Here is a 1,050,426-nt window from a genome sequence, read left to right as displayed (position 1 = left end):
CTCACATGTTCTTCTGCCTTGGCTTAAATCCCAGCCAGCCGCCTGCCTGCTTATCTCCTTGCCTTCCCCGGCAAGGTCATTTTCCTCCGCTCCCCACCCAGTGGTGGCCAGGGCCCGGAGAGTGAGACCTGGGAGGCTGCGGGGCAGGTGGCAGAGAGGCAGCTGAGCTCAGCTGATGATGCCCAGCAGCAGAAATAGAAGGGAAGCAGATCCAATGTTACATAGCTACATAGTTGGTAAGGTTGAATAAAGACACCAGTCTAACCTGAGTGAGTGTCTACAATTGTCCCTATCCCTGTACATTGTACATTTGCATCGGTCCCTGCCCTCAAGGAACAATCCAAGGTCCCCATTCATATACTAGGGCCAATTTTGGACAGAAGCCAATTGGCCTACCCGCATGTCTTTGGTGTGTGGGGGGAGGCTGGGGTGCCCGGGGAGGCCCACTCGGGCACAGGGAGAACATGCAAACTCCAGGCAGGTAGTGTCGTGGTTGGGATTTGAAACAGTGACCCTATTTAGTGCTAGGCGAGAGTGCTAACCACTAAACCACTGTGCCGCCCCACACAGTGACACAATGTGACAGAGCCAGCTGGAAGCCATGATAGAGTGCCCCCTGCCTGTGAGTTATCATAATGCTGATGATCTTAACCAGTTTCCGATCGCCTGATAGCAGATTTACTGCTACAGGGAGGTCGCGCTGTGCAGGCTTATATACGTGATCCTGCATTTCTGGGTATCAGAGCCAATCAGCGGATCCGGCGGACTCGCCTAGTGATCTGCCTATGTAAACAAGGCAGTCCGCCATTCTGTCAGTGTGGAAGACATTGATCCTGTGTTCCTGCAAAGCAGGTACAGGGATCTATGTCTTCCCTTAGTAAAAGCACCTCCTCCACAGTGAGAAAACTTGTTAGGCACACATTTAACCCATTGATTGCCCTAGATGTTATCCCCTTCCCAGCCAGTGTCATTAGTACAGTGACAGTACATATTTTTAGCACTGATCACTGTATTAGTGTCACTGGTTCCCACAAAGTGTCAAAAGTGTCACTAATGCCACATACACACAAGCGGAATGTCAGACAGAAAAAGTCAGACAGAATCTTTTCATCAGATATTCCGATCATGTGTGTGCCTCTCCTGACTTTTTTTTTCTCAAATTCTGACGGACCTAGAAATAGAACATGTTCTAAATATTTCTGACGGAACCAATTCCTATTAGGAAAACCGCTCATCTGTATACTGTTCCAGCGGACCAAAAACAACACATGGTCCAACAACACAAAATACGAGACGGAAGCTATTGGCTACTGGCTATTGAACTTCCTTTTTCTAGTCCCGTCGTACGTCACCGCATTCTAGACGGTCGGACTTTGTGTGATCATGTATAGGCAAGACAGTTTCAGTGAAACTCTGTTGGAACTCCGTCAGAAAAACCTTTGGAGTTTATTACGATGGGAAAACCGGTGTCCGATTTGTCCACCGCAATATCGCTGATTGCTACCATTACTAGTAAAAAAAAGTATGTCCCCGGATTTCATTTAAAAAATCTGGTCACCTTAGCTTAAGAGGAAACTACAACAAGCCGCATTAATGCTCAACCCTACAATGCCTGGTGCTTCCTCTATCACTGTGATCAGTGTTGGGCAGAGAAAGTAATTTATTGTTCATTGTGATCACAAGTAACAAGCTATCACTATCATTGGGTCCAAATTGATAAGAGGTCTGGACCCATTGAGTAGGGCCCTATTTACAATGGGGCAACCTGAAACCTTTGCCTCAGGTGGCCCCACATTCAGTCATTTGGGGTTGGCAGCCAGAAACAGCAGTTATTTGTGCAGTATGCCTGACTGCTTTCCCCTACATTAATACAGATGAGCACCTCATGCTCCACTCATGTGTACTTAAACCCAGTCCGGTGCCAGTGCTGCCAATAGGCGAACCAGACAGTTGCCTACGGCGCATGGCAACCTAGAGAGCAGCCACTGGTTTACAAAAAAAAGGGGGAAAATGCCTCTAAGTGCAGACTGTATTAATATTTTATTTTTAAAATTGCAACTCACAAAACAAGGTTGATAATAGGCTCATCAGAAGGATATAAGTCTGGAATGCTGTGCAGGATTACCCGCGAAGGAGCCACCATGGCCCACTGCCATGCTGCAGAGTGTTTAGGAAAGCCATCCAGACACTTCCAATATGGCACTGGAGTGCATGTGTGGCCCATAGCATCAGCGGGAGTCAGAGTGACGTGTTTCAGAACATGCGCCATGCCAGATACAGAGATGAAGAGCCTCAATATATCTGGACCGGCACGTTGATGCTGAAATTTATAAATAGTTGGACGGCAAATCATATGCTTTTTTAATATAATGGTATCATCATGGTAATATTTTTGAAGCTTTGTATTTTTGGGGACAAGGAGAGGTGCAAGAAGCTGGTCTTGCCTAGGGTGCAAAAAAGTCTATCACCAGCCCTGAACGCAGCTGAATCACATCATGTGGTGCCTGCCTGATTTCATACAAATTGAAAGTTACATAGCTTGTCTGGTTGAAGAACGTCATTCTATTCAACCACAAAAAGTTATCATCTATAAAAAAAATCATACAATCCCATATACACAATCCTTCACCCACAGTTGATCCAGAGGAAGGCAGAAAACGAAAAACCCCAGTAAAGCATGCTCCAATTTGCTACAGCAGGGGAAATAATTCCTTCCTGATCCCCGAGAGGCAATCGGATTTTCCCCGGATCAACTTTACCTATAAATGTTAGTACCCAGTTATGTACATTTAGGAAAGAATTTTTAAAGCAATCTGAGCTTGCCAGAAGGAGGGAGTCTATGCCATATTTTCACAGCTCTTACTGTGAAGAAACCTTTCCGTATTTGGAGATTAAACCTTTTTTCTTCTAGACATGTACAACCTTGTCCTCTGTGATGACCTTAAAGTGAATAACTCAACACCAAGTTCACTATGTAGACCACTTTTGTACTTGTACATGTTGATCATTAGTGATGGACGAACTTCCGACGGGACGTTTCGCGAACGCGAAACGCGAACGGGCACAAACGTTCGCGAAAACGACCGTTCGCCGCGGGCTCCATTGACTTCAATGGGAGGCGAATTTCGCAAACCTTTAGGTCGAATTTGCGGCCACGTGGTAATTATTAGGGGGTAGCACGTAGTCCCACCACCTGGACAATAGCATAATACATGTATGAGGTGAATTTGGGATCGATAACTACAAGCATTTTTTTTTTATTTGGGAAATTGTTCTGACAATTCAGGACTATGGAGCTAATGAAGGCAATGGAGGAGAGGGAAGGTCAGGGACCAGGGTAGGCAAACAAGAGGGTGCAGGAGATACAGAGCACTGACAGCAGCACCGTAATACAGAGCACTGACATCAGCACCGTGACATACAGCGCTGACAGCAGCTCCGTGACATACAGCGCTGACAGCAGCACCGTGACATACAGCGCTGACAGCAGCTCCGTGACATACAGCGCTGACAGCAGCTCCGTGACATACAGCGCTGACAGCAGCACCGTGACATACAGCGCTGACAGCAGCTCCGTGACATACAGCGCTGACAGCAGCTCCGTGACATACAGCGCTGACAGCAGCTCCGTGACATACAGCACTGACAGCAGCTCCGTGACATACAGCGCTGACAGCAGCTCCGTGACATACAGCGCTGACAGCAGCACCGTGACATACAGCGCTGACAGCAGCTCCGTGACATACAGCGCTGACAGCAGCTCCGTGACATACAGCGCTGACAGCAGCTCCGTGACATACAGCACTGACAGCAGCTCCGTGACATACAGCGCTGACAGCAGCTCCGTGACATACAGCGCTGACAGCAGCACCGTGACATACAGCGCTGACAGCAGCTCCGTGACATACAGCGCTGACAGCAGCTCCGTGACATACAGCGCTGACAGCAGCTCCGTGACATACAGCGCTGACAGCAGCTCCGTGACATACAGCGCTGACAGCAGCTCCGTGACATACAGCGCTGACAGCAGCTCCGTGACATACAGCGCTGACAGCAGCTCCGTGACATACAGCGCTGACAGCAGCTCCGTGACATACAGCGCTGACAGCAGCTCCGTGACATACAGCGCTGACAGCAGCACCGTAAGCAGCCCCAGGAGGAAGTCAGCACAGCACAGGGATGGTGTGATCCCCTCATAATAAGAACCCCCAGGAGGAAGTCAGCACAGCACAGGGATGGTGTGATCCCCTCATAATAAGAACCCCCAGGAGGAAGTCAGCACAGCACAGGGATGGTGGGAGCCCCTCATAATAAGAACACCCAGGAGGAAGTCAGCACAGCACAGGGATGGTGGGAACCCCTCATAATAAGCAGCCCCAGTAGAAATATGACACCGCTCAACCTCTTCAAAGAGGAGGGTAGGGGCATATAGTACGGTGTGCTTTTTTGGGTCAGGGAAGTGAGCCAAATGAATTAAGAAGGTCTGTGTGCTTGATTCCAAAAATTGTTTATAGACATATACATGGTCTACTGATCACATGTGTTGAATTCCTCCGAGATCCATGCCTCATTCATTTTTAGAAATGTGAGGTAGTTAACACTGTGGTGAGCTAGGCGAGTACGCTTATCGGTCACAATCCCCCCTGCTGCGCTGAACGTCCTTTCGGACAGGACACTGGATGAGGGGCAAGCCAACAGTTCGATTGCAAATTGGGCAAGCTCTGGCCAGAGGTCAAGCCTGCCCACCCAGTAGTCTAGGGGTTCATCACTCCTCAGAGCGTCCACATCGGCCGTTAACCCAATGTAGTCGGACACCTGACGGTCTAGGCGTTCCCTGATGCTGGATCCGGATGACACCTGTCGATGGGTCGGCTGAAAGAATGACCTCATATCCGAAGTCACCAACACATCTTCAAACCGGCCTCTTCTTGCAGGCGCTGTTGGATTGGTACCCGCAAATCCTTCTCTGGGAGTGGGAATTGCTCCTCTGCCAGCGCACGCAAAAGCAGAATGCAGCATTTCTCGAAGCAAGGCCTGGAAGTGCTGCATTCTGACAGCCCTCTGCGACGGCGGTAACATTTCCGCCATTTTGTGTTTGTACCGGGGGTCTAAGTACGTTGCCACCCAGTACTGGTCCTTGACCCTCATGCTTTTTATACGGGGGTCCCTATTAAAACACTGGAGCATGAAGGCCCCCATTTGCACTAAAGTGGAAGCGGTGTGGTGGCCTGGCTCCTGCTCATCATCCAGGATAATGTCGTCCTCTTCATTCTCCTCTCCCCATCCTCGCACAACAGGGATCCCAGAAAGGTTTAAAGCATGCTCTTCTTGCTCCTGCTCATCCGCCCCGGCACCATCCTCCTCTGACTCCTCATCAGACTCCTGTTGTTGACTTGTCTCAGATAGAGTAGCCCCCCCTGGGAATTCATCCAGCATTGCGACTTCCTCATCTTCCCGCTCCTGCTCCTCCACAGCCTGATCAATGACACGACGCAATGCACGCTCCAGAAAGAAGGCATAAGGTACCATGTCACTGATGGCGCCATGGCTGCGACTGACCAGTTTGGTGATCTCCTCAAATGGCCGCAGAAGTCTGCATGTGTCGCGCATGAGCAGCCACTGGCGCGGTGAAAAAAAACCCAGCTCCCCAGAACCGTTTCTTTCGCAGAGTTCATACAGGTAGACGTTAACTGCACGTTTCTGCTGGAGCAGCCTATCAAGCATATAGAAGGTTGAGTTCCATCGCGTCGGGCAATCGCAAATAAGACGTCTGACCGGCAGATGGTGTCGCCGCTGAATGTCAGCAAGGCGAGCCATGGCCGTGTAAGATCTTCTGAAATGGGCCGAGATTTTCCTTGCCTGCCGCAAGATGTCCTGGACCCCAGGGTATTTGACAAGGAATCGCTGCACGACCAAGTTTAAGACGTGTGCCATGCACGGCACGTGCGTGATTTTGCCCTGTTTCAATGCGCTAAGCAGATTGGCACCGTTGTCACACACCACTTTACCAACTGTCAAATTGAGCGGTGTTAGCCACTCATCTGCCTGTGAACGCAAAGCTGAAAGGAGTGCCGGGCCAGTGTGGCTCTTTGCTTCCAGGCACAACAGACGCAGCACGGCATGGCAACGTCTCACCTGGCATGTGGAATAGGTTCTGGGGAGCTTGGGCGGTGCAGTGGAAGAGACGCTAGCAGCGGAAAAGGAGGAGGCAGCTGAGGAGGAGAGGGAGGAGGATGGAGTAGGAGGAGGAGAAGAAGAGTCAGGCCTGCATGCAATCCGTGGCGGTAAAACCAAATCTACACGGGTGCCACGGGTTACATGCTTGACGGCCGTCAGAAGGTTCACCCAGTGGGCAGTAAAACTGATATACCTTCCCTGCCCGTGTTTGCTAGACCACGTGTCTGTGGTCAGATGTATCTTGGCACCGACACTGTGTGCCAGAGATACATTCACTTGCCGCTGAACATGGCCATATAGCTCTGGGATGCCCTTCTCTGAGAAATACTTCCTTCCTGGGACCTTCCATTGTGGTGTTCCAATGGCCACAAATTTGCGAAAGGCCTCCGAGTCCACCAGTTTATATGGCAGTAGTTGGCGGGCTATGAGTTCTGACAAGCCAGCCGCCAACCGTTGGGCAAGAGGGTTATCCGGCGTCATCATTTTTTTACGCTCAAACATTAGGCCCACGGAAGCCTGCCTTTTTGCAGAAAAATGTGAGCTTGGCGTGATGGAAGGTGGAGTGGAGGACAATTGTGAGGAGAGAGGAGAAGGAGAAGTAGAAGACGAGGCTGGACGGTGAGAGCCTGCAGTGTGGCTTTGTGTGTTCCGTTGCTCCCACTGGGCTCGGTGATGGCTGCTCATGTGCCTTCTTAAGGCGGTCGTCCCTAGGTGAGTATTGGGCTTACCGCGACTAACGCGTTGACTGCAAAGATTGCAGATGGCAACGCTATTGTCAGCAGCGGACACGTTAAAAAAAGCCCACACTGCGGAGCCATGTGCCGGTGTCCTGGGAGCGCCAGATGTGACCGTACATGGTCGATGACTCGCTCCTGATACATTTGCAGTCTGCTTTGTCCCTGCTGTGCAATGTAAGTCATTGCTGCTTCTCCTCCCTATCTGCTGGTCCATATCTCCCTCTGAACTCCCCTCCTCTTCCTCTCTTGTGGGCACCCACGTGACATCACTAGACACGTCATCATCAACGTCACCTTCCCCACCGCTATAAGTAGAGTAGGCAGCAACACCGGGGACCAACCTCCTCCTTGGGCTGATCTGGGTACTGGCGTCAGACTGCTGAGTAGCGCTTGTTGCTGCCTCCTCTTCCTGATCCAATACCAAGAGTGGCTGCGCATCAGAAATGTCCTCTTGATATGGATCGGAAAATAATTCCAGTGACTCAAGCGGAAGGTATGTGGTGGTGGTGGTGGTGGTCGTGTTGTTGGTGGTAGTGTCTTTGGGGGTGCACATAGCAGAGAGTGAAGAAGAGGGTGCAGATCGAGAGGATGAGGAGGGTGCAGAAGAATAAGGCTGAGTGAGCCACTCAACCAAGTCTGGTGCGTCCTTTAAAGTAATTGAACGCACCTTCTGCAACTTCCCACTTTGGCTCAAGGCTGTTGCTCCTGCCCTACCCCTACCACCCCTGCGGAAGGGCCTGCCTCTTCCTCTGCCTGTCATTTTTTAAATCACCCTGTGACAAAACTCTTAGTCCCTATACCGCTGAAGGACTGCTGCAGTATAGGGCAGCGGTCAGCAGTAGTGCACGTCAACCCTATGTATTGTGGACCGATAGCGGTCCTTACAGAACAGCAGACTGTACTGCACTCAGGCCTATGTACCGTAGCACCCTATACCAAGTTACCAGTCCTTATAAAAACTTTTGTGGACCAAGCAGGTTGTGTGTTAGTGATTAGCAGACTGTACGTCAGTCCCTATACCAATGAAGGACTGCTGCAGTATAGGGCAGCGGTCAGCAGTAGTGCACGGCAACCCTATGTATTGTGGACCGATAGCGGTCCTTACAGAACAGCAGACTGTACTGCACTCAGGCCTATGTACCGTAGCACCCTATACCAAGTTACCAGTCCTTATAAGAACTTTTGTGGACCAAGCAGGTTGTGTGTTAGTGATTAGCAGACTGTACGTCAGTCCCTATACCAATGAAGGACTGCTGCAGTATAGGGCAGCGGTCAGCAGTAGTGCACGGCAACCCTATGTATTGTGGACCGATAGCGGTCCTTACAGAACAGCAGACTGTAACGCACTCAGGCCTATGTACCGTAGCACCCTATACCAAGTTACCAGTCCTTATAAGAACTTTTGTGGACCAAGCAGGTTGTGTGTTAGTGATTAGCAGACTGTACGTCAGTCCCTATACCAATGAAGGACTGCTGCAGTATAGGGCAGCGGTCAGCAGTAGTGCACGGCAACCCTATGTATTGTGGACCGATAGCGGTCCTTACAGAACAGCAGACTGTAACGCACTCAGGCCTATGTACCGTAGCACCCTATACCAAGTTACCAGTCCTTATAAGAACTTTTGTGGACCAAGCAGGTTGTGTGTTAGTGATTAGCAGACTGTACGTCAGTCCCTATACCAATGAAGGACTGCTGCAGTATAGGGCAGCGGTCAGCAGTAGTGCACGGCAACCCTATGTATTGTGGACCGATAGCGGTCCTTACAGAACAGCAGACTGTAACGCACTCAGGCCTATGTACCGTAGCACCCTATACCAAGTTACCAGTCCTTATAAGAACTTTTGTGGACCAAGCAGGTTGTGTGTTAGTGATTAGCAGACTGTACGTCAGTCCCTATACCAATGAAGGACTGCTGCAGTATAGGGCAGCGGTCAGCAGTAGTGCACGGCAACCCTATGTATTGTGGACCGATAGCGGTCCTTACAGAACAGCAGACTGTAACGCACTCAGGCCTATGTACCGTAGCACCCTATACCAAGTTACCAGTCCTTATAAGAACTTTTGTGGACCAAGCAGGTTGTGTGTTAGTGATTAGCAGACTGTACGTCAGTCCCTATACCAATGAAGGACTGCTGCAGTATAGGGCAGCGGTCAGCAGTAGTGCACGGCAACCCTATGTATTGTGGACCGATAGCGGTCCTTACAGAACAGCAGACTGTAACGCACTCAGGCCTATGTACCGTAGCACCCTATACCAAGTTACCAGTCCTTATAAGAACTTTTGTGGACCAAGCAGGTTGTGTGTTAGTGATTAGCAGACTGTACGTCAGTCCCTATACCAATGAAGGACTGCTGCAGTATAGGGCAGCGGTCAGCAGTAGTGCACGGCAACCCTATGTATTGTGGACCGATAGCGGTCCTTACAGAACAGCAGACTGTACTGCACTCAGGCCTATGTACCGTAGCACCCTATACCAAGTTACCAGTCCTTATAAGAACTTTTGTGGACCAAGCAGGTTGTGTGTTAGTGTTTAGCAGACTGTGCGTCAGTCCCTATACCGCTGAAGGACTGCTGCAGTATAGGGCAGCGGTCAGCAGTAGTGCACGGCAACCCTATGTATTGTGGACCGATAGCGGTCCTTACAGAACAGCAGACTGTAACGCACTCAGGCCTATGTACCGTAGCACCCTATACCAAGTTACCAGTCCTTATAAGAACTTTTGTGGACCAAGCAGGTTGTGTGTTAGTGATTAGCAGACTGTACGTCAGTCCCTATACCAATGAAGGACTGCTGCAGTATAGGGCAGCGGTCAGCAGTAGTGCACGGCAACCCTATGTATTGTGGACCGATAGCGGTCCTTACAGAACAGCAGACTGTAACGCACTCAGGCCTATGTACCGTAGCACCCTATACCAAGTTACCAGTCCTTATAAGAACTTTTGTGGACCAAGCAGGTTGTGTGTTAGTGATTAGCAGACTGTACGTCAGTCCCTATACCAATGAAGGACTGCTGCAGTATAGGGCAGCGGTCAGCAGTAGTGCACGGCAACCCTATGTATTGTGGACCGATAGCGGTCCTTACAGAACAGCAGACTGTACTGCACTCAGGCCTATGTACCGTAGCACCCTATACCAAGTTACCAGTCCTTATAAGAACTTTTGTGGACCAAGCAGGTTGTGTGTTAGTGTTTAGCAGACTGTGCGTCAGTCCCTATACCGCTGAAGGACTGCTGCAGTATAGGGCAGCGGTCAGCAGTAGTGCACGGCAACCCTATGTATTGTGGACCGATAGCGGTCCTTACAGAACAGCAGACTGTAACGCACTCAGGCCTATGTACCGTAGCACCCTATACCAAGTTACCAGTCCTTATAAGAACTTTTGTGGACCAAGCAGGTTGTGTGTTAGTGATTAGCAGACTGTACGTCAGTCCCTATACCAATGAAGGACTGCTGCAGTATAGGGCAGCGGTCAGCAGTAGTGCACGGCAACCCTATGTATTGTGGACCGATAGCGGTCCTTACAGAACAGCAGACTGTACTGCACTCAGGCCTATGTACCGTAGCACCCTATACCAAGTTACCAGTCCTTATAAGAACTTTTGTGGACCAAGCAGGTTGTGTGTTAGTGTTTAGCAGACTGTGCGTCAGTCCCTATACCGCTGAAGGACTGCTGCAGTATAGGGCAGCGGTCAGCAGTAGTGCACGGCAACCCTATGTATTGTGGACCGATAGCGGTCCTTACAGAACAGCAGACTGTAACGCACTCAGGCCTATGTACCGTAGCACCCTATACCAAGTTACCAGTCCTTATAAGAACTTTTGTGGACCAAGCAGGTTGTGTGTTAGTGATTAGCAGACTGTACGTCAGTCCCTATACCAATGAAGGACTGCTGCAGTATAGGGCAGCGGTCAGCAGTAGTGCACGGCAACCCTATGTATTGTGGACCGATAGCGGTCCTTACAGAACAGCAGACTGTAACGCACTCAGGCCTATGTACCGTAGCACCCTATACCAAGTTACCAGTCCTTATAAGAACTTTTGTGGACCAAGCAGGTTGTGTGTTAGTGTTTAGCAGACTGTGCGTCAGTCCCTATACCGCTGAAGGACTGCTGCAGTATAGGGCAGCGGTCAGCAGTAGTGCACGGCAACCCTATGTATTGTGGACCGATAGCGGTCCTTACAGAACAGCAGACTGTAACGCACTCAGGCCTATGTACCGTAGCACCCTATACCAAGTTACCAGTCCTTATAAGAACTTTTGTGGACCAAGCAGGTTGTGTGTTAGTGATTAGCAGACTGTACGTCAGTCCCTATACCAATGAAGGACTGCTGCAGTATAGGGCAGCGGTCAGCAGTAGTGCACGGCAACCCTATGTATTGTGGACCGATAGCGGTCCTTACAGAACAGCAGACTGTAACGCACTCAGGCCTATGTACCGTAGCACCCTATACCAAGTTACCAGTCCTTATAAGAACTTTTGTGGACCAAGCAGGTTGTGTGTTAGTGATTAGCAGACTGTACGTCAGTCCCTATACCAATGAAGGACTGCTGCAGTATAGGGCAGCGGTCAGCAGTAGTGCACGGCAACCCTATGTATTGTGGACCGATAGCGGTCCTTACAGAACAGCAGACTGTAACGCACTCAGGCCTATGTACCGTAGCACCCTATACCAAGTTACCAGTCCTTATAAGAACTTTTGTGGACCAAGCAGGTTGTGTGTTAGTGTTTAGCAGACTGTGCGTCAGTCCCTATACCGCTGAAGGACTGCTGCAGTATAGGGCAGCGGTCAGCAGTAGTGCACGGCAACCCTATGTATTGTGGACCGATAGCGGTCCTTACAGAACAGCAGACTGTAACGCACTCAGGCCTATGTACCGTAGCACCCTATACCAAGTTACCAGTCCTTATAAGAACTTTTGTGGACCAAGCAGGTTGTGTGTTAGTGATTAGCAGACTGTACGTCAGTCCCTATACCAATGAAGGACTGCTGCAGTATAGGGCAGCGGTCAGCAGTAGTGCACGGCAACCCTATGTATTGTGGACCGATAGCGGTCCTTACAGAACAGCAGACTGTAACGCACTCAGGCCTATGTACCGTAGCACCCTATACCAAGTTACCAGTCCTTATAAGAACTTTTGTGGACCAAGCAGGTTGTGTGTTAGTGATTAGCAGACTGTACGTCAGTCCCTATACCAATGAAGGACTGCTGCAGTATAGGGCAGCGGTCAGCAGTAGTGCACGGCAACCCTATGTATTGTGGACCGATAGCGGTCCTTACAGAACAGCAGACTGTAACGCACTCAGGCCTATGTACCGTAGCACCCTATACCAAGTTACCAGTCCTTATAAGAACTTTTGTGGACCAAGCAGGTTGTGTGTTAGTGTTTAGCAGACTGTGCGTCAGTCCCTATACCGCTGAAGGACTGCTGCAGTATAGGGCAGCGGTCAGCAGTAGTGCACGGCAACCCTATGTATTGTGGACCGATAGCGGTCCTTACAGAACAGCAGACTGTAACGCACTCAGGCCTATGTACCGTAGCACCCTATACCAAGTTACCAGTCCTTATAAGAACTTTTGTGGACCAAGCAGGTTGTGTGTTAGTGATTAGCAGACTGTACGTCAGTCCCTATACCAATGAAGGACTGCTGCAGTATAGGGCAGCGGTCAGCAGTAGTGCACGGCAACCCTATGTATTGTGGACCGATAGCGGTCCTTACAGAACAGCAGACTGTAACGCACTCAGGCCTATGTACCGTAGCACCCTATACCAAGTTACCAGTCCTTATAAGAACTTTTGTGGACCAAGCAGGTTGTGTGTTAGTGATTAGCAGACTGTACGTCAGTCCCTATACCAATGAAGGACTGCTGCAGTATAGGGCAGCGGTCAGCAGTAGTGCACGGCAACCCTATGTATTGTGGACCGATAGCGGTCCTTACAGAACAGCAGACTGTAACGCACTCAGGCCTATGTACCGTAGCACCCTATACCAAGTTACCAGTCCTTATAAGAACTTTTGTGGACCAAGCAGGTTGTGTGTTAGTGTTTAGCAGACTGTGCGTCAGTCCCTATACCGCTGAAGGACTGCTGCAGTATAGGGCAGCGGTCAGCAGTAGTGCACGGCAACCCTATGTATTGTGGACCGATAGCGGTCCTTACAGAACAGCAGACTGTAACGCACTCAGGCCTATGTACCGTAGCACCCTATACCAAGTTACCAGTCCTTATAAGAACTTTTGTGGACCAAGCAGGTTGTGTGTTAGTGATTAGCAGACTGTACGTCAGTCCCTATACCAATGAAGGACTGCTGCAGTATAGGGCAGCGGTCAGCAGTAGTGCACGGCAACCCTATGTATTGTGGACCGATAGCGGTCCTTACAGAACAGCAGACTGTAACGCACTCAGGCCTATGTACCGTAGCACCCTATACCAAGTTACCAGTCCTTATAAGAACTTTTGTGGACCAAGCAGGTTGTGTATTAGTGTTTAGCAGACTGTGCGTCAGTCCCTATACCGCTGAAGGACTGCTGCAGTATAGGGCAGCGGTCAGCAGTAGTGCACGGCAACCCTATCTATTGTGGACCGATAGCGGTCCTTACAGAACAGCAGACTGTACCGCACCCAAGCCTATGTACCGTAGCACCCTAGACAGACCAAGTTACCAGTCCTTATAAGAACTTTTGTGGAACAAGTGAGTTGTGAATGATTAGCAGACTGCAGCAGAAGGGCAGCAGTCAAGTATAATATTCTTTCTATATTTGGAAGAAAGAATATTATACGTGTACAAGCCTATTACCGTACCACTGATACCAGTCCTGAAAAGAACCTTTGTGGAACTAATAGTAACAGCAAGTCTTTAAAATTATCCTCACTGCCTGACAACACTGCTTCCTGCCTGTCCCTATACAAATTGGCAAAAAAGAGTAGGCTGGAACGATTAGCTGGAACAGCTCTTTTGTGGACCTGATAGTAACAGCTAATGATGATGATGATGATGATGATGAAGAAAGACTAATCTGGCTGAGCTGTCCCTAAAATAGCAGCATACAGCGCTCTGTCCCTTTATCTAAACTGACAAAAGAAACTCAGGCTGCTGACCTAACACCTATACCAGTCCTGAAAAGAACTTTTGTGTACCAAATAGCTAGCGTTTTCTCTGTCCCTACTCCACACAGGATCCTTTCCCTACAGTGACAGAAGAAAGAATGTAAAATGGCCACCGGATCGGGTGTATTTATAGGTTAGGGGGAATGTCCAAGTGTCCATGAGCTGTCATGTCTCAATTGGTTGTCCTGTAACACATGATAAACGTGTCACGAAAGGTTAAAGTTCTTGTATACATTAAACACGTAAGTCCGCCGGGGCGAACGACGGAAAAAGGCGTTCGAACCCGCGGACGGCGAAAGTCGGAAATTCGCCGCGAAACGACCGCCGGGCGAACCGTTCGGCCATCACTATTGATCATATCCCCCTCTTCAAGAGAGAAAAAAATTCAGTTACTCTAATCTTTTCTCATAGCTGAGCTCCTCCATGCCTCCTATGAGTTTGGTTGCACTTTCTCCAGTTCCCTGATATCCTTTTTGAGAACTGGTGCCCAAACTGAACTGCATGTTCCATATGAGGTCTTACTAATGGTTTTTACAGGGGCAAAATTATATCTCTGTCTCTGGAATCCATACCTTTCTTAATACAAGAAAGTTCTTTGCTCGCTTTGGGAACTGCAGCTTGGCATTGCATGCTATTATTGAGCTTATGATCTACCAAAACCCCCAGATCCTTCTCCACCATTGATTCCCCCAGTTGTAATCCCCCTAGTATGTATGATTTATGCCAGAGGCATAGCTTGAAGCTTGTGGGCCCCGATGCAAAAGTTGACCTGCCCCCCCCCCCCCCCCCCACTTACACCAACCCCTACCACCCACCACTTCCACCATGTGTGCAGATACACTCACCGCACACCATGATACTCAAAGTGGCTTAAGAGTTTAGAGTTCCCAGAGTTCCTCCTCACATTACAGGACAGGGATCACCCCTAAAGAATCAGAGGACAGGGATCACTGCTGGAGAATCAGAGGACAGGGACCCCTGGCAAGTCATTTGGCAGAGCTCCTTTCCCATTCCAACACTGTAAACAGCTCTCTCCCCCCCCCCCCCCCCCTCACAATCCACGGGGCTAAAATCACATTCCTTTACACACAGTCTATCAGCTTTCACAGGGTGTATCTGGCTTTTATGCTACAGTTCTGACCTGTGACATTGCCTAGTTGGAACAGCAGTGTAATTGCAGTAGGCAAATATACCCTATGCAGATCATGGCTGACTGGCTGTGTTGTAAAGGAATGTGATTTCAGCCCTGTGGAGGAGGAGCAGTATACAGTGCTGTACAGGTGGTCCCCTATCTACAGACATCCAACTTTCAAATGATTCGGATGTGCGTTTCCTCTCCCCAGTTGTCAGGGAAGTGAGGTAAGCAGACATGCCTGGGTGGGGGGGGGGGGGGTACAGAGAATCCCAACTAGTGACTAGAAGACACTGAGAGGTGTCTTACCTCACCAGTGACACCGGTCCCATCATGGCTACAAGATGGCAATCTCCTCCTCTTAACTCGCCGTGCTTGGTTACCATTCCATGTTGCCAGCACACAGCACAGACACTTCCCCATCCTGGGCTGTTCTCACCCCATGCTCCACTCCATTCAGGAAATGGCTCACAGCTTCTCCCCAGCCAATGAGAACAGAGGGGTGTGGACTGTGGAAGGAAAAGTGGAAGCCCAGTACTGGAGCATGGCTATGTGGCCCTAGGGCAGATCGGAGCTGGACTTTGTGGAGGATATGGTAGTATGACAGAGAGGCTGCAGGGGCCCCCTGGCGCTAGGGGCCGGGTTGCGATTTTGACCCCTGCAACCCCTTATGCTAATGCATATTCTTAGCCCTCAAGTACATAACTTTACATTTATCAATAAGCCTCATTTTCCACTTAGTTGCCCAATTAGACAGTGCATTGAGGTTGGTTTGTAAATTGTAGACATCCTGTAAGGATGTTATTCCACTGCATAGATTGGTGTAATCAGCAAAGACAGGAATGGTACTTTTAATCTCAAAATCGATATAATTTAAGAAGATATTAAAAAGTAACGGTCCCAGCACTGAGCCTTGGGGTACACCACTGATAACCTTAGACCATTCAGAGTAAGTCATTAACCACTACTCTCTGAATTCTGTCTTTTAGCCAGTTTTCTATCCATTTATAAATTGATCTTTTTGTGTCTGTAGACTTTACCTTACACATTAGTCGTGTGTGGGGAACTGTGTCAAAAGTTTTTGTAAAATTTCACTGGGGACTGTTTTATACATTTTATTAATTGTTATACGTGTATCACCTATATCTATTACCTGTATGTATTTTTTTGCATTTAGCGCAGTGTACTTTTTATTATTAATTAATTGTTCACACCACTGCAAGCTGTGGGTCGGGTCACAGGTCCCGCGGACTCGATCGCCATGAGGATACCCGCGATCATCTCATGGAGAGAAAGAACGGGGAGATGCTAATGTAAACAAGCATCTCCCCGTTCTGCTTAGGGACAGTGTGATCGGGAGCAGAAATCAGTGACATGTCACATGTAGCCACGCCCCCCGCAGTTAGAAACACTCCCCAGGACACACTTAACCCCTTAACTGCCCCCTAGTGGTTAACCGATTCACTGCCAGTGTCATTGACACAGGAATCAGTGCATTTGTATAGCACTGATTGCTGTATAAATGACAATGGTCCCAAAAATGTGTCAAAAATGTCTGATATGTCCGCCATAATGTCGCAGTCATGATAAACATCGTGATCGCTGCCATTACTAGTAAAAAAATAATTATTAATAAAAATGCCATAAAACTATCCCCTATTTTGTAAACGCTATAACTTTTGCGCAAACCAATCAATAAACGCTTATTTTTTTAAACAAAAATATGTAGAAGAATACGTAGCAGCCTAAACTGAGGAAAAAAATAGTTTTTTTTATATATTTTTGGGGGATATTTATTATAGCAGAATGTAAAAAATAATGTGTTCTTTTCAAAATTGTCGCGCTTTTTTGTTTATAGCTCAAAAAATAAAAACCACAGGGGTGATCAAATACCACTAAAAGAAAGCTCTATTTGTGGGGAAAAAAGGACGTCAATTTTGTTTGGGAGCCACACCGCATGACCACGCAATTGTCAGTTAAAGCGACGCAGTGCCGAATCGCAAAAAGTGCTCTGGTCAGGAAGGGATTGAATTCTTCCAGGACTGAAGTGGTTAACACGTACATGAGGTTTTTTCACTTACTTTCATTCTTTGGCGCTTTAATTCATTTTCATATTTTTACATAGTGATTATTGGTAGTGGCTACAGCCGCTGGTAATAATCCCATGAAAAATTAGACATATTGGTTGTACCTAAATTGATGGATTGATCAATGTTGGTACATTCAACCAGTCCTTACATTGTTCGAATTTCAGCCAGTTGCTTCTAACCCCCATGAAATTCAAACCATCTATGCCTGCCTTTGCTCCATAGGTGATTTACATAAAGGAGCTCATATTTTAATGGTTCTTACATAAACAAGACACAATTAAATTAGAAAAACTTAGGGGAATTCTGAACTCTAAAACCAACAGTAAATTTAAATGCTTTATTCGCAAATAAATTCAATAAGCTAAAACAAACAGTAAATTTATATGCGGTATTAGGGAATACATTCATTTTGTGTTTATCATAGGAATATCTTGTGGACCACCTGAAGCAATAGTAAATGCAGTATATGAAGCAGAAGACTTTTTGTTTGGCTCTGAAGCAGTCTATAAATGTGAAAAAGGGTAAGTTCAACTTTATTGGGGATTTTTCATGCTAATATAATACTTCATAGCATCATTCAAAAATTATTCTGGTTATTAGGTTTGTTATTGTGACTTATTTTTTCGTTCAAAAGTTTTTATTTTATGTTAAAATAAATTACATGTACAGAATATAAGACAAATTATTTGATACCAGAAGACATATTGAAGTACGGATGATGCAAAGCAAAGAAGAATTTCAAGATATTCTCGTGGGAATGACAATAAATAGCCTTATATATTTTAGAATTTGAAAACATTCTTATAGCTGAGTTTTAAACATTTTAATCCCAAGAAAATATAAATATGTCTAAAAGAAAATATAGGATTTTAAAGTTTTGACCATAACTTCTAAAGTATGTTTATAGTAAGTATTATATAGTAAGGGAAGAACATAAAAGGTATATAGGAGGGTAAGGGGAGGAAATAATTCTCCGGAGGAGGTTTTATATATCAGCTAATGTTGTAATGCTATAAAAAAATCTTAATCACCATAACAATAAAACTCGGTTATCAATATTATCTGACATATAATATTTAATCCAGGGTTTCCATATGATATCAAACTTTGTCATCTGGTTTTTATCTATAGCGTCCATTTTAGCATGGATGAAAGATTGATTCATTCTACATTTGGTTTATGCAATATTCACCACATCTGTTTTCCACGTATTGGCTATAGTCTGCTTTACGTAAGAACTAATTTGAATTGTTTCTGATTCAGAAAGGCTGGTTTTAAATTAAGGAGAGCTATAATTGGGTCTGGAAAAATTGGACGATCAAAAATTTTGTAATTATCAGAAAGATCTTTTTCCAAAATGATTGTACAGTTAGGCAATGCCACCAGGTATGTATATAGGTCCCTTTTTCTGGACAGCCACGAAAGCAGAGGTCAGTGTTGTCTGTTGAGAATTTGGCGATTCTCGCAGGAACCAAATACCAGCGTGTGAGAACTTTATATGATGATTCAGACTCCAATATATTTATAGAGGAAGATTTAGTGAAAGACTACACATGTGCATTCGTTTTCGTCCGAATGCATTTTCGTCCGAATTTCAGGTATTTTCGTTTTCGTTTTGACAAACGATAACGAAAGCACAGAATCCGAAAAACAAACCCGACATAAATAAATGCTTTATTTTCATTTTCGTTGTTACAACAGTTCGATATAGAATAGGAGATTCAACGTGACTCTGACAATAACAATCTATGTCTATAGAACCTGTGGTCGAATGTGCCTTAAATATTCAACAGAGAAAAAAGATTTGACAGTTACTGTCCTAAAAAGTGTTTGGGGACCCGTGTCCTGCCCCAGGGGACATGTATCAATGCAAAAAAAAGTTTTAAAAACTGCATTTTTTTCGGGAGCAGTGATTTTAATAATTGCACACTCACATTGGTCCCTACCATCAAGGAGCCCACAATCCTCATTCATATACTAGGGCCAATTTTTGGAAAGAAGCCAATTAACCTACCAGCATGTCTTTGGAGTGTGGGAGAAAACCCATGCAGGCACAGGCAGAACATGCAAACTCCAGGCAGGTAGTGCCATGGTTGGGATTTGAACCAGCGATCCTTTTTACTGCTAGGTGAGAGTGCTACCCACTACACCACTGTGCCGCCCCAAATGATAATGATTAAAGTGAAACAATAAAAGTGTAATATTCCTTTAATTCCTGTAAAGGGGCGCATGTTTCTGGTGCTTAGAACTGTCCCTGCACAAAGTGTAATTTATGCAGGAAAAAAAGTCCTTTAAAATCACTCGCAGCTATTATGAATTGTCGGCTCCGTAATACAGAGAACACTCATTGAAAGTTATTGATAAAAAAAAAAAAAAAAGCGTGGGGTTCCCCCAAATTCAATTACCAGGCCCTTCAGGTCTGGTATGGATATTAACCACTTTCAGACCGGACCATTTTGGTGGTTAAAAACCAGACCACTTTTTGCGATTCGGCACTGCGTCGCTTTAACTGACAATTGCGCAGTCGTGCGACGTGGCTCCCAAACAAAATTGACGTCCTTTTTTTCCCACAAATAGAGCTTTCTTTTGGTGGTATTTGATCACCCCTGCGGTTTTTATTTTTTGCGCTATAAACAAAAATAGAGCGACAATTTTGAAAAAAACGCATAATTTTTAACTTTTTGTTATAATAAATATCCCCCAAAAATATATAAAAAAAAAAAATTTCCCTCAGTTTAGGCCGATACGTATTCTTCTACATATTTTTGGTAAAAAAAATCGCAATAAGCGATTATTGATTGGTTTGCGCAAAAGTTATAGCGTTTACAAAATAGTGATAGTTTTATAGCATTTTTTTTTTTTTTTTTTTTTTACTAGTAATGGCGGCGATCCGCGATTTTTATTGTGACTGTGACATTGTGGGGGACCCATCGGACATTTTTGACACATTTTTGGGACCATTGTCATTTATACAGTAATCACTGCTATATAAATGCAGTGATTCCTGTGTAAATGACACTGGCAGTGAAGGGGTTAACCAGTGGGTGGCTGTGTAGGGGTTAAGTGTTCCTAGGGGTGTGTTACTAACTGTGGGGGGGTTGGGCTTTCATTTAGTGAACACTGATCTCTGCTCCAATCACATGGAGCAGAGATCAGCGTCATTAGTTGCTAGGCAGAATGGAGAAATGTTGTTTACAACGGCATTTCTTCATTCGGCCGCTCCGTGAGATGATCGCGGGGATGCCCGCGGCGATCGAGTTCTTGGGTCCCGCGACCGGACTCACGGGGGTCCCGACCAGCGCGGGAGCGCGCCGGCGGCGGCGCGCTCCCGATGGCAGGGTGGCAATTTTAAAGGGACGTACATGTAAGCCCATTTGCCTGCCCGTGCCATTCTGTCGACGTACATCGTCGTGCGCTGGTCGGCAAGTGGTTAAGGGGAACCCTGCGTCAAATTTAAAAAAAAATTGACGTGGGGGTCCCCCTAAAAATCCATACCAGACCCTTTATCCGAGCATGCAACCTGGCAGGCCGCAGGAAAAGAGGGGGGACGAGAGAGCGGCCCCCCTCCCTCCTGAACCGTACCAGGCCACATGCCCTCAACATTGGGAGGATGCTTTGGGGTCTGTGACCCCTCAAAGCACCTTGTCCCCATGTTGATGAGGACAAGGGCCTCATCCCCACAACCCTGGTCGGTGGTTGTGGGGGTCTGCGGGCAGGGGGCTTATCAGAATCTGGAAGCCCCCTTTAACAAGGGAACCCCCAGATCCTGGCCCCCCTATTTGAAATGATAAAGGGGTACAAAAGTACCCCTACCATTTCACAAAGAAAGTGTAAAAAATTATTAAATAAGACAAACACACTTTTGAAAAATTCCTTTATTAAAAAAAAAAAAAAAAAAAGATTCCAGCGGTGGTAATCCACTCTTGCTATCCAGCGACGGATGATCATCTCTCCGGGGACCAGCGATGGCTGATCTGATCCATCGCAGCGAATACATCCATCTTCTGTCTCCACGGAGGGGACACTGCGGGGATCCCGGCGGCCTGACGTTTGTTATATGCGGAGGGCAGGGCCACCCGTCACCTGACCACGCCCCCTCTGACGCAAGGGGAAACCTGGGCTTCCCCGTGATGTATGGGTGACCCTGCCCCCCCTCTGATGTAATACAGGCAGGTTTCTGTTACATCAGAGGGGGGCGGGGTCACCCATACGTCATTGGGGAAGCCCAGCTTTCCCCTTGCGTTAGAGGGGGCGGGGTCAGGTGATGGGTGGCCCGTATTAGCCTTTAAAATTAGCACTTTAGATTTTGAACGTTGGAGTCCCATAGACTTTAATAGGGTTCTAAAGTTCACACGAAGTATGCTATATACTAGCTCCATTGAATCTTCTTTATACATTCGACAGACACCATAAACCTTCAAAGACAGATTCGACCGTAATTCATGTGGATTTTCGGACGAATGCTTTTATTGAACGAAAAACAAAATAAATAAAAACGAATTTCGGGAGTAACTAAATAAAAAAAAATTTCGGACGAAAACTAAATTACGGAACAAAATATTTTACTCTGCACATATCTATGAAAGACCATATGTTGGACCAAGACCTAGAATCGATCGTACAATCCAAATCTTTTTACCACTTGGCCACATATTTAGGTATAACAGTATTAGAATTCGATATCAATTGTGTATACAGTGATGTAATACGACCTTTAGCATGTGTTACGTCAGAGGGGTGCGGGGGTCACCCATACGTCACAGGGAACCCCGGGTTTCCCCTTGCGTCAGAGGGGGGCGGGGTCAGGTGATGGGTGGCCCCGCCCTCCGTATATAAGAAACGTCAGGCCGCCGGAATCCTTGCAGTGTCTCCTCTGCGGAGACAGAAGAAGGATGTATTCGCTGCGCTGGATGAGATGAGCCATCGCTGGAGAGATGACCGTCCGTCGCTGGATAGCAAGAGTGGATTACCGCCGCTGGAATCTTTTTTTTATTTTTTTTATTTTTAATAAAGGAATTTTTCAAAAGTGTGTTTGTTTTATTTAACTATTTTTTACACTTTCTTTGTGAAATGGTAGGGGTACTTTTGTACCCCCTTACCATTTCAAACAGGGGGGGGCGGGATCTGGGGGTCCCCTTGTTAAAGGGGGCTTCCAGATTCTGATAAGCCCCCCGCCCGCAGACCTCCACAACCACCGGCCAGGGTTGTGGGGATGAGGCCCTTGTCCTCATCAACATGGGGACAAGGTGCTTTGAGGGGTCACAGACCCCCAAAGCATCCTCCCAATGTTGAGGGCATGTGTCCTGGTATGGTTCAGGAGGGGGGGGGCGCTCTCTCGTCCCCCCCTCTTTTCCTGCGGCCTGCCAGGTTGCGTGCTCGGATAAAGGGTCTGGTATGGATTTTTAGGGGGACCCCATGTCAATTTTTTTTTAAATTTGACGCGGGGTTCCCCTTAATATCCATACCAGACCTGAAGGGTCTGGTTATGGATATTTAGGGGGAACCCCACGTCAAATTTTTTCTTAAATTTGAGGCAGGGTTCCCCTTAATATCCATACCAGACCTGAAGGGCCTGGTAATTGAATTTGGGAGACCCCCACGCTTTTTTATTTATTTATTTATTTATTTTTTTATCAATGACTTTCAATGAGTGTTCTCTGTATTACGGAGCCGACAATTCATAATAGCTGCGAGTGATTTTAAAGGACTTTTTTTTCCTGCATAAATGACACTTTGTGCAGGGACAGTTCTAAGCACCAGAAACATGAGCCCCTTCACAGGCATACTATAGACACCCCCCCCCCCCCTACGAAATTTAAAGGAATATTACACTTTTATTGTTTCACTTTAATCATTATTAAAATCACTGCTCCCGAAAAAACATCAGTTTTTAAAACTTTTTTTTGCATTGATCCATGTCCCCTGGGGCAGGACCCGGGTCCCCAAACACTTTTTAGGACAGTAACTTGCAGAATCTTTTCTCTCTGTCGAATATTTTCTCTATATAATCTTGGACTAATAGAGGTAAGGATAGGAACATTCGACCACAGGTTCTATAGACAGATTGTTATTGTCAGAGTCATGTCGAATCTCCTATTCTATATCGAACTGTTGTAACAATGAAAACGAAAATAAAGCATTTATTTATGTCGGATCTTTCGTTTTTCGGATTTTGTGCTTTCGTTATCGTTTGTCAAAACGAAAACGAAAATTGCTGAAATTCGGACAAAAATGCATTTGGACGAAAACGAACGCACATGTCTAATACCTATCCCATATAGATAGAGAGTGCTTAGAAATGGGGTTATTTATAGACTTACGATCCGCAAGTTGTAACCATAATATATTGTTTATAGGAAGAGGATCACAGTCTACAGCTTCAATGAGGACCCATAAAGGAATCTCTGTAGAAGTGATATTTTGTTAATTGAGATAATTGAGCTGCCTTATAATATATGTTAAAGTCTGGAAATCCCAAATCACCCAAAGCATTGGGGAGAACAAGTGTTGTTTTTTTTGTGAAGTCTGGGTTTTATTTTCCCCCAAGTAAATTTCATTTTTGTTGAATCAGCCTAAGAAAATATGCAGGAATATGAATCGGGAGAGTTCTGAATAAATAAAAACATTCCGGAAGAACAGACATTTTTATGATATTGATTTTCCCAAACCATGATATCGGCATTGATGACCAATTAGATAACGACCTTGTGATATTTTTTAATAAAGCTGGGTAATTAGCTGCAAATAAATCGGAGGGGTTAGGAGTAAACTGCACACCCAGATATGGGAGGCTATGATTTACCCACTTAAAGGGTAGTGAATTTTGTAAAGATTGTTTATCTTTCTCGACAAGTGAAATGTTTAATGCTGAAGATTTTTGAATATTGACCTTAAAGCCCGAAATAAATGAGAATTCTTGTAGTACAACCATAAGATTTGGGGCCGAAACATGTGGAGAAGATAGAAAAAGGAGAATATTGTCTGCGAATAAACAGAGCTTATGATGAAAGCCACCCATTTCAATACCTGTTATAGTGGGTTTCATCCTAATTCTTTGTGCTAAAGGTTTTATGAGTAAAGCAAATAATAATGGCGAAAGTGGACATCCTTGACGAGTCCCCCTCAGTATATTAAACTCGTCCGATTTGTACCCTGCATATCTGATATAAGCTTTGGGATCTTGATACAAATTAGAGATCCATCGTAAAAAATTAGGGCCAAATCCCCATTTGGAAAAGGTATAGTTTATATATGACCATGATACTGTGTCAAAAGCTTTCATAATATCTAAAAGAAAACAAGTGGGAATACGTCTTTTTTTAGCGGCATGTGACAGGAGTGTTGCACGTCTAATATTATCTCCTGCTTGACGTAATGGAATGAAGCCCACTTGATCACGATGTATAAGATTGCCTATAATAGTATTTAATCTGTTAGCTAGAATTTTGGCAAAAAATTTTATGTCCAAATTTAGTAACGAAATAGGGCGATAATTAGACCATATTGAATCATCTGTATGAGGTTTAGGGAGCATACAGATAATTGCAGTTAGGGTTTCTCTTCTAAAAGAATGACCTTCCAAAAGGGAATTAAAAGTGTTTGTCAAGACTGGAGATAGGGTGTCTACAAATGTTTTGTAATACAGCACAGAGAAACCATCAGGACCTGGCCTTTTATTTAGTTTCAGATTTTTGATAACTTCAGATACCTCTATAATTGACACTGGTTCCTCCATCATTTCCATTTGCGTTTTAGATAGTGTCGGTAGAGATATATGAGAGAAAAAATCATTTGCTTTAGAAGGGTCCAACTCATTATTAGAAGAGTATAAATTTTTTAATTGTGTTTTGAATTTTTGTAATATTTTTAAAGGATTATTTGTGTATACCCACTAGAGAGTTTCAGACGTATCGGTTTCATTGGGTTCTGGCAGGATTTTAATGCCCTGGCTAATAGTGTGTGAGGTTTATTCGCAGGGATATAGAAATTGTGTTGTGATCTCTTGATGGTTTTATCCGCTGCTTCAGTAAGGAATAGATCAAATTCCAATTTAGCTTTGTCAAGATTTATTTTAGATAAAGAAGAAGGGTTATTTTGGAATGCTGTGTGACATTTATTGAAATTTGTTTCTAAAGTCTGACAAAGGATTTTCCGCTCTCTGTTCAATATGTTTGCTTGCTGTAGACATATGCCACGGAGAAAAGGTTTGTGTGCTTCCCATAATGTAGTCGGAGAGACGTCAGGTGTGGAGTTATATTTTATATAATCTTTGAGCGCAATTTCAATATTATTTTTATGAGCTGGATTTTTGAGTAGGAAATCTCTTAATATCCATGTTGGATCTTTTTTTTTTGGAATTATAGAGGCAACAGTAATGTAAAGTGCACTATGGTCAGACCATGGGATGGGAATAATTTTTGTAGATATTATTTCTGGAATTAGCCCTATGGACATAAATATATGGTCTATCCTAGAGAATGAACGATGAAGGAACGAGTAATGTGTGTATTGTCTCTTGGTTGGATTCAATTCTCTCCAAGTATCTACTAGGTTATGTTTTGTAATTAGTTTTGATAAGAGTTGTTTGTCTGCTGTATGTGACTGTGGGATTGGTGATTTATCCAAAAATGGAAATATGGTCTGATTAGAATCTCCACATAGAATTGTAGTACCTATTTTGTGGTGTTCTATAGTTTGAAATAAAGAGAAAGAAAAGAAATAGGATTTTTGTTAGGAGCATAGTATTATGTAATGGTGATAGCGGTATCAAGTAGGTGACCTTCTGGATACTTGATTTCCTTCATTAGTGAAAACTGTGTATTGCGATGAAAAGCTATAAGCACGCCTCGTTTTTTAGAGGAGGCCGAAGCTGTGTATACTTAGGGGTAGTCTTTACTGAAAAATTTGGGAGTGGATTGTGACGCAAAATTAGTCTCTTGAAGGCAAACTATATGTGCTTTTTTGGATGAAAATGTGCGGACGGCTTTAGTGCGTTTGTGTGGAATGTTTAGTCCCTGAGTATTTAATGCTATGATGTTTAATGGGGCTATGGAGTTGGGAAAAGTAAATATATGTTGGTGTTTATGTTAGAACGTGTGTCATATAAGAAATTATTTGTCTCCAGAGTATAGGGGTGGAGGGAGGGAGGGGAAAGGAGATAATGACTGAAAAAGAAAATACAATTAATATACAATATTGAAATATATCTTAACATATCTATGTTCTTAATGTGTCTGTTGGGAGGAGAAAAACTCTCCCTCCAAGGGTACATGAGCCACTGTCAACTGCCCGGTGTACACCGAGCTGCTGAGGGTAGCAAGAGAGGGTGCAAGGAACTTCCCTGCAGAACACCAAGAGCCAATCATATCATTTCATTTTTCAAGCAAAAAATAAAAATGTAAGATTAAGGCAACCTCAGAGACAAAGAAGAGAGAGAAAAAAAAACAGTTATAATAAGGTGCCTAAATTATTAGGAACATTTCTTAAATAAGATTATGATAAAAATATTGATTGGAAGTCAGAGAAAAAACTCGGCTGTAGCCATTCTGTTGAAAAGGCAAGATAGTAGCCTCAGTACAGGTGTTTATCAGTCCATAGTGTCAGCCAGATCTGGATCCGGAGGTGGAGATTGTATGCGACTTCTTTTCTGTGGATTGTAGTCTTCTCTTCTGGAAGCAGAGGAGGGATTATCAGCATATGAGGGTGATTTTTGGCAAGTGTCCGCAGCATCTCTTGATGTGTTTATCATCCCTAGTTTCTGTAAAGTAGTTTGCAGGTCCTTAGCTGTTCGGCACATATATTTGTGACTTCGGAAAGAAAAACGCACTGAGAAAGGAAAGCCCCATTGGTAGATTATGTCATTTCGCTGTAATATTTGCAGTAGTGGTTTCAGGGTTCTTCTTTTGTTGATTGTAATTTGTGAGAGGTCTGTGCATAATTGATATTTATGACCCTGGAAAATTAGGGGATCTTTATTTCTAGCTGTATTTAGCAGTAGTTCCTTAGGGCGGTAGAAATACAATTTTGCGATAATGTCACAGGGAGGACCATCTGTTTTCTTTGGTGCTAGGGCTCTATGAACCCGGTCCATTTCAAGACGCTCTAGTGGGATAGCTGGTTGTAATTCTTGAAAAAGTGCAGTAATAGCACCGTTTAAATCAGTAACAGATTTGGGTATTCCTCTAATACATATATTGGAGCGTCTTGCACGATTTTGAAATCCACAAATTTGGATTGTAATATGTCATTTTCCTCTTTAAGAAAAGCCATTTCTGAGGCAATGTTAGATGTATAATTTTCCAGATCGTCTGCTCTAATTTCCAGTGCTGATGTACGCTGACCAAGTTCTCTAATTTCTTTAGTAAGTTTTGTGGTGATGGTATCTGCAGTGGATTTTAGTGATTTTTTAAGCAGATTTTCTATTTGTTTCAGCCTTATAGGAGGGGATAAGTCTTTTTGTGTGGAAAGTTCTAAATTCTCCAGAACTGACATATTTTTCTCAGGTATTTGGTTAGAGAGACTATGTGCCTTTAATGAGAGAACATCTTTATATAAAGCAGCAGAAGGGGCTGTCTGTTTGTTCTCCTCACTGTGCCTCCCCTCAGAGGCGGTCAGAGGAGACTCATAAGGTAGAAAATTAAGAAGAAAGCTCCGCCTCACACATACAGCAGTATGGCACTGAAACCTTCACCCTCTGAGGGGAGGCACAGTGAGTTGTCATAACCTAAAATCTGATCAGAAAGAAGAAATTACTAATTGAAACGTCTGGAAATGTGGATTTAGGCCATAAAAGCTCCAAGATTGTGTTTTCTGAGCATTTTTCAAGTTACTCTCGCTATCTATTTGGGAATAAGAAGTTGGTTTGGACAGGAGAAGTGAAACATAGGAGCCAGCCCTCTTTTAGGATTTAACAATTTGTGCTGTTCACCTTACAGCTGTAAGGTGATTATCTAGTACACTCATGGGCTTAGTGGACACCTGAGAATCACTAGTGCTTTTGAACACTATTTGTCACTTATGTGTGATGTTTCACTGACTTCGTTTGGAGGATTTGTTTCACTGCATATATAGACTTTCACTTCAGTGGCACCTGATATTTCAGATCGGGCTATATGCAATATTGTGGATCATGGACTTCTTTTATATCAATGTGCCACGCTTGATTATTTTTTATTTATTTCTATTTATGCTGATATTCTCATGTTTGATTATTTGTCCTACTATTTTTTCTTTATGATCACTGTGAATATTGTAGTTATTTAATAGCACATTAGCACTTTATATGGTATTGTGGCTATTTAGTAGCACAGCAGCACTTTATATGGTAGCACTATTCACTTTACATTTGAATAGATTTTTTTTTTTTCACATTTTATATTTATTTATTGCATCACATTAGTTATTGACATTTTCACGTTAGGAGCGCAACACCACTTTAGAATATTTTTTAAAAGTCCAGTATTAATAAATAAAGTGATAATTTCTTCTGCTGACATGCGGAGATGTGAAGTGTTTCTTTGCTTCAAACTCCATATGCATAGTGTTCTTGCCACCACATGCAATGCTTGCTCACCTCCTTAAACGACCCTGCTAGGGGTCAAACACGCCTTGCTCTCTCCCTTCAGGAAATCCTCACTGGTCCTTGGTAACTTCTGTTGGACTCTCAAAAAACAAGCAATGGTCTATATCTGATAAGGGTTCCTTCCACTGTGCTACTTCAGACTTGAATCCAGTGTAACCCACATTAGCTGCCGGTAGTTTTAAAAATACATGTAAAAAACAGAAAGTGCCTCCAATAGTGCAGTTTCCAAGGATTAAAAATGAACCTCTCCACCCCAGCTATTATACAACTCTGTATTTTTATATATTTATATAAAGTTGTTTCATCACAATGTATGATTATTGATTTTGGTATAGGTTTTTTCACTTATGTGTGATTATAATATATTAGATATTAGTCTCTGTGTGCAGAGTGAGTTGTTGGTTTGCAGTACGTGATTATTTGTGTGAATTGGCATTATATTTAGCGCCACTTGTTCCACAATTTAGAAGGGAAATACTGTACACTTTCTGGATTACACTGGATTCAAGTCTGATGAAGCACAGTGTAAGGAACCCTTATCAGATATAGATCAAGCCTTTTGCCGACTCTAATGCCCCATATACACAATCAGAAATTCCGCCAGCAAAAAGCGAAGTGAGCTTTTGGTCGGAAATTCCGACCATGTGTATGCTCCATCGGACTTTTGCTGGCGGAATTCCCGCCAGCAAAATATTGAGAGCAGGTTCTCAATTTTTCGGTTGGAAAAAGTTCAGATCGGAAATGATGATCGTCTGTACCAATTCCGACATGCAAAATTTCTATGCATGCTCAGAAACAATTTGACGCATGCTCTGAAGCATTGAACTTCATTTTCTCAGCTTGTCGTAGTGTTGTACGTCACTGCGTTCTTGAGGGTCAAAAGTTCAGAGAACTTCTGTGTGATTGTGTGTATGCAAGCCAAGCTTGGACGGAATTCCGTTGGAAAAACCATCCAAGTTTTTTCCGACGGAAAATCTGCTCGTGTGTGTGTATGGGGCATTACAGGTTTTCTTCTAAGATTGCCCTGTATTTGGCTCCATCCATCTTCCCATCAATTCTGACCAGCTTTCCTGTCCCTACAGAAGAAAAGCATCCCCACGACATGATACTGCCACCACCATTTACCTTTTTGGTTGTGACATGACAAAATGTGGACAATTTTAAGGGGTTTGAATACTTTTTCAAGGCACTGCATATACCCTGTAAGCATTTAATACTGACTGCCTCATTTCTTGAGGCCCTAAAATGCCAGTGCAGTACAAATACCCCCCAAACTACCACTTTTTGGAAAGTAGACAGTCCAAGGTATTTAGTAAGGGGCACGGTGAGTGTTTTGAAGTTGTAATTTTTTTCCCACAATTCTTTGGAAAATGACAAAATTAAATAGTTAACCAATTGTTTCTCACACACAGAATAGGCATATTTGTAACTACAACCCAAAACACATTTTGCTACTCCTCCTGAGTAAGGAAATACAATCATCCAAGGAGGATCTTCAGGTGTTCTAGGGACATAAATTACCCATCCAATTTCCTCACTACCTATCACACTTTTGAAGGCCCTGGAGCACCATGACAAATGAAAACACCCACAAAAGACCACATTTTGAAAAGCAAACTCCCCAATGTATATTCTGTGAAGCACAATGAGTCTTTTGAGCATGTTATTTTTTTGGAAGTTTTTGGAAAATGTCCAAACAAAATAAAAAAACACACAGTTGCACAAAGTTGTCAATTTATAAGTTATTTGTAACACACAGCATGGACATATCCTGATTTATGCTTAAAAATGCATTCTGGTTCTCTTCCTGACTATGGTATTACCCCGGGTGACACTTTTCACAGCCTAGCTAAACAAAGAGTAAACACAAGATTACCTTTGATTTTAGTTCTCCGCAGAAGAGAGCATTGGTCCAGGAAGCAGGCCTGGATGTGGTCAGCAACAGCCAAAGGAATAATCCAGGCAGCAGGCAGGAATATGGTCCATAAACAGGCCAGGGTCAGTACAGAAAACAGGCTGATATATAGACAGCAGGCAGGAACATGGCCCATAAAAAGTCCTCGGTCAGTAAAGGCAGCAGGCAGAGTCAGCACAGCCAAAGTATTGGTCCCTGCAGCAGATAGTCTGCACTGAAGGCTGCGGTGACGGACACATTGATAGGCTGACCTGATGGCTGCAGTTACAGGTATTCTTTATTCTGGGGCAATCAGGGTAGTGATGGGTACAGTACACAAGGGGTTAAATCTGTAACTTACTGTTCCCAGATTCTTCTCCTCACACAGGATCATTTGAGGAGAAGAAGAAGCTGATAACCGTAAGTTACAGGTCTTTGTTTACAGTTGTGTTCAGCTGTGATTGGGACATGCATGAGCTGCGAGACTGGGAGTATATATCATATGATGTCCACCCAGAAGGATGAAAGGCCTGCCCAGCCATCACTCTGCTATAGGCTGGGCGGAAAGAAGTTAAGTTATAAATGAATGTGTTCTGGACAAATCCATTAGACTCCTAGAATGTGCCTAAAACAAATACACAGAAAAAAGAAGTATCCTCTCCAGGAATATTTCAGTGTACAAACCAACTTAATGTAAACCAAAATAAAGTGCTCATGCTGCATTCAATAAATAATTAAAATTGATTCAAAAGTCAATTGAAATGTGTTATAGTTTGTAATAATCTAGACTTCAACCTAAGAATGGCTCCTGCTTTTTCTAATTGTATGGTGCTCCACGTAATCCTCCTGGAATGGTCAAGTAGTTAATCTTATTCCACCTCACATTATTCTCTGGTAGTAACAGTCCTGAGGTTCACTTAAAAGGAAGCAAGAATAAATAATGTAGTGCAATACGCCTTTTCTTTAAAATCCTGCCAGAATAAATAAAATATGTTGCACTCACATATACCGGTGTCCTTGATGACTTGTCGACTAAACTGTACGGGAGCGCTGCTCAGGAGCCACCGTGAGTTCCAACTGGTGGAAGTTGGTCACAGGAATCAGGATCAGCACTTTTTTGGAGAGGGTAGTACAGCCTCTCTTATATTGAAGATCAATGCTTGCCTAAACTATCTTTTGAAAGATGGGAATTAAAGATGAAATTTAAAATCTGTCCTTGTGCTGAAACGTGACTTAATAAGTCAAAGGTCACCATGCTGTGTCCTTAAAGTGGATTTTTACCCATAATAACGTGATAAAAAATAATGTTCTTTAGCAAGGAACATGCATTCTACATTAATAATTATGCTACCAATATTAGTGTGTGCTGTAAATTGCCTCCAGCAGTGCTACCTTTTCTTCTTGCTGGAGGCTGCTATTTTTCTGAAGCCTAAAGCTCCAGCTGTAAATCATAAATTGGAACTAAACCCATCAATTTACCAGTCAGTTTCAACAAACAGTTTGATTTGATTGTGTCTTCAACCAAACTGTCAAACCATCAAATGGCAGGTGACCTAACTGACCACATGTGCAGCACCATGGCAGTTTCAGTTCAAACAGAAGCAGCTTTCTTGGCTGTAAAGGCTAGGAGGGTATAATTCCGCTTTAAGGATGTCAGCAGATTGACCTCTACAGACTTGGCAGTGCCTAAAAATGCCTAAAAATAGAGAGAAACTGAACACATGCAGAACAGTGTGTTATTGGATTTGTAAACAGTATAGGGACTTATGTTTTATATTATACATAGTTACACCTGCAAAAGGGGCCAGCTGGAAGTGATCTAGCAGGATTTAATTTTCTTCTTAAAGTTCCACTTTAAGAACCTATTCAGTTACAACTTATTATATGGTATAATCTGTTAAAAGTGCACAGATACTACACAGAGATACTACTACAGGGGTCTCAAACTGGTGGCCCTATATATATATATATATATATATATATATATATATATAGTATCTCACAAAAGTGAGTATACCCCTCACATTTTTGTAAATATATTATATCTTTTCATATGACAACACTGAAGAAATTAAACTTAGCTACAATGTAAATCAGTGAGTATACAGCTTGTATAACAGTGTAAATTTGCTATCCCCTCAAAATAACTCACACAGCCATTAAAGTCTAAACCGCTGGCAACAAAAGTAAGTACACCCCTAAGTGAAAATGTCCAAATTGGGCCCAAAGTGTCAATATTTTGTGTGGCCACAATTATTTTCCAGCACTGCCTTAAACCTCTTGCGCACTGAGTTCACCAAAGATTCACAGGTTGCCACTAGAGTTCTCTTCCACTCCTCCATGATGACATCATAGAGCTGGTGGATGTTAGAGACCTTGCACTCCTCCACCTTCGGTTTGAGGATGCCCCACAGATGTTCAATAGGTTTTAGGTCTAGAGGCATGCTTGGCCAGTCTATCAACTTTTACCCTCAGCTTCTTCAGCAAGGCAGTGGTCGTCTTGGATTTGTGTTTGGGGTCGTTATCATGTTGGAATACGAAGGGAGGGGATCATGCTCAGCTTCAGTATGTCACAGTACATGTTGGCATTCATGGTTCCCTCAATAAACTGTAGCTTCCCAGTGTCGGAAGCATTCCTGCAGCCCAGACACTGACACTTCCACCACCATATAAAGAGATGGGGTTACCACCGCTCCAGGTAGGTCTGCTAAAACAAAAAGGTTTTTTCTTCAAGAAATGAAGAGCCCCAGGTGCTGGCTAATGCATATAGCAAATGAGGGTGAGTAGAAAATTCTGGACAGCCACACTCCAAATGAAACTTCTCGTGCCTACCATAGCTATGAGTAAGCACTACGTTTAGTGTGAAACCTGTCAGTGTTTTTGGTTCTGTATTACTTTGCTGTGACATGTACAGTGTGATTCTGATGTTCTAATAAAGGCACAAGAAGTTTCATTTGGAGTGCAGCTGTCCAGAATTTTCTACTCACCTTGATTTAGTTCCACCACCATGCTTGAGGCAAGACATGCTTATCTTTGTACACCCCCCTGGTCGCCACCACACAAGCTTGACACCATCTGAACCTAATAAGTTTATATTGGTCTCATCAGACCACAGGACATGGTTTCAGTAATCCATGTCCTTAGTCTGCTTGAATTCAGCAGGCTTTCTGTGAATATTTACAATGTGCAGCGTATGGTCTGAGCACTGACAGGCTGACCCCCCACCCCTTCAACCTCTGCAGCAATGCTGATAGCACTCATACGTCTATTTCCAAAAGACAACCTCAGGATATAATGCTGAGCACATGCACTCAACTTCTTTGGTTGACCATGGTGAGGCCTCTTCTCAGTGGAACTTGTCCTGTTAAACTGCTGTAAGGTCTTGGCCACCGCGCTGAAGCTCTGTTTCAGGGTCTTGGCAATCTTCTTATAACCTAGGCCATCTTTATGTAGAGCAACAATTATTTTTTTCAGATCCTCAGAGAGTTCTTTGCCATGTTGAACTTCTAGTGACCAGTGTGAGAGAGTGAGAGCGATAACACCAAATGTAACACACCTGCTCAACATTCCACACCTTAGACCTTGTAACACTAATGAGTTACATGACACCGGGGAGGAAAAATGGTTAATTGGGCCCAATTTGTACATTTTTCATTTACTTTTGTTGCCAGCGGTTTAGACATTAATGGCTGCGTGTTGAGTTATTTTGAGGAGACAGCAAATTTACACTGTTATACTAGCTGCACACTAACTAAATTACATTGTAGCAAAGTGTCATTTCTTGAGTGTTAATAATAAAATATTTACAAAAATGTGAGGGGTGTACTCACTTCTGCGAGATAGTGTACATACACACACATACTGTACATACATACAGTATATATATATATATATATATAGCGCTACTACAGTTGGAACCGCAGTATTACTGTCCAGGTCTTCCTTACAGCCAAGCACCCAGGTGCATTTACACCTTTCTTCAATGACCAGCGTAGGGGGTCTTGTTTTTTGTTTGTTTTTTGTTTTGTTTTTTGGACAATTCAGGTTAATAAGAGGTGGTGTGATACTCCAAAATAAGAACTATGTACAACTTGAGAACTTGGTATTCTTTTCTGAGCAAGCTATAATGTCCTGGCTTGTAAAAAAAATAGACTTAAGTAGTAATTAGAACCACAAGAGCAGAGTCCCATCATGTCAGTGATTATCTAGACAAAGCTATTCAAGGCACCAGCTGGTGTTCCCTTTAACAGACCCACAGCCAACTATAAGGCACCAGAGGGATAGCTAGAGCACAAGGCCCCCTCACAAGGCCCAAGGACAGATAATGGCCTCCTTCCAATCTTTCAAGTGAAACCTTCCAGTGATACCAGACAGATCTTTGACAGACATCTCTCCTCAGTCAACTTCTCCTTAAAACCCGGGTCTCAGCATTCCTCCCCACAGGTCGCCCACCTGAGTCCTCTCCAACAGCAGCTTTTTCCTGGGAGGGCAGTATGGGCTAGCTACAGCTCAGCTTACAATTTCCTGATCAAGTCGTTGAGTTCCACACGCACGCTTACTTTATATTAATCATGATTAATCATACAATTTTATATTTAGCAAGCTTGTAATTAATATTATAATATAATATAATTCCTATTATTGTATTATGAATTTAGAATTTATCATTTCTACAAAGTCCAAGTACAATTGTTGCATTCACTGGATGGAAGGTATAGGTGTATAGGCCACCAAACAGGCATCATTTCACGTGCCAGGCAGACAAAAACCTTACAGAGGAGAGTACATTTATAAAGTCAAATTGTATTAATTTATAACAGCCAAGGCATATGTCATATATATGATAGACAGTGTTCTTGTCTTGTTCTGTCTGCACAATACATAAGACAATAATCAAGTGCTGGTCCAGAGTACGCCCTCAGACTGGGGCCATATATAAACTTCGTACCCCTCCTGCCCTTGTTTGCTATAGTGGTATCCTGTGTACCGGGGGCTCAATACCACCATAACTGCTACTATAATTTTAATGTACAATGTAGGACCTCTGAGAAAACATTTGCTTTTGGCAGGCCCTTAATCTAACACCACCAAATTCAAGTTGTCATAAGGAACATATGTCATTATATTGGCACAAATTAAGATGTTTATTGGTAACATTGAAATCCCAATTGTAACATTTTCTAGGTACAATATGGTGTCGGAAAGCAATTGCAGAAAATGCTTGGGTACCAAAAAGTGGAGTGATCCTGTCCCAAAATGTGAAGGTAAAAACTTTTATTAAGTCAACATATAATGTTTTATGTTAGTAGGAATCATTTAAACATTTACACCTTAAAAAGGATGAGAAACTACTTACATAGTTGCATAGTTGGTAAGGTTGAATAAAATCACCAGTCTATCCTGCTCATCGTTACGTGTGTGTGTGTATGCGCATTTATGTCATTAATATTTTCCATATCCCTGTACAAATGTGTTCACAAAGAAACGCGTCTAAAAGGTTTTTGAATTTGTCTACACTCCCTGCTGACACCACCAACTGCAAAAAGGGAGCTCCACATCCTTACTGCCTTAACAGTAAAGAACCCCTTACGTGGTTTAAGATTGATCCACTTCTCATTCAACTTCATTTTGTGGATACGTTTCTTTTTTAGAGACCTTCGATTAAATAGTGTTCTCCCAATGGTAGAGTCACAATTTAAAGATTTGTCATATCCCTCTTACCTGCCTCAGTTTTAACTAACCAATGCATTTAGATTTTTTTTTTAAGTGTGGAGAGCAACATGGGGCTTGTTTATAACAGTTGGTGAAATAATTGGTAAACCCTGACACCCATTATTACTGGGACAGGAAGTGAGAAACAAATCCCCTAATGTGGAATAGCAATAATAACCTGACAAAAGTTTTAACCTATCACTTTTATGAAGTTGGACATTAAAATGGAACAATGGACAAAGTAAAAGAGCACAAATATAATGCAGTCTTTACCCAGAAATAGCACAGCAGTCCCAACAACATAGCTTTGTTACCTGTTGATGCTGCCATTAGAACAGTTATTTGTCCACTTTCTATAAGTTTCTAACACTGTTCTGCAGTGAAATTGCACAGCGGAATTAACACCCTTTAGACAGTGTAGTCTTAGATGGGCATATCAATTTAAATCAACTTTAAGTAACGGAAAAATTACAGCCTAGCTCCAGCTAAATTTGAATAAAAAATGAATAAAAACCAACTATTGTAAGCCTTTCAATTTCTCTGGAATGCTTGGTATGTTAAAAGGAAGTGAAAAATAATGGCTGTACAAGCAACATATACAGGTAATAAAACAAGGGAAACTCAGAAAAACAAAAACAGCTTTGTTATTGACACATTGCACAATTTATGATTTTTTTTTTTTTGCCTATAGTTCCACTTTATTTCTTCCTTCCTTTTTTACTGCAAACAAAGGAAAACCTTTTGAATGACCTTTACAGTCCAATCATCACAGGCAATGCATGAATTAGTTTAAACTGTGCAGTATTTTGGAAAGGTAAAAAATTTATCAAATGTGAGTTTTAGCATAGAACAAGTTGAGAATAGTTTACTATATGAAAAAAAATGTGACCCAACTGAATTCTAAAACAGATGAGAGGCTGTGAATAAATCCAAAGGCTGGATTATTTTCGATTTCAATCTTTGTACATCCTGAGGGTTCTCACAGGGGTTAAGCCGCGTACACACGAGCGGACTTTTCAACGTCCAAAGTCCGACGGACTGAGTCCGTCAGACTATTCGATCGTGTGTGGGCTGCAACGGACTTTTGACTCGCCAAAGTCCGAAGGACTTTAGAATATGGAACATGCTTCAAATTTTCCCGACGGAACTCCGCCGGACCCGGGTCCCTTCGAAAACTCCGCTCGTGTGTGTGCTATTCCGACGGACTAAAACCGACGCTAGGGCAGCTATTGGCTACTGGCTATGAACTTCCGTATTCGAATCCAGTCGTACGTCATCACGTTCGAATCCGTCGGAGTTTAGTGTGATTGTGTGTGGCCAAGTCCGCTCCGCCGAAAAGTCAGTCAGAACTCCGTCGGAACTCCGGCAGAACTCCGAAGGAACTCCTTCGGAAGTCTGTCGGACATAAGTCCTCTCGTGTGTACGGGGCTTAACAGTGCTTCTCACTCCATTTCTTTAAGTTTCACAAGGTATCATTAGAGCCTACAGTTTGAAACCTAGGTTTCCTCCTTTCCCTCTTAAGGCACACTCTACCAGATCTGTTAGTACTTTATTGGCTTTTCAGCATCAGGCATCTGTTTCTCAGATTTGCAAGACTGCCACCTTGGGCCTTTGTTTACATGTTGTTAAAGCGGAGTTCCACCCTCAATTGGAACTTCCGCTTATCGGAACCCTCCCCCCCTCCGGTGCCACAACTGGAACCTTTCAGGGGGGAGGGGGGTGCAGATACCTGTATAATACAGGTATCTGCACACACAGTTCCCAGGACACAGCGTGGACCAGTCTCATTGCGCTGCTCGACTCACTCATGTGCAGTAGGGAACCGGGCAGTGAAGTCGCAGCGCTTCACTTCCCAATTCCCTGACAGAGGATGGTGGCGGGGGCAGCCGAGAGACGAGCGATTGCTTGTCATCTGCTGCCGACATCACTGGACCCTGGAACAGGTAAGTGTCCATTTATTAAAAGTCAGCAGCTGCAGTATTTGTAGCTGCTAACTTTTAATATTTTTTTTGCAGGTGGCACTTCTCTTTAAGTTTTACTAGGTGGATGATCAGTCCTCCACTGATGCTAGTTTCAGGCATAAGATGCTACAAGCTGCTCTGAGACTCTCAAGCCTTTCTTGACCCTTTTGTTATGTGGACCTGTTTGAGTTGTTTGCTGTAATACCCACCCCTCAGTTGGACTGTTTTTGGATGTCCTAATTGTAATGATTAAAAATCAAATGTTCTGCAGTGCACAATGTCAGGAAAAAACAGGAAAATTCATTACATGGAGTATAGTAGGGGACACTGCAGCCTTCTCCTCTTTTGCAAGTGTCCAATCAGTTAAAGGTAGCTTCATATAACCCAGGAATTCTGATTAAAAGCCTGCACCACTTACTGTACTCCAAGAAACAGATTTTACTGTTATTTCAAGTCTAAAAATTATGTGTACTTGAGAAACACCAAAAAACAAAGATACACAAAATTGTAAATAGACAATGACAGGCACCATGGCTGTCATTGATTGATTAAATGTCATCATTCAACCACACATCAAGTGGTTGCATGCAGATCGGGACAAATGAGCTGCCCTGGATATCTGTCCATGGGTGCTCATCTGTCCCTAACCTGCTCAATGTGCAGTTATATGCGGACAGTTTGTCATCCTGTCATTGATTTGTACATTTAGCTGCCCATGTCTGATTGGAAACTCCTGTGTTACCCAATACAATTAAGTAAATTAAGTTAGCTTTGTTTAAAAAGTCAAAACTTTCCAACAGTTAAAAAAACAAAAAACAGTCCTGACATAATAATACTGCACCACTCTACTCTTCCAGACTTCCAGATTAAAAAAAAAACATTATACCACTTTCTTAGTGGTGGTTATTCTGCATGACTGATGTTCACAACTCCCTTCAAATATAGTTGAGGTAAAACACACAATAAGCATAGGAAAGTTACTAGAAGATGACAACAGCTGGAATCAGGGCACAGTAATTAACCGCATTGTTATCCTTCAAAAATTTCTCTCAAATGTTAGAATACAGTTTAGGTTTTTGAGTCATGGTGGGGCCAGGGGTGGACTGACAACTCATGGGGCCCCCAGGCAATAGAAGATCATGGGGGCCCCTTGGTCTCCACACTCAAGCCAAACCTGCACAGGGAGACACTGGAGAGAGAACATACACACAGGGGGACACTAGAGGAAGAACGCACACACGGGAACACCAGAGGGAGAACGCACACACACACACACAGGGACACTGGAAGGAGAATGCACACACACACACAGGGGGGGACACTGGAGGGAGAACGCACACACACACAGGGGGGGACACTGGAGGGAGAACACACACACGCAGGGGGGGACACTGGAGGGAGAACGCACACACACACACGGGGGGGGGGGACACTGGAAGGAGAACGCGCACACACACACACAGGAGCGACACTGGAGGGAGAACGCGCACACACACACACAGGAGGGACACTGGAGGGAAAATGCGCGCACACACACAGGGGGGGGGGCACTGGAGGGAGAACGCGCACACACACACAGGGGGGGGCACTGGAGGGAGAACGCACACACACACATGGGGGGGCACTTGAGGGAGAACGCACACACACACATGGAGACACTGTACGGAGAACGCACACACACACACACACACATGGGGGCACTGGAGGGAGAAGGCACACACACAGGGGGACACTGGAGAAAGAAGGCACACACACAGGGGGACACTGGAGGGAGAAGGCACACACACAGGGGGACACTGCAGAGAGAAGGCACACACACAGGGTGACACTGGAGGGAGAAGGCACACACACAGGGGGACACTGGAGGGAGAATGCACACACACACGGGGACACTGGAGGGAGAATGCACACACACACACACATGGGGACACTGGAGGGAGAACGCACACACGGGGGCACTGGAGGGAGAACGCACACACAGGGGGAAACTGGAGGGAGAACGCACACACACACAGGGGGACACTGGAGGGAGAAGGCACACACACAGGGGGACACTGGAGGGAGAAGGCACACACACAGGGGGACACTGGAGGGAGAACGCACACACAGGGGGACACTAGAGGGAGAACGCACACACACAGGGGGACACTGGAGGGAGAACGCACACACACAGGGGGACACTGGAGGCACACACAGAGGGGGACACTGGAGGGAGAACGCACACACACACAGGTGGACACTGGAGGGAGAACGCACACACAAAGGGGGGCACTGGAGGGATAACGCACACACGGGGGACACTGGAGGGAGAATGCTACACACACAGGGGGACACTGGAGGGAGAAGGCACACACAGGGGGACACTGGAGAGAGAATGCGCACACAGTGGGACACGCACACAGGGGGACACATGCACACAGGGGGACACATGCAGGATGCGCATACAGGGGGACACGCACACAGCACAGGGGGACATGCACACAGGGGGAGGGAGAGCACACACAGGGGTACACTGGAGGGAGAGCACACACAGGGGTACACTGGAGGGAGAGCACACACACATGGGGACACTGAAGGGAGAGCACACACACAGGGACACTGAAGGGAGAGCACACACACACAGAGGGACACTGGAAGGAGAACGCACACATGGGGGACACTGGAGGGAGAATGCACACTCACAGTGGGACACTGGAGGGATAATGCGCACACAGGAGGACATGCACACAGGAGGACACGCACACAGAGGGACACTCGCACAGCACAGGAGGACACGCATACAGGGGGACACTCACACAGCACAGGAGGACATGCACACAGGGAGACACGCACACAGGAGGACACATGCACACAGGGGGACACGCACACAGCACAGGGGGACATTCACACCGCACAGGGGGACATGCACACAGGGGGACACACACAGCACAGGGGGACACACATATCACATAGGGACACGCACAGCACAGGGGGACACGCACAGCACAGGGGGACACGCACACAGCACAGGGGGACACACACACAGGACACTTACACAGCACAGGGGGACATGCACACAGGGGGGCATGCACACAGGACACTTACACAGCACAGGGGGACATGCACACAGGACACTTACACAGCACAGGGGGACATGCACACAGGACACTTACACAGCACAGGGGGACATGCACACAGGGGGACATGCACACAGGAGGGACATGCACACAGGAGGGACACATGCACACAGCACAGGGGGGCATGCACACAGCACAGGGGGGCATGCACACGGGGGACATGCACACAGCACACAGGGGACATGCACACGGGGGACTCACACAGCACAGGGGGACACGCACACAGGGGGACACTCACACAGCACAGGAGGACATGCACACAGGGAGACACGCACACAGGAGGACACATGCACACAGGGGGACACGCACACAGCACAGGAGGGACATGCACACAGGAGGGACACATACACACAGGAGGGACACATGCACACAGGGGGACACATGCACACAAGGGGACACATGCACACAGCACAGGGGGGCATGCACACGGGGGACATGTACACAGCACACGGAGGACATGCACACGGGGGACTCACACACAGCACAGGGGGACATGCACACAGGGGGACACTCACACAGCACAGGGGGACATGCACACAGGGGGACACACACAGCACAGGGGGACACGCACACAGGGGGACACACACGGCACAGGGGGACACGCACACAGGGGGACACGCACACAGCACAGGGGGACATGCACACAGCACAGGAGGACATGCACACAGCACAGGAGGACATGCACACAGGACACTTACACAGCACAGGGGGACATGCACACAGCCAGGAGGACACTGTGGGATGGGGGCCCATACATCTGTCTGTACCCCCCCCCCCACATCATGTGTGGCAGCCCTGGTGTCTCGGCTTCATTCACTGAGTCACTTCTAATGGTTCGCTGCTCCGCGCCGGCCCCTCCACTCTTCTCGTCCGTCCCAGGTGATGTCACGACGCATACAGTACAAGCACCTGGCCTGGGATGGACGGGGGGGGAAGGAGCGGCCGGCTGGGATCAGCGCACAGTTAGCATCTGCATCACGGCATGTAATTCAGCCGCTGCAAGTGGCCTCTCATATGCCGAGTCTGGGCCCCTAATGTCCGCGGGCCCTCGGGCGGCGTCCGAGTGACCGACTGGTCAGTCCGCCCTGAGTGGGGCACCTTGTTTTCACAAGTAGTTCTTCCCCTTATTTCTATTTCTGTTTTATTACTCCTTTTCCTCTTCATTTCCACTATTGTCTCCTATAAGCCATGGCAGGTAGAGTCTGTGGTTGCCTCAACAGGCACATCCTTACATTGAAAAAGGATCAAGGAATCCTAGTAGGTCAGAGACTCAGCATTAACATATAATGTTGAGCTGCAGCAAGCAAGACTAGTAGCATGCATTGAAAGGTAATTTACTATAGAGATAAAGCTACCACATAAAAAAACTCTGGTTCAGCCACACCTTGGGTACACAGTCCAGTTTTGGTCACCAACCTTCAGGAAAGATGTCCAGAGAAGGACAATAAAGCTAATAAGGGGACTGGAGGACCTTACTTATGAAAACAACTACAAACATTAAACTTTTTCTCCCTGGAGAAGAGGTGCTTAAGAGGGTATTTGATTGCAACATGCAACTCTTTAAATGATAACTCTAGCATTGTGAGGAAACTATTTAATCTAAGGTCTCTAAAGAAGACCCACGGCCAATGAAGTTGGATGAGAGCTGGTTCAATCTTAAACTGCGTACTGTTAGATCAGTAAGGATATGGAACTCCCTTCCATAGTTGGTGCTGTCAATAGGAAGTGTAGATAAAAAAAAAAAAAAGCTTTAGATGACTTTCTTAGAAAATAGTGGGGTTAATTTACTAAAATTGGAGGGTGCAACATCTGGTGTAGCTCTGCATGGTAACCAAGCAGGTTCTACCTTTAGCATGTTCAGTTAAGCTTTGACAAAAAAACTGGAAGCTGATTGGTTTTTATGCAGAGCTGAACTCTCCAGTTTTAGTAAATCAACCCCTGTGTTTTTATACCATTTCCCAGCTGGAGATGGAATTTTCAGAATTTGATCTGAAATCCACCCATTTCCAATAAGACAACAAAGGCTGCAGAGAAAACTAAGAACCTAATTATATTGCTGGCCTCGTAATAGTATAATAGGTATATAGTGTAATGGTATACCTCTTGATGATGAATTATAAAAGTCTTAGTCAATTTTATTGTTTGTTTTTTTTAGTTTAAAAAGTAAAGAAATCATTTTGAAAATGTTATTTTTAATCCAATAATTCCTAATATCAAAAGGAAAATGGAAAATATTGGTGAATTTTTGTGGCTGTGTTAGGTAAACTGGTTGATGAAGCAAGGTCACAGACACAGTCTGCCAAAGCTCATAAAAGGAGCTGGCAATGGGACAGGTTGGAAAACCTTGTCCAACCACTATGATGTCTGATGCCGCGTACACACGATCAAACAAGCGGGTGGAAAAGTTCGGCAAACTCAAGTCCGCCGGACAATCCCCCCGTGTGTAGCCTCCGGCATAATTTTTTGACCCGAAAGTACGGCGGACTTAGAAAGTAGTTTTACACTCCAATCTTCCCCCCGGACTCGCATTTCGGCGGACAATCCAGCCGTGTGTGTGCCAGTCCGCCGTACTTTTGAAATGAACGGACTTTTCCCGCCCGGAGAAAAGTCCGCTCATTTCGAGCGGGTCTCCAGGTAGGCGGGGCCCGCGAAGGATACGCCGCTGGCCCCGCCGCCTGGTATGGACTTAAAGGGGAACCCCAACGCCTAAAAAAATCGCCGTGGGGGTCCCCCCAGGTCCACATCAGACCCTTGTCCGAGCACGCTACCCGGCCGGACAGGAAAGGGGGGGCGAGCGAGCGCCCCTCCTCCTGAGCCGTACCAGGCCGCGTGCCCTCAACATGGGGGGTGCCTTGGGGAAGGGGGGGCCGCGCGGCCCCCCCACCCCAAAGCACCTTGTCCCCATGTTGATGAGGACAAGGGCCTCTTCCCGACAACCGTGGCCGTTGGTTGTCGGGGTCTGCGGACGGGGGGCTTATCTGAACCCGGGAGCCCCCTTTAATAAGAGGGCCCCCGGATACCGGCCCCCCACCCTATGTGAATGAGTATGGGGTACAATGTACCCCTACCCATTCACCTGTAAAATGTACAAAAAAAAACACAACACACAAGGGTTAAAATAGTTTTTTGCACAGCTCCGGGGGTCTTCAGTCTTCGGGGGTCTTCTCGCCGGACTCCTCCGCTGTCTTCTTGTAGCTCTTTTACTAGCGGAGGAGCCCGGCTTTCTTCTTCGTCGCCGTGGCCTCTTCTTCCGACTTCGGGGGTCTTGTCCCCCTCTTCGGTTCTTCTGCCGGGCCACCGCGCCTTCTTCTAGCTCTTTTACAGGCGGTGGGGGTCTTCGGGGGTCTTCTCGCCGGACTCCTCCGCTATCTTCTTGTAGCTCTTTTACTACCGGAGGAGCCCGGCTTTCTTCCTCCGACCCCTGAAGTCGGAAGAAGAGGCCGCGGCGACGAAGAAGAATGCCGGGCTCCTCCGCTAGTAAAAGAGCTACAAGAAGATAGCGGAGGAGTCTGGCGAGAAGACCCCCGAAGACGGAAGACCCCCGGAGCTGTGCAATAAACTATTTTAACCCTTGTGTGTTGTTTTTTTTGTACTTTATTTTACAGGTGAATGGGTAGGGGTACATTGTACCCCATACTCATTCACATAGGGTGGGGGGCTGGTATCCGGGGGCCCTCTTATTAAAGGGGGCTCCCGGATTCTGATAAGCCCCCCGTCCGCAGACCCCAACAACCAACGGCCAGGGTTGTCGGGAAGAGTCCCTTGTCCTCATCAACATGGGGACAAGGTGCTTTGGGGTGGGGGGGCCGCACGGCCCCCCCTTCCCCAAGGCACCCCCCATGTTGAGGGCATGTGGCCCTGTACGGCTCAGGAGGGGGGGCGCTCGCTCGCCCCCCCCTTCCTGGCCGGCCGGGTAGCGTGCTCGGACAAGGGTCTGATGTGGACCTGGGGGAACCCCCACGCCGATTTTTTTCGGCGTTGGAGTTCCCATTTAAGACCATACCAGGCGGCGGGGCCAGCGACGTATCCTTCGCGGGCCCCGCCTACCTGGAGACGCGCTCGAAATGAGCGGACTTTCCTCCGCGTGTGTGGGCGAGTCCGTTCATTTCAAAAGTAGGGCGGATAGTACGGCGGACTTAGTATGCCATTAGTAGGCTGAAAAAGTGCCGTGTGTGGGCAAGTAGCCCGTTCGGAAAGTCCGACGGACAGTCTGGCGGTAAGTCCGCCAGACTAAGTCCGTCGGACAGACGGCTACGTGTGTACGCGGCTTGAATGAAGATATTAGCAGCATACCACCTGCTTTTCCTGCTCCATAGGCTGGTTGTCGGATGCCACAATTTGACTTTAGGGTCCCAGGGTCTGGTGCAGATGACTGAAGGGTGTGCAGGCATTTAAATCAAATGTTGGTGCCACATATGCGCTATCAAATCTGGTGCACTGGGAGCACCTTCTAAAATATGAGTGTGGTATTTGGAGTGTGTTATTTAAAATAGTGTGTTTTAACCACTAGAGATGCGCGCTATAGCCGAATGACGGCTACAGCGCGGTCTGTGAGACTCGCCTGATCACAGTTCCGAGCAAGGGGTCGATTCCGACCCCTTACCACGTGATCAGCTGTCAGCCAATGACAGCTGATCATGTGACAAAAAAAAGCCGATCACCGGCGGCCGTGATCGGGACATCAGTCCCGATCATGGCCAACTTATCAGTGCCCACCTGCCCCCTGCCAGTACCAGACAGTTATTAATAAAAGTGCCACCCAGCAGTGCCACCCATCAGTGCCCATAGTGCCATACATCAGTGCCATACATCAGTGCCATACATCAGTGCCCACAGTGCCATACATCAGTGCCACCTATCAGTGCCCACAATCTGCCTCAACAACGGTGCTGCACCTCAGTGCCACATATCCGTGCCCATCAGTGTCACCTACCAGTGCCCATCAGTGCCCATCAGTGCTGCCCAGCAGTGCCACCTATCAGAGCCACCTATCAGTGCCACCTATCAGTGCCCATCAGTCCCATCTATCAGTGGTACCTATCAGTGCCACCCATCCGTGCCACCCATCCGTGCCACCTATCAGTGCCCATCTTTGCCCATCAGTGCCGCCTTATCTGTGCCCATCAGTACTGCCTTATCTGTGCCTGTCGGTGCCACCTTATCTGTACCTATTAGTGTCGCCTTAACTGTGCCTATCAGTGCCCACCAGTGCCGCCTATCAGTGCCCACCAGTCCGCCTCATCGGCGCATTTCAATGAAGGAGAAAAATGACCCGTTTGCAAAATTTTATAACAAACTATTAAACATGATTTTTTATTTATTTTTTGCATCTTTTTTTGTTTGTTTAGCAAAAAATAAAACTCCCAGCTGTAATTAAATACCACCAAAAGAAAGCTCTATTTGTGGGAAAAAAATGATAAAAATTTCATTTGGGTACAGTATTGTATGGCCGCGCAATTGTCATTCAAAGTGCGTCAGCGCTGAAAGCTGAAAATTGGTCTGGGTAGGAGGGGGTTTAAGTGCCCAGTAAGCAAGTGGTTAAAAAGATAAAGCACTATTCACATCTATGCATGTTGCTTTTGAGCTTTTTTGCAGTGCTTTTTGCGGTGCTTGTCGCGTTTTTGGACACGCGTTTTTACCTCGATTTTGCCGCGTTTTGCGTTTTTTTTTTTTATTCTTTTATTTATTTTTTCACGGTGGTTGCTTAGCAACCAGATATATACAGTGAAAAAAATGAAGAAAAAAACTCAAAACGCAGCAAAATCGCGGCTAAACCGCGGTAAAAAAAGCGGTACTTTTTGATGCAGGTCCATTGACTTCTATTACATGCAAAATGCTGCATTTTGCATGAAAAAAAGTCCCCGACCCTTTTCAAAAACGCAGAGGCACAAAAATGCACTGATGTGAACATGTTCCATAGGGACCCATGTTAAAAAATTTCCTTGCATTTCTGCAAAATGCATCAAAAAACGTGTTAGTGTAAATCAAGCCTTACTGTACATATGGCTGAGTGAAGGATCTATAAGAAGGAGGAGGAAACATTCCTGCTGTTGAGTCCCAGAAGAAGCACATCCAGTCCCCATGTGAGGGACAAAATTGATAATAGATAAAATGAGAGTATATGATCGATTCCCTCAGGTGAAAACACAACCGGTGGAGGATTGGAGAACTGCATGAAGCAGATTTAGCACAGTAATAAAGGACTATCACCTAATGTGGCACTTATGAACACCGTATTGATTTACATTTATAGTCCCAATTGGGATTTTGCATATATACAATATCTGATTTGTGTATTTCTGGTGTGGTGCATATATTAGAGGTATCTTCAGAGATTGTAACACTTTTATGATAATATTGAATTTTTGAGTATCAGCACACTGTATTGTACATTTAAAGGTGGAACCCGGCACCAAAATTTGATTTATATATGTTTATTCACATGTTGATGAGAGTGTGGTAGGTGTGAGTGATTCACTATTTATAAAAGAAATTTGATTTTAGAGGTCATATATCCCTTAAAGTACCAATACATAGCAGCGCTCAGTTTTACAGTATTTGATTTTTAAAATGATCTAATTATTGTTGCTTAAAGAAAAAAGCCAGTTGTGTTAAAATTAACACTTACTGGGGTGTTATTTTTTTCATATACATTTTTTTTAACCTTTGCCCATAAAATATAGTACAGCTATAGTAATTAATATTGGTTTTACACTGTATAACACTAATGAATGCTTTATAGCATTAGCTGAGATGATTGGTGAGATAATTTTAGTTGAGTGAAAATGATATGTAATAAAAAAAAATCACATCTAGTGAATATTAACCACTTTCAGACCGGACCATTTTGCTGGCTTAAGACCAGACCACTTTTTGCGATTCGGCACTGCGTCGCTTCAACTGACAATTGCGTGGTCGTGCGACATGGCTCCCAAACAAAATTGACGTCCTTTTTTTCCCCACAAATAGAGATTTCTTTTGGTGGTATTTGATTACCCCTGCGGTTCTATAAACAAAAAAAGAGCGACAATCTTGAAAAAAACGCATTCTTTTTTACTTTTTGCTATAATAAATATCCCCCAAAAATATATAAAACATTTTTTTCCTCAGTTTCGGCCGATACGTATTCTTCCACGTAAAAAAATCGCAATAAGCGAATGATTGGTTTGCGCAAAATTTATAGCGTTTACAAAATAGGAGATAGTTTTATGGCATTTTTATTATAATTTTTTTTACTAGTAATGGCAGCGATCAGCGATTTTTATTGCGACTGCAAAATTATAGCGGACACATCAGACATTTTTGACACATTTTTGGGACCATTGTCATTTATACAGCAATCAGTGCTATACAAATGCACTGATCCCTGTGTAAATGACATTGGCAGTGAAGGGGTTAACCAGGGGGTGGCAGTGTAGGGGTTAAGTGTGTCCTAGGGGCGTGTTACTAACTGTGGGGGGCTGGGCTTTGTGTTAGTGAACACTGATCTCTGCTCCAATCATAGGGAGTAGAGATCAGTGTCACTTATTGCTAGGCAGAACGGGGAGATGCTGTTTACATCGGCATCTCCCCATTCAGCCTCCCGTGAGACGATCATGGGTATCCCCGCGACCGGACTCACAGGGGTCCCGACCGGTGCATGCCACCAGCGGCGCGCACGCGTTGGCAGGGCGACAATTTCAACTGGACGTACCTGTATGCCAGTTTGCCTGCCCGTGCCATTCTGCCAACGTACATTGCCATGCGCCAGTCGGGAACTGGTTAAAGCAGTGTTTCGCCCCAAATTTTTGTTTTAAGATAAAAATACCCCTAGAAAAGTCATGCCTAGTGCAATGTAATAAAACAGTATGCTGTAAACTATGCCCAGTTTTGTATTCATGCAGCATCGTTTACTTACTTTGTGAAGTTCCTGCACAGTGGGGCATTCTCCGGTATGGGCACCTGAAGCACCTGAAGCAGCAGTGTCTCTCTTTCCGTGCATGCTGGCTACCCAGCATACACCTGCCGATCTTGCCCATGCCCAGTGCATTGCAAGCGAGTACAATAGTTTGTAAGTTGGGTTTCCATAGTGACAGCGGCATCAGAGGAAGTTGCCGACCCTTTGCTATGGAAACTTCTTCTCCCCCTCCAGCCGACGATGCCCATTGCTTCCTGGATTGATGACACGCATTTCCCAGGAACCAATGCAAAGCCGGAAATTACGTACATACAGTATATGCATAGATAAGGTAAACAAAAAATAAAATAAAAAATGCCAATTCATTTTAAGGATGCACATTCATGCTGCATGGTAGAAAGTAAATAATGTGGATGGAACTCCGCTTTAAGTTGGTTGTCTTGCCAGTTTTAATATGCAATTTTTATTTGCAATTTCAAGTCATTTTGTACCAAATATACAACACTCCGAATTTTCATTACAGTACAGACCTGCCCACCACCTGAGGATCTTGTAAATGGATCATACAGCATTCAAAAGAAAATATATTCTTACCTGGATTCAGTGACTTACAAGTGTGATAATTTAAAACTTGTTGGGGAAGCTGTTGTATCTTGCACAGCTGAAGGAAAATGGACATCTGGAGCACCAGAATGTAAAGGTTAGACATACTGACTTTCTTGGATATTTATATTTGTCTCTACTGAAAATAGTCACCCTTGAGTATTCATTGAGAAGTATGTTATATAGCAGATTCTTTTCTAGCCCTTAAAAATGTTGTACTATGGCCAAGGCTGAGTTTACATTTCATGAACATAAAGGCACAGAAACTTTGGTGCATTTTTTCCACCCGACACATGCCACAAACTACGCTCCTGTACATCCCTCCTGTGCTGATTAATACACAGAAACACATTCCATGTATCCCATTCTGATAGAATCACAATAAGGCTAATATACCACCATAACAACAAACCCTTCTTGTGTCACACAAGCCTACAACATGTTTATGAAACCAAATGTATCTCACTATATAAAAGAACAAAAACTACAGACCAACTTACTAAGAAAATTGGCCACCAAATATAAAACAAAATTGTATTATACCATATGACATGTACACATTAAATACAGTATACTCAATATATTTCCTTGCCCGAACTTGCTGCATTATGATATTTAAGTTGGAAATGACTATAAATCCCTCCAAATCATTGAAGCCATTTCTTTGGTAGGGATGCTTATACACACACTTGCCTTAGACTGGCTAATTGTAAATCCACCCCTGTGTATGGTTCAAAAAAATTACATGGACTTTTTTTTTATATAGTAATGAGACAACTGTAATTAGCTTGCATACACTGTAATGCTCTAAAGAAAAGTCTTTAAAAAATACAGCTGCTTTTCATGGTTAGATACCCCACTACATTTTCCTTGGCATCTTATAGATATAATGCACATGTGAACACCTCATATTCAAGTATTAGATTTGGTGGTTAGTGGTCGTAACTGGGCAAGGAGAACAATACAAAAATGTATGTCATAATGAAAATAACATGGGGTAATATTTATTTAAGTAATGCATAGCATTCCCATATCATGGGAATACTAAACTAAATTAAAACCCAACTCCAGGCTCAGACCCCCCTCTCCTTATCCCTTGGAGGGTCCCCTGCATATACAGTATGTTTTGCTCTATTTTTATAATCCCCTTTTTCAAATGTCTTTAGAACATTTACATTACACACTGGGGGGAGGGGATTTACCGAAGCTGGCGCACACAGAATCTGGTGCAGCTGTGCATAGTAACCAATCATCCTCTAAGTTTTAGGCTCCTTTCACACTAGCCGAATTCAAAGTTGCAGTTCAACTTTGGAGTCCAACTTTTAAGTGACTTTGATAAGACTTTTACACTCTCTGGCATTGAAGTTGGATCAAGGTAGTGCAGGAACCTTTTTTGGAAGTCGCAGCGACTTCAGTAGTGTCAATTGGAGCTATTCTCAAAGAGATACATGGCATTTCACATGTCCTGTGACTTTAGTTCTCACAAGTCAGATCCTAAGTTGCAGAAGTGTGAGAGGAGCCTAATTGTCAAAGCTTAACTAAACAAGCTGATTGCTTACTGTGCAAAGTTGCAACAGATTCTGTGTGCACCAGTTTTAGTTAATCTCATCACATCAGCAATGTTCTGTTTCCATACACAATGAATGGTGGGCCCCCATGATGTTCACTTATTAATGGTATTATGCATATTTATTTGTAGAATCAGAACCCTCAGTCTTGCAGGTTAAATGATCAGTATAATTCAACCTGGAAGACTTGGGTTAACTTATGGTGGAAAAACGCACTGTGGGGGACTGCCTCAAATGCAACATAATTTGTCTAAAGTAAAAAAAAAGGCACCTAGTAGTTTACTACTGCTTTAAAGTGGAGTAGCTTTGTATGATGCATTTTGTAGAGAAATGGTTGTCAGAAAAAAGGGAAGTCTGCACCAAAAGAACCACTGTTTTTTTCTAAAACTTGTCAAGAGAAAGGCACCCCTTTCTTTGGCTAAAGTTATGTTTTTGGCTGAGGGGATAGAAACCAAAAATTATTATATTTTGAACAGCCTTTGATTACATAGGACATTTAGAGAAACCTTAAGATGTTTAATGTTGTTTTAACATTGCTTTAAAGTGGTTGTAAACCCTTACAAACCACTTTGACCTACAGGTAAGCCTAGATTAAGGCTTACCTGTAGGTCCAAGCAATATCTACTAAACCTATACGGTTTAGGAGATATTTGCCTGAAGACAGGCACCGCTGTCTACGGCGCATGCGCCGTAGACAGCGGCGCACAGGCGCACTGAACGCGGCAGTTCCAAAAATGGAGCTGCCGCATTTGTCGACTCCCGTGCGCATGCGCGGGAGTGACGTCATCGCGGCTTCACCGAATGACAGCGGCGGAGCTACGAGACGCCACAAGCAAGATGGATGCGGCGGACTACAGGGGACAGCGCGACTTCGCTGGCTCCTGTGTCAGGTAAGTGACACTTAATGGGCTACTATGTGATGCATAGTAGTCCATTATGCTTTACCTTTGCAGGGAAAAAAAGAGGAAGTAAACTCATCAGGGTTTACTTCCTCTTTAAATAGTGTATTTGGCCTAGCCTAAACAAACTATTTCCATTACAGAATGATGTGGCTGCTGGGTGTGCTGTAATGGACTGTAGATGCATTTGGTGGCGTTGTGTTTCACTGTGGATTAAAAAAAAAAAAAAAAAAAAATCTTTTTCCAAGAGCTTTATTGCTCTTGGCAAAGTTTATGCTTAACCTGCATGTAAATGTATTGTATTTGCACTTTTCACATATTTGTAAAAAATATATTGAAAACCATTTATCATTTTCCTTCCACTTCACAATTATGTGCCACTTTGTGTTGGTCTATCACATAAAATCCCCCAAAAATGCATTTACCTTTTTGGTTGTAGCAAGACAAAATATAGAAAATGTCAAGGGGTATGAATACTTTTTCAAGGCACTGTACTTGGGGACATTTGTCAATGCACATGCATCTTTTTTTAAGGTTGTTGCATCTGCTATTTTGATGCACGACTGTCACAAAAACAGATCCAGATAGTGCCACTCTAATTTTCACATTGATGCAGCTTTTTCTATACTATTTGCAATTAATGTGTGAATACTGCACAGGACATGCTGCGTAGACAGTGATCAGCATAGACTGATTCCCTGCGAATAAAGTGATGTCCATTCAGTTGCAAATGCTGTAAGTTCTCTTTAACACACTTTCTAATTTAGAGCACATTCATTTAAAAGCTACAAAATGTATTTAACTTTTACATTTAATAATCAAATCAATATTACTGTTAGCTACTATTCTTTTAAATAGTAAACAGTTTTACCATTTTTTATTAATATTTTTTTATGTAGAGAAATTGTACAATTTATTAGGCATTGACTTTACCTATACTATTACCATAAGTGTTCTGGTATAATGGATAGTGTATCTGTTTAGACTACACATGGTATAGGGTTCTAGTCAATGCAATTGTCATTTTAGGAGTTATAATTTTTATTGATGTTATTTTTTTTATTTTTTTATTTTTTGCAATACGTGTTAATTTTCCCCAAATTGCTCAACAAGAATATTCTAAAAACCTAAATATTTCATGTCCAGCATGTGCTGCATAGCAAATGTAAATTTTTTTTTTTTTTTTTCCATTTTGAGAAAATAAACACATATTTCTATGAAATAACATTTTTAGAACTATGATTGCACTGAACCTCTAACCTTGTGTATTCTAGACATAACCATTACACCGTAACATGTATTCACTTCTAGTTTAATGGTTTACGAGCCCCAGTATTTGCCTCTTGCACATCTTTGAGGAGGACTTGACATGCTATTATAAAATATACACAATGCACAATGCAGTAGTAGCCTAAGAAAATCAACCCAGAAGAGTAAGCAGTTTTCCATAGATTCAGTTTTTACATTTTTACAAATACAGTACTTTGCATAAAATATTCTCCTTTTAGGATGTCTAAACAAATATTTAGTAATGTAGATTCTAATACCTAGAGTTCCTAGAGATTAAAGTAATTTTAAAAGGCATTTTAAAAGAACAAACATGTCATACTTACCTGCTCTGTGCAGTGGTTTTGCAAAGAGCAGGCCCGATCTTTCTCGGGTCCCCCGCTGAGTGCCCCCAGAGCAAGCAGCTTGCTCCCATGAGCGAGAGTCCCCTGAGAGCCAAGGCTCTTGTGTACATTGCTGGATCGCGATGGGGCTCAGGTATTGGGGGGGGGGGGGGGGGCGCTGCACAGGTTTTAGACAAAGGTTTTTAACCTTCCTGCATAGAATGCATGAGTATTTAGAACCACTTTAACAAACTGACAACTTGTGGTATTGCTTCTTCTGTAGCATTATTTCTCCCAGTTGTGTTACAATTTAAATAAGCAAAAAAGAACACAAGATAATGTTAGGGTTTATGAAGATAATGTGTTTGAGACTTTTGTATCTAATGTCCTACTTGGCTTCCATTAATGCATTTGACCACAATTTAAAATGCATTGATTTTTCCTTGCTTTCATAACACGTCTTTAGAACACGTGGGGATTGCTTAATTTGTTTCAATGCATCCTGCTGTTGCCTCTTCCATTTAATGTCCCTCTAATTAATTGCATTTATTTATTTATTTATTTATTTTAGGTACTTATATAGTGCTGTCAATTTACTCAGCACTTTACATATGCATTGAACATGCACATCAGTCCCTGCCCTGCCTTGCATTCTAAGGTCCCCAATACATGCATACATACTAGGGCCAATTTAGACAGGATCCGATTAACCTACCAGCATGTCTTTAGACATAAAAACCATTTAGACCCATAAATTCAGTTGAGCTTCTAAAAAAATGTTTTTATTGTGTTTATTTTTTTTTTGACAGCCGTCTGCAGTTCCCCCTCTGAACTTGAATATGGAGAGCTGGTAGAAACATTTCCTCAAAAGCATTATTTTAATGTTGGTACATCCTTGAAATACAAGTGCCGACCAGGCTACATCTCCACTGACAATGCAAGCAATGAAATTACTTGTGGTCCTGACCTTAAATGGTCAGAAGCTGAAGTATTTTGTGAACGTAAGTTTGTAACTCTTGGAGGCCTAAAACGCCTACAGTAAATACTAAATTTATTTTTGTGTGATCAATATCTTTTATACTAATACATGATGAATGTGTATAAATGGAACACCTGACTCCTTAGTTGATGTCAGTTGCATAAAGAAAGGAAAGATTGTGAATTTTATTGTACTTCTTACTATGTTTTGTTGGCATACATACAGGACTATGCTGTAGACTCATGTGTAAGACAGATTTATTATTTGTCTCATACACCAAGCAATTACATTCAGCAATTCCTGATGTGAAGACTCTAAGAATATGTGTAAAATAGGAAGAAATTAGCAGATTTACATCTATTTATCGTGGTAAAACACATTACATGCCTTGACGCATCACAGTGTCATTCATTTTGAATAGCACCCCAACACACTAAGGCAATGCACCATAGTGCATTGTGTCCAAAATCTGAGACCTTAGGGAAATTTTCAGTTGGCTGCCCTAGTGCAACTATCATACCTGTATTTAGTTGGCCTTTTCCAGGTACAGGGCATGCAGGGAGAAGGAACAAATAGATTTTTAGTAAAAACTACACACATTTACCCCGAGATGTTAACCCTTTTTCAGCAAGTCCCATGAAGCATAGCAAGACTCTGACAGCCACAAGCATGACACCCAGAGGGAGAGGCGATAGTGCGCCTGCGAGCCACTGTCTACGGCGCATGCGCCATAGACAGCTGTGACTGTCTTTTAGTAAATACCTCCTAAACCATGTAGGTTTAGGAGATATTTCTTGGACCTACAGGTAAGCCTTAATCTAGGCTTACCTGTAGGTCAAAGTGGTGTGTAAGGGTTTACAACCACTTTAATGTCACTGGTGATGTCCGTGTCAGGTAGTCAGTTCCCACCCAGTGTCAGATTTGCCTGCCGCACTATCACAGTCCCACTAAAAGTAGCTGATCACCTCCATTACTACTATACAAAAATAAAAGTTCCAGTGTGTGTGTATATATATATATATATATATATATCCCATAGTTTGTGGGCGCTATAACTTCCACACAAACCAATCAATATACACTTATTAAAGTTTTTTTTTTTTTTTTACCAAAGAAAATGTAGCACAATACATTTTGGCCTACATTTTGACCTAAATTTATGAAGAAATTAGATTTTTACATTTTTTTTATTTGTTATGTTTTATAGCAGAAAGTGAAAAATATAGTTTTTTTTTTTTTTTTTCAAAATTTTCTATCCTTTTTGGTTTATATTTGAAAAAATAAAAAACCACCAGAAGAAATCTCTATTTGTGTGAAAAAAAAATGACAAATTTTATTTGGGTATTTGCATGACCGCTTATTTGTCAGTTAAAGTAGCGCAGTCCTAAATAGCAAAAAATGGCCTGGTCATGAACGGGGTAAAACCTTCCAGAGCTCAAGTGGTTAATGTGTGACTTAACGCTTGGTCATTAACGCTCCAACACATTAAGTATCTATGAATTACACGTTTTTCTAGTGTACTCATCAATAGCTTATAAAAATTTTTTATAAACATTAGTGGTGTCACTGCCCCAGAATAGGTCCATTAAGTATTCAAAATAGACACAGCCAGACATGGTACATGAAAAATAAATACAATGGCTTCCTTTCACTGTTGCAGGCCTGTCATGTGACAACCCAGGAAACATTGCTCATGGACAAATGCAATTTAAAGACTTTTTGTTTGAATCAAGAGTAACTTATACATGTGAACCAGGGTAAGTAGATTATTGTGTATTTATGTATTATAGGGTAATAGGTCTAGATACATTGTCAAGTGTTTAAAAAAACACATATATAGACAGCTATGAAAACGTATTTATGAAATGCAAATGCAACCTGTTGAATGGTTCTAGTTTTAACAGAGAAAGATTAACACCACGCTACCTTGGCAAGGTAGCAGCTCACAACTCACCTCACTCAGTGTTAGATATATCTCTATGCAATGCCGGGACTAGGGATGGGGAGTAGGAAGGGCGGCTGCCCCAGGCGCAGAATTTTACTGTAGGGATGGGGGCGCCGTGGGGTGAGCTCATGAGCATTTAATGACCTCACTTAAAATGTACGGGGCTAATCTAATCACCATACACATGTAGCCAGGACTCACTGGATAAATCATATGTTGCACTCAAATGAAACAAACAAAATAACAAGTCTCTGAATTAAGCTCAATGTCCAATTACCTCTTGCTGGAAGTAGCTTTGTATCAAAATATCCATATGTATCGAATATCATTCAACAGTAATCCATAAGGGAAATACAGTACCTCTCTGGCCTGTGTATCAAACAGTCTACATACCCAGAAAATCCTAATCCTAATTAATTGTTAACTTTCCTCAATCAGAGCAGCGTCTCAGTTAGCAGAGTTCAGTATCTCTCCAATGATCACTCATCACGTCTACGTGTGTGGGCGTTTAATCAGGGGCTCCCTCTTACCTGCACCTCCCAAGTCACGGGATCACCTTACTTCTTGTAGACCTTGGAACTGTTATGCCGCATACACACGATCAGATTATCTGGCGGACTTAGTCTGGCGGGCAAACCGCCAGAAAGTCCGCCGGACTATCCGAACGAGCGGACCTGCCCACACACAACCGGATTTTTCCGACGGACTAGGTCTGCCGGACTATGGTGGGAGTCTGCTGTACTTTTGAAATGAACGGACTTGCGCACACACGGAGGAAAGTCCATTCATTTTGAACGAGGCACCAGGTAGACGGGACTAGTGAAGGAGGTCAATGTCACCGCCTCCATGGGCGAGACTGACACGTTGCTGGCCCCATCACCTGGTATGGACTTAAAGGGGAAGCCCTACGCCAAATAAACACTGCGGGGGTCCCCCCCAAGTCCATATCAGACCCTTATCCTAGCACGCAGCCCAGCCAGTCAGGAAAGGGGGTGGGGATGAGCGAGCACCCCCCCCCCTCCTGAGCCGTACCAGGCCACGTGCCCCCAAAGCACCTTGTCCCCATGTTGATGAGGACAAGGGCCTCTTCCCGACAACCCTGACCATTGGTTGTCGGAGTCTGCGGGCGATGGGCTCATCGGAATCGAGGGAGCCCCCTTTAATAAGGGGGCTCCCAGATACGAGCCCCCCACCCTATGTGAATGAGTATTGGGGTACAATGTACCCCTACCCATTCACCTGGTGTAAAAAAAATTAAATAAAACACAACACAAGGTTTCAAAATAATTTATTGCACAGCTCCGGGGGTTTTTTCCGTCTTGGGGGGTCTTCCCGCCGGACTCCTCCGCTATCTTCTGCTAGCTCTTTTACTAGCCGAGGAGCCCGGCTTTCTTCTTTGTCGCTGCCCGGGGGTCTTCTTCCGACTTCGGGGGTCTTGTCCCCCTCTTTTGTTCTTCTTGACGGGCCTCCGCTTTCTTCCTTTAGCTCGTTTACTAGCAGTGGCCCGGTCTTCTGTTGCCGCCACCTCTTCTTTCGACTTCGGGGGTCTTGTCCCCCTCTTCGGTTCTTCTTGCCGTGCCTCCGCTCCTTCTTCCAGCTCTTTTACTAGCGGTGGCCCGGTCTTCTGTCACCGCCTTCTCCTCTTCTTGTTCTTCTTCCTTGAGATGTTGACTCGACGCGCTCTTTGGCCGCAATGACAGGGATGCGGTATACAGCGACTTATATAGGGACAATGGGCGGGGTCACCTGGTGATGTCCCCACCCCTTATGATGTCACAGCCGAAGAAGAAGGAGAAGAGGGAGGAGAAGGAGGAGAAGGAGGAAAAGGAGAAGAAGGAGGAGAAGGAGGAGAAGAAGGAGAAGGAGGAGAAGGAGGAAAAGGAGAAGGAGGAGGAGGAGAAGGAGAAGGAGGAGGAGATGGGGAAGAAGAAGAAGAAGAAGAAGAAGCTCCTCGCCAGTAAAAGAGCTAGCAGAAAATAGCAGAGGAGTCTGGTGGGATGACCCCCCAAGACGGAAGAAGACCCCCGGAGCTGTGCAATAACTTATTTTGAAACCTTTTGTTTTATTTACTTTTTTTCACCGGGTGAATGGGTAGGGGTATATTGTACCCCAATACTCAATCACATAGGGTGGGGGGCTGGTATGTATATATATATATATATATATATATATATATATATATATATATATATATACAGTGGTGTGAAAAAGTGTTTGCCCCCTTCCTCATTTCCTGTTCCTTTGCATGTTTGTCACACTTAAGTGTTTCGGAACATCAAACCAATTTAAACAATAGTCAAGGACAACACAAGTAAACACAAAATGCAATTTGTAAATGAAGGTGTTTATTATTAAAGGTGAAAAAAAATCCAAACCATCATGGCCCTGTGTGAAAAAGTGATTGCCCCCCTTGTTAAAACATACTATAACTGTGGTTGTCCACACCTGAGTTCAATTTCTCGAGCCACACCCAGGCCTGATTATTGCCACACCTGTTCACAATCAAGGCATCACTTAAATAGGAGCTGCTTGACACAGTAAGGTCCACCAGAAGATCCTTAAAAGCTACACATCATGCCGAGACCCAAAGAAATTCAGGAACAATTGAGAAAGAAAGTAATTGAGATCTATCAGTCTGGAAAGGGTTATAAAGCCATTTCCAAAGCTTTGGGAATCCAGCGAACCACAGTGAGACCCATTATCCACAAATGGCGAAGACATGGAACAGTGGTGAACCTTCCCAGGAGTGGCCGGCCGCCCAAAATTACCCCAAGAGCGCAGCGACGACTCATCCAAGAGGTCACAAAAGACCCCACAACAACGTCCAAGGAACTGCAGGCCTCACTTGCCTCAGTTAAGGTCAGCGTTCATGCCTCCAGCATCAGGAAAAGACTGGGCAAAAATGGCCTGCATGGCAGAGTTCCAAGGAGAAAACCACTGCTGAGCAAAAAGAACATCAAAGCTCGTCTCAATTTCTCCACAACACATCTTGATGATCCCCAAGACTTTTGGGACAACATTCTGTGGACCGATGAGACAAAGGTGGAACTCTTTGGAAGGTGTGTGTCCAAGTATATCTGGCGTAGAAGGAACACTGCATTTCATAAAAAGAACATTATACCAACAGTAAAATATGGTGGTGGTAGTGTGATGGTCTGGGGCTGTTTTGCTGCTTCAGGACCTGGAAGACTTGCCATGATAAAAGGAACTATGAATTCTGCTGTCTACCAAGAGATCCTGAAGGAGAATGTCCGACCATCTGTTCGTGTACTCAAGCTGAAACGAACTTGGGTTCTGCAGCAGGACAATGATCCTAAACACACCAGCAAGTCCACCACCGAATGGCTGAAGAAAAACAAAATGAAGACTTTGGAGTGGCCTAGCCAAAGTCCTGACCTGAATCCTATTGAGATGTTGTGGTATGACCTTAAAAAGGCCGTTCATGCTCGAAAACCCTCTAATGTAACTGAATTAGGACAATTCTGCAAAGATGAGTGGGCCAAAATTCCTCCAGGACGCTGTAAAAGCCTCATTGCACGTTATCGCAAACGCTTGGTTGCAGTTGTTGCTGCTAAGGGTGGCCCAACCAGTTATTAGGTTTAGGGGGCAATCACTTTTTCACACAGGGCCATGATGGTTTGGATTTTTTTTCACCTTTAATAATAAACACCTTCATTTACAAATTGCATTTTGTGTTTACTTGTGTTGTCCTTGACTATTGTTTAAATTGGTTTGATGTTCCGAAACACTTAAGTGTGACAAACATGCAAAGGAACAGGAAATGAGGAAGGGGGCAAACACTTTTTCACACCACTGTATATATATATATATATATATATATATATTACTATTAATAGGTAAACTAGTCACAGAGTTATAGTGAGATTAAGGGCACTTTCACACTACTGTGTTGCAGTTTCTCCCATGGTTTTCATGCGGGTTACCCATGGTTTCTTGTCTATTATGCACCACATTTTTGGTGCATTTTCTGAAAGAGCTCCAAAAGTCGTGCATGCAGCATCTTTGGTGCGCTTATAGAAAAGAAGCCAAAATGGGGGACATAATAGAAAGTCTATGGGAAACTTGTGTGCTGCACCCGCGTGTGAAAGGGCCTTAACCACTGCATACTTACACTACTAGTTTCAATGACCCTTAATCATAGAAAGGGTTAACATACAGTATATCTACAATCAAAAAATAAAAATGTAATTTATTGCAGCCTACCAGTCCTTAGATGTGGTGGCCTTTTTTGTTTTTATTTTCATCCTGTCCATAACACATTTGTCCTAGGGTGTTAATGTTCACTCAATGAACATATGGGTGTAACTAGAAATTAGAGGGCCTCATGACAAAATCCCCAGGCAGAAAATACTCCATTGAACAACCCTAATTACTACAGTTGTGTGACACAGAGCCCGAGTTATGGCATATATTATTTTTAACCAGGAAAATAAGTATGCAGCAAATTTTATGAGCAGTGGGGAGGCAATGTTGTAGGGCCTGTTCACACCATAGCATTGCACTGACATATATACTCCCAGGACAATTGATACTTGTGTTTTAACAATGCACTTCAACACACATTAGGTTTGATGGTGCACTGCATTACCATTAAATGTCTATGGCACCCCATCACACCTGCCTAGGGATGTGAGTTTTTGTGCAGCACAAAGCATGTTAACACCATAACAAGTGCTGTACATTTCATGGGTTGCGCAAAAGCATTTGTCCCTATGCAGATGTTTTAGGGTACCATAGACTTTGAATGGTAAAACAATGCACCATTGCAACTAATGTGTGTGGCTAAAATGCATTAGGCACAACCATCCCCTGTTCCCCCACTGTCCTCAGCATAAAGTAATTAGTAGCAACTACCTGTAAGTACCTCAGAGCCAAGCTCATTCATTGGAAGGTCAAAGCACTGAGAGACTTAGATACAGGGAGGATGAAGCATCAGGAGTGAAGCATTGAAAGTCCCACCATACACAAGAGGGAGCAAACGTGAACGTTCACCCTCATTGTTCTGACCAGGCCATCCTCTGCCTCAGCTCTCATAGTGCCCATATGGCGGTGGCTCCACTACTAACTGTACAATATCTATGAAGATGCAGTATTGCCACCCATAGAGGCTCTCCTGATTTGGAATACAAATACCTCCCTCTCTCCTCTCCATGGAGGAAGAGCTATGTAGTTCACAGAAGATACTGTAGCATGGGAAGCAGATAACTTTATTTTTAATTTTAAGTTTAGTACACAGTTAAAAACAAAACAAAAACAAAAACCAAGGGCAGAGTACTTAATGTGTCCTCAGAGAGCAATGTAATAATGCCTTGCCAGAATAGATTTGTGCAAACTTGTAAGCTGTTCACAGACAGGAGGAGGACATGCACTTTATCTGGCAGCTCTAACAGTGGAGGGCATTTATAAACTGCAGCGATAAAGATAAAATAGAAAAATAGAGCTTGTGCAATAGAAAACTAACAATTATTATATAAAAACAAAGTAGCAAACTCACACGTTAGACCCTTAGGATAGTGCACATCAAGCCAGAGGTTACCAATCCAGTGGCAAGCCACACTTTGTGGTCAGTGGCATGGCTGTCACTTCTCTGAAGATGGGACCTGTTGAATAGATTTTCAAGCTAGCAGTGCTCACTCCTTTGGAGTCACCACTAAGAGGAAGGGGTGCCAAATCTGTTAAGGTGGCAGTCCAAGCAGCAGGGTGATGCATTTCAATGATTAGCCTCTTTTTCAAGCCTGAATTCTGGTGGAACACCACAGTCTATATAGTGCTAATAAAACAATGCTAAAAATTGGATTTTTAACAAAACATGAGATTTCAAATAAACTGTGGATCTTACAAAATTAGACAGCGTGGCCACTAGAGGGAGACATGCTGTTAACAATACAAGCCACAACTACAAAATAACTTTTCCAACACAAAATTATAGTATCAGATATTAGACTGAAATATGGATAAAAATAGATCCTAAGCAATTTGCAATTGGGATTCTTAGAAAAAAGAATTATAATTAGTGACACATAGTTTATGAAGAATTCATTATATGTACATTTTTTTTCTTTCAGTTTTGGTGTGCTCAAACACAGAAATAAAATAATTAGGTCCATAAAAACCTGAATATCTATCAATATTCTAAAGCCAAAAAATAATTGTGTGCTAATAAGTGAAAAAAATTACAGGAATCAAATCAATCTCTTCAAAATATATAAAATTAGGGGACTGCTGCAACTTTCTACCTGCTGTATCTGAGTATAGGATGTAATGAAACTATAAAACAGCCTCCTCCCGTGTCCCCTACAAAGAGTCCCCATAGTGTAGCGCCAGTCTTATGGGGTGGACTGTGCCGGGGGACAGGGTCCAGGAGGCAAATCAGTCTCGGCCCCCCATAAAGCGGCTGCACTGCTGCCTGCTGGTATGATAATACCGGCTGGTGAGGATGTTCGGACAAACCACCGCCGGGCGGCCGCACTTAATACAACTGCTCTGGCGGCCACCAATACTAAGTGTGGCACTACAGCCTAATGCTCCACCTACCCTCCTCCGCGGCATCATGGTGGGAGAGTTACGATCTGTAACTGCTCGCCTATATGTGCTATCACAATATGTTACTGAATTTGTAAAATTACTCCTATCTTATAAGATACAGTATTTGGACTTGTGTTTGCTGCCACTGATTATTTCACTTATAATATCTAGGGGCTTCCTAGTCATTACACAAATAAGTAAAATAATCCTATGATTACAATCAGTGGCAGCAAACACAAGTCCAAATATCTTACAAGATGAGAGTAATCTTACTAATCCAGTGACATAAGGCTGCCCTGATGTTCACTGATGAGGTGGCACTGATAAGGCAGCACTGATATGCTGCACTGATGGCCACTGATGAGGTGACACTGATGGCCACTGATGAGGCGGCACTGATGGCTACAGATGAGGTTGCACTGATGGCCACTGAGGAGGCAGCACTGATGGGTACTGATAAACTGCACTGATGGGCACTAATGAGGCTGCACTAATGAGGCTGCACTGATATGCTGCACTGATGGGCACTGATGAGGCTGCACTGATGGGCACTGATGAGGCTGCACTGATGGGCACTGGTGAGGTGGCACTGATGGCCACTGGTGAGGCAGCACTGATGGCCACTAATGAGGCGGCACTGATGGCCACTGATGAGGAGACACTGATGGCCACTGATGAGGCGACACTGATGGTCACTGATGAGGCAGCACTGATGGGTACTGATAAACTGCACTGAGGGGCACTAATGAGGCTGCACTAATGAGGCTGCACTGATATGCTGCACTGATGGGCACTGATGAGGCTGCACTGATGGGCACTGATGAGGCTGCACTGATGGGCACTGATGGGCACTGGTGAGGTGGCACTGATGGCCACTGGTGAGGCAGCACTGATGGCCACTAATGAGGCGGCACTGATGGCCACTGATGAGGCGACACTGATGGCCACTGATGAGGCGACACTGATGGTCACTGATGAGGCAGCACTGATATGCTGCACTGATGGGCACTGATACGCTGCAATGGTGGCACCGGATGATCCTGCACTGGTGGTCCTTGATGAGGCCGCACTAGTGGTCCTTGATGTTGATGAGGCCGCACTGATGGGCATTGATGAGGCTTCACTAATGGGGTGGGTCTTAAACAGGAAGAGATGTGGCCTTGGCAGGAAGGGTGAGTTATATTCCAGTTAGGGGGTGCACAAGTTTAGTCAGGCCTAGGGCAGCACAAAACCAAAATACACCACTGATGTAATAAAAGTGTAAGTAAAAAAGAAAGTTCAAATAAAATGCAAATGAAGTGCAAATTTACAATCCCCCCACACTCTTCCACTTCTGTGTGAAATTCATGAGCATATAACACCACCAAAGAAAAGATTTGGCCACCAAAGCCACTCTACCACAAAGAGTTAATGAGCTCATTAACAGACTGTTCGATCAAACACAGATCAAAGAGCACCGTGCTGCTCTGCAGCCGCATAAACCCCAGTCCGGGTCCATTCAGGTCTTTGTTCCTGAATCACCTCACTCAATAGAGGGAATTCAGTTGCAAAGGAATCCAACATAGTGTAGTATTTTAGGCAGACAGTTTATTAAAATGATAAAATTACACTTACAAAACAGCATGTAACAGTACACAGACACCTTCCAAACATCCAACTGATGTGCAGAATGATGTCACGTGTGAGGTCCCGCCCAACGTATTTCTTAACAAGTGCCAGGGGAACAGCCAACAGAATGAATAAACACCCCATTACATTATTATTAAAGTTGTTCTCCAGCCCCCCTCTAAAAAATTAAAAGTCAGCAACTACAAATAGTTTAGCTGCTGATTTTTAATATAAAGGCACTTACCTTTCCAGAGATACAGCGCTGTCCTCACCTGAGCTGATTCTTCAATCAGCTTTGGGTCCAGGAGCAGGCATCTTAACTAAGGGAATCCAGCAGCGAAACCTTGTGGCTTCACAGCCGGTTTCCCGATGCGCATGCGGGAGCCGTGCTATACTCTGTCATTGGTTCCCCAAAATAATATTAAAATATTAATCTACCTGCAGTTGACAAATATGACTGCACATTAACCTCCTTGGACATATTACTACAGCTAGCAGTGCCCCTAAGTGCTACCACAGCCCAGAACACCACTGTTTGAAAAGTCTAGGGGTAACATAAAAACATTGATTTAGATTTAGTCTTCACATGACCCCTTAAAGCAGATATTCACTGCATCTGAGCACCACAAACCAAAAACACAATATAATTCATTTTTCATTTTTAACGCAAACTCCCCCATCCACCTATGTCTCCATGCTTTATTTAGTTGAGAAATCACTTTGATAAATACCCCCTAGCATTTCTGGCCCTCCCTAGCAAGGGCAGATGATTCATGTAGCATTTACTTCCTGGAATCTATCTGCCCTTAGCTCAAGCATGCATGCAGCAGAGTGCTTAAAAGAGAAGTATCTTTTATTTAAAATTTTTTGCAGTTTCATACTTTCCTAGGCAGACGCAGCATCGGAGCTCTACTGCATCTGTCCCCCGGCTCCTCTGCACTGAGAACCGAATGATCGAACACCGCCGATGGCTCTGCTCTCTCATACCGTGTACACACGATCGGAATTTTGGCCAGCAAAAGACCGATGAGAGCTTTTCATTGGAAAATGCGACAGTGTGTATGCTCCATCGTAATTTAGCTGGCCGAATTCCCGCCAGAAAAAATTTGAGAGCATGTTCTAAATTTTCGAGATGGAAAAACTTTCTAGCGGAAATTCCGATTGTGTGTATGCAATTCCGACGCGCAAAAACTCACACATGCTCAGATTCAACTATGAGATGGAAGCTATTGGCTACTGGGTATTGAATTTCCTTTTTCTAGTCCCGTTGTACGTCACCGCGTTCTTGGCGGTCGGAATTTGGTGTGACCGTGTGTATGCAAGACAGCTTGAGCAGAATTCCATCAGGAAAACCACCAAGCCTTTTTCTGACGATAATTTCGATCGTGTGTACGCGGCATCAATTCCCTGAGCAGAGAGCTGCTGACTGTCAATCAGAAGCTCTCCGCTCTGACCCCCGCACTCACTGGAGTGCTGAGCTGTGGAGGGGCAGGGGCAGCCGGCTCAGTCTCTCAGCAGCTTGCTGAGAGACTGAGGTGGGTATCAGTCCAGGCACCTGGCAGATCCAGACTTTATTGTCAGGATGACGTGGTGCCTGGACTGATTCCAGTCAGAGAGCAGACTAAATGGGTCACAGGAGTGCAAAATGAATTGCACTCCCTTGATTTATAGGAGAAGCCCAGCCTGAAAAGCTCAGGCTGGACTTCTCCTTTAACTGAGAAAAGACTCCCGGGATGTATGACATAATTCGCCTAGGCCTGGAAACCAGTAAGTAACTGAAAAAATGTAAAAAAATAAAATAAATTTAACACAAGTAAATATGAAATACCTTCCTATCAATTTACTAATGCTAGCAGCATGAGGATTAAACAAAATCAATGTTTATTGAGAGAGTGAAGTTCCACTTTAAAGTACAACTAAAGGTTACCTGAAAACAAGATTGAATGTGTTTTTTCGTTGCTACAACTGTTCTGCTATAGTTATTTTCATTGAAATAAAGAATTTTACTGCCTCCAATATTTTTTTATGGCTGCTGTGAGTTTAGATCTATGTTGCCTCCACCCAAATCACAAGGCAATGGGGGCAGACTGGTAGAACACTCGTGAAGACATCATAAGCCTTCTGAAACTATAGCTCTTGTGATCCATTTCATTTTACTTCCTGATGGTGTGTGTAATGGAGGGGTGTGGCAGTATATGGGAAAATGGTTTTGTCCAAGGAAAGAAGCAGGTGGGGCCTAGGCATGTCCTAAATTTTTATAGGCATGCTATGTCTTGCTGGAAAAAAAACAACCATTACAGCCATGCCTTTGTGACATCACGGTACAACTCCATATGCCGATCAGGAATGGCACGCCAAAAAGCTAACAACGCAGTGAATTTAATAGAGTGAGCAAGCTGAAGGACATGTTTTAAAAATGACAAAGCTTTACTGAATAGTGGATTTTAATGCTTGCCCATTTTAATAATAATAATGGATTTATATAGCTTTACTTTATATGCTCTGTGTTAGAAAGAGCTGAAACATAATTTACATATTCTCTAACGTTTATACTCTAACAATTGTATGGTCTTCCCATGTATTAAAGCCTTTCTAAACCAAAAAACAAACATTTAATATATCACAGTTTGCCAGTTTTTAGACGTGGTAGCTACATTAGTTTTGCATGAGGGGTAATTAGTAGTTTAGAGTTCAGCTTAAAAGAAATGACAAAGAAACTTCATTATTGGCAAGATCAACAAGTATTTCCTGAAAATATTCTTAGCTTGAAAACTGAAAACTAATGCAACCACCACATCTAAGAACTGGTAAACTGCAATACACGATGCACACACCACTCATGAATTATACCAGGCCATGTGCCCTCAACATGGAGAGGGTACCTGGGGGAGCCTGGCAAAGCAACTTATTCCAATGTTAATGGAGAAATTAGCCTCTTTTCCACACATCCACCAGGCCAGGGCCAGGATTTATCAGAATCTTGAAGCTCCCTTTTAAAATAAGGGGTCCTGCAGACATCTGCTCTCCCCCCACATGAATGACTATGGGGCACATACAAAAAAAAAAAAACACAAAGCAAGTCGATACACCCACACATGTTTAACAAATACTATATTAAAAAAAAAACATTTCCCACTGTGTAAATCCATTGTCAATCATGATGAATGATGCCTGCCGACCCGGGGATGCTGCCTTATGGCCATGACCATATTTGGTCAATGATATCAGCTAGCAATCCTGCCTCTTTGTTTACATTCAGCTACTGGCCAGGAATCTCCTAGCTGGCATTTGAATGGGATCAGGGATGTATTACTTGTTACTATGAAGCCAGTGACCAGTCGCTCCCTGACAGCCAGGGCCTTGAGTGGGAAACAGTCATAAGCAGCAGTAGCAACATGGCTGCTAAATGTAGGACCTCCTGCTTCAGCTGGAGGATGGGTCCATTTAGTTCACCCATTCGACAAATTGCAAACAGCCATGATTCAGACCTAAAAATTTAAAATTTGGTCTGAGCCTTGGCTTTTTGACATCAGACGGAAGATAACATCTTTACATCTGAACCTCCTCTCTAGCAGCAATGCTAGAAATTTTAATTCTCTATTAAACAGTTGATGAAAATGCCATGCTGAGCAGCATTGCCATGCATTTTGGACAAATGTGTCCCTTTTCAGGTCATGTTTATGTTTGTTCACTCTGTATTGCAATCTGACTAAAAGTACTTGAGAAGCCCTGTTAAACAGGAGAAATCATTTCACAGAAACAAAAAAAGCTCATTACCTTCATATTTCTTACTACAAAATCTATTACCAGTCACACCAACCCAGTCTGCTGCAGTGCATTAGACACGCTCCTGACACAATGATAATTACTTAATACAGGGCATGAGTGAAGTAGTGGATTTTGCTGTATAATAACCAGAAACAGATCAATGGAGAAGATGAGATTATGGTGCTTTAGGTGGTTTTAGAAGTTTTTTAGCAAAAGGAAAAAAAATTAAAAATATCAACTTGAAAACTGTAGTACAGAATTGTTGGACCTTACAGTCTTTATTGTTGTTGTTTTTAATTTTATTTTTGCATATAACAATAGCATATATTAAAGAACAAATAGAAAAAGTGTACTGTCTCCAACATTTTATCCAGTTTTCCCAAAGGGCCTTTAACTAGTCCATACATAAAGTACAGAATTGTAATTGTCAATACGATCAACTAAAGGTTTTTGCAGTTATTTTGGGTAGAGCATTAGTTCTGATTTAGAACAGTTTGTTAAGGAACAACCAAAAAGGTCTTACAATTATGGGATCTATGGCCAAATACGTTGTAACTTCAAAGGCCAGTATCAAATTTAATATTTTGCACCTAACTTCAATGTGACATAAGTTTGCAATATATAGACTCAGAATAAAATTCAAAATTGATTATGGCAAACTAATGTATGTTTTTATTAAATGTATTTGTTACACTGTTGAATGATTAATTATAATACAAATATTCCAGATATACTATGATTTCAAGAAGAAACTACAGAAGCTGCCAAGCAGATGAAACTTGGAGTGGTACACCCCCAGTGTGTAAAGGTAAAACAACAATAAAGGTTTAAGTAATAAAAGAAAGTAAATATATTTATTTACCTAGGCCTCCTTCATACAAGTGATTACTTGCATACAGTGGTGTGAAAAAGTGTTTGCCCCCTTCCTCATTTCCTGTTCCTTTGCATGTTTGTCACACTTAAGTTTTTCGGAACATCAAACCAATTTAAACAATAGTCAAGGACAACACAAGTAAACACAAAATGAAATTTGTAAATGAAGGTGTTTATTATTAAAGGTGAAAAAAAATCCAAACCATCATGGCCCTGTGTGAAAAAGTGATTGCCCCCTAAACCTAATAACTGGTTGGGCCACCCTTAGCAGCAACAACTGCAACCAAGCGTTTGCGATAACGTGCAATGAGGCTTTTACAGCGTCCTGGAGGAATTTTGGCCCACTCATCTTTGCAGAATTGTCCTAATTCTGTTACATTAGAGGGTTTTCGAGCATGAACGGCCTTTTTAAGGTCATACCACAACATCTCAATAGGATTCAGGTCAGGACTTTGGCTAGGCCACTCCAAAGTCTTCATTTTGTTTTTCTTCAGCCATTCGGTGGTGGACTTGCTGGTGTGTTTAGGATCATTGTCCTGCTGCAGAACCCAAGTTCATTTCAGCTTGAGTACACAAACAGATGGTCGACATTCTCCTTCAGGATCTCTTGGTAGACAGCAGAATTCATAGTTCCTTTTATCACGGCAAGTCTTCCAGGTCCTGAAGCAGCAAAACAGCCCCAGACCATCACACTACCACCACCATATTTTACTGTTGGTATAATTTTCTTTTTATGAAATGCAGTGTTCCTTCTACGCCAGATATACTTGGACACACACCTTCCAAAGAGTTCCACTTTTGTCTCATCGGTCCACAGAATGTTGTCCCAAAAGTCTTGGGGATCATCAAGATGTGTTGTGGAGAAATTGAGACGAGCTTTGATGTTCTTTTTGCTCAGCAGTGGTTTTCTCCTTGGAACTCTGCCATGCAGGCCATTTTTGCCCAGTCTTTTCCTGATGGTGGAGGCATGAACGCTGACCTTAACTGAGGCAAGTGAGGCCTGCAGTTCCTTGGACGTTGTTGTGGGGTCTTTTGTGACCTCTTGGATGAGTCATCGCTGCGCGATTGGGGTAATTTTGGGCGGCCGGCCACTCCTGGGAAGGTTCACCACTGTTCCATGTCTTCGCCATTTGTGGATAATGGCTCTCACTGTGGTTCGCTGGATTCCCAAAGCTTTGGAAATGGCTTTATAACCCTTTCCAGACTGATAGATCTCAATTACTTTCTTTCTCAATTGTTCCTGAATTTCTTTGGGTCTCAGCATGATGTGTAGCTTTTAAGGATCTTCTGGTGGACCTTACTGTGTCAAGCAGCTTCTATTTAAGTGATGCCTTGATTGTGAACAGGTGTGGCAATAATCAGGCCTGGGTGTGGCTAGAGAAATTGAACTCAGGTGTGGACAACTACAGTTATAGTATGTTTTAACAAGGGGGGCAATCACTTTTTCACACAGGGCCATGATGGTTTGGATTTTTTTTCACCTTTAATAATAAACACCTTCATTTACAAATTGCATTTTGTGTTTACTTGTGTTGTCCTTGACTATTGTTTAAATTGGTTTGATGTTCCGAAACACTTAAGTGTGACAAACATGCAAAGGAACAGGAAATGAGGAAGGGGGCAAACACTTTTTCACACCACTGTACACCAGATTCCAGTGAGAAGAATCAGCAAATTCTGGGATGACAAGTGTATCACTTTATACATCCCACATTAATAATTATGCTACCAAAATTAGGGTGTGCTGTAAATTGCTTCCAGCATTGCTCCTGTTTCTTCTTACTGGGGGCTGCCATTTTGTTGAAGACCTGAGCCATTGTTACCTTATTTGAATCTTTCCTTCTCTCCTTGGTCTCAAATATTACATGTCACTTTCTTCAATTAAAATATGTACATTTCCAGTCTTGATTTAATGTCTTGGCTCAGACAAAGAGCTGAGAAAAATGTAGCTGAGACCATATAGAAAATAGTCCTATAGCCACAATCCTAGAGAAAATTCATAATATAAGTGGCAGTCCAACTGTGAAATAATGATCTCCTGATGAGACATGAATCCAAAACAGGTGAATTCTTACAGTGAGAAGAGGTTTATGCACTCTTACCGAAATGGATGGATCCGAATGTCATACGACACCGAATCTAACAAGCATGAATATCCCAATGGATGTATTCTCCCAAGTGGAACTGGGAACCAGGAATTCAGTGGTGTCTCCTCTCTGCTGGGGAGGTCTCCATGGTATCAAACGAATGTGGGGAATCTTGTTCCGTTGATGATAACACCCACTCTCATCCAAACTTTCCGGGGGTTGTGAGCATGGTTGTCCTGTTCCACGGAACCGACTGTACCAGCTGTGAGCGTTCCTGCTATTGCGCAGTGGACTCCAGGCGGGTATAGGACTATTTTCAATATAGTCTCACCCTATTCATACACTTATTTCACTTATTGGGACTATATGTTTCTACATTTTTTTATTTTAGCGCTACATTTTTCTCAACACTTTATTTGAATATTTGTCACATTCTGGTGTAGCTGCTTTTCACTGTTTTTTATCCACCTCAGATAAAGGAGGGTTGAAAAAAGCTTTACAGAAGCTTTACAGTTCTGAAGTTCATAGGCTGCAGATGAGAGAGAATATCAGAGAGATAAGATAAGACACTATCCTTGTAGTTCCTTTGTTTCTCCCAGGCAGTAGAGTTTGTCTCTGTCATCCTTGTTACTTTCTTTAGCAACAATAAACCTTAAATCTTTAAGTATGAAGTAGATGAAGTCATATGAAGTAGATGATTAAATGTGTGTAATGGCTTTTTTTCAAAAGAATTTATAAAAATAAGAAGAGAATATACAAAAAAATAAAAATAAATCTTAAAGCTAATCGGCCTTTAGTGGCTCTGATTTTAGGCACAGTGCTGAGAACAGAGAGCAATTGAGCATGTGCATAGAAGGGTAAGGCAGTGCATTACTGGATTTTAAACAGTATAGGCACTTATTTTTTAATGTTTTACATAGCTATACCTGCAAAATGGGCCAACCTAACGTGATCTATCTGGATTTAATTTTCTGACTAAAGTGCCACTTTAAATCGTAAGATTGTTTGGAAACGTTAAAGTGGTATGTCTGCGCCACACTTTTAATAACAAACCCCAGCTGCTGTATCAATAAATACCCTCTGATATCTATAATACAACATTATCTATGAGCATGTGCACTATGCCTTTATGTAAAATATTCCTTACATAAAAGTACACTTATAGCAGGTCAATGAATCTAATTAATGGAAACTCCCACACCTGCCAGTTTCCCTTTTCTGATTTAAATTAAGTTTTGCTGCTTTCAAATACCTTCATTCTGGCAAAGCTTTGCATTAAGGACTTTTGCACAAATTATATTTTGCACAGAATTGGTTGTATTTGCACATTATTACATGTAGGTATACATATAATGACACAACATTAACACAAGGTGTTCATTTTTTAGAAAGCCTTAGGAGCACAGACACTTTTAATTGCAGCAATTTAGTTTAAAGAGATAACGCACATGCTCACATATAATTAATTTACACAGTATTATTTGAAATAATTTTGTTTGGAAAGTAGATTATAAAAAAAAATGTTATCAATAAATTGATTTAAAAGCAGTAAAAAAATAAATTTAAATCATAAAAAATAAACTGTGGCAGATTTGAGTACTTCCATCAATGTTACTCTCATTGACCTGCTGTAAATGTACCTATGTAAGGAATGTGTAAGATTTTTGTAGCAAGTGTATACACTGAAAAGAAAAATGTGAGAAATGCGGTCACTGGTCTTAGCTTCCTCATATTTGCATTTTAAGGGTGTTGCAGATTCATTAAAGTTATATCAAAGATATTTTTTTTTTTTAATTCAAATAAATGAGATGTTATACTTAGCTGCTCTATGCAACAATATTAAACAGGATTGCTCCTAAACTCTTCTTTTATGGTCTCCAGCTGGCACTACTCCTGCCTGTTCTAAATGCCCCCAAGGCAAGCTGTGTGCTACAGGGAAACCTGTGCGATGGCTGCATCTATGGACACACACACAGCACAGCTCAAAAACTCCCCCCACTCCCTCCTCACAGGGTATGGCTGCCAGCAGAAGGAACCAAAGGCTCCCACTGCTCTTAGTGTTTCCTGTGATACCAGGAACAGAGAGCAGATTGCTCACTTTTCTGTTCCATCTGACAGCCATCACCTGTTTAGCAAAATAAGGAAAATCTCCCTCATGGGGACACAGACCTGAGTCTTTCTCACTAGAAAATGTTCCCTCAGGAGAATTTACCCTCAGTTCTTGTTCTCTTTGACACCTGTCAAATAGACAAAAGTAAGTAGAAATCTTCCAAATGGGAATGAAGATGGCAAGCAGAACTTGACATGAGCTCTAAACCTCCATCACTCTTTATCATTTAAAATGTTTTGGCTGGAGAAAGAAAGTATAACTAAAGGGAAAACATTTTTAGTTGTATACAGGATTATAACACCTGTCAAGTTTTTATTGCTGCCTGTGCCCCTGTTAAGGAGATTCACCTTCTCTATTTGTCGTGTTTCACTGAAAGTGAAAGAAACAGGGACAAATGTATAGCCTTCCAATGGGGACCAGTAATTCTGGTGACAACCAGGGATTCCTTCACTTTGGAAGGATTCCTGTTCACTTCCTGTTTGGTCTATGGGAATTGAATGGGAATCTCCCAAAATTGGACACTATGCACGAACTAACTATTCCCTACTCTATTTTAAACTAAATAATATGGTATCAGTTTTATATACACATTAAAGAGGAACTTTTTTTTTTTTTACAAAAGCATTAAAGAGGACCTTAATTTTCCCCATCGGCTATGTTTTTTTCCCTCTTACATTTTTTCACCAGTAGAATACAGAATTCACATACTCACCCAGACAGCGAATCCGGCATTGCCCTGCTGTAAAGCAACTGCACTGCTGTCACACACTGGGTCCCACCACGCCATCTTGGTTGCTGACATCATTGGGTGCTGGGTGCTTCTTTTTAGTTCAAGCAGCTTGGACCCCGGATGGCATGCCATTGGGTCCACCCACCTCTGGCTGCATGACTGAAGTCTGATGAATCCTGAAATATGTGACATACTGTACATATACCGGGAGGCTTCAGAGCACAGAAGACATCATTCTGACCCAGAATGCTAAAATAGAGGCTGGGAGGTGAAAGCTGCCTAAAATATTAAATAAAAAGGCTAATAAGTGTTTTTACATTGTGGGGGGGGGGGGGGGGGTGAAATGATACCTAGTGCATCAGATGAGCAAAGTTCAGCCTTAAGCTCTACCTCCTAGTACGATAAATTTCTTCACTCTTTATTTACTGTATGTTACCAGGGCAAACTGCTCAGTTTCAGAATTAAGCAAATGTAACAATTGTGTACAAGTTTAGGCTATTCTGATAAAAAAAAAAAAAAAAAAGTGCTTATTGGGGGATCAACATAGGTGCTAAATGACAGTGGATAGAAGTCCCTTCTGAAAAATGCTTTTGGACTGTTTATTAAAAGAGAAGTTTGGGATAAAAAAAGAAAAACAAACATACATATTCACCTAGATGGCTGCAGCATCGATCCGCTTGCATCTGTCCCCCGCTGCCTCTACACTGAAAACTAAGCGATCAAAGAATACTGATCGCACACTTCTTGGTCTTCAGTGCCAGCGACTGTCAGTGCTCTGCCCCTCCAACACTCACTGGAGCACCGAGCTCTGGAGGGGGCAAGTGTGGCTGCCTCAGGCTCTCAGCGGCTTACTGAGAGGCCGAGCCAGGTACCGGTCCAGGGATCTTGGTGGATCTCGACATTAAAGTTGTGATCCCTCCAAAGTCTGAACCAGCTGAGTGATGTCAGCCGACAGCAGGCTTTAGAAAATGGGGGACAACACGAACCGGTTAGTTACTTTATGCATGCGTGTGGAGAATTTATGTTTTACCTGCTGGAAAAGAATGTTGCCTCCCTTAAAATACCATTCCTTAGTAACCGAGAGATAATACAGAAAAGAAGAAAGGAATAGTTTACCTTGAAATACCTTTTATTGTTCACAGAGAATTGAACTTGGCAATGATGATTAGGGATATTTTGTTTGAATGAATGTTTTAAATAAGTTCACCTTTCTGAACATGTTGCATCTGATCTTCTCCCCCACCCCCTGGGGATCTTCTCCCCACACTCGCTGCCACTATTCAAAGAGAGTGCAGCCATGTGGATGGAACCCACAGATCGCTGTGAATCGATGAACTATGTGCACACATAAGTTGGACTTGATGGACTTTTTTCAACCTCACCTACTATGTAACAAGTACTGATAGCCTTTGTGGCAGACAGCTTCTAGTTCTCAGTGAACTACCAGGGCGCTGATGGGCGTTCTAGGTAGTTCATTGAGCTTCTTCTCATTCAGTAACTGCCTGCATCGGAGGTACGGGCAGACAGCTACACATGCAGTTTGCAGGAGCTGGCATTACGCCAAGGATATGCTGATCATAGGTGCAATGGTTTACAAGCTCCTAACAAAAATAAATATTTTTCATTTTTTTGTAAAGGTAAATGTATCCTTTAAGACACCTAGATATTTTGGAAATAAATAATAATCAGTAATAACAGAGGAGAGGAGTCATAATAATGCAACTACTGTATTATCCTTAGTTTGGTTGCATTGATAGGATTTATCCAAAGACATGCAGGTAGGTTAATTGGCTTCTGTCCAAAATTGGCCCTAGTATATGAATGGGGACCTAGGATTGTGGGCTCCTTGAGGGTAGCGACTGGTGTGAGTGTGCAGTGTGCAGTGTACAGGGATGGGGACAGTTGTAGACACTCACTCAGGTTGAACTGGATGGACTGGTGTCTATATTCAACCTGACTAACTATGAAACTATGAAACTATTATAAACTTTATAAATATACAGAAAGTAGTGATTGGAAATAGATGGTAAATTACCAGAAGTTAAAGTAGAACACCAACCAAGACTTTTGTACAGAGTGAGAAATACATTTTCCTACTGAAATCAAATTAAATACCCGTGTCAATTAACGTGAGAATGAGAGCAGCAGCTGTGAACAAACTAAACTGAAACAAAAAACAAACAGCGCTTGCAGTAATTCAAGAAAAATAGATAAGTAATATAAACATAATAATATAATAAAATAAACATAAAGTCCCAGAAAAGTGTTAAATAAATCTGTGTGAATTTATCACCAATGTGCTTCTCCAATATAAGAACACTGTGCTCCAATATGCTGTGCCAACACCAAAGAGTATTATTCCACACTCACCAGCTGTGCCAACACTAGAGTATTATTCCACACTCACCAGACCAATTTAAAGCCCTTGCTTAGATAAGAAAGTCCTAAATCGCTTATGGATAAGTCACTGGGACTGTATACAGTAAGCATTTTAGTGCAGGCAAAAATATTTATATGTGCATAGATCTAGAGCCCCGTACACACTATCAGTTTTTCTGCTGAGTTCTTTTCTTCAGATTTAGCAAAACCATATAATATGAGGTCAAACCTTAGGAGTTTAAATTTGTATGCAATCAGACAGGCCCTTGCACTATATGGTTTTGGTAAATCTGAAGGAAACAATCTGCAGAAAATCTGATAGTGTGTATGGGGCATAATACATTTATAATTGCATGAGGTTGAAAAGTATTCCTGCAGATGGACTCTTTTCTAGCCACATGAGCTACTTTGTTGCTAGTGCTACCTTCCCTGCATTTCTCCTAAACAGCAGAAATACAATTGCTCTTAAACATATTATTGATTGATTGATGATCTTGCATATTAGTTTTATAGTTCTATTTTGCATAAAAGAAAAATATCTAATTATGTGTATAGAATTATTATTATTTTTTTTAAAGTTAGGGGAGCTGAGGTTCAATTTACGGATTAAGCTAATATAATGATTATGAGGTATATCTTGTAGCATGCATTGCAGTAATCATTATCCCCTCTCACAGCATCCATATGTGATAACATTTGGGAACTGCAAGAAGAAGCTAGAAAGTGTACATCAACCCCAGATGAATGGATCAAATATCTGCAGGTGCAGTACCTCTACCTTCAGATAGAGAACATAAAGCTGGATATTGACATTAAGAAAAAGAAGAGAGCTGAGAAAAAGCAAGAAAATTGTGCAAGAAAGTGATGAAAACTAAAATACAACACATACGATTTCCCATTTATACATACTTGTGATTAACAAAGACAAAGAAAAAGGCAAATGGGTTTATCTATAAAAACCCAAATGCATAATTTTTTTTGTGGAAAACGTCAACTTTCACTGGTTTGCATACTTATACAACTGTCCTGGGCAATGTCTGCACTCACAATCATCATATTTAAACAAAAAGGGGATAAAAATAAAGCAGAATCTATTTTGTAGGCAGAGTTTGCTTTGTTTGCCCCCTAAATTCACACCACCCTAAATCTGGGGTAATCTATTCATTTTAATAGCCGCAAGATGGCTAATTAACTTCTTGCAGTTTTTTTTTTCAAGTCTGTCTTTCACAATTGTTCCATTGTAACTTCAAATTTAAAAATTTTAAGGAAATCAGGCAATATAGTAAAATAGACAAAGACTAAGTGCAGAAAGCCAAAAATATACAATTTTGAAGATTTTAGAAATAGACCATATCTGTTACATTCTGACAAAAGGTGTATTTTTTTTCTTTCAAAATATGTAACTGTGTTTTTCTATTGCATATTATATAAACTGCATTTTGATTCATGCTTTTATTTTAAGGAACTAACACATTTGCTATTTGATCACATATGCAGTTTATGGCAACTTTCTTAAATAAACGCTTTTGCTGATGCAAATAAACCTGTCATTTTTATTGTGTCATTAGAGATGCATAAATATGAAGGGAGGCGGGGGTGAGGGGGTCTAACCCCCTCAAGAGTGTCCTTGGCATGGATTCCAAAGCTTCTGTTAACTATGTTTCTCTGTTGCCTATGGCTGCCTGACATGTTGCTTTGGGACAGCCACATTTTTTTTCCTCTACATGCATGAGGAGTGAAGATTGAGGGGCTTGAAAGGAAATTTGGCCTTGTGCCCCTGGGCTCTGCTTGTGGTGCTTTCCAGGCTTTAGTGTACTGTCTTAAGTAGCCACAGAAAGCTTTTAAGGTATAGAGCCAGACTCTGAAGGTGTACTGTGTCAGCTATCTGCAGAGAGCCCTCCATTTTAAAAGCTGTGGCACAGTCTCTGGTTTAACCCAGCTTCCAATTACTCCCTTTGTTAAAAAGCCTCCGTATGTGGTGGATGACCTGGCCTGTCACTTTCAGACACTGCTCTCTGCATCATGGTGTTTTTCAGACCCTTGTGTACTGTGTCAGCTGAAAAACACTCTCCAAGACCACAGCTGTAGCACAGCTTCATTTAAGACCCAGTCTTTGCAGTCTCTCTCTCTGATAGTAGGTAACATATCCTAATATGGATACCTTTGAGTAATGCTTTATGATACTTCTGCACTGTGTTAGTAACCTTTTTAGCACCTTTCAGAGTGACTTAAAGTGGAAGTAAACTCCCCTATCGTTTTCAGCCAAGGAAGCTGCCATCTTTGCCTCTGTTTAATCTTCAACTACTATGGTGCTGCACATGTGATTCGTTATGACACCAGCCATTGGATGGTTTGATAGTTTGGCTGAGAGCACAGCCAATGTGCAGTTAGCATTTCCGGCATGCTTTTTTTTTAACTGTTTAAATCGATGGGTTTACTTCCATTTTAAGCCTCGTACACACGATCGGATTGTTGACCAACCGAGCATAAGACTTTTGTCCAAAGGGCATGTGCCAGGAACTTGTCTTGAATACTAACAGCACACAATTGTTAGCCAACAAACACGAATGTAGTGACGTACTACATGGAATTTTAGCTCCTGAGCGCCACCCTTTGGGCACCTTCTGCTAATGTTGTGTTTGGTGAGCATTGATTCCAAGCATGTGTGTTTGGACTTTGGACTTTTGTGTGATGGACTTGTGTACAGACGATACGAAAATCTGACAACAGACCGTTGTCCGCCAAAAATGTATTAGCCTGCTATCCAATTTGTTGGCTGAAAGATGGACAATTCTCTGAAGGGGCGCACTATCGGTCGGATTTTAGGCAAACAGTCTGTCATCCCACAATACCCTTACGAAAATCTGCACCAAAATAAAAAAAATGGCGTGGGGGTCCCCCTCAAAATCCATACCAGACCCTTATCTGAGCATGCAACCTGGCAGGCTGCAGGAAAAGAGGGGGGACGAGAGCGGCCTCCCCTCCTGAACCGTACCAGGCCACATGCCCTCAACATTGGGAGGGGGCTTTGAGGTAGCCCCTCAAAGGGGCACCTTGTCCCCAAGTTGATGGGGAGAAGGGCCTCATCCCCACAACCCTTGCCCGGTGGTTGTGGGGGTCTGCGGGTGGGGGGCTTATCGGAATCTGGAAGCCCCCTTTAACAAGGGGACACCCAGATCCCGCCCCCCCCCCCCCCGTTTTAATTGGTCAGGTCACCAGGACTAGTGTACCCATTGGAAGATTTCCCCTCAATTTCTGTTCTGGGGATAACCCACAAGTTGGGATTTTCTTTTGCTTTCACTTTCAATGATAATGATAAATTGGACAAATAGAGAGGGTGATTCTCCTTAATGGGGGACAGACAGCAATAAAACCTGACAGGTATTCTAATCCCTCTCCACCCTATGCAAAAATAAAAATAAAGTTTTGCCTTGAGTTATACTTTAATGCAGAGGATGCATTAAAGTGATTGTAAAGGCTTGTTTTTTTTAAAAACAAACATGTTATACTTACCTCCTCTGTGTAGTTGTTTTTGTACAGAACAGCCTGGATCATCCTCTTCTCGGGTCCCTCTTTGCTGCTCCTGTTCCCTCCCTCCTTTGAGTGCCCTTCAGCCAGCAGCTTGCTACAGGGGTCACCCAAGCCAAGTCACAGCTCTGTGTATCCATTCAGGCAAGGAGCCTGACCTGACCCCACCCTCTCTCCCCTGATTGGCTGACTGCCTTTGATTGACAGCTGTGGGAGCCAATGGCACCGCTGCTCTGTCTCAGACAATCAGGAGGAGTGTACTGGATGGCTGAAGGGATCATGAACATCGCTGGAGAGAGAAAGGCTCAGGTAGGTAATTAGGGGATGCTGGGGTGGCTGATGCACACAGAAGGTTTTTTTTTATCTTAGTGCATAGAATGCATTTCTAGATTTGATGGTACATGGCCCCATCCATCTTTCCTTTGATGCAGTGAACTTGTCCTGTTCCCTTAGCAGAAAAACAGCCCCAAAGCATAATGTTTCCATCTCCATGTTTGACAGTGGGGATGGTGTTCTTGGGGTCACAGACAACATTCCTTCTCTTCCAAACACAGCGACTTCAGTTGATGCCAAAGAGCTTGATTTTGGTTTTATCTGCCCACAATACTTTCACCTAGTTTTCCTCTGAATCATTCAGATGTTCATTAGCAAACTTCAGACAGGTCTATACATGTGCTTTCTTGAGCAGAGGAACCTTGGGGGTGCTGCAGAATTTCAATCCTTCATGGCACAGTGTGTTACCAATTGTTTTCCTGGTGACTATGGTCCTAGCTGCCTTGAGATCATTGACAACATTCTCCCATGTAGTTCTGTGCCATCGTTCTGTGCCAGCCTCATCGTTCTCATGGTCATTGAAACTCCACAAAATGAGATCCTACATGGAGCCCCAAACCAAGGGAGATTGACAGTTATTTTGTGTTTCTTCCATTTGCGAATAATCGCACCAACTGTTGTCACCCTCTCACCAAGCTTCTTGGTGATGGTCTTGTAGCCCATTCCAGCCTTGTGTAGATCTACAATCTTGTCCCTGACATCCTTGGACAGCTCTTTGGTCTTGGCCATGGTGGAGAGATTGGAATCTGATTGCTTCTGTGCATAGGTGTCTTTTATACAGGTAACAAGCTGAGATTAGGAGCACTCCCTTTAAAGTGGAAGTAAACCCATCGATTTAAACAGTTAAAAAAAAAAAAGGCATGCTGGGAATGCTAACTGCACATTAGCTGTGCTCTCAGCCAAACTATCAAACCATCCAATGGCTGGTGTCATAACGAATCACATGTGCAGCACTATAACACTTGAAGATTAAACAGAGGCAAAGATGGCAGCTTCCTTGGCTGAAAACGATAGGGGAGTTTACTTCCACTTTAAGAGAGTATAGAAGACACCTGGGAACCCAAAATCTTGAGTTTTTCTGGATATTTTTGTTGTTATTTTGTCTCTCACTGTCAAAATAAACCTACCATTAAAATTATAGACTGATCATTTCTTTGTCAGTGGACAAACATACAAAATCAGCAGGGGATCAAATACTTGTATCCCTCACTGTATCTTGTCATCTGTCAATTACTTGGCCTCCAAAAATGCAAGGAAAGCTCTCTAAATTTTGCAGAGACTCTTTTGTATGAGATTGTAGGACACACCTCCCCCAAAACCCACAACCTTAGAATACCTTAACTAAATAAAACAACCATCTTTTAATTTTGGCAAAACTTGGCCGCGGCACCTTTATTGGTTTTCAACAGTGTATTTATCATCACCATTTATTAAATCACGTAACCATAAATTCAACCAAACAGAATTCTATCTGCTCAGTTCTCAGAACCCGAGCATTAGCACAATTTTAAATATAAATAACAGTCCCCACAAGCCGACCTTGAGCAACAAGGACGGCCCACCCCAACCGCCGCAGCCACAGCCTCCTCTATACTATATTGCAGGCCTAAATTGAATATATCTAATCCCACCTCTGATAAGTGCACTCCATCAGGTCTATACAGTCCCGGATAGCCACCTTCTAATTCCACATGGCGATAAAATAATCCACTAAGCTGCGGCATGAATTTCTCCAGCTCCCTATTAACTCTTTTCCTCATCTTTACCATAACTCTCCTCTGATCAGAGGAGAGCCAGGAAAGACGAGGGACTATCTCTGAGAAAACTAAATTTGTGCCCGGAAAAATAGTACTAAAACGAAGGAGGTCCTGCTTGATCATAAAAAGCAAGTCTAAAGTTCTAAGGCTCCCCAAATCATTTCCGCCTAATTGAATTACCAATATAAAGGGGCGAGGGCATATTTGACATAACTTATTTAACTGAAAATAGAGTTGATACCACTGAAATCCTCTAATGCCCTTCCAAAGTAACTGAAAAGATTCTGGTTATAGCGACAGATTCGTTGGATAACTGCGTTGAGACGCTCTTTTTTTGCGCCCAGTATATAAACGAATGTCCCAATATCCACACCGTGTTTTGTGTACCTAGAAATTAAACAAAGAGATTAGGTCGCACATATAACCGTAAACATTGGGACTTCAACCTAGCTCATTTCCTTAATGTCTTGGAATATTGCAACCAAATGTGTACCCCAAAGCTGTCCACCACCCCCCGTTCGTTCCTAATACCTGAAACACCCAGCCTATTTGCAGGCACCAATTTGGAAATGTGGAACGCTCCGAAAAAAGCAAGTGTGAATGCTGTCTTGAACAGTAAAACCTCATAGGCCGAGAACATATGACCTCAGTCATCCTACAAAGGCCACTAAGGATGTCAAGGGAGATCGGTCTCCTGGCAACTGCCACGAAGGTTAACCTCCTGTATCCCTTTAGTACCTGTTTCAAAGAAAATTAGGAAGAACAAGGTTGCAGACCCCTCAACTTAAAGAAAAAGAAAATACCAGCCAACACTTTTGTTAGATAACTATACGAGTAGCTTTGCTGCATTAAACTGGCCAAGAAAGGCTAAAAGCCTGTCTTCGGATGGTTTGTTAAAATGAAAACCTCGCACACTGGCAAAGGACAGCCAACTTCTCCAAGCTGCTGACTATTCCGCCCACGTCTTGGGCGCTAAGTACCTTTGAATGGCTTCCGATACTTCCTTCATAACACTCCCCACAGATAGTCTGGGCATGGAATGCCATCTCTGTCTGCTTCTGGGAGCAACCTGAAAACGATCCATCTAAAAGCGAGATAGAGAATCGGCTATGTTATTCAAAATCCCCGGGGTATACTTAGCCTTCAGCCAAATATTGAATTTAAGGCACCTACAGACCACCTGCCGCAGAACTTTGATCACTAATTCCGAACTAGGTGACAACAGTTCACTGCATATAGCTAAAAAAATAAACTCAGACTGAAAGAGAGACCGGCCATTGTAACCCTCTAAGAACCTAAACCATACCAATAAATCCTCCTTAATAGGGACAGTTATGCGAATGTGAGCCATAGGGGATTTCATACCTAAAATGTCCAGGTAAAGGCGACTTGAAAAAATTTTGCCCACTGGCATAATTCTACAGGCAAAAGCCAATATACCAAGGAGCAATTGCATGTCCTTCCACCTAATTTTCTTCTTTTGCAGTACTTTTGCAATCAACCCTTCTTAATTTGCTAAGTTTCGCCTCGGGCAAACAAAACTCCATCCTGCATGTATCATTTTCAATGCCTAAAAATTCCAATACTGTACCAGGCAAGCATGTTTTTTCTTCAGCCAGTGGAACACCGAATTCCAAAGCAACGGCTTGAGATAACACCACAATTCAACGCAACGCGTAGAGTCTGATGGCCCTACAAACAAAATCATCCAAATAGTGTATCCAAATAGTGTATTACACTATCCAAACCAGATCTCACACCCAACACCCAATGAAGAAATGTGGAAAAACCTCAAAATAGGCGCATGACAGTGAACACCCCCTAGGGAGACACTTGTCAAAGAAATATTGCTTCTCAAAGAAAAACCTAGGGAATTGAAATCCTCTGGGGAAATAGGCAGGAGACGAAAAATCGATTTTTTTCAACCTTTGGCAACAAAGCCCCAGTGCCGCACTTCCTAGTTATATTGGTTGTGCCCTCAAATGTCGCATACGAAACGGAGCATAGGTGTCATGGTTATGCAGTGATCTTCCTGTGTTTGCTTACCTCCCCTCATGTCTTCAGACTAACAGGCAAGCCACTTCCACCTGGTGGTTTTTATAACCTCTCCTCTAAGCATGGCTCCACCCCAAGCCCTATCAGGGAGCCCTATATTAACCTGTGCACTGCAGGCCATCAGTGCTGATCAACCATTGTGTATTCCTTTGTGTGTTAGCTTCCTGTTTCCTGCCGTGTGCTCTGCTACTGTTTTCCGTTACAGACTTTGGCGTGTCTTGACTATCCCTGTTTGCCTGTGATCCTGACCTTTTGGCGTGTATCCGACTATTCTTGTCTGCTTGTGGCCCCGACCTTTGCTTGTCCCTCACCATCCCTATCCTCCTGTTGCCTACTGTGGGTGTGAGCTGGGGGACCCTGGGGGTCGCGACCTGGAGCCAGTTGCAGCCAAGTCCATCCTCACCACCAGAGGCGCTGGTGAACACCTGCTGGCTCTTAGACTTCGCGCCCCAGGGAATCTTACGCTCTAACCCCAGTGGGATCTGTCCCCCGTCAGCAGCAGTCAGCCGTAGGGTCCACAACCTTGTGGTGCACTCCTGATCCTACGGTGTGCACCTGTCACCTCACCTCAAGGTGACCTGACAATAAGTTTTCATCAATATCATCCTTCAATGAATCTCCTATCGGGAGCGACAAATGATGGATAATGCGGAAGGCATTAGGCTCACGCTTAGGAACTACTTCCAATTGGGAAATCCGAAAATTAGGGAATGGCGGATGCTCAAAAGGCCCTTCTATTAATCCTTACTGGGTAGCTGTCCGGCCATGGGCGCATTTTTTCCAGCCTCACTGGGGTGCAGGCTTTTTGGAAAAATATCCCTTGCGCAGGACCAAGACTGACATTCAAAAAAAATGTTTTTTTTTTAACATTTTGCTGCTGCGTGCGCACCGGCGCAAATTGAACATACATGTCTGTATTTACAAGCCAAGTTCCAACGACACTTACTCTCAGGCCGCGTACACACGGGCGGACTGTTCGCCCAACCTTGTCCGCTGAACAGTGTTTGGGCGGACAGTCCGCTCGTGTGTGGGCTTTCAGCGGACAGTTTCAGCGGACAGTTGGACGAACAAGGTTTTTCGGAAATTCTGTCCGCTGAAACCTTGTTTCAGCGGACAGTCCGCCCGTGTGTAGGCTTGTTCGACAAACTAAGTTCCGCGCATACTCAGAAAGAATTTACAGGGCGGAAGCGCTCGGTCTTGTAAAACTAGTGTTCGTATTGAAGCTAGCATATTCGTCATGCTGCTAATTTTGTGGTTTTTTTAATATAGCCCGTTCTTTTCTTCTTCGTAATGCAAGAAAAGTGAAGTAGCTTTGCTGCTTATATTCACACAGAGTTATCACAAATGTTTTTATTCATCCTATGATTAATCTTCCAATTATATCAAAAATATATTCCCAATTTATATAAAAAAAAAAAAAAAAAATTATATATATATATATATATTTATATTTATTTCAGAAAAAAAAAATCTATTACTATATATTTTTGGAACTACTATTGTTTTTTTTTTTTTGTTTTTTTTTTTGGGTGGGGGGTTTGAAACAAGATGGACTTTCATTTTTTTGGGCCAAGCAGGACTATGCAAGTAGAGATAGATAGATAGATAGATAGATAGATAGATAGATAGATAGATAGATAGATAGATAGATAGATAGATAGATAGATAGATACCCAAACCATCATTTTAGCCTACACATGATTGCATGTTCAAAATCAGCAGAGCTTCCCCTCATTTCAAATGTTAAGCCTCAAATTTACAGCGACTGCACTTCCAAGTGCACTTGCAGTGCTTTAAAAATTGCACTTGAAGTTAGCATATTTACATGAACATGTGTTTTGTAAATAACCCCCAGAGTCTTTTGACATGTATCTGCCTACTCACAAATAAACTTTGTTTTTTTTAACCCAAAATTATACAAAAATATTGATAAAAAAAATAAAAAAAAAGAAAACATACAATTTTTTTTTTTAAATCAAAATTTTTTATTTTTCCTCATAACCAAAATAAATCAAAAGGAAGGCAACACTGGAGACAATTTTGACGTTTGTGAAGCCTTTTGTCCCCCAGGCACACATCAAGTGAGTGGACACCAAAATTCCGAACCTGCGTAGCATGTACATAGGGAGCACAACCAGGTCCTAGAATCCCAAAGACCAGGAACAGCAGCAGATGAGATCTATGTCCCCAGACTGTGGTACTACAACAGCCTGCGTCTTCTTTCAGAGCAGACTGAAGCCAGGCAGTCACTGGCGACTCTTCCGTCTAGCCTTCCCTCCACGCTTCGCTGGAGGCTGTGCCTCTGGTGGTGGAGTTGTGGTAGGAGGAGGAGGAGGAGGAGGAGGAGGAGGAGGATGAGGAGCAGTAGGGTCTGTTTTGTAGAGCTTCGTGGTGGGTGTGAGCTCACCCTTCAGACCCAGTTGTATGGCATCAAAGAAGATTGCCTCACACATGTCTCTTTGGGGTTTGTCCATTTCTTGGAGCTTGCTAGCCAGATAAGTGGCATAGGCCTCCTGCGGATTGGGGGGTTTGGTCAAAATCTGGGTGGCTTGCCGTATCAGCACCAAGGACTCCTCCTCTGTACGGCACATCCTCCTGGGCCTTTTGCTGGCTAGGCGGAGGGGAGGGACCTGGCTCTCAGTCCTACTCCTGCTGGGCCCATCTAGCTCCTGCGTGTGGCTGGTCCCGGCCTCCTCCTCCATACCACTGGTCCCGGCCTCCTCCTGGGTGAGCTCATCCTGTGTAAAAAAACAAAGCAATCAATAACTAAAATATGTCTATATTTAGAAATCATCAATCACTAACAATTTTACAGTTCTCACTTGCAAATACATTTGTCTTGAAATACAAAAGGCTATCATTTTGACACCATCATTTTTCCATCAGTTCATTAAGATTTGAGCCACATTTGTGGAAACTACTGTATCCTTCTATCTAATTTAATTTGTGATGAAATCCTAGATTTGGAAGCAATTCAAACATTGAACTTGACATCATTAATATTTGAGCAATCCAAACGTTAGAAACTAAAATATACCTGGCTCCAGCTGGGCGCATCAACCTCGTCCAGCAAGGAAGGGTCTGGATCTTCCAGGGATGGCTCACCTGAGGCGGAGGGAAGGGTGGAGGGACGGGTAGACGGAAGAGTCAAAAGTGACTGCCTGGCTTCTGACGTGTCATCCAGAAAACGCAGCCTGTCATAATACCACAGCCTAGGTACATAGACCTGACCTGCTGCTGCTCCTGATGTTTGGGACTCTAGGATCTTTCTTTGCTCCCGCCTATACGCGCTACGCAGGTTCTGAATTTTGGCGTTCACAAAGGTAGTGTCTGCCTGGGGGACTCGGGTTCTCACAAACGCCAAAACTGTCTCCAGTTTCTTCTCCCGGGCAGCACGGATTGGGTATTGGGGGTGTTTTGTATCCCACAGATTGCTGTGGGACTCCACTAGATCTATAAAGGTGGAGAGGAAGGCCTCCTCTTTAAAGGGGTCTGCACTATACTTTTTCATTTTCTGAAAAGAAAAAAAAAGAAAAAAAAGAAAAAAGTCAGACCAAATGCACACTATATTGTGACAATGTAGGCGAGACACAGACTACTACACACGCTACCCCCCCCCCCCCCCACACACACACACACACACACACACACTACCCCTCCCACACACACACAAACACTCCCACACACACACACACACACACACTACTGCCCCCCCCCACACAAACACTCCCCCCCACACACACAAACACACACACACACACTACCCCTCACACACACACACACACACACACACACACACACACACACACTCTACACACACTACTGCCCCCCCCCCACACAACCACTCCCCCCCCACACACACACAAACACACACACACACACACACACACACTACCCCTCCCACACACACACAAACACTCCCACACACACACACACACACACACACACACACACTACTGCCCCCCCCCACACAAACACTCCCCCCCCCACACACACACAAACACACACACACACACACACACACACACACACACACTCTACACACACTACTGCCCCCCCCACACAAACACTCCCCCCCCACACACACACAAACACACACACACACACACACACACACACTACCCCTCCCACACACATACACACACACACACACACACACACACTACCCCTCCCACACACACACACACACACACTACCCCTCCCACACACACACACACACACACACACTCTACACACACTACTGCCCCCCCCCCCACACAACCACTCCCCCCCACACACACACACACACACACACACACACTAGCCCCACCCCCTATACACCCACCCCCACACTACCACACAAAACACCAAGCCCACTCAACCACCAACCCACATAGAAATCAATTAAACATCAATAAGAATAAAATTCAATATGGATATCCCTAACGCAGGCTTTAAATTAACCGAAAATAAAATGATAACTATCTTACCGTCGCGTGTAGCACTCGCTGCTCCCGTTCGGACAAGCGTACGGCCTCGTGGTACCGCTTTATACACGGCGCATGCGCTCAGGCTCCGCCTGCGTCGCCCGCCCCTGACGTTCCTTGCGACCGTGTTTCCCCGCCCCTTTTACCCTCCTTCCGCTGTGGGTGTATGAGAGTGGAAAATGGCGGATGCAAGCTCAATTAGCAGCGTGAGCAGCGCGGAGGAAAGCCGTGGGCCCCAAGCAAGGAGGAGATATAAGGCCACCAATATGGCGTTCGAAGAGATGGTGGAGATGGTAGCTATCCTTCAAAGGGAGGATTATGATGGGGAACATGGCCCTTACCCAAAACCAAATATAAGGAAAAGCGCCATCTTGGACGAGGTGGTCACAGCCTTGGAGTCAAAATTCGGGGTACGGAGAGGAAAGGACCAGCTGCGGAAAAGATGGTCGGACATCAAGTCCAGGGAGCCGGACCAATATGACCGCATCAAAAAGGTCCTGAAAAAAAGTGAGTAAACTCCGCGTTTCTCGTGACTGTCGGACATAATCGTTTGATTTGATCGTAATCGTTCGTGTAGATAGTGTATGTAAAACTGGCAGATTTGATCGTAATCGTTCATGTAGATAGTGACTGGAAATCTGGCGGATTTGATCGTAATCGTTCATGTAGATAGTGTAGGTAAAACTGGCGGATTTGATCGTAATCGTACGTATAGATAGTGTATGTAAAACTGGCGGATTTGATCGTAATCGTTCATGTAGATAGTGACTGGAAATCTGGCGGATTTATATTAATCGTTCGTGTAGGCGGTGTAAATCTGGCGGATTAGATCGTAATCGTTCGTGTAGGTAGTTTATGAAAATATGGCGCATATGGTTGTTCGTATATGTGGGTGTAAATAGCATGAATTTGTGTATGGTGTAAATTTATCTGGTGTTGGATTAGATTTTAATTAGTAATTTTTTTTTTTTTTTTTTCATGATAAACTGAATTGTCACGCTCAGTTTATAGGATATAAATTTTTAATAAAGTTTCATAAATTTATTCAGTGCAATGTAGACTCAATTAAAAAAATGAGATAGATAGATAGATAAAATGCTGGTTCAACATCTGGACTAGGAAACTTTTATAAGTGTAGTTTGGGCCTTCATAGAACATTTTTGACATAATCACACACAGGTACTCCAGGCGTTGATTCGAGTGTGTCCGTCTGTGAAAGTTGGACAAAAGATATAAAGTATCACAGTTTGGTTAAAGGCTAGGTTCACATTGCTGCAATGTACGAGATCAAATGTGATTTACACCGCACTGCAGTGCAAATCACATGTGATCTCTGTGTGATGCGATTTCAGCCATGCATATAGTATGGCTGAATTTACATCGCATCCGGACCAAACTTGTACATGGCCCTTTTTTTAGTCCACAGCCAAATCGGATCACATGGGTGTTCACACCATGTGGTCCGATTCCTGTCCGAGTTTAAAGATTGCACTGTGAAGTGATAACTAATTTGGAGGTGTCAATAAAACTTTACACTGATACTCCCAGCAGGTCACATAGGGCAGTGCGAACTCCACATGCGATGCGTGAAACCACAGTAGATTTGCAGCGTTCACACATCGCAGCAGTCTGAACACAGCCTAACTGAAAAAAAGTAATTTTAAGGATGTATTAAACTAGGATCTTGTAATGAGCAGCTAATAATTTTACACCACTTCAAACCAATGTTTCATATTCAAATTTCTGAACTCAAATATCACTATGCTTAAAAGTATTTTATTTTTTTTTTATATTTTTTTTTTCATTCTCATAGGGAAACAAAGACTCAGACAAGAGGCGGAGCAGCCCAGGACCCCCCGACCTCGCCAGCCTGATTGGGCAATTAGCCCCAGCCCCAGCCCCAACCCCAGCCCTGCGTCGGTATTGGAGCTGCCCAGTCCTGTGTCTGCGAGGGAGCTACGGAGCTCGGTATCCTCCGCTGGACCAAGCTCCGTAGCTCCACTGGATGAGCCGAGCCCAGGGCTAGATGTGGAGGAGAGTGAAAGTGAGTGTCTGACAACCCAGCTTAAGCTAAACAATTAATGACTGTATATGTTAACCAATTTTTTTTTCTACACATGTTTTTAGGTGATGATCTGGTTGTGGTAGCCGAGCCATTTACATCGGACAGTGCCCACAGGCTGATAGGGCAGATCATGGAGAGCAACATCCAGGCCATGCAACAAGAAATCCTGGGCATTCAACAGCAGCTGGTCCCTATGAGGCAGGAAATGAAGGACATGATCGATGTTTTAGGGAGAATATAAGCCCCTTTTCCCCTAAACCACAATCGATCATGTCCTTCATTTCCTTGCCCAAAAGTTTTTAAGGTTGTTACAAGATTTTTATAGGCCAAATTTTGAAGATGCACACGGTGTGTCAACATGTGCTATGTGCCATCAGAGGATCGCAATGGACGCATTTGGTGTTTGCAAACCCTTCCTCCTTCTAGTATGAGAGAGGAAGGGATTGCACACACCAAACACGTCCATTGATCACTCATGATGGTACATAGCACATGTTGACATTACCAATTTTTGGTGTGCATCTTCAAAATTTGGCTTTACCCCTTGTTTGATGTAAATAGTTCAAAATCTGATTTTATTATTTAAAATTTTAGTGATAATTGTATTTTTGATATATTTAAAAAAAAAAAAAAATAATAATTTTTAAAAACAAAAAAAAAAATATAAAAAAAAAATATTTTTTAAAAACCAATTTCACAAAAAAAAAAAAAAAGAATTAAAAAAAAAACACAAAAAAAAAGATCTAAATAAGAGGCACTGGTTTTAATGTGCACTATTAAAAAATCAAAAAAAAATAAAAAATGTGTGTGTCTACTTCTTTCAATACTCAATACCAGTTTGTAAAGTCATTTTGTGTTTTCTGTCACAAAGGGCCTTATTTCCTATTGTCAAAAACCACTTTGCTATACAAATGCACTAGGACAAGAATATGCAATTAGTGGAAATCCAGCTGTTGCAGAACTACAAGTCCCATGAAGCATAGCAAGACTGGCAGCCACAAGCATGAGACCCAGAGGCATGATTGACTTGTAGTTTTGCACCAGCCGGAGGTTGGCCAATTGCATATCCCTGAATTAGGACAATGTAGGATACAAGCAACGTGAAAAGCAAATAAGAACCAAACTTAAAAATTTGAACAGACAAGACATATTTCAAGAAAAAGATTTTTTTTATTGGTCAGCTGGCATTGGAATAGCCCCCCTACCATTAAAATAGCTGACATAGCGGTCACGCACCTCACGTGCTGTTTGGGGGGCTAAGCCAGGAAGGGCATGATCCAGCCCTGTCAGTTCTGGAAGCCTGAGTCCGGCCTCAGGCCCAATAGGCTGCAGGTACTGGTTACCAGAAAATTTCCTTAAAAAATTGGGCAGAATGCAGCAGCACAGAACAACATAGTTGAGTTTATATTCTGCCAGGTTGATGGCTGTCAGCAACAGACGGAACCGGCTGGCCATAATGCCAAAGGCATTCTCCACAACCCTTCTTGCTCTGGCCAGCCGGTAATTAAAAATCCTCCTCTCCGGGGTGAGGGTCCTTTGGGGGAAGGGTCTCATGAGATGTTCACTCAGACCAAACGCTTCGTCAGCCAGAAAAACAAACGGGAGCCCCTCCACATTTTCGGCATCTGGTGGCAAGTCCAGGCCACCAGTGGTAAGACGGTGGCAGAACTCGGTCTGCCTAAAGACTCCTCCGTCAGACATCCGGCCGTTCTTCCCCACATCCACATAAAGGAAGTCACATTGTGCCGACACCACCGCCATTAGCACCACACTATGGAACCCCTTATAGTTCCAATAGTAGGACCCCGAATGGGGTGGGGGCACAATCCTCACATGTTTCCCGTCGATGGCCCCTCCGCAGTTGGGGAAGTCCCAACGGGCAGCGAACTGGGAAGCCACAGTCTGCCATTCCTGTGGCGTTGAAGGAAGCTGAAAAAAAAAAAAAAAAAAAATAGTCATTAAATAAAAACAATTCATAACAAAGAAAATTCTAAAACATTTTGGAACAACAGTTAAACAGAAATCTTGCTAATTTGTTTTCTGCCAAGAAAAAAAAAAAGTAGGCGGACCAATTCACAGATTAATCAGCCCTCTGATGGACCAGGGGACATAAATTAGGTGGGTAAGTGGGGTGGGGACTAATTACTAAGTATACAACACATGAACATAATTTGAGTGGGGTGGGGACTAATTACTAAGTATACAACACATGAACATAATTTGAGTGGGGTGGGGACTAATTACTAAGTATACAACACATGAACATAATTTGAGTGGGGTGGGGACTAATTACTAAGTATACAACACATGAACATAATTTGAGTGGGGTGGGGACTAATTACTAAGTATACAACACATGAACATAATTTGAGTGGGGGGAATAATTAATGAGTTGACAATCCATATCTCTCTCTATATATCTCTCTCTATATATCTCTCTCTATATCTCTCTCTCTATATCTCTCTCTCTATATCTCTCTCTCTATATCTCTCTCTCTATATCTCTCTCTCTATATCTCTCTCTCTATCTCTCTCTCTATATCTCTCTCTCTATATCTCTCTCTCTCTCTCCACACAGGATGTATACACAAAAAAGGTAAAAAGCTAAAAAAAAAAAAAAAAAAAACATTTAAAGAAAAAAAAGTGACACAAAACAAAAAAACATTTAAAGAAAAAAATAAAGACACCAAAAAAAATATATATATATAAATAGGCGGACCAATTCACAGATTAATCAGCCCTCTGATGGACCAGGGGACATAAATTAGGTGGGTAAGTGGGGTGGGGGGGGGGGACTAATTACTAAGTATACAACACATGAAACAAATTTGAGTGGGGGGAATAATTAAATTAATGAGTTGACAATCCATATTTCTATCTCTCTATCTATATCTCTCTCTCTCTCTCTCTATATCTATCTCTCTATATCTATCTATCTATCTATCTCTCTATATCTATCTATCTATCTATCTATCTCTCTATATCTATCTATCTATCTATCTATCTCTCTATATCTATCTATCTATCTATCTCTCTATATCTATCTATCTATCTATCTCTCTATATTTATCTATCTATCTATCTATCTCTCTATCTCTATCTATCTATCTCTCTATCTCTCTATATCTATCTATCTATCTATCTCTCTATCTCTCTATATCTATCTCTCTATCTATCTCTCTATATCTATCTATCTATCTATCTATCTCTCTATATCTATCTATCTATCTATCTCTATCTATCTATCTATCTCTCTATATCTATCTATCTATCTATCTCTCTATATCTATCTATCTATCTATCTCTCTATATCTATCTCTCTATCTATATCTATCTATCTATCTCTCTATATCTATCTATCTATCTCTCTATATCTATCTATCTATCTATCTATCTATCTATCTATCTATCTATCTATCTATCTATCTATCTATCTATCTATCTCTCTATCTATCTATCTCTCTATATCTATCTATCTATCTATCTATCTCTATCTATCTATCTATCTCTCTATATCTATCTATCTATCTATCTCTCTATCTCTCTATCTCTCTATATCTATCTCTCTATATCTCTCTATATCTATCTATCTATCTATCTATCTATCTATATCTATCTATCTATATCTCTCTCTCTCTATATATCTATCTATATCTATCTATCTATATCTCTCTCTCTCTCTCTCTCTCTCTCTCTATATCTATCTATATCTATCTATATCTCTCTCTCTCTCTCTCTCTCTCTCTCTCTCTCTCCACACACAGGATGTATACACAAAAAAAAAAAAGGTAAAATGCTAAAAAAAATGACACAAAAAAGAAAAAAAAAAAAACATTTAAAGAAAAAAAAAAAAAAAAATTAAAGAAAAAAAAAATGACACCAAAAAAAAAAATATATAAAAAAAAGTGCATGCATTCATATAAAGGGGACATTCACATCATATTCCTGTCATGGATATTAAAAGTCATGATGAAATTAATACAAACATACCATGCAATATTAAAATAACAAACTTACCTTAAAGAGGAAGTAAACCCTTCCAAACAACTTGGACCTACAGGTAAGCCTAGATTAAGGCTTACCTGTAGGTCCAAGCAATATCTCCTAAACCTATATGGTTTAGGAGATATTTGCCCGAAAATGGGCACCGCTGTCTACGGCGCATGCGCCGTAGACAGCGGCGCGCAGGCGCACTAAATGCGGCAAATCCATGAATGGATTTGCCAAATTTGTCGACTCCCGTGCGCATGCGCGGGAGTGACGTCATCGCGGCTTCGCCGAGTGGCAGCGGCGGAGCTGCGAGACGCGACTCCCGTGCGCATGCGCGGGAGTGACGTCATCGCGGCTTCGCCGCTCTGATTCGTCGGAGCTGCGAGACGCCACCAGCAACATGGATGCGGCGGACTACAGGGATCAGCGGCGACTTCGCTGGCTCCTGTGTCAGGTAAGTGACACATAATGAGCTACTATGCGATGCATAGTAGTCCATTATGCTTTACCTTTGCAGGGAAAAAAAGAGAAAGTAAACCCATCAGGGTTTACTTCCTCTTTAATATAGTCCTTCTGCAGGACCCGAATAATGGCAGAACAGGTCTCTGGAATAATGATCCCCAGAGCCTGGGGGGAGATGCCTGTCGAGAACTTGAGGTCCTGAAGGCTTCTCCCTGTCGCCAAGTAGCGCAACGTGGCGACGAGCCTCTGCTCCGGAGTGATGGCTTGCCGCATGCAGGTATCCTGCCTGCTGATATAAGGGGTCAGCAAAGCCAGCAGACGGTGAAAAACGGGGTCCGTCATCCTGAGATAATTCCTGAAATCATCAGGATTATTCTCACGGATCTCACGGAGTAAAGACATATGAGAGAATTGGTCACGCTGGCGCAACCAATTCTTTGTCCATGAACTCCTCCTCACCCTGTTCACAGACTGGGCTCGGTTCAAAGTATTAACCCCAACACCAAGCCCCCATATAGCACGAACTCGTTCCCGAGTACGTCCACACTCCATGGCTTTGAAACGGTCGGCTGGACAGACAAGCTCAACTGAACGCACTGAAGAACAGCCAGACCTATGAAGAACGACCTGAAACCCAGAAACGAGCGGACCAGAAGCGCCTAATAACAGGTACAACTGATCCACGCGTACCGAAAGACAGATACAAACCTCACAGGTAGACTGCGCCGCAGTGAACGGACAAATTAAGCTGAAGTCTGAAAAGCGCGAATCGTCTCTAACCAAACTTCTACTAACGCAAAGTCAGCAGAAGGAGCCCAAAGGGTGCTTTGCTGTGTCTTGGACCTCCTATTTCTAGTCCCGTCGTACGTGACCTACGTCATCGCGCACGGTTTCAGCAAACTGTTCGTTCGTCGTGTGTGGCCATGTCCGTCCATGCTAATTTTGAGCGGACTGTTTGCCGAAACTGTTGGACGGACAAAGTTGGGCGAACAGTCCGCCCGTGTGTACGCGGCCTCATTGAAAGCAAAACAACAGCCTTTTCTAAAAGCCAGATTTGCAGCGGTAAACGTAGCTGGCCTGGGTGACACCTTCCTCTGAGGGAGTATCAAATTAAGCCACAAGCCAACATCCTTCATTCCCCATTTTAATGCTGGGTGTATGGACAGTTTCTGATGAAAAGACTCGTCTTAATAAAACCAGCCCAGGCCCCCAAAGCTCCTATCAGCCTCTAATATATGGTCTAAATGCTGAAAAAGACCCCCACACAGCTCCGGGTGCTTCTCTGCTAGTATGCCAGCATAAATACAAAAGGCCTGTAGCCAATTATTAAAGACCTGAGGGACTGGCCTACGCCTATCTTCCTCACCTTTCTCTACCCCTTTCTTGTCTGATCTAATCATAAATTCCTTGTAGGAGGGAAGGAGCAAAAGTATGCCCACATATTCCTCCTTCCATGTTCTAACTTTTACTGATACATTTAAATGACATCCTAATGATGACATCTCACCTGGCATAACCCCTTTCATGCATGTTTCAGGTACATTCAGTATATTAGCAGGTGCAGCTGTATGTAATGACTCAAGGCCTGTAATGTCATCCTGCAATCCCTTATTAACATTCCTATTGTGAATTGTTAAACTAGTAGGAGCAGAAGAGAGCACAGTAACAGAAGAGTTAACAGGCAATGATGCCACAGAAGAAGAGGGAGGTACAGACACCTGAAAAAGAGATTGAACCAGAGAAGACAAAGATCCTAAAGAATATGCAATTGGTTTAACTCACCAGCTGCTGGAGGCGGCCCCACACATTTCTGACTTTCCACCTCCAGCAGTGCTGCTGGGTCTGGGGGTTGCCAGGAATACCAAACCTGGGACTGCTGAGGCACCTCAGCTCGCCGAGTGCCTTGCTGTGTCATTTCAGCTGCAGGCTGCCTTGAGAGGTGCTGTGCTGGCTTCCTTCCCTTTGGCTCTGCTGCTGGCTGCTTTACCTGACTCCACCAACCGTTTCTGTCCGCTGGTGGCTGGGAGCATGTCCGCCGCTTCTTCGAGCCACGACGGCCCCTTGACACACCGACCGAATCTTCCAACCGTTCGCGAGGTCCGTTCTCCTCTTCGTCTGCCTCCACAGCCTGCCGCAATCGTTCAGGAGGAACACTTCTCCTTGTTCTTCTGCGAAAGGCTGGCTCTTGCTCACTCCTCCCTTCGCCATTAAGACCAGCCTGCTCGCCGCCCACTGCTGAGTCTCCACCTCCATCTTCTTCCAGCTGGTCGGCAGAGTCTAACTCTAGACAGCGGCAAAGCCATTCCTCTCCTTCTGCACCGCCCACCTTCTCCAGGAGCTGACGCAATAGGGATTCCATTATGAGGAGAGCTTCAATCTTCTTGGTGGTCCACAGGCAAAGAGGAAAACCTCTTTACCTGTTAACCTTATATAACCTCAGGAAAGCTTCCAGCAACTTCCCTTTAACCTGATTGGTTCTTCCCTAATCCCTTGCTTTCACCTTCTTAAAGGGGCCTCACCCAGATAGCCTAATCTTTGCTGTCCTGCTAGCTGCACTAATCTATAATAGCTGACGGGGGGGGAGTCCACAATCTCAAGAAAGTGGACACATAATGTGTCCCCTTTTTTCATTAATAGTTGATAGCAGAGAAGAATATTTTTCAGATAATGTTTTTAGCTTTGTAAGTGCACTATTTAGTTGTTTTGTATCATTACATGTTGCTTTAGCAGTAGTTATACATTGCATAGTCCTATTCCACAGATCAATTAGATTATCAGACATTTCTGCCCTGTTTGCTTCATAATTCTTTTTACGCTTCAAGGAAAGCTTAAAGTGTTACTAAACCCAGGGCCCTGCATTCACTATATCTGGTCTCCCAAAGCACACAGAACATGGAAATGCAATTATTTTAGTAAATATAAACTGCTAATAACCTTTTCTCATCAGCAGTATATAGCGGTCCTGTGACTTCTATCAGTGCCCAGCTGAGCACTGGTTAAAGCTTGAATCAGGAATTTTCATTCTCCTCTGGCTGTCCTATGAAGCTGCATGACTTCTGACCCTCTGTCTGGACAGTACTGATTGGCCCTTTGCTGATCACATTCACCCTCCCCCACAAAAAAAGTTGAGCATGTGCAGAATGCCTTCCAGGCTCTGTACTATCGGCAGATAGATTGGTGACAGTAAAATAAGAGGAGGATCAGAGAAGACAGGATCAAACAGCCTTTTTACACAATGAGGAGGACTGACCCCTTAGGTTCTAAAGTAAGTATAACACGCATGCTTTACTGCATGTGCAAACTGATTGTACTGTTGTGGATTTAGTATCACTTTAACTGTGCACTGGGGACTAGCAGCTATGTCTCCCTGTTGCCAGCGGCATTGCTAGGTGGGTGTGGGGGGTGCGGGCCACACCCGGGTGACACCCGCCAGAGGGGTGACACTCGTGGGTAACACCACGCCACCGCTAACAACGCCCGCTGTACTGTCCCGCGCCGCGGCTGTGTCCCTCAGCGCGAATGAAGCCGCCTCTCCCTCCTTTCTGTTTACATCTACAGAGGAGGAGGAGCTAAGCTTGAGGGACACACACCGCTGTGTGTGTGTATGATATTCTGCTGTTCTGAGGTATGTAAGGGGGGGTGTCTGTACTGCTGAGGGTGTCTGCACAGGGTTCTGCATGGAGGGGGGTCTGTATTGAGGGGGGTCTGAACTGGGGGTCTGCACAGGGGGGTTTCTGCACGGAGGGGGTTGTCTATACTGGGGGGTTTGCACTGGGGGGCCTGCACTGAGTGGGTGTTTGCACTGGGGGGTGTCTGTACTGGGGGGTCTGCACTGGGGGGGTCCACACTGGGGGGTGTTTGCACTGGGCGGGTGTCTGCACGGAGGGTGGTGTCTGCACTGGGGGGGTCTGCACGGAGGGGGGTGTCTGTAATTGGGGTGTCTGCACTGGGGGGTGTCTGTACGGAGGGTGGTGTCTGCACTGGGGGGTCTGCACGGAGGGGGATGTCTGTAATGGGGGTGTCTGCACTGGGGGGTGTCTGTACTGGGGGGGTCTGCACTGGGGGGTCTGCACTGGGGGGTCTGCACTGGGGGGGTGTCTGTACTGCTGGGGGGTCTGCACTGGGGGGTCTGCACAGAGAAGGGTGTCTGCACTGGGGAGTCTGCACGGGGGGTGTCTGCATGGAGGCGGTTTCTGTACTGAGGAGGGTCTGCACTGGGGGGTGTCTGTACTGCTGGGGGGTCTGCACTGAGGGGGTCTGCACTGAGGGGGTCTGCACTGAGGGGGTCTGCACTGAAGGGGGTGTCTGTACTGTTGGAGGGGGTCTGCACTGAGGGGAGATGTCTGTACTGTTGGGGGGGTGCACTGGGATAGTGTCTGTACTGAGGGGGGTCTGCATTGAGGGGGGGTGTCTGTACCGTTGGGGGGGTCTGCACTGGGGGGGTGTCTGTATTCAGGGGGTCTGCACTAGGGGGTCTGCTGAGGGTTGGTGTCTGTACTGTTGGGGGATCTGCACTGGGGGGTGTCTGTACTGAGGGGGTCTGCACTGGGGGGTCTGCTGAGGGGCTGTCTCTAATGCTGGGGGGGTCTGCACTGAGGTGGGGGTGTCTGTACCAATGGGGGGTCTGCACCGAGGTGGGGTTGTCTTTAATGAGGTGGGGGTGTCTGTACCGATGTGGAAGGGTCTGTACTTATGGAGGGGTGGGCACTAAAGGGGTGTCTGTACTGAGGGGGGAGGTTTATACTGAGGGAGGGGGGTCTATATTGATGGAAGGTGGTCTGTATTGAGGGAGGGGGATCTATACTGAGGGAGGAGGCTCTGTAGTTAATGGAGGGGGGTCTGTACTGAGGGGGGACTCTAGTTGGGGCGGTGACACCATTTTTTTCGCACCGAGTGACACCAACCCTAGTGACGCCACTACATGTTGCAAATAAGCTTTATCTTGGGGAAGGGAAGACTGCTCATTGTTAGACTCTAATGGGTGTACAGATTCTTGTTCAGAGAGTCAGAGATTGCTTTGTGAGCAATGCAGCTATGTATATAGTTACATAGTAGGTCAGGTTAAAAAAGACCCTAATCCATCTAGTTCAAAGCATGATCCAATGTGCTCTAGAGGGGGAAAAAATTCCTTCAAGATCCACCAGAAGGCAATGGGATATTCCCTGGATCAACTACCCCTGATGTTATAAGCTATAAATGTTAATATACACTTACAATATATTTTGTGTAGCTGGGAATGCATCCAACTCATTTAAAACAATCTACTGAGCTGGCCAAAAGTAGTTACTGTATATCTCCTTTCCTCCAGATGTAAAGAGTGCTCCTTGTCCTCTGTAATGGCCTGAAAATCCATAACTCTACACCAAGTTCACTATAAAGGACTACTTATGTGTTTATACAGTGCCTTGAAAAAGTATTTATACCCCTTGAAATTTTCCAAATTTTTTCATGTTACAAACAGAAACATAAATGTATTTTATTGGGATTTTATGTGATAGACCAGCACAAAGTGGCACATAATTGTGAAGTGGAAGGAAAATTAATAATGGTTTTAAAAATTATTTACAAATAAATATCTGAAAATTTTGGCATGCATTTGTATTCGGCCCCCTTTACTCTGATACCCCTAACTAAAATCTAGTGGAACAAAATACCTTCAGAAGTCACCAGTATAAATGCAGCGGTTCTATGAAGCCATCAGAGGTTTGTTAGAGAACCTTAGTGAGCAAACAACATCATGAAAGCCAAGGAACATACCAGACAGGTCAGGGACAAAGTTGTGGAGAAGTTTAAGGCAGGGTTAAGTGATATAAAAATATCCCAAGCTTTGAACATCTCACAGAGCACTGTTCAATCCATCATCCAAAAACTGAAAGAGTATGGCACAACTGCGCCCCTACCAAGACATGGCCGTCCACCTAAACTGACAGGCCGGGCATGGACAGCATTAATCAGAGAAGCAGCCAAGAGGTAACTCTGGAGGTGCTGCAGAGATCTACAGCTCAGGTGAGAGAATCTGTTCACAGGACAACTATTAGTCATGCACTCCATAAATCTGGCCTTTATAGAAGAGTGACAAGAAGAAAGTAATTGTTGAAAGAAAGAAAGACATAAGAATTCCTGTTTGCAGTTTGCGAGAAGTCATGTGGAGGAAACAGCAAACATGTGGAAGAACGTGCTCTGGTCAGATGAGACCAAAATGTATCAAAACGCTGTGTGTGGCAGAAAACTAACGCTGCACATCATCCTGAACAAACCATCCCCACCGTGAAATATAGTGGTGGCAGCATCATGTTGTGGGGATGCTTTTCTACAGTTAGGGCACGGGAGCTGGTCAGATTTGATAAGAAGATGGATAGAGCCAAATACAGGGAAATCTTATGCCCTGTACACACGACCGGTTTTCCAGTCGGAATAAACTTTGAAGGTTTTTCTGACGGGATTCTGCTGAAGCTGCCTTGCATACACACGATCACACCAAATTCAGACCATCAAGAACACGGTGACGTACAAAACGTATGACGGGACTAGAATAAGGAAGTTCAGTAGTCAATAGCTTCCATCTCCTATTTTCTTCAAAGGAAAAATAGCTTGAAAGTATAATGGTTGTATAGCTAGATGTGTGCACCTCATCCCGATAGTTGGAACAGAAAGGGGTATGTGGATGTCTCCTATCTCCCCATGGAGACATCAACAAGGAGAAGTGAGCATAGGGACTATTACGGGGCACATGAAATATTTATCATATAGAAGAAATATTAATACCAAGGTAATAGATCATGTTTAAAAATAGAAGATTTATTTAAAGAGAACAGAGAAATAAATACATAAAATATCACAAGCTTCCGTTGATAGAGACGAATGAGGTAATTATTCGACTAGTTTCGCTGACATAGCTTCATCAGGATATTACCTGAGTCTAAAAATATACAGTTATTGGTATAGCAATTCATTAATGTCAATAATTACAATATAAACATGACAAGTAGATACAATCATTTAGACATGGGAGACATTGTCATTACAATATATTAACATGGACGCGGAATTCCTACCTCTCTATCAGCCCCATTCCAGCTCCTAGACAGATTCAGTGGTGTGGAAAGGGAGGAAAGACTCTTTCCCGGCGACTGGGGGAGGAATGTTTCACAGCAGCGATAATGGGTCCATATATAAAGGATATTGACTAAATATATAAGAGATATATAGATAATTGATATTTGATTTATCAATATATATTGAAAAGGGTAAGGGCCACCGATAGGGAAGGAATGTGACGACAGTGGATGAAATTACATATTAGTCATCCAAGGATTGTGATAAAATTAGTGGGTCTTTAATCCCCAATCCACCAATGAAATGGGTTCCGTGATGTAGAAGTGTGTCCAGAATAACCAATTTGTAAACAAGTGAAGCATCAAGAAAGGAAAAAGAAGAGCCCAGAGCCTATGAGGTATAAGGAACAAATGGTGTAGACAGGAAAGTATATATAAATATAATATATTATAGTTACCCCTTGTTCAAAAAGGAGAACAAGGAATTTGGGGGATCCCGGGGATACCGAGGACACTGGTTTAGTCAAGGGTATCGTATATCAAAATTGTAGATGGTACAAGGTCCCAAAATAATTGGTAGAATGGTCTGCGCTAGTGAAAGAAATAAACAAATTCAGAGCCACGTCTTGAAGAGAAAGAGTTGTACGCTGAATATAATCTCCTATAGCTGGGTATTGTTACTTACCCCAGTACCGTTTGTCCTCTACTTCCACCGGGTCCCGTCGCCGCTGCGAGCTGGCGTGTATAGCGCCACTTTTAAACCCCCCAACCCCGCCGTAATCACAGCGTCGTGTCGCCGGCGCGTGACGTAGGAGGGGTCAGTGGTCCGGACATTGCGCGTATCTATGTCGTCAGCGCGCATGCGCCCGTCCCCCCCGGACTCCAAAAACATGGCCGCGCGTCTCATAGAGACGCTAGGCTCACGTGGTCCGTCCGGTCAACGGCGCATGCGCGTCAATTCGACGCAGCGCGTCAATGCACCTCGGCAAAGAAGGGGGGGAGAAAATAGAAATAGTCCCGCCCCACATTACGTCGGCAAAAGCGGGGAGAGGGATGTCAGCCCAACACCAACACTAGGTGTGGGCGGACACCCTCCTCCACTCCCGAACCACACCAGCCGCCGGGAACAGAATCTCCCCCACACACCAAAGAAAGGCCGAAGCACACAGGAACCAGGGGCTGTACTGGGGCAGATCAGAGGCCACATCCATGTCTGGACATATAACTGTATTAAATGAGAAATTTGTGTTTAGTAGCACATACCATAGATCAAATGAAATCGAGAACAGACATAATTTTTTGTAAACAGTTAATAAAGAAAGGAAATAATATAAATTTAAACAAAGCATAAAGCAATTTTACTTCAATATTAAGACACAATTAACTCATGTGTCAAAAGAGTCTGTACAGGGGTGGAGGTAGCAGATGAGGGCGGCACGTCCAGTGTCCCTCCAACAGATATTTAGAGGGGGTCATATTATAACCAATATTTTTAAAATTTTGAGATGGAAGTAGAGGTATCCCGGCCTCTGCCTCTACTTATATATTATATTATATTATATACTAATATTATTTCCTTTCTGTATTAACTGTTTACAAAAAATTATGTCTGTTCTCGATTTCATTTGATCTATGGTATGTGCTACTAAACACAAATTTCTCATTTAATACAGTTATATGTCCAGACATGGATGTGGCCTCTGATCTGCCCCAGTACAGCCCCTGGTTCCTGTGTGCTTCGGCCTTTCTTTGGTGTGTGGGGGAGATTCTGTTCCCGGCGGCTGGTGTGGTTCGGGAGTGGAGGAGGGTGTCCGCCCACACCTAGTGTTGGTGTTGGGCTGACATCCCTCTCCCCGCTTTTGCCGACGTAATGTGGGGCGGGACTATTTCTATTTTCTCCCCCCCTCTTTGCCGAGGTGCATTGATGCGCTGCGTCGAATTGACGCTCATGCGCCGTTGACCGGACGGACCACGTGAGCCTAGCGTCTCTATGAGACGCGCGGCCATGTTTTTGGAGTCCGGGGGGGGACGGGCGCATGCGCGCTGACGACATAGATACGCGCAATGTCCGGACCACTGACCCCTCCTACGTTACGCGCCGGCGACACGACGCTGTGATTACGGCGGGGTTGGGGGGTTTAAAAGTGGCGCTATACACGCGAGCTCGCAGCGGCGACGGGACCCGGTGGAAGTAGAGGACAAACGGTACTGGGGTAAGTAACAATACCCAGCTATAGGAGATTATATTCAGCGTACAACTCTTTCTCTTCAAGACGTGGCTCTGAATTTGTTTATTTCTTTCACTAGCGCAGACCATTCTACCAATTATTTTGGGACCTTGTACCATCTACAATTTTGATATACGATACCCTTGACTAAACCAGTGTCCTCAGTATCCCCGGGATCCCCCAAATCCCTTGTTCTCCTTTTTGAACAAGGGGTAACTATAATATATTATATTTATATATACTTTCCTGTCTACACCATTTGTTCCTTATACCTCATAGGCTCTGGGCTCTTCTTTTTCCGTTCTTGATGCTTCACTTGTTCACAAATTGGTTATTCTGGACACACTTCTACATCACGGAACCCATTTCATTGGTGGATTGGGGATTAAAGACCCACTAATTTTATCACAATCCTTGGATGACTAATATGTAATTTCATCCACTGTCGTCACATTCCTTCCCTATCGGTGGCCCTTACCCTTTTCAATATATATTGATAAATCAAATATCAATTATCTATATATCTCTTATATATTTAGTCAATATCCTTTATATATGGACCCATTATCGCTGCTGTGAAACATTCCTCCCCCAGTCGCCGGGAAAGAGTCTTTCCTCCCTTTCCACACCACTGAATCTGTCTAGGAGCTGGAATGGGGCTGATAGAGAAGTAGGAATTCCGCGTCCATGTTAATATATTGTAATGACAATGTCTCCCATGTCTAAATGATTGTATCTACTTGTCATGTTTATATTGTAATTATTGACATTAATGAATTGCTATACTAATAACTGTATATTTTTAGACTCAGGTAATATCCTGATGAAGCTATGTCAGCGAAACTAGTCGAATAATTAGCTCATTCGTCTCTATCAACGGAAGCTTGTGATATTTTATGTATTTATTTCTCTGTTCTCTTTAAATAAATCTTCTATTTTTAAACATGATCTATTACCTTGGTATTAATATTTCTTCTATATGATAAATATTTCATGTGCCCCGTAATAGTCCCTATGCTCACTTCTCCTTGTTGATGTCTCCATGGGGAGATAGGAGACATCCACATACCCCTTTCTGTTCCTATTTTCTTCAGAGCATGCGTAGGTTTTGGTACGTCGGAACAGCATACAGATGAGCGGTTTTCCCGATATTAATTGGTTCCGTCTGAAAAATTTAGAACATGTTCTCTTTCTAGGTCCATCAGAATTTTCAACGTAAAAAGTCAGATGGGGCATACACACAATCAGAATATACAATGAAAAGCTCCCATCGGACTTTTTCTGACAGACATTCCGCTCGTGTGTACGTGGCATTAGAGTCTGCAAAAGACTTGAGACTAGGGGCAGAGGTTCACCTTCCAGCAGGACAACGACCCTAAACATACAGCTAGAGCTACAATGGAATGGTTTAGATCAAAGCATATTCATATGTTAGAATGGCCCAGTCAAAGTCCAGACCTAAATCCAATTGAGAATCTGTGGCAAGACTTGAAAATTGCTGTTCACAGACGCTCTCCATCCAAGCTGACAGAGCTTGAGCTAATTCTTTCTCGTACATCACGGGACACAGAGACTCATTAATTACTGGTGGGTAGGGATGAGCCGAACACCCCCCGGTTCGGTTCGCACCAGAACATTCGAATGGACCCCAAATTCATACGAACGTTAGAACCCCATTGAAGTCTATGGGACTCGAACATTCAAAATTAAAAGTGCTAATTTTAACGGCTAATATGCAAGATACTGTCCTAAAAAGTGTTTGGGGACCTGGCTCCTGCCCCAGGGGACATGGGTCAATGCCTAAAATGTTTTTAAAAATGGCCGTTTTGGCGGGAGCACTGATTTTAATGACGATTAAAGTGAAAAAAAAAAAGTGAAATATTCCTTTAAATATCGTGCCTGGGGGGTGTCTATAGTATGCCTGTGAAGTGCCACGTGTTTCCCATGTTTAGAACAGTCCCTGCACAAAATGACATTTAACGGAAATAACGTCATTTAAAACTGCTTGCGGTTTTAATGTTATATCTGGTTCCTGCAATATGGTTGAAAATTATTGAGAAAAATGGCATGGGTAGCCCTCCCTGCCCATTACCAGCCCCTTTGGGTCTTGTACGGATATTAAGGGGAACCCCGTACCCATATTTAAAAAAAGAAATACGTGTGGCCCCCAGGCCCTATATACTCAGAACAGCAGTATACAGGCGGTGCAAACAAGACAGGGACTGTGTAGATTTGTTGTGTTAAGTAGAATCTGTTTGTAATTATCAACTGGTACATTTTTAAAGTGTAGCTCCAGTCAAAAAAACTATTTTTAAGCTTTTTGGAAAACATAGGGAAGGGTTATCACCCCTGTATAATTTGTTTTGCCGTCCGTCTTTTTTCATCTCACTTACTGTTGTCTCCTTCCGTTTGCAAGTAGGAGATGTTTGTAAGTTGGATGTTTGAAAGTAGGGGCCTGCCCTATATGCTCTGCAGAAATGGCGGAACAAGGTGGTGGTTTTGCCACAACATTGTAAGCCCTCAAAGTGACTCTTGGTGGGCGCTGGAGCGCCCTGCTGTGAACGATTATATCAAGAATTGTAATTACATGCCATTGTTGAACAGTGGTAGAAAAATTGACCTTTGGTGGTTGTGGTGCTGGTGCCACAACACTATAAGTCCTCACAGTTACTCTGGGTGGGCACAGGAACGGGCCCTCCTGTGAAATATTATATCAAGAATTGTAATTAAACGCCCCTGTTAAACAGGGGCAGAAAAATTGGGCCTTAAGCACTGGTGCTGGTGCCACAACACTGCAACCTCTCCCATATACTCTAGTTTTAGTGCAGGAATGAGCCCTGCTGCAAAGCATTGCATCAAAAATTGTAATTAAACGCCCCTGTTAAACAGGGGCAGAAAAATTGGGCCTTAGGCCCTGGTGCTGGTGCCACGACACTGCAACCTCTCCCATATACTCTAGTTTTAGTGCAGGAATTAGCCCTGCTGCAAAGCATTGCATCAAAAATTGTAATTGAACGCCCCTGTTAAACAGGGGCAGAAAAATTGGGCCTTAGGCACTGGTGCTGGTACCACCACACTGCAACCTCTCCCATATACTCTAGTTTTAGTGCAGGAATTAGCCCTGCTGCAAAGTATTGCATCAAAAATTGTAATTAAACGCCCCTGTAAAACAGGGGCAGAAAAATTGGGCCTTAGGCACTGGTGCTGGTGCCACCACACTGCAACCTCTCCCATATACTCTAGTTTTAGTGCAGGAATTAGCCCTGCTGCAAAGCATTGCATCAAAAATTGTAATTAAACGCCCCTGTAAAACAGGGGCTGAAAAATTGGGCCTTAGGCACTGGTGCTGGTGCCACAACACTGCAACCTCTCCCATATACTCTAGTTTTAGTGCAGGAATTAGCCCTGCTGCAAAGCATTGCATCAAAAATTGTAATTAAACGCCCCTGTTAAACAGGGGCAGAAAAATTGGGCTGATGGCATCACCCAGAACCAAAAATGTTCTTCCAACATATCAGCGGAGGAGGAAGAGGATAGACAATCAACATAACAGGACAGTCACTCAGTATCAGCATAGGCAGTCTTGAAGGGATGTGATATTTCAAAAAAAATGATTCGGTTACATCAGCTTCAGGTGCTTGGTAGCTGTGGGTGATCCAAGACTGATTCATGTTGATGAAGGTCAGTCGATCAACTGATTCGGTGGACAGGCGCACCCTGTGATCGGTAACAAAGCCACCAGCAGCACTGAAGGTGTGTTCCGAAAGAACGCTGGATGCAGGACAGGCCAGTAGCTCAATTGCATACTGTGCAAGCTCTGGCCAGTGATCCATCCTCAAGACCCAGTAAGCCAGAGGATTTTCGGTGGGAAAGGTGTCCAAGTCTGACCTTACCCCTAGGTATTCCTGCACCATGTAAATCAGATGCTGGCGATGGTTGCTGGAACCGATCATACCTTGGGGCTGCGGACTAAAAAATTGTCTGAAAGCATCTGTCAGACGGCCACCTTCTCCACCGCTCCTTCTGACCGATGCCTCAGTAACACGTTGTCCAGGACCAGGAGTTTGTAACCTCCCAGTCTCTGGGAACGCGTTGCACAGACCTTTCTGCCAGGCCTCCCGGAGATGTCTCATCCTCTGCTCCCTCTGCGACAGCAAGATAAGGTCGGCAAGCTTACCCTTGTACCGTGGATCAGGGAGAGTGGCCAGCCAGTAATGGTCCCTCTCCTTGATCCGAAGAATACGAGGATTCTTCCGCAGGCTTTGCAGGATCAGGGAGGCCATGCGGCGTAGGTTAGCTGAGGCAATCGGTCCGGAGTTCTCTGGGTCACTAAGGACAACATGATCCGCAGCTACCTCCTCCCAGCCACGTACAAGTCCACGGGTTTCTTGGGACTGTAAATCATCCCTACAAGACTGCTGCTGCTGCTGCTGATGCTGAGTGCCAGCCTCCACCTCCATGCTGACACAATCATCCCCCTCCTCCTCCTCCTGCATCCTCTTCCTGTGTGATGGGTGGCACAGCAGGAACACTGTTTGGATAAAGGGGGCCTTGAGAGGCAAGGAAGTCCTCCTCTTCCTGCTTCTGTTCGGCCTCAAGTGCCCTGTCCATTATTCCACGCAGCGTATGCTCCAAGAGGTGGACATGAGGTACAGTGTCACTGATGCATGCACTGTCACTGCTCACCATCCTTGTGGCCTCCTCAAACGGTGACAGGACAGTGCATGCATCCCTGATCATGCCCCACTGGCGTGGTGAGAAAAAACCCAGCTCCCCTGACCCTGTCCTGGTGCTGTAGTCGCACAGGTACTCATTGATGGCCCTCTGCTGCGTGTGAAGCCGCTGCAGCATGGCCAACGTTGAGTTCCACCTGGCGGGCATGTCACATATAAGGCGGTTCTTGGGCAGGTTCAACTCCTTTTGGAGCTCAGCCAGCCGAGCACAGGCATTAAATGATTGGCAGAAATGCACACAGACTTTCCTGGCTTGCTTCAGGACATCCTGTAAGCTCTGCGGTGTGATTCAGTCGGTGTGCTGCCCCTAAGCTGGCCCCCGGAGGGCATCCTGCCTCGTTGGACATGTGCCTCCTCCTCCTCCTCCTCCTCTCTCCTACCAGGCGCCCACGTGAAGTCAGTGCCTCATCATCCCCTCCCTCTTCATTGCTGGAGCAAACCTGGCAGTATGCTGCAGCTTTTGGAACATGACTGCCAGATTTCTGTCCTTCTTGAGCATCCCCTCTCTCTGCATTCACGCTACTGTCTTCCTCTAGCTGAGTATCATCATCAGAGCCTACAAAACACTGGGCATCCTCCTGGAGCATGTACCCAACACTGTGCTCAAAGAGTTCAGGAGACTCCTCAGGAGGAAGTGGTGGGTCTAGGGAAGGAGTCACTGATGATGACATTGAGAGGAGGGAAGACGATGCGTTGGCAGCTGCTTTGCTAGTACCTTGAGCCTGGGTGAGAGAGGATGAGGAGGATGAAGAGGGCTTGGTCATCCACTCTACCAAGTTGTTGGCATGTTGCGGCTCAACATGTCCAGCTGCCGAAAAGAAGGACAAGCATGTCCCATGGCCACGTGCTGATGATGACGATGCACCGCGTCCACGACCAGCACTGTTGTCTCTAGACACAGAGCCTGCTTGCCCTCTTTTATCGGCTCGCGCCTGTCTGCCTCTCCTTGCTGGCCTTCTAGACACGGTAATGGCCTGAAGGGAGTTGGGAAAACCAGCAATTGGGTAGTGTATATTGTGCTGGAGGCACACACAACATCCACTAACTCCTGCAGATGGCAGATGGCTCAATTAGAGAAGAGCTATGTAGGTGGATATAGCGGTGTATACTGGGTTCAGAGCATGCAGACAGCACGCACAATCTACTACCACTGACTGCAAGCTCTATTTAAAACAAGCAAGATAGCTAGCTATATAGATGGATATAGCGGTGTATACTGGGTTCAGAGCACGCAGACAGCACACACAATCTCCTACAACTGACTGCAAGCTCTATTTAAAACGAGCAAGATATCTAGCTATATAGATGGATATAGCGGTGTATACTGGGTTCAGAGCACACAGATAGCACGCACAATCTTGTACCACTGACTGCAAGCTCTATTTAAAACGAGCAAGATAGCTAGCTATATAGGTGAATATAGCGGTGTATACTGGGTTCAGAGCATGCAGACAGCACGCACAATCTCCTACCACTGACTGCAAGCTCTATTTAAAACGAGCAAGATAGTTAGCTATATAGGTGATATAGCGGTGTATACTGGGTTCAGAGCACGCAGACAGCACACACAATCTACTACCACTGACTGCAAGCTCTATTTAAAACGAGCAAGATAGCTAGCTATATAGATGGATATAGCGGTGTATACTGGGTTCAGAGCACGCAGACAGCACGCACAATCTCCTACCGCTGACTGCAAGCTCTATTTAAAACGAGCAAGATAGCTAGCTATATAGGTGGATATAGCGGTGTATACTGGGTTCAGAGCACGCAGACAGCACACACAATCTCCTACCACTGACTGCAAGCTCTATTTAAAACGAGCAAGATAGCTAGCTATATAGGTGGATATAGCGGTGTATACTGGGTTCAGAGCACGCAGACAGCACGCACAATCTCCTACCACTGACTGCAAGCTCTATTTAAAATGAGCAAGATAGCTAGCTATATAGGTGGATATAGCGGTATATACTGGGTTCAGAGCACGCAGACAGCATGCACAATCTCCTACCACTGACTGCAAGCTCTATTTAAAATGAGCAAGATAGCTAGCTATATAGGTGAATATAGTGGTGTATACTGTGGTCAGGGCAAGCAGACAACAACCACTAGAGAAGAGCAAGAACGAAAAAATCGGCCGATAACGATCGGTGTATACTGTGTTGAAGGTACACAGAACACCCACTAACTCCTACAGACGCCAACACACTACACAAGGCCGTCGCGCTGCATTTTTTTGTGATACCTCTACCTTTTGTTGCTTTGCACTATGGGTAGAAGAGGTACAAGTACCCCAAAGAATAGGGGCTCAAAGGGGTCCCCTTCAGGCTCTGAGGACCCCCCTCTGCAGCACCTTCCCCTCCTGCAGGACCTGGGGAGGCTGGCCAGGGAGATCCGTCGGGGTCAGCGGCTGCAGTTGCTTCTGGCACTTCAGCCCCTGTATACATTACACAGAAGGTTTTTTCCTCAACCATAAACGGTTTAGAGGAAAGATTAGTGGCCTTAATCACATCTTCACTCAGGCATCCCCCTCAGAGGATCAGAAGGCGACTGATGTTTCCACTTCTGAGGAATCTAGTGGAGAAGGGCCCTCTTCAGCTTCTTGGGATGAGAAGATGTTGGTGCAAATTCTTGCTGGATTGGTCCGTTCCACATTTAAGTTACCCGTACCTGAGTCAGTTAAAGAACCCACTTCTTCTCTGAGTTCACTGAAATCTCCTCAAACTGCACATGCCTTTCCTGTTCATGGTTTACTGAAAAAGCTTATCTATTCTGAGTGGGATCACCCAGATAAACATTTTTTTTCCTCCTAAAAAGTTTTCTACACTTTATCCTATGGAGGCAAAATTTACTAAGATGTGGGGTATACCAGCAGTTGAGGCCGCCATTTCCCCCGTAAACAAAAGCCTGACTTGTCCTGTTGACAACGCTCAGATGGTTAGGGATCCAGCTGATAAGAAAATGGAATTCCTATTAAAAAATGTTTTCTCCTTGGCAGGTTCAGTAGCTCAACCTGCAGTGGCAGCAGTTGGAGTCTGTCAATATTTGAGAGACCATGTTAAACAGGTGCTTAAAGCTTTACCTGAACAGCAAGCCGGGGGGTTAGCTAACCTACCAGCGGCTTTGTGTTTTGCTGTTGACTGTTGATGCTATCAGAGATTCTATCCTTCAGACCTCTCACCTTACGCTTGGGTTGGTACACATGCCTAGAATCTTATGGCTGAAAAATTGGTCAGCCGAATCACCATGTAAGAAACTCCTGGCGGGATTTCCCTTTTGTGGTGCAAACCTGTTTGGAGAGGATTTGGACAATTATATCCAAAGGATCTCTAGTGGGAAAATAACCCTTTTACCAGTCAAGACATGGAGTAAAGGTCCCTCCTTTAAATGAGCCCTTTCTCCAGTGCCAGGGTCATCAGCCTCCAGGCAGTCACAACGACCTCCTCCATCAGGCTCAAAGGTTAAAACTCAGAGTCAACCCCAGGGACAAAAAAAGTCCTGGGGGAAGAAGGTCTTCAAGACAAAAGATGGAAAGGGCGCCTCCGCTCACTTGAGTGGTGGAAAGACTACTAAAGTTCTCAGGGCTCTGGCAGGAGGAATTTCGGGACAAATGGGTGGTCTCCACAATAACTCTAGGTAACAAACTAGAATTCAGAGAATTCCCTTCTCGTTTTCTCAGATCAAATGTACCCAGCGACCCACAGAAAAAGAAATCTCTCCTTCTAGCGTTGGAGTGACTATTGTCGCAAAAAGTTATCATGGTAGTTCCCATGCAGGAGCAGGGAATGGGGTTTTATTCAAACCTTTTCATGGTACCAAAGCCAAATGGAGATATCAGACCCATTCTAGATCTCAAAGATCTACATCGATTTCTAAAGATATGGTCCTTTCGCATGGAATCGATCCGATCGGTTATATCCATCCTGCAAGGTGGAGAACTCCTGGCATCAATAGACATCAAGGATGCATACCTGCATGTTCCTATTTTCCCTGCTCATCAAAAATTCCTACGTTTCGAAGTAGAAAAACGCCACTTTCAGTTTGTAGCTCTGCCTTTCGGGCTAGCTACTGCACCTCGGGTGTTAACAAAGATCTTGGCCCCTCTTCTGGCCAGATTAAGGGCCCAAGGTATAACAATAATAGCATACCTAGATGACTTGCTCTTGATAGACCGGTCGGTAGCCCACCTGGGCCAAAATTTGGTCACCACAATCAACTACCTAGAATGCCTAGGTTGGGTCCTCAACTTAGAGAAGTCTTCTTTAAAACCAGTATTTGGGTCTGGTCATAGATACAGGCCAGCAGAGGGTATTCCTGTCAGGGCTGGCTTAGCCCTTCCTCCTCTGGGCTGGCCGCTCAGCTGTCGGCTAATTGCCAGCTCTCTTCTCTCTCCACAGTTACCAGCTGTTCCCGATGATGCTCGTCTGACCTGTCTATTTAAAGCCTTCCAGCTCATTTCTCCATTGCCTTCACGTTGGTCACATCACAAGGAACCATCTCCTGCTGTTTGTTTCAAGGCTGGCTTGCTGACATCCCTGCTGGCTTCTTATCCTGCTTGCAGTTGCTCTCCTTGGATCCCTGACTTCTGGACTGGCTGATTACCCGATCTGGTTTATGAACTTTGGACTGGCTGACTACCCGATCTGGCCACTGGACTCTGGCTATGCTTGACTACGCTTTTTCCTATTTACCTTTTTATTATTAATAACAAGTTGGAAGGCTGGCCGCAGGCTAGCCTGAATTTGTAGGAGGAGTCTGAGGGCTTTAAATCCCTTCTCCTCCATCAGAGCCTTCGTCGGCTCATTTCTGGGTTGATGCATGTCACTTCCGGCCGCAGCTTGGTGTCTAGTCCTCTCCCGGGCACCATCGAGAGCCCATTCGCTCGTCCCCCCTGTCAGCCCCGGGGTTCTACCGGCCTGGGGGGGAGGTCAGCTGCTTCTCCCGATATCCATGCGGGGGGGCCGTCCATCTTTTCACCTCCATGCACTTCCGTGCGGCCCGCCCGCTTCTCCCGGCGCTTGTGCCGGGGGGAGCGGGGGGCCGTCCATCATTCCTCCCTCCACCTGCTCATGACGTTCCGGGCTGCCCGCCCGCTTCTCCCGGCGCTCGTGCCGGGGGGAGAGCGGCGTCCATCACTCCTTCCTCCACGTCTCGTGCTGCCCCCCTGCTTCTCCCGGCGCTCGTGCCGTGGGGGAGCGGGGGGGCCGTCTTTCATTCCTCCCTCCACCTCCTTATGCACTGCTGTGCGGCCCACCCGCTTCTCCCGGCGCTAATGCGGGGGGGAGCGGGGGGCCATCCATCACTCCTTCCTCTACCTCCTCGTGCAGTTCCGTCTACGGACCCATACGGGCTGAGGTTTTGTTTTTAATTGATTGTCGTCCCACAATCTTCTCGCCCGTATACCATACGTCATACGTGCACGTTCACCATACCTTTACTACTACCCACCACGGTCTGTGGGTACCTCAGCCCTGAGTGTTCGTTTTTAATTACCTGTTTTGGCGCTGCAGGTTGCTCGGGCTCACTCGCTACATACACTAGGGTTGTGTCAGCATTAGGTTCACATTCACGCGCTGTTGGTCTTGTCATTTCTGCACTTACATCCTCTTACTTGTCAGGTACGTAGGGGTATTGTTTTGTGTGTTGGTTGTCTGTTCTCTTTTCGCTTGTTGTGTTTTCTTGGTTCAGGGTTTGGGGTGGGTTGCGGAGGAGGCCGGTACACATTCATCCCTCCTCTGTCGTATGGGGGGTTCAGTGCTTGGTAGCACCCCATTTTTAGGGGTGGGACCAAACTCTTAGCTTAGTTATCGCCAGGGTACCCCTTTCCCAGCCTCAGCTGGGGGGGCAGTATTCAGGGGGTTATTCCCAACTCTGTTCAACCTCTTCCATCCACCAGTGCAGCGCATGTTTCGTGCAGGATTCTTCAACCCAGTTCATGCAGTTTCTGTATGCTCTCTTATTTGTTAGTCTGGATGGTGGGGTTCATAGCACGTTAGGCTTGCACTGAGGTTTCAGCTGCGGCTCCTGTTCTTCTCAGTGCACCTTCAGGTGATGTTGGAATTTCTTTCAGTGTCTTGTAGAACTGGGGGCAGTGTCATCTTAGGTAATCAATCTGGCCAATGGTTCTTATCCAGATTTTGCAGTGGCCTTCTCACAAGGCGGGATGGTCTCATAGGTTCATGTTTATGGCTTTCGCTGGGTATTGCATCGGCAATTTGGCCTCATCTGCCAATTCCATGTAGTTTTCATCAGGGGACCAGTTTTCAGGACCTACAAACTCCTGTCAAGCTGTTCATTTTTGCGGCTCACCCTCTCTAACCGTCAAGGGAGGGGAATGGGGGATGTTTCTCTTTGGCACGCCTACCTGTCACCGGCCAGGTTTTCGTGGTGTCTCAGACTTCCTGTCTCCTTCCCTTGGCAGTTCCCAGTTAGTGCTCTAGGCACATTCTCTCTTACTACTTACAGCTTCCCCATCATTGGTATAGATGGGCAAGCTTAGGGGTTTGTGGTCATATTTCTGTACCTTAGCCTGAGTGTCGGGTAAGTAAGTGGGCCTGCTCTGCATCATTCCGTGGGTCTGCGCTTTCTCCGTCCTCTCACTACTAACAGTTGTTCTCACGTCCAGGTTACTTGCCAAACCAGGCTGGAATCCTAATTCCTCTTCTGTTATTCATCTGGTTCATGTGCAATTTTTGTAGGTCTCGCAGGGGGTCCTTTCTTTACATCAGGTTCATGGGGTGCTGGAGATCCTCCATGTTAGCAGCTACACACGTGACCCCCCTTTTTCTGTAGTCAGCTGGGCATTTGCATTTTCCGGACTAAACGATTGTTACGGGCCTTCTTTGTATCTTTCACATCACACCTACTTTGTATCTTTTTGCCCTCTTTTAGGCATACTGTCCAGCCAGGCCAAGGCACACCTCAGGCTTTGGTAGTTAGGGTCATCGTATTTCTGCATGAAGACTCTGACTACAAGTTGGAAGGCTAGCCGCAGGCTAGCCTGAATTTGTAGGAGGAGTCTGAGGGCTTTAAATCCCTCCTCCTCCATCAGAGCCTTCGTCGGCTCATTTCTGGGTTCCCACCCACCCGTTCCCCCATTGCTTTCATCATTTCATTTACATTTCATACATTCATTCAGGGTATGCCCTCTTTTAGGCATACTGTCCAGCCAGGCCAAGGCACACCTCAGGCTTTGGTAGTTAGGGTCATCGTATTTCTGCATGAAGACTCTGACTACAAGTGTGATTTGATTGTACTTCGGTCTCAGTCTGTTTCATGGTTCCTGACAATTCCTAACCCAAGCAAAGATCAGTGCTATAAGAGAACTTATTCAGGTAGTCAGGGCAAAGAAGAGTCCTTCTATTCGTCTTTGTATGAGGTTGCTGGGGAAGATGGTGGCTTCATTCAAAGCAGTTCCCTATGCTCAGTTTCATTCAAGGCTGCTGCAAAACAGTATCCTATTGGCCTGGAACAAGAAGGTTCTGGCGTTAGATTTTCCCCTGCAACGCGTCGGAGCCTCAGCTGGTGGTTGATACCCGAAAATTGGCAGAAAGGAAAATCCTTTTTTACCAGTTACCTGGACAGTGGTAACAACAGATGCCAGTCTTTCGGGTTAGGGGGCAGTCCTGGAACAGTCAACTGTCCAAGGGAGATAGTCCAAGACCGAGAGGGCCTTACCCATCAACATTCTGGAGATCCGTGCGGCGTATCTAGCCCTAAAACCCTGGACATTCAGGTTGCAGGGTTGCCCTGTCAGGATCCAGTCCGACAATGGCACAGCAGTGGCTTATATCAATCACCAAGAGTCGTGCAGCTCATAGAGAAGTAAACCAGATCTTAATCTGGGCAGAAAGACATGTGCCATGCATATCGGCAGTCTTCATTCCGGGGGTAGAGAACTGGCAGGTGGACTACTTGAGCCGCGAGCAGTTAGTTCCAGGGGAATAATCTCTTCAACCCGATGTCTTCTTGTCCATATGCCGGGGGGTTCCGGATGTAGATCTCTTTGCGTCCAGGTTCAACAACAAGGTTGACAACTTTGTGTCAAGAACGAGGGATCCTCTTGCATGTGGGACAGATGTGTTGGTAACTCCGTGGCATCAGTTCTCTCTGATATATGCATTCCCCCCTATTCTGCTACTGCCAAGACTTCTTTGCAGAATCAGGCAGGAAAAGAAGTCGGGGAGTCCGGGTGGCCCCAGCATGGCCCAGAAGAGCATGGTATGCAGAAATAGTGAAGATGGCGGTTGGCTCTCCTTGGACCCTACCGTCCCGTCCAGACCTGCTATCCCAGGGACCAGTATTCCACCCTACCTTACAAACGCTAAATTTAACAGTTTGGCTATTGAAACCCACATTCTGAAGAATCGTGGGCTTTCTGGCCCTGTGATATCTACCTTGATTAATGCAAGAAAGCCAGCTTCCAGAATGATTTATCACAGAGTCTGGAAAGCATATGTCTCCTGGTGTGAATTCAGTGGTTGGCACCCCAGAAAATATGTCATAAGCAGAATCCTCGAATTTCTGCAAAATGGGTTAGAGATGAAACTGGACTTGAGTACCATCAAGGGCCAAGTCTCGGCCTTATCGGTTCTGTTTCAGCGTCCACTTGCTTCGTATTCTTTGGTCCAAAGCTTTATACAAGGGATAAAGCACCTTAATCCTGTAGTTAGGGTGCCTCTGAACCCCTGGGATTTGAATTTGGTTTTGTCAGCTTTACAGAAGCAGCCTTTTGAACTGATACATCAAATTCCCTTAAGCCCCATACACACTATCAGATTTTCTGCTGAGTTTTTCCTTCAGATTTACCAAAACCATGCAGTAGAAGGGCCTGCCTGATTGCATACACATTGAAACTCCTAAGGTTTGACCTCATATTATATGGTTTTGGTAAATCTGAAGGAAAAACTCAGCAGACAATCTGATAGTGTGTACGGGGCTTAAGTTCTGTTGACAAGGAAATTCATTTTTCTGGTGGCCATTTCTTCTTCCAGAAGAGTATCAGAATTAGCGGCCCTCGCTTGTAAAGAACCGTATCTCATAATGCACAAGGATAGAGTGGTGTTACGCCCTCATCCTAGTTTTCTACCGAAGGTGGTCTCAGGTTTTCATCTAAACAAACATATTGTTCTGCCTTCCTTTTTTCCAAATCCCTGTTCTATGGAAGAGAAGTCACTACATTCTTTGGACGTAGTGAGAGCAGTCAAAGCCTGCAAGCGACTGCTCAGGTTTGCAAAACTGATGTTTTGTTCGTATTGCCAGAGAGGACAGGCAGCGTCGAAATCTACCATTGCTAAATGGATTCGACAAATAATTGTTCAAGCTTATGGTTTGAAGCAAAAGATTTGCCTTTTCAAATCAAGGCGCATTCCACTAGGGTTATAAGTGCTTAGTGGGCAGTGCATCACCAGGCCTCCATGGCTCAAATCTGCAAGGCCATAACCTGGTCATCAGTCCATACATTCACCAAATGTTATCAGGTGGATGTGAGAAGGCATGAGGATATCGCCTTTGGGCATAGTGTGCTGCAGGCAGCGGTACAGGGTCCTCAGGTCTGATTACACCCTATGTTGTGTGGTTCCCCTCCCCTCAGATAGCATTGCTCTGGGACATCCCATCAGTAAGGCTCGGTTCACACAGGGGCGACTCCGATCCGACTTCAGGTCGCCCCTAGTCGCCTCAGATCGGACAACATTTAAAAATCAATGTAAGTGAATGAGAGCCGTCTTAATGCACGCTACTGACAGTCGCTCCGACTTCAAAAGAAGTTCCTGTACTACTTGAATCCGACTTGTAGGCGACTTGTACCCATTGATTTCAATGGAGGTTGCCTCCAAGTCGGATCTCTGTCTATACGGAGGTGACTTTGACAGAATTATTAGCTCTGAAGGGGGAACTCCACGCCAAATTTCTGAAAAAAATTTGGCGTGGGTTCCCCCTCCGAGAGCATACCAGGCCCTTAGGTCTGGTATGGATTCCAAGGGGAACCCCCTACGCCGAAAAAAACGGCATGGGGGTCCCCCCAGATCCACACCAGACCCTTATCCGAGCACGCTACCCGGCCGGCCAGGAAAGGGGGTGGGGACGAGTGGGCGCCCCCCCTCCTGAGCCGTACCAGGCCGCGTGCCCTCAACATGGGGGGTGCCTTGGGGGAGGGGGGGCGTGCAGCCCCCCCACCCCAAAGCACCTTGTCCCCATGTTGATGAGGACAAGGGCCTCTTCCCGACAACCCTGGCCGTTGGTTGTCGGGGTCTGCGGGCGGGGGGCTTATCGGAATCCGGGAGCCCCCTTTAATAAGGGGGCCCCCGGATACCGGCCCCCCACCCTATGTCAATGAGTATGGGGTACAATGTACCCCTACCCATTCACCTGTAAAATAAAGTACAAAAAAACACAACACACAAGATAAAATAGTTTATTGCACAGCTCCGGGGGTCTTCCGTCTTCGGGGGTCTTCTCGCCGGACTCCTCCGCTATCTTCTTGTAGCTCTTTTACTAGCGGAGGAGCCCGGCTTTCTTCCTCGCTGCCGCCCTCTTCTTCCGACTTCGGGGGTCTTGTCCCCCTCTTCGGTTCTTCTGCCGGGCCACCGCGCCTTCTTATAGCTCTTTTACAGGCGGTGGCCCGGTCTTCTGTCGCTGTCGCCGCCGCCGCCTTCCGTTTTTCTTCTTCTTCTCCTGGAGATGTTGACTCAACGCTCTCTCCGGCCGCAATGCCAGGGACGCGCTGCGCGGCGACTTATATAAGGACAAGGGGCGGGGTCATCGGTTGATGTCACATGGGTTGATGTCACATGGGTTGATGTCACATGGGCTGATGTCACATGGTGACAGTCCCAGCATCCTCCGGGACTGTGACATCGTAAGGGGGCGGGGTCACCATGTGACATCAACCCATGTGACATCAACTGATGACCCCGCCCCTTGTCCCTATATAAGTCACCGCGCAGCGCGCCCCTGGCATTGCGGCCGGAGAGAGCGCCGAGTCAACATCTCCAGGAGAAGAAGAAGAAGAACGGAAGGCGGCGGCGGCGACGGCGACAGAAGACCGGGCCACCACCTGTAAAAGAGCTATAAGAAGGCGCGGTGGCCCGGCAGAAGAACTGAAGAGGGGGACAAGACCCCCGAAGTCGGAAGAAGAGGGCGGCGGCGAGGAAGAAAGCCGGACTCCTCCGCTAGTAAAACAGCTACAAGAAGATAGCGGAGGAGTTCGGCGAGAAGACCCCCGAAGACGGAAGACCCCCGGAGCTGTGCAATAAACTATTTTATCTTGTGTGTTGTGTTTTTTTTTGTACTTTATTTTACAGGTGAATGGGTAGGGGTTTATTGTACCCCATACTCATTGACATAGGGTGGGGGGCCGGTATCCGGGGGCCCCCTTATTAAAGGGGGCTCCCGGATTCCGATAAGCCCCCCGCCCACAGACCCCGACAACCAACGGCCAGGGTTGTCGGGAAGAGGCCCTTGTCCTCATCAACATGGGGACAAGGTGCTTTGGGGTGGGGAGGGGCGCACGCTCGTCCCCACCCCCTTTCCTGGCCGGCCGGGTAGCGTGCTCGGATAAGGGTCTGGTGTGGATCTGGGGGGACGTTTTTTCGGCGTAGGGGGTTCCCCTTGGAATCCATACCAGACCTAAGGGCCTGGTATGCTTTTGGAGGGGGATACAGGCTTTTCTGAAAAAAATTTGGCGTGGAGTTCCCCCTTCAGAGCTCATTGGCCACGGCAAAAGTCGCCTGGCCTGGGGCGACTTACATCGTGTCTAAAAGTCGTGTTCAAGTCGTCTCCAAGTTGCCTCACAAAGTCGTCCTGAAGTCGTGTCGCCCCTGTGTGAACCGAGCCTAATAACTGAGTCTCTGTGTCCTGTGATGTACGAGAAAGAAAATAGGATTTTTATAATAGCTTACCTGTAAAATCCTTTTCTTTTGAGGTACATCACAGGACACAAAGGTCCCTCCCCTCTTCTAATACACTTATATTGCTTTGCTACAAAACTGAGTTACCTCCAGTAGGGGGAGGGGTTATATGGGGGATTGAATTTCATGTCTAGGGTGTGCCAGTGTCCAATCACCTAGTGATACCCTATAACCCATCAGTAATTACTGACTATCTGTGTTCCGTGATGTACCTCAAAAGAAAAGGATTTTACAGGTAAACTGTTATAAAAATCCTATTTTTTCAAAGAAGAATGGGCAAAAATGTCACTCTCTAGATGTGTAACAGCTGGTAGAGACATAGCCTAAAAGACCTGCAGCTGTAATTGCAGCGAAAGGTGGTTCTACAAAGTATTGACTATTGAGTATCTGTCTATCACATAAAATCCTGAGAATATTTAATCATTTACGTTTTTGGTTGTAACGTGACAAAATTTTTTTAAGGGGTATGAATACTTTTTCAAGGCAATGAAAAGTCATCAGCTACAGTATGTGTTGCTGCCAACTTAAAATTTTTTGCTGGGGAGCTGGAACACCGCTTTAACCACTTCGGATCCGCGCTATTGCCAAATGACGGCATTAGCGCGGACCTACATTTCCGGGACTACGTCTATTGACGTCGTCCCGGTTACGAGCGGCCTGCGCGCCCCCTGAGGGGCGCGCGCGGCGCGCTCTGTGATCGGCGAGTCTATGAGACTCGCCTGATCACCGATCCGTGCAAGGGGTCGATCCCGACCCCTTATCACGTGATCAGCTGTCAGCCAATGACAGCTGATCATGTGATAGAACGGGGCCGGTAATCGGCCATCAATACAAGGGACCACCTGCCACCTGCCTGTGCCCACCTGCCTCCCGCAGTGCCATCCTGAAGTAAAATAAAAGCAAAAGTAAGTGCCCCCCGTCAGTGCCCCCCGTCATTGCCCATAGTGCCCACAGTGCCACCCACAGTGCCACCCACAGTGCCACCCCACAGTGCCACCCACAGTGCCACCCACAGTGCCACCCAATCTGCCTCAAAGGTGCTGCACCCCAGTGCCGCCCATCAGTGCCCAGCAGTGCCGCCCATCAGTGCCCAGCAGTGCCGCCCATCAGTGCCCAGCAGTGCCACCTATCAGAGCCACCTATCAATGCCACCTATCAGTGCCCATCAGTCCCATCTATCTGTGGTACCTATCAGTGCCCATCCGTGCCACCCATCCGTGCCACCCATCCGTGCCACTTATCCGTGCCACCCATCCGTGCCATCTTATCTGTGCCCATCTTTGCCCATCAGTGCCGCCTTATCTGTGCCCATCGGTGCCGCCTTATCTGTGCCTATTAGTGCCGCCTTAACTATGCCTATCAGTGCCCACCAGTGCAGCCTATCAGTGCCCACCAATGCAGCCCATCAGTGCCCACCAATGCAGCCCATCAGTGCCCACCAATGCAGCCTATCAGTGCCGCCTAATCAGCGCACTTCAATGAAGGAGAAAAATGACCCGTTTGCAAAATTTTATAACAAACTATTAAAACATGATTTTTTATTTTTTTTTTGCATCTTTTTTTGTTTGTTTAGCAAAAAATATAACTCCGAGCTGTAACTAAATACCACCAAAAGAAAGCTCTATTTGTGGGAAAAAAATGATAAAAATTTCATTTGGGTACAGTGTTGTATGACCGCGCAATTGTCATTCAAAGTGCATCAGCGCTGAAAGCTGAAAATTGGTCTGGGACTGAGGGGGGTTTAAGTGCCCAGTAAGCAAGTGGTTAACAAGACCTCAACACAAGCATGTGCCCAGTGTTAAAACTACAAAAGTTGCCTTTTTTCTTTTTTCTTTTTTAACCACTTCAGCTCTGGAGGATTTTACCTCCTTCATGACCAGGCCTTTTTTTGCATTTAACACTGCACTACTTTAACTGGTAATTGCGTGGTCATGCAACACTGTACCCAAAAGAAATTGGGGTACCCAAAAAAAAACATATTCAATAAAAAAAAATCTAATTTATTCATGAATTTAGGCAAAAACTTATTCTGCTGCATGTTTTTGTTAAATAAAATAAAAATAAATCCCAGTAAGTGCATATTAATTGGTTTGTGTGAAAGTTATAGCATCTACAAATGATAGTATGTATACTGGATTTTTTTTATTATTTATACTAGTAATGGCAGTGATCAGGGACTAGTAGTGCGGCGGTCAATCTGACACTAACTGACAGTGACATCACCAGTACAACTAATACAGTGACCAGTAGTAATAATATACACTGTCAATGTACTAATAACACTGGAAATGCAGGGGTTAACATTTAGGAGCAATCAAGGGGTTAACTGTGTGCCTAACAATGTTTACTATGTGCACTGTGTGCTCTTTTTGCTAAGCAATGTGTCAGTTTTTCCTACCTGCAAAACTATTGCTGTCCGTAGAGAATCCTCTGTTGTTTAATAACACAGGCTCTCTTCTGTCATTTGCTCAGCCGATCAGTGGGTTTCTGAAATAAATCATTGGGCAGGACTCTCTGATCAGCCTGTGCTGTAGCAAATGACAGAACAGCCAGGGCGGCAGGTGCACATGTGCGCACCTCTACCTGGAACTACAAAATCACATACATGTATGTGATCCAGCACTGCAGGACCACCCTGACACAGTATAAGTGTGGTGGGGGGATCCTGAAACGGGTAATCTGAAGTGTTAGCTACTAAATAGCTAGGTGATCAGACATAACCAACCCATTTCTTCTCCTTAAAGCCTGGTACACGCAGGTCATTTTTTTTTTCGTTCAAACCAGTGGGCCGAACAAAAAAAATTGAGGACCTTACTGTACTAACTATGTAATGTTAGTATAGCGATCTCCCTGCTGCTGATCTATTGTGTTCTGACAGGAGGACCACGGTTTTCCAGCATGCCCGTTCTTTAGAAGCCAGACAGGCTGCTGTACACAATGGGGGGTTATTTACTAAAGGAAAATCCACTTTACACTGAAAGTGCACTTGGAAGTAAAGTCACAGTAGATCCGAGGGGACATAAAAAAAATAGGTAAATAAAAAACAGCATTTTAGCTTGGACATGATTGGATGATAAAATCTGCAGAGCATCCACTCATATCAGATCTACCCATTAGATTTAGAGCGACTGCACTTTCAAGTGCACTTGCAGTGCAAAGTGGATTTGCCTTTTGTAAATAACCCCCACTGCGTCTTTGATAATGTTCTGTGGGAGGGGAGAAAGGCGTCAATGCAATTCCAGTTATCTAACCAAGTTCTGCCATCCATAGAATGCACGTTGAGTCGCAGTAAACCCGGAAGAGCCCTGTACTGTGATTAGCGATACTCTGTCAACACTGTAAGTGTCATTTTAATATTGTGTTTTAATAATGTTGTGTTTTAATAATTGTGGAAATACAAAATACTATGAAAGATCCTTCCTTTTATTGAGCCTGGTGGAGAATGGATAAAGCATAGCAGTAGAAAGTACATTCGATCATGTGCACTCGATCAGCTGGATAAAGAGAGTGGGTAATTAGAACACTCTTTCACATCGAATTCGGGTAGAGAGGTACATTTATGGCACAAGGACAGTGTTCTTAGATAAGCTGACTGTGGATGGCTGCCAGATTGTGACAGGCTAGAAGTAACTCCGTGGAAGGCAAAGACAGGAGAGCAGCGCCATCTAAGTGCAGCATTACTAAGACATTTTATTCCATAAAAGACAATTGGTAACTCACAAAATGTATGAGAGGTCAGTGCATGTGGGATTAACCAGCTGAGTACCTGCCATCCCGTCTGAGTACCTGTCATACCATCAGGAATATCTTCTGTCCCATGATCCCATCAGGAATACCTGTCCCGTGAGCCCATCAGAGTACCTATTTGTGCAGCCAGTTACTACTTAGGTGCAGCCAATTACCACCTACTTGCAGCACATTAGTCCCTGATTTGCAGCCCATTAGTCCCTGACATGCAGCCCATCTCTACCTGTTGTGCAGCCTATCAGTGTCACCTGTCATACAGCCACTATGTCCATAAAAATATACACTCCAGAAGAGTCATATCAGCTACTAACTCTGACCGATGAGAGCAGCGGGGAGCTCTCACTGCTCAGTTACAGTTCTGATTCCAATTCCGATTCTGGTTCGGAATATGAGCCCATCAAAGCCAGTACATCGGTATCCGAATCAGAGGAGGAAGTAGTCCATCCCAAAAGAAGTCGGTCTGAAGACCGGGCAGCTACCAACACCCCAATGGCCAATCGGCAAATGCCAATGCCGCTAGACCCCAGGAAGAGAGGCCCAGTGCAAGCGCTGCTAGACCCCAGGAGGAAAGGCCCAGTACAAGAATTTCACACCAAAGAATTATGGCCCAAACACAGCTTCCAGATATCTTGCCGAACCCATTGTGACTGCCTTCTAACACAGGGTCAGCCACACCCCCCCCCCCCCCTTTTTAAAGCATAGCCAGGTGTGCAGGTCAGCACCGAAGTTTTTTCTGAAATCAATTTTTAAAATGTATTTTTCCCTGATGAATTAGTTCAAGGCATCGTGGACCAAAATAATCTTTTTGCCTGTCAATTCATAGAAAACAACCCCAGCTCAAGCTATGCCTGGCCTTTTGAATGGAGGCCCCTAACAGTGGAGGAGCTTAAATTGTTTTTAGGCCTTACGCTCAACAACAAAAAAATTAAGTGCATGCATATTGCATATTTTTTCATCTGTCATCTGCCTTGCCTGAGCAATATTGTGTGTTTGGCTTCCTGTCTCCTGCTTGCTGTGTGCTCTACATCTGTTTCTGTTACTGATCTTGGCTTGTTCTTTAACAATGCCTGCCTGCTTGTTACCCTGACCTTTGGCACATTCTCTGTTTATCCTTGTCTGATAGTTGCCCTGACCTTTGGCTTATCTCCTAACTATCCCTTGCTGTCCTGGGCTGCTGCTTCCTCTCTATCCTACTGTAGCCTACCGTGAGCGTGAGCTGGGAGTCCCTAGGGGCCGCCACCTGGAGCCAGTTGCAGAGCAGTTCTTTCTCACCACTAGAGGCTCTGGTGAACACCTGCTGGCTCTTAGACTCCACGCCCCAGGGAATCTTATGCTCTAGCTCCCAGTGGGATCCGTGTTGGTGCTCCAGTGGACTTGCTTTTCTGAACAACTCAGAGTTCCATCTGAAGCAGTCAGCCATAGGGTCCACTACCTTAGCGGTGCACTCCTGACCCCAACAGCGTGCGTCTGCCACCTGGCCTCAGGTGACCTGACAGTTTGCTCAGGCCATGGACACAGCTGATGTGCCACTACCTGCCGTTGACCAGCTGCAGGGCGTAGTCCGCAGACTCGAGACACAGGAGTCTAATCAGACCCAACTGATGCAATTCCTGTAAGGTTGGCTCTCTCTGGTGGCTCTGGTTAGCAGCCACTACAACTGCTAGCTTCCTTTATGGTGTCACCTCCATAGCAATACCACTGCTACCATCCTTCCAGCCTCAACCTGTGCAGTTGCATACTCCACTGTAACTGGCATGTGCACTCTGCCTTCTGTTTTTGACTCTGGCACAAGCAGACCAGCAGGAGGCAACATCATTGCACACTTCCAGAACCATGCAAAACCTGCCTAGATCTGGAGCTGTGCAGTGATTTTGATAACTGATAATAGCAGTGTGGCTATCTCTAGTGGTGCTGGTTAGCAGTGTGGCTCTCTCTCGTTGTGCTGGTTAGCAATGTGGCTCTCTCTGGTGGCTCTGGTTTGCAGCGTGGCTCTCTCTGGTGGTGCTGGTTAGCAGTGTAGATTTCTATAGTGGTGCTGGTTAGCAGTGTGGCTATTTCTAGTGGTGCTGGTTAGCAGTGTGGCTCTCTCTGGTGGCTCTGGTTAGCAGCGTGGCTCTCTCTGGTGGCTCTGTGGACCACTCCCGGGTGACACCCACTGGAGGGGTGACACCATAAAGGAATCTGGCAGTTGTAGTGGGTGCTAACCAGAGCCACCAGAGAGATACACACTGCTCACCAGAGCCACCAGAGAGAGCCACGCTGCTAACCAGAGCTGGGTGTAGGATCCCCTAAACTCGCACATGAGTGGGCAGGAGGAGGGGTGGGACGTAGATTGGCATCTTTTCCCTGGGCACTAGATGACCTTGTCTCATCACTGCTTGGTCATCTATAATTGGTGGTCTGCAGTGACAGCTTCCTGGTATGATCTCTAAGGTGGGTTCAGATTATGTATATGCGGCCACCTTATCCCTTTAACCACTTCAGCCCCAAAAGGATTTACCCCCTTAATGACCAGGCCCTTTTTTGCGATACGGCACTGTGTTATTTTAATTGACTATATAGTGGTGCGACACTGTAGCCAAACAAAATTATTCACTTCAATACAAGGCACTTTCACCCCTTCCCGCCCAGGACAATTTTAAGCTTTCAGCTCTATTGCACTTTGAATGACAATTGCACGGTCATGCTACACTATACCCAAACAAAATTGTTATCATTTTGTTCCCACAAATAGAGCTTTATTTTGGTGATATTTGATCACCTCTGTGGTTTTTATTCAAACAAACTAAAAAAAAAAAACATTTCTGAAAAAAAAAAAAGGTTTTCTTCGTTTTGGTTATAAAATGTAGTTTTCTCCTTCACTGATGGGCACTGATGGGCACTGATGAGTTGGCACTGATAAGGTTGCACTGATGAGGAGGCATTGTGAGTGTAAAGTGTGACTGTACGGTGTCACAGTCCCAGCATCCTCCAGGACTGTGATATCATAAGGGGCGGATCACCATGTGACATCACCCAGTGACCCCGCCCCTTGTCCCTATATAAATCGCCGCACAATGCGACCCTGTCATTGCGGCCAGAGAAAGCGTTGAGTCAACATCTCAAGGAAGAAGAAGAGAAGGCAGCGACAACGAAAGAAGACCGGGCCACCGCTAGTAAAAGAGCTAGAAGAAGAAAGCAGAGGCTCAGCAAGAAGAACCGAAGAGGGGGACAAGACCCCCGAAGTCAGAAGAAGAGGAGGCGGCGACAGAAGACCGGGCTACTGCTAGTAAAAGTGCTATAAGAAGATAGCAGTGGCCCGGCAAGAAGAACCAAAGAGGGGGACAAGACCCCCGAAGAGCGGGACAAGACCCCCAAAGACAGAAGAAGACCCCCGGACAGCGGCGGCAACGAAGAAGAAAGCCGGGCTCCTCCGCTAGTAAAAGAGCTAGAAGAAGAAAGCTGAGGCCCAGCAAGAAGAACCGAAGAGGGGGACAAGACCCCCGAAGTCAGAAGAAGAGGCGGCGGCGACAGAAGACCGGGCTACTGCTAGTAAAAGTGCCATAAGAAGATAGCAGTGGCCGGCAAGAAGAACCAAAGAGGGGGACAAGACCCCCGAAGAGCGGGACAAGACCCCCGAAGACAGAAGAAGACCCCCGGACGGCGGCGGCGACGAAGAAGAAAGCCTGGCTTCTCCGCTAGTAAAAGAGCTAGCAGAAGATAGCGGAGGAGTCCGGCGAGAAGACCCCCAAGACGGAAGACCACCGGACCTGTGCAATAAATTATTTTAAAAACATGTGTTGTGCTTTTTTCTTTACACTTTTTTTCACCAGGTGAATGGGTAGGGGTACATGGTACCGCCATTACTCATTCACATAGGGTGGGGGGGCCACAGGGCCCCCTCTTCCCCAAAGCACCCCCCCATGTTGAGGGCATGCGGCCTGGTACGGCTCAGGAGGAGGGGGGCTCTCTCATCCCCACCCCCTTTCCTGACTGGCTGGGCTGTGTGCTCGAATAAGGGTCGGATATGGACTTTGGGGGGGCCCCCACGCCGTTTTTTCGGCATAGGGCTTCCCCTTTAAGTCCATACCAGGTGAAGGGGCCAGCGAGGTGTCAATCTCGCCGATGGAGGTATCAACATTGACTTCCTTCGCTAGTCCCATATACCTGGAGCAGTGTTCGAAATGAACGGACTTTCCTCCGTGTGTGGGCAAGTCCGCCGCACCTAGTCCTAGTTAGGAAAAGTCAGGTTGTGTGTGGGCAGGTCCGCTCGTTCGGAAAGTTGGACGGACTTCCGCTTCAATGTCCGGCGGTTTGTCCGCCGGACTAAGTCCGCCGGATAGTCCGATCGTGTGTACGCGGCATTACTGTGTCACCAATTGCAGTTTTCAGATTTTTCACTGATCACTGCATTGGTGTTATTTGTGACTCTAGTCAGTGTTAGGGCAGTTAGTAGTAGGCCTTGATCGCCCCCCCCCCAGTTAACCCTTTCACCCCCTGTTTCAGTGTCACTAGTAGATCTTTTTTCTGATCATCGTATTAGTGTCACGGGTGATGCTAATTAGCCATCTAGTTGATTTGTTTCACCGTCAGGTCTTTATAGCCCCCATATATTACCTAATAAAGATTTTAACCCCCTGATTGCCCCCTAGTTAACCCTTTCACCCCCTATCACCAGTGATCTCCGTATTTGTGTCACCGGTGACGCTGGTTAGTTCGTTTTTTATAGCATCAGGGTACCCGCCGTATATTACCTAATAACGGTTTAACCCCCTGATCACCCGGTTTTAGCATCAGTTAGGGTCTGTGTAGCCCCAGGCAGTGTCAGATTATTGCCAGTAGTGCTAACACCCATGCACGCACCATACGCATCCCTTAGTAGTATAGGATCTGAACAGATCAATATCTTTGATCTAATCAGATCTATACTAGCGCCCCCAGTAGTAAAGGGCTCCCAAAAATGCAGTGTTAGTGGGATCAGCCCAGATACCAGTTAGCACCTGCGTTAAGGTGACCTACAGCGGGGTAACGCTTCACCCAGGCAACAAGCAGCAGGCATCACAGGTGATAATCAGAAAAAATATTCCTGCGCCAAAATGGGAAAGGATATTATATTATTGGGCTAGGGTACTGCTGCACTCACTGAGGGGGAATGTCTGAACCCAGGAAAGAAAATGGTATAAGAATAGTGGTGCGTTATACTAAGAGATATGTAGATTCACAATAGTGGGGCACCTTAACAAAGTAAAAAAATGTAATTACAGCAAAGCCAGCAAAAGTGGCCAAGAATAATGGAGTATATAGTCAAAGTGTGTGTGAAGGTAAGTAGATATCAGCTACTAACACATCTATGTATACCAACTATATAACAAAGTAAAATGTATTGTGATAATTATCATATGGTCTCATATGTCAATAAAGTAAAAACCAATATAAACAACAAAACAGATGAATGATAAAAGTAATAGTAAAAAATTTGGTGATAAATATACGTGCAAAATGAAACAGTAGTATCGAGTGAAAGAATATGGGATTATTTAAAAAGTAGAAAAAGTGCAAAAGTGCTATGAACCGAGTCCAAGTAAATATAACAATTTCATATATTTATACAATCGTCTAAGCAGACGGATAAATAACAATTTCAAATGTCCATATAAAGGTGCAATAAGTGCAATAGGGTGGTGATTATACAAAATCGCATAAGGTGCTGAGAAACCGTGTAGCTATTATGTCTAAGAATCACATAAAATCTGAGTAGACTCTAGATGCGATTATATCTAGGAATCGCATAAAATCTGACTAAACTCTAGGTTTAAGTAAAGTGCTGGTGTCCGAACCTGGATCACCCAAATTATCACCTATTATTCTGATAACACCAGCACTTTACTTAAACCTAGAGTTTACTCAGACTTAATGCGATTCCTAGATATAATCGCATCTAGAGTCTACTCAGATTTTATGCGATATGCTTCCATGACTCATAGTCATGCCTTTGGTGTTCCCCTTTACACAGGAAAATGTCCCAGACAGCTCTTCAACCACATAAGCTTTACATAGAAAGGTACAGAACAGTTAAGTTAATCTTATATGTATCTATATAAAGATGGAGTCACTTCTGTTCAGTCATATTACTACAATCCCCTCTTTCAGCCACGAAGGTCACGAAGGTGACTGACTTATCTGCATTGTGACACACATATAACAAACTCAAAGCAGGCACACAGAAATAATGCCAGGAGCAAAGTCACTACAATACACACAGCAATATCCCTGATCCAGGAAAATACTCCTTTGAAACCAAACCATCCCATGTTACCCAGGTGGTTCCCAAGGGGAACCATGCCCAGGTCATGTCCTTTTCCAAAAACAATGACCTGGCATAATGGTGTTTGAGGGGGCTCTAGGATGAACACTAGCCTCGAGCAAGTGATGTTCCCCACTGTCCCAGAGAATTCCCATTATCGGAACCAATGAGGCCAAGTGATACCATCCCTTGGGATCGCTCAGAATCCATGGATGGCATGTTCTTCCACAACAAATGTACATGCTGTTGCCCAAGGCCAATGGCTGTCTGCTAAAAACCCATTGAGTATTTCAGAGAATACTGCAAGGGTAAGCTTTAAGAGAAGCCTAGCCATCTCGATATGGGGGTTAGAGGCATGCATGAAGGTATTTATAGTATGATGTAGGGCACAATCTAAGGTGCCAAACACTGTGGAGTTCCCTCAGACTTTGAATACACATCCCCTCTATGTCTAATGAGTGTGTTATTAGTAGTGTTGTCAGGTGGGCCACATATAAGCTTAAGGCCCCCCCAGAACACAGAGGCTGGTGGATGACATGTGAACCAATATGTATATAGTACAGTGCTCATGCCAGCATCCCTCTAAACATTATCCAACAGCTGCAGGTACTCTCAGTGTCAAAGTCCAAAAAGTTAAAGAACTTGCTTACTTTAAATGCATCCAGAGAATAGCCATTTGCAGCTGGATGAACACTCAGGTTGGACAGTCCCTCTCTCACAAGACCTAGCAGCCAACAAGGTGCTTACTCAGGAACAAAGTCTTTGTAACAGACGTTGTTGCAGAACATGTAGGGAAACTAAGCTTTAGAACACTTGTAGGATACCTGGATCTTTGGCTGCTTTGGTCTGCTTGGCTATACCCACAAGACCGGATTCTTTCGGTAACATCAGCCCTTCCAGGCTCTTGTTAAGAAAACCAACCCGTACGTGGTGTTCTAAAGAGTCCTCCCCTGGAATGCTCGAAGTACAACGGGTCTCTCCCGAACTGGAAACTGCACCCAACCACCTCAGAATCCTCCTTTAGTTTCCTTGCCCTGGGCTAGCCAGCCCCGAGGCATTACAGTCAGGTGGATCCGCACCCCAGGCCATAGCCTTCCTGGGGGCTGGTCAGGAGGACCAGGACCAAGTAGTCAGCACATCATACTGGACCGGTACCCCGAACCACGTAATGTCTGCATCTTAAATACCCTCTCCCAGAGGGCACAGCGGGAGAGCCACTCCCACTGACCTGACTCCAAGGGAGAGAGTAATTTAAACACCTGACCAGACCCTAGTTCCACGCCTGCCAGAAAAGACAGTGCCCCCTGTGGCCAGGCTGAGCATTTCACAGTCCAGTTAGACTGATACAGAAGTCAAATTTAGACAAATAAACCCGAACCTAACTGCAGTTTAGGCAAAGTTGAATTTTGAAAAACACATAACGCGTGCTCTTCAGGAGCCCGCTGCTACACACTCCCCCTGCTTATTTCGACGATGTCCCCATCATCTGGGAAAGACAGGAAAAAAGAAACCCAGAGCTAACGACTAATCCTAAAAAAAAACATTAGAGTACCTGAATGTTGGGGATGGGAAAGGGAAGAGAGGGAGGGAAAACAATAGTAAAATTTCCATATAGTATCAAACACAGACTCATCTCACATTACAGTTACCAAGAAAGCCTGTCTATCTAACCCACCCATTCTCCAGCAGTTTGATAGCTGCTCTCCGGTGAATCCTGGAAAAGAAAAAAACATATATACAGTATTTTACACCTAAACTATTAGAAGGCAGGATTCCACCTATCTCCGTGTATTCTTCTCCTCTAAATTCTAAAACTCCTAAAACCGTTTTGTTTTTTTCTAAAACAATACTAATTGTGCCGACTCATGCCACCTAGTGGTACGCGTCACTGAAGTGCAGTCTTTGACCTAAAACAGTTTAAGTATTCTTGACACGGTGGATGTTCCATTCTCTGTGTGACTGACTCTGACTAACTACCCCAAAGTTCAGTAGCCTCAAAGGAAAATGCAAAAGAGATGAAGACCCGGAGAAGCTCTCCTTGCAAATTCAAAGTCTTGACTCAGGAACAGTTCACCAGTAGAAACGGGGATCAGGCAAAGTTAAATCTTTCCCCTGTGCATCCACAGTAGTAATAAAGTACACGGCACTGTCTTTATCTGGTCTGTAGATCACAACTTTGTCCTCATAGATGTGCCGACCGTAGCTCCAATGCCGTAGGCATCTGACAAACCGTTCATAAAGCTCTGGTGAAAAAGCCTTTTTCCGGAGCGGCTTTGGTACTTTTAAATAGCTCCAAACATTGTCCTCGTACCAGGCCTCACGGTTATTTTCAATGACAGTCATAATGTGCCTTGGAACATAGGGGAATTCCAACCCCATACTCTGTTGCCACCTGCCTATTCTAACAGTCTCGGAGACCTGATTGGCCTCGTCATGATCGGGCAGTTTTTTTTTCTTTTTAAGCATGGCTTAACAACTACCAGCTTTAATGTCAATGCGAGCTCCAACCAATGATGCTGGGGACGTAGACAATTGCCTCCTCGGTTGCCACACCCTTGACCCAGTTCATGAGGTAGGCCCGAGGTAATTCAGTGAGCTGCTCGACCTTAAACGTGTACTCCCCACACTTCTTGCACCTGGGGAATGGCCGAGGGTTAGCGACCAGGCCGTCACACTTTCCGCACAGCATACCCAGGCCCTCAATGTCTCCAGTGGTATACAGTATAAACCGCCCCTGCGGCATCAGGCGAATGCCCGTGTCCGTAAGTACAATACCAACTGTATTCCTGCGGGACCCCCTCCGAGAGGCATCCTGGGTCCTGGCACAGGCTGGACACCTAGAGCGCGATACATCTTCAAGAAAACTTTTTCTCCAACACTCTGAGAAAAAATGTTAACCGCTCTTTCTTCCTTCCGCAGCACACTCTCACGTGGTGCCTTGTGCAGGAAAGAACAACTCAGACTCCTCCCACCGAGATACTTGGGTTGCACAACTTCGCAGGCTTTACGGCAAGAACTCCTCCCACGCTTACGCACCTCAGTGAAAGTCCAAGTAAAGATGGCGCCAATGGCGCAGTTACAAAACACAACCCTCTGTCCTTGCTTTACCACGTGTACAGTTCCTTTGCGAGGTAACGGTAAAATCCCAGACTACGAGCCCCCACATGTAGCACTAACCCCTGAAGGAGCTGCTGGTTATTTTGGGATTACCATTACCTTCCGTTCTCCTTGTGACACGTCTAGGGGATGTCCCGTGGTAGATGACCCAGTAACTTGAGACTGACAATAGATCCACTTGAATGGATTTTATTTGCAAAACTCAAACCATTGAACAGTCTTTCAACCTGAGATCAGAGGGTTGGAAAGGGAAGTTCAGGTACTCTCAGTGTCAAAGTCCAAAAACATTAAAGAACTTGCTTACTTTGACTGCATCCAGAGAATAGCCATTCACAGCTGGATGAACACTCAGGTTGGACAGTCCCTCTCTCACAAGGCCTAGCAGCCGACAAGGTGCTTACTCAGGAACAAAGTCTTTGTCACAGACGTTGCAGAACATGTAGGGAAACTAAGCTTTAGAACACTTGTAGGATACCTGGATCTTTCAGCCTGCTTGGCGATATCCACAAGACCGGATTCTTTCATTAACTTCAGCCTTTCCAGGCTCTTGTTAAGAAAACCAACCCTTACATCATGTTCTTCTAAACCCCTGCTTTTAACAGACGGTTAGACAGGTTAATTTGGTTGGTCAATAGACTGGTTGGTGAGTTGAGCTCCTTACTGTAAAGGCCAGTTATGGGTGTGGGCAGTGGCCAGTTTTTTGTTACTGTTCGTGTATATGGCCCGGGGACACGCTGGGCACCTTCGCTGCCATTGTGCTCTTGCTGGGTCTCCAGCATGCTCCTGTTCTTTTAAGGGGGCTTGGGCAGCCTCCAGGCTCACCTGTCCCACATCTATCCATTTCATGCATTTGCTTCCACTGTGGAGACACTTCCAATTTTGTAGTGTTAGGACTGCAAGCAACACAGGGTGCCGTGATGAGGCCTTGCAACTTTTACATGCGTTTGCAAATGTGTGCTAACCAAACCCCTGCTTTTCACGGACGGTTAGACAGGTTAATTTGGTTGGTCAGCAGACTGGTTGGTGAGTTGAGCTATGGAATTGTTTTTGTCTTACATATATATGCCCTCCATTTGCTCCTTGCTGTCAAGGCCAGTTATGGGTGTGGGCAGTGGCCAGTTTTTGTTGTTACTGTTCGTATATATGGTCTGAGGATACGATGGGCACCTTCGCTGCCATTGTGCCCTTGCTGGGTGTCCAGCATGCTCCTGTTCCTTTAAAGGGGCTTGGGCAGCCTCCAGGCTCACCTGTCCCACATCTATCCATTCCAGGCATGTGTTACCACTGTGGAGACAATTATAAATTTGTAGTGTTAGGCTGCCATGTTAGGGTGCCATGACGCGGCCTTGCAGCTTTCACATGGGTTTGCAAATATGTGCTAACTAAACCCTTGCTTTTAACAGACGGTTAGACAGGTTAATTTGGTTGGTCAGCAGTTGATGAGTTGAGCTATGGAATTGTTTTTGTCTTACAAATATCCAGAATAGTCACTCTGATTGCTTGTTTCAAACAAATCCTTCCCATCACATTTTAATACCCCATGGACACAATATATGTACAGCAACATTTTTCCCAAATTTCAACCTTCTGTTACTGGCGTAGGCCTGAACACAATATGAGACAACTTATTGTGTACATTTTAAACACACACTTAAGATAATTTACACATCAAAATGATACCCTATGCGTTCCTTAAACACAATACAACCACTTTCTCATTCCACATTCATTTGGCCAATCCATTCACCCTCCATTTTTTCATATTTTCCCTTTAAACACCTTTAAACACATTTTAAAATATTAATATTATTTCTCTATAGAATTACACAACCTTAAAGTCACTTCCTTTTTCTTTACCAACCACAATTCATCTGGCATAGTGCCTGTAATCTATAACTTCCTCATTCTAAGCATAGATATACTTCCCAATTATAATATTCTTAAACTTGTATTTGGTTAAAATCAACATTTTAAAATCCCCAATCATTGTTAATACAGCTTAAACACAATTAAAACCATTTGCACAAATATAACACATTTGCTGTTACTAGAAAAAAATACCTTTTAACTTCAATAATGTAAGGATAGGCAACAACAACTAAAACAGTCCTTAACCTCCTCGCGCCCGACCTATAGCCGAATGACGGCCGTAGAGCAGGCGCTTTCGTCCGGGTGGCCGTCCCTGGACGTCCTAATGTTTACTTCCACAATGCGCGCGGCCGCTGGCGCGCATCGGGAAGTTCTGTGTTTGCCGTGTCCCCCGGGGACAGGCAAACACAGATTGCTGTAAACGGCCAATCACAGCGGCCGTTTACAGCACGATTGGCGTGTCCAATGGGAGATGATCTCATATGTAAACATATGAGATCATCTCTCAGCGCCGCTCTCCCTCCTCATACAGACAGAGTGTGAGAGGGGAGAGATGAACGGCTGCAGCGGCCGTCAGTGTAAAAAAAAAAGCAAACAAAAGTAAAAAAAAGTGCCATCCTCCCCCAGTGCCATCCTGTCCCAGTGCTATCCTGCCCCAGTGCCATCCTGCCCCAGTGCCATCCACCCCAGTGCCATCCTGCCCCAGTGCTGTCTGCCCCAGTGCCATCCGTCCCAGTGCCATCCGCCCCAGTGCCATCCACCCCAGTGCCACCTGCCCCCAGTGCCACCTGCCCCCAGTACCACCTGTTAGTGCTATCTGTCCCCAGTGCCACCTGTTTTCAGTGCCATTTGTCCCCAGTGCCACCTGTTGTCAGTGCCATTTGTCCCCAGTGCCATCTGTCAACAGTGCCACGTATAAGTGCCATCTGTCATCAGTGCCACGTGTCATCAGTGCCACATAGTGCCATCTGTCATCAGTGCCACGTATTAGTGCCATCTGTCATCAGTGCCACGTATCAGTGCCATTTGTCATCAGTGCCACCTGTCAGTGTCACGTGCCATCTGTTGTCAGTGTCGCGTGTCATCAATGCCACTTATCAGTGCCATCTGTCATCAGTGTCACATGTCAGCGGTGCCACGTATTAGTGCCATCTGTCATCAGTTGCACGTATTGGTGCCACGTATTAGTGCCATCTGTCATCAGTGCCACGTATTAGTGCCACGTGTCTTCAGTGCCACGTATTAGTGCCATGTGTCATCAGTGCCACGTATAAGTGCCACGTGTCATCAGTGCCACATATTAGTGCCATCTGTCATCAGTGCCACATATTAGTGCCATCTGTCATCAGTGCCACGTGTTATCAGTGCCACGTATAAGTGTCATCATTGCCACGTATCAGTGCCATCTGTCATCAGTGTCACGTGTCATTGTCCTGGTGCTTCAAAAGTGTAATAAGTAGTCAACAAATTAGATGTGTAATTTATGTTCCTAGAACACATGATGGCGCTCCCTGCATGTTGGGCCTCTCTATGTGGCCAGGCTGTGGAAAAGTCCCACACATGTGGTATTGTAATACTCAGGAGGAGTAGCAGAATTTTTTTGGGGGTGTCATTTGTGGTATACACATGCCATGTGAGAGAAATAACCTATTACAATGACAATTTTGTGGAGAAAAATAAAAAAAATGAAAAATCTTAATTTTGCAAAGAATTGTGGTAAAAAAAATTACAACATCAAAAAGCTCACCATGCCTCTTACTAAATACCTTGGAATGTCTACTTTCCAAAAAGGGGTCATTTGGGGGGTATTTGTACTTTCCTGACTTGTTCGGGTCACAAGAAGCGAGATAGGCCACCAGTACATCAGATGTGATCAATTTTGTGCGATTCGCACCACAGCTTGTAGACTCTCTAACTTTCACAAAGACCAAATAATATCCACTAATTTGGGTTATTTTTACCAAAGATATATAGCAGTATAAATTGTGGCCAAAATTTATGAAGAAAAATTAATAATTTGCATAATTCTGTCACAGAAACAAAGAAATATGCGTTTTTTTTTCAAAATTTTCAGTCTTTTTTCATTTATAACGCAAAAAATAAAAACCCCAGAGGTGATCAAATACCACCAAAAGAAAGCTCTATTTGTGGGAAAAAAAGGACAAAAAATTCATTTGGGTACAGTGTTGCATGACTGAGTAATTGTCATTCAAAGTGTGAGAGCACCGAAAGCTGAAAATTGGTCTGGGCAGGAAGGGTGTTTAAGTGCCCAGTAAGCAAGTGGTTAAAGTCAGACTCTAACCAAAATAATCAAGATACCCTATACATAAATTGAATAAAATTTTGTATCTGATCAGATTCCTCGAAATAAACATTTGGTACCAGCGCATACATGTAATTTATCAGCGACATGTCACATTCCCCTTTTACTGTTCCCAATTTACTATGCAGTGGGCATGGGCCTAAAATGTGCCCAACACATTTAATGAATAGACTGACAATAGTTGCAACATTTTACAATAAACATGTACTTTTATAGATAACTTTTCCGAATCAAATCCTTCTTTACCATCCATTCTTCACCTCAGCAAGTCTCTCTGACTTACTGACTATGAAATGCAAATATAGCAGCATGCTCTCCACAAAAGTGGTAGTGAAGGCCTGGTTGGTGGTTTGATCCCCTCTTCCAACTGAAGCAAAATAGCAGATCTCTGCGAGTGGATATGTACCTCCGTGCATTGTGCTAAACAATACTTTGGACAGGAGGAATCACTCAAACTTGTCCTTGTCCAAATCCGCAATTCTATCCTCTTAAAGCACCACACACAGATGAGAGTACCCTACTCTGTTCCTTTCACCTGCCCACTTTAGCAATGCTCTCTGTCTTGGCAGGATCATAGGACATATATCAACTACCCAACAATCCATCTGCATTCAGAAGAAAAAAACAACTTATACTTTAAACTGGAATAACAAGACAAGACAAAAATGCACATACACATAAAATTAAGCATTTCTCTCTATTAACAACAACTTTCCTTTACCTAGGTGTCCGTCTTATGAAATTACGAACAGCGGTGACCCCAAGGATTGCCACTGATCACAGTCCACAAACAGTCCATAAAACAGAGACAATCGCGGGAGACGTGTTTATACATGTTCTCCCGCCATTGATCTCCGCTCACTGAGAACCCTCACTGATCGACACAGAAGCGTCAGTCCATAAAGCTGTGACCCCAGTGCTTCACTGGCGATCCATGTCACAACTAACACCCCCAGACCCATTAGCTCAGAGTTGGAGAATCAGAGAGCAAAGAGGGAATCTGGGGGGATCCAAAGAGGAAGGAGGAAGATTTTTAACTTCCCTGTACCTCATTCAGACCCCCTAAAAGTGTAACCATGTCCCCCTGTCAGAGTACTGAGCAGCGTCAATTTTATCACTGCCCAATAAACTGACATATCAGTTACATAGTTCCATAGTTAGTAAGATTGAATAAAGACACCTGTCCATCCAGTTCAACCTGAGTGAGTGTCTACAATTGTCCCTATCCCTGTACATTGCACATTCACATCGGTCCCTACCCTCAAGGAGCCCACAATCCAAGGTCTCCATTCATATACTAGGGCCAATTTTGGACAGAAGCCAATTAACCTACGTGCATGTCTTTGGAGTGTGGGAGGAAATCGGAGTACCCGGAGGAAACCCATGCAGGCACAGGGAGTGTATGCAAACTCCAGGCAGGTAGTGTCGTGGTTGGAATTTGAACCAGTGACCCTTTTTACTGCTAGGCGAGAGTGCTAACCGCTACACCACTGTGCCGCCCTATCAGTGTTTCTGTGAATCTCTGGTACCGTAATCCCGCAAAGTCTCACAAGATCCCAGCATCAGGGGCTGCTCATTGCACAAGGTGGGGTGCTTTCAACAAGGGTTCTAGCCTCCCCACCAGCTCTCTCTCTTTTTACCCTTGGTTGAACCTTTTCCTGTACAAGCAGGTGTGGGTGCCCTCCCCGAAGCCTCGGTCTCATAGTCCTCCTCCCTTACATCAGATATGTCTGGTGTAGTAGAGGCACCATGCTCCAATTCCACCTGGGAATCAGCCCTCTTCACCTTCTGTACCTGTGCCTGTTGCTGAACAGTGATCTGCACTGATCTGCACATTTCACCGACCCACCTGTACCGACTCATTATAACTTCAGCAAACAACAATAAACAAACAAATGGGTCACATTTACACAAAAATCCTTATTTTAACAAATTTTAAACCTTGGTCCTTAACACTTCGGTCTGGGACATTTTAACTTCCTTATTTTAAACAAAACTCTTTCTGTGTTAATTTACTGCTTAAAAACTCCTGTCTCGGCTATTCCTTTAAGGTTGTTTCCTCAGATATACTCCATGATCAATAAAAACATTCAACGCCCCCTTTAAATAGCTGTGCTAACTTCCCGTTTTTAAAAGCACTATTTTCCTCTTTTTTATTTCCTTTCTCTACATGTCAGTTTTTAAGACAGCTCGTGTCGGTTCCTTTTAATGCCGCGTAGACACGCCCAAACTTTCCTGCAGACTAGGTCAGATGGTTTTCCCGACAGACTTCCGGCGGAGTTCCGACAGACTTTGCTTTGTTTTGAACATGATGACGTAATACAGGACTAAAAAAGGAAGTTCAATAGCCAGTAGCCAATTGCTTCCCTTGCGTTGTATTTGGTCCATCGGACCAGCATACAGATGCATGGTTTTCCAAATAAGAATTGAGTCCATCAGATTTGAAACATGTTCTATTTCTAGATCCATCTAATTTTTTTGATGAAAAATGATAGGATTAGCCCACACATGATCGGATTGTCCGACGGACTGATTCCTATGGATCTAGTCTGCCAGAAAGTCCGGTCCTGTGTACACGGCATAAAAAGAGCAATGCACTTCTTTAATAAATAACTCAAATCTCTCTTTACCTTCTTCACTTGCTTTACCCTCTACAATGTAGGATGTTTTTATTAAAAAAACACCTTTAACTCACTTACTTATCTCATCACACTGTAGGGTGTTTTCCGAAAATTCCTTTTTCTTATACAAACAACCCCCTTCCATCTAAACACATCCCTTTTGCAAACTTCAAAATAGTATTAATTTTACCTTCAAAGAGTCATCAAACATGTACAAACAAATTACACATTCTTCAAGCAGAATCAATCACTTATAATTCTAAAGCTCTATAACCAAAATACTAGCAAAGAGAAGGGGAGAAGTCATATTATTCATATATTATACCATAGTATACATATCAAGCAAACTTATATGAACATGCATATAACAGTGCTCACCCCTTCCACGATGCCTCAATATAACAATGAAAATTTACTCCATGTAATTTAATTTGTCCCATTTGGGACATCATATAACACAGTGAAAACAGGGCTGCCTTACCCCACAAAGCCCCATATCCCACACAATAGATATATTATGTTGCAAATGCGATAGACAAGAAAAGCCAGATAGAGCAAAATTTTGTGGGTCCCGGTAGTAATTGCCTTATTAACCCTTATCTTTTTCACTTCACTTTTCTCCTAGGTATAATCACAGCAAATACCGCACTCACAAGATCCTCTCAATACTGAGGAGATACCTTCTTTGTGAACACAAGAAGAGATGAGTCAAAGTCTATGTTAAAAGCTGATCTAATTTGATTTAATTCTGGGCGGGTATACAATTTATATATGTTATTATTAGCCAATTATAATAGGGAACAAAGGGGGTGGTCAATACAGGGGTGTACATTTCATATCATTACATATTAATACTCAAATGCCCAAGCCCTTAAACATGGCTGACATAGCAACTATAGTAGCTATGCCACCTGCTTCCATGACTCATAGTCATGCCTTTGGTGTTCCCCTTTACACAGAAAAATGTCCCAGACAGCTTTTCAACCACATAAGCTTTATATAGAAAGGTACAGAACAAAGATGCTGCCGTAAGCTATATTTTCTGATAATGTGTGCTTTATGCCGTGTACACACCATCAGACTATCCGGCGGACTTAGTCCGGTGGACAATCCGCCGGACTTTGCAGCGGAGGTCCGCCAGACTTTACTAACGAGCGGACCTGCCCACACACACCCACACGCAAACTGACTTTTCGGGCTGACTAGGTACGGCGGACAATCCGCCGGACTCTTGGCGGAGGTGACTAGAGATAAAACGGGGCTAGCAAAGGAAGTCAGTCCATTGGCGAGATTGACACCTTGCTAGCCCCGGCGCCTGGTACGGATTTAAAGGGGAAGCCCCTCCTGAGCCATACCAGGCCGCGTGCCCTCAACATGGGGGGTGGGTGCTTTGGGGAAGGGGGGGCCCTACAGCTTTTTCTTCTTCTTTTCCCCTTCTTCTGATGTTGACACAACGCTCTCTCCGGCCTCAATGCCAGGGACATGTTGTGCGGCGACTTATATAGGCATAAGGGGCGGGGTCCCCGGGTGATGTCACAGTCCCGGGGGATACTGAAGGGAAGAAGAATAAGGCAGCGGCGGCAACAGCGACAGAAGCCCGGGCCAATGCTAGTAAAAGAGCTGGAAGTAGATAGCGGAGGCCCGGCAGAAGAACCGAAGAGCGGGACAAGACCTCCGAAGTCAAAAGAAGACCCCGGCGGTGACGACAAAGTAGAAAGCTGGGCTCCTCTGCTAGTAAAAGAGCGGTAAAAGAGCAGAAGATAGGGGAGGAGTCAGGCGAGAAGACCCCCGAAGTCAGAAGAAGACCCCCGGAGCTGTCTAATAAACTACTTTAAAAACCTGTGTTGTGTTTTTTATTGACATTTTCCCCCCAGGTGAATCGGTAGGGGTTCATCGTACCCATACTCATTCACATAGGGTGGGGGGCCTGCATCTGGGGCCCCCTTATTAAAGGGGGCTCCCTGATTCCGATAAGCCCCCCGCCCGCAGAGCCTGGGTTGTCGGGAAGAGGCCCTTGTCCTCATCAACATGGAAAGAAGGTGCTTTGGGGTGGGTGGGCCCCCTTCCCCAAAGCACCCAGCCCCCTATGTTGAGGGCATGCGGCCTGGACCGGCTCAGGAGGGGGGTGCTCACTCATCCCCACCCCTTTTCCTGACCGGCAGGCTGCGTGCTCGGATAAGGGTCTAGTATGGACTTTGGGGGGACCCCCACGCCATTTTTTTATATACTTATTATATTGTAACACATGTGAGTGGGCTCGTAGCGCAATGCTTTGCGCTACAAGCCCACCCTATTTTGAAGACTATTTAACCACTTGACCACTGGGCACCTAAACCCCCTTCCTAACCAGACCAATTTTCAGCTTTTGGTACTCTCACACTTTGAATGACAATTACTCAGTCATGCAATACTGTACCCATATTAAATGTTTGCCCTTTTTTCACACAAATAGAGTTTTCTTTTGGTGGTATTTAATCACTGCTGGATTTTTTATTTTTTGCGCTATAAATCAAAAAAGATAGAAAATTCAGTAAAAAAATGTAAAAAAATTCTTTGTTTCTGTTAAAATTATTACAGATTATTGGCAGAGTACTGGCGAGTATTGGCAGAGTATTGGCGAGCATTGACAAGTATTGGCGAGTATTAGAGTATTGCAGAGTATTGCAGTATTGCACAATATTGGCAGAGTATTGCACAGTTTTGCAGAGTATTGGCAGAGTATTACACAGTGTAGCAGAGTATTGGCAGAGTATTGCACAGTGTTGCAGAGTATTGCACAGTATTGCACAGTGATGCAGAGTATGGGCAGAGTACTGCAGAGTATTGTCACTGAGCAGCGCTGTAAGCACTACACATCCAGCCCACAGCACTGCTGCCATCTCTCCCCCTCTCCCCTCGCACACTGTACCGATCGGTACAGAGAGGGGTGGGAGGAACCGGCGTCATCACGTGACGCCGGTTTGTTTACATGTGATCACTCCGTCATTTTACGGAGCGATCACGTGGTAGACGGCCACTATCAGCGGCCGTTTACCATAATCTGTGATGCGCTGGGTCCTCTGGACCCGGCAGTCACTGATGTTCCCGGGTGACATGGGAGCAAGATTCCGGGAGGACGTCCCACGGACGTCCACCTAGAAAAATCCAACCGCTCTGTAGCCGTCTTTCGGCTATGGCCCAGTCGGCATGTAGTTAAGCCACTGGCTCTAATCAGGTGCTTAAAAAAAAAAACCCACTGGAATTCATGCGTTCGGCGTCCTGCATTGGGACCAGATACATGGATAGTGGAAGCGGCACCCGGGTGCCCTAATGGACAAGCCCCTCCTGCCTTCACTGTATCTATAGTTTACAGTAGTTTCTGTACTACTTTTGGCGACTTCGGGATGCGATATCAATAGACATTGCCCCCGAAGTCGGGACTGGCACGCGGGAATAAAATTATGTAAGTTCAGCTGACTCGCACAATTTCATTCCCGCTGTCAGTGTGAACCTGGGGTTATACAAATCATACTAAAACAAAAGAGAATATAGCTTTCTGGCCTGTGTCTTGAAATGCCACTGATTTAGTGTTCCAATACCACTGCAAGTATTTGACCCTTGGGTTTGTTTAATGCCTGCTACCACTGCTGCATGCTGTTTCTCCTTCTGCAGTTCATATATTCTGTAGTGACAATCTAGTAGAAGAAACAACAGTGCTTGGTGGAAGAGAAGGCTTTGGCCACTCATAGCGCCGTAGCCAAGAAACCCGGAAGAAATGCCAAGGGAACATGACAGCTTCCTTGGCATGGACCACAATCAGATGTTGAGGTCTCGTTCTAAGGTGAACATTTCAAAATGAGCTAGTATGCGCTACAAACTAGCTCATTATGCCTTTGCATTGCAGGTTTTTTGTTCCAAAAAAATAAAAAAGGTGCGGGTATACAAACACTTTAAGCTAAGTTATTTAAAGATACAGGCTGGAAGAAAGGTAAATATATATACTCTAGTACAAGTGACTAGGGTGAGCTCAGGCAAGTTCTGATCTTAGTCCAAACCCACCTGAGCTGCCAAGAAGCTGTCCCTGCAAAAAGCAAATCATAAGTGACCAAGGCATCTCTTGCCCACAGCTGCATGTATAGAAGGGAAGTGTATATGTGTGGCTGCAGGGCAAGGAATGACTTGGGTGCTTATGATGGGTTTTTGTGCAGTGATAGCTTCCTTGTGGGATAGCTCAGGTGGGTTTGGGCTAGGATCTGAACATGACTAAGCTCATTCCTACAAGTGACTTTGGGCTGATATAGTCACTTTAAACTTTAAGGAAAGAGAGCAACAGTTATTCATACAGTTACTAACCATTGTATTCCATATAGATTGTTAAAGGCTGACTTTGCAAGTAAAGCCCCGTCCACACTATCAGATTGTCTGCTGAGTTTTTCCTTCAGATTTACCAAAACCATGTAGTAGAAGGGCCTGCCTGATTGCATACACATTGAAACTCCTAAGGTTTGACCTCATATTATATGGTTTTGGTAAATCTGAAGGAAAAACTCAGCAGACAATCTGATAGTGTGTACGGGGCTTTAGTACAACTAAACCACCACTAAGGGGAAGATACAGTAAGGCCGCGTACACACGGGCGGACTGTTCGCCCAACTTTGTTCGTCAAACAATCCAACAAACAGTCCGCTCAAAATTTGCATGAACGGACTTGACCACACACGATGAACGAACAGTCCGCTGAAAGCGTGCGCGATGACGTGAACGGCACGTACGACGGGACTAGAAAAACGACGTCCTATACACTGCAATTCAACCTTCGGCCGTGTAAACCCTTTCTGAGTATGCACGATACTTAGTCCGTCCAACTTGCCTACACACGAGCGGACTGTCCGCTGAAACCAAGTTTGGACGGACAAAACCAAGTTTCAGCGGACTGTCTTACGGAAATTCCGAAAAACTTTGTCAGACTGTCCGCTGAAACTGTCCGCTGAAGCCCATACACGAGCGGACTGTCCGCTGAAACACTGTTCAGCGGACAAAGTTGGGCGAACAGTCCGCCCGTGTGTACGCGGCCTAACACCTATTAGGAACTACATCCATTGTTGGATTGCTTGCTTCTCAGGTAGAGATCACTTCAAAGTTTATTCTGAACACAAGATCAGACCAAACTTTAGCTGCTCGAGCATTAATCCAAACACCTTAATTCTAATGCCCTGTACACACGGTTGGAAATTCCGACGGAAAAGGTCCAAGCATATTATATTGTGGGAAAATCCGATCGCGTGTGGGCTCTAGCAGACTTTATCTGTCGGAAATTCCGACAGAAAAAATTTGAGAGCTGGATCTAAAATTTTCAGACAAAAAAATCCAATCAGACTTTTTCCGATCATTTGTAGACCGACAAGTTTCGGGCCAAAATCCATCGGAAAAAAATCTAACGGATTTTGTGATCGGAATATCCAACCGTGTGTACAAGGTATTACTCATTTGGTAGGAGCCAAACGTAAAGTATAGTAGCTATAGAAATACCAGTACTATACGTGACAGCTTCCTTCCTGGTCAATGGCCATATTTGGTCAATGACATCACTAGTGAGATCCCATGCCTTTATTTTTTGCACCAGGAACCAGAAGATGTCATTCAGCACCAATCAACAACATGATCAGACATGTCCATCGGTTGGAGGTTTTTTTTTTCTTTCAGCGTGCATTGTGCAACATTTATCATGATTGACATGGATCTGCATCACTGAAAAACAAGATAGTTGATAGATATACATCATGTGACATTTTTAAATAAAAGACTTTTCAAAATCTGTATGTGTGTTTATTTACTTTTCACTTTTTGGTTTAAATGTGGGTACTCATTCAATGGTGGGATGGTGTCTGGCTGTCCTCTTATTGTTAAAGGTAACTTTTAGATTACATTTAGCCCCCATCACAAAATACCCACAACCCTGGCCTTTGTCTTTATTAACCACTTTCAGACCGGACCATTTTGCTGGCTTAAGACCAGACCTCTTTTTGCGATTCGGCACTGTGTCGCTTTAACTGACAATTGCGTGGTTGTGCGACGTGGCTCCCAAACTTGACGTCCTTTTTTTCCCCACAAATAGAGCTTTCTTTTGGTGGTATTTGATCACCCCTGCGGTTTTTATTTTATAAACAAAAATAGAGCGACAATTTTGAAAAAAAATGCATTATTTTTTACTTTTTGCTATAATAAATATCCCCAAACACATATATAAAAAAAAATGTCCTCAGTTTAGGCCGATACGTAGTCTTCTACATATTTTTGTTAAAAAATCGCAATAAGCGATTATTGATTGGTTTGCGCAAAATTTATAGCGTTTACAAAATATGGGATATTTTTATGGCATTTTTATAAATCATTTTTTTTTTTACTAGTAATGGCGGCGATCAGCAATTTTTATTGTGACTGCAACATTATGGCGGACACATCGGACATTTCTGACACATTTTTGGGACCATTGTCATTTATACAGCAATCAGTGCTATACAAATGCACTGATTCCTGTGTAAATTACACTGGCAGTGAAGGGGTTAACCAGGAGGTGGCAGTGTAGGGGTTAAGTGTATCCTAGGGGCATGTTACTAACTGTGGGGGGCTGGGCTGTGTGGTAGTGAACACTGATCTCTGCTCCAATCACAGGGAGCAGAGATCAGTGTCACTAGACACGGGGAGATGCTGTTTACATTGGCATCTCCCCATTCAGCCTCCCCGTGAGACAATCGTGGGTATCCCCGCGGCGATCGAGTCCGCAGGAACCGCGACCGGACTCACAGGGGTCCCGACAGGCACGCGTGCGTGCCGGCGGCGGCGCGCATGCAATGGCAGGGCGACAATTACAAATGGACGTACCAATACGCCAGTTTGCCTGCCCATGCCATTCTGACGACGTACATCGTTGTGAGCCGGTCGGGAAGTGGTTAACATGAGGACAAGATGCTTTGCCAGGGTGGAACCCCCCCTCAAGTTGAAGGCATATGGTCTGGTATGGTTTGCATTTATGTGGGGCCTCAACACTTTTTTTTATTGTCTTTTTGCGTGGGGGTTACCCTATAACAATAATAAGATTTATACCAGGCCCCAAGAGAATATGTTGGAGTACCCCATGCTGTTCTTTTTTTCATTGGGTCCCCTTGACATACACATTGGTCCATCAAGGATAAGGGTCTGGTATGCATTCTTAAAGGGAACCCCACATTTTCCCACATTAGCATTTATATCAGACCCTCATCTAGGTTAGTGAAAAACTCTCACACTAGAAACTGTCTAGGGATGGGCCGAACACCCCCCTGGTTGGTACGCACCAGAAAATCTTGAGCAGGGAAAAAGTTCTAGAGAACATGCAAACTCCATTAAAGTGTATGGGACATTAATATGGAAAATCAAAAGTACTAATTTTAAAGGCTTATATGTAAGTTATTGTCATAAAAAGTGTTTGGGGACCTGGGTACTGCCCTGGGGGACGTGTATCATGTATCACACGAATATGGGGACAAGGTGCTTTGGGGGCAAGTTGCCTGGTAACATTTAACAAGTTATTTCTCACACACAGCATATGCATACTTCCAATTACACCCCAAAATACATTCTGCTAATCCTCCTGGGTATGGCGATACCACATGTGTGAGACTTTTTCACAGCCTAGCCACATAGAGAGGCCCAACATGCAGGGAGCGCCATCAGGCTTTCTAGGAGCATAAAAAAAAGAGGGCAAGCAGCCTCTGTATCTACAGTGAAAAGTAGTGGTCGCGTACATCATGCATTCTCTGCAGGCAGGGCATGTTTCTCCTTTTTTGGCCGTATTATTGAGCCACAACATGCAGAGGAAGCCCAATTTTTCAGCACCTGTTTGACAGGTGCATGTAGAATTTCAAATTTTTAGCAGCAGGGCCCATTCCTGCTCCCAGCAAGAGTGACTGTGAGGGTTTACAGTGTTCAGGCACCACTAGGAATGGGCGAACGGTTTGGGCCGAGCATACGTTTATTTCTAATTTCATTTAATTTTTTCTAATCTTTTTTACACATCTAATTTCATTCCTACCTATCACACTTTTGAAAGTCTTGGAGCACCAGGACAGTGGAAATACCCACAAAATTTTGGAAAATAAACACCCCAACGTATAGTCTACCAGGCATGGGTTGCAGATAGGTACTCAGGTACTCTAATGGGCTTCAGATAAGTACTTGGGTAGTCTAATGGTCTGGAAACAGGTACTCGACTACTGTGATAGGCTGCAAGTGGGAGGGAGTGTTCCTGCTGGCGTTATTTTACAATGTGCCGTTAGGGAAGTGGTTAAAATCCATACCAGACCTAAAGGGTCACCCCACGTCATTTTTTCCCCAATTTTTTTTATTTACATTTTTTTTTTTTTAACAATTATTTATTTAAATTTAGCTCTCAGTGGGGAGGCCTTAATAACCTATTGACTGTGTGCTCGGCCAGCAAACAACACACTAAGTGCCCAGAATGTTCAGGTGTTAGGCGAGTACCTGAATGGACGATGTTCAGACCAAACTTATGCTCGGCCCAAACCGTTCGCCCATTCCTAGTGGTGCCTGAACACTGTAAACCCTCACAGTCACTCTTACTGGGCGCAGTAAGTAGGCTTTTGTTTAAGTGCCAGGTATATCTGGGCCAAGAGTGTTCCCCTAAGACAGTTGATAATTGGACTGAGGCATAGTCGGATACAGCCATAGTACTTATGTCGGACTTCAGGATCAATGGTAACTGATTGATGCACTAAAAAATAATCCAGGCACAAGTATGGGTCATCTGGTGAAGGATAGAATGTATGTAATGCCTCATTATGGAAATAGTCCAGATATCCACTAGTTGTGAGGACATAAACTATTTTTTAGGTCGGTTTAGGACAAGTGGGAGGCAAGAGATATCAACCAGAGGGCCTAGGGCAACATTAATATCTCCCTCGACTATCCAGAGACCCTCAGCAAAATCTGAAAGATGCTCCAGGAAGCTGATATGACTTGTGATATCATATGTTTGCGAGAGTAAGCTAATGTCTGGAGATGCTTCCGTTGAAGAAAAGGAGTCATCACTCATCACTAATCTTTCCAACACATAGTGAACAAATGTTTGTGGGAATGTTGAATTTTATAGGAAGGGGCTGTCACATTAGAAAACCCCCACGATTGTCACTTCCATGTTCAGAGGCCAGAGAGTGCATGATTGATATGGTGGTAAACAATTTCATTAGTTTGCTGTTTTTCAAACTGCAAACAGCAAGAATTCTGGTCTGCTAGGGTATAAAATTCCAGTATGAAAACCTATCTTTTCCCAGATACGTGATGAAAATAAGTGAATTCCTTATAAAGAGGGTGTGTCTCCATCTACAAGTCCAATAGTGAGGTCACTGATTGAAAGGTGGAGGAGGGGAGTTTCTTGAAGTGTTACATTTAAGAAATACCTAGTTTAATTATTAACGTTAATAGTAAACATTAGGATTACTGTCATCAAAGTAAGGGAATCCTCTCTAAGACGTTGGTGACCAAGCTAGAAGTACAGAAAAATCACACCCTGGCATTCATATGAAAAATATATTCCTTATGAGCTTAATTCATTTTTTTAATACCTTTAGTTTAATATTTTAATGTTTTTCAATTTGTTTAATACACTTTTGTTTCACTACAGATCAGTGACAGCCGGTTCACACAGGGGCAACACGAATTCCAGTGCGATTTTTGGAGGCAACTTGGACACGACTTGAGTATGAATAACAGCGTGACTTGGAGTGACTTCAACATGACTTGGGGTGACTTACAACATGACTTTAAGTCGCCCCAGGCCAGGGCTTGGCAGTGACCAATTAGAGAATAATCAGCTCTCGAGGGGGATCTCCACGCCAAATTTTAAACAAAAAACCGGCAAAGGTTCCCCGTCCAGGTGCATACCAGGCCCTTAGGTCTGGTATGGATTTTAAGGGGAACCCCCCCTACGCCAATCAGGAAAGGGGGTGGGAATGAGCGAGTGCCCCCCCTCCTGAACCGTACCATGCCAAATGCCCTCAACATGGGGGGTAGATGCTTTGGGGAAGGAGGGCGCTCAGTAGCCCCCCCACCACAAAGCACTTTGTCCCCATGTTGATGAGGACAAGGGCCTCTTTCCGACAACCTTGGCTGTTGGTTGTTGGGGTCTGCGGGTGGGGGGCTTATTGGAATCTGGGAGCCCCTTTAATAAGGGGGCCCCCAGATCCTGGCCCCCCAGCCTATGTGAATGAGTATGGGGTACATCGTACCCCTACCCATTCACCTGGGAAAAAAAGTGTCAATAAAAAAAAAACACAACACAGGTTTTTAAAGTAATTCATTAATCAGCTCCAGGGGTCTTCTTCTGACTTGGGGGGTCTTCTTCCGACTTCTCCGCTCTGTTTGGCCTCTTCTCCCGATGTCCGGCCTCTTCTTTCGCTCTCCGGCGTCGTCTCCCGCTCTCTAGTTCTTCTGCCGGCTCCTCCTCTATCTTCTTCCAGCTCTTTTACTAGCGTAGGAGCCCGGTCCAAAAGGAGGCGGCAAAATGGCTTGAAACTATCCCTCCCTTAGGATGAAGATGTGCTGAATTGCTATGCCAGTCCTGTGTTTCTTCTCAGAGGGCTGTGATTTAAGGAGTGCATTGATCTTACTGAATTTGTCTGAACAACTGACCAGCTTTGTCCCACTTGGTGTGGGGTCGGCTGACTCCACACATGTATGGATATACCTTTAAACCAGCCACAAGCTGAAGGCAGAGGACAAGGTCATGGATTGCTGCATATCTCCATTCAACACAGTTTTTGTTTTCTGGGGGGGGGGGTTTCCCTTTTTATTTGCTATTTTTACTCCCAGTGTGGATGAGTGAACTTGTTCCTACACTGAATCACGACTGATGAGCTGCCAGGTTAGGGTTAGTTCTACCTCTATCTCTCCTAATGAAACAGGAGCTATAGATTTGAGCCCCTGCCACAGTCCAGGTGATTTCCAAGGACCGGTTAAGCTGTTATAGCAGCATCTCTCACTTCTATGATGCTCTCCTAGCACCCACAGCGTCGGGGCCCATTGTATGATATTGACCTATTGTTCACAAGTTGCTGGGGGAGCTCGGGCGGTGTAAACTGCTGACTCTTGGATATAATACATGCAGCCCGAAAGTTGGTTGCCTACGGGCAGGTTAATAGGGCATAATACAGTCTTGCTATGGGTGGGATCTGCGGGGTGGGGGAGGGGGAAATCAAGATTAAGGTTGTTCCTTTATGGCATGAATACATTCATAGCAACTTTGGTTGCAGTGTGGGGTGGCATTGGGGGAGCGGGGAGGGCTGGTTGATCCCCTGGAGAGGTGGAGTGACCACTCGCATAGCCCCCATTAAAATCCACATTAATTTGCTCACACTACAATGGCTCAGGATTCGGTGATCTCCTGGAATGTGCAGGGACCTAACTCGGCACATAAGAGGTCTCTGGTTTTCAATTATGTTAAGAAATATTTCCTGCACATATGTGTGCTGCAAGAAACTCACTTGTTGGCATCCCGAATACTGAGCTTGAAGAAGGCCTGGGTGGGGTCCCATTATCACATGACATACTCCACTTACTCCTGGGGTGTTGGCATTCTGGTACACAAACAGCTGCCTTTTCCGCTCTTGGGTGTCAGATCGGACCCCGGGGGCATATATGTTATTCTCCATGCATTGATTGCTAATAATCCCTGTGTTCTAGTGGGCCTGTACCTCCCTCCACCAGCAGATACAGCCTTACTATATAAAGTAATACAGGCTGTGATTGACTACGGAGTGGAGGACGTCCTGGTGATGGGGGATTTTAACCTGACACCCACCTCAGACATGGACAGACTCCATTTTGTTTCCAGATGGGTACCTGGCCTGGCTGACTGGGCTAGGAACTTTGCCCTGAAGGATGTCTGGTGTCACTCCCACCCCACCACTAAAAAGTTTACTTGTCATTCCGCTACATTTAAAACCCTGTCTCGCATTGATATTATGTATGCATCCCACTCCTTACTTAGGAGAATCACAGACATTGGTATCTTGCCCAGGGGGATCTCAGACCACACACCATTACTGCTCAAGTTATCCTTTGGGTCCCCTGGGGAGCGACTATGGAGGTTGTCTAGATACTGGATTGAAGATGAAGGTGTTAAGGAGGCCGTGCAGGAGGGAGTGTGCCATTACTGGTGGAGAATGCTGATAATGCTAACCCTCTGGTCGTGTGGGATGCCTTTAAGGCCTGGACAAGAGGGGAATTATTGGCATGGACATCGGCTGCCCGTAAGAAGGCCACACGCTCTCTGGAGTGGTTGGAAGAGGAGGCTAGGCAAAAAGAGGAGATATGGGACATATGGGGAATGGCAATTTGCATTAAGACAGCTATCAATATGTAGAGTGGAAGGGATGCATAAGTCACTCCTTAACACGGCTCACAAAGTTTTTGAATACGGCAATAAGAGCGGCCACCTGATGGCCTGGTTGGACAAGGGGCAGTTCGCTGTCACTCACATTGCGGGGGTCCGGGACTCAGACGGGACAATGTTGAGGAACCCGCAAGATGTAAACCAGAGGTTTGCTCAGTACTACCTGCACCTGTACTCCACCAGGGTGGAATATTCCCCCCAGGAGTTGTCCGGGTACCTGACTGGGATTCCCCTACCGACTCTTAGTGAGGAGACGCATTGCGGCCCTAGAAACCAACATCACACTGGAGGAGGTCCAGACTGTCCTCTCTCAGCTCCATCCGCTCCGGGAAAGACCCCCGGAGTGGATGGCTTGCCCAGGGAGTTCTACTCACAACACCAAGACCTGTTGGCGCCGCAGCTCGTGTCCCTGTATGCTCAGTTTTTCCAGCTTGAGGCACTCCCCGAGTCCATGTATGAGGTGGTGGTGGTGTTGATACCTAAGCCAGGGAAAGATCCAGAGGACTGCTCCACCTACCGACCGATTTCCCTCCTAAACGTGGACGCTAAGATCTTGGCAAAAATCCTGGCAAATAGGTTGTCCACGGTTCTGGGGGAGGTGATTCACCCAGATCAAACTGGGTTTATGCCCCTGAAGGGCACCGACATCAACCTGTCCTTTGTCCCCAACCCTATTCGCACTTGCACTTGAACCCCTAGCAATCCTAATTAGGAATTCGGAGAGGGTGGGGGGATTGAGGGCAGGTTCCCTAGAAGAAAAAATCTCTTTGTATGCAGACGATACCCTACTATATCTGCAGGATGCAGGAGACTCATTGACAGCAGCCCTAGAGATATTTGATACATTTGGGAAATTTTAGGGTATACGCATTAACTGGTCCAAATCAAATATCTTTCCTCTAGACCCCCAGGCCCGGGACCCTGGTTTGGACATACCTCTTCTATGGGTTGACTAATTCAAGTACTTGGGTATCCAGGTCAGGAGAGAGCTGACAAGCTTTGGGGGACTTAATCTACGCCCGGTCATGACCCAACTGCGGACCAGGTGCTCCTCGTGGGCTTCCCTGCCTCTGAACCTTATGGGACGCATAAATTTGCTGAAGATGCTGTTTCTTACGAAATTTTTGTATGTGTTTCATAACAGTCCTACCTGGATACTCAAATCCTTCTTCACGGAGGTGGATAGGTGCGTGGGCTCATTTGTCTGGGGGGGTGCTGCCCCCAGACTAGCCAGATCCACCCTAATACTTCCTGTCCGCTGTGGGGGCTTGGCGATGCCGGACTATCGAACTTACTTCTGGGTGGCTGTGCTGGTCACGGTCCGGTGGTGGTATGTCCTTTCCAAGGGTAATGCCTCAGTGTGTCTGGAAGCAGCGATTCTTGGCTCATTGCGGGAGCTGGGCAACCTGGTGTATAGAAGACACCGGCCTATGACAACCTCCCACTACCTATTAAAACAACCCTTAAGGTCTGGACGGCGGCTAGGTGAAGGCTTGTGGGACCTCAGAGTTGATCCCCCTTATGTCCCCTTTGGGGGAATTCTAACCTTTCACACATCAGGACAGTGCCGGACCCGATGATTTGGGCCAGATATGGGGTTAAGACTCTCGGTGACATTATGGCAGTGGGGGTCCTGTTACTGTTCATGACTCTCCAAACTACACATCACCTGCTGGGGTGGATGTACTTTAGGTACATTCAACTGTGCCATGCCATCAGGGCCCAGTTCCCCGTTCCAATTAAATTGGAGATGGACTCTATTGAACAGGTGCTGGCTCAAGAGAGACTAGAAAAACCCCTATCAGCCCTGTACTTGGACCTACTAAAGACTGACTCCACTAAGGTGGATAGACTTTTTGGGACCAATGGAAGGCAGACATACCTGACCTAGACAAAGAGGACTGGAGTGGCAGATAGTGCTGCCATAGTGTTATCCTCTAGAGAAAGACTGATACAAGTTAAAGTTTTACACAGGGTCTACTATACCCCCCCCCCCCAGAGACTCTACAGGGTCTTTTCACAGCGGTCACAGGACTGCCCCCGGTGTTGGAGCAGTATAGGAACATACCTCCATATGTTTTGGAGCTGTCCGAAAATAGTAAAATATTGGATGGAGGTAATGGAGTCTGTCAACAGTCACCTTCAGCTGAGCCTCCCCTTGTCCTCAGAATTGGTACTATTGGGTAGTCAGGACGATGACCAAAGGCCTTGGCACACAAAGCTACTGCTGACCTACCTCTTCTTCTACGCAAAGAGAGAGATTGTGTTGCGCTGGAATGCTCCCTCTTCCCCCACGATTGGCTCATGGAAGAAGTCAATCAATGCCATACTCCCCCTGTACAAATTAACATACCTTAATAGGAACTGTCCACAAAAATGTAACAAGGTGTGGCAACCATGAGTGGGATAGACAGGTACACCCCTGAGAGGAGTTGGGATAAGTGTGAGAATGACTCCTTAGCCAGCTTTAATGGAGGTTTATGGGTGGAAACCCTATGTCACTGATATGAAGTTCTGTAATGATGTACAGATGGTCTGACTTTTCTTTTTTTTTGGTATAAAATTCATCTTCAATGTGTGTTTGATTTGGTCCATGTTGGACACATGCTGTAACCTGTTTGATCTTCTGTTTAAATAAAGGATAATTTTTGACTCTTAAAAAAAAAGATATAATCCTGTATCTAACTGCATAAAATATTGTTAAAACGCACATAAATAATGTATTATGCAGGCATAGCTTTTGGAATACAGGAAAGTCTATTGCTAAAAATGCCTTGATTCTTGTAATCAGTGTTAGGAATATAGTCGCTGAATAAGGCTCAAGTGGTGGTCAAGAGGGATGTGTTATGAAAGAATATGGAGGCTGCCATTCTGATACTCCTCTACAGCACATATTTTCAAATCTGTAAATGAAAATGCTTTATGGACGACACAGCCCAGCAAATGGTATTTTTTTCAAAAGGCCAGCAATAGCAGCCTCCAATATTTCCTCACATAACGCTAATTCTTTTTTTATTTTATTTTTTATTATTCTTTATTGTTGCTAAAGTAACACAGGACAGCGACTTTTCAGAATACAGACAATGGGGGAGATTTACTAAAACCGGAGCAGCTGTGCATCTTAGCCAATCTGTTTCAAACTTCAGCTTGTTCAATTACGCTTTAAATAAAACCAGGAAGCTGATTTGTTTCTATGCAGAGTTTCACCAGATTGATGATGAATGGACGTCCCACCAAAACATCCCCAACATAACTTTGGGTAGATTGTTTCGAAACTGATCATTTACTTTCTTCCAAAGAGTAATTCAATATAAGAATGGAATAATACATTCCCACTATTATATATATCTAAAAATGAAGTTTTATAAGTAGGAAAAAAAGGGGTGGGATCTAAAAAGAGGTTGGAGGGAATGAGGGGTCTCCAGAGGAAAGAATGTGTGTTATCCATGGAAGCCATAGTGTTTCAAATTGAACAAGTTTATCAAGTATGATTGCCTCCAATTTGGCATGGATCATAGCTTGTGTTACACGTTGTTTTACCGACACTTCACAGAGCTTGTCTGACTTCCAGGCTTTAGCTATAGATTGTTTTGCTGCCGTTGTGACATATAGTAGGAGTTTAAATTGGCGTTGTGTTATGTTTCATGGTTTATTATTTAGGAGAGCCACTGACGGATCAAGTTGTAAAGTAGTATCAAACATTGTAGAGAGAATATTAAATATTTTTGGCCAAAAGGTCTGGGCTATGGGACAAGTCCACCAAATGTGTAGATGTGTACCTGGGTCACTACAGCCTCAAAAACATTGAGGGGGTATTGGGGAAGGAATTTTGATATTCGTGTTGGCACTAGGTACCACATGGTAAGAACTTTATCATTTGTTTTAAGGACTACTATGTTTGGTGTGACAGATTTTTTATTTTGCCAGATTTGTGCCCAATCCAATGTGTTGGAGGAAGATTTATATCAGCCTCCCATTTAGAAGTATAAGGGTTTATCAAGTATGATTGCCTCCAATTTGGCATGGATCATAGCTTGTGTTACATGGATACACAAGCTTGTTCAAAGGTAGTATAGTTTGGAGTTGTTTGGAGTTGTCAAGATTGTGGGGGGGCATTTTGGGACAAAAAGTTTTTAATTTGTAAATATCTAAATGTTTCATTATTAAGTATATTGTGGGATTTGTTTAGTGTTGGGAATGTTATGATTTTATCAGATTTGTAGAAGTGATGTATTCTTGTAAGACCCACATTTATCCAGCCCATGAAGGAGGAAGATAAAGTCTAAGCTGGGTAGAAGGAGGGATTGTGTAAAAAGGAGAGGAGTGGGTTAAGTGGGATTGGAGACGAAACCAGGATTTGAGTCTATCCCAAATGGAGAGGCTATGTTTTGTGACTGGATTTGTTATTGATCGACGTTGGGATGATGAAAGCCATAATAGATTAGATGTGGAAAGAGGATCACAGTCCACCGATTCTATTGCTACCCAAAGAGGAATATCTTTTGTGGCATGGTACGTAGCTGTTTGTGCTAATTGTGAAGCATAATAAAATTTTGAGAAGTTAGGAACACTTAGGCCTCCACGGATTCGGGGCATAAATAGGGTAGGTTGTGGTAATCGTGATTTAAGCTTACCCCAAATAAATTGGGCTGATTTGCGCTGCAGTATAAGAAAAAAAAAAGCAGGAACATGTATAGGGAGAACTCTGAACAGGTATAAAATTTTAGGTAGTATTGACTTTTTAACCACAGCGATTCTACCCATCCCTGCTAACGGTAAAGAAGACCATTCTTTCATTAAGGCAGTTAGTTGTGTTAGCATGGCTGGATAATTTGCAGCGTTTAAGTCAGCTGGATTAGCGGTTAATGAGATCCTTAAGTATGATATATGTTTTTAAATGGAAGGGAGTCTTGTAATTGTTTTTGTAATTCAGGTGATAATGAAATATTTAGGGCTTGTGATTTATGTTGGTTAATTTTGAGGCCAGATAATTTACAGAATTTAGTAAATATTTCAATTAGGTTTGGGGCTGATAGTAGGGGCGAGGTTAGAAATACTAAGACAGCATCGGCAAACATAAATAATTTGTGTTGGTGACCACCTAGTTCAAGGCCTTTTATATTTATTTTGGATCTAATGAGTTGGGCTAGGGGTTCAATTGCTAAGGAGAATAGAAGAGGGGATAATGGGCAACCCTGCCTGGTTCCTCTTTCAATGTTGCATAGTGTTGAAGGGGTCGGAGCGGTAACCCGAATAGGATACATAAGCTTTAGGATTTTGATAAAGAGAGGAAATCCATTTCAGGAACCTTTCTTCAAATCCCCATCTATGAAGAATGGCAATAAGATAAGACCATGACAAAGTGTCAAATGCCTTTTGTATGTGGATTGAGAGGAAGCAAGCAGTGATTTTGCGAGTTCTGGCTATATGGGCTAGTAGGGTAGCATGACAAATGTTATCACCTGTTTGTCTGGAGAGAATGAAACCAGTTTGAATCTTATGAATCAGTGTTCCGATAATTGGGTTAAGTTTGTTAGATAGGATCTTAGCTAATATTTTAATGTCTATGTTGAGTATTGAGATGGCCTATAGTTAGACCATGAAGTGTCATCAGTTTGTGGTTTAGGAATCATGGATATTGAAGCTAGAAAGGATTCTGTGCGAAAGAAATATCCTTCTAAGAGAGAATTAAATGCGTTTGTAATAAGTGGGGATAGAAGTGTAGTAAAGTGTTTATAAAAGGTGGCTGATAATCCATTAGGGCCTGGGCGTTTGTGTAGTTTTAAGTATTCAATTGCAGATGTGACTTCCAAATTTGTGATCTGTTTATCTAAGTTTTCTTGTTGAGTAGCAGAAAGGGAGGGGAGTTGGATAAAGGATAGTAGAGTATCTAAACTTTTTGGGTCGAATATATAGTGTATTTTGGTATAAATTGTGTGTATTTTGGTATAACTTGTGTGTATTTTGGTATAAATCTTTGAGTTTTCTGTGGTATTCATTTAGTATTTTCTGTGGATTTCTAGAATATGTGTTTTTGGTTAATTGTAGTTGAATCGATTTCAGAATGTGGTCAGCTCTGGGTAGTGTTAATGCTAAAAATGTGGTTGGTTGGTTTGTTTGCTTTCATATATAGTGTGTGTTTTGTTGAGTCTGTCAAAAAGAGGTCCAGTTCTAAGTTTGCTGTATCATAGGCGAGTTTAGTAGATTGAGAAGGCAAATTTTTGGAAATCTTCAGAGGCTTTATAAAAAGTTTCCTCTAAATTGTTGTAAATTTGCTGTTTTAATTTGCGGAGGTAAGATGCTTGGCTGATACAGACTCCTCTAATGGATAGTTTGAGAGCTTCCCATAATGTCAGTGGATTTGTATCTGTTGGTAAATTATTCGCAATATAATCTTGAATGGCTTTTTCAATTTTTAGACGATATGTTGGGTCAACTAATAAATTGTCTTTTATACTCCAGGATCAGTAATTAGGCCTTGGGATCAAGGATGAGATCAAGGATGAGAAGGTGGTCATGACCGCATTGTGGTCTGAGCAATTTGATTGCCACAAGTCTTAATAAGTTATTGTCCAATAGGGTGGTACTCTGGAGCAAAAATAAATAAATAAATAAAAAGGGGGGGGGGGGGGTAGGGAAGGATGGGAAAAAAGAGCTGAAGAGAGGTTTAAATAGAGTAAGTAGAGAAAGTAATTTTTAGAACTGAAGAAGAGAAGTTGTTATGAAATATAGAGGAATGTAGTTCCTATGTGAAGCTAGTATCTAAGGGGTAGTGAAATATCACCAGTCGGTGGGTAAAAATAGTCCAAAAAGTGTGGCCGGTCAGTAAGTCTGGCTACTCGAGGATCAAGTGAGAGGCGCAGTAGATTGTCTCCGGGACAAAGGCAGCCTCCTCAAAGGTTATACAAACAATTATAAAACAATATGAGTCACTAATAATACATTTATTATTATTAGGAACATTAATAGGAGTGTTTACCTGTAACTCTGTGTTATTTCATACACTATAAGCAAAGGCAGTATATTAAACTTAATAAACCTAAAGAATGGTGTTGGTGCATTAAAGATAGGTAATCTGTGGAATATTACAATAAACTTAATAAACTTATATATTTATGAATTTGTAAGGATAAAGCTCTCATCAGGAGAAAGATTGTTTGATCTTATCCTTTGAGATTACCTAGGAATTGTCACTATTAATTTAGTGACAATAAGTAAGAAGTTTCATAAGTTTCATATATCATCATAGAAGATTTCAGTCCAATTGTTCTTCAGGATTTGGTGGAGGTGATGCAAAACTATTCCGCTTGTTGGTACTGGAGAGGGCTTGTTGAATGGGATTTTCTTGTTGAGTATTGGGTGAGTTTGATGATGCTCGGCGTTTGGATCTTCTGTTGTGTTTTCTGGAAATGTCAATTGAAGTTCATAGATTGCAGATAGAAGGTCGTCAATTTTCTTGCAGGTGTATGTGGTACCTTTATAAATGAATCGAAGAGCAAATTAAAGACACCAACGATAGAGGATGTGGTGGTATTGGAGTATCTGTAGATGTGGTTTCATCTTGTTTCTCTTGAGGAGAGTCTGTTGTGAAAGGTCCTGGAATATTTGATGACGATGACCTTGAAAAGTCAATGTATCCTTATTACGCGCTGCTTCTATTGGTTGCTCCTTTGTTCTGAAATAATGTAATTTTGGGGCGGCACAGTGGTGTGGTCGGGGGCACTCTCACCTAGCAGTAAGAAGGGTCGCTGGTTCAAATCCCAACCACGACACTACCTGCCTGGAGTTTGCATGTTCTCCCTGTGCCTGCGTGGGTTTCCTCCGGGTACTCCGGTTTCTTCCCACAAACCAAAGACATGCAGGTAGGTTAATTGACTTCTGTCCAAAATTGGCCCTAGTATATGAATGGGGATCTTGGATTGTGGGCTCCTTGAGGGTAGGGACCAATGTGAGTGTGTAATGTACAGGGATAGGGACAATTGTAGACACTCACTCAGGTTGAACTGGATGGACCGGTGTCTTTATTCAACCTTACTAACTATGAAACTATGAAACTATTACAATATCCCTTGGGGGCCATCTTCCTTTTTGGGGGCCAGAGTTCTATGGATTCTGTCCATCTCCAAGCGTTCAATGGGAATGGATGGAGCTAACTCCTGAAAGAGTGTTGTTACTGTTGATTGTAGATCTATTATGGTTTCTGGTATACCATGGAGTCGCAAGTTAGATCTCCTGGCTCTGTTTTCAAAATCTTCTAAGCTTGTGCAAAGGGAAGAATTTTCTTCTCTAAGGGCTTCTAACTCATCAGCATGAGTATGTGCGGCGCCCTACCTCACAAATTTCCCTTGTCAGTGTCTGAGGTATTTTGGAGGGCTGTTTGTAAGACACGTTCGAACTGACTAAGAAGATCTGAGCCATTAGGGATATTCTGTAATGCTATAGGGGTCATTCGGAATTCATGGTCAGAGTCAATATATTGTAAGGGAGAAGGGTTAGAGTTCCCTTTCAATTTCTGCCTCTGAGGTAATGCAGAGCAGGAGGATTGTGCTGCCGCCATTTTAGAAGCATTTTTAATCAGGTTTTCTTTGCCTGATAGTGGTTTAAGTTTTTACCTTTTTCCCATTAAACATTATATGTGCTTGTGCCCTGCAGGCTAAATAGTAGGCAGGTTACAGTGGAGATGCAGTATTCGTCCGTGACTCGAGGAGAGAAGGCCGCTTTCGTCCCGGTGACAGCGGAGCTCTAAGCATCCATGTCTGCTCAGCAGCTTCACTTAGCCCCTCCCCCATCTTGACCACATCTCAAACAAATGTAAGGAAAGACTTGCAATGTAAGATGTGGGTGTTGTGGTGTTCTGTACCAGCAGGTTATGCAATTGAAGCCAGGCTCCTGATCAGTGGCGAAGCTAGACATTCTTTCACCTGGGGCAAAGGATCAGTTTGCCCCCCCACTGTAACAGGACAAGATTAGGCAGGAAAGTGAGAAACTCCCAGGCTATGGCTGTTGAGTCAGCTGTCTGTCACCTCCCCCATGCTACTCAGTTCCCCCTCTGCTCTTCTGGTAACCCCCATGCTCCTCTGATCCCCCCTGCTTCTCTGGTACTCCCCATGCTCCTCTGGTCCCCCTGTGCGCCACTCCTCCCCCACATGCTCCTCTGTTTTTCACTGTTCTTCTGTGGTACCCCCCTGCTCCTCTAATACCACACATGCTCCTCTGGTCCCACCATGCTCCTCTCCTCCTACACATGCTCCTCTGTTATACCCTGTATCTCATGGACTGGCATACTTTCAAATCGTTCAGTAAAATTGGCCCACAGTAAGTATTGTGATTTTTTTTATTGTCCAAATAGACAATGGGGAGTCTGTTCTACTCATATTGTCATTACTTTTTTTTTTTTTTTTTATTCCACAAAATTTTTATTAGGATAAAGTAAACATACACAAAAATACAGGCAATAGATAAGGAAACACATCCAAATGAACATATCACATTGCATCTTCAATGCTTAAATAAACAAAGAATAGTTCGGTAGCTGGTTACAGAGCTTAATAAATTTCCAAACATGGGAAAAGTCACAGCATTGTACTTATTTACTTGTACCATGTTGTCTAAAAACGGCCTGAAGGTTGTCTGAACCAGGAAGGAGGGTAATCAAAAGCATTCTGAACCATATAATGAGAAAGCAATCCGAGCATTAATGTACGTTATGGGGAGAAGGAGAGGGGGGGTAGGGGCAAAATTGGGAGAGAGGGAGGATAATGAGAAAGGAACAATCTAGTGTGTGAGAGTCATTCAGCCAAATTGTGAGGAGTACGCGTCAGTGAGTTTGAATCGACGCCAGTCCTGCCAGATTGCTGAAAATTTGGTGACTGTGTCATTGGAGATACTAATTAATTCTTCAAAGGTTTCAGTATTGTTTAATCTACGGAACCATTCCGCTACGGTTGGTACTGAAGAGGATCGCCAATGACATGGGATGCAGTGTTGAGCTGTGTTAATCATAATCATATTGAGGGATTTAAAGTATCGTGTCTTGGGAATTTTGGTATAGTGGAGTAAATAGGAAGCTGGGGAAAAATCATTGCTTTGGGATGTTACTGCAAGAATGGTGTCATGGACTGACCTCCAGAAATTCTGAAGGGCAGGACACGACCACCAAATGTGGAGCATGGTTCCTTCCGCCTTGCCACAGCGCCAACATAAGTTGGAGATTGCATCTGAGAACTTGTGAAGCATGGAGGGGGTTCTGTACCATTTGGAGAGGATTTTGTATCCTCCCTCTTGAACCGCTACATTAAGGGAACCTTTGAGAATATAAGTACATATGGTTTCCCACTCTGAGTCAGAGATTTTGATAGCTAAGTCCTGCTCCCATGAGGAATAGGGCTTGCTGGAGAACGCTGAGTTGTCCCTGAAGAGATATGTATAGAGAATGGAGATGAGATGTCTTTGTGGTTCGTGTTGTGTACATAGGCTTTCTAGGGTGTTCAGATCTCTCGTCCAATAGTCTGTATTATGTCGGTTAGTCAAAAAGTGGTGAATTTGTCTATACGTCCAGTCGGAGATGTGGGTGGGGGAAGCCATGGTATTCAGATCAGCCAGAGTTCTGAGGGTCCTTCTCCTGTTGAAAAATTGTCTAGCATTAAGTTCTGTGTGGGGCCAGGAGTTGGCCAAATAGTTGGGGCTCATGCCAGGAGAGAAATCGGGGTTATCCCTCAGTGGAGTAAGTGGGCTCAACCATGGGTGCGGATATATTGTTTTCAATGCTTTGTGGATAACGGATAGTGTGGGCCCAATCAATGGATGTTGCTTATGCTGTATCGGTATATGGCGTGGTCGTATCCAGGGTAGTAACCGAAGATACTGTGTAGAGATAGAGTGCTCAAGTGGTACCCAATCTTTAACCTTGTGATGGACATTCCAGTCCACAATCCTGGCTAAGTGTGTAGCCCAGTAGTATCGACGTAGGTCAGGAAGAGCAATTCCTCCTTTGATTTTTGGAAGGGTAAGACGTGTGAATTGTATTCTTGGCTTTTTGTTTTGCCATATGAAGGCAGAGCAGGCTCGTCGAAAAGAAAGGAAAAAGGACGATGGTATGCTAATCGGAATGGATTGCATTAAATAAAGGAATCGAGGTAAAATTGTCATTTTAAGGAGTGCGGCTCTACCAAACCAGGACACATTTAAGGATCTCCAATTTTTAAGGTCTGATTTGGTACTTTGCAATGCTGGAAGAAAGTTTTCCTTAAAAAGATTCGAAAGGGACGTCGGTATTTTAATTCCCAAGTAGGTGATTGAATGTTTGGCCCAATTGAAGGGGAAATTCGCTTGACATTGCGCTACCATCTCTGCAGGGAGAGTTACATTCAGGGCGATGGATTTGGAGTAATTTATTTTAAGGTTTGAGATAGATTGGTATAGCTCCAAGTCGGATAGAAGATTGGGGATAGAGACATGCGGGTTGGTTAAGAAGAGGAGGAGGTCATCCGCAAAAGCTGCTATTTTGTAGATGCGTGTGTTGATTGAGATGCCAGTAATATCTGGATTAAGTTTTAGTTTATTGAGAAGGGGTTCGAGAGTGAGAACAAAGAGTAGAGGTGAGAGGGGGCAACCCTGTCTGGTACCATTGTGGAGCCGGAAGGCGTTTGACAGGTGACCATTGACTCGCACTCTGGCGGTCGGTTGGGAGTACAGGGCCCGAACATATGAGAGAAACAAATCCGGTAAACCTATTGCTTTGAGAACCGAGTCCATGTAGTCCCAGGCCACCCTGTCAAACGCCTTCTCGGCATCCAGGGAAAGAAAAAATCCTTGTTTATTGGCAGAGGTTAGCCAGTGGTGGATGTTTAGGGCTTTAATAGTATTATCCCTACCTTCCCGTCCCGGGATAAAGCCCACCTGATCCAAAGAGATCAAAGACGGGAGAAGCGGCAACAAGCGGTTCGCTAAGATTTTAGCATAAATCTTGACATCCACATTAATGAGTGATATGGGGCGGTAATTCGTTACCAGTGAGGGATCTTTGTCCTCTTTCGGTATTACTGTGATGTGTGCTTCAAGCATATGAGGGGGGGTACGAGAAGTAGAAGCAAAGGATCTTTAAGCTGAGAGAAAGCGGGGTTTAAGTATGTCTGTAAACGATTTGTAATATGTCAAAGGAAGGCCGTCTGGGCCTGGTGCTTTCCCGACCTTCATCTCCTTGACTGCTCTGTCGAATTCTTCTTCCGATAGGGGAATATTTAGCTTTTGGGCATTTTCCTGGGAAATACATTTCGGGCCAAATTTGGCAAGGAATTCGTCAATAGCATGCTGCCTAGCGTCCAAACTACTGGGCTTAGTGGGTCTAGAAGGAATGTTATAGAGTGATTGGTAATATTCTTCAAATTTTTGGGCTATCGCTTCGTTTGATGTGTGAGCCTTGCCTTGATTGTCAGTAATGTGATGTACGGTCGAGTTACGTTTCTTGCTTTGCACTGCTCTAGCCAGGAGGGAGCCTACTTTATTACCCTTCTCATAAAAGAGTTTATTCCTGAGGACATATTTTCTCCTGGTGTTCAGGTTAAGTTCTTCCAATAATTGTTTCCTGGCTTGGGTCAGGGCTTGGTAGGTCTGCAGCGCAAGGGTCTGTTTGTGTGATGCTTCCAACATGCGGATTTGGGACATAAGTGTTGCTATTTTGGCCTGGCGTTCCTTTTTAAGAAGAGAGGATAATTTGATAAATTCCCCTCGAATTACAGCTTTATGGGCTTCCCATTGCATTAATGTGGGTGTGCCTGGAATGGCATTAAGTCTGAAATAATCTGTAAGACAAGTGTTTATTCTGGCTACATTGATTGGATCTTTGAGCAAAGAGGGATTAAGTCTCCACGTTTTAGACTTGGTTACGGTTTCAGGAAATTCTAGAAGGATGGTGATCGGATGGTGGTCAGAAAAAGTCATCGGTTCTATCGTGGTCTTAGTCAGAAGGGGAAGGTCAGGTTGTGAAATAAAAAAGTAGTCAATTCGGGAATATTTTTGGTGAATAGGGGAGAAGTATGTGTAATCTTTTCCCTGTGGGTTCAGCGTTCTCCAGGTATCATGCAGCAGGATGTTTTGAAGTTGCAATTTGATTTGTTTCAAGGCTTTGTATGGCAAGGCCGAGGAACCAGAGGAGGAATCTAAAATGGGGTTCAGGGGGACATTAAAGTCTCCCCCGAGAATGAGAATGCCTGATGAGAAGGAAGATAAAAGGTCACAGACAGAGCGGAAAAATGTGACTTGTTTTGTGTTAGGAGAGTATATATTGGCAATAGTTATTGGTTTGGAGTAAATGGTCCCTTTAAGAAACAAGTATCTCCCTTCAGTGTCGCTTAGTGAGTCTATTAGTTGAAAGGGTGTGTTTTTAGAGATAAGGGTCGACACACCTTTTGATTTGGAGTGGCAGTTCGTCGAATGAAAAATCGTGGGGAAGTTTTTATCGGAAAATTTAGGAGTTTTGGCTGTCAGAAAATGCGTTTCCTGTGTAAATATTATGTTCGCTTTCAATTTATGGCATTCCCGCAGGAGCTGGGATCTCTTTTCCGGTAAGTTAAGGCCTTTAGCATTAATGGAGACCAGCTTCAGCAAGAGTGCCATGGAGTGTGGCTTGCAGGAAGGGGAGTTCATTATATCTTCGGATTTGTGAGGAGTTCGATAGAATTCCCTTAATATTCCATGATTGGGGTCGACAAAAAGACTAGCGAAAAGATATTGTATTACGTTTGCGTAGAATTAACACTAGAGGAGGAAGAAGACAGAGGAGGTAGGGGAGAAATAGGGTAGGAAAAGGGGGGGGAACTAGTCTCGAAGGAACTTACACTCGTGGGTTATAGAGAAGTGCAGCCGAGACTAGCGTAATAATTGATTCTTCAAAGGTTTATAGCGAGAACCAGCTCGCTGTGCCCTGTGTCGAAAAGACTATGCACAGGGTTAAACCTTGACGGTTGTGAGATGATCCAATAACTGATGGTTAGTAAAGCGATAGGGCTGAACAGGATATCTCTGTGTGAAACGTAATCTGAGTTATTGAGGAGTCTAAATACAAAATTAAGAGATGCTAGCAGCTGAACGGAGGGAAGGATATGAATGCTAAATTCGGAGGAGAGAGAAATGTAGTCTGCATAGAGACAATCTAGATCTTTGGCAATACAAAAAAAAAAAAAAAAAAAAAGAAGGATTAAGCTATGGCATATATATCTAACCAGTGTAAAAGGCACTTCATCTGCAGGCACGCGCAAGAGCGATAAATCAGGACTGTAGACAAGGGGTGCAATCCTGGTGGCAAGTAATATTTATCTGAGTAATCTAGTTGGAACAATCATGCATAGATCATTATCAAGGATAAGGAACATTGAACGAAAGAGATACAGAACCATAAAATACAACAGGTTATGTAAAATGGGTTATACTGTATCAGAACTAGCCAAGTAATAAACTTCAAAATTCAAACTAAAGTACGGTTGTCAGGCTAAGCAGGAATCTTATGGTAGAAGAAAAAAAAATCAAACTAGCTCTTTCCTTAACTGAACTAAAGAAACCTCGGGGATGAGGCAAGGACCCAGCTCTGGATACACTTCTCCAAAGACTGTATTAGTGAAACTGTTGTGTATTAAATAATACAGGCTCATAGGCGTAACTGGCCTGTGATGGTGCTGTGAGGCAATGAGATATGGGATGGAGTCCCTCAGATTTAATTCAATACCTAGGTTGCATGTTTGCGGCTCCCTCATGAAGAGGAAGGGAAGTGCATGAGATCGGCCTCATCCTAGCGGGGAATTGAGGAAGCTAGTATAGACCCCAGATGGAGCTGGTTTTGCTCATTAAGCCTCCCCGTTGCCCGGGGGCCCAATAGATATCCGAGTGGTTATCAGAAGTGAGGTAGCCCCAAACTCACGCTGGCGTCAGGGAATCCAGTGGAGAGAGGGGTCAATGAGATCATCCCATATCTTTAACACAAAAGTCAGAATTTTCCCCAATCTTGGTAACAGGGAAAGACTGGAGAGAGGGGCAATCCACAGGGACCACATCGCATAATTGTGAAAGGAAAGGAATGTAAGCGGACGATCAACCTCCCAATTGAGTACCTCATGAAAACATAAAACAGGTCTGGGGTAACATACGATACCTGAGTGGAAAGTTATGTGCGTTCACTGGATAGGAGAGTCATCCATGGGTCAGTGCATTGGGTCCATGTGGATTACCCCTGTGGGAGGAATGGCAGATGTTAAGAATAAAAAAATTTTTACCCTAGCATCTAGGTTTGTAACATGGAACAACATAAAAGTCTTGGTCTAGGCTACAGGTAATAGTCCCTGGGCACACTGAAAATTATAGCAGGCTGAGAATAAGAAAGAAAAAAAAAAAAAAAAAAAAGGAAAAAAAACTAACAAATTTGCCAGCAATAGGTCCCCGAGGCATAATGTGGCCCTGACGAAAAAAAAAAAAAAAAATCGGGCCAAAAATACGATGGGAAAGAGGTACCAATAAACTGAGTGCAGAGTCCCGCTTAGTAGCTCTATGAGAGGATTAAGATATCTGTGTATCTGATCAACGATCTCGACGAGCCCTTCTCGTGTGCGGCGCCTTCATCGGGCTGGTGTTGTGATTAGGGTCGTTTCGGGAGCCGATATTGTCATTACTATCGAATGCCTTAAGCAGTGAAGTTCTTCTTTGCCTCAATATAGAAAAACATAGATGTATGCATGCCATACATGGTCGAAGTTCGAACAAATTTTCTTTTCAAAATCAGAAAGTTTTTTTTTTTGTGATCCGATGATGCCACCATTGATTATAGAAAATCGTTCTTTTCTCAAAAAATTTCCAGCATGTCCGATTCCTCAAATTTAATTGCCACACACAAATCGGCTGTTGCTGTAGCCCACAAATGGTGCAAAATTCATACAAAAATTCTTAGATGCGATTTTTCATTGTTGAACGGCTTGTGCTTTGTCTCTAGAGACCAATATAAACTGTAAATAAATACAGTGTTCAGTGATGTTTCTGTGCTTGGCCACTCTATTTCCTAATGCACCTGTTTGCCTTCTAAAAGTTGACTTCACGTACATTTCATATTTCTGCCATGGAAATAACTGAATGTACAGTTTTGTTAGAAAACAGTTACAGACTGGAATTGTTATTGCCCCAGACCTAAAAAAATTTACACTACCTTGAACTTGTCTTTATTACATTTGTAATGGAGTTTTTTTAGGAAGAGATGGAGACACTAGAAGCCGAAAACATGACTGCTGAAAAGCATAGGCTCATTTATGACCAACTAATAAACCAAGACCTTGCGCCCCCAAAAAGACACAGAAGCTGATTAAGTTGGGCAAGGCCACAGCTTTATTGAACTTTACAAAAGTACAACTTGCCAAATGTACCAAACAATGCCAGTCACAGTATAACATGAGCACCCATAAATATCAACTCACATAGTCTAAGCCCTTGTACACGCGGTCGGAGAATCTGTCGGAATGAGTCTTATCGGACCGTGTCGTCAGATAATCCGACTATGTGTGGGATGCATCGGACTGATTCCGTCTGAATCTCCATCCGACCCAATTTTCCAACATGTTGGAAAGATTTCCCGACCAACTGGGCCGGACGGACCTAATCCGATCATGTGTAGAGCATTTTCATCGGACCAAGTGCCACGCATGCTCAGATCAAATTCCTATATCAAAGCTATTGGCTACTAGCCTGAATGTAGTCCCATCATAACCAAATTATGTCATCACGTTCTAAAAGATCAGATTTTTCGCCAACTTGGTCCAACTGTGTGTATGCAACAGTTTCAGACACAATCCGTCGGACTAAATCCGACGGGCAAAATCCGACGGATTTGGTTGGCAAAATCTCCGACCGTGTGTACATGGGCTTAGCCCACATACACACGGTCGGAGATTTTGGCAACCAAATCCGTCGGATTTTGCCCGTCAGATTTAGTCCGACGGATTGTGTCCGAAACTGTTGCATACACACGGTCAGGCCAAGTTGTCTGATTTCGCAGGTGGCCAAGAACGCGGTGACGTAAGCCGTGTACGGCGGGACTAGAAAAAGGAAGTTCAGCTCCACATCCAGCACCCTTTGGGCTCCTTCTGCTGATCTCGTGTTTTAGTAGAAGTTTGGTGAAAGATGATTCGCGCTTTTCAGATTAGTGATTCAGATCGCTACTGCTCTTCAGTTTCTGCTTGTCTTTGCGTATCTGATAATCAGTGCGTGCAGTCATTAAGTATTTGCTTCTCATTGTGGACTCTATCTTGGTATAGTACACTTTGAAAGGCATTTTTTATTGTCTGCTTGCTTCTGCTATTCAGGTCGTCCTTTCAGGCCTTGCTGTTTAGTGTTGCTTTCTGGTGTCCGTTCTGACCAGCCGACCGTTTTCAAAACATGTTTAGTCTACGTACTCATCGTACAGTTTGTGCTGTGCAAGGGTTCTTACTTTGACTTTGACATAAGCCAAAGGGCTTGTGTCAAAGTCAAAGTAAGAACCTCTGCACAGCACAAACTGTACGATGAGTACGTAGATGAAACATGTTTGGACGACCAAGAATTGGTTGCACCAGCGTCACCAGTTTTCCCACATGCCTTTGCTCCGTGAGATCCGCGAGAATAATCCTGATCATTTCTTGATTATTCTCAGGATGACGGACCCCGTTTTTCACTGTCTGCTGGCTTTGCTGTCACCTTATATCACCAGGCAGGATACCTGCATGCGGCAAGCCATCACTCCGGAGCAGAGGCTCATCGCCACATTGCGCTACTTGGCGACAGGGATAAGACTTCAGGACCTCAAGTTCTCTACAGGCATCTCCCCCCAGGCTCTGGGGATCATTATTCCAGAGACCTGTTCTGCCATCATTCAGCTCCTGCTGAAGGACTATATTATGCTAAGTTTTAACCTTAAACATCACATTCTATGTATTTCATGATTGCTAATGTCTTGCATTTCTTTCCTCATTCCCTAATTACCATCATTGCAATATGCTCTAATTCATATGCTCTGCCCCTTTGTCCTCATGCAGATTTGCCTCACTAACTTCCCCACCATGCTCTTCTTGGCCCCTAAAACTATAGTCTAGTCACTTGACAATGTCTTTTGTCAGCTCCATAGTATTGCTTTCCCCTAAACACCCCCTAAAATCTCTACGAATGTGATGTGTGTGCTTCAATTCATGCAAAGTGACCTTTTTTGTGTTTTTTGGAGTTGCGCCAAACTCATTAGTAACCCCCCTCTCCCCATCTGTTACTTCAGCGGATAGCAATCTTCTATCTGATGACTTGCCCCATCCCAATACACACTCTAAATACCTTTTTCATGATAACATTTATGGAACAATTCACCAAAGCATGTAGTGTAAGGGCCTCAATACTTTCAAATGCTATTTTGATTTTTTTTAACACATTAATTTTCTTGCTATGTAATAGCATAATGTCAGCATGTGCTTCCATTTTGGTATTATGACACTTCTTACCTGTCCGGTGGGCTGCCAATAGTGTAACTAAGGAGGGGCTTCACAAAGTATCACACATTATTTAGGCATTCAGCTATCAATCAAGTGGAGAGGGTTACCTGTCCTAAACATCCCCCCTCATTTTTTAGCAAGGGCCAATCAGAAGGGGGGGATGGGGGGGTTAGGACTCTCATAAGGGGACCTTATACTTTAGGCTTTAAATACTCATTTAAAAAAAATGTTATACTAATTTTGGCCAAAAAGGTGGGTGTCTAATCTGCATGCAATGTTGATTTGTAAAATTACTATTTTTTTTTCTTGTGTCACTACACAGTGTCCTTCAACGCCACAGGAATGGCAGACTGTGGCCTCCCACTTTGCCAGTTTTCGTCAAGTTGTGCCTTTTTCACCAACAGTGCAAACCCAAGTTCAGAGTGAGATGAGGGGACAGTCTCTTCTTCAGATAATCTTATTATGTTGTGGGTCTGCACCTTCTTTTTGTTAACTAATGTGTAGTGCATTACTGATCAAAATCATGCTTATTTTCAGCAACATGGCAGGAAAATGGCATGATTGTCCAAATTGACACATCACTGTGGGTGCTTTTTACTAAAGGCACATCCACTATGCACTACAAGTGCACTGCAAAAGTACACCTGAAACTGCACTTGGAGTGCAAAGTGGAGTTGCCTTTAGTAAATTGCACTCCTTCTCAGCACAAACTCAAATTTCACTACAAATACATTTTAAGCCCAATGAAAAAGGAAGCCACACATTGTTGAGAATTCAACTTTTTAATACAAGCACATTCACATGTGCGTTTAGTGAAGGTTTTTACAACAAACCAAGATATTTTGGGGATCCAAAATCCAGTTTAACCACTTTCAGACCGGACCATTTTGCTGGTCAATGACCAGAGGTCTTTTTACAATTTGGCACTGCGCTGCTTTAACTGGTAATTGCGCGGTCATGCAATGTTGTACCCAAACAAAATTTGCGTCCTTTTCTTCCCACAAATAGAGCTTTCTTTTGATGGTATTTGATTGCCTCTGCGATTTTTATTTTTTGCGATATAAACGTAAAAAGACCGCAAATTTTGAAAAAAAATGATATTTTCTACTTTTTGTTATTAGAAAAATCCAATAAACTCAATTTTAGTCATACATTTAGGCCAAAATGTATTCAGCCACATGTCTTTGGTAAAAAAAAAAGTCAATAACTGTATATTTATTGGTTTGCGCAAAAGTTGTCACATCTACAAACTAAGGTACGTTTTCTGGAATTTACGCAGCTTTTAGTTTACGACTGCCTCATTTCTTGAGGTGCTAAAATGGCAGGGCAGTACAAAACCCCCCCAAATGACCCCATTTTGGAAAGTAGACCCCCTAAGGAAATTGATAAGTGGCATGTTGAGCCCATTGAATATTTTATTTTTTTGCCTCAAGCGATTGAATAATGACAAAAAAAAAAATTTTTTTTTTTTTACACAAAGTTGTCACTAAATGATATATTGCTCACACATGCTATGGGCATATGTGAAATGACACCCCAAAATAAATTCTGCTGCTTCTCCTGAGTACGGGGATACCACATATGTGGGACTTTTTGGGAGCCTAGCCGCGTACGGGGCCCCGAAAACCAAGCACCGCCTTCAGGCTTTCTAAGGGTGTAAATTTTTGATTTCACTTCTCACTACCTATTACAGTTTTGAAGGCCATAAAATGCCAAGATGGCACAAAACCCCCACAAATGACCCCATTTTAGAAAGTAGACACCCCAAGCTATTTGCTGAGAGGCATGTTGAGTCCATGGAATATTTTATATTTTGCCACAAGTTGCGGGAAAATTACAAACTTTTTTTTTTTTTACACAAAGTTGTCACTAAATGATATATTGCTCACACATGCCATGGGCATATGTGAAATGACACCCCAAAATAAATTCTGCTGCTTCTCCTGAGTACGGGGATACCACATATGTGGGACTTTTTGGGAGCCTAGCCGCGTACGGGGCCCCGAAAACCAAGCACCGCCTTCAGGCTTTCTAAGGGCGTTACAGTTTTGAAGGCCATAAAATGCCAAGATGGCACAAACCCCCCCCCCAAATGACCCCATTTTGGAAAGTAGACACCCCTAAATTTAGGGGTACACTAGTGAGACTAGGTAATAAATGGCGGGTGCCCTGAAACTATAAAAAAATAACTAACCAACCAGCGTCACCTGTAACAGTTATATGGTGATCACTGGTGAAAGGGTTAACTAGGGGGCAATCGGGGCTTTATGCGGTAGTATATGGGGGTCTCTGGCGCTATAAAAAGCTGCGGCGAACCTAAATACCTACCTGCCTAACTAGCGTCACCTGTGACACTAATACAGCGATCAGAAAAATGATCGCTTATTAGGCTGGGTTCACACTGGAGCGATGCAGGAACGCCACGAATCCGCGGCGGGTTCCCGCATCGCATGCCTCCCGGCGGCAGTTCACACTGCCCTATGCGAACTGCTGGGAGTGTCAGTGAAATGTTAATGACACCCCCAGATCAGTTCCCATATCGCAGTGCGATCTGCAAACTCGGATCGCATGGTGTGAACACCCATGCGATCCGATTCTGCTGCGGACCAAAAAAAGTGTCCCGTGCGAATTTGCGGCGGACAGAGATCGGATGTGATTTGCACTGCAGTGCGGTGCGAATCACATCCGTTCTCATAAACCGCTGCAATGTGAACCCAGCCTTAGTGACACTGGCGATGGGGGGTGATCACGGGGTTAAACCTTTATTGGGGGGGTTAGGGGGGTACCTTAGAACTAAAGGGGGCTAACCCTAACTGCCCTAACAGTTATTACAGTCACAAATGACACCAATGCAAAAAAAAAAATGACATTGGTGTCACTGTGACTGGGGGGCAGGGGTAATTGGGGGGGTGATCGGGGGGGTGTGAGTGTGCCTGGCATGTTCTACTGTGTAGTGTAGTGTTGGTGCAACTCACCGATCCTCTCTCCTCGGTGTCGGAACGAAAAATACCGACACGGAGGAGAGATTACATCACTTCCTTTCCTGTGTTTACATTACAGGAGAGGAAGTGATGTCACGGAGCATTTCCATTCGTCGGGAGCGATCGCGAGGGGGTGGCCATGAATGAATGGCCGCCCCCTCATCCCGGATCGCTCCCGAACGAATACCGACCGCCGCAGGCACCGGGGGGGGGCCCGATCGGGCCCCCCACCCGCGGGAAGGCAGGGACGTACAGGTACGCCCATATGCCTGCCCGTGCCATTCTGTCGATGTACATCGTCGTGCGGCGGTCGGCAAGTGGTTAATAATATTTATTTTTTAGTTGTTTTTTTGTGTAAACAGGCATGTATCAAAGCGTAAAATACAGAACACAGGAACTTACAAAGTTCAACTTGGAAAAGTGAAGACAATATCAGACATGAGTATGTACAAACTGGGCTGATATTGCCTTCATCACATGGGGTGTGACCCCTGAAAAATACAAATTTGGAAGATGCACACAGTGTGTCAACATGTGCTATCTCCCATCATGGGGGATCAATGTACATGCTTTGGGGCTGCAACCCCTTCATCTCAGACACTTTCCACAAAACATGTACATTGATCCCCCATGATGGGAAATAGCGCATGTTTACACACTCTGTGCATCTTCCAAATTTGGAATTATGCAAAATACAACATTTAAAAAAAAAAAAAATCCAAAATAAAACCCTATCTAGTTTTTTCGTTTTCACACTCTCCCCAAAACATGTTCTTCATTTTATTTTTAACATCATTGATGTTTTGTTGTACAATTTCCAAATCCCTATTGCACCCCATTATCTCCCCGATCAAGATCTGGGCTCTTTCACTGGTAAAATGGGAATCTTCCTCCACATCACCTAGAAAAAAAATAAAATAAACACACCATGTAATCCAAATATGGTGATATACATTGATGAGTTTACCGGAAGCTGTGTTCTCCGACACTCACTTGTTGTGGTGACAATTTGGCCAACCTCCACAATCTCTCCTTCTTCCTCCTCCTCCTGCTCCTGCTCCTCTGTTTCTTCTTTTGGAAGTTGCCCTTCTTTGGGAGGGGTGTGGTCACTGGTGTCCTCATGGTCCCTGGTGTCCTCATACTTGCCGAGTCTTCTCTCCCCTATGAGAATGTAAACAAAGATTAATTAGCACACAGAGGGCATAAATAGGAATATGAAACATTGCTTGGAAGTGTTGTACAATGTGTTTTTGGGCAGAGTTCCAAGGTGAGAACATTATTGGGGCCACTTTGTTAAGCTGGAATACTTCCCTGCAGAACGATGTTTCCTACGAACGAACAAAACCATGACCTTGAAAGTGGCCATTTTAAAATGCACAACATGAAATCAAAGCACATGGAGCATGTATGCAAGCAAGAATAATCATATGAACACACGACAACTACTTACTTTTTTTAAGAACACGCTTGATCCTTAGGTACTGCTCGTGCTCCCTCAGTTTCAGGTCTGACCAGCGTTTTCTCAGTTGATCCTTGGATCGGTGTACCCCAAAATTCTTCAGAAGACTCTTCACAACTTTATTCATGATCTTGGCCTTTCTGATATTTGGGTTTGGGTAAGGTCCATACTTCCCATCATAGTCGGTCCTGTTCAATATGTCGACCATCTCCAACATCTCTCCAAAAGACATATTTGAGGCCTTAAATCTTGTCTTCCTGGATCGGGACGTTTCAGGCTCCGGGCTTTCCTCACCCTCCTCCTCGTTAGTGGAACTATTATTGCGCACCTGTGTTCTCTCCGCCATGTGCTCTCCCCACTGTGCGGGAAGCGAAGGGGCGGGGAATAGTCTGGAAAGAACGTCAGGGGCGGGCGGAGTTTCACGCATGCGCACTGTATATAAAACGCCACACGTGTATCGTCCGTACGATCTGGGAGGAGAGTGTGAGTCACGGACGCGGCAAACGTGGAAACGAAGGTAACATTTTTAACTTTGTGCTTCACTAGACTAGACTGCTTCTATCTAGGCCGCTGTTGGGACAAGATTAGGAGGGATTTTAATTGCATTATTAGTATTTGAGGGTTTGTCTTGTGTTGTGTCTTGCAGAAAAAATTGACCCATTCAACAATGCCAACTTTATGGGGCTATTCCTCAAGCTCTACATGGAGATGCCCTGCCTGCGGCAGTTCCACAACAAATTTTATAATGACAGATCAAAGAGGAACGCAGCACTGGAGAAACTGCTTGCTTTTGGTGCAGACATGACATATCTGAATCGCAAAATTGTGACCATGAAGCTTACATATTTCAGGGAGAGGAAGAAGCACCTGGAGTCCTTGAGAGCAGGAGATCCAGATGCTGTTTATTACCCCAGGATGGTGCACTTTGACAGGCTGCATTTTCTGGTAGACCAAGGGGTACCCAGGCCACCACTCAGGCCACCACTCTCCATGCTTCCTCCAAGGCATCCTTCACCCCCAGCTGAGGCTTCTGATGACCAACCTGGGCCTTCCAGGCAGCACCATGTGGTGGGGCCAAGCTTGAGACAGGTATTGCATTGTTGAACATATTTCTTGTGTTACATTTAATGATGTTAACTAGATGTTCTTATTGATCAGTAAGTTGAGATTTTTCCAAGTGGTTTACATCTCAATAGACAGTAGTGACCAAAAATGATTGGGACGGGAAAGAAAAATGCTGGTGTCAGAATGATAGTCTGTTCTATTTGGTAACAGTCAAATAGCAAAAGCCAGGAGCACAAAATGTTGCGATTGATCAAAAAACTAAAACTATGTCCCCTTTTCATACACAGGAAGACCTCAGTCGGGGGGAGGCTGTGGCAAGTGGCAGCCAAGAGGTCCACCAACGCCCTCCTCCTCCTCCTTCCCCAGCTACAGGAGCCCAGCCACAGCCTGGAAGGATGCCTGGTGGGAAGTCCCAAAGGAAGACCAGAGAGTGATGGCCTGGGATGAGTCTGGTGTGCCAGAAGATGCAGCCTCTTCAAGATCACCATCCTGGGGACAGAAATGGCATCTGAATTTCCTGCTCTCTAGGACTTCAGGAGCAGACTTCTCTCCCTGAGATATCTACTCCTCAGGCCACCAATTTTTTTATATCTCATTTAGTCATGTCTGCCCTGGGGGCCAAAGGCTGCACCAAAGTTAAGAAGTTTCTCCAGTGCTGCGTTCCTAGTTTTATTTTGGAGCAAACTAAGTAAATTTTATTTTTGTTTGATGAAATACTTGTGTAATGTGTTTTCCTTCATAAAGTAGAGTTTATTTGTGAGCAGGCAGGTACATTTCCAAAATACAAAGTGAACTAAAGAACAAGGGGTACCAACACTAAACAACCTCCTGTAGATTAAAAAAGAAAAAGAAAATATAAAAAATACAATAATGTTGTTGTTGTAAGTTTACACCCAAAAATAAAAAGTTAAAAAAAGGATAAATGACCAGTGTCATTAAAGGAGATTTTTAGGGAATCCCCCCCAAAAAAACATCCAAAAAAAACAAACAAAAAAAAACATTGTGTAGATGTGACTTAAAATAAAATTGTATTGCTGAAATGGTTAAAAAAGAGTAATGAAATCCGTTCGGGAGAAGTGTGTGTGACTATGAGCATCAAAAGAAGTTGGTTCTTGCAGCATTGTAAAGAACAAGAAAATGCGCTTGATGACTGATTTTTTAACATTGCAGTGTGACGAATGTGCTATATCGCTTATGAGCAGTAGTTTTACCTGAACGAGCGCTTCCGTGTCGGAATTTGAATGTGAGCATGTGTGGCACTTGGTCCGATGAAAATGCTCTACACATGATCGGATTAGGTCCGTCCGGCCCAGTTGGTCGGGAAATCTTTTCAACATGTTGGAAAATTGGGTGGGACGGCGATTCGGACGGAATCAGTCCGATGCATACCACACACAGTCGGATTATCTGACGACACGGTCCGATAAGACTCATTCCGACAGATTCTCCGACCGTGTGTACGTGGCATCAGAGGCCTGTCCTTACCATCAGTGCCAGACAGGCATTAGACTGACCCCGGAATTTAACTTGCGGGCATAGCCCATAAAGCGACATCAATTGATGGCGAGGTCAAAACCGCCAATAAAGCTGTGACAAAACATCCCAACGGTTGGGAAGGTGGGCAACTCTCATGACAGCTGAATCTCCTCAGAGCAGTTGGATGTGCCTCAGCATAGCCTTTTCCTGGAGTTCAGGCTCCAACCAGAACCTTCAGGTCTTGTAGCCAATCCTAAGGGAACTACTTAGCTTGCCTTTTAGGTTCACACCCACGGTGATGTCATGCTTCCAACAGTCAAGGCTTCCTTCTTTCCCTAAAGGTGGTTCAAGGGGCCTTCATGACTGCTGAGAAGCATAGGCTCATTTATCACCAACTAATAAACCAATACCTTGCCCCCCCCCAAAAAAGAAAGATTATCTGATTAAGAAGCTGATTAAGTGTGAAATAGGGCAAGGCCACAGCTTTATTGAACTTTTCAAAAGTACAACTTTCCAAATGTACCAAACAATGCCAGTCACAATATACCATGAGCACCCATAAATATCAACTCACATAGTCTAAGAGGCCTGTCCTTACCATCAGTGCCAGACAGGCATTAGACTGACCCCATAATTTACCAAACAACATGCCAGTGATAGTATACCGTATGCACCCATAAACATAACTCACATAGTGCAAGAGGCCTGTCCGTACCATTAGTGCCAGATAGGCATTAGACTGACCCCAGAATTTAACTTGAGTGCATAGCTCATAAAGCAACATCAATTGCTGGCAAGGTCAAAACCGCCACATGCAAGTCAGTGGTACACTGACGAATGCCCCACTGCAGCCAGCACCTGCTCGACACCAAATTGTAGGCCGAGGTGAACATATTTAGGCGAATCATTTAAATTAACCCCATCAGGTCTTAATAAATACTGTTATCTCCCTCAAGACCCCTGTGGCAGACAACAATGCCACCAACCCCATGGACAAATTTGAAAACTTAGGAATTCACCTTGCGGTGAAACAGCTCCAAACAAGAACTAGAAATAAGAACAAAGTATGTGACAAGCCAAAACCAGAAAAAGGGGGAACAATGTTGGACCAAACAATAGATAGGTAAAACTGGCACAGCATGGAGCAATACCATGCCTAATAATGTAATATTATACCATACATGAACGATAGGAATGAAGGGGCCTAAAACAAATTTTCTCTGGTAATGCCAGCAGCCAGTGTAGGCCATGAAACCTGCAACAACAAATTCTGCCAACTGCTAAGGAAAATTCTCCCCACAGTATCAAAATTTGACATGGAAAGAGGCCCAATAAACAAAGCAGTAAACGATGATCCAAAGTAATTCTGGGGGGGGGGGGGGGGACATGAAATCAGAACAAAAGGTGAGGAGGAAGATATAGCAAAAATTTTAATGATTTCCATCTACCTAAAAGCCATCTCTTTTGGAGTGGATACTATGAACACATTTGTGGATTTGTTATACTGATTTATATCTGTGGATCTGATTGTCTTATTTTTTATTTACCTGTTTTTTGGTTGTTTATGAATTTTTATTCAGACAATTATGACCTTGTATTTAGTATGTATAGTATAGTGAGTGCAGCTGTGTGATATATAATGGATGATATTATCCTAAGCACCGAGCACACATTATCCACTTTGGATCTTATACTGGGACTATACTGGGACATAGAATAAGATCTGATATTCTCCATACATATTATATGTAAGAAGGCCAGTATGGTGGCCTGAATTTATGGGAGGAGCCCTGGGGGTATTTAACCAGCCCACTCGCCTGTGGTCTTTGTCGGTTTCCTGTGCGCAATACTACGTTACTAGGCCGACTGCTCGAGTTTCGTTGCCATTCGGATAACTTCTCTCTACTAGAAGTCTCGTGGTTTTCGTTCCCGTTCGTGTTTTGTACAACGTCTCTGGCTCGACTGCCGCAGGTAAGGGTCTCGATTGACCTTCCTTTACTAGAAACATTTCTATTTTTGAGTATCATTAAAACCTGAATATCTCGAGTCATTCGTTACGAAACCGGGTTGTTATCACTCAAAACGCACCATTTTCGCAGCGCCCTTCATTTCACGGGCCTCATTTCAGTAGAAATTTGCTTGAAGAAAAACTGCACTGTTTTCGTAACTTGTTATGTTGTCTGCCTCATCACCGTGTTCCACAGACAAATCGTTGCCAGTCGCATCACACGGCACAACGATTCGTACCTCTGCCACAGCTGGCTCACGTAGGTCATTTCATCATTTCACTCATTTCTGTCACTCACTGCGCTCCGATTCGAATCCAGTCGCATCCGCTAATTGCGCCGATTCGTTCCGGTGTGCCCCTAGTTGCTCGGCCTCATTTCGGTACATGCTCCAGAGCCCGCTCGTTGCTAATCGATCCGGGTCTCTGCCATGGGAATCATTTCACTGTCACCTATTACGTGCCGAATCGAAACCAGTCGCATTCTCAACGCACAGGTTCGATCGACATGTGTCCCAGTTGCGTTGGCCTCATTTCAGTTCATGCTCTAGAGCCCGCTCGTTGACGGTCGCAGGCTGCGTCCTCTCCGATTCGTAGCTCTATCATGGGAAACATTTCATTGTCACGTAGTGCGTTCAGTTCGAATCCGGTTGCATCCCTGTGCATCGATTCGTCCGGACGGCCCCAGGTATTTTTTCAGCCTCATTTCAGTGCATGCTCCAGAGACCGGTTTGGTTCCAGTCTCAGTTCGTGGCCGGCCGATCCAGGCCTCTGTCATGACAGAAGTTGTTCATTTCATTTCACTGTCACGCTCCGCGCTCCGGTTCGAATCCGCTAGGAAGGCAGAGCTTTTCAGGCTCCTCTCTACCCCGTCAGCTACAGCCGGGCCCAGTACCCCACCTCAGGCTTCTCTCCAGTCAATCTCAGCGGCTATTTCTCAACTGCACTCAATGGTGTCGTCCTTAAACAACACGGTCACAGACGTCCAGACCAGAGTGACGCTTCTAGAGGCTCACCCAGCCACAGCCGCCCCTGTTCCAGTTACAGTCCCGCTACCACTGTTGACAGGTAACGCAGGGACATGTCCTGTTGTCCACCCAGCACATCTGGTGCCGGCTGGCATAAGGAAGGACATCTTGGACGGCAAGGATATCAACCTTGCCTCCCTGCTTATCTCAGTCCACGACCTTGCTGAGAACAAGGCCTACACATGGGGAGATGTCTCCGTAGTCCTCAAAGCCAAGGATCCCAGGCTGAACCGCAAACTTTCCATCCCAGAGTTTGCCCTAGCCTTTGGGATGCTTAGAGACGTCATTTGTTCAGCATCCCCCGCCAGAAGGGAAGAGCTGGACTTGTATCTCCACATAGTGGTGGACCTAGGTTACAAATACGGAGGCTTCGCCTTCTACGATTACCATCGTTCCTTTTCCGCCAAAGTAGCCGCTAAACTGGCACAGTTCCAATCACCCACCGACTGGAGCCTGATGGACACCGAATTGTTCTGCTGGCATTTTGCCGGCCTTCGTTCACCTCTGTGTGCCATGTGCCAGTCCTCCACCCATACCGCCCCCTGGTGCGCCAACGTCACGGCTAGCCGCCCGGTAGAGTTCCCCTCCACCTCCGGCACAGGCCAAGGCCCATCAGGCCCTACACCGAAAACTCAAGTGGACAAGTTTGGGCGTTCGGTCCGAACCATGGGGGGTGCGGCCATTTTCAATAATTACAACTATGGCTCATGTAATTTTAGCCAGTGCCGCCTATTGCACGTCTGTGTCATATGTCACAGAGCGCACCCCAGAAATCTGTGTGAGGTTAAAGCTCGCAAGGGCTCATGACTGAGCCGCATAGACGTCCTATGCCTGGGCTTCTACCTCTCCATGCACCCCACTCCTTCACTAGCCACTTTCCTCATCGGTGGCTTCACTACAGGCTTCCATACCGGCCTCATCTCCCTGCCCCACACAACCTACGAGTGCGGAAACCTCCGCTCAGCAGCTTCCGACGAGCAGGCCATTGATCAGTTGCTGCAAACCGAGGTGGAACGAGGCTTCGTCATAGGCCCCTTCACACAGCCCCCCTTCAATATGTGGAGAGTTAGCCCTATTGGGCTTGTCAAGGGCAAGTTTTCAAATAAAAATCGTTTGGTGTACGACCTGTCTGCGCCTCGTTCTTCCCACATTCCCAGCCTAAATTCCCTGATTCCTTCAGAAGAATTTTCATTAAAATACGCCTCCGTGGACATGGCGATCCAGGCCATCCTTGAAGTAGGCACAGGTGCGTGGCTGTCCAAAGCCGACATATCCGATGCCTTCAAACTGTTGCCTATTCACCCATCCCTCTGGTGCTGGCACGGCATTAAATGGAGAGATCAATATTATTTCGCCACTAAATTAACATTTGGCTCCAAGAGCAGCCCCTGGCTGTTCGACATGTTCGCACAGTCTCTTGCTTGGATCCTTCGGCACAAGGCCTGTTGTCAGCAAGTTATCCATTACCTGGATGACTTTCTATTGATTGAACAGCCAGGCATACCTCCAAGGGACCTTGGTAAGTTAAGGACCGTCTTTGGGAATCTCAACGTCCCCATCGCCGAACATAAGGTTGACGGGCCCGCACAATTTATCACCTTCCTCGGAGTCAATCTCGACACCAGCGCCATGCAGGCCAGCCTGCCCTTCGACAAACTGACCCGCATCAGGGCAGTCCTCCACGAATTCACCTGCACCAGGGGATGTACAAAGAGGCAGCTACAGGCGCTACTAGGCATGCTGAACTTTGCCATGCGAATTATTACACAAGGTCGCTCCTTTATCTCGCGCCTGTTGGTCTGCCTTTCTCAGGCACAAGACCCGGATCAAGTCCTTAGCCTGGATGTCGCAGCTATAGCAGACTTATCAATGTGGGACGAGTTCCTGTCCTCCTGGAACGGTATCTCCCTGTTCATCCCGTCCATCTCACCTCTCTCACCACAGGTAGTAACAGATGCCGCAGCCTCCACAGGATTTGCGGCTATTTTTGGCCACCATTGGTTCGCCGGACCCTGGCCTTCTCAAATACTCTTGATCCCTGGGTTTAGTCAGTCTTCATCCCTTTTCGAGCTCTACCCCATTGTAGCAGCCGCCCAGCTCTGGGGTCATACCTGGACAGGACAAACCGTAGGTTTTACCACCGATAACCAGGCCACGGCCGAAATTATCAACAAAGGCAGGTCTAAGTCTCTCTCCGTGATGTCCTTCCTTCGCAGGCTGGTGCAGCTGTCTCTGCGACATCAGTTTAATGTATACTGCACGTTTATCCCTGGAAAGCACAACCTTGCCGCTGACGCACTGTCCCGTTTTCATTTCCTGTCCTTCTTCCGGCAGGTTCCCGGAGCAGATACGGTGTCAGCTCCTATCCCACACTGGTCTCAGTTGACCCTGGACTAGAGTCGCATCTACATGGAGCCACTCGGCTCATCAACCAATCACTCACAGACAACACTTTGAAAGCCTACCAGGTAGCCTGGAAAGCATTCAATACATTTCTGGTTGCCTCCTCAGTAGGCACGCCAACTGATGCCAGGCATATACTAGCCTTCACCTCGTACTGCCATAGTCAACTGGCCTTGTCCTTCAACACCATCCGGTTATACTTAGCTGGCATACAGCACTACCTCTCATTACAGGATCCTACCAAACCGTCCATCTTCTCATCTCACGCTATCCGAGCCGTCCTGCGCGGCATTCAGAAACAGCAACCACCACACAAGGTCAAGCGGCTCCCCATCACCAGTTCCATCTTCAGGGACATGTCCACCATGCTTATCAGCTACCCCTTCAGTGTTCTCCCCAGTGTGGTCATACAGGCGGCCATTTATCTAGCCTACTACGGCTTTCTACGACCCAGCGAATTCACCCATAACAACACACACAGTCCAGTCCTTCGCAGACGTCATCTGATCCGTCACCAGGACCACTTCATTCTCCACCTCTCGGTTACCAAGACTCAGCAAGCAGGCACCGGCGTAGATATCCACCTCTACAAAACCAACAACGCCTGGTGCCCGGTCTCTGTACTTTCACAGTTGCTCTCTCTTCTACCCGAGCTCCCGGACTCTTGTCCTCTGTTGCCCTTCCCGGTCAAACCACTAACGAACCACCAGATCATCAAGCATGTAAGGGTTCTTCTCCGCAATTTGCTCCTCAATCCCGGTGAGTACTCCGGTCATTCCTTCCGCATCGTAGCAGCTTCATCTGCATCCCGGCACGGGGTCCCGGACCAGGTCATCAAAAGATTGGGCAGGTGGAAATCGGCCTGCTTCGCTCGATACATCCCTAACCCACAGGTAGAAATGTCTCAGGCATTCACCCAAATGGCTCAGTAAAGATAAAGCTGAAAACAATAAAAATCTCTTACCCCTACCTAAGTGTTTTTGCCCCCTTATTTTGGTATACCGTCCATTAGACCAGGGCACACTTTCAGGTCCATTTCATATAGGGTATCTTATGATAGACTTGTATTGCTCAGATACGTATCGGACATAGGGCTTCAGGCCATAAGTAAGAAGGCCAGTATGGTGGCCTGAATTTATGGGAGGAGCCCGGGGGGTATTTAACCAGCCCACTCGCCTGTGGTCTTTGTCGGTTTCCTGTGCACAATACCCACCCTCCCATCCCCTTTTTTAGGGCATTTCTCAAAACATTTCTCTTCAAACTCATTTATTTCTAATCACTGGGTATGCCCCCTTGTTTTGGTATACCGTCCATTAGACCAGGGCACACTTTCAGGTCCATTTCATATAGGGTATCTTATGATAGACTTGTATTGCTCAGATACGTATCGGACATAGGGCTTCGGCCATAAATATATATATATATATATATATATATATATATATATATATATATATACACAGTGGGGATCGAAAGTTTGAGCACCCCAGGTAAAAATGTGTATTAATGTGCATAACGAAGCCAAGAAAAGATGGAAAAATCTCCAAATGGCATCAAATTACAGATTAGACATTCTTATAATATGTCAAAAAAGTTAGATTTTATTTCCATCATTTACACTTTCAAAATTACAGAAAACAAAAAAATGGTGTCTGCAAAAGTTTGGGCACCCTGCAGAATTTATAGCCTGCACTGCCCCCTTTGCAAAGCTGAGACCTGCCAGTGTCATAGATTGTTCTCAATCATCATCTGCGAAGACCAGGTGATGTCAATCTCAAAGGTTTTAAATGGCCAGACTCATCTGACCTTGCCCCAACAATCAGCACCATGCGTTCTTCTAAGCAGTTGTCTAGAAAACTGAAACTGAAAATAGTTGACGCTCACAAAGCTGGAGAAAGCTATAAGAAGATAGCAAAGCATTTTCAGATGTCAATATCCTCTGTTTGGAATGTAATTAAGAAATGGCAGCCATCAGGAACAGTGGAAGTTAAAGCAAAATCTGGAAGACCAAGAAAAATATCAGACAGAACAGCTTGCAGGATTGTGAGAAAAGCAATTCAAAACCCACGTTTGACTGCACGATCCCTCCAGAAAGATCTGGCAGACACTGGAGTTGTGGTACACTATTCCACTATAAAGAGATACTTGTACAAATATGGTCTTCATGGAAGAGTCATCAGAAGAAAACCTCTTCTACATCCTCACCACAAAAATCAGCGTTTGAACTTTGCAAATGAACATATAGACAAGCCTGAGGCATTTTGGAAACAAGTTCTGTGGACCGATGAGGTTAAAATATAACTTTTTGGCCGGAATGAGCAAAGGTACGTTTGGAGAAGAAAGGGCACAGAATTTAATGAAAAGAACCTCTGTCCAACTGTTAAGCATGGGAGTAGATCAATCATGCTTTGGGGTTGTATTGCAGCCAGTGGCAGAAGGAACATTTCACGAGTAGAAGGAAAAATGGATTCAATAAAATTTCAGCAAATTTTGGATGGTAACTTGATGCCATCTGTGAAAAAGCTGAAGTTAAAGAGAGGATGGCTTCTACAAATGGATAATGATCCTAAACACGCCTCAAAATCCACAGGGGATTACATCAAGAGGTGTAAACTGAAGGTTTTGCCATGGCCTTCACAATCTCCTGACCACAACATTATTGAAAATCTATGGATAGACCTTAAAAGAGCAGTGCGTGACAGACAGCCCAGAAATCTCAAAGAACTGGAACACTTTTGTAAGAAAGAATGGGCAAAGATACCTCAAACAAGAATTGAAAGACTCTTGGCTGGCTACAAAAAGGGTTTACAAGCTTTGATACTTGCCAAAGGGGGCAGTACAAGATATTAACTCTGCAGGGTGCCCAAACTTTTGCAGACAACATTTTTATGTTTTCTGCAATTTTGAAAGTGTAAATGATGGAAATAAAATCTAACTTTTTTTTACATATTATAAGAATGTCTAATCTGTAATTTGATGCCATTTGGAGATTTTTCCATCTTTCCTTGGCTTCGTTGTGCACATTAATACACATTTTTACCTGGGGTGCCCAAACTTTCGATCCCCACTGTATATATATATATATATATATATATATATACAGTGGTGTGAAAAGGTGTTTGCCCCTTCCTCATTTCCTGTTCCTTTGCATGTTTGTCACACTTAAGTGTTTCGGAACATCAAACCAATTTAAACAATAGTCAAGGACAACACAAGTAAACACAAAATGCAATTTGTAAATGAAGGTGTTTAATATTAAAGGTGAAAAAAAATCCAAACCATCATGGCCCTGTGTGAAAAAGTGATTGCCCCCCTTGTTAAAACATACTATAACTGTGGTTGTCCACACCTGAGTTCAATTTCTCTAGCCACACCCAGGCCTGATTATTGCCACACCTGTTCACAATCAAGGCATCACTTAAATAGGAGCTGCTTGACACAGTAAGGTCCACCAGAAGATCCTTAAAAGCTACACATCATGCCGAGACCCAAATAAATTCAGGAACAATTGAGAAAGAAAGTAATTGAGATCTATCAGTCTGGAAAGGGTTATAAAGCCATTTCCAAAGCTTTGGGAATCCAGCGAACCACAGTGAGAGCCATTATCCACAAATGGCGAAGACATGGAACAGTGGTGAACCTTCCCAGGAGTGGCCGGCCGCCCAAAATTACCCCAAGAGCGCAGCGACGACTCATCCAAGAGGTCACAAAAGACCCCACAACAATGTCCAAGGAACTGCAGGCCTCACTTGCCTCAGTTAAGGTCAGCGTTCATGCCTCCACCATCAGGAAAAGACTGGGCAAAAATGGCCTGCATGGCAGAGTTCCAAGGAGAAAACCACTGCTGAGCAAAAAGAACATCAAAGCTCGTCTCAATTTCTCCACAACACATCTTGATGATCCCCAAGACTTTTGGGACAACATTCTGTGGACCGATGAGACAAAAGTGGAACTCTTTGGAAGATGTGTGTCCAAGTATATCTGGCGTAGAAGGAACACTGCATTTCATAAAAAGAACATTATACCAACAGTAAAATATGGTGGTGGTAGTGTGATGGTCTGGGGCTGTTTTGCTGCTTCAGGACCTGGAAGACTTGCCGTGATAAAAGGAACTATGAATTCTGCTGTCTACCAAGGGATCCTGAAGGAGAATGTCCGACCATCTGTTCGTGTACTCAAGCTGAAACGAACTTGGGTTCTGCAGCAGGACAATGATCCTAAACACACCAGCAAGTCCACCACCGAATGGCTGAAGAAAAACAAAATGAAGACTTTGGAGTGGCCTAGCCAAAGTCCTGACCTGAATCCTATTGAGATGTTGTGGTATGACCTTAAAAAGGCCGTAAATGCTCGAAAACCCTCTAATGTAACTGAATTAGGACAATTCTGCAAAGATGAGTGGGCCAAAATTCCTCCAGGACGCTGTAAAAGCCTCATTGCACGTTATCGCAAACGCTTGGTTGCAGTTGTTGCTGCTAAGGGTGGCCCAACCAGTTATTAGGTTTAGGGGGCAATCACTTTTTCACACAGGGCAATGATGGTTTGGATTTTTTTTCACCTTTAATAATAAACACCTTCATTTACAAATTGCATTTTGTGTTTGCTTGTGTTGTCCTTGACTATTGTTTAAATTGGTTTCATGTTCCGAAACACTTAAGTGTGACAAACATGCAAAGGAACAGGAAATGAGGAAGGGGGCAAACACTTTTTCACACCACTGTATATATATATATATATACACTGACTCTGATGTAAGCCATGCAGAAAGAAATATGTCGTTAGGGTTGCCACCTGTTCAGGATTCACCCAGACAGTTCGGGTTTTGAATCATGTGTCCAGGTTTCAGTCCACTTGAAACCTGCACACAATATTCAGGCAGTAATGTAGCTCAGAACAGTGCCTGATAGAAGGGTGAGGGGGCACTATGCATGCCACATTACTATTCTCCATGGAGCGCCGAAAGGTGTCCTAGGTCTTTTACAATTCTTTACAGAATGCTAAAAAAATAATTTTTTGCTGGACGCCACTAAAGTGTTCGGGTTTGGCTTGAAGAAAAAGTGGCAACCCTATGTGTTGCATATAGGGGGGAATAGATGGTATATAGGTGGGAAGAGGTTAGTACACAGATAGTATGCGGGAGGGGAGTGTTCAGATAGTATATAGGTGGGGAGGGGAGTATACAGATAGAATATAGGTGGGGGCATGCCGACTGGGACAAATAATAGGCCTGGCATTTTAGGTTGAGCAGCTCATACCAGGCACCGACTGACAACTCATGGGGCCTCAGGGCAATAGGAGATCCCAGGGCCCCCTGTGTCCCCACCCACACTAAAGCCGCAGTTACACAAAAAAAAAAATCTTTTTTACTTTCTGCTATAAAACATATGGAAGAAAATCAAAACGATGTATTCTGTGTTTGGTTTGCGTAAAAGTTATAGTGTGTTATATATGGGACATATACTGGAATTTTTACTAGTAATGATGGTGATCAGCAACTGTGATATTGCGGCAGACATTTGGACACTTGCTGACACTTTGTGGGAACCAGTGACACTAATACAGTCATCAGTGCTAAAAATATGTACACTGTCCCTGTACTAATGACACTGGCTGGGAAGAGGTTAAACATCAGAGGCATTCATAGGGTTAAATGTGTGCCTAGCGTGTGTTTGTGTGTACTGTGATTGGTGCTTTTACTAAAGGAAGTCATGGATTTTATTCCCTGCTTTACAGGTAAAGAAAATATACTACTTCTCTTCTGACAGGAAAGAGCTCTGCCTTGTTTACACAGGCAGGGCTCTTTCCTGTGTAAATTCATTATGATCGGCTGCTACACCTGCACCCGGTTATCAATATCTGCTGTGTTTATTCATAGAACGTTGGCAGTGTGCACTCCCTACCCAGAAGTGTCAGATCATGTACTAGGTGCGTGATCTGGAGCAGCGGAGCTGCCTTGCTGCCGTATATCTATGTCTAAAAGGGAGCAAGAGATGGGGAGATGGGAAAGTAGGAAAGAGACGGAAGAAGGGGAGAGAGGGAGGGGGAAATAGGGGGGTAAGAGAGAGGGGGCAGGAGAAGGAAAGGGAGGAGGGGGTGTAGGAAGAGGGAATAGTAAAACAGTGGGGAGAGGGGCAGGGAGAAGGAGAGAGGTGTAGGAAGAGAGGGTGTAGTGAGAGGGGGAGGGAGAAGGTGAGTGGGGGAGAGGGGTGTAGGAAGGGGGGTAGTGAGATAACACCAGGTTCAGATCCCACAGGGGTAACGGTGGATGCACCGGAGGAACTACATGTCGCACCCCTTGAACAAAGGTGCTCACTAGAGAGTGAGATGCCAGGGGTCGCTGAAAAAAGACAGCCAAAGCTGATATTTGTCCTTTAATGGTGCTTAACGCCAAATTATGGTCCACTCCTTGCTGAAGAAACAGGAAAGGAGCAAGATACCATCCTTTCTCCTCACACATGGAGATGTACGAGGTACGATGATATATCTTCCGAGAAGAAGATTTCCGTGCTCTCAACATAGTTGGGATCAAAGACTGATTCATTTTTATGAAGGTCAGTCGATCAACCGAGTCCGTGGACTGGCGCACCCTGTGATCGGTTACAAAGCCTACAGCAGCACTGAAGGTGTGTTCCGAAAGAACACTGGATGCAGGACAGGCCAGTAGCTCAATTGCATACTGTGCAAGCTCTGGCCAGTGATCCATCCTCAAGACCCAGTAAGCCAGAGGATTTTCGGTGGGAAAGGTGTCCAAGTCTGACCTTGCCCCTAGGTATTCCTGCATCATGTAAATTAGACGCTGGCGATGGTTGATGGAACCGATCATACCTTGGGGCTGCGGACTAAAAAATTGTCTGAACACATCGGTCAGATGGCCACCTTCTCCACTGCTCCTTCTGTGACTGACCGAAGCTTCAGCACCACGTTGTCCAGGACCAGGAGTTTGTAACCTCCCAGTCTCTGGAAACGCATTGCACAGACCTTTCTGCAAGGCTTCCGGAGATGTCTCACAATTGTATCGTGGATCAAGGAGCATGGCCAGCCAGTAATGGTCCCACTCCTTGATCTGAAGATACGAGGATCCTTCTGCAGGATTTGCAGGATCAGGGAGGCCATGCACCATTGGGTCCAGAGTCCTCTGGATCACTAAGGACAACATGATCCACAACCACCTCCTCCCAGCCATGTACAAGTCCACGGGTTTCTTGAGACTGTAAATCATCCCTAAAAGACTGCTGCTGCTTATGCTGAGTGCCAGGCTCCACCTCCATGCTGACACAAGCCTCCTCCTCCCCCTCCTCCTCCTCCTTCTCTTCCTGTGTGATGGGTGGGACAGCAGGAACACTGTCTGGATAAAGGAGGCCTTGAGAGACAAGGAAGTCCTCCTCTTCCTGCCTCTGTTCTGCCTTAAGTACCCTGTGCATTATTACACACAGTATATGCTCCAACAGGTGGACAAGAGGTACAGTGTCACTGATGCATGCACTGTCACTGGTCACCATCCTTGTGGCCTCCTCAAATGGTGACAGGACAGTGCATGCATCCCTGATCATGCCCCACTGGTGTGGTGAAAAAAAAAACAAGCTCCCCTGACCCTGTCCTGGTGCTATAGTCACACATGTACTCATTGATGACCCTCTGCTGCTTGTGCAGCTGCTGCATCATGGCCAATGTTGAGTTCCACCTAGTGGGCATGTCACATATAAGGCGGTTCTTGGGCAGGTTCAACTCCTTTTGGCGCCCAGCCAGCTGTGCACTGGCATTAAATGATCGGCGGAAATGCACACAGACTTTCCTGGCCTGCCTCAGGACATCCTGTAAGCCCAAGAACCACTACACCACCAGGTTAAGAATGTGAGCCACACAGGGCACATGGGTCAGTTGTCCTTGTCGGAGGGTGGAGAGGAGGTTGGTGCCATTGTCGCAAACCACCATTGCTGGTTTAAGCTGGCGTGGCGTCAACCACCTCTCGGCCTGCACCTGCAGAGCTGCCAAAATATGTGGCCCAGTGTGGCTCCTGTCCCCCAAACAAACCAGCGCAAGCACCGCATGGCATCTTTTTCCCTGTGTACTTGTGTAGCCTCTTGAACGCCTACGGAGCACATTTTGGAGGCGTGGTGGCGGAACAACATCCAGCACTACTGCACCTTGTCCTTCATCCTTCCCAGCTGCCAGAAGAGTGACCCAATGGGCCGTTAAAGATAGGTAACGTCCCTGTCCATGCCTGCTGGACCATGTGTCAGTGGTAATATGCACCATACTGCTGACTGCCCTGTCCAGCGAGGCATGGACATTGCCTTCCACAAGCCGGTAGAGATCCGGAATTGCCTTCCGTGAGAAAAAGTGTCATTTGGGGACCTGCCACTGAGGAACCGCACATTGCACAAACTCACGGAAGGGGGCAGATTCTACCAACTGAAAAGGCAGCAGCTGAAGTGCTAGCAATTTATCCAAGCTAGCATTCAACTGATGGGCATGTGGATGGCTGGGAGTGAACTTCTTTCGACGGTCCAGCAGCTGGGGCAGGGAAATTTGCCTGGTACAATCGGACGTTGGTGTACTGCTAGCAGAGTGCCCACAAGTACTTGGCTGTGACACACCTAATTCTACACCTTCATTCCTCTCAGTGCAGGTTTCAGAGAGGACTGAAGGTCTAGTGGGGTTGGAGATGATGAGGAGTAAGGAGAGGTCCGCTTTGTTCTTTGGTGTGGGTCTTTAAGGTACGCTTGCCAAAGAGCAGCATGGCGGCAGATCAACATATGTCTGGTCAAGCATGTGGTGCCCAAACAGCTGATGTTTTGGCCACGCAAGATACGCTTGAGACATATGTTGCAGACAGCAGCGGTGCGATCTGATGCACTCGTCTCAAAAAATGCCCACACCAAAGAACTTTTGGAATAACACGCAGAGGCAGCGTCCTCCACAGGCGGAGCTCTGCAGTGTGATTCAGTCGGTGTGCTGGCTTGGGATGGCCGAACTGTTCGCCCGGCGGTCGGTTCGCGGCGAATTTTGCGTGTTCACGATTCGCCCGTTCGGTGGACTATTGCCGATGTTCGCCCGGTGGACTTATGTGTTTACAGTGTGAAAGAACTTTTACCCATGATGACACATCCATCATGGGGTACAGGACAGCCAATGGAGACATTTCAGCACATGGACAATTGCACATTCCCCCTAAGTTATAAATAGACCTGATCTGGCGGCCATTTTACATTCTTTCTTGTGTCATTATAGGGAGAAGTTGCTGTGTGGAGCAGGGAGAGACTGCAGTGACACAAATCGCTAGCTATTAGGTCCACAAAAGCCCTTTTAAGGACTGGTATGGTATAGGTGTAGTACAGGATATAGGGTTGAGTGCACTGCTGTGCTAGTGATTGTTGCAGCAGCCTGTCTTTTGTCAGTGCAGAGAGGGACAGGACGCTGTGTGCAGCAGGGACAGTCAGTTTAATCACTAGCTGTTACTATTAGGTCCACAAAGGTCCTTTTAAGGACTGGTATTGGTGTACAGTATATAGGGTTCAGTGCACTGCTGTGCTTGTGATTGGAGCAGCCTGTCTTTTGTCAGTGCAGCAAGGACAGTCAGCTTAATCACTAGCTGTTACTATTAGGTCCACAAAGGTCCTTTTAAGGACTGGTATGATATAGGTGTAGTACAGTATATAGGGTTGTACACGTATAATATACTTTCTTCCAAATATAGAAAGAATATTATACTTGACTGCTGCCCTATTCTGCAGCAGTCCTTTATCAGTGTAGGACCTGAGGTACAGTCTGCACATCACTAGCTACTTGGTTCAAAAAGGTCCTTGTAAGGACTGGTATAGGTGTACTATTTGGTGTGCAGTATATAGGTGTGTAATACATGTTTAAAATACTTGCACATATAGAAAGCATAGTATAGTGCGTTTCCACTGTGCAGCATTGTGACTGCTGAGCTTTTCTGCAGCGATACTACAAAGACTACAAACGCAATCCAAAAAAAGTATTATAACTGGTGTGATAGACCAGTGGCCCCCAAAACGACATATTGAAGCGGGGTGTTATATACCTTCTTCCACATACATACTGCACTTCTCTAGAGACTTTTGTCACAGGGTCATTTAAAAAATGACAGGCAGAGGAAGAGGCAGGCCCTTCTGCAGGGGTGGTAGGGGTAGGGCAGGAGCAACAGACTTGAGCCAAAGTGGCAAATTGCAGAAGGTGCGTGCGATTACATCAAAGGATGCACCAGACTTGGTTGAGTGGCTCACTCAGCCTTATGCCGCGTACACACGAGCGGACTGTATGGCGTACTTAGTCCGTCATACAATCCGACGGACAGTCCGTCATACTTTCGACTGAACGGACTTGACCACACACGGATGCACAAACAGTCCGTCGAAAGCTTGCGCGATGACGTGTACAGCACGTACGACGGGACTAGAAATAGGAAGTCCAATACACAGCAAAGCACCCTTCCGCCGTGTAAATCCTTTCTGAGCATGCGCCATTCTTAGTCCGTCGAACTAGCCTACTGACGAGCGGATTGTCCGCTGGAACCAAAGTACGACGGACAGAATTTCGAAAAATCCGAAATACTTAGTACGCCAGACTGCACGCTGAAAAAGTCTGCTGAAGCCCACACACGAGCGGACTGTCCGCTGAAATGTGTTTCGACTGACTAAGTACGCCATACAGTCCGCCTGTGTGTACGCGGCATTACTCTTCTGCACCCTCCTCATCCTCTCGATCTGCACCCTCTTCTGCAGCGAGTTGCTGGTATCAGTGCTGCTGTCAGTGTCCTATATCACAGTGCTGGTGTCAGTGCTCTATATCACTGTGCTGGTGTCAGTGCAGACTATCACGGTGCTGGTGTCAGTGCACTCTATCACGGTGCTGGTGTCAGTGTTCTATATCACTGTGCTGGTGACAGTGCACTCTATCACGGTGCTGGTGTCAGTGCTCTATATCACATATCACGGTGTTGGTGTCAGTGCACTCTATCACGGTGCTGGTGTCAGTGCTCTATATCATGGTGTTGGTGTCAGTGCACTCTATCACGGTGCTGGTATCAGTGCACTCTATCACGGTGCTGGTATCAGTGCACTCTATCACAGTGCTGGTGTCAGTGCTCTATATCACGGTGCTGGTGTCAGTGCACTCTATTACATGCTAGTGTCAGTGCACTCTATCACAGTGCTGGTGTCAGTGCACTCTATCACGGTGCTGGTGTCAGTGTTTTATATCACAGTGCTGGTGATCATCTTCTGCGCCCTCTTCATAGCCTACCCTGACCTTTCCTCTCCTCCATTGCCTTCATGCGCTCCTGAGTCCTAAATTGTCAAAATTTCACATATAAAAAAAGAATGCTTGTAGTTGTTGATCCCAGACTTCATACATGTGTTATGTCAGTGGCCATGTGGTGGGACTATGTGTGCGCAGCTAGTAATTATTTTGTGGCTGGAAATATGACCTGTAGGTTTTCAAAGTTCGCCTGCCATTGAAGTAAATGGGGCCCGCCGCAAACTTTGCGGTTCGCAAATTTCCGGCCGCGTTCGGAAGTTCGTCCATCTCTAGTGCTGGCCCTAAGCTGGCCCCGGAGGGCATCCTGCCTTGTTGGAGATGTGCCACCTCCTCCTCCTCTCTCCTATCAGGCACCCACGTGGAGTAGGTGACCTCATCATCCCCTCCCTCTTCATCACAGGAGCAAACCTGGCAGTATGCTGCAGCTAATGGAAAATGATTGCCAGATTGCTGTCCTTCTTGAGCATCCCCTCTCTCTGCGCTCACGCTACTGCCTTCCTCTAGCTGAGTATCATCATCAGAGCATTCAAAATGCTGGGCATCCTCCTGGAGCATGTACCCAACACTGTGGTCAAACAGTTCGGGGGACTCCTCAGGAGGACATGGTGGGTCTAGGGAAGGAGTGACTGATGACATTGAAACAAGGGAAGAGGATGCATTTGCAGCTGCTTTGCTAGTACCCTGAGCTTCGGTGAGAGAGGATGGGGAGGATGATGAGGGCTTGGTCATCCGCTCTACCAAGTCTTCGGCATGATGCGGCTCAACTAGATGCAAAGCCTGCTTGCCCTCTTATTGGCTCGTGACTGTCTGCTTCTCCTTGTTGGCCTTCCAGACATCGTAATGGCCTGCAGGGGGATGGGAAAACCAGCAATTGGGTAGCTTTAGGTGCACACTGAGCAGATGACACAGTACACCAACTGTAATTACTGCAGCTGCCTGCCTGTGTTACAGAAACAGAACAACACCATCAATAAGGGGTAGCTTCAGTTGTATACTGTGCAGGAGGCACACAGCACCCACTATAAATGCTGCAGATGCCTGTATTACAGAACACCAGTAATAAAGGGTAGCTTCAGGTGTATACTGTGCTGGAGGCACATAACACCCACTTTAACTGCTGCAGATGCCTGTATTACAGAACACCAGCAATAAAGGGTATCTTCAGGTGTGTACTTAACCCCCCTGAGCTATAATTGGCCAAAGGCATCCTGCCTGTGGCCAATTATGGCTCTCCTCGCTGCCGGCGCTGTGATTGGCCAAGCATGCGGGGGTCACAGTGCATGCTTGGCCAATCATGAGCCAGCAATGCATTGTGGGCCGTGAGCGCCACACGAATATGACGCGAACAGCTGTTGTTCGAGTCGAACATGCGTTCGACTCGAACACCGAGCTCATCCCTAATGGTGACTCTCAGGGCTCTGTCACTCAGACACACTTGGGGAGATTTACTAACACATGTGCACCCAAAATCTGGTGTAGCTGTGTACCAGATTTTTCACTCTCCCATTTTAGTAAATAAAGCTCACTGTTTTAGGGGTGGACAAACGTCAGTTTTTTCACAGTGCACTTTGTGATGGGGTGATGGGAGGCCCGTTTCAGCAGTCAGCATTAAAATTATGGTTGGCTATGAACGCAGTTCACACCAGTGCATTGCATTTGCCCAGCACTGCAAAAAGTACAACATGCTCTACTTTTTTTTCAGCAAAGTGCAACCCAATGCTTTCAAATCCACGCAATGTGCATGAAAGCAATGCACAGCAAGACAAATCAAGTAAAAAAAACCTAAACACAAACGCAACACTTGTAAAATGCACACCAACGCATTACAAAAAAACACAACGTGCGTGTGTTAGGCTGGTCATAGACTGTGCACATGTCGTTCCTGCAACCACAGGATGCAAGAAAGAAATTTGCACGATTCCTCCATAAACATAGACCATGTTGACAGGGGAATCCCTCCTGCTGGACCCCTGTCTGCTCCCAGTGGGGACGCAGGAGAAGCCCTGCCGGAAAAAAGACAGTGGTTATCACTAGCGGCTATAGCAGATACTTGTGATAATCAGAAGCAAATCCGACAGGCTGGTTTACCCAAAGTTGATCGATCGGTCAGCTTGGTACATTTAGCCTGCCCATTAATGGGAACCGGCCAAGATTTAAACCATGTATGTCTAGCCCTAATGGGTGCATTGTGGTGTGAATGGGTCCTAAGGCTGCATTCATATGGGCGATTAGCGCACCCAACGATACAAATCATCAGGGGTGAGCCTGTACAATGCAATGACAGGCTGACAGTGGCTGCAGCTATTTGTGACTATTCACGCTACCAGCGAACAACCATCAACCATCACTACAAGCGATCGGCAGCTGTGCAATTAGTCATGAATAGCTGCGGATGCTCAGCCCATACAAATTAATGACAGGCTGACAGCGGACACAGCTATTGGTGATTGTTCACACAGAGAATAGCTGCAGCCACTGTCAATCTGTCATTGTTTTGTATGGACTGAGCAGCTGCAGCTATTCACATATACCTATCATTCCTGCCACAGGAATCTGCATATTGTTGTTGATAGAAATCACAGGGCATGCTCATCTCCATCTGAAAGATGCCTCCAGTCCTTGTTTTCACTTTTACCTCATCTTTTGTCATATCTCATAACTGCTGATTAGGGATGAGCCGAACACCCCCCGGTTCGGTTCGCACCAGAACTTTCGAACAGACCTCAAATTCGTACAAACTTTAGAACCCCATTGAAGTCTATGGAACGTTCAAAATAAAAAGTGCTAATTGTAATGGCTAATATGCAAGATACTGTCCTAAAAAGGGTTTGGGGACCTGGCTCCTGCCCCAGGGGACATGGGTCAATGCCTAAAATGTTTTTAAAAATGGCCATTTTGGTGGTGATTGACTGATTTTAATGACGATTAAAGTGAAAAAAAAAGTGAAATATTCCTTTAAATATTGTGCCTGGGGGGTGTCTATAGTATGCATGTGAAGTGCCACGTGTTTCCCGTGTTTAGAACAGTCCCTGCACAAAATTACATTTAACGGAAAAAAAGTAATTTAAAACTGCTTGCGTTTTTAATGTAATATCTGGTTCCGGCAACATGGATGAAAATCATTGAAAAAAATGGCATGGGTAGCCCCCCCCCCCTGCCCATTACCAGCCCCTTTGGGTCTTGTACAGATATTAAGTAGAACCCCATACCCATATTACAAAAAGGAAAGACGTGGGGCCCCCAGGCCCTATATACTCAGAACAGCAGTATACAGGCGGTTCAAACAAGACAGGGACTGTGTAGATTTGTTGTGTTACAGTAAGTAGAATCTGTTTGTAATTTTGAACTGGTACATTTTTAAAGTGTAGCTCCAGGCAAAAAATCTATTTTTAAGCTTTTTGGAAAACATAGGGAAGGGTTATCACCCCTGTATAATTTGTTTTGCCGCCCGTCTTTTTTCATCTAACTTCCTGTTGTCTCCTTCCGTTTGCAAGTAGGAGACGTTTGTAAGTTGGATGTTTGAAAGTAGGGGCCTGCCCTATATGCTCCGCAGAAATGGCGGAACAAGGTGTTGGTGTTGCCACAACATTGTAAGCCCTCAAAGTGACTCGTGGTGGGTGCTGGAGCGCCTGGCTGTGAAAGATTATATCAAGAATTGTAATTACAAGCCATTGTTGAACAGTGGTAGAAAAATTGACCTTTGGTGGTTGTGGTGCTGGTGCCACAACACTATAAGTCCTCACAGTTACTCTGGGTGGGCACAGGAACGGGCCCTGCTGTGAAATATTATATCTAGAATTGTAATTACATGCCCCTGTTAAACAGGGGCTGAAAAATTGGGCTGCTGGCACTGGTGCTGGTGCCACCACACTGCAACCTCTCCCATATACTCTAGTTGTAGTGCAGGAATGAGCCCTGCTGTAAAGCATTGCATCAAAAATTGTAATTAAATGCCCCTGTTAAACAGGGGCTGAAAAATTGGGCCTTAGGCACTGGTGCCACGACACTGCAACCTCTCCCATATACTCTAGTTGTGGTGCAAGAATGAGCCCTGCTGCAAAGCATTGCCTCAAAAATTGTAATTAAACGCCCCTGTTAAACATTGGCAGAAAAATTGGGCTGGTGGCATCACCCAGAACCAAAAATGTTCTTCCAACATATCAGCGGAGGAGGAAGAGGACAGACAATCAACATAACAGGACAGTCACTCAGCATCAGCATAGGCAGTCTTGAAGGGATATGATATTTAAAAAAAAAAAATATTCGGTTACATCAGCTTCAGGTGCTTGGTAGCTGTGGGTGATCCAAGACTGATTCATCTTGATGAAGGTCAGTCGATCAACTGAGTCGGTGGACTGTGTGATCGGTAACAAAGCCACCAGCAGCACTGAAGGTGCGTTCCGAAAGAACACTGGATGCAGGACAGGCCAGTAGCTCAATTGCATACTGTGCAAGCTCTGTCCAGTGATCCATCCTCAAGACCCAGTAAGCCAGAGGATTTTCGGTGGGAAAGGTGTCCAAGTCTGACCTTGCCCCTAGGTATTCCTGCACCATGTAAATCAGACGCTGGTTGCTGGAACCGATTATACCTTGGGACTGCGGACTAAAAAATTGTCTGAACGCATCGGTCAGACGGCCACCTTCTCCACCGCTCCTTCTGACCGATGCCTCAGCAACACGTTGTCCAGGACCAGGAGTTTGTAATCTCCCAGTCTTTGGGAACGCGTTGCACAGGCCTTTCTGCAAGGCCTCCCGGAGATGTCTCATCCTCTGCTCCCTCTGCGATGGCAAGATAAGGTCGGCAACCTTACCCTTGTACCGTGGATCAAGGAGAGTGGCCAGCCAGTAATGGTCCCTCTCCTTGATCCGAAGAATACGAGGATCCTTCCGCAGGCTTTGCAGGATCAGGGAGGCCATGCAGCATAGGTTAGCTGAGGCATTCGGTCTGGAATTCTCTGGGTCACTAAGGACAACATGATCCGCAGCTACCCCCTCCCAGCCATGCACAAGTCCACGTGTTTCTTGGGACTGTAAATCATCCCTAAAAGACTGCTGCTGCTGCTGCTGCTGCTGCTGCTGCTGCTGCTGCTGCTGATGCTGAGTGCCAGCCTCCACCTCCATGCTGACACAATCATCCTCCTCCTCCTCTTCCTGTGTGATGGGTGGGACAGCAGGAATACTGTCTGGATAAAGGGGGCCTTGAGAGGCAAGGAAGTCCTCCTCTTTCTGCCTCTGTTCTGCCTCAAGTGCCCTGTCCATTATTCCACGCAGCGTATGCTCCAACAGGTGGACAAGAGGTACAGTGTCACTGATGCATGCACTGTCACTGCTCACCTTCCTTGTGGCCTCCTCAAATGGTTGGTGCCATTGTCGCAAACCCCCATTCCTGGCTTAAGCTGGCGTGGCGTCAACCTCGGCCTGCCCCTGCAGAGCTGACAAAATATCTGCCCCAGTGTGGCTCCTGTCCCCCAAACAAACCAGTGCAAGCATGGCATGGCATCGTTTTGCCTGCGTACTTGCGTAGCCCCTGGAACGCCTACAGAGCACCGCTGGTTCTGAGGACAGAGCACTGAAAGAGGCCATGGAGGAAGAAGAAGAGGAGGGGTGGAGGAGAGAGGTGTGTCACAACCAATAATAGCATTTTGGAGGAGTGGTGGCGGAACAACCTCCAACACTACTGCACTTTTTCCTGCATCCTTCCCAGCTGCCAGAAGAGTGACCCAATGGGCCGTGAAAGACAGGTAACGTCCCTGTCCATGCCTGCTGGACCATGAGTCAGCGGTAATATGCACCTTACCGCTGACCGCCCTGTCCAGCAAAGCAAGGACATTGCCTTCCACATGCCGGTAGAGGGCCAGAATCGCCTTCCGTGAGAAAAAGTGGCGTTTGGGGACCTGACACTGAGGAACCGCACATTGTACAAACTCACGGAAGGGGGCTGAGTCTACCAACTGAAAAAGCAGCAGTTGAAGTGCTAGCAATTTAGCCAAGCTAGCATTCAACCACTGGGCATGTGGATGGCTGGGAGTGAACTTCTTTCGACGGTCCAGCAGCTGGGGCAGGGAAATCTGCCTGCTATAATCGGACGTGGGTGTACTGCTAGCAGAGTGCCCAGAAGCACTTGGCTGTGACACACCTAATTCTACACCTTCATTCCTCTCAGTGCAGGTTTCAGAGAGGACTGAAGGTCTAGTGGGGTTGGAGATCCCAGCTGATGAGGAGCAAGGAGAGGTCCACTTTGTTCTTTGGTGTGGGTCTTTGAGGTACGCTTGCCAACGAGCTGTATGGCAGGTCAACATATGTCTGGTCAAGCATGTGGTGCTCAAGCGGCTGATGTTTTGGCCACGTGAGATACGCTTGAGACATATGTTGCAAATAGCAGCGGTGCGATCTGATGCACTCGTCTCAAAAAAGGCCCACACCAAAGAACTTTTAGAATAACGTGCAGAGGCAGCTCCCTGCACAGGAGGAGCTCTGCGGTGTGATTCAGTCGGTGTGCTGCCCCTAAGCTGGCCCCCGGAGGGCATCCTGCCTCGTTGGACATGTGCCTCCTCCTCCTCCTCCTCTCTCCTACCAGGCACCCACGTGGAGTCAGTGCCCTCATCATCCCCTCCCTCTTCATCACTGGAGCAAACCTGACAGTATGCTGCAGCTTGTGGAACATGACTGCCAGATTGCTGTCCTTCTTGAGCATCCCCTCTCTCTGCGCTCACACTACTGCCTTCCTCTAGCTGAGTATCATCATCAGAGCCTACAAAACACTGGGAATCCTCCTGGAGCATGTACCCAACACTGTGCTCAAAGAGTTCAGGTGACTCCTCAGGAGGATGTGGTGGGTCTAGGGAAGGAGTCACTGATGATGACATTGAGAGGAGGGAAGACGATGCGTTGGCACCTGCTTTGCTATTACCCTGAGCCTGGGTGAGAGAGGATGAGGAGGATGAAGAGGGCTTGGTCATCCACTCTACCAAGTCTTCGGCATGATGCAGCTTAACATGTCCAGCTGCCGAAAAGAAGGACAAGCGTGTCCCATGGCCACGTGCTAATGATGACGATGCACCGCGTCCACGACCAGCACTGTTGTCTCTAGACACAGAGCCTGCTTGCTCTTTTTTATCGGCTCTCCTTGTTGGCCTTCCAGACAGGGTAATGGCCTGAAGGGAGATGGGAAAACCAGCAATTGGGTAGTGTATATTGTGCTGGAGGCACACAACACCCACTAACTCCTGCAGATGGCAGATGGCTCAATTAGAGAAGAGCTGTATAGGTGGATATAACGGTGTATACTGCGGTCAGGGCACGCAGACAGCACGCACAATCTCCAACAAATGACTGCAAGCTCTATTACAAAAGAGCAATATAGCTAGCTATATAGGTGGATATAACGGTGTATACTGCGATCAGGGCACGCAGACAACAGGCACAATCTCCTAAAACTGACTTCAAGCTCTATTGCAAAAGAGCAATATAGCTAGCTATCTAGGTGGATATAATGGTGTATACTGCGGTCAGGGCATGCAGACAGCATGCACAATCTCCTACAACTGACTGCAAGCTCTATTACAAAATAGCAATATAGCTAGCTATGTAGGTGGATATAACGGTGTATACTGCGGTCAGGGCACGCAGACAGCACGCATAATATCCTACAACTGACTGCAAGCTCTATTACAAAAGAGCAATATAGCTAGCTATATAGGTGGATATAATGGTGTATACTGCGGTCAGGGCATGCAGACAACAGGCACAGACTCCTGCAGATTGCTAACAGCTCAATTACAGAAGAGCAAGAACGCAAAATCGGCCTATAATGAACGGTGTATACTGTGTTGAAGGTACACAGGGAACACTCTCTAACTCCTACAGACACCAACACACTACACAAGGCCGCCGCGCTGGCGGCCTTATATAGTGTGGGGCGTGTACTACACAGCCTGAGCTATGATTGGCCACAGGCATCCTGCCTTTGGCCAATCATGGCTCTCCTCGCTGCCAGCGCTGTGATTGGCCATGCATGCGGGGTCACAGTGCATGCTTGGCCAATCATGAGCCAGCAATGCACTGCGATGGCGCAGTGCACTGTGGGCCGTGAGCGCCACACGAATTTGGCGTGAATGGCCCATAACGTTCGGTATTCGCCGAACGGGCGAACAGCCGATGTTTTTAAGACATTACCTTTTCACAGACACATGTCTTATACAGTGGCGGCTAGTGCTCAAAATTTTTGGGGGTCGCAAACTAAAAATTTAACTTTTAGTAATGCAGGGCTGTAAATAGCCATTTATCAGGTGATATTCCTGTATTGTGTTCCCGGGATTGTACACCTGCTGTGCCCATTATGAGGGGTTCCCATCATCCCTGTGCTGAGTTCCCAGGTCTGTACACCTGCTGTGCCCATTATGAGGGGTTCCCACCATCCCTGTGCAGAGTTTCTGGGTCTGTACACCCGCTGTGCCCATTATGAGGAGTTCCCATCATCCCTGTGCTGAGTTCTTCTTTACCAGTGTGGTCTCAGATCTAGGTATTCCTCTCTAGTGGTCCAATCACTGATTGACACCCTCTCCACCCAACATTACTTTTTATCTCTTCCAAACTGTTCAGTAGCTCAGTACATTCTTTGCACTCATTTAAGGTGGCTGTAGTAGAAATGAAATGAAAAAGGAATCATCTAGTCACTAGATGATTCCTTTTTCATTTCATTCCTACTACGGCCACCTTAAATGAGTGCAAAGAATGTAATCTGGGAAGGAAAGGGTGGCAGTCAGTGATTGGAGTCAGATCTGAGACCAGGCTGCAGGATAAGAACAATGAAGATCTATGCAAACAGGAGATAGTGAAGGGGGGAGGGAGATTGGTGTGATAGGGAAGAGAGAGGGAAAGTGAGCCCGGAGCAGAAGAGGCAGCATAGGCGCAGGGCGGCATGACAGGGTTAACATGGGATGTTTTCACAAGTTAGAGTGGGCGGTACAGTCATGGGCTTAAGGCGGAATCAGCGTCCAGGGGCCCTGGATGGCTTGAGGCTCGTTTGGCAGCGGCGCTGGGTGAGTCTACCCCCCTCTCTCCCCCCTCCCTGGGACTAGCAGCACTCATGGCCGGGCTCACGGACCCCCCTTCAGGCCCGAGCGGTGGGGCATTCGGCGGGGGGGGGGCTCCATCAAGCGGTGGGGGGGCTTGCAAGGCCAGGACTGGTGCTGTAAAGGGCTGGGAGGCCACAGACTGTATGGGAGGCCCCAGCCCCAGGCATGGCGTCGGCGGGGGCGGGGCTTACAAGTGGGGCACCCAGGGGGATGGCTGCTGGGCTCCAGGGATGTACGGCAGGTGGCCCCTCTGGGATGGATGGACAGCAGGGGCCCCCTTCAGGGGGTCGCCGGGCTGCGGCTGATGGGGGGAAGTGATGGCGTTGGGCAGTGACCTGGAGCGGCATTGAGACAGGGGGCATGCGGGTCCCGGCAAGTCGTTATGGAAGTCATCGAGCGGATCTGGTCCGCGAATCCCCGGTATCCAGTGACGCATCTGCTGGAGGGCAGTCGGCGAGTGAGGCTGAGCTGGTGGAAGATCGCTTAGAGGGGGAGCTGTCGCAATCGGAGGACGATGGGCAGCAGGAGCTGCCTGCGGTGGTGGACTCGGGACCTTCGGCTGGTGGGACTCCTCCACAATTACTTTGTCTGCTTTACATGGTGATGTTGGGGGAGGTGGGGGGTGGGGAGGGCACGCAAGGGGCGGCCAAGTGGGGCCGCTCCAGGCGTGCCGGCCGCGTTGGTGTCAGATTGCGCGGTGCCGGATGCGGGTTTGCGGGGATTTTTGGCGGGCCTGAAGGAGCTGGTTCAACAGTTTGAGCCGGGTGTGGGGGAGGGACCACCCCCTGCTGCGGCTTGGGAGGGATGGGGGAGGGGGGGTCGGTGGGCCAGGTGATCGGGGCCGCGTAACCAGCGGCACCTGCCGCTTTGGTGGTGGGGGTGGCTGTACAGGGAGTGGATAAGCCGCCCACGGGGGGGACCATTGTGCCTGCAAAGCAACAGGATTTGGTTCGCTTAGCGGATGCGGCAAAGTGCGAAGTTTATGTCTGCTTTGAGGGGCCCCTAGGGGCCCATCTGAAGCCGGAAGTTAGGGAGAAGATATGGAAAGGTGAATACGTGGAGATTTTCGCCCTCCTACTGTTGGAGAAGTTTAATCTCGATAGGGTGAGGCTAGAGGATCACAAGAAGGAGGACGAGGAGAAAAGGAGATACAGGCTCATTCCTCGGACATTTACGAATTGGTTACAGGTGTTCGCCATTTTGGCTAGCGTGATAGGGGAGCGGAACCCGGAACACACCTCGGCGCTGTTTTGCTACCTTGACGCCATGGGAGAGGCCTACAGAGTCTACGGGGGAACGTCTTGGTTGCGTTATGACGAGCAATATGGGATCATAAGGACATCAGCTTGTGGATGCGCCTTATGACCTCGACAAGGTCACCTAGCTAGCCAGTTTTTTCACGGGGGGGCCGGTGGGTCCACTAACCCCGGACAATTGGCCACAAGGAAAAAAGGGGTGTGCTGGCAGTTTAATGAGGGCTCCTGCAAGTTCGGAGGGTCATGCAAGTACAAGCATGAGTGCTCTGGATGTGGTGGGGGGCACCCTTTGTCCCACTGCTTTAAGCAGGGAAAGGGCAAGCCCGGCGATGCTGTTGGAAAGGGGGAATATGTCGGTGAGAGTGGCAAGGATGCTGCCTTTCCTCGATAGGTACCCGGATCGGGAAGCCGCACAGTTGCTGGCCCGGGGTTTTGAAGAGGGTTTTCGGATTCCGGCGCAGCTGGGTGTAGCACCCCCATTGGCACACAATCTGCGGTCAGCGTTACAACACGCCGGGGTGGTATCGGACAAGTTGAAAAAAGAGGTGTCTTTGGGGTGCATGGGGGGCCCCTTTTCTGTTGCTCCCATTCCGGATTTGGTGGTGTCGCCTTTGGGTGTGGTGCCCAAAAAGGAACCCAACAAATTCAGGCTCATTCATCACTTGTCGTATCCAAAAGGGGATCGGTGAACGACGCCATTGATCCAGCAATTTGCGCAGTGTCATATACGTCGTTCGATGCTGCGGTTTTCTGGGTTAGGAAGTATGGAAAAGGGGCTCTGATGGCGAAGACTGATATTGAATCAGCTTTTCGCCTGCTTCCCGTGCATCCTGAAAGCTTCCGGCTGTTGGGCTGTCGGTGGCAGGATGAATTCTATGTCGATCGCTGTTTGCCTATGGGCTGTTCCATCTCTTGCGCTGTTCGAACAATTTAGTTCTTTCCTGGAGTGGGTTGTGCGGGACGTTGCGGGACTGAATTCGGTAATACATTACCTGGACGACTTCCTCTGCGTGGGCCCGCCTGCTTCGGAGGTTTGCGCGGTACTGCTGGCTACGTTGGAACATGTTGCCGAGAAGTTCGGAGTTCCCCTGGCGCTGGACAAGACGGAAAGGTCCGTGTACGGTGTTGAGTTTCTTGGGCATTATTTTTGATTTGGAGAAGATGGAATGTAGGCTGCCGGAGGACAAGTTGAGGGCGCTTCAGTTGGGGCTGTGCAAAGTTCAGCTTCGAACCATTGCAATCGCTGTTGGGTAAGTTGAATTTTGCGTGTCGCATCCTGCCGATGAGGAGGGTGTTTTGCCGACGGCTGTCGGCCAGCACCGCGGGGGCCACCTCGCCCAAGCACTATGTGCGTCTGGTGAAGGCACATAGGGAGGATTTGGCGACATGGCACACGTTCCTGGCTATCTTCAACGGCAGGGCGCTGTGGATGTCGGGCCCAGTTAGTAATTTTGACCTGGAGTTGTACACGGATGCAGTGGGGGCGGCTGGCTTTGGTGCTTTTTTCAGGGGGCGCTGGAGTGCGGGGCCATGGCCTGAGTCGTGGAAGGAGGCAGGCCTGATTAAAAACATGTGACTACTGGAGCTGTTTCCAGTGGTTCTGGCGGTGGAACTGTGGGGCGAAGCGTTCCGGAATCTAAAAGTTCGCTTTCATGGGGATAACTTGGGGGTGGTGCAGGTGATCAACAAGGTATCGGCGGCGTCTCCGCCGGTGGTCAAGTTGCTCAGGCACCTCGTGTTGCGCTGTTTACAGTTAAACGTGTTTATTTATGCTGTACATCTTCCGGGGGTGGAGAACGTTATCGCTGATGCTTTGTCTCGCTTCCAGTGGGGTTCCTTGTCCGAAATGGCTGTGGAGGATTGTTTTGGAAGAGTAGCCAGCTGGATCAGACAGTCGGTGAGCGAGGCTACGTGGCCGGCATATAGCAAAGTGTGGGCAGAGTGGGCCGACCTCGTACAGCAGGTTACAGCGGGGCAGGAGGATCAGGACTTACGTTTGCTGGTGGTTTATTTTGTTTCCAGGAATTTTGAGTTAGGAGTGTCTGTGTCAGGGCTTAATAGAAAGTTGGCTTGGCTGGCGTTTTGGTTCAAGTTGAGGGGTTTACCTGATGGGACAAAGGATTTTTGGGTCAGACAGGCCATGAGGGGTTATAGGCGCTCTCATGCCAGTAGGGATACCAGGCGCCCGGTTTCGTTTGAACTTTTGGGGGAGTTGTTGGTGCAGTTATCTGGGATTTGTTCTTCACCTTACGAGGTGGCCTTGTTCAGGGCAGCATTTGCGTTGGGCATTTTTCGGGGCGTTGAGGGTTAGCGAATTGGTGAGTCCGTCACGGGCGCAACAGGGGGGTCTGGGGATGGCCGAAGTGGTATGTGAGGGGGAACGGCTATCCATTGTGGTGAGCCGGTCAAAAACTGATCAGCGGGGCAGGGGACAATCGGTGCAGGTGTTCGTGCTGCCGGGATCTCCCTTGTGCCCTATTGCGTTAGTGCGCAGCTTCCTAAGCATGCGCCCAACAGTGGATGGCTCTTTTTTGGTGCATCAGGATGGACAGTCCCTCTTGAAATTTCAATTTGCGGCTGTTTTTAAGCGGTGCTTAGTAGCGTTGGGTTTGGGGATCAAAGATTTTCCTCACATTCCTTCCGCATAGGGGCGGCGACGGAAGCAGTCAGGTGGGGATTGGACGAGGCGGCGGTTAAGCAGATCGGGAGATGGAAATCCAAGCGTTTTCTGTCGTACGTCCGCCCGCATTTATTGTTTGTGTAACTTCGGCAGGGTATGTACAGGTACTTCTGCTGTACTGTTTATGTATTGACGTTTGGGTTGTGTTTTTCTTCTCTTCCTTTCTCGCAGGCGGGTGACAGGGATTGGTGTGGATAGTTGGCCACTCGTTTGTTTGTTGGGGGGCCAGAAGGGGTGATGCTCGCCTGGACGGCCGACAACTCGGTTTTTCCCACCAGGATGCAGTTATCCGGTGGTTAGGTGTACCGGGCATGCTGTGGGGTCGGGCGGTGGCCGATGTACATAGGTTTGCATGCTTGGACGGGCCCCCGGATGTGCTGATTCTGCACGTGGGAGGCAACGACTTGGGTGTGAAGACTATGCTGGATTTGGTAAAGGAAATAAAACTTGATTTTTGGCATCTCCGCTTTGTTTTTCCACACATGATCATTGTGTGGTCAGACATGGTGGGTAGGACATCCTGGAGGTTTGCGAGGTCGGTGGACAAAATTAACAGGGCCAGGAAGAAAGTTAATAAGGAGGTCAGTGGTTTTGTGGTCAGGAATGGGGGGTTGGCGGTAAGGCACTTAGAATTAGACTTGGATACGTGGCGCTATCTCAAAAGGGATGGGGTGCACCTTAATGACGTGGGGATGGATTTATGGTCCCTGGGTATTCAGGATGGGATCCAGAGAGCGTTGAGGGTGTGGCAGGGCGCGCAAGGGTAAGGCTTTGCCCTTGCGTGCTGTGGCATGGTGTTGGTCTGCGGATGGAAGATTTACCCCAGTGATGGAAGAGTGCGGGACCTATTGGTGGTATAGTACCCGTCGGTGGTGATACAGCTAACAGTGGTTTTAGCTGAAGTTGGTATCAGGTGCACTGCGGTCAGGGTTTGACCTCTGAGCTAGTTTGTCAGCTGGAGGTCTATTAGAGTTGAGTACCGCAGTGCGGATGGTTTTATGATGGTGGTTGGTGGTTTTATCTTAGCACAGACCAATGGGAGGAGTTCAATGGAGGAAGTGCCTTAATACCTGAGTTTAGATTTGTTAATTTATGTTATTTATGTTATTTATGCTAATTATTTTGAATAATTTTATAATAAAGATAATTGGCTGCTACGGCCATGTTTTACTCCAGATTGGTGTGGTCTCAGTTTCTGGGGTATATAAGCATAAGGGGGCGTAGCAGTGGTAAAAAAGGCTAAAATGGAAGTAAGTCACAGTATGTTGTACCCTAGTCAAGTAAAGTTGAAGATTAAAATTGCTGCTGTAGAGTCACTCAGGACACAATGATAATAGCCCCTTCTGCCCCTTCACTCCTGGCATGTACTTGACTGTTGTATAACAGATATGAATCCTTCCAATCCCCAAATGACCCTTTTTCCCCCACAGTGGTGTAGTGGGGCAGCACAGTGGTGTAGTGGGGCAGCACAGTGGTGTAGTGGGGCAGCACAGTGGTGTAGTGGTTAGCACTCTCACCTAGCAGTAAGAAGGGTTGCTGGTTCAAATCCCAACCATGACACTACCTGCCTGGAGTTTGCATGTTCTCCCTGTGCCTGCATGGGTTTCCTCCGGGTACTCCGGTTTCCTCCCACACTCCAAAGACATGCAGGTAGGTTAATTGGCTTCTGTCCAAAATTGACCCTAGTATAAGAATGGGGACCTTGGATTGTGGGCTTCTTGAGGGTAGGGGCCGATGTGAGTGTGCAATGTAGAGGGATAGGGACAATTGTAGACACTCACTCAGGTTGAACTGGATGGACTGGTGTCTTTATTCAACCTTGCTAACTATGAAACTATGAAACTATGAAACCTGAGACAACAGCAGGTTGGAGTAACAAAGGCCGTAGCGGCCTACTTTATTTAAATAACCAATAAACAAATAAATCCAATAAAAATCTGCATGAGATATAAAACTTCTGTTATAAACAACTATCTGGCATTGGTCTGTGCAGGCACTTTTGTAAACCTCTGAAACAAATAACCAACTGGCACTGCGGTCCCTCTCCAAGTGTAATATTAGGCCTCAAGCCGACAAGCAGGCTCAGAGACAAACACTGTCCGCAGTGCCTCATAACACTTTCCGTCTAACCTTAGTTGTCCGGAAACCACCATCAGGACCCATCCAGCTATAGTTCCTGAACTTTTCTTCTGCATATCTCCTTCCCCTGCACAGACCAACACCCGCCACAGCATGAGGGAGTAACCTACTTATTCCCGAATGCCCCGCCACACCCAAAGCGCTCTTTCAATGCCATCCTGCAGGCCCAGAGTCCATACGTCAATGCCCACATCATTCAGGTGCACTCCATCCTCTCGCAGGTACCTCCAAGTCTCAAACTCGAGCTCCAAATGCCGGATGGCCAAACCTCTGTTCCTAACCATAAAGTTGCTCACCTTCTTTCTTGCCCTATTAACCCCATCCACAGACCTGGCCATCCCCCACGTGGTGCGGGCCACCATGTCCAACCAGACAATAACCGTTTTCAGAAAATCGGTCATCAACCGCCACACATCAAACTTTATGTCTCTGGTAAGGTCAATCGTGGATCGCGACCCCAGATCGTTACCTCCAGCACAAATGATTAAAACATCCGGGGGCCTGTCTCTCAACGCAAAACGGTGCACTTCCGAAACGAATCTCCCTCATAACATACCGGGTAAGCCAAACCATTTAATGCATACCCCCCGCCTAGCAAAACCTAGCTGCCTGCCCGCCCTCGTAGCATCACCCCTCCGTGTGCCCCAGCACACATAGGAATGGCCCATTATCCAGACCAATCTCTTTGCGGAATCTGAAAATAGAAGAAAACATAGAACCATCCATGATCATCGAAATCCTGTATTCCCGAAACCAATTAAACTACCCACAAATTATCAACCAAACCCTGATACCAGTGTGGACATATATTAACATCTTGTTTGTATGTATATACTGTGTACAGTGGTGTGAAAAAGTGTTTGCCCCCTTCCTCATTTCCTGTTCCTTTGCATGTTTGTCACACTTAAGTGTTTCGGAACATGAAACCAATTTAAACAATAGTCAAGGGCAACACAAGTAAACACAAAATGCAATTTGTAAATGAAGGTGTTTATTATTAAAGGTGAAAAAAAATCCAAACCATCATTGCCCTGTGTGAAAAAGTGATTGCCCCCTAAACCTAATAACTGGTTGGGCCACCCTTAGCAGCAACAACTGCAACCAAGCGTTTGCGATAACGTGCAATGAGGCTTTTACAGCGTCCTGGAGGAATTTTGGCCCACTCATCTTTGCAGAATTGTCCTAATTCAGTTACATTAGAGGGTTTTCGAGCATTTACGGCCTTTTTAAGGTCATACCACAACATCTCAATAGGATTCAGGTCAGGACTTTGGCTAGGCCACTCCAAAGTTTTCATTTTGTTTTTCTTCAGCCATTCGGTGGTGGACTTGCTGGTGTGTTTAGGATCATTGTCCTGCTGCAGAACCCAAGTTCGTTTCAGCTTGAGTACACGAACAGATGGTCGGACATTCTCCTTCAGGATCCCTTGGTAGACAGCAGAATTCATAGTTCCTTTTATCACGGCAAGTCTTCCAGGTCCTGAAGCAGCAAAACAGCCCCAGACCATCACACTACCACCACCATATTTTACTGTTGGTATAATGTTCTTTTTATGAAATGCAGTGTTCCTTCTACGCCAGATATACTTGGACACACATCTTCCAAAGAGTTCCACTTTTGTCTCATCGGTCCACAGAATGTTGTCCCAAAAGTCTTGGGGATCATCAAGATGTGTTGTGGAGAAATTGAGACGAGCTTTGATGTTCTTTTTGCTCAGCAGTGGTTTTCTCCTTGGAACTCTGCCATGCAGGCCATTTTTGCCCAGTCTTTTCCTGATGGTGGAGGCATGAACGCTGACCCTAACTGAGGCAAGTGAGGCCTGCAGTTCCTTGGACATTGTTGTGGGGTCTTTTGTGACCTCTTGGATGAGTCGTCGCTGCGCTCTTGGGGTAATTTTGGGCGGCCGGCCACTCCTGGGAAGGTTCACCACTGTTCCATGTCTTCGCCATTTGTGGATAATGGCTCTCACTGTGGTTCGCTGGATTCCCAAAGCTTTGGAAATGGCTTTATAACCCTTTCCAGACTGATAGATCTCAATTACTTTCTTTCTCAATTGTTCCTGAATTTATTTGGGTCTCGGCATGATGTGTAGCTTTTAAGGATCTTCTGGTGGACCTTACTGTGTCAAGCAGCTCCTATTTAAGTGATGCCTTGATTGTGAACAGGTGTGGCAATAATCAGGCCTGGGTGTGGCTAGAGAAATTGAACTCAGGTGTGGACAACCACAGTTATAGTATGTTTTAACAAGGGGGGCAATCACTTTTTCACACAGGGCCATGATGGTTTGGATTTTTTTTCACCTTTAATAATAAACACCTTCATTTACAAATTGCATTTTGTGTTTACTTGTGTTGTCCTTGACTATTGTTTAACCACTTAACAACCGCCCATTGCCGATTAACGGCATCAGGGCGGTTGTTTAACTCTAAGAGGCCGTTAATTAACGGCCTCCTAGAATTCTGCTCTCGCGCGCCCCCTGGGGCGCGCACACGAGAGCATCCGTGACCGCTGGGTCCAGTGGACCCGGCGCATCACGAATCACGGTAAACGGCCGCTCATCGCGGCCGTTTACCACGTGATCGCTCCGTCAAATGACGGAGTGATCACTTGTAAACAAGCCGGCGTCATGTTATGACGCCGGTTCCTCCCTCCCCTCTCTGTACCGATCGGTACAGCGGAGGGGGAAGAGATCGGTGTCAGCAGCGATGTGGGCTGCATCTGCAGTGCCCACATCGCTGCTCACCGAAAATTAACCCCTCAAATCCCTGCAAATACTCTGCATTACTCTGCAATTCCCTGCAAATACTCTGCATTACTCTGCAATTCCCTGCAAATACTCTGCATTACTCTGCAATTCCCTGCAAATACTCTGCATTACTCTGCAATTCCCTGCAAATACTCTGCATTACTCTGCAATTCCCTGCAAATACTCTGCATTACTCTGCAATTCCCTGCAAATACTCTGCAATTCCCTGCAAATACTCTGCAATGCCCTGCAACACTCCGCAATGCCCTGCAACACTCCGCAATGCCCTGCAACACTCCGCAATGCCCTGCAACACTCCGCAATGCCCTGCAACACTCCGCAATGCCCTGCAACACTCCGCAACGCTCTGCAATACCCTGCAACACTCTGCAACACCCGCCAATACCCTGCAACACTCTGCAATGCTCTGCAACCCCCGCCGATACCCTGCAACACTCTGCAATGCTCTGCAACCCCCGCCGATACCCTGCAACACTCTGCAATGCTCTGCAACCCCCGCCGATACCCTGCAACACTCTGCAATGCTCTGCAACACCCGCCAATACCCTGCAACACTCTGCAATGCTCTGCAACACCCGCCAATACCCTGCAATGCTCTGCAACGCAGTACTCTGCAACACCATGCTCTGAGATACCCAGCCATAGTCGGTGATACCCTGCAATACCCAGCCATAGACATCTCCCGCCGCCCTCCGCCCTCCGGTGCTTCTACCGAATCGCTAATACGATCAAAGCCAGAATCTTTTTTTTTTTCAGGCTTCCCAGCTTAGAGGTGAGATGTGGGTCTTATTGACCCCACATCTCACTGTAAAGAGGACCTGTCATGCCATATTCCTATTACAAGGGATGTTTACATTCCTTGTAATAGGAATAAAAGTGATCAAAAAAATTATTTTTGGGGAAAAAAATGTCAAACTAAAATAAATAAAGTAAAATGAACAATAAAAAAAAATGTTTTTTTTAAAGCGCCCCTGTCCCCATGTGCTCGCATGCAGAAGCGAACGCATGCGTAAGTCCCGCCCACATATGAAAACGGTGTTCAAACCACACATGTGAGGTATCGCTGCGAACGTTAGAGCGAGAGAAATAATTCTAGCCCTAGACCTCCTCTGTAACTCAAAACATATAACCAGTAAAAAAAATGTAAATCGTCGCCTATGGGGATTTTTAAGTAGCGACGTTTGCCGCCATTCCACGAGCGTGTGCAATTTTGAAGAGTGACATGTTAGGTATCTATTTACTCAGCGTAACTTCATCTTTCACATTATGCAAGAATTGGGCTAACTTTACTGTGTTTTTTTTTTTTTTTTTAAGCACAAAACAGTTTTTTTTCCAAAAAAACGCATTCGAAAAATTACTGCGCAAATACCGTGCGAGATAAAAAGTTGCAAAGACCACCATTGTATTCTCCAGGGTGTTTGCTAAAAAAACATATATAATGTTTTGGAGTTCTATGTAATTTTCTAGCAAATAAATGATGATTTTTACATGTAGGAGAGAAATGTCAGAATTGTCCTGGGTGCTCCAGAACGCCTGATGGCGCTCCCTGCATGTTGGGCCTCTGTATGTGGCCACGCTGTGTAAAAGTCTCACACATGTGGTATCACCATACTCGGGAGTAATAGCAGAATGTGTTTTGGGGTGTAATTTGTGGTATGCATATGCTGTGTGTGAGAAATAACCTGATAATATGACAATTTTGTGAAAAAAAAAAAAAAGTAAAAAGAATCTTGATTTTGCAAAGAATTGTGGGAAAAAATGACAACTTCAAAAAACTCATCATGCCTCTTACTAAATACCTTGGAATGTCTTCTTTCCAAAAAGGGGTCATTTGGGGGGTATTTGTACTTTTCTGGCATGTTAGGGTCTCAAGAATTAAAATAGGCCGTCCGTCCTTCAGGTGTGATCAATTTTCAGATATTGGCACCATAGCTTGTGGACTCTATAACTTTCACAAAGACCAAATAATATCCACCAATTTGTACTTATTTTTACCAAAGATATGTAGTAGTATAAATTTTGGCCAAAATTTATGAAGAAAAAATTTCTAATCTGCTAAATTTTCTAACAGAAACAAAGAAAAATTCGTTTTTTTACAGAATTTTCGGTATTTTTTCTTTTATAGCACAAAAAAAAAAAAACCCAGCGGTGATTAAATACCACCAAAAGAAAGCTCTATTTGTGTGAAAAAAAGGACAAAAATTTCATATAGGTCCAGTGTTGCATGACTGAGTAATTGTCATTCAAAATGCGAGAGCACCGAAAGCTGAAAATTGGTCTGGTTATTAAGGGTGTTTAAGTGCCCAGTGGTCAAGTGGTTAAATTGGTTTGATGTTCCGAAACACTTAAGTGTAACAAACATGCAAAGGAACAGTAAATGAGGAAGGGGCAAACACTTTTTCACACCACTGTATATATATATATATATATATATATATATATATATATATATATATATATTGTGGCAGCACGCAGGTAAAGTCACCTGGTTGTATCCAGGATGGGAAATATGTGTGCCCTAGATTCAGGCTTTATGCAGACTTGTACAACTAGAGGGGAAGAGTTAATGAGCCCAGCTGAAGTAAGTGGGCTCATTAAGACCTCTACAAAAAACCCCAGCATGCTTAGGGAGATGCTCCATCCTGGAACCAGTTTTGTGTTGTATAGACTGGGGAGTGTGACACCTGTTCTGTGCGGTGAGTTAACGCCTGTGTGGCAAACCTCTACAACAGAGACAGGGACTGGTGCAGCACAAGCTGCACTCAGTTGTTAGACAGGGAAATTAAGTGTGTAATTAGAGGTCAAGCTGACCAGGATTTATTTTCATGTTTTTCTTTTGTTTTGGCTGTTAGATTTTTTACTGCATGCAGCATGAATAAACCGCACCTTTTGTTTTTGCCACTTACAACGCTGTCTGCTGTGCCTGATTTTGTGTTGTGAACCCATCCAGGGGGTCACACACACCCGCTGCCGAGCTAACCCCTCACAGTTGGTGGAGAATTTTGGCAGTTTTTTTTCTATTTTTTTTTTAAGGCCAGCATGGAGGAGATACTGAGACAGCTGGCTCTAGCAAATGCAAATCAGCAGCAAACAAATGCGGGTTTACAAAGGAGCCTTGCAGCCCAGCAGCAGACAAATGCAACTTTTCAGCAGAGTCTGGAAGCTCATCAACAAGCCCAGCAGCAATCTGAAGCCCGCTTCATAGACCTGTTGCAGAAGCAAGAGCAGAGTTTTCAACAGCAAATAGAGACATTGATACAGCAACGTCCGCAGACCAATGAAGCAAGTGGTTACAATAATACTGCATCCTTTGGTGTGAGCCGTTTACTGACAAAAATGACTGGAGAGGATGATCCGGAGGTGTTTTTGACCACATTTGAAAGGACTGCTGAAAGGGAAAAGTGGCCTAAGGAGCAATGGGCTGGACTGGTGGCCCCTCTGTTAACTGGGGAATCGCAGAAAGCTTATTATGACCTAGAGCCTGACCAAGCAAAAGACTATGTGGTACTAAAAACAGAAATATTGGCACGGCTGGGTGTTACCCTGGCCGTCCGGGCTCAGCGTGTGCATAATTGGACTTTTCAGGTTGGAAAACCTCCCAGGTCTCAAATGTATGATCTCATTCACCTGAGCAGGAAGTGGCTGCAGCCAGAGACTTTGACTGCACCAAACATTGTGGAACGTGTTGTCATGGATCGTTTCCTGAGAGCTCTTCCTACTGCCATCCAAAAATGGGTAAGCCATGGATACCCAGAAAATGCAGATAAACTTGTGGATCTGGTTGAGAGGTACTTGGCTACAGAGAACCTGACCACCTCTTCCAGGGACTCACGGACTTTCTACCCTAAGACCAGATCATCCCCAGTGGCGGGTAAGATGACTCCAAAGGGTGAGGGTGGAGAGAGTGAGAGGGTGGGAGTTCTACCTAAGGTCTGGCGGGAGCAGCCCAGGAAGCCCATGCTGCAAGAGGCAGCGAAAAAGATTATTTGCTACCGCTGCCGGCAAGAGGGACATATTGCAGCCAATTGCCCAGTTGTGGATGAGCCTATGCAATGTGACTTTATAAGGGAGGGACGTCAGTCGCTGTTTGCGACAGTTGCATGCACTGCAATTCGGGGACCTGAGAAACATTTATGTAAAATGTGTATTAATGGTAGAAATGTTGATGTGTTGCTGGATTCAGGTAGCCTGGTAACGTTGATAAAAGCTGAATTAGTTACTACAAAGGTCTCTGGGAAGAACAAGGTGGCTGTTATTTGTGTGCATGGGGACACCCGAGAGTATCCTGTAACTTCAGTGTTTTTTGAGACCCCCAAAGGTAACCTCTCTCATCAGGTGGGGTTAGTGTCTCACTTACCACATGATGCTATTGTGGGAAGGGATTTTCCAAAATTCTGGGAACTCTGGGATTGTCCTGAGCCCCCCACTGGTGCCCCTATAAACCAGGAAGATGACCAGAATTCCTCTGGGAGTGGTGAGGACTCTCCTGAATTTCCCTTGTCGGTATTGGCGGGGGAAACTCGAGAAACTGGGGAGGAGCCGACATCCTCAGATGAAAACATGCCGTCTGTGGAGTTTTCAGATCTTGAGGTTCACAGGGAAAATTTTGCCACAGAACAGTTAAAAGATCCCACCCTAATAAAGGCACGGGAAAATGTGGTGAAAATAGATGGCGAGTTAGTAAACCCAGATAAGACTTGCACTTATCCGTACTTCACTATGGAAAGGGACCTGCTGTATCGAGTGGCTCAAAGGGCAGAAGAAACCATTGAGCAACTTGTGGTGCCCAAACCTTACAGAAAGTTGGTGTTAGAATTGGCCCATGGGCACATTCTGGGAGGTCATCTGGGGACCGAGAAAACCAGAGAGAGGGTACTGCAGAGATTCTATTGGCCTGGGGTCATGAAGGAAACAGAAAGTTATTGTTCCTCCTGCCCTGTGTGTCAGAAGTCGGCACCTATGCCACATTTCCGAAACCCGCTGGTACCTCTTCCTATCATTGAGGTCCCCTTTGAGAGGATCGCAATGGATTTGGTAGGTCCGATAATGAAGTCTGCTAGGGGGCATCAGTACATTTTGGTTATATTGGACTATGCTACCCGTTATCCGGAAGCAATTCCTCTTCGAAATACCTCGGCCAAAACCATAGCCAAAGAGCTATCTCTTGTTTTTAGCCGCGTGGGTATTTGTAAGGAACTGCTCACGGACCAAGGTACACCCTTTATGTCCAGGGTTATGAAAGAACTATGCAAGTTGTACAAAGTGACACAATTGCGTACATCTGTGTATCACCCCCAAACAGATGGGTTGGTTGAAAGATTCAACAAAACCCTAAAACAAATGTTAAAGAAGGTGGTGGATAGAGATGGAAAGAATTGGGACTGTCTAATACCCTATCTGATGTTTGCCATTAGGGAGGTACCCCAATCCTCTACGGGTTTCTCACCCTTCGAGTTGCTCTATGGGAGACACCCAAGAGGGCTGCTGGATATCGCCAAGGAAACTCGGGAAAATGAGAGTTCTCCTCACAGGAGCGTGATTGAGCATGTCGCCCTGATGCAAGATAGAATTGCACAGGTAATGCCAATCGTAAAGGAACATTTGACCCAAGCGCAGTTAGCACAGCAGAGAGTGTACAACCGTGGGGCCAAGACCCGTACTTTTTCCCCGGGGGATAGGGTCTTGGTGCTAGTCCCTACGGTTGAAAGCAAATTTCTGGCCAAATGGCAAGGTCCATACGAAGTAATTGAAAAAATTAGTGAGGTGAACTACAGGGTTAGACAGCCAGGAAGGCGAAAGCCGGAGCAGATCTATCACGTCAATCTGCTGTAAGCCTGGAGGGATAGGGAATCCTTAGTCGCAGAGACTTTGTCACAAGCACAGCCTGATTGCTTAGTTCCTGAGGTTGGAATAGCAGACACCTTATCGAAAGCCCAACAACAGGAGGTTAAAGAGTTTGTACTTCGTAACAAAGAGATTTTCTCTGAGCTGCCGGGACAAACATCTGGCGTAGAGCATGACATTATCACCCCGCCAGGAGAAAGGGTAAAACTAAAACCTTATAGAATACCAGAGGCCCGACGGGAGGCAATACGTGGGGAGGTTCAAAGGATGTTGGAATTGGGTGTGATAGAGGAGTCCCAGAGTGACTGGTCCAGTCCTATCGTACTAGTGCCCAAACCTGATGGGAGCTGGCGGTTTTGTAACGATTTTCGACAATTGAATAAAGTTACAAAATTTGACACCTACCCCAAGTCGGCCAAGGAGAAAACTGTGTTTGTAACCCCAGATGGGGCATTCCAATATAAGAGAATGCCGTTTGGGTTACAGAATGCACCGGCAACATTCCAGCGGAAAATGGATAAGATTCTGAGGCCCCATCAGAAATATGCTGCAGCTTACCTGGATGATGTGATTATCCATAGCCCAGACTGGGTCTCACATTTGCCAAAAGTACAAGCAGTCCTAGACTCTATCCGGGAAGCTGGGTTTACGGCCAATCCAAAGAAGTGTACCATTGTACAGGAGGAGGCCAAATATCTTGGGTACACTATTGGGAGGGGGGTGATAAAACCCCAAAACAATAAAGTCGAGGCCATACAGAGTTGGCCACGTCCCAACAGCAAGAAACAGGTACGAGCCTTTCTGGGAATCGCTGGCTATTATCGATGATTCATTCCCCATTTTGCTTCTCAGGCTGTGCCCCTCACCAACCTGACAAAAGGGAAAGAGTCGGTCATGGTTAAATGGTCCCCAGAGGCTGAAGAAGCATTTCAGTCCTTAAAAACAGCCTTATGTAGCCAGCCAGCGTTGTACTCACCAGACTTCTCTAAGGACTTTGTGGTACAAACTGATGCATCAGACGTTGGGTTAGGAGCAGTGTTATCCCAGGTCTGGAACGGGGAAGAGCACCCAGTCATTTACCTCAGCAGGAAGTTGAAGTCCCATGAGGTAAATTACTCCACGATTGAGAAGGAATGTTTAGCAGTGAAGTGGGCTCTAGATTCCCTTCGGTACTATCTGCTAGGTAGGCACTTTGACCTAGTGACTGATCACGCTCCTTTAAAGTGGATGGCTCAGAACAAGGAGACCAATAGAAGGGTAAATAGGTGGTTCCTGGCCCTACAGGAATTTAACTTTACAGTTAAGCATCACCCTGGTGTTAAAATGGGGAATGTGGATGCTTTGTCTCGGATACATGCGTGTCTGACTGCTTGTGTTACAACCCCAAGGTTGAAACAAGAGGGGGGGGTATGTGGCAGCACGCAGGTAAAGTCACCTAGTTGTATCCAGGATGGGAAATATGTGTGCCCTAGATTCAGGCTTTATGCAGACTTGTACAACTAGAGGGGAAGAGTTAATGAGCCCAGCTGAAGTAAGTGGGCTCATTAAGACCTCTACAAAAAACCCCAGCATGCTTAGGGAGATGCTCCATCCTGGAACCAGTTTTGTGTTGTATAGACTGGGGAGTGTGACACCTGTTCTGTGCGGTGAGTAAAGCCTGTGTGGCAAACCTCTACAACAGAGACAGGGACTGGTGCAGCACAAGCTGCACTCAGTTGTTAGACAGGGAAATTAAGTGTGTAATTAGAGGTCAAGCTGACCAGGATTTATTTTCATGTTTTTCTTTTGTTTTGGCTGTTATATTTTTTACTGCATGTAGCATGAATAAACCGCACCTTTTGTTTTTACCACTTACAATGCTGTCTGCTGTGCCTGATTTTGTGTTGTGAACCCATCCAGGGGGTCACACACACCCGCTGCCGAGCTAACCCCTCACAATATATATATATATATATATATATATATATATATATATATATATATATATATATATATATATATATATATATATATATATATATATATATATTTATTTATTTATTTTTTATTACCCCTCTGTAATTACCACCACCTAAAATAATGAACAAAAAACCCACATAAATTACCTTGCACACAGCAAAAAACACAAACACCCCTCCCCCCAACTTATACCAAGGAAACAAAAACTTATACCCAACTCCATCTGCTGCCCATCCCATCTGTAAAGTACCCGACACACCCCTAAGCTATGCTTTCAACTACAGTCCTTGGTAACGCGGGACAAACTCCCCATTTTGGATCCAACTCAGGAAACACTAACCTCATCCAACTATCCGGGAGAACCACCAGCTCCCCATTACCCTGTGTTTTTTTAATTTTTTTTATTTTATCATACCACAATTACTGGATTAGTTCACCCCCAGGAAGGGGCAAGCCCCCTGCTCACCATACCCTCAAACTACCATCCTCAAACAATGCTCAACTCTGTCCTCCCTCCAGCAACATGTCCAACGCTATCTCCCAACTCCCAACTCGCCAACTCCCTAAACCTCTCCCACTGGAACTGTGAAAGCGCATCCGCCACCACGTTCTCCACGCCCGGGAGGTGCACTGCATGAATGAATACATTCATTTGTAGACATCGCAACACCAAATGGTGCAACAACCTCACAACCGGCGGCGATGATGCCGTATTCCTGTTGATAACCTGAACCACCCCATGTTGTCCACGTGAAAACGAACATTCAGGTCCCTGAACTGGTAATTGTTGGTTATCCTCGCGCTACAATGGTTAAACAAAAGAGCTAATATGGTTGCAGCAAAACACCGACAGAGGTGCAAACCCTCCCCTCAGATTATGATAGTGATAAAAAAATGGTGTTGCGCTCCACACAGAAACTAAATTCAATTCAATAGTGGTGAATAAATAATCGCATACAAAATCTAAAACACACCTATGCGATTATTACAGATCAATTGAATTAAACTATATCAATACCCTATATACATAAAATCATTATAAAGTGACCAGTATAAATATTCAAGTAGTACACATATTCCTAGTAAAGTGCAAGTGAAACAATAGGTAGCAAAGTCACAAATAGTAATGATAACAATACAGAAAGTGTACGATCCAAAATGTGTCTCAATCCATAAAGTGCATCCAAGTGAAACAAATATTAAAAATATATACGAAAAAAATTTATATAAAAGTAAAATTCAATAAATAAATAGACAAAAAAAGTAAAAATAGATATAAAAACACAATCCAAAAAAATTCTTAAAGTATCTTGCCCCCAGGCAATCCCCTCTAGGTACTCAGCCATGGACCATAGATCACACCTTAGACAAATGGGCAGCACATTTGGAACGTATTGCTGTTTAACTGACAGCAGTGAGGTAAGGTACCCACTGCACTCAGTGTGCGAGCACCTGTCTTGAGGATTTGGGAGATCACCGGTGGAATTATCCCGTGTTTGTTCACAGAACTAGTCTATTACACAGCACAGTGTGGACTCACTTATTTGCATGACCTGATATGGATTGCTATTTTTTCTATAAATAGAGATACTTTAAGAATTTTTTTGGATTGTGTTTTTATATCTATTTTTACTTTTTTTGTCAATTTATTTATTGAATTTTACTTTTATATAAATTTTATTCAGGTCCCTGAACGTTGCACCCCACAGTTCCACCGCCACCACCGGAAATAGCTCCAACGATCCAAGTTTTTGGTGTATCCAGCTGTCACCCAAGAAGAAGGCCACAGGCCCGCACACCATCGCCCCTGAAAAAAGGCTCCAAAACCTGAAGCACCTGCCGCATCTATGAAAAGCTCCAGGTCAAAGTTACTGACCAGACCCGACATCCAAATCGCCCTACCATTGAAAGACTCCAGGAAGGTAATCCTCTCTATGTGATTTCACCATATGTACAAAATGCGTAGAAGATCTAATACCTGCCGTACTAGCCGGCAACCGGCCCCATCGGCAGAATGAGGCAAGTAAAATTGAGCTTGCCCAGTACCGATTGCAAAACTCGCAACTGAACTTTCTTTGCACCCAACAACCCGGCTATCTTCTTTCTCAGGTCCACCAGCTTACCTTCCGGCAGCCAGCATTCCATGGCCTCAAAATCCAGGACAATGCCCAAGAATGTGATGACCGTGCGAGGTCCCTCCGTCTTTTCCGGAGCCAACGGAATGCCAAACCTGCCCACGATATGTTGCAGCGTTGCCAATACAATTGCACAGATCTTAGAACCCGCCGGCCCTATACACAAAAAATCGTCCAGGTAGTGAATTGTTGAATTCATCCCGGACACATCCCGAACCACCCATTCCACAAAGGAACTGAATTGCTCAAACAATGCACACGAAATTGAACAACCCATTGGCAAGCATTGGTCAACGTAGAAACTGTGAGCCCAATGGCATCTCAACAAGCGGAAACTCTCTGGATGAACTGGTAATAACCGGAAGGCCAATTCCACATCTGCCTTGGCCAATAGTGCCCCTTTCCCATATTTTCATACCCATCGCACTGCCGCATCAAAGGACGTATAGGACACTGAGCACGCTTCCTGGTCAATTGCATCATTAACTGACCCGCCCTTTGCAAAGGATAGGTGGTGAATGAGCCTAAACTTGTTAGGCTCCTTCTTCGGCACCACACCCAGTGGAGACACCAAGTTAAACCAAGGAGGGCCGGAAAAGGGCCGCTCATCCTTCCCAATGCAATCTCCTTCCGCAGCTTCTCTGAAACCACCTCCGGATGTTGCATAGCTGACTTTAGGTTGGGTGACAATGGGGGAACGACTGCAAGTGAAAACGGAATCCGAAAACCCTGAGTGAACCCTGATTCCAACAACCGGGCTGCTTCCCTATCGGGATAATTACCGAGAAACGGCAGCATCCTTCCCACCATCACCAGGGTCCTCCCTCTTGTTGTTAGTGTCTGCAGGGCGGCCTTTTCCTTGCTTAAAGCATCTTAACGCCAGGTACAATCCGCCGCATCCGGAACACTCATGCTTGAACCTGCAGCCGCTTCCAAACTTACACAGCCCCGAATTGTATTGCCAACACACCCCTTTCTTGTTTCCGGCCGACTGCCTGGGGGACGAAGGTCTGCCGCCCACCCCCCCTGAAAAAACTTCCCGGGGCCCTCGCCGATGTCATTAATCGCATCCACAAGCTGATGTCCTTGTGGTCCCATAGTAGCGCCGGTCTCACCACTTTCTGCTGCCTGAACTGTTCATCATACCGGAGCCACGCCGTTCCTCCATATACCCGGTAGGCCTGCCCTATCGCATCCTGATAGCAGGAGAGCGCCAAACAATGTTTGGGGTTCTTTTCCCCTATGACGCTTGTGTTACCGGCCTCAAAATGTGAATTAAGAGAGCCGATGATTATAGACGTGATGATATAAGGTGATCAGCTTGGCGTGGACTGCAAAGAATCACACAAACAGCATGAGATATGATCACTGACTTTATGGCTGGAAGTAGTTTCATTTTTACATAACAATACATCTTTTACATTTTTATAGTCACATGTTTATAACCATTAACCATATATAATACAGATTTTAACTACAGTATTTTAAAACGTAGTTACAACAATGAACATTACTATATTTTAATAACATATATATCCCTGTTATTCAGTGTTATAGATAATTATCTTTATCTCTCTGGTACACTTTAAGTGTGCAATAATCATACTGGCAATGTATTGCTTTAATACAGATATTATCTCAGTAGTACTCTTTTTTAACCATTAGATGGTGCACATTGCATGTCTGTATGACGCAATGCATAAGCTTTACATACAATAGGTTTTTTCTCCATTTTCATAGCAGAAACCATGTGCTTTATAATCTATGCAATTTTCCATAAATCAGGTTTAAATATACGTATTTCAAACGGTTTAGTGTTTATAATAGAAATTTGTTCTGACTAATGCAGTATTTTCATGTTTTTATGCCCTTTTCACTTGTTTCTCACACATGCTGTTATAAACTTCTAATTACAGCAAAACTATAGCATAAAATCTGCTGAGACTTTTTCTGCATCTGCTCAAGATGTTTAGGAATCTTTCTATCACAGGTTAATGCAGATTAGGAACAATTTAGAGTACATACCTGCAAAGAATCACACAAACAGCATGAGATATGACCACTAACTTTATGGCTGGAAGTAGTTTAATTTCCAGTCACATGGTGTGTGGCCTTATATAGACTGTTTGTGTACCTTCTCTGACATCTACTGGTAATTAATAGAATAGAAGGGAGATATTTAGAAATGAAAAAAAAAAAAAAATGAATATGTACTTTGCTTTGGGGTGTCTGTTTTGTGACCATATAAACCCCAGTCCATCACACTCTCCCCTCCTTCAGTTAATGGCTCCCGACATTAAACTCAATTGGTATCTGAACACTATTTAGTGATTTAAGTAACCCAATTAGGTACTTGTTGCCACCAAGGAGCTACGTTAACTACCTGGCATGTCATGGGAGTAGTGATGGATGAACTTCCGACAGGATGTTTCGCGAACACGGACCGTGAACGCGGCCAATAGTTCGCGAACCGTAACGTTCGCGGCGGGCCCCATTGACTTCAATGGGAGGCGAACTTCGCAAACCTACAGGTCAAATTTGCAGCCACAAAATAATTAATAGCTGTGCAAACATAGTCCCACCATATGGCCAATGACATAAAACATGTATGAGGCTAATCTGGGATCGACAACTACAAGCATTCTTTTTTTATATGGGAAATTGTTGTGACAATTCAGGACTGTGGAGCGCATGAAGGCAATGGAGGAGAGGGAAGGTCTGGGACTAGGGTAGGCAAAGAAGAGGGTGCAGGAGATGATCACTAGCAGCGTGACATACAGCAATGACATCTGCACCATGATAGAGTCATCTGACAACAGCACCGTGATAGAGAGCACTGACATCAGCAGCGTGACATACAGCAATGACACCTGCACCGTGATAGAGTCATCTGACAACAGCATCGTGATAGAGAGCACTGACATCAGCAGCGTGACATACAGCAATGACACCTGCACCGTGATAGAGTCATCTGACAACAGCACCGTGATAGAGAGCACTGACATCAGCAGCGTGACATAAAGCACTCACACCAGCACCGTGATATACAGCACTGACAGCAGCACCGTGATAGAGAGCACTGACATCAGCAGCGTGACATAAAGCACTCACACCAGCACCGTGATATACAGCACTGACAGCAGCACCGTGATAGAGAGCACTGACATCAGCAGCGTGACATAAAGCACTCACACCAGCACCGTGATATACAGCACTGACAGCAGCACTGTGACAGAGAGCACTGACATCAGCACCGTGATATACAGCACTGACACCTGCACCGTAAGCAGCCCCAGGAGGATGTCAGCATAGCACAGGGATGGTGGGAGACCCTCATAATAAGCAGCCCCCGGAGGAAGTCAGCACAGCACAGGGATGGTGGGAGACCCTCATAATGAGCATAGCACAGGGATGGTGGGAGCACCTCAAAATATGCACAGCAGAGGTACAGCCCCAGGAGGAAGTCAGCACAGCACATGGATGGTGGGAGACCCTCATAATAAGCAGCCCCAGGAGGATGTCAGCATAGCACAGGGGTGGTGGGAGCCCCTCATAATAAGCAGCCCCAGGAGGAAGTCAGCACAGGGATGGTGGGAGCCCCTCATAATGAGCATAGCACAGGGATGGTGGGAGCACCTCAAAATATGCACAGCAGAGGTACAGCCCCAGGAGGAAGTCAGCACAGCACAGGGATGGTGGGAGCCCCTCATAATAAGTAGCCCTAGGAGGATGTCAGCATAGCACAGGGATGGTGGGAGCCCCTCATAATAAGCAGCCCCAGGAGGATGTCAGCATAGCACAGGGATGGTGGGAGACCCTCATAATAAGTTGCCCCAGGAGGATGTCAGCATAGCACAGGGATTGGATGAGCCCCTCATAATAAGCATAGCACAGGGATGGTGGGAGCACCTCAAAATATGCACAGCAGAGGTACAGCCCCAGGAGCAAGTCAGCACAGAACAGGGATGCTCGTTTAAAAAAATTGTTTATAGACATACACATGGTCTACTGGTCACATGTGTTGAATTCCTCCGAGATCCATGCCTCATTCATTTTTAGAAATATGAGGTAGTTAACACTGTCGTGAGCTAGGCGAGTACGCTTATCGGTCACAATCCCCCTTGCTGTGCTGAACGTCCTTTCGGACAGGACACTGGATGAGGGGCAAGTCAACAGTTTGATTGCAAATTGGGCAAGCTCTGGCCAGAGGTCAAGCCTGCCCACCATGTAGTCCAGGGGTTCATCACTCCTCAGAGCGTCCACATCAGCCGTTAACCCGATGTAGTCGGACACCTGACGGTCTAGGCGTTCCCTGATGCTGGATCCGGATGACACCTGTCGATGGGTCGGCTGAAAAAATGACCTCATATCCGAAGTCACTAACACATCTTCAAACCGGCCTCTTCTTGCAGGCGCTGTTGGATTGGTACCCGCAACTCCTTCTCTGGGAGTGGGAATTGCTCCTCTGCCAGCGCACGCAAAGGCAGAATGCAGCATTTCTCGAAGAAAGGCCTGGAAGTGTTCCTTTCTGCCAGCCCTCTGTGACGGCGGTAACATTTTTGCCATTTTGTGTTTGTACCGGGGGTCTAAGTACGTTGCCACCCAGTACTGGTCCTTGACCCTTATGCTTTTTATACGGGGGTCCCTATTAAAACACTGGAGCATGAAGGCCCCCATTTGCACTAAAGTGGAAGCGGTGTGGTAGCCTGGCTCCTGCTCATCATCCAGGATAATATCGTCCTGTTCATTCTCCTCTCCCCATCCACGCACAACAGGGATCCCAGAAAGGTTTAAAGCATGCTCTTCTTGCTCCTCCTCATCCGCCCCGGCACCATCCTCCTCTGACTCCTCTTCAGACTCCTGTTGTTGACTTGTCTCAGATAGAGTAGCCCCCCCCTGGGAATTCATCCAGCATTGCGACTTCCTCATCTTCCCGCTCCTGCTCCTCCACAGCTTGATCAATGACATGACGCAATGCACGCTCCATAAAGAAGGCATAAGGTACCATGTCACTGATGGTGCCATGGCTGCGACTGACCAGTTTGGTGATCTCCTCAAATGGCCGCAGAAGTCTGCATGCGTCGCGCATGAGCAGCCACTGGCGCGGTGAAAAAAAACCCAGCTCCCCAGAACTGGTTCTGCCGCAGAGTTCATACAGGTAGACGTTAACTGCACGTTTCTGCTGGAGCAGCCTATCAAGCATATAGAAGGTTGAGTTCCATCGCGTCGGGCAATCGCAAATAAGATATCTGACCGGCAGATTGTGTCGCCGCTGAATGTCAGCAAGGCGAGCCATGGCCGTGTAAGATCTTCTGAAATGGGCCAAGATTTTCCTTGCCTGCCGCAAGATGTCCTGGACCCCAGGGTATTTGACAACGAATCGCTGCACGACCAAGTTTAAGACATGTGCCATGCATGGCACGTGCGTGATTTTGCCCTGTTTCAATGCGCTAAGCAGATTGGCACCATTGTCACACACCACTTTACCAACTGTCAAATTGAGCGGTGTTAGCCACTGATCTGCCTGTGAACGCAACGCTGAAAGGAGTGCCGGGCCAGTGTGGCTCTTGGCTTCCAGGCACAACAGACACAGCACGGCATGGCAACGTCTCACCTGGCATGTCGAATAGGTTCTGGGGAGCTTGGGCGGCACATCAGAAGAGACGCTAGCAGCGGAAAAGGAGGAGTCAGCTGAGGAGGAGAGGGAGGAGGATGGAGCAGGAGGAGGAGGAGGAGAAGAAGAGTCAGCCCTGCATGCAATCCGTGGTGGTAAAACCAAATCTACACGGGTGCCCCGGGTTACATGCTTGACAGCCGTCAGAAGGTTCACCCAGTGGGCAGTAAAAGTGATATACCTTCCCTGCCCGTGTTTGCTAGACCACGTGCCCGTGTGTGCTAGACCACGTGTCTGTGGTCAGATGTGCACCAACACTGTGTGCCAGAGATACATTCACTTGCCGCTGAACATGGCCATATAGCTCTGGGATGCCCTTCTCTGAGAAATACTTCCTTCCTGGGACCTTCCATTGTGGTGTTCCAATGGCCACAAATTTGCGAAAGGCCTCGGAGTCCACCAGTTTATATGGCAGTAATTGGCGGGCTATGAGTTCTGACAAGCCAGCCATCAACCGTTGGGCAAGAGGGTTATCCGGCGTCATCATTTTTTTTACGCTCAAACATTAGGCCCACGGAAGCCTGCCTTTTTGCAGAAAAACCTGAGCTTGGCGTGATGGAAGGTGGAGTGGAGGAAAATTGTGAGGAGAGAGGAGAAGGAGAAGTAGAAGACGAGGCTGGACGGTGAGAGCCTGCAGTGTGGCTTTGTGTGTTCCGTTGCTCCCACTCGGCTCGGTGATGGCTGCTCATGTGCCTTCTTAAGGCGGTCGTCCCTAGGTGAGTGTTGGGCTTACCGCGACTAATGTGTTGACTGCAAAGATTACAGATGGCAACGCTATTGTCAGCAGCGGACACGTTAAAAAAAGCCCACACTGCGGAGCCATGTGCCGGTGTCTTGGGGGCACCAGATGTGACCGTACATGGTCGATGACTCGCTCCTGATACATTTGCAGTCTGCTTTGTCCCTCCTGTGCAATGTAAGTTATTCCTGCTTCTCCTCCCTATCTGCTGGTCCATATCTCCCTCTGAACTCCCCTCCTCTTCCTCTCTTGTGGGCACCCACGTGACATCACTAGACATGTCATCATCAACGTCACTTTCCCCACCGCTATAAGTAGAGATCTCGGAGTAGGCAGCAACACCGGGGACCAATCTCCTCCTTGGGCTGATCTGGGTACTGTCGTCAGACTGCTGAGTAGCGGTTGTTGCTACCTCCTCTTCCTGATGCAATACCAAGAGTGGCTGTGCATCAGAAATGTCCTCTTGATATGGATCGGAAAATAATTCCTGTGACTCAAGCGGAAGGTATGTGGTGGTGGTGGTGGTGTTGTTGGTGGTAGTGTCTTTGGGGGTGCACATAGCAGAGAGTGAAGAAGAGGGTGCAGATCGAGAGGATGAGGAGGGTGCAGAAGAGTAAGGCTGAGCGAGATACTCAACCAAGTCTGGTGCGTCCTTTAAAGTAATTGAACGCACCTTCTGCAACTTCCCACTTTAGCTCAAGCCTGTTTCTTCTGCCCTACCCCTACCACCCCTGCGGAAGGGCCTGCCTCTTCCTCTGCCTGTCATTTTTTAAATGACCCTGAAGGACTGCTGCAGTATAGGGCAGCGGTCAGCAGTAGTGCACCTCAACCCTATGTATTGTGGACCGATACCAGTCCTTATAGAATGGCAGACTGTATCTCACTCAACCCTATGTACTGTAGTACCCTATACCTTACCAGTCCTTATAAGGACTTTTGTGGACCAAGTAGGTTGTGTGTGAGTGATTAGCAGACTGTACGTCAGTCCCTATACCAATGAAGGACTGCTGCAGTATAGGGCAGCGGTCAGCAGTAGTGCACCTCAACCCTGTGTATTGTGGACCGATACCAGTCCTTATAGAATGGCATAAAAAGGGAAAACACTGCGCTATAATTTGTGAAAAAATGGCCACAACGGCCACAACAGCAGCCAACACCAAAAACAAACAAAGTTCAACAGGTAAAATAAAAAATATAGTGTAGCGCTTCAATAATAAGTGTAATCAACACAAATTCTATAAAGATAATAGTAGCAAAACAGAGATCACACAGAACCAAATGCCTAGAAATCAAAGTCCAACATAAAACAGTCATTCAACTGTGTTGATGGCGTAGAAGTGACCAAACCGTCACCTAGAAGGACAATGATGTACTGGACGAATGAGTTCATGCGGGTAAACTTGATTGTAAGCATCAAACTGAAAAGTGAATAAATACTTCTTACCGGAACGGTTGGACTCACACAGTCATATGACGGTTGAGTCTAGAAGGCTTGGGGTCACACTCTGGGACCAAAGACTGTAAGGAGAGAGGTCAGTTGGGCTGGTGCAGAAACTCCTGACGGTTGTAGGCTCGAAGGTGGATCCTTTCAGATGAAACCTCAAAGGTCAAGCCCAGACGCAGCTCACTGTACCAACAATCCTGCCACCCCCGAATGGAGAGGGAGGTACTCGTAAAATTTTACACCAAAGCAACGGAGAGGGGAAAAAAGAAAAAAAGGCTCCACATGGTGCGGGTCAAACAATATAAAAAAGTTGATTTATTAAAGTCAAAAAGATAATAAATTGACTTAGTGATCACATAAAAAGCAAAATGAACTAAAAGCAATGTGGGGTACCAACAGCTCGCCCGACGCGTTTCGACATATGTGTCTTCAACTGGGGCATGTTGGAACCCACCACATTGCTAACAAATATATAGAGAATGAGGAAGAGGTCACGCCTAACAAGAGGCGGGGCATCCAATCTCAAACAGTCTCTTAAAGCTACAGTGTACAATTTGATCAAACCAAAGTCTACCAACTTAAACACTATAAACAGATACAAATAACATCCAAAAATGTCATTCATGCAGACTATTAGATAAGTATTAATGGCAATAAAATCTAAAATAAAAATTGCATAAAAAGTAAGTCACCATACTCACTCGTGAGTAGCACTAAATAAACTGCATTGTTCACAGCCTAATCATATATATGAATACAGCATGATTCAATTCAATTGTAAAACATATGCAGAGAACACATCAAGTACCAATACATAAAAATCAGACCTGCGTTGTTAGTTATACATTAAATATATTAAACCTTTGCAAAAAGCTGCCAGTTTGCATTTAGATTGTTCACAGCCTAATCAGATTTGTGAATTACAATCCCAATGTACACACAAAGCACCTATAGAAAAAACATCCAATTCTAACACATACTGTCAGACCTGCACTATCGATTGTACAGCGACTACACTATACTGTCCCAAGGGCGGACTGGTTTGTCTATATTAAAACAAAAATAGAGCTGTAACGTTCTCAGTGATAGTGTCTAATAAGGATCTATCATAATGTGATTTGGATGTCTCTTACTTGTTGTGCCAACAATTCATAACCTGGAAATGTGCATGAGTGCTCATGATGTTACTGCATACATGATGATCAGTTTCATACAGTTCAGATCGAGTGAACTGAAGTGTCATGACATGCAGTGACACAGAGATGGCTAAACCAGTCACTCAATGTGTGTGTCATGTGACTGAATATGGGAGTGGTTAGAAAAGACTCAAGTCTAAGAGTAAAGCCGTATATATCCAAATGTCATCAGGCAAAACCATAAGGAGGAGGTGTCCTACAAAACATAGCGCCAGCCCACTCATCGTTATGCGTTCCACTCTGCGGGCCACAACGAACATCGTAAGCGCTCATAGGTACACAGGGACGAGACAGGGCGTGCATACAAGAGCATCAACGACTGGATGCTCATGTGAAAAAACAAAAAACAGGAAGGGGGCGTGTAAGCGTCACGCTGTGTATGTGTTCACAGCAGTGTAAGAAAGGGGGAGGCATTTAGATCTGGCGCCAATTTTGCACATGGTAAACGTCACACGCCGATGGGCGTGGACGATAGCAAAAGGGCCAATCCAAAAGTCTATCGTTCTGCGCATGCACAGTGACTAATGACGTAATTACGTCATGTCATGCGCAGTGATAAACCGAAGGTGGATATCACAAGGCAATTGCGGGGAATATAAAAGACGTGTCAATGTCACGTCACGTCCAATATTAGAACCCGGCGTAACCATGGCAACCACAGACGCGTCATCGCATCTGAGGATGCCACAAGTACAAAAAATGCAAATAAAGAAACAAAAGGAAAAAACGGAATGTCGCTACATCATCTGAATGTGCATCTTACCCTGGACATTTTTACCAAAACTAGCCAAAGGTTGTGTGAAATGAAAGAGATATGGAGTAATCATGTGGGTCAGATGTAATGCTTGCAAATTGCACACATATTAACCTAAAAAATATATATATATTCTGAGGTATCTGAGACTAAAAAAGGCAATGAGATATGATAGATAAGACATATTTTCAACTCATGCCCGAAGTGAGGCTAAACTTAAAAATGAGAATGTAAGGGGCAATCCGTCCCAGAATCCCCATGATCTAAAGAAGTGCATAATAAATGCACATATCCGGAATGTGAAAGGGATGTGAAAGGAAACCCGTCGCACCTAATCTGGAAAAAACATAATAAATGTATATATCCAGAATGTGAGAGGAAATCTGTCCCAGACTACGCATCATCTGGAAAAATGCATAATAGATGCATGTATCCAGATTCTAATGGTAATCTGGGAGAGGAATATGTGAAGGAAAAAATATGAGGAGAACGCATGATCCATGCGGTGCATAGGGCGATGTGTCACAAAGAACACAAATTAAGTGATGAAATGAAAAGTGAAAAGTGAAGTGTCCGGTAGATGGACAGTATGTACGTTGGTGTGTAAAACCAAGAAAGAAAGGTGAACAGAATAGATAAAAATAAAATACTAGTGATCCGTAATGAGATAAATTAGGCCTGATTAATAAAGCTATTAATGTCCCAATCTGTGTTCATGCCAAAAGGGGTGTAGCACCTCAACTCATAAATCCAAAATGTCTCGAGGCGCGAGACCCCCCTCAAGCATGAATCTCCTCTCCAGTTTGGGACGAATTTATCAATAATTTGAAAACAAGTGCCCGTAGGGTCTCTATTATGTTTTTCAAGGTAGTGTCTCGGAACGGGGTGTTTATCACACCCTTTTTTGATTTTACTAAGATGTTCGTTGACTCGAATGGAGAAGTTACGAATAGTACGGCCAACATATTGTTGGTTGCAAGGACAGGTAATCAAGTAAACAATATACCTCGTGACACAAGTGGTAAAGTGTTTCATAGGGTATCTGCGTGCAGTAGATGAAGAAGTAAAGGAGTCACTTTTCCCCTTACCCAACTTATTATGTAGACAAACGTTGCATTTTCTGCAGGGAAAATAACCCTTACTCTGGGGGAAGAATTGTATCGATTTAGGGATGTCTATTACATTAGGAGCGATATCATTTTGTATGGATCGAGCTCCTCTGTAAATAGTTCCAGCTTTATCTGGAATCGTCCCGCCCAAAACTTTGTCGCTTTGTAGTACCTTCCAATGCCTATTAATAATTCTCTTTATGTCATTGTGTTGGGTGGAGAAAGTTGTAAAGAACGACCATTTATATTTGTCACTGGTTACTGTTTTAACTTTTTTTTGTATAAGAGAGGCCCTGTCGATATGCAAAGCTGCTTGGATCTCAACATCAAGAGTATGTGGGTCATATCCTTTGTCCTGAAACCTCCTACGTATGGTGTAAGATTGAGAAATGTAGTCACTAACATTCGTGCAGTTACGCCTGAGCCTGAGAAACTGACTGCGTGGGATGGAATTAAGCCATTGGCGATGATGGCAGCTGTCAACGGGAATGTACCCATTCCGATCCGTTGGTTTGAAGAAAGTCTTCAGGACCAGGCGTCTCTGCACTACTGTAACCTCCAAATCAAGAAAATGAATGTTAGTTGCACTAGCCTCAAAAGTCAGCTGAATGCCGCGGTCATTGGCATTAAGGGTTGCCATGAAGGAGTCAAGAGAGGGCCGACTGCCCCTCCATAGGAGGAGGATGTCGTCTATATACCTGGCCCATAGCACCAATTCTGGCCTGTTAAGGGCATAGACGACATCCTCCTCCCATTGGGCCATAAACAAGTTGGCCAAGCTGGGTGCATATTTGGCCCCCATGGCAACCCCTCTATTTTGGGTGTAAAAAGTGCCCTGAAACCAGAAATAATTATGGGACATAGCGAACTCTAATAGCTGCATAAGAAAATTCCTGTGTATCACCGGAAGTGTAGAGTCCCTAGAAAGAAATAGTTCAGCAGCTCTCAGGCCTAAATCCTGTGGGATACAAGTGTATAATGCAGAAACGTCTGCTGTAACAAGGATAAGATCATCGTGGTACTCAATATTCTCAAGTAATCGAATTGTATCCCCTGTGTCCTGTAAGTAGGAAGGTATATTCCTTACTAAGGGCTGCAAATAGGAATCTATATATTTCCCTATTCGGGAAGTGATAGAATTTATACCACTCACAATAGGGCGACCCGGTGGGTTTACAGAATCCTTATGTATCTTGGGGAGTTGGTATATTGTCGGAATGCGTGGAGCCAATGGGATCATGAATTCTCTTTCTTTCTTATTTAGAATATTCAGAGAAAAACCTTCGTCTACGATCTGTATGAGGGTTTTTTTGTATTTGAGTGTGGGGTCCCCTGGTAGGGGGCTATAAGTGGTAACATCACTCAATAATCTATTCATTTCCCCTATGTATTGAGATTTGTCTAGAACCACTATACCCCCCCCTTTGTCTGCAGGGCGAATGATAAGATTTTTCCTTTCACATAGAGATTTGAGACCCTGTGCTATAGATGGGTCTTGATGTGTCCTTTTTATGGGTAACTTATCTAAATCGTTTAAAACGAGATTTTTAAAAACATTAATGGATGGAGGTAAGATGCCTGGATTGAACAAAGATGGATTGCTCAAACCGGAATGTCTAACTGATGTAGAGTGAGAAACTGTATTGGTTACACTAGGAAGTGACAAAAAATGTCTCTGAATATGTAACTTACGGATAAACTTATGCACATCAATGAATGTGTTAAATTTATTAAGTTTTCTAGGTGGGACAAATTTGAGACCCTTATCTAGAATAGATTTTTCACTTGCTGATAATGTTGCTGTGCTTAAATTAAAAATGCCCGCACCTACTGTGTCCTTTTTCTTTTTGTGCTGGATGCGCCTCCCCCCTCTGGTGCCTCGTTTGGTTTTTGGATTCCTCCACGTATGGGGGTATCCCTGTGAAAATCCTGATGATAAGGGGGCCCTGATGAATGGTTACGGTTATATGGGGGTCTAAACGGAGGTTCATCATTATAAGTCATATACGGGGGAGGGTCGCGTTGAGAAAAATGGTCATCATCCCTGAGGGGTAGATACCGATTATAAGTACGAATTGGAGTACTGTGGGGATAATCCTCCCTACTGTGATTATAATTGTCGTCCCTCCGAGTTCTACTATGTTCACGGGGAGTATGTTGATAGCCACCATTGTTATTTCCATGGTGTCTATCTATACCGTAACCCGGATTATTTCTCCCTTTGCCCTTATGCCGAGGTTTGGAGCCTTTCCCTTGGGGGTTAGGGTATTGGACTTGGGCAGGAGATCTATATACATGGTTATTTGTTCTAGGCGGTCCACTAGGCCTAGGGGGAGGCGGAAGAGGTTCATATATTAACCTTCTTTCCGTCTCCATGGCTTCAGATTGTATAATGTCAGATGGTGGATCGTTGTCTGGTTCTGAACCAATTTTTTTCTGCCAATTAAAGACAGCATTGGATTTATAATCATTAACATCACGATTATATTTTTTTTGTTTTTTAACACGTTGATCTTTTTCCTCTTTCTCCAGATGATTTCTTAGATTGGAGGATAACGTGTTATACTCTGGTGTACCCAATGCTGGTGTGAGTTTTTCTTTGATGTCTTTAATTTCTTTGTCAATGAGAGGTAATCTGGCCTGCTTCTTGTCTATCAAGAAGTTTAATAGTTTAATACCCATCTCATTGAAAAAGATGAACCAAGCATCAAACTCCACCTCTCCTTGTTGGGGATGTATGTCCCAACGTAAGCCCCGAGGGACCATTTTCTCTTTAATATATTGTCTCAAGAAGGCAATGTCCCATTGAAGGTGGACTTCAGAGACCATTACGTTCTTGAGTCTGATAAAGAGACCACTAACTTCAGTGTTAGTGGAATTAGGTGTAAACACACCATCGGTATTGAAGGATCTAGAGGTCCTATATTCAAAGATATCCATTTGTGAAAGAAAAACAATATAACTCAGAGCTTGTATAAAAAACAAAAAATGGATAAACCAAAAGAAAGCTGCAGTGGATAATGAGTCACAAAGAAAAATATAAAAAGGGAAAACACTGCGCTATAATTTGTGAAAAAATGGCCACAACGGCCACAACAGCAGCCAACACCAAAAACAAACAAAGTTCAACAGGTAAAATAAAAAATATAGTGTAGCGCTTCAATAATAAGTGTAATCAACACAAATTCTATAAAGATAATAGTAGCAAAACAGAGATCACACAGAACCAAATGCCTAGAAATCAAAGTCCAACATAAAACAGTCATTCAACTGTGTTGATGGCGTAGAAGTGACCAAACCGTCACCTAGAAGGACAATGATGTACTGGACGAATGAGTTCATGCGGGTAAACTTGATTGTAAGCATCAAACTGAAAAGTGAATAAATACTTCTTACCGGAACGGTTGGACTCACACAGTCATATGACGGTTGAGTCTAGAAGGCTTGGGGTCACACTCTGGGACCAAAGACTGTAAGGAGAGAGGTCAGTTGGGCTGGTGCAGAAACTCCTGACGGTTGTAGGCTCGAAGGTGGATCCTTTCAGATGAAACCTCAAAGGTCAAGCCCAGACGCAGCTCACTGTACCAACAATCCTGCCACCCCCGAATGGAGAGGGAGGTACTCGTAAAATTTTACACCAAAGCAACGGAGAGGGGAAAAAAGAAAAAAAGGCTCCACATGGTGCGGGTCAAACAATATAAAAAAGTTGATTTATTAAAGTCAAAAAGATAATAAATTGACTTAGTGATCACATAAAAAGCAAAATGAACTAAAAGCAATGTGGGGTACCAACAGCTCGCCCGACGCGTTTCGACATATGTGTCTTCAACTGGGGCATGTTGGAACCCACCACATTGCTAACAAATATATAGAGAATGAGGAAGAGGTCACGCCTAACAAGAGGCGGGGCATCCAATCTCAAACAGTCTCTTAAAGCTACAGTGTACAATTTGATCAAACCAAAGTCTACCAACTTAAACACTATAAACAGATACAAATAACATCCAAAAATGTCATTCATGCAGACTATTAGATAAGTATTAATGGCAATAAAATCTAAAATAAAAATTGCATAAAAAGTAAGTCACCATACTCACTCGTGAGTAGCACTAAATAAACTGCATTGTTCACAGCCTAATCATATATATGAATACAGCATGATTCAATTCAATTGTAAAACATATGCAGAGAACACATCAAGTACCAATACATAAAAATCAGACCTGCGTTGTTAGTTATACATTAAATATATTAAACCTTTGCAAAAAGCTGCCAGTTTGCATTTAGATTGTTCACAGCCTAATCAGATTTGTGAATTACAATCCCAATGTACACACAAAGCACCTATAGAAAAAACATCCAATTCTAACACATACTGTCAGACCTGCACTATCGATTGTACAGCGACTACACTATACTGTCCCAAGGGCGGACTGGTTTGTCTATATTAAAACAAAAATAGAGCTGTAACGTTCTCAGTGATAGTGTCTAATAAGGATCTATCATAATGTGATTTGGATGTCTCTTACTTGTTGTGCCAACAATTCATAACCTGGAAATGTGCATGAGTGCTCATGATGTTACTGCATACATGATGATCAGTTTCATACAGTTCAGATCGAGTGAACTGAAGTGTCATGACATGCAGTGACACAGAGATGGCTAAACCAGTCACTCAATGTGTGTGTCATGTGACTGAATATGGGAGTGGTTAGAAAAGACTCAAGTCTAAGAGTAAAGCCGTATATATCCAAATGTCATCAGGCAAAACCATAAGGAGGAGGTGTCCTACAAAACATAGCGCCAGCCCACTCATCGTTATGCGTTCCACTCTGCGGGCCACAACGAACATCGTAAGCGCTCATAGGTACACAGGGACGAGACAGGGCGTGCATACAAGAGCATCAACGACTGGATGCTCATGTGAAAAAACAAAAAACAGGAAGGGGGCGTGTAAGCGTCACGCTGTGTATGTGTTCACAGCAGTGTAAGAAAGGGGGAGGCATTTAGATCTGGCGCCAATTTTGCACATGGTAAACGTCACACGCCGATGGGCGTGGACGATAGCAAAAGGGCCAATCCAAAAGTCTATCGTTCTGCGCATGCACAGTGACTAATGACGTAATTACGTCATGTCATGCGCAGTGATAAACCGAAGGTGGATATCACAAGGCAATTGCGGGGAATATAAAAGACGTGTCAATGTCACGTCACGTCCAATATTAGAACCCGGCGTAACCATGGCAACCACAGACGCGTCATCGCATCTGAGGATGCCACAAGTACAAAAAATGCAAATAAAGAAACAAAAGGAAAAAACGGAATGTCGCTACATCATCTGAATGTGCATCTTACCCTGGACATTTTTACCAAAACTAGCCAAAGGTTGTGTGAAATGAAAGAGATATGGAGTAATCATGTGGGTCAGATGTAATGCTTGCAAATTGCACACATATTAACCTAAAAAATATATATATATTCTGAGGTATCTGAGACTAAAAAAGGCAATGAGATATGATAGATAAGACATATTTTCAACTCATGCCCGAAGTGAGGCTAAACTTAAAAATGAGAATGTAAGGGGCAATCCGTCCCAGAATCCCCATGATCTAAAGAAGTGCATAATAAATGCACATATCCGGAATGTGAAAGGGATGTGAAAGGAAACCCGTCGCACCTAATCTGGAAAAAACATAATAAATGTATATATCCAGAATGTGAGAGGAAATCTGTCCCAGACTACGCATCATCTGGAAAAATGCATAATAGATGCATGTATCCAGATTCTAATGGTAATCTGGGAGAGGAATATGTGAAGGAAAAAATATGAGGAGAACGCATGATCCATGCGGTGCATAGGGCGATGTGTCACAAAGAACACAAATTAAGTGATGAAATGAAAAGTGAAAAGTGAAGTGTCCGGTAGATGGACAGTATGTACGTTGGTGTGTAAAACCAAGAAAGAAAGGTGAACAGAATAGATAAAAATAAAATACTAGTGATCCGTAATGAGATAAATTAGGCCTGATTAATAAAGCTATTAATGTCCCAATCTGTGTTCATGCCAAAAGGGGTGTAGCACCTCAACTCATAAATCCAAAATGTCTCGAGGCGCGAGACCCCCCTCAAGCATGAATCTCCTCTCCAGTTTGGGACGAATTTATCAATAATTTGAAAACAAGTGCCCGTAGGGTCTCTATTATGTTTTTCAAGGTAGTGTCTCGGAACGGGGTGTTTATCACACCCTTTTTTGATTTTACTAAGATGTTCGTTGACTCGAATGGAGAAGTTACGAATAGTACGGCCAACATATTGTTGGTTGCAAGGACAGGTAATCAAGTAAACAATATACCTCGTGACACAAGTGGTAAAGTGTTTCATAGGGTATCTGCGTGCAGTAGATGAAGAAGTAAAGGAGTCACTTTTCCCCTTACCCAACTTGTGGCCCGTTTCCCCTTACCCCGTTGTGGCCATTTTTTCACAAATTATAGCGCAGTGTTTTCCCTTTTTATATTTTTCTTTGTGACTCATTATCCACTGCAGCTTTCTTTTGGTTTATCCATTTTTTGTTTTTTATACAAGCTCTGAGTTATATTGTTTTTCTTTCACAAATGGATATCTTTGAATATAGGACCTCTAGATCCTTCAATACCGATGGTGTGTTTACACCTAATTCCACTAACACTGAAGTTAGTGGTCTCTTTATCAGACTCAAGAACGTAATGGTCTCTGAAGTCCACCTTCAATGGGACATTGCCTTCTTGAGACAATATATTAAAGAGAAAATGGTCCCTCGGGGCTTACGTTGGGACATACATCCCCAACAAGGAGAGGTGGAGTTTGATGCTTGGTTCATCTTTTTCAATGAGATGGGTATTAAACTATTAAACTTCTTGATAGACAAGAAGCAGGCCAGATTACCTCTCATTGACAAAGAAATTAAAGACATCAAAGAAAAACTCACACCAGCATTGGGTACACCAGAGTATAACACGTTATCCTCCAATCTAAGAAATCATCTGGAGAAAGAGGAAAAAGATCAACGTGTTAAAAAACAAAAAAAATATAATCGTGATGTTAATGATTATAAATCCAATGCTGTCTTTAATTGGCAGAAAAAAATTGGTTCAGAACCAGACAACGATCCACCATCTGACATTATACAATCTGAAGCCATGGAGACGGAAAGAAGGTTAATATATGAACCTCTTCCACCTCCCCCTAGGCCTAGTGGACCGCCTAGAACAAATAACCATGTATATAGATCTCCTGCCCAAGTCCAATACCCTAACCCCCAAGGGAAAGGCTCCAAACCTCGGCATAAGGGCAAAGGGAGAAATAATCCGGGTTACGGTATAGATAGACACCATGGAAATAACAATGGTGGCTATCAACATACTCCCCGTGAACATAGTAGAACTCGGAGGGACGACAATTATAATCACAGTAGGGAGGATTATCCCCACAGTACTCCAATTCGTACTTATAATCGGTATCTACCCCTCAGGGATGATGACCATTTTTCTCAACGCGACCCTCCCCCGTATATGACTTATAATGATGAACCTCCGTTTAGACCCCCATATAACCGTAACCATTCATCAGGGCCCCCTTATCATCAGGATTTTCACAGGGATACCCCCATACGTGGAGGAATCCAAAAACCAAACGAGGCACCAGAGGGGGGAGGCGCATCCAGCACAAAAAGAAAAAGGACACAGTAGGTGCGGGCATTTTTAATTTAAGCACAGCAACATTATCAGCAAGTGAAAAATCTATTCTAGATAAGGGTCTCAAATTTGTCCCACCTAGAAAACTTAATAAATTTAACACATTCATTGATGTGCATAAGTTTATCCGTAAGTTACATATTCAGAGACATTTTTTGTCACTTCCTAGTGTAACCAATACAGTTTCTCACTCTACATCAGTTAGACATTCCGGTTTGAGCAATCCATCTTTGTTCAATCCAGGCATCTTACCTCCATCCATTAATGTTTTTAAAAATCTCGTTTTAAACGATTTAGATAAGTTACCCATAAAAAGGACACATCAAGACCCATCTATAGCACAGGGTCTCAAATCTCTATGTGAAAGGAAAAATCTTATCATTCGCCCTGCAGACAAAGGGGGGGGTATAGTGGTTCTAGACAAATCTCAATACATAGGGGAAATGAATAGATTATTGAGTGATGTTACCACTTATAGCCCCCTACCAGGGGACCCCACACTCAAATACAAAAAAACCCTCATACAGATCGTAGACGAAGGTTTTTCTCTGAATATTCTAAATAAGAAAGAAAGAGAATTCATGATCCCATTGGCTCCACGCATTCCGACAATATACCAACTCCCCAAGATACATAAGGATTCTGTAAACCCACCGGGTCGCCCTATTGTGAGTGGTATAAATTCTATCACTTCCCGAATAGGGAAATATATAGATTCCTATTTGCAGCCCTTAGTAAGGAATATACCTTCCTACTTACAGGACACAGGGGATACAATTCGATTACTTGAGAATATTGAGTACCACGATGATCTTATCCTTGTTACAGCAGACGTTTCTGCATTATACACTTGTATCCCACAGGATTTAGGCCTGAGAGCTGCTGAACTATTTCTTTCTAGGGACTCTACACTTCCGGTGATACACAGGAATTTTCTTATGCAGCTATTAGAGTTCGCTATGTCCCATAATTATTTCTGGTTTCAGGGCACTTTTTACACCCAAAATAGAGGGGTTGCCATGGGGGCCAAATATGCACCCAGCTTGGCCAACTTGTTTATGGCCCAATGGGAGGAGGATGTCGTCTATGCCCTTAACAGGCCAGAATTGGTGCTATGGGCCAGGTATATAGACGACATCCTCCTCCTATGGAGGGGCAGTCGGCCCTCTCTTGACTCCTTCATGGCAACCCTTAATGCCAATGACCGCGGCATTCAGCTGACTTTTGAGGCTAGTGCAACTAACATTCATTTTCTTGATTTGGAGGTTACAGTAGTGCAGAGACGCCTGGTCCTGAAGACTTTCTTCAAACCAACGGATCGGAATGGGTACATTCCCGTTGACAGCTGCCATCATCGCCAATGGCTTAATTCCATCCCACGCAGTCAGTTTCTCAGGCTCAGGCGTAACTGCACGAATGTTAGTGACTACATTTCTCAATCTTACACCATACGTAGGAGGTTTCAGGACAAAGGATATGACCCACATACTCTTGATGTTGAGATCCAAGCAGCTTTGCATATCGACAGGGCCTCTCTTATACAAAAAAAAGTTAAAACAGTAACCAGTGACAAATATAAATGGTCGTTCTTTACAACTTTCTCCACCCAACACAATGACATAAAGAGAATTATTAATAGGCATTGGAAGGTACTACAAAGCGACAAAGTTTTGGGCGGGACGATTCCAGATAAAGCTGGAACTATTTACAGAGGAGCTCGATCCATACAAAATGATATCGCTCCTAATGTAATAGACATCCCTAAATCGATACAATTCTTCCCCCAGAGTAAGGGTTATTTTCCCTGCAGAAAATGCAACGTTTGTCTACATAATAAGTTGGGTAAGGGGAAAAGTGACTCCTTTACTTCTTCATCTACTGCACGCAGATACCCTATGAAACACTTTACCACTTGTGTCACGAGGTATATTGTTTACTTGATTACCTGTCCTTGCAACCAACAATATGTTGGCCGTACTATTCGTAACTTCTCCATTCGAGTCAACGAACATCTTAGTAAAATCAAAAAAGGGTGTGATAAACACCCCGTTCCGAGACACTACCTTGAAAAACATAATAGAGACCCTACGGGCACTTGTTTTCAAATTATTGATAAATTCGTCCCAAACTGGAGAGGAGATTCATGCTTGAGGGGGGTCTCGCGCCTCGAGACATTTTGGATTTATGAGTTGAGGTGCTACACCCCTTTTGGCATGAACACAGATTGGGACATTAATAGCTTTATTAATCAGGCCTAATTTATCTCATTACGGATCACTAGTATTTTATTTTTATCTATTCTGTTCACCTTTCTTTCTTGGTTTTACACACCAACGTACATACTGTCCATCTACCGGACACTTCACTTTTCACTTTTCATTTCATCACTTAATTTGTGTTCTTTGTGACACATCGCCCTATGCACCGCATGGATCATGCGTTCTCCTCATATTTTTTCCTTCACATATTCCTCTCCCAGATTACCATTAGAATCTGGATACATGCATCTATTATGCATTTTTCCAGATGATGCGTAGTCTGGGACAGATTTCCTCTCACATTCTGGATATATACATTTATTATGTTTTTTCCAGATTAGGTGCGACGGGTTTCCTTTCACATCCCTTTCACATTCCGGATATGTGCATTTATTATGCACTTCTTTAGATCATGGGGATTCTGGGACGGATTGCCCCTTACATTCTCATTTTTAAGTTTAGCCTCACTTCGGGCATGAGTTGAAAATATGTCTTATCTATCATATCTCATTGCCTTTTTTAGTCTCAGATACCTCAGAATATATATATATTTTTTAGGTTAATATGTGTGCAATTTGCAAGCATTACATCTGACCCACATGATTACTCCATATCTCTTTCATTTCACACAACCTTTGGCTAGTTTTGGTAAAAATGTCCAGGGTAAGATGCACATTCAGATGATGTAGCGACATTCCGTTTTTTCCTTTTGTTTCTTTATTTGCATTTTTTGTACTTGTGGCATCCTCAGATGCGATGACGCGTCTGTGGTTGCCATGGTTACGCCGGGTTCTAATATTGGACGTGACGTGACATTGACACGTCTTTTATATTCCCCGCAATTGCCTTGTGATATCCACCTTCGGTTTATCACTGCGCATGACATGACGTAATTACGTCATTAGTCACTGTGCATGCGCAGAACGATAGACTTTTGGATTGGCCCTTTTGCTATCGTCCACGCCCATCGGCGTGTGACGTTTACCATGTGCAAAATTGGCGCCAGATCTAAATGCCTCCCCCTTTCTTACACTGCTGTGAACACATACACAGCGTGACGCTTACACGCCCCCTTCCTGTTTTTTGTTTTTTCACATGAGCATCCAGTCGTTGATGCTCTTGTATGCACGCCCTGTCTCGTCCCTGTGTACCTATGAGCGCTTACGATGTTCGTTGTGGCCCGCAGAGTGGAACGCATAACGATGAGTGGGCTGGCGCTATGTTTTGTAGGACACCTCCTCCTTATGGTTTTGCCTGATGACATTTGGATATATACGGCTTTACTCTTAGACTTGAGTCTTTTCTAACCACTCCCATATTCAGTCACATGACACACACATTGAGTGACTGGTTTAGCCATCTCTGTGTCACTGCATGTCATGACACTTCAGTTCACTCGATCTGAACTGTATGAAACTGATCATCATGTATGCAGTAACATCATGAGCACTCATGCACATTTCCAGGTTATGAATTGTTGGCACAACAAGTAAGAGACATCCAAATCACATTATGATAGATCCTTATTAGACACTATCACTGAGAACGTTACAGCTCTATTTTTGTTTTAATATAGACAAACCAGTCCGCCCTTGGGACAGTATAGTGTAGTCGCTGTACAATCGATAGTGCAGGTCTGACAGTATGTGTTAGAATTGGATGTTTTTTCTATAGGTGCTTTGTGTGTACATTGGGATTGTAATTCACAAATCTGATTAGGCTGTGAACAATCTAAATGCAAACTGGCAGCTTTTTGCAAAGGTTTAATATATTTAATGTATAACTAACAACGCAGGTCTGATTTTTATGTATTGGTACTTGATGTGTTCTCTGCATATGTTTTACAATTGAATTGAATCATGCTGTATTCATATATATGATTAGGCTGTGAACAATGCAGTTTATTTAGTGCTACTCACGAGTGAGTATGGTGACTTACTTTTTATGCAATTTTTATTTTAGATTTTATTGCCATTAATACTTATCTAATAGTCTGCATGAATGACATTTTTGGATGTTATTTGTATCTGTTTATAGTGTTTAAGTTGGTAGACTTTGGTTTGATCAAATTGTACACTGTAGCTTTAAGAGACTGTTTGAGATTGGATGCCCCGCCTCTTGTTAGGCGTGACCTCTTCCTCATTCTCTATATATTTGTTAGCAATGTGGTGGGTTCCAACATGCCCCAGTTGAAGACACATATGTCGAAACGCGTCGGGCGAGCTGTTGGTACCCCACATTGCTTTTAGTTCATTTTGCTTTTTATGTGATCACTAAGTCAATTTATTATCTTTTTGACTTTAATAAATCAACTTTTTTATATTGTTTGACCCGCACCATGTGGAGCCTTTTTTTCTTTTTTCCCCTCTCCGTTGCTTTGGTGTAAAATTTTACGAGTACCTCCCTCTCCATTCGGGGGTGGCAGGATTGTTGGTACAGTGAGCTGCGTCTGGGCTTGACCTTTGAGGTTTCATCTGAAAGGATCCACCTTCGAGCCTACAACCGTCAGGAGTTTCTGCACCAGCCCAACTGACCTCTCTCCTTACAGTCTTTGGTCCCAGAGTGTGACCCCAAGCCTTCTAGACTCAACCGTCATATGACTGTGTGAGTCCAACCGTTCCGGTAAGAAGTATTTATTCACTTTTCAGTTTGATGCTTACAATCAAGTTTACCCGCATGAACTCATTCGTCCAGTACATCATTGTCCTTCTAGGTGACGGTTTGGTCACTTCTACGCCATCAACACAGTTGAATGACTGTTTTATGTTGGACTTTGATTTCTAGGCATTTGGTTCTGTGTGATCTCTGTTTTGCTACTATTATCTTTATAGAATTTGTGTTGATTACACTTATTATTGAAGCGCTACACTATATTTTTTATTTTACTTATAGAATGGCAGACTGTACCTCACTCAACCCTATGTACTGTAGCACCCTAGACAGACCAAGTTAACAGTCCTTATAAGGAGGTTTGTGGAACAAGTGGGTTGTGAATGATTAGCAGACTGCAGCAGAAGGGCAGCAGTCAAATATAATATTCTTTCTATATTTGGAAGAAAGAATATTATACGTGTACAAGCCTATTACCATACCAGTCCTGAAAAGAACCTTTGTGGAACTAATAGTAACAGCTACTGATTAACCACTTGCAGACCGGACCAATTTGCTGGTCAAAGACCAGACCCCTTTTTGCGATTCGGCACTGTGTCGCTTTAACTGACAATTGCGCGGTCGTGCGACGTGGCTCCCAAACAAAATTGACGTCCTTTTTTTCCCACAAATAGAGCTTTCTTTTGGTGGTAATTGATCACCCCTGCGGTTTTTATTTTTTGCGCTATAACCAAAAATAGAGCGACAATTTTGAAAAAAACGCATTATTTTTTACTTTTTGTTTATAATAAATATCCCCCAAAAATATATAAAAAAACATTTTTTTCCCTCAGTTTAGGCCGATACGTATTCTTCTACATATTTTTGGTTAAAAAAATCGCAATAAGCGATTATTGATTGGTTTGCGCAAAAGTTATAGCGTTTACAAAATAGGGATAGTTTTATAGCATTTTTATTAATAATTTTTTATTATTTTTTTTTTTACTAGTAATGGCGGCGATCAGCGATTTTTATTGTGACTGCAACATTGTGGGGGACCCATCGGACATTTTTGACACATTTTTGGGACCATTGTCATTTATACAGTAATCACTACTATATAAATGCAGTGATTCCTGTGTAAATGACACTGGCAGTGAAAGGGTTAACCAGTGGGTGGCAGTGTAGGGGTTAAGTGTTCCTAGGGGTGTGTTACTAACTGTGGGGGGGTTGGGCTTTCATTTAGTGAACACTGATCTCTGCTCCAATCACATGGAGCAGAGATCAGCGTCACTAGTTGCTAGGCAGAATGGAGAAATGTTGTTTACACAGCATTTCCTCCATTCGGCCGCTCCGTGAGACGATCGCGGGGATGCCCGCGGCGATTGAGTCCGCAGGTCCCGTGACCGGACTCACGGGGGTCCCGACCAGCGCGGGAGCGCGCCGCCGCCGGCGCGCTCCCGATGGCAGGGCGGAATTGAAAATTGGACGTACCTGTACGCCAATATGCCTGCCCGTGCCATTCTGTCGACGTACATTGTCGTGCGCTGGTCGGTAAGTGGTTAAACTGACCCTCACTGCCTGACACACTGCTTCCTGCCTGTCCCTATATAAACTGACAAAACAGAGGCTACTGGAACAATAACTGGAATAGCACTTTTGTGGACCTGATAGTAACAGCTAATGATGATGACTAAACTGACTCTCCCTGCAGCACACACCGTCCTGTCCCTTTCTCTAAACTGACAAAAGACACTCAGGCTGCTGCAACAATCAGTAGCACAGCAAACCTATATACACCTAACACCTATACCAGTCCTGAAAAGAACTTTTGTGTACCAAATAGCTAGCGATTTGGGTCACTGGAATCTCTCCCTGCTCCACACAGCAACCTCTCCCTATAGTGACAGAAGAAAGAATGTAAAATGGCTGCCAGATCGGGTGTATTTATAGGTTAGGGGGAATGTCCAAGTGTCCATGTGCTGTAATGTCTCAATTGGCTGTCCTGTACCCCATGATGGATGTGTCATCATAGGTCAAAGTTATTTTACACAGAAAACATGGAAGTCCGCCGGGCGAACGGCGGCAATAGTCCGCCGATCGGGCGAATCGCGAACAGCCGAAATTCGCCGCGGAATGACTGCCGGGCGAACTGTTCGGCCATCACTACATGGGAGTAGCTAGCATTGTAGGAGTTTGTATGGTGTGAATCTGACTTGGTATGTATCTTGGCTGACCTAGTGTGTCATATGTAAAGATCTCTTTAGGCTTAGCTTGTCTGGTAGATCTTCTGACAGGAGTTGGGTCTTCTCCATCAACATCATTCTCCATTTGCATATCTTGGTTCACAGGTAAGTCTTGACTTAATTAGGGTAATTCTGCAGTGTCTAGTCCCACCATGTCTGTAGCCCAGATTTGGTCACCAACTACTGTTCCATCGTTTTGTTCTTGTTCAAGATTGGGTGTGGTAGTTGTAGGATAGAACTCTTCAGCAGAAACTCTTAATGGGATTTTCTGTACGTTTTGAGAGTTTGGTTGAGACACAACACGATCATGACTTTCTGTAGTCTCTGGTATATAAGGATAATACCACCTTTCTTCATCTGAACATTCCTCCTCCTGGTCCAGATCCATTCTGGTATCCTTTCTGTTACTTGATTGTCTTTGATTCATCTGTACTCTTGGAATGTGTCCTTCAATTGGTAGGTCATTTACTGGTAGTAAAAGATTTCTGTGCAGTACTCGAATAGTCTTTTTACCACTTTCAGGCTGAATTTTGTACAGAGGCCCATCTTTGATTCTTTCTACCCCTTTGTGTACTGATTCTTCCCAATATGAATGAAGTTTACCAGGTCCTCCTCTTTCAGAGAGATTTCGTACTAAGACCCGATCACCCGGTTGAAGAGGTGCTCCTTTTATCTTTTTGTCATAGTATTTCTTCCCTTTAGCAGATGATTTTTTGTTCGGATGCGATTTTGTAAGCTTCTTGCAATCTAGATGCCCATTTCTGAGTAAATGTTGGTTGACTTTCTGATTCCTTTTCCAAATTTAGGTTGAGCATTAGGTCAATTGGCAAACTAGGAGATCTTCCATACAATAGAAAGAATGGCGAGTATCCTGTGGCTTCATGCCTGGTGCAATTGTATGCATGAACCATATGTGGAAGATATTCTTTCCAATCTGACTTTTTCTCTTCCTCTAAGGTGCGAAGCATCTGTAACAAAGTACGGTTCAGTCTCTCCACTGGGTTACCCTGTGGATGGTATGGAGTAGTTCTTGAATGAGAAATCCCTGCCAATCGTTGTAATGTCTAAAATAAGTTGTTTTCAAATTCTCTTCCTTGGTCATGGTGGAGTTTCTTTGGATAGCCAAAACGTGGTATGAAATCTTGAAAGATCTTTTCTGCCGCCGTTTTTCCAGATTTGTTCTTAGTTGGATACGATTGTGCAAAGCGTGTGAAATGGTCAACGATTACAAGTGTATACTCATATCCTCCTTTGCTTTTCTCCAAGTGAAGATAATCAATGGATACTAACTCCAAAGGTGAACTGGTAGTAATCAAACCCATAGGTGCTCTTTCGGTGATATTTGGACGCTTTTGTTTGATGCAGCTGCATTTCTTCAGCACATATTCATCAATGTCTCTTTGCATAAATGGCCAGTAAAATCGTTCACGTGCTAGGTGGGTTACCTTGTCAGTACCATGTCATCATGAAGATTTCTTAAGACCAATGGTTTTAACTTTTCTGGTAGAACTAGCTGTTATCGGGTTCCAGAGTGTTGGTAGAGGATTCCTTCATCGACTCTGAGTTTATTCAATTCATGTATAAAACATCTTGTTTTGCTGGTTATACTCTCCTTTTCTTTGTGGTTTGGAATCCAGTTGTTCTCCTTAAGCCAGACCACTTCTCTAATGTTGGTATCGTCTTGTTGTAATGCTCTAATATTCTCCTGAGTCATTGGGCAGATTGTCTGTCCTTTCAGCAATTCTTTGGCCACATCACTTTCTGAGTGTGGAGTCAGGGAAGCCACCCATAGTGCCTCTTCTTCAACAGCTTTGCTCCCTTGCCACATAGCTGACACAACCTCAGATGGTACAAGCTCTGTGTACTCACTCAGATTCTTCATGAGTTCCACCGGAAATCGTGACAGTGTATCTGCATCTGCATTCTGTTTACCTGGCCTGTACTTGATATCGAAGTGGAAATCGGCCAACTCGCCAACCCAGCGATGACCCACAGCATTCAGTCTGGCAGTACTCAATACATATGTCAATGAGTTGTTGTCTGTGTAAACGGTGAATGTTGGAGCGTAGTACAAGTAATCTCTGAATTTGTCACAGACTGCCCACTTGAGAGCTAAAAACTCAAGTTTACCAGAGTGAAGATGGTAATTGCGCTCTGCTGGAGTCAATGTTCTGGAGCCAAACCCAATTACACAACGTTTTTCTCCTTGTCGTTGGTACAGTTCAGTACCTAGGCCGTCATTGGAAGCATCAGTGTGTAAGAGGAAAGGTAAGTCAAAATCAGGGTATGCTAGTATTGGTGGATCGGTTAGCATGTCAACCAGTGTGGATACTACAGCTTGATGTTTGGGTGTCCATTGACTCTGTGTTTTAGATGGCACTTGTGCCTTGTTCCCGTTTTTCTTCATAGATTCCCTCCAATTGTTTTTGGGGATGGATGTAGCAGATTCTTTCTTAGTGTTCTGCAAAAGTTCATACAGTGGTTTAGCAAGTCGAGAGAAATCTTGAATGAAGGACCTGTAGTAGCTCAGGAATCCTAACAAAGATCTGACTCCTCCCACGGTTTTTGGTTCTTTCCTTTTCAAATGTAATACCGCTTCAAGATCTTTTGGGTCAATTTTTATGCCTTCGTCTGACACCATATGTCCAAGGTATCGAATCTGTCGTTTAAAGAGTTCACACTTCTTCAGTTTAAGTTTGATACCATGCTCACGCATTCGACTAAGCACTTGCCTAATATCATTGACATGCTCCTGAAAAGTTTTGGAGTAGCAAAGTACGTCATCCAAGTATGGAGAACAACATTTGTCTCTGATGCCCTCTAATACATTCTCCATGCATCTCTGAAAAGCTGCTGGGGCAGTCGTTAATCCAAATGGAATACGGTTCCACTCCAGGAGTCCCCAGGGGGTGCTGAAAGCCGTCAGATGTCTGGAGTCTTCATGCACAAAGCCTTGATGATACGCACTACCCTGGTCCAGGATTGAGAACCACGTAAATCCTCCTAAGCTATCCAGCAGATCTTGTATTCTGGGTAGTGGATGTCTATCTGGGATAGTCTTTCGGTTTAACTCCCTAAAGTCAACACATAGTCGTTGGCTACCGTCCTTCTTTCGAACACAAACAACTGGTGATGAGTATGCGGAAGATTATTTTGTTACCCAACCTCGGTCAAGAAGGTTTTGGATATATTCTTTCACTTCTTTGTATAGGGGTTTCAGTATCGAATTGTAGCGTTTCCGGACAGGAGTTTCATCTTTCAGATTTATCCTCAGTTTCAGGATAGGGATGCATCCTATGTCTCCCTCATCTCGAGCAAAGACATCTGATTCATCATATAACATTTGTCTCGCTATCTCCTGTTCTTCTTCTGAGAGATCTCCCAAATTGACAGGTGGGTGCCACTTAACAGATTTGTTAGTGGGTAGCTGATTTCCAGTGTCCACTTGATTCAACGGCTTTACATGAAACACCCTTTTCTTCTGGTAAATTCCCTTTCCAACGTCTGTTTGGAGACAATGGTAGAATCTCAGCTGCTGGAGAAATGGTACCCAATACTGTTCTGGGTGGAAGGTAGATGTCATGTTGAGCACGTTTCAATATAGGTATCTTCACCAGTTTAGAGAACCCATTTGGCACATCTACCACTGAAGGAAATAGTTCAAGTCCTTCCTCAACTGGATATTCGGGAAGTGGTTCAAATGGCATGATTCCTCCTTTCGGCCACGCTCTAATTCTGCATTTGACTTCACAGAGCTCGCCTCCTTTAATCTGGAGTCCCTTCTTCCCCACTTTGACCATACGACTATCGAATATTTCTCCTGGGCCAGTTGCTTGACTGACAGCATTGACAATGTTATTCGCTACACTCTGTCTTACTTTCATAGCTTCACTCAGCAAGATAGTCAGGTTTTGGGTGCTGTTTGGTCGGTCACGGTTTTCTCTGATCAATTCTTTGATAACATTAAACCCAAGATTTGGATTGTCATTACAGCAGTCACTCACCAGCATTGGCACATAAATGGCTGAGTTTCCATGTCCACTACTTTCGAATTCCAGGCAGACTTCAATCCATCCGATGAATGGAATGATAGAACCATTTGCAGCTGTAATGGATAAGTTGTCATCACAAAGTAAATCTTATATATGCCTAATGGAGACGCTGGGTAGAAACTTTTCTAACCATGCCTTCCCGACAATGCTGACCTGAGCTCCTGTGTCCATCAACATGTCAACCGGAACACCATTCATCCGACATGACAGTGGGCATTTTCCTCCAATTAATTGTGCTACGTGTTGTTTGGAGAATCCATTCTCTTTTGGGAGTGCTCTAGTTGACCGGTGGGTGAATACCCTGTTTACCTTAGCATGGGACAGATCATTTGAGGTGGTCACTGGTTATCCCTTTCCCAGTGACCGTCTGTCGTTTCCCGACTGCCTTCTTTTCTTCAAGCAATCAACCGCTCTGTGTCCTGTCCAACCATAGTAGAAACAATGGTAGCAGTTCTGACTCTCTCGTTTAATGCAATCATCACACCTGGGCTTGCAGTGAGTTGTATCTGGAACTTGAACATTGGTTAGTGGCTTAGTCATTTGATTTCCAACAATAGGAGTTTGCTTCATCATCTTTTCCAGGTTCTTTGTGAGAGCAGAGACCTGTGTTGTTAGTTCCATTAATGCAGTGTGATTTGCTCTAGCATCTCCCTCAGCTCTCTTTTGCAAGGTGTCTTTTTCACTATTCCCTGGTGTCTGTGATGAATGAACAGTAAGAGATTTATGTTTAGGTGCACTGTTTAAGCGTCTCTGCCTTTCTATTTCCTCATCAACTGATCTGGTGACCTGCTCTATGATAAAGTCATCCGTTACTGTCAAATCAGACACGCAAGGCTTGATATCTCATCTAACATTAGAATTTCTCTCATTTAGTCCCTGATACAGTGTATGAAGGAATATGCCTTGCACCAGTTTTTTGTCATAGTTAAGCTCTCGCCTATCATGTTGTAATGTAGACAGAACTTTTTGTTTTAACCCCACTAGCCTGTAAACAAATTATTGTGCTGTTTCTCTTTCTTGCTGGGTAGCATTGCTAAGGTCCTGAAATAACTCCTTACCACTTTGTTCTCTCATATGTGACTTCAAAAACCTTTTCAATTCAGCAACAGTAAGACCATCTTTGTCAGTCAACATATCTTTAAAATTACCAGGTTTGATTATTCTCAACACTGCGTATAATTTCAGATTCAGGGAATTTTTCTGTTAGACCCTGGTCAATTTGTCTGCACACGCTACTGTAGCTCATGTCCGAACCATGATCTGAAATTACACCACCATGCATTTTGAATTCTCTATGTGGCAATAAAGCAACAACATCAGTTAATCTCACCACCTCCGATACCTGTTCAGTCCTTGCAGTTCCACTACTTATTTTTTTTGCAGCGTTTGCAATGTTCACAGTTGGTGTACTTTCCTTGTTAAGTTTTAATTCATTGATCTTGTCTTGGATGATGAGTAGGTAAAACATGCCTTGATCTTCCAACTTTTCCAGCTGATCACTTCTCAAGTAGTCTACAATAAATTCAACAAGTTCCATTTGGTTGGTACCAGTCACTGATGGAACGTCCACGTCTCTTTCATCTTCCAGCGTAATAGCGAGGCTATGCAGCTGTTCTTCATTAAGCAGATGAATTTGTTTCCGGATATCCCACATCAGCGCACAACGAGGAGACGCCATCTCTGTTGCAATCTGAAGACTTGCATTTACGAGGCAAACAACACTCACGACTCTCCTTGTAGCTCTGTAGCAGGCTCACGCTTGTCTTGTGCTTCCCTCTCACTGGTAACACAACGAATCCCGGCACACGAGCCCCCAAAATGTTACCGGCCTCAAAATGTGAATTAAGAGAGCCGATGATTGTAGACGCGATGATATAAGGTGATCAGCTTGGCGTGGACTGCAAAGAATCAACAGCATGAGATATGACCACTGACTTTATGGCTGGAAGTAGTTTAATTTTTACATAACAATACATCTTTTACATTTTTATAGTCACATGTTTATAACCATTAACCATATATAATACAGATTTTAACTACAGTATTTTAAAACGTAGTTACAACAATGCACATTACTATATTTTAATAACATATATCCCTGTTATTCAGTGTTATAGATAATTATCTTTTTCTCTCTGGTACACTTTAAGTGTGCAATAATCATACTGGCAATGTATTGCTTTAATACAGATATTATCTCGGTAGTACTCTTTTTTAACCACTAGATGGTGCACATTGAATGTCTGTATGACGCAATGCATAAGCTTTACATACAATAGTTTTTTTTTCTCCATTTTCATAGCAGAAACCATGTGCTTTATAATCTATGCAATTTTCCATAAATCAGGTTTAAATATACCTATTTCAAACGGTTTAGTGTTTATAATAGACATTTGTTCTGACTAATGCAGTATTTTCATGTTTTTATGCCCTTTTCACTTGTTTCTCACACATGCTGTTCTAAACTTCTAATTACAGCAAAACTATAGCATAAAATCTGCTGAGACTTTTTCTGCATCTGCTGCATGTTTAGGAATCTTTCTATCACAGGTTAATACAGATTAGGAACAGTGAAAAAAGAATGGTGTTGCGCTCCACACAAAATTAATTAAATCAAATAACAGTAAATAAATAATCGCATACAAAATCTAAAAGACGCACCTATGCGATTAAAATTAATTTAAATTATATCTATATCCTATATGCATAAAATCATTCAAAGTGACTAATGGGGTATTCAGAATATACACATATTCCTAGTGTCATTCATACTACAAATAAAGAAATTCAAATAGTTTATGTAATCGTAATAAAGTGCAAGTGAAGCAATAAAAAGCAAAAACGCAGGTACTAATAATACCAATGTGAAATCCAAAATGTGTCTTAATCCATAAAAGTGCATCCAAGTGCAGACGTATGTAAAAAATTGGTGTAAAAGTAAAATCCAGCAAATAAATAAACAGACAAGTGTATATATAAAAATATACCAAAAAGTTATAAATATGGAACTAGATATAGGCCACAGTCTAAAGGAATTTCTTAAAGTGTCTCTAATTGTCAAAAGACTAGCAATCCATATCAGATCATGCAAAATAAGTGAATCCACACTGTGCTGTGTAAAGGGTTGATTCTGTGAACAAACACGGGGTAGTTCCACCGGTGATCTTACAATTCCTCAAAGTGGGTGCTCACACACTGAGTGCAGTGGGTACCTTACCTCACTGCTGTCAGTTAGACAGCAATATGCTCCAATAATTAGGGTGTATATCCTCAGTTGATATAGGTTTAAGGTGTATATCCTCAGTTGATACAGGCACCCCAGATGGTTCCCTCCAGGTACTCAGCCATGGATCACAGATCAAACCCGGAAAAAAGAAGAAGAGGGGCTCCGATAGTGAAGTAATGTCACACAAATTCTTTATTATAAAAAGGACAAAGTCCTGGGTACTCACATTTAAGTAGCACAATTAAAACGTTACAGCTAAAGCAACGAACGGCCTCCTCGTTCGTACCCCGGACGTCGCTTCCGTTATCCTCCTAGGCAAATCCTACGCGTATCGTCATTGATCACGTGACTTCATCAGGGACTAAAGCATAGGAGGTGAATGAACGTTTAAATAGTATCTCTAATTCGCGGCCATTTTCCTGTAGCCCGTAGTATCTATTCCTATCAGTGATCGAAAATCTTGCTACGCGGCCATTTTCTAATAGTCTCTAATAGCGATCGCTTCACAGCCATTTTCTTATAGGCTCTTAGGGAGTAATAGCAACTATTCGATTAACGGCGGCCATTTTATGGTAGTTTCCTCATCTACACTCATCTAGTGAGTGGGTGCTATGCTCGCCGCCATTGTCTCATCGTTTTAGATGGAGGAAACGAAGATACACCCATGTCCACTTTTGTGGACTGGGTTTATTTCAATTAGGACACCCTGTGGTTAAGCCTATTCAGGGACATAGCAACAGGGGATCCTTTACTCCGGCCATATGGCTCTAAGTAGCGCTAGTAGTATTAATAAAAGATTAAGAAATAATGTTTTTGATTAGGAAATTAAAACGAAGGGATCATAAAATTTTCATAAAATAATGGCTTAAGACAAGAGGTATTATTAAAATATTAGTAGATTCTTTAATTTATGGATAAAAGCAAGTTGTATCTAAAACAAAGTAGAGCTGTACCTAAAGCCCTACATCCGACTAAAGATTAGGTGATTCCTCCAAACTCATAACAAATTCTAGTGTAAGGATAGGGTGACCCAAACGGTTTATTTAGCGATATTCAAGGTATCAGATACGGCACATATGCATGCGATTTAGGGGGTGGATACCGGAAAGGAAGTCCAGAGTTCCCATATCTCCCTTCCAGTATATCATCCTAAGCATAATAAATCAAAGATATAAATAGTAGCACTTCAAGTATATAAAATTACAGTACATAATTAAAACTATCTAAAAGTCGCTGATAAAACAGTTAAGATCAAACTCTATATTGAGCCCTTGAGGTGTAAAAGTATCTAACGTAAAGATCCACTTTGATTCGAGTTGACTAAGTGTTCTCACTTTGTGACCTCCTCTCCAATGCTTCCTGTAGGGCTCAATACCCCAAAATGTGAGGTGAGTGGGATCTTTATTATGGTGTGTTAGGAAATGCCTTGACACACTATGTTTGTCAAATCCATTGATTATGTTTTTGACATGTTCCTTTATACGTACTCTCAGGGGTCTTTTGGTGCGGCCTACATATTGTAGGCCACAGCTGCATTGTAGAACATACACAGCTCCTTCCGTGTTACAGCATATAAATTCTTTGATGTCATAGGAGTTCCCAGTACTTGTAGAACTGAATTTGAATCTTTTCTCAGGTGGGCGTTTTGTTTTTGTGCACGCAAAACACCGTTTGCACGGAAAGAAGCCTTTTCCCGTAAAGAAAGTCACACCATTGTATGGTGGATCAGGGACATTCCTAACAATCTTATCCCTCAATGTAGGTGCCCTCTTATACACACATTTTGGGCATTGGGGTAAGATGTCCTTCAAATGTACGTCTGAGCGTAGGATATACCAGTGTTTTTTAATAATTGTATTGGTTTATATGGTCACAAAACAGACACCCCAAAGCAAAGTACATATTCATTTTTTTTTTTTTTTCTAAATATCTCCCTTCTATTCCATTAATAACCAGTAGATGGCAGAGAAGGTACACAAACAGAGTCTATATAAGGCCACACACCATGTGACTGGAAATTAAACTACTTCCAGCCATAAAGTTAGTGGTCATATCTCATGCTGTTTGTGTGATTCTTTGCAGGTATGTACTCTAAATTGTTCCTAATCTGTAATTGTTGGTTATCCTCGCGCTACAATGGTAAAGCAAAAAGAAAGCTAATATGGTTGCAGCAAACCACCGACAGAGGTGCAGACCCTCCCCTCAAGTGATACTAGTGAAAAAAGAATGGTGTTGCGCTCCACACAAAATTAATTAAATCAAATAACAGTAAATAAATAATCGCATACAAAATCTAAAAGACGCACCTATGCGATTAAAATTAATTTAAATTATATCTATATCCTATATGCATAAAATCATTCAAAGTGACTAATGGGGTATTCAGAATATACACATATTCCTAGTGTCATTCATACTACAAATAAAGAAATTCAAATAGTTTATGTAATCGTAATAAAGTGCAAGTGAAGCAATAAAAAGCAAAAACGCAGGTACTAATAATACCAATGTGAAATCCAAAATGTGTCTTAATCCATAAAAGTGCATCCAAGTGCAGACGTATGTAAAAAATTGGTGTAAAAGTAAAATCCAGCAAATAAATAAACAGACAAGTGTATATATAAAAATATACCAAAAAGTTATAAATATGGAACTAGATATAGGCCACAGTCTAAAGGAATTTCTTAAAGTGTCTCTAATTGTCAAAAGACTAGCAATCCATATCAGATCATGCAAAATAAGTGAATCCACACTGTGCTGTGTAAAGGGTTGATTCTGTGAACAAACACGGGGTAGTTCCACCGGTGATCTTACAATTCCTCAAAGTGGGTGCTCACACACTGAGTGCAGTGGGTACCTTACCTCACTGCTGTCAGTTAGACAGCAATATGCTCCAATAATTAAGGTGTATATCCCCAGTTGATATAGGTTTAAGGTGTATATCCTCAGTTGATACAGGCACTTCAGATGGTTCCCTCCAGGTACTCAGCCATGGATCACAGTTGAAACCCGGAAAAAAGAAGAAGAGGGGCTCCGATAGTGAAGTAATGTCACACAAATTCTTTATTATAAAAAGGACAAAGTCCTGGGTACTCACATTTAAGTAGCACAATTAAAACGTTACAGCTAAAGCAACGAACGGCCTCCTCGTTCGTACCCCGGACGTCGCTTCCGGTATCCTCCTAGGCAAATCCTACGCGTATCGTCATTGATCACGTGACTTCATCAGGGACTAAAGCATAGGAGGTGAACGAACGTTTAAATAGTATCTCTAATTCGCGGCCATTTTCCTGTAGCCCGTAGTATCTATTCCTATTAGTGATCGAAAATCTTGCTACGCGGCCATTTTCTAATAGTCTCTAATAGCGATCGCTTCACAGCCATTTTCTTATAGGCTCTTAGGGAGTAATAGCAACTATTCGATTAACGGCGGCCATTTTATGGTAGTTTCCTCATCTACACTCATCTAGTGAGTGGGTGCTATGCTCGCCGCCATTGTCTCATCGTTTTAGATGGAGGAAACGAAGATACACCCATGTCCACTTTTGTGGACTGGGTTTATTTCAATTAGGACACCCTGTGGTTAAGCCTATTCAGGGACATAGCAACAGGGGATCCTTTACTCCGGCCATATGGCTCTAAGTAGCGCTAGTGGTATTAATAAAAGATTAAGAAATAATGTTTTTGATTAGGAAATTAAAACGAAGGGATCATAAAATATTCATAAAATAATGGCTTAAGACAAGAGGTATTATTAAAATATTAGTAGATTCTTTAATTTATGGATAAAAGCAAGTTGTATCTAAAACAAAGTAGAGCTGTACCTAAAGCCCTACATCCGACTAAAGATTAGGTGATTCCTCCAAACTCATAACAAATTCTAGTGTAAGGATAGGGTGACCCAAACGGTTTATTTAGCGATATTCAAGGTATCAGATACGGCACATATGCATGCGATTTAGGGGGTGGATACCGGAAAGGAAGTCCAGAGTTCCCATATCTCCCTTCCAGTATATCATCCTAAGCATAATAAATCAAAGATATAAATAGTAGCACTTCAAGTATATAAAATTACAGTACATAATTAAAACTATCTAAAAGTCGCTGATAAAACAGTTAAGATCAAACTCTATATTGAGCCCTTGAGGTGTAAAAGTATCTAACGTAAAGATCCACTTTGATTCGAGTTGACTAAGTGTTCTCACTTTGTGACCTCCTCTCCAATGCTTCCTGTAGGGCTCAATACCCCAAAATGTGAGGTGAGTGGGATCTTTATTATGGTGTGTTAGGAAATGCCTTGACACACTATGTTTGTCAAATCCATTGATTATGTTTTTGACATGTTCCTTTATACGTACTCTCAGGGGTCTTTTGGTGCGGCCTACATATTGTAGGCCACAGCTGCATTGTAGAACATACACAGCTCCTTCCGTGTTACAGCATATAAACTCTTTGATGTCATAGGAGTTCCCAGTACTTGTAGAACTGAATTTGAATCTTTTCTCAGGTGGGCGTTTTGTTTTTGTGCACGCAAAACACCGTTTGCACGGAAAGAAGCCTTTTCCCGTAAAGAAAGTCACACCATTGTATGGTGGATCAGGGACATTCCTAACAATCTTATTCCTTTAATGTAGGTGCCCTCTTATACACACATTTTGGGCATTGGGGTAAGATGTCCTTCAAATGTACGTCTGAGCGTAGGATATACCAGTGTTTTTTAATAATCGTCTCAATTTTTCTATATTGGGCATTGTAATTCAGTATAATCGGTACTTTGCCAGCTTCCAGCTTAGGAGTTTGTTTATCTTTAATCATCTCCATTCCATGCACCCAGCGTGGCTGCTTGTTTATGTCTCAATGGGAAGAGGACGTGGTATTCCCTGGTAAACCTGAAGAGCTAATGTTGTATAAGAGGTACATAGACGACATCCTCATATTCTGGAAAGGAGATATTGATAGCCTAATTACATTCCTGGAAACACTGAATCACAACAACAGGAATATTAAACTGTCGTGGGTAGTCAATAGTGAATCTATATCTTTTCTTGATTTAGAAATCTTACAAGAGAACAAAACTTTACGCACAAGAACGCACTTTAACCACTTCCCACCCGGCCAATGTATATATACGGCCGGGTGGGAGCCGCCTGCTCCTGATAGGACGTTCAGGAACGTCATTCAGGAGCAGCGGGATCGCGCGCGCGCGCGCGCGCCCGCGCAGCGGCGCGATCCCGATGTGCTCGTGTCACCCGGACACGGCACATCTCAGATCGGCAGGAGGGCTCTGTGATTGGCCCTCCTGATCACATGACGGCCGTGTCCAATCACGGCCGTCATGTGATGTAAACAAACAGCCGGTTGCTAGGCAATCGGCTCTCCTCTCCTCACACGGAAGTCACCGCTGAGAAGAGGAGAGCAGAACGCTGCAGCCGGCTGATGATCAGTGAGTATGGGCTGCTTTTCACAGCTTTTTACTCACTGATCATCAGTGTAGTGTAAACACACAACACACCACACAGTGAAAACACAGTCCCCACATATGTCCTCAAAACACACATGTCCCCAAAACATACATGTCCCCAAATAATAAAAACACATGTCCCTAATAATAAAAACATGTCCCCCACATATGTCCCACTAAAATCACATGTCCCAATGATTATCTGCACACATATGTACGTGATCACCTGCACACATATGTACATGATCATTTGCGTACATATGTCCGTGATCACACAAACCAATTATTATACACTTAACGGAATTTTTTTTACCAAAAACATGTAGCAGAATACATTTTGGCTTAAATTTATGACAAAATTTGATTTTATTGGATTTCTTTTCAAATAGAAAAAAGAAAATATTGTTTTTTTCCCAAATTTCCGCTTTTTTTGCGCTTATATCGCAAAAAAAAAAAAACGGAGTCGTGAATAAATAACACCAAAATAAAGCTCTATTTGTGCGAACAAAATGATAACAATTTCATTTGGGTACAGTGTAGCATGACCGCGCAATTGTCACTGAAAGCGCTAGAGCGCTGAAAGCTGAAAATTGGGCTGGGAAGGAAGGGGGTGAAAGTGCCCTGTATTGAAGTGGTTAAAAATGTTGACAAGAACAGCTACCTGCCAGTCATGAGTTGCCATCACAGAAACTGGCTGTGCAACATTCCAAAAGGACAGCTGATGCGATTACGTAGAAATTGCACAAAAGTTGAAGAATATCTCACACAAGCAGAGAAAATTGGCCAAAAGTTTACAAACAAAGGGCATAAGGATGAAGAAATCAGGAGGAAGATTATGGAAGTCAAAAACATGGATCGAATGGAGATGATTAAAGATAAACAAACTCCTAAGCTGGAAGCTGGCAAAGTACCGATTATACTGAATTACAATGCCCAATATAGAAAAATTGAGACGATTATTAAAAAACACTGGTATATCCTACGCTCAGACGTACATTTGAAGGACATCTTACCCCAATGCCCAAAATGTGTGTATAAGAGGGCACCTACATTGAGGGATAAGATTGTTAGGAATGTCCCTGATCCACCATACAATGGTGTGACTTTCTTTACGGGAAAAGGCTTCTTTCCGTGCAAACGGTGTTTTGCGTGCACAAAAACAAAACGCCCACCTGAGAAAAGATTCAAATTCAGTTCTACAAGTACTGGGAACTCCTATGACATCAAAGAATTTATATGCTGTAACACGGAAGGAGCTGTGTATGTTCTACAATGCAGCTGTGGCCTACAATATGTAGGCCGCACCAAAAGACCCCTGAGAGTACGTATAAAGGAACATGTCAAAAACATAATCAATGGATTTGACAAACATAGTGTGTCAAGGCATTTCCTAACACACCATAATAAAGATCCCACTCACCTCACATTTTGGGGTATTGAGCCCTACAGGAAGCATTGGAGAGGAGGTCACAAAGTGAGAACACTTAGTCAACTCGAATCAAAGTGGATCTTTACGTTAGATACTTTTACACCTCAAGGGCTCAATATAGAGTTTGATCTTAACTGTTTTATCAGCGACTTTTAGATAGTTTTAATTATGTACTGTAATTTTATATACTTGAAGTGCTACTATTTATATCTTTGATTTATTATGCTTAGGATGATATACTGGAAGGGAGATATGGGAACTCTGGACTTCCTTTCCGGTATCCACCCCCTAAATCGCATGCATATGTGCCGTATCTGATACCTTGAATATCGCTAAATAAACCGTTTGGGTCACCCTATCCTTACACTAGAATTTGTTATGAGTTTGGAGGAATCACCTAATCTTTAGTCGGATGTAGGGCTTTAGGTACAGCTCTACTTTGTTTTAGATACAACTTGCTTTTATCCATAAATTAAAGAATCTACTAATATTTTAATAATACCTCTTGTCTTAAGCCATTATTTTATGAAAATTTTATGATCCCTTCGTTTTAATTTCCTAATCAAAAACATTATTTCTTAATCTTTTATTAATACTACTAGCGCTACTTAGAGCCATATGGCCGGAGTAAAGGATCCCCTGTTGCTATGTCCCTGAATAGGCTTAACCACAGGGTGTCCTAATTGAAATAAACCCAGTCCACAAAAGTGGACATGGGTGTATCTTCGTTTCCTCCATCTAAAACGATGAGACAATGGCGGCGAGCATAGCACCCACTCACTAGATGAGTGTAGATGAGGAAACTACCATAAAATGGCCGCCGTTAATCGAATAGTTGCTATTACTCCCTAAGAGCCTATAAGAAAATGGCTGTGAAGCGATCGCTATTAGAGACTATTAGAAAATGGCCGCGTAGCAAGATTTTCGATCACTGATAGGAATAGATACTACGGGCTACAGGAAAATGGCCGCGAATTAGAGATACTATTTAAACGTTCATTCACCTCCTATGCTTTAGTCCCTGATGAAGTCACGTGATCAATGACGATACGCGTAGGATTTGCCTAGGAGGATAACGGAAGCGACGTCCGGGGTACGAACGAGGAGGCCGTTCGTTGCTTTAGCTGTAACGTTTTAATTGTGCTACTTAAATGTGAGTACCCAGGACTTTGTCCTTTTTATAATAAAGAATTTGTGTGACATTACTTCACTATCGGAGCCCCTCTTCTTCTTTTTTCCGGGTTTGATCTGTGATCCATGGCTGAGTACCTGGAGGGAACCATCTGGGGTGCCTGTATCAACTGAGGATATACACCTTAAACCTATATCAACTGAGGATATACACCCTAATTATTGGAGCATATTGCTGTCTAACTGACAGCAGTGAGGTAAGGTACCCACTGCACTCAGTGTGTGAGCACCCACTTTGAGGAATTGTAAGATCACCGGTGGAACTACCCCGTGTTTGTTCACAGAATCAACCCTTTACACAGCACAGTGTGGATTCACTTATTTTGCATGATCTGATATGGATTGCTAGTCTTTTGACAATTAGAGACACTTTAAGAAATTCCTTTAGACTGTGGCCTATATCTAGTTCCATATTTATAACTTTTTGGTATATTTTTATATATACACTTGTCTGTTTATTTATTTGCTGGATTTTACTTTTACACCAATTTTTTACATACGTCTGCACTTGGATGCACTTTTATGGATTAAGACACATTTTGGATTTCACATTGGTATTATTAGTACCTGCGTTTTTGCTTTTTATTGCTTCACTTGCACTTTATTACGATTACATAAACTATTTGAATTTCTTTATTTGTAGTATGAATGACACTAGGAATATGTGTATATTCTGAATACCCCATTAGTCACTTTGAATGATTTTATGCATATAGGATATAGATATAATTTAAATTAATTTTAATCGCATAGGTGCGTCTTTTAGATTTTGTATGCGATTATTTATTTACTGTTATTTGATTTAATTAATTTTGTGTGGAGCGCAACACCATTCTTTTTTCACTAGTATCACTTGAGGGGAGGGTCTGCACCTCTGTCGGTGGTTTGCTGCAACCATATTAGCTTTCTTTTTGCTTTACCATTGTAGCGCGAGGATAACCAACAATTACAGATTAGGAACAATTTAGAGTACATACCTGCAAAGAATCACACAAACAGCATGAGATATGACCACTAACTTTATGGCTGGAAGTAGTTTAATTTCCAGTCACATGGTGTGTGGCCTTATATAGACTCTGTTTGTGTACCTTCTCTGCCATCTACTGGTTATTAATGGAATAGAAGGGAGATATTTAGAAAAAAAAAAAAAAATGAATATGTACTTTGCTTTGGGGTGTCTGTTTTGTGACCATATAAACCCCAGTCTGTCGCACTCGCCATGATGGCAAACGCTTGCAGCCAGTTTGCAAACGTTCGTGGTATCAACCTATACCTCCTTTTTTCTTCGTCCTCCTTCTTTGAGTCTTCCGGCTTCACCCTATCCAGGTTAAACTTCTCCAGTGACAGCAGGGAGAATATCTCCACATACTCACCTTTCCACAATTTCTCCCGCACTTCCTGTTTCAGATGAGCCCCCAATGGTCCCTTGTAACACAGGTAGACCTCGCAACTTGCTGCGTCCGCCAACCTCATGATGTCCTGCTGACTGGCCTTGTCAGCCGTGACCGTAACCTTCTCACCAGCCTGAGGCGTACATACCGCCCCAACTGCCGTGCCCACTGTGTTACCACCTGACGGAGGTTCTACCACCGGCTGAGTCTCTTTAGTGCCTGCCAGCCTCCTGATCCAGCCCAACTACATGGCCCCCACCTCCCTTAGTACCCGATTCACACATCACAGATACATGCACAGGGGACTTACCAGGCTGCACAGGTGACACTCCATCAGCCAAGTGCCTGTTCTCCACCACGGATCTCCACCCCCTCCGATTCTTCCATGTCCCCCTGCTCCAGATCCGCTACCTCGGATAAAGATGGCCCACCAGACAGGTCCGCCCTGGTTGCCGTTGTAGCCGCGGACACGTGGCTCCTCCTGCGTGCTAAGTGCCTGCCCGACGACTTTTGGACGGCTTAGCAGGTCTGGTGCCCGGTACCGCAGACCTGGAAGCCTCTGCTCTGTGAGCTGTTGTGCCCACCCGCCCACTTGCTGTCTTCAGAGCATCCTCTGCCGCAGCTGCAGCAAGCCCAGGGCCCCATGCTCTCTCCCTGCTGTCGTCCTCCATCACAGCTCTCATCATCGATCTAGGGGCGGGGCATGCGCTCCGTGCCTCCCCGTGTGGCCGACCCTGCACCTCTGGAAGCACTGCCCGGGCTGTCCCCACTGTCCTCCACCTGTCTCTTTGCCGGGGGTGCCACCACACTTGTCACTATGGTGCCGCCTGCTGCCTGCTGTGACCCCCCTGTCTGGCCAGAGAAAAATGCTTCGGCGGCTGCGAGCGGCGTGTCCTACTGCCACTTCTGACCCCCCCCCCCCGCTGGGCTCCAAGTCAGGCTGTGCCAGTGAACCCACCAGTGTGTCTTGCAGCCAGTCCTCCCCTTGTACCACCGCCTGCTCCCACAGATGAGCTAAGAGGAGCTCCACCGACGCCATGCTGCACAAACTTTTCCCCAGGCCATCTGTAACTCCCATAATGCACCGGGAGCATATAATAACTCTGCTCAGCCCTTCCCCCTCTGCACCCTAGCCCCTCCTCCTGAACGTCCACTCTTCTCCTGTTAACCCAATCTTGCCCGCCCTCTGCCTATTTCTTCTGGCATTGCTGCGGGATCACTGTACCTGGAGATTTCTGTGTGCACTGCTAGATGCTGAGTCCGTGTCACAGGGAGATGAATGGACAGCTGCCTCTGCATGGACCTATCGCTCCCTGTCTGCCCTGAGCCCACCACCGTTCTTCTACTGGTGATTCCCCTCATTTACTGAAGGAGACAGGCAGCATGTGAGCCAATGACACCGCAGGTCCAATAAAAGCCCCACCCTATGGACCCGCCAATCAATTACAATAGCAAACCTAATGCTAGAGTTGGAGTTTTCGAGGCGCAGAGCTTATAGCCCCAAGCACACTCTAAACTACGTCAATAGAGCTTCTTAGCCCCAATCACATGTTTACACATGAGTCATGCCTCCAATAGCACTCCTGTGTCCAGCTCCCTTTACTTTTGTACCCCCTTACCATTTCAAACAGGGGGTGGGCCCGGATCTGGGGGTCCCCTTGTTAAAAGGGGCTTCCAGATTCTGATAAGCCCCCCGCCCGCAGACCCCCAGAACCACCAGACAGGGTTGTGAGGATGAGGCCCTTGTCCCCATCAACATGGGGACATGGTGCTTTGAGAGGTCACAGACCCCCAAAGCATCCTCCCAATGTTGAGGGCATGTGGCCTGGTACGGTTCAGGAGCCTGCCAGGTTGCGTGGTCGGATAAAGGGTCTGGTATGGATATTAAGGGTGACCCCACGTCAATTTTTTTTTAATTTGACGCGGGGTTCCCCTTAATATCCATACCAGACCTGAAAGGCCTGGTAATTGAATTTAGGGGAACACGCTTTTTTTTCTATCAATGAATGAATTGTCGGCCCCCGTAATACAGAGAACACTCATTGAGTGTTCTCTGTATTACGGGAGCCGACAATTCATTATAGCCGCAAGTGATTTTAAAAGACTTTTTTTCCTGCAGAAATGACACTTTGTGCAGGGACAGTTCTAAGCACGGGAAATATGCGCCCCTTCACAGGCATACACCCCCCAGGTCCGAAAAGGACAGTAACTTGCATATTAGCCTTTCAAATTAGCACTTTAGATTTTGAACTTTTGAGTCCCATAGACTTTAATAGGGTTCTAAAGTTCACACAAAGTTTAGGTCTGTCCGCAGGTTCTGGTGCGAACCGAACAGGGGGGTGTTCGGCTCATCCTTACTGATGACTATTTCCTTAATGGTGATGAAGAAACAGCACTCCTGTAACTCATCCTCCTTAACTGTAAGGATAATGCACTAATAACTTAATGGAACTACAAGCCCCACCAGCAATCTGCAACCAGCTCCCCCAGAAAACAGTACACTCTATTGATCTGGGCAAATGCCCGCTCACCACAATGGGTCCAGGTACAGTAAAACTCCCTCCAAACTCTTTTCCTGATATCTCAGTCGGATCCAAAGCTGGCATCGTCACGCTGCACCGCTCCTTCAGATGGCTGATGGCTGAAATGCAGGAAACTTCCAGGAATCTTGAGTTCTCCGGTCCATCTGCACGCTGACCCAGCTGGCTGAGCTCTGAAACACCTCAGAGGCCGACCGATTCCGCTTTGCGCTGACAGACCACAGTCTCCCAGTCACACACACAGACCTTACTGCGGGTAGGTATTGAATGGAGTGCCAAGAGGCTGGAAAAATGGCCACGCTCTTCCTTTTATTCCTGCTCCCAGCATGCTGTATAGTAACTTGGCCTTGTGGGTCTGTGACTGGTCATTGTGGGATTAGTAGTTTTGAACAAAGTTAACACATGAGTCATCTCCTCACCAAACCACATCTCCCACAATGCTTTGTAACGCTGCTTTACAGAAACTGAACAAAAGTCTTAATAACATTAAACGAACACTAGAGGGAGCCAAACTCATTTATAACCATCACAACTGTAATATTTATATTAGCAAAGCATGGCTGCACAAATGATGGACTTAAAGAGGAAGTAAACCCTGATGGCTTTTACTTCCTCTGTTGTACCCTGCAAAGTAAACGCACAGTGGGCTAGTATGCATTGCATACTAGCCCATTATGTGGCACATAACTGCAAACGAAGCCTGCGTTGTCCCCGCTGGAGGCCACATCCATCTTCGCCTCTCTTCCTTCCGGGGCTGCGGACTCCAGCTCTGTGACTGGTCAAAGCCACATGGTGTCACTCCCGTGGGAGCTGCTGGTCATGGCACTCGCTCGGGAAGAAACGGCAGGAGGGCCGTTTCTTCACAGAGCATGGCGCATAACACAGTAAATAGCTCCTAAACAGCGTACATTTAAGAGATATTTATAGTACCTATAGGTAAGACTTATTCTTGGCTTACTTATAGGTACAACTGTCACAAAGAGGTTTACAACCACTTTAACCCATAAAGCCAAAGCAATGGTCTGGTCGGGAATGGGGGTAAAACCTTCTGGGGCTGAAGTGGTTAAATGAATCTATATGGGTGCATTTACTTTACTTATTTTCACACTAAATAATGGACCTCGCACCTAAAGTCTAAGCAGCCAGCATTCCTCTGCTGCTGTAATAATAGGTTCATTTCAAGCGATAAGAATTCTACTTGCACAATGTTACCAAGGAAATGGTCTTGAATCATCCACGGAAGCGTCTCCGCCCAGCTAGGAGAAGGAAACAGCGAGCCCAGCTGAAGGATACCAGGGATTAGTGATGGGAAGTCCAGATCTTTAAAGTGAATCATGTCATACTGCTCACTGAAATGAACCGATTCAATGAATAGATTCTTCGGTTCTTCGGTTCACTTGCTGAGTCTACTGACAAGCAAGTGAACCGAAGCTCTGATTCAACCATATTAAATGATTAGAATCAGAAGACTGATTCACACAGAAGGTTGGCAGGTCCTGGGGACGTTTACTTTGATTTAGTTCATTGGCGCAGAGCACAAGCCTATTGTTGTCAGATTAGCCATGAATTTTGGTGATACACAAACAGCTGTGTTAGGCTGGGTTCACACTTGTGCAATGCGGGAACCCTGAGATTCCACTACGGGTTCCTGCATTGCACCAGAATCGGACAATTCTGCTGCAATCTTGATGTGACTTTAAAGCAATGCCTGTGTATTCCGGAGGTCTATGGATCACCAAATTGCTTCAAAGTGGGACCAAAGTAGTGCAGGGACTACTTTGAAGTCGCACAAATATGAATAATACTCATTGGAAATCATAGAGTACGACTTGTCATGCAACTTTGCAGTCCAAAGTCGCAGGACAAGTTGCACAAGTGGAAACGGAGCCTAAATGAAAAGTGGGTTTTTGTGCATGTGAACTGCATTCTGATGGGCCAACTTCACAGTTAACATTGCTAGACATCAGATTTGCCTGTAGTCTTTATAGCACATGCGCAGGAATGATGATCAGATTTGACTACCATGGGCAAAGTACCCCTGGTAGTAAAATCCAATCATTAAGGCTATTTTGACACTTGTGCGACTTGAAAGTCAAGTGCTTTTGCCATGATTTTTGCCACGACTTGAAGCAATGTCTATGTAATCTTGAGGTCTCTGTCACAAGTCGCATCAAAGTCGGACAAAAGTAGTACAAAAGCTACTTTGAAGTCGCACAGATATGAACTGAACTCGTTGGAAATCATGGGGCATGACTTGTCATGCAACTTTGCAGTCTCAAGTCGCACGAGTGTGAAAGGGCCTTAGGCTGTCCGTACCACGTTATCACTGCTGCTACCTGATCATTGGATTAGTGTATTGTTTTACTGGTGGTGACTCGTGATTGTTTCAGTGTGCTGTGTTCTAACAACTCAAATGATTCTTTAACTCGGTCTACTGTGTACTCCTGACTCAAGAACTGGATACAAAACTTAAAACCGTTCTGAGTGTCAGTGTGCTGTGATTGGGCTGATTGGTTGCCAGGCCTGCTCTGCTATTCTATTGAGTGCATAGTGAACTGTTTTAAACGGATCAGTTCAGTCAGATGAATCGATTCATCCAGTTCACTGAAAAGAATTGAATCAAAAGAACGATTCGTTCATGAACTGGACATCAATAGCTGACTGACAACCAGCGTCTGAAAGGTAAGTTAGTTGGTGTGAGGCAAGGAGCTGTGTGAGCGATGTACGTGCGGTGACTCCGTAGAACCGTAGAAGACGTTACCCATTTCCTAGAACAGCCACACCTTCAAGGCACACCCAGTGTGTTATACAGCAAAGTACAGGCCTATGCTGGCGTTGTCACCTTCACACATTAAAGATGACTTTCACCCTAAGGGGAACGTTATGCTGCCCTGCCAACTTCCACAGACGGATTTTTTTATTTTTAAGTACTTTTGTGTTGCTAAGCTGCATTTCTGCAACTTCCACCTGCTCCATACAAGTTTTCCTGAAACCTTCGCAATCTTTGTACATGCGCGGAAAAATCAGAGTGTGCCCACAGGCTGTGCCAGGAGCTGAAATAATGGTGGTGCGTGAGCCTCGGTTTATAATAAAATGCCGTATACTGCAGGGGGTGTTGATGTTAATCAATTCAGCTCTGGGAAGATTTTACCCCCTTCATGACTGGCCTGGAGCTGAATTATTTTTGCTATACCTCACTGCGCTACTTTAACTGATAATTGCACGGTCATGCAACGGTTTACCAAAACAACATTTTTATATAATTTTATTTTCATATAAATAGAGCTTTCTTTAGGCTTGCTTCGATGTGAATCGAGCCTAAAGAAAGCTCTATTTGTGTAAAAATAAAATTCTATAATGTTACGCATTTTGCTTTTGAGCATTTCAGCAATGCTTTTTGCTATGCTTTCTACCAAGATTTGTTTTTATGTATTTATTTTTTTTTTGTTGGGCAGATTTAACCACTTCCCGCTCACCATATAGCAGAATGAGGGCCAGAAAGTGGTTGTGTTAACCTGACTGGGTGTCATATGACATCTGTCAAGCTTTAGGAGCCTATTTCCTGGGCTGGTCAAGGAGAGTAATTCTTCAAGCATGAGTGCAAGTGTTCTTATTATGATCTATTGGATTAAATGCCTGAATACGCCCCCAAAAAATTAAAATACAATTGTACTATTTTGAGCACACAGAGGTGAACAGTCACAGTTGGAAAGAATGGGATTCTGCGTAGTCAGGCATAGGGAAAGGAACAGAAAAACATGCTAGTGTGAATAGGGGCTAACATACATGTGCAGTGTGTTTAAAGAGCTCCAGTCTCTTCTGTAGAAAAAAAAAAAACTGTACAATGAGGGAAAAGGGTGTTTGATCCCCTGCTGATTTTGTACGTTTGCCCACTGACAAATGATCAGTCTATAATTTTAATGGTAGGTTTATTTCAACAGTGAGACAGAATAACAAAAATATCAAGAAAAACGCATTTCAAAAAAGTTATAAATTGATTTGCATTTTAATGAGTGAAATAAGTATTTGACCCCCCAATCGACAAGATGTGTATTCTATACAGGTAACTGTTACCCGTATAAAAGACACCTGTCCACAAAAGCAGTCGATCAGATTCCAATTGTCAGGAACCATGAAACAGACAGAGACAGAAGTACAATCTAATCACACTTGTTTATTAATAAAAATAAAAAGATAAATAGGAAAAAGCTTAGTCAAGCAAGCCAGAGTCCAGTAGCCAGCCAGTCCAAAGTTCATAAGCCAGATCAGGTAGTCAGCCAGTCCAAAGTTCATAAGCCAGATCTGGTAATCAGCCAGTCCAGAGTTCAGGGATCCACGGAGAGCAAGTGCAAGCAGGATGAAAGCCCGGAGGGATGTTAGCAAGCCAGTCTTGAAACAACAGCAGGAGATGATTCCTAGTGATGTGACCAAACGTGAAGGCAAAGGAGAAATGAGCTGGAGACTTGTATATAGGCAGGCCAGGCGAGCATCATCGGGAACAGCTGGTAACTAAAGAGAGAGAAGAGAGCTGGCAATTTTGCAGACAGCTGAGCGGCCAGCCCAGAGGAGGAAGGGCTAAGCCAGCCCTGACAGTACCCTCCCCTCAATGACCCCTCTCCCTCGGAGGGCCACCGGGCTTGAGGGGAAACCGTTTATGGAACTCGCGGAGGAGGACAGGGGCATGTACGTCAGAGGAAGAAACCCAGGAGTGTTCCTCCGGACCGTACCCCTTTCAATGCACCAGGTACTGTATGCGCCCACAGAACCTACGGGAGTCAACAATGGATTGTACCTCATACTCCTCATGGTTCTCAACCTGAATAGGGTGAGGACTGGGCACCGAGGTGGTAAATCGGCTACAGACCAACGGTTTCAATAAGGAGACATGAAACACATTAGAGATGCGCATACTAGGAGGAAGTTCCAACGCGTAAGCTACTGGGTTAATCCTGCGAAGGATACGGAAAGGCCCAATAAACCGAGGTGCAAACTTCAGTGAGGGAACACGAAGCCGGAGGTTGCGAGATGACAGCCAGACCCTATCCCCAACCTGGTAGGAAGGCGCTGGCAGGCATCTGCGGTCAGCATGGAGTCTGTACCTATCACTAGCATGACGCAAAGCCTCCTGAACTTGTACCCAAGTGGAACAAAGACCACAGAGATGCTCTTCTAATGCAGGAATACTCTGTGGAACAAACGAGTCAGGCAACATGGAAGGCTGGAAACCATAATTCGCCATAAATGGCGACAATCGGGAGGCAAAATTCAAGCCACTGTTGTGAGCAAACTTTGCCCAAGGTAATAGGTCAGACCAGGTGTTATGATGGTCAGAAATATAGCAACGTAGGAATTTCTCAAAGGACTGATTGGCTCGTTCTGCAGCCCCATTAGACTGCGGGTGATATGCAGAAGAGAACGCAAGCTGGATTCCCAATTGTGCACAAAAGGCTCGCCAGAACCGGGAGACAAACTGACTGCCCCTATCCGAGACAATCACCTTGGGTAGTCCATGTAAGCGAAAGATCTCCCGAGCAAAAATGGAAGCCAGTTCCTTAGAGGTGGGCAACTTCTTAAGTGGAATACAGTGACACATCTTTGAGAACCGGTCCACCACCATAAGGATAACAGTGTTGCCTTGGGAGTTGGGCAATTTCACAATGAAATCCATAGACAGGTGAGTCCAGGGCCTCTCTCCATTGGGTATGGGTTTTAGGAGGCCCACTGGAAGGTGTCGTGGAGTCTTACTCTGAGCACACACGGGACAGGCAGCTACGAAAGCAGTAACATCAGCCCGTAGACTAGGCCACCAGAATTGTTGGGAGATGGCCAAATGAGTTGATTCTTCCCAGGATGGCCAGCTGCCTTGGGAGAATGATAAGTCTGGAGTACTGCAGTACGGAGACTCTCTGGGTCAAAGCAGCGGTCACAAGGTTTATCAGGAGGAGCATGGACCTGAGCAGCAAGAATCTTGTCACCCAAAGGAGAAGTAAGACTGGTGCGAACCATAGCTAAGATACGATCAGGAGGAATCATAGGAACCGGAACCGACTCCGACTTGGAAGTGGAGGAAAATTGCCGTGAGAAGGCATCCACCCTTACATTGTTAGTACGGGGTAAGAATGAGACAATGTAATTAAAGCTCGACAAGAAAAGAGCCCATCGTGCCATTCTGGGAGAGAGTCGCTTAGCCTCAGACAAGAATGTAAGATTCTTATGGTCAGTAAGAATAAGAACAGGCACAGTGGTACCTTCAAGGAGATGTCTCCATTCTTTCAGGGCCAAAATGATCGCAACAGCTCTCTGTCACCAATCTCATAATTGCACTCAACGGGTGACAATTTCTTGGAAAAGTAGCCACACGGATGCATAGCGCTCTCAGAGTTAGGACGTTGAGACAGAAGGGCGTCAACTCCAGTCTCAGAAGCATCAACTTCTAGGATAAAAGGCAACGTAGGATCAGGATGTGCCAACACAGGAGCAGGAACAAAGGCAGCCTTGAGAGTCTCAAAGGCCTTAATGGACTCCGGAGGCCAACTCTGTGGGTTACCGTTCTTTCTGGTCATATCAGTCAGAGGCTTGACCAGAGACGAGAAGTTGCGAATAAACTTCCGATAGTAATTGGCAAAGCCCAGGAAGCGCTGCAGAGGACGTAAACCCGCGGGTCGAGGCCACTGTAGGACTGCCGAAAGTTTTTCTGGGTCCATTGAAAAACCAGCAGTGGAAATGACATAGCCCAGGAATGTAACCTATTCACGATGGAACTCGCACTTCTTCAGTTTACAATAGAGATTGTTCTCTCTTAGTTTCTGAAGTACACGACAGACATCTGTGTGGTGGCTCTCCAGGGACTTGGAAAAAATGAGTATATCATCGAGATAGACCACCACACACAACTGCAACAAATCTCAGAGGACATTGTTAATAAATTCCTGGAAAACTGCCGGGGCGTTACAAAGGCCAAAAGGCATTACCAGGTACTCATAATGGCCTGTTCTGGTATTAAACGCAGTTTTCCATTCGTCGCCCTCTTTAATGCACATGAGATTGTATGCCCCTCTCAGGTCAAGCTTTGTGAAAACTGTTGCTCCCTTGAGGCGGTCAAATAACTCAGTAATCAAAGGAATCGGGTAGGCATTCTTAATCGTGACACGATTGAGACCCCTATAATCTAAACAAGGTCTGAGTTCACCGCTCTTCTTTTTCACAAAGAAGAAACCAGCACCAGCAGGAGACGAGGATTTGCGGATGAAACCTCGAAAGTGCGTCAGCAACATACTCCTCCATGGCCTTATCCTCCAAGACCAACAAAGGGTAAACCCGGCCACGAGGAGGTATGGCACCTGGTTGAAGGTTAATTGCGCAATCATAAGGGCGGTGTGGAGGCAAACCACCGGCTTGACCTTTATCAAAGACATTGCCAAAATCGCGGTACTCCTCCGGCAGGGAGGGGAGTGAAGTGGTGCACAGAACCTTGGATACCTTCAGGAAGCATGTCTCACTGCATTGTGGTGACCAGGGGGGAACCTAAGCACAGAGCCAATCAAAGGAGGGGTTGTGCCTCTGCAACCAAGGATAACCAATAACCAGCGGAAATCTGGGTGAGGAAATAACTTGGAATTGGATTATCTCATGGTGAAGAGCCCCTATGGCCATGGAAAATGGAACCGTCTCATGAGTCACATGGGCAGGCTGTAAAGGTCTCCCATCAAGAGCCTCAATGGCAAGTGGAGTGTCACGCAGCTGCAGCGGAATCGAGTGCTGCAAAACAAATGCAGCATCAATGAACAGGCCTGCAGCCCCAGAGTCGATTAGAGAATGTATCTCGATGGACGACTCAGCCCAAGAAAGAGTGACCAAAAACCAGGGGCTTATCCTTCTGGATAACTGGGGAGGAAACAACGCCACCTAAGGTCTGTCCATGACAGGACCCCAAGGTTCGGGCGTTCCCTGGACGGGTAGGACAAGACTTCAAAAAGTGACCTGCCTGGCCACAATAAAGGCACAATCTCTCTCTCCTCCTAAAGGCTCTCTCATCCGCAGAGAGACGCATGAAGCCCAGGTGCATGGGTTCATCTTCACTGACAAACTCGGTACCAGGAGGCATAGGAGGTGAGGGAGGCATGGGTGGGACTACAAAGCTCGGAGGCAAAAGTACAGGCGGATTCTGCAAGCGCTCCTTAAGAGAAAGCATTTCTCTGAGTCTGGAGTCAATGAGGATGGCAAACGAGATCAAGCTCTCCAGCTCAGTGGGTATATCTCGGGCTGCTATCTCATCCTTGATGGAATCCAAGAGACCATGAGAAAAATCAGCCACAAGGGCCTCATTGTTCCAAGCAACCTCTGCTCCAGAGTACGGAATTCAATGGTGCAGTCGGCAACAGTTCTCGTACTCTGTTTGATGGACATGAGGCACTTGGCAGCAGAAGCGGAGCGTGCGGGAACGTCAAAAACCCTTTTAAAGGAGGCCACAAACTGAGGGTAACTCAAGACAACAGGTTTAGAGGGTTAGCCCAGGCCAAGGCTCTCTCAGAAAGCAAAGATATCACAAAACCTACTTTGCTTCTGTCTGTGGGAAACGCCTGGGGCAGCATTTCGAAGTATATCTCAACCTGATTGAGAAAACCTCTGCATTGAACTGGATTGCCCCCAAATCGCTGGGGAAGGGGAGCAGAAACAGACATACCTCTTATAGCTCTGAAGTTTGCTAATGAACATCTGAATAATTCAGAGGAGAACTGGGTGAAAGTGTTGTGGTCAGATGAGACCAAAATCAAGCTCTTTGGAATCAACTCAACTCTCAACATGTTTGGAGGATGAGGAATGCTGCCTATGACCCAAAGGACACTATCCCCACCATCAGACATGGAGGTAGAAACATTATCCTTTTGGGACCGTTTTTCTGCTAAGGGGACAAAGACCACTTCACCACATCAAAGGGAAGATGGACGGGGCAAATTATAGTAAAATTTTGGATGAGACCCTCCTTCTCTCAGCCAGGGCATTGGAAATGGGTCGTGGATGGGTATTCCAGCATGACAATGACCCAAAAGCCAAGGCAATAAAAGATGTGGCTCAAGACAAAGCACGTTAAGGTCCTGGAGTGGCCTAGCCAGTCTCCAGATCTTAATCCCATAGAAAATATGTGAAGGGAGCTGAAGGTTTGAGTTACCAAACGTCGGCCTCAAAACCTTAATAATTTGGAGAGGAGTGGGACAAAATCCCTCCTGCGATGTGTGCAAACCTGGTGGCCAGCTACAAGAAACGTCTGACCTCTGTGATTGCCAACAAGTGTTCTACCACCAAGTTCTAAGTCATGTTTTGCTAAGGGATCCGATAACTATTTCATTCGTTAAAATGGAAATAAATTTATAACTTTTTTGTAATGCGTTTTTCTGGATATTTTTGTTCTGTCTCTCACTGTTAAAATGTACCATTAAAATTATTGACTGATCATTTTCTTTGTCAGTGGACAAATGTACAAAATCAGCAGGGGGTCAAATACTCCCCCACACCCCCCCCCCCAACTGTAAATAAAAGCACTGCAATGGTGTATACCGTCATTTTATTTATTTTTTTATGTACAGTGGGGATATAAAGTTTGGGCACCCCATGTAAAAATGTGTATTAATGTGCCTAATGAAGCCAAGGAAAGATGGAAAAATCTCCAAATGGCATCAAATTACAGATTAGACATTCTTATAATATGTCAAAAAAAGTTAGATTTTATTTCCATCATTTACACTTTCAAAGTTGCAGAAAACAAAAAAATGTTGTCTGCAAAAGTTTGGGCACCCTGCAGAGTTAATATCTTGTACTGCCCCCTTTGGCAAGTATCACAGCTTGTAAACACTTTTTGTAGCCAGCCAAGAGTCTTTCAATTCTTGTTTGAGGTATCTTTGCCTATTCTTCCTTACAAAAGTGTTCCAATTCTTTGAGATTTCTGGGCTGTCTGTCATGCACTGCTAATTTAAGGTCTATCCATAGATTTTCAATAATGTTGAAGCAAGGAGATTGTGAAGGCTATGGCAAAACCTTCAGCTTACGCCTCTTGATGTAATCCCCCATGGATTTTGAGGTGTGTTTAGGATCATTATCCATTTGTAGAAGCCATCTTCTCTTTAACTTCAGCTTTTTCACAGATGGCATCAAGTTACCATCCAAAATTTGCTGAAATGTTATTGAATCCATTTTTCCTTCTACTCGTGAAATGTTCCCTCTGCCACTGGCTGCAATACAACTCTAAAGCATGATTGATCCACCCCATGCTTAACAGTTGGACAGAGGTTCTTTTCATTAAATTCTGTGCCCTTTCTTCTCCAAACGTACCTTTGCTCATTCCAGCCAAAAAGTTCTATTTTAACCTCATGGGTCCACAGAACTTGTTTCCAAAATGCCTCAGGCTTGTCTATCTGTTCATTTGCAAAGTTTAAACGCTGATTTTTGTGGTGAGGACGTAGAAGAGGTTTTGTTCTGATGACTCTTCCATGAAGACCATATTTGTACAAGTATCTCTTTATAGTGGAATAGTGTACCACAACTCCAGTGTCTGCCAGATCTTTCTGGAGGGATCGTGCAGTCAAACGTGGGTTTTGAATTGCTTTTCTCACAATCCTGCGAGCTGTTCTGTCTGATATTTTTCTTGGTCTTCCAGATCTTGCTTTAATTTCCACTGTTCCTGATGACTGCCATTTCTTAATTACATTCCGAACAGAGGATATTGACATCTGAAAACGCTTTGCTAACTTCTTATAGCCTTCTCCAGCTTTGTGAGCGTCAACTATTTTCAGTTTCAGTTTTCTAGACAACTGCTTAGAAGAACCCATGGTGCTGATTGTTGGGGCAAGGTCAGATGAGTCTGGCCATTTAAAACCTTTGAGATTGATATCACCTTTTATTCCCAGACAATGATTGAGAACAATCCATGACACTGGAGGGTCTCAGCTTTGCAAAGGGGGCAGTGCATGCTATAAACTCTGCAGGGTGCCCAAACTTTTGCAGATGCAATTTTTTTGTTTTCTGTCATTTTGAAAGTGTAAATGATGGAAATAAAATCTAACTTTTTTTGACATACCGTATTTGCCGGCGTATAAGACGACCCGGCATATAAGACGACCCCCTAAAAACCTGCACAGTTAAAATGTTTTGCCCGTACTCACCGTTTAAGACGACCCCCGATTCCGAGGCTTCCGACGCTTCATATCCCTCTTCTTCTTCGTTCTTGCTGGAGCCATTTCCTTCTTCCTTCTGGTGCTGGAGCCAATCACGGCGAGCAATGTATTCTATTAATGAATACAAAGCCTGCTGGGATTGGCGGAGGCTGTTACATCATCAGCCCGCGCCTCACTCTCAAAGCCAATCGGAGCAGGCTACTGTGTGTAGCCTGCTCGGATTGGCAGAGATTGCTGCTCCAATCCGAGCAGGCTCTGTATTCATTTGAATACATCACTCACTGGGATTGGTTCAGTGGTATATACTGTATGTAGCCGAAGCTACATACAGTATTACCGGACAGCCAGAAGGCATCCCAGCAGCGGACCCGGCGTATAAGACGACCCCTCCTTTTTGCTCAGTTTTTTTAAGTGTAAAAGGTCGTCTTATACGCCGGCAAATACGGTATTATAAGAATGTCTAATCTGTAATTTGATGCCATTTGGAGATTTTTCCATCTTTCCTTGGCTTCGTTATGCACATTAATACACATTTTTACCTGGGGTGCCCAAACTTTCGATCCCCACTGTATATGTGTTCGTACTGCATTTAACTACTTCAATACTGGGCACTTTCACCCCCTTCCCGCCTGGGCTATTTTTCAGCTTTCAGCGCTGTCACACTTTGACAATCTTCACACAAATAGAGCATTCTCTTGGTGCTAGTTAATCACTGCTGGGTTTTTTTACAAAAAAAAATGTTCTTAGTTTCTGTGAGTAAATTTTATAAATAAGTACGTTTTTCTCCACTGATGTGCGCTGATGAGGCTGCACTGATGGACACGAAGGCTGGGTTCACACCCATACGAAATGGATTCATTAAAGTAATTTTTTCCCAAAAAATTGCATTTGAGAGACCGCTGCGCAAATACAGAGTGACATAAAATATTGCAACAACCACCATTTTATTCTCTAGGGTGTCTACAAAAAAAATATATATAATGTTTGTGGGTTCCAAGTAATTTTCTAGCTAAAAAATAAAAATTTTAAAGTGGCGTTCCAGGCTTTTAATGTTTATTTAAAGTCAGCAGCTACAAAAAGTGTAGTTGCTGACTTTTTTTTAAAAACTTAAAATTTTTTATTGGTTCAGGAAGAAAAGGTGGTTTCACAAAACACCAATTGGGCATACCCTGGCACAATGTACATAAAAAGTAAAGAGTACAGATAAACAATTTTGCATAAGCTTGACCACTTAGGCCGCGTACACACGCGCGGACTGTTTGCCCAACCTTGTTCGTCAAACAGTTTCGGCAAACAGTCCGCTCAAAATTTGCATGAGCGGACTTGCCCACACACGAGCGGACTGTTTGACGAACAAGGTTGGGCAAACAGTTCGCTCAACTTTTGAAATGAACGGACTCGCCCACGTAAGGAGGAGGCAAATCCGCCCATTTCGAGCGCGTGTACAGGTAGGCGGGGCCCGCGAAGGAGACTTCGCATGCTCCGCCGCCTGGAATGGGCTTAAAGGGGAACCCCAACGCCGAAAAAAATCGGCGTGGGGGTTCCCCCAAAGTCCACACCAGACCCTTGCCCGAGCACGCTACCCGGCCGGCCAGGAAAGGGGGGCGAGCGAGCGCGCCCCCCCTCCTGAGCCGTACCAGGCCGCGTGCCCTCAACATGGGGGGTGCCTTGGGGAAGGGGGGGCCGCGCGGCCCCCCCACCCCAAAGCACCTTGTCCCCATGTTGATGAGGGCAAGGGCCTCTTCCCGACAACCCTGGCCGTTGGTTGTCGGGGTCTGCGGGCGGGGGGCTTATCGGAATCCGGGAGCCCCCTTTAAGAAGGGGGCCCCCGGATACCGGCCCCCCACCCTATGTGAATGAGTATGGGGTACAATGTACCCCTACCCATTCACCTGTGAAATAAAGTACAAAAAAAAACACAACACAGGGAAAAAATATTTTATTGCACAGCTCCGGGGGTCTTCCGTCTTCGGGGGTCTTCTCGCCGGACTCCTCCGCTATCTGTGTGTAGCTCTTTTACTAGCGGAGGAGTCCGGCTTTCTTCCTCCCCGCCGCCGGCCTCTTCTCCCGACTTCGGGGGTCTTGTCCCCCTCTTCGGTTCTTCTGCCGGGCCACCGCGCCTTCTTGTAGCTCTTTTACAGGCGGTGGCCCGGTCTTCTGTCGCCGCTGTCGTCGCCGCTGTCGTCGCCGCCGCCTTCCGTTCTTGTTCTTCTTCTTGTTCTTCTTCTTCTTCTCCTGGAGATGTTGACTCGACGAGCTCTCCGGCCGGAATGCCAGGGACACGCTCCGCTGCCACTTATAGTGACAATGGGGCGGTGTCACATGGTATATGTCACATGGGTTGGTCACATGTCATAGTCCCCATGTGACATCAACCCATGTGACCAACCCATGTGACATATACCATGTGACACCGCCCCATTGTCACTATATAAGTGACCGCACAGCGCGGCTCTGGCATTCCGGCCGGAGAGAGCGACGTGTCAACATCTCCTGGGGAAGAAGAAGAACAAGAACGGAAGGCGGCGGCGACGACAGCGGCGACAGAAGACCGGGCCACCGCCTGTAAAAGAGCTACAAGAAGGCGCGGTGGCCCGGCAGAAGAACCGAAGGCGGCGACAGAAGAACGGAAGGCAGCGGCGACAGAAGACCGGGCCACCGCCTGTAAAAGAGCTACAAGAAGGCGCGGTGGCCCGGCAGAAGAACCGAAGGCGGCGACAGAAGAACGGAAGGCAGCGGCGACAGAAGACCGGGCCACCGCCTGTAAAAGAGCTACAAGAAGGCGCGGTGGCCCGGCAGAAGAACCGAAGAGGGGGACAAGACCCCCGAAGTCGGGAGAAGAGGCCGGCGGCGGGGAGGAAGAAAGCCGGACTCCTCCGCTAGTAAAAGAGCTACACACAGATAGCGGAGGAGTCCGGCGAGAAGACCCCCGAAGACGGAAGACCCCCGGAGCTGTGCAATAAAATATTTTTTCCCTGTGTTGTGTTTTTTTTTGTACTTTATTTCACAGGTGAATGGGTAGGGGTACATTGTACCCCATACTCATTCACATAGGGTGGGGGGCCGGTATCCGGGGGCCCCCTTCTTAAAGGGGGCTCCCGGATTCCGATAAGCCCCCCGCCCGCAGACCCCGACAACCAACGGCCAGGGTTGTCGGGAAGAGGCCCTTGTCCTCATCAACATGGGGACAAGGTGCTTTGGGGTGGGGGGGCCGCGCGGCCCCCCCTTCCCCAAGGCACCCCCCATGTTGAGGGCACGCGGCCTGGTACGGCTCAGGAGGGGGGGGCGCGCTCGCTCGCCCCCCTTTCCTGGCCGGCCGGGTAGCGTGCTCGGGCAAGGGTCTGGTGTGGACTTTGGGGGAACCCCCACGCCGATTTTTTTCGGCGTTGGGGTTCCCCTTTAAGCCCATTCCAGGCGGCGGAGCCCGCGACGTCTCCTTCGCGGGCCCCGCCTACCTGTACACGCGCTCGAAATGGGCGGACTTTCCGAGCGGGAAGAGTCCGCTCATTTCGAAAGTACAGCGGACAGGCCCACACACGGGCGGACTGTTCGCTCAAACACAGTTTCAGCGGACAGTTTTTCGGAATTTCCGAAAGACTTTGTCCGTCCAACTGTCCGCTGAAACTGTCCGCTGAAAGCCCACACACGAGCGGACTGTCCGCCCAAACACTGTTCAGCGGACAAGGTTGGGCGAACAGTCCGCCCGTGTGTACGCGGCCTTACTACTAAAAGAGAACAGTCAGCAGTCAACAGAGTCTGTGTCCTAGTAAAGGAGGTGGCTTTTCTTTTCTTTTTTTCCCCCCTTTTTTCTTCGTAAGGGTTTGTTCCCAGAGTAGGTAAATGTGCTAGTGATAAACCAGAGCAAAGACAAAGAGATTATGCTTGATTTAGGGTCAAGGGGTTTGTTTGTTGCCCAAAATAGCCGGGAATTTCAGGGGTAGTCCAACTTTATGGGAATGGTTGGGTGAAAGAGGTGCCTACCCCATAGGCGTGCTTCTTGGGCGAGCAATCCACTGCTTCCACAGCTTGATGAAGGAGGTTGTGGAATGGTTAGCTCTTGCAAACGAGTATTCCATTTGGAAGTGTTGGTTGAGTAGCTGGATTGCTTTTTTTAAGAGAGGGGCCTGAGTTGACTTCAAGTTTCTTGCAATTGCCAGGCGGGCAGCAATTAAGATGCGAGTCACCAGTGTTTGCTCCTGTTTGGGCCAGGAGGGAATGGACAGGCCTAGGAGTAGGTCTAAGGGAGACAATGGGAAAGTCACTGCGCATAAAGATTAAATTAGTTGTTCGACTTTCCCCCCAAAATTTTTGATGGCAGGGCAATCCCACCAGATATGGACTAGAGATCCAGTGTCATCGCATCCCCTCCAACATTTGGGGGAGGAGGACAGGTAAATCCTTGCAAGCCTTTCTGGGGTGAGGTACCACCTATGAAACAGTTTCAGGAGCGATTCCCAATGTGTGATACAATGAGATAGTCATAGGGGAAGAGAGAGAGCTTTCAGCCATAGGGATTCTGGGGATGGTTGATCCTCGTATGGTGACCAATAATGAATGGCCGAGGTTAGGAGATCTGGAGCTGGTATAGTAATCAATTTGTAGACAAGGGAAATTCCTTTTACTTTACTTTAAAGTCCTCGTTGTTGTAAAACTTTAGTAGAGCTTTAGAGAGGGAGCTTATTGTCGACTGTAGTTTGGAAAGGAGGGACCTTATCCGAAGATAGAGAAAAAAGGTTTTAGGGGATATACCGAACTTTTGTTGAAGATGGGAGAAGGGGTACAGGCTGGATGGGGAGACAAGCTTTGCCAAGTTAGAGATCCCTGCCCCTGACCACTGCTGAAGGGGTAGGTCAGGTACTAGGAGGGCTAGCGATTCAATTGGAAGTGCAGGTAAGATGTCAGCTGAGATGCATGCCTCCGTTTGTGAAAGTGCAGACCATACCCTGAGTGAACAGGTGATAGTGTCTAGAAAATTATGCTTGGGTTTCGGGCTAAGCCATGTTGCAGCGTGAACTAATTTTAAGGTCTGCCTTGAGTGCTATTGTTTCTATTTGTTTCCACGTTGTTTGTGGCTGGTCCGACCACCATGTTTTAAGCTGATCTAGGATTGTTGCGGAACAGTATGCTTGAGTGTCTGGGGCACCCAGTCCTCCTTGTTGGACAGGGGTGATGAGCATGGCCTTTTTAATCCTAGGACGTTGCTGTTGCCATATAAAGTTATTGATAATTCCTTGAAGTTTCTTTATTTGGTTTTGTAGCAATGGGAGGGGAATTGTATGAAACAGGTATAAAATATGTAATAGCAAATACATTTTGGACTGGGCGATCCTTCTGGCCCAAGAGGCAGGAACATGGCCCAGTTCTCTGGTTAATCGTGCCAGTCTGCCCACAAGGTCTTCCAAAGTGGTTCTTAGCAAAATTTTGCTGGGGGACGTTAACTGGATTCCCAGATAAGGTAAGAAGGCATTTGGGGCCCAAGCAAAGGGAAAATTGGTGGAGATAAATTGTTTGGTTGGTTGATCCAAACCTAAGTTGAGCATGAGCGATTTACTATGATTTATTTTGTACAGGGATATCTTGCTGAATGAGTCTAAAATTACTTGGACTGTGGGGAGGGAGACCTTAGGGTTTGATATGGCAACAATAACATCGTTGGCATAGAGACCGATTTTGTGGTTGGTTTTTCCAATTGTTCCTTTTTTCTTTTTTTGATGGTTTTTTATATATTCTTTATTTTTCATTTTCATCTTTATACATATCAAATTTATGAAAGCATTGATACAATTTATTAAGAGGTCTTCTTTCGCTGCCTCTTCCTACACATTACGATCCAATTCAATAACCCTCTCCTTCCCCTCTTACCCCCCTCCCTCAACCCAGGGGCAAACCAAAACACAGGAGAAAAAAAAAAGGAAGGGGGTGGTATGCCCCTCTATCTCCCCCTTCTCATTCGCCTCCCTCTCTGTCCCCTTATCCCTCAAGTGTTGCACGACAATCCCCCCTCTCCAAGAATGTCAGCCATTGCTGCCATGTCCCATGATATTTCCCTTCTGTATCTTGTAGTTTATGTATCGACTCTTCCATTAACCTAATTTGCTCCACCTTCTTCACCCACCTGTGAAGTTTTCCAATAGCATGGGATCAGCGCTTTGGCTGCATTCAACAAGTGCGGGACTATCGTGCCTTTATATTGCATTACTCCTTTCTCTGTATCATGAAATAGACACACCCATGGGCATTTTCTAATCCTCTTTCCTGTCACCAAAAATATCATTTCTATTATTTTGTCCCAAAACTGGGTTATTTTAGAGCAGTCCCACCATAGATGTTTTAGGGAACCCTGTTCTGTACATTCCCTCCAACAAGTTGCTTGCTCTTCCCCTCTGAACCTCTGCTTTCTTTGGGGCGTCATATACCACCTTGATATTAGTTTGTAAGACATTTCAATCGTTCGAGAATCCCTTGGGATTGAATGCATCATTTTAAGTATTTTCATCCTGTGCTCTTCATTCCTTAGTGGTCCTAATTCCCCTTCCCATTTCCCCAAATATGCCGGTAGCTCTAAATCAGCCTCCCATCTTAATATTTTGTACATTTTCGATACCCTTTTCACTAGACATTGTTCGTCCTTAAGCAATTTCTCTAATGGTCTTAGCCGTGAAGGCTGTGGCAGCCCTTGTGTAAAGTGTGATAGTTGAACGTGTCTCCATCTGTCTAACGGTTTGTGCCCCCACTCTTGTGTAATTTCCCTATATGTGTATAACCTATTCCCTTTAATCACCTCCCCTAATGTTATTTCCTCTCTCTTTGCCCATCTACTAAAATATAGCCGCTCCTCCTTCCCTGGCACAAAATAATTTGTGTCCAACAGTGACATTAATGGTAAATTGTGAGTCCAATTATGTGCCTTGTTAATTTTATCCCATATTTTTAATGTATGTCTTGTTAAAGTGCTCGTGCCTACTCCTAAATTCCGCCAGTGAGGTGGTATCCATATCATTTTTGTTAATTTCGTCCCACTCAATCTAATTTCTAACTCCACCCAACTCTTCTCTTTCTGATTATGTGACCAGTCCGCTACTCTAGATATTACTATTGCCTCATAATATTTTTTAAAATCTGGTAATGCCACTCCTCCCCTTTCTTTTTCCTTCACTAGGACATTGTATGCAATGCGCGGCCTTTTCAGGGGCCCATATAAATGCCACAATCAGGGATTTTAATTTCCTAAAAAAAACTCGCTGGTACCGGATCAGGTATCATTTGAAATGTGTAAATTACGATTGGCAGTATGAACATTTTTATTACATTTATTTTTCCCATCCATGATAATGCTTTGTACCTCATACTTTTAATTTGCCCTTTAATTTTATTTAAGAGGGGTATATAATTTGCTTCATACAGATTAGACCTTTGTACCGTTAATTTTATCCCCAGGTAACTCAACTCTCCTCTACACCACTTAAAGGGCAGGCTTGCGGAGAGAGCTCTCTGATCTTTATCTGATAAATTCAAGTTTAAAATTTCTATCTTCGTCAGATTTATTTTGAAATTTGATAATCTTCCATATTGTTCTAATTCTTCAAGGACCGACGGGATTGATGTTCTGGGGTTTGCTATATATAGCAGTACATCATCTGCAAATGCAGATACCTTATATTCTGTCCCTCCCACCCTGATTCCCTGAAGATCTCGGTTCCTTCGGATTGCTACTAAGAGGGGTTCCAGGATCACCACAAACAGAATCGGTGATAGAGGGCATCCCTGTCTCATCCCGTTGAACAAGTCAAGGGGACGAGACAGGTACCCATTCACTCTAATACTGGCGGTCGGCTTAGTATATAACACTTTGATCCATCTCATCATTTTCTCACACAGCGCCATATATTTTAGGGTCTCATTTATAAACTCCCAGTCTACTCTATCAAAGGCCTTCTCGGCGTCTACTGATAAAAGGACTGTGGGAGTCTTCCTTCTAATTGCCTCCTGGATCAGAATGATAGACTTCAAAGAGTTGTCCCTCCCCTCCCGTCCCTGCACAAATCCCACCTGATCGGTGTGAACCCATCCCGGGAGGAGTGTTTTCAATCTGTCGGCTATTATTTTTGCGTAGATTTTTACGTCCGTATTTAATAGTGATATCGGGCGGTAACTCTCTAGGGCTGCAGGGTCTTTACCCTCCTTCAAGATCAAAGCAATGTGGGCAAGAAGCGCCTCTTCACAGAAGCCCTGCCCCTCTCCAACTGCATTGAAATATTCACAGAGTTTTGGTGCTAAAAAACTCTGGAATCTCTTATAATATAGGATGGAATATCCGTCCGGACCAGGACTTCCACCCAGGGCTATGTCCTTAATTGCTCTCTCAACTTCCCTTACTGAGATAGGGGTCTCTAAAGCCTCCATCTCCTCACTCGCACCTTTTGGGAAGTCCAGGTTCATAAGATACTCCCGTGTAGCTACCTTCCTTTTCCCCTCTTCACCCCATCTTACTCCTATATTATACAGAGCACTATAATAAGTATGGAAGTTCTCTGCAATATCGGGAGTGGCGAACTTCATCTCGCCTCTTTTATCACTAATTTTGGGTATAAAAGTCCTATTTTTCTGTTCCTTTACTCTTCTTGCCAGCCACTTCCCTGACCTATTCCCCCACTGGTATCTCTCCTTATTTATTCTATGGAAAGCTGTTCTCCTTTCTTGCTCCAGGAACTCTTCCAAATCCCTTTTTTTTTGTTGTAATTCCTGGCTCTCCTGGAGCCCCCTAGGTCTAGTTTTTTGCTCTAACTCCTCAATCTCACTATATAATTGAACTTTCCTTTTCTCCCTTTCCTTCTTTTTCCCTGCTCCAATCCCAATCAAACTCCCTCTAATGACTGCTTTGTGTGTCTCCCATATAGTAGCCCTAGAGATTTCCTCCGAATCATTAAGCTCAAAGAAGTCCCTCAATTCCTGTTCAATTTTACTACTTACATCCTGTTCTTGAATAAGTTGCAATTGAATTATTATAGGGGCATGATCTGACAGAGTGATAGGTTTAATTTCCGCTTTTTTCAAGTTAGCCACTAATTGATGTTCTATCAAAATATAGTCGAGTCTTGCAAAGGTTTTATGGACTGCCGAAAAGTGAGTATAGTCCCGTTCTTTTTGATGACTAATCCTCCATGAGTCTTGTAACTGAGCGCTGGTCAATGCTTTATTTACCAACCTATATCTCTGTTCTGACACTCGTGCGCCTCCCCCCCGTGGTATCCATCTTAGGGTCAAGGCACCAATTCAGGTCTCCTGCTATAACCACTTTACCTGCTCTAAACTCCTCCATTTTTTTTAGAACTTTTCTTAAGAATTTATCTGGATTTCTATTTGGTGCATACACGTTTACTATAGTACATTGCATCTCCCCCAATTTCCCTTTTATAAATAAATATCTACCCTCTGGGTCAGCCAGACGTTCCCTTAATTTCAAACCTTGATAGTCTGTCGAAACCAATGGCTACTCCTTTTGAGTGAGCAGATGGTGTGTCCCCATAGAACCAAAGTGGAAATTGAGATGATGTCAATTTTATCCCTGAATTGTTGGTTATATATGTCTCTTGCAAGCAAATTACATTCCCCCCCATAAATTGCAGTTCTTTATTAATTTTGTATCTTTTTTCCCTTGTATTTAATCCCCTCACATTATATGTTATCACATTAATGACTTCCATTTACTGATTATTTCATTGGGTCGTCTATCCACGTGCGCTGACCCAGAGGGCATTTTGCTGGGGGACAGAGAGGGCTTGAAAAAAAAAAACACCACAAAGATCCCCTCTCCCTTTCCCTCCCCCCCAAAAGGACCCCAAAACTCCCACCCACTCCTCCCCCTTCCCTCCCCCTCTCCGCAACGCTGCACCTAAAAAAGTTATTCAGAGACCCCCCCTTACTTCATTGTTCATATGGGCTGGACACTTATCCCATTGGTGTCTTATCATCCCCATATATTACCCCAGGGGTTCACACCGGTAAACCTCTAAGGACCCCCTCCCGCTCACCTCCCCCGCCCCTCCCCCACACGCCCCTTTACATCCTCGGCTCCCTCCACTCTCCTCTCACTTTCTAATACTATCTTTTAACTGCCACCCCATCGTCAATCTCCACTCCTCTCCCCCTCGTCCATCTTAACTTCCTTTGCATAGGCCTTACTTCCTTTACTTCTTCTTCCCACCCTGGTAATTGGGGGGGGGGGGGGGGGGGAGATATGTCTAGCCTTTCACAAAACCCTCTCAAATCCTCAGGAAATCGCAGGACTGCAGAGCGTACATCTTTTTTTCCTTTCAGGCAGGCTGGGAAGCCCCATTGATAGGATATTCCTGATGCAGCCATCCGTTGAGTTAGGGGTTTTAATAATCTCCTTCTCCTTAACGTTTCTGATGTTAGGTCAGAGAATACCTGCAGCTCTGCACCCTCAAAGGACAGACCTGGTAGTGTCCTCAACTTCCCCATTATTTGCCCTTTGTCTCTGCGTAATGGAACCTTGCTATTACGTCTCTTGGAGACTCCTCCCCTGCTGTCATCCGCCTTATAATCCTGTGTACTCTGTCTACCTTTAGGATTTCGGTGGGGTCTCTTTCTAGCAACGGGTTAAAGAGCTGCTGCACTATGCTACCTAGCTCCCCACTACTATATTTCTCTTGGAGCCCTTTGATTCGGACCTTCTTCCTCCTGCCCCGGTTCTCTTGGTCCTCTAATCTATACTGGAGATTCCTATTCGTTCTCTGCAGGGTTAAAACTTGTTATGTTATCTCATCCAACCTTGAATCCTGTTTGTCTAATCTATCCTCTATCTCCTCTACCCTCTATAGGGACCAAACCTATATCTGCCCTTACTCCTGCTATCTCAGTTTTTAGGGACTCCTCCATTTTGGCGAACATCTCCGCCAACATCTCCTTTATTGTAGGGGCTTCTACTTCCTGGGTTATAGATTGCACATTTCCTTCACTTCTAATATCCTCTTCTACGTCTCTTTCCTCTTCCCTTTCCTGGTGAGCTCTAGTACAAATCTGCGGGGGGTTGCCGCCATCTTTCAGACCCCCCACTTTTACCCCATTTACTTTCCCACCTTTACTTTTTTCTGATGTCCTCTGCTTATTTGCCCCTGATCTTCGTACAGTCCCCAACTTAGGGCTACCTTGTCCCTCTTCTATTGTGCTGGTATTACTTGCCATATACCGCTGGATACCTCCTGGGCTGGGCACCAGCGGTATATTTTTACCGGTTTTTGCTTTCCCTCTCATTTTTCCTAATTAGTTCCTCCCAAATCTATTCACTCTTATCTACTCCCCTCCCTCTCGTCTCACCCCCCCAGTCCCCCTTCTCCCCACTTAGGGAAAGTGGACGCAATGCCGGGAGATAGAAGGTGAGTGACAAGTAGAACAGACACCGTTATACCTAAATTATATATACACAGGGCTAAAATACTCTTCACACCATAAATTGTTAAGATTGTCCTGATGTGTCTTTATCTATAACAGATTTTTCAAGTATTTATCCTTTCTCTTCCTTCTGTGGCTTAAATTCCGCGGTTATCTATATAGTGCCCCTTTCTCTTCTGTAAGCCCTTTAATTCAGACTTACATCCTTCCCTCGGGACTCACTCCAAATACTCACGAACTGTCTTCTGATTTGCAGAGCGGTGCTGAGAACCATATTAATGATGTAATTTACTATTATCAAATCCCCTCCCTATTCCTTCTATGGCTTCTCAGTGCATTACCCCTCCGTCATTGCCACCCTTGGCGATATTATAGTTGGCCCTTCTAAACTAAGATGGTCCTTGGTAGGGTAGCAACCCCCCACCCCAGTCATGAAATTACTTCTGTGACTCCCTGGCACCTCCAAGGAAAAAGAAAGCAGAGAAAGCAGGGAAAGACTCCTCTGCTACATATTACCCAGTCAATAGAGCAATTTCAATTTTGAGTCTTTATGCTGAGGTCCCCCTTTAAAGCACCGTGGGTGTAAGGCCTTTCAAGAAAAAACTACTTCTCCAGGGTATAGTCTATTACTCTTGCTGGCCAGCAAAGAGAGGAGAGAAAAAAAAAAAGATTTTTAATAGGGTAAACCAGTGAAGTTTAACGAAAGTCTATTGGTAAAGAGTGTATGGGGTATGGGGTACGAGGTGTAGCCAAATCTTAACACCACCTCTCCTTTACTATTGGGAGTTTCTCCACTTTTTTTATAGCTTGCATGAGAAGTCTTTGGGAGTGCTTTAAGATTGGGTCTGACATGCAGCAGGTAAAGTAACCTCACACATTATTGCGTGGCAAACATTTCTACTCCAACCTTCCGTTCACCGCTCCAATCCCTCTCTTATACCTCTTCTCCCCCATCCACACATTAACTCACATTTGTTGCTTGGGGGTTGTAGTCTGTCCGATCATCTGCCTCCCACTTGATGCGGCCCCTACCTTCTCACTCTCACTGAGGGTAGATGCCTCTCTCTTGGCAGTACGTGGGTCACCAATGCACTGACCTGTACAGCCAGCACACTGTGTGCTGAGTGGACCCCTTCTCCTCCACTTCTCTGTCCTGGCGGGGGAGGCCTCCTAGTCCCTCTGGCTGGATCCTACCCCCCTGCTTCAGAGGGGGATCCGTGAAGCGCCGTTCATGTCCACCAAGCGGGACGCTCTGCGACAGGAACGGTGGACACACCGGGAGTAATCACCTGGTCCCTTAGTGCGGATCTTTAGTCCTCCTGTCCGGGAGCATCACCCTGCTTATCCGGTACCGATCGCATCTGTTTCGCTGTTTAGCTGAGCGGCCTCCGGTTCGGCAGTGGAGTTAATCGAGCGGAGGAGATGCCGAGCTCTCACCGCAAATCCTTCCGGGTGGCGTGACTGTCAGTTTCGCCCACCGCTCGTCAGTTTTGCGGCGGCGGCGGATCTGTCTCGCGGAAGCTCCAGACAGCCAGGGCAGCGTGAGGTGAGTTGGCACGAGGTCGAGCTGGGCGGAGGATGCCCCGAGCGTGTCTACCTCATGGTGCTCCGCCCCCTTCCCTCCCCACTTGTGGTTTTTCCAATAGTTATGCCTGAAATTGATGGTTCAGCTCTGATGGCTTGTGCTAGTTGTTCCATCACCATGGCAAATATAAGGGGCGATAGGGGACAGCCTTGTCTGGTGCCATTGGTGATTTTAAATGCCTGGATACAACCCCGAAGGTCCATACTCGTGTGGTTGGTTGAGCATATAGACCAAATATGGCCGATAGGAAAGTACCTGATATTCGGAATTTACGAAGAACTGCCTCCATATAGGGCCAATAGACTCTATTGAACGCCTTCTCTGCATCCAAGGAGAGGAAGAGAGATGGCGTTCGACTGTGCTCCACCCATTGAATTAAGTCAATAAATCGCCTAGTGCCATCCACGGCTTGTCTGCCTGGCACGAAGCCACAAACTTGGTCTTGGTGTATAATTAGTGGAATAATCGTGGCGAGGCGTTGTGCAAGGAGTTTAGCATAAAGCTTAGTATCTGTGTTGAGGAGCAAAATTGGTCTGTAGTTGGTGGGGATGTCAGTGGGTTTTCCAGGTTTAGGGATGGTGACTACTAATGCATCAAGGGACTCTTTAGGGATATTACCGGTACTCGCGAATTGGTTATATGTATTGCAGAGGTGAGGTACTAGGAGGTCGGGGAATCGTTTATAATATTCGTTGGGAAGTCCATCCGGGCCTGGGGCTTTGTGAAGGGGGAGCTCAACCTCCGTGGTTGAGAACGGTTCCGCAAGAAGGGTGAGTTGTTCTTGAGAAATAGAGGGCAAAGATATGGAAGGTAAAAACTGCTCAACATCTATTTGGTTGGGGGGAGGGGCAGGTCCTGTCTCGGTGAGGTTATAAAGTTTGGCATAAAAACTACTAAATTCATTAGCTATATCTAGCAGGTTGGTTATATGTTTGCCCTGGGAGTTGGTAAGAAAGAAGATTTTTTTTTGTTGGAGAGCTGTCTCCTAAATTGTTTAGCCATGAAGGCACCAGGTTTGTTGGCGGAAGTATAGGTTTGAAGTTTAAGCCGTTTAATGTAATAGTCAAAATTCTTTCTAAGATGGTCGCTAAGTTAGAGTCTACGCGATTTTAATTCTGAATATCGGGCTTTAGATCGAAATGCTTTGTTGCTTGTTTCTAGAGTTCGTATTTGATTTAGGAGGGGCTCTGTGGTGAGGGATTGAGTCTTTTTGGCTTGAGCACCCAATTTAATGAATAGACCTCGTAGGCAGGCTTTGTAGGGCGTTTCAGGTGGTAGCATAGTCAGTCACAGAACCTACATTATATCGAAAATATTCTCAATCTCTGATTTTATTTGGGTTTCAAATTTGGGATTATTGAGAAGGGAGGTGTTCAGTCTCCAAATCGTGTGTCTGGGAGTCTGGGAGAGAGGGGCCAGTTTGATCGTGACCGGTGCATGGTCAGACCAGGAAATCGTTCCAATCTTGGCATCGGTAATGGATTGTAGAAGGTATTTATCTGTGACAAAAAGATCTATCCTAGAATAAGAAAGGTGAGGGGTGAGAAGAAGGTGTAGTCTCTTTCCATATCATGAATCATATAGATCTTCTCTTTTGAGTAGGGCAGATAGTGCAGAGGTCCTACGATGTGTCATGTTTGAGGTGTCTAGGTCTGGGTCAACAACTTCATTAAAGTATCCACAGATTATCAAGGGCGAGGATCTGTAAGGTTCTAATTTGGCAAAAAGGGCTGTGTAAAATTTCTTATGGGCTGTATTGGGGGCATAGATATTGACTATAGTAAGAGGGCAGTTATCAATTGTGGTGGAAAGGATTAAGTATCTGCCGTCTTGATCAGTTTGAGTGTGATGTAATAAAAAATTTACTCTGTGGCTTATGGCAATCATCACTCCTCTTTTCTTGAGGGGGGCACTGGCAAAGAAAGTATAAGGATAAATTCTGTGACTACATAAGGGCTGTTTGAGACTCGAGAAGTGGGTCTTTTGTACGCAGAGAACATCTGCCTGTTGGGCTAGGGCCTCCTTCCAAAGCAAATTTCACTTGAAATGTGAGTTTAGTCCTTTTACATTTATGGAGGTTAGAATAAGGGCCATCTTGGGAAAAGAGGGCCAGGTAAGGTACAGAGATGGAAAGAGACTACTGTCTTTGTCTGAGAGCAACAGGTGTCAAAAAATGTAGTGGTTGCACAGGCTAACAAATAGTGGTACAAGGCAAGCTATTCAAAATAAACAGGTATAACAGAAAACAACACAACTATGCAGATACAACAAGTGATGATTAATGCTTAAATAAGCTGTAGTAACAGCAACAGTAATACAAAACCAGTGTACTTAGCACACTTTAACCTGGGGGTAATAAAGGGTGGTAAATATAGACCTTATCCAGGCTAGATTCAGGTAGCTGAAGGGACTGAGGTGGGCATTGATCAACGCTTTCCAGGAGTATTGGAGGGCGGCTTTGCCGAGCTAGGAGGAGCGTGGGGGGAGTTATTGTGTCCTGCATCGCCAGGAGGTATAGGGAGAAGACCCCAGTTTCTCAGTTTTTTGTATCCGTCTTTTGGTGTAAGGATTGGCACCATTTGTTGCTGGTGCGAAACCAGCAGCTTAGTAAGGAAGCCCCACTTGTAGATAATCCTCTTCTGTTGGAGGATAGAGGTGATGGGACTAAAAGCTCTGTGCATTTCCATTGTTGCTGGAGATAAATCAGTGAAGAGCTTTAAGTTGGTATATGGAGCTGTGAGAGGTTTGATTGTTCTGGCGGTGGTAAGGATTTGTTCCTTAACATGGAAGAAATTAATCCGGGCCAGAACATCCCTAGGGACGTCGTCTGGGACATGTGACGGTTTTGCAATTCTATGAGCTCTGTCTATGAGCACTTTGCGGACCTCAATACGGGGGGAGCAAAGAGGTGATAAATCGTTGCAGGTAGGGGGTTAATTCATTTGGCTTAATCGACTTTGGAATACCCCCAAATTTGATGTTGTTTCGCCTGGAGCGATCTTCTAAATCCGCAAGCTTAATTTTGATGCTGTCGATTTCTGCTGAGTGCTGATCATGAGCGTCTAGGAGCTCATTGTGTGCCTTAGAATAGTCCTGCAAATTTTCCTCTAGCACGTCTGTTCTTTCCTCCAGACAATAAATCCTGTCATGAATATGGGACATGGAATGCTGCAGCTCTCTCTGCAAGTCTTGTTGCAGTGTAAGAAGCATTCACTTTAACATTGCTTCAGTGACTGTATTGTCAGTGGCAGGGATAGCTGCTAGAGAGGGGCCCTGCTGAGTGTTCTGTTACCTGCCACTACTGAAGACCAGAGCTGCTTTTTAGCTTGGGGCTCCTTGTTAGGGGAATTAACAAGGGAGGTAGCCAACCTCTTACCTCTGTCTGATTGCTGTCCTGTGATGGCATCTTCTGGGGGAGGAAGAGTATCCATGCTGTTTCTCCTGTTCATCACTGGCGCATCAGCGGTGTGCTGTGGCGGCAGAGAAGAGGCTTCCGAAGTGGAGGCTGGGCCAGAATGCCTCGTGCTGCCAAGGGCAGCGCCATCTTGAAGATAAAAGTCAGTCAGACGGCACAGGGCTGGCGGGTTGTATCGCTGCCTCGTCATGCCCTGAAGTGTCCCTGAGTCTTCCCTTCTCTGTGGAGGCAAAGAGCAGGGAGGAGAGTTGCTGCAGGTTGCTTGAATCCGGCCGTGGATCGGGAGCGCGGGCTTCAGGCTTCCATCCCCGGTCCGCTGCAGGACGCGCCCCTGTAGTTGCTGAATTTTAATAAACAGACACTTACCTGTTCCATGGTCCAGCGCTTCGGCCAAACGGAGCGTCTCTCCTCTCTCCCTCCTCTCCGCCGGCGCCTCCATTGATACTCTGGGCACCTGGCTGTAACAGCTTTCGGCTTCACGGCCGGGCACGCACGGAGCATGCGTGAGTCGTACTGCTCTCCCAGAGTGGACAGGCGATCTCCTGGGACCTCTTGTATCCCAGGAGATCGCCTAGAGGGAGGGGCCGCCTTGGTGGTCCCTGGGAGAAAGTGGGACAGGAAGTCCCCCCCCAAAAAAAATTACGTAAGGGGGTGAGGAGTGCTTAAAGCATTTTTGGATGGAACTCCGCTTTAACTTGAAACCAACAAATGTCAGAAAAAAGTTTAGTGGTTAAACTTTTTTTTTTTTCATTTACACAGGAAGTCTAGTCCATTGACAAATTGTTACAATGTTTATACTTAAGTTCATCTGATAAAGAATGTTTTGATTGTCGGCAGACTGCCCAGTTTTTTTTTTTTTCCTTTCTTTTGACAACTGTGGCTTCAGAAGAGCAGAGAGAATTCTTTGCATAGAAAGAATCGGGAAACACTTTAGTCAAGTTCGTGATAACGATTCTTAAACGGTTAATCGTGCAGCTCTAATAGGAGATTGTGACCGGCTCCCTAATCTCCACAGCAGCTCCAATGCGAATTGCACAGGAATCCTGTGCGTCTTTTGGTGCGTTTTGAGGTCCAAATTCAGCAAAAAGATCTGGGCTGAAATGGGACCCGAAACTGTGAATGGAGATGCAATAGCTATAAATTATCCTCGCGCCACAATGTTTAAACAAGTAAAGAAAAAAGTTTATGGTTGCAGCAAAGCACCGACAGGGGCTCAAACCCACCCCTAGATAGATATGCTGTATGTATGTTAAATGGTGTTGCGCTCCACAAAAAAATAAATTTATAAATAAAGATGTATATCTTAATATATAATACACCAATTATTGTGAAATAGCTACATGTGACTAATTAAACTAGCAATTCCAAAAAGTGAATAAGTGCCACCTAAGCAGTATCCAATCGTATACAATATGGCGGTTGGATCCTTTTTAAACTAAAGTGCATCCAGTGACAATAAACAGTAAAGTGCATCTAGTGCCTATAAAGATGACAAAGCTAAAATGCTTGCAACAAAGTCCAAGATTCAATCCATAAAGTGCATCAAGTGAAAAATAAAATAAAAAATATATATAAAAAATTTAAATAAAAACAAAAAATTATATATAAACAGATATTAGCAGGGCAATAAATAATCAATATCAGGTAGAGTGCAATAAAATAAATAGTATCTAGTAGCGGTAGCAATGTCTCTTTCTATACCAGAAACATTAGTCCATATTTAAACGTGCATTATCCACTTCAGCCCCGGACCAGTTTTCAGCCTAAGGACCAGAGGTCTTTTTATAATTTCGCACTGCACTGCTTTAACTGGTAATTGCGCGGTCATGCAATGTTGTACCCAAACGAAATTTGCCTCCTTTTCTCCCACAAATAGAGCTTTCATTTGATGGTATTTGATTGTCTCTGCGATTTTTATTTTTTGCGATATAAATGGAAAAAGACCGAAAATTTTGAGAAAAAAACGGAAAATTCCTATCAAAATACTTACCGTAATTTTCCTTTCCTGATGGACTCCATGGCAGCAACGTGTGGGTTAAGTCCCGCCTCCACTACCCTATAGGACACCACTCCCATAAATCTTTGCTCCCTGCCCATGGCCGTGTTCGGTAACTAGCCTACTCCAGCCATTTTGGGAGGGAACTCCTGCTGCCATGGAGTCCATCAGGAAAGGAAAATTACGGTAAGTATTTTGATAGGAATTTTCCGTTTTCCTGACAGACTCCATGGCAGCAACGTGTGGGAAATAACTCGCCAAACACACTCGGGTGGGCAAAAATGCTGAACAAAAATGTATGTAACACTGTCAACCGACAGCACCTTTAAACCAAAATCAATGGAAGATAAACTGGTAGGTTCGACACAATAGTGAGCCATAAATGTATGAATGGATGACCAAGAGGCAGCCTTGCAGATAAACTCAGGAGCCACATGACGTGAAGCTGCCCAAGAAGTAGAGAGACTTCTCGTGGAATGTGCCGTAACCGCCTCAGGAGGAGCCAAGCCCTTCTCTTTAAAAGCCCACTGGATCGCCTGAACCACCCACGTGGCGATGGATCTGACCAAAGCCCAAAGGCCTTTGTTTTTACAGTGAAAAAGAACAAAAAGATAATCCGATTGCCGGAAAGAAGCTGTTGCCTCCAAGTATCGTTTCAGAATAATTCCCATGTCGAGAGGATGAAGATCCTGACTCCCAGCCGAATTAAAGGTAGGAAGAGTAATATCCTGAATTTCGTGGAAGACTGAGGTAACCTTTGGATTCGACCCCAGTATTGGCACTAGGACCACTCTGTCAGGAAAAAATGTGAGGAAAGGATCCTTTGATCCTAAAGACTGAAACTCAGAGACTCTCTTTGCTGAAGATATGGCTACCAAAAAAGATGTCATTAGGGACAATTCTTTGATTGAAAGTGTTCTGTCCAGTTGTGACAAGAAGACGAGAACCAGCGGTAAATCCACTTGGGGAATCTAGGTTTCCTCTGTGGTCTAAGTCTAATTGCTCCTTTAAAGAATTGCTGAACCAAGGGATGTTTAGCCCAGGATACTCCAGAGACTTGTACACGAAGAGCGCTGACAGATAGGGGAATGTCTAGTCTGGACTGTAAGAGACCCAAAACATCCTGAACCGTCAGATTACCATTAGCGCAAGACTTGGAAGACAAGTGACTTGTGAATCTAGACCAAATCCTCTCATACACCTGGTTGGTACTTTTCCTCCTTGCACTCATGAGAGTAGGAAAGGCCTCCTTGGGACAACCCAGAGCCTCTAATCTTCCCCTCTCAAAAACCAGACCCTCAGACATAGATGGGCCGGACAGGGATGGAGCTTCGAGCCCTGGGATAGAAGATCGGGTCTGAGAGGTAAGGGAATCGGATCTCTGACGCTGAGGAGCATTAGAAGCGGAAACCATGGCCTGTTGGGCCAAAAAGGTATTACAGCTATCACCTCTACTGCTTCTGATTTGAGTCTCCGCAGGAACTGTAGAATAATAGGAATCGGAGGAAAGGCGTAAGCTTTGTTGAAACGCCATCGATCCGTCAGTGCATCCACTCCGTAAGCCTGAGGATCCCGAAACCTGGAATAATACCTTGCCAGTTTCTTGTTGCAAGGAGTGGCAAATAGGTCAACCTCTGGGGAGAAACACAACGTTAGAATCCGCCTGAAAACTTCCTCGTGAAGAGACCATTCGTTGTTGTCCAGATTGACTCAAGACAGGAAGTCCGCTTGGACGTTCTGCGTTCCTGGAACATAAGTTGCTGTAATGCTGACCAGGTTCTTCTGAGCCCAAGACATGATTGGCTCTACCCCCTGAAGAAGGGACAGACTCCGAGTACCTCCTTGTCACCTTATATATGCCACTGCTGTTGTGTTGTCTAGTCTGAGAAGAACCGAAGTTCCTGAGATCAGATGACGAAAGGCTAGGAGCGCCCGGAAGGCTGTCTTTAATTCTAGAATATTCGACACCATCCCCCTGGAAGGGAAGTCCCAGGTGCCTTGTGCTACTTCCGTCAAACAGTGGGCGCCCCAGCCCCTGTTGCTGGCATTCCAAAGTTATTGATATCCATGAGATGGGGAGAATGGAATGACAACTGAATAGATTCTCCTTCTGAAGCCACCAGGGCAGAGAGATTCTCATTGAAGATGTGATCCGGATAAGTTGAGTCTTGTCGCCTAACCATTGGTGAAGAAACCCTTTTTGGAATGGTCTCATCTTCCATTGGGCCCACTTCACCATTGGAATGGTGGCCACCATAGTGCCAATAATTCTCAGGCACTGAAGAGCCGGGAGATGGGAGGCTGAGAGGGCCGGACGAATTCTGTCCCGAATTACCGATACTTTCTCTTCGGGTAATGAGATGGTGCCCTTCACTGTGTTGAAGAGTGCGCCTAGGAATACAAGAGACTGAGAAGGAATTAACTGACTCTTTTCTAGATTCAGGATCCAACCGAATTCTTGAAGAGTGGAAATAACCTGATCCTTGTGCAATAACAGACGGTCTCTGTCCTGGACTAGCAGCAGAAGATCGTCCAAATAGTGGTGAAGACGAATCCCCTTGGATCTCAATAGAGCCACTACGGCCAACAACACCTTTGAAAGACTCGGGGGGATGTTGAAAGCCCGAACGGAAGACATACGAACTGAAGATGTGGTTTTCCTACTGAAAATCGCAGAAACTGCTGAAAATCTTCTGCCACAGGGACATGAAAGTAAGCGTCCTTTAGGTTTATTGAAAACATCCAGACGCCTGACTGTTGTATTGTTGACAAGGTTTCCATCTTGAACCTTTTCCTTTTTGATAAAATGATTCAGATGTGTAAGGTCTATGACTGGCCTCCAAGAACCGTTTTTCTTTTGGACCATAAAAAGAGGAGAATAAATTCCTCTCCCTCGTTGATCATCTGGCACGGGAACGGCAGCGCCTTGAGCCACACTAAGCGGATGATGTCAATCGAAGCCTCCCCCAGAAAAGCCGATACAAGCCGTAACTCCTGGATAGGAGAGTTTTTGCGACTTCATCCGAAATGTTTCTGAGGGTATCATCCACCCTGTCCGTCCAGACTTCCATGGCCTTGGACATTGCCGCTAAAGCCAATGCTGGCTTGCATGCCAAACCAGCAGTGAGGTAGACTCTCTTTAAATCGGAATCAATCCGCCTATCTAAGGCATCCTTAAATGAAACTGTATCTTCCAATGGAAGGGTTACATGTTTTACTAGTCTCATCACCGCTGCATCCACGAGAGGAGCTGAAACCAGATACTTGACCTCATCCTCCTTAAAGGGATATAACCTTAGGACTTTTGAGAGCATACTATTCTTTTTCTCAACTTTTAGTCCATTCATCCGTGATGACCTCACCAAGTTCAGACAGGAATGGAAAGTTAAGACGCTCCCTTTTAAGTTGCTTAAAATACTTCCTTTGTTTGGAAGGATTAACCAAGTTCACAGCCTCTCTGATAGCCTCTCTGATAGCCTTCACCAAGGGGGAGAGTAAGGCAAAGTCAAACCCCACACAGGTACTATCTTCCTCAGAAGCTCTTGAGCATGCGACTCCCTGACTGGAGACTGAGGTGACTCTGACTGAGGCACAGGAGCCTGACTGGCACCGATCCCCTTGAGGGATTCTTCACCACATTTTCCACAAGGGACCTTAGATGCTGGTCCGTACCCCCTCTCTCACTAGAGGCTTTGGAAAAGCAGAGGTCACACAGGGATTTCCCAGTAGGAACTTGCGATCTGCATCCCCAGCAAGTATTAATAACTGAACGGCTGGATGAGCCTTGGAGGAGCGAGAACGATCCTCGCTACGGCGCCCGGATCTTGAGGGTGAGCCGTGATGTTTAGACTTAGAATATGAATGCCGGTGGTAAGACTTAGAAGAATCGCTTCCTCTATGCGTTGAGCTGCGTTGCTGTTCTGAACTAGATGGGCTAAGACAGAGATAGAAGAGACACACAGATAAGGAAAGATAACAGACTGACTAATACCGGACCCCCCCCTACTCCCCCCCCCAGACAGTACCTATTATGAGAGGGCTGGCCAAATACAGGCGGAGGTGAGTCCATATCTCTAGGGGTTTCCATAAATGCTGCAAAGACATATAAGTAAGGCTGAGAGCACCATACACACACACGCCCACCCCCTTCTTCCCAGAAGGCCACCTACCTCCACAGAAGAAATCCTGGACAAGGGGAAGTCATATAATAGCCTACAAGCAATCCCAAAGCTTGCAGGCTATTTCCTATATTTGAATAGGGCGCCTTAGTGACACCATCATCGTATCCTGTGCGCCGCTACTGCGCATGCGCGAATAGCGTCATTTTGCCACTATCGCGCATGCGCGAACCAAGCCTCGTTCCTGTGCCGCGCATGCGCAGAACGAACGTATCTAACGAAAAACCAGGAAGTGAGCGGCGGCTGGAACGCAGGCTAATCCAGCCGCCATGCCTATACCCTTATACATGAAAACACAAAAAACGAACGGAAATGAAGGAAAAGCAAGGAACAAACACAAACTGCTGCCATGAAAAAGAGGAACAATCTTACCGCTCCCACACGATCGTCTCCAGGCCGAAGGTAAGAACAAAACATACCGGACTTCTCAGGGCAAAATAGGTCACCTGCTATTTAGCTGGGCTATCCGACCAAATGCGCAGCCTGCCTGCCAGTGGCTAGGTTCCTGGCTTCCTCCAGCGCTTATATCCAATGCCCACTCCATACCCCGCTAGTAGCTAGGGCTTAACGGAGTCATGCGACAATTCCATCCAGTCGCAATTCGGCCAAACCAACAATGGAACCGTGTGGGAGCAATCTTCAGGTAGAAAGACCATAAAGAACATGGCCATGGGCAGGGAGCAAAGATTTATGGGAGTGGTGTCCTATAGGGTAGTGGAGGCGGGACTTAACACACACGTTGCTGCCATGGAGTCTGTCAGGAAAATATATTTTCTATTTTTTGTTATAAGAAAAATCGAATAAACTCAATTTTAGTCATACATTTAGGGCAAAATTTATTCAGCCACATGTCTTTAGTAAAAAAAATGTCAATAAGCATACATTTATTGGTTTGCGCAAAAGTTATAGCGTCTACAAACTAGAGTACATTTTCTCATTTCTTGAGGTGCTAAAATGGCAGGGCAGTACAACCCCCCCCCCCCAAATGACCCCATTTTGGAAAGTAGACACCCCAAGGAAATTGCTGAGGGTCATGCTGAGCCCATTGAATATATTTTTTTTTTTGTCCCAAGTGATTGAATAATGACACAAAAAAAAAAGTTTACAAAAAGTTGTCACTAAATGATATATTGCTCACACATGCCATAGTTATATGTGGAATTGCACCCCAAAATATATTCTGCTGCTTCTCCTGAGTACGGGGATACCACATATGTGGGACTTTTTGGGAGTCTAGCCGCGTACGGGACCCCGAAATCCAATCACTGCCTTCAGGATTTCTAAAGCCGCGTACACACGTAGCCGTCTGTCCGACGTACTTAGTCGGACTTTCCGAACGCCCACACACGGCACTTTTTCAGCAGACTAATACGGCGTAATAAGTCCGCCGTACTATCCGCCCTACTTTTGAAATGAACGGACTCGCCCACACACGCGGAGGAAAGTCCGCTCATTTCGAGCGCGTCTCCAGGTAGGCGGGGCCCGCGAAGGATACGTCGCTGGCCCCGCCGCCTGGTATGGACTTAAAGGGGAACCCCAACGCCGAAAAAAAACGGCGTGGGGGTTCCCCCAGGTCCACATCAGACCCTTGTCCGAGCACGCTACCCGGCCGGCCAGGAAAGGGGGGGCAAGCGAGCGCCCCCCCCCCCCCCCCTCCTGAGCCGTACCAGGCGGCGCGGCCCCCCCACCCCAAAGCACCTTGTCCCCATGTTGATGAGGACAAGGGCCTCTTCCCAACAACCCTGGCCGTTGGTTGTCGGGTTCTTATCGGAATCCGGGAGCCCCCCACCCTATGTGAATGAGTATGGGGTACAATGTACCCCTACCCATTCACCTGTAAAATAAAGTACAAAAAAAACACAACACACAAGGGTTAAAATAGTTTATTGCACAGCTCCGGGGGTCTACCATCTTCGGGGGTCTTCTCGCCGGACTCCTCCTCTATCTTCTTGTAGCTCTTTTACTAGCGGAGGAGCCCGGCTTTCTTCCTCGCCGCCGCCCTTCTTCCGACATCGGGGGTCTTGTCCCCCTCTTCGGTTCTTCTGCCGGGCCACCGCGCCTTCTTCTAGCTCTTTTACAGGCGGTGGCCCGGTCTTCTTCTTCCGCCGCTGCCGCCGCCGCCTTCCGCTCTTCTGTCCTTCTCTTCTTCTTCTTCTTCTTCTTTTTCTTCTTCAGATGCTGCTTCGCCGAGTCCTCCGCTCACAATGACGGGGAACGGGCACGCGGCGACTTATATAGAGACAAGGGGCGGGGTCTTTGGTTGATGTCACACGGGTTGATGTCACATGGTGACCCCGCCCCTTACGATGTCACTGTCCCGGAGGATGCTGGGACTGTCGCCATGTGACATCAACCCATGTGACATCAACCCATGTGACATCAACCGAAGACCCCGCCCCTTGTCCCTATATAAGTTGCCGCGTGCCCGGTCCCCGTCATTGTGAGCGGATGACTCGGCGAAGCAACATCTTAAGAAGAAGAAGAAGAAGAAGAGAAGGACAGAAGAACGGAAGGCGGCGGCGGCAGAAGAAGACCGGGCCACCGCCTGTAAAAGAGCTAGAAGAAGGCACGGTGGCCCGGCAGAAGAACCGAAGAGGGGGACAAGACCCCCCAAGTCGGAAGAAGGGCGGCGGTGAGGAAGAAAGCCGGGCTCCTCCGCTAGTAAAAGAGCTACAAGAAGATAGCGGAGGAGTCCGGCGAGAGGACCCCCGAAGACAGAAGACCCCCGGAGCTGTGCAATAAACTATTTTAACCCTTGTGTGTTGTGTTTTTTTTGTACTTTATTTTACAGGTGAATGGGTAGGGGTACATTGTACCCCATACTCATTCATATAGGGTGGGGGGCCGGTATCCGGGGGCCCTCTTATTAAAGGGGGCTCCCGGATTCAGATAAGCCCCCCGTCCTCAGACCCCGACAACCAACGGCCAGGGTTGTCGGGAAGAGGCCCTTGTCCTCGTCAACATGGGGACAAGGTGCTTTGGGTTGGGGGGGCCACGCGGCCCCCCTTCCCCAAGGCACCCCCCATGTTGAGGGCACGCGACCTGGTACGGCTCAGGAGGGGGGCGCTCGCTCGCCCCCCCTTTCCTGGCCGGCCGGGTAGCGTGCTCGGACAAGGGTCTGATGTGGACCTGGGGGGAACCCCACGCCGATTTTTTTTCGGCGTTGGGGTTCCCCTTTAAGTCCGAACCAGGCAGCGGGGCCAGCGACGTATCCTTCGCGGGCCCCGCCTACCTGGAGACCCGCTCGAAATGAGCGGACTTTTCTCCGGGCGGGAAAAGTCCGCTCATTTCAAAAGTACGGCGGACTGGCATACACACGGCCGGACTGTCCGCCGAAATGCGAGTCCGGCGGTAAGATTGGAGTGTAAAACTACTTTCTAAGTCCGCCGTACTTTCGGGTCAAAAAAGTATGCCGGAGGCTACACACGGGGGGATTGTCCGGCGGACTTGAGTTTGCCGGACTTTTCCACCCGCTTGTTTGATCGTGTGTACGCGGCATAAGGATGCAAATTTTTAATTTCACTCCTCACTACCTATCACAGTTTCGAAGGCCATAAAATGCCAAAATAACACAACCCCCCCCCCCCCCCCCCAAATGACCCCATTTTGGAAAGTAGACACCCCAAGGAAATTGGATGTTGAGCCCATTGAATATTTTTTTGTCCCAAGTGATTGAATAATGACACAAATTTTTTTTTTACAAAAAGTTGTCACTAAATTATATATTGCTCACACATGCCATAGTTATATGTGGAATTGCACCCCAAAATATATTCTGCTGCTTCTTCTGAGTACGAGGATACCACATATGTGGGACTTTTTGGGAGTCTAGCCGCGTACGGCACCCCGAAAACCAATCCCTGCCTTCAGGGTTTCTAATGCCCCGTACACACGAGAGGACTTAAATCCGAAGGAGTTTCCGCCGGAGTTCTGCCGGAGTTCCGCCGGAGTTCCGACAGAGTTCCGACGCAACGGACTTGCCTACACACGATCCCACTAAAGTCCGCCCGTCTGGTCCGCGGTGACGTACACCAGGTCCGACGAGACTATAAAACGGAAGTTCAATACCAAGTGCGCCACCCTTTGGGCTCCTTCTGCTAATTTCGTGTTTATCTTGTGTTAGTAGAAGTTTGGTGAGAGACGATTCGCGGTTTTCAGACTCGTATTTTTCAGAACGTTTTTCACTGCTTTTCAGTTTGTGCTTGTGAGGTTTGTATCTGTTTTTTAGTGCGTGTAGTCAGTTCGTCTCTGTATTTTGCAGTGCGATCTAACTGCGCTCGCTGACTTTCAGCTCGCTCTTCACAGGCCTTGCTGTTCTTCAGTGACGTCTGTTAAGTTCGCTCTGACAATCCGACCGTTTTGAAGCCATGTTGCGTGTACGTACTCGTCGTCGAGTTCGTGCTTTGCTTGCGCTTGGTGTTGTAGTTCATTCTGCAACCCAAGAACAGTCCGTGGACGGGGTGTTGAGGAGTTCATGGACGAAGAATTGGTTGCTCCAGCGTGACCAGTTCTCGCACATGCCTTTGCTTCGTGAGATCCGGGAGAATAATCCTGATGATTTCAGGAATTATCTCCGGATGACGGACCCCGTTTTTCACCGTCTGCTGGCTTTGCTGACCCCTTATATCAGCAGGCAGGATACCTGCATGCGGCAAGCCATCACTCCGGAGCAGAGGCTCGTCGCCACGTTGCGCTACTTGGCGACAGGGAGAAGCCTTCAGGACCTGAAGTTCTCGACAGGCATCTCCCCCCAGGCTCTGGGGATCATTATCCCAGAGACCTGTTCTGCCATTATACAGGTCCTGCAGGAGGACTATATTAAGGTAAGATTTAGCATTTAACATCACATTTTATTGTCTTTAATGTTTGCTAATGCCTTGTATTTCTTTCCTCAATCTCTAATTACCATGATTGCAATATGCTGTGAATGTCCCCTTTGTCCTCATGCATGCTGCAATCTTTTAATGCTCCTTTTTTGTTTTTCATGCATATTTGCCTTCATTAAACCTCACCAACATGCTATGGTAGGCCCATATCCACCTAGTCTAGTCACTTAAAATGTCTTTTGTCAGCTCCATTCTATTGCTTTATCCTAAAACCAAACATTTTAAAGATTATTCCAAATGGTCTGTGTCCCCTTAACTGAATCCCCCCCCCCCACACTTAATATAATTCCAACGAGTTTGTGTGTCCTTAAATTAATGTTGAATTATATATTATATTTTTAACACACTTCAACCCTGGAATGATTTCCCCCCCTTCCTGACCTTCATCACTTTTTTGGGTGATTTGGCAGTGCGTTGTTTGAATTGACAATTGTGCGTCCTTGTAACATGGCTCCTCCTAGTAAATTATCTTCATTTTATTAGCACAAAGAGATTTTGTATTTGGTTGTCTTTGATCACCTCTGCTTTTTTATTTTTGGTGATTAACCACCAACAAACCCAAAATGCATTTTTCAAAATATGCATTTTTTTCTCACTTTTCGCTCTAAAGAAAGATAGGCACAAAAATATATCACCATGATTTTTTTGGACATCATTTGATGCTGATACGTATTCTTTTAGTAAACAAAAATGTGTTAAAATGAATCACAATTTAAGCGTTTCTTGATTGTTTTGGGCAAAAGTTCTCTCGTTTCGTAAATATGGTCTATTTTGCTGGCATTTGTAAAATCTTGCCATTTTTGAAAATAGTAATGGCGTTGCTAACCGTTTTTTTTTTTTTTTTTTTTTTCTGGTGACTGCTACATTATGGCGGACACATTGGCCAATTTCCATACATTTTTGTGACCATTGTCATTAATACAGTGATCAATGCTGTAAAAAATTGTCTTGATTACTGTAAAAATGTCACATGCAGTGAAGGTGTTTTATTAAGCACAAGGGGGCCAAGGAATGGTTTAAAGTGTGTTCTGGGTGAGTGTTTTTCTTAACTGTCTGGGGGATGGGCTAGCAGTGACATGACCCTGATCACTGCTCCCAATGACAGGGAGCAGACGATCGGTGTCATGTGACTAGGCAGAAGCGTGAAATAAAGTTTGTGTTGTAATGTACAATGTTTAATGTGCAAAAGTACTTATTTTGTTTTTTTCTGCTTTGCCTCCCCAGTTTCCTTCATCGCCACAGGAATGGCAGACTGTGGCATCCCATTTTGCCACCCGTTGGGATTTTCCGAACTGCGGTGGTGCGATAGATGGGAAGCACGTCCACATTGTGCCACCACCCCATTCGGGGTCATACTTTTATAATTACAAGGGGTTTCACAGTATTGTGTTAATGGCGGTGGTGTCGGCACAGTATGAATTTCTGTATGTGGACGTGGGGAAGAATGGCCGGATGTCGGATGGAGGAGTCTTCGCTCAGACGGAGTTCTACCGCCGTCTACAGACAGGTGGCCTGGGATTGCCACCTGATTCGGAGAATGTGGAGGAACTACCCTTCGTGTTCATCGCTGATGAGGCTTTTGCTCTGGACGACCACATCATGAGGCCATTCCCCCAAAGAGCCCTCACCCCGGAGAGGAGGGTTTTCAACTACCGGCTGGCCAGAGCGAGAAGAGTTGTTGAAAATGCATTTGGAATAATGGCCAGCCGGTTCCGTGTTTTTCTGACTGCTATAAACCTAGCGGAATACAAACTGAACGATGTCGTACTTACGTGCTGCATTTTGCACAATTTTTTACATAAATACTCAACTACTTATTTATCCACAATAATGCCGGAGGCTGGAGTTGGTCCAGAATCACTGACAGGTCTGGATACTGGCCGTACTGGCTTGGCCCCCCAAAGTGCCCGTGAAGTTCGCCAAAGATATGTGACTTATTTTAACGGTAGGGGGGCCATTGCAATGCCACACAATATTTAATTTTTAAAAAGAGGAAAATAATAAAAGAACCTCAAATCTGAAATGTGTTTTCTTGCTTGCTTTTGGTTTGTGCTGTCTCCTATGTTATCCTAGTGCACTTGTAGTGCCAAGTGTATTTTCATTAAATTCAATAAGGCCCATTGTCACTGGATACACAAAATCCCTTTTCCCAAACTGGTATTAAGCATTGAAAGAATACGCCACACATTCTTGATTATTCAAAATTTTAATTTGGCCACATTCACATGTGCCATTGAATATTTAGTGATGTAATTTTTTTTTTGGGGTTTATTTAACTTTCTTTGCCAAACATTTTTTCGTTTCCTTTTTTTTCCCATTTTTAAAAACATTTTTTTTTTTTTTTGTGGTTTTTATTTTTCTAGAAAAAATATGAAAAATGTATAACAACAATCAGCCACAATCGTAAAAATTTGGGAAGTAACAATCTTTGAACTAAAACAAGGGAAATGAAGAACATGATCGATATTATGGAGAAACGGATTATATTCTCCCCAAAATATCGATCATGTTCTTCATTTCCAGCTGCATATTGTCAATCTGAGTCTTCATGAGATCCAGGCTAGTTCGCATGTCATCTAGTTCCCCATTCCAGCCCATTATCTGGCCAATCAGCCTTTGTGCGCTGTCACTGGAAAATGGGGCCCTTTCCACAACAAGAACATCACCTACAATAGATGGGAAAAATTGGGTCAAAAATTATGCAGTCATACATGGATTTCAACAAGCTGGGGTGTCAGACACTCACCTGGTGGGGTGCCCATCTCCCCTACTTCCTCCACCTCTCCTTCCTCAACCTCTCCTTCCTCGACATCCTCGGGGGGGGCACTGGTGCTTGGAAATGTGTCGCTTTCCACAAACAGAACATCACCTAAAATAGATGTAAAAACATGTGTTTGGAAATATGCAGGTATACATCGATTACCTGAAGCTGTGGTGTCAGACACTCACCTGGTGGGGTGCCCATCTCCTCTCCTTCTTCCACCTCTCCTTCCTCCACATGCACATCCACGGGGGGGATGGGGCTAACCTCACATTCCTGCTGGCAAGGGTGGCGGTCCCTGGGATCCTGCTTTGTGAGGCTTTTCTCCCCTATGAGAAATTAACAAACAAAAAGGTATACTTTAGCACACAGATATTTAAGGCCAGAACTAGGAAGATGAAACCTTGATTAGAAGTGTTGTACAATTGTCGGTTTATGAAGAGATGCAAAATGTGAAGACATGATAAATCAATTCACTTTGCCAAAAAATCAAATAATTTGCTTTTTGTGCCAAGGTTCACACATGCCCAACCCCCCCCCCCCCCCCAAAGTATACCAGGGAACCCCGTGTGGCGTGTGGTTTACCCTAATAAATGTTCTCTGGTGTCCCACACCTTTGCTCATGAGTGCAGATGTGTTTTTACCCAGCTGCCAAGTGTCCTCTCCTTCAATTACACTGAATGTTCTTTTCTAGTCATTGTATTTTGAAACACATCTAAACCACAATGTCCTAATCATTTGTTGTGTCCTAAAAATTACACAGCCAAAAAATGCTGTTTAAACCCTGTATCATAAACGAGGTTTGCCACGAACAATTTACGAGGGTTTGAAAAAACGATACGATTCTTTTACTGTATACAACATGAAAGCAGCAATTTTTTACATTGTACAAAGGTAAAGCATATGGATCTGTATGCAATAATCATAAAATAGGAACACACGACAAGTACTTACTTTTTTTCAGAACTTTCTTGATCCTTCTGTATTGATCCGGCTCCCTCAATTTAAGGTCGGACCACCGTTTCCTCAATTGGTCTTTTGACCGTCGTACCCCAAAACGATTATGCAGGGTCTTAACTACTTTGGCCATGATTCTGGCCTTGCGCAAGTTCGGATGGGTGTATGGTCCATGCTTGCCATCATAATCCTTACTTCGCAAGATTGCCACCATCTCCACCATCTCTTGAAATGCCATATTTGAGGCCTTAAATCTCCTCTTTCCAGATCGGGACGTTTGTGGCTCCGGGGATTCGTGACTACTGGAGTCGTTAAGATCAAGCACCTGTTGTGTTTCCGCCATGTTTCTCCTACTGCGCACCGTAGAGAAAAGGGGGCGGGAAATATTCTTGTAAAAGAACGTCAGGGGCGGGCAACGCAGGCGTAGTTCTACGCGTACGCACTGGATCTTACGCCAAAATGCACATGTCGTACGTACGTTGAGTGCGCAGAAAGGGGCGGGAAAACAAGAACTTGACTAAAAGAACGTCAGGGGTGGGCAACGCAAGGGGGAATCCTACGCGTACGCACTGGATCTTACGCCAAAATGCACATGTCGTACGTACGTTGAGTGCGCAGAAAGGGCGGGAAAACAAGAACTCGACTAAAAGAACGTCAGGGGCGGGCAACGCAGGCGTAGTTCTACGCGTACGCACTGGATCTTACGCCAAAATGCACATGTCGTACGTACGTTAAGTGCGCAGAAAGGGGCGGGAAAACAAGAACTTGACTAAAAGAACGTCAGGGGCGGGCAACGCAGGCGTAGTTCTACGCGTACGCACTGGATCTTACGCCAAAATGCACATGTCGTACGTACGTTAAGTGCGCAGAAAGGGGCGGGAAAACAAGAACTTGACTAAAAGAACGTCAGGGGCGGGCAACGCAGGCGTAGTTCTACGCGTACGCACTGTATATAACGACAAAAATCACATGTCGTATGTTCGTTTGCGAAAATAGGAACGGAAGTTGGGAGCAAGCAAAACGAAGGTAAGTTTAAACCATTTCCCCAAATAAGTGGCAGATCCTGGAGTCTATATTGGGCTAAGTTTAGGAGAGTCTGAGCTAACATTATGGTTTTTGGCTTGTGTATTGTCTTTCAGAAAAATGAATCAAAAATTCAAGGATCCGGAATTTTTAAGTCTGTTTATAGACAAATATAAAGAGATGTCAAATCTGTGGCATGCCAAGCACAAGGATTATTTTAATAAACCAGTAAGGAGGGCAACACTGGAGAGATTTTTGACATTTGTGCAGACTTGGATCCCAGAGGCAGACGTGGACTTTGTGGAGAAGAAAATTCAAATATTGCAAAATATGTACCGAAAGGAAAAGAGGAAAATCGAAAAATCCAAAACATCAGGAGCAGCACCAGGTGATGTGTATGTACCCAGGCTGTGGTACTTTGAAAAGCTACGGTTCCTGGACGACCGGTGTAAACCCAGGGAGTCGCTTTCAACTCTTCCCTCCACCCTTCCCTCCACCCTTCCCTGCAGCATTCCCTCCACCTCAGCAGAGGCTGATGAGCCTTCCATCCTGGAAGAAGCGGATGCACCCAGCTGGAGCCAGGTATTTTTTTAGCAAAAATAGTGATATTCATAATATTAATGATGTTAACTAGATGTTATTAGAATTTGTACGCTATTATTGATGTTAAAAAATAGTTAAAATTTGGACATATCAATTTACAGTAGTGGCCACAAATGTTTGTCACCAGCAGAAACAAGAAATAGTGGTGTCATAATGATACTCTTTTATATGTATTAACAGAATTTTGAAGTCAGGAGCTGAAAAATGTTTAGGATTGATGAACAAAAAACTAAAACAATGTCCCTTTTTTATACACAGGATGAGCTCAGCCAGGAGGAAAGTGGGGAAAGTGGCAGGCAGGAGGAGGCTATGCCCACTCTCAGCCAGGAGGAGTCCATGCCCTCTGTCAGCCAGGAGGTGGCCGGGCCTAGTAGAAGCCTGACAACATCACAAGTGCCTCCCCTCCGTCTTCCATCAAAAAGGGCAAAAAAAAATACGCTAGCACAGGAGGAATCCCTGCGCCTAATTAGAGAGGCTACTAATGTCTTAAACAGCCCCCCTGACGCAGAAGAGGCCTATGGCTGCTACATCGCCAGCCGTCTCCTGCAATTAGAGATGGCCCAACGTCTGCAGTGTGAAAGGCTAATTTTCTTAGCGTTACAGAAGGGGCTGAGTGGAGAATTATCTGCCAACAGCAATATTGTGGAGCAAGTTCCTCCTGTTCCTCCTCCTCCTCCTCCTCCTCCTCCTGCCACGAGTACACCACCGGAGACACAGCCTCCCAGGAAGGCTACAGGGAAGTCTGCAGGGAAGGGTGCAGTGAAGGGTGGAGCGAAGAGAAGAAGGTGATGACCTGGCTTCACTCTGGTCCGACCAAAAAGACGCAGCCTGTTGTACCACAGCCTGGGGACATATATACCATCTGATGCTGCTCTTGATGTCTGGGATTCTGGGACCATATTGGATTTCGTAATATTTGAATTTTCTTTTCCACAGAGTTTCACGTTTGCCCTGGGGCCAAAAGGCTACACAAATGTCACAAGTTTCTCCAGTGTTGCCTTCATTTTTTTGTTTGTTGAACCAGAATAAATGGATATTTTTGTTTGAAAATATAATTGCCTATGTGTTTTTTGGTCAAATACCTTTCTATAAAAGACAATGTGAAATTAACAAGGGACACTAACCTCCTTGAGGTTATAAACAAAATAAAAATGTTATTGTGGTAACTTGTCACCAGAATAAAAATAAAAAGGTTATTGTGGTAATGAAAAAAAAAAAAAAAAAAAAAAAGTTTTTGGTGTTAACTTGACGGAACAATTAAATATGGAGATCACAATAAAAAAAATGGTAAAGAATTCTACCAAAAATATGTAGGCAAAAAATTAGTCAACAACATTTTTTATTTATTTTTTTAATTTTTTTGGAGTAATTTTTTCATCAATATTTTTTTTTGAATTCTTGAACATTTTTTTTCTTGTGATCTCCATATTTAATTATTCGGTCAAGTTAACAACTTTTTTTTTTTTTTTTTTTTTTAATTGACAGAATAATTAAATATGGAGATCACAAGAAAAACATGGTAAAGAATTCTACCAAAAATATGGAGGAAAAAAATTACTCAAAAAAAAAAAAAATATATTGAGATGGGGCTTTAAAATAAAAACAAGATCATTCATGAGATGAGGAGAAATAAAACAGAAATGTGTTTGGTGAGAACTCTGTGAGTGAAAATGAGCAGCAAAGCAACTTCGTTCTTCTAGCATTATAAATAAAGACTTAGTTCTTCTAGCATTATAAAGAAGATGCGCTATACATTTAAACGAGCACAGAATTTGCAGCATGACGAATGTGCTACTTCCAATACGAACTGGAGTTTTACAAGACCGAGCACTTCCGTCTCGTACTTGCTTCAGAGCATGCGTCGTTTTAGGACTGTCGGAACAGCATACAGACGAGCAGACTTCTACATCAGAACTGGGTCCGGCGGAGTTCCGTCGGGAAAATTTGAAGCATGCTTCATTTCTAAAGTCCGTCAGACTTTTGCGAAGCTAAAGTCCGTTGCAGCCCACACACGATCGGATAGTCTGACGGACTCGGTCCTTCGGACTTTGGATGTTGAAAAGTCCGCTCGTGTGTACGGGGCATTAGGGTGCAAATTTTTGATTTCACTCCTCACTACCTATCACAGTTTCGAAGGCCATAAAATGCCAAAATAGCATAAACCCCCCCCCCCCCCAATTGACCCCATTTTGGAAAGTAGGCACCCCAAGCTATTTACTGAGAGGCATGTTGAGTCCATGAAATATTTTATATTTTGCCATAAGTTGCAGGAATATAAAAAAAAATTTTTTTGCACAAACTTGTCACTAAATGATATATTGCTCACACATGCTATGGGCATAGGTCAAATTACACCCCAAAATAAATTCTACTGCTTCTCCCGAGTACGGGGATACCACATATGGGGGACTTTTTGGGAGCCTAGCCGCGTACGGGACCCCGAAAACCAAGCACTGCCTTCCGGATTTAAATATAAAACGCTACCAAAAAAACTGTTAGCAATCGCAGGGATCAGGCCTGACTCTGCGATCGCTGCAGTTATGTGTTTAGTGTTTTGTAAGTGACAGTGATCGATCCATACTGCACTTGGGTGGGCTGGGCGGAGGGGCAAAACGCAGGTGCTAGCAGGTATCTGGGCGGATCCTTCTAACAATGCGTTTTTTTGAAACCCTAAACTGCTGGGGACGCTAGTATACATCTGATCAGATCAGATATTGATCTGTTCAGATTCTATACCACTACGGGAGGTGTATGCTTTACGCGTGGGTGTTAGCGGTACTGGCACTAACCTAGCGCTGCCTGGGGAGACGCAGATCCTGACCCTAAAACCTAATTGATATCACCCGCCGGGTGATCAGGGGGTTAAACCTTTATTGGGTAATAAATGGTGGGTGCCCTGATGCTATAAAAAGCAAACTAACCAGAGTCACCCGTAACACTTATACGGTGATCACTGGTGAAAGGGTTAACTAGGGGAAATCAGGGGGTTCAAATTTTTATTAGGTAGTATATGGGGGTCCCTGGCGCTATATAAAAACCTGACGGGGAACCTAAATAACTAACTGGCTAACCAGCGTCACCAGTGACACTTATACTGTGATCGCTGGTGAAAGGGTTAACTAGGGGAAATCAGGGGGTAAAACCATTATTGGGTAGTATATGGGGGTACCTAGCGCTATAAAAACCTGGCAGTGAACCTAAAAAAATAACTAGCTACCTAGCGACACTAGTAACACTAATGCAGCGATCAGAAAAATGATCGCTTAGTGACACTGGCAAAAAGGGGTGAAAGGGTTAACTAGGGGCAATCAGGGGGCTAAAATCATTATTGGGTAGTATATCGGGGTACCTAGCGCTAAAAAACCTGGCGGTGAACCTAAAAAAATAACTAGCTACCTAGCGACACTAATGCAGCGATCAGAAAAATTATCGGTTAGTGACACTGGCTAAGGGGGGTGAAAGGGTTAACTAGGGGCAATCAGGGGGTTAAAACCATTATTGGGTAGTATATTGGGGTACCTAGCGCTAAAAAACCTGGCGGTGAACCTAAAAAAATAACTAGCTACCTAGCGACACTAGCGACACTAATGCAGCGATCAGAAAAATGATCGCTTAGTGACACTGGCAAAAGGGGGTGAAAGGGTTAACTCTAGGGGCAATCAGGGGGTTAAACCTTTATGGCGGGGTGGTAGGGGGCTACCCTGGACCTAACACTAACTGCCCTAACAGTTTTTACTGTCACAACTGACACTGAATGCAGTGATCAGTAAATAAATGATCACTGCAATCAGTGACACTGTGACAGGGGGGCCGGGTTGTGTGCCTGTGTGTGCTTATGTGTTAGTGTAGTGTAGTGTAGTGTTTGGTGCAGACTTACTGTGTCCTCTCCTCGTAGTCCGGTCAATAAGACCGCCCAGAGGAGAATGACATCACTTCCTCCCTGCCTGTGTTTACTATACACAGTGGGAGGAAGCTTCTCATTCGCCAGGAGCGATCGAGAGGGGATGGCCAGAAACCAACGGCCATCCCCTCATCCCGGATCGCTCCTGCAGCGAAACGGACCACCGCATCCAGCGGGAGGGGGTCCGATCGGACCCCCCACCCGCTGGAAGGCGAGCACGTACATGTACGTGCTTGTGCCTGTCGGTGCCATTGCACCGACGTACATTGCCATGCGGCGGTCCTTAAGTGGTTATGTGAATCCACTTTGTGTCATAAACATATAATAACTCTGTGACCACAAAGCAAAACTCCACCGGTGATCTTGTGAATCTTCAAATAATCGGTGTCCACACACTAGGTTAAATTACTACCTTACCTCACTGCTGTAAGGTAGACAGCAGATATTACTTCCAGCAATCAGGTGGTATAGGTAATATAGGTGGTCCCTTCTAGAAGCTTAGTCATAAGCCATAACTCATATCCATAGGAGAAAAGAAGGAGCTCCAATGGTGAAGTATGTAATTAAAATTAAACTTTATTCTAAAAGGACATAGTCCTGGGTACTCACATTTAGGCATACAATAAACAGGCAAAACAAAAGCAAAACGGCAGCATCAAACGAACGGACTCCACGTTCGTACTCCAATCCATTGGACTAGGAGGATACCGGAAGTGACGTCCGGAATACGAACGTGGAGTTATAACGCTGCATGTTAAAGTGTGAACCCAGCCTAATATGCCTCACTGATGGGCACAGACTGGGGTCACTGATGGGCCCTGCTGGGGCTGTAATCAGAGAACTGATGATCAGTGTCCTGATTACCTGCCCTGGTCTGCCCTGCGAGGAGATACCGCTGATCGGCACTCACATTGACAGAGTGTGTGGCAAGGGGAGCCGATTACCGGCACTTCCGCTGTCATATGACATCCTCCCAGAATGAGCGCCGCATCGCTCCTGTCATTTGGCAGTGGCTGGGTGGCAAGTGGTTTAAACATGCATTTGATATGAGGCCTTTTTTTTACATTGCATTCCTCCGTGTTCAATGCACACTTCCACAAGCATATTTACTTGCATTTGTAATGAATATGTGATGCATTTTTAAGGCTTTTTTACTTTTTTTAAAAAAAATTCTATTATATTCACCGACCGACACAGCTCCTCCCTGTAACTAAATGGGTTGTATAGCCTGCCATTAGGAGAAACTAGGCAAAATTGTTACACAATACACAGAACTTTGGCGGGCCCCATGCTATCAACCCTTCCCACTGCTCCTAGCAGCTTCAGCTTCAGTTTTTATTTTGCCTAGCAAGGAGCATGACCTAGGAAACCCTGCGGGCCTCTCGGTCCATGTTTTTGCTGCAGGTTTGCGCAAGATGAGAGATCCTGAGACCTTCTATCAACTGCCGGCTGGGTGACAGGCTGGTTAATGAAATGCTTGTAGTCTCCACAGTCCGGCCATCGAGCGTGAGCAGGCCGCAGCTACGGCTCGGCACGCCACGACATGCCTCATGCTCCAGAGGTGGTCGGTGAGCTTCAATGCTCCGGGGTATACATATGACCGGGCTACTGATGTCTGGATCACAGTATACCAGGTCAGTAACCTTCCCTGTACTAGGGATGAGCCGAACACCCCCCCGGTTCGGTTCGCACCAGAACTTTCAAACGGACCTAAAATTCGTACGAACTTTAGAACCCCATTAAAGTCTACGGGACTCAAACGTTCGAAATAGAAAAGTGCTAATTTTAATGACTAATATGCAAGATATTGTCCTAAAAAAGGGTTTGGGGACCTGGCTCCTGCCCCAGGGGACATGGGTCAATTCCTAAAATGTTTTTAAAAATGGCAGTTTTTTCGGGAGCACTGATTTGAATGACGATTAAGTGAAAAAAAAAGTGAAATATTCCTTTAACTATCGTGCCTGGAGGGTGTCTATAGTATGCCTACAAAGTGGCACGTGTTTCCCGTGTTTAGAACAGTCTCTGCACAAAATGACATTTAGCAGAAAAAAAGTCATTTAAAACTGCTTGCGGTTTTAATGTAATATCTGGTTCCGGCAATATGGATGAAAATCATTGAGAAAAATGGCATAGGTAGCCCCCCATGCTCATTACCAGCCCCTTTGGGTCTTGTACGGATATTAAGGGGAACCCCGTACCAATATTAAAAAAAGGAAAGGCGTGGGGCCCCCAGGCCCTATATACTCAGAACAGGAGTATACAGGCGGTGCAAACAAGACAGGGACTGTGTAGGTTTGTTGTGTTAAGTAGAATCTGTTTGTAATTTTGAACTGGTACATTTTTAAAGTGTAGCTCCAGTCAAAAAATCTATTTTTAAGCTTTTTGGAAAACTTAGGGAAGGGTTATCACCCTTGTATAATTTTTTTGTCTGTCCGTCTTTTTTCATTTCACTTCCTGTTGTTTCCTTCCGTTTGCAAGTAGGAGACGTTTGTAAGTTGGATGTTTGATGTTGAAAGGCCTAAGGTGCCACAACACTGTAAGCCCTCAAAGTAACTCTTGGTAGGCGCTGGAGAGCCCTGCTGTGAACAATTATATCAAGAATTGTAATTACATGCCATTGTTGAACAGTGGTAGAAAAATAGGGCCTTTGGTGGTTGTGGTGGTGGTAGTGGTGCTGGTACCACAACACTGTAAGTCCTCAGAGTTACTCTTGGTGGACGCAGGAACGGGCCCTGCTGTGAAATATTATATCAAGAATTGGAATTACATGCCCCTGTTGAACAGGGGCTGAAAAATTGGGCCTTAGGCACTGCTTGTTGGTGCCACAACACTGCAACCTCTCCCAGATACTCTAGTTGGAGTGCAGGAATGAGCCCTGCTGCAAAGCATTGCATCAAAAATTGTGTTACATGTCCCTGTTAAACAGGGGCTGAAAAATTGGGCCTATACACTGCAACCTCTCCCATATACTCTAGTTGGAGTGCAGGAATTAGCCCTGCTGTAAAGCATTGCATCAAAAATTGTAATTACACGCCCCTGTTAAACAGGGACTGAAAAATTGGGCCTTAGGCACTGGTGCTGGTGCCACGACACTGCAACCTCTCCCATATACTCTAGTTGTAGTGTAGGAATGAGCCCTGCTGCAAAGCATTGCATCAAAAATTTTTAATTACACGCCCCTGTTAAACAGGGGCTGAAAAATTGGGCTGGTGGCATCACCCAGAACCAAAAATGTTCTTCCAAGATATCAGCGGAGGAGGAAGAGGATAGACAGTCAACATAACAGGATAGGCAGTCTTTAAGGGATGTGATATTTCAAAAAAAATGATTCGGTTACATCAGCTTCAGGTGCTTGGTAGCTGGTGGTGATCCAAGACTGATTCATCTTTATGAAGGTCAGTAGATCAACAGAGTCGGAACGCTGGATGCAGGACAGGCCAGTAGCTCAATTGTATACTGTGCAAGCTCTGGCCAGTGATCCATCCTCAAGACCCAGTAAGCCAGAGGATTTTTGGTGGGAAAGATGTCCAAGTCTGACCTTGCCCCTAGGTATTCCTTCAGCATGTAAATCAGACGTTGGCGATGGTTGCTGGAACCGATCATACTTAGTTCCCAGAAGGGTAAACATGCGAACACCCATGTGATGATACCGCCACCTCAACAGATGTAGGCTTACCGGAAAAATATGACCCAAAAGAACATATATTCTGAGGGTCTTGCAAGCTTTGAATTGATTGTGGACACTCAAATTGGCTGGTATCGAAATGCCCAATGACGTGGATTTAGCCAAGATTGGACTGGCAAATAATCATCTAAAAATTCTTCCCGCCAACAATAGATTCTCTCCCTGTTCTGCTGCCTGCCGTTGCTTGTATTTCCACTCTTCAATTTCCTCTATTGGTAACGGTCATTCCGGGCCCTCGTCCCAGCACATGAGTCCAATCCAGACCTACAATAGCAATGCGATGAGGGTCCTTCAATGAGGCTTTACCTTGCTGATAAAATGAATATACGTGGGAAGACATTGCAGGCTTGTAAAAACTATCCTTCAGTGTTCTTGTATCTAGATGGGGTGCAGCACAGCCTCATGTATTAAGCCAGATGTTCAACTGATCTCTAAAGCCTCATACACACGATAGGACGTTGTACAAACTTTCCCTTGGATTTTTGTACAAAGGGCGTCGGCCCTGAACTTGTATTGCATACACACGGCAGGACTTTTTCAGCCAACTTTCACCAAATCATGTGGTTTTTCTGCTCTTTACCGCCACCTTTGGTCAACTTCTGTATTGTTGTCTGATCTTTTGCATTGATTCTGAGCATGCGTGTTTGTACTTTGTACAAATGTCCTATGGTTTTCTGTACACACGATCAGACTTTGCTCCATCGGACTTTTGTTGCCAGAAAGTTTGTCCGTTCGCACAGCCAACAAAAGTCCGATGAAAACCAAAAAAGTTTGTCCGATGGAGAGTACACACGGTCGGATGTTGCTCCAAAACAGCTAATTTGCATGTTTGTTGTCAAAAAGTCTGATCGTGTGTATGGGCCTTAAGTTTATTCTGCCATAAAGGATTTTTTGATTCTTCAAAGATAACTTTCACGGAGAGTGTGCGCTTGTAGCAGATATGCTGCTAAAGGCCCATTTAACTTTCTTCGCAAAATGTGCTGACAGCGGCCTGTGTTCTATACTGTACGATTAAGATAAGAGGGATTTTGACTTGCCTGTAAATTCTAGATCTTAGCGTGCAGTACTGGTCACAGACCACCCTATCTTCCATTCTTTGGTTAAGGCCCATACACACGATCAGACTTTTTGACAACAAACATGCAAATTAGCTGTTTTGGAGCAACATCCGACCGTGTGTACGCTCCATCGGACAAACTTTTTTGGTTTTCATCTGACTTTTGTTGGCTGTGCGAACGGACAAACTTTCTGGCAACAAAAGTCCAATGGAGCAAAGTCTGATTGTGTGTACAGAAAACCATAGGACTTTTGTACAAAGTACAAACGGGCATGCTCAGAACCAATGCAAAAGATCAGACAACAATACAGAAGTTGACCAAAGGTGGCGGTAAAGAGCCGAAAAACCACGTGATTTGGTGAAAGTTGGCTGAAAAAGTCCTGCTGTGTGTATGCAATACAAGTTCAGGGCCGACGCCCTTTGTACAAAAATCCAAGGGAAAGTTTGTACAAAGTCCTATCGTGTGTATGAGGCTTTACTCTACATTGCTTGCTACAAAACTGAGGACTCACAAAGTGGGGTTGGGGTATAGGGGAGGAGCTCAGGGGGGGGGGGGGGTATGTCCTAGAAAGCTTTGCCAGTGTCTAATCATCTGAAGGTATGAGCCTATAACCAAGGGTCTATGAATACTTAGCTTGTTTCCTATACTATACTCCATGATATGGAATTTAGAGGTAAGTCCAAATTCTTTTTACCACCACTAGGAATACTTGTAGTAAATTGTAATTCCACCACATTTAGTAAATACACACACTTTTTTGTTAGATGATTTTGGTGGTACATTTTATTTTTGTTAAGCTGCTTACGTATGCATTTTATTATATGAGTAGATGAATAGACAGCATCATAGATTGCAAAGGGGTGTAATCTTGGACAGGTTTTACATCATGTTGGGAATCTGGTATTCTTGAGGTAAAATACTCCACTTTATGCTTTTGGGCACCTGACTGAAAGGCCACAGGTGTCTATTTAGCCTTTAAAAGGCTGCTGGAACCAGCCAAGTGGAGACTTTTAGCTCTTGTTAGTCAAAAGGCTAATCCTGTTTTGTGTTTTCTCCAAAATGGGAAGATTTTGAGGAAAATGTATGCGTAAAGAAAAAACACAGAAAACTAAGCTTGTTTCACAGCTCCCTTTCATTTACAGTATACTTATTTTGAACTGTCGGATAAGGAATAAACCACTGCTGTGATGATCTGAAACCATTATATGGCCACTCCCACATCTTATAGGCTAGGTGTAAACGGCAGTGCTTGCCACTCCTTTAAAAAGTGATCTGCGGTGGATAGCTTTTCAGAGGTGTTTGACAAGCAGTGATGAGTCGAAATGTCGCCTCCTCAGTACCTGTTTTAACTTTGCAAATGCTGCACCACCGCATTTGCATTTCATACAGTTACAAGATGGTTTTGGAACAGCCCTATTCGCATGGGTTGCTTTCGGCTACAGTGCTGCGTGCCAAATGGAACAGATGGGATCATTTTTGCCGTGGCATGTGTGCACCTCTATCCGGCTGCCTTTGCATGTTTAGAGAGGTGGTTGGGGAAACTGTGAAAATGTCTCAATTGCGTGATTTTACCACCCCCCAACCACAAGTGTAAAGCAGCCCTCTTTACAAATTATGTAAAGATCATGAACTACAAAATGTGAGTCAAAGGGGTATTTGTGCTTCAGTACAACTTTTAAATAAGATCCCTTTTGTACAAATTTCTATCTTCCATGCTTTTTGAATAGTTTTTCCACTATACTTCATGACAGCAAAGCTGAGAGACATGGCCTATTTTGTGTGATAGGTAATAGTGAGTGAATACATTAATAGCCAGGTCACCAGCCCAATCTGTGTTTTCCTGTCCCTCACTATGGCAAAAGCAGAGAAAAAGCTGCTATAACCTCAGTTGGGGGTCCTTGGTTCCCTGTGCATTCCTTTACTTAAACTTTTCCTTCCTCTCTCAGGTTAACCAGTCTGGGGATTTGGGGAATGAGTGACTTTGAAAGGAAAAAAAGAACAGTGTGCAACTAAGGCCGCGTACACACGGGCGGACTGTCTGACGGACTTGGTCCGCTGAAACGTGTTTCAGCGGACAGTCCGCTCGTGTGTGGGCTTCAGCTGACTTTTTCAGCGGACAGTCTGGCGGACTAAGTCTTTCAGAATTTCCGTAATATTGTCCGTCCAACTTTGGTTTCAGCGGACAGTCCGCTCGTGAGTAGGTTAGTTGGACGGACTAAGTATGGCGCATGCTCAGAAAGGATTTACACGGCCGAAGGTTGCATTGCAGTGTATTGGACGTCGTATTTCTAGTCCCGTCGTACGTGCTGTACACGTCATCGCGCAAGCTTTCAGCGGACTGTCTGTTCATCGTGTGTGGTCAAGTCCGTTCATTCAAAAGTAGGACGGACTGTCTGTCGGATTGTCTGACGGACTTAGTTGGACAGACAATCCTCTCGTGTGTACGCGGCCTTAGTCCCTTCAAATTATCACTCAAACTCACTGCACCCCCTATCCCAATAGTAATAATAAAAATTTGGTCTACATATGTTAGGTCTATTATTGGTGATTAAAACCGACTTGCTGCTGGACAGTATGACATTGTTTTATCATCTACAGTGGGGGTCAGCAATTCGCCAATCACGGGCAGATAACAGGTAGATCATGTTCATGTTCCTGCCTTGCCCACCCTCAAGAGCACCTCCCTTACTTCTAGAGCAGTTTAGGGAAGCAATGAGCTCAGTCTTGTTTGGACACAAGCCCGAAGTTGCTTAAAGTGGTAGTAAAGCCACTTGTAAAGTCTCTCCAATCCCCTCTGTTAAATAGTGCTATGTTCCCCAGTGTGCGAAAATGCCACTGTGTACCGAATTCCAGAGCACCGATCTGCGCTCATGTAACCCCTTTGCTCTCTCCTCTCTCAGGAAGTGGGAGGGGCCGAGAACTCCCTCTGATGTCGGTCAGGAGCAGGAGAGGAGGGAGCTGGGTGGTTTTGTGAGCGCCAATCAGCGCTATGGAATAAAGTACACAGCTGCTCTTTTTTTATTTTTTATCTCACACAATGGTGGACATAGCATTATCTAACAGAGGGGATTGGAGAGATTTTACACTGTTATTCTATTATCAGCAGGGGAAAATCAGGGAGCTGACAGGCAGGGAGTGGGGGGAGAGGACAGAGGAGAGCTGCAGATGATGGAGGTACATAAGCTAACCACGGTGTCAGGGCTCGGCAGCCATGGTAAACAGTGGTCAGTTTACAGGGGTGAGGGCAGAACCAGGCAGGGTCAGCCAGGTGATGAGACCATGGTCTCTGTGTTGGGAGCACACCGTACAGTGCGCTCCCAGCACAAAGGGAGTTACGCAAATATGCACCCCCGCGGCAAAAAGCCTAGTGCAATGGCGCCGCATATTTGTATGACGTCGGTGTAAAGGCTTTAAAGGAACAGGATCTATTTTTTTTTTTTTTGTGTTACAAACACTTTAACCACTTGCCGACCGCCCGCCATCAAACGGCTCCTGTGTGCAAATCACCATAGCTGTATGGTGGGGGCTTTTTACGGGGAATGGGGGGGGGGGGCGCACATCTGCCACCTCACTTAGGAGCTGATGCTGTCCGCCAGGCACTCGTGATCGCTCCTGACAGAGCCAGAATGGGTGCGTGTGTGTGTGTGAACACACACACATCCCCGTTCTGTCAGGGGTGAGGAGATAGATCTGTTGTTCCTAATGCTTAGGAACGACAATTGGTCTCCTCCCCCAGTAAGTCCCATCCCCCACAGTTAGAACACACAGTGAGGGAACGCATTTAATCCCCTTGATCACCCCCTAATGTTAACCTCTTTCCTGCCAGTGACAATTATACAGTAATCAGTGGCTATTTTTAGCTCTGATCACTGTGTAAATGCCAGTGGTCCCAAAAAAGTGTCAAAAGTGTCCGATCTGTCCACTGCAATGTCGCAGTCCCAATAAAAATCCCAAGCTCGTCACCATTACTAGAAAAAAAAATGCCATAAATCTATTCCCTATTTTGTAGATGCTATAACTTTTGCGCAAACCAATCAATATTGAACTGGTGTAAGAATGGACTCTGCTGGGGGCACCTGGTAGGGCTGCTGATAAGCCAGTACAATTGGCCCTGCTGTACCGGGCCCAGCCAGCAGGGGGGTCCTGGCAATCTGAGCAGAGAATGAAAGAAAAAATATATATATATTTCTCCAGCCAGCACAAGATGGGTGTTAGGAATCTTCTCGTGTGATCAGTCAAAACTCCAGATGTATTGAGAAGCAGACAATTTATTTCTGATGTGGCCCACAAAAGGGAGACATGCTTACAGGACAAAAGCTGCAGTAAAGGTCTCACAAAAGAATGTGTCTCCCCCCTCCTTATTCCCTACAAGAATACCACCTCTATGCTTCTATTGGCTGAGGAAACATAGATAGCGTGTCATGGTACCCGACGGTACTTTATTTTGGCTACCAGCATTTCCTGTACAATCTTATGCTACCATATATAGTAAAGCATAATCATCCTACAACTTACAGTAGCGTGTCATGCAGTGGCGGAATTATAGGGATCGCCAAGATCGCCATGGCGACCGGGCCCCTTGCTGCAGGGGGCCCGAGGGCCCCCTGTACTCTTCGATAGGAGGGAAGGCTGAGAGGAGCTCACGATCATCAGCCGAACTGAAATCGGCACTGTGCAGGGAGCTCCTGACATTAGGCTTAGTGAAAGCAGTGTGTGCTCTTTGTCTCCCCCTAGAGTGCAGTACCCGGAAGGAAGAGCCAAGGTAAATGTCTGCCGTTCTTTTAAATAAGACTATCTACTGTATTTGTGTTTGTATGTGTGTGTGTGTGAGCATGCTTGTATGAGTGAACATGCTTGTATGTGTGTGTGTGTGTGTGTGTGAACATGCTTGTATGTGTGTGAGCATGCTTGTATGTGCATGTGTGTGAGCATGCTTGTATGTGTGTGTGAGCATGCTTGTATGTGTGTGTGAGCATGCTTGTATGTGCATGTGTGTGAGCATGCTTGTGTGTGCGTGTGTGTGTGTGAGCATGCTTGTGTGTGTGAGCATGCTTCTATGTGCGTGTGTGTGAGCATGCTTGTGTGTGCGTGTGAGCATGCTTGTATGTGCGTGTATGTGTGTGAGCATGCTTGTGTGTGCATGTGTGTGTGTGAGCATGCTTGTGTGTGCGTGAGCATGCTTGTATGTGCGTGTGTGTGTGAGCATGCTTGCATGTGTGTGTGAGCATGCTTGTATGTGCGTGTGTGTGTGAGCATGTGTGTGTGTGTGTGTGTGTGTGTGTGTGTGTGTGAGCATGCATGTATGTGTGTGCGTGTGTGTGAGCATGCATGTGTGTGTGTGTGTGTGTGAGCATGCATGTATGTGTGTGAGCATGCATGTATGTGTGTGTGTGAGCATGCATGTATGTGTGTGTGTGAGCAAGCGTGTATGTGCGTGAGCATGCTTGTATGTGTGTGAGCATGCTTGCATGTGCGTGTTTGTGTGTGTGAGCATGCTTGTATGTGCGTGTGTGTGTGTGTGAGCATGCTTGTGTGTGCGTGAGCATGCTTGTATGTGCGTGTGTGTGTGAGCATGCTTGCATGTGTGTGTGTGTGAGCATGTATGTGTGTGTGTGTGTGTGAGCATGCATGTGTGTGTGAGCATGCATGTGTGTGTGTGAGCATGCATGTATGTGTGTGGGCATGCATGTATGTGTGTGTGTGAGCATGCATGTATGTGTGTGTGAGCATGCTTGTATGTGCGTGAGCATGCTTGTGTGTGTGTGAGCATGCATGTATGTGCTTGTATGTGTGTGAGCATGCTTGTGTGTGTGTGAGCATTAATGTATGTGTGTGTGTGTGTGAGCATTAATGTATGTGTGTGTGTGTGTGAGCATGCTTGTATGTGTGTGTGTGTGAGCATGCTTGTATGTGTGCGCGTGAGCATGCTTGTATGTGTGTGAGTGTGTGTGAGCATGCTTGTATGTGCGTGTGTGAGCATGCTTGTATGTGTGTGTGAGCATGCTTGTATGTGTGTGTGTGTGTGTGAGAGCATGCATGTATGTGTGTGTGTGTGTGTGTGTGTTCATATATGTATGTGTATGTATGCATGTGTGTGTGCATGTGTTTATCAGTGGCGGTGCATCCAAAAGGGTGCACAGGTTCCACCCCCTCTATGACCAATGGATAGATTCATGCATAGCATAGCATGAATGTATCCATGGCCACCGCTGCCACCCCCATATTTAGGTGTCTGGTCCCTTTTGGGGTGCCGGGTGCCTGAATTACAGCGGGGGGGGGGGTGTTTTTGCAGCACCTGATTAGAGCCATGGGCTCTAATAGGCTTCAAAATAGGTGAACTGCGAGCGCCATGCTTGACGCTCACAGTCTACCCAGGTGTGTTAGAAAAGTGAATTAATATTCACTTTCCTAACACTGAACCGCCTCTCCACCAATCAGGTATGCGGGTCTTTTACCCATCACCCGATTGGCTGAAACGATAGACACAGCTATTGGATGCCCATCAGGAGGAGAGGATGGGAGATGAGGATGGCAGTAGCTGCATGGAGGACCCCGCTCATGGCCGTTACCCGCTGCCCCACCAAGACAGGGTAAGTGGCAGGCAGACAGTGAGCGGGCGGTGGGGATTCACAGTAGCAGCATTTGATGGGCACACCAACAGCATTTGATGTGCACAGTAGCAGCATTTGATTGGCACAGTGGCGGCATTTGATGGGCACAGCGGTGGCATTTGATGGGCACAGCAGCAGAGCTTGATGGGCACAGCGGCAGAGCTTGATGGGCACAGTAGTGACATTTGATGGTACAGTGGTGGCATTAGATGGTACAGTGGTGGCGTTTGATGGGCACAGTGGCTGTAATTGATGTTTTTTAAATTGGTTCCTTTATATGCAGCCACCCACTTGGGACTGGGCCCTGGTGTTCCACCATCGGGCTCGGAGAAAAGAGCCCTGTCCGGAGGTCGGGGGGTGGGGGGCCCGCCATGGTTTCCTGCATCGGGGCCCTGAAGGTTCTAGTTACGCCACTGGTGTCAAGGTACCTGACGGTACTTTATTTTGGCTACCAACGTTTCCTGTACAATCTTATGCTACCATATATAGTAAAGCATAATCATCCTACAACTTACTATGGAGTTAGTTAAGACAAAACAATACAGCAAGTTAATACAACAATGTGCTCAGTAGTCATTTTAAACATCAGTCTCAGGAATATTGTTTTTCTAATAGTCACACAATAAACATTTAAAACTTTTCTAACATTCCCTCCTCTTTGTGTGACTATTTTATCTCAACACACTTCGATGATAGTCCCTGTGTTATACACTTTCGGACTGTATGTCATTAAGTTGAGCTTCAATGTCCACATAGGTCTCCTCAGAGGTAGAGAGGGTTTGATACATTGTTCTTGAGACTGCAGTTTCAATGAGTTTTTGTGAAAGTCCTCAAATACAGGGAATGCAGCAGCATCCGCAAGTGACCAAAACAGCCAAAGCCACAGCGATTGAGATCAAACATGATGTGATAAATCCAGTCCATTTACCGAACCATCCTTCAAGCCAGGTTGTGAATGGATTATCAATACCTGAGTTTTCCGCAATTCATTCGATAGCGCAGTCAGTCCTTCCAAGGCTCTGGTCACTGTCCCTCCAGGAGCTGTATTGTTAGGGACAACGGTACAACACATGCTACCAAACATTTTGCATACCCCTCCTCTTTCAGCTAGGACCATATCTAAAGCCATTCGGTTCTGCCAGGCCATTAGAGATGGGGCAAACTATTCTGCTACGCCCTTCACAGCATCCCTAGTATAGTTTACAAATCGTTGTTGGTTATAATATATATATAATTAATCCAGTCAACATTTTTATTTATAGTCACCCACCAGAGAAGAGACTCAAACTTAGCTGTCACCTGATTCCTGGCTTTAAACTCATCCGGCGCCCCGCAAAGAACCCCAATCTCATCTATGTAGATCTGAGAGTCAAATGACCCCATGGGAGAGGTGTCCCTCCGATACTATTGGCGACTCTTAGTCCACGGGTATTCTGACAGGATTCTTAGGGGCATAGCCAGCTGGACCATAGCGCAATCCCCTCGGGCATTGGCCGGTAGTCCAGCTCGCAGTTTCTTATCCCCACACATCCACCAGACATCAGCTCTCTGAATGTCATGTTCAACCCAGTCACTGTTGTCCGTGTTAATCCTCTCCACACAGTAGTCATCAGGTAGTGACCCAAGATCCACCGCGCTGCGGTTCCCTGGGAGTGCAAAACAAGTAAAGTTGCCCGGATAAGCGGTAACCTCTGGAGGTATCTGAGGTCTCTATACTGGAGTAAACAACAAACTCCATGTGTGACAAGTAGAATTTGTTTCATTTTTATAGCTCTTATTATACAATTGCAACATACATTTTAAACCTTCTGGATCTGTATTGTGATCTAGAGGAAAAGGAACTGTTGCTAAATGTGGTCTGGTTCCGGCACAAACTAAACAGTTTTCCTTTTTTTTTTTTTTTGTTTCAACCATTCTAACTACTCATTTTTTTTTTTCTTGGTAGCCCGTCTCCAAAGCTATGGCATCTTCTATTGTTAGGTTAGTAAATCTTACAGTTTTACTCAGAACTTCTATTTTAGTTTGGCCTTCTTCTTTCCCTTCTGAGTCTACATTTTCCTGTTGTCTAGTTTTATTAGGTGGTAATACCTCAAGGAAAAATGTTCCTTAGGGGTCAGTTCCTGACACACATACTCCCATGGAATACAACCGCTGATCTTCCTTCCTTGGCTACTTTAATGTTATTAATAGTTGGTTACAGTTCTTACTATTTTTGCAGGGGGAGTTGGCCGCTTTTGTGATTAGGAGTCTCTCCTTTATTCCACTCTTTTTAGCCCCTGGTTGATTATACCCCCAATCTTGATGCGCTGTGGTACACAGGGCCTGATCCCATGCTTGACATCCCGCCCTATTCCAGAGCCAGCAGATATATTTATCTGCCCATAGAAGTCCTCTAGCCCCAGTTGTATCCCCACAATCTGCAATTTGACAGAAGTCTACCAGTATAGTGCTAGTTATTCCCTCTATAAAGTTTTAGATGTAATGCTTTTCCTGTTCTTTCCTAATCCAAAGGTTCCTCTACTCTTCCATAACGTATAACCCCTCTTATGGATGCCTCTCCTAGAGTCACCAGTAACCCAAGCATAATTACTGTCCCTTTCATCCTAACCAGCTACAGAGTTCCAGCGGATAGGATAGGGGAGTTGGAAGGGGAGGGAGACTTCACCGGTTTGAGACAAGTCCCACCTTGTGTGAGACCTCCCTTTGTAGCCGGATTTTCTGAACCTCTTGTAGCCATCTGGCCCTATTCTGCCTGTAAAACCTTTTTGTAATGGGACTGGGGAAACCAGGTAGACCTCTCTGCAGTAGGGGTAGTTAAGAGGACTTTGAAAGGACCATCCCACCTTGGGGAGTACCACTACTTTTTTCTTATTACTTTCTATTGAGACCCAATCTCCCACATGCACCTTTTCATCTTCTTAAATTGGACCTTCTAGGACAGAACCAAAATCATTAGTACGTCTTTGTATTAATAACCTAAACCTATGTATTCTGCTGGTGTGTGCTCAGACTGCTCAGTAGGTGTTTCATTTGATTGTAAGGGTATCTTATATAGCCTTATCATTTCAAATGGGCTTAAAGCTTCTTTTGTGGGTGTGATGTACATACTGGTCACAGCTGCTAGTAGGCAGTGCATCCAATTATTTTTACCTGTTTCTTCCATAGCTTTTCTCAGTTTGCTTTTTAAAATGCCATTATGTCCTTCTACCAATCCAGCTGATTTGGGGATGATAGGCACAATGGTATTTCACTTTAATTCTCATCACTTCTGTCAAATGTTGTATATTTTTAATTACAAAATTAGGTCCATTATAATTGTCTGTGCATCTGCACTTCCTGTCGGGAATATCTCCACCCATTTGGTCAGGGTGCCTGGTTACCAAACAATATTTCTTCGTTTCACATTTGTCTAATTCAATAAAATCCATGCAAATGTGTTGGAATGGATATTGCTGTATGGGGAACTTCCCTTTCTGTGGTCTTATGCCTCCCTGAGCATTGTATCTTGAACATATAATGCATTGACAGCAAAAAGTTTTTTTTAGTAGTTAGTGAAGCCATAGACTGTACATACCTTAAATAAACATCTCAGTCACCCCCCTGTTTGACACATGAGTTACTCCATGTGTCAATACTGCGGCATATCAGTAAGGACTGTATGATCTATCTCTATGGATTTCTTGTTCTGTCATTATTTGCGTTTCTTGTACCGCTATTTTGGCTGCCTCATCTGTCCTTTTATTTCCCTTTATGATGGGGTCTGTATATTTTGTGTGTGCTTGACATTTGCAGATTATAAACTCTTTTGGTAACTGTATTGCATCTAGGAACTCTAGAATGAAGGCCGCGTGTGAAATTGGTTTACCACTGGAGGTGACCATCCCCCTGTTTTTCCATTGTTGTGCAAAAACATGTACTGTTGAAAAGGCATATTGACTGTCAGTGTATATGGTTACGAATTTTCCTTCTGACAGTATGCATGCTCTTGTCAGTGCTACAAGTTCTGCAACTTGTGCTAAATAATGTTTTGGTAGTGGCCCCGCTTTCCAAAATCTCATCCTGTGTCACTACTACATTTGTGCCATCTGGATTTTTCTTACTAGAACCATCAACAAAAAGTGTCATGTCAGGGTTAGATAACGGTATATCTTTCAGATCACTTTGTGGCAGTACCATTTCAGTGATGGCAGCAGTGCAGTCATGTTTTATGATCATCAGTAGGAAGTGGTATTAGTGTGGATGGGTTTAATGTAGTACACCTCTGTATTGTTAAGTGAGGTTGTGTCAAGAGTATTGTCATACAGGAAAGGTGTTGTGCTGGGCTCAAATGTGATATCTTTTGTTGTAACAGGATAACAGACACTGCATGTGGTACCTTTCATAGTTAGTGTTATGGATTGTTTAATACTTTGATTAAATGACTATTTTCTATTATGTCAAGATATATGCTGAATCTCCTTACTCAAAATGCTTCACCTAGAGACCCCCCTCCCATCGGAGAGAGTCCAGGAGTCCACAAGCCATCAGCAGAAAACCTGGATGAAACTGGCCAGACGACCCCTTAGATAAGGGTCCTCCAATCTCTGCTTGACAGCACAGAATACACCTGAGATGATGCTTTGCAAACAATGAGTCATCTCTTACTAGAAAGGGGGCTATATGCCCAGAGCAATAAAGGAAGCTTTTCACTGAACAGTGTGTGTCAGCGTACTTCTTCTAAACATGCATGCATGGACATTTGAATTAGACCAGGTGCAGATAACTCAGCCAGACATTTATCTGGGATCCAAAACAGTTAGTAAGGTTGAATAAAGACACCAGTACATGCAGTTCAGCCTGAGTGAGTGTCCACCCCCTACCCCTGCACATTGCACACCCACACCGGCCCCCACACCCAAGGATCCAACAATCCAAGGTCCCCATTCATACACCAGGGCCAACCCGGGACAGAAACCAATCAACCCACCCGCACGTCCCCGGAGCGTGGGAGGAAACCAGAGCACCTGGAAAAAACCCACGCAGGCACAGGGAGTACATGCAAACTCCAGGCAGGCAGTGTCACGGTTGGGATTCGAACCAGCGACCCTTTTTACTGCTAGGTGAGAGTGCTAACCACTACACCGCTGCAGCTACCAGTGCTTGTACACAGGGTGGAAGTGCTCTAGTTGCACTGTCTAATTTTGTAGAGTAGTAAGCAATCGCCCTCTGGTGCCCGCCATGTGACTGTGTAAGTACTAATGTCATGTGACCTTCCCTTGAGTCTACTGTTTGTTGGAAAGGTTTGTCATTGGTTGGTAAGGCTAGCACTGATGAACTAGAAAGGACTTGTTTTATGTCAGTAAAAGCCGTCTGTTTCCTCACTCCATTTTATGGCATCCTGGGGGGCCATTGGGCTCCCACGTATTGCCTGTACCAATGGGGCAGTCAGCATGGGATGCCCAGGAATCCAGGCTCTACAAATATTTGTCATACCCAGGAAGGACATCATTTGTCTTTGTTTCTAAGGACTGTGTAGTCTACATTATTTCATACCTTCATTTAATGCTCTAAACTCTAAAATACCTCTAAAGGTTAAATTTTGTACTCATTCATGTAATCAGTAGACACCCACCCCATAGAAAGGAACTCTCCTCATTCTTCAGTTGTGTAGAAGGAGGGGGGTGGGGGGTGTCATAGCTGCACTCAAATTGGGGCTGGGAAAAAATGGATACTTTTTATCTAACATGAATGAGCACAGGATCACAGATCAAACTACTAAACGCCTTCCTTACCTTGGAGTTGTTAAAAACAATATTCTTTCATTTATTCAAATACAAATATTACACACACACACACACCTCTGAATATATTTCCTCAGACCCCAATATTTTAGCAACATTTAAGAAAACTTGAACCCCCCTTTGTATTGTTCCAGTTATTCTCTTGTCCTAAGTGAAATCCACAGGGTCCCAAAATAGAACTTTCTTTCTTTTTAATTAATATTTAGTATTCTGATTCAGAACTTAGCCTTTTGACTTTATAAATGTACCCGAATATAAACAGCATTGCATCATTAACACTTCACAGTTGAAAGTCTGTGAATTCTAAAAATAACTCATCCAATATAAATATTTACTTTAAAACTATTATTCAGACTTTCTTTCCCACCAAAAGTCCTAATATTTTCACAGATGCACAAATTAACCTCTGTGTGCTCAAAGGGTTAATGCTGCCCTACTAGTCACCCATCATCATCATCTCCCTCTCTTCTGCTACCTCTGTCAGGCAATCTGCATTTTCTTGTTTCTGAGAAACAGCTTATTGACCATCATAGTAATGAAAACATCCTCAGCCTTTTCTTTTCTCACATTCATCAAGCCACCTGATAATAATTCTACAACATTCTATTCACTCCACAGTGCAATTCATCTTCATGTTTCCCATCTACCCCCAAACCATCAACAATTTCTGCCACTTGCTTCCTGTAACAACATGGCATGCTAAAATAATAAGCAACCTGGTGTTATCAGTGTACCTTTTTTCTTTTATGCTAAGTTTCAATATTTACAATATAACCCTTCTGTATTGTCATAGCTGGTCAAGGGTTAACTTTTACAGATACATTCGGACAGGAATTTGCACTGATTACATGAGGGAAGGGGGAGGGGGAGAGTGAGTTCAGTCCGTTCCTTTTTTTTCAGACACACAGATCATGAGAACGTGAAGAATGATTTCTTATCTCCTTCTAAAGGCACATTAGGAATCCGCAGCACAAAACATGTAAACGAACAAAGACTGTTGTACCCGATCCACGGTAACAATAGGAATACAAGAGTAAAAATATCAGTACTCCCCACACTATAGAGAGAATCAAAAAAGGTTAAACATGAGCAAAGATAAAGTAAACACACACAGAAGAAAGTTAGCCTTGCGATCTTTTTAGATCACTTAACTAAACAGCGCTTAAATAATCGGGCAATCAACCTCTGACGTTCGGTATACCTCAAATCTTTTTGTTATCTGTCCGGACAGCGGGCGACGTAATTTTTTACCTTAGACAACGTCCCCAAGTGTCTCTGTCTACGAGCACTGGATCATCTAGATATTATACGATCAATACCAATGTCTGCAATTACAACACATTAAACCAGAATCAAAGAGAAAGAGAAGAAAAGACTCTTAGAAAGAATTAAGAATAATTAAAATTATCTTACCTCTCAAACACCTGGACTGGATCACACTAAGTTTGGAAACAGACAGTGGAATTCAGATCTTAGGCCTCCGCCCCTGTTTCACCAATAACATTGAATGGGGGGGCTTTAATCGTTCAGTGAGCTCCAAAGTCCAATACTCACTGAAGTTTTGTCTGGGCCGTCTGATCTGAAAACCAACATGTCGTTTACGGCTGCGAAGGACCAAAAATGTTAGGAATCTTCTCGTGTGATCAGTCAAAACTCCAGATGTATTGAGAAGCAGACAATTTATTTCTGATGTGGCCCACAAAAGGGAGACATGCTTACAGGACAAAAGCTGCAGTAAAAGTCTCACAAAAGAATGTGTCTCCCCCCTCCTTATTCCCTACAAGAATACCACCTCTATGCTTCTATTGGCTGAGGAAACATAGATAGCGTGTCATGGTACCCGACGGTACTTTATTTTGGCTACCAGCATTTCCTGTACAATCTTATGCTACCATATATAGTAAAGCATAATCATCCTACAACTTACTATGGAGTTAGTTAAGACAAAACAATACAGCAAGTTAATACAACAACGTGCTCAGTAGTCATTTTAAACATCAGTCTCAGGAATATTGTTTTTCTAATAGCCACACAATAAACATTTAAAACTTTTCTAACAATGGGTCTGACCACCAGAGAGGTGAGGAGCGGCAGACGTCACTCAGAGGCTGGAAAGGAGGAAGAGAACACTTTCCGAACAGTAAGTAAACTCAAGGCAGGGGTTGGCTTCAGTTTAACAGCATCAACGGCAAGTAGCCTGCATGTGTGACTTGCTCACATTACACTCACATCTCTACTCATGTCCCTTATGTCAGTGAGGAGAACAGCACCATGGAAGCCTCTCCTACACTGCTATCTACATATTTTTTGCCTCTCAGCAGGATGCCAAACCAATTGGTCTGCTGCTCTGTCACTCAGAGCTGCACCTGCCTCCTCCTGACGTCCAGTCTGTGCAGGAAATACAATGTGCAGCCTAGAGATTGCTGGAGCAAGAGTGGTAAGAGCCAGTGGCCTCTCTTGTTATAGTTGTACACTAAACCCTGTTTACCATCAATGTTGTACTGTGATGGAACATGTGGGCAGAGGGGGGCACTGAGGGAACATGTGTGCAGCGATGACACATATGTACATAAGGGTAAAGCAATGGAACACGTGTAAAGTGACAGAGCATGTGTGCAGAGGTGTACAGTCACAGAACAGGTGTGAAGAGGTGTACAGTGACAGAACATGTGTGCAGAGGTGTACAGTGACAGAACATGTGTGCAGAGGTGTACAGTGACAGAACATGTGTGCAGAAGTGTACTGTACTTCGTATAATGGGGGCCCCAAGTGTGTCCTGAGAACAGTGTACTCATAATTGGCGACCCCCTGTCATGTCATGAGAATGGGGGAGATTTAACTCCTTATATTGAGAGACCCCTGTGTGTTCTGACTCACTGGGGAGAAGCTAGGGGTGGGGCTGAAGGAGGGACCAGGGTGGGGCTGAAGGAGAGACCAGTGATGGGGCTGAAGGGGGCCCGTCAAGTGGGCTGTAGGGGGCCCTATCAGCGGCCCTGGCACCTGGTGTAAGGAGGGACTCTGCTGGGGGCACCTGATGTTATCAGCGACTCTGCTTGGGGCACCTGATGTAAGGAGGGACTCTGATGGGGAAACCTGATAGGATCTGGTGGCAGGCAATGTGGCAAGTGTAATCATAGAAATGTCAGGGCTGGCTTAGCCCTTCCTCCTCTGGGCTGGCTGCTCAGCTGTCGGCTAATTGCCAGCTCTCTTCTCTCTCTTCAGTTACCAGCTGTTCCCGATGATGCTCGCCTGGTCTGCCTATATAAAGTCTTCCAGCTCATTTCTCCTTTGCCTTCACGTTTGGTCACATCACTAGGAACCATTTCCTGCTGTTATTTCAAGACTGGCTTTCTAACATCCCTCCTGGCTTCCATCCTGCTTGCAGTTGCTCTCCGTGGATCCCTGACGTCTGGACTGGCTGATTACCCGATCTGGCTTATGAACTTTGAACTGGCTGACTACCCGATCTGACTACTGGACTCTGGCTTGCTTGACTACGCTTTTTCCTATTTATCTTTTTATTTTTATTAATAAACAAGTGTGATTAGATTGTACTTCTGTCTCTGTCTGTTTCATGGTTCCTGACAAGAAATCAGTGTCGGCCTGTCCATTAGGGATGCTCGGGCGCCACCCCCTCTCTCCAGCCACCCCCTATATGACTAATGGATAGATTCATGCGGGCCGCCGCTAGCACCCCGTATTCAGGTGTCCGGCCCCTTTCCGTTACTGTTTCTGCCCCCCCCAAAGAAAATAAGCACCGGCTGCCGCTAATCGAAATAATGCGCTTCAATCATCCTGACAATTACCAACCATGTTGCCGTGACGATTGAAGCTCTAACACCAGGTGTTTGGAGTATCTTTATCTGCTGATTGTTAACATTTCTGGAATACACATATTGCTATTGTGGTGTAGGATCTGGGCCTGCTGTCCCTCCAGCCCTCTTTTTCTTTTCTACTCTTTTCTTCCCACCCTATCTCTTTCTTTCTTTCTACCTCCATCCCTCGTTCATCTCAGACTCGAACCACACCCCATTTTGAGCCATGCCCCTTTAAGCCACACTCAGTATTTACTTTACTTTAAGCCACGCCAGTTTTTCTTCCTCCTGCAAGTCACACCTACAAACAAATCCCCGCCCCCTAATTATAATAAGATTTTGCCTACAGACAAAAAAGTGTCCCTATAAATGATTTCACAATGTTGGCAACTATGTATTCAGCTTACCAGAACCTGTTCTTCATAGATAGAGGTAGGCACCATGGGTGTAACAAGCCCAGGATAAGTGGATCTCTCCCTCTATTTTGCGAACACACTACAGCTTGGATCACAACAGCTCTTGTCCAGTGGTCCTTCACTAGAGTCCTTGTCTTGCTGGTTATGGGCCACTGAGTAACATGATAACTAAACAGGATAAAACGAGGGCTCTTATAGTGTACTAAAATGCTTTATTTAAAAGGTATGAACATACAGCACTAAATAAACTGACTAGACAGCAGCATGTCTTGTCAGTAAGCTCAAAATTCCACCCCAGAAGGCCAAAGGTTGCCTACCCCTGCTCTATAGTATCTTACTTGTAGTAAAACACCTGCTTGTGTTCTTTGTCCCTCTTGTGCTCTTCATGAAAACATATACATTGCACTCACATGTAATAATGATGTGAAAACCGCATTAATCAAAGAGGTGGCAGCCTACTCTTCCAGATGGACAGCACCCCACAGGTTGGATTTATCTTCAAACCTGGTGGACTATAGCCAATGGGTAATAAGCGAGGAAGTATCACACCACAAAGAGCTGTGCTCTGGTCTCAAGTAAGGCATGAGCTTGGGAGCTGTGGTGGACCGCACAGAAAGGAACGGAGTGGGTGGACTATTACCTTGAATAAGTTACTTCTCTGCATATCTGCTCTTCTGCAGTGCTTGCAACAAAAGTGAGTACACTCCTAAGTGAAAATGTCCAAATTGGGCCCAAAGTCTCAATATTTTGTGTGGCCACTATTATTTTCCAGTACTGCCTTAACCCTCTTGGGTATGAAGTTCACCAGAGCTTCACAGGTTGCCACTGGAGTCCTCTTCCACTCCTCCATGCCAACATCACGAAGCTGGTGGATGTTGGATACCTTGTGCTCCCCCTCCCTCCGTTTGAGGATGCCCCACAGATGCTCAATAGGGTTTACGTCTGGAGACTTGCTTGGCCAGTCCATCATCTTTACCCTCAGCTTCTTTAGCAAGGCAGCGGTGATCTTGTAGGTGTGTTTGGGGTTGTTATCATGTTGGAATACTGCCCTGTGGCACGGTCTCTGTAGGGAGGGGATCATGATCCCCTCTGAAGGGTGGGGATCATGCTCTGCTTCAGTATGTCACAGTACATGTTGGCTTTCATGATTCCCTCAATGAACTGTAGCTCCCCAGTGCTGGCAGCACTCATTCAGCCCCAGACCATGACACTCCCACCACCATGCTTGACTGTAGGCAAGGCACACTTATCTTTGTGCTCCTCACCTGGTTGCCCCCACACACGCTTGATACCATCTGAACCAAATAAGTTTATCTTTGTCTTTGCAGGCTTTCTTGTGCATCATCTTTAGAAGAGGCTTCCTTCTGGGACAACAGCCATGCAGACCAATTTGATGCAGTGTGCAGCGTATGGTCTGATCACTGACAGGCTGACCCCGCCCACCCATTCAACCTTTGCAGCATTGCTGGCAGCACTCATACATTTATTTCCCAAAGACAACCTCTGGATATGACACTGAGCACGTGCAATCAACTTCATTGGTCGACCCATGGTGAGGATTGTTCTGATTGGAACCTGTCCTGTTAAACTGCTGTGGGGTCTTGGCCACAGTGCTGCAGCTCAATTTCAGAGTCTTGGCAATCTTCTTATATCCTAGGCCATATTTATGTAGAGCAACAATTCTTTTTTCAGATCCTCAGAGAGTTCTTTGCCACGAGATTCCATGTTGAACTTCCAGTGACCAGTATTAGAGAGTGAGAGTGATGACACCAAATTTAACACACCTGCTCCCCATTCACACCTTACACTAATGATTCACATGACACCGAGGAGGGAAAATGGCTAATTGGGCCCAATTTGGACATTTTCACTTAGGGGTGTACTCACTTTTGTTGCCAGCGGTCTAGACATTAATGGCTGTGGGTTGAGTTATTTTGAGGGGACAGCAAATTTACACTATTATACAAGCTGTACACTCACTACCTTACATTGTAGCAAAGTGTAATTTGTTCAGTGCTGTCACATGAAAGGATAAAATATTTACAAAATTGTGTGGGGTGTACTCACTTTTATGAGATACTGCATGTAATATATGTATATAACTGGGGGTTCTAGCAATTTTCTAGCAAAAAATACTGATTTTAATTAGTAAGCAACAAGCGTCAGAAATAGGCTTGGTCCTTAAAGTGGATGTAAACCCTCACATATACCCAGTGAAGTGAGCAGCCTCAGATGATACACAGAAATGAAACAAATCTACCTATATAACTTTAACATGTATATCTGCTGTCTTCATCTTTATATATTGTTTAGAAAGTGCACATGGTGTTAGATTTTCTCTTCCTGTCCCACACTGCAGTGAAGCCTAGACATACAGCCAAGACAGCTGATTGGAGGAAAGGCAACCACCCCACTCCTCATAGGTAGAGACTGTTGGCTCTGTCTCTTGAATCCTTCAGCTATGTGCTAATCTATTTATAGCATCCTCCCCAACACAAAACTCTGCCTGCTTTTATATTATTTCATTTTTTAAACCTTTTTTTATTTTATTTTTTAACCTTTATTTTGTTCCACATTTTTTAATACATCATCGGAGTAGTTCAGTGACACTGTATTTAAACTGATACAGATTTTTTTTTTACACTTTGGTTGCTGTTACAGTAATGATCAATGCAACAGCAATGTTTTGAACTGTCATGAATGGGACAATTCATAACAGCTGCGATTTAATAGTGGTCTGTGATTAGCTACAGCTAATCACATGGTACAGGGTGCTTTGATTGGCCCAGGTACCATGTGATAGCCGTGGGCCAATCACAGCATCACTGTATAAGCTGGGCAGCACAGTGGTGTAGTGGTTAGCACTCTCATCTAGCAGTAAGAAGGTCACTGGTTCAAATCCCAACCATGACACTACCTGCTTGGAGTTTGCATGTTCTCCCTGTGCCTGCATGGGTTTCCTCCCACAATCCAAAGACATGCAGGTTAACTGGCTTCTGTCCAAAATTGGCCCTAGTATATGAAAGGGGACCTTGGATTGTGGGCTCCTTGAGTGTAGGGACCGATGAGAGTGTGCAATGTACAGGGATAGGGACAATTGTAGACACTCACTCAGGTTTAACTGGATGGACTGGTGTCTTTATTCAACTTATGAAACTATGAAGACCCTTTTTTGGTCTGCACCAGAATCTGATCACACAGGTGTTCACACAAACAATGTGATCTGATTCATGTCTGAACTGTCAGTTTTCAGTGCGATATGCGAACTGAAATGGGGGTGTGATTAACAATGTAGTGTCATTAACATATGCAGTTAGCATATGGCAGTGTGAACTTCTGTGCGAGTCGGGTGCAATGCGGGGACCCAGTGGATTGCATCACACAAGTGTGAACCAATGCTCGCTGTGTTTTCAGTAAGGTACAAAGGAATAATTGCCTGAGGCATTGTAAACAAGTAAAACAATACTATACAGTCATAAAATTCTCACTATGATTGCAGTACATTAAAACAGTAGAGTAAACATTACAGTAATGCATTGTGAGCAATCATCTTAAATCAGAGGTTTTGTTGTGTAGCAAGGTCCCGGGCCTCCTTTGGTCTTATGAGAACTTCCAGGGCCAGAGATAGCTGACATCCATCTGTATGTGGTGGGTTGTGAGGCATAGTGGTTGAAAAGATGGTGAAAGTCATTGGGTGCCAGACACTTCTTGGATGTAAAAGAGGTTTTATTTCTCTTAACAGCCCTTTTTGTATTTTTGGGGGGGAGATAGGGTTAGGGCCAGGACACCCTTAGATATTTGCAAATTCAATTAGCAGACTCCAAGACTTCAATAGGAGGACAGCCGTGCAGGGAAAGGCCTCCAGCAAGAAGCCACATCTGCATGTGCAGGAATTCTGTCTCCTATGGCAACAGTGTTTAACAGTTCCTAACACAAAGCGTAACAGTTTTTTCAGCTTCACTACAACATCTCCTTGTAGTTCTTCCATACACTGAGCTCCCGGTCTCTCACTAGATCCTCTGATTCAATGTCACTGAATCCCTTGAGCTCCTTCAATCTTCACGGTGGTATCTTCCTCAAGCGTCACCCCCACTTCTCTACTGAGTCCCTAGCTTAACACTCTAGATACCTCTCAAGCTTCACCCACGCTGGCCCGCGCGGTCCCTGGCTCGACACACAAGGCTGCTCTGCAAGCGTCACCCCCTCTGGTTGGGTCCCTAGCTTGATTCACACTGAAGTTTCCCAATTCCTCACCCCCAGTTGGTGAGAATGCGGCTTCCGGTACTTTTTTCAGCTACTCACTGTGGTCCCTGGTAATAAGGAGGATGGTCCCTGACTGGAGACAGCTTCCCCTCTACCTCCTACCACGTCAGGTTCTCCAGCTGGCAGAACCATCACTTTTGGTTAGACTGCAAGCCGTAATCCCATTCCTCCGCTGCTCTCTTGCTTCTGGATAGGCCCTCAGACAGCCTAACAGCCAGATGTGCATGGTATAGGCCCAATCTCTGGCATAGCAGCCTGGGCAGGACACACATGCACACAGACTGCCATCCAGGTGGCACAGAACATAGATCACCTGACTCCACCCAAATATATAGGTTCTCCCAGCAGGCCAAGGGATCCAAGAAAACCCCTGCCCATTGGTTGAGATACCCCATATACCCATAACCTGACCTTGGGTTGCCCTTCTAATATCTAGTGGTAGAAGAGAAAAGTGCAACAAGGCCAAACTTAGGGAGAAATCAATAGATCTCTATCAATCAACCAACATAACTAGTCCTGGCAAATAAATTTGTGAGGAACTCCCTGCCTAAACTACAGGGTGTTACAGCTGTAACACCAGTCAACTAAGGTAGGCCATACACAGTGCGATTCTCTTTCTCAACCATGGTTTGCAGGAAAGAAATTCACAAGTTTCCCTCAACAACACAGACAGTGGTGACAGGGGAATCCCTTCTGCTGAGCAATTGTCTGCTCCTGGCGGGTGGCGTGGGGGGAGGGGGGAGAGCCATTCCCACTAGGAAAAGACAGTGATTATTGATAGCGACTATAGCAGTCGATAGCGATAATTGCAAGTGAATTTCGTCAGGCTGGGTTCACCCAAGTTGATCAATCGATTTGGTACATCCAGTCTGCCCACACACTATTCAATTCTCTTGGGGTTCAGCAGGAGATTTGAATCGTGTATGGCCAGCCTAAGGCTCGGTTCACACAGGGGCGACTTGTCCAGGCCACTTCGCCGCCTGACAAGTAGCGCCCCGTTCTGTACTACGGAACCGTTCTAATAGGAGCGACTCGAGACGCTCCGACTTAGAAAAAAGGTTCCTGTACTACTTTTGCGGCGACTTCGGGCGACTTGCATTGACTTCTATACAGAAGTCGTTTTGCAAGTTGCCGCTGAGGTCGCGGCAGGTCGCGGCGCTGCAAGTCGTGCCGCGTACTGTGTGAACCGAGCCTTAGGTTTGCCAGAATTTCACATAGGTGGCATGTGAGTTAGAGTTCAGAGACAAAGATTTCTTATTTTTTTTATGTTAAAGCAATGGCTTCAGATGGATTAGGCACAATCTGCATTTTTCTTTTTTTTTTCAAATAACATATTTATTTATTTTTTTCAAAGAGTGCATTACACGTCATGCATTACTACGTCATAGTAAAACAGCAAGAAAAGCAATGAGTAGGCTGCAGGGACCATCCACCCATTGGCCCGTCCCAGTGGGCCCCCCGGGGCCGGCAAATACCAGCCTGGGGGGGGCCCCCCGCGAACAACCGGGACGACGCTGAGGATTAAAGAATGGCGTTACCCACCATAGGGTCCAATGGGGTAGCCCCGCACTCAGTCATGAACATCTACAAGCAGTATCAACCTCCCATGACAAGCTTCACCCACTAAGTAGTGTACTAAAGGAGCAACAAGGCACGTCTAGAAACGAGAGCAGAGGTGAGAAGGATAGTAGACAAGAGGGATAAGGAGAAAGAGAGAGAGTATAGCAAAGGGGGAAAAGAAAAGAGAAGAGAGAGAGGGGGGGAGGCGGATGTGGGGAAGAAGGGGTAGGGAAAGGAAGGGGGTATCTTCACCGTGTGTGGTCCATGCGGCTTTTTCACATCTGGTTCTCCCGGGAGTTCCATGGACTCCAGACCAAATCATGGGCCTTGAGCCGGTCCTGTATCATGGCGGTCATCCTCTCCATCAACTCCACGTCCTGAATTCTGGCATGGAGTGCTCCGAGAGCGGGGGGCAGCACCTTTTTCCAATGTAGGGCTATTAGGCATCTCGCCGCTGTCAGGATATGGCGTGACAATTTCTTGCGGGACTTCATCAGTTTAGGGAAAGGGATGCCCAACAAGAAGGTTTTAGGGTCCAGGACCACTCGCTGATCCAAGAGATCAGACAAGAGGCGCCGGACCCCCTCCCAGAAGGGAACCACAAGGGGACATTGCCAGAAGATGTGGAACAGCGTGCCTTTGTGGGTCAAGCACCGCCAGCATCTGTCAGAGGTGGTGGGGTAAATGGCGTGAAGAACGTCCGGAGTCATGTACCAGAAAAATAGAATTTTGTACGCGTTCTCCCTATAGAGCGTGCATAGAGAGCTTTTCGAGGCCTGGGACCATATCGTCTGCCATTGCTCGTCCGTAATCTCCTCACCCAGCTGTTCCTCCCACTTGAGCATATAAGCATGTTTGCCCACCGGAGCCAGCGGGGGGGCATTAAGGATTTTATATATAGCTGAGATCAATCCCCTTTGGGCCGTGCCCTCTAGGATTATGGTCTCAAAAGCGGAGGGAGGGGAGAAGCGCAAGTCAGAGGATATGGTCTGGGCGAAATGTCTTATCTGCAGATAGCTGTAAAAGCTCTGTCTCGGGAGGTCGAATTTGGACTGAAGATCAGCATAGGACAACATTCTCCACGATCTGGGGTCCACTAAGGTCCCCAGATAAAAGAGATTCCGGGATGACCATGGGTGGGACATCGCATACGTCAAGCTATCTGGCATCTTAGGATGGAACAGAAAGGACGTCAGGAGCGATTTGTCCGAGGACAGGACATATGTCTTAGAAAGCTTGCACCATAGGCCCTGTAGATGAGACATAGATCCAAGCAGTTGGGACCGGGGGGTCAGTACTGGGGCACTCCATAGCATACTATTAGGGTGCACTGGAGCCAACCAAAGCTTCTCGATTTCCGTCCATCTGTTGTACGACCTCTGGGTAAACCAGGAGGTCACTGCACGGAGCTGGGCCGCTTGAAGATACTTTACAAGGTCCGGAAATGCCAGTCCCCCGGCTGAGCGAGAGGCTGTCATTACCGAGCGGGGAATTCTATGATGTTTGTAGTTCCATGCGAAATCCAGCAGGTCCGCCTGTAATCTTTGCAGGTGGTGATAGGGTACCGGGATAGGAAGGGTCTGGAAAAGGTAGAGGAGTTTCGGGAGAACCGTAATTTTCACCGAAGCTATCCTGCCAAAGAGGGAGATCTGGTGCCTCCGCCAGTGGGAAAGTAATTGCCTAATAGCGCCATACAGGGGCGGGAAGTTTGCCTGATACAGAGAATCGAAGGTCGGGGTGATATGAATCCCCAAGTATTTCAGGGAAGCGGTTTTCCAGTGGTACGGAAAAGTGGCTTGGAGATGTTCGACCTCCAGGGGCGGCATATTTACCGGGAGGGCTTCCGATTTGGAAGCATTAATTTTATAACCCGATAGGGCGCTGTAGCGGTCCAACTCCCTATGTAAGTTAGGCAGGGATATCCTGGGCTGGGTCAGGGTGAGGATGACGTCGTCCGCGAACAACGACACCTTAAATTCCCTGTCCCGAACCGGGATGCCCCTGATATCCAGATTCCGCCGCATGGATGCCGCCAGGGGTTCCACACAAATAGCAAATAATAAGGGCGATAGGGGGCAGCCCTGGCGCGTGCCATTGGAGACCGAGAATGCCGAGGAGGTAGCAAAGGGGGTCTTAACCTGGGAGGACGGGTTGGAATAAAGGTGTCGTATAGCCTGCAGGAACGGTCCCCTCATCCCCATGTGCTGCAACGTGGCGAACAGGAAGGGCCACCCCAGTCTATCAAATGCCTTTTCCGCATCCAAACTCAGAAGCAAAGACGGGATGCCCCCCCTATTCGCCACGTCGACTAAGTCTATGACCCTCCTGGTGTTGTCGCCGGCTTGGCGACAAGGGACAAATCCCACCTGGTCTTTATGAATGAGGGAGGGGAGGACCCTATTGAGCCGGAGGGAAAGGAGTTTCGTAAATCTTCAGATCTGCGTTCAGGAGTGCAATGGGCCTATAATTGGCACAGAGGATGGGATCCTTATCGGGCTTGGGTATCAGAGTGAGGAAGGAGCGTTGCATGTTGGGAGGGACCGGGGTATTTAACAGAAAAGCATTGAACAATCTGCCCAAGTAAGGGAGCAGAAGGGGCAGAAACGTTTTATAGTATTCGTAGGGTAAACCGTCCGGACCCGGGGATTTATGAGCTGGTAGCGACTTGACGGTCAGTTCTATTTCCTCCTCCGTGATGGGCATATTCAGGGAGGCTAGATCCTGGTCTTGGATGCGGGGATTCCCGCTGTCTGTCAGGTATTGGTGCATGCGTTGGGAGAGCTCCGCCGACAGGAGAGCACTGGGTATGTTGTCGCTGTTGTACAGCTCCCCATAGAATTTCGCAAACGTGTCTGCTATCTCCTTAGGGTGAGAAACTACGGTGTTGTTTTTAGTTTTAATCTGATGTGGGGTGGACAGGAGGGTTTTATCTTTAAGTTTCCTTGCCAAGAGTGAGTGCGCCTTGTTGCCCCTGTCGTAATACGTCTGCCTAATCCGCAATATGGTCTTTTCCACCCGGCGAAGCGCCAGGTCCTTAAGCACCATGCGAAGCCTAGTGATCTTCCGGAGGAGTCGCAGCGACGGAGAGGCCTGCATAGCCCTTTCCAATTGCCCAAGTTCCCTTTCCGTTCGCAATTTAGCGGCTTCCGCGTCCTTCTTCAAAGCGGAAGAAAGAGCCATGCACTTTCCACGGATGACCGCCTTGTGGGCCTCCCACAAAGTGGGGAGAGCAATGTCCGGGGGTTGCATTTTCAGCGAAGTAAAGTTTCAAGGTTGAAACCAGTTCCGCCTGTGATGGGAAATGTTGCAGGAGAAAGGTGTTGAGTTTCCAATTGTAGGGTCTAGTTACAGGGGCTGCTAGATCCAGTGTCAGTAGGATCAGCGCATGGTCCGACCATGAGATTGGCAAGATATGGGCCCGTCGGGCCACTCTCAGCGTGGAATTGTTGGTAAAAAAGTAGTCTATGCGGGAGTGCAGCTGGTGCGGGGCCGAGTAGAACGTGTACTGTCGGCCCGTCGGGTGAAGGGCCCTCCAGACATCAAATAGAGCGTGTCTGCGGGTCAACTGGCGAAACAGTTTCGAGTCCCTAAGTGCTTTAGCGGAGGGAGGCCGGGTCGACGTCGCCAACCGGTCCGCAGTAGCGGAGTGAGCCAGGTTAAAATCACCCCCCACTACTAAGTAACCATGGTCCGTCTTCAACAAGCGGGACAGGAGTTTGGAGAGAAAGCTATGCTGGCGGACATTCGGGGCGTACAGGGTACACAGGGTAATCGGCTGGGATCCCCACTTGCCCTTAAGAATCAAGAAGCCTCCTCCGGGATCGCCATAGTGATCGAGGTATGTAAAAGGGGCTCCATGACGTATCAGGATGGCCACTCCGGCCTTCCTGTGAGGAACCGAGGATAGGTAAGCTAAGGGAAAATATCTAGAGGCGAAGGCGAATGACCCCCCCTTATCAAAATGTGTCTCCTGGACAAGGACTATATCTGCTCCTGACTGCCTGAATTCCCTCAGTGCCAGATGCCGTTTCCCGTTAGAATTCAGTCCATGGACATTTAGGGATAAAATCTTAGCCATCCGTCATGTCAGGGGGGTGAGAGCGTAAGCGGGGTCCCACCCATAATCCACCATGCAGGACGACCGCCAGGAGCCAGGGGTTTGCTTGTTCCGGAGAAAGGGCTCTAAAGGGAGTTCCACGATGCCCACCAACCACGACACGGTGGGATAACAGGGAGGGGAGAGGGAAAGAAGAAAGCAGAGAAAAAGAGAGAAAGAAGAGGTTAGTATCGCAAACATAGTTGCACACATCAAGTAAACAACTGTTGTACATTACAAAATTAAAACATAGGAGACCATGAACAGGCAGATCGCTCAGGTCTGATCGGATTCCCAGGGGGCAACCAGAACCCGAACCCGTGGGCCGGGCCCGGCGGCCGCATGGGAGTCCAGCTCCCCCCGTCAAGAGGCGTAGATAAAGCAGGTGGTGGGAGGTGGGGGGGAGCTGAGGAAACGCCTCTGCGACGGCAGTCGCCAGACAGTTCCCAAAACCCCGGATGCAACACCAATGCATCCGGGTAGAAGGGGGGTGACACAGAGACAGAGAAAAACCCATGGTCTCAGTCTCACAGTTACATCAGCCTTAGGAAAAACAAAACTCAACGTCAGCACGAAGGCACTAGGTAGGGGGAAAAAAAAACAGAAACTCTTGGGGCAGAAATAGAGGGAAAGTTCGGAGCGTCCGGACATCAGTCCACCGGCCAACCAACAAACAAAACGGGCCGTGATCCCTGGTGCCCCACGGGCCTATGGGATCAAAAGAGGAAAAAAAGGTATACAAAAATTGCCGCCATGCAGAACTTCAGCCCTTTCCTTGGCGGGCCGTTTTCTTGGGTGCCTCCCAGTTGCGAGGGCGTTGACGGGAGGGGACCTTCTGCCACAGGGTTGGAGCGGGTGGCTGTGCAGCCACAAGATCCCAGTCCGGCAGCTGGGGAGGTTGGAGTCCCAGGTCCTCACAAAAGGTACGTAGATCTTCCGAATACCGCAAGGTTGCCGTCTTGCCTTGATGTTTAGCTGTAAGAGCGAACGGATATCCCCAACGGTATGGAATATGAGCGTCCTGCAATGTGCGGAGCAGCGGTTGAAGGAGTCTACGCTTCTGCAGTGTGAGCCAGGATAGGTCTGGGAAGAGCTGCACTTGGGCGTTACGAAAGGTCACCACCCGGGCCAGGCAGGCCTGTCTCATTATGTCCTCCTTAATGTGAAACAAAGTAATTCTACAAATGACATCCCTGGGGGTAGAAGTCGCGCTTTTGGAGTGCAAGGCCCTGTGAGCTCTGTCCATTTCGATAAACTTGGAGGGGGGTTCCCCAAGAAGGTCATTAAATATTTCTTGCAGGATAATTTGGAGATCTTCCGGCCCGTCCGCCTCTGGAATCCCCCTCACTCTTATGTTATGCCGACGCCCCCTGTTATCCAGGTCCTCCACATGACGCTGCATGTCCCTCAGGAGCATTCGATGGTCGGCACCTTGAGCTTGGGTCCTGTGGATCGCTATTTTAGTCTCCTGTATCTCCTCTTCGGCCATCTCCACCCGATCCGCTAAGTGCTTGAGACCGGAGTGCAACATTTGTATTTCAGAACGACAGGTTGATTTAACGCTATTTTAGTCTCCTGTATCTCCTCTTCGGCCATCTCCACCCGATCCGCTAAGTGCTTGAGACCGGAGTGCAACATTTGTATTTCAGAACGACAGGTTGATTTAACGTCCTCTATCAATTGCTTAAAGTCCTCCTTAGTGGGGAATGCTTGTAGGTATTGCTGCCACTGCGGGTGCAGGGGCGCGGGGGGTCCTCCAGGGTCACCCCCAGTCGGATGCAGAAGGGGCGGTAGTGGAGGTCCGTGGGTTCCGTAGTCTGTCTCCCGTGAAATTGGGGGGGACCCGGTAAGGGAGTCCCACACCCCGAGACGAGGAGGCGGTGGATCCAGGGGAGCCGGGTGGTTTATTCGCACTTCCCGATACGGGTCTAAGCCCGATCTATGCACAACGGGGGCCGGGGAGCCACTCGGGGGCCGGGGAGCCACTCCGGTGCCGCTGTGGGCTAGGGGCCCAGGAGGAGGACAGTCTCTGGGACTTGGGTGGTGGGGATCGGGTTCCTGGGTCCATTCGGGGGTCCGCTACTCCTCCATGTCCCCGCTGAGGCCAAGGTAGCGGGTTTCCCGGGGGGGGGCTGGAAAGTCAGTGTCCTCTATGGAAGGAGGGGACCCCAGGGAACTAGTGGGGAGGAGGGGGGTCCGACGTCGCCCGCAGCAACCTAGGAAGGGCCCCCGTGCATTGTGTGTCCGTTGGGGGGGGAGGGGATCCGTGTCCCAAGTACCCCGGGTACTGACCCGGCTTGATGCGGCCACTTGCCACCCCCCAGGCCTCCCCACTGTCCATCTCCCAGTCAGGCGCCTTGCGCGGAGGGGACCTCTGGCCCCACTGTGGCGGGCTCAGGTCCCTCATGGCCGTGTACTGCTCCAAGTGCCGTGGGGGGTTGGGTGCACTGGCGTCCGGAGCGGGGGGCCCCGTAGTAGGCCTCGGGCCTAATCTGGCGGCCTGGTGCGTGGGCGGGATCGGCGTTTCACTCACCGCAGCGGGGGTCCGGTCGGCTGCCCTGGATGGCGGAGGCATCCCGTCCTCCTCGGTGCCCGCGCGGCGGCCGCTCCTTTCACTCGAGGCCGGGGATGAGGCCTGTAGTGTCTCTTCCAGCGCGGCCGGCGCCATCTTGGGAGGCCCGCCAGCCGGAGTATCTGGCGGCAAAAAATATGTCCGGAGGTCGGCTGCGGGCCCCGGAGGGACAGCGGAGGGTCCCCTGGTAGCCGTGGAGCGGGTGGCCCTCGATCTCCCCATCGGATGGGTGCGGATTGTCCCCCTATGTGCTGCTGTAGCTAGGCTGATGAGAGAGCCTCCTCAATAAGCGTCCATGCAGGTCCGCTTCCGGTCACGCCCCCCAATCTGCATTTTTCAGTGCCTAACTATGATAGTTCTGGCAGCAAGTAGTATATATCAGTAATTATACTGTGGTATATTTCGGTAACTTTCGATCTCTAGGTTTAGAATTGGCAGAGCTGGATTATCTGTACTGTAAGATTCCTGCGATTTCTGAGTTTAGTTGAATCTTGTTTCCCCCACAAACTTGTTAAGCTTTTACATGACCAAAAAAATATGAAGCAGATTTCCTACCTGACAACATTCATGCCAGCAGTGGAGAATTAGTGGAGGCAAACCAAGATAATCATCACAGGGTGTAATACCAACAGGAAGTTATTTTCTGCATCAGGCTTGTGCAGTGTGTTGCATTATAAACGGAGTTAAAGGCTTTCAACCATTGTGAGGAGGTATAGTGACATTACGAAAGGTGATTTTTAGTAGCATTAAATTATAACATGGGTTGTATAGTTTAAATAGTTTAATATATGGTGTAGAAACGAATCACTCTGCTTTTAAAATAATCACATTTTGTTACTTTGCAGCCTGAAATGAAGACAGACACAGTTCTTGTTTTATCCAGCTGTATTTACTAGTGCAACTTATAACATCCAAGTGAAGGATATAACCCTAATATGTCAGAAAAAAATAAAAAAATAAATAAAAAACAGAATCACTGAGTTGAAAAATGGAACACTTCCTTTATTTTCAGTATTCTGTTGAACCAGCTTTTGCTTTAAATATAGCCTTTAATCTGGGATATGTCTCTATTAACTTTGCAATATTTGCCCACTCTTCTTTGCAGTGTGCAATTCTTTTTGGTCCGAATACAAATTCTAACTCATTTTTGGTCATTTGGAGATTCAGATGTATCCGAATCTCCAAATGATGAATAGTAACGAATTTCCTGGAAATCTGTTAAAATGCGTTTTGTTTATTGGTTTTCTAACGAATTCCAACTTTTCAGAAAAACAATCGACCGATTCATATTCTGTGGGGAAAAATAGCTTTGGGTCTGGTATGGCATGGGCCCCCCCCCCCCCCCGAAATCCATACCAGACCCTTATCTGAGCATGCAGCCTGGCTGGTCAGGAAAAGGGGGGACGAGCAAGCACCCCTCTTCTCCTGAACCATACCAGGCCACATGCCCTCACATATGATGTCAGAAGGGGGCGGTGCCACGAGTGACATACTCTGGTGGCCCCGCGCTTGCCTATAAAAGAGCTGTCAAAAGGAAATAAAGGTGAAAAATGGAGATAATATGTGAAAATGCTAGGATTAAGTAAAAATTATGATAATATGTCTATGTTAATAAGAATAAGATGAATGTGGTAAAAAAGTAATTACGGTTTGTGTAGAGTGCGCGGATGGTGGGCACGGTTCACTCCTTTTTTGCTCACTAACACCCCCATATTAAACGCTTCTCCTCTAGGTAGAGGAAAAGTCGGAGGCGTTGTTTTTTTGTTTTTGTTTTTTGAGGATAGCTCTGGATTTAGTATTTGTCTCTCATTTATTTAAAAGAAGGGGTTGTTTTGGGGGGCGGGTTTTTTTTTTCCCCCTCTCCCCCCCCCCTCTTATTTTTTTTTGGATCTGACCGGCAACAAAAATGACAAAAATAAATTTTACATCATACAATGTTAAGGGACTAAATACCCCAGAGAAACGTACACGATTAACAATGGAGTTAAAGAGACTTAAATCTCAAATAGTTTTTTTGCAGGAAACTTATTTTAAAAAGGATATGATCCCATGGAGTAAAAATCACTATTTCCCTTTGGTATATCATAGCACCTCACAGAATTTGAAATCCTGTGGGGTGTCTATCTTAATAACAAGACAGATACCATGGAAGGAACAAGGGGTATATACCGATGAGGAAGGCCGCCTCCTGATAGTAAAGGGTACCTTGGGCTGTCAAAAAGTGACATTGGTAAATCTATATTTGCCAAATGAAGATTAAGTCACCTCTCTAGAAATTTATTTACAGATTGTACAACAACATAAAGAGGGAATATTGGTGTTAGGAGGCGACCTAAATATGGCTCTGGATCCAATAAAAAATACATCAAAAGGCTTGTCTCATTTATCATATGTCAAATTAAGGAAAGTAAAGAGAATGATGCAAGAATTGCAGCTGATTGGTAGCTGGAGGGCTGTCCATACACATAGACTATACATTTTTCTCGGCAAAATATAAATCCTACTCAAGAATTGATTACATTCTAATCTCCCAGAATGTGATTACATCCCTAGTGGAAGCCTCAATTGGCCTATTTACATTATCAGATCACGCCCCGACGAGCTGTGTGATAGAGTTAGGGGAGGCGGAATCAAGGGAATGGCAATGGAAGTTAAATGAAACATTACTGAAGGACAATGAATATAAGGAAAAATTAGAACAAGAACTGGATGTTTTTTTTGCAACAAATAAAATAGGAGAAATGTGTCATGAGAGGCATATTTATTTCGTGCCAATGTGAATATCAAGGGGGTAAAAATAAAAAATGAAGATCAGAAGTGGCCAGCTTATGCAGATGATTTGATCTTTTTTGTAACTGCCCCAATTACATCTCTCCCGTTTTTATTAATGGAGCTACGAGAATATGGGAAAATATCTAACTTCAGAATAAATTATGGAAAATCAGAAGCAATGGGGATAGAAATAGTTTTGTCTCATCTACAAGCGATATCCACACAATTTGATTTTAGATGGATGAATTCATATATACCGTATATACTCGAGTATAGGCCGACCCGAGTATAAGCCGAGGCCCCCAATTTACCCCCAAAAAACTGGGAAACCTATTGACTCGTGTATAAGCCGAGGGTGAGATATGCCTGTCCATCCCTGTGTGTGTGTCCATCCATCCATCCATCCCTGTGTGTGTGTGTGTCCATCCATCCCTGTGTGTGTGTGTGTCCATCCATCCATCCATCCCTGTGTGTGTGTCCATCCATCCATCCATCCCTGTGTGTGTGTGTGTCCATCCATCCATCCATCCATCCCTGTGTGTGTGTCCATCCATCCATCCATCCCTGTGTGTGTGTCCATCCATCCGTGTGTGTGTGTGTGTGTGTGTGTGTGTGTGTGTGTGTGTGTGTGTGTGTGTGTGTGTGGCCTTGTGTGTCCAGCCTACCTGTGTCCCGAGCCTCCGTCCGGTCCCGAGCCTCCGTCCGGTCCCGTCCCGTCCCGAGCCGAGCCTCCGTCCGGTCCCGTCCCGTCCCGAGCCTCCGTCCGGTCCCGTCCCGTCCCGAGACTCCGTCCGGTCCCGTCCCGTCCCGAGCCGAGCCTCCGTCCGGTCCCGTCCCAGGATCACCGCTCTTCGTCGGCGCCCATTCCCCTGTTCAAATGCCGCGCCTCCCTGTCTGTGATAGGCGGAACACAATTTCCCAGCAGTCTGTGTTCCGCCTATCACGGACATCCTTTCATCCTCGTCCGTAGTACGAGGATGAGACGATGTCCGTGATAGGCGGAACACAGGCTGCTGGGAAATTCAGTGTTCCGCCTATCACAGGCGAAGGCGGAGCCGGAGGCGCGGCTTTTGAATTATAGAATGGCCGCTGTCTGTCTGCTCGACACGCTGATTGAGCAGGCAGACAGCGATGACTCGAGTATAAGCCGAGGGGGGCACTTTCAGCCTCAAAAAAGAGGTTGAAAATCTCGGCTTATACTCGAGTATATACGGTAAGTTATTTAGAAACAAAAATGTCAAAAAATCTAAATGAGCTGTTTGAACTTAACTATATCCCATTGGTAAGACCGATCAAAAGTGATCTTCAAAAATGGAGCAAAGAGATTTTTACGTGGTTTGGGAGAACCAATATTATTAAGATAAATGTGATGCCAAGACTTCTATATTTTTTTTGTAAAATCTTTTTTTATTGAGTTTTTCAATAGCATAGAAAATTGCCCACACATGGGCCAACAGTACCCACGCAGGGGCAAAATCTCTGCTGTGGCTACAGACCGCAGCAGGGCATATCAGGTAACACAACATGATCGGTCTGCCTCTGAAGCAACAACAGGCCACAACCAGGCAGACCGATACAAACAAAACTAAACGTATCTAAACCCCCATGTGGGGAGAGGTTAACAGCAGGAGAATCCGTGCTCAAAAGACAAGATGTCATAGCATAGAAATGCATGTAGTACCTGGGTCAGTCTATTACCATATTATGACCTTAATGTTGGTCTAAGGGTTAGTTACTGCATCAGTCGCCGTAGTGCTATCAGCTAACCAACAAGTCCACACCTTCTCAAATTTTTTTGGGCATCCCCTGCCCTCGTAGGTGGCTCTATAAAGGGGCAAACTGGCATTCACTAAACCCTTCCAGAACTTGACAGAGGGGGGAGATGATTGCATCCAATTCATTGTGATGGCCTTACGTGCATAGTATAGTAATAAGGATATGAGTATTTTCCTAACTTTGTGGATTATCAGCTGCTCCACCAGCCCCAGCAGACAACATTTAGGATCATAAGGATTACTAGTCTTAGTAATGTTAACTATCACCTGGAGAACTTCCTTCCAGTAATGCCCAATTGCTGGACAAGCCCAGAAAATGTGAAAAAAATCCCCTGGCTGATACGAGCATCTCCAGCACGCCGGGGAATGTGTCGGCGACATCTGGTGCAGTCTATGGGGTGTGTAGTGAGCTCTGTGTATAATTTTATACTGAACAAGTTTGTCCCTGGCCGAGACCAGAGGAGAGAACGGGAATACCCAAATCCCCCTCCAATCATCGTCATCTAGCTCCGGTATGTCCCCCACCCACTTCCTGCGTAGGGAGGACAGTGTGGGGATGGCAGAAACCAACAGGGACCCATAAATCTGAGAAGTGGGTTTCTCCAAAACCTTCACCCGAAGGGTGGACTCGAGCTCCGAGTATTCCATTATGACTGGTTGACCTAAGAACTGACATCTATGAGCATGGGCAATCTGGAGATACCTGAAATGAGCCTCTGCAGGCACGTTAAACTTTGTACACAATACATGAAAGGGAGCAAGTTCCCCATTGGTGATAACATGCTCCAGAGTCAGTATTTTGTATCTGGCCCAGGCCTGAGGATCCGGGATAGTGGTGAACTGTGGTAGGTTAGGATTCAGCCACAGGGGGGTGTGAGGAGACCAGGTGTTCGGCGGAGAAGCTCTTAGCGCCTCTCCCACCCTCCATGCCCTCATAGTGGTGCACATGGAAGGGGTGAGGCAATGAGGTGTTTTTGGCCCCCTGAATATCAACCCTTTCAAGGCTTCCAGAGACCCCACTATAGCTGCCTCCAACACCGTAGCAGAATTGGTCAGATCTGGCTGCAACCACCAGTGGACAGTTACAAGCTGAGTAGCCAAGAAGTATTTGTGGCAGTCCGGGAGAGCCAAGCCCCCACTGTCCACAGGCCTGGTCAGAGTGGTATACTTGAATCTAGGCATTCCAGATCCCCAAATAAATGAAAGGAAGAGTTGTTTAAGAGAATTAAAGAAAGTTTTATTTAGCCATTGTGAGGAATTCCTAAATATGTACATTAGTTTGGGGAGGACTTTCATTTTTAGAAGGTCAATGCGCCCCATGAGGGAGAGGGGAAGATTGCCCCATGCCCTTAGTTTGGATTTAATCCCTATCAGAACAGGTTCAAGATTAAGCCAGGCAAAATCCCCGCTCTCCCTTGAAATAATGATACCTAAATAGGTGAACCTATCCACCCATTGAAGCGGGGTAGAGGGGGATGAAGAGGACCTGGCCCCCTCATCCACTGGGAAAAGCTGAGACTTATGCCAGTTCACCCTTAACCCAGTGAAGGCGGAAAAATCGTTCATAATTTCCGAGTGCTCCCCGCAAAGAGTCACCAGCATCATTTAAAAAAAGCAGTAAATCATCCGCATAGAGAGCCACTCTCTCCTCCAGCCGGCCCATCCTAAGTCCACGGATCTCAGCCGAGCATCTGAGGGCCTCCGCAATAGGTTCCATTGCCAGGGCGAATAAGAATGGGGAGAGAGGGCATCCCTGACTGGTGCCCCTCCGCAGGGGGAACTGAGGAGACAAGGAGCCATTCAGTTTAATGCATGCTAGGGGACCGGTGTACAATGTGCGCAACCAGGCAATAAACTTCAGTGGAAAATCCATTCTTCTGAGCACCTCCCACAGATACACCCACTCTACTGTGTCAAATGCCTTCTCCATATCAAGGGTGGCAATAGTCCTAGTGCCTTGATTAGTAAGGGGGGCATGAATATTAGAAAACAGTCTACGGATGTTGATGTCTGTGGATCTACCCGGCATAAAGCCCGTTTGGTCCGGGTCAATCAGAGATTTAATCACTTTATTGAGTCTAGTGACCAATATTATGGTTAGTATTTTTAAGTCACAATTTAGGAGTGCTATTGGCCTGTAGGAGGCGCACAACCTGGGATCCTTATTAGGCTTTGGGATGAGGACAATATGGGCCTCCCTCAAAGAAGATGGCAGGGAGCCCTGTTGAAGACACTCACGATACAGCTGAGCCAACCTGGGGGCCAGTAGTTCTACATGGGCTCTATAATATTCTATGGGTAGTCCATCTGGCCCCGGGGTCCTCCCAGCCGGGAAAGACCCGATGGCCATCGCCACCTTCTCCGGTGTGATCTCTGAGACAAGGAGTAGTCTCTCTGCATCAGAGAGCCACCCCAATGCTAACGTGTCCAACATGGCGGTCATAGGAGTGGGATTAAAATCATCGGGGAGCGAGGAAACATATAGGGAGGTGTAAAACCTGGTGAAGGCAAGTAGAATGTCCTCTGCAGAGGTAACAAATGCCCCATCTGCCGTGAGTATTTCTGAAATAACCGCTAAGGGCCTGTCCTGCCGTGCTAACATCGCTAGTAGCTTACTGTTCTTGTCCCCATGTTCAAAGTACTTCTGTCTACTATGCTGTATACCAAGCCTGGTAGTGTCCGAGACATGGAGATGTAATTCTCGCCGAAGCGATGAAAGGTGTTCAAAGTTAGACACCGTAGTCGAGGCTGAGTATTGCCTGAGAGCCTCTTCCACCTTGTGCTGAAGGTCAGATACCTTATCCCCGAGTTCCGCCCTAACCGCCGCCACGGCCGAGATGTACTGACCCCTGCCGTGGGCTTTGGAAGCATCCCATGTTGTCTCCAGGGAGGCTGACCCCGCACTATGCATCCAGTAGTCCCGCAAGGAGGGAGAAACCCTATCATGTACTGTCTCATTGTTGATCCAGTAGGGTTGTAACCTCCAGAGGGCTTTGCTCCTTGTCCTGGAGGTCCCAATGGTAAGCTTAAGAGGGTGATGGTCAGATAGGCCAGAGGGAAGATAACTAGCCTCCCGGATACTAGCCAGGAGGGTATCATTGGCAAAAGCCAAATCAATGCGGGAGGACGTTTTAATTGTAGATGAGAAGCAGGAGTACATTCTTTCTTGGGGATGTAACCACCTCCATACCTCGTGGAATTCTGTTGCCTGGGCCCACACACCAAGATCAGGATTGAAAGCAGATTCTGGGGAGGGTCTATCAAGATCACGTGACAGTGTGGCATTAAAATCTCCCATAAACAGGACACTCGCCGGACAATGCGGAGCCAGCCTCTCATACAGGCTCGGAGGAGGCAGATAGATGTTCACAATGACATATTTCTTATCAAAAATACTTAACACCACCATAGCAAATTTCCCCTGGGAGTCCAAATGGACCTCATGGATTGTACACTGGACTCGTTTACTAATCAATATAGAAACCCCCCGAGAGTACGAGGAGTAGGTCGCATGAAGCGCCCTTTGCACCCAGGGTTTTTTCAAAGCCAGAACCTTACTGCCAGTCAAGTGCGTTTCCTGTAGCAGTACTATGTGGGGGTTATGTAGCTTTAAATATTGGAATAACAGCGACCGTTTATATTTAGAATTAAGCCCCCTGACGTTCCACGATATAACGGTCAGCAACTCAGCATCTGAGGGGGCCATCATGGAACACCAGGGGGAAACCGAAACAGGATGATCCTAACCAACCAAGAAATATAGACTGACCCAAATTGAGCACATACAATCAGCGGCCTATGAGCAGCACAGTACTTATTGATTACTTTAAGGCAGAAAAACCCCTCCCCCCAAAACATAAAACACCCTACCCAAACATCATGAGAACCAAGCTCAGTGGCCCAAAAGGTAGGCCAGAGAGTCATAAAAAACCGATGCAGGGTTTTGTCCCTTAACTAGAAAAAACATAGAGTCTTTAGGTCACTTGGACCCCTGGACGTTGGGCCACTGGGCCGAAGGTGTATACAGACCTTCCAGAGAGAGTCCTTCTCTAGTGCGGGAGGGGAATCCAAGTGTGGAGGTGAGAACAGAGGGGTAAACAGGGGGCGCTTCTGAACAAAGGTGAGGTAATTCAGTGGTAGTCATTGGAGCTCCTTAGGCAGGAGTAAACGGTATTTCAGCCAGCAACAGAAGATTAAAAAAAAAAATGTGTTACTTTTTATACTCCGTATGGGTACAAGTGGGATGCAATAGGGAGGAGAGGACTGGGGGCAGAGAGCAGTCAATGCAGGGAAGCAGCAAAAGACAGTCCTGTTGAAAAGAAGAGGGATACTTAGCAACTGATTGTGGTCGGTCATTCTTCCTCGTGATTGCTTATGTTTAGCGGGCATCCAGCCAAGCCGCCTCAGCCTCTGGAGTATCGAAGAAGCGAGTGCTGTCACCATCAGTAATCCGTAATCTGCTGGGATACAAAAGACCAAAACAAATTCCTCGTTCTCGAAGCCGGCGTCTCACATCAGTAAAGGATTTGTGTCTTTGCTGTACCTCCTGAGAGAAGTCTGGGAAAAAGAGCAGTCTGGTGTTCTCATACTTGATTTCAGGAGATGTACTGAGACATTTATTTGATGTCTTATTTTTATAGTATGTTAATAGAACAGGAGACTCCACAAGAACTTCCTTTTCTTCAGGCCTGGGAAAGAGATTTAGGGACTACGTTTTCCCCAGAACAGAAGGATAAGATGTTGCTGGTTAATCAAAAGGCCTCGATGGCAAGCAGATATCAAGGAGGATATAAGATCCTTACTAGGTGGTATAGAACACCAAAAGTACTACATCAAATTTACCCCCAGATATCGGAGACATGCTGGAGATGTCATGGGGCGGAGGGAACATTATTACATATTTTTTGGGAATGTCCAAAAATTTGAGTGTTTTGGGAGATGGTAGCTGATACTATTGTAATGATAACAGGAATCGATCTTGGAGATAAACCAGCAACTTTTTTGCTGTTCGATATTCCAATGGTAATAGAAAGATTCAAAAATTCTTTGCTGAGGCACTTATTGATAGCAGCAAGGGCATGTAGCCCTCCAGCTAGAGCACAGTGGTTTTTGAGAATTGCAGAAATTCAACAAATGGAAAATTTGACAATGAAAGATCAAGATGAGAAATATCAGAAGATTTGGGCTCCATATCTAAATTATAGAGAAAGTATGATGTAAAACATTTGAAATATGGTAGAGCTGGCAGATCGTGGGGGGGGGGGGGGGGGGGATTATTATGAAAATTCCCTTTTTTCTTCTTTTCTTTTTTTTTTGGGAGGGAAGGATAAGGGATAAAGGAAAATGATATGGAATTAAAGTATAAATTGGAAATATTGTAAGATATAGATGTGAAAGAAGTTGTAGGTATATAATTAACTGTAATATGAAATTTATGGAAAGAAAAGATGGAAAAATAAAGAATTTATAAAAAAAAAAAAAAGAGAGCTCATACATTGGGAGACCTCTTATGCCGCGTACACACGAGCGGACTGTATGGCGTACTTAGTTCGTCATACAATCCGACGGACAGTCCGTCGTACTTTCCACTGAACGGACTTGACCACACACGGATACCCAAACAGTCCGTCGAAAGCTTGCGCGATGACGTGTACAGCACGTACGACGGGACTAGAAATAGGAAGTCCAATACACAGCAAAGCACCCTTCCGCCATGTAAATCCTTTCTGGGCATGCGCCATTCTTAGTCCGTCGAACTAGCATACTGACGAGCGGATTGTCCGCTGAAACCAAAGTACGACGGACAGAATTTCGAAAAATCCGAAATTCTTAGTACGCCGGACTGCACGCTGAAAAAGTTCGCTGAAGCCCACACACGAGCGGACTGTCCGCTGAAATGTGTTTCGACGGACTAAGTACGCCATACAGTCCGCCCGTGTGTACGCGGCATTAGGAGATGAAGTGTCTTTTCCATTTTTTTTTCTATTTTTAAGTTTGGCGGGGGCGGCGTGATTGACGGTGGATTACATCGCGGGTAACTAATTTTTTTTCTTTTAATAAAGGATTTGTCAAAAACTGTCTCCTGTTCTTCTTACTTTTTGACACTTTTTTTGGTGAATGGGTACGGGTACGATGTACCCAATACCCATTCACATTAGAGGGGCCCTTGTCTTCATCAACATGGGGACAAGGTGCTTTGGGGCAGGGGGGCTCTGTGCCCTCCCTGCCCCAAAGCACCTTGTCCCCATGTTGATGGCATGTGGCCTGGTATGGTTCAAGTGGGGAGGCATGTTCACTCGCTCCCCCCCCCTCCCATTTTCCTGACCAGCCAGGCTGCATGCTCGGATAGGGGTCTGGTATGGATTTTGGTGGGGACCCCACATCGTTTTGTTTTTTTCTTAATTTTGGTGTGGGGTTCCCCTTAAAATCCATACCAGGCTCAAAGGGCCTGGTATAGACTGGGGGGTGGGCCTATGCTGTTTTTTTTTTTTCTATTGCCGGGTAATTGCCAGCATTCTTTTCTTTAACATTCATCTGTTAGTGGGGAAGCCAGCTAATAGATGATGACTCATGGTTGTTAAGTACTTGGGCAGCCGGATTCCCAACACGCTGCTTAACAACCAGCTATTTCTTCACACAGAATTTGAATCGGTCGATAGTTTTTCGACCGATCCGAATTCTCATTGTTCTGAAAAAGATGTAATTTGTTAGTAAATTTATAAATTAAACAAATCTTAACTAAAATGAAACAAAATTTTACGAAAACTAAACTAATTCAGAAGTAAAACTAAATAAATTTCATAACGAAAGGAAATTAGTAACATAATGAATCTATCCAAAGCGGAACAAATTTTCCCCTTCTGCACATGTACACTTTGCAGAACTACTGTCTGGGCTCTGACTAGGCCATGCAAGGGCATCCACCCTTTTCTCCTTCAACCACTGTGTGGTAATTTTTGCTGTGTGCTTTGGGTTGTCATTTGGGTTGTCATGTTGGAAGGTAAACCCTCTTCCCATTGGCAACTTTCTGGCAGAGGGCAGCAGGTTTTCCTCAAGAATGTGATGGTATTTTGCCCCATCCCTTTTTCTTTTATCCTGACAAATGCTCCAGCCAAATAATTATATTTATTGCCAACTCAGTGATTCTGTTTTTTTTTTTCTGACATGTTGGTGTTATATCTCTCACTTAAATGTTATAAGTTGCACTCAAAAATACAGTTGGATAACAACAAAAACTGTGTCTGTCTTCATTTCAGGCTGCAAACCAACAAAATGTGATTATGTCAAAGGAGGTTGATTCTTTTCTGTAATCACTGTCTCTGTGTGTGTGTGTGTGTGTGTGTGTGTGTGTGTGTATGAATGTATGTAATGACAAAGATTGATAAGGATTTCTATTTTTGCTCACTGCATGGGGATCTATTTTACCGTCTTTCTACCATCTTGTATTTTTATTTGATTTTTTTTTCCAGGAAATTGGAGCTACCTCCAAACTGCTCCCTTACCTTCGTGTCTGCAAGGGTCTCCTTTGCCATACATGTGTGCAGGACCGTCTTTAACGTGGGGCAAAAGGGACAGGCAGATGGGCCCCCCAGGATGGACGGGAGGCGCAGGCAGCGATAAACTGCTATCCGCCTTCCTCTTCACTTTCAACTCTGATAGCGGTCCAGAGAACAGGCGGGACCCATGGGAGGCGCTGGCAGCCAGGGACTGCTATCTGCCCGAGACAGTCCGCGGTCTATGAATCCATTGGAAGGAGCAAAGCACCTCACCCAGAAGGAGAACGGCCCTGCCCACTGCTGGTCAGCATGAATGTCCTATGAAAGGTGCTGGGCATCTCTCTCGCCTCCCTCTCTGACCCCTCTCTCTCTCTCCCCCATCTCTGACCCCTCTCTCTCTCACCCCCTCTCTCACACCCCCCTCTCTCTTTATCTCTCTCTCACCCCATCTCTCTGACCCCTCTCTCTCACTCACCTATCTGACCCCTCTTCCCCCCCCCCCCTTTGTCTCTCTCTCATCCTTCCTCTGACCCCTCTTTCTCTCCCCCATCTCTGACCCCTCTCTCTTTCCTCCATCTCTGACCCCTCTCTCTCTCACCCCCTCTCTGGCCTCTCTCTCACCCACTCTCTCTCTTTCTCTCTCATCCACCTCTCTGACCTCTCTCTCACCCCCTTGCTCTCGCTCTCTCTCTCTCTCTCTCTCTCTCCCCCTCCCTCCCTCCCTCTGATCCCTCTCTCTCAATCACCCATCTCTGATCCCTCTATCTCTTTCTCTCTCTCTCACCCCCTCTCACCCATTTGTCTCTCTCTCTCCCTCCCTCTGACCCCCTCTCTCACCCCCCTCGCTCTCTCTCTCTCTCACCCCTTCTCTCTGATCCCTCTCTTTTCTCTCTCTCACCCCCCTCTCTCTGATCCCTCTCTCTCTCTCAGCCCCTCCCTGACCCCTCTGTCTCTCTCTCACCCCCTCTCTCACCCATCTCTCACCCCCCTCTCTTTCTCTCTCTCTCACCCCCTCTCTCTGACCCCCTCTCTCTCTCACCTCTCTGACCCCTCTCTCACCCACCTCTCTGACCCCTCTCTCACCCCCTGTCTCTCTCTCACCCCCTCTCTCTCAACTTCTCTCTGACCCCTCTCTCTTTCTCTCTCACCCCCTCTCTCTGATCCTTCTCTCTCTCACTCCCTCTCTGACCCCTCTCTCTCTCGCCCCCTCTCTTTCACCCCCCCAACCCCCTCTCTCTGATCCCTCTTTCTCACCTCTCTGACCCCCCACTCGCTCTCCCCCTCTCTGTGACCCCTCTGTCTCTCTGGCTCTTCTCTCTCACCCCCTCTCTCTCACATGCAGGCAGGTGGATCTGAGTGGGAAAGTGAGTGTCACTGATCACATCTGCACCCAGCACTGCCACTGATCACATCCACTCCAAGCACTATCACTGATCCAATTCCCCCCTCCCAAGAATTGTTACTGATCCCATCCCCCTCAAGCACTGCCACTCATTCCATCCCCACCAGCACTGCCTTCACTCATTCCATCTCATTCCCCTAGCACTGCCACTGATCCCATCACCCCAGCAATGCCACTGAATCCATCAACCTCACAGCATTGCCATTAATACCATTCCACGTACCTCCCCCCCCCACCACTGCCACCACCGCGACGGATCACACTGCCCCTAGCCCAGTAGCCAATGGGTGAGCGGTGATGATGTGCAGTAACCTCTAGCAACCAATCAGCAAGCAGAAATGATGTGATGTAACCTCTAGCAACTAATCAGTGATTGGTAGTGTTTTGCTGTAACCTTTAGCAATCCAAATTTCTGCCTTATCTTCTTCACTAAACTGAGTTTAGCTGCTATTTATTTAAGTTTCAAAGCAGGTGTGAAATGAAATTGCATGCGGGGGGCCAAAGAAAATTGTCACCCAGGGTCCAATCAATATTAAAGATGGCCCTGCATGTGTACTCCCAGAAAGGGCTGTGTGCTTTTATTGGAACACACAGTGCCCAGCAAGCCATACCCCAGCAGTGACAAAGACCACAGGTAAGGGATCGAGGGAGGGGGTAGCACAAGTGCTGGGGCATCTTTTATCTTAATACTGGGAATGCATTCGGGTAACAATTGCTGAGCGTTTAGTATTTTTTTTAACCTAAGCTTTTGTGCAATGTCTTTCTGACCCTTACTTCCAGTATCTTATTGAGCAAGCCAGTATTACACAAGAACTTTGAAGGAAGTAGTATGGTGCTGCATGTTTAAATAAGGCTTATAAATATGTAAATTTCACCATCAATTTGTTTACAAAGAATTACCATAGAAAATCCCTCTTTACATTGCTTGGTCAAACTGTATAAATACAGATTCCCTTTGTCCTCACCCGAAATTGTTAACTGGTCATACCAGCACTCAGCTTCTCAAACACATTTGTGCTAAACTTTCTATTTTGTAGATTTTTTGTTTTTGTTTTTACTCCTACATATCATGTAACAAATGAGCCATATAATCCCCTCTTTGCAGAAGTTAACATTGTAAAGAAGAGAAGAAACATTTTAAAGAGGGTTTTGAAACTTATGACCACAAAGTGAGTATTTTTTTTTATTTTTTTTTTTTTTTTTTTTACAATATGAAATGTACAGATTGTAAAATGCACTCTGCCATAAGGTGACTGTAAATTATGTTTTCTGATACAAAATTATAGAACAAAACTGAAGGTAAGTGTTTTCTAGAGAAACAAATGTAATTAATTACTTTAAATTCAAAACTAATTGTTGATCAAATGTAAGTTGCAGCTGTTAATTTTTAATTAATTAAGAACGTGGTTAGACATCTAAATGTTTGCTGTCATGAACCATTGTAAAGACAGGGATAAGGTCATATGGTATGGAACGTAGTATTGAAATTTATGCACATACGGTATACAGATGGACATAACTTGTGGAGTGGTGCAAGGCTGAGGCCAGCTTATACATGTTAACCACATAGACTGGATAGGGCTGAGTAGCAATGTTTTTCAAGTGTGCAATACACTTTTATTTTATTTTTCACCAGCACCCCATTCCTGAGTACCAGCGGGGACTTTCTTTCTTTATCGTACATCATAGGACACAGAGTCTCAAGTAATTACTTGGTGGGTTATAGGCCTACCTTCAGGTGTTGACACTGGTATAACCAGTACAGAAAGTTGACTCCCCTATATAACCCCTCCTCCGTCCAGGAGCACTCGGTTTTTTCACCAGTGTCTAAAGGTGTTGGTCACGAGTGAAGATGTGCTCTAAGGAGCTCCAGGAGGGATCCATGCTGGATTTAACCACTTCAATACCAGGCACTTAAACACCTTCCTGCCCAGACCAATTTTGAGCTTTCAGCGCTGTCGCACTTTGAATGACAATTGCGCGGTCATGCTACAATGTACCCAAATGAAATTTTTATCATTTTTTCCCCACAAATAGAGCTTTCTTTTGGTGGTATTTGATCACCTCTGCGGTTTTTATTTTTTCCTAAACAAATAAAAAAATACAGAAAATTTTGAAAAAATAAATGTTTTTTTTGTTTCAGTTTCAAAACTTTGCAAATAAGTACGTTTTCTCCTTCACTGATGGGCACTGATGGGGTTACACTGATGGGCAATGATAAGACGGCACTGATGGGCACCGATGAGGTGGCACCAATGAAGTGGCACTGATGAGGTGGCATTGATGGACACCGATATGTGGCACTGATAGGCGGCACTGATGGGTGGCACTGATGGGTGGCACTGATGGGCGACACGGATGGGCACTGATAGGTGGCACAAATTGGCACTGATAGCTAGCACGGATTGGCATGGATGGGCATGGATAGGTGGCACATGTGGGCATGGGTTAGTCGGCACAGGTAGGCATGGGTAGGCGGCACAGGTGGGCATGGGTAGGTGGCACAGGTGGGCATGGATGGGCACTGATAGGTGGCATGGATGGGCACTGATAGGCGGCACAGATGGGAACTGATAGGCGGCATTGTATTCTAATATATTGTACTAATGGATGCCAATCAGTGCCAATCAATAATGCATGCCAATCAGTGATGCCCATTGTGGGCACTGATTGGAATCCATTATGGGCACTGATTGGCATCCATTGTGGCACTGACTGGAATCCCTGGTGGTCTAGGGTGGCATACCTTGTCCTGGGCATCCCTGGTGGTCTGGTGGCGTCCCTGGTGGTCCAGTGTGGGCATCCTCGGAGGGGCTGTGCTGATAATCGATCAGCACAGACCCCCCTGTCAGAGGAGCAGCCGATCGGCTCTCCTCTACTCGCGTCTGACAGACGCGAGTGAGGAAAAGCCGATCACCGGTTTTTCCTATTTACACTGTGATCAGCCGTGATTGGACACGGCTGATCACGTGGTAAAGAGTCTCTGTCGGAGACTCTTTACTGAGATCGTAGTTTCCGGGTGTCAGACTGACACCCCGCAACAACAATAGCCGCGATGCGCGCCCCCGGGGGCGCGCAGCGGCTCATAATCCTGATCACGTCATATAACGTCCGGTCAGGATTATGCAACCACTTTGCCACCGTCTATTTGTTATAGGGCGGGCGGCAAGTGGTTAAAGAAAACTCCACAATCAGATCCATTCTCGCCACTGAGGCCATAGGATGGTACCTGGACCTCGATGCAAGAACGAGGTGTTGCCTGTAATGCTTCTCTTTGAGAGCTGGACCCTAGGAACCAGGACGCTTTTTAGTCTTGCTACATTTCTTTTGTTTTTTTTTTTATAAGCCCCCCCCCCCCCCCCTAAAGTGGAAATTTGTAGTTTTTTTGTTTGGTGAACTGTCGGTGGTTACGCAGCCCGCCGTGATGGGTGAAGTTTGGATCTGCTGTTCCAGCAGTATCCTGCAGCGAGGATAAGGTTAAAAAAAAAAAAGTTTATGTGATTTTTTTTTTTTCTTTAACCACTTCAGCCCCGGACCAATTGTCAGCCTAAGGACCAGAGGTCTTTTTACAATTTCGCACTGCACTGCTTTAACTGGTAATTGCGCGGTCATGCAATGCTGTACCCAAACAAAATTTGCGTCCTTTTCTTCCCACAAATAGAGCTTTCTTTTGATGGTATTTGATTGCCTCTGCGATTTTTTTTTTTTTGCGATATAAATGGAAAAAGGCCGAAAATTTCGAGAAAAAAAGATATTTTCTACTTTTTGTTATAAGAAAAATCGAATAAACTCAATTTTAGTCATACATTTAGGGCAAAATTTATTCAGCCACATGTCTTTTTAAAAAAATGTCAATATGCGTATATTTATTGGTTTGCGCAAAAGTTATAGCGTCTACAAACTAGAGTACATTTTCTGGAATTTACACAGCTTTTAATTTATGACTGCCTATCTCATTTCTTGAGGTGCTAAAATGGCAGGGCAGTACAAACCCTCCCCCCAAATGACCCCATTTAGGAAAGTAGACACCCCAAGGAAATTGCTGAGGGGCATGTTGAGCCAATTGAATCTTTTTTTTTGTCCCAAGTGATTGAATAATGACACAAAAAAAATAAGTTTACAAAAAGTTGTCACTAAATGATATATTGCTCACACATGCCATAGTTATATGTGGAATTGCACCCCAAAATATATTCTGCTGCTTCTCCTGAGTACGGGATTACCACATATGTGGGACTTTTTGGGAGTCTAGCAGCGTACGGCACCCCGAAAACCAATCACTGCCTTCAGGATTTCTAATGCCGCGTACACACGATCAAACAATCGGGTGGAAAAGTCCAGCAAACTCAAGTCCGCCGGACAATCCCCCCGTGTGTAGCCTCCGGCGTACTTTTTTGACCCGAAAGTACGGCGGACTTAGAAAGTAGTTTTGCACTCCAATCTTCCCGCCGGACTTGCATTTTGGCGGACAATCCGGCCGTGCGCATGCAAGTCCGCCGTACTTTCGAAATTAACAGACTTTTCCCGCCCGGAGAAAAGTCCGCTCATTTTGAGCACGTCTCCAGGTAGGCGGGGCCCACGAAGGATGCGTCGCTGGCCCAGCCATCTGGTATGGACTTAAAGGGAAACGCCAACGCCGAGAAAATCGGCGTGGGGGTCCCCCCCAGGTCCACATCAGACCCTTGTCCGAGCACGCTACACGGCCGGCCAGGAAAGGGGGTGCGGACGAGCGAGTGCCCCCCTCCTGAGCCCTCAACATGGGGGTGCCTTGGGGAAGGGGGGGCCGCGCGTTGATGAGGACAAGGGCCTCTTTCCGACAACCCTGGCCGTTGGTTGTCGGGGTCTGCGGGCAGGGGGCTTATCAGAATCCGGGAGCCCCCTTTAATAAGGCGGCCCCCGGATACCGGCCCCCCACCCTATGTGAATGAGTATGGGGTACAATGTACCCCTACCCATTCACCTGTAAAATAAAGAAAAAAAAACACAACACACAAGATAAAATAGTTTATTGCACAGCTCCGGGGATCTTCCGTCTTCGGGGGTCTTCTCACTGGACTCCTCCGCTATCTTCTGCTAGCTCTTTTGCTAGCGGAGGAGCCCGGCTTTCTTCCTCGCTGCCGGCCTCTTCTTCTGACTTCGGGGGTCTTGTCCCCCACTTCAGTTCTTCTGCAGGGCCACTGCGCCTTCTTCTAGCTCTTTTACAGCCGGTGGCCCGGTCTTCTGTCGCCGCTGTCGTCGTCGCCGCCTTCTGTTCTTCTCTTATTCTCTTCAGATGTTGCCTCATTGCTCGCTCCGCTAACAATGACGGGGACCGGGCGTGCGGCGACTTATATAGGGACATCACCGGATGATGTCCCCGCCCAGTATGATGTCACAGTCCCAGCATCCTCTGGGACTGTGACATCATACTGGGCGGGGACATCATCCGGTGATGTCCCTATATAAGTCGCCGCACGCCCGGTCCCCATCATTGTGAGCGGAGCGAGCGACGAGGCAACATCTGAAGAGAAGAAGAGAAGAACAGAAGGCGGCGACGACGACAGCGGCGACAGAAGACCGGGCCACCGCCTGTAAAAGAGCTACAAGAAGGCGCGGTGGCCCGGCAGAAGAACCGAAGTGGGGCGGCGCGGCCCCCCCTTCCCCAAGGCACCCCCCATGTTGAGGGCACGCAGCCTGGTATGGCTCAGAAGGGGGGGCACTCACTCGTCCCCACCCCCTTTCTTGGCCGGCTGGGTAGCGTGCTCGGAAAAAGGGTCTGATGTGGACCTGGGGGCGATTTGATTTTTTCAGCGTTGGGGTTCCCCTTTAAGTCCATACCAGATTAGCGGGACCAGCGACGTCTCCTTCGCGGGCCCCGCCTACCTGGAGACGCGCTCAAAATGAGCGGACTTTCCTCCGTGTGTGTGGGCGAGTCCGTTCATTTAAAAAGTACGGCGGATAGTACGGCGGACTTAGTGCGCCGTATTAGTCTGCTGAAAAAGTGCCGTGTGTGGGCAAGTAGCCCGTTCGGAAAGTCTGACGGACAGCCCGGCGGGAAGTCCGCCGGATAGTCGGCTACGTGTGTACGTGGCATAAGGGTGCAAATTTTTGATTTCACTCCTCACTACCTATCACAGTTTCGAAGGCCATAAAATGCCAAAATAGCACAAACCCACCCCCCCCAAATGACCCCATTTTGGAAAGTAGACACCCCAAGCTATTTACTGAGAGGCATGTTGAGTCCATGAAATATTTTATATTTTGCCACAAGTTGCAGGAATATTACAATTTTTTTTTTTTTTTTGCACAAAGTTGTCACTAAATGATATATTGCTCACACATGCTATGGGCATAAGTGAAATTACACCCCAAAATAAATTCTGCTGCTTCTCCCGAGTATGGGGATACCACATGTGAGGGACTTTTTGAGAGCCTAACCATGTACAGGACCCCGAAAACCAAGCACTGCCTTCAGGATTTAAATATATATATATAAAACGCTACTAAAAAAACTGTTAGCGATCGCAGGGATCAGGCCTGACTCTGCGAATGCTGCAGTTATGTGTTTAGTGTTTTGTAAGTGACAGTGATCGATCGATACTGCACTTGGGTGGGCTGGGCGGAGGGGCAAAACGCAGGTGCTAGCAGGTATCTGGGCTGATCCCGCTAACAATGTGTTTTTTTGGAACCCTAAACTGCTGAGGACGCTAGTATAGATCTGATCAGATCAGATATTGATCTGTTCAGATTCTATACCACTACGGGATGTGAACTTTGCGCATGGGTGTTAGCGGTACTGGCACTAACCTAGCGCTGCCTGGGGCGACGCAGACCCTGACCCTAAAACCTAATTGATATCACCCGCCGGGTGATCAGGGGGTTAAACCTTTATTGGGTAATAAATGGTGGGTGCCCCGATGCTATAAAAAGCAAACTAACCAGAGTCACCCGTAACACTTATGCGGTGATCACTGGTGAAAGGGTTAACTAGGGGCAATCAGGGGGTTAAAATCTTCATTAGGTAGTATATGGGGGTCCCTGGTGCTATATAAAAACCTGACGGGGAACCTAAATAACTAACTGGCTAACCAGCGTCACCAGTGGCACTTATACGGTGATCTCTGGTGAAAGGGTTAACTAGGGGCAATCAGGGGGTTAAAACCATTATTGGGTAGTATATGGGGGTACCTAGCGCTATAAAAACCCGGCGGTGAACCTAAAAAAATAACTAGCTGCCTAGCGGCACCAGTGACACTAATGCAGCGATCATAAAAACGATTGCTTAGTGATACTGGCAAAAGGGGGTGAAAGGGTTAACTACGGGCAATCAGGGGGTTAAACTTTTATTGGGGGGGTAGGGGGCTACCCTGGACGTAACACTAACTGCCCTGACAGTTTTTACTGTCACAACTGACACTAAATGCAGTGATCAGTAAATAAATGATCACTGCAATCAGTGACACTGTGACTGGGAGGGGGGGCGGGGGGCGATCGTGGGGGGTGATTGAGGGGGGGGATTTGTGTGCCTATGTGTACCTACATATCAGTGTAGTGTTGGAGCACACTTACTTTCTCTGTTCTCCTCGCAGTCCGATCAAAAAGACCGCCCCGAGGAGAATGACATCACTTCCTCCCTGCCTGTGTTTACTATACACAGCGGGGGAAGCTTCACATGCTTGTGCCTGTCGGTGCCATTGCGCCAACGTACATTGCCATGCGGCAGTCCTTAAGTAGTTAAAAAAAAAAGAGAGAGAAAACCTTTATATGCCTTAAATACCATAGAACAGCGCTGTCTCACTAAAAGTGTTGTCCAGCAGAGGGGGTTCTTACTTTCCTAAGGGAATTAGCAGGCTGAATGGTTATCAGCTGCTTAGCAGCTAAGGGGAAAAGTTCCCATAATCATTAAAACTCTGCAGAGTTTAGCAGCATGCTGGCAGAACCCCCCTTTCCCTCCCCCTCTCCTCCTTTAAGAGTTGTTTGGCGTCTTTTTTTATATATATTACTCAGTTATGGTAGGTATCCTAGCCTGCTGTGGAGCGGCATAAACTGGCAGTATAATACAGACGAGCTAAGCATATTCAAACTGAATGGGGGGTTGCCGGAGGACGCAGAGGGGCATGGCCGTAGGTCACATGACGCTAGGTATGAGACACAGTGTCTATCCATACAGCGTTGATTACTGAGGGGGAAGTGCTGTGGATGCCAATCAGGTCCACCTGAGGCTCACACATTAAAGCACTCTCTGCTACAAGAGAACTCAGCCTTTGTAGCCAGAGTTCACTAAGGAGAGGAGTCTGTTATACTAAGAGACATTTAGTGCGGGGCACGTAAGGGTGTAAAGCAGGTATTTCCAGTACAGGAAAAGAACTGTTAGCATGCATTGTTTGGCTAGAATTATTTAGCAGATAATATTGTGTGAGCCTCTGCTTTTGTACTTAGCATTATGTCTTCCAGACCTACTGTAAAGGTACCTAAGGTGTCACCCTCAGGCGCTGGGAACCCCAGTCATGCCTCCATACTGTCTTCCTCTTCAGAGAGATCAGACACGACAAGCCAGGGTGAGTCATTGGAAGCTAGTGGTGGTGCAACTGCTTCACACACTTCAGCCCCTGTTTATGTGACTGAAGAAGCACTTTCCTCTGCCCTGCAGGGCTTAGAAGGAAGATTAGCGACTTTAATCGCATCATCCATCCAGGTGGATAGGAAACGTCCTAGATCCCCCTCCCCCACCTTAGACTGTTTACAGTCAGTGGGGGGTCCTAAAGAACTATGGGGATATGACAAGGTCTTTCCCGCAGATGATCGGGAAGAAAAACAACCCGGTTATTCCTCTGCAGAGGAAACAGTACTTGGAAATTCACCTTCACAAACTGAAGTACAGAGCCTTACAGAGATGGTTCGCTCTACTTTCATGTTAACCCTAACGGAGGCAGCTGAAGGTCCGGTATCCTCTTTAGGATCCTTAAAACCTTTTCAGCCTTTACATGCGTTTCCAGTACACGCATTACTTGAAAAGCTTATTTATTCCAAATGGAATCATCCGGATAAGCATTTCTCCCCTCCTAAAAGATTCTCTAATCTCTATCCTATGGAGGAAAAATTCACTAAAAGGTGGAAGATTCCAGCAGTTCCAATGTGAATAAAAATTTAACTTGTCCAGTGGACAATGCACATATGCTTAAGGATCCAACAAATAAAAAGTTGGAAGGTCTGTTAAAAACCTCTTTTTCCTTAGCAGGGACTGTAACTCGAACCTGTGATAGCAGCCATAGGCATCTGTCAGTCCTTAAAGGACCAATTTACAGATGCCATCAAAGAGCTCCCTGCACAACAAGCTCAGGAGTTGGCCGAGCTACCTAAAGCATTATGCTTTGCCATAGATGCTATAAAGGACTCTATTCACCAGGCATCAAGTCTGGCGCTTGTACTTGTACACATGCAAAGGACCCTTTGGTTAAAGGGTTGGTCAGCTGAAACACCTTGTAAAAATCTACTAACTGGGTTCCCCTTTAAGGGAGAACGCCTTTTTGGAGATAGCTTGGATAAATACATTCAGACTATTTCCAGCGGAAAGAGTACTCTTTTACCAGTCAAAAGAAAATATAAACATCCTTCGTTTAAACAGACTTTTTCCTCAGCGCCAAGGGCATCCTCCTCTAGGCAGGGGCGACGGCCTTTGCTGTCGGACCCCAAGGGAAGATCTCAGGGTCAGACCCAGGCACAGAGGAGGACCTGGGGCCGCAAGTCTGCAAAGCGGAATACCAAGGCCTCATCATGAAGAGGCATCCCCCCTCACCAAGATGGTTTGGGTTTTTACTCAAACCTATTTACGGTGCCAAAGCCGAATGGAATTATCAGACCAATTCTAGATCTATGGAATCTAAATCAGTTCCTGAGGATCTGCTCCTTTCGCATGGAGTCAATCAAGTCAGTCGTATCTATCCTACAAGGAGGGGAACTTCTGGCATCCATCGACATCAGAGATGCATATCTGCATGTCCCTATATTCCCTCCTCACCAGAGGTTTCTGCATTTCGAGGTAGAAAAGAAGCATTTTCAGTTTGTAGCCCTGCCCTTCGGCCCTGCTACAGCACCTCGGGTATTCACAAAAGTACTTGCCCCACCTCTAGCCAGGTTAAGGGCACAGGGCATAACTGTCCTGGCTTACTTAGACGATCTATTGTTAATAGACTGGTCTGTGGCTTACTTAAGACGGGGTGTAGCCATTTCAAGCAGCTACCTGGAAAGTTTGGGTTGGATTCTCAACCTAAAAAAGTCCTCCTTGAAGCCACTAAAGAGGCTGGAGTATCTAGGCATGATCATAGATACAGCCCAGAAGAGGGTGTTCTTGCCTCCAGCAAAGATCAGCTCCATACAGGAGCTAGTGAGGATGATCAGGTCAAGAAAAAATCCTTCAATTCGCCTTTGTATGAGATTGTTAGGGAAGATGGTAGCTTAATTCGAAGCAGTTCCCTATGGCCAATTCCATTTGCGACTGTTTCAAAGCAGTATCCTGTCTGCTTGGAACAAGACTAATCAAACTTTGGATTTGCCAATGCGGCTGTCCCCAAGAGTGTCCCAGAGCCTCAGTTGGTGGTTACTATCCCGGAACTTGCTGAAGGGAAAAAACTTCAGACCAATTATCTGGAAGGTAGTGACAACGGATGCCAGCCTTTCAGGCTGGGGAGCAGTACTAGAGAAAACTGCTGTCCAGGGACGATGGTCAGTAACCGAGCGTACCTTACCCATCAACATCCTAGAGATTCGGGCAGTATATCTGGCCCTAAAGACCTGAACCTCCAGGTTAAAGGATTTTCCTGTCAGGATTCAATCCGACAATGCCACAGCCGTGGCATATATCAATCACCAAGGGGAACCAGAAGTCTCCCAGCTCAGAGAGAGGTGAACCAGATTCTAACTTGGGCGGAAGAGAATGTCCCCTGCCTACCGGCAGTTTTCATTCCAGGGGTAGAAAATTGGCAGACGGACTATCTAAGTCGCCAGCAGCTATTCCCAGGGAATGGTCTCTTCATCCCGAAGTATTTCGAGCTGTTTGCCAAAAATGGGGGCCTCCAGACGTAGACCTTCTAGCGTCCAGATTCAACACAAAGCTAGTCAACTTTGTGTCCAGGACAAGGGACCCACTCGCGTACGGAACAAATGCGTTGGTGACCCCCTGGGATCAGTTCTCACTGATCTATGCTTTTCCCCTGGTTGCTGCCTCGGCTTCTTTCCAGGATCAAGCTGGAAAGAAATTCGGTAATTCTGATAGCACCAGCATGGCCCAGAAGGTCATGGTTCGCGGAGATCGCAAAGATGACAATGGAGGGTCCTTGGCCCCTTCCACTAAGGCCAGACCTGCTATCGCAGGGGCCTATATTCCATCCTACTTTACAAACACTATATTTAAAGGCTTGGCTATTGAGACCCACATTCTGAAGAAACGTGTGCTTTCCAGGTCAGTTATCTCTACTTTGATTAATGCTAGGAAGCCAGCTTCTAGAGCTATATATTATAGAGTCTGGAAAGCTTATGTTTCCTGGTGTGAATCCAAGGGTTTGCACCCTAGGAGATATATTATAGGCAGAATTCTTGCCTTTCTACAGTTAAGCGTAGAGATGAAGCTGGCCCTGAATACTATTAAGGGTCAAGTCTCAGCCTTATCAATTTTGTTTCAAAGACCGCTTGCTACGCATTCTTTAGTCTGGGGTTTCATGCAAGGAGTGCTGCAGATAAATCCACCAGTTAGATCTCCTTTAAGCCCTTGGGATTTGAATCTAGTTTTGTCGGTGATACAAAAACAGTCATTTGAACCATTACAGCATATTCCTTTAGTCCTTTTGACAAGGAAGCTGGTATTTTTAGTTGCTATATCGTCAGCAAGGAGGGTGTCAGAATTTGCTGCTCTTTCTTGTAAAGAGCCATATTTGGTTATTCATGAGGACAGAGTGGTGTTACGCCCTCATCCAGGCTTTTTGCCAAAGCTAGTTTCAGGCTTTCATCTGAATGAAGATATTATCCTGCCTTCGTTTTTTTCCCAGACCAGGTTCCAGGGAAGAAAAATATCTACATTGTCTTGATGTAGTGAGAGCAGTGAACATCTATTTGAAGAAAACTGCTCAGATTCGGAAGACTAATGTCTTATTCATTCTGCCAGAGGGTCCTAAGAAGGGACAGGCAGCGTCGAAATCCACTATCTCCAAGTGGATTCGGCAAGTTATAATTCAAACTTATGGTTTAAAGGGAAAGATTCCCCCTTTTCAAGTTAAGGCGCACTCTACTAGAGCGGTTCGTGCTTCTTGGGCAGTGGGTCACCAGGCCTCCATGTCTCAGATCTGCAAGGCCGCAACTTGGTCTTCAGTACATACATTTGCAAAATTTTATCAAGTAGATGTAAGATGGAATGAGGATATCGCCTTCGGGCGCAGTGTGCTGCAGGCAGCAGTATAAGTCCTCAGGTCTGGGGGTTGGGACATCCAAACCCCCAGACCCAGGTATGGGACATCCCACCAAGTAATTACTTGAGACTCTGTGTCCTATGATGTACGATAAAGAAAATCGGATTTTTAAAACAGCTTACCTGTAAAATCCTTTTCTTGGAGTACATCATAGGACACAGGGCTCCCGCCCCTCTGTTTTATGCTTATATTGCTTGGCTACAAAAACTGAGGTACTCCTGGCAGGAGGAGGGGTTATATAGGGGAGTCAACTTCCTGTATTGGTTATACCAGTGTCAACACCTGAAGGTAGGCCTATAACCCACCAAGTAATTACTTGAGAGCTTGTGTCCTATGATGTACTCCAAGAAAAGGATTTTACAGGTAAGCTGTTTTAAAAAACCTATTTTTTTGCTTAGAGTGGCACTACAAGTATTAGCACGTCATTACAGTATACAGATGCATATATGCAATAATGTCTACCTGCTAATTAAGAGAAAACTAAAGAGAGATGCCAGTCTTTAAGGTGAAAACAACTGAGAAAGGTTAATACTTAGATGATCAGATAAGTTGTTAGGCTGCGGAATGATGAATGGTAATCATACGACCACATACTTACTTAATATATAATTTAAAAAAGGTCAGAAAAACATAAACCAATTCTAGTAACAAAGTATAAGGCTAAAATACATAAATAGCTTCCAAATTCAACATTTACAAGTAAAACAATAAAATAATTTAAACCATAAATTGTAAACTTCTGAATATATTCATTTTTAAGACAAAGATAAAGAGTGGACAATCAACCAAAATACATTGACTTGTTATCCTGCCCTTTTTTTGCAAATGACTTTTTTGGACATATGCTGTTCATTCTTCCGTTATGATATTTTGTGCTTGTATAGTATATTTCTTTACTTATTCAGCAACCACTTCTGGATGTATGAGATGCATGCAATACAATCTCCACCAACCAGACCTTTCATTCATAATTATCCGCTAAGGTCTGATGTACGCTAGGATTCTATTTATACAATGTGATTTTTACAAAATGTTCTCTGGTTGCGAAACAATTCCTGCCATTTAAAACACATGCACCAGGAAAATTCACACGTGGAGAATGTTTTCTGAATGTCAGATTCACTGCTTTAAAAATATATGCCCCTATATTATTATGATGATGATTATAATTCTCTCTTGATCACTACCCTGACCTGTCAAATGAAGTCTCAATGATGTGACATTTGTGCAATTTCTTTTGGAACTTTGAGAAAGAGAGAATTAAAATAAATGTGATACCTGTCTCTGAATACTGCTATGGAAGAAACTTTTTTTACGAATGGATTTTTATGTTTACAGCTGTATTAAACCTGAAACCAAAAATGGAATGTATTGCAACTGAACTTAAATGTGGTCGCTGCATCCGTTTTCTTTTCTTTGTCTTTTTCCCTCTGTTTTCACCTTGTTATCTGGTCAATAACACACCTCCTACATTAGTGATAAACCACTTTGGAGGAATAAAATAGGACACAGCAAACAGCAGTATTGCCAGTCTGTGGGGAAGGGGATGGAAGTGGTAAATGTATTAGATTTGAATACATATAACAAATTTAAGCCAAACTCCAACTAACACTTTATAATCAGTTACTGCAAGCATTGTTTCCTTTTGGGATAAAGGTTTTATATGAAAAAATAAAAGCAGATAAATGTAATCACCCCTGGCAGTGGTAAATAGATGGTCTCATCCATGTAAGCTGATACATTCTGCTGGAGAGCTTGAACTTCTGAAAACAGCAGAGTTGCTGATGAAAATAGAACAGAGAAAGCCTAAAAAAGTTAAATAATAAAACTAATAAGTATTGGTAAGGTAAATTATATTAAAATGTTTGCTTTTGGGTTTAATACTGCTTTAAGTCACAGGCTTGCTGAATTTTTACATGGTAAGACAACAAACACTTGTAGTATTGTCTTATTGTAGCTCAGTATCACAGGAGAAGTCACAACCACTGTCAGTCGGCTTGCCTGATGGAACCAAGCACTGATTAAAGTTGAACTGTCCCAGATCTCAGAGCTCAATGCCGATAGAATTTTCAGTATCACATGATATAGGCAGAGAACAGTATTTGTGGCTTGCTTCACTGCAAAGTTTTTTATTATATAGTGTGGTACAGTTCTTTTGCTGCACCTTCAATGCTAGAAAATTATAAACATGGTCATATATAACATAAAGCTGAATTAACACTTTCATTATTCGTTTAAAAGTGGAAAAAAACATCAAAAAACTGAAATAGGAAATTAGTATAGAAAAATGCAAAATGAATATCAGTTTCCTAAAGTAAATTAAACCAAACCTCAAAAAAAGTTTAAGACAAGTTATTAGTAAAAATACATTTTCTAAACATTTTTTGGCTCTCTAAAAAAACACAATGCCGAAGTGGGCACTGGCTAAAACAGAAGAAGTAAATACAAAACCCTCTTCCATATAAGCAAAGTTTTGGTGCTGATGTACAGCCAGGTAAAGTTAGATTAAAATGGGGCGTGGCCTGGACATGGCCGAGTGAGGAGGTGTTCTACCTGAGCTCCTGGCCACCCTGCACCCACCTTGGCAATACCACACTAATTTACCGGACATGCCATCTTCTAAGAAGCGGGCAAGCCAGCGGACGAGACACGGGGCTACCCCAGCCACCGACAACCAGGCTATCGGAGACCTACAGAGACTTTTTAGCCGCTCGGGCCCGAGCGCCTCGGGATCCAAGATGGCGGAGCCTCGTGGCACGAGCTCCCCAGTCCCGACACAAGCGGACGTTCGGGCAGCCTCTGTGGGTTCACAAAGCCCGACTTTCTATCCGAGCTCCCCGGCGGCCCCATCGGCGGACCCGGGTGGATCTCCTCACCTGCCGCTGCTTTACCGCACGGACCCGGAGTTAAAGGCCATCCTGCAGGCCCTCCCGACGAAAACAGACATTGAGACCATTGTTGGGAGAGTGGAGGCCGCCCATAGAAAGGAGATCGCCGCGATTCGCCAGGAAGTTCATTCCCTAGGCACACGCCTCACAACGGAGGAACTGTCGGTGACTTCCTTGGAGCGGAGAGTCTCCGCGCTTGAGTCCCAACATGGAGCTCACTCCCTAGCAGCGGTGGAACTGCAGCTCCGTATGGAGGAGATCGAGGACCGGAGCCGCCGGAATAATTTGCGGCTCCGCGGCCTCCCGGAAGCTACCGGCCCCGCGGATCTCCTAGCCACGGTCACCGCAATTTTTCGGCAAGTGGCGGGTGAGCAGCTACCGGAACGGTTCGAGATCGACAGGGTGCACAGAACCCTGGGCCCAAGACCGTCTGATCCAGCTCGGCCAAGAGATGTCCTCTGTCGCCTGCACCACTACACCCACAAGGAGATTGTTGCCCGACGGTCGTGGGAAACGGGTGAATTGGACTTCGACGGGGCCTGTGTGAAGATCCTCCCTGATGTTTCTAGACCGACTCTACACCGCCGAGCCCTTCTAAAGCCCCTCCTGGATCTGGCCAGGCGCTGTAATGCTACCTATCGCTGGGGCTATCCTCTCTCTGCCACCTTCACCAGAAATCAGAGATCTTTTTTGCTGAAATCGCCGGAGGCTCTTCCGGAGTTGTTTATTTTCCTAGATGCGGATCCGATTGCTGTGCCCAATTGGCTGGCCTACCTTCCGCGGTCGCAGGGCCGCCCAACTACCTCGGGAATGCCCATGCCGCGGCCGCAGAGACGGCAGAGAGAGGGCCGTCGTCCGCGAACCCTCTCCCGCGAACACGATCGGGAAGGATAGGTGATAGTAACGGATTTGCCTGACATCCTTTCGGCATCGCCTTGCACGTCCCCCTCTCCCCCCCCCCCTTTTTTTTTTTTTTTTTTTTTTTTTAACTACTGCTGCTCTGATCTTTTTCTCCACCCCGAACCGCCCAGGCCCCGAGCTCATCGCCTGCTGCTCTCTGCGAAGGAGACTTCCTGTCATAATGGAAGAGCACCCCCCCCTTGCTGTGGCACTTGAGCGTTCTGGACATTTTCTGCACTGCAGCCAGCGGTGCTTGATACTTGCCAGGTCTCCTCCTCGGCCCCCCGGCTTCAGCCCTAGTAAGGAATAACACCGGACGCCCCCTGTTTCTGTTCGGAGCCCCCCCGCCTGCTGGAGACCAACAGTGATGTCTGGGTGGCTTACGGGCTTGCCCGCTGGCACGACTACCCATCCTCCCGCCGATGCTGCTGCTTTTCTGCACGGACAGGTACTTTATTTTTTCCCTTTATTTAATCCCCCTTTTGTTTTTTCTCAGTTCCCCAGCGGTGCACGGTTGCCTAGCGAGGAAGGAACTTTGTCACTTCTGCTGTGGAGCTTCTGCCTGGTGGGGGTCATTGACATGTCCTGCTGGGGTTGGGTCTGGACGTGCTGTTCCTTTGGAGACTTTGGGGGTTTTATGAGGGGTGTCCACATGGGGGGCATGGTCTGTTGGGCTTCGGTTGTTAATTCCCTTCTCTACTTTTGGGCGAATCGCTCTGTGTTACCAGGGCTGAGAGACCAGCTCCTGGCTGATGTATTTGTACTCTGTGGCCTCCACGTTCGACGCAGCAGGAGACTGTTGGGTGGGATTCCCTCTCGCCTGCTTAAGCCATTTTACCGTTTCATTATGCTGTTCACTCCCCCTTAGGGGTTGTTCCTGGCTGATGATAGAACTGTTCTTTAAACGCGGCAGAGGGACCCCATGGCTCACTTATGTTTTTTTTTTGTTTTTTTTTTGTTTTTTTTTGGGGGGGGGGGGGGTTTATATGATGTGCTTACTGTGATGACTGCCAGGTTTCTGTCCGATGTGCTGTAGCGGAGCTACGGCTGGGTTTCTGTGCATATGTCTGGGCCCAGGTTTCCTAGTAGTGGTATTAACCATACCTCCTGTTATATAGGTTGATATGCCTGCTTCTTTATTGTTATATTTTCTGTTACTGTTTATCATTTGTTATGTCTGTTTTTCTTTTACACTTGCCGAGGTGGGTGGAGGGCCCGGGACCTCGTCGCTGGTCCCCTGCCTACCCACGCCCCACATAGGCCATTGTGTACCCCCGGTGTTCCGGGTTCGTGCACTCCGAAGACTAAGTCTTCCCCTTAGTTGACCCCTACCTTCTCCCCGTGGTGTCTAGGGAGTAGGAAGCTTCCGCTCCCCTGTCACCGTCCCCTTCCCCCCTCCTCCCTCTCTTCTCCTCCTTTTTTTTTTTCTCCTCTACAGCTCTCTTCTTGCCTGACCCCCTTAGGGTGCCTGTACTGCTTTTACACACCCCCCCTTCTGAGACATGGCGGTGGCCTCTATCACGGTAGCTTCTCTGAATGCTAAGGGTTTGAACACCCCCGAGAAGAGACGCATGCTTCTCCACGACCTTAAGAACTCCCGTGCGGACATAGCCTTCATCCAAGAGACACATTTTAGGAATGACAAGCTCCCACTGCTCCAGAATAGGCATTACTCCAAGGTCTATCATTCCACTAACCCTCTCTCTAAATCCAAAGGTGTGTCAATTCTGATCTCCAGCAGATTACCTTGGCAGTGTCAGGTGGTTACGGCTGACCCTGCCGGGCGGTTTCTATTTTTGGTGGGACTAATTGGGGACGTGCAATTTACCTTAGCCTCACTTTATTCCCCTAATGACCACCAAGATAGTTTCATCAGCCGCACCTTAGACAAATTGATGGATGTTAAGATGGGCCAATTAATCCTAGGTGGCGACCTTAATGTCCCACTGTCCCCCACATCAGACACCTCTTCCGGTCACTCCTCTATCTCCTCTACCTGCAGGAAGCGCATAACACAAAGTTTACATACCACCCAATTGATGGACATATGGCGGCTTCAACACCCCGGTGAGAGGGATTACACCTTCTATTCCCCCCCCCATAAGGTTTATTCCAGGATTGACCTCTTCCTAATCCCGCACGACCAACTCCACTTGGTCTCCTCTACCTCCTTGGGTCAGATTACTTGGTCGGATCATGCCCCCATCTATTTAACCTATACCCTTAGCGACCACCCCTCGCCCCGATCCCTTTTTTGGCGGTTAAACGAAAGCCTCTTGCAAACTCCTGAAGTTCTCTCGGATGTGACTAGGGAACTTAACCTGTACTTTCGGGACAATGATACGCAGGGCTGTGACCCTGGGATACTCTGGGAAGCCCACAAGACAGTGATCCGAGGGACTCTTATTAAACACGGAGCCGCCATTAAAAAGAAAAGAAGTGCGCACATTGCCCTCTTACTTACCAAGCTAGCCTCTGTAGAATCCAAACATAAGCATGCCCCTACTCAGCCCTTGGAAGCGGAACTTCTCACTCTTCGCACGCAAATAACCGAAGCACTTCAATACAAGGCCAAAGCGGCGATTCAGTTTTCCCGCCGATTATCATACGAAACGGGAGATAAATGCGGGAAGACGCTGGCCAAATCGGTCAAAGCTATCAAATCGGCGTCCTTTATCCCCCACGTGATCACCGCGCAGGGTCAGCGGATCTCTACCCCGCAACAAATCGCCGCGACTTTTGGCGATTTCTACTCCGGCCTATATAACCTGCCGAGCCCCTCCCACAACCAATCGCAGATAGACCAGTATATTGCCGACTCCCAGCTCCCCTCACTCCCATCGGAATCACGGGTTCTATTGGAAGAACCGATAACTTTGGAAGAGCTACAAATGGCAGTGACTGCTATGAAGGCAGATAAAGCCCCAGGCCCAGACGGCTTCACCGCCCAATACTATAAGGCTCTATTCCCGATACTGGGTCCACGTCTGGTGTCTTTCTTTAATGCATTGGGAGCTGGAGCCGACTTTCCGCGGGATACTTTGAGAGCCCATATTTCTCTGATCCCTAAAGAAGGGAAGGACCCGAACCAGTGTGGCAGCTATAGGCCGATCTCCCTGTTGAATTTAGATTTAAAACTGTTTTCCAAAATACTTGCCTCCAGACTAGCACACCATCTCCAGACCCTTGTACATTTGGATCAGGTGGGGTTCATACCCCATAGAGAAGCAAGAGATAATACTATAAAGGTCTTGAATCTACTCCATGCCGCGCATTCCCGCAAAATCCCATGTCTTTTAGTTAACACTGATGCCGAAAAGGCATTTGACAGGGTCAATTGGACTTATATGTTTTCTGTTCTTCGCCACATTGGCCTGGGCGAACGGATGATGAGATGGATTACCAGCATCTATTCGTCCCCCTCGGCTCAAGTCAAGGCAAATGGAGTCCTCTCGAGTCCTTTCCCTATTGGGAATGGGACAAGACAGGGCTGCCCCCTGTCCCCTTTACTCTTCGCCCTGTCCCTTGAACCGTTCCTTTGCACCGTTAGACTTAACCCAGATATCTCAGGGCTCCAGTTTGGCAACTCGCACTGTAAAATCTCTGCATACGCAGACGACCTCATGTTCTCCCTGACAAATCCCACAATCTCCTTGCCGAATCTTCTTAACGAGTTTAAGCGTTATGGGGCTCTCTCTCACCTGCAAATCAATTTCACTAAATCGGAAGCCATGGGAATAGCGATCCCCTCCCGGACCTTGTCCGACTTGCAGGCCGGGTTTAGCTTCCGATGGACCGACACCGCCCTAACATATCTAGGCACAAAAATCCCAGCTGACATATCCCGGACGTTTGAACTTAACTTCCCGCCACTACTGACCAAAACCCGACTGCTCCTAGAGAAATGGCATGGAGGTCTCCATTCCTGGTTCGGAAGGTGTAACCTCCTTAAAATGAGCATCCTGCCCAAATTTATTTACCTCATCCAAGCATTACCCATACATATACCCCCACTCTTTTTTAAGCAAGTACAATCTCTTTTCACCAGATTTGTCTACGCGCATAAAAAACCTAGGCTACGCCACTCACAACTGATACTTCCCAAACAGTGGGGTGGTCTCGCACTTCCTGACATTCGCTCCTACTACCTGGCTTCTCACCTTGGACGGATACTTGACTGGAGGCGAAATAGTGCCTCTAAACTCTGGATCCATATAGAACAGTCCCAGGTCCGCATACCCTTACGTGGAGCACTGTGGTGCTACAAAGACCTCCCGACGGATATGAAAACACACCCGCTGATAGGGACGACATTGAAACATAGCTACCACGCCACTGCTCAAAAGTTCCTTCGGTCACATGTGTCCCTCTTACTTCCAATCCTGGGTCACCCAAAGTTCGAACCGGGTCTACGCTGCGTTGAGTACGCACCCCTTAGAGAAGCTGGCCACGATTATGCGGCTAAATTTATGACTGAGGGACGCTGGCCTTCGATCTCCGACCTCTCTGAACCGTCAGGTATGTATCGACTCCCCTTCTGGAAGGCCTTACCACTGCATCATTTCCTTCACTCTCTGTCACGTCCCCGGGACTTCACGCAAACTTTAACCCCATTTGAGGCTTTCTGCTCCGGCACTGACCCATTGACACACGTCCTCTCACAGACGTACGCGTTGTTATCCACGCCGCGGAATCCCCCACGCTTACCCTGTCTGTCTAAATGGGAGGGTGACCTTAATTGTACGTTCTCGGAAACGCAATCTCAACGCATTATTACTCTAGCCCTTAGGTCCTCTCCCTGTACTAAGATTCAGGAAACAAACTTTAAGGTACTTAACCGCTGGTATCTGACCCCCTCGCGTTTGAACAGGTGTTTCCCTTCCTCGTCGGACCAGTGTTGGCGGTGTGAGGAGGAAAGAGGTACCCTGCTCCATGTTTTCTGGTCCTGCCCGCAGCTGCGTGGGTTCTGGGGCGAGGTTCGCCGCATCACCCAGAAATTTACGGAGCATGCTGTCCCGGACGAGGCGGCCTTTTTTCTGCTTCATCATTCAGCAACCCCTGTTAAAAGATACAGGAGATCGCTGATCTGCCACCTCCTCAATGCAGCTAAAGCATGTATTCCTCTTCACTGGAAACAGCGTTCTCCCCCGACTGTGGCACATTGGCTGCGGAAAGTGGAGGAAGTACGCAAACTAGAAGATTTAATCCTCACGGCCCCACATAAACAGGAGGTCTTTAAGAAGACCTGGGATATATGGTGTATGTTTATATTTTCGGACGAAGGTCGACGTCTGTTGACGACCTGACCCTACCACATCTTTCCTGCAGGGTCGGTATCTCAGGCCACCGCCGTGTCCACGCACATCCGCTTGACTCTCTCTGCCCCGCCTTCTCTACTTTCTCACCTCCCCCCCTCTTTCCCCCTCTTTTGTTTTTTATTTTCTTTTTTCCTTATCTTTTTTCCTTTTCTTCTCTTTCTTTCTTGCTTCTTCTTCTCCCCCTCCCTCTTTCCTCTTGTCATCCCTCTTCCCTTCACTCCCTCTTTTTGACAGCCCTGGATGCCCCCCCTCATATTATGCGTGGGGGGCGCAGGGGTCGACCCCCATTACAAAATCGTCTATCTGAGCTATGACGTAGGTTGTTGTTGCTTTTGATCTGAGCAGTGGCCGATCGTTTATTTGATTGTTTTCTCATGACTTGTACACTGCTCTGTTATACTTGATGTCATGCTGATATTTGTAGTCATGGCTCTGTATGTTTTCCTGTATGTATCATGGGGCGCCGCCCCTTCTGGAGTTAAATAAATAAAGATTATATTTGAAAAAAAAAAAAAAAAAAGTTAGATTAAAATATGGGTGTGTACAATTTCTATTTTTGCAGAAGGCCACAAAGTTAGGTTGGTATAAGTTATGTACATGCAGTTATGTATGTTATAAGACTGTCATTGCAAGATGTCGCTAACATACAAACTCACCTAGATCATGCAATAGTTACATAGTTAGTAAGGTTGAATAAAGACACCAGTCCATCCTGAGTGAGTGTCTACAATTGTCCCTATCCCTGTACATTGCACACTCACATCTGTCCCTACCCTCAAGGAGCCCACAAGCCAAGGTCCCCATTCATATACTAGGGCCAATTTTGGACAGAAGCCAATTAACTTACTTGCATGTCTTTGGAGTGTGGGCGGAAACCGGAGTAAACACACGCAGGCACAGGGAGAACATGCAAACTCTAGGCAGGTAGTGTCGTGATTGGGATTCAAACCAGCGACCCTTTTTACTGCTAGGCGAGAGTGCTAACCACTACACCACTGTGCCGCCCCGTGCTGTATTAAAGTTGTTTGCGGGACTCATGACAATCTAGGTTAAATGTTGATAATTCTAAAGCATTCCACTTGGGGATTTAAAACACAACTTCATCATATCATTTTGGAAGAGTATAAGTCTTCATGTACACAGGACATTGTTCAACCTCTCCTGAATGATTTAACTTGACAGCTAGAAACCAGCATCTAAAAATGGTCATTTAGCCACGTTCACATGCCGTGTTTAGTCGTGTTTGCTTGCGTTTGCATCTAGAAGCGTTTGGAAAAACATTTTTTTTTTAAATAGCCAAAAATGAAAAATGCCTGTAAACGAAACGTGGCTAAATGCGACCACAGGATTTAGCTGCGTTTGGCATTTGAAATGCTTCTAAACACAGCTTCTGAATGCATTTTTTTGGGTTCCAAAAAAATCCTCTAAACATAACTGCCTAGAAACGACTATAAACAATCCTGTTTACATGTACTGATAAGATAACATAGAGGAGGGTTCAGGAGCAGTTGACAAAAAAAAATGCCCAACTGCTCCTAAACATCCGTTTACCAGCAGCAGTGTACATGAGGCTTAATTGAGTGAATAAATGATGGAGAAGTAGCCAGCATGATATGAATTAGAACAACTGAAAAAAATGTCATTAAAACAAAGCAAAGACATTCCAAATAAACTTCAGCCCTTGCACAAGAGTATATCCCATGGGACTTTGCTGCAGCCAATAACAATAATATGCAAAAAAAATCATAAAAAGTATATATTTTATAGTACAAATTGATAAAATATACAGGTTAAAAGCTTTACATGAATGAAAATGCACAATACATTGGCCTCCTGTATAAAAAGGAGAGGACACAGAGATGTAGATAATACATGATGTGCAGTAATATGGTCACCAATCTTCTACCTTCCTATACATGCTCACGTATCACTCACGCCATTCTTTTGATCAATGAACTTGATCCCATCAGAGTCTCTCCTTGCATCAGGATGACCATAGGAGTCCCCTCTTACATGAGAGTTCCCCATCAGGGTCTCTCTTTACATGAGAGACCATCTTACATCAAGGTCCACATCAGAGTTCCCTCTTACATAAAATCTTGTAGCAGGCAGGATTTGGCCCAAGGGCTATAGTTTGGAGACCCCTGTGCTAGATCATAGATTTAATAACAGTATGAAATTATTGTGACAGATTAACTGAACTGACTGTATTCTTCCTTGAAAAGAGACGATCAATGAGAATATGGTCCCTTTGTTTAACTACTTCCTGAAGACCTGCCACAGTTGTACTGCTGCAAGGTGGCTGGATAGCGCGAATCGCTGTCATTGTATGTTGGTCCGTGCATGTGATCTAGTAAGTACACGCATGCATGCTGTGTGCCGCGGGAACTCACCCACGGATCCGTTGGACTCGATGTCCACCGGCGACCTGCGATCGCTGTACACAACGCTGTAAACAAAGCCAATGCCCATTCTGACAGGGGGCATGTCAGAGATCTTCTGTTCCCAGTGATCAGGAACACCAATCTCTGTCAAGTCCCTGATGGCCCATCCCCCCTTCATTTAGGACACGCTGAGGGAACAAAGTTAACCCCTTGATCGCCCCCCCCATGTTAACCCCTTCTCTGCCAATGTCATGTATACATTGATCAGTGCGTTTTTATAGCACTGATCAGTGTAATAATGTCACTGTTACCCAAAAAGTGTAATTTGGGGTCAGATTTGTCCACTGCAATGTTGCAGTCCCGCTATAAAATCGCAGATCGCCACCATTACCAGTAAAAACAAAAAATAAAAAATAAAAGTCCCTAAATCTCATAGTTTGTAGATGCGATAACATTTGCTCAAACCAATCAATATATGCCTGTTGCTATTTTTGTTACCATAAATATGTAGAAGAATATATTGGCCTAAACTGATGAATACTTTTTTATATATATATATATATATATATATATTCTTTTTTTTTTCGACTTTATATTCTTTATTGAGTATTATATAGAGTTACAGGTACAATTAACATAGTACGTCGAACAGCGACGTCAATACATAACATATACAATGGTTTCAATGTTTAGCACTGTTACACGTATACATCAGTAGGTAGTGTCATTCAAAAATGTATATAAAGAAATAAAAAGGAAGAAAGGGAAAAAAGAAAAACAAGGTTAGTAGTATGACTCGAGAAAACGTAAACAAAATTCCCACCGGTGTAGCACCCCGTGGGGGATCATTAGTGCCACACCAATGGGAGACCCGCCCTAGACTTCATTAGACTTAAGTGTCATTTCATTGGAGAGATATTAGTAAGGGGGGTAATCCAAGGAACAAGTAAAGGATAGTATCTAGTATTGCTCGGTCAAGAATTCAGGACTGGGTCTAAAAGTTAACATCATGGAGTACTGGTCACAGCTGAGTTCCACTTTACCCAGGGTTGCCAATTAGCAGCGGTTTTAGAAGACCGACCACTGCCCATTGTCAACCCGGACTCGTAGCTATAATGTAGAGCCACTATATCTGACACTTGCGCTACAGTGAGAGGAGTGTTCAATCTCCAGTGTCTGGTGATATTGAGCCTGGCAGCAAGTAGTATATGTGTGGTGACACATCTCATGTTGTGAGGAAGTTGATCAATGGTCAAATTGAGTATAGCCAATGCAGGGGTCTGGGGCACAGTGCAATTAGTAATTAAGTAAATGAGAAGGAAAATATCATCCCAATATTGTTTTAGATGAGGGCAAGCCCATAGGATGTGGAATAAGTTTCCGGTTTCTGATTTGCATCGCCAACAGATATTGGTGGATTGGGGATCGAAGGACGCTAATCTAGTTGGGGTAAGGTAATACCTTAATGAAATTTTTTGCATGAGTTCCCACAATGCTGCACACTTTGTATATTTGTAGGTAACATTTATTGCCAACTGCCACTGGTCGTCCGTATACGAGTGTGCTAAGTCTGTCTCCCATTTATGATGGGGAGCCAATTTAAGGAAGGTGTGTTTGTGCTGTAGTAGGTTATAAAAGTGAGTTATGCCTTTAATATTTGAAGTCGTATTATTGAGAAACTTCCAAGTCTTGGGGGGAATTGTATACAGCGGGGAGGGCGTATTAGATAAGCAGTGACCGATGCGCAGGTAAGTAAAGTATTCTGAGCTGGGAAGATTATATTCAGTTTGTAGTTGGGAGAAGGGTTTGAGACGATGGTTGTGGTACAAGTGTTGGAGAGTATGAATACCTTTGAAGGACCAGAGTGAAGTCGGTAAGTCAGGTGTTAAATGAGTAAGCGTTTCTAAAGGAATACTAAAGTTGGGGGAAGGTGTTTCGGGAAGTCTGTTAACAAGTCTACGCCAAGGCCGACGCCTTCATAGTCGGGGATATGTAGGTCGGGATGTTAGTACCTAGAGGTATACTGAGCAGCCAGTATTTTAAATCAGTGTTGGTGAACATTTGTCGTTCTATCTGGGCCCAAGGAGTGAATGGTTGTGGGCAAAGCCAATGAGGAAGTTGGGCTAATATGGCTGCTGAGTGGTAGTCTTTGAAGTCTATGGAGCCTATTCCGCCCACTGTTTTGTGTTTAATGAGATGTGAGTGCGCACACCGGGGTTTTTTCCCCTTCCAGAGGTATTTATTGTATATTGTTTGTAAGGAACGGAAATATGTAGTAGGGAGCGGGATAGGAAGTGTGCGGAAGAAATAGAGGATTTGGGGGAGGCAGATCATTTTGAAGGCGGCGAGTTTTCCAGTCCATGAAAGTTCATGATTTGCTAATTTCTGTGATGTCTGTTGGATGTTGTGTAAGAGTGTAGGGAAATTGACCACGTAGAGATGTTTTAGGGATCTTGGTAATTGGATGCCAAGATATGGGATGTGAGTAGTTGCCCATTGAAATGGATATTGTATTTGCAGGAGATTTTTCGTGGTGGCGTCAATATTGATATCAAGTATAAGGGATTTGGACTCATTTACTTTGTAAAGTGAGACCGAACTAAACTATTTAAGTAGTCTTTGAACCTCAGCCAGGGAAGAAGTCGGGTTTGTAAGACTCAGGATGACATCATCTGCGAACAAGCACATTTTATGGGAGATTGGGCCAATTGTTATTCCAGTGATAGTAGAGAGAGATCTTACATGTTCAGCCAGGGGTTCCATAACTAAATTGAAAATAAGGGGTGAAAGGGGGCAGCCCTGGCGGGTACCATTGGTGATGGAAAATGGGCGGGATAGCATTCCTTCTGTGAAGACTTGTGCTTCCGAATTAGTATATAGTGCCATGATGGCATTTAATATATGTCCTGTAAAACCAAATTTTTTCAAGACTGAAGTGAGGTAGGGCCAGTGAACTCTATCGAACGCCTTCTCTGCATCCAAAGAGAGAAGCAGAGAAGGCGTTCCTGTTGATTGTGCTTGGTGGATTAAGTTGAGCATTCTTCTGGTGGCATCGGGGGCTTGCCTCCCTTTGGTGAAACCTGCCTGATCCTGGTGAATGAGTTGGGGCATGATGTGAATTAATCTGCGGGCTATAGTTTTGGCGTATATTTTCAGATCTTGATTTAGTAGTGAAATTGGGCGGAAGTTTTGGGGGACATTCGGTTCTTTCCCTGGCTTAGGTATAGTTATCACAAATGCTTTTAAGTATTCTTTATTAAAAGTAGAAGAGGAGGCAACGTTGTTAAAAAGTTCAGTCAAATGGGGGACTAGAATTGGAGCAAATTGTTTAAAGTATTCTCCAGTGAGTCCGTCTGGGCCTGGAGATTTGCCATTTGGCCGTGTTTTAATAGTATGCAAAATTTCTTGTTCGGAGAACGGGGCGTTGAGTTTGGTCAATTGTTCGGCAGTCAATGTGGGGAGGTCTAGATTTTGAAGGAAATTGTCGATATTGGTTTGCGAAGGTTGTGGGATAGAGGGGTCTCGTGCAAGGTTATACAGGTCGCTATAGTAGGAACTAAAGGCGTCAGCAATGTCCTGGGGGTCGCTAAGGTTAGTTTTGGTATGGGGGTGAGTCAAATGGGTAATTTTGGTCTTAAGACGTCGTCCTTTTATGCGTTGCGCTAGTTTTTTGCCTGCCTTATTAGAGGTTGAGTACGTAGTTGCTTTCACTTTCCTCAGGAGGTGTTCATAAGAGTGGAGCAAAAAGGTCCTAAGTTCCTGACGGAGGGACAATAATTGGTCCGTCAGTATGTAGCTAGGGTCGGATTTATGTTTCAGTTCTAATGCAGAAATTTGGGCTGTTAATTCGTCGAAACGTTGCGTCCTCTTTTTTTTTGTGGAGGGAACCCAATTTTATGAGTACCCCTCTCACGTATGCTTTATGGCCACTCCACACCACACCTGGGTCAGACACGGTGCCCTTGTTGAGCTGGAAGTAATCAGTGATATGGGTCGAGATTTCTGATGTGTATTGATCGTTTTGGAGGAGGTAGTTGTTAGCTCTCCATAGGTGAGCAGTGGGGGTGGAATGGGAAGTATCAATAGAAATAGAAATAGGGGCGTGGTCTGACCAAGTCGTGGTGTGGATTGCGGAATCTACAATTTTTTGCAAGGTCCACTTATCAGATAGAAATAGATCTATTCTCGAGTAAGAACGGTGTCTGGCGGAGAAAAAGGTAAAGTCCCGTTCAGAGCCATGATGGCAACGCCAGATATCGTAAAGGTCTTGGTTGGAAATGAAGTCTCTTAGAGGTGACCCGAGCCTAGTAGCAGTAGACGTGGAATCCATCAGTGGATCTGGAGTCAAGTTAAAGTCACCGCACATTATGAATTGATGTTTTTGGTCAGGTTTTGCGATTCGGAGTACTTTGTGGAGGAATCTCAGTTGGAGGGAATTAGGGGCATAGACATTAAGGAGCGTATAGGTTGTTCGATTGATGTTACAGGTGAGGATGAGGTATCTGCCCTCTGGGTCCGATGTGGCATTTAGAAGTTGGAAGTCAACAGTGTGTTTGACAGCAATCATAACTCCTCTAGATTTGGTGGTATGAGTGGCATGGAAGACATGAGGGAACAAGTGGTTTTTGCAGAGTGGGGTGTCCACTGGCAGTAGGTGGGTCTCTTGTACGCAAATGATGTCACTACGGAGGTCAGAGGCAGTTCTCCACAGTGAGTGGCGTTTGGCCAGATGGTTTAAACCGTTGGCGTTTAGAGACACAATGGTGAGTGACATCATGTGTAGGAGATAGTGAACAATCAGTGGAATATTGTAGTGGGATCACTCACGGTTAGGGGAACTCTGTATTGATCGAAAGCTGTACGTATCCAGGCACAAAAGTTGATAGTCAAAGGAGACGGAAGTTCAAGTGTTCTCTAAGCTGTGGATAGAGCAATACTGTACAGGTTATATACAAAATAAAACAGAGAAAAAGGCAGAGAGTGAAATTTGATGATACTAGTGTGTCCTAGTGATACAATTCTGTCTCAGATCTCTAGACTTCTCGGGGTTGGTGGATTTGTATGTACTTGCGTTGGGATTAATAAAAAAGAAAACTAAAAATATGCAAAGAAAACTGGTTGGAGGGGTGCAAGTAGCACTAACTAAAGCCTCCAGATAGGGGTTGAACAGTTCGGATATCCAGGAGACGAAAGGTGAGGTGTCGGTAGATCAAAGCTCCCGGGAGCTAATAAAACGTGAATCATAACAGCATAAAGCGGCCGATTAGTAGTAGGTGAGGCGGCATTAGGATTTGTTAAAGTCAAGGTTTTCGATTGGGCCCAGGTTGAGGTCTTTGATGGTTGGCCGAGGTGGGGGGTTCAATCATAACACCCCAGGAGTGGAGGAGATTAAGAACATTGTCAAGCGCACCAATCACATGTGTGTGACCATTTTTGGCAATGAGGAGTGTGGCTGGATAGCGCCATTTGTAGGGGATTTTGTGGTTTTGTAGCGACTTGGTGATTGGGTTAAGATGCCTTCTCATTTGTAAGGTATATTTGGAGAGATCCGGAAATAATTGGATTCCTGTATACGGAGCCGGTAAAGGAGATTTTTCTTTCATGCCTAGTAGTACTCTTTCTTTCACGTGGTAGAAATGGATCCGCATGAGCACATCTCTAGGGACCGAGGCCGCTAAGTGGGGCGGTTTGGCAATTCTGTGAATGCGGTCAATGATCAAGTCGCGTGGGGGTATGTCTGGTATTAGAACCCGGATGAGCTCTTTGGCGTAGCGTGGTAGATCAGTAGGGGGGACATTTTCGGGGACCCCTCGCAGTTTGAGGTTGTTCCTGCGAGACCTGTCCTCGAGGTCGGCCAGTTTGGCTTTTATCCAGGATTGTTCTTCTTTTAGGTCCTCACAGGTATCAATTATGTCATTGACTGTAATGGAGCAGTCAGCCATTGCCGTTTCTGTTTTAGTCACTCTCTCAGATAAGGAGTTAAAATCAGATGTTATTTTAGAGAACATTGAGGAGAGATCCGTCATTAATGAAGACTGGAGGGATAGGAGCATCTCCTTTAGAGTCGTGTCCAGCACTGGCTGACCCGCTGTGGGAAAGGCAGCCATGGAGGATTGCAGGGCCTGTCCAGAAAACAAGGGAGCTGAAGCCTGGGACTCAATTTGGGGGTGGGGAGGCCGCTGCGGTGGCGTGTCTAGCCGCACTTTGGCTTTGGCCGGGCTATCCAGTAAGGAATCGGGTGCCTGATCAAGGGGGGGTGAAGAAGGGGTACCTGTGTCCAGGGTGTCCATCGCTGGATCGTTCGGAAGATCTTTATATGCCACGCTTCGTGCAGTCCAGTCGGCGCCATTTTGACTGGGCGCGGGACGTTCCGCCGGCTTGTATGCAAACTCAGTGAGTTTCTGAGGTTTGCGATCGTTGAGTCTCTTCCGAGATGAGCTCATCGTTTTCTCCGGTCGTTACTGAGTGGGATACCCGCGGATGGGTCTTCGATGTCGGCCTGTGTTGTGAGGTAATAGCTCCCGGCTGACGAGCTGAGGAATTAGGCGTCCATCTTCGTTCCCGGCTAGCCACGCCCACCCAATTTTTTTTTTCAAAATTGTTGCTCATTTTTTGTTTATAGTGCAAAAAATAAAAACTGCAGAAGTGATCAAATAAAAGAAAACTCTATTTGTGGGGAAAAAAAAGGACATCAATTTTGTTTGGGTACAATATTGCACGACCGTGCAATTGTCAGCTAAAGCAACGCAGTGCCGTATCGCAAAAAATGGCCTGGACATTAAGGGGGAAAATCTTCTGGTCCTTAAGTAGTTAAATATGTAAAATACATGTACTTTATAGTAGATGCAGTGGACAGTTGATCACTATAAAGAAAAACTGAAGTCACAGAAACAGACATCATACTAAGGATAGGGACCAGAGTTAGACCAAAATGATCTCAATAATCAGCATTCTGTAACAGAACAGGTCCGATACTATTCTTCTGCTGAATTACTCATTTGGAAAACACGTGTGTTGTCAGTGACTGGACAGTATAATGAGAGTAGAAAGCAGAATTTTCATAAGGCATTTCCAAGCACAAATCAGTCATAAATCATAAGAGGCATCAATATAGTAAGGGTGTTAGACGTAAAGTGATTCTAAAGGTTTTTTTAAAACTTAAGATTAAAAAAAATATGTTTTATTTACCTGCTATGTGCACTAGTATTGCACAGAGTGGCCCCAAACCTTTTCTTCTAGGGTCCCCCATTGGAACTTTTGGCTCCTCCTCTTCTGTGTCTGCCACCATAGCAAGCGGATTGCTATGGAGGTAGACATAAGGGCTCTCTCTGGAGCCGGGTTATGTGTGTCCATAGACCAGGAACAAAGAGCAGCGCTACTGAAGACAGGCACAGTGCTGTATCCATACTGGACTCAGGTAAGTATTTGGGGGGTGAAGGGGAGCAAACATTTCGCAAAAGGTTAATTTAACCATAAGGCAGGTAATGTGTTAAGGTAAACAACATTGTGACTTTAGAACCAATATAAATTGGGCTTTAAATATATGTAAACTCAAAAGAAAAATTTCATATAATTTTGAACATGTTCATTTAATTTTTAATATTTTAAAACAACTTTGTTAAAAATAGTACTTGGTGATTCTGCCATAAATGTCCTTGTTCAGGCACTTCCTGTTGTAGGGTGACAACATTCTGTTCTTGTCTGTCAGTTTTACTCTTGTTGTCACATTGTCACTTGGGTTCCTAACTAAGACTACCAGTGGCCTTTTTTTACATGTATGGCCCAGTGTTCTCACCATCTGGAAACATTCCCTAAGAAATTATATGTGATCTCTGGAGTACATGAATGTAGAGAGGAAGTAGCTGCAAGAAGCATGCATGGGATCAGTAGGACTGGCAATACACAAAAGGATGAAATATAAATCAAAACAAGTATTTTATTTAAAAAATGGTAATAGTATTTTTAGACACATTGCTTTAGCAAACTAAATGCTATCCATTTAGGAATTATTATTTACTTTAAGGTTACTGCAAAGAACGGTAGATTGTTCAAGATGTTTAACTTCCACATACAAAATGGGTTCTTTACTGTAAAAGCTGTAAAGCGAAACCTTTACTATAAAACTATAAAAGTAAAAACCTGTAAAATTGGTTCTAGCTAAGTGGTAGTAGTGGTTACATAGTTACATAATTAGTCAGGTTGAAAAAAAGACACAAGTCCATCTGGTTCAACCAAAAAAAAAAAAAATACAATCTTTTATATACACAACCCTATACCCACAGTTGATCCAGAGGAAAGCCTCTTCCCTGGATCAACTTTACCTATAAATGTTAGTACCCAGTTATATTGTGTATATTTAAAGCGGAGGTTCACACAAAAAGTGAACTTCCAATTTTCGGAACCCCCCCCCCCCTCCGGTGTCACATTTGGCACCTTTCAGTGGGGAGGAGGGTGCAGATACCTGTATAATACAGGTATCTGCACCCACTTCCAGGAATAGACTCCCACGGAAGTCACGCCCCTTCGCATCACCCCCCCCCCCCCCACTGGGTTCTGGGAAACACACAGGTCCCAGAACACAGCAGGGACCGGTGAGGACGCGGAGCTTGACTCGCGCATGCGCAGTAGGGAACCGGGGAGTGAGGCCGCCACGCTTCACTTCCTGATTGCCTCACTGAGAATGGCGGCGGGGGCAGCCGAGAGACGAGCGATTGCTCAGCTTTGGCTGCCGACATCGCGATCACCCTGGACAGGTAAGTGTTCATTTATGAAAAGTCAGCAGCGGCAGTATTTGTAGCTGCTGGCTTTTAATAATTTTTTTTTGAGTGGACCCCTGCTTTACGAAAGAATCCAGGCCTTTTTTAAAGCAATCTACTGAGCTTGCCTGAAGCTTGGTTAAGCTAAATAGATTTTTTTTAATCAAGGGAATGTAAGGAAATCAGTGTGCATTATGGCTTCACCTTTCAGCTGCCTTTCCCTTAGTGGTTGTAAGCAATCTGAGACTCTCCCTCTGGATTGGCTGATTTTATGGGTCAGTTAGTGAATGCACCTACAAAAGCCAATGTATTACTAGATCTACTGATTACAAACACAGAACTTCACTAATGACCGTATAGAAGTGTAGTTCACTCACAGACTTCCTGCCACATCCAGCACTCCACTGTGGTACACTCACTGACCGTTCTCTGCCCTAAGTCCTTGATGGAGAACTTAACTGGACCATACGTTCCGACAGCTTCACTTGCCCCTCTGCTCCAGGAATTCCTTATCAATGATGTAAAGATAAGGACATCGCCAATGACCATGTAAAGGCAAAGTTCCCTCACAGTTCTCCCCTGGGCCTCCTCCTGCGATCGGCGCAACCCCCCCCCCCCCCCGATGGGGGTGCCCTCCTGCTGCTGTCTAGTATTTCATTCTCCACTTCACCCAGCCAACAACTGCCCCCAGTGGCATGGTACCTCAGCTTATATAGGAGGTCCGCCCCTTGTCAAATTCAGTTGGAGATTGGTCAGGGCTCCCACATGAGCTGCCTGCCACTCCAGTTCCAGGCCCTGCCCCTCTTCCAGAGCATTCTCCCTGGAAGCAGGGGAGGCACTTCAGAACTAGAGCACAGGTGGTCACACCCACTGATAAACTAACCACTCCCAGCCCCCAGATCAAAACAGGCAGGCCTAGGTTGCAGCATAAGCCTGCCTAAGTTTACCTGTGCTGACAGTCTAATTAGTAAAAAATCCTATTACTAGCACCTACCTATTGGTAGAGGGTGCTACAACAGAATAATTAGTAGTGATTCATGAAGGATCGTTCTTTCCAGACCAACCTATTATCATTCTATGAGGAAGTGAGCTGCCATCTAGATAAAGGAAGACCCGTGGACGTGGTACATTTTCACCATAAACTTTAATTTACAAACTGAGGTCTGTCGGCTTGGACCATAGGGTATGTATCTGGAAAGAGAACTGGCTATAGTGGAGGGTCCAAAGGGCGGTGATAAACAGCAAGTACTTAGGATGGTCTGGTGTGTTAAGTGGGGTCCCCCAAGAATCTGTTCTGGGACCAATTCTGTTTAATTTATTTATACACGTTCTAGAGGATGGGATAAACACCTCAATCTCAAAGCTAAGCAGGACAATAACTCCCCAGCAAGATGTGATAACCTTACAAGAAGACCTAAATAAAATGATGGGTTGGGCAACTACTTGGCAAATTAGGTTTAATGTTAAAAAAATGCAAACTATTGCATTTAGGTGCTAAAAATACGAATGCAATTTACTCGCTAGGGGGAGAACCTCAGGGGAAACCAGGATGGAAAAAGATCTGGGGGTCCTAGTAGATGATAATATTTATAGATTATCCTCGCGCCACAATAAATATATAAAATAAAGGAAAGCACAGCAAACTAAAAATAAAATAAAATAAAATAAAATTGTAGCTGCAGCAAAACACCGACAGGGGCTCAAACCCTCCCCTGAATAAATAGACTATATATGTGTTAAGTGGTGTTGCGCTCCACTAATAAAATAAAATAAATAAATATGAATATAAGTGTCAGTATACAATGTGCAAAATAATTTCCAGCAGTAGGTGGATACTCCTTCAAAAATTTAAATCCAAACGCATATAAACTATCATAACATCCATCTATCACAAAAGTGCATCTAGTGATAATAAACAGTAAAGTGCATTAAGTGCCAAATAAATATTTCATATAATATTGAATATAAAATATAAATCAATCCATAGTGCACAGATTTCAGTGGTATCCAGAGTCTGAAGCATGACCAAAACAATAAATAATTCAATGTCCAATAAAGTGCAACAAAGTAAAAAGTGAAAGTGTCTAATTCTCTAGACAAAAGAAAAAGAAAAAATTCACAGTCCGTATCAAAGCATGCACTTAATATATCCACTCTGTCATAGATATATGATGATTCCGTGAATAAACAGTAATTCCACCGGTGATCACGTGCAAAGGTGTCCACACACCGAGTGCAATGGCTACCTTACCTTACTGTTGTAAGGTAAACAGCAAATATTCCTTTGGGCAGGCAGTTGGTATAAGCAGCATGGGTGGCCCCCTCTAGGTCCTCAGTCCAAAAACAGTATACACATCTGTCATGTTTAGTAGTCTACTCACGTAGTAGATGATAGGCTTAGCAATAGCATGCAATGCCAAGCTGTTGCATGCAAAGCCAACTGAATATTAGCAGCATAGCATGCACCAAAAAGGGAATTTACTAAGAGATAAAACTCTGCCATGCTACAAGACTCTGGTCCGGCCGCATCTTGAGTATGCTGTCTAGTTCTGGGCACCAGTCCTCAAGAAGGATGTGCTGAAACTGGAAAGAATTCAGAGAAGAGCAACAAAGCTAATAAAGGGACTGGAGGATGTCAGTTATGGAGAAAGACTACAAGCATTAAACTTTTTCTTTCTGGAAAGGAGACGTTTGAGAGGGGATATGATAGCGATATTCAAATACCTTACTGGAGACCCTAGCATAGGGGAAAAAACTTTTCAGTGGGAGGGAGTTTAAAAAGATATGCGGTCATTTATTGAAACTGGAAGAGAAGGGATGTAACCTTAAACTGCGTAGAGGGTTCTTTACTGTCAGAGGGATAAGGAGGTGGAATTCTCTTCCACAAGCAATGAATGATATTAGCAGGGAGCGTTGATAGTTCCAAAAAAATGATTAGATGGGCATCTTGACAATCACAACATACAGGGATATGCAATTTACTATTGACACAAACACATACACACACCAAAGGTTGAACTGGATGAACTGGTTTCTTTATTCAACCTTACCAACTATGTAGCTATGTATGCCATGCTTTTAAGAGTTTGATGCCTTTCTTTAGATTAGCTGAATGTTTGTGGTTCTGAGGATTTTTTTCTCTTTACCTTAATTCTGTCTTTTTTTCAGTCTTACTTGCTATGTAACTATTACATCCAAAGAGAAAGTGAAAGGATATTTCCTGTGGCTTTCTTCAAGGCTCTTCATTGTTATAGAGTACTGTACCATAAAAAGATTAACCACACTTTTTAACAAAGGCCTTCTGTCAATATTGTTCAAGTTTTGCAATCCTACTTTTTCTGCCAGGCATTTTATTGCAGCAACAAAAATTGTATTGCTTTATAACTAAACTGCACAGATTTGCTCTTAAGTCTTTTATGCTTGTTGACAATAATTGGCCTCAAACTATGTGCTGGACAGAGATTCTCAACACTGGGAAAATCCGCTCTCATAATATGAATTGTTATTGTATTTCCATTGGGTGCTTGACGTTTAAAAATTTGAATAATTACAATCATATTATGTTCATTGGTATGAACATTATTTCCCTATTTCCCTAAGATGATGGTACAATTTAAAGGGAATCTGTGACCAGGCTAGTGACATTCAAATATATAAATATTCCTCATTGTCGTAAATTGGGTTTAAAACATGTCCTTGCTGACCTCAGTAGTTGCAGACATTGCGCAGAAATTCACCTTCAAAGATCCCAGTAGAAGCACGGAAGAACTTCAAGTTCTTCTAAGAGCTCAGCTTACCCTGCTCCCCCTACCAGAGCCCATGTTCTGTGTTAATGTCAGAGATTAGAAGGCTGGAAAGCTGCTGAGTTATGGCTAAGAATCTGTGACAGAATTGTTGGTTAAAAAAGAAAACTGCTACTTAGAAACTTTAAAGCTGATCTCCAGAGAAGTATAAAAATCCCATCCCACACCTGCCTTTGAAGCATATCTAAACCTAAAAACAAAAATTTAATGTAAATGGAAATGGAAAAGAACCTGGGGGTCCTAGTATATGATAGGCTCAGCAATGGCAAGCAATGTCAAGCTACTGCTAACAAAGCAAACAGAATATTGGCATGCATTAAAAAGGGGATTAACTCCAGAGATAAAGCAATAATTCTCCCATTCTGCAAGACTCTGGTTTGGCCGCAGATGCCCAGATGCTGTCCAGTACTGGGCACCAGTCCTCAGGAAGGATGTGCTGGAAATGGAGCGAGTACAAAGAAGGGCAACAAAGCTAATACAGGATCGGGACGATATTGGTTATGAGGAAAGGCTGAGAGCAATGAACTTATTCTCTCTGCAGAAGAGACACTTGAGAGGGGATATGATTTCAATTTACAAATACCGTAATGGTGACCCCACTATAGGGATAAAACTTTTTTGCAGAAGGGAGTTTAACAAGACACAAGGCGACTCATTAAAATTAGAAGAGGAATTAAAGAGGTTTAACCTTAAACTATGTGGAGGGTTCTTTACTGTTAAGCCTCATACACACGATAGGACTTTGTACAAACTTTCCCTTGGATTTTTGTACAAAGGGTGTCGGCCCTGAACTTGTATTGCATACACACGGCAGGACTTTTTCAGCCAACTTTCACCAAATCACGTGGTTTTTCTGCTCTTTACCGCCACCTTTGGTCAACTTCTGTATTGTTGTCTGATCTTTTGCATTGGTTCTGAGCATGCCTGTTTGTACTTTGTACAAAAGTCCTATGGTTTTCCGTACACACGATCAGACTTTGCTCCATCTGACTTTTGTTGCCAGAAAGTTTGTCCGTTCGCACAGCCAACAAAAGTCTGATGAAAACCAAAAAAGTTTGTCCGATGGAGCATACACACGGTCAGATGTTGCTCCAAAACAGCTAATTTGCATGTTTGTTGTCAAAAAGTCTGATCGTGTGTATGGGCCTTAAGAGCGGCAAGGATGTGGAATTCCCTTCCACAGGCGGTGGTCTCAGGGGGGAGCATCAATAGTTTAAAAAAAGTATTAGATAAGCACCTGAATGACCACAACATACAGGCATATACAATGTAATACTGACATATAACCACACACACATAGGTTGGACTTGTGGCTTTTTTCAACCTCACCTACTATGTAACTATGTAACTGTGCAATACAATGAAGTTTACTAATCCTTAGATGCGGTTGTTTAACAGAATAGGTAATCAGCTAAACAATCAGACATGGAGTAACTGTAACCTGTAGTTTGTTAAACATGTGCAAAGTTAGAAGCAATGATGCAAGCCTAGCCAAACCAGATTATAATATTGCGCACTTGTATATTATTCAGACAGTACATCAGACAGGGGTTACATCCAGATCAATGAAGAAACCAACATCCATTAATAGCAATAACGTTGTACATATCAATGTTCTCTTAGCTGAGCCAATCAGGACTCCATCCCTATCATAGAGTGAAGTATATGTGCTTTTCTTCATTTTTTGTTAAAGAAAAAACATTAAATCATAACCAAAGACCAGTCGGATACCCCAACTGAGAAACTCCCCCTCCCTCCTCTTCCATCGTATTCTCGGAGTCAACCCACTGAAACCACAACTTCCCAAACTTCTTGGGAGCCCCTATAGCTTCATATGTCATTTTATACATCAGCACATCAGCATTTATTATTTTTATCCACATTTCCAGCGTCAACTGTTCGTCATGTATCCAGCGTCTGGCAATGAGTTTCCTCACACCAAAGAATAGGATCATAAGGAACAGTTTTGTGTATGCATTCATATCCTCTTGATCGAAAACCCCAAGGAGGCATCATAGAGGGGAGCAAATGTTAGGCAAATCAAACTGGTCTGAAATAAATTCAGTCACCTGCGACCATAATGGTCTCACTTTTTCGCATTCCCAGACCATATGTAGGAAAGTGCCCACTGCCCCCTTGCATTTATGGCAGACAGCCGATTCCCTCCTTTGCATTCGGTAAAGTCTAACAGATGAATATGTGTCCAGTACCTCCTGTCACAGTTCTTCTGACAATTCCAGGACAATCGCCACCCATCACGCCATGGGCTTAGAAGTTGTAGTCATTACCCCTGAGCCCACTGCCCCATAGTATCTAGACATTCGCTTAGCAGGATACGGATCAATCGGAAGCTTCTCCAAGTCCATGTTCTGCACCATAATTTCACCCCCCCCCCAAACTACACAATCCCTGTGCATAGCGAAAGAACCAGATCTTAGGTACTCCAAATTGTTCTCTTAGTTGTGTAAAAGTACAAAGAAGATTATCCTGATAAATGTGATGTAAGTATTTTATGCCATATCTAGCCCAGGTACTGTGCCCATCCGGTAATTTTAGAAATTCCTCAGGGGTTTTATTACACCACAGGGGGCTATTTGGAGATAACCACAAGGAATCGTCTTTCCCCCGTTGAGAGCACAAGTGAAACACTTTCCCTGGGAGTGCCATAACCGATCCCATCTAGCTCCCTAGGATCCCTTAAGTTTACAACATATTTTGTAGAGTTTCCTGTGAGGTGGCAACTGCTGCCTCTAGCAGGGTAGTGTCATTTCTACCCACATTAGTGAGGTTGTGGAAAAAATCGCCAGTGCAAAAAGGATAGCTGGCGAAGCCATAAAGTAAGAGCGTAGGTCAGGAAGGGCCATCTCTCGCATTGTGATTGGCAACTTTAAAACTGCCAAAGATACCCTGGGTGCCTTGCAACCCCAGAAAAAACCCACATTGATGGAGTCAATATGCTTGAAGACCCATAGGGTCACAAAAAATTGAGACTTTGAGAGAATATACAGAAACTTAGGAAGAAAAATAATTTTAAACAGATTTACCCAACCCATCAAGGTGAACGGTAAATTCTGCCATTTCCGTACCTTCTCCCGAAAATTTACCATAACCGGCATCAAGTTTTTCTCCAGAAATTTAGAGATGGGTGAAAGGAATGTAGATTGCCTAGAGGTCGTTAACCCTTCAATTATCTCGGGTAAGATGTGACGATCAATCCCCACACAGGCCTGTGAGATTAGCCGATTGAGACAATGACACAAAACAGCAAAGTCTCTCCAAACAAATCTAATCTTTATTCTTTGGTGTGAATATTTAAAGGGAGCTTTCATAAAGTACCACCCTTTAAACGTGTCATACAGATTATCCAATCATATACAAGTACAGCCTACAACAAAAGTGATTCCTCAAAATCATGTGCTTTCCAAGAAACAAAACAACTAAAGAAGATAACAGTAACATGAGAAACTAAACTAGATTAGCAAAATTTGAGCATATCTATTTGTGAAGTGAATGTTGGAGAGACGCAAAATGGAATTTTCTTAAAGAATGAAAGCGGTTAAGCTAAATATCCCTTCAATGGGAAGCTGAACTTCAATCCCAAAATACTTAAAAGAGGTGGACAATGGGAAGAGGCACAGCCTCATCAATAGGAAAGAGAGAGGATTTTTTCCAATTGATTCGGAATACGGAGTAATCCCCAGACTCCGGAATCAATCGGAAGGCTTCTGAAAGCAAAGGCCCTGAATCCTGCAGATATAACAACATGTCGTCCGCATAGAGCAAGACTTGCTCCTCGAACTCCCCATTTCGCAGACCCATCAAATTTGGAGTAGTTCGCAGCTTGACCGCTAGGGGCTCTATGGCCAGGGCAAACAGGAGGGGTGAAAGTGGGCACCCCGCTTGGTGCCCCGAAATATAGGAAAGGAATCCGAAATAATGCCCTTAACCCTCAGTCTAACTAACGGGTCTGTATACAAGAGCCATACCCAGGAAATGAAAACAGGGCCAAAGCTATAAGACTCCAGTAGTTGGAACAGATATGACCACTCCACCAAATCAAAGGCCTTCTTTGTATCTAGGGAGGCCACTATTCTAGTCCCGGAGCTGTCATGAGCAGTCTGGAGATTCAGGAAAAATCTCCTGATGTTCATCTGTGCACACCTTCCCTAAATAAAACCCGCTTGGTCTACTAATTTTAGGGTAACTGACTGTAACCAACCTGCCAGTATTTTGGCCAGAATTTTTGTGTCAACATTCATCAGCGAGATCGGACAATAGGAGTTCTCAAGGGTCATTCCCCCCTTTAGGGATCAGGACAACCAAGGCTTCCCTCATAGAGGGAGGTAGTCTACCGTCCGACCTAGCTGCGCTGAAAATTTTAAGCAGGCAAGGGGCCATACCAAACCGAAAAGTGTTATACCATTCCAAAGGGGATGCCGTCTAATCCAGGGGACTTCCTAGGGGGAAAGGAGGCAATCTCCTCCTCAACCTCCTCCACTGTAATGCTGGTTTCTAATGTGTTACTGTCCTCCTCAGACAACCTAGGTAAATCAATGTCTGCCACGTAAGTCACCAATTTCTCCATCCCCAGAGGAGCACAAGACCTATATAATTCATAAAATTGAACAAATATTTTCAGGATATTCGTTGAGTCAGATTTATATTTTTCAGTTGTCATACACTAATTTAATATAGAGTGGAACATATTCCAGCCGCGCCAATTATGCCAGAAGCCTGCCATTCTTGTCGCCAAATTCAAATATGCATCTACATTGTGCAAGGTTAAGTTTTGTGGTACGATCTGTTAGAACTGTCTTGTACTCCCTGGTTCTGGTCCGTATAGTCAGTAACCTGTCCCTACTGGGGTCCCTGAAATATTTTGCCTCCACTACCGTCACCTCCCTCTACTTGAGTTGGACTGTGGAAGCTGTTTCTTGAGCCCCTGTACTTCTGCTATAAACACCCCTCTCAGCATGGCCTTAAAGGTCTCCCACTGGAGAAGAGAGGATTCAGAATTACCATTTTCAGCCCAGAAATGATTGATACACTTAATCTTTATATATTCCTCCTGGAGCCAACTGCCCTCCATCTGCCATATTCGTAAATCTGGCTTTGGTCCCATATTAAGTTCCAGTAGCATTAGGAAATGATCAAATAGGGCTCTGGGCAAATAGGAAACCCCCTTGACCAATTCCATACCATGCCTCTCAGTCAGGATAGTGTCTATTCTGGAGAGCGTCTTATGAGTTTCCGAATAGCAGGAGTATTCCCTTATATCAGGATGATAAAAATGCCAGACATCTCTGGAACCATGAGTAGACAGCCATCCCGCAAGAGGGGCCACAGTGCCAGATGCTGCTCCCAGTCTATCGAAAGCCGGATCAGACACAGAATTAAAATCACCGAGTATGAAAATCCTCCCCTCCACCACCTCGTAGGCAGCCTGTATCATATCATCCAGATGAGCTAGCGAAAAGGGAGGAGGTATATACAAATTTACAATTGTTAGGAATCTAGTCACTTGTACCACCAATACAACAAACCTCCATTTAGTGTCAGTCCGAACTGCATGTATCGATATGGGCATAGCCTTTGTGACCAAGGTGGAGACCCCCTTCGCATGTGAGGAGTAGGTGGATTGGTAGGCCCCAGCAATATGCTCCCGCTTTAATGAGAGAACCCTGGAGCCCTGGAGATGTGTCTCCTGAAGTAGTATTATATGTTGTTTACATTTTTTAATATAATCAAAGACCAATGAGCTCTTAAATTTAGAATTGAGGTCTCCGACATTCCAGGCCAAAATCTTAAGACAAACCTCCATGACAGAGAATTGTGAAATTGGGGGTACCCTCCCCCCTCAGGGTATAGCTAGCCAGAGAAAAGGGCTCCAGATTTCCCTTCCCATATGCACAGAGCGTAGTGACCATGACAATGGAAGTGACCCCTTGCAGACACACACACCGAATGTGGACAATCCCAACCAAAAATAGACATGAAATCCCCGACATAAAGAGCATCTCAACTTCCCCTACCCCCCTCTCTGCACTCAGCCCCAACATGCCAGGCACTTTATTCCCTTAACCTTAGATCAAATAGGCAGCAAAGATGTGACTTAAGCTGTCACATAGGGCAGGTTGCCTTAGAGCAACCGTGCCTCACTGTATGGCCCAGCACATTTCTCCTGTCAAAAAAAATTGAAAAAGGGAAATACAAAAGGAAAACTTTTTTGGTAGATCAAAAAAACATTTAGAATTTGCAGCATCAAGAGCAGTCCGCAGACTCTGCGTATACTACTGGCACATGTCAGCGGCAGTTTCAATACAACCAAGGACCTCCCATGTCAGCTCCTTCAAGGAATAGGTTGCCCGTCAGTAAACCTTAAAGATACAATTCAGGAACATGGCTCCCAAAGGTGAAATAACAGACACAGGTCTCTTTCCACAAAAAAACATACACAGTTAGGTGCAAAAATTGTTCCACATGGGCATCAGAGTTAAAAAAACATAACATGGGAGACATCCAGATAGGCAATCCCTGTCATCCCCATTGTTCTCTCACCCATAACATGCTCCACACATTTGTATCAGGGTGGGCGAGAAGAGGCTCTATCCCTCTGTCGACCACGAGTATCCAGCCACTCCGAGGCCTCAGTAGGATTGGTGAAAAAATAAGTTTTCCCATTTTCCACAATACGCAGCTTAGATGGGTACAGCATGCTGTAGATCAGGTTGAGATCCCTCAATCTTTTCTTTATGGACTGAAAGGAAGCCCTCTATTTATGGGTGGCTGCTGAAAAGTTGGGGTAGATCGATATTCAATTGCCATCAGACGTCAAAACTCAGGGCCCATTCTGGCTCCTCGCTGGATGTTCTCCCGGTCCCGGAAGTGGAGCACTTTCACTATCATAGATGGGGGGGGTCTCCCTCTGGCATCATTTTGAGAGCCCCAGGCAAATTGTGCCAGCCGTTCTCCAGTCGTTTTTGGCCAGAAGGGGCCATATTTTCCCATCCCCGGAGGTGACTGAGGGGTCCCAGCACACATCCCCAGCAGTTCTGCTTGAAATTTGGGTGCCGCTGTCACAGAATCACTGCAGGTTTGTCAGCCTGCAGACAGAGCTCCGTCCCTGCACTCCTCCCATGTCCCGGCTGGCTCCACCCCCCACTACTACCCTTTCTTAGTTTGTTTCTGTGAACCAATGAGTTATCTCTACTCTTGCCATACAGTGATCATCATGGAACACTTCAGGCTTTATGCTCCTCATCTTGAGGGTAATCACATCTCTTATTAGGCCCAATCTGCTTTCCTAGTGAGCTGGCGAAGTGGAAGTATCTTGGAGTTTAAGATTTAAACTAGTACAATGCCTTAGTGGATCACTGTGAGGACCTAGGGACAAATGGAGCCATTTCTAAAGGACAAGTGTTCCATGAGGACAGTGAAGCTGTGCAATCCAAGATGGCAGCTGACATTCATGGTGAGCATAAACTCCTGATTTCCAAATGATATTCATGCCCAGTATCACCGGAGGTTGCCCCCTCCCAGAGGCATGCATCACTTTGCCCTTCTGGCACAGGTCCTTCCCCCAAATCTCTACTTTCAGTTAGGTAATCCTGACAAGTTCTTGGGCAGCTCATTGGTAGCTGTCATTGAGATCCATGACATGTCTGGGCTCACTCTGTTCTTCTGAAAGTATCCCTCAAACAGTTCTGGTAGTGTAGTGACTTAAGAACCAATATTGAAGAGGCACACAATCTCTTGCCCATCGAAGCATTTATGCACAAAACTCAACCACCACATCTTTGTTTCTTGAATAGGGAGTTGTTTCACTTTGCCATCATATTTCTTGACCCCTGCAAGTAGGCCATTCTCATTTGATGGCTTTCTCTGTTTACAGCTAAGTTTCTTTGGGGATGGCCCAACTCATGACAACACCTGGCCTACCTTTGTTGGCTCCATTGCTGGCCAGCAACTGCTGCCAGGTTGTTCCTCCATGAGGAGAGTTCAATACTCACAGATCTATGGAGTCCATCCAAATTTTATTGTTGAGCCATGATGAAGGTGGAGTGGTGGGGACCCTAAAATACATTGGCAGTTTTTATATGACTGTTTTAATTCACATTTAAAATTATCTTGAACTCTTTTATACAGTTTTGGTCAGGCTCTCCTTTCTTTATTTCTATGGTTTGAGTTACTTTTGGGTGTCCATCGATGGAAGCCTTGCTGTGTGGAAGCAGCCTCAGCAGAGCAATTGAGTTTGTTTGAAGCTTTCCCTCATCTGACCATACCTGCAATTGCAAATGTTCCTAGCACCTCTTTCAGTATGCTGTGCTTGGCTACCTTTGTGGTAGTGTTTGCTTTCTGAAAAGGAGTATTCCTGTCTTTCTTGTCCACCTCCCATATAACCATCTGTTTGCTTGCAGGTGGGTCTATCACTTTCCCAACTATGACAGACATGGGTGTTCCCAAAGGTGTACATCTTTGCTCCTGACTCGACATGGCTTGTTCTAAAAATGTGTGAAATTTCAAATTGGGGTGGCTTCTATCATTTTCTTGCAAGGTTTCTCTAACTTGGTCGGGCAGCAGTCTATCTACAAATTGCTCCATCAGCCACCCATCCCCAACCCCCCTTAGCCAGGCCATCCTTCTTGGCCCAGTTTCCCATGGTATATATCTCCTGTTATGTCTTGCACCAGTGTTTTTTGCAGAATGGATTCTCCCACTCTGCTTAACGCTGATCTCTTGTCAAGGTAATACTGGTCTTTCCCTGAGAGGTGCAGGATTAACCGTCTTCCTTTCCCCTCTAAGGCATTAATGGCCAGCTTAACCACTACAGCCCCGGACCAATAAACACCTTAAGGACCAGAGGTCTTTTTACAATTTCGCACTGCGCTGCTTTAACTGATAATTGCGCGGTCATGCAATATTGCACCCAAACGAAATTTGCGTCCTTTTCTTCCCACAAATAGAGCTTTCTTTTGATGGTATTTGATTGCCTCTGCGATTTTTATTTTTTGCGATATAAATGGAAAAAGAGTGAAAATTTTGAAAAAAAAAGATATTTTCTTTTTTTGTTATAAGAAAAATCGAATAAACTAAATTTTAGTCATACATTGAGGGCAAAATTTATTCATCCACATGTCTTTAGTAAAAAAAATGTCAATAAGCGTATATTTTTTGGTTTGCGCAAAAGTTATAGCGTCTACAAACTAGAGTACATTTTCTGGAATTTACACAGCTTTTAATTTATGACTGCCTATCTCATTTCTTGAGGTGCTAAAATGGCAGGGCAGTACAACCCCCCCCCCCAAATGACCCCATTTTGGAAAGTAGACACCCCAAGGAAATTGCTGATGGGTATGTAGAGCCCATTGAATATTTTTTTTTTTTGTCCTAAGGGATTGAATAATGACAAAAAAAAAAAATTTACAAAAAGTTGTCACTAAATGATATATTGCTCACACATGCCATGGTTATATGTGGAATTGCACCCCAAAATATATTCCGCTACTTCTCCCGAGTATGGGCATACCACATGTGTGGGACTTTTTGGGAGTCTAGTCGCGCACGGCACCCCGAAAACCAATCACCACCTTCAGGATTTCTAAGGGTGCAAATTTTTGATTTCACTCCTCACTACCTATCACAGTTTCGAAGGCCATAAAATGCCAAAATAGCACAAAACCCCCCAAAATGACCCCATTTTGGAAAGTAGACACCCCAAGCTATTTACTGAGAGACATGTTGAGTCCATGGAATATTTTATATTTTGCCACAAGTTGCGGGAATATTACAAACTTTTTTTTTTTTGCACAAAGTTGTCACTAAATGATATATTGCTCACACATGCTATGGGCATATGTGAAATGACACCGCAAAATACATTCTGCTGCTTCTCCTGAGTACAGGGATACCACATGTGTGGGACTTTTTGGGAGCCTAGCCGCGTACGGGACCCCGAAATCCAAGCACCGCCTTCAGGATTTCTAAGGGCATACATTTTTTATTTTACTCCTCACTACCTATCACAGTTTTGAAGGCCATAAAATGCCAAGATGGCACAAAACCCGCCAAAATGACCCCATTTTGGAAAGTAGACACCCCAAGCTATTTGCTGAGGGGCATGTTGAGACCATTGAATATTTTTTTTTTTTTTGGTTCCAAGGGATTGAATAATGACAAAAAATAAAAATATTTTTTTTTTTACAAAAAGTTGTCACTAAATTATATATTGCTCACACATGCCATGGTTATATGTGGAATTGCACCCCAAAATACATTTTTCTGCTTCTCCTGAGTACGGGGATACCACATATGTGGGACTTTTTGGGAGCCTAGCTGCGTACGGGCCCCAAAAACCAATCGCCACCTTCTGGATTTCTAAGGGCGCAAATTTTTGATTTCACTCCTCACTACCTATTACAGTTTCGAAGGCCATAAAATGCCAAAATAGCACAAACCCCCCCCCCCCCCCAAATTACCCCATTTTGGAAAGTAGACACCCCAAGCTATTTGCTGAGAGTCATGTTGTCTGAACGAAAAAAAAGAGATTGATCGGTGGGTATGCCCACCATTAGAATACCTCCCTTCATCCCCCCACTTCTAATGATGGACATACATGCACCATTTATATATGCCGAAGCATGGGGGCATCCTCCCGCAAAAAAGTTATGCCATGTACACACGGTCGAACTTTTCCACGGGCAAGCATGCATTGGAATTTCGACCGTATGTACGCGGCATTAGGAGCAAAATCGCTCCTCCACCCCTTATGCCCCCATGCTTCGGCATATATGCTTTTTTTTTTAACTGTAGTGGTGAAATCACCTCCTACAGCGTTGGAGTCGCAGCTTTATGTATCGTGGGAGCAAACGCTGTTGCTGTCAAGATAAATAAATCCACGCTGCAACTGAATGGCGTACCTGCTAAGCAAATTATGGTTAACGTTAAAACAAAGTAACATTACAGTATAACAGTAAAACCTTACCATACCATACCTGCAAAGCAAACGCCAAAAAAAACAGTAAAAAATAAAACATTTTTTAACACAACCTGTGCCTAAAATATATATATGCCGAAGCATGGGGGCATCCTCCCGCAAAAAAGTTATGCCGCGTACATACGTTCAAATTTTTCCACGGGCAAGCCCTCCGTCGGAATTTTGACCATATGTACGCGTCATTAGGAGCAAAATCGCTCCTCCACCCCTTATGCCCTCATGCTTCGGCATATATGCTCTTTTTTAACTGTGGTGGTGAAATCACCTCCTACAGCACTGGAGTCACGGCTTTATGTATCGCGGGAGCAAACGCTGTTGCTGTCAAGATAAATAAATCCACGCTGCAGCTGAATAGCGTACCTGAAAACATGAAAAATGGTTAACAATAAAACACAGTAAACAGTAAAGTATAAAAAATTAGAGAGAAGAGAGAGAGAGAGAGAACAATAAAACGACAACTATTTTTGGTTTTTATATTTTATATTTTTTTTGGTTTTTTTATTTTACTTTTTTTTATACACTTTTTTTTGAACTGTAAACTGTAACAACTGTAACATTTCGGGTCTCTCAAAATGCGATGGCATCTTGGGAGACTCTGTGTTAGTGTGCCTAGCCTGTGAAATGCTGTACCCTATGCTAATACTTCACTAGTGTGTGGTAGCGTTCAAAACACTCACCAAGGCAAAGACCAGGATTGCCAGGACAGCATGGACAATAACAACGGGTGTCACGCCTAAATCCGCGCTTGGTACAGACACGACATCTTTTTTGGGGGGCTCGTTGGGTAGGGGTACTCGGGATGGCATAAGAATAATGCCTCTCATGCAGCCGGCTTACTGCATTTGGTTGGGAATGGTGAGGTGCAGAACCGTCTGGATACAGAAGCTCTGTGACAACCTCTCTTTGGAAGAAAAGAAAGGTTAAAGTCCCACCTGAAGTTTTGTATAGCACAAAAGCATTCAGCAAAGCCAATTGAAATAAGTAAGCAGACACTTTTTTGTACCAGCGTCTGGTCTTACGGGAAGCTAGATACGGCGCCAACAACTGGTCATTGAGGTCCACCCCTCCCATATTTTTGTTATATTCGTGGACACAGAGGGGTTTCTCCACAATACCAGTCGCCGTAGGAATTTGGACCGTCGTGTCTGCATGAAGGGAGGTAAGAACGAAAACATTCTTATTATCCCTCCACTTCATAGCGAGCAAATTATTACACCGATAGCAGGCTCTCTCCCCCAGCCTAAGACGGGAATCTACAAGCCGCTGGGGAAAGCCCCGGCAATTAGGTCGCACGGTGCCACATGCTCCAATCTGATTATCAAACAAGTGACTAAACAGTGGCACGCTGGTGTAATAATTGTCCACGTACAAGTGGTACCCCTTTTCGAATAAGGGTGACACCAATTTCCACACTATCTTGCCAGCGCTTCCTATGTAGTCAGGGCAGTTCTCCGGCTCTACGTAACTATCTTTACCCTCATAAACCATAAAGCTCCATGCATAGCCTGTGGCCCTGTCACAGCACTTATAGTGCTTGACCCCGTATCTGGTACGCTTGTTGGGAATGTACTGTTTGAATGACAAGCGACCAGTAAACTTAATCAGGGACTCATCAACGCAGACAACTTTTTGGGGAGTAAACAAGTCTGCAAAACGTTGGTTGAAGTGGTTTATGAGGGGCCGAATTTTGTAGAGCCGATCGTATTCAGGGTCTCCACGATGACGACAAAGTTCATTGTCACTGAAGTGCATGAACCGCAAGATCTGCTCGTATCGTTTCCTGGACATGGAGTTAGAGAACACGGGCATGTGGTCAGTCGGATGCGTGGACCAATAAGCCCGCAACGTCATGAATTTATGTGTGCCCATGTTGAGGGAAAGCCCCAGAAAAGTCTTAAATTCGGAAACCGTAACTGGTTTCCAATCTCTGGCAAGGGACGGCAACTGGGGATTAGCGGCGATGTGTTGACCAGCATATAAATTGGTTTGGTCCACAATACAGAGAATAAAAATCAAGTGGCGTAAAATCATCTGTATCCACCTGAATACCGGGTTGGGCAGTGAATGGGGGAAGTACTGGTGCTGCAGAAGTGGTGGGCACCCAATCAGGATTGGCAAATTCTGCAGGAAGGGCACTATGGGAACGATGGGCCTGTCTTCGTCTTCTTCTTGGTGGCAGCGAGACACTACTTGTGCTTGCCACCTCGCCAGCTTGAACTGCACTTATGGGACTCGCCACGTCACCACGTGATACTGCAGTGCTGGATGTACGTCCAGGGTGTACTAGGCCGCTGGTGCTTGCCAGTTCACCAAAAGGAGAGCGGCGCTAGTACTGGCTCTATACTCCATACGAGGGACTTGCGGTTCCTGCACCTCAACAACATCAGAAGATCGGGGTCGGGTACGCCTGACGTTAGCAAGGACCTCTTCTTCATCGTCAGAGCTATCTGACATGGAGGCGCTGTCCTCTACAGGTTCGTATTCTGAGCCTGAATCTGACAGATCAGTGTCTTCCTCTTCACTATCTGTCATGCCGGGAAACGTGTAGGCCCCTTCACTAGTGTACCTTCGCTTTGCCATTTTGGGCTCTAAATTTAGGGGTACACTAGTGAGACTCAGAGGTAAAAAAGCACCTAGCCTGTCAGCGACTGTATAAAACGCTACAAAAAAAACTGTTAGCGATCGCAGGGATCAAGCCTGACTCTGCGAACGCTGCAGTTATATGTGTTGTGTTTTATAAGTGACAGTGATCGATCGATACTGCACTTGGGTGGGCTGGGCTGGGCGGAGGGGCAAAACGCAGGTGCTAGCAGGTATCTGGATTGATCCTGCTAACAATGCGTTTTTTTAGAACCCTAAATTGCTGGGCACGCTAGTATAGATCTGATCAGATCAGATATTGATCTGTTCGGATACTATACCACTAAGGGAGGTGTATGCTTTGCGCGTGGGTGTTAGCGGTACTGGCACTAACCTAGCGCTGCCTGGGGCGACGCAGACCCTTTCTGACCCTAAAACCGAATTTATATCACCCGCCGGGTGATCAGGGGGTTAAACCTTTATGAGGTAATAAATGGCAGGTGCCCTGATGCTATAAAAAGCGAACTACCTAACCAGCGTCACCCGTAACACTTATACAGTGATCACTGGTGAAAGGGTTAACTAAGGGCAATCAGGGGGTTAAAACCTTTATTGGGTATTTATATGGGGGTACCTGAAGCTTTATAAAAACCTGATGGGGAACCTAAATAACTAAATAACTAACTGGCTAACCAGCGTCACCAGTGACACTTATACAGCGATCGCTGGTGAAAGGGTTAACTCTTGGGGCAATCAAGGGGTTAAAATCTTTATTATCGGCGTACCTAACGCTATAAAAACCTGGCGTTGAACCTAAAAAAAAAACTAGCTTCCTAGCGGGACCAGTGACACGAATGCAGCGATCAGAAAAACGATCGCTTAGTGACACTGGTAAAAGGGGGTGAAAGGGTTAACTGGGAGGGCAATCAAGGGGTTAAACCTTTATTAGGGGGGGTAGGGGGCTACCCTGGACCTAAAGGGGCCTAACACTAGCTGCCCTGACACTTTTTACAGTCACAACTGACACTAAATGCAGTGATCAGTAAATAAATGAACACTGCAATTAGTGACACTGTGACTGGGGGGGTCGGGGGCCGATCGGGGGGGTGACTGGGGTGAAATGTGTGCCTATGTGTACCTATGTGTCAGTGGACTGTTGGTGCACTTACTTGTATGTCTTCACTCCACGCTGTCCGGTGAAAAAGACCGTCACGAGGAGTTTGACATCACTTCCTTCTTTCTGTGTTTACATTTTCACAGGGGAGGAAGCTTGTCATTGGCCAGGAGTGATCGAGAGGGGATGGCCAGAAACCAATGACCATCCCCTCATCACGGATCGCTCCTGCAGTGAACCGGACCTCCGTATCCAGCGGGAGGGGGTCCGATCGGACCCCCCACCCGCTGGAAGGCAGGCACTTACATGTACGTGCTTGTGCCTGCCTGTGCCATTGTGATGACGTACAATGGCAATACGGCGGTCCTTAAGTGGTTAAACAGGTTCAAAATTGAAATCCATAATGCAAAACAAGGTCAGAATGGCAAAAAGCATTCATACACAGATTACAAATACAAAACACATTATGAAAGCTGCACAAACATGGACACTTCACATTGCTATGTCTCTGTGGCTCAGTCAGGTTAACCTGGTGCTGTTTAGCGTAAAACTCTATAGCAGCAAAGTGTAGCTGAGAGTCACTTATTTGGCAACACAGTTCAGAATACAAACAGCTACTTGCATTTATTCTAATAAGCAACACCCCTCTCAGTGAAATCTAGGCTAGCTCTGGGAACACAGATGCACAGCTAGAGGGATCCAGGACCCAAGGACATGGGGGGGGGGGGGGGCATCCCACTGGAACTAGATTATTATTATAGTATTTTTATAGCAATTGGGAAGGTGCCTCCCAAAGTAGCTGGGTCTTCCAGAGAAAATTAGTGCTATTAGGCTCCTGCCCAGCTGCCAACACAAGGGTTTTGACAGTGGAGCTCTTATCACTTGGTTGCAGATCCTTTGCCTAGCTACTTCTGCCTCATTAGGTGTGGTCTCTATGAGCTGGTGAGGTAGGAAAGTAAGGAAACTTCTCTTATCTGGGTGTGCTAATGAGACTGTATCTGAGCATGGTGAGTAAAAGGGGCACCCTGCTTCACACCTTACTGTTTGTAGGTGAAAAACCTAGGTGACTTATTTACACCATCTACAATTCTTCAAGCCAGCGGCTCACAGTTCTTATGGGACATTTGCCAAGTGTGCAGTTCAGAATTTTAATATAACAGCTACTTGACGGCCACCTCCTTTACTTACAAATATAATAGTGTTGTGGTGCCCCAAACCAGTTACAATTCAGGATAATATCCTGAGGACTATACCCTGGTTTCTTTCATTTGTAAAATACCCATGATTACACATAGAATGTTAGAGGAGGGCATGCTAGTTAGGCTTGTTATGACAGACATAACAGACACTTGTTATTTTAGAGGGATATCCTTTTTAAATTACTTGGCAGGCAAAGTAAATCTGTATGAGGAAACCATTAGAAATATAGACCTCCACAAAGAAAACAAAACTGCACTAATCTGGTTATTCATATGTCAGACTTGCTATTGGGTTACTTGATAATACTCCAGGGGTTAACTCTGCCACAGAATTTTGTTTCCCTTATGCTGAATTAGATCCCCGCCCCCCCCACCCCCCCCCCCCCCCCCCCACAAGCTTAAAATAATGAGAATCGACAGACAGCATTGTGGTGTATCAACTCAATATCAAAAATATATTCCCCGAGTTAGATATTTCTATGAAATAAACATAGGCTTTGGCTTGGGGTCTCAAGCTGGTGGCCCTCCAGCTTTTGCGGAACTACAAGTCCTATCATGACTCTGATGCTTATAAATGTTAGCCTTGCAATGCCTCATGGGACTTTTAGTTTTGCAACAGTTGCAGGGCCGCCAGTTTGAGAACCCTTGCTTAGACAGTAGCCAATTACAAGTTAGCAGTTTGCATACGTAGTGAGAATAAAACTAGCTGATAAAACACTCTAATTTCTTGTCAATTACATGTTTTTTCAGTAAATCGAGAATCAACAGTTTTGTCCCATATACACGATCGGAAAATTCCGATGGCAAAAGTCCGATCCATCTGACTTTTGCTGGCGGAATTTCGGCCAGCAAAAGATTGAGAGCAGGTTCTCAATTTTTTGGTCAGAAAAAGTTTAGCTTGTCTGTACAAATTCCGATGGGCAAAATTCATACGCATGCTCAGAAACAATTCAACGCATGCTCGGAAGCATTGGACTTCTTTTTCTCGGCTCGTTGTAGTATTGTACTTCACCACTTTCTTGATGGTCGAAAGTTCCGAGAACTTTTGTGCGACCGTGTGTATGCAAGACAGCTTGAGCAGAATTCCATCGGAAAAAACATCAGAGCTTTTTCCAACCAAAATTCCGATTGTGTGTACGCAGCACGTTATTCCTGCACTTGCTAATTGAACAGCCCTAAAATGCACACTTATTTCAATCCCAATAGTATTTTTTAGTATATATTTCTATAAATCTACTCTTTGTGCATTTGCAGTGCTGTTGTTAAAATTAATTTAATTACATATAAATATGAACAATATTGAAAAAAAAAAAAATTTGTCAATGCTAATGAAAATCATTATCTTCTAGGTTTACTAAAGATGTCTTTGTTGACACAGTTTATCAGAACCTATGCAATCTTATTTCTGGTATCATATCTGACAATCTTCACCAATGACATTCATGGTAAGTATTTCATTTTTTTGTGTACTGCAATAGTAAATTAAACATTAATTGCAGCCAAGTGAGACAGCTTAGATAATTACAAGGCTTAAGCTGGTCATTATACAATTTTCTTATTCAATTTCCTTTAGATTTACCTTTAATTATGTAGTGCAAGGGCCTGCCTGATTGCATACAAATTGAAAGTCTTATATCTCATATTATATGGTTTTGGTAAATCTAAATGAAAATTGTACAAGAACAAAAAAAGGCCTTACCTTTTATATTTTATCTCCAAACCTAAGGCCGCATACACACGGGCGGACTGTTCGTCCAACTTTGTCCGCTGAATAGTGTTTGGGCGGACAGTCCGCTCGTGTGTGGGCTTTCAGCGGACAGTTTCAGCGGACAGTTTGACGGACAAGGTTTTTCAGAAATTCCGTAAAACTGTCCGCTGAAACCTTGTTTCAGCGAACAGTCCGCTCGTGTGTAGGCTTGTTCGTCAAACAAAGTTGCGCGCATGCTCAGAAAGGATTTTCACACCGAAAGCTATAATGCAGTGTATAGGACGTCGTATTTTTCGTCCCGTCGTACGTGCCGTTCACGTCATCGCGCACGGTTTCAGCAAACTGTTCGTTCGTCGTGTGTGGCCATGTCCGCCCATGCTAAGTTTGAGCGGACTGTTTGCCGAAACTGTTGGACGGACAAAGTTGGGCGAACAGTCCGCGCGTGTGTACGCGGCCTAACACTGCAAAACTATTACAGACAGTGCATGTAGCTATCTCACACAAAAAAATTGTTTATAGAGCGAAGCCAATATGGGATATGTCAAGTTGTATTTTTTAGTTTTTTTTAGGAAGTGTTAAAACCTATGTGAGTTTTTTTTTACTGCTGTCTGTGTCCCTTCTGAAGAAATATACCTCTCATTGTCCTGGATATTATTGTCTCCAGTGCAGAAAGTTATGAGCTGTCACAGAAAGAGGAGGGGGGATTCTCCAATAGGGGCAATGTGGATGGCATCTGTCTAAAAGGGACTTTCCCTTTTTGCTTTGTAGAGATGTCTTTCTGTTTCCTTTAGTTTCTCTGGGTCAGGAAATTAAAGGAAATCTCTCTGACAGGAAGCAGACAGAAAAAAACTGACAAGGGGGTTTAACCATCCACTTTGAATATAAAATATGGTTTTACATGCACTCTAAGGTGAGTTGGGGGGTTATAAAAAGACTGTATCTGAACAAAGAATTGGGCATGACCAGTGCAGTCCAGATTTACCCACTTTACATAACTGTTAAACCACTTATACTACAACCCCAATTCACTTACCCTCCTTAAAATGATGAGACCACACCTTAAATGGAGTATAAATGGCCATAACAGACATCTTTTATTAAACAATATAAATAAATAACTCCAAAATATATATTTAATATATATAACAAAATATAACAACTGTAAAACAAACCTTTCTTTAACCCCAGTCTGTTGGTCACTGACGGCGCCCCATATTCCACCACATCTACCACCAATACACTGCGGGATCTTTTCCAACATGATAGGCCTCCAGCTGTAACCGCTCGGAGACAACCCCCCTTCCTGCAGTATAACCATTACCTTATTCCTTCCACATTTCTGCTGGAATATACCGGAAGGGGCACATACTACTGATGAGCCCCCCACTCCTTTTTATCACCTCTGTTTATTGCCACCGTCAATGACCAACAGAAAACACAGCCAACTCCTTTTCACTGTTATGACGACCTTCTTCACACGCTCCTGAAAGAAAGAAAACACTTAGCAACAAACACCGACAACATATATAAAGGGAGGGAGGGTGAGAAACTGCCTCCCCCTGTCCTTTCCTCCGCACACTGCCTCGGCCCCGCCCCGTCTTTAAATATGGCCACTCCCCCCAAGTTTCCATGCTGCTCCTCCTCCCTATTCCCTCATCTCTTTTAACCCTTTTAGTGTCTAACTAGATGCACTGTCATGCCTGGCCCTGCACTAATTCCCTTCCTCTCCAATCATTCCAGGCCTCACTGTTTAGGCAATCACTCTTTTTCCTTTGTCATGATTTTGCTGCATTTTCCAGCACACGCAAAATTGATAGAGGAAATCTAATGTTTCATGGCACTGCATCATGTTGAGGTGCCCTGCATGCTGCAGTTTTGGAATGCGGATCTAAGGGTTGCCATTCAAAACAACTTAAGTGGATAATTAAGGCTAATTAAAAAAAAAAAAAAATGTAAATAACAAACATGTCATGTCCCCTCTTATCACATCACTCGCTGGTGCTCTGGGCTCCCCCCCTCCCCCCCACGGAGTGCCTCCCACAGCAAGCGGCTTTCTATGGGGGCATTTGTGAGTGCTCGGTCCGGAGCTCCACTCTGTGTGTCCATAAGACACACAGAACATGGATCAGCCCACCTCTCCCTCCTCACTGGCTGTGATTGAAAATTTCTCCCTCTAGCAGCTCCTCTCATGCACATCACTAGATTGAGATCGGGCTCATGTAAGTATTGGGGGGGGGGGGTGGTGCATGAAAGTAAAAAATCTTCAGCTTTTACAACTACTTTAATAGGGTCTGGCACAGAATTGGAATTTGGAAACGTGAGTAAAATAATGCTTCTAAACACTGCCCCAAGCAATGGTGACTGTTTACGACTGAAATCGGTAACTTAAAGCTTTTTTCCAAGTAAATGTAAAATATATTATCCTATATATTGTGTAAATAATTTTTTCTTGTTTTTCTAAAATGATTTAAGGAAAAAGTAGAAAATCTGCGCTTAGTAAAAAAATTTAAATTAAAAGTCAGCAGCTGAACACTATAACCAGGACACTGGGCACGGCGAAACAGAAAAAATAAAAGTGCAGCGCTTAACCTCTGAATATAAATGTGACTTATTAAGAAAATTTATAGATTTTAGTAAAAAAACCTAAATAATAGGGATCTAAATATTGTGAATCTAAATAATGTGAAAATCATTTGGTGAAAAATACTTTCAAAAATCAATCATCAAATAAAAACATTTGTCTGTAACTCAGATGTCCAATAAATTTGAAAAACAAAAACCAAAAATCAAAAAGTCAAAAAAATGTGTATAAAGGTGCAACACAGTGTAAAAAATATCCCATGTGAATGTACGACAAAAGTGTAGTCGATCTTGTTTGTTCAAACAAAAATAGTGCTTGACCACGTGGACCCTTCACCTCTGTAAATCAATAGTAAATGGAGGCTTACCAGATCACCGGTCGGTATGCGCAGATAAGAACACATAGACGCTTCGATGCGGAAAGCCGGAAAACGACCCACTTCTTCGGATATCTCGTAATCACCGAATCAGCTCGGATCCTCTCGTAAGCCGGTCTGCGCGGATGCGAACACGTAGGAGTTTCGATACAGGAAGCCGGAAGACAACCCACTCCTTCGAATGCCTCGTAGTCACCAAATCAGCTCTGATCCTCTCATAAGCCTCGAAGCATCATATCACCAAAAACAAAAATAAAAGTGCGCCACATCGTGTAGTAAAGTTTGAACAAATTTATTCTTATTCAACCGAATAGTTTAAGCGCTAAAAAATGACTCCACCGAGTCGTACGAAAGAAGATGTATCGTTAAAAATGAACAAATTGCTAGCAAAAAATAAAAACCTCCACCCTGGCGACTTAGGGGTGAAAAACCTTTTTTTTAAGGCAGAAAACCCTTTTTACAAGGTAGAAACAGTGGTAGAGATATGAGACCCCCCCTGGATGTGAGGGATGTAGGGTCCAACTATAGAGTCGAGACCTCCAATAGATATGCTCCCCTTAGGGGTGAGGGAGTTAGGCACCCCGGACCTTCTAGCAGTTATGATGGGTCACAACCACCATATGTTCATCCTTCAGGAGGTAACTATTATCAACAGGGTTTTCAAGAAGGAACACGGGGGGGACACAAAAGAAATGGGGACACAAGAGAGGGCGTAGAGGGGGTAAACATTTTCATGCCAAAAAGGAGAAGGACATAGATGGTAGTGGTATCATCAATCTTAGCAATAAAGAGTTATCTAAGGAGGAATTACTTTCGTACGACTCGGTGGAGTCATTTTTTAGCGCTTAAACCATTCGGTTGAATAAGAATAAATTTGTTCAAACTTTACTACACGATGTGGCGCACTTTTATTTTTGTTTTAGGTGATATGATGCTTCGAGGCTTATGAGAGGATCAGAGCTGATTTGGTGACTACGAGGCATTCGAAGGAGTGGGTTGTCTTCCGGCTTCCTGTATCGAAACTCCTACGTGTTCGCATCCGCGCAGACCGGCTTACGAGAGGATCCGAGCTGATTCGGTGATTACGAGATATCCGAAGAAGTGGGTCGGTTCTGGCTTTCCGCATCGAAACGTCTATGTGTCCTTATCTGCACATACCGACCGGTGATCTGGTAAGCCTCCATTTACTATTGATTTACAAAGGTGAAGGGTCCACGTGGTCAAGCACTATTTTTGTTTGAACAAACAAGATCGACTACACTTTTGTCGTACATTCACATGGGATATTTTTTACACTGTGTTGCACCTTTATACACATTTTTTTGACTTTTTGATTTTTGGTTTTTGTTTTTCAAATTTATTGGACATCTGAGTTACAGACAAATGTTTTTTATTTGAGGATTGATTTTTGAGAGTATTTTTCACCAAATGATTTTCACATTATTTAGATTCACAATATTTAGATCCCTATTATTTAGTTTTTTTTACTAAAATCTATAAATTTTCTTAATAAGTCACATTTATATTCAGAGGTTAAGCGCTGCACTTTTATTTTTTCTAAAGCCTTAAAGGGATTGTAAAGTGAATTATTTTTATTTTTTTAAATAACAAACATGTTATACTTACCTCCACTGTGCAGCTCGTTTTGAACAGAGTGGCCTCGAACCTGCTCTTCTGGGGTCCCTCGGCGGCTGTCTCGGCTTCCTCCCGCAGGTGCTTCTCACGTTCATGCGAGCTCCCTCGCATGGTGAGAAGCATCTGCGGGCGTGCTTCCGTGATAGCCGCTCGCTGTATCACACGGCCTCGCCCCCGGGTGCTCTGCGTCAGTGGATGGAATTGACAGCAGCGCGAGCCAATGGCTGCGCTGCTTTCCATCCATTCACTCCAGCCAATCAGCGGCCAGGCTGAATGGTGGAAAGGACGTCGGGGGACGAGCGCGGGACTTTCGAGGGGTGAGGTAAGTAAAACGGGGGGGGGGGCTGGGGGCGCAGACACTGTCAGATGTTTTTTCACCTTAATGCATAGAATGCACCGGTTTGGTTCGCACCAAAACTTTCGAACGGACCCCAAATTCGTACGAACGTTAGAACCCCATTGAAGTCTATGGGACTCGAACGTTCGAAATGAAAAGTGCTAATTTTAACGGCTAATATGCAAGATACTGTCCCAAAAAGGGTTTGGGGACCTGGCTCCTGCCCCAGGGGACATGGGTCAATGCCTAAAACGTTTTTAAAAATGGCCGTTTTGGCGGGAGCACTGATTTTAATGACGATTAAAGGGAAAAAAAAAAAGTGAAATATTCCTTTAAATATGGTGCCTTTGCATCAAAAATTGTACTTAAACGCCCCTGTTAAACAGGGGCAGAAAAATTGGGCCTTAGGCACTAGTGCTGGTGCCACCACACTGCAACCTCTTCCATATACTCTAGTTTTATTGCAGGAATTAGCCCTGCTGCAAAGCATTGCATCAAAAATTGTACTTAAACGCCCCTGTTAAACAGGGGCAGAAAAATTGGGCCTTAGGCACTGGTGCTGGTGCCACCACACTGCAACCTCTTCCATATACTCTAGTTTTTTTTTTTAAATAACGTTTTCTTTATTTTCATTAACAGCATAGGAAGATAAGCAGTACAGAAGCGTAGTAGCATCAATGCAATTACAAAACATAACAAGGTCAGGAATAAGCACGCTACCTGTGGTAACGGGCCATGGGCACGTGCAGCAAGGCATAATAATGTGGTTGGCCAAGAGCGGGGGGTCAGGAGACACACACAGTCAACTGCTCGCTCCCAAGCCCAAGAGGCCCTGTAAGTTCCGCCATAAGTCCTATGCCACACACTTAAGGCACTGGTGCTGGTGCCACCACACTGCAACCTCTTCCATATACTCTAGTTTTATTGCAGGAATTAGCCCTGCTGCAAAGCATTGCATCAAAAATTGTACTTAAACGCCCCTGTTAAACAGGGGAAGAAAAATTGGGCCTTAGGCACTGGTGCTGGTGCCACCACACTGCAACCTCTTCCATATACTCTAGTTTTATTGCAGGAATTAGCCCTGCTGCAAAGCATTGCATCAAAAATTGTACTTAAACGCCCCTGTTAAACAGGGGCAGAAAAATTGGGCTGATGGCATCAACCAGAACCAGAAATGTTCTTCCAACATATCAGCGGAGGAGGAAGAGGATAGACAATCAACATAACAGGACAGTCACTCAGCATCAGCATAGCCAGTCTTGAAGGGATGTGATATTTCAAAAAAAAATATTCTGTTACACCAGCTTCAGGTGCTTGGTAGCTGTGGGTGATCCAAGACTGATTCATCTTGATGAAGGTCAGTCGATCAACTGATTTGGTGGACAGGCGCACCCTGTGATCGGTAACAAAGCCACCAGCAGCACTGAAGGTGCGTTCCGAAAGAACGCTGGATGCAGGACAGGCCAGTAGCTCAATTGCATACTGTGCAAGCCCTGGCCAGTGATCCATCCTCAAGACCCAGTAAGCCAGAGGATTTTCGGTGGGAAAGGTGTCCAAGTCTGACCTTGCCCCTAGGTATTCCTGCACCATGTAAATCAGACGCTGGCGATGGGTGCTGGAACCGAACCGATCATACCTTGGGGCTGCGGACTAAAAAATTGTCTGAAAGCATCAGTCAGACCTTCTCCACCGCTCCTTCTGACCGATGCCTCAGCAACACGTTGTCCAGGACCAGGAGTTTATAACCTCCCAGTCTCTGGGAACGCGTTGCACAGACCTTTCTGCAAGACCTCCCAGAGATGTCTCATCCTCTGCTCCCTCTGCGATGGCAAGATAAGGTCGGCAACCTTACCCTTGTACCGTGGATCAAGGAGAGTGGCCAGCCAGTAATGGTCCCTCTCCTTGATCCGAAGAATACGAGGATCCTTCCGCAGGCTTTGCAGGATCAGGGAGGCCATGCAGCGTAGGTTAGCTGAGGCATTCGGTCTGGAGTCCTCTGGGTCACTAAGGACAACATGATCCGCAGCTACCTCCTCCCAGCCACGTACAAGTCCACGTGTTTCTTGGGACTGTAAATCATCCCTACAAGACTGCTGCTGCTGCTGCTGATGCTGAGTGCCAGCCTCCACCTCCATGCTGACACAATCATCCTCCTCCTCCTCTTCCTCCTCCTCATTCTCTTCCTGTGTGATGGGTGGCACAGCAGGAACACTGTCTGGATAAAGGGGGCCTTGAGAGGCAAGGAAGTCCTCCTCTTCCTGCCTCTGTTCTGCCTCAAGTGCCCTGTCCATTATTCCACGCAGCGTATGCTCCAAGAGGTGGACAAGAGGTACAGTGTCACTGATGCATGCACTGTCACTGCTCACCATCCTTGTGGCCACCTCAAACGGTGACAGGACAGTGCATGCATCCCTGATCATGCCCCACTGGCGTGGTGAGAAAAAACCGAGCTCCCCTGACCCTGTCCTGGTGCCGTAGTCGCACAGGTACTCATTGATGGCCCTCTGCTGCGTGTGCAGCCGCTGCAGCATGGCCAATGTTGAGTTCCATCTGGTGGGCATGTCACATATAAGGCGGTTCTTAGGCAGGTTCAACTCCTTTTGGAGCTCAGCCAGCCGAGCACAGGCATTAAATGATCGGCGGAAATGCACACAGACTTTCCTGGCCTGCTTCAGGACATCCTGTAAGCCGGGGTATCTGCCCAAGAACCGCTGCACCACCAGGTTAAGGACGTGAGATACACAGGGCACATGGGTCAGTTGTCGCTGTCGGAGGGCGGAGAGGAGGTTGGTGCCATTGTCACAAACCACCATTCCTGGCTTAAGCTGGCGTGGCGTCAACCACCTCTCGGCCTGCCCCTGCAGAGCTGACAAAACATCCGCCCCAGTGTGGCTCCTGTCCCCCAAACAAACCAGCGCAAGCACGGCATGGCATCGTTTTGCCTGCGTACTTGCGTAGCCCCTGGAACGCCTACGAAGCACCGCTGGTTCTGAGGACAGAGCACTGGAAGAGGCCATGGAGGAAGAAGAAGAGGAGGGGGTGGAGGAGAGAGGTGTGTCACAACCAATAGTAGCATTTTGGAGGCGTGGTGGCGGAACAACCTCCAACACTACTGCACCTTGTCCTGCATCCTTCCCAGCTGCCATAAGAGTGACCCAATGGGCCGTGAAAGACAGGTAACGTCCCTATCCATGCCTGCTGGACCATGAGTCAGCGGTAATATGCACCTTACCGCTGACCGCCCTGTCCAGCGAGGCAAGGACATTGCCTTCCACATGCCGGTAGAGAGCCGGAATCGCCTTCCGTGAGAAAAAGTGGCGTTTGGGGACCTGCCACTGAGGAACCGCACATTGTACAAACTCAGGGAAGGGGGCCGAGTCTACCAACTGAAAAGGCAGCAGTTGAAGTGCTAGCAATTTAGCCAAGCTAGCATTCAACCGCTGGGCATGTGGATGGCTGGGAGTGAACTTCTTCCGCCGGTCCAGCAGCTGGGGCAGGGACATTTGCCTGCTATAATCGGACGTGGGTGTACCGCTAGCAGAGTTCCCGGAAGCACTTGGCTGTGACACACCTAATTCTACACCTTCATTCCTCTCAGAGCAGGTTTCGGGGGGACTGAAGGTCTAGTGGGGTTGGAGATGCCAGCTGATGAGGAGCAAGGAGAGGTCCGCTTTGTTCTTTGGTGTGGGTCTTTGAGGTACGCTTGCCAACGAGCTGCATGGCAGGTCAACATATGTCTGGTCAAGCATGTGGTGCCCAAGCGGCTGATGTTTTGGCCACGTGAGATACGCTTGAGACATATGTTGCAAATAGCAGCGATGCGATCTGATGCACTCGTCTCAAAAAAGGCCCACACCAAAGAACTTTTAGAATAACGCGCAGAGGCAGCGCTCTGCACAGGCGTAGCTCTGCGGTGTGATTCAGTCGGTGTGCTGCCCCTAAGCTGGCCCCCGGAGGGCATCCTGCCTCGTTGGACATGTGCCTCCTCCTCCTCCTCCTCCTCCTCCCTCCTTCCAGGCACCCACGTGGAGTCAGTGCCCTCATCATCCCCTCCCTCTTCATCGCTGTAGCAAACCTGGCAGTATGCTGCAGCTTGTGGAACATGACTGCCAGATTGCTGTCCTTCTTGAGCATCCCCTCTCTCTGCGCTCACGCTACTGCCTTCCTCTAGCTGAGTGTCATCATCAGAGCCCACAAAACACTGGGCATCCTCCTGGAGCATGTACCCAACACTGTGCTCAAAGAGTTCAGGAGACTCCTCAGGAGGACGTGGTGGGTCTAGGGAAGGAGTCACTGATGATGACATTGAGAGGAGGGAAGACGATGCGTTGTCAGCTGCTTTGCTAGTACCCTGAGACTGGGTGAGAGAGGATGAGGAGGATGAAGAGGGCTTGGTCATCCACTCTACCAAGTCGTTGGCATGTTGCGGTTCAACATGTCCAGCTGCCGAAAAGAAGGACAAGCGTGTCCCATGGCCACGTGCTGATGACAATGCACCGCGTCCACGACCAGCACTGTTGTCTCTAGACACAGAGCCTGCTTGCCCTCTTTTATTGGCTCGCGCCTGTCTGCCTCTCCTTGCTGGCCTTCCAGACATGGTAATGGCCTGAAGGGAGTTGGGTAAAAAAGCAGTTGGGTAGTGTATATTGTGCTAGAGGCACACAACACCCACTAACTCCTGCAGATGCCTTTATTATAGAACACCAGAGATAAAGGGGTATATACAGATGTATACTGTGCTGTGCTGGAGGCACACACAACTTCCAATAACTCCTGCAGATGGCAAGTGGGCTCAAATAGAGAACAGCTATGTAGGTGGATATAGCGGTATGTACTGGGTACAGAGCACGCAGACAGCACGCACTATCTCCTAACACTACTGGGTACAGAGCACGCAGACAGCACGCACTATCTCCTAACACTACTGACTGCAAGCTCTATTATAAAAGATAGATCACTAGCTATATAGGTGAGGTGAATATAGCGGTGTATACTGCGGTCAGGGCACGCAGACAATAACCAGAGAACACCATAGATAAAGGGGTATATACAGATGTATACTGTGCTGTGCTGGAGGCACACACAACTTCCAATAACTCCTGCAGATGGCAAGTGGGCTCAAATAGAGAACAGCTATGTAGGTGGATATAGCGGTATGTTTTGGGTACAGAGCACGCAGACAGCACGCACTATCTCCTAACACTACTGACTGCAAGCTCTATTATAAAAGATAGATCACTAGCTATATAGGTGAGGTGAATATAGCGGTGTATACTGTGGTCAGGGCACGCAGACAATAACCAGAGAACACCAGAGATAAAGGGGTATATACAGATGTATACTGTGCTGTGCTGGAAGCACACACAACTTCCAATAACTCCTGCAGATGGCAAGTGGGCTCAAATAGAGAACAGCTATGTAGGTGGATATAGCGGTATGTACTGGGTACAGAGCACGCAGACAGCACGCACTATCTCCTAACACTACTGACTGCAAGCTCTATTATAAAAGATAGATCACTAGCTATATAGGTGAGGTGAATATAGCGGTGTATACTGCGGTCAGGGCACGCAGACAATAACCACTACACAACAGCAAGATCGAAAATCGCCGAAAACGATCGGTGTGTACTGTGTTGAAGGTACACAGAACACCCACTGCTTCAGACGCCAACACACTACACAAGGCCGCCGCGCTGGCACAGCATCCTGCCTGTGGCCAATCATGGCTCTCCTCGCTGCTGGCGCTTCGATTGGCCAAGCATGCGGGGTCACAGTGCATGCTTGGCCAATCATGAGCCAGCAATGCACTGCGCCATCGCAGTGCATTGTGGGCCGTGAGCGCCACACGAATTTGGTGCGAACGGACCAAAATGTTCGGACTTCGCCGAACGGACGAACAGCCAATGTTCGAGTCGAACGTACGTTCGACTCGAACACGAAGCTCATCCCTACTGATTACTATTGTGATGGAATAATTACAGTAAATCCATTGAAGACAAGCACCAAAAGAACATACATTCCATACATTCAGTGATGTATTTTGGTTTTGTGCTGCCCTAGGCAAGACCAAAATCAGGCGCCCCCCCAAATCTAAATTTGCCCCACACTTATTTTATTTATTATGTTTTTTTACAACTTTTTTTTGTATGGGTACAATTTACAATTTATTTATTTTAATTATTCATGTAATATTTGTTTACCTTTTTGGGGGGGGGGGGGGCTTTGGAGAGACATCAGGTGTAACTGACCTCTAATGTCTCTTTTTTTAGACACAGAATGGGACTGAAGACAGTCCTTTTCTCTGCAGCCTGAGCTGCACTGTGTATGAATGAGATATGAATTTGTATAGAGACTTCTATTCCTTCATAAAATGAAATATAGTAAACATTGTTTACTATATTTCATTCACAAACTGACAAATAGTAAACACAGTTTATTATGGGTCAGTGATTAATGAATACAGAAGCGATCATTACTGTGATTGCTGTCTGTATTCTTTCAGGAAAGGAAAGGGGCTGGCAAACACATGTGTACCAGCCCCCCTGATCTCCATCCATCCAGTGATCTCCCACACTAGCAGTGGCTGCAGCCAGTGGGTTGGGGAGGAGGGGGAGCCGGCCAGCAACTGCATAGAGGTGGGGAGCACTGAAGGGGGGGTCATTGAAGTGGAGGGGGGATCAATTTTGCCAAACAGATGGCTCAGTGGCTGCCCTGCAGTTCCCAAAGCTGGCGAGTGGTCAGAGGAGGAATGCTGACAGCTGCAGAGCATCAGGTTTGCGAGGGGGGGAGATCAGTGCAGAGGGGTGAAGTGAGGAGAGGGAGCCGGGGGCGCCCCCCTGAAAAATTCCGCCCAAGGCAATTGCCTTGTTTGCCACACTGTGAATGAGCCCCTGCATACATCCCACGTAATTAATTATGCTACCAAAATTGGAGTGTGCTGTAAATTGCCTCCAGCATTGTTCCTGTTTCTTCCTGCTGGAGGCTGCCATTTTGTTGAAGCCCAGAGCAGTCACTTTGTTATTGGAAACTCTCTTCCTGTCCCTGGTCTCAAAAACCATTTGTCACTTTCTTAAATTAAAATATGCACATTTCCAGCCTTGATTGTATGTCTTGAGTGAGGTTAGAGAGGAAAACTGACAGTGCTGAACTTAGTAAGGATAAGGAAGTAAGGAATGAATGTCAGGGAGATAAGATAAAACAATATTCTTGCACAGCAGCACGACGGTTGAAGTAAGAAGGTGATTGAGGGGTCTTGCTGTTCCCCCTCTCCCTTAATGATACCGGAGAATCTGGACTATACCCAGTGGAAAGGCACTTTGGGATATATGACCAGACTAATATAAGATTACGGCTCACACCATCTTCTTCTGTCGCTTTATATATATACGTTTGGAGTTCCTTGTTCATCTGTGGGCTCCTCTACATACAATAGTCTGATGTTAATATCATATACCACTCTACCCCTGTAGAGACACCCTTTCTTTTCTTTTGTTCTTTCTTTGGGCTATCCAAAGAAATAAAAATGTTAAGCTCCTGAGGAAGCATTATGATGAACGCGAAACATGTAGAGCATCAGAATATCTTTGATCTATTCTTCATCTGTTATCCTGTCTATACAAACTGGTTTCTGTATTGAGTGTCAATTTTTCTTTAATGCTCCTATGATTGGATGTGTATAGGAATATATACAGAATTTGATATACCTCTAATATACTAGACAGGATATGAAATATTGAGATTTGGTGTGTTTTTTCCCTTTTTAGAAAAATAAAAATTGTTTTAAATTAATATTTTTTTTCTCCCCTCTTTTCTCCTTTCTTTTTTAAATATTCTTGTAAATTTAACTCTTTTGTGCGTCTCTGGCATCAGAGTTTCTCCTGTCAGCTCTCCTGCTTTTTTTTCTTCCTCTCTAATCTGTGCAGGGCCATCTTTATTATTTTATATTTAATTGTTTTTTATTGAAAAATAAATTTACCGTATATACTCGAGTATAGGCCGACCCGAATATAAGCCGAGGCCCCCAATTTACCCCCAAAAAACTGGAAAACTTATTGACTCGTGTATAAGCCGAGGGTGAGACATGGCTGTCCATCCCTGTGTGTCCGTCCATCCCTGTGTGTGTGTCCGTCCATCCATCCCTGTGTGTGTGTCCATCCATCCATCCATCCATCCATCCATCCCTGTGTGTGTGTCCGTCCATCCATCCCTGTGTGTGTATCCATCCATCCATCCATCCCTGTGTGTGTGTGTGTGTGTGTGTGTATTCATCCATCCATCCATCCCTGTGTGTGTGTGTGTGTGTGTGTGTATCCATCCATCCATCCCTGTGTGTGTGTGTGTGTGTGTGTGTGTGTGTGTATCCATCCATCCATCCATCCCTGTGTGTGTGTGTGTGTGTGTGTGTGTGTGTGTGTGCAGCCTTGTGTGTGTGTCCAGCCTACCTGTGTCCCAAGCCTCCGTCCCGAGCCGCCGTCGTCCCGAGCCTCCTCTGTCCCGTGCCTCCTCCGTCCCGTGCCTCCTCCGTCCCGTGTCGTGCCGATGGATCGCCGCTCTTCTCGGCGGCCATTCTACAATTCAAAAGCCGCGCCTCCGTCCTCCGCCTGTGATAGGCGGAACACTCAATTTCCCAGCAGCCTGTGTTCCGCCTATCACGGACATCCTCTCATACTCGTCCGTAGTATGAGAATGAACGGATGTCCGTGATAGGCGGAACACTGACTGCTGGGAAATTCAGTGTTCCGCCTATCACAGGCGGAGGCGGAGAAGGAGGCGCGGCTTTTGAATTTTAATGTCCGCCGTCTGTCTGCTCGATACGCTGATCGAGCAGTCAGACAGCGGTGACTCGAGTATAAGCCGAGGGGGCACTTTCAGCCTCAAAAAAGAGGCTGAAAATCTCGGCTTATACTCGAGTATATACGGTAACTTATACATACATAAATAAAACATGGTTTTGCATACATAGAGGGGTATACATATCAGCCAAAAATACCAAGTTTTTCTTCCAAAGAAACTACTTAACGCCAATGACGTAATCATATCTATCCCTCTAATTATCGCTAACGCCCCTGTAGGGCTAACCCCTCCTCCCCCCCATACCCCTGTTCTTCAAACACACGCTGCTAAATCCAAACAAGCTTATCTGGATAGCCGATAACGGAGTGGCGAATCCATTCAGGGACAGAGATAAGGAGCTTCCAGTAGGCTCCCAGACCGCCCCCGGCCTGAGACCAATAGGTGCACTCTAGGTCCCATCCTCCACTATCTCATCTAGGGGGAAGCCGATGTCCCTCAACCATGGATTCCATAGCAGCTTGAATTTTTTAAGGTTATTTTGTCTAATATACATTGCCCGTTCGCACCAAATTATGGAATTGATGGCATTTATCCATGCTTGCAGTGCTGGAGGATTCTTTGCCTGCCAATTCATCGCGATTAAGCGTCTGGCCTGGTACAGGCATCTTAATATAGATGTTTTTGTTGCAACAGAGATTCCACCCCTTTCCATAATCCCTAATAGGCAAGTCCTAGCTTCAGGTTCTAAGGTGGTATTGAAAATTCTATTTATTCTGTGCACTATTTCTATCCAGTACCGATACAGTTTTGGGCACTTCCAAACCATATGGAGCAGATCTCCTGGTGCTCTACATCTAGGGCACTCCCCGTTGGACTTATTGCTTATCCTCCGCATTTTTTTGGGGGTATAGTATGCCCTATATAGGAAGAGCTTATGGGACATACGCTGCGATGGGGAGATAGACACCAAATTCCCCTGTGCTAGGATCTCGTCCCATTGTTCCTGCTCAATTGGTCCCAAGTCTTCCTCCCATCCCCTCCTGCTCTTGTCCGGTCCTTCTCCATTCAAAACTTTATCCCTGAGTTTTGTATACATGCTAGAGATCTGGCCCTTTGTTTGTCCTTGCTCAAGAAATCTCTTTAACAAGGGGTTCTTTGTCCTCTCAATAGTAAGTGTGCCAAACTGTGAATGTATCCCATGCCTCACTTGCAAATATATATAAAATGTTTTATTGGAGATGTCGTATTCCTGACGGAGGTCTTCGAAAGATTTCATAGTGTTCCCCTGGTAGAGATGCACCAGTCTTCTAATCCCCCTCCTCTCCCACTCCTGGGACCGGGCTATACAATTTAGTTCAGCCAGTTCTCCGTTGTTCCATAGGGGGGTATACTCAGTTACCCCCCCATAGGCCAAGCGTTGCTTAGCTATCTGCCATACTTTCCTCGCCAAGGTATTGGTGGGGCATCCCTGTCTCGTACCTCTTTCTAGGTAGAACACTTCAGAAAATAGGGTCCCCATTTTAATCTTGGCCCTGGGTCCCCTGTATAGTAGTTTTACCCACTGGATGAATTGGGGGCCAAAGCCGAAACGTTCTAATACACCCCAAAGGTAGTCCCACTCCAGGCTGTCGAAAGCCTTGGCGGCATCCAACGCTAGTATGGCACCTGGGTTATCACTATCTCTAGGTATTTGTAGGTTTAGAAAAACCCTTCTAATATTAGTATTAGTTGTTCTGCCTGGGACAAACCCAGACTGGTCTGGATGTATTAATTTATGTATACAACTATTTAAACGAATTGCTAGGGCCTTGGCTAGAATTTTTATATCTGAGCATAGCAGAGATATCGGCCGGTATGACGAGACCTCATGTTGGTCCTTCCCCTCTTTAAGGATTAAAGTGATATTAGCCTCGCTCATTGAAGCGGGGAGTTCCCCCGCCTCTAGTGCATAGTTTAACGTTTCCAGTAGTGCCGGGATCAGCTGTTCGCTGTATCGCTTATAAATTTCCACTGGAAGGCCATCGGGACCAGGAGATTTACAATTGGGCATACTATTCATTGCACCTTTTAGTTCTTCCAAAGTAAGTGGTAGATCTAAATTCAATTTATCCTGGTCTGAAAGCACGGGAATACCTGTTTGCTGCAAAAAGTTAGTGTCCAGAGCCTCCCGTCCCTGTGTGTTTGATTTATATAGGGTTCTGTAATAATCACCCAGCACCTTCATAACCTCGGAGGGCCTAGAGACAAGGTCACCCTTCTGTGTTTTAATTGCCTGTATTCCTGTGGGGGGGCTATTGGTGCGAGTCAATAAAGAAAGAACTCGACCCACCTTCTCCCCTTCGCCAAAATAATATTGGCGTTGGAAAATGCGTTGATTTTCTACCCTTTTTAGAAGTGCCATTTTATATATCTGTTGGCTATCCTCCCAAATCTGTTGTTTCCCCGGCGATGGATCCTCCACAAACTCTCTCTCAGCCTGAATAACGTCATTTCGGATTTTCCCCTCTTGGTCTCGGGATTCCCGTTTTGTCCTTGCAATATTCTGTATGAGTATTCCTCTAAGAAAGGCTTTTAGGGAATCCCAAACCACTCCAGATGCCGCTGTCCCCCTGTTAGTCTGGAGAAATCCCCCTATTTGATCTCCTAAAAGGTTGGATCTATCAATTAGTTCCAGCCAAGCGGGGTTTATTCTCCATTCTCTCAGTGGGGCGCACTCTCCCGTGTTCAAAGTTATAGCCAAAGGGGAATGGTCTGAGATCCCCCGTACCCCGTATTCTATGTCTACCACCACTCCCACTGCCTCATTGTTCCCCAAGCCCATGTCTATTCTTGACAGCGTCTGATGGGTACTAGAGAAACAGGAGTACTGCCTATCCTGGGGGTGTCGCATACGCCAGATGTCTCTTAAACCAACTTCCATAAGAAGTTCGTGTAATCGACCTGTTCTATTCCCAGTTGGACAAGGAAATCTATCTAGGCGTTTATCTATAGTTTCATTAAAATCCCCAGCAATTATCCATGGGACACCCATTTTACCCAGGCTGAACATGAGAAATGTATCCATAACCTCTAATTTGAAAGGAGGGGGTATATAGATATTTGCTAGAATACATTCTTGCCCAGCCACCTGACAGTGCAAGAAAACAAATCTCCCCTCCCCATCTATCTGGGACTCTTTACATAAAAAATCCGTGCCCTTCCATACCAACACGCTCATGCCGCGGGAGTACGATGAATAAAAGGAGTGGTAGTACGCCTGGAATGCCGTAGTTGGAGTCAGATGGGTTTCCTGCAAAAAGAGTAAACCAGGTCCTCTTCCCTCCAGCTCCAACATCACAGACCTCCGTTTCTTAGGGTCTCCCAAGCCCCTCACATTCCAAGAGGTTATATTCCACCTACCCATCGACTCCAATGATATTCCTCCCACTCATCGACTCCAGTGGTTAATGTGCCCATGAAGGGGAGGGGGTAGGGGAGAGGGAACCGCTTCCTCCCCCCGTCGCCACTCCCCTTCTCAACCTGCCCCTCATCGCTGCCCCGTTACTCACAGCGTGTGTTCGAAGACTCCCCTCCCTCCCACCCCCCACCCAACCCTGCCCATCTGAGCCACCCTTAGGGGTCTCAATTGTAGCCGGTATAATCATACCCCATTCAAAAAGTGTCCGAGCTCACCATCCCCCCACGTGATCTTATCACTCCCCATCAAAATTCTTATAGGGTGGGATCGTAATCCCTCCGTAGCACCCATCATGCCCTACCGAAAAAAAAAAAAAAAAAGCTTATATATAGGTCCCCCCCCCCAACCCACCCCCCCAAATCCCACACACCCAACTCAAATATAAAGTCTCATTACCCCTTCTAGTGTAGAATTGTGTGTGCTATTTTTTCGCCATACGGCATCACAGTGTTCTATATCCATAGTACTATACCTCAACTTTAATCATTTCATTTTTCCCCCACCCTGCTCGAGCAGCGGGCGGCAACAATTTAGCCCCCCGTCCCTTTACCAAGATGGGTTCACAAATAGAATTGTTTCCAATAGCATACCTACATAAAATTATATTCTCTCATACAACCCCCCCTCCAACCCCCACACCCCCACCTTCCCACCGTGTCTATAACCGTGTCTTTATATACAAAACAACTCATCTTATAGTACTCAATTTCTCATAATACAAAAAAGGAAAGAAAAAAAAAGGGGGGGATGTATCCTCTTCCTTTTTACTCCTCCCCCTCCCTCAGCCCCCCCTCCCAACTCTTCCATAACCCCTCGTTTACTGCTTCAAATGTGAAGTTATATAGGCTATTAATTTACTTTGTGATATTGCAGTGCTCTATACTCTATAGTATTTTACCCCATTACTAATCAATTTATCATATCGTTTTGCCCATCTCACCAAAGCAACCAGTTGTAGCATTAAGGCTCCCCAATCCTTCAGCGAGATGGGTACATAAACAAAATTATTTTCAAAAATACATATACAAAAATTTACATTCCCCCTTACAACCCCCCCCCCCCTAACCCCCACACCCCCCTCTTCCCGCCTCTCCAGAAAAAACAACCTCTCCCCCCACCCCCCCCCCAATAACCAAAAAAAAAAAAAAAAAAAGGGCTAATACAGGCCGACTCTAAGTATCATTAAAGAGCCTCTTTGTGTTCCTCCAGCCAGTTCACGGCCTCCTGTGGGGAGTTAAAGAAAATTGTTGAGCCCAAAGCAGACACTCGGAGTCGGGCTGGATACAATAGGGCATACATTATCTTATGCGATTTTAGGGTGCGTTTAACAGGAATAAACTCCGCTCTCAGTTTCTGTAAGTCTGGTGAAAAATCTGGATAGAATGACACCCTAGTCTCCTTGTAGAAGATGTCTCCCAATCCCCTAACCCTCCGCATCAAGATTACTCGATCGTTGGAATTGATAAATTTCAATATCATTGGCCTACAGCGTCCCTCCGAGAAGTGGGATCTAGGAGGAACTCTGTAGGCTCTTTCGATGCTGGAGGGCGAGGAGAAGGAGACATCTCCCAGTAATTCCTTAAACCAATTTTCCAAAAAAATTACGGGGTCTGAGCCCTCGCTTCCCTCTGGCAAGCCAATTAGTCGCACATTGTTCCTGCGGTTCTTATTGTCCATGTCGTCAATTTTGGATGCCTGTGCGACAATTGGTTTCTGAAGAGTGGCTATTTTTTCCTGGAGGGGAGATAATTCATCTTCCACCGTGCTTAATCTTCCCTCTAGGGCGTCTATTCTGTCGATGGTATTGCTTAATTGTTGACTCATAGCGTGCAGGTCATTTTGGATATTACTCAGTTGACTGTCCAGCCCAGAAATAGAATTCTTACAGTCATTAACCGCCAGCAGTATCTCTCGTAAAGTCGGTTCCCCACCCCCCCCCAGGTTTTTGGGCCGTACTACTGTCCTCCTGGGGTGGCTCACCTACCCCACCTCCCGGCAGTGGGGTACCAGGATCCAGTGAGGGGCGACCTGCACTCCTTCTGTCCCCCACTGGCCCCTGTGTTTTAAATTGACCTGGTGGATGGTATTGAACTTTCCTGCCTGGGGAAGTTGCATGAGCAAACCGCTCGAGTTTCAAGGCCGCAGAGGCTTGATTTAGCTTTTCTTTGGCAGCACGTGTTTTTTGATTTCCCTCTCCATGGGATGTATCTTCTATCGCTCTTTTGCTAAGCATGGTAAAGTCCACGTAAAGGAGTCACCAAACCAGCGGAAGGTAGTAATAAAGCAGTTTGTATCGCTAAAACAATTCTCCCAACAAAAAGGCCCGATTTTTTAGCAAAAGGACCTTGAGGGGGGGCCAGCCAATTCACCAAGCGCGCGGCACCTGAATCCTACATTAATTGTATTTATATTTATGGGGTAGACTTGCTTCAGCCAGCGATTATCAGAAGTAAAGCAGATAGGGAGAGGCAAACATTAAGAAGTAACCAAGTCTCTACTACACAGGTTCTTAACTTTCATCCCGCTAAGTTATATAGCGTTTCTCACCACACTGCAACCAAAGTTCTTTCATCCATAGAGCTGGCAGATGTCTCCGGGAGATTTGCTCGTCCGAGGCGATCGTAGTGCTCTCTCCGCGTGTCCTCGTGCGGCGTTGTAAGCGTTCGTCTATCCTCGGATCTCCGGTCGGATCTCTGACCGGGCTCCCGCGGTAGCGAAACCTAGCGCGGGGTCCTCCTCGGGTTCTTCCAATGATCTCCGTCCGTGCTGGGCAGCCGTCGTGATAACGCACGCTCCAAGTCAATCGTTCGTTACGGAGCTACGATAGAGGGAGCCAGGGAGCAGCAGCTGTATCCACCAGCGAGCTGCGTTCCTCGCATCGCAGGGCGGAGGTTAGGAGCTCGGACACACTCGCACTCCTGCTCACTCACTCACGCCCATCTCCATGGGGGCCATCTTTATTATTGATTGGACTCTGGGCAAATATTTTCTTGCCCCCTCCCAATGCAATTTTGCTCGCCACCTACTGTGAGACAGACAATAAATAGCAGCTAGAATCTAAATCAGTTTAGTTAATTAGATCAGGCAGCGATTGCAGTTGGTTGCCAGAGGTTAAAGCGTATCATTACCACTCACTAACTGGCTACTAGAGGTTACAGCACACATTATGGCTCACTGATTATGTTCTAGAAGTTACAGCACATGACTTGCTTGTTGATTGGTTGCTAGAAATTACTGTACATCAATACTGCTCACTGGATTGTTTCTAGAGATTACTGGACATCCTTACCACTCACTTATTGGTTGCTAGAGGTTACTGCACATTATTACTGCTCACTGATTGGTTGCTAAACGTTATAGCACATCATCTCCTCACTGCGTGCACAACATGGATTGGGGAGGTGAGAGACCCACCAATAAACAGAAAACGTCTAGGGTTCCTAGGACTTCTGGAATCAGGGGCAATGCTGGGGGAGGGGGATGTGATTAGTGGCAATGCTGGGGGGTTGATGGGATCAGTAGCAGTGAAGAGGGGATGGGATTAGTAAGGGGGCAGTACACTGTGGAAAATTCTGAATCATGTGGAGCAAAGCTGAAAATCTTATACAAGTATATAGTGGGAGATTCTACACTGACCACCAATGTAATGGGGAATTTACAATGACCACCAATGTGAGGGGGGATTTACACTGGCCACCAATGTGAGGGGGGATTTACACTGGCCACCATGTAACGGGGGATTTTGCGCCACCCACCAATATAAAGAGGGCTTTCTTCACTGACACTGATGTAATAGGAGCATTTATACCAACCACCAGTGTAAGTGGGAATATACAATGACCTCAATGTAAGGTGACACTTCTACACCGACCACTAATGTAAAGGGGGTATTAAAACTCACCACCAATTTAAAGGGGGGATTCTACATGGGCCACCTATGTAAGGGAGGATTCAAAACTGACCACAAATGTAAGTTTGGATTTTTTTTACCGATTAACAATATAAAGAGGTGTTTCTACACTGGCCACCAATGTAATGGGAAATTTACACTGACTCACACGTCTGCTGAGATGTGCAAATTCACATGCACTAAAATTCCCAGTGCTGTGGCACCTTGTTATTTTGAAAAAATGGTTCCATCTCCAATTTGCTTACCTATGCAGAACAGGCTGGTGTTAGGCTTAATGACCACAGTTGTGGGAAGGAATTTCAAGCATGCCCCATTACCTCCCCAGTGGGCAGCATTCAGCAGAAATGATGGTGGATATGACCTCAGGGGGCATGATATACCTATAAATACTCTATTTACATATCAATGCAGCCATTATTTACATATCAATGCAGGTTATTTACATGTAAACATTGGGTCTGCAGGTGAGTCACCTTTACAGGGCAATAGGGCAGAGCTGGGCAGCATTGGTAACAGAACTTCACACTGAGATGTTGGGACACAGCATGGGTGTCATGTACCAGATAAGACCAGAACTGTGTGGACTGCAACAGAGGAAACCCAAACGTGTATAAGTGAAATATGAAGATTTATTAAGGGAAGTGAATAATATAAATACAACAACACAGTGCAATACACGAACCAACAGACATAGACCCCCAAATAACAACAGACAGATATGTACAAAATGGGAAATACCAGGATCATAAACAAAGCCAGGCCATGGTCATGCACAGAGGATCAACAGATAAACAGAAGGGCAGTTCCAGACTCAGGCCGCGTACACACGGGCGGACTGTTCGTCCAACTTTGTCCGCTGAACAGTGTTTGGGCGGACAGTCCGCTCGTGTGTGGGCTTTCAGCGGACAGTTTCAGCGGACAGTTGGACGGACAAGGTTTTTCGGAAATTTCGTAAAACTGTCCGCTGAAACCTTGTCTCAGCGAACAGTCCGCTCGTGTGTAGGCTTGTTCGTCAAACAAAGTTGCGCGCATGCTCAGAAAGGATTTTCACGCCGAAAGCTATAATGCAGTGTATAGGACGTCGTGTTTTTCGTCCCGTCGTACGTGCCGTTCACGTCATCGCGCACGGTTTCAGCAAACTGTTCGTCCGTCGTGTGTGGCCATGTCCGTCCATGCTAAGTTTGAGCGGACTGTTTGCCGAAACTGTTGGACGGACAAAGTTGGGCGAACAGTCCGCGCGTGTGTACGCGGCCTCAGAGATGCAAGCCAGGCCAAGGTCATACATGGGGAGATCAGCCGATGGGGGAAGGAACACAGGACAGGTAGAGGATGGACAGATCAGACTGCAGCGCAGGGATGACAGGAACAGGTGGGACAGAGTAGGGACCAGGACAGGGAAACAGGATCAGAAACACAGGTCACAAGTTCAGGGCACAGGAACAGGCTCAGGATCACAAGCAGCAAGTCAGGGCACAAAGACAATACCAAGGCAAACATGTGAGTGCTTGCCAGCTATTTATAGGCCTGTGATTGGCCTCAAGTGACACCTGAAAAGCTCTCCTGACAGTTCCAAACTGCCAGGAGACACCTGCTGGTGGACCTCAGTACTATAAATATACTCATAATAGGGGCGCTAGACCAAATACCAAACAATAAAAAATGTGAAACTAGTGATCATACAACATCTAAAATGATACACACCATATCACAAAAAACGGCAATGTACCAAAAAATTGCAAACAAAATAAGGTGAAAAACAATAATAAGTGAAGTCCCAATTAGGTGATGACACCAAAAAAAGGGAAAAACAGATAAATAAATAAATATAAATCCAAAAGTCCAAAACAGTGTTTTTTTCAGTGAAAAAACCACTGTTTTGGACTTTTGGATTTATATTTATTTATTTATCTGTTTTTCCCTTTTTTTGGTGTGATCACCTAATTGGGACTTCACTTATTATTGTTTTTCACCTTATTTTGTTTGCAATTTTTTTGGTACATTGCAGTCATTTTAGATGTTGTATGATCACTAGTTTCACATTTTTTATTGTTTGGTATTTGGTCTAGCGCCCCTATTATGAGTATATTTATAGCACTACAAGTTTTTTTCCTTTTTTTTCTTTTTTTTTTTCTTTTTTTTTTCTTGTTTTTCTAGGGAGCAGCTATTCGTGTTTCATTTAGCACATTTTTGATTCACTGATTATTTGATTGTTTAATTTTTCTTATATATTTTTTATTATTAATTTTAGTGGCGCGGGGTTTAATAGTTGCTGTGTTGTCAGCCACTTCTTTTCACATTTTGACCTCAGTACTGCATGCCAAAAGACAGGTATTATCAGCGGATGTAACATTTCCTGACAGTACCCCCCCTCAAAGAAGCGGCCTCCGGATGCTCCAACTAGCTGCTGCTGGGACAAGTCCATGGCATCAAGCTGGGCAGCAGGCAGAGTCACATTAAGCTGGATATGAAGACAGTCTAAAGTATTAAACCAGGCGATTGGCAGCTCAAGATGGGCATCAGGCGAAGACATAACAGGCTTAGCAGCAGACACATCGAACTGGGCGGCAGGCTTCGGGTCGTCGGGTTGGGCGGCAGGCTCCGGGTCGTCGGCAGGGTCCGGGTTGTCGGGATGGGCGGCAGGCACCTTGAACTGGGCAACAGGCACATCAGGCTGGGCAGCCAACACAGGCACATCAAGCTGGGCAGCAGGCACATCAAGCGGGGCAGCGGGTACATCAAGCTGGGCAGAGGGCACCGCAACTTTGGCAGAGGGCACCACAAATTTGGCAGAGGGCATGGGCACTTCAAGCTGGGCAGCGAGCACTTCAGGCTGGACAGCGGGCACTTCAGGCTGGGCAGCAGGCACAGGCACTTCAATCTGGACAGCGGGCACTTCAACCTGGACAGCGGGCACGGGCACTTCAAGCTGGACAGCGGGCACCTCAGGCTGGGAAGCAGGTAGGGGCACCTCAGGCTGGGAAGCAGGCATGGGCACCTCAGGCTGGGAAGCAGACAGAAGCACATCGGACTGGAAGGCCGACAGCGGCACTTCAGGCTGGAAGGCCGGCAGAGGCACGTCAGGCTGGAAGGCAGGCACTGGGACGTAAGGCTGGAAAGCAGGCACTGGGACGTCAGGCTGGAAAGCAGGCTAGACAGCAGGCACTGGGACGTCAGGCTGGACAGCAGGCACTGGGACGCCAGGCTGGACAGCAGGCACTGGGACGCCAGGCTGGACAGCAAGCACTGGGACGCCAGGCTGGACAGCAGGCACAGGGACGCCAGGCTGGACAGCAGGCACAGGGACGCCAGGCTGGACAGCAGGCACTGGGACGTCAGGCACATCAGACTGGGGCACAGGAACTTCAGGCGGAGACACTGGCTGGATAGCAAGCAGATGTTTGGCAGAATCAGGTGGGTTATCAGATTCAGATGGCATGCAGGCAGACTGGAGCAGGTTGGTTGGTGTGGAGGCAGGTTGTGTTACTGGCAGGATCAAATGGGTAGGAAAGAACGTCCGTCTCTTTTTAGATTTAGCTACTGAAGTCCTGTAGGTAGCTGCAGATCTATAGGTAGGGGATGAAGCAGACTGGAGAGAAGGGTTGGAATATGGCAGGGAAGAGGTAACAGTGGCTGGGGGAAGTTCTTGAGGGATAGTAGGCAAAGGGAAAGAGGCAGGTGGATTAAAGGCAGGATATGTGCAGCAGGAAGAAACAGGGTATTGATATTTGGTGGGAAGTAGAGTATTTTGGGCTGAAACTGAGGTTGCCATAGGTGATGGAGGAAGAGACTCTTGGGCAGGCAGGTGTTTGGTAGCAGAGATGGTTTGTTGTGGGCTGGCTGTGGCTGATTGCAAAATACCAGACCATGCTAAAAGTAGTGGTAGCACTAACAGCGGGTTACATACTGCCTGTTAGGGATGAGCTTCATGTTCGAGACGAACATACGTTCGACTCGAACATCGGCTGTTCGCCCGTTTGGCGAATACCGAACTTTATGGACCGTTCGTGCTAAATTCATGTGGCGCTCATGGCCCACAATGCACTGCGCCATCGCAGTGCATTGCTGGCTCATGATTGGCCAAGCATGCACTATGACCACGCATGCTTGGCCAATCACAGCACCGGCAGCGAGGAGAGTCATGATTGGCCACAGGCAGGATGCCTGTGGCCAATCATAGCTCAGGCTGTGTAGTACACGCCCCACACTATATAAGGCCGCCAGCGTGGCAGCCTTGTGTAGTGTGTTGGCGTCTGTAGGAGTTAGTGGGTGTTCTGTGTACCTTCAACACAGTATACACCATTTGTTATCGGCCGATTTTGCGTTCTTGCTCTTCTGTAGTGGGTGTTGTCTGTGTGCCCTGACCGCAGTATACACCATTATATCCACCTATATAGCTAGCTATATTGCTCTTTTGTAATAGAGCTTGCAGTCAGTTTGTAGGAGATTGTGCCTGTTGTCTGCGTGCCCTGACCGCAGTATACACCGTTATATCCACCTACATAGCTAGCTATATTGCTCTTTTGTAATAGAGCTTGCAGTCAGTTGTAGGAGATTGTGCGTGCTGTCTGCGTGCTGTCTGCGTGCCCTGACCGCAGTATACACCGTTATATCCACCTACATAGCTAGCTATATTGCTCTTTTGTAATAGAGCTTGCAGTCAGTTGTAGGAGATTGTGCGTGTTGTCTGCATGCCCTGACCGCAGTATACACCGTTATATCCACCTATATCTCTAATTGAGCCATCTGCCATCTGCAGGAGATAGTGGGTGTTGTGTGCCTCCAGCACAATATACACTACCCAATTGCTGGTTTTCCCATCTCCCTTCAGGCCATTACCATGTCTGGAAGGCCAACAAGGAGAGGCAGACAGGTGCGAGCCGATAAAAGAGGGTAAGCAGGCTCTGTGTCTAGAGACAACAGTGCTGCTCGTGGATGCGGTGCATCGTCATAATCAGCACGTGGCCATAGGACTCGCTTGTCCTTCTTTTCGGCAGCTGGACATGTTGAGCCACAACATACCGAAGACTTGGTAGAGTGGATGACCAAGCCCTCTTCATCCTCCTCGTCCTCTCTCACCCAGGCTCAGGGTACTAGCAAAGCAGCTGCCAACGCATCGTCTTCCCTCCTCTCAATGTCATCATCAGTGACTCCTTCCCTAGACCCATCACGTCCTCCTGAGGAGTCTCCTGAACTCTTTGAGCACAGTGTTGCTTGACCAGACACATGTTTACCTGCCATGCAGCTCGTTGGCAAGCGTACCTCAAAGACCCACACCAAAGAAAAAAGCGGACCTCTCCTTGCTCCTCATCAGCTGGGATCTCCAAGCCCACTAGACCTTCAGTCCTCTCTGAAACCTGCTCTGAGAGGAATGAAGGTGTAGAATTAGGTGTGTCACAGCCAAGTGTTTCCGGGCACTCTGCTAGCAGTACACCCACGTCTAATTACCCTGCCCCAGCTGCTGGACCGTCAAAAGAAGTTCACTCCCAGCCATCCACATGCCCAGCGGTTGAATGCTAGCTTGGCTAAATTGCTAGCACTTCAACTGCTGCCTTTTCAGTTGGTAGACTCGGCCCCCTTCCGTGAGTTTGTACAATGTGCGGTTCCTCAGTGGCAGGTCCCCAAACGCCACTTTTTCTCACGGAAGGCGATTCCGGCTCTCTACCGGCATGTGGAAGGCAATGTCCTTGCTTCGCTGGACAGGTCAGTCAGTGGTAAGGTGCATATTACCGCGGACTCATGGTCCAGCAGGCATGTTACCTGTCTTTCACGGCCCATTGGGTCACTCTTCTGGCAGCTGGGAAGGATGCAGGACAAGGTGCAGTAGTGTTGGAGGTTGTTCCGCCACCATGCCTCCAAAATGCTACTATTGGTTGTGACACACCTCTCTCCTCCACCCCCTCTTCTTCTTCCTCCATGGCCTCTTCCAGTGCTCTGTCCTCAGAACCAGCGGTGCTCCGTAGGCGTTCCAGGGGCTACGCAAATACGCAGGCAAAACAATGCCATGCCGTGCTTGCGCTGGTTTGTTTGGGGGACAGGAGCCACACTGGGGCAGATATTTTGTCAGCTCTGCAGGGGCAGGCCGAGAGGTGGTTGACGCCACGCCAGCTTAAGCCAGGAATGGTGTTTTGCGACAATGGCACCAACCTCCTCTCCGCCCTCCGACAGGGACAACTGACCCATGTGCCCTGTGTGGCTCACGTCCTTAACCTAGTGGTGCAGCAGTTCTTGAGCAGGTACCCGGGCTTACAAGTTGTGCTGAAGCAGGCCAGGAAAGTCTGTGTGCATTTCCGCTGATCATTTAATGCCTGTGCTCGGCTGGCTGAGCTCCAAAAGGAGTTGAACCTGCCCAAGAACCGCCTTATATGTGACATGCCCACCAGGTGGAACTCAACGTTGGCCATGCTGCAGTGGCTGCACACGCAGCAGAGGGCCATCAATGAGTACCTGTGCAACTAGGGCACCAGGACAGGGTCAGGGGAGCTCGTTTTTTTCTCACCACGCCAGTGGGGCATGATCAGGGATGCATGCACTGTCCTGTCACCGTTTGAGGAGGCCACAAGGATGGTGAGCAGTGACAGTGCATGCATCAGTGACACTGTACCTCTTGTCCACCTGTTGGAGCATACGCTGCGTGGAATAATGGACAGAGCACTTGAGGCAGAACAGAGGCAGGAAGAGGAAGACTTCCTTGCCTCTCAAGGCCCCCTTTATCCAGACAGTGTTCCTGCTGTCCCACCCATCACACAGAAAGAGGACGAGGAGGAGGAGGAGGAGGATGATTGTGTCAGCATGGAGGTGGAGGCTGGCACTCAGCATCAGCAGCAGTCGCAGCAGCAGTCTTGTAGGGATGATTTACAGTCCCAAGAAATCCGTGAACTTGTACGTGGCTGGGAGGAGGTAGCTGCAGATCATGTTGTCCTTAGTGACCCAGAGGACTCCAGACCGCATGCCTCAGCTAACCTATGCTGCATGGCCTCCCTGATCCTGCAAAGCCTGCGGAAGGATCCTCATATTCTTTGGATCAAGGAGAGGGACCATTACTGGCTGGCCACTCTCCTTGATCCACCGTACAAGGGTAAGGTTGCCGACCTTATCTTGTCGTCGCAGAGGGAGCAGAGGATGAGACATCTCCGGGAGGTCTTGCAGAAAGGTATGTGCAACACGTTCCCAGAGACTGGGAGGTTACAAACTCCTGGTCCTGGACAACGTGTTGCTGAGGCATCGGTCAGAAGGAGCGGTGGAGAAGGTGGCCGTCTGACCGATGCGTTCAGAAATTTTTTTAGTCCGCAGCCCCAAGGTATGATCGGTTCCAGCAACCATCGCCATCGTCTGATTTACATGGTGCAGGAATACCTAGGGGCAAGGTCAGACTTGGACACCTTTCCCACCGAAAATCCTCTGGCTTACTGGGTCTTGAGGATGGATCACTGGTCAGAGCTTGCACAGTAAGCAATTGAGCTACTGGCCTGTCCTGCATCCAGCGTTCTTTCGGAACGCACCTTCAGTGCTGCTGGTGGCTTTGTTACCGATCACAGGGTGCGCCTGTCCACGACCCACCTTCATCAGTCAGGTGAATCAGTCTTGGATCACCCACAGCTACCAAGCACCTGAAGCTGATGTAACCGAATAATTTTTTTTGAAATATCACATCCCTTCAAGACTGCCTATGCTGATGCTGAGTGACTGTCCTGTTATGTTGATTGTCTATCCTCTTCCTCCTCCGCTGATATGTTGGAAGAACATTTTTGGTTCTGGGTGATGCCACCAGCCCAATTTTTCTGCCCCTGTTTAACAGGGAAATTTAATTACAATTTTTGATGCAATGCTTTGCAGCAGGGCTCATTCCTGCACCACAACTAGGGTATATGGGAGAGGTTGCAGTGTCGTGGCACCAGCACCAGTGCCTAAGGCCCAATTTTTCAGCCCCTGTTTAACAGGGGCATGTAATTACAATTCTTGATATAATATTTCACAGCAAGGCCCATTCCTGTGCCCACCGAGAGTAACCGTGAGGACTTATAGTGTTGTGGCACCAGCACCAGCACCACAACCACCAAAGGCCCAATTTTTCTACCACTGTTCAACAATGGCATGTAATTACAATTCTTGATATAATCGTTCACAGCAGGGCGCTCCAGCGCCCATCAAGAGTCACTTTGAGGGCTTACAATGTTGTGGCAATACCTTGTTCCGCCATTTCTGCAGAGCATATAGGGCAGGCCCCTACTTTCAAACATCCAACTTACAAACGTCTCCTACTTGCAAACGGAAGGAGACAACAGGAAGTGAGATGAAAAAAGACGGACGGCAAAACAAATTATACAGGGGTAATAACCCTTCCCTATGTTTTCCAAAAAGCTTAAACTGCAGCTACACTTTAAAAATGTACGAGTTCAAAATTACACACAGATTCTACTTAACACAACAAATCTACAGTCCCTGTCTTGTTTGCACCGCCTGTATACTGCCGTTCTGAGATATAGGGCCTGGGGGCCCCACGCCTTTCCTTTTTTTAATATGGGTACGGGGTTCCCCTTAATATCCGTACAAGACCCAAAGGGGCTGGTAATGGGCAGGAGGGGCTACCCATGCCATTTTTCTCAATGATTTTCATCCATACTGCCGGAACCAGATATTACATTAAAAACGCAAGCAGTTTGAAATGACTTTTTTTCCGTTAAATATCATTTTGTGCAGGGACTGTTCTAAACACGGGAAACACATGGCACTTCACAGGCATACTATAGCCACCCCCCAGGCACGATATTTAAAGGAATATTTCACTTTTTTTTCACTTTCGTCATTAAAATCAGTGCTCCCGCCAAAACGGCCATTTTTAAAAACATTTTTGGCATTGACCCATGTCCCCTGGGGCAGGAGCCAGGTCCCCAAACCCTTTTTAGGACAGTATCTTGTATATTAGCCATTAAAATTAGCACTTTTTATTTCGAACATTCGAGTCCCATAGACTTCAATGGGGTTCTAAAGTTCATACGAATTTGCGGTCCATTCAAAAGTTCTGGTGCGAACCGAACCGGGGGGGTGTTCGGCTCATCCCTACTGCCTGTCTGACAAGGGATTGTACAGAATCAACACATTCTATTACCAGACCAATTTTTAGCTTTCAGCGCTCTCATACTTTGAATGCCAGTTACTTAGTCATGCAACACTGTACCCAAACAAAATTTTTATCATTTTTTTCATACAAATAGAGCTTTCTTTTGGTGGTATTTAATCACCACAGGGTTTTTAATTTTTTGTGGCATAAGTGAAAAAAGAGCGAAAAAGTTTGAAAAAAAAACACGTTTTTTTAGTTTCTTTGATAAAATTTAGCAAATAAGTCATTTTGTTCATAAATTTGGGCCAAAATTTATACGGCTACATCTCTTTGGTAAAAATAAACCAAATTAGTGGCTATTATTTAGTCTCTTTGAAAGTTATAGAGTCTACAAGCTAGGGTGCAAATCATTGAAAATTGATCACATCTGATCACACCTGATGCACTAATTTCTTGAGGCTCTGAAATGTCAGGAAAGTACAAATACCCCACAAATTACCCCTTTTTGAAAAGTAGACAGTCCAAGGTATTTAGTAAGAGGCATGGTGAGTTTTTTGAAGTTGTAATTTTGTTCCCACAATTCTCGGGAAAAAGAAGAATGTTTTTTTTTTGTTTTAGTTTTTTTACAAAATTGTCATAATAACAAGTTATTTCTCATACACAGCATATGCATACTTCCATTTACACCCCAAAATACATTCTGCAACTCTTCCCGAGTATGGCGATACCACATGTGTGGGACTTTTACACAGGCTGGCCACACAGAGAAGTCCAAAATGCAGGGAGCACCGTAAGGGGTTCTAGGAGCATAAATGACACCTCTAATTTCCTAACGACCTATTACATTTGTGAAGGCCCTGGAGCACCAGCACAGTAGAATTACCCACAAAATGACCCCATTTTGGAAAGCAAACACCCCAACATATATTCTATGAGGCATAATGAGTCTTTTGAACAGTTCATTTTTTTCCATAAGTCTTCGGAAAACGTGGAAAGAAAATTAAAACATATTTTTTTTTTTTGCTACCACTACAAAGTGGTCAGTTTATAAGATATTTCAAACTCAAAGCATGTACATAGCAAAAATTACACCCCAAAATACATTCTGCTACTCATCCTGAGTATGGCGATACCACATGTGTGTGACTTTTACACAGCGTGTCCACATACAAAGGCCCAACATGCAGGGAGCGCTGTCAGGTGTTCTAGGAGCATAAATGACACCTCTAATTTCCTAACGACCTATTACATTTGTGAAGGCCCTGGAGCACCAGCACAATGGAATTACCCAGGAAATGACCCCATTTTGGAAAACAAACACCCCAAAGTATATTCTATGAAGCATAATGAGTCTTTTGAGCGGTTACATTTTTTACACAAGTCTTCAGAAAAAGTGGAAAGAAAATTAAAATATTTTTTTTTTTTTTTACACAAAGTTGTTCATTTATAAGATATTTCTAACACATTGCATGTATATAGCAAAAATTACACCCAAAAACACATTCTGCTACTCTTCCTGAGTATAACGATACCACATGTGTGAGACTTTTATACAGCCTGGCCACATACAGAGGTCCAAAATGGAAGTGGTACCTTCAGGCGTTCTAGGAGCATAAATTACACATCTCATTTTGTTCCTACCTATCACACTTTTGAAGGTCCTGGAGCACCAGAACAATAGAATTACCCACAAAATGACCCCATTTTGGAAAGCAAACACCCCAATGTGTATTCAATGAGGCATGGGCTGCAAATAGGTACTTGGATACTCCGACGGGCTGGTGACAGGTACTGGGGTACTCCGACGGGCTGGTGACAGGCATTCGGGTACTCAGATGAACTGTGACAGGTACTCGGGTACTCAGATGAACTGTGACAGGTACTCTGGTACTCAGATGGGCTGGGACAGGTACTCGGGTACTCAGATGGGCTGGGACAGGTACTCGGGTACTCAGATGAACTGTGACAGGTACTCTGGTACTCAGATGGGCTGGGACAGGTACTCGGGTACTCAGATGGGCTGGGACAGGTACTCAGGTACTCAGATGGGCTGGGACAGGAACTCAGGTACTCGGGTACTCAGATGGGCTGGGACAGGTACTCGGGTACTCAGATGGGCTGGCAGGTGCTCAGGTACTCGGATGAACAGTGACAGGAACTCGGGTACTCAGATGGGCTGGGACAGGTACTCGGGTACTCAGATGGGCTGGGACAGGTACTCGGGTACTCAGATGGACTGTGACAAGTACTCAGGTACTCAGATGGGCTGTGACAGGCATTCGGGTACTCAGATGAACTGTGACAGGTACTTGGGTACTCAGATGAACTGTGACAGGTACTCGGGTACTCAGATGGGCTGGGACAGGTACTCGGGTACTCAGATGGGCTGAGACAGGTACTCGGGTACTCAGATGGACTGTGACAAGTACTCAGGTACTCAGATGGGCTGTGACAGGTGCTCGGGTACTCAGATGGGCTGTGACAGGTTCTCGGGTACTCAGATGGGCTGTGACAGGTACTCGGGCACTTAGATGGGCTGTGACAGGTACTCGGGTGCTCGGGTACTCAGATGGGCTGGGACAGGTACTCAGGTACTCGGGTACTCAGATGGGCTGGGACAGGTGCTCAGGTACTCAGATGGGCTGTGACAGATACTCGGGTACTCAGATGGGCTGTGACAGGTACTCGGGTACTCAGATGGGCTGAGACAGGTACTCAGGTACTCGGGTACTCAGATGGGCTTGGACAGGTGCTCAGGTACTCAGATGGGCTGGGACAGGTACTCGGGTACTCAGATGGGCTGGGACAGGTACTCCGGTACTGAGATGGGCTGGGACAGGTACTCGGGTACTCAGATGGGCTGGGACAGGTACTCAGATGGGCTGGGACAAGTACTCAGGTACTCAGATGGGCTGGGACAGGTACGCAGGTACTCAGATGGGCTGGGACCGGTACTCAGGTACTCGGGTACTCAGATGGGCTGGGACAGGTACTCGGGTACTCAGATGGGCTGACAGGTGCTCAGGTACTCGGATGAACAGTGACAGGAACTCGGGTACTCAGATGGGCTGGGACAGGTACTCGGGTACTCAGATGGGCTGGGACAGGTACTCGGGTACTCAGATGGGCTGGGACAGGTACTCAGGTACTCGGGTACTCAGATGGGCTGGGACAGGTGCTCAGGTACTCAGATGGGCTGTGACAGATACTCGGGTACTCAGATGGGCTGTGACAGGTACTCGGGTACTCAGATGGGCTGAGACAGGTACTCAGGTACTCGGGTACTCAGATGGGCTTGGACAGGTGCTCAGGTACTCAGATGGGCTGGGACAGGTACTCGGGTACTCAGATAGGCTGGGACAGGTACTCGGGTACTGAGATGGGCTGGGACAGGTACTCGGGTACTCAGATGGGCTGGGACATGTACTCAGGTACTCAGATGGGCTGGGACAGGTACTCAGGTACTCAGATGGGCTGGGACAGGTACGCAGGTACTCAGATGGGCTGGGACAGGTACTCAGGTACTCGGGTACTAAAATGGGCTGACAGGTACTCGGGTACTCAGATGGGCTGTGATGGGTGATGACAGGTACTTTCATGGGTGATGACAGGTACTCTTTATTTGGGGGGTAATCAGTGTGATTGGTGTGTACACTGAGCGGTAACAAGATGTTACCGCAATCTCCTCCTCACGCACGATCAGTGTGTGAGGAGGAGAACCCGGTAACATCTCGTTACCGCGGTTTGTTTACATTCTGTGACCGGCTGTGATTGGACACAGCCGGTCATGTGGTAAAGAGCCAATGTCATTGGCTCTTTACTGCGATCGGGGTTGGGCTGTGTCAGGGTGACAAGCCGCATCCCCAATCGCCACTCTGCACGCGCCGTAGGCGCAGGAGCGGTGAAATACCGAGGCCGTAATATGATGTCCACCCAGGATGGGAGATCCCATCTGTGGCCATCATTTGACTATGGCCCGATATTGAAGTGGTTAATACTGAAGCAGGGAGAAAAATCATCATGGCCCTCTGGGATGCAGGGCAGGGCCAGCTCTGTGCACATTTGAATTAATGGCTGAACATCCCCAAACAGCATACAGCCCTGATCAACCCAGGAGTGAGTTAAAATGGAATGGTTTCCAACAGCTGATCACTGGTCCACTCTTTCAGTGTCTGGCGGAGATAGTCACTACTCTCAGACACCAGAAGAGCATAATAACAAATCGCCTCTAAATTCATTTCAGTAAGCAACCTGAACCAAGATGGTTCCCCTGTGCAGCCACTTCTGGTCAGGGATGGCCTTGGTATTCTGTCATGTATCAGATAAGACCAGAACTGTGTGGATTGCAACAGAGGAAACCCAAACGTGTATAAGTGAAATATGAAGATTTATTAAGGGAAGTGAATAATATAAATACAACCACACAGTGCAATAAACCAACCAACAGACAGAGACCCCCAAATAACAACAGACAGATATGTACAAAATGGGAAATACCAGGATCATAAACGAAGCCAGGCCAGGGTCATGCACAGAGGATCAGCAGATAAACAAAAGGGCAGTTCCAGACTCAGAGATGCAAGCCAGGCCAAGGTCATACATGGGGAGATCAGCCAATGGGGGAAGGAACACAGGATAGGGAGAGGATGAACGGATCAGACTGCAGCGCAGGGATGACAGGAACAGGTGGGACAGGGTAGGGACCAGGACAGGGAAACAGGATCAGAAACGCAGGTCACAAGTTCAGGGCACAGGAACAGGTTCAGGATCAGGATCAGGATCAGGATCAGGATCAGGATCACACAGCAGCAGGTCAGGGCACAAGGACAATACCAAGGCAAACATGTGAGTGCTTGCCAGCTATTTATAGGCCTGTGATTGGCCTCAAGTGACACCTGATTGCAGGAGGTGCTGTCTGCTCCACACTGCCAGGATCCATCCGCTGGTGGACACCAGTACTGCAGCCCAAAGATGACATAACATCAGCAGTGAAAAGCTCTCCTGACAGTTCCACACTGCCAGGAGACACCTACTGGTGGTCCTCAGTACTGCACGCCAAAATACATATTATCAGCTGATGGAACATTTCCTGACCATGGGACTTAAACCTCAAGGGATAAGTGAATTTAAACTGGGATAGTTGGCAAGTATGAGGCAGCTGCTTTGGGCCCCACAACAATAATGGTGCCCTGGGAAGCTGCCCCTTCTGCCCTTCCTTAAAGAAGGCCCTGAATCTGTGTCTCCTCCACACAGTCTGTGCCATTCCTGTTGCTTTATTTCTCTTTCGGCAACAGTAAATATTAAAGCTGTCAGCTGGTCGGCCTTTAATGGCTCTGATATTGGGCACAGTGCCAAGAATAGAGAGCAACTGAGCATGTGCAGAACAGAGTGAAACAGTACAGTGGGGATCGAAAGTTTGGGAACCCCAGGTAAAAATGTGTATTAATATGCATAACGAAGCCAAGGAAAGATGGAAAAATATCCAAATGGCATCAAATTACAGATTAGACATTCTTATAATATGTCAAACAAAGTTAGATTTTATTTCCATCATTTACACTTTCAAAATTACAGAAAACAAAAAAATGGCATCTGCAAAAGTTTGGGCACCCTGCAGAGTTAATATCTTGTACTGCCCCCTTTGGCAAGTATCACAGCTTGTAAATGCTTTTTGTAGCCAGCCAAGAGTCTTTCAATTCTTGTTTGAGGTATCTTTGCCCATTCTTCCTTACAAAAGTGTTCCAGTTTTTTGAGATTTCTGGGCTGTCTGTCACGCACTGCTCTTTTAAAGTCTATCCATAGATTTTCAATAATGCTGAGGTCAGGAGATTGTGAAGGCCATGGCAAAACCTTCAGTTTACGCCTCTTGATGTAATCCCCCGTGGATTTTGAGGTATGTTTAGGATCATTATCCATTTGTAGAAGCCATCCTCTAACTTCAGCTTTTTCACAGATGGCATCAAGTTACCATCCAAAATTTGCTGAAATCTTATTGAATCCATTTTTCCTTCTACTCGTGAAATGTTCCCTGTGCCACTGGCTGCAATTCAACCCCAAAGCATGATTGATCCACCCCCATGCTTAACAGTTGGACAGAGGTTCTTTTCATTAAATTCTGTGCCTTTTCTTCTCCAAACGTACCTTTGCTCATTCCGGCCAAAAAGTTATATTTTAACCTCATGGGTCCACAGAACTTGTTTCCAAAATGCCTCAGGCTTGTCTATATGTTCATTTGCAAAGTTCAAACGCTGATTTTTGTGGTGAGGACTTAGAAGAGGTTTTCTTCTGATGACTCTTTCATGAAGACCATATTTGTACAAGTATCTCTTTATAGTGGAATAGTGTACCACAACTCCAGTGTCTGCCAGATCTATCTGGAGGGATCGTGCAGTCAAACGTGGGTTTTGAATTGCTTTTCTCACAATCCTGCGAGCTGTTCTGTCTGATATTTTTCTTGGTCTTCCAGATCTTGCTTTAACTTCCACTGTTCCTGATGACTGACATTTCTTAATTACATTCCGAACAGAGGATATTGACATCTGAAAACGCTTTGCTATCTTCTTATAGCCTTCTCCAGCTTTGTGAGTGTCAACTATTTCCAGTTTCAGTTTTCTAGACAACTGCTTAGAAAAACCCATGATGCTGATTGTTGGGGCAAGGTCAAATGAGTATGGCCATTTAAAACCTTTTAGATTGACATCACCTGGTCTTCCCAGATGATGATTGAGAACAAGCCATGACACTGGTAGGTCTCAGCTTTGCAAAGGGGGCAGTGCATGCTATAAATTCTGCAGGGTGCCTAAACTTTTGCAAACGCCATTTTTTTGTTTTCTGTAATTTTGAAAGTGTAAATGATGGAAATAAAATCAAACTTTTTTTGACATATTATAAGAATGTCTAATCTGTAATTTGATGCCATTTGGAGATTTTTCCATCTTTCCTTGGCTTCGTTATGTCTAATCTGTAATTTGATGCCATTTGGAGATTTTTCCATCTTTCCTTGGCTTCGTTATGCACATTAATACACATTTTTACCTGGGGTGCCCAAACTTTCGATACCCACTGTACATTACTGGATTCCAAACAGTATAGACTCTTATTTTTAATGTTTTACTATAATTGTAATATGGGCCAGCATGAAGTGATACATCAGGATGTAGTGCACAGGTCTCGATACTTGTCTCAAGTTCTGTTCCCTAGTGGGTTCAAGCAGCCAGGCCCACACTAACTTCCCAGTCTCACCTCACACGAGCTTATTAAACTTAAAGAGGGATTCCACCAAAAAAAAAAATATTAAAAGCCAGCAGCTATAAATACTACAGCTGCTGACTTATAATAAATGGACACTCACCTGTCCCGGGTTCCAGCGATGGCGGCAGCCGAGGCCGATCGATCGCTCGGCCCTCGGCTGCTGCCGCCACCATTCTAGGTGAGGGAATCAGGAAGTGAAGTGAATCGGCTTCACTTTCCGGTTCCCTACTGCGCATGCGCGACTCGCGCAGCTCAATAGAAAATCTCCGCGCTGTCACTGGGACCCGTGTGTGTCCCAGCAGACAGCGCGGCAGGGCAGGAAATGGCATAGACTCCCACGGGAGTCTATGCCCGGAAGTGGGTGTAAATACCTGTCTTTGACAGGTATCTCCACCCCCTTCCCCCCTGAAAGGTGTCAATTGTGACACCGGAGGGGGGGAGGGATCCGATCAGCGGAGGTTCCACTTTAGGGTGGAATCCCACTTTAAGTAGGGTGCAGTGAGTGCCTTGGAATACTCCAGATTAAGTGCAAAAGTTAATGGAGGACAATCTCTGACAGAAACTGTCTCTTCAGAGTGCAACCCCTCCTGGGGCCAGTGACAAGAAAGCCACAGCTCAGTGTATTCCAATAAAAGAGTAATCCTGAGCTAGCAAGTCTTGGGCAGTCTCTTCAAGAGTTAACAAGAGCAGTGTCTAGGATATTTCTCAAGCTGGTACTCGCTGTGTGCTGGGTACTTGAATGCTTTCCTGCAATACCAGGCAGCTTCAGTACCGTGTGCCTCAGGGTCAGATCTTCAGTGGACTTCCTGTAAACTGCTGTTAGAATATTGGATGTTGGTCGCCTAGCTCTCCTTGAGCTGGGACCCAGGTGGCCTCCTCTAAACTTCAACTAAGTGACCCAGAGGGTCATAGCTCTCGGGCTGGGTCTTCTCCAACAAGAACAAGGCCCTGCTATTCCAGGCCCTGGCCTATATATACACACCTCAGACTCCTACTGCCCATTCTTCCCGCAAGGAATTGGCTGATGCTTTATAAATATACAAGTGTCGGTTTGCCTCTTCTACCCACTAAATTCTAGAACCTACCAGAAATCAGGGGGAAGCAGTCAAGCCTGCAACCTGCAGAACCCAGAGCAGCCAAAAGCAATTCAACTTTGCTCCACTGGCTACAAAAAATAAATAAAAATAAAAAATAAATTTGCCTCAAACTGCTAGCAACCTAACTAGGAGGGTGCTACAAGGACTTCATTTTCAGACTAAAGTTACACAGATTTAATGTCCAAAATGAAATATTATATATACAATATACAGTGCTTTGCAGAACGATTTTGTAGTGTTACAGCATAGAATAAAACACTTCAGCTCCTGCACCCTTGGGCCAGAGCAAATATAGCATTTCAGCTGTTGGCTTACTGATTATGAAGTAATTTTGTCATTATTTGTGATATCTTAATTTTGTCATTAATTATGATATTATTAGTTTTTCATACAGAAAGACTTGGACCAATGTTAAACTGATTATGTACTATTCAATCTGATTGTACCATCTTCTTTATATCTACCAACAACTATGTAATGTGATGACATGTACAATTGGATATAAATTGATTGGATTGTGTAAATGTGTCCTTATATTACAAATGAAATAAAAATCTACAAATTGTGGTATGCATGGCCAGCCACTCTTAGCCCTTGTACACATGGTCGGAGAATCCGTCCGAATGTGTCCTATCGGACCGTGTTGTCGGATAATCCGACTGTCTGTGGTATGCATCGGACTGATTCCGTCGGAATATCCGTCGGACCCAATTTTCCAACTTGTTGGAAATATTTTCCGACCAACTGGTTCGATCGGACATACTCCGATCATGTGTAGAGAATTTTGATCGGACCAAGTGCCACGCATGCTCAGATCAAATTCCTACATCAAAGCTATTGGCTACTAGCCTGAACGTAGTCCCATCGTAACGAAATTACGTCATCATGTTCTGAATGATCGGATTTTTCGACAACTTAGTCCGACCGTGTGTATGCAACAGTTTCGGACAAGATCCGACGGGCAAAATCCGACGGACAAGATCCGACGGATTTGGTTGTCGAAATCTCTGACCGTGTGTACAGGGGCTAAAGCCTCGTACACACGATCTGATTTTCCGAAGGGAATTGTTTGATGACAGGCTGTTGGTGGAAAATCCGACCGTTTGTACGCTACATTGGACAATTGTCAGATTTTCCACGGACAAATGTTATATGGCAAGTTTTAAAAATTTTTGGACAAATGTCTGTTGTCGGATTTTCCGAGCATGTGTACACAAGTCTCTCGGACAAAAGTCAAAAGTACAAACACGCATGCTCGGAAGCAAGGGCAAGCTGGAAGGGGTCGGTCTTGTAAACTAGCCTTCGTATTGCAGAATTAACATTCGTGACGTGGCAACTTATGAAATCTCAAAATTCAGCACCCATTTTTTTTTTGGTGCAAGTTACCACAACGCCATTATCCCGTTGTTTTTAAGATCAAAGATACAACTATGTTGGTGTTCCTTGTTAATTTTACATTGTATTTTTTTTAAATGTAACTGCCTACTCCCAAACTGTCATTTGAAGTAAAACACATAGCCAAGTATTATTCTCCGCATTTTTTTTATTGTGCATTAAAGAAAAGAAAAGAAATAAAATTAGACATGCTATCTGCCAATAGAACTTAACCAAAATGTGCATTCTATGCATCCAAAAATATAGAAAATATACCAAATCAAATCATTATTCAACCAAAAAATAAAATAAAAGCATCATGTTTGTGTCCTGCTTCTTAATATAGGGGGTCAACAGTGCCAAAAGCAGGGGTCCGTCATCCGGAGATAATTCCGAAAATCATCCAGATTATTGTCCTGGAGCTCCTGCAGCAAAGGCATATGACATAATTGGTCACGATTAATAAAGCATTTGAAAGAAATGGAGAATTCCCCTTGGGGTTTTTTATCAGCAAGTATGAGTCAAAAAGGTTCATAAAAAGCACTAGTTTTATTTATCAAAAGACAATTGGACATCAATAGGACAAAAGTTAAAATATGCACTCTGGTGTACACAATGCGAGACAGTTTGGACTAGGAAGGAAAATCAAACAGTTGATAATACCATGTGGTATGATTTTGGAAAATATATAGCAGAGGATGTTACCCCACAGTGTTATTAAATTATAATTATACTGTCTGATGTTAGGAAATGCCCCACGATTAATAAAGCAACCAATTTTTGATCCAAGAAATCCTCCTCCTCCTGTTCCTGTACTGGACTTGGGTCCAAGCAATAACTCCAAGGCCAATAACACATTATCTCCTCCAATTCTACAACATCGCTGGTTAACAAACGGCCGTTCAGAAACAAACTGAAAAGCGTGAAATGAAAAGTGCAAATCAACACTAAACAAACTTCCACTAACACAAAATTAGCAGAAGGAGCCCAAAGGGTGGTGCTACACTGTTCACTTCACTGGGTATATGTGGGGATTTACAACCACTTAATAGTTGGCACCATTTTCAAAACATTTTTAGGGACACTTTTTTTGCAGGAAGCCAGGGTAGGTGCAGAAGTATGTTAATTACGGGTGGGACATTAGTTTTGTGGGTATGGTCGACACATTAAAAATTGCAGCGTGCGAAGTAACGAAAAATGGGCATGGTTTAAATTATGCTAATTATTGGGCGTGGCTTAAATGAGGTGTGGTTAAATAAAGTCTCTTTACATCCTCCTGTTTATAGGGATGCATGGGCGTTCCCACCAGGTCCACCTGGAAAACTTACAGAAGAACCTGATGGGACCTCTCGTATGGTTTTCACCTGGGTGGCCCCTTATGGTCGGTTTTATCAGTGGGTTTGCACCTGGCACAGAACGTCAAAGAAAAAATTGGGCACTGTTAGTTCATTGCCATACTGATGCTGGTGCCTTTTGACAAGAAGACAGTGGCTAAGTCTAGGCGGATCGATGTTACTGTTCAGGCTGAAAAGATGAGGCAGCTTCCTCGCACATTTGAGAACTGGCTGCAGGGTTTCTGCATCTATGCAAGGGTGCTCTGTGAGAAATTTCAGGAGCTGGGCCCTTCTCTCTTCGGATACATGTATCTCATTTGGGGGGCATACAAAACTTATGGCGGGCAGTGCTGGTTCAATTGGTTTCACCAGAGGATGGCTGCCTGAAAAGACCTGCGTTTTGACTGCCAGGATGGGAGTCTTTGGCTGCTACCCATGTGCCCACGTAGACTGACCACCTTTCAGTCCCCTGCTGCGAATCCCTGCCTGTAATGGGCCTTTGCTACCAAATGTCAACAAGGACACACAGCTGGAGTTCTGCAAGCGAGTGCTGGAGGAAGCAGAGAGGTGTGTATAGATGGTGTATAGGAAGAGTGGTGCCTGAAGTTGTTTGAAGTCAAGTGGGCATCTCATAATTCCCAATCGCACTGGACTGTTTTCCGTCTCTGAGGTCACTGTGAAGATTCAGTGTGCCTGGCTGTGCAGCATGGGGGATTCCATTACTTGCAGCCCTTAAGTGGGTGCACCACGTTTAGGGGCTTCATCTGGGATATTGTGCATGGTTAAACTTGCACAGCCATTGCTCCTAGCAACCGTAAATTAATCGAGCCGGGGAAATGTACTTTGCTTCCAGGATTACTGAGCATTAAAACCAGGGAGACGGACTTATGTGACTGTGACATTCCTATTTGTGACTGTTTGCTAAAAGTCAAGTGCCATAGTCCATGGCAATTGTGGGGAACTGCTGTTGAGTTAGTACTGCATACCCAGTTGCCCCAAATTGTGTCTGGGATGGACACTTGTACTAAAACCTACTATTCAGTGAGAACTGTTATGTGCTGTCACCCGTGGCAATCACAGCAGCCAATCCCCCTTTTATAGTGAAGAGGTTGGCTTTTCCAGAAAGTCTCATTAATACAACCACACGTTTTAACTTTTCACTTACTATTCTTACCCTAGTACATGGCTACAGAACCCCTCTCCATCATCTCATATTCATAACATATAGGTGAGGTGTTCTGTTGTCCAGAGAGAGAGCTGGGAACAGTTCTCACACATAAAAGTGAAGGAGCATAAGTGATTATCAGCTTATAAGATTTCTGACTTCAGGATAAAATGTATTTGTTTTTCAACTATCAACAAGTTATAACAAAATGCTTTTAAACACTTATGTATATGTAAATCTATGTTTTTAAAAAAAATCTGAATATATTTTTCATAGTTTATTATACAATTTTGCAAACAGGTAATTTTTCTCCTTCACTGATGTGCACTGATGGGCACTGATAGGCACTGATGAGGTGGCAATGATAAGGCGGCACTGATGGAAACTGATGAGGCTGCACTGATGGGCACTGATGAGGCACCACTGGTTGGCGCTAATAGGTAGTACTGATGGGCGGCACTGAAGGGCACTGAGAGGTGCCACTTATAGGTGGCACTGATGGGTATTGATAGGTGGCACTGATGGACACTGATAGGCACAGGTAGGCAGCACTGGCAGCACTGATGGCCACTGATTTGCAGCACTGATGGCATGGATTGGCACTGAAAGGTGGCACTGGTGGTGGGAACTGAAAGGTGCCACAGGCGGGCACTGATAGGTGGCACAGATCGGGACCGAATTCCCTGTAACAGAAGCCGGTTACCTGCTTTATTTTTTTTCTCTTCACGTTGATAGAAAAAAAGCCAATAACCGGCTTCTGTTTACTTCCTGATCAGCTGATCACGTGATAAAGGGCCCACTGCAATTGGCCCTTACCCTGTTCTGTGATTGTCTGAGTCCAAGAGACTTGGTGATCACAGTGTGTGGTCTATTGACGCCCTCCCAGCACTGGAAGCCCATGCTGTAGCAATCATTCGGCTATAGCGCAGGCAGAAGGTAGTTACAATATATATATATATATATATATATATATATATATATATATATATATATATATACTGTATATCAAAACAATAATATTTTGAGATCATTTTGAAAACCTTGTATGAAATTCTTCACTACTAATCATATTATTTAGGTATCCTTGATTCATCATGGTTTTTAAAATAGATGTTGAATCAGTACTATAATATGTACTGGTTGATGACAAGTTTTTATACTGAGGTTGGCCATACATGGATACGTTTATTTCAATCAGCCGGCAGGTTGACTGGAAAAATGGAATGGATTCTCCCATCCACAAAAGCAAGGTGAATGGAGGAATCCTCCCTATTGCTTTATTGTATTCTGCCAGCTAGGACTCCTCCATTAGCAAAATACACTGATCCGTGCTGAAAATGGGGTGACACCATCAAGTAGGAAGTAAGAAGGGGGTGACACCATGTTTTACCATGGGGGGGGTGGGTGGCATCATGTTTTACCGCAGAGGAGGAGGGGGGGACACCATGTTTTACCGCACCCGGTGACAACAACCCTAATAATGTCACTGAGTTTAACTGACAATGTTATTTTGGGGTTGATAAAAAAGTCTATAGATGAGGGGGGGAAGAAGAGAAAATAATATAGAAAAGAAGGAGAGAGAGAGAGAAATACCCAACAAACAAGGGAGAAGGGGGTTGGAGGGGTATAAGGAGAAAAGGACTGCCAAAAAAAAAATTCCCTCAGACATGATACATTCTTGTTGCTAACTGACCACTGAGTAACATCTCTGAATCCATGCTGCTTATAATAAACAAAGGGGTGAAGTCTCCTCAGTGAGTTAATTGAACAAATATGGATATTATAATTTTTGGTTGGTAACATCATGGGAATCACTGTAATGTCATGGCCATATGCTTGGAGCAGGGTCTGATATGGATTTTTTGCATTGGTTACCCTTAAAATCCATACCAGACCTGAAGTCTCTTTGGTGAGTTGACCACTTAAAGTGGAAGTAAACCCATCGATTTAAACAGTTTAAAAAAAACGGCATGTCGGGAATACTAATCTCAACCAAACTGTCAAACCACCCAATGGCTGGTGTCATAACGGATCACATGTGCAGCACCGTGGCAGCTGAAGATTAAACAGAGGCAAAGATGGCAGCTTCCATGGATGAAAATGATAGGGGAGTTTACTTCCACTTTAAGGACTGCTTCACGCCGATATACATCGGCAGAATGACATGGCTGGGCAAAATCACATACCTGTACGCGGCTCTTTAAGTGCCCAGCCATGGGTCAGGAGCGCACCGCCGGCCCGGTTCTAAGCTCCGACACCGTGGCCGTGGGACCAGTGGACCCGATCACCGCTGGTGTCCCACGATTGGGTCACAGAGCTGAAGAATGAGGAGAGGTCTGTGTAAACAAACCTCTCCCTGTGCTTCCTAGTGTGGCTGTCACCGACCGTCTCTTCCCTTTTATAGGGAAAGACGATCGGTGACCTCACATGCCAGGCCACGCCCCCTACAATAAAAAAACAGATAACGTCACACATAACCCCTACACTGCCCCCCAGTGGTTAACTCCTTCACTGCCAGTGTCATTTACACAGGAATAAGTGCATTTGTATAGCACTGATTGCTGTATAAATGACAAAGAGTCCCATAAATGTGTCAAAAATGTCCAATGTGCCTGCCATAATGTCGCAGTCACAATAAAAATCGCTGATCGCCACCATTTAAAAAAGAAAATTGTTTTAGTATACGTATCGGCCTAAACTGAGGGAAAAAATGTTTTTTTTTATACATTTTTGGGGGATATTTATTATAGCAAAAAGTAAAAAATGATGTGTTTTTTTCAAAATTGTTGCTCTTTTTTTGTTTATAGCGCAAAAAATAAAAAACGCAGAGGTGATCAAATACCACCAAAAGAAAGCTCTATTTGTGGGAAAAAAAGGACGTCAATCTTGTTTGGGAGCCACGTCGCACAACCGTGCAATTATCAGTTAAAGCGACGAAGTGCTGAATCACAAAAAGTGCTCTGGTCATGAAGGGGGTAAATTCTTCCGGGCCTGAAGTGGTTAAATATCATGCCTGGGGGGTGTCTATAGTATGTCTGCAAAGTGGCGCATTTTTCCCGTGTTTAGAACAGTACCACAGCAAAATGACTTTTCTAAAGGAAAAAAGTAATTTAAAACTGATCGCAGCTGTAATGAATTGTCAGGTCTCGGCAATATAGATAAAACTCATGGAAAAAAACAGCATGGGTTCCCCCCAGTCCATTACCAGGCCCTTTGGGTCTTGTATAAATATTAAGGAGAACCCTCGAACCAATTTTTTTTTTTTTACATTGTGTGGGGGTCCCCCCCAAAATCCATACCAGGCCCTCCAGGTCTGGTATGGAAATTAAGGGGAACCCTGCACCAAATAAAAAAAAATTACGTAGGGGTCCCCCCAAAATCCATACCAGACCTGAAATGTGGTTGTCGGGGTCTGCGAGTGGGGGGCTTATCGGAATCTGGAAGCCCCCTTTGTCAAGGGGACCCCCAGATCCTGGCCTGCCCCCTTGTGAATTTGTAATGGGTACCTTGTACCCCTACCATTTCACAAAAAAAGTGTAAAAGATTTACGCTTTTTACACTGTAAAATGTAAAAAAAAAATTAAAAATGTGGACAGGTTTTTTTAAATTCCTTTATTAAAAAAAATGGAAAAACACTGTCCCAACGCTGTAGATCCATCCTCGGTCACAATTCCCACTGCACCGCTGGACACAACAGAAAAGAAAAAGCTCCACACTCGTCAAAGGCCAACTGCCGAAAGCCTACTCAGCCGGCTGACAGTTCTTCAATATAGGTAAGGGGAAGGGCCCCTTGTGATGTCTTCCACCCAGCATGCACCAGTCAGGGACACCAGGTGACATCATCAGGTGGCCCACATCTTACCTATTTACATATTGTCACCCGGCTAAGTAGGCTTTCGACGGTAAGCCTTCGACGAGTGCAGAACCTTTTTTTTGTTCTTGGATGCGGTGGGCGTCCTGCTTGATGGTGGGTCTACATCTTATTTTTTAGATTTTTTTTAAATAAAGGAATTGTCAAAAACCTGTCTATGGTTTTTATTTCTTTTTGACACTTTTTTTGGTGAATGGATAAGGGTACAATGTACCCTATACTCATTCACATGGGGGGCTTCCAGATTCCTATAAGCCCCCAGCCCGCAGACCCCCACATCACCGGCCAGGGTTGTAGGGAAGAGGCACTTGCCCCCATCAAACTAAGGGGGACATCCCAGGCACTATATTTAAAGGAATTTTTCATTTTTATTGTTTCACTTTAAGCATCATTAAAGTCACTGCTCCTTTAAAAATGATTGTTTGTAAAAAAAAAGTTTGCATATAAGCCTTCAAAATGGGGGCTTTTCAAGGTTTCATACTGTAGACTTCAATGGGGTTTGGTGTTCAGGTCTGAACTTTTTCCGATGTTCAGCTGTCCTGGTGCGAACCGAACCACGGGGTGTTGGGCTCATCTCATAGTAACATAGTTGGTAAGTTTAAAAAATGTCCAAACTGTGTGTGTGCGCTTTTATGTCAATATTACATTGTAAATCCCTGTGTGTTGTGGCCGTTTTAGGTGCCTTTCTAATAGTTTTTTTTAAATGATCTATGCTCCCTGCTGAAACCACTGCTTGTGGAAGAGAATTCCACATTCTTACCGCTCTTACCGTAAAGAACCCTCTTCACAGTTACCAGTTAAATCGCTTTTCCTCTAATTCCAGTAAATGGCCGCAAGTCTTTTTAAATGCCCTTTCGCAGAAAAGTTTTATCCCTATTGTGAGGTCACCAGTACGGTATTTGTACACTGAAATCACATCCCCTCTTAAGCAACTCTTCTCCAGAGATAATAAGTTCAGTGCTTGTAATCTTTCCTCTTAACTAAGATCCTCCAGTACCTTATTAGCTTTGTTGTCCTTCTCCATACTCTCTCCATTTCCAGTATATCCTTCCTGAGGACTGTTGCCCAGAACTGGATGGCATACTCCAGGTGCGGCTGGATCAGAGTCTTGTAGAGTTGGAGAATTATAGTTTTATCTCTGGAGTTTTATTTCACTTTTTAATGCATGCCAATATTCTATTGACTTTGCTTGCAGCAGCTTGCTGAGCCTGTCATCTACTAGGACCCCCAGGTCCCTTTCCATCCTAGATTCCCCTAGATGTTCTCCCCCTAGTGAGTAGATTGCATTCACATTTTTGCCACCTAAATGCAATATTTTTTAATTTTTCTACATTAAACCTCATTTGCCATGTAGTTGCCCACCCCACTAATTTGTTCAGATCTTTTTGCAAGGTTTCCACATCCTTTGGAGAAGCTATTGCCCCGCTTAGCTTAGTACCGTCCGCAAATACTGAGATTGAGCTGTTTATCCTATCCGCCATATTATTTATGAATACATTAAATAGGATCGGTCCCAGGACAGAACCCTGAGGGACCCCACTTACCACATTGGACCAATCCCGAGTACTCCCCATTTATTACTACCCTCTGAACCCTTGTAGCCAGTTTTCAGTCCAGCTCCTCGCTCTTTGGTCCATGCCGACAGACCTTAGCTTGTACAGTAAACGTTTGTGGGGAACTGTATCAAATGCCTTTTCAAAATCCAGATATACCACGTCTACGGTCCTTCCTTCATCTAGATGGAGGCTCACCTCCTCATAGAAGGTTAATAGATTTTTTTGGCAAGAACGATTTTTCATGAATCCATGCTGATTACTGCTTATGATACAGTTTTTCATTACTAAAATCTTATATATAGTCCCTTCCAAGAGCATGCATACTATTGATGTTAGGCTAACTGGTCTGTAATTCCCAGGGATATGTCTTGGTCCTTTTTTTAAAGATTGGTGCTACATTGGCTTTTCTCCAATCATCTGGTACCATACCAGTCAGTAGACTGTTCGTAAAAATTATGGTCTGGCAACTACTTGACTGAGTTCCTTAAGGACCCTTGGGATCAAGCAATCTGGTCCCGGTGATTTATTTATGTTAAGTTTTAAGTCTGTTTCTGATTTTATCTTCTGTTAACCATGAGGGTGCTTCCTGTGACGTTTCATGAGGATAAACATTGCCGTTTTGATTATTGAAGCCCCACGTTTTCCTTGTGAATACTGAGGAGAAGAATACATTGAAAACCTTCGCCATCTCACCATCCTTTGTAACCAGAATCCCTTCATCATTCTTTATGGGGCCAATATGATCTGTCCTCCCTCTTTTACTATTTATGTACTTAGAATTTCTTGGGATTTTTTTTTTACTCTCCTCCGCTATGCGTCTATCGTGTTCTATCTTGGCCACCCTGATTACACCCTTACATTTCTCTAATTCTCACATTCAGTCTGTGTTGGGTCCAACTTACTGCCTAATATACTGGGGTTAGTCCTGGACACAAACCAGGCTCTAGTCTTTCTTCCTCTGGATTAGATTCCATTGGATCAGAATTCAGAAGGCGTTCCTGAATTCATTTTTGCATGTGGTCACTGGAGCTGATGATACCCACTTTCAAGGCTGCTGCAACTAAGCATTCAAGCTGCTTGGGACAATCAGATATAGTCTATGGATCACTCTATGCACTTGTCACCCAAAGGAAGACTATTCCTAGCGTTGTGAATCTCCAAGCCTGGCGTTGGAGTCTGGACAATCATGTGCTCCAATAGCTTTTATAGCTTGGGAGGTGCCCTTGATGGATGCTTGCCTGTTGGGCTTGGCCGAGGGTGGAATCCTCTGGGGCCCATCATTAAGCTACTGTACTGTTGGAGTGAATCATATGCACAGGGTCATCGGGATTTTTTTATTTTTTTTTGTCGGAGGCACCATGATTGATGATGGATTTATGAGGAACATTTTACGGGGATTTTTTTTTTTTTGTATTATTTTTTTTAGTAAAGGACTTTTAAGTGTCTTTACTTCTAGATTACAATTTACCTTACCTCTAACGTATTAAAGGGGGCTTCCAGATTCTGATAAGCCCACCACCTGCCCAACCTCACAACCAACGGGCAAGGTTGTGGGGATGAGGCCCATCTCCTCATCAACATGGAACCTCATGCATTTTTTATTTTTATTTTTTACGGAAACCTCCTTAAAGGATAAATTCACCTTTTGACAAAAAATAATAAATACAAATTTTTTCCAGGTAAAAAAAAGTATATTCATAATTTTTTTCCTGCAGAAGCCTGTAAAGCATTGCAGCAGCGATCAGCAGATTGCTGATGCCATGTAGGACTCCTGCAGACATGGCAGTGTATGTGCTTGCTTGTACCTCGTATGAGCAAGCCGATACACTGCTCACAGCGTGGTGGCAGTTCATTGAGAACTACAAGCCGACAGCCTCTGGGATAGTTTTCCATTCACAGAGGACTGTGGAATGAGTGACATGGAAGGACGTTGTCAGCTTCCTTTTCTTGGTGTAAGCAGGGTACGGTATTCCATGGGGCCAGTGCTAGCCTTACTCTAGTCCAGTCTGGATCTGTATTTGGCCTTGAGCACCCTAAAGGGGCCTATTTTGACCTTAACTACTCTTCCCAATGACCACTGGCTTTTGTGTATTGGGTCTCTCATATAGCTCCCTTAAATCGTTGTCTGATGGGTTCAAGGAATTTTAACCTTGTTCTTATTAGCCCTATGGTGGCTGCCTTATCCCTTGTCCCCTTTTCTGACCTTACGTACAAGGCTATTTCTTATCACACTTATCTATACTAATGCCGCGTACACACGATCGGAATTCCGGCCAGAAAAAGACCGATGAGAGCTTTTCATTGGAAAATGCGACCGTGTGTATGCTCCATCAGAATTTAGCTGTCCGAATTTCCGCCAGCCAAAAATTTATAGCATGTTCTTAATTTTCCCGACGGAAAAACTTTCTATTAGTAATTCAGATCGTGTGTATGCAATTCAATACACAAGTAAATGTGCAAAAACAGGGTCAAAGATTTTCCCAATGTCCACCAGTCTCTCACCAATTGAAACCAAAAATCCAATTATATGAATGAGAGTCCATATTACGTAAAGATCCGTATGATTATAAATATAAAAGCTACTGTCCAGTAGAACAAAGGAAAACATTTAAAACCAGGAGCTCCATATCCAGGGCTGCCATCAGTGAAGGACAGAAACCATGTTCCAAAGTCTGTGAAAAAAAGCAAAGGAAGAGGCGCCTCTAGGTATAGAGATAACATACACTTTAATTTAAAAAACGTATTTAATACAGGCAACTCACATTTTGGATGTGGTCTATGAGCATTCAGTCACTTTAAAAGCTGAGCATGGATGTAGTCATCTGATAGTCCGTCAAGCTGAGGCGCTGTAGGGTGCCAGGGTGGTTTCTTCTTTTCACCTAGCGCTTGACATTGCCTTACCTTTTTTTCTGTCCTGAAATGTCCCAAGGAGTTTTCTCTCCATTGTTTGGGTGGGGTTCATGCTGTAATGCCGCGTACACATGATCGGAAATTCAGCCAGCAAAAGACTGATGAGAGCTTTTGGTCGGAAAATGCGACCGTGTGTATGCTCCATCAGACTTTTGCTGGCCGAAGTCCAGCCAGAATAAGATTGAGAGCAGGTTCTCAATTTTTCTATCGGAAATTCTGATCATCTGTAGCAATTCCGACGCGTGAAATTCCTACTCATGTTAGGAAACAATTCGACGAATGCTCAGAAGCATTAAATGTCATTTTCTCGTCTTGTCGTAGTGTTGGACATCTTGACGGTCGAAAGTTCAGTAAATATTTGTGTGACCGTGTGTATGTAAGCCAAGCTTGAGAGGAATTTTTCTGACGGAAAATCCGCTCGTGTGTATGTGGCATAAGAGTTTACATATAGGCTACTGCTTCCCTTCAGCAATCTGATTGCCTTTTTATTCTTCTTAGGGTTTTCCTGCTTCTCATTCCACCTGTACAGGGCCGGATTAAGAACATCATGGGCCTGGTGGGGCTTTTTATAAAAATAAATAAATTTAATAAAAATACAAACAATTTTTTGTTATAACAAATTAAATTAAATAGAGAGAGGGAGCATGAGAGAGAGAGAAAGGGGATGCGAGAGGGGCGACGGGTAAGGTAGGGAGGATGAGAGAGAGAGAGACGATGCGTATGAGCATGCGTGGGAGTGACATTAATGCAGCATGGCCAAGGCAAGTTCCCTTGGCACGGAACCCCGCAGGAAGAGCGGGTGAAGATGGAAGCACCTGGGACCCGCCAGATTGATCACAGGGGCTCGGTCTGATTGGTAAGTGTACCCTAATGTGCTAATATGCTGTGCATACTTGTAAATTATGGAATTACCTAACTCAGGGGCCTCTAAAAAGTAGTAATGTTAGCAAAAGTTTATTACCGCTTTAATATCACCGGATCCCAGGAGACTCCTGGGATCCGGTGATATCCCTACTGACCCGGTGGCCCTTGGGCAGTGCCCCAGTGTATAGTTGCCAACATTTAAAAAATATTTTCAGGGACAGTTTTTTACCAGTGGTATATTTAGAGTAGCTGACATCTCCTATGTTCCTCTATACATCACAATGGTAATCACAAAATGAAATGAGTACTAATAATGGGGAGGACTGAGAAGATTTCCTTTAGTTGAACTAATCAAAGTGTGCCCATTCTATAGCTGGTAACATTGAGGATATTCAAAATAATTTTAAAGAACAGTTTTTGTGGGTAAGAGGCATAGGGGAGGAGTATGGATGGTATATATGTGCAGGTTAGAGAGAGGAATGTAGAGGGTATGGCAATGGGCACTGTGTACAGGAGATGAGATTCCAGGGTATGACAGTGGACAGTATGCACAGCAGAAGACTGTGGAGGGTTGACAGTGGGCACTATGTACAAGAGGAGTGTGGAGGGGATGACAGTGGGCAGTATGTACAGGAGAGGAGTATGGAGGGGATGACAGTGGGCAGTATGTACAGGAGAGGAGTGTAGAAGATATTACGTGGACAGTATGTACATGAGGGGAGTGTAGAGAGAAAGAAGGGGAGCATGGAGGGTATGATGGGGCAGTATGTACAGGAGAGGAGTGTGAAGGGTATGACAGTGGGCAGTATGTACAGGAGAGGAGTGTAGATGGTATGACAGTAGCTAAAAAAATGTAGCTAAAAAAAATGTGGGAGGGATACCCCTCCCTCGTTATTTGGAAGTTGCAGTGTACTGAGGCTAATACGAGGTGGACCCCCCTTCCAAATTAATTCTCTAAGTAAACTACCAATCTTATGAAACCATACTTATGTTATGGAGGACATATAACAGTTGTGGCAAAAGTATCATTTTAATTAAATTACATCGCCCTGCCGCTGATAATGGGAGTTTTTTCCAAATTTTTATTTTACCTTTAAATTTATTTAAAAATGGAACTATGTTATTTACAATAAATTGTTTAGGGTCTCTAGAAATATTTATACCAAAGTATTTTATTTGGTTCACTATTTGTAGCCGTTCTGCTTCTTGGGGCAGGGGGTTATCCAATGGGTCAATGGGCAACAAAGTGGATTTCTCCCGATTTATCCTTACTCCTGAAAGATGCCCAAAGGATTTGATTTTACTCATGGTCTCCCTCAACGAGTCCTGTGTATCGCTAAGCAATAGGAGGAGATCGTCCGCAAATAATATTACTTTTTCTTCGTCCTCTCCTCATTTAAAAACTTTTATCCCTGGGGAAGCTCTAGGAGACAGAGCCAAGGTCTCGATAGCGAGTGCAAAGAGAAGGGGGGACAAAGAGCACCCCTATCTTGTCCCCCTCAGCAATCGAAACCTGGCAGAGTATTCGTTATACACTTTTACCCTTGCCCCAGGAGACCCATATAGTAACTTCATCCAATTAATAAAATTCGGTCCGATCTGGAATTCTGCCTGGAGTTCTCCAAAGAAACGTCCACTCAAGAGTATCGAAGGCCTTGGCGGCATCTAAGGAGAGAAAGGCCCGATGGCCGTCCTCATCCATGGGGATTTGAAGATTTAAGAATAGATGTCTTATATTCATACTGGTAGAGCTACCTGGTATAAAACCCGATTGGTCAAAGTGAACCAGTTTCTGCATGACTCCATGTAGTCTAGTCGCTAAGACCTTCGCTAAAACCATAATATCGGAATTAAGTAAAGAAATAGGTCGATATGAGGCAGGGCTAAGCAGATCTTTGTTTTCCTTGGGAATTACTATTATAGTAGACTCCATCATGGACAGAGGAAGCTCTCCCTTTGCCGCCGAAGAGTTAAAAACCTTCAGCAGTTCAGGAAGAAGTACCTCACCATAGTGTCGGTAGATTTCGATGGGGAGACCATCTGGTCCCGGGGACTTCTGTCCTGCCATTTCCCAGACTGTCCTCTGTATCTCCTCCAGGGTGACAGGGCCGTCAAGAACAGCCCTGTCCTCCTCGGAGAGACAGGGGACCGCCAGGTTCCAAAAAAAAGTTGTCCATATCTTCCTTATTTCCCTCCTGATTAGACCTATAAAGGTTCTCATAATAGGTTCTAAATCTGTCCACTATCTCCGGTGTGTATGTAGATGTCCTACCCCCACCAATAGTAATCATTGGTACAACCAAAGATGGTGAATTAGTTCTAACTAAGTAGGCCAAAATCCTACCTACACTTTCCCCTTCCCCAAAAGCTATTTGCTTTTGAAAAATGTGTTTGTTCTCAGCTTTACCTAATAGTACTATACAATAGTTCTGTTGTGTCGCTGTCCAAGCCCTAAAATCCCCAGGTGTCGGGTCATTTATATATCTTTCTTCTGAGGATGCGACTTTGTTTGCTGCCATTTCTTCCCCTTCCTTTGAATGTTTTTTTATTTTTGAGAATTGCTGGATCAATAATCCCCGGAGGAAGGTCTTAATTGTATCCCAGACTACCCCCTGGGGAGCTGAGCCAGAGTTCAGATCTATACATTCTCTCAAGGCCATTAATACCTCCTGAGGTTCTCTCATAAGTTCCAACCAGGAAGCGCTAATTCTCCATTCCCGATAGTTACCTCTTACCCCAACCTCCAGTGAAGCTATCATTGGTGAGTGACCCAAGAGTCCTCTTGGCATATACCCGAGGTTATTTATCATAGTAATCGCTTCATCATTGCCAAGCATCATATCGATCCTTGATAATGTGGAGTTTGTGCTGGAAAAACAGGAATAACTCCGGGATCTTGGATTCCTTATTAGCCAAATATCTTTTAGGCCCATCTCTCCCATAAAACGGGGTAGTCGGCCATCTGCTAGCCCTCTCTGTTGAATCCCACGGGGAAGCCTAGCTAGCGTCTGGTCGATAACCATGTTGAAGTCTCCTACAACCAGGATGGGAAGTCCCGGACTATCCAGCACAAACTCCACCAAATCGAGGAGGATCGGCATGTCAAAGGGAGGGGGTATATACATATTAGCCAATAAATTAGTACTATTTTCTATCTTACAATGTAAGAAAACATACCTCCCCTGATCATCAATCCTACTTCGCATGCAGTTAAACGTGACCCCGGATCTAATAAATGTACTCACTCCTCTGGAAAAAGACGTATGAACCGAGTGAAACTGTGCAACAAATTCTCCCCACCCCACCTGGGGGATGGAGACATTAGTGAGATGTGTTTCCTATAAACATAAAATAGTTGCCCCATAAATTTAAGCCATTGACCGCACTGCATCTTTTTCCCCTGGGTCTCCCAGTCCCCTAATATTCCAAGAGCATAAAGTGATGCTCTTTCTATTAACCAGTGTTTCTCTAGTCATTAGTGAAAGTAAATTCTGTTAATTCTGTGACTTTGTGCACTAATCCTTTACTGATTGTTACATACCCTTTTTTATTCATAATTTTTGCTTGCAATATCTTGCTAATCAAACTTGCGTAAATCTTTTTTTATCTTGAAAGTGAATCTTGCATTCTTCCCTACCCCTTACATACATACTGTACCCTGCATACCATGCAAACTTATCACATCCTTCATTTGAAAATGTATCAATGTGGTTTTGTTTACTAATATAGCCTCCCCCTCCCTAACCCACCCCCTCACCAGAACAAACCATCTCCCCCCCCCAGAAAGAACAGAACCCCCAAGCAACAAACGCATAAGGAGAACTCTTTGCTGCACCCCTTTAAAAATGCGGTACCATGCTTTTTGCCCTTCTTTTCCCATACACCTCACCCCAATCCCCACCCCTCAAGGAGGGGGGGAGGAGGAGAAACTATTTTTTTTTACCAGAAATCCTTGTGAGTCGCCTTCTGCTCCACCCCCGCCCAGCGGTATTTTATCACATATGTAAATTCCCATTAACCCCAGGAAGACCTAGTTAGCACTGTATAGCAGTCCCAATCTTCAACAGTCTCTCATTATGGGATGTCAGACACTCCTCCGCCCCCTCAGCGGTGTCAAAGAATATAGTCCCCTCCAAAGCAATCAGTCTTAGTTTTGCTGGATATAGTAGTGCATATGCTAAATGAACTTGACATAGCCTGCATTTTACTTCCCCAAATTTAGCTCTCTTCTTCTGGAGATCTGGTGAGTAATCAGGACAAATAGAGACCCTAGTGCCATTGTAAGGTATATTGCCCATTTCCCTTGTTTCCGAATAATAGTTACCTTTTCCTTATAATATAATAATTTTGCCAAGAGAGGTCTTGGAGGGGCGCCGGAATGGGAGGGTCTAGAGGGAACTCGGTGGGCTCTCTCTATTGCAATAAATGATGAAAAAGATTCCTGGCCAAATGTTCTGGGAGGCCTATTATACATAAGTTTTTCCTTCTCATCCTGTTCTCCATTTCATACATTTTATTTATTTGTTTGGTCAGCTGTTCTTTAACCACTTAAGCCCCGGACCAATTTGCAGCCAAAGGACCAGGCCCCTTTTTGCAATTTGGCACTGCGTCATTTTAACTGACAGTTGCGCAGTCATTTGACGTGGATCCCAAAAAAAATTGGTGCCATTTTTTTCCCCACAAATAGAGCTTTCTTTTGGTGGTATTTGATAATCTCTGCGGTTTTTATTTTTTGAGCTATAAACAAAAATAGAGCGACAATTTTGAAAAAAATGCAATATTTTTTACTTTTTGCTATAATAAATATCCCCCAAAAATATATAAAAAAAATGTTTTTTCCCTCAGTTTAGGCCGATAGGTATTCTTCTACATATTTTTGGTAAAAAAATAGCAATTAGCGATTATTGATTGGTTTGCGCAAAGGTTATAGCGTTTACAAAATAGGGGAAAGTTTTATAGCATTTTTATTAATATTTTTTTTTTACTAGTAATGGCGGCGATCAGTGCTTTTTATTGTGACTGCGACATTATGGCAGACACATCGGACATTTTTGACACATTTGTGGGACCATTGTCATTTATACAGCAATCAGTGCTATTTAAATGCATTGATTCCTGTGTAAATGACACTGGCAGTGAAGGAGTTAACCACTAGGGGGCAGTGTAGGGGTTATGTGTCACGTTATGTTTTTTTATTGTAGGGGGCGTGGCCTGGCATGTGACGTCACTGATCGTCTTTCCCAGGGGTCAAGTCCTGGGGAAAAAAGTGTGGGAACTCCCACCCAAGATCCACTCCCCCACCAAAAAAATAAATAAAAAAATGATACGCTCATATGCACTAATGCTTCAAAAAGTGGTATTTTTCATCCAATTTTCGTATATTTTCGTGTATTAAGCTTAACTGTTAGTACATTAAAAAAACAATCCTCAATAAACATGAATATGGTAATTCTCTGAATAATCAGCATTCATTCAATTGTGCTTCCATGCAAATGTGAACATCATGTTCTGATCTTTATTGGGGAATTTTATTTTGTATATAAAGTGTTTATGTGGTGAGTTTACAATTTTCATTGAACGGAGTTTGGATAACACAGGGTTAAACGGAAAGGTCATAAATTAACTGCACATTATCTGGACAGAATGCTTGGGGAGATAGTGATGTGTTCCTGCTTAGGAGATGTATGTTAGCTTGGGGGGGCTGCAAACTCTGCAGGGCTCCAACACACACTTGCTGCTATTCCAACCCTTCATATATTTCCACATAAACTTCCCTCCGGGCATTAAACTTTGCCAGGTATTGTGCTCAGCTTACCACCCCAAACTGATGTTCCTCCCTCAGCTCACCTCTCTCCCTGCATGTCCTGTGAGCAGAATAGCTGATCTACCCATCAGCTAGACTTAGACCAGATCTACCCATCAGCTAGCTGTGATTGACAGGTAGATTGAAGCCAAAGCTGTCATGGGGACCCCTACTGGCAATGCCTGAATGGTTAGGTTTGCGGCACCTACTATTGTGAGCTGTGTCGGCAGCTGCTGGTGTAGCACCTGCTATACAGCTCGCATACTTCAAAGTCTTGCAGGACATGGCTGCTAATAGGAACTGAGTTCCTATTGTGGAAAAAGTACAGGAACTCCGTTCCTATGCGTTCCCGCAGGACTTGAGCCCTGGTCTTTCCCTATAAAAGGGAACAGACGATTGGTGACAGCCACACTAGGAAGCACGGGGAGAGGTTTGGTTACACAGACCTCTCCTCATTCTTCAGCTCTGTGACCTGATCGCGGAACACCAGCGGCGATCGGGTCCACTGGTCCCGCGGCCATGGTCACGGAGCTCAGGATCGGGAGGGGGCGCGCCGCCAGTGGCGCGCTCCCGACCCATGGCTGGGCACTTAAAGAGCCACGTATAGGTACGTGATTGTGCCCAGCCGTGCCATTTTGCCGACATATATCGGCGTGAGGCGGTCCTTAAGTGGTTAATAACTCTCATTTCCCATTTAAGGGGAGCCAGATCATCCTCCACTAAACTCACTCTACCCTCCAGGGCAGTGGTCCTCTCCAGAACCTTCTGTAGGTCAAACCTGACGAAGGAGAGTTCTTCTTGAATTGCTTTCAATTGGACATTCATTTCACTCAAGGAACTTCTACAGGAGTTAGTCGCCTCCAACACCATCTTTAAAGTTGGCTCTGGATGCACTACTACGTCAGGCCCTATCACTGATCCCAGGGCCCCTTCCACTACCTGGCCCTGGAATCTCACCGATGACTCACTCCCTTCCGCTTGCACTGGTGCTTGACTCTGCCCTTGGCTTTTTCTTACCCCTGTAGCCCCAGTCTGTCGATTAGGCTGGATCTGTTGATTCTGTAGTGAAGCTTTAGGGGGGGTCTGAGCTAGCACCTGCCCTGGGGTGTGGGCATATTTCTCTAGTTTTTCTGCTGCTTGGCTTGCTGCTTGGCTTGCCGTTTTGGAGCGTTGTGACGGCATGTTGTTAGTTTCAAGTACAACAGAATGGGAAGGAAAAAAAACTAAAACAAAAAATAGAAAATCTTCTTTCCTTTTCTCTCCCTCCCCCTTTCTTTCCCCCCTTTTTCTTTTTTAACAAAATATACAGATGTTTCAGTCCTTCCAATTATTTAATCTGATCCTAACCCTGACAAAAAAAGATTTTTGGCAGATATAGTATTTGTTTGGTGTCAGTGTCAGAAAGTCTCTTAGGAGGGAGGAAAGAGGGTATTTAATTAGCATAGTCCATCAAACCTTCTCTTGCCTTATTTAATACCCCTCAAAGAGATAAAGACAGGTCTTCCCCCTTTTACTGTGCTTTTAACATTTAGAGAAAAGAATTGGATGTTTCTCACCCTTTTAAAATGATGAACAATGAATTGGCAATGGGTGGATGGTCAGCTCCTGTCGTCCCGCGGTCCTGCGGTGTATAGCTTTTAGGGTGCCGTCTGGTTGAGCAGAAAAAAATATTAGGAACAGCGCTCGTATCTCCACTGGCGATGACAAGGAGAGACCTCTCACATCTCTTCCTCATCTTAATACACCACACAAAAAACGGACGAAAAAAGTGTTTGGGGACCTGGGTTCTGCCCCAGGGGACATGTATCAATGCACAAAACAGTTAAAAAAAAAATGTTTTTTTCGGGAGCAGTGATTTTTTATTTTTTTTTAGAAATATAATTTTGCTGTCAGACTGTTCTAAACACTGGGAATATGCACCCCTTTGCAGGCATTCTATAGACACCCCACAGGTATGAAATTTAAAGGAATATTACACTTTTTTTGTTTCACTTTAAGCATTATTGAAATCACTGCTCCCGAAAAAACATCAGTTTTTAAAACCTTTTTTTTGCATTGATACATGTCCCCTGGGGCAGGACCCAGGTCCCCAAATACTTTTTATGACAATATCATGCATATAAGCCTTTAAAGTTAGCACTTTTGATTATTCATGTTCGTGTCCCATAGACTTGAGGGACATCCTATGTTTCATGTGGTGTGGTACGCTGACAGATTGGGCTTTGAGATGTCAGATGGCTAAGTGGAATGTCATGGGGTAAATATTTTTAGAACAAGGAGGAGAGTGTATTCCAGTGTGGAATGGGAGGATTTTTAGAAAGAGCTGGTTAGCTCACACACATACACATATATTATACCTTACTATAGTGTTTGAAATGGAGATGTAAAAAAAGTGAAAACATTTATGAAAGAGGAATTTGGTGAAAATTAAACATTAAAAAATAAAGATTAGAGGATAAAAATAAAATAGTTTATCAATATTAAGTAAGTTTAGTATCCCCTTTATGGATCACTGCCTTGCTCTGACGAAGGTGCTTGCGTAATTTAGTGAAGATACGAGCCGCGTAGGCTCAGCCAAGACGGATGGGTCACAGTGGAGAATTCTGACAAAATGTGACCCACTGGAGAAGGAAATGGCAACCCACTCCAGTATCCTTGCCTCCTTGCCAAGAAAACCTCATGAACAGAAACAAAAGCCTGAGGCCGCGTACACACGGGCGGACTGTTCGCCCAACTTTGTCCGCTGAACAGTGTTTGGGCGGACAGTCCGCTCGTGTGTGGGCTTTCAGCGGACAGTTTCAGCGGACAGTTGGACGGACAAGGTTTTTCGGAAATTCCGAAAAACTGTCCGCTGAAACCTTGTTTGAGCGAACAGTCCGCCCGTGTGTAGGCTTGTTCGTCAAACAAAGTTGCGCGCATGCTCAGAAAGGATTTTCACGCCGAAAGCTATAATGCAGTGTATAGGACGTCGTATTTTTCGTCCCGTCGTACGCGCCGTTCACGTCATCGCGCACGGTTTCAGCAAACTGTTCGTCCGTCGTGTGTGGCCATGTCCGTCCATGCTAAGTTTGAGCGGACTGTTTGCCGAAACTGTTGGACGGACAAAGTTGGGCGAACAGTCCGCGCGTGTGTACGCGGCCTAACAGATAAGACACCGGAAGATGAGTCCCCCAGACCGGAAAGGTGTCCAATGTTCTATTGGGGAAGAGCAAAGGGCAATTAGAAGTAACTCCAGAACTAATGAAATGGCTGGGCCAAAGCCACAAGACTCTCAGCTGTGGAGAAGAACACTGCATAGGAACCTGGAATGTAAGATCAATGAATCAGGGTAAGCTGGATGTGGTCAAACAGGAGATGGCAAGGTTGAACATCGATAACTTGGGAATTAGTGAACTAAAATGGACTGGAATGGGCGAATTCAACTCAGATGACTACTATATATTACTACTATTGTGGACAAGAATCTCTCAGAAGAAATGGTGTAGCCCTCATATTATGATATATCTATAAGATAAATCACTCAACATCACAATAATAAAAGTTTATGCACCAACCTCTGATGCTGAAGAAGCTGGCGTTGACCACTTTTATAAAGATCTACAACACCTTTTCTAACTCCAAAAAAGATATCCTTCTAATAATGGGAGATTGGAATGCTTAAGTAGAAAGTCAAAGCATATCCGGAATAACTGTTAAATATGGTGTTGGGGTACAAAATTAAGCAGGATAAAGGCTAATAGAGTTTTGTCAAGAGAACACACTGGTAATAACAAACACTCTTTTCCAACAAACAATAAGGTGACTCTATACATGAACATCACCGGGTTGTCAATACAGAAATCTGACTGATTATGTTCTCTGCAGCCAAAGATGGGGAAGCTCTATACAGTCAGTCAAAACAAGACCTGGAGCAGACTGTGGCTTACACCCTGAGCTTCTTATGGCAAAATTCAGGCTTAAATTGAAGAAAGCAGGAAACACCACTAGACATTTCAGATACGATCTAAATCTGATCCCCTAAATTCCATCACCCCAGTGGAGGTGACAAAAAGATTTATGGTATTAGATTTGATAGAGGAGGGAGAAAATACTGCGCTAAACCTGTGATAAGTGCAAAAGCGGCTGACACTCAAACAAAGTAAAAACAACATGTGAAACAATGTGTATAGCGCTCAAACATAAAACCCCATGAATGGGAACATAATCATATAAGTGAAAAATGTGTTGATGTGAAAATTAGTAAACAATATGATGTACAATAAAATCCACACAGTGTATAAAAACACTCAAAGAAGGCACCATGAGGTGAAAGAGTTCAAAATATAAATGTGAAATGGTTCTTTAAGGCCTCCCTTCCAGGCAGACTTGACACGGATATAGATATGTCACTCAAATCCTGACAGTGGTGTAAAAAGGATAGGGTACTCTTACTGGCAGGGATGGACACACATACCATATGGCAGTGGGTCAAATACGCTTGTGATTCTCCTTGGGTGTCACCAAGGATGCATTGGTAAATAGCTCGCAGTCCCCGAAACCGTGAAAATCCACAAAGGATCGTTGGAGTGGCAGCCAAAGATGTCTCGAGGGATCCACATAGACATAGGCAAACCAGGATCAAAAATGGCACGAAGGAATATAGATGGGAATAAGAGGAAAAAGCTCCATATGGTGCAGGTCAACCAATATCGTTTATTGGGCTATAGATTCTCACAACAACTTGTAAGATGAAAATAAAGTAAAAAAATCCACAATCCAATAAAAAAAAAATGGAAAGGATAAAAAAAAGCAATGTGGGAGTCTGAAATGAGCAAGCCGGAAGCATTTCGACAAAAGGGGCCTTCAACTGGGGCATCAGATTGTGGATTGTTTTTACTTTATTTTTATCTTACAAGTTGTTGTGAGAATCTATAGCACAATAAACAATATTGGTTGACCTGCACCATATGGAGCTTTTTCCTCTTATTCCCTTTTATATTCCATCATGCCATTTTTGATCCTGGTTTGCCTATGTCTATGTGGATCCCTCTGGGACATCTTTGGCTGCCGCTCCAACGGTCCTTTATGGATTTTCATGGTTCCGAGACTGCGAGCTATCTACCAATTCATCCTAGGTGACACCCAAGGAGAATCACAAGCATATTTGACCCACTGCTGTACAGTATGTGTGTCCATCCCTGCCAGTAAGAGTACCTTATCCTGTTTACACCACTGTCAGGATTTGAGTGACATATCTATGTCCGTGTCAAATCTGCCTGGAAGGGAGGCCTTAAAGAACCATTTCACGTTTATATTTTGCACATTTTTTTTTTATATTTTTTGCTGTGTGATGTGAGATTTACAAAGAAAAAAAAAATAATATAGTTTAAATTGCCATCAAATGATATTCACTGTCAGCTTCTTTAAAAAAAAAAGTCCTCCAAAATACATATCAAACCCTTGAAGAGCTCTGGGTGGTTGCTTTTTTTTTTTTTTTTTGTTTTGTTGTGTTTTTTATTTCTTTCTTTTACACTGTATATAACTGGTTGCTAAGGCGGGGGCCAGGAAGCTGGCCGCCGCATCCTTAACAACCGATGAGTCATCAGCTGTCGGCTGGCTTGCCACTCAATGTAAAAAAAATGGCGGCTAAAAAATAAAAGTGAAAAAAAACAGCATGGGGCCCCCCCCAGGTCCATACTAGGCCCTTGGGTCTAGTATGGATTCGGAGGGGACCCACACACACTAAAATGTCTAAAAAAAATTGGTGTGGGGGTCCCCCCAAAATCCATACCAGACCCTTATCCAAGCATGCAGCCCGGCAGGGCAGGAAGGGGAGGGGACGAGCGAGCGCCCCCCTTCTGAACCATACCAGGCCGCATGCCCTCAACATGGGGGGGGGTGGGTGCTTTAGGGAAGGGGGGGCTCTGCGCCCCCCACCCCAAAGCTCCTTGCCCCATGTTGATGGGGACAAGGGCCTCTTTAACAAGGGGGCCCCCAGATCCTGCCCCCCCATGTGAATGACCATGGGGTACATTGTACCCCTACCCATTCACTAAAAAAAAGTAGTGTAGTGTTAAAAACTAAATAGTGTTATTTGTGAAACAGATCCTGTTTTTTAGTTTTATCAGAATAAACTAAATTTTTACAACTTTTATGTTCCTACTACTATTTTTACAGTATTTACTGTCTAAAATCCTACTAAAATGTTCCTACTTTGGTAAAATAACATATTTGCTTCTATTATAACTAAATTATAATTTTCTTCCAGGTGTTTGCAGGTATGTTCCTGACATCTATTTTGCTGAACCGGTAGAACCTACAAGAGAGCATTTTTTTGAGGAAGGCACAACACTCCAGTTCAAGTGCAAGAAAGGTTTTGATCCTGTACCAAATGTAAATAATGTTCTAACTTGCTTAGGGAGAACATGGACTCCACATAAAACATTTTGTACACGTACGTATTTGTGGAATACTTAGCACCTAGTCCTCGTTATGAAAATGTATAACACTCCTGTATTTAGAATCCATTTCAGAATTTTAACTCCAAGCATGTATCTCGTATCTGCATGATTCAATTCAGAGCACTATGTGTAATTTCTGTCTGCTGCCTCATTTCTCACTGAGCTCTGCAGAGTGTAACTTTAGCTCCCTACCCCCTGCTTTTTGGAAGCTCAGACAAGCTGTATACATTTTGGATTTTGAATGGCTGTAGATAAGAGGATTGCAGATAAACAAGTTCAACTTCTATAGCAAGATTTGTTTCATCTCTGTGTTGCACCTTAGCCCAGTCACTTCAGTGTGTATATGTATAGGTTTACAACCACTTTAAAGTTGCCAGCCAAAAAAAAGTCCTGGGTGCACCATAAAAACTGCCTTCATTATGGCGGCATATATGTGCAGGTATATACAATATATATACATATATACACCAGTAGGACACCATGATAAAGACATAGATAATATAGCAATCATGCAGTATAAATGATCTAATATTGGGGACAAATTTTTGCCTCAAATCACTTATAGAGATGTTGTCACTTTGCGCAGTGTCTATGGACAAGCTGGAGAGTCTCCTTGCTTATCTGTTAAGCAAAGTGTAAAATCTGACCACATTTCTAGATATTTTTTTAGGGTTAAGAGGACAGCGGTTGGAAGATCGATGGGGATAAGGGTAAGTGAATAGGAAATATTAGCTGGTTGTACAGTTCAGTACACTTTTTTGAAGATCCAATTCCACAATTCCTTATGATGCTCCTTCATTCACTGGACATAGGATCCCTACCCATCTCTATCATGGATACAGCGGCAGTGGTTATTCTTAAACCCTGACATGTGCTCATCATATTGTATGATTTGTTATTGAATGAAGATTCTGGCTTTGCTTCATGCTGATTAGTCGGGATTCATGCTAGGTAGGAGTACAGACACCAACATCCGCAGACTGAATACCCATATGGATCTTGCTAGTTCAGGCCACCAGGAGGTTGATGGTTTCCCTGGATGCTAAAAATGCATTTGATTCAGTGGAATGGGAAGTCTTTCAGAAATTTGGATTTGGCCTCAATTTTATCACATGGTATAAAATGGTATACTTTGCCCTGGTGGCCCAGGTGCAGACCAATGGCAATGATTTTAACACGTATTCCCCACATAGGGGAACAAGACAAGGGTGTCCCCTTTATCCAGGTTTGTTTACAGTGACCCTATAGCCTCTAGCTATTCAGATTAGAGCTACGGCTGTGGTGAAGGGCATCAGAGTTGGTCTGCTAGAAGAAAAACTATCCTTATATTCAGATGATGACCTTATATATGTATTCAGCTATACGATTAATAGACACGTTTAATTACTTTCCCAGTGTTAAGACTAACTGGGATTAATTTTCATATTTACGCTTACTCCTTCATATTCCAGCACAGAAAAAAACACACCTCTTCGATGGGTTCATATCTGGGGGTGAGGGTTGCTAGGGATGCCACTGGCTTTCTAGAACTTAATTTTCATCCCTTACATAAAAGGCACACTTAGGGGCTGATTTACAAACACTTTGCGCCATGAGTTGCGGTGCACGCCGATGTGCAACAGCCGTTTTCGTATTCACAAAGCATTTGCACCTGTAACACAGCACAATTCCCCATTTACTATCAACATGCCAGCGCACGGGAGGCAGCGATCGGTGCGCCGCTATAGACCTGGCGCACGCATTCTTCAACTCAGAATTAAAAGAAGGTGGAAGTGCCAATATTATGGGGGTGATGTGGGTGATGTGAGAAAGTATAGTTATAACTGTCCAAGTAACAAATATGCCCAAAATAGAACAGAAAAATAACTTTCTCTGAACAAGCCTGCTGCGCCTGCAAATACACTTGGAACTGCGCAAGGTCAATTTATGCACTGCGCATGCGCAAGCGGCATTTGCGCATGTTCAAGTGCTTTGGTTCACTGCGCCGGCAAAATCTTAGTAAATGTCAAGCCACGTAGATTAATTTGCATAAGTTGAACAGGCGGTTCACTTTTATGTTTTTTTTTAAGGCTATTAGCCTATTCATGTTAGCATTAAGAAAAAAAAATGAAGAAAAAAATGTGTGGGGTCCCCCGAAATTCCATACCAGGCCCTTAAGGTCTGGTATGGATATTAAGGGAAACCCCACGCCAACAAAAAAAAATGGCGTGGGGGTCCCCCTTAAAATCCATACCAGGCCCTTCAGATCTGGAATAGATTTTAAGGGGAACCTCGTGCCAAAAAAAATGGCCTCGGGGTCCCCCTCAAAATCCATGCCAGACCCTTCAGGTCTGGCATGGATTTTAAGGGGAACCCAGCACCAAAAAAAAATGGCGTGGTGGTCCCCTTCAAAATCCAGACCCTTATCCAAGCACGCAACCTGGCAGGCCGCAGGAAAAGAGGGGAGGACAAGAGAGCGCCCCCCGAACCGTACCAGGCCACATGCCCTCAACATTGGGAGGGTGCTTTGTGGTCCACCCCAAAGCAACTTGTCCCCATGTTGATGAGGACAAGGGCCTCATCCCCACAACCCTGGCCGGTGGTTGTGGGGGTCTGCGGGCGGGAGGCTTATCGAAATCTGGAAGCCCCCTTTAACAAGGGGATCCCTATATCCCGGCCCCCCCACATCTATCCTGGGTAGTGTATACAGCTATATACACCCACCCTCTTCCTTCCTGTATGCAGGAAGGAAGAAGGTGGGTGTATATAGCTGTATACACTACTCAGGACAGATGTACTCACAATTTGTGTATATTATCTGTGTAGTAGTGTATACAGCTATACATACCCACACCTTCTACCCTCCTGTATATAAAGACTATGCGCCATCATTACTGACTGCAGATATACATAATTTGTCCTGTTACTGTATATATATATATATATATATATATATGAATACAGGACAAATTATGTATATCTGCACTCAGTGATGATAGAGGAAGGTCTCTATATACAGGAAGGAAGTTGGGGTATATATAGCTGTATATGTGATGGTACTGGTGGGCACAGATGAGATGGCAGTGCTGGGCACAGATGAAATGGCACTGGTGTGTACAGATGAGATGGAACTGGTGGGCACAGATGAGATGGCACTGGTGGGCACAGATGAGACCGCACTAGTAGACACAGATGAGACGGCGAATATACAAATATATTTTTTATAAGTCCTTTTTTTTCCTTGTAATCATGTTTGCGACTATATTACATTTTAGAGCAGGCCAATTAGTCATACTATATAATTACCACAATGTTTAGTAGGTTCTATGATATTGTGGCTTTTTATTCCCGGGTATAATTCCTTTTGGGCTAGTTGGGCTTTCCTGCTTTTGTTTTCCCACAAGTAAAATGGTGGATTGGCGCGCCTATGGAGCTCAGATCGAGGCGTGGTTGTATTTGTTTGCTATTTAAGCGGTGCGTCAGGGCGCTGTCCCGTATCCCGTGACCACGTCCGTCTAGTGACGAAACGCGTAGGAAGGAACGGCGAGCTGACGTCACCGCGTTCTACGTAGATCCGGAAGTGCGGGCGGTAGCCGAGAGCCAGCTGGCTCGATTTTGTGAAGTGCTGATATACATGCTGACTATGTGAGTGTAATTGCGTTATATTTTTTAGTTTATTAAAAAGGGTTTTACACTATGTATGTGTTCCCTTGTTGTTTTTTATACATTTTGTGGCATTAACGTCCCAACTGGTGGAGTGTTTGGAGAGAGAGGTTCGGTGTGGTTTCCAGGACTGTCTATCTAGAGTACCTGCAAATGCGTTTTTGATCTCACTTAATACTGAGATCTTATGTTCTGGTAAGTGGCCCATATTATCTATTGGTGGAGGTGCTTCAGTGGAATTCTGGGCACACGATTTCTCATTGGTGTCCCGTTTTATTCCACGTTGGATCGATCAAAAAAGAACAAACCTTTTGGGATTTATGTGGACTATTTTTTATTCACTTTATATCTACCTTATATACACTACATGGAATTTATTTTGTAAATATATTTCTATTTATTTCTATTTATTTATTTAATTAGTGAAGTGTTTTTTTATGTATTATTCATATTCATTTCACGTATGTGTGACAATAATATGTTAGCACAATTTGGATTTATTTTTTCACATATTAATTTATTGTGATAGATGTTTTATGTGAATTTTTTTATGTTTATTTATTCATATGGCACATTCATTTTTTACACTTAATTTTTTACACTCTATTTATATATTTATTCAATTCACTTTGATTTATTTATTAGTGTTGGGTTCTTATAACATAAATAATATTTTTTTTGCTGAATTAATTTCTTGGGGTCACATTCAAATTATTGTTTGTACACATTTAGCGCAGCTCCCCATTGTATACAAACAGATGAGACGGTAATGGTGGGCACAGATGAGATGGCACTGGTGGGCACAGATGAGACGGCACTGGTGTGCACAGATGAGATCCCACTGGTGGGCACAGATGAGATCCCACTGGTGGGCACAGATGAGATGGCACTGGTGGGCACAGTTGAGACCGCACTAGTATGCACAGATGAGATGGCACTGGTGGGCACAGATGAGACGGCACTGATGGGCACAGATGAGACGGCACTGGTGGGCACAGATCAGATGGTACTGGTGTGCACAGATGAGATGCCACTGGTGGGCACAGATTAGACGGCACTGGTGGGCACAGAGGAGGTGGCACTGGTGGGCACAGATGAGACAGCACTGGTGGGCTCAGGTGAGATGGCACTGGTGGGCACAGATGAGACGGCACTGGTGGGCACAGATAACATGGCCCCTTATGGGCTCAGATGAGATGGCACTGGAGGGCACAGATGAGATGGCACTGGTGGGCACAGATGAGACCGCACTAGTAGGCACAGATGAGATGGCACTGGTGGGCATAGATGAGACCGCACTAGTAGGCACAGATGAGATGCCACTGGTGGGCACAGATGAGACGACACTGGTGGGCTCAGATGAGATGGCACTGGTGGGCACAGATGAGACCACACTAGTAGGCACAGATGAGACGGAACTGGTGGGCACAGATGAGGTGGCACTGATGGGCACAGATGAGATGGCAGTGCTGGGCACAGATGAGATGGCACTCGTGTGCACAGATGAAACGACACTGGTGGGCTCAGATGAGATGGCACTGGTGGGCACAGATGAGACCGCACTAGTAGGCACATATGAGACCGCACTGATGGGCACAGATGAGATGGCAGTGCTGGGCACAGATGAGATGGCACTGGTGTGCACAGATGAGACAGAACTGGTGGGGACAGATGAGATGGCACTGGTGGGCACAGATGAGACTGCACTAGTAGGCACAGATGAGATGGCACTGGTGGGCACAGATGAGATGGCACTGGTGTGCACAGATGAGATGCCACTGGTGGCCACAGATGAGATGGCACTGGTGGGCACAGATGAGACCGCACTAGTAGGCACAGATGAGACGGCACTGGTGGGCACAGATGAGACGGCACTGGTGGGCACAGATGAGACAGCACTGGTGGGCTCAGATGAGATGGCACTGGTGGGCACAGATGAGATGGCACTGGTGGGCACAGATGAGACCACACTAGTAGGCACAGATGAGATGGCACTGGTGGGCATAGATGAGATGGCACTGGTGGGCACAGATGAGATGGCACTGGGGGGCTCAGATGAGATGGCACTGGTGGGCACAGATGAGATGGCACTGGTGGGCACAGATGAGACCGCACTAGTAGGCACAGATGAGATGGAACTGGTGGGCACAGATGAGGCGGCACTGGTGGGCACAGATGAGACCGCACTGGTAGGCACAGATGAGATGGCACTGATGGGCACAGATGAGATGGCCTGGTGGGCTCAGATGAGATGGCACTGGTGGGCACAGATGAGATGGCACTGATGGGCTCAGATGAGATGGCCTGGTGGGCTCAGATGAGATGGCACTGGTGGGCACAGATGAGACTGCACTAGTAGACACAGATGAGGTGGCACTAGTGGGCACAGGCTGTACTGGTGGGTACAGATAATATACAGAAATTGTGAGTACATCTGTCCTGTGTAGTGTATACAGCTATATACACCCACCTTCTTCCTTCCTGTATATACCCCATCACCAAAAGTGATGGGGTACATACAGGAAGGAAGAAGGTGGGTGTGTATAGCTGTATACACTACACAGAACAGATGTACTCACAATTTCTGTATATTATCTGTGTAGTAGTGTATACAGCTCTATATACCCACACCTTCTTCCTTCCTTCTTGTATATAGAGACCTTCCTCCATCATCACTGACGGCAGATATACATCATTTGTCCTGTTACTGTATATGCAGCTGTATACAGGACAAATGATGTATATCTGCAGTCAGTGATGATGGAGGAAGGTCTCTATAATCAAGAAGGAAGGTAGGGTATATATTGTTGTAGATGAGATGGCACTGGTAGGCACAGATGAGATGGCACTGGTAGGCACAGATCAGATGACACTGGTGGGCACAGATGAGATGGCACTGGTGGGCACAGATCTGTATATTACCTGTGGTGCTGATCTATATACTACTGTATCTATGGTGCTGATCTATATACTCTCTGTGGTGCTGATCTGTATACTATCTGTGATGCTGAGCTACATACCATATCTGTGATGAATGAATGAATGAATGAAATACTTATATAGCGCACAATGCGAACTGAATCGCCTCTACGCTGTGATGCTGAGCTGTATACTCCTGAACTATGGGTGGAATACAGGGGGATGGAGTCAGTGGATTCTATAAGAAGTGGGGCTTATGAGAAGTGGAAAGGGTCAAAAAGGAAGGGCGGGGTCTGTGTATAAATGGGAAAAAAAGTTTGTAAAAAAACATCATTTTTAAATAGTAGTGATTTACTGATGCTTAATGTAAAATGAGAAATAGCAATAAAAATGAAAAATTCCTTTTAATATAGGGCATGGGGGTCCCCTTAGTCTACCTGTAAAGTGGCACAACTGTACTGTATATAGAACATGCTGCATCAATAATGACAATTATAAAGCCAAAAAAATGTTTGTTTGTTTTTCCATTCAAGCTTTCTTTATTTTATAAAGAGCTTGGGGAGCCAGTCTTTATGATGAGGCCACAATTTAGTGCACTCGGAACAAGATTAGAGTTTTTTTGGATAAATTATAGTGTCTCTTTTGCAGACTTTGGATAGAAGTAACAGGTGGCGAAAAATTAGGCTTTGGGTGTTGGTGGTGCCTTCACACCATAACCCTATAGAGTTACTCTTGATGAAAGAAAGAATTGACGTTGCTGTCAAAAATTGAAATGATATGTACCTGTCAAACAGGTGCAGAGAAATTGGTCTTTGGGTGTCATGGTACCTTTACACCCTAACCCTATGGAGCAGTGATGGTGAATCTTGGCACCCCAGATGATTTGGAACTACATTTCCCATGATACTCATGCACTCTGCGGTGTAGTGAAGCGTCATGGGAAATGTAGTTCCAAAACATCTGGGGTGCCAAGGTTCGTTATCACTGCTATAGAGGTACTCTTGATGAAAGCAAAAATTGTCCTTGCTGTCAAAAATTACATGATATGTCAAACAGGTGCAAAAAAATTGGTCTTTGGGTGTCGGTGGTGCCTTTTCACCATAATCCTATAGAGGTACTCATGAAGAAAGCAAGAATTGGCCTTGCTGTCAAAAATTGTAGATATGCACCTGTCAGTGGCGTAACTAGAACCTTCAGGGCCCCGATGCTAGAAACCATGAAGGGCCCCCCTGAACCCGAGCCAGGGCCCTTCCTTCCGAATCCGGCGGTGGAACTCCAGGGCGTGGTCACAGGTATGACCTTTGTGAGCCCTGTAGTTCCACCACTGGTATCAGTAGTTTTTTTTATTATATTTTTTTATTTTTAGGTGCCCCATTGGGGGACTGTCCCTAGGCAGGATGGGGTCCCCGTCCCCAGAAGAGATGAGGTCCTTTTCTCCAGGGCAGATGAAGTTACTGCCCCCAGGTGAGAAGGGGTCCCTGTCCCCAGGGGAGAAGGGGTCCCTGTCCCCAGGGGGAGATGGAGGGGGTATGGAATGGTGTGTGGGGGATGGGGTCCTCTCACTCACCATGACCAAGCTGTAGGCCACGCACTCATCCATGTTGGCCTGGGCTCCATCCGGTGTGCTGGACGGGCGATCAGCATATCTCCCAGAAAGACCTTTCATCATCTGTGTATGACGGGGGAGGAGAAGGGCTGGCACACAAGCCTGCAATGTCCTCCGGGAAGCCGGCTCTCATAGGGCTGAACTGCATCTGTGTGCTTAAAGTTTGTTTATCCGGGAGAAGTGTGTAGTGCAGGCCGGACTCGGAGGGGGGGGGGGGGGGGGGCGGGACTCTGGCTGGGGAAAACAGACTCGGACTGAGTGGCAATGCATGTAGCAGGAGAGGGGTACTCTGAGGAGCCGGCTGAGGACACAGGTCATGCGGGGAATGCACAACTGAAGAGCAGCCAGTGCGATAGTCGAGCATGGAGCTCTGGTAGTCACCCTCCAGCCACCCGTGTGCATGGTGCACTGGTACCACTAGCTGCCTATGCTGCTGCTGGCCATATGTAGAGGGGGCTGCATGGGCCCCCTGCATCACAGGGCCCGGTTGCAGTCGCAACTGCTGCACCCCCTATAGTTACGCCCCTGGCACCTGTCAAACTTTTCTTCAAGATTAAATCAACACCCACAAACCTAGGCAGCCTACATAGCCTTCAGAGATTCGAGATCCAGAAAGCACGTAATCAGGGTCATTGGCATCAGGGGCTTGATACAGTTGTGCTCAAAACTTTGCATACCCTGTAAGAAATTGTGAAATTTTGGCATTTATATTGAAAATATGACTAATCATGCCAAAAAACTGTCTTTTATTTAAGGATATTGATCACATGAAGCCATTTATTATCACATCGTTTTTTGGCTCCTTTTAAAATCATAATAACAGAAATCACCCAAATGGCGCTGATAACAATTTTACATACCCTGGAATATTTGGCCTTGGTACAGACACAGAAGGTGACACACACAGGTTAAATGGCTATTAAAGGTTAATTTCTCACATTTGTTGCTTTTTAAATCACAATTAGTGTCTGTGTATAAATAGTGAATGAGTTTGTTAGCTCTCACTTGGATGCCCTAATCAGGCTAGACACTGTGCCATGGGGAGGTAGAAAAAAACAGTCAAAAGACCTGCATAACAATGGAACTTTATAAAGATGGAAAAGTATATAAAAAGATACCGAAAGCCTTGAATATGCCAGTCAGTACTGTTTAATCCCTTATTAAGAAGTGGAAAATTTGGAGCTCTTTTGATACCAAGCCAAGGTCAGGTAGACAAAGAAAGATTGTAGCCACAACTGGTGGAAGAATTGCCCAGGACACAAAGACAAACCCACAGGTAACCTCAGGAGAAATAAAATCTGCTCTCCAAAAAGAAGGTGTGGTTGTTTTTAAGGAGCATAATTCAACGATACTTGAACAAAAAAGAGCTGCATGGTGGAGCTGCCAGAAGGAAGCCTTTACTGCGTCCATGCCACTAAAAAGCCCAATGAGGCATGTCAAGATGTTGTTGGGCATATTGTAACCAGGCTTTTTTGTGGAACTTGTGCAGTAAAGGCTTCTTTCTGGCAACTTGACCATGCAGCTCTTCTTTGTCCAAGTATCATCGTATTGTGCTCCTTAAAAACAACCACACCATCTTTTTCCAGAGCAGCCTGTATTTCTCCTGAGGTTACCTGTGGGTTTTTTTTGTATCCCAAACAATTCCTGTGATCCTGTGAGTTGTGGCTGAAATCTTTCTTGATCTACCTGACCTTGGCTTGGTGTCAAGAGATCCCAAAATTTTCCACTTCTTATTAAATGATTGAACAGTACTGACTGGCATATTCAAGGCTTTGGATATCTTTTTATATCCTCTTCCATCTTTGTAAAGTTTCATTACCTTGTTACGCAGGTCTTTTGTTTGTTTGTTTGTTTGTCTTTGTATGCTGGGCAATTCTTCCACCAGTTGTGGCTACAATCTTTCTTTGTCTACCTGACCTTGGCTTGGTATCAAAAGAGCTCCAAATTTTCCACTTCTTAATAAGGGATTAAACAGTACTGACTGGCATATACAAGGCTTTGGGTATCTTTTTGTATACTTTTCCATCTTTATAAAGTTCCATTGTTACGCAGGTCTTTTGACTGTTCTTTTCTACCTCCTCATGGCACAGTGTCTAGCCTGATTAGTGCATCCATGTGAGAGCTAACAAACTCATTGACTATTTATACACAGACACCAATTGTGATTTAAAAAGCCACAAATGTGGAAAATGAACCTCTTAATAGCCATTTTAACCTGTGTGTGCCACCTTCTGTGTCAAGGCCAAACATTCCAGGATATGTAAACTTTTCATCAAGGCCATTTGGGTAATTTCTGTTATCATTATGATTTTAAAAGGAGCCAAATAACGATGTGATGATAATAAATGGCTTCATGTGATCACTATCCTTGAATAAAAGACAGTTTTTTGGCATGATTAGTCATATTTTTCAATATAAATGCAAAAATGTCACAATTTCTGCCAGGGTATGCAAACTTTTCAGCACATCTATAGCTGCTGCTAATCCAAGACCAATTACATTTTGATAAATGTCAGGCAGTCCACGGAGTCTGCAGACAGACATGCTCTCTTATCTGTCACAAAACCTCTGGCAGCACTGAGGGCAAGGTCTGGCCAGTGGTCTATCTCATGACCCAGTAACCCAGTGGATCGTCAACTTGAAATCTCTCCATATCTGTATTCGCCCCTAGATAATCTCCCACCATATGATGAAGATGCTGCCGATGGGATGTGGAAGCTGACAGCCCTGGGTGCCAAGGACTAAACTTTTTTTGAAATTCATCACTGCTCCTCTCTTGACCATCAGAAGCCTCAAAATGACATCAGGAAAGGCATTAAATAAATTTATCTTTAAGCCACGTATATCCTTTTGCAGGCTTTGAAGAATGAGGGAGCCCATGCACCGCAAGTTTGTGGAGACATGAGAAGCAGAATTCTTGGGGTCCATGAGGATTATAAGCGGGCCTTGAGAGGAAAGGAAGTCCTCCTCTTCCTCCCACTGCTCTGCCTCGAGTGCACTGTCCATGATGCCATGCAGAGTCTGCTCCAGCAGGAACACAACAGGGATTATGTCAATGATGCATGCATTGTCATGGCTCACCATCCTTGTGGCCTCCTCAAATGGTGACAGTACAGTATCAGCAACCCTCGTCGTGGAAAAAAAATAAGCTGGCCTGAGCCTCTCCTTGTGCCATACTCACACAGGTACTTGTTGACAGCCCTCAGCTGCATGTGAGGCCACTGCAGTATTGCCAATGTCGAGTTCCACCTGGTGGGCATGTCACAAATCAGGCAGTTTATGGAATTTCCGCTGAATTTCAGCCAACCGAGCACTGGCTGTGTATGACCACCTGAAATGGCTACAGACTCTTCTGGCCTGCTTTAGCAGCTCAACCCTAGGTTTCCAACCATAGGTACCAATTTGAAAAATGATGTACCACCAAATTGAGGACATGCCTTTGTCCTCAATTTGGCTTTGTGTCAACTGTCAACTTATAGGCCGATAGGAGGTTTGTGCCATTATTGCATACCCCTATTCCTGGCTCCAGCTGGCATGGCATGAACCACCTCTGGGCCTGCCCCTGCAGAGCTGCAAGAATCTCTGCTCCGGTGTGGCTCCTGTCCCCTAGACAGAACAGCTGTAGCACTGCATGGCACCTTTTAGCCTGACTCATTGAATAGCCCCTTGATCGCTTAGGGGGTACTTGTGGTTCATGGGACAATTCAGCAGAGGAGTGCATGGAGGAGGAGAATGGGGTGGAGCTGACAAATCTCACATTATCACCACTAGCTGTATGGAGACATGGTGGCACAACAAGCTGCAGCACTGAGCCCTGTCCTACATCCTTCCGAGTTGAAAGCAGAGTTACCCAGTGTACTTTGAACAAAATATATGTTCAAAGTACATATGACAAAGCTTGCTGGGCCACACGTCAGCAGTAATGTGGACCTTTTGGCTGACTGCCTTGCCCAATGATGCCACAACATTGCCTTCCACGTGATGGTAGAGAGCTGGAATAGCCTTACGTGAAAAGAAATAGTGACTGGGAACCTGCCATTGTGGTACAACACATTCTGCAAATTCACGGAAGGGTACAGAAACCACCAGATGGAAAGGCAGGAGTTGTAAAGCCAGCAGCTTTGACAAGCTTGAATTTAGATGCTGGGCATGTGAGTGGCAGTGACTGTATTTTTTTTCTCTGCAGCAGATGCGGCAGAAAAATGTGCCTGCTATAGTCTACAGCTGGTGGTGTGCTACTGGCAGATGTGCTGCAAGAACCTGTGACACTATTCACTATACCATCATCCCTGTTAGTGGGGACTGCTGAGAGGTCATGAGGTACAGGAGGGGTACACCGAAAGGGTGAGGAGGAGCAGAATTGCATTCCATTTTGTGTGGTTTTCAGGTGCTCCTGCCAACGTGCCTAGTGGTGGGTGGTTAAATGCCTTGTCAAGTATGTGGTGCCCAAATGGATGGTGTTTTTGCCACGCTTGATCTGCTTGAGGCAAAGTTTGCAAATTGCAACAGTACGATTGGCTGCACATGTGCTAAAAAAGCCCAGGCAGCTGATCTGTGGGAAGTGGCCCAGGAGATAACATCTCCACAATCTGGCGTAATAGAGTGTCTGCTCTCTACTCTTCCATGATGGCTGCCTCTTTGCGGTTGGGGTTGTGACTTACCCTCACTTTCCTCCTCTGCTCTTTCCGGCACCTAAGTTGCTTCAGTGACCACATCATCATCATCCCCTCCATCCTCATCACTGGAGCCAACATTCTGCAAATTCACGGAAGTGGGCAGAATCCACCAGACAAAAAGGCAAAAGTTGTAGAGCAAGTAGCTTTGACAAGCTTACAATTAGACTCTGGGTATGTGGGTGTCAGTGACTGTTTTTTTTTTTTTCGCTGCAGCAGATGGGGCACAGAAATTTGCCGGCTATGGTCTACAGATGGTGTTGTGCTACTGGCAGACATGCTGCAAGGACCTGGGACACCCTGTGCTGTACCATCATTCCCTGTCAGTGGAGGCTGCTGAGAGGTCATAAAGTATAGCAGGGGTAGACCGGAAAGGTGAGAAGTGAGGAGGAGTAAAATTGCATCCCTTTTGTGTGGCTTTCAGGTGCTCTTGCCAATGGGCTGAGTGATGGAAGGTTAAATGCCTTGTTAAGCATGTGGTTCCCAAATGGCTGGTGTTTTTGCCATTCTTGATGTGCTTGAGGCAAAGTTTGCAAATTGCAACAGTGTGATCGGCTGCACATGTGCTAAAAAAGGGGAAAACAGCTGAGCTGTGGGAAGAGGGCCGGGAGATAACAGCTTTACAATCTGGAATAGGGTGGCTGCTCTCTATTCTTCCATGATGGCTGCCTCTTTGGGGTTGTGCCCTACCCTCACTATCCTCCTCTGCTCTATCCAGCACCCAAGTCGCATCAGTGACCTCATCATCATTATCATCACCTCCTCCATCCTCATTTTAATGAGAGACAACGTGGTAATATGCTGCGGCTGGGAGAACATGACTGCCAATTTGTTCATACCTTCCTCAACCTCAGAACCAAGATCTGGATCAAGTAATGCCTGTGCATTGTCAAGGAGCAAGTGGCTTATTCTGTGTTCAGATAACTCAGCAGACTCTTCCATGCCTGATGATGGGGCTATGGCAGGAGTAGCTGTGGACAAAGAGGCAGAATAAGCCACTCTGGTAGCTGCAGTGGACTGTGCACTAGTCTCTACTTGGGTGATGGAGGATGAGGACGGAGGATGATAATGGTTTAGTAAAACCAGTCCACCACCTCCTCTGCATGCTGTGGCTGGATGGCACGGACAACATCACTAAACAGAGGATGCTCAATCTGAACTGTTCGCCCAACTCTAATCATGAACCTCATTTAGTACAGTATAACAATGAAACATACACAAAATACACAAATTAAAATGAGACAAAAATGCTCACTCAATAAATAAATATAAATGTTCCAATGCTAGTATGTCAGTGATCTGCAGCAGAGATGACCAGATCTGCAGGGCTACACATAGAAACTAAGACCAGGCTATATATATAGTAAAGTAAATTTATTAGCAATAAAACAAAAGACATCCACATGCCAGAAATCAGCAAAGTAGTGAATATACAAGTGAACTACAAGAATATAAATTAATATGCCAAAGTAACAGAAAACCTAACAAACTATATATATAAAATATATATACACAAGATGAGGAACATGGGTGACAGGGAATAAGAGAGATGCAAGAAAGGAGGGAATCAGGACTGAGATCAGGAACAATGGGAGCATATGTAAGGCAGCAGGGTACAGGATGCAGGGCTAGTGCAATATCGGGATCAAGTTCAGGACCTGCAGCAGGATAAATGAAAATAGCAAAACAATGATAGAGGCCGTACTGACCTAGTGCATTATCATAACTAAATCTTTATTAAGATAGTAAAAAAACAAGTGGGTACTCACAAACACGTGTTTAACATAAGCATGTCTAGAGACACAGACGAGACCGCCTCCAATACACCATACTCTGTTGATGGATGGCATGGGAAGAAATGTCTAAATGTCCATAGATTCGAACGTATTTCTAGGGTCAGGCCCTCTTCCTCAGAGCTTGGTCTCTGCGTCAAAAATGTGTTTTTGAGTACCCACTTGTTCAACTGTCTTTTTGTTTTTTTGATCTTAATAAAGATTTAGTTATGATAATGCACCAGGTCAGTACGCACTCACTTTTGTTTTGTAGTTTGCGCAGGGATATCGACAGTCCTAAGAGGGCAGCAACAGGTGTGTGCTCTGTGCATGCAAGATCAAGCCGGGAGGAGAGTCCATTTTACCCCTAAGCACCACACCTGAGCCAGAAAGTGTGTTTTAAGTTATGCTTAAATGGAAACAGCATCAGAATTAGCACAGCAAGCAAATCAAAACACTGACCCAAGATGACCTAGCAGAGGAGAGACTAAAGTACCCTCCCGGAAGCCAGCATCAGGTGGAGACTGAAGCTGCTGGGAGACACCTGCTGGTGGACACTGCAATTAAAGTTCCACTCAGGACACCACCGTGCCACCAGCAGGGGAATCAGGTCCTGACAGTGCCCTTAAAGGCAGAAGGTTTTTTATCTTAATGCATTCAATGCATTAAGATAAAAAGCCTTCTGTGTGTAACAGCCTCCCCAGCACCCTCTAATACTTACCTGAGCCACAGCTATCTCCAGCATTGTCCACGACTGTCTTAGCCTTTCAGGACTCTCCTCCTGATTGGCTGAAACAAAGCAGCGGCAACATTCACTCCCACGCCTGTCAATCAAAGTCAGCTAGCCAATCAGGGGAGAGAGAGGGTGGGACGGGTCGGGGCTCCATGTCTGAATGGACACACAGAGCTGTGATCCGGCTCGGTTTCCCCATAGCAAGCTGCTTTCTGCGGGGGCACTTGACAGGAGGGTGGGGCCAGGAGAGATTCTGGGCTGCTCTGTGCAAAACCAACTGCAGAGGAGGTAAGTATAACATGTGGTTGTGGTTGAACTTGATGGACATGTGCCTTTTTTAAACCTGACTAACTATGTAACTATGTAACATGTTTGTTTGTTTTTTTTGTTTTTTAAAAGGAGACTTTACAATAATTTTAAATTACATAAAAAAAAGTATAGTGTCCATATAAAAAAGTATAATGTCCATATAAAAATTATAATGACCATACAATATAAAAATATAAAAATATATTTCTAAATCCAAATGTCCACCCAGTGTGTTAAAAGAATAACAGGATAAATAGTCCACGTGGTCCCTTCACCACACTCTTGGAATCGCACTACTCACCAAATTTGTTTCCATTACAGAAAATGCAGTCACAATTGGTGTAAACACAGCCTAGATAAGGGATCGACCTGTGAAGCACCTAGGTTGTTTATGTAATTTAAAGACAGATTACTGGTATTGAAATTTCTATATTTATTTATTGATTGAGCATTTTTTGTCACATTGTTATTTGTGTGTGTCCTATACTTTCATATACTATCCTATCCTATACTATTTCCTATACTGGAATCACTCAACAACCTGGACTATGTGTATGGTATAGCAAGGGGTCTGGCAGACCAATACCTCCCTATAGATCGGAAAGATTCCACATGATCCTACTTAGCCTGGGAATTTCAAGTGTACACTGGTCCAAAAAAGGTGAAATAATATGGGCTACTTGTATTGAGGAAAGGTCTCTGTGGAGGAGCTAGAAGTAATCTAAAAAGCTATACATTTCATGTTTAGGAATGTATAGTAAAAGCTGAAGTTCCCGATTGCACACATCTACGAGCTCGTGTTCACAAAATAGTATTTTCTGCCCCTATTAAAAAGGTAAAGGCAAAGCATGCTTGGATACCAAACAGAGTGGATCCATTTAGGACCATCTTTAATATTGGACGCTGGGCAAAAAATGTCTTGCCCCCACCCCCCCCATGTAGTTTCGCTCTCCACCTGCTCTGAAGCATACAATAAATAGCAGCTAGACTCAATATACATTTACTGAATCAGATCAGGCAGAGATTGTGATTGGTTGCCAGAGGTTAAAGCACACATTACTGCTCACTGATTAGTTGTTAGAGGTTACAGCACGTGATTTCTGCTTGTTGATTGGTTGCTAGAGGCACATGTCAGCACATTGTAGCATGTTGTAGGGCATAGAGCAGCCCATTGAAATTAATGGGCTGCCCTACATGCTACCTACATGTTTATCCACCCTGTCAGTACACCTTTGCATCCTAAAACCCATGGTAACCTCTGCTAATGTGATCCCAGTGCAGAGGGAGAGGGGCTCAGGAGGGGAAAACAAGGATGCTATGGAGGCAACAGACATCATCCTTATCAACTGATGACATCATTGGTTGTTAGGATGCCAGTGTCTAGAAAGTCATAATAGTGCATAAAGGAACGGCCCGGACACAGGCACTAGGGGGAGGGCCCGGCATGACGAGGGGGGGGGGCGGACGTGAGGCGGCGGAATTAATGTGTGATGGTGGTGACGCGGCGACGAGTTGAGGTGGGCGGAGCTTGTGCGCACGCGCGAGCAGTCGGCGCCATCTTAACACTGGAGAAGGAGCTTTTTGCGGAGCTCCGGGGCAACGGTAGTGATCGCCCCCCCTCTCAGAGCTCGGTGGCGGCAGCGGCGGTGGCAGGTACCATGGGGGACATTGAGGCACTCTTTGTTAGGCTCAGGGAGGAGGCTGCGGCGCGAGGTGCTGGCTGGCTGCAGGCCTCGGTCGACGGCCTGTTACAGGCGCCCAGCCAGGCCTCGTCCAGTGCGCCCACCGGCCCCCCTCCCCCGCCTAGGACACGTGCCAGGAGGTCTAGGCCTCCAGAGCGGTATGGCCCAGGGGCAGCCAGCATGAGGGATGGGGTTGGGAGCCCTGATCAGGCCCTGCAGACCCCGCCGGCCAAGCGGAAGCATCCTGGGGCCTGCGCGGTGGCTGGTGGAACCCCCCAGAGGCGCTGGACACGGGGTGGAACGGAAAATGGCAGGCCTGCACTCCAATACCCTGCGGCTGATGGTGGACGGGAGGCGGCTGCCTCGGCGGGTCACCGACCTGGACCGGGGGCGGCTCGGCGGGGGAGAGGTGCCTCGGCGGGTGATGGCCACGCACACGGAACGGCCAGGGCCTGTATTCCTGCGGAGAGAGGGAGGAGGAGGCCGGAGGGGACGCCATCGGAGGGACCTAGCCGAGGTCCGGTCCAGGGATGCTGCCAGGCATAGGGCTCAGAGTGGCAATGATCCCGAGCATGTGGCGCGGTACGGAACGGCGCGCAGTGAGGTCGTCACTGCTGAGCGCCCGGCGGCCGTGGAGACTCCAGATCGGCGGCCCGTGGAAGCGGATCCAAGGGAGGCCGGGAGTTCCCAGGACAGCTTGTCAGAGGGCGAATTGGTCGAGCGGGACGAGGGAGGTTCTGGCACGGTGCGAGGCTGGTACGCGGCCGGCGGCGGATGCTGCTCCGGTGGCGGCGTGGGCAGCTGCTCGTACCTCTACTGCGCAGGGTGCGGGGTTAAGCCAGGCTGCTGGGGGCACTGCTGTGGCAGGGGTGGCCGCTCCGGGGGCTGCGTCTGCGTCCTCGTCGGCTGTGACGGTGACGCCAGCGCCTGTTGAGGAGGCCACGGCGAGTGGGAAAGCGGCTGTTGGTGCCGACGGTGTGCGCCTGGCGGACGCCGCAAAATGTGAGGTCTACGTCTGTTTTGAGGGACCTTTAGGCGCTCACTTGAAGACTGAGGTGAAAGACCGCATTTGGAAAGGGGAGTATGTCGAAATTTTCTCCTTATTGCCTTTGGAGAAGTTTAACTTGGATAAAGTTAAGCCCGACAAGAGCAAGGAGGAGCGGCGCTACCGTCTGATACCGCGTATGTTTGCTAACTGGCTGCAGGCGTTTGCGATATTGGCGAGTGTTATCGGCGAAAAGGCGCCTGAAAACTGCTCCCCCCTTTTTTGCTATCTCGATTCCATCGGGGAGGCCCAGAGAGTTTATGGGGGAGTTTATGGGGGTACCGCTTGGTTGCGCTATGATGAGCAATTCAGGCAGAGGAAGGCTGTACGCGATGGGATCACAAGGACATTAGTTTGTGGATGAAGCTAATGTCGTCTCCGCGCAGTGTGTTGTCTCCCTTTCAGGGAGGGGCCGGTGGTCAGGCAGCTGCCGGACAACCAGCCGGAAATCGCATGGGTTTCTGCTGGCAATTTAACGCGGGTTCCGGCAAATTCGGGGCGAAATGTCGATTCCGACATGAGTGTTCCTCCTGCGGGGGCTCGCACCCACAGTCTAGGTGTTTCAAGCAGGGTCGCGGAAGAGGGGGTGATCCTGGAAAAAGGGAGGACGCCGGTGAGGGTAGGAAGGATGGTTCCCTTCCTAAGGGATGCGGCGCAGTTTCTGGAGTTGGGGTTTACCGAAGGTTTTCGGTTGAACTGTCAACTCCGGGTGGTGCCGCCGTTGGCGGACAATTTGAGGTCGGCGAGGGAACAGGCTGGCATTGTGACTGAGAAGTTGCTCAAAGAAGTTGCGTTGGGGCGTATGGCTGGCCCCTTTGAGCGGCCACCGCTTCCTGATCTTGTTATTTCGCCGTTGGGTGTGGTTCCGAAGAAGGAGTCGAACAAATTTCGGCTCATTCACCATTTGTCTCACCCGCGTGGCGGATAGCCTAGTCTGTGCTTCCCTGTTGGCGATGGTTCAGCAGCTTTTCAAAGTTTTTGGGGTCCCGTTGGCACCCGACAAGACTGAAGATCCAGCCACTGAGCTGCGTTTTTTGGGGATAGTGATTGATACCGTGAGGATGGAGTGCCGTTTGCCTTTAGACAAACTGGAGGGTTTGAAGTTAGAGGTTGCCGGGGCGGTAAGGGTGAAGAAAATGCAGCTGCGGGACTTGCAATCACTTCTCGGCAAGTTGAATTTTGCTTGCCGCATCATGCCAATGGGGCGTGTTTTTTGCAGGCGTCTGGCGGCGGCCATGGCCGGTGTTAAGGCGCCGCATCATTTTGTCAGGTTAGGGCGGGAGCATAAAGCGGATTTGAGGGTGTGGGACTCCTTCCTTGTGACTTATAATGGCCGCTCTCTCTGGTTGGGGCAGGTGGTGTCGAATTTTGATATGGAATTGTTCACCGCCACGGCCGGTTCGTGTGGCTTTGGGGCTTTTTATCAGGGCCGGTGGAGTGCTGGGGAGTGGCCGGAGGCTTGGAGGGTGGACGGTTTAACTCGCAACTTGGCAGTGTTGGAATTGTTTCCCATCGTGCTAGCGGTTGAGCTGTGGGGCGAGGAGTTCCGGGACCGCCGCGTGCGTTTTCATTGTGACAATCTGGGGGTGGTGCAGGCAATTAATAATAACACGGCCTCTTCCCCTCCGGTGGTGCGCTTGTTGCAGCACCTGGTTCTACGGTGTTTATGCATTAATTGTTTTGTGACTGCTGTGCATGTTCCAGGGATCGATAATTCAGTGGCTGATGCGTTGTCTCGTTTTCCAGTGGGACAGATTTCGTCAACTGTCTCCGGAGGCGGAGGTGAGCGGGATTCCTTGCCCGGCTTGGTTATGGGACATCGTGTTGCCACAGCCCAGATGTTGATTCGCAGATCGGTTTCTGAGGCTACTTGGAGAGCGTACAGCAAGGTTTGGCTGGAATGGGGTGCCTTGATGCGGGAAGTGGGGGATTGTGCTGTAGATGAGGACAGGGTTCATGTGCTGCTATATTTTGTTGGTAGGAATTTTGAAAGTGGGGTGTCAGTATCCCATATGTCCAAAAAATTGCCCGCATTGGCCTTCATGTTCCAGTTGGCGGGTCAGCGGGATGCTACTAAGGCGTTCATGGTCCGGCGCGCTATGCGTGGATATCGCTCAGGTCGCACGGCAGCTGACAGGAGACGCCCGGTTTCTTTTCGTATTTTAGGGGATGTGGTGGCGCAGTTGGGGAACGTTTGTTTTTCGCAGTTTGAGAGGTTTTTGTTTCGGGCCGTCTTTGTACTGGCCTTTTTCGGGGCCTTTCGGGTGGGCGAGCTGGTGAGTAGGAGCAAGAAGGGGGAAGGTGGTCTGGATGTGGGGGACGTGTTGGTGCGTGACGATACGCTGAGGGTGTTTTTGCGGAGGTCCAAGACCGATCAATTAGGCAAGGGGGCCTGGGTGGAGCTGAGGTCAATTCCGGGTTCTCCCATGTGTCCGGTGGCGGCTGTGGGGGATTTTTGTCGCCTCAGGCCTCAGGTAGGGGGGGTTTTCTTTCAGCATGGGGATGGCACCGCCGTGTCCCGATTTCAGTTTCAAGCGGTATTCAAAAAATGTTTGGTGGCTGTGGGATTGTCGGCCGTGAATTACTCTTCTCATTCGTTCCGTATTGGGGCAGCTACAGAGGCGGTTCGGTGGGGTCTGGACAACAGGGTGGTACAGAGAATCGGTCGCTGGGAGTCAGTTTAAATTATATGTCCGCCCCCATTTGTTGTGAGACCTTACGTACAGTCGGGCGCCAGGGTAGGAGGTTTTTCTGGTTGTGAATTTTCGCCTTTTTCTTTTCTGTTTTTTCCTTTCCTGTTCCTGTTATAGCGGGGTGAGAGCTGCCACGTGCCCCCCCCCCCCCCATCCTATTTCTGTGTTTCTTTTCTTGCAGATTCAGAATCCTGCCTGGTGTGGATCATGGGACACTCTTATGTCTATTGCGGTGCCAGGAGGGTAGACGTCAGAAGAGATGGCAGGCTGTTGGGTTTGTCCAGGGAGGAGGGCACGGTGCGCTGGTTGGGAGTCCCGGGTATGTTGTGGTCCAGGGTGGTGCCCGAAATGCACCGTTACGCCCAATTGGACCGTCCCCCTGATGTGGTCCTGTTGCATGTTGGGCGTAATGATCTGGGTTTGCGATGTGCGCGGGAGTTGGTGCGGGACATCAAATTTGATCTTTTACGGCTACAATCTTCTTTTCCAGACACTATTTTTATTTGGTCTGATATTGTGACCAGGACAGCTTGGCGCTTGGCTCGCTCTGTTGCAGGCCTGAACAGAGCTAGGGTTAAGGTGAACAAAGCGGTGGCCAAGTTTTTTGTGCGGAACGGGGGTTTGGCGGTTCGTCACCGGGATTTGGAGGAAGAGACGTGGCGTTTTTTGCGTGCGGATGGTGTACACCTGAATGCCATCGGGATTGATCTTTGGCAGCTGGGTTTGCAGGATGGCATTCAGCGGGCGATTAGGATGTGGAGGGTGACACGCGCGTAAGGTTTTCACGTGCGCGTGCTGTGGCATTAGGTCTATGGGGTCTTTGAAGGTGGTGCTAAAAAATAATGGAGGTCTAGGGGAGTTGGGCTCATATGGAGATATGGGTGTCCATTCCCTTAAATGGTAAAGATGGTGCAGAAGGTTGTATCTGGAAGGAAGTTGCTGTTTTTTTGTCCCCGAGCTTTCGTAATACGCGGCGGGGGGCCTGTTCATGGGTGTACCGATACAACTAGTTGGTTGGAAATGATAATTTACCTTCAAAGACCTCTAGATCAAAAAATGTGTAATACTGAGATATTTATATATTTGGTTTATAATGTTTTTGTTGTAAAAATGTTTTTATATGCATTAAGTTATGTTTTCTATAAGATTTTGTATTTTCATATGTTGATAATAAAAAAGAAGGCTGCTATGGCCATTCGACTCCAAAGAAGAGAATGTGTCGTCTGGTCAATCATAAGCTATTTACGATAAGAGGGGGTATTGTGTTGTTTTGGGGAGCCTCACGAAATAGGCACCTCCCTTAGTCATGAAAACCTATGGCTTTATCTAATTAAAAGGCAGGCTTGATCTACCCACTGGCTTGTATACAATTATTAATACATTGTTAGGCATTTTGCTAAGGTACCCCTGAAGAAACCTCAAGGAACCCTGGTTGAAAAAAGTTGCTCTAGATGATAGCTGCTGGTTATTCTAGTTATGGTAGTATTGACAGAGAGATCAGGAACTCTGCAAAAGCATGTCTCTTCATTCTTCCATGCCAATCTACCCCCTCCCCCTCTACACATTTTATTATTATTATTTTTTTTTATAACAGTTTATGAATGGAGTTCTTGGTAGCTGAAAAACAGGTATACTAAGACTGGGCTATAAAGTGTTTCCCATTGCAGACAGCAATTGGCTTGGACACAATAGGCTGATTTACTAAAGCCAAATAAGCTATTCACTTTGAAAGAGAATTTTCACTGTGCCAGGGAATTATATCTTAGCTTAACCAGTTGCCTACTGGGCACTTTTACCCCCTCCTGCCCAGGCCACATTTCAGCTATCAGCACTGTCACACTTTGAATGCCATTTGCGCGGTCATGCAACTCTGTACCTATATGAAATTTTTATCATTTTTTTTTCCCGCATAAATAGAGCTTTCTTGTTGTGGTGTTTAATAACCATTAGGTTATTTTTTATTTTTATATTTTTTTGCTAAATAAACGAAAAAGACTGAAAATTTAGAGTTTTTCATAGTTTGATATAACATTTTGCATACAGGTAGTTTTTCTCCCTCACTGATAGGCTCTGATAGACTGCAATGATGGGCACTGATGAGGAGGCACTGATAGACTGCACTGATGAGGCAGCACTGATGAGGGGGCACTGATGACGTTGCACTGATAGGTGGCACTGATGGGCACTGATTTCAATAATCAGGTCTAAAGTACAGAATATAAATTTTTACCAAATAAGCTGCGCTATAATGATCCAAAAATACTATGTGAAACAAGTAAATAAATTAAATAAATCAAAACAATAGTTTGACAAAAAATAAACAAAAATGCATATATTCAAATGTTAGTCCTTTTCCCCATCAACAGAGATTCTGCTTGTAGTCTCCACCGTGTTTTATCACACCACACCAATGAAGAAAAAGTGTCCTCAGAGTTGCAGAGAAAGACTTCCACCACCAACAATACTGATGCTTACCAGCTAAACTGATCCCATCTCAGAGATCAGATGTCGCCAATGTTAAAACACTCCCTCTGAACATGGACTGCATGGAGGATGTATCTCTTTAAGCGCTTAGTTCAAGTAGTTGGTATAATCCTACGGCCACACCGCTCGTTGCCCAGCACATACATAAACGTGAGGAATCGCCATAGTGTAATAAAGTCATAAAATTTAATAAATTAAAAAGAATTACACTTACATCAGGCAGAAAAAGAATTCGCTTTCTAAAAAACAACAAGTTTGCCGGCCGGCTTCGTACAACGCTGCCCGTCGCTTCTGGGTTCAGCGTAGATCGCGGCGACCTCAATACGCCGCTCCTCCCTACGCCGTTTCGTTAAAGATAACGTCTTCCAGGGGCACAGGCGGCGTACTGACTCACCGCATTAAATAACACTGCATACAATTAGTTCCGCCCCACTCTGAGCTTCTGATAGCCATGTTAGATAAGGGCGAATTTCCCTGTTACATGGGCGGATATTATATTACTTCCGCAGCATATAAACAACTATATTGTGAAGGATCTCCTCTGGAATCCTTCACTGCCTACCCAAACAGAAGGCCATATTGAATCTAAAAAAGCCATATTAAATCTGGGCAAATCTTCCCTTATACCAAACAGAACACTAGACATATGCAATAACCCAGCGGTCAGCATATCCTGTATCAGTTAGTATTTTAAAAGGGGGAAGATTAAATTAAAAATATGAACAAAATATATTTAAAAAAGAAAAAATATATATATTATATGAAAAATAAAAACATTTAAAAAGAAAATTTTTTTTTTTTTTATATTATTGTTTATATCTATAGGACTACCAGCCAATGTTATACATATCCCAGGGAGTCTCCCGTAATATGTATGTATACCCTATTTACTTCCAAAAGATCTTACATAATGTACTAAAAATGTTTGTCTTATTTTCTAATTGTGCTGCTTATGAGAATTTCCACCTCACAAATATACCATTATATTATAGTGATAATGAGGCTCTCAAAGACACCCAAAAAAAATATATTACAAATTTTTTTTTTTACAACAAATAGATAATAATAAATAAATAAAGACCCAGAAACTCCACCCCCCCTTAATCAATTACCCTTACTTGGTCTTACAGAAACTCACAGTGGGTTCACAAAATTTCATCTCATCACATGCCATCTAGCTATTGTCAATAAAAGCGTTGACATCTAGTGATGGACGAACTTCCGACGGGACGTTTCGCGAACGCGAAACGCGAACGGACACAAACGTTCGCGAAAACGACCGTTCGCCGCGGGCTCCATTGACTTCAATGGGAGGCGAATTTCGCAAACCTTTAGGTCGAATTTGCGGCCACGGGGTAATTATTAGGGGGTAGCACGTAGTCCCACCACCTGGACAATAGCATAATACATGTATGAGGTGAATTTGGGATCGATAACTACAAGCATTTTTTTTTTATTTGGGAAATTGTTCTGACAATTCAGGACTATGGAGCTAATGAAGGCAATGGAGGAGAGGGAAGGTCAGGGACCAGGGTAGGCAAACAAGAGGGTGCAGGAGATACAGAGCACTGACAGCAGCACCGTAATACAGAGCACTGACATCAGCACCGTGACATACAGCGCTGACAGCAGCTCCGTGACATACAGCGCTGACAGCAGCTCCGTGACATACAGCGCTGACAGCAGCTCCGTGACATACAGCGCTGACAGCAGCTCCGTGACATACAGCGCTGACAGCAGCTCCGTGACATACAGCGCTGACAGCAGCACCGTGACATACAGCGCTGACAGCAGCTCCGTGACATACAGCGCTGACAGCAGCTCCGTGACATACAGCGCTGACAGCAGCTCCGTGACATACAGCACTGACAGCAGCTCCGTGACATACAGCGCTGACAGCAGCTCCGTGACATACAGCGCTGACAGCAGCACCGTGACATACAGCGCTGACAGCAGCTCCGTGACATACAGCGCTGACAGCAGCTCCGTGACATACAGCGCTGACAGCAGCTCCGTGACATACAGCGCTGACAGCAGCTCCGTGACATACAGCGCTGACAGCAGCTCCGTGACATACAGCGCTGACAGCAGCTCCGTGACATACAGCGCTGACAGCAGCTCCGTGACATACAGCGCTGACAGCAGCTCCGTGACATACAGCGCTGACAGCAGCTCCGTGACATACAGCGCTGACAGCAGCTCCGTGACATACAGCGCTGACAGCAGCACCGTAAGCAGCCCCAGGAGGAAGTCAGCACAGCACAGGGATGGTGTGATCCCCTCATAATAAGAACCCCCAGGAGGAAGTCAGCACAGCACAGGGATGGTGGGAGCCCCTCATAATAAGAACACCCAGGAGGAAGTCAGCACAGCACAGGGATGGTGGGAACCCCTCATAATAAGCAGCCCCAGTAGAAATATGACACCGCTCAACCTCTTCAAAGAGGAGGGTAGGGGCATATAGTACGGTGTGCTTTTTTGGGTCAGGGAAGTGAGCCAAATGAATTAAGAAGGTCTGTGTGCTTGATTCCAAAAATTGTTTATAGACATATACATGGTCTACTGATCACATGTGTTGAATTCCTCCGAGATCCATGCCTCATTCATTTTTAGAAATGTGAGGTAGTTAACACTGTGGTGAGCTAGGCGAGTACGCTTATCGGTCACAATCCCCCCTGCTGCGCTGAACGTCCTTTCGGACAGGACACTGGATGAGGGGCAAGCCAACAGTTCGATTGCAAATTGGGCAAGCTCTGGCCAGAGGTCAAGCCTGCCCACCCAGTAGTCTAGGGGTTCATCACTCCTCAGAGCGTCCACATCGGCCGTTAACCCAATGTAGTCGGACACCTGACGGTCTAGGCGTTCCCTGATGCTGGATCCGGATGACACCTGTCGATGGGTCGGCTGAAAGAATGACCTCATATCCGAAGTCACCAACACATCTTCAAACCGGCCTCTTCTTGCAGGCGCTGTTGGATTGGTACCCGCAAATCCTTCTCTGGGAGTGGGAATTGCTCCTCTGCCAGCGCACGCAAAAGCAGAATGCAGCATTTCTCGAAGCAAGGCCTGGAAGTGCTGCATTCTGACAGCCCTCTGCGACGGCGGTAACATTTCCGCCATTTTGTGTTTGTACCGGGGGTCTAAGTACGTTGCCACCCAGTACTGGTCCTTGACCCTCATGCTTTTTATACGGGGGTCCCTATTAAAACACTGGAGCATGAAGGCCCCCATTTGCACTAAAGTGGAAGCGGTGTGGTGGCCTGGCTCCTGCTCATCATCCAGGATAATGTCGTCCTCTTCATTCTCCTCTCCCCATCCTCGCACAACAGGGATCCCAGAAAGGTTTAAAGCATGCTCTTCTTGCTCCTGCTCATCCGCCCCGGCACCATCCTCCTCTGACTCCTCATCAGACTCCTGTTGTTGACTTGTCTCAGATAGAGTAGCCCCCCCTGGGAATTCATCCAGCATTGCGACTTCCTCATCTTCCCGCTCCTGCTCCTCCACAGCCTGATCAATGACACGACGCAATGCACGCTCCAGAAAGAAGGCATAAGGTACCATGTCACTGATGGCGCCATGGCTGCGACTGACCAGTTTGGTGATCTCCTCAAATGGCCGCAGAAGTCTGCATGTGTCGCGCATGAGCAGCCACTGGCGCGGTGAAAAAAAACCCAGCTCCCCAGAACCGTTTCTTTCGCAGAGTTCATACAGGTAGACGTTAACTGCACGTTTCTGCTGGAGCAGCCTATCAAGCATATAGAAGGTTGAGTTCCATCGCGTCGGGCAATCGCAAATAAGACGTCTGACCGGCAGATGGTGTCGCCGCTGAATGTCAGCAAGGCGAGCCATGGCCGTGTAAGATCTTCTGAAATGGGCCGAGATTTTCCTTGCCTGCCGCAAGATGTCCTGGACCCCAGGGTATTTGACAAGGAATCGCTGCACGACCAAGTTTAAGACGTGTGCCATGCACGGCACGTGCGTGATTTTGCCCTGTTTCAATGCGCTAAGCAGATTGGCACCGTTGTCACACACCACTTTACCAACTGTCAAATTGAGCGGTGTTAGCCACTCATCTGCCTGTGAACGCAAAGCTGAAAGGAGTGCCGGGCCAGTGTGGCTCTTTGCTTCCAGGCACAACAGACGCAGCACGGCATGGCAACGTCTCACCTGGCATGTGGAATAGGTTCTGGGGAGCTTGGGCGGTGCAGTGGAAGAGACGCTAGCAGCGGAAAAGGAGGAGGCAGCTGAGGAGGAGAGGGAGGAGGATGGAGTAGGAGGAGGAGAAGAAGAGTCAGGCCTGCATGCAATCCGTGGCGGTAAAACCAAATCTACACGGGTGCCACGGGTTACATGCTTGACGGCCGTCAGAAGGTTCACCCAGTGGGCAGTAAAACTGATATACCTTCCCTGCCCGTGTTTGCTAGACCACGTGTCTGTGGTCAGATGTATCTTGGCACCGACACTGTGTGCCAGAGATACATTCACTTGCCGCTGAACATGGCCATATAGCTCTGGGATGCCCTTCTCTGAGAAATACTTCCTTCCTGGGACCTTCCATTGTGGTGTTCCAATGGCCACAAATTTGCGAAAGGCCTCCGAGTCCACCAGTTTATATGGCAGTAGTTGGCGGGCTATGAGTTCTGACAAGCCAGCCGCCAACCGTTGGGCAAGAGGGTTATCCGGCGTCATCATTTTTTTACGCTCAAACATTAGGCCCACGGAAGCCTGCCTTTTTGCAGAAAAATGTGAGCTTGGCGTGATGGAAGGTGGAGTGGAGGACAATTGTGAGGAGAGAGGAGAAGGAGAAGTAGAAGACGAGGCTGGACGGTGAGAGCCTGCAGTGTGGCTTTGTGTGTTCCGTTGCTCCCACTGGGCTCGGTGATGGCTGCTCATGTGCCTTCTTAAGGCGGTCGTCCCTAGGTGAGTATTGGGCTTACCGCGACTAACGCGTTGACTGCAAAGATTGCAGATGGCAACGCTATTGTCAGCAGCGGACACGTTAAAAAAAGCCCACACTGCGGAGCCATGTGCCGGTGTCCTGGGAGCGCCAGATGTGACCGTACATGGTCGATGACTCGCTCCTGATACATTTGCAGTCTGCTTTGTCCCTGCTGTGCAATGTAAGTCATTGCTGCTTCTCCTCCCTATCTGCTGGTCCATATCTCCCTCTGAACTCCCCTCCTCTTCCTCTCTTGTGGGCACCCACGTGACATCACTAGACACGTCATCATCAACGTCACCTTCCCCACCGCTATAAGTAGAGTAGGCAGCAACACCGGGGACCAACCTCCTCCTTGGGCTGATCTGGGTACTGGCGTCAGACTGCTGAGTAGCGCTTGTTGCTACCTCCTCTTCCTGATCCAATACCAAGAGTGGCTGCGCATCAGAAATGTCCTCTTGATATGGATCGGAAAATAATTCCAGTGACTCAAGCGGAAGGTATGTGGTGGTGGTGGTGGTGGTCGTGTTGTTGGTGGTAGTGTCTTTGGGGGTGCACATAGCAGAGAGTGAAGAAGAGGGTGCAGATCGAGAGGATGAGGAGGGTGCAGAAGAGTAAGGCTGAGCGAGCCACTCAACCAAGTCTGGTGCATCCTTTAAAGTAATTGAACGCACCTTCTGCAACTTCCCACTTTGGCTCAAGCCTGTTGCTCCTGCCCTACCCCTACCACCCCTGCGGAAGGGCCTGCCTCTTCCTCTGCATGTCATTTTTTAAATGACCCTGTGACAAAACTCTTAGTCCCTATACCGCTGAAGGACTGCTGCAGTATAGGTGAGCGGTCAGCAGTGGTGCACGTCAACCCTATCTATTGTGGACCTATAGCGGTCCTTACAGAACAGCAGACTGTACCGCACTCAAGCCTATGTACCGTAGCACCCTATACCAAGTTACCAGTCCTTATAAGAACTTTTGTGGACCAAGCAGGTTGTGTATTAGTGTTTAGCAGACTGTACGTCAGTCCCTATACCGCTGAAGGACTGCTGCAGTATAGGGCAGCGGTCAGCAGTGGTGCACGTCAACCCTATCTATTGTGGACCGATAGCGGTCCTTACAGAACAGCAGACTGTACCGCACTCAAGCCTATGTACCGTAGCACCCTATACCAAGTTACCAGTCCTTATAAGAACTTTTGTGGACCAAGCAGGTTGTGTATTAGTGTTTAGCAGACTGTACGTCAGTCCCTATACCGCTGAAGGACTGCTGCAGTATAGGGCAGCGGTCAGCAGTGGTGCACGTCAACCCTATCTATTGTGGACCGATAGCGGTCCTTACAGAACAGCAGACTGTACCGCACTCAAGCCTATGTACCGTAGCACCCTATACCAAGTTACCAGTCCTTATAAGAACTTTTGTGGAACAAGCAGGTTGTGTGTTAGTGATTAGCAGACTGTACGTCAGTCCCTATACCGCTGAAGGACTGCTGCAGTATAGGTGAGCGGTCAGCAGTGGTGCACGTCAACCCTATCTATTGTGGACCGATAGCGGTCCTTACAGAACAGCAGACTGTACCGCACTCAAGCCTATGTACCGTAGCACCCTATACCAAGTTACCAGTCCTTATAAGAACTTTTGTGGAACAAGCAGGTTGTGTGTTAGTGATTAGCAGACTGTACGTCAGTCCCTATACCGCTGAAGGACTGCTGCAGTATAGGTGAGCGGTCAGCAGTGGTGCACGTCAACCCTATCTATTGTGGACCGATAGCGGTCCTTACAGAACAGCAGACTGTACCGCACTCAAGCCTATGTACCGTAGCACCCTATACCAAGTTACCAGTCCTTATAAGAACTTTTGTGGACCAAGCAGGTTGTGTATTAGTGTTTAGCAGACTGTACGTCAGTCCCTATACCGCTGAAGGACTGCTGCAGTATAGGGCAGCGGTCAGCAGTGGTGCACGTCAACCCTATCTATTGTGGACCGATAGCGGTCCTTACAGAACAGCAGACTGTACCGCACTCAAGCCTATGTACCGTAGCACCCTATACCAAGTTACCAGTCCTTATAAGAACTTTTGTGGAACAAGCAGGTTGTGTGTTAGTGATTAGCAGACTGTACGTCAGTCCCTATACCGCTGAAGGACTGCTGCAGTATAGGGCAGCGGTCAGCAGTGGTGCACGTCAACCCTATCTATTGTGGACCGATAGCGGTCCTTACAGAACAGCAGACTGTACCGCACTCAAGCCTATGTACCGTAGCACCCTATACCAAGTTACCAGTCCTTATAAGAACTTTTGTGGAACAAGCAGGTTGTGTGTTAGTGATTAGCAGACTGTACGTCAGTCCCTATACCGCTGAAGGACTGCTGCAGTATAGGTGAGCGGTCAGCAGTGGTGCACGTCAACCCTATCTATTGTGGACCGATAGCGGTCCTTACAGAACAGCAGACTGTACCGCACTCAAGCCTATGTACCGTAGCACCCTATACCAAGTTACCAGTCCTTATAAGAACTTTTGTGGACCAAGCAGGTTGTGTATTAGTGTTTAGCAGACTGTACGTCAGTCCCTATACCGCTGAAGGACTGCTGCAGTATAGGGCAGCGGTCAGCAGTGGTGCACGTCAACCCTATCTATTGTGGACCGATAGCGGTCCTTACAGAACAGCAGACTGTACCGCACTCAAGCCTATGTACCGTAGCACCCTATACCAAGTTACCAGTCCTTATAAGAACTTTTGTGGAACAAGCAGGTTGTGTGTTAGTGATTAGCAGACTGTACGTCAGTCCCTATACCGCTGAAGGACTGCTGCAGTATAGGGCAGCGGTCAGCAGTGGTGCACGTCAACCCTATCTATTGTGGACCGATAGCGGTCCTTACAGAACAGCAGACTGTACCGCACTCAAGCCTATGTACCGTAGCACCCTATACCAAGTTACCAGTCCTTATAAGAACTTTTGTGGAACAAGCAGGTTGTGTGTTAGTGATTAGCAGACTGTACGTCAGTCCCTATACCGCTGAAGGACTGCTGCAGTATAGGTGAGCGGTCAGCAGTGGTGCACGTCAACCCTATCTATTGTGGACCGATAGCGGTCCTTACAGAACAGCAGACTGTACCGCACTCAAGCCTATGTACCGTAGCACCCTATACCAAGTTACCAGTCCTTATAAGAACTTTTGTGGACCAAGCAGGTTGTGTATTAGTGTTTAGCAGACTGTACGTCAGTCCCTATACCGCTGAAGGACTGCTGCAGTATAGGGCAGCGGTCAGCAGTGGTGCACGTCAACCCTATCTATTGTGGACCGATAGCGGTCCTTACAGAACAGCAGACTGTACCGCACTCAAGCCTATGTACCGTAGCACCCTATACCAAGTTACCAGTCCTTATAAGAACTTTTGTGGACCAAGCAGGTTGTGTATTAGTGTTTAGCAGACTGTACGTCAGTCCCTATACCGCTGAAGGACTGCTGCAGTATAGGGCAGCGGTCAGCAGTGGTGCACGTCAACCCTATCTATTGTGGACCGATAGCGGTCCTTACAGAACAGCAGACTGTACCGCACTCAAGCCTATGTACCGTAGCACCCTATACCAAGTTACCAGTCCTTATAAGAACTTTTGTGGAACAAGCAGGTTGTGTGTTAGTGATTAGCAGACTGTACGTCAGTCCCTATACCGCTGAAGGACTGCTGCAGTATAGGGCAGCGGTCAGCAGTGGTGCACGTCAACCCTATCTATTGTGGACCGATAGCGGTCCTTACAGAACAGCAGACTGTACCGCACTCAAGCCTATGTACCGTAGCACCCTATACCAAGTTACCAGTCCTTATAAGAACTTTTGTGGAACAAGTGAGTTGTGAATGTTTAGCAGACTGCAGCAGAAGGGCAGCAGTCAAGTATAATATCCTTTCTATATTTGGAAGAAAGAATATTATACATGTACAAGCCTATTACTGTACCACTGATACCAGTCCTGAAAAGAACCTTTGTGGAACTAATAATAACAGCAAGTCTTTAAAATTACCCTCACTGCCTGACAACACTGCTTCCTTCCTGTCCCTATACAAATTGGCAAAAAAAGAGAACGATTAGTGGTTACTGGAACAGCTCTTTTGTGGACCTTGATAGTAACAGCTAATGATGATGATGATGATGATGATGATGAAAGACTAATCTGGCTGTCCCTGTAGCATACACCGTCCTTTCCCTTTCTCTAAACTAACAAAAGACACTCAGGCTGCTGCAAGAATCAGCAGCACAGCAAACCTATCAACACCTAACACCTATACCAGTCCTGAAAAGAACTTTTGTGTACCAAATAGCTAGTGGTTTATCTCTCCCTACTCCACACAGGAACCTGTCCCTATCTTAACAGAAGAAAGAATGTAAAATGGCCACCGGATCGGGTGTATTTATAGGTTAGGGGGAATGTACAAGTGTCCATGTGCTGTCATGTCTCAATTGGCTGTCCTGTATCACATGATAAACGTGTCACCAAAGGTTAAAGTTCTTGTATACATTAAACACGTAAGTCCGCCGCGGCGAACGACGGAAAAAGGCGTTCGAACGTGCGGACCGCGAATGTCGGAAATTCGCCGCGAAACGACCGCCGGGCGAACCGTTCGGCCATCACTATTGACATCCACTTCCACGTTAAGACCATACAGGGTAGAGCAACGTACCCTATGTATCCAGGTCATCTCCAACTTGGATAGTTCTCTCACCAGAGAGCTTCCCCTCCAATGAGCACTGTACTTATCTATTCCCAAGAACAACGTATTAGCCGGGTTACGATTGTGATGGATAGCATAATGTTTTGACACCGAGTGGAATCTAAACCCATTTCGTATATTGGTTAGATGTTCACACAAACGCACCTGCATGGTGCGTTTAGTCCTGCCTATATATTGAAACCCACAGGGACATTGTAAAAGATATACCACCCCTGTGGAACTACACATAATGAACGGTTCAATTTTATGTTCCCTAGATGTACTTGTGGAAATAAAAGATTCCGTTTTTCTCTGTTTATTTTTATACAGTGAGCAAATTTGACATTTGCGACACTGATGATATCCTGACATATTCTGGAAAAAAGATATCTTTTTAGTGGGCGGATCCACCACATTTGGAGCTATTCTATCGCGAAGCGAAGGTACTCCCCTAAACACCACCTGTGGTTTGGCTGGTAGGAAAGTTTTAATAATCCTATCGTTACCCAACAGGTGCCAATGCTTACGGAGCAGTTTTTTAATAAGGTAGTGTTGAGTTGAGAATGTGGTAATAAAGGGTATAACCGGTCTCTCCCTCCTTTTCTTATTATTGTTTGGGCCTACATTTAGCAGGATAGAGCGATCGATTTCTCCTATTTGTTGCATTATCTGATTCAGCGGCTCAACCTCATATCCCTTCTCTATTAGCCTGTTTTTAATTATATCTGCCTGTAGCTTATAATCGGCAAGATCAGTGCAATTTCGCACAAAAAAAAAAAAAAAATGTACATACCGGTAGTATTTTTGGATCATTATAGCGCAGCTTATTTGGAAAAAAATTAGTATTTGAATTGTGGGTATCTCACGTTTAAAGCTGCTGCTGCATTTATTGTATATCTTCACTAATTTTTTGTCACAAATTTTCACTGATACACAAACCATATTCAAGAATAGCGCTGTATTTTATGGGTTTTATAAAGTACAGAATAGGAGGTACATGAAAGCTTGTTCCAAAAAGAACTTTCATTAATAGAGTGCCAGGTTTTAAAGATTGTAGTGACAGCATCGTTGTACAATTTGTTGGGTTGTTGTTGTAATAAAGCAGCACTTAAGGCTAGTTGGAGATCAGATGTTAGAGGTGAAAATTCTTTTTGGAGCCAGAATGAATCAGAAGTGTACCTCCAGTGTTTGGCCTGCTCTAAAATCATGACTTTATATTTTGTAATGTCACAAACTCCCATTTCTGCATGACTAGTTGAGAAGAATAGCATATCATTTTTGATTCATAGTTTATTGTGTCCCCAGATAAAGGAATTTAATGTTTGCAGTCTCTGCAAATGGGATAGGAGCATGGGAAACAGTAGGGTCCTAAACATCATATATAGAATATGTGGTAGGAGAAATAGCTTACTTAACCACTTGCCGCCCGCCCTATTACAAATAGACGGCGGCAAAGTGGTTTCATAATCCTAACCGGACGTCATATGACGTGATCAGGATTATGAGCCGCTGCGCGCCCCCGGGGGCGCGCATCGCGGCGATCGTTGTTGCGGGGTGTCAGTCTGACACCCGGCAACTACGATCTCGGTAAAGAGTCTCCGACGGAGACTCTTTACCACGTGATCAGCCGTGTCCAATCACGGCTGATCACAGTGTAAATGGGACGAGCCGGTGATCGGCTTTTCCTCACTCGCGTCTGTCAGACGCGAGTAGAGGAGAGCCGATCGGCTGCTCCTCTGACAGGGGGGGTCTGTGCTGATCGATTATCAGCACAGCCCCCCCGAGGATGCCCACACTGGACTACCAGGGACGCCACCAGACCACCAGGGATGCCCAGCAGAGGTAATCCTCCAGGGATGCCAGTCAGGCACAATGGATGGCAATCAGTGCCCATAATGGATGGCAATCAGTGCCCACAATGGGCATCACTGATTGGCATGCATTATTGTTTGGCACTGATTGGCATCCATTAGTACAGTATAACACCTGTGTTGCTAATGAGTGCCCACCTGTGCTGCTAATGAGTGCCCACCTGTGCCGCTAATGAATGCCCACCTGTGCCGCCTATCAGTACCCACCTGTGCCGCCTATCAGTGCCCACCCATGCCCATCTGTGCCGCCTACCCATGCCCATCTGTGCCGCCTACCCATGCCCATCTGTGCCGCCCATCCATGCCAATCCGTGCCAGCTATCAGTGCCAATTTGTGCCACCTATCAGTGTCCATCCGTGTCGCCCATCCGTGTCGCCTATCAGTGTCGCCTATCAGTGTCGCCTATCAGTGCCGCCTATCAGTGTCCATCAATGCCACCTCATCAGTGCCACTTCATTGGTGCCCATCAGTGCCGCCTTATCAGTGCCCATCAGTGTAGCCCCATCAGTGCCCATCCGTGAAGGAGAAAACGTACTTATTTACAAAGTTTTGAAACTGAAACAAAAAAAAAAACATTTTTTTTTCAAAATTTTCGGTATTTTTTTATTTGTAGCACAAAAAATAAAAACCGCAGAGGTGATCAAATACCACCAAAAGAAAGCTCTATTTGTGGGAAAAAAATGATAAAAATTTCATTTGGGTACAGTGTAGCATGACCGCGCAATTGTCATTCAAAGTGCGACAGCGCTGAAAGCTCAAAATTGGTCTGGGCAGGAAGGTGTTTAAGTGCCCTGTATTGAAGTGGTTAAAGTGCACACTTAGTGTTCTTTCTACGATTCCCTCTATTACATGAAATAATGTTTATTTTTTTTAAATAAATAAGCCGCTATATACCTTATTTTATAGCCACTCACATGACCGGCCGCCTCTCTCCTCTCTCAATCTGACAGCTACAGCTGGAGGTGTGGAGAAACCCCCACTGATGTCAGCCAGGAGGAGGAGAGAGGCGGCTGGTCATATGAGTGCTGAGCGGCGCTACGAAAAAGGTATACATTGGCTTTTTTTTTTTAAAACACACATATATTGGGGACACTGTTTACTATAACAGAGGGGATTGTAGAAAGAACTTTGCGTTATGATAACATCAGGAGGGGAGGGCTGGGGAGTAGACAGCGCTGACAACCAGGGAGCAGAGGGGGAGAGGAGGACAGAGGAGAGCTGCGGATGATGGAGGCATGTAAACTGACCACATAGTCAGGGCTCAGCAGCCATGATAAACTGTGGTCACTTTATAGGGGGGAGGACAGAACCAGGCAGGATCAGCCATGTATTTCAGGTGATACAAGGGGCCAAATGACACAGCACAAGCACTGTACTGTTGTTCATGCTTTAACCACTTCCCGACTGGCGCACGCCGATATACGTCAGCAGAATGGTACGGGCAGGCATATTGGCATACAGGTACGTCCAATTTTAAATGGCGCCCTGCCATCGCGAGTGCGCCGCCGGTGCACTCGCACGCCGGTCGGGACCCCCGTGAGGCCGGACACGGGTCCCGCGGACTCGATCGCCGCGTGCATACCCGCGATCCTCCCATGGGGCGTCTGAACGAGGAGATGCCGTTGTAAACAGCATCTCCCCATTCTGCCTAGCAACAAGGGACGCTGATCTCTGCTCCATGTGATTGGAGCAGAGTTCAGTGTTCACTAAAACAAAGCCCAGCCCCCACAGTTAGTAACACGCCCCTAGGAACACTTAACCCCTACACTGCCACCCTCTGGTTAACCCCTTCACTTCCAGTGTCATTTACGCAGGAATCACTGAATTTTTATAGCAGTGATTGCTGTATAAATGACAATGGTCCCAAAAATGTGTCAAAAATGTCCGATGTGTCTGCCCTAATGTCACAGTCACAAAAATCGCTGATCGCCACCATTACTAGTAAAAAGAAATATTCATAAAAATGCCATAAAACTATCCCCTATTTTGTAAACGCTATAACTTTTGCGCAAACCAATCAATAATCGCTTATTGCGATTTTTTTTTACTAAAAATATGTAGAAGAATATGTATCGGCCTAAATTGAGGGAAAAATTTTTTTTATTATATATTTTTGGGGGACATTTATTATAACAAAAAGTAAAAATAATGCGTTTTTTTCAAAATTGTCGCTCTATTTTTGTTTATAGCGCAAAAAATAAAAAACGCAGGGGTGATCAAATACCACTAAAAGAAAGCTCTATTTGTGGGGAAAAAAAGTATGTCAATTTTGTTTGGGAGCCACGTCGCACGACCGCGCAATTGTCAGTTAAATCTACGCAGTGCCGAATCGCAAAAAATGGTCTGGTCTTGAGCCAGCAAAATGGTCCGGTCTGTAAGTGGTTAAAGAAACAGGATCCATTTTTTTTTAGGGTAACAAACACTTTAAAGTAATTGTAAAGGCAGAAAGATTTTTTTTTACCTCACTGCTCCTGATTGTGAGCGGAGGTGGGGCCAAGTCCCACTCTGTGTGTTTTAAGGATACTCAGAATGGGGTTCAGGATCAAGTGGCTTGCTGTGGGGGTACTCAACGGAGGGAGGAGCCAGGGAAGCACCTAAGAAGAAGAGGATCTGGGGTTCCCCTGTGAAAACCATTGCATAGAACAGTTAAGTGCAACATGGTTGGTGTTTTAAAACAAAAAATTAGCCTTTACTATTACTTTAAGGCTATGCAGTTGTCATGCTTATGCAGTAATCTTCCTCTGTTTGCCTACCTCTCCTCATGTTTTCAGGCCAGCCACTTCCACCTGGTGGTTTTTATAACCTCTCCTCAAAGCATGGCTCCACCCCAGGCCCTAGCAGGGAACCCTATATTAACCTGTGCACTGCAAGCTAGCGGTGCTGATCAACCATTATGTATTCACTGTGTGTTTGGCTTCCTGGTTCCTGCTTGCTGTGTGCTCTACGTTTGCCTCTGTTACCGACCTTGGCATGTTCTCAGTGATTCCTGTCTGCTTGTGACCTTGACCCTTTGGCATGTCCCGACCATCCCTGTCTGCCTGTGATCCTGAACCTTTGGCGTGCACTCTGTTGTTCCTGTCTGCTAGTTGCCCTAACCTCTGCCTTATCCCTTTACTATCCTTGTTGTTCCAGCCTGCTGCTTCCTTCTCCTGTAGTCTAGGGGCCGCAACCTGGAGCCAGACTGCAGCGAAGTCCATCCTCACCACTGGAGGCTCTGGAGAACACCTGCTGGCTCTTAGACTCCACGCCCTGGGGAATCTATGCTCTAGCTGCCACTGGGATCTGTGTCAGTGAACCAGTAGACCTGTGTCCTGAATCTTCCTGGGTACAATCCGCAGCAGTAAGTCCTAAGGTCCACTACCTAGCGGTGCACTTCCGACTCCTATGGAGTGCATCTGTCACCTGGTCTCAGGTGACCTGACAGCAGAATGCTCAAGAAGAGTAGTTAAACTGCAAATTTTTGATAAATGTATTAAGTTTTATAAACAGAGTAGTATAGTTGAGATGATGAAGACATAGTAGCCCGTGTAAAATGAACCACGTGTGAAATCTGAAACTTAGTAGAAGGCCCCAATCCCATTGCCAACATGTATGATTTGAAAAAGTAGATTTTTTACAAGGAGATATCTCCAAATATTTCAGTCAAGGAAATGTATATGTTGTCAGTGCAAAGGCCAATTTTATGCTGTACATCACCAGTCTTAATTACCGACTAGGGATGAACCGAACACCCCCCCCCCCCCCCCCCCCCCGGTTTGGTTCGCACCAGAACCTGCGAACAGACCTAAAATGTGCGTGAATTTTAGAACCCTATTAAAGTCTATGGGGCTTTTGAAAACAGACGTTTTTTCAGGAGCAATGATTTTATTAATGCTTAAAGTGAAACAATAAAAGTGTAATATTCCTTTAAATTTCATACCTGGGGGGTGTGTATAGTATGCCTGTAAAGGGACGCATGTTTCTCGTGCTTAGAACTGTCCCTGCACAAAGTGTCATTTCTGCAGGAAAAAAAGTCATTTAAAAGCACTCGAGGCTATAATGAATTGTCGGCTCCCCATAATACAGAGAACAGTCATTGAAAGTCATTGATAAAAGAATAAAATTAAAAAAAAGCGTAGGGTTCCCCCAAATTCAATTACCAGGCCCTCCAGGTCTAGTATGGATATTAAAGGGAACCCCGCGTCAATTAAAAATAAATGATGTGGGGTTCCCCCCAAAAATCCATACCAGACCCTTTATCCGAGCACGCAACCTGGCAGGCCGCAGGAAAAGAGGGGGGACGAGAGAGCACCCTCCCTCCTGAACCTTACCAGGCCACATGCCCTCAACATTGGGAGAATGCTTTGGGGGTCTGTGACCCCTCAAAGCACCATGTCCCCATGTTGATGGAGACAAGGGCCTCATCCTCACAACCCTGGCCGGTAGTTGTGGGGGTCTGTGGGCGGGAGGCTTATCAGAATCTGGTTCCCCCATTTAACAAGGGGACCCCCAGATCCCAGCCCCCCCATTTACAATTGTAACGGGTACATTGTACCGCTACCATTTCACAAACAAAGTGTAAAAAATTGTTTAAAAAGACAGACACTTTTGGGATAAGTCCTTTATTAAAAAAATAAATAAATAAAAAAAGATTCCAGTGGTGGTAATCCACTCTTGGTATCCTGCGATGGCTGATCATCTCTCCGGGGTCCAGCGATGGGTGATCTCTTCTCCGGGGTCCAGCGATGGGTGATCTCTTCTCCGGGATCCAGCGCAGCATATCCTGTCTCCACCGGAGACACTGTAGGAATTCCGGCAGCCTGATAGGTCTTAGCTGAGGAGGACGGGGCCACCTGTCACCTGACCCCGCCCCCCTCTGAAACCCGGGCTTGGGGGGGATGTTGGGGGGGAACCGCATGCATTTTTTTTTCAATGACTTTCAATGACTGTTCTCTGTATTATGGGGAGCCGACAATTCAATATGAGCCCCTCACAGGCATACTATACACACCCCCCAGGTACGAAATTTAAAGGAATATTTCCCTTTTATTGTTTCACTTTAAGCATTATTAAAATCACTGCTCCCAAAAAACATCAATTTTTAAAACCCCTGGGCAAGACCCAGGTCCCCAAACACTTTTTATGACAATAACTTGCATATAAGCCTTTAAAATTAGCACTTTAGATTTCTCCCATAGACTTTTACAGGGTGTTCTGCGGCTTTTCGAATTTGCCATGAACATCCCAAATTGTTCGCTGTTCGGCGAATGGGCGAACAGGCAATGTTCGAGTCGAACATGAGTTTGACTCGAACTCGAAGCTCATCCCTATTCCCGACGTTTGCATATTGAAATTAAGATGTTTCCCTTCTATAATTAAGTAATGGGGAACAGTGGCATCCCTTTCAGGTGTCATTAGTAATCATAAATTGAGTGGAGAGAAAACCAGCTGTCCTAGCACTGGGAAGTGTGTAAAGTGCTTGTATAGCTGAACTTACAGTATATGACTGCTGATCTAACACATTATCTGCATCCAAGGAAAGAAGTAAAGCAGGCATTAGATAATGCTCAGCCCATTGTAGAAGATCAATAAATCTTTTAGTGCCATCATAGGTTTGTTATATAGCAACAAATCCCACCTGGTCAGGATGGACCAGTATGGAATTTCTGCTACTCGGCTTGCAATATGTTTTGTATAGAATTTCATATTGATTAAGAGAGAGATGGTCACAATAAGCACCTCAAGAGAATATTTAGGTCATGTCCACTCATCTGCAATGTGGTTAAAAGAGTTACATAAGTGAGGTAGAAGTGAGTAGATCAATGTAAGTTTTATAATATTCATATATTCATTGTGGAACACATCAGGGCCTGGAGTCTTGTGTGAGGGTAATCCTGCAATCACTCTTTTAACCTCTTCCTTTGTAAATGAAGTAGAAATCATTTTGAACTGATGGAAGATGTACATCATCCAAAAACCTTTGTATAGTTACCACTGTAGGGGGGGGGGGGGGGGGGTTGGAACCAGAAGTCTGAAGATTAGAAAGATCAGATTAGAAATTATGGAACGGTTTAGCTATCTGTACAGGGGTTAAAGTTTGTTACTGTTATGAGCTTTGAGGAAAGGGATTTCCCTTGAGTGTAAAAGGTAATATGTTGCCTTATTATGGTTATTAAACTTATTAAGAAATCCTAGCAAGAAATTGAATAACTTGAGTTATGTAGTTCTGTATGAAATGTGGCTTTGGGTTGGAATTTATTGTATTTTTCAAGGTCACAAATTTGATTTGTTAGCTATAAAATTTATTTAATGCGTTTCCTTTTCTTGTGGTCAGCACATTTAAGGAATAAGCATCTAATGTGTGCTTTATAGGCATTTCATTGTGAAGTTACATTGGAAACTGAGCCAAAATTATTTTGAAGGCAGGATTCCAATTCAGATTTGAACTCTTCCTTATAAACATCATTAGTAAGTATAGAAGCGTTGAGTCTCCAGATCATAGATACGCTGTTTGTAAAAAGGTTCATGGCGTATGGTGTGTTACCCCTAGTAATTTACTGTAAGGTGTGAAGAAAACAATCCTTGAATAAATCGGTATTGGATGTCGGAATAGAAAGCCTAATTCTCCTCAAAGCCATGTAAATAGCGCCGCCATTCATGCATCAAAGAAGTCTTCTGATGGGAGAAGCAATGATAATGTGGTGTAACTCTTCCAACTGTGTTGAAATCACCACGTAATATTATAGGTTTATCTTTATATAGTTTGAGTTTTTGTAGAAGAGTCTTATAAAATTCTTCCTGACATACATTAGGCATATAGACATTAACACTTTTTATGTAGTGTTCCTTAAAGGAATCTGAAAAAATAATAAATCTGCCATTGACATCTTCCTCAAGGTTCTGGAGTTTAAATAAAAAATGTTATCTTTTATTGCAGTCACCCCCCTTACCTTTTAGCATTTGCATTAGCTAATAAATATTGGGGGAATTTGGCATGGTGGCATTTAGGGGTTTTAAAGCTATGAAATTGAGTTTCATATGTATATGCACTGTGAACTATGTTGCATTTTTGTAAAAGCGCTTCTTTTCATAGTATAGCCCTCTAGTATGGGCTATTCAGCTCTTTGGCATTGAGGGAGGTTATCTTTAGCACCATATATATAAGTAGGGTGGTGCTGGAAAAGGTCCATTAAGAACAGGGACACCAAGGAGGATTAGCACACAGCTAGTTAGGATCATCAATTTAAGCCTATACAAACAACATTTTAAGGAGCAAGTATCCAGTACTGGGACAAAGAAAGAAAAAACAAATGGAACAAGAAAAAAACAACAAGAAAGACTACAACAAGCACTGGTGTGAATAGCATACACCGTTCCTGGGATAAAGTAAAAGACAGTGTGCTATCCCTGCAGAGGAAGTGTGAATTAAAATACAGTGAAAATGCCATCTAGAGGTGGGAGAGCAGTCCTACAACGTCAAAGATATGTAGGTGTTATTGATTGTTTCCCAGGTGACAGGGACACATGCAAGCAAGTTGTGGTGATGCACCTCCATAGAGGGAGATGGATTCACTCCCCAGTTGTAGCATAACATCTTTAGGATGCAAAAGAAACAAGGGGGGGAGGCGCCTCTAAGAGAGAGAACCTTTCCCAGCTATCGTGCGAGGAGCCTGTGGCACGCAGTAGAACTGCCAGGACTACATACTGTAGACTACATACAGGACTACATACTTATGATGAGCATTACTCCCACTTATATCTTGTAAGTGTTTTTAATCTCCTGCAATAAATTATACTGTTTTAATTAGGGGTGCACCGAATGGGTTTTTTGGTGCCGAAACCGATACCGAAAATGAAAAATACACTAGGCCGAAAACCGAAACCGATACCGAAAATGAAAAATACACTAGGCCGAAAACCGAAACCGATCCCGAAACAGCACCGATACTGAAACATATTTTAAAAATTTTTTTTATACAGGAGATGGTCAGAGACTGGGGACATGGTACAGGAGATGATCAGAGACTGGGGACATGGTATAGGAGATCATCAGAGACTGGGGACATGGTACAGGAGATGATCAGAGACTGGGGACATGGTACAGGAGATGGTCAGAGACTGGGGACATGGTACAGGAGATGGTCAGAGACTGGGGACATGGTACAAAAGATGGTCAGACTGGGGACATGGTACAGAAGGTGGTCAGACTGGGGACGTGGTACAGAAGATGGTCAGACTGAGGACGTGGTACAGGAGATGGTCAGAGACTGGGGACGTGGTACAGGAGATGGTCAAAGACAGAGGACGTGGTACAGGAGATGGTCAGAAACTGCACACATGATACAATGCAGCCAGCCAGTTTCCCCCATTGCAGCCAGTATCCCCTTATTGCAGCCAGTGTCCCCTTATTGCAGCTAGTGTCCCCTTATTGCAGCTAGTGTTCCCTTATTGCAGCCAGTGTCCCCTCATTGCAGCCAGTGTCCCTCATTGCAGCCAGTGTCCCCTCATTGCAGCCAGTGTCCCTCATTGCAGCTAACGTGTGAAGAGAAGAGAGGAGAGGAGAGCCATCTCCGTCGCCTGTTTTATCACAGCGCCGGGAACATCACAGCTTTCAGTTCAATAGCTGTGTGTTCCCGGCCGCACGCCGTCACGTACAGCCCCTCCCCCTTGTCCGGAGACTTTGATAGACAGATCATCCGTCCAATCCTGTGGGTGATCTGTCTATCAAAGTGCCCGGACAAGGGGGAGGGGCTGTATGTGACGGAGAGCGGCCGGGAACACACAGCTATTGAAATGAAAGCTGTGATGTTCCCGCGCTGTTATTAAACAGGTGGTGGAGGCGGCTCTCCTGCACTATAGCATGATATAGCTTTTCATGATGGGCGGCACCATTTTCGGCTCCATTATCGGCCGTTTTTCTCTTTTGGCAAATTGCCGAAAAGGGCATTTTCGGACGATATGTTTCGGCGGCCGAAATTTCGGTGCATCCCTAGTTGTGATCACAACAGACGCCAGCCTGACCTGCTGGGGTGGTGGAGTTCTGGGAGTACAGTCGACCCAGGGCCTCAGGTCAGGTAAGGAACCTAAGTTGCCATTTAGTGTGCTCGAACTCCGAGCGATCAGGCTTTGCCTCTCCACATGGTCGATGAGACTACGAGGGCGTCCAAACAGGATCAGGTCAGACAACGCCAAGGCAGTGGCATATGTTAACCATCAAGGAGGAACAAGAAGCTCAGCTGCAGCACAGGAGGTCGCTCACATCCTTCAGTGGACAGAGCGACAGGTACCCGCCTTGTTGGCCATTTACATTACGGGAGTAGAAAACTGGCAGGCAGACTACCTAAGTCGCCAGATGCTGGGCCCAGGAGAATGGGCGTTGCATCCGGAGATGTTCAGGCTACTGTGCCTGCAGTGGGGCACACCAGATGTGGATCTTCTGGCCTCCTGTCTCAATCGGAAGGGGCCGAGATTCATATCGAGTATAAGAGATCCTTGGGCAGACGCGCCAATCCCTCTGGTGGCTCCATGGGATCAGTACCGACTGATCTGCGCCTTTCCTCCACTAAAGCTACTAACACGTCTGCTCCACAGAGTGGAGGGCGAGGGGGTTCCAGTAATACTGATTTCCCCCAGATCGGTCTCGGCGTCCCTGGCACGCCGACCTAGTACGCCTGGTTGCGAAGGCTCCCTGGCGACTACCTTCTGTGTCAAGGTCCGATTCACCATCCTGTTTTACCATCGGTGGTTTTAACGGCATGGCGGTTGAGAGCCAGGTGCTAAGGTACCGAGGTCTATCGGACTTGGACTGTGATTTCAACTATGTTGAGAGCACGGAAATCTTCTTCTCAGAAGATATACCATTGTATCTGGAAGTCATACATCTCTATGAGGAGAAAGGATGGTGTCCGCACCTATTCTGTTTCCAGGATCCTGTTGTTTCTACAGCGAGGAGTAGACCAGAAATTGGCTTTAAGCACCATTAAAGGACAAATATCAGCCTTGGCTGTCTTTTTTTTTCAGAAACCCCTGGCTTCTCACTCTCAAGTGAGCACTTTTGTTCAGGGGGTCCGACATGTAGTTCTTCTGGTGCGTCCACCGTTACCACCGTGGGATCTGAACCTGGTGTTATGGGTGCTTAAAAAACCGCCTTTTGAGAACATTCGAGAAATTCCCTTGTTGACTCTTTCCCAGAACATGGTCTTTCTAGTGCCCATTACATCGGCCAGGAGGGTTTCAGAGCTGGCAGCCTTGTCTTGCAAGCCGCCCTATCTGGTTATCCATAAGGAAAAGGGGTGTTGTGACCGCAACCTTCCTTTCTGCCGAAGGTGGTTTCAGTGCTCTGCATCAATGAAGACATTGTGTTACCATCTCTGTGTCCTAAACCGACACATCCAAAAGAGGTGGCCCTTTATTCCCTGCACGTGGTTAGGGCTATAAGGATATATTTGTCTGCAATGGCTCCCTTTTGGAAGTCAGATTATCTGTTCGTTTCGGTAGCTGGTCCGAAAAAGAGGTATGGCGGTCTCGTCGACCACCATTTCCAGGTGGATCAGACAGATGTTGTACAGGCCTACGCCTTGAAGGGGCAGGTGCCGCCCCCTTTCCTGTCAAGGCCCATTCCACCAGGGCAATTGGAACCTCTTGAGCTTTCCGACATGGTGTGTAAGACGGTGACTTAATCGTCCGGTCACACTTTTACAAAATTCTACAAAGTGGATGTAAGCGCTTCGTCTGATGCCTGCTTTGGCCACAAAGTTTTACAGGCGGCCTTGTAATGTTGCAGTTCTGCACTCCTTTTTCTGTTTAAAGAAAATAGAATTTTTGTACTCACCGTAAAATCACAGTACCCTCCCCTCCTATTGGTTTACGTTAATCTGCTTGTTGATGTACGGACTGCAGGAGGCAGGCTGAGGGGATGTTACTGGAGGGAAAAGGATTTTATGGTGAGTACAAAAATACTATTTTTAACTTAATGTATACCAGGGGTCTCCAAACTATGGCCCTCCAGTTGTTCAAGAACTACAATTCCCATCATACCTAGTCATGTCTGTCGATGAGTTTTACAATGCCTCATGGGATGTGTAGTTCTGCAACAGCTGGAGGGGCATAGTTTGGAAATCCCTGATGTATACCATGCAAACCACCTGTATGCGGCTAACCTCCCTCTATACTTACCTGAGCCCGAACTTGATCCAGTTCTATGCCCAAGAGCAGCATCTATCTTGGCTTTCTCCTCACTGGACAGAGAGGCAGCAGCAGAAGTCGTTGGTTTCTGCTGCTATCAATCGCAACCAGTAAGAGATTGGGGGGCGAGACTGTGCCACGCTCTGCATTAATGGACACAGAGTGCAGCTCAGAATTGAGCTCTCATGAGTGCTACCATAGCAAGCAGCTTGCTATGGGGGCACTTGGCAATAGGGCAAAGCCAAGAGATCTGGTGGGGGACCCCAGAAGAGGAGGACCAGGACTGTTCTGTGCTAAACCACTGCTCAGAGCATGCAAGTATAACGTGTTTGTTATAAAAAAAAAAAAGTTTTACAATCACTTTAATCCAAGCACAGGCCTATGTACAGCTCCAAATCTTAAACTGGTAGTGAACTCAGACAAAAAACTTTTCCCCTGCAAGGCAATGTTATAATGTGCTAGTATGCATCACATACTAGCACATTTTGTGAAACTTACCTTAATATTTAAGTCCTCTACCCCTGACAGGGCTTCCATCTTCATCCGGTCTTCCTTCCTGGTTTGCAGGCTCCGGTCCTTTTGAATGGCTGAGCCATGATGACATCACTGTTTATGGCACAGGGCTCTTAAGGAATGGCACGGATATGCCAATCCATCCAGAGCGCATGCGTCGGTGATGTCACTGGCAACTACACAAGTAAAAATGTCCTAAACGGTGCACATGCAGATATTTACAGTATCTACAGGTAAGCCTTCTTATAGGCTTACCTGTCGGGTAAAACATGAAAAAAGGCCTTTACTACCACTTTAAAACTATACTGTGGGACACAAGGTTGCATACAAATAACAAAACTGTATCCGTGCTCTGATTTTATAGATATGAACTCTACTGTTTAAGTTTTGATGAGCCATGCTTATATGAATCTGTTGTCTTTCACTTTAAAATTATGAGGGAACCTTTTTAGTTACTTATAGAAGTATTATGTGCTGCACCAGAATCGCCAGCTAATGGAGAATATCATCCACAAAAAGATGAGTATACGTATTTGGATTCTGTAACGTTTTCATGCCAGAAGCCTTTAGAAGTTGCGGGCGATGCTTCTATATCCTGTACAGGAACAGGGGAGTGGAGTTCCAATTCTCCTACATGCAAAGGTTAGAAATATGGCTTTTCTGTGCTCGTATCAATGTATTGTAGGCTAGGATCTATCATTTTAGAGGTTAGTTTCAGCAAGATAAAAGTTAAGGTGACTGTAACCATATTGGTTCACGATTTATTGCGATATAATCGTGGCATACATGCACCGCATTTTAGGTGCCATTGAAAATGAATAGCACAGTTGCAAAGTGCAGATTCAGTTTGAGATTGCAGACAGAATTGCAGCATTGGGGCATTATGTATGTGACTATACTTCATGTTAAACCCTAAATATGGGTACAGCAGGAAACCTGATCAAAAATCTGGTCTTGACCTTTACAGTTTTGCATACATAATGATTAGTGATACTTATACATATTTGTTTTTTTGTGATGGTTGGAAAATATTGTAGTGCAGCATAATGTCACCATTTATATGCCACCTCCCGTTATTAATTTTTATTTTCTCCTAATCTTTAGCTGTAAATTGCCCTAATCCAAATGTTAAAAATTCAAGAAGACTGTCAGGGTTCACTGGCCCATATACATTGAATTCTGCTATATCGTTTGAGTGCGATAAGGACTTCGTTCTGAGGGGGTCTGGTTTAATCTCATGCAACATTGATAGTCAGTGGATACCCGCAATTCCACTGTGTGAATGGAGAGGGAGAGAAAGTAAACGTAAGTATACAGCATAAAAAAAAAAGAAAGTAGGCTTCTTTAAGAAGTGAAACCTAAACACTTCTAAAGGTCACATTAGTCGGACCATACGATCTTTGTACAATCAACTTCTCAACTTTAGATTTACAAAGCTGATGTTAAATGGGGGGATAGGGGGTTTCTGTTGGCTAATCTTTCACATTAATTTGTATCCAATCATGCAGGCCCTGGCACTACATAGTTGGTAGTTCAAAAGGTAATTGTTCGCATAGATTGTAATGTGTGGTGTGAGCTTTAATGTGATTTTCAATCACCATTTTTGGTTTTTTTTTTTCTGCACAACCTTTCTATATATATCATTCTTAGTTCTACCTCTCTTCTCTTTACCACCTACTTTTATTCTTTCTGCTATTTTCCGTTTTTCATCTGTTCCATGTTTTTTACATTTTCTTCCATACTCTTGCTTCCCACTTTCATGTCTCCATGTTACATAGGCTGGAAAAAATATACAATGTGTCATGTTAAACCAATGAAAAATTAATAAAAAAGTTGGAAATACTGTATATGCAGGACTTAAAACGACAGGTGCGCATCTTCACTGGTCTCATGAATTGATTACAATTTACCTGTCAACGATTAGCTTCTGCAATGCATCACAATTACTGCATATGGTTTTCATTAAAAAAAATTCAAGCAATAACTTTTTTTTTTATCATCTTTTCTTAAAAAAAAGGGAAAAAAAAGACACTCCCTGCATGCAGCAGGGGCTATTTTGTTGAGGGTGGAGAGGTGGGGTGCTATTTGAGGAGGGTGAACAGGAGACTTAAGCACTTCTTCTTCCTTTTTCTGCTATAGAGCAATGGCTGAGAAATGTGGGGAGGAGGTTATCGGGGTTTGGGAACCCCATAGCAGCCAGTCACTTCCCCACACTACAACACACAACATCAACCTGATGTCACCAAGGGACATGCACACATCTCACCTGCCGTAGTGGAGTCACCCAGCAGGAGCCTGCAGAGGAGAGGGAGGGGTGCAGCACATATCCAGGAAGAGACTTCATCCACTCAGACTGAGCTAAGGGGGGAGGGCACAGGGCCAGTAGAGGGGACACTGCGGAGACACTTAACCTGTACCCGGAGGAGAAAACTTCATACAGTTCATACAGACTGCTGCAAAACCAGCCACAGTGTACTAGCCAATAACCACAATACATGCCTCCCTCCCAGGCAGGCATGTACTGGCCATAGGGACTATAGGGAGTTTCCCGGTGGGTCGATGGCTCAGTGGGCCGGTTTCAGTGACAGCCAGTGGCATCGCTGGGGGGGACTTTTGGGGGTATAGCCCTGAATCTAGGGCCCATAGCCCCAAGTCAGTCCAGGAGTCCCCAACCCCAGGGTCCCGATCCACTACCTGCCCTCTTTCTGGTGACCCAGATGTAAGGAGGGGCTCTTTGGGGACCCTGATGTAAGCCAGGGGCTCTCTGGGGAACCTGATATAAAAGAGAGGCTCTCTGTGGACCCCGGATGTAAGGGGGGGCTCTGTGGGGACTCGGATGTAAGGGGTTGGCTCTCTAGGGACCCTGATGTAAGGCTGATGATCTCTGGGGACTCTGATGTAAGAGGGGCTCTCTGGGGACCCTGATGTAAGGGGAAGGCTATATGGGGACCCTGATGTAAGGGGAGGCTCTCTGGGGACCCAAATGTAAGGAGGGGCTCTCTGGGGACCCTGATGTAAGGGGGGCTCTCTAGAGGCTTTTTTGTGCAATTGCATACAGTTTATATACTGTTTTTTGTGTGTTTGCAAAATTAAAGTGGGTCGGTCTGGATGAAGTACAGGGCCAAATTTCTGTCCCAGTCCAGCCCTGCTCCCAGGTGGGGCAGGGCAGGGCTCTACCAGGAGAGGCAGGTCGAGCTGAGATGGCGTAATTTGCGCAATCGTGATGCAGTCGTTCTCTGCATCGATGCAGAATCATTCAAGGCTGCATCGTGCTGCATCGGTTATATTACACACAGTATCTCACAAAAGTGAGTACACCCCTAAGTGAAAATGTCCAAATTGGGCCCAATGTGTCAATATTTTGTGTGGCCAGCACTGCCTTAACCCTCTTGGGCATGGAGTTCACCAGAGCTTCACAGGTTGCCACTGGAGTCCTCTTTCACTCCTCCATGACGACATCACGGTGCTGGTGGATGTTGGAGACCTTGCACTCCTATACCTTCCATTTGAGGATGCCCCACAGATGCTCAGGGTTTAGTCGTCCATTCACACTTTTACCAAATTCTACAAAGTGGATGTAAGCGCTTCGTCTGATGCCTGCTTTGGCCGCAAAGCTTTACACGCGGCCGTGTAATGTTGCAGTTCTGCACTCCTTTTTCTGTTTAAAGAAAATAGGATTTTTGTACTCACCGTAAAATCCTTTTCTCTGAAGTTCACTGACTGACACAGTACCCTCCCCTCCTATTGGTTTACGTTATACTGCTTGTTGATGTACTGAGCTGCAGGAGGCAGGCTGAGGGGATGTTACTGGAGGGACCGCCCCCCTGGGTGGAACTGTAAAGTTCTGTTTTCACATGTATAACATGTTCTGCCTAGTCCTCTCCTGAAGGTGGCATAACAACCCTATGGTCAAGATTAATGGAGCTGTGTCAGCCAGTGAACTTCAGAGAAAAGGATTTTATGGTGAGTACAAAAAAAACTATTTTTAACTTAATGTATACCAGTTGTTCAAGAACTACAATTCCCATCATGCCTAGTCATGTCTGTCAATGAGTTTTACAATGCCTCATGGGATGTGTAGTTCTGCAACAGCTGGAGGGCCATAGTTTGGAAATCCCTTGATAGGCTGCTCCATCAGAAATGGGCAATTAACGTCTACCTGTATGAACTCTGCGGCAGAACAGGTTCTGGGGAGCTGGGGTTTTTTTCACCGCTCCAGTGGCTGCTCATGTGCGATGCATGCAGACTTCTGCGGCCATTTGATGAGATCACCAAACTGGTCAGTCGCAGCCATGGCGACATCAGTGACATTGTACCTTATGCCTTTTTTATGGAGCGTGCATTGCATCGTGTCATTGATCAAGCCGTGGAGGAGCAGGAGCAGGAAGATGAGGAAGTCACAATGCTGGATGAATTCCAGGGGGGGCTACTCTATCTGAGACAAGTCAACAACCGGAGTCTGAAGAGGAGTCAGAGGAGGATGGTGCCGGGGCGTATGAGGAGGAGCAAGAAGAGCATGCTTTAAATCTTTCTGGGATCCCTGTTGTGTGCGTGGATGGAGAGAGGAGAACGAGGAGGATGACATTATCCTAGATGATGAGCAGGAGCCAGGCCACCACACCGCTTCCAGTTTAGTGCAAATAGGGGCCTTCGTGCCCCAGTGTTTTAACAGGGACCCCCGTATAAAAAGCATAAGGGTCAAGGACCAGTACTGGGTGGCAACGTACTTAGACCCCTGGTACAAACACAAAATGGCGGAAATGTTACCACCGTCACATAGGGCTGTCAGAAAGGAGCACTTCCAGGCCTTGCTTCGAGAAATGCTGCATTCTGCTTTTGCGTGCGCTGGCAGAGGAGGAATTCCCACTCCCAGAGAAAGAGTTGCGGGTACCAATCCAACAGCGCCTGCAAGAAGAGGCCGGTTTGAAGATGTGTTGGTGACTTCTGACATGAGGTCATTCTTGCAGCCGACCCATCAACAGGTGTCATCCGGATCCAGCATCAGGGAACGCCTAGACCGACAGGTGTCCGACTACATCGGGTTAACGGCCGATGTGGACACTCTGAGGAGTAATGAACCCCTGGACTACTGGGTGGGCAGGCTTGACCTCTGGTCAGAGCTTGCCCAATTTGCAATGGAACTGTTGGCTTGCCCCTCGTCCAGTGTCCTGTCCGAAAGGACGTTCAGCGCAGCAGAGGGGATCATGACCGATAAGCGTACTCGCCTAGCTCACGACAGTGTTGACTACCTCACATTTCTAAAAATGAATGAGGCATGGATCTTGGAAGAATTCAACACATGTGACCAGTAGACCATGTATATCTCTATAAACTATTTATTTAATCAAGCACACAGACCTTTTTTCTACATTTGGCTCACTTCCTTGTACAAAAAAGCACACCGTACTATATGCCCGTACCCTCCTGTTTGAAGAGGTTGAGTGGTGTCATATTTTTGGGGCCCAGCAGCGAGTTGCTGGTATCAGTGCTGCTGTCAGTGCTCTCTATCTCGGTGATGGTGTCAGTGCACTCTATTTCGGTGCTGATGTCAGTGCGCTATATCACGGTGCTGGTGTCAGTGCGCTATATCATGGTGCTGGTGTCAGTGCTCTATATCACGGTGCTGGTGTCAGTGCTCTATATCACGGTGCTGGTGTCAGCGCACTCTATCACGGTGCTGGTGTCAGTGCACTCTATCACGGTGCTGGTGTCAGAGCACTCTATCACGGTGCTGGTGTCAGAGCTCTCTATCACGGTGCTGGTGTCAGCGCTCTCTATCATGGTGCTGGTGTCAGTGCTCTCTATCACGGTGCTGGTTTCAGCGCTCTCTATCACGGTGCTGGTGTCAGCGCTCTCTATCACGGTGCTGGTGTCAGCGCTCTCTATCACGGTGCTAGTGTCAGCGCTCTCTATCACGGTGCTAGTGTCAGCGCTCTCTATCACGGTGCTGGTGTCAGCGCTCTCTATCACGGTGCTGGTGTCAATGCTCTCCATCACGGTGCTGGTGTCAGTGCTCTCCATCACGGTGCTGGTGTCAGTGCACGTTATCACGGTGCTGGTGTCAGTGTACTCTCACGGTGCTGGTGTCAGTGCACTCTATCACGGTGCTGGTGTCAGTGCACTCTATCACGGTGCTGGTGTCAGTGCTCTATATCACGGTGCTGGTGATCATCTCCTGCACCCTCTTCATAGCCTACCCTGACCTTTCCTCTCCTCCATTGCCTTCATGCGCTCCTGAGTCCTGAATTATCAAAATTTCACAGATAGAAAAAGAATGCTTGCAGTTGTCGATCCCAGATTCACTTCATACATGTGTTATGTCAGTGGCCATGTGGTGGGACTATGTGGGCACAGCTAATAAGTATTTTGTGGCTGAAAATATGACCTGTAGGTTTTTAAAGTTCGCCTGCCATTGAAGTCAATGGGGCCCTTTGCGGTTCGAGCTTTTGGCCGCGTTCGCGAAACATCCCATCGGAAGTTCGTCTATCTCTAATGCAAACCACCTGTATGCGGCTCCCTCTATACTTACCTGAGCCCGAACTTGATCCAGTTCTGTGCCAAAGAGCAGCATCTATCTTGGCTTTCTCCTCACTGGACAGAGAGGCAGCAGCAGAAGTCGTTGGCTTCTGCTGCTATCAATCGCAACCAGTAAGAGATTGGGGGGCGAGACTGTGCAACGCTCTGCATTAATGGACACAGAGTGCAGCTCAGAATCGAGCACTCATGAGTGCCACCATAGCAAGCAGCTTGCTATGGGGGCACTTGGCAATAGGGCGAAGCCAAGAGCTCTGGTGGGGGACCCCAGAAGAGGAGGACCAGGGCTGTAACATGTTTGTTATTAAAAAAAAAAAAAAAGTTTTACAATCACTTTAAACCAAGTACAGGCCTAGGTACAGCTCCAAATCTTAAACTGGTAGTGAACTCAAACAAAAAACTTTTCCCCTGCAAGGCAATGTTATGATGTGCTAGTATGCACCACATACTAGCACATTATGTGAAACTTAGCTTAAAATTTAAGTCCTCTACCCCGACAGGGCTTCCATCTTCATCCGGTCTTCCTTCCTGGTTTGCAGGCTCCGGTCCTTTTGAATGGCTGAGCCATGATGACATCACTGTTTATGGCACAGGGCTCTGAAGGAATGGCACGGGTATGCCGATCCATCCAGAGCGCATGCGCCGGTGATGTCACTGGCGACTACACAAGTAAAAATTTCCTAAACGGTGCACATGCAGATATTTACAGTATCTACAGGTAAGCCTTTTTATTGGCTTACCTGTCGGGTAAAACATGAACAAAAGGCCTTTACTACCACTTTAAACCTATACTGTGGGACACAAGGTTGCATAAAAATAACAAAACTGTATCCGTGCTCTGATTTTTTAGATATAAACAAGTTTTGATGAGCCATGCTTATATGAATCTGTTGTCTTTCACTTTAAAATTATGAGGGAACTTTTTTTTTTTCTCTAAATGTGTATATTCTGTCATTTTATTTTACTTATAGAAGTATTATGTGCTGCACCAGAATCGCCAGCTAATGGAGAATATCATCCACAAAAAGAGGAGTACACATATTTGGATTCTGTAACGTTTTCATGCCAGAAGCCTTTCCAAGTTGTGGGCGATGCTTCTATATCCTGTACAGGAACAGGAGAGTGGAGTTCCAATTCTCCTACATGCAAAGGTTAGAAATATGGCTTTTTTGTGCTCGTATCAATGTATTGTAGGCTAGGATCTATCATTTTAGAGGTTAGTTTCAGCAAGAAAAAAGTTAAGGTGACTGTAACCATATTGGTTCACGATTTATTGTGATATAATCGTGGCATACATGCACCGCATTTTAGGTGCCATTGAAAATGAATAGCACAGTTGCAAAGTGCAGATTCAGTTTGAGATTGCAGACAGAATTGCAGCATTGGGGCATTATGTATGTGACTATACTTCATGTTAAACCCTAAATATGGGTACAGCAGGAAACCTGATCAAAAATCTGGTCTTGACCTTTACAGTTTTGCATACATAATGATTAGTGATACTTAGGCCGCGTACACACGCGGGGACTGTTCGCCCAACTTTGTCCGTCAAACAGTTTCAGCAAACAGTCCGCTCAAAATTAGCATGGACGGACATGGCCACACACGACGAACGAACAGTTTGCTGAAACCGTGCGCGATGACGTGAACGGCACGTACGACGGGACGAAAAATACGACGTCCTATACACTGCATTATAACTTTCGGCGTGTAAATCCTTTCTGAGCATGCGCGGAACTTAGTTTGACGAACAAGCCTACACACGAGGGGACTGTTCGCTGAAACAAAGTTTCAGCGGACAGTTTTTCGGAATTTCCGAAAAACCTTGTTCAGCGGACTGTTCGCTGAAACTGTCCGCTGAAAGCCCACACACGAGCGGACTGTCCGCCGAAACACTGTTCAGCGGACAAAGTTGGGCGAACAGTCCCCGCGTGTGTACGCGGCCTGATACATATTTGTTTTTTTTTGTGATGGTTGAAAAATATTGTAGTGCAGCATAATGTCACCATTTATATGCCACCTCCAGTTATTAATTTTTATTTTCTCCTAATCTTTAGCTGTAAATTGCCCTAATCCAAATGTTACAAATTCAAGAAGACTGTCAGGGTTCATTGGCCCATATACATTGAATTCTGCTATATCGTTTGAGTGCGATAAGGACTTCGTTCTGAGGGGGTCTGGTTTAATCTCATGCAACATTGATAGTCAGTGGATACCCGCAATTCCACTGTGTGAAAGGAGCGAAAGTAAACGTAAGTATACAGCATAAAAAAAAAAAGTAGGCTTCTTTAAGAAGTGAAACCTAAACACTTCTAAAGGTCACATTAGTCGGACCATACGATCTTTGTACAATCCACTTCTCAACTTTAGATTTACAAAGCTGATGTTAAATGTGGGGATAGGGGGTTTCTGTTAGCTAATCTTTCACATTAATTTATATCCAATCATGCAGGCCCTGGCACTACATAGTTGGTAGTTCAAAAGGTAATTGTACGCATGGATTGTAATGTGTGGGGTGAGCTTTAATGTGATTTTCAATCACCATTTTTTTTTGGAGTTTTTTTCTGCACAACCTTTCTATTTATATCATTCTTAGTTCTACCTCTCTTCTCTTTACCACCTACTTTTATTATTTCTGCTATTTTCCATTTTTCATCTGTTCCATGTTTTTTACATTTTCTTCCATACTCTTGCTTCTCACTTTCATGTCCCCATGTTACAGGCTGGAAAAAATATACAATGTGTCATGTTAAACCAATGAAAAATGAATAAAAAAGTTGGAAATACTGTATATGCAGGACTTAAAACGACAGGTGCGCATCTTCACTGGTCTCATGAATTGATTACAATTTACCTGTCAACGATTAGGTTCTGTAATGCATCACAATTACTGCATATGGTTTTCATAAAAAAAAAATTCAAGCAATAACTTTTTTTTTATCATCTTTTCTTAAAAAAAAGGAAAAAAAAAAGACTTTTGTTGAGGGTGGAGAGGTGGGGTGCTATTTGAGGAGGGTGAACAGGAGACTTAAGCACTTCTTCTTCCTTTTTCTGCTATAGAGCAATGGCTAGGAAATGCGGAGAGGAGGTTTTCGGGGTTTGGGAACCCCATAGCAGCCAGTCACTTCCCCACACTACAACACACAGCATCAACCTGATGTCACCAAGGGACATGCACACATCTCACCTGCCGGAGTGGAGTCACCCAGCAGGAGCCTGCAGAGGAGAGGGAGGGGTGCAGCACATATCCAGGAAGAGACTTCATCCACTCAGACTGAGCTAAGGGGGGAGGGTGCGGGGCAAGTAAAGGGGACACTGCAGGGACACTTAACCTGTACCTGGAGGAGAAAACTTCATACAGTCCATACGGACTGCCACAAAACCAGCCATTGTGTACTAGCCAATAACCACAATACAGCTCCCAGGTCAGCTCCGTGCAACTCTGCTCTTTCCCTCCCTCCCAGCCCCAGTTGAGGCAGGGCAGGGCTCTACCAGGAGAGGCAGGTCGAGCTGAGATGGAGTAATTTGCGCAATCGTGATGCAGTCGTTCTCTGTATCGATGCAGAATCATTCAAGGCTGCATCGTGCTGCATCGGTTATATTACACACAGTATCTCACAAAAGTGAGTACACCCCTAAGTGAAAATGTCCAAATTGCGCCCAAAACTATTTTTAACTTAATGTATACCAGGGGTCTCCAAACTATGGCCCTCCAGTTGTTCAAGAACTACAATTCCCATCATGCCTAGTCATGTCTGTCAATGAGTTTTACAATACCTCACGGGTGTAGTTCTGCAACAGCTGGAAGGCCGTAGTTTGGAAATCCCTGATGTATACCATGCAAACTAGGGATGGCCGAACTGTTCGCCCGGCAGTTGGTTTGCAGCGAATTTTGCGTGTTCGCGATTCGCTCGATCGGCGGACTATTGCCGCTGTTCACCCGGCGGACATATGTGTTTACAGTGTGAAAGAACTTTGACCCATGATGACACATCCATCATGGGGTACAGGACAGCCAATTGAGACATTTCAGCACATGGACAATTGGACATTCCCCCTACCTTATAAATAGACCTGATCTGGCGGCCATTTTATATTCTGTCTTATGTCAGTTTAGGGACAGGACGCTGTGTGTAGCAGGGAGAGACTGTAGTGACACAAATCGCTAGCTATTAGGTCCATAAAAGTCCTTTTATGGACTGGTATAGGTGTAGTACAGTATATAGGGTTCAGTACACTGCTGTGATGGTGATTGCAGCAGCCTGTCTTTTGTCAGTGTAGGGACAGGACGCTGTGTGCAGCAGGGAGAGTCAGTTTAATCACTAGCTAGCTATTACTATTAGGTCCACAAAGGTCCTTTTAAGGACTGGTATAGGTGTACAGTATATAGGGTTCTGGTGCACTGCTGTGCTGGTGATTGCTGAGTGCACTGCTGACTGATTCTGCAGCTGTCTTGTCAGTGTAGGGACAGGATGCTGTGTGGAGCAGGGACAGTCAGTTTAATCACTAGCTATTACTATTAGGTCCACACAGGTCCTTTTAAGGACTGGTATAGGTGTACAGTATATAGGGTTGTACACGTATAATATACTTTCTTCCAAACATAGAAAGAATATTATACTTGACTGCTGCCCAATTTTGCATCAGCCTTTTATCAGTGTAGGTACGGAGGGACAGTCTGCAAATCACTAGCTACTAGGTCCACAAAGGTCCTTTTAAGGACTGGTATAGGTGTACAATATATAGGGTGCTGGTGCAGGGCTGTGCTGCAGATTACTGTCCTATTCTGCAGCAGTCCTTTATCAGTGTAGGGACTGAGGGACAGTCTGCAAATTACTAGCTACTAGGTCCACAATGGTCCTTGTAAGGACTGGTATAGGTGTACAATATATAGGGTTGTGGTGCACTGCTGCTGACTACTGCCCTATTCTGCAGCAGTCTTTTATCAGTGTAGGGACTGAGGGACAGTCTGCAAATCACTAGCTACTAGGTCCACAAAGTTTCTTTTAAGGACTGGTATAGGTGTACTATTTGGCGTGCAGTATATAGGTGTGTAATACACGTATAAAATACTTGCACATATAGAAAGCATAGCATGGTGCATTTCCACTGTGCAGCATTGTGACTGCTGAGCGGTTCTGCAGCGATACTACAAAGAGTGACAAATGCAATAAAAAAAAGTATTATAACTGGTGTGATAGACCAGTGGCCCCCAAAAACGACAGATTGAAGCGGGGTGTTATATACCTTCTTCCACATACATACTGCACTTCTCTAGAGACTTTTGTCACAGGGTCATTTAAAAAATGACAGGCAGAGGAAGAGGCAGGCCCATCTGCAGGGGTGGTAGGGGTAGGGCAGGAGCAACAGGCTTGAGCCAAAGTGGCAAATTGCAGAAGGTGCATGCGATTACGTCAAAGGACGCACAAGACTTGGTTGAGTGGCTCACTAATGCCGCGTACACACGATCAAATAATCCGGTGGAAATCGGCATCAGGGGCTTCATAGCTGGTAATGCAAGACTCTGAGTCTGTGGACATACGCGTTCTATGATCAGTAAAGAAACCCCCTGCAGCAATGAATGACCATTCTGAAAACATGCTGGATGCAGGGCAGCCCAACAACTCAATAGCATACTGGGCAAGTTATGGCCAGTGGTCTATTCTCATAAACCAGTAAGTCAGTGGATCGTCAGCTGGAAAGCTCTCCATCTCTGTTTTGGCCCTGAGGTAATTGTTCACCATGTGATGCAGATGCTGCCAATGGGATGTGGAAGCTGACAGCCCTGGGCGGCAAGGACTAAAAAAATTCCAAAATGCCTCACTTGCGGGTGCTTTCTCCACACTTCTATCTTGACCAACAGAAGACTCAAAACTACCTTTTCCACGACACTGTAACCTACTGGAGTCAGGAAAAATGTTCAATAAAATCCTCTTTAACGTGTCCTCAAGAGATTTTATCTGCACTCTCTGTGGGGACAGGATGAGTTATGAGACCTTCCCCCTATAATGGTGGTTAAGGAGGGTTGCCAACCAGTAATCATCCTTCTCCTTTATGCCACGTATTCTTGGGTCCTTTCGCAAGCTTTGAAGCATGAGGTTGCTTACCCATGTGCCTCAAATTTGCAGAGGCTTGAGAAGCAGATTCCTAGGGGTCTCTCAGGATGACAGCATCTGGAACTTCCTCCTCCCGGCCACGTACTACTCCCAAGGGTCCTGGGGTTGAACGCATGTCTTCCTCTGTTTCAAAGCCTATGAAAGTGCCAGAACCCTCCTCCTCATCCTCCTCCCCTCTCTTCTCCTGTGAGTTCTGTGACATAGGAATGATGGTGTCTGTATAAAGTAATGCCGCGTACACACGATCAAACAATTGGGTGGAAAAGTCCGGCAAACTCAAGTCCGCCGGACAATCCCCCCGTGTGTAGCCTCCGGCGGACTTTTTTTTACCCAAAAGTACGGCGGACTTAGAAAGTAGTTTTGCACTCCAATCTTTCCGTCGGACTCGCATTTCGGCGGACAATCCGGCCGTGTGTGTGTGCCAGTCCGCCGTACTTTTGACATGAACGGACGTTTCCCGCCCGGAGAAAAGTCCGCTCATTTTGAGCGCGTCTCCAGGTAGCCGGGGCCAGCAAAGTAGGCGTCGCTGGCCCCGTCACCTGGTATGGACTTAAAGGGGAACCCCAATGCAGAAAAAAATCGGCGTGGGGGTCCCCCCAGGGCCACATCAGACCCTTGTCCGAGCACGCTACCTGGCCGGCCAGGAAAGGGGGGGACGAGCGAGCACCCCCCCTCCTGAGCCGTACCAGGCCGCATGCCCTCAACATGGTGGGGTGCCTTGGGGAAGGGGGGGCCGCGTGGCCCCCCCACCCCAAAGCACCTTGTCCCCATGTTGATGAGGACAAGGGCCTCTTCCCGACAACCCTGGCTGTTGGTTGTTGGGGTCTGCGGGCGGGGGGCTTATCGGAATCCGGGAGCCCCCTTTAATAAGGGGGCCCCCGGATACCGGCCCCCCACCCTATGTGAATGAGTATGGGGTACAATGTACCCCTACCCATTCACCTGTAAAAAAAAGTAAAAAAAAAACACAACACACAAGGGTTAAAATAGTTTATTGCACAGCCCTGGGGGTCTTCCGTCTTCGGGGGTCTTCTCGCTGGACTCCTCCGCTATCTTCTGCTAGCTCTTTTGCTAGCGGAGGAGCCCGGCTTTCTTCTTCGCCGCCGCCCTCTTCTTCCAACTTCAGGGGTCTTGTCCCCCTCTTTGCAGGGGCGGACTGACAACTAATGGGGCCCCCTTGGGCGCCACACCTGCACAGGGAGACACGGGGGGAGCACACAGGGGGAAACTGGAGGGAGAATGCACACGCACACACACACACACACACACACACACACACAGGGAGACACACACACAGGGAGACACACTCGCGCACGCGCACACACACACACACACACGGGGACACACGGGGATACACTCACACAGGGACGCACTCACACACACACAGAGGGGGGAGACACACACACACACAGAGGGACACACATAGGAGAACACACATACACAGGGGGATACACACACACACACACACACGGGGAGACACAGGGGGAGACACACACACACACGGGGACACACTTACACACGGGGACACACTCACACACACACACACGGGGACGCACACACACACGGGGGGAGACACACACAGGGGGACACACACAGGGGAACACACATACACAGGGGGATACACATACAGGGGGAGACACACACACACACAGGGGGAGACACACACAGAGGGAGACACACTCGCACACACACACAGGGACACACACACACACAGGGACACACTCACACACAAGGACACTCACACACAGGGACACACACACACACGGGGGGGGAGATACACACACACAGGGGGACACACACAATGGAACACACATACACAGGGGGATACACATACACACACACAGGGGGAGACACACACACGGGGGGAGACACACACACACACAGGGGGAGACACACACACGGGGAGAGACACTCGCACACACACACACACACACACAGGGGGACACACTCACACACAAGGAAACTCGCACACAGGGACACACACACACAGGGGGGGGGGACACACACAGGGGGACACACACAATGGAACACACATACACAGGGGGAGAAACACACACAGGGGGGAGACACACACACACACACACACAGGGGGAGACACACACACACCACACAGGGAGACACACACGCACAGAGAGGGATACACTCTCACACACACACACGCACACATGGGGACACGCACATACTCCACACAGTGGGACTCACACACACACTCACACACACACACACACACTCACACAGGGGGACACACACACACGGGGACACACACCACACACAGGGACACACACACAGGGGGATACACTCTCACACACACACAGGGGTATACTCTCTCACACACACACACACAGGGGGACACACACACACGGGGGCACAAACACAGGGGGACACAAACACACACACGGGGGGGCACTCACACAGGGGGGCACAGAGGGACACTCACACACGGTGGGCACTCACAGAGGGGGACACTGTGGGTTGGGGGGATCTGGGGCCCCATGCATCTATACCGCAGCCCCCCTCATCATTTGTGGCAGGCCCATGCTTCACTTACCGGCGGATGCCTATAATACTTTTAACGGTGCAGCTCCCCGCCGGCCCCTCCACTCTTCTGCTGTGCCCGTATCACATGCCGCGATCATGCCGATTACAATAGTGATAACAGCGCGCTGCTCCCCGCCGGCCCCTCCTTCCCTCCCGTCCGTCCCAGGTGCTTGTACTGTATGAGTTGTGACATCACCTGGGACGGACGGGAGGGATGGAGGCATGTGATACGGGCACAGCCGCTTCAAGTGGCCGAGACCGGGCCCCTAATGACCTCGGGCCCTTGGGCGGTGCCCGAGTGACCGACTGGTCAGTCCACCCCTGCCTCTTCAGTTCTTCTTGCCGGGCCGGCCCGCCTTCTTCTAGCTCTTTTACAGGAGGTGGCCCGGTCTTCTGTCGCCATCTTCTGTTCTTCTGTTCTTCTCTTCAGATGTTGCCTCGTCGCTCTCTCTGATCACAATGATGGGACGCGGTGCGCGGCGACTTATATAGGGACATCACCGGATGATGTCCCCGCCCAGTATGATGTCACAGTCCCAGAGGATGCTGGGACTGTGCCATCATACTGGGTGGGGACATCATCCGGTGATGTCCCTATATAAGTCGCCGCGCACCGCCTTCCCGTCATTGTGAGCAGAGAGAGCGACGAGGCAACATCTGAAGAGAAGAACAGAAGAACAGAAGACGGCGACAGCGGCGACAGAAGACCGGGCCACCGCCTGTAAAAGAGCTAGAAGAAGGCTCGTGGCCCGGCAAGAAGAACCGAAGAGGGGGACAAGACCCCCGAAGTCGGAAGAAGAGGGCGGTGGCGAAGAAGAAAGCCGGGCTCCTCCGCTAGCAAAAGAGCTAGCAGAAGATAGCGGAGGAGTCCGGCGAGAAGACCCCCGAAGACGGAAGACCCCCGGAGCTGTGCAATAAACTATTTTAACCCTTGTGTGTTGTGTTTTTTTTTACTTTTTTTTACAGGTGAATGGGTAGGGGTACATTGTACCCCATACTCATTCACATAGGGTGGGGGGCCGGTATCCGGGGGCCCCCTTATTAAAGGAGGCTCCCGGATTCCGATAAGCCCCCCGCCCGCAGACCCCGACAGCAAACGGCCAGGGTTGCCGGGAAGAGGCCCTTGTCCTCATCAACATGGGGACAAGGTGCTTTGGGTGGGGGCAACCCCCATGTTGAGGGCACGCAGCCTGGTACGGCTCAGGAGGGGGGGTCACTCGCTCGTCCCCCCCTTTCCTGGCCGGCCGGGTAGAGTGCTCGGACAAGGGTCTGATGTGGACCTGGGGGGACCCCCACGCCAATTTTTTCGGCATTGAGGTTCCCCTTTAAGTCCATACCAGGTGACGGGGCCATCGATGCCTTCTTCGCTGGCCCCGGCTACCTGGAGACGCGCTCAAAATGAGCGGACTTTCCTCCGTGTATGTGGGCGAGTCCGTTCATTTCACAAGTACGCGGATAGTCCGGCGGACTTAGTACGCTGTATTAGTCCGCTGAAAAAGTGCAGTGTGTGGGCAAGTAGCTCGTTCGGAAAGTCCGGCGGACAGTCCGGCGGGAAGTCCGCCAGACTAAGTCCGCCGGATAGTCCGCTACGTGTGTACGCGGCATTACTCTTCTGCACCCTCCTTATACTCTCGATCTGCACCCTCTTCTTCACTCTCTGCTATGTGCACCCCCAAAGACACTACCACCAACACCACCATATACCTTCCGCTTGAGTCACAGGAATTATTTTCTGATCCATATCAAGACATTTCCGATGCGCAGCCACTCTTGGCATTGGATCAGGAAGAGGAGGTAGCAACAACCGCCACTCAGAAGTCTGATGACAGTACCCAGATCAGCCCAAGGAGGAGGTTGGTCCCCGCTGTGGCTGCCTACTCCGAGATCTGTAATTATAGTGGTGGGGAAGGTGACGTCGATGATGACGGGTCTAGTGATGTCATGTGGGTGCCCACAAGAGAGGAAGAGGAGGGGAGTTCAGAGGGAGATATGGACCAGCAGATAGGGAGGAGAAGCAGGCAAAACTTAGATTGCACAGGAGGGACAAAGCAGACTGCTAATGTATCAGGAGCGAGGCATCAACCATGTACGGTCACATCTGGCTCTCCCAGAACGCCGGCACATGGCCCTGCATTGTGGGATTTTTTTAACGTGTCCGCTGCTGACAATAGTGTTGCCATCTGCAATCTTTGCAGTCAACACATAAGTCGCGGTAAGCCCAACACTCACCTAGGGACGACCGCCTTAAGAAGGCACATGAGCTGCCATCACCGAGCCAAGTGGGAGCCACGGAACACAAAAAGTCACACTCCAGGCTCTCACCATCCAGCCTCGTCTTCTACTTCTCCTTCTCCTCTCTCCTCACAATTGTCCTCCACTCCACCTTCCATCACGCCATCCTCACATTTTTTCTGCAAAAAGGCAGGCTTCCGTGGGCCAAATGTTCGAGCATAAAAAAATGATGAAGCCGGATAACCCTCTTGCCCAACAGTTGATGGCTGGCTTGTCAGAACTGATAGCCCGCCAACTACTGCCATATAAACTGGTGGACTCAGAGGCCTTTTGAAAATTTGTGGCCACAATGGAAGGTCCCAGAAAGGAAGTATTTCTCACAGAAGGGCATCCCGGAGCTATATGGCCATGTTCAGTGGCAAGTGAATGTATCTCTGGCACACAGTGTCGGTGCCAAGATACATCTGACCACAGACACGTGGTCTAGCAAACACGCAGCAGGGAAGGTATATCACTTTTACTGCCCACTGGGTGAACCTTCTGACAGCCGTCAAGCATGTAACCCGTGGCACCCGTGTAGATTTGGTTTTACCACCACGTATTGCATGCAGGCCTGGCTCTTCTTCTCCTCCTCCTACTCCATCCTCCTCCCTCTCCTCCTCGGCTGACTCCTCCTTTTCTGCTGCTAGCGTCTCTTCCACTGAGCCGCCCAAGCTCCCAGAACCTATTCGACATGCCATGTGAGACGTTGCCATGCTGTGCTGCATCTGTTGTGCCTGGAAGCCAAGAGCCACACTGGCCCTGCACTCCTTTCAGCTTTGCGTTCACAGGCAGATCAGTGGCTAACACCGCTCAATTTGACAATTGGTAAAGTGGTTTGTGACAATGGTGCCAATCTGCTTGGCGCATTGAAACAGGGCAAAATTACGCACGTGCCATGCATGGCACATGTCTTAAACTTGGTCGTGCAGCGATTCGTTGTTAAATACCCTGGGGTCCAGGACATCTTGCAGCAGGCAAGAAAACTCTCGGCCCATTTCAGAAGATCTTACATGGCCATGGCTCGCCTTGCTGACATTCAGCAGCGACACAATCTGCCGGTCAGACGTCTTATTTGCGATTGCCCGACGCGATGGAACTTCTATATGCTTGATAGGCTGCTCCAGCAGAAACGGGCAGTTAACGTTTACCTGTATGAACTCTGCGGCAGAACAGGTTCTGGGGAGCTGGGTTTTTTTTCACCGCGCCAGTGGCTGCTCATGTGTGACGCATGCAGACTTCTGCGGCCATTTGATGAGATCACCAAACTGGTCAGTCGCAGCCATGGCGCCAGTGACATGGTACCTTATGCCTTCTTTATGGAGCATGTATTGCATTGTTTCATTGATCAAGCCGTGGAGGAGCAGGAGCAGGAAGATGAGGAAGTCGCAATGCTGGATGAATTCCCGGGGTGGCTACTCTATCTGAGACAAGTCAACAACAGGAGTCTGAAGAGGAGTCAGAAGAGGATGGTGCCGGAGGAGTCAGAGGAGGAGCAAGAAGAGCATGCTTTAAATCTTTCTGGGATCCCTGTTGTTGTGCGTGGATGGAGAGAGGAGAACGAGGAGGATGACATTATCCTGGATGATGAGCAGGAGCCAGGCCACCACACCACTTCTAGTTTAGTGTAAGTGGGGGCCTCCGTGCTCCATTGTTTTAACAGGGACACCCGTATAAAAAGCATAAGGGTCAAGGACCAGTACTGGGTGGCAACGTACTTAGACCCCTGGTAGAAACACAAATTGGCGGAAATGTTACCACCGTCACAGAGGGCTGTCATAATGGAGCACTTCCAGGCCTTGCTTCAAGAAATGCTGCATTCTGCTTTTGCGTGCGCTGGCAGAGGAGGAATTCCCACTCCCAGAGAAAGAGTTGCGGGTACCAATCCAACTGCGCCTGCAAGAAGAGGCCGGTTTGAAGATGTGTTGGTGACTTCTGACATGAGGTCATTCTTTCAGCCAACCCATCGACAGGTCTCATCCGGATCCAGCATCAGGGAACGCCTAGACCGACAGGTGTCCGACTACATCGGGTTAACGGCCGATGTGGACGCTCTGAGGAGTGATGAACCCCTGGACTACTGGGAGGGCAGGCTTAACCTCTGGCCAGAGCTTGCCCAATTTGCAATGGAACTGTTGGCTTGCCCCTCGTCCAGTGTCCTGTCCGAAAGGACGTTCAGCGCAGCAGGAGGGTTCGTGACCGATAAGCGCACTCGCCTAGCTCACGAGAGTGTTGACTACCTCACATTTCTAAAAATGAATGAGGCATGGATCTCGGAAGAATTCAACACATATGACCAGTAGACCATGTACATCTCTATGAACTATTTATTTAATCGAGCACATAGACCTTTTTTCTACATTTGGCTCACTTCCTTGTACAAAAAAAGCACACCGTACTATATGCCCGTACACTCCTGTTTGAAGAGGTTGAGCGGTGTCATATTTTTGGGTCCCAGCAGCGAGTTGCTGGTATTAGTGCTGATGTCAGTGCACTCTATCTCGGTGCTGGTGTCAGTGCGCTATATCACGGTGCTGGTGTCAGTGCGCTATATGACGGTGCTGGTGTCAGTGCGCTATATCACGGTGCTGGTGTCAGCGCTCTGTATCACGGTGCTGGTGTCAGCGCTGTATATCACGGTGCTGGTGTCAGCGCACTCTATCACGGTGCTGGTGTCAGCACTCTCTATCACGTTACTGGTGTCAGCGCACTCTATCACGGTGCTGGTGTCAGCACACTCTATCACGGTGCTGGTGTCAGCGCAGTCTATCACGGTGCTGGTGTCAGCACACTCTATCACGGTGCTGGTGTCAGCGTACTCTATCACGGTGCTGGTGTCAGCGCACTCTATCACGGTGCTGGTGTCAGTGCTCTATATCACGGTGCTGGTGATCATCTCCTGCACCCTCTTCATAGCCTACCCTGACCTTTCCTCTCCTCCATTGCCTTCATGCGCTCCTGAATCCTGAATTATCAAAATTTCACAGATAGAAAAAGAATGCTTGTAGTTGTCGATCCCAGATTCACTTCATACATGTGTTATGTCAGTGGCCATGTGGTGGGACTATGTGGGCACAGCTAATAAGTATTTTGTGGCTGAAAATATGACCTGTAGGTTTTTAAAGTTCGCCTGCCGTTGAAGTCAATGGGGCCCACCGCGAACTTTGCGGTTCGAACTTTTGCCCGCGTACGCGGAACATCCTGTCGGAAGTTCATCCATCTCTAATGCAAACCACCTGTATGCGGCTAACCTCCCTCTATACTTACCTGAGCCCGAAATTGATCCAGTTCTGTGCCCAAGAGCAGCATCTATCTTGGCTTTCTCCTCACTGGACAGAGAGGCTGCAGCAGAAGTCGTTGGCTTCTGCTGATATCAATTGCAACCAGTAAGAGATTGGGGGGCGAGACTGTGCAACGCTCTGCATTAATGGACACAGAGTGCAGCTCAGAATCGAGCACTCATGAGTGCCACCATAGCAAGCAGCTTGCTATGGGGGCACTTGGCAATAGGACGAAGCCAAGAGCTCTGGTGGGGGACCCCAGAAGAGGAGGACCAGGGCTGTTCTGTGCTAAACCACTGCTCAGAGCATGCAAGTATAACATGTTTGTTATTTAAAAAAAAAAGTTTTACAATCATTTTAAACCAAGTACAGGCCTAGGTACAGCTCCAAATCTTAAACTGGTAGTGAACTCAAACAAAAAACTTTTCCCCTGCAAGGCAATGTTATAATGTGCTAGTATGCACCACATACTAGCACATTATGTGAAACTTACCTTAAAATGTAAGTCCTCTACCCCGACAGGGCTTCCATCTTCATCCAGTCTTCCATCCTGGTTTGCAGGCTCCGGTCCTTTTGAATGGCTGAGCCATGATGACATCACTGTTTTTGGCACAGGGCTCTGAAGGAATGGCACGGGTATGCCGATCCATCCAGAGCGCATGCGCCGGTGATGTCACTGGCAACTGCACAAGTAAAAATTTCCTAAACGGTGCACATGCAGATATTTCCAGTATCTACAGGTAAGCCTTCTTATTGGCTTACCTGGGGCATATGACATGCCAGGGGAGACGGTGCGTCACGTAACACGTGACATGATCGGTTGTGGACTGGAGCCGAGCTCTGGATTGAGGAATGGCAGAGAAGAGGTGACAGATTATTCACCCCACCTCGAAGAGACTGTGCAAGGCAAGGACCTGGCTGTGAGATAGACCCAGACACACCCCCAGCTGACCCCCTCCCCCTCACATTCCATGGGCACTGATGATGGGCACTGCACTGGTGAGGCTGAATTGATGGGCACTTATCAGACTGCACTGATGATGGGCATTTAAATTGCACTGATGATGGGCACTTATCAAACTGCACTGATGATGGGCATTTAAACTGCACTGTTGATGGGCATTTAAACTGCACTGATGATGGGCACTTATCAAACTGCACTGATGATGGGCATTTAAATTGCACTGATGATGGGCACTTATCAAACTGCACTGATGATGGGCATTTAAACTGTACTGATGATGGGCACTGCACTGGTGATCCTGCTTTGATGGGCACTGATTCTGCCGCACTGATGCCTGGGCGCTGTCTGCACTAGTGAGGCTGCATTGATCAAGCTGTACTGATGATGGGCACTTCACTGGTGAGGCTGCATTGATCGGCACTGATCAGGCTGCACTGGTGCCTGGGCACTGTCTGCACTGATGTGGCGGCAATGATCAGGCTGCACTAATATGTACAGTCTGCACCGGTGAGGCTGCACTGATCAGGATGCACTGATGCCTGGTCACTGTCTGTACTGACGGCCACTGTCTGCACTGGTGAGGCTGCATTGATGGGCACTGATCAGGTTGCACTGATGCCTGGGCACTGTAAGCACTGGTGAGACAGCACTGATCAGGCTGTACTGACAGGCACAGTCCAGGCTGCACTGATGGGTACTAATCAAGCTGCACTGATGATGGGCACTGCACTGGTTAGGCTGCATTGATGGGCACTGATCAAGCTGCACTAATGCCTGGGCACTGTCTGCACTGGTGAGTTAGCACTGATCAGGCTGCACTGATGCCTGGTCACTGTCTGCACTGGTGAGGTAGCCCTGATGGGCACTGATCAGGCTGCACTGATGGGCACTGTCTTCACTGGTGAGGCTGCATTGATTGGCACTGATCAGGCTGCACTGATGCCTGGGCACTGTCTGCACTGGTGAGACGGCACTGATCAGGCTTCACTGATGGGCACTGATCAGGCTTCACTGATGGACACTGTCTGCACTGGTGAGATAGCACTGATCAGGCTGCACTGGTGAGACTGAGTTGATGGGCACTGGTGATGGTGAGCTGATTCTGTGGTTTAACCACTTCAGCCCCTGAAGGATTTAGTAACTTCCCGACCAGGCCATTTTTTGCAATGGAGCACTGCATCGCTTTAACTGACAATTGTGCGGTGGTGTGGCACTGTACCCAAATAAAATGTATGCCTTTTCCCCCCACAAATAGAGCTTTCTTTTGTTGGTATTTGATCACCTCTGCGGTCTTTATTTTTTGTGCTATAAACAAAAAAAGTGCGACAATTTTGAAAAATAAATGTTTTTTTTTTTACTTTTTGCTATAATAAATATCCCCAAAAAATAAATTTCTTCATCAGTTTTCTACTCACACTGACCGCCGTCCGCCTCCCCCCTAACCCTGAAGGACAGTAAACTGGCCCTTTGTGTGAAAAGTTTGGAGACTCCTGTTTAGGCCAATATGTATTCTACATGTTTTTTTTTTCTAGTAATGGCTGTGATCAGCGGTATTTAGTAGTGATGCACCGAAATTTCGGCCGCCGAAACATATCGGCCGAAAATGCCCTTTTCGGCAATTTGCCGAAAGAGAAAAACGGCCGATAATGGAGCCGAAAATGGGGCGTGGCCTGGGTGGGGGGCGGGGCCCCGCCCTCCTCCCTCCGCCCCTGGTGACGCCCATCATGGGGGTGTATAGCGCAGGAGAGCCGCCTCCGCCGCCTGTTTGTTAACAGCGCCGGGAACATCACAGCTTTCATTTCAATTGCTGTGTGTTCCTGGCCGTGCGCCGTCACACACAGCCCCTCCCCCTTGTCCGGGCACTTAGATAGACAGATCATCCGCAGGATTGGATGGATGATCTGTCTATCAAAGTGCCCGGACAAGGGGGAGGGGCTGCGTGTGACGGCGCACGGCCGGGAACACACAGCAATTGAAATGAAAGCTGTGATGTTCCCGGCGCTATTATCAAACAGGCGGCGGAGGCGGCTCTCTTCCCTGCACACAGTGCACATGCTGGCTGCAAAATGGCACACAGGCTGCAATGGGGCACACTGGCTGCAATTGGCTGCAATGGGGCACACTGGCTGCAATTGGCTGCAATGGGGCACACTGGCTGCAATTGGCTGCAATGGGGCACACTAGCTGCAATTGGCTGCAATAGGGCACACTAGCTGCAATGGGGCACACTGGCTGCAATTAGCTGCAATGGGGCACACTAGCTGCAATTGGCTGCAATGGGGCACACTAGCTGCAATTGGCTGCAATGGGGCACACTAGCTGCAATTGGCTGCAATGGGGCACACTAGCTGCAATTGGCTGCAATGGGGCACACTAGCTGCAATGGGGCACACTGGCTGCAATTGGCTGCAATGGGGCACACTGGCTGCAATGGGGCACACTGGCTGCAATGGGGGATGCCTCCTGTACCATGTCCCCAGTCTCTGACCACCTCCTGTACCATGTCCCCAGTCTCTGACCACCTCCTGTACCATGTCCCCAGTCTCTGACCACCTCCTGTACCATGTCCCCAGTCTCTGACCACCTCCTGTACCATGTCCCCAGTCTCTGACCATCTCCTGTACCATGTCCCCAGTCTCTGACCATCTCCTGTACCATGTCCCCAGTCTCTGACCATCTCCTGTACCATGTCCCCAGTCTCTGACCACTTCCTGTACCATGTCCCCAGTCTCTGACCACCTCCTGTACCATGTCCCCAGTCTCTGACCATCTCCTGTACCATGTCCCCAGTCTCTGACCACCTCCTGTACCATGTCCCCAGTCTCTGACCACCTCCTGTACCATGTCCCCAGTCTCTGACCATCTCCTGTACCATGTCCCCAGTCTCTGACCACCTCCTGTACCATGTCCCCAGTCTCTGACCACCTCCTGTACCATGTCCCCAGTCTCTGACCACCTCCTGTACCATGTCCCCAGTCTCTGACCACCTCCTGTACCATGTCCCCAGTCTCTGACCACCTCCTGTACCATGTCCCCAGTCTCTGACCACCTCCTGTACCATGTCCCCAGTCTCTGACCACCTCCTGTACCATGTCCCCAGTCTCTGACCACCTCCTGTACCATGTCCCCAGTCTCTGACCACCTCCTGTACCATGTCCCCAGTCTCTGACCACCTCCTGTACCATGTCCCCAGTCTCTGATCACCTCCTGTACCATGTCCCCAGTCTCTGACCACCTCCTGTACCATGTCCCCAGTCTCTGACCACCTCCTGTACCATGTCCCCAGTCTCTGACCATCTCCTGTACCATGTCCCCAGTCTCTGACCATCTCCTGTACCATGTCCCCAGTCTCTGACCATCTCCTGTACCATGTCCCCAGTCTCTGACCACCTCCTGTACCATGTCCCCAGTCTCTGACCACCTCCTGTACCATGTCCCCAGTCTCTGACCACCTCCTGTACCATGTCCCCAGTCTCTGGCCACCTCCTGTACCATGTCCCCAGTCTCTGACCACCTCCTGTACCATGTCCCCAGTCTCTGACCACCTCCTGTACCATGTCCCCAGTCTCTGACCACCTCCTGTACCATGTCCCCAGTCTCTGATCACCTCCTGTACCATGTCCCCAGTCTCTGACCACCTCCTGTACCATGTCCCCAGTCTCTGACCACCTCCTGTACCATGTCCCCAGTCTCTGACCACCTCCTGTACCATGTCCCCAGTCTCTGACCATCTCCTGTACCATGTCCCCAGTCTCTGACCATCTCCTGTACCATGTCCCCAGTCTCTGACCACCTCCTGTACCATGTCCCCAGTCTCTGACCACCTCCTGTACCATGTCCCCAGTCTCTGACCACCTCCTGTACCATGTCCCCAGTCTCTGACCACCTCCTGTACCATGTCCCCAGTCTCTGACCACCTCCTGTACCATGTCCCCAGTCTCTGACCACCTCCTGTACCATGTCCCCAGTCTCTGACCACCTCCTGTACCATGTCCCCAGTCTCTGACCACCTCCTGTACCATGTCCCCAGTCTCTGACCACCTCCTGTACCATGTCCCCAGTCTCTAACCACCTCCTGTATAAAAATATTTTTTAAAAACAGTCATTTTCGGTATCGGTGCTGTTTCGGTATCGGTTTCGGTTTTCGGCCTAGTGTATTTTCATTTTCGGTATCGGTTTCGGCACCAAAAAACCCATTCGGTGCATCCCTAGTATTTAGTGGGCAGATCGGACACTTTTGACACTTTTTTTGGGACCATTGACATTTATACAGTGATCAGTGCTGAAAATAGCCACTGACTATTGTATAAATATAACTAGATGGGAAAGGGTTAACACTAGGGGGCGATCAAGGGGTCAATTTTGTTCGCTGGGAGGTGTTTCTAACTGTGGGGGGTGTACTGATTGGGAGTAGAGAGAGATCGCTGTTCCTGATCACTAGGAACAGCAGATCTCTCTCTAACTCCCCTGTCAGAACGGGGATCTGTCTGTTTACATTGACTGGCTCTCTCAGGAGCAATCATGAGTTGCCGGCGGATATCGCAGCCACATGCATCTGCTCCGGCATCGCCACGTAGCAGGGGAGCCAATCTGCCGCCGTATAACGACAGCGGCTGGTTGGCAAGGTGTCAATGGGCCACTTGACTGGACTTGCCCCACAAGCCTAAGGCTGCCAGCCCTCCCCTGGCCAGTACTACGACCAAACACTCCTCCGTTACACACCTTTGGTACCTATGGCCCTCCTGGTACAATGCCAACTGTAAATGTTGATGATTCAACTGTCAATTTTCTGGTGATCTTGCTGCTGTAATTTTACTTTTATTTTTGTGTTTCACAATGATACAGTTTGGGTTATGCCAGGGTATCTTGCAAACTTTTATAATGTTCTTTCTTCTGTACATACTTACATATTGCTCATGCCCTGGTTTGTTGCGGCGCTGGCCGTTGCATATTGGGACTTGCGCCCACTGGGTGTCTGGTAGATTTTGGGGCATTTGGTGGGCGGATGTGGTCATATCTGTGCCACATATCCGTTCCTCTTTTTTGATCGGATCTCCGGCGATTGACACCGATCGGGGGTCACGTCCTGTGTTCCCTGGGCTTTTTTCCCTGTCTCTGCTGCTGTTGTGGCTTCATTCTGGCGTCGTCATTCGATGCCTGCCGATCGGCGCATGAGCAGTAGCTTTCGGCCGGGCCGTATAAACATGACTCCGCCTTGAGCAGCACGCCCACAGCTGGAGTCTCCTATTTAGGCGCTCAGTGCCAGCTGAAGGACGCCATAGGTGCAGTGCTGTCAGGCATATACAATGAACGGATCGCTGCATGTTCTCCCGCTCCCCCATAGGAGGTAATTGGCCATAATTTTGGTGTCTAACTACCTGAGATTGAATAAGCTTGGGCTTGAACCATTCTATTTGTATTTCTACTCTGTATGGAGGCTGTTTGTTTATTTTGTTGGCAGTTTGGACAACTCTGGTTTGTTTGTATTTTCATCCTAGATCTCAATATATGTGGACAATTTGTTCCTGGTGTCTTTGAGCTTTTCGCCAACTACACTCTACTATTTGATTGATACCTGCTGATTCCTAACTCCTGCACTAGGGGCGTAAATGGCGATGTGGACTTTTAATTGACCCTCCCTTGTTGATACCAATTTAGTGCTAATTACTTGCTTACCAGCAAGCTGACAATCATCTACATATATTATCTTTTCTCTGTTGTTTATAACCCTACGGTTAGATACTTCAAAGATATGCAAAAACCTTTCTAGTACTTTTTAGGTTCTACGTACAAGATTTTTTAATTGATATATTTAGGTATTTATGAATTATGATGTCTGATGTATACATATATACATTTAATTATATCTAATTTTTACAGACTGTATATCTCGTTTAAGCCTATATAAGCAACGCATGCCTAAAGATGTTATCGGTGCTTTTTGCACTGTCTATGCATGCGGACTGGCTTTATGGACACTCCAATTTGCTCACTTTGCTCCTCACTCCCCGGTACCTTAGGGGGCGGTTCCCCTTCCCGTCCACCATTGTGGCTACATCCAGGTTGCTGGGCAATTTTTGAGTATCTGCATTTTTTATTGTTGTTAAGCGTCTTTAGATGATTCATTTTGTATTAAAATGGATGTTATGTTGTAATGTGCAAAAATATTTATATCTATATATTTCTCTAGTGTGATCTCCTGAAGAAGCAAGCCATTAGGACAACTATAATTTGGACCCACACGCCTAACAACACTCCTGTGACAAGACCCAACATATTTTGAATCTACCCTTTATATTCATTGCTGGAATTTATGGCTTTGTATTGCATTGTATTTTTGTAGTTTATAGCCCACTACGAGTTTCTTTGGAGATTGTTAATGGTTAGGGAGTGTGGGCCATTTTAGCACTATTTTTTATAATGAACTTTTTCTATGTTTTGTACATGCAATTGATAAATTGTTGCTAATTTGTCAATACTTAATAAAAAATCTTTATTACCTTTTAGATTTAGTACCTATGTGCCTTTCAAAGTCCACTTAATACTAGTACCCTTTCTTAATACTAGTACCCTTTCTCTCGCAATTAATATCGGGATGTTGGCACATTACTACCGGGTTGCTCTCAGTGTCACCCTGCGATATATACCCCTTAAACTGCACACTTTCTAATTTCTAAGGTAAATTGTTTGCCCTCCTGTATCCAGGGGCAACGAAGACAATCTCCGCATTTAAATGTCCCAAAAGGTCTAGTTTTGGGGACATTAGCTGAACTATAGTGGCTACGAGTGAGACGATCCCCCAAGGAACAGGCCCTCCGGAAAGCTAATTCCGAGGTGGGTCGTACATGCTTCTTGAGGATGTGATGTTCTGTTAACATGTGCCAGTTATTAGATAAGATCTGCTCATGGCTATTGATATTGAGGCTCTGTACTCTAGTATCCCCCATGAGCGGGGGGTCTGATGGCTGGATCCTTTCTGTATGAGCAAGACACAACGACCTGACCCCTGAATGAATTTATTCTGGCACTCCAAAAATGTATTTTGACCAAAATCTATTTTACCTTTAATGACCAGCTTTTATTACAAATCCAAGGAGTTGCCATGGGGACGTCCTGCGCCCCCGCCTATGCAAATCTATACCTAGGAGGCTGGGAAAGATTTGTACATTCAGATGAAAGATACACAGAGTACTTGACGGAGATTCTCCTATGGTATCGCTATATAGATGACCTGTTCCTGGTCTGGACAGGGACCCAGGAGAGATTGTTGGAATTCATCCATAAATTGGATGAAAATGAATTCAACCTAAGCTTTACTTTTAAGTTTGACAATGACCAGATCCATTTTCGGATCTGTCCATTGTCAAGCAACCAGATGGTACTCTTGGTACAGACCTCTACCATAAACCAACTGCCGGTAATACCTTGCTATATGCTACCAGTGTGCATCCCCAGCCACTGGTATGCAGTATATCATTTGCACAATACCTGCGGCTGCACAGGAACTGCACACGTGATAGTGACTTCAAGAATCAGGCTGATGCTCTTCGGGAACAGCTCCTTTGCAGGAGATATTCCCCTACTATTCTTAAAAAAGCGTTCAATAAGGCGTTTGCGTGTTCAAGGAGCTCTTTGCTCTACGATCGCCCCAAGGCAACACTCCCTGCCACTAGTTCAGTTAGGTTTATCACCACATACTCCACCCATCATAATATACTAAGAACTATCTTATCTAATAACTGGTACATATTAACAGAACATCACATTCTCAAGAAGCATGTAAGACCCACCCCGGAATTAGTCTTCCAGGGGGCCTGTTCCTTGAGGGATCATCTCACTCGTAGCCACTATAGTTCAGCTAATATCCCTAAATCTATACCTTTTGGGACTTTTAAATGCAGAGATTGTCCTCATTGCCCCTGGATACAGGAGGGCAAACAATTTATCTTACCAAACGTCAAGCTATTTATACCACGTGCGTTTGCTGACTGTAGCACTAGGGGTGTGATTTATTTGATGACCTGTAGCTGTAGGGTCTACTATGTTGGTAAAACCATCCGCGAGCTAAGGCAAAGGATTGGCGACCATGTCTACTATTCCGGAAGCGGTAAGTTGACTACCATTGGTAGACATGTCCGGATGCATCACCGATATGATACCTCACTGGTCCGCTTCCGGGTTCTGGAGGTGGTACATCCAAACCCCACGGGAGGGGACTGGGATCGAACGATCCTACAGAAGGAAACTCTGTGGATCGAATGACTCAATGTGTCCTCTCCCCCCAGGACTTAATGAAATTATTTCCTACAAACCTTTTTTATAGGATGGCACTCCCGAAGGATGGGACTGGCATCCTAGACTGTCAGCTATGATTTGCTGTCATGTCTTCATTATTCTTTGACTATGCCTGATTTTAAAATCTCATTCCTGGGACTAGGGTTACGCCTGTTGGCTTTTGTGGTATGGGAGCGGGGGATTCTCCCCTTCTCCAATTTTGATCTTATAGTTATTTAATTAGTTTAAGTGTGTATACAATTTTACTTGTCGTTTCTACTTTTACTTTACATTGTGGGCTGTGAAGGAGCTCTGCTCACCTTTTCCCTAGTGGCCTGTCGGGTCAAATTTTTTGGGGCCCTACCCTTAAGTGGGTTCCCTGGTGGGGGATGCGTGCCCGCCCTGGCGGGACCTCACATTTATCGATGCGGTCCCTGCTTGCATAGGCCTAGCCTAGGCATTGTTCCTTGGCTGATATGGCCTGTGCGCACTTGCGCAGTGGTTATATTGACCCGTGCAGTCTTGTCTGTATGGGTCTATTGTTGGTGGACGCCCCTTGTGGCCCGGATGGTCAGTGCGCATGCGTGCCCGGCACCTTTATGTGTGGGCCGCGTTTGCGTTGTCCGCTTGGCCCTATGGGGCCTCCATCAACGAACGCCTGTGACGAACGTGCACATGCATTTGCGTGTGTATGTTCATCTGCGTGGTGTGGACGGGCTGACCCCATGACGTCAGACGCCGCCATTCAGCGGCGTTGTTGTACGCCATGTGGGTTGGGGAGCTTAAATAGAGGCTGCTTGTCAGTCCTCTGTTGAGCGATTTGGGACTGTGACGCTGGGCGTTCGTATGGGCGATTGTTTGTACAGGTAGGTACGTATACACTTTGAATCGATCGGATTACAATTCTTTTTTATTGTGCTGTATTATTGGGCTTTTGATGATGATCCTTTTCTTTGCACCAACAGTTCGTATTGTGCTGAAGGCCTGTGTGGCCACTATCTTGATACTTGGATAATTTGTACTTGAAGATATAATTTTATAACATTCAGTGGAAGAAATGTCTGATACGTCTGTAGCTCATTCAGCACTTCTGTGACTCCGATTACCCCTGTATATCTCGCCCATGTGCTCGCCCATGCGTAGACTCTGGCCGTTTTACATTCATTGGTGAGTGGGATGTTGGGGACAATATCTTTTTGGTGTGGGTTTATTCTAACCCCCCTCTTTTTTTATCCTCCTCCCCCCTTTTCCTTTCCCTCCCCATTTCTTCCCCATTTTTTGCTCCATTTTTCTCACTTCCTTTTATACCATATCCCCCTCCCAGTTTTTTCCTTTGTCCGCGGTTGATAAAATTTTTTTCTCTCTTTCTCTAATCTTCCACTCTCTTGATACCAGAGCCGGTCCTATATACGCCCCGCATTTGCCGCTGGGGGAATTGGCGGTTCCAGTTGACCTGTCGCTACTGGTTGTATTGGTGAGCCGATCTCCTAACTTTGATCTATGTCTAATTATGCCGTTCATTTGTTATATATATTTTTGTTTTCTGCTATACCCTCTCTTTATTTGCCTATTCCATAGATTTTCCTCCTGAAGAAGCGGTTCTTGACCGCGAAACCGGTAGAGGAATATTGCCACACCACCCTTCAGCATAAACTTCATGGGGGAAACCCGACAGTTATTGTTTAGTTGTGGTGGATGTTTTTATAATGTTTTGATTGTAATTGTTTCTGTATATTTTATGTATAATTCTTCTTTTGAGTATTATTAAAAAATTATCCTTTAATTCATTTGTTGATTTACCTGTGTCAATAAGTACCGAGATAGTCCATAGACATTCTATTAACTGTGTAGGTTGGTCATATTAGCTGCAGTTGCAGTAACGGCCTTTATGATGACCTTATAACCTCCTTTTTTTTTTCTTTTAAAAATGATGGGCAAACAGGATAGTTGTGGTTAATTGCTACAGGTTCTCCTGCTAGTCAATGTACTGTGAACTGGTGTAAAGTGCAGTCATCTTTATGGCTTAGAACAAATTGTAGGGTCTGTCTAAGCCCTTGTACACACGGTCGGAGATTCCAACAGAATGTGTCCGATCGGACCGTTTTGTCGGAAATTCCGACTGTGTGTGGTCTACATCGGACTGTTTCCGTCGGAGTATCCGACGGACCAAGTTTTCCAACTTGTTGGTAAAATTTTCCGACAAAATGCTCCGATCGGACATACTCCGATCATGTGTAGAGAATTCCGATCGGACAAAGTGCCACGCATGCTCAGATCAAATTCCTACACCAAAGCTATTGGCTACTAGCGTGAATGTAGTCCTGTCATAATGAAATAACGTAATCACGTCGGATTTTCCGACAACTTTGTCCGACAGTGTGTATGCAACAGTTTCGGCCAAATTCATGGACAAAATCCGATGGACAAAATCCAACGGATTTGGTTGTCAGAATCTCCGACCGTGTGTACAAGGGCTTAGAGTCATCAGTAACTATCAGAATAAGGCGCTGGACTTTTTTTTCTTGAGTTTGTTCCAAGATTGAGATTTGCTAAAGCTTCCTGTTTTATTTTTGTTTTTTTGTTTGAAGGACTCTGATTCTGCCTCAGCCTGTACAGCCTTTGTTTCTGTTTCAGCCTCTGCTTGAATACTTGTTGCTTGGGCTCAGACCTGTGCTGTGCTTGAGCTGCTTTGGTTTGTGCTTGGCCGTTGAGCTGTGCTGGAGCTCATTTGGCTTTTGCCTGTGTTTCTGTAGTCTATGCCCCCCCCCCCCCCCCCGGAAATGTAACATCAGCAGCTACAAATACTGTAGCTGCTGACTTTTATTAAAAGGACACTTACCTTTCCAGGGATCCACTGATGTCCTCACCTGAGCTGATTCTTCAATCGGCTTTGGGTCCAGGCACTAACATCATAACTATGGGAAGCTAGTTTCCTACTGCGCATGTGCGAGCTGCGTTGTGCTTTCTGAATGGACCCGCAGGTACCCGCTTCTCCCTCTCTCCCTAAAAGGGCCAAATGTAGTAGTGAAGGGGGTTAGGGTACAAACAAGTGTAACTTCCCCTTTTGGATGAAGTTCCACTTTAAGAGCCACTTCCCTCTCAATGCAATAAGCTTCCTCATTTTCTACTTCTGCTTCAGCATAGGCTGGTATGAGTTGACTAATTAGTGATGACTGCTGTGATTAGGAACTTGGGAATAATTGCTCTGAGTGGGATCTGAACGATCTCCTTAACATGTTTTAGGGAAGTAGAACAAGAGGATGTAGTTCCATGCAATTGTGATATCTTGTAATCTACCAATTATTTGGATTTCTAGATTAATTAGAATAATTTACCTTTCTCTCTTAAGAACAGTAAAAATGTTTAACTCTTGCAGAGTCATGTGTTGTGTTGATGCAAAAGAGACAAGAAGGATATTTTTCAGACAATTCCAGTAATTTTCTTAAAGTGGAAGTTAAGTCCACTTTTTAACTTGTACCTACAGGCAGGGCTTTTTTTCAGTGGGGACGTGGGGGAATGCAGTTCCGGCATCTCCAGCACTGAAGGTATGTAATGACAAGGGCTGCTGGAGAGTCTATTGATGCTGGTTACTGGCTGATCTATTGTTCCTGGAGGGAATCTATTTTTGAATGGCAGAGGTGTATTATTGTTGCTGGGGATGGGCTTATATTGTTGGTGGGGTCAGTTGTTGCTGAAAGGGATCTATTGTTGAGGGAGGGGACTATAGTTGCTGGATTTTCTATTGTTGCTGGAGGGCATCTGTTTTTGCGTGGCAGTCTATTGTTCATGGGGAGGTCTATTGTTGCTGGTGGGGAAACTATTGTTGTTGGTTGGACTTATATTGCTTGAGGGTCAATTGTTTCTGGAATTGATCTACTGTTAAGGGAGTAATTTATTGTTGCTGGTTGCTGGAGAGTCTGTTGATGCTGAGCTGATGCTGGGAAATCTGTTGTTGCTATTGGGGTCTTTTGTTGTTGGGGTCCATTGTTGCTGGGGGAATCTGTTGTTGCTTGGAAGGGTCTATTGCTGCAGGTGGATCACTTATCACTACAAAATGATACTTGGTTCTGTCGTCTCTAAACTGGGTAGTGCTGGGAGTTGGGTAGGGGGTGGAACCAAGGGATGTTGCTCAGAAGTGGGTAGGGGGGCGAAGACCAGAAGTGACTCAAAAGGGATCGTTCCTGCACCTATTCTCTGAGAAAAAAAGCCCTACCTACAGGTAATCATATAATAACGCTTACCTGTAGGTACAGTGAATATGTCCTAAACTTACACTGTTTAGGAGATATTCACACAGGATGCAGGCAGTGACATCACTGGTGGATGCGCTCTGAAGGGATGTCATACCCGTGCTGTATCTCCAGAGCTCTGTGCCAGGGCCCTGGCATCATCGCAGCCCTAGCCATTTATATGCCCAGAGTCCACAAACCAAGAAAGAAGACCGAGTGAAGATGGAAGCACCTGGGAGCCATGACAGTGCAGTGCATACTAGTATATTATGAATTAAACTGCAGGGAGGCACATTTTTTTCTGGTAGTTTACTGCCACTTTAAGCTCTTAATAGTTTTACATGTGCACTGCTTAATTGCTCCACATCATTGCGTGTTTCATTAGCAGTTAAGCTTTGCACAGTTCTGTTCTACAGATCAGGGACATTTTCAGACCTTTCTGCCCTGTTTTAGAATTCTTCTTAAAACTGAACTTTTCCCTCTTTCACTAAAAATCACATCAGAATGCAAGTCTGTGCACGGATTGCAGATAATCAAGTTTAACAAGGGGACCCCCAGATCCTGCCCCCCCATGTGAATTGGTAATGGACCTACCATTTGTCAAAAAGGTTAAAAAAGACAAGAGATGGTTTTTGACAAGTTCTTTATTAATTTCTTCTTCTTTCCCCGCTTCTACTTCCATCTTCTTTCTTCTGGTCTTCCTTTGGTGTTCTTTCTCCATTTTCTTCTCCATCTGCTTCTTCCTCTGCTTCTTCTTCCAGTCTTCTCATCCGACATCTTCCTCCGGCTTCTTCTCCGCTTCATCCTCCGTACGATCCGCCTCAGTGGGAGTCTTCAGCTGTGTGACGCTTCTGTTCTTCTGACACTTCTTATATAACGGAGGGCGGGGCCACCCGGTGATGTCAGAGGGGGCGGGGTCACCCTGTTTACATAAACGGGTGACCCTGCCCCCCCCCCCCGACAACATGAGGAAAGCCATAGGGAAGTCCCCGTGCGTCAGAGGGGGGTGGGGCCATCGGGGGCCCCGTCCTCCATTATATAAGAAGTGTCAGAAGAACAGAAGTGTCGCACAGTGGAAGACTCCCACTGAGGTGGATCGTGCAGAGGACGAAGCGTAGAAGAAGCCTGAGGAAGATGCCGGACGAGAAGACCGGAGGAAGAAGAAGATGGAGGAAGAAGAACTACACAGAAGGAAGACCAGAAGAAAGAAGATGAAAGAGGAAGAGATTAATAAAGGACTTGTCAAAACAGCCTCTTGTCTTTTTTAACCTTTTTGACACTTTGTGAAATGAGGTTGCTTCCTGTGATGTGTCTGTGATGTTGTCAACATAGTGTCTGGAACATGTCAAGTTTGTCTCTTCCCCTTTCCTCAAACTGATTGGTACCATGTGCGAGGAGAGGAAGGAGTCAGCTGCAGCAGCGCTGTGGGCTGTATTGGAAATGCCCACAATGCTGATTTCTGCCCATCCCTGGCTCATCCTTCCATCCTCTCATGCTCCATCTCTGGCTCATTCCTCATCCTTCCATCCTCTCATGCTCCATGCCTAGCTTCCTCCTCCTCAAGGAGCGGAGGCCCGGCAAGAAGAACCGTAGAGGGGGACAAGACCCCCGAAGTTGGAAGGAGAGGCGGTGGCAGAAGACCGGGCCACCGCTAGTAAACAAGTTAGCCCCCCCCATGTTGAGGGCACACTGCCTGGTACGGCTCAGGAGGGGGGGTCGCTAGCTCTTCCCCACCCCCTTTCCTGACTGGCCGGGCTGCGTGCTCGGAGAAGGGTCTTATATGGACATTGGGGGTGCCCCTGCGCCGTTTTTTCAGTGTAGGGCTACCCCTTTAAGTCCATACCAGATGACAGGGCCAGCGATGTGTCAATCTCACCCATGGAGACGGCGACATTGACCTCCTTCGCTAGTCCCGTCTACCTGGAGCCACGTTCAAAATGAACAGACTTTTCTCCGTGTGCAGGAAAGTCCGTTCATTTCAAAAGTCCGGCGGACTAGCGCACAGACGGCCGAATTGTCCGCCTGACTGCGAGACAATTTTTGAGTTAAAACTACTTTCTAAGTCCACTGGACTTTTGGGGGGAAAAAAAGTCCGCTGGAGCCCACACGCAGGCAGATTGTACGCCGGATAGTCTGATCGTGTGTGGTTTGGAGGAAGTTGGGAGTCTCACCTTTTTCTTTATTTAGCCATAGTGATGGAAAATATCTAGAAAAGTAATAATACACATTGGTTTATTGGTCATAAAGTACTGTTTCAAACAACATATTTGGGGTGCCTGTATTTGTAATAAATAGGAGGAAATACATATTTATATATATGCTATTAATAGGCAAACTAGTCACAGCGTTATAGTGAGATTAAGGGCACTTTCACACTACTACACTACTGTGTTGCAACTTCTCCCATGGTTTTCATGCGGGTTACCCATGGTTTTTCATCTATTATGCACCACATTTTTGGTGCATTTTCTGAAAGAGCTCCAAAAGTCGTGCATGCAGCATCTTTGGTGCGCTTATAGAAAATAAGCCAAAATGGGGGACATAATAGAAAGTCTATGGGAAACTAGTGCGCTGCACCCGCGTGTGAAAGGGCCTTAACCACTGAATACTGAAACTACTAGTTTCAATGACCCTTAATCATAGAAAGGGTTAACATACAGTTTATCCACACTCAAAAAATAAAAATGTAATTTATTGCAGTCTACTAGTTCTTAGATGTGGTGACCACAATGGTGCCTTTTTTGTTTTTATTTTCATCCTGTCCATAACACATTTGTCCCAGGGTGTTAATGCTCACTCAATGTACAAATGTATGTAACTAGAATTTAGAGGGCCTCATGACAAAGTCCCCAAGAAGAAAATAAATACTCCATTGAACAATCCTAATTACTACAGTTAGGTGACCAGAGCCCGAATTATGGCATATATTATTTTTAACCAGGAAAATAAGTATGCAGCAAATTTTATGAGCAGTGGGGAGGCAATTTTGTAGGGCCTGCTCACACCATAGCATTGTACTGACATATATACTCCCAGGACAATTGATACATGTGTTTTAACAATGCACTTCAACACACATTAGGTTTGATGGTGCACTGCATTACCATTGAATGTCTATGGCACCCAGGGCTCAAGTCCTGCGGGAACGCATGGGAACGGAGTTCCTGTACTTTTTCCACAACAGGAACTCAGTTCCCATTAGCAGCCATGTCCTGCATATGCTGGTTGCAAGGCTGAGCAGCGCCTCCGAGAAAGAGCAGGCAGCTACAGACACCACACCAGACAGAGTTACACTTACTGCTGGTAAGGATCCAGCCCGTGCCCACTGCCCAGTCAGTGCCAGACAGTTTGCCGCCTGCCAGTCATTGACAAACTTCCAGGTTAGTGTGTTACACACACTTTGTTAGTTACAGGGAGCATGTTACCCCTCCGTTCTGCTGCTGTCCCCCACTCCCCCTCCATTCTGCTGCTATCCTCCACTCCCCCTCCGTTCTGCTGCTGTCTCCCCCACTCCCCCTCCGTTCTGCTGCTGTCTCCCCCACTCCCCCTCCGTTCTGCTGCTGTCTCCCCCACTCCCCCTCCGTTCTGCTACTATCCCCCACTCCCCCTCCGTTCTGCTACTGTCCCGCACTCCCCCTCCGTTCTGCTACTGTCCGGCACTTCCCCTCCGTTCTGCTGCTGTCCCGCACTTCCCCCCCGTTCTGCTGCTGTCCCCCACTCCCCCTCCGTTCTGCTGCAGTCCCCCACTCCCCCTCCATTCTGCTGCTGTGTACCCCTCCATTCCGTTACTGCCCCCCTCCATTCTGCTACTGCCCCCCTCTGTTCTGCTGCTGTCCCTCTCCAGTTTTCCTCCATGTCCCCCTCCATTCTGCTGTCCCCTTTCGTTCTTGTGGTGATTATTCTGTTAGTTTGACAAGTTAACTTTTGTTTTTGTAAACTGCCACTTTACAATAAATGTTGCACTGTATTTTCTTTGAAATATATATGCATATGAGTGTATCATTTATTTATTTTTTTGGTGGGGGAGTGAATCTTGGGTGGGAGTTCCCACACTTTTTTCCCCAGGACTTGACCCCTAAAGGCACCCCATCACACCTGCCTAGGGATGTGAGTTTTTGTGCAGCACAAAGCATGTCAACACTATAACAAGTGCTGTACATTTCATGGGTTGCGCAAAAGCATTTGTCCCTAGGCAGATTTTTTAGGGTACCATAGACTTTGAATGGTAAAACAATGCACCATTGCAACTAATGTGGCTAAAATGCATTAGGCACAACCATCCCCTGTTCCCCCACTGTCCTCAGCATAAAGTAATTAGTAGCAACTACCTGTAAGTACCTCAGAGCCAAGCTCATTCATTTGAAGGTCAAAGCACTGAGAGACTTAGATACAGGAAGGATGAAGCATCAGGAGTGAAGCATTGAAAGTCCCACCATACACAAGAGGGAGCAAACGTGAATGTTCACCCTCATTGTCCTGACCAGGCCATCCTCTGCCTCAGCTCTCATAGTGCCCATATGGCGGTGGCTCCACTACTAACTGTACAATATCTATGAAGATGCAGTATTGCCACCCATAGATGCTCTCCTGATTTGGAATACAAATACCTCCCTCTCTCCTCTCCATGGAGGGAGAGCTATGTAGTTCACAGAAGATACTGTAGCATGGGAAGCAGATAACTTTTTTTTTAATTTGAAGTTCAGTACACAGTTAAAAAAACAAAAACAAAAAAAACAAGAGCAGAGTACTTAATGTGTCCTCAGAGAGCAATGTAATAATGCCTTGCCAGAATAGATTTGTGCAAACTTGTAAGCTGTTCACAGACAGGAGGAGGACATGCACTTTATCTGGCAGCTCTAACAGTGGAGGGCATTTATAAACTGCAGCGATAAAGATAAAATAAAAAAATAGAGCTTGTGCAATAGAAAACTAACAATTATTATATAAAAACAAAGTAGCAAACTCACACGTTAGAACCTTGGGATAGTGCACATCAGGCCAGAGGTTACCAATCCAGTGGAAAGCCACACTTTGTGGTCAGTGGCATGGCTGTCACTTCTGTGAAGATGGGACCTGTTGATTAGATTTCAAGCTAGCAGTGCTCACTCCTTTGGAGTCACCACTAAGAGGAAGGGGTGCCAAATCTGTTAAGGTGGCAGTCCAAGCAGCAGGGTGATGCATTTCAATGATTAGCCTCTTTGTCAAGCCTGAATTCTGGTGGAACACCACAGTCTATATAGTGCTAATAAAACAATGTTAAAAAGGGGGGGTGAACAAATACTAATAAATAAAACACGAGATTTCAAATAAACTGTGGATCTTACAAAATTAGACAGCGTGGCCACTAGAGGGAGACATGCTGTTAACAATACAAGCCACAACTGCAAAATAACTTTTCCAACACAAAATTATAGTATCAGACATTAGACTGAAATATGGATAAAAATAGATCCTAAGCAATTTGCAATTGGGATTCTTAGAAAAAAGAATTATAATTAGTGACACCTAGTTTATGAAGAATTCATTATTTGTACATGTTTTTTTCTTTCAGTTTTGGTGTGCTCAAACACAGAAATAAAATAATTAGGTCCATAAAAACCTGAATATCTATCAATATTCTAAAGCCAAAAAATAATTGTGTGCTAATAAGTGAAAAAAATTACATGAATCAAATCAATCTCTTCAAAATATATAAAATTAGAGGAATGCTGCAACCTTCCACCTGCTGTATCTGGGTATAGGATGTAATGAAACTATAAAACAGACTCCTTCCGTGTCCCCTACAAAGAGTCCCCATAGTGTAGCGCCAGTCTTATGGGGTGGACTGTGCCGGGGGACAGGGTCCAGGAGGCAAATCAGTATGGGCCCCCCATAAAGCGGCTGCACTGCTGCCTGCTGGTATGATAATACCGGCTGGTGAGGATATTCGGACAAACCACCGCCGGCCGGCTGCACTTAATACAACTGGTCTGGCGGCCACCGATACTAAGTGTGGCACTACAGCCTAATGCTCCACCTACCCTCCTCCGCGGCATCATGGTGGGAGAGTTACGATCTGTAACTGCTCGCCTATATGTGCTATCACAATATGTCACTGAATTAGTAAAATTACTCCTATCTTATAAGATACAGTATTTGGACTTGTGTTTTCTGCCACTGATTATTTCACTTATAATATCTAGGGGCTTCCTAGTCATTACACAAATAAGTAAAATAATCCTATCAGTGATGGAATTATAGGGGTCGCCAAGATCGCCATGGCGACCGGGCCCCTTGCTGCAGGGGGCCCGAGGGCCCCCTGTACTTCTGCGATAGGAGGGAAGGCTGAGAGGAGCTCACAATCATCAGCCGAACTGAAATCGGCACTGTGCGGCAGCTACTCACATTAGGCTTAGTAAAAGCAGTGTGTGCTCTTTGTCTCCCCCTAGAGTGCAGTACCCGCCAGGAAAAGGTAAATGTCTGCTGTTTTTTTTAATAAGCCTATCTACTGTATTTGTGTTTGTATGTGTGTGTGTGAGCATGCTTGTATGAGTGAACATGCTTTTATGTGTGTGTGTGAGCATGCTTGTATGAGTGAACATGCTTGTGTGTGTGTGTGTGTGTGTAAGGATGCTTGTATGAGTGAACATGCTTTTATGTGTGTGTGTGAGCATGCTTGTATGAGTGAACATGCTTGTGTGTGTGTGTGTGAACATGCTTGTATGTATGTGTGTGTGAGCATGCTCGTATGTGCGTATGTGTGAGCATGCTCGTATGTGCGTGTGTGTAAGCATGCTTGTATGTGTGTGTGAGCATGCTTGTATGTGCATGTGTGTGAGCATGCTTGTGTGTGCGTGTGTGTGTAAGCATGCTTGTGTGTGTGTGAGCATGCTTGTATGTGCGTGTGTGTGAGCATGCTTGTATGTGTGTGTGAGCATGCTTGTGTGTGTGTGTGTGTGTGAGCATGCTTGTATGTGTGTGAGCATGCTTGTATGTGTGTGAGCATGCATGTATGTGTGTGTGTGTGTGTGTGTGTGAGCATGCATGTATGTGTGTGTGAGAATGCATGTATGTGTGTGTGTGTGTGAGCATGCATGTATGTGTGTGTGTGTGAGCATGCATGTATGTGTGTGTGTGTGAGCATGCATGTATGTGTGTGTGAGCATGCATGTATGTGTGTGCGTGAGCATGCTTGTATGTATATGTGTGTGTGTGAGCATTAATGTATGTGTGTGTGCGTGTGAGCATGCTTGTATGTGTGTGTGTGAGCATGCTTGTATGTGTGTGTGAGAGCATGCATGTATGTGTGTGTGAGAGCATGCATGTATGTGTGTGTGTGTTCATATATGTATGTATATGTATGCATGTGTGTGTGCATGTGTTTATCAGTGGCGGTGCATCCAAAAGGGTGCACAGGTTCCACCCCCTCTATGACCAATGCATAGATTCATGCATAGCATAGCATGAATCTATCCATGGCCACCGCTGCGACCCCCATATTTAGGTGTCTGGTTCCTTTTGGGGTGCCGGGTGCCTGAATTACAGCGGCGGGGGGTGTTTTTGCAAGCGCCTGATTAGAGCCATGGGCTATAATAGGCTTCAAAATAGGTGAACTGCGAGCGCCATGCTTGACGCTCACAGTCTACCCAGGTCTGTTAGAAAAGTGAATTAATATTCACTTTCCTAACACTGAACCGCCTCTCCACCAATCAGGTGTGCGGGTCTTTTACCCATCACTTGATTGGCTGAAACGATAGACACAGCTATTGGACGCCCATCAGGAGGAGAGGACGGGAGATGAGGATGGCAGTAGCTGCATGGAGGACCCCGCTCATGGCCGTTACCCGCTGCCCCACCAAGACAGGGTAAGTGGCGGGCAGACAGTGAGCGGGCACAGTGGCAGCATTTGATGGGCACAGTAGCAGCATTTGATGGGCACAGTGGTAGCATTTGATGGGCACAGCGGTGGCATTTGATGGGCACAGCGGTGGCATTTGATGGGCACAGTGGCAGAGTTTAATGGGCACAGTAGTGACATTTGATGGTACAGTGGTGGCATTAGATGGTACAGTGGTGGCGTTTGATGGGCACAGTGGCTGTAATTGATGTTTTTTAAATCGGTTCCTTTATATGCAGCCACCCACTTGGGACTGGGCCCTGGTGTTCCACCATCGGGCTCGGAGAAAAGAGCCCTGTCTGGAGGTCGGGGGGGGGGGGGGGCGCCATGGTTTCCTGCATCGGGGCCCTGAAGGTTCTAGTTACACCACTGAATCCTATGATTACAATCAGTGGCAGCAAACACAAGTCAAAATATCTTACAAGATGAGAGTAATCTTACTAATCCAGTGACATAAGGCTGCCCTGATGTGCACTGATGAGGTGGCACTGATAAGCTGTACTGATAAGGCAGCACTGATAAGCTGCACTGATAAGGCAGCACTGATATGCGGCACTGATGGCCACTGAGGAGGCAGCACTGATGGGTACTGATAAACTGCACTGATGAGGCTGCACTGATATGCTACATTGATGGGCACTGATGATGCAGCACTGATGGGCACTGGTGAGGCTGCACTGATGGCCACTGATGGCCACTGGTGAGGCTGCACTGACGGCCACTGGTGAGGTGGCACTGTTGGCCACTGAGGAGGTGGAACTGATGGCCACTAATGAGGCGGCACTGATGGCCACTGATGAGGCAGCACTGATATGCTGCACTGATACGCTGCAATGGTGGCACCGAATGAGGCTGCACTGGTGGTCCTTGTTGAGGCCTCACTAGTGGTCCTTGATGTTGATGGGGCCGCACTGATGGGCATTGATGAGTCTTCACTAATGGGGTGGGTCTTAAACAGGAAGAGATGTGGCCTTGGCAGAAAGGGTTGGGTCATATTTCAATAATGGGGTGCACAAGTTTAGTCAGGCCTAGGGCAGCAGAAAACCAAAATACACCACTGATGTAATAAAAGTGTAAGTAAAAAAGAAAGTTCAAATAAAATGCAAATGAAGTGCAAATTTACAATCCCCCCACACTCTTCCACTTCTGTGTGAAATTCTTGAGCATATAACACCACCAAAGAAAAGATTTGGCCACCAAAGCCACTCTACCACAAAGAGTTAATGAGCTCATTAACAGACTGTTCGATCAAACACAGATCAAAGAGCACCGTGCTGCTCTGCAGCCGCATAAACCCCAGTCCGGGTCCATTCAGGTCTTTGTTCCTGAATCAGCTCACTCAATAGAGGGAATTCAGTTGCAAAGGAATCCAACATAGTGTAGTATTTTAGGCAGACAGTTTATTAAAATGATAAAATTACACTTACAAAACAGCATGTAACAGTACACAGACACCTTCCAAACATCCAACTGATGTGCAGAATGATGTCACGTGTGAGGTCCCGCCCAACGCATTTCTTAACAAGTGCCAGGGGAACAGCCAACAGAATGAATAAACACCCCATTACATTATTATTAAAGTGGTTCTCCAGCCCCCCCCCCCCCCCCACCTGTAAAAAAATGTAAAGTCAGCAACTACAAATAATTTAGCTTCTGATTTTTAATATAAAGGCACTTACCTTTCCAGAGATACAGCGCTGTCCTCACCTGAGCTAAATCTTCTATCAGCTTTGGGTCCAGAAGCAGGCATCTTATTTTTTTTTTATTTTTTTTATATTTTTTATTGAAAGGCTTGCATGGTGTACATAAAAAGCAGATATCGGTTAACAATGACAGACAATCACGTATCAGCTTCCAGTCTACATCAGAACCATAGAATTGTACACAGCAACCCTCTGGACACCAGAGGGAACAAGCCCCATTTTTATAATTATATTGCAATTGCAAATTGTACAAAAAGAAAACAGGTTAGTAACGGTGATCTTTATACACCTTAATTGAAAATAACAGAAAAATAATATAGCAACTCAAGCAATCTTCCTGATGTCAGTCCATGGAGACCATTGTGAACAGAAATTTGAATATTTTCCTTCCACACTAGCCAGTAGCTGCTCGTGTTTATACGTCACGTCAACTCTTTTGACTAATTCCCCTCTGCTGGGGGGACGGGGGGTTTTCCAGTATTTAGCTACCAAGAGTCTAGCTGTAGATAATATCTGGACAACTATCAATCTTAGAGATGGTGGGTATTGATCTATATCTAAACTTAGCAACGCCAATGCGGGAGAACAGAAGCCGGCATCTTAACTAAGGGAAACCAGCAGCGAAACCTTGTGGCTTCACAGCTGGTTTCCCGATGCGCATGCGGGAGCCGTGCTATACTCTGTCATTGGTTCCCCAAAATAATGTTAAAATATTCATCTACCTGCAGTTGACAAATATGACTGCACATTAACCTCCTTGGACATATTACTACAGCTAGCAGTGACCCTTAAGTGCTACCACAGCCCAGAACACCAGTGTTTGAAAAGTCTAGGGGTAACATAAAAACATTTATTTAGATTTAGTCTTCACGTGACCCCTTAAAGCAGATATTCACTGCATCTGAGCATCACAAACCAAAAACACAATATAATTAATTTTTCATTTTTAACGCAAACTCCCCCATCCACCTATGTCTCCATGCTTTATTTTGTTGAGAAATCACTTTGATAAATACCCCCTAGCATTTCTGCCCCCCCTAGCAAGGGCAGAGGATTCATGTAGCATTTACTTCCTGGAATCTATCTGCCCTTAGCTCAAGCATGCATGCAGGAGAGTGCTTAAAAGAAGTTATTTTTTATTAAAAAATTTTTTGCAGTTTCATACTTTCCTAGGCAGACGCAGCATCGGTGCTCCTCTGCATCTGTCCCCCATCTCCTCTACACTGAGAACCGAATGATCGAACACTGCAGATGGCTCTGTTCTCTCATGCCGCATACACACGATTGGAATTTCGGCCAGCAAAAGACCGATGAGAGCTTTTCATTGGCAAATGCGACCGTGTGTATGCTCCATCGTAATTTAGCTGGCCGAATTCCCGCCAGCAAAAATGTGAGAGCATGTTCTAAATTTTCGAGATGGAAAAACTTTCTATCGGAAATTCCGATCGTGTGTATGCAATTCCGACGCGCAAAAACTCACACATGCTCAGATTCAACTACGAAATGGAAGCTGTTGGCTACTAGGTATTGAACTTAATTTTTCTAGTCCCGTTGTACGTCACCGCGTTCTTGGCGATCAGAATTTGGTGTGACCGTGTGTATGCAAGACAGCTTGAGCAGAATTCCGTCAGGAAAACCATCAGACCTTTTTCTGACCATAATTCCGATCGTGTGTATGCGGCATCAGTTCCCTGAGCAGAGAGCTGCTGACTGTCAATCAGAAGCTCTCCGCTCTGACCCCCGCACTCACTGGAGTGCTGAGCTGTGGAGGGGCAGGGGCAGCCGGCTCAGTCTCTCAGCAGCTTGCTGAGAGACTGAGGTGGGTATCAGTCCAGGCACCTGGCAGATCCAGACTTTATTGTCAGGATGACGTGGTGCCTGGACTGATTCCAGTCAGAGAGCAGACTAAATGGGTCACAGGAGTGCAAAACGAATTGTACTGCTTTGATTCATAGGAGAAGCCCAGCCTAAAAAGCTCAGGCTGGACTCCTCCTTTAACAAAGAAACTTCATTATTGGCAAGGTCAACACGTATTTCCTGAAAATATTCTTAGCTTGAAAACCGGAAACGAATGCAACCACCACATCTAAGAACTGGTAAACTGCAATACACGATGCACACACCGCTCATGAATTATACCAGGCCACGTGCCCTCAACATGGAGAGGGTGCCTGGGGGAGCCTGGCAAAGCGACTTATTCCAATGTTAATGGAGAAATTAGCCTCTTTTCCACACATCCACCAGGCCAGGGCCAGGATTTATCAGAATCTTGACTTTCCCTTTCAAATAAGGGGTCCTGCAGACATCTGCTCTCCCCCCACATGAATGACTATGGGGCACATACAAAAAACAACAACACAAAGCAAGTCGATACACCCACACATGTTTAACTAATACGGTATTAAAAAAAAACAAAAAAACTAAACATTTCCCACTGTGTAAATCCATTGTCAATCATGGTGAATGATGCCTGCCGACCCGGGGAAATGCAGGGATGCTGCTTTATGGCCATGACCATATTTGGTCAATGATATCAGCTAGCAATCCTGTTTTTATTCAGCTACTGGCCAGGAATCTCCTAGCTGGCATTTGAATGGGATCAGGGATGCATTACTTGTTACTAAGTGACCAGTCGCTCCCTGACAGCCAGGGCCTTGAGTGGGAAACAGTCATAAGCAGCAGTAGCAACATGGCTGCTAAATGTAGGACCTCCTGCTGCAGCTGGAGAATGGGTCCATTTAGTTCACCCATTCGACAAATGCCAAACAGCCATGATTCAGACCTAAAAATTTAAAATTTGGTCTGAGCCTTGGCTTTTTGACATCAGACGGAAGATAACATCTTTACATCTGAACCTCCTCTCTAGCAGCAATGCTAGAAATTTTAATTCTCTATTAAACAGTTGATGAAAATGCCATGCTGAGCAGCATTGCCATGCATTTTGGACAAATGTGTCCCTTTTCAGGTCATGTTTATGTTTGTTCACTCTGTATTGCAATCTGACTAAAAGTACTTGAGAAGCCCTGTTAAACAGGAGAAATCATTTCCCAGAAACAAAAAAAGCTCATTACCTTCATATTTCTTACTACAAAATCTATTACCAGTCACACCAACCCAGTCTGCTGCAGTGCATTAGACACGCTTCTGACACAATGATAATTACTTAATACAGGGCATGAGTGAAGTAGTGGATTTTGCTGTATAATAACCAGAAACAGATCAATGGGGAAGATGAGATTATGGTGCTTTAGGTGGTTTTAGAAGTTTTTTACCCAAAGGAAAAAAAATTCCAAGTATCAACTTGAAAACTGTAGTACAGAATTGTTGGACCTTATAGTCTTTATTGTTGTTGTTTTTCATTTTATTTTGCATATAAGAATAACATATATTAAAGAACAAATAGAAAAAGTGTACTGTCTCCAACATTTTATCCAGTTTTCCTAAAGGGCCTTTAACTAGTCCATACATAAAGTACTGAATTGTAATTGTCAATACGATCAACTAAAGGTTTCTGCAGTTATTTTTGGTAGAGCATTTGTTCTGATTTAGAACAGTTTGTTAAGGAACAACCAAAAAGGTCTTACAATTATGGGATCTATGGCCAAATATGTTGTAACTTGAAAGGCCAGTATCAAATTTAATATTTTGCATACCTATTACCGAACTTCAATGTGCCATAAGTTTGCAATTTTTAGACTCAGAATAAAATTCAAAATTGATTATGGCAAACGAATGTATGTTTTTATTAAATGTATTTGTTACACTGTTGAATGATTAATTATAATACAAATATTCCAGATATACTATGATTTCGAGAAGAAACTACAGAAGCTGCCAAGCAGATGAAACTTGGAGTGGTACACCCCCAGTGTGTAAAGGTAAAACAACAATAAAGGTTTAAGTAATAAAAGAAAGTAAATATATTTATTTACCTAGGCCTCCTTCATACAAGTGATTACTTGCATACACCAGATTCCAGTGAGAAAAATCAGCAAATTCTGGGATAAGTGTATCACTTTATACATCCCACATTAATAATTATGCTACCAAAATTAGTGTGTGCTGTAAATTGCTTCCAGCATTGCTCCTGTTTCTTCTTACTGGGGGCCTCCATTTTGTTTAAGACCTGAGCCATTACTACCTTATTTGACTCTATCCTCCTCTCCTTGGTCTCAAATATTACATGTCACTTTCTTCAATTAAAATATGTACATTTCTTGTCTTGATTGAATGTCTTGGCTCAGACAAAGAGCTGAGAAAATGTAGTGCTAAAAGCAAAAAATGTAGAAACATATAATATTAAATGCTGAAACATCAAAGTCCCAATAAGTGTAGGAATAGGATGAGACCATATAGAAAATAGTCCACAATCCTAGAGAAAATTCATCATATAAGTGGAAGTCCAACTGTGAAATAATGATCTCCTGATGAGACATGAATCCAAAACAGGTGAATCCTTACAGTGAGAAGAGGTTTATGCACTCTTACCGAAATGGATGGATCCGAATGTCAGATGACACCTAATGACAATGAATATCCCAATGGATGTATTCTCCCAAGTGGAACCGGGAACCAGGAATTCAGTGGTGTCTCCTCTCTGCTGGGGAGGTCCCCATGGTATCAAACGAATGTGGGGAATCTTGCTCCGCTGATGATAACACCCACTCTCATCCAAACTTTGCGGGGGTTGTGAGCACGGATGTCCTGTTCCATGGAACCGACCGCACCAGCTGTGAGCGTTCCTGCCGTTCTGCACTTGCGCGGTGGACTCCGGGCAGCTATAGGACTATTTTCAATATGGTCTCACCCTATTCATACACTTATTTCACTTATTGGGACTATATGTTTCTAAATTTTTTTCATTTAGCGCTACATTTTACTCAACACTTTTTTCGAATATTTGTCACATTCTGGTGTAGCTGCTTTTCACTGTTTTTTAAGGGTTGCACAGTTATATTTCTATCCACCTCAGATAAAGGAGGGCTGAAAAAAGCTTTACAGAAGCTTTACAGTTCTGAAGTTCTTAGGCTGCAGATGAGAGAGAATATCAGAGAGATAAGATAAGACACTATCCTTGTAGTTCTTTTGTTTCTCCCAGGCAGTAGAGTTTGTCTTGTCCTCTCCTGCTTTTCTTTTCTCCTTCCCTAAGCTGTGTTCCCTCTGCATACTCTGTCATCCTTGTTACTTTCTTCTTCAGCAACAATAAACCTTAAATCTTTAAAGCGGAGGTCCACCCTAAAATGGACCTCCGCTCATCGGAATCCCCCCCCCTCCGGCGCCACAATCGGCACCTTTCAGGGGGGAGGGGGGTGCAGTTACCTGGATAATCCAGGTAACTGCACCCACTTCCGGGCTAGCTCTCTGCGGAACGGGGCGTACGTTACGCCCCCGTTCCACAAGCGCCCGCCCCCTTCAGCAAGTGCCCCGCTGCCTGCTGGGAAACACACAGCTCCCAGAGGCAGCGGGGACCGTCCGGATTGCGCCGCGCGGCTCGCGCATGCGCAGTAGGGAACCGGGAAATGAAGCCGAAAGGCTCCATTTCCTGATTCCCATACCCAAGATGGCGGCGGGACCCGGCAGCCGAGCGAGCGATCGGCTTCGGGTGCCGACATCGCGGGCGCGCTGGACAGGTAAGTGTCACTATTTAAAAGTCAGCAGCTGCAGTATTTGTAGCTGCTGGCTTTTAAAAAAAAAAAAAAAAAAACGCGGAGTCCCGGTGGACTCCCGCTTTAAGTATGAAGTAGATGAAGTCATATGAAGTAGATGATTAAATGTGTGTGATGGCTTTTTTTTTAAGAATTTATAAAAATAAAAAGGTTATATACAAAAAATTAAAAATAAAAATCTTAAAGCTAATCAGCCTCTAGTGGCTCTGATTTTAGGCACAGTGCTGAGAACAGAGAGCAATTGAGCATGTGCATAGAAGGGTAAGGCAGTGCATCACTGGATTTTAAACAGTATAGGCACTTATTTTTTAATGTTTTACATAGCTATACCTGCAAAATGGGCCAACCTAACGTGATCTATCTGGATTTAATTTTCTGACTAAAGCTCCACTTTAAATCGTAAGATTGTTTGGAAACGTTAAAGTGGTATGTCTGCGCCACACTTTTAATAACAAACCCCAGCTGCTGTATCAATAAATACCCTCTGATATCTATAATACAAAATTATCCATGAGCATGTGCACTATGCCTTTATGTAAAATATTTCTTACATAAAAGTACATTTACAGCAGGTCAATAAATCTAACATTAATGGAAACACCCACACCTGCCAGTTTCCTTTTTCTGATTTAAATTAAGTTTTGCTGCTTTCAAATACCTTCATTCTGGCAAAGCTTTGCATTAAGGACTTTTGCACAAATTATATTTTGCACAGAATTGCTTGTACTTGCACATTATTACATGTAGGTATACATATAATGACACAACATTAACACAAGGTGTTCATTTTTTAGAAAGCCTTAGGAGCACAGACACTTTTAATTGCAGCAATTTAGTTTAAAGGAATAGTGCACATGCTCACATATAATTAATTTACGCAGGATTATTTTGATTAATTTTGTTTGGAAAGTAGATTATAAAAAAAACTTTATGAATAAACTGATTTAAAAATAGTAAAAAAAAAAATATTTAAATCATGAAAAAGAAACTGTGGCAGGTTTGAATGCTTCCATCAATGTTACTCTCATTGACCTGCTGTAAATGTACCTATGTAAGGAATGTGTAAGATTTTTGTAGCAAGTGTATACACTGAAAAGAAAAATGTGAGAAATGCGGTCACTGGTCTTAGCTTCCTCATATTTGCATTTTAAGGGTGTTGTACATTCATTAAAGTTATATCAAAGATAATTTTTTTTTAATTAAAATTAAATGAGATGTTATACTTAGCTGCTCTATGCAACAATATTAAACAGAATTGCCCCTAAACTCTTCTTTTATAGTCCCCAGCTGGCGCCACTCCTTCATGTTCTAAATGCCCCCAAAGCAAGCTGTGTGCTACAGGGAAACCTGTGCGATGGCTGCATCTATGGACACACACACAGCACAGCTCAAAAACTCCCCCCACTCCCTCCTCACAGGGTATGGCTGCCAGCAGAAGGAACCAAAGGCTCCCACTGCTCTTAGTGTTTCCTGTGATACCAGGAACAGAGAGCAGATTGCTCACCTTTCTGTTCAGTCTGACAGCCATCACCTGTTTAGCAAAAGAAGGAAAATCTCCCTCATGGGGACACAGACCTGAGTCTTTCTCACTAGAAAATGTTCCCTCAGGAGAATTTACCCTCAGTTCTTGTTCTCTTTGACACCTGTCAAATAGACAAAAGTAAATAGAAATATTCCAAATGGGAATGAAGATGGCAAGCAGAACTTGACATGAGCTCTAAACCTCCCTCACTCTTTATCATTTAAAAGGTTTTGGCTGGAGAAAGAAAGTATAACTAAAGGGAAAACATTTTTAGTTTTGTATAGGATTATAACACCTGTCAAGTTTTTATTGCTGCCTGTGCCCCTGTTAAGGAGATTCACCTTCTCTATTTGTCGTGTTTCACTGAAAGTGAAAGAAAAATCCTAACTTTTTGGTTGTCACCAGAACAGGGACAGATGGAAAACCTTCCAGTGGGGACCACTAATTCTGGTGGCAACCCAAAAAAATTTTAGTTTTGTATAGGAGGGAACATTTTCTGGTGGCAACCAGGGGTACCTGTTTGGTCTATGGGAATTTAATAGGAATCTCCCAAAAAGGGACACTATGCATGAACTAACTATTCCCTACTCTATTTTAAACTAAATAATATGGTATTGGTTTTATATACACATTAAAGAGAAACTTAATTTCCCCCATCGTCTATGTTTTTCCCCTCTTACCTTTTTTCACTAGTAGAATACAGAATTCACATACTCACCCAGACCGCGAATCCAGCATTGCCCTGCTGTAAAGCAACTGCACTGTTGTCACACACTGGGTCCCGCTACGCCATTGTGGTTTCTGACATCATTGTGTGCTGGATGCTTCTTTTTAGTTCAAGCAGCTTGGACCCCGGATGGCATGCCATTGGCCCCACCCACCTCTGGCTACATGACTGGAGTCTGACGAATCCTGAGATATGTGACATACTGTACATATCCAGGGAGGCTTCAGAGCACAGGGCACAGAAGACATCATTCTGACCCAGAATGCTAAAATAGAGGCTGGGGGTGAAAGATGCCTAAAATATTAAATAAAAAGGCTAATAAGTGTTTTTACATTGTGGGGGGGGGGGGGGGGGGAGTGAAATGATACCTAGTGCATCAGATGGGCAAAGTTCAGCCTTAAGCTCTACCTCCAGGTCCGATAAATTCCTTCCCTTTTTATTTACTGTATGTTACCAGGGCAAACTGCTCAGTTTCAGAAGTTAAGCAAATGTAACAACTGTGTACAAGTTTAGGCTATTTTGATTTAAAAAAAATAAGTGCTTACTGGGGATCAACGCTCACTGGAGCACCGAGCTGTGGAGGGGGCAAGTGTGACTGCCTGAGGCTCTAAGTGGCTTACTGAGAGGCCGAGCCAGCTACCGGTCCAGGGATCTCAGTGGATCCAGACATTAAAGTTGTGATCCCTCCAGAGTCTGAACCAGCTGAGTGATGTTAGCCGACAGCAGGCTTTAGCCTACTGTCGGCTGAAGACGGGTCACAGGAGTGCAGAATGAAGTGCCCAGGAGAAGGAAATGGGGGACAACATGAACCAGTTAGTTAGTTTTTGCATTCTTGCGGAGAATTTGTTTTAGCCTGCTGGAAACCAATGTCGCCTCCCTTGAAATATCATTCCTTAGTAACCGAGAGATAATACAGGGAAGAAGAAAGGAATAGTTTCCCTTGAAATACCTTTTCTTGTTCAGAGAATTGAACATGGCAATGATGATTTGGGATATTTTGTTTGAATGAATGTTTTAAATAAGTTCACCTTTCTGAACATGTTGCATCTGACCCCTCTCCCCCTGGGGATCTTCTCTCCACACCCACTGCTACAATTCAAAGAGAGTGCAGCCATGTAGGTGGAACCCACAGATCACTGTGAATCAATGAACTATGTGCACACATAGGTTGGACTTGATGGACTTGTGTCTTTTTTCAACCTCACCTACTATGTAACAAGTACTGATAGCCTTTGTGGCAGACAGCTTCTAGTTCTCAGTGAACTACCAGGGCGCTGATGAGCGTTCTAGGTAGTTCATTGAGCTTCTTCTCATTCAGTAACTGTCTGCCTGTATCGGGGGTACGGGCAGACAGTTACACAGGCAGTCTGCAGGAGCTGGCATTACACCAAGGATCTGCTGATCATAGGTGCAATGGTTTACAAGCTTCTAACAAAAAAAAATATTTTACATTTTTTTGTAAAGGTAAATGTATCCTTTAAGACACCTAGATATTTTGGAAATAAATAATAATCAGTAATAACCGAGGAGAGGAGTCATAATAATGCAACTACTGTATTATCCTTCTCACCATTAGTTTGGTTGCATTGATAGGATTTATTTTAAACTTTATAAATATACAGAAAGTAGTGATTGGAAATAGATAGTAAATTACCAGAAGTTAAAGTAGAACACCAACCAAGACTTTTTTCATATGTACAGAGTGAGAGATAAATTTTCCTACTAAAATCTAATTAAATACCCGTGTCAATTAACGTGAGAATGAGAGCAGCAGCTGTGAACAAACTAAACTGAAACAAAAAACAAACAGCGCTTGCACTAATTCAAGAAAAATAGATAAGTAATAAAAACATAATAATATAATAAAATAAACATTAAGTCCCAGAAAAGTGTTAAATAAATCTGTGTGAATTTATCACCAATGTGCTTCTCCAATATAAGAACACTGTGCTCCAATATGCTGTGCCAACACCAAAGAGTATTATTCCACACTCACCAGCTGTGCCAACACTAGAGTATTATTCCACACTCACCAGACCAATTTTGAGCCCTTGCTTTGATAAGAAAGTCCTAAATCACTTATGGATAAGTCACTGGGACTGTATACAGTAAGTATTTTAGTGCAGGCAAAAATATTTATATGTGCATAGATCTAATACATTTATAATTGCATGAGGCTGAAAAGTATTCCTGCAGATGGACTATTTTATAGCCACCTCAGCAACTTTGTTGCTAGTGCTACCTTCCCTGCATTTCTCCTAAACAGCAGAAAACAATTGCTCTTAAACATATTATTTGAAATTAAAAGTCATCTTAGATATCATGATCTTGCATATTATGTTTATAGTTCTATTTTGCATAAAAGAAAAAAATCTATTTATGTGTACAGAAAAAAAAAACTATTTTAAAGTTGAAGCCTGGGAGCTGAGGTTCAATTTACGGATTAAGCTAATATAATGATTATGAGGTATATCTTGTAGCATGCATTGCAGTAATCATTATCCCCTCTCACAGCATCCATATGTGATAACATTTGGGAACTGCAAGAAGAAGCTAGAAAGTGTACATCAACCCCAGATGAATGGATCAAATATCTGCAGGTGCAGTACCTCTACCTTCAGATAGAGAACATAAAGCTGGATATTGACATTAAGAAAAAGAAGAGTGCTGAGAAAAAGCAAGAAAATTGTGCAAGAAAGTGATGAAAACTAAAATACAACACATACGATTTCCCATTTATACATACTTGTGATTAACAAAGACAAAGAAAAAGGCAAATGGGTTTATCTATAAAAACCCAAATTCATAATCTTTTTTTATGGAGAACGTCAACTTTCACTGGTTTGCATACTTATACAACTGTCCTGGGCAATGTCTGCACTCACAATCACCATATTTAAAAAAAAAAGGGGAGTAAAATAAAGTAGACTCTATTTTGTAGGCAGAGTTTGCTTTGTTTGCCACCTAATATTTTGCCAATAATTCACACCACCCTAAATCTGGGGTAATCAATTCATTTTAATAGAGGCAAGATGGTGATTTAACTTCTTGCATTTTTTTTCCAAGTCTGTCTTTCACAATTGTTCCATTGTAACTTCAAATTAAAAAATTTGAAGGAAACCAGGCAATATAGTAAAATAGACAAAGACTAAGTGCAGAAAGCCAAAAATATAAAATTTTTCAGATTTTAGAAATAGACCATATCTGTTACATTCTGACAAAAGGTGTATTTTTCTTGCAAAATATGTAACTGTTTTTGTATTGCATTCTATTTCTATCTTATTATATAAACTGCATTTTGATTCATGCTTTTATTTTAAGGAACTTTGATCACATATGCAGTTTATGGCAACTTTCTTAAATAAATGCTTTTGCTAATGCAAATAAACCTGTTATTTTTATTGTGCCATTAGAAATGCATAAATATGAAGGGAGGCGGGGGTGAGGGAGTCTAACTATCTCCAGAGTGTTCTCAGCATGGATTCCAAAGCTCTTGTTAACAATGTTTCTCTGTTGTAAAACAATGATACACTCACTCTTCCCCTATCACCTGTGTATCACCACCGCGCTGAATCAACCTAAATCTAAGCCGCCACTTTATAAAAATAAAATGTGTATAATATTCCTTTACCAAATGGTGGTAGCGCTAAATATAGTGTATATTCACACCAATAAATGTGGCCAAATGTGGTTTTACATTTGGCGTGGACATTCATTTTTGAGTGCAATAGAATACAATTTTTTTTGTGTGATTAAACGTTTATAAAACTGTATCACGCTATGGGAGCAAATCTTTTCTTTATTGCATGCGAGCTTCTATATGAAATAGCCAAGGAAACCAGCTCTTTATTCTGAAGTGGATTCTAGGATAACCCAGTTATAATCCTTATTATTATTGTAACATTTATTTAGGAAGTGGGATTGTTTATAACAAACTATGTGGATTGGATAATCACTCAGTCACAGAGTGTGTTGCTTAAATAGATTATATTCATTTTATTCACTTGGTGGTTACTTAACATATTATATAATATGGTAACTGTTTTTTTCAGGAGATATTCATTCATTTTGGTTTTAATAGTCACTGGATGCATAGTGAAATACTATTTAGGATTTCATGTTCACTGGTGTAGATTATAGGATTTAGAAGTTTATGTTTATTGGTGTGAATATACACTATATTTAGCGCTACTTGTTCCACCATTTGGTAAAGGAATATTATATATATGTTTCTCTGTTGCCTATGGCTGCCCGACATGTTGCTTTTTGACAGCCACATTTTTTTTCCTCTACAGCCATGAGTGAAGATTGAGGGGCTTGAAAGGAAATATGGCCTTGTGCCCCTGGGCTCTGCTTGTGGTGCTTTCCAGGCTTTAGTGTACTGTCTTAGGTAGCCACAGAAAGCTTTTAAAGGGATTGTAAAGTGAATAAAAAAAAAAAAAATAACAAACATGTTATACTTACCTCCACTGTGCAGCTCGTTTTGCACAGAGTGGCCCCGATCCTGCTCTTCTGGGGTCCCTCGGCGGCTGTCTCATCTTCCTCCCGCAGATGCTTCTCACGTTCATGCGAGCTCCCTCGCATGGTGAGAAGCATCTGCGGGCGCGCTCCCGTGATACAGCCGGCGGCTATAGCCACTCGCTGTATCACACGGCCCCACCCCCTGGCGCTCCGCGTCAGTGGATGTGATTGACAGCAGAGCAAGCCAATGGCTGCGCTGCTTTCCATCCATCCACTCCAGCCAATCAGCGGCCAGGCTGAACGGTGGAAACGACGTCGGGGGACGAGCGCGGGACTTTCGAGGAGTGAGGTAAGTAAAACGGGGGGGGCTGGGGGCACAGGCACTGTCAGATGTTTTTTCACCTCAATGCATAGAATGCATTAAGGTGAAAAAACATTTACCTTTACAACCCCTTTAAGGTATAGAGCCAGCCTCTGAAGGTGTACTGTGTCAGCTATCTGCAGAGAGCCCTCCATTTTAAAAGCTGTGGCACAGTCTCTGGTTTAATCCAGCTTCTGATTACTCCCTTTGTTAAAAAGCCTCTGTGGTGCATGACCTGGCCTGGCAAACACTGCTCTCTACCTTATGATGCTTTTCAGACCCTTGTGTACTGCGTCAGCTGCAAAACACTCTCCAAGTCCACAGCTGTAGCACAGCTTCATTTAACATCCAGTCTTTGCAGTCTCTCTCTCTGATAGTAGGTAACATATCCTAATATGAATACCTTTGGGTAATGCTTTATGATAATTCTGAGTCCTTTGTGCACTGTGTTAGTAACCTTTCCAGCACCTTTCAGAGTGACTTAAGCCTCGTACACACAATCGGATTGTTGGCCAACAGAGCATCAGACTTTTGTCCAAAGGGCATGTACCAGGAACTTGTCTTGCATACTAACGGCACACAATTGTTGGCCAACAAACACGAACGTAGTGACGTTCTACATGGAATTTCAGCTCTTGAGCGCCACCCTTTGGGCACCTTCTGCTAATGTTGTATTTGAGCATTGATTCCGAGCATGTGTGTTTGTACTTTGGACTTTTGTGTTATGGACTTGTATACAGACCATACGTAAATCTGACAACAGACCGCTGTCCGCCGAAAATTTATTAGCCTGCTATTCAACATTTGTTGGCCGAAAGTTGGACAACAGTTGTCTGAAGGAGCGTACTAATGGTCGGATTTTAGGCAAACATTGACATCCCACAATTCCCTTATGAAAATCCTATCGTGTGTATGAGGCTTTAGTCTCTCACAACTCATTTAACAATTTGGCTAGTCAGGCTGCAATGACAGCAGTTACATCCACATTTCAACACTGTGCACTATTTTAAACTTTCTGGTCTTGAAATGAAGAGTCAGCCTAGGTGGAGTGATGCGTGCCCATGAATGCCTGCCTTTTAGCTTAAGGCCTCATGCTCACAGTGCGTTTTTACAGCTGCTTTTAGCAGCGTCAGACTTTTTTTTTTGCAGCTTAAAAACGCCTCTCCATGTTATTCTATGTGTCCATGCTAAGTGCCTTCCTGCTGCTAATACTACTGCTTTTAAAGTGGTTGTAAACCCTTACAAACCACTTTGACCTACAGGTAAGCCTAGATTAAGGCTTACCTGTAGGTCCAAGAAATATCTCCTAAACCTATACGGTTTAGGAGATATTTACCTGAAGACATCCACTGCTGTCTACGGCTCATGCGTCGTAGACAGCGGCGCGCAGGCGCACTTGGTAAGCCGCAGATCACGGCAATATGCCACGAGTGTCAGCTCCCGTGCGCATGCGCGGGAGTGACGTCATCGCTGCTCTGGCGAATCACAGCGCCGGAGCAGCGAGAACCAAGGAGACCCACCAAGATGGACGCTCGGAACTACAGGGGACAGCGGTGACTTTGCTGGCTCCTGTGTCAGGTAAGTGACACATAATGGGCTACTAAGCGATGCATAGTAGTCCATTATGCTTTACCTTTGCAGGGAGGCAAAGAAGAAGTAAACCCATCAGGGTTTACTTCCTCTTTAAGTACATCATGAATTATCTGGTCTCTGATATTGTTCCACTGCCTGCCTACAATGACTAGATCTCCTCCAGCCGTTGAAGACCCTCATCAGTACTTACTGCTTGGGTTTGTGAGTACATGGGTCCTTACCTCAAATTGGTCCTAGTTGCTTCTCACAGCAGGTGTAGTGGCAAAATGTTTTTTACCTTAAATTAGAACTATAGGCAAAACCTTTTTTTCTCATTCTGGATTAAGGGAGGATTATCATTGCATTGACAGGGAACATAGGGAAGAATTGATGGTGTGGCAGGATTTCCTGGAGTCGTTCAACGCACAAGCTCTCTGGATGTCTGGCCCCATCAGCAATTTCGATCTGGAGCTGTTCACAGATGCGGCAGGATCGACAGGGTTTGGAGCCTTCTTTATAGGTCAGTGGTGCATGGCAAAATGGCCGGTGGAGTGGCAGGAAGTAGGGGTGTTGAAGAATTTGGTTTTGTTGGAGTTGTTCCCTATTGTGGATGCTCTGGTAATTTGGGGGGAATCCTTTCGCAATCGGAAAGTCCGCTTCAATTGTGACAATCTTGGGGTAGTGCAGATGGTCAACAGGTTGACAACAGATTCAGAACCGATAATTAGGTTGTTGAGGCGTTTAGTACTGCGTTGCCTGCAGGTTAATGCATTCATATATGCTGTGCATTTGCCGGGGGTGGAGAATACTCTGGCTGATGCCCTGTCTCGTTTCCAGTGGGACAGGTTTTGGGAATTGGCACCGAGGGCAGAGCAGTGCGGGGTGCCCTGTCCCGAATGGCTGTGGAGTGTAGCTTTGGGACAGCAGCCAAATGGATCAGAGTGTCAGTGAGTAAGGCCACCTGGAACGCCTATTCTAAGGTATGGAGGGAATGGTCGGACTGCTTAACAGGCATCGGGGTATCCTCGGAGGATCCGGGTATGGCTCATGTGGTGCCTGGGTTTGGAGGCTGGCTTGTCGCCAGCATCGATTGACCGTAGATTAGCAGGTCTTGCGTTCCTGTTTAAGTGGCAGGGGCACAGGGATTACACCAAGGACTTCTGGGTGAAGCAGGCAGTGAAAGGCTCATAGGAAGAGGGATGGGAGGTACCCGGTTTCGTTGGACATGCTCCATACTTTGGGTTTAGAGATCGAGCAGGTTTGTAGCTCGGTATACGAACAGATTTTATTCCGGGCGGCGTTTTCAATTGCTTTCTTTGGGGCATTGAGAATTAGTGAGCCCGTCCAAGGGAGTGCTTGGAGGGCTTTTGGCAGGGGAGGTGGAGTGTGGTCAAGACTACAGTGGTGTGAAAAAGTGTTTGCCCCCTTCCTCATTTCCTGTTCCTTTGCATGTTTGTCACACTTAAGTGTTTCGGAACATCAAACCAATTTAAACAATAGTCAAGGACAACACAAGTAAACACAAAATGCAATTTGTAAATGAAGGTGTTTATTATTAAAGGTGAAAAAAAATCCAAACCATCATGGCCCTGTGTGAAAAAGTGATTGCCCCCTAAACCTAATAACTGGTTGAGCCACCCTTAGCAGCAACAACTGCAACCAAGCGTTTGCGATAACGTGCAATGAGGCTTTTACAGCGTCCTGGAGGAATTTTGGCCCACTCATCTTTGCAGAATTGTCCTAATTCAGTTACATTAGAGGGTTTTCGAGCATGAACGGCCTTTTTAAGGTCATACCACAACATCTCAATAGGATTCAGGTCAGGACTTTGGCTAGGCCACTCCAAAGTCTTCATTTTGTTTTTCTTCAGCCATTCGGTGGTGGACTTGCTGGTGTGTTTAGGATCATTGTCCTGCTGCAGAACCCAAGTTGGTTTCAGCTTGAGTACACGAACAGATGGTCGGACATTCTCCTTCAGGATCTCTTGGTAGACAGCAGAATTCATAGTTCCTTTTATCACGGCAAGTCTTCCAGGTCCTGAAGCAGCAAAACAGCCCCAGTCCATCACACTACCACCACCATATTTTACTGTTGGTATAATGTTCTTTTTATGAAATGCAGTGTTCCTTCTACGCCAGATATACTTGGACACACACCTTCCAAAGAGTTCCACTTTTGTCTCATCGGTCCACAGAATGTTGTCCCAAAAGTCTTGGGGATCATCAAGATGTGTTGTGGAGAAATTGAGACGAGCTTTGATGTTCTTTTTGCTCAGCAGTGGTTTTCTCCTTGGAACTCTGCCATGCAGGCCATTTTTGCCCAGTCTTTTCCTGATGGTGGAGGCATGAACGCTGACCTTAACTGAGGCAAGTGAGGCCTGCAGTTCCTTGGACGTTGTTGTGGGGTCTTTTGTGACCTCTTGGATGAGTCGTCGCTGCGCTCTTGGGGTAATTTTGGGCGGCCGGCCACTCCTGGGAAGGTTCACCACTGTTCCATGTCTTCGCCATTTGTGGATAATGGCTCTCACTGTGGTTCGCTGGATTCCCAAAGCTTTGGAAATGGCTTTATAACCCTTTCCAGACTGATAGATCTCAATTACTTTCTTTCTCAATTGTTCCTGAATTTCTTTGGGTCTCGGCATGATGTGTAGCTTTTAAGGATCTTCTGGTGGACCTTACTGTGTCAAGCAGCTCCTATTTAAGTGATGCCTTGATTGTGAACAGGTGTGGCAATAATCAGGCCTGGGTGTGGCTAGAGAAATTGAACTCAGGTGTGGACAACCACAGTTATAGTATGTTTTAATAAGGGGGGCAATCACTTTTTCACACAGGGCCATGATGGTTTGGATTTTTTTTCACCTTTAATAATAAACACCTTCATTTACAAATTGCATTTTGTGTTTACTTGTGTTGTCCTTGACTATTGTTTAAATTGGTTTGATGTTCCGAAACACTTAAGTGTGACAAACATGCAAAGGAACAGGAAATGAGGAAGGGGGCAAACACTTTTTCACACCACTGTATATCAGGATCTGGGTGAGACTTTCCAAGACGGACCAAAAGGGATGGGGGGCACAGATAGAGGTGAGGAGGATTTCGGGGTTTGGTCTCTGCCCCGTACAAACGGTGGCGACCTATTTAGTGCATTCCTGGTGCATGAGGATGGGGAGTCCCTCTCTAAATTCCAATTTATTGCAGTGTTCCACAAATGTTTGGTCGCAGCAGGCTTCGTCACATTCATTCCGAATTGGGGCAGCAACGGAGGCGTCAAGGGTGGGTCTGAGTCAAGAGATAGTCAGGCACATAGGGAGGTGGGACTCGGACAGGTTTAAGTTGTACGTGTGCCCGCACATGTTATAAGGGTTAGCAGGGGGGGGGGGTTATTGTAAATTTGTTGATACGTTTATGTTTTGCCTTAATGTATGTGTTTGTGCTGTTAATCTTTTTACAGGTCGGGAATCGGATTGGTGTGGATACTTGGCCACTCGTATGTGTACTGGGGGGCCAAGAGGGCTGATGTTCGGCCAAATGGCAGGCAATTGAGGATCCCCCAGCAGGAGGCTCTAGTCTGGTGGATCGGGGTACCGAGGATGCGGTGGAATAGGGTGCTGGTGGAAGTTTTTAGGTTCTCCAGACTAGACTATCATCCCAATGTTTTGGTGTTACATGCTGGGGGTGATGACATGGGAGTGAGATCCATGCGGGATTTGATTAGGGACATAAAGTATGACCTATTGAGGATAAAAGCTGCTTATCCTCAAATGGTGGTTATATGGTCAGACATGATTGGTTGGATGTCCTGGAGGTGGGCGTGGTCGGACAAAAAGGTTGACAGGGCTCGGGTAAAAGTAAATAAAGAAGTAAGCAGGTTCTTTATTCGGAATGGGTGTTTTGCGGTTTGACACAGGGAATTAGAGGTGGACACTTGGAGGTATCTCAGGAGTGATGGGGTACACTTGAATGAGGTTGGTATGGATTTGTGGGCCCTGGGATTGCAAGATGGGATCCAGAGGGGCCTGCCCCCCCAGTGCTCTCCTCCACCACCACACTCTCCTGCCCTCCCCCCAGTGCTCTCCTCCACCACACTCTCCTGGCCCCCAGTGCTCTCTTCCACCACCGCACTCTCCTGCCCCCCCAGTCCTCTCCTCCACCACCACACTCTCCTGCCCCCCCAGTGCTCTCCTCCACCACCACGCTCTCCTGCCCCCCCCCCCCAGTGCTCTCCTCCACCACCACACTCTCCTACCCCCCAGTGCTCTCCTCCACCACCACACTCTCCTGCCCCCCCAGTGCTCTCCTCTACCACCACACTCTCCTGCCCCCCAGTGCTCTCCTCCACCACCACACTCTCCTGCCCCCCCCAGTGCTCTCCTCCACCACCACACTCTCCTGCCCCCCCCCCCCAGTGCTCTCCTCTACCACCACACTCTCCTGCCCCCCCGTGCTCTCCTCCACCACCACACTCTCCGCCCCTCCCCAGTGCTCTCTTCCACCACCGCACTCTCCTGCCCCCCCAGTGCTCTCCTCCACCACCACACTCTCCTCCACCACTGCACTCTCCCCCCAGTGCTCTCCTCTACCACCACACTCTCCTGCCCCCCCTCTAGTGCTCCCCTCCACCACCACACTCTCCTGCCACCCCCTCCAGTGCTCTCCTCCACCACCACACTCTCCTGCCCCCTCCCCCACAGTGCTCTCCTCCACCACCACACTCTCCTGCCCCCCCAGTGTTCTCCACCACCACACTCTCCTGCCCCCCCGTGCTCTCCTCCACCACCACACTCTCCTGCCCCCCCCAGTGCTCTCCTACACCACCGCACTCTCCTGCCCCCCCCAGTGCTCTCCACCACCACCGCACTCTCCTGCCCCCCCAGTGCTCTCCTCCACCGCCACACTCTCTTGCCCCCCCCACAGTGCTCTCCTCCACCATCGCACTCTCCTGCCCCCCCCACAGTGCTCTCCTCCACCACCGCACTCTCCTGCCCCCCCCCCAGTGCTCTCCTCCAACGCCACACTCTCCTGCCCCCCCCAGTGGTCTCCTCCACCACCACACTCTCCTGCCACCCCCTCCAGTGCTCTCCTCCACCACACTCTCCTGACCCCCCCCCCACAGTGCTCTCCTCCACCACCACAATCTCCTGCCCCCCCAGTTTTCTCCTCCCCTGTTCTTGCTGCTCTCCAGCTCTCCCCATCCTTCTCTAGCCACCATCCCAGTGCTCTCCCCCTCAGTGCTCTCCCTCCTGTTCTCCTCCCCTGTTCCCCCCAGTGCTCTCCACTCCGCCCAGTGCTCCCCCCTGTTCTCCCCGCCCACAGTGCTCTCCACTCCCCCCAGTCCTCTCCCCTCCATGCTCTCCACTCCCTCCAGTGCTCTCCCCTCCCAGTGCCCTCCACTCACCCAGTGCTCTCCCCCAGTGCTCTCCTCCCCCCCAGCGCTCTCCTCTCTCCCCCTGTTCTTTCCCCCCCAGTGCTCTCCCCTCAGTGCTCTCCACTCTCCCCAGTGCTCTCCCCCCTGTTCTTTCTCCCCCCCCAGTGCTCTTCAGCTCTCCCCATCACTCTCCAGCCCCCACCCCAGTGCTCTCCAGCCCCCCATTCTCCCCACCCCTGTTCTTTCTGCCCCCGGTGCTCTCCAGCCCCCCCCCCCCCAGTGCTCTCTACCCTCCGTGCTCTCCACCCCTGTTCTTTTTGGCTCCCAACCAGCACTCTCCACTCCCCACCCCTGTACTCTCCACTCCTCCTGCATTTTGCCCCCACCCATGTGCTCTCCACCCCCCATAGTGCTGTCCAGTCCCCCGTGCTTTCCACCCCTTTTTCTTTCTGGCCCCCACTGGTGGTCTCAAGCTCCCCCCATTGCTCTCCACTCCCCCTGCTCTTTGTACCCCCCTAGTACTCTCCAGCCCCCGTGCTGTCCACCCCTGTTTTTCTGCCCCCCCCCAGTGCTCTTCACCACCCCACACTCTTAGCCCCCCCAGTGCTCTCCACCACCCCACACTCTTAGCCCCCCCCCCCCCCAGTGCTCTCAGCCTATCGTACTCTCTACCCCTGTTCTTGTTGGCCCCCCAGTACTCTCAAGTTCCCCCCCAGCACTCTCCGCTCCCCACCCCTGTGATCTCCACTCCCCCTTGCTCTTTGCCCCCACCCATGTGTTCTCCAACCCCGCCAGTACTCTTTGCTCCCCCTTCTCTCCAACTCCCACTCAGTGCTCTCCACTTCCCCAGGACCAGAGGGCAGGCTGACTGGGGCCGGAAAATGAGGACGGCTAAAGGTGCAGGTGGCCAGGGACCACTCCATCTCACAGCAGACAGATCCTCTGGAAGGAGCACCGTCCCCATCCAAAAGGAGAACAGACCCTGCCTGCTGCTGGCCATCATGGATATCCTGCTGGCATGCAAGGTACTGTACCGAGCATCAACAACACACCTTCCCACAGACTGGGATATGGGGCACAGGAGGGGCTGCAATGATGGGCACAGTGAGATTGCATTCACGGCACAGTAAAGCTGCATTTGATGGGCACAGTGAGGCTGCATTTGATGGGCACAGTGAGGCTGCATTTGGTGGGCACAGTGAGGCTGCATTTGGTGGGCACAGTGAGGCTGCATTTGGGGGCACAGTAAGGCTGAATTTGATGGGCACTGGTGAGGCTGCATTGAGCTCTTGCATCAAGTCTGCAGTCTCTGTCCATCTCCTGTAGCATGTCTGCAGTCTCTGAGGGAGTCTGGAGAGGAGTCAAGAGTGGGAGCACCGCCGAGATGGGGGTCATGGGAGAAGTCAGACTTGTGTGGACTGTGGACAGGAGACTATAGGATAAAACCTCCAAGCTGGAGCCGACTGACTGAGCCCTGCACAGTGCACCTGAGAGGAGGTCAGTGAAAGCACCGCCAGGCCAGTCGGGGGTCACTGATGTAAGGGGGGAGTGAATATGATAATGTAAGGGGCACTGATATAAAGGGTTTCCTCCTTATATTAGTAACCCACCCCCCTTACCTTAGAGTCCCCCTTGATGATTGATCACTTACCACTATTAACTGGAATTTGAATATATATATCTATATATATAGATATATATATATATATATAGATATATATATATATATATATATATATATATGAGAACAGGGTGTGTTTCAAAGACGGCCTAGATTACACCACTCCGCGCCAGATGCAAAAAAAACAGAAATCCAAAATTTGTATATATAGTCCACCAAGTTGTGATCCGCCACATTATTACAAAAATAACAAACAGGTCAGAACATTAACAACCGTTTCATAAGCATAATAGTTATATAACAAGTAATACAGAAATTAATCAATGCGAACTCTGAAAATTTCAGTATTAAAACAGCGCTCTAAATCAAGTCTAAACAATAACCATATAAAGTTAAAAAGGAAGAGTCCTTAATGTGCAGAAAAGGTGACTGTAGTGGTTTATTCAACGTTGCAAGGTGATAACCGTGGTTGTTTCAAAGTGCTGTTAGTATTACTTCCACCAGATAATTGCAGGATTTCACCGTGTGTGACACGTCCCCCTTAGGGGGTTAAACTCACCAGACAAAGTTGAGCAAAAAGCCTTAAGGAGGTAATCCCTCTCTAGGTATCCAAAATTCATACGTCATCCACTAGGGTCCAGCTTTCAATAGTGCTCCACAAATATAATAAAACAAAGCAGAGTTTGCACATAGCGTAATCCCGTTTATTTTAAAGTAAATAGCACAAGCTAGTAAATAACCCCATATAATAATCTGCGTACATTGTTAAGATTAAATCTGTTGAAGTCGGAAGTGACGAAATGCATCAGTGCGTGGCCTACACGACGTTTCCCGGAAGTGCCGTGTGCGTTCCACCGCTAACCAAGATCCAGGAAGTCACCCATAGTGTGTGCAGAGGAACACATGTTGATGACTCTGGCGTTAGGAGACACGGTGAACACACTACTTTTAATGCTGTTTTTTAATCTTAACAATGTACGCAGATTATTATATGGGGTTATTTACTAGCTTGTGCTATTTACTTTAAAATAAACGGGATTACGCTATGTGCAAACTCTGCTTTGTTTTATTATAAGTCACCTTTTCTGCACATTAAGGACTCTTCCTTTTTAACTTTATATGGTTATTGTTTGGACTTGAGTTTGCATTGATTGTTTTATTTATATATATATATATATATATATATATATATATATATATATATATATATATATATATATATATAGCCCTATGTGATTTCATATCTATATCTAATACTCTCTTCATCGAATGCACTTTAAAATGTATGGTTTTTCCCTTTCATGAACAAGAAAATAATGACGTTATGCTGTTGGGCTGGTATAATAATGCTGTGAGGCTGGTATGAAATTTCTTCCAGGGCTGGTTTTTGAAAGCATGGGCGTCCGCAAGGTTACTCAGGTGGCTGCATACCATGCCCATATAGCCTAGAGAATGTACATCTTTTTACATTGCAATACATCTGTTGTTGCCATATTTTTATCTTGATGAAAACAGCCTATACAGTGACAGTATGAGATCAAAATATGGCCACAACAGATGTATTGCAATGTAAAAAGATATACATTCTCGAGGCTATATGGGCATGGAACACAGCCGCCAGAGTAACTTCCAATACAAAGTGAAGATGAATTATCTGTTATATAACACATATGTATTACCAGTGGAAAGATTTTCATGAGATTGTCGAAAAGGGGCGGAGCATGAGTGACCTTGAAATGATGCCCACCCTTGGAAAAAGTTCTGCGGATGCCCATGGTGATGGGAGTGGTTTATGGTACAAAAGGGTTAAAAGGGGTAGGTCACTGCTAGGTTTGATAATTCCTCCGAGTCAGGGGATTCCGACTGGAGGCATAAGGTTGAAGTTAAAATAGGTGGTAGCAGTGACCAGTGGGCGGGCGTTTAAAAGTTGAAAGTGTTGGTAATGTTAATTTATGTTATTTATTAAAGTTTATATTTGTTAACAACATAAGCAAAGCCTATGTGGGCATGGGGTAGTAGGCACTAGGTTACTGGGCCTAAGTCCTACAAGGTCATGATCCAATTTGCTCTAGGGGGGGGAAATTCCTTCAAGATCCACCAGAAGGCAATGGGATATTCCCTGGATCAACTACCCCTGATGTTATAAACTATAAATGTTAATATACACTTACAATATATTTTGTGTAGTTAGGAATGCATCCAACTCTTTTAAAACAATCTACTGAACTGGCCAAAAGTAGTTACTGTATATCTCCTTTCCTCCAGATGTAAAGAGTGCTCATTGTCCTCTGTAATGGCCTGAAAATCCATAACTCTACACCAAGTACACTATAAAGGACTACTTATGTGTTTGTACAGTGCCTTAAAAATGTATTTATACCCCTTGAAATTTTGTCATGTTACAAACAGAAACATAAATGTATTTTATTGGGATTTTATGTGATAGACCAGCACAAAGTGGCACATAATTGTAAAGTGGAAGGAAAATTAATAATGGTTTTAAAAATTATTTACAAATAAATATCTGAAAAGTGTGGCATGCATTTGTATTCGGCCCCCTTTACTCTGATACCCCTAACTAAAATCTAGTGGAACAAAATGCCCTCAGAAGTCACCAGTATAAATGCAGCGGTTCTGTGAAGCCATCAGAGGTTTGTTAGAGAACCTTAGTGAGCAAACAACATCATGAAGGCCAAGGAACATACCAGACAGGTCAGGGACAAAGTTGTGGGGAAGTTTAAGGCAGGGTTAAGTTGTATAAAAATATCCCAAGCTTTGAACATCTCACAGAGCACTGTTCAATCTATCATGCAAAATCGGAAAGAGTATGGCACAACTGCAAACCTACCAAGACATGGCTGTCCACCTAAACTGACAGGCCGGGCATGGACAGCATTAATCAGAGAATCAGCCAAGAGGTAACTCTGGAGGTGCTGCAGAGATCTACAGCTCAGGTGAGAGAATCTGTTCACAAGACAACTATTAGTCATGCACTCCATAAATCTGGCCTTTATAGAAGAGTGACAAGAAGAAAGTCATTGTTGAAAGAAAGAAAGACATAAGAATTCCCGTTTGCAATTTGCAAGAAGTCATGTGGAGGAAACGGCAAACATGTGGAAGAACGTGCTCTGGTCAGATGAGACCAAAATGTATCAAAGCGCTGTGTGTGGTGGAAAACTAATGCTGCACATCATCCTGAACAAACCATTTTTTCTTCAGTTAGGGCAGGGGAGCTGGTCAGAGTTGATAAGAAGATGGATAGAGCCAAATACAGGGAAATCTTATGCCCTGTACACACGACCGTTTTTCCAGTCGGAATAAACTCTGAAGGTTTTTCCGAAGGGATTCCAATGGGATTCTGCTGAAGCTGTCTTGCATACACACGATCACACCAAATTCCGACCATCAAGAACGCGGCGATGTACAACACCTACGACGGGACTAGAATAAGGAAGTTCAGTAGCCAATAGCTTCCACCTCGTACTTGCTTCAGAGCATACGTAGTTTTTGGTATGTCGGAACAGCATACAGACGATAGGAATTGGTTCCATTGGGAAAATTTAGAACATGTTCTCTTTCTAGGTCCGTCAGAATTTCAACGTAAAAAGTCAGATGGGGCACACACACGATCGGAATATACTGTATGATGAAAAGCTCCCATCTGACTTTTTCTGACAGACATTCCGCTCATGTGTACGTGGCATTAGAGTCTGCAAAAGACTTGAGACTAGGGGCGGAGGTTCACCTTCCAGCAGGACAACGACCCTAAACATACAGCCAGAGCTACAATGGAATGGTTTAGATCAAAGCATATTCATATGTTAGAATGGCCCAGTCAAAGTCCAGACCTAAATCCAATTGAGGATCTGTGGCAAGACTTGAAAATTGCTGTTCAGATGCTCTCCATTCAATCTGACAGCTTGAGCTATTATGCAAAGAAGAATGGGCAAAAATGTCACTTTAGATGTGCAACAGCTGGTAGAGACATAGCTGATAAGACTTGCAGCTGTAATTGCAGCGAAAGGTGGTGCTACAAAGTATTGAGTATCTGTCTATCATATAAAATCCTGATAATATTTTATCATTTACGTCTTTGGTTGTAACATGACAAAATGTGGACAATTTCAAGGGGTATGAATACTTTTTCAAGGCAATGAAAAGTCATCAGCTACAGTATGTGTTGCTGCTGACTTAAAATTTTTTGCTGGGAAGCTGGAGCACCGCTTTAACGAGACCTCAACACAAGCATGTGCCCAGTGTTAAAACTACAAAAGTCGCTTTTTTCAACAATTTTTTTAACCACTTCAGCTCTGGAGGATTTTACCTCCTTCATGGCCAGGCCTTTTTTTGCATTTAACACTGCACTACTTTAACTGGTAATTGCGTGGTCATGCAACGCTGTACCCAAAAGAAATCGGGGTACCCAAAAAAAAATATTCAATAAAAAAAATCGTATTCTGCTGCATGTTTTTGGTAAAAAAAAATTAAAAATCAGAGTAAGTGCATATTAATTGGTTTGTGTGAAAGTTATAGCATCTACAAATGATAGTATGTATACTGGATTTTTTTTATTATTTATACTAGTAATGGCAGTGATCAGGGACTAAAAGTGGGACTATGATAGTGCGAAGATCAATCTGACACTAACTGACACTGACATCACCAGTACCACTAATACAGAGACCAGTAGTAATAATATACACTGTCAATATACTAATGACACTGGAAATGCAGGGGTTAACATTTAGGAGCAATCAAGCGGTTAACTGTGTGCCTAACAATGTTTACTATGTGCACTGTGTGCTCTTTTTACTAAGCAATGTGTCAGTTTTGTTGTTTACCAACACAGGCTCCCTTCTGTCATTTGCTCAGCCGATCAGTGGGTTTCTGACATAAATCATTGGGCAGGACTCTCTGATCAGCTTGTGCTGTAGCAAATGACAGCACAGCCGGGGTGGCAGGCGCACGCGTGCGCACCCCTACTCGAAACTACAAAATCACATACATGTACGTGATCCAGAACTGCAGGACCACCGAGACACAGTATAAGTGCGGTGGGGGATCCTGAAACGGGTAATCTGAAGTGTTAGCTACTAAATAACTAGGTAATCAGACATACCCAACCCATTTCTTCTCCTTAAAGCCTGTTACACGTAGGTAATTTTTTTTCCGTTCAGACCAGTGGGCCGAATGAAAAAAAATTGAGGACCTTGCTGTACTGACTATATAATGTTAGTATAGCGATCTACCTGCTGATGATCTATTGTGTTCTGACAGGAGGACCACGGTTTTCCAGCATACCCGTTCTTTAGAAGCCAGACAGGCTGCTGTACACAATGGGGGGTTATTTACTAAAGGAAAATCCACTTTCCACTGAAAGTGCACTTGGAAGTAAAGTCACTGTAGATCCGAGGGGACATGCAAGGTAAATAAAAAACAGCATTTTAGCTTGGACATGATTGGATGATAAAATCAGCAGAGCTTCAACTAATTTCAGATCTACCCCTCAGATTTAGAGTGACTGCACTTCCAAGTGCACTTTCAGTGCAAAGTCGATTTTCCTTTTGTAAATAACCCCCACTGCGTCTTTGATAATGTTCTGTGGGAGGGGAGAAAGGCGTCAATGCAATTCCAGTTATCTAACCAAGTACGTAATTTCTGCCATCCACGGAATGCACGTCGTAAACCCGGAAGAGCCCTGTACTGTGATTAGCGATACTCTGTCTACACTGTAAGGCCGCGTACACACGGGCGGACTGTTCGCCCAACTTTGTTTGTCAAACAGTTTCGGCAAACAGTCCGCTCAAAATGAGCATGGACGGACATGGCCACACACGGCACTTTTTGAGCGGACTGTTTCAGCGAACTGTTTGCCAAACAGTTCGCTCAACTTTTGAAATGAACGGACTCGCCCACGTAAGGCGGAGGCAAATCCGCCCATTTCGAGCGCGTGTACAGGTAGGCGGGGCCCGCGAAGGAGACGTCGCGGGCTCCGCCGCCTGGAATGGACTTAAAGGGGAACCCCAACGCCGAAAAAAATCGGCGTGGGGTCCCCCCAAAGTCCACAACAGACCCTTGTCCGAGCACGCTACCCGGCCGGCCAGGAAAGGGGGGCGAGCGAGCGCGCCCCCCCTCCTGAGCCGTACCAGGCCGCGTGCCCTCAACATGGGGGGGTGCCTTGGGGAAGGGGGGGGCCACGCGGCCCCCCCACCCCAAAGCACCTTGTCCCCATGTTGATGAGGACAAGGGCCTCTTCCCGACAACCCTGGCCGTTGGTTGTCGGGGTCTGCGGGCGGGGGGCTTATCGGAATCCGGGAGCCCCCTTTAAGAAGGGGGCCCCCGGATACCGGCCCCCCACCCTATGTGAATGAGTATGGGGTACAATGTACCCCTACCCATTCACCTGTGAAATAAAGTACAAAAAAAAACACAACACAGAGAAAAAATATTTTATTGCACAGCTCCGGGGGTCTTCCGTCTTCGGGGGTCTTCTCGCCGGACTCCTCCGCTATCTTCGTGTAGCTCTTTTACTAGCGGAGGAGCCCGGCTTTCTTCCTCCCCGCCGCCGGCCTCTTCTCCCGACTTCGGGGGTCTTGTTCCCCTCTTCGGTTCTTCTGCCGGGCCACCGCGCCTTCTTGTAGCTCTTTTGCAGGCGGTGGCCCGGTCTTCTGTCGCCGCTGCCTTCCGTTCTTCTGTCGCCCCCTTCGGTTCTTCTGCCGGGCCACCGCGCCTTCTTGTAGCTCTTTTACAGGCGGTGGCCCGGTCTTCTGTCGCCGCTGTCGCTGTCGCCGTCGCCGCCTTCCGTTCTTCTTCTTCTTCTTGTTCTTCTTCTTCTTCCCCAGGAGATGTTGACACGTCGCTCTCTCCGGCCGGAATGCCAGAGCCGCGCTGTGCGGTCACTTATATAGTGACAATGGGGCGGTGTCACATGGTATATGTCACATGGGTTGGTCACATGGTGACCCCGCCCCCTTACGATGTCATAGTCCCCATGTGACATCAACCCATGTGACCAACCCATGTGACATATACCATGTGACACCGCCCACACGCGCTCGAAATGAGCAGACTTTCCTCCGAGCGGGAACAGTTTGCTCATTTCGAAAGTAGCCTACACACGGGCGGACTGTTCGCTCAAACACAGTTTCAGCGGACAGTTTTTCGGAATTTCCGAAAGACTTTGTCCGTCAAACTGTCCGCTGAAACTGTCCGCTGAAAGCCTACACACGAGCGGACTGTCCGCCCAAACACTGTTCAGCGGACAAGGTTGGGCGAACAGTCCGCCCGTGTGTACGCGGCCTAAGTGTAATTTTAATATTGTGTTTTAATAATTGTGGAAATACAAAATACCATGAAAGATCCTTCCTTTTATTGAGCCTGGTGGAGAATGGATAAAGCATAGCAGTAGAAAATACATTGGATCAGTGGGTAATTAGAACACTCTTTCACATCGAGTTCGGGTAGAGAGGTACATTTATGGCACATGGACAGTGTTTTTAGATAAGCTGATTGTGGGTGGCTGCCAGATTGTGACAGGCTAGAAGTAACTCCGTGGAAGGCAAAGACAGAAGGAGAGCAGCGCCATCTAAGTGCAGCATTACTAAGACATTTTATTCCATAAAAGACAATTGGTAACTCACAAAATGTATGCGATGTCAGCGCATGTGAGATTAACCAGCTGAGTACCTGCCATCCCGTCTGAGTACCTGTCATACCATCAGGAGTATCTGTCCTGTGATCCCATCAGGAGTATCTGTCCCGTGAGCCCATCAGAGTACCTATTTGTGCAGCCAATTACTATTTAGGTGCAGCCAATTACTACTTACTTGCAGGCCATTAGTCCCTGACTTGCAGCCCATTAGTCCCTGACATGCAGCCCATCTCTATCCATTGTGCAGCCCATCAGTGTCACCTGTCATGCAGCCACTATGTCCAGAAAAATATACACTCCAGAAGAGTCATATCAACTACTATCTCTGACCGATGAGAGCAGCGGGGAGCTCTCTTCGCTCAGTTACAGTTCTGATTCCAATTCCGAATCTGGTTCGGAATATAAGCCCGTCAAAGCCAGTACATCCGTATCCAAATCAGAGGAGGAAGTAGTCCATCTCAAAAGAAGACGGTCTGAACACCGGGCAGCTACCAGCCGTGCCAAACACCCCAATGGCCAATCGGCAAATGCCAATGGCACTAGACCCCAGGAGGAGAGGCCCAGTGCAAGCGCTGCTAGACCGCAGTAGGAAAGGCCCAGTACAAGAATTTCACACCAAAGTTGGCACTGATAAGGTGGCACTGATGGGCACTGATGAGGATGCACTGAGAATAAACACAGGCAGGGGAAGTGATATCATCTTACAGTGAGTTGCACCAACACTACACTGATACAGTACACATAAGCACACTTGTCAACCCCGATCAGCCCCCAATTGCTCCAACATTAACCCCTTCACTACCTGTTATTCCGTGTACACATGATCAGACTATCCGGCAGACAATCCGCCCGTGTGTGGGCTCCGGCTGACTTTTTCTTTCCAAAAGTCCGGCGGACTTAGAAAGAAGTCTTGACTCAAAATTGTCCGGCAGACAATCCGGCCGTCTGTGCACTAGTCCACCAGACTTTTGAAATGAACGGACTTGCCCACACACGGAGGAAAGTCCGTTCATTTTGAATGCGGCTCCAGGTAGACGGGACTAGCAAATGAAGTCAATGTCGCCGCCTCCATCGGCGAGATTGACACCTCGCTGGCCCCGTCACCTGGTATGGACTTAAAGGGGAAGTCCTACGCCAAAAAAACAATGTGGGGGTCCCCCCAAAGTCCATATCAGACCCTTATCTGAGTACGCAGCCTGGCCGGTCAGGAAAGGGGGGGACGAGCGAGCAGCCCTCCCCCTACTGAGCCATACTAGGCCGCATGCCCTCAACATGGGGGGTGCTTTGGGGAAGAGGGGGCCCTGTGACCCCCCACCCCAAAGCACCTTGTCCCCATGTTGATGAGTACAAGGGCTTCTTCCCGACAACCCTAGCCGTTGGTTGTCGGGGTCTGTGGCCGGGGGGCTTATTGGAATCCGGGAGCCCCCAGATAACGGCCCCCACCCTATGTGAATGAGTATTGGGGTACCATGTACCCCTACCCATTCACCTGGTGAAAAAAAGTGTAAAGAAAAAAGCACAACACGTTAAAATAATTTATTGCACAGCTCTGGTGGTCTTCCGTCTTGGGGGGTCTTCTCGCTGGACTCCTCCGCTATCTTCTGCTAGCTCTTTTACTTGCGGAGGAGCCCGGCTTTCTTCTTCTTCGTCGCCGGCGTCCGGGCGTCTTCTTCTGACTTCGGGGGTCTTGTCCCGCTCTTCGGGGGTCTTGTCCCCCTCTTCAGTTCTTCTTGCCGGGCCACCGCTATCTTCTTATAGCTCTTTTACTTGTGGTGGCCCGGTCTTCTGTCACCACTGCCTCTTCTTCTGACTTCGGGGGTCTTGTCCCCCTCTTCAGTTCTTCTTGCCGGGCCTCCGCTTTCTTCTTCCAGCTCTTTAACTAGCGGTGGCCCGGTCTTCTGTTGTTGGACATACCTGTACGCCAGTTTGCCTGCCCGTGCCATGTACATCGTCGTGCGCCGGTCGGGAAGTGGTTAACATGAGGACAAGGTGCTTTGCCAGGGTGGACCCCCCAAGTTGAAGGCATATGGTCTGGTATGGTTTGCATTTATGTGGGGCCTCAACACTTTTTTTTATTGTCTTTTTGCGTGGGGGTTACCCTATAACAATAATAATATTTATACCAGGCCCCAAGAGAATATGTTGGGGTACCCCATGCTGTTCTTTTTTTCATTGGGTATATGACATACACATTGGACCATCAAGGATAAGGGTCTGGTATGCATTCTTAAAGGGAACCCCACTTTTTGTAGAGTCCCGCATTAGCATTTATCTCAGACCATCATCTAGGTTAGTGAAAAACTCTCACACTAGAAACTGTCTAGGGGCTGAACACCCCCCTGTTTGGTTCGTACCAGAACATCTCGAGCAGGGAGAAAAGTTCTAGAGAACATGCAAACTCCATTAAAGTGTATGGAACATTGATATGAAAAATCAAAAGTCCTCATTTTAAAGGCTTATATGTAAGTTATTGTCATAAAAAGTGTTTGGGGACCTGGGTACTGCCCTGGGTGACATTAAAGCAATCATTTGAAAAGGAGCAGTGATTTTAATGGTGCTTGAAGTGAAACAATAAAAATTCCTTTAAATATAGTGCCTGGGGGGACCCATTAGTCTGCCTGTAAAGTGGCATATCTGTACAATGTATAGAACCTGCCATAGCAATAATTAAATTTCTAAAGGAAAACATGTCATTTAAACTTGCTCCCAACAATATAGATTAAAAAAAAGGGTGTAGGCTCCAAAGCCCCCTCCCCCCCCCCCTAGTCCATACCAGGCCTTTCGGGTCTGGTATTGATTTTAAGGGAAACTGCACGCCAATTTTTTTAAATTTAATGGTGTGTGGTCCCCCCCTTATCTGAGCATGCAGCCTGGCAGGTCAGGAAAAGGGGGGAGAAGAGAGCAGCCCTCCCCCTCCTGAACCATACCAGGCCACATGCCCTCAACATGGGGGGTTGGTGCTTTGGGGCAGGGGGCTATGCGCCCCCCACCCCAAAGCACCTTGTCCCCATGTTGATGGGGACAAGGGCCTCTTCCCAACAACCCTGGGCCGTAGTTGTGAGGGTCTGCGGATGGGGGACTTATCGGAATCTGGAAGCCCCCTTTAAAAAGGGGGCCCCCAGATCCTGACTCCCCCTTTGTGAATGGGTATCAGGTACATAGTGCCCCTACCCATTCACCAAAAAAGTGTAAAAAAGTAAGAAACGCAGGTAACAGTTTTTGACAAATCCTTTATTAAAAAAGAAAAAAATAGTGTCCCTTGTTGTAATCTGCCCACCGGAGCCGAAAAATCAGTTTAAAAAAACGCTCCACCTCCTGGGAGGCCACTGGCCATTTGCCTCCTCCCTGCTTTGACAGTTCTTAAATAGGCAAGGGGCAGGGTCACCCAGTAACGTCACCTGGTGGCATCACCCCCAGTGGTGTAACTAGAACCTTCAGGGCCCCGATGCAGGAAACCATGGCGCCCCCCCCCCCCCCCGACCTCAGGACAGGGCTCTTTTCTCCAAGCCCGATGGTGGAACACCAGGGCCCAGTCCCAAGTGGGTGGCTGCATATAAAGGAACCGATTTAAAAAACATCAATTACAGCCACTGTGCCCATCAAACGCCACCACTGTACCATCTAATGCCACCACTGTATCATCAAATGTCACTACTGTGCCCATCAAACTCTGCCACTGTGCCCATCAAATGCCACCGCTGTGCCCATCAAATGCCACCGCTGTGCCCATCAAATGCTACCACTGTGCCCATCAAATGCTGCTACTGTGCCCATCAAATGCTGCCACTGTGAATCCCCACTGCCCGCTCACTGTCTGCCCGCCTGTCTTGGTGGGGCAGCGGGTAACGGCCCTGAGCGGGGTCCTCCATGCAGCTACTGCCATCCTCATCTCCCGTCCTCTCCTCCTGATGGGGGTCCAATAGCTGTGTCTATCGTTTCAGCCAATCAAGTGATGGGTAAAAGACCCGCACACCTGATTGGTGGAGAGGCGGTTCAGCGTTAGGAAAGTGAATATTAATTCACTTTTCTAACACACCTGGGTAGACTGTGAGCATCAAGCATGGCGCTCGCAGTTCACCTATTTTGAAGCCTATTATAGCCCATGGCTCTAATCAGGCGCTTGCAAAAACACCCCCCGCCGCTGTAATTCAGGCACCCGGCACCCCAAAAGGAACCAGACACCTAAATATGGGGGTCGCAGCGGTGGCCATGGATAGATTCATGCTATGCTATGCATGAATCTATCCATTGGTCATAGAGGGGGTGGAACCTGTGCACCCTTTTGGATGCACCGCCACTGATAAACACATGCACACACACATGCATACATATACATACATATATGAACACACACACACATACATGCATGCTCTCACACACACATACATGCATGCTCTCACACACACATACAAGCATGCTCACACACACTCACACACATACAAGCATGCTCACACGCACACACACATACATTAATGCTCACACACACACATATACATACAAGCATGCTCACGCACACATACATGCATGCTCACACACACACACACACACACACACACACATACATGCATGCTCACACACACACACACACATACATGCATGCTCACACACATACATGCATGCTCACACACACACACACACACACACACACACACACATACATGCATTCTCACACACACATACATGCATGCTCACACACACACACACACACATGCATGCTCACACACACACACATACATGCTCACACACACATACATGCATGCTCACACACATACAAGCATGCTCACACACACACACACACATACAAGCATGCTCACGCACACACAAGCATGCTCACACGCACATACAAGCATGCTCACACACACACAAGCATGCTCACACACACATACAAGCATGCTCACACACACACGCACATACAAGCATGCTCACACACACACAAGCATGCTTACACACACACACGCACACACAAGCATGCTCACACACATGCACATACAAGCATGCTCACACACACATACAAGCATGCTCACACACACGCACATACGAGCATGCTCACACACACATACATACAAGCATGTTCACACACACACACACAAGCATGTTCACTCATACAAGCATGCTCACACACACACACATAAAAGCATGTTCACTCATACAACCATCCTTACACACACACACACACAAGCATGTTCACTCATACAAGCATGCTCACACACACACACATAAAAGCATGTTCACTCATACAAGCATGCTCACACACACACATACTAGCATGTTCACTCATACAAGCATGCTCACACACACACATACAAACACAAATACAGTAGATAGGCTTATTAAAAAAAACAGCAGACATTTACCTTTTCCTGGCGGGTACTGCACTCTAGGGGGAGACAAAGAGCACAAACTGCTTTCACTAAAGCCGCGTACATACGGGCGGACTGTCTGGCCAACTTAGTCCGTCAGACAATCCGACGGACAGTCCGTCATACTTTCAAATGAACGGACTTGACCACACACACCACTTTTTGAGCAGACTAATACGGCGTACTAAGTCCGCCATACTATCCGCCCTACTTTTGAAATGAACGGACTCGCCCACACACGCGGAGGAAAGTCCGCTCATTTCGAGCGCGTCTCCAGGTAGGCGGGGCCCGCGAAGGAGACGTCGCTGACCCCGCCGCCTGGTATGGACTTAAAGGGGAACCCCAACGCCGAAAAAAATCGGCGTGGGGGTCCCCCCCAAGTCCACAACAGACCCTTGTCCGAGCACGCTACCCGGCCGGCCAGGAAAGGGGGGCGAGCGAGCGCCCCCCCCTCCTAAACCGTACCAGGCCACGTGCCCTCAACATGGGGGGATGCCTTGGGGAAGGGGGGGCCGCGCGGCCCCCCCACCCCAAAGCACCTTGTCCCCATGTTGATGAGGACAAGGGCCTCTTCCCGACAACCCTGGCCGTTGGTTGTCGGGGTCTGTGGCCGGGGGGCTTATCGGAATCCGGGAGCCCCCTTTAATGAGGGGGCCCCCGGATACCGGCCCCCCACCCTATGTGAATGAGTATGGGGTACAATGTACCCCTACCCATTTACCTGTAAAATAAAAGTACAAAAAAAACACAACACACGAGATAAAATACTTTATTGCACAGCTCCGGGGGTCTTCCGTCTTTGGGGGTCTTCTCGCCGGACTCCTCCGCTATCTTCTTGTAGCTCTTTTGCTAGCGGAGGAGTCCGGCCTTCTTCCTCGCCGCCGGCCTCTTCTCCCGACTTCGGGGGTCTTGTCCCCCTCTTCGGTTCTTCTGCCGGGCCACCGCGCCTTCTTATAGCTCTTTTACAGGCGGTGGCCCGGTCTTCTGTCGCCGCCGCTGCCTTCTGTTCTTCTTCTTCTTCTCCAGGAGATGTTGCCTCGACGATCTCTCCGGCCGGAATGCCAGGGACGCACTGCGCGGCCACTTATATAGGGACAAGGGGCGGTGTCACATGGCTTTATGTCACATGGGTTGGTCACATGGGTTGATGTCACATGGGGACTATGACATCGTAAGGGGGCGGGTCACCATGTGACACCAACCCATGTGACATAAAGCCATGTGACACTGCCCCTTGTCCCTATATAAGTGGCCGCGCAGCGTGTCCCTGGCATTCCGGCCGGAGAGATCGTCGAGGCAACATCTCCTGGAGAAGAAGAAGAAGAAGAAGAAGAAGAACGGAAGGCGGCGGCGGCGACAGAAGACCGGGCCACCGCCTGTAAAAGAGCTATAAGAAGGCGCGGTGGCTCGGCAGAAGAACAGAAGAGGGGGACAAGACCCCCGAAGTCGGGAGAAGAGGCCAGCGGCGAGGAAGAAAGCCGGACTCCTCCGCTAGCAAAAGAGCTACAAGAAGATAGCGGAGGAGTCCGACGAGAAGACCCCCGAAGACAGAAGACCCCCGGAGCTGTGCAATAAAGTATTTTATCTCGTGTGTTGTGTTTTCTTTTGTACTTTTATTTTACAGGTGAATGGGTAGGGGTACATTGTACCCCATACTCATTCACATAGGGTGGGGGGCCGATAAGCCCCCCGCCCGCAGACCCCGACAACCAACGGCCAGGGTTGTCGGGAAGAGGCCCTTGTCCTCATCAACATGGGGACAAGGTGCTTTGGGGTGGGGGGGCCGCGCGGCCCCCCCTTCCCCAAGGCACCCCCCCATGTTGAGGGCACGCGGCCTGGTACGGTTTAGGAGGGGGGCGCTCGCTCGCCCCCCCTTTCCTGGCCGGCCGGGTAGCGTGCTCGGACAAGGGTCTGTTGTGGACTTGGGGGGGACCCCCACGCCGATTTTTTTTGGCGTTGGGGTTCCCCTTTAAGTCCATACCAGGCGGCGGGGCCAGCGACGTCTCCTTCGCGGGCCCCGCCTACCTGGATACCCGCTCAAAATGAGCGGACTTTTCTCCGGGCGGGAAAAGTCCGCTCATTTCAAAAGTACGGCGGACTGGCATATACACGGGCGGATTGTCCGCCGAAATGCGAGTCCGACGGACAGTATTACGGAAATTCCGAAATACTTAGTCCGCCAGACTGCACGCTGAAAAAGTCCGCTGAAGCCCACACACGAGCGGACTGTCCGCTGAAATGTGTTTCGGCGGACTAAGTTGGCCAGACAGTCCGCCCGTGTGTACACGGCTTTAGCCTAATGTGAGGAGCTGCGGCACAGTGCCGATTTCAGTTCGGCTGATGATTGTGAGCTCCTCTCAGCCTTCCCTCCTATCGCAGAAGTACAGGGGGCCCTCGGGCCCCCTGCAGCAAGGGGCCCGGTCGCCATGGAGATCTTGGCGACCCCTATAATTCCGCCACTGATCACCCCCTTATGACGTCATGTAATGTCAAGTGATGTCAGAAAGGGGCAGTGCCACCAGATGATTTATCCGGGTGGCCCCCTCCCTTGCCTATATAAAAGCTGTAAAAGCAAAGAGGCAGACAGCCGAAGGGTTCCCAAGGGGAGACAGCTGGGTTTTTTTTTCTATTTTTGTGGGCGACTTGATTGATGATGGATTACTTCGAGGGGCACTATTTTTTTTTCTTTTTTTAATAAAGGACGTGTCAAAAATTGTTTCCTGTGGTTATTACTTTTTGATACTTTTTTGGTGAAGGGGTAGGGGTACTATGTAACCGATACCCATTCACATAGGGGGGGGCTGGGTCCGGGGGGTTAAAGGGGGCTTACAGATTCCGATAAGCCCCCCCGTCTGCAGATCCTGACAACCACAGCCCAGGGTTGTTGGGAAGAGGCCCTTGTCCCCACGAATATGGGGACAAGGTGCTTTGGGGGCAAGTTGCCTGGTAACTTTTAACAAGTTATTTCTCACACACAGCATATGCATACTTCCAATTACACCCCAAAATACAGTCTGCTAATCCTCCTGAGTATGGCGATACCACATGTGTGAGACTTTTTCACAGCCTGGCCACATAGAGAGGCCCAACATGCAGGGAGCGCCATCAGGCTTTCTAGGAGCATAAAAAAAGAGGGCAAGCAGCCTCTGTATCTACTGTGAAAAGTAGTGGTCGCGTACATCGTGCATTCTCTGCAGGCAGGGCATGTTATTGAGCCACAACATGCAGAAGAGGCCCAATTTTTCAGCACCTGTTTGACAGGTGCATGTAGAATTTAATTTTTTTTTTCAAATTTTTAACAGCAGGGCCCATTCCTGTGCCCAGCAAGAGTGACTATGAGGGTTTACAGTGTTCGGCACCACTAGGAATGGGCGAACGGTTTGGGCCGAGCATAAGTTAATTTCTAATTTCATTTCATTTTTTCTAATCTTTTTTACACATCTAATTTCATTCTTACCTATCACACTTTTGAAAGTCTTGGAGCACCAGGACAGTGGAAATACCCACAAAATGACAAAATTTTTGAAAAAAAACACCCCAACCTATTGTCTGCCAGGCATGTGTTGCAGACAGGTACTCAGGTACTCTGATGGGCTTCAGATAAGTACTTAGGTAGTCTAATTAGCTGGAAACAGGTACTCGCCTACTCTAATAGGCTGCAGGTGGGAGGGAATGTTCCTGCTGGCGCCACTTTACAATGCGCCGGTAGGGTAGTGGTTAAAATCCATACCAGACCTAAAGGGTCACCCCAGGTAATTTTTTTCCCCAATTTTTTTTTTATTTACATTTATTTATTTATTTTTTACAATTATTTATTTAAATTTAGCTCTCAGTGGGGAAACCTTAACAACCTATTGACTGTGTGCTCGGCCAGCGAACATCACACTAAGTGCCCAGAATGTTCATCTGTTAGGCGAGTACCTGAATGGATGATGTTCAGACCAAACGTATGCTCGGCCCAAACCGTTCGCCCATTCCTAGTGGTGCCTGAACACTGTAAACCCTCACAGTCACTTTTGCTGGGCTCAGGAATGGGCCCTGCTGTTAAAAATTATTAAAAAAATTAAAATCCTACATACACCTGTCAAACAGGTGCAGAAAAATTGGGCCTCTTCTGCATGTTTTGAATGCACCATGTCCACGACCACCACTTTTCACTGTATATACAGAGGCTGCTTGCTCTCTTTTAGTGATCTGTGAGCATCTGCCTCTCCTTGTTGGCCTTTCAGACATCCCCTTCAGAGCTCCTAATATTTCCTCTGCAATAATAGGGGATTCTAACTTTTCCTACACCTGGAAAGATGGTTGGGGCATGCCAGACTCGATTTAGTAGGGGAGGGTAGGGTGGTTTCCTGCCATGTTTAGGTTACATTGCTTACTGTAAAACTTGCAGAAGCACTTAGCGATGTCTCATGATTTATGTAGCTGTCCTCCTCCAGGCGATGAAATACAGGGGATGTATGACCAGGGGTGGTCCCTTTGGTTAGTATTCTGCCTGCTTTACTCCCAAACTCATAAAAATATCTACTGGTGTAAGTAATTTTAGATTTAGCTTTGCCCGTGAGTAGCTTCCACAACTTACCTCTCGCTATTCAAAATCTACTGCCAGAGATTGTTTATGTTGCATTTCCAGTGAGCGAACCTGGTCCAAGAGAGATGTCAGAGCCATCTCTTGTTTAACCTGGAGGCCTAACTTGATTAGAGTACACTGGATCAAGCGTAGAACAAATGGAAGTATCTCTGGAAATGTGTTCAAAGCAGACTATTGGACCACCTGAGCATATTGGGGGTTTTGGAGTAGGCTGTTGTTTAAGTGCCAGGTATATCTGGGCCATGAGTGTTCCCCTAAGACAGTTGATAATTGGACTGAGGCATAGTCGGATACAGCCATAGTACCTATGTCTGACTTCAGGATCAATGGTAACTGATTGATGCACTAAAAAATAATCCAGGCACAAGTATGGGTAATCTGGTGAAGGATAGAATGTATGCATGTAATGCATCATTATGGAAAATCGTCCAGATATCCACTAGTTGTGAGGACATAAACTATTTTTTAGGTCTGCAAAGGGTGGTGTAGGACAAGCGGGAGGCAAGAGATATCAACCAGAGGGCCTAGGGCAACATTAAAATCTTCTTCAACTATCCAGAGACTCTCAGCAAAATCTGAAAGATGCTCCAGGAAGCTGATATGACTTGTGATATGATATGTTTGCGAGAGTAAGCTAATGTCTGGAGATGCTTCTGTTGAAGAAAAGGATTCATCACTCATCACTAATCTTTCCTACACATAGTGAACAAAGGTTTGTGGGAATGTTGAATTTTATAGGAAGGGGCTGTCACATTAGAAAACCCCCCTGATTGTCCTTTCCAAGTCACCTAACCAATGTTCAGAGGCCAGAGAGTGCATGATTGATATGGTGGTAAACAATTCCATTAGTTTGCTGTTTTCAAACTGTTTTTCAAAATAATTCTGGTCTGCTAGGGTATAAAATTCCAGTATGAAAACCTATCTTTTCCCAGATACGTGATGAGAATAAGTGAATTCCTTATAAAGAGGGTGTGTCTCCATTTACAAGTCCAATAGTGAGGTCACTGATTGAAAGGTGGAGGAGGGGATTTTCTTGAAGTGTTACATTTAAGAAATACCTAGTTTAACTATTAATGTTAATAGTAAACATTAGAATTACCGTCATCAAAGTAAGGGAATCCTCTCTAAGCCCCTGTACACACGGTTGGACATTTCGACAACCAAATCCGTCGGATTTTGTCCGTTGGATTTTGTCCATCGGATCTTGTCCAAAACTGTTGCATACACACGGTCGGACAAAGTTGACTAAAAATCCGATCTTTCAGAACGTGATGACGTAATTTCGGTACGATGGGACTACGTTCAGGCTAGTAGCCATTAGCTTTGATGTAGGAATTTGATCTGAGCATGCGTGGCACTTTGTCCGATCGAAATTCTCTACACATGATCGGAGTATGTCCTATCGGACCAGTTGGTTGGAAAATATTTCCAACATGTTGGAAAATTTGGTCCGACGGATATTCCGACGGAATCAGTCCGATGCATACCACACACAGTCGGATTATCCGACAACACGGTCCGATAGGACACATTCCGATGGATTCTCCGACCGTGTGTACAAGGGCTAAGACGTTGGTGACCAAGCTAGAAGTACAGAAAAATCACACCCTGGCATTCATATGACCTCAATAAAACTGACAAATTGTCTACTCTGATCAACATTTTCAAAAATATATTCCTTATGAGCTTAATTCATAAAAATCATTTTTTAATACCTTTAATATTTTTATGTTTTTCAATTTGTTTAATACACTTTTGTTTCACTACAGATCAGTGACAGCCGGTTCACACAGGGGCAACACGACTTCCAGTGCGATTTTTGGAGGCAACTTGGACACGACTTGAGTATGAATAACAGCGCGACTTGGAGTGACTTCAACATGACTTGGGGCGACTTACAACATGACTTTAAGTCGCCCCAGGCCAGGCTTTGGTCGTGACCAATTAGAGAATAATCAGCTCTTGAGGGAGAACTCCACACTAAATTTTAAACAAAAAAACAGCAAGGGTTCCCCGTCCAGGTGTATACCAGGCCCTTAGGTCTGGTATGGATTTTAAGGGGAACACCCCTACGCCGATCAGGAACGGGGGTGGGAACAAGCAAGCGCCCCCCCCCTCCTGAACCGTACCATGCCAAATGCCCTCAACATGGGGGGTGGGTGCTTTGGGGAAGGAGGGCGATCTGTGGCCCCCCCACCCCAAAGCACCATGTCCCTGTGTTGATGAGGACAAGGGCCTCTTCCCAACAACCTTGGCCGTTGGTTTTCGAGGTCTGCGGGCGGGTGCTTATCGGAATCTGGGAGCCCCTTTAATAAGGGGGCCCCCAGATCCTGGCCCCCACCCTATGTGAATGAGTAGGGGGTACATCGTTCCCCCTACCCATTCACCTGGGGAAAAAAGTGTCAATAAAAAAAACACAACACAGGTTTTTAAAGTAATTTATTAATCAGCTCCGGGGGTCTTCTTCCGACTTGGGGGGTCTTCTTCCGAGTTCTCCGCTCTGTTCGGCCTCTTCTCCTGATGTCCGGCCTCTTCCTTCGCTCTCCGGCGTTGTCTACCACTCTCTGGTTCTTCTGCCGGCTCCTCTTCTATCTTCTTCCAGCTCTTTTACTAGCGAAGGAGCCCGGTCTCCTCCGTCCTTCTTCCCTCTTCTCTCTTCTTTCTTCTTCTGATGTTGACATGATGCTCTCTTCCGCTGTAATGGCTTGTGTGACGTGTGCAGCGACTTATATAGGCATGGGGTGTGGTCACCGGGCGATGTCACACAGTGACCCCGCCCCTTATGACATCACAGTCTCAGCATGCCCGGGGACCTGACGTCCTAAGGGGAGGGGTCGCCGTGTGACATCACCCGGTGACCACGCCCCCATGCCTATATAAGTCTATAAGTCGCTGTGCACATCGCACAGGAAGAGAGCATCATGTCAACATCGGAAGAAGATAGAAGAGGGAAGAAGGACGGAGGAGACCGGGCTCCTTTGCTAGCAAAAGAGCTGGAATAAGATAGCGGGAGAAGAGGCCGGACACCAGGAGAAGAGGCCGAATGACCGCCGCGAAGAACCGAGTGGGCCATGTGGAGGATGCAGTGGGGGAGAACACTGTCGCCATCCGTTCACTACAATCCAGGGTCAAGCTCCTGAAGCATAGAGCAGAGGATTCTGAGAATAGATGCCGCCGAAACAACATCCGCATTGTGGGCCTAGCGGAGGGCGAGGAGGGTAAGAACCCCGCCGTATTTGTTGAGAAGCTGCTCAGATCCCTGCTCCCTGCAGCCCACCTGTCTCCCTATTTTGCGGTGGAGATAGCCCACAGACTACCACCACAGCCTGGTCCACAGGGCTCCCCTCCCCGCACTTTTATTATGCTTCTCTTGAACTTTAGAGACAGAGATGAGCTGCTTAGAGCAGCCAGGGCGGCAGGGGGACTGACATACAAGAACAACTGCCTGATGCTGTTCCCTGACTTCTCTATTGAGACACAGAAGCTCCGGTGCTCATTTGATGCAGTGAAGGCGGGCCTCCGTGCTAAGGGCATAAAGTATAGCGTGCTCTTCCCCGCCAAACTCCAGGTAATCGATGGAGAAACTACACGGTTTTTTACATTCCCAAAGGAGGCGGCAAAATGGCTTGAAACTATTCCTCCCTTGGGATGAAGATGTGCTGAATTGCTATGCCAGTCCTGTGTTTCTTCTCAGAGGGCCGTGATTTAAGGCGTGCATTGGTCTTACTGAATTTGCCTGAACAACTGACCTGCTTTGTCCCACTTGGTGTGGGGTCGGCTGACTCCACACATGTATGGATATACCTTTAAACCGGCCACAAGCTGAAGGCCAGTTTAAAGGTCATGGATTGCTGCATACCTCCGTTTTTGTTTTTTGGGGTTTTTTTTCCCTTTTTATTTGCTATTTTTATTCCCAGTGTGGATGAGTGAACTTGTTCCTACACTGAATCACGACTGATGAGCTGCCAGGTTAGGGTTAGTTCTACCTTTATCTCTCCTAATGAAACAGGAGCTATAGGTTTGAGCCCCTGACACAGTCCAGGTGATTTCCAAGGACCGGTTAAGCTGTTATAGCAGCAACTCTCACTTCTAAGTTGCTCTCCTAGCACCCACAGCGCTCGGGACCCATTGTATGATATTGACCTATTGTTCACAAGTTGCTGGGTGAGCTCGGGCGATGTAAACTGCTGACTCTTGGATATAATACACGCCTCCCGAAAGTTGGTTGCCTACGGGCAGGTTAATAGGGCATAATGCAATCTTACTATGGGTGGGATCTGCGGGGTGGGGGAGGGGTAAATCGGCCGTTGACGATCAAGTTTTGATCACAAGGTTGGTTATTGTTTCAAGGTTAAGACTCTATTAATCAATTTTTTGTTTATTACTTTATGGCATGAATACATTCATGGCATCTTTGGTTGCAGTTGGGGTGGCGTTGGGGGAGCGGGGAGGGCTGGTTGATCCCCTGGAGAGGTGGAGTGATCACACGCATAGCCCCCATTAAAATCCAGATTAATTTGCTCACACTACAATGGCTCAGGTTTCGGTGATCTCCTGGAATGTGCGGGGACCTAACTCGGCACATAAGAGGTCTCTGGTTTTCAGTTATATTAAGAAATATTCCCCGCACATATGTGTGCTGCAAGAAACTCACTTGTTGGGATCCCGAATACTGAGCTTGAAGAAGGCCTAGGTGGGGTCCCATTATCACATGACATACTCCACTTACTCCAGGGGTGTTGACATTCTGCTACACAAACAGCTGCCTTTTCAGCTCTTGGGTGTCAGAACGGACCTCGGGGGCAGATAAGTTATTCTCCATGCATTGATTGCTAATAACCCCTGTGTTCTAGTGGGCCTGTACCTCGCTACACCAGCAGATACAGCCTTACTATATAAAGTAATACAGGCAGTGATTGAGTATGGAGTGGGGGACATCCTGGGGATGGGGGATTTTAACCTGACACCCACCTCGGACATGGACAGACTCCATTCTGTTTCCAGATGGGTATCTGGCCTGGCTGTCTGGGCTAGCAACTTTGCCCTGATGGATGTCTGGCGTCACTCTCACCCCGCCACTAAACAGTTTACTTGTCATTACGCTACATTTAAAACCCTTTCTCGCATTGATATGATGTATGCATCCCACTCCTTACTTAGGAGAATCACAGACATTGGTATCTTGCCCAGGGGGATCTCAGACCACACCCCATTACTGCTCAAGTTATCCTTTGGGTCCCATGGGGAGCGACTATGGAGGTTGTCTAGATACTGGATTAAAGATGAAGGTGTTCAGGAGGCAGTGCAGAAGGGAGTGTGCCATTACTGGTGGAGAACGCCAATAGTGCTAACCCTCTGGTCATGTGGGACGCCTTTAAGGCCTGGACCAGAGGGGAATATTTAGCTTGGATATCAGCTGCCCATAAGAAGGCCACACGCTCCCTGGAGGGGTTGGAAGAGAAGGCTAGGTAAAAAGAGGAGGCCTATGTGAATCGCCCTGACCAGGGGACATATGGGGAATGGCAATTTGCATTAAGACAGCTATCAATATGTAGAGTGGAAGGGATGCATAAGTCACTCCTTAACACGGCTCACAACGTTTTTGAATACGGCAATAAGAGTGGCCGCCTGATGGTCTGGTTGGACAAGGGGCAGTTCGCTGTCACTCACATTGCGGGGGTCCAGGACTCAGACGGGACAATGTTGAGGAACCCGCAAGATGTAAACCAGAGGTTTGCTCAGTACTACCTGCACCTGTACTCCACCAGGGTGGAATATTCCCCCCAGGAGTTGTCTGGGTACCTGACTGGCATTCCCCTACCGACTCTTAGCGAGGAGATGCATGTGGCCCTAGAAACCGCCTTCACACTATAGGAGGTCCAGACTACGCTCCCTCAGCTCCAGGCGGGAAAGACCCCCGGAGAGGATGGCTTGCCCAGGGAGTTCTACTCACAACACCAAGACCTGTTGGTGCTGCGTCTCGTGTCCCTGTACGCTCAGTTGTTCCAGCTTGAAGCACTCCCCGAGTCAATGTATGAGGCGGTGGTGGTGTTGATACCTAAGCCAGGGAAAGATCCGTAGGACTGCTCCTCCTACCGACCAATTTCCCTCCTAAACGTGGACGCCAAGATCTTGGCAAAAATCCTGGCAAATAGCTTGTCCACGGTTCTGGGGAGGTGATTCACCCGGATCAAACCGGGTTTATGCCCGGGAGGGGCACCGACATCAACCTCCACCACCTCTTTCTTAATATGTCAGTTACACACCAAAATAATGGTAAGCGAGTCATCGCCTCACTGGACTGCACTGGGCGTTTGACTCGGTGGAGTAGGCCTTCTTGTAGGAGGTGCTGGGCCAGTTCGGATTCGGGCCCCAGTTCCTCAGGTGGGTCCTTATGCTCTATCGGGCGCCCGCACGTATCCAGACTAATGAAAGGATATCTGCTTCGTTCCCGTTGCAAAGGGGAACACGCCAGGAGTGTCCTTTGTCCCCAGCCCTGTTTGCACTTGCACTTGAACCCCTAGCAATCCTAATTAGGAATTCGGAGTGGGTGGGGGGATTGAGGGTAGGTTCCCTAGAAGAAAAAATCTCTTTGTATGCAGACGATAACCTACTATATCTGCAGGATGCAGGAGATTCATTGACAGCAGCCCTAGAGATATTTGATACATTTGGGAAATTTTCGGGTATACGCATTAACTTGTCCAAATCAAGTATCTTTCCTCTAGACCCCCAGGCCCAGGACCCTGGTTTGTACATACCTCTTCTATGGGTTGACCAATTCAAGTACTTGGGTATCCAGGTCAGGAGAGAGCTGACAAGCCTCGGGGAACTTAATCTACACCCAGTCATGACCCAACTGCAGAACAGGTGCGCTTTATGGGCTTCCCTGCCTCTGAACCTTATGGGATGCATAAATTTGCTAAAGATGCTGTTTCTTCCGAAATGTTTGTATGTGTTTCGTAACAGTCCTACCTGGATACCCAAATCCTTCTTCACGGAGGTGGATAGGTGCGTGGGCTCATGTGTCTGGGGGGTGCTGCCCCCAGACTAGCCAGATCCACCCTAACTTCCTGTCCACTGTGGGGGCTTGGCGATGCCGGACTATCGAACTTACTTCTGGGCGGCTGTGCTGGTCACAGTCCGGTGGTGGTATGTCCTTTCCAAGGGTAATGCCTCAGTGTGTCTGGAAGCAGCGATTCTTGGCTCATTGCGGGAGCTGGGCAACCTGGTGTATAGAGGTCACCGGGCCTATGACAACCTCCCACTACCTACTAAAACAATCCTTAAGGTCTGGACAGCGGCTAGGCGAAGGCTTTTGGGACCTCAGAGTTGATCCCCCTTATGTCCCCTTTGGGGGAATCCTAACCTTTCACACATCAGGACAGTGCCAGACCTGACGATTTGGGCCAGATATGGGGTTAAGACTCTCGGTGACATTATGGCGGTGGGGGTCCTGTTACCGTTCATGACTCTCCAAACTACACATCCCCTGCTGGGGTGGATGTACTTTAAGTACATCTAACCGCACCATGCCATCAGGGCCCAGTTCCCCGTTCCAATTAAATTGGAGATGGACTCTACTAAACAGGTGCTGGCTCAAGAGAGACTAGAAAAACCCCTATCAGCCCTGTACTTGGACCGACTAAAGACTGACTCCACTAAGGTGGATAGACTTTTTGGGACTAATGGAAGGCGGACATACCTGACCTAGACAAAGATGACTGGAGTGACTGCCTGGCAGATAGCACCGCCTTACTGATATCCTCTAGAGAAAGACTGATAAAAGTTAAAGTTTTACACAGGGTCTATTATACCTCCCCAGAGACTCTACAGGGTCTTTCCACAGCGGTCACAGGACTGCACTCGGTGCCGGAGCAGTATAGGAACATACCTCCATATGTTTTGGAGCTGTACGAAAATAGTAAAATATTGGACAGAGGTAATGGAGTCCGTCAACCGTCGCCTTTAGCTGAGCCTCCCCTTGTCCGCAGAATTGGTACTATTGGGTATTCAGGACGATGACCAAAGGCCTTGGCACACAACTACTGCTGACCTACCTTTTCTTCTATGCAAAGAGAGAGATTGTGTTGCGCTGGAATGCTCCTTCTCCCCCCACGATTGGCTCATGGGAGAAGTCAATCAATGCTGTACTCCCCCTGTACAAATTAACATACCTTAATAGGAACTGTCCACAAAAATTTAACAAGGTGTGGCAACCCTGGACGGGGTAGACAGGTACACCCCTGAGAGGAGTTGGAATAAGTGGGAGAATGACTCCTTCGCCAGCTTCAATGGAGGTTTATGGGTGGAAACCCTATGTCACTGATATGAAGTTCTGTAATGATGTACAGATGGTCTGACTTTTCTTTCTTTTTTTTGGTATAAAATTCATCTTCAATGTGTGTTTGATTTGGTTCATGTTGAACAAATGCTGTAACCTGTTTGATCTTCTGTTTAAATAAAGGAAACATTTTTGACTCTTAAAAAAAAAAAAAATATATAATCCTGTATCTAACTGCATAAAATATTGTTAAAACACACATAAATAATGTATTATGCAGGCATAGCTTTTGGAATACAGGAAAGTCTATTGCTAAAAATGCCTTGATTCTTGTAATCAGACGTATTAGGAACATAGGCGTTGAATAAGGTTCAAGTGGTGGGCAAGAGCAGGGGCGTAACTATAGGGGGTGCAGCAGTCGTGACCGCAACCGGGCCCTGTGATGCAGGGGGCCCATGCAGCCCCTTTACACATGGCCGGCAGCAGCATAGGCAGCTAGGGGTACCAGTGCACCATGCACACGGGTGGTGGAGGTGGAGGGTGACTAGCAGAGCTCCATGCTCGACTATCGCACTGGCTGCTCTTTAGTTGTGCATTCCCCGCATGGCCTGTGTCCTCGGCCGGCTCCTCAGAGTACCCCTCTGTTCTCCCCGGCCAGAGTCCCGCCCCCCCCTGAGTCCGGCCCACACTGCACTGCATACTTCTCCCGGGTAAACACCCTTTAAGCACACAGATGCAGTGCAGCCCTATGAGAGCCCCCCGGAGGACACTGCAGGCTTGTCTGCCAGCCCCCCTCCTCCCCCGTCATACACAGATGATGAAAGGTCTTTCTGGGAGATATGCTGATCGCCCGTCCAGCACACTGGATGGAGCCCAGGCCAACATGGATGAGTGTGTGGCCTGCAGCTTGGTCATGGTGAGAGGACCCCATCCCCCACACACCATTACATACCCCCTCCATCTCCCCCTGGGGACAGGGACCCCTTCTCACGTGGGGACAGGGACCCCCATCTCCCCTGGGGACAGGGACCCCTTCTCACCTGGGGGCAGTAACTTCATCTGCCCTGGAGAAAAGGACCTCATCTCTTCTGGGGATGGGGGCCCCATCCTGCCTAGGGACAGTCGCCAATGGGGCACCTAAAAATAAAAAAATAAATAATAAAAAACTACTGATGCCAGTGGTGGAACTACAGGGCTCACAAAGGTCATACCTGTGACCTCGCCCTGGAGTTCCACCGCCGGACTCGGAAGGGCCCTTCATGGTTTCTTGCATCGGGGCCCTGAAGGTTCTAGTTACGCCACTGGGCAAGAGGGATGTGTTATGAAAGAAAATGGAGGCAGCCATTCTGATACTCCTCTACAGCACACTTTTTCAAATCTGTAAATGAAAATGCTTTATGGACGACACAGCCCAGCAAATGGTATTTTTTTCAAAAGGTCAGCAATAGCAGCCTCCAATATTTCCTCACATAATGCTAATTCTTTTTTTTTTTTTATTATTATTCATAGTTACATAGTTAGTCAGGTTAGTCAGGTTAGTCAGGTTGAAAAAAGACACAAGTCCATCCAGTTCAACCAAAAAAAATAAATAAAAAAATAAATAAATAAAATATACTATACATACACATATATATATACCGTATTTTCCGGCGTATAAGACGACCTTTTACACCTAAATTACACAGCCAAAAAGTGGGGGTCGTCTTATACGCCGGGTATGAAGTGCCCGCAATGGATTTCAGTCCGCCGAGTGCTCGGTAATACTGTATACATACAGTATGCACCGCTCAGCCAATCCCGGCGGCCGATGCACTCTGTTGATGAATACAGCCTTGCTAAGCCTGCTCGGATTGGAGTAACAACCTCTGCCAATCCGAGCAGGATACAGCACAATGAGTCAGAGCGGCACGGGCTGATGATGTCACAGCCTCTGCCAATCTGAACAGGCTTTGTATAATCAACAGATTAAGATAATACATTGCCTGCCATGATTGGCTTAACGGTGCACATTGTATGCACACTATATTCTGCAGTGTTCCTGGCCCTGCTGTACTAACACAGCATCATATGTGTACCTGGCGCTCTACATATTAAAGCATCCTGTACTGCACATCCAGCTCCAGATCTCCCCAAAAATACAGGTATGATTTATGGTGCTTTGGAGGAGAGGATTCATTGTTGCTGCCTGCCAATTGTGGGATCTCTGGGACTTGTAGTTCACAAGTTTTTTCTGATGTTAAGTCTGATGTGTTTTTTTTGTTTTGTTTTTTACGTTTCTGATGTTTTTTTTAAAATGGTGTTGCCTCCGAAGGGGGGTAGTCTTATATGGTGAGTATAGCCCAAAACCTAACTTTTCACTGGCAAATTAGGGGGTCGTCTTATACGCCCAGTCGTCTTATACGCCGGCAAATACGGTATATATATATATATATATATATATATATATATATACATATACATATATACATACATATATATATATATATATATATATATATATATATATATATACACTACCGTTCAAAAGTTTGGGGTCACCCAAACAATTTTGTGTTTTCCATGAAAAGTCACACTTATTCACCACCATACGTTGTGAAATGAATAGAAAATAGAGTCAAGACATTGACAAGGTTAGAAATAATGATTTGTATTTGAAATAACATTGTTTTTACATCAAACTTTGCTTTCGTCAAAGAATCCTCCTTTTGCAGCAATTACAGCATTGCACACCTTTGGCATTCTAGCTGTTAATTTATTGAGGTAAGCTGGAGAAATTGCACCCCACGCTTCTAGAAGCAGCTCCCACAAGTTGGATTGGTTGGATGGGCACTTCTGGCGTACCATACGGTCAAGCTGCTCCCACAACAGCTCAATGAGGTTCAGATCTGGTGACTGTGCTGGCCACTCCATTACCGATAGAATACCAGCTGCCTACTTCTGCTGTAAATAGTTCTTGCACAATTTGGAGGTGTGTTTAGGGTCATTGTCCTGTTGTAGGATGAAATTGGCTCCAATCAAGCGCTGTCCACTGGGTATGGCATGGTGTTGCAAAATGGAGTGATAGCCTTGCTTATTCAGAATCCCTTTTACCCTGTACAAAGCTCCCACCTTACCAGCACCAAAGCAACCCCAGACCATCACATTACCTCCACCATGCTTAACAGATGGCGTCAGGCATTCTTCCAGCATCTTTTCATTTGTTCTGCGTCTCACAAACGTTCTTCTTTGTGATCCAAACACCTCAAACTTGGATTCATCCGTCCACAACACTTTTTTCCAGTCTTCCTCTGTCCAATGTCTGTGTTCTTTTGCCCATCTTAATCTTTTTCTTTTATTGGCCAGTCTCAGATATGGCTTTTTCTTTGCCACTCTGCCCTGAAGCCCAAAATCCCGCAGCCGCCTCTTCACTGTAGATGTTGACACTGGTGTTTTGCGGGTACTATTTAATGAAGATGCCAGTTGGGGACCTGTGAGGCGTCTGTTTCTCAAACTAGAGACTCTAATGTGCTTATCTTCTTGCTTAGTTGTGCAACGCGGCCTCCCACTTCTTTTTCTACTCTGGTTAGAGCCTGTTTGTGCTGTCCTCTGAAGGGAGTAGTACACACTGTTGTAGGAAATCTTCAATTTCTTTGCAATTTCTCGCATGGAATAGCCTTCATTTCTAAGAACAAGAATAGACTGTCGAGTTTCAGATGAAAGTTCTCTTTTTCTGGCCATTTTGAGCGTTTAATTGACCCCACAAATGTGATGCTCCAGAAACTCAATCTGCTCACAGGAAGGTCAGTTTTGTAGCTTCTGGAAGGAGCTAGACTGTTTTTAGATGTGTGAACATGATTGCACAAGGGTTTGCTAATCATCAATTAGCCTTCTGAGCCAATGAGCAAACACATTGTACCATTAGAACACTGGAGTGATAGTTGCTGGAAATGGGCCTCTATACACCTATGTAGATATTGCACCAAAAACTAGACATTTGCAGTTAGAATAGTCATTTACCACATTAGCAATGTATAGAGTATATTTGTTTAAAGTTAGGACTGGTTTAAAGTTAGCTTCATTGAAAAGTACAGTGCTTTTCCTTCAAAAATAAGGACATTTCAATGTGACCCCAAACTTTTGAACGGTAGTGTATATACATATACACATACACACACATACACATATATACACACATACATATACCAGCCCATATACCCAATTCTATACCCACAGTTGATCCAGAGGAAGGCAAAAAACCCCAGCAGAGCATGATCCAATTTGCTAAAGCAGGGGAAAAAATTTCTTCCTGATCCCCCGAGAGGCAATCGGATTTTCCCCGGATCAACTTTACCTATAAATTTTAGTACCCAGTTATATTACGTACACTTAGGAAATAATCCAGGCCTTTCTTAAAGCAATCCACTGAGCTGGCCATAACCACCTCTGCAGGGAGTCTATTCCACATTTTCACAGCTCTTACTGTGAAGAAACCTTTCCGTATTTGGAGATGAAATCTCTTCTCCTCTAGACGTAAAGAGTGCCCCCTTGTCCTCTTTGTTAACTTTAAAGTGAATAACTCGACACCAAGTTCCCTATATGGACCCCTTATATATTTGTACATGTTGAACAAATCCCCCCTTAATCTCCTCTTATCAAGAGTGAATAAATTCAGTTCCTCTAATCTTTCCTCATAGCTGAGTTGCTCCATGCCTCTTATCAGTTTGGTTACCCTTCTCTGCACTTTCTCCAGTTCCCCGATATCCTTTTTGAGAACTGGTGCCCAAAACTGAACGGCATATTCCAGATGAGGTCTTACTAATGATTTGAACAGGGGCAAAATGATATCTCTCTCTCTGGAGTACATACCTCTCTTAATACAGGAAAGGACTTTGCTCGCTTTGGAAACCGCAGCTTGGCATTGCATGCTATTATTGAGCTTATGATCTACCAAAACCCCCAGATCCTTCTCCACTATGGATTCCCCCAGCTGTACTCTCCCTAGCGTGTATGATGCATGCATATTCTTAGCCCCCAAGTGCATAACCTTACATTTCTCAACATTAAACCTCATCTGCCACATAGTCGCCCAATTAGACAGAGCATTGAGGTCTGCTTGTAAATTGGCGACATCCTGTAAGGACGTTATTGCACCACATAGCTTGGTGTCATCTGCAAAGACGGAAATGTTACTCTTGATCCCAGACCCAATATCATTTATAAAGATATTAAAAAGTAAGGGTCCCAGCACTGAACCTTGGGGTACACCACTCATAACCTTAGACCATTCAGAGTAAGAATCATTAACCACTACTCTCTGAATTCTGTCTTTTAGCCAGTTTTCTATCCATCTACAAACTGATGTTTCCAAACCTGTAGACTTTACCTTACACATGAGCCGTGTGTGCGGAACAGTATCGAATGCTTTTGCAAAATCCAAATATATCACGTCCACCGCCACCCCTCTGTCCCTCTGTTCTTTATTGTTGCTAAAGTAAGACAGGACAGAGACTTTTCAGAATACAGACAATGGGGGATATTTACTAAAACTGGAGCAGCTGTACATCTACTGCCGCGTACACACGATCAAACAAGCGGGTGGAAAAGTCCGGCAAACTCAAGTCCGCCGGACAATCCCCCCGTGTGTAGGCTCCGGCAAACTTTTTTGACCCGAAAGTACGGTGGACTTAGAAAGTAGTTTTGCACTCCAATCTTCCAGCCGGACTCGCATTTCGGCGGACAATCCGGTCGTGTGTATGCCAGTCCGCTGTACTTTTGAAATGAACGGACTTTTCCCGCCTGGAGAAAAGTCCGCTCATTTCGAGCGGGCCGCGCGGCCCCCCTTCCCCAAGGCACCCCCCATGTTGAGGGCACGCGGCCTGGTACGGCTCGGGGGGGGGGGCGCTCGCTCGCCCCTCCTTTCCTGGCCGGCCGGGTAGCGTGCTCGGACAAGGGTCTGTTGTGGACTTGGGGGGGACCCCCACGCCGATTTTTTTTGGCGTTGGGGTTCCCCTTTAAGTCCATACCAGGTGCCGGGGCAAGTGACGTGTCCTTCGCGGGCCCCGCCTACCTGGAGACGCGCTCGAAATGAGCGGACTTTCCTCCGCGTGCGTGGGTGAGTCCGTTCAGTAGGGCGGATAGTACGGCGGACTTAGTACGCCATATTAGTCCGCTGAAAAAGTGCCGTGTGTGGGCAAGTAGCCCGTTCAGAAAGTATGGCGCACAGTCTGGCAGGAAGTCCACCAGCAGTCTGGCGGGAAGTCCGCCAGACTAAGTCCGTCGGATAGACGGCTACGTGTGTACGCGGCATTAGCCAATCTGCTTCAAACTTCAGCTTGTTCAATTACGCTTTAAATAAAACCAGGAAGCCGATTGGTTTCTATGCAGAGTTGCACCAGATTTTGCACTCTCCCGTTTTAGTAAATAACCCCCAATATGTTCAAGCAAAACATCAGACGAATATGTCACAAGAATGAATGAATGAATACAATAAAACTCAGATAAATACTCATGGATTATGAGTGTGTCATCCTTATCTTGACCACATCTCTTTTTAAAATAATTTATTGAGAATGATACAATACAAGTTAATAATACAAGTTTTGACATTATATAGGGCTATCAAACTTGAATAAAGCAACTTCTCAGTTATTAATTTGGAATAACAATAGTACAGTTACCGTATAGAGAGTAATATGGGAATCTTTAATCAGTAAATATATGTGAATAATAGAATCACAACAATTAACCACTTAACCACTTTCAGACCGGACCAATTTGCTGGTCAAAGACCAGACCACTTTTCGGCACTGCGTCGCTTTAACTGACAATTGCGCGGTCGTGCGACGTGGCTCCCAAACAAAATTGACGTCCTTTTTTTCCCACAAATAGAGCTTTCTTTTGGTGGTATTTGATCACCCCTGCGGTTTTTATTTTTTGCGCTATAAACAAAAATAGAGCGACAATTTTGAAAAAAACGCATTATTTTTTACTTTTTGTTACAATAAATATCCCCCAAAAATATATAAAAAAACATTTTTTTCCCTCAGTTTAGGCCGATACGTATTCTTCTACATATTTTTGGTAAAAAAAAATCGCAATAAGCGATTATTGATTGGTTTGTGCAAAAGTTATAGCGTTTACAAAATAGGGATAGTTTTATAGCATTTTTATTAATAATTTTTTATTATTTTTTTTTTTACTAGTAATGGCGGCGATCTGCGATTTTTATTGTGACTGCGACATTGTGGGGGACCCATCGGACATTTTTGACACATTTTTGGGACCATTGTCATTTATACAGTAATCACTGCTATATAAATGCAGTGATTCCTGTGTAAATGACACTGGCAGTGAAAGGGTTAACCAGTGGGTGGCAGTGTAGGGGTTAAGTGTTCCTAGGGGTGTGTTACTAACTGTGGGGGGGTTGGGCTTTCATTTAGTGTACACTGATCTCTGCTCCAATCACATGGAGCAGAGATCAGCGTCACTAGTTGCTAGGCAGAATGGAAAAATGTTGTTTACACAGCATTTCCTCCATTCGGCCGCTCCGTGAGACGATCGCGGGGATGCCTGCGGTGATCGAGTCCGCGGGTCCCGCGACTGGACTCACGGGCGTCCCGACCAGCGCGGGAGCGCGCTGCCGGCGGCGCGCCCCCCGATGGCAGGGCGGCATCGAATATTGGACGTACCTGTACGCCAATATGCCTGCCCGTGCCATTCTGGCGACGTACATCGTCGTGCGCTGGTCGGGAAGTGGTTAAGGACCGCCGTATTGCCATTGTACGTCATTACAATGGCACAGGCAGGCACAAGCACGTACATGTACGTGCCTGCCTTCCAGCGGGTGGGAGGTCCAATCGGACCCCCTCCCGCTGGATACGGCAGTCCAGTTCGCTGCAGGAGCGATCCGTGATGAGGGGTTGGCCATTGGTTTCTGGCCACCCCCTCTCGATCGCTCCTGGCCAATGACAAGCTTCCTCCCACTGTGTATTGTATACACAGGAAGGAGGAAGTGATGTCATTCTCCTCGGGGCGGTCTTTTTGACCGGACTACGAGGAGAAGACAAAAAGTAAGTGCACCAAAACACTACTCTGACACGTAGGTACACATAGGTACACAAACCCCCCCCCCCTGATCGCCCCCCCCCCCCCCCCCAGTCACAGTGTCACTGATTGCAGTCATCATTTATTTACTGATCACTGCATTCAGTGTCAGTTGTAAAAGTAAAAACTGTCAGGGCAGTTAGTGTTAGGTCCAGGGTAGCCCCCTATCACCCCCCAATAAAGGTTTAACCCCCTGATTGCCCCTAGAGTTAACCCTTTCCCCCCCTTTTGCCAGTGTCACTAAGCGATCATTTTTCTGATCGCTGCATTAGTGTCGCTATTGTCGCTAGGTAGCTAGTTATTTTTTTAGGTTCACCGCCAGGTTTTTATAGCGCTAGGTACCCCGATATACTACCCAATAATGGTTTTAACCCCCTGATTGCCCCTAGTTAACCCTTTCACCCCCTTTTGCCAATGTCACTAAGCGATCATTTTTCTGATCGCTGCATTAGTGTCGCTAGTGTCGCTAAGTAGCTAGTTATTTTTTTAGGTTCACCGCCAGGTTTTTATAGCGCTAGGTACCCCGATATACTACCCAATAATGGTTTTAACCCCCTGATTGCCCCTAGTTAACCCTTTCACCCCCTTTTGCCAGTGTCACTAAGCGATCATTTTTCTGATCGCTGCATTAGTGTCGCTATTGTCGCTAGGTAGCTAGTTATTTTTTTAGGTTCACCGCCAGGTTTTTATAGCGCTAGGTACCCCGATATACTACCCAATAATGATTTTAACCCCCTGATTGCCCCTAGTTAACCCTTTCACCCCCTTTTGCCAGTGTCACTAAGCGATCATTTTTCTGATCGCTGCATTAGTGTCGCTATTGTCGCTAGGTAGCTAGTTATTTTTTTAGGTTCACCGCCAGGTTTTTATAGGGCTAGGTACCCCGATATACTACCCAATAATGGTTTTAACCCCCTGATTGCCCCTAGTTAACCCTTTCACCAGCGATCACAGTATAAGTGTCACTGGTGACGCTGGTTAGCCAGTTAGTTATTTAGGTTCCCCGTCAGGTTTTTATATAGCGCCAGGGACCCCCATATACTACCTAATAAAAATTTGAACCCCCTGATTGCCCCTAGTTAACCCTTTCACCAGTGATCACTGTGTAAGTGTTACGGGTGACTGGTTAGTTTGCTTTTTATAGCATCAGGGCACCCACCATTTATTACCCAATAAAGGTTTAACCCCCTGATCACCCGGCGGGTGATATCAATTAGGTTTTAGGGTCAGGGTCTGCGTCGCCCCAGGCAGCGCTAGGTTAGTGCCAGTACCACTAACACCCACACGCAAAGCATATTTCTCCCGTAGTGGTATAGAATCTGAACAGATCAATATCTGATCTGATCAGATCTATACTAGCGTCCCCAGCAGTTTAGGGTTCCAAAAAAACGCATTGTTAGTGGGATCAGCCCAGATTCCTGCTAGCACCTGCGTTTTGCCCCTCCGCCCAGCCCACCCAAGTTCAGTATCGATTGATCACTGTCACTTACAAAACACTAAACGCATAACTGCAGCGATCGCAGAGTCAGGCCTGATCCCTGCGATCGCTAACAGTTTTTTTTGGTAGCATTTTATATTTAAATCCGGCAGGCAGTGCTTGGGATTTCGGGGTCCTGTACGTGGCTAGGCTCCCAAAAAGCCCCCCACATGTGGTATCCCCGTACTCGGGAGAAGCAGCAGAATTTATTTTGGGGTGTAATTTGACTTATGCCCATAGCATGTGTGAGCAATATATCATTTAGTGACAACTTTGTGCAAAAAAAAAAATTTTTTACAATTCCTGCAACTTGTGGCAAAATATAAAATATTTTATGGACTCAACATGCCTCTCAGTAAATAGCTTGGGGTGTCTACTTTCCAAAATGGGGTCATTTGGGGGGGTTTTGTGCTATTTTGGCATCACTTAGGACAAAAAAAAAAATATTCAATGGGCTCAACATGCCGCTCCACAACTTCCTTGGGGTATCTTCTTTCCAAAATGGGGTCATTTGGGGGGGGGGGGGTTGTGCTATTTTGGCATTTTATGGCCTTCAAAACTGTGATAGGTAGTGAGGAGTGAAATCAAAAATTTGCACCCTTAGAAATCCTGAAGGCAGTGATTGGTTTTCGGGGTGCCGTACGCGGCTAGACTCCCAAAAAGTCCCACATATGTGGTATCCCCGTACTCAGGGGAAGCAGCAGAATATATTTTGGGGTGCAATTCCACATATAACTATGGCATGTGTGAGCAATATATCATTTAGTGACAACTTTTTGTAAACTTTTTTTTTTTTGTGTCATTATTCAATCACTTGGGACAAAAAAAAAATATTCAATGGGCTCAATATGCCACTCCACAACTTCCTTGGGGTGTCTACTTTCCAAAATGGGGTCATTTGGGGGGGGGGGTTGTACTGTCCTGCCATTTTAGCACCTCAAGAAATTAGATAGGCAGTCGTAAATTAAAAGCTGTGTAAATTCCAGAAAATGTACTCTAGTTTGTAGACGCTATAACTTTTGCGCAAACCTATAAATATACGCTTATTAAAAATTTTTTTTACTAAAGACATGTGGCTGAATAAATTTTGCCCTAAATGTATGACTAAAATTGAGTTTATTCGATTTTTCTTATAACAAAAAGTAGAAAATATCATTTTTTCTCCAAATTTTCGGTCTTTTTCCATTTATATCGCAAAAAATAAAAATCGCAGAGGCAATCAAATACCATCAAAAGAAAGCTCTATTTGTGGGAAGAAAAGGACGCAAATTTCGTTTGGGTGCAATATTGCATGACTGCGCAATTACCAGTTAAAGCAGCGCAGTGTGAAATTGTAAAAAGACCTCTGGTCCTTAAGGTGTTTATTGGTCCGGGGCTGAAGTGGTTAATAAACCTGGTATAGTTTGCATAAAGGAAAATTAATAATATGTCATATATTAAAGAATTAGACATAGAGATACAACTATGTTGGATAAATCGGTCTGCATTGGGATGTCCCGGAGAGACACCCACCCAACCAGGGCCAAGGTCCGGCTATGTGGCCTGGCTTTTCCCGGATGAATGGACATCCCACCAAAACATCCCCAACATAACTTTGGGTAGATTGTTTCTAAACCGATCATTTACTTTTTCCAAATAGTAATTCAATATAACAATGGAATAATACATTCCCACTATTATACATATCTAAAAATGAAGTTTTATAAGTAGGAAAAAAAGGGGTGGGATCTAAAAGGAGGTTGGAGGGAATGAGGGGTCTCCAGAGGAAATCGATTGTTCCAATATACAAGGCATCTTATAACATTAGTGTCCATGAAGGTGGTGAGCCTCATCAGGGTAAAAGAAGTACGAAGTCAAAATCTGGCGGTAGAATGTGTGTTATCCATGGAAGCCATAGTGTTTCAAATTGAACAAGTTTATCAAGTATGATTGCCTCCAATTTGGCATGGATCATAGCTTGTGTTACACGTTGTTTTACAGACACTTCACAGAGCTTGTCTGACTTCCAGGCTTTAGCTATAGATTGTTTTGCTGCCATTGTGACATATAGTAGGAGTTTAAATTGGCATTGTCTTATGTTTCATGGTTTATTATTTAGGAGAGCCACCGACGGATCAAGTTGTAAAGTAGTATCAAACATTGTAGAGAGAATATTAAATATTTTTGGCCAAAAGGACTAGGCTATGGGACAAGTCCACCAAATGTGTAGATGTGTACCTGGGCCACTACAGCCTCGAAAATATTGAGGGGGGTATTGGGGAAGGAATTTTGATATTCGTGCTGGCACTAGGTACCACCTGGTAAGAACTTTATAATTTGTTTTAAGGACTACTATGTTTGGTGTGGTGCATTTTGTATTTTGCCAGATTTGTGCCCAATCCAATGTGTGTGGAGGAAGATTTAAATCAGCCTCCCATTTAGAAGTATAAGGGTTTATCAAGTATGATTGCCTCCAATTTGGCATGGATCATAGCTTGTGTTACACGTTGTTTTACCGACACTTCACAGAGCTTGTCTGACTTCCAGGCTTTAGCTATAGATTGTTTTGCTGCCGTTGTGACATATAGTAGGAGTTTAAATTAGCATTGTGTTATGTTTCCTGGTTTATTATTTAGGAGAGCCACCGATGGATCAAGTTGTAAAGTAGTATCAAACATTGTAGAGAGAATATTAAATATTTTTGGTCAAAAGGTCTGGGCTATGGGACAAGTCCACCAAATGTGTAGATGTGTACCTGGGTCACTACAGCTTTGAAAACATTGAGGGAGGTATTGGAGAAGGAATTTTGATATATCTGCTGGCATTATGTACCACCTGGTAAGAACTTTATAATTTGTTTCAAGGGCTACTATGTTTGGTGTGGCGGATTTTGTATTTTGACAGATTTGTGCCCAATCCAATGTGTCTGGAGGAAGATTTAAATCAGCCTCCCATTTAGAAGTATAAGATGGGGGAGAGGAGGTTGTTTGTGAAAGCAGTTGGGCATATAGGTCTGAGATAAGTCCTCTTCTGTGTGGATATGATATACAAGCTCGTTCAAAAGTAGTATAGTTTGGAGTTGTCACGTTTGTGGGGGCATTTTGGGACAAAAAGTTTTTAATTTGTAAATATCTAAATGTTTCATTATTAGGTATATTGTGAGATTTGTTTAGTGTTGGGAATGTTATGATTTTATCAGATTCGTAGAAGTGATGTATTCTTGTAAGACCCACATTTATCCAGCCCATGAAGGAGGAAGATAAAGTCCAAGCTGGGTAGAAGGAGGGATTGTGTAAAAAGAAGAGGAGTGGGTTAAGTGGAGATTGGAGACGAAACCAGGATTTGAGTCTATCCCAAATGGAGAGGCTATGTTTTGTGACTGGATTTGTTATTGAACGACGTTGGGATGATGAAAGCCATAATAGATTAGATGTGGAAAGAGGATAACAGTCCACCGATTCTATTGCTACCCAAAGAGGAATTTCTTTTGTGGCATGGTACTTAGCTATTTGTGCTAATTGTGAAGCATAATAATATTTAGAGAAGTTAGGAACACTTATGCCACGTACACACACGAATTCTCGTCGGAAGAAGCTCTGATGGTTTTTCCGATGGAATTCCGCTCAAGATTTCTTGCGTACACACGGTCACACCAAATTCCGACCGCCAAGAACGCAGTGACGTACACCACGTACTACGGGACTAGAAAAGGGAAGTTCAGCACCACGTACGGCACCCTTTGGGCTCCTTCTGCTGATCTTGTGTTAATCGCGTGTTAGTAGAAGTTTGGTGAGAGACGATTCAGGCTTTTCAAATTTGTGCTTCAGTTCGTTACTGTTCTACAGTTTGTGCTTGTGCTTGTGGACTATATCTTGGTATAGTACGCTTTGATTTTCAGGGCTTATTGTCCGCTCGTTGCTGATTTGCATTTCGTTCTTTCAGGCCTTGCTGTTTATCAGTGCTTTCTGTTGTACTTTCTGACCAGCCGACCGTTTTGAAGCCATGTTACGTGTACGTACTCGTCGTAGAGTTCGTGCTGTGCGGGGGCTTGGTGTTGGGGTTCTAACTTTGACACAAGCCCGGTCCATGAACAGGGCGAGGAGGAGTTTGTGGACCAAGAATTGGTTGCGCCAGCGTGACCGGCTCTCTCATATGCCTTTGCTGCGTGAGATCCGTGGAAATAATCCTGATGATTTCAGGAATTATCTCCGGATGATGGACCCCATTTTTCACCGTCTGCTGGCTTTGCTGTCCCCTTATATCAGCAGGCAGGATACCTGCATACAGCAAGCCATCACTCTGGGGCAGAGGCTAGTTGCCACGTTGCGGTACTGGGCGACTGGGAGAAGCCTTCAGGACCTCAAGCTCTCGACAGGCATCCCCCCCCAGACTCTGGGAATAATTATCCCAGAGACCTGTTCTGCCATCATACAGGTCCTGCAGAAGGAATATATGAGGGTAAGTTTTCTCCTTTTAACATCACATTCTATGTATTTAATGTTTGCTAATGTATTGGATTTCTTTCATCATTCTATAATTAACATAATTGTAATAAGCTGGGAATTTCCTCTTTGTCCTCACGCATGTTGGAATTTTGTATGCTCCTTTTTTGTCCTTCATGCACATTTACCTTCACTAACAATCCCCCGCTTCCCCCCCCAGCATGCTATCCGAGGCCCATATACTCCTATAGTCTAGTCACTTAATAATGTATTTTGTCATCTCCATTGCTTTACCCTAAAGACCCTCTAAAATGTTTTCAAATGTTTTTGTTGTCCTTAAATTCACGCAGAGTGCCAGAGGCTTTCTGGGGGGCCCAAAATCATTTGGAACCCCCCTCCCCCAACCGCTAATAAGTCAGCTGATAGCAATCTTCTATCTGCTGACTTTGCCAAACCCAATACACACTATACCTACCTCTTTTCTGGTCAGATTTATGGATGCATTTCTCAAAAGCATGTAGTACAAGGGTCTGCCTCAATACTTTCAAATGCTCCTGTTTAAATTTTTATTCTCCTCTTATTATCTTGATAGGTAATTGCAGAATCTACAAATGTGCTTCCATTTATTAATTTTTTTGGATGCCACTTCTTATTACCTGTCCGGTGGGCTGCCAATAGTGTAATTAAGAAGGGGCTGGTCAAAGTAACACACATTACTTTGTTATTACACCATTACGTAGTGGAGAGGGTGGTTACCTGTCCAAAACATACCTCCCCCCCCAAAATATTTACAAGGGGCCATCAGAGGGGGTGATGAATCTAATAAGTGGACCTTATATTTTAGCCTTTAAATACTCTTTCCAATAAATATTATACTGATGGTGGCCAACCATGTTTGTGTATAATCTGCCTGTAATGTTTTTGTGCAAAATTACTAATTATATTTTTTGTTTGACTCCACAGTTTCCTTCAACGACACAGGAATGGCAGACTGTGGCCTCCCAGTTTGCCCAGTGGTGGGATTTTCCTAACTGTGGAGGGGCAATCGATGGGAAGCACGTCCGCATTGTCCCACCACCCCATTCGGGGTCATACTATTTTAACTATAAGGGGTTTCATAGTATCGTGTAGATGGCATTGGTGTCGGTGACACATGAGTTTATATATGTGGACGTGGGAAGGAATGGCCGGATGTCAGATGGAGGAGTATTTACCCGGACCGAGTTTTACTGATGTCTCTAGAGTGGTGGCTTGGGATTGCCACCCCTGAAAGGAGAACGTTGAAGGACTGCCATTTGTGTTCGTAGCAGATGAGGCTTTCAGTCTGGGAAACCATATCATGAGGCCATTCCCCCAGAGGACCCTAACCCCTGAGAAGAGGGTTTTTAATTTCCGGCTGGCCAGAGCCAGAAGAGTTGTGGAGAACGCGTTTGGGATTCTAGCCAGCCGGTTCCGCCTGTTTCAAACAGCCATTAATATGGTGGAATACAAACTGAATACCATCATTTTATCTTGTTGCATCCTGCATAACTTTATGAAAAGAAACAACCCAAATTATGTGGTGACAGTTGGGTCTGATGCTGGACCTCCGCAATTAATGACATCCCTGGAAGAGGCCCGTCCTGGCTTGCCCCCTCAAAGTGCCCGTGAAGTGTGCCAAAATTATTTGGAATATTTTTCTTTGCTTTGCCAGCACATTTTTTAATACATTTTACATTTAAAGCTGGAAAAATCTGGATTTTTTAATTCCTGCTTGTGTTTCTTTTTTCTGACTCCTAGTTCACTTGCAGTACCAAGTGGTTTGTACATTATTATCTAAACCCATTGATTACAGTGTAAACACCAATTTAACCACTTGACCACTGGGCACTTAAACACCCTTAATAACCAGACCAATTTTCAGCTTTCGGTGCTCTCGCATTTTGAATGACAATTACTCAGTCATGCAACACTGGACCTATATGAAATTTTTGTCCTTTTTTTCACACAAATAGAGCTTTCTTTTGGTGGTATTTAATCACCGCTGGGTTTTTTTTTTTTTGTGCTATAAAAGAAAAAATACCGAAAATTCTGTAAAAAAACGAATTTTTCTTTGTTTCTGTTAGAAAATTTAGCAGATTAGAAATTTTTTCTTCATAAATTTTGGCCAAAATTTATACTACTACATATCTTTGGTAAAAATAAGTACAAATTGGTGGATATTATTTGGTCTTTGTGAAAGTTATAGAGTCCACAAGCTATGGTGCCAATATCTGAAAATTGATCACACCTGAAGGACTGACGGCCTATTTCAATTCTTGAGACCCTAACATGCCAGAAAAGTACAAATACCCCCCAAATGACCCCTTTTTGGAAAGAAGACATTCCAAGGTATTTAGTAAGAGGCATGATGAGTTTTTTGAAGTTGTCATTTTTTCCCACAATTCTTTGCAAAATCAAGATTCTTTTTACTTTTTTTTTTTTTTTCACAAAATTGTCATATTATCAGGTTATTTCTCACACACAGCATATGCATACCACAAATTACACCCCAAAACACATTCTGCTATTACTCCCGAGTATGGTGATACCACATGTGTGAGACTTTTACACAGCGTGGCCACATACAGAGGCCCAACATGCAGGGAGCGCCATCAGGCGTTCTGGAGCACCCAGGACAATTCTGACATTTCTCTCCTACATGTAAAAATCATCATTTATTTGCTAGAAAATTACATAGAACTCCAAAACATTATATATGTTTTTTTAGCAAACACCCTGGAGAATACAATGGTGGTCTTTGCAACTTTTTATCTCGCACGGTATTTGCGCAGTAATTTTTCGAATGCTTTTTTTTGGAAAAAAAACTGTTTTGTGCTTAAAAAAAAAAAAAACACAGTAAAGTTAGCCCAATTTTTGCATAATGTGAAAGATGAAGTTACGCTGAGTAAATAGATACCTAATATGTCACTCTTCAAAATTGCACACGCTCGTGGAATGGCGGCAAACGTCGCTACTTAAAAATCCCCATAGGCGACGATTTACATTTTTTTTACTGGTTATATGTTTTGAGTTACAGAGGAGGTCTAGGGCTAGAATTATTTCTCTCGCTCTAACGTTCGCAGCGATACCTCACATGTGTGGTTTGAACACCGTTTTCATATGTGGGCGGGACTTACGCATGCGTTCGCTTCTGCATGCGAGCACATGGGGACAGGGGCGCTTTAAAAAAAACATTTTTTTTTTATTGTTCATTTTACTTTATTTATTTTAGTTTGACATTTTTTTCCCCAAAAATAATTTTTTTGATCACTTTTATTCCTATTACAAGGAATGTAAACATCCCTTGTAATAGGAATATGGCATGACAGGTCCTCTTTACAGTGAGATGTGGGGTCAATAAGACCCACATCTCACCTCTAAGCTGGGAAGCCTGAAAAAAAAAAAGATTCTGGCTTTGATCGTATTAGCGATTCGGTAGAAGCACCGGAGGGCGGAGGGCGGCGGGAGATGTCTATGGCTGGGTATTGCAGGGTATCACCGACTATGGCTGGGTATCTCAGAGCATGGTGTTGCAGAGTACTGCGTTGCAGAGCATTGCAGGGTATTGGCGGGTGTTGCAGAGCATTGCAGACTGTTGCAGGGTATTGGCGGGTGTTGCAGAGCATTGCAGAGTGTTGCAGGGTATCGGCGGGGGTTGCAGAGCATTGCAGAGTGTTGCAGGGTATCGGCGGGGGTTGCAGAGCATTGCAGAGTGTTGCAGGGTATCGGCGGGGGTTGCAGAGCATTGCAGAGTGTTGCAGGGTATTGGCGGGTGTTGCAGAGTGTTGCAGGGTATTGCAGAGCGTTGCGGAGTGTTGCAGGGCATTGCGGAGTGTTGCAGGGCATTGCAGAGTGTTGCAGGGCATTGCAGAGTGTTGCAGGGCATTGCGGAGTGTTGCAGGGCATTGCGGAGTGTTGCAGGGCATTGCGGAGTGTTGCAGGGCATTGCGGAGTGTTGCAGGGCATTGCGGAGTGTTGCAGGGCAATGCAGAGTGTTGCAGGGCAATGCAGAGTGTTGCAGGGCATTGCAGAGTATTTGCAGGGAATTGCAGAGTAATGCAGAGTATTTGCAGGGAATTGCAGAGTAATGCAGAGTATTTGCAGGGAATTGCAGAGTAATGCAGAGTATTTGCAGGGAATTGCAGAGTAATGCAGAGTATTTGCAGGGAATTGCAGAGTAATGCAGAGTATTTGCAGGGAATTGCAGAGTAATGCAGAGTATTTGTAGGGAATTGCAGAGTAATGCAGAGTATTTGCAGGGATTTGAGGGGTTAATTTTCGGTGAGCAGCGATGTGGGCACTGCAGATGCAGCCCACATCGCTGCTGACACCGATCTCTTCCCCCTCCGCTGTACCGATCGGTACAGAGAGGGGGAGGGAGGAACCGGCGTCATAACATGACGCCGGCTTGTTTACAAGTGATCACTCCGTCATTTGACGGAGCGATCACGTGGTAAACGGCCGCGATGAGCGGCCGTTTACCGTGATTCGTGATGCGCCGGGTCCACTGGACCCAGCGGTCACGGATGCTCTCGTGTGCGCGCCCCAGGGGGGCGCGCGAGAGCAGAATTCTAGGAGGCCTTTAATTAACGGCCTCTTAGAGTTAAACAACCGCCCTGATGCCGTTAATCGGCAATGGGCGGTTGTTAAGTGGTTAAACACAAAAAATGGTATTGATCATTGAAAGAAGATGAAAAATAATTTTACTTCCTACACATTCACATGTGTGTTTTAAAACATTTTTTTGGTAAAAAAAATAACATTTTGAGTTATCTAAATATTTTTTGGGTTTAAGGTTACATAAACAGCCATGTTTCAGAGCAGAACATACACGACTATGGAACTTACAAAGTTCAACATTGAAAAACTTAAAAGGCAAGAGCACACATTGTATTGTCCAAAATGTGTGGATCTTGCCTTCCACAGATGGGGTGAAGTCACCCGCAACCTGTTCTTCAGCAACCTGTACATCACCTAAAAATCCAAAAAACACACCATGTATTAGAAATATGCAAGCATACATCTCTTATTACCTGAAGCTGGGGTGTCAGACACTCACCTGTTGTGGTCTCAGTCTCAAGCACCTCTCCATCCTCCACATCCTCAGCTTGTGACCTCTGTTCCCCTTGTTCAGGAGGTGAGGGGTCCCTGGTGATCCGATATCTCCTGATTCTTTGCTCTCCTATGAGAATGAAATAAAAGGTATACTTAGCACACAGATATTTGAGGCAACAAATATGAATGATAAACATTGTTTGGAAGTGGGGTACAATTGTCTGTTTAGTCAGAATTACAAGCTGAAGACATGATTTATGCCCTACCAAAGCTGGAATACTTACCTTTTATGGGCCCCCAAGTATACAATGGACTACCTGTGTTTGACACCCTAAAAAGTTTGTTCTGGTGTCCCACACTAGTGCACCTGAGTCCAGATGTGTAGACAGGTGCTGACTGTCATCTCCATACATTACACTGAATCTAGTTTGCGGTTCCTTCTAGGTTCAAACACATCTAGACAACAATGTCCTAAACCTCTTTTATTAAATTCAAAAATAACATGAACGAATGTATTTAATCAGGTATCTGGGAAAACAGCGTATTTATTAAGGAAACTAACGATGTTTACTATGACCCCTTACTGTGCGTATGAACATGAAAGTAGCCATTTTTAAATGTACAACACCATAAAGAACAACGCATGGCACAGCATGCAATATTAATAATAGGAACACACGACAAATACTTAGTTTTTCTAAGAACTTTCTTGATCTTTCTATACTGATCGTGCTCCCTTAATTTGAGGTCCGACCAGCGTTTCCTCAATTGATCCTTGGATTGTCATACCCCAAAATTCCTGTACAGACTCTTCACAACTTTAGTCATGATCTTGGCCTTTCTCAGATTTGGGTTTGGGTATGGACCATAATTCCCTTCTTCCAGATGTCGACCATCTTCAACATCTCAGCAAAGGACATATTTGTGGCCTTAAATCTCCTCCGGGATCGGGACATTCCTGCTTCCGGGCTTTCCTCCTCCTCCTCCTCGTTACTTCTATTATACACCTGGTGTGTCTCCGCCATGTTCCTCTCCCACTGTGACGAAAGCGATGGGGTGGGGAATATTCTAGAAAGAACGTCAGGGGCGGGCGACGCGGGTGGAGTTTCACCCATGCGCAGTGTATATCAAGCTAAAACACGTGTGTGTCGTAACAACGTTCTGTGTGCGGGGAATATTCTAGAAAGAACGTCAGGGGCGGGTGACGCGGGCGGAGTTTCACGCATGCGCAGTGTATATAAAGCTCAAACATGCATGTGTCGTAAATACGTTCTGTGTGCAGAGGAAGGAGGAACAGAAGCGACGAACGTTAGACCGAAGGTAAGATTTTAACTTTGGTGACATGAGCGGACTATATTGAATCTAGATTGAGGCCTATATTGGCTTTTAAGATTATCCTGAGATGAGTTTTTTTATTCTTTTGTTTGGTCTTGCAGAGAATATGTATCCATTTAAAGATCAAGAAATCCTGGGCGAATTCCTGGATAAATACAGAGATATGAGAAATCTAGGGGAAGTGAAAAACCCCTTATATCATAACAAAGCAGCTAGGAAGGCAACGCTGGAGAAGCTGCTTGAATTTGTAAAGACCCGGGCCCACAATGCAGACATGAGGTCTCTGGAAACAAAAATTGGTATCTTGAGAAGCACCTATTGGAAGGAGTATCAGAAGGTCCAGCAATCCCTGAGGTCAGAAGCAGCAGCAGATAAGGTGTATGTACCTAGTCTGTGGTACTATAACTCTTCCAGCACCCCTTCCCTCCAGCCTTCCATCCAGCCTTCCCTCAACCCCAGCTGAGGCTTCTGTGGACCAACCTGGGCCTCCCATCCAGGAGGAGATTGAGGAGCCCAGTTGGAGCCAGGTATAGGATTTTTATACATATTTTTTATGTGAAAATTATGATTGTTAATTATATGTTATTAATGATAAGAAATGAATGATTTAACAAAAAGTGTTTCACATATCAATAGACAGTAGTGGTGGTAATTGGGGTAAGAATTAAAAATGCTGGGCTCAGAATGATAGTCCTTTCTATTTAGTAACATTAAATTTGCAACAGTCATGAGCTGAAAATTGTGTGTGTTTGATGAACAAAAAACTAAAACTCTGTCCCTTTTTCATACACAGGAAGACCTCAGCCAGGACAAGGCTCTGACAAGTGGCACACAGGGGGAGGTGGGGGAAGGTGACAGCCAGGAGGTGGCAGGGCCCAGTAACACCCAGTCTCAGGTGCCTCCCCTCGTCCTTCCTTAGAAAAGGCCCAGGAAGGGGACTAAAACAGAGGAGGCAGCACTGGCCCTCATCAAGGAAGCTAATGACGCCCTGAAATCCCCCCTCGATGCTGTAGAGGCCTATGGCATCTACATAGCCTCCAATTTACAGCAAATGGAGGAGGGCCAACAGCGCAAATGTGAAAAAATAATTTTTACAACCATCCACATGGGGTTGAGTGACGAAATAACTGATGACGATCAACTGTGTGTGCTCCCCCATCCTCCTCCTCCTCCTCCTCCTCCTGCCACAGGTCCACCTCCAGAGCCACAGCCTCCAGGGAAAGCTGCAGGGAAGGCTGCAGGGAAGGCTGTACAGGAGACAAGAAAGTGATTGCCTGCCTTCAGTCTGGTCTGAAGAAAACACAGCCTGTTGTAGTACCACAGCCTGGGTACATATGTCATCTGCTGCTGCTCCTGTTCTCTGGGATTCCTGGATCAGACTGACCTCATTTCTATATGGACTTCTCAAGCTACCAAGTTTTTGAGCCACAAAGTTCATGTGTGCCTTGGGGGCCAAAGGCTTCGCAAATTCAAGCACTTTCTATAGCATTGCCTTCATCTTTATTTTGTTTTTATGATGTAAAATAAATAGTGTTTTTTTTTTCCAAGGAAATACTTGCCTATGTGTTTTTCTTCAAATAGCAAATATAACATTTTTGGGTGAGTAGGCAGGTACATTTCAAAAATACAATGTCAAAATTTACAAGGGACACCAACAACAAACAGGTTTACAAATACAACATAATAATGGTGCTGTGGAAATGTGACATAAAAAAATAAAAAGGAGAGCACGAGAAAATAATACAATAATCTAAAAGTTTCTATTAATGAAAAAAAAGGACTTTACAAAAAAATATATATATTATGTAGATCTGGCTTAAATTAAAATAAAGATTATTCAGGAGATACCTAGAAATAATAAAGAAATAAGTTTGTGATAACTCTGTGTGAATATGAGCAAAACAACTTCATTCTTCTAGCATTATATAAAGAAGAGAATGCGCGGCATTGAACACTTTAAACATTTGCAGTGTGACGAATCTGCTATCTCCATTACGAACGCTAGTTTTACCAGACGGAGCGGTTCCGTCTCATACTGGATTCTGAGCATGCATGATTTTTTGGCATGTCGGAATTGCATACACATGATCGGAATTACCGAACGTTTTTCCGTCGGGAAAATTGAGAGCATGCTATCAATTTTTGGCTGGCGAAAATTCGGACAGCTAAATTCCGATGGAGCATACACACGGTCACATTTTCTGGTGAAAAGCTCTCATCGGTCTTTTTCTGACCGGAATTCCGATCGTGTGTACGTGGCATTAGGCCTCCACGGATTCGGGGCATAAATAGGGTAGGTTGTAGTAATCGTGGTTTAAACTTACCCCAAATAAATTGGGCTGATTTGCGCTGCAGTATTAGAAAAAAATTAGCAGGAACATGTATAGGGAGAACTAACTTAAAGCAATCCACTGAGCTGGCCATAACCACCTCTGCAGGGAGTCTATTCCACATTTTCACAGCTCTTACTGTGAAGAAACCTTTCCGTATTTGGAGATGAAATCTCTTCTCCTCTAGATGTAAAGAGTGCCCCCTTGTCCTCTTTGTTGACTGTAAAGTGAATAACTCGACACCAAATTCCCTATATGGACCCCTTATATATTTGCACATGTTGATCAAATCTCCCCTTAATCGCCTCTTATCAAGAGTGAATAAATTCAGTTCCTCTAATCTTTCCTCATAGCTGAGTTGCTCCATGCCTCTTATCAGTTTGGTTGCCCTTCTCTGCACTTTCTCCAGTTCCCCGATATCCTTTTTAAAAACTGGTGCCCAAAACTGAACGGCATATTCCAGATGAGGTCTTACTAATGATTTGAACAGGGGCAAAATGATATCTCTCTCTCTGGAGTACATACCTCTCTTAATACAGGAAAGGACTTTGCTCGCTTTGGAAACCGCAGCTTGGCATTGCATGCTATTATTGAGCTTATGATCCTTCTCCACTATGGATTCCCCCAGTTGTACTCCCCCTAGCGTGTATGATGCATGCATATTCTTAGCCCCCAAGTGCATAACCTTACATTTCTCAACATTAAACCTCATCTGCCACATAGTCGCCCAATTAGACAGAGCATTGAGGTCGGCTTGTAAATTGGTGACATGCTGTAAGGACGTTATTGCACTGCATAGCTTGGTGTCATCTGCAAAGACGGAAATGTTACTCTTGATCCCAGACCCAATATCATTTATAAAGATATTAAAAAGCAAGGGTCCCAGCACTGAACCTTGGGGTACACCACTCATAACCTTAGACCATTCAGAGTAAGAATCATTAACCACGACTCTGAATTCTGTCTTTTAGCCAGTTTTCTATCCATCTACAAACTGATGTTTCCAAACCTGTAGACTTTACCTTACACATGAGCCGTGTGTGCGGAACTATATCGAACGCTTTTGCAAAATCCAAATATATCACGTCCACCGCCACCCCTCTGTCCAAGGTTTTACTTACCACCTCATAAAAAGAAATCAGGTTTGTCTGACAACTTCTGTCTTTCATGAATCCATGCTGTCTGTTGCTCAGAACTCGCAAGAACTCGCAAGAACTCGCAAGAACTCGTCTATGTGGTCTTTTATTAATCCCTCCAGTATCTTCCCAACTATAGAAGTTAAACTAACGGGTCTATAATTACTTGGTAAAGACTTTGTTCCCTTTTTAAATATAGGCACCACATTGGCCCTGCGCCAATCCAGTGGTACTATTCCTGTCATTAATGAGTCCCTAAAAATTTGATACAATGGCTTTGAAATTACAGAGCTCAATTCTTTTAGGATCTGTGGGTGGATGCCATCAGGTCCAGGTGCTTTATCCACCTTTATTCTGTCCAAATATATCTGGACCATATCACTTATGAGCCATTGTGGATTTGGGGCTGCGTCAGTACCACCCCCATTGTGGACATGAGCTCCCCCATGCTCCTTTGTATACACAGAGCTGAAGAAAGTATTTAATAAGTTAGCCTTCTCTTTGTCCCCAGTCACCCACTCCAGATTATTTTGCAAAGGGCCTACATGCTCAGACTTAACCTTTTTACTATTAATATATTTGAAGAATTTTTTGGGGTTTGTCCTACTGTCTTTTGCAATCTGTCTTTCATTTTGAATTTTTGCATCCTTGATTTCCTTTTTACATATTTTGTTATATTCCTTGTAACATTTAAATGACACTAGCGTTCCTTCATTTTTATATTTTTTGAAAGCTCTTTTTTTATAGTTTATAGCTTTTTTAACTTTGGCCGTGAGCCACATCGGCTTTATTTTTAACCTTTTAAACTTATTGCCCATGGGAATATACTTTGCCGTGAGATCACAAACAAGCTTTTTGAAGAATTCCCATTTCTGTTCTGTGCCTATTGACATTTTAACCACAGTGATTCTACCCATCCATGCCAATGGTAAAAAAGACCATTCTTTCATTAAGGCAGTTAGTTGTGTTAGCATGGGTGGATAATTTGCAGAGTATAAATCAGCTGGATTAGCAGTTAATGAGATCCCTAAGTATGATATATGTTTTGTCGACCATTTAAATGGAAGGGAGTCTTGTAATTGTTTTTGTAATTCAGGTAATAATGAAATATTTAGGGCTTGTGATTTATGTTGGTTAATTTTGAGGCCAGATAATTTACCGAATTTAGTATTTCAATTAGGTTTGGAGCTTATAGTAGGGGCGAGGTTAGAAATACTAAGGCCGCGTACACACGGGCGGACTGTTCGCCCAACTTTGTTCGTCAAACAATACGACAAACAGTCCGCTCAAAATTTGCATGGACGGACTTGACCACACACGATGAACGAACAGTCCGCTGAAAGCGTGCGCGATGACGTGAACGGCACGTACGACGGGATGAGAAATTCGACGTCCAATACACTGCAATGCAACCTTCGCCGTGTAAATCCTTTCTGAGCATGCGCAAAACTTAGTTTGTCGAACAAGCCTACACACGAGCGGACTGTCCGGTGAAACCAAGTTTCAGCGGACTGTCTTACGGGAATTCCGAAAAACTTTGTTCGTCATACTGTCCGCTGAAACTGTCCGCTGAAGCCCACACAGGAGCAGATTGTCCGCTGAAACACTGTTCAGCGGACAAAGTTGGGCGAACAGTCCGCCCGTGTGTACGCGGCCTCAGACAGCATCGGCAAACATACATAATTTGTGTTGGTGACCACCTAGTTCAAGGCCTTTTATATTTATATTGGATCTAATGAGTTGGGCTAGGGGTTCAATTGCTAAGGAGAATAGAAGAGGGGATAATGGGCAACCCTACCTGGTTCCTCTTTGAAGGGGTCGGAGCGGTAACCCGAATAGGATACATAAACTTTAGGATTTTGATAAAGAGAGGAAATCCATTTCAGGAACATTTCTCCAAATCCCCATCTATGAAAAATGGCAATAAGATAAGACCATGACAAAGTGTCAAATGCCTGTTGTATGTCGATTGAGAGGAAGCAAGCAGTGATTTTGCGAATTCTGGCTATTTGGGCTAGTAGGGTAGCATGAAAAAAGTTATCACCCGTTTGGCTGGAGGGATAAAACCAGTTCGACCATTATGAATCAGTGTTCCGATAATTGGGTTAAGTCTGTTAGCTAGGATCTTAGCTAATATTTTAATGTCTATGTTTAGTATTGAGATGGCCTATAGTTAGACCATGAAATGTCATCAGTTTGTGGTTTAGGAATCATGGATATTGAAGCTAGTAAGGATTCTGTGCGAAAGAAATATCCTTCTAAGAGAGAATTAAATACGTTTGTCATATGTGGAGATAGTAGTGTAGTAAATTGTTTATAAAAGGTGGCTGAGAATCCATCAGGCCTGGGCATTTGTGTAGTTTTAAGTATTTAATTGCAGATGTGACTTCCAAATTTGTGATCTATTTATCTAAGTTTTCTTGTTGAGTAGCAGAAAGGGAGGGAAGTTGGATAGAGGATAGTAGAGTGTCTAATGCCGCGTACACACAATCAAACAATCGGGTGGAAAAGTCCGGCAAACTCAAGTCTGCCGGACAATCCCCCCGTGTGTAGCCTCCGGCATACTTTTTTGACCCGAAAGTACGGCGAACTTAGAAAGTAGTTTTGCACTCCAATCTTCCCGCCGGACTCGCATTTCGGCGGACAATACGGCCGTGTGTATGCCAGTCCGCCGTACTTTTGAAATGAACGGACTTTTCCCGCCTGGAGAAAAGTCTGCTCATTCGAGCTGATCTCCAGGTAGGCGGGGCCCACGAAGGAGACGTCGCTGGCCCCGCCACCTGGTATGGACTTAAAGGGGAACCCCAACGCCAAAAAAAATCGGCGTGGGGGTCCCCCCAGGTCCACATCAGACCCTTGTCCGAGCACGCTACCCAGCCGGCCAGGAAAGGGGGGGTCGAGCGAGCGGCCCCCACTCCTGAGCCATACCAGGCCGCGTGCCCTCAACATGGGAGGTGCCTTGGGGGAGGGGGGGCCGCGCGGCCCCCCCACCCCAAAGCACCTTGTCCCCATGTGGATGAGAACAAGGGCCTCTTCCCAACAACCCTGGCCGTTGGTTGTCGGGGTCTGCGGGCGGGGGGCTTATCGGAATCCGGGAGCCCCCTTTAGTAAGGGGGCCCCCGGATACCGGCCCCCCACCCTATGTGAATGAGTATGGGGTACATGTGACAACCCATGTGACATCAACCGATGACCCCGCCCCTTGTCCCTATATAAGTCGCCACGCAGCGCGTCCCTGGCATTGCGGCCGGAGAGAGCGTTGAGTCAACATCTCCAGGAGAAGAAGGAGAAGAAGAAGAAGAACGGAAGGCGGCGGCGGCGGCGACAGAAGACCGGGCCACCGCCTGTAAAAGAGCTATAAGAAGGCGCAGTGGCCCGGCAGAAGAACCGAAGAGGGGGACAAGACCCCCGAAGTCGGAAGAAGAGGGGGCGTCGAGGAAGAAATCCGGGCTCCTCCGCTAGCAAAAGAGCTAGAAGAAGATAGCGGAGGAGTCCGGCGAGAAGACCCCCAAAGACGGAAGACCCCCGGAGCTGTGCAATAAACTATTTTATCTTGTGTGTTGTTTTTTTTGTACTTTATTTTACAGGTGAATGGGTAGGGATACATTGTACCCCATACTCATTCACATAGGGTGGGGGGCCCCTTTAGTAAGGGGGCCCCCGGATTCTGATAAGCCCCCCGCCCGCAGACCCTGACAACCAACGGCCAGGGTTGTCGGGAAGAGGCCCTTGTCCTCATCAACATGGGCACAAGGTGCTTTGGGGTGGGGGGGCCGTGTGGCCCCCGTCTCCCAAGGCACCCCCCATGTTGAGGGCACGTGGCCTGGTACGGCTCAGGAGGGGGGGGCGCTCGCTCGCCCCCCTTTCCTGGCCGGCCGAGTAGCGTGCTCGGACAAGGGTCTGATGTGGACCTGGGGGGACCCCCACGCGGATTTTTTTTGGCGTTGGGGTTCCCCTTTAAGTCCATACCAGGTGGCGGGGCCAGCAACATCTCCTTCGCGAGCCCCGCCTACCTGGAGACGCGCTCGAAATGAGCGGACTTTCCTCCGCGTGTGTGGGCGAGTCAGTTCATTTCAAAAGTAGGGCGGATAGTACGGTGGACTTAGTACGCCATACTAGTCCGCTGAAAGAGTACCGTGTGTGGGCAAGTAGCTCGTTCGGAAAGTCCGATGGACAGTCTGGTGGGAAGTCCGCCAGACTAAGTCCGTCAGATAGTCGGCTACGTGTGTACGTGGCATAAGCTTTTTGGGTCGAATATATAGTGTATTTTGGTATAAATTGTGTGTATTTTGGTATAAATCGGAGTTTTCTGCAGAATTCATTTAGTATTTTCTGTGGATTACTAGAATATGTGTTTTTGGTTAATTGTAGTCGAATCGGTTTCAGAATGTGGTCAGCTCTGGCTAGTGTTAATGCTAAGAATGTAGTTGGTTGGTTTGTTTGCTTTCATATATAGTGTGTGTTTTGTTTTGCGAAGAGTCTGTACAGCAGAGTCTGTCAAACAGAGGTCCAGTTCTAACTTTGCTGTATCATAAGCTAGTTTAGTAGATTGAGAAGGCACATTTTTGGAAATCTTCAGAGACTTTATAAAAAGTTTTCTCTAAATTGTTGTAAATTTGCTGTTTTAATTTGTGGAGGTAAGATGATTGTGTCAGGCTGGCACTTACCGAACCGATGAGTCCGCTTGGGCAGAGGGTGGTCTCCCGTACGTGTCCGACTTACAACCCCTGATAGAGCAGACAGGTGGCTGAGAGTGCGGAGTGGTAAGAGAGCCTGTGATATGGCTCCAGGAGCAGGAACTTGCAGGAAGCTTCCGGCAGTAGGTGTGTAGATAGGACACAGGCAAACTGGGTACAGAACAGGAGCCGAGCAGGCAAGTCCGGGTGCAGGCAGGGTACGGCAACAGGCGGGCAGCAGAGGCACAGAAGGAGCAGGCAAAAGAGAGGTCAAACAGGCCGAGGTCAGATGCAGGCAGAGGTCAGCGGTGTCAAGGGAAAGCCGGGTCGTCAGGAGATAGCAACAGGAACACAGGATACGAACAACGGGACAGGAACCGAGAAGCTGTTGATCAGGCAGCACCTGGGAGATGTCAGTGGTAGACCTAAATAGGCCGTTTGGCGCCAAGCACCGCGCACACGCGCGCGCCGACGCGCGCGGGCGCGCGCACGGGCGGGCGCGCGCCCCTGAACGCCGGCAGACACACCAGCGGTACCCGAAGTGCCCACCACCGCGCGCTGACGCGCACCAGCGCCAGCAGGGGCACGTGAGGGCACACACCGACGCGCACCAGCGCCCACAGGAGCGCGCAACACCGCACGCACAGGAACACGCACCCCAGCACGCACCGCAGGACATCGGCGCGCACCAACACGGGCAGCACCGCGACCAACCAGGTAACGACCCTGACAGTGCCCCCTCCCTAAGGGCAGACTCCGGCTGCCCAGGTGAGCCGATCTGGAAACCTGACGGTTCTTGAAGGCCCGCAAAAGTTCCTGAGCATGTAGATTGTCCTCGGGTTCCCAGGAGTTGTCCTCAGGTCCATAACCCTTCCACTTGATGAGGTACTGGGTTACATTACCCCTCTTCCTGCAATCAAGGATTGCTTCAACCTCAAACTCCTCTTCATTGTTCACTATAACAGGTTCGGGTGGGTCGGTGGTGCGGTCAGCAAAGGGATTTGGGGTAACGGGCTTCAGTAAGGTCACGTGAAAGACCGGGTGCACTCTAAAAGAGTCAGGCAGGTTAAGTTCATATGCCACTTCGTTTATCTTCCTTTTTACAGAAAAGGGGCCCAAGAATTTAGGGCCTAACTTCTTGGAAGGACAGGCCATCTTAAGGTTGACTGTAGATAACCATACTTGGCTGCCGGGAGCCAGAACGAGTTCTCCCCGTCTCCTTTTGTCAAACGCCCGTTTATAGCATTCCTGGGAGCGGGCCATGGTTTCCTTTAGGAGTTGGTTGTTTTTAGAAAAGAAGTCCAACGTCTCGGAAACTGCCGGAACAAGGCATTCTGGGACTGAGCTGGGCAGAAAGGCTGGGTGGAAGCCGTAATTGGCAAAGAACGGTGTCTGGTTGATGGCGGAGTGCAAGGAGTTATTATAAGCAAACTCCGCCATGGGTAGTAGCGAGACCCAGTCATCCTGCGAGAAAGAACAAAAACAGCGGATGTACTGCTCCAGGGACTGATTGGTTCTCTCCGTTTGTCCGTTTGTCTGGGGGTGATAAGCGGAGAAAAAGGCCAGTTCAATTTCCAGAGACCCGCAGAGCGCTCTCCAAAACCTCGAGGTGAATTGGGCGCCTCGGTCGGAAACAATACTTGCCGGGATCCCATGCAGCCTTACAACTTCTTTGACAAAGATCTTGGCCGTCTCCATAGCCGAGGGAGTGCCCCTCATCGGGAGGAAGTGGGCCATCTTGGACAGCCTATCTACGACAACAAAGATAGTAGAGAACCCCTCGGAAAGGGGGAGTTCCACGATAAAGTCCATTGAAATCATTTTCCACGGTCTCTCAGGGACAGGTAAAGGTTTCAGTAGGCCCCAAGCCCGCGTCCGGCTGTTTTTATTTCGGGAGCAAGTGCTGCACGAGTCCACATAGTCCTTGCAGTCCTTAAGAAGTTGAGGCCACCAAAAGGTGCGCTGAATCAGTTCGGCAGTCTTCCGGGTACCAAAGTGTCCGGCCATCTTATGGTCGTGGCAGAGTTCCAACACGTTTACCTTCAAGGCTTCAGGGACCACAATCTTGCCTTTATGCCAGAACAACCCCTCACTACAGCTGACCTTGGGGCTCGGGGGCATTCCAACAGAAGCCTGTCTGATCCGGGAGATAAGGTCCCCTTGGAGGAGCAAGAAGTTCCCAGAAGGGAGAATAGTATCAGGAGGCCGAGTCTCTTCAGGGATAGAAAACATACGTGACAGGGCATCCGGCTTGACATTCTTAGAACCAGGTCTATAGGTGATATGAAATTGAAACCGGGAAAAAAAAAGAGCCCATCTGGCTTGCCGTGGTCTAAGTCTTTTGGCAGTTCTCAAATATTCCAGGTTTTTGTGGTCGGTGTAAACCAGGATGGGATGTGCAGCACCTTCCAATAGGTAACGCCACTCCTCCAGAGCCGCCTTAATGGCCAGAAGTTCTCGGTCCCCAACATCATAGTTCCTTTCGGATGATGACAGTTTGCGAGAAAAGAACGCCACCGGAAAAAGAAGGGCCTTGGCACCCTGCCGTTGGGATAACACCGCCCCCACAGCGATTTCCGAAGCATCCACTTCCAGAACGAAGGGTAAGGCTGGGTCCGGATGTTTTAGAATAGAGGCAGAGGTGAACAGCATCTTAAGTTTTTCGAAGGCAAGCTGTGCCTCAGGGGTCCAAGAGAATCGGGTACCCTGCCTGGTCAGTTCGGTGATGGGAGCAATAATCGCAGAGAAACCCCTGATAAATTTCCGGTAGAAGTTGGAAAAACCGACGAAACGTTGTACGCCCTTCCTGTCCACAGGTGCAGGCCAGTCCAGGATGGCAGATACTTTTTGGGGGTCCATCTTGATGCCCTCCACAGATATAACCAGGCCCAGGAATTGGATGGACTGGCGTTCAAACTCGCATTTTTCGAGTTTCGCGTAGAGCCCGTGTACCCTGAGACGAGGTAGCACACTACGGACATGTCTACGATGGTCTTCCAAGGATGAGGAAAAGATTAGGATATCATCCAGGTATGCAATTACGTATAGATCCAGGTAGTCGCGAAAGATGTCGTTGACAAAATGTTGAAAGGTTGCGGGTGCATTACACAGCCCGAAGGGCATGACAAGGTACTCGTAGTGCCCAAAACGAGTACGAAACGCTGTCTTCCACTCGTCTCCTTCTCGGATACGGATTAAATTGTAAGCTCCGCGAAGATCCAATTTCGAAAAGATGACTGCAGACCCCAGCCTCTGGAACAACTCGGGTACTAGGGGTAAAGGGTAACGGTTTTTGACAGTTATCTTATTCAATTCCCGATAGTCAATGCAGGGACGTAAGGAATGGTCCTTTTTTTCGACGAAAAAAATGCCAGCACCGGCAGGGGAAGTAGACGGACGGATAAACCCTTTCTTTAGGTTTTCGTCAATATACTCCTTCAGCGTGCCTAACTCCTGTTCCGTTAATGGAAAAATTCTCCCAAAGGGGACTTCGGTACCTGGTAACAGTTCAATAGGACAGTCATAAGGCCTGTGGGGGGGAAGAATATCTGCGCCTTTTTTGCTGAAAACATCCACAAAGTCCTTGTAGGGTTCCGGAACGGTCTGAAGCAATTTTGGATCGACATCCAAACAGAGAAGTGAAGAGGAGTTGCATGTCGGTCGGGCCAAGCAGTGTTGTTGACAGTAATCGGAAAGAAACTCGATTTCTCCTGTGGCCCAGTTAATGCTTGGATTGTGGGCCTGCAACCAGGGTATCCCCAGGATAATTGGAAACAAGGGGGAGGAGATGGCATCCAGACGCAGGTGCTCCTGGTGACAGGTGCCCATAGTAGCCAGCAGAGGAACAGTCTCTTGAGTGACAGGACCGGAACTAAGGGCGGAGCCATCGGCTAGATGTACAGCAAGCCCCTGAGCCTTGGGTATGAGCGAGATGTGATGGTTGGCAGCGAAAGTCAGATCGATAAAGCAGCTGCATGCTCCGGAGTCAATGATGGCTGACACTGGAAAACTCCCTCCTGGAAGCTGCAAAGTGAGGAGAAGGGCAAGGTGAGAACTGGGTTTTCGTAGGACAGAGGCACACGTGAAGGAAGAGGAAACACACTTACGTGTCTTGTTGGGGCAAGCCCTGACATAATGCCCAGGTTCACCACAGTAGAGACATAAGTTAAGGGTACGTCTGCGCTGCTTTTCTTCAGGGGTCAACGAGGGCCGGAGTAACCCGAGCTGCATTGGTTCCGGAGCTTCCAGAGCGGGAGCAGAAGAGGTAGAAGAGAACTGACCAGCAGAACTGGGAACCTTGGGGAGCACCCAGGTGGGACGGAAGTGGCTGGAGGACCTCTCCGACCGGCGTTCCCTTAACCGGCGGTCAATCTGAATGGAGAGGTTGACTAACTCATCCAGGGTTTGTGGTATTCCTACCCGTGCCAACTCATCCTTAAGGGGGTCAGAAAGTCCCATCCGGAATTGGTGACGCAAGGCGGCGTCATTCCAATCTGTGTCGGAGCTCCAACGGCGAAACTCCACTGCATAGTCCTCGGCCGCTCTGCGACCTTGTTGGAGAGAGTGTAGTGCGGCTTCTGCAGTCGCAGTCAACTGAGGGTCCTCATAGAGCTGAGACATGGCCAAGAAGAAGTTGTCAAGGCTATCTAGGGTTCCAGATTTCTGCTCCAGTAAACGATGGGCCCAGGTTTGAGGCTCGCCGGACAACAGGGATATCACAAAGCCCACCTTGGTTGCCTCTAGAGAGAATGTCCGGGGCTGCAGTGCGAAGTACAGTTCGCAGGAGTTGCGAAACGCACGATACTTGGTGCGATCGCCGGAAAACCTCTCGGGTGTAGGTACCCTTGGCTCTGGAGGAAGCATCACTACGGAGGGTGCAGATGGAAGACCGGTGGGGGAGGTTCCTTGAGGGTTAGATGAGGAGGACAAGGCTTGGACTTGCTCCTCCAACCTTGAGTAGCCATCCTGGAGACTCTTCACGGCTTGGGTCAGACCGGCCAAATGTCTGCATAACTCATCCATAGGGGAGGCCCCCTGCCCGGACTCAGTCATGGCTGCCTGATACTGTCAGGCTGGCACTTACCGAACCGATGAGTCCGCTTGGGCAGAGGGTGGTCTCCCGTACGTGTCCGACTTACAACCCCTGATAGAGCAGACAGGTGGCTGAGAGTGCGGAGTGGTAAGAGAGCCTGTGATATGGCTCCAGGAGCAGGAACTTGCAGGAAGCTTCCGGCAGTAGGTGTGTAGATAGGACACAGGCAAACTGGGTACAGAACAGGAGCCGAGCAGGCAAGTCCGGGTGCAGGCAGGGTACGGCAACAGGCGGGCAGCAGAGGCACAGAAGGAGCAGGCAAAAGAGAGGTCAAACAGGCCGAGGTCAGATGCAGGCAGAGGTCAGCGGTGTCAAGGGAAAGCCGGGTCGTCAGGAGATAGCAACAGGAACACAGGATACGAACAACGGGACAGGAACCGAGAAGCTGTTGATCAGGCAGCACCTGGGAGATGTCAGTGGCAGACCTAAATAGGCCGTTTGGCGCCAAGCAGCGCGCACACGCGCGCGGGCGCGCGCGCACCCGCGGGCGCGCGCATAGGCGCGCGCGCGCCCCCGAACGCCGGCAGACACACCTGCGGTACCCGAAGTGCCCACCACCGCGCGCTGACGCGCACCAGCGCCAGCAGGGGCACGTGAGGGCACACACCGACGCGCACCAGCGCCCACAGGAGCGCGCAACACCGCACGCACAGGAACACGCACCCCAGCACGCACCGCAGGACATCGGCGCGCACCAACACGGGCAGCACCGCGACCAACCAGGTAACGACCCTGACAGATTGGCTGATACAGACTCCTCTAATAGATGGTTTCAGAGCTTCCCATAATGTCAGTGGATTTGTATCTGTTGGTAAATTATTCGCAATATAATCTTGAATGTTTTTTTCAATTTTTAGACGATATGTTAGGTCAACTAATAAATTGTCTTTTATACTCCAGGATCGGTAATTAGGCCTTGGGATCAAGGATGAGAAGGTTTTCATGACCTTATTGGGGTCTGACCATGCATATGGTTTGGTATGATTAAGGAATTTTGTATTTGTGGTGAAGTGCCTATTGGTGGTCTATACGAGAAAATGTGTTGTGAGGATGAGAATAAAATGTATATTGTCTTCTTTTAGGATTTTGTTCATGCCAAGAGTCAATGAGAGAATGTTGATCAAGGAGCTGTCGGAAATTAAGGCGTTGAGGTTGTAGTGGTGTAGGGGATTTGTCTAGAATTGGGTATATTATTTGATTTGAGTCTCCACACATCATGAGGGTACCCTTTTTATGTGATTCCACTACTGAGAACAGATGTGAGAGCAACAAAAGAGGATTTCTATTGGGGGCGTAGTATGAAACTATGGTTATTTCATTATCTAACAGAAGACCAGTAATTATTATATAACGTCCTTCAGGATCCTTTATTTCCTTATGTAGAGTGAAGGTGTTATGAAATGCAATTAGCACTGCTCTTTGTTTCGTAGAGGCTAGGGCCATATAATCTTGAGGGTATAAGTAAGTTCTGGTGTCAGGTCACCTGAGACCAGGTGACAGATGCACTCTGTAGGAGTCAGAAGTGCACCGCTAGGTAGTGGACCTTAGGACTGACTGCTGCGGATTGTACCTAGGGACATTCAGGACACAGGTCTACAGGATCACTAACACAGATCTCAATGGAAGCTGGAGCATAGATTCCCCAGGGCGCGGAGTCTAAGAGCCAGCGGGTGTTTCGCCAGAGCCTCCAGTGGTGAGGATGGACTTCGCTGCAGTCTGGCTCCAGGTCGCGGCCCCTAGGGTCTCACAGCTCATGCTCACAGTAGACTACAGGAGAAGGAAGCAGCAGGCTGGAACGACAAGGATAGTAAGGGGATATGGTAGAGGTCAGGGCAACTAGCAGACAGGAACAACAGAGTACACGCCAAAGGTTCAGGGTCATAGGCAGACAGGGATGTCAGGGACATGCAAAAGATCAAGGTTACAAGCAGACAGGAATCATTGAGAACACACCAAGGTCAGTAACAGAGTCAAACATATAGCACACGGCAAGCAGGAACCAGGAAGCCAAACACACAATGAATACACAATGGTTGATCAGCACCCAGGGCTGCTGATAGAAATCACAGGGCCCCGTACAGCCTACCTGACGGGGCCCCCTTTAGCCCCATCCCTGGCCCCGAGAGGCTAAGGTATACAGACAGCACCCCCACCCCCCCCCCCCCCCCACCAATTTACCACAACTAGATGATGATCAAATGAAGTGGAATCAGTATACAAAGGTTAACTTTTTCTGAGAGATATTAAAGGAACACTCTAACCACAATGACCACTTCAGTGATTTGAAGTGATCAAAGGTGGTAGGAGTCAGTATGTGGGATGGCATATGAATATACTAAGGTGGTATAATGATTGGCTTCTAACACGGAGGGCTACACATAGATCAAAATTTGTCCGATTACTACTAAACTGAATTTTGATGTGTGTGTACCCAGCTTTACCCAATTTCTTGCTTTAGCTGGCTTCTTCCAGCGCTGAATGGTTCCCTACAGCGCTTGTGTATGTTTTACTGACTATGGTGTCCTTTTATGAAGCAGTGAAATCTATTCACTGCTTCATTCTCCGGCATTCACAGAGGAGATCTTTCTCCTCTCTATGCCAGTTTATAAAGCAGAGTAGATCGCTTCACCCTTGGAGGAGTGAAGCGATCTACAAACGCTTCTAACACTGGAGAACAACCCCTAATACTGCAATCTCATGAGACTTTACGAGATTACAGTACTAGAAATTCACTGATACACAGAAATGTCAATTTATTAAGCAGTGATAAATTATCACAGCTCAATACACTGACACACGGTGTGATTAATGTTAGTAAAATAAAGAGTCCCCCTACATAATATATACATGTATACACACAGACATATATATATATATATATATATATATATATAAAATACATATACACACACATAAATATGGCAGGGGGACATGGTTACAGTGTTGGGGGGTCTGAACGAGGCATAAGGAAGTTAATTATCTTCCTCTTTCCTCCTCAGATCCCCCCACATTCTCTCTTCACTCCCCGATTCTCCACCTCTGAGCTGGTGAATCGGGGAGTGTGAATTCTGACACAGATCACCAGTGAAGCGCTCCGATTGCAGCGTCATAAACTGGCTGTTACGGTGTCATTCAATGAGGATTCTCAGTGTGTGGAGATAATCAGCGGGAGAACAAGTTCAAACACTTCTCCCCCGATTATCTCTGGTTCATAAACTGTTTATGGGCTGTGATCAGCGGTGATCCTCTGGATCACTGCTGATCACTGCTTCACAAACGGACACCTAAGCCCAGTTGCTCACACTTCAGCCCCCTTGCGATGTGATGAGGCTGAGGTTTGGTGGAGGAGGAGGGCTCTGCAGCTGGCTGGAGCATGGAAACAGGTAAGTGAACACACTTTCTTTGCTGTTAAGGCTGGGTTCACACTGCAGCGGTTTATGAAAACGAATGTGATTCGCACCGCACTGCAGTGCAAATCACATCTGATCTCTGTGCAATGCGAGTTCAGCCATACAGATAGTATGGCTGAATTCGCATCGCACATGGCCCAAACTCGCACAGGACCCTTTTTTTGGTCCGCAGCAGAATCGGATCGCATCGGTGTTCACACCATGCGATCCGATTCCTGTCCGAGTTTGCAGATCGCACTGCGATATGCGAACTGATCTGGGGGTGTCATTAACGTTTCACTGACACTCCCAGCAGTTCGCATAGGGCAGTGTGAACTGCCGCCGGGAGGCATGCGATGCGGGAACCCGCCATGGATTTGCGGCGTTCCCGCATCGCTGCAATGTGAACCCAGCCTAATACTCAACTTTATGAATATGTTAGGAATATACTGGGACTTTTCAGGTGCTATATAAATATATTCAACATACACATATATTAAAAGAACGATTTTGTGAAATGCATCTGTGTGTAGTACCTGAAAAGCCCCATTATTTTCCTAACATATTCTTGAACTTAGTTTCACTTCCACCAGACCTGTCCTGTTGAGGTACAGGGCAAGTTTACAGCACAGATTTGTACAGAGGCAGAACAATGGTGATCACAGGAGAAGAATGCTATCTGTCACCTGTTATCTTGCCTTGAGGAGAGCTCTGGTGTTCTGTCCTTCCCGAGAAGGGGGGAGGGAGGCTCGGGTGCTGATAGGAATACATGTCCGCTCTTCTCTTATCCATAGACCCATGTTATCTGAGATCCAGGCTCCTGGGGTGATGCTCTCCTCCTCCCTTGGTCAGCCCTGTGCAGTCAGACTTTTTTCTTTATTATTCTAAATGCTGTTAAGATTGCTCGGGCCCCCCCTGTTGGCCGGGCCCAGTACAACAGGGTCAGCTGTACTGGCTTATCAGCCGCCCTGTCAGCACCGATGGCTTGCAGTGCACAGATTAATATAGGGTTCCCTGATAGGGCCTGGGGTGGAGCCACGCTTAGAGGAGAGGTTATAAAAACCACCAGGTGGAAGTGGCTGGCCTCTTAGTCAGAACACATGAGAGGAGGTAAGCAAACACAGGAAGATCACTGCATAACCATGACATCTGGTTTTAGAACTTAAGAAGAGAAGTTGTTATGAAATATAGAGGAAGTTATTTCCTATGTGGTGCTAGTATCCAAGGGGTGGTGCAATATCACCAGCCGGTGGGTACAAATAGTCCAAAGAGTATCCGTCAGTAAGTCTGACTACTAGAGGATCAAGTGAGAGGTGCAGGAGATTGTCTCCGGGACAAAGGCAGCCTCCTCAAAGATCATACAAACAATTATAAAACAATATGAGTCACTAATAATACTTTTGTTATTATTAGGAACATTAATAGGAGTGTTTACCTGTAACTCTGTGTTATTTCATACACTATAAGCAAAGGCAGTATATTAAACTTAATAAACCTAAAGAATGGTGTTGGTGCATTACAGATAGGTAATCTGTGGAATATTACAATAAACTTAATAAACTTCTATATTTATGAATTTGTAAGGATAAAGCTCTCATCAGGGGAAAGATTGTTTGATCTTATCCTTTGAGATTACCTAGGAATTGTAACCATTAATTTAGTGACAATAAGTAAGAAGTTTCATATGTGCAATATCATCATAGAAGATTTCAGTCCAATTGTTCTTCAGGATTTGATGGAGGTGATGCAAAACTACTCCGCTTGTTGGTACTGGATAGGGCTTGTTGAATAGGATTTTCTTGTTGAGTATTGGGTGAGCTTGATGATGCTCGGCGTTTGAATCTTCTGTTGTGTTTTCTGGAATTGTCAATCGAAGTTCATGGATTGCAGATAGAAGGTCGTCAATTTTCTTGCAGGTGTATGTGGTACTTTTATGAGTGAATTGAAGAGCAAATGGAAAACACCAACGATAGGGGATGTGGTGGTATTGGAGTACCTGTAGATGTGACTTCATCTCGTTTCTCTTGAGGAGAGTCTGTTGTGAATGGTCCTGGAATATTTGAGAACGATGACCTTGAAAAGTCAATGCATCCTTATTACGCGCTGCTTCTATTGGTTGCTCCTTTGTTCTGAAATAATGTAATTTTATTACAAAATCCCTGGGGGGCCCATCTTCCTTTTTGGGGGCCAGAGTTCTATGGATTCTGTCCATCTCCAAGCGTTTAATGGATAACGATGGAGCTAACTCCTGAAAGAGTGCTGTTACTGTTGATTGTAGATCTATTATGGTTTCTGGTATACCATGGAGTCGCAAGTTAGATCTCCTGGCTCTGTTTTCAAAATCTTCTAAGCTTGTGTAAAGGGAAGAATTTTCTTCTCTAAGGCCGCGTACACACGCGGGGACTGTTCGCCCAACTTTGTCCGTCAAACAGTTTCGGCAAACAGTCCGCTCAAAATTAGCATGGACGGACATGGCCACACACGACGGACGAACAGTTTGCTGAAACCGTGCGCGATGACGTGAACGGCACGTACGACGGGACGAAAAATACGACGTCCTATACACTGCATTATAACTTTCGGCGTGTAAATCCTTTCTGAGCATGCGCGGAACTTAGTTTGACGAACAAGCCTACACACGAGGGGACTGTTCGCTGAAACAAGGTTTCAGCGGACAGTTTTTCGGAATTTCCGAAAAACCTTGTTCAGCGGACTGTTCGCTGAAACTGTCCGCTGAAAGCCCACACACGAGCGGACTGTTTGCTGAAACACTGTTCAGCGGACAAAGTTGGGCGAACAGTCCCCGCGTGTGTACGCGGCCTAAGGGCTTCTAACTCATCAGCATGAGTATTGGTGATATCATTTATTTCCTCCATTTTGTGTTCTAATATTCATGTGCGGGGCCCTACCTCACAAATTTCCCTTGTCAGTTTTTCAGTTATTGTGTCTGAAGTATTTTGGAGGGCTTTTTGTAAGACACGTTCGAACTGACTAAGAAGATCTGAGCCATTAGGGATATTCTGTAATGTTATAGGGGTCATTCTGAATTCATGGTCAGAGTCAATATATTGTAAGGGAGAAGAGTCATGCCCCGTACACACGAGCGGACTTTTCAACATCCAAAGTCCGAAGGACCGAGTCCGTCAGACTATCCGATCGTGTGTGGGCTGCAACGGACTTTTGATTCGCCAAAGTCTGACGGACTTTAGAAATGAAGCATGCTTCAAATTTTCCCGAAGGAACTCCGCCGGACCCGGTCCCCTTCGAAAACTCCGCTCGTGTGTATGCTACTCCGACGGACTAAAACCGACGCTAGGGCAGCTATTGGCTACTGGCTATGAACTTCCTTATTCGAGTCAGGTCGTACGTCATCACGTTCGAATCCGTCGGAGTTTAGTGTGATCGTGTGTGGCCAAGTCCGTTCGGCCGAAAAGTCTGTCAGAACTCCGGCGGAACTCCGGCGGAACTCCTTTGGAAGTCTGTCGGACATAAGTCCTCTCGTGTGTACGGGGCATCAGAGTTCCCTTTCAATTTCTGCCTCTGGGGTAATGCAGAGTGGGAGGATTGTGCTGCCACCATTTTAGAAGAATTTTTAGTCAGGTTTTCTTTGCCTGATAGTTGTTTAAGTTTCACCTTTTTCCCATTAAACATTACACGTGCTTGTGCCCTGCAGGCTAAATAGTAGGCAGGTTTCAGTGGAGATGCTGTATTCGTCCGTGACTCGTGGAGAGAAGGCCGCTTTCAGCTTGGTGACAGCGGAGCTCTAAGCATCCATGTCTGCTCAGCAGCTTCGCTTAGCTCCTCCCCCATCTTGACCACATCTCAAACAAATGTAAGAAAAGACTTGCAACGTAAGATGTGGGCGTTGTGGTGTTCTGTACCAGCAGGTTATGCAATGAAGCCAGTCTCCTGATCAGTGGCAAAGCTAGGCATTCTTTCACCCGGGGCAAAGGATCAGATTGCCCCCCACTGTAACAGGACAAGATTAGGCAGGAAAGTGAGAAACTCCCAGGCTGTGGCTGTTGTCCCCTCCCCCATGCTACTCAGTTCCCCCCCTGCTCTTCCGGTAACCCCCATGTTTCATAGTTAGTATCATAGTTAGTAAGGTTGCATAAAGACACCAGTCCATCCAGTTCAACCTGACTGAGTGTCTACAATTGTCCCTATACCTGTACATTGCACACTCGGTCCCTACCGTCAAGGAGCCCACAATCCAAGGTCCCCATTCACATACTAGGGCCAATTTTGGACAGAAGCCAATTAACCTACCTGCATGTCTTTGGATTGTGGGAGGAAACCCACGCAGGCACAGGGAGAACATGCAAACTCCAGGCAGGCAGTGTCGTGGTTGGGATTTGATCTAGCGACCCTTTCTACTGCTAGGTGAGAGTGCTAACCACTACACCACTGTGCCGCCCTATGTTTCTCTGGTCCCCCCTGCTTCTCTGGTACTCCCCATGCTCCTCTGGTCCCCCTGTGCTCCTCTCCTTCCCCACATGCTCCTCTGTTTTCCACTGTTCTTCTACACCCCCCTGTTCCTCTGGTACCCCCCTGCTCCTCTAATATCACACATGCTCCTCTGGTCCCACCGTGCTCCTCTCCTCCCCCACATGCTCCTCTCATGGACTGGCATACTTTCATATCGTTCAGTAAAATTGGCCCACAGTAAGTATTGTGATTTTTTTTTTGATTCTCCAAATCAGTGGCGGCTGGTGAAGTTTTTGGATGGGGGGGCGCCAGGCCCCGCCCATCATTTTGGCCCCTCTCACTTCTCATAAACCACGCCCCTTATGTAATCTGAAAAAAAAATTGGCGTGGGTTCCCCCCTCCGAGAGCATACCAGGCCCTTAGGTCTGGTATGGATTCCAAGGGGAACCCCCTACGCCGAAAAAACGGCGCGGGGGTCCCCCCAGACCCTTATCCGAGCACGCTACCCGGTCGGCCAGGAAAGGGGGTGGGGACGAGCGGGCGCCCCCCCCCTCCTGAGCCGTACCAGGCCGCGTGTCCTCAACATGGGGGGTGCCTTGGGGGAGGGGGGGCGTGCGGCCCCCCCACCCCAAAGCACCTTGTCCCCATGTTGATGAGGACAAGGGCCTCTTCCCGACAACCCTGGCCGTTGGTTGTCGGAGTCTGCGGGGGGGGCTTATCGGAATCCGGGAGCCCCCTTTAATAAGGATATCGGCCCCCCACCCTATGTGAATGAGTATGGGGTACAATGTACCCCTACCCATTCACCTGTGAAAAAAAGAAAAAAAAAAACACAGCACAGGGTTAAAATATTTTATTGCACAGCTCCGGGGGTCTTCCGTCTTCGGGGGTCTTCTCGCCGGACTCCTCCGCTATCTTCTTGTAGCTCTTTTGCTAGCGGAGGAGCCCGGCTTTCTTCCTCGCCGCCGGCCTCTTCTTCCGACTTCGGGGGTCTTGTCCCCCTCTTCGGTTCTTCTGCCGGGCCACCGCGCCTTCTTATAGCTCTTTTACAGGCGGTGGCCCGGTCTTCTGTCGCCGCCGCCCGTTCTTCTTCTTCTTCTCCAGGAGATGTTGACTCGACGCTCTCTCCGGCCGGAATGCCAGGGACGCGCTGCGCTGCCACTTATATAGGGACAATGGGGCGGTGTCACATGGGTTGATGTCACATGGGTTGGTCACATGGGTTGATGTCACATGGCGACAGTCCCAGCATCCTCCGGGACTGTGACATCGTAAGGGGGCGGGGTCACCATGTGACATCAACCCATGTGACCAACCCATGTGACATCAACCCATGTGACACCGCCCCATTGTCCCTATATAAGTGGCAGCGCAGCGCGTCCTTGGCATTCCGGCCAGAGAGATCGTCGAGTCAACATCTCCTGGAGAAGAAGAAGAAGAAGAACGGGCAGCGGCGACAGAAGAGCTTGTAAAAGAGCTATAAGAAGGCGCGGTGGCCCGGCAGAAGAACCGAAGAGGGGGACAAGACCCCCGAAGTCGGAAGAAGAGGCCGCGGCGACAAAAAAGAATGCCGGGCTCCTCCGCTAGTAAAAGAGCTACAAGAAGATAGCGGAGGAGTCCGGCGAGAAGACCCCCGAAGACAGAAGACCCCCGGAGCTGTGCAATAAAATATTTTAACCCTGTGTTGTGTTTTTTTTGTACTTTTTTTCACAGGTGAATTGTACATTGTACCCCATACTCATTCACATAGGGTGGGGGGCCGGTATCCGGGGCCCCCTTATTAAAGACCCCGACAACCAACGGCCAGGGTTGTCGGGAAGAGGCCCTTGTCCTCATCAACATGGGGACAAGGTGCTTTGGGGTGGGGGGGCCGTGTGGCCCCCGTCTCCCAAGGCACCCCCCATGTTGAGGGCACGCGGCCTGGCACGGCTCAGGAGGGGGGGGCGCCCGCTCGTCCCCACCCCCTTTCCTGGCCAGCCGGGTAGCGTGCTTGGATAAGGGTCTGGTGTGGATCTGGGGGGGGACCCCCACGCCGTATTTTCGGCGTAGGGGGTTCCCCTTGGAATCCATACCAGACCTAAGGGCCTGGAATGCTCTCGGAGGGGGGACCCACGTCAAATTTTTTTCAGAAATTTGGCGTGGAGTTCCCCCTTCAGAGCTCATTCTCTGATTGGCCACGGCAAAAGTCGCCTGGCCTGGGGAAACCTTTCTGGCTGTGAAAGCTTTCATTCAGCTAAATGCGTGAACATTCTCAAACTAGAAACTAGAAAGCCTTTATGCGGTGACTCACCTCCTGCCTCACTGTCTTGCAGCTCCGCTCGGGCTGAGGAACGGAGCTGCCAACGTCACTTCCGGGTTTCGTGAAGCAGCCGAAAGCCGGAAGTGACCTGCCTGTCTAAGAATGACAATGCTCCCGCCCGTAGAATCACAGTGATTTTACGGGCGGAAGCTAGTCGGCGTTCTGCAGTGCGCCGCAAGGCGGGTTTTTAACCCGCAAATGAAGCGCCATGGATGCAATCTTGTGATTGCATCAACGTGGCGCTTCTCATAGTGCACTGTGACCAGCGCCACAGTACACTATGTTAAATTGTTAAATGACATTTTTTTTTTTTTTATGTCTTAAAGGGCCCGTTTTTTTTTTATTATTATTTTTTTAACTTTTTTTTTTCTTTTTCTTTTTTTTTTTTTACTTTTTTTTTTTTTACACCTAGGGGGAGGGGGGGCGGCACCCGGGCGCCCCCTATGGGCGGGCCGCCACTGCTCCAAATAGACAATGGGGAGTCTGTTCTACTCATATTGTCATTACTATCAAAGGCCTTAAGCAGTGAAGTCCTTCTTTGCCTCATTGAAAAACATAGATTTTTACATGCCATGCATGGTCGAAGTTCGAACAAATTTTTTTTTCAACATCAGAAAGTTCGGTTTTTTTGTTATCCGATGATGCCACCATTCATTTTTGAAATTCAGCCGACCAAGCCTTCAATTTCACCTCATGTTGCTACAGACAATAATTGGCGGGGAATCTTCTTTTCTCTCCATAAATTTTCTTTTCTTGCACATGCGCATTTTTTTTCTTATTACATTTTTCGCACGATTCTCCCATCATTGATTAGAAAATCGTTATTTTTTTCAAAAAAATTCCAACATGTCCGATTCCTCAAATTTGATTGCCACATAAAAATCTGCTGCTGCTGCAGCCCACTAATGGTGCGAAATTCGTACGAAAATTCTTAGATGCGATTTTCTAAAGAAAATTCTTTTAAAATTCGAACCATGTATGCATTAATTATTTTTCATTGTTGAACGGCTTGTGCTTTGTCTCTAGAGACCAATATAAACTGTAAATAAATACAGTGTTCAGTGATGTTTCTGTGCTTGGCCACTCTATTTCCTAATGCACCTGTTTGCCTTCTAAAAGTTGACTTCACTTACATTTCATATTTCTGCCATGGAAATAACTGAATGTACAGTTTTGTTAGAAAACAGTTACAGGCTGGAATTATTATTGCCACAGACCTAAGAAATGTTACACTACCTTGAACTTGTCTTTATTACATTTGTAATGGAGTTTTTTTAGGGAGAGATGGAGACACTAGAAGCTGAAAACATGACTGCTGAAAAGCATAGGCTCATTTATGACCAACTAATAAACCAAGACCTTGCCCCCCCAAAAAGACACAGAAGCTGATTAAGCTGGGCAAGGCCACAGCTTTGTTGAACTTTTCAAAAGTACAACTTTCCAAATGTACCAAACAATGCCAGTCATAGTATACCATGAGCACCCATAAATATAAACTCACATAATCTAAGAGGCCTATCCTTACCATCAGTGCCAGACAGGCATTAGACTGACCCCGGAATTTAACTTGCGGGCATAGCTCATAAAGCGACATCAATTGATGGCAAGGTCAAAACCGTCAATAAATCTGTGACAAAACATCCCAACGGGAGGGTGGGCAACTCTCATGACAGCTGAATCTCCTCAGAGCAGTTGGATGTGCCTCAGCATAGCCTTTTTCTGGAATTCAGGCTGCACCCAGAACCTTCAGATCTTGTAGCCAATCCTAAGGGAACTACTTAGCTTGCCTTTTAGGTTCACACCCACGGTGATGCCATGCTTCCAACAGTCAAGGCTCCCTTTTCCTAAAGGCAGTTCAAGGGGCCTTCATGACTGCTGAGAAGCATAGGCTCATTTATCACCAACTAATAAACCAATACCTCCCCCCCCCCAAAAAAAAAAGACACAGAAGCTGATTAAGTTGGAAATAGGGCAAGGCCGCAGCTTTATTAAACTTTGCAAAAGTACAACTTTCCAAATGTACCAAACAATGCCAGTCACAGTATACCATGAACACCCATAAATATCAACTCACATAGTCTAAGAGGCCTGTCCTTACCATCAGTGCCAGACAGGCATTAGACTGACCCAAGAATTTACGAAACAACATGCCAGTCATAGTATACCGTATGCACCCATAAACATAAACTCACATAGTGCAAGAGGCCTGTTCTTACCATTAGTGCCAGATAGGCATTAGACTGACCCCAGAATTTAACTTGAGTGCATAGCCCATAAAGCAACATCAATTGCTGGCAAGGTCAAAACCGCCACATGCAAGTCAGTGATACACTGACGAGTGCCCCACCGCAGCCAGCACCTGCTCGACACCAAATTGTAGGCCGAGGTGAACATATTTAGGCGAATCATTTAAATTAACCCCATCAGGTCTTAATAAATACTGTTATCTCCCTCAAGACCACTGTGGCAGACAACAATGCCAACAACCCCATGGACAAATTTGAAAACCTAGTAATTCACCTTGCAGTGAAACAGCTCCAAACAAGAACTAGAAATAAGAACAAAGTATGTGACAAGCCAAAACCAGAAAAAGGGGGAACAATGTTGGACCAAACAATAGATAGGTAAAACTGGCACAACATGGAGCAATACCATGCCTAATAATGTAATATTACCCCATACATGAATGATAGGAATGAAGGGGCCTTAAAAAAATTGTCTCTGGTAATGCCAGCAGCCAGTGTAGGCCATGAAAACTGCAACAACAAATTCTGCCAACTGCTAAGGAAAATTCTCCCCACAGTATCAAAATTTGACATGGCAAGAGGCCCAATAAACAAAGCAGTCAACGATGAACCAAAGTAATTCGGGGGGGGGGGGGGGAATATAATATATACTATGGGGGGGCAGGGACTGAAGTCACATTTTGGAGTGGATACTCTGAACAGATTTCTGGATTTGTTATACTGATTTATATCTGCGGATCTGATTGTCTTATTTTTTTACTTACCTGTTTTTTGGTTGTTTATGAATTTTTCTTCAGACAATTATGACCTTGTATTTAGTATGTATAGTATAGTGAGTGCATCTGTGTGAGATATAATTGATGATATTATCCTAAGCACCGAGCACACATTATCCACTTTGGATTTTTACTGGGACTATACTGGGACATAGAATAAGATCTGACATTCTCCATACATATTATACATGGAGGTGGTTATATACATATACATACATACATACATATATAGATATATATATACATATAAAGACACACATACATACACACTGACTCTCCTGTAAGCAATGCAGAAAGAAATGTGTCGTTAGGGTTGCCACCTGTCCAGGATTCACCTGGACAGTTCAGATTTTGAATCATGTGTCCAGGTTTCAGTCCACTTGAAACCTGGACACAATATTCAGGCAGTAATGTAGCTCAGAACAGTGCCTGATAGGAGGGTGAGGGGGCACTATGCAAGCCACATTACTATTCTCCATGGAGCACCCAAAGGTGTCCTAGGTCTTTAACAATCCTTTGCAGAATGCTAAAGTGTTCGGGTTTGGCTTGAAGAAAAAGTGGCAACCCTATGTGTTGTATATAGGGGGAATAGATAGTATATAGGTGGGAAGAGGTTAGTACACAGATAGTATGCGGGAGGGGAGTGTACAGATAGTATATAGGTGGGGAGTGGAGTATACAGATAGAATATAGGTGGGGGCATGCCCGGATTGGGACAAATAGGCCCGGCATTTTAGGTTGAGCAGCCCATACCAGGCACAGACTGACAACTCATGGGGCCTCAGGGCAATAGGAGATCCCAGGGCCCCCTGTGTCCCCGCCCACACTCAAGCCGCAGCTACACAAAAAAAAAAATTTTTTTTACTTTCTGCTATAAAACATATGGAAAAAAAATCAAAACTATGTATTCTGCTACATGTTCGGTTTGCATAAAAGTTATAGTGTGTTATATATGGGATATATACTAGAATTTTTACTAGTAACAATGGCGATCAGCAACTGTGATATTGCGGCAGACATTTGGACACTAGCGGACACTTTGTGGGAACCAGTGACACTAATACAGTGATCAGTGCTAAAAATATGTACACTGTCCCTGTACTAATGACACTGGCTGGGAAGAGGTTAAACATCAGAGGCATTCATAGGGTTAAATGTGTGCCTAGCCAATGTTTGTGTGTACTGTGATTGGCGCTTTTACTAAAGGAAGTCATGGATTTTAATCCCTGCTTTACAGGTAAAGAAAATATATTACTTCCCTGCTGACAGGACAGAGCTTTGCCTTGTTTACACAGGCAGGGCTCTGTCCTTTGTAAATTCATTATGATCGACTGCTACACCTGCACTCGGTGATCAACATCTGCTGTGCTTAGTCACAGAACACTGGCGGTGTGCACTCCCTACCCAGAAGTGTCAGATCATGTACTAGGTGCGTGATCTGGAGCAGCAGAGCTGCCTTGCTGCCGTATATCTATGTCTAAAAGGGAGCAAGAGATGGAGAGATGGGAAAGTAGGAAAGAGATGGAGGAAGGGGAGAGAGGGAGGGGGAAAGAGGGGGGTAAGAGAGAGAGGGAGAGAGAGGGTGGGAGAATGAAAGGGAGGAGGGGGTGTAGGTAGAGAGGGTAGTGAAACAGTAGTGAGAGGGGTGTAGGAAGAGAGGGTGTAGTGAGAGAGGGAGGGGAAGGTGAGTGGGGGAGAGGGGTGTAGAAAGGGGGGTAGTGAGATAACACCAGGTTCAGATCCCACAGGGATAACGGTGGACGCACCGGAGGAACTACATGTTGCACCCCTTGAACAAAGGTGCTCACTAGAGAGTGAGACACCAGGGGTCGCTGAAAAAAGACAGCCAAAGCTGATATTTGTCCTTTAATGGTGCTTGATGCCAATTTATGGTCCACTCCTTGCTGAAGAAACAGGAAAGGAGCGCAATACCATCCTTTCTCCTCACACATGGAAATGTACGAGGTACAATGATATATCTTCCGAGAAGAAGAGTTCCGTGCTCTCAACATAGTTGAGATCACCGAGTCCAACAGATCCCGGTTCCTCAATACCTGGCTCTAAATAGCCATGCCGTTAAAGCAAGCGATGATAAAGCAGGATGGAGATCCAAGTGTCAGGAACTTACCAGCGATGGACAGGCACAGCTGCATGCACACAGGCATCGGCGCGTGTTTCCTGCGCGTTCGCGTGCGCGTTTGTTTACGCGTTAGTGTGCACGTTCGTGTGGGCGTTCGTGTGCGCACTCGTTTGCGTGGTCGTGAGTGGTGTGCGTGCGCTACTTGCCGCCACTGAACATTTAAAGGTTCTCCAAGTGCGCTGGTGCGGCGCTGTTTCGTCTCAGCTCCTGTGTACCTGAATACCTGATCCTGAACCTGATTACCTGCTACCGCTACCGACCCGGCTTCGCTTGACTTCTCTGCCTTCTCCAAACCCGACCCGGCCTGCCTGACCTCGCTACCTCTCCTGCCTGTGATTCCGTTGCCGACCTCTGCCAGTTTTACCGACTCCTCTTTTGTCTACTGTTACCACCTGTCTGCTTGCCTACTGACCCGGACCGTCTGACCCTGCTCCAGCCTGCTGCCTGTTCAGTCCTCGGCTTCTGTAGCTGCTACTTGCATTTCTCAGCCTTCTAGAAACCCCAAGTGGCTCAGCCTTCCAGAGGAATCTCTGCTCTGCTATCAGTCCCAGCGGCCCTATCCAGCAGGCACTCCTACCCACTGTGCTCTCGAGACCGCTGTTCCCATTCCAGCGGCTCCTGAACCAGCGTTGTAAGAGAGGTCTCCTCCTACAAGTCGGGCTTCAACACCAGGACCCTAACACCAAGACTGATTCCTTTTTATGAAGGTCAGTCGATCAACCGAGTCGGTGGACTGGCGCACCCTGTGATCAGTTACAAAGCCTCCAGCAGCACTGAAGGTGCATTCCGAAAGAACGCTGGATGCAGGACAGGCCAGTAGCTCAATTACATACTGTGCAAGCTCTGGCCAGTGATCCATCCTCAAGACCCAGTAAGCCAGAGGATTTTCGGTGGGAAAGGTGTCCAAGTCTGACCTTGCTCCTGCACCATGTAAATTAGACGCTGCCGATGGTTGCTGGAACCGATCATACCTTGGGGCTGCAGACTAAAAAATTGTCTGAACACGTCGGTCAGACGGCCACCTTCTCCACCGCTCTTTCTGTGACTGACCGAAGCCTCAGCACCACGTTGTCCAGGACCAGGAGATTGTAACCTCCCAGTCTCTGGAACCGCATTGCACAGACCTTTCTGCAAGGCCTCCCGGAGATGTCTCACACTTGTACCGTGGATCAAGGAGCATGGCCAACCAGTATTGGTCCCACTCCTTGATCTGAAGAATACGAGGATCCTTCGACAGGCTTTGCAGGATCAGGGAGGCCATGCACCGTAGGTTAGCTGAGGCATTCGGTCTGCAGTCCTCTGGGTCACTAAGGACAACATGATCCGCAACCACCTCCTCCCAGCCACGTACAAGTCCACGGGTTTCTTGGGACTTTAAATCATCCCTAAAAGACTGCTGCTGCTGATGCTGAGTGCCAGGCTCCACCTCCATACTGACACAAGCCTCCTCCTCCTCGTCCTCTTCCTGTGTGATAGGTGGGACAGCAGAAACACTGTCTGGATAAAGAGGGCCTTGAGAGACAAGGAAGTCCTCATCTTCCTGCCTCTGTTCTGCCTCAAGTGCCCTGTGCATTATTCCACGCAGCGTATGCTCCAACAGGTGGACAAGAGGTATAGTGTCACTGATGCATGCACTGTCACTGCTCACCATCCTCGTGGCCTCCTCAAATGGTGACAGGACAGTGCATGCATCCCTGATCATGCCCCACTGGCGTGGTGAAAAAAAACCAAGCTCCCCTGACCCTGTCCTGGTGCTGTAGTCGCACAGGTACTCTGGCCCTGGTGCTGTAGTCGCACAGGTACTCTGGCCCTCTGCTGCATATGCAGCCACTGCAGCATGGCCAATGTTGAGTTCCACCTGGTGGGCATGTCACATTTAAGGCAGTTCTTGGGCAGGTTCAACTCCTTTTGGCGCCCAGCCAGCTGTGCACTGGCATTAAATGATCGGCGGAAATGCACACAGACTTTCCTGGCCTGCCTGAGGACCTCCTGTAAGACCGGGTACCTGCCCAAGAACCACTGCACCACCAGGTTAAGGATGTGAGCCACACAGGGCATATGGGTCAGTTGTCCCCGTCGGAGGGTGGAGAGGAGGTTGGTGCCATTGTCGCAAACCACCATTTCTGGTTTAAGCTGGCGTGGCGTCAACCACCTCTCGGCCTGCTCCTGCAGAGCTGCCAAAATATCTGCCCCAGTGTGGCTCCTGTCCCCCAAACAAACCAGCCCAAGCACCACATTGCATCTTTTTCCAAGCGTACTTGTGTAGCCTCTTGAACACCTACGGAGCACATTTTGGAGGCGTGGTGGCGGAACAACATCCAACACTACTGCACCTTGTCCTGCATCCTTCCCAGCTGCCAGAAGAGTGACCCAATGGGCCATGAAAGATAGGCAACGTCCCTGTCCATGCCTGCTGGACCATGTGTCAGCAATAATATGCACCATACCGCTGACTGCAAAGCATGGACATTGCCTTCCACATGCCAGTAGAGAGCCAGAATCACCTTCCGTGAGAAAAAGGGGCATTTGGGGACCTGCCACTGAGGAACCGCACATTGCACAAACTCACGGAAGGGGGCAGAGTCTACCAACTGAAAAGGCAGCAGCTGAAGTGCTAGCAATTTATCCAAGCTAGCATTCAACCTATGGGCATGTGGATGGCTGGGAGTGAACTTCTTTTGACGGTCCAGCAGCTGGGGCAGGGAAATTTGCCTGGTACAATCAGACGTTGGTGTACTGCTAGCAGAGTGCCCGCAAGTACTTGGCTGTGACACACCTAATTCTACACCTTCATTCCTCTAAGTGCAGGTTTCAGAGAGGACTGAAGGTATAGTGGGGTTGGAGAACCCAGCCAATGAGGAGCAAGGAGAGGTCCGCTTTGTTCTTTGGTGTGGGTCTTTAAGGTACGCTTGCCAAAGAGCTGCATGGCAGGTCAACATATGTCTGGTCAAGCATGTGGTGCCCAAGCAGCTGATGTTTTGGCCACGCAGGATACGCTTGAGACATATGTTGCAGATAGCAGCGGTGCGATCTGATGCACTCATCTCAAAAAAGGCCCACGCCAAAGAACTTTTGGAATAACGCGCAGAGGCAGCGCCCTGCACAGGCGGAGCTCTGCAGTGTGATTCAGTCAGTGTGCTGGCCCTAAGCTGGCCCCCAGAGGGCATCCTGCCTCATTGGAGATGTGCCTCCTCCTCTCTCCTGTCAGGCACCCACGTGGAGTCAGTGACCTCATCATCCCCTCCCTCTTCATCACTGGAGCAAACCTGGCAGTATGCTGCAGCTAATGGAAAATGATTGCCAGATTGCTGTCCTTCTTGAGCATCCCCTCTCTCTGCGCTCACGCTACTGCCTTCCTCTAGCTAGGTATCATCATCAGAGCCTTCAAAACGCTGGGCATCCTCCTGGAGCATGTACCCAACACTGTGGTCAAACAGTTCGGGGGACTCCTCAGGAAGACATGGTGGGTCTAGGGAAGGAGTGACTGATGACATTAAAACGAGGGAAGAGGATGAGTTTGCAGCTGCTTTGCTAGTACTCTGAGCCTTGGTGAGAGAGGATGGGGAGGATGATGAGGGCTTGGTCATCCACTCTACCAAGTTTTTGGCATGATGCGACTCAACACGTCCAGCTGCCGAAAATAAGGACCAGTGTGTCCCATGGCCATGTGCTGATGATGATGCACCGCGTCCACGATCAGCACTGTTGTCTCTAGACACAGAACCAGCTTACCCTCTTATTGGCTCGTGACTGTCTGCTTCTCCTTGTTGGCCTTCCAGACATCGTAATGGCCTGCAGGGAGATGGGAAAACCAGCAATTGGGTAGCTTTCGGTGCACACTGAGAAGATGACACAGTACACCAACTGTAATTACTGCCGCTGCCTGAATGTGTTACTGTCAGAAACCATGAAACAGACTGAGACAGAAGTACAATCAAATCACACTTGTTTATTAATAAAAATAAAAGGTAAATAGAAAAAAGCGTAGTCAAGCATAGTCAGAGTCCAGTAGCTAGATCGGGTAGTCAGCCAGTCCAAAGTTCATAAACCAGATTGGGTAATCAGTAAGGCCAGAAGTCAGGGATCCGAGGAGAGCAACTGCAAGCAGGATAAGAAGCCAGGAGGGATGTCAGCAAGCCAGTCTTGAAACAAACAGCAGGAGATGGTTCCTTGTGATGTGACCAACGCGAAGGCAAAGAGTGAGCAGGGAGGCTTTAAATAGGCAGGTCAGACGAGCATCATCGGGAACAGCTGGTAACTGTGGAAAGAGTAGAGAGCTGACAATTAGGCGACAGCTGAGCGGCCTGCCCAGAGGAGGAAGGGCTAAGCCAGCCCTGACAGTTACAGAAATTGAACAACACCAGCAATAAGGGGGTAGCTTCAGGTGTATACTGTGCAGGAGGCACACAACACCAACTTTAACTGCTGCAGATGCCTGTATTACAGAACACCAGCAATAACGGGTAGATTCAGGTGTGTACTTAACCCCCCTGAGCTATAATTGGCCACATCTTGCCTGTAGCCAATTATGGCTCTCCTCGCTGTGGGCGCTGTGATTGGCTAAGCATGCGGGTCACAGTGCATGCTTGGCCAATCATGAGCCAGCAATGCACTGCGATAGCGCAGTGCACTGTGGGCCGTGAGCGCGCCACGAATATGACGCGAACGGCCCACAGAGTTCTGGCTTTGCTGAACGGGCGAACAGCCGGTGTTCAAGTTGAACATGCGACAATCCCTATTGGTGACTCTCAGGGCTCTGTCACTCAGACACACTTGGGGAGATGTACTAACACATGTGCAGTCAAAATCTGGTGTAGCTGTGTATGGTAGCCAATCAGCTTCTAACTTCAGCTTCTTTAATTACATTTTGGCAATAAAACCTGGAAGCTGATTGGTTTCTACGCAGAGCCGCACCAGATTTTTCACTCTCCCATTTTAGTAAATAAAGCTCACTGTTTTAGGGATGGACAGACGTCAGTTTTTTCATAGTGTGATGGGGTGATGGGAGGCGCGTTTCAGCAGTCAGCATTAAAATAATGGTTCGCTATGAACGCAGTTCACACCAGTGCATTACATTTGCCCAGCACTGGAAAAAGTATGACATGCACTACTTTTTTTCCAGCAAAGTGCAACCCAATGCTTTCAAATGCACGCAATGTGCATGAAAGCAATGCACAGCAAGACAAATCAAGTAATAAAAAAACCTAAACACAAACGCAACACTTGTAAAATGCACACCAACGCATTACAAAAAACACAACGTGCGTGTGTTAGGCTGGTCATAGACTGTGCACATGTCGTTCCTGCAACCACAGGATGCAGGAAAGAAATTAGCACAATTCCCCCATAAACACAGACCATGTTGACAGGGGAATCCCTCCTGCTGGACCCCTGTTTGCTCCCAGTGGGGGCGCAGGGAAAGCCCTGCCGGGAAAAAAGACAGTGGTTATCGCTAGCGGCTATAGCAGATACTTGTGATAATCAGAAGCAAATCCGTCAGGCTGGTTTACCCAAAGTTGATCGATCGGTCAGCTTGGTACATTTAGCCTGCCCATTAATAGGAACCTGCCAAGATTTAAACCATGTATGTCTAGCTCTAATGGGTGCCTTGTGGTGTGAATAGGGTCCTAACGCTGCATTCATATGGGCGATTAGCGCACCCAACGATACAAATCATCAAGGGTGAGCCTGTACAATGCAATGACAGGCTGACAGTGGCTGCAGCTATTTGTGACTATTCACGCTACCAGCAATTGCCCACAGTGATCCTGGGTAGATGCACACACAGCAGCCAACAACCATCACTACAGGCGATCCCCAGCTGTGCAATTAGTCATGAATAGCTGCGGATGCTCAGCCCATACAAATTAATGACAGACTGACAGCGGACACAGCTATTGGTGATTGTTCACACAGAGAATAGCTGCAGCCACTGTCAATCTGTCATTGTTTTGTATGGACCGAGCAGCTGCAGCTATTCACATACACCTATCATTCCTGCCACAGGAATCTGCATATTGTTGCTGATATAAATTGCAGAGCATGCTCATCTCCATCTGAAAGATGCCTCCAGCCCTTGTTTTCACTTTTCCTCATCTTTTGTCATATCTCATAACTATGTAACAAGTACTGATATCACTGGCAAACAATCTAAACAAAAATTGCTAAGAATATTCCCCACCGATCCCAGCGCACACAGAAACAAAAGATGATATAATTTGCAAGCTGCTATCATACAAAAGATAAATCATAAAAATTATATAGTATATAGCCCTCGTGAATCTATTGTCCAATATATACCATATTGACAGCGCTAAAACAACAAAACAATCATTCTTAAGAGGGTAGAAGCCCCATGGTTTACAACAAAAACCACAGTAATGTCCTTAAAAAGTCCCACACATCTGAGGATGGGATTTTAGTTGAAACACCAAAATGATGGAAAACAGAAAGAAAAGTCCATCTCCAAGAAAAGACCACCAGTGCAGAAAGAGCTTGTTAGCCGGTGACACCCCTTATGGTAAAGCACTCACCAGAACCCAATGGGTTAACAGGCACCTCTTTATAAATAGTCTTTCACTGGTATTCCTCTGTACCCAATTCCTGTGTCCTCATAGATTTTTCGGATTTAATACTTCACTCCCAGCAGCAAGTTCACATATAGAAAACAGCAAAAAGAGGTTCCATAGTGCAAACTGCTTTATTCTTTAAAAAATTTGTGCGCATATACACCATACGTACATAATCAATAAAAATTCATTCACAGAGATGTAACCACTAGAACAACCGGATTTGTCTCACCGCGGCTCCGGGCGTCTTAGATCGAATGCAGGCTCGGCTTCCACGGCGGGTCCCGGGACCCGCCGTGGAAGCCGAGCCTGCATTCGATCTAAGACGCCCGGAGCCGCGGTGAGACAAATCCGGTTGTTCTAGTGGTTACATCTCTGTGAATGAATTTTTATTGATTATGTACGTATGGTGTATATGCGCACAAATTTTTTAAAGAATAAAGCAGTTTGCACTATGGAACCTCTTTTTGCTGTTTTCTATATGTGAACTTGCTGCTGGGAGTGAAGTATTAAATCCGAAAAATCTATGAGGACACAGGAATTGGGTACAGAGGAATACCAGTGAAAGACTATTTATAAAGAGGTGCCTGTTAACCCATTGGGTTCTGGTGAGTGCTTTACCATAAGGGGTGTCACCGGCTAACAAGCTCTTTCTGCACTGGTGGTCTTTTCTTGGAGATGGACTTTTCTTTCTGTTTTCCATCATTTTGGTGTTTCAACTAAAATCCCATCCTCAGATGTGTGGGACTTTTTAAGGACATTACTGTGGTTTTTGTTGTAAACCATGGGGCTTCTACCCTCTTAAGAATGATTGTTTTGTTGTTTTAGCACATATCTCATAACTGCTGATCTTCTGCAGCAAATCCAGTACGAGTTCCCGCATTGCATACAACTTGAAGGCAGTTCTCCCTTCCCTAGACATTACCTTTTCACAGACACATGTCTTATACAGTGACGGCTGGTGCTCAAAATTTTTGGGGGGGCATCATGGATCGTACGTGAGAGGGGAGGGGCCTGACAGCGGCACTTACGCGAGTGGATGGAGGAGGTCCCGCCGAATCAGCTGGAGCTGAGAGCAGTGAGAGAGCGCGGCGCTCCGTAATGAAGCCGTATCTCACCCCGCTGCCCACGCTTGCCTGCCCGCACGAGCCTGAGAACACTGCTAGCGAGACACGGAGACGTGCACTGTCGGTGGATGGTGCAGAGGATCCTGCTGGAGCGTGTGGAACCCCGGATCTCCCCCCCCCCCCCTCCTGCCCTTCTGCTTCTGCGATCTCCCTGTGAACTGAGGAGCTTGAAAGAAAGAAAGAGCTATGGACAGGTCAGATCAAAAGTATTTCTTTCATCCTGAGTGGTATATCATGGCCTGTTAAGGTCGGAGATGCTTAGTAATAGTGTAACAGGAGTGTAACAGAAGTGCAATCATTATTAGGAAGTCCCTGGAGCTTTGGACCCTGGAGTTTGGAATGAGTGCTTAAAATGTATGACCACATGAGAAACTTGCCAGAGGTGACTGATGGATTGGAAAACTAATCAGAGCTCCTATTAGGCACTCTCCTGAAACATATGCTGAAAAGCCCTGAAAAGACCTGCTATGAACTATTTTACATTATGAACTGTGTCCTATCCTTTTTTTTTCGCATTGCCTTGAAACAAATGAAACAAATGATATAAGCCCAGTTAAAGTGTCACTGTTGCAATTAAGGGCGGGTGCATCCCAGACTGAATACTCAAGACAGGATGAGACATTGATGTTGATGATGAGGATGGTGAAACAATCGTAACGTTTGAAAATATGGCTTGCATCTGTTTTGTCTTGTAGAAATTACGATCAATTGTATAACATATAGTACCGAGTAAGTCTTTGAACAAGACACCTGGATATCTGGTTTGGTGGCCTTTTAAATAGTATACCAGCCGTGGGATACATCAACGTGATCTAAATTTTGATTTAATCCTGATTTAAATTGCAAAGGCATGGACATAAAGGGATGAGTACTGGGTCGCAGAGAAGAGCAGGCGGTATGGTGCACTGAGATTTGAGCTCATTATCAGCTGATTACTAGCGAATACATCCCTGAGGAAAGGACCCAGACATTTATAGATATTCATATACGTTCCCGGTGGGATAATAAGATAGGAGTGTTGACTCCGGTATACCTTCCCCCCCCCCCTCCTATTTCTTAAAAGCAATTAAATAAGGGGGAATCCTGGGAAGGGGAAAGACAAAGAGGGACAATATGAGGGGAAGAAAGCAAAAAGCAAATGACCCTAAAGCCCCAAAAGAGAGCTTAAATACAAGCACGATCCAGAAGTACCTCAAGGAAACAAGTCAAAAAAGCCCCGGCTTAGAAAAAAAACAACAGGGTGTATGAGAGAGGAAGAAAGAGGCAGGAAAACCAGCCGGGGTATAGGGAGATACCTCCGGGGAGGAGACGGACTCAGATTTGGAGGGTAAAAGAAGGGAGCAGAGGCATAACTCTCAAATACCAACAAAAGGCGAAATGCAGGAAATGTTTATGAAATTAGAAAATACAATCAAGGCTGAGATTTCAACTGTAAGGGCGGATATGGGACACCTGTTAAGGAGGATAGAAGAAGCAGAGGAACTAACGAGAAAACAGGCCCAGGAAATACTTGAGATTAAAAACGCAAGCAAGAAAAATGCAAGAGGTTCACAGGGATATTTTATCTAAGCTGGAGGAACAGGAGAACCAAAGCCGACGCCAAAACTTGAGGATTAGAGCCTTGTCAGAACAGCAAGGAGAAGAAGATTTAGGAGCAAAAATGGGGAAGATATTTAACCCTATACTAGGAAGAGAGGAAGGTGAAGAGTTAGATAGATCGGGTGCATAGAGTGAGGAAACCCCCAGGATTAAGGGAAGAGGTACCGAGAGATGTGATTATAAAATGTCACCTTTATGAGGATAAAGCCAAGATTTTGAGTAAACTTAAAGGGCTGACTCCAGCTCAATATGACGGGACAACGTTGCAAGTCTTTACAGACTTGTCTTCGGGGACTTTGGCGCGGAGTAGACAACTAAAACCTTTATTGGAACAAATGAGACAAGCAAACATAAGATACAGCTGGGGGTTCCCGGCAGCCCTCTTGGTTCAGAGAGAGGGAAGAACTAATAAATTGGGAATACCAACCCCCAAGATCCCTCAAGATCCACGTTAAATTTAACAACAATGGATGTTGGACGATGGGGGGAGAGGATGATGATAGTTTTTGCTTTGGTTTTCTAAGTCTCTTGTTTGTATTTTTGCAGATGGGGGTGGGGGGGGGGGGGGGTAGGTAGGAGAAGATATTCCTTGCAGGGGGGGGGAAGAAAGAAAAAAAAAAAGAAAAAAAAGGGGGTCCAAATGATGGCAGGATCAAAGGGTGTAGACCAAGCATGCCACCGGGTAGTTTTGGATGACAGAGGTAAAACTTATGTCATATAATGTAAAGGGTCTAAATTCTCCCGACAAGAGGTATAAACTTTTAAACGAACTGCAGCAATATAGAGTAGAAGTGGTGTTTCTGCAGGAGACCCATTTAACTCATGATACGAATATTAAGCTATATGCAGACAGCTTCCCAAATTGGTTTTATGGGGACTCCCCAATAATGAGGGCCAAAGGAAGTGGCAATAGGGTTTGAGAAACGTACAAGGTTCACTTTGCTCGATAGGCTGACCGACCCTGAGGGCCGATATTTGTTCCTGAAGGGAGAATTAGGGGATAGGATTTTTACTCTGGCAAACGTATATTGTCCAAATAAAAACCCCATAGGATACTTGAAACAAACCCTGAGGAGATTAGCAAATTTTAAATCAGGTGATGTAATTTTGGTGGGTGATTTAAATTTTTGTATGGATTCATCTCTGGATAGTACGTCCCGGGCAAAGGGGACAAATAAGAAGATTCTGAAAATAGTTAAACTCCGACTGAGACAACATCAAATGATGGATGTCTGGAGGATACAACATGAAAAAACAAAAGATTATACTTTCTTCTCTCCACTGCACGGGACGCACTCCAGGTTAGATTATATAATGGTGGATCATAGACTGCTAGAGGTTGTGTTGGAAACAAAGATAGGAATAGTATCTCTGTCAGATCATTCCCTGGTGACAATGAAGATGAGGATACCTGGAATACATAGACAACCGTTCACATGGAGATTAAATGAGAACCTTTTACAGGATGAGAAAATCGCAGAGATAATACGGAAAGAAATAGAATTCTATTTCTTGGTGAATGATACAGGGGAAACTACGGGCTCCTCCCTCTGGGAGGGACACAAAGCATATGTTAGGGGTATCCTCATCTCCATAGGTGCAAGAATAAAAAAAGAAAGAATAGAGAAAAAGGGAGAAACTGACAAGAGGTTCACAAACTGGAGCAGGATCATAAAAAACAAAAGGGCCAACAGCAGGAACGCTTTCACCTATTGATCAACAAGAGAGAGGAACTTAAAGATATGTGGGATCAGGAAGCAAGGAGGGTATTGGAGGGGAGAGTCAGAGAGAGATACTACGGGGAAAACAAAACAGGTAAATATCTAGCGAGACAGTTGAAAGGGAAGAAAGAGACTAATTTCATTGATAAAATCCAGGATAAGAATGGGAAAATGGTTCATACAACTAAAGCCGCGTACACACGGGCGGACTGTATGGCCTACTTAGTCCGTCGAAACACATTTCAGCGGACAGTCCGCTCGTGTGTGGGCTTCAGCGGACTTTTCCAGCGTGCAGTCTGGCGTACTAAGTATTTCGGATTTTTCAAAATACTGTCCGTCATACTTTGGTTTCAGCGGACAATCCGCTCGTCAGTAGGCTAGTTCGACGGACTAAGAATGGCGCATGCTCAGAATGGATTTACACGGCGAAAGGTTGCATTGCTGTGTATTCGACTTCCTATTTCTAGTCCCGTCGTACGTGCTGTACACGTCATCGCGCAAGCTTTCGACGGACTGTTTGTGCATCCGTGTGTGGTCAAGTCCGTTCATTCGAAAGTAGGACGGACCGTTCCGTCGGATTGTATGACGGACTAAGTAGGCCATACAATCCGCCCATGTGTACGCGGCTTAAGGAAATCTCGGAGGTATTCAAGCAATACTACGAAGCCCTGTATAGTGTAGGCCGGAAAGGGGTACAAGGTAAAAGGGGAAAAGGAAAAAATTAAAGAATTTTTGTACAAAGCAAAATTACTGTACCTACAAGAGAGCAACAGATATAATATAGATAGACCTATTACAGAAGAGGAAATCTACAATGCATTAAAAGATACGGCATCTGGCAAAATCCCGGGATCAGATGGGTATACGACTTTCTATCTTAAAAAATATAAGGAGATCTTAGTCCCTAAGCTTTGTAAATACATGAATGGATTAGGTACTGTGACAGTGGGGTCCCTTTGGACACAGGGTGAATAAAAGAAACCCCCGATATGGTCTGTGATAGCCATATTCAAGGCTGTATATACATTGTATATAGATTGGATGTATACTGTATATGGGGGTTAAGTATCATTGCTGTGAGGAATTAGGTTGTTTTGCATTTCTATTGTTCATTTAAGTCTGTCCTTGTGTGTATTGTAAAGTGCCAGACAGACTGGCTGCCAACCCTTTGTGAAAAGATGTGTATTGGGTGGGATCGTTTGAAGCCTAGCAGACGTCAGGATGAGGTGCTGAGTCTTGGGATGTGTGGGTGGAGCTGGGCCCTTGTTCATGTTAAAGCATGTGCCTTGAATTGTGTATAAAGTTACAATATTTCTCAATAATAAAGTCATTCCTACTACAGAAGAGACAGAGTGCGTCTCGTCTTTTTGCCAGAGGGGTCGGCTCCTATAGGAAAGGGTCGTTTAGCTGTGGATATTGGTAGCGAGTGGATGTGTGTCTAGGAGAGGGAACATCGTAAACGGCGTTAACCCCCTTTATATTAGGGGTGCCGTTACAGGTACAAAATATGAAATGGAGGGAGAGGCTTTGCGAGCTTCAATTACGGTAATACCGAAGGAGGACAAGGATCACTTGCTCTGCTCCAATTATAGGCCGATAGCCTTACTGAATGCCGGTACAAAGCTATTTGCTAAAGTCCTGGCGTCTAGATTGAAGGAAAAGATGACTGAACTGGTGCAACCAGATCAGGTCGGATTTATACCCGAGAGAGAAGGTAGGGATAATGGCGTGAGGGCGTTGCTCCTTCTCCAGGCCCTAAAAAATAATGGGTCCCCAGGTCTATTCCTGTCGATGGATGCGGAGAAAGCATTCGACAGGGTAGACTGGGGACTCGTGATAGAAACTCTAGAAGTAATGAGCATTGGACCGAGGAAGATCCGGTGGAACAAAGTACTTTACAATCACCCGCAGGCTTCGGTAAAGGTTAACGGAGAATCCTCTGCCCAATTTCAAATGGGAAATGGCACCAGACAGGGGTGCCCATTGTCACGTCTCCTGTTTGCTCTGTCTCTCGAATCGTTACTGGCCTCTATCCGAAATAATCTGGATATAGAGGGGATGAGGGTGGGAAAGGACGAACACAAACTCGCAGCATATGCGGATGATGTGCTCTTTTTCTTCACCAACCCTAGGATTACGATTCCGAACTTGCTGAGACCGTTGGAAAAATTCGGTAAAATATAGACTTTTGAAAATAAACCTCGGCAAGTCCGAAGTCCTAAATATTAACATCAGTAAACAGTAAGAGGCGAAACTCCTTGCAGAATTCCACTTTCCCTGGCGTAAGGAGATTAAATATTTGGGAGTCTATCTTTCAGATACTATCAGGAAAATATATAGGAATAATTATATCCCATTATTAGATGAAATTAAAAGAGAAATAAAAAAAATTTCAACAAGTCCTGTCTCCTGGTTAGGACGGATTAACACGGTTAAAATGATATTGGTCCCGAAGATCATATATAAGTTTCAAATGTTGCCCATCTCACTCCCTCAGGCTTTTTCTAAAACACTAAGAAATCTAATTTCTAAGTACATATGGCAATATAAAAAGCCAAGAATCGCTTTTGCGGTGTTAAGTAGGGGGAAAAAACAAAGGGGGTTAGCAGTCCCAGACCTAAAAAAAATACCATAATGCAGTGGTTCTTTCACGGGTGGTGGAGTGGGCGAAAGAGGCAAACGAAAAGAGATGGGTGAGTTTAGAAAACGTAATGAGTCAAGCACAATTAGGACGAATAATATGGAATCCTCCACAGTATAGGCCAATAGGATTAAATACACACGAAATAACACGTTTTGCACTTAAAGTTTGGGATCGAACCCATACACAAAATAACTGGGGTTATAATTCACCTTTGATTTTCCTTAAAGAAAATGATTATTTTACACCAGGAAAACAGGAAGTGGAGGGGTAATTGGATAATAAAAGGCAATGCACAACTAAAAAGACATACTAGCTAATGGTAAATTAGTTACATTTCAAGCACTGAGTGTTGACACTGAACTTATGAGGATTGAAGCATGGCGGTTCCTCCAGTTAAGCCATTTTATTGCAAAATTACCCCAGCCAATTCGAAGCGAAGAAGAATTTAGGCCCCTTGAGCGGCTCTGCCTGAGAGAAAAATCAAAAAATAACATAGCCCGAATATACAAAATTCTCTCAGAGGGGGATGAACAGGAGGACCCGTCATATATCAAAAAGTGGGAAAAGGATTTGGGGTCACAATGTAGAGCTCAAATTAGTAAGAAAATATTTAAATTAATTCACTGTGTGGTGGTCGATAATAAGATGATAGAGACGAATTGCAAGTGCCTAGCAAGGTGGTATGCCACCCCTGACAAATTGGGCAAATTTGTAGAAGAGCAATCCTCGGATTGCTGGCGCGGGTGCAAAAAAAACGGGACTATGGTCCACATTTGGTGGGACTGCCCCATTATTAAAAAATATTGGAGGAAGATCATAGATATAATAAAGGTTGTAACAAAAAAGAAATAAGAGAAGACCCGTGGACTGTTTTATTCCATGGGGCAGATGAACCTATAAAGCAATATAAAGCCTCGTTAATTCCTATACTGCTTGACACCGCCAAAAGCTTAATTCCGAAAAAATGGAGAGAGAAGGAGAGCCCTAAAATACAGGACTGGATTTTTCGAGTAAATTAAATACAAAATATTCTATATGAAGGGGGAGAGGATTCAACAGTAGATGAGGGCGGCATGGATAAATGGGAATCTTGGAAAGAATTTAAAAAATCTTGGAGATATGTAGAGGAAATTACACAATAATACTAGGGAAAAATAACACCTGGTTAGAAAAAGATGATTTAACCATGAATCTCATGAGAAATCTGCAAGGAAGGGAGGGGGGAGGGGTAGGAAAAAAATAAAAATAAAATAAATTTTGGGGGGGAGCAAACTGAAAAATTTAACTTTTAGTAATGCAGGGCTGTAAATAGCCATTTATCAGGTGATATTCCTGTACTGTGTTCCCGGGTTTGTACACCTGCTGTGCCCATTATGAGGGGTTCCCACCACCCCTGTGCCAAATGCCTAGGTCTGTACACCTGCTGTGTCCATTATGAGGGGTTCTCATCATCCCTTTTCTGAGTTCCCAGGTCTGTATACCCGCTGTGCCCATTATGAGGGATTCCCATCATCCCTGTGCTGAGTTCCCTGGTCTGTACACCTGCTGTGCCCATTATGAGGGGTTTCCATCATCCCTTTGCTGAGTTCCCGGGTCTGTATACCTGCTGTGCCCATTATGAGGGGTTCCCACCATCCCTGTGCTGAGTTCCTGGGTCTGTACACCTGCTGTGCCCTTTATGAGGGGTTCCCATCATCCCTTTGTTGAGTTCCCAGGTCGGTACACCTGCTGTGCCCATAATGAGGAGTTCCCATCATCCCTTTGCTGAGTTCCCGGGTCTGTACATCTGCTGTGCCCATTATGAGGGGTTCCCACCTTCCCTGTGTCAAGTTCCCAGGTTTGTATACCTGCTATGCCCATTATGAGGGATTCCCATCATCCCTGTGCTGAGTTCCCAGGTCTGTACACCTGCTGTGCCCATTATGAGGGGTTCCCACCATTCCTGTGCAGAGTTTCCAGGTCTGTACACCCGCTGTGCCCATTATGAGGAGTTCCCATCATCCCTGTGCTGAGTTTTTCTTTACCAGTGTGGTCTCAGATCTAGGCATTCCTCTCTAGTGGTCCAATCACTGACTGACACCCTCTCCACCCAACATTACTTTTTATCTCTTCCAAACTGTTCAGTAGCTCAGTACATTCTCTGCACTCATTTAAGGTGGCCATAGACTAGATGATTCCTTTTTCATTTCATTCCTACTATGGCCACCTTAAATGAGTGCAGAAAATGTAATCTGGGAAGGAAAGGGTTGCAGTCAGTGACTGGAGTCAGATCTGTGACCAGACTGCAGGATAAGAGCAGTGAAGATCTATGCAAACAGGAGATAGTGAAGGGGGAGGGGGGATTGGTGTGATAGGGAAGAGAGAGGGAAAGTAAAGTTGAAGATTAAAAGTGCTGCTGTGGAGTCACTCAGGACACAGTGATAATAGCCCCTTCTGCCCCTTTAGTCCTGGCGTGTACTCAGTGGAGGCCTGTCCATAGGGGGTGCCCGGGCACCCCCCCCCACCCTCCCATGTAGTAAAAAAAACTAAATAAATACAAAAAACAAAAAAAAGTAAGAAAAAATAAAAAAATTTTTAAACATGTCCCTTTAAGAAAAAAATTATTTTTCAAATTTCCCTCCCTATGTGCACTGGCGCCAGGCGCAGTGCAATATAGGAAGCGCCACGTCTATGCAATCACAAGATTGCAGACGAGGTGCTTCATTTGGCTAAAAAAAGAGCGCTCTGTGGCGCAGCCGATCGCGCCACAGCTTCCGGCGCGATCGACTGGCCGAGCAAGTGCGAGATATGTTTGGCGTAAAAGCAACACAGCTCATCACCCTCAACACACCATCCCCACTGTCAAACATGGTGGTGGCAGCATCATGGTTTGGGCCTGCTTTTCTTCAGCAGGGACAGGGAAGATGGTTAAAATTGAGGGGAAGATGGATGCAGCCAAATACAGGACCATTCTGGATGAAAACCTATTGGAGTCTGCAAAAGACCTGAAACTGGGATGGAGATTTATCTTCCAACAAGACAATGATCCCAAACATATAGCAAAATCTACAAAGGAATGGTTCACAAATAAACGTATCCAGGTGTTAGAATGACCAAGTCAAAGTCCAGACCTGAATCCAATCGAGAATCTGTGGAAAGAGCTGAAAACTGCTGTTCACAAACGCTCTCCATCCAACCTCGCTGAGCTCAAGCTGTTTTGCAAGGAAGAATGGGCAAGAATTTCAGTCTCTCTATGTGCAAAACTGATAGAGACATACCCCAAGCGACTTGCAGCTGTAATCGCAGCAAAAGGTGGCTCTACAAAGTATTAACGCAAGGGGGCCGAATAATTTTGCACGCCCCACTTTTCATTTTTTTATTAGTTAAAAAAAGTTTCAAAAATCCAATAGATTTCGTTCCACTTCACAATTGTGCCCCACTTGTTGGTGATCCTTCACAAAAAATTTTTTTATATCTTTATGTTTGAAGCCTGAAATGTGGCAAAAGGTTGAAAAGTTCAAGGGGGGCCGAATACTTTCGCAAGGCACTGTATGTGTGATTTACAGGTTGCTGAATGCAGTTATGTGCGATTTACAGGTTGCATAATGCAAATATGTGCGATTTACAGGTTGCAGAAAATGTGCCTGATGTGGTTATACACAAGATAGGCATGATTCATCTGCTTTAGTAGAGCCCTGTGTATAATGTGCAGCCTGGTATATGATGTGCAGAGCCCAGTGTATAATGTGCAGCCTGGTATATGATGTTGATTCGATAAGGGTTGTGGCTTGTAAGAAGTGGGAGGGGCCAAATCGGAGGGGCGTTGTCTTGTGCCCCCCATCCTAAAACTTCACCAGCCGCTACTGCATGTACTGTACCTGGAGATTTCTGTGTGCACTGCTAGATGCTGAGTCTGTGTCACAGGGAGATGAATGGACAGCTGCCTCTGTACGGACCTATCGCTCCCTGTCTGCCCTGAGCCCACCACCGTTCTTCTACTGGCGATTCCCCTCACTTGCTGAAGGAGACAGGCAGCATGTGAGCCAATGACACCGCGGGTCCAATAAAAGCCCCACCCTATGGACCTGCCAATCAATTACAACAGGAAACCTAATGCTAGAGGTGGAGTTTTTGGGGCGCCGAGCTTATAGCCCCGAGCACACTCTAAACTACGCCAATAGAGTTTCTTAGCCCCAATCACGTGTTTACACATGGGTCAATACTCCAATAGCACGCCTGTGTCCAGCTCCCTTCACACACCCACTTAAAGGGGTTTTTTAAAAAAATATATTTTTTTTTTCAAATAAGCACCCCCCTATTGACGGGCCACCATTGGTCTTTTATAAAGAATTTGTGGTATACTGGGAATCTGACAATTAAAACAGGTCTTTAGCTTATCTTGGATTTTTATGACTTCTTCAAGAAGCGATTTGTAATGGATGCAGACCAAGCCTACATTGGGTTTAAAACTGACTACTCCTCTTTATTACTTCAGTTAGACCCGTACACACTATTAGATCTTCTGCAGATTTTTGTCTTCAGATTTACCAAAACCATATAATATGAGGTCAAACCTTAAGAGTTTCAATGTGTATGCAATCAGGCAGGCCCTTGCACTATATGGTTTTGGTAAATTTGAAGACAAAAATCTGCAGAAAATTGAATAGTGTGTATGGGGCTTTACAATGCTTGTACGCTGGCCCTGATTGCTACACTACATGAACACGTATGCAATATTTTACATACATATCCTGCTCTGCATTTCAAAATATGTTATTGCAAATTTTGTTTTACAAAACATACTTTTAAAGTGGTTGTAAACCCTTACAAACCACTTTGACCTACAGGTAAGCCTGGATTAAGGCTTACGTGTAGGTCCATGAAATATCTCCTAAACCTACACGGTTTAGGAGATATTTGCTGAAAGACAGGCACCTCTGTCTACGGCGCACTGAGCGCGGCACCCGTCAACGGCGATATGCCGCGCTTGGCGGCTCCCATGCGCGGGAGTGATGTCTTTGCGGCTTCGCAGAATGACAGCGGCGGAGCAGTGAGACCCACCGAGAAGATGTATGCACGCCGGACTACAGGGGACAGCGGTGACATCGCTGGCTCCTGTGTCAGGTAAGCGACACATAATGGACTGCTATGCAATGCATAGTAGCCCATTATGGGTTTTACTTCCTCTGTTGTACCCTGCAAAGTAAAAGCACAGTGGGCTAGAATGCATTGCATACTAGTCCATTATGTGGCACATAACTGCAAACGAAGCCTGCATTGTCCCCGCTGGAGGCCACATCCATCTTCGCCTCTCTTCCTTCCGGGGCTGCGGACTTCAGCTCTGTGACTGGTCAGAGCCGCATGGCGTCACTCCCGTGGGAGCTGCTGGTCACGCCACTCGCTCTGGAAGAAATGGCAGGAGGGCCGTTTCTTCACAGAGCATGCACCGACTGGCGCAAAACACAGTAAATAGCTCCTAAACAGAGTATATTTAAGAGATATTTACAGTACCTATAGGTAAGACTTATTCTAGGCTTACTTATAGGTACAACTGTCACAGAGAGGTTTACAACCACTTTAACCCATAAAAGCCATAGCAATGGTCTGGTCAGGAATAGGGGTAAAACGTTCTGGGGCTGAAGTGGTTAAATTAATCTATATGGGTGCATTTACTTTACTTATTTTCATCCAAAATAATGGACCTCACACCTAAAGTCTAAGCTGCCAGCATTCCTCTGCTGCTGTAATAACAGGTTCATTTCAAGCGATAAGAATTCTACTTGCACAATGTTACCAAGGAAATGGTCTTGAAACATCCACGGAAGTGTGTCCACCCAGCTAGGAGGAGGAAACAGCGAGCCCAGCTAAAGGATACCGGGGATGCCTTCCTATAGCGAGCACCAAGGAAAGGACCAATAGCCTGCTAGTAACAGCAGGAAGGTGGGGCGTGTACACATGTGCATTGCTCGCCCAGTATTTCCTTGTACAGGAACTGTCTGTCCGGACCTGACTGCAGCTGACTGACCACCAGCGTCTGAAAGGTAAGTTAGTTGGTGTGAGGCGAGGAGCTGTGTGACCGATGTACCTGTGGTGACTCCGTAGAACCGTAGAAGACGTTACCTTTTCCTAGAACAGCCACACCTTCAAGGCACACCCAGTGTTATACAGCCAAGTACAGGCCTATGCTGGCGTTGTCACCTTCACACATTAAAGAGGACTTTCACCCTAAGGGGCACGTTATGCTGCCCTGCCAACTTCCACAGATATTATTTATTATTATTATTTTTATTTTTTTTAAGTACTTTTGTGTTGCTAAACTGCATTTCTGCAACTTGCACCTGTTTTCCTGAAACCTTCGCAATCTTTGTACATGTGTGGAAAAATCAGAGTGTGCCCACAGGCTGTGCCAGGAGCTGAAAGCTGTGCAGAGCCAATGGGCGCATGTGCCATAATGGTGCGTGAGCCTCGGTTTATACTAAAATGCCATATACTGCAGGGGGTGTTGATGTTGAAGCGGTTGTATACCCGCTATTTTTTTATTTTTTTGCCACCTGCAAAGGAAAAGGCATAATGAGCTAGTATGCACAGCATACTAGCGCATTATGAAATACTTACCTTAGAACGAGGCCCCGACATCTGGCCCAATCCACGCCAAGGGAGCTGACATGCTCCCTCAGCGTTTCTTCCAGGTATCGCGGCTCCGGCGCTGTGAGTGGCCGGAGCCGTGATATCGTCACTCCCGCACATGTGTGCGGGAGATTTCATCCCGGCCGGGTCCGGCGTCTGCCGGGCTTTCAGCCGAGAATCCCCTTGTGCGCATGCGCCGCTGCAGTCCGAGGGGAATATCTCCTAAACCGTACAGGTTTAGGAGATTTTTACCTACAGGTAAGTCTTATTATAGGCTTTCCTGGAGGTAAAAGTCATAAAAATGACTATACAACCGCTTTAACCAATTCAGCTCTGGGAAGATTTTAGCCCCTTCATGACAGGCCATTTTTTTTTTTTTTTTGCACTACTTTAACTGATAATTGCGCGGTCATGCAACGCTTTACCAAAACAACATTTTTATATAATTGTATTTTCACACAAATAGAGCTTTCTTTAGGCTTGCTTTGATGTGAATTGAGCCTAAAGAAAGCTCTATTTGTGTAAAAATAAAATTCTATAATGTTACGCATGTTGCTTTTGAGCATTTCTGTTTTTTGCTCTGCTTTCTACCACGATTTGGTGGTGTGTGTTTTTTTTTTTTTTTTTTTTGGCAGATTTAACCACGTCCCCCTCACCATATAGCAGAATGACGGCCAGAAAGTGTCGGGCATAGCGAAAGAAACAGAAAAACACGCTAGTGTGAATAGGGGCTAACATACGTGTGCAGTGTGTTTTAAAGAGCTCCAGTCTCTTCTGTAAAAAATTAATAAAAAAATAAAAAACTGTTCAATGAGGGAAAAGGGTGTTTGATCCCCTGCTGATTTTGTACGTTTGCCCACTGACAAATGATCAGTCTATAATTTTAATGGTAGGTTTATTTCAACAGTGAGACAGAATAACAAAATTCTCCAGAAAAACACATTTCAAAAAAGTTATAAATTGATTTGCATTTTAATGAGTGAAATAAGTATTTGACCCCCCCCCCCCCAATCGACAAGATGTCTTCTATACAGGTAACTGTTACCTGTATAAAAGACACCTGTCCACAGAAGCAGTCGATCAGATTCCAATCTCTCCACCATGGCTAAGACCAAAGACCTGTCCAAGGATGTCAGGGACAAGATTGTAGACCTACACAAGGCTGGAATGGGCTACAAGACCATCGGCTTGGTGAGAGGGTGACAACAGTTGGTGCAATTATTCACAGATGGAAGAAACACAAAACTGTCAATCTCCCTCTCTCTGGGGCTCCATACAATATCTCACCTTGTGGATTTTCAATGATCATTGGAATGGTGAGGAATTGGCCAAGTACTACATGGGAGAATCTTGTCAATGATCTTAAGGCAGCTGGGACCATAGTCTCCAAAAAAACAATTTGTAACACTACGCCATGAAGGATTGAAATCCTGCAGCTCCTGCAAGGTCCCCTGCTCAAGAAAGCACATGTATAGGCCTGTCTGAAGTTTGCTAATGAACATCTGAATAATTCAGAGGAGAACTGGGTGAAAGTGTTGTGGTCAGATGAGACCAAAATCAAGCTCTTTGGCATCAACTCAACTCGCCTTGTTTGGAGGATGAGGAATGCTGCCTATGACCCAAAGCACACTATCCCCACCATCAGACATGGAGGTGGAAACATTATCCTTTTGGGACCGTTTCTCTGCTAAGTGGACAAAAACCACTTCACCACATCAAAGGGAAGATGGACGGGGCCATTTATAGTCAAATTTTGGCTGAGACCCTCCTTCTCTCAGCCAGGGCATTGAAAATGGGTTGTGGATGGGTATTCCAGCATGACAATGACCCAAACGCCAAGGCAATAAAAGGTGTGGCTCAAGACAAAGCACATTAAGGTCCTGGAGTGGCCTAGCCAGTCTCCAGATCTTAATTCCGTAGAAAATACGTGGAGGGAGCTGAAGGTTCGGGTTGCCAAACGTCGGCCCCAAGACCTTAATCACTTTGCGCCCAGGCCAATTTTGACATTTCTCTCCTACATGTAAAATTCGTAATTTTTTTGCTAGAAGATTACATAGAACCCCCAAACATTATATATGTTTTTAGCAAAGACCCTAGAGAATACAATGGTGGTCGTTGCAACTTTTTATCTTGCACGGTATTTGCGCAGCAATTTTTCGAACACGTTTTTTTCAGAAAAAAAAAAAACCAGTTTCATGCTTTAAAAAAAGCATGAAACTGGCGCCCCCCTTCCCCCAAAGCACCCACCCCCCATGTTGAGGGCACGCGGCCTGGTACAGCTCAGGAGGGGGGGGGGTGCTTGCTCGTCCCGACCCCCTTTCCTGACCGGCCAGGCTGCGTGCTTGGATAGGGGTCTTGTATGGATTTTGGGGGGGACCCCCACGCCATATTTTTTTTTTTTTTTTTTTTGGCGTGGAGTTCTCCCTTTTAGGATTCATACCAAATACAGTGCCTGGTATTGGCGGGAATCCAATTCGGTTCCCCGCACCACTGTGAACCTGGCCTCAATGTCAGCGATGCTTATCAGGAAAGGAAAATATATATTTTTATTTTCCTGATGCTCAGTGCTGGCTCCCGCAATGGGGCTTGCAGGGTGTCAATCTCGCCGATAAAAGCGGAGAGATTGACACAATATCGTGGTTACCTACTGTATGTGGTGCTATTTTAAATGTAAATTTTTTTTTTTTTTTTTTTGCATTTACATGTGTTTGCAGAGTTGTGTACAGTAGTTTGGTAACGTTGAATAAGAATACCAGTCTATCCAGTTCAAAGTGAGTGTGTATTTGTATGAATGTCTCTATCATTTACCATAGCCTTGTACTTTGTGTTCGCTAAGAAGCACATGTTTCCCCTCTCACCTTAAGGCTGGGTTCACACCGCTGCGGGTGAGAGATACGGATGTGATTCGCACCGCACTGCAGTGCAAATCGCATCCGATCTGTCTGTGCGATGCGAGTTCAGCCATACAGATAGTATGGCTGAATTCGCATCGCACCCGCCGCAAACTCGCACAGGACCCTTTTTTTGGTCCGCAGCAGAATCGGATCGCATGGTTGTTCACACCATGCGATCCGATTCCTGTCCGAGTTTGCGGATCGCACTGCGATATGCGGACTGGTCTGGGGGTGTCATTAAGATTTCATTGACACTCCCAGCAGTCCGCATAGGGCAGTGTGAACTGCCAGCGGGAGGCATGCAATGCGGGAAAACGCCACGGATTCGCGGCGTTCCAGCATCGCTATGGTGTGAACCTAGCCTAAAGGAGGGCACATCTGAGAGATGAGGCTCTTCCCTACAGGAGACCCATTTAACCACTTCAATACCGGGCACTTAAACACCTTCCTGCCCAGACCAATTTTGAGCTTTCAGCGCTGTCGCATTTTGAATGACAATTGCGCGGTCATGCTACACTGTACCCAAATGAAATTTTTATCATTTTTTTTTCCCCACAAATAGAGCTTTCTTTTGGTGGTATTTGATCACCTCTGCGGTTTTTATTTTTTGCTAAACAAATAAAAAAAAAAAAAAACGAATTTTTTTTTTATTTTATTTTTTTTTTTTTTTTGTTTCAGTTTCAAAACTTTGTAAATAAGTAAATTTTCTCCTTCACTGATGGGCACTGATGGGGTTACACTGATGGGCACCGATGAGGTGGCATTGATGGACACTGATGGGTGGCACTGATGGGTGACACGGATGGACACTGATAGGTGGCACAAATTGGCACTGATAGCTGGCATGGATTGGCATGGGTAGGCGGCACAGGTGGGCATGGATGGGCACTGATAGGCGGCACAGATGGGAACTGATAGGCGGCATTGTATTATAATATACTGTACTAATGGATGCCAATCAGTGATGCCCATTGTGGGCACTAATTGGCATTCATTGTGGCACTGACTGGAATCCCTGGTGGTCTAGGGTGGCATACCTTATCCTGGGCATCCCTGGTGGTCTGGTGGCGTCCCTGGTGGTCCAGTGTGGGCATCCTCGGGGGGGGGGGGGGGGGCTGTACTGATAATCGATCAGCACAGGCCCCCCCCCTGTCAGAGGAGCAGCCGATCGGCTCTCCTCTACTCGCGCCTGACAGACGCGAGTGAGGAAAAGCCGATCACCGGCTCTTCCTATTTACACTGTGATCAGCCGTGATTGGACACGGCTGATCACGTGGTAAAGAGTCTCCGTCAGAGACTCTTTACCGAGATCGTAGTTGCAGGGTGTCAGACTGACACCCCACAACAATGATCGCCGCGATGCCCGCCCCCGGGGGCGCGCAGTGGCTCATAATCCTGATCACGTCATATGACGTCCGATCAGGTTTATGAAACCACTTTGCCACCGTCATTTTGTTATAGGGCGGGCGGAAAGTGGTTAACAATCGGTATGGATTGTTTCTCCCTACACAGCACTTGTTTTTTTTTTTTTTTCCCCGCTCTAACCAGAAGACTGGGGAGGGTCGGATTGTACCCCTGTGAGGCAGGCATAGGGATGCCAGGAGAGGGCTGAACTACCTTGCAGGTTGAGTCCTCACAGGTCGTCCGGAAACTGTACCAGTGATCTGGTCACAGGGGAGTATGAACCGCTGCTGCTACACACTGCTCTGCAGTCTCTGCCTCCTTCTGTCTCCCTCCACATGTAGGTGAGCTTGATTGTCAGTCTCTAGCAGGGTGGATTTGATTTGAATCGGTTCTATCAAAAGTGGAGTTCCACCCATTTTTTCGTTTTATTTAAAGTCGGCAGCTACAAAAAAGCATAGCTGCTGACTTTTAATAAACCGATACTTACCTGCCCCACGGTCCAGCAATGTGGCCTTCCGGAGGCTAGCTCCTCTTCCCCCTCCTCTCCTTGGAGGCGTCATGGTAACTGGGCACCTGGCCGTGACAGCTTATGGCTTCACAGTGCTCTCCTATTGGTCAGTCAATCTTCTGGGATCTGAGTTTTCCCAGAAGATTACTGGCAGGGAGAGGCCGCCCCGCCCCCCCCCCCACCCCCCCAAAAAATGACATGGCAAATGTGGCATGTCAGGGGGTGAGGGGTGCGTAAAGCAGAAGTTCCATTTTGTTTTTTTGTTTTTTGGAACTCCGCATTAAATCACAAGTAAAAAGGCTTGATTTAAATCGACTCTATCTAACCACTTTAAGACCGGGCCTCTTTTTTTAGACTGTGTTTACAAGTTAAAAACAGTTTTGTTTGTTGTTTTTTTGCTAGAAAATTAAAAACCCCCAAACATTATACATTTTTTTTTCTAACACCTTATAAAATGGTGATCGTTGCAATACTTTCTGTCACACCGTATTTGTGCAGCGGTCTAAGAAGCGCATTTTTTTTTTTTTTTTTTTTAACAAAGTCACTTTTATTCCTATTACAAGGAATGTAGAGTATAATGGACACAAACCACCACCACAATCACTCCAACAGTAACACACTCAACCTCGTATTCTTCCATCGCTGCACTCCCTGCAATTTCTCTAACACCCCCTTTCCTCTCTCTGATCACAACCTTATCCTTTTCACTCTCTCCTTGTCTCCTACATCCCATGCTGCCAACCTACAAACCACTACCCGCAGAAACCTTCGCAACCTCAACCCTTCCCTCTTTCATTCTGCTACTGATGGCCTCTATGACAAAATCGCACCCCTATCCTGCCCAGACCTAACCACTTCCATCTACAACAACACGCTGTCATCCTCCCTAGACATACTTGCTCCTCTTTCTACATGCAGAACAAGGCCCTGTCTGCCACAACCCTGGCAAACAGACAACACCGGAAGTCTTAAGAGACACAGCCGTGCTCTTGAGCGAGTGTGGCGTATATCTAAGTCCCTGCAAGACTTTACCCTCTACAAATCTGCCTTTCTCAAATACAACTCCTGCCTCCTCACTGCTAAACAAACCTATTGCAACACTCTCCTCAAAACCCTCTCATCCAAACCACGTCCACTCTTTTCTACCCTTAATTCCTTACTTCACCTCCCCACCCACCAACTTACTTAACGCTCAACAGATTGCCAACCATTGCAATACCAAAATTGACACGCAAGGAGATATCCAGCATTCAACTTCCTCCCCTACCCAACACAACAGGTCCAACACCACGCTCAATACTCTCCTCTTTTTGCCCAGTTACCACAGATGAAGTTTATAAACTCCTCTCCATGGCCCACCTCACTACCTGCTCCCTGGACCATGTCCCCTCACAATTACTGCTACCACCTTCCCACTCTATCCTTAACTCCCTAACCCACATCTTCAACCTCTCTCTCTCCTCCGGCACCTTTCCTTCCCTGCTCAAACATGCACTGGTTACCCCCATACTCAACCCTCACTAGACCCCACCTGTTTGAACAACTTAAGACCCATCTCCCTGCTTCCGTTTGTCTCCAAGCTCATCGAACGCCTTGTCCATGACCAAATAAGTCGCTACCTCATGGACAACAACCTTCTTGACCCCTTACAGTCTGGCTTCCGCCCACAACATTCTACTGAAACTGCCCTACTAAAACTCACCCTTAAGCAGGCTATGCCCCCTTCAGTCTATTATGAATGCTGCTGCTAGACTAATACACCTCACTCAATACTCCTCGTTCCGTGATTGCTGCCCCTCTCTGCCAATCCCTTCACTGGCTTCCCCTACCCTACCGTGTAAAATTCAAAATGCTAACCATAACATACAAAGCAATCAACAACCTCACCCCCATCTACATAACCAACCTCATCTGCAGATATCGCCCAAATCGTCCCCTCCGCTCCTCCGACGACCTTCTGCTTTCTAGCTCACTTGTTACCTCCTCTCATGCTCGCCTTTAAGACTTCTCCAGAGCCTCTCCCTGTCCCAGTCTGTCCGCTCAGCCCCTACCCTTTCCACCTTTTTAAGAGTTCCCTAAAAACTAATTTATTCAGGGAAGCCTATCCCGCCACCACCATCAAATCATTCTCTGCAGCTATTGCCTTTTGTGCCACCACCCCCTCCCTTTAGAATGTAAGCTCTGTGAGCAGGGTCCTCCTGTACCTTTTGTGTTGTCTCCCCTATACATTGTAAAGTGCTGCGTAAACTGTTGGCGCTATATAAATTGTTAATAATAATAGTAGTTGTCGTTTTCCTATCATTTGAGCCCAGTCTTGCCCAAATAGTTAATCCAGCTCTGAGCAATCCTTTTTATTGTTGTGTGAGATAAATTTTGACAGAGAAAAACTTTGTCAAATCCTCCCCCTTGCTGTGATTGATAGGCTAGTTCACAAGATAGGTGATTTACATAAGTCATGCATTCTTTTTTTAATTCCCTCCCACTCCTTTCTTCTGCTGCTCTGCAAGGATCGGCTGTTCCATACCTCAGCATGATTTGGCATGCTGATGTCATGTGGGGACTTTTATGGGCTTTCCAAGGTGTAAATCCATTTACAATCCAAGTGAAGTTATATTCCAATGGATAAGTGTAGAGATCCTACTATTAAGTGAAACTTCTTAAAAAATAAAGAGACCACACCACCGTGATTATGGAGGAGGCTTACCGGATCGTATGGACTTAGCGGGGCCAAGTCTCAATAGGCTTTATGAAATTAAACTAGCCCAGTAGGGATAGCAGGTCCTCTGTCTCATCTCCAATATCAGACCATCAGTAGGAAGTAGTTTGGTAATTTCCAGAAACATCAAATGGAAGGCGAAAACTTGGTATCATGCAGAGGACCATGTAAATAAAGAACTGGCATAGCGTGATACCGTTTAAAGGACCCCCCCCCCCCCAGCAGCATCGCTTATAAAGAAATGGTGACCTCAATTTGCACATGACGCCAAAATACTTCCGCCTGACATCACTTCCGGTTAGAGACCCGAAAGTTAGTGACGTAATACCTGCAGCACCAAATGTCAAAATAATAGGCTATACGTTATGTCCTAAGTGCGCAAAAAAAATTTAAAATTTTGGTTCCAAAAAGTAATGGCAAAGGATTAGCCATAAGTGAGCACTGTGTTTATCCAGCTGTTAGCCAAGCCTCACTATCACAGCGAGGCTGCATCACGAAGTGTCCAGGAACCAAGCCTCTCTATGAAAGAGAGGCTAGGTTACATAACTTCCGGCATGGCAACATCCAAGCCTCGCTACTAGAACGAGGCTTGGTGTTAGGGAACTTCACAGACGTGACGCTCAGCGTTCATCTCCCATCCACCATAGCCTCTGTTCAAGCTGAGGCTTGGAGCTAAAGACGACGCAAAGACGTCACATCTCTCATAAAGCTGGACGTGAACCTACACATTAGGCAGTCCCTAAACCTATCATTAATATGCAGAATGTCTGTCTGCAAAGTACGGTACGTCTCTCGCATTTAGCCTATAAAGCAACCGGGTTACAACAAAAGTTGGGCCCAAATAATCAATCAGCTCAGCTCGTCATCGGCGGACAGCAAGCTGTACCCCCTAACAGCTACGTCGCAAATGGGGTCATCATGTACAATATTAATACATATCATCGTAATAATATCTATTATGAATCATAAAATAGAGAATATGTTTAACCACCTTCAGACCGGACCATTTTGCTGGTAAATGACCAGAGGTCTTTTTACACTTTGGCACTGCGCTGCTTTAACTGGTAATTGCGCGGTCATGCAATGTTGTACCCAAACGAAATTTGCGTCCTTTTCTTCCCACAAATAGAGCTTTCTTTTGATGGTATTTGATTGCCTCTGCGATTTTTATTTTTTGCGATATAAACGTAAAAAGACCGCAAATTTTGAAAAAAAATGATATTTTCTACTTTTTGTTATTAGAAAAATCCAATAAACTCAATTTTAGTCATACATTTAGGCCAAAATGTATTCAGCCACATGTCTTTGGTAAAAAAAAAAGTCAATAACTGTATATTTATTGGTTTGCGCAAAAGTTGTCACATCTAAAAACTAAGGTACATTTTCTGGAATTTACGCAGCTTTTAGTTTATGACTGCCTATCTCATTTCTTGAGGTGCTAAAATGGCAGGGCAGTACAAAACCCCCCCCAAATGACCCCATTTTGGAAAGTAGACACCCTAAGGAAATTGATAAGAGGCATGTTGAGCCCATTGAATATTTTTTTTTTTTTTTTGCCGCAAGCGATTGAATAATGACAAAAAAAAAATTTTTTTTTTTTTTTTTTTTTTTACACAAAGTTGTCACTAAATGATATATTGCTCACACATGCCATGGTTATATGTGGAATTGTACCCCAAAATACATTCTGCTGCTTCTCCTGAGTACGGGGATACCACATGTGGTCGACTTTTTGGAAGCCTAGCCGCGTACGGGGCCCCGAAAGCCAAGCACCGCCTTCAGGATTTCTAAGGGCATACATATGTCATTTTACTCCTCACTACCTATCACAGTTTTGAAGGCCATAAAATGCCAAGATGGCACAAAACCCCCACAAATGACCCCATTTTAGAAAGTAGACACCCCAAGCTATTTGCTGAGAGGCATATTGAGTCCATGGAATATTTTATAGTTTGCCACAAGTTGCGGGAATATTACAAACTTTTATTTATTTTTTTTTTTTTTTTCACAAAGTTGTCACTAAATGATATATTGCTCACACATGCCATGGGCATATGTGAAATGACACCCCAAAATAAATTCTGCTGCTTCTCCTGAGTACGGGGATACCACATGTGTGGGATTTTTTGGGAGCCTAGCTGCGTACGGGGCCCTGAAAGCCAAGAACCGCCTTCAGGCTTTCTAAGGGCGTAAATTTTTGATTTCACGCCTCACTACCTATTACAGTTTTGAAGGCCATAAAATGCCAAGATGGCACAAAACCCCCACAAATGACCCCATTTTAGAAAGTAGACACCCCAAGCTATTTGCTGAGAGGCATGTCGAGTCCATGGAATATTTTATATTTTGCCACAAGTTGCGGGAATATTACAAACTTTTATTTTTTTTTCACAAAGTTGTCACTAAATGATATATTGCTCACACATGCCAGGGGCATATGTGAAATGACACCCCCAAATAAATTCTGCTGCTTCTCCTGAGTACGGGGATACCACATGTGTGGGACTTTTTGGGAGCCTAGTCGCGTACAGGGCCCCGAAAACCAAGAACCGCCTTCAGGATTTCTAAGGGTGTAAATATTTGATTTCACACCTCACTACCTATCACAGTTTTGAAGGCCATAAAATGCCAAACTAGCACAAAACCCCCCAAAATGACCCCATTTTGGAAAGTAGACACCCCAAGCTATTTGCCGAGAGGCATGGTGAGTATTTTGCAGCTCTCATTTGTTTTTGAAAATGAAGAAAAAAAAAATAATGTATATTTTTTTTTTTTTTTTTCAATTTTCAAAACTTTGTGACAAAAATGAAGGTCTGCAAAATACTAACCATACCTCTCGGCAAATAGCTTGGGGTGTCTCCTTTCCAAAATGGGGTCACTTGGGGGGATTTTGTGCTATCTGGGCATTCCATGGCCCCCGAAACTGTGATAGGCAGTGAGGAATGAAATCAAAAATTTACACCCTTAGAAATCCTGAAGGTGGTGCTTGGATTTTGGGGTACCGTACGCGGTTAGGCTCCCAAAAGGTCTCACACTTGTGGTATCCCCGTACTCAGGAGAAGCAACAGAATGTATTTTGGGGTGTAATTTTACATATAACCATGGCATGTTTGAGCAATATATCATTTAATGACAACTTTGTGCAAAAAAAATAAAAAAATAAAAAATAATAATGTATTTTTTCCACAACTTTTGTCAAAATATAAAATATTCCATGGACTCGACATGCCTCTCAGCAAATAGCTTGGGGTGTCTACTTTCTAAAATGGGGTCATTTGGGGAGGTTTTGAACTGTCCTGGCATTTTATGCACAACATTTAGAAGCTTATGTCACACATCACCCACTCTTCTAACCACTTGAAGAAAAAGCCCTTTCTGACACTTTTTGTTTTGTTTAATATTTTTTTTTGCAAGAAAATTACTTTGAACCCCCAAACATGAAGTGTTTTTTTAAAGCAAAAGCCCTACCGATTAAAATGGTGGGTGTTTCATTTTTTTTTCACACGGTATTTGCGCAGCGATTTTTCAAACGCATTTTTTGGGGAAAAAACACACTTTTTTTTTTATTTTAATGCACTAAAAATCACTATATTGCCCAAATGTTTGATGAAATAAAAAATATGATCTTAGGCCGAGTACATGGATACCAAACATGACATGCTTTAAAATTGCGCAGAAACGTGCAGAGGCGACAAACTACGTACATTTTTTAAAAGCCTTTAAATGCCTTTACAGGTGACCACTTTAGATTTACGGAGGAGGTCTACTGCTAAAATTAGTACCCTCGATCTGACCTTCGTGGTGATACCTCACATGCATGGTGCAATTGCTGTTTACATATGACACCAGACCAACGCTTGCGTTCCACGTTGCGCCTTAGCAGGGGGGGACAGGGGTGTTTTTATTAATTTATTTATTTTTTTTGCTTTTTTATTTTATTTTTAAACTGTTCCTTTCATTTATATATATTTTTTTATGATTTTTATTGTTATCTCAGGGAATGTAAATATCCCCTATGATTGCAATAGGTAGTGACAGGTACTCTTTTTAAAAAAAATTAGGGTCTATCAGACCCTAGATCTCTCCTCTGTCCTCAAAGCATCTGACCACCAAGATCGGTGTGATAAAATGCTTTCCCAATTTCCCAATGGCGCTGTTTACATCCCGCAAAATCTAAGTCATGAAATGCTCGTAGCTTCCGGTGTCTTAGGCCATAGAGATGATTGGAGCCATTCTGGTCTCTGATCAGCTCTATGGTCAGCTGGTGGAACCACCGGCTGCATTCTCAGGTTCCCTGTTGGGACAGGAGAGCCTGAGAAAACCATGGAAGATGGTGCGGGGGGGGGGGGACATTCCCTCCCACTGCTTGTAAAAGTAGTCTAGAGGCTAATTAGCCGCTAGGATTGCTTTTACATAAAAGCCGACCGCTGGCTGAAAAGAATGATACCTAAACCTGCAGGCATCATTCTGTTATAAGCACTCAAAGTCCCGCAACATACCAGTATGTTGCTGGAACTGGTTGGGCATATATTGTAATTTTTTTTTCATGCAGCCTGTGGGCTGAACGAAAAAAAAATATTGATCGGTGGGTATGCCCACCATTAGATACCTCCCTTCATCCACCCACTTCTAATGGTGGGCATACATGCACCATTTATATATGCCGAAGCATGGGGGCATCCTCCCGCAAAAGGTAGGAGCAGATCGCTCCTCCACCCCTTATGCCCCCATGCTTCGGCATATATGCTCTCTTTTAACTGTGGTGGTGAAATCACCCCCGACAGTGCTGGAGTCGCGGCTTTATGTATCATGGGAGCAAACGCTGTTGCTGTCAAGATAAATAAATCCGCGCTGCAACTGAATGGCGTACCTGCTAAGCAAATGATGGTTAACAATAAAACAAAGTAACATTACAGTATAACAGTAAGACGTACCATACCTGCAAAGCAAATACAAAAAAAATAGCAAAAAATAACACATTTAACACAATCTGTGCCTAAAATATATATATGCCGAAGCATGGGGGCATCCTCCCGCAAAAAAGTTATGCCGCGTACATACATTCAAACTTTTCCACGGGCAAGCCCTCCGTCGGAATTTTGACTGTATGTACGTGGCATTAGGAGCAAAATCGCTCCTCCACCCCTTATGCCCCCATGCTTCGGCATATATGCTCTTTTTTTAACTGTGGTGGTGAAATCACCTCCGACAGCGCTGGAGTCGTGGCTTTACGTATCGTGGGAGCAAACGCTGTTGCTGTCAAGATAAATAAATCCACGCTACAGCTGAATGGCGTACCTGAAAACAAAAAATGGTTAACAATAAAACATTGCAGAATAGAATACAGTACAAAGGAGCAGAACAATAGAGAGAGAGAGAGAGAGAACAATAAAACGACAACTATTTTTTTGGTTTTTTTATTTTATATTTTTTTTTTTGGTTTTTTTACTTTTTTTTTTTTTTTTTTTTTTACCACTTTTTTTTTATGTAACTTTAACACTTCTGTTGTAACGGTTCCAGCGGTTTGGGTCTCTCAAAATGTGATGGCATCTTGGGAGACCCTGTGAACGTGTGCCTAGCCTGTGCAATGCTGTACCCTACGCTAATACTCAACTAGTTCATGGTAGCGTTCAAAACACTCACCCTGACAAAGACCAGGATTGCCAGGACAGCGTGGACAATAAGAACGGGTGTCACGCCTAAATCCGCGCTTTCTGCAGACACGACATTTTCTTTGGGGGGCTCGTTGGGTAGGGGTACTCGGGAGGACATAAGAATAATGCCTCTCATGCAGCCGGCTTACTGCATCTGGTAGGGGAAGGTGAGGTGGAGCACCGCCTGGATACAGAAGGGCTCTGACGATATCCTCCTGGAATTTGAGGAAGGATCCAGTCCATCCTGAAGCTTTGTGTAGTACATAAGCATTCAGTATAGCCAATTGGAATAAATAAACAGACACTTTTTTGTACCAGCGTCTGGACTTACGGGCAACTAGATACGGCGCCAACAACTGGTCATTGAGGTCCACCCCTCCCATGTTAAGGTTATATTTGTGGACACAGAGGGGTTTCTCCACAATACCAGTCGCCGTAGGAATTTGGACCGTCGTGTCTGCATGAAGGGAGGTAAGAACGAAAACATTCTTATTATCCCTCCACTTCATAGCGAGCAAATTATTACTGCGCAAGCAGGCTCTCTCCCCCAGCCTAAGACGGGACTCTACAAGCCGCTGGGGAAAGCCCCGGCGATTAGGTCGCACGGTGCCACATGCTCCAATCTGCTGATCAAACAAGTGACTAAACAGTGGCACGCTTGTGTAATAATTGTCCACGTACAAGTGGTACCCCTTTCCGAATAAGGGTGACACCATGTCCCACACTATCTTGCCAGCGCTTCCTATGTAGTCAGGGCAGTTCTCCGGCTCTACGTGACTCTTTACCCTCATAAACCATGAAACTACGTGTATAGCCTGTGGCCCTGTCACAGAGCTTATACATCTTGACCCCGTATCTGGAACGCTTGTTGGGGACGTATTGTTTGAATGACAAGCGACCAGAAAACTTAATCAGGGACTCATCAACGCAGACAACTTGATCGGGAGTAAACAAGTCTGCAAAACGTTGGTTGAAGTGGTTTATGAGGGGCCGAATTTTGTAGAGCCGATCGTATTCAGGGTCTCCACGAGGACGACAGAGTTCATTGTCGCTGAAGTGCATGAACCGCAAAATCATCTCGTATCGTGCCCTGGACATGGAAGCAGAGAACACGCGCATATGGTGAATTGGGTCAGTGGACCAATATGACCGCAACTCACTCTTTTTGGTTATGCCCATGTTGAGGGAGAGGCCCAGAAAGATTTTAAATTCGGAAACCGTAACTGGTTTCCATTGTCTGGCAAGGGCGGACTGGGGAATAGTGGCGATGTGTTGAGCAGCGTACAAATTGGTTTGGTCCACAATAGATCTATAGAGATCTTCGGTGAAAAACAGTGAGTAAAAGTCAAGTGTCGTAAAATCAACTGTTTCCACGTTAATGCCAGGTTGGCCAGTGAATGGGGGAAGTACGGGTTCTGCAGAAGTGGTGGGCACCCAAATGGGATTGGCGAATTCTGCAGGAAGGGCACTATGGGTACGACGGGCCTGTCTTTGTCTTCTTCTTGGTGGCAGCGGGACACTACTTGTGCTTGCCACCTCGCCAGCTTGAACTACACTTATGGGACTCGCCACGTCACCACGTGTTACTGCAGTGCTGGATGTAGGTCCAGGGTGTACTAGGCCGCTGGTGCTTGCCAGTTCACCAGAAGGATGAGCGGCTCTAGTACGTCTCTGCTCCATACGAGTGGCCTGCGGTTTATGCACCTCAACAACAGAATACATTCGGGATCGGGCACACCTGTCCCTAACAGAGGCCTCATCTCCGTCGTCAGAGCTATCTGTCATGGAGCCGCTGTCCTCTACAGGATCGTATTCTGAGCCTGAATCTGACAGATGAGTGACGTCCTCTTCACTATCTGTCATGCTCAGAAACGTGTAGGCCTCTTCACTAGTGTACCTTCGCTTTGCCATTTTGGGCTCTAAATTTAGGGGTACACTAGTGAGACTCGCAGGTAAAAAAGCACCTAGCCTGTCAGCGACTGTTTCAAAACGCTACAAAAAAAACTGTTAGCGATCGCAGGGATCAAGCCTGACTCTGCGAACGCTGCAGTTATGTGTGTTGTGTTTTGTAAGTGACAGTGATCGATCGATACTGCACTTGGGTGGGCTGGGCTTGGCGGAGGGGCTAAACGCAGGTGCTAGCAGGTATCTGGGCTGATCCCGCTAACAATGCGTTTTGGGAAACCTAAAATGCTGGCAACGCTAATATAGATCTGATCAGATACTATATTACTAAGGGAGGTGTATGCTTTGCGCGTGGGTGTTAGCGGTACTGGCACTAACCTGACGCTGGGGCGACGCAGGCCTTATCTGACCCTCAAACTTATATCACCCGCCGGGTGATCAGGGGGTTAAACCTTTATTAGGTAATAAATGGCGGGTGCCCTGAAACAAAAAAAAAAATAACTAACCAACCAGCGTCACCTGTAACAGTTATATGGTGATCACTGGTGAAAGGGTTAACTGGGGGGCAATCAGGGGGCTATGCGGTAGTATATGGGGGTCCCTGACGCTATAAAAAGCTGCAGCGAACCTAAATACTTACCTGCCTAACTAGCGTCACCTGTGACACTAATACAGCGATCAGAAAAACGATCGCTTATTAGTGACACTGGCGACGGGGGGTGATCACGGGGTTAAACCTTTATTGGGGGGGGTTAGGGGGGCACCCTAGAGCTAAAGGGGGCTAGCCCTAACTGCCCTAACAGTTATTACAGTCACAAATGACACCACTGCAAAAAAAAAAATAAAAAAATAAAAAAAAAATAAAAAAAAAAATGCAATTGGTGTCACTGTGACTGGGGGGGCAGGGGTGATTGGGGGGTGATCAGGGGGGTGAAACGTGTGCCTGGCGTGTTCTACTGTAAGTGTAGTGTTGGTGCAACTCACTGATCCTCTCTCCTCGGTGCCGGAACGAAAAAGACCGACACGAGGAGAGATTACTTCACTTCCTCTGCCTGTGTTTACATTACAGGAGAGGAAGTGATGTCACCGAGCATTTTCATTCGTCGGGAGCGATCGCGAGGGGGTGGCCATGAATGAATGGCCGTCCCCTCGTCCGGGATCGCTCCCGAACGAATACCGACCGCCGCAGGCACCGGGCGGGGGCCCGATCGGGCCCCCGACCCGCGGGCAGGCAAGGACGTACATGTAAGCCCTTATGCCTGCCCGTGCCATTCTGTCGACGTAAATCGTCGTGCGGCGGTCGGCAAGTGGTTAAAAAAATAAGAGATTTTATATCATGCCCTGACAATGATAATCATTCTCTTAAGATCTAATGTCACTGTCGTACTGTGTGTGTGTACACACACACACACACACACACACACACACACACACACACACACACACACACACACACACACACACACACACACACACACACACACACACACACACACACACACACACACACACACGTCCACGCCAGTATAGATGACACATTCCTCCCACCTCCTTTCAGTGCCCCCCTCCGGTGTCTCGGGTTTTCTCACCCCTTCATGGTGACAGTGGCTCCTTCTCGGTGGGGCGGAGTCTCATTCCGGACTTGGCCGACTCCTCCGAATGGAGCGAAGGGCACCCCGAAGCCGGGAGATGGATGCACGCATGTGCAGAGCACAACCTCCAATCACGGCAGCGCTGGAAAGCGGCCCGGCGAGGGCTTGCCGCACCTGCGCTCTACGGCAGGTCTTTCGGAAGGCTGCTGGGTAGAGGGGGGAGGAGGAGCCGAAAGTAGCGGGACGTCGGCTGGGTGGAGAATGCAAGCAGGCATAGCTGCGTGCTCATGGACGTGGTGCATGCGTAGGACATGGGAGGATACACAGGATTCTAACGGACCGGCAGGGGGGAAGGTGCGGACTAGGGGTGCAACGGATCAAAAAACTCACGGATCGAATCGTTCCTCGGATCAGAGTCACGGATTGGATCAATTTTCGGATCAGCAAAAAAAATAACACTATCCCCGCCCACCACAGGCACATTGTTTATTTAAATAAAAGGTATAACACTATTCCCCCCCCCCCCCCCCCAACAAAATACAGCTTATTACAAGCATAAAAACATAGTCAGCATATCACTGATAATATGTGTCAAGCTCACCACCAATCAAAGTTCCTCCAAACAGACCGCCGTGATGAGTCCCGGGATGATGCCTATTGGCGCAAATCGTCAGATATGCTATGTTTTTATGCTTGTAATAAGCTGCATTTTATTTGGGGGGGAGAGTTTTTTTTTTTTTTTTTAATTTATTTTATTTTAATTTATTTTTATTGAAAGTTTTCAACACATGAATAACATACAAACATACCAAACGGTCTCAAAAACCCACCCAACAAAACTCCCTCCTGTGCAGCCCTCCATCCTTCCTCTTAGCTCAGTCTATGAACACCGACGGTACCACACATATAAGAAACACATAGCCTGTACCGTAACGGAATAGTGAACTACTTCAAATGGGGATGTAACCAACCCAAGGGAAAGCACCTCCCTGCCCCGCCCCTCACCCGACCCTCAAGGAGAAAACCACCCGCCTAGCGATTAATTCACAGTATCTGCGGCATCGAGCCAGCACCGCCACACTCTCAAATTTGTTAGGGCACCCTCTGCTAAGATAGGTGGCTTTGTATAACGGCAAAGCTTTATTAATTAAACCTTTCCAATAAGAAACCGTAGGAGGTTCTGGTTTCTTCCAACACAACAGGATAGCTTTGCGTGCATAAAACAGCGCCAGAGAAATCAGAGTCCTCTGCGCCCTTCGGGGTGCCAACTCCTCCACCAGTCCGAGCAAGCATACCGCAACTGTGACTGGAATCGGCACCGAAAGGACAGATTGTATAACCTGTGTCACTCCCTTCCAGAACTCCTCAATCCGCACTGCCAAAACACATGGTCAAAGTCAGCTCGGTCAGCTGTGCAGCGCCAGCACCCCCCGCACCGGTACCGTAAATCCTAGCCAGTCTGGCTGGGGTGTAGTATACTCTATGCAGAATTTTAAACTGGATAAATCTGTCTCTAGCCGATACTAGGGTCTGAAACGGGTGTCCCCACACGTCGTCCCAATCCTCCCCTCCAAAGTCTGGTACTAAAGCACTCCAAACATCTCTACAGTTTTGGACAGGCTTCGGCCTGTCCGGGAACAGCATGCTGTATACAACGGAGAGAGGCTTTTTCAGGTCCTCTGTCCGCAGCACAGTTTCCAGAGGCGAGACTCCCACCTGCAAAGCCCCAGGACCGAACTGAGAGAGAAAAGCGTGCCGCAACTGTAGGTATCGAAAAAAAATACCAATTCGGAAGATCATGATTTACCTTAAGCTGATCAAACGTCAGGAGCTGCCCCCCTCCCACCACATGCTTCAGTTGCTTAATGCCTACCCTGGCCCATATCACCAGATCTGGTATGTCCCCAAAATGTGGCAATTTAGGATTGAACCATAGAGGAGTGTCAGGAGACCAACTCCCCTCTGGCTGTTTCATCAAGGTCTGCGCTTTTTCCCAGGCCCGTATCGTTGCCCGCATAGAGGCCGTCAGAGCTGGTGAAGCCCTATACACCAGATAGGACAGGCTCTCATAGGAGCCCAAAAGGGCCGCCTCCAGTACATTTGCCGAATCCCCGTCCTCCCGTGTCAGCCACCGTCCGGCGACCACCATTTGCCCAGCTAAATAATATTTAAAAAGATCCGGCAATGCCAAGCCACCTTGACCCCATGGCTCTTGCAAAACCCTGAGACTTATGCGGAGGTGCGTAGCGGCCCATAAAAAGGATCCAAATAGACTATTAACCCTCCGAAAAAAAGAGCAGGGAACCCAAATAGGGGAATTACGTAAAAGGTAAAGGAACACAGGCAGAACCTTCATTTTGAGCAGATTAACCCTACCGATGAGGGACAGCGGCAGATGCTTCCAAGCTTCCAGCTGCCCCTTCACCCTGGCCAGCAAGGGAAGGAGATTCAGAGACATAAAGTCGCCCACTCTTGGTGAAACTCTCACTCCCAAGTATTTAAATTCTTGCACCCAGGCAGTGGGGACCCTAGTGGTCACCAACTCCCGCGCCTCCCCGTCAATAGCCAGCACGTTGGATTTCTCCCAATTGACCCTACCTACCTAGTAGGCGAGCCCGGAATGCAGGGAGCGGCCCCTCGTATCCCCTGGCTCAAGAACCCCTGGAGGTGGTAACAGGGATTCAAAAGTTCTGAGGGCACAAGTGCCTGGCAGGTAGAGGCAGGTCCGGATAGTCAGCAGCAACACAGGCAGCAGGTAGATAGGGCTGATGACAATCGGCAGGTGGCAGCAGGCACAAGTGGATGGACTGGCAAGCAGACGATCGTCAGCGGAGACAGCAGGCACAGGAAATCCGAAGGGATTGGCAGGAACAGCAGAGTCGGGTACAGGCCGGGTCGGCAGCAGGCGGTCAACACAGTACAAGGGACGAGGCAGAGACGTGGTCAGACAGGCAGGTAGTCGAAGGCAGGCAGCAACGAATCGTGGTCAAGAACAAGCCGGGTCACAGGAATCTAGGCAACAGGTAACAGATAACAGATGGCAGAATCTCCGAACACACTGTAGACTGGACAGCAAGAAGGGAACGGAGCAGAGTCCTTAAGAAGCCTTTAGGGCGCCAAAACGGTCGCACGACAAATCAGCGTGCACCCGTGAGTGGCCGTCCGCCCGTTCGTGACCCCACGCACACGCGTGTGCTCGTTAGTGCCGACGCGCACCCGCGTGCGTCCGTTCGCGCTAACACGCGCCAAAGGGGAACGACGGGTTCTCGACAACAGGCTTCTGTGGGTAAATCTCCCGTGTGCGACCGGGACGCCAGGACAGTCGTGACAGGCTGTGTCACTATCACCCCCATTATGGACATGCGCTCCCCATGCTCTTTTGTGTACACAGAGCTGAAGAAAGTATTTAATAAATTAGCCTTCTCTTTGTCCCCAGTCACCCACTCTAGATTATTTTGTAAAGGGCCTACATGCTCAGACTTGACCTTTTTACTATTAATATATTTGAAGAATTTTTTGGGGTTTGTCCTACTATCTTTTGCAATCTGTCGTTCGTTTTGAATTTTTGCATCCTTGATTTCCTTTTTACATATTCTGTTAAATTCTTTGTAACATTTAAATGTCACTAGTGATCCTTCATTTTTATATTTTTTAAAAGCTCTTCTCTTATAGTTTATAGCTTTTTTTTAACTTTGGCTGTGAGCCACATAGGTTTTGTTTTTAGCCTTTTAAACTTATTGCCCATGGGAATATACTTTGCAGTGAGGTCCCAAACGGTCTTTTTGAAGAATTCCCATTTCTGTTCTGTGCCCATTGAAGCAAATATTCTCTCCCAGTCTAAGTCCTAGAGAGCAGCCCTCATTCTTGGAAAATTTGCTCTCTTGAAGTTAAGTGTTTTTATCTTACCCGTATGTATTTCTTGTTTAGCGCTAACATCAAAGGAAATCATGTTATGATCACTGCTACCCAGGTGTTCCTTTATCTGGACATTAGTAATAAGCTCTGCATGGTTTGAGATTACCAGGTCCAACAGAGCTTCATTCCTAGTTGGGGCCTCCATAAACTGGACCATAAAATTGTCATGTAATAGGTTTATCATTTTTTGCCCTTTTAACTGTCCCAGCAGTGCCATTACTCCAGTCAATTTCTGGGTAGTTAAAATCCCCCATTATTATCACTGTCCCAGCCCTTGCAACCCTTTCCATCTGTGCAAGGAGCTGAGTCTCCACCTCCTCATTAACATTGGGTGGTCTATAACAAACTCCAACGATTAACTTTGAACTACACCCATCTAAATGCAGTTCCACCCATAATGCTTCAGACTCATTACACTCTCCATCCACCAGGTCCTCTTTCACACTTGCTTTGAGATCACTTCTCACATAGAGACAGACCCCGCCACCTTACTCTGTCTCTCCGAAAGAGTGCATAGCCAGGAATATTAATAGCCCAGTCATGTGAGGATTGAAGCCAAGTTTCAGCAATACCGATTACATCATAGCTCTCCTCATGCACCACAGCTTCCAACTCACCTATTTTGCTTGGCAGACTTCTGGCATTGGTGTACAAACACTTTAATGTATTATTACATTTTGCTCTGGTGTTTTTCATATTTTTAGTAGTACAAATTGCCCTATAGTTTTCAATGGCTGTTTGCAACATGGGAAATTTCTTGTCACCTGCCATATCCCACCCCCCATCTATCCCCATTCCACCCTCCATTAATGTCTGACCCCTAACTGACCTGTCTGCCCAATGTAATTCTGGTTAGTGTTGTACCTTTTTATTTAAATCAACAATGTGGCTGTGCCGAGCAAGTGGAAAGGCTTAGATAGGATTAGATAATAACGAACTACTATCTAATAGATAGTAGTTAGTTATTAGGTTAGATTAGGTAATAAATGTAGTGGTACCTGCATAAAAGAAGTTTTGAATGAGGGCAGGCAAGGCATCCAGCGTGACTCCTCCCAGAATTCCTTCACTTGGGCTGACACAGGCTGAACAACGCGCTGGGGGTGACGTCAGCTCGCTGCCGCCGGGTGTACAAAGATGGCCGCCAGCTCCGGAGCTAGGCCTTTCCTAAGGCTGCGGATCGCATGGTGCGGACCAACTAATTGATAATGAAAATCGTTGACACAGGCTGAACAACGCGCTGGGGGTGACGTCAGCGCGCAGCTCGCTGCCGCCGGGTGTACAAAGATGGCCGCCAGCTCCGGAGCTAGGCCTTTCCTAAGGCCGCGGATCGCATGGTGCGGACCAACTAATTGATAGTGAAAATCGTTGACAACGATTTTCATTATCGATTAATCGTTTCAGCCCTAATATATTGTATTATGTTAGTCTTAAGTAGATGCCATTACCCAAATTAAAAAATGGTATGAAATGAAACAAATGTAAATATTGATATTAAAATAATAAAACTGAATCTATATAAATATATATTTGGAAATCATTCCTTGAATATATTAGAACCAAAACAGTCTTCCTTTTGCTCTATTTATGAAGGAATTAATATCCCATTCTACGTTCATCCCTTGCGGATAATGCGTTTTTTTTAGCACGTAAATCCAGAAGGTTTCTAGTCTAGACATGCCTCTGGTTTTAACTCCACCCCTCCAAGGTACACTATATTTATCTATGACAAGAAATTGAATTCCAGTTGGATCACGGGCATGGCACTGCCGATAACGTCGTGGAACCGTGTGTTTAATACTTCCAAGTTTTATCAGATGTGTTCAGAAACCCTTGTGGTAAATGATCTTATGGTCCAGCCCACATACTACTTGCCACAGGGGAAAGTCAGCAGGTAGACCTTATTTGTTGTGGCGCAGGTACAAAATTGTTTAATGGTATAGGTTCGACCAGTCGCTGACTATCTAAATTTATTTGTAGTTTTGTGCCCACAAATATGACATACAAGGCACCTTTTACATGTATAGTAACCTATCCAATTATGAAAAAAAGTTGGCCTAGTAGGGGGGGTACGACTCTGGGCCTCTCAGGAATGATAGGCCCAAGTATCTTGTCATTCCTCAAAAATATCTTTTATCTGTTTATGCTGTGTTGAAAACCTGGTGAGGAAGGACCACTTATAATTAGCATCATCTTCCCTCCAAGGCCTATAAGTCAACAACCGGGAACGATCAGTATTCAGAACCTTCAAAAGATCCCTATCAACCTCATCATGATTGTACCCTTTATCCAAAAAATCTCAACCTTAAGATGTTAGCCTGTATCCTAAAAGTATCGATAATGGTACAATTTTGGCAAAGCCGTAAAAATTTTACTTTTAGGGATAGTTTAACCATACTTTATGATAACTATGGGTATAAACCCATTCCTATCGGTGGATTTGAAATGGGTACTTAAAACGAATTGTTCTAACCTTTCTATTACAAGGTCCAAGAAATTAATCCTGGATGTACTGAACTGGAATGTCAATGAAATCCCTCTATGGTTCTCGTTGAGAACCAAGAAAAATTCCTCTAGTGATTCCAGAGTGCCAGCCCATAGGAGGAGAACGTTGTCTATATACCTGACCCACAGTTTGGACTGGGGATATTTAAGCGCATAGACGACGTCCTCTTCCCACTTGGCCATGAAAAGGTTGGCCAAACTGGGGGCGAACTTGGCTCCCATCCCCACACTTCTCACTTGTGAATAGAAATGGCCATCCAACCAGAAGTAGTTGAGTTGCAAACTCCAGGATAAAATCGACTTGAGGTGCAATCAAAGTAGGTTCCTGTCTCAAATTGCTGTACAGCTTCCATCCCTCTATGATGGGGGATGCAGGTGTATAAGGATGCCACGTCCGCTGTGGCCAAAAATAAGATCACTTTAAATTTTTTAATTTTAGATAAACGATTGATTACATCTTTAGTGTCTTTCAAAAAAGACTGAGTCTTACCAACGGTTGGAGAATAAAGTTGATACTTATAATGGGACGTCCAGGAGGGTGGGAAGGATTTTTATGAATTTTGGGAAAATAATATATAATCGGAATGCGGGGATCTATAGGGACAAGAAACTATTTTTTCTTTATAATTTAAAATCAAAGAGTCAAAACCTTTGCAGATAAGACTGGTCGATTCTCTCTTGTATTGTTTTTGTTATATCATTAGGTAATTCAATGTAGGTGGTACGATCACTTAAAATGTTATACATCTCCCCCATATAATCGGCTTTGTCCAGTAATACAGTGGCACCACCTTTATTGGCAGGGCAAATAACTAAATCTTTGTCACATAGAGATTTCAGACCCGCCTTCAGTAGGGGGTTATGGGTCCGTCTTGGGTGGCAACTGGGCCAAGTCTTTCAATACTAAATCTTTAAAGATATTCAGAGCTGGAGCTAATTGGGTAGGGGGGATTGAAAAGCGAGGGGTTGGATAACCCTGAATGTACAATCCCTGAAGTGGCTGCTCTAGCGATATTCCTCTGGTCTCTAACCGGAAGTGGCATTGTGTGCACATTGGGGTCACCATTTCTATATAAGCGATGCTGCTGGGGGGGGGGGGGGGTCCACACCCCAGATGATGACTCTGTAGTCAAAATGCATCAGGTGGACTCCCTTGCAGACATTGCCTTTATATGTATACAAGCTGATCATGTTCTTCTGAAATGTGTTTTTTTTTTTTTTTTTTTTTTTTTTTTTTTATATCAAAAAAGTTTTCCTTTTTAAATGTTATCACGCTATACCAGTTCTTTATTTACATGGTCCTGTACATGATACCATGTTTTCGCCTTCCATTTGATGTTTCTGGAAATTACTAACTACTTGCTAGTGATGGTCTGACAGAGGACCTGCTATTCCTACTGGGCCAGTTTAATTTAGGCCCCGCTAAGTCCATACTATCCGGCAAGCCTCTTCAATAATCGTGGTGGTGGTGGTCTTAAATAAAGACACCAGTCCATCCAGTTCAACCTGAGTGAGTGTCTACAATTGTCCCTATCCCTGTACATTTGCACACTCGCATCAGTCCTTACCCTCAAGGAGCCCGCAATCCAAGGTCCCCACTCATATACTAGCGCCAATTTTGGACAGATGCCAATTAACCTACCTGCATGTCTTTGGAGTGTGGGAGGAAACGGGAATACCAGGAGGAAATCCACGCAGGCACAGGGAGAACATGCAAACTCTACGCAGGTAGTGTCGTGGTTCGGATTTGAACCAGCGACCCTTTTTACTGCTAGGTGAGAGTGCTAACCACTACACCACTGTGCCACCTCTTTATTTTTAAGAAGTTTCACTTAATAGTGGGATCTCTACACTTATCCATTGGAATATATCTTCGCTTGGATTGGAATTGGATTTACACCTTGGAGAATGTTTATGGACTAGTCACCATAATATTAACATAGATTTTTTTTTTTTTTTTCTTTTTGGATTCACTTATCACACATGGTTGATAATTGGCACTCTATATACATCTATGTTTCACACAAATTTGTTTGTATTTATATAGCGCTACTTTTTATTTTTTCTATGCTTTTGTCTACAGCAGTGTTGGTTGCTAAGTTGCAAAATGGTTGTTTTCACGCATTGCAGTATATACACATTTTTACTAGCCTGGGTTTTGACTGGATGTTAGTGATCATAGTAGGGCTGAAACAACTAGTCGATTAATTGGCCACTAACATAATGGGGTTAAAAAAAACAAAAATTAGAGCAAATCGCTACTGTAAATATTACTTCACTGTCCCTTAGTAAAAAATTAACCCCTTACAGTAGATTATTTGCACTTTTTGTAATTTTTATTTTTTTTTAATTTTTTTTAACCCCATTATGGTACTAAACATCTCAGGCCTGGGTCACACGTGTGTGTGTGTGTGTGTGTGTGTGTGTGTGTGGTTTTTTTTTTTTATTTATTTTATTGTTTTGTACTTTTTGCAGAAACGCACTACATTTCATTTACATGGTTTCCTATGGGACCCGTTCACATCCATGATTTTCAACTGCTGACTTTTATTTTAACGCAAAACGGTGTTATTTTGCTTTTTGGTTCAATATACTTTAATGGAGAAGCTGCAGAAAAGCATGTAATAATGAGTTTTGGCTGCGTTTTTTAAATCTGCCCAACAAAATATTGTCCCAAAAAAATGTAAAAATGCAAATCGCAGCAAAATTAGCCTTTTTTATTTTATTTTATTTTTTTAAGGTGATTAATCGAAATAATAATCGGCCAACTAATCAATTATGAAAATAATTGTTAGTTGCAGCCCTAGATCATAGCAGAAGTTCAGTGTAAGAAATACACAGGAGGAAATGCTTGTTGATGAGGGGAGTGTAGAGGTGGGCAGGGAGTCTGACATCACTACTCCACCCACTGAGCCCTGGAAAACGGACCCACCCACAAAATCTGCAGTTTTTCGGGTCTCATAGACAGAGGGGAGACATATGACAGATAAGTATACGTGCAGGATGTGTGTAGATAGATAGATATATATAATATCTATCTATCTCCTTCTAGATAACCAATATTGCAGTAGTTTAGAAGGGATGAGTGGGTCTACATCAACTTTAAGTATGGGCAGAAGTGACCATGATATCTGTCCCCAAAGTAGGGACATACATCATCGTGCGGCGGTCGGCAAGTGGTTAAATCATAGTTTCTTTTGCGTACATCATGGGACACAGAGTCAGGCTAATATTTATTACCTGCTGGGTTATACTTCATCTCCAGGTGAATGGACACAGGTAGATCAAAAGGTCTTTAGACTGCAAGTGATCCCCCTATATAACCGCTTATGGCTACAGCCCGGATCTGCTTTGCTGGGAGTACGTCTATTGATCTCCTCCCCTTTGCATGCTCACCAAGCCCCCCTGAAGGGTGCGTGCTGTGATCACCTGAGTCAATGAGACTCGGATGATCACAGATCGGAGTAAGGAGTCGATCCCGCCCTGTTACGTGATCAGCTGCCAGCCAATGCAATCTGATCACGTGATGTAAACAGAAGATCGGTAATTGTTTTTTCTCAAAGTGTCTTCCAGGACAGCCCATGAGACCTAGGGCTCCTCCTACCAGGACAGGAAACGCTTTACCCCCACCAGATAGAAGGGCAGTTTTCCAGGCCCCATGTCCGTTATTAGTGTTTGCTCCAGACGGGGGGTGACATGTTCCTGGAATCTGGTCCCCTAGGTCTCATGAGAAGGGGCTCTGTATGGTTTTTTGGGGCATGTCACTAACCTTTTCCTCTGCCAGAAGCAGCACTCCGCTGGGGAGGTTGGCTGTGCTGCAGTCTCCAGTTTCTCAGTGCCTGGAGAGGGCCAGGACCGGGATGGTGTCGGCTCCCAATCGCTTTACGCTCTGTTAGAGCAGCAGTATCCTTTCCTCACCGACAGCATGGCTGGTTTGTGTGAGGAAAAGCAGGAAGCTGCAGCTCTCGAGGAGGGGGATTGGAGCTTCTGCGCTCCAAGCTGGCCCCACAGTAAGTGCCAAGGGTAGGTCACTTCTGTGGGATAAGACGTCATCATCGCTCGCCAGTTCCAGTCTCCTTATATGGCGCGAACAGTAGATGCTGGCCACTGGTGTCTTTTTGTGTGAAGCAGCCAGGCTGTGGAAAGCCAAAAAGGGGCAGGATGGATCCTTCTGCAGTACCTGCACAGGCAGTAGATGTGGTGCTCAACACCAGCACCTCACAGGTAAGCCTGAAGTGTTGTCACTCTCCTGCTATCCCTGTGAGTGTTCCCTCCCCCTCCTCTCTGTAGTAGTGGGTTATGGGGACACATTTCCTCCCCCCCTTCACGTGGTGTTTTGGAGTCTCAGGGTGGCTGAGAGTCTCATTATGGGTCGTTTTGTTTTTGTCTTTACAGACCAAGACCCAGGACAGGGCTCAGGCACAGCCACTTAAGAGGAGGTGTGCACAAACAAATTTAGCTCCGTTTTGGAGCAAATCGGTTTGTTGCAGCTGTATAGAAGGCCTTGTAAAAGATGACCCGGTTGCCTCTTGCCAGAAGATGCTAGCTTCTGTTAGAGATAAGTTTGCGTCCACCTTCAGTTCCTTTAGAACACTTACTGACAAGCTCCGGACTCGAGCTAAGGGTCTGTCTTCACAGCAGACTTCAGCCAGTAGCACTCTGCAGCAGGCGGAGAGTGAAGACTCAGAGGCTGAGGTCTGATCTACCCCTTCTCCCCCCGGAAGAATCGGGGTCAGATATAGAGCCCAGGTATAGAGTTTTTCTAGTACATAGTTCATTGATACGGGTGGCACAGTGGTGTAGTGGTTAGCACTCTCACCTAGCAGTAAGAAGAGTCGCTGGTTCGAATGCCAACCACGACCTTGGATTGTGGGCTCCTTGAGGGTAGGGACCAATGTGAGTGTGCAATGTATAGGGGCAATTGTAGACACTCACTCAGGTTGAACTGGATGGACTGGTGTCTTTATTCAACCTTACTAACTATGATACTATCAAACTGGAATGGGTTAATCCTGACAGAGAAAAACATTCTTCTCTAGTAACCTAAAAAGCTTCTTTCCTTTTGATGAGGACACTGCACAGCCATGGCGTGAGAATCCCAAGTTGGACGCACCTCTTTCAAACAACTCGGACCTAGCGTTCGATGATATGGACACCCTTAAGGATCCCATGGACAAGAGAGGGGATGTCCTTCTCTACAGAGCCTGGGACTCAGCTGTTGGGAACCTCAAACCAGCTCTGGCCTCCACTTGTGTGGCCAGTAATCTGGAAGTTTGCCAAAGGTGGCCAGTACATTCCACCGAACTTGGGACATTGTACTGCCATCCTTTTGTAGCTCGCTGCAGGGCAACCAAGAAAGAGAAAGTTTTGTTTCTTAGACGTGAGAAGGATCATACTCGTCTATCTTGAGGTCACCAGGACCTTTAGGAAAACTGATTCCTTGTTTGTCCTCTTTTCAGGAACACACAGGGGAAATAGTGCTTCTAAAGCCACATTGGCCAGGTGGATAAAGCAAGCTCTGAAGCTTACAAAATTAGGGAGATTCCTCCACCTTTTGTTACTGCGCACTCAACTAGAGCCTTTATCTATGTTTTGGGCTGAGATGGCTGGTGCCTCACTGGCGCAAATTTGCAGGGCTGCCACATGGTCCAGGTCCTTCATTAAACATTGTCGACACTGGATCTCCTATCAGCTCAGGAGCAGGCGTTTGGTTGTATGGTCCTTCAGGCAGTTGTCCCTCCCTCAACTGATAAGTTCTGGCTCATCGTCTCATGGGCTGTCCTGGAAGACCCTTTGAGAAAGGCAGAGTTAGACTTAACGGTAACTCCTTTTCTGAGAGTCTTCCAGGGCAGCCGGATTCCCACCCGGTTTTGTCTAAAATGTGTATTATGCATATGTTTTGCAGGGACCTCCTACAGGTCTTGAGAAGACTGATGTGGGGCCTGGAGGACCGCCCTTCTCTGGTGGGGGTAACGTGTTCCTGTCCTGGTAGGAGCCCTAGGTCTCATGGGCTGTTCTTGAAGACTGTCAGAAAAATAGTTACCAGTAAGTCTAACTCCCCCCTTTATTTATTTATTTATTTTATTTATTTTTCTTACCTCTCTCACACTGACAGCTTGAGGAGAATAAAAGCCGATCACTGGCTTCTGTTGAAGGGACGTTGGTCCCGAAGAGGAAGAGGTGAAGCTGCCTCGTATGTACCCACCAGTGCCACAAACCCGTGCCCACCAGTACATAAGTGCTACCTATCAATGACCACAAGTGGTGCCAATCGGTGTCACCAGTGCCCATCACTGCTACCCATCAGTATCGCCTTATTAGTGCAGCCTATTGGTGCTCAAATTTTTATATATATATATATATATATATATATATATATATATATATATATATATATATATATATATATATATATATATATATATATATATATATATATATATATATATATATATATATATATATATAAATTTTTTTTTATTTTTTGCTAGAAAACCCAGGGGTGATTATGTACGACACAAAAAAGCTCTATTTGTGGGGGGGGGGAAAAGAATTTATAAAAATTTAATTCGGAGTGACAGATCTAAAAGCTGAAAATTGGTCTGGGCAGGAGGGGGATTTATGTGCCTAGTAAGCAAGTGGTTAAATGAATCAAGGGATTGACCAATAGGATCCATTGGACACAGGCTTATATGCTAGGATGGTACCCAAGCCTCGCAAAGAAGACTCAAGATCCTGCGAGGTTTTGCCTGTAATGCGGCCTCCGGGCACTGGACCATGCGATGTGGAATCCTGGACACCACAGCGCTAGGGCATTCCTGCAGGGTGCTGTACAGGTCCAAGAGTGGACCCTAAGCATGAAAAGGGTACCTAGTCCTTGAGTAGTCAAGTGACAGGAACCTGCTGTAATGGGTGAAGTTTGGGCTCTTAGTTTCTAAGCTGCCCCGCACCTGGTCGGGTAAGTGAAACCCCTTAATTATTGTGGGGTGTCCCAGTGATTGTAACAATCAGTCAAGCTAGCTAGAGGCTGGACGCGTGTGCAGTGACCGTAAAAGGGGGGTTTTGGGCTAGCTGTGGGTGCTTGCAAAGTGTACCCTTTGTTTTTTTTTTTGTTTTTTTTTCCTCTCGTGTCTGGCTGTTTTACCTGTATGACGGTGCTCCATTTCGCCTTGGTTCACCAGGGCGCATGTGCATTCCCAAGAGTGCACAGGCGACTATGACTCGTGTGCATTTGCAAAAGCGAAGCTGCAGTCTGTCTGTTTGGCGGCCATGGCACACGTGGCTTCGCCACACGTGCGCAGTAGCCTTTATATAGGCGTACAACGATTTGAGTCATACACGAATACAGCCACGCCTGTTCGCCGGGACCCCACACATATACGCATGCACAGAACGTTCCAGTGCACAGCCAGCTTATTTAAGCTATATATGCCAAACAGGCAGTACTTCCAAAAGGCAACTGTGGGAGACAGAGCAGACTGAACTAGGGCTGGGAAAAAAAATTGATTTGAATCTAGTTGAGAGGTCAAATCCAATTAAAATTTTCAGTAAAAAAAATAAAAAAATGGACCAGCTCTACTCTGAACAGGCACTTGAAGAGGTTCATTTCTCCTTACCCGGGTCATGTGAGTCGCCAAATGTTGGCAGGTTAAAGCGGTTCTCCACCCTGAAGTGGAAGTTCCGCTCATCTGATCCCTCACCCCCACCCCCCCCCCTCCGGTGCCACAATCGGCACCTTTCAGGGGGGGAGGGGGGGTGCAGTCACCTGGATAATCCAGGTATCTGCACCCACTTTCGGGACAAGACCGCCGCAGATGCCCCATCCCCCCCCCCCCCCCCCGTTGTGTTCTGGGAAACACAGTTCCCAGGACACAGCAGGGACCAGCAGAGACACGCAGCCTTTTGCGCATGTGCAGTAGAGAACCGGGCAGTGAAGCCGCAACGCTTCACTTCCTTATTCCCTGACAGAGGATGGCGGCGGGGGCAGCAGAGAGACGAGCGATCGCTCGTCATCTGCCGCCGACATCGCTGGACCCTGGGACAGGTAAGTGTCAATTTATTAAAAGTCAGCAGCTGCAATATTTGTAGCTGCTGGCTTTTAATATTTATTTATTTATTTTTTTTTTTAAGGTGCTTAGCAGGATTGTTGCATAGGGGCTTGGTGAGACCTATTAAAGGGTCTCCCTTCTGAGTTGTTTTTAATATTACACCCAAGTACCCTTCTTTTTATTTTTTTATTTTTTATTTTTTTTGTATGGCTATTAAATGTCTTCAACAAAGACGAGTAGGACTAACACTATAGGGAAGGGCACACCTATGTCGTCGGTAGCTCCTGATGAACCTAGTTGTATCCCCTGAAGGACAAGAGGCCTCTGGGCAATCTGGCTGCTGCGCCTATCTGAGATTATGTCTACAGTCAACCCTGCTGTTTCACCCTAAGGATGAACTGTCCTCATCCCTAGCCAGATTAGAGCACAGGATTGCTGACCCGATTGCCTCCATCCCGCAGGGTAGTAAGAAGCATGACAGACCCTTCTCCCCGGAGCTTCTAGTTTGGAGTAGGAATCTGCTGAGAATGGGGAAGAGCTAAAAGCTTAGGTTTCTGTGGAGGACCTGGTGGATGAGTCTGCTTTCGAGCAATCTTGACAAAATGATATCCAGTTAATTGCTGCCTCTGTCGCAGAGGCTTTCATCCTGACTCTGACTGAAATGGTTTGTTCTGCCTTTTTAAGTTGCCTCTTAAAAAAGCAGAAGTGACTGAGCCCCCTTGGTCCTCTTGGGATCCCTGAGGCCTCTTCAAGCTGCACAGGCTTTGCCCCTACACCCCCCCTGGACCAGGCAGTGTATGCTGATTGGGAACATCCTGACAGGATTTTGTTCCTCTTAAGAGGTTTTCCCTTTTTATATCACATCGATGAAAGGAGGTTGGTTGAGGGAGCATGCAAGCCATAGATGCAGCAGTCTCTTCCCTAAACAAGAACTTAACTTGTCCAGGTAGATAACGCACAGGGCTTGAAAGACCCTGTTAACAAGAAATTGCAGTCTTTTATTAAAGGCTCCCATTTCTTTGGCCAGTTCAGCTATTCAGACAGCTGTTGATATCTGCCAAGTCCATAAAGGATCAGGTCAAACGGCCTGATAGCCCAAACCAGGAGGATGATCTGCCTAAAAGTAAGACAGATATTCCTCGAGCGTTGTGTTTTTGCTGTTGATGCTTTAAAAAGAATTCAATACAGTTGGTTTCTCGTTTGGCTCTCTTGTCTGTACATATGCACAGACTTTTGTGGCTTAAGAACTGGTCAACCAAGCTTCCTTGTGAAAAGTTATTGGCCGGTTTCCCTTTTTCATGGGGAACGTTTATTGGTGATCATTTTGGCCTAATATATACAAAAGATCCGGAGGGAAGAGTTCTCTACCTGTGAAGCACCAGATGTCCCTCGTTTAAAACTACAGGGACTGCTTCTTCAAATGTGTCAGCGCCGAGGCAGTTCTGCTGCCAACAGGACACTAGGGCCAGGGGCCAGCTGCAGGGACAGAAAAGGCCCTGGGTCCAAAATTCTTCTAAAACCAGCACCAAGCCCTCCTTTTTTGAGGAGACGCTCCCAATCTATCGGTGGGGGGGGGGGGGAGGCTGCTGCGTTTTTGTGAACATTGGGAGAACAATAATTTAGCACGAGTGGGTCACCTCCAATTATATTTTGCGGTTACAAGCTGGAGTTTCGGAGGGGGTTCCCCTCAGAGGTTTTTAAGATCCAGCGTTCCTTTGGATCCTCTAAAAGGAGACTTATTGCTTCAGCCACTACATCATTTAGTGCATCAAGGAGTGATTGTACAGGTTCTGTATCCGAAGGAGTGAACCTCTTTTACGCTTAAAAACCAAATGGGGTCACAGGGCCCATTCTTTGACCTAAGATCCCTGAACCAGTATCCACTAATCCAGTCCTTTTGGATGGAGTCTGTCCGCTCAGTTGTAGGTTCCTGCGATTTGCAGTAGAGGAACCTCATATTCAGTTTTTGGCTCTACCCTTTTGGGCTTGCTATAGCTTCTTGGGTGTTCACCAAGGTCTTAGCACCAGTACTGGTTCTTTTTAAAGGGGTTGTAAACCTTCGTGTTTTTTCACACTTAATGCATCCCAGTTTTACTTGCCGGAGCCCTGGAACTTGACCCGGCAGGGACGCAGCAAGCAGCCATTGGCTCCCGCTGCTGTCAATCGAATCCAGTCACGTGGGGGTTCAGAGCCGAGTCATACATTCGTCAGCTATGGACTCTGGAGCATGCCCATAAGGTAACCCCCTCAGGAGAGCGCTTCTCCTAGGGGGTTATCTGATGTGGGGAGGAGCTGCTGTGGGACCCCAGAAGAGGATATTCGGGCCACTCTGTGCAAAATGAGCTGCACAGTGGAGGTAAGTATGTGTGTGTGTGTGTGTGTGTGTGTGTGGTTGGTTTATTTTTTGTCTTCTAGGGAGGATGGTATCCTCCTCCTTCGAGGTGGTGACCTATGCCCAGTTCCATTCCAGGCCTCTGCAACAAGACTTGTTGGCTTGGAACAGGAAAGGGCAAGCCCTGGATTATCCAATGTTCTTATCTCCTCGGGCACACTTAAGCCTAAACTGTTTTATAGGACCATGGCATCACGGGACCAGTGGTGTCTACCCTAGTGAATGCTAGAAAAGCTGTCACTAGGAAGATCTATCTTAAGGTATGGTAGACCAATATTGCTTGGTGTGCAGCCAAAAAATGGCATGCTCTGAAATATGTGATTGCAAGAATTCTCGTTTCAACACTCAGCTGTAGAAATCAAATTGGCTTTGAGTACAGAGGTCAAGTTTCGGCCCCATCAGTATTCTTCCAAAGGCCTTTAACCTTCCATTCACTGGTCCGAACATTTTATGTAGGGGCAACTTGCGCTGATAATGACTTATTATAATGGACTAAATGAAAAGGAGCATCAGAGTGGGAGAGTTTACTTCCTCTTTAAGTGGATGTTCCAGCAGCTGAGGATATGTAAGTGTACTGCAGGCTGCCGTATAAGTTCTGATGGCTATCGTTTGGCAGGATGTCTCCCTCCCCTCAAGGCTATTGCTCTAGGATGGCCCAGCAGGTAAAGAATATTAGCCAGACTCTGTCCCATGATGTATGAAAAAGAAAATAGGATTTTCTTTTATCATACTTGCCTGTAAAATCCTTTTCTTTGAGTACATCATGGGAAACAGATCTCTCCTCTCTTTTTGAGGATTCACTGCTTGCTGCAAAACCAAAGTGCTTCCTGTGTGGGAGGGGTTATATAGGGGATCACTTCCGGTCTAAAGACCTTTTGATCAACCAGTGTCCATTCACCTGAAGTATAACCCAGCAAGTAATGAATATTAGCTTGACGATGTACTCAAAGAATTTTTTTTACAGGTAAGGCCCCTTTAACTGTCAGTTTTTAGGTGGACCTGAACGGACACTCCATAGAGGTCTAACGAGGGATAAGTGTCAGCGGTGACATGTCCGCTGACATCTGATCCAAAAAGTCTGCGGATTGGATTGGGCGATGTCTTATTTATATATATATATATATATATATATATATATATATATATATATATATATATATATATATATATATATGTGTGTTATATAATAAAAAAATATTTTTTAAAGGGCATCTGTCATCTCTGTCCCGCAGTGGCTCCTCCTCTGACCTGCTGTTATCTCACTGACCGTCCCATTCACTTTAATGGGATGGCTGGTGACGCAACAAGGTGAGGGACGTGGCAGCAGCAGGTGAGTGGATGCACACTAACAGGTGCTGCCGTGATGGATCTGAAATGACAGGTGCTCTTTAAACACTTGCCGCCCGCCCTATAGGGAATTGACGGCGGCAAAGTGGTTTCATAATCCTAACCGGACGTCATATGACGTGATTAGGATTATGAGCCGCTGCGCGCCCCCGGGGGCACGCATCGCGGCGATCGTTGTTGCGGGGTGTCAGTCTGACACCCGGCAACTACGATCTCGGTAAAGAGTCTCCGACGGAGACTCTTTACCATGTGATCAGCCGTGTCCAATCACGGCTGATCACAGTGTAAATGGGAAGAGCCGGTGATCGGCTTTCCCTCACTCGCGTCTGTCAGACGCGAGTAGAGGAGAGCCGATCAGCTGCTCCTCTGACAGGGGGGGTCTGTGCTGATCGATTATCAGCACAGCCCCCCCGAGGATGCACACACTGGACCACCAGGGACACCACTAGACCACCAGGGAAAAGGTAATAAAATCCATAATCCTCCCTAGACCACCAGGGATGCCAGTCAGCACAATGGGTGCCAATCAGTGCCCATAATGGATGCCAATCAGTGCCCACAATGGGCATCACTGATTGGCATGCATTATTGTTTGGCACTGATTGGCATCCATTACTATAACACCGGTGCCGCCTATGAGTGCCCACCTGTGCCGCCTATGAGTGCCCACCTGTGCCGCCTATGAGTGCCCACCTGTGCCGCCTATGAGTGCCCACCTGTGCCGCCTATGAGTGCCCACCTGTGCCGCCTATGAGTGCCCACCTGTGCCGCCTATGAGTGCCCACCTGTGCCGCCTATGAGTGCCCACCTGTGCCGCCTATGAGTGCCCACCTGTGCCGCCTATGAGTGCCCACCTGTGCCGCCCATCCGTGCCGCCCATCCGTGCCAATTTGTGCCACCTATCAGTGTCCGTCCGTGTCGCCCATCCGTGTCGCCCATCCGTGTCGCCCATCCGTGTCGCCCATCCGTGTCGCCCATCCGTGCCGCCTATCAGTGCCACTTCATTGGTGCCACATTGGTGCCCATCAGTGTAGCCCCATCAGTGCCCATCAGTGAAGGAGAAAACGTACTTATTTACAAAGTTTTGAAACTGAAACAAAAAAAAACTTTTTTTTTTCCAAATTTTCGGTATTTTTTTATTTGTAGCGGAAAAAATAAAAACCGTAGAGGTGATCAAATACCACCAAAAGAAAGCTCTATTTGTGGGAAAAAAAATGATAAAAATTTCATTTGGGTACAGTGTAGCATGACCGCGCAATTGTCATTCAAAGTGCGACAATGCTGAAAGCTCAAAATTGGTCTGGGCAGGAAGGTGTTTAAGTGCCCTGTATTGAAGTGGTTAAGGACTTATTCTTGCTGGTAGTTAGAATCGTAAATATTTGCAAACAAAATGAAGGTTTTCTATTTAGTATAAGCAGCTATCAGGTTAGTAAAACGACTATATCAGAACAAATACAATCATACAGTTTGTACTGTACATACATTTTGCAAAACAATGGGATAAAGGAATATTCCTGAACTTTATTTTATCTCATGGTTACTGTGATGTGTGAATGCATTAATGCAGTGCATATGTATATTGCGGAATCCCCTCCTGCATAACTAAGTTTCATTTCATGCTGAATGAACTAAATTTATAAATGTATCTTAAATAGAAAACTATCTTTAGATTAGATTTTTTTTTTTTTACTAAAATTTTTATTTAATTTCACATTTTTATGAAAAATTTCTTGTGTAACAAATAATGAGGTACAATTGCATATCAGCCTTCTTGGCAACAAAGTGTAACTGCAACAAAGTTTCAATTGTAACAGATCATATACGATTCAAAATGCTAGTATTCCATTCCAAAACATCGATCAGAGGTAACTTTTTTTATAATGAAGAGGAGCACTAACAAAATTCAGATCCTCTGGGTGGAGATCTTTTCCCATAGGCTCAAGTCCAGAGTGGGATGGTAAATTGCCGCTTATTTGGTGGGTGAAGTACACCAACTCCCATGCAGGCAGATGCACATCACCCCCATGGGATCACACTGAGTGTGCGGTTCCCTCCCCATGTCTCGGAGCTCAGGACCCCCCATCCCCTCCATACTCTAACAGTATATAAGGCCCGCTCTGTGGGATAGTTGGTCCTTTTTTAAAGCATAAACAATATGTGTGGTAAAATGGGAGAGAAATAGGAGAGGGAGGTCTTCTAATGCCTCCGAGAGCAGACGAGAGAAAGGAGAGGGTGTAGTCGAGGAGGATCTAAGAGTGGTGAAATGCCCAGTCATAGGAAAAGGCCAGAGTAGGTTGCCCCAGATGCCCTCAAACTTAGGTTTTTTTGTCTAGAAGCTTTCCTACTATGTGTTCTTGTGACATGATCCAGAATATTTTCCTCTTTGCTGCCAGAAATGAGATAGAGGGTTTTTTCCCAGGCCCCCCACTAGTGTAAGCTTGGTACCAAGAGGATAAAATGGATCAAGGTTTGCATATGCTTATTTAGTGTATCTACCCTACGTTTCAGCAGAACAATGGTTGTGTCTTGGGGTATCGCCGCTCCATAAGTATTCCTAAGGAGATAAAATACCTTGTTCCAGTAGAACACAGCAGATAGGGTTAAAGTCCCGACACACAATCAACTTTCTACAGCTACCCAGTCAGGTTTAGGTCCTCTGGAGTATACCGCTGATATTTGTGCCAACTTTGCTGCCTGATATTACCACCAAATATTAGGGAGACTGAGATCCCCCTTGCATTTTCAGTCTGAAAAGTGTGTCTTTTGGAGCATCGGTGACTTTTTACCCCATATAAAACTTGTGATTCGGATTTGGACTTCAAGAACTTTTATGGAGAAACTGCCTTGACACTGTAGTGATCTTCTGTCCAGGATATACCCAGGGAGGAGGTAAAGAACACATCGATGTTACACGTCTGCACTACTAGACCCATCTGGGGTATATCTTTAAGGCGAGAGGCTAGCACAAACGGGGTGTGAATTGGAGAAGGATATCTACAAGTTATAATTTTATCTACAATTGGACTCTGTTTCTTTTCCCTCTCCCCCTTCTTTTTTTTTTGCACTTATTTTTCAAAAGAGACTATTGCAGTCAAAGATCACGTATCCTTGTATTCGCTGGCTTAAAATGTATTTGATGCCATTGTATTGCACTGTTTTGCACATTTGGGAAGTGAGATCTTATTAGCACTTTATCAAAGTATTGTTTTAAAGTTATTTGGAGCTGCTTCACTATAGTTTACATTTTATTCATTGGTGCTGGCAACACTACAGAAGTTCAGCAGCTTTATATTTACCTCTTGCATTAAGCACTTTATTACTCATATCGTTTACACTTCTAGTAGCGCATTAGTACTTCACTTTTATGTTGGAATAAAGCTAGCCGTCCTAGAGGCCAGGATTTTGGTCATGGTTTTGAGGTGGTTGTTGATAATTATTGATATCAGTCATGCATTTCCCTGTTTTGGGGATTGCTGCAATGTATGCAGTGTTTAGGTTTTTATCTATTGGGGATCCATTTAGCAGGCCTCTGACTTTTCTATATTACAGGGATAGGGAGATCTTAAAGGAAAGCGTCAATTGCCGCAGATGGAGGAGGAGGGTCCTCTTCATAGTCGGGCGTAAAACCGGTGAAACTATTTCATAATCTGAATCAGGTTATGTGTCAGGTCGCCTGATGGGGTGCAAATTTTGGGGAAGTCTAGGGTTTAGGGGTAAGCTTGGCTGCTAGTTTGGAGCCAGGTTTGTCTGTTTGGAAGTAGAGTTTCGCTCTGCTAAAGCAGATGTTTCGCAGCTTTGGTTGTTTAAAGCTAATTCCAAGCAGGCAGGGTGTCATGTGTGGGGTTTCGTTTATGGGTTTTTGCTCAGTGTAAGGAAGTCCTCTGCGTTTTTTGGATATCTGCTCCATGTTTGCATTTAAATTTGGATGCTATCTGTATGCGTTTCCCTCTAATTGCAGATTTGTTGGCTGCCCATAGGTTTTCGGTTTTAACTGTGTTATCGTGGTTCATTAAGTTGCCGTTTAAAAGGGGCGGATGTCCCTAAAGGATGCTGGGTTCCAAGTACAATGGAGTGATCGTGAGGGAGATGTCACAAATTTTGGATGAACAGAGCTAAGGGGATTGAGAGCGATTGCATAAAGATGTGGTCAATCCTGGCATGGGTGTTGTGTGGTGCAGAAAAATGTGAGTAATCTTTTGTATGTGGGTTGAGTTCCCTCCAGATATCCACCAAACCAACGGAATATAGAAGCTGGGCGATTTTTAGACTTTGTTTGTCTGGATGGGTGCTTGGATCTAGGCTTCCTGGTCACTTTTTTTTTTTTTTCTTTTTTTTTTGTCTAGGGAAAGGTCAAATGCTATATTCAAATCTCCTCCCATGAAAAATGTGCCCATATGGTGTTTCCGTATTTTTTTTGTGTGTGTGTGTGTGTGTGTTATGAAGTCGAAAAATCTTGCCTGCCCTTTTGTTAGGTGTATAGTAGGAGATGAAAGTGTAGGTCTCGCCATCAATGGTGCCTGTCACTAGCACATAGCGTCCTGCTGGGTCCTTAAGAACCTTCGTTGGTGAGAAATTTAGATGTTTTGAGAAGCGGATTTCTACCTTTTTTTTTTTTTTTTTTTTTTTTTTTCTTTTTTTCTGCTTTGGCGAGAGAGAATTGGGGGTACCGTTGGTGTAGAAAGGTGGGCTGCTATGTCTGATTTCATAGTGGTGCAGTTGGAGCAGTTACCGCCTTTTTGACCGGTGCGTTTAGCCCTTGTGTATTATGTGAGATTATGCACAAGGATCACGTTGGTAGGGGTCGTGCTAGACATGGATCAGAGGTGCATCTCGGGATTGTACTGTACCTTACTCCCATGTAAGTGGATCAGTCCAGCAGCTATGGTTGCAAGCGATGGGTGCTGTAGGACTCCAACAGGAAAGGATAGGCAGATGGAGAAAAAGGTGGAAAATGTAAAGGCGGAGGAAAAAGAGAATGTGAGACAAACTGAATAAACTTGTTATATCGCATTCTGAATTTTCCAACAGGCTTCGTGAAATATGAAAGAACTGTATAGTGGGATATATTAGTACATTTGTGGGGTCTCCCTCCTGAGGGGGGGTAGCTAGGTTGTGAAATAACTTCAGGGACACCTACGTTTTTCGTAACCGGATTGTTTTTGAAGACTGGGATCTTTTGGAGTGGTGCTTTTGCCACGCTGGTTTGAGAGGACTTGCAGGGGGTGTTGTGCCTTTTGCCAGTTAATGAGGGTTGTGGGTCTTGTGATGGTAAATCTAGGTGTAGCATTCAGTGAGCGTTAAACCATAACTGTTTTGTTTTGTTTTGTTTTGTTTTGAAATGAGAAGTTCAGGGGAGGGAGTGGAGTGAAACTACCATCTGTAAGTAATTTTCGTTTTGCGTCAAGACTTGGGAGAAGGGGTTTCAGGGCTCTCAAAAATTTGGATAGGTTGACCCTGGAACATCAGGTTTTCTGCTGCACGTGACCTTTTCATTACCTACCCTTTCACTGTTAAAAAATGTGGTTTTACAATGATGTCCCCCGATGGGAGGCCGTCTGAATGTGGAGGTCGTACGGCTCTGTGTGCCCTGTCTAATTCCACTCCTTGATAAGCTCCCAGATTGCCAGCTGAACCTTTTTTTTTTAATTTTAATTTTTTTTAATTTTTTTATTTTTTATTTCCCATTTCAGGGAGACCTGAAGTTATCGATTTTTGACAATACAGTCTCTAATTGGTCCTGTACATCCTGAATTCTGGCAGAGTTTTGGTTTATTCTGACTACGGATTTTACATAGTAGGTGAGGTTGCAAAAAGACACAAGTCCCATCAAGTCCAACCTGTGTGTGTGATTATATGTCAGTATTACATTGTATATCCCTGTATAAAAATTAATGGAAAAGAAGTATTCCTGCGCCACGTCAGGGAAATAGAGGGAGATAGGGTACTGCTGCACACACTGAAAAGGAAATATCTGAACCCCGGGGAATAATGAGTAAGAAGGGTAGTGGTGCGCTGTACACAAGGTGGATATATCTATTGATAAAAGCAGTATATAAAATTCGCAATGGGGGGGATATCCAGTAAACAATACAGGTCTGGGTATGTCTATGTGACTAGTTTAAACAGCAACACTCATTTCTACTAATAGTCCACAACATAAATACATAAAATAGTGAAAATTCATATAAAATACAAAGTACAACATGTTGCGATCCTGTAGTCACATAAAAGTGCAAATATTCCAATGTGCCACTGTAGCTGATAAAACAATAATGTTCGTTGCTATTAGTGTAAAATCTACAACATAAAACCGTGAAATAATAAAAACAAGAAAAAGAACAAAACACAATATAACATTCAAAAGTGCAGCGTGTTGCGATCCTAAAATCGCATAAAGTGCAGGTGTTCTGCTGTGGTGCACATAGGCAAACCTTCAAACATAAATAATAATTAAGTGACAAAAAATATAAGTGTATCAGACAAAAAGTCCGTTTTCAGTGCAAAGTGCTGCGATTATTCTCAAAATCGCATAGGATGTGACTTCAACAAGATATACAATGTGGAGCTGTTGCAATGGGAAGGGCAGTGGTGCTGGTGGAAGGGGATGTGGCCTTGGTGGTCCCGTATATACCAGTAATGGATGTCCCCTTACCGTACCGCTGTAAGGTAACAGCGTATATATAGAGAGCTTTTTGGGATCCTTTAGCGGAATTTTCCCTTTTTAATGTGGGGTGCCCAGGTCCTGACCAATGATATGGTCCCTTTTTAAGGGGGTTTCCTCTGTGGTATTGCAGTCAGGGTTCCTCAGTGGTATGGCATATACATGGGTTTAAGCAGAGATGGAGGAAGAATACTCCATAGTGTAAGGTGCTTCAACAGGTTTATTGTTATTAAAACAGTTTAAAAATACTCACAAACAGTCTGTAAAAGCAGTGTATAAACGAGCTGCAGGCTCGGTCTACGTCACTTCCTGGTTGCTGTGTCCCGACGCGTGTTCGTCACGGGTCACATGACTTCACTGATGAATATGTGTGTAAGAAAATGAATGAAAATGTGTGTAAGACTTTTGTCGTACGATTCTGGAAAAATCTTCCGTCGTGCGTAGCTACGTATTTTAAATTATGTAAAATACGTGTGACCTGTGTGTCCTTCTGGTTTATTTTTGTGTTTCCAATCATGCGTGATGTTTGTCTAATGACTTTTATCGGATGCATACTGTACTGACTACACGATTGTCATACGATGGGCTGTCATCCGACCAACGTTTTCCTGTTTGTCCCTTCGGATTTGGTTGGACGGACTGTTGTGATCGGCTGTTGAAACTGCGTACTAACGATCAGATTATCGAACGATCTGTCCGAAAGCGACTTTTGTGGTCCAATAATCGGAACGTGTGTACGGGGCATAAGTGTGTGTTCGTCCGAGCACTAGTACACTGCCCAACAAGAATTCTCTTGCCTTTGTGCTGTGTGTGGTGAATAGATGAGCTTGGGCGTGTTATTTGGATATACTGTATTTATCGGCTTATAACACACACATTAACTTTAAAAAGGAAGTTTCAGGAAAAAAAATCTTAGTTTTTAAATAAAGAACTGTGAAGCAAAATAAGGGTCAGTGCCCATCTGCAGCCTCGCAAATGCTATGAATGCAGCACCCACCATATTGCCATGAATTCAGCACCCATCATATTGCCGTCAGTGCAGCCTGATTCATGTCCATCTGCAACCTTGGAGGAGACAGGGAGGGGGCGGGACAAGTGCCAACAGACTTGCAGAAACTCCTGTTTTTTTTATTGGTGGCCTCTTTAATTGAAAGTCCCACCTCCTGTGATGGACAAAACACGGGACTTCCTTTTACACAGGACGCTGTGTAAACAAGAAGTTCTCCTCTCCTGTATGCATGGCACTTGTCCCCTCCAAGGCAGCCAGCATATCTATCTTTTGTGGAAGTTCGATCTTGATCTCGCACTCTCTAGCTCTCCAGGAGGGCCATCCGATACCATAATGTGGGCTGCAATTGGCCAGCGGGCTGGACTTTGAATATGCCTGGTGTAGGTAGAAGGCCTTGTAGTGTGCCCTCACAGTCTTCTAATGGTGCCATAGGGTTAGACATTGGGGTCAGGAGAAGGCTGTCAATTTTCGACCCTATCAGGGATTCGGTGGATGTGGGTAAGGGTGTCCTCTTGTGGGATGTGCTCGCTGTGTCCATTTGCGACAAGTGAGCTGCAATTGCCTGGGGTGTCCTGGTCTGCAATGGAGTCTTCCTCTGTACTTGGGGCCGCCATCTTGGAGTGGCTGTGGTGCTCAGGGGCTGCGGTCAGTGAGCAGGATAGGTCCTGTTTTTGCCATGCTCACTGATGGGATGTTTCTGGGGTGCACCCCTGTATCGCTAGTAGAACAGGCCCGGAACGAGCTCTCGGTCGGGTGTCATTAGACCGGGGCAGCACGGCATTCTAGATGATTGTGGCCATCTTGGCAGCCTCCGCGCTTGCGCCTGGCTTTTTTTTTTTTTTTTTTCTCTAAATTTTATATCCGCCCTGGTCTCTCTAGTAAGGTCAGCGAAAAGTGGAGGGTGGCAGTGCTACCCAAAAGAGGGGGAAGCACCGGAGGAGAGCCGACTCACGTGGCGGCTGAGGCAAGAGCTCAGAGGCACCATATTGCTACTGTATGTGCAAGCGATGCGGCAGAGCGGATGTTGAAGCTTAGTACGTTCTCTGAGATCCCACTCGGGGACGAAAAAGGCAGAGTGCCCTAGGGGGGAAAGACTGTCTTCTAGCCACCCCCTGGCTTTTATGGCTTGGATGACCAAACCCCCCCCCCCCCCCTTATTTTTATTTTTTAAAGTTTGGATCCCAGAAAGTGTGTGTGTGTGTGTGTGTGTGTAAGACACACAGCACTAACTTGGCAGCTCTTCAGGAGGGGCAGCAACTTTGGAGGTGGGGCGATTTCACTATCTCATTGTGTAGATCACTTGCAAAGTGAAGCACATCCTGGATTTGGTGGGTGATATGCGAGGAATGCTCTACCACTGCACACATGGTGGCAATTGTGATCCAAACAATAGACAATCCTGAGAAGCAAAAAGATCCTGCCCATACATAGGTTATCAGACTGTAGAGGTTGTTTAGATGGGCAGGGCTCGAAGGTGAGGACTCTCAGGGGTAACCCTGTGGGGGGGGTGGAGAAAAGGAGAGCAGGGGACAGATTATATCGGAGAAAAGAAAATGCATGCATGTATAAGAACAGGTACCATTCAGGCAGGCATGCTGAACTGGGAGGCACCAATTGTTACCCTCAAACCCAGCAGCCTGAGTCGCATAAGCAGTAGAGCACAAGCATTAGAAGGTCACCAGGGAGGACTCTGGGTAGTTTCCAAAAAAGCTGACTTAAAGATGGGGTGTATGAAAGAGTGCTTACAGCCCACAACTTTGTCCTAGGAGCCTGGGGTGGGCAGAGCCTGATGAACATGAACCAGGGGCCTTCTCATCCAATGGTAGTGGACCGACATGATCCCAGACAGATCCAGCTTCTTCCACAGTGGTCATGGTGTGCGGGCGCCCCTGGTAAGTGGAGTACAGCTGGAAGGGGAAACCCCAGTGGTAGTAGATTTGGTGGCAGGAGAAAGCAGTCATGTAGGGCTTCATCAGGCGGTGTTTCTAAATCTTTATTGGAGACAGGTCAGTGAAGAGCTGGTAGTGATGCCCCTGGAAGGAGAGATCTGGTGCGTCCTGTGCCACCCTAAATGGTCTAAGCGAACTTGTTCACAATGTCATGGGGGCCCTTCAGATCTTTTGGGGCCCAGGGCTCAATGCATCCGATCAAACTCGAGCCGATCGACTGGGATAGCAGGTACCAGCTCCTGGAATAGGGAAGTTGCAGTGGAGGTGAGGTCCTCTATGGACTCTGGGAGGCCCCGAAGGTGCAGATTACCCCTCCTGGCTCTATTCTCAAACTTTTCTATGCGTAAGAGGGCAGCCTCCAATTCTTTCCTAATATCAGAGAGGTCCTGTTCATTATTCTCAAGGACCGTTGCAGCACCGTTCATCTTCTCCAGCTCATTAGTGCATGTGCCCATCTCTGATTTCTCTGCTCAGATAAGTAGCCAGATTGGTGGTAGCTGCAGAGAGCTCTGCCTGCAGCATAGTCTTGAAGCAGGCGAGAAGGTCAGCATCTCGCAGAGATGGCGGCGGCTGAGCAGAGGTAACCCCCAGGCTGTCCCCCATTTCCAATGGCAGAATCTTGTCCCCTGAGAGCGGCAGCAGCAGAGACTTAGGACTCGTGGCCGAGACCTCAAATATTGCGTCAGGTTGTGAGGCTTTGTCCTGGGACGGACCTGCTGCCTTGGCACTGGACACGCGGGCGAGATTTCCGCACCATCAGAGGCTCTGGTAGGCAAGGCGTCGGCTGGGTTAAAAAGGGGTGATAATGCGCTCAGAGCGGAGATATCGACTGATGTATCCAGGCGGTGAGGCGTGGGATTAGCTTGAGCACCCCCTGTTTTTGTGTCTTTTCTGTTTTTTTGGTGGTGGTGGTTTTTTATTTTTTATTGATCATATGTCCTGTATTTTGTTGCCCATCAGAAATAAAAATTTTGTGGTTTAGTGTCCTTTCTGCTATGACTGTATCTTGAGCATTGGAAATGCACAACATTGAAGGGGGTGTGTGTGTGTGTCTCCTGTTAGGACTGTATCTTGTTGCTACACATCAGAAATGCACAACATTGAACAAGGTGTCTTCCTGTCTTGTATGTATTACCTTTTTATTTTGCTGTACATCAGAAAAACAAAACAGTGTGTAGTGTTGTGTATTTTCTATGTTTATATTGCGGTGCTTCAGAAATACACAACATTGATGTTTTGTGTCTTTCTTGTTTTTACATTTGGCTGCACATCAGAAAGTGAAAACTGTCTTTCCTGTTTTTTATATTTCTTGTATAGCTTTAGCTTGTTGGACTTCAGAAATGCACAGCATTGAAGTTCAGGTTTGTCTTTTCCTTTCATATTTGAAATGTTGGTTTATCCAGCTGCACTTCAGAAATGCACAATATTGTTGTCTATGCTTGTGTCCTTTTTCTGTCTAAATCTCTATTTTCCTGTGCTGTGCATAAGAAATGCACAATCTTTGGCCTTTTATATTTGTGATGCTTGTTGTTATACATCTATCACTTTTTTTTTATTTCAGACCTTATTTTTCCGTGGACATGGAAGGGCCAGGAGTTTCAGAGACTTTAGATGTCAGAAAATTTGACCCCTTACATACAGGGATACCAAAACCCGGCAGGGTTTTAGGACACTGGAGGGTTATAAAATCCCCTTCTTCCAAGTAATTTTTTATTTGGCAAGTTATTTTCATAGTTTTATAGCCTGAAGATGTAGTATCAGAACTTATCACCTGAGCTGTATACCAAACTTGTTAGGTTTATAGTGTGCGTGTGTGTGTGTGTGTGTGTGTGTCTCCATCTCACCCTCCTAGACAGCTGTCTTGGCGTGCTACACGTCACATGTGTATTCACCTAATCTATACACAAGATAATTTTGAAGCCTTCTATGTTACCATTTAATTTTTATGGCGATGTTTCACCCTTGGACACTTTGAGTGCGTCTGCCTCAAAACCTCAGCTCCTATGACGGACTATCCCAGTGACCCCCCCCCCCCGCTCCATAGTACCGCATGTCAGTTTATTCCATCTGTGTACATGATCGGGCATCAAGTGGTCTTCACCATGAAACGCGTAGAGCTTTTATGTGATGCAGTCATGTTTATTAATATATTACTACTGTCTGGACCAACCAGTATGTGTGTATTTACAGGATCTCACAAAAGTGAGTACACCCCTCACATTTTTGTAAATATTTTTTCTATATCTTTTCATATTACGACATTAAGAAATGCCACTTTGTTACAATGTAAAGTAGTGATTGTACAGCTTGTATAATCGTGTAAATTTGCTGTCCCCTCAAAATAACTCAACACACAGCCATTAATGTCTAAACCGCTGGCAACAAGTGAGTACACCTCTAAGTGAAAATGTCCAAATTGGGGCCAATTAGCCCCTGGTGTCATGTGACTCCTTAGTGTTACAAGGTCTCAGGTGTGATTTGGGGAGCAGGTTTGTCAAATTTGGTGTTGTCCCTCTCACTCAGTCGTACTGGTCACTGGAAGTTAAACATGGCACCTCATGGCAAAGAACTCTCTGAGGATCTGAAAAAAAGAATTGTTGCTCTACATAAAGATGGCCCAGGCCAGTGATGGCGAACCTTGACACCCCAGATGTTTTGGAACTACATTTCCCATGATGCTCAACTACACAGTAGTGTATGAGCATCATGGGTAAAGTAGTTCCAAAACATCTGCGGTGCCAAGGTTCGCCATCACTGGCCTAGGCTATAAGAAGATTGCTAGCAGCTAGTTGCTGCCATAACGATATTCCTCTTCAAAGTAGCGACAATGGCAGGCAGTCCGTAAGTGGTTGAGGAGATTGGAGGGGGAGATTTAGGACTTTATATGAGGCAAATGACAGAATTGCATGGAAATATCTGCATATTTATTGTCATAAAAAAAAAAATAGCACTTGGCAAAAAATACAAGTAAAACGTCAATCTTAAATTGTGTGTGTGTGTGTGTGTGTGTGTGTGAAGGAAAATTGATATCCAAACCATAATTTTTCCTTTCCTGGATCCTCCCCATGTCAGCCTACTATGGGTCAGCTCTGCACTCTGACCCCTCCAGGACCACCTCTTTCTCTAGCCCATAAAGGGCGGCTTTCTGCCCTTGCTAGTGCTCAACAATACCTGCCTCACGACGGATAAACCAGGTGGGAATCCCCGTCTGACATGGGGCGGATCCAGGAAAGGAAAATTTACAATAAGTATGGATAACAGTTTTTTTCCTTATTCCTGAATCTCCCCATGTCGGCCTACTATGGGATGTACCAAGCTATATTAAGAAGGGAGGGAAGATGAAAAAAAGAAAAAATAAGCCAAACCCTCAATGCAATGCTACTCAAAAAATTTTTAATTGGCAACAGCCACCGTAATAACTGGAGAGCTAAATGTTTCATCAGATGGACAAGCCACATTAAGCCTGTATTGCCTAATAATAAAAGGTGTGGGGGCACGCTCCAGCTTGCTGCTCTTCAAACTACTTCAGGGGCAACCTTCGTGTATGCTGCCATACCCCTTGTTGAATGTGCTTTGATCTCTGGAGGAGGAGCAAGGCCCAGTGTTCTGTATGCAATATGCCTGGACTTGACAATCCAGGAAGACACAACTGTAGATGTTGGTGGCATACCCTTTTTAGGCCCCATTGGAAAAACCCTACAGCTGATCTTGTTTTTTAAAAGCTTTTAGTCCATTTCAGGTAGGTTGATACTGCAGAGACCAGGTATAACCACAAAAAGAAAAAAAAGAAATGGCTGCACTAACAGTGAAACCACCAGTGCTAAATTCATTGAATACACAAATGTGACCAAAAATTCATAAAACACAATGAATGATTATATGAATAAAAGTCCCAAAAGTAGGATGAAAAAGTACTAAAAGTGAGTGTGAAACTTAAAAGGTCTAATATCCAAATTATCACTTGTTAAATGTACAACTGAGATTGTGTGTGTGTGTGTGTGTGTGAGAGATATTATTATATATAATAATAATAATAATATATTCTTCCGTCACCAATGAGTGCTGCACACCATAAGAAATGTTTACCAGAAGGCAACCAACAATAGTTTGCGGCTAAACACCCAGCCAGGGCCTTTGTCCTAGGAGATCCGAGGAAAACCCCTCAGGGCATCAAACACAGGAGCACAATGCGACTGGTAAACCAGTAATATGATGTTGCAGAGACTCTTGAATGTATACCAGGTGTCATCCAGAAACGGAAAAGAGGGAACTTCCCATGGTGTAATACTGATATAAATGTTTAATAAAACGGATAAATAAAATACATACAGATGTAGGAGTAAAAATGGCATAAGTAGCCGGCTAGCTTGTCAACACCCGTTCGCTCAGAGGACCAAATGCGTTGAGGTCAGCACATCCTGTCCACCCGACACGTGTTTCGTCATAAGATGACGTAGTCTTGGGCACGGGCTACGCACTGATGCATCACGTTTCAATGCACAATAGTATTGACCAAGCCTCGATCTGAGGTGAGGATAGGGACACAAATGGTTTTAACATGGCGGGCTGGCGATGCCTAGTCCGCCATATTACAAATTGGAACAAATAATGGCAAAGCGGATAAGAGCAAGAATAAACCTACAGTGAGTTACCAAGAATATACGACACTTGAAAATACACTGCAGGAATTAAAAAAAAATATATTGGAGTTCAATTATGGGCACAATCAATAAATACCTGAATCGGAACACTAAAGTAGATGGAATGTCAAATGATTGTGGCCAGCAGGGGGAAGATTAGCCATAGATTGACCTGCTTGCAAAAAAAGGGAGTCTCCAAAAAAGATGTCCCAAACAAATTTAGAATACATAAACAAATCTGCAGATAATCTACAAGTTCTTAAAACTGAATAAAAATATGTAAATAAGACTAAATGAATCGGGAAAGAGCTTAACTGCTAAATGGATTTAAAGTGAATGTGGATAAAGTCAAATGGGTCATCTTAATGGTGCTTGATGAATCAAAAATGACAGGAGGGGTGACTAAATGAAAGTGTCCCAATCGGCAGCTCACATCCAGTTTACATAAACAATAAATGCCTGAAAAATATTGAATTAATAATCAAAAAAATATAGAAATAAAAATAAACAAATGAAATTAAAATTAAAATATAAATATACAATGCAATATTGATTTCAAAAGGAACTTTAATTTGTTTAGGAGTTGTCTATAAAGGAATTTACATCTGTCGACGTTGAGGCCAAAGGGGGCATAACATTTCAACCTGTGGATCCATGACCTTTCAAGCCTTGATATACTCCTAACAAGGGAACTACCTCTCCACTGTGGACGGCACTTATCAATACCTAAAAATATTGTTTTGGTGGGGTCCTTGTTAAACGAAAGGTAATGTTTGGGGAAACCGTTTTTGATGTTGGCGATATGTTCATTCAGGCGGACAGAGAGGGGTCATTTAGTTCTTCCAACGTATTGGAGTCCACACGGACATTGAAGTAAATTGACAACCCCCTCTGTAGAGCATGTGATGAAGGGCTCTATAACATGCTCCCAAAAGGTACTAGACGAAACAAAAGTTTGAGTTCATCTATGTAGACGGCCACTAAATGAGCTGACCCGACCTCTTAATTAAAAACCAGTTACGTTTTCAAAAAAATCCCTTTTTGATGGTAGGGGGGTTTAAGACATTAGGTGCCAACCTGTCTTTGAGTGAAGGCGCACCCCTGTAAATCACTTGAGGCCTGTCTGGTAAAACTGCACAGGATCATTTTTCAAAATGTGTCAATGTTTTTTTGATCGAATTTTTAATGTTGGAGTGCTGAACTTAATAGGTGGTGATGAAAGGGACCGAGGAGATTTTCTTTGCAAGGCAATTTTACTTTCTCCTTGAGAAGGTCTCAGAAACTGATCAGTGTTGGTACAGTTAAGCTTGATTCTCAAACTGTCTTTTTGGCACCGACCTGAGCTAAGGTTCACAATGGCAACTGTCAGTTGAAATATAAGAATTCCTGTCGGTGCCTTTTTAACTACTTGAGGACCGCCGCATGTCAGTGTACGTCGGCACAATGGCACCGACAGGCACAAGCACGTACATGTACGTGCTTGCCTTCCAGCGGGTGGGGGGTCCTATCGGACCCCCTCCCACTGGATGCGGCAGTCCATTTCATTCAGGAGCGATCCGGGATGAGGGGATGGCCGTTGGTTTCTGGCCATCCCCCCTCGATCGCTCCTGGTTTGTTGTAAACACAGGCAGGAAGGAAGTGATGTCATTCTCCTCTGGGCGGTCTTTTTGACCAGACTGCGAGGAAAACACAGAAAGTAAGTGCACCAAACACTACATTGACATGTAGGCACACAAATTCCCCCCCCCCCCCCCCCATTCGCAGTGTCACTGATTGCAGTGATCATTTATTTACTGATCACTGCATTTAGTGTCAGTTGTGAGAGTAAAAACTGTCAGGGCAGTTAGTGTTAGGTCCAGGGTAGCCCCCTACCCCCCCAATAAAGGTTTAACCCCCTGATTGCCCCTAGCGTTAACCCTTTCACCCCCTTTTGCCAGTGTCGCTAAGCGATCGTTTTTCTGATCGCTGCATTAGCAGCACCAGTGACACTAGGGAGCTAGTTATTTTTTTTAGGTTCCCCTGTCAGGTTTTTATATAGCGCCAGGGACCCCCATATACTACCTAATAAAAAATGTAACCCCCTGATTGCCCCTAGTTAACCCTTTCACCAGTGATCACCGTATTAGTGTTACGGGTGACTGGTTAGTTTGCTTTTTATAGCATCAGGACACCCACCATTTATTACCCAATAAAGGTTTAACCCCCTGATCACCCGGCGGGTGATATCAATTAAGTTTTAGGGTCAGGGTCTGCGTCACCCCAGGCAGCGCTAGGTTAGTGCCAGTACAGCTAACACCCACGCGCAAAGCATAAACCTCCAGTAGTGGTAAAGTATCTGAATAGATCAATATCTGATCTGATCAGATCTATACTAGCGTCCCCAACAGTTTAGGGTTACAAAAAAACGCATTGTTAGCGGGAGCAGCCCAGATACCTGCGTTTTGCCCCTCCGCCCAGCCCACCCAAGTGCAGTATCGATCGATCACTGTCACTTACAAACCACTAAACACATAACTGCAGCGTTCGCAGAGTCAGGCCTGATCCCTGCGATCGCTAACAGTTTTTTTTGGTAGCGTTTTATATTTAAATCCTGAAGGCAGTGCTTGGTTTTCGGGGGTCCTGTACGTGGCTAGGCTCCCAAAAAGTCCCCCACATGTGGTATCCCCGTACTCGGGAGAAGCAGCAGAATTTAATTTTGGGGTTTAATTTCACTTATGCCCATAGCATGTGTGAGCAATATATCATTTAGTGACAACTTTGTGCAAAAAAAAATGTAATATTCCTGCAACTTGTGGCAAAATATAAAATATTTCATGGACTCAACATGCCTCTCAGTAAATAGCTTGGGTTGTCTACTTTCCAAAATGGGGTCATTTGGGTGGGTTTTGCGCTATTTTGGCATTTTATGGCCTTCGAAACTATGATAGGTAGTGAGGAGTGAAATCAAAAATTTGCACCCTTAGAAATCCTGAAGGCAGTGATTGGTTTTCGGGGTCCCGTACGCGGCTAGACTCGCAAAAATTCCCACATATGTGGTATCCCCGTACTCCGGAGAAGCAGCAGAATATATTTTGGGGTGCAATTCCACATATAACTATGCCATGTGTGAGCAATATATCATATCAACTTTTTGTAAACTTCTTTTTTTTATTTTTTATTTTTTTTGTGTCATTATTCGATCACTTGGGACAAAAAAAAATATTCAATGGGCTCAACATGCCCCTCAGCAATTTCCTTGGGGTGTCTACTTTCCAAAATGGGGTCATTTGGGGGGGGGGGGGGTTGTACTGCCCTGCCATTTTAGCACCTCAAGAAATGAGATAGGCAGTCGTAAATTAAAAGCTGTGTAAATTCCAGAAAATGTACTCTAGTTTGTAGACGCTATAACTTTCGCGCAAACCAATAAATATACGCTTATTGACATTTTTTTTTTTTTTTTTTTATTTTTTTTACTAAACACATGCGGCTGAATAAATTTTGCCCTAAATGTATGACTAAAATTTGAGTTTATTCGATTTTTCTTATAACAAAAAGTATAAAATCTTTTTTTTATTTTTTTTTATTTTATTTTTTTATTTTTTTATTTATTTATTTTTTTCTCAATTTTCTGTCTTTTTCCATTTATATCGCAAAAAATAAAAATCGCAGAGGCAATCAAATGCCATCAAAAGAAAGCTCTATTTGTGGGAAGAAAAGGACGCAAATTTTTTTTGGGTACAACAATTGCATGACCATGCAATTTACCAGTGCAGTACAAAATTGTAAAAAGACCTCTGGTCCTTAGGCTGACAGTTGGTCCGGGGCTGAAGTGGTTAAAGAAGGTGGAGGTGGTAAGTTGTAGGATCTTGAAATAGCCAAACACCAAAAATTTATACTGGATAGACTAGCATCAAAGCTTAAACAGATCCCTCTAGTATTATTGAGGTGCTCCATGAAAGCTTCCAAATCATCCCGCCCTCCATTCACCACCAACCCCCCCCCCCCCCCCCCCCCCGGAGGAGGATGTCATCGATGTACCTAGCCCACAGCTTGAGCTGGGGTTTTTGGCAAACGTGGATGACATCCTCCTCCCACATGGCCGTGAAAAGGTTGGCTAAACTGGGGGCATACTTGGCCCCCATTGCCACACCCCTATCCTGGCAGAAAAATTGTTGGTCAAACCAACTCCACTCATCAGTTGTATCTGCCAGAAAGGCTGGGAGAATGATCTCCCAGTTCATATGAAATTGTGGCCACCTTGGGTGGCCTAAGGACTATCTTGTCTGGGAACACCAAACAATATGGTTCTTTAGATGAGAAGTCGCACAACTCAGATTCTTCTGGCAACGGCTAGTAAAGAACAAAAAACCTGCTAAAAGAAATAAAGAACAAGAGAAAGCTTGATCAAACTGAGGAACCAGCAAGGTTCTCAAGACTAGCATTAAGTCCCATTTTGGAAAAACTATTTCAATGGAGGTCTGACTTCCATTGCTGCCCCAAAAAAAAAAAAAAAAAAAAAAAACTAACCCTTTATCGAGACCACTCTTCAGAAACTCCAAATGTTTGATACTGAAGGAGATCCAAGGTCCCAACTCCTTTCTGTAGTATTCCAGATCCAGTGATGGGTTACATTCGCAGACCTCTTACGAGCCTGTAATAATGTCTCCACTACACGGCCCGAGAGATCCAAGCCAGTAAAGGCCTCTCTCACTTCCAAGTCATTAACTTCAACCTCCGGGGGTTTGTTGGACCCACTCTGCAGAAGTAAATTCTGACAAGGAGGCAGTGGGATTAGTGAGCCCAGCTTTATGCTCCAGGGCAGAGGGAACCACAGCTTCATAGGCCAGTAAGGTAGGACTTCTATTGCTGTGACCCTGTCTTGCTGTATCTTCAGCAGGATTTTGAGAGCTAATGGAAGCAGCGGGAACATGTACACCAAGGTGAAGTTCCAAGGCTTGGACAGGGCCCCCTGCCCCAATGCCTGTGGTTGCCAGGTCAAGGAGAAGAAGCAAGGAAGTTGACAATTCTCCAATGCCATAAGATCTATCAAAGGCATCCCCCAGACCCTGAAGATTTTTGCATAGGTACTTGGGGTTGAGGCCCCATTCGTTCTCCCCAAAGCTTCAACTCAAGCGATCTGCTAAAACATTCCCGGGCCCTGGGAGATGAGATGCTGTAAAAGAGCAGAGATTCTCCTCTGCCCATAGGAAGATTTGACATGCTACCTGAAGGAGAGAGTGACTTCTTGTGCCCCCTTGATGAGACATAAGCCACGGTAATTTTGTTGTTTGAAAGGATCATGACCTCGCAACATAGGGTGGAATACCAAGAGTGTCTGACCTCATTCAATCCCCAGGAAACTTTGAACTCTTCGCCCCACAAAGGATCCATTGGCCTTGAATCTGCTGTCCCAGGCAGTGCCCCCCCCCCCCCAGCCTGCCAGACTGGCATTGGTCGTTGCCACTATTGCTTCTGAGGCCTTCAACGGAACCCCGCAGGAAAAATTGCGAGCTACTGAACCCCAAACCAGGGACCAGATTATCGGAATTGGCAGATTTCTGACACAAGGAGTGACAATTCCACTGAAGAAAGTTGCATTGAAACCTTCTGCACCACCTAACCCACAGGACTACTGGAATTGCGGCTGATGGAACACCCAGATACTGCATGCATTCTTTCACCATCATAGAAGGCCTGACCATCACTGCTTTTTGCCTGAAAGTGGATCTCTGGACCTTCCTCTGAGGAAGAGAAACACTCCCCTGATCCCTGTCGAATTGTACTCCTAAATACTCCCAACATTTTGGTGTCTGATGCATCTGGCTCTCCTGAAAGTTGACCAACCAACCAAAACGAGCTAGTGTTTTGCAGGTGAGATTCACATGAACTAGAAGGAGCTCTTTGACGGACCCAGAAGTAGCATGTCGTTTAGATCAGTGGTAATTACAAAGATCTATTTACTGTGATTGGATTTTAGCATATTAGATTTTGTGGTCCTCACGTATGAATTTCAATATATGCTATCGCTTTTACAGTGCATTAAATCCTCTGAAGAAGACCCAGCAGGGTCGAAATGCGTCAGCTTACCATGATTTTAGTATTTGACTACTTTATACCATTATGTTCCACTTGCGCTGTTGCTGTAATGTTTATCTCCTGTACCACAGGTCTTATTTTAACAATCATTCCTCAATATTTATCAATTAAAATCTTTTGATATTTTGTTCAATAAAATTGAAGTTTTATTCTTTATTTTTTTGTAGTTTTTTTTATTTTATTTACTTGCTGTTTAGAAAACCCTATATGGGGGAGATTCCCTCAATTTTGGGTGTGCAGCATTGCTCTATTCTCTGATTAGTGTCCTTCTCTTGTTTTTACATTATATTTTTATAACACTGTGGGTTTTCCCACCCTTCATATCAGCGCACCTTTACACTATCGATCACTTTTCATTCCTGGTATTCAGGGTTTTTCTGGTGCAGCAGGCTTTGTGTTGTCAATACGCAGACCAAAAAAATTAGGGGCCCAATTTTGAATAATTTATCATAATGTGGATGATTTTGAGGCAGACACTGGGCATTTGTTAAAATGTAAAAATCTCATAATTGGTTCTGGGCATCAAAGACGAGTGGACTGGCATGTGGTGGATAGGTGGGGTAGACCAGTAGGCATGGGGGTGCATTTATTTTTGTCAGCCCCATGTTGAGGGTTTGACCAAGGAATTTTTTTTTTTCATTCTTCCATGGTGAGGGGTTTCCAAACAGAAGGGCGGGCGTAGAAAGAATCTGGATTGTTTGCTATGTTGGCTGGCATACAGATTACACTGCTCCACCTTGTAATTTAGAAGATCATCAGTGAAAATAAATGGAAATAATACATTGGGGCTCCATTTTCCGACTGTATCTGAGGGCCTGGCTGGGCTGTAAAAAGGGGAATTGTAGGTTCTACTGAAGTATTGGGCAGCCATGTTGGATACAGTAGAATGCCTGCCTGGGAGGCTAGTATGGGCCCTGCCTCATTGTGGATGGGACGCCCTGTTGCTAGCATCTGGCCTATCCTCTATAAATGTTGTCCTGCTTGTGCTTGGCACCTCACAAGGACTTGCAGAACTTCTGGTGGATGCATATCTATCCTGGAGTGCTGCGCTGCTGGTGGATGGCTCAGAATTTATTGCACTGCTGGTGGATGCCTGCTCATATCTCCTGAGCCTCTTTGTTAGGTTACTGTCGTCCTCAGTTTCCATTTCAGAGCCACTGCTTTCTACTGGCTCATAGTCGCTATCCAAGTCTGACAGCGTTCCCAGCTGCTTTCGTCTCACATACTGTGGAGCAGGGGTAGGCAACCTCGGCCCTCCAGCTGTTTTGAAACTACAACTCCCAGGAGACCTTGCAAGACACTGACAATCACAGGCATCCTAGAGGCATGATTGGATTTGTAGTTTCACCACAGCTGAAGTTATGAGGTTGCCTACCCCTGATTTGGAGTATCTGGAGCGGCTCCCCACTGCGGATTAATCTTTTCTAATAGTACATCACGGGACACAGAGCCATAGTAGTTACTATGTGGATTATAGGCCACCTTTAGGTCATGGACACTGGCACGCCCTAAGATAAAAAGGGTACTCCAATATATCCTCCCACTACTGGGAGTACCTCAGGTTTTTCGCCAGTGTCTAAGGTAGGGCTGAAACAACTAATCGATTAATCAACAACTAATCGATTATGAAATTAATCGATTACTATTTTCATAATCGACTAATCGGGCAGTAACATAATGGGGTTAAAAAAAAATGAAAATGGGCCCTTTATAGTACAAAAAGAGCAAATAATTGCTACTGTAAATAGTTCACTGTTCTACAGTAAAAAAAGAACCCCTTACAGTAGTGATTATCTGTTTTTTTTTTCTACTGTAAAAGGGCTAATTTTAGGTTTTTTAACCCAATTATGTTACTAAACATCTTAGAACTGGTTCACATTTATGATTATTTTTTATTTTTATTTTTTTTGCAGAAATGCACTACAGTTCATTTTACATGGTTTCCTATGGGAGACGTTCACGTCTGAAAGGGTCAGGGACTTTTAACGCAAAATAGTGCTTTATTGGTTCAATATATTTCAGTGGAGAAGCTGCAGAAAAGCATGGTAATGCGTTTTTGCAACAATTTGAAAATGAACATCAATTCCTCCTCCACCATCGGCCAACTAATCGATTATGAAAATAATCGTTAGTTGCAGCCCTAGTCTAAGGTGTTTGTCATGAATAAAGATGTCCTGTGCTGAGTTCCACTAAAGCAATTTTTTTTAAAGGCACCATTGTTGCTGTTGCAAGCTGCGTAGGGACACGAGCAAAGGTGGCATGTAAGAGGTTTGGTGACACAGGCATTCCTTTTGACGCATTTACTACTGCATCAGGCTGAGCATGAATAGCAGCAGCAGAGCTGGACTATTGCTGAAGCAGTGGACTCATTCCTTCTGGTAGTACCTCTGCTTTGTGCATAAGGCTATGGTCGGAAGGGGGGGTTAAAAACGCCTAAAAAGAGCTCTAGAAAGACTATAGTCACACAGAAGCCTAGAAGCATCTCAAAGTATGACATCCTCCCCTAAGAGTAAAATGGCTGGTCAGAGTGAGCCATTTGGAGGGGCAAGTGTCGCAGCTGCTCTTAACACTGCCAATGTGATGTAAACCGCCTGTAAACCAGGCGGTTTACATCACATGGTGGCTGTGATTGGACCCTCCTGCCGATCTGAGATCCTTGCCTTTTTTGAAGGACGTTCCGGAACGTCCACTCAGGAGGAAGCGCCCACCTGCCCATTTATGTGCAGTGGACGGGTGGGAAATGGCTAAGGATTATCTATAATACTTCACTTGTAGAGAGTGTCTTTTGTCTTTTGCATATTGGCATGTATCTGAGCCCTAAGCTGGCCACCATACATGAATCAAAGTTCAGTAGGGAGCTTTTCTTATACAGTGGATATAAAGTCTACACACCCCTGTTTAAAATGTCAGGTTTTTGTGATGTACAAAAATGACAGATGATTTCATAACTTTTTTCCATCTTTTTAACCGGTGCACGTCGATGTACGTCGGCAGAATGGCACAGGCAGGCATATTGCCGTACAGGTACGTCCAATCTTTAATGCCGCGTGCCAGTCGGGACCCCCGTGAGTCCGGTTGCGGATCTCAACTCGATCGCCGCGGGCATACCCGCAATCGTCTCACGGCGCGGCTAAACGGAGAAATGCAGTTGTAAACATTTCCCCATTCTGCCTAGCAACTAGTGACGCTGATCTCTGCTCCAAGTGATTGGAGCAGAGATCAGTGTTCACTAAATGAAGCCCCCCACAGTTGGTAACACACCCCTAGGAACACTTAACCCCCTACACTGCCACCCACTGGTTAACCCCTTCACTGCCAGTGTCAATTTACACAGGAATCACTGCATTTATATAGCAGTGATTGCTGTATAAATAACAATGGTCCCAAAAATGTGTCAAAAATGGCCGATGTGTCCGCCATAATGTCGCAGTCACAATAAAAATAGCGATTTTTTTTTTTTTTTTTTACCAAAAATATGTAGAAGAATACGTATTGGCCTAAACTAAGGGAAAAAAATGTTTTTTTTAATATATTTTTTGGGGGATATTTATTACAACAAAAAGTAAAAAATAATGCTTTTTTTTTTTTTTTTTTTCAAAATTGTCGCTCTATTTTTGTTTATAGCACAAAAAATAAAAGACAAATAAAAGAGAGCTCTATTTGTGGGGAAAAAAAAGGACGCCAATTTTGTTTGGGAGCCACGTCGCATGACCGCGCAACTGTCAGTTAAAGTGACGCAGTGCCGAATCGCAGAAAGTGGTCTGGTCTTCTTCTTCCTTTTTTTTTTTTTTTTTTTTTTTTTTTGCAAATATAATTTTTATTCATATACATTTCACACATACGGGGTAAAGCCCCAAAACAGGGAAGTACAACATATACAGTGAAGGTCGCAGCCTCCCGAACGTGTCTTACAGTAACAGGTATTACAACTAATAACCGTGCATTTCACTGTGAATAGTAAGTCGACCTCAGAAACAGCACTCCCTTGGCCGGATCCGGCAAGGGGTCCAGAGCTATACCAAGTCCAGTTAATACCCCGAGGTCTGGGCCCACGATCATAGGTTAAGGTCGTTGTGAGCAGGCTAGGGGTCGTAATTAAAAGAAAAGGTAAGAAGTAAGTGCACAAACAAGAGAAAGAGAAGGGGGGGGGGGGAGATGTGGGAAGGGGAGGGGAATAGGATAGGGAGGCAGTGAGGAGAGAGGGGGGGGAGTATAGGGAAGAGGTGGGTAAGGGAAGGAGGAATGGGGAATGGAGTAGGGGAGGGGAGTGGTGGTGGTTCGCCGTTCCCTGTATGGATTTCTGTAAACTGACCTGTCCCCACCTAGTGTCCGAGAAGGGCCTTGCCCTCTGTTGAGTACACAAACTCATTCCAAAGGGAACAGGTCTTTCGGTAGATTTCCTGCCTATCCTGGGCAGTCATTATCAAATCTTCCATTTTGTTAATATCTTCCACCTTCCGCAGCCACATTGCCACGGTAGGGGGAGTTTGTTGCTTCCAGAGCAGGGGGATAATTGGTGAGATGGCGCAATATCGACCGAGTATATTTCCTAGGGGGCAGGTTCGACATATGTAATAGGAAGAACGCCGGGTCATTCGGGATTTGCCACTCCGTGAATTTTTGGGATATATTTCGGACTGCCGTCCAGAAGTCCGTGAGCTTGGAGCAGGACCAAAAGATATGTAGGATCGATCGTACCTCTATCCTCCCCACAGCGCCAACAATGTTCAGGCGTGTCTGGGAAGATAAGGTGAAGGCGGCTAGGTGTTAAATACCACCTCGTGAGAATTTTATAATTCGTCTCCTGTATTTTGGTGCATATGGAAGACTTCAGGGCGAACCGCAGAACCTGTGCAATTTGGGTGGGTGTGAAGGTGCAACCTAGATCCACTTCCCATTTCGTAAGACTTGAGATACAGTGCGGTTGTGGTGGGGTGTTCAGTAATAAATACATTTTAGAGAGGAGTCGGGGGATTGGTTCCGTGTCAGAGAAGTATTCTTCAAACACGGTCAGCGGTCTGGAATAGTCCGAGGGGTTTGAGATGGACTGAAGAAAGTGATGTAGATGTGCGGCGCTCCAAAAATCTAGACGATAGGGACCCATGGGGTCCATAAGGTCACAAATAGAAACCCAGTTCTCACGTGCTACAAACTGAGAGGCCATAGTAAGGTTGGAGTCTCGCAACTGTCGGAACTGCATAGTCGGTAGACCCGGCGGGAGCCTAGGGTTACCAAGGATTGGTGCCAAAGGCGACGCCGCGGTCGTCAGGGAGTGTTGTAGTGCCGCCTTCTCACCTTGGTAGAGAGTGTTGCCTATAAGAGGATGGGTTTTCACTTCCTTCGGTAATGCTTCCCTGCACCAAAGAGCAGTCCTTAATGGGACTGAACACTGGTGTTGCTCAATTTGGGCCCATAATTTGGAGGTTAGATTGCGACCCCAATCAATCATCCTACTCAAATGAGAGGCGCGATAATACTGTTTGATATCTGGTAACGCCACACCTCCGTACTGTTTCGGAAGTGATAGTTGGGATCGTGGTATCCGAGGCTGCTTTTGTGCCCAAACAAAGCGGGTAAACAGTGCCTGTACCTGCTTAAAATATGCAGGTGGGATTTTGATCGGTAGAGTCTGAAATAGATATAAGAATTTGGGTAGGATGCACATTTTCAGTAAATTACATCTACCGAACCAGGAATGTGTCCCTTTTGTGCCATGAGTCCAAAAGCAGCCGTACCCTTGTTAACAAGGGGTGGAAATTGCATGTATACAGGTCCGATAGGTCCGGAGGGATGTTGGTGCCTAGGTAGGACAGAGCGGTCGTCGTCCACTTGAAATGGAAGTTGGATTGTAGATTGGGGAGCAATCGTGGTGGTATCAGTATCCCCATGGCCTCTGATTTGGTGAAGTTGATCTTTAGGTTAGATAACTTCCCGTATGTCTCAAACTCTTTGAGCAGGTTAGGTAATGAGATGCTGGGGTTAGTCAATGTGAAGAGCATATCGTCAGCATATGCCGAGAGTTTGTTGCGAACCCCCCACAACTACTCCTTGTATGTCAGGGTTCAGTCTGATCGTGGCCAAAAAGGGTTCTAGAGACAATGCGAACAGGAGAGGGGATAGTGGGCAACCCTGTCGCGTCCCGTTGGTTATCGGGAAGGGAGTTGACAGTGTCCCATTAACTTTAACTTGGGCCGTCGGATTGGAGTATACCCCAGATATACGAGCAATCATCCGGTCTCCCAATCCCACATGCCGGAGCACTGCAAACATAAATGGCCAGTTCACACGGTCAAAAGCCTTTTCAGCATCCGTGTTTAACAGGACACACGGGGCTCCCGCTTTTCTCACCACATGAACCAGATTAAGCACCTTCGTGGTACTATCTCAGGCTTCACGGGAGGGAATAAATCCAACCTGATCCAAATGAATTAGCTGCTGGAGATGGCCTGCTAACCTGGTAGCCAAGATCTTGGTGTAAATTTTGAGATCTATATTCAGGAGAGAAATCGGCCGGTAACTACCGCAGGAGGCCGGGTCCTTCCCCTCTTTATGAATCACCGAGATATGGGCAGTCAAAGAATCTCTAGTGAACTCCCCGCCCGTCCCTATGGCATTAAACAATGTAAGCATGGGCTGTCCTAACAGGTCCAACAGTCTTTTATAGTATTGCAGTGTATAGCCGTCCGGCCCCGGAGCTTTCCCTGGCTTCATCGTCCCTATAGCTCTGTGAATTTCTGTCAAAGTAATGGGGGATTCCAGCTCCTCTCTAACCGCTGGTGATAAGGAGGGCAATTGGGATTTCTCAATGTAAGCGGTCAAGGCCGTCTGAGGTGGGGGGTGCGTTTTGGAGATTGTACAGTTCTGAATAGAAATTTCTGAACTCACGGGTAATGTGCATGGGCAATTGGACTTTTCGTCCCCCCAGCGCCACGATATGGGGAATATATGTCAAAAGTCTACGTTCCCGGACCAGTCTCGCCAGTAGTTTCCCGCATTTATCACCCGTCTCGTAAGTCATCTTGTGGCAAGATTGAATGGCAGCTTTGGCTCTATAATGAAGTATATCTGTAATTTGTTTCCTGATGGTTTGTAAGTCGTTTTCAGAGGACCGTGTGGGTGCGTGTTTGTGCCTGACCTCCATTACGTGTAGCTGTTCTAATAGCTGGTCCAGCTGTTTGGTGCGTTCTCGTTTTATCCACGCTCCGTGCTTAATGAGGACCCCTCTCACTACTGCTTTGTGAGCCTCCCACAGAACACCCGGTGTACAGCCCGGGAGATCATTTTCCTGGAAATAGCAACGCAATGTCGTGGTGACATCATCCCGAACTTCCGGAGTTTGTAAGAGACTTTCGTTTAGGCGCCAAAATCTATGCGTCAAGGAGGATGCGTCAGACAGTCTGTAAGTGAGGAATATCGGCGCATGGTCCGACCATGTCCTGTCTCCAATGGAGGAGCATTCAACCGCATGTAATTGGGAGTGGGGGATCAGAAAGTATTCAATTCTGGTATAAATTTTGTGCATGGGGGAGTAAAACGTGTAGTCTCGTTTGCCAGAATGTTGGAGCCTCCAGACATCAATAAGTTGTGAGTCGTGCAGTGTCTTCGCAATGCGCTTAAGCTGAGCGATCGGCATGGAGGTCTTACCAGTCGAAGTGTCTACTGATGGAATCAACGGGGCATTAAAATCTCCCCCGAGCAATAATTGCCCAACTTTAAATTCCTGTAACTTTTCCATGGTTCTCTCTAGAAAAGTGGCTTGAAGTTCGTTAGGGGCGTATACAGCCGCCAAGGTCACTTGTATGTGGCCAAGAAGCCCCTTAAGAAAAACATACCGGCCAGAAGGATCCAACAAGGATCCCTGGCATTGCCACGGGAGTTTGCCAGAGAGAAGTATGGAGACCCCTTTGGATTTAGCTAGTGGGTTGGCCGAATGATATGTCCACGGATAGTGTCTATTGCGCAGGTATGGCAGTGCATTTGGTTTGAAATGTGTCTCCTGTATAAAAGCAATATCAGCATGTAATCTTTTTAGGTCAGCTAGGAGGATGCGTCGCTTTTCAGGCGTATTAAGGCCCTTCGCGTTAAGCGACAGTATGTTCACATGTGATACCGACATAATCAAATCGGGAGGACCACCCAACCAGAGAAGAGGGGGGCGGGGAGGAGGGGGGGGAACACGGGGGGGCTGATGGGGTCGGCGAGGAGGGAGGGAGGCTTCAGGAGGGACCAGAGCAAGGTAGGGGTGGGGGGGGGGAAAGGGTCCAGAAGGAGGGGTGGAGCGAAAAAAGTGAGAAGAGAGAAAAGGAGAGACGGAGAAAGGAAAACCCGAAAACGGGTGCAAGTGTAGAGAGAGAGGAGAGAGAAGAGGGGGGAAATAGAGAGGAGGGGGGAAAAAAGAAACAGAAAGCCGTAACACGGGAGTGGGCCTACTGCCCTTGTCTCCCTACAGAGCAATTAAGAGCATATAATGCCCTGGGGGGAATAAACCGTACCCCCCCCCCCCCCCGTCGAAATATGCCAGCCTATTGGGGGGGGGGGTGAATCGGACAGGAAACTGGGTAGCCAGCTCCACAGGCCGTCCCCCACCTCCTGTAGGTCGTAGGTGCACAGTGCACATCACCTCAAGTAAACCATACATAGAGAGCAGAGAGAAACAGTAATGAGCAGCAACTCAGACTATACGTCTAGCAGTCCATACCGTATCTAGGGCGGGTAACGAGCTCGTCCCGCACATATACAGCCAGCATTACCCCAAAATCCCACAACCTCCCCCCGCCCCTGAACACCCCCCATCTCCCGCAAACAGCGGGTGCCGCCCACTGAGATACACGGCCAGATGTGGCCTCCCAACCGTAACAATAATAAAATCTAAGAAAATAAAACGTAGTAAAATAAAATAAGATGAAATGAAAGGCACCACCCTCACGGAAAATACTTCAACTAGGTCCCGGAGCATCTCAATACACTCAAGGGCTGGCATACATCCAAGCTCCGGGGCAACGAGTATCGGTTGAGCATGGAAACTCCTCCCGGGCCGGTTACTAGAACATCCTGGCCGGTGCATCACTCCGTCGTCGTGCATCCGCGGGGCCTGGTCGCCCTCGCCACAGGCAGTGGCAGAACTGGCCGGCATATCGGGGGGGAATCAGTCTGCTCGCTAAATAATGCTGCCACAGCAGTGGGGTCCTGGCAGGCAGTTCTCCCCGGCATAGTACAGAAGTCAGAAAGGTGCAATGGCCCCTAGAAAGGGGCCTGTAGCAGTGCAGGCGGTGGCAGACTGGGGCAGCAAAATCCATGACATAAACCGCGGTGAACAGTCCGGGGGCACTGTATAGCCGGCTGAGCAAGAGCGGTGTCTCGCGCCCCATCGTATGTCCCGGCATAAGGAGATGAGCCGCAACATGAGGCACGGTTTCCCAGACAGGTACTCCATAAAGCGGCTCCATTAACAGTTCCGTGATTAGGAGGGGGGGCCAGGGTATCAGCGTAAAGGCAACTGAGAAGAGTGTCAGCAGCGCAGGCCTCAGCTGTAACTCGGGTCGGTGTTATGACACAACTGACGGTGGCGGTGATGGCAATGGCAGTGGCGGGGGGGGGGAGCGGGGGACAAGGGAATGAAAAGTCAAAAGTTACCTTACAGCTCTCGGGAGTCCTCCCCCGAGGGCGCTCTGGGTCTGCGGCGGTTTCTCTGCTGTCTGGGTGGCAAGTCTCCACGGCGTCCACGTCTTGGGTCCAGTCCCTGCGGGTGGGGCAGAGATGCTAGCCAGTTCGGGACTGTAATAGGTTCCACGTCCAGAAAGATGAATAGAGCAGGTAGGGAATCCATGGTACGGAGAGAAGAATCTCTGGTCTCTCCTAAATGTGACACAGTGGATAGCCCCATCGGTACGTAGCACCACTACGGCGTGCAAGGTCCAGCAGGGGTTTCAATAAAGCACGCCGCTGAAGGGTGGCACGGGAGATGTCCGGGAGGATCCTCACTTCTGCTCCATCAAATTCCATGGCTGGGGCTTCCCAGGACTTCCGCAGAACTTCTTCCTTGTGGCCATAATGATGTAGCCGACAGACTACATCTCGCAGTCTAGCCGGATCTGCGGATTTGGGGCCCAGAGCACGGTGCACTCTGTCGAACTCCAGGCGGGACGGCAACTCCACACCCGGAATACTGCGCAAGATCGCGGTGACAGTATCCGCTAGATCCTCCGTTCCCGTTGCCTCCGGTAGCCCCCGCAGCCGCAGGTTGTTCCTGCGGCTGCGGTCTTCCATCTCCTCCAGCCACAATTGCTGTGAGAGCAGCATATCCATGTGGGCTTCTTGTGAGGTCTCCATTGCTGCCACACTTTGCTCCAGGGCCGTCAGGAAATGCTCTCCGCCAGAAACCCTAGTCGCCAGGTCCTTCACCTCCCCTCTGACGAGAGCCATCTCCCTACGATGAGTCGCTTCCACCTTGTCTATGAGGGTGGCAATGTCGGTTTTCGTAGAGAGCGCCTGTAGCAGCAAGCGGAGCTCCGCGTCTACCTGCAGTGTCTGCCGAGGGGTCTCCATAGCGTCCGGGGCAGCACTGTTGGTCGCCAGGGGTGTTCCCAGGTACGGAGCAGGCAGGGAAGCCTGAGAAGCCTCCGAATCAAGGTCCGGCGAGGAGCAGGCAGCGCGGTCAGCGTCCACGTGGTCTCGCGCTGTCGCCATATTGGGTCCCGATGAGCGGTGATGAGAGAGTTGAAAAAGTCTCCCAATATCCCCCGAATGTGGTGAAGGAGTCGGTGGTCGGGTAGATTTACTTTTCCTCTGCGTGGTCCTCTTTTTTGAGGTGGGCATAGTGCGGTCTAACTGCTTAGATCATCCGAAAAGGTGAGAGACGGCCGGGAGCTCGAGCGGTGCACGTCTCTATCCCTCCATGTCTAGGCCACGCCCCGTGGTCTGGTCTTTGACCAGCAAAATGGTCCGGGGCTGAAGTGGTTAATGTGAACTATAAATTGTAAAACTTCATTGAAAAACAAACTGAAATCTTTGAGGGGGAATAAAAAAAACTAAAATGTGGTTGCATAAGTGTGCACACCCTTAACCACTTCCCGACCAGTATGTGATTGTACGTCGGCTCCTTTAACCCCTTGCCGACCAGCGCACGACAATATACGTTGGCACAATGGCACGGCTGGGCAAATGTGTGTACAGGTACATCCCCTTTAAATGGTGGGATTGTGAGCGCGCGCTGGACGCATACTCCGTGAGCGTGTCCTCGAGTCCCATGGACTCTGTGTCCGCCGGTGGCCCGCGATCATGTCATGGAGCAGTAGAACAGGAAGATGCCAATGTAAACAAGGCATTTCCCTGTTCTGCCTAGCAACATGACATAGATCACTGTTCCCAATGAGAGGAAGCAGTAGATCTGTCACGTTCTAGTGAGACAATCCCCCCTAGAGTTAGAATGACTCCCTAGGACGCACTTAACCCCTTGATAATCCCCTAGTTTTTAACTCCTTCCCTGCCAGTGTCATTTACACAGTAATCAGTGCATTTTTATAACACTGATCGCTGTATAAATGACTGGTCCCAAAATGGTGTCAAAAGTATCTGATGTGTCCGCCATAATGTTGCAGTCACGATAAACGCCACCATTATTAATAAAAAAAAAATGAAATAATAAAAATGCCATAAATCTATCCCCTATTTTATAGATGCTATAACATTTGCGCAAACCAATAAATATATATACTTATTGCGTTTTAAAAAAAAAAAAATTTAATCGGGGATATTTGTTATAGCAAAAAGTACAACCTTTTTTTTTTTTTTTTTTTTTTTTCTTTTTTTTTTTTTTTTCAAAATTGTCGCTCCATTTTTTTTTGCTTTATAGCGCAAAAAATAAAAACCACAGAGATTATCAAATACCACCAAAAGAAAGCTCTATTTGTGGGGAAAAAATGTCAATTTTGCCCCCCGGCGCACCGCCTCATTGGATGTGATTGACAGTAGCGCGAGCCAATGGCTCAGGTAAGTAAAACCGGGGCGGGGGGGGGGGGTTTATCGTCAGATATTTTTACTTTGTAGGATTTGACTGCTACAGAGTTTGTATGTCTCCATCCTTGAATCATAGAAAAAAGGGAGGGGAATGGTGGGGCTTTATATGAAGCGCAAAACCAAAACCAGATGAATCAATAGAATACATAGAAAAGCGCCTCAGGGTGAAAGGGTTCTTACAGCATATCTAGCTTAGTTAAAGAACTTGATATCTATAGTATGCTTTGTTTAAAATGATCACTGTTAAAGTTCAAGAAAAGGGCATTTCTTTAGCTGAAACGTGCTATCTCTGGAAATGGTTGTAGATTCGGGCACCAAAGCAGTAATTCTGCTGTAAGTTACTGACCTGGAACAAGCATGCAGAACAGACCCTTCATATTTCCCTGTTAGACATTCCTGAAACCTGCATTTTTCTGAGAATCCAACTCAATATTGTCAGTTCTATATATCTGTTCCCTTTCATGTCCTAAACCTTTGGACTTGCATGTTTATCTGTTACAGGTAAATGTATGTGACATATTGATGACCATATCATACTAAACATTTTCTGTTTTGTATATTATTGATAAAATCAAATGCAAAACTAAACATTCAAGTCAGCTAAATTTTATGGTTTGTTTTTGCTTTTGTGCAGATTTGTCAATATGACCTTGGGATCACACACCCTTGGATGGGCCTTTACATTTTTACTTTGCTTTACATTATTTCATGGAACTTGGGGTAAGATTTTTTTTAATTTTTTATTTTTTCCATCAGTTGCACGTTCTGAATTGTGTGTGTTTTTGTATTTATTTTTTATTTCTAATCTGTGTTTTTGCACAAAATATATTTCTCTATCTACCACCTTGATTGCCATTACAAGCAGTGAGATGGAACAACCTCCTCCCACAGCTCTCAGGCTCTTCCGTCCCACCGGAAGACCCGAGATCGACTTTGATCAGGTCTCTGCTATGGAAACATGGAAGCAATGGCATTACTTCCGGTTTACCCAGGTGTCAACTGTGCCGTTTTTTCAAAGTAAAAAGTATTCAACAATTACTATCTTGGTGTTTTTTTAAATGCTTTCAAGGGCAGAGGGAGGGATTTGGGGTCTTTTTAGACCGCAGATCCCTCCATAAAGTGTAACTGTCACATGTCTATTGCTGTCAAAAGTGATGTTTACATTCCTTGTGACAGCAATAAAAGATTACATTTGTATTTTTTTTTTAAAGCAACAGTGTAAAGGTGAATTGCCTGCACATGTGAGGTATTGCTGCGAATGTCAGATCATGGGCAGTAATTTCCCTGGTCTTCACTTAGAGTTAGAGCTGCTAGATAAATCTCTATCTCCCAGATTAAATCATTTAAAAGCGATATATCAACACTATAAGAGTTCTGTATTGCACAAATAAAAAAATCTACAACATAAGAATAAACTGCATATAAGTTCAGTGATACACATACAGTATATTACATGTGAAAAATATCCTCATGCACCAACACTCAGTGTATAAATAAACTGTATATGGACATCTCAAACATGTCTTCAGTAAATGTATCCATCACATGTCGGGTATTTCCACTTCCTCATTACTACACCACGTTGACAAATACAGGGCAATCATCGCTAGATTTAAATAACCTATTTAGGTTTTATAATGTCTGTGGGCATTGGGGTTGCAAGGCCTTTGGCACCCCTCTGATGATTCTTCCCTCACCAGTTAATCTCTTCCACTGTTCAGCCCTCCCTTTAGCGTAAGGAATATAAAGAGACCATTGCCATTGTGCAGCAAAAGAAAAACATTGTTAATCTAACACACACATTTGAACAGCAAAGAACAAATTCTGGTACAGTAAGAAAATGGCATTTCCCGGGTTCCCCACACACCGTCCGATGTCATGTTGGCTGTCAAGCCTCCCATTGCCAAGCCCAGGGAACAAAAATTCCTGAGGCTTAATACACACGCAAAAACTCTTGTGAAACCTCTGTTGAACTCCTGGGGAAAAAAACACTTCAAAATCACCAGTTGACTTTGCAGTTGCCGGTCCCACAATCTCTGTGGACCCAGTTGATATCTCGCATAAACAAGGCCAAGGATAAATCCAAGGGAAAAACCAAGCTTAATTTACTGACCAGCCTGCAGACAACCAAATAACCTGTCTTAACAGATGTGTTAAAAGCAGGGGTTTAGTCTGCACACATTTGCAAATGCATGTGTAAGCCACAGAGCCTTGTCAAGGCACCCTGGTATCTGTGATACCTAACACTAACTTATAAGTGTCCCCACAGTGGAGGTACATGGATTGTGATGGATAAATGAGAGCAGGTGGACTGAAGTCCTTTCCAAACTGTGCAAACTTTTGGCAGTAGTGCTGTCCTGTGGCTCAGGTGTTGGTCGGCTGACCAGACCTCCAAAAAGGCTGTGACGGACTTGACCTTCCAGGGCTATGCTGCGCGATATGATCAAGCAACTTCCAGGTGGCAAGATTACCTTTCTGCCTCAGTCCAAAAAGGGTAAAGAACCATGTAGGTGGACAGGATCGACCTTCGAAGCGCATAAGCTGATTTTTTTTTTTTATTCCCCTGTATCTGAGACAAAGGGCTCCAAACTCTTCAAGGCCCTCCACAGGAGGCACCAAGCATCCCTGGCCCCAGAAGCCACCCAAACCCACAGATAAGTCCTCCTCAGCATGAAGGTTTGCCTCCGTCCATTCCCAGAATGGGGGGATACCTTTTTGCCTTTTTTCTGGGCCCTTGTGCTTCCTTTATTCTCAAAGTGGGTTAGCAGAATCCCATTCTTTAAGGCTACAAAGTAGAATTTAATTTATTTTCCACTGGACAGATTTTTTCCCTCCAAGTCTGCAGGCTCTGTACAGGGCTGTGCTGGGCCTGATCCTTCAAGACGTGATGGTTCCCATGCCCCAGTTGGAGAGGTGGGGGTTTTACGCTAATCTGTTCACTGTTCCCAAGACATAGTTTGCCCAATCCTGGACCGCAAGGACCTAAATGCCTTTGTACAGGTCCACAAGTTCAAAATGGAGTCCATTTGCTCGGCAGTGGCCTCCCTTCACCAGGGAGACTTTCTGGCATCTATAGAGATCAAGGGAGCTTACCTGCACATCACTATCACGGATGCGCATTACCAATTTGTAGTGCTACCTTTCAGCCTGGCCTTCGCTGCCTGGGTATTCATCAAGGTCCTGTCCCTGTGGGACAGTGTGGAGATCTGGATCCCAAACCTAAGGAAGTCAATTTTGATTCCTTTCAAGTGCTTGGAGTACCTGGGACTGATTCTCGATTCAGAGCAGGCGAAGGTGTTCCTCCCATAGGACAAATTATAGAAACTCTGGTCAGCAGTGCGGCAGCTGTTTTTTTTTTTTTTTCATGTGGGCTTTGAGGCTGATGGTGGCTTTTTTTTTTTGTTTGGGTCCTGTACGTACCTTGTTCCATACAAGAACCCTGCAGAAGGAAATCTTATCCAAATGGAACAGATCTTCCTGGGGCGGTCGCCAAGGGCTTCTTGATCTGGTGGCTGAGGTCATTGGCCTTACAGTGTGGAAAGTCCTTCCTTCCCCCTTTGGTTGACTGTGGTCACAACAGATGCTGGGGCGGAGTCTTTTGTCGCTTACTCATTGGATGGAAATCATTCATGGTCTGCCGGCCTGGATACAGTTGGACAAACCCACCGCGGTGGCGTATGTCAGTCATTGAGGGGCACAAGAAGGGCAGCAGCGCTGCTGGAGGCATATCACATGCTGTGTGAGGTTTGTTTTGGTTCTGTGCACAACACACATTTTCTAGGGGTCGATAATTGGCAAGCACATTATCGCAGCTGTCAGGCACTGGATCAGGGGTGAGTGGTCATCTACACCAGGTGTTCCATCAGCTCGGCCTTTGCTGGGGGACACCAGACTTGGATCTTCTCTCGTCCTGTCTCAATCGAAAGGTTCCATGATTCATGAAAAGATTGCTGAATCCCGTAGCGGATGCGTTGGTACTGTAGCATCAGTAAAATCTCCTCTATGCTTTCCTGCTCCTCCGATTGATTACTCATCTGTTAAGCAGGATAGAGGCCGAAAGGATCCCAGTAATCTTGGTGGCTCCAGACTGGCCTTGCCACCCGTGGTACACAGACGTGGTGCGGTTAGTGGCGGCTGCTCCCTGGCGGCTACCTCTTCAAGATCATCGCTGGCTTTGACCTCTATTGAAAGCCAGGTTCTAAAGCACTTGCCACGTCCCCTGCCATCAGATGCAGCTTGTCATTTGCGAGGTCGCCTGCTATTAGATGCAGCTTGTCATTTCATGATCTCATCTCTCTGCTCGCTCGCCTCCGTATAGCGGCCCCGCTGTGAGAGTGGAACAGTGGTGATGCGGGCGGACGGTGAGAGATGTCATCTCTCTGCCTGCTCCGCCGCCGCTCATCAGATACAGTGCAGCCTTCGCGGCCCGGCTGCAAGCAGGCCGTGGCCCGGCAGTGGGCCGCGGCCCGGGGGTTGATGACCCCTGTTCTAAAGGACATGGGGTTGCCTGGCTCAGTGATCCAGATTATGCAAAAGGCCTGCAAGTCTACCTCCCAGATTTATCATCGAACCTGGAGAGCTTTGTATCAGTTGGTGCAAAGCTTAGGGGTTCCTTTTTTTGCTCTTTCTCGTGGCTCGGGTGTTGGCCTTCTTTTGAGGGGTTGATCAGAAGCTTGCATTGAGCACCATCAATGGTCAGGTCTCCATTCTGGCGGTATTCTGTCAACGTTCCTTGGACACAAGTTCTTTTTGTTCCCGCTTTTATTCAGGGGGTTTGCCATGTGGTGTCCCCTGTGCGTTCCCCGTTGCCACCATGGGACTTGAATTTGGTGCGGTCTGTTCTTCAGAAGCCTCCCTTTTGAGAGCATCCGGGATGGTCCCTTGCTTGGGCTTTCTCAGAAGGTTGCTTTCCAGGTAGCTGACACTTCGGGTCGGAGGGTGTCTGAGTTGGCGGCTTTGTCCTGTAAGCCACCTTATCTGGGTCTGCACAAGGACAAGGTGATGCTTCAGCCTCCCCCCTCCTTCCTGCCGAAGGTGGTCTCAGATAGCCACTTGAATGAAAACCTTGTCCTACCTTCTCTGTGTCCTCGGCTGTTGTACTCTGAGGTGGTTCGCATGATTCGCGTACTTTTGAGTCTGCTGCTTTTTGGAGGTCCAATTCTCTTTTGTGCTCACGGATGGTATGAAGAAGGGCTTGGCAGCCCATTTTGCCACAGTTTCTAATTGGATTTGGCAGGTGATTGTCCAAGCTTATGCCATTAAGGATCAGGAAGCTCATTCCTCTGTTACGGCGCACTCCACCAGGGCGGTTAGCGTTTTCAAGTCATTCTGACATCGGATTGGTTTGCAAGGTGGCGACCTCTTCATCAACATTTACGAAGTTCTATAAAGTTGATGTACTGTAATCTTCTGGTGCTAGTTATGGCTGCAAAGTTTTGCAGGTGGCTGTTTAGGATTTATGGACACCTTTTGGTGTGGTTCGGAGTGTTGGCATATTGCGCTGAGGTTTTCCTGCATGAATTGATTTGCTTTCGGGACATCCCTGTTTGGTTGTGGGTAAAGAAGAAGCGGCTGTGTCTGTCAATGAACTCGGAGAAAGGGATTTTTTTTATGGTGAGTAACAAAAAATCCAGTTTTTCCCTGGTGTTAATCTAATCTCATAGGATTGGGTACAATTCCAAAATCTTTGCATGTTACCACAACTAAAGGAAAGGGGGCAGGGATGAAATAAAAAAAAAAAAAAAGATGAAAGTTTAATTGCAAGAAAAGCACAATACAGACCTTATCACGAATGTGGAAATACAGGGAAATTTAGGAAACCGCAATCGCAGGTCAATTGGCTTCAGTATAAATCGCACAAATAGGAAACATAAGGGGAATACAAAGACACTGAATTTAAATAAACTTCCCTAAACTATGAACCTTGTTAGAAGGCATGAATTGGGATAAAATCTTAGGAACAAAGAACAGTGGAGAGATGGGGTTGCTATAAGGGCATTAACCAATGCATCCCATTGGGTAATACATTTAAAAGAGCGAACAAAAGTCCTGACTGGCTTAACTCCAGCATATAAAAATGCATATAAAAGCAAAGTAGAAGGCCTTCAAAAAAATACAAGGTTGAGGGATCATTATCAGCATTCAGACTTTATAAAGAATGCAACAAGAAATGTAAGGGTGCAATTAGGGTGGCTAAGATAGAAAACGAAAGACACACATAGTGGAGGAGAGCAAAAAAATCCCAAGAAATTCTTTAAGTATGTAAACAGTAAAAAAGGGAGGACAGACAATATTGGTCTTATAAAGAATGAGGAAGCACATATGGTTTGGAATTTATTCTTCTCCTCAGTCGGCACAAGGGAATCAGGGGCTTCATTAACCAAAACAGCAGTATTTATCCTTATGCCACATAACAGGAAGCGCTTCCATGGTTAACAGAGGACAATTAAAATTAGACTTGAAACTTAATATTAATCACCAGGACCAGATGGCTTGCATCCAAGGGTACTTGGGGAACTTGGTCAAGTATTTGCCAGACCATTGTTCCTATTTTTACTGAGTCTATTGACTGGAATCGTACCAAGTGATTGGAGAAAAGCCAATGTAGCACCAATATTTAAAAAAAGCCCAAAATACATACCTGGGAATTACCGACCAGTTAGCCTAACATCAATAGTATGCAAGCTCTTGAAGGGGATAAGGGACTATTATACAAGATTTTAATAACGAGAATGGTATCATTAGCAGTAATCAGCATGGATTCATGAAGAATCGTTCTTGCCAAACAAATCTCTTAACCTTCTATGAGGAGGTGAGTTGCCATCTAGATAAAGGAAACCCTGTAGATGTGGTGTATCTGGATTTTGCAAAAGCATTTGACACAGTTCCTCGTAAACATTTACTGTACATGGACCATAGGGTGAGTATATGGATTGAAAACTGGCTATAAGGGCAAGTTCAGAGGGTGGTGATAAATGGGGAGTACTCGGAATGGTCAGGGGTGGGTAGTAGGGTCCCCCAGGTTTCTGTGCTTGGACCATTCCTATTTTATTTTGTTCATAAATGACCTGGAGGTTGGTGTAAACAGTTCAGTCTCTGTATCTGCGGACGATACTAAGATACTAACAGGGCAATAACTTCTCTGCAGGATGTGGAAACCTTGCAAAAAGATCTGAACAAATTAATGGGGTGGGCAATCGCATGGCAAAATAATGTATTTGGGTGGCAAAAATATGAATCCAATCTGTACACTGGGGGGAGAACCTATGGTGGAATAAATGACCTGGGATTCCTAGTAGAGGATAGTCTCAGCAATGGCATGCAGGGCAGCCATCAGAAATGTTTTGGGCCCCTTACACAGCTAGCCCCCCCCCGCCCCCCAGCCTAACCACCAACATTCTCCAGGGCTTGCCCATGGGCCATCTCACCGAATCCACACACTGGCCACCTCATATGCCAGCCCCCCCTCACATCTGTATATATGTCAGCTCCCACACCTCCTCCCACACCTGTATATATGTCAGTGCCCCTCAAACCTGTACATAGGTCAGCCCCCCACACCTGTATGTATGCCAGCCCCCACACCTGTATATATGCCATCCCCACATACTCACCTGTATATATCTCGGCCCCCACACCTGTATACATGCCAGCCTCACACATACACAAATCTGTAAACACACAAGCCTTTGGCCCCTCCCTGTACACAAACAGCCCCTACTTGTAAAGGTACTCTTCCTACCTAGTCCCAGCTCGTTTTCACAAAGCACATTGCTGACACCGTACAGGCAGCTCCCACAAGGGGTGCACATAATAGTAGCCAGAGGTGGACTTCCGGGGGGTGTGGCTTGATGATGGCGGAGTAGGAGACACACGCTCGTACAAGCTCCGGCCCTCCACCCGGTCTCCCAGTAATGTTACGGACACAGCGTGCTTAGTCCTCTCTACTCTCCCTCTCTAAGCAGTACGGTACAAAGTGTGCAGTGTGATGCTACGGACGCAGGCTACCGACCCCTTCTCTCCAAACAGCGTGATATAGAGTGAGCGCCTACCTGGGGATGAGGAAGAAGAAGGGGGCACAAAAACCGGGGGAACAGCCGGAGATAGAACGCTTCTTCCCCCATACGAGAGCGGCGGTATCCAGGAAACAACCAGCGGGATCACGTGACCCAACGGGGGGTGGAGACAAGCCGAGTGAGTGTGCATCGGTGCCCGCCGGAAGAGAGACAAGCGAGATGCAGGAACGAAGAAGATCTACGCCCCAGCTGCAGACGGGTAAGACGAGGGGACTACAGAGAGAGGAGGTAAGGGAGGAGAGTGAAAACCCCCAGGAATACCAGGGAGATGTACAGCTATATATGGGAAATCCAGAACTTAGAGCGCTGTTTCAAGCACTTCCCACACGTGCAGATATTGAAACAATGGTAACTAGGTTTGAGGATACACTTAGACGGGAGATGAAGTTGGTTCAAACCGAAGTGCAGCATCTATCAGGCTCCTAAGGGAGGAAGACCACAGGGTATCCCTGGAGAAGCGTGTTCATCAGCTGGAACAGGTACAGACTGTACAAGTTTTATATGTTTCTAATATGCAGTTGCAAATAGAGGAAATGGAAGACCGCAGCCGCCGTCAGAATCTGAGATTCAGGGGGGTCCCTGAGACAGTAGGACAGGATTGCTGCTTACGGTACAAACTATCTGCCAACAATTGCAAGCTCTTGCTCTCCCCCAGGATTGGGAGTTTGAGAGAGTGCACAGAGCCCTAGGACCCCCGTCAACAAATGTAAATAGACCGAGAGATGTTATATGCAAATTCTTTCGTTTTTCCCAGAAAGAGTTAATAAGTCGCAAAGCATGGGAGGCAGGTGATATAGAATATGATGGAGTAAAGGTGAAAGTATTGCCTGACTTATCCCGGGCTACTCTGCAGCGAAGGGCAATGATGCGCCCACTCTTGGACAGAATTAAACATACAGGAGGGGCCTACAAGTGGGGATACCCTATAGCGTTGACTGTTAGAAAAGATGCGAGGACTTTTAGTCTGCGACACCCGGCAGAACTCCCGGATTTGTTCTCCTTTCTAGGAACAGAAGCCTTAGAGGTACCGAACTGGCTCCAATCAATAACAGGACCCCTGAAAAGTAAAGACCTTTCGAGGGGGGATGAACTTAAACCCCCAGAGAAGAGGAGAAACTAGATAGTAATTTTCAGCGGAACATTGAGGGGGAGGTGGGGTCAGACTCTGCTAGGGACCATCTTTTCTGGACTCTCTTGAAAAATATCTGCCCCTGTTTGCCCCCCCCCCTTTTTTTTTTTTTGATTTCCCCTCCCCCTTTTTTCTTTCTTTTTTTTTTTCTTTTTTTTTTCTGGGGGTCTCCCTCGTGTCCTCCCTGTCCCTTGAATGAAAATTGGTAGAGGGTCCCCTTTTCTTTTTTTTTTTTTTTTTTTTTTTTTTTTCTCTCTCAGAAGGAGAGGGAGAGGGAGGGGGGGGAGGGTTGGGCGTGGATGGGAAGATAGTGGTTGAGAATTATTATTTTTTTGTTTTTTTTAGAAACACGGAGACTACTGTGTGGTTATTGAGAGAGTGATGTAGTTGCACATTCGGTTTTGATTTTGGTTAGATGGGGTAAAGAAAGGGAAATGTTTATTTATTTTTGTTTTTTTTTATCCTTTTTTATTTTTTTTGTGTGTAGAGAAGAAAGAGGATCGGCGGGAACACCCAAAGGGGAAAAAAAAAATGGGGTGCTCTCCGCCTACTCCTCTCTAAGGGAGTTAATGGGGGGGGGGATATATAGTATATAAATATCTAAAATATAATTTCATTTAATTGTTTCCTTTTTTTTTTTTTTTTGTCACAGCTTTTCTATGAGAATACACGAGAACACATTTGGGTAGTTTTGGGAGTAATATTGGGAATATTGGCACTAATGGGGTTTGGTCCCCCTTTCTTTCTTTTCTGGGCGGGGACCTAGATTGAGGGGGGTATAAATGAATAAAGCTTATAAGGGGGGGAGGGAAAGGGAAGAAAGGGGGAAAAAGGGGGGAAGGAAATATAATATTGATATGTATAAGTTATATATATATATATATGTATATATGTTAATATGTATAAGGCAAGAAAGAAATAGGGGGAGGAAGGGAAGAGGAAGGGAGAAGAAAAAAAGGGAGAAAAGGGTTTAAATCCCTTGGTAAATTAGTGAAGTAGGGAATGATGGTCCTTCCCCTCCCCAGTTGCCCCCCCCAAGAGGAAAGAAGGGAAGAAAAAGAGGAAAAAAAAAAAGAAAGAGAAAAAAGCCCTCCCTCAATAATCTTCAAAAACTGGAAATAGGCAATATGTTGATCAAAGAACGAGATAAACCCCTTCAGAAAACTTCACCATTCAATTTCATCATACCGCAGAGGGATTTAAAAACTCCCTTCTTTCTTTCTTTTTTTTCCGGGGGCTTGGGTATTTAGTCATTATACTGTCTATTATACTGTCTATGAAAATATGAAAATGAAAATGATACACAAGAAAGGATAAGGTAACAACACAAATAGGATAGGAGGGAAGGGGAAGGGTAAGAAGGAAGGGGAAAGAGGGGGGGGGGGGGGGAAGGGGAAGGGGAGAAAAGAAGAAAGAAAGGAGAAAAGAAAAAAAAAAAAAAGGGAAATAACACGGGCACCTATTAAAGTAGGAGGATAGCGGTGCGTAAGAGAAATAGCGGGAGGTGGGGTAAAGAGGAGGGGGGTGAGTAGTAAAGTAGAAGATAGTCAAGGGGGGGAGGGGGTGGGGGGTAAGGGCACTCTAATTCACGTTGTCGCTGTTAGGGTGAATTTGGTAGGTTTGTTAGGCTTGGTAGGTATATAGGACGGGGAAGACCCTGCGGAGTAAATAAATAGAAGGAATAGGAGTTAGAGGAAATAAGAGGAGTGAAGTTAAAGAAAGGGAAGCAGTAAGAAAGAAGTAAAATTTTAGGGGAAAAGAGAAGGGGAAAGGAGGGGGGGAAAGAGGAAAAAAAGGGGAAAGGAGAAGGAAGGGAAGGAAAGGTTGGAGGGGGGTTGTGGGGGGGGGGGGAGAGGAGGGGCGGTGGAGAGAGAGGAAATAGAAGCCAAGGGAAGAGAAAATATAGAAGGGACAGGGGAAAAGATAAAAGAGTATGAGAGGATAGAGGGAGGCCCAGGAATGAGAAGGAGGGGGGAAGGAAGGGGAAGGAAGGGGAAGGGAGGGGGGGAAAAAGGGGGAAAAAGATTAGAGGAATAGAAGAGAGAGGAGGAGGAAAGATGGAGAAGAGAGTGAGGGGGACTATGATAGTAAATGATGGGAATCACTCCCAATATGGAAATAAAATGCGCTGTGTAGTTGAAGAAAGTAAAGGTTGAAAAAGGGGGGGACTGGAGGGAGGGTATAGGAGCAGAGCACTCTGGCCGATTCAAGCCAACCCCCTAAATAGGTCTGCACCCACGCGAACCGTATAATTGGAGGTTCAGAGCGGGGTGCCTCCCTTAGGGGTGGATAGGATATTAGGGGGGCTAGATTTAGATTAGAAAAGATTGGGGTTTTTTTTTTTTTTTTTTTTTTTTTCTTTCTGCCCACTACTGCCTTCTTTTATCCCTCTGAAAGATGGAGGGGATAAGGGTAACTTCCATAAATGCAAAAGGATTGAATGTACCGGAGAAACGGAAAATACTCCTTAATGAATTAAAACGATCCAGTACGGACGTGGCGTTTATACAAGAAACACACTTTAAAAAGAGTGACCTTCCGTATCTCCAGAATAGATTCTTCCCATGTGTATACCATGTACATAATCAAGTATCGAAGTCTAAGGGAGTGTCCATCTTAATTTCGAACCGGGTACCCTGGGCTCTTCTAGATATGCGGAAAGATGTAGATGGACGCTTCCTTTTTATAAAGGGACAAATAGGGGGGGCAAAAGTTACGTTAGCTACTGTATACGCGCCAAATGTATATCAAGATAATTTTATAAGTAAAACTCTAACTAAATTAATGGAATTTGCAGAAGGGAAAGTGATCTTAGGTGGAGATTTGAATATACCACTAAACCCTAAGGAAGATACATCATCGGGAGTCTCATCAGTCCCTAAGGGTGTCAGGGGGAAGATAGTGCAGAAGTTGCAAGAGATGCATTTGGTGGATGTATGGAGGCTGTTACATGAAGGAGAGAGAGATTATACATTCTTCTCAAACCCGCATCAACTTTACTCCCGCATTGATCTCTTTCTGATACCCCATTACTTATTGCCATCAGTACAGAAAGTAGAGATAGGAAATATAACTTGGTCAGATCACGCACCAGTGACACTACAGATTTCCATGTCGGGCCCGGCTCTATCCAAGGGGCGTCAATGGCGGTTAAATGAAAGTTTGTTGCAGATTCCCGAAATACGGGAAGATGTAGGGAAAGAAATGGAAATGTACTTCCAGATAAACGACGCCCAGGGGAGCGACCCGGGCATGATATGGGAGGCACATAAGGTGGTAATGAGAGGAGTGTTGATTAAACATGGCTCTCGATTAAAAAAAAATACGAGAAGAACAGATGGTAAAATTGGCAGACGAAATTCAGAAGTTGGAGACTCTCCACAAGAATATACAAAATACATCTATAGGAAATGAGTTGGCACATCTGAGGAGACAGTTGACCGATCTCCTCCGATGTAAAGCGAAGGCGGCAATTCAGTTCGGCAGGAAAATAACGTATGAACTAGGGGATAAGTGTAGCAAAGCATTAGCAGGGAAACTTAAAGAAAAGGGGAAGATGGTTTATGTCCCTCATATTAAAGGGGAAAATGGACGTCTGATTTCCCGACCCAGTGAGATAGCTAAAAGATTTGGAGAATACTACTCTTCGTTATATAACTTGTCACTACCCCGAGTACCCCAGGCTAAAATGGAGGAGTATTTATCAGCAGCAGGCCTATGTAGGCTCTCTTCCATGGAACGTAGTAGACTGGAAGCCCCTATAACGATAGAGGAGTTAAATGTAGTAATGAAAACAGTTAAACAGGGGAAAGCACCGGGGCCGGATGGATTTTCAATCCAGTATTATAAGAGTTTCCTCCCAATCTTAGGTACGCATATGTTAAAGGCCTTTAATGCGATTGGCCAAGCCGTGGCCCTCCCACAGGATGCACTTAGAGCACACATCTCGGTAATTAGAGCACACATCTCGGTAATTCCAAAGGAAGGGAAGGATCCCGCGGACTGTGGGAGTTACCGGCCTATCTCATTGCTAAACTATGATTTGAAGCTTTTTACCAAACTGTTGTCCTCTCGCCTCCAACCATTATTAAACCAACTGGTACATCGAGACCAAGTAGGGTTTATCCCTACTAGGGAGGCGAGAGACAACACGGTTAAGGTACTCAACCTGGTCCACTATGCCAATCCAACTAGAACACCCTCTATTTTCTTAAGTACAGATGCAGAAAAAGCATTTGATAGGGTGAACTGGGGGTTTATGTTTGAAGTACTGAGGCATATGGGACTAGGAGAGCATATGATAAAGTGGATATCTGGAATATACTCCTCCCCGCAAGCTCTGGTTAAAGTCAATGGGGTACTCTCAGAACCGATTAAAATCTCAAATGGAACACGGCAAGGGTGTCCACTTTCTCCTATGCTGTTTGCTCTCTCGATAGAACCGTTACTGAATAAAATTAGGCTAAATTCAGATATTAGAGGTCTACAAGTTGGAGATAGGAGCTATAAAATCTCTGCTTATGCAGATGATCTGCTGTTCTCACTGGTTAGTCCACATATCTCACTGCCAAATTTAATGAAGGAAATAGAAGAGTATGGCGCATTAGCGAATTTTAAAATCAATTATTCAAAGTCAGAGGCAATGGGGGTAGCCCTCCCTTGGGAAAAACAACAAGTGTTACAACCCAATTTTAAATTCAAATGGGTAGGGACGGCCTTGAAATACCTGGGCACACAGATCCCAGTAAAGATAGAGGAGACATTTAAGATGAACTTCCCCCCGCTCCTTAAGGCAGTTACAATATTGTTAGAGAAATGGCAACAGGGACGGCATTCATGGTTTGGTCGTTGTAACTCCATTAAAATGAGTATTTTGCCAAAATTTTTGTATCTATTACAGGCTCTACCGATAGAAATCCCACCTGCTTTTTTTCCGTAAAATAGACACGGTGTTTACGAAATTTATTTGGGCAGGTAAGCGACCGAGGATCAGTAGAAGCCGGATGACCATGCTAAAAAGAGACGGAGGCTTAGCAGTACCAGATTTACTTAAATATTATAAGGCAGTTCATATTGGGAGGATTATCGACTGGTGCCGACATACAGAATTTAAGATATGGATAGAATTAGAGCAAGAAATGTGTATAGTACCTCTCCGAAGAGCGATTTGGTGCTATACAAAACTACCGGAATCCATGAAAAAACATCCTCTCATAGGCCCAACATTGCAAATAGGGTTTAGAATTAGTCAGAACCCTAAATTCTCGTCAGCACATTCCCCATTAGTTCCGGTGCTAGGTAACCCCAGTTTTAAACCAGGAATGGAGAGGAGGGACTTTAAGAGCTTGCGGGAAAAGGGGTATATGCAGGTATCACATTTTTTGCAATCTAATTCCTGGCCAACAGTGACCATATTGACTCAACAGGGGGGCCAATTTGAAGTGAAGGTGTGGCAGGCAATGCAGCTTCGGCACTTTTTTGAGTCATTAGGTCCAGCAATAAACTATAAACGCGATCTAACTAGATTTGAAATATATTGTGAAGAGAAGGAACCTCTGTCTCGAACGATATCAAAGATATATACAATGCTTATAGCCCCCCCAGATAATTATGAGATGCCATGCTTTGTAAAGTGGGAAAGGGATTTGGATAGGACATTCTCATTAGATCAACGTCAGAGGATGATATACCTCTCGTTAAATTCATCAATCTGCACTGGAATTCAGGAATTAAATTACAAGTTGTTGACGAGGTGGTACTATACCCCATCGAAGCTCCAGAGGTTCTCCCCTGGAGCTTCAGATCAATGTTGGAGGTGCAACGGGGGACGGGGGACTTTATTACATATTTTCTGGACCTGTCCCAGGATCAAACAGTATTGGAGAGACGTGCAAAAAATTATGCAAAAATTTACAGAATATCCAATACTAGATGACCCGGCTTTTTTTCTGTTGCACCTCACATATCCCAATAAGAAAATATAAGGGCTCGGTAGTGTGTCACATGGTTAATGAGGCCAAGGGATGTATTGCCCGTTCTTGGAAAGATCCTAAACCACCAACAATAGCAATGTGGTTAAATAAAGTGAGGAAGGTGGGGGCGGTGGAAGATTTAATATACTCGGTCCAGGACAGAAGTGAGCAATATGCCAGGATATGGGCGGTATGGAATGTTTTCCTCTCTATAGAAGAGGGAAAGAAACTGCTGGGGAACAGGGAAAGATAAGGAAATCACCATGTAGTGGGATTAAGTAAATTGTATTCGTAGGAGGCAGAAGGGGGTTTTTTTTTTATTTTTTTTATTTATTTTTTTTTTTTTCTGGAGGGTGGGAGGGTAGGGGGGAAAAAATTAAAATAAAAGGAGGGGAAGTGGAAAACTTAATAACAGCAGAGATTGATAAGAAAGGGCTCTCAGTTATGTAAACTAGGGAAACAGTATTTTTGGTAGAGAATAAGATGGGCTGAGAACCGATGAATGCTTGTATGTAACCATGAAGATGTGTGTAATTTGATTCTGTGACCTCCTTGAAGTTTAAATAAAGAATATATAAAAAAAAATAGTAGCCAGAGGTGGCAGTAAAGAACTCAATGTCTGAGCCCAATGACTCAGAGCAGCAGAAGCTGCAAGATCATTTCTATAGAGCACAACACTGCTTCCCTTCAACCGTCCTGGCTTCTTCTGGCCCGGACGGGCCCCTTATAGTTGTATCGGCTGTACCCCTCTGATGGCATGCAATGGCAACAAAGCAAACAGAATATTGGCATGCATTAAAAAAGGGGATCAACTCCAGAGATAAAACTCTGGCTCTGGTCTGGCCACACCTGGAGTATGCTGTACAGTTCTGGTCACCAGTCCCCAGGAAGGATGTACTGGAAATGGAGCGAGTACAAAGGGCAGCTAAGCTAATAAAGGGTCTGGAGGATATTGGTTATGAGGAAGATTGTGAGCACTTCTCTCTGGAGAAGAGACGTTTGAAAGGGGATATGATTTCAATTTATAAACGCCATACTGGTGACCCCACAATAGGGATAAAACTTTTTTGCGGAAGGGAGTTTAGCAAGACACGTGGCCACTCATTTAAAATTAGAAGAAAAGTTTAACCTTAAACTACGTAGAGGGTTCTTTACGGTAAGAGCGGCAAGGATGTGGAATTCCCTTCCCCACTGAGATCACTGCCTGTGGAACATCGATAGTTTAAAAAAACTATTAGATAAGCACCTGAACGACCACAACATACAGGGATATACGATGTAATGCTGACATATAATCACACACATAGGTTGGAGTTGTGACTTTTTTCAACCCCACCTACTATGTAACTATGTAGATGGTTGACTGTTGGTCTCCATTCACACTAGTGCATTTTTTTTTTGCTGATTTCCCTATGCCTTACCACTTAACGTGCAGAATCCCTTGCCTTCTAATTGTCCCTGTTCACATTTGTACATGGTCAACCTTGCTCTATGGCTTTGGCTTTGTTTTTATTTTTTTTTCTGGCATATTCAGGTCTTTTTGATTTGTAAGACTTAAATGGCAACACTTGTAAACGCACATTTAGCTTTTTTTTTTTTTTTCTGGTCCAGGGGTGACCAGTGAGCTATATGCTCCGGGGCACACACATGACCGGGCTACTGCTGTCAGTCGCAATGTGCCGTGGACGACAGCCACCCCGTACTGCTTGGGTGATGGGTCTGTCTGTGGAGTGTGTCCAGCAGTCCCTGCAGGAGGGGTAATTATAGTTCCGTCTGTTTAGGCAGGATGGAGCAGCTGGGCATTCCCTAGGAGGTCGATTATGGGGTCTCTCTCTGTCTCTGTCTTTCCCTCCTCCCCATTCTAAGGGGGCGCTGTGTGACTGGGCATAGTATTTAGTCAGTCACCAATTGTGCCTTCACCGCCCGGGCAACGGAGGAGTAGCTTCGTAAGAAGCATTTCAAGGTCCTGGAGTGGCCTAGCCAGTCTCCAGATCTCAACTCCTTAGATAAACCTTTGGAGGGAGTTGAAAGTCCATGTTGCCCAGCGACTGCCCCAAAACATTACTGCTCTAGAGGAGATCTGCATGGAGGATTGGGCCAACATACCAGCGACAACCTTGTGAAGACTTGCAGAAAACGTTTGACCTCTGTCTTTGCCGACAAAGGATATATAACAAATTTATTGAGATGAACTTTTGATATTGACCCAATACTTATTTTCCACCATAATTTGCAAATAGTCTTTCAAAAATCAGACAATGTGATTGTCTGTCTGGATTTGTTTCCACATTTTGTCTCTCATAGTTGAGGTATACCTATGATGACAATTACAGGCCTCATCTTTTTGTGGGAGAACTTGCACAATTGGTGGCTGACTAAATATATTTTTGCCCCACTGTATGTCTGGATGACATTATTAACCACTTACCGACCACCTCCTGTACATATACGTTGGCATTTTGAAGAGGGATATCTCGGTAACGGCAGCAGCTGCTGCCACAACCGAGAGAGCCAAATTTACAGGAGGCAGTCGTGTTTTACGATGATGGCGGTCTCCGCGGCAGGTTCGCCGCGAGATCACAATTATGGTGGCGGGAGAGGTGGCACCACCCCTCCTGCACCCTCCGCCGCTTACTGGAGCTGTCGGTAGTGGCGGAGGCAATCGGGTCCTGCACACTGCTGGGTATGGAGATGAGCGAGGCTAAGATGGCCCCCACTCGTCTCCATACCATAGGAAGGCGGAAGCAATATCAAAACGTCGCTTCAACCCATACCTCGTAAAGGAACATTTTTTTTTTTTTTTTCAACTGACTTTTTTTTTTTTTTTTATTATTATTGCATTTAAGTCCAAATATGAGATCTGCAGACTTTTGGACCCCAGATCTCATATTTAAGAGGACCTGTCATGCTTTTTTCTATTACAAGGGATGTTTACATTCCTTGTAATATGAATCAAACTGATCCAGTATTATTTTTTTTTTTAACTGTATAAAAATAAATAAAATAAAATTGGAAATTTAAAAAACAAAACAAAAAACATCCCGTCCCGACGAGTTCGCACGCAGAAGCAAAGGCATATGCAAACTGTAGTCAAACCACACATGTGAGGTATCGCCGTGATCGGTAGAGCGAGAAAAATAATTCTAGAGAGAGACTTCCTCTGTAACGCAAAACATGCAACCTGTATAATTTTTTAAATGTCGCTTATGGAGATTTTTGAGGGCAAAAGTTTGACGCCATTCCACGAGCGGGCGCAATTTTGAAGAGGCCTGAAAGAGGCCTGGTCCTTAAGTGGTTAAAGCCAGAAGTGGCTTTTTCTTCCGCTCGGTTCAGCAGGTAAGTGTTCTCAGACCGACAGGGTGCCCGCTGAGGGACAAAATCGTCCCTGGTTTTGCAAGTTGTGAACAAATCGGTTGCCGCATGAAGGTTTGCCCCCGCCCGACTCTCTGGTAGGGGGTCACCTTTGGGAGTTCGTTCCGGTGGACCTCTCTCCTTCCCGACCAGTGGGTCTGCGAACTGGTTTTGTAAGGCTACATTTTTTTTTTTTTTTTCTTGTGATTTTTTTTTTTCCCCCCTCCAACCTTCATCTCCTGGCTTGTCAGGAGGCCCTGTTTGAGGCAGTGCTGCATGTGTTGATAGTGCCTGTACCAACATCGAAAGGTTTCAGGGATTCTACTCCAATCTGTTTGTAGTCCCGAAGAAGGAAGGGGTCCGTCCGATCCTGGATCTCAAGGCCCTCAATTGTTTCGTGAAGGTGCGGAATTTCAGGATGGAATCGGTTTGTTCCGTGGTTGCTGCACTTCATCAAGGGGATTTCTTGGCGTCTTTGGACACCAAGGACGCATACTTGCATGTCCCCATATGTGTCAGACACCAGAGCTTTCTGCGAATTTGCAGTCGGGAACGAGTGCTACCAATTTGTAGCTCTTCCCTTTGGTCTAGCAACGGCGCAAAGGGTCTTCACCAAGGTGCTGGCCCCAATTCTGGCGTTGCTGAGATAACGAGGGATTGCAATCGTGGGCAACCTGGACGACCTCCCCCTGAGAGCAGCTTCTGCCTCAGAATTAAGGGAGGATATGGCAATCACCATACAGACTCTCCGGGAGTTTGGTTGGCTGTTGAATCTCCAGAAGTCTGTGTTTTTTTTGCGCGGACTCAGCGCCTGGAGTACTCGGGGTTGTTTCTGGACTCTTCAGAGGGGAGAGTCTTTCTCCCTTCCAACAAGCTGCAGACTCTTCAATCCGTGATACAGTTATTGATGTCAGGTGGTCGCACTGTGTTTTTGCATGCGAGTTCTGGGCCTCATGGTAGCCACTTTCGAGGCGGTACCCTATACTTAATTCCACACTCGAGTCTTGCAGAAAGAGATCTGTCCAAATGGGACAAATCTTGGACATCCCTGGATTGTCAAATTTGGGTGAGCCAGCTAGTCAGGGCTTCGCATCTCTGGCGGCTGAGGTCTCCGACCCCTTGGTCCGGGAAGTCGTTTCTTCCCCTTCATTGGATGGTGATCACGACGGACGCCAGCCTGACTGGCTGGGGGGGACTTTGGGGAATCCAGTCGGCCCAGAGCCGCCTGATGCAGGAAGAATCCCACCTGCCAATCAATGTGCTGGAATTTTAGGTGATCAGGCGGTGTCTCTCCACATGGTTGCAGGGGCATTCCGTCAGGATCCAGTTGGACAACACCACAGCGGTGACGTACGTCAATCATGGGGGGGGGGGTGGCAAGGAGCTCAGCTGCACCACTGGAGGTCTCTCACATCCTACAGTGGGCAGAGCAGTGCGTGCCGGCTCTGTCAGTCGTATACATTCCAGGCGTAGAAAACTGGCAGGTGGACTACCTCAGTCATCAGTTGCTGGACTGGAGGAAATGGTAACTGCATCCGGAAGTGTTTTCGGCTCATTTACCTAAGGTGGGGCGTGTCGGATGTGGATCTCCTAGCTTCTCGGTTCAATTGGAAGGTGCAGAGGTTTGTGGCCAGGTCAAAAGATCCCTGGGCAGACGCATTGGTGGCCACATGGGGGCATTATTGGCTGATTTATGCCTTTCCCCCTCTCAGACTCCTCCCTCGTCTGCTAGGCAGAGTGGAGGCTGAGGGGATTCCGGTGATTCTGATTGCCCCAGATTAGCCTTGATGTCCTTCGTATGCTGACATAGTACGAATGGTGGTGGATGTTCCTTGGCGGCTGCCGATTGTGGGAGGACCTACTGTCACAAAGGTCCGATACTTCACCCTGCCTTACTGTCGCTGGTTTTAACGTCATGGCTGTTGAAAGCCAGGTGCTGAGGGACCGAGGACTGCCGACTTTGGTCATTTCCACTATCCTGAAGGTGCGGAAATCTTTGTCCTGGAAGATTTATCATCGCACGTGGAAGGCCTACATTTTCATGTGTGAGGAGATGGGGTGGCGTCCGTGTACATATTCAGTTTCTAGGATCTTGCTGTTTTTGCATTAAGCACCATTAAAGTGGTTGTAAACCCTTACAAACCACTTTGACCTACAGGTAAGCCTAGATTAACCACTACAATACAGGGCACTTTCGCCCCCTTCCTTCCCAGCCCAATTTTCAGCTTTCATCGCTCTAGCGCTTTCAGTGACAATTGCGCGGTCAACCTACACTGTACCCAAATGAAATTTTTATCATTTTGTTAGCACAAATAGAGCTTTATTTTGGTGGTATTTATTCACGACTCCGTTTTTTTATTTTTTGCGATATAAGCGCAAAAAAGCGGAAATTTGGAAAAAAAACAATATTTTCTTTTTTCTATTTTAAAAGAAATCCAATAAAATCAAATTTTGTCATAAATTTAAGCCAAAATGTATTCTGCTACATGTTTTTGGTAAAAAAAATTCCGTTAAGTGTATAATAATTGGTTTGTGTGATCACGGACATATGTACGCAAATGATCATGTACATATGTGTGCAGGTGATCACGTACATATGTGTGCACATAATCATTGGGACTAGTGATTTTAGTGGGACATATGTGGGGGACATGTTTTTATTATTAGGGACATATGTTTTTATTTTTTGGGGACATGTGTGTTATGGAGACATATGTGGGGACTGTGTTTACACTGTGTGGTGTGTTGTGTGTTTACACTAGGCTGAAGATCAGTGAGTAAAAAGCTGTAAAAAACAGCTCATACTCACTGATCATCAGCCGGCTGCAGCAATCTGCTCTCCTCTCCTCAGCGATGACTTCTGTGTGAGGAGAGGAGGAGCCGATTGCCTAGCAACCGGCTGTTTGTTTACATCACATGACGGCCGTGATTGGACACGGCCGTCATGTGATCAGGAGGGCCAATCACAGAGCCCTCCTGCCGATCTGAGATGCGCCGTGTCCCGGTGACACGGGCGCATCGGGATCGCGCCGCTGCGCAGGCACGCGCGATCCCGCTCCTCCTGATGGACGTTCCTGAACGTCCTATCAGGAGTAGACGGCTCCCACCCGGCCGTATATGTGCATTGGCCGGGTGGGAAGTGGTTAAGGCTTACCTGTAGGTCCAAGAAATACAGTGTAGGTTTAGGAGATATTTGCCAAAAGACGGGCACCGCTGTCTATGGAGCATGCGCTGTAGACAGCGGCATGCAGGTGCACCGAGAGCGCCGCTGTTAACGGCGATATGCCGCGGGAGTGACGTCATTGCGGCTCCGCCGAATGACCGTGCCAGAGCAGCGAGGCCCACCAAGAAGATGGAGGCTCCGTACACAAGGGGACAGCGGTGACTTTGCTGGCTCCTGTGTCAGGTAAGTGACACATAATGGACTACTATGCGATGCATAGTAGTCCATTATGCTTTACCTTTGCAGGGAATCAGAGGAAGTAAACCCATCAGGTCTTTAAGGGGCAGATATCAGCTTTGGCTGTCTTTTTTTCAGTGACCTTTGGCGACTCACTCATTGGTGTGTACGTTTGTCCAGGGGGTTTGGCATGTAGCCCCTCCAGTATGACCACTGCTTCTGAGTTGGCGGCCTTGTCTTGCAAGTCTCCCTACTTGATCCTCCACAAAGATAAGGCGGTGTTGCTCTTCCGAAGGTTGTTTTGGCCTTCCATCTAAATGAGGCTATTGTGCTTCGCGTACAAATTTTATATATAATATATATATATATATATATATATATATATATATATATATATATATATATATATATATATATATTATCCTCACAATGATAGCGTGAGGAGAAAAAAAAAAGCCGCTCACCGGGGGCTTATGTGCAAGGAACTTCAGTCTCGAAGAGGGAGGCACATCTGCCTCGTCTCTGCCCACAATTACCGCCTGCCAGTGCCCACGAATGCCCAGTGCTACCTTATCGGTGCCCATCAGTGCAGCCTCATCAGCGTACATCAATGAATTATAAAATTTTGCAAACAGGTAATTTTTCTAAGAAAATCTAAAAAAATATATATATAAATATAATTTTTTTTTTTTTTACCACTGGCCACATAAACCCCCTTAATAACCAGACTAATTTTCAGCTTTCGGTGCCCTCACATTTTGAATGACAAAGAAGAAAAAAAAAAATGAATTTTTCTTAGTTTCTGTTATAAAATTTAGCAGATTAGTAATTTTTCTTCATAAATTTTGCCCAAAATTTATACTACTACATATCTTTGGTAGAGATAAGTATTTAGTAAGAGGCATGATGAGTTTTTTGAAGTTGTCATTTTTTTCCCCCACAATTCTTTTGCAAAATCATGATTGTTTATTTATTTATTTTTTTTCTTCCCACAAAATTGTCATATCAGGTTATTTCTCACACACAGCAAATGCATAGCACAAATTGCACCCCAAAACAAATTCTGCTATTACTCCCGTGTATTGCAAAACCACATGTGTGAGACTTTTACACAGAGTGGCCACATACAGAGGCCCAACATGCGGGGAGCGCCACTAGGCGTTCTGGAGCACCTAGGCCAATTCTGACATTTCTCTCCTACATGTAAAAATCATTTATTTGCTAGAAAATTACATAGAACTCCAAAACATATAGCAAAGACACTAGAGAATACAATGGTGGCTGTTGCAACTTTTTATCTCGCATGGTATTTGCGCAGCAATTTTTCGAACGCTTTTTTTTTGGGAAAAGAAAAACTGCTTTGTACTTTAAAGAAAACAAAACTGTAAAGTTAGCCCAATGTTTTTGCATAATGTGAAAAAGAAGTTACGACGAGTAACTAGATACCTATCATGTCACCCTTGAAAATTGCACACGCTCGTGGAATGGCGCCAAACGTCGCTACTTAAAGATCCCCATAGGTGACACTTTAAATTTTTTTTACTGGTTACATGTTTTGAGTTGCAGAGGAGGTCTAGGGCTAAAATTATTGCTCTCGCTCTAAAGTTCACAGCGATACCTCACGTGTGGTTTGAACACCAGTTTCATATGTGGGCGGGACTTGCGTATGCGTTCGCTTCTGCATGCAAGCACATGGGGACAGGGGCGCTTTAAAAAAGAAAAAAAATTGTTCATTTTACTTAAAAAATTTTGATCACTTTTATTCCTATTGCAAGGAATGTAAACAATAGGAATATGGCATGACAGGCCCCCTTTACAGTGAGATATGGGGTCAATAAGACCCCACATCTCACCTCTAGGCTGGGTAGCCTGAAGAAGAAGAAAAAAAAAAATCTGCCTTTTGATTGTATTGGCGAGTCGGTAGAAGCACCGGAGGGTGGCGGGGGGGGGGGGGGGGGGGGGCGATTAGTGGAACAGCCGCTATGATCGTTCTCATGGTGTAGGGAATCGCTGGCTGAAAAAGCTGATATCTGAATGATACCTGTAGCTACAGGCATCATTCAGATATCCCCGCACATCACCGAGTATTGCAGGGTGTCACTGGGTATGGCAGTTTATGGCAGAGTATTGGGAGGGTATTGCTGGTTATTGGGAGGGTATTGCTGGTTATTGGGAGGGTATTGCTGGTTATTGGGAGGGTATTGCTGGTTATTGGCAGGGTATTGCTGGTTATTGGCAGGGCATTGCTGGTTATTGGCAGGGCATTGCTGGTTATTGGCAGGGCATTGCTGGTTATTGGCAGGGCATTGCTGGTTATTGGCAGGGCATTGCTGGTTATTGGCAGGGCATTGCTGGTTATTGGCAGGGCATTGCTGGTTACTGGCAGGGCATTGCTGGTTACTGGCAGGGCATTGCTGGTTACTGGCAGGGCATTGCAGAGTATTGGCAGGGAATTGCTGGGTTAATTGTCGGTGAGCAGCGATGTGGGCACTGCAGATCCAGCCCACAGCGCTGCTGACACCACTCTCTCCCCTCTCACTGTACCGATTGATCACGTGGTAAACGCCTGCGATGCGCCGGGTCACGGATGCTCTCGAGTGCACGCCCCAGGGGGCGCGTGAGAGCGGAATTCTGGGAGGACGTCGTATGACGCCCTGTCAGAGTTAAGCAACTGCCCTGTAGCCGTCATTCAGCTATGGGCCGGTTGTTAAGTAGTTAACAAAAAATAAAATCCGCAGAGGTGATCAAATAAAACCGAAAGAAAGCTGTTTGTGGGGAAAAAAATTATAAAACCTTTAATTTGGGTACAGTGTTGTATGACCAGGCAATTGTCATTCAAAGTGCATCAGCGCTGAAAATTGGTCTGGGCAGGAAGGGGGGTTTAAGTGCTCAGTAAGCAAGTGGTTAAAGCAACAGCTAAAAAAGAAAAAAAAAAAGAAAAATAAATGTAACCACTTCAGCCCCAGAAGATTTGGCTGCTCAATGACCAGGCCAGTTTTTGCGATACGGCACTGCGTCACTTTAACTGACAATTGCGCGGTTGTGAGATGCTGTACCCAAACAAAATAATTGACGTCCTTTTTTTTCCCCTGCAAATGGCTTCCTTTTGGTGGTATTTGATCCCCTCTGCGGCTTTTATTTTTTGCGCTATAAGCAAGGGCGACAATTTTGAAAAAAACACTATCTTTTACTTTTTGCTATAATAATTATCCACATTTTCTTTTTCAAAAAAACACCTTTTTTCCTCAGTTTAGGCCGATATGTATTCTACATATTTTTGGTAAAAATAAAATTGCAATAACCGTATATTGATTGTTTTGCGCATAATTTATAGCGTCTACAAAATAGGGAATAGTTTTATGGCATTTTTCTAAAATTTTTTTTACTAGTAATGGCCAGCGATCAGCGATTTTTATTTTTATTTTTTTGTGACTGTGACCAGTGGCGGCCCGTCCATAGGGGGTGCATGGGCGCTGCCCCCCCAATGCCAGTCACAAAAAAAAAAAATGTTCCTTTAAGTGCACTGTGTTCAGGACGGGCGCCGGACACAATGCACTATGAAAGCATCATGCCAATGCAATCCTGTGGTTGCAGGCAAGACGCTTCATTTGTGGTGTTTTTTGATGCCCTGTGGCGCTGTACAGTGTGCCTCTAGAAGCTCATTGGGGCATTCTCCTTCATGTCTGGGTGGTGCTGTCCTTGGGGCAGTGTGTCACTTCCTGTTTCGGCTGTATGTCTGTCACTGTGTTTTCTCCTGTGCTGTGCTTCACCTCTGCCCTGCCTGAAATCGACCTCCTCTCCAGCCCTTCACCCGACAATGTGCTGGAGCCTTCATTATACATCTCCTGTATGTGTATACCGCGAGGGCTCCCAGCACTGTGTCCTCCTAGAGTCATCCTGTACAGGTCAGCGTTCTCTCATCTCTGTCTGTCTGTCTCATCTCTGTCTGTCTGTCTCATCTCTGTCTGTCTGTCTCATCTCTGTCTGTCTGTCTCATCTCTGTCTGTCTGTCTGTCTCATCTCTGTCTGTCTGTCTGTCTCATCTCTGTCTGTCTGTCTGTCTCATCTCTGTCTGTCTGTCTGTCTCATCTCTGTCTGTCTGTCTGTCTCATCTCTGTCTGTCTGTCTGTCTCATCTCTGTCTGTCTGTCTGTCTCATCTCTGTCTGTCTGTCTGTCTCATCTCTGTCTGTCTGTCTGTCTCATCTCTGTCTGTCTGTCTGTCTCATCTCTGTCTGTCTGTCTGTCTCATCTCTGTCTGTCTGTCTGTCTCATCTCTGTCTGTCTGTCTCATCTCTGTCTGTCTGTCTCATCTCTGTCTGTCTGTCTCATCTCTGTCTGTCTGTCTCATCTCTGTCTGTCTGTCTCATCTCTGTCTGTCTGTCTCATCTCTGTCTGTCTGTCTGTCTGTCTCTCTGTCTGTCTGTCTCTCTGTCTCTCTGTCTCTCTGTCTGTCTGTCTGCCTCTCTGCCTCTCTGCCTCTGTCTCTCTGCAATCTCTAATCTCTATCTCTCCGTCTTTGGTCCTGCCAAGCTTTATTGGCAGGACCAAATACATGTTAGCATTGGCAAAGCAGTTGAGTTTGTATAGGGAAAAGGGGAAAGGGTAATATAAGGGGGAATGGGCATGAGTCTCTGTAAAGGGTTTTTAGGTCCTCAGTCTTTCAGGTCCCTCTCAGTCGGTGACACGCTGTCACATATCGGGCAGCGCTCTTCACCATTTGCTCCTCTTCTCCCAGTAGAAATTGGAGTTTCCTCTTCTCTTCTATAGAAGTGAAGTCCGGGATGAGAGTTGAAAGTCTCTGGAAGTGAGTGTCCCTCACTGATGAGTACTTTGGGCAATGTAGCAGGAAGTGGTCCTCATCCTCCAGGACCCCCTGGTCACATTGCTGGCACAGTCTACTCTCCCTGGGCTTGTAGGTCTGTCTGTCTGCCATCCTAACTGGATTTCCAGGCTGTGGGCGCTCAGTCTGTACAGGCTCAGGGTCTGTCTGTCTTTGGGGTCTTGTAGCACCTCCAGGTACGGGGCCAGTTTGTATTCTCTCTGTAATGACTGGTAAACAGTTCGTTTTTTTTTTTAGTTTATGTCGTTTCTCCATTCTCCAACATATTTTCTTTGTAGTCATTCATTATGTTTTTTATGTGAGAATTTGTCAGGCCGCATTGTTGAGAGTTTTGAATAGACAAGGTGATGAGTTGTTGCAGGCCACATGGTTTGGACTGCTCCTTACTGTTCAGTAAGGCTTTATGGTGGTATGAGTTGGGACTGCTGTTTTGTAGGTGGTCCCAATATGATAGCGCCCTCTTCTGTACTGCGAGAAGTAAAGGAAATCTGCCCAACTCAGATCGGCAAGCACTGTTGGATGTGTTCCGATTGACTTGGAGGAGGTGTTTGCAGAATTCCAGATGGAATGTTTCTGTGGCCTGGGGTCCCATTTGGATTGGTCTGGGTAGGTGACAGGACCCCAAACTTCACTGCCATAAAGAATAATTGGGGTGATGACGCTATCAAATATTCTGAGCCAGACTCTCACTGGTGGTTTTAGGTGGTACAGCTGTCTCCTGATGGCATAGTAGGCTCTGCGTGCCTTGTCTTTTAGTGCCTCTATGGCTGGCTTGAAACTTTCTGATTTGTTCATTTCTAGGCCGAGGTATGTGTAGCTGTTAGTTTCATCAACAGTGCAATTGTTTAATTTAAAGGGAGGGCTCTTTGTTTGTTTTGTATTTTTCTTTTGGAACACCATGATTTTTGTTTTGCTTGAGTTGATTGGTAGTGCCCATGTGGCACTGTATTTTTCTAGCACTTCCAGGCTGTCTTGTAGGCCTTTCTCTGTTGGTGACAGAAGTAAGAGGTCATCCGCATACAGCAGGAACTTCACCTCAGTGTCGTGTAGACTCAGTCCTGGTGCTGGGGAGGACTCTAGAGCTGCAGCCAGTTCATTGATGTAGATGTTGAAGAGGGTTGGACTTAGGCTGCAGCCCTGTCTGACTCCTCGGGCCTGACGGAAATGTTTGGTTCTTTTCCCATTCACCTTTACGCTGCAGCTGTTCTCAGTGTATGAACTCTTAATAACATCATATGTTTTCCCTCCTATTCCACTCTCCAATAGTTTGAGGAACAGGCCTGGGTGCCACACTGAGTCAAATGCCTTCTTAAAGTCCACAAAGCAGGCAAATATGTTTCCCTGTTTTGTATTGTGGACATGGTTCTTGATGAGGCTGTGCAGGGTGTAGATGTGGTCTGTAGTGCGATTGGTTTGGCATGAACCCTGCCTGACTTCTGCTGAGGACATTGTGTTGTGTGAGGAAGTTGAGGATCCGTTTGTTGAGGATACTGTTGAATAGTTTTCCTAGTGTGCTGCTGACACATATCCCTCTGTAGTTGGCTGGATCGTACTGGTCTCCACTCTTATGGATGGGAGTTATGAGGCCTTGGTTCAATACTTAAGGGTAGTAACCATGACTCAGGACCAGATTGAAGACTTTGCATATTGCAGCGTGTACATCTGGGGAGCCGTGTTTAACCACTTGCCGACCGCCGCACGACGATGTACGTCCTATTTTTGAAGAGGGATATCTCGGTAACGGCAGCAGCTGCTGCCACAACCGAGATATCATCTCTTCAGGCGGCGGTCGGCTGTACGATAACGGTGGTCTCCGCGGTGGTGGCATGAGATCACCGCTATCGGCGGCGGGAGAGGTGCCACCCCCCCCTCCCGCCGCCCTCCCGCACCTTCCGCCGCTTACCGGAGCCGTCGGTAGCGGCGGAGGCGATCGGGTCCTCTTCCTAGCAGGGCATAGAGACAAGTGAGGCTAAGATGGCCCCCACTCGTCTCTGTACCATAGGAGGGCGGAAGCGACGTCAAAACGTCACTTCCGCCCATACCTCTTAAAGGTGTGTATATATATATATATATATATATATATATATATATATATATATATATATATATATATATATATATATATATATATATATATATATATATATATATATATATATATATATAATATTTTTTTAAATGTCATTTTTTTCTTTGCATTTTAGCCCAAATACGAGATCTGAGGACTTTTTGACCCCAGATCTCATATTTAAGAGGACCTGTCATGCTTTTGTCTATTACAAGGGATGTTTACATTCCTTGTAATAGGAATAAAAGTGATCCAGTATTTTTTATTTATTTTTATTTTTTTTAAACAGTGTAAAAATAAATAAAATCAATTAAAATAAATAAGAAGAAAAAAAAAAAAGTTTTTTAAAAACACCCCGTCACGACGAGCTTGCGCACAGAAGCGAGCACATATGTGAGTAGCGCCGGCATATGAAAACGGTGGTCAAACCACACATGTGAGGTATCGCCGTGATCGGTAGAGCGAGAGCAATAATTCTAGCCCTAGAACTCCTCTGTAACGCAAAAAATGCAACCTGTAGAATTTTTTAAATGTCGCTTATGGAGATTTTTGAGGCTAAAAGTTTGACGCCATTCCACGAGCGGACGCAATTTTGAAGCGTGACATGTTGGGTATCAATTTACTCGGCGTACCATTATCTTTCACAATATAAATTTTTTTTTTACTGTTGTCTTATTTTTTTATTCAAAAAAGTTAATTTTTTCCCAAAAAAGTGCGCTTGTAAGACCGCTGCGCAAATATGGTGTGAAAAAAAGTATTTTAATGACTGCCATTTTATTCTCTAGGGTGTTAGAAAAAAAACAATATAAAATGTTTGGGGGTTCTAAGTAATTTTCTAGCAAAAAAAACAGTTTTAACCACTTCAATACCAGGCACTTAAAAGGGAAGTAAACCCTTCCAAACAACTTGGACCTATAGGTAAGCCTAGATTAAGGCTTACCTGTAGGTCCAAGAAATATCTCCTAAACCTATATGGTTTAGGAGATATTTGCCCGAAAATGGGCACCGCTGTCTACGGCGCATGCGCCGTAGACAGCGGCGCGCATGCACACTAAATGCGGCAAGTCCAAGAATGGATTTGCCAAATTTGTCGACTCCCGTGCGCATGCGCGGGAGTGACGTCATCGCGGCCTCGCCGTATGACAGCGGCGGAGCTGCGAGGCGCGACTCCCGTGCGCATGCGCGGGAGTGACGTCATCGCGGCTTCGCCGCTGTCATTGGTCGGAGCTGCGAGACGCCACCAGCAAGATGGACGCGGCGGACTACAGGGATCAGCGGCGACTTCGCTGGCTCCTGTGTCAGGTAAGTGACACATAATGAGCTACTATGCGATGCATAGTAGTCCATTATGCTTTACCTTTGCAGGGAAAAAAAGAGGAAGTAAACCCATCAGGGTTTACTTCCTCTTTAAACACCTTCCTGCCCAGACCAATTTTGAGCTTTCAGCGCTGTCGCACTTTGAATGACAATTGCGCGGTCATGCTACACGGTACCCAAATGAAATTTTTATCATTATTTTCCCACAAATAGAGCTTTCTTTTGGTGGTATTTGATCACCTCTACGGTATTTATTTTTTGCGCTACAAATAAAAAAAATACCAAACTTTAAAAAAAAAAAAATGTTTTTTTGTTTCAGTTTCAAAACTTTGTAAATAAGTAAATTTTCTCCTTCACTGATGGGCACTGATAAGGCGGCACTGATGGGCACCAATGAAGTGGCACTGATGAGGTGGCATTGATGGACACTGATAGGTGGCACAAATTGGCACTGATAGCTGGCACGGATTGGCATGGATGGGCGGCACAGATGGGCATGGATAGGCGGCACAGATGGGCATGTGTGGGCACTCATAGGCGGCACAGGTGGGCACTCATAGGCGGCACAGGTGGGCACTCATAGGCGGCATTGTATTGTTATACTGTACTAATGGATGCCAATCAGTGCCAAACAATAATGCATGCCAATCAGTGATGCCCATTGTGGGCACTGGCATCCATTATGGGCACTGATTGGCATCCATTGTGGCACTGACTGGCATCCCTGGTGGTCTAGGGAGGATTACCTTTTGTTGGACATCCCTGGTGGTCTAGTGGCATCCCTGGAGGTCCAGTGTGGGCATCCTCGGGGGGGGCTGTGCTGATAATCGATCAGCACAGACCCCCCCCTGTCAGAGGAGGAGCCGATCGGCTCTCCTCTACTCGCGTCTGACAGACGCGAGTGACGAAAAGCCGATCACCGGCTCTTCCTATTTACACTGTGATCAGCCGTGATTGGACACGGCTGATCACGTGGTAAAGAATCTCCGTCGGAGACTCTTTACCAAGATCGTAGTTGCCGGGTGTCGGACTGACACCCCGCAACAATGGTCGCCGCCGCACATTGGCTCATAATCCTGATCACGTCATATGACATCCGATCAGGATTATGCAACCACTTTGCCACCGTCAATTCCCTATAGGGCGGGCGGCAAGTGGTTAAACATGTAAACACCAAGTCTGAAAAAGAGGCCTGGTCCTTAAGTGGTTAATCATCTCTGGCAGGATTCCATCCATCCCACTGGATTTTTTGGTTTGCAGGTTTTGGATTTTCTCCCTAATTTCTTGGGGTGTAACCAATATATCTAGGGGGTTCTGGAAGTCCTTAAATTTTTCCTTCATATCATTTAGTCTTTTGATGATGTCTTTTTGTTCTACAGTTAGAGCCTCCTCTGGAATATCTTTCCAGAGGTTCTTAACTACCTCACGCCCGCCCTATAGCCGAATGACGGCCGTAGAGCATGCGCTTTTGTCCGGGTGGCCGTCCCTGGACGTTCTAATGTTTACTTCCGCAATGCGCGCCGCCGCGGGCGCGCATCGGAGAAGTTCTGTGTTTGCCGTGTCCCCCGGGAACAGGCAAACACAGATCGCTGTAAATGGCCAATCACAGCGGCCGTTTACAGCGCGATCGGCGTGTCCAATGTCTCTCTCTCGCGCTCTCTCTTTTTCTCTCTCTCTCCTCCTCCGCTCTCCCGCTCTCTCCCGCTCTCTCTCGCTCTCTCCCGCTCTCTCCCGCTCTCTCTGTCGCGCTCGCTCTCTCTTTGTGGCAGACACGTCGGACAATTTTGACACATTTTTGGGACCATTGGCATTAATACAGTGATCAGTGTGATTAAAGTTGCATTGATTACTGTTAATGTCACTGGCAGTGAAGGGGTTAATATGTATCCTAGGGAGTGTTCTAACTGAAAGGGGGGTGGGACTGCGCAGGGAAACTAACAGATTGTTGTTGATACTCTGTATGAACAGAAGATCTGTCAGTTCACTGCTCAGAGACCCAGATACTATGTGTTTACACACACAGCTCCTGGTTCTCAGTGAGACCGCCAGACACTTGCATCGGCTTGGGGAACAAGCGCCTTCTAGTGGCCGATTGTTACCGATGTAACATAATGGCGATTTGCGCAGCCAAGCCATGCTGCTGTGGTACAACTACTGTGGCTGGTCGGCAAGCAGTTAAATATCTATATGCAGTGGTAAATATAAATAACCAACTATATGGTTGGGGAAATATGCAGGGGCTGAAAAAAAGCATATCGGGACTGCGACATTATGGTGGCTTTTTTCCACATCCGACATTTTTGACATATTTTTGAAGCCATTGACAAATTTTACAGCGATCAGTGCTATAAAAATGCACTGATTACTGTGTAAATGTCACTGGCAGGGAAGGGGTTAACCCCTTGATTGCCCCCTAGTGTTAACTGTGTTCACTGACCATGTGTTCTAACTGTGGGGGGAGGGGACTAACAATAGGAGATGAGATTGTGGTTCTTAGCTATTAGGAACTCACGATCTGTCTCTCCTCTCAGAACAGGGATGTGTGAGACACATCCCTGTTCTGCCTTTCATGCCCGCCGACACGCACGCGGGCCTGGCATCTCGCTTAAAGGAGCCGACGTACAGCTATGATGGTTTGCGGGATTGTGCCAACCTGCCGCAGTATGATGGCAGCTGGTTGTCAAGTGGTTAAATTTTTTTTTTTTTTTTTTTTAAACAAACATGTTGTACTTGCCTGCTCTGTGTAATGGTTTTGCAGAGCAGCCCTGATTCTCCGCTTCTGGGGTCCCCCACGGATGCTTCTGGCTACTCCTGCCTTCAGAGTGCCCCAAAAGCAAGCTGCAGTGTGTAAATATAGAGTGCCCCTATAGCAAGTACAAAAAACAGAGTCCTGACTTTAGAACCACTTATTTCCTGATCAAGACTACATGTTCCATGAGGCTTTGCTCCTCACGCATTCACATTCACAGGTTCTCAGGCACTTATTGACATGTACGGAGGGTGTACTGTGCTGTATGTGTGCTGCGCATTATTTCCTGATATGTAAACAAATAATGCATTCTGTATGCAGGCCAACTAATCGGCTCTCCGATTAATCGGTTATGAAAATAGTTCACAACTATTTTCATAATGGATTAGTTGTCGATGAATTTGTTTCTGCCCTAATCAACACTGTAAGTAGTATATAGCACACAAATAAAAAATCTACCACATCAATAGGAATATAGGTCCCTTGTGTGTGCAAAACCTCAGGATTAAGTCTGTATCAGAACAGCAAGGGGAAGACTTGGTGGCAAAAATGAAAAGAAAAAATATTTAATCCAATATTGGATAGAAGAAGACCTAAAAATTGATCGGGTCCATAAGATCAGGAAACCTCCAGGTCTGGGAGAAGAAATCCCCCGAGATGTTGTTGTTAAATTCCATGCATATGAGGAACAAAGCTAAGGCCCCTTTCACACATGCGGACGATATGGCCGTATTTCATCCATCCGTTTGCGGATGAAATACGGGCATACATTCATCCCTATGTGACAGCGGGTGTCTGTGGATGAACATCCGCAGACACCCGATTTCGTCCGCCTCCGCAACTCTCCGATTCTGCAGACGGAGGAAAATCCTATTTTTCTATCCGTCTGCAGATCGGATGAACACGGACAGACGGTCCGTGCGCATCCGATCCCCATAGAGTGGAGAGCTGACAGGGCGGTCCCTGCACAGTGTGCGGAGACCGCCCTGTCCGCCGCTGGCTCAGCAGGGACAACAGAGCAATCCCTGCTGAGTGAGCGGATTATCACGGGGCGGATCATTACTGATCCGTCCCGTGTGAAAGAGGCCTAAGATAGGGAGCAAACTCAGAGGAACACCCCCATTGAACTTTGAGAGAACTGAGTTTCAAGTCTTTGCTGATATATCTGCTGGGACGCTGGCACTGAGACAACTAAGACCTTTGCTAGACTCATTGAGGAGGGCCAACATGAAATATAGCTGGGATTTACCAGCTTCTTTAATCGTACATAAAGAAGGAAGAACAGTTAGATTGAGGTTCCTGGACGATCTCCAGGACTTTAGCAGAAAACTAGATATACCAGCCCCTAATATCCTTAGTTAGCGTAAATAATGAACTGTATGGAGAGGAGAAGCCGAGTGTTCGAGCAAGGCCACCGTGCGCTTGCTCCGGCCCCTCCTCCCCTTCTCTTTTTGAGCTGGGGGGGGGCCCGGACACGGACTGCCATGACTAGAGCTCCACCCTAAAGGGAATATGTCCAGGATGGGTTCAGAATGGATACCCAACTGTAGACATAGGGCCGAATCACGGCCGGAGGGAGGGGGGAGGGTTGGGGGGGGGGGCAGGAGAGGGAGGAGTCACACCTTGCAGAAACAAAGAAAAAAAATATAAGACCCAAAGGCAACATTCTATACTATTGTGTATCTCCATGAGGGAACAAACTAGAAGATGGAAACAAACTTCTTGACATTATAACACCAAAGGTCTTAACTCCCCAGTTAAGAGACATAAAGTACTTAGAGAAATTCACCAGTATCAAGCAGAGGTGGTGGTCTTGCAAGAGACACACCTCACTCAGGCGACAAATATAACATTTACGGTGATAGAATGAGTGATCCGGAGGGCCGCTTTTTATTTTTGAAGGGGAGAATGGGAGGGGGAGTTTACACGTTAGCAAATCTGTTTAGTCCCGGTCGCAGGGGATAAGCGGAGTTCAATTAAAAACGATAAAATCTAAGTTACACCAATGTCAAATAATAGATGTGTGGCGGGTTCAACACGCTGAACTCAAAGATTACACCTACTTCTCCCCTGTGCATGGGGCTCACTCAAGATTATGCCTTGTACACACGATCAAACAATCCGGTGGAAAAGTCCGGCGGACTTCCGCCCGTGTGTAGGCTCCGGCGGACTTTTTTTTTTTTTTTTACCCAAAAGTCCAGCGGACTAAGAGTATTTTTGCACTCCAATATGTCCGCCGGACTCGCATTTCAGTGGACAGTATGGCCGTGTGTGTGCCAGTCCGCTGTACTTTTGAAATGAGCGGACTTTTCTCGCCCGGAGAAAAGTCTGCTCATTTTGAACGCGTCTCCAGGTAGCCGGGGCCAGCGAAGGAGGCGTCGCTGGCCCCGTCACCTGGTATGGTCTTAAAGGGGAATCTCTACGCCGAAAAATCGGCGTGGGGGTCCCCCCAGGTCCATATCGGACCCTTATCCGAGCACGCTACCTGGCTGGCCAGGAAAGGGGGTGGGGACGAGCAAGCGCCCCCCCCCCCTTCCTGAGCCGTACCAGGCCACGTGCCCTCAACATGGGGGTTGCCTTGGGGAAGGGGCAGCCCCCCCACCCCAAAGCACCTTGTCCCCATGTTGATGAGGGCAAGGGCCTCTTTCCGACAACCCTGGCCATTGGTTGTTGCGGTCTTCGGGCAGGGGGCTTATCGGAATCCGTGAGCCCCCTTTAATAAGGGGGCCCCTGGATCCCGGCCCCCCCACCCTATGTGAATGAGTATGGGGTACAATGTACCCCTACCCATTCACCTGTAAAAAAAAAAAAAAAAAAAAAACACAACACACAAGGCTTAAAATAGTTTATTGCACAGCTCCGGGGGTCTTCTTCCGTCTTCGGGGGTCTTCTCGCCAGACTCCTCCGCTATTTTCTGCTAGCTCTTTTACTAGCGGAGGAGCCTGGCTTTCTTCTTCGCCACCGTCTTCTTCCGACTTTGGGGGTCTTGTCCCCCCTTTTCGTTTGTTCTGGCCGGCCACCGCGCCTTCTTCTAGCTCTTTTACAAGTGGTGGCCCAGTCTTCTGTCGCCGCTGTCTTCTGGCCTTCTCATGGGGACAAGGTGTTTTCGGTGGGGGGGGCCGCGCGCCCCCCCCCCATGTTGAGGGCACGCGGCCTGGTATGGCTCAGGGGGAGGGGGGCGCTCGTTCCCACCCCCTTTCCTGGCCTGCCGGGTAGCGTGCTCGGATAAGGGTCTGATATGGTCCTAGGGGGGGACCCCATGCCGATTTTTCGACGTAGGGATTCCCCTTTTAAGTCCATACCAGGTGACGGGGCCAGTGATGCCTCCTTCGCTGGCCCCGGCTACCTGGAGACGCGTTCAAAATGAGCAGACTTTCCTCCATGTGTGTGGGCAAGTCCGTTCATTTCAAAAGTACAGCGGATAGTGCGGCGGACTTAGTACGCCGTATTAGGCCACTGCAAAAGTACCGTGTGTGGGCAAGTAGCTCGTTCGGAAAGTCCGCCAGACTAAGTCCGCCGGATAGTCTGCTACGTGTGTACGCGGCATTAGATTACTTTCTGGTAGACCATAAAATGTTAGAACATGTGAGCGAAACAAAGATCGAAATAATGACATTTATCAGATCATGCCCCTGTCTCAATGAAGATGAGGATCCCAGGGATCCGAAGATTACCATTTACCTGACGGTTAAATGAAAATCTTTTTCATTTGTCAATAGGATCTTAAGGACATCATGGAACAAGAAGCAAGAGAGGTATTAAATAGAATAACGAGATAGACGTCAATGGGGGGGCAAATCAAGCAGACATCTAGCTAGGATGTTGAAAAAGAATATTACGAAAGAGATAGTGAAGGAGTTCAGAAATTATTACAAATCCCTTTATACCATCAGAAAGAAGGGGCAACATGAACAAGAAGTAGAGCTGAAAATGAGAGAATTTTTGAAAGTCAGTTACCCTCCCTCCCTCCCCTACCCTAAAGCATTTACAATGATTTTAAAAAGCCACCCCCCCCCCCCCCCCGGGCAAGAGCACGGGGCTGGACGGCTTTGCAACGCTCTACCTCAAAAACTATAAAGAAATATTAGTCCCGAAACTGCAAATACTGGAACAAATTGGGTATGAATGCCAAAATGGGATGGGTTGCACTAGTTGCATCAATAACAGTAAAATTAACCACCTCAATATAGTGCACTTACACCCCCTTCCTGACCAGACCAATTTTCAGCTTTCATCGCTCTCGCAGTTTGAATGACAATTACTCAGTCATGCAACACTGTACCCATATGAAACTTGCGTCCCTTTTTCCACACAAATAGAGCTTTATTTTAGTGGTATTTAACCACTTAAGGACTGCCGCATGGCAATGTACGTCGGCACAATGGCACCGACAGGCACAAGCACGTACATGTACGTGCTTGCCTTCCAGCGGGTGGGGGGTCCGATCGGACCACCTCCTGATTGATGCGGCGGTCCGTTTGGCTGCCGGAGCGATACGGGATGAGGGGATGGCCATTGGTTTCTGGCCATCCCCTCTCGATCGCTCCTGGTGAATGAGAAGCTTCCCCTGCCTGTGTATAGTAAACACAGGCCGGGAGGAAGTGATGTCATTCTCCTCGGGGCGGTCTTTTTGACCGGACTGCGAGGAGAACACAGAAAGTAAGTGTGCACCAACACTACACTGACATGTAGGCACACATGAGCACACAAATCGCCCCCCGATTCCCCCCCCCCCCCCCAGTCACAGTGTCACTGATTGCAGTGATCATTTATTTACTGATCACTGCATTTAGTGTCAGTTGTGACAGTAAAAACTGTCAGGGCAGTTAGTGTTAGGTCCAGGGTAGCCCCCTACCCCCCCCCCCATAAAGGTCTAAGCGATAGTTTTTCTGATCGCTGCATTAGTGTCACTGGTGCCACTAGGTAGCTAGTTATTTTTTTAGGTTCACCGCCAGGTTTTTATAGCGCTAGGTACCCCCACATACTACCCAATAACTGTTTTAACCCCCTGATTGCCCTTAGTTAACCCTTTCACCCCCTTTTGCCAGTGTCACTAAGCGATCATTTTTCTGATCGCTGCATTAGTGTCACTGGTGCCACTAGGTAGCTAGTTATTTTTTTAGGTTCACCGCCAGGTTTTTATAGCGCTAGGTACCCCCATATACTACCCAATAACGGTTTTAACCCCCTGATTGCCCCTAGTTAACCCTTTCACCAGCGATCACCGTATAAGTGCCACTGGTGACGCTGGTTAGCCAGTTAGTTAATTAGGTTCCCCGTCAGGTTTTTATATAGCGCCAGGGACCCCCATATACTACCTAATAAAAATGTTAACCCCCTGATTGCCCCTAGTTAACCCTTTCACCAGTGATCACCGTATAAGTGTTACGTTAGTTTGCTTTTTATAGCATCAGGGCACCTACCATTTATTACCCAGTAAAGGTTTAACCCCCTGATCACTCGGCGGGTGATATCAATTAGGTTTTAGGGTCAGGGTCTGCGTCGCCCCAGGCAGCGCTAGGTTAGTGCCAGTACCGCTAACACCCACACGCAAAGCATACACCTCCCGTAGTGGTATAGTATCTGAACAGATCAATATCTGATCTGATCAGATCTATACTAGCGTCCCCAGCAGTTTAGGGTTCCAAAAAAACGCATTGTTAGCGGGATCAGCCCAGATATCTGCTGTTACCTGCGTTTTGCCCCTCCTCCCAGCCCACCCAAGTGCAGTATCGATCGATCACTGTCACTTACAAAACACTAAACACATAACTGCAGCGTTCGCAGAGTCAGGCCTGATCCCTGCGATTGCTAACAGTTTTTTTTTGTAGCGTTTTATATTTAAATCCTGAAGGCAGTGCTTGGTTTTCGGGGTCCCGTACGTGGCTAGGCTCCCAAAAAGTCCCCCACATGTGGTATCCCCATACTCGGGAGAAGCAGCAGAATTAATTTTGGGGTGTAATTTCACTTATGCCCATAGCATGTGTGAGCAATATATCATTTAGTGACAACTTTGTGCAAAAAACAAAAACAAATGTAATATTCCTGCAACTTGTGGCAAAATATAAAATATTTCATGGACTCAACATGCCTCTCAGTAAATAGCTTGGGGTGTCTACTTTCCAAAATGGGGTCATTTGCGGGGGGGAGGGGGGGGGTTGTGCTATTTTGTCATTTTATGGCCTTCGAACCTATGATAGGTAGTGAGGAGTGAAATCAAAAATTTGCACCCTTAGAAATCCTGAAGGCAGTGATTGGTTTTCGGGGTGCTGTACGCGGCTAGGCTCGCAAAAAGTCCCACATATGTGGTATCCCCGTACTCAGGAGAAGCAGCAGAATATATTTTGGGGTGCAATTCCACATATAACTATGGCATGTGTGAGTAATATATCATTTAGTGACAACTTTTAGTAAACTTATTTTTTTTTTCTTTGTGTCATTCAATCACTTGGGACAAAAAATATTCAATGGGATCAACATGCCCCTCAGCAATTTCTTGGGGTGTCTACTTTCCAAAATGGGGTCATTTGGGGGGGGGGGTTGTACTGCCCTGCCATTTTAGCATCTCAAGAAATGAGATAGGCAGTCATAAATTAAAAGCTATGTAAATTCCAGAAAATGTATTCTAGTTTGTAGACGATATAACGTTTGCGCAAACCAATAAATATATGCTTATTGACATTTTTTTTTTTACTAAAGACATGTGGCTGAATAAATGTTGCCCTAAATGTATGACTAAAATTGAGTTTATTCGATTTTTCTTATAACAAAATGTAGAAATTATCTTTTTTTTTTTTTTTTTTTTTTCTCAAAACTTTCGGTCTTTTTCCATTTTTATCTCAAAAAATAAAAATCGCAGAGGCAATCAAATACCATAAAAAGAAAGCTCTATTTGTGGGAAGAAAAGGACGCAAATTTCGTTTGGGTACAACATTGCATACCAGTTAAAGCAGTGCAGTGCGAAATTGAAAAAGACCTCTGGTCCTTAGGCTGACAATTGGTCCGGGGCTGAAGTGGTTAATCACTGGTGGGTTTTTTATTTTTTGTGCTATAAATAAAAAAAATAAAAAAAAATGCCTTTTTCTTTGTTTCTGTCATAAAATTTTGCTAATTAGTAATTTTTCTTCATAAATTTTAGCCAAAATTTATACTGCTACATATCTTTGGTAAAAATATCCCACATTAGGCTGGGTTCACACTGCTGCAGGGGGAGATCCGGATGTGATTCGCACAGCAAATCACATCCGATCTCCGTAGCGATGCGAGTTCAGCCATACAGATAGTATGGCTGAATTCGCAGCGCTCCCGCAGCAAACTCGCACGGGACCCTTTTTTGGGTCCGCAACAGAATCGGATCGCATGGGGGTTCACACCATGCGATCCGATTCCTGTGCGAGTCGGCAGATCGCACTGCGATGTGCCGACGGATCTGGGGGTGTCATTAACATTTCATTGACACTCCCAGCCGTCCGCATAGGGCAGTGTGAACTGCCGGCGGGAGGTGTGCGATGCGGGTAAACGCCGCGGATTCGTGGCGTTCCCGCATCGCTATAGTGTGAACCCGGCCTTAGTGTATATTATTTGGTCTTTGTGAAGGTTACAGAGTCTACAAACTATGGTGCCAATCACTGAAAATTGATCACATATGATCAGGCCTTCAGTACATCAGGTGCATCATTTCTTGAGACACTAACAAGTCAGAAAAGTACAAATACCCCTCAAATGACCCCTTTTTAGAATGTAGACATTCCAAGGTATTAAGTAAGTAGCATGGTGTTTTTTTTTTTAAGTTGACACTTTTTTCCACAATTCTTTGCAAAATGATTTTTTAGTTTATTTTTTACAAAATTTTCATATTATCAGGTTATTTCTCACAGCATATGCATACAACAAATTACACCCCAAAATACATTCTGCTACTCTTCCCGAGGATGGCGATGCCACATGTGTGAGACTTTTACACGGCATGGCCACATACAGAGCACAAACATTGAACTGGCACTTTCAGACGTTCTACGAGCAAAAATGACACCATTTCACAGCCACCTATTACACTTTTGGAGGCCCTGGAGTACCAGGACAATGGAATTGCCCATAAAATTACCCCATTTCGGAAAGCACCACAATGTATAATCTGTGAGGCATGATGAGTCTTTTGAACAGTTCATTTTTTTCCAGAAGTTTTTGGATGTGGAAATGTGGAAAAAAAATAAATGTGTTTTTTTACACAAAGTTGTCAATTTATAAGATATTTCTAACGCATAGCATGTATATACAGTGCCTTGCGAAAGTATTTGGCCCCCTTGAACTTTTCAACCTTTTGCCACATTTCAGGCTTCAAACAGATATAAAAATTTTATTTTTTGTGAAGAATCGCCAACAAGTGGGACACAATTGTGAAGTGGAACGAAATCTATTGGATATTTTAAACTTTTTTAGCAAATAAAAAACTGAAAAGTGGTGCATGCAAAATTATTCGGCCCCTTTACTTTCAGTGCAGCAAACTCACTCCAGAAGTTCAGCGAGGATCTCTGAATGATCCAATGTTGTCCTAAATGACTGATGGTGATAAATAGAATCCACCTGTGTGTAATCAAGTCTCTGTATAAATAGTCTCAGGGTTCTGTTGAAAGCGCAGAGAGCATCATGAAGACCAAGGAACACACCAGGCAGGTTCGTAATACTGTTGTGGAGAAGTTTAAAGCCAGATTTGGATACAAAAAGATTTCCCAAGCTTTAAACATCCCAAGGAGCACTGTGCAAGCGATCATTTTGAAATGGAAGGAGTATCAGACCACTGCAAATCTACCAAGACCTGACCGTCCCTCTAAACTTTCAGCTCAGACAAGAAGACTGATCAGAGATGCAGCCAAGAGGCCCATGATCACTCTGGATGAACTGCAGAGAACTACAGCTGAGGTGGGAGAGTCTGTCCATAGGAGAACAATCAGTCGTACACTGCACAAATCTGGCCATTATGGAAGAGTGGCAAGAAGAAAGCCATTTCTCAAAGATATCCATAAAAAGTATTGTCTAAAGTTTGCCACAAGCCACCTGGGAGACACACCAAACATGTGGAAGAAAGTGCTCTGGTCAGATGAAACCAAAATCGAACTTTTTGCCCACAATGCAAAACGATATGTTTGGCGTAAAAGCAACACAGCTCATCACCCTCAACACACCATCCCCACTGTCAAACATGGTGGTGGCAGCATCATAGTATGGGCCTGCTTTTCTTCAGCAGGGACAGGGAAGATGGTTCAAATTGAGGGGAAAATGGATGCAGCCAAATACAGGATCATTCTGGATGAAAACCTGTTGGAGTCTGCAAAAGACCTGAAACTGGGACGGAGATTTATCTTCCAACAAGACAGTGATCCCAAACATACAGCAAAATCTACAAAGGAATGGTTCACAAATAAACGTATCCAGGTGTTAGAATGGCCAAGTCAAAGTCCAGACTTGAATCCAATCGAGAATCTGTGGAAAGAGCTGAAAACTGCTGTTCACAAACGCTCTCCATCCAACCTCACTGAGCTCAAGCTGTTTTGCAAGGAATAATGGGCAAGAATTTCAGTCTTTCGATGTGCAAAACTGATAGAGACATACCCCAAGTGACTTGCAGCTGTAATCGCAGCAAAAGGTGGCTCTACAAAGTATTAACGCAAGGGGGCCGAATAATTTTGCACGCCCCACTTTTCATTTTTTTTATTAGTTAAAGTTTCAAAATCCAATAGATTTTGTTCCACTTCACAATTGTGTCCCACTTGTTGGTGATTCTTCACAAAAAATAAAAATGTTATCTTTATGTTTGAAGCCTGAAATGTGGCAAAAGGTTGAAAAGTTCAAGGGGGCAAATACTTTCACAAGGCACTGTAGCAAAAATTACACCCCAAAACACATTCTGCTACTCCTCCCGAGTATGGCGATACCACATGTGTAGGACTTTTACACAGCCTGGTCACCTAGAGAGGCCAAACATTGAAGTAGTACCTTCAGGCGTTCTAGGAGCATAAATGACACATCTCATTTCATTCCTACCTTCCTTCACATTTTTGAAGGTCCTGGAGCACAAGGACAGTGAAATTACCCCCAAAATGACCCCATTTTGGAAAGCAAACACCCCAACGTTTATTCTATGAGGCATGGGCTGCAAATATGTACTTGGGTACTCTGATGGGCTGCTGATAGGTACTCTGGTAATCTGATGGTTTGGTGACAGGTACTCTCATGGCCTGGTGACTAGTATTTGGGTATTCTGAAGGGCGGAGATAGGTACTCAGGTACTTATATGGACTGTGACAGGTACTTGGGTACTCAGATGGACTGTGACGGGTACTCAGATGGACTGTGAGTGACAGGTCCTGTGATGGGTGGGGAAAGGTCCTCTTTATTGGGGGGGGGGGGGGGGGGCGCAATCAGTGTGGTTGTTGTACACTGTAAGCGGTAATGAGACGTTGCCACGGTTTGTTTAGCGTTTTTTCCGTGACACCCCGCCACCGAAGGGACAGGGATGCGCGCGCACGATCGCGCGAATTCCCTGTTTAAATGGGAGGACGTCATATGACGCCCTTCCACCACAAGAGATGCGCCGCCTGCCTGTCATTTGACGGCCGGCGGTCAGCAACTGGTTAAAAGAGGGTAAAGACAGCACGCTCTGTTCTAGCTATAGACCAATTGGCTTATTAAACGCAGATACCAAGTTATATGCAAACGTTTTGGCAAGGAGGTTGAAAGAAAAATTGATCGATCTGGTGCACCTGGACCAGGTTGGGTTCATACCTGGCAGAGAAGGGAGGGACAATGGGGTACGTGCCTTATTGCTCCTCCAAGCTACTAAAACGAAAAAGAAAAGGGAACAGTGTGAATATAAAGGAAATTAGAATATATATGAATTTAAATTTACTGCTTTTTTTTTTGTCTTTGTTTTGTAAAATTATGGCTTTTTGACTGTAAGATGTAATTTATTTAAAGTAAAATAAAGAATAAAAAAAAAAATGTTCCATGAGGCTTTGCTCCTCACACATTCACATTCACACGTTTTCAGGCAGTTATTGACATGTATGGAGGGTGTACTGAGCTGTATGTGGGCTGCACATTATTTCCTGATATGTAAACAAATAATACATTCTGTATGCAGGCCAACTAATCATCTGGCCGATTAATCGGTTATGAAAATAGTTCACAACTATTTTCACAATCGATTAGTTGTCGATTAATTCATTGTTTCGGCCCTAATCAACACCTATAAGTAGTATATAGCACACAAATAAAAAATCTACCACATCAATAAGAATATAGTGCATAGAAGTTCCGTCATAAACACATGCAGTATATTACGTGTGAAATATTTCCTCATGCACCAATACTCGGTGTATAAATAAACTGTATATGGACGTCTCAAATAGGTCTTCAGTAAATGTATCCATCACATGCCAGGTATTTCCACTTCCTCATTCCTTCACCTCCGTGCACCACATCAACAAATACAGGGCGATCACCAGATTTAAATTGCCTATTTAGGTTTTATAAAGTCCCTCTGATAAAACTGGCCATACACCTATAGATTATCTGCAGATTTTCTATGGTTAGATGGAAAAAGTGCAACCGATTTCTCCTTGTTCGCTAAACACTGTGGATGGATTAATCTCCCACTTTTTCCATCTAACCATAGAAAATCTGCAGATAATCTATTGGTGTATTGCCAAAGCGGTATTCCGCTGCCATTTTTTTTTTTTTTTTTTTTTTTTACTTGTGTCACTGGTGGGCGATTCCTACGGTGTCTTTGCAGTCACGATCGGCGTCTTTTTAACCCCCGGCGTGACGATTTCATTGCTAAGGAAAAGTTTTAAAAAAAGCAGTCCGGCGGTTTCCATTTTCACTGTGGGCGTTTGAAGCCCACAGGCATTTACTTCCTGGATGCGATGACGCTGAGCTCCCAGCATCCACTGCTCCATCTCGCACATGCTCATTGAGTGTCCTTTGTTTTCCTTCCTCTTGCCTCGTGTGCTATAGTAGTAATGGCAGATAGAGCTGCCTGCCCACTTTCAAAATGGCAATTTCGGACACGCCCTTGTCACGTGACCGGCGTCCTCCTTCCGAAATCTCACGAGATTTCGGCATGACTGTGTCCCCCACGGATTCCTGGGAAATAGCTAAAAAAAGTTCCCAGGGATCATTGCGAAGCCGATAAACACGCCTACTCCCACGGGAGGAGAGCCTGGAAGTCGGCATAAACATTAAAAATAAAAGGTAAATACTGCATATTTTATTTCAATGGTCATAACTGCATCTATGTTCCAAAGCCATTTGAATAAGATGAACTTGCAATTTTCTGTACAAAACTGCTTTAACTCTTCCCTCTTCACTAAATATCCTCCACTGTCTAGCTCTAGCCCTTTCCTTAACATAAGGAATATAAAGAGACAATTGACGTTTTGCAGCATAAAAAATAAATACCTGGTTAATTTAACGCACACATTTGAGTAGCAAAGAACAAACTCTAGTACAGTTGGACCCCTTTCACACTGGGGCCGCGTCAGCACTAATGCGCAGCTCGATTTAAGCGGCGCTTTAATGCTGCTTAAGCTGCACTTTTACCTCGAAAGAGGGGCTTAAAAGCGCCTGTGTTGCAGCACTTCCAAACTGCTTTTCACACTGCTCATTAATTTTGCTGGTCAGGACGTTTTGGGAGCACTAGATACAGCACTCCCAAATGCCCCAAAGATGCTGCTTGCAGGACTTTTCCTAATCTCCCACGTGCAAAACGCCCCAGTGTGAAAAGTCATTCTGAAATGAATGCGAGGTGGTTTTCATGCACTTTACAGGTGCTACTTCTAGCGCTAAAATGTCTGAAAACCATCTCAGTTTGAAAGGGATCTAAGAGATTAGCACTTCCGGGTTACCCACACCATCTGAGGTCACGTCCACTGTCAATGCCTCCCATTGCCCAGCCCAGTGAACAAAAATTCCTGAAGCTTAATGCACATGCAAAAACTCTTATAAAATACTTGTTTAACTCCTGAGGAAAAAAACACTTCAAAATCACCAGGAATACACTCTGATTACACTCTGCTCAAGTGTGATTGCAGGCTAATATTTGAACAAGTGGCAAGTGTCTTCTGTTTCATCTGTCTGTCTTCTGTTTAGAATGTGATGTCCCAGAACGAATCTCATATGCAGAGCCTAAACAAGGTGCTCCTGATCCTGGTAAGAACTTTCCTCCTAATGCAACAGTGTCCTACAATTGTAGGCCAGGCTATACACGGGTTCCTGGCAAGAAGACTTCAATAACCTGCTTAGAGAACGGTACATGGTCTACTCCTGAAGTATTCTGCCAACGTAAGTATTATCTTTTTCTTTTCATCTACTTTGCTGCTTTGTAAAAGTAATGACCTGGAAGGCTAAAATCGTACTCATGTTAATTGCAGTATTTTGAATGAACAGCTTGGCAATATTCACATTATTATTATTATTTATTATCATTATTTATTATTATTCAAGAGTTATATAGTGCCAACAGTTTAATATATTTTTTTATTTGTTTAGTTATACAGTATTTTTTTAATTTCTGTATTTTACTGGCAGTTAGATCATGTGGAAATCCTGGAGAATTGTCAAATGGGCATTTCGAGGCTATAGACTTTTTATTTGGATCTACAGTGACATATACATGTAATGAAGGGTAAGTCTTAACATTGTCTTGTTAACAAGCACACTTTAAAATTGCTCCCAAAGAAAAATGCTTTTTCAGACTAATTGATTCATGCAAGAGCTGCTTTTCCTTATTTATACTTTTCTTGTGACAAGTTTCAAAAGTACACAAAGGGCCTTTTTATACTTTTTACCTGTCATTGCAGATGCATTCTATATCTGCCCACCTCCAAGTTGGTTTAAGTTCATCAGGCCGAGTAGGAAGGTTGCATTTGCGTCAGCCTACCAGACCGGAGGTGGGCAGATATAGGCGACCCAAGTCTGCCTACATCCGCCCACCCATAGGAATTACATTGGTATATTTTTTTCATGGGGAAAAAATCTGAATGGACACGCGCGTCACAAATCTGTATTGTTCTGAACTGTAGTATTTTATTAAAATGCACATTGCTACAGATGTAAGAACACCCACAGGACTTCCTAGTGGATGAAATGCATAGGTGGAGTCTTAGTGCTGTTGCCACATTGCTGTCTTGAGTGGCGATCAGTGACTTTCACTGTGAGTTTTTTTTTTTTTTTTTTTAATCAATTTTTAAGAAACTGCTACACTATGACTTCTGTTTGCTCTGGTGGTGAGCTTTAGTGGTACAGTTTTTGCTGGACTGTTATTCCCCTTCCTGAAAGAGAGTAAGACAGTTCCTTTTGGCTGTGATTGGGATGACATGGAAGAAGCAAGCTGTTTATGTTGAATTGGGCTGCTTTTTCTGTGTAGCCTGCAGGGCCTACATTTCTGGTGAGTATGCAATTCACTAGAGGGTGGTATGTGGCTACACATTGGAAGATTTAATCCCGATTGGAGACTGGTGGACACGCAACATTTTTTGCGCTTTGTACTCTTTGCACAGAGGCATTTTACACTATTTGCATATTTATCATTTATCACTAATTGTATTTTTTATATATAGAGAAAAATAGACTTAATTGTGTTCAATTATTTTATATTTACATTTTGGTTTATCACAAGTTATATAAAAATGTTATCTTTGTTGCAAAACAATTGTTCAGGATATGAATATTACTGGAAGTTTCTTGCAGCTTTTTCTGTATTTAGTACATCTATGTTGCCATAATGCAACAATGCTAGCCACTGGTGTATAATTTCCAGTAAGCATACAAAACTAGAATGATGGGGGAGATGCACTTGTTTTGCTTCTTGTAAACATGCTGGAGAAATAGCCCATTTGGTAAGGCAGCTGTCTTGTAAGTACATCTTCAAATCTCACCAAAGGTACAGTCGGGTCCATAAATATTGGGACATCAGCACAATTCTAATCTTTTTGGCTCTTTACACCACCACAATGGATTTGAAATTAAACAAACAAGATGTGCTTTAACTGCAGACTCTCTGCTTTAACTTGAGGGTATTTGCATCCAAATCAGATGAACAGTGTAGGAATTACAACAGTTTGTTAATCTGTCCCATTAATTTTTTAATTTTGGTCCCTTAAAAAGTGGGAGGCACATATACAATCATCCATCAAACTTTCACTTTTTAATACTTGGTTGCAAATCCTTTGCAATCAATTACAGCCTGAAGTTTCGAACGCATAGACCTCACCAGATGCTGGGTTTCATCCCTGGTAATGCTTTGCCAGGCCTCTAATGCAACTGTCTTCAGTTTCTGCTTGTTCTTGGGGCATTTCCCTTCAGTTTTGTCTTCAATAAGTGAAATGCCTGCTCAATCGGATTCAGGTCAGGTGATTGACTTGGCCATTGCAATTGCATTTCCTTAAAAACTCTTTGGTTGCTTTCGCGGGTCATTGGCCATCTGCACTGTGTAGCGTCGTCCAATGAGTTCTGAAGCATTTTGTTGAATATGAACAGATATTGCCAAAAATCATCCATCGAAAACCGTATTGCCCGACCAAAAAGCACACAGACTCAGCGACCTAAACAGCAGTCAAGGAGTGAGCGTACCGTAAAGTGGGGGAGCAGTGACCGCTCCCCACCGCATTCGGCAAAAATATAAGATTATGCTAGCATTGCACAGGTAACTTTACTAACTGAGCATTTTGAGACATCTCTAAATTTGGTATTCTTCAAACGAAAGTAACAAGATGAAACCCGGATTTTGTACATTATATACCATAAATTAAAACAAAAAGTGACACGACATCTGGTAGGTCAACGGGGGGGGGGGGGGGTGGTGTACAATAACTGGGTTTGGGAGGGCTTGGCATAGCCATAAGAGGGAAATAAGGGGATAGCAGTGAATATTAGGGGTGGGTGAAAGGGAAGGGTAAGTAAGGGCAAAATGGGAGAGAGGGGAGGAGGGGTGGGGGAAAGGGAAGGGATTAAAAGTGTGGGGGGATAGATGCATAGCGGGAATGGGGATTTCTTGGAGGGGGAGGTAATATCAGACTTAATCAGGGCAAAGAACAATTATGCATCAAATACTTAGTGGCTGATGTGTGACACAGTTCCAAGCCGAAGAAAAAAGTAATCTCAAATATAAGTCGTAGTACTCCCAGTATTTTCCGGGTGTCATGCTATAATCATAAAAAAATGCCTGGGAAAGTTCAATCTTTCAGTTAGTCTATGCAGCAGCTTGAACAGGATATATAAAAAAAAATAAAAAATTGAGGGGGGGGGGGGGGGGGAGGAGTTCAAGCAGTGGCTGTATAGTGTGATACAAAAGCTTCTGAGCCACAAGGTCCTCTGGAAATTTCGGCTCAACATAGTATATTGATAAACAGGGGGAAACTAGTATAAGCACATGTCCCAGCGTGGTGCCATGGGCTCTGGTCAATTGGGAGAAGGGAAAAAAAAAAGATAGCAGAGTCCTTACGTTCTGTAGATCTTCTACCTTAACGCAGGCAACCAGAACTACCGTGCACTGCGGGCGATAAGGGTGGACATGTTGAGCCAACAACCATCCAGACCAGGTCAGCGGAGAGCTTGGTATTTTGCACTGGAATGTACCTCTTCGAAGCGCGGGGAGTGTTCTTCCTGGTAGATAGTGGACGTTGATGATTACGCTTCGGTGTGGTTGAATAGGGGTGCACCGCGTGTCAAGCCTAGTCTGCTGAGCTGGAGAAGTCAGGGGTAACGATTCAAGCAGGTGCTGCAATGATTCTGGGGATGAACAAGAGTGTTGTTGTCCCTGAAATGTAAACTGTAAGGCGAAGGGAAAAAGCCAATTGTATTTAATCTGGTGTTGCAGCAGGACTTAAATCTGCGGTTTCATGGCTCATCTTTTGGCTATTGTTAAAGGCGCTAAATCCGAGAATAGTTGGTAAGAGTGGCCCTGGAATTGGAGGGAGCCTTTATTGCGGGCTACAGCAAGCAGCTGCTCTTTGGTGCGAAAGAAGTTTAACTTTATGATAATATCCTGCAGAGGGCCATCTGTTTGGCGGCGGGTAAGGGCCCTGTGTGCCCTATCGAATTCCAGGCACTCTTGGTATAGACAGTGATAATTCCTGAAACAGGGCTGTGGAAAGTCTGAACATCATCTATTTCTTTGGAAATGCCACGTAACAGCAGGTTGGGCCTGCGGAAGCAGTTCTCGGCATCCTCCAATCGGGAGAGCAATGTGGCGTTTTCCTCTCGAAGTGCCATGTGCTCCTGTAAGGTGAGTTCTATATCATCCACCCTTGTCTCCAAATCAGATGTGCACTGGCCAATTTTTCTGATTTCATGGGAGAGTCTATCTGGGATTTGCTCAGAGGTCGCTTTGCAGCCATCTTGGAGGATGCATGGGCCAGTGCCTCCTTAATCGGCTTGGGCTTGTGTTTGCTTCGGTGGCCCGTTAGCACCATGCCGGATGGTGCTGGCATGTGTCTCACAGGTGTCCCCGTTAGAGCGTTGTCAGAGGGCGGCTCAGGCGCTGTTGATAGTCCCGATATTGTGGCGGGGAGTGCGGACCTCTAGTAAGAATTGTCCTTGATGCTGAGCTTCACGCATGCGCCCCCACCTAACATCTTCTTTCTTAAAGCCCAATCTATGAATAACCGATATCTTTGGCAAGGAAAGAGGGCGAGGTGTGCATTCTCCAAACTAATCAATACTAGGAAGGCAGGAGGAGTGGGCTTTAGTAGTACTTAGACACAGGCAAAACATGTAGTAGTCTATCTAGCAAGGTTACTCTGTGGTATAACAAGGAAGCTGAGGCTTCTGCAGTGTGTAAATGTGCTTTTACTATACAAAGATGCTGCTTATACAAAACTATTACAATCTTAGGAATACAATACAAGACTGACAGATATCTAATAACAAGCAAAATGCCTAGCAAATGAACAGCCTATGGTCTATAACTACAAATACATTTAAAGGTTACTTCTCTTCTGTTACTGCATGTTCGTGATCTCCATTGGCAATGTTTCTTCTGCAGGTCAGGCATTTGTTCTTGTACCATGAGTGGCTTCTGATCTTCAATGCATGATGATGTTTGTCTCAGTCTCTAATCCCCCTTTTTTTTTGTACAAGTTTGTTGACAAAAGTTGATGGTTACAAACTTGTTTCCATAATAACCGACTAACAATCATTCTTCCAGTTTGAGAGACCCTCTCTTGTTTACTGTAGCTATAGAGACAATAGACTGTTCTCAAACTGCCAAAGGAATACAACAATATCTACATTCCCATTGTATCCAACATTTGTTTGAGAAAGTCTGTCTCTGTGATACCAGAATGCTATGAGTTTTATAGAAAATTTTTATTTTATATCAAATGCAACACAGTTCCCCCAAAGCCCCAATACCAGATGGAAAGAATTGGAAAATATACAACTTAAAGGTGGCGATCTTTATCATCACTTTCTCCCATCCTCACAGCATCACTTTATGCCTGGAGAGCTTAGTTAAACACTCCATCTCAGGACTCCATTCCCTCCGGCTATCAATGCCTACCTATAGCTTGACACACCTCATACCTGACTTAAATGTCTCAAGATGGGTGGAAAAGGGATAGAAAAAATTGAAGATATTATGATAGGTCCAACTCCAAAAACCTTCAGGTCCTTACAAATGAACTACAACCTAGCTAACTCAGAATATTACACATACCATAGAATTACACATTTACTACGCTCCAACTTGAAAACAAATCTTGAGATGCCATGGAGAGTACTCCAATACTTCACAAACCCTAGCACCAAGATTAAAGGTATATCGTTGTTCTATAATACACTAAAAAATAAGGCTATACCCTTGAAAACAACTCATATGATTGCCTGGGAGAAGGACTTGGATACCTCTTACTCCCTGGAACAATGGCAAAAGGCAATTCATATCACGTACGCTGCGAAAAAGAGTGTAAGCTTATGGGAATTAATACCTGCTGGAGGAGCTGTGGGAACATTGTACCATATACTCTGCTCTTGCCCTACTATAATCTCCTTTTGACAAGGAGTATATGGAGTAATTTCACAAGTATTGAATATTAACCCCTTCCCGCCGAGCGTACGCAGATGTGCGTACTCGGCTTCCGTGGGGTATACCAGGATGATGCCCGCACCTGCAGGCATCGTCCCTGTACCGTTTTTTTCAGCGGGCGATTGGCTATCCAGCCATAACAACCGATGCGGCTAAAAGCCACTCCGCTGTTATGCCGGAGGAGCGGGAGGGGATATATATTATATTATATTTTAGCACTTGTTTGGGGGTTCCAAGTAATTTTCTAGCAAAAAATATGGATTTTAACTTGTAAACACCAAATGCCAAAAATGGGCTTAGTCATGAAAGGGTTAAAGTACACATGTCGCTGGGAAATGCAATTTTATCCTTAGACATAGAGTTAATTACACCAGAATACAGGACCATAGCCATGCACATTCTTCTGAGTGCACGATTAACGATAATGCGCCATTGGAGAGATCAACAAACCCTGTCTATACATGAAGTAATAAATACGACTAACATGCAGCGTACGAGATGTTATCTGCATCAACCCAAAACAATTACAGTAAAGCCCAAAAAATATGGTAAAAATGGGTACATTGGTACACAATGAAACAGAAGCCCTAAATGTATCACTTATAAACCATACTGTACTACCAAAGGGAAGTAACTATCTATCTGACTTTTTTTCCTAATTATATTTTATATTATTTTATACTTTTATATATTATAATCCTTACTTTTTTTTCCTTTTTCGAACACCAATGTGTTTTTCATATACCGTACTACCCAGTCTAACACTAGAAGTTATCTATCAATGAAAACAATACAACAACCCCCAAAAGAGGGTTGGGGGTCGACGCTCTCCTCCTGAGTGCAGTGTGTCCCCAGTTGGGGTGCCTGGGCAGGGGAGTGATGTTCCTCGCTCTTGATTTAACGAGATATACATTATATATTAAATTTTTTACCTCGGTTTACATGTTTATTGTATACAGACTTTGTTATAGGATAATCCTCAAGACTGTGTAAATAAGCTGAAGTGCATTTCTGAGTGACTCTTTTTCTACATGTTTTTTCACTTACCGTATATACTCGAGTATAGGCCGACCCGAATATAAGCCGAGGCCCCCAATTTACCCCCAAAAAACTGGAAAAAATTATTGACTCGTGTATAAGCCGAGGGTGAGACATGCCTGTCCATCCCTGTGGGTCCATCCATCCCTGTGTGTGTGTCCATGCATCCGTGTGTGTGTGTGTGTGTGTGTGTGTGTGTGTGTGTGTGTGTGTGTGTGTGTCCGTGCAGCCTACCTGTGTCCAGCCTGCCTGCGTCCCGTCCAGCCTGCCTGCGTCCCGTCCAGCCTGCGTCCCGTCCCGTCCCGGCCCGGCCCGTCCCGTCCCGAGCCGAGCCTCCGTCCTTCAGCTCTTCGTCGGCGGCCATTCTAGGATTCAAAAGCCGCGCCTCCGTCGGTGATAGGCGGAACACTCAATTTCCCACTGACTGCTGTTCCGCCTATCGGATGTCCGTGATAGGCGGAACACTCAATTTCCCAGCAGCCTGTGTTCCGCCTATCACGGGCATCGTCTCATCCTCGTCCGTAGTACGAGGATGAGACGATGCCCGTGATAGGCGGAACACAGGCTGCTGGGAAATTCAGTGTTCCGCCTATCACAGGCGAAGGCGGAGCCGGAGGCGCGGCTTTTGAATTCTAGAATGGCCGCTGTCTGTCTGCTCGACACGCTGATCGAGCGGGCAGACAGCGATGACTCGAGTATAAGCCGAGGGGGGCACTTTCAGCCTCAAAAAAGAGGCTGAAAATCTCGGCTTATACTCGAGTATATACGGTATGTTCTGTGAAATATTCAATAAAAAATATTAAAAAAAAAAAAAAAAAAAATGCAATGATAAATGCAGTATTAACCACCTCGCGCCCGCCCTATAGCCGAATGACGGCCGTAGAGCAGGCGCGTTCGTCTGGGAGGCCGTCCCTGGACGCCCTATTGTTTACTTTCAAGTTCTGTGTTCGCCGTGTCCCCCGGGATAGGCAAACACAGATCGCTGTAAACGGCCAATCACAGCGGCCGTTTACAGCGTGATCGGCATATCCAATGGGAGATGATCTCATATGTAAACATATGAGATCATCTCTCAGCGCCGCTCTCCCTCCTCACACAGAGTGTGAGAGGGGAGGGATGAACGGCTGCAGCGGCAAAAAAAAAAAAGTAAAAAAAAAAGTGCCATCCTCCCCCAGCAGTGCCATCCATCTTCCCCCAGCAGTGCCATCCGCCCCAGTGCTACCTGCCCCCAGTGCCATCCACCCCAGTGCCATCCACCCCAGTGCCACCTGTTGTCAGTGCCATTTGTCACCAGTGCCATCTGTCATCAGTGCCACATATTGGTGCCAACTGTCATCAGTGCCATTTGTCATCAGTGCCACCTGTCAATGTCACGTGCCATCTGTTGTCAGTGTCACGTGTCATCAATGCCACTTATCAGTGCCATCTGTCATCGGTGGCACGTATTAGTGCCATCTGTCATCACTGCCACGTGTCATCAGTGTCATCATTGCCACGTATCAGTGTCACATGTCACGTGTCATTGTCCTGGTGCTTCAAAAGTGTAATAAATACCGTATATACTCGAGTATAGGCCGACCCGAATATAAGCCGAGGCCCCCAATTTACCCCCAAAAAAACTGGCAAACTTATTGACTCGTGTATAAGCCGAGGGTGAGACATGCCTGTCCATCCCTGTGTGTGTGTCCGTCCATCCCTGTGTGTCCGTCCATCCCTGTGTGTCCGTCCATCCCTGTGTGTCCGTCCATCCCTGTGTGTCCGTCCATCCATCCCTGTGTGTGTGTGTGTCCATCCATCCCTGTGTGTGTGTGTCTCCATCCATCCATCCATCCATCCATCCCTGTGTGTGTGTGTCTCCATCCATCCATCCATCCCTGTGTGTGTGTGTCTCCATCCATCCATCCATCCATCCCTGTGTGTGTGTGTATCCATCCCTGTGTGTGTGTGTGTCTCCATCCATCCATCCATCCGTGTGTGTGTGTCTCCATCCATCCATCCATCCATGTGTGTGTGTGTGTGTCCAGCCTACCTGTGTCCCGAGCCTTTGTCCCGTGTCGTGCCTTGCCTTCGTCCCGTCCCGTCCCGTCCTGTCCTGTCCCGTGCCGTGCCGTGCCTTGCCTTGCCTCCGTCCCGTGCCCTCTTCGTCGGCGGCCATTGTAAAATTCAAAAGCCGCGCCTCCTCCTTCGCCTGTGATAGGCGGAACACTGAATTTCCCAGCAGCCTGTGTTCCGCCTATCACGGACGTCGTATCATCCTCGTCCGTAGTACGAGGATGAGAAGATGCCCGTGATAGGCGGAACACAGGCTGCTGGGAAATTCAGTGTTCCGCCTATCACAGGCGAAGGCGGAGCCGGAGGCGCGGCTTTTGAATCAGAATGGCCGCTGTCTGTCTGCTCGACACGCTGATCGAGCGGGCAGACAGCGATGACTCGAGTATAAGCCGAGGGGGGCACTTTCAGCCTCAAAAAAGAGGCTGAAAATCTCGGCTTATACTCGAGTATATACGGTAGTCAACAAGTTAGATGTGTCATTTATGTTTCTAGAACACATGATGGCGCTACCTGCATGTTGGGCCTCTCTATGTGGCCAGGCTGTGAAAAAGTCCCACACATGTGGTATTGTAATACTCAGGAGGAGTAGCAGAATTTTTTGGGGGTGTCATTTGTGGTATACACATGCCATGTGAGAGAAATAACCTATTACAATGACAATTTTGTGGAGAAAAAAAAAATGAAAAATCTTAATTTTGCAAAGAATTGTGGGAAAAATATGACAACATCAAAAAGCTCACTATGCCTCTTACTAAATACCTTGGAATGTCTACTTTCCAAAAAGGGATCATTTGGGGGGTATTTGTACTTTCCTGACTTGTTCGGGTCACAAGAAGCGAGATAGTCCACCAGTACATCAGATGTGATCAATTTTGTGCGATTCGTACCACAGCTTGTAGACTCTCTAACTTTCACAAAGACCAAATAATATCCACTAATTTGGGTTATTTTTACCAAAGATATGTAGCAGTATAAATTGTGGCCAAAATTTATGAAGAAAAATTAATAATTTGCATAATTCTGTCACAGAAACAAAGAAATATGCTTTTTTTTTCAAAATTTTCGGTCTTTTCATTTATAGTGCAAAAAATAAAAAACCCCAGAGGTGATCAAATACCACCAAAAGAAAGCTCTATTTGTGGGAAAAAAAGTACAAAAAATTCATTTGGGTACAGTGTTGCATGACTGAGTAATTGTCATTCAAAGTGTGAGAGCACCGAAAGCTGAAAATTGCTCTGGGCAGAAGGCTGTTTAAGTGCCCAGTAAGCAAGTGGTTAAAAGAGCAATCCCAAAAAAGTCCAACAAGCGAGGGGTAGAGGACTAAAAGTCCCAGCAAGCACCAAGAGGATTCCACGTGACAATGGCACAATTAAAGGAAGATCATTTTGACAGACCTTCAGAGCAATTCCTTTGCTCACTTTAAGGACTGGACCACTGAATTAACAGATGGTGAAATAGGCAGGTCCCTTCATAGGGTAAATCATTCAGGCAAAGACAGTAACTCCATAATATACAAAAAGTGAAGCAAAAACAACTCCTTAGTGCTCACTGTGGTTCAATTACTTAGCAGCTTTATTTGAAAAATGGTTACTCACAAACTGCTGTTAACCACCTCAATACAGTGCACTTACCCCCCCTTTCCTGACCAGACCAATTTTCAGCTTTTAGCGCTCTCACAGTTTGAATGACAATTACTCAGTCATGCAACACTGTACCCATATGAAACTTGCATCCTTTTTTCCACACAAATAGAGCTTTCTGTTGGTGGTATTTAATCAGTAGTGGATTTTTTATTTTTTGTGCTATAAATAAAAAAAATACGTCCATTTTGTGAAAAATATGCCCTTTTTCTTTGTCATAAAATTTTGCTAATCATAAATTTTGCCCACAATTTATACTGCTACATATCTTTGGTAAAAATAACCCACATTAGTGTATATTATTTGGTCTTTGTGAAAGTTATAGAGTCTACAAACTATGGTGCCAATCACTGAAAATTGATCACATCTGATCAGGCCTTAAGTACATTGGGTGTATCATTTTTTGAGACACTAACAAGTCAGGAAAGTACAAATACCCCCCAAATGACCCCTTTTTAGAAAGTAGACATTCCAAGATATTAAGTAAGTTGCATGGTGAGTTTTTTAAGTTGTAATTTTTTCCCATAATTCGTTACAAAATTTTTATTTTTTTTATTTTTTTACAAAACTCATATTATCAGGTTATTTCTCACACAGCACATGCATACAACAAATTACACCCCAAAATACATTCTGCTACTCTTCCCGAGTATGGCGATACCACATGTGTGAGACTTTTACACAGCCTGGCCACATACAGAGCACCAACATTGAAGTAGTAACTTCAGACGTTCCACGAGCAAAAATGACGCATCTCATTTCACAGCCACCTATTACACTTTTGAAGGCCCTGGAGTACCAGGACAATGGAATTGCCCATAAATGACCCCATTTTGGAAAGAAAACACCCCAACGTATAATCTGTGAGGCATGATGAGTCTTTTGAATGGTTAATTATTTTTTCCAGAAGTTTTTGGAAAATGTGGAAAAAAAATGAACTAATTTATTTTTTTATTTTTATTTTTTTACACAAAGTTGTCAATTTATGAGATATTTCTAACGCATAGCATGTATATAGCAAAAATTACACCCCAAAACACATTCTGCTACTCCTCCCGAGTATGGCGATACCACATGTGTAGGACTTTTACACAGCCTGGTCACCTAGAGAGGCCGAACATTTAAGTAGTTCCTTCAGGCGTTCTAGGAGCATAAATGACACCTCTCATTTCATTCCTACCTATCACATTTTTGAAGGTCCTGGAGCATCAGGACAATGGAATTACCCACAAAATGACCCCATTTTGGAAAGTAAACACCCCAACGTATATATTCTATGAGGCATGGGCTGCAAATAGGTACTCGGGTACTCTGATGGGCTGCAGATAGGTACTCTGATGGGCTGCAGATAGGTACTCTGATGGGCTGCAGACAGGTGCTCTGATGGGCTGCAGACAGGTACTCTGATGGGCTGCAGACAGGTACTCTGATGGGCTGCAGACAGGTACTCTGATGGGCTGCAGACAGGTACTCTGATGGGCTGCAGACAGGTACTCTGATGGGCTGCAGACAGGTACTCTGATGGGCTGCAGACAGGTACTCTGATGGGCTGCAGACAGGTACTCTGATGGGCTGCAGACAGGTACTCTGATGGGCTGCAGACAGGTACTCGGGTACTCTGATGGACTGTGAGTGGCAGGTACTATGAGGGGTGGTGACAGGTCCTCTTTATTGGGGGGGGGGGGGGGGGCAATCAGTGTGATTTGTGTACACTGTAGGCGGTAACGAGATGTTAACGCAATCTCCTCCTCACACGTGATCGGTGTGTGAGGAGGAGAAACCGGTAACCTCTCGTTACCGCGGTTTGTTTACATTTAATTATCGGCTGTGAAGCAATCACAGCCGTTCACGTGGGTAAACAGCCGGCCAATGACCTTTTACCAGCGTCGGTGACGAGCAGTGTTCCCGGGAACATGCCGCCACTGACGTGCACACGCCATGCACAGTGGGGGTGTAGCCATCTGTGATCGGCCGTGACTTTATCACGGCCGATCACGTGATAAACAGCCATACCCAATGGCTGTTCACCCCCCCCCTCGGTGGCGAGCGGTGTCTCCGTGACATGCCGCCACCGAAGGAACAGGAATGCGCGCGCATGATCGCATTCCCTGTTTAAATGGGAGGACGTCATGTGACGCCCTCCCACCACAATAGGGGCGCCGCCTGGCTGTCATTTGGCGGTCGGAAAGTGGTTAAATGGCGTTTCCATCAGATGACTGAATGGTGTGTAAGATGCAGGTGACATCAGCGCTCAGCTCTTCCATGTACACGTTGCGTTCATAGAACTTGGGCACTGCCCCACTGACAAACGAATGTCACCGTCCTTAAAACCTTAACCTTATCGCATCATGGCTAAGCCTCCCCCTGACATGGTACACACATCCCATCAATCTCTTTTCCTGCTGAAGGGGACAGAGAAAAGTATATTACATGACCAAACCACTTCCAGGTAAGGAAGTGAACACTAGGTCAGCACAATGACCCCTAGTGGTCAGTTAAGAAAATAGCTTGCTGCGAATATAACGCAAGTGTGTGTGTGTATATATAGAAGAAATGCATAGTCACCTGCTGACTCCTCGAATCTCACACCTTCAAGAACAATGAACAAACAGTCAGAATATGGAAAAAATTGTATAAAACGAATACAATTATAAAATAAAAATAAAAACAAAAATAAAAATTATAAACAAAACTACCTATCGGAGATAAAACAATTTAAATCAAAATCTATATTTAACCCTCCAGGGGAGAGGACCTTGGCCTCAAAAATCCAGAAGGACTCCCTCTGGCTAAGGTGGACAATATAGTCACCCCCCCCCCATGTCTGTCAACCTTTTCAATGCCCCAAAACTTTAAGTCCCTGGGGACCCTATTGTGACACTCTGAAATGCTTGGAGACCCTATGGGCTCTGAGTCCCTTTTTGATATTGTTCACGTGTACACTCAGGGGTCTAGAAGCCCTACCAATTTACTGGAGTCCACATTTGCACTCCAGCATATATACCACCCCTTGTGGTGCTACATGTTATCAGGTTTTTTTTATGTGATACCTCTGACCAGTAGAGGAAGAAACAAATTCTTTAAGTTTTTTTTTTTGTTTCATTTACATTGTTCACACACTGGACATCTGCCACAACCATAAAAACCGAACAGAAAATAAAAAATCCTATTCTCTCTGATAGGGAGGGTCTATGACTCAAGGTGCAATAGCATCTCACAGGGTTGGTGCCCGCCTGTAAACAAAAAGGGTGCTTGGCACAGTTCTCCCTAGCCAACCCCAATCTTTTCCTGAGGACATCCCAGTGTTTCAAGATGATCCATTCAAACTGTCTGTATTATACTTTATAATCAAGGACAATTTTGTACTCCTGCTTTTTAACATTTTTTTATTTTTTTTATTCCCCGCATTAGAATCAGCAACCAATGTTTGTCACGATTCCCGATCTCAACATGATCTATAAGAACTTGTTCCTTTTTGGTAAACCTTTTGAAAAAACCTCTCTACAAAGACTTGAGATTGAGCCTGATAATCGGAATCCAAGGTGCAATTGCGTCTAACACAGATAAATTAGCCCCTAGGAATATTACACAACCAAGTGCTGTGATGACAGCAATCTTATGGGATATACCCATTCCTACTCGTTTGCTTGAAATAGTTGCGTGTTTTAAAATGATCCCCCTCCTTGAAAATTTCAAGATCCAAAAACACAAGGTGTTCTGTATCAATGCTCCAGGTGAGAGAGAGATTTGTAGTGGTGGTGTTCAGCCTAAGTAGGAAAGCTTTAAGGCTGTCTGTATCTCCTTCACAGACCATAATCAAAGCATCAATATAAGGTTTGTAGCAAACAAGTTGCCCAAGGCGGTCCTGGAAAATGGACAACTCCTCCCATAGTGCCATGAATAAGTTTGCCCTACGGCAAACTTGGCCCCCATAACTATGCCCATGATCTGAAGAGAAAACTGCCTGTCATACCAGAAATAGTTGTTAGGCAGAATTCCAGGCACTGTAGCAAAAACGTATGTGAGCTGCTGAGATTAGATTTATTAAGAGCTCATTTAACAGAGGCAATGACCTCCTTATGGCCAATAATAGTATATAGGGAGCCAACATCGGGCCATGACTAATACACTACTACTGGTACATGAAGGGTTTCCATTATCTGTATGATGTGCTTGGTATCCCTAAGAAAGGCTGGGATATCGCATACTAAAGATTTCAAAAAGGCTATATACTGTCCAAGGCGGGAGGACACTGAGTCAATACCATTCACAATGGGTCTCCCAGGTGGAGATTGGGAATCCTTATGATTTTTTGGTAGGCAATAATCAGTGACCTACATGCACTTGGATCCAGAAAATGTGCCTCCTTAGTGAGAAGCTTAACTTTCAGACCATTTGTACCAATACTGATAATTCCCCGTTAAACTGAAATATTTGGCAAGTGTTGCGATCCCCTAATAGATGTTGCATTTATTCCCTGTAGAAGATTTTACTCATTACTACCAGGCCGCCCCCCCTTATCAGCGGGGCAAATCACTAAATAAATCTTTTGGTTGCCAATGAGGAGACACCATTTTTACTTTATAAAGGGTCCCTAATTTTCTTTACTTTTTTTTTAAGTCACTTAGAGCCATATTCCTAAAGACATCTATGTGTTTGGTATTGACATTCGGAGGGCTGAAAATAGATTTATCACGTAAATTGTGCGTGGCAACTTGGACCAACGCAGCACTTTCTGAAGTACTTTTTTTATATTTAAGTTCCTAATAGACTTTTGAAGGTTGACATATGTATGGAATTTGTTGAAGTTGCCCTTGTCGAGCACCCCAAATTCATCATCAGACAAAACAGACCCACTAATGTTGAAAATGCCCATACCTACTGGGGTTTTTTCCTTTTTTTTATTTTTTTTTTATTTTATTTATTTCTCCTTCCTGCTTGTCTTCCTCTCAATCTCTTCTCCCCCCCCCCCCCCCCCATATTTGTTTCCTGCAAATGACTGATCAGGAGGGCCCCACGACTGGGGGCTCGGGTTCCCAAAAAAATTCCCCTGATCTTGTCTCTCCTGAAGGGTTAAATACAGATTTTGATTTAAATTTGTTTTATCTCAGATAGTTTTGTTTATAATCTTGTTTTATTTAAATTTATTTTATTTTTATTCATTTTGTATTTTTCTCCATATCCTGACTGTTCATTGTTCATGAAGGTGTGAGATGCGAGGAGTCAGCAGGTGACTAGTGCTTTTTAGATTTTATGCATTTTTTTATATACTCACATGTTATATGCTCATCGAGCATTTTCTTAACTGGCCACTAGGGGGCATTGTTCTGACCTAGTGTTCACTTCCTTACCTGGAAGTGGTTTGTTCATATGATATCCTTTTCTCTGTTCCCTTCACCAGGAAAAGTTATTGATGGGATTTGTGTACCATGTGAGGGGGGAGGCTTAGCCGTGCCCCCTGTTTGCGTCAAGCTTTCCATGACGACGGATAAGATTTTAAGGTGGATGGGTGATGTTCGCTGATGAAGTTCTATGAACGTAACGTGTACGGGGGAGGAGCTACGCGCTGATCTTACCAGCTGCCGACCGGTATCTTACACACCACTCAGCCATCTGTGATGGATATGCGTTTTTTTAACAGCCGTTTGAGTAACCATTTTTTTAATAAAGCTGCTTTGTAACTGATCCACAGTGAGCACTTGGATTTTTTGCTTCCCCTTTTGTATATGCTGGGAAATCTACTGGAGTTCTTGTCTTTGCCTGGATCATTTACCCTATGAAGGGACCTGCCTATTTGACCATCTGTTAATTCAGTGGTCCAGTCCTTAAGGTGAGCGAATCGATTGCTCTTAAGGTGGAGGGTCTGTCACCATCTTCCTTGAATTGTGCGATTGTCACATGGAATCCTTTTGGTGCTTGCTGGGACTTTTAGTCCTCTTCCCCTCACTTGTTGGACTTTTTTGTGATTGCTATTTTAATACTGCATTTATCATTGTATTTTTAATTTACCTGTTGCACTTTACCTTAGCTTATGCATTTTACTTGGATTATGTGATGATCTTTTTGTACTAGCTGCATTCGTTCTTAAGAATATTTTTTGCTCTGATTGCTTTATTTGTATCCAATTAGATAAGGCTTTGCAAATTCGTTTTTCCTGAATGATACCCATGCCGAGCGGCTGACCTCCTGTGTTCACAATGCAGTGGAACAGGAGACCTGGAAGCAAGTGGTGATCACTAGAGTTGCAGTGGCTAATTCTATAGATTCCAGGGAATTGGCTAGGTATGGTATATGTATAGTAACATTGGTCCAAGCAGGCAGGAAGTCAACTGAAGTCAGATGTCGAGGCTCCTGACCTTTGTGTAAACCAGTAAAGCTTATATGTAGATAGTCCTACAAAATGTTACCATTTTTTACTTAATTTCTCGTAACATTGTAATACTGAAGAATATGCAGTATATTTCATCCATGATAGATAAATATATATATATATATATATATATATATATATATATATATATATATATATATATATATATATATATATATATATATGTATGTGTGTATGTGTGTATGTGTATATATATATTATAGTATGTATCACATATTATTTTATTTTTTTTGCCTCCTAGGTTTCGTTCATCGAACAAACGAAATGTCAGACAATGCCAAGCAGATGGAACGTGGAGCAATGTTGTTCCTCAATGTGATGGTAAATGTAATAACTGCATTTTCTACTCTTACATTCAATAAGCCCACGTCTGTGTAGTTTATACTATAAATTGCTATTCAATTTAATTTTGTTTTGTTGTGACCGAACCACTTGTTATTAGTCACCTCACTGGTTTAAAAGCTTTTAGGCATTGTCACGTGTTTCCTACAAACCATATACGGTACTCAAAAATGAAAATACATTGTACAAGCATTGTAGAAGCATGAAGATAACAATGCCCACTGTACTCTTACAGAGGTATGGCATGAATACATTGTACAGTCAGCAAGCACTGAGCTCTCTACTACAAAATCTACAGTTAAACCTGCCTTGTGATTTTATAATTTGTCTGGTAAAGTTTGGCCCATAATGGATGATGACCTGCATATTCTCTGATCCTTTGCAAAAAAAAAAAAAAAAAAAAAAAAAAGTCGTGCAAGAGGTCATTGGGATTCAGGGCAGCAAGCTCTACTAAAGGGTAGCTTCACTTTCAGGGGAAAAAATTGGCAAAAAAAACTGTATGTGTGTGTATGTATGTATGTGTGTGTGTGTGTATGTATGTATGTATGTATGTATGTATGTATGTATATATATATATATATATATATATATATATATATATATATATATATATATATATATATATATATATATTTATATTATTCTCCATCTATCTCGTATACAAGGGAGACACAAGTCCTATTGGAATTGTATGTCAGTAAGTGAATGCAAATATGGCTATCTGGGGGGGTTCTGTACACAGGTGGTGTACAGAATGGCCTTCAGGTATGTCCCTTCCTGCTAGGGTGATTCGCTTACCCATTTTCCCAAAAGTCTGCACTAAGATACAAAATAAATTTTGTGCATCCTCTGCAACAAAATGTAATTTTTGGTGCGATATTTCCCAAAAAAATCACATCCAAAGGAATGCAGACCCTGCAGTTTACCTCATTAGAGCCCTGCAGGTGCAGCAACTGATTGATGATTGCAAAACCACTCCCATACAGATCCCCTTAGCCCTTGGACCCAGGCAAATGGCTATTTCTCCAGAAAATAAAGTAAGAATCTGCAACAAGGTTTGTTAACCACTTACAGACCGGACCATTTTGCTGGTCAAAGACCAGACCACTTTTTGCGATTCGGCACTGCGTCGCTTTAACTGGCAATTGCGCGGTCGTGTGACGTGGCTCCCAAACAAAATTGACGTCCTTTTTTTTCCCACAAATAGAGCTTTCTTTTGATGGTATTTGTTCACCCCTGCGGTTTTTATTTTTTGCGCTATAAACAAAAATAGAGGGGCAATTTTGAAAAAAAAAAACGCATTATTTTTTTACTTTTTGTTGTAATAAATATCCCCCAAAATATATATAAAAAGTTTCCCTCAGTTTAGGCCGATACGTATTCTTCTACATATTTTTGGCAATAAGCGATTATTGATTGGTTTGCGCAAAAGTTATAGCGTTTACAAAATAGGGATAGTTGTATTGCATTTTTATTAATCTTTTTTTATTTTATTTTTTACTATTAATGGCGGCAATCAGCGATTTTTATTGTGACTGTGACATGATGGCGGACACATCGGACATTTTTGACACCTTTTTGGGACCATTGTCATTTATACAGTAATCACTGCTATATAAATGCAGTGATTCCTGTGTAAATAACACTGGCAATGAAGGGGTTAACCAGTGGGTGGCAGTGTAGAGGTTAAGTGTTCCTAGGGGTGTGTTACTAACTGTGGGGGGGCTGGGCTTTCATTTAGTGAACACTAATCTCTGCTCCAATCACATGGAGCAGAGATCAGCGTCACTTGTTGCTAGGCAGAATGGGGAAATGCTGTTTACATGGCATTTCCTCCATTCAGCTGCCCCGTGGTACGATCGCGGGTATGCCCGCGGCGATTGAGTCCGCGGGACCCGCGACCGAACTCACGGGGGTCCCGACCGGCACGCTCGCCAACGCGCTCACGATGGCAGGGCGGCATTGAAGATTGGACACACCTGTACGCCAATATGCCTGCCCGTGCCATTCTGCCGACGTACATCGGCGTGCGCTGGTCGGGAACCGGTTAAAATCCTCAAATGTGCATAGAGTTCCCAGAGGGAAATGTTTTTTTCTCAACAAGAGTAGAGTTACTCATTAAGCTTTGAAATAGATATGCAGCCTCTTTGAGAAGAACCATTGTTCTAAAGCTACAGCGTAGTCTCTAATATTTGGCTTATCCGCTTTAGAGAGGGTTTCACGTGAGGTTTTTAAAATTCTGTAATTAAAAGCATGGCATTCAGTAATTGGCCCTAAAATTTCAGATTGGTAGACATAACAAATAAGGGCTGTGTAGGGTAAAGGTTTCACACACTATGGACTATCATCTTGTACTAAATTATAAAGTAAATATATGGTAATTCTCCAATTTAATAAACCAAAAATAATACTTAGACATGACAGCTTTGTGAGTTATAACAAAACGTAACTGTACCAGAGCATCACAAATTGAAATCGGTATTACATTTTTAATATCTAAGGTATTCCCATCCATTCATGTCTGAATGCTTTATTTTGTTAACCACTTATATACCTGTAGCTGTAGCTGTAGCTACAGGCACCATCCTAGTATTTTTTTTTTTTTTTTTTTTTTTTTTTTAGGAAGCGATTTGCTTTTTTTTTTGTTGGCCACTGTATTACTTTTACAGGTGGCCCCCTGCCTGCTGGTGCCTCTCCAGGCTCTACCATCCAACTGACAAGCCCAAAATAAAGCTAGTGGCTGCACCGGCTTACCATAGAGCTGATCAAGAACCCTGATTATCTCTGGCATACAAAACCAGAAGTGACAAGCATTTTGGGACGTCTGGTTTCCCTGGATGTAAATGGCACCATTTTGGAAGCATCTGATCACACAGTATTGTGCCTCCATCCCTGGTTCAAGTAAATAAAGAAGGAAATTTTAACTTTGAATGAGGGTATTGACATTGAGGAGTTGAATTTGTAAAAGGACATTCATCATAGACGTTTTGGCAGTCACTACTTGTCCATCATCTTGATTCACTGTGCAGATTGGCAATCTGTGCTCTGAGGGGTTTTGTGTGTGCCCTGCTGACACGCGGCTCCAGATTACCTCAGCTACCGGGACAGAAAACCCCCCCCTGGCCCCACATTCACCATACTTTATCGTATTTGGTGCTATGCAAGTATATAGGGCTGACAAATTTTGCCTATTCCTGTTAAGATCTGTGCTATACCAGATTAATTATACTTCAGTCTTTATAGAAATCCTTGAGCATCCGCCCCTGATGTGTTCATACACGAAACCCGTCGGGCATTCAGGATGCAGATACATGCCAGATACAAATCAGTCATGTTTTTACTTTTTTTTATATTGTCCTTATTTCTATTGCAATGTGCCCCATAGATGACGTGTGTGTGTGTGTGTGTGTGTGTGTGTGTGTGTGTGTGTGTGTGTGTGTATATATATATTATATATATATACAATATTTAGAGAAAAAAAGGGAGCAACGGTCGGGACTTTGTATGAGGCACATGGAAGCAGAAAAATAAATTTAGGTAAAAAAATTATTTATTAAAACCCAAATAGTCATATATTTACATATTATTGTACATAACCATACATTAATATTTTCAATTTCATCGAAATATACATTCCAACAAGGACTTAATAGTAAATACATGAGAAACTTCACATTCAGTAGCACCAATTATATATGTTGATGTGACACAGTAAAGTGTCACTTAGAAAAAATAAAAACAAAAAGATAAATCAAAAAGGAACGTCCATTCTTAAAAATTGTGTACACAACACAGAAGTTGACAGCTCTATGCATTTTGTCACTCGTCAGGAGCAAGACCGTAATGGTCACCTGTGAATAGAGAGAACAACCATATTTGGGATGGTCTGGGAGAAAGTGGACAAATATACAATATGAAAAAACCCCATATGTACATTTAACCCACAGACTTGCATATTTACCTACGTAGATATGGTGCAGCACATTGGTAGTCAGGCCAGCCAAAAATGTCATAGACAGGGGTTGAGGGGGCAAAACCCAGGCGACACCCAAAAAGCACAAATAACACCCCAAGCGGGTCAAAGTGTAGCATATGACACAAATTCAGTGTTGAAGATGGAGTGGCTCGTAATGAAGGGACATCTAAAAAATAAACAGTGAAAAATCTGAGTGTAACAAGTGAATGTGAAAGTGAAGTATAAAATTGAGAAAAGGAAAAAAGTGAAGAGTGCAAGAAAAGTAGTGAAAGAAGTAAAAAAAATTGACTTGAGAAGTAAAGAATCAGAAAACGATGCAAATGTTTGAGTACCTAAGAATACGTGGATGAAGGTAAGGAAACCATTGTAAATGTTCCAGGGTTGCGACGCGCACTGGGGATTTTCTCCGCCGCCCTGTTCTGTAGTAGGTCGGGCGGGGCCTCCTCCACTGCGCATCAACGTCATGTTTCCGGAGCCGGATATTTGGCGTCCTCGTGGTGCACTTGTACCAGCTGCCAGGTTTTCCATCTCCGAAAATTGGAGGGCTCGGTCTGTCGCTCGTGGCTGCCTAACCTGGTTGGCATGGCAGGCGCCTTCCTTGTCCCTTTGGATTTCGGGTTCTTGACGTTGGGAGTAAGTCTATGGCAGCGCCCTCTGCATGAGTTTTCCCCCCTCTGTAGGTTCTCATACCAGGTCTTTTTTATCACCTTTTTGCAATCACATTTACAATGGTTTCCTTACCTTCATCCATGTATTAGGTACTCACACATTTGCATCTCCTTTTTTTTTTTTTTTTTTTTTTCCTAGCAGTTTTTTCCATCAATTGATTTCATTTTCTGATTCTTTACTTCTCAAGCCTTTTCATTTTTTACTTTTCATTACTTTTCTTGCTTTTCAACTTTTTCTTGCACTCTTCACTTTTTTCCTTTTTTTTCCCTTTTCTCAGTTTTATACTTCACTTTCACATTCACTTGTTACACTCAGATTTTTCAGTTTTTTTTTAGCTGTCCCTTTATTATGAGTCACTCCATCTTCAATACTGAATTTGTGTCATATTCTACACTTTGACCTGCTTTGGGTGCTTTTCGGGTGTCGCCTGGGTTTTGCCCCCTCAACCCCCCGGTCTATGGCATTTTTGGCCAGCCTGACTGCCAATGCGCCACACCACCTTTGCGCAGGTACATATGTGTCTGTGGGTCAAGTGTACATATGGGGTTTTTTCATATTGTATATTTGTCCACTTTCTCCCAGACCATCTCAAATATGGTTGTGTTCTCTCTATTCATAGGTTACCATTACGGTCTTGCTCCTGACCAGTGACAAAAAGGCCATGAAACACGTAGAGCTGTCAACTTCTGTGTTGTGTACACAATTTTTAACAAAGAATGGACATTCCTTTTTGATTTATCCCTTTTTTTTTGTTTTTATTTTTTCTAAGTGACACTTTACTGTGTCACATACCCATATATAATTGGTGCTACTGAATGTGAAGCTTCTCATGTATTTACTATTAAGTCCTTGTTAGAATGTATATTTCGATGAAATTGAAAATATTAATTTATGGTTATGTGCAATAATATGTAAATATGACTGTTCGAATTTATTAAAACCAGTTTTTTACCTAAATTTATTTTTCTGCTTCCGTTTGCCTCATACAAAGTCCCGCCCGTTGCTCCCCTTTTTTTCTCTAAATATTGAACCCAAATACCTTTTTGCTCTTTTTCTTAATTATATATACAATATATATATAATATACACACACACAAGAATTTATAGAATTTGCCCATCAATTTTTCTACATCATCATGTGCTGCCAAGTTGATATGTCTATGTATCCTTGATGTCCATGCTACGTGTGTAATATAAATATATATAATATATAGATATAGATATAGAGAGCGAGAGATATTATTATATATATATATATATATATTATAGAGAGAGATAGATAATATAAATATATATATATATAATATATAGATATTATTATAGAGAGAGATAGATATAGATATATATTATAGAGAGAGATAGATATAGATATATATTATAGAGAGAGATAGATATAGATATATATTATAGAGAGAGATAGATATAGATATATATTATAGAGAGAGATAGATATAGATATATATTATAGAGAGAGATAGATATAGATATATATTATAGAGAGAGATAGATATAGATATATATTATAGAGAGAGATAGATATAGATATCTCTAATATATATCTATATCTATATCTCTATATCTCTCATAGATAGATATCTATCTATCTAGATAGATCTGTCTATCCATCTCTAGTTCTGAAATTGTAATGTACTGTATTAGTGTCTCACTGACACTTCCCTGCACTGCTCTGCTGATGGGGAGGGAATCGAATGCTGGCAAGAGGCTTTGTGTGCCGCTTAAAGCACCAGTGCCATGGGTTGATTACCCCTGGTTTAGCCAATAAATAGATCTTTATTTAGGATTGTCCATCCCCTATTTGAAGTTTCGCATAAGCATGTTTTTTTATCTCTTAATTTAAACATTTCTTTTGGTAACAATTTTTTTATAGTATGTAATGTATAGATATTTAGTTGTAGGTATAACTGATAATACTCCATAGGAAGGCATGCTAAACAGTACAAAGGATGTGTCCATCAGGGCTCGACGTGACCCGAGTTGACTTTTGAGAAATTTTAACAGATTTTCGATTGCTTGAACATCAAGGCAGCCTACAGACATCATCTGCACACAAATATACAATGTGTGTACAGCAGTCCTTTATACAGGATGCAGGATGGCAGCCCAGGATGCTGGAATATAAGTGGTTTAGAAGGCAGTTGTTTTTTCTCTTTCGTTCACTGGCTTTTTTTTCCTGAAGTTTGCCTTTTGCGCAAGATTTTTAGATCCTGTGATCTGCTATCAACAGCCGGCTGGGTGACAGGCTGGATAACCTTATCCTTGTAGTCTCCCCAGCCTGGCCATCGAGCATGTACAGGCCATAGCTACGCGCTGGGTCGGCCACGACATGCCCCTCAGGCTCCAGGGGCGACTGGTGAGCGCAACGCTCCAGGGCACACATATGGCCCGGCTACTGATGTTTATGTCACAGTATGCTGTGGTCAGCAGCCACCCCGTTACTTTGGGAGTGGGTCTGTGATGGGATGTCCCCAGCTCATCCGGATGGCAAGTACAGTTCTCCCCGCCTCCGCGTGGTTGAGCAGTTGGGCATTCCCTAGGAGGTCGATTCGGGGGTCCTTCTCCTCCCTCTCTTCTCTCCCTGTCCCTATCTCCCCTGCTCCCCCGTGGGGGATGCTGCATTATGGACTGCTGAGCGGTGTGTGTGCCTATAGCCAGGGGTTCCCCAGGGGGCTCTCACCTGGATGGGGGGGCTGCACTGGGTGTCTGTGGTCTCCCCGCTATGTGTCTGGAGGTCTGCATGTGCTGATTGCCATAGGGCTGTTCTGCCGCCATTTTCTGTCTTTTTCATGGTCCTTTTCTGTGTACAGTTTGTCTGCCATATTTGGTGTGCCTCAGTGGAAAGCATGGTCAGGAACCATTTTACTCTAGTACAGCGGCCATTTTCCCTGTGATTATGTCCGTTATACTGGATACCCAGTGGCCATTTTGTTGTAGTCCAGCGTGGTTTTTAAAGCGGCCCCTGCCCCCCCCTCCTCCGGGGTTAAATCTGATGCAGACTTGGGCCCCGCTGAGACTGGCAGCTCCTGCTCTGTTGCTTCAGATGACGCTAACCAGGACTGATTGGACAGTGAGGATGAGTCCCCGTCTGGGTCCGCACAAGAAAAGCGCTAGTTGCAGCACTTATCACAGCTGTGCGTAATACCCTGAAGTTTCAGGATGCAGCAGGTCCTTCTGCTGAAGTAACGGTCCCTTTTGGGTCCCGTAAGCCAGCCCATGCATCTACGGTGTTTCCGTATCTGACTTATTTAGAGAAGCTCATATACAGGAATGGGGACAACTACAACGGACCTTTGCGGTCCCAAAAATCATGGCGGTGCGTTACCCCTTTGGGAAGAGCCTTCTTAAATAATGGTCGGCTTCTCAGATTGTGGACCCCCCAGTATCCAGGTTAAATAAAGTAACCACGATCCTGGTAGAGGGGGCTCCTGTGTTTAAGGACCCCACGTGAATGGGCAACACTTTTGCACCGCGAATTGGAGAAGCAGCAGGCTACTCCTGTCTGCGTGGAACTAGCAGACCAGTTAGTGCACAGTCTTAAGTGCATTTGGAACGTGGCTCTGGATACGCTTCCTCTGCTATCCAGGGCTTCATTGTCGGCAGTGGTGCTGCAGACCATATGCAGACTCTCGGACCCGCAGTAAAACTATTGCTGAACCATAGGTGGTCGTCGTGTTTCTGCATGCGAGTCTTGCAGAAGGAGATATTGACAAAATGGGACATATCTCCGTTATCCCTGGATCGGCAGATTCAGGTGAGCCAGTCAGTCAGGGACTCCCTGTTCTGATGGCTGAGGTCCCCGGCATTTCGGTCCGGGAAGTCGTTCCTACCTCTAAATTGGGTTGTGATCACAAGAGACGCCAGCCTGACCAGCTGGGGTGGTGGAGTTCTGGGAGTACAGTCGACCCAGGGCCTCAGGTCGGGTAAGGAACCCAAGTTGCCGTTCAATGTGCTCGAACTCCGAACGATCAGGCTTCGCCTCTCCCATATGGTCGATGGCTCTGGTGGCTCCATGGGATCAGTACCGACTGATCTACGCCTTTCCTCCGCTAAAGCTACTACTACGTCTGCTCCGTAGAGTGGAGGGCGAGGGGGTTCCAGTAATACTGATTGCCCCAGATTGGCCTCGGCATCCCTGGCACGCCGACCTAGTACGCCTGGTTGCGAAGGCTCCTTGGCGACTGCCGTTGCGAGAGGACCTTCTGTGTCGAGGTCTGATTCGCCATCCTGTTTTACCATCGCTGATTTTAACGGCATGGCTGTTGAGAGCCAGGTGCTAAGGTACCAAGGTCTATCGGACTCTATGATTTCAACTATGTTGAGAGCATGGAAATCTTCTTCTCCGAAGATATACCATTGTACCTGGAAGTCATACATCACTATGCGTGAGGAGAAAGGATGGCGTCCGCACCTATTCCGTTTTCCAGGATCCCGCTGTTTCTACAGCGAGAAGTAGACCAGAAATTGGCTTTAAGCACCATTAAAGGACAAATATCAACCTTGGCTGCCTTTTTTCTTTTTTTCGCAACCCCTGGCGTTTCACTTTCTAGTGAGCACTTTTGTTCAGGGAGTCCGACGTGTAGTTCCTCTGGTGCATCCACCATTACCCCCGTGGGATCTGAACCTGGTGTTATCTGCGCAGAAACTGCCTATTGAGAACATTAGAGAAATTCCCTTGTTGACTCTTTCCCAGAAAGTGGTCTTTCTAGTGGCCATTACATCGGCCAGGAGGGTTTCAGAGCTGGCAGCCTTGTCTTGCAAGCCACCCTATCTGGTTATCCATAAGGATAAGGGGTGTTGTGACTGCAACCTTCCTTTCTGCCAAAGGTGGTTTCAGTGCTCCGCATCAATGAAGACCAAAAAAGGTCCGAAAAAAGAGGTATGTCGGTCTCGTCGACCACCATTTCCAGGTGGATCAGACAGATGTGATACAGGCCTACGCCTTGAAGGGGCAGGTGCCCCCCTTTCCTGTCAAGGCCCATTCCACCAGGGAAATTGGAACCTCTTCAGCTTTCCGACATGGTATGTAAGATGGCGACTTATGGCGTCTGTTCACACTTTTACCAAATTCTACAAAGTGGATGTAAGCGCTTCGTCTGATGCCTGCTTTGGCCGCAAAGTTTTACAGGTGGCCGTGTAATGTTGCAGTTCTGCACTCCCTTTTCTGTTTAACCACTTGCTTACTGGGCACTTAAACCCCCCTCAGTCCCAGAGCAATTTTCAGCTTTCAGCGCTGATGCACTTTGAATGACAATTGCGCGGCCATACAACACTGTACCCAAATGAAATTTTTATCATTTTTTTCCCACAAATAGAGCTTTCTTTTGGTGGTATTTAATTACAGCTCGGAGTTTTATTTTTTGCTAAACAAACAAAAAAAGATGCAAAAAAAAAAAAAAAATAATGTTTAAAAGTTTGTTATAAAATTTTGCAAACGGGTCATTTTTCTCCTTCATTGAAGTGCGCTGATGAGGCGGCACTGATGGGCTGCACTGGTGGGCACTGATGGGCTGCACTGGTGGGCACTGATGGGCTCCACTGGTGGGCACTGATGGGCATAAAGGCGGCACTAATAGGCACAGATAAGGCGGCACTGATGGGCAAAGATGGGCACATAAGATGGCATGGATGGGTGGCACGGATGGGCACTGATAGGTACCACTGATAGATGGGACTGATGGGCACTGATGGGCGGCACTGCTGGGCACTGGTAGATGACACTGATGGGCACGGATATGTGGCACGGGTGCAGCACCTTTGTTAAGGCAGATTGTGGGCACTGCTGGGTGGCACTGTGGGCACTGCTGGGTGGCACTGACGGGCGGTACTTACTTTTTTTATTGTTGCACTGGCAGGGGGCAGGTGGGCACTGACAGGGTTGCAGGTGGGCACTAGCAGTGCTGGCCATGATCGGGACTGATGTCCCGATCACGGCCGCCGGTAATCGGCTTTTTTTTTTCTCCTCGCGCTGACAGCGCGTGGAGGAATAATAGCAGATTACCGGCTCCGTTATATCACATGATCAGCTGCCATTGGCTGACAGCTGATCACGTGATAAGGGGTCGGGATCGACCCCTTGCACGGATCGGTGATCAGGCGAGTCTTGTAGAATCGCCGATCACAGAGCGCGCCGCGCGCGCCCCTCAGGGGGCGCGCAGGCCGCTCGTGCACGGGACTACGTCAATAGACGTAGTCCCGGAAAAGGAGATCCGCGCTGTAGCCGTCAATTGACTATAGCGCGGATCTCAAGTGGTTAAAGAAAATAGGATTTTTGTACTCACCGTAAAATCCTTTTCTCTGAAGTTCACTGACTGACACAGTACCCTCCCCTCCTATTGGTTTACGTTTATACTGCTTGTTGATGTACTGAGCTGCAGGAGGCAGGCTGAGGGGATGTTACTGGAGGGACCGCCCCCCTGGGTGGAACTGTAAAGTTCTGTTTTCACATGTGTAACATGTTCTGCCTAGTCCTCTCCTGAAGGTGGCATAACAACCCTATGGTCAAGGTTAATGGAGCTGTGTCAGCCAGTGAACTTCAGAGAAAAGGATTTTTTACGGTGAGTACAAAAATACTATTTTTAACTTAATGTATACCAGAGGTCTCCAAACTATGCCCCTCCAGTTGTTCAAGAACTACAATTCCCATCATGCCTAGTCATGTCTGTCAATGAGTTTTACAATGCCTCATGGGATGTGTAGTTCTGCAACAATCCCTGATGTATACCATGCAAACCACCTGTATGCGGCTAACCTCCCTCTATACTTGAGCCCAAACTTGATCCAGTTCTGTGCCCAAGAGCAGCATCTATCTTGGCTTTCTCCTCACTGGACAGAAAGGCAGCAGCAGAAGTCGTTGGCTTCTGCTGCTATCAATCGGATTGGGGGGCGAGGTTGTGCCTGCATTAATGGACACCGAGTGCAGCTCAGAATCGAGCACTCATGAGTGCCACCATAGCAAGCAGCTTGCTATGGGGGCACTTGGCAATAGGGCGAGGCCAAGAGCTCTGGCGGGGGACCCCAGAAGAGGAGGACCAGGGCTGTTCTATGCTAAACCACTGACCACCTCAGATCATGCAAGTATAACATGTTTGTTATAAAAAAAAAAAAAAAAAAAGTTTTACAATCACTTTAAATCAAGCACAGGCCTAGGTACAGCTCCAAATCTTAAACTGGTAGTGAACTCAAACAAAAAACTTTTCCCCTGCAAGGCAATGTTATAATGTGCTAGTATGCATCACATACTAGCACATTATGTGAAACTTACCCTAAAATTTAAGTCCTCTACCCCTGACAGGGCTTCCATCTTCATCCGGTCTTCCTTCCTGGTTTGCAGGCTCCGGTCCTTTTGAATGGCTGAGCCATGATGATATCACTGTTTATGGCACGGGTATGCTGATCCATCCAGAGCGCATGCGCCGGTGACGGCACTGGCGACTACACAAGTAAAAAGTTCCTAAACCGTGCACATGCAGATATTTGCAGTATCCACAGGTAAACCTTCTTATAGGCTTAGCTGTAGGTAAAACATGAAAAAAAGGCCTTTACTACCACTTTAAAACTATATACTGTGGGACACAAGGTTGCATACAAATAACAGAACTGTATCCGTGCTCTGATTTTATAGATACGAGCTCTACTGTTTAAGTTTTGATGAGCCATGCTTATATGAATCTGTTGTCTTTCACTTTAAAATTATGAGGGAACCTTTTTTCTCTCTCTAAATGTGTATATTCCATCATTTTATTTTACTTATAGAAGTATTATGTGCTGCACCAGAATCGCCAGCTAATGGAGAATATCATCCACAAAAAGATGAGTATACGTATTTGGATTCTGTAACGTTTTCATGCCAGGAGCCTTTAGAAGTTGCGGGCGATGCTTCTATATCCTGTACAGGAACAGGGGAGTGGAGTTCCAATTCTCCTACATGCAAAGGTTAGAAATTTGGCTTTTCAATGTATTGTAGGCTAGGATCTATCATTTTAGAGGTTAGTTTCAGCAAGAAAAAAGTTAAGGTGACTGTAACCATATTGGTTCATGATTTATTGCGATATAATCGTGGCATACATGCACCGCGTTTTAGGTGCCATTGAAAATGAATAGCACAGTTGCAAAGTGCAGATTCAGTTTGAGATTGCAGACAGAATTGCAGCATTGGGGCATTATGTACAGTGCCTTGCAAAAGTATTTGCCCCCCTTGAACTTTTCAACCTTTTGCCACATTTCAGGCTTCAAACATAAAGATATAAAATTTTTATTTTTTGTGAAGAATCACCAACAAGTGGGACACAATTGTGAAGTGGAACGAAATCTATTGGCTGATTTAAACTTTTTTAGCAAATAAAAAACTGAAAAGTGGTGCGTGCAAAATTATTCGGCCCCTTTACTTTCAGTGCAGCAAACTCATTCCAGAAGTTCAGCGAGGATCTCTGAATGATCCAATGTTGTCCTAAATGACTGATGGTGATAAATAGAATCCACCTGTGTGTAATCAAGTCTCTGTATAAATGCACCTGCTCTGTGATAGTCTCAGGGTTCTGTTGAAAGCGCAGAGAGCATCATGAAGACCAAGGAACACACCAGGCAGGTCCGTAATACTGTTGTGGAGAAGTTTAAAGCCGGATTTGGATACAAAAAGATTTCCCAAGCTTTAAACATCCCAAGGAGCACTGTGCAAGCGATCATTTTGAAATGGAAGGAGTATCAGACCACTGCAAATCTACCAAGACCTGGCAGTCCCTCTAAACTTTCAGCTCAGACAGGGAGAAGACTGATCAGAGATGCAGCCAAGAGGCCCATGATCACTCTGGATGAACTGCAGAGAACTACAGCTGAGGTGGGAGAGTCTGTCCATAGGACAACAATTAGTCGTACACTGCACAAATCTGGCCTTTATGGAAGAGTGGCAAGAAGAAAGCCATTTCTCAAAGATATCCATAAAGTCTCGTCTATAGTTTGCCACAAGCCACCTGGGAGACACACCAAACATGTGGAAGAAGGTGCTCCGGTCAGATGAAATCAAAATGAAACTCTTTGCCCACAATGCAAAACAATATGTTTGGCATAAAAGCAACACAGCTCATCACCCTCAACACACCATCCCCACTGTCAAACATGGTGGTGGCAGCATCATGATTTGGGCCTGCTTTTCTTCAGCAGGGACAGGGAAGATGGTTAAAATTGAGGGGAAGATGGATGCAGCCAAATACAGGACCATTCTGGATGAAAACCTGTTGGAGTCTGCAAAAGACCTGAAACTGGGACGGAGATTTATCTTCCAACAAGACAATGATCCCAAACATACAGCAAAATCTACAAAGGAATGGTTCACAAATAAACATATTCAGGTGTTAGAATGGCCAAGTCAAAGTCCAGACCTGAATCCAATCGAGAATCTGTGGAAAGTGCTGAAAACTGCTGTTCACAAACGCTCTCCATCCAACCTCACTGAGCTCGAGCTGTTTTGCAAGGAAGAATGGGCAAGAATTTCAGTCTCTCGATGTGCAAAACTGATAGAGACATACCCCAAGCGACTTGCAGCTGCAATCGCAGCAAAAGGTGGCTCTACAAAGTATTAACGCAAGGGGGCCGAATAATTTTGCATGCCCCACTTTTCATTTTTTTGTTAAAGTTTCAAAAATCCAATAGATTTCATTCCACTTCACAATTGTGTCCCACTTGTTGGTGATTCTTCACAAAAAATAAAATTTTTATATCTTTATGTTTGAAGCCTGAAATGTGGCAAAAGGTTGAAAAGTTCAAGGGGGCCGAATACTTTCGCAAGGCACTGTATGTGACTATACTTCATGTTAAACCCTGAATATGGGTACAACAGGCAACAGGATAAAAAATCTGATCTTGACCTTTACAGTTTTGCATACATAATGATTAGTGATACTTCTGCATATTTGTTTTTGTGATGGTTGGAAAATATTGTAGTGCAGCATAATGTCACCATTTATATGCCACCTCCAGTTATTAATTTTTATTTTCTCCTAATCTTTAGCTGTAAATTGCCCTAATCCAAATGTTACAAATTCAAGAAGACTATCAGGGTTCATTGGCCCATATACATTGAATTCTGCTATATCGTTTGAGTGTGATAAGGACTTCGTTCTGAGGGGGTCTGGTTCAATCTCATGCAACATTGATAGTCAGTGGATACCCGCAATTCCACTGTGTGAAAGGAGCGAAAGTAAACGTAAGTATACAGCATAAAAAAAAAAGTAGGCTTCTTTAAGAAGTGAAACCTAAACACTTCTAAAGGTCACATTAGTCGGACCATATGATCTTTGTACAATCAACTTCTCAACTTTAGATTTACAAAGCTGATGTTAAATGGTGGAATAGGGGGTTTCTGTTGGCTAATCTTTCACATTAATTTGTATCCAATCATGCAGGCCCTGGCACTACATAGTTGGTAGTTCAAATGGTAATTGTACGCATGGATTGTAATGTGTGGTGTGAGCTTTAATGTGATTTTCAGTCACCATTTTTTTGGATTTTTTTTTATGTACAACCTTTCTATATATATATATATATATATCATTCTTAATTCTACCTCTCTTCTCTTTACCACCTACTTTTATTCTTTCTGCTATTTTCCATTTTTTATTATTTTTTTTTTACATTTTCTTCCATAATCTTGCTTCCCACTTTCATGTCTCCATGTTACATAGGCTGGAAAAAAATATACAATGTGTCATGTTAAACCAATGAAAAATTTATGAAAAAGTTGGAAATACTGTATATGCAGGACTTAGACAGGTGCGCATCTTCACTGGTCTCATGAATTGATTTGATTACAATTTTCCTTTCAACGATTAGGTTCTGCAATGCATCACAATTACTGCATATGGTTTTCATCAAAAAATTCAAGCAATAACTTTTTTTTTGTCATCATCTTTTCTTAAAAAAGAGAAAAAAAAGACACTCCCTGCATGCAGCAGGGGCTATTTTGTTGAGGGTGGAGAGGTGGGGTGCTATTTGAGGATGGTGAACAGGAGACTTAAGCACTTCTTCCTTTTTCTGCAATAGAGCAATGTCTGAAAAATGCGAGGAGTAGGTTTTCGGGGTTTGCGAACCCCATGGCAGCCAGTCACTGCCCCACACTACAACATGCAGCATCAACCTGCTGTCACCGAGGGACATGCACACATCTCACCTGCCAGAGTGGAGTCACCCAGCAGGAGCCTGCAGAGGAGAGGGAGGGGGGCAGCACATATCCAGGAAGAGACTTCATCCACTCAGACTGAGCTAAGGGGGGAGGGCGCGGGACAAGTAGAGGGGACACTGCAGGGACACTTAACCTGAACCTGGAGGAGAAAACTTCATACAGTCCATACGGACTGCTGCAAATCCGGCCACAGTGTACTAGCCAATAACCACAATACAGCTCCCAGGTCAGCTCCGTGCAGCTCTGCTCTCTCCCTCCCTCCCAGGTGAGGCAGGGCAGGGCTCTACCAGGAGTTCTCTGCATCGATGCAGAATCATTCAAGGCTGCATCGGTTATATTACGCACACTTTCTCACAAAAGTGAGTACACCCCTAAGTGAAAATGTCCAAATTGGGCCCAATGTGTCAATATTTTGTGTGGCCAGCACTGCCTTAACCCTCTTGGGCATGGAGTTCACCAGAGCTTCACAGGTTGCCACTGGAGTCCTCTTCCACTCCTCCATGACGACATCATGGTGCTGGTGGATGTTGGAGACATTGCACTCCTCCACCTTCCATTTGAGGATGCCCCACAGATGCTCAGGGTTTAGGACTGTAGACATGCTTGGCCCGTCCTTTATTCTCAGCTTCTTTAGCAAGGCAGTGGTCATCTTGGAGGTGTGTTTGGGGTCATTATCATGTTGGAATACTGCCAGTCTCCAAAGGTAGGGGGGATCATGCCCTGATTCAGTATGTTACAGTACATGTTGGCATTCATGGTTCTCTCAATGAACTGTAGCTCCCCAGTGCTGGCAGCACTCATGCAGCCCTAGACCATGACACTCCCACCATGCATGACTGTACGCAAGACACACTTGTCTGTGTACTCCTCCTCTGGTTGCCGAGACACATGCTTGACACCATTTTAACCAAATACGTTTATCTTATTCGATGCAGTGTGTGGCATATGGTCTGAGCACTGACAGGCTGACCCCCCCCCCCCCACCCCTTCAACCTCTGAAGCAATGCTGGCAGCACTCGTACGTCTATTTCCCAAAGACGACCTCTGGATATGATGCTGAGCACGTGTACTCAACTTCTTGGGTTGACAATGGCGAGGCCTATTCTGAGTGGAACTTGTCCTGTTAAACTGCTGTATGGTCTTGGCCACCGTGCTGCAGCTCAGTTTCAGGGTCTTGGCAATCTTCTTATAGCCTAGGCCATCTTTATGTAGAGTAACAAACCTTTTTTTCAGATCCTAAGACAGTTCTTTGCCATGTGGTGCCATGTTGAAGTGACCGTGAGAGAGTCTATGAGAGAGTGAGAACGATCGCTCCAAATTTCACACCTGCGCCCCATTTACACTTGAGATCTTGTAACATTAACGAGTCTAATGACACCGAGGAGGGAAAATGGCTAATTGGGCCCAAATTGGACATTTTCACTTAGGGATGTACTCACTTTTGTTATGTATAGCAGGATATCTGCGCTAAACCCAATAAACAGAAAAAAACTGTGTGTGTGTTATATATATATATATATATATATATATATATATATATATATATATATATATATATATATATATATATATATATATATATATATATATATATATATATATATATAATTTTTTTATTATATATATAAAATCTCTATCTCTAATCTCTATCTCTCAAATACATTTGTACAAAAAAAGGTTCTGCATCTGAAAAACCTAAATATTCAGTCCATAAATGTGTGTATCCAATAAAGATGCGCTGTCCCAAAAACTCAAAGAAAGATGCACACAAGAGTACCAGCATGTGCTTAAACTAATGAGCTCAAAAAAAGTGCAAATATGAAATTTACAGATAAGAAAAAAAGTGAATATGTAGTCCAAGAACTAAAAAACATGCTAACAATCAGGGTGAAATTCTCAGACCACCACACATCCTGTGGAGGAATCTATGGTATTGGAAGGCTCTGAGAGGAGTGTTTTAAGCAGAGTAAAGACCCCGCTAAAGGAGGAGGATACTGCTGTTGGAGAAGCCGGTGGATACAATGCCCGTGGCCATGTGATCCTTCCTGCGCGTGCCTATCTGATCGCTTCAATTTGAGATCCATCAGATCAGGTAAGCGGCGCTGTTTTTTACTTTTTCGGATGAACAGAAAAACACGATTGTCTTTTTAAGACGTTCGTTCTGATCACATTTTTTTTTTTTTTTAATGTATTTATTTTTTATATCTGTAAATTGCCTATTTGCACTATTTGCTCATTAGTTTGAGGGCATGCTGGCACTCTTATGTGCTTATTTGTTTGAGTTTTTGGGACTGCGCATCTTTATTGGATACAAACTCTTTTGTTGCCAGCGGTTTGGACATTAATAGCTGTGTTTTGAGTTATACAAGCTGTCTACTTGCTACATTGCAGCAAAGTGTAGTTACTTCATTGTTGTCACATGAAAAGATATAATAAAATATTCACAAAAATGCAAGGGGTCACTTTTGTGAGATACTGTGTGTGTATGTATGTAAAGTGGGGCAAAAAATGATTGTGGGCCATCAATTGTGCAAGTTCTCTCACTTAAAAAGATGAGAGAGGCCTGTAATTGTCATCATGGTTATACCTCAACTATGAGAGACAAAATGTCTGATTTTTTTATTTTTTATTTTTTTTTAAAGAATTTATTTGAAAATTATGGTGGGAAATAAGTATTTAGTCACCTGCAAACAAGCAAGATTTCTGGCTCTCACAGACCTGTATCTTCTTTAAGAGGCTCCTCTATCCTCCACTCATTACCTGTTGAGGGCACCTATGGACTTATCAATGGCACCTGTTTGAACTTATCAGTATAAAAGATACCAGTCCACAACCTCAAACAGTCACACTCCAAACTCCACTATGGTGAAGACCAAAGAGCTGTCGAAGGATACTAGAAACAAAATTGTAGACCTGCACCAGGCTGGGAAGACTGAATCTGCAATAGGCAAGCAGCTTGGTGTGAAGAAATCAACTGTGGGAGCAATAATTAGAAAATGGAAGACATACAAGACCACTGATAATCTTCCTCGATCTGGGGCGCCACGTAAGATCTCACCCTGTAGGGTCAAAATGATCACAATAACTATGAGCAAAAATCCCAAAATCACACGAGGGACCTAGTGAATGAGCTGCAGAGAGCTGGGACCAACGTAACAAAGCCTACCATCAGTAACACACTATGCCGTCAGGGACTCAGATCCTGCAGTGCCAGACGTGTCCCCCCTGCTTAAGCCAGTACATGTCTGAGGTTTGCTAGAGAGCATTTGGATTATCCAGAAGAGGATTGGGAGAATGTAAGATGAAACCAAAGTAGAACTGTTTGGTAGAAACACAACTCCTCATGTTTGGAGGAGAGAGAATGCCGAGTTGCAACCAAAGAACACCATACCTACTGTGAAGCATGGGGTGGTAACATCATGGGGCTGTTTCTCTGCAAAGGGAACAGGACAACTGATCGCGTACATGAAAGAATGAATGGGGCCATGTATCGTGAGATTTTGAGTGCAAACCTCCTCCCATCAGCAAGGGCATTGAAGATGAAACCTGGCTGGGTCTTTCAGCATGACAATGATCCCAAACACACCACCTGGGCAATGAAGGAGTAGCTTCGTAAGAAGCATTTCAAGGTCCTGGAGTGGCCTAGCCAGTCTCCAGATCTCAACCCCATAGAAAAACTTTTTGGAGGGAGTTGAAAGTCCGTGTTGCCCAGCGACTGCCTCAAAACATCACTAGAGGAGATCTGCATGGAGCATTGGGCCAACATACCAGCAACAGTGTGTGACAACCTTGTGAAGACTTAAAGAAAACGTTTGACCTCTGTCATTGCCAACAAAGGATATATAACAAATTATTGAGATGAACTTTTGACAGACAAAATACTTATTTTCTACCATAATTTGCAAATAAATCCTTTCAAAAATCAGGCAATGTGATTGTCTGGATTTGTTTCCACATTTTATCTCTCATAGTTAAGGTATACCTATGATAATTACAGGCCTCTCATCTTTTTAAGTGGGAGAACTTGCACAATTGGTGGCTGACTAAATACTTTTTTGCCCCACTGTATATGTGTTGTGTGTGTGTGTGTGTGTGTATATATATATATAATGTGTATCTATCTATCTATCTATCTATATATATATATATATATATATATATATATATATATATATATATATATATATATATATATATATATATAAATATTCTACATCCTTACATAATACATATCCTACAGGTAGGTCCTCCACTAGGCTTGCTTGAGGGAGGCATGACTGACTGGGGAAGCTGCAGAGTAGGGTCTTCTGCAGTAGTCTGTGTATGAATGATCTGTGTGAGTTTCTGGTTCTCTGGTAGGTGGCTTGGGGTTTCTGAATGAAATTTCCCCATCATGCCAGTGTTTGTCTTTGGAGGGAGCGTGTGGTTGGGATCAGTAGATTCATCTGGTCGGCCTCCAGGCTGAGTCGTCGCTCAGATGGGGGGAGGGTGCCTTTGCTTAGTGCACCCTGAAGGGTCTGACACCATCTTGTCCGTCAAGAGCAGCCAAACTTGGCGGTTAGCTTGAAATAGGCTTTTATGCCCGAAGAAGCTGGTGTAGGTGGTAGCGAAATGGTCCCCGTCTTTTGGGGCACATGTCCCCCTGTTTTTACCCATTGAGAAATGGGAACAGGCTGCTAAATGTGGCCCGTGGTTCCCAGATCCCCTCAAATCGCTGTACTGTGTCCTGCAGTTTTGCCACTGTTTGTTCCTGTGTCATGATCCACAAAATTTCAGTTTTGGCAGCCAAGATTGACACAGTTGGAGTTTTCCAAGCTTTCGCTAATGTGATCTTGACTGCCAAACGCCTAAAGAAAATTAGATATTGTGTGGACTTGGGAGTGTTGTGCACTCTGTGGTTTAGTAGGATGTATGCGGGGTCTTGAGGAACATTGATCCAGCCACCTTTCATAGAAGGTGAAGAAATTTTGTTCCAGTAGCTTCGTATGCTGGGGCACATCCACCATATATGAAGCATCGTGCCTATATGTTCGCAGCCTCTATAGCAGAGGGTGGAGGCATCTGGAAATATTTTGGAGAGCCTGGCAAGGGACATAATACCACTTTGTGAAAACCTTAATGTTAGCTTCTATCAAAGCAACGTTTAAGATACCTTTTAGATCTGCTGAAAGCTTGAAACCACATATCAGGGTCCAGCTGGATGTCCAGATCGGACTCCCAAGATCGAGCATATGCCGGGGCATCTGTTAGAGCACCATTGTTCATACATAGTGGCTTTAGGAATGCTCAGTTTGTCAGTCCAGAGTGTGCGGAGGAAGTGCCTGTTCTGGGAAAGTCTAAATTTTTCCGAAGCTGGCATTTGTAGTGTACTCAGTGAATGACCCAATGAAATGGCCTATTCTGAAAACACCTTTGTTCAGCCACCAGTTCAACGCATGTATATTCATCCCTGGAGGGAAGTCGGGATTATGAAATAAGTGCGTGAGGGGCTTTAGGGGGTTATCAAGTGCACATTTTTATGTAGCTGATCACAGAAAGCTAGGGAGTGAGATAACGTAGGGGCTAGTATGACAGGTATGTGTTTCGATGGTTGCCATACTAAGAAGTCGAGCGTATAATGGGGGATGGCCTGCCTCTCAAGGGAGACCCAGTCAGGTCTGAGACTCTGCGTATATAGCAGAAAACTGGGCTAGCTGTGCTGCCTGGTAATAGAGCCATAAGTTCGGTCTTAAGTCTGAGTAGGATGTCCCTTGCGAAGCGATTTCCTTGGTAACCCCAGACAAATCTAACAACCCTGTATTGAAATTTAGACAGGATAGATTTTTTAGTTGGGATGGGGAGGGAGTGAAAAAAATATAAAATATGGGGCAATAGATTCATTTTGACTGTGTTCAGTCTACCTAGCTAGGATTGGCCTTCCTTTGACAATTTATCTAGGTCCGCCTCTAATGAACGGAACATGGGAGGGTAGTTAGCAGCATATAGGTTGCCAATGCGTTTAGTCAGCTTGATTTCCAGATAGGCGATTGGGTCTCCTGCCCACGTGAAGGGAAAGTGTTTAAGTTGATCGATTAGTGTTGTGTGGACCGATATGTTGAGGGCTACTGATTTGGACACATTGACCTGGAGCCCCGAAATTCTTGGAGAAGTTGGAACACATTGGGAGTGGAGATTAGTGGAGAGGTCAGGAATAACATGCCATCCGCAAGGAGGGCACACTTATGTTCCTCTTGCCTGCATTGGACCCCTTTGATGTTCGTATTCGCTCTTATGGCTATGGCCAGTGTCTTGATCGCGATTGCAAAAATCAAGGGCGATAGAGGGCAGCCTTGTCTGGTTCCTCTGTGAATATCGAAGGACTTGGAGTAGTGACCCATTAATCGCACCTAAGCTGTAGGAGTTGAGTAAAGGGTGTGTATTAAGAAATACGGCTCCAAACCCCCAGCGTTCTAGACTATCAAAAAGGTATAATGGAAAGAGGAAAAGCTGTATGGTTTGTTGCATCTATTTTGGAGGTGGCAGTCTCTAGTTTGTCCTGGAGCTCCTGGATCCTGGCAGTATTTTGATTTATTCTCAGAGTTGCTTGATCTGATCACCTCAATTCCGGCCCCTATCTGCTGCAGATCTGCGTGTATGGAGGCTGTGATCTGTGCTGCTGTGTGAGATAGGCCTCTTGAAAGCATTGGGGAGAAGGCATTTGGGAGAAGGCAGCCATCATAGAGGGGAAGTCTGTGGGGGAGTGAGAAGACTTGTGTGTCTGACGGATCCGGGCTGTGGAGCAGTTACTGCTCTGGGGTAAGGGCACCCCCTCCTAGTGTCCTCCCTAGGAGGGATTCAGTGGAGGTAGGTGAGGGAGCCCCAGATAGGGAGGTACTCACTGCGGCCTCAGATGTTTGGGAGGGCTTTCTGATCCTGGTCAGCTATGGAGTAAGTCAGGCAGCCACCATTTTGTGATGGCCAATCCGTGCTGCTGCCGAGTTCAGTGCAGGGGTGGGGCTCCTCTGGGCAGAGCCTGAGCTCATCAGGCAGATGAGTTTCCCTGGCCGGCAGGGGTGCGCGCCAGGCTGGAACGAGGGCTCAGACGCCTGCTGCGGTGCTCGTTAAGCCGGAATGGCGTGGAGTTCCCGGTCAATGCGACCACCTTGGCCGCTGCCGTGCATTGCACCCCCGATGCATGCATGTTTTTAGCTCCTAAGTGCTAACTTTTTATTTATCAACATTACCCTGTTGCAAGATGGTACTACAGCAGTGACTTCAGGGGGATTACACATGCTTCAAGTTGCTGCAGCCATTTGGAGAGTGTGTGTATTTCTGACAAGCAGACTATCTGCTGTGAGATGGAAGTGATGCAGCAGCTTCACAGCAGATAGATTGCTTCCAATTACCCTAAAGTTTATTTAAAAAAAAAAAAAAAGTAAAAAAATTAAAGTTGCACCCAAGCATCAAAATTTCCCCACACACGTGAAAACGTTAATTGAGTAAAAGCAATAAGTCTTATTCATGGATAGCTCTAAACTGATGATCCATAGTAGCTTTTAAAGCATTGCCAATGGAAATGATAAAGTACTGAATTTGTCGCTGTTTCATGGGCACACGCAGTTTTAAGGTTTTACCAAAAAAAATAGGTAAATGTGTTTCCTTGCCCTATAATTACCTTTAGTGTATTTTTAACTGAAATTTTGCATTTCTTAAACTGTTGGACTAATATCGCGTGGCAAAAAAATAAAATTTGGAACGACCCAAAATTTTATTCTCTAGTGCTGACATTCTCATCTTTTGCAACACTGAGGAACCCTTGAAATAACTTTTGTTCTCAGGAAACCCATGTTAAAAATTACTATATCTATTACTCATGCTAAATGTGAATGGAGTCCCAGGTAGAAGAGATGGGTGGAGGGCTGTTTGGGGGCATTATGTATATGTATGTGTTTCATGTTACACCCTAAATATGGGTACAGCATTAAACCTAATAAAAACCTGAACTTGGCCTTTACCTAATTTACATACACGATTAGTAAAGCTTATAGATTATTTTTTTAATGGAATATATTTTAACCACTTCAATACCAGACACTTTCAACCCTTCCTGCCCAGGACTATTTTTAGCTTTCAGCTCTGTCGCACTTTGTCAATTGTCAAATTTTATCATTTTCCTCCCACAAATAGAGCTTACTTTTGGTGGTATATCACCACTGAGGTTTTTATTTTTTGCTACACAAACTAAAAAGACCAACATTTAAAAAAAACAAAAAAAAACTGATGAGTGACACTGGGGAGGAGCTACTGAGTAGCATCCAACAGGCATTCGTTATGGGACACAGGCTGGCAGCTGATGAACAGTGATTGGCACCTCTGATGGGGGCTGCACTGATAATGTGCTGATTATCAGCGCAGACCCCCTCTGACAATCAGCAGCTCTCTGTCAGCGCGAACCGAGAAGACGTTTACCGGCACTTCCTAGTTCACGCGATGATCACAGCTGATCATGAGTGTAGTGGGGTCCATTGCGCTACTATGAGTAAATCGGAGGAATCCGTATGTGTGTAAAAAATGTGGGCGTATTGACAAGTGCTGCAAAATCAGTGTTCACAATAACACCAAAGGGATAGAAGATATGTGTAAAATTTCACACAAAAGTAAAATAAATCACACTAAATTGTAGAGGGAAATAATGACTGCTGGGTGTATAACTCCAAAGGAAGGTGCAAAAGTAAAAAGAGGGGAAGTGGTGAACAAAAAAAAAAAAAATGAGAAAACTGAATTGTATTTCCTAACGAAATAAATAAGTAGCGTAAATAAAAAAAAAAAAAAAAAGTGAGTAAATATAACAAATAACCAATAAGTGAGTACTAGAGAGTAAGATGAATGAAATTAATTGAATCAGTTAATGTTTACGTGAGGATATAATAAAATTGCTCAGGTGAACAGACAAGAAAAATTGTGAATAAATTCAAATTGCTTTAATTGATTAGTCGTGTGAATGTGTGGACAATGTGCTTGGTGAGCTAATGAGAAAAAATGTATATAAAAATGTATACAGCGATCCACTTGATAATAGTAGATGTAAACTAAATGATTTAATTTCTATTTTTTAATCAATGGTAAAGTTCATAGTGTTAAAGTTCATAAGGTGTTCATCAGCAATCTTCCCTTAATATAGTCTCTCTGGACTCTCACCTTAAACTGGTCATACACCTATAGATTATCTGCAGATTTTCTATGGTTAGATGGAAAAAGTGGGACATTCCTCCATCCACACAGTTTAGCGAACATGGAGAAATCTGTTGCACTTTTTCCATCTAACCATAGAAAATCTGCAGATAATCTATAGGTATATGGCCAGCTTAACTCTGTATTAAATTCGCATAGCCATCAATTAGGTGGACACTTCTGTGTGATGCTGCATAATGGCCCTGAGGTGGAATCAATTTACTCCTCTCTCTGTTCTCCACATGGATGATCTCCGTCACTCCACAGTGTGTCAGAGAAGGTAACCTCCAATAGTGCAGTATGTTTAGACCAATTGTGGAAATGTATTAAACAACGAAGGGTGGTCTCTTAACAATGTAACCGTTAAAAAACGAGCAGAGTAAAAATCGTAACAGGTCAGTGTCACAACACCTTCTCACATGTCCTGTGAGTGTGTGATAAACGTCCGCCTCAGCCAATCCCTACGCATTAGGGCAGGTTGCCTTCTTCTGGGGAGCATGATTGTTTGAACGGAAAGTGCTTAAATTGTGCAAAACCGGAAGTAGGTCCGCGGCCATCTTGGTAAAGGTCAGCCCTTTGTTTACATCGCAGTCATCTTTCCTGAGTCCTAACAATTCTTATGGCAGCCATAATGGTGTAGCCCTGACTATATAGTTGGTCTATTGTTTTGGAAATACACAGTTTTGGGCACAATATTAAAAGAAGAATATATAAAAAGGGAGATTATAATATTACGGTCAGTAAGTATATATATCGGAAATAATTAAATTAGTGGCTGGGTGATCCAAATAGAAAACGTAGCTAAACCTACAGCCTGATCCTATATCTACGATTAGGGACTTTGATGGTACACGCTGATTATTACCAGGTTTATTATGTAAGTTGGCATGCATGGAGGTGATGTTTGCATTGAATACATACATATATCACTACAGTAATATTTAAAAATCACTATTTTATTCATAAATAGTGACAGATCATAATCCAATGAGAAAACGAGTTAAAAATATGAAAATGTATATATTAAAAAATCATATATATAAAAAATATATATACAAACAAATAATACTCTGGATGTCAAAAATAAAAAATGAATAAAGATGTTGAGGGATGAAACATTTGGTAACCACTGTGTGGCTAAAGGTCACAACTTAGTGGTAGAGGTAATAAAATACAATTTAAAAAATCATTGTAATTAGGGATGGGCTAAGACATTGTATCACAATGAAGAAATGCACTCAAGGGCTAGATCCGTTAACTTATTATCATCCACATATGTAAAAATTAATCAGGATAATAAATGTAAACTATGTCAAATATAGAAACTGTGATCCAGTGAAGGTTTTGTGTGTTGCAGTAAGGGTTTTTTTTATTTTTATTTATCCTTCCCTCCTTAAAGAGGGTCCAAGAATAAAGATAAAAATTAAAATCCAAAGAATAGGAGGATAAACTATAAAATGAAATAGAAATAGTAAACTAATTAATCTGGTGAGTCAAATAGTGATGACATAAAGTGGCGGATATCTAGCGTGGAAAAATGTGGACTCGGTGAAGTGTGATATTAGATAGATCATAGTGGAAATTAAGTTGCTCAAAAAACAATTGAGGTTGAATTCCACATTCATACCTCCTGGAGTTAGTCTGCATGGTATGGATCCTTTTGGACGCTCTTTGGCTAATAGTTCTGACCATATGGCTGCCTCTCCATGCCCTGTTATATTTCTCAATGACCCAAAATCTGAGGTGTGTGGGGTCTTTGTTATGTACCTGAGCAAAATGTTTTGATAAATTATGTTTTGGAAAGCCCATTTTGATGTTCAGGTGCTCTTTTGGTCCGGCCTATATATTGGAGGTTGCAACTATATTGTAGAACGTAAATCACTCTTTCAGTGTGGCATCCTATAAAGTCTGTGATGTTGAAAGTTTGTTCTGTATTGGTGGCTTTGGAATACTAAGGAGGGAAGGATAAATCCTTCTAAAAACAAAAAACAAAAAAAAAAACCCTTACTGTAACACACCAACAACATTCACTGGGTCACAGTTTCTATATTTGTTATAGTTTACATTTATTATCGTGATTCATTTTTACATGTGTGGATGGTAATAGGTTAATGGATCTAGCCCTTGAGTGAATTTCTTCATTGTGTTATGACCGCCTTAGCCCATCCATGATTACCATTTGAGTTTTTTAATTATATTTTAACTCTACCACTAAGCTGTGACCTTTAGCCACACAGTGGTTACCAAATGTTTCATCCCTCAACATCTTTATTCATTTTTTATAGAAAATCAATTTATTGCCAACCGGAGTATTATATATTTTTTTTGTATAAATATTTTTATATATATATGCTTTTTTTAAAATAGATTTTTAACTAGTTTTTTCATTGGATTATGATCTGTCACTATTTATGAACAAAATGGTGATTATTTTTTTTAAATATTTCTGTAGTGATATATGTATGCATTCAGTGCACACATCACTTCGATATCTGCCAACTTACATACTAAACCTGGTAATGATCAGCGTGTACCATCAAAGTCCCTAATCATAGATATAGAATCACGCTGTAGGTTTAGCTAAGTTTTTTTCTATTTGGATCATCCAGCCACTAACTTAATTTTTTCGGATATATACTTACTGACCGCATTATTATAATCTCCCTTTTTATATATTCTTCTTTTAATATTGCAAACTGTATTTCCAAAACACTAGACCACTTATATAACCAGGGCTACACTATTATGGCTGCCATAATGTCTTCTTTTCTTACATCAGGGGATACAGAGCCATTGTAATATATATGTGGATTATATCAGCGTATCAGGTGCTGGACACTGGCGCGCCCCTTAAGGCGCGTACTTCCCCCATATAACCCCTCCCATTACTGGGAGTCCTCAGTTTTTTTGCCAGTGTCTAAGGTGTTCGGCACGTGTAAGCATGTGTGTACTGAGCTCCACGGGCAGTAATCCTTTGATGCGAGCCAGCCATCTTGACCAGATCCATTCTGATGTCTTCGTAATGGACTAAATGAATGTTACCCCGGCCTCGTCATCTTGAGATGCAAGGTTTTGCTTGCGAATGCTTTAAGAGCTGGGCCCTAGGATCCAGTACTTTTTGGTAGGAAGGCCACTAAAAGTTTACTGGCAGGGTATTCTCACAGGTCCAGGGTTGTGGGTCAACCTGAGTGTTCCCCGGTTCCTGAAGGTTTCCTTTTAAAGGTCTCAGAGACTACCGTGAAGGGCGAAGATTGTTTTTTGTTTTGTTTTTTGTTTTGTTTTTTATCTGAAAAATCGTGCTGCGAGGATAAGGTAGAGGAGATTTTCTCAGGAATCTCTCCTTCCATGTATTATGTTGTCATGTCATATCATGTCATGTCTGTGTCACCGCTGGAGGCTGTATAAGCCAGCTCAGACCCTCAGGCAAGAAGGGGGGTCTGATCACTGCCTGGGCCCCCAGATTGGCGATTTTTATTTGTTTGAATGCCAGCCAGCTGCCTTTTTCTTTGAAAAAAGGGACAGACCAGAGTGGTTGCTGGTCAGGTTTGGTGACACAGGCGTTTCCCTTTTTGGCAACATTGTACTGTTTAGCTAGGATTAATAGCAATTATTGTACTGTACTAGAGCCTAGCAAGTGAAACATTCTTTTGCTGGTACTGCCTCTGCTTTGTACTGTAAGCTATGAGTGGCAAAGGGACCAGGAACTCCTCTAAGGGTTCTAAGGGGTTAATGATATACAACAAACTAAAAACCCTTCCAAAAGAATGTCAACCTCCCCTGAGAGGTATAGGGCCAGTCAGATGAGTCGTCAAGGGTAGAACATTTTTGTCCCTGTGTATTTCATACAAGCAGGTTTTTTCTTCTACCATTTAAAAGATTATTTCTATGATGTCTCCCCATGGTAGGACTAAACATAGCAGATTCCCATCTAGTCCTCGGGGCCCTTTTGTTGAGGTACAAGAGGCTGGGGATCAGGTAGATCTTCCCAAATATTGGAAGGCCTTATCTTTCCTTTTTGGGGGATCCTAAAAGGGAGGGAGTAGCAACACAAGTCACGTGTTTATCTACTCCCTAACCCTTTTTTTGCCTGCAGCACAGGCTCTTGATGTATCTACCTCCTAATAAGGTTTATTTGAACCTCCCCCACTTGGGGATGTTTTTTTTCCCTATTCATGCATAGCTATGTATTTTGAATGGGAACATTTCTATGAAGAAATGAGGGGGGGGGGGGATGAGGTGATTCCAGCTATTAATGCTGCAATCACCTCAGTGAGCAGAGTCTCACATGTCCAGTGGATAATGCACTGAAGTTAAAGGATCCAGCAAGTTAAGGTTGGATTTTCCTTTTAACGACAGGATGTCTTTTGCAGTTCTTGCTACAATTGGAGTAGCTCAGTCCATTAACCCCTTAACGCCTGCTCCACCATATTTGGTGGCGCACATTTTGAGTCACACCAATGCATTGGAAGATGTGGACTCCAAGGGGTTAAGGAACAGGTGTGAGATACCTGAAGATTCTGCCTGATCAGCAGGCCCGGCAAGGGGCTGGTGTATTTGACGCACTGTGTCTCACAGATGCTATGAAGGACTCGATCGTTTAAGCCTTATGGCTTATACTTGGACTAGTGCATTCTTGCAGAGGTCCGTGCCTGAAATATTGATCAGCCGAAGCACCATGTGAAACCTTTAGTCCCTTCCTGGTATATGGCTATTTAGATTGGATAAGTATATCCAAAAGGGGTAAAGCTCACTTTACCGGTAAAAGGAGGTTAAAACAAGTCTCCTTTAACCCCCCTGATGGTATTCCCGAGTCTGGCTCGGGGTGGAATTTTTATACCAAAAGCGGTAACCCCGAGCCAGACTCGGGACCGCATCGCTGGATCCAGGAGGACGTTTACTTACCTTCTCCCTTGGATCCAGCGATGTCCCTGCGCTGTACGAGCCGTGTCTCGATCGATCTATTGCGGATCGATCTCCGTTCCCTGCAAGCGTTGCGATGCACGGGGACGGAGATCGGCGCTAAATTCAAAAAGTGAAAAACTCACTATACATACAGTATAATGTAATCTTACAGATTACATTGCTGTATGTAATAATTTCACATCCCCTTTGTCCCTAGCAGTCTGCCCAGTGTCCTGCATGCAGTTTTATAATATAAAAACTGTTCTTTATGCCTGGAAACTGGAGATTGTCCATAGCAACCAAAACTGTCCCTTTACATCAAAAATGGTTTTAGACCAGCTAGAAAACAGCGATAATAAATTGTAATCACTTGCAGAATTGAGGGATAGCGATTTGTGGGGAGATCCGTCATCAAATATTGAAAAGTAATGACAGTGACAATTCTGCAACTGAGCAAATTTCAGTGTTTTTGATTTGATTACATTATTGAATCATTTTTATTATTGTTATATTATTATTTGGTACAATTATTTATAATTATTTATTATATTATAATTTATGATTTCATTTTTCAAACTTTATCATACCCGGGATGTCTGCTAGACTCTGGTTTGGACAGATTTAAGTGAGTTATTGCTAAGAGTTACAGGACTACAATATAAAACGGCAAATTTTCATGCAAAATAATTGTACCGCTTTTAGCACCTAAAATCCAAAATAATCGTACCTCCAGGGAGATTAATCGTGCAGCCTCTCCTATGCCTGGGGCAGCTGTCCCAATGGTCTCATTCATCAGGTTCAGGAGAAAGTTCCCAAGGGCAGCACCAGGATCTTGAGGGCACAGAGCCCATAAAGCAGAATGCGAAGGCCTTCTCATGAAGGAGCACCCCCACTCGTTTGGGCGAGGGGAAAGGTCCTGCTATTCAAGGTCTGGCAGGAACAATGTTAAGAGCAAAGTGATTTCTGCGATATTTCTCTAGGTTACATCTAGAGTTCCAAGAGGTCAGATGGCTCAGTCGGCTTTCGATCTGAGGGTCCGGGGTTCGCTGTTTTGGGTGCTGCCTGTGGGGTCCTTGGGGCTGCTGATTTGGCAGTCGTTATGCAAGTGTGTCCCTCTCCTCCAGAGAGTGCTCCTAGGTTAAAAAAGAAAAAAAAAAAGACTTCTGTCTTTCTGGCCTCTGGATCACCTGTTATCCCAGTCTGTGATATCAGAGATTCCCTTAGTGGAACAGGCTTTTTTTGGCTCAAACCTTTTAAGGTCCCGCAGCCAAACAGAGGTAAGACCCATGCTAGATCTCGGAGATCTAAATCTTAAACATCCGATCCTGTCATAAATCGATCGGCTGTGTCCATCCTGCAAGGAGGGGAGTTGCATATCCCCATGTGCCAAAGTTTCCGGCTTACCAGAAATCAAGGCATAGGATCAAGGCATAGCGGTCCTAGCCTATTAGAAGATCTACTTTTAATAGATCATTCAGTCTCAGGTCTAAAACCAGAGTCTGATCTCAGCTTTAGATATCTGAAATCTCTAGGTTGGATTCTCAGCCTAGGAAGATTCTCCTTAAAACCATCAAGGAGGTTTGTTGGGGGCTGGTTATAGATGCCATACAGAAGAAGGTATTCTTACCCCAGATGAGAATCGGTTCCATTGTAGGACTAATTGAACTTATCAGGATAAAGGAAAATTCCTTCATCCGGCTGCAGGAATTTTTTTGGGGAAATGGTGGCTTCCTTTAAGGCCGTCCCTTACACGTAGTTTTATTCAAAGACTGCTTCAAGACACCATCCTGTCGGTCTGGAATAAAGAAGATTCAGATCTTGTTTGTTTCCAATATGCTTGGCTCCCGACATAGGTCAAAGCCTAAATTGGTGGTTATCCAGCAGGAGGGAATATCAATATCCTGCAAGGTGTTAACAGATGCCAGCCTTCTAGACTGGGGAGCAGCCCTGGAAGAAGATTCTGTCCAGGGGAGATGGCCCAGGTTAGAGGACCTTGCATATCAATTTTTTGGGAAGTTTTCAGGCAGTACATCTGGCCCTAGAATTTGGGCAGTCAGACTACAGGACTGTCCTGACAGGATTCAGTCTGGCAGAGCCACAGCGGTGGCTTGCATCGATCACCAGGGGAGGCACAAGAAGTCATGCAGCTCAAAAGAGGTGAATAATGTTCTAGCTTTGGCAGAACAGAACACTCCTTGCCTATCTGCAATTTTAATATTACAGGCGTACTACTTGAGACACAACAATTATTTCCGGGAGAATGATCTTTTCACCCAGACATCTTCCTAGCAATGACAGTACTCTGGACATGGACCTATTCACATCCAGATTCATTAATAAGGTCAACAACTTTATGTGGAACAAGGGGTCCACTAGCAGGCGGAGCAGGCGCATTAGTCTTCCCAGGGGATCAGTTTTCACTTCATTTCCTCCTTCTGTGCCTTCTCTGCAGAATTAAGCAGGAACAAAAAGTAGGTGATTCTGGCGGCCCCAGTGGGTCCCAGAAGATCTTAATTTATCAAGATCATAAAGATGGCTGTAGGAGACCTTTTGGACTCTGCCATTATAGCCAGACCTTGGAAACAAGGTCCGCTATTTCATCCTACCTTACGGACAAAGAATTTAACAGGTTTGACTGTTGAATCCCACTCTATAAAAGATAGTGTCTACTTTGACTAATGCCAGGAACCTGGCTTCCAGAATGACTTACTTTAGAATCTGGAAAGCATAGGTTTCTTGGTGTGGATCTGGGGATTGGCACCCCAGGAAGGATGTCAATAGGCAGGATTCCTGACTCTGAAATTAAGCTGGTCTTGACATTTATCAAGAGCCAGATCCTGGCCGTGATGATGTCTTTTCCTATGGCCTCTTGCTTCCCACTCTTGGTGCGTAGCTTATTTAAGGGGTAACACTGTTTATTCCCCCTATCAAGACACCTCTAAATCCTTAGGATTTAAAATTGGTCTTATCGGCTTTGCTAAATCAACCGTTTGAACCTTACGAGAAATTCTCTTGGTTCTTTGACGAGAAGAATAATCTTTTCTGCTTGCCATTTCTTCTGCTAGAAGAGCAACGGAACTAACAGCTCTGTTTTGTAAGAGCCATATTTCATCATGCATAAGCATGAGGTGGTTTTATGTCCTCATTCTGAATTCCTACCAAAGGTGGTAACAGGTTTTCATTTAAACCAAAGTATTATTCTTCCTTCTTTTTCCCCAGAAGCCTTAATCTGGGGAAGAGAAAGCATTACATTCTCCTGATGTAGTAAGAGCGATCAGAATCTATTTAAAGGCGACCGCTCGGGTTTGCAAAACACAGGTTTTGTTTGTACTGCCAGAGGGTCCAAGATATGGACAGGCAGCATCACGATCCACTATTTTCCAAATGGATTTGTCAAGTGATTGATCAAGCTTCATCTTAAAGACGAAAATTCTTCCTTCTCGGATTAAAAGCACACTCATCCAGGGCGATTAGTGCCTCTTGGTTGGAGAATCATCCAACCTCTATGGCTCAGATCTGTAAGACCCCAACTTGGTTTTCAGTTCATACGTCTATCCGATTTTATCAAATCGATTAAGGGTCATGAGGCTATTGCCTTTGGGCACAGCATATACTGCAGGCTGCAGCTTGAGTCCTCTGGCCTCCTGTTTTATGTTCTGTCTCCCCCCCCTTCAGTTGTCATTGCTATGGGAAATCCCACATAGTTATTACCATGGCTCTGTGTCCCCTGATGTAAGAAAAGAAAACAGTATTTTTATAACAGCTTACCTGTAAAATCCTTTTCTTTGATGTACATCAGGGGGCACAGAGGTCCTTCCCTTCTTGTGCATTTGTATTGCTTGGCTACAAAACTGAGGACTCCCAGTAATGGGAGGGGTTATATGGGGGAAGTACACACCTGCACCTGATAAGCCGATATAACCCACATAGTTATTATTATGGCTCTGTGTCCCCTGATGTACATCAAAGAAAAGGATTTTACAGGTAAGCCTTTATAAAATTCCTATTATTGGACTCAGGAAAGATGGCTGCGATGTAAACAAAGGGCTGACCTTTACCAAGATGGGCGCAGACCTACTTCCAGTCGGCCGCAAATCTACTTCTGGTTTTACACAATATAAGCACTGTCCGTTCAACCAATCGGGCTCCCTAGATGAAGGCAACCTGCCATAATGCATAGGGTTTGGCTGAGACCGACGCACACATGTGAGAAGGCGCTGTGACGCCGACCTGTTACGATTTTTCCTCTGCTTGTTTTTTAACTGTTACATTGTAAGAGACCACCCTTAGTAGTTTAATAAATTTCCACAATTGGTCTAAACATACTGCACTAGTGGAAGTTTTTCTCTTTTCCTTCCCTGACACACTGCAGAGTGAAAGATTCCATGTGGAGGAACAGAGAGAGGAGTACCTCTTATGCCGCGTACACACGATCGGACTATCAGGCAGACTTAGTCCAGCGGACAACCCGCCATATTTTGTAGCGGAGGTCCGCCGGACTTTCCGAATAAACGGACGTGTCCACACACGGAGTAAGGTCCGTTCATTTTGAATGTGGCTCCAAGTAGCCGGAACTAGCAAAGGAAGTGAATGTCGCCGCCTCCATTGGCGAGATTGACACCTCGCTGGCCCAGTCACCTGGTATGGATTTAAAGGGGAAGCCCTACGCCGAAAAAATGGCGTGAGTGCCCCTCCAAAGTCCATAGCAGACCGTTATCCGAACACGCAGCCCGGCCAGTCAGGAAAGGGGGTGGTGACGAGCGAGTGCACCCCCCGAGCCATACCAGGCTGCGTGCGCTCAACATGGGGGGTTCTTTGGGGAAGGGGGGGCCTGCGGCCCCCCCCACCCCAAAGCACCTTGTCCCCATGTTCATGAGGACAAGGGCCTCTTCCCAACAACCCTGGCCATTGGTTGTCGGGGTCTGCAGGCGGGGGCTTATCGGAATCCGGGAGTCCCCTTTAATAAGGGGCCCCCAGATACTGGCCCCCCATCCTATGTGAATGAGTATGGGGTACGATGTACTCCTACCCATTCACCTGTTGAAAGTGTAAATAAAAAAACACAACACAAGTTTTTAAAAAATTTTAGACAGCTCCGTGGTCTTCTCTTCTTCCGTCTTGGGGGACCTTCTCGCCAGACTCCTCCACTATCTTTTGCTCTTTTGTTAGCTTTTTTACTAGTGGAGGAGTCTGGCTTTCTTCTTAGTCGTCTCGTCCTGCTCTTTGGTTCTTTTTGCCAGGCCTCCGCTATTTTCATATTTTACTAGTGATTTTACTAGCGTTGGCCCAGTCTTCTGTCGCCGTCGCCTTCTTCTCTTCTCTTCCTTGCGATGTTGACACGACGCTCTCTGCCCGTAATGGCAGGGACGCATTGTGTGGCGACTTATAAAGGGACAAGGGCCGGGGTCACCGGATGATGTCACATGGCCTGGTACGGCTCAGGGGGGTGCTCGCTCATCCCCGCGCCCTTTCCTGACCGGTTGGACTGCATGCTCGGATAAGGGTCTGCTATGGACTTTGGGGGGACCCCCAGGGTGTTTTTTTTCGGCGTAGGGCGTCCACTTTAAATCCATACCAGGTGACGGGGCTAGCGAGGTGCCAATCTCGCTGATGGAGGCGACAAAATTGACTTCTTTCGCTAGTCTCGTCTACCTGGAGCCACGTTCAAAATGAATGGACTTTTCTCCATGTGGGCAAGCCCGTTCATTTCAAAAGCCCAGAGGACGATTTTGAGTCAAAACGTCTTTCTAAGTCCGCGGTACTTTGGGAAAGAAAAAGTCCGCCGGAGCCCACACACGAGCAGATTGTCCAGCAGATTCTGGTGCACCGAATAGTCCGATCGTGTGCACGCGGCATTAGAAATTGATTCCACCTCAGGCCATTATGCAGCATCACACAGAAGTGTACACCTAATTGATGGCTATGCAAATTTAATACAGAGTAAGAAGGTGAGAGTCCAGAGAGAGACTACATTTCTGGAAGATTGCTGATGAACACCTTATGAACTTTACCATCGATGGATTTATTTTCTATTTTTTATTTATTTTACATCTACTATTAAGTGGATCGGTACATTTTTATATACATTTTTTATCATTAGCTCACCGAGCACATTGTCTACACATTCACATGACTTCAAATTGCTTTAATTGATTATTATTTATTCACAATTTTTCTCGTCCGTTCACCTGAGCAATTTTTGTATATTCTCATGTACATTAATTGATTCAATTTAATTTATCTTACTCTCTAATACTTATCGTTTGTTATATTTATTCACTTTTTATTTATTTATTTTTTTCTTTTATTTTTTATTTACTCATTTATTTCATTAGGAGATATAATTAATTTTAACTTTTTTTTTTTTTTTTTTTTTTTTTTTGTTCTCCACTATATCGGATATAGGATATCTACACTTCCCCTCTTTTTACTTTTGCACCTTCCTTCGGAGTTATACACCCAGCAGTCATTATTTCCCTCTACAATTTAGTGTTTGATTTATTTCACTTTTGCAAAAAATTTTATACATTTCTTTTATCACAGCTGATCACACGTGGTAAGAAGCGGACTGACACACAGCACCTCCGATTGCTGCGGGTGTGCGCCGGCTTGTTGTCCTTATCGCGTCATAAGACATCCGGTCAGGATAACGGAACTATTTTGCAGATGACATATTGCCATATGGTGGGCGCAAGTGGTTAATGTAGTGCAGGACAATGTTATGATTTATATGCTACCTCCAGTGATCTTTCTTTTTTTTTTTTTCTAATCTTTAGCTGTAAATTGCCCTAATCCAGAAGTTAAAAATTCAAGAAGACTGTCAGGGTCCTTTGGCCCACATACTTTGAATTCTGTTATCTCGTTTAAGTGTGATGATGACTTTTTTCTGAGGGGATCCAGTTCAATCACATGCAACAGTGATAGTGAGTGGGTACCAGCAGTTCCAGTGTGTGAACGTAAATGTAAGTATATAGCGTTTAAAAAAAAAAAAAAAGTATGCTTCATTGCCTTCTTTTAGTAAGTGAAATCTAAAACCTACTTTGAAGGGTTACTTTAGTTAGACCATGCAATCTTTGTACAATCAGCTTTAGGTTTACCAAGACCAACTTGGGTAGAATCGGCCTGTCCATACATTGTTCAAATCTCTGCTGAACTGGCGGAGATTCATATCGTCTACGGCTGGCTTAAAGAGGAAGTAAACCCTGATGAGTTTACTTCCTCTTTTTTTTCCCTGCAAAGGTAAAGCATAATGGACTACTATGCATCGCATAGTAGCCCATTATGTGTCACTTACCTGACACAGGAGCCAGCGAAGTCGCCGCTGTCCCCTGTAGTCCGCCGCATCCATCTTGCTTGTGGCGTCTCGCAGCTCCGCCGAATGACAGCGGCGAAGCCGCGATGACGTCACTCCCGCGCATGCGCACGGGAGTGGCGTCTCGCAGCTCCGCCGCTGTCATTCGGCAAAGCCGCGATGACGTCACTCCCGCGCATGCGCACGGAAGTCGACAAATGCGGCAGCTCCATTCTTGGAACTGCCGCGTTTAGTGCGCCTGCGCGCCGCTGTCTACGGCGCATGCGCCGTAGACAGCGGTGCCCGTTTTCGGGCAAATATCTCCTAAACCATATAGGTTTAGGAGATATTTCTTGGACCTACAGGTAAGCCTTAATCTAGGCTTACCTGTAGGTCAAAGTGGTTTGTAGGGGTTTACTTCCTCTTTAAGTTACTGCAACATTCAATCATACGCAGCACTATTGGTGCCCATGGAGCTCCCACAGCAATGAACGAACACATTTAAACATAGTAGCAACATGAAATGGCAACAATAATGAATGCTGTAATAGTACCAACCTCTAGCCCTTCCTAAAACTAAGCACTAATGGAGAAAGTGAGAAATGAACAGGGGCGGACTGACCATTTGACCACTCTGGCACTGCCCGAGGGCCCTGGGCCACTAGGGGGCCCCATCAGGGTTGCCAGCCTCAGTAAAACCAGGGACAGTATGTAAAAATCTGTGTTTGTTTTTTTTCACATCTGTCTTTGAAATGTCCCTTACCGACATCCTTTTGGTCTAAAAATCCCAAGATTATAGCTAATCAGTCTAAAGGGAAGTCCATAGAAGAATGAGTCATGGAAAGATCATATTCTTGCTCATGGATGAAAGGATTCTCTTGATCTTTTGGGAAGTGGTTTCTCCCCCACTTGAGTTGTGGGGCTCGTAGGCAGTGGTCTCTTGGAAGAAGGCGGTCCTCTAGTTGCGGACATCGGTGGCAATTCCTGAGTGATCAATCATAGTTGTAGTAGGAGATGTTCCCCCATCATGGAAAGAGTAAAAACTGTATGGTTTGTTGCATCTATTTTGGAGGTGGCAGTCTGTAGTTTGTCCTGCAGCTCCTGGATCCTGGCAGTATTTTGATTTATTCTCAGAGTTGCTTGATCTGATTTTTGCTCAATCACCTCAATTCTGGCCCCTATCTGCTGCAGATCTGCGTGTATGGAGGCTGTGATCTGTGCTGCTGTGTGAGCTAGGCCTCTTGAAAGCATTTGGGAGAAGGCAGCCATCATAGATGGGAAATCTGTGGGGGAGTGAGAAGACTTGTGTGTCCCACGGATCCGGGCTGTGGAGCAGTTCCTGCTCTGGGGTAAGGGCATCCCCTCCTAGTGTCCTCCCTAGGGGGGATTCAGTGGAGGCAGGTGAGGGAGCCCCAGATAGGGAGGTACTCACTGCGGCCTCATACAGTGCCTTGCGAAAGTATTCGGCCCCCTTGAACTTTTCAACCTTTTGCCACATTTCAGGCTTCAAACATAAAGATATAAAAAAATTTATTTTTTGTGAAGAATCGCCAACAAGTGGGACACAATTGTGAAGTGTAACGAAATCTATTGGATATTTTAAACTTTTTTAGCAAATAAAAAACAGAAAAGTGGTGCGTGGTAAATTATTCGGCCCCTTTACTTTCAGTGCACCAAACTCACTCCAGAAGTTCAGCGAGGATCTCTGAATGATCCAATGTTGTCCTAAATGACTGATGGTGATAAATAGAATCCACCTGTGTGTAATCAAGTTTCTGTATAAATGCACCTGCTCTGTGATAGTCTCAGGGTTCTGTTGAAATGGCAGAGAGCATCATGAAGACCAAGGAACACACCAGGCAGGTCCGTAATACTGTTGTGGAGAAGTTTAAAGCTGGATTTGGATACAAAAAGATTTCCCAAGCTTTAAACATCCCAAGAAGAACTGTGCAAGCGATCATTTTGAAATGGAAGGAGTATCAGACCACTGCAAATCTACCAAGACCTGGCCGTCCCTCTAAACTTTCAGCTCAGACAAGGAGAAGAGATGCAGCCAAGAGGCCCATGATCACTCTGGATGAACTGCAGAGAACTACAGCTGAGGTGGGAGAGTCTGTCCATAGGACAACACAGTGGTACACTGCACAAATCTGGCCTTTATGGAAGAGTGGCAAGAAGAAAGCCATTTCTCAAAAATATCCATAAAAAGTCTCGTCTAAAGTTTGCCACATGCCACCTGGGAGACACACCAAACATGTGGAAGAAGGTGCTCTGGTCAGATGAAACCAAAATCGAACTTTTTGCCCACAATGCAAAACGATATGTTTGGCGTAAAAGCAACACACCATCCCCACTGTCAAACATGTTGGTGGCAGCATCATGGTTTGGGCCTGCTTTTCTTCAGCAGGGACAGGGAAGATGGTTAAAATTGAGGGGAAGATAGATGCAGCCAAATACAGGACCATTCTGGATAAAAACCTGTTGGAGTCTGCAAAAGGCCTGAAACTGGGACGGAGATTTATCTTCCAACAAGACAATGATCCCAAACATACAGCAAAATCTAAAAAGGAATGGTTCACAAATAAACGTATCCAGGTGTTAGAATGGCCAAGTCAAAGTCCAGACCTGAATCCAATCGAGAATCTGTGAACAGCAGTTTTCAGCTCTTTTCACAAACGCTCTCCATCCAACCTCACTGAGCTTGAGCTGTTTTGCAAGGAAGAATGGGCAAGAATTTCAGTCTCTTGATGTGCAAAACTGATGGAGACATACCCCAAGTGGCTGTAATCGCAGCAAAAGGTGGCTCTACAAAGTATTAACGCAAGGGGGCCGAATAATTTTACACGCCCCACTTTTCTTTTTTTTTTATTAGTTAAAGTTTCAAAAATTCTATAGATTTCGTTCCACTTCACAATTGTGTCCCACTTGTTGGCGATTCTTCAGAAAAAATAAAAATTTTATATCTTTGTTTGAAGCCTGAAATGTGGCAAAAGGTTGAAAAGTTCAAGGGGGCCCAATACTTTCGCAAGGCACTATATGTTTGGGAGGGCTTTCTGATCCTGGTCAGCTATGGAGTAAGTCAGACATCCGCCATTTTGTGGTGGCCAATCCGTGCTGCTACTGAGTTCAGTGCAGGGGTGAGGCTCCTCTGGGCAGAGCCTGAGGTCATCGGGCAGATGAGTTTCTCCGGCCGGCAGGTGTGCGTGCCAGGCCGGAACCAGGGCTCAGGCGCCTGCTGCGGTGCTCGTTAGGCCGGAATGGCGTGGCGTTCCCAGTCTATGCGACCATCTTGGTCGCTGCTGTGCATGTGCACCCCCGATGCATGCATGTTTTTTTAGCTCCTAAGTGCTAACTTTTTATTTATCAACATTACCCTGTTGCTAGATGGTACTACAGCAGTGGCTTCAGGGGGATTACACATGCTTCAATTAGCTGCAGCCACGTGGAGAGTGTATGTATTTCTGACAAGCAGACTATCTGCTGTGAGATGGAAGTGATCCAGCAGCTTCACAGCCGTTCGATTGCTTCCAAACACCCTCAAAGTTTATTTTAAAAAAAAAAGTTAAAAAATTAAAGTTGCACCCAGGCATCAAAATTTTCCCACACACGTGAAAACATTGAGTTAAAGCAATAAGTCTTGGCCCCTTATTCATGGGCGGTAGCTCTAAACTGATGATCCATAATGGCTTTTAAAGCATTGCCAATGGAAATGATAAAGTACTGAATTTGTCGCTGTTTCATGGGCACACGCAGTTTTTAAGGTTTTACCAAAAAAATTAATTGTGTTTCCTTGCCCTATAAATACCTTTAGTGTATTTTTAACGGAATTTTTGCATTTCCTAAACTGTTGGCATAATATCACGTGACAAAAAAAAATAAAATTTGGAGCGACCAAAATTTTTATTCTCTACTGCTGACATTCTCAACTTTTGCAACACCGAGGAACCCTTGAAATAACTTTTGGTCTCAGGAAACCCATGTTAAAAATTACTATATCTAATACTCATGCTAAATGTGAATGGAGTCTCAGGTAGAGGTGGGTGGAGGGCTGTTTGGGGCAATATGTATATGTATGTGTTTCATGTTACACCCTAAATATGGGTACAGCATGGCCTTTACCTAATTTGCATACCTTTATTAGTAAAGCTTATAGATTATTATTTTTTTTAATGGAAAATATTTTAACCACTTCAATACCAGACACTTTCAACCCTTCCTGCCAGGACTATTTTTAGCTTTCAGCTCTGTCGCACTTTGACAATTGACAAATTTTATCATTTTCCTCCCACAAAAGAGCTTACTTTTGGTGGTATTTTAACACCACTGAGGTTTTTATTTTTTGCTAAACAAACTAAAAAGACCAACATTTTTGAAAAAAAAACAAAAACTGATGAGCAACACTGAGGAGGAGCTACTATGTGGCACCTGACAGGCATTCGTTATGGAACTCAGGCTGGCCGCAGATGGGCAGTGATTGGCACCTCTGATGGGGGCTGCACTGATAATGTGCTGATTATCAGCGCAGACCCCCTCTTTGACAATCAGCGGCTCTCTGTCAGCGTGAACCAAGAAAAGCCATTTACCAGCACTTCCTGGTTCACGCGATGATCAAAGCTGATCATGAATGTAGTGGGGTCCTTTGCGCTACTATGAGTAAATCGGAGGTATTGGGTAATAGTGTAGCCCTGACTATATAGATGGTCTATTGTTTTGGAAATACACAGTTTGGGGGGCAATATTAAAATAAGTATATATAGAAAGCAGATTATATTACGGTCAGTAAGTATATATCGGAAAGAATTAAGTTAGTGGCTGGATGATCCAAATAGAAAACGTAGCTAAACCTACAGCCTGATCCTATATCTACGATTAGGGACTTTGATGGTACACTCTGATTATTAACAGGATTATTATGTAAGTTGGCATACATGGAGGTGATGTGTGCATTGAATACATACATATATCACTGCAGTAATATTTAAAAATCACTATTTCATTCATAAATAGTGACAGATCATAATCCAATGAAAAAACTAGTTAAAAAGATGAAAAAATATATATTTAAAAAATCATATATATAAAAAATGTATATACAAAAAAATAATACTCCGGATTTTGGCAATAAATAGATTTTCTATCAAAAATAAAAAATGAATAAAGATGTTGAGGGATGAAACATTTGGTAACCACTGTGTGGCTAAAGGTCACAACTTAGTGGTACAGTTAATTAAATATAGTTTAAAAAATCATCGTAATTAGGGATGGGCTAAGGCGTCGTACCACAATGAAGAAATGCACTCAAGGGCTAGATCCGTTCACTTATTACCATCCACATATGTAAAAATTAATCAGGATAATAAATGTAAACTATATCAAATATAGAAACTGTGACCCAGTGAAGGTTGTTTGTGTTACAGTAAGGGTGTTTTTTTAGAAGTGATTTATCCTTCCCTCCTTAAAGAGGGTCCAAGAATAAAGATAAAAATAAAAATCCAAAGAATAGGAGGATAAACTATAAAATGAAATAGAAATAGTAAACTAATTAATCTGGTGAGTCAAATAGTGATGACATAAAGTGGTGGATGTCTAGCGTGGAAAAATGTGGACTCGGTGAAGTGTGATATTAGATCATAGTGGAAATTAAAAGTTGCTCAAAAAATAATTGAGGTTTAAACTCTCTTTGGCTAATGGTTCTGACCATATGGTTGCCTCTCCATGCCCAATTATATTTCCCAATGACCCAAAGGTATGTGTGGTCTTTGTTATGTACCTGGGCAAAATGTTTTGATAAGTTATGTTTTGGAAAGCCTGTTTTGATGTTCTGGACATGCTCTTGTATTCTCACTTTAAGTGCTCTTTTGGTCCGGCCTACATATTGGAGGTTGCAACTATATTTTAGAACGTAAATCACTCTTTGTGTGGCATCCTATAAAGTCTGTGATGTTGAAAGTTTGTTCTGTATTGGTGGCTTGGAATACGAAGGAGGGAAGGGTAAATCCTTCTAAAAAAATAAATAAATAAATAAAAAACCCTTACTGTAACACACTAACATTCACTGGGTCACAGTTTCTATATTTGTTATAGTTTTCATTTATTATCGTGATTCATTTTTACATGTGTCGATTGTAATGTTAATGGATCTAGCCCTTGATTGAATTTCTTCATTGTGATACGACCGCCTTAGCCCATCTGTAATTACCATTTGAGTTTCTTAATTCTATTTTATTAACTCTACCACTAAGCTGTGACCTTTTAGCCACACAGTGCTTACAAGATGTTTTGTCCCTCAACAGCTTTATTCATTTTTTTTTTGGATAGAAAATCAATTTATTGCTAACCGGAGTATTATTTTTTTTGTATAAATATTTTTATATTTTATATATATATATATATATATATATATATATATATATATATATATATATATATATATATATATATATATATATATATATATATATATATAATTTTATTAATATAGATTTTAAACTTGTTTTTTCATTGGATTATGATCTGTCACTATTTATGAACGAAATAGTGATTTTTAAATATTACTGTAGTGATCTGTGTATGCATTCAATGCACACATCACCTCCGTATCTGCCAACTTCCATATTAAACCTGGTAATCAGCGTGTACCATCAAAGTCCCCAATCGTAGATATAAGATCACGCTGTAGGTTTAGCTAAGATTTTTTTCTATTTGGATCATCCAGCCACTAACTTAATTTTTTCCGATATATATATATATATATATTTACTGACCGCATGATTATAATCTCCCTTTTTATATATTCTTTTAATATTGCGAACTGTATTTCCAAAACACTAGACCACTTATATAGCCAGGGCTACACTATATTATGGCTGCCATAATAATTTTCTTTTCTTACATCAGGGGACACAGAATCATTGTAATATCTATGTGGGTTATATCGGTGTATCAAGTACTGAACACTGGCATACCCCTTAAGGGGTGTACTTCCCCCATATAACCCCTCCCATTACTGGGAGTCCTGGGTGTGTAGTGAGCTCCACGGGCAGTAATTCTTTGATGCGAGCCAGCCATCTTGACCAGATCAATTCTGATGTCTCCGTAATGGACTAAATGAACGTTACCCTGGCCTCGTCATCCGAAGACGCAAGGTTTTGCTTGCGAATGCTTTAAGAGCTGGGCCCTAGGATCCAGTCCTTTTTAGTAGCAAGGCCAATAAAAGTTTACTGGCAGGGTCTTCTCACAGGTCCAGGGTTGTGGGTCAACCCAAGTGTTTCCCGGTTCCTGAAGGTTTCCTTTTAAAGGTCTCGGAGCCTACCGTGAAGGGCGAAGATTTTTTTATTTTTTTATTTTTTTTTTTAAAACCCTGCTGCGAGGATAAGGTAGAGGAGATTTTCTCAGGAATCTCTCCTTCCATGTATTGTGTTGTCATGTCATGTCATGTCATGTTCACCACTGGAGGCTGTATTGAGCGCTCACCATTCTGACGTTGGAAACAGCAGAAGCTCCACTCTCCTCTCCGTTCAAGCCAGCTCAGACCCTCAGGTAAAAAAGGGTGTCCGATCACTGCCTGGGCCCCCAGATTGGCGATTTTTATTTGTTTGCATGCCAGCCAGCTGCCTCTTTTTCTTTGAAAAAAGGGACAGAGCAGAGTGGTTGTTGGTCAGGTTTGGTGACACAGGCATTTCCCTTTTGGCAACATTGTACTGTATAGCTAGGATTAATAGCAGTTAGTGTACTGTACTATAGCCTAGCAAGTGAAACATTCTTTTGCTGGTAATGCCTCTGCTTTGTACTGTAAGCTATAAGTGGCAGAGGGACCAGGAACTCCTCTAAGGGTTCTAAGGGGTTAATGGTATACAACAAACTAAAAACCTTTCCAAAAGAATGTCGACCTCCCCTGAGAGGTATACGGACAGTCAGATGAGTCGTCAAGGGTAGAACACTTCTGTCCCTGCATATTTCATACAAACAGGTTTTTTCTTCTACCATTTAAAAGATTATTGCTATGATGTCTCCCCATAGTAGGACTAAACATAGCAGATTCCCATCTAGTCCTCGGGGCCCTTTTGTTGAGGTACAGGAGGCTGGGGATGAGGTAAAGCTTCCCAAATATTGGAAGACCCTTATCTTTCCTCTTCAGAGGATCATAACAGGGAGGGAGTAGCCACACAAGTCAGGTGTTTGTCTACTCCATTAACCCTTTTGTTGCCTTCGGCACAGGCTCTTGAGGTATCTACCTCTAATAAGGTTCATTTGAACTTCCCCCCCTCTTGGGAATGTTTTTTCCTATTCATGCTATTAATGCTGCAATCACCTTAGTGAGCAGAGTCTCGCATGTCCAGTGGATAATGCACTGATTTTAAAGGATCCACCAAGTTAAAGTTGGATTTTCCTTTTAACGACAGGATGTCTTTTGCAGTTCTTGCTACAATTGGAATAGCTCAGTCCATTAACCCCTTAACGTCTGCTTCACCATATTTGGTGGCGCACATTTTGAGTCACGCTAATGCATTGGAAAATGTGGACTCCAAGGGGTTAAGGAACAGGTGTGAGATACCTGAAGATTCTGCCTGATCAAGGGGCTGGTGTATTTGACGCACTGTGTCTTACAGATGCTATGACGGACTCGATCGTTTAAGTCTTATGACTTATACTTGGACTAGTGCATTCTTGCAGAGGTCCGTGGCTGAAATATTCATCAGCCGAACCACCATGTGAAACATTCAGCCAGTTTGTGTCCCTTCCTGGTATATAGCTATTTAGATTGGATAAGTATATCCAAACGGGGTAAAGATCTCTTTACCGGTAAAAGGAGGTTAAAACAAGTCTCCTTTAACCACTTTCAGACCGGACCATTTTGCTGGTAAATGACCAGAGGTCTTTTTACACTTTGGCACTGCGCTGCTTTAACTGGTAATTGCGCGGTCATGCAATGTTGTACCCAAACAAAATTTGCGTCCTTTTCTTCCCACAAATAGAGCTTTCTTTTGATGGTATTTGATTGCCTCTGCGATTTTTATTTTTTGCGATATAAACGTAAAAAGACCGCAAATTTTGAAAAAAAATATTTTCTACTTTTTGTTATTAGAAAAATCCAATAAACTCAATTTTAGTCATACATTTAGGCCAAAATGTATTCAGCCACATGTCTTTGGTAAAAAAAAAGTCAATAATTGTATATTTATTGGTTTGCGCAAAAGTTGTCACATCTACAAACTAAGGTACGTTTTCTGGAATTTACGCAGCTTTTAGTTTACGACTGCCTATCTCATTTCTTGAGGTGCTAAAATGGCAGGGCAGTACAAAACCCCCCCAAATGACCCCATTTTGGAAAGTAGACCCCCTAAGGAAATTGATAAGAGGCATGTTGAGCCCATTGAATATTTTATTTTTTTGCCTCAAGCGATTGAATAATGACAAAAAAAAAAATTTTTTTTTTTTTTTACACAAAGTTGTCACTAAATGATATATTGCTCACACATGCTATGGGCGTATGTGAAATGACACCCCAAAATAAATTCTGCTGCTTCTCCTGAGTATGGGGATACCACATATGTGGGACTTTTTGGGAGCCTAGCCGCGTACGGGGCCCCGAAAACCAAGCACCGCCTTCAGGCTTTCTAAGGGCGTAAATTTTTGAGTTCACTTCTCACTACCTATTACAGTTTTGAAGGCCATAAAATGCCAAGATGGCACAAAACCCCCACAAATGACCCCATTTTAGAAAGTAGACACCCCAAGCTATTTGCTGAGAGGCATGTTGAGTTCATGGAATATTTTATATTTTGCCACAAGTTGCGGGAAAATTACAAACTTTTTTTTTTTTATTTTTTTTTTAACAAAGTTGTCACTAAATGATATATTGCTCATGCATGCCATGGGCATATGTGAAATGACACCCCAAAATAAATTCTGCTGCTTCTCCTGAGTACGGGGATACCACATATGTGGGACTTTTTGGGAGCCTAGCCGCGTACGGGGCCCCGAAAACCAAGCACCGCCTTCAGGCTTTCTAAGGGCGTAATTTTTTGATTTCACTTCTCACTACCTATTACAGTTTTGAAGGCCATAAAATGCCAAGATGGCACAAAACCCCCACAAATGACCCCATTTTAGAAAGTAGACACCCCAAGCTATTTGCTGAGAGGCATGTTGAGTCCATGGAATATTTTATATTTTGCCACAAGTTGCGGGAAAATTACAAACTTTTATTTTTTTATTTTTTTTTCACAAAGTTGTCACTAAATGATATATTGCTCACGCATGCCATGGGCATATGTGAAATGACACCCCAAAATAAATTCTGCTGCTTCTCCTGAGTATGGGGATACCACATATGTGGGACTTTTTGGGAGCCTAGCCGCGTACGGGGCCCCGAAAACCAAGCACCGCCTTCAGGCTTTCTAAGGGCGTTACAGTTTTGAAGGCCATAAAATGCCAAGATGGCACAAACCCCCCCCAAATGACCCCATTTTGGAAAGTAGACACCCCTAAATTTAGGGGTACACTAGTGAGACTAGGTAATAAATGGCGGGTGCCCTGAAACTATAAAAAAATAACTAACTAACCAACCAGCGTCACCTGTAACAGTTATATGGTGATCACTGGTGAAAGGGTTAACTAGGGGGCAATTAGGGGGCTTTATGCGGTAGTATATGGGGGTCCCTGGCGCTATAAAAAGCTGCAGCGAACCTAAATACCTACCTGCCTAACTAGCGTCACCTGTGACACTAATACAGCGATCAGAAAAACGATCGCTTATTAGGCTGGGTTCACACTGGAGCGATGCGGGAACGCCACGAATGCGCGGCGGGTTCCCGCATCGCATGCCTCCCGGCGGCAGTTCACACTGCCCTATGCGAACTGCTGGGAGTGTCAGTGAAATGTTACTGACACCCCCAGATCAGTTCGCATATCGCAGTGCGATCTGCAAACTCGGATCGCATGGTGTGAACACCCATGCGATCCGTTTCTGCTGCGGGCCAAAAAAAGGGTCCCGTGCGAATTTGCGGCGGGTGCGGCGGGTGCGGCGAATGGCTGAACTCGAATCGCACAGAGATCGGATGTGATTTGCACTGCAGTGCGGTGCGAATCACATCCGTTCTCATAAACCGCTGCAATGTGAACCCAGCCTTAGTGACACTGGCGACGGGGGGTGATCACGGGGTTAAACCTTTATTGGGGGGGTTAGGGGGGTACATTAGAACTAAAGGGGGCTAACCCTAACTGCCCTAACAGTTATTAGTCACAAATGACACCCGCCGGGTGATCAGGGGGTTAAACCTTTATTAGGTAATAAATGGCGGGTGCCCTGAAACTATAAAAAAATAACTAACCAACCAGCGTCACCTGTAACAGTTATATGGTGATCACTGGTGAAAGAGTTAACTAGGGGGCAATCAGGGGGCTTTATGCGGTAGTATATGGGGGTCCCTGGCGCTATAAAAAGCTGCGGCGAACCTAAATACCTACCTGCCTAACTAGCGTCACCTGTGACACTAATACGGCGATCAGAAAAATGATCGCTTATTAGGCTGGGTTCACACTGGAGCGATGCGGAAACGCCGCGAATCCGCGGCGGGTTCCCGCATCGCATGCCTCCCGGCGGCAGTTCACACTGCCCTATGCGAACTGCTGGGAGTGTCAGTGAAATGTTACTGACACCCCCAGATCAGTTCGCATATCGCAGTGCGATCTGCAAACTCGGATCGCATGGTGTGAACACCCATGCGATCCGATTCTGCTGCGGGCCAAAAAAAGGGTCCCGTGCGAATTTGCGGCGGGTGCGGCGGGTGTGGCGGGTGCGGCGGGTGCGGCGAATGGCTGAACTCGAATCGCACAGAGATCGGATGTGATTTGCACTGCAGTGCGGTGCGAATCACATTCGTTCTCATAAACCGCTGCAATGTGAACCCAGCCTTAGTGACACTGGCGACGGGGGGTGATCACGGGGTTAACCCTTTATTGGGGGGGTTAGGGGGGTACATTAGAACTAAAGGGGGCTAACTCTAACTGCCCTAACAGTTATTACAGTCACAAATGACACCAATGCAAAAAAAAAAAAAAAATGACATTGGTGTCACTGTGACTGGGGGGCAGGGGTAATTGGGGGGTGATCGGGGGGTAAAGGGGGGGTGTGAGTGTGCCTGGCATGTTCTACTGTGTGTGTGAGTGTTGGTGCAACTTACTGATCCGCTCTCCTCCGTGTCGGAACGAAAAATACCGACACGGAGGAGAGAATACATCACTTCCTCTCCTGTGTTTACATTACAGGAGAGGAAGTGATGTCACCGGGGATTTCTATTCGTCGGGAGCGATCGCGAGGGGGTGGCCATGAATGAATGGCCGTCCCCTCGTCCGGGATCGCTCCCGAACGAATACCGACCGCCGCAGGCACCGGGCGGGGGCCCGATCGGGCCCCCGACCCGCGGGAGGCAAGGGACGTACATGTATGTCCTTATGCCTGCCCGTGCCATTGTACCGACGTACATCGGCGTGCGGCGGTCGGCAACTGGTTAATCGTGCAGCCTCTCCTATGCCTGGGGCAGCTGCCTTTAGGCAGTCTCGATGGTCTCATTCGCCAGGTTCAGGAGAAAGTTCCCAATGGCAGCACCAGGATCTTGGGGGTAGAGAGCCCATAAAGCAGAATGCGAAGACTTTCTCATGAAGGAGCACCCCCACTGGTTTGGGCGAGGGGAAAGGTCCTGCGATTCAAGGTCTGGCAGGAACAATGTTAAGAGCAAAGGGATTTCTGCAATTTTTCTCTAGGTTGCATCTAGAGTTCCAAGAGCTCAGGTGGCTGTCGGCTTTCGATCTGAGGGTCCGGGATTCGCTGTTTGGGTGCTGCTTGTGGGGTCCTTGGTGCTGCTGATGCAGCAGTCTTTATGCAAGAGTGTCCCTCCCCTCAGAGAGTGCTCCTAAGGTTCCTTTCTGGCCTCTGGATCACCTGTTATCCCAGTCTGTGAAATCAGAGATTCCCTTAGTGGAACAGTTTTTTTTTTTTTTGTCTCAAACCTTTTAAGGTCCCACAGCCAAACAGAGGTAAGACCCATGCTAGATCTCGGAGATCTGAATCAGCACTTAAACATCCGATCCTTTCATGATTCGATCGGCTGTCTCCATCCTGCAAGGAGGGGAGTTGCATATCTCCATGTGCCAAAGTTTCCTGCTTACCAGAAATCTTTGCGGTTTGAAATATAAAATAATTTTTTCAGTTGTAGCACTGCAATTCGGCTTAGCCACGGCACCACAAGTGTTCTGAAAGATTGTGGCACCTCTTTTAGCAAGGTTAAAGGCTCAAGGCATAGCGGTCCTAGCCTATTAGAAGATCTACTTTTAATAGATCATTCAGTCTCAGGTCTAAAACCAGAGTCTGATCTCAGCTGTAGATATCTGAAATCTCTAGGTTGGATTCTCAGCCTAGGAAGATTCTCCTTAAAATCATCAAGGAAGTTTCTCTGAGGCTGGTTATAGATACCATACAGAAGAAGGTATTCTTACCCCGGGTGAGAATAAGTTCCATTGTCGGACTAATTGAACTTATCAGGATAAAGGAAAATTCCTTCATTCGGCTGCAGGAGATTTTTTGGGGAAATGGTGGCCTCCTTTTAAGGCCGTCCCTTACACGTAGTTTTATTCAAAGACTGCTTCAAGACACCATCCTGTCGGTCTGGAATAAAGAAGATTCAGATCTTGTTTGTTTCCAATATGCTTGGCTCCCAACATAGTTCAGAGCCTAAATTGGTGGTTATCCAGCAGGAGGGAAATTTTTTATCCTGGATGGTGTTAACGGATGCCTTATAGGCTGGGGAGCAGCCCTGGAAGAAGATTCTGTCCAGGGGAGATGGCCCAGGTTAGAGGACCTTGCATATCAATTTTTTGGGAAGTTTCAGGCAGTACATCTGGCCCTAGAATTTGGGCAGTCAGACTACCGAACTGTCCTGACAGGATTCAGTCTGATGGAGCCACAGCGGTGGCTTACATCAATCTCCAGGGGAGACACAAGAAGTTTTGCAGCTCAAAAAAAGAGGTGAATAATGTTCTAGCTTTGGCAGAACAGAACACTCCTTGCCTATCTGCAATTTTAATATTTCAGGCGTACTACTTGAGACGCCAACAATTATTCCGGGAGAATGATCTTTTCACCCAGACATCTTCCTAGCAATGACAGGTGGGGTACTCCGGACATGGACCTATTCGCATCCAGATTCATTAATAAGGTCAACAACTTTGTGTGGAACAAGGGGTCCGCTAGCAGGCGGAGCAGACGCATTAGTCTTCCCAGGGGATCAGTTTTCACTGATCTATGCATTTCCTCCAGTTCTGCTACTTCCGTGCCTTCTCCACAGGATTAATCAGGAACAAAAAGTAGGTGATTCTGGCGGCTCCAGTGGGTCCCAGAAGATCTTAATTTATCAAGATCATAAAGATGGCTGTAGGAGACCTTTTGGACTCTGCCATTATAGCCAGACCTTCTTGCAAACAAGGTCCGGTATTTCATCCCACCTTAAGGACAAAGAATTTAACAGGTTTGACTGTTGAATCCCACTCTAAAAGATCGTGGGTGATCCCCTTCGGTAGTGTCTACTTTGACTAATGCCAGGAACCTGGCTTCTAGAATGACTGATTTTAGAATCTGGAAAGCATAGGTTTCTTGGTGTGGATCCAGGAGTTGGCACCCCAGGAGGTATGTCAATAGGCAGGATTCCTGATTCCTGCATATGGGATCTGAAATGAAGCTGGCCTTGACTGCTATCAAGAGCCAGATCCAGGCCGTGATGATGTCTTTTCCTATGGCCTCTTGCTTCCCACTCTTGGTGCGTAGCTTCTTTAGGGGGTAACACAGTTTATTCCCACTATCAAGGCACCTCTAAATCCTTGGGATTTAAAATTGGTCTTCTCTGCTTTGTTAAATCAGCCGTTTGAACCTTAGGAGAAATTCTCTTGGTTCTTTGACAAGAATAATCTTTTCTGCTTGCCATTTCTTCTGCTAGAAGAGGATTGGAACTAACAGCTCTGTCTTGTAAGAGCCATATTGCATCATGCATAAGCATGAGGTGGTTTTATGTCCTCATCCTGAATTCCTACCAAAGGTGGTAACAGTTTTTTTTTTAAACCAAAGTATTATTCTTCCTTTTTCCCCAGAAGCCTTAATCTGGGGAAGAGAAAGCATTACATTCTCCTGATGTAGTAAGAGCGATCAGAATCTATTTAAAGGCGACTGCTCGGGTTTGCAAATCACAGGTTTTGTTTATACTTCCAGAGGGTCCAAGATATGGACAGACAGCATCACGATCCACTATTTTCCAACTGTATTTGTCAAGTGATTGATCAAGCTTCATCTTAAAGAAGAAAATTCTTCCTTCTCGGATTAAAAGCACACTCATCCAGGGCAATTGGTGCCTCTTGGGTGGTGAATCCTCAGGCCTCTATGGCTCAGATCTGTAAGACCGCAACTAGGTTTTTGGTTCATACGTTTATCCGATTTTATCAAATCGATATTAAGGGTCATGAGGCTATTGCCTTTGGGCACAGCATATACTGCAGGCTGCAGTTTGAGTCCTCTGGCCTCCTGTTTTATGTTATGTCTCCCCCCCCCCCCCCCCTCTTGAGTTGCCATTGCTATGGGAAATCCCACATAGTTACTATGGCTCTGTGTCCCCTGATGTAAGAAAAGAAAACCAGTATTTTTATAACCGCTTACCTGTAAAATCCTTTTCTTTGATGTACATCAGGGGACACAGAGGTCCCTCCCTTCTTATACATTTGTATTGCTTGGCTACAAAACGGAGGACTCCCAGTAATGGGAGGGGTTATATGGGGGAAGTACACACCGTGAATCTACTTCCGGTTTTACACAATATAAGCACTGTCCATTCAACCAATCGGGCTCCCCAGATGAAGGCAACCTGCCATAATGCATAGGGATTGGCTGCGACAGAAGTTTGTCACACATGTAAGAAGGTGTTGTGACGCCGACCTGTTACAATTTTTACTCTGCTTGTTTTTTCACTGTTACATTGTAAGAGACCACCCTTAGTAGTTTAATAAATTTCCACAATTGGTCTAAACATACTGCACTAGTGGAGGTTTCTTTCTCTTTTCCTTCCCTGACACACTGCGGAGTGACGGAGATCTCATGTGAAGGAACAGAGAGAGGAGTGCACCTTATGCCACGTACACACGATCGGACTATCCGGCGGACTTAGTCCAGCGGACACCCCGCCAGACTTTGTAGTGGAGGTCCACCGGACTTTCCGAATAAACGGACTTGCCCACACACGGAGTAAGGTCCGTTCATTTTTAACGTGGCTCCAAGTAGCCGGGACTAGCAAAGGAAGTGAATGTCGCCGCCTCCATTGGCGAGATTGACACCTCGCTGGCCCCGTCACCTGGTATGGATTTAAAGGGGAAGCCCTACGCCCCCCCACCCCAAAGCACCTTGTCCCCATGTTCATGAGGACAAGGGCCTCTTCCCGACAACCCTTGCCATTAGTTGTCGTCTGCAGGCGGGGGCTTATCGGAATCCGGGAGCCCCCTTTAATAATAATGGCCCCCCAGATACTGGCCCCTCTCCCTATGTGAATGAGTATGGTTTACGATGTACTCCTACCCATTCACCTGTTGAAAAAAGTGTAAATTTAAAAATCACAACACAAGTTTTTAAAATTTGACGGCTCCGGTGGTCTTCTCCTCTTCTGTCTTGGGGGGTCTTCTCCTCTTCTGTCTTGGGGGGTCTTCTCGCCGGACTCCTCCGCTATCTTTTGCTCTTTTGTTAGCTCTTTTACTAGCGGAGGAGCCCGGCTTTCTTTGTCGTCTTGTCCCACTCTTCGGTTCTTTTTGCCAGGCCTCCGCTATCTTCTTATAGCGCTTTTACTAGTATTGGCCCAGTCTTCTATCGCCGCCGCCTTCTTCTCTTCTCCTCTTCTTCTTCCTTGCGATGTTGACACCACGCTCTCTCTGGCCACAATGGCAGGGACGCGTTGTGTGGTGACTTATATAGGGACAAGGGGCGGGGTCACCGAGTATTGTCACATGGCCTGGTACAGCTCAGGGGGGTGCTCGCTCATCCTTGCCCCCTTTCCTGACCGGCCGGACTGCGTGCTCGGATAAGGATCTGCTATGGACTTTGGGGGGACCCCCATGCCATTTTTTTGGCGTAGGGCTTCCACCTTAAATCCATACCAGGTGACGGGGCTAGTGAGGTGTCAATCTCGCCGATGGAGGCGGCGACATTGACTTCTTTCGCTAGTCCCATCTACCTGGAGCCACGTTCAAAATGAACTGACTTTTCTCCGTGTGGGCAAGTTCGTTCATTTCAAAAGTCCGACGGACTAGCACACAGATGGGTGAATTGTGCGCAGTCCGGACAATTTTGAGTCAAAACGTCTTTCTAAGTCCGCCGTACTTTTGGAAAGAAAGTCAGCCGGAGCCCACACACGGGCGGATTGTCCGGCAGACTCTGGTCCGCCGGATAGTCCGATCGTGTGTACGCGACATTAGAAATTTATAACACCTCAAGCTATTATGCAGCATCACACAGAACTGTCCATCTAATTGATGGCTATGCAAATTTTAATACAGAGTAAGAAGATGAGAGTCCAGAGAGACAATATTACTGGAAGATTGCTGATTAACACCTTATGAACTTTAACACTATGAACTTTACCATCGATGGAGTTATTTTCTATTTTTGTATTTATTTTACATCTACTATTAAGTAGATCGCTGCATACATTTTTATATACATTTTTTCTCATTAGCTCACCGAGCACATTGTCCACACATTCCCACGACTTCAAATTACTTTAATTGATTATTTATTCACAATTTTTCTCGTTCACCTGAGCAATTTTAGTATATCCTCACGTACATTAATTGATTCAATTATTTTAATTTATCTTGCTCTCTAATACTTATTGTTGTTATATTTACTTTTTATTTATTTTATTTTTTATTTACTCTACTTGTTTAATTAGGAGATATCATTCATTTTAAATTTTTTTGTTTTTGTTCTCCACGATATAGGATATCTACACTTCCCCTCTTTTTACTTTTGCACCTTCCTTCGGAGTTATACACCCAGCAGTCATTATTTCCCTCTACAATTTAGTGTTTGATTTATTTCACTTTTGCACAAAATTTTATACATTTCTTCTATCACAGCGGATCACATGTGGTAAGAAGCGGACTGACACACAGCACCTCCGATCGCTGCGGGTGTGGGCCGGCTTGTTGTCCTTAGCACGTCATAGGACGTCTGGTCAGGATAACAGAACTATTTTGCCGATGACATATTGCCATATGGTGGGCGGCAAGTGGTTAATGTAGTACAGGAGAATGTTACCATTTATATGCTACCTCCAGTGATCTATCTTTTTTTTTTTTTCTGCTAATCTTAAACTGTAAATTGCCCTAATCCAGAAGTTAAAAATTCAAGAAGACTGTCTGGGTCATTTGGCCCATATACTTTGAATTCTGTTATCTTGTTTAAGTGTGATGATGACTTTGTTCTGAGGGGATCCAGTTCAATCACATGCAACAGTGATAGTGAGTGGGTACCAGCAGTTCCACAGTGTGAACGTAAATGTAAGTATATAGCGTTTAAAAAAAAAAAGTATGCTTCATTACCTTCTTTTAGTAAGTGAAATCTGAAACTACTTTGAAGGGTTACTTTAGTTAGACCATGCAATCTTTGTACAATCAGATTTAGGTTTACCAAGACTATGTAAAATAGGGGGGCCTAGCTAATCTATATGCTATCAATTTGTAATCAGTTAGGCAGGCCCTGGCACTACATAGTTGTTGATAGATCAAAAAGTAATTGCACACATGGGTTGTAATGTGTGTGTTGAGCTTTAATGGGATTTTCAGTCCTATGATATGGGAAAGTTCCCCCAAAGGATTTTTTTTGCAGCAGCGGAGTACATGAATAACAATGAATTCAAAAATAAGTTTTTTTTTTATTGTTGAAATGTAGTGGCGTACAAAAATTTACCATGAAAGATAAAATGAGCTTGAAAAGGGGGTATACCCATGAGGTGCAAATATTACAACATAAAAATATACATGGCATTACATGGCAAACATGTCTCCCAGACAAAATTCCCAAGAGAGCTGTTGGACAATCCCGCGTGTTGTCAGACAAGAAAATGCCCCAAGATGGGAAGGGACCCCACTCGGTGCGACTTACAAGGAGTCGCACACTATTGCTCGTGGGGCCCGCCAGGCATGGAGGGGGCGACACCTGCAGCAGAATTCCAGAGCATAAATACAAGGAGTATGCATAGAAAAATGATTATGTAATGTTTAAGATTAGATTATTGAATATAAAAATATTTAACATTAAACAAAATTAAACATTTAACCATTTGCCGCCCGCCCTATAGGCAATTGACGGTGGCAAAGTGGTTGCATAATCCTGATCGGACGTCATATGACGTAATCGGGATTATAAGCCGCGATGCGAGCCCCCGGCGGCGCGCATCGCGGCGATCGTTGTTGCGTTGTCAGTCTGACACCCGGCAACTACAATCTCGGTAGAGTCTCCGACGGAGACTCTTTACCATGTGATCAGCCGTGTCCAATCACGGCTGATCACAGTGTAAATAGGAAGAGCCGGTGATCGGCTTTTCCTCCCTCGCGTCTGTCAGACGCGAGTAGAGGAGAGCCAATCGGCTGCTCCTGTGACAGGGGGGGGGGGGGGTCTGTGCTGATCGATTTATCAGCACAGCCCCCCCGAGGATGCCCACACTGGACCACCAGGGACGCCCAGCAAAGGTAATCCTCCCTAGACCACCAGGGATGCCAGTCAGTGCCCATAATGGATGCCAATCAGTGCCCACAATGGGCATCACTGATTGGCATGCATTATTGTTTGGCACTGATTGGCATCCATTAGTACAGTATAACAATATAATGCCGCCTATCAGTGCCGCCTATCCGTGCCCATCTGTGCCACCTATCCGTGCCCATCTGTGCCGCCTATCCATGCCCATCCGTGCCGCCCATCAGTGCCACCCATCAGTGCCACCTATCAGTGCCACATATCAGTGTCCATCAATGCCACCTCATCAGTGCCACTTCATCGGTGCCACATCATTGGTGCCCATCAGTGCCGACTTATCAGTGCCCATCAGTGTAGCCCCATCAGTGCCCATCAGTGAAGGAGAAAACGTACTTATTTACAAAGTTTTGAAACTGAAACAAAAAAAACATATTTTTTTTTCAAAATTTTCGGTATTTTTTTATTTGTAGCGCAAAAAATAAAAACCGTAGAGGTGATCAAATACCACCAAAAGAAAGCTCTATTTGTGGAAAAAAAATGATAAAAATTTCATTTGGGTACAGTGTAGCATGACCGCGCAATTGTCATTCAAAGTGTGACAATGCTGAAAGCTCAAAATTGGTCTGGGCAGGAAGGTGTTTAAGTGCCCGGTATTGAAGTGGTTAATAAGTTATATGGCATGGTCGGACAGCTCCACCAAGATAGTTTATCAAGTCTAATCCGTGAGAATGATAGAGACATAGAAAATGTACTAAACTGTAAAGAACCATTGAGAAGTGAAAACAATCATTTATTAAATCTTATAGGCGTATAGGAGTATATTAGAATGTGAGAAACGTGAAGGAGTGACAACAAAAGGGGGAAAAAAATACGTGTGGATCAAAGCTGAATAAAGGAAAATGGAAGGGATGGTGAAATGCTAAGGAAAGTGAGAGAAAAAAAAGTGGGACAAAGGTGTGTGAAAATAAGAAACTAGGTATGATGAAGAAATTGACAATGTGAGGAAAGTGACAAGTAACGAGAAGAGAAAAATAGAATGAAAAGTGGGTGTGCTGAAAAGAGGAAAGAGTGACGGAAGGGAGTGCAAGGGAAAGAAACAATGAGGAAAAAGTGACAAAAAAAAACTAAAATAACAGAGGGAAAAAAAGGGAAGAAGGGAGGAGGGAAAGACGAAAGGGTTGGATAGAGAAGTGCTTGTGAATGTACACATTATTACAATAGAAAAAGCAGGTGAAAAAAGACCAGTGCAAACGAATGAAAGGTATAGTAAAGTATGGTGAAGGTGGAAAATGAAGGCAGGAGTAAAGTGTAAAAAAAGGGGCAAATGTGCTATATTAAAAGATAAATGAATGTGTAAGCTGACAGGAATAACGATGGATCAATGGGAAATAGGTGAAATGGTACCTTATTACTGAGGAAGTGCCCAAATATAAAAATAATGTGAGGAAAAACATGTGACCCGTGAACCTGTTAATAGGAATCACCAATTCAAATCTTGCATAGGAGCAGATGTTGGTAGTTTAAAAAGAGTGAGCAATGGTAGAGACATGTAGGTGTACTTACTAAGTCAGGAGGAGAAAGACAGACAAGTGTCTGACCGTCCAAAAGCAGGATGCAGGCTGGTCACCTCCAGACCAGCCCATATCCTGGAATTAATATAGAAGCCTTGATTATTTGCTCATATGTGAAAGCCGCCACCGATGTGAAAGTCACCTCCCACTTTCCTGACAGGCCGAGGGAGATTGGCTGTGGCTCAGTCGGCGTTTATATATGTGAAACGCCCAGAAGTGATTAGGAATGCTGCCAGCAAAGGTGGACACTGGTGTGCGCAACCCGAGAGGAGACACACATCCAGGGCAAAAGGGGAGCAAGCTGGTTCTAGATCCCCCCCCCCCCCGCCAAGAAGACTCAGAGCGGAGTTACCACCCACCACGGAGACCTGATCAGTGACCGCACGCAGAAGTCTGAAAAGCAGAAAAACAAACGAGAAATAGTTATGAAAGAGAGAATTATATTTTTTGTGTAGTAATGTACAAATTAATTGACAATGTGCGCATGATCAAACCATGCATTAATCCCACAAGACATGCAATATAATGCCAACAGCAAATATGTACATGTGAACATGAAAATAAATATAAATGCTGTACATTTGAAACACTGAAACAGTTGAAAAAGGAAAACGCAGAGATCACACAAAATTGTCTGATGGTAACATTAGGTAATAAATGATATCATAATACAACAAGGAATTGGTAAAGTTTCACCAGGAGGCAAAATATTGTTTTAGTGGGTTTTTCCAAAAGAAATGGATTCATTTAGGCCTGGATATGAGGTGGCATGTTGTCTGAAAATCCATCTTTGTTCTAATTGAAGTAAAGTTTTGTTCTAATCACCGCCCCGTTCAGGAATCTGTGCCTAATCAGTGCAGTGAAGGACATTTTGGATACCTTATAACCATGTACAAGCACAGCATGTCTGCCAACTGGGAGATAGCGGTTCCCAAGCCGAATGCTGTACAGGTTCTGGGACATGCGTCACTAAACTCTAGGCATTACATTCACAAACCAGAAGGTATACTGTATACTACCCCTCCCCCCGGGTTTGACAGTTCACAAAATGGGACAGTTTGAAAATTTAGTAAAAACTTTCTCTCGGTGGGGGGCAGTGGGAACATTGGCTGTATGGGAAGGAACCCAACGCTAGACAGTGTTGTCTTCTTTTGGTTTGTCTTCTTTTGGTTTGTCTTTCAGCAATGTGGCTCTTTTGAAAGTGATGGTAGGATTGGTAGATACAAAAGTTTTGGTTTTAGTATCATCGATTTATTATGTGCCAGTGTTTGCATATTTTATCTCCTTTATGGCCTTGTGTTGTCTGGAAAAGCGCAGGATTATCCTGGTTGTATCTGAAATCTGAGTTGTCCCTTGCCTTATGTTTGAACAAAAGTTCAACTCTTGATTGGGCAATGGTTTTATTATATGTTGTACACAGACAAAACTGACTGTAGCCACGTGCCAAAAGGTGATTCTGAAGATTTTGAGCTTCGTCCTTAAAAAGCGCATCACTGTAGCAGTTCCTGTGTACACGCAGGGTACTGCCCATATGAAATAGATTTTTTAAGGGGCATAGGGTGAAAACTACTTGTGTGTAGTGTAGCACCGTGCTCCCAGCTGTGCTCTTGCGGAAGAGGGTGCTACAGTTTTCCCTCAGGATTACGTATGATCTGAACGACCAAAAAAGTGAGCGTTTGGGATCGTGAGTGATGGTATATTTCAAGGTATAGTCATTATGATTGAAGAATTCCATCAAAGTTTCCTCAGGCCCCTCCCAGATGGCGAAGACCTCGTCCATTTATTGGGGCCACGTAGATATGTGGCTCGTATACTCAACGAGGTCCTTGCCACCCAGGAGAGCCTACTCCCACCCCCCCAGGTACAGGTTGGCGTACGATGGGGCACAGCATGTCCCCACCGCAACGCCCTGTACCTGGATGTAGTAGGAGTGCTTAAACGAAAAAAAAGTTATAATCGAGGATGAACTTGAGTCCATTAACAATGAACTTGTTCAAAGCTAGATTATAACGGGAGCCTTGTTTAAGAATTTTCTGTATAACTTCGATCCCATTCGTGTGAGAGATCGAGCTATACAAAGCCTCGACATCAATTGCAACCAAGATGGATTCATCAGATAATGTAAGTTCTTCAATTGACATGAATAGTATCCTTCAAAAAAGCAGAGTAATTTACTTTTTTTGCAACCATTTGTCCTGCCTTTGCCAAGATTCTCCGATATCCCATCATTGCCAGAAACAAATGGTCGGCCTGAGGGTTTAACAAATTTCTTATGAATTTTGGGTAAACTATAAAATTTAGCTGAAAAAAAAAAAATGCAGTGCTTAAGAAAAACAAGGCTTACCTTAGGGGTAAGTATACAACTGGTGAATCATAAGTGATGGAACAATTGTATAAATGTGCAGAAATACACTAAAAAGTGACAAGTGCATATATGATGATGAATAACCTCGTACAAACATGGCATGAACAAGTCCTTAAAGTGCATATGATCATATAGCATAATCAAATCAGGGTGACGGTAAGTCTATGGTAAACACAGACACATCCATAAACTCCCCTATATAGAGAATATTATTCTGTTGGAGAAGGCATTAGGAGATATTTCTGTTCCCAATGGGAAATATGGCAAACAACCTTCATCGCCCAGCAATCAGTGATGTGCATCAAGAAAAAACAGAGGGAATGAATACTCTTATCCCAAAGTGTGCACACACGCTAAACGGCGGTGGGTCAATCGATGTTTGGCGATAGGTGACCTGGTGAGCGTTGGGACAGTAGATATTGGCCAATGTTATCGGTTTTGAAGCGTACTTACCCTTGAGGAAAACAAACCTTCCCTCAGGATCTATCAGAGAGTCAGTCAAATGGAAGTTTGCATGTTTGGAAATAAGGATAGACATGCCCTTCGATTTAGCATCAGGGTTAGTGGCATGGAATGCAGAGCGATATATATGATTGGAGAGTTTAGGAATGGCATCGGATCGAAAGTGGGTCTCCTGCAAAAAAGAGGAAGTGAGCTTTAAATTTGATAAGAGATGAGAGAACTTGGGATCTCTTTTTTCAGGCAAATTTAAGGCCTTTCACATTGAGAGACACACATTTCAGTGTCAGCGGGACGCTTGCTTGGGGTTTAGGCTGCATGGTATTAAGGTGGGTTGTGGTCAACACGGACGCTTGACCAGATGGGATAATGGGTTCGTCACGGGGGCGGGCGAGGAACACCCCACAGAGGCCAAGGGAAGGAGCAGGGAAAGGGGAACGGGGGGTAGGAATAGAGGGTGATGAAGGGATCGGGGAGGAGAGGGGTAAGGATTCGAGAGGGAGAAATATAAAAAGGAAAAGAGAGGAAGAAAGAGAAAAAAAGAAAAGGGGGAGGGTAATTTAAGTAAAATGCATAGGTTAGATAAAATAAAAATAATAGCGAGGTGAACCAACGAAGAGGTAATGGGCCGTGGTGTGAAGGGCTGCAGCGAGGGGGGCCGCTAAAGCAGGCGTGTGGCAGGAGGAAGTTCATCTTCCCGGTGACAGTAGCTGGTCCAAAAAGGGATACTGAGTACCAGGCAGAGGTGATGGAAAATCCGGGCCAAGGTTGTGCAGGTCACGGCGTGAAGAACGAGCGTTCGGCGATACAGGACCAGGTCTCCGTGCGAGATCTCTGATGGAAGGCTTTTGGTGAAGGGTTGAGGGAGACCGGAAGCCAAGGTTATGCAGGAAAGTACAGGGCGTACCATTCCAGAAGCTCAACAGTAGGGAGTTCAAGCTGGTCACAAAAGCCCTGAAGGCCCTCTGGGGTGCGGAGGAGGGCTACTGGATGCGGACATTCCAAAAGGAAACTTCCAGCGATATTGAATATTTCTGGAGCGAAGTGCATCCAGCAGTGGTCGCAGGGCCCTCCTATTCTGGAGGGTTATCTGGGACAGATCTTGGAATAATTTCACCTCCGTGCCATTAAAGAGAATATGTCCCCTTTCTCTAGCCTTGCGGAGAATCTCCTCCTTGAGGGGAAAATTAACGATACAACATATGATGTCTCTAGGTGGCTCATTGTCTCGGGGTGGGGGACAGAGAGCACGGTGACTCTCTCCATATCAATGGGAGAGTCAGCAGGGCGTTCAATGAGGTCGTTGCAGATGGCACATAAAGTCTGCTGTACTGCACCGGGGTCTCAGGGACTCCCCGAACCCTGATATTGTGCCTCCGTCCCCGATTATCTAGATCTTCCACATGCCTGTGGAGCTCAAAAACCTGGGCAAGTTGCAAGTCATATGCCGATTGTACCTGGCGAATGGCCGCCGCGTGCGTCTGGGTTGTCTGTTCCACATTATCAATGCGGTGGGCGACGGCTTGTAAGTTCGGCTTCAGGTCTGCGATCGCCACCGTAACGGTGCTTTTGATATCTAGTGCCACCTTCTCCAAATCAAGCAGGCTGGGCAGAAGCACCCTGCTTGGGTGTAGGAGAGGACATCTCCGGCATACGTGCAGGAGGTGGTCCGTCAGGCAAGATCACGGCTTGGGCCTGTGCTGCCACGTGTGCTTGCAATTTTTGAGACATGAATATCTCCGGTATATTTCACAGCTGTGCGTGATACCCTGAAGATCCAGGAGCCAGTGATACTCTGCTTATGTATCGGTCCCTTTTGGGGGACCGAGCCAGCGATACTCTGCTGATGTATCGGTCCCTTTTGGGTCCCGCAAGCCAGCACGTTCACCTAAGGTGTTCCCGTATTTGACTTATTTTAACAAGTTCATCTACAGGGAATGGGGTCGGCCGCAAAGGACCTTTTCGGTCCCCAAAAACATGGCGGTGCATTACCCCTTTGAGGAAAGCCTTCTCAAAAAATGGTCAGCTCCTACGGTCGTGGACCCCCCAGTATCTAGGTTAAATAAAGTAACCACAATCCCGGTTGAGGGGACTCCTGCATTCAAGGACCCCACAGATAGGAAGGCCGAAGCGGTGGCTTGTTCCTTATTTACGGTTGTGGGGTCAGCCGTGCGACCAGTACTGGCATCCGCACTGGTGTCGCAGACACTGACTGAGTGGGCAAAACTTTTGCACCACGAATTGGGAGAGCAAAACGCCTCCCCTGTCTGCGTGGAACTAGCGGACCAACTAGTGCAAGGCCATCAGTATGTTTGTGACACAGCCCTGGATACTCTCCCTCTGTTATCCAGGGCTTCAGTGTCAGCTGTGGTGCTGAGGCACCTGATTAGGCTTAAATGCTGGTCTGCTAACCAGACATCCAAAAAAGCCCTGACTGATCTTCCCTTCCTTGGTGACCGGCTCTTTGGGGCTTCGTTTGATGACATTATTAAAAATGCCACGGGTGGTAAGAGTACACTACTCCAACAGGCCAGGAAGGCTAAGGAGCCACACCGCAGGCAAGGGCCATCTTTTTTTCTGCTCACAAACGGCTTTTTCGGCCGCCCGGTGCTTCGACTAATCGTTCCCAGCCCAACAGGACGGCCACGGATGGTCAAAATCGTCCCTGGAACCGCAAGCCTAACAAGCCTGTGAACAAAAGTGCTACGGCATGAAGGTTTGCCCCCACCCACGTATTGGATGGGGGGTTGCCTTTGGGAGTTTGCAGCCCGGTGGAGCTCCCGGTTATCCGACCAATGGGTCTGCGACCTGATTTCCACAGGCTACAAGATAGTTTCTCTCTTGGCTGCCAAACAGATTCTTCCCCTCCAGCATACCCGCGTCCCCGGTTCGCCGGGAGGCCCTGTTAGGGGCAGTAAGGGACTTGCTGAATCAGGGGGTGATTGTACCAGTTCCGGAATCGGAGCGCTTCCAGGGGTTCTACTCAAATCTGTGGTTCCCAAGAAGGAAGGGGTACACATATTTTTGGATGACGTTTTAATGCTGTTTTTTCCCACCCCTCATTTGGCACTGCTTGGGGACGTCCCATTTAGTTAGAGAGGAGCTGTGTCGGTCGGTGAATTTAAGAGAAAATAGGATTTTTTCACTCACCGTAAAATCCTTTTCTCTATAATTCACCGACCGACACAGCACCCATCCCTCCTTTTCTCCATATTATACTGCTTGTTGACGTACTGAAGCTGCTAGCAGCAGGAGGAGGGTTGATAGCACGGGGTCCATCCCCTGGGGCGGAATTAAAGTTCTGTGTATTGTGTAACAATTTTGCCTAGTTTCTCCTAATGGCAGGCTATACAACCCATTTAGTTAGAGAGGAGCTGTGTCAGTCAGTGAATTACAGAGAAAAGGATTTTACGTTGAGTACAAAAATCCAATTTTTTACATTTATATAGTAAATATTTTTCTTTGCAGTTAAAAACCAAAGAAAATCTACTGGGCTAGCTATTTCACATTTCCAAAGCTTACTTATAGAGAAGCCTGACCTTATGCAGAGGCTAAACCTCATTCCCTACAGGTGTAAACCATATCCCCTTGTCATTTACAATTCTGGTCAACAATTTTGCATCACTAGATGGACCATTATATGAACAAAATTATCATATTCCCTATGAAATGCCTCTTCTCACATTCAGTGTTTGATGGAGGAATCCCTCCTGCTGCTTTATTGTATTCTGACAGCAGGAGGTTTCTCTGCCATCAAGATGTAATGATTACTGCTGCTGCTGCCGGCGGCAGTAATCTCACAAAAATAAAAAAACAGACAGGCTAGTTGTACTGATGTTTATCTATAGACCAACTAACCAGCCTGCCCATAGATGGATCGAAATTTGGATAGTTTCCGCTGAACTGAATTTTGATCCCTCTGACCATCTTTACTTTCTGAAATTTTGCTGTCAAACATTTCTTTCTCTAAAAATGCCTCAATTAAAGTGATACTAAACAGAAGTGTTAATTTCAATAATTCATTCACATACAGTACATACAATGCATGTTTTTTTTTTTTTTTTAATCCTCTAAATAAGAAATGGAACCTCAGCAAGGATTCACACTGCGCTAGAAATCATAAACTGAGTTCAAAGAAAAAAAGATAAAGCAGCTAGCACAAGAGTTTAGATACACCAACTCAAGCTCAAATACAAATACATGGGGCAGCACAGTGGTGTAATGGTTAGCACTCTCACCTAGCAGTAAAAAGGGTCGGTGGTTCAAATCCCAACCACTGACACTACCTGCCTGGAGTTTGCATGTTCTCCCTGTTCCTGCATGGGTTTCCTCTGGGTACTCCGGTTTCCTCCCACACTCCAAAGACATGCAGGTAGGTTAATTGGCTTCTGTCCAAAATTGGCTCTAGTATATGAATGGGGACCTTGGATTGTGGGCTCCTTGAGGGTAGGGACCAATGTGAGTGTGCAATGTACAGGGATAGGGGTAGACACTCACTCAGGTTGAACTGGATGGACTAGTGTCTTTATTCAACCTTACTAACTATGACACTATGAAACAAAAGAAAAAAGGTGTAGCGCTAAAAAAAAAAACAAATAGCCATTAAAAAATGCTTACAATTAAATTCATATTGTAAATAACTATGAAATATTTTATAGTGATAGGGAAAAATATAAATAAATGGATAAAAAAATGGACTCCCCTGCAGTGGTGAAAAGAACCTTAGTCAGTAAAACTAAAGCAGGCACCCAAAAAAAGATATGAATAAATAGAAAATTCATATAACTTCCCTGTAGTGGTGAAAGGAACCTTTAGTGAGTAAAACTAAAGCAGGCACCCACCAAGTATAAAGCTAAACGAGTAAATTCATTCAACTTCTCAATAGAAAATAAAAAATAAATTCATTCAATTTCCCAATGATAGTAAGAAGAGCCTTATTGAATGAAACTAAGGCAAAACAACCACCGAGATGCAGTGAAAAGAAGAAAAGTTACTCCTATAAAAATACCACATTTGAGTCAGATAATCAATAAAAGAACAATCCTCAATAGTGGTAATACACAATAAAAATCCATGCAACAAGTGTGTAAAAAGTCCAGTGTGAAATAGATGTGAGGTAGATATTCTTAATCCCAACCAGTGATTCAGTCTGGAAGAAGATCGCGATCCACCCAAAAAAAAGAGTTAAGGTACCCTTACCTACTCTACATGACCACGAACTGTCTCTCCAAGCACAGGGAAACTTCACAGTTGTTCCCAAAAAAACCTTATGATTCCTCTGATGCTTACAGGCTCGATACAGATAATATGGCTGTGTCCGGGTGCACAATAATGCTTCAACTATGGTTCCTCAAGGATGCTTACAGGCTCGATACAGATAATTTGGCTGTGTCCGGGTGCACAATAATGCTTCAACTAGGAGTTGAAGCATTATTGTGCACCCGGACACAGCCATATTATCTGTATCGTGCCTGTAAGCATCCTAGAGGAACCATAAGGTTTTTTGGGAACACCTGTGAAGTTTCCCTGTGCTTGGAGAGACAGTCTGTGGTCACATAGAGTAGGTAAGGGTACCTTGAGTATCGGTTCACACAGGGGCGACACGACTTCTAGGACGACTTTGTGAGGCAACTTGGAGACTACTTGAACACGACCTGGGGCGACTTACAACACGACTTTAAGTCGCCCCAGGCCAGGCGACTTTTGCCGTGGCCAATCAGAGAATGCGCTCTGAAGAGGGAACTCCACGCCAAATTTATTTTAAAAAAAATTGGCGTGGGTTCCCCCTCTGAGAGCATACCAGGCCCTTAGGTCTGGTGTGGATTCTAAGGGGAACCCCCTACGCCGAAAAAACAGTGTGGGGGTCCCCCCCCCCCCCCCCGATCCATACCAAACCATTATGAGCGGACCTGCCCACACACGACCAGACTTTTCCAGCGGGAGTCCGCCAGACTTTTGAAATGAACGGACTTGCCCACACCCACACACGGAGGAAAGTCCGTTCATTTTGAATGTGGCTCCAGGTAGACGGGACTAGTGCAGAAAGGAATGTTGCCGTCTCCATTGGCGAGATTGACACCTCGCCGGCCCCGTCACCTGGTATGGACTTAAAGGGGAAGCCCTACGCTGAAAAACCGGCGTGGGGGTCCCCCCCAAAGTCCATACCAGACCCTTATCCGAGCACGCTGGCCGGCCAGGAAAGGGGGTGGGGACGAGCGAGCGCGCCCCCCCCCTGAGCCGTACCAGGCCGCGTGCTCTCAACATGGGGGGGTGCCTTGGGGAAGGGGGGGCCGCGTGGCCCCCCACCCCAAAGCACCTTGTCCCCATGTTGAGGACAAGGGCCTCTTCCCGACAACCCAGGCCGTTGGTTGTTGGGGTCTGCGGGGGGCTTGGCGAAATCCAGGAGCCCCCTTTAATAATTGGGCCCCCAGGTCCCGGCCCCCCACCCTATGTGAATGAGTATGACAATGTACCCCTACCCATTCACGTGAAAAAAAATGTACAAAAAAAAAAACACAACACAAAGGGGTTAAAATAGTTTATTGCACAGCTCCGGGGTCTTCTGTCCGTCTTCGGGGGTCTTCTCGCCGGACTCCTCTATCTTCTGCTAGCTCTTTTACTAGTGGAGGAGCCTGGCTTTCTTCTTCATCGCCGCCCTCTTTTTCCGACTTTGGGGGTCTTGTCCCCCTCTTCGGTTCTTCTTGCCGGGCCACCGCGCCTTCTTCTAGCTCTTTTACAAGCGGTGGCCGGTCTTTTGTCGCCGTCTTCTGTTCTTCTCTTCTCTTCAGATGTTGCCTCGTTGCTGCCTCTGCTCAATGGCAGGGACGCAGCACGTGGCGACTTTTATAGGGACATCGCCGGATGATGTCCCCGCCCATTATGATGTCGCAGTCCCAGACATCATAATGGGCGGGGACATCATCCTGTACTTTTACAGGTGAATGGGTAGGGGTACATTGTACCCCATACTCATTCACATAGGGTGGGGGGCTGGTATCCGGGGGGCCCCCATATTCCCGGATTCCGATAAGCCCCCCGCCTGCAGACCCCGACAACCAACGGCCAGGGTTGTCAGGAAGAGGCCCTTGTCCTCATCAACACGGGGACAAGGTGCTTTGGGGTGGGGGGGGCCGCGCGGCCCCCCATGTTGAGGGCACGTGGCCTGGTACGGCTCGGGGGGGGGGGGGGGGCGCTCGCTTGTCCCCACCCCCTTTCCTGGCCGGCCGGGTAGCGTGCTCGGATAAGGGTCTGGTATGGATCTGGGGGAACCCCCATGCCGTTTTTTTGGCATAGGGGGGTCCCCTTAGAATCCATACCAGACCTAAGGGCCTGGTATGCTCTCGGAGGAGTAACCCACGCCAAATTTTTTTAAATAAATTTGACGTGGAGTTCCCTCTTCAGAGCTGATAATTTCGTGAGGGTCGCCTCCGTTTAGACGGAGAACCGAATTGTAGGCGACCTCCATTGAAATCAACGGGTACCAGTCGCCTACAAGTCGGATTGAACTAGTACAGGAACCTTGTCTGAAGTCGGAGCGACTTCAATAGCGTGCATTAAGACGGCTCTCATTCACTTACATTGATTTTTACATGTTGTCCGACCTGAGGCGACTAGGGGCGACCTGAAGTCGGATCTGAGTCGCTCCTATGTGAACCGACTCTAACTAGTTTCATTCACTAAGGCTCTTCTTACTATCATTGGGAAATTGAATGAATTTATTTTCTGTTGAGAAGCTGAATTAATTTATTTACTTGTTTAGCTTTGTACTTGGTGGGTGCCTGCTTTAGTTTTACTCACTAAGGTTCCTTTCACCACTACAGGGAAATTATATGAATTTTATTTATTCATTCATATCTTTTTTGGGTGCCTGCTTTAGTTTCTCACTAAGGTTCTTTTCACCACTACAGGGAAGTCATATGAATTTTTTATTTATTTATATTTTTCCCTATCACTATAAAATATTTCATAGTTATTTACAATATTAATTGTAAGTATTTTTTAATGGTTATTTGTTTTTTGTTTTTTAGCGCTGCACCTTTTTTTCTTTTGTAGTCCTCTAAATACCTTATTACTGCAGTGTTGTGTGGTCACGTGATCTTTCCCTGTTTGGCATCTGCAGGGAAGGCTCTTTGGGAGGGGCTTCTATTACTCTGCTTATGTATGCTCTCTACAGTGTGAGTTTGTGTTTGACCACCCCTGCTTGGTTCTGTGCCAGCCACATGCCTAAAATAAGTTTCAGAAGAGGAATTTAGATTACATTATAGATATCAACTGTTTTACAGCTCCCAATAAATCTTTTTTGAACCTCAAATGTGTTTTTGTTTTTTTTGTGCATTAATAGACAGTGTTAAAGATTGACACAAATTTTCTTTTTGTTCAGATGACAGCTTGCATCCAAGCCCTCCTTGGGGAGTGTCATTTTGCACTGTGTATAAGCCCACGTTGGTGACTCTATACTCATGTGGGCTGCATAGATAAGAAAAAGGAGCAAATGAAGAACTTAGAAGGGAACTGAAGTTGAGTATGTTTCATAGAGGATACCAGCTCAGTGTGCAGTGGGGACGCAGGGAAGATGGGAGGGACAGCTGAAGCCAGGATCAACCAAGTATATTTCACTCTACATAAAATTAATGCTTTAGTGGCTTTGGGAGTATGAACACTCTGTTATATAGCTTGTAATGAGAGTGTTTCATAGTCTGGGTTTAATAACACTTTTTAAGTTCCATGTCTGCTTATATTTTTATGTAATTTCAGAAGGACCACCAAACTACTTGATACATTTTATGACTCATATTTTAACTTCATCTTTCTCTTATATTCACCGACCAACACAGCTCCTCTCTGTAACTAAATGGGTTTGTTAGCCTGCCATTAGGAGAACTAGGCAAAAATTGTAACACAATACACTGAACTTTAGTCCTGTTCCGGGGGGCGGACCCTGTGCTAACAACCCTCCCTGCTCCCAGGCAGAACTCCGTTTTATTTTGCCTAGTGAAGGAGAATGACCTAGGAACCCTGCGGGCCCTTTGGTCCATTTTTTTTTTGATGCAGGTTTGATGTTTTTTGAGCAAGATGAAAGATCCTGGGATCTTCTATCAACTGTCGGCTGGGTGACAGGCTGGTAAAGTTATCCTTGTAGTCTCCCCAGCCCGGCCATCAAGCGTTGTGCAGGCCGCAGCTAAGGCTCGGCAGGCCACGACGTGCCTCAGCTCCAGAGGTGGTCGGTGAGCTTCAATGCTCCGGGGTATACATATGACCGGGCTACTGATGTCTGGATCACAGTATACCAGGCCAGCAGCTACCCTGTAACTGTGCAGGAGTAGGTCTGTGATGGAATGTCTCCCAGCTCTTCAGGACTGGTAAGTACGGCTCTCCCTGCTTCGGTGGGGTGATCAGCTGGGCATTCCCTGGAAGGTCAATTTGGGGGCCACCTCACCTCCTTCTCTTCTCTCCCATGTCCCTATCTCCCCTCCTTCCCCCCTCCGGGGGGTGGCTGCATGTGCTGCGGGCGGTGTGTGTGTGGGGTTCGCTGGGTCTTTCACCTGTAGTGGGCTCTGTGCGGCTAGCGTTGGTCTTGGTCCCAGTCGCGGGGGTCCCAAAAGGTGTCTGTGGAGGTGTTCTGACTGTTGGCAGGCAGCACTGTTCTGTGATTTTTCCTGTTACCACATGGCTATGTCCGGTGGCCATTTTGGCTGTGGTCAAAGCAGGTTCCCCTTGTGAGACTCACCAGCCATTTTCTATAGGATTTTCCTATTGGTTGCATTGGCGGCCATTTCTTTGAAGCCTGAGCGCTTTTTTCACCGCAGTTCTCTTGTGACAGCTTTACATGTGCTCTCACATGCTGTTTCCTGTGTCCACTGTGTATACAGGACACTGGATGGCTCTTCCCTGAACACTGGTGCAAGCACTGCAGAACATTTCACCTCTATATTATACAGTTGCTGCCGGCACAGTTTCTTCACTCTGCAACTGGGTAACCTCCTAGGGACTACAGGCACGGCTAGTAATATTCGCAGAACGCCCCAGGGTGGTGAGCCTGGCACTAGGTACCCCCCCCCCCCACGCGGCGGCAGGAGGGCGGGACCTTCACTGTCCTAAGGCCCCTTGCAGGTGGCAGACAGGGTAGGGTCAGCATGGCTTCAGAAACTGGTGTTTCTTCCCCTGAAATCCAGGCTATTGCAACCAGGTCATCTGCGGATAGCGCTGTGCCCATGGACACCCTGACGCCGGTCCTTAACTCCTTTGTTGCAAAAATAGAGGTGGTGCGTGGAAGGAAAGGTGCGTGTAAACGGCCCCCACCCTCCCCCCCCCCCCCCCCCCGTCCTCTGGGGAGAGCTCTGATGCAGACTCGGGCCCTGCTGCGGCTGGTGACCCCTGCTCTGACCTATTAGACGAGGCAGACCAGGACCATTTGGACAGTGAGGATGATTCCCCGTCCGGGCGCGACAAACCGCTTGTTGGAGCACTTTATCACAGCTTTTCGTGATACTCTGAAGATACAGAAGCCAGCGGGTCCCTCTGCTGAGGTAGCGGTCCTTTTTGGGTCCCGCAAGTCAGCACGTTCACCTAAAGTGTTCCTGTATTTGGCTTATTTTGACAAGTTCATCTACAGGGAATGGGGTCGGCCGTAAAGGACCTTTTCGGTTCCCAAAAACATGGCTGTATATTACCCCTTTGAGGAAAGCCTTCTCAAAAAATGGTCGGCTCCTCTGGTCGTGGACCCCCCAGTATCCGGTTAAATAAAGTAACCACGATCCCGGTAGAGGGGACTCCTGCATTCAAGGATCCCACGGACAGGACACAGATTTTCCCTTCCTTGGCGACCGGCTCTGTGGAGCTTTGTTGGATGACATTATTAAAAATGCCACGGGTGGTAAGAGTACACTATCACAGCCAGGAAGGCTTGGGAGCCACACCACGCAGGCAAGGGCCCTCTTCTTTCCGCTCATAATCAGCTTTTTCGTCCGCACGGTGCTTAGACAAAACGTTCCCAGCCCGACAGGATGTCCACGGACGGTCAAAAGTGTCCCTGGAACCGCAACCCTAACAAGCCTGCGAACAAAAGTGCCACTGCATGAAGGTTTGCCTTCGGGAGTTTGCAGCCCGGTGGACCTCACGGTTATCCGACCTGATTTCCACAGGCTACAAGATAGTTTCTCTCTTGGCCGCCAAACAGATTCTTCCCCTCCAGCATACCCACGTCCCCGGTTCGCCGGGAGGCCTTGCTAGGGGCAGTAAGGGACTTGCTGAATCAGGGGATGATTGTACCAGTTCCGGAATCGGAGCGCTTCCAGGGGTTCTACTCAAATCTGTTTGTGTTCCCAAGAAAGAAGGGGTACGTCCAATCTTGGACTTAAAAGCCCTCAATCACTTTGTTAAAGTGCAGAGGTTCAGAATGGAATCAGTTCACTCAGTAGTCGCTGCACTCATCAAGGGGACTCCCTGGCGTCCTTGGACATCCAGGATGCATACCTGCAGATACCCATATGCCTTCGGCATCAAAAATTTCTGCGTTTGCCAGTCGGGGAAACCCATTACCAGTTTGTGGCTCTTCCCTTTGGCCTGGCATCAGCCCCCTGAGTCTTTACCAAAGTACTGGCTCCAGTATTGGCGTTGCTGTGAAAATGCGGGATCGCAATTGTGGGTTACCTAGACGATCTCCTCCTGAGAGCATCTTCTGCCTCAGAATTAGAGGAGGATGTGGCGATCACCATGCAGACTCTGCGAGAATTTGGGTGGCTGTTGAACCAAAAGAAGTCGGTGATTGTACCGACCCAGCATCTGGAGTACCTGGGTTTACTATGGGACTCCAGGGAAGCGAGGGTCTTTCTCCCCTCAAATTGCAGACTCTCAGATCTACTGATGAACCACAAGTGGTCGTCTCTCCACTTTTGCATGCGACTACTGGGGCTCATGGTAGCCTATTTTGAGGCAGTACCTTATGCCCAGTTCCACACCAGAGTCCAGCAGAAGGAGATTTTGACTAAATGGGACAAATCTCTGTTGTCCCTGGATCAACAGGTTCAGGTGAGCCAGCCAGTCAGGGACTCTCTGATCTGGTGTTTGAGGTCCCCGGTGATTGTCCGGGAAATCGTTCCTTCCTCTGAAATGGACGGTGATCACTACAGACGCCAGTCTCTCAGGCTGGGGTGGAGTGATGGGGATTCAGTCGGCTCAGAGCCTCTGGTCGATGGACGAATCCAGGTTGCCCGAATTGAGAGCGATCAGGCTGTGCCTCCACACGTGGTCGACGTGTCTTCAAGGAACGTCCGACCAGGATACAGTCAGACAACGCCACGGCTGTGGCGTACATAAATCACCAAGGGGGAACAAGAAGCTCAGCCGCTGCTCGGGGGGTTGCTCACATACGTGGGCAGAGTGACACGTTCCGGCCCTGTCAGCCATTTACATCCCGGGGGTGGAAAATTGGCAGGCGGACTATCTGAGTCGTCAGATGCTGGACCCAGAAGAATGGGCGTTGCATCCGGAGATATTCAAGCTGCTGTGCCTGAAGTGGGGCACACCAAATGTGGATCTATTGGCCTCCGGTCTCTCAATCGGAAGGTGCTGAGATTTGTGTCCAGGACAAGAGATCAGTGGGCAGACACGTCAGACGCGCTGGTGGCTCCGTGGGATCAATACCAGCTGATCTACGCCTTTCCTCCACTGAAACTGTTGCCACGTCTGCTTCGCAGAGTGGAAGCCAAGGGGATTCCAGTAATCCTGGTTGCCCCAGATTGGCCTTAGCGGCCCTGGTACGCAGACCTGGTGCATCTGGTGGCAGACGCTCTCTGGTGACTGCCACTGCGAGCGGACCTCCTACCTCCCAAGGTCCAATTTTTCACCCTGCTTTACCGTCGCTGGCTTTAACGGCATGGCTATTGAGAGCCAGATGCTGAGGAACCGGGGTCTGCGGACTCGGTGATTCCAACTATGCTGAGGGTGTGGAAATCTTCATGGAAGATATACCATCATACCTGGAAGGCCTACATCTCCATGTGTGAGTAGAAAGGGTGGCAGGATCCTGCTGTTTCTTCAGCAAGGAGTAGACCAGAAATTGGCGTTGAGCACCATTAAAAGTCCAACCTGATTCCCCGCCTAGGAGATCCCCCTCCTAGCAGATCATATGTTGGATACATCTTGGACTCGACACAAAAAAGTGTTTTTGCCCAAGGAGAAGGTACAAAAAATTCAAAATGCTATGAAGATGTTGCAGAACAGTCGTCCATGCTCAATAAGGTGGGCAATGTCCGCATTGGGGCTACTGACCTCCGCTGTTCCAGTGATAGTGGCCGGGATAATATTTTCACCGTCTACAGATATTCATCTTAAAAATGTGGGACCGCAGACGAGTGCTTGGACACAAAAGTGCACATACCAACACAAGTGAAGAGGTCTTTGTGGTGGTGAAGATTGGAGAACCTAACTTGGGAACAGGTGTGGCTCTTATCTGTCACCAAGATAGTGACAACAGACTCAAGCAGCATATGGTGGGGCTCCTAGGTGACACGGAGTTTGGAAAAAGAAGGTGGTGAAGAGATCCTCCCAATTGCAAAGAATTGAGAGCAGTTCTTCTAGTTACCTTTCATAAAGAATTGGGCGGTCACAACATACAAATCGGGTCCGTCAACTCCTTATTAGTGGCCAATGTCAACAAACTGGGGAACAAGGAGCGGAACCTTGTCACTGGCAGAGGAAATGCTAAACTGAGCAGAGAACAACATGCTGTCCCTTTTCAGCAGTACACCTAAAAGGGGAATTGCACCAAGTGGCCGATTACCTCAGCAGGGAGAATCTAAAAAAAAATTACTAGATCCTAAATCAAGAAGTTTTCAGAATGATCACCCAAAGATGGGGAGTCCCGCAGGTGGACCTATTCACCTCAAGAGAAAACAAAGGTTCACACTCACCAAGTGAGTGGACACTCACCAAGTGTTATGCCTCCCCCGCTAGTGCTCTTGCCAGTGGTTCTAAGGATTTCCTTATAGACCACCTCCTTGATCCCTTATTGCACCGCATTGGACCAGGAGACCATGGTTTTCTATACTAAAATAATTTGAAGAACCCCAATGGATATTACCAATCTGAAAGGATCTCTTCTCCCAGTGTATTGTCCCCAAGTAGAAAGGTGGAACCTTGCTGCTTGATCTGAGAAGCAGTTACTGAAAGCTAAGGGCTCTCGCCACGGTCATTCAAATCCAATGATGCAGGAGCCAGGGGTGGAGCCAAGTCCTGCCGTCTGTGTCAATGGATGCACCAGCAGGACACGGGAGTGCACCCTCAGGGGTGCCCTGAGGGAAAGTGCTTCTCCGAGGCACTGGAAAAGGAGGAGCCTGGTGCGTTGCTGAGAGATCCCAGGAGAGGAGTATCGGGCCACTCTGTGCATAACCAACTGCATAGAGGGGGTAAGTATGGCATGTTTGTTAAAAAAAATAAAAAATAAAAACGTACCCTTTAGTTATCCTTTAAGTAGACAAGGACCACCTTTTCCTAAATGGGACCTGTCTTTGGTGCTACAAGCTCTGACAGGAGGACCATTCGAACCACAAGAAGATTGTTCAATTAAACTGCTGACACTTGAAGCAGTTTTTTTGGTGGCGGTCACAAATGCCAGGAGGGCTCTAGCAATCAGACCTCCTTTCTTTTAGGATATTTCAGGCTGGATAGCATTTAAAATGGATCCTGCCTTTTTGCCCAAAGTAGCCTCAAAATTTCATAGATATTATTTTACCTTCCTTTTGAGCAAATACTTACATGGAGCAAGAAGTTAAGTTTCACATGTTGGATGTAAGGAGGTGCATTCTTCATTATTTAGATCACAAAACCTTTTAGGAAGACAGATTCCTTTTTCGTTTTATTTTTAGGGGCCAAGAAAGGGCATAGAGCATCACAACGTACTATAACCAGGTGGCTTAGAGAGGTCAGACCTATACTTTGGGAGGTATGCAGATCCCAGAGGGTATTGGGGCACACTCTATGAGAGCGATGGCAACGTCCCAGGCAGACAGGGCTGGAGCAACACCGGAGCAGATCTACAAAACGGCAACATGGTACAGTTTCACCAGCTTTGTCAAACACTTCAGGCTAAGCCTCTTGTCTACAAAGGCTCAAGCCTTTGGACGCAAGGTCTTACAAGCTGTAGTCCCGCCCTAGGGGTAAGTGCTTGATTATCCTCTCTGGTGGCTGTCCTGAAAGATGATTAGGGGGAAAACGAAGTTTACCAGTAACGTTCTTTCCCAGAGTCTTTCAGGACAGCACTGGTACCCACCCGAATGCATATATTGCCTACGGTGGAACTGTGGTATTATCGACTTTGTGCATCATGTTCCTGTGTCTATCCAGCAGGCCAGGGCTGCTCTAAGGCCCCTTTCACACGGGTGAGTGTTCTGCCGCTGTTTTTGTTATTTTGAAATTCCGAAAATCCTGTCACAGCGCTCCCTTGCAGTTGTACATTGCGATTAGCTGCTTTTACGGGCATTTACATGCGACTGCGCTTAGCTGCGTTGGAACATTCTTTCCATTTTTGATGTGCTTCCTGTTTTTTCTTTCCTTGTTGCCCCTGCTATCTGCAGGGGAAATGGTATACTGCGATTACCTGCAGTTGTGTGCAGATAGCTGCAATAAATTGTTCCTGGACGCAGTCACATTTTTTTTTCTATCCACACCATACCTCATGTAACAAAACCTTTGCTAAATGCAGTGTGTGACTGGGGCAATAGGAAAGCATTATGTGAGTTTAGCTGCGGTAGATAACTTGATCTAAGAGCAGCTAAAAGCTGAATTCTATCCGCCCGTGTGAAAGGGCCCTAAGAAAGGAGCCAGCAGGGGAGGAGGAAAATTTGGTGGGCTGGCGCAGTGTTTCCAGCAGAGGGAAGAAGCCAAGGTCTCTCAGGTGGCTGTCCTGAAAGACTCTGGAAAGAACATTACTGGTAAGTAACTTTGTTTTTCAGGTCCACTGCAGTTTTCTGTTTCGTTTTTCAGTCTCACACGTGGTATCGCTGGTTTGTTGATCAGACTCCTAAGTTACTACAAGAGTCAAAACGCCGCTTCTGAGCCTTTTGTAACAAGTCACTTTACAGATCTCAAGTGAAAGGCTTACTCACAGGATTGTTGTCATCACTGACTAAAATAAATGGGGGGGCGGGTTGTATACTCCCTACTTAAAGCGGAGGTCTTAAAGTGGACCTTCCGCTCATCGGAACCCTGCCCCCCTCAGGCACCACAATTGGCACCTTTCAGGGGGGAGGGGGGTGCAGGTACCTGTACAGTACAGGTATCTGCACCCACTTCCGGGATAGCTCTCTGCGGAAAGGGGTGTAGATTACGCCCCTTTCCGAAAGTCCCCCGCTGCCTGCTGGGAAACACACAGATCCCAGAGGCAGCGGGGACCGTCCTTATTGCGCAGCGCGACTCGCGCATGCGCAGTAGGGAACCGGGAAATGAAGCCGAAAGGCTCCATTTCCTGATTCCCATACCCAAGATGGCGGCGGCAGCACCCGAGAGACGATCGAGGTAAGTGTCACTATTTTAAAAGTCAGCAGCTGCAGTATTTGTAGCTGCTGGCTTTAAAAAAAAAAAAAAAAAAACACCGCGGAGTCCCGGCGGACTCCCGCTTTAAAATATAAAGATGTACTAGCATGTCTGTTCCTTTTTAGCCTTTTGAATAGAATTGGCATACAGAGAATTGGCTTCATTTTTTAATGTGAAAATGGACCGCTACCTGTCTATGCATGAACATTTAGGAAAAATAAATAAATATATATATATATATATATATATATATATATTAGAAAAATATACTTTAGCAGTCCCACTATTGTTATCACTATTGTTATTAGTTTTTTTATTTATTAATCATCATCATCATCTTTTTATTATTATTCCGTACGTTTTTTTTGGCTCTGCGTGACCTCTGCATACTTTCAGCTATTAAAGCCGTTCAGCTCTTTCAGCTGATGTGCACTCTCCTTCAACTTTTTTCTACTATTTATACTTTTAAAAATATTAAGCTTTTTAACACTTTTTTTTAACTTTGAAGTCAATGAGAGCATACTTAAAATTCGTAAAATTTTCTTCCGCTACCAAAAGTTTCAGCTCCTATGTACTTTCACCTACAGGCACCAAACACACTTTAAAATGTTCACAAAATATTCAGCTATTTGGTTATATCTTTTCAGTTTGATATCTTTTACAGTTTTTGTGAAAAAGCTGTTTAAGTTTAGTTTTAATTTCAGAAAATGTCATTAAATTTAGGGCAGCCAGGCTTTTGTTGTCTGTTTTGTTTCCATGGTTACCAACGCTTCTTATACACAGTGATGGGTGGTGGGGGAAAGCACAGACACGCTATGTACTGATTTATAATAGAGGAATATGATGGGCCAGTTTTGATGCTATTCAGCATTCCCACGCATTTTCTCCAGGAAATGTATTTTCTAGTTAATCATCTTCTTTTTATTATTGGTGGGAATGCTTCAGCAGTCCCACTTTTTTCTCTGTCATTTATTAGTAGGACTGCTTTAGTAGTCCCACTATTGTTCGTTTTTTTATTTATTAATCATCATCATCTTTTTAGTGGGAATGCTTTAGCAGTTCCACTATTGTTCATTTTTTTTCTTAGTGGGAATGCTTTAGCAGTCCCACTATTGTTGTTCGTTTATTAATCATCATCGTCTTTATTTTATTCATTTTATTATTCCGTACATTTTTTGGCTCTGTGTAACTTCTGCATAGTTTCAGCTATTAACCACTTGACCACTGGGCACTTAAACACCCTTAATAACCAGACCAATTTTCAGCTTTCGGTGCTCTCACATTTTGAATGACAATTACTCAGTCATGCAACACTGGACCTATATGAAATTTTTGTCCTTTTTTTCACACAAATGGAGCTTTCTTTTGGTGGTATTTAATTACTGCTCGTTTTTTTATTTTTTTGTGCTATAAAAGAAAAAATACAGAAAATTCTGTAAAAAAAAAAAATGAATTTTTCTTTGTTTCTGTTATAAAATTTAGCAGATTAGTAATTTTTTCTTCATAAATTTTGGCCTAAATTTACACTACTACATATCTTTGGTAAAAAATAAGTACAAATTGGTGGATATTATTTGGTCTTTGTGAAAGTTATAGAGTCCACAAGCTATGGTGCCAATATCTGAAAATTGATCACACCTGAAGTACTGATGGCCTATTTCAATTCTTGAGACCCTAACATGCCAGAAAAGTACAAATACCCCCCAAATGACCCCTTTTTGGAAAGAAGACATTCCAAGGTATTTAGTAAGAGGCATGATTTTTTTTGAAGTTGTCATTTTTTCCCACAATTCTTTGCAAAATCAAGATTTTTTTTTAACTTTTTTGTTTTTTTTTTCTTCACAAAATTGTCCTATTATCAGTTTATTTCTCACACACAGCATATGCATACCACAAATTACACCCCAAAACGCATTCTGCTTTTACTCCCGAGTATGGCGATACCACATGTGTGAGACTTTTACACAGTGTGGCCACATACAGAGGCCTAACATGCAGGGAGCGCTATCAGGCGTTCTGGAGCACCCAGTACAATTCTGACATTTCTCTCCTACATGTAAAAATCATAATTTATTTGCTCGAAAATTACATAGAATCCCAAAACATTATATATGTTTTTTTTTTTTTAGCAAACACCCTGGAGAATACAATGGTGGTTGTTGCAACTTTTTATCTCGCACGGTATTTGCGCAGCAATTTTTCTAATGCTTTTTTTAGGAAAAAAAAGTTTTGTGCTTAAAAAAAAAACACAGTAAAGTTAGCCAAATTTTTGCATAATGTGAAAGATGAAGTTACGCTGAGTAAATACCTAACATGTCACTCTTCAAAAATGCACACGCTCGTGGAATGGCGCCAAACGTCGCTACTTAAAAATCCCCATAGGCGACGATTTAATTTTTTTTTTACTGGTTATGTTTTGAGTTACAGAGGAGGTCTAGGGCTAGAATTATTGCTCTTGCTCTAATGTTCGCAGCGATACCTCACATGTGTGGTTTGGACACAGTTTTCATATGTGGGCAGGACTTACGTATGCGTTCGCTTCTGCATGCGAGCACATGGGGACAGGGGCGCTTTAAAAAAATCTCCTCTTTACAGTGAGATATGGGGTCAATAAGACCCCGCATCTGACCTCTAAGCTGGGAAGCCTAAAAAAAAAGATTCTGGCTTTGATTGTATTGGCGAGTTGGTAGAAGCACCGGAGGGCGGCGGGAGGGGGGGGATGTCTATGGCTGGGTATTGCAGGGTATCTCCGACTATGGCTGGGTATCTCCGACTATGGCTGGGTATCTCAGAGTATGGCGTTGCAGGGTATTGGCGGGTGTTGCAGGGCATTGCAGGGTGTTGCTGGGTATTGCAGAGTATTGCAGAGTAATGGCAGGGAATTGAGGGGTTAAAATTCAGGGAGCAGCGATGTGGGCACTGCAGATGCAGCGCACAGCGCTGCTGACACCAATCTCTTCCCTCTGCACTGTACCGATCGGTACAGAGAGGGGGAGGGGGAGGGTTTGTTTACAAGTGATCACTCCGTCATTTGACGGAGCGATCACGTGGTAAGAGCGGCCGTTTACCGTGATCCGTGATGCGCTGGGTCCTGTGGACCCGGCGGTCACGGATGCTCTCGAGTGCACGCCCCAGGGCGGAATTCTGGGAGGACGTCATGTGACGGCCTCCCAGAGTTAAACAACCGCCCTGTAGCCGTCATTCGGCTATGGGCCGGTTGTTAAGTGGTTAAAGCCATTCAACTTTTAAAATGTTCAGCTCTTTCAGCTGATGATGGGACTTCTTCAACTTTTTTTTTCTAATATTTATACTTTTTTTTTTTTTTTTAACATTAAGCTTTTTAACTTTGAAGTCAATGAGAGAATGCTTAAAATCTTCCGCTACCAAAAGTTTCAGCTCCTTCATACTTTCACCTAGACACCAAACAAACTTTAAAATATTCACAAAATATTCAGCTATATCTTTTCAGTTTGATATCTTTTAAAGTTTTGTGAAAAAGCTGTTTAAGTTTAGTGATCATTTCAGAAAATTTCATTAAATTTAGTGCATCCAGGCATTTGTTTTCTGTACTGTTTTTCCATGATTACCAAAGCATCTTATACACAGTTATGGGCAGTGGGGGAGAGCACAGACACACCATGTACTGATTTATAATAGGGGAATATGATGAGCAGTTTTGACGGGGCGGTTTTGATGCTATTCAGCATTCTCACGCATTTTTCTCCAGCAAGTGCATTTTCTAGTTAACTAGTGTATTTTTAACTGAAACTTTGCATTTCCTAAATTGTTGGACTAATATCGCGGGACAAAAAATAAATAAAATGGAACTACCAATATTTTATTCTCTAGTGCAGACTTTCTCAACCTTTGCAAAACAGAGGAACCCTTGAAATAATTTTCTGATCTTAGGAAACTCCTGTTAATAATGACTATATTACGCATGATAAATGTGAATGGAGCCTCAAGTAGAGGAGGGAGGTGGAGGGCTGTTTGGAGCATTATGTATTTGCTTCAAATTACACCCTAAATATGAGTACAGCATGAAACATGATCAAAAACCTGGACTTGGCCTTTACCGTTTTGCATACATAATGATTAGTGATGCTTATTATTTTTTACTTTTTTTTTTTTGTGATAATTGGAAAATATTGTAATGTAGTGCCGCAGAATGTAACCATTTATATGTTACCTCCAGTGATTAATCTTTATATTTATACATATATATATATATTTTTTTTCTCCTAAACTTTAGCTGTAAATTGCCCTGATCCACACGTTAAAAATTCAAGAAGACTGTCGGGGTTCACTGGCCCATATACCTTGAATTCTGTTATTTTGTTTGAGTGTGATGAAGGCTTCCATCTGGAGGGGTCCAGTTCAATCACATGCAACAGTTATAGTGAGTGGGAACCCGCAATTCCATATTGTGAAGGTAAATATACAGCGTTACAAAAAAAAGTATGTAAGTGAAATCTAAAACTACTTCTAAGGGTCACTTTAGACCATACAATATTTTGTACAATCAACTTTAGATTTACCAAGACTATGTAAAATAGAGGGGCCTAGCTATATCTATTCCATCAATTTGTATCCAGTCAGGTAGGCCCTGGCACTGCATAGTTGTTGGTAGATCAAAAGGTGATTGTAAACATGAATTGTAATGTGTGTGGTGAGCTTTAATGGGATTTTCATTTATCGTTGTGCTTAACCAGTTGCCGACTGGCTCACGTCTTTATACAATGGCACTGCTGCGTGAAATCCCATACTGCAGAAACCGATACAATAATTACTATTATATCTGTGTATTAATTTTTCTAGTCCCTATAGATTAGTTAGTCTACTAAAACTCTGTGCGCATGCTACTGTTAATATCACAATAATACAAGGTTAGCTATTAAACCAAACACACGGTTTGAGTAATCAAGTCTCATTTATTTCCCAAGGAAATAAGAAAGCTAACATAAGGTATGAAAAGAAGTAACAAGATTACATAACTTACAATCAGAACACAATACAAGCATATACTTAGCCAGGGGCAGACTGACAACTCATGGGGCCCCCAGGCAATAGATTATGGGGCCACACAGTATACACACACACACATACAGTGCGGAGTACGGAGCATCAAAAAAAGATGCTATGCTCGTCATGTTTTGCGTGTCTTCATGCTTCTTCCGGAGCTTATGACTGACTAAGAAAATAATTTTGTTAATAAAAGAAAATAATAACAGCAAACAAAATATAATAGTACACAGGTATAGCATAAAATATGCTCCGCGCAATCTGGTTTAGGGACAGGACACCGGTGCACAAAAGTACAGTTAATTAGGAACACCATGGGGGCGTGTGTAACATAATAAATATAAAAATAAAAGTATCAAAAAGGGACCATCGGAAGGGGAAAAATATCTAATTATATAGTAATAAATAAATTTGATGCATCTAATCTATTTTTAAATAATAGTAACTTACTGAATATATACAAATTAAGTACAACTAAACCATGTCCCAAAACGAGAGTCCCAGCACGGAGGGGCACCGTATACAAAAATTTTCGCTTTCTCCAGAAAGCCCACCAACAAAGCTTTAAACTCGTATGTTGAGTTACATATACTGAGGTTAAAAACACCAGTAATGGTGCTCTAAGACATAAAATATAATGGATGGGAATTTGAGTAGTATTAATTAATAGCAACCAAAACGATGTGCATATAAATCCCCATTCAGAGTAGGCATAAAACTCAGCAATATAGTATGGACAGAGCAAAAATGAACAAAGCCACAGTAATGATGGGACTATGGCATTGAGTATATTCAATTGTACCAGCACTAGGGTAAAACCAAAGGAAGTTTCCGAAAAGGAAGTCACCACCGTCAAGCCAGAGAGCCTGAAACAGTATATGATATAGTGGTAACAATCGAAGTATATCCAGCTCAAGCACGAGTCATAAACAATGTAGCCAGAATAGTAAAAATAGAAGCAACAGAGAAAAAACAGCATACCTGAGATTACAATCTTATCCCGGGAAGATCCCATACAGCATGTGTAATGCCGCGTACACACGATCGTAATTCTCGTCGGAAGAAGCTCTGATGGTTTTCCCGACGGAATTCCGATCAAGCTGTCTTGCCTACACATGGTCACGCCAAATTCCGATAGAATGCGGTGACGTACAACACGTACGACGGACCTAGAAAAAGGAAGTTCAATAGCCAGTAGCCAATAGCTTCTGTCTCGTAGTTGAATCTGAGCATGCGTGATTTTTTGGAGTGTCGGAATTGCATACCCACGATCGGAATTACCGATAGAAAGTTTTTCCGTCTGGAAAATTGAGAACATGCTATCAATTTTTGGCTGGCGTAAATTCGGACAGCTAAATTCCGATGGATCATACACACGGTCACATTTTCCGATGAAAAGCGCTCATTGGTCTTTTTCTGGCCTGAATTCCGACCATGTGTACGTGACATAAGAATCGCCAATACATAGTATCCTAACAAGACATGCCAGGGGCCGTGTCTTAAGTACACATGTCCCACCCGTAGTCAACCAATCGGCATTGAGCCGACGTGACGTCATCCGGACCAGCCAAGTGTGTCGCTGCGCATGCGCCCACCAGAGCCGCATGCGCCTGCACAGCACAATAACCAGTAAGAACAGTGCGCAAAGGATGGCCGAGCCAAACAGGCAACACAGAACTAGTCGTGGGGAAGTAAAATATTGCTGAGTTTTATGCCTACTCTTAATGGGGATTTATATGCACATAGTTTTGGTTGCTATTTATTAAAACTCAAATTCCCATCTCTTTTCTTTTATGTCCTAAAGCACCATTTCTGGGATTTTTAACCTCAGTATATGTAACTATCTCAACATATGAGTTTAAATCTTTGTTGGTGGGCTTTCTGGCGAAAGCAAAAATTTCTGTATACGGTGCCCCTCCGTGCTGGGACTTCTCTTGTTTTGGGATCTGGTTTAGTTGTAATTCATTTTTTTTTTTTTTTTTTTTTTTTATATCAGGAAATTGGGTCCACACAGACCAACAGGTTACAGACTTTCCACATAGCTTACAGATAGCGAGGCAGTACATGAAATACAACATCAATACCCTGCTAGCATTATCGACAAGAAAAATAAACAGCAGTATGTGGAGTTGGGAATTCACATCTTGTGATCTCACTTCCCAGTTTCTTTTTAACTAACTAGGTATCCATATTGATACCACTTCCAGTGTATGGGGGGAGAGGTGAAGCAATGGAGGAGGAAGAACAGAGGGGCGAAGAGAAGAAAGGGGGTATATCAAGTATGAGGTATAAAGGGGGAGGGAGTGAAAGAAGGGGGGAGCAAGGTGTGTTACCCAATCATGGAGTGCGCAGATGACCATTCTGAATTAGATGCGGGGCCTATCTCTATGGCCCACAGGCTCCACGTATCCTGGACACTGCATGCGGTATCACCCATCTGTGTCCACCCGTCTCAGAGCCTGGCCCTCAGCCGAGTATATGAACGCAGTCCAGCCCTGCCAGGTTTTAGTGAAGGTCTTTTCTCTATTTTGCGCTGTGAGGATAAGATCCTCCATTTTCCTGATGTCCTCCACTTTACGAAGCCAGAGGTCAATGGTCGGTGAGAGGAATGATTTCCAATGGAGTGGTATGCAGGCCTTAGCCACATCAAGTAGGTGGCGGATCACTGATTTCTGGTATTTCCTGTCAGGTACATCAGAGGCATGCAAAAGATAAAAAGCTGGCTCGTCTGTGAGGGGCTGGGCCGTGAATTGTTGAATTGTCTCACGCACCACTTTCCAAAAGTGTGTAAGTTTCGGTCATGACCAAAAGATATGTAGCATGGTCCCTTTGTCTGCGAGGCATCGCCAACACAGGTCTGATGTATTCGGGTAGAGCTGGTGGAGTAGCGAAGGGGTCCTATACCAACGTGAGATAATTTTGTAGTTTGTTTCTTGGATCTTGGCACAGATCGAAGATTTGTGGGTAAATCGGAGTATATGCTGTCTCTTGGTGTTGTTGAATTGGCAAGCTTACTTTTTCCCAGTTAAGTAGTCCCGGGGGGGGGGGGAATAAAGTCTGCTGAGGGAGAATTTAGAAGATTATAGGTCAGTGGCGAGTCTAGGTCTTTTTTTTCGCCCATACGAATTCTGTGAATGCGGATCGAACCCTTTTAAAGAAGGCGGAAGGTATATGTATAGGTAGGGCCTGCATCAGGTAGAGGATTTTCGGGAGGACAGACATCTTTAAGATGTTACAACGTCCCATCCAGGAGTGCATGCCCGATTGCCATTGGGACAGAAGTGTTTTTATTTCTAACAGTAGTGGAGGGAAGTTAAACTCATACAGTTTCAAGAGTGTATGTGGGATGTGCGTACTTCAGAGCCCTGTGCGTCCACTTCAGGGCAAAGCCGCCGGTATCCCCACGCCCATTGCCTCAGACTTGGCAAAGTTCATTTTTAAATTTTCAAATTCCTGCATCAAATTTGGGAGGGATACCACTGGGTTGAAGATTGAGAACAGCAGGTCGTCCGCATAGGCTGACACTTTGTGTTGGGTGTGTTTAACCGAAATGCCGTTATGTTAGGATTTAATCTAATGTGGCATAGGAACGGTTCGAGGGGCAGTGCGAATAGGAGAGGTGAAAGCGGGCAGCCCTGTCGCGTCCCGTTTGTAATCTGGAAAGGTTCGGACAATACCCCATTGGCCCTAACCCTGGCCGACGGTGTTGTATATATGGCCTGGATCCATCCTAACATGGTCATGGTGTTGCCCAGTCCTATGTGGCGTAGTGTGGCAGACATGAAATCCCAGCTAACCCTGTCCAAAAGCTTTCTCAGCGTCTGTGCTGAGAAAGACACTTGGCCTGTTCTCCATGTTAGCAGTATATAGCAGGTTCAGGACTTTGGTAGTGTTGTCCCTAGCCTATCTGGTGGGTACGAAGCCCATCTGGTCAAGGTGTATCAGATCGGGGATGTGTGACTGCAGCCTCGTAGCTATGATCTTAGTAAATAGCTTAAGATCTGTGTTTAAAAGAGAAATTTGGCGATAGCTCCCGCACAGAGATGGGTCCTTGCCTTCTTTAGGGATCACTGCTATATGAGCCTGTAACGTGGCCTCGCGGAGCTTGCTCCCCTTAGTAAGGTAATTGAAAAGGTGTAGAAGATGATGTCCAAGGCATGGGAGTAGGGTCTTTTATTATTGTAGTGTTAGGCCATTCGGACCCGGGGCCTTCCCTCTCTTGGTGTTACTAATTGCCTGTTGGATTTCGGACAGTGTTATAGGCTCCTCCAAGACATCCCGTATTTCCGTCGGCAGGGTGGGCATGTTGGAAGAGGCTATGTAGTCGGCTATTTGTACTGGGGAGGATCGGGTAGTGTCCAAGTTGTAGAGAGACTCGTAAAAGGACTTGAATGTAATTTGTTGGGGTAGCGTCTCTCGTGTCCCCTGGGAGGATAGAACAAAAGGGATATAAGATGCCGCCCGTTGGGTTTTCAAAGATTGCGCGAGTAATCTACCACATTTATTGCCCGATACGTAGATTTTTTACGGGAGATCTGGAGCGCTGCCTTAGCTTTAAAAAGGAGAAGGCCGTTTATCTGGGAACGTATCGTATCAAGCGCATTACCCAATGGAGTATACGGTGGCTGTTTTATGTTTAGCTTCTAAAATTTGAAGTTTACTGAATAACTCAGACAGTTAGGCAGTTTGCTGTCTTTCAAGTCCTGCGCCATGTTTTATTAGCACTCCGCGAATCACCGCCTTGTGCGCTTCCCAAACTAGGCCTGCATCGCATTCCCCCGTACCATTAGTGTGGAAGTAATGAGATATTTCTGTCATCGTGTCTGACAGCACCGTGGCGTCCTGGAGGAGGCTCTCATTGAGTCTCCATGGCTTTTTCTGTCCCTTGTAAAAGTCTGTCAAAGCATAGTGTAATGTAACTGGGGCATGGTCAGACCACGTGATAGACCCTATGGTGGATCTTTTGACTGCCTGTAGCTGATTGTGTGGCATCAAGAAAGAGTCGATACGTGAGTACCCGTGGTGCGGTCTATAAAAAAAGGTGTAATCCCGTTCCCCGGGGTGGAAGAGGCGCCAAACATCCACCAATTGTGCGGCATGTAAAGCTGTGTGGGTAGCTCTCCTCATGCCCCGGGGGAAGGAGGACTGCCCCGTGGCAGTTAGGTCACCGCCTATGATTAGTTGGCCTTCCGTAAAGTTTTGAAGTAGGTTTAAGTGTTTCTTCACAAACAGGTCTTGTCTGCTGTTAGGGGTGTATAAGTTAGCAATGGTAACCTTCACACCACCAACCAGGCCTTTAAGGAATAAAAACCTTCCCTCCGGGTCTGATTTTAGGTCCAACAGAGTCCACAGCGTTCTGGCCACTATTTGAATGGAGATTTGGCCTCCGTGTATATAGAGTGGTAAACTGTCAGGTAGTATCTGTTTTTCAAGATAGGGAAATTGTGTTCCCTAAAGTGAGTCTCTTGTAACAAGACAATGTCAGCGTTCTGTCGTTTCATGTCGTTCAGCAACATGCGTCTCTTCTCGGGGACGTTGAGTCCCTTCGCATTAAGGGTAACAATGTTGAGCACATCCATGATCGGGTAGGGGTAGAAGAAGTGGGAAGGGTGAGGAAAGAGGATAAAGGACGTGTGGGTAGAAGATTGAAGCGGTAGAGAGCATTAGTGATGGGGTAAAGGGGTCAGGAATTTATAGGGGTGTGGCCGAGAGGGAGAGGACTCTCAGTCAGCACTGTCCAGCGAAGCTGGAAAACTAGAATGCAGCAATTGGCTGCTACAACGCCCACCGGGTAAACCCGGATGGAAGGTGTCAACCTATTTTGGGGGAGTGCTCAGAGCGAGTCCCTCCAACCCCCCATCCCCCCCCCCCCCCCCCGGAACCCCAGGCCATAGGTGTATGTGTAGATGTGTATATTTTTAAATAATGCCCATATGGGCACAGCTGTTTTGGGCATAAGGATAGAAATCTCCCATGATTCGTGAAAGCTAAACAAACCACAAAACCACTAAGTAACTGCACTGGCTGTAAACCTAGCATACAGGTGAATACAAAACATAGAAAACCATAAAACATCCCTAAACCAGCAATCCCCCTTACCCGTCAATGTGGCACAACTTCCCCCGTTCCCTCCCGTAGACAACAACAGATCCCAAAAGGAGTAAGACATGGAGGGGGGGAGAGGGTAGGGATGAGGGGGAGCGGAGAAGGGACGGAAACAGAGGGCCCCCCCTCACATCACCCACCCAACAGTCCAAGGACAGATATCATCCACCCCGTCCCCATCCGGCTGCTGTATGATGTCCGCTGCAGCGACCTACCCGACCCCCACACGTGTTACGGGATGTCACCATACTCCAGGAGTCTTCAGAGGGATACCAGTCGAGAGGGCCAGGCATATATGGGCCATGCGGGGCCCTGAGGTCGAGAGCCGTGCCATACGACTAAGGGGCCAACAGTGTCTCTCCAAAGTGTTGCATGGGTGGCCTCTCCACTCCTACGGGAGTGAGCAAACTTGTATGAACGTCCGGGGCCGCCAGGGCACGGCATCTCTCCACGCCTCCCAGACATATCTCCAGCAGCCGTGGTGGCTTTGTGGCGGGGCAAAGTCCAGAAAAGGGGATGCCAAAACACGGGAGAGTAATACGGAGGAGTGTAAAGGTCAACCAGTGCAGAACAACATAAAAAGTGTTAGAGGGTACAGTCATGTCTCACGTGTTCCATTAGCAGATGTGGACATGGTGCGAGACTGACCTTGGGACCTCTGGGAGCGATCTGGTGGGGCAGGCCTGCCCGACGGGGGACCTAAGCGGCCTGCCGGACGTTGGATCCTTGCTAGCCAGTTCGGGACCGGTTCTGCCCCCCAGGAAAGCAAAGAGGGCGGGGAGATCTGCTGGTGTGCGTAGTGAGAAGGAGCCGCTATCCGTGCGAAAGATGACTGTTAGGGGGTAGCCCCACCGGTATGTGCAGCCGTGGCGTCTCGCAACTTCAAGTGCCGGTTTCAGCATGGCACGGTGCTGTAGTGTGGCCCTGGATAGGTCCGGGAGTATCTGGATCTGCGCACCATCAAAGTCAATGACACCATGTTCCCATGCCTTCTTCAGAAGTATTTCCTTTTGTGCATATCTGTAGAGGCGGCACAGAACATCACGGGCTCTATTCCTCTAAATGGAGCTGCATCTCCTGCTTCACCGCTGCATGGGAATCCTGCGTGTGTTCCAGGCCTCGCACCCTAGTTTCCAGCGAGGTGATCTGGGTTTCCCCAGAGGTGACCCAGTCTTCTATTGCGTGCAGCTCCGTTCTCACCTCTTGTATGTCCCTGTTATGTGCTTCTTCTATCCGCATAATTAGGGTTTCAATGTCCGCTCTCGTGGGGAGTGGCTCAATATCCGCCCTCGTAGGCAGGGCCCGCAGCATTCTGCGAAGGTCATCGTCCAGGTTTCCCTGGTCTGCGGTAGAGCCAGCTATCTCAGGTCGTAACGCGGTTGGAGCTCCTGAGAGGGGGTCTGAGGTGGGTGCTGTGAGGAAGCTCTGTGTCTCAGTCCCGTGGGGGACTGGTTCCGTGTGGGGTCTCCGAGGAGTGGTGGCGATGGCACCTGGGGAAGTGCACGGGCTCCCTCTGAAGAAACGTTGGATATCGGGCTGTGAGGGCCGACTGTGTGTCCCGCGGGTCGCTGATCATGTCCCGTATCGTTTGGGAGTTTGCATGCCGAGGTCACATCTGGTAAAGTTGCGTTGTGGCCTGTATGGTTGGTCGGGGTCAAGCAGGGGGCACTAATCAGCTTTAGGGCTGATAGTTGTAGGTCCAGGGCACCCCCTAAACCCCCCTAGTAAAGGTTTAACCCCTTGATCACCCCCCTCCAGTTAACTCTGTCACCCCCTGTCAATAATATAGCATATAGATCTATATTCTGAATTCCGTATTAGTGTCACTGGTGTTGATAGCCAGTTAGTTTCACCGCCAGGTTTTTATAGCGTCAGGTTACCTCCATATATTACTGAATGCAGTTTTTAACCCCCTGATTGCCCCCCTAGTTTAACCCTTTCACCCCCTGTCACCAGTGATCATTGTATTAGTGTTATGAGCGATGCTGGTTATTTTTTTTTTTTTGTTTTTTTTTTGTTTTTTTTATAGCGGCAGGGTACCCACCGTATATTACTCAATATTCAGATTATGGGGCAACACACATTATATATATATATATATACATACAGCAATGAATCTGACTAGCACAGATTATAGTGGGGTTCTCATTCACCCTGTGCCCCTTAAAATCCAGGACCCATAATCAGTCGGCAAGAGGCTCGCATTCAGTCCTCTCAAAAAGCCTGTGTCCCGGCTAGGTCTGTCACAGATCTATGCTAGCATCCCCAAAAGTTTAGGGTTTCCAAAAATGTGCCATTGGCGGGATCAGCCCAGATACCTGCTAGCACCTGCATTTAGCCCCTCGTCCCCAACCCACCAAAGTGCAGTATCACTCGATTACTGTCACCTACAAAACAAATAACTGCAGCATTTGCAGAGTCGGGCCTGATCCCTGCAAACGCTTAGTTTTTTTTTTTTTGCTAGCGATTGAAGCAGGCTTTGACAATCAGGTTCTCTTTTTGCTTGTGAGTTGCGCTAGTTGGACCAGTAAATTTAGAGGCCAAAATGTCCACTCAAAGGTACACTAATGAAGAGGCCTACACATTTTCTGAGAATGACCTATGAGAGTGAAGAGGAAGTCTCCCGATTAAGGCTCAGAATACGATCGTGTAGACAGCAGTGGCACCCTGACAGATAGCTCTGATGACAGAGTAGTGGTCTCTAAGGTCAGGCATACCCGACCCCGTTCTTTTGTTGAGGTGCAAGAACAGCAGGGCTCTTATATGGAGCAGAGAGCCAGTACTAGTGTCGCTCATCCTTCTGGTGAAGTGGCCTAGTACATCCTGGTTGTACATCTAGCACTGCAGTAACACTTGGTGACATGGCGAGTCCCATAAGTGCAGTTCACGCTGGTGCGGTGGCTGTAGTGTCCCGCAGCCACCAAGAAGACAAAGACCGTGCCCTTCCTGCTGCATTTGCCAATCTGAATTGGGAACCCACCACTTCTGCAGCACCCGTACTTCCCCATTCACTGGCCAACCCGGAATTCAGGTGGAAACCGTTAATTTTACGCCACTTGATTTTAATTCGCTTTTTTTCACGGAAGATCTCTATAACTCTATTGTGGACCAAAGCAATTTGTATGCTGGCCAATTCATCGCCAGTTGACCCTTGCCAGAGATTGGAGACCTATTATGGTTTCAGAATTTAAGACTTTCCTGGGCCTATACCTCCTCATGGGCGTAACTCAAAAAAGTGAGTTTGCTCCATATTGGTACACTGACCAAATTCACCTTATGCCTGTGTTGTCTGTCTCCATGACAGGGACATGATCTTGCGGTTCATGCATGTTAATGACAGTGAACTCTGTCATCCCCGGGTTGACGCTGTATACGATCGGCTCTACAAAATTCTGCCCCGCGTAGACCACTTTAACCAACAGTTTGCAGCCTTGTTTACTCCCGATCTTAGTAACAAAGACAGAGGAGAGATGGGTTTGCTTTAAGATCATATTAAATAAGGGCATTAGCCAATGCATCCCATTGGGTAATAAATTTAAAAAAGCGAACAAAAGTCCCGGATGGCTTAGCTCCAGTGTAAAAATGCACATAAAAAGCAAAGGAGAAGGCCTTTAAAAAATACAAGGTTGAGTGATCATTATCAGCATTCAGACTTTATAAAGAATGCAACAAGAAATGTAAGGGTGCAATAAGGACAGCTAAGATAGAACATGAAAGAGACACAGCGGAGGAGAGCAAAAAAAAATCCCAAGCAATTCTATGGGTATATAAACAGTAAAAAAGGAGGACAGACCATATTGGCCCCATAGAGAATGAGAATGAGGATGGACATCTGGTTACAAAGGACGGGGAAGTTATTGAATTTATTATTCTCGGTCTTCACGAGGGAATCAAGGGGCTTCAGTAACAAAGACTGCAGTGTTTATCCTTATGACACATCACAGGATAAATCACCGGGACCAGATGGCTTGCATCTGAGGGTATTTGGGAAACTCGGGCAAGTAATTACCAGACCATTGTTCCTTATTTTTACTGACTGGAATGGTACCAGTTGATTGGAGAAAAGCCAATGTAGCACCAATATTTAAAAAGGGCCCAAAATACATCCCTGGGAATTACAGACTAGTTAGCCTAACATCAATAGTATGTCAACTCTTGGAGGGGATAAGGGACTATATACAAGATATTAGTAATGAGAACGGTATCATTAGCAGTAATCTGCATGGATTCATGAAGAATCGTTCTTACCAAACCAAACTATTAACCTTCTATGAGGAGGTAAGTTGCCATATAGATAATGGAAGGCCCGTAGACGTGGTGTATCTGGATTTTGCAAAAGCTTTTGACCCAATTCCCCCATAAACGTTTACTGTACAAAATAATGTCCATTGGCATGGACCATAGGGTGAGGGCATGGATTGAAAACTGGCCACAAGGGTGAGTTCACAGGGTGGTGATAAATGGGGAGTACTTAGAATGGTCAGAGGTGGGTAGTGGGGTTCCAGAGGGTTCTGTACCAGTCCTGTTTAATTTGTTCATAAAAGACCTGGAGGATGGTGTAAACAGTTCAATCTCTGTATTTGCAGACAATACTAAGCTAAGCAGTGGTGGGCAACTACATGGCAAATGAGGTTCAATGTAGAAAAATGTAAAATAATGCACTTGAGTGGCAAAAATATGAATGCAATCTATACACTGGGGGAAGAACCTCTGGGGGAATCTAGGATGGAAAAGGACCTGGGGGGCCTAGTAGATGATAGGCTCAGCAATGGCATGCAATGTCAAGCTGCTGCTAACAAAGCAAACAGAATATTGACATGCATTAAAAAAGGGATTAATTCCAGAGATAAAACAATAATTCTCCTGCTCTACAAGACTGGTCCGGCCGCACCTAGAGTATGCTGTCCAACTCTGGGCAGGAAGAATGTACTGGAAATGGTGCAAGTATAAAGAAGGGCAACAAAGCTAATAAAGGGTCTGGAGGATATTGGTTATGAGGAAAGGTTGCAAGTGCTGAACTTATTCTCTTTGGAGATGAGACGCTTGAGAGGGGATACTATTTCAATATACAAATACCATACTGGTGATCCCACAATGGGGGAATAAAAAAAATTGTGGAAGGGAGTTTAACAAGACTCGTGGCCACTCATTAAAATTAGAAGATAAGGTCTAACCAAAGGGGTTGTAAAGGTAAATTTTTTATTTTCTACATAGGTTCCTTTAAGCTAGTGCATTGTTGGTTCACTTATCTTTTCCTTCGATTTCCCTTCCAAATGTTTTTTTTTCTTTGTCTGAATTTCTCACTTCCTGTTCCCCCTCAGTAAGCTGTTCAGTAAGCTGTTCTGGCTGACTAACCACCAGCTCGGATGATGGTGAGAAGTTTACTGAGGAGAAACAGGAAGTGAGATATTAAGACAAAGAAAAAAAACATTTAGAAGGGAAATCAAAGGAAAAGGTAAGTGAACCAACAATGCACTAGCTTAAAGGAAACTATGTAGAAAATAAAAAAATTACCTTTACAACCCCTTTAAACTATGTAGAGGGTTTTTTACTGTAAGAGCGGCAAGGATGTGGAATTCCCTTCCACAGGCGGTGAACTCAGCAGGGGGCATCGATAGTTTCAATAAACGATTAGATAAGCACCTGAACGACCGCCACATACAGGGATATACAATGCAATACTGACCTATAATCACACACAGGTTGGACTTGTCTTTTTTTTTTATCTCACCTACTATGTAACCAAGTTGTCTGCTTTTGAGTTTCTGATTACGTTTTCTGCCCACTTGTCATTCAAACAGCATCTTCCCAGCAAGCGTGCCAGTTATGGGGTCAAGCTGTATAAGCTCTGTGACAGGGCAGCAGGCTATACATATAGTTTTATGGTTTACGAGGGTGAAGATAGTCACATGGAGCCCCAAAACTGTCCAAACTATATGGAGAGCGCTGGTAAGATTGTGTGGGACTTGGTGTCGCCCTTATTCGGAAAGGGGTACCACTTGTGCGTTCCACTTTTTAGTCACTTGTTTGATTATGGAATTGGCACATGTGGCACTTTGCGATCTAATCGCTGGGGCTTATCCCAGCGGCTTGTAGATTCCAGTCTTAGACCGGCGGAGAGAGCCTGCTTGAGAAGTAATAATTTGCTCGCAGTGAATTGGAGGGATAATCGGGGATTAGAGGTCGACCGATATGGGTTTTTCTCTGGCGAAACAGGTGATGAACACTGGCATGCACTAAATTAAAAAGTGCACTCCCTAAATAACCCCTCCCACTGGTGGGAGTGCAACTTTTTTTCACCAGTGTCTAAGGGGTTGGTCATGAGTAAAGATGTGCTGAGCTCCACTGGAGCAATCCTTGCTGGGGCTAGCCATGCTGACCGGATCCATTTAAAGTGTCTCTTTTGGCCAGAGTGAATGGTACCCGGGCCTCATATCCAAAGAAACAAGGTTTTTGCCCATTAATGCTTCTCTTTTAGAGCGCTGGACCCTGGGATCCAGTACTTTTGGTAGTAAGGCCATAAAGTTTTACTGGCAGGTTGCAGTTGCAGGTCCAGGGTTGTGGGTTTCCTCTGGAAGGTTTAAAGGAACCCACCGTGAAGGAGGAAGATTGGGTCTGTTGGTTTACCACAGAAAACTCTGCGGCGGGAAAGGTAAGTGGAGTTGTCTAAGAATTTATTTTTTTAATTTTCTTATGAATGTCTCCTTTAAGAGTCTGTAAAATGTTGTCATTCCTATGTGTCACCACTGGGGGCTGTATTAAGAACTCAACGCCTCATGCTGGAAACCGCGCCATGTCAGAGAGCTAAAATGCTTCCTCCTCCTCCAGCCAGACAGCAGGACCTCCGGTAAGCTTGAGGGTGGGTTTTTCTCCCTGCTTATCATCCCCCTGTGTGCTGATAATCTCCCCTTTGTGGGGAAGGAGCGCTCAGAGTCTTTAAAAAAAGACAGGAACAAGTGTGGTCAGCATGCTCCTCGGCGGCTTGCAAACCCCCTGCACCATGCTGTCTCTCGGTCCGAGAGGACCTGTAGTCCGCCGCTCGTGCGGGAAAACCCTCGCTTTTAAAAAGTGAGAGATGCCATAGACAATGCGGGGGGGGGGGGGGGCTTAGCGGCATCAGTGTTCTCCGATGCCCAAACATGAGCAGGCAAGTTTTTAAAAGCACATTGTGTGTTAATGCCACCTCTTTGCTCTGTTCCTCCACAGCCTGCAGTAACAGGTTTGCTGACGCAGGCATTTCCTTTGACACATTTTTACTGCTGCATCAGGCTAGGCATTAATAGCGGCAACTGTGCTGAACTACAGCTCAAGCAGTATATGCATTCCTTCTTGTAGTACCTCTGCTTTATGCATCAGGCTATGGTAGAAGGGGGGTAAAAACACCTCAAAGGGCTCTAGAAAGACTTATTTAGTCACGCGGAAGCCTAGATCCATCCTAGGTAAGATGGCACCCTCACCTGAGAGTAATATTATTAGAATAGTGTTGCAGCTGCTCTTAAACACTGCAGGCCCTGTGTATATTGCTAAGAAGGTTTTTTTCTTCAACTATTTTAAGATAAAGTAAAGGTTTTATGCTTTAATCGCATCCCAGAGTCGGATTAAGCTTAACAGGTCCCCGTCCATTGCTCAGGACCCTCATATTAAGGAACAAGGAGTGAGAGGGGGCAAATTTTCTCTCTAGGACCAGGAAAAGGCTGATGTCTTCCATAGAACCTGATGCAAAGTATCAAGCTCGCAGGAAAGGTTGTTTTCAGTCACTCACTGAATTGGTCTGCTCCACATTTTTACTGCCAGTAACGCAGTCAGTCGACGAGCCCACTTCGGCACTTATGTTCATGCGTTTTCTATCCATTTATGGCTAAGACACCTTATGTATTCTGAGTGAGAGCACCCAGATAAACAGTGTTTTCTCTTACGTTTACTGACTGACACAGCTCCTTTATTCTTCACCATTGGGTTATTACGCCACCTTCAGGAGAGGACTAGGCAGAACATAACATGTACAAAAAACAGAACTTTCTAGTTCCGCCCTAGGGGCGGTCCCTTCAGTAGCAACACCCCAGCCTGCTTCCTGCAGCCTCAGTTTTTTTTTCTACCTAGTGAAGGAGATGGACCTAGGAACCCTGCGGGCCCATTGGTCCGGGGATTTTTTTTTTCACAGACGTTTTGTCTTTTGCGCAAGATTAAGATCCTGTGATCTGCTATCAACAGCTGACTGGTTGACAGGCTGGATACCCTTATCCTTGTAGTCTCCACAGCCTGGCCAGCGAGTGTGTGCAGACCATAGCTACGGGCTGGGTCAGCCACGACATGCCCCTCAGGCTCCAGGGGTGGCCGGTGAGCGCAATTCAGCGGGGCTCATGTATGACTGGGCTACTGATGTCTGAGTCACAGTGTGCCGTGGCCAGCAATCATTTCATATTGATCGGAGAGTGGGTCTGTGATGGAATGTCCCAAGCTCATCTGGAATGGTAATTACAGCTCTCCCTGCCTTGGTGGGGCTGAGCATCTGGGCATTCACTGGAAGGTCAAATCGGGGATCCCTATCCTCCCTCTCTTCTCTCCCTGTCCCCATCTTCCCTGCCCCCCCCCCTGTGGGGGATGCTGCATGGGCTGCTGAGTGCCCCATATAGATAGGGATCCCCTGGGGGGCTCTCACCTTGGGTGGGGGGCTGCGCTGGGTGGCTGTGCCCCTGGGTGTCGTCTCCCTGCTGGGTGTCTGGAGGTCTGCACATGCTGATCGCCATAGCGCTGTTCTGCCGCCATTTTCCTTGTCTTTTTTCACTGTCTCTCTCTGTGTGTATACAATTGTTTGGCAGCCATGTTTGGTGTGACTCAGGGAGAAGCATGGTCAGGAGCCATTTTACTTTAGTTTGGTGACCATTTTCCCTGTGATTATGTCCTTTATACTGGATGCTCGGTGGCCATTTTGTTGTAGCCCCGCTCGTGTTTTTTTTTTACCCAGCACTGGTCTCTGAGGCTCAGAACAGCGCATTTTCTTCTCATACACCTGGGAGCTGACACAGGACACATGCACAACTAGCTGAACGGCACAGAACTCAGTCGGGGTGGTGAGTCCTGCGGTGGGGGCCCCTCAGCCTTCAGCAGCTAGGAGGGTGGGACTATACACCAGTCCTAAGTCCCCAAGGGTGGCAGACAGAGTGGGTCGGCATGGCTTCAGAAACTGATGTTTCTTCCCCCTAACTCCCTGCAATTGCAATTGGCTCATTTGCAAACAGTGCAGTGACTTTGGACACCTTGTCAGCGGTTCTTAAAACGTTTGTTGCCAGGGTGGAGGTGGTGTGCGGGCGCAAGGTGGTAGAAATCGGCCCCTCCCCCCCCCGGGAGAGCTCTGACGCAGACTCGGGCTTCACTGAGACTGGTGGCCCCTTCTCTGTCGCTTCAGATGCTGCTGACCAGGACCGATCGGACAATGAGGATGAGTCACCGTCTGGATCCGCAAGAAAAGCGCTAGTTGGAGCACGTATCACAGCTGTGCATGATAACCTGAAGATCATGATAAAGCAGGTCCGTCCTACTGCAGAAGTGGTCCCTTTTGGGTCCCGTAAGCCAGCCCATGCACCTAAGGTGTTTCCGTATCTGACTTATTTCAATAATTTCATATACAGGAATGGGGACAACCGCAACGGACCCTTTGGTCTCAAAAAGCATGGCGGTGCGTTGCCCCCTTGTGGAGAGCCTTCTGCAATAATGGTTGGCTCCTCCGGTTGTGGACCCCCAGTATCCAGGTAAGAGAAGGTAACCACAATCCCGGTAGAGGGAGCTCCTGTGGTTAAAGGACTCCACGGGCAGGAACCGAGGCAGTGGCCCATTCCTTCTTTATGGTTGGGGAGGGCAGCAATACGACCAGTACTGACCACAGCACTGGTGTCACAGACACTGAATGGGCAAACTTTTTCAGCACGAATGGGACAAGCAGCAGGCCAGTTAGTGTCTTAAGTACGCTTGGGACGCGGCTCTGGATACGCTTCCTCTGCTATGGTTTCAGTGTCAGCAGTGGTGCTGAGGCACCTGAATTGGCTGAAATGTTGGACAGCGGACCAGGCATCTAAAAAAAAAAAAAAAAAAAAAAAAAAAAAAAAAAAAATGCCTTGACGGATCTACCCTTCCTTGATGAGCGGCTCTTTGGAGCCTCATTGGATGACATTATTAAGAATGTCACAGGTGGGAAGAGTACCTTGCTCCCACAGGCCCGGAAGACTAAAGAGCCATGCCACAGGCATGGGCCCTCTTTTTCCACTTAAGAGGTTTTTTCGTCTGTCCGGGACTTCGGTTAAACACTCCTAGTCCAACAGGACGACCTCTGAGGGACAAAAGTGTCCCTGGAACTGCAAACAAAAGTGCTACCACATGAAGGTTTGCCCCCACCCGTCATACAGGTGGGGGGTCGCCTTCGGGAGTTTGCAGCCCGGTGGGCCTCTCGGCTATCTGACCAATGGGTCGGCAAACTGATTTCCTCTGACTTACGAGATAGTTTCTCTCTTGGCCACCAAACAGACTCTTCCCCTCCAGCATACCCTTACTCCCTCCTCGCTGGGAGGCCCTATTGGGGGCAGTATGGGACCTGCTAAGCTGGAGGGTGATGGTGCCTGTTCCGGAGTTGGGTTCTACTTCAATCTGCATTGGACTGTGATCACAACAGACACCAGCCTGACCGGCTGGGGTGGAGTACTGGGAGTACAGTTGACCCAGGGTCTCTGGTCGGGTGCGGAACCCAAGTTGCCAAACTCCGAGCGGTCAGGCTTTGCCTCTCCACATAGTCAGTGAGACTACGAGGGCATCCGATCAGGATCAGGTTAGACGCCACCACGGCGGTGGCATATGTCAACCATCAAGGAGGAACAAGTAGCTCGGCTGCAGCATGGGAGGTCGCTCACATCCTTCAGCGGACAGAGCGACAGATACCGGCCTTGTCGACCATTTACATCCCTGAAGTTGAAAACTGGCAGGCGGACTACCTAAGTCGCCAGATACTGGCCCGGGAGAATGAGCATTGCATCCAGAGATGTTCAGTCTACTATGCCTGTGGTGGGGCACACCAGACGTGGATCGTATCCAGGATAAGAGATCCTTGGGCAGACGCGGCAATCACGCTGGTGGTTCCGTGGGATCAAGTACCGACTGATCTACGACTTTCCTCCGCTAAAGCTACTACCATGTCTGCTCCGCAGAGTGGAGGCCGAGGGGGTTCCAGTAATACTAATGCCCCATATTGGCCTCTGCATCCTTAACGCGCCGACCTAGTATGCCTGGTTACGAAGACTCCCTGGCGACTGCTGTGTCAAGGTCCGTTTCTCCATCTCGTTTGCCATCGCTGGTTTTAACGGCATGGTTGTTGAGAGCCAGATGCTAAGGTATCGAGGCCTATTGGACTTGGTGCTCTCAACTATGTTGGGAGCACGGAGATCTTCTCGGAAGATATACCGTTGTACCTGGAAGGCATCCATCTCTGTGTGAGGAGAAAGGATTGCATCCGTTTCCAGGATCCTGCTGTTTCGACAGCAAGGAGTTGACCAGAAATTGGCTTTAAGCATCATTAAAGGACCAATATCAGCCTTGGCTGTCTTTTTTTTATTTTTTTTTTATTTTTTTTTTATTTTTTTTTTTGTTCAGCAACCCTTGGCATCTCACTCTAGTGCACTTTTGTTCAGGGGGTCCAAATTGTAGTTTCTCTGGTGTTACCCCCCCCGTGGGATCTGAACCTGGTGTTATCGGCGTTTGAGAACATCAGAGGAATTCCCTTGTTGACTCTTTCTCAGCAAATGGTCTTTCAAGTGGCCATTACATCAACCAGGAGGGTTTCAGAACTGGCGGCCTTGTCTTGCAAGTCGCCCCATATGGTTACCCATAAGGATAAGGTGGTGTTGCGCTCACAACCTTCTTTTCTGCCGAAAGTGGTTTCGGCGTTCCACATCAATGAAGATATTGTGTTACCATCTCTGTGTCCTGCCATGGCCCATTCCACCAGGGCAATTGGAACCTCTTGGGCTTCCGACATCGAGTGTCAGTCGCTCTGGTGTGTAGGTGGCGATTTAGTTCACATTTTTACCAAATGCTACAGAGTGGATGTGAGCGCATCATCTGATGCCTGCTTGGCTGCAAAAGTTTTTCTACAGAATTGATGTAAGCGCATCGTCTGCCTGCTTTGGCCACAAAGTTTTTGCGGGCGGCCGTGTAATGTTGCAATTCTGTACACCTTTTTCCGTTTAAAGAAAATAGTTACCTTTGAGTATAATGCACTGTTGCATTGTTAGCGCAAGTTCTGATGCGGTTAGATAAGGTGGTGTCTCCCCTGTTAGGGAGCACTTCTGATTGTGGGTGAAGTTCTTTTATGCTATGTCCCACCCAGGCATGTACTGGCCATTGGGACTACCGGGAGTTTCCCGGTGGGCCGATGGCTCAATGGGCCACTCTGATGTAAGGGGGCTGGTGATGAGCCACTCTGATGTAAGGGGGTGCTGATGGGACACTCTGATGTAAGGGGGCTGCTCATGGGACACTCTGATGTAAGGGGGCTGCCCATGGGACACTCTGACGTCAGGGGGTGCTGATGGGACACTCTGATGTAAGGGGGCTGGTAATGGGACACTCTGATGTAAGGGGTGCTGATGGGACACTCTGTTGTAAGGGGGCTGGTGATGGGGCACTCTGATGTGAGGGGGCTGGTGATGGGGCACTCTGATGTAAGGGGGCTGGTGATGGGACACTCTGTTGTAAGGGGGCTGGTGATGGGACACTCTGTTGTAAGGGGGCTGGTGATGGGACACTCTGTTGTAAGGGGGCTGGTGATGGGACACTCTGTTGTAAGGGGGCTGGTGATGGGACACTCTGATGTAAGGGGTGCTGATGGGACACTCTGATGTAAGGGGGCTGGTAATGGGACACTCTGATGTAAGGGGGCTGGTGATGGGGTACTCTGATGTAAGGGAGTGCTGATGGGACACTCAAAATGTGGGCTGGTCTGGATGAAGTTCAGGGCCAAATTTCTGTCCCAGTCCAGCCCTGGTCCCACCCCTCGTTATCGCACTGCTTGGGGACGTTCCGATGGTCAAGAATAAAGGAGCTGTGTCAGTCAGTGAACGTAAGAGAAAATAGGATTTTTGTACTCACCATAAAATCCTTTTCTCTGGAGTTCACTGACTGACACAGCACCCTCCCCTCTTATTGATTACGTTACACTGCTTGTTGACATACTGAGACTGCAGGAAGCAGGCTGGGGGGTTGTTACTGAAGGGACCGCCCCTTGGGTGGAGCTAGAAAGTTCTGTTTTTTGTACTTGTTAACATGTTCTGCCTAGTGCTCTCCTGAAGGTGGCGTAACAACCCGATGGTCAAGGATAAAGGAGCTGTGTCAGTGATCTCTAGAGAAAAGGATTTTGCGGTGAGTACAATAATCCTATCTTTTCCTCTGAAAAAATACGCAATATTATATTCTATGGAGGAAGGGTTTTATGGGGCGTTCCAGCTATTTAACGCTGCTATATCCTGCGTAGACAAAAACCTGACTTGTCCAGTAGACGATGCTCATATGCTAAAGGGTCCAACAGATAAGTTGGAGTTCCTTTAAAAAAAACTAAAAATATTTCTATTACGTTCACCGACTGACACAGCTCCTTTCTTAGACCAATGGGTTGTTACGCCATCTTTAGGAGAAGACTAGCAGAACATGTTAAACTGTTATGATAATACTAGAACTTTCTAGTTCCGCCCAAGGGGCAGTCCCTTAGGAAACAACCCCTCAGCCTGCTACTGCAGCCTCAGGTTTTTATTTCTGCCGGGCCAGCAGCCACCCCGTAGTGATCGGAGAGTGGGTCTGTGAGGGAATGTCTCCCAGCTCTTCAGGACTGGTAAGTACAGCTCTCCCTGCCTCGGTGGGGCTAAGCAGCTGGGTATTCCCTGGGAGGTCGATTCAGGGGTCCCTCACCTCCCTCTCTCCTCTCCCTGTCCCTATCTTCCCCCCCCCCTTCCCTATGGGGAATGCTGCATGGGCTGCTGAGCGGTGTGTGTGCCATAGACAGGGGCTCCCCAGGGAGGCTCTCACCTGGTGGGACTGCGCTGGATAACTGTGCCCTGGATGTGTAGATCTCTCCCCTGAGGTGTCTGGAGGCTGTGTCTGCTGATCACTGTAGCGCTGTTTTACCGCCATTTCTTTGCCTGTTTTTTCACTGTTCTTCATTGCATACAGTGCTCGGCAGCCATGTTTGGTGTGACCAGGGAGCAGCATACTCTGTCTCTTTATTTTCCTGTAGTACGGCGGCCATTTTCCCTATGATTATTTCCTTTATACTGGACACTCTGCGGCCATTTTGTTGATGCCTGAACATGTTTTTCAGCTTCAGCGATATTCAGAACAGCTCAGCACGGCGTGGTTTGGTCTCTTTTGCATCTGGGAGCTGACACAGGACACAGACACACCTAGCTAGAAGGCGCAGAACTCTGTGGTGGTGGTGAGTCCTGCAGGAGTAGCCCCTCAGCCAGCAGCAGTTAGCACGGTGGGACCATCACTGTCCTGAGTCCCCAACAGGTGGCAGACAGGGTAGGGTCAGCATGGCTTCAGAAACTGGTGTTTCTTCCCCTGAAATCCAGGCAATTGCAACCAGTTCGCCTGCAGACAGTGCAGTGCCTCTGGATGCTTTGTCAGCGGTCCTTAATTAGTTTGTTGCCAAGATGGAGGCGGTGTGTGGGAGCAAAGGTGGTAAACGGCACCTGCCCCCCTGTCCTCTAGGGAGAGCTCTGACACAGACTCAGGCCCTGCTGAGGCTGGTGACCCCTGCTCTGTCGTTTCAGACTACGCTGTCCAGGACCGATCGGACAGTGAGGATGACTCCGGGTCCGTGCGCGACAAAGCGCTTGTTGGCGCACTCATCACAGCTGTGCGTGATACCCTGAAAATTCAGGAACCAGCAAATCCCTCTGCTGATGTAGCGGTCCCTTTTGGGTCCCGTAAGCCCACCCGTACACCGAAGTGACTTATTTTGATAAGTTCATATACAAGGAACGGGGTCGACCGCAACGGACCTTTTCGAGCCCCAAATACATGGCAGTGCTTTACCCTTTTGAGGAGAGCCTTCTCAAAAAGTGGTCGGCTCCTTCGATCGTGGACCCCCCAGTATCCAGGTTAAACAAAGTAACCACAATCCCAGTAGAGTGGACTTCTGCCTTTAAGGACCCCACGGACAGGAGGGCCAAGACAGTGGCTCGTTCCTTGTTTACAGTTCTAGGGTCAGCAATGCGACCAGTAATGGCATCGGCACTTGTGTCACAGACACTTACTGAGTGGGCAAAACTTTTGCACCGCAAATTGGGGGAGCAACAGGGTTCCCCTGTCTGCGTGGAACTAGCAGGTTAAAATGCTGGTCGGCTGGCCAGGCATCTAAGAAAGCCCTGACGGATCTACCCTTTCTGTGGCGAACGGGTCTTTGGATCTTCATTAGATGACGTTATTTAAAATGCCACAGTTGGTAAGAGTTTGCTACTCCCACAGGCCAGGAAGGCTAAGGAGCCACGCCGTAGGCATGGGCTCTCCTTTTCTGCTCACAAGCGGCTTTTTTGTCCTCCCCAGCCCGACAGGACAACTTCTGAAGGAAAAAAAGCATCCCTGGAACTGCAAGCTTGCGAGCAAAAGTGCTACCGCATGAAGGTTTGCCCCCACCCGCAACACGAGTGGGGGGTCGCCTTCGGGAGTTTGCAGCCCGGTGGGCCTCTCGGCTGTCTGACCAATGGGTCGGTGATCTGATTTCCTCAGGCTACAAGATAGAGTTCCTCTCTTGGCCACAAAACATTTCTTCCCCTCCAGCATACCCATACTCCAGGCTCGCCGGGAGGCCCTATTGCGGGCGGTAAGGGACCTGCTGAGTCGCGGGGTGATAGTACCTGTTCCGGAGTGGGAACGGTTCCAGGTGTTCTACGCAAATCTGTAGTCCCCAAAAAGTGATAGTACCTGTTCCGGAGTCGGAACGCTTCCAGGGGTTCTACTCCAATCTGTTTGAAGTCCCCAAAAAGGAAGAGAACGTCCAATTTTGGACCAAAAAGCCCTTAATTACTTTGTAAAAGTACAGAGGTTCAGAGTTCGCTCAGTAGTCGCTGCACTCTATCAAGGGGACTCCCTGGCATCTTTGGACATCCAGGATGCATACCTGCACATACCCATATGCCTTTGGCATCAGAGGTTTCTGTAATTTGCAGTTGGGGATGCCCGCTACCAGTTTGTGGCTCTGCCTTTTGGTTTGGCATCAGCCCCCCGAGTCTTTACCAATGTATTGGCTCCTGTTTTGGCATTGTTGCGACAACGCGGGATCACGATCGTGGGTTAGTTAGATGATCTCCTCTTGAGAGCATCTTCCGCCTCAGAATTAGAGGAGGATGTGGCGATCACCATACAGACCCTGCAGGAATTTTGGTAGCTGTTGAACCTAAAAAAGTCGCTCATACCGATGCAGCGTTTGAAGTACCTAGGCTTACTGCTGGACTCCATGGAAGCGATAGTGTTTCTCCCTTCAGACAAGCTGCAGACTCTCAGAGCCATGGTAAAACTGCTGATGAACCGCAGGTGGTTGTCGCTATGCTTCTGCATGCGAGTCCTGGTGGTCTCCTTCGAGGCAGTCCCGTATGCCCAGTTTCACACCAGAGTCTTGCAGAAGGAGATTTTGACAAAATGGGACAAATCTCCATTGTCCCTGGATCGGCAGATTCAAGTGAGCCAGTTAGTTAGGTATTCCCTTTCTCTAGTGGCTGAGGTCCCCGACACTTCGGTCCGGGAAGTCGTTCCTACCTCATTGCATTGGACAGTGATCACAACGGACGCCAGCCTTATCGGCTGAGATGGAGTAATGGGAGTTTAGTCGACCCAGGACCTCTGGTCAGTGGAGGAATCCAAGTTGCCGATCAATGTGGTCGAGCTGAGAGCGATCAGGCTATACCTCTCCACATGGTCGATAATACTTAGAGGGCATCCGATCAGGATCCAGTCAGACAACGCCATGGCGGTGGCATACGTCCATTACCGAGGAGAAACAAGAAGCTCGGCCGCCACACGGGAGTTTGCTCACATACTTCAGTGGGCAGACCGATATGTACCAGCCCTAGCAGCCATTTACATCCCTGGAGCGGAGAACTGGCAGGCGGACTGTCTAAGTCGCCAGATGCTGGACCCAGGAGAATGGGTATTGCATCCGGAGGTGTTCAGGCTACTGTGCTTGCGATAGGACACACCAGACGTGGATCTTCTGGCCTCCCATCTCAATCGGAAGGTGCCGATATTCGTGTCCAGGGCAAGAGATCATTGGGCAGACGCGCTGGTGGCTCCGTGGGATCAGTACCAGCTGATCTATGCCTTTCCTCCACTGAAACTGTTACCACGTCTGCTCCACAGAGTGAAGGCCGAGGGGATTCCAGTAATACTGATTGGCCTGGATTAGCCCCAGTGTCCCTGTTAAGCAGACCTAGTGCGCCTGGTGGCGGACACCCCATAGTGACTGCCGTTATGAGAGGACCTTCTGTCTGTCTCAAGATCCGATTCTCCATCCTGCTTTAGCATCGCTGGTTTTAACGGCATGGCTATTGAGAGCCAGGTGTTAAGGAACCGGGGTCTTTCGGACTCGGCACGAAAATCTTCTCGGAAGATATATCATCGTACCTGGAAGGCCTACATCTCCATGTGTGAGAAGAAAGGATGGCGTCCGTGCTCCTTTTCTTTATCCAGGATCCTGCTGTTTCTTCAGCAAGGAGTGACCAGAAATTGGCTTTAAGCACCATTAAAGGACAAATATCAGTTTTGGCTGTCTTTTTATTTTTTTTATTTTTTTTCAGCGACCCCTGATGTCTCTCTAGTGAGCACTTTTGTTCAAGGGGTCCGACATGTAGTTCCTCCGGTGCGTCCACCGTTACCCCTGTGGGATCTGAACCTGGTGTTATCAACGCTTCAAAAATCGTCATTTGAAAATATCAGAAAGATCCCTCTGACTCTTTCTCAGAAAGTGGTCCTTCTAGTGGCCATTACTTTGGCCAGGAGGGTTTCGGAACTGGCGGCCTTGTCCTACAAGTCGCCCTATCTGGTTATCCACAAGGATAAGGTGGTGTTGCATCCGCAAACCTTCTTTTCTGCTGAAGGTGGTTTCGGGGTTCCACATTAATGAAGACATTGTGTTACCATCTGTGTCCTAAACTGACACATCCTAAGGAGGTGGCCCTCCATTCCCTGGACGTGGTTCGGGCTCAGAGGATGTATTTGTCTGCTACGGCTCTCTTTCTGACGTCAGAGTTGTTTGTTTTGGTGGCTGGTCTGAAAAAAGGCATGGCGGTCTCGTCGCCCACCATTTCCAGGTGGATCAGACAGATCGTAGTACAGGCCTACGCCTTGAAGGGGCAGGTGCCCCCCTCTGCGGTCACGGCCCATTCCACCAGGGCAATTGGAACATCTTTGGCCTTGCGACATCAAGTGTCTGTCGCTTAAGTGTGTAAAGCCGCGACTTGGTCATCTGTCCACACCTACAAAATTCTACAAGGTAGATGTCGGTGCATCGGCTGATGCCCATTTTGGCCGCAAAGTTTTGCAGGCAGCCGTGTAATTGCACTTTCATTTTTCCTGTTTTTTTGGTAAAAACACAGTACCTTTAAGTAAATGCACTGTTGTATTTGTTACCACAAGTTCTGAGGCGGTTTGGAGGTAGTGACTCCTAGATTGAGGAGCACTCAATAGGATTTTAGGAAAATAGGATTTTTTTGTACTCACCGTAAAATTATTTTCTCTGTAGTTCACCGACTGACATAACACCCTCCCCTCTTATTTTTTTACTACATCGTACTGCTTGTTGACGTACTGAGGCTGCAGTAGCAGGCTGAGAGGTTGTTAACTAAGGGACTGCCCCTTGGGCGGAACTAGAAAGTTCTAGTTTTATCATAACATTTTAACATGTTCTGCCTAGTCTTCTCCTAAAGGTGGCGTAACAACCCAATGGTCTAAGAAAGGAGCTGTGTCAGTCAGTGAACTACAGAGAAAATGATTTTACGGTTCAGTCATGCAAACCTGCGCTGGTGTTCAGTGGCCTACGGCCACATCACCCGATTTCGTCTGATCTTGGAGGCTAAGCAGGGTCAGGCCTGCTTAGTACCTGCATGGGAGACCGCCTGGGAATTCCATGTGCCGTAGGCTTCTAGGACCAGTTTATAGAGGTACTCCAAAGTTTTTCCTGATCAGCAGGCCCAGGGTTTATCCAGCATATCAGAAGCATTCTGTTTTACAGTTGACATTATGAAAGATTCCATTCTCCAGGCCTCGCGGCTCATGCGAAGGCTGGTAAATGTGCATAGAATCCTATGGTTGAAAGATGGTCAGCCAAAGCGCCATACAAAAAGTTTCCTTTTTTTATGGTAAACGGTTATTTGGAGAAAATCTGGATAAGTATATTTCTAATGGGAAAAGTTCCCGTTTTTCCAGTTAAGAAATTTAAGTATTTTTTTCTTTTAAATGTGCCTCTTCAGTGCCAGGGGCATCTGCCTCTAGGCAGTCACGACGGCCTCCACCGTCGGGATTCAAGAGGTAAACCTCAGGGTAAGTCCCAGGGTCAAAAGAGCACCTGGGGGAGGTAACCCACAAAACAAAATGCTAAAGCCTTATGAAAGGGCGCCCCCACTTACTCGAGTGGGTGGAAAGGCTTCTACAGCTTTCAAGGGTCTGGCAGGAACAATGTTAGAGTTCCTGTCTCCTCGTTTTCTCAGATCAAAACGTTCCCAGTGATCCAGTGAAAAGAAGTCTTTCTAGCTTGGATCATCATCTCTTGTATCAAAGAGTGATATCAGTGGTCCCCTTGGTAGAGCAAGGATTAGGGTTTTTCAAACTTTTTTTTTTATGGTTCCAAATCTTAACGGGGATGTCAGACCCATTTTGGATCTCAAATCGCTAAATCGGGTTTGAATATCCATTCTTTTCACATGTCAATCCGATCAGTAGTCTCCGTCCCACAAGAGGGAGAACTTCTGGCGTCAATCATATCAAGGATGCTTTTTTCCATGTGCCGCTTTTTTTTTCCCCGCTCACTTTATACATTTATTCATTTTCAGTTTGTAACACTGCCTTTCGGTCTAGCTACTCCACCTTTAGCCAGGGTAATGGCTGAAGGTATAAATATACTAGCCTATTTAGATCTTCTCTTCATAGAACAATTCAGTAGCCCGCTTAATAAACTTTGGTCACCGCAGTTAGCTGCCTGGAATACATAGGTTGGATTCTCAGACTAGAGAATTCCTTGAATCAATCAAGGAGATTGCAGTACTTGGGACTGATCATTGATACAGCTCGGAAGAGGATGCCCCCCCCCCCCCGTAAATGGTCATTTCCCCAAGCTTTGGGCTTCCTAATGCGTTTATCCCCCAATGTGCGCTAGACCCCCAATTGGTGGTTAATATTCAAAATTTTTCAAAAAGGGAAATCCTTTCTACCAGTTACCTGGAAGGTGGTAACAGACGCCAGCCTTCTGAGCTGAGGAGCAGTCTTGGAAGAAGCACCTGTCCTAAGGAAATGGTCCAGATCAGTGGTGAACTTGTCCATCAATATTCAAAAGTTTTGGCAGTATGCTACGGAATTGTCCTATCAGGTTACAATCTGACAGTGACACAACTGTGGTTTTTTTCATTCACCAAGGGGGCATGAGAATTTGTGCGGCCCAGAAGAGATGAATCATATTCTATCTTGGCAGAAAACAACATTCCTTGCCTATTTACAATTTTCATTCCAGGAATACGAATTGACAGGCGGACTACTGGAGTCGCCAACAATTGTTCCTGGGAGAATGGTCTTTTCCCCCCGACATGTTTCTGTTGATATAGCAGAAGATGGAGAGTTCTGGATGTGGAACTTTGTGACAAGGAATGCAATAGCATACAAAACGGCCTTGATTTTTTATTTTTTTTCCATGGGATCATTTTTTTTTTCTTTACTGATCTATGCGTTGCCTCCTGTTCTGCTTCTGTGCCTTCTTCCCATGATCAAGCAAGAAGGGAAGGAGGTGATTCTTGTGGCCCAGGAGATCTTGGTTTGCTGAGATCATAAAGATGGCAGTGGGGGACCTTCGGACCCTACCACTATGGCCAGACCTTCTTTTGCGAGGTCCGGTATTCCATCCTACCTTACAAATGCTAAATTTAGCGGTTTGGCTACTGAGACTCACATTCTGAAACATTGTGGGCGATTAGCCTCAGTAGTTCTACTTTGGTAAATGCTAGGAAGCCAGCCTCCAGAGTCAAGAATCTGGAAGACATATGTCTCCTGGTATAAATCCAGGGGTTAGCACCTCAGGAAATGTGTCATAAGTAGGATTCTTGAATTCCTACAGATAGTACTCAAGGCCAGCTTCAATTCTAATCCTATCAATGGCCAGATGTCGGCCTCATCAGTCTTTCTTTTCATCTCTCTTCTCTTTCTCTGGTTTGTAACATTATTCAAGGGGTTATGCGGATTAATACTCCAGTTTGGTCACCCCCGAACCCTTGGGACTTAATTTTAGTCCTGTCGGCTTATAGAAGTAGCCTTTTTTTCGAAGCCAGTACGAGATATTTCCTTGGTCCTCTTGACGGGGGGGGTGGGGGGGGGATTGACATGTCCATTTCCTTGGTCCATTGACATGTCCCATGATGTACGATAAGAAAATAGAATTTTTATAGCAGCTTAAGCCTGTAAAAATAGTTTTCTTTAAAGTATATCACGGCACAGAGGTCCCTCCCTTCTTGGTATACACATTGTGATGGTATGCGAGGTGAGATACAGGACAATGGGTACATTTCAACTTGCATTGGTTCCATTGTGAGGGACTAAACTGGGATCCGGCCCGGTTTTTCCAGCCTCTGTGGCAGGCTGGGTTCCAGTCCGGATGTTTGGGTCCACTGGGGTCCATAGTCAGCTGGACTTTAAATATCCAGGAAGAGAGCACAGCAGGGCTCTGGTTTTGAGACTCAGAATGGAACCTGAGTGAGAGGCGCTCTGGCTGTTAGACTAAGAAAGGTTTGCTTTTCCATCTGTTTTGTGGGTGACAAGGACCAGCCCCGCACTGTATAGAGAGGAGATTATTTGTTTAGTGATGGACAGCAAGGATTTACTTTACTGTTTGTTTTATTTTTCAAACCTCTTGCAAATAGAGAAAGTAAGTGCCTGTTTGCTGACTGTCCTTCAGAAAAGGTTATCCCCACGAGCCAATTCCCCCACACGTGGTGGATTCAGCGGGCAATTTCTGAAGATGGAGGAAATGATAAAGGCCCTGCTACAAGCTAATGCAGCTCAGCGACAAACCAACTGCCAAATCGCAGAGGCCGCTGCAGCACAACAGGCGGCTGCTGCAGCACAACATGCCGCCCAGCAGGAGATGAACCGACAAGTCGCAGAGGCCGCTGCAGCACAACATGCCACCCAGCAGGAGATGAACCGCCAAATTGCAGAAGTTACTGCAGCACAACGGGTGGTCCAGCAGGAGATGCACCGCCAAGTCGCAGAGGCCCAGCAGGAAATGAACCAGCAGTTCGCAGAGGCTCTACTGGAACTGACAAAAGGGCCCTTGCCTCCTGTGCCGGTGGAACCAAAGATGGTACGTGCCTCCTACCACCTACAGAAAATGACCTGATGATGTTGAGGCTAGCCTTGCGACTTTTGAGAGTTGCTGTTCGTGACGAATGGCCAAAAGAGCAGTGGGCGGGTCTGTGGGCCCCATTTCTAATGGGAGAACCCCAAAAGACCTATTTTGATCTAGAACCAGATAACGCCCAGGACTATGAGACACTAAAGACAGATACTCGCACGCTTGGGTGTCACCATAGCAGTCCGGGCCCAGTGCGTGCATAAGTGGTCCTACTCCAGCAACAAGCCGCCCTGTTCACAAATGTTTGACCTGGTCCACCTCACCAGGAAGTGGTTGCAGCCAGAGACCTTGACAAGCCCTCAGATCATGGAGCATGTGGTAATGGATTAGTACCTGCATGCTCTCCCTGCTGCCCTGAGGAAGTGGGTCGGACAGAGGGACCCCAAAACTGCAACCCAGTTAGTGGATAGTTACATTACCACTGAGGACTTCGTGAACCCATCTACGTCCCACTTCGGTGTGCCTAGGCATGCAAGATCGCCCAGCGGTTCTGGAAAGACTGTTCCGGTGTTCAAGAGCATGGGAAAAGGTGGATAAGACTGTTACAAATGAGACTGTGGGTCCTAGACCTGAAGACTGGCCAAAGAAGCCAGGAAGTTCTTTAGGGCCGTTAAGAGGACTGGGGGTAGGCCACATATGGTGTTTCCGTTGCCATGCATTAGGGCATATTGCTGCAAACTGTACTATGGATGATGAACCTATGCAATGTGGTTATGCTTTTATGAAAAGACACATTTCTCTGTTTGCACAGGTCGCATGTACTGCATCATGTCAAAGTCGCATTGAAAAACAGATGTATGTTGTTTCAGTGGATGGAAAGCCACTTACAGCCTTGCCAAACTCTGGTAGTGTGGTGACCCCAGTCAGGAAGGAATGATTGTGTGAATCCCACAAAACTACACCCCAGTACTATTGGTGTACTTTGCATCCATGGGGACACTCTGGACTACCAGACAGCGGTGGTTGAGGTTGATACCCCCTGGGGCAGTGTAACACATTCAGTGGGGGTGGTAACTTCACTGTTTCATGAAGCTTTAGTGGGGAGGGATTTTTCCCATTTTTGGAAGCTATGGGAGAGCAAAGGGAGGCTGGTAGATGGAGCTCCTCCTGCTTGGGAAGCACCAGAACTCTCACCAGAACCTTTTTGCCAAAGGGAAGGGGATGCTGTTTTGATTGAGGAAGCCAGGGATCCTCTTCCTTTCCCTGTCATGGCAGGGGAGCCGGAGTACCTAGAAGCTAGCTCTCAGCCTGAGGGTAATGAACAGGAGACCCCCTCTGACTCTGACATTGAGAGTAGACTTTGAGGTCAGGAGAGAGGATTTCTGTACCTAGCAACTGCAAGATGCCACCCTCATAAGAGCCAGGGAAAATGTTAAGATGTTGGATGGAGAACCTGTAAATCCTAAATGGGGTGTGTCTTTCCCCTACATGGCCATTAAAAACTATTTATTGTATCAAGTGGTAAAACATGGAGAGGTAAAGAAAGAATGGCTACTGGTTCCCAAACCCTTCCGCAGGGTGGTGCTAGACCTAACCCATGGTCAGGTAATGGGGGGACATCTCGGTATTGAAAAAAAACAGGAAGAGCATTGCCCAGAGATTTTTCTGGCCCGGGTTGCATGCAGATGTCAAGGGGTACTGCGAATCATTCCCCGAGTGCCAGATGTCGGCACCATCGCCCCATTGTCACAGCCCTCTTGTCCCTCTACCAATAATCAAGGTCCCCTTTGAGAGGATTGGTATGGACTTGGTGGGGCCGGTTGTGAAATCTGCCCAGGGTCACCAGCATATTCTGGTGATCCTAGACTATGCAACGTGCTATCCTGAGGCCACACCCCCAACATCTCTGCTAAGGCTATCGCCAAGGAATTGGTTCAGGTGTTTAGTCGAGTGGGGATTCCAAAAGGGGTCTTAACCGATCAGGGTACCCCATTTATGTCCAGGGTTACCAAGGAACTGTGCAGATTAGACAAAATCTCCCATCTCCGTACCTCTGTCTACCACCCCTAAACGGATGGTCTGGTCGAAAGATTTAATAAAACTTTAAAAAGTATGCTGAAAAAGGCAGTCGACAAAGATGGAAGAAACTGGAATTTTTTGATACCATATCTCATGTTTGCCATACGAGAGGTTCCGCAGGCATCCACAGGCAATTCCCCCTTTGATCTTTTGTGTGGTAGACATTCCAGGGGGCTTCTAGATGTCACCAAGAAATGTGGGAAGGAGAAGCCACCCCTTATAGAAGCATCATAAAGCGGGGGCGTGGCTACCGCGCGCTGGTGGATGGCCACATAGGGAAAGAGCTCCGCTCCAGCGATGGGAATCTTACCGCCCTAGGGGTCCCCCGAGCCAGCAAAACGACAGAGAAACACACCGGAGAGTCTCCCCATCCTCCGCAGATGTCGCCAAAGTGAAGAGGTCCCACGCAGCCCAAAAAACTGCCGTATTTCTTCCCACCGGCGGCCCGCGAATGGAGCCAAAATGGCGCCGGCGGCATGCACTCCTCCCCTGGATCTTCTACGGCCTCCTCCGGGAGCCCAGCACCCAGCGTCGGACAGGGGAGAAGGTCGCCAGGGACATCCACACCGATGAGCAGCAGCCCTGCAAAATCTAGGCCGAGGCTATCAGAAGCAGCATTGCAGGTTAGTGCTGAACACAACTCCTCTGCTGATACCAGAGAACTCACTGAGTGCATCTCTGAATTCCCTGCCACCAACCAGCCTGTCTCTGAATCCACTCTCAAGGACATGCTTGTCTCCCTGCGTGCCTCCCTACACACAGACTTTATGCAGTGTATTAGCAATTTCAAAACTGAAGTAGGAGTGCTTACTGGGAGAGTGGATCATGTGGAACAGAAAATGGGGGATTTTGCTGTAGCCCATAATACATTAGTGGATGCACACAATTATCAATTTGAGGACATTGAGTGGCTCAAATCCAAAATGGCGGACCTGGAAGACAGATCCAGACGCAATAACGTTAAAGTGAGAGGAATCTCTGAGTCTGTCTTACCTGCACAGCTTGCCCAACATGTCCAAGACCTCGTGAAAACCTTGCTGCCCTCTATCAGATCAAGAATTGATTATTGATCGCATTCATCGGCTCCCTAAACCTCCGCACTTGCCGGACAATATCCCGCGCGATGTTCTGATGCGGATTCATTTCTTTCATGTAAAGGAGCAACTACTGTCAGCGTTCAGGAGGGAGGCCCAGCTCCCAGATAGATTCTCTCACATACAAATGTACGCAGACCTCTCCCAATTTACCATGCAGAGGCGTAAAGCACTCCTGCCTGTCACTAAAGCCCTCCGGAACCATGGAGTCCCATATCAGTGGGGTTACCCCCTGAAACTGCTGATTACCTACGAGGGTAAATCCTCCGTGGTTACTACCCTCCAAGAAGGGCTGGATCTGCTACGCAATCTAGACATTCTCCCCGAGGAACATACTGCACCTCTGGCTCCGTCCCCACCTACAAAGTTGGATACTCAGGGGGACTGGCAGACAGTACAGCGGAGAAGAAGGGAAAAAAAAATAAAAAAAGGGTTCCCTGATGTAGACTGCTGCAACACCTTTATCGACTGCTGTTTCCCAGTCGCTGGATGCACTCCAGTGCTCACCCTTAATTCCCCCCACATCAATGGGCCTCCATAATGCCTTCAGATCTCATTGGAGATCATCTTTTTTTATTACTCTCTGTTCTGGACTTTTGTTTCGTATTATTTTTGTTTTTTTTACAGCTGTGTTACAGTACTGTTCTGGTCTGTCTGTGTCTGAACTGCTCAAATTCATTCTGCTCTTTCTCTTACATGCATCCTGGGAAACCCGAATCCTCAGGAAACTCCGGAACTTACCGTATATACTCGAGTATAGGCCGACCCGAATATAAGCCGAGGCCCCCAATTTACCCCCAAAAAAACTGGCAAACTTATTGACTCGTGTATAAGCCGAGGGTGAGACATGCCTGTCCATCCCTGTGTGTGTGTCCGTCCATCCCTGTGTGTCCGTCCATCCCTGTGTGTCCGTCCATCCCTGTGTGTCCGTCCATCCATCCCTGTGTGTGTGTGTGTCCATCCATCCATCCATCCCTGTGTGTGTGTGTCTCCATCCATCCATCCATCCATCCCTGTGTGTGTGTGTCTCCATCCATCCATCCATCCATCCATCCCTGTGTGTGTGTGTCTCCATCCATCCATCCATCCCTGTGTGTGTGTGTATCCATCCATCCCTGTGTGTGTGTGTGTCTCCATCCATCCATCCATCCATCCGTGTGTGTGTGTCTCCATCCGTGTGTGTGTGTGTGTGTGTGTGTGTGTGTGTGTGTGTGTGTCCAGCCTACCTGTGTCCCGAGCCTTTGTCCCGAGCCTCCGTCCCGTGTCGTGCCTTGCCTTCGTCCCGTCCCGTCCCGTCCTGTCCCGTGCCGTGCCTTGCCTTGCCTCCGTCCCGTGCCCTCTTCGTCGGCGGCCATTGTAAAATTCAAAAGCCGCGCCTCCTCCTTCGCCTGTGATAGGCGGAACACTGAATTTCCCAGCAGCCTGTGTTCCGCCTATCACGGACGTCGTATCATCCTCGTCCGTAGTACGAGGATGAGACGATGCCCGTGATAGGCGGAACACAGGCTGCTGGGAAATTCAGTGTTCCGCCTATCACAGGCGAAGGCGGAGCCGGAGGCGCGGCTTTTGAATCATAGAATGGCCGCTGTCTGTCTGCTCGACACGCTGATCGAGCGGGCAGACAGCGATGACTCGAGTATAAGCCGAGGGGGGCACTTTCAGCCTCAAAAAAGAGGCTGAAAATCTCGGCTTATACTCGAGTATATACGGTACCTTGAATGGAATTCCATCCCACCTAATTTGCATCTGACTGCCATTTTCAATGACGCTTAATTTTGTCTCCTTTAATGTACACGGCCTAAACCATCCGGTTAAGCGGAACTCTGTGTGGAAGGAGGCCTTAAATCTAGGGGCGGATGTGTTATGTATTCAGGAGACTCATTTTTTAAACTCAGCCGCTGCGAAGTTCCAGCACAAGAGCTTTCCTCACATATTTCAGGCCTCCGCCTCAGAAAAAGAGGGGCATGGCTATTGCCATAAAAGACACAGTGGCCTTTTCCCTTTCTGAGGTACTGATTGATCCCGAAGGGAGGTATTTAATTCTGCTAGCTGAACTGAACAATAAGGCATATACTATTGTGAATCTTTATGCTCCCAATGTGCACCAGCTACGGTTTCTGAATAGACTTTTTTTGTAAGGTCAATAAGTGTCGTAAGGGTTCATTGGTTGTCTGTGGAGATTACAATATGACGGTCGACTACACAATGGATACTACATCCAGGTCTAGTCGATCCTTGCTGAGACTCCAACCCCTTTTGGCTGCTGAGGATCTATATGATGCCTGGAGATGCCAACATGCGAGCAATAGACTACACGTTCCACTCCGCTAGACACAACATCTACTCCAGGATCGATTTGATTCTGGTAGATAGGCTGTTATTGCAGGCAGTGTCCTCCTCCACCATCCATGACATCTCATGGTCGGATCACGCGCCCGTATCTATTAAGGTGGTGGAGGGGCACGCTCAGCCTATGTTTGGAGAGCAAACTCCCAGCTATTCCAGAACTCCTCGCATGTTGCTGCTATCTCTAAGAACCTGACTGAATTCTTTGAGATGAATGCCCGCTCGGTACGAAGTCCTACTAACCTTTGGTGTGCCCATAAGGCTTTCATAAGGGGAATTATGCTCCAAATTTGCTCTAGAGAGAAGAGAACCAGGACCCAGCAACTGGACTGCATCTTGGCGGACATTCGGACCTTAGAATGCTCCAACAAGCTTAAGCCGGATCTCAACACGGCCCATAAGCTTACTCAGCTCCGTGTTGACCTTCGACGCTTACTGCTTGCAAAGTACGATAAATATGTGTATTCTCTCAAGCTGTCGCACTATTCTTCCAGCAATCGTGCTGGCAAATATCTAGCCAACAGGGTGAGGGCAGCCAGGATTAAGGCCAAAATTCCTTTCATTTACCACCCCATAAATAACTGAAAGAAAATTAACCCGCAAGAAATAGCGGACACCTTTGCTGATTATTACTCCTCCTTGTACAACTTAAAATTGGATGCAGACACTCCCCAGCCCACAGATGATGGCATACCATAGTTCCATAGTTAGTAAGGTTGAATAAAGACACCAGTCCATCCAGTTCAACCTGAGTGAGTGTCTACAATTGTCCCTATCCCTGTACATTGCACACTCACATTGGTCCCTACCCTCAAGGAGCCCACAATCCAAAGTCCCCATTCATATACTAGGGCCAATTTTGGACAGAAGCCAATTAACCTAGCTGCATGTCTTTGGAGTGTGGGAGGAAACCGGAGTACCCGGAGGAAACCCACGCAGGCACAGGGAGAACATGCAAACTCCAGGCAGGTCGTGTCGTGGTTGGGATTTGAACCACTGACCCTTTTTACTGCTAGGTGAGAGTGCTAACCACTACACCACTGTGACGCCCAATCTTTTCTATCTAGTATTATTCTCCCCTCTCTCACTAAGGATCAATTGGAATTTCTTAACCAACCTATCTCACCGGTAGAAATAGGGAAATGCATTAAATCTCTCCTACTTTTCCCCAGGCTTTCAGAGATATATGCTGAGGCATTTGCCTCAGCTTCCTTCCCCCCTGAGATGCTTAGGGCTTATGTGGTCACGATTCCCAAGCCGGGAAGGGAACCTATTACCCCCCTCCAATTTTAGACCAATCTCCTTATTAAATACGGACGTTAATATATACGCCAAAATTCTTGCCCGGAGACTTCTTCCATTTATCCCTACGTTGATCCATCCGGATCAGACAGGTTTCACACCTAGTCGGCAGGCTTCGGACGCCACCAGGAGGGTTATTGGTGTTATCCAATACGCAGGGACCTGTCGGGCGCCTTCTCTGCTCCTCTTTGGATGCGGAGAAGGCGTTCGACAGGATCCACTGTGGATATATGGATCTGGTCCTACTGAAGTTTGGCTTCGGTGGACCGATCCTCTTGGCTATTCTTGCCCTTTATTCCGCCCCTTCAGCACAGGTCTTCACCTCTAATATGTTGTCGTCTCCCTTTTCTATCTCGAACGGTACCAGGCAAGGGTGCCCCCTCTCCCCTACAATTTTTAATCTTTTGATTGAACCACTAGCAGAAAAAATTAGATCTCATCCTCAGATCATAGGCATCCCAATGCAAGATGGCCCCCACAAAATCAACTTATTTGCAGATGATATTATCCTCTTTCTAACCCTCCCAGCTTCATCCTTACCACAGGCCCATAAGGTACTGCAGGAGTTTAGGCTGAGCTCCTACTACAAGGTGAACTAATCAAAATCGGTTATCCTAAACCTAGACTTTGAACCCTCCCTCCGTACTGACTTGATGACCACACTTCCATATACTTGGAGCAAATCCACTATCCCGTATCTAGGACTTCAACTTACCAGGTCAGCTCAGAATCTGGCGGATGCTAACTTCCTCCCACTTATCGATAAATTAACCAAGGAGGCGGGCAGACTGGCCAGATCTGAGCTTTCGTGGTCAGGGCGCCTTGCATCCTTTAAGATGCTGATGCTCCCCCAAATTCTATACATGTTTAGAGCATTGCCTATCACCACTTCCGGGAAACATTTCTCCGGACTTAACTCTCTAATGCATAAATTCATTTGGTGTTCCAGAAGACCTAGGTGTTCCAAAATATTGTTGATAAAACACAGATTGGCGGGCAGTATGGGCATGGTAGACCTTAAAGACTACTATCTAGCATCCAGGCTTGTCCAACTAAAACATTGGTTTAACTCTGCCCAGGAACCTAAATGGTGCTGTATTGAAAAAGCCCTTTGCCCTACCCGGAACTTAAAGCTCCTTCGTCTCATAGACTCAATTAGACCATGGCCCCTCCATCAGCTCCCTGATACTCTTCGAGCCTCCCTGAAGGCCTGGAGAGAACTTCTTAGATCCACTCCACAGACCACTAAATTGGCAGAACTCCCTATCCCTCTACAGGCCTTAGACTTCATAATTCCTAACTTCACGGTAAAGGAGTGTTCTGAGAAAGGAATACGGTGGCTGCAGGATCTTTTCCAGGGACCCTCAATGATGCCATTCCACTCCTTACGGTCACGCTTTCATCTAAAGCCTACCGACATATACAAATACTATCAAATTTCCCACCTACTGAAGGATGGTAAGATTACTCATGTCTCGTTAGCAGATTCTCTTTGGCATTTCTATGCCGCCAATCCTACCCTACCCAAAGGAATATCTCTATTCTACAACTTCTTCCAGCAAAAGCTTACCTTTATTAAATCCCGTCCCTACCTGCGCTGGGGGGAGGACTTAGGGAAGAACTTCTCAGAGGTACATTGGTGCCACGCATTCAAAGCTAACTATAAAGTGTCAAAATGCGTAGGACACTGGGAGATGGCCCAAAAAATTGCTTTACGGTGGTACCTTACACCATACAGAATTTCGAAGTTTGGCCTCGCTGAGTCCTCCCCACTGTGCTGGAGAAGCTGTGGGGAGGTAGGTAACCTCTTCCACATGTGTTGGTCTTACAAGCACCTTACAAGCTTCTGGAACACCATATTTCGTGTTATTTCCAGTATCACTGGTTTCTTCTCCGCCCCTGAACCGGGGCTGGCAATTCTCAACCTCGGCATTGAAAAATACCCACCTAATTTTAGAATTGTAGTATCCCATATTCTTCTGGTAGCTAGAACACTGATAGCTAGGTTCTGGAAAAATAATCAAGCACCCAATGCCTCAGAAGTATGGTCGACCACCCATCTACACTACACGTATGAATCAATCCTAGCCCTTAGGCTTGGGAAAAAAATAAAGTTTGATAACAATTGGCAAATATGGGAAACGTGGCATAAAAGAACCCAAGTTACGTGAATCCATGACCTGAGAGCTAACTACCCCTAATAGAATGTGGAGACCGCACAGGACTACTCTCAGTAATTCTCACCCTTGGACATGAGACAGACCAGTCTTTGACAGTTTTTCTTCTTTTTTTTACTTTTTTTGTTACCTGTTATGTTTCAGTTTAATTCCTAGTTTGCTCACCAAAAACTTTATCCATCTCCCTATCATTTGCCAGTTCCTCCCCCCTGTCTGCTTATTATCCTAATACCGAATATTGGAGTACTCGAGTGGCGGGAGAGAGGCTCGGTCGCCCCCCCCTGCCCCCCCATACGCGCTGATCCTCTTTCGGTGTGGTGGGTGGGCGGGATTCGGAGGCTGAGGGGAGGGACTGGGAGTATATGCTTATCTGTATATTGATGTATAGCCTAATTGACCACAATGACATATATAATGCATAAGTTTGTTCTTCGGCATGGGCTGTTCGTGTCCCCTTTGCTCCTGGTTCCCCTCTTTATTTCTTTATTTCTGATATGATACAACTGTTGGGGAGATGTGGAGATTGTTGTGATAACATTGTGATTGTATTCTGATTATATTGTGAAATTCTCTTAATAAAAACTATTTACAAAAAAAAAATCATCATAAAGCATGTCTCCTTGATGCAGGATCAAATCGCAGCTGTCATGCTCCTGGTGTGAGGTCAGGAGGCCCAGAGAAGGGTCTATGACCGTGTGCCAAGGTCCGTACTTTCAGCCCCAGGGACAGCCTTAGTACTGGTTTCCCCTGTGGAAAGTAAGTTCCTAGCCAAGTGGCAGGTTCCCTTTGAGGTTGTCGAAAGGGTGGGGGAAGTTGACTACAAAGTCTACCAGCCAGGGAAAAAGAAACCATACCAAATTTACCATGTGAATCTCTCTTAAAGCTCTGGAAGGACAGAGAGACTTTACTGGCCACATCCACGCCTCTAACAGATCAAGTACCAGTGACACCTGATGTTCCCATAACAGATACCCTGTCCGTGGCACAACAAAGTGACGTTAAGGCGTTTGTGCATAAAAATAGAGACTTTTTCTTCCCCTTACCCGGACTGACCAACATGATCCAACATGACAGAGTGACGGAACCAGGGGTTCACATAAATGTAAAACTGTATAGAATCCCAGAGGCCAGGCGAGAGGCAGTAGCGAAGGAAATAAAAAATGTTAGAATTGAATGTGATATAAGAATCCCACAGTGAGTGGTCGAGCCCCATAGTGCTGGTCGCAAAACCTGACGGCACTATCAGTTTTTGTAACGTCTTTAGGAAACTCAATAGTGTGTCCAAGTTCTATGCGTACCCGATGCCACGGGTCGACGAACTCGTGGACAGGTTAGGACAGGCTCGCTACATAATGACCGTAGACCTTATGAAAGGCTATTGGCAAATACCGCTAACTGAATCAGCCAAGGAGACGACTGCTTTTTCCACTCCTGAGGGCTCGTTTCAGTATAAGCGGATGCCTTTTGGTCTGCACGGAGCCCCTGCATCAGTCCAGCGAATGATGGACAAAGCCTTGAGACCACATCACCCGTATGCAGCTGGACGATGTGGTCATCCACAGCCCAGATTGGGAATCACACCTACCCCGTGTACAAGCTGTGATAGATCCCCTTAGGGAAGCAGGTCTCACGGCTAACCCCAAAAAATGTGCTATATGCCTGGAGGAGGCCAAATACCTTGGGTACATTGGCTGGGAAGTGGTCAAGCCGCAGACCAATAAGGTTGAGGGAATTCAAAAATGGCCCCAATAATGGCCATTAATAAAAAACAAGTGCGGGCATTACGGGGTATTACAGACGGTTCATACCCAACTTTGCCAACATGGCCCCCCCTCTGACCGACCTGACGAAGGGTAGAGGGTCGGTCATGGTTAAGTGGAATCCCGAAGCCAAGGAGGCATTTCAGAATTTAAAGCAGGCCCTTTATGGGTTACCAGTACTAATGGCCCCGGACTTCAGCAAGGAGTTTGTACAGACGGACACTTCTGGGGTGGGCCTAGGGGCTGTACTGTCACAGAACAGGGATGGTGAGGAGCACCCAGTTGTAGTTAGAAGCTAAGCAAGCATGAAAAGAACTATTCCATTGTAGAAAAGGAGTGTATCGCCATTAAATGGGCCTTGGACTCCCTTAGGTATTACCTACTGGGGAGGTTGTTTAAACTGGTCACCGACTATGCTCCCCTAAAGTGGATGTGTGACAACAGGGAGAAAAATACCTGTGTGACAAGGTGGTTCCTGGCATTACAGCCCATTCGGTTTACTGTGGAGCACAGGCCGGGAAAATTCCAAAATAATGCAGATGCCCTCTCTCGCGTACACTGTATGGTTGGGTTCCCCCCACCCCCCCATATCACAGCTGAGTTCTGACAGCTCTCTCTCTGCATTCATTTACAAATGTCAGTTTCACACACTGAGCGGCTCAAGCGTCATGCGCCGCTCTGCCAATGGAGTGTGGGGAAGGGAGGAGGAACACTCGTGGGTCGACAGGCACGATGCGGTCAGTAATGCCAAATCTGCATAATTATCTTCTAAATTATATATCGCCTCTAATCGGAATGTTTTTTCGTTCTGTCCTCTTCACGCAGACACCACAGTCCAAATTTTTTTTTTTTCAAATAACATTTTATTTAAATTGACATACAACAGTTGAACACAGCCTGAGCATTGTGACACACCAGCAATGTCAGGGCAAAAATTTAACCAGATTACACTTAATGTCAGGAAGGAGCTTTCAATGTAGTGAGGACTCTTGGTCTGCATTTTGCATATATATTCAGTTTTTTAAGCGTGATCTGTTGTCATCTGTCCTAAGATCGGAGAAGATCACAGAAAAAAAAACAGGGAACAAGACATATGGAATAGAGAGAAGAAAAGAGTGGTGGAGTAAGATGGGGGGGGGGGGGATGAAAGGTAAAAGTAGGGGTCTATCCCTGGGCTTAAGGTGGGTCCTCCTGACGGTGCCATTCCTCCCAGACCATATTGTGCATTTCCAGCCTATCTTGTAGTCTAGTCGTCATCTTCTCCATGATTTCTACGTCTTTTATTGTAGCATATAGGCCCTCCTGGGAGGGGGGAGTCTGCTGCTTCCAATGGAGGGCAATGAGCTGCTGTGAGAACATGTTTTAATAGTTTTTTTTAGATGGTTTGGCGATCCGTAGATGTCAGACCCCTAGCAGGAATAATTTTGGGGACAGGGGAATGTACTCCCAGAAGGCGGGACATCAGCAGCTGTGTATCTGTCCAAAATCATGTGATCTTGGGACAGTTTCAATATAAATGGAAAAGGTTGCCTCTATCTCCCTAGCATATCCAGCATTTATCTGAGCAGGAGGGATAGATGGCATGGAGTACAGCTGGAGTCAAATACCAGAAGTACAACATTTTATATGTGTTCTCCTTATATAGAGTACAGTAAGAGCTTTTAGCTGCCTGGGACCAGATCGTCTGCCATGTTACCTCTGGTATTTCCTCTCCCAGCACCCTCTCCCTCGGAGCATGTACGCGTGCTTGCCCTGCTTGGCAATTGAATAGGAATTGAGCAGCCGATTAAATATCCATTATCAGGCCTTGACGTGCTGTTCCTTCTAAGATAATGCTCTCAAAGGGGGACGGTGCTGGGAATTGAAGGCTCTGGGCAATAGATTGGGCATAGTGCCTTATTCGCAAATAGCCATAAAATACCTGGCGAGGTAAGTCATGCTTTGCTTGAAGTTGGGTGAAAGACAACAGTTAGCGTGATCTAGGGTCTACCAGGTGACCGAAGGGAAAGAGATTCCGCGTTGCCCAGGGAAGAGACAACCGGGAAGTAAGTCCATCCGGCATCTCAGGATTGTAAAAAAGGAGGTAAGCGGCGATTTCTCTGAGCAGAGCCCATGAATACGGGAGAGTATTCGCCAGAGTGATCCAAGTAGGGACATCAACCCCAGGAGTCTCTCCGGGTCCACCTCTGCCTTCGCACTCCAGAGCAAGCTATTTGGGTGAATGGGCGCTAGCCAAATCTTCTCTTTCTCTTATATTCTCCGATCGACACAGCTCCTCTCATAACCATTGGGTTGTTTTATGCCCTATTACTAGGAGATACTAGGCATTAGTTGTAATACAATACTCAGAACTCTTAGTTCTGCCCAGGGGCGGCCTCTTGGGCAACAACCCTCCACCCTGCCATGCAGTCATCAGTTTTATTTTACCTATTGAAGAAGGACCTAGGAACCCTGCGGGCCCATTGGTCTGTGCTTTTTTTATGCAGAAGCGTGACTTTTTGCGCCAGATGATTGATCCTGTGATCTATTATCAACAGCTGGGTGACAGGCTGGATACTCTTATCCTTGTAGTCTCCCCAGTCCGGCCATCGCACATGTGCAGGTTGCAGCTACGTGTCAGAAGGCCATGACGAAACCTCAGCTCCAGGGATGGTCTGTGAGCTTTTATGCTCCAGGGCATACATATGACCGGGCTACTGATGACTGGGTCACAGTATGCTGGGCCAGCAGCCACCCTGTACTGATCAGTGAGTGCCTGTGATGGAATGTCTCCCAGCTCTTCAGGACTGGTAGGTACAGCTCTCCCTGCCTCGGTGGGGTTGAGCAGCTGGGCATTCCCTGGGAGGTCGATTCGGTGGTCCCTCACCTCCCCCTCTCCTCTCTCCTGTCCCTTTCTTCCCCCCTCTGGGGGGATGCTGCATGTGGCTGCTGAGCGGTGTGTGTGTGTCTATGCAGGGGCTCTCCACGGGGGCTTTCACCTGGGGGGGGGGGGTGGGGGCTGCGCTGGCTAGCTGTGTACTGGGTCCTGTTCTTCATGCCCCTGGAAGGTGTCTGTGAGGTTTTGCTGATGTCCAGCGCTGTGTTCACTGCCATCGTTTTCTCCCTGTACCTCATGGAGTTGCTTCGGTGGCCATTTTAGGTGTCGGCAAGGGCAGCATGCTCTCCTGGGCTTCAGCGACCATTTTCCTAGTGATCTATACAGGACACTGGCGGCCTTTTTCTTAAAGCCTGAACAAATTTTTTTAAGTGCTCTCTAGCGGCAGCATGTGCCCCTGTGCTCTCACAGCCATTTTCCCTGTGTTTTATGTCCTTGTACTGGATGCTGGGCGGCCATTTTATTGAAGCCTGAACACACTTCAGAGCGGTTTTGGAACCATTTGTAGCTGCTGTCACCGACACAACATTGTTTCCTCTGCACCTGGGAGCCAACAGAAACTACAGGCACTACTTGCTGGATAGTGCAGAACTCCTCAGGGTGGTGCGTCCGGCGGGAAAGTGCCCCTCAGCCAGTGGCAGTAAGGAGGGTCGGACTGTCACTGTCCTAAGTCCCCTTAAGGTGGCAGACAGGGTAGAGTCAGCATGCTTCAGAAATTGATGTTTCTTCCCCCGAAATCCAGGCAATTGCAACCAGGTCACCTACAGACTGCGCAGTGCCCATGGACACCCTGACGGCAGTCCTCAATTCGTTCGTTGCCAAGATGAAGGCGGTGCGTGGGAAGGAGGGTGCAATAAAGCAGCCCCTGCCCCCCCCCCCCCCCTCTGGAGAGAGCTCTGACGCAGACTCTGGTCCTGCTGAGGCTGGTGACCCCTGCTCTGTCTTGTCAGATGACGCTGACCCAGGACCGTTCGGACAGTGAGCATGAGTCCCCGTCTGGGTCCGTGCGTGATAAATCGTTTGTTGGAGCGCTTATCACAGTTGTGCGTGATACCCTGAAGATTCAGGAGCCAGCATATCCCTCTGCTGATGTAGTGGTCCCTTTTGGGTCCCGCAAGCCAGCACGTTCGCCTAAGGTGTTCCCGTATCTGACTTATTTTGATAAGTTCATTTACAAGGAATGGGGTCCCCGGCAACTGACTGTTTCGGTCCCCAAATACATGGCGGTGTGTTACCCTTTTGAGAAGAGCCTTCTTAAAAAATGGTTGGCTCCTTCGGTTGTGGACCCCCCAGTATCCAGGTTAAATAAAGTAACCACGATCCCGGTAGAGGGGACTCTTGCATTCAGGTATCCCACAGACAGGAAGGTAGTGGATCGTTCCTTGTTTACGGTTGTGGGATCCGCCATGCGACCAGTACTGGCATCTGCACTTTTGTCACAGACACTGGGTGGGCATAACTTTTGCACTGCGTATTGGGAGAGCAGTAGGCTTCTCCTGTCTGCGTGGAATTGGCAGACCAACTAGCGCATGGCCTCAAGTACATTTGTAACGCGTCCCTGGATACTCTCCCTTTGTTATCCAGGGCTTCAGTGTCAGCTGTGGTGCTGCAGCGCCTGATTTGGTTAAAATGCTGGCCTGCTGACCAGGCATCTAAAAAAGCCCTGACGGATCTTCCCTTCCTTGGCGACCGGCTCTTTGGAGCCTCATTGGATGACATTATTAAAATGCCACCGGTGGTAAGAGTACCCTACTCCTGCAAGCCAGGAAGCCTAAGGAGCCATGCCGCAGGCATTCAAGGATCCCATGGACAGGGAGGCCGTGGCTCGTTCCTTGTTTACGGTTGTGGGGTCAGCCGTGCGACCAGTACTGGCATCCGCACTTGTGTTACAGGCACTGACTGAGTGGGCAAAACTTTTGCACGGTGAATTGGGAGAGCAACAGGCTTCTCCTGTCTGCATGGAACTAGCAGACCAACTAGTGCAATGCCTTAATTACGTCTGTGATGCGGCCCTGGATACTCTCTCTCTGTTATCCAGGGCTTCAGTGTCAGCTGTGGGGCTGAGGCGCCCGATTTGGCTAAAATGCTGGTCTGCTTACCAGGCATCCAAAAAAGCCCTGACGGATCTTCCCTTCCTTGGCGACCGGCTCTTTGGATGACATTATTAAAAATGCCACCGGTGGTAAGAGTACCTTACTCCCACAGACCAGGAAGGCTAAGGAGCCACTCCTCAGGCAAGGGCCCTCCTTTTTCCGCTCACAACCGGCTTTTTCGTCCACCCAGATCTTCGGCAAAATGTCCCCAGCCTGACAGGACGACCACGGACTTACAAAAACGTCCCTGGAACCGCAAGCCTAACAAGCCTGCGAAAAAAAGTGCTACCACATGAAGGTTTGCCCCCACCCATGTTTCGGTTGGGGGGTCGCCTTCAGGAGTTTGCAGCCCAGTGGTCCTCTCTCCTATCCTACCAATGGGTCTGCATTCTGATTTCCTCAGGCTACAAGATAGTTTCTCTCTTGGCCACCAAACAGATTCTTCCCATATCCCCAGCTTGCCAGGAGGTCCTCTTGGGGGCAGTAAGGGACCTGCTGAGTCGCGGAGTAGTTGTACTGGTTCCGGAATCGGAACGATTCCAGGGATTCCACTCAAGTCTGTAGTTCCCAAGAAGGAAAGGGTACATCCAAACTTTGTAAAAGTGCAGAGGTTCAGAATGGAATCACTTTGCTCAGTCCATCAAGGGGACTCAATGGCGTCTTTAGACATCCAGGATGCATACCTGCACATACACACATGCCTTCAGCATCAAAAGTTTCTGCGATTTGCAGTAGGGGAAGCCCAACATGGGATCGCGATTGTGGGATACCTAGACGGTCTCCTCCTGAGGGCATCTTCCGCCTCAGAATTAGAGGGGGATGTGGTGATCACCATGCAGACCCTGCAAGAATTTGGGTGGCTGTTGAACCGAAAGAAGTCAGTGATTGCACCCAGCATCTGGAGTACCTAGCCTTGCTGCTGGACTCCATGGAAGCGAGAGTTTTTCTCCCCTCAGACAAACTGCAGATCCGCGGTAAAACAGCTTATGAACTGCAAGTGGTCGTCGCTCCGCTTTTGCATGCGAGTCCTGGGACTCATGGTAGCCTCCTTCGAAGCAGTACCTTATGCCCAGTTCCACACCAGAGTCCTGCAGAAGGAGATTTTGACAAAATGGGACAAATCTCCGTTGTCCCTGGATCGACAGGTCCAGGTGAGCCAGTCAGTCAGACTCACCTTATCTGGTGGCTGAGGTCCCCATTGATTCAGTCCGGAAAATCATTCCTACCTCTGAAGTGGACAGTGATCACAACAGACGCCAGCCTATCTGGCTGGGGTGGAGTGATGGGGGTTCAGTCGGCTCAGGGCCTCTGGTTGATGGAAGAATCCAAGTTGCTGATCAATCTGCTCGAATTGAGAATGATCAGGCTTTGCCTCACCACATGGTTGATGAGACTGCAAGGGCATCCGATCAGGATCCAGTCAGACAACGCCACTGCAGTGGCATACAGCAATCACCAAGGGGTAACAAGAAGCTCAGCCTCTGCATGGGAGGTCGCTCACATACTTCAGTGGGCAGAGCGACACGCACCGGCCCTGTCAGCCATTTACATTTCAGGAGTGGAGAACTGGCAGATGGACTATCTGAGTCGCATGATGCTGGACTCGTGAGAATGGGAGTTGCATCCGGAGATATTCAGGTTACTGTGCCTGAGGTGGGGCACACCAGACGTGGATCTTCTGGCCTCCCCTCTCAATCAGAGGGTGCCAAGGTTCGTGTCCAGGACAAGAGATTCATAAGCAGACGCGTCAGGCGCGCTGGTGGCTCTGTGGGATCAGTACCGGCTGATCTACATCCGCCTGGAAGAAAATCACCTGGCTTTTAGGAAAAAACTCAAGACCTTCCTCTTTTAGCAGATGATCAAAGCTCGCCACAGCGCCTAGAGGCGATTCAGTTCGCATTGTGCGCTATATAAGTATTTCATTCATTCATCTATGCCTTTCCTCCACTGAAACTGTTACCACGTCTGCTTCGCAGAGTGGAAGCCGAGGGGATCCCAGTAATACTGGTTGCCCCAGATTGGCCTCAGCGTCCTTCGTACGCAGACCTATTGCGTCTGGTGGCAGACGTTCCCTGGCAACTGCCATTGCAAGAGGACCTTCTGTCTCAAGGTCCGATTCTCCATCCTGCTTTGCCGTCGCTGGCTTTAACAGCATGGCTATTGAGAGCCAGGTGTTGAGGAACCGAGGTCTATCGAACTCTGTGATCCCAACTATGTTGAGAGCATGGAAATCTTCTTCTCGGAAGATATACCATCGTACCTAGAAGGCCTACATCTCCATGTGAGGAAAAAGGATGGCATCCGCGCTCCTTTTCTATATCCAGGATCCTGCTGTTTCTTCAGCAAGGAGTAGACCAGAAATTGGCGTTAAGCACCATTAAGGGGGAAATTTCAGCCTTGGCTGTCTTTTTTTTTTTTTTTTTTTTTTTTTCTGTGACCCCTGGCATCTCACTCATTAGTGAGTACCTTTGTTCAGGGGGTACGACATGTAGTCCCTCCGGTGCGTCCACCGTTGCCCCCATGGGATTTGAACCTTGTGTTATCTGCGCTTCAAAAACCGCCGTTTGAGAATATCAGGGAAATTCCCCTGTTGACTCTTTCCCAGAAAGTGGGCTTTCTAGTGGCCATCACATCAGCCAGGAGGGTTTCGGAACTGGTGGCCTTGTCTTGCAAGTTGCCCTATCTGGTTATCCATAAGGATAATGTGGTGTTGCGTCCGCAACATCTTTTCTACCGAAAGCGGTCTCTGCTTTTCATATTTAATGAGGACATTGTACTACCAGCTCTCTGTCCTAAGCCGAAGCACCCTAAGGAGGTGGCCCTTCACGCTCTGGACGTGGTTTGGGCTCTGAAGGTGTATTTGTCTGCCACTGCTCCCTTTCGGAAGTCAGACTCACTGTTGGTTTCGGTGTCTGGTCCCAAATTGGCCACAATTTCCAGGTGCAATAGACAGATTGTAGTACAAGCCTACGCCTTGAAGGGGCGGGTGCCCCCCTTTCCGGTCATGGCCCACTCCACAAGGGTGATCAGAAGGTCTTGGGCCTTCCGACATCAAGCGTCTGTCGCTCAAGTGTGTAAAGAGGCGACCTGGTTGTCTGACCACACGTTTACCAAGTTCTTCAAGGTAGACGTCAGTGCATTGGCTGATGCCTGTTTTGATCGCAAAGTTTTGCAGGCGGCTGTATATTTGCAATTGAATATGCAATAACATTTCCTTCTTTTTTTCCTGGTTTTTCGATAAAAACACAGTACCATTAAGTTAATGCGCTGTTGCATTACTTTCCGCAGTTTTTTGTGCGGTTGTGGGTAGTCACTCCTGTTGAGGGTACCCTGGTTTTGTGGTGGATTTCTCCATGCACTGTTGTTTTTTTGTGGGTAAAGGTTCACTAGTTCCCTCTTGCCTTGGTGGATGAAGTTTTTATGCTGTTTCCCACCCCTCGTTTGGCACTGCTTGGGGACACTCCAATGGTTATGAGAGGAACTATGTCGGTCGGTGAATACAAGAAAATAGGATTTTTTGTACTCACCGTAAAATCCTTTTTCTCTGTAATTTACCGACCGACACCACACCCGCCCCTCCTTTTCTCTTTACGTTATACTGCTTGTTGACGTACTGATGACTGCATGGCAGGGTGGAGGGGGGTTGCCCAAGGGACCGCCCCTGGGTGGAACTAAGAGTTCTGAGTGTTGTATTACAACTAATGCCTAGTATCTCCTACCCAATGGTTATGAGAGGAGCTGTGTCAGTCGGTGAATTGGAGAAAAGGATTTTACGGTGAGTACAAAAAAATCGTATTTCCGTCCATTTGTTGTATGCTCTTTGGGGGAACCAGGAGGTAATGGTTCGTAATTGGGTTGCTTGGTAATATTTCACCAGGTCAGGGAACGTTAGGCCGCCATCCTGGCGGGAGGCCACCAGTACTGAGCGGGGTATCCTGTGTTTCTTGTAATTCCAGACAAAGCGTATCCTATCTGCTTGGAGTTTTCTCAGTTGTCCATAAGGGACTGGGATGGACAGTGTCTGGAATAAATACAGGAGTTTGGGAAGGATAGTCATCTTTATCGATGCCACCCTACCCAAAAGAGATGTGGTGTGGTTTCCATTTGTGCAGGAGGTCTCGTATATGTCGGAAGAGAGGGGGATAGTTTGCTTGATATAAGGATGTCTAGGATGGTGTAAGTTGGACTCCTAAGTATTTCAGGGCTGTGGTTTTCCAATGGTATGGAAAGTTTTTCTGTAGGTGCCATGTTTCCGTGTCTGATATGTTAATTGGGAGTGCCTCTGATTTGGTTGCATTCATTTTGTAGCCTGAAAAGGTCTTGTACATGTCTAACTCAGCATGCAGGTGGGGCAAAGATATCCTAGGCTGGGTAAGAGTGAGTATAATGTCGTCTGCAAATAGAATTCTCTTCCCCTAGCCAAATCCCCCGGATATTCGGGTTTTCTCGAATGGATGCCGCCAGGGGCTCAACGCACAATGTGAATAGCAGAGAAGAGAGCGGACATCCCTGACGGGTCCCATTTGCTATCGGGAAGGTGGGAGAGAGGGCAAAGGGTGTCTTAATCTGGGAGGTAGGGTTAGTGTATATATGTTGGATTGCCCACAGGAAAGGCCCCTGGAATCCCATGTGTTTTAATGTGGCGAACAGGAAAGGCCACCCAAGGCGATCAAAGGCCTTTTCTGCATCCAAGCTCAGGACCAGGGATGCCTGGCCTTCCCTGTTCGCCACCTCTATCAGGTCAATGACTCATCTGGTGTTATCCCCCGCCTGGCATAGGGGGACAAAGGCCACCTGGTCTTTATGTATCAGGGATGGCAGTATCGTGTTTAGGCGCACTGATAGGAGTTTCGTGAAAATGTTAAGGTCCGAGTTCAGAAGTGCAATGGGCCTGTAGCTTGCACATAAGGAAGGGTCTTTGTCCTGTTTTGGGATTAGTGTGAGGAATGATCTCTGCATATCTGAGGGTATAGGTGAAAAGTTTACACATGTGGGGTAGTAAGATGGGAAGAAAGGTCTTATAATACTCGTAGGGTAGGCTGTCCTTGGGATTTGCGTGTAGGCATGGATTTAATCACAAAGGTAAGTTCTTCCTCAGAAATGGGTGCATTAAGGGAGAGCGGGTCCAAGGGTTGGAGCTTCGGGATCCCACTACGGTCTAGGTACTGGGCTAGTCGGTCGATGAGGTCGGGGGAAGGGGGGTTGTGTGGAATCTCAGGGTTATTGTATAACGTGGTGTAAAATTCTGCAAAGGTTTGCACTATGTCTCGGGGGTGAGAGACCAGACACCCCTCTTTATTTTTAATTTGATGAGGTGGGGTCGTGTTTCATCTTTCAGCCAGTTTGCGGGCTAAGAGGGAGTGGGCCTTATTGCCTTTATCATAGTAGAGTTGTTTCAGTCTTCGTAACGCTTTTTCAACCTGGCCAATTGTGAGGTCTTTAAGCGTTGTGAGGAGGCAAACAATTTTCGATGTGGGTGCGGTGAGGGGCCGAGTAGAACATGTATTGTCTTTCTCCAGGGTGTAGGACTCGCCAAGTATCAAACAGAGCGTGGCGTCTGGTGATCTGTCTAAAGTGTTTGGAGTCTATAGAAGTTCTGACTTGGGTATATTTAAGGTCTACTGTGTGGCAATCGTACACTGAGGAGTGGGACAGATTAAAGTCCCCACCGACTATTAGGCATTCGCTGGGTGTTCGGAACAACCGCGGGAATACCTTAGAAAGTTGATTTGGTGAGTGTTCGTGACATAAAAGGTGCATAGCGTGATCATTTGAGTCTGCCATTGGCCGCGGAGTATGATATAGTGTCCTTTCCGGTCTATGTAGGATTCAAAGCATTGAAACTGTGATCCATGCCTGAAGAGGATGGCTACCCCTGCTAGCTTACGGGGGTTAAACGCTTTATAAATTTGGGGGTAGCCTCTGGAGGCGAGCGTAAAGGAGTGTCCCTTGTTAAAATTAGTCTCCTGGACCATAATTATATCTGCTCTGGAATGCCGGAATTCTATTAGCGCCAGATGTCTTTCTATTAGAGTTCAACCCATGCACATTCAATGACATTACCTTAGCCATGGTGATGGATATCTGCAAAAACAAAGGTACTTATCTGGTCCAGCTGCCGGGAAGCCACAACTCCAGAGTGCGTGGGTAGCCATGAGCTGAGGGAAGGGTAGAAAAGAGAAGGGTGGGGATACAGAGGAAGAACAGACACAGGTTAGTGTAACACATAATAAAAGTTGCAAACATTGTGTGTATATTCTGCATGGCCTGCAAAACACAGGGACAAGTAAGTTCCATTAAGTCCGTCCAGCTGGAGGTAAGACCAACAGGCCGGGAGGACATAAGGAAGTGTTGCTGCAGTAGTTTAGTAACTTATGGAAAATGACACCAAAAATTTCAAAGCAACTCTAGGGGGTAAAATACAGGGGGTCCAGTGAGCAGAAGGTTAACCATTCTCATGTCTTCAAACAGAAGTGCGTCTCCTGATTGGTTCACTGGCTGTGATTGACAGCCAATTGCTTCCGCTGCTGCCAAAAGCCAATCAGGAGTGCGAGTCCCCGGAGAGCCAAGGCTCTCATGGACATCGCTAGATTGAGAAGGGGACTCGGATAAGTATTAGGTTGGGCTGGGGGTGCTGCTTCATGCATAGAATGTTTTGCCTTTTACAACCCCTTATCAAAGAATGTGCTGTACTTTTGCCGGGCCAGTAGGAGAGAGGAGCAGGCCTCGTGCATGCACAGTAGGGTTCCCGGCGTGAAGCCATAAGGCTACACTGCCGGGTTCCCTTACCCGCAATGGTGGCGGCAGCACTCGACAGCTGATGGAAACATCAGCTGCAGTGTCAACATTGCTGGACTCCAGGACAGTTAAGTGTCCCATTATTAAAAGCCAGCAGCTGCAGTATGTGTAGATGCTGGCTTTTAATGTTTTTTTTTTTTTTTTTTTTTGGGGCAGACCTACACTTTAACTCATAGTATGCCAGCACATTTTAAAAATGGACTGGATTCCTGAAGTTTGGCTTGAAAATGCATTAAAGTATCTAATTTTATTATAAAGAGCCTACTTTTCTTTCTCTCCTTAACCAACGGACATTTGCAATTGGCAGATTACCATTCCCAACCATGGGTTCCCATACAACAGGAATGTTGGAGTCGGGGCCCAAGTCATCAGGCTTTGTTTACAGCAGATAGGTTTTGCATTCCTGTACAAGTCTATGTGAAGGCAAAACCAAATTGAAGCAGGTGAAATGCAGGTCAGAAGAAGGTTGGTTGCATGTCAAAAGTACTGGTTAAAGAATTCCTAATCTCAGAAGCACCTCAAACTGATGCCATCAATTCATTCCCAACCCTGTCAACAGAGACCCTTGCAGTGTGTTGGAAACACACACCCCCCCCCCCCCCACCGCAAGATTTAAATGGTCATTATGCCAAGTGGTTACTTGCCTTACGCTCCCATTCTGGCTGATTTCAGCTTATCCTCCTCCACCTGAAGCTTCAGTATGTGGGTGGCACCTTGGCATCATCACACACAATACTGGGCTATTAACCCTGTGTTGTAAGCTGATGAGGGTGGAGCATCGTCAGAGATGGTCGCAACTTACAGAGGAAGCTGCAGGGGACCAGTCGCAGCACTATAGGGGAGCCTGCTGGAGCAAGGATTAAGGTAAGTATTTATTACTTAATCCTTTGTCCCTAAACTTAGGCCCCTTTCACACGAGGCGGACTCCGCTTCCACTGAGTCCGCCTCTGTCCGCCGGCTCAGCGGGAGATCTCTCCGTTGATCTCCGCCGAGCCGGTGGATGACAGGTCCCTCTCTGCTCACTGAGCGGGGAGGGGGCTTGTCCAGCGCCGCTGGTCTCTATGGAGAGATCAGATGAAAAGGGACAGCATGTCCGTTTTCATCAGATCTCACCCGATCCGCCAGCGATGGATCCAGACTTAGGGCCATCCGTCTGCTTTTGGCAGATCGGAACGGGTCGGATGTCAACGGATATGTCTCCGCTGACATCCGTCGCTCCATAGACCAGCATGGGGCACCCATTCAGGTCCGCCATCAAAACTGACAGGCGGACCTGAGCGGTCCGTCAGTGTGAAAGGGGCCTTAGTCGGGGGGCGTGGTTTCGCTATGCAGCAGTGAAGACGTGTCGTCTCTGAGCTCCGGCCCTGACCCCGCTTATAACGCACCTTACCACCGCATGAACCCCTCAGCACGCTCGGGCACGATGGGCAGGAAAACAGGCAAGTCCCTGCCGAAAAAGGGCGCTCCCGATGGATCGATTAAGCGCTTTCTAGCGGAGCCGGACGAGGTGGGTGACATGGATGGTCTAGGCCGCTCTCCCCTGAACTCGAGCGGGCTTGCTGGCCCCGCCCACCGCCTCAGGCCTGATCACAGAGCTCAATCCCCGGCCTCGTCGGTGGGATCTGCGGATGAAGACCGTGAACCGCGACATTCGGAGGTAGCAGCACTGGTGAGCGGGCTCCCCACCAAGTCTGAGTTGGCCTCCATGCTCATGGGGCTCGAAAAGTCTATTAAGCGGGAAGTGTCCGCTGTCCGTTCGGACCTGGCGCAAGTGTTGGACCGCGTGGAGGAGACGGAGCTACGCTTGGACAAGCACGCAACCGCCATTAGATCTTTACAGGCGACCACCCGTTCCCTGGCTATAGCCCACCGGTCGGCCCTCTACAAGATCGAGGACCAGGAAAATCGGAACCGCCGGAACAACATCCGTATCCGGGGTTTGCCGGAGGCGACCGGTGATGAGGATCTTCTACCTACGGTCCGGGGTATTTTCAGTGGCCTCCTAGGGAATGCTGCTGATCATCCCTTAAAAATTGACCGCGTGCATAGGGCCCTTAGGCCACGTAACATGGATGTGGACAATCCGCGGGATGTGATCTGCAGGGTTCATTACTTTGAGGAAAAGGATCGCATTATGCAGAAGCTTAAGGGGACGCAGGTGCTGGACTTTGACGGAGCATCGCTTTCTTTCTTCCCCGATCTGGCCAGGGAGACGCTGGAACGCCGCAGGGCCCTGCGGCCCCTAACTGAACAGCTGCGCTCGGCTTCCATCAATTACAGATGGGGCTTCCCGGCTGCCCTAATTGCTCATAGAGATGGGAAAACGGTGATTCTGCGGTTCCCCGAGGACCTTGAGAAATTCTGTGCAGATCTTAACATCTCTCCGCCTGAGCTCCCGAGCTGGCAGGAAGGCATCCCGCCTCTGGAGAACACCCCTGAGGCGACATGGCAAAAGGTGTCTCGCAAGCAACGTGCTCCTTCCTTCGGCTTGCCGGCTAGTCAGCCGTAGTGTGCATGCTGGCTATTACCTTTAGATCAGATGTTTGGTCCTATCGACCGGTCGTACCTGGTTCCGCAAGTACATTTTAGTGCATTACCGTGCCTACATTCCTTTTTCGTGGTGTTTGTTCTTTTTCTTTTTTTCTGTTTTTCGGTTCTATTTTTGGTTCACAATTTTTTTTTTTGCACTTACGCCCTTACTTGCTGCGTTGCACGTTGTGTGCGCAGCAGGGGGGCCCGGAGCTGCCCGGGATTCTTGGAATAAGAGCCTATGAGACTTATAACTGGTGGTTACTTACTTACTTCCTTCCTTATATCATAAGATAAATGTGCATGTGGGAAGCTTGTGTTCCTTATTTCCAATTTTTGCCTCTGGTTTTATGTTTAGTTACTAGGGGTGGTTCATTTACTTTAGTGTTTCCTTACGCAAGGTGCTTATATGTATAAGTGCGATTATATGTTTGCTGTATGGGGGTGGGGGTCGGGGCTACGGCATGTCACGCCTGTTATGGGTGGCCGTGGACTGCTGCTGGCTGGCCCCTCCTTGTACCTGGAGAGGGGGCGTCGGATGGATCCTTATCTCCGGACCTCTGCCGGGCTCTCGGCGGGGGGTGGGGAGGTGGGGGCTTGTCAGATTGCCCCCGCGCTTCAGTGCAGGCGGCTGCGAGCTCATGTTGCCCTCGGACTGATTGGGGCTTCGGCCCCCGGTGCCGAGGAGATGGTGGCTATTGCTTTTGCTGACCTGTTCTCTCTCTCTTCTCCCTTCTCTATCTCTTCTCTTCCGCCTTTTTCTCACCCTCTCTCCTTCCCCCTCTGTCTCCCTACCCCTCTGCCCCTGGTCCTGTCTCGTGATTGCAGTATATTTGTTCTAGACCCTGGCGGTAACCTATGGCCACGTTAGAATTGTTATCATTTAATGTGCGGGGCCTACACGCCCCTGGTAAACGCCATAACTTATACCGGGAACTGAATCGCCTGCGGGGGGACGTGGTCTTCCTGCAGGAAACCCATCTCACTCACACCTCGTCGGTGAAATTGTTCTCGCCGAAAATACCCCACTTGGTATTATAGCCTATCTGATGTGCACAAAGCAAAAGGTGTGGCCATAGGGTTCCGCAGGGGTACTCCTTTTCATTTGATTGACATGTTATGTGACCCACTCGGACGCTTTCTGTTCCTTAAGGGTAGCCTAGGGGGACTGCAGTGTACGCTGGCGACCCTCTATGCACCGAACCGTGACCAGGCCACCTTTATAGCTGCGACGCTGAGAAGGCTGAGGGACTTTGCTAGCGGATGCGTTGTCCTAGCCGGGGACTTTAACACACCGTTAGAACCCATGCTTGATACCTCCCTGGGGAGGTCCTCGGTTTCATATAAAAGCCTGGCGTTTATACGTAAACGCCTCTTTGACGCTCAGTTAATTGAGGTTTGGAGGACAATGCATCCGAGGGCGAGGGACTACTCATATTTCTCGAGTGTTCACCAATCTTACTCCAGGATTGACTATTTCTTCCTTGACCATCACCATCTTTCTCTCTTGGCAAATTCCAGTATCGCATCTTCGCCCCTGTCTGACCATGCCCCTATTTTACTTACCCTTAATATTTCTTCACTGCCCCATAAAGCTACCAACTGGAAGTTGAATGAGAGCCTGATTAGTGAGGAGGCAGACATCATATCTATGCGGGATGAACTCACCCAATATTTTCTCGATAACGCCCAACCGGACATTTCCCCGGGAACACTTTGGGAAGCCCATAAGGCCCACATACGGGGTAAGTTTATGGAGTTAGGGGCTAGGAGGAAAAGGGAAGCGGTATTGCGACAGACTAAGCTATTGTCGGACATTGCTTCTCTTGAATCCCAACATAAGGCCAGCCTGGCGCAAGCTACCCTTCACTTACTAACGGAGAAAAGGGAGGAATTGAAGGTTTTATTCCATGAGCAATGGAAGCGAGAAGCCCGTAGAGTGTCCCAAACTTATCACGAGTGGGGTAACAAGCCGGGGAGGCTACTGGCGCGCTCCCTACGTCTGACTAAGACTAGGACGTATATTGAAAAAATTAAAACACCTTCTGATACACTTACGTATGAGACCTCCGGAATTGCCAAAGAATTCCAGGCATTTTATCAAGATCTCTACCGAGTCCCCTCAGCGGTGCCGGATGTGGAGGCTAAAAAGTCTTTAATCCGGGAGTATTTACAACAGGCGGATTTGCCCAAGCTGGACCCGGCGGTCCTTGACTCTTTGGATGGGGAACTCTCGGTCCAGGAGTTCAGTGTGGCACTGAGGGCTATGGCGAGTGGCAAGGCTCCTGGTCCAGATGGCTTTACGGCCTTGTATTATAAAACCTTTGCAGGGACCTTGCTGCCCCGCCTTGCCTCTTACGCGAACACGATATCGAGGGGGGGGGTCTTTTCGCCCTGAAACTTTGCACGCACATATCTCTGTGCTTCCTAAGCCGGAGAAAGATCCTAGCCTATGCGGGAGCTATCGCCCAATATCCCTCCTGAACTTAGATGCTAAATTATACGCTAAAGTTCTCGCGAATCGGTTACTTCCTCTCCTCCCGCGCTGGGTTTCTAATGCGCAGACTGGGTTTATTCCGGGTAGGGAGGCACGTGACAATGCCCTTCGCACTTTCTCATTGATGGACTATGTGCGGAAGACCTCCCAGTCCACCCTGTTACTTTCCACGGATGCTGAAAAAGCGTTTGACAGGGTGGACTGGGAGTATCTGATGGCTACCCTATCTCATCTGGGAGTCGGGCGGACTCTCTTGTCCCATATCGCGGCTTTATATCAGTCCCCAACGGCTCAAATCCGGGTTAATGGCTCCTTAAGCGACTCGTTTACGTTATATAATGGTACGCGTCAGGGGTGCCCCCTCTCCCCGCTACTCTTCGCCATCTCTTTAGAACCCTTCCTCTCTACAATTAAAAATAACCCAAACATTCATGGGATCACTGTTGCAGCTACCGAACACAAATATGCGGCCTATGCCGATGACATCCTGTTTTATGTCCAACAACCCATGATTACCCTCCCCAATTTGATGTCTGCCTTCGCACAATTCGGCCTTATATCCAATTTTAAAATCAACATGTCCAAGTCGGAAATTCTAAATGTCACCGTCCCGGTGGAGGAGGTTCGTCGTCTCCAAGCTTCCTTCCCATTTACATGGCAAGCCCACAAAAGGAAGTACTTAGGTATTTATCTTACCTCCAAGCCCCAAGCCCTCTTTAGTGCTAATTACATTCCCCTCATTAACGCCATTAGATCTGATCTACATCGATGGTCACAGGTTGCTCATTCATGGCTAGGTAAGATTGGAGTGATTAAAATGAATGTCCTGCCCAGGGTGTTGTTCCTCTTCCAGATGGTCCCTGTGGGTATCCCGGCGAGTTTTTTCGGGCTCTTGGAGTCTCTGATTGGTCAGTACGTGTGGAGCAGAAGGCGTCCGAGGTTGTCCAGAGCCCTTTTATATAGGCCCAAGCGGCTGGGGGGTTTGGCTCTGCCGAATGTTAAATTGTATTATATGGCTACTGTCTTATGCAGGATTTCAGATTGGAAATTTCATAAAAACTCAAAACTGTGGGTTGCTCTCGACCATACACTCAGCGGCACTGACTTATACACTCTAGTTTGGATTCCCCAGAAATATAGGTCGGTGGCTCCCAATACCTCCACTCTGACCCACTCTACTCTCCGGAATTGGGACTTGCTCTGTAGAAAACATGGGTGGCTCTTTAACTCCCCCATCATGCCTTTGACCGGACATAATTACTTCCCTCCGGGAAATATTGACCCCAGAATCTATTCCTGGCAGCTGGCGGTTTCACCCCTTTTGCACCATGTTGCCAACCATGCGGGTATTTTACCCTTGCCGCAACTGATACCCTCTGCGAGGGCGACTCTTATGGATCAATGGACTTACAGACAACTAGTGGATTTTGTTCATTCCCTCCCGAAACCTCTTCGCTCTCTTTCGGATTTAACCCCCATTGAATCTGCTTTTCTAGAAGACCAACCGGTGGAGCGACCCTTGTCCTTTTTTTACCACACCCTACAGCTTCTGTCGACTACTGGTATCCCCACCTTTTTGGCCAAATGGGAGCACGATTTGCACAGCACGATCTCGGAGGCACAAAAATTCACCATCTTGTCTATGGCCCACTTGTCTTCTACGGCTTCAAGGGCTGCAGAAGTGAACTATAAGTTGTTAACGAGATGGCATTATACCCCGGTTGTCCTGCATAAACTCTTCCCGCAAACGTCACCTCTCTGTTGGAGAGGTTGTGGGGAATGTGCCTCTCACGCCCATATCTGGTGGTTTTGTCCCCTGATCAGACCGTATTGGGTAACAGTTTTACATTGGCTGAAGGTTATTTTAGGGTATGAGGTTCCGAATGATCCCTGGGTAATACTATTTCACTGCACAGGCTCCCCAGCAGGGTCCTATAAGAAGTCTGTGACCCCTCACTTGCTTAACGCTGCAAAAGCGCTTATTCCACGTCAGTGGAAGCAATCCACGATCCCATCCCTACGCCAATGGCTGCTGGAGGTGGATCGTACGTATCATCTGGAAGATCTTACCTACTCCCTCCGAGGAAAAGCAGACTTGGGGAAACGGATTTGGGCCTGCTGGGTAGCCTTTAAGTACACATCAGATTATGTGCAAATAATGGCGCAACCTGGGTGAACCCTTAGGTTTGGATGTAATTCTTTCTTGTTTTTTATTTTCTTGTGTGTGTTTATTTTCTGGTTCGAGACAGGACCGGGCAGCTCCCCTCTTCTTCTCTTCCCCCCCTCTGTCACCCCTCCTTTTTCTCCCTTCTTTTTTTCCTCCTCCTTTTTCTTTCTTCATCCCCCCTCTCTTTACTCTCTCTGACTATACTCTCTCTTTGTCTTCTGTTCTTTCTTTCGTCTTTTTCTTTTTCTTCAGTTACTTGGTTCAAAACACGTTGGTTGGTCCATCAAGGGTTGCAGGATTGTAAAACTACTACCCAAATACTTGGGTCGGAGAGCACTTCTGTTATGCATATTGGGTGTGCTTCGCTGGTACTCAGAAGCTCCCTAGTTGAAGTGTGTGGTTAGCGAGTTATAGTTACATGTTCCGTCATATGTATCTTTTGTAACCCTGATGTTACTCACTATGTATGGTATATTGCTGACATTACACTGTATGTCACTGTTTTCCTATGCTTTATTCTCTAATAAACACAAATTAAACAAAAAGAAAGGGGCCTTAGTCATTTAATTTTCATGAAGTTGTGCTTTAATGTCTGATACAAACATTAGCTGCTAAATTTGATCTGGGTATTTAGACAACAATAGCCTCTAACAGTTAACTCTCTTAAACACCAGTGTTGGATCAGTCCCCTGAACCCAAATGCTTCAATGTTTTCTTGCATTAATTTGTGGGTACATTTAGTCATAAAAGAAATAGCCAGTCTTTTTTCAATTTACTTATTTTTCTACTTTTACAAATGGTAAAATATAACATAGCTCAGCAATTTTTATAGAGAACATCTTCAATGCTGATGGTAAAATTACATCTCGTTAAAAAGAAAAAAAATGCAATGGTCTCTTCTGTCCTGTCTTTGCAAATTTATTTTCCTGATCTTTATATTTAATTATTTATACATACTAATTGGATTGCCTTAAAATACATTTTTCAGAACTAAAAAAACTATACTTTTTTCATTAGCTACTCTAAACTGCATGAATGAAAACTCATGGGACTTGCGTTTACAGTATTTTATAATCTATTCTTTTAATTGCAGACAATACCCCGGTTTGGAAAATTGTCGGTAAGTGCAGTATTTATATTTACCTCTTTCTGGGTGAGGAGGCCATGCTGTATTTTTACATCACAATTCTGACACATCTGTTCTGATGCATGATGTATAACTTATTCAGGGTTTAAGATTACTTAAGAAGATCACGTGTTAATAGCAGGTCTCCTGCCTGCCACTAATTTAGTCATAAGCTAGCTATAGGATGGGTGGTAAATGACGTTTTTCAGGGCTTTTTTTTGTCCTTTTCTTTTTCTTTTTTCTTTTTTTACCAGAGTTTAATACACATGCATGCTCTAATAACCTGAGCCTGCATGCTGTTTATTTTTATGCGAGAAGTGAGGGGGGCATGCCTAGACTGTGCCAGCTCATTGTACTGGAGGAAAATGGAGAGTAGTCAACATTTCTCAAACAGTTTGACTTTCTCAAGGACCTGTTGGCTAAGAATGTTTAGCAGGGTCAGAAACTGGCTATAGACCTGAGGATTTATAACTGGTTCTGTCCAATAGATATGAGCACATCTTTTATTTCTCTCTAGTTTACAAGCCAGAGCTGGCTAGTCATTATTGAACATGTATAATTTCCTTGAATACAATGGATTGGGGGATAACTGTCTGTCCACCAACACCTAGTTCTATTTCTACTCTATGACAGATTTGACATTTAGGCTATGTATTCTATTATTGTGACAGCAAACATTTATATCATTAGTGTTTTTCTTGCCCTTTCCTACATAGTAGAGTGAAATTCAGAAATTCAGTTTGTCTATATCTGTCAGTTCTCGCCAGGTGTTGGTAACAGTGGTCTAGATCAGTGTTTCTCAACTCCAATCCTCAAGGCGCACCAACAGTTCATGTTTTCAGGATTTCCCTCAGATGAAACGGCTGTGGTAATTACTAAGGCAGTGAAAACTTATCAAATCACCTGTGCAAAATAATGGCCTGTTGGTGTGCCTTGAGGACTGGAGTTGAGAAACCCTGGTCTAGATAGTGGGCAGGTGAAGCACTGACAGCCAGAGGATAGTTTAAACAAAAAAGTCTATGCATTCAACAAGTCACCAGTAGGTAACATTAAAAGTTTTCATAAGTCTTTGTTCCTACAGGCATGGTAGATACATTAATAGGCTTTTTCTTCTGTCACTATGGCTAAGTTTAGATTTCAGGAATAATTGATAGTCATCTCTTAAAAGTATATACACATAGAAGTCTTTGTACAACTAGTATTAGAGGAAAACGTTTTTTTTTTTTTTTTCTGAATCGATTTTTATTCAGATAGAGTGGGATCAGTGTAAGAGCTAGGAAGACAACGCGTTTGGGTATGTGTTGTTCATATCCAGTGTTTTGAGAAAGCTAACAGAAAATGGGGAAAGAAAATATCCAGTTTACCTCTTTCTGGGTGAGGAGGTCATGCTTCCCATTAATGCCCTACATAGCAGAGAAGTAGGAGAGGCCATAGGATACCAGAATTTCTATTGAAGAGGCACTATGATTCCATAAAGTCAAACCAGAGCAACTTTTGCACATATGTTAAAATGAACATTTTTGTCTTCAAGATTAGTTAAAATCCCAAAACATGAAATATTTTGTGACGGTAGACATGTTGGAGAATATGATGGTAGTTGCATTTTTTGTAACATATAAAGGATGAAGTTGCATTAAGTAAATGGTATCAAACATGTCTAATCTTAAAATCAAATGCGCTTGTGAAATGGCGACTTTGGTATCCAATATTGTTTATAGGCAACATTTTTTTTACAGGTAATTAGTGTAGGCCTATTGAAGGCCTTTGAATTATCACTCACTCTGGTGTGTGCAGTGTAGTTTATAGGTGGGTGTACATGTTTACATTCATTTGTATCTGGGGCATGGGTTTTAAATGTAAAAATTTCAGCAAACAATTGACCTTCACTCTACCCGTGGGCACCTGCCATGGCTATCCCAGGCCCACAGGAGGAGTAGCAGAGCCTGTGTCAGGTGGGTGAATAGTGCATTCTGTGGTGTGTGGAAGTGATCAGTCACATCAGAGGATTTTACCCCTAGCTACCTAACAAAGTGGGGAAACCAAACTTAATATGAAGTTGACACTGGATAAAAGGGGCAAAATACTATATTGTGCTCAAAGTACCAAGAAATGGGTTTTAAAATCTTGACCTGATGCTACAGGACACAGCATACTTTACACACTGTTCCTATCCATCCCAAACATTTGTTGGCGGTTCAATTGAGACTATGGCAATATCTTGCATATCTGATTGTACTGCCCCGTTCTTCAGTCCTTATGGACTACTATTCTCTGTCTCACAGCAATTTATGGATTACCCTCTTCCACATGACTTTCAGCCTTTTTCTTATAGGTTAGTACTCCCTCAACTGATCAGTTTGGCTAAAAGTTGCAGCCTTAGGTGCTGGAAACAAACACCTGCACCTCCCATAGCCACATGGGTGACAAAAGTCACTGAGATTGAGCGAATGGAAAACCTAATTGCCTCTGACAGATTTAGAAAAACCTGGTTTTACTGGAATGAGTTCACTTTCATTCCCATATACAAAGCACTGTTACAAGATGACTCTATGGAAGATGTGGCAGCACCTCCTGGGCATGTGGGAAAAAGAAATAACACAATACTACAATATTATTATATCATCCTTCGCTCTTCCATAAACTTTTTTAACCTAGTACTTTTCAGTCTATTAGGTCTTATTTTCTTTGGTTTGTTCCCTTTCTATCCTCCCAACTCTATTAGAATAAAACTGATTCATACAGTGGCCTCCCTCTACCAGATCAGATTAGGTATAGCTGTGTATGACTATTTTAAGTATTACTAATACGTTTTATATAAGTGATATTATGGTCTTACTCACTTGAGTTACTACTGCGCATAAATACTTGTTAACAAAATGAATGTACTAAAGTATATGTGTTGTAAATGTTTTAATACTGTTAATAAAAACATACAGTGGATACAGATAGCATTCAGATATGAAGAAAAGAAAAAAAATATATAAACAGTCTCACCTGCTATTGTCTGTTTAAAAGCCGGTGCTGTCACCCAGGTAAGCCTTGCAAAGGTGGCAGTGAAATACCCTTCTTGGAAGTAGGGAACCAGGGTTTTAAAGATGAATTGAAAGTGTCACTAAAGGCAAAACCTTTTTTTTTTTTTTTTTTTTTTTTTTTTTTTTTTTCATTTTTGATAGCGTAAGAGAGGGTTTATAATGCTTGTCGGGTTTATTTTTTTTTCTTGTCATCTGTGTCCTATTGAGGAAATTTCCCTTCACTACCTGCTCAAACAGGAAGTAAGAGGAAATCCTGAAACATGAGATACATTTTTCACAAGGAGCTTGTTTATGCACAGCACAGTTCTTCTGCTGTGTGGAGGGGGATGTGTGTGCCTTTCCTCCAATCAGCTCTCATACAGTGTAAGTGCAGTCTCCCTGCCCCCTTCTCTCTTCTGAGACAGATGAAGAAATATTTTTATCAGGATCTGCACATCTGAAAGCATAGAGAGGGGAACACTGAAGATAAACAAAACTTATGTAGGAGGATTTGTTTCATCTCTATCACCTGAGTCTGTTCACTTCACTCGGTATATGTGAGGGTTTACAGCCACTTTAAGTATATATTATACTCTGTAACCATAAAATATATTTTTCTTCTAAATATTTGATAGTATTGACATGTTACTGCTATTTCAATTTTAACTTTTTCATTTTCAATTCTCTTAAGTCATAGTTCTTGGGGTCATTGGAGCTTTAGCGATAATCGGCTTCGTGGTATACAAGTTTGTCTACAAAAAGCAAAACAGAGGGTGAGGCCATTTTTATTTTCTTTTGCCTGTATATATCTTGTCTGTAGAGAAGAGTCTTCTCTACCTTTCTTGTTGTGTTGATGTAATTTGGCTTGCATTTTGTCCATTTTATTAGAGTCAATTCACAAATGGTGTGCTGCAGTATTGCATGCTTTGTGCAGCACAATACAATGTGTTGGTCATGTGTTGTCATTCATTTTAAATGGCATCCTAATGCATGCACAAACCTGCACAATTGTGCCATAAAGAACCCAAAAATGCACAAATCGTACATTCAAAATAAAGCATGCTCTAACGCATGATAAAAATATTTTTGGAAATTACACAGGGCTGCGGTCTGTCCCTTCTCCCATATGACAGTGCTTGGCCAATCCCCAGCCAACCAGAACCAGTACTTTTATTTAGGAGTAAGGGGAGAGAGTAGCATGCTGCTTCATTGTTTGCAGTTAGTATATCTGTTCTAGAACTAACCTCTGGTATAAAAATGCTGAAAGCATGGATTTATGAAAGAGCATTCTAACATTCTATGAGAAGGTGAGCTGTAAAGTTATCAAAGATAGAGAAGGCCTGCGGACATAGTGCATTTAGATTTCTCTAAGGCATTTGATACAGTACATCACAAATGTTTAATTTGAAAATTAAAATCTTTTAGCATTGATGATATTGCATGAACCTGGGTAGAAAACTGGTTGTGGCTCTTGTACTTCAGTACAAGAGCCACATTGTACATTGGCCAAAAAAGTAATTTGTGAGCCAATGAATGAATAACATGTAAATGAGTATGATTTACATGGATCTTTTCTGTAATCAGCGGGAAATGATTCGGAAATAAAAGAGAAAGAACTAGTAGTAATGTATTTGTGCATCAAAACAAATTTGCCAAGCTGGGTGAAGATGTGGAGGTGGCAAACACAGAGGTGGCAAACACAGAGGTGGCAGCCCTAGATGTCACTGCTACCCCTAAGATCTGGGAGAGCAGCCCATCTAGTAGAGGTGGTAAAGGGAGTGCAGGTAGGCCTTGACAGTTGGTGGTACTAGAGGATTCTATAATCAGAAGGACTGATAGAATAATTTGTCGCCAAGATTGCCTCAAGCGAATGGTTTGCGGTCTCCCTTGTGCTAGGGTTTGGCATGTTGTGGACTGGTTGGATAAATTACTGGAAGGGGCTGGGCATGACCCAGCTGTCTTGGTCCACGTTGGAACCAATGACAGTATACATGGAAGGTAGAGGCTCCTTAAGAATCAATTTAAAGAACTAGGCTGCAAGTTGAAGGGAAGGACCTCCAAGGTGATATTCTCTGAAATATTTCCTGTGCCATGCGCAACACAGGAAAGGCAGGGGGTGATTAGATAGCTGAATGCATGACTAAAGACCTGGTGTAGGCAGGAGGGCTTTGGGTTTCTAGAGTGCTGGGCTGACTTTTCATTGGGGTGCAACCTATATGTTAAGGACGGTTTGCACTTGAATGGAAGGGTGTCTGCTGTGCTGAGGGAGAGGTTTATGGGAAGGCTGGAGAAGTATTTAAACTAGGATGGGGGGGTGAACTAGAATTACATCAGGCAGACTGGTCAGTTAGGGGTCAGACATTAATGGAGGGTGGAATGGGGATAGATGTGGGGAAGGGTTATGGCAGGGGACAAAGTTCCCATGTTGCAAAAATCCATTGGAAACTATAGTGCCATTTGTACTACTACAAATATGAATAACACCAGAGCAATGGTCTAATTGGGCCACTATGTGGCAGATGAGGTTTAATGTTGAGAAATGTAAAGTTATGCACTTGCGGAATAAGAATATGCATGCATCATACATGCTAGGGGGAGTACAACTGGGGGAATTCTTAGTGAAGGATATGGGGGTTTTGGTAGATCAAAAGCTCAATAATAGCATGCAATGCCAAGCTGCAGTTTCCAAAGCGAGCAAAGTCCTTTCTTGTATTGAGATGTATGGACTCCAGAGAGAGAGTGCAATGTAATTTTGCCCCTGTTCAAATTATTAGTAAGACCTCATCTGGAATATGCAGTTCAATTTTGGGCACCAGTTCTCAAAAAGGTTATTGGGAAACTGGAGAGAGTGCAGAGAAGGGCAACCAAACTGATACAAGGCATGGAGAAGCTCAGCTATGATGAAAGATTAGAGGAGCTGAATTTATTCACTCTTGAGAAGAGGAGAACAAGGGGGGATATGATGAACGTGTTCAAATATATAAGGGGTCCATTTAGTGAACTTGGTGTTGAGGTATTATCTTTACGGTAAACACAGGGGCACTTTATGTCTAGAGGAAAATAATTTTTATCTCCAAATACGGAAAGGTTTCCTCACAGTAAGAGCTGTGAAAATGTGGAATAAACTCCCGCCAGAGGTGGTTCTGGCCAGCTCAGTAGATTGCTTTAAGAAAGGCCTGGATACTTTCCTAAAAGTACATAATATAACTGGGTACTAACTAGGGCTGCAACTAACGATTATTTTCATAATCGATTAGTTGGCCGATTATTGTTTCGATTAATCAAATAATCGGTTAATAACAAAAAAAAGGTAATTTTGCTGCAATTTGCATTTTTACATTTGTTGTTGGGCAGATTAAAAAACACAAATTGCTGCAAAAACGCATTTATACATGCTTTTCTGCAGCTTCTCCATTGAAGTATATTGAACCAAAAAAACAATCGCGTCATTTTGCGTTTAAAAAAAAAAGTCCTCGTCTTTTCCAAAGAACTTTGCAGCTGAAAAAATCATGGATGTGAACGTGTCCCATAGGAAACCATGTAAATGAACTGTAGTGTGTTTCTGCAAAAAGCACCAAAAAACACAGAGGTGTGACCCAGGCCTGAGATATTTGGTAACATAATGGGATTAAAAAAAACTAAAATTAGTACAAAAAGAGCAAATCGCTACTGTAAGGGGTTAATTTTTTTACTATGCGACAGTGAAAGTAATATTTACAGTAGCAATTTGCTCTTTGTACTATAAAGGGCTAATTTTAGTTTTTGTTAACCCCATTATGTTACTGGCCGATTAATCGATTATGAAAATAGTAATCGATTAATTTCATAATCGATTAGTTGTCGATTAATCGATTAGTTGTTTCAGCCCTAGTACTAACATTTATGGGTAAAGTTGATTCAGGGAAAATCGATTGCCTCTTGGGGGATCAGGAAGGAATTTTTTCCCATTCTGTAGCAAATTGGAGCATGCTCTGCTGGGGTTTTTCACCTTCCTCTGGATCAACTGTGGGTATAGAATTGGGTATATGGGATTGTACAATATTTTTTTATTTTTTTTATGGTTGAACTGGATGTCTTTTTTTCAACCTAACTATGTAAAACAAAGTGAAGACATTCAAAATAAATTTGAGCCTTTAATAAAGGGCGAACAAAAATAAATTCAGTCTCCCTGTGTCCCTGTCAGTTTCTTGGTACATTTTGTGTCCCCATAAAAGTTTTCTAATACATATGTGTCCAGTGCCAGACTTGCCTACCAGGATAGCAGGAAACTAAACAGTGGGACGCTTGCCCTGAGGCCGCTGTCAGCTAGGAGCTTTGGAACTTTTTTTTCTTTTTAAAAAGAACAGCTGAGAAAGAAGCGGCGGTAGGTTTGCCGTGAACAGGAGTCAGGGCTGGCTGAGGAATTGTCTAGTAGTGGAGGGCTGGAGTAAGTGGCTGTCGTGCAGCAGACTGTAACCCTCCCTCTCTCCAGCCCACCCCATTCGACTGTACACAGGTGTTGAATGGGTGTGCTGGGAGGGAGATGTGCAGTACCTGAAGCCGAGCACATAGCAGAAGGTATGACCACAGCAAAACGAATACTACAGCACTCAGCTCTGGCTGAATGGAAACAAGATTGTGGGGAGCACAGTCACATGTAATGCTGGCCGGCCGGTGTCTTCCAGAAATGTATGCCTTCGGGCAGTGTACAGATTACCAATCTTTTTTTTTTTTTTTTTTTTTTTTTTTATAGCTGCCTAATTGCACTGATTAGATCTGTGGAAGGTGCTGCAGCTGGCTGCATTCTGTGTCCATTGACAGTGTCACAAAATCATTTCAGCTCAGCTATTTAGCCAGAGCTCTGTGTGTGCTGCACAGTTTTATGTTGTTGCGAAGGATTTACTGCTGATTCAGGCTAGTAGCTTCACAGACTCATTAACTGTTTACTATCCTCCACTACCTGTAGTATGCCTGCAGTCTCTGACCGTCTCCTGTAGCATGTCTGCAGTCTCTGACCGTCTCCTGTAGCAAGTCTGCAGTCTCTGACCGTCTCCTGTAGCAAGTCTGCAGTCTCTGACCGTCTCCTGTAGCAAGTCTGCAGTCTCTGACCGTCTCCTGTAGCAAGTCTGCAGTCTCTGACCGTCTCCTGTAGCAAGTCTGCAGTCTCTGACCGTCTCCTGTAGCAAGTCTGCAGTCTCTGACCGTCTCCTGTAGCAAGTCTGCAGTCTCTGACCGTCTCCTGTAGCAAGTCTGCAGTCTCTGACCGTCTCCTGTAGCAAGTCTGCAGTCTCTGACCGTCTCCTGTAGCAAGTCTGCAGTCTCTGACCGTCTCCTGTAGCAAGTCTGCAGTCTCTGACCGTCTCCTGTAGCAAGTCTGCAGTCTCTGACCGTCTCCTGTAGCAAGTCTGCAGTCTCTGACCGTCTCCTGTAGCAAGTCTGCAGTCTCTGACCGTCTCCTGTAGCAAGTCTGCAGTCTCTGACCGTCTCCTGTAGCAAGTCTGCAGTCTCTGACCGTCTCCTGTAGCAAGTCTGCAGTCTCTGACCGTCTCCTGTAGCAAGTCTGCAGTCTCTGACCGTCTCCTGTAGCAAGTCTGCAGTCTCTGACCGTCTCCTGTAGCAAGTCTGCAGTCTCTGACCGTCTCCTGTAGCAAGTCTGCAGTCTCTGACCGTCTCCTGTAGCAAGTCTGCAGTCTCTGACCGTCTCCTGTAGCAAGTCTGCAGTCTCTGACCGTCTCCTGTAGCAAGTCTGCAGTCTCTGACCGTCTCCTGTAGCAAGTCTGCAGTCTCTGACCGTCTCCTGTAGCATGTCTGCAGTCTCTGACCGTCTCCTGTAGCATGTCTGCAGTCTCTGACCATCTCCTGTAGTGTGTCTTACACATATACAACTTGCATCACTCACACACAGCCTGCATAGGCTTTGTGTGAGTGATATGAGGTGTATATGTGCAACAGGCTCCATGTGAGTGACATTATACACAACAGAAAATGTTCAAACCTATACTAACATACACGCAACAAAAACACATGTATACTGTCATTACTTACAGAAGATAAAAAAAATATATATACATATACATATACATACACACACACACACCCCTCTATGTATATTGCACGCAGTGAATGATTGTCTTTGGGGGAGGATGGGATTGCAATGTGGAATGTGCCTTGGTCATAGTCCCCCAATACAGAATACCCCCCTGTACTGGTCCAGGACTGGGATTGTGTTATAGCTCCACTGGGATACATGGGGAAGTGTGTACAGTGCACGTATTGTGTGTGTGCCTGCTCCTGTATGGATCCCCCCACCCCCAGTTGTGACTGCGGTATCTTATATGCACCCCCCCCCCCCCACACCTATTGTTTGTTCCTAGAGTGGCCACCGCATCCTGGATGACATGTTTCGACTACACTGCACAGCACACTTCCCCTACAAAGCAGGTCTCCTCTTTTACAACCAGGATCCAGGCAGGATAGGGCACACACAATACGCACACTACTTCCTCATCTGTCACAGCGGAGCTATAACACAAAACAAAGTCCTGGACCAGTACAGGTGGGGATGCTATGACCAAGGATATAGAGATATATAAAAACAAGAAATTAGGATAGAGAGGAGGAGGAGAAAAAGTTGTACATCCTAAAATGTACCATAAGGGGTTTAATACTGTACAAGTGGAAGGGACTCAGGGAGCATTAAATATTCGCACGTTAGGGGTGCAAATGACTTGTCTGGCCTTGGGTGCTGACGACACATGCTACGCCACTGGGGCTGGTACGAAATTATTTTCAGTGCTGGTTTTTATTCCCAGTCCGGCCCCATCTGTGTCCCCATCAGACTCTCCCTGTCCATCTGTGTCCCCGACAGAGTCTCCCTGTTCACTTGTGTCCCCATGAGATTCTTTGTGTCCAGCAGAGTCTCCCTGTACATTTATGCCCACCCCATATTCCCCCCTTACTTGAATATGCCTTACCGCTAATTCCACATAGTATTCCTGTGTGTCAGCTGGAGATCTGCTACACCTTCTGACTCCCACACTGCTTTTGCACAGGCACACTGTATATGGCATTACAGCAGTAAGAGACACTGGCATTAACAGCAGAGCAGGAGCTGGGAAGTGCTGCAAGTCTGCACTGAAGCATGTCATTGGTTGCTAGGATGCTCACAGTCCTAGCAAACAAGGGAAGGCCAGGAGGGCCTTGTCAGTGGATTTCAGGAACCTTCACTGCATACTGCAAAGAGACTGGTAGCAGTTATCCTAAACGGGTGACCAACTGTGCAGTGAGTCTGAGGCTCATAAATGCCGGAGCAGACCAGATGTGGTAGGCCATACTTTGGAGACCCCTGGTCTAGAGTTATGAGTGGTGTTCCCCTGGGCTCCATTTGGAGGCCAGTTCTCTGTAAATTCTTTAACTTTTTTTTTTAGCTGTATTTACTCAGCTGCAGCTCATAACATCAAGTGAAAGATATCTGACCAACATGTCAGAAAAAAATATAAAATAGAATCACTGAATCGAAAAAAAAGAATGACCCCCTTGTTTCAGTATTATGTTGAACTGCCTTTTTGCATTAATTACAGCCTTTAGTCTGTTGGGAAATATCTATAACTTTGCACAACAAGACTTTGCAATATTTGCCCAAATTTCTTCGCAAAACTGCTCAAGTTCAGTTAAATTTGAGGGTGACCGTTTGTGGACTGGTGTCTTCAAATCATTCTACAGATTTTCAATAGGATTTAAGTCTAGGCTCTGACTAGGCCATGCAAGGACATTCACCCTCTTCACCTTCAAACACTAGGTGGTCATATTTTTTTCTGTGTGCTTTGGGTCATTGTCATGTTGGAAGGTAAACCACCTTCTAACTGACTTTCTCATATCATCTTCCAGGACAGCCTTTGAGATATAGGGCTCCTCCCTCCCGGGACAGGAAACACGTCAAGCCAATCAAATAAAAGGTGTGGTCCTCCAGCCCTCCTCAGTTTTTGTGTTTCCTGCCGGACGGGAAGGAGCACGTTGGAACTGGTAAGGGGAGCTCCTTCTCAGGGGTTGGTCCTGGGGGGAGCACCTGGTGGACCTGACCCTTAGCACCCCTCGGTCCGTTCGAAGGGAGGAGAGGGTAGCTATCAGTCCCCGCTGCCATTTAAACGTTCGGAGAGAACGGGACCCCGATGGGCGGCAATCTCCCCCCTCTGTAGCGCTAACCGCTCGTACCTGGTCGGTCGGATGGCGGGCGAGAGACGTTCCTTTCACCGGCTGGCGTTCGGGTACTGTGAGCGGTGCGTTCGTAAGGAACGCACGGCGTCGGGGCGGAGTCTTTGCGTTCCGGCATCCGGAAGTGGGAGAGACGCACTTCCGCCGGATTCGCGTCATCAGGGGGCGCCGCAGGACCTGTTCCAGTCCTTTGGGCGCGGCGGTGTGACTACAGGGTTGCCTGGAGCGGTGTGAAGGCTCAGAGAGACTGAGCGAGACACAGGAACCATGGAGAGTGCAGTTGTGCAGGTGGACTCCGGTTCAACAGGCTCCAGTACCTCTCAGGTAAGCTTGGTGAGGGCAGACCAGGACTTACACTGGGGGGTGGAGGGGTCACTCTGACCTTAGTACCTTCCTGGGGAGGAGAACTTGCTGGTGAAGGGGGGCACTTCCTAGGCAGACCCTAGAAGCACAGTGGTGTGGTCAGGGGTGATATTGTAATGGGACCCTGTTTTTTCGTTGTTTTTTAGGTTAAACAGGACAGAGCCCAGATACCTTTGCCCAGAAGGAAATGTGCCATGTGCGGGGCTAAGTTAGGCACCGGTTGGGAGAAGCCGCTTTGCCCGGATTGTGTCAGTAGCCTGGTGAAAGAGGACTCGGTGGCAGCTTGTCACAATGTTTTGGCGTCCGTAAAGGAGGAGATGGCATCCACCTTCCAGTCATTTAAAAGCATGATGGATAGGGTGCAGGGTCCTTCTGTCTCTTTACCCAGGGCCGTGAGTATGCCCTCCTTATCCGAACCAAGTCAGGAGGAGGAGGTGGATAGGGAGAGGTTACCTAGGTCATTAGCCTCCTCTAGGACAGAGTCTACTTCTGAGTCAGAGGGGGAGGAAGAGTCCATTAGATCAGCCAGATACAAGCTGTCTTTGGACGATGTGGGTGACCTCCTCAAGGCTATATATGACACTTTGGAGATTTCTCAGGTTGGCGGTGAGGTTGAACACGGGTGTGTTACACCTCCAGTTTCGAGCTCTCCCCTTCGGCCTTTCAGCCTCACCAAGAATCTTTACAAAGGTTCTGGCAGAGGCACTGGCCCCATTAAGGCTCAAGGCTATAACAGTGATTCCATATCTGGGCGATCTACTGTTCATAGCCCAGTCGGCCCAACAGCTGCAGAAGGATGTACAGGAGGCCTTAGGTTTCCTGCACTCACTGGGGTGGCTAATAAACCAGGAAAAATCCCAATTGACCCCCTCACAGGAGGTCCTGTATTTAGGATACAGGATTTCTTCGGTGGAGATGAGGGTATTTCTTCCTGCGGAGAAGATCAGCAAGCTAGAACAGGCGGTAGCCCAACTTCAATCAGGTCGGGAAGCCCAGATCAGGGAGGTTATGAGAGTCCTGGGGTTGATGACATCATGCTTTCCAGCGGTGGCCTGGGCAAGGCATCATCAGCGTCCTTTACAGAGACTCATGCTCCGTTATTGGGATGGCAGGCAGCAGAGCCTGGATCAGGTTATGCCCCTATCCTTGGCAGTCAGGAGGTCTCTGTGGTGGTGGCGGGCCCAGGTCAACCTAGACAGGGGTCTTCCCTGGTCCCCACAAGCTACGGTGGTGGTCACGACCGATGCCAGTGCGCTGGGTTGGGGTGCCCACCTAGAGGGATTCTTAGCCCAAGGTAAGGATGGTGGCGGAGGTCCTGCAGAAGTTCCGATCGGAAGCTACGGACCTCATTTTAGTGGCCCCTTTTTGGCCAAGGAGACCCTGGTTTGCCAGCATAAAGAGATTGGCTGTTCATCCTCCGCTGTTTCTACCAGTCAGGGAGGATTTACTTTCCCAGGGGCCGATCCTGTATCCTCAGATAGAGAGGCTCAAGCTTGCGGCCTGGTATCTGAGGAACAGATTTTAAGATCACAGGGTTTTTCAGAAAGAGTGGTTAAGACCTTGTTAGAATGCCGTAAACCAGTTACTAGGGCAATTTACGCCAAGGTAGGAAAGAGGTTTAATTCCTGGTTGCGAGAACAGGGGATTGCAAGTCCTGGGGTCCCGGCAGTCCTAGATTTTCTACAAGCAGGGGTAGAGCTGGGCCTATCCATCAGCACTCTAAAGGTACAGGTGGCGGCCTTAAGTGTTTTCCTTCAGTCCTCCCTTCAGCAGAATCCATTTGTCAGGAACTTCTTCAAGGCTTTATCTAGATCCAGGCCTGTGAGAATGAAGACCTGTCCTACTTGGGATTTGGCCTTGGTTCTTAGGGCTTTGACCCAAGATCCATTTGAACCATTAGAGGGAGCATCACTTAAGTGGATGGTACTAAAGACTGTGTTTTTGATAGCGATCACGTCAGCTAGAAGGGTCAGTGATCTGCAGGCGCTCTCGGTCAGAGAGCCATTTCTGTTAATTTTAGAGGACAGGGTAGTACTTAAGACTGACCCTAGTTTTCTTCCTAAAGTTGTGTCCACTTTTCATAGGACACAGGATATTATTTTACCAACATTTTTCTCAACCTCAGGAGAGGATGAGGCGAGATCTTTAACCCCTTCCCGCCGAGCGTACGCAGATCTGCGTACTCGGCTTCCGGGGGGTATACCGGGATGATGCCCGCACCTGCAGGCATCATCCCGGTACCGTTTTGTTCAGCGGGCGATTGGCTATCCAGCCATAACAACCGATGCGGCTAAAAGCCGCTCGGCTGTTATGCCGGAGGAGCGGGAGGGGACGTCCCCCCCTCCCGCCGCTGTTACCGGTGCTCCCGTTCGATCGGGAGCACCGATTCAACTTGCGCTGCCTCCGGCCGCTGGGGAGGAACTGGAACGAAGCCGTAATCGGCTTCGTTCCAGTCTCCTCATAGTAAACACGGAAGCGACGTCATGACGTCACTTCCCGTTTACTCGGCTGCCAATGGCGCCGGTTTTAAAAAAATATCCGGTATTCAGAATCGCCGTTTTCGGCGATCTGAATACACTGAAGTGTAAAGGAGGGGTGGGGGGTCTTTTAGACCCCCGATCCCTCCATAAAGAGTACCTGTCACCGCCTATTACTGTCACAAGGGATGTTTACATTCCTTGTGACAGCAATTAAAGTGATCAAATTTTTTTTTTTTTATTTTAAACAATTTAGTCATTTTAAAATAAATAAAATAAATTAAAAAATAAAAAAAAATTTTTTAAAGCGCCCGCCGTCCCCGCGAGCTCGCAAAGCAAAGAAAACGCATACGGAAGTCGCGCCCGCGTATGTAAACGGTGTTCAAATCACACATGTGAGGTATCGCCGCGATCGTCAGAGCGAGAGCAATAATTCTAGCACTAGACCTCCTCTGTAACGCTAACCTGGTAACCGTAAAAAATGTTTAAAGCGTCGCCTATTGAGATTTTTAGGTACCGTACTTTGTCGTCAATCCACAAGTGCGCGCAATTATAAAGTGTGACATGTTTGGTATCTATTTACTCGGCGTAACATTATCTTTCACATTATGCAAAAAAAATGGGATCATTTTACTGTTTTGTTTTTTTTTAATTCATGAAAGTGTCCCTTTTCCCAAAAAGTTGCATTTAAAACACCGCTGCGCAAATACCGTGTGACATAAAATATTGCAACAATCGCCGTTTTATTCTCTAGAGTCCCTGTTAAAAAAATATATATAATGTTTGGGGGTTCCAAGTAATTTTCTAGTAGAAAATATGGATTTTAACTTGTAAACACCAAATTCCAAAAATAGGCTTAGTCATGAAAGGGTTAAGTTTGTTAGACGTCAGGAGAAGTCTATTAATTTTTTTAGAAGCCACTAGGGTCTTCAGGAAGTCAGACTCACTTTTTGTTAATATTTCGGGCGCCCGCAAGGGCTGCAAGGCGTCCAAATCGTCTATCGCCAGGTGGATAAGAATGGCGATAGTTAAAGCTTATGAATTAGAGGGGAAGCAGGCACCCTTAGTTAAGGCACACTCTACAAGGGCGGTTTCCGCATCATGGGCAGAGAGGGCTGGAGCCTCTCCGGAGGAGATCTGCAAAGCAGCAACGTGGTCCAGCTACTCAACGTTTGCAAGACATTACCGTCTGGATTTATGGTCTGATAAAGAGCAGACTTTTGGACGTAAGGTCCTCCAGGCAGTGGTCCCGCCCTGACAAGGTGAGCTCCTTGCTTATCATCTCAAAGGCTGTCCTGGAAGACGATATGAGAAAACCGGAGTTAGACTTACCGGTAACTCTTTTTCTAGGAGTCTTCCAGGACAGCCTGGTTTCCCACCCAAAGTTGTTTAAGTTGGACTAAGTGGTGAGGATGTGTACTAACGTGATTGTTAGTGTGTTATGTCTTTCAGAGCCTTCCGGCGGTTCTTGGGGTAAAACTGAGGAGGGCCTGGAGGACCACACCTTTTATTTGATTGGCTTGACGTGTTTCCTGTCCCGGAGGGAGGAGCCCTATATCTCAAAGGCTGTCCTGGAAGACTCCTAGAAAAAGAGTTACCGGTAAGTCTAACTCCGGTTTTCTGGCAGAGGGCAGCAGATTTTCCTCAAGAATTTGATTGTATTTTGCACCATCTATTTTCCCTTCAATCTAAGTGTTCCATGCTGGAGAGCAACACCCCAATAACAGGATATTACCACCTCCTTGCTTTACTGTAGTAATGGTGTTATTTGGTTGGCTTTTTTTCTTGCAACCCTCCCATACAAGCCACATTTGTGGAGAATTTGTAAAATTGTTGTCACATGCACACAATGACCACTCTTTGTCATAAATTCCTGCAACTGCTTCAAAGTTGCTGTAGGCCTCTTGGTAGCCTCTCTGACCAGTTTCCTCCTTGCTCATTCATCCAGTTTGGAGCAACGTCTGGATCCAGGGAGGGTCTGTGTTGTACCAAATACCTTCCACTTCTTATGGAAGGTATTATGGAAGGTAAATGTGTGCTTCTAGGCATTGATAAAGCCTTTGAATTTTTTTTGCATCTATCTCCTGACTTGGGCCTGTCCGCAACTTTATCCCAGGGATCTTTTGACAGTGCCTTACCACCCATAGTTGACTGTTTGCGTCCGTTGCACGACCAGGGACTGAAATGCTCCAGGAAAGCTCTTTCCATGTTAAGCTAATCAAAATGACCACAGCTGATCACAATTGAAAGTCAAATGGCTTTGTGTTCTATTGAAAAGGTAATTGGCTAAATCTGATTAAGTTTACTAGTCATTTTTAGGAGGGGTGATCCTTTTTCTAACTCAGTGATTCTGTTTTGTTTTATTATTTTTTTTATTTTTTTATTTATTTATTTATTTTTGACATGGTGTTATATTTTTCACTTGTTTTTTATAAATGCAGCTGGATAAAACAAAAACAGTGTTTGTTTTCATTTCAGGCTGCAAAGCAACAATATGTGATTATTTTAAAGGGGGTGTTTATTATTTTTCTATTTCCACTGTAGTTATTTCAATTGGCTGTATATAATGCTTTTCTGATTTACAAAGCAACAAGAAGTGGATCATTTCTAAAAATGTCAGGAAGCAATTGTTACAGCCCTTTTTTTATCCAGAAGGTCCTGTGGTTCAAATCCAGATGCAGTGAGCTAACAGCATGAAAATCATTTTCCTGATGGTGTCTTTCCTGGTACCTCAACCCAAAAATCACCCCAAAAAAGGTGTCTGTACCAGTACTGCTTCTGTCGCTACCACACCCTAGTGGAGTATTTAGGGTACAGCAAGGCACAGTCTAGGCACACCATTCACACACAAGGGTCTCGACTGATGTTAGGTAGTCGGGAAACTGGCTTTCACATTTTGAGAGACTCTAAAATCAAAGGCTGCAAGGTTATTGTTCTAAAAAGTTAAATTCCAAAAAAAGTTACAATGAAAAAAAGTTTAAAAAGTTGTTTTATTGAGTTAATTTTCTATTGTTTGTTTTATTGTTAACTGTTGTTTGCTTTGCAGGAACGCCAGTCAGCTGCACCACTAATCTGTTTATTCTGACAGCAGCAGGGTTGTGTTTTCAGAATACATATGTCGGTGCCTGCAGCACTGCAGATTTCTCATCCGCAGTAAAGATAAAGTGTAATTTTTTTTTTAACTTGTATTTTTTATTACTTTTTTTTCATATTTCATTTTTCAAAACCTTGTGACAAAAAAATAAATCTGCAACATACTCGCCTCTTATCAAATTCCTTGGGATATCTACTTTTCAAAAAACAAGGGGTCATTTGGGGGGTGTTTGTACTTCCCTGGCATTTCAGGGAAGCTAAAACTGTGATGGGTAATGAGGAAATGCACCCTTTGAAAGCCTTTAATCATTGAATCTTGGGGGGCCTGTACATGACCAGGCTTCCAAAAAGTCAAAGATGTGGTATTCCCCATACTTTGGATAAGTAGCCATGTGAAATTACACATATACCCATACCATGTGTGAGACCTATCTCTTTAAAGTGACAACTTTATATAAAATCTTTAACCCTTTCACTGCCAGGCCCTGTGCTCCATTTTTACACTTAGGTGACCTGGCCATGACCAGTAAAATATAAATAAGGTGCTACTGATGTTTAGGGCACAATGATAGCTGTGCAAATATTTATCAAAACAATATTTCTCTGTAATTCACTAACACAGCTCCTCTCTGTACAAAGTGGGTTTGTTAGCCTGCCACTAGGAGAAACTAGGCAAAATTGTAACACAATACACAGAATTGTAAGTCCCGCCGAGGGGGCGGACCCTGTGATAACAACCCTCCCTGCTGCCACAGCAGCTTGAGTTTTATTTTGCCTAGTGAAGGAGAATGACCTAGGAACCCTGCGGGCCCTTTGGTCCATTTTTTCCATGCAGGACTTATATATATTTTTGCGCAAGATGATCCTGTGATCTTCTATCAACTGCTGGCTGGGTGACAGGCTGGTTAAGTTATCCTTTTCGTCCCCCCCAGTCCGGCCATTGAGCGTGTGCAGGTCACAGCTAAGGCTTGGCAGGCCATGACATGCCTCAGCTCCAGAGGTGATCGGTGAGCTTCAATGCTCCGGGGTATACATATGACCGGGCTACAGATGTCTGGTCACAGTATACCGAGCCAGCAGCCACCCTGTAACTGCACAGGAGTGGATCTGTAATAGAATGTATCCCAGCTCTTCAGGACTGATAAGTACAGCTCTCCCTGCTTCGGTGGGGTTGAGCATCTGGGCATTCCCTGGGAGGTCGATTCAGGGGGCCACCTCACCTCCTTCTCTTCTCTTCTCTTCTCTTCCACGTCCCTATCTTCCCTCCGCTAGCGGTGGTCCTGGTCCCCGTGTGGGGGGGTCCCAAAGGGTGCCTGTGGTGGTATCTGGCTGTGGCGAGTGTTCTGTGCAGTTAGTTTTATTCTTCACCACATGGTGCTGCTGTCCTGCAGCCATTTTGGCTGAGGGCAGAGCAGATTCCCCGTGTGAGCTTCAGTGGCCATTTTCTATAGGATTTTCCTATTCAGAGCATTGGCAGCTATTTTTTTTTTGAAGCCTGAGCACTTTTTTTCCCCGCAGCTCTCTAGTGGCAGCTTACCATGTGCTATCACACACTGTTTCCTGTGGGTCCTGTGTATACAGGACACTGAACGGCCATACACTGAATGCTGGAGAAAGCTCTTGTCATGTTTCAGATAAGACCAGAACTGTGTGGACTGCACAGAGGAAACCAGAAACACATGTAAGTGAAAAATAATGGTGTTTATTTACATAGGTGAAAAGTAAGTGAATATAATAGTGCACAACCAACCCAAAACCACAAACAACAATGATGTATACAAATATTGGGGAATACCAGAATCGTAACAAAAGCCTGAGTGCAGGAAGTGTTGCCTGCTCCCTACTGCCAGGATCCATCTGCTGGTGGACGCTAGTACTGCGGCCCAATGGTGACATAACACCAACAGGGAAAGTCTCTCCTGACAGTTACAAACTGCCAGGAGACACCTGCTGGTGGACCTCAGTACTGCATGCCAAATGATGGATCTTGCCAGCGGATGGACCCTTTCCTGACAGAACCCCCCCTCAAAGGAGCGGCCTCCGGACGCTCCAATTGGCTGAAATTGTCCATAGTCTATGGCGTCAAACAGAACACTGGATCGGGTATATCAGGCTTTTCAACAGGCTTCTCAGGCAGGACATCAAGGCAGACAGAGGGCTTCAGGTCATCAGCAGGGTCCGGGTTGTCAGACTGGGCAACAGGCACATCAGGCTGAGCAGTGGGCACAAGAGCTTCAGGCTGTGCAGCGGGCACAGGAGCTTCAGGCTTTGCAGCAGGCAGGAACGCCTCAGGCTGGACAGCAGATAGGAAAACATCGGACTGGGAGGCTGGCGCATCGGACCGTAAGGCAGGCAGCGGCACATCAGACTGGATGGCATCGGACTGGAAGGCCGGGACATCGGACTGGACGGCATCAGACTGGAAGGCTGGGACATCAGACTGGACGTCATCAGACTGGAAGGCCGGGACATCAGACTGGAAGGCCGGGACATCAGACTGGAAGGCCGGGACATCAGACTGGAAGGCCGGGACATCAGACTGGAAGGCTGGGACATCAGACTGGAAGGCTGGGACATCAGACTGGAAGGCCGGGACATCAGACTGGACGGCATCAGACTGGAAGGCCGGGACATCAGACTGGACGGCATCAGAATGGAAGGCCGGGACATCAGACTGGACGGCATCAGACTGGAAGGCCGGGACATCAGACTGGACGGCATCAGACTGGAAAGCCGGGGCATGAGACTGGAAGGCATCAGACTGGAGGGACAGCAGCGGGACATCAGACTGGAAGGCTGGGACGTCAGGCTGGACAGCAGGCACTGGGACGTCAGGCTGGACAGCAGACACTGGGACGTCAGGCACATCAAACTGGGGCACAGGAATTTCAGGCGGAGACACTGGCTGGATAGCAGGCAGATGTTTGGCAGAATCAGGTGGGTGATCAGGTTCAGCTGGCATGCAGGCAGACTGGAGCAGGTTGGTTGGTGTGGAGGCAGGTTGTGTTACTGGCAGGATCAAATGGGTAGGAAAGAACTTCCGTCTCTTTTTAGATTTAGCTACTGAAGTCCTGTAGTTATCTGCAGATCTATATGTAGGGGATGAAGCAGACTGGAGAGGAGGGTTGGAATATGGCAGGGAAGAGGTAACAGTGGCTGGGGGAAGTTCTTGAAGGATAGTAGGCAGCGGGAAAGAGGCAGTTGGATTAAAGGCAAGATATGTGCAGCAGGAATAAACGGGGTATTGCTATTTTTGTGGGAAGTAGAGTATATTGGGCTGAAACTGAGGTTGCCATAGGTGATGGAGGAAGAGACTCTTGGGCAGGCAGGTGTTTGGTAGCAGAGATGGTTTGTTGTGGGCTGGCTGTGGCTAATTGCAAAATACCAGACCATGCTAAAAGTAGTGGTTGCACAAACTGCGGGTTACATACTGCCTGTCTGACAAGGGATTGTACGGAATCAACACATTCTACTATCATCTGTCAGGAACAGGCTGTGTAATGCTCAAAAAAGTAAGGGGAATCATGTTCCAGAAGCCATACCAGTGATGTGACTTGATTAATACTGAAAGGGAGAGAAAAATCATCATGGCCCCCTGAGATGCAGGGCAGGGCCAGCTCTGTGCAGATTTGAATTAACGGCTGAACATCCCCAAACAGCATATAGCCCTGATCAACTCAGGAGTGAGCTAAACGAATGGTTTCCAACAGCTGATCGCTGGGCCACTCTTTCAGTGTCTGGCGGAGATAGTCACTACTCTCAGACGCCAGCAAAGCATAATAATGAATAACCTCTAAATTCATTTCAGCAAAGCAACCTGAACCAAGATGGTTCTTCTGTGTAGCCACTTCTGGTCAGGGATGGCCTTGGTATTCTGTCATGTATCAGATGAGACCAGAACTGTGCGGACTGCACAGAGGAAACCAGAAACACATGTAAGTGAAAAATAATGGTGTTTATTTACATAGGTGAAAAGTAAGTGAATATAATAGTGCACAACCAACCCAAAACCACAAACAATGATATATACAAATATTGGGGAATACCAGAATCATAACAAAAGCCAGGCCGAGGTCATACACAGGGGGGTCAGCAGTAAGGATGGGGAACCAACAGGACAGGGCGAGGACAGATGGATGGATGGGCTGTAGAGCAGGGATCCAAGGCAAACAGGAGGGATAGGTCCAGGATGGGGTCAGATACAGGCTCAAGGTCAGATACAGGCTCAAGGTCAGGATCCAGGGAGAAAGATACCAAGGCAAGCATGTGTGGGCTTGCCGGGTATTTATAGGACTGCATTAATTGTCCTCAAGTAACACCTGAGTGCAGGAAGTGTTGCCTGCTCCCTACTGCCAGAATCCATCCGCTGGTGGACGCTAGTACTGCGGGCCAATGGTGACATAACACCAACAGGGAAAGTCTCTCCTGACAGTTACAAACTGCCAGGAGACACCTGCTGGTGGACCTCAGTACTGCATGCCAAATGATGGATCTTACCAGCGGACGGACCCTTTCCTGACAGCTCTGCAGATCGTTTCAGCGCTCATATCTATTGCTGCGGCCGCCACAGCCTCTTCACTCTGCACTTGGGCAACCACCTGGGGACTACTGGCATGGTTAGTAACCAACACAGAACGCCTCAGGGTGGTGAGTCTGGCTCTAAGAGCCCCCCCAGCCAGCGGCAGCAGGAGGGTGGGACCTTCACTGTTTTTTAAGTCCCCTTTCAGGTGGCAGACAGGGTAGGGTCAGCATTCTTCCCTGAAATCCAGGCTATGGCAACCGGGTCACTTGCGGATAACACGGTGCCTATGGACACCCTGATGGCGGTCCTTAATTCATTAATGGCTAAAAGGGAGATGGTGCGTAGAAGGAAAGGTGCGCTAAAAAGGCCCCTGCCCCCCAGTCCTCTGGGGAGATCTCTGATGCAGACGTGGGCCCTGCTGCGGCTGGTGGCCCCTGCTGACCTATCAGACAAAGCTTACCAGGACCATTCGGATAGTGAGGACGATTCCCCGTCCGGGTCCGGGCGTGACAAAACACTTGTTGGAGCACTTATCACAGCTGTGCTTGATACCCTGAAGATTCAGGAGCCAGCGGATCCCTCTGCTGATGTATTGGTCCCTTTTAAATCCCGCAAGCCAGTACGTTCACCTAAGGTGTTCCCGTATTTGACTTATTTTGACTTATTTTGAAAAGTTCATCTACGGGGAATGGGGTCACCTGCAAAGGACTTTTTCGGTCCCCAAAAACATGGCGGTTTGAGGAAGGCCTTCTCAAGAAATGGTCGGCTCCTCCAGTCGTGGACCCCCCAGTATCCAGGTTAAATAAAGTAACCACAATCCCGGTAGAGGGGACTCCTGCATTCAAGTATCCCACAGACAGGAAGGTAGTGGATCGTTCCTTGTTTACGGTTGTGGGGTCCGCCATGCGACCAGTACTGGCATCTGCACTTGTGTCACAGACACTGACTGGGTGGGTATAACTTTTGCACTGCGTATTGGGAGAGCAGTAGGCTTCTCCTGTCTGCGTGGAATTGGCAGACCAACTAGTGCATGGCCTCAAGTACGCTTGTGACGCTTCCCTGGATACTCTCCCTTTGTTATCCAAGGCTTCAGTGTCAGCTGTGGTGCTGCAGCGCCTGATTTGGTTAAAATGCTGGTCTGCTGACCAGGCATCTAAAAAAGCCCTGACAGATCTTCCCTTCCTTGGCGACCGGCTCTTTGGAGCCTCATTGGATAACATTATTAAAAATGTGGTGGTAAGAGTACCCTACACCCGCAAGCCAGGAAGCCTAAGGAGCCACACCGCAGGCATGGGCCCTCTTTTTCCGCTCACAAACGGCGTTTTCGTCCGACCGGGGCTTCGGCGAAGCGCCCCCCAGCCCGACAGGACGGCCACGGATGGACAAAAGCGTCCCTGGCATCGCAAGCTTAGCAAGCCTGTGACAAAAAGTGCTACCGCATGAAGGTTTGCCCCCACCCCTGTCTCGAGTGGGGGGTTGTCTTCGGGAGTTTGTAGCCAGGCGGTCTTCTCGACTGTCCGACCGATGAGTTTGTGATCTGATTTTCCTCAGGCTACAAGATAGAGTTCCTCTCTTGGCCACAGACAAGATTCTTCCCCTCCAGCATACCCATTATCCCGGCTTGCCGGGAGGCCCTCTTGGGGGGCAGTAAGGGACTTGCGGGGTGGTGGTACCAGTTCCGGATTCGGATCGCTTCCAGGGATTCTATTCAAATCTATTTGTAGTTCCCAAGAAGGAAGGGGTACGTCCAATATTGGACCTAAAAGCCCTCAATCACTTTGTAAAAGTGTAGAGGTTCAGAATTGAATCAGTTCGCTCAGTAGTCGCTGCACTCCATCATGGGGACTTCTTGGCGTCTTTGGACATCCAGGATGCGTACCTGCACATATCCATATATCTGTGGCATCAAAAGTTTCTGCGATTTGCAGTTGGAGAAGCCCACTACCAGTTTTGGCGTTGCTGCGACAACACGGGATTGTGAGTGTAGGATGATCTCCTCCTGAGAGCATCTTCCGCCTCAGAGTTAGAGGGGGATGTTGTGATCACCATGCAGACTTTGCAAGAATTTGGGTGGCTGTTGAACCTAAAGAAGTCGGTGGTTGTACCGATTCAGCATCTGGAGTACCTAGGCTTGCTGTTGGACTCCATGGAAGCGAGAGTCTTTCTCCCTTCAGACAAAGTGCAGACTCTTCACAATAAAGCTGCTGACGAACTGCGAGCGGTCGTCGCTTCGCTTTTGCATTCGAGTCCTGGGACTCATGGTGGCCGTCTTCGAGGCCGTATGCCCAGTTCCACACCAGAGTCTTGCAGAAAGAGCTTTTGTCAAATCTCCGTTGTCCCTGGATCGTTCGATCCGGGTGAGTCAGTCAGATACTCCCTGCTATGGTGGCTGAGATCCCCGGTGATCCAGTCAGGAAAATCGTTCCTACCTCTACAATGGACTGTGATCACAACAGACGCCAGCCTATCCGGCTGAGGTCGTGTGATAGGAGTTCAGTCGGCTCAGGGTCTCAGGTCGGCGGAAGAATCCAGATTGCCGATCAATCTGCCCGAATTGAGAGCAATCAGGCTGTGCCTCTCCACATGGTCCATGAGACTGAAAGGACGTCCGATCAGGATCCAGTCAGACAACGGCACTGCGGTGGCATATGTCAATCACAAAGGGGGGGACAAGAAGTTCAGCCGCGGCATGGGAGGTCGCTCACATACTTCAGTGGGCAGAGCGACACATACTGGCCTGTCGGCCATTTACATTCCCGGGGTGGAGAACTGGACGGCGGACTATTTGAGTCACCAGATGCTGAACTCAGGAGAATGGGAATTGCATCCGGAGGTATTCAGGTTACTGTGCCTGAGGTGGGGCACACCAGGCGTGGATCTTCTGGCCTCCCATCTCAATCGGAAGGTGCCAAGATTCGTGTCCAGGACAAGAGATCCGTGGGCAGACGTGTCAGACTCCCTGGTGGCTCTGTGGAATCGGTACCAGCTGATATATGCTTTTCCTCCGCTAAAACGATTAGCACGTCTGCTTCGCAAAGTGGAAGCCGAAGGGATCCCAGTGATACTGGTTGCTCCAGATTGGCCTCAGCGTCCTTGGTATGCAAACCTGGTGGCAGACGCTCCCTGGCGATTGCAGCTGTGAGAAGACCTTCGGTCTCGAGGTCCGATTCTCCATCCTGCTTTACCATCGCTGGTTTTAACGGCATGGCTATTGAGAGTCAGGTGTTGAGGAGCCGGGGTCTGTCGGACTCTGTGATCTCGACTATGTTGAAAGCACGAAAATCTTCCTCACGGAAGATCTATCGTCGTGTCTGGAAGGCCTACATCTCTGTGTGAGGAGAAAGGTTGGCATCTGCGCTCCTTTTCCATATCGAGGATCCTGCTGTTTCTTCAGCAAGAGGGTAGACCAGTAGTTGGCTTTAAGCACCATTAAAGGGCAAATTTTGGCTTTGGCTGTCTTTTTTTTCAGCGACCCCTGGCGTCTCACTCGCTGGTGAGTGCCTTTGTTCAGGGGGTTCGTCACGTAGTCCCTACGGTGAGTCCACCGTTACCCCCACGGGATTTGAACCTGGTGTTGTCGGCGCTTCAGAAACCGCCGTTTGAAGGAGATTCCCCTGTTGACTCTTTCTCCGAATATAGTTTTTCTTGTGGCCATCACATCGGCCAGGAGGGTTTCGGAACTGGCGGCCTTGTCTTGCAAGTCGCCCTATCTGGTTATCCACAGGATAAGGTGGTGCGTCCGCAACCATCTTTTCTACCAAAGGTAGTATCGGCTTTTCATATCAATGAGGACATTGTGTTCCCATCCCTGTGTCCTAAGCCGAAGCACCCTAAGGAGGAGGCCCTTCACGCCTTGGACGTGGTTCGGGCTCTGAAGGTGTATTTGTCTGTCACTGCTCCTTTTCAGAAGTCAGACTCACGGTTTGTCTCTGTGGCTGGTCCAAGAAAGGCATGGCGGTTTCGTTGATCACCATTTCTAGGTGGATCGGACAGATTGTAGTACAAGCCTACACTTTGTAGCGGCAGGTGCCCCCCTTTCTGGCCACGGCCCACTCCACAAGGGCAATCGGAATGTCTTGGGCCTTCCGACACTGAGCATCTGTTGCTCAGGTGTGTAAGGCGACGACCTGGTCGTCTGTTCACACGTTTACCAAGTTTTACAAGGTAGATGTCAGTGCACCGGCTTATGCCTGTTTTGGCCGCAAAGTCTTGCAGGCGGCCGTGTAGTTGCGTTGGAATATACAAATAGCCTTTTTTTTTTTTTTTTTTGGGGGGGAGGGTTTCGGTAAAAACACAGTACTGTTATGCTAAGTGCACTGTTGCATTACTTCCACAGTTCGAAGTAATTACCCAAACAAACTGCATCAGTTGAGGGTACTCTGATTTTTGTGGTGTTTTTTCCACGCACTGTTGTTTTTTGTGGGTAAAGTTTCACTAGTTCCCACTTGCCATGGTGGATGAAGTTTTTATGCTGTTTTCCCACCCCTCGTTTTGGCACTGCTTGGGGATGTCCCACTTTGTACAGAGAGGAGCTGTGTCGGTCGGTGAATATAAGAGAAAATAGGATTTTTTGTACTCGCCATAAAATCCTTTTCTCTGTAATTCACCGACCGACACAGCACCCACCCCTCCTTTTATCTTTACGTTATGCTGCTTGTTGACATACTGAAGCTGCTGTGGCAGCAGGGAGGGTTGTTAGAACAGAGTCCGCCCCCCTGGGCGGGACTGACAATTCTGTGTATTGTGTTACAATTTTGCCTAGTTTCTCCTAGTGGCAGGCTAACAAACCCACTTTGTACAGAGAGGAGCTGTGTCGGTCGGTGAATTACAGAGAAAATGATTTTACGGTGAGTACAAAAAATCCTATTTTTCGTAAAAAATACACTAAACTCATTGGCAGATAAAAATACGTTTTACAAAATCCCCACTAAACATAAAAGCTTAACCTTTTTGAGTTATTAAATAACACATTTTTAAATTAGGCCTTTTTGCAAAATGGTAAAAAACTGAAAGTAAGAAAAAATGTAAACCATATTTCTCTAAAAATCTGAAGGTTTTCGTTGTTCCCTTACAGCTTTTAGAGTTTAACCACTTACGGACCGCTCGCCGTCGTTATACATCGGCACTTTGAAGAGGAATATCATTGTTATGGCAGCAGCTAGCTGCCAAAACCCTGGTATTCTCTTCTTCTGCGGGCAATCAGTTTTCAGATAAAAGTGGTCGCTGCGACAGATTCGCCACAAGATCGCTTTTATCGGGGTGTTTATATTCCTTGAAATAGGAATAAAAGTAACACATTTTTAAAAAAAAAGAACAGTGTAAAAATAAAAGGTAAAATAAATAAGTTTTACAGTTTATTTTTGTTGAAACGCACCCCGTCCCGCCAAGTTCGCATGCAAAAGCAAACGCAATCGTGAGTAGCACCCGCTTATAAAAATGGTTTTAAAACCATAAATGTGAGGTATCGCCGGGATCGTCTAGCAATAGTCGATCCCTAGACCACCTCTGTAATGCAAAACATGCAACGTGTAGAATCTTTTTAAACATTGCATATGGAGATTTTTAAGGGTAAAAGTTTGTCGCCATTCCACGAACGAACGCAACTTTGAAGTGTAACATGTTGGGTATTAATTTACTTGACGTAACATTATATTTCACAGTATAAATAATTATTGGGCTAACTTTACTGTTGTCTTATTTTTAAATTTAAAAAGTGTACTTTTTCCCAAAAAAGTGCGCTTATATGACCACTGTGCAAATAAGGCGTGTCGAAGTATAGCAACGACCGCCATTTTTTGCTCTAGGGTGTTAGGAAAAGAAAATTAATGTTTGAGGGTAATTTTTTAGCAAAAAAAAAAATTTGATTTTAACTTGTAAACACCGAATCTTAAATACCCCCAAAATAAAGCTCTATTTTTGTGGAAAAAAAAATTAAATTTTCCTTTGGGTATAGTGTTTCATGACACTAGTTGCCATTCAAAGTGTGACAGCTCTGAAAACTGAAAATTTGCTTGGGCACGCAAAACAAAAATAACAATCAAAACAATATAACCTTTCACTCCATGTTGCAGTCCAACAGTAACAACTTAATAAATTCTTTATAGACAAATATATGACCATCACCCATTTTAGAGTCCAAAAGAAAGTAGTAAAGTCCATGGTCTCTTTATTTGTCAAACCATGTGCAGATCAGTCACCCAGACCACCACCGGCTTTTTTTTTTTATTGGAAAAAGCCAACTTTATTTAGATAAGATTCATTTTACAAAGCAATCACTTGGATAAAATAATAAATAAAACATTACACCAAACACTTTGTGTGAGTTTCATTGTACAAACATTATAAGGCACAATGTGCTTTTTCACAGGACACCATAAACGGATTATACATGTGGCACCTGTGTTATTTATGCATATATTTAACGTTTCCACGGGTCCCTCTGTGTATGTGTTTGATTTTTTTATCATTAAGTCTATATCCTCCACCCACTCTAATTTTTCTTTTTCTTTTTGCTCTTTTTCTTGCACGGGATTTAATAATTTTTCATCTTTGATAAAATGGAATATTTTCATTTCACTTTCTAGGGCCTATTGGTCAATTTTTTCACTTATCTCACCTATTTCATACAGACATACACACCTGTATAAGGTGGTGTATGGCTGCAGGATCTTTTACATAATTTCTATTTTCACCAAGAGTTAAATTTTGGTAAAATTTTTGGTCAAAAAAATTTTTTTGCTTTCTTTCAAGTTTTCTTGAGTATTTTCACTGCTTGGCAGCACATGCTAGGATCTAATTGAAAGTGCGATTCAGCTGTATGTAATTGCCTTCAATCTTTCCATTATGTGATATGCCTTGCCTCGTTTTGTTATATATTTGATGTTTGCTTGAAAGATGGTTAACTGTGAGTAAGCACCGATTGCGGTGTGAAACGCGTCAGAATTTTCCTGTACCCTGTTATTCCCTTTGCTGTGGATTTTTTGATCCTGTTTTGATGTAACCCACGTTGTTTCAATTAAAGATGGAATTTCAAGTCTTTTTCCAGTGCGCCTATCCAGAGTTTTGTCCTGCTTGTTTGCTCAGTGTGTGTAATGGTCAGCACCTGGGGCTCATCAATAGGAGACAGCTTCAGTCCTCGAGGATTACCTTGGAGCGGTGGTTCATCCTTTCTATGAATAGATTGATAGCAGGGCAGCCATTGACTCCCGCTGCTGTCAATCAAATCCAATGACGGGGTGAGGCTGAGTCCTGCATTCTGGCTAAATGGACACAGATGCGGGAGGGCGCCCACATCCCCCCCACAGTAATGTGCTCTGTAGCCCCCCCCCCCCGTCCATGATGGCTAGGATGCAGGGAAATCCTAGCCACCAATCACTTACTGGTTAATGTGAATATAAGTTAACAGCCGACAACTCCCGTTCCCAATTCAGAGCTGTGCCTCCTGCAGCCGGCTTATTACCCACCCCAATGCAAAGCTGTGCCTCCTGCAGCCGGCTTATTACCATTCCCCCTTCCAACATGCAGAGAATGACAGTGGCTGGGGCTGGGGAATAGAAGCGGCTCCTAAATGGCATGACCGCGCCATTTAGGAGGGGGTGATGATTTGAAAGGGGGGTTGAGGATACTGCTGTGAATAAAGGGGGTGTGTTATGTAAAAGTGATTCAGTACTGTGAAGGGGGACTGAACACTGATGTAAGAATGAGATTGTGATATATGGGTGGGCTGTGATGTATAGGAGTCTTCGTACAATGGGACAGTGGCTCAGTCCAAATGCGGCCCGCCTATTAATAATGTCTGGTTTAAATTGTGCTTCTCTTTTTATTTATTTTTCTAACAAAGGTAATAAGAACATAATAAACCTCTGCTTCATAAAGTGAATACAGAAATGAACACTCATCACTCTTTAAAGTAATGTAGATGTGTTTATTAAATTATGGAATACAGAATTAGTGTAGACTGTGTTCTAGGTAATACCAAAAATCTGATAATTGTTCCACTAAATCTGGATAAAGACGCCTCAGGAGTGATTAAATAGTCTGTTGAGCATTTAGCCCTTGTCTTTTCCACAGGTCTGGTTTATTGCTTATTCTGTGGACTGTGTGAACTGCAGCTGCACTCAGTTTGTTGACACCTATCCTGATCATCAACCTGTTATTTATTCTATTGCTCAGGCCATGTGTCTGAGGACTTCATGCTACTCGTCTTCAGGGTTGCACCTCAAACTCTGTATGACTGTTGGTTATTCATGCATTTTGGGTGTATAAAACTGGATCATTGCATTTAGCAGTTACTTATTTGCTGATCATGCTGCTTTGCCCCCAGTGATGTCACTGAGGAAGCAAGATATCAGATGTGCCCGTAAAACTAATTATTAGGCACGTGTATCCTTTACATTCTGTTATTGCTTACATCAGACTGGCCACATAAATAGTTAATGCAGGCACATGGTGGAAAAACCAAGGTTTCTGCTCTAGGGAAGTGTTTCGAAATTGGCATCACTAAGATGAAAGCTACAGATACTACCTAAGAAAATTTTAATTCCATTCCTGCTGAGAATGCACTCTTAAATGTGTTTTTAAACTGTAATTCTAAGATGATACTACATGACATGTTAAAATTACCAACAGTTCAACATTTTTATTCATTACAACACATTGTTGATTTGTAGTTAAATATTGTTATTCCTTGCAATTTCACATACATTGATCCCTAAAAAGAAATGTTAGTCATTATATTTGTTGGTGGCACTTTTTTTTTATCCAACAATAGATTATTTTCTTCTTTATCTAGTGATTATCATTGTTCCGTAAAGACAGACAAGTTTGCGGCGTCTGTAGAGCCAGAGCTGTGAATCAGATATATAATAAAAAAAACACACATACAAGGTACTTCCATGCTTACATAAAATGTTTAACTTTGTTGTACAGTCTATACCACCTTTGTTAGAATGTCACGATGTTGTACTGTGCAGCTTCCTGCTTAGCATACTAACATAATTTGGCAATGTTGAATAGAAGTACCAGAAACAAGCTCTCATCTGCTAGAAATCCTTACCCGGTTTACTAACATATTACAATTGAAACTATTTTCTAAATTAATTTAAGATTTCATCCCAGCTTTATCTGCAACCACAAGTTTCTTTATCTAGTTCTATAAGGGTACTTTCACACTGGGGCGCTCAGCGCGATGGCGGTAAAGGGGTGCTATATTTAGCGGTGCTTTACCATCGTTTTAGCGGTGCTGATCTGCCACTGGCGGGACAGTTTTAACCCCTGCTAGCGGTCAAAAAAGGGTTATAACTGACCAGCGGCGCTTTGCAGGCGGGTTTGGAGCGCTGCCCCATTGTTTTCAATGGGAAGGCGCGCTTTAGGAGCGGTAAATACACTGCTCCTACAGCGCTCCAAAGATGCGGCTTGCAGGACTTTTTTGACCGTCCTGCAAGCACACCGCTCCAGTGTGAAAGCCCTCAGTGCTTTCACATTGGAGTGCACTAAGTGGCTCTTTCAGGGCAATTTGCAGGCGCTATTTTTGCAAAGCGCCTCAGTGTGAAAGGGGCCTAAAATAAATTGAAAATAAACGCTATAGTCAGCAACACTGATCATTGTATTCTGGAAGGCTCCCCGCTGTCAGTATACAATACAGTAGGAAGGATTCCCCCATCCACCTCTAATGTGTTGATGGGGGAATCGGGTAATTATTTTTTTTTTGTTCAATGTATGGGCTGCCCTACCCTTAAATGATTAAACATTTCAGGATTAAAAGAAACACCTAATCATTTCATATTGGTGTTGGGCTTGCTTTAGCTGAATTGTGCATTTTTATGGAAGGACCAGAGCTGGACACAAAATACAACTTTATGGTGGTAATCAAATGCATATTTTGCACAAAGAATTCTGTTGAATTTAAATTACCTAGTTCATGACATTGACCTTGGCTTTTAGGATCGTGCTTCCAGCCTTGGGGTGGTCATTGATCCTGTTGCTGCATTCTCCCAAAGTATAACATTTATAAAAAACTTCAAGTGTCTCACCACTGAGGTCCCTAATTAATAAACCATTGTTAATCTTTTCACTAGATACACAAAACATTAAATACCTGTTTTGGATTGACTGGCTTTTTGAAGATGACTTCACCAAGCCAAATGGTAGCATAAAGAAACAACATACTAACCTCTGAAATTTCTAGCTGAATGGTTGCTCCTGTCAAGCCATAATAAATTTTAAAGAAGACAGTGATCCTTTGTTTTCTGACATTTTTATGCAACGAACTGCTGTTTTTAACCATTTCGGTGCTTCTGTATACAGGACATCAGAGTTTTGCTGTCACAGTGAGATGCTAATCTGGGAACTCTTGCTTTATTACTTGGTGTCGGTCTTGTCCATTTTAAAGTGATTTAGGAGATTTAACGTAATATAAAGTCTCCCTGCTCCAGATGCCTGCCTAGCAATCCCAGGGCTAAGGAGGCACCCGTGTGTGTGTGTGTATTGTGCTCCCATTCCCTCTTCACAGGAATTTGACTGACAGCACTCCACTGCCCAGTTGCTCCAGTTTCTCATGTGAAAGCAGGAAGTGAGGGGAGCTGTGCTGGAGTGGTAACAGGAGCAGATACGTGTTTAGGGATATTGGGGGTTAGTAAAAATAGTGGGGTGTGTTTTACCGTTAATGCAGAGAATGCATTAAGATAAACAAAACTTTTATTTTAGAACCACTTTAACTTCACAGATACACTGGTTCAGACTTGAAAACCATAAATTCCATAGTACAACACTGTTTTTTGCGGTCTTGATTTAATTATCTGCAAATCCATTAACATTTGCTATTCATTTGCTTTTTCTTTGTTCTTTTCTTGACCCCTATTTGACTTTTAGGCAGGCCATACAAATTATTATTATTATTATTTTATTTTTATTTTTCCCAACAGCAGGTTGAAAGAAAATTAATCAGTTTTTCCCCTTCCACACATGGATGGGGGATTCCTTCCCATGGAGCTATAGCCCATGGCACTGATCAAGCACTTTCCAACAGGCTGGTCCTCGCTGAAATTTTATTTATTTTTTTCTTATAGAATTCTTCACTGTACTTTGGCCTTAATATATTACATTCCCAAAAGTTGTTATTATTATTATTGCTAATAATTTGTTCCTTCTTTGTTTTAGGAAGATGCAGCCTGATACCCCTGTGCAATATAGCCATTGCAGCGCATAAATACCTGAAAAGCAGAAGAAACTATTTGCTGTGTCTGAATGTAAACCAAAAATATCTTCTATGCACTGAGTGCCACATTTTCTGTGTACTTAATTATGTCTATAATGTGGACATGAAATTCATTTTGAAGGACCCTACTGATTTGAACTGGCTTTGCTGGCATACAGCTAGATGTGTTAAATGTTATTTGTTCGACCAGCACCTTTTTAAGTGTGTATAATTCTTTCACTTTTTTTGTTAAAATTGTGTAGATGGTATCCCTCTGCATATCACAGCTGTGAAAAGTCACATTTTATCTTTTTTAATTTATTTTACTCATTTCTTGACTAGTTGTGTCATAGTTCTGTTCTGTTTTATACATTGCAGCCTTGCAGTGCCTAACATATCACGACAGAAGACCTTTCATGACTCTGAAACCAGTGCTAGGTCTAGAGTAGAATATGTATATATTTGAATAGTTCCGTATGTAAGTTTAAGTTAGGTTGCAGTGACCCCTTGGGGGCCCCAATTTAGGAGCTCCAATAGCAAAGTTAGTACGTGTGAGTGGTGCTGCCTGTAAGTTAAAAAGTGATCTTGGTGACTCACTCGCCTCACATAGATTGTACTCAATTGAAGTGAATTAACACCAGGTGTGAGAATTGAGTGTGCTCATTTGAGCACACACTTTACCTTCTATGGATAATAGAGCCTTGTGTAAGAAATGTGCATTCATCAAAATCCATATATTATATTATTTTGACAACAAAATTGAGTATTCCTAGGGTCTTCTCAGACATAAATTGTAAACGGATAAAAAACAGCACATGCAAGTGTTTTTAGCTACATACAAAGTGGTAAGAGTGACCTTTTAAAAAAAAAAAAAACCTTCAACTAAAAACCAAAAATATAACCAAAAAATAAAAAAGTCAATGTATATATCAAGTATTAAAAGGCAGTCCTTATATGATCACTGATGACACAATTTTCAAGTGACTTGTGCAATGTTCATAGTGACTTGAGCTGGAATTTGTTTCTAATCCTTGAGCAGAGTGATGGGTGACTTTTTTCTTCCATTTTTGAATCCCTACTCACAAGATCCTAGCACCCCTGCAGGGGTAAACCGGATGTAGTGGATATGTGATGGTTGCCGAATTGATCACTCTTCTCCTGCACGTCCTGGGAAAATCAAGGCTTCCAGCCTTTCAAAGGATCGTTGGAATTCTCTTTTAACTCTGGGTCAGAGTGTAGCAGTCTCCTTCTCTATACCCCCGATATTGTATCCTCGTACAGAAAAGAGATGGGCTCTCATGGTATAAATCCCCAAAAAATAGATTTTAAAACAAGAATCAACTTTAAAACAAAAATGGGTGGTAGTCTCCAACCCAACACAGCTTAAAAAGCAACAACAAGTGCTCTAGGTTGGCGTACTTTCCACAGACCGAAACTTTGTTAAACCAAAAAATGACATGTGCGTAGACCTGTTTTGTGCGTTTCGTCAGTAGACATCATCTGAGGTGGTGCCATCTTGGTGCACCTTACGTTATTTATGGCAAGTGGCCATGCGGGTTCCACCCCCTGTAAATTTTTACACAAGGCTGTATTATCCTTAGAAGGTGGAATATTTGAGCGTGCCCGATTCTCACACTTGGTGTTAATTCACTTGAGTGTACACTCTCTATGAGAAGAGTGATTCACTAAGATCACTTTTTAACTTACAGGCAGCGCCACTCATCCTTAACTCACACATACTAATCCTGGAGTAGAATATACCTAGATCAAACATGATGACGTCGTAAATAGAAACATTACTATGCCATATAACCGGCATCCTCACTGGCTTCCTTAAGGATTTGGGGTGCAGTCACACTAGCACTTTTTAAACCAGGCACAGTTCATCCCAGTTCATTTGTGCAGGGTGGGTGCTCTGAACGTAGCTCAGGACCACTTGGAACGGGTGGTTCTGGGTGCGGTTCACTTGTGATCCAGTATAGTGTTCTGCAGTGTGAGCGCAAACCACGCTGAAACACAGTTCCCTCCATAGAGAACTGTGTAATGAAACGGGGATCATTAGACTGGTTTATCAGGAGAGTGTGCCCAGGAACACTTGTAAGGGACACTTTCTTGAAATACATTGCAATTTTAAACGAACAGGGGAGAGGGAGAGTCCTACTCAGGCATTGTTCATTTAAACTAGCCCAAGAGTAAGTACACAATTACACAGATGTCAAAATGGTTTATTCACAACAGGTTCCCCATACTATATTCTCTTTTGCCACATATAAAAGATCATGTTAAAACAAATGGTAAATGGTTCTCACTGCACTACATTAGATGAGGAGGCCTGTAAGACCATGTTAACATTGTGGTACTGCTCTTTTATAGTGGTTCCCACAAGTGTAGTTCCAGAAGAAGGAATGGGGATTTGGAAGTAGGAAGGTTGAGTACGTACTTGGCATTCCCTTATACAAGTAAAAAAAAAGGTTTATCCCATTGGACATTATTTCTTGATGTACTATATTTCATAGGTCCTGATTGCTGTTGCAATTATGGATGATCCTTAGTTGTCAGAATTAACATGTACTCAATTTGCTATCTTTTAGATAAGTGCGTTTTAATGTACATTAATGTAATATTTCTCAGAATGTCAGATTTGTGTTTTCTTCCATTTTACAAAAGATAAATGTGTAAGAAGGTGTTTAAAATAAAAATTTAAAATCAAGCTTTTAGAGGCTGTTAAAACTGGAGCAGGAAATGTACTGCTGTCGAAGATTTATGACAGATTAGCATTGAGTCATAGGAGTATGATTCACTAAAGCTGGGTTCACAGCAGGGGTCTGGTGCATCCCTGTACATGGTTTCAGGATCCGAATTTTTGGCAGAATTTGCACCTAAAATGGAGCCAAAGATGCACAGGACCATTTTCCAGTGTGCTCTGTGGCTGCCCTGGAGCCGTGTGAACCAGTCTCAGTTAAGCCGGTCACAGTCTCCTGTCATGCAAATTGAATGTGGGGAAACCCGCATTCAATTTGCATCAGTGTGAATCCAGCCTCAAGGTAAATAGACTGTTTACTTTGCATGGAAATTTTCTTCAGAGCTTAAATGTGGTTACATTTATTTACAAAGAATACCTTATCACATTACATAGAAAGTTCCTTTATAAATTGCAACTGCCTTTGCAAAGTAAACGGCCTATTTGCCTTTAGTAAATCATCCACATAATGTCAGTCTATAGTAAAATAATGTTAAAGAATTTATGTAGATTATACTTTATATCGAACTGGTAGTAAATGGGAGATGACAATACACAAGTGTTTCTGTATTTCTTTTCTCTTGTTTAGTGTTGATTTTTCTGATTGATATGCTTTGACATAAATTATTGTTGGGAACCCGAGTAAACTTGGCTTTCATCAGATGTCTGTTTCTTATACACATCTATGCTCCACGTATTGGTATTAAATCCTTCAACTACCACCTCCTAACCACTTAAGGACCGAGCCTCTTTCTGAGATTTGTTGTTTACAAGTTAAAAAAAAAAAATAAATTTTTGCTAGAAAATTACTTAGAACCCCAAACATTATACATACATATATATATATATTTATATATATATATATTTATTTTTTATTTATTTTAACTCCCTAGAGAATAAAAAAATGGTCGTTGCGATACTTTGTCACACCGTATTTGCTCAGCGGTCTAACAAGCTCACTTTTTTTGGAAAAAATACACTTTTTTGAATTAAGACAACAGTAAAGTTGGCCCAATTTTTTTATACTGTGAAAAATAATGCTACGCCGATTAAATTGATACTCAACATGTCACGCTTCAAAATTGTGTCCGCTCTTGAAATGGTGACAAACTTTTACCCTTAAAAATCTCCATAGGCAACGTTTAAAAAAATTCTAGGTTGCATGCTTTGCATTAGAGGATGGGGGGGGGGGGGGGGCGCATCAGCCAGTCCCAGTAAATCTTTGAAGAAGGCTTCTGCAAAGTCTGCCGGGTGATCTCCCTCAGAGCCCTCGGGAAGGACCAGCACCCTAACATTATGTCTCATTCTGTTATCAACATCATCAGACTTCACCACTAGAGCTTTAACTGTGTTTTGCATGCCCGTGAGCTGATCGGCATGTTGTCCCATTCGACCCTCCACATCGGAGATCCGGTTTTCGGACTCCGAGAGGCGCCCCCGCATTTTGTCCAGATCATTACGGATAAGATTGCACTTCTCTGCGGGATGATCAATCTGTACCAATAGAGATGTCCTGCTGCTTTCGATTGCTGCTAAGATCATGGTAGTGTCACCTGTGGGGGACTGGGGTGAAGGAGACGCAGGGATGTCAGCGGGGAGCTGTCCTCCATGTCTACCAACAAGGCCTGTAGTTTCTGGAGTAAGGTGGAGTCCCCACATGTGGGTGGGGTTGCAGCCTGTGCCCTGGAGTGTTGCTTAGCCTTGGGTTGCTTCTTTGAAGGCATCAGACAGCTCCTTGTCAGGCAGGAAAACTCTGGAGCTGGGGTAGAGCAAGAGTCAGGGACAGTGGAGATGGGGCCAGGAGTGAGTGCTGTGGTGTACCAAGATGGCCGCTATGTGCAATGCTGGTGGTGTGGATAGTCTTTCAGGCAGCCACAGAAAATAGAGGAGTACTGATATGAAGGTGGCAGTCCGGCCGGCAGGGCAGCTCTGGTGGCAGTGAGCTAGGTGTAAAGGGGTTAGGGGGACTAAAATTGGGTGTGTGCACTGTAGCTGGGTGGAGCAAGATGGCCACCACACGTGGGACTGGAGCCAGGGGTTAAGGCTGCAGCTTGTTTGCAGATAAGGATGGTCCCCCTGCACTGTGGACAGGCCAAAGCGTTGTTAGCAGGGTATCATGTATCAGATAAAACCAGAACTGTGTGGACTGCAACAGAGGAAACCCAAACATGTATAAGTGAAATATAATTTATTAAGGGAAATTAATAATATAAATACAACCACACCGTGCAATAAATCAACCAACTGAGACCCCTTAATAACAGACAGATATGTACAATAAATGGCAAATACCAGGATCATAAACGATAGCCAGGCCAGGGTAATGCACAGAAGATCAGTAGATAAACAAAGGGAAGTCCAGAATCTGAGACACAAGCCAGGCCAAGGTCATACATGGGGAGATCAGCAGATGGGATAAGGAACACAGGACAGGGAGAGGATGGACAGATCAGACTGCAGGGCAGGGATGATGGTAACAGGTGGGACAGGGTAGGGACCAGGACAGGGAAACAGGATCAGAAACACGGGTCACAGGTTCAGGGCACAGGAACAGGTTCAGAATCAGGCTAAGGATCACAAGCAGCAGATCAGGGCACAAGGACAATACGAAGGCAAACATGTGAGTGCTTGCCAGCCATTTATAGGCCTGTGATTGGCCTCAAGTGACACCTGATTGCAGCAGGCGCTGTCTGCTCCACACTGCCAGGATCCATCCGCAGGTGGACGCCAGTACTGCAGCCCAAAGATGACATAACATCAGCAGGGAAAAGCTCTCCTGACAGTTCCAAACTGCCAGGAGACACCTACTGGTGGACCTCAGTACCGCACGCCAAAAGACAGATATTATCAGTGAATGGAACATTTCCTGACACGGGCTTGGCGCGGGTGCAGAGGAGGTAGGAGGATCAGGTGATCGCCTGGGTGCAGCAAGATGGCCGCTACTCACCAGGCTGGATCTGTGACTTGTCCTCCAGAATATTTTATGCAGGAGGGCTGCAGGCAGCGGTCGACCAGTTGTGGAGTTGGGTCACTGCCTGAGGAGGAAACCGGACCCAGGGTGATCAGGAAGGCTGGGAGCGCGCACCGGGGCCGTCGTTGGGTGGACCAAGATGGCCGCCGCTCCGGGAACAGAGCTGGAGCCTCTGCCTTTCTGTTCGGCTGTCCTAGCAGGAGTATGGGGGACTGGCAAGGTGGCCAGAAGTGACCGCGTCCGCACTCCCGAGTCCAGGCCGGTGGCATAGGCTGGGGGGCTCACTAGGCCGCGGCCTCGACGGGTGGCATCAGCGGCCCCACGGACCACCAGGCCCCACCGAGAAACAGGAGAGGGTGGACTGGATAGTGAGGGGCCCCTTACCTTGATACCAGTCCAGGAGAGGCTCGCTCCCATGGGGTACAGGCTGAGAAGATGGCGGAAGCCTTGGGTGTGCAGGATCGCTGGTTCTTGGGCTGATCATGGCCCGGATCCTGCACAATAATCACACTGGCTGCAGCAGATAGTGAAGGGTAACAGACAGGTAGACTGGCTAGTTTTGTTTGTGTACAAGGATGGCTGAGGATAGAGCCTAGGATTCTCGGAGTCCTTCACTGAGACATCCGGCACCTTTCACATCCGGACATGCCCCCGCAGATATTAGCTTTGGCTGTCTTTTTTCAGTGTCCCTTGGCGATTCATTCATTGGTGAGTACGTTTGTTCAGGGGGTTCGACATGTGGCCCTTCCGGTTCAACCACCGATACCTCCGTGAGATTTGAATCTGGTGCATTAGGGCAGAGGTGTACCTAGGGTCTCCAGCACCCTTGCCGAGAATCTATATCGGCGTACTCCCCCAATTAAAGAGTTTCAGTTGTTTGTTTTTTTACATAAATTTCCTTTCATTTTTAATTGTCTGCATATCCATTAATGTTTAGGTTATACAGTCCCTTTTCAATGGTTTTAACTTTTGAAAAAAGATATTGTATTTAAACATAGTAGTCAGATGAGATTTAGGATAAGCACGTGGTATCACATTTAGAAGAATTATAAAACCTTATAAACCTTAATAGGTTTTATATTCATCCACTGACATAGCTCCTCTCTTAGCCGTTGGGTTGTTACGCCACTTTTAGGAGAAGACCAGGCATAACATGTTATGAAAAACGCAGAACTTTTAGTTCCGCCCAAGGGGTGGTCCCTTAGGTAACAACCCCCCAGCCTGCCATGCAGCGGTTTTATTTTGCCTAGTGAAGGAGAAGGACCTAGGAACCCTGCGGGCCCATCGGTCCGGATTTTTTTCTGTGGAAGCTTTGTTTTTTTGCGCAAGACTATAGATCCTGTGATCTACTATCAAAAGCCGGCTGGGCGACAGGCTGGATACCCTTATCCTTGTAGTCTCCCCAGCCTGGCTAGCAAGCGTGTGCAGGCCAGAGCTACGTGCTGGGTCAGCCACGACGTACCTCGGCTCCAGAGTTGGTCGTTGGCTTTAATGCTCCGGGGGGCGCACATATGACTGGGCTACTGACGTCTGCGTCAGTGTGCCGTGGCCAGCAGCCACCCCGTACTGATCGGAGAGTGGGTCTGTTATGGAATGTCTCCCAGCTCTGCAGGATTGGTAAGTACAGCTCTCCCTGCCTCAGTGGGGCTAAGCAGCTGGGCATTCCTTGGGAGGTTGATTCGGGGGTCCCTCACCTCCCTCTCTCCTCTCCCTGTCCCTATCTTCCCTCCCTTTCCCCCCTCCCTGTGGGGGATGCTGCATATGGCTGCTGAGCAGTGTGTGTGTGTCATGTGCAGGAGCTCTTTGGGGGGGCTCTAACCTGTGGGGGGCTTCGCTGGCTGGCTGTGCCCTGATGTGTGTTTTTCTCTCCCTGGGGGTGTCAGAGGCTGTGCCTGTGATCTTTACAGTGCTGTTCACTGCCATTTTCTGTCACTGTTCCTCATGGTTTTTCAGTGTTCGGCGGCCATCTTAGGTGGGGGCAAGGAGCAGCATGCTCTCCTGTAGCTTGGTGACCATTTTCCCAGTGGTTTTGTCCTTTATACTGGACGCCCGGCAGCCATTTTCTTGAAGCCTGAGCATGTTTTTTATTCAGTCTCTTGGAGAACAGCATGCTTTCCTGTAGTCCCCAAATACATGGCGGTGTGTTACCCCTTTGAGGAGAGCCTTCTGAAAAAGTGGTTGGCTCCTCTGGTCGTGGACCCCCCAGTATCCAGGTTAAACACGATCCCGGTAGAGGGGACTCCTGCATTTAAGGATCCCACGCACAGGAAGGCCGAGGCAGTGGCTCGTTCCTGGTTTACGGTTGTGGGGTCAACCATGCCACCAGTACTGCCATCCGCACTTGTGTCGCAGACACTGAGTGGGCAAAACTGTTGCACCATGAATTAGGAGAACAGGCTTCTCCTGTCTGCGTGGAACTGGCAGACCAACTGGTGCAAGGCCTTAAGTACGTTTGTGATGCGGCCCTGGATACCCTTTCTCTGCTACAGTGTCAGCAGTGGTGCTGAGGCGCCTGATTTGGTTAAAATGCTGTTCTGCCGACCAGGCATTAAAAATGCCACAGGTGGTAAGAGTACACTACTCCCACGGGCCAGGAAGGCTAAGGGTCCTCATTTCTCTTATATTCACCGACCGACACAGCTCCTCTCTGTAACTAAATGGGTTGTATAGCCTGCCATTAGGAGAAACTAGGCAAAATTGTTACATAATACAAAGAACTTTAATCCCGCCCCGGGGGGGCAGGCCCCGTGCTATCAACCCTTCCCACTGCTCCTAGCAGCTTGTTTTTATTTTGCCTAGCAAGGAGAATGACCTAGGAAACCCTGCGGGCCTCTCGGTCCATATTTTTACTGCAGGTTTGCTGCTTTTTGCGCAAGATGAGAGATCCTGAGATCTATCAACTGCCGGCTGGGTGACAGGCTGGTTAATGAAATCATTGTAGTCCCCCCAGTCCGCAGCTACGGCTCGGCAGGCCGCGACATACCTCATGCTCCAGAGGTGGTCAGTGAGCTTCAATACTCCGGGGTATACATATGACCGGGCTACTGATGTCTGGATCACAGTATACCCAGGCCAACAGCTACCCTGTAACTGTGCAGGCATAGGTCTGTGATGGAATGGCTCCCAGCTTTTCAGGACTGGTAAGTATGGCTCTCCCTGCTTTGGTGGGGGGAGCAGCTGGGCATTCCCTGGGGGGTCGATTCGGGGGCCACCTCACCTCCTTATCTTCTCTCCCAAGTCCCTATCACCCCTTCCTCTGAGGGGGTTGTCTGCATGCGCTGTGGGCGGTGTATGTGTGGGTCGCTGTTTCTCACCTGTGGGGTTCTGTGCGGTTGCTGTTCAGGTCTGGAGGTCCCAAAAAAGCAGTTTTTGTGGAGGTTGTCTGTCAGCAGGCAGTTCGTTCTTTATTTTTGCTCTGTTCACTGCATGGCACTGTTCCGGCAGCCATCTTGGATTTGGGAAAGCTATAGATTCCCTTGGGGAGCTTCAGCAGCCATTTTCTCTAGGATTCCTATTGATTACATTGGCAGCCATTTTGTGAAAGCCTGAATGCTTTCTTCACCGCTGGCCTCTTGTGAAAGCATGCAATGTGCTTTCTCTTGTTACTTCCTGTATCCCCTGTGAGTGAGGGACACTGGATGGCTCTATGCTGAACGCTGAGGCTGTTCTGCAGATCGTTGCACCGCTGTTAGTGCGGCTGCTGCTGACGACAGTTTTTTCTCCTCTCTGCATTTGGGAACCTCCTAGGGACTACAGGCACTATTGTTGGCATTCACAGAATGCCCCGGGGTGGTGAGTCTAGAGATAAGCACCGCCCCCTGTGCAGCGCAGCAGGAGGGTGGGGCCTTCACTGTCCTAAGCCCCCTTGCAGGTGGCAGACAGGATAGGTCAGCATGGCTTCAGAAACTGGTGTTTCTGCCCCCGAAATCCAGGGTATAGCAACCAAGTCACCTGCGGTTAGTGCGGTGCGCATGGACACCCTGACGGTGTTCCTGGACTCCTATTTTCCTAAGATAGAGGCGGCACATGGCAGGAAAGGTGCACGTAAGAGGCCCCTGCCCCCCTGTCCTCTGGGGAGAGCTCTGATGCAGACTCGGGCCCTGCTGCGGCTGGAGACCCCTGCTCTGACCTATCGGATGTGGCTGACCAGGACAGTGAGGATGATTCCCAATCTGGGTCCGGGGGCGCGACAAGGCGCTGGTTGGAGCAATTATCACAGCTGTGCATGATACCCGGAAGATTCAGGAGCCAGCGGATTCCGCTGCTGATGTACCGCTCCCTTTTGGGTCCCACAAGCCAGCACGTTCACCTAAGGTGTCCCTGTATTAGACTTATTTTGACAAATTCATCTACAGGGAATTGGGTTGCCCGCAGCGGACCTTTTCGGTCCCCAAAAACCTGGCGGTGCGTTACCCCTTTGAGGAAAGCCTTCTCAAAAAGTGGTCGGCTCCTCCGGTCGCGGACCCCCCAGTATCTAGGTTAAATAAAGTAACCACGATCCCGGTTGAGGGGACTCCTGCATTCAAGGATCCCACGGACAGGAAGGCCGAAGCAGTGGCTCGTTCCTTGTTTATGGTTGTGGGTCAGCCGTGCGACCTGTACTGGCATCCGCACTGGTATTGCAGACACTGAGTGGGCAAAACTTTTGCACCGCGAATTGGGAGAGCAGAATGCCTCCCCTGTCTGCGTGGAGCTAGCAGACCAACTAGTGCATGGCCTTAAGTACGTTTGTGACGTGGCCCTGGATACTCTGCCTCTGCTATCCAGGGCCTCAGTGTCAGCCGTGGTGCTGAGGCGCCTGATTTGGCTGAAATGCTGGATGCCTGGTCAGCGGACCAAGAAAGCCCTGACGGATCTTCCCTTCCTTGGCGACCAGCTCTTTGGAGCCTCGTTGGATGACTTTTTAAAAAATACCACGGGTGGTAAGAGTACACTACTCCCACAGGCCAGGAAGGCTAAGGAGCCATGCCGCAAGCAAGGGCCCTCCTTTTCCGCTCGCAAGCGGCTTTTTTGTCTGCCCGGGGCTTTCGGCAAAACTACCACAGCGCGTCAGGACGCCCACGGATAGTCAGAAGCGTCCCTGGAACCGCAAGCCTAACAAGCCTGCGAACAAATGTGCTACTGCATGAAGGTTTGCCCCCACCCACATCTTGGGTGGGGGGTCGCCTTCGGGAGTTTGCAGCCCGTTGGACCTCCCGGTTATCCAACCTATGGGTCTGTGACCTGATTTCTACAGGCTACAAGATAGTTTCTCTCTTGGCCACCAAACAGATGCTTCCCCTCCAGCATACCTGTGTTCCCAGTTCCCTGGGAGGCCCTGTTAGGGTTAGTGAGGGACTTGCTGAATCGGGGTGATTGTACCAGTTCCGGAATCGGAACGCTTCCAGGGGTTCTACTCCAATCTGTTTGTGGTTCCCAAGAAGGAAGGAGTATGTCCAATCCTGGACTTGAAAGCCCTCAATCACTTTGTAAAAGTGCAGAGGTTCAGAATGGAATCCGTTCGCTCAGTAGTCACTGCACTCCATCAAGGGGACTTCCTGGCATCCTTGGACATTCAGGATGCCTACTTGCACATACCCATATGCCTTTGGCATCAAAAGTTTCTGGTTCACTACCAGTTTGTGGCTCTTCCTTTTGGCCTGGCATCAGCCCCCCGAGTCTTTTACCAAAGTAATGGCTCCAGTATTGGCGTTATTGAGACAACGCGCGATCGCGATCGTAGGTTATCTAGACGATCTCCTCCTGAGAGCTTCTTCCACCTCAGAATTAGAGGATGTGGCGATCACCTTGCAGACCCTGCAAGCGTTTGGGTGGCTGTTGAACCTAAAGAATTTGGCGTCTGGAGTACCTGGGGTTACTATTGGACTCCAGGGTTTTTCTCCCCTCAGACAAATTGCTGACTCTCAGATCTGCGGTCAAACTGCTGTTGAACCGCAAGTGGTCATCGCTCCGCTTTTGCATGCGGGTGCTGGGGCTCATGGTAACCTCCTTTAAGGGGGTACCTTATGCCCAGTTCCACACCAGAGTCCTGCAGAAGGAGATCTTGACATAATGGGACAAATCTCCGTTGTCCCTGGATCGGCAGATCCAGGTGAGCCAGTCAGACTCCTTGATCTGGTGGTTGAGGTCCCCGGTGATTCAGGCCGGAAAATCGATCCTTCCTCTGAAATCGACAGTGGTCACCATGGACGCCATTCTGTCCGGCTGGGGTGGAGTGATGGGGATTCAGTTGGCTGAGGGCCTCTAGTCGACGGAAGAATCCAAGTTGCCGATCAGTCTGCTCTAATTGAGAGCGATCAGGCTATACCTCCACACATGGTCGACGTGTCTTCAAGGGCGTCAGACCAGGATACAGTCAGACAACACCACAGCTGTGGCATAAATAAATCACCAAGGGGGAACAAGAAGCTCAGCCGCTGCTCGTGAGGTCGCTAACATACTTTGGTGGGCAGAGCGACATTTTGCATCCCGGGGGTGGAAATTGTCAGGCGGACTATCTGAATTGTCAGATGCTGGATCCAGGAGAATGGGCATTGCATCCAGAGACATTCAGGCGGCTGTGTCTGAAATGTGTCTGAATCTGAGCTGTGGCAGACTAGTACACCTTCAGAGCCCTAACCACATCCAGAGCGTGAAGGGCCACCTCTTTGGGGTGCTTTGGCTTAGGACACAATGATGGCAACACAATGTCCTCATTGATATGAAAGGCTGAACCCACCTTCGGTAGAAAGGACGGTTGCGGATGCAACACCACCCTCCTGGCCAATGTGATGGCCACTAGAAAGTCCAAATTCTGTGAAAAGGTCAGGCTTCTGAAGCGCCGACAACACCAGGTTCAAATCCTACGGCGGTAACGGAGGACGCACCGGAGAGACCACATGTCACACCCCCTGCACGAAGGTCCTCACTAATGAGTGAGATGCCAGGGGTCTTTGAAAAAAAGACAGCCAGAGCTGAAATCTGCCCCTTGATGGTGCTCAATGCCAACCTCTGGTCTACACCTTGCTGCAGGATCCTGGATACAGAGAAGGAGTACGGATGCCACCCCTTCTCCTCACACATGGAGATGTAAGCCTTCCAAGTACGATGGTATATCTTCCTGGAAGACTTCCGCACCCTCAGCATAGTTGGAATCACCGAGTCCGACAGACCCCGGTTCCTCAATACCTGCCTTTCAAAAGCCAGGCCGATAAAGCCAGCGATGGTAAAGCAGGGTGAAGGATTTGACCTTCAGACAGGAGGTCCTCCCTCAACGGCAGTCACCAGGGAGCGTCTGCCACCAGGCCCGCTGAGGCCAATCTGAGGCAACCAGGATTACTGGAATCCCCTTGGCTTCCACTCTGCGAAGCAGACGTGGCAACAGTTTCAGCGGAGGAAAGGCGTAGATCAGCTGGTACTGATCCCACGGAGCCACCAGCGCATCTGATGCGTCTGCCCACGGATCTCTTGCCCTGGACACAAATCTTGGCACCTTCCGATTGAGCGGGAGGCCAATAGAGCCACATCTGGTGTGCCCCATTTCAGACACAGCCGCCTGAATGTCTCTGGATGCAATGCCCATTCTCCTGGATCCAGCGTCTGACAATTCAGATAGTCCGCCTGACAATTTCCACCCCCGGGATGCAAAATGTCGCTCTGCCCACCAAAGTATGTTAGCGACCTCGCGAGCAGCGGCTGAGCTTTTTTCCCCCTTGGTGATTTATTTATGCCACAGCCGTGGTGTTGTCTGACTGTATCCTGGTCTGACGCCCTTGAAGACATGTCGACCATGTGTGGAGGCATAGCCTGATCGCTCTCAATTAGAGCAGACTGATCGGCAACTTGGATTCTTCCGTCGACTAGAGGCCCTCAGCCAACTGAATCCCCATCACTCCACCCCAGCCGGACAGAATGGCGTCCATGGTGACCACTGTCCATTTCAGAGGAAGGATCGATTATCCGGCCTGAATCACCGGGGACCTCAACCACCAGATCAAGGAGTCTCTGACTGGCTGGCTCACCTGGATCTGCTAGTTGGTCTGATAGTTCCATGCAGCCAGGAAAAGCCTGTTCTCCCAATTCATGGTGCAACAGTTTTGCTCACTCAGTGCCTTGACCCTACAACCGTAAACAAGGAATGAACCACTGCCTCGGCCTTCCTGTCCATGGGATCCTTAAATGCAGGAGTCCCCTCTACCGAGATTGTGGTTACTTTGTTTAACCTGGAGACTGGGGCGGTCCACAACTGGAGGAGATTTGGCCAAACGTCCCCAGCCTGACAGGACGACCACTGATGGACAAAAGTTTCCCTGGAACTGCAAGACTTTGAGCAAAACTGCTACCGAATGAAGGTTTGCCCCCTACCCGCAGCACGGGTGGGGGGGTCGCCTTTGGGAGTTTGCAGCGCGGTGGGCCTCTCGGCTGTACAACCAGTGGGTCTGCGATCTGATTTCCTCTGGCTACAGTTTAATCTCTTGGACGCAAAACATATTCTTCCCCTCCAGCATACCCATACTCACGGCTCGCTGGGAGGCCCTCTTGGGGGCGGTAAGGGACCTGCTGAATTGTGGGGTGATAGTACCTGTTCTGGAATCGGAACGTTTCCAGGGGTTCTACTCAAACCTGTTTGGACGTACCCTTTCCTTCTTGGGGACTGCAATCTTTGATCTAAAAGCCCTCAATGACTTTGTAAAAGTACAAAGGTTCAGAATGGAATCTGTTCGCTCAGTAGTCTCTGCACTCCGTCAAGGCGACTCCCTGGTGTCCTTAGACATCCAGGATGCATACCTGCACATACCCATATGCCTCCAGCATCAAAAGTTTCTTGCGATTTGTAGTCAGGGAAGCCCACTACCAGTTTGTATAGTAATGATGGGCTAATGGCGCTACCTCAAACCTTCTGTTACCTATTATCTTCCCTATAGGCTCTGTGAGACCCAATTTGTGCTTGCTATGATGTCCCAATTGTTTAGTGTTTATGTCCAACTAATTCTTTCTGTTAACCCAAATTCAACCATGTGCCACTACAAATCAATTATATTGCTTACCCTAAAAAAAGGTGACACGTACAGTTATTCACTAGCGTGATCAAACCCTCAATCAGAATCCCAAAGGGATAAAAAATAAATAAATTAAACCCTAAAACACCCAAAACCACATATAAAATCCAAAAATCCCAAACAATATACAAAGTATTTTTGTGATAGTAATTTTTGTGATACCAAAAATATCAGTATACTACACAGCAAACAACCGCACTTAGTGTAAAAACCCCTAATCTGGGAAAGATTACACCTATAATCGCACTGCGTTTGTGCAGTTCCTGTGCAATTACTGACACTGTGCACAATTTATATTTCCACTATAATACCCCGTGGGTGAAAAAATATTACAATAAAGGAACAAAGACCACCAAGACCATGAAAAATACAAAAAATACAAAAATAAAAAATAATAAAAATAAAAATGAATAAATGTGCGGTGGTGATTCCTAACCCCCTTGCAAATGTGAAAAATACAAAAACCTGGAAAAAATGTAAGTAAAGTCCAAAAAATATCAATAGGTGTATATATATATATATATATAAGGTCCACAAAGAGTCTCTTATCATGTATTTTCAACCATGCGATTATTCTTTTTCAAATAACAGGAAGGTGACTTTTGTGATTAGGCCTGCTTATTGGTGACTTCCGTGCTCGTTCCCCCTCAAGGGTCCCCACTCACCGAATCCACGCACCCCCTAGGGGGTATATTGCCTGTAATCTGTGCTCCACTAGGTTGAGGATTCTTCTAATTAGCTCTGTCTTCAGCTGGTCTTCCCCAGGGTTTATTGGAAATGATGAGAGAAGGAGGCTTTGTTATCCACCAATGGGTCCTCAAGAAAGAAAAAATCTACTCATGGTGTAGTATTCTCAATAACTGACCACTTGAGAGAAAGGGAAACGGACTACAAAAAAGTTCTTCAAAAAGGCTTGCACAGGGTAATAGCTTCTGAAAAGATTTATATACCTTATTGATATGTATATAGCAGAGGACTGATGATCACTCAAAATATGCTTTATTACAAAAATGTTATATAATTACAAAAAAGAGAGAGCTTTCGCATATGCTAAAAAATTATTTTACAGCGCTTAGTGCAAAAAAACTTTTTTACAAAAATGTCCCTTTAAGTCAAAGGTGCGATCTACAGCAATTGCACTATGAGCCTGTAAATTTAGTATATATGTATGTACCAATAATGCATCTCAAAAGAGTATACCAAAAAGTGGCAAAAAATAAAATAAACTAAAAGCCAGAAAATCAGAAAAATATTAAAAATAAAAAAAATAAAAAATAAAAATGTATCTTAAAAACAGCGGTACAATCCTTTTTAGTGCAAACCAGCGCTATACACAGTTACATGGAGCCTAAGTCCCCAATTCTCTAGGGGGTCCCGTTTTTGCAGGCTTCCCATACACTGGATGCAAAGCTACTTATCTTCATTAAGCAGTCATCCTCCTATGGACGGAGGTTTAAAAGAAATTTTAGCACCAGCCCGGTTCGCTCATCCACAAGGGTAATCCCCTAATCGAACGGCGTGCGCTCCAGCTGCGCTCCACCGGGTCAGGCGCACCGGAAGTGACGTGGTGTACGTAATGACGCTGTACGCGTTTCGTCATAGACGTCCTCAGCTGCTTTTTTGTAGTCCGTTTCCCTTTCTCTCAAGTGGTCAGTTATTGAGAATACTACACCATGAGTAGATTTTTTCTTTCTTGAGGACCCATTGGTGGATAACAAAGCCTCCTTCTCTCATCATTTCCAATAAACCCTGGGGAAGACCAGCTGAAGACAGAGCTAATTAGAAGAATCCTCAACCTAGTGGAGCACAGATTACAGGCAATATACCCCCTAGGGGGTGCGTGGATTCGGTGAGTGGGGACCCTTGAGGGGGAACGAGCACGGAAGTCACCAATAAGCAGGCCTAATCACAAAAGTCACCTTCCTGTTATTTGAAAAAGAATAATCGCATGGTTGAAAATACATGATAAGAGACTCTTTGTGGACCTTTTTCCAGGTTTTTGTATTTTTCACATTTGCAAGGGGGTTAGGAATCACCCGGCACATTTATTCATTTTTATTTTTATTATTTTTTATTTTTGTATTTTTTGTATTTTTCATGGTCTTGGTGGTCTTTGTTCCTTTATTGTAATATTTTTTCACCCACGGGGTATTATAGTGGAAATATAAATTGTGCACAGTGTCAGTAATTGCACAGGAACTGCACAAACGCAGTGCGATTATAGGTGTAATCTTTCCCAGATTAGGGGTTTTTACACTAAGTGCGGTTGTTTGCTGTGTAGTATACTGATATTTTTGGTATCACAAAAATTACTATCACAAAAATACTTTGTATATTGTTTGGGATTTTTGGATTTTATATGTGGTTTTGGGTGTTTTAGGGTTTAATTTATTTATTTTTTATCCCTTTGGGATTCTGATTGAGGGTTTGATCACGCTAGTGAATAACTGTACGTGTCACCTTTTTTTAGGGTAAGCAATATAATTGATTTGTAGTGGCACATGGTTGAATTTGGGTTAACAGAAAGAATTAGTTGGACATAAACACTAAACAATTGGGACATCATAGTAAGCACAAATTGGGTCTCACAGAGCCTATAGGGAAGATAATAGGTAACAGAAGGTTTGAGGTAGCGCCATTAGCCCATCATTACTATTCAATTTTTAAACATAACCTGGGTTTCAGATTGTGTTCTTAGGGAGGCAGTAACCTCATAGTGATTAATATAAATAGATCCAACTTTTATATATGTATTTTCTACATTGCTATACCTCATAAAAACTGCAACTAGTAACACATTATCAATAGAGTCAGGGGGAGACATAGGCATTCACATATATCCCTGTTTGACTGTGACCTGCTCCATAAGCGCGGCCTCCCGTGTACAGTTGAACTACCAGTTTGTGGCTCTCCCTTTTGGTTTGGCATCAGCCCCCGAGTCTTTACCAAGGTATTGGCTCTGGTTTTGGCATTGCTACGGCAATGTGGGATTGCGATTGTGGGTTACCTAGACGATCTCCCTCCTGAGAGCATCTTCCACCTCAGAGTTAGAGGAGGATGTGGCAATCACCATACAGACCCTTCAGGAATTTGAGTGGCTGTTTAACCTAAAAAAGTTGGTGATTGTACCAACTCGGCATTTGGAGTACCTAGGCTTACTGCTGGACTCCATGGAAGCGAGAGTATTTCTCCCTTCAGACAAGCTGCAGCCTCTCAATGCCGCAGTAAAACTGCTGAAGAACTGCATGTGGTCATCGCTATGCTTCTACATGCGAGTCCTGGGACTCACAGTGGCCTCCTTCAAGGCAGTACCATATGCCCAGTTCCACACCAGAATCCTGCAGAAAAAGATTTTGACAAAATGGGACACGTCTCCATTGTCCCTGGATCGACAGATCCAGGTGAGCCAGTTAGTCAGGGATTAAGGATCCGGTTGCTGAGGTCACTGGTACTGCAGTCTGGGAAGTCGTTCCTACCTCTAAAATGGACGGTGATAACAATGGACGCCAGCCTATCTGGCTGGGGTGGAGTAATGGGAGTTCAGTCGACTCAGGGCCTCTGGTCGACGGAGGAATCCAAGTTGCAGATCAATCTGCTCGAACTGAGAGCGATCAGGCTATGCCTCTCAACATGGTCACTGAGACTGCGAGGGCGCCCTATCAGGATCTAGTCAGATAACGCCACGGCTGTGGCATTTGTCAGTCACCAAGGAGGAACAAGAAGTTCGGCCGCCACATGGGAGGTCGCTCACATACTTTCGTGGGCAGAGCGACATGTACTGGCCCTGTCAGCCGTTTACGCCGTTTAGTCCACCTGTTTACTGGCAGGTGGACTAGCTAAGTCGCCAGATGCTGGACCCAGGAGAATAGGCGTTGCATCTGGAAGTGTTCAGGCTCCTGTGCCTGCAGTGGGGCACACCAGATGTGGATCTTCTGGCCTCCCGTCTCAATTGGAAGGTGCCGAGATTCGTATCCAGGAGATCCGTGGACGGACGCGTCGCATGAGCTGCTGCCGCCGTGGGATCAGTACCAGCTGATCTATGCCTTTCCTCCACTGAAACTGTTATCAGGTCTGATTTGCAGAGGGGAGGCCGAGGGGATCATAGTAATACTGATTGCCTCAGATTGGCCCCAGCGTCCCTGGTACACGGACCTAGTGTGCCTGGTGGCAGACGCTCCCTGGCGACTGCCGTTGCGAGAAGACCACCTTTCTCAAGGTCCAATTCTCCATCCTGCTTTACCATTGCTGGTTTTAACAGTATGACTATTGAGAGCCAGGTGTTGAGGAACCGGGGTCTTTCAGACTCGGTGATCCCAACCATGCTGAGAGCTCGGAAATCTTCTTCTCAGAAGATAATAAAGAAAATAAATGTTCCTCTTAGATGGGACTTTAAGTGGGGAAAAAGGCTACTTGGAGTATAAATGTGTATATGAATTTTATTTAAGATAAATCGTATAAGAAATTTCCATAGGAAATACAAATATACATTAATATGACTATACAGACAAAAAAATACATAGGATGCAGTATACATGAACTAGAATGCAGTACAATATGAGACAATAACAATCATAGACTCCACAACACATGTGAACTACATGTATGGGGGGGAAAAAAGGGACCCGATGCGTTTTGAGTAATCACTCTTCTTCAGGGGTACCGATTGGAAACCGCAAGGTATAAATATGTCTGCAAATAAGGGAATACTTCATGAACACTTGATGAAGAAATATGCAAACGTCAAAAAATATAAAAACAGGAAAAGGTGCATATGTGTTATAAACACAGTTATATAGTAACAACAAAGGTATAACCTTCAGTACTGACCATAAAGTATTGCTGGGAAGCATAATGGTTTGCTGCATCCGTATAAATGTTGCATTAACTACTTCCTGACCGCCGGCCGTCAAATGACGGCCAGGCGGCGCACCTATTGTGGCAGGAGGCCATCATATGATGGCCGCCCGTTTAAACAGGGAATTCGCGCACATCCCTGTTTCTTCGGTGGCATCGTGTCACGGAAATGCCACTTGCCACCAAAAGGGGTGAACAGCCATTGGTTATGGCTGTTTACCACGTGATCGGCCGTGATGAAGTCACGGCTGATCACAGATGGTCACACCCCCACTGTGCACGGCGCATGCGCGTGAGCACGTTGGTGGCGGCGTGTTCCCCGGGAACACTGCTCATCACCGACGCTGGTAAACAGCCATTGGCCAGCTGTTTACCCATGTGATCGGCTGTGATCCTTTCACAGCCGAGCACTAAAATGTAAACAAACCGCGGTAACGAGATGGTTCTCCTCCTCACACACCGATCATGTGTGAGGAGGAGATTGCGGTAACATCACGTTACCTCTTACAGTGTACACCAATCACCCTTATTGCCTCCCCAATAAAGAGGACCTGTCGCCACCCATCATTGTACCTGTCACTCACAGTCCATCAGAGTACCTGTCACAGCCCATCAGAGTACCCGAGTACCTGTCGCGGTTCATCCGAGTACCTGTCACAGCCCATCAGAGTACCCGAGTACCTGTCACGGCCCATCAGTGTACCCGAGTACCTGTCACAGCCCATCTGAGTACCCGAGTACCTGTCCCAGTCCATCAGAGTACCCGAGTACCCGTCACAGTTCATCAGAGTACCCGAGTACCTGTCGCAGCCCATCAGAGTACCTGTCACAGCTCATCTGAATACTCGAGTACCTGTCCCAGTCTATCTGAGTACCCGAGTACCTGTCACAGTTCATCTGAGTAGCCGAGTAGCTGTCACAGTTCATCTGAGTACCCGAGTACCTGTCAGTCCATATGAGTACCTGAGTACCTATCACCGCCCTTCAGAGTACCCAAATACCAGTCACCAGGCCATCAGAGAACCTGTCACCAGGCCATCAGAGTACCCGAGTACCTGTCAACAGGCCATCAGAGTACTCTAGTACCTGTCACCAGGCCATCAGAATACCCGAGTACCTGTCACCATGCCTCATAGAATATACGTTGGGGTGTTTGCTTTCCAAAATGGGGTCATTTTGTGGGTAATTTCACTGTCCTGGTGCTCCAGGACCTTCAAAAGTGTGATAGGTAGGAATGAAATGAGATGTGTCATTTATGCTCCTAGAACGCCTGAAGGTACTACTTCAATGTTCGGCCTCTCTATGTGACCAGGCTGTGTAAAAGTCCTACACATGTGGAATCGCCATACTCGGGAGGAGTAGCAAAATGTGTTTTGAGGTGTAATTTTTGTTATATACATGCTATGTGTTAGAAATATCTTATAAATTGACAACTTTGTCAAAAAAAAAAAAAAAGAATGCGTTTTCATTTTTTTTCACATATTCCAAAAACTTCTGGAAAAAAATGAACCGTTCAAAAGACTCATTATGCCTCACAGATTATACGTTGGGGTGTTTGCTTTCCAAAATGGGGTCATTTTATGGGAAATTCCATTGTCCTGGTACTCCAGGGCCTTCAAAAGTGTAATAGGTGGTTGAAAAATGAGATGCGTAATTTTTGCTCGTAGAACGTCTGAAGGTGCTACTTCAATGTTGGTGTTCTGTATGTGGCCAGGCTGTGTAAAAGTCTCACACGTGGTATTGCCATACTCGGGAAGAGTAGCAGAATGTATTTTGGGGTGTAATTTGTTGTATGCATATGCTGTGTGTGAGAAATAACCTGATAATGACAATTTTGTAAAAAAAAATAATAAAAAAATCTTAATTTTGCAAAGAATTGTGGGAAAAAATGACAACTTAAAAAAACACACCATGCTGCTTAATACCTTGGAATGTCTACTTTCGAAAAAGGGGTCATTTGGGGGGTATTTGTACTTTCCTGACTTGTTAATGTCTCAAGAAATGACATACACCCAATGTACTGAAGGCCTGATCAGATGTGATCAATTTTCAGTGATGGGCACCATAGTTTGTAGACTCTATAACTTTCACAAAGACCAAATAATATACACTAATGTGGGTTATTTTTACCAAAGATATGTAGCAGTATAAATCTGGCCAAATGTATTAAGAAAAGTTACTAATTAGCAGACATTTCTGAAAGAAACAAAGAAAAAGGAATTTTTTTTTTTTTTTAAATATACGTTTTATTTTATTTATAGCACAAAAAATAAAAACAAAAAAAAAGTGATTAAATACCACTAAAAGAAAGCATTTGTGTGGAAAAAAGGACGCAAGTGTCATATGGGTACAGTGTTGCATGACTGAGTAATTGTCATTCAAACTGTGAGAGCGCTGAAAGCTGAAAATTGGTCTGGTTAGGAAAGGGGTGTAAGTGCACTGTATTGAGGTGGTTAAAAACAATGAAAAACCATCCAGGACAGCTGGGTGCTGTTGATCCCAGAGACTGCTACGCGGGGGAAAACCCCTCTGTGTCCGAGCCCAAGGAATCCCCGGGGGGAAAAAAGGCACACAGCCCCCCCCCCAACAGAGGGCGCTCCAAAGAAAACCACACAGCAAAAATGGTAAAGATACGTCAAAAATTGGTCTCTGTGCCCTATGGGAAAAAGAGAGAGAAGAGGAAGAGTGAAGTGTAAAAAAAAAAAAGGGAATAAGACAAGGGCCCTCAACGTGCTGGGTAACAGGATACATACCTGGGGTAATATATAATGATTTTGCCCCGACCAGATGGTAGTGGCTCCCCTAAAGCCCACAAAGGAGAAGGATAGGCTGCTGGATGATGAACCATAAAAGTGGATGTGAGTAGAAAGGCCACAGATCATGGGAGAAGAAAAAAATAAATAAAAATGTATATATATATATATATATATAAAGTAAATTAATAAATACATGGAAAATAAATAAAAAATGAGCAAAAGTGTAGGATAGAAAATAAATGTTCCTCTCACAAGGCGGGGACCCCTTAATGGTGAGAAAGGAAACAGAAAGGGGGGCAAAAAACAACGGGGATTGAAGGTTACCTCTGGTAATAGTAGATAGAGTATGGCAGCAGACCACCCCACTTGTTTTGCAATTTGCAAAATGTCTTGGTTTGAAACATTCCTCATATTTGAGTGTTCATGAAGTATTCCCTTATTTGCAGACACATTTATACCGTGCTGTTTCCAATCATTACCCCTGAAGAAAAGTGATTACTCAAAACGCGTCGGGTCCTTTTTTTCCCCATACATGTAGTTCACATGTGTTGTGGAGTCTGATTGTGATTGTCTCATATTGTATTGCATTCTAGTTCATGTATACTGCATCCTATGTATTTTTTGTCTGTATATTCATATTAATGTATATTTGTATTTTCTACAGAAATTTCTTATACGATTTACCCCAAATAAAATTCATATACGCATTTATACCCCAAGTAGCCTTTTTCCCACTTAAAGTCCCATCTAAGAGGAACATTTATTTTTTCTTTGTCGATTCAATAGGAATGCGGGAAAATCCTAATTTGGACACCACCCCCTTTTTTCTTCTCGGAAGATATATCATCGCACCTGGAAGGCCTACATCTCCATGTGTGAGGAAAAAGAATGGCGTCCGCACTCCTTTTCTATATCCAGGGTCTTGCTGTTTCTTCAGCAAGGAGTAGACCAGAAACTGGCTTTGAGCATCATTAAGGGACAAATATCCACTTTGGCTGTCTTTTTTCAGCGACCCCTGGTGGCTCACTCTCTAGTGAGCACTTTTGTTCAAGGGGTGCATGTAGTTCCTCCAGGGCGTCCGCCGTTACCCCCGTGGGATCTGAACCTGCTGTTATCGGCGCTGCAAAAACCGCCATTTGAAAATATCAGAGAGATCTTTCTGTTGACTCTTTCCCAGAAAGTGATCTTTCTAGTGGCCATCACATCGGCCAGGAGGGTTTCGGAATTGGCGGCCTTGTCCTGCAAGTCGCCCTATCTGGTTATCTACAAGGATAAGGTGGTGTTGTGTCCACAAACGTCTTTTCTGCCGAAGGTGGTCTTGGCATTTCACATCAATAAAGACATTGTGTTACCATCTTTGTGTCCTAAGCCGACACATCCTAAGGAGGTGGCCCTCCATTCCCTGGACTTGGTTCGGGCTCTGAGGGTGTATTTGTCTGCCATGGCTCCCTTCCTGAAGTCAGACTTACTGTTTGTTTCGGTGGCTGGTCCAAAGAAAGACATGGCAGTCTCGTCGGCCACCCTTTCCAGGTGGATCAGGCAGATTGTGGCAGGTGCCCCCTTTCCGTCACGGCCCACTCCACAAGGGTGATCGGAACGTCTCGGGCATTCCGACAATCCGCAATGTGTGGCAGGTGACGTGGCAAGTGACAATCCGCAATGTGTGGCAGTTGACGCGGCAAGTGACAATCCACAATGTGTGGCAGGCTATGTGGCAAGTGGCAATCCGCAATATGTGGCAGGCTTAGAGGCAAGTGACTATCCGCAATGTGTGGCAGGCTATGTGGCAAGTGACAATCCGCAATGTGTGGCAGGCTATGTGGCAAGTGACAATCCGCAATATGTGGCAAGTGACAATCCGCAATGTGTGGCAGGCTGTGTGGCAAGTGACAATCCGCAATGTGTGGCAGGCTATGTGGCAAGTGGCAATCCACAATGTGTGGCAGGTGACGTGGCAAGTGACAATCCGCAATGTGTGGCAAGCCACGTGGAAAGTGACACCCTCAGGGCTCCCACTGATTCTGCATTATGGTCAGTTGAACCATTTATTTTTGTATTACAATGTAATAATAGAAATAATGCGCTTCAATCATCTTGACACCATAACAACCATGGTGCCGTGATGATTGAAGCGACAATACCAGTCATTTCACCGATAAATTGCTCCCAAAAAAACATATTTTCTAGCAGTGCCCCTCCCGAGACTAGACTCTGGATCCGCCCCTGCTTGGAATAGAGGACTTCCCGATGTTATAAACAATGCCGGCCTGGATGGTCACACAATAACTGGAATACCGAATCCTCTCAAGGCATGGAAGACAGCTCCAAGGTGGTTCCTTTCCTCTCATGGCACATTCTACCAGGGCAATTGGTGCCTCTTGGGCTTTACCACATCAAGCGTCCATTTCCCAGGTGTGTAAGGCGGTGACCTGGTCATCCGTTCACACTTGATGTGAGCGCATCTTCAGATGCTCGCTTCGGCTGCAAGGTTTTGTAGGCAACTGTTTAAGGTTGCAACTCCTCCGTTGAGGAGCTCTGGTTGTTATGGGTGGAGTTATTGTTTGCTGTTCCCACCCCTCGTTTCTTTGACACTGCTTGGGGACGTCCCTAAGGTCAAGATGAGCTGCTGTGTCAGTCAATGAACTATAGGGAAAATAGGATTTTTGTACTCACTGTAAAATCCTTTTCTCTGAAGTTCATTGGCAGACACAGCACCCACCCCGCCTATCTATGTTTGTACTGCTTTTGATGAACTGAGCTGCTGGATGCGGTGTGAGGGGTTATATCCAGTAGGATGGTCCCCTGGGCGGTACTGTGCAAGTGTTGCTGTTTTTAACACTTTCTGCCAAGTCCTCTCCTAAAGGGGCAATATAACCCTAATGTCAAGATGAGCTGCTGTGTCTGTCAATGAACTTCAGAGAAAAGGATTTTACGGTGAGTGCAAAAATCCTATTTCTCTTTCGTTCACTGACTGACACAGCTCATTTATTCTTCACCATTGGGTTGTTACGCCACCTTCAGGAGAGGACTAGGCAGAACATGTTATATCCTCCAGTAACATCCCCTCAGCCTGCTTCCTGCAGCTTCAGTTTTTGTTCTGCCTAGTGAAGGAGATGCTCCTAGGAACCCTGCGGGCCCATCGGTCTGTGGATTTTTTTCTGAAGAAGTTAGCAGATCACAGGATCTTAATCTTGCAATCAACAGCTGGCTGAGTGACAGGCTGGATACGCTTATCCTTGTAGTCTCCCAAGCCTGGCCATCGAGTGTGTGCAGACCAGAGCTCCGCGCTGGGTCTGCCGCGACATGCCCCTCAGGCTCCAGGGGCGGCCAGTGAGCGCAATGCTCTGGGGCACACATATGACCGGGCTACTGATGTCTGCGTCAGTGTGCTGGGCCAGCAGCCACCCCGTACTGATCCGAGAGTGGGTCTATTATGGAATATCCCCAGCTCATCCGGAATGATAAGTACAGCTCTCCCTGCCTCGGTGGGGCTGAGCAACTGGGCATTCCCTGGGAGGTTGATTCGGGGCTCCCCCTACCTCTCTTCTCTCCCTGTCCTTATCTTCCCCCCCCCTTGTGGGGGATGCTGCATGGGCTGCTGGGCGGTGTGTGCCACATAGACTGGGGCCCTCTGGGGGGGGGGGCTCTCACCTTGGGTGGGGGGCTGCGCTGGATGGCACCAATTTGCTGTAGTTCGATGGCCATTTTCCCTGTGATTATGTCCTTTATACTGGACGCCCGGCGGGCCATTTTGTTGTAGCCCAGCAAGTTTTTTATGCCCTGTGCTGGTCCATGAGGCTCAGAACAGCGTGGTTTCTTCACTCAGATGCCTGGGAGATGACACAGGCACTACTAGCTGAATGACGCAGAACTCTGTCAGGGTGGTGAGTCCTGCGGTGGGGGCCCCTCAGCGTGCAGCAACAAGGAGGGTGGGACTATACACCTGTCCTAAGTCCCCAACAGGTGGCAGATGGGGTGGGTCAGCATGGCTTCAGAAACTGATGTTTCTTCCCTCTAACTCCCTGTAATGCAACCGGCTCACCTGCAAACAGTGCAGCGCCTTTGTACGCCTTGTCAGTGGTCCTAAAAACATTTGTTGCCAGCGTGGAGGCAGTGTGCGGGCGCAAAGGTGGTAGAAAGCGGTCCCCCCCTGTCCTCCAGGGAGAGCTCTGATGCAGACCCTGGCCCCGCAGTGACTGGTGGCCCATGCTCTGTCATTTCAGATGACGCTGACCAGGACTGATCGGACAGTGAGGATGAGTCCCCGTCCGGGTCCGCACAAGAAAATCACTAGTTGGAGCATTGATCACAGCTGTGCGTGATACCTTGAAAATCAGGATACAGCAGGTCCTTCTGCTGCAGTAACGGTCCTTTTTGGGTCCCGTAAGCCAGTCCGTACACCTAAGGTGTTTCTGTATCTGACTTGGTTCGATATGTTCAGTTACATGAATGGGGGGCGACCGCAACGGACCTTTTTCGGTCCCAAAATGCATGGCGGTGCATTACCCCCTTGAGAGCCTTCCTAAATATTGGTCGGCTCCTCCGGTCATGGACCCCCCACTATCCAGGTTAAATAAAAGTAACCACGATCCCTGTAGAAGGGGCTCCTGTGTTTAAGGACCCCACGGGCAGGAACCAAGGCAGTGGCCCGTTCCTTATTTACGGTTGGGTGGGTCAGCAATACGACCAGTACTGACCACAGCACTTGTGTCAGACACACACTGAAGAGGCAAAACTTTTGCACCATGAATTGGAGAAGCAGCAGGCTACTTCCGTCTGCGTGGAACTAGCAGACCAGTTAGTGCACGGTCGTAAGTACGTTTGGAACGTGGCTCTGGATACGCTTCCTCTGCTATCCAGGGTTTCAGTGTCTGCAGTGGTGCTGAGGTTCCTGATTTGGCTGAAATACTGGTCGGCGGACCAGGCATTTGAAAAAGCCTTGACAGATCTACCCTTCCTTGGTGAGTGGCTCTTTTGAGCCTCATTGGATAAAATTATTAAGAATGTCACAGGTGGGATGAGTACCTTGTTCCCACAGGCCAGAAAGACTGAGGAGCCATGCCACAGGCAAAGGCCCTCATTTTCCGCTCAAAATAGTTTTTTTTGTCCTTCGGCTAAACGCTCCCAGTCCAACAGGATACCTGACTTGTGTGAAGGTCTGCAAGAGGGCTCGTGCAGGATGGACCGGACCAGAAGGTAAGTAGCAAGCAAGTCTGTAAAACAGGTAAAAAAGTCCAGAAACAGGCCAAGGGTCAAACACAAGTAATCAGTCCAGGAGCCAGCAAGGCTAAGTGCAGAGGATAATCCAGAGGCAGGCCAAGGGTCAAACACAGGTATCAGTCCGAGAGCCAGCAAGGCTAAGTGCAGCAGACAGAGGATAATCCAGGGGCAGGCCAAGGGTCAAACACAGCCAGCAAGGCTAAGTGCAGAAGACAGAGGATAATCCAGAGGCAGGCCGAGGGTCAAACACAGGTATCAGTCCGGGAGCCAGCAAGGCTAAGTGCAGCAGACAGAGGATAATCCAGGGGCAGGCCGAGGTTCAGACACAGGTATCAGTCCTGGAGCCAGCAAGGCTAAGAGCAGGAAGTCCGTTAAACAAGCCAGGGGTCAGGTCAGGAGAGAATCAGGGTAGTCTTCAGGCAATCCGGGTCACAACAGGAAGTGGTAAACAGGAACAGGAAGCAGAGGAACATAGGTGAGCTGAGACAAACTAGCAACTTGTTTGTCTCCTTTTATAGGCTGGTCAGGGAATTTGCGTTATGTGAGTGCTTGTGCGCATGCATGTGTGCCGCTCAGTAAGGCTGCAAATGTGCGTGCACCAGAGCGCCGATCCATGGCGAATTTGTGTGCGCAAAAGGCGCCGTTCTGCTGCGTCTGTGTGCAGGGAGATGGTGAGCTTGAGCCAAATTACTTCCCTGATAAGCGTCCCTGGAACCACAAGCCTGCAAGAAAAAGTGCTACTGCATGAAGGTTTGCCCCCGCCATCATACGGTTGCGGTGTCACCTTCGGGAGTTTGCAGCCCTGTGGGCCTCTCGGCTATCTGACCAATGGGTCTGCGAACTGATTTCCTTGGATAGAGTTCCTCTCTTGGCCAAACAGATTCTTCCCTTCCAGCATACCCTTACTACTGGCTCGCTGGGAGGCCCCATGGGGGCAGTATGGGACCTGCTAAGCCACAGGGTGATAGTGCCTGTTCCAGTGTCGGCAAGGTTCCAGTGGTTCTACTCCAATCTGTTTGTAGTCCCCAAAGAAGGAAGGGGTACGTCCAATCTTGGACCTAAAAGCCTCAATTGCTTTGTTTAAGTACAGAGGCTCAGTGTGGAATCAGTTTGCTCAGTAGTCGCTGCACTCCATCAAGGGGACTCCCTGGTGTCTTTGGACTCCCAGGATGCATACCTGCATATACTCATATGCCTCAGGTATGAGAGGTTTCTGCAAAATGCAGTCGGGGAAGCCCACTACCAGTTTGTGGCTCTCCCTTTTTGGCTTGGCTTCAGCACCCCAAGTCCTTACCAAGGTATTGACTTCAATTTTGGCATTGTTGGGACAACGCAGGATTGCAATCGTAAGTTACCGGGATGACCTCCTTCTGAGAGCAGCTTCTGCCTCAGAATTAAAGGAGGATGTGGCGATCACCATGCAAACCCTGCAGGTATTTGGGTGGCTGTTGAACCTAAAAAAGTCAGTGCTCATAACGATTCAGCGCTGGAGTGCCTAGGCTTACCGCTGGGCTCCATGGAAGCGAGAGTTTTCTCTCTTCAGAGAAACTGCAGACTCTCAGAGCCACGGTAAAACTATTGCTGAACCGCAGGTGGTCGCCGCTGCGTTTTCTGCATCAACCTCCCTCGAGGTGGTACCGTGCGCCCAGTTTCACACCAGAGTCTTGCAAAAGGAGATATTGACACAATGGGACATATCTCCGTTATCCTTGGATCGGTAGATTCAGGTGAGCCAGTCAGTCAGGGACTCCCTGCTTTGGTGGCTGAGGTCCCTGGCACTTCGGTCCGGTAAGTCGTTCCTACCTCTACTTTGGACTGTGATCACAACAGATGCCAGCCCAAGTGGCTGGAGTGGAGTACTGGGAGTACAGTAGACCCAGGGTCTCTGGTCGGGTGAGGAACCCAAGTGCCAATCAATATGCTCGAACTCCGAGCGATCAGGCTTTGCCTCTACACATAGTCTATGAGACTACGAGGGCGTCCGATCAGAATCCAGTCAGACAACGCCACGGCGGTGGCATATGACAACCATCAAGGAGGAACAAGTAGCTCGGCTGCAGCACGGGAGGTCGCTCACATCCTTCAGTGGACAGAGCGACAGGTACCGGCCATGTTGGCCATTTACATCCCGAGAGTAGAAGACTGGCAGGCGGACTACCTAAGTCGTCAGATGCTGGGCCCAGGAGAATGGGCGTTGCATCCAGAGATGTTCAGGCTACTGTGTCTACGGTGAGGCACACCAGACATGGATCTCCTGGCTTTTCATCTCAATCGGAAGGGGCTGAGATTCGTATCCAGGATAAGAGATCCTTGGGCAGATGCGTAAATCGCGCTGGTGGCTCCATAGGATCAGTACCGACTGATCTACGACTTTCCTCCGCAAAAGCTACTACATTGTCTGCTCTGTAGAGTGGAGGCCGTGGGCGTTCCAGTAATACTAATGCCCCAGATTGGCCTTGACGTCCCTGACACGCCAACCTAGTACTCCTGGTTGCGAATGCTCCCTGGCGACTGCCGTTGCGAGATGACCTTCTGTGTCAAGGTGTCAGAAACCATGAAACAGACTGAGACAGAAGTACAATCAAATCACACTTGTTTAATCATAAAAATAAAAAGGTAAATAGAAAAAAGAGTAGTCAAGCATAGCCAGAGTCCTGTAGCCAGATCGGGTAGTCAGCCAGTCCAAAGTTCATTAACCAGATCGGGTAATCAGCCAGGCCGGAAGTCAGGGATCCAAGGAGAGCAACCACAAGCAGGATAAGAAGCCAGGTGGGATGTCAGCAAGCCAGTCTTGAAACAAACAGCAGGAGATGGTTCCCTGTGATGTGACCAACGCGAAGGCAAATGGAAAAGTGAGCAGGAAGGCTTTAAATAGGCAGTTCAGACGAGCATCATCGGGAACAGCTGGTAACTGGAAAGAGAAGAGAGCTGGCAATTAGCTGACAGCTGAGCGGCCAGCCCAGAGGAGGAAGGGCTAAGCCAGCCCTGACACAAGGTCCAATTCTCCATCTTGTTTTACCATCGCTGGTTTTAACGGCATGGCTGTTGAGAGCCAGATGCTAAGGTACCGAGGCCTATCAGACTCGGTGATCTCAACTATGTTGGGAGCACAGCAATCTTCTTCTTGGGAGATATACCGTCATACCTGGAAGGCATACATCTCTGTGTGAGGAGAAAGGATGGCATCCATGCACCTATTCAGTTTCTAGGATCCTGCTGTTTCTACAGTGAGGAGTAGACCAGAAGTTGACTTTAAGCACCATTAAAGGACCAATATCAGTCTTGGCTGTCTTTTTTTTCTGTGACCCTTGGCATCTCAATTTCTAGTGAGCACTGTTGTTCAGGGGGTCTGACTTGTAGTTCCTCCGGTGCGTCCACCGTTACCCCCGTGGGATCTGAACTTGGTGTTATCAGCGCTTCAGAAACCGCCGTTTAGGAAAACATCAGAGGAATTCCCTTGTTGACTCTTTCTCATAAAATGGTCTTTCTAATGACCATTACATCGGCCAGGAGGGTTTCGGAACTGGCGGCCTTGTCTTGCAAGTTGCCCTATATGGTTACCCATAAGGATAAGGTGGTGTTGCGTCCACAACCTTCCTTTCTGCCAAAGGTGGTTTTGGTGTTCCACATCAATGAAGATATTGTGTTACCATCTCTGTGTCCTAAACCGACACATCCTAAGAGGTGGCCTTTTATTCCCTGGACGTGGTCAGGGGTATAAGGATAGATTTTTCTGCCATGGCTCCCCTTCAGGAGTTAGATCTCTGTTCGTTTCAGTAGCTGGTCCGAAAAAGAGGTATGGCAGTGTAGTCGACCACCATTTCCAGGTGGATCAGACAGATGTGGTACAGGCCCATGTCTTTAAGGGGCAGGTTCCCCTACATTTCCTGCCATGGCCCATTCCACCAGGACAATCGGGGCCTCTCGGGCTTCCAACATCGAGTATCAGTCGCTCTGGTGTGTGCAATTTAGACGTCCGTTCCCCTTTTTCCCAAATTCTACAGAATGGATGTAAGCGCATCATCTGATGCCTGCTTTGGCCGCAAAGTTTTTTTTACAGAGTGGACAGTGGATGTATGCGCATCGTCTGATGCCTGCTTGGCCAAAATGTTTGTGGGCGGCTGTGTAATGTTGCAATTCTGAACTACTTTTTCTGTTTAAAGTAAATACAGTTGCCTTTGAGTATAATGCACTGTTGCATTGTTACCGCAAGTTCTGATGCATTTAGATAAGGTGGTGATGCCCTTGTTAGGGAGCACTTCTGATTGGGGGTGAAGTTCTGTTATTCTGTTTCCCACCCCTCATTATGATACTGCTTGGGGAAATCCTTTTCTCTGAAGTTCACTGACTGACACAGCACCCTCCCCTCCTATTGATTTCCGTTATACTGCTTGTTGATATACTGAAGCTGCAGAAAGCGGGCTGAGGGGATGTTACTGGAGGGACCGCCTTCTGGGCGGAACTTTAAAGTTCTGTTTTTTTCACATGTATAACATGTTCTGCCTAGTCCTCTCCTGAAGGTGGCGTAATATCCCAATGGTCAAGAATAAAGGAACTGTGTCATCAGTGAACTTCAAAAAAAAGGATTTCACGGTGGGTACAAAAATCCTATTTTTTATTTTATTTTTTGTCATTTGAAAAAAAAAATGGCCCTCTAAGAGCTATGGGTGGACGTGACATTTTGACATCGCTTCCACCCTGCAATGATATGGAATTTTTTTTTATTTTAGGGTAAATATGAGATCTGAGGGTTTTTTGACCCCAGATCTCATATTTAAGAAGGCCTGTCATACTTTAAAAAAAAAAAAAAAAAAAAGAACAGTGTAAAAATATAAGGTAAAATAATGATTTTTAAACGCGCCCTGTCCCAACGAGCTCGCGCGCAGAAGCGAACGCATACATGAGTAGGGCTCGCAATGTGAAAACTGTGTTCAAACCACACGTGAGGTATTGCCGCGATCAGTAGAGCAAGAGCAATAATTTTAGCCCTAGACTTTCTCTGTAACTTAAAACATGCCACCTGTAGAATTTTTTAAAGTTGCCTATGTAGATTTTTAAGGGTAAATGTTTGTCGCCATTCCATGAGCAGCACAATTTTTAAGCGTGACATGTTGGGTATCAATTTACTCAGCATAACATTATCATTCACAATATAAAAAAAATGGGCTAACTTTACGTTTTTTTTTTTAATTCAAAAAAGTTTATTTTTTCCAAAAAAAAACATATACATATACATTTTTTTCTAAGTAATTTTCCATCAAAAAATATGTTTTTAACTTGTAAACAACAAATCTCAGAGGCTTGGTCCTTAAGTAGTTAAAGGTGATTGTCCACCACCCGAATCCTTATGCTCAGGAGGTTTTGAGACCGAATCCGAGTTACTATGGGCAATCTTGGGAACCAGTGACTCTGTCAGAGTTTATTTTTGGGCCTTACATTTACTATGGGCCTCACTAAAAAGCCTAACATTAAAGGTACTGGTCTACAAATCATTTATAAAATGCCCCTCTATTCTGAAAGCGCTTTTTTTTTTGTACTTTATGAACAGTGAACTCTGTCTAAGAAGCTACGAGCCCTCATATGATAGCGTCTTTAAAATTTGGTCTCTTATAGAATATTAACTACATTTTTAGAAATTTACACACCCAGCCAGTGCATAGCTATAGACAAATCACTGAATTATTTTACTGGTAAGCAAGAACTAAAACAATGTAAACCTAGCAAACGCTCCCTGTATGCCATAAAACTGTTTAAGTTGAGCAAAAGTGTCACAGGCTACACACATCTTTCATGTGTATGAGGGCAAGGATAGAAAATTGGATCCCCCAGGGGGCTCAATGTACATGAGCATCACTGGAAAAATTGTATGGGATTTGATGACCCCACTTTTAAATCCTGTATATCAAATTTACATGGACAATTATACCAACATCCCACTTTTCATGAGTCTGTATGGTGTGTGACAGGATTAGGAAAAATGGAAAGGAATTTCCAAAGCAACTTTAGAGCATTAAAAAGGGGAAAATGTGCAGCTCGACTTGTGCTTGCACAGTATGAAACTGGCTCTGAAGCCTGAAGGCGTCACTACCGGTTTCCTTTAGTTGCAGTGGCGGCGCCTGCACCCGAGCCAATTTGGCTTTGGGGGGCTGACATTGCAGGATCCCTGGACAGGTCCTTATATTAAAAGTCAGCAGCTACAATATTTGTAGCTGCTGACTTGAAACTTTTTTTTTTTTATAGAGCCTGGAACTCCACTTTAACTACTTGCAGTGAAAATAATGTTACATTTCTTGCAGAGGCTGCCAGCGCTGTAACATGCCACAGCTCCAAGAACAATATTGCCAAGGCTATGTCTCTAACAAATATATGGATACAGTGGACTATTCGGGTCAAATGCTCAAGCCATAATTTTTACTAAGGAAATCTAAAGCTTGGTACAAAAAGTTTTTGGATTTACTTCCAGTTGGCCATGTTTAATTAATTTATGAGCAAGCAAACCACATTTTTAGGATATATTGAAAAAGTCACGTCTTCTCTGATTTGGCAGAGCAGAGTACTCAAGGCATAATCACTGAGCAGTCTGCTAGCAAAGGATTGGCACTTACCATCTCTTATCCCACTCAGCAATACAACCTAAAAGCCCCTTTCACACATGCGGGCCATCTGTTTTTCATCTGTTCTTTGACTAATAAGAAACGGACATCAATGGATCTCTACAGAAAAAACCGTCTGTAAACGAACGTTTGTTTTTGGATGGAAAAATGGCTCTGGTATACTAGTGGATATGAAAAAAATAGTTGATGGCGGATAAAAAAACAAATGTGTATAAAGGAAAAAAAACACACTAGAGGCCCAAATATAAACTAGTTGAAAGCAGCTAACACAACACCCCTATACATGAAAAATCACATAATGCTCCTAACAAGTGATTGCAATGTGCATAATATAAAAAAAAAATCTCTAGAAATTAAACCTCAATTAAATGCATATAGGTGCATAAAACTTATGAACTAGAAAGTTCCAAAGGGAAATCCAAGAATGATTTGAACAGTCTTCTCAATGTGTAGCAGAAAAAAAAAGAAGAGTAGAATGTGTATCCCAATAGCCTCAAAGCCTTTCAGCGATAGGATCACCACACAGACCATCAAGCTGAATAAAGGTGGGGGCTTACCAGACTCAAATGACCCTCAATCAGGAAAGGTCAAGTGGCACTTGTTTTGATATTTTGCAGAACCTCCAACCTCCATCAGAGGGTCTTTTTAAAAGATTACACATCCGAGTATATCACAGATCAATATGCAGTAAAGCTCCATGCAGAAAAGATGCCATGAAAAAAGGAAGCCACACTCTCCATAGTGCAAATCAATCAGGTAAAACGAAATTTAATAGGGGTAAATGCACTCGCATAAGTAGATGTTAATCAGATAGTTCCTATCACCTGGATGGTCTGTTCACCCAAAACCAAGATGACCACGGCTAATTTAGTAGTGTGTGTTCCTTCACGGAAAAACTAGACTGAACTTATTTAATTTTTTTTTTTTTTTAAACGTGACTAAACTGATGAAGTTAAAGGGGCCAAAGACCTCAAAAGAGATGTTGTGTTTGTTAAAAAATAAAAAAGCAAAAGACGTGACTCCGGTACTATTGCCAAAAATGCTCTTCTAATCCTGGCCTTTGTGTGAATAAATGCATTGAGGATTTTTTTTTTCCTTTTAAGCTTTTCCCCTGGTATTTACAAAATATTGCATTGTGCCCCTAAAGTATCCCAAATAATATGTACCGTACTCCACTCCCACTGTCTTATTGCCTAATTTTACCCCTTGCCAAAAATGTGGGAGAGTTTTTTTATTTTTCCAAATGGGGTAATTTTGCGGTCGTTATTGGAGTCGTGCCATTTCTGAGAAAATACAGTACGGTGCCAAAAGAAAATCACATTGCAGTTTTCAGCTATTGATAGCCAGAATGCACTCCCTTGTTCAAGGGCCCTGCCATGTTCCCACCAAGCATCTAATACTTGTATGGTACAGTTGTGCATAGGAGAGGTATACTGTATGTTTAATGCATTTTTCCTGGTGCCTCCATGGCAGCATACCAGTGATAACTCCGCCCCGGAGTCCTCCCCTCAGGATAGTTACTAGCTTACAAAAAGGAAACCCATATCCCCCCCTAGTATTCTCCTTTTTTTCCTCATACCTGATGGATAGTTTTGTATGTGTTCTTACCTCTGCCTGGCGCAGCTTCTGTCTGGGTTCTGGCCTCTCCCAGACGCAGTCCCCTGTCTTGGGTTGCTAAGAGCACGGAAAAGAGGGGAGCCCCTTCTGAGGGTCTTTTGGGGCAGCAGCAACAGTTTCCTAACAGGGGCTTCAGTTCTGCAGACAGGCTATGCTGGTCTTTGAAGGCAGGTAGGGGCTCTTTCTGAGTCTGTTTTCCTTTGCTTACCTTTTCCCCTCCCCCTCTCCATTTAAGCTCAAACAAGCTAAAGGTGGCAGGCTCTGCTAAAATTGTCCTGCCTGGGAGTGCTTCTGCAACTCTACCATTTCAACTTAGTAAGTGGTCTATTCCTTACCTTTCTCAGAGATGTATGTGGGTAGGTGTGTATATTGGTGTATATGTATATATGTGTTTAATTTATTTAATTTAATTGAGTGATCAAACCTTTTGTAGTTTGTATACTTTGGTATGCGGTAAGGATTAGTCAATATGTTTGTGAATGTACATATATGTATATATGTATACCTATATAATTCTAGGGAATATGGGGTCTTTGGGGAGTACCGTATTTATCGGCGTATAACATGCACTTTTTCCCCCCTTAAAATCGGGGGAAAGTCGTGGGTGCGTGTTATACGCCGATCCCCACTGTCTGTGAGTCTAAAATACGGAGCGCCGCCGAAAAATACCAAGCACCGCCGAACAAGACAGAGCCAACTGCTCGGCTCCGCTCGTAGTCCCGCCTCCCTGCTGTTTCTGGAGCTGCCGAAAAAGACCGAGTTGACTGTACTGTGTACTCGGCTCAGCTCGGCTTGCAGTCCCGCCCATACTGGGCAGAACTGCAAGCGGAGCCCAGCCGAATACACAGTACAGACGGCTCGGTCTTTTTCGGCAGCGCTCGCTAGAGAAACAGCAGGGAGGTGGGACTACGAGCGGAGCCAAGCACACCGAATACACAGTACAGACGGCTCTGTCTTGTTCAGCAGCGCTCAGTCTTTTTCGGCGGCGCTCACTCGGTCTGTCTCGGCGGCGGGAAATTTAAACATGGGCAAGGCTGCAAACGGCGCTGGGCAAGCTGCAAATGACACTGCAAAGCTGCAAACAGCGCTGGGCAAGCTGCAAATGACACTGATCATTCTGCAATGATGGACAAGGCTGCAGATGCACACTGATAAGGCTGCATTGACGGACATTTAAATGTAAGTTTTTTTTTTCCTTAAACTTCCCTCCTAAAACTTTTTTCCTTAAAATGCCCTCCTAAACTTGGGGTGCGTGTTATATGCCAGTGCGTGTTATACCCTGATAAATACAGTATTTCCTTTTTTCGCTTGCAGTTAGTTAAAAAAAAATATATATATATATATATATATATATATATATATATACAGTGCCTTGCGAAAGTATTCGCCCCCTTGAAGCAGGTCCGTAATACTGTTGTGGAGAAGTTTAAAGCTGGATTTGGATACAAAAAGATTTCCCAAGCTTTAAACATCCCAAGGAGCACTGTGCAAGCGATCATTTTGAAATGGAAGGAGTATCAGACCACTGCAAATCTACCAAGACCTGGCCGTCCCTCTAAACTTTCAGTTTAGACAAGAAGACTGATCAGAGATGCAGCCAAGAGGCCCATGATCTCTCTGGATGAACTGCAGAGAACTACAGCTGAGGTGGGAGATTCTGTCCATAGGACAACAATCAGTCGTACACTGCACAAATCTGGCCTTTATGGAAGAGTGGCAAGAAGAAAGCCATTTCTCAAAGATATTCATAAAAAATCTCTTCCAAAGTTTGCCACAAGCCACCTGGGAGACACACCAAACATGTGGAAGAAGGTGCTCTGGGCAGATGAAACCAAAATCTAACTTTTTGCCCACAATGCAAAACGGTGGCAGCATCATGGTTTGGGCCTGCTTTTCTTCAGCAGGGACAGGGAAGATGGTTAAAATTGAGGGGAAGATGGATGCAGCCAAATACAGGACCATTCTGGATGAAAACATGTTGGAGTCTGCAAAAGACCTGAAACTGGGACGGAGATTTATCTTCCAACAAGACAATGATCCCAAACATACAGCAAAATCTACAAAGGAATGGTTCACAAATAAACGTATCCAGGTGTTAGAATGGCCAAGTCAAAGTCCAGACCTGAAGCCAATCGAGAATCTGTGGAAAGAGCTGAAAACTGCTGTTCACAAACGCTCTCCATCCAACCTCACTAAGCTTGAGCTGTTTTGCAAGGAAGAATGGGCAAGAATTTCAGTCTCTCGATGTGCAAAACTGATAGAGACATACCCCAAGCGACTTGCAGCTGTAATCACAGCAAAAGGTGGCTCTACAAAGTATTAACGCATGGGGGCCGAATAATTTTGCACGCCCCACTTTTCATTTTTTTATTAGTTAAAAAAGTTTTAAAAATCCAATAGATTTCGTTCCACTTCACAATTATCCCACTTGGTGATTCTTCACAAAAAATAAAAATTTTATATCTTTATGTTTGAAGCCTGAAGTGTGGCAAAAGGTTGAAAAGTTTAAGGGGGCCGAATACTTTCGCAAGGCACTGTATGTGTGTGTGTGTATATATATATATTATATATATAGTGTATGTATGTGTATGGATATGTGTGTGTGTAATAAAGAGAAATTATATATATATATCTAAAAAAAAAATTAGGAGCCTTTTTATTCTTTCCTGTCCATTCTTTTAGCCTCTATTTCAGTCGCCTTTTCCGCCCTTACTTGCCTTCACAATTATGAGCCAGCCGCTGTTTGACCAAGACCCTCGCTTTCTTAGGAAAGGGCACATACATACTTTATAAAAAAAAAAAAAAAAAAAAGAAGAAAGAAATTAGACTAAAAGTGTGCCTTGGGCTGTTACTCTCGTTTCAGCCCTATACACCAGAACACGTCTAACCAGACTTCTGGCCACCAAAGTGGACACTCCAGTCCAAGCTCAAGACACAGCCGTTCGTCTAGCTCTCATCAGTCTAAAGGTCATCCTCCAAAAAGCAGCAGTCAAGCAGCCCATCCAGACGAAAGATCAAAGAGTGTAGGGCATGTGGAGTGACGCCTTTACCAGATAAATATATCTGCCAAAATTGCTTGCAGGGTTATGCGATTCAGGAGACCGAAGTTGAGCAGGTCACAGACCTTATTAAAAGAATAGTCAAAGACTCCTTAACTGAACTAATGCAGGTGATCCCCTCTCCACAGGGTTCCTCTGGTCAGGAGTTATCCGTTCCTGGCCCGTCTTTTTCAGCCCCTGCAGGCGCTACATCAAGCCCACCTGCCCGAGCAGGAGACAAAAGTGAGGAATTGAAAAATCTAGTGGAGGGTGAATGGGAAAAAGCAGACAAACATTTTTCCTTGAATAGGCTTCAGAAGTTATATCCTGGCAGATTCGGATGCAGCTTTCCTGAACACTCCTCCGGTAGTTGACGTGGCGGTGGTGTGGCTAGCAAAGAATATTACCCTTCCTATGGAAGATTCGGCTTCCTTTAGGGACCCATTGGATAGACGAATAGATGCGGACCTGAAGAAGGCCTACCAGTTGGCTAGCGGAGCCTGCAGGGCATCAGTGGCCCTGGCTTTAGTCTCCAATGTGGTCAAAGTGTGGACGGAGAATATCAAGGAGGCTAGTTGAGAAGATGTCCCCAAAGCTATTATTAAAGCTTTGGATGAGCTTAAAATATCAGCAGATTTTATTGGAGAGGCTGCAATAGACACCATGAGATATTCAGCCAGGGCAATGTTCCATGCTGACATGGCCAAAAGAGCATTGTGGCTAAAGCCGTGGGCAGCGGATGCGGCATCCAAACAAAATTGTTGCAAAATCCCATTTGATGGGAAGGCCCTCTTTGGAAAGAGGCTGGAAAAGGCAATCTCGAGAGTGACTGGGGGAAAATCAGGGTTGCTCCCCCAGGATAAAAGGGTTAGGCGTTCTCGAGTGGTGTCGTCTAAATATCAGTGGTCTAGAAATAGAAATTCCAGCAACTTCCGGCAAAGTAGGGACTCCAAAAGGACTTGGAGAAGCACTCAGGCTACTTTCTTGAAAAAAAATAAGCAAAGAAGTCTCCCCAGCACCCAGGAGGGTGCAAAGTCCTTTTGACAAGAGGTCATCCCCACCAGTAGGTGCCAGTTTGAAGGAGTTCGTAGAAGCCTGGCTGCACAGGTGCAGGGACCTGTGGGTGCTATCTACAGTCAGGTTCGGACATTTATGGACGTTCCAAGAACAGTCCCCACAAGATTTATTCATTCAAACAAAGATCCAAATCTAACCTCAAAAGGCAGAAGCTCTGCAAAGTTACCTTCAACTCCTGCTGGTGCAACAAGCAGTGATACCTGTCCCTCCCTCCGAAAGATTCACAGGGTTCTACTCTCCTCTCTTTCTTACCCCCAAAAGGGGTGGAGAGTGCAGGCCGGTAGTGGATCTGAAAAGGTTAAATCAATTTATTCAGTTGGAATCCTTCAAGATGGAATCATTACAGACGATCACACAGGCAGTTCAACCAGGAGATTGGATGATCTCGGTGGATTTGCAAGATGCGTATTTCCATGTGCCCATGCTTCCTGCCTTCCAAAGGTTTTTGAGGGTGGCAGTAAAATCAACTAACATTCAATTTTAGTGCCTTCCTTTTGGTCTGTGCACATCGCCAAGAATATTCTCAAAGGTGTTGATTGCAGTTCTAGCACTCCTCAGAGAGAAGGGACTTCGAGTTTTCCATTGTCTGGACGACATCCTATCGCTAGCATACAGTTCAGACCAATTGGTAGAGCATAGGCAAATTCTTCTGTCCACTCTGAAAGCGTTCAGGTGGCTAATAAACACAGGAAAGAGGGGCTTGATCCCGATGCAAGCAATGGTTTATCTAGGTGCCCTCTTTGACACCAAGGCAGGCACAGTGCGCCTCCCCCCCAGAAAATGACAGCGTTTGCTCAGAAAATAGGCCACGTAAGAACGCTATCTCACCTGTCGGTGTCAAATTACCTAAGTCTGATAGGGACCATGTCAGCCTGTATACCGATGGTGCCCTGGTCCCATTGGCATCTGAGGACTTTTCAATGGGGCTTTTTGACACAATGGAAGAGGAACTCACTGTGTCAAAGGATAGCGATATTGACATCCATGAAGAGGGGTCTGCTATGGTGGACAAAAGAAGACAACATCTCGAGGCCTCATCTCCTACAGGGCCCTCTTGGACCATCCTTACCACCGATGCGAGCGCGAAGGGGTGGTGGGCACACTCTGGTCACCTGGAGGTACAAGGGAGATGGGATATCCCCACAGAGGGAATAATATCCAATATCCTGGAGCTGCGAGTGGTATATTTGGCACTAATAAATTTGGAGGAACATGTACGTCAGAAACAGGTGCTGGTCCGTCTGGACAATAAAGCAGCGGTAGCATATATACAACGTCAAGGGGGAACTCACAGCCTCATGCTGTTGAGAGAGGTAGAGTTTATTATGTTGTGGGCAGAGAGAAATCTGGTGGATTTGAAAGCAATCTATCTCCCGGGGCTGTTTGAATCAACAGGCGGATCTCCTATCTTGCTGTTTCCCAGACAGCAACGAATGGTCGCTCCATCTGGCGGTGTTCAGGTGGATTGCGAAGTTACAGAAACCTCCGGAAATAGACATATTTGCCTCCCCGACAAACGCAAAGTTGCCAAGGTTCCTGTCCCGCCTACCTCACCCTGGAGCAGAGGCGATAGATGCCTTATCGTGCCTGTGGCACTGCAAGACAGCATATGCATTTCCTCCCAGACCATTGGTTGTGAAATTTCTACTTAGATTATCGAGGGAGCCGGTCAGGGTTGTGACAGTTCTTCCCTATTGGCTGAAGAGGCCATGGTTCTCTTGGACAATGAGCCTCAGTGTACGTCCTCTGGTCAAGATCCCAGTATTCCCGCAACTGCTTTCACAGGGAAAGTTTTTTTATCCAGCCCCCACACAAGCTGAAATTGCATGCCTGGATCTTGAACAGAAAAAATTCCAATCCCTAGGATGTTCGGCGGGCGTAATTTCAACCCTATTAAAGGCAAGGATGCCCTCTACTAATTACATTTACTCAAAGATATGGGATAAGTTCAAACAGTTTGCGGAAGACAGACAGTTGAACCCAGCTGTGCTGTCCACCTCAGTAATCTTAGAATTCTTACAATCAGGCTTGGACTTGGGACTCAGCCTAAGCTCCCTAAAAGTCCAAGTTGCAGCTATTTCAGCGAGTACCCAGAAAAGATGGGCAGAAGATGCACTCATCGTACAGTTCCTTAAGGCAGTCAAGAAGATTAGCCCACCGCTAAAACGTTCCTTTCCAGCCGGGGATCTACCTCTGGTTCTAGAAAGTCTCAACCGTTCATCCCATTGGATTCTGCTTCACTTTAGAACCTAACCCTGAAACCGGTTTTCTTGGTGGCTATTACTTCAGGAAGAAGAGCTTCAGAGTTGCAAGCGTTGAGGGCAGAAAAAGAGCACATAACCTTTTTCCAGACAGGGTAGAACTACGGACAGTGCATGGTTTTGTCCCGAAAGTTTCTTCCTGTGCCACACTCTCTGAAGCCTGGGCACTACCAACCTTTACAGACCCACACTCTGGGGCGGTACAAGAACTGGACATTTCAAAAGTTTTAACACGCTACTTACAGGTCACGAGTCCCTTTTAGGTCCTCGTATAGGCTATTCATAATACCATGGGGTAGGAATAAAGGGAAAGAAGCCACATCTAGGACTATTGCCTCTGGAATCTGCAAATTAATTCAAAAGGTGTATAGAGCAAAAGGGTTGGATCTGCCGGCGGTCAGAGCTCATTCCACTAGAGCTGTTTCGTCCTCATGGGCGGCAAGGACATGCGTATCTTTAGAGACTATCTGCAAGGCAGCCACATGGACGTCTCCAAATATGTTCAAGCGTCACTACAGAATTGACCCAGGGGCACTAACTTTGGTGGAATTTGGTAGAAGGACTATTGAGTCAGCCCTGACATTGCCTTAAATAAAGTTTTCCTTTGAAGCATTACCCACCCTGGTTTTAGCTATTCATTGCATCACTGGTATGCTGCCATGGAGGCACCAGGAAAACTGAAAATTGTTTCATACTTACCGTAATTTTCCTTTCCTGGTGCCTATCCATGGCAGCATACATACCCTCCCTGGGGAGGACTCCGGGGCGGAGTTATCACTGGTATGCTGCCATGGTTAGGCACCAGGAAAGGAAAATTACGGTAAGTATGAAATAATTTTTCGTTTTTACAACACCATCATTGTATTTGCAAAACACATCACCAAATTTACCTTTGTTGAAAAATGTGTATTCAATTTTTGTTGTATTGCTGTCAGTGAACTCTGAAAAAAATGGGGTTCAAAGTCCACATTACACCTCTTGCCACAAATCTCGACTGGTGTACTTTTCTAAAAAGTAATTTTAGGGTAATTTTCTGGGGTCCTTCAACTTCTGACCCATTTTAAAGTGGAACTTTAGTCCAAAAATTAAGTACTACTAGATCAGTTCAGGCTGGCCCCTTCTGCAACTATAGCTATGTAAAACATTAAAAAGAAGTACTGTAGCTACACTGGTTAAAATCATCCTGTTCTGCACATGCTCAGTTGCTTACTATTTTCTGGCACTGCTAAGTTTGTAGAGGCAGATCTGCTGACAGCTTTAAAGCAGAATTAAACCCTCCTATCCTTTACAGCCAAAGCAACTGCCATGGTGCTGCACGTGTGATCAGTTATGACACCAGCCATTTGAGGGTTTGACAGTTTGGTTGAGGACACAAGCAAATGTGACAGCAATCCCAGCATTCAAGGAATGTAGCCGTTTTTTTGAAACCATTAAATTGATAGGTTTCGTTTCTCTTTATGACTTACTGCTGCTCAGGGGTATCGACTTCAGCAAAATGGCCCCCAGCAAGAAGAAGCAATGCTGGTGGCAATTTACAGCACATACTAATTTTGAAAGCATAATTATTAATGTGGAATGTATGTTCCTTGCTAAAGAACATTATTTTTTTAAACAAGTTGTTATGGGTTACGTTTTGCTTTAGGGTAGCAAAAAACACGGCTGTTTTCTGCTATTGAAAGCCAGAATGCACTCCCTCTTCTGTGTAGATTCTGGGCCCTGCCATGTTTACACCAAGTGGCTAAGACATATTATGTGGTATCCTGATAGCTGATATGCTAAAAATTGCATTCAACATATGTAAAGCTGGCCATACACCTATAGCTTATCTGCAGATTATCTATGGTTAGATGGAAAAAGGTGCAACAGATTTCTCCATGTTCGCTAAACTGTGTGGATGGAAGAATCTCCCACTTTTTCCATCTAACCATAGAAAATCTGCAGATAATCTATAGGTGTATGACCAGATTTAACCTCTGTGTTTGTGAAATCCATCCCTGAAATTATGCTTATGTTGAAAATGTTTGTGTTCTGCACATTTCAGATACTCGCCCACCCAGAGGATCGAGTCTTGTCCCTCTGAGATCATCTTCTCTGGTACTAGGCACCGCCCTCCTCCTTTCTGAATAAAGGGCAAGGCCTCCTGGGATTGGTGACGTGGCTATCCCAGGAGGCACAGGGAGCTCTGTGCACATCATTCATTTGAGTGGCATGCATGGGGGGGACAGGGTCTTGTATTTTTCAATTAACTAGTTGGCACCAACCTACTGTACATATACAGTGTACAGTGGCGGGCAGCCGGCATTAGCAGGCTGGATGACGTACATGTTCTGGGTAAGGGGTGTGCTGCATATGCCACTCCTGTGCGTTGGACACAGTGGCTTAGTTACCGGGTACAATGTAAACTAGCGGCTTTCCATTCATGAACAGCTTGCTTACGGTTGTGGTCTGATTGGCCCACAACAATCACATGGTACCTGGCTACCTGTACAATGTGATTAGCTGTAGCCAATCACAGATCACAACTATAAGCAAGTTGTTCATGAATGTTAGCCTATTCATGACAGCTAAAATTCCATAGATGCCCTTCTGGCAATGTTCAAAAAAAGAAACCCCCTTAATGGGACTTTAATAGACCAAAAGTGCAAATAAAACATATATTTTTATTTATAAAGTATAAAATGATAAAAAGAGACACACAACAAACTTCTCCAATAAAATATACAGCCAAAAAGTACATCTATACAAAGACCACTGATACTCTCCTAGGTGTCCCAAACTCCAAACTCGATGCATTTCCAGTTTCTGTTACAGAATTTTCATCAGGGGTAGAGAGCAGGAAATCGCAATATTGTGGTATTTCTAGAGTAAAAAGACAAAAAAAGAGATCTATAAGAAGAAAAAAAAAGTGGGGGTATGGGAGGGACAGGGAAGTAAAAATAACCCCCCCCCCCACAACAAAACACACATGTACCCGGCATAGACTCCTTCAACAACATATCGCTATAATGCCCACCTTAACGGAAGCGCTCCTCCATATATATAAGGTGGAAACGCTTGTAGGTGCCAAGATCACTAAGGCACAATAGTGGGTCTTTCACTGAAATAGTGACTCGCAGAGCAGTCCTCCATAGATACTACAAAGTAAAGCGTGTAAATTGTACATCCACTGTCCCTGTGGCAAAGAGAATATATGGAGAACGAAATGTCAAATTATCCCCCCAAAAAGAAAAAAGGTAGGAAAAAAGATTGATGTAAATTTTCAAAAAAGAAATTGGAAAACCCCTTTGTAGATGTTTCCTGGGATTTAGAAAGTAAAATAGAGTTGAATGTGGATATGTGCAGGTGTCTATAATCAGTGTGGCTCAAAGTTCGTACTAATCCCCACATACATGCATGCTCAGAAGGTACAAAGTAAAGGCCATAGTGTCATATTTGTAAAAATCATATGTGTAGACAGAGAAGTAGACGCCCACACTGCTCCCTAATAATGGTGTGAATATAGCAGTGATGTATGAAGGGTTAACAAGACTATCATGGCTTACCCAAGGGCTGGGGGTGGGGGGGGGGGGTTTGAAAATAACCCCCTAGAAATGTAGTTGTCAGGCCCGAATGAGGCTCCCCAAGTCGCCTATGGGTGTAGATACCTGTTAAAGATAATGCCTATGAATGAATCGAGGATACCAACAGGTTGCCAGAGAAAGTGTCACCGATCATATCAAAGTCTAAATAATTACAGAGAAAGTGGGAGTGTATGTTACGCTGTGTCTTCAAGCTGATGGTATGGCTCACCTGTAGATGGCTCCTTGTGTTTAAATAAGCACTTGGCGTACAGGCGTCGGTAATGATGCCTAAATGTCTGTGACCAGGCGTCCAGACGTAGAGGAGGTGTTGCCGAAAACCACGCATGCGCGAGCATGCCGCCACAACACCCACAAAATCCACCGTGCGCCCGATCGCAAATGCGAGCACCATTGGATAGGACAGAAACAACAGAAGGGTGGAAGTGCATCATGTCCCAAAGGCGCATGTACCGGAAATATAATAGAACTGTGTTACAATCAGAAAACTGCCATATCCCATATGGGCAACCCATTAGGGAGATGTAAAACCTATATTAACTAGATGCTGACCCCGGGCCATCAAATGACAGGCAGGCGGCGCACCTATTGTGGCAGGAGGGCGTCATATGACGTCCTCCCGTTTAAACAGGGAATGCGCGCGCATCCCTGTTCCTTCAGTGGCGGCATGTCACGGAGACAGCGCTCGCCACCGAGGGGGGGTGAACAGCAATTGCGCATGGCTGTTTACCACATGATCGGCCGTGATGAAGTCACGGCCAATCACAGATGGTCACACCCCCACTGTGCACGGCGCATGCGCACAAGTGCACGTTGGTGGTGGCGTGTTCCCGGGAACACTGCTCGTCACCAACGCTGGTAAACAGCCATTGGCTGGCTGTTTACCCACGTGATCGGCTGTGATCCTTTCACAGCCGATAACTAAATGTAAACAAACTGTGAGGAGGAGATTGCGGTAACATCTCGTTACCGCTTACAGTGTGCACCAACACACACTGATTGCCCCCCCCCAATAAAGAGGACCTGTCACCACCCATCATAGTACCTGTCACTCACAGTCCATCAGAGTAACCAAGTACCCGTCACAGCCCATCAGAGTACCCGTCACAGCCCATCAGAGTACCCGTCACAGCCCATCAGAGTACCCGTCACAGCCCATCAGAGTACCCGTCGCAGCCCATCAAAGTACCCAAGTACCTGTCACAGCCCATCAGAGTACCTAGGTACCTGTCACAGTCTATCCGAGTACCTGTCACAGTCCATCAGAGTACCTGTCACAGCCCATCAGAGTACCCGAGTACCTGTCACAGCCCATCAGAGTACCCGAGTACCTGTCACAGCCCATCAAGGTACCCGAGTACCTGTCACAGCCCATCAGAGTACCCGAGTACCTGTCACAGCCCATCAGAGTACCCGAGTACCTGTCACAGCCCATTAAAGTACCCGAGTACCTGTCACAGCCCATCAGAGTACCCAAGTACCTGTCACAGCCCATCAGAGTACCCGGGTACCTGTCACAGCCCATCCGAGTACCTGCCACAGCCCATCAGAGTACCCGAGTACCTGTCACAGTCCATCTGAGTACCTGTCACAGTCCATATGAGTACCTATCACCGCCCTTCAGAGTACCCAAATACCAGGCCATCAGAGAACCTGTCACCAGGCCATCAGAGTACCCCAGTACCTGTCACCGGGCCATCAGAATACCCGAGTACCTGTCACCAGGCTATCAGAGTACTCGAGTACCTATCTGCAGCCCATCAGAGTACCCGAATACCTATTTGCAGCCCATGCCTCATAGAATATACGTTGGGGTGTTTGCTTTCCAAAATGGGGTCATTTTGTAGGTAATTTCACTGTCCTGGTGCTCCAGGACCTTCAAAAGCGTGATAGGTAGGAATGAAATGAGATGTGTCATTTATGCTCCTAGAACGACTGAAGGTACTACTTCAATGTTCGGCCTCTGTATGTGACCAGGCTGTGTAAAAGTCCTACACATGTGGTATCTCCATACTCGGAAGGAGTAGCAGAATGTGTTTTGGGGTGTAATTTTTGCTATATACATGCTATGTGTTAGAAATATTTTATAAATTGACAACTTTGTGTAAAAAAAATTTAAAAAATAATGCGTTTTCATTTTTTTCCACATATTCCAAAAACTTCTGGAAAAAAATGAACCGTTCAAAAGACTCATTATGCCTCACAGATTATACGTTGGTGTGTTTGCTTTCTAAAATGGGGTCATTTTATGGGAAATTCCATTGTCCATTGTACCCGAGTACCTGTCCCAGTCCATCGGAGTACCCGAGTACCTGTCACAGTTCATCTGAGTACCCGAGTACCTGTCAGTCCATATGAGTACCTGAGTACCTATCACCGCCCTTCAGAGTACCCAAATACCAGTCACCAGGCCATCAGAGAACCTGTCACCAGGTCATCAGAGTACCCGAGTACCTGTCAACAGGCCATCAGAGTACTCTAGTACCTGTCACCAGGCCATCAGAATACCCGAGTACCTGTCACCAGCCCATCCGAGTACCCGAGTACCTATTTGCAGCCCCTGCCTCATAGAATATACGTTGGGGTGTTTGCTTTCCAAAATGGGGACATTTTGTGGGTAATTTCACTGTTCTGGTGCTCCAGGACCTTCAAAAGTGTGATAGGTAGGAATGAAATGAGATGTGTCATTTATGCTCCTAGAATGCCTGCAGGTACTACTTCAATGTTCGGCCTCTCTATGTGACCAGGCTGTGTAAAAGTCCTACACATGTGGAATCGCCATACTCGGGAGGAGTAGCAAAATGTGTTTTGGGGTGTAATTTTTGCTATATACATGCTATGTGTTAGAAATATCTTATAAATTGACAACTTTGTGTAAAAAAAAAAAAAAATGCGTTTTCATTTTTTTTCCACATTTTCCAAAAACTTCTGGAAAAAGTTGGGGTGTTAGCTTTCCAAAATGGGGTCAATTTATGGGCAATTCCGTTGTCCTGGTACTCTAGGGCCTTCAAAAGTGTAATAGGTGGCTGTGAAATGAGATGCGTAATTTTTGCTCGTAGAACGTCTGAAAGTGCCACTTCAATGTTGGTGCTCTGTATGTGGCCAGGCTGTGTAAAAGTCTCACACATGTGGCATTGCCATACTCGGGAAGAGTAACAGAATGTATTTTGGGGTGTAATTTGTTGTATGCATATGCTGTGTGTGAGAAATAACCTGATAATGACAATTTTGTAAAAAATAAATAAAAAAAATCTTCATTTTGCAGGGATTGTGGGAAGAATTGTGGGAAAAAATGACAACTTAAAAAAACTCATCATGCTACTTAATACTTTGGAATGTCTACTTTCTAAAAAGGGGTAATTTGGGGGGTATTTGTACTTTGGACTTGTTAGTGTCTCAAGAAATGAGATACACCTGATGTACTGAAGGCCTGATCAGATGTGATCAATTTCCAGTGATTGGCACCATAGTTTGTAGACTCTATAACAGGGGTGCCCAACCAGTGGCCCGCGGAGCCCTCTGATGTGGCCCCCGAGCTCCTGCTCTGGGATGGCTAGTTGGCATGCCCAGATTGCGGGTTCCCAGAGCATTAGTGTTGTGAATTAAACCAGGGGTAGAGGAAGCAAGCGGCTATGTAGCAAAGACGCATAAGACGATGCTTCCTGTATAGCGTCACCTCCTGTCACAGGTGGAGAGATACCAAGTGCACTCTGCCTGGAAAAGCAACAGCTGGCAAGACCCGAATTGAAGACTGTTATTAAAGGTATGTTTAATACTGTAACCTCAGTGTATATATGGGCATCTGTGTTCTGCAGTGGTTACCAGACTGCTTTCAAACTAATCCGCAGGTGCACTGCACCTGTGGGTTACCTGCACTGAGCCATAGACCTCTGTTATTACCTACGGGTTTGGTGCACTTTCAGAAAGTGCACCACGCCTGCAGGAAGTAATAGAATTCTATGGCAAAGTGCAGCTAACCCACAGGAAAGCCAGCGGTGCACTGCTCTGGGTAAACCACAGCACATTAGTGTGAAAGTAGTTCACGATCGGTCCAACCCAATCAGACCCTCCATTCACCTCTATGGAGCGACAAATGTAAAAAGACTTGTCTGAAGGCGATCTATCCCCTACCATCTGGGCGGATTGGAGGGCCCATAGAGTAGTAAAGTAGAGTGGGCTATCTCCATGTCTGCTCTGCATATGCGGAGTGTACACAGACCTGTCATCTGCCCACTCTGCTCATTGTGGCCCGCGACCTGTTACCAAGTCGCTTAAGTGGCCCTTGCTCTTCAAAAGGTTGGGCACCACTGCTCTATAACATTCACAAAGACCAAATAATATACACTGTGAGTTATTTTTACCAAAGATATGTAGCAGTATACATTTTGGCCAAAATTTATGAAGAAAAATTACAAATTAGCAAAATTTTATGACAGAAACAAAGAAAAATGCATTTTTCCCAAGGCGTCTTTCAGGACAGCACCTGAGAGATAGCGACTCCTCCCTCCTCGTTAGGAAACACCTTCTTCCTCCAGACTTTAAAGGGAGGCGCCTCCCTACCACACCTCAGTTTTTTGTGTTTCCTCCGGCCCGGAGGGAACACCTTTTGGGAGGGAGTCCTTTTCTCTTAGGTGTTCCTGAGGGACTAGGCTTCTTTCCCTTTTTTTCCTCCTTTAGAGACCCGCTGTCCTCCCGACCTATCCACGCCTCGTCAGCGGTAGCAAGCGGGCTCCTCTTCCCCTCTTGTGCTCGGAGAGAGCCGAAGATTCGGTGGCCCGCACGTTCGTAGGCGCGGTGGCGCACGTGTGCCGCCGCCATGTTTTTTTCGGCGGTCGCGCCGGAAGTGACAGAGCGGGTCATCGGGTCAGCTGAAACGTCGTTTCCGGCGTGGACGCAGGGGGGAGGAGGGAGGACAGGTGCTGGTGCCTATTTCCGCTTCCGGTCCGGTGCAGCTGCATTGCGTGACTCCGGAGGCGGCGTATAGCCACAAGTGGATTTCTGCACACCTGTTATGAAAGATTCAGCGTCTGCAGCAGTGGGGACAGGCACAGGCACCAGCAAAGCCCAGGTAAGAGGCAGCGGTTAAAGTCTGCCTTTCTTTTCCCTATTTCCTGGCGTTTGGTCTCGCTCTCTCTTTTTTTTTTTCTCCCCCCTGGTGGCAAGGGGGCCTGTCTGGGCACTAGAAGTTGACTGGTTTCTTCTCAGTGCACCTGTGTGGTGATCCCTATCAAGGCTGAGACTGGGTCTCACTAAGGGTTCCCTGTTTTTTTTCCCTTTTTTGTCTTTTTCTTCGTAGGCTAAGAGCTCTGACCCAAAGAAAAGATGTCCTTCTTGCAGGGCCAAGCTGGGAGAAAATTGGAAGAAAACCCTATGCAGTCCCTGCATTACTTCTTTAGTTAAGGAGGAATCTGCCTCTGTATGTGAGGATCTGGTGGCCTCTGTAAAGAAGGAGCTATACGCCACGATCCAGACTTTTCGTGACTCACTAGCAAATCCGGCTGCTAGTCAGCCTGCCACTTCAGAGTCTTCCCAGGGGTCTCTCTCAATCCCGGTGTTGGAATCTCTGCCTGAAGACCCTTCAGATAGGGAAAAGCAGTCCTCTGCTCTTTCCGTTAAAGATTCGGAAGAGGAGTTGGAGGATTCTGAGGTAGCCCCCTCTAAATTCAAACTGTCCCTTGAAGAGGTCGATGGGCTCCTTAAAGCCATTCATGCTACGCTTGGTTTAAGTGAGGAGAAAAAGGAATTATCACTCCATGATCGCATGTATGCTGGGTTGGATGAGCCTAAGGGCAGAACGTTCCCAGTTCATCCGGTCATCTCTGAGGTCATTAGGAAAGAATGGCAGGATCCAGAGAAAAAGCCCTTTTTCTCCAAAGCCCACAAAAGGCGTTTTCCTTTTGAGGAGGACCCTGCAGCAGTATGGAACAAGGTGCCCAGACTGGATGCCGCCTTTTCCCAGGTTTCAAGGTCCACGGATCTGTCCTTTGAGGACATGGGAGTTTTGAAAGATCCGATGGACAAACGCATGGATCTTTTGCTCAAGAGATCATGGCAATCAGTTATGAGCAATTTAAAACCAGCAATGGCCACAACGTGTGTAGCCAGAAATTTAGAATACTGGGTTAACCAGTTAAAGTCACATATAGCTGCAGATTCCCCTAAACAGGAAATCTTAGATTCTTTTCCTACCCTGATTACGGCAGTGGCTTATGTTGCAGATGCCTCAGCTGAGGCAATTAAGATATCAGCCAGGTCAGCAGCTCTAACTAATGCTGCAGGAAGAGCCTTATGGCTTAAAACCTGGCCTGGTGACTCGGCTTCAAAGAATAAGCTGTGTGGGTTACCCTTTTCAGGGGACCTGCTTTTCGGCCCTGACCTCGATAATATTCTTGACAGCCGATAAAAAGAGATCCTTTCCGGTCAAAAAGAAAAAGCAGGTACCAAAATGTCTTTTTTGACCTCAAAAAGCTCAGGATCAGGACAGCAAGTTGCAGGGGAGAAGGAAAAGTTGGTCCGCCCCGAAGCCGAAGGGTAGAGGCGGAATTCTCTTCCGTCCTCCTACACAGGCCGAAAAATCGCAATGACTCGTCTCTGCGGGTAGGCGGAAGATTACAAGAATTTCTTCCGCAGTGGTCAGGGATAACTTCAAATCAGTTTATCCTGACCACTCTCGCGCAGGGTTACTCACTCGAGTTTGTCAACGACCCCCCAGAAAAGTTCCTGATTACCAACACCCCGCGGGACCCAGTAAGGGCCCTGGCCATGAAGTCCTCTCTAGAGGAACTGATGCAACAGGGCGTAGTAATACAGGTACCCCTGCAAGAACAGCAGGAGGGGTTTTATTCCCATGTTTTACTAGTAAAGAAGCCGACAGGAAAATTTCGGTTGATTCTCAACCTAAAACCTTTAAACGAGTCCATAAGGTACAGGAAGTTCAAAATGGACTCAATTTTTTCGGTCAGAAATCTGTTGACGCCAGGATGTTTTATGGCGTCAGTAGATTTAAAAGACGCATACCTACATGTTCCAATCTCTCCCCAGTCTCAGAAGTTCCTCAGGCTGGCAGTGAGGTTGGGGGGTGTAGTTCATCATCTCCAGTTCAGGGCCCTACCCTTCGGCCTGTCATCATCTCCCTGAATTTTTACCAAAATAATGGCAGAAGCTTTAGCGCCGCTGCGACTTCAGGGAATCGCAGTTATTCCTTATTTAGACGATCTGCTGTTTTTCGCCCCATCCAGCGAGGAATTGCAGATCAATCTAGGCTGGGCTCGCAGCCATCTGGAGACGTTGGGGTGGATTTTAAACTTCCAAAAGTCGTCCCTAAACCCATCTCAGGAGATTCGGTTTTTAGGGTATCTAATAAATTCGGTGGATCAAAAAATCTTCCTTCCCTTAGACAAAAAGGACAGGATTTCCGGTGCAGTGTCTTTATTACAGACCAGCCAAAATCTGACAGTAAGACAGGTTATGTCAGCTTTGGGGGTTCTAACTTCAACAATGCCAGCAGTCCAGTGGGCAAGAATGCATTTCAGGTGTCTGCAGGCTTTCCTTCTCAAATCTCGGGAGCACACAGTGGCATCCCTAGAGGCAGAGGTAAGAGTGTCAACCCAGGTAAAAAGGTCCCTAGGGTGGTGGAAAAGACAGGATGTCTTATCGGAGGGGTTAGTCTGGGCTTTTCCAGTCGAGAAAAGACTAACAACCGACGCCAGTTCCTGGGGGTGGGGAGCCCATCTAGGAACACCTTTCACTCAGGGGTCCTGGGCCAAAGAGGAGGCAATAAGGTCCTCAAACTGGAGGGAGCTCAAGGCGATTGCCTTGGCTCTGGAGTTTTGTTCAGGAACTTCAGTCCCATCACCTCCAGGTCCTAACAGACAATGCCACGGCGGTGGCTTATTTAAACAGACAGGGGGGTACAAGAAGCAGGTCGCTTCAGGTACTGGCCATGGAGATTCTTCGGTGGGCGGAAAGACGTTGGTTATCCCTATCAGCAGTCCACCTAAAAGGGGATCTAAACAGGTTAGCGGACTTCCTAAGCGGAAACGCTATTCAGGAAGCGGAATGGTCTCTAAACCCGGAGGTATTCGCAATGATTGCCGGGAAATGGGGTTTACCAGAGGTGGACCTGTTCGCCTCAAGGGTGAACGCCCAGGTTCCCCAGTTCTTTTCCCTGGACAGTCGCGATGGCTCGCTGGGCACAGATGCGCTAGCTTATCCATGGGAATTTCGTCTTTGCTACGCTTTCCCCCCATTTCAGTTAATCCCGTTAATTTTAAGAAAATTCAGAGGGAGAAGGTGCCAGTTATTCTAATCATGCCCTTTTGGCCAAAAAGGGCCTGGTTTTCGACAGTTCTAGGTCTGGCAATCAAGCCTTGTTGGCATCTGCCCCTCAGGCACGATCTGTTGTTGCAGGGCCCAGTAAACCATCCAGGAGTGGCCAGCCTGGCCCTCACGGCCTGGTTTCTGAAAGGCAGCTCCTTAGGAGCAAGGGGTTTTCCAACCGTTTGGTCTCTACCCTTTTGGCAAGTAGGAAAAGGGTTATGGGGGCCATCCATTTTAAGGTTTGGAAGCGTTATAAAACTTGGTGTTTTTCAGCCGCCCAGGTGCCAGGGAGCTTTGTCTCCATCTTGGAGTTTTTACAAGATGGAGCAGACAAGGGACTGGCAGTTAGTACCCTGAGGGTGCAGGTAGCAGCTCTGACAGTGTTCTTAGAGAAATCTGTGGCCTCAGATCCGCTGGTGATCAGATTATTTAGAGCCCTTAAAAGATCTAGGCCAGTTCCGATTAAGGTTTTTCCTAGATGGGATTTGTCGTTAGTCCTACAGTCTCTAACAAAGGGGCCTTTTGAGCCTCTTGTGGAGGCTTCCCTTAGGTTTCTCACATTAAAAAACGTTTTTCTGATTGCCATTGTCTCTGCACGCAGGATCAGTGAGCTAAATGCTCTGTCAGTTAAAGAACCATATCTTTCCATTTTTCCTGACAGTTATTCTTAGAACAGATGCAAAATTCTTACCGAAGGTAGCTTCAGTTCAGAACCGTATACAGGACATAGTACTGCCAACCTTTTGTGTTAACCCCAAAGGAAATAAGGAGACTCTTTTCCATACTTTGGACGTCAGGAGGACTCTGCTGAGTTATCTAAAGAGGACGGAGTCCTTCAGACGTTCATATTCACTGTTTGTACTTTTCTCAGGAAGAAAAAAGGGTTTTCAAGCTTCTAAAGTTACTTTAGCTAGATGGCTGAAATTGGCTATCTCGGAGGCATATTCCCAGGCAGGATTATCCCCTCCAGCAGGAATTTGTGCACACTCAACCAGGGCTCTGGCGTCTACGTAGGCAGAGAGAGCTGGTGCCACCCCTGAGCAGATCTGCAAGGCGGCGACATGGCCGAGTTTTCACACTTTTGTGAAACATTATAGACTTGACCTCACTTCGGCCAGCGATCAGGCATTTGGCAGAAAGGTCCTGCAAGCTGTTGTCCCGCCCTAAGGGGTAAATCTCTGTTATCCTCTCAGGTGCTGTCCTGAAAG

General features: G+C 45.5%; 2 protein-coding genes and 1 long non-coding RNA gene across 19 annotated transcripts in view; all 3 read left to right on the top strand.

Annotated features, from left to right (window-relative positions):
- LOC143982461 (C4b-binding protein alpha chain-like) overlaps nt 1-78,658 on the top strand; it is a 505,748-nt gene extending 427,090 nt beyond the window's left edge. For all 7 annotated transcript variants that reach the window (XM_077481187.1, XM_077481191.1, XM_077481190.1 and 4 more), the window contains 7 exons: nt 17,674-17,770; nt 35,909-35,988; nt 49,934-50,110; nt 54,900-55,091; nt 56,730-56,826; nt 69,665-69,744; nt 77,793-78,658. In XM_077481187.1, the coding sequence (XP_077337313.1) occupies nt 17,674-17,770; nt 35,909-35,988; nt 49,934-50,110; nt 54,900-55,091; nt 56,730-56,826; nt 69,665-69,744; nt 77,793-77,980 (911 nt within the window). In that variant the 3' untranslated portion in view covers nt 77,981-78,658. The remainder of the gene's footprint in view (nt 1-17,673; nt 17,771-35,908; nt 35,989-49,933; nt 50,111-54,899; nt 55,092-56,729; nt 56,827-69,664; nt 69,745-77,792) is intronic.
- A 286,568-nt stretch (nt 78,659-365,226) lies between these two features.
- LOC143982457 (zona pellucida sperm-binding protein 3 receptor-like) lies at nt 365,227-998,538 on the top strand. Of its 11 annotated transcripts, XM_077481167.1 has the most exons (15): nt 365,236-365,503; nt 418,056-418,151; nt 482,036-482,221; nt 529,439-529,618; nt 530,081-530,281; nt 536,482-536,661; nt 537,568-537,762; nt 832,202-832,381; nt 834,453-834,647; nt 856,511-856,696; nt 901,986-902,165; nt 962,253-962,279; nt 965,988-966,069; nt 992,733-992,827; nt 995,099-998,538. In XM_077481167.1, exons 2-14 carry the CDS (start codon nt 418,067-418,069, stop codon nt 992,791-992,793), a joined length of 1,938 nt encoding a protein of 645 aa, XP_077337293.1. In that variant the 5' UTR covers nt 365,236-365,503; nt 418,056-418,066; the 3' UTR covers nt 992,794-992,827; nt 995,099-998,538. The 11 variants fall into 11 exon arrangements, with proteins under 11 accessions (XP_077337299.1, XP_077337300.1, XP_077337297.1 ...); XM_077481171.1 differs by lacking the exon at nt 832,202-832,381 and having other exon boundaries at nt 365,232-365,503; XM_077481170.1 differs by lacking the exon at nt 529,439-529,618 and having other exon boundaries at nt 365,237-365,503.
- Nucleotides 558,559-560,741, top strand: LOC143982460 (uncharacterized). The gene is made up of 2 exons (XR_013274457.1): nt 558,559-560,121; nt 560,350-560,741. It is a non-coding gene; the product is annotated as an uncharacterized LOC143982460 (long non-coding RNA).
- Nucleotides 998,539-1,050,426: the final 51,888 nt, after the last annotated feature.

This window comes from Lithobates pipiens, unplaced genomic scaffold, assembly GCF_037356315.1.
Source record: "Lithobates pipiens isolate NorthernLeopardFrog02 unplaced genomic scaffold, aLitPip1_a1.2 Scaffold_16, whole genome shotgun sequence".
Classification (NCBI taxonomy): Eukaryota; Metazoa; Chordata; class Amphibia; order Anura; family Ranidae; genus Lithobates; species Lithobates pipiens.
This window is presented reverse-complemented; position numbering and strand designations above follow the sequence as displayed.

Coding starts and splice junctions, on each gene's coding strand:
- LOC143982457 (XM_077481167.1), top strand. CDS start 418,067: ATGTCTTTGTTGACACAGTTTATCAGAACCTATGCAATCTTATTTCTG. Junction 537,763..832,201: donor TGAAAGGAGCGAAAGTAAAC/GTAAGTATACAG, acceptor TTTTACTTATAG/AAGTATTATGTGCTGCACCA. Junction 834,648..856,510: donor TGAAAGGAGCGAAAGTAAAC/GTAAGTATACAG, acceptor TCTAATCTTTAG/CTGTAAATTGCCCTAATCCA.